At 49.9% G+C, this 1150311-nt stretch overlaps 2 protein-coding genes and 2 long non-coding RNA genes across 4 annotated transcripts in view; 3 read left to right on the top strand and 1 right to left on the bottom strand.

The window, feature by feature from the left end:
* The first annotated feature begins 179051 nt into the window (after nucleotides 1–179051).
* On the top strand, nucleotides 179052–1135968 carry TENM3 (teneurin transmembrane protein 3). The gene is made up of 33 exons (XM_039913675.1): nucleotides 179052–179095; nucleotides 328969–329075; nucleotides 526412–526574; nucleotides 615899–615997; nucleotides 715603–715695; nucleotides 887166–887438; nucleotides 901147–901425; nucleotides 1022362–1022571; nucleotides 1052608–1052857; nucleotides 1067496–1067734; nucleotides 1070325–1070447; nucleotides 1077653–1077867; nucleotides 1079401–1079611; nucleotides 1081132–1081233; nucleotides 1081373–1081567; nucleotides 1085038–1085238; nucleotides 1088130–1088315; nucleotides 1101953–1102099; nucleotides 1104660–1104876; nucleotides 1105573–1105692; nucleotides 1107090–1107351; nucleotides 1109897–1110164; nucleotides 1112770–1112913; nucleotides 1114256–1114505; nucleotides 1121267–1121499; nucleotides 1122488–1122642; nucleotides 1124003–1124877; nucleotides 1125791–1125966; nucleotides 1126562–1126797; nucleotides 1127770–1128066; nucleotides 1130268–1131879; nucleotides 1133053–1133183; nucleotides 1135133–1135968. The coding sequence occupies exons 6-33, from the start codon at nucleotides 887204–887206 to the stop codon at nucleotides 1135886–1135888; spliced, it is 8325 nt and encodes a 2774-aa protein (XP_039769609.1). The 5' UTR covers nucleotides 179052–179095; nucleotides 328969–329075; nucleotides 526412–526574; nucleotides 615899–615997; nucleotides 715603–715695; nucleotides 887166–887203; the 3' UTR covers nucleotides 1135889–1135968.
* On the top strand, nucleotides 976523–977616 carry LOC120638717. Its single transcript, XR_005660610.1, has 2 exons — nucleotides 976523–976674; nucleotides 977352–977616. It is a non-coding gene; the product is annotated as an uncharacterized LOC120638717 (long non-coding RNA).
* A 5124-nt stretch (nucleotides 1135969–1141092) lies between the features above and the next one.
* On the top strand, nucleotides 1141093–1148315 carry LOC114815437. The gene is made up of 4 exons (XR_003763211.2): nucleotides 1141093–1141166; nucleotides 1142185–1142332; nucleotides 1147842–1147866; nucleotides 1148221–1148315. It is a non-coding gene; the product is annotated as an uncharacterized LOC114815437 (long non-coding RNA).
* The window catches only part of DCTD (dCMP deaminase), a 10258-nt gene continuing 3990 nt past the window's right edge, over nucleotides 1144044–1150311 (bottom strand). Inside the window, exons 3-6 of the mRNA XM_029076415.1 lie at nucleotides 1150243–1150311; nucleotides 1147376–1147492; nucleotides 1146593–1146689; nucleotides 1144044–1144577 (exon numbers count right to left, since the gene is read on the bottom strand). The exon at nucleotides 1150243–1150311 is cut by the window's right edge and continues 67 nt beyond it. Coding sequence (XP_028932248.1) covers nucleotides 1144499–1144577; nucleotides 1146593–1146689; nucleotides 1147376–1147492; nucleotides 1150243–1150311 — 362 coding nt within the window. The 3' untranslated portion in view covers nucleotides 1144044–1144498. The remainder of the gene's footprint in view (nucleotides 1144578–1146592; nucleotides 1146690–1147375; nucleotides 1147493–1150242) is intronic.

Below are 1150311 nucleotides of genomic sequence, written 5' to 3'. Positions count from 1 at the left end.
CAGTCTAAATAAGAGTTAGAACTATCTAATCTCCATTTTACTGATGAGGCAACTGAGTCACGGAGAAGTTAAGTGGCTCGCTCTAGGTCACATAGCAGACAGGCAGTCAGGTTGAGAACCCAGGTCCTCCTGGCTCCCTAATCGGTGCTCTACCCGGTAGACCATGCTACCTCTTACTATTGATTGGCATCGAAGTTGTGAGCTTCTAGGACAGGATGCTGTTATGGGAAAGTTTGGTGGAGTAGAAGGATTGCGGGGGAGATGAGGGTTCCATTTGGGGGATATTGAGTTGAGGTTGGTGAGGGGTACTTCTCATGGCCTAGTGAGTAGAGCACAGGCCTTGGGAGACAGAGGACCTGGGCTCGAATCCTGACCTTTCCCACTGATCTACTGGGAGACTTTGGTCAAATCACTTCACTTCTCCATGCCTCAGTTCTGGAAAAGTGGGGATGAAGACTGTGAGCCCCATGTGGGACTGTGCCCAACCTGATTATCTTTTATCACAGCGCATGGTACAGTGACTGGCACATAATATGCACTTAAAAAAAATGCCATTACCGAAAAACAAAAAACTGCAGATATTTAATGTTAAAGTGGACATTGTGCCATTATGAATAAGTGGTTCTGTGTGAAAAGAGATGTGCTACTTTACCTTCTCTTGGTCATGGTTTTACATGCTACACTCTGAAATCCTAAACTTAGAGTTGAACTAAGTTTCATACCCAAGGCAGTTTCAGCATCATCACTGGTATTTATTGAGTAGTTACCATGTTCAGAACATTTTACTAAGCGCTTGGTAGAGAAGAGTGCGACAGAGATGGCAGACGTTATCTGCCTACAGTAGCTTAGGACTCTTAGTACAGCGCATCGTGCCAGAGGATATTCAGTACAAGGTATTTTGCTCCTATCATAAAAAAGATTTCAGTCAATCAATCACAGTTAAGTGCCAAGCACTGTACCAAGCACTTGGGAGAGATGCAACAGAGTAGGTAGACGCTTTCCCTGCCCACCGTGGCTTACGGCCTAGAGTGGGAGACAGACAGTGATATAAATAAATTTATGGATATGGCCATAAGTGCTTTGGGGTTAAGGGAGGGATGAAAAAATGGAGCAAATCAGGGCAATTTGGAAGGGAATGGGAAAAGAGGAAATGAAGGTTTACACAGGGAAGGCCTCTTGGAGGAGATGTGCTTTCAACAGGGCTTTAAAGGTGGGGAGAATAATTGTCTGTTGGATATGAATTGGGAGGGCGTTCCAGGCCAGAGGCAGGATGTGGGCACGAGGTCAGTGGCAAGATAGATGAGATGGAGATACACCAGCTGTTTACTAACCCGGATGACACTCAGTGAATTACTGGTATTTGTTGAATACGAATTGTATGTTGAGTACTTTTACTAAGAATTTGGGAGAATATGATAGAAGGCATAATTACTGCCCTCGAGGAATTAACGGTCTAGTGGGAGGAGCCGCAAACTGAATTAACCCAGAAAATATGAAAAGGTGAGCACTGCTAGGGAGCTAACACTCAACAGTAGAAACTACACTGTAATTATGGAGGGCAAAATAAATTTGAATTGATGTGGTATTGATAAATCCTTTAACGAGACCCTTATGCTTCTGAAAGGAAAAGTGTTTGACAATCGGCAATATTGTCGCTTTGTCTCTTTGGTCATGTATAATGGAAACAAATGATTCAAACATAAACAGCAAACTGGAAATTATTGACACAGTGTGTAAGCACAAAATGTTCTAAGCCATTGGGGAACAAAAAACTAATTCATCAATATTGGGGAAAAAAACCAAAATTACAGCATTTCACTTGATGAGTTTATGCTGGAGCTTCTAGTTAACTGGACACTCAATATCAAAGTCAATTTACAAAGCAATACATTTTTAACATATGGAAATACAATTTCCATCAGGCCGTATTAACTTCTTTAAGATAACTCATCCTCGCTGTTGTTTGTGGAAATAATTTCTGCTCTAATAGGACTGCGGTAGATTCAGCAGGACCTTGGATTGATCAATAGGCTGAATTGAGTGAGTGCTTACTATGTGCAGAGCACTGTAATAAGCACCAGGGAGGGTACAGTATAACAGAGTTGGTAGCCATGTTCCCTACCCATAAGGAACTTACAGTCTAGAGGGAGACAGACATTAAATAAGTTACAGATATATACGTAAGTGCTGTGGGGCTGAGGTTGGGGTGAATAAAGGGTACAAAGCCAAATGGAAGGGTGACACAGAAGGGAGGAAGGGAAGCAAGGTATTTCAGTGAGTTCTGTGGGTCTTTGTCAAGAGAATCCTTGGATGATCTGATGGACAACTGGTCCGTATGGTTTATGGGGGAGAAGGGTAGGGACTTAGAAGGGAAATGTTAGAGATGTTGAAGATTAATTTCTGTAGAAAAAGCAGTGAGATGTAGTGGATGAAACATGAATCCGGGAGCCAGAGGACCTGGGTTCTAATCCCCGTTCCGCCACTTGCCTGCCGTGGGGTCCAAATCGCTTCACTTCTCTGTGCCTCAGTTACCTCGTCTGGAAAATGGGGATCGATACCTGCTCTCCCTCCTACTGAAGCCATGGGCCTCATGTAGGACAAGAAGCGTCTAAACTGGATGCGTTTGTTTCTGCCCCAGAGCTTAGTACAGGGCCTGGTATGTAGTAAGTGCTTAAGAAATACCATTAGAAAAAACACACAAACAAACAAAAAAGAGCAAGGAGGTCAACTCTCAGATACCTGTCCCCAGGTATCCATTGGTATTTATTATGCCTAACATACCCTGTACCGAGTGCCGGGACGATGGATGAAAATCAAATTAAACATTGTCTCTGACTGTAAGCGGTCTTAATATGCAAGCGGGAAGGCAGACACTAAGAAAAATAAGAAAATCTGTCAACTAACCACTAAAACAGAGTAGAATTGAATGGAGTAATAACCATAGTTAATTGTACAAGTGTATGTGCAAACTGGACATTGAATTATTTCTCCCGACAACTCTATTTGTAGATAGTTTCATGTCTGTCCTGCCTTTAGACGGAAAGCTCCTTGGGTCGCTGCTTTTTCTGAACTTAGCAAGTGCTTAGTACATAGTAGAGTTCGTTAAAGCAAACAATCAATGCTATTTATTAAGCACTTCCTGTATGCAGAGCACGCCTTGGATGAGACTGCCTGTCTCCTCCTATTGATTGTAAACACTCCGTGTGCAGGGTTCATATCTACAAAGTCTATTTGTATTGTACTTTCCCCAAGTGCTTAATACAGTGCCCTGCTGTACTGACCTAACTGCTAGTACATACACTAGCCCAGAGACCCGGGAATCAGAAAGATGACCGCGTGAAGAGAAGTGATAGTACTATTGGCATTTGTTGAGCACTCATTTTGTTGCGGTTCACTCTGCTAAGCACGAAACCAAAAAAAACAAGGTGTTCCCTGGCCACAGTGAGCTTACAGTCGAGAGGGAGGCAAGCAGAGGGACGCAAGCAGATCAGAGGCAAGGGAGGGAGGATGACATAGTAAAGTTTGGTAAATTAATGTCCCTCCGCTCCATCATGTTTCCCAAAAGCCTCCTCTTTGGGAATCCCGCGCCCGATATCTGCTCCACCTGATGGAAGAGGTATTAGAAGGGAAGAGGTTCCGAGGAGACCTGTTTATTCCGTTTCTGTTCCAAGTCGTTTTCTCCTCTGAGGTTTTGAAAGGTGAGAGTACGGTTGCTATACCCTTCCAGGCAGAGAGAGAATCAGATCTTCCTGTGGGAGCCCCTTTGCCGAAGATTCTAGATGAGCCGAGCCGATGGAGTAGGAGCGTTCACATGGAAAATGGAAAACAGCAGGCGATCCACACAGCTAATGACAACACACACACACACACACACACACACACACACGCTATCCCAGTGGTCACCTCCCCAGTGCCGTCACGGAGCGAGCCAGTCCTGGGGGAACCGTCTGGGGATAAGTGCACAAGGAAAACAATCTTCTTCTGTCTCCCACGACCTAATAATGTTGGCATCTGTTAAGCGCCCACTACGTGCCGACCACTGTTCTAAGCGCTGGGGTCGACACAGGGGAATCAGGTTGTCCCACGTGGGGCTCACAGTCTTAATCCCCATTTTACAGATGAGGGAACTGCGGCACGGACAAGTGAAGTGACTTGCCCAAAGTCACACGGCCGACAGGTGGCCGAGGCGGGATTCGAACCCATGACCTCTGACTCCAAAGCCCGTGCTCTTTCCACTGAGCCACGCTGCTTCTCGTACACCGATCGAGCTGTACGAGTGGATTCCTTACCTCCGACCGCATTTGTAAGCTACAAGTGTTCATCTGCTGACCTGTGCCGGCAGAGCTGCCGACTTTTCGTTGGTAAAGAGGTTGGACTTTTTTTTTAATGGTATTTCAGCACTTACTATGTGCCAGGCACTCAACTAAGCACTGGGGTAGAAATGAATTGATCAGATTGGACGCGGTCCCTGTCCCACGTGGGGCTCGCAGTATTAAGCCACAATTTACAGAGGAGGAAACCGAGCCACGGAGAAGTGAAGAGATGACCCACGGTCACCCAGCAGACAAGCGGCGGAGCCGGCAATAGAACCCACGGCCTTCTGACTCCCAGGCCTGTGTTCGATCCACTCCGCCGTGCCGCTTCTTAATTCGGTCAGATCTTGTACCTCTTAAGCTGTTGCTTTTCACCCCACCTCCAGCACCACGGCACTTGTCCGCGTGGCTCAGTGGAAAGAGCCTGGGCTTCGGAGTCAGAGGTCACGGGTTCGACTCCCGGCTCTGCCGCTTGTCAGCTGTGGGACTGTGGGCGAGTCACTTCGCTTCTCTGGGCCTCAGTTCCCTCATCTGTAAAATGGAGATGAAGACTGTGAGCCTCACGTGGGACAACCCGATGACCCCGTATCTCCCCCAGCGCTTAGAACAGTGCTCTGCCCACAGTAAGCGCTTAACAAATACCAACATTATGACTTATGGTGGGAAGCGGCCAGGCCCAATAGGAACATCGCCTCCCTGGGGGTCAAATTTATTCATTCAGTCGGATTTATTGAGCACTTACTTATGCCAAGCACTGTACTGAGCTCTTGGAACGTACAATTCAGCAATAAATAGAGACAATCCCCCCACAACAACAGGCTCATAGCCTAGAAGGGGCAAGACAGACGACAAAACCAGTAGCCCGGCATCAGTAGCATCAAAATAGATAAATAGAGTTATTGATATATATACATCCTTAATTAAATAGAATAAGAAATAGATAGGGAGGGGGGTAGAGCAGAGGGAAGTAGTAGGGGCGATGGGCAGAGGAAATGGGGGGGCTCAGGGTGGGAAGGCCTCCCGGGGGAGGTGAGCTTTCAGTAAACCTTTGAAGGGGGGAATTGAGCTCTTTTGGCGGAAAATACGATTGAATGTGAGGAGAGAAGGCATTCCAGACCGTAGGTGGGACGTGGGCCAGGAGTCGACGGTGGGACGGGTGAGAAATAATAATGTCGGTATTTGTTAAGCGCTTACTATGTGCAGAGCACTGTTCTAAGCGCCGGGGGAGACACGGGGGAATCAGGTTGTCCCACATGGGGCTCACCGTCTTAATCGCCATTTCACAGATGAGGTAACTGAGGCCCAGAGAAGTGAAGTGACTAGCCCACGGTCACACAGCTGACGAGTGGCAGAGCCGGGATTCGAACTCATGACCTCTGACTCGAAAGCCCACGCTCATTCCACTGAGACAGGCGGAGGAGGTGAGCGGCAGCAGAGGAGGGGAGTGCGTGGGCCCAGCTGTAGAAGGAGAGAAGGGAGGTGAGGTAGGAGGGGGCAAGGGGATGGACGGCTTGGGAGCCGAGAGTGAGGAGTTTTTGCTTCGTATGAAGGTTGATAGGCATCCACTGGCGATTAGACCGGAAGCCCGTCACTGGGCAGGGATCGTCTCTATCGGTAACCGAATTGGACATTCCAAGCCCTTAGTACAGTGCTCTGCACTTAGCAGGCGCTCAATAAATACTATTGAATGAATGAGTGAATAGAGATGTTGGACCTGGGTTCTGATCCTGACCCTGCCACCTACCCGCTGTGTGACCATGGGCGAGTCACTCAATTTAACTGGGCCTCAGTCACCTCACCTGGAAAATGGGGATTAAGATCGCGAGCCCCATGTTGGACGTGGCTTGTGTCCAACCTTCTATCTAGCCCAGGCCCGGGCTCGATCCGCTAGGCATCACCGCTTCCCTAAGGACCTGATCGAGTTGATTCTCGAGCGGAAAAGCGTCAGGTGGTTCAGAACGTCTCCAACATCTCAACAGGGAGTGACGTCGCGGGGGTGCCAGTCAGTCAATCGTATTTACTGAGCGCTTACTGTGCGTAGAGCACTGTGCTGAATACCTGAGGGGGTACACTATAACAGACACATTTTCCGCCCACATTGAGCTTACAGTCTGGGGGAGAGACGGACGTTAAATAAATGACAGGTAGGGACGTAACTGCCGCGGATCTGGGAAGGGGGAGGAAGGAAGGGAGCGTGTCACGGTGACGCGGAAGGGAGTGGAAGAAGAGGAAAGGAGGGTGCAGTCAGGGAGGGCCTCTTGGAGGAGAGGAAACTGCAACTGCCAGCGGTGACTAGTGAGAGGAATCCAAGCTCCAGGAAAATGAGGCTATACGGTATAATGATGTTGGTATTTCTTAAGCGCTTACTATGTGCAGAGCACTGTTCTGAGCGCTGGGGGAGATGCAGGGGAATCAGGTTGTCCCACCTGAGGCTCACAGTCTTCATCCCCATTGTACAGATGAGGTAACTGAGGCCCAGTGAAGCGACTTGCCCACAGTCACCCGGCTGACAAGCGGCAGAGCCGGCAGTCGAACTCATGACCTCTGACCCCGAAGCCCAGGCTCTCCCCACTGAGCCACGCTGCTTCCCGAAGCACTGTTCGGATACAGGGCGATCAGGTTGTCCCACGTGGGGCTCACGGTTTTAATCCCCATTTTTACAGATGAGGTAACAGGCACAGAGAACTTAAGTGACTTGCCCATAGTCACACAGCTGGCAAGCGGCGGAGCCGGCACTAGCACCCATGACCTCTGAGTCCCAAGCCCGGGCTCTTTCCACTGAGCCATGCTGCTTCAGTGTATTGTTCCCGTGGGAAGCAGCATGGCCTAGTGGATAAAATGCAGGCCTGGGGAAGGAAGTGGGTTCTAATTCTGGCTCCACCGCCTGTCTTGTGCGTGTGACCTTTGGCAAGTCACTTCCCTTCTCTTTATCTGTTACCTCTTCTGTAAAATCTGTGCTAAGATGGCGAGCCCCAGGTGGGACGGTTCTAAGCGTCAGGCTAGATACAAGCTAATCAGTCCCCTATTTTACAGATGAGGAAAGTGAGACACAAAAAAGGTAAGTGACTTGCTCGGGGTCACACTGCAGGCAACGGCCAGAGCTGGGCTTAGAATCCAGGTCCTTCTGATACCCGGGCCCGTGTTCTTTCCACTGGCTAATGCTCTTTGTGCGTTCTAAGTGTTGAAAAGGCTTCGAGCATGTAGATTGCCGCCTCCGATACGAAGCCATCCGCCCGACGCACCGTTAAGGGAAGCAGCATGGCTCAGTGGAAAAGAGCCTGGGCTTCGGAGTCAGAGGTCATGAGTTCGACTCCCGGCTCTGCCACTTGTCGGCTGTGTGACTGTGGGCGAGTCACTTCACTTCTCTGGGCCTCAGTTCCCTCATCTGTAAAATGGGGATGAAGACCGTGAGCCTCACGTGGGACAACCTGATGACCCTGTATCTCCCCCAGCGCTTAGAACAGTGCTCGGCACAGAGTAAGCGCTTAACAAATACCAACGTTATTATTATTATGTTAAACTGGTCTGCGAGTCCTTCCGGTTGAAGTTCCACTCACTTTTCCACATTTCTCGTGCGTTTGTGTGTCTTTGGGTTATGGCTCTGTTTGTGACGGTCATTCGCTGCCTGTTCCTATAGAAGACATTAATTCCTCTACTAAATTAAAGCATTCTGTAACGATCTGATAAAAAATCAATTTAGTTACAATCTTCTGGAACTTATTGGGTTTGGTATTTCCTATTTTTTTTTCCATCTAACAGCAATTTTATCAAAGCGTGATTACCTTAGAGGTTAAGTCAATATGAACATTTTTCTCAGAAAAAATAAGCTTCAGTGGAATAGAGTATCATTTGAATGGAACTGTGTTCTTGTTTACTAAGTCGGGAGGAAGGAACGTGGCCTAGTGGGCAGAGCGTGGGCCGGGAGTCGGAAAGACTCGGGTTCTAATCCCGGATCTGCCACTTGTCTGCTGTGTGACTGTGGCGAGACACTTCTCTTCTTTGTGACTCAGTTACGTTATCGATAAAATGGGATTAAGACCGTGTGCCCCGTGTGGGACATAGACTGTGTTCAACCTGATTAGTTTGTATCTACGCGAACGCTTAGTACAGTTCCTGGAATATATTAAAGGCATAACAAAGAGCTAAAAAGCAAAAGGAAGTCAGGGACAGACCTGCCTTGAGTCATGAGTAGTCAGGGTCTGGATTTGGGAGATCATTTTTCTTGGCTTTGTGAGACAGGGACGGTATTTTTATTTCTTTTGGTTTAATGGCATTTCTTAAGCGCTTACTGTGGGCCAGGCACTGTTCTCCGTACTAGGGTAGATACGAGTTAATCAGGTTGGACGCAGTCCCTGTTCCTCATGAGATTCACAGTCTTAATCCCCATTTGATAGATGAGGGAACTGAAGCCCAGAGAAGTGAAGTGACTTCCCCAGAGTCACACAGCAGACGGGTGGCAGAGCTGGAATTAGAACCCAGGTCCTTCTGGCTCCCAAGCCCGTGTTCGTTCTACTGGGCCATGCTGCTTCTCCACCCGATGAGCTGGTACCTATCCCAGAATTTAGTAGAGAGTCTGGCACATAGTAAGTGCTTAAATACCACAAAAAGAAAAAATAAATAGTGTCGGAGCAGTCGTGGAGAGTCACTGCTTCTGAAGGGAAATCAGCGAGCGGTTGGACTTGTCCTGTTCTCCAGGCGCATCTTGGGCTGCCTGGAGAAATGACCCTCTAAGACAAGTGTCCAAAAGTGACTGTGAGCTCGTTGGGGGCAGGGCATGTGTCGGGTATAGTGTTATACCGCACTCTCCCAGTCGTTTAGTGCAGTGTTCCGCACGCGGTAAGCGATCCATAAATATAATTCACTGACTGACAAAAGTGAACTCAAAGGAACAACTGGCAAGTAACCGGCTGAGATGCCCATCTGTGGCCTGAACGGCAGAAAGGGTGGAAGCGAGGCCTTCTCCTGCCCTTTGGAAAGAGCAAGGGCCCGGGACTCAGAAGAGCTGGGTTCTAATCCCCACTCTGCTGCATGCCTGCTGTGTGACTTGGAGCAAGGCGTGTAACTTCTGTGCCTCGGTCTGTTCATCTGAAAATTGGAGATGAAATGCCAGTTCTCCCTCCTTCTTAAACAGGGAGGCCCAGGTTGGATGGAAACTGTGTGGCACCTGATACACAGCACCCAGGCCTGGGCGTCAGAGACCTGGGTTCTAATTTAACTCTGCCACTTCTCTCCTGTGCGACATTGGGCAAGTCATTTAACTTCTCTGTGCCTCAGTTACCTCAGCTGTAAAGCCTTCAAGACATCCCTACTTGGATGTGATTCCGTCACCTCAAGCTTAACATGCCTAAAACAGAGCTCCTTATCTTCCCACCCCCCCCTTATCTTTCTCCCCCTGCTTTTCTCATCACTGTAGACAGCACCGCCGTCCTTCCTGTCTCACACGCCGGTTCTTAATACGACGCTTGGCGTAAACATTTGAAAAATACCAACAATTATTGTCGTAACTGAAATAGATTATCTTTCCCGAAACGAGATGGTGGAACCTCATTTTCGTATTCTGATAGCAGGGATATCGTATTGTTTTGGTGCAGACTGTCAAATCCCCTCCATCTAATCTTACAACGGACCGGACAGATGGCGAGGTCCTTTAAAAATCCCACTGCTTCTAGTACATCTATCCTGATGGACCCTGAGCTATATAATTCCTCTAGCACGAATCCCTCTTAGCACTAATTATGTGGTGAATGCATAATCATATGCCACCTTAACTATTTTTTTTGGACTGTTCTAGCGTAAATACTTTTGTGTTTGTCTCTCTCCTTAGAATGTAAGTTTCGGTGGGTAGGGAAAATGTGACTCTTCGCACACAGTAAATGCTCAGTGCGATTGAATGAGTGAATCAATGTACAAAGGCATGGCAAAGGATGTCAGTGTCTGTCTCCCCTGCCAGACTGTAAGTGCGTGGAGGGAAGGGATGGTGTCCATTTACTCCATTTTACGCATTCGATCGAATTTACTGAGCGCTTACTGTGTGGAGAGCGCACAGTATTTTACTCTCCTTTGCACTTAATTACTGTGCTTAATACTCAGCCGACAGGAGGCAGTCAGTAAATACTATTGATTGATTGATTAATAATTCCGGTATTTAAGTGCGTATGTGCCAGGCACTTGACTAAGCACGCGGGGGGGGGGGGAGCATGCAAATCGGATTGGACACAGTCCCCGTCCCACGTGGGGCTCGCAGTCTTAATCCCCATTTTACGGATGTGGTAACCGAGCGACAGAGAAGTGACTTGCCCAACATCGCACAGCAGACGAGTGCCAGAGCTAGGATTAGAGCCCATGTCTTCTGCCTCCCAGGCTTGTGCACGCTCCTTGGTGCGAAGGGCCTCGCCCATAAATGACCCTGCTCCAGGTATATTGATTAGAAGGAAACACTAAGCCAAATCCCAAGTCGGTTCATCCATCAATCCATCAGTGGTATTTATTGAGCGCTTAGTGAGTGCAGACCACTGTACGAAGTGCTTCGGGAGAGAACGCTACGACAGAGTTGGTAGACACACTCCCTGGCAGTGGCAAGCTTACAGATCAGAGGGGGAGAAGGGCATTAAAATGGATAAATATTTTGATATAGAATATACGCATGTGTACATAAGGGAAGCAGCGTGGCTCAGTGGAAGGAGCCTGGGCTTCGGAGTCGGAGGTCATGGGTTCGACTCCCGGCTTGTCAGCTGTGTGACTGTGGGCGAGTCACTTCACTTCTCTGTGCCTCAGTTACCTCATCTGGAAAATGGGGATTAACTGTGAGCCTCACGTGGGACGACCCGATGACCCCGTATCTACTCCAGCGCTTAGAACAGTGCCCTGCACATAGTAAGCGCTTCACAAATACCAACATTATTCCATAAGCCTTGTGGGGTGAGTACCCAATGCCCTAAGGTCACCGATTCAAGTACAGCAGACCTGCGATACGGACGAACACTGGATCTCTGGGAGAAAGGGGAGGGACAAATCAAGACTTGAGAGACACTTCTAATTATCCCGGCTCTGCCCCTTGTCAGCTGTGTGACTGTGGGAAAGTCACTTAACTTCTCTGGGCTTCAGTTACCTCATCTGTAAAATGAGGATTAAGACTGTGAGCCTCACAAAGACAACCCGATTAGCCCAGCACTTAGAACAGTGTTCTGCACATAGTAAGCACTTAACAAATACCAACATTATTATGATTATTCTAAGTGACCTTTCTGATTTTGGGGGGGTTTTGGGTTTGTTTTGAAGGTTTACACTATTTACTTGAACACTAGTTTCTGAGAGCTTACTTTGTTCCACACACGCACTCTGGTCCATTCACAGAAAATACGTTCCTTGCTAGAATCAGTGGCTCCTTTGGCTCCATTTTTCACAACCCTCAAACAGTGGGGAACAGACCTAAAAGACGGCTTTTTTTCTCTTTCTTTTTATAGTATAGTACTATGCTATAGTATCTGTTTATAGTATAAGCACTTACTATGTGTCAAGCATTGTTCTGAGTGCTGGGGTAGATAAATGTTAATCAAGTAAAACAAAATAACAGAGATGGTAGACAGAGTTAATCGCTTCAGCTCAGAAGCTCCTTCCTATAGAAAGAGCGCTTCCTTCTGCAGCGTGGCTCAGTGGAAAGAGCACGGGCTTTGGAGTCAGAGGTCATGGGTTCGAATCCCGGCTCGGCCACTTGTCAGCTGTGTTTCTTTGAGCGAGTCACTTCACTTCTCCGTGCCTCAGTTCCCTCATCTGCAAAATGGGGATTAAGACTGTGAGCCCCACGTGGGACAACCTGATTCCCCTGTGTCTACCCCAGCGCTTAGAACAGTGCTCGGCACAAAGTAAGTGCTTAACAGATACCAACGTTATTATTATTTTGGGTGAGATCTGAAAGGTTGATTTTTTTTCCCATAAAACAGGAGTGTCACTGCTGAGCCCAACAGAATGTAGTGTTTTTTTCACCCGATGTCGAGCATTGCATAGTGATCACAAAGGGTTGTTTAATATTGATGAGCCCTGGTATAATTTATTACATGGGTGTGTAGGGTTGTTTTTTGGTGGGGGGGGGGAGGCGGTTATTTTCTTACAAAAGCAGATGATCATTTTAAGCTGTTTTCAGTCCTGGGCCGTGTTTGTGCATGTACAAGCCGGTAGGTGCAAATGAAATAGAAAACTTTTAGAATCTGGGTATCTGTGATGGGATTGAGTTTGGGGTACGGTTGACATTTAAAATCAAATGTTACTGCAGAAAATGTCAGAAAGTATAGGAGTTAAGTCATCTGTTATGGGAAATGAAATACCCTTCGTAACCTTGTAATTTCCGTCAGCATTCGAAAGTTTCTCTAACATGAGGCCGGCACAGAATTAAGTCAGGAGGTTGTCTGTGCCCTGAATTGTCCCTCGGAATAATCGGAGGTGGCTAAAGCAAGCATTTGCACGAATGCGGAATTCAAATGGTAGGCCCGGATTGCTTTTAATTGCCTGCGTTATGTCTTCCCTGGGTGGGAGATGGTTCAAGTCTGATTCCTCTGCGGGGTGGATTCACATGGGCCGGCGGAAGTCACAGATGGATTGGATTTTTCAATCTGATTTGGACACCAGGGTGATGGGAAGTGACCGTGTGTTCATCGCCCCCCCCCCACTCCCCAACCCCATGACACTTAGGACCACATCTGTAATGTATTTCTATTTATGTTTGTCACCCCCATCTAGGCTGTGAGCTCCTTGTGGGCAGGGAATGTGTCTGTTTATGGCTGTATTGAACTTCCCAGGTGCTTAGTACAGTGCTCTGCACACAGTAAGCGCTCAATAAGTACGAATGTTGTGAGCGACATCTAGCCCCACCCCTCTGGATCGTGCTCTATTTGGGGAACCTGAATCTGGAAAAGGATAACTGTGGTCCTGGCTTTGATTATCAGCCCAGAGAACAGCTTGGTTCTAGGCCTCCCCTGGAGTTGAGGGGGAAAAGAGGAGCTCTGGAACATGATTCATTCAATTGCATTTATTGAGCGCTTACTATATGCAGAGCGTTGGACTAAGCATTTGGGAGAGGACAGAATAACAATAAACAGACCCAGTCCCTGCCCACAGTGAGCTTCAGACGACGATTTTGCCAGGTGCTTCCAGCTCAGGTGTTGCTGGATCAGTTTCCACAGCAAGGGATCACTGGTCAGTCTGTGGGTCTCGCTGCTACGACGGGGCCCGATTCCCAACCACATCCCACGGGCTTGGTGGGAATCCCATCCTCCCATCCCATGCTCCTCTGCTGGGAGGGAGGCTATTCCCTGATTAGATCCTCTCCTTTCCGGTCAAATCACACACATCAGTGAAGATTTAGAGAAGCAGGGTGGCTCAGTGGAAAGAGCCCAGGCTTGGGAGTCAGAGGTCATGGGTTCGAATGCCGGCTCCGCCACTTGTCAGCTGTGGGGGGACCGTGGGCAAGTCACTTCACTTCTCTGTGCCTGTTACTTCATCTGTAAAATGGGGATTGAGACTGAGCCTCACGTGGGACGACCTGATGACCCTGTATCTCCCCCAGCGCTTAGAACGGTGCTCTGCACATAGAGAGCGCTTAACAAATCCCAACCGTATCTACTTATTCAAATCTTGACGCTTGTGCCCATCATTCATTTTTTTAAATGATATTTGTTAAGCGCTGACTGTGTGTCGATTACCGTCCTAAGCACTGGGTGAGGTACGAAGTTAATTAGGTCATATAAAGTCCCTGTCCCATATGAGGCCTACAGTCTAGGAGGGAGAAGAGGTATCCCCATTTTACAGTTGAGTAAAATGACTCGCCCAAGGTCACACTGCAAGGAATTAGCCGAGCCAGGATTATTATTAATAACGATAATAATAATTGCAGTGTTAGGAACTCACTGTGCGCCAGGCACCGTACTGAGTGCTGGGGTGGATATAAGTAAATCGGGATGGAAATAGTCCCTGTCCCACATGGGCCTCAGTCTCAATCCCCATTTTACAAATGAGGAAACCGAGGCCCAGAGAAGCAAAGTGAAGCCCCCCCCCCCCCTTTCCTCAACGCCCCCTTCTCCCCGCATCGCCCCGACCTGCCCCCTTTGCTCCACCCCCTCCCAGCCCCACAGCACTTACGCATGTCTATATGTATCTATAATTCTACTTACATTAATTCCCGTTTACCTGTTCTAATGTATGTCTATATATATATGTATCTATAATTCCATTTATTTACATCGATACTATTGATGCCAGTTTACTTGTTCTGATATGTCTCCCCGCCTTGTAGGTTGTGAGCCCACTGTGGGCAGGGATTGTCTCTCTTTCTTGCTGAATTGTACTTTCCAAGCACTCAGTACAGTGCTCTGCACACAGGAAGAGGTCAATAAATACGATTGAATGAATGAATGAACTTGGCCATGGACAGACAGTGGACACGAGGAGTCGGGATTAGAACCCATGACCTCCTGACTCCCAGGCCCATGCTCTTTCCTCTAAGCCATCCTGCTTCTCCTTCCGATTCCCGGGCTTGTGCTCTTTCCACAAGACCACAGTGCTTCTCAAGATCCTGGTGGAGTTTGTTGCCAGGCAAGGTAATTGGGAAGGTGAGTCTCGGGTGAGTCGTATTTCATCAGAACCCCGATTGCTCTCCCATTCTGCCTCTTCCTCTAACCCCACCCTCTCTTCAGTTCATCAGTTATATTTATTGAGCGTTTACTGCGTGCAAAACACCTGTACTAAGTGCTTGGGGGAATACAATGTAACAGAGTTGATGGACACCTTCCCTTCCCACAACGAGCTGACCGTCTAAAAGCAGAGACTGACGTTACTATAAATGAATAAATGATGGATATGATGGTGATGGTATTGGATAAACAGTTATTATGTGTCAAAAACCGTTCTAAGCGCTGGGATAGATGCAAGGTACTCGGCTTGTCCCGTGTGGGGCTCACAGTCTTCATAATGATGATGGTATTTGTTAAGCGCTTACTATGTGCAGAGCACCGTTCTAAGCGCTGGGGGAGATACAGGCTCATCAGGTCGTCCCACGTGAGGCTCACAGTTAATCCCCATTTTCTAGATGAGGTGACTGAGACACAGAGAAGTGAAGTGACTTGCCCACAGTCACACAGCTGACAAGTGGCAGAGCCTGAGTTGAGGTAACTGAGGCACAGAGAAGTGAAGTGACTTGCCCAATAGTCACATAGCTGATAAGTGGCGGAGCCGGGATTAGAACCCAAGACCGACGATACGTACGTAAGGGCTGTGGGGGTGAGGGATGGGGAGATGGCAAATCAGGGCGACGTAGAAGGGGGTGGGACAGGAGGAAATGAGGGCTTATCTAGGGAAGGCCTCTTGGAGGAGCTGGGCCTTCGATAAAGACTGTGGAGGGAGGTGGGGGGAGAGAAATTGTCTGTAGGACAAGAAGCGGGAGGGCGTTACAGGCCGGAGGCAGGACGTGGACTAGAGTTCGGTGTTGAGATAGACGAGATCAAGATCTTCGCTAGGAATGCCAAAACCGAGCCTGCCTTGAATTGAGGAGGATCATCACCTTGGAAGTCCATCAGTGGTATTTATCGAGTGCTTACTGTGCGGAGAGGAGTGTCCTTAAGGGCCTAGGAATGTACAGTACGATAGAGTAGTAAGATCCGTTTCTTACCCCACAGTGAGGTTACAGACTAAAGGATCGAGCTGCTTCTGAAACGATCCGTCTTGGGGGTTTTTTTTTGTCCGAGTTAAGGCTCTCTGGTCGTAGTCGGATGGGCTTTGTGCTGCCTTCCTCTGGTTCCATCCCATTTCAAGACTTCTGGGGCAGCCTTGCACTTGTGTGCTCTTAACAGAAGCAGCGTGGCTCAGTGGGAAGAGCCCGGGCTGGGGAATCAGAGGCCATGGGTTCAAATGCAGGCTCTGCCGCTGGTCAGCTGGGTGACTTTTGGGCAAGCCACTTAACTTCTCTGTGCCTCATGACTTCATCTGTAAAATGGGCATTAAGATTGAGAGCCCCAAGTGGGACAACCTGTTCACCTTATACCCTCGCCAGCACTTAGAACAGTGCTTTGCACCTAGTAAGAGCTTAACAAATGCCATCATTATTATTATTATTATTATTATTAACCCCCCTTAACGTTTCATAGGTCCCGAGCCATACCTCATGCGCGTATCTTCACTCCCTTCTTTGGAGAAGCAGTGTGGCTTAATGGATGGAGCACAAGCCTGGGAGTCAGAAGGACCTGGGTTCTAATTCCAACTGCGCATGTCTGCTGCGTGACCTTGGGCAAAACACTTCACTTCTCTGGGTCTCAGCTGCCTCATCTGTAAAATGGGGATTGTGTGCGAGCCCCATGTGGGACGAGGACCGTGTCCAACCCGATTAACTTGTATCTACCCCAGTGCTTAGAAGAGTGCTTGGCATATAGTAAGCCCTTAACGAGTACCGTAATTATTATTATTATTATTGTTGTTCCATTCTGTACATTTTTCTAGCATGTTTCACCTTTGATAGACTGCAAGCTCCTCCGTTAGTAATAATAGCATCTATCAAGGGCTTCCTGTGTGCAGAGCACTGAGGGCCGTGGCCGGGTCTCTAGATTGTAAGCTCGTTGTGGTCAGGGAATATCTATCGTTGAGAAGCAGCGTGGCTCAGTGGAAAGAGCCCGGGCTTGGGAGTCAGAGGTCATGGGTTCGAATTTCAATTCTGCCACCTGTCAGGTGTGTGACTGTGGGCAAGTCACTTAACTTCTCTAGGCCTCAGTTCCCTCATCTGTAAAACGGGGATTAACTGTGAGCCTCACGAGGGACGACCTGATTACCCTATATCTCCCCCAGCGCTTAAAACAGTGCTCTGCACATAGTCAGCGCTTAACAAATACCAACATTATTATTATTTGTTGTGTTGTATTCTCGGAAGCGTTTAGTGTTCTGCATTCAGTAAGTGCTCAGTGAAGATGACTGATGCTCCCCCAGGTGCAGAGTATAGTGTTCAAATACTATTCGATTCACTCGAGCAAGCGACGGACACGGATCGTTATTGTCAAAGTTTAGCGTGGGTGCCCAGATTAGGAGGAGAAAACGGAGAAAGCAGGGTGAAAAATCCCCTTCTCCGTGCAGGATGCTTAATTAAAGGAGAGATTTCCCTCGGCGAAGCCCTAGTTGTTGGGAGGAGAATCGTGTTGCCTCAAGAATGAGAAAACGCTTGAATTAGGACGCCGCTACTGCTTGTGAGATCCTAACTTGTCCAAATTCACTCCTAATTATAGAAAGATTCTCATTAAACGGTGTACACGTATAATTACAGAAAGGTTTTCACTTAATTAGAATCTCATCAGAGCCTCCATCTGTATCGAGATTTTGATAATAGAGGTCAAGATCCTTCTGGAGTTCTTAGGGCAAAATCGGAGCTCGTCGTAGAAGAGGAAGCGAACAAGATTGTCATGAATAATTTTTCTGGAGTTGCGCGCGAAACGGATGTAGGAATAGGACATCGTCCTCATGCCCAGAATGCTTTTAGTAATCTTCAGTAATGGGTGTTGGTATTGTGAAAGCTATAATAATAAAAATAATGGTAACGGTGGTATTTATTAAGCACTTACTGTGTACCAGGGACTTTTCTGAACAACATTATTATTACTATCATTGCGGTAGATTCAAGGTAATCGGTTTGGACATCCTGTCCCACGTGGAGGTCCCAGTCTTAATCCCCATTTTACAGATAAGCTAACTGAGGCCTAGAGAGGTTAAGTGACTTGCCCAAGGTCACACAGCAGGCGAGTGGCGGGGCCGGAATTGGAACTCACATCCTTCTGACTCCCAGGCCCGTGCTCTTTTCACTGAGCCCCGCTGCTTCTAAGTGCAAAACATGCATAAATAATTATGTTGGTATTTGTTAAGCGCTTACTCCGTGCAGAGCACTGTTCTAAGCGCTGGGGGAGATACAGGGTCAGCGGGTTGTCCCACGTGAGGCTCACAGTTAATCCCCATTTTACAGATGAGGTCACTGAGGCACCGAGAAGTGAAGTGACTCGCCCACAGTCACACAGCTGACAAGTGGCAGAGCCGGGATTTGAACCCATGACCTCTGACTCCGAAGCCCAGGCTCTTTCCACTGAGCCACGCTGCTTCCCCTAGAAAAGGATAAAAATAGAATAGAATAAATAGAATAGAATAAAAATAAATAAAATAAAAAAAATGAAAAAAAAAATAAATAGGATACCGGATCCGATAACCAGTTTATTCATTGATATTTGAGTACTTGCTTTGTACGGAGCACTGTACTAAGGTACAACAGATGGGCAAGTACATTTGTTGCCCATAACGAGCTTAGTGTCTAGAAGCGGAGATGATCACTGAGTAATGATGGGGCTAGATGAGCCCAAATTCCCCTTCTCCGACCATTATCGCTTCAGATAAACTCTTCGGCGTATTCCTGGGGAAGAACGGAAACCGTTTAACTCGAGAAGGATGTTGGAATTGAGTGACGTGAGTAGAAATGCCGTAGCCATGATGGAGCAAGTGTCAAGACTGGCGTGAACACAAATCGCCGACCCAGTGGAGTTCTCCAAACTCCCTTTGTTGTAACACGGATCCCCCTGAGCTGTCGTCTGATCACAGACTTCCAAACGCCTGGAGAATGCAAAGAATCTAAACTCAAAATCAGCCCCGAGAAAATGTCTGCTGTCCTGGTTTCAGAAGATAGGGTATTTATTTTTCCGAGCTCTCGAACAGCAGAACAGTTTGATTTTTCTCTTTAAGATTTAATTTTACTTTAGTCGTCGGCCGACCGAATTAGGCCGTGGTCTCTGGAGAACCCCCTCCGCCGATAACTTTACAACGCAGAGCTGAAATATCACGTTCAGGGACACGACGAAGTTCAAAGTCGAGACCAATTATTTAAAATAAACTGATGACCCTCACCCTCCCGTACTTGAGCTCCCACTCTGGTTGTTTCTCCGAGATATCTGAGCTGGGTTTTTGTCTTGCGGAGAGCCATCGCCCAGGAAACAATAAATGCGGTCGGTCTTCAGTAAGTGCTCACTATACAGTGCTGTGCTAAGCACTTGGGAAGCAGCGTGGTCTAGTGAGTAGACCACAGGCCTGGGAGTCAGAAGGACCTGGGTTGTAATCCCAGCTCTGCCACTTGTCTGCTGTGTGACCTTGGGTAAGTCACTTACCTTCTCTGGGCCTCAGTTACCTCATCTGTAAAATGGGGATTAAGATGGTGAGCCCCATGTGGGACAGGCACTGTGTCCAACCGGATTTGCGTGTGTCTACCCCAGCATTCGATACAGTGCCTGGCACATAGTAAGGGTTTAAAAAATACCCCGGTCATTACTATTCTATTCTATTCCATTTATTTATTCTGTTTATTTGCTATTGTTTTAATGAGACGTTCTTCCCCTTGACTGTATTTATTGCCATTGTTCTTGTCTGTCCGTCTCCCCCGATTAGACCGTAAGCCCGGCGAAGGGCCGGGACGGTCTCTATCTGTTACCGATTTGTCCATTCCAAGCGCTTAGTACAGCGCTCTGCACATAGTAAGCGCTCAATATATACTATTAATGAATGAATACTAGACTAAATGCAAGAACAGCTTTCATGTACCCTGCCGTCTGTGTACAGTGTCTCTTGCTCAATAATATTTTCCAAAAAAAATAAAATAACCCAGTGTGGCCAAGCGGACACAGCACAGGCCTGGGAGGCAGAGGACCTAGATTATAATCCCACCTCTGCCACTTGCTCGCTGTGTGTCCTTGGATGAGTCATGTAAGTTTTCTGGGCCTCAGTTTCTTCATCTGTAAAGTGGGGATTTTAGTACCCATTCCCCCTCCTAGTTGGACCGTGAGCCCCATGTGGGATGGGGATTGTGTCTTACCCGATTATCTCGTGCCCACCTCAACGATTAGCACCCTTAGTAAGTGTTTAACAAATAGAGTTGTTATTCTAGCATTATTTCGGCCCGGTCCCCGCCCCAGCCCCCGTGTGGATTTGGGTTCTGTGGTTTGGCACCTCCGGGCCCCGAGGTTAATGATGCCACGGTTCTTCTAGTTTCCGGTCGGCGTTGGATTTTCTCCAGAAACACTCGGCGAAGAATCATGACCTATATTTCTTGAGAGAGCAATCTATAAATCCCTGCCTTAATAATGTTATCCTCGGTCGTTGGAATATAGAAATCCCAGGTCGTCTTTTTTTATCACATTAGCCTCGTGGTGAGATTTATGGAATTTTCACATAAATTTCTGTTGCAAGGACCGTAGACATTGTCCCGCAGAAAGGTCTGCCTTGTTCACCCACACCGAATCATCTCGCTGCTTATATCGCAGTCCGGCATTCCCTCGGCCAGTCCGTATTTGCTGAGTGCTTCCTGCGTGCACAACACTGCTCTAAGTGTGAGGGAGAGTACAACGTAACGATAAGCGGACACACTCCCTGTCCCACACGGTGGCAGAGGCTGTTGGATGTGTGGGTGGATGCTCCATTTCCATTTGTTTTTTCCCCTTATCTAGGATGTTTTCAGGGGAAATATCTGTCAGCATCGTGTTTCCCGCCCCGGAGCGAGGCGTGGATGGATTTATAACTCTCCGAGCCCTGAAAATTGATAGGCGGGTGAGTGTGATGCAAGTTTCACGGATCTTCATTCGACCACTGATCCCTGTGTCGATGGAGAAGCGACTAAAGCCGAGGCAGGCATTGTCAGTGAATTAGCTCCCGCCCCCAGGGCCGGGCTGGTGGTGTTTTTAGAAGCTAATGTGTGGTGTAGACAATGAAGACCTGCTGTCAGGGTCTCAGAATGGTGGGGGCAAGAGACTGTGGAGGCTTAATGCTCTCGGACCTCTGAGGTGTGTGGACATTTCCATCCTCTTGTACCCCTTCCCCTGTCGTCCCTACCTCCAGGAAGCATTTCCTGATTCGGCTCCACCTTCCCCGATCTCCAAACCCAACCCTTGAACTTATTATATTTATTCGCTTAGCCTTAGAACCCGTATACGTTCTCAAACTGTGTGAATTGACATATTAATATATCCATTTATTTCTCTAGATGCCTCCCACTCTCAGTCCCTGTACTGTTATCATTCCTCTTTCCTCCCCTTAAACTCTTTGGGAATCCCACTGTCGGCGTCCTCCAGGGCTCAGTGGCAACGTATATCCATTTATTTCTCTAGTAATAATAGCATTTATTAAGGGCTTCCTGTGTGCAGAGCATTGAGGGCCGAGGCCAAGCCCATAGATTGTAGGCTCGTTGTGGGCAGGGAACGCCTATCATTGAGAAGCAGCGTGGCTCAGTGGAAAGAGACCGGACTTGGGAGTCAGAAGTCATGGGTTCGAATTCCGACCCCGCCACTTGTCAGCTGTGTGACTGTGGGCAAGTCGCTTAACTTCTCTGTGCCTCGGTTACCTCATCTGTAAAATGGGGATGGAGACTGTGAGTCTCACGTGGGGCAACCCGATGACCCTGTATCTCCCCCAGTGCTTACAACGGTGCTCTGCACATAGTAAGCGCTTAACAAATACCAACGTTATTATTATCTTTAGACTGAGAAGCTGCGGTGTACTAGTAAGGGCGCGGGCCTCGGAGTCATTGGCCCGGAGTTCTAATCTTGGCTCTCGCCAGTTTGCTGTGCGACCTTAGGGAAGTCGGTGGACTTCTCTGTGCCTCATCTACAAAACGGGGATTCAGTACCGGTTTCTCCTTCCCTTTTAGTCCCGTGAGCCCCGCGTGGACTGGATAAGCTTGTGTCTACCCCAACGCTTAGTACGGTGCTTGGCACGTAGTAAGCACTTATCGAATGCCACAGTTCTTGGCTCCTAGGGACAAAGACGGAATGTCTTCCACAGAGGTACGCTTAGGGAAGCACCCTGGATTAGTGGATAGAGCACAGGCCTGGAAGTCACGAGCACCTGGGTTCTAATCCCAGCTCTGCCCCATGTCTGCTGTGTGATCTTGGGCAAGTCGCTTCATTTCTCTGGGCCTCGGTGACCTCATCCGTAAAATGGGATGAAGAGTGGTACGGGGACTGGGTTAGGCTCGACTACCTCGTATCTACCCCAGGCCCCTGAAGAGTGCTTGGCACAAGGTAGACGCTCACCCGGTCCCATCATCGTTAATACAACTCTTAGTACGGGAAGCATCCAGCACAGTGCACCTCTCCTGGTGACATGTCCACTCAATGCTGAAGGTCGACTGAGGGAATCCAGATTTTCCTCTTCCATTCCCAGATCTAAGGGTCCTCAGAGGGCAGGGGAGGATTTCGACCGCAATTTGCCCTTCGCCCACCAGCTAGCCCCAGGGTCCAATCGATCGGGCAGAGATGATTCCTACGGTGAAATAGCCCTGGACGCTTCTCCCAACGGAGCCAATTTCCAGAACGCGCCCGCCCCAGAAACCCATATGCCGCCACGTGGCTCTGGAAACCGACAGGAAGAATGCTGAAAGGCAACGGCGGTGACGGAGACGGGCTCCGACACCTAATTTAACTCAACAAATGGAGCGATGTTCGCGTTTCCGTGTGAGGCGCTGACCTTAAGACCCCAGGGGTTTCCCAACTACTGTATGGCTGTAATTACTAACAAGTTTAATGCAGGCATAATGAGTCTATTTGCTTACCCCATAGAATCAGCCCTATGGATATGTGTAATGGTGTCTAGAAATGTCTGCACCTGTGCCGTTGACAACTGACAGAAGGAATAAAATCCCTTAAAATAGTCTCCTTGTGACATTAGCAATAATTACGAGGGGGAATCGTAGCAGGATCCGCATTTGTTTATTATTAGCGGGTTGTTAGTGGAAATTATGCGGGCGGGGAAGAGCACAAAGACAGCTGTATTTTCAGAATCGAAGGTCCCCCGGAGAAACGAGAGGCAGAAACTGTGGTTTGGATGATTGGAGCAAATGGACCTGCGATGTCAGACCCAGAGCGTATACTGTGCGGAACAAAAAGTGTCTCTTCATACAGAGTGACTTTTTTTTTAATCAGCCACATGCTTTTAATACATTTTTGATGACCAATTATTATACACAACCACGCTCGGCCTGAGAGTGGATCTGTTAGATGCTTTTTTTTTTTTTCTAACCTTGAAATGTCTCAGTGGCTTCTTAAGCTGCCCAACCTGAATATCAGCATCTTAAAAAATAAACTACGGGATGTGAGCTTGAAGGGAATTCAAAGGTCACTGGCCTGAGCTTTCTCTCTCCTCCCTTGCTCTTCTCGGAAGACTTTCCCCTGCGCCCAAGGAAATTCTGGGAGAGAACAGTACAAAAGGAATCACTGTTGGTTGTAGCTTCTCCATCTTTTTTGTGAGATTAGGATCTTGGATCTGTCTTCTGATTGGTCTGGACTGGTTTCTGTTTAACAGATGCCACCTGGGGCTGGTGTCGACTGTGGGGGCGAGCATGGCCTAGTGGATAGAGCACGGGCCTGGGAGTCACAACGCCATGGGTTCCAATCCCGGCTCTGCCACCTGTCTGCCGTGTGACCTCGGGAAGGTCAGTTTACTTCTCTGTGCCTCAGTTATCCCATCCGTAAAATGGGGATTGAGGCTGTGAGCCTCACAAGGGACAGGGACTGTGTCCAACTCTCTTTTCTTGTATACACCCCAGTGCTTAGAACAGTGTGTGGCATATAATAAGCACTTAAATACTATCATCAGCTGGTTTTTGAGCATTTACAATAGGTTTAGTCAGTCTAAGTGGCAAGTCAGAGCTTCTGATTGCCTCGAATAGGGGAAGAAGCAATATGACCTTGGGCTAATCACTAAACTGGGACCCCCATTTTTCAGATGAGGGAACTGAGCCACAGAGTTGCCAAATGCCTTTCCCAAAGTCCCGGTGGGCAGGTGGTGGAGGATCTGGGTTTAGGACGCGGGCGTCCTGAATCCCAGACCCGTGTACTTTCCCCTGTCTTCCAAGCGTTGTCTTGGGAATGTGAAGAAGCCACTGAGAAAGCAGAAACACAATCTGTGCGCTCAACACAGCTTCCACTTGAACAGAGAAGACATCAGTTAACAAGAGGTCAACTCTGCTGTGTGGCCTTGGGCAAGTCCCTTCATTTCTCTGTGCCACAGGTGCTTCATCTGTAAAATGGGGAGTGACTGAGTCCCATGTGGAAAAGAAAATGTGTCAAACCTGATTAACTTGTATCTACCCCAGGGTTTAGTACAGTGTCTGGCATATAGGTGCTTAACAAATATCACTTAAAAAAAGGAGTGAAAGTTATGGGCATGCAAACCATAGTTTGTAGTCCATCAGGGCCTCCAGAAAGCAACTACAAAGGATTATTTTTTGGAGTATACACTGAACGTAGACTGTATGGAGTTCAGAGAGAGAGCAGAGCAGAGGAGTGAGATGGATTCCCTGACTACTAGAGAGCAGTGCAGTTCAGTGAATAGAGCACAGGCCTGGGAGGCGCAAGGGCCTGGGTTCTAATTCTGCCTCTGCCACTCATCTGCCGTATGACCTCAGGCAAGTCACTTTACTCCTCTGAACCTCAGTTCCCTCATCTGTAAAATGGGAATTGAGACTGTGAGCCCCATGTGGGACAAGGACTGTGTCGAAACCGATTTGCTTGAATCCACCCCAGAACTTAGTACGGTGCCTGGCCCGTAGCGCTTAAAAAAAACCAATTATTATTAGTAGTAATATTATTATTATTATTAAACCGGGCTTTGAGTCACGTGAGCCAACCTCACACGGACAGTGTCCCCAGTTGATAGTGGAACCATGTGATCCCAGTAAAGCAAAGAACTGGAATTCAGGAGGCCCCAGTTCTAATCCCAGCACTGCCACTTTCCTGCTGTGTGACCTCATGCAAGTCACTTACCCCCTCTGAGCCTCATTTTCCTCGCTCGTAAAATATGAGCAGGGAAACCTGCCCTCCCCCCCCTTTGGAATGTGAACCCCCTGTAGGTCGAAGACTGTCTCTGATCTGATTGTTTTGACCCCGGCCCTTAGTCGTTCAGTCATATTTATTGAGCACTTACTGCAGAGCACTGTACTAAGCGCTTGGGAGAGTACAATAAAACAATAAACAGGCACGTTCAAGTCCTTGCCGCATAATAAGCACTTAAACGGCCAGGCTCTTCTGATTGTAATTGCCACGGGCCGCGTCCTGGTTTTATTTATTTCGTTCAAACCGCTATTCTGTTTTCCCCTGGAGCGGGCCCCGGTAACTCAACGGAATTACAATCTAATCTGCAAAATCGCGCCGGAGGTCAGCCATCCCATAGGATTAAAACGCATCACGGTGGACGCGTTTAATCGCTTCCCAGCCGAGCCCCGAGCGCCCCTCCGGGACAGCGTCCTCCGCGGCTCCCGGCCCTGGCGGACCCGCGACTCTGGGGCGGTTGAAGATCCAGACAGATTAGCGTGTGTTTGAGAGATTTTTAAGAGTGGGAAAAAAAAAAAAAATGAGATCCACCAATGGAGAACCTACTGTAATTAGTCTCTCTAATGGAAAAGTAAGGGCTGATTAAGAATGGGCCTCTAATGCACTCTAGAGTTAGTTCTAATCAAATTACGGAGCATGTTCGAAAAGCCCCGCTATTATTACTCGAGTCGCTCTGTCTCGTTTGGCGGAGGCCTTCCGCAACCTCTCTGGCGGAGAAAATGTGCTTTTCTCAGTCTTGCGTGGCAGGCAGCGAGGTCCTGAAATCTGGGGCTATCACCGGCCACTCAGCAGCTACAATTAAGGGAATGCATTAGTTCTTCAGGAGGTAATAGAAGCTCTTAAAGAGCTTTCTATAGAGTCAGCGCGGCATATTTCTATATTTTGTAAGTCAGCTGGATTTGCTGTTTAACAACCTGAACAGCTTGAGTAATTGAAAATCACTGAAAATCCAAGACAAACGGTAACCAGGTGGAAATACTCTTTTTGTGGTGTTTTTTCGCCTCTAGTGTCACGGTCTTGGTGTGGGTGAAGGGCACGTGACGAGGGCACGCAGGGAGAGGAGACAGGGTTTCATTCTCACAGATCGAGATCGGGCAATTAGGAAACGTTGATGTATGATTCATCCGTTCAGTAGTATTTATTGAGCGCTTACTCTGTGCAGATACCACTGTACTAAGCGCTTGGAATGTACAATTCGGCAACAGATAGAGACAATCCCCGCCCAGTGACGGGCTTACAGTCTAATCGAGGGAGACGGACGACAAAAAAAAGACCACATAATCACGATAAATAGAATCGAGGGGATGTATACCTCATTAATAAAATAAATAGGGTAATAAAAATATATATAAATCAATTGATTCAATAATATTTAGTGAGCGCTTACTATGTGCAGGGCACCGTACTAAGCACTTGGAATATACAGTTCGGCAACAGATAGAGACAATCCCTGCCCAGTAACGGGTTTACAGTCTAAATGGGGGAGACAGACTACAAAAGCAAGCCAACATAATCACGATAAATAGAATCAAGGAGATGTACCGCTCATTAACAAAATAAATAGGGTAAAAAAAAATCTATACAAATGAGCACAGTGCTGAGGGGAGGGGGAGGAGCAGAGGGAAAAGGGGCTTAGCTGAGGGGAGGCGAAGGGGGGAAGGGCGAGGGAGCAGAGGGAAAAGGGGAAACTCAGTCTGGGAAGGCCTCTTGGAGGAGGTGAGCTCTCAAAATAACCATGATGATGTGGTTGGGTCACGTTGTGGACTTCTAGTCCTCCCTTCTAACCTGGAATTCCCTCCCCCTTTTGGTAATGATAATAAATATGGTATTTGTTAAGCGCTTACTATGGGCCAAGCACTGTTTTAAGCACTGAGGTAGATACAACGTCATCAGGTTGTCCCAGGTAGGGCTCACATTTTACAGATGGGGTAACTGAGGCACAGAGAAATTAAGTGGCTTGCCCAAGGTCACACAGCAGACAAGTGGGAGAGCCGGGATTAGAATCCACGTTCGCTGACTCCCAAGCCGGGGCTCTTTCCACTGAGTCACGCTGCTTTCCCCCTTTTCATGGCCAGACCATCTCTCTCCCCATCTTGAAAGTCCCGATTGAAATCCTCACTCTTCCAGGAGGTCTTCCCTGATTTAATCTTTAACCATTCAAGGTTATATCACCAATTGCCGTTTAAGTCAGCCCCAAAGCACCTATCTTAGTATATTAGAGGTTATGTTACAAATTATTTGGGCCTCTTTCAAGCGCTCAGTACTTTCAGTGGATAGCGTGAGGAAATTCCAGCGTTAAGGGGGCATCTAGGATCCTCAGAGTGCTGCCATCCAAAGAAAGGTGAGGGAAGAGGGGATGAGGTGAGTGGGCGGCCACTGAAGGATTGTGAGGAGCAGGGAGATGTGCGCAGAACCTTTCTGGAAAAAATAACATTCTAAATAAAATAAAAATGATCCGGGCAGCAGAGGAAGTATGGAGAGGAGTGTGGAGAGACAGGAGGCAGGAAGGTGAGCGAGGAGGCCTATGCGGTTATCCAGGCGGCCTACGCCAAGTGTCTGGACCAGAGGTGGCGGTTGGGATAGCGAGGAAACGACAGATGCCAGAGATATTGTGGAGGTGGAACCGACGGGATCTAGGAGACGACACCGTCGTTGCCGGAGCCATTCGATCTCCGACCTCCAGCCCTCTCGGCAACCCCAGCGCGCTAGTGCATTTCCTGTCATCCCGATGGCAGAGCACTTTACGATCCATTAAAAATTAAGATAAACGAGCGTATGTCATTGGGGACCCGGACGGGGGGAGTCTGATTCCCGCCTCCGAAGGTGGTTTCATTCAGGATTTTGTGGATTCCGGACCCCCTGGACCGAGGGGGAGGAGGTGCGGCGGATATTATTAAGAAGAAATATATCGCAAGAGAGCAAAGTGACCCTTGATATTTTGCATAATTGACACAACCTGACACCCAAAATGGTTCATGAAAGGTCATTAGAATAAGAGATGAACAGGCGTATCAAATTCCGCTTCACATGAACAAGCTAAATTAGGTATCGATTGACCTTCCCTCAAAAGCATTTCACACCGTTCCGTGCAGAGATGATAAAGCCAACAAGATGGCGTGGTTGAAATCTGCTCTGTCGCTACAAATCTTCTCCTCCCGTTCCCGATCATTAATGGCCAGGTTTCCAGGTTGCAGATATTTTACCGATTTACACAGGCGCAGGCTGTTGAATTGTTGATGGTGGCGTCCCGTCGTTAAGCTACGGCTTTATCTTAAGCCATGTGAATCTCCGACTGTACCCATCCCGCTCCGCATCAAGCTGAACGACCTTTCCGTTATTTCTGGAAAGATCTCCATCTGACATATGATCTCTCTTTATCTGCCCCTCCCCAGCTCCCCACTTTTGAGACTCTCCTCCAAATCCAGGCTTGTGCTCTTACCCTGTAGACTCTAAGCTCGTTGTAGGCGGGGAATGTATCTGTTGGATTGTTCGTTCATTCTATCGTATTTACTGAGCACATACTGTGTGCAGAGCACTGTACGAAGTGCTTGGAAAGTACAATTCGGCAACAGAGATAGTCCCTACCCGACAATGGGCTCACAGGCTAGAAGGGGGAGACAGAAAATAAAGCAAAGCAAGTAGACAGGCATCAATACCGACAAAATAGGTGAATAGAATCAAAGATATATAGACGTCGTTAATAAAATAGAGTAACAAATATATACAAGTGCTGTGGGGAGGGGAAGGGAGTAGAGCAGAGGGAGGGAGTAGCGCGATGGAGAGGGGACGAGTGTCGGAGGGAAAAGGAGGGCTTTATCCGGGAAGGCCTCCTGGAGGAGGTGAGCCCTCAGGGCTTTGAAGGGGGAAAGAGAGTGAGTTTGGCAGATGTGAGGAGGGAGGGCCTTCCAGGCCAGAGGTGGGACTTGGGCCAGGGGTCAATGACGGGACAGGCGAGAATAAGGCCCAATGAGGAGGTTAGCAGCAGAGGAGCGGAAGGTGCGGGCTGGGCTGGGCTCCGAGAGGCACCTCACGGTTTCTCTTCTACCCACCCACCCCGATAATGAAATCCTGATTTTGGAGGGAGGATTCCGTGTAGGAACGGGTTTCAGGAGAAGCAACGTGACCTAGTGAATAATGCCTGAGAGTCCGAAGGACCTGAGTTGTATTTATGACTCCGCCATTTGCTGCTTGGCCTTAGGCAACTCACTTCCCTTCTCTGTGCCTCAGGTACGTCATCTGTAAAATGGGGATTAAGACTGTGAGCCCCAGGTAGAACATGAAATGTGTCCAGCCTGATTAGCTTTTATGTAACCCCAATGCTTAGAACAGTGCTCGGCACACAGTAAGGACTTAAGATACTATTTAAAAAAAATGGAGAGCACCGATGACCATTAAATACAGACACACATCCGCCCTGCCCCTCCACCCCCGGAGGAAACAGACACGGGAACTCACCATCCCTCCTTGCCTTATTAAACACAGCCTGCTTCCCGAACACCATCTCTAATAGGTATTTACTATGTGCTCTCCCGCGAAACACCCTGGTCTGCAAAAACCGGTGCTATATTTCCCAAAGCGATATCACTAATAGTTTCTCTCTCCCTCTAAAATGAGTCTCCATCAAAGGATCCTGGAACATTAAGGTGTTTTCGGTAAACAGTAATTGAGAATAATGTTCTTCCCCGGCCCTATTTCCAGTTTCCAGATCCAAGCCAAGCTCAGAATGTTTGCCCGTGATCGAATGCCTCCATAAATAGTCTACGTACTCTCTGCTCTTCCGTCCTGCTCCCTTTCCACAGACTAAACTGCTCAATCAGCATGGTTTCCCTGGATCGATAATTCCCAGACCGCCAGGTAGAAGTTAAGGTTTCCTTGCATGGACGTTTTTGTTCAACGTAGGAGTAATACTCAGAGACCGACTGCTGACACCAAGTGCTTGGAGAAGTCGGATACAGAGCGAATTGACCCCTGCCCTCGAGATATTACGGTCAATTAATCAATCATATCGATTAAGGCCTTCCTGTGCGCAGAGCACCATTCTCAGCACTTAAGAGGTGCAAGAGGAGTGTGGCTTGATGGCAAGAGCACGGGCTTGGGAATCAGAGGACGTGGGTTCTATTCCCAATCTAATTCTCTTCCCCTCTTCAAATCCCTACTTAAAATTCACCTCCTCCCAGAGACCTTCCCAGACTGAGCTCCCCACTTTTTCCCTCTGCTCCCTCTACCCCCCCCTTCACCTCTCCGCAGCTAAACCCTCTTCTCCCCCTTTCCCTCTCCTCCCCCTCTCCCATCCCACCCCCTCAGCACCGTACTCGTCTGCTCGACTGTATATATCTTTATCACCCTATTAATTTTGTTTATTTTGTTTTATGAGATGTACATCACCCTGATTCTATTTAGTTGCCATTGTTTTTATGAGAAGTCCTACCCACTGACTCTATTTATTGCCATTGTTGTCGTCTGCCCGTCTCCCCCGATTAGACTGTAAGCCTGTCAAACGGCAGGGACTGTATCTGTTGCCGACTTGTTCATTCCAAGCGCTTAGTACAGTGCTCTGCACATAGTAAGCGCTCAATAAATACTATTGAATGAATGAATGAATTCCCACCTCCAGCAGTTGTCTGCTGTGATCTTGGGCAAGGCACTTCACTTCTCTGTACCTCAGTTACTTCATCTGCAAAATGGGGATTAGGACTGTGAGCCCCACATGGGACAACCTGATTACCTTGTTTCTACCCCAGTGCTTAAAACACTGCTTGGCACATAGTAAGCTCTTAACGAGTACCATTATTATTCATTCAGTCGTATTGATTGAACTCTTACTATGTGCAGAGCACTGTATTAAGCACTTGGAATGTACAGTTTGGCAACAGAGAGAGAGGCAATCCCTGCCCACCAATGGGCTCATAGTCTCAATGGGGAAGACAGACAACAAAACAAAACAAGTAGTCAGGCATCAATACCGTCAAGATAAATAGAATCATAGATATAAACACGTCGAGGGAGTAGGGGGAATGAGAACAGGAGGGGCAGAGGGAAAGGGAGGGCTCAGTCTGGGAAGGTCTCCTGGAGGAGGAGAGCTCTCAGTTGGGCTTTGAAGAGCAGAAGAGAGTCAGTTTGGCAGATGTGAGAAGGGAAGGCATTCCAGGACAGAGGTAGGACGTGGGCCAGGGGTCGACGGCAGGACGGGCGCCAACGAGGGACCGTGAGGAGGTGAGCGGCAGAGGAGCGAAGTGTACGGGGTGAGCTGTAGAAGGAGAGAAGGGAGGTGAGGTAGGAGGGGGCCAGGTGATGAAGAGCTTTGAAGCCAAGAGTGAGAAGTTTTTGTTTCAGGCAAAGGTGATTATTTTTATGATTACAATATAATAGAATTGGAGGCACATTCCCTGCTCACACCTAGCTTACTGTTTAGAGGGAGGCTCTAGTCCAATGTACTTATGATTTTAACGGTCCTGTTTGAACAAGGAACTAAGTTTTTGAGAGTGTACCATATGACAGAGTCGGAGAGACTTTCCCTGCCCACAACTAGCTTGCAGTCTAGAGGGGCACGACAGTCCAGTGTGTATGCGTGATTATCATCTGTCCTGTTTGGGGGAATTCAAATTCTGCCCAGCTCACTCAACTCCAGAAGAAGCAAGCTGTTGCCCTAGCAAGGTGGGTGGGTTAGCAAGGGTCAGCATCCAGGCCTTCTCACCAGCTCAGGGTTCCCCAACTCAGAGGAGCGAGGGGAGTCCCCAAGAGCTATCAATATGGTTTTGGATCCTCCTCTAGCCATGACCCACCTCAGTGGAATCTTGTGTTCATTCTTTTACTTATTTTTTTAACGGTATTTGTTAAGCACTTACCAGGCGCCGGGCACTGTACTAAGCACTGGGGTAGGTACAAGCTAATCGGGTGGGACAGCGTCCATGTCCCACATGGGGCTCACAGTCTTAATCCCCATTTTGCAGTTGAGGGAACTGAGGCCCAGAGAAGTTAAATGACTTGTGCGAGGTCACCCATGATCAGAATTTTTCCCCGGTGCTCTGCTTAGGCTGTGAATCCCATTTGGGTCGGGACTGTGTGCGACCCGATGAACCTGTAGCTACCCCAGCATTTAGAACAGTGCCTGGCACATGGTAAGTGCTTAACAGATACCAAAGTAATAATAAGATGCATTGAAATCATACCCAAATCCAACTGAGATGAGCAGAGTCCCCTAGGTGGACACGGAAAGTTCCAGGAAGTAGGTTTTTTCCATCAATAATATCGACTGAGTGCCTTCTATTTGCAGAACACTGTACTAAGTGCTTGGGAGATTGCAATACAACAGAGTTTGTAGACAAGTTATCTGTCCACAACCAGCTCCTAGTCTAAAGGGGGAGACTGCCATTAATATAAATGAATGAATTACAGATACGGACATAAGTGCCGTGGGGCTGAGGGAGGGGTGAATGACCGGAGCAAATCCAAGCTAAAGGTCAACACGGAAGGGAGGGGGCGAAGAGGAAATGGGGGCTTAGGGAAGGCTCCTTGGAGGAGCTGTGGCTTCAATAAAGCTTTGAAGGTGGGGAGCGTAATTCTGTCAGGAGGGAGGGCATTCCAGGCCAGAGGCGGGACGTGGGTGAGAGGTCGGCGGTGAGATAGATGAGATCGAGGTACGGTGAGAAGCTCGGCATGAGAGGAGCAAAGTGTGAGAGTTGGGTTATAGAAGAGTAGAGCTGTAAGGTAGAGTGGGACAAGGCGATTGACGTCGCTATGGGTCGGACACCACTCTAGCACATAAGACAACAACAAATGAGTGCTTACCGTGTCCAGAGCACCGTACTAAGCAGTTGGGAGAGTACGGTATAACAGAGTTGGCAGACACCTTCCCCGCACAAGGTGAGTTTGCAGTCTAGAGGGGTGCAAGGAGTTGAGTTTCGTTGGGTAGTGAATTTGCAGCTGTGATGGGTTATCAGTTAGTGTGTTTTTCATGAGCAATTATTCCGTGCCGAGCACTCTAGGAACTGCCTGGGAGAGCCCGATCTAACGGAGTTGGCAAACACTACACACCAGCCCAGAAGAACCTGATGATGAACAGCATATTGTTCTCCCGCTCTCTTAGCTCAGTGAGTTGAATTTCAAGGATGGAGCAGCAAATGTCAAAGCAGCCTGCTTTGACAACACACATGTCCACTTTCATTGTGAGGCTGGCAGGGAATTGTTTATGTTGTCTTTTTTTTTTCTTTAACCCAAATTGGAACCTGTTCCCTTCTCCCCAATTTATCTTTGTCAGATTTCGGTCTCTGCTCACTTGCGCTGTAGCCTCTTTGAACATCAAGCCATAAGATTAATCAGAGGTTCCGCTCAGTTTGATAAAAAAAAGGTGTGTATGTGTATAGCACATGAGCATTCCTTTTATTTATTATGGCAACTCCCTCTAAAATTGCCTTTTCCTCCGACACAGATTTATTCGAGATGTGATTCCAAATATTTGTTCTGGGAACCTTCTCATTTGCTTTACATCACACCACGAGCCACTTCTGGAATCCTCAGGGTCCGCACTGGTGAGCAGTGTGGTCTGGTGGAAATAGCGCAGGCCTGGGAGACAGAAGGCCCAGATTCTAATCCTGCCTCTGCCACATACCTGGCTTGTGACCTTGGACAACTCACTTCACTCATCTGGGCCTCAATTTCCTCATCTGTGAATGGGGATTCGATACCTGTTTCCCCTCCTATGTAGACCTCGAGCCCCAAGGAGAACCTAATGATCTCCTATCTACCCCAGCACCTAGTACAGTGGTCGGCAAATAGTAAGTGCTTATTAAATACCACAGTTATTATTATTAATAGTAGTATTCTGACTACTTAAAGAGCTCGAGGTAGAGTTTCAACTTCTGTTTTAAGTAATCGACTTAGGTCTGTAATTGTATTTTGCTATTAGCCACAGAGTTGTGTAAGAGCCGAGGCTCCTGATTTACCTCATGTAATTGGCGTCGGACAGATGGTGATAATGACGGTATTTGAGTGCTTACTACATGCCAAGCACTGTTCTAAGCGCTGGGTAAATAGAAGGTAATCAGGTTTTCCCACGTGAGCTCGCAGTCGTAATCCCCGTTTTACAGATGAGGTAACTGAGGCAAGGAGAAGTTGAGACTTGCCCAAAGTCACACTGACAAGTGGTGGAGCCAGGATTAGAACCCACAACCCCCGACTCGCAAGCCCGTGCTCTTTCCACTAAGATACGCTGCTTTTCTCAGGTGAGAGACCTGGGTTTGAATCCTAGCTCAGTCTCTTGCCTCCTGTATGACCTTGGGCAGGTCGCTTAAGTTTTTCATGCCTGTTTACTTATCTGTGAAATGGGGATTAAATATCTCTTCTCCACACCATTCGGGACAGGGACTCTGTCTGATCTGATAATCTTCTATCTGAACCAGTGTCTTAGCACACAGCAAGCACTCCAAACTCAGTGGGGGCAGGGAACATGTCTACCAACTCTGTTGGATTGTACTCAAGTGTTTAGTACGATGCACTGCACACACAAAGCACGCACTCAGTGCCATGAAGTGATTAACAAATGCCAGACTTATTATGGTTTGTCAGCTTCTGTGGGCCAGAGTCTGTGTACAATATCATCGTCTCATACCTACCAGCATTTAGCCCAACAAATAGAATAAGAGAAGCTATCTGGCCTTTTGGAAAGAGCATGGGCCTGGGAACAAGAGGACCTGAATTCTAATCTTCATTCTTCCACTTGGCTGTGTGACCATCCGGAAGTCACTTAACTTCTCTGTGCCTCCATTCCCTCATCTATAAAATGGGGATCCACTACCTGTTCTCCATCCGACTTAGTTGGTGAGTCCCCTGTGGGACCTGATTATCGCACATCTCCCCCAGTGCTTAATACAGTGCCTGACACATAGTAGGTGCTCAACAAGAACCACGATTATTACTATACAAAGAAAAACGAATAACCACCAAGCTTCTCTAATTAGCAATTATTTTTTAAATTTCATTTTTAAAGAAAGCAAACTTTTTTTTTCCCCCAAAAAATTGGATCGGCCAGCTAGAGCAGATCCAAGGCTGCTGGTTGAGCTGGCTCTGGATTCTCGACCAAGAACGGATCCCAGTTGTTGGTGATCATTAGGAATTCTGGGACATTTTGCTCGCTCCCTGGTCGCACAGAAAACTGCTCCATCTTATCAAAGCCCTGACGAACAATGGCTCCATTTTGAAAGAACGGGGCAGATCGTTGGCGGGCACCATTTCTGACAACGTTCCGGGAACCTTGATTTTAGCGCCCTTTCTGACTTTCCACGGCATGTGGCTTTATTCCTCTCTAAATGAAAGTTTCGTTGGCACACATTAAACGGGGAAGACAAAGAGGAACGCCAGCTATCTGATCAAAGAGAACCGTGTCCAGGGTTCAGCCCGGATCTATTATTGCTGTTAATTAGTTAAATATATTTTAGGTCTTAGAAATGTTTTTTGCTCATAGATTTTATATAATAGCCTCCAATTTGATCAACCCTCAGGCGCAAGAACATCAGGCGAACATTATACACTAAGTGAAGAGAAAATGTAATTTTCATTTAGCTCTTTTAGTAGCTAAAAGATTATTTGACTTTATGGAGATGACACAGATCAGGCTTCTAGAAACCCTCACTGATTTTCCAACTACCGCGTGAGCATTAAGGTATTTGGAGCAAAAGATTGAGCTTGCTGCAGCCAAAGCGGAAAAGTCCTAACTAAAACGTGAAAAGGTTTGAACCATTACTGGATGCCATAAATTAGTTGAGGTAAGTGATTCTGCTACCGCTCATGCTTGGAAAACAAAATCGAAGCTCCCCTTAGACCATTCATGGGGGAGAAGGGTTTATTTTTTAGCTCAGAAGGAGGATGTAGGACCGAATAATTAGAAGATTGGGGCCCGTGTCCTAAAGAAGATCATCTTGGTCTTGCTGGATTTCTCTGTGACCTTCTGTGGAGGTCTCTGTATATGGGATTCCCGGAGTTGGGATTGCAATTCCGATGAAGGAGAAAGCCGTGGATATGCCCAAGAGCGCTCACTTTGTGAACTGAATAGCAGAGATCATGGAGGTCGTTTTTCCTGTTCCCCCCTTCTTTATGAAACTTGCCCTTTTGGGTCTCTTAGCATTTATTACATGGTCAAGAAGATGGGAAATGCATTTTCGCAGGTGAAAATGTGTGCAAGAAATAGCCTGAATCGTGGTAGTGTGCTCCAGAGGCAGGAATAAGGCACGTGAAATTAGTTAGTCAATCAAGCGTCTCATTGCACGCCTACTGTTTGCTCGGAGAGTGTACGACAGAGTCAGTAGACGTGATCCCTGCCCTCACTGAGTTTGCAATCCAGTCAGGGAAACTGACCTTGAAATAATTTACAGTTAGGGAGGAAGAAGCATGGTCTACCGGAAAGAGCACGGGCTTGAGGGTCAGAAGATCTGAATTCTAATCCCGGCTCCGCCGACTGCTCGGGGAAATCACTTAACTACTCTGCGCCTCAGTTCCCTCATCTGTAAAATGGGGACATAATACCTGTTCATTCAATTCAATAGTATTTATTGAGCGCTTACTATGTGCAGAGCACTGTACTAAGCGCTTGGGATGAACAAGTCGGCAACAGATAGAGACAGTCCCTGCCGTTTGACGGGCTTACAGTCTAATCGGGGGAGACGGACAGACAAGAACAATGGCACTAAACAGCGTCAAGGGGAAGAACATCTCGTAAAAACAATGGCAACTAAATAGAATCAAGGCGATGTACAATTCATTAACAAAATAAATAGGGTAACGAAAATATATACAGTCGAGCGGACGGGTACAGTGCTGTGGGGATGGGAAGGGAGAGGTGGAGGAGCAGAGGGAAAAGGGGAAGATGAGGCTTTAGCTGCGGAGAGGTAAAGGGGGGATGGCAGAGGGAGTAGAGGGGGAAGAGGAGCTCAGTCTGGGAAGGCCTCTTGGAGGAGGTGATTTTTAAGTAAGGTTTTGAAGAGGGAAAGAGAATCAGTTTGGCGGAGGTGAGGAGGGAGGGCGTTCCAGGACCGCGGGAGGACGCGACCCGGGGGTCGACGGCGGGATAGGCGAGACCGAGGGACGGCGAGGAGGTGGGCGGCAGAGGAGCGGAGCGTGCGGGGTGGGCGGTAGAAAGAGAGAAGGGAGGAGAGGTAGGAAGGGGCAAGGTGGTGGAGAGCCTCGAAGCCTAGAGTGAGGAGTTTTTGTTTGGAGCGGAGGTCGATAGGCAACCACTGGAGTTGTTTAAGAAGTGGAGTGACATGCCCAGATCGTTTCTGCAGGAAGATGAGCCGGGCGGCGGAGTGAAGAATAGACCGGAGCGGGGCGAGAGAGGAGGAAGGGAGGTCAGAGAGAAGGCTGACACTGTTCTCCCTCTTACTTAAGCTGTGAGCCCCATGCAGGACAAGGACCGTTTCTGACCTCATTAACCTGTGGCTATCCGGAGGTTTAGGACAGTGTTTGACACATGGGAAGCGCTCGTCAAATACCGTGAAAAAAGGAGCTGCGGATGTGAGTTAGGGCTTGAGGAGCGAGATGTGAAGGTCGCTATGTACAGAAGTGCCGTGGGTAGTTGTGAAGACACAGAAACTTAGGTGCCGAAATGTTAGTTAAGCAGTTAAAACATTGGGAAAAGAGAAATTAATAAATCGCCTGGAGGAGATCTCAGAAGAGCTTTGAAGATGTGGAGAGCAGTGATCTGGGGGATATAATTGAGGAGGGCGTTCCAGGACAGGTGAAGGGAAGAAGTTGCAGGTAGGGGAGGTGAAAAAAATAATAATAATAGTGATGATAATGATGCTATTTAAGTGCTTACTATGTGCCAAGCCCTGTTCTAAGCGCTGGAGTAGATGCAAGGTTATCAGGTGGTCCCACGTGGGGCTCCCAGTCCTAACCCCCATTTGATTCATTCATTCGTCCAGTCGTATTTGTTGAGCACTCACTATGTGCAGAGCACAGTACTGAGCGCTTGGAAAATACACTTCAGCAATAAAGAGACAATCCCTGCCCACAGCGGGCTTACGATGAGGGAACTGAGGCACGGCTTGCTCAAGGTCACACAGCAGACAAGTGGTGGAGCGAGGATTAGAACCCACGTCCTCTGACTCCCGAGCCGGTGGTCTCGTCACGAAGTCGCACTGCTTCTCAACGAGTAGGTCGGCTTGAGAAGGCCACGGGTTCAGGCTGGGGATTTGCTCCGGCCTAGTCGCCCGTAGTGGAGAGTTGCAGTGAGAGTAGCAGAGAGAATTGCAGCGAGAAATAGCGTGGCCTGGTGGATAGAACACAAGTCTGGGAATCGGAAAGACCTGAGTTCTAATCCTGACTCCTCCATTCATCTGCGGTGGGGACCCTGTGCAAGTCACTAAACTTCTCTGTACCTCAGTTACCTCATCGGTAAAATAGGGACCGAGGCAGTGAGGCCCTGGCGGGACAAGGATTGTGTCCAACATCTAAATATCTTGTATCTCCACCAGTGCGTGGTGCAGTAACTGACACGTAGAAACTGCTTAGCAAACACCATTAAAAAAAAAAACAGCAACGAACAAGAGAAAAACCTTATAGTTCTCCTTTCTGCTGCAAGAGTTATAGGTCAAGAATAGGCGATAAAACTCCCTATCTTTGAACTTTTAAAAAACCCAAAGGTAGATGTGAGATTGTCTCAGGGGAACATGGCGGGGACAGAAAGACTATCCTGTTGGAGTGGAAAGAGAAATCAAGGAAGAGGAAACAGAAGATGACACTTGTAACCTGTGGAATTTGTAAGCTGGAAAGAGAGGGGGTTGAGTCATCGGAAACAGGATTCGCCTTGGGGAAATGTGTGCTCCCTGATTATCCCATCCTTCCTTCCCCCGCGGCTGCTTCCATGAAATTCCAGAAGGGGCCACGGTAGGGACGGGCCTACAACCCACGGGGCGGAGAGTCAGGAGACACAAATTCTAATCCCCTCTCTGCCACTGCTCTGTTCTGTGTCCTGGGCGAGTCATTTAATCTCTTTGGACCTCATTCTTCTCCCGTGTTAAACATTTTTCTCTCTCTAAGACTTTCTGGGAAAGGGACTGTTGTCCGATATGATAATCTTGAATCCACTCCGGCCCTCTCTGAGCATTAAGTGCTTAATCGGTGCTATTATTACTATTTTGAGAAGCGCCGTGGCACAAGAGAGAGAGAGCACTGGACTGGGAGTCGGAGGACCTGGGTTCTATTCCCTGCACTGCCAACTGCTTGTCGGCAGTCCTTGGACAAATCCCTCAACTTCACCGTGCCTCGGTTTCCTCGGTGCTAAAATGGCGATGCGATATCCGTTCTCCCTCCTGAACTGAGAGCCCTGTGTGGGACAGGGACCGTGTCTGACCTAATTTACGTGCACCTGCCCCAGCGCTTAGAACAGTGCTTGATACGTACTAAATGTTTAACGGAGTAGACTTTGCTTTCGTATCCACACGCACTCAACTAAATTCACAGCTACTCCTTGAGGGCAGAGGTTCTGTGGCTTGACCGAACTATGCACTCCCACGTGCTCAGCCCAGTGTCTTGCGAACAGCGGGCGGTCGACTAATGTCTCTCCCCGATGCCGAGTAGTGCTCTGCACACAGTAAGCACTCAGTAAATGCAGCGATTGATGGGGAAAGGATACATCTTTGATTTTGTCGGAGTTTTTGTGTCGATGGACCATTATTTCCCACCCAAACCACTGTGCAGGAACTGATGGGAATTATGCCTCTTCCCAACGCATCATGGAACGTCCACGGGCCTGGGAATCGGAGCACCTGGGTTCTGTTCCTAGCTCTGCTACGTAACCCTGGGCGAATCACTTAACATGCCTGTGCCTCAATTTTCTAATCTGTAAAAAGGAGATTTTTTAAAAATAGTGTATGTTAAGCACTTATAATAATGTTGGTATTTGTTAAGCGCTTACTATGTGTCGAGCACTGTTCTAAGCGCTGGGGTAGACACAGGGGAATCAGGTTGTCCCACGTGGGGCTCACAGTCTTCATCCCCATTTTACAGATGAGGTCACTGAGGCACCGAGAAGTGAAGTGACTTGCCCAAAGTCACACAGCTGACAAGTGGCAGAGCCCGGGTTCGAACCCATGACCTCTGACTCCAAAGCCCGTGCTCTTTCCAGTGAGCCACGCCGCTTCGAGGCGCTGCGCTAAATTCAGGGGTAGATACAAATCAATCAGATTGGACACGGTCCCTGTCCCACTCAGGGCTCACGGTCTCAATCCCCAGTTTATAGATGAAGAGACTAGGGCACAGAGTTGTGAAGTGACTTGCCCAAGGTTACGCACGATAAGAGGCAGAGGTGGATTAGAATAAATCCTACTCCCTCTCACTTAGACTTTGAGGTCCCTGTGGGTCAGTAAGCTCACTGTGGGCAGGGATTGTGTCTGTTTATACTACTAATAATAATGTTGGTATTTGTTAAGCGCTTACTATGTGCAGAGCACTGTTCTAAGCGCTGGGGGGGATACAGGGTCATCAGGTTGTCCTACATGAGGCTCCCAGTCTTCATCCCCATTTTACAGATGAGGTCACTGAGGCACAGAGAAGTGAACTGCCCACAGTCACACAGCTGACAAGTGGCGTTTATCCTTATATTGTCCTCTTCCAAGGGTTTAGTCAAGTACTTTGCACGTAATAAGTGCTCAATAGATATGATTGACTTACTTTGTCCAACCTGATTGGCCTGTACCTACCCCAGTGCTTAGAACAGTGCTTGGCACACGGTAAGCATTTAACAAACGCCATAGAAAATGTTTGGAAAGACTGCAGCCCTTTGAACATGGACTTATCTAGTCAATCAGCGCTATTTATTGAGCACTTACTGTGGGCGGAACACTGTTCTAACACTCACCTATGAAAATCAAGTTCCGCAAATCCTACCTCCTCCACTTACCTCCCTTTTCGTCTCTCCGGTGACCACAATTTCCCTTTCTTTGAGGAGCAGTGTAGCCTAGCGGGAAAGAGCCCAGATCTGGGAGTCAGAGGCCCTGGGTTCTTATTCTGGCTCCTCCGTTCATTCGCTGTGTGACTCGGGGCAAGTCTCTTCGCTTCTCTGTGCCTCAGTTGCCTCATCTGTAAAATAGGGATTCAAAACCTGTCCCTCCTCTCACGTAGACTGTGAGTCCCATGTGGGAGCAGGGATTTTGAACGACCTGATGAAATATTGTCTACCCCAGCACTTAGAATGGTGCTCGACAAATAGTAAAAGCATTTAACGAACGCCACAGTAACTGTAATGAGGGCGATAGAACGCGGAGCTGTTTGTTCTCCGTTTTATTTTTGAAGCGCTGACGTACTCTCTTAGAGGACCGGAATCCTATTTTGAGTATCCGGACTGCATCAGTCCACGGTACGAGATGAAGCTCCCCGGATCCGATGATCTATGTGTGAGCGCTTCGTTCCGCGATAAATTCCAGGGGCTCAGATTGCCGAAGCGACTCGATTTCATTCATGCATTCAAATCTGCAGTTTCCCCAGAGCTGGGTAGATGGTGCTGGAATCAAACTTTCTACCGAAGGTAAAAACAGATCGTCTAGTAAAAACAAAGACGCATGAATCCGCATAAGAGGCCGTTTGAATAGTCTGGGGTGGTTTTTAAACCTCAGCCTTTAAAACCGGACGAAAACGAAACATCCCAATCTCTGTCTTTAGCCCAGCTTCCAAAGAACTATGATGCTAGAGACCGTAATATCACTACAAGTTATTTGGAGTTTTGGCGGCACTTCTGTCCGCTCTCACGCTTCCTCCACCCTGGCAGAGTTTCCTGTAGAATTGCAGTCATCATGGAGAAAACGTTGCGATAAACTCTGTGCAGAGAGAATTCGCTCCCTTCCCTCCGTTTATTCGATGTGCCGGAGACGTTTCGACCTGGAAGCTGAAGTGTTTCCCACAGCCAAAAGCTGGATTACTTGAAACCAGCATTTTTTTTAAAGCATTTACTATGTGCTAGACACTGCACTGAGTGCTGGGGGGGAGGAATAGAAGGTAATCAAGGAGCTCACAGTCTTAACCCTCATTTTACAGATGAGGGAACTGAGGCAAAGAGAAGTTGTGACTTGCGCAAGTCACACGGCTGACTAGTGGTGGAGTCGAGATTCGAACCCTTGACCTCTGACTCTCAAGCCCAGGCTCTTTCCCCTGAGCCACGCTGTTTCTCTGAAGCAGAAGGGGGTCCTGACTGGCCAAAGCCTAGGATCCATGCTCAGCTAGGGGAAGGTGGGCTCGTTGTGGCCGGGGGGATGTGTCCCTTGTACCTTTATTTGTACTCTCTCAAGTGCTCAGTACAGTGGTCTTCCCATAGTTAGCGCGCAATAAATACTGCCGATTGGAATACGATTAAGGTGAAGCCATATGCCTGGAAACTGGGGGAGTTGATCTGAGTTTAGTTAAAAATCCACGTGGAGGGGATCGATGAATCAGTGGTATTTATCAAGCACTTACGATGTGCATTCATTCAATTGCGAGCGCTTGCTGTGTGCGGGACACTGTACTAAGCGCTTGGGAGAGTGCGCTATAAAAATAAACGGACACATTCCTTGCCCGCAGTGAGCTCACGGTCTATACCAAGCGCTTTGGACAGTATAACACAACAAATTTAGCAGAATCCTGCTCTGTACTTTACCATCTTAACAGTCCAGATCCAAGATAATCAGAAAGGACACCATCCCCGCTCATCACCATGCTCACTGCCTGAGAGAGAGAGAGAGAGAGAGAGAAAAGGTATCATCAACATTTTATTTGTGAGGAATCTGGGACCCAGAGAGGTTAAGGAACCTGCCCAAGGTCACCCAGCGGGCCGGAGGTAGAACTGGGATTAGGACTCTAATCTTCAGGGCTCGAGTACCGTCCACCCTCCGCTAAGCAAAGCAAAGAGATCGATTTCTCAGGGTCCCTTCTGGTTTCACAGTTCCGCGGTCGGCATCTTTGTGTGGGTGAATCGGGGCCGCTGATGCAGCCCACGTACTTTCGGTCCAATTCTCCTTGCCCCAGAGTGAGAGAGGTTTCTGGCTCTGCAAGATGTCGTGTCTGAGATTTTAGTAAGTACTCCTAATTTCCCTGTAAGGGGTTTTATTTTTCCTCAATTGCCATTAAACTACGTACTTCCAGTACCCGAGTGATAGATTTCAAAAGGAAATCGTGAGCTGAACTGTTCACCTGAAGAATGAACATTAAATGGGGATAAAAAATAGCTTTGAATTTCCTGCGCCGAAAGTTGGCAAAGGGGATGGCTTCAGGAGGCGGGGGTCCACCTCCTCCTCCGAGCGCGGGGCCGGAGGAAGATTTATGAAGCGTCCAAAAGGCTCTTCGGGCTTCAGTTTCCATCGTGGGAGCCGGACGGGAATCGTTTCGCCGAGAGGCGACACGGCCCATTTCCGAGCGACCTTTGACAAGGGGCCATTTAGTACGTTCCCCTGGGCCTGACCTTCACCCCGACCTCTCCCCTCCCTGACCCTGCAGGATCCCAGCTCCCGACTTCACGTAGCCGGTCTCTGCGCCCGCCGCAGCCGGCTTGCGGATTTCACACCCCCGAAGGCTGGCCGTCCTCTCCGCACTTCTGCCCGTGACCTCCTCCCCACGCTATTCTCTCTGCTCCCAAATCCCCCCAAATCTGCCGGACCACAGCTCTCCCCCACTTCAAACCCCTCCTCAAGTAGCGTGCCAGAGTGGATAGACCACCGACCTGGGAGTCAGAAGCTCATGGGTTCAAATCCCGGCTCTGCCTCTTGTGTGCTGTGTGACTTTAATAATAATAATTGTGGTATTTAAGCGCTTACTAGGCGCCAAGCACTGTTGTAAGTGCTGGGATAGATACAAGGTAATCAGGTTGTCCCCCGTGGGGCTCACAGTCTTAATCCCCATTTTACGGATGAGGTAACTGAGGCCCAGGGAAGTCAAGCGACTGCCCAAAGTCAGCTGATCAGTGGCGGTGTCGGGATCGGAACCTACGACCCCTGACGCCTACGCCCGTGCTCTTTCCACTGAGCCACGCTGCTTCTCTGGGCAAGTCACCTTAGGCAAGTCACTTCACTTCTCTGAGTCCGTTACCTCAACTGTAAAAGGAGGATTAAAACTATGAGCCCCATGTGGGACTTAAGTAGTGTCTACCCCAGCACTTAGGACAGTGCCGGGCAACAAAGTAAGCGCTCAACAAATGCCACAGTTGTTATCACCCCTTCTCCGAAATACTTTCCCTAACGCTGTTGCTCCTAGCCAACAACCTCCCGTGGCACTTAGGTATCTTATGCCTATCCTCAGCTCCTCTGTGCACGTTGATTTTTTTTCTCCGATCGATCGCTAATATTTACTGAATACTTAGTGTGTGCCGAGCCCTGTGCTAGGCACTTGGGAGACTACAGTATCACGCAGTTGGTAGACGCTTTCCTTTACATTTTTATTGGTTTCTTTAGTTCCTCATTCTGCTGTTTCCCCCTTGAAGTTGACCTATTTCATGTTCGATGCTCTAATTATTTTGGTCCAAACATTTCCATCCATCTCCCCCATTCAGGTGTAAGGTTGTGGAGTGTGGGAAATGGGTTTCTTGCTTCCGTTGGTCTCCGCGGCAGATAGAAGAGTGCTATATTTTCAATAAGCGCTCAATAAATGCCACTGATTGAGTGAAAATGAAGAGGGGAGAAAAATTGTCATTGCTTAATAGGATCTTTAGCATTCCGCTGTCTTACCGACGTTTCCTTAAGGACTTCCTTAAGTCTCCAACTTAGAAAATATTATTTTAATGAGCAGATGTTCGTTTTCCAAAAGGCATAATTCCTTTATTTTAGGAGAAAAAGAAGCAGGGCTCTCCGGAGGGCTGGGGTTTTAAATCGAGGAGCCATGTTGGTTAGTGGAAAGAGCATGGGCATAGGAGTCAGAAGGACCTGGGTTCTAGTCCTGGCTCTGTTACTTGTGTGACCTTGGGCAAGTCACTTGACTTCTCTGTGCTTCATTTTACCTCATGTGTAAAATGGGGATGAAGACTGTGCTCCCCGTGTGGGGCAGGGGCTGTGTCCAACCTAATTAGCTTGTATCTACCCAGCACTTAGAGTAGAGCTTGACATACACTAAGTGCTTAAAAAATACTCTTGCCATTGTAAATAATAATTATTATTAACTTGCACACTATCGTAGTCCCTGTGGAAAAGAATTTTGTAAAGGAGATAGTGAATGTGTGGTGGAGTTCAGAGACCGGGCTCTCAGTTTCCACCCTCTGCCTCAAATGGGATCATGAGGAGACAAGAGCGGAAATTGCATGGGGAAGCAACACGACCTAGTGGATAGAGCACAGACGTGGGAGTAAGAAGGATCTGGGTTCTAATCCCAGCTCTGCCACTTGTCTGCTGTGAGACCTCGGGCAAGCCACTTTGCTCCTTTCTGCCTCAGTTTCCACATCTGTAAAATGGGGATTAAGACCGTGAGCCCCTTGGGGGAAATGGACTGTCTCCAAACTGATTAGCTTGTATCTAACCCCGTGTTTAATACAGTCCCTGGCACATAGTAAGGGCTTGATGAATACCTTTTTTTTTTTTTAAAAAAAAAAAAAAAAGCACTGCTGGGAATCACCGATAACAATAATTGTGGAATTTGTTAGAGTTACTAACTGTACTAAGTGCTGAGATGGATAAAAGATATCCAGGTTGGACACAGCCCCTGTCCCGCATGAGTCTCAAAGGCAAAGTGGGAGGAAGAAGGAGAGTTTAATCCCCGTTTTACATCTGAGGTAACTGAGGCCCAGAGAAGTTAAACGACTTGCACTAGATCACAGAGAAGTCAAGTGGCGGAGCCTTGTTTAGAATCCAGCTCCTTCTGACCTCCCGCACTCGGGCTTTTTCCACTAGGTCAGGCTGCTTCCTGGAGAAGTCTTTTTTCGATCTCTGAAGTGCGATTTTTCTATTTCCTTGAAGTAATGTGAAGGGAAGGGTCATTTGGACAACCCAGCCAAGCAGGCATTGACCCAAACCCCACCTGACATTATCCCCTGACAATCCCCAGCTCTTTTATAATTTTACATTTTGATGGTATTTGTTCAGTGGTTACTATGTGCCAGACACTCTACTAAGCGCTGGGGTAGCTACTAGCCAGTGAGATTGGACACAGATCATGTTTTTCACCTATTCTCACATTCCCCATTGGCATTTTACAGGTGAGGTAACAGAGACGTAGAGAAGTGGAGTGACTTGTCTAAGGTCACGGCAGACGAGTGGCAGAGCCGGGATTAGAACTCAGGTCCTCTGACTCCCAAACCTGAGCCCTTTCCTCTCGATGAATGTGTGGTGGAGTTGAGAGACCAGGCTCTCAGCTTCCAGCCTCTGCCTCAGACGGTATCAAGAGGGGATACGGATTGGACGCAGATCTCGGTCCTCGTGGGACGCACGTTCTCCACTGCCATTTTACAAGTGAGGTAACTGAGACGTAGAGAAGTGGGGTGACCTGCCTAAGGTCACGGCAGACGAGTGGCAGAGCCGGGATTAGAACTCAGGTCCTCTGACTCCCGGGCCTGGGCCCTTTCCTCTCGATGTTTTTTTCGGAAAGCAGTTTTAGCAGCATCTTTGGGAGGAGGCGTGCAAAGGTGTGAACAGACGGGAAGAACGAGAGAGTGTCTCTTTCTCTGAGCTCCCCGTCTCTCCCGTATCCTGTCTCTGACTCTCCCTCCTTGCACCATCCTTAGAGGCAGACTCTTCCCTTGGGCAGACACAGTTGTAACCTGATCCCCAGTGGATCACAAATGGATTCACCTGCCACTGATAGTGTTACTGGAATCACTCTGAAGAAAGCTCTTGATGGCCTACGATAATAACGATAATGTCGGTATTTGTTAAGCGCTTACTATGTGCCGAGCACTGTTCTAAGCGCTGGGGTAGACACAGGGCAATCAGGCTGTCCCACGTGGGGCTCGCGGTCTTCATCCCCACATGAGGTCACTGAGGCCCAGAGAAGTGAAGCGACTCGCCCACAGTCACACAGCTGACAAGTGGCGGAGCCGGGATTCGAACCCATGACCTCTGACTCCAAAGCCCTTGCTCTTTCCACTGAGCCGTGCTGCTTCTCTATTATTATCATAATAATAACAATGAGGGTATTTGTTAAGCATTGCTGTGAGACCTGATGCAGTCACTTAATCAATGGGATTTATTATTGATTTTTACAGGATTTTTAAATGCTTAGTCTGTTCCGGACACTGTACCATCCGGGGATGGGGTAAATAAGATCTAAATATGGTTAATAAGAGTGATAACGGTATTCGTTAAATGCTTACTATGTGCCAAGCGCTTTTCTAAGCCCTGAGGTAGTTACAAGCTAATGAGGTGGAGACGGTCCCTGTCCCACATAGGGCTCACAGGCTGAAGCAGCGTGGCTCAGTGGAAAGAGCTCGGGCTTGGGAGCCAGGGGTCATGGGTTCGAATTCCCGCTCCGCCACTTGTCAGCTGTGTGACTGTGGGCAAGTCACGTAAGCTCTCTGTATCTCAGTTGCCTCATCTGGAAAATGGGGATGAAGACTGTGAGCCTCACGTGGGACGACCTGATTACCCTGTACCTACCCCAGCGCTTAGAACAGTGCTCTGCACGTAGTAAGCGCTTAACAAATATCAACATTATTCTTCTTGTTGTCATTCACTTATTTATTTCCTCATTGCGAAGCAGCCTGGCTTAGTGGACAGAGCACAAACCTGGGAGTCAGGGGACGTGGGTTCCAATCCCGGCTCCGCCACTCGTCTGCTGTGGGACCTAGGCCAAGCCACTTAACTTCTCTGGGCCTCAGTGACCTCATCTGTAAAATGGAAATTAAGCCTGTGATCCCCGCGTGGGACGATCTGATTAACTTGTACCTACCCCAGCACTTAGAACAGTGCTTGGCACATTTTACAGACAAGGGAACTGTTGCACAGAGAAATGAAGTGATTTGCAATCTTCCAGTCCCTAGATTTACAGTCTAGACTACAGTGACTTAAAGCCTCTTTAGTCAGTATACTCGCTGTAGACCGGGAATGTGTCTTTTTATCGTTCCATTGTACATCCCAAGCGCTTAGTACAAGTACTCTGCACACGGTGGACATTGAACAAATATAATTGAATGAATAAACTTGCCCAAAGTCACACAGCAGACAAATGGCAGAGCTGAGATTAGAACCCAGGTCCTTCTGACTCCCAGGCCCGGGCTCTATCTACTAGGCCACGCTGCTCCCTTGCCGAAAGAGTGAGTTGAGATGCCGGGGCAGTGCGGTTGATTTTTTTTTGGTTCATAAATGTCCATCCGAGGCACCGTCCCACCCAGAGAGTTCCCCGTCATAGGTTCCCTGCCTGGGCAGTTACTTCAGGGGGCTCTGCCTGCAAGCATTCAATCTTCTAAGCCCCATGAGATACCTCTGATGGAGAATATACGACATGAAATATGTCATTCGATGCTTTTCCTCTGAGTGCTGGATTATTATGGAATGGAAGATAAAAGCATCAGGCTGTAGACGCCCCCTCTCCCGCCCCTCCCCGCCCCCCTCCCCGTCCCGGGAGCTGAGAATTTCTCCCATTGGCACTGGGCCCAGGGAACACTTAGCCACAATGAGTCTGCGAGAACACTAGCGATACCGTTTGACACGGCCTCCCGGTTCCCCCGTAGCCGTCGTCACCGAGAAGAATTTAGCACCATCAGCGGCCTCTGCGCGGCCTGGGGGAAAGGGCTCGGCCTGGGAGTCGGGGGACCCGGGTTCTAATCCCAACTCTGCCACTCGCCTGCTGTGAGACCCGACTCAAGTCACTTAATCGATGGGATTCATTATTGATTTTTATGGTATACTTACAGGACTGTTCCAGTTACTGGACTGGACTGGAGTGAATAGGATCTAAATATTAATAATAGCATGTGTTAAGTGCTTACTGTGTGTTAAGCACTGTTCTAAGCTCTGGGATAGATACAATCAGGTTGTCCCACATAGGGCTCACAGTTTTAATCCCCATTTTACAGATGAGGTAACTGAGGCCCAGGGAAGTGAAGCGGTCTGCCTGAAGGCTAACACTGAGTGCATAGTGCGTGGAGAAAAAGTCTTGGAAGAAAGTACAGTAGAGTTGCTAAGCACAGTGTTTGCCTGCAAAGAAGCAGCATGACCTGGGGAAAGCGCATGGCCTGGAGGGCCTGGGACCTGAGTTCTAATCCCGGCCCTGACAACTGCTTGCTGTCTGACTGTGGGCAAATCACTGAAGTTCTCTGTGCCTCAGTTTCCTCAACCGTGACACGGCGATTAAATACCTGTTCTCCCCCCTACGTAGACTGTAAGCCCCGTACGGGACATGGACTGAGTCCAACTTAATGAACTTGTCCCTGTACTGACACTTAGAACAGTGTTTGACCGATAGTAAAAGCTTAATTTATATCTTATTGCAATAACTTATTTTTATATCATTTAAAAAAAAAACCAACAGAGCACTGTTTTCCACGCTTAGGACCATGCATAAAATGTCACAGTCCCCGCCCTCAAAGGCATAAAATCCAATGAGAGGGGCAGGCATATTTTATTGACATTCGATGGAAGATGGAGGCAAAGATACAGATTTAATTGTATCTGCTTGGTTTCTGCCCTCAAGGACCTTCTAAAATATCAGGGAGGTCTGACATTAAAATGAAGTACAGGTGGGAGGGAGCAACAAGAGTGTTCATAGGTGTGTCTAAATGCAGTGGGGATGGAGTGTTATAGTATTTGGTCAGTGCTTAGGTAACAGAGAAGTGGCAATTGGTGGGAAGATGACAGATTACGCAGGGAGGGGATGTGATTCATCGGAATTGATGGGGGAGGGATTTCTTTTCAGGGAGGAAAACATAACGAGAGAGTTGAGAGGACGTTGGGAGGAGCAAAAAAAATGAGATGAGGAATAAGCAGAGATAAGAGATGGGGAGGGAAATAGCTAATAAGGAGCTTTGAAGCCAGTGGTTACGAGGCTTTGTTTTATGGGAACAGGAACAAAGAGCCATCGGAGAAGTCACTGAAGTCACTGCCGATGTTACTGCCGATTAGACCGTAAGCCCGTCAAACGGCAGGGACCGTCTCTATCTGTTGCCGACTTGTTCATTCCAAGCGCTTAGTACAGTGCTCCGCACATAGTAAGCGCTCAATAAATACTATTGAATGAATGACTGAAGAAGAGTGATGTTTGAAAGAGATGTGCCTGTTTTGGAAGCAATACTTCTATCAGTAAATAACATTTGTTGAGCGCTTTCTCTACGAAGAACACCGTAGAATACAGTAGAGTTAGAGACATTTCCTGCCTTGAAGGACATAAAGTTTGAATTCTTTAAACTTTAGTAAATCAAAAATGTTCAAGTACAAAAGTTCTGCGAGGAATTTGACAATACTCACATTTTGCTAATTGGCTGTCAGCTAATTTCACAAAGAATGTGAAACGGAGACGTTCAGAACTTCTCCAAGAAAGAAACTGAGGCTTTTAAGTATCCACAGCTTTCAGATCATGAATTGCAATGCTGTTCCTCTCCCTATCAAAGCCCCCTCCTCTTTTTCTTTCTCACTTCCTCTCCCTCTCTACCTTTTTCCCTCCCTCTCCACTCTTCCTTCCACTCCTCTCTTTTTCTCGTTTCCTCCTTCCTCTCCTTTCTCTGGACTGGAAGGTCACTGTGGGCAGGGAACGTGGTTACCAATATTCATTTAATCATAGTGAGTGCTCAGTGTGTGCGAAGCACTGTACTAAGCGCTTGGGAGAGTACAGTGTAACCATGAATAGACACATCCCCTGGACACAACGAGCTTACAGTCTAGAGGGATGTTGTATTCCCGAGTGGTTAGTACAGTGCCCTGCACAGAGTATGTGTTTGATAATTACAATTGATTTCCTCTCTTTGTTCTATTTCCCTTTCTTCTTCTCTCTCTCTCTCACTCTCCATCCCTCCCTCCTTTTTTTCCTATTCCTCCCGGACTCGGCTTTATCCATTATGACCTCCTGGGTTTTTTAGACCGTTTGTCTCCCTTGGGTTATCATCTCCAGCCCGTGTAGCCAAAGGCGGTCACATTTTTTCCTCACGAAGGTTAGGGGTTGACCCGGGTCACTTCAGAGCCAGGACCCAGGAGAGTTGAGGATGTTCACAGCAACATGAAAAGGTGCCTCCGCAGTTTCTCAGAAAGCTCAGGAAGCTCGTCGTGGGCTGGGAATGGGTCCGTCCATTTTGTTATAGTGTTCTCTGCCATGTGGTTAGTGCAGGACATGGTAAGGGCTCCAAGCAGCATGGCCTAGTGCATAAAACAACCTAGGTTCTAATACATTCTCTGCCCCTGGTCTGCTGTGTGACCTTAGGAAAGTCACTTCACTTCTCCCTGCTTCAGTTCACTCGTCTGTAAAACGGGGACTGAGAATATGAGCCTCACGTGGAACAGGGACTGTGTCCAACCCCGTGTGGTTGTTATCCATCCCAGCGCTTAGAACGGTGCCTGGCACACAGCAAGCACTTAACAAATATCACAATCATCATGACTATTTTTATTACCACTGATTGATTGAAAAGGTTTCTTCTCCCTGTGGACTCAGAGATGTCAGGCATACGAAGGAAACATTGGGCTATGATCAGAAACGGAGATTTTGACTGTAAACACCTACATCTGCGGGTAGACGTAAACATGTTTTGACCGCAAGCCCCACATGGGACGGGGACCGTGTCCAAATTGACTATTCTGTCTGTTCCCCAGTGCTTAGTACAACCCTTGTGCTTAGCGTTATTGTTATTTTTATCGTTGTTGTCGTCATTTCGCCATCAAACACTGGCTTGATTTTTAGGGACCTCCTGTTCAACTTTAATCATTTTTTATGTCCTACGTGCAAATTACGCCACGCAACGGGGATGCGAAATGTATGCGGTGTGAAGCTCAGTAAAAGCCAGTTTGAAAGAGCAGAAGGGGTCCCAGGCTAAGCGGCGATGAGGTCCGACGTCCAGAGCCTCGTGAGCCGGCGGGGACCCTCCTTTGCAAGAGAAAGACTCCGCGCGCACAAACCTTGCGTGTCAGCAGGCTCCTTGTGAGGCAGATTACCCGAGTCGCGCTGCAGCGCCAATTAAGAAAAAGAAAAGAGAAAACTTGGCGATTTCGAAAACCACACAGAGAATGTCAAGCGTCACAAACGGCACATTTTTCATAAACGTTCGGAACCTAATGAATTTGATTAAAGCAGTTTAATTAAGGTGCAGTCGGCCGGCTCTTCTCATGCACCCTCCCCCCCTCCCCGGCCCAACACACTCACACCACACACACTGTGCTGTGCAGGTAGAACGTCCCCAGTGAACTGTGAATATCAAAATCTGGGAGAATTCTTCATTTTAATGAGCTGCGTTGGCCGTGGCCCGTCTGCCTCTCGCAGCCTGACTGCTGGATGGGGGAAGAGACGAAAGTAGTTGCTTTTTCCTCCGAGAATCCGGGCCGCTAAACGCTGAGCCGGCCGGATGTCGGCATCTTTAAAATGGAGATTAAGACTGTGAAGCCCCATGTGGGACAGGGATTGGGTCCAACCTTCTAATTACCCCGGTGCTTACTGTAATGCCCAGCACATAGTAAGCGCTAAACTAATGACATGAGAACAGAAAAAAATTCCAGGCAGAACTTTCCCCTGGGCCCCTCCGTCGGAAACCCGAGCCGGGAAGTTGTCGTCAGTCGATCGTATTTATCGGGGGCTTAATGAGCGTAGGACACCGTACTAGACGCTTGGGAGAGGGCAGCGCAACAATATAGCAGACACATTCCCTGCCCATAATGACCTTACGGCCTAGAGTCAAACACGCAGGCTCCCATCGCAGAGGGCAAGAAGGCTCGCCTTCACTCCCGAGGGCAAGCTATGGACTCGAGGTGCCAGCCGCGTGTCTGCTCCTTTTTATTTGTTTATGGTATTTGTTGTGTGCTTACTGTGTGCCAAGCATTCTGGTAATTACTGGGGTAGATCCAAGATAATCTGGTTGGGCACAGTCCATGTCCCACATGGGATTCATAGTTTTAATCGCCGTTTTACCGACGAGAGGGAAATGAGGCACAAAGACGTGAAGTGACTCACCCGAGGTCTCACGGCAGACGTGGCGCAGCCGGAATTAGAACCCAGGTCATTCTGACTCCCAAGTCTTGGCTCTAACCACTAGGAAATGCTGCTTCTGAGGGGGGAGGGCCAAGTGTGGGATGAAGGGTCTGTATCCCGGCAGCGGGTCAGGAATCCCATCTCCACAGAACTTTTATCCCAGTACCGGATCAGGAATCCCATCTCCACAGAACTTTTATCCCAGTACCGGATCAGGAATCCCATCTCCACAGATCTTTTATCCCAGTACCGGATCAGGAATCCCGCCTCCACAGACCTTTTATCCCAGTACCGGATCAGGAATCCCGTCTCCACAGAACTTTGATCCACACTGCCCCGGGTTTCTGGTTCACTGAGGTTTGGATTATCTCTGAATAATGAATAGTAATAATTCTGGTACTCAAGTGCTTACTATGTACCATTCATTCAATCATATGTATTGAGCGCTTACTGTGTGCAGGGTACTGCACTGAGCAGTGAGCCACACGGGGCTCACAGTCTAAGCAGGAGGGGGGGGACAGATGTTGAATCCCCCATTTTGCAGATGAGAGTACTGAGGCCCAGAAATGTCAAGTGACTTGAGCTCTTAGATCTTCGATTCTCATCGCTCTCTCGGGGAATCTATTGTTCTAGCTCTTTCATGGATTGCATTTCTCCCAAGAAGGGGATAACTGCTGTTTTTTTTAATCAAGATTAATGCATGAAGCTGAAACAGAATGACTCATTTCTCTTCAGTTGGCCCGATTAGAGCAATCAGACGCTCTCTCGGGAGGTGGCAGAGGGATGAGGTGGGATGGGGGTGGGGGTACTGAGGCCCAGTTCTCCCTCGTAGAGGGGCACAAAGTGGGAAATCTGTGATCTCATCCGTTAATCTCTCGGTTCAGTCACGTGCACGCATTCCCTTTTCCTTCTTCCTAATATCTGCCGTATATTTCAGGAGCAGCGTAGAGAAGCGGCGTGGTTCAGTGGAGAGAGCGCGGGCTTGGAAGTCAGAGGTCGTGGGTTCTAATCCCGGCTCCCTAACCTGTCTGCCGTGTGACTTTGGGCAAGTCACTTCTCTGTGCCTCTGTTACCTCCTCTGGAACGTGGGGATTAAGACTTTGAGCCCCAAGTGGGACAAACTGATTACCTGGTATCTCCCCCAGGGCTTAGAACAGAGCTTGGCGCGTAGTAAGCGCTTATCAGATACCATCATTATTATTATTATATTTCAGACCCCGTCTTCCCCGGAAGAGCGTAAACTCTGTGAAGTTAGAGATTGTATCTACTGACAGTATTGTATTCTCACAAGGCCTCAGCAAAGTGGTCTGCACGCAGTAGACTGTAAGCCCCGAGCGGGCAAGGATCGGGTGTATTAACACTATTCTATTGTCTCAAACATTCACTACAGTATTCTACACACCGTAGACTGTAAGCCTCTAGAGGACAGGGATGAAATCTTGTGTCTTCTATCACCGTTGTATTCTCACAAGTACTCAGTGAAGTGCTCTGCACACAGGAGCCTGTAAGGCACCCCGCCTTTTTTATGGTATTTGTCACTACGGGCCAGGCACTGTACTAAGCGCTGGGGTACGTGAGAGGGAATCAGACTGGACACGTCCATGCTCCACATGTCAAATCACTGTGGACAGGGAATGTGCAGGTTCTGTTGTTATATTGTACTTTCCTAAGTGTTCAGTGCAGAGCTCTGCACCCAGGAAGTACTCAACAAATACGACTGACCGACTGATTGAGACTCACCGTCTAAATCCCCGTAATACAGGTGAGATACTGAGTCACAGGGAAGTGAAGTGAAAAGGCCAGGGTCGCCCAGTGGACAGGTGGTGGAGACTGGATTAGAATCCAGGTCCTCTGACCCCAAAGCCCGTTCTCTTTCTTATCATATCTCCTATCATTATGGTATTATTCTAGTAAAGTGTTCTGCACACAGTGGATTATGAACTCACTGAGGGCAGGGGTCACGTTTAGTGAGTCTATCGTACTCTCCCAACTGCTTAGTACAGTATTCTATATACAGTAAGCGCTCGATAAATACTCTTTATTGACCGAAGAGCCTTACACCTCGGGTTGGGGAAGTCTTGCTCGGGACCACGGACTAAGCGGCGTCTGTGGGTTGAAGATGGGCATGGTTTAGCAGAAAGAATGAACCTGGGAGTCAGAAGCCTTGGGTTCTAATCCCTGCTCCGCCCCTTGCCTGCTGCGTGACCTTGGACAAATCACTTTACTTCTCTGTGCCTCGTTCATTCATTCAGTGGTATTCATTGAGGGCTTACTGTGTGCACTAAGCGCTTGGAAGGTCCAACTCGGCAACGGATGGAGACAATCCCTACCCAACAACGGGACTCATTTAGTTCATCCGTAAAATGGGGATTCTGTTCTCCCTCCTACTTAGTCTGTGAGCCCTGTGTGGGTCGGGAATTTCATCTGACCTGATCACCCTCTGTCTCCCCCAGCGCTTAGAACAGTCCTCGATATCGAGTTAGGACTTGACGAATAGCACGGGTATTAGCTTTTACGGCCTGGTGTCAGGGTCTTCTCGGCCCGCCTTTCCGCCGCAGAAGCAAGACTGACGTAAACTCATGAAGGGCAGAGATCGTGTCTGCTAACTGTTGTATCGTCTTCTCCCAAGCGCATGGTAATCATAACGATAATAACTGTCTCTGTCTGTTGCCGAAGTGTACATTCCAAGCACTTAGTACAGTGCTCTGCTTAGTGAGAGCTCAATAAATAGTACTGAATGAGAGTCCACCTCCTCTGACTCCCAAGCCTATGCTCTTTTAACTAAGCCACGCTGCTTCTCCAAGATAATCATTCACTCCTTCATTCAGTCGTATTTACTGAGCGCCTACTGTGTGCAGAGCCTTGTACCAGGCGCTTGGAAAGTGCAACTCGTGAATAAAGAGAGACATTCTCTGCCCACCCTGGGCTTACGGTCCAGAAGAAGAAATAGAAAAACAAGTAAAGAGGCATTCAATATAAATAAATAGATTTATAGATATATATATACATAGGTGTTGTGGGGCGGGGTGGGGGAGAGCAAAGGGAGCGAGTCGAAGTGACTCGGGAGAGAGGGGAGCTGAGGAAAAGGGGGGCAGGTCCCGCAGGGGCTCACGGTTTACGAAAGAAGGGAGAACGGGGATTGCCTCCCCATTTTGCAGATTAGGGAACCGGGCCACAGAACCATTAAGTGATTCGTCCAAGGTCAGTCAGCAGACAGGTGGCAGAGCCAAAAAACTAGAACCCAGGTCCTTTTCATAATATCAGTGATGTTGGTATTTGTTAAGCACTTACTATGTGCAGAGCACTGTTCTAAGTGCTGGGGTAGATACAGGGTCATCAGGTTGTTCCATGTGGGTCTCACAGTTTTAATCCCCATTTTACAGATGAGGTAACTGAGGGACAGAGAAGTGAAGTGGCTTGCCCACAGGCACACAGCTGACATGTGGCAGAGCTGGCATTCGAACCCATGACCTCTGACTCCAAACCCGGGCTCTTTCCACTGAGCCCCGCTGCTTCTCTGCAGGCCTGTGCTCTTCCTCGCGGATGGTAGGGAGATTCTTTTATTTAATCGTATTTGTCATAATGTTGGTATTTGTTAAGCGCTTGCTATGTGCAGAGCACTGTTCTAAGCGCTGGGGTAAACACAGGGGAATCAGGTTGTCCCACGTGGGGCTCACAGTCTTAATCCCCATTTTACAGATGAGGCAACTGAGGCACAGAGAAGTAGAGCAGAGTACTGTACTAGGCGCTTGGGCGAGTACAATATAACAATCAACAGACACATTCCCTGTCCCCAAGGAGCTTACTATCAGTGGATTACCGGAAAAACCCAGCCCTCCAAGGGGCATTCGATGTCATGGCTCCTCCATCTCCCCTTTCCCCCCTCCTGGCAGTTAGATCCACAGTGAGATCTATTGAGCATTTCCCGAGTGTCTACAACAGAAGCCGGCCTCAAGCCACCCGTCCTCAAGGAGTTTACAACCTGATGGGAGATACAGGTAGACACGCAGCGTGGCTCAGTGGAAAGAGCCTGGGCTTCGGAGTCAGAGTTTCATGGGTTCGACTCCCGGCTCTGCCACTTGTCAGCTGTGTGACTGTGGGCGAGTCACTTCACTTCTCTGGGCCTCAGTTACCTCATCTGTAAAATGGGGATTAACTGTGAGCCTCACGTGGGACAACTTGATTCCCCTGTATCTATCCCAGCGCTCAGAACAGTGCTCTGCACATAGTAAGCGCTTAACAAATACCAACGTCACCATATTTACGAAGCACGAGCAGGAGGATGATTCATTGAGTTATTCGATCTTATTTATTGAGCACTTACTGTGTCCAGAGCACTGTACTAAGCACATGGGAGAGTACAATATCACAATAAATGGACACGTTCCCTGTCCTCAGTAAGCTTACAGTCCGGAGAGATCAAGGACCAAAAAGAGATTGTGTGGAATTAACACTTGCATCTATGACCTTTCCCCCCTGTAACGTTCCAACATTCTAGAGACATTTTAGAGGAGCAGCGTGGCTCAGTGGAAAGAGCCCGGGCTTGGGAGTCAGAGGTCGTGGGTTCGAATCCCCGCTCCACTGCTTGTCAGCTGTGTGACCTTGGGCAAGTCACTTAGCTTCTCTGTGCCTCAGTTACCTCATCTGGAAAATGGGGGATGAAGACTGTGAGCCCTATGTGGGACAACCTGATGACCTTGTAGCTACCCCAGCCCTTAGAACAGTCCTTGGCACCTAGTAAGCCCTTAACAAATACCGGTATTATCATTATCATTATTATTCTTATTCTAACATCCCTGACTCTGTCCCTCTCCTCTCCATCCCTTACTCTCTCCCCAGGGCGGACCCCTAAGAAAGCCTTTAAAAAATCCCATTAGTACACTTACCTCTTATATCCCAAAATAGAAGCATAATCTCCCCTGTACTGTATTTAGAAAGGCACCCTTTGTTTATTTGCGTTCATTTAGCAACAGCGCAGCCAAGTCTGTTCGGAGAAATGATTGAAATACGGGATGATTTCTAAGAATCAACATTGTATTAGACCCTATTTAGATAGAACCCGGAGCCTGTGGAGTTATATAAACATTATGCTTAGCTGCACAGTAATCAACAGCAACGCTTTCCAGAATATATGAAGTTCTAAATTTGTTTTTTTAAGCAAGAGACTTTTAAGCAACCCAGTGTGGTTTTCTCCTGAGTCTATTTTCTTCTTTAACTGTTTCCTGATTCTCTATAACTCCACCATCCAAATATTTTTCGGGTATGTTTCCTCCCCCGCTTTTTTCCCGAAAAGTCTCTGGTGGTTGTTTTTTGTTTTGATTTTCCTCAGTTTTTCGCTTTCCTACCCACGAGGAGATCTGATCACAGCCCGAAGTTAGGCCCGAAGGGCATGCGATCGATGTGTTATCTGACGGTCTGACGGAAAATTTGCCCCGTATTCCCACGGAGTTCCCCAAGATGTCCCATCCGACAAAGAGCGAGCGCCCTGAGTCCCATTTAACCGTCCTAATTCCACTGGGGAAAATGAACTCTTCTGCGGACAGATGTTAGACCTCTGGGAGCTTACCTCTCTAGACGATCCAAAATGTAAAAAGCGAGACAACCTTCGGGAATCAAAATACATTTCTGGGCTCGGTGGTGTAAATGCTACTGGTATTTTAAGACCGCTTCCTCTAGCCAAACTATATTTCAGAGGTGACACACGTAAAAACCATCTATAATTGAGCGAGCCAATTTTAGCTCTGGCAAGACGTGGCGCACGCTGATCGATCTCCAGGAAGCCATCTCGTTTTGGGGATGTTTCTGAACTGACGTAGAAGCCACCTATAATAGGTCATTTGAGAACCTCTCCAAAGGTCTGCTTCCCGGAGCTTGTTGTAAGTCTCCTAAAGTCAGTAAATGGACATTTTGGACAGTTGGTTTTCCCAGAACGCCGGGCTCGTATTCCCACAGGTGTCTTAGCGCTCATTTGGAGTAGCGCACTGTGCTGGACGCCTCCTCCCACCCGGAAAACGTGTGCTTAAAGACTACATGTTGCTCTCCTTTCCTTATCTCCCACTCCCTTCTGTGTTGCCCTGACTTGGTCCCTTGGTTCGTCTCCGCTGCCAGCCCCGCAACGCTTATGCCCATATCTGTGATGTACTCATTTGTACAAACATCTGTCTCCCGTTCTAATCGTAAGCTCACTGTTGGCAGGGAACGTATCTACTGTTCTATTACATTCTCCCAAGCGCTCAATACAGCGTTCGGCGCACAGTGAGTGCTCAATAAATCCAATTAACTGACCCACCCTAGGCCTCTTCTCCCGACACCACAGAGGCTCAAGGCCAAATCTTTTTGCCGAAACCCAGCTGGGTGTGGGAATAATTGAGGCTGTCCTTGAGGACGCGGGCCATCATTCATCCGATCCTCTCCGCCCTCCCGCCCAAACAAACAAATAAACCGTGCTGTCGATTCAGAGTGTCGCCTCCAATTTCCACGTGAAGTTTCCCTGAGAGGAAATGAGGCCGGCACCTGGAAGTAATCATTCCACTAGAAGCCGTGCCCGGACAGGGATTTCCACTCCAGTCTTCCACGGCCGAGCCGAAGTGGCCTGGGGTTAGGGCTCGGTGATGATAGTAATGTTAATAATAATAATGATGATTGTGGTATTTGAGTGCTTCCTATGTGCCAGATTGGAAGAAGGCAAGGGTAAACCACTTCCGTATTTTTAACCAAGAAAACTCTGCGGATCCACTACCGGAGGGATTGCAGATGGAGGTGGGACGTTCTGGGGGAGATGCGTCCATCGACTCACTATGGGGCAGAGATGACTCGACGGCTTATGAAAATGTGCCAGACACCGTACTAATCGTGGGGGTGGATACAAGTAAATTGGTTTGGACACAGTCCCTGTCCCCGAGGGGCTCACAGTCTCAATCTCCATTTTTCAAATGAGGGAACCGAGGCCCAGAGAAGCGGAGTGACTGGCTCAAGGTCACGCAGCGGACGAGTGGCAGAGGCAGGATTAGATCCTTGCGACCCTGTCGCTTCCGGGCTTGACGGGAGGCGTGGGGCGGTGCTAGGCCTGAAATGCCCCATGGGAATAACAGGCAGCGGTCCTGCTCCTGAAATCCTCTCCTCAGCCACCAACCTTTAGAGCATGTCCCGTGGTACCATCAATCCAGCATTTTTTCAATCATTTATTGAGCGCTTAATGTGTGAGGGTCACTGTACTGAGTGTTGGGTAGAGTACAAGAGAAGCGGCATGGCGTAGTAGATATAGCACGGGCCTGGGAGTCAGAAGGTCATCGGTTCCAGTCCCGCCTCCCCCACTTGTCTGTTGTGTGACCGTGGGTAAGTCACTTGTCTATGCCTCAATTACCTCATCTTTAAAATGGGGATGGGGGGGTGTGCGCCCCACCGGGGACAGGGACTGGGTCCAAACTGATTTGCTTGAATTCACTCCAGCACTAAGTACAGTGCCTAGCACGTAGTAAGCACTTAAAAGATACCATGATAATTACTATTACCATATTGTTCTTATTACAATTCAACAATAAGCAGACTAATAACAGACAATAAAAAGACAATAATAAATAATAAACAGTGCTCTGCACCCAGTAGGCGCTCAATAAATACAAGTGAATGAATGCATACGCACAGAGCACTGTACTAAATGCTTGGGAGAGTACAGTGTCACGGAGTCGGGAGACACATACCTTTCCCACAGTGAGCTTACAGTCTAAAGGCAAAGAGGTTATGGACCAGTCACTGATGAGGATGAGGGAGAGGCTTAGGTGCTTCCTGTTTTCTGGGAATCATTGAACTCGGCTAGCTCTGGAGCAGAGAGGGGAGGAGGAAGAGGAGGAGGAGAAAAAAAGACAGGATTCGCGTTCTGTTCCCTGGACTTGCCTCCTCATCACCAAATCTGCCAGGCCCCAGCCTTCGCCATCTACACAGATCTCCCCACCTCCTCCCGGAAGCCCTCCCCGTTCAATTCACAGCATCCTACTGGCATCAAAACACAGTCATGGCTAACTCTTGAGTATTTTATATTCATCCTCAGCATTAAGGACATCCTCAAATGGGTATTCAGTTGCACCCGGGGGGTTCTCGGTGAATACCATTGATTTATCGATAGATCGTCGCTGAGGGAATAAGGGACTTTGGTCAAAACCATGGTAGTGGTCTCTTATATCGGGCCTGTGTGCGTGTCACGTATTGGCCTCGTTCCCCGCTTGTGTTCCTCTTTCTGAGAAGCAGCATGGTTAGTGGATAGAACACGTGCCTGGGAGTCAGAGGGACCTGGGTTCGAATCCCGGATTTGCCATTCGTGTCACCCTGGACAAGTCCTCTTAACTTCGCTCAGTCACCTCCTCTGTAAAATGGGAATTAAAGCTTTGAGCCCCAAGTCCAACCCGATTTGCTTGTACCCACTTAGGATAGTGGTTAGAGTAGTACCGCTTAGTAGAGTGCCGGGAACATAGTGCTTAGCAAATACCACAATGATTATCATTGGAGAGCCAGAAACATAGGGGAAAGAGTTTTGATTTGGCTTGCAAAGCAACCGGGAGACTAGGCAGTTGAGCCGGGGATTTCCTCTCCCAAATCCCGTTTGAGGAATCCCCTCGAAGTCTACAGCACCAAAGCACTGACGCCGCAACTCTACGGATTCCGTACTGGAGACGGTCCGCTTCCCGGAATTCTTACTCCTCGCCGCTGGACTCGTCGTCCCCCTCGCTCGGTCCTGTGTGAAATGGTGGACCCTCAACCCTCTCAAACCCAGTAGACCTTCCCGGAAAAGAATCAGGCTCTCTGCGCTCTTCGGGAGCACCGAGCGCGTGAATATTTAGAGAAAAGGGTTGCTCGATATGGGTGAATTTCCCATCATTCGCTCGCCACTTGGGGGCTCTTAAGGCTTTTTCACTACGATGATGTTCTAATGAATTATGTGCGGAAAGGTTAAATTTGGACCTGTCAGAGTTAAGGGATGGGATTATTTATCTACAAGGAAGCAAGCTAAAGATAGAAGCCGTGAATCCTGACACCGGGGAAAGAGGAAGCAATGAAATATTACGGGGAAGAGAAGAACGTCTCTCTGGAGGATTTAGGGAAGGGTTATTTTTTTTTGAGAGCTCTTCCTTAAAGAGACCACTTCTTACCCCCCTCTCCCAAATGTTGCCAAATCTTTACCAACTATGAAGGTTTTCATTTGTCGATCTCATTTTCTTCATAAGGAGGGAGAGGAGATGAAATCGATGATCTTGGAATCCAGTACTGTGGACAACGTCAGGCATACTTTGAGTTGTTCTCTCTGGGAGACCGGGTTTTCCAGACTTGTTCCATTAGTGATATAGCATGAGAGTCTCCTGACGGCAGAGCACGGTACTAAGTGTCGGCGCGTCAGCTGCGTGACCTTGGGCAGGTCACTTAACTTCTCTGTGCCTCAGTTGCCTCATCTATAAAATGGGGACTGAGGCTGTGAGCCCCATGTATATATTTTCATTACCCTATTTATTTTGTTAATGAGATGTACATCCCCTCGATTCTATTATTTTCTTAATGAGATGTACATCCCCTCGATTCTATTTATTTGCTATTGTTTTAATGAGACGTTCATCCCCTCGATTCTATTTATTGCTACTGTTTCCGTCTGTCCGTCTCCCCCGATTAGACCGTAAGCCCGTCAGAGGGCAGGGACTCTATCTGTTACCGATCTGTACATTCCAAGCGCTTAGTACAGTGCTCTGCACATAGTAAGCGCTCAATAAATACTATTGAATGAATGAATGAGAGGGGCTGTGGCAACCCGATTTACTTGTATCCATCCTGACATTTAGTATAATACCTGGCACACAGTAAGCACTTAACAAATACCATCATTATTGTTATTGTTAATCTGTCATAGAACCACTGATGTGGAAACACCATATTTGCTGTTCCTTGACTGTTTGGACCAGTGAAATACTGGGAGAAAGGTTTTCAGTTACCACACAGAGATGGTACATAACGCCTTGGGTATGTATCGCTGATATTCGGCCTCCCCCTATAATCTTCCGGTGTCTCTCGGACGCCTCGACCAACGTAACGCGGCGCGTAAAGGTTATCAATTACCAAAAGCGTTATCGTAGAAGGCGGCGTTGTCGATGGGGCCCGTGGAAGAGCATCGGGCATGGTGCCGGCCACGCTAGCCATCCGGAATGGTAATCCGCTCGAGTCGCCCTGGCTCTTGCGCCCACGTCGTTCACTTTCAGTGGTAGAGAATGCTGCTCGTCAAAGACCAGGCCCGCCGGAAGGGATTTTCCCTCATTAGAGGAGGGTTTGTGGGCTATTGAGAAAGGAGATGACCCTATCGAACTGTGGTAGGATGAAAGAGGGAGATTTAACCCAGACCCTTATTAGTAAATGATTGTGTTTCCAAGCTCTACAACGGCAGAGGGGTGGTGTAGGAAAGTGTGATGCCTGGGCCACGACGAAGGGATGTGGGAGGCAGGGGAAGAAGGAGGTAGGAAGCTAGACTGGAAGAAGAATAGAGGTCGGTCCCGTCCCCCCCCGCCCCCCCAATCAGTTAGTCGATCAGTGGTATCTATGCGCACTGTACTGGGCCCTTGAGTAACTAGAGAAGCAGTGTGGCCTAGTGGAAAGAGCACTGCTTGGGAGACAGAGGACCTTGGTTTTAATCCCTGCTCTGCCACATGTCTGCTCCACTCTTTCAACCCTCAAATCCTTATTAATGGGAGTTGGAAGGTCAACGGTTCTAATTCTGGCTCTGCCACCTACCTGCAGTGTGACCTTGAGAAGTCATTTCCCTTCTCTGGGCCTCAGTCACCTCATCTGTAAAATGGGCATTGAGACTGTTTCCAACCCGATCTGCTTGTATCCTTCCAGGGCTTGGTAGAGGGACTCGTACATAGTAAGTGCTATGTAAGTGCTTAATAAATACCATAATTATCATTTTTAGCTCTAGACCCTAAGCTTGTTGCGGAATGGGAGTATGTCGAAATTTTGTACTCTCCCAAGCACTTCGTGCAGTGCTTCGCACAAAGTGTGTGCTCAATAAACATGATTGAATTCATTCATTCAATAGTATTTATTGAGCGCTTACTATGTGCAGAGCACTGTACTAAGCGCTTGGGATGAACAGGTCGGCAACAGATAGAGACGGTCCCTGCCGTCTGACGGGCTTACGGTCTAATCGGGGGAGACGGACGGACGAGAACAAGGGCGATAAATAGAGTCGAGGGGAAGGACATCTCGTAAAAACAATGGCTACTAAATAGAATCGAGGCCATGTACAATTCATTAACAAAATAAATAGGGTAATGGAAATATATACAGTCGAGCGGACGGGTACGGTGCTGTGGGGAGGGGAAGGGAGAGGTGGAGGAGCAGAGGGAAAGGGGGAAAAGAGGGGTTAGCTGCGGAGAGGTGAAGGGGGGGCGGTAGAGGGAGTAGAGGGAGAAGGGAGCTCGGTCCGGGAAGGCCTCTCGGAGGAGGTGAGTTTTAAGTAGGGTTTCGAAGAGGGGAAGAGGATCGGTCCGGCGGAGGCGAGGAGGGAGGGCGTCCCGGGACCGCGGGAGGCCGCGGCCCGGGGGTCGACGGCGGGACGGGCGAGACCGGGGGACGGCGAGGAGGCGGGCGGCGGAGGGGCGGAGCGTGCGGGGCGGGCGGTGGAGAGAGAGAAGGGAGGAGAGGTGGGAAGGGGCGAGGTGACGGAGAGCCTCGAAGCCTAGAGTGAGGAGGGAGCGGAGGTCGATAGGCGACCACCGGAGTTGTTTAAGAAGGGGAGCGACGGGCCCGGATCGTTTCTGCGGGAAGACGAGCCGGGCGGCGGAGTGAAGAATAGACCGGAGCGGGGCGAGAGAGGAGGAAGGGAGGTCGGGGAGGAGGCCGACACGGTGGTCTAGCCGGGATATGAGGAGAGCCCGTAGCGGTAAGGTAGCCGTCCGGGTGGAGAGGAAAGGGCGGATCTCGGCGATATCGTAGAGGTGAAACCGGCAGGTCTCGGTAACGGATAGGACGCGCGGGGCGAACGAGAGAGGCGAGTCAAGGATGACACCGAGATCGCGGGCCCGAGAGCCGGGAAGGACGGTCGTGCCATCCACGGTGATAGGGAAGTCTGGGAGAGGACCTGGTTCGGAGGTCACGTCGAGTTTCAGGTGGCGGGCCGACATCCGGGCGGAGACGTCCCGGAGGCGGGAGGAGACGCGAGCCCGAAGGGAGGGGGAGAGGACGGGAGCGGAGATGTAGATCTGCGTGTCATCTGCGTCGAGATGGTAGTCGAAGCCGTGAGAGCGGATGAGTTCACCGAGGGAGTGAGTGTAGATGGAGAACGGAAGAGGGCCGAGAACCGACCCTCGAGGAACTCCGACGGTTAAAGGATGGGAGGGGGAGGAGGCTCCGGCGAAGGAGACCGAGAATGACCGGCCGGAGAGGCGAGAGGAGAACCGGGAGAGGACGGAGTCCGTGAAACCGAGGTGAGATGAGGTGTGGAGGAGGAGGGGACGGTCGACGGTGTCAAAGGCAGCAGAGGGGTCGAGGAGGATCGGAATGGAGTAGGAGCCATCGGATCTGGCAAGAAGGAGGTCACGGGTGACCTTAGAGAGAGCGGTCTCGGTAGAGCGGAGGGGACGGAAGCCGGATCGGAGGGGATCTAGGAGAGAATGGGAGTTAAGGAATTCTAAGCATCGATCGTAGACGACCCGTTCTAGGATTTTGGAAAGGAAGGGTAGTAGGGAGATAGGGCGATAACCGGAGGGGGAAGTGGGGTCAAGAGCGGGATTGAATGAAAGAGTCTCCACCAGGAAGCCTTCCTGATTAAGCCATCTTTTCTCCGGCTCCCTCTCCCTTCTACGCTGTGTACGCACTTTGGGCGTTTGATATTTACTCCACTATAACCCCACGGGTCTTTTGTATGTATCTGTAAATATATATATATTATAAATGGCTTATTCATTTTTATGCCTGGCTCCACCTCTAATAATAATAATAATAATGTTGGTATTTGTTAAGCGCTTACTATGTGCTGAGCACTGTTCTAAGCGCTGGGGTAGACATAGGGGAATCAGGTTGTCCCACGTGGGGCTCGCAGTCTTAATCCCCATTTTACAGATGAGGGAACTGAGGCACAGAGAAGTTAAGTGACTCGCCCACAGTCACACAGCCGACAAGTGGCAGAGCTGGGATTCGAACTCATGAGCCCTGACTCCAAAGCCCGTGCTCTTTCCACTGAGCCACGCTGCTTCTCCAAACCATAAGCTCAATGCGAGCAGGGAATGTATCTCCCAACTCTTCAATCTGACCCTCCCAAGCACTTAGTACAGTCCTCTGCACACAATAAGCGCTCATTAAATCCTGATAATGATAATGATTTGCCCTACTTCAAGTCACTTATCTTCCCTGGGCCTGAATATGGCAAAATGGGAATTTAATCCAACGGGGATTCCAGCAGTGTGACCTAGTGGAGAGCTCAGGGGCCTGGGAGTCCGTGGACACATCTCCCCCACAACGCCGCACCTCCGTCTGCCATCGATCCGGTAGTGGATCCGTAGAGTTTTCTTGGTAAAAATCCGGAAGTGTCTTCCCGTTGCCTCCTTCCGCGCAGTCAACTTGACCGTCCTCCACTGAATCTCTCCCGTGCCACTGCTGCCCAGCTCGGGCGAGTTAGCGTGGCTCAGTGGAAAGAGCCCGGGCTTGGGAGTCAGAGGTCACGAGTTCAAATCCCAACTCCGCCACTTGTCAGCTGTGGGACTGTGGGCAAGTCACTTCACTGCCCTGTGCCTCAGTGACCTCATCTGTAAAATGGGAATTAAGACTGTGAGCCTCATGAGGGACAGACAACCTGATGACCCTGTATCTCCCCCAGCGCTTAGAACAGTGCTCTGCACGTAGTAACCGCTTAACAAATGCCAACATTGTTATTATTAGTAGATTGCCTTCCACTCGGTAGCCACTGCCCAAGCTAGGAATGGAATGGACAGGCCTCTTTTTGACTCTCCCTCCCATAGTCGAGACCGGTAAGGACTGGAAACTCTCCAGGTGTGACCCTGAGAGTGGGAGAAAGGAATATTCCCCGCCCCCTAATTCTCCTAGACCGTGGGAGGGTGTTGTCTTGCAGAATCCCGTTTTAGAGCTAACTCACACCGTTGTATTCGACGGCATGCTGCCACGCATTTTCTCCACTCCACGGTGCGCTGCTTTGGAAGAACGATTCTGAATTCTCCTCAGCCTGGTAGCCCGTGCGTGTGGGAAACGGGACCAGTGGCAAAATTTCCAAACCAATCAATCAAGCACTGTGGCCCGGTGGGAAGAGCACCGGCCAAGGAGGCCCGTTCTCTAATTCCGACTCTACCGCTGGCCTGCTGTGCGACCGTGGGCAAGTCACTTCAATCTCTGTGCTTCAGTTTCCTCATCTGTAAAATGAGGATTAAATCAGTGGAAAGAGCCCGGGCTTGGGCGTCAGAGGTCACGGGTTCAAAACCCGGCTCCGCCACTTGTCAGCTGGGTGACTGTGGGCAAGTCGCTTAAATTCTCTGTGGCTCAGTTACCTCATCTGTAAAATAGGGGTTAACCGTGAGCCTCACGTGGGACAACCTGATTATCCCATGTCTACCCCAGCGCTTAGAACAGTGCTCTGCACATAGTAAGCGCTTAACAAATACCAACATGATTATTATCATTCCCACTCCCTCTCACCTAGACTGTGAGCCCCATGCGGGACAGAGATTTTGTTAAATCTGATGTTCTTGTATCCACCCCAGAGCTGAGAAGAGCAAGCGTTTGACAAATACGAGAAATAAAGGCGATAGCGATAGAGTGCTTACTCTGTGCAGCGCACTGTAGTAAGTGCTTGGCAGAATAATAATAATATTGATACTAATGGTGCTTGTTAAGCACTTACTATGTGTCACTCTCTGGCCTATGAGGGGCTCACAGTCTTAATACCCATTTTAAAGGTGAAGTAACTGATGCACAGAGAAGTGAAGTGACTTCCCCAAGGTCACCCAGAAGACGAGGGGCGGAGCTGGAATTAGACTACCACGTTACAGAGTCAGTAGACACGTTCCCTGCCCACAAAAAGCTTCCAGTCTAGAGAAGAAGGGCCAGGACAATCAATCCCTCATTTTTTATTTTAATTGAGCATTTACTCTGTCCAGAGCACTGTAGTAAGTGCCTGAGCTTGGCTCAGTGGAAAGAGCCCGGGTTTGGGAGTCAGAGGTCAGGGGTTCGAATCCCGGCTCTGCCGCTTGCCGGCTGTGTGACTTTGGGCATGTCACTTAACTTCTCTGTGCCTCAGTTCCCTCATCTGTAAAATGGGGATTAAAACCGTGAGCCCCACGTGGGACCACCTGATCACCTTGGATGTCCCCAGCGCTTAGAACAGTGCTTTGCACATAGTAAGCGCTTAACGAATACCACTATTACAGAGAAGCAGCGTGGCTCAGTGGAAAGAGCCCGGGCTTGGGAGTCAGAGGTCATGGGTTGGAATCCCGCCTCCGCCGCTTGTCAGCTGGGTGACTGTGGGCAAGTCACTTCACTTCTCTGGGCCTCAGTGACCTCATCTGTAAAATGGGGATTAACTGTGAGCCTCACATGGGACAACCTGATGACCCTGTATCTACCCCAGCGCTGGAACAGTGCTCTGCACTTAGTAAGCGCTTAAGAAATACCAACATTATTATTATCATCGTATTAAAATCCTCACTCTCAAAGAACAGAAAGCGTGACCCCCCCCCCCCCCCCCCACCCTTCATCATCTGCCATCCTGAATTCTCGGCCGCTCCATCGTCCCGGGCTAGATTTCCCAGTGTCATCCACCGCACCGAATTCAGGTGGCTACCAGCACGGAAAAGAGACGCTATCTCGACGTCGATTTTCAAGTGAAGCCTTCAGACGGCAGACGATCAGAGTTAGCTGCCATTTAATCACTCCGAGTGGTCCCATCAGCTTGGTGATCTCACGTTGGCCCCGTCGAGGCAATAGTGAGAGAATTGCATGACAAAAGTCACACAAGACGGGCTCGTTTCGGGCTTCTCTTTATCACGCGTAGCTGCGTTTGGGCTTGGGTTTTCCGTCGGCAGAAATCCGCGAGAGCAGGATTCCAGCCGCGCCGGGCCTCTGGGCCGCGATCACCCCCCGAAATAAGGCTCGAGCGGTCCCCCTCCCCCCCAACTCCCCCGACGAGAGAGCTGACAGCGACAGCCCTTGTGCTCGACTTGGCTTCCGAGCCTCCCCGGGAAGACGGTCTCCGCTGAAGCCCCTAAAGTGACAACGTAGCTTCAATTTAGCAGCAAAAGCAAATTTAAACACTCCGGGGAACTAGGAGCACGGAATTCCATATAGTCAGCATTCAATTTAGTAATTGCTGGCATTTCTATCATTTCCACATTTTCTCTGCAACTAATTGCAGCCAGCCAAATCCATTATGATCATTCTAGGACCGTTTCGCTCTCTGCGGTCTCTTCGCCATTCTCCTTCATCTGCCAAACCCAGCTGGAAACGACGTGCTAGATGTTTCCCTTCCCGGCCAATCCGCCCTCCCTCGGTCACGGCCGTCCCCCTGCCTTCTCCGTGACGCAGCCGAGGGCCGGTGGGAGGGGCCGCGGTGCTATACTGTAGCCTCCCGAGCGCTTAGTACGGTGGTTTGCCCACAGTGAGCGCTCAATAAAGACGATAGAACGAGCGAATGAGGGGCTTTTATGGCGTGCCCACTGGGTGAGCCATGTTGGGCTTAAGCGCTTGGGAAAGGACAACTGAAGCACCGGAGAGAGTATAATTACGAATCAATCAGTAAAGGGTATTTATTGAGCACTTCCTTGGTACAGAACTCTGTACTAAGCGCTGGGGAGAGTACAGTTCGAGTTGGCAGACAGGTTCCCTGCTCAACAACGGGCGTACGGTCTGTAGTATCCATGGCATCTACCGAGCACCTACAGCGTGCAGAGCACTGTACTAAGTGTCGGGACAGTACGACTCAACGGAGTTGGCAGACGCGTTCCTTGCCTGCGACGAGCCCATCGTCTTATAGTTATGATAATAACGGTATGCGCTAAGCGCTTACTGTGTCCCACCCAAAGTATGTCGTAACATCTACTGAGCCTCTACTGTTTGCAGAGCCCTAGCTCAGGGAGTACGGTAATAATGTTGGTATTTGTTAAGCACTTACTATGCGCAGAGCACTGTTCTAAGCTCTGGGGGAGATACGGGGTCATCAGGTCGTCCCACGTGAGACTCACAGTCTTAATCCCCATTTTACGGATGAGGTAACTGAGGCCCAGTGAAGTGACTTGCCCACAGTCACCCAGCTGCCAAGAGGCAGAGCGGGGATTCGAACCCGTGACCTCCGACTCCCAACCCCGGGCTCTTTCCACTCAACCACTCCGCTCCCCTTACCTGGTGTACCTGAAGTCCAGTCTGTGAACTTTCCCTTTGCTCTGAAGAGTGCGTATTCACGGTAAACCTGATCAGGTCGGGAGTCCTGGGTTCTAATCCCAGCTCTGCCGCTCGCCTGCTGTGTGACCTTGGGCTTCTCTGGGGCTCAGTCTCTGCATCTGTAGAATGGGGATTAAATGTTCTTCCTCCTCAAACTGTGAACCTCACGCGAGGCCGAGACAGTGACTGATCCAGTCGTGGCTGGCGCCGAGCAAATGGTTCACAAATACCCCTGTTACCGTTATTAGCATTACGCGTCATAGTGCGGATGTGCAATCTCTGATCCTGACCCATCTGCTGAGAGAGTAAACGGTTCCCTAGCGTCCAGGCGGGATGGGATGGTTAACTCATCCCGACCATCCGGTGGCCCCCGGTCTGGGATGCAGCTTGGCTATTTGAACAGCTGATGGATGACCACGGTAGCTCTGCCCACCAACGCCCCGTCCCCCTCCGCCCCTTCCCCTCCACCCCCCACAGCTAATGCACCTGGGAGGAAGGCGGACCGCCCCGGCGGCGGCAAACACTCTTCAGACTTGACCTCGCCTCAATGGGCTCTTTAACCCTTTTCATATTAGGCATTATATGTGCACATTATGGCCGGCCCAGCACGCTCGTGAAAGTTTCATAGGGTGTTAAATATTTAAGAGGCGAGGTTTCTGCATCCTTCCCGTCACAGACCCTAAGGTCAGTGGTGCACGCTGGGATCGGTTAATAGGTCGAGGTGTTTAATACGAAGTCGGGAGGGCCGCAGGGTTCTCTTCCTTGTGGAGGGGTCATTAGAGGGGCAGAGGGATTCTTCTCCCTGCTCCCTCCTTCCTCCTTCCCCCCTCCCTCTTCTCTTCCTCCTCATTCCCTCCTCCTTCCATCTCCCTCCCTGTTCTCTTCCTCTTCCATCTCTCCTCATTCCATCTTTCCCCTCGTTCCCTTCTCCGTCCGTCTCTTCCCCCCCTTCTTTTCCTCCTCATTCCCTCCTCCTTCCATCTCTGCCTTTCCCTCCTCATTCCTTCCCTCCCTCCCTCCATTTCCTCACCTTCCTCCTTCCGTCGCACCCCAGCTCATCCCCTTCTCCGTGGTTTATAGCGTAGGGAGGAAGGGTTGCAAACTCTGGAAGGGGCGGGGGTGAAGTGTCAAAGCAAGCGAGGCCCTCAGCAAAACCTAATGGAAAGGGGTGGAAAACACGAAAAAAAGTCAGAAAATTGGAAACAGGAGAGAGAGGCACAACTCCAGGAGGTCTTCCCAGACGAAGCCCCACTTTCCCCCATCTCCCACTCCCTTCTGCGTCCGCCTGACTTGCTCCCTTAACTCTTCCTCCCTCTCCCAGCCCCTCAGCGCTTATTTATATATCTGTCATTTCATTTCTATGTGTTGATGTCTGTCTCCCCGTCTCTAGACTGTGAGCTCATCGTGGGCAGGGAATGGCACCGTTTATTGTCGCACCGTCTTACCTAAGCGCTTGGTGCAACGCCCTGCACACAGTAAGTGTTTAATGAATACGATCGAATGAATGTAGGAATGATAGACACCCCAGAGAGGAAAGAGGAAGCGGGGGACCGGGGATGTTGGAGGAGGCGCAGGAAGTGTCTAATCCAGAAAGCCACGGGATTAGCCAGTTAATGTCTATGTCCCCCGCTGGCCTGAAACCTTCTTGTGAGTAGGGAACCTGTCTGTTATCCGGTTATATAGTAATAATAATGTTGGTATTTGTTAAGCGCTTACTATGTGCAGAGCACTGTTCTAAGCGCTGGGGGAGGTACAGGGTCATCAGGTTGTCCCACGCGAGGCTCACAGTCTTAATCCCAATTTTACAGACGAGGTAACCGAGGCCCAGAGAAGTGAAGCGACTTGCCCACAGTCACCCAGCCGACAGGCGGCAGGGCCGGGACTCGAACCCGTGACCTCTGACTCCCAAGCCCAGGCTCTTCCCACTAAGCCATGCTGCTTCTATTCTCCCAGGTGCTTAGTACAGTGCTCTGCACACAATAAGCGCTCAATAAATACGATCGACTGACTAGGCCAGGTTTAAAAGATCATTCCTCAACCCTGGCCCTGCCATTTACCTGCTGTGTACACACTGGGCCAGTCCCTTTACTCCTCGTTGCCTCATTTCCTTCATCTGCAAAATGGGGATTCAGTGCCTGTTCTCCCCCCTCCTACTTAGACTGTGCGGTCCATGTAGAACCCGATTTGGGTGTATCTACCCCAGTGTTTGGCACACGGTATGGGCTTAAGGGCTGGAGAAGTAGCACGGCTTAGCGGAAAGAATCCGGGCTTGGGAGTCAGAGGTCGTGGGTTCTAATCCCGGCTCCGTCACCTGTCAGCTGTGTGACTTTGGGAAAGTCACTTCACTGCTCTGTGCCTCAGTTACCGCATCTGTAAAATGGGGATAAAGACTGTGAGCCCCAGGTGGGACAACCTGATTACCTTGTATCTATCCCAGCACGTTGAACAGTGCTTCGCACAAGTACCATCATCATCATTATTATTATTGAATAGCACAATCATTAATCATGACTGATGCTCAATGTAGCCCTCAGGGCTGGTGAACATCTCACAGGGCAGCACTTAATTTTGAAGTTAATTTTTGTCATGATCAGATCACACCCCACTTTGCTAGCTGAAGCAATCAATTAAAGGTATTCATTGAGTGCTTACTGCGTGCCGAGCACGGGACGAAGTACTTGGAAGTAGACACGCTCCCTCCCTCCCTCAACAGGTTTACAGTCTAGAGACTTCACAGTCCTTCCAAGTCCATTACGGTGTAAGATCATTGCGAACCGGAGACATCTGGCCTAAAATTATCCCTTTAGTCCATAAATTCCTTACGGGCAGGGAACGTGTCTACCAGGTCTGTCATATTGTACTGTGCCGAGTGCTCAGGACAGTGCTCTAAACACAGTAAGAGCTCAGTAGATGAGATTAATCGATCGCTTCTTTAGTGTCTATTTCCTAAGCATCTAACATAGTGCACTGCACCAAATGGATGCTCAATAAATGTGGTCGTTTCTGTTACTACTATTAGAGGGTTTGGGTTCAAGGGGAAGACCAGAGATGCCTCACCCAATCACAGACAACGTCTTTAGAGTAAGCAGTGTGGCCTAAGAGATAGAACACGGGCCTGGGAGTCAGAAGGACCCCTGGGTCCTAATTCCGCCTCCGCCGTGTTTCTGCTGTGTGACCAGTCTCTTCACTTCGCTGGGCCTCAGTTTCCGCATCGGTGAAATCGGGATGAAGACTGTGAACCCCATGTAGGACAGGGACTGTGTCTAACCCCAATTATCTTGTATCGATCCCAGTGCTTAGTACGGTGCCGGGAACATAGTAAGCGCTTAGATGCTGCAATTATTAGTACTATTAATGGTGGTACTTGTTAAATGCTTACTGTGTGCAGGTACTCGGCACTGGGTAGATATAAAGCAGTCGGGTCACTCGGAGTTGCCGAGGGAGAGAAAAAAGCGGTTTGAATCCCCCTTTTACAGCCGAGGAAACTGATGAACAGAGAAATGAAGCGACTTGCCCAAGGTCACGCGACAGGTGAGTGGCGGGATCGGGATCAGAAGCCAGGTCCTCCGACTCCCCGGCCACCGCCACTTTCCACTAGTCCCTGCTGTTTTGATCTTTGGGGCTGGAGCCGAGGCCTTCTCCCCGGCTTTATGGATTTTAACCCGACACAGCTGTTGAAGGGTGAGGGCCATGTAGCTTTAAGAAGGCAAAATTCCAGGCAACCCCCAGAATGGCGGGGGGGTGGGAGGAGGCGGAAACCCAGACTCCAAGCGACAGAACAGACCAGGGGGCGAAGCAGGTCCGCTGGCAAACGGTTCAGTCCTCGAAATATGCCGCGGGCGTCGTTAATCCTGCCTTGACGGCTTTATGTCTCAGTGAGGACACGTAGCAGGTGTAGACCAATTAGTCCATGGCAAGGGCACCCGCTTACCAGGCCCGAGGCGCCGTGGGTGACTTTCCTTCGGCTGGCTCAGGTGGTACGAGTCCCGGCCACCTCCCACCTCCCCGCTCCGTCTGGATGATATCCGCATAGCTTATGGACAGGGAATGTGTCTTTTCCGTCGTTATATTGCAATAATAATGACGACGGCGATATCCGTTCGTACTAAGCTCTAGCTGTGCGCAGAACACCGTACTAAACGCGTGGGAAAGTACAACACCTCGAAGAGCCTGGGCTTCGGGGTCAGAGGTCACGGCTTCGACTCCCGGCTCTGCCTCTTGTCAGATGTGGGACTGTGGGCGAGTCACTTAACTTCTCTGTGCCTCGGTTACCTCATCTGTAGAATGGGGATTAACTGTGAGCCTCACGTGGGACGACCTGATTACTCTGTATCTCCCCCAGCGCTTAGAACAGTGCTCTGCATGTAGTAAGCGCTTAACAAATACCAACATTATTAAACCGGGACATTCCCTGCCCACAACGGGCTCACAGCCTAGAGGGGGGAGACGGACATGGATACAAACAAATGAAATTATAGATATGGATGTAAGTGCCGTGGGGCTGCCCGGGGGGAGGAAGAGAAAAGGGAGCATTGAGTCCTCCAGGCTGTGAGCTCCTTTGGGCAGGGATGGCGAATGAGGTTAGATTGTCCTCTCCCAAGTGCTTAGTACAGGGCTTTTCACACAGTAAGTGCTCAAAAATGATTAATAATAATAATGAGGAAAAGTGGGGCTTAATCTGGGAAGGCTTCTTGGGGGAGATGTGCCTTCAATAAGGCTTTAAAGAGGGGAGAGGGATTGTCTGGCAGATTTGAGGAATTTCAGGCCAGAGGCAGGGCCAGGGGTTGACGGTGAGTGATTTGTCCGAGGTCGCACACAGCAGACAAGTGGCAGAGGGGGGATTAGAACCCAGGTCCTTCTGACTCCCAAGCCCGTGCTTTGTCTACTGGGCCAAAAATCAGGTTGATCTCACTACAGGAACTACATGACTGGACGAATCGCTTCCTTAATGTGCAGAAGCACATTCCAGAAGCAGCGTGGCTCAGTGGAAAGAGCCCGGGCTTGGGAGTCACAGGTCGTGGGTTCTAATCCCAACTCTGCCGCTTGTCAGCTGTGTGACCCTGGGCAAGTCACTTCACTTCTCGGTGCCTCAGTGACCTCGTCTACAAAATGGGGATGAAGACTGGGAGCCCCACGTGGAACAACCTGATCACCTCGTATCCACCCCAGCGCTTACAACAGCTTGGCACATAATAAGCGCTTAACAGATACCAACATTATTATTATCATTACTAATGCCCATCTTAGTAAACCGCGGATAACTCTGCAGATATCAATCCATCTGTCAGTGGTATTTATTGAGCACTCACTTTGTGCCGAGATAGGGACTGAGTACTTGGAAGAGTACAGTGCAACAGAGTTGGTGGACACGTCCCCTGCTCACGACGGGCTGTGGGAGCAACGTGGCTTAGCGGAAAGGGCACGGGCTCGGGCGTCACAGGCCGTGGATTCTAATCCCGGCTCCGCCACTTGTCAGCTGTGTGACTTCGGGCAAGTCACCTCTATGCAGCTCAGTTACCTCATCTGTAAAATGGGGATTAAGACCGTGATCCCCACGTGGGACAACCTGATTACCTTGTATCTACCCCAGCGCTTAGAACACTGCTTGGCCCATAGTAAGCGCCTAACAAATACCACCATCATCATCATCATCATCAACGAGTTCAGAGTCTAGAGGGGGAGGAGATATTCCCGTCACCTTCTCTCTTTCGGGAATGGGGGAGCTTTTGTTCTCCCCTAACCTGCACTTTATATGGCCTGAGTGGAGTAAAAGAGGGGCCGCTATAGGTTCAGTCCAGATATCCCTCCGGGGAAGCGAGGCGGTTTCCCGAAACTCACGCCACCAACCTTCCCCTTTATTAAGGGGGTTTCGGGGAGAGAGCAGAGGGTCATGGGGTAATCTCGTTGGTGAAATTCCCGTTGCCGAACTTATTGACGGAGAGGCTCCGGTCACTGGCCCAGGAATTGAAAGTGCAACCAGGCACCTCGAACTCCGAGTGCTAAGGGACTTAAGCTGATAAACTGATAAATTCCAAGCTCCTAAGATTTGGGAGTAAGGAGCTTGCCCACAGGGCAAATGAGGGTCATAGTCATTTATCTTCAGATTGATTTCGCCCCTGCCGCATTCCTTATCAGGACCTCAAAACCCAGAACAGAGAGTTGGATTTAGAGCTGCCTCAAGGTACCGGAGCAAGAGGAATATCAAGTTGGTGCCAAAAAGCTGTCACTGGGACGAGTCAGAATGGTTTTAAGATCCCAAAGTGCTGTCTTCTAGATTGCTCCTGGAGAGCCCGTGAAACGAGAATGAGAGAATCCAATCTGATCACATGGTGTCGCGAAAGCGCTTTGAAGCAGTGACCGATGGAACTCCCACACGGAAGTGGATTGGTTTGAATTTATTGGGATTTGGTAAACGCTTAGCAGGTGCCCGGCACTGTACTAAGAGCTGGGGTAGATACGAGCAAATCGGTTTGCACACGGTCCCTGTCTCCCGTGGGCCTCACTGGCTTAGAGAAGCAGCGTGGCTCAGTGGCAAGAGCAGGGGCTTAAGAGTCAGGGGTCGTGGGTTCTAATCCCAGCTCTGCCGCTTGTCTGCTGTGTGACTTTGGGCAAGTCACTTCACTTCTAGGTGCCTCAGTGACCTCATCTGTAAAATGGGGATTAAGACTGTGAGCCTCACGTGGGACAACCTGATTACCCTGTAACTACCCTATGCTTAGAACAGTGCTTGGCACATAGTAAGCGCTTCACAAATAGCGACACTATCGTTATTATTATTGATCCCCATTTTACAGTTGAGGTCACCGAAGCAAAGAGAAGTGAAGCAACCTGCCCAAGGTCACACAGAAGACAAGTGGTAGAGCCGGGATCGGAACCCAGGTCCCTCTGAGTCCCAGGCCCGGGCTCTACCCCACGAGGCCATGCTGCTTCTGAGTCCCGATTACATCCGGAAATAATGATGATGAGGATGGTTTTCAAGTGCTTACTATGTGTCAGGCGCTGTTCTAAACGCTGAAGGTAGTCAGGTTGTCCCACGTGGGGCTCAGTCTTAATCTCCATTTTACAGATGAGGTAACTGAGGCCCAGAGCAGTGAAGTGACTTGCTCAAGGTCACACAGCAGACAAGCGGCGGTGCTGGGATTAGAACCCGAGGCCTCTGACTTCCAAGCCCGTGCTCTTGTCACTGGGCCACGCCGCTTCTTTCTCTCTCTAGTCAATAATTTGGAAAGAAAGGCTAGATTGGCAGAAATGGGAGCTCATTAACATGGGCATAATCACAGGCAACCTCTGGCCTATACGGTCGCATCTCTTTTTTTTTTCCATTTTGACACCGAGGATTTGTTCTTTGCGATTTGCTGAAGATTTTCTCCAACCTTGCTTTCTCCCCACACGTTTTTCCTCATCGCCGGGAGGACGACAGGGAGAGTCCTCTGTTCCTTTACCAATCCAGATTAGTCACCTCCGTCCCACAGGGCCGAGTCGAGTTTCTGAGAGCACTGAAGGTCGCGTTGCGCCGACCTTCACGTTGAACTCTTTGGAATAAAAACAACAGGATGTCATTGTCCGTGTGCTTGTTGGCAAGAAATGAGATTTTGGGTTTTTTTTAATGAACGCCCGTGCCCAGTTCAGTGCTCATTATACAGTGGGTGCTCAGTAGATACCATTGAATGAATATTCATGGGGTCGTGACCCGTGCCATACGGGGTCGAGCCAACGACCCTCCGAGCCCCGGTATTCCGTCTAACGGTGGCACCAAAGGACGCTGGGAGCAAACCTGAAATTTGCCTTTCCCTCGTCCTCGTTGTCCTTTGAATCCTAATAATAACTGTGGTGTTTGAGCGTTTACTATTGACCAAGCATTGAACAAAGAGATGGAAATAGGAGCAGGATAGATCGGATGTAGATGTTGTCTCGTGTGGGCCGTGCAGTCTAAAAAAGAATTCCTCCCCTTTCTCACCCTTGTTCGGCTCCTTCTCTTTCCCCTTCTTCTCTTCCTCCTCCTCCCTAGCCCCCTCTCAAACCCACCCACTGAGGTGATTGGCTGTTCACTGCTAAAATTGCTATGTGTTAAGTGCTGACTGTGTTCGACACTGTACTGAGCGCTAGGATAGATACAAGATCATCAGGTTCCACATGGGGCCCACAGTCTAAGTGAGAGAGAGAACGGAGTTGAATCCCCATTTGGCAGACGAGGGAACTGAAGCACAGAAAAGTTATGTGACTTGTCCAGGGTCACACGGCGGGCAGGTGGTGGAGCTGGGATTAGAACCCAGGATCTCTTCCACCCAGATCCGTACTCTGCTAGGGCATGTTGCTTAGATCTCTAAGTCCGTCCTGTGTGAGAGCACTGAACTGGATTCTCCGTATTTTGCCGAGTTCCTAATCCCTGATTTCCCCCACCCCATCCAGTATTCAGTAGTATTTATTGAGCGCCTATTAATGTTGGTATTTGTTAAGCGCTTACTATGTGCCAAGCACTGTTCTAAGCGCTGGGGTAGACACAGGGGAGTCAGGTCGTCCCACGTGGGGCTCACAGTCTTAATCCCCATTTTGCAGAGGAGGTAACTGAGGCACCGAGAAGTGAAGCGACTCGCCCAAAGTCACACAGCTGACAAGTGGCAGAGCCGGGATTCGAACCCATGACCTCTGACGCCGAAGCCCGTGCTCTTTCCACTGAGCCACGCTGCTTCTCTAATTATGAGTAGACCACTGTACTAAGCACTTGGAATGGACAGTTCAGCAACAGACAGAGACAATCCCTGCCCACTGACGGGCTTACAGTCTAATCCGGGGAGACTGACTAAAACAGTAGCAACACATAGAATCAAGGGGATGGACATCTCATTAACGGAATAAATAAGGTAAAATATATATATATATATATACAAATGAGCGGAGGAGCACAGTGCTGAGGGGAGGGGAAGGGGGGGGGGGGGGAAGGGGCTTAGACGAGGGGAGGTGAAGGGGCGGCCAGAGAAGCAGCAGAGGGAAAAGGGGAAGCTCAGTGTGGGAAGGCCTCCTGGAGGAGGTGAGCCCTCAGTAGGGCTTTGAAGAGGGGAAGAGAGTCGGTTCGGCGGAGGTGAGGAGGGAGGGCGTTCCGGGACCGCGGGAGGACGCGGCCCGGGGGTCGACGGCTGGTTTACTCCCTCCTCGCAAGTGCCACCCCCTCCACCTGCGCCTCGGACCCCATTCCCTCTCACCTTCTTAAAACCATCGCCCCTGCCCTCCTCCCTTCCTTAACTTCTATTTTTAACCACTCGATCTCCAAGGGCTCCTTCCCCTCTGCCTTCAAACACGCCCACGTCTCCCCCATCCTAAAAAAACCCGCTCTCGACCCCACTTCCCCCTCCGGTTATCGTCCTATCTCCCTACTACCCTTCCTTTCCAAAATCCTAGAACGAGTCGTCTACGGTCGATGCCTAGAATTCCTTAACTCCCATTCTCTCCTAGATCCCCTCCGATCCGGCTTCCGTCCCCTCCGCTCTACCGAGACCGCTCTCTCTAAGGTCACCCGTGACCTCCTTCTTGCCAGATCCGATGGCTCCTACTCCATTCCGATCCTCCTCGACCCCTCTGCTGCCTTTGACACCGTCGACCGTCCCCTCCTCCTCCACACCTCATCTCACCTCGGCTTCACGGACTCCGTCCTCTCCCGGTTCTCCTCTCGCCTCTCCGGCCGGTCATTCTCGGTCTCCTTCGCCGGAGCCTCCTCCCCCTCCCATCCTTTAACCGTCGGAGTTCCTCGAGGGTCGGTTCTCGGCCCTCTTCCGTTCTCCATCTACACTCACTCCCTCGGTGAACTCATCCGCTCTCACGGCTTCGACTACCATCTCGACGCAGATGACACGCAGATCTACATCTCCGCTCCCGTCCTCTCCCCCTCCCTTCGGGCTCGCGTCTCCTCCCGCCTCCGGGACGTCTCCGCCCGGATGTCGGCCCGCCACCTGAAACTCGACGTGAGCGAGACCGAGCTCCTCATCTTCCCTCCCGAACCCGGTCCTCTCCCAGACTTCTCTATCACCGTGGATGGCACGACCGTCCTTCCCGTCTCTCGGGCCCGCGATCTCGGTGTCATCCTTGACTCGTCCCTCTCGTTCACCCCACGCATCCTATCCGTTACCGAGACCTGCCGGTTTCACCTCTACAATATCGCCGAGATCCGCCCTCTCCTCTCCACCCGGACGGCTACCTTACTATTACGGGCTCTCGTCATATCCCGGCTAGACCACCGTGTCGGCCTTCTCTCCGACCTCCCTTCCTCCTCTCTCGCCCCGCTCCGGTCTATTCTTCACTCCGCCGCCCGGCTCATCTTCCCGCAGAAACGATCCGGGCGTGTCACTCCCCTTCTTAAACAACTCCGGTGGTGGCCTATCGACCTCCGCTCCAAACAAAAACTCCTCACTCTAGGCTTCGAGGCTCTCCGTCACCTCGCCCCTTCCTACCTCTCCTCCCTTCTCTCTCTCTACCGCCCACCCCGCACGCTCCGCTCCTCCGCCGCCCGCCTCCTCGCCGTCCCTCGGTCTCGCCCATCCCGCCGTCGACCCCCGGGTCGCGTCCTCCCGCGGTCCCGGAACGCCCTCCCTCCTCACCTCCGCCAAACCGATTCTCTTTCCCTCTTCAAAACCTTACTTAAAAATCACCTCCTCCAAGAGGCGTTCCCAGACTGAGCTCCTCTTCCCCCTCTACTCCCTCTGCCATCCCCCCTTTACCTCTCCGCAGCTAAAGCCTCATCTTCCCCTTTTCCCTCTGCTCCTCCACCTCTCCCTTCCCATCCCCACAGCACCGTACTCGTCCGCTCGACTGTATATATTTTCGTTACCCTATTTATTTTGTTAACGAATTGTACATCGCCCTGATTCTATTTAGTCGCCATCGGTTTTTACGAGATGTCCTTCCCCTCGACTCTATTTATCGCCCTTGTTCTCGTCCGTCCGTCTCCCCCGAATAGACCGTAAGCCCGTCAGACGGCAGGGACCGTCTCTATCTGTTGCCGACCTGTTCATCCCAAGCGCTTAGTACAGTGCTCTGCACATAGTAAGCGCTCAATAAATACTATTGAATGAATGAATGAATGAATGGTTAGGCGAGACCGAGGGACGGCGAGGAGGCGGGCGGCAGAGGAGCGGAGCATGCGGGGTGGGTGGTAGAGAGAGAGAAGGGAGGAGAGGTGGGAAGGGGCGAGGTGATGGACAACCTCGAAGCCTAGAGTGAGGAGTTTTTGTTTGGAGCGGAGGTCGATAGGCAACCACTGGAGGTTTATGGCATTTGGATCTGCAGGGCAAAGTTCTAAATCTCTGTTGATCTTCTCTGTGTCCATGAATGTATCCATACCCTTCGGGAATGAATCATTCAGTGGTAATTAGTGAGGGTTTACTGCATGCAGAGCATTCTACCAAGCTAATGGGCGATTATTGTATAGCAAAATTATATGTTCCCTGCTCCTAACGGGCTTACAGTCTATACCTTTATTTTCAGTCTTCACAGCTGACTGCTTTATGCTACCCCTCTTTTCCTTTTCTCCCACTCCCTTCTGCTGCGTCCTGATTTGCTCCCTTTCTTCATCCCCCCCGTCCCATCCCCACAGCACTTACGTCCCTATCTGACACTGATTTATTTATATCGATGTCCGTCTGCCCCTCTAGACTGTAAGCTTGTTGTGGGCAGGGAATGTGTCTGTTATTCTATTGCACTCACCCCAGTGCTTGGTTCAGTGCTCCGCACCCAATAAGGGTTCAATGAATAGAATCGACTACCTGACCGTGCCAGTTTTATCAAGAGCCGCTGCTTTGTGAGAGATTTGAACCCACCCCTCAAAAGTCTCAACAGGCGGTCCCTTGTCCCCTTTCCCTTGTCCTGATGTCCCTCTGTCCTCCTGACTTACGGGCCCGTAGTCAGTCCACTAGGCCATGCCTCGTAGGTAGGAATCAAGTCTATATGAGAAGCAGCGTGGCTCAGCGGAAAGAGCTCGGGCTTTGGAGTCAGAGGTCATGGGTTCGAATCCCGGCTCTGCCGCGTGTCAGCTGTGTGACTGTGGGCGAGTCACTTAACTTCTCTGTGCCTCAGTTCCCTCATCTGTAAAATGGGGATGAAGACGGTGAGCCCCACATGGGACAACCTGATTCCCCTGTGTCTACCCCAGCGCTTAGAACAGTGCTCTGCACGTAGTTAGCGCTCAACAGATACCGACGTTATTATCATTATTAACTCTGTTGTATAGTGCTTTCCCAAGCGCTTAGTTCAGAGTCCATAGTAAGCATAGGCCCGGGAGTCAAAAGGTCTTGGGTTCTAAACCTGGTTCTGCCACTTGTCTGCTGGGTGGCCTTGGGAGATTCACTTCACTCTTCTGTGCCTCAGTGACTTCTGTAAAATAGGAATTAAGACAGTGAGCCCCATGTGGGACGGGGACCGAGTCCAAACTGATTAGCTTTACATACCCACCACCAACCCCAGCTCTTAGTACAGTGCCTGACAGTTAGTAAGCTCTTAACAAATTCCGCAATTATTAGTAAGCGCTCAATAAATGTCACTGATTCAAAGAGAGATGTGAACTAGCCTGTGTGCGTTTGTCAGGATTGGGGAATAGGCTGTGAAGGAGGGTTCTTTTCATCCCAGCGTGATGAAAAGAATCCTCCATCCCAGCGTGACGAAGTTCAGGACACCAAAACCTATCAGGGAAAGAAGCAGCTTGCCCTAGAGGAAAGAACACAGGCCCGGGAGTCCAAAGACCTGGGTTCTAAACCCGACTCCACCACTTGCCTGCTGTTTGATGTCAGGCAATTCACTTAACTTTTTTATGCCTTAGTTTCCTCAACTATAAAATGGGGATTCAATAGCTGTTCTCCCTCCTCGCTGGGGAAACAGCGTGGCTCAGTGGAAAGAGCCCGGGCTTCGGAGTCAGAGGTCATGGGTTCGACTCCCGGCTCTGCCACTTGTCAGCTGTGTGACTGTGGGCCAGTCGCTTCACTTCTCTGGGCCTCAGTGACCTCATCTGGAAAATGGGGATTAACTGTGAGCCTCATATGGGACAACCTGATTACCTTGTATCTACCCCAGCGCTTAGAACAGTGCTCTGCACATAGTAAGCGCTTAATAAATACCAACATTATTATTATTATTATCCTCAATATGTGAACCCCATGTGGAACGGGACCCGTGTCCGCCCTGACGATCTTCTGTCCTTCCCAGTGTTTCGTTCAGTGCTTCGCTCCTCATAGCACTGAACAAGTGCCACAATTATTAATTATTAAATGATCAAAGGCTACATCCTAGAGAACGTCCTAAGAACCCTAGGGTGTATTTCCACGCGGCCACGGACTTTCTGGACCTAACCTTCCTGAATTACTAAAAGACGAATTAAACCGATCTCCTAACCCCGCCTCCATTTCGATTGTAAGTTCCTTGTCAGCTAACTCAGTGTGATTCTCCCACTTCCTCAGTACAGTTCTCCGTTCAAGTAACTACCCAACCATTACTTCTAGACCGCAAGTTCTCTGTGGGCAGGGAACGTGTCTTCCGACTCTGTAGCACTGTACTCTTCCAGGTGCGTAATACTGTGCTGCACACTCAGTAGGAGCTCAGTGAGTAGAATTGATTGGTTCCTTGGATTTGCGTCTCCCTAGTGCTATTCCACAGGCAGTCTCCAATATTAACAGATGCTTTCTTTGAATACTTCTGGCTATTTTAAATCAAAATCACCTGGCTCTTTGTCACCAGTGGCAAGCTTTTCACCTTCCACTCATGGCGGCCACAGATAGGCCCTCAACAAATTATTATTCTTATCATTGTTATTATTCCGGTACTCGTGAAGCGCTAAAGGCCATCGATTCGTAGGTTGAATGATTCGAAAGAGAAACTGGTGAAACCAGAGGCTAAGAATAGACTTGGCGAGCCAAGATCACTGAACTCATACTGTAGTCTAGAAGACATTTCTGTTCCCCCGCCCCGCCACCGCCGACCCCAGTTTCTTTTTTCTTTTATTTATTTAATTTTTTGTTGTTGTTGTTGTTGCTGATTCCCAGCGGCAGCTAAGGGCAGAGCCGCTGCTCTTTCGACATGATTCTAGTTTTGGATCCCACGGGGATTCCCACGCACGCAGAATTAGTTCCCCGGAAAAGCGACTAGGGGGTGCTAAAATGGTAAAGTAATAATTACTTCCTCCAGCAAGAGTGGTTCAGGGAAAAGAGGAAAGACATATGGGCTGAATATTTAGCAGACGATGATAATGGTGGGGTCATGGAGAAGACGCCGTGGGATGCCAGCCAAGCAGTATTGCAGGGGAAATTGATTGAAATCTTTGCCCAAAAGAAAAAGGCAAGGCAACTACAAATGCCAGAGTTAGGGACTAAAATTAGGAGCCTCCAAAAGAAGCACATTAAGGAGGGTGAGGCGAAAACTAATTGATTTAGAAAATGCCAAGGGGGAACTTAATAGGATTTTAAATGAGAGAACAGAGAATCTAATAAAGCTCAATAAGAGCAAGTTTTCCTCCCCTGGCAATAAAGCAGATACCATCTTGGCCTGCTAACTTAGAAGGAGAAAACAATTGAGACTAATTAGGGAAATTAAGGGACAGAGAGGGTCTTCCCTCTAAGGCCAACTGCAGTCTTGGCTCCCAAGGGAGATAGCTTTATCACAGGCAGGGCTACGGTGGAAGCCCCTTGGGTCGTTGGTAAATTTCTAGTCTGTCAGTTGATTGGAAGTAAAGCCCAGTCTACTTCCCGGAAGAGGCAAGTCGTTGAGTAGCGGTGTTCTCCGGATATTCGTTGTCGTTGTTGTTATGGTATCGGTTAAGGGTTTACTAGGTCCCCGGCACCGTCCTGAGCACTGGGGTAGATGCGAACTACTCACTCTGGACCCAGTCCGTGTCTCACATGGGGCTCGCGCTCTTAATCCCCATTTTCCCGATGAGGTAACCGAGGCATAGAGAAGTAAAGTGACTTACCCAACGTCACCCGTCAGGCAAGTGACCCTTGGCTTGGTTGGAAAGGCAAACCGGATCCTCGATTGGAAAGCGTTAATCGATCCATCAATCGAAAGTATTTTGGGAGCGCTTACTGTGCGCAGAGCACTGTACTAAGCACTTGGACGAGTGCGACACAACCAAGTCGGTAGACATATTCCCCGCCCACAACAAATTCAGAGACTTGACCGGGAGACGGACGTTAATATAAATACACGAATTACGGATATGGACGATAGGGCTGTGGCACTGAGGGAGGGGTGAATGAAAGGAGAAAAATCAGCGTGATGTAAAAGGGAATGGGAAAAGAGGAATGGAGGGCTTAATCGGGGAAGGCCTAGTAGAAAGAATTCAGTTCTGTGAGTCACTCGCCCCACCTTCTTAACATCCCATCTACCCAATTGCTCTTCCAAGCTCATTGGGGACAAGGAAAGTGCCTGTCGGCTCTGTGATGTTGCACTCTCCCTAGCACTTAGACCAGTGCTCTGCGTACGGTAAGTGCCCAGTAAATACCTCTGACTGATTTTCACTGTGAGGTTTGGATGAAACGCGACGGCACGGTAAGGAACTTTCTTTCAACAGTGTGCATTTCTGACTGTGTCAGAAAGAATGGTTTTGCACCCAGGCACGGCAAATTCGCCCATGTCACTGGGGAAGCAGCGTGGCCTAGTGGAAAGGGCACAGGTTTGGGAGTCGGAGGTCGCGGGTTCTCATCCCCGCTCCTTCACTTGTCTGCTGTGTGACCTTGGGCAAGTTGCTTGGCTTCCCTGTGCCTGTTACCTCATCTGTAAAATAGAGATTATGGAAATAGAGAGTCGATGTGGGACAACCTGATTACCTTGTATCTACCCCAGTGTTTAGAACGGTGCCTGGCACATAATAAGTACTAAGCAATTACCATAATTATTATTATTAACATTAATTATCCAGGTGAGTACAGCTAGGCTATCTTTCGCAAGGAATGAGGAATTGCAGGAATGCAATTTTCTAATTATAGGACCAACATTCTTAGATGGTTTCATGTCTTCTAACTGGACTTCAGCACTTAGGTCCATATTCTTATTCTCTTTTCCTTCCCCTATCTGTATCTGAAATGTAATTTTGTGTCTGTCTTCCCTACTAGATAGAAAGCTTCTTGTGGACATGGATCACGTCCACCACCTCTGTTATACCCTTCCAAGCGTTTACTACAGTGCTCTGTATATCCAGATCCTCAATTCATGCCATTGAGTGACAGGAAAATGAGACTGGAAAAAGCCAAATTCTGCCTCTCTGGTACATTAACCCCAAGAACAACACCCTAAATTTTAGTGAATTATTCAGTTTAATTCAGTAGAACTATCCCAGATGAATATAGCAAAAAGCAACTGAGTAAACATATTAATTTTTGAACTAAGGCTGAGGAATTGGATAATTGGGTTAAGAGGGAAGAATAATTGTCTCACTTCCATGCTACATTTAAAATCTTCTCACATAAGACAGAAAAAAAAATAATTACTGGGAAATTAGCTCACTGTAATACGCATTGTTATTCTAAGTTATGTATCTGTAATTTCACATGTAACTAATTCATGAGCCATGTAACTGGAACCGTGGCTTACAGGAAAATTCCCATCGAGAGCTAAGGTCTGTGATTGAAATAGGAAGCGTGGCCGTGGCCTAAGACAGAGCACTGCCAAGTGAGCGGTTTTAAAGTCGGCACGGTTGGCCGTAATGACAGTGGGTCGAGGTCCGACCTGCCCGCGCCTCGAATCCTGTTTGTTCTTCCTCACGACGTCGCTAAAATCCATCCTTTCCTCTCCGGCCGAACTGTTGTCGTGCTGATTCAGTAAGTGGTCGATGAATGCCACTGTTCGATCGATTCTGGCCGCTTCCGGTGTCCTGGATCTGCGGGCCACTCTCCGGGACCACAGGGCCATGGCCACTTTGACAGTGAGCTCCAAGTGGGCTGGGGACTGGGCTCGCCTTCATTATCTTTAATTTCTCCCAGCACTTAGCGGCGTACGGTATGCGTAATAGTCAATCGTATTTACTGAGTGGTTACTGTGGGCAGAGCATTGTATTAAGAGCTTGGGAGAGTACACTATCACAGTATAACAACACACATTCCCTGCTTTATAGAACTGAGGTACCTTGTAAGCGCTTCACAAACACCCCAGGTCTTATCATCACTCCCCGCTGCTCCCCTTCCTCCTCAATCCTCTCACACCACCCGCCTAGGAAGGGGTGATGGGGAGTCTAGAACCTTTACGGAATCCACACGGTTCCGAAAGATGCTAACCTCCTTCAGGGTCCTCTCCATCAATCCATCGATCAATGATATTTATTGAGTTCTTACTGCGCGTAGAGTACTGTACTAAAGTGCTTAGGAGAGTACAATATAACAGAGTTGATGAACACATTCCTACAATGAGCTCTCCCCTTCTTTACTTCCTTCCTTCCTTCCTTTCTCCCTTCTTTCCTTTCTTACGAAAAGCAGCATGGCTCAGTGGAAAGAGCACAGGCTTCTCGTGTCAGAGGTCATGGGTTCTAATCCTGCCTCTGCCACTTGTCAGCTGTGTGACTTTGGTCAAGTCGTTTAACTTCTCTGCACCTCCGTTTACCTCATCTGTAAAATGAGGATTAAGACTGTGAGCCCCAGGTGGGACAACCTGATTATCTTGTATCTCCCCCTAAAACAGTGCTTTGCACATAGTAAGCGCTTAACAAACACCATTATTATTATTATCATTCCTCCCTCCCTCCCTTCCTTCCCTTCCTTCCCTTCCTCCCTTCCCTCCCTTCCCTCCCTTCCCTCCCTTTCCTCCCTCCCTCCTTTCCCTCCTTTCCCTCCTTCCTTCCTTCCTTCCTTCTTCCTTCCTTCCTTCCTTCCTTCCTTCCTTCCTTCCTTCCTTCCTTCCTTCCTTCCTTCTTCCTTCCTTCCCCATCCATCACCTTCTTTCCTTCCTTTCCTCCTTTCTTTCGACCCCATCTCTCCATCCCTCAACTTTGTCTTTCCCTCACTTCTCCATCCCTAACCTTCCTTCCTTCCCTCCTTCACCTCTCCATTCCTCACCTTCTTCCCGTCTTGCCTTCCCTCACTTCTCCATCCCTCCTCACTCTGCTTCCTCTCCTCCTTCCTGCACCCCTCCATCCCTCACCTTCCTTCCTCCTTTCCTTGCCTCATCCCTCAGCCCTCCGTGACGTGTACTTAGACGGGACCTTGAGTGAACAGTCAGCTAGTTTGTCAGCCAGGAGTTCACCTGGAGGATTCAGAGTGGGTGAGAGTCAGGTTTGAGGAGACAGCATGGCCTAGTGGATAGAACTCAGGCCTGGAAGTCAGAAGGATCTAGGTCTTATACTGGCTCCAGCACCTGTCTGCTTTGTGACCTTGGGTAAGTCACTTCACTTCCTTGTGCTTCAGTTATCTGTAAAATGGGGATTAAGACTATGAGGCCCATGTGGGACAGGGATAGTGTCCAACGTGATTTGTTTGTATTCATTCATGTATTCAATCTTATTTATTGAGGACTTACTGTGTGCAGAGCACTGCGTTAAAGCACTTAGAAGAGAACAGTATAACGACAGATACATTCCTATGCCCAATGAGCTCACAGTCTAGAGGAGGAGTCAGACATGAATATAGATAAATAGATATATAAATAAATGAATAAATTACAGATATATACCTATGTGCTGTGGAGATGGGAGGCAGGATGAATGAGGGAGGAAAAAAGAGTGGTGCAGAAGGGAGTGGGAGAAGAAGAGAGAAGGATTTAGGGAAGGCTTCTTGAAGGAGATGTGCCTTCAATAAGTGGGGGAGAACATCCATCCCAGTGCTTAGTACTTAGTACCACAAGTATTATCATTATTGTTATAATTATTAGATCACCTGCCCCCTGGAAGCCTGCTCCGGTCCCGCTCCAACTCAAATGGCCCAGATTAAGTTCTGTTTTCCCCTGGTTTCCTTGAGGTCAACGGTGTTGTCATCAGAGCTGCTGCGGCGGTGATTAGGGAAGAATGCATGAGCTCTCATTCTTTAACCGAGCACAATAATAATAATGGTATTTGTTAAGCATTTACTATGTGCTGAGCCCCGTTCTAAGCGTCGGGATAGATAGAAGTTATTCAGGTTGGTCCCACGTGAGGCTCACAAGTCTCAGTCCCCATTTTACAGATGAGGTAACTGAGGCCCAGAGAAGTTAAGCGGCTTGCCCAAGGTCACCCGGCAGACATGTGGCAGAGAGAGGATTAGAACCCCCATCCTCTGACTCCCAAGCCCTTTCTCTTTCCACTGAACCACGCTGCTTCAGTAAGTGACCTACCAACGGTCACAAAGCAGGCCATTAACGGAGCCGGAATTAGAACCCATCAGGCACCACCGATGGTTGCTTCCCACCCCCGCTCACGCTCACGTAGTCACTCAGTGGACGGTCAATCCATGGCCACCTCATCCCCCAGCTGTCCCATGCTGCCCCAAGACCGTGACTCTCAGGGTGACTCTCTTTGCGGCTTTGATTCCCCTCGCCTTTCCACTCCCTCCGCGAGCCCCACCTCTCTTCCCATCGGCAGGATCGCTGGAAATTGGCCTCGTCTTTTAAGAGATGTCCAGTCGTCTGGGATGTATCTTCTTTACCCAAAAGAAACCCCTAAGCCAAATGAGCCGGGTAATGAATAGTTGAATTCGGTAACTAAAACTCACAAAAAATGATATGACATTGCTAAAGATCACCGACGGGTTGAGATTCCCAAATTAAATAACTTCTTTTTGGGGACTTTATGATTTAGGGTACTGATAAGCTGAGAGAAGCGATGAATACGCAGGTCTTGATGCCGTCTGCTTACGGTAGAGAGTCGTGGCGGGGAACGAGAGGACGTTTAGCCTCAGCGCAACGGTCTCTTCAGCAGGAACATAATTACTATTACTGCTATTACCCAGTCCGGGGGAGGGTTGCATGCTCTGCCCATAGTAAGCTCTCAATAAATACTATCGAATGAATGAATGAAGGATTGACCGATTGACGGGTGGTGCGTGGAGCGAGGCAGCGCCTGGATGACCCTGGTTTCAGTCAGTCAGTTGTATTTATCGAGTGCTGACCGTGTGCAGAATAATAATCATAATAGTTATGGTACTTGTTAAGCTCTTACTATGTGCCGAGCACTGTTCTAAGCGCTGGGGTGGATAGAGGTTAATCAGGCTGGACACTGTCCCCGTCCCACATGGGGCTCCCCCGTTCACGCCCATCCCGCCGTCGACCCCCGGGCCGCGTCCTCCCGCGGTCCCGGGACGCCCTCCCTCCTCGCCTCCGCCGAACCGATCCTCTTCCCCTCTTCGAAACCCTACTTAAAACTCACCTCCTCCGAGAGGCCTTCCCGGACCGAGCTCCTCTTCTCCCTCTACTCCCTCTATCGCCCCCCCTTCACCTCTCCACGGCTAAACCCTCTTTTCCCCCCATCTCCCTCTGCTCCTTCCCCTCTCCCTTCCCCTCCCCTCGGCACCGTGCTCCTCCGCTCGACCGTATATATTTTCATTACCCTATTTATTTTGTTAATGAAATGTACATCGCCTCGATTCTATTTATTTGCTATTGTTTTAATGAGATGTTCATCCCCTCGATTCTATTTATCGCTATTGTTCTTGACTGTCCGTCTCCCCCGATTAGACCGCGCAGGGACCGTCTTTATCTGTTACCGATTTGTCCATTCCAAGCGCTTAGTACAGTGCCCTGCACATAGTAAGCGCTCAATAAATACTATTGAACGAATGAATACTCTTATCCCCGTTTTACGGAGGTGGTAACTCCAGAGATGTGAAGCCTTGCCCGAGGTCGCACAGCAGACAGGCGGCGGAGTCGGGAAGAGAACCCAGGTCCTTCTGCAACCCAGGCCCTAAGCCGTGCTGCAGAGCAGTCAATCTGCCAGTCGTATTTATTGAGCGCTTACTATGTGCAGTATACTGTACTAAGCGCTAGGGAGAGTACAACAGAACAATCTAAGTGAAAGTTTCCCTGCCCACAACAAGCTTGCAGTCCAGAGGTGAGGACCCTCCTCAGTGGAATGGTAGTCGATGAGTCGGGGCTGGGGACAGAGGAGTGGGGAGATGACAGGCGAGTGGCAAGGTAAGATTAGAACCCAGTCCTTTGACCCACCCCCGGGCTTGTGGTCTATCCACCGAGACACGCTGCTTCTCATGCTACTGAGTGTCCCTGGGCAGGGCATTACGCGGGCACGGAGTCTCTCTCGGAGTTTCTCACTCTCACCGATGCAAGGACAGCATCAGTGGTGTTAAGTGAAGGATCCCTTTATCATTATTATTATTATCATTAGCATGAGAAGCAGCGTGGCCTAATAGAAAGAACCCCTAATAGAAAGAACCCAGGCTTGGCAGTCAAAGGACCTGGGTTCTAATCCCTGCTCCACAATTTACCGGCTGCGTGACCTTGGGCTAGTCACTTCACTTCTCTCTTCTTCCGACCCCTCCTCTGAAAAACGGGGATTTAATATCAGTCCTCCCACCGTGAGCCCCATGTGGGGCCCGATGTTCTTGTATCTACCCCAGCACTTGAAACAGTGCTTGGCATATAGTAAGCGCTAAACAAATACCGCAATTATTATCGTTAGAGGGTTAGGTCGCACAGCATTTAGCGGAGTGCTCGGCACCTTGGAGGCATTTAATTCTCTAGACCGTAAACTCCTCTCTTGACTGTAAACTCATCTGAAGCAGGGGAAGTGCCTCCCAAATCTATTCTATTGTCCTCTCTCATCCACTTAGTACAGTGCTCTGCACCAGGCAAGCGTTCAATTAAAAAAAATTGATGGATTAATTTAATCAGAAAGCGGCACGACCTAGTGGAAGGAGCAAGGGCCTGGCAATCAGAGGACCTGGGTTCTAATTCCAGCTCCGCCACTTGCCTGCTACGGGACCTTAGACAAGTCACTGAACTTCTCTGGGCTTTAGTTTCCTCATCTGCAAAATGGGGATTAAGACTGTGAGACCCGTGTTGGACGGGGACCACGTCCTACCCTTTATCTTGTGTCTACATGGCTCAGTGGAAAGACCCTGGGCTTCGGAGTCAAAGGTCATGAGTTCGACTCTCGGCTCTGCCACTTGTCAGCTGTGTGACTGTGGGCATGTCACTTAACTTCTCTGTGCCTCAGTTCCCTCATCTGGAAAATGGGGATTAAAAGTGTGTGAGCCCCACGTGGGACAACCTGATAACCCTGTTTCTCCCCCAGCGCTTAGAACAGTGCTCGGCACCTAGTAAGCGCTTAACAAATACCAACATTATTATTATTATTACCCTAGTACTTTGTATAGTGCCTGGCACATAGTAAGCAGTTAACCAATACCACATTTTTTATTAATAAAGATTATTAATTAATTCCAGAATTATGGTCACTTTAGAGTTCTCCCGGCTTGAGAACCCGGCAAGAGCTTAACAAATGCCTTTGCAAATGCTGAAAATGTAAATTTAGAGAGGCCCCTTGAAACGAGTAGTCTAACTGTAGTTGGCTTGGGTAGACTGTTTACATTGGGGACAACTTATGAAAATGTTTAGATCACGGGATATATACTATGAGCGCATAGTTTTGAAGTTTCTAAAGAGAATATTTACAGCGAGGAAATTAGATTGGGGCGAAGGAAACTTTAGCTTAGCTTATTTCTATGACATGAAACTGTGTGCGAGTCAAATGCATATATCAGCTCGATTTCCTGAAAAATTCCAAACGAACGTATTTCTGATCGGTATTTCAGCATCTTAAGAAGCAGCTCGGAGACCGTTCCAACTTTCTTTTCTCTCTGACTTCAGGAGGGGTTAGGCTGAAAGTTGGATTTTTCCCTGGCAGTTTTGAAGGGATTTACCCCTAGCTGAGTAGCTTTTGTGTCCAGCTCACAAATCACTTATTAATTAGCTTCAGGTGTGGCTCTTCTGGAACTGAGGTCATTTTATCCCTTGATTAACTACTACTAGTTCATTCCCTTTCATAACAATTTCACCCACTGTATTTGGGGATTTTGTAAGACTTGGCAAAGAAAGCATTTGGGAAATGTTAGAGGACTGGGAAAAGCAGGGTGTCCTGCTGTGGAAAGAGAAAAAGTCTGGGGGGTCGGGAGACCTGGGTTCTAATCCCGGCTCTGCCACTTATCCGCTGTGGGCCCAGGGACAAGTCAGTTCATTCATATATTCATTCATTCAACCGTATTTATTGAGTGCTTACTGTGTGCCAAGCAACGAATGTACTAAGAGCTTGGGAGAGTGCCTTGATTTAGTCATCTGTAAAATGGGGTTGCTCTAGACGGTAAGCTCGTTGCGGGCAGGGAATGTGCCTACCCACTCTGTTGTACTGTCATCTCTCAAGGATTCAGCGCAGTGCTCTGTACACGGTAAACGCTCAATAAATACGATCGACAGACCGCCCTTATCTGGTCACGGCTTGGCTTAGTGGTTAGAGTACTGGCCCGGTGGTCAGAAGGACCTGGGTTCTAATCCTGGCTCCGCCACATGTCGGCTGTGTGACCTTAGTCAAGTCACTTAACTTCTCCGGACCTCAGTTCCCTCATCTGGACAGAGGGGATTAAGTGCATGAGCCCCACGTGGGGCAGGACCTGGCTCCGACCTAATGAATTTGTATCTACCCCAGTGCTTAGAACAGTGCTTGACAGATAGTGAGCACTTAACGAGTATCCTAATCGTTATTATTATTATTATTATTTTGCCCACCTCTCCCTCCCAGCTTCCCCTTTTCTGGGTCTCCCCAAACCCCCTGCATTCTCTGGGTTTAGGCGACCATGACAGACTTTAGCAAGGTGTGGTACAGTGCTCTGCACATAGTAAGCGCTCAATAAATACTATGGGATGAATGAATGAGTGACCAGTGTCACGATCACCAGAGGATGCCCATTCCAGGGCCCAGGATCTGCCCAAGACATCAGTGACCACCTAATAGTGACCACCAGAAAGAACCCCTCTCGGGGTTTGCCGCGTGCTGTTCTTTTAAAGGGAACTTATCACTTCTGCTCCTCCAGGGAGGAAAGATGTGATAAGATAAAAGAAATGAAGCTCCCCGTTATCTTCCTAATCCTCATACCTGGGATTACTTTCAAAGAGTCTGTTTGCTCTTATCTCTGCAGAAAGTCTCCCTCCCCTGGTCCACAACATCCCAGCAAAGTATTTCAGAAAACATGGGAGACTGTTTGGGCAGATAACCAAAAATGTCAGCCTTTTAAGAGTCTCTTCCGGAGAATATTACAACAGATATATTCATATGTCCCTCTGCCCTACCCCACTGCCTTTATCCCTGCCCAAAAGACAAGGTCTCAGCGGGAAAAAAGTAAATTTTGTCTTCTCCGCACTCAAAGGATTGTCGTGGCTGGGTCCCTTTTCTTCACAGTTTCTACCCTCCAGTTTAATCTGCCGGGCTGCCTCTTCATAAGTGATTCCCCAAAGCGAGAAAGCAGTCTTCTTCCCGCTGAAAGGCCACTGCCCAAGCAGGTCTCCCTTTGAGCATATTATTAAACGCATCTTGCCTTTTAAAAATCCTATGCATTATAGAAGATGGAGTACGCGGGTTATCTGAAAGTCATGTATACTATCCAAAGCAATCCGATTTCTTTATGGAAGAAAGTAGCTTCCCTATAGATTCAAACGATACATCTGGGGATTTGGTTTCAAATGGGAAGGGCTGGATCCGGATATCCAACTATTCTAATGCTAATAATGATAATGCTACATTGTTTATGGTATTGGTTAGGCAATTACTATGCATCAAACGCTGTTCTAAGAGCTGGAGTAGGTACAAGTTAATTAGTCCGGACACTTAAAGGTAACAGTCACGATATGGTATTTTTTCAGCACTTGGGCAGGGAACGTGTCTACCAACTCTGTTATATTGTCCTGGTGTACTCTCCCAAATGCTCAATGAATTGATTGGTTGACTTCCACTGTGCCAAGCATTGTACTAAGAGCTGGGATAGACACAACATAATGAGGTCGGACACAGTCTCTTTCTGCTGTCACAGTACAAAGCGGAGCAAGAACAGGTATTTCAGGCTCATTTTACACATGAGGGAACTGAGACCCCGAAAAACGAAGTGATTCATCCAAAGTCACCAGAAAACGACAGCGCCGGGATTGGAACCCAGGCCCTTCTGACTCCCAGGCCTGTGCTCTGTCCACTAGGCCACAGTGCTTCTCGTGAAGGACTGAGGAAACCTGGGTCCTTAAACTCAAGATTGTCCTGTGAGGTCTCCAACCTTCTCATCGTAGCCCACTTGCAGAACTCTACCATTGAATCCCATTCAATCATAATAATAATAATAATGATGATGGTATTTCTTTAGGGCTTACTATGTGCAGAGCACTGTTCTAAGCGCTGGGGGAGATGCAGGGTCATCGGGTTGTCCCGCGTGAGGCTCCCAGTCTTAATCCCCATTTTACAGAGGAGCTAACTGAGGCACCGAGAAGTGAAGTGACTCGCCCACAGTCACACGGCTGACGAGTGGCAGAGCCGGGATTCAAACCCGTGACCTCTGGTTTGGAAGTCAGAGGTCATGGATTTGAATCCCGGCTCTGACTTCCAAGCCCGGGCCCTTTCCACTGAGCCACTCTGCTTCACAGATCGTATTTATTAAGTGCTTACTGTGTGCAGAGCACTGTACTTAGTGCCTCGGGAGAGTACAAAATAACAATAATGAGTCACATCCCCTGCCCAAGAGGACCTAACACTCTATGAGAGATGACACTAGAAACGAAAGATCTTTATTTGAAACTGATCATGTTCAGAAAGCAAAATCAATATTGTCTTACAGTGTTCATCTCGGTTTTACAAAACAATTAAGACGATTCTTCTATTTACATAATGTCAATATTGTTATTAACATTTCCATCATTAACCATCATCAAGGAGTGAGAGCCAGAGATCTGTGGATTTTTTTTTTTTCTTCTTCTTCTTTTGGAAACCCGCTGGGCCAGATTGCTTATTGATGATCTCGCTTTCCGGGACGGGCACAGAAGTGACAATAATTCTCTGCCTGTGTGGAGATGTTTGTTTTCCCGAATAAAAAAAAAAAAAAGAAAAAAACCCCAAAAAGAAAAAACAAACTCAGGAAGGCTTCATTCAGCACACGATGCAGAGCCTCCCACATAATTTGAGTTGAACAAAAACCATAAAAAGAAATCTAAACTCATCTGTTACTTGGAGAATTAGAATTAGATTTTTGTGTCCCCCGTAGACGCAACATTCTGTGTACTGGACTTTCCCAAGAGCTTAGTACGGTATTTTGCACGCAGTAAATGCTCAATAAATTGATGGATGGATTGATTCAGGCCGGGCATTTAAACTGATAAAATATTTATAGAGAAGTAGCGTGGCTTAGCCCGGGCTTGGGAGTCACAGACTGTGGGTTCGAATCCCGGATCCACCGCTTGTTCGTTGCGTGACTTTAGACAAGTCACTTGACTTCTCTGTAGCTCAGTTCCCTCATCTGCAAAATGGGGACTAAGACCGTGAGCCCCACGTGGGACATCCTGATTACGCTGTATCTGCCCCAGAGCTTAGAACGGTGCTTGGCACATAGTAAGCACTTAACAAATACCATTATTATAGTTGTTTAGTGTTTACTATGTGCCAGGAACTGTTCTAAGGGCTGGTGTGGACACAGGCAAATCAGGTTGGACACAGTCCCTGTCCCACATGGGGCTCATAGTCTTAAACCCTATTTTAAAGAAGTCAGCGAGGCACAGAAAAGTGACATGACTTGCCAAAGGTCACACGACAGGTAAATGATGGAGCCGACATTAGAGGCCACGACCTTCTGACTCCCAGCCCCGCGCTCTAGCCCCTATACCATGCTGTTTCTCGGTAACCTGCATGAGGGGCCGTCCCCCCCCGGACGAAGAACTTCCGAAAAGCCGGCTCACCTGGCCAGAGCAGAGCAGGGATTAGAACCCAGGTCTTTTGACTTGCCATTCTGCCACGTGGGTTTGAATGTGACAAGATCTTCACTAAGATGAGGTTGGGGCTGCCGTGTGACCTTAGGCAAGTAACTTCGCTTCTCGGGGACCTCGATTCTTCGGATATAAAAGGGCGATCCGATAGCGGTTCTCTCTCCCTCTTAGACGGCGAATCCCATGTGGGCCAGAGGTTGTGCCGATTGGGCCCCAGGGTTTAGCTCAGTGTTTGCCTCAGTCAGTCAATTGTATTTATTGAGCGGTTACTGTGAGCAGAGCAGTCAACTAAGTGCTTGGGAGAGCACAATATAAAAACAGACACATTCCCACAGAGAACGTACAGTCTCGAGGACACGTAGTAAGCACCTCACAAAGACTGTTGTTATTATTATCATCATCCATGATTAGACTGTGCGCCCGTCAAAGGGCAGGGACTGTCTCTATCTGTTACCGATTTGTACATTCCAAGCGCTTACTACAGTGCTCTGCACATAGTAAGCGCTCAATAAATGCTACCGAGTGAGTTATTATTGCGGTCATTACAGTTCACTTGGGTCCCGAATGCACATTCTTCCTGGTCTCTCTCTCAGCATGGCATAGTGGCTAGAGCACGGGTTTGGGAATCAAGCGGTCATGGCTCGGCCAGTTGTCTGCTGTGAGACCTTGAGCAAGTCACTACACTTCTCTGGGCCTCAGTGACCTCATCTGTAAAATGGGGATAAGAGTGTGAGCCTCATGTGGGACAGGGACTGTGTCCAGTCCTCTCCACCCCAGCACTTAGTACACTTTATGGCATGTAGTAAGCGCTTCACAATTACCACAGTCGTCACTGTCGTTGCGCCCAGCCCCGACAGACAGAAACACGGGCTCCGATCCCGCCTCTCCACAGTGAGAAGGGGACTAGGTTTAGCCTCAGGAGCGCTCACAGGTTCTCCTCGGTCCGTTGACGTCTCCGGGCTGGCCCAGAAGAAGCCGAAGGGGCCGATCGGCTGTGGATCTGGAGATCGGACCGTCGGTTTCCCGGGCCCGTTCGTTACCGACCTCCTTCCTTGGTGTCCTCTAACTCCCGTCTCGGACAGGAACGATTTTTCAAGCAACGGAGGGCTCTTTATTCCATTGGCCGGCCCATAGCGTGTAGTCTTGCTACCACAGATTGTTTCATTTTAATTATCTAATAACGGGGAGGCTGTTCATGGCGTTGGTTGTGAGCTTTCTGTCCCCTTTTTCACTCCAAGCACCTCAGTCCAATATTCCTTCTTTACTTTTATGTCCTTTCTTCTTTTCATCAGATGTTGATTGCAACTGAGTATTTGACTCTGGGGGGTTTTGATTCTGTATGAACTACAGAAGGCATTGGCAATATTCCCCTCGGTAATTGGTTTACATTTGCAACCCGAGCTGCAGTGTAGAAGGCAGCGAGTCTCTTCCTATCTTTCCGGCAGCACGATTATTAATCCTTCCTAGAGCTCTGGATTTATTTTTTTAATGGTATTTGTTAATTGCTTCCTATGTTTCAAGCACTGTTCATTCATTCGACAGCATTCATTGAGCGCTTACTAGGTGCGGAGCACCGTACTAAGCGCTTGGAATGTACAGATCGGCAACAGAAGGAGACAATCCCCGCCCAGTGACGGGCTCACTCTCCTAAGCGCCGCGATAGAGGTCAACAGTCGGGATACAGTCCCTGTCCCACGTGGGGCTCGCAGTCTATGGAGGAGGGAGACCAAGTATTGAATCCTCACGCGGCAGCTGGGGAAATGGAGGCACAGAGAAGTTAAGTGACTCGACCAAGGTCTCAGACCAGGCAAGTGGTGAAGCCGGGTTTAGAACTCATTTTGGGTGGGGGTTTTTTTTTCCCTTAAATGTTATTTGTGAAGGGCCTACCATCTGCCAGGCACTGTACTAATCGCTGGGTAAATATAGAAGCTCTAATCGGGTTGGACAAAGTCCGTCTATGTCCCTCATGGGGTACGTAGTCTTAATCCTCAGCCGAATTACAGATGAGGTAACTGAGAGAAGTGAAGTGACTTGCCCAAGGTCACACAGCAGATAAGTGGCAGTGCGGGATTAAAATCCAGGTCTTTTTGACTCCAAGGCCCATGCTCTATCCTCTAAGCCATGCTGCTTATTCCTCTTGCTTGGGTTTCATTCCGCGATCAACGTCATTCCAGAAAGCCCCGGAAGCTTCCAAGCAGTGGTTGAGCTACAAGGATGAGGAGACAGTGCTCTCTGTTGCTACTGGGGTCTTGGAGATCTCTTACTCCGAGAATACAGACTCCACCCCTTCTCCCTCCCCGCCGTGCAGATCTTCCTGCCCCGTCCAAACTCCATCCCAGAAATTCCAGAGACTCAGCCCTGTCCCCGGACGATGGCGGCGGGTGGGCTTCATTCCCTTCGGGGTGTTTTTCTTTTCTGTCGAGCAATGTTCTCTAGGCCACACCGGCCTTAGCCGGAGGCACCAGCTGGTTTCCAGACATCTCATCCTTCCTCCTGAAAGCGCCAGAGAGAGGGTCTCGGGGGATCAGATGAAACATGGCGGGCTCTAACTGCTCCTGTCTGGACCATCCTCCCAGATTCCCTTGCCTTGGGCCAGCCTTCCCCGGAGAGCCCCTTTGGGAAGCGGGAGATGGGGGGAGGAAGGAAGGAGGAGGTAATGTCTGGAGCAAGATGGGCAGGAGTAGTGGGGGGAAGACGGGGTGATCTAATGGACAGAACACAGGCCAGGGAGTCAGAAGGACCCGGGTTCTAATCCCGGCTCCATCGCTCGTCTGCTGGGTGGGCGGGTCGTTTTATTTCTCTGTGCTTCAGTTACCTCATCTGGAAAATGCAGATAAAGACTGTGAGCCCCAGGTGGGACAGGGACCGTGTCCAATTCGATTAGCTCGTATCTACCCAGCACTTAGAAGATTACTTGACACGTAGTAAGCACTTGAAAAATATCCTCGTTGTTATTATCATTATTATTATTATTATTAGTCAGGGCAGGACCCAGCTCTTGCCTTTCTTGGAGTGTGCTTCCCCAAGCCCTCGCTAAGCTATCACTCACGGGGACGGTGTCTACCGACTCTGTTGGAGTGGACTCAGGCCAGTGCTTAGTACAGTGCTCTCCATACGGTAAGCGCCCAGTAAATTCCTTTGATGGACTGGACTGACTGTGGGTGGATGAAGAGGCAGCAGGTAGATTTTTTCTGTTCATTTTTTGGGCTCTTCTAGCTCATCCATTTACGTAAAAAAAAAAAAAAAACCCCAAAAACCTTACTGATGTTTGGCGAGGGCTCTCTTCCCTCTTCTATCCAAGGAGCGGGTATTCATTCATTCATTCGTTCCCTAATTCACTCAATCATATTTATTGAGCACTTACTGTGTGCAGAGCACTGTACTAAGCGCTTGGGAGAGTATGATACAACAATAAGCAGGCACATTTCCTGCCCACAACCAGCTTGAACATCTTCCATCAACCGAGGGCCAGCGGTGCTTCGCATGTCAACAGCTCGACTTGCAGAGTCTCTAAATTTACACCTGGCTTCGGCCTTACGGTATCGCAGTTCTCATTTCACTGATGATAAGGATAATAATTATAATAATCGGAGTAATTGTCCTGAAGGTTCTGACTGGTGAGAACAAAGCTGTTGGAACTCGGAAAGGAAAGAGACTGTGAAGGATGAACATTTCAGCGGAGCAAGGGTTCCCAATCTGCCATTCCACTAACGACAACCTCCTCTTCAGGTGAAACACCGTAACATGGAACCAGATTTTTCATAGGGACGGTGTTATGAATGAGGGATTAGTTCCTGGGGTTATTATTACTATTATTCATGATAATAACCATAACAATTCAAAAAATATTTGTGAAGTGCTTAACATGTGCCAATCACATGTACAACGTATGTGTAAACTCGGGGGTAGATATGAGGAGCAGCGTGGCGTAGCAGCTGGAGCACAGGCCTGGGAGTCAGAAGGTCATGGGTTCTAATCCCAGCTCTGCCACTTGTCTGCTGTTTGATCCTGGGCAGGTCATTTCACTTCTCCTGGCCTCAGTTACCTCCTCTGTAAAATGGGGATTGAGACTATGAGCCCTATGTGGGAGAGGGACTGGGTCCAACCCACTTGACTTTTGTACAACCCTAGCGCCTAGTACAGTGTCTGGCACATAGCTGGCACTTAGCAAATACCACATTTATTGTTATTGAAGCAGCAGCATTGAGTGGAAATAGCCCTGGCTTGGAAGTCAGAGGTCGTGGATTCTAATCCCATCCCCATCACTTCTCAGCTGTGTGACTTTGGGCAAGTCACTTCACCACTCTGTGCCTCAGGTACCTCATCTGTAAAACGGGGATTAAAACTGTGAGGCTCAAGTGGTACAACCCGATAACCTTTTATCTACCCCAGCGCTTAGAACAGTGCTCCGCACCCCGTAAGCGCTTAACAAATACCATCATCATCATTATTATTACTATCATGCATTTAGGTTGGACATAGTCTCTGTCCCTCATGGGGCTGTCAGTCTAAAGAGGGGAAGAACAGGTATTGAATCTTCATATTATAGATGAGGAAACTGAGGCACTGAGAACGTAAGTGACTTTCCCAAGGCCACCCAGCAGGCAAGTGGCAGAGCCGGGATTAGAAAACCGGTGCCCTGACTCCCAGGCCTGGGATCTTTCCAGTAGGCCATGGAGCTTCTTCATTACCCTATTTATTTTGTTAATGAAATGTTCATCGCCTTGATTCTATTTATTTACTACTGTTTTAATGAGATGCTCTGCCCCTCGATTCTATTTATTGCTATCGTTCTTGTCCGTCCGTCTCCCCCGATTAGACTGTGAGCCCGTCAGTGGGCGGGGACTGTCTCTATCTGTTACCGATTTGTCCATTCCAAGCGCTTAGTATAGTGCTCTGCACATAGTAAGCGCTGAATAAATACTATTGAATGAATGAATGAATGGAGAAGCCAGTGTGGATCAGAGACTCAGGCTGATCCAAAACCTTCTAACAACTCCAGTGCTTAGCACAGAGTAATCGCTTAAAAAGGTCATTATCATCATTAGTAATAGCAGTATTATGATACCGGCCTTTCTCAAAATCACTTCCAGAGCGGAGAATGGTGATGATTTAGTTCCTGGTCTCGATGAGCCATTTCCTTATAGACGGTTAAATTCGATGCATCACTGAGTGGCCGATGGGGTTAAAAATGATTCCAAACCTAGTGTGCTCAGAGCTTGAAATAATCCATAAATACTCATGCCGTTTGGGATCGAACGAAGGAAACCAGGTTTTTCTCGAATAATAATGCCTTCTCTCCTTATGGAAGGCTTTTTTTGTCCCCAAGGCGCTTTAATATTACTTACCTCACGTTTGTCCGCACAACATCCCCGCCGGGTTAGGTGGGGAAAAAGTATGTTTTGTCATCTTGGTTGTAGAGATGAGAAGACCGGGGCACAGAGAGGATGAGCGACTTGCCCAAGATCCTACAGCCAGGCAATTAATTCATTCAATCATGTTTATTGAGCGCTTACCGGGTGCAGGGCTCTGTACTAAGCTCTCGGGAGAGTTACAGAGGAGCGACAAACGGGCTGGTGGCGGAGCTGGTTCTAGAAGCTGAGTGTTTCGGTCTCGGGCTCTTTCCACTGCACCTTACTGCCTCCTCCTCTTGCTTCCCGCTCCCAACACGCATTTGAAAGGACGTTGTTTCCCGAGGCCGGATCTGACCGTTCTGCAGGTGGCTGGCGGGGTTTGATCAACTTGGAACTGATGAAACTCACCGCGAGAAAATACAAACCACACTAATAAGACGCCAGTTTGAAATCGACAGCGCACAAGACGTTTTCCGCAGTTTTCCAGATGGTAGACTTCACTGACTAGTCGCATGCGTTTCTTTTTTTATTTTATAGATATTCAGTGCTTAGTGAGTGTCAAGCACTGTTCTAAGCACTGAGGTAATAATCATGATAATTAGGTTAAATGATGGTATTTGTTGGACTTACTTTGTGCTTGGTGGGTAGAACATGGGCCTGGGGGTCTGAAGGACCTGGGTTCTAATCCCATCTTTGACAGTTGTCTGCTCTGAGACCTTGGGCGCTTAACTACTCTGTGCCTCAATTTCCTCATCTGCAAAATGGGGATTCAAACCTCGTCCTACCTCCTACCCAAATGGGACCTGATCATTTTCTCTCTACGCCGGTACTTCTTACCATATTTGATAGAGAGTGAGCCCTTAAACAAATACTACGATTACTGCCAGAATAATTGGGGGCTCAAATAATGCCATCGATTGATTGATAGAGCACCTACCTACCAACTGGGCTCAGAGCACAGTACAAGCCGCTTAGAGCAGTGCAAAAGAATTAGTAGACAAGATCCCCACCCTGAAGGAGCTTACGGTGAGTTACGCACAGCCGACCCCCATTGGGAGGGGAGGCAGAAGGGGGATGGGGAGAGAGATGGTGTAAACTGGGACGTAAGATGCTATTTTATAAAGCATTTGCCCCATGCAGTCAGTCCTACAGAGTTCAGAGTCATCCCAAGGGGAGTTTCATGAACCAGCATGGCCTGCTGGATATAGATCCTGGACCTGGGCGTCCTATCTCCGTCACTCAGCCGTCCGTCTGTTGTTTCTCTTTTGGTATTTGTTAAGCTCTTACTATGTGCCCAGCACTGTTCTGTGCACTGGGGTAGATGTAAGGTAATCAGGTTGTTCCACGAGAGGCTCACAGTCTTAATCCCCATTTTGCAGATGAGGTGAATGAGGCACAGAGAAGTTGTGACTTGCCCAAAGTCACACAGCTGACCAGTGGCGGAGCCGGGATTAGAACCCACGACCTCTGACTCCCAGGTCCGTGCCCTTTCCACTAAGCCACGCTGCTTCTCATCTGCTGTGTGACCTCCGTTCTTTTCACCTGTAAAATGAGCATTCACTTCTCTCTGCCTCAGTTCCCTCACCTGTAAAATGGGTATTGAGACTGTGAGCCATAGGTGGGGCATGGACTGTTTCCAACCTGATTAGCTGGTTTAATAATGATAATCATGTTGGTATTTGTGAAGCGCTTACTCTATGCAGAGCTCTGTTCTAAGCACTGGGGGAGATCCAGGGTAATCAGGTTGTCCCACGTGAGGCTCACAATTAATCCCCATTTTACAGATGAGGGAACTGAGGCACCGAGAAGTGAAGTGACTTGCCCACAGTCACACAGCTGGCGTGTGGCAGAGCCGGGATTCGAACCCATGACCTCTGAGTCCCAAGCCCGGGCTCTTTCCGCTGAGCCACGCTGGTTTCTACCCAAGGGCTTGGTACAGTGGCTGGCACGTAGTCGGTGCTTAACAAATGCCATTAAAAAAATTAAAATAAAAAAGGCCGGCGGAGGGATCGCGATGAATCTGACGTCGGTGATAGGAGTGATTTACGACGTGCCCAGATTCACGATCCCCCTTCACTTCCACACCGATTAGCTGCGCGGACGTGCCCGGGTAAACGTTAACCTTCTCTTGAGCTGGCCACCTCATCAAATGATTTCTTCAGTCAAGGAGAAATCTCCAATCTCCTCATGTATGTTACTAATATCGGAGTCCCCGCAAGGTTGAGTAAACAGAAAATAAAATGAAAACATCTGCAGAAAGTGATCCCGGTATGAAATATGGCCGTAACATTCCATTCCAATCAGAATCGCTGTTTACTCTCAATATTAAGACCAGCGGTAGGTAAGACCACCAGCTGAAAATTAAAAGCTAATCTATGGAAAATTGTGTCCAAGGGATGCAGAGTCCACGTTGGTTCAATAAATAACGGAAACGAAAGAAAGAAACAGAGTCATTTTAGGAATCCTTGCCTTTTATTTACGCCACGGTGCTCCCCTCCTCCGGTAAAGCCACCGTCTCCACCACCCTAGGCCGTGCCAAGCGCTGTGCTAAGCGCAGGGGTAAATAGGCACTAACCGGCTTGGACCCAGCCCCTGTCCCACATGGGATCCCTGTCTTAATCCCCGTCTTTCTGACGTGGTGACCGAGGCACGGAGAGTGAGGTGACTTACCCGAAGTCACACGGAAGACAAGGGGCAGAGGCGGGATTAGAACCCAGGTCCTTCTGAAGCGAGAAGCAGCGTGGCCTAGTGGATAGAGCCTGGGAGTTAGAAGGCTTCTAATCCAGCCTCTGCCACTGCTCTGCTTGTGACCTCGGGCAAGTCACTTCACTCGTTTGGGCCTCAGTTAGCTCATCTGTAAAATGGGAATTAAGAGGGCGGGCCCCATGCGTCCAACCTGATTAGCTCGTATCTACCCCGGCACTTAGAGCGGTGCTTGGCCCATAGTAAACGTTTAACAAATACCATCGTCATTATTGAGTAATCGTGATTCTGATTTAAATGGTGGTATTCGTTAAGCGCTTACTATGTGCAAAGCACTGTTCTAAGCGCCGGGGGGTACAAGGTGATCAGGTTGTCCCACGTGGGGCTCACAGTTTTTAATCCCCATTTTACAGATGATTTACAGGCCCCGGCTCTATCCACTAGGCCACACCACCTCTCAGGACTTTATTTCCTCATCTCCCACTCCCGTCTCATCGCCCTGACTTGCTCCCTTTGTTCTTCCTCCCTCCCAGCCCCACGGCACGTATGTACGTATTTGTCCTTTAGTTTTATTCATATTAATATCTATCTCCCCACACTCTAGACCGGAGTCTCACTGTGGGCAGGGAATGGGTCAGTTCATAATTGTCTTGTCCTCTCCCAAGCGCTTAGTACGGTGCTCTGCACACAGTAAAGCGCTCAATACGTATGATTGTATGAGTGAATGAAGCAAGGCGAAGAGACGTGAGGAAGGAAGGTGAGGTTTCCCAGGCCCAGACCACTCTCCAGGCAACCGCAGCCACTGGGAGCGTTCTCATCTATTCCACCTTCCCATTACGATTAAAAATCGTGGTATTTATTAAGCGTTTACTATGTGCAGGGCAGCGCACTAAGCGCCGCGGTGGACGCAAGGTAATTGGGTTGGACACAGTCCCTGTACCACACAGGGCTCACGGTCTCAATCCCCGTTTTTCAGATGAAGTAACTGAGGCTCAGAGAAGTGAAGTAATTTGCCTGAGGTCGCACAGCGGACTTGAAAGAGCCGGGATTAGAACCTAGATCCCTGTGACTGCTAGGCCCGTGCTCTGTCCGCTCAGCCATCCTGCTTCTCAGCTCTCCCACTTGACCAGCAGAGAGACTGTCCCGGGCCCGGTAGTCGGCGTGAATTGTCTTCTCGGGATCCCTTCGGACCGAAGAAATAATGATCCGGAGCCCTCATCCGTAGGGGGCCGAACATCGGAGGTGCAGATAGGAGGCCATCCGAACCCTCGCCGCTTCCGCTCATCTCTTTAGAAGTGCGAGACGGGGTCGGGCTGCGCGCGGGAGGAAAAAATCGAAGGGGATGCTTTCGGTCTCCAGCGGGAGGGATTCACAGCCCGTAGGAAACCTGCCACGTTAAGTATGGAAAAGGCCGTTACTCTCCGGGACTGAAGATCGCACATTTCGGCCGTGGTAGGAGGTGGGATGGAAGCCACGAGGATACGTGACTGTTGATTTTTTATGTCAGGCGTTAGCATCGCACAGGTATCGCGGCGGCTCGTTAACGGCGTCTCCTTCTCGTCCTCTCCCCCTCGTGAAATGTGATCTAGAATAAGCGGGGCTTCTAAATCCCATGGAATCCTATGTGTCGCTTTTCTCGTCACCCTTCCCACTCTTGTTTTCCCCCTGATGGGGCGAGCATCGTTAATATTTGCCGGGTGCCAGGGCCGGTTTGGGCTTTGTCCTTTTTGTGAGGGTCTTTATTAAGCGCTAGGCACTGTACCAAGTGCCAGTGTAGGGACAAGATAATCAAGTTGGATACATTTTCTCAGCCTTGATCCCCATTTTGCAGATGAGATAAATAGGACTCACAGTCTTAATCCCCATTTTACAGCTGAGGTAACAGAGGCCCAGAGAATAGTAGTTTTGGTATTTGTTAAGCGCTTAGTATGTGGAGAGCACTGTTCTAAGCGCTGGGGGAGATACGGGGTCATCAGGTTGTCCCACGTGAGGCTCCCAGTTAATCCCCATTTGACAGATGAGGTAACTGAGGCACAGAGAAGTGAAGCGACTCGCCCACGGTCACACAGCTGACGAGTGGCAGAGCCGGGATTCGGACTCATGACCTCTGACTCCCGAGCCCGGGCTCTTTCCACTGAGCCGCGCTGCTTCTCAAGTGAAGTGACGTCCAAAGTCAGATAGCAGGGAAGTGGAGGAGGCAGGATTAGAGCCCAGGTCTTCTGACTTCCAGGCCCAGTCTCTATCCACTAGGCCACACTGCTTGTCAGCGTCTCCACGGTAGCCTGCGGCATCGGGTGGCGCTGGGAAGATGGAGAGGGAGTGTGGATGACTCGGTGCAGACCGTCACCACTACCAGCGAAACGTCTCAAGCCCGCCACTGAAGGGAGGAACTACCATTTCCCACCTAATAATAATAATGATAATAATAGTGTTGGTATTTGTTAAGCGCTTACTATGTGCCGAGCACTGCTCTAAGCGCTGGGGTAGACACAGGAGAATCAGGTTGTCCCACTTGGGGCTCACAGTCTTAATCCCCATTTTACGCCTTAGCCAATGACAGAGTGAACTGATGGAATTAGCAGAGATCTAGACTGTGAGCCCGTTGTTGGGTAGGGATTGTCTCTATCTCTTGCCGAATGGTACTGTCCAAGCGCTTAGTACAGTGCCCTGCACGCAGTAAGCGCTCAATAAATATGATTGAATGAATGGATGAACGACCGGAAGCCTTGGGACACGGATTCTGTCTCACCTCTGCCACTTGCCTGCTTCGTGACCTTTGGCAAGTCACTGAACTTCTCTGGCTCTGTGTAGCCCAGATTTTAGAACAGTGCTCTGCACACAGTAAGCGCTTAAATACCGACATTATTATTACTTTATTATCATAGAATCGGTGGGCACGTTTCCCGCCCACAGTGAGCTTCCAGGTTAACGTCTCATAACGACGATATTAACGATGGCATCCGTTAAGCCCTTGCTCCGTGCTAAACACTATTCTGAGCACTGGGGGTAGATGGATGGTAATCATGTTTGACAAAATCCCTGTCCCACATGGGGCTCACAGTCTTAATCCCCATTTTATAGATGAGCTAACCGAGGCACAAAGAAAAGAAGTGACTTGCCCAAGGTCACACAGCAGACAAGTGGCAATCTTCCGGATTCCATTTATCCATCGGAGGTATTTATTGAGGGCCCGCTGTGAGCGGAGCCTCATGCTAAGTAATGATGTCGGTATTTAAGCGCTTACTGTGTGCAGAGCACTGTTCTAAGCGCTGGGGGAGATACAGGGTCATCAGGTTGTCCCACGTGAGGCTCACGGTCTTCATCCCCATTTTGCCGATGAGGTAACTGAGGCGCCGAGAAGTGAAGTGACTTGCCCACGGTCACACAGCTGACACGTGGCAGAGCCGGGATTCGAACTCATGACCCCCGACTCCCCAGCCCGGGCTCTTTCCACCGAGCCACGCTGCTTCTCGTGCCGGGAGAGAGTACGGTAGGGAAAGAAGACGAGAGATTCCTTTGGCGATTCAGTTTCGATGGGTCCCGTTAGCTCAGCTGGTGCGCAGAATGCTTCCGCCGATGCCTCTGCCGCGGAAGAGAGCTGGTTATAAATTCAGAGACACAAAACGATGGGGTTTGGGAAAGAAATGATAACATCCCTCGCTCCGTCACCCGCATCTTAAGGGCTCGCGCCACCTTCTCCCCACTTTCCTCGGCAACGTTCGGAGGTAGTCGGCCGCGCACCGGTGTTTAATTTTCCCCGTGCTAAGTTTCAGACGTCTTCTCATCGAGTTTCAGCTGCTGGGAGTTTGAAGGGAATATTAGATTTTTGATTGTCTGTACCGGAAAACTGAGCTCGCGGGATTCCATTTAGTGACCTTTCCAAACCCTCATCACACTAAAGGTGCGCCAAGTCTCCCTCGTGGGGGAGAGGAGCTTTTTCTGCTGGGCTGGGTTTTCTTTGTCGGGTTTTAATAAAGCCCGGGCTAGGCGCGAGGATATTTTCGGATCCGTTTAATTTGCAATTAATTGGAGCGGTTTAGGGGGACGCGGACGATGGGAGGATTTTCTTTTTATGCAAATGGGGTGAAATCAATTTGGTCCTAATTGCTCACCCTCCCCATCTCTAAGTCGATAGTCTAATTTTCTATATGACTGAGCTGGTCTTATTTCGCCGTTTCTTTCCTTTTTTTAAAAAAAAAAAAAAAAAATCAGTGTCTGTGATTGAGCTCCATCACTTCCTCTTTCGAGCCACCCTGTAAATCATTTTCCTTTACCTTTTCGACCGTCGTTGCTTTTATTCTCCCTTGAAGAGTTCAGCATTGTCTAAGCCCTCACGTTTTGACTGATTCATCATCAATCTTAGAATTTTTAATTCACAAGAAGGGACAAAGGACTGAAACTTCGTTTCGACTCCCCCCCCCCCCCCCCGACCCTCCCCGCTTTCTTTCTTCACAGATCTTTTTTGTTTCTTTCAAAAGAGGTCAATCGCGATGAGAGAACGATCGCATTCTCCACCTCAGCGGCGCTGGGTGATCCCGATTTCAGGGTCTCTCAGTTTCACGCCCGTTTTGGCCGTCGCCAAAGCCGGGGGGCAAGAATCACGTTAGAGCGCATCTGTGTTCATTTTGACCATCCAGAGCTCGGTTTCGTGGTCCGAACGCCTTGTTGGTAATCTGCACAAAGATCCAAACCGGTGATCGATTGACGATTCTGATTCTCCTATCAGCACAACCTCTCTAAAGAATTTAAATCGTCACTTGCACGGGGTATATCGGGAGTGCTTCGGGGATCCAAGTGTTCTCGAATTCTTACCCGTCGGGAACGTTGGAACATTATCTATGTCCGGCTTGGGCCGGAGCAGGACACAGCGGTAGATGTTTTTAACCTGACAGCCCGAGGAGTGTGTCTGTCTGTGGTTGTATTGTACTCTCCCAAGCACTTAGTAGAGTGTTGTGCATACAGTAAACGCTGAACAGAGACGATTGAATGAATGATGCTTAAACACGCTTGAGAGATTCTTCAGATACACTTCGTGGCATTCTCTCTGGCGTCTTTTCGAGCCGTTGGGGTAGACCGTGTTCCTGTCTGCCGGGCTGGACTATAAAATAGCACCGCTTTGGAGGACGGGGAAAAGCGTGGGAAGGAACGTCCGGTCCCGTGACCCTCATTAAAAACAGTCTCTGCCTTTTATGATCCCTTCAGGCCGTTCACAATAGAGGCGTGGGCCCGCGTTGGTGAAAACGGAGCAGGCCCAGGACCGGAGACGGTTAGAAGGTGGTCGGTTATATGGGGGGACAGAGGGGATAGTCTTCAGCTCCAGATCAGGGCGCCGGTCTCCGTGCCGTGATATTTGCCCAAAGAGGAATCTGGGGGCCGAAGCTGATTTGGAAAAGGCGTTCCACACGGTGCCCCAAAAAAGTCCGGCCCCTCGACCACCTGGACGGCTCCTCTCGACTCCCAAGATGTCAAGCCGTCCACGAGAGAAAGTCTGGGTCTCTCTGCCTAGGACATCCCAGGTGGGGAAACTGCAAAAGTTAAGAAATTATTTTCTCAGTCGGTTCGTACCGGACCCATCGGGGCACACTCGTTCAGTATATTTCTAGCCCGAGGGATTTGCCACGCAGGAAATAGTCGGATGGGTGGGGGGTGGAGAGAGATATTGCTTACGCTACGATATTTTGAATTCCTTCTGAGTGCTTACCGCATTTTACTTACATAATGAGGTCCATCTGCTCTACTATTGCCCGTATCTGAGGATCGGGGCAAGCGGTGACTTGACTGCAAGTCATTACAGGCCACGATGGAAGGATAAACAGGTACTGTATTTCTAAAGCACCGGTCACAGATGCGCTAAAACCTTCCTCGTACCTAAGGTAATTGAATCAAGACCCTGCTGCTGAGCTAAAGGACCTCTTTAAACACAGCCATAATTGTGGTCCGGAATCCAGTGAGCCGGTAATGCGCTTTCAAAGAGAAGAGAGCCTCGGGGCTGCCCGCTTCAGATTTTCCAGGGAAGCGGTGTGACCTAGGGGAAAGAGCCCGGGCCTGGGAGTCCGAAGACCTGGGTTCTAAACCCCCGGCTGTACCGACGGCTCTGCTAGCTGTGTGACTTTTGGGAAAGTCGCTTAACTTTTCCGTGGCTCGGTTTCCTCAGCTGTGCGATGGGGATCCCGTACCTATTCTCCCTCCCACCTGATAATAATAATAACGATAAAAATCAGGATATTTGTTCTGTACTTGGTATGAGCCAAGCACTGTTCTAAGTGTCGGTGTAGTTACAGGATAATCTGGCTGGACATACTGAGGCACAGAGAAGCCAAGTGACTTATCCAAGGGCACACAGTAGACAAGTGGTGGACCTGGGATCAGAACCCAGGTCTTTCGACTCTTACTGACTCCCAGGCCTATGCTCTATCTAGTGGACCGTGCTTCTTCTCAGGACTGAAAACTTTGAGCCCCATGTGGGTCAGAGACTCTGGGGAAGCAGCGCGGCTCAGCGGAAAAGAGCCTGGGCTTCGGAGTCAGAAGTCATGAGTTCGACTCCCGGCTCTGCCACTCGTCAGCTGTGTGACCGTGGGCGAGTCGCTTCACTTCTCTGTGCCTCGGTTCCCTCATCTGTAAAATGGGGATTAACTGTGAGCCTCACGTGGGACAACCTGATGACCCTGTATCTCCCCCAGCGCTTAGAACGGCGCTCGGCACATAGTAAGCGCTTAACAGATACCAACATTATTACTATTATTAATTGACTTGAACCTACCCCGGCGTTTAGAAGAGTGTAACTAACTCCATTTAACTAGTACCATCAAACAGATGAACAGAACTAGGAGCCATCTGGGATGAGAACAGTGGCTCCAGTTTGTCGAAAGACGTGGCCCGGCAAAAGGGAGCCCATTTTTCTCCAAGCGCACTCTGGCAGAGACATCCTGGGGCTGGGAGTCCCAGGTTCTAGTTCCAGCTCTGCCACCGGCCTGCTGTGTATCCTCGACCAAGTCATTCACCCGTTCATGCTCTTGTTCGTGCCCTTCCTCCTGCCTGGATATCCACCCACCCCCCTTCACATCCAGTGGACCACCACTCTTCCCGGTGCAGTTAATAATACGAAGAGCGGCAGTAATAAAGACAACAGTGATGATAATATTCATTCAGTGCTATGTGCCAGTCGCTGTAGTAACAGCTGGGGTAGCTACAACTTGATCATTCATTCAGTGGTATTTATTGAGTGCTTACTACATGCAGAGCACTGTACTAAGCGCTTGGGATGTACAATTCGGCAACAGATAGAGACGGTCCCTGCCCAGCGACGGGCTCAGTCGATGCCATCCCTGTCGCGCATGGGGCTCGCGCTGTAGAGGATGAGAGACAACTTGGATCGACTCCAATTTTACAGATGAAGTAACTGGGGCACAGAGAAGTCAAATGACGTGCCCGATGTCTCACAGCAGGCATGTGGCAGAGTCAGGATTAGAATCCAGATCCTTCTGACTCCCAGGCCTTCACGTTATCCACTAAGCCCCGTTGCCGTTGCCGTATTTTAATAATGATGATAATTATGTTGGTATTCGTTAGGCACTTACTACGTGCAGGACACCCATCTAAGCGCTGGGGTAGATAGAGGGTAATCAGGTTGACCCACGTGAGGCTCACCGTTACTCCCCATTTTACAGAGGAGGTAACTGAGGCCCAGAGAGGTGAAGTGACTTGCCCACAGTCACCCGGCTGCCAAGTGGCAGAGCCGGCTTTCGAACCCATGACCTCTGCCTCCCAAGCCCGGGCTCTTTCCACTGAGCCACGCTGCTTCTCTTTTACTTTCCAAGTGCTCAGTACAGTGCTCTGCACACAGTAAGGGCTCAATAAATAAGACTGAATGAATGCTTCTCTGGGAAAAGCACCGTACTAAGCGCTAGGGAGAGCAGTACAACAGAGTTGGTCGACATGCTCTCTAACCACAATGCACTTATGTCCAGAGTGGGAGAGGAACAAGAATATAAATAGGATATATTGCCTATGTAGACACGTTCTGTGCGACTGAAAGAGGGGGTGAATGAAGGGTATAATGTTGGTATTTGTTAAGCGCTTGCTATGTGCAGACCACTGTTCTAAGCGCTGGGGGAGACACGGGGTGATCAGGTCGCCCCACGTGGGGCTCCCAGTCCTCATCCCCATTTTACAGATGAGGGAACTGAGGCACAGAGAAGTTAAGCGACTTGCCCACAGTCCCACAGCTGACAGGTGGCAGAGCCGGGATGCGAACCCATGACCTCCGACTCCCGAGCCCGGACTCTTTCCACTGAGCCACGCTGCTTCCGTAAGCACTTTGTTAAGCACTCACTATGTGCCAGGCCCCGTACTAAGCGCTGGGGGAGGTAGAAGCTAATCGGGTCGGATAGAGTCCGCGTCCCCGTTTTACAGATGAGGTCACTGAGGCCCAGAAAAGTCAAGCGCCTCATCCAAGGTCACACGGCGGACGGGTGCCGGGATCGGGACTCAGGTCCCTCTGTCTCCCAGGCTTGCGTTCCGTCCATGCAGCCGCGCCGCTCCTCAGCCGCTTCTCGGATCCATTCTCCGGACCCGGAGCGTTTCTCTGCGGGAAGGCAGCGGTTGTGATTTTTGGCCCCCCTGTTAATTTTCTGAACGCTCCTAAGCCAATCATCTCCCCTCCGTGGGCTTTGGTCCCCTTCATCCGCTTAATGAGGGTAACGGAATAAGTCACTTGTCAAAACGGCGGCAGGAAGCGATAGATATTTTCTGCTAGGTTGAGTCCCGTGATGACTATGCGAGCCGGAGTCTCCTCCGTCTGCGCGAGGCGGAAGCTCCGGCGTGTGGGTGAAGTTGAGCCGGCGACGAAGGTGCGAAGCCACAAGGGCCTGCTCCCTGACCTCACGTGACCCACTGGGAGAAATGGATAAATCAATCCCTTATCCATTTCTCCAGCCGTCCCGGCAAATGTCCTGCCGGAAATTCCCCGTGTGAAGCGGAAGCACGGGTCTCCCGGGGCTGGAGAAAACGTCGTCGTCTTTTTTCCATTTTTGTATCTGTTAAGGGCCCACTAGGTGCCAGGCACTGCGCTAAGCACTGGGGTAGGTAGCGAGTAATCAGGTGGGACGCTGTCTCAATCCCCACTGTAGAGATGAGGGAACCGAGGCCCAGAAGTGAAGCGACTTGGCTAAAGTCACACGTCGGCAGAGCCGGGATTAGAACCCAGGTCCTTCTGACTCCCAGACCCGTGCTCTGTCCTCTAGGCTTGGGAGTCAGAGGTTGTGGGTTGATGATAATAATAATGTTGGTATTTGCTAAGCGCTTACTACGTGCCGAGCACCGTTCTAAGCGCTGGGGTAGACACAGGGGAATCGGGTTGTCCCACGTGGGGCTCCCAGTCTTCATCCCCATTTTACAGATGAGGTAACTGAGGCCCAGAGAAGTGAAGTGACTTACCCACGGTCGCCCAGCTGGCGAGTGGCAGAGAGGGGATTCGAACCCATGACCTCGGACTCCAGAGCCCGGGCTCTTTCCACTGAGCCACGCTGCGTTCTAATGCTGGCTCCACCACTCATCAGCTGTGTCACCTCACTTCTCTGTGCCTCGGTCACTTCATCCGTAAAACGGGGATTAAGACCGCAAGCCCCGTGGGACAACCTGATTACGTTGTATCCGCTCCAGCGCTTAGAACGGTGCTTGGCACGTAATAAGTGCTTAACAGATGCCGTCGTCATGATTATTATCATTATTACCACAGGCCACGCTGCTTCTGGTAAACTCCTCCACTAGATTGTTATAAACCTGCGGTCAGTGATCCCGCCTACCAACTGTTCTACTCTCTTCTACGCCCAGTACAGTGCTGTGCATACAGTAAGCACGCAATGCATTCCATCAATTGATCGATTGGCCGTGGGCTGGGAATGTGTCTGCCAACTCCGTTTTGCACATAGTAAGCGCTCAGTACGTACAGTTGATTGATTACCTCGTATCTACCCCGCACTTGACACAGAACCTCCCCCGACTGGAAAGCACCGTGGCCTAGAAGAGAAAGCACGGATCTGGGAATCAGAGGACCTGGGTTCTAATCCGGGCTCCGTCAACTGTCTGCTTTGTGCAGACTGGGGCGACTCACTTAACTTCTCCGGGTCTCGGTTTACGCATCTGCAAAATGGGCAGTTCTACACCTGCTGTCCTTCCTGTGTGATCCCTCTCCTCCGAGATGTGAGTCCCTCTCCTCCAAGGAGCCTTCCCTAAGTCCTCCTCTTCTTTCCTCCCACGAAGACTTGCTCTCTTCGTTCTTCCTCCCTTCCAGCCCCGTAGCACTTACGTCCACATATATAATAACATTTCTATTAATGTCCATCTCCCCCTCTAGGCCGTAAGCTCATCGTGGGAAGGGAACGTGTCTCCTTATTGTTATACTGTAATCTACCACGCGTACAGTGCTCTGCGCACAGTAAGCACCTGATAAATAGGATTGAACGAATGGGACCTGATTATCTTGTACCTACCCCGGTGCTCAGGACGGAGGAAGCACTTACAGATACCGCGATTACGATGACGGTGGCGATGAGCATGAGTCGTACCGGCAGTGGACACTGAAAAGACACCACGGTTAATATCACTTTCGTTAAGGAATTCTGTAGCTGTTTCCACCCCTTCCCCACAAAAGGCGGTTTTCTGAGGATGTTTCTTGCAGGGTAATTAGCTACCAAACCAACATAAGAGGTTACCTGGGTGACCGCAGTCTGCTGTAGAGTTTCATAAATAGGAAATTCTTAAACTGAAACACACCGCACCTGAGGCCCATCCTATGGAAAACCTGTGATCTGGAGGTAATGAAATCCCTCTCCACGGAGCTGAGTCTGTAACATCTACTTTAGCGGAGTGATACCTTGGAGAGAAAACGGTGGAAGGGAAGTTTTATTTTTAGCTTGGGGGACGCTTAATGAGACGTGGGCCATATTGTATATCAGATCTAATACCATTTAATTGATTAGCTTTACTCTTCAGCGTGGACGGTGTTGAACGTGTCTGCGGACAGCAAGGGAGGTCACCTATGATCCTTGATTCAAGCGGACCTTTACCCGTCGGCTTAACGGTTCTGGGCGAAGCCCCGTCCCCACAGAGAAATGTCTCTTCCATGCGGAACGTCTTCCTGCTAGGTGGTGCGATTTGTTTTTGGTTTTTTTTTTTTTCGTTGGTATTTGCTAAGCGCTTACGAGGTGCCGGACACTGTACGAAGTGTTGGAACGTGTACGAGATAATCAAGGTGGAACACGGTCCATGTCCCACATGGGGCTCACGGTCGGAATATCAGTTTTACAGATCAGGTAACTGAGGCACAGACCTCATCTGTAAAATGGGGATTAAGACTGTGAGCCCCACGTGGGACAACCCGATTACCCTGTATCTACCCCAGCGCTTAGAACAGTGCTCTGCACATAGTGAGTGCTTAACAAATACCAACATTATTATTCAGTGACTTAATAACAATAATAATAATAATAATAATTACAGTGCCTGGCACAGAGTAAGCACTTAACAAAATGCAAGAAAAAGAAAAACAAAAAGTAAACGCGTACAGGAAGGTATTTTTAATAATGTAAAAAGTAAAATAAAAATTACTAATGATAATTAGTGTGTTAAGCACTTACTCTGCACCGGGTACTTTACTGGGGTGGATACGAGCCAATCGAGTTGGATTCAGTGCCCGTCCCTCATGGGGCTCACAGTCTCAATCCCCATTTTATAAATGAGTGAACTGAGGCACAGAGAAGGGAAACGACCTCTCCGAGGTCACACGGCAGACAGGTGGCAGAGCCAAAATTAGAACCCAGGTCCTTCTGACTATGTGTTTGACACACAGGAGGTACTTTGCAAATACCACAATCATGATCATTATCGTTGTTACTGTTATTATCATTATTTTTGTTACTGATAGACGAACAAATGAACGGTTCAAATTCAACTCGAGCACGTCAGCAGGCCAATCATCTCCGGATGCTTTCCGAGCCGTAACTTTTCCTCATCTGGTTCGACCCAGTAGAAATACACAACGGATATTAACCCTGTTCGAGGCAACGGCTTAATCCAATTCATCTCTTAAAATGTCAGCTTGTGCGCGATGTAGCGAATGAGATCTGTGTTATTGCAAAACTGGCAACATCGAGAAAAAGTACTGGTAGAAGAAGTTCAGAGAGGGTGGTTTTCAGACCAGTCAGTTCAGTCTTCACTTGAACAAAAATCAAAATTCCCTGCCCGTACGCGTTTACTTTTTGCTTTGCTTTTCGCGCATTTTATTAAGCGCTTACTCTGCGCCAGGCACCGTGCTAAGCACTGGGGTCGAGACCAGCTAATCAGATGAATAATAATAATGATGATGTTGGTATTTGTTAAGCGCTTACTATGTGCCGAGCACTGTTCTAAGCGCTGGGGGAGATACAGGGTAATCGGGTCGTCCCACGTGAGGCTCACAGTTAATCCCCATTTTCCAGATGAGGGAACTGAGGCACAGAGAAGCGAAGTGACTCGCCCACAGTCACACAGCTGACAGGTGGCAGAGCCGGGAGTCGAACCCGTGACCTCTGACCCCGAAGCCCAGGCTCTTTTCCACTGAGCCATTGGACACAGACCTTTCCCGCGTAGGGCGCGGTCTTAATCCCCATTTTGCAGATGAGGGAACTGAGCCCCAGGCAAGTTAAGTGACCTGCTCAAAGTCACAGAGCAGGCACGGGACGAAACCGGGATTAGAACCCAGGTCCTTCTGGTTCCCAGGCCCATACTCTATCCACTAGGCAACCCTGCCTCTCATCGTGCTTCTACCTCTAGAGTCTCCTGATAACGATGGCATTTATTAAGCACTTAATAGGTGTCTTCACTGTTCTAAGCCCTGGGGTAGATACAAACTACTCTAAACTCACAGTCTTAATCCCCATTTTCCAGAAGAGGGAACTGAGGCCCAGGGAAGTGAAGCGACTTGTCCAAGGTCACGCAGCGGATAGGTGGCGGAGCTGGGATTAGAACCCGGGTCCTTCTGACTACCAGGCTCGTGCCCTATCCACTAGGCCACTCTGCTTCCCTGGCGGTCTAAAGCCGTAAGCCTTTCTAAGGGGGAGCGCGTGTGCGTTTGTGTGTGTGTGTGCGCGTGTGTGTTTTATCGTTCCATTGCTAAATAAGCTTATAGTCGTTACAGTGAAATATAGAGTTGCAAATTGGTCCATTTTCTAGAGAGAAATAACGCTCTAAGTGACAGTTCAGAGTAATATCGTAGCCCCTGAGTTTCTCTGCTCCAGTCGACCGCATGGAAATATCTCTGGGGATGCTTCTCTCTTCATTGTTTTCCACCGTTATTATCGGTTCATCTCGGAGTAAGCGTAGTGTATCTCAAGGAGAAAGTTCCCCACTGTCAACGAGGAGATTATTTTCTTTTATCGGGACCCTTTCGATACATTCATCATATTTCCCTAGCGACTGCCCACCAACACACGTGCAAACCGGGTTCGAATTTGTTTCTTCAACATGTCTCTAATTTCATTAAACCCAAACAAAACTCTTTTTTCTTTCTCCCAATAAACGCAGCGGAATATGAATATGCATGAAATGCTTTCACGGTGAGAAGTCCTTGTTCCTTCCGCCCTCTGTCCTTCAGTCTGCACACTGTGTTAGACCATCGTGTGAGACAAGAAAATCGACGGCCCGAAGCTACTATCTGTAGTAAACTCTCTGATCTGTGACAGTGAGAGTCTGTCTGTCAAACGCCCCCGTCAGATACCGAGTCTCCCACGGTTTTAAGTCTGTCTTTTGTGGGAGAAGCGGCGCAGTTTAGCGGATCGAACGCCGACCTGATAGTCAGGGGTCCCGGGTTCTGATCCCGGCTCCGCCACTCGTCTGCTGGGTGACCCCGGGCAAGTCGCAACTTGTCTGTGCCTCAGTTACCTCATCTGCAAAAGGGGAATTAAGATAGTGAGCCCACCGGGGGACATGGACTGTGTCCAACCTGATTATCCTACCCCACCGCCTAGTACAGTGCCTGGCACAGAGGAAGCGCATAACAAATACCATTAAAAAAAAAAAAAAAAAAGGACAGCACCATTTCTCGGTTGCAGGCTTTCCCTGTGCTGTGTACTGTGCCCACGGTAGATGTTTAATAAATACTATCAGATGAAGTGATGGTTTTTTTTTTTTTTAGCATATGGAGAATTTAAGAGAATCACTTTAAACCGACTACTAAAAGCCACTGATCCATTAGGGTGAGAGACCCCTTTACTTATCTAATTGCCAAAACAGTGCACTTTACACTTTTCACTTAGCACTTTGAGGGTTGCCTTTAAGATGGGAGAATTCAGATTTCTCTACCGCCTTTCGAGTTCCCGAATAGACTCGACACGGAAATTACCCCGCGGGGAGTGGCAACCCGGTTCTTGTCTCCGAGTCCAGAAATTTCCGGTGGCTTCGCCCAAGAAACCTGCGGCTGACATAGCTCCTCCGGTCATCTGTCTCATGCAAGTCGGTCTTCATCTCTTCTCAGACTGTGAATTTCAGGGTGCTCATCGGTCTTCTGGTTGAAATTGGTGGAATATCTGTAGCCGTCACCCCCCCCTTAATTGTTGTGACTACCACGGTTCAGTACAGTGCGCTTAAACCTGAAGCGACGTGAGAAGTAACGTGGCTCAGTGGAAAGAGCCCGGGCTTGGGAGTCAGAGGTCATGGGTTCGAATTGCGGCTCTGCCACTTGTCAGCTGCGTGACTGTGGGCAAGTCATTTCACTTCTCGGTGCCTCAGTTCCCTCATCTGTCAAATGGGGATGAAGACCGTGAGCCTCTCGTGGGGCAATCTGATGACCCTGTATCTACCCCAGCGCTTAGAACGGTGTTCGGCACATAGTAAGCGCTTGACAAGTGCCAACATTATTAACATCATTAAGCCCCGTGGGCGCTCAGCAAATAGGACAGGGATGATTATCCCTGTCCTCACCGCTCTGTTCAGTTCTACTTTCATTTTCTCGGGTGTTTTATCTAAATATATTTTAATAGTCTTCCATTATTCATCCAAGCGTCCTGTCAAGATAGAATCGGACCTGCTTTTTGCCTAATGCCATTGCCCTCTTTGACTTTCACTGTCTTTAGCTAGTAGAGAAGCAGCATGGCCTCCTAGATAGAGCCGGGGCCTGGCAGTTCAGAAGGAACTAGGTTTTAATCCCAGCTCCGCCACTTGTCTGCTGTGTGACCTCGGGCAGGTCGCTTCACTTCTCTGTCCCTCGGTGACCTCATCTGTAAAATGCAGATTAAGACTGTGAGCCGTATTTGGGGTAAGGACTGCATCCGACACGTGTCCGGCTACAGCGTGGCTCAGTGGAAAGAGCCCGGGCTTGGGAGTCGGACGTCGTGGGTTCGAATGCCCGCTCCACCACCTGTCAGCTGTGTGACCTTGGGCAAGTCACTTCTCTGGGCCTCAGTTACCTCATCTGTAAAATGGGCATGAAGACTCTGAAGCCTACGTGGGACAACCTGATCATCTTGTATCTAGCCCGGCGCTTAGAACAGGGCTTGGCACGTAGTAAGCGCTTGACAAATACCAACATTATTATTATTCCTCTTGTATCTCCTAAGTTCTTAGTCCGGTGCCTTTCACGGTGTAGGTACTCAATAAAGACCACTGCTAGCCTGATTCATCACTTCACTCCTGGAAAACTACATTATGGACATCGTTCTCAGTTTTGGCAATTTACGTGTGGGCCGGATTTGACTAAGTTCTTCAAAGGCAGAGTCTGCTTCTTAGATGACAGGTCTGCCCTCTCCTGTACTTACTACTTTGTAGATGATGAGAATGTGCAGTGTGCTTGTTCTCTCACGTTTCTACCGTCAGCTTTAAAGCAGTCAATCGCCTTGCTCCCTCCAACCTCACCTCACTACTCTCCTACTACAACTCAGCCCGCGCACCTAGCTTCTCTAATGCCAACCCTCTCACCGTACCCCAATCTCATCGATCTCACCTACGACCTCTCTCTCGCATCCTGCCTCTTCCCTGGAACGCTCTCCCTCTCCGTGTCACCCAGGTCACCTGTCTCCAGTTCAGGGCTCTTTCTACTAAGCCATGCTATTTCTACAGTAGGCGATGGGGGAGTTCATTCATTTATTCATTTAATCGTATTTCTCTAGCACTTACTCTGTTCAAAGCAGTGTACTAAGCGCTTGGGAGAGTATACTATGATAATAGACACATTCCCCGCGCACAATGAGCTTACAGTCTAAAGGGGTGTCCATTGCATCTTTGCTTCTCGAGGCATCTCAAGGGCTAGATTTCCACTCTTTTAGAAATTTGGAAAAATGTCTCGATTAGCAAATTGAAGCCCTGACTCTAAATCTGATAAAACCCCCAGCACCCCAATATCCCTGGAGTCTTTTTAATATCGAAAAGGCGAAAGCCGAAACCTCCAGCGCCCCAATACCCCTGGGGTCTTTTTAATATTGAAAAGGCTAAAGCTGTGTAACCATAACCCAGTAATTAATAATGATGCTGATCATATTGGTGATAATTATTATGGCATTTGTTAAGCACTTACTATGTCCCAAGCGCTGTTCTATGCACTGTGGTAAATACAAGTTAATCAGGTTGGACATGGTCCCTGTCTCACGTGGGGCTCACGATCTAAGAAGGAGGGGGTGGGATTTAATCCCCATGTTACAGATGAGCTAATGTAGGCACGGAGTAGTTAAGTGATGTGCCCAAAGTCACACAGCAGACGCATGGCGGCGACAGGATTAGAACCCCTGTCCTATAACTCCCAGACCCTCGCTCTTTCCAGTAGACCGTGCCGCTTCTCAGCAGACGAGATTTTCACCCCAGTCAGATCCAGTCTCGACAGGGCCGTCGCCCAACGGGCAGATCATCTGTCTACCACTCAGATCCTACCCGGAGGAACTAATCGGAGAGGGGCCGGACCATAAAGCGATGTTTTAATCGGAGAAATCCGAACCCCAGAAGTCTCCAAAAGTCCTTCATTTGCTGAGAGAGCCGTATATTAACGAGCCGCAGACCTAACCTGTGCCTGTCCTGCCCCGGGGAAGGCAGACTTAAATGGAGGTGCTAGAGAAAACGCTGCTCCGGCTGGAAACGGCAAAAGAATGGAAACGTGAATAATTAAGTGCAATGCATAAAAAGATCTAGATAGGCCCTGAAGCGTATGTATATAGATATATGCCCGTGAATATATCATTATACTGGATCTCTCAATCTGTGGACTAAAGGTGCCCGTTTATATGATTCAATAAGCAGTGGTGGGAATTTGTTTGGGGAAAATTCCTAGAAATGGTGACATCCAGCAGGGTTTTGACTAATACCTCACTTTTCACATAGTGCTTTCATTCCTCAAACACTCTCACATAATTCATTTCATTTCTGCCCTGACAACAACCCTATAAGGTAGATAAAAGTGCCGGTTTTATTATCCCCATTTTGCGAAGTTTTATTACTATCCCCACTCTAATTCATTCCAAGGTTAGGGATTGAATGGGAAGATGAGGCTAAATAAAATGATGAAAGGAGGGGTGGGCGGTGGGCGGTGGAAATCTTCCTGTCTCTTCATGAACTAAAAAGGGGAAAACCGGGAACTTGAAGGGAGATGAGCAACATGACCTAGTGGATATTCATTCACTGGTAGTTATTGAGCGCTTAGTACGTGCGGAGCACTGTACTAAGCGTTTGGAGCCGGCCTGGGAGTCAGAAGGATCTGGGTCCTACTCCTGGCTCAGCTACTCATCTGCTGTGTGGCCTTGGACAAGTCACTTTGCTTCTCCGAGCCTTTTATCTCGTCTGTAAAATGGGGATTAAGACTGGGAGCGCTGTGCAGGACAGAGATTGGGTCCATCCTGATTGACTTGTAACTAACCTAATACTGAGAACAGTGCTTGGCACGTAGTGCTTAAGGAATAGCATTAAAGAAAAGATACAGAGAGGTAAAGTGCGTTGCCCATGGTCAAAACCGCAGGCTGGTGCATTAAACCACCCTACATCACCACCTTTGAAAAGTATTACCTCAACCATTCTCTTCTCCGATATTTGTTAAGCGCTTACTGTGTGCCAGATACTGTACTAAGCGCTAAGCACTAGGGTAGATGGCAACTGATCAGGCTGGATACAGTCCCTGTCCCACATAGGTTCGCAGGCTTCATCCCCATTTTCCAGATGAGGTAACTGAGACCCAGAGGAGTGAATTTGGCAGCCCAAGGCCACAGACTAGCCAGAATCAGAACCCAGCTCCTACTGACTCCCAGACCCTTTCTCTGACCACCGGGCCGCGCCGCTTCTCATCTCCCATGCGGTCCTCATTTTTCCCCTTTTTAGTTCACGCAGACATATGAAGACTTCCACCACCACCCCCCAGCCCCCGCTTTCATGGTTTTTTTTTTTTTCTTAGCCTTTTCTTCACGTGTAGTCTCTTACCTTGGAATGAATTACAGTGGGGATATTAATAAAAATTGGCAGATCTAGATTTTTCTCCCATAAAAGATGTTCAAAATGCCACGGACCCAACTCGCTGACAGCAAGGCGCAATTTAAGTGGAAAAAAATCACCACGGTATTTTATTTTTTTTTTTTAATGTGGCGCTTCAGAAGCATGGCCTAAATCCAAACATTCCAAAAGCAAGAGAGCGGCGTTCATTTAAATGTTCTTATTAAAAGCTTGAGTTATTTGCCGTTCGTTTTAAATAATCAACCTAAAGCAGAGCTGGCCTAGGCTGTGAATGATGGATCATACATCAGAGTTTTTTTTCCCCATGTCTTTCAATTTAGTGTCCCAATGGATTAAAGAAATGGAGGAAAGTGACTTGAACACAAACCTGAAACTTGCGGCCCTCACACTTCTAATAACCCCTGGCTAATTTAGCTTCCGGCCCTTGAAAATCAGCCCTGCGATTTTCAGTGTCTCACACCCGAATGCAAAAGCGAAAGGAAAAAAAAAAAATTGAGCGATTAAAGCATGTTTGTCTGATTGGAGTAATGGCCATTACCAGTGACTGAAACAATGAATCTTTGCCTACAGCAATACGCCTTTTTCATAACTTTTTGTGTGTAGAGTAAAGACTGAATTTGTTGCAGCATCCGCAGAGATTTAAATTAATTTCAGAAAGAAAATTATTACATTAATTTGTTTTCATCGAATATAATTTAGAATTAGTTATTCAGTAAGGGTTTTCCCAGTAGCCTTTAATAAAATGATAGAGATGGGCTTATGGGGAGAGAATCTTAATTGTTCAGCATTCCATTTCTGTTTGACTCATTTTGGAACTTAGTTATTAGTAGGCAACGGCTTCGGGAAAGTGGTGTTTGTAAACTACAGTCCCTGATTCCCACCTCTGCTTTGGAAGTATTATTACCTTTTGTCTGCTCGTGCAAGCTTTCTCTCTCTCTCAGCTCTCTCTCTCTCTCTGCTCTCTCTCCATCTCTCTCTGTTTTCCTCTCTCCCTTTCTCCATCCCCCGCCTCTTTCTCAACCTTTCCCTCTCGCTCCCTTTCTTTTCCCCATCCCTTTCTCTCTCCCCATGGCTCTCTTCCTTTCTCTCCCCACTTCTTGCCCTGCCCCTTTCTTCCACTCCCCCCTCCGTCTCTGTCTCCCCATCCCTTTCTCTCCCATTCCCCCTCCCTCCCCTTTCTTTCCTCTCCCCCTGCCCCCCATATTTGGTAAAGCACTTACTATGTGCTGGGCACTGTAGTAAGCGCTGGGGATTTGGAGTCAGAGGTCATGAGTTCGAATCCCAGCTCGGCCACTTGTCAGCTGTGTGACTGTGGGCAAGTCACTTCACTTCTCTGTGCCTCAGTTCCCTCATCTGTCAAATGGGGATGAAGACTGTGAGCCCCACGTGGGACAATCTGATTCCCCTGTGTCTACCCCAGCGCTCCGAACAGTGCTCTGCGCATAGTAAGCGCTTAACAAATACCAACATTATTATTAACATTATCATTAACCGGGTTGGACACAGCCCTATCCCGTATGGGCTGACAGTTTCAATCCCCATTTTCAGATGAGGTAACAGAGGCACCAAGCCAGTATTTTCTGCTGGAAAGAACACCCCCTCTTCTTTGGAGTGGTGAATTGTTGCCTAGTAGCCGGCAGCAACCACAGCTAACCACAGCTCTCCATCTGTGACCCTTAAAACCTTAAAAGGCACATGGGATCTGTGAGAGGAAAAGGGGAATGAGTCCCAAAGCCTCCACTGGGACGTCATCTCTCGCATCACCACCACTGAGACGGTATCCTTCCCGTCACCACCACTGGGACACTATCATTTCTAACTCCACCACTGGGATGGTAACCCTCCCATCACCGCCACTGTGACGGTATCCTTTCCAACACCACCATTATGGCAGTCCTCTCATCACCACCCTTGGGATGGTACCCTCCCATCACCACCCTTGTGATGACAACCCTCCCTTCTCCTCCACAGAGATGGTATCTTCCCAACACCACCACTTGGACGGTGTCCCTCCCGTCCCCACCTTTGGGATGGTATCCTTCCCAACACCACCACTAGAAAAGTCTTCCTCCCATTACCACCCCTGGGATGATAAACCTCCTATCCCCATCATTGTGACCGTATCCTTCCCGGCAACATCACCGTGACGGGCTCCCTCCCGTCATCACCACCGTGACAGAATCCTTCCCAACGGCACCCCTAAGACAGTCTTCTTCCCATTACCACCAATGGGACGGTAACCCTCCCATCACCTCCGCTGTGACAGTAACCTTCCCAGCACCACCAACGAGTTGGTCTTCGTCCCATCACCACCACTGGGATTGTTTCTCTCCCAACCCGCCATCGGGACCGTATCCTTCCCGGCCCATCATCAGTCGGGAATTCCGTGTTTATTTCCAGAATCGAGCAGGTCACAGATAAGCGGGTGCATATTTCACCCCAAATCACTCTCGTTCCCTGAATGAAGCAATCGTTGCTTCTACCGTAACTAGTCCCGTGGATGAATGTGAACGTGTCCTAAATGAAGTAACGGTGTCAGGTATTATCTCTAAAACCGGAGATGGATAATTATCATCATTCCCCGAAGAGCTATAATTACAAAGAGGTTTTCACATCTCTGCCTGATGGTGGATTTTGAGGTGATTGACAACTCTGACCCAAACGTGGGTTCTTGATTGCTCTCGTCTGGGCTGAAACTCACCCGGTGCCTTCCTAGACTCTTTAATGGTGAGGCGTATAGACCTCGTAACCACTGGGTGAAGTGTGGAGCGATAAAAACTGAGATGGATGCAGGTATTCTGCCTCGTCTAGGCTCTGAGCGAACCAATATCCACTCTACGGAGGGTTGCGATCTGGTAGCGGAAAGTTATTCGCTAACGTCTTACACTAGGGATCTACTCCTTGTGGCTAGGGAGTTATGTCTCATTTTTTTTCTTGAAGCCAGAAGACTGAACTCGTTGTGGGCAGGGACTGGGTCTGTTTATCGTTATCTTAAAATAATGGTATGAAGCGCTTCCCCCTCTCAGGGTTGCATCTGGAGAGTTTCCTGTACTCTACCAGTCTCGACTATGGGAGGGAGAGTCAAGAAGCGGTCTACCCATTCCATTCCTCGCTTGGACAGTGGCTAGCGAGTGGCAGGCAATCTGCTAAGCGGGGGAGAGAGTCGAGGGTGGAGATTCAGGTTTACTGCGCGGAAGGAGGCAAAGGTAAACCATTTCTGTATTTTTACAAAGAAAACTCTACAGATACATTATCAGAAGGATCACAGATGGAGACATTCTGGGAGACGTGTGTCCATGGCGTCACTATGGGTCGGAGTCGACTCGACAGCGTAAGACAAGATGAAGCACTTACCATATGCCAGGCTCTGTACTAAGTGCTGGAGTAGATATAAGAAAATCAGTTGGACACCATCCCTTTCCCATTTGGGGCTCACAGTCTCAATACCCGTATTAGAGATGAGGTCAGTGAGGCACAGAGAAGTGAAATGTCCTATTTACTAACTCATGCTTGCCGCTTTTCCCAAGCGCTTCATACAGTGCTCCGGACACACGTGTCTCAGTGGAGAGAGGCTGGGCTTCGGAGTCAGAGGTCACGGATTCGACTCCCGGCTCTGCCACTTGTCAGCTGTGTGACTGTGGGCAAGGCACTTCACTTCTCTGGGCCTCAGTTCCCTCATCTGGAAAATGGGGATTAACTGTGAGCCTCGCGTGGGATGACCTGATTAGCCTGCCTCTCCCCCAGGGCTTAGAACAGTGCTCTGCACATAGTAAGCGCTTAACAAATACCAACATTATTAGTAAGTGCTCAGTAAATATGATTGACTGACTGAGCGACTGACGAACTCTCGAGCCAGGGGAGGGCAGTGTTTGAAAGGCTACTCCCGCCGCGAAGAATGAAGGACAGGGCATCTGAAAGTGTTGGATTCAAAATGAAGAAAGCCGCATTAGTGTGTGTTGAAATTGTACAGTTGGCTCTTTGGGCACCAACTGCTTAGAGATCCCAATTTTTTTCTGGCTCTCCTGCCCTAAAACCTTGCTGCTCTCTGTCTTAGACACTAAGATGGAACACGAGAGACGCAGAAAGTATCAGTCGTGATCAAACCTCCCACCTCTTTGGCATTTCTAGCATCGAATGCCATCCACATCTCCACCAAACACGCGCCAAGAGGATGACGCCTTAATTAATGGTTCTGAAACCTCAACTAGCTCTCGTAAAATGTTTCGTTGCGGCGGAGATGAAGCCGAGCTGCTGAGATGGTTTAGCCATTCTCCAGAGAAATCCAATTTGAAGTCCTCAAGGAACGCTCCAAGACCGTAGAAGGTGTTCCTGTCTTCTGAGGAGAAGAGCGGTCGAAGGGCTGCTGAAATGGCACTGATGCCGCGAAACCAACAGCGCTCTTTGGGTGTGATGCAGCCTCTTGGTGCTTTAATCACGTTTTCCCCCGCTTGATAATCTGCGGTGGGTCCCTTCCTCTCGTCATCAGAGCGAATCGGCCAGATGTACTGGGGTTCAGGGGGGCGGGGAGGAAGGCAGGGACAGATTGGCTAGCCCCGGAGCGGTCGGTCGACCCCAGACACTCTCCCCGCTTCCGATGGACTCACTCGGAGGTTAATGGGCTTCGCTCAGAGGTACTTAAAGCAATTAAAAAAAAAAAGAAAATTACACTTAAGGCTATCCCTCCTGACCTATTAGTTGTCCTTTTAGGCCTAGAGGAATATAGGAGAACAAAATCTTGGAAGTCATAACCTACCCCCCGGCATTTCCAGGTGCGATAAAGCGATACAGTGGAAAAATCACATGGCCTGCATCTCCTTCTGGTCCCCCTTCACCCTCCCTTTCTCTCCCCTTCCCAATCCCGCCACCCTCCAACCAGAGACACCGATTCCTCCTCCTCGGGAAAACTTTAGCGCTGCAAAAACTGACTGGTGGGGGGGAAAACAAGCACGGGAATTTCAACGTGGGATGCCTCGGGCTTCAGATCTCAAAGAGATCACCTGGGGAGAGAGAAGGGAAGGGGTCAGAGCTGTGATACTTTCCAAGGTTCGCAAGGATCCCGAATCTCTTTCGATCCGGGAGGGTCGAGGGACAGTCGTCCCGGAGAAGCGGCCTCTGACATTTTCATTTTTGCGCCCCGACTTGGGCTTGTTAATAAGACGTACGCTTCCTAGGAGCGTCCTCCCCCGTGGCTGTTTTTACAGGACTGTATGGTATTTAAAGGAAAACGGAGAGAAGGAGATTATTAAGCGGCTTCTCCGGCTTCAACCAGTCGATTAACACGCGTAGCGGCCTCCCCAGGAACCTCGCTCGGAACCCAACTTCTGCAGGGAGGGGACGGAGGCAGAGGGGTTCTTTGTCATCAAGGGGGCACTTATAAAAACGACCCCGAATTGGGGAGGAACGAAAGAGGCTCTCACCTGCCCGAACCAGGCAGGGTGCTGGCTTAGGGCCTGATGTCGGAGGATATGATAAAGTATGTAATCTTGTGTGTCTTGCACAGTAGATGAAGTGTGAACTATGTAATATTGAGAAGGGATTTGGTTACTTTGCGGGTCACGGACCCGGCGTGATTCATTTCCGTTGTTTTCTCAGGCTCGGCAGGGGAGGTGAGGCTGGGATTCTGGGCTGGTCATCCCGGCGACATCTGCTTCTGGGGCGGGGGGCGGGGGGTGGCTGGAAGAGGATCCTGCCCCACACTGGGGTTCGGGGAAGCTAAGCCCATAGTAAGCACTGGGATGCCAGTATTATCGTTATTTATCATCATTATTAAGTTCAGAGTCGTGTGGCTGGGGTGGGCAGAGGAGTAGAAGAGAAGCCATCGGCAGGCAAGTCCTTGCTTCTCCTGGTTCTGACGCCCGGATGTCCGGCCTGCGCGGAGCACGTTCTCCACACGCAAGGGCAGGATGTGGGCTAGCGGCAGCCGCTCCTGCATTGGCCAAAACGTCCCGTCCATCGCCTTGAATGGCTTCCAAGCCGTGGGCTCACCAAACACCGTCCTCTTGGGGGTGGAGCCCTTTCGCCCCCCCCCCCCTTCCCACTCGTGGATGGTGGAGTCCTTTCTCTTTCACCTATGCTTCCCGGAGTTGAGAGATCCTTTATCTCATCCCCACTTTTCTGGATCGCGTAACCCTCTCTTCCCCCCTGCACACACACACACACTCACACGTAGACCCACCCTCAGTGTGTCCCGGGTTGTGAGGTTTTCTATCCCACCCCCGTTCTTCTTGATGCAACAGCCCATTCTCTCCCTTTTCCCGTCTCCTCCATCCCACGGTCCCGGTTGTGTATGGGAATCCTCATTCATTCAAACACTTTTATTGAGAGCTTACTGTGTGCAGAGCGCTGTGCTCATTCTTTCTCCCCTATCCTCGCTTCTGGATTGTAATAATGAGGTTGGTATTTTGTTAAGCGCTCACTCTGTGCAGAGCACTGTTCTAAGCGCTGGGGGAGATACAGGGTCATCAGGTTGTCCCACGCGAGGCTCACAGTCTTCATCCCCATTTTCCAGATGAGGTCACTGAGGCACAGAGAGGTAAAGTGACTTGCCCACAGTCACACAGCTGACAGGTGGCAGAGGTGGGATTCGAACCCGTGACCTGTGATTCCCAAGCCCCGGCTCTTTCCACTGAGCCCCGCTGCTTCTCTAATAGCCCTTGTGCTCTCCTCTACACACATGGCTGGTTTGTGGCTTGTGTAGCCCCTTCTCTTCACTCTTCTGGATTATAGAGATCACTTTCTCTCTCTTTCTTGCACACACACACATACACACACTTGGGATTGTGTAGCACCTTTTCCCCCCCCTCACTCCACAAAGCTCGGTTGTGTAGTCCTTTCTCCCTTCACTCCATTCTTCTGGATGGTATAGCGGATTGTGTAGCACTTTTTTCCCCCCTCACCACACACCGCTCGGTTGTGTAGTCCTTCCTCCCTACACTCCATTCTTCTGGAGGGTATAGCGGATTGTGTAGCACCTTTTCCCCCCTCACCACACACCGCTCCGTTGTGTAGTCCTTTCTCACTTCACTCCATTCTTCTGGATGGTATAGCGCTCTCACTCTTAATCTTTCTGTCACATAAACACACATACACACACACACACACACTCATCCCTTGGATTGTGTAGCATTTTTCTCCCCCCTCACCACTCTTCTCGGTGGTAGACGTACTTCCCGACCACAGGAAATTGACATTCTAGAGTTAGAGAGGCAGCGTGGCTCAGTGGAAAGAGCCCGGGCTTGGGAGTCAGAGGTCATGGGTTGGAATCCCCGCTCTGCCACTTGGCAGCTGGGTGATTATTGGCAAGTCACTTCGCTTCTCTGTGCCTCAGTGACCTCATCTGTAAAATGGGGATTAAGACCGTGAGCCTCACGTGAGGCAAACTGATTCCCCTGTATACCCCAGCGCTTAGAACAGTGCTCTGCACATAGTAAGCGCTTAACAAATACCAACATTATTATTATTAGAGTAGAAGCAGCATGGCCTAATGGATAGAGGATTGGCTTGGGAATCAGAAGGACCGGGGTCCTAATCCTCGCTCCACCTCATGACTGCTTTAATATCCCGGGCAAATCACTTCCCTTCTCTGTGCCTCAGTCACCTCATCTGTACAGTGGGGATTAAAACCGTGAGCCCCGTGTGGGACAGGGATTGATTCCGACACAGTTATCTTCTATCTTTATTAGAACAGTGCCTGATCTGAAGTAAACGCTACTCTCCCAGGCTTTGAATAGAGTCCTCTGCACATAGAAAGCGCTCGATAAATACCACTAATTGATTGACTGATTAACAAATACCACTAAAAAAAAAAATAATGCTGGCCAGGAAACTTCACCCTCCCTGCCACTACCTGCGTCCTTCTTCCCAACACCCCAAATCCCCTCCACACCCCAAATACCCCTACTTTTGTAGGATCGGCAAACATATTCCTAGAGAGCTGCATCGTAGTGTCTTCTTCAAGCCGCATCTATATATATTTATAGTTCTGCTCATTCCGCTGTATACGGCCGGGATTCATTTCAGAATAATGAAACAATATCATCGGGGGAATAAATTGATAGCCCTTTGATTGAGCAATAATGGGAGATCGAGAAGGAGGGAGGATTAGGGGTAGATGCGCAGCGAGGAGACGGAGAGAAACAGTCAGAATGTGTCACTGCAAATCATAGTGGAGATTCAGGCTCTCACAGACAATACCGTTTGATTTCAAGTAGCAGGCATCATTAGACATTCCATTTTTTTTAATCTCAATTTGATGAAACGAGTATTTATATTCAGTGCCGGGCACATTATTCTAAAAATTTCAGTGTCTTCAGATGGTTATTTTTGCTAGTCTCTTTTTTTTTTTTTTTTCCCCTGGTGGTGTTTCAAATTCACAGCTTTTTCGTCCTCCTCTTTTACATTAAATTGAGATTAAAGTGCGATTTCTGCTGAAACTGCACCGGTGATGGGTTTGAAGCCTTCTCTTGTGTTAATTGTGGAGTCCGTATCTCCCCACTGCTGAAAAACCTCCAGTGGTTACCCATTCCACTCCACCTCAAACAGAACCTCCTCCCCATCGAGAAGCAGCGTGGCCCAGTGGATAGAGCACGGGCCCGGGAGTCATAAGGACCTGGGTTCTAATGCTGGATCTGCCGCTTGTCTACTGTGTGACCTTGGGCGAGTCACTTCCCTTCTCTGGGCCTCAGTTACCTCATCTCTACAATGAGGATTAAGACTCTGAGACGCATGTGAGACAGAGACTGCGTCCAACCTGATTAACTTGTATCTATCCCAAGGTTTAGAACGGTGCTTGGCATATAGTAAACCCTTAACAAACGCCGTGATTATTAATATTACTCTTATCAATAGATATTTAATCCCCAATTTACAGTTGAGAAAACCGTAGCCCGGAGAAGTGAAGTGACTTGTTCAAAGTCAAACTGCAAGCGATTGGCAGAACTGGAATTAGAACCTGGGTCATGTGACTCCCAGACCCGTGCTCTTTCCACCAAGCTGCACGGCGCCCGCACGGAAATTGACAGCTGCAATAAATCGATCAATCAGTGGCATTTATTGAGCACTTACTAAGTGCAGAGCGCTGTACTAAGCACCCGGGAGAGTACAATACAACAGGATTAGCAGACACCTTCCCTGCTTCTAGCCTAGAGGGGGAAGCGGACATTAAGAGGAATGAGTCTCGCTGCACTCCATCCCGTTGGCACTCATCTTCCCAAGTGAGACATCGCTCACCCAGTTTGTCACAATGGAACGAGGGTTTTACTCCACATCTGTGATCTCACAGGAAATCACGGTGGGATTTTGGAAGGTTGTCCCAGAGAAAACCCGAGAGAGAGAGAGAGAGAGAGAGAGAGAGAGAGAGAGAGAGAGGAAAGCGGCACGGTCTGATAGAGCGTTGGCCCGGGAGTCGGAGGACCTGGGTTCTAATTCCAGCTCTTTCACTTACTTGCCCTTCTCAATTGACTTCTCTGGGCCTCAGTTTCTTCATCTGTAAAATGAGGGTTAAAGACCCATTATCCCTCCTATTCAGACTGCGAAACCCCACGTGGGAAAGGCGCCGGGTCCAACCTAATCAATCCAACCTAATTAACTTGCATCTACCCCAGCGCTTCAAACAGCACCTGGCAGAGGAAGCGCTTAACAAATGCCGATCAGTCACTGGTATTTATTGAGTGCCTACTATGTGCAGAGCGCTGTACTACGAACAGGGTAGAGTACACTGTGACAGAGTTGATCGATACGTAACCTGCCCACAAAGGACCACCGCTTTCATCAGGGAGAAATTCCGGAGTGCATTTTCGGCAGAAATCAATCCGTCGATCGGTGATATTTATCGAGTGCTTACTAAGCGCAGAGCACTGGACTAAGCGCTTGGGCGAGGACGAGCGAATGAGCAAGTCATTCTCTCTCCCTCAGACGGGGGCCTGTTTCACGTTTCAGGGCCGCGTCGGACCGTGGGTTTACTGTCCCACGATCCACTGCGGGCGGAGACGTTATTGATGCCGATGCTAAGGAGACGGACAGAGCCATCACTCACTGGATTTATACGCGGTTTCGCGGGGAAAGTAGGTCAAGTCTCAGGATGGGGATGCTCGATCGGGCTCCTAGCCGGCCGGGCTGTCTCCCCCCGCCCCGTGTAGAATTTCCAGGAACGAGACCGGATTTGTATCTTTTGCCTTCCGAAGAGTGAAACTTCCATCTGGCCATGTTCCCCTCTGAGTAGCTCCGACTGACGCGGCTTAATTTACTCGTCACTCCCACCGAGACGCGTTGCAGTCGGTCTCGCTCTCCGTGCCGGCTAGAAAACCGAAGTCCCGGGGGAAATTGGATCGCGTTCTGGTAGCGAACGGGGCCTGGCGTTCTAATTATAATTCACAGCCAATAATGAACACCTTGTTCAATAATATTTAATTCAAATCAAGATGCCGAGACTAAAATTACATATCGGGAGAATTCATTAGAAGTTTCCAAAGTAAGCTGAGTGAAGGCGCCTCGGAGAATATCCTTGATGAATCTGTAAGAGTATTTAAATTAGATCTGTAAAGTATTATGAGTAATCCACCAGGGATACACAATTAGACAAGTAAGTTGTTCAACATCAGAAGCTGTTGGGCATTTGCCGGAGTGTGTTTTCTGATACATCGCTTACGCAAGACGGGGAGATGGTGGGAAGAGTGGAATATGGCGCACCGGGGAACGAGAGAAATTCAGGTGAGGCCGCCGGGAATTGAATGAGAAGTCATCCTTCATCGTCGGCTCTCCGGCCTCCGCCTGCGCATCATTTCCTCTAGACCGTAAGCTCCTCGTGGGCAGGAAACATTTCTGTCACCTCTGTTGTGCTTGGCCAAGAGCTCAGTCCACTGCTCTGCATGCAGTAAGTGCTCAGTAAATGCAACCCATTGATCGCTCGTTTGATTCTCATGCCACCGATCAATTTTATTTATTTTATAACAATGATGGTATCTGTTAAGCGCTCACTATGTGCCGAGCGCTGTTCTTAGCGCTGGGGTAGATAGAAGCCCGTGGGGTTAGCTCACGTGGGGCTCCCAGTCTTAATCCCCATTTTACAGATGAGGTGACTGAGACACAGAGGAATGAAGTGACTTGCCCCAAGCCGCACAGCTGACAAGCGGCGGAGCCGGGATTGGAACCCACGACCTCTGACTCCCAAGCCCGGGCCTTTTCCGCTAAGCGACGCTGTTTCTCAAGCATATTCCGTAGTAAATGTTAAGCACTTATTCTGTGCCAGGCACCGAGCTAAAGATAATCAGGTTGGCCAGGGCTCACGGTCTTTATCCCCATTTTACAGATGAAGGAACTGAAGCGAAGGGAAGTGAAGTGAGGTGCCCCAGGTCACGCAGCAGACGAGTGGCGGAGCCGGGATTAGAACCCAGGTCCTTCCGACTCTTAGGTCTGAGCTCTAGTCACCAGGGCCACGCTGCCTCTTTAAAAGACGATAAGTGATCTAGAGAGATGCAAGGTGACTGGTAACTGAATGCGTGTCCATCTTTTCCCAAGTATAATTTGTGAGCTTTGCTGTACTTTCCAAATGCTCATCGCAGTGCTCTTCACACAGCAAGCGCTCGGTAAATGCCGTGGACTGATGGATGTCCTACCTGCGTTTTGGCACCGAGCCCCTTCCGGGGCCTCGGTTCCCTGGGCCATGGTGGGTCCCTCCAGACGTGGCTTCTGTGTTCACGTGGGCTGGAGACGTGCGGACCCGAAAGATGTGCACGTGTGTGCGTGTGTGTGCCTGGGTGTGTGTGAGAGCGTGCGCGTGTGTCTGGCCGATCCTCCCTCCAACCCACAGAGGAAACACTCCAGAATCATGGGAGATGTGCCACCTTCCGCAAAATGGTGGCTCTGACACCGTCCTGTGGGCAGGGCAAGGGAAGCAGCGTGGCCCAGTGGAGAGAGCACGGGCCTGGGAGTCAGAAGGAACTGGGTTCTGGCACCCACTCCACCATTTGTCTGCTCTGTGACTTCGGGCAAGTCGCTTCACTCCTCTGGGCCTCAGTTTCCTCACCTGTAAAATGATAATGATGGCATTTGTTAAGCGCTCCCTATGTGCCGAGCACCGTTCTAAGCGCTGGATAGATACAGGGTAATCAGGTTGTCCCACGCGGGGCTCACGGTCTTCATCCCCATTTTACAGATGAGGTAACTGAGGCCCAGAGAAGTCAAGTGACTTGCCCACGGTCACACAGCTGCCAGGTGGCAGAGCCGGGACTCGAACTCGCGACCTCCGACTCCCAAGCCCGGACTCTTTCCACTGAGCCACGCTGCTTCCGCCACGTGCCAAGCACTGTTCTAAACTCTCGGGGGCGGGGGGGGGGGGGTACATGGTAATCAGGTTGTCCCACGTGGGGCTCGCAGTCTTAATCCCCATTTTAGAGATGAGGCACAGAGAAGTTAAGTGACTCGCCCAGGGTCACATAGCCGATAAGTGGCAGAGGCGGGAGTAGAACCCATGACCTCCGACTCCCAAAATGGGGATTTAGAGGGTGAGTCCCATGTGGGACAGGGAATCTGTCCAGTCTGGTCAGTTTGTATCTACCCCAGTGCTTAGAACAGTGCCTGGCACATAGGAAGTGCTGAAGAAGTCCCATAATTAAGATTATAATCGTTAGGATTTCAGTGGCTTGGGGAGGCCCCCGAATTTAGAATCGTGGGAACCCAGTGTCCCGATTCCCGGGCTCCCGGCTCTGTCTCCACCGGGCCACGCTGCCTCGCCTCAGTCCGGTTATGCTCCGGAGTGAGTCGCTTTAAGCAACCTAGTCGGGAAAGGCAGAAGTTTTCACCGAAGGGATCTGTTCCTCTCCTGGGGAAAGGATCACCTTGAATGAAAATGGCAGGGAAAAAAAGGAGCGCGTGAGCGGGGGGGAGGGGGAAGTAAACCCTTGAGGATCGTTCGTTAAAAAAAGAAAAGAAAAAATTAAAATGAGGAAATCTGTGGAAAGCGTGAGCGGAGAGTCGATGCGGCGGGCGGCCTCGCTCCTCAACCCCGGGGAGCGGGGCCCCGGGGGGGATAGAGGGAGTACAGGAGGCAGAAAGGAGCCGAGGAAGGCCGGAAAACCAAGGAAGAGCCCGGGGAGGAAGGAGGAGGAGCACAGGAAAGGATCTGGGGAGGATTTGCCGGACCTCAAGGGAACACGAGGTTGGCCTCAGGAGGTCCGGAGGAGCCAAGAGGATGTTGGAGCTTGCGGAAACAGGAGGTGGCCTCAACAAACGTCGGAGGGATCCAGGGAGAGCACTGAAGGGGGTTTGGGAGCATGGAGAAATCCGACGGAGCCCAGCTGCTGAGCAGAGTGGCCCAGTAGGAGGAGTCCGGGCTTGGGAGTCAGAAGTCGTGGGTTCTAATCCCGCCTCCGCCACTGGTCAGTTTCGTGACTTTGAGCAGGTCACTTCCCTTCTCTGGGCCTCAGTGACATCGCTGTAAAATGGGGATGAAGACCGTGATCAGAGAAGCAGCGCGGCTCAGTGGAAGGAGCCCGGCTTTAGGAGTCAGAGGTCGTGGGTTCAAATCCCGGCTCCGTCCATTGTCAGCTGTGTGACTTTGGGCAAGTCACTTCACTTCCTCTGTGCTTCAGTTACCCCATCTGTAAAATGGGGATTGAGACTGTAAGCTCCACGTGGGACAACCTGATCACCTTGCATCCCCCCCCCCCCAGCGCTTAGAACAGTGCTTTGCACGTAGTAAACACTTCCCAGAGATGCCATCATTATCATCCCCGCGTGGGACAACCTGATGACCTTGTATCTACCCCAGCACTTAGAACAGTGCTTGGCACCGAGTAAGCGCTTAGAGAAAACCTCAGTTACGGTTATTATAATTATTATTCTCATTAATTGTTAGGTGAACGGGGGAGCCTAGAGGATCACGGAGAAGCGCCAAGCAGAATGGCCAACCACAGAAGTGACAACAGGGTCTGCCGGGGAAATAGGAGGGAAGGGAAGATGGGCGTCTTCGAGCTTTTAGCCGCTGGCATCTGAGAGAAGAAAATAAACGATCACAGCGAGGTAGGAGCGGCAGATCCGCTTCCCATCCCGGAAGACGGGTTACTGCGTACAAGTAGGCACTCGCTAGCTATCAGTCGATCAATCAGTGGCGCTTACTGAGCTCTTACCGTGTGCAGAGCACTGTTCTGAACACTGAGCACAAAGAGGTACCAAAGAATAGGTGTAGACGTTCCCCGCCTACGAGGAACTCACAGAAGGGGAGTCGGACATTGAGGCTTCCGTTGAGAAGCGGCGTGACCAAGTGGAGAGAGCACGGCCCCAGGAGTCAGACGACCTGAGTCCTAATCCCGGCTCCGCCGCCTGTCAGCTGTGTGACGTCACGCAAGTCCCTTCACCTCTCTGGGCCTCGGTGCCCTCATCCAGAAAACGAGGACTCGTACCGCGAGCCCCGTGTTCGGACAGGGACCGCGTCCAACCCGATCCCCTCGTATCTACCCCGGCGGTGCTTAGAACGGTGCTCGGCACACAGCGCGCGCTGAACAGATGCAATGTCTGAATAAATAGAGACACCGAATAAGTTTCAAATGGGCACGTACGTGGACGCTCTGGGGTGAAATATCACAGTGCTTACGGGGCAGATGCACAAGTGCCTCGGCGATGCAGAAGGCTGGACTTGGCGGAGGAACCGTGGGCTTCCTCAGGGAAGGTTTCTCGGAGGAGAGGTGATTTTAATAAGGCTCTTGGCGGTGGGGAGAGCGATCGTCTGTTGGATATGAAGGGGGAGGGTGTCCCAGGCCAGAGGCAGGACGTGAGTGGGGGGTCGGGTGGAAAGAAAGATGAGATTGAGGTTCAGGGAGAAGGTTGGTATTGAAGGAGCAACGGTTACGAGTTGGATTGTTGGATTGGATTGATGATCGACGGTCGGAATAGCGAATGACCGACTGATCTACGCGGACGTCCGTTTCCCACGCCGCCACCAACCACGCTACTGATGATCAGGGTATTTGTCAAGCTCTAGTTACTACATGCTAAGTACGGTACTGAACTCTGGGTTGGTCCAGGATGAGCAGGTAGGACACCATCCCAGTTCCACGGTGAGAAAAACGGAAGACAGAGAAGCTAAGTGACTCGGCCAGGGTCACGCGACAGGCAGGTGGGCAGAGTGGGGATTAGAACCCAGGTCCACCGAATTCCAGACAGTTTCCACTAGGCCACGCTGCTTCTTCATACGGTGCACGTACGTAGGTATCTTTGATTCGTTTTATTTATTGATATATATTAATATCTGTCTCCCCATATGGTGCACGAACGTAGGTATCTGTAATTTATTTTATTTATTTAGGGATATTAATATCTGTCTCCACCTCTAGACCGTGAGCTTGTTGTGGACAGGGGATGTGTCTGGTGGTGTATGGTGCCCTCCTAAGCGCTTAATACAGCGTTTTGCACACAGTAAGCGCTCAGGAGATGATATGAATGAATTGATCTGAATCGAGTCTCAGGTCAACAGGGGTTTGGGGCTGTCCATCTCTCTTTCCCTGGCTGCCCTTTCGATTGAACTGGTGGTTACTGGGAGTGGGTGACTGGGCCACAAAACATTTATTTATGGGAATTCATAAATCGGCCATAAAATGCAGATGTAAAATGCTGGTCAGAAATCCAGCGTATGCAGCCGGTGTACAAAAACGACGGGAAAATCAAGATTCCTCCATTTAGGTAGAAATGAAAGCGGGAACTTTAGAATTTAGATCCCCCCCCCCCAACAAAATCCGTTGTCTGTAGCCTCGTGTGGGACGGGGACCGTGTCCATCCTGATTATCAGTCATTCATTCAAAAGTATTTATCGAGCGCTTACTATCGGATATCTACCCCGGAGCTTACGACAGTGCAGAGAACAGAATGTGCATTTAATGAATGCATTAATTCAGTCAGTCCTATTTATTGAGCACTCATTCTGAGCGGAGTACAGTACTAAGTGCTTGGGCGAATACAACGCAGCAATGAACAGATGCATTCCCTGCCCGCGATGAATTTACGATCTTATTATAATTCTTAGTATTCTTCTCACTATTGTTGTCATTATTAGAGAAGCGACATGGCTCAGTGGAAGGAGCCCGGGCTTGGGAGTCAGAAGTCATGGGTTCGAATCTCTGCTCTGCCACTTGTCAGCTGTGTGACCGTGGGCAAGTCACTTCACTTCTCTGGGCCTCAGTGACCTCATCTGGAAAATGGGGATGAAGACCGTGAACCTCACGTGGGACAACCTGATGACCCTGTGTCCACCCCAGGGCTTAGGACAGTGCTGTGCAGCGTGGCTCAGTGGAAAGAGCACGGGCTTTGGAGTCAGAGGTCACGAGTTCGAATCCCAGCTCTGCCACTTGTCGGCTGCGTGACTGTGGGCAAGTCACTTCACTTCTCTGGGCCTCAGTTCCCTCATCTGGAAAATGGGGATGAAGACTGTGAGCCCCACGTGGGACAACCCGACTGCCCTGTGTCCACCCCAGGGCTTAGAACAGTGCTATGCACATAGTAAGCGCTTAACAGATACCAACATTATTATTATTATTATTATCATCATCACGCTTGTTATTATTGACTCTATGGAATATATTTCCCTCCTACCCGCAGGAGAGACAAAACACTTAGTGTTTGCAATTCGGTGCTGATAAAATATTTAATGAAAGTTCATCTATTTTTCGTGCAGAAGATTTCTTATAGGCTTGCTATTTTTTTTCTTGCAAAATTCCTGAGGACCACTTAGCTAGGCATTCGATGAATTGCTGTAGTTGCCCCTCCTCCCCCTTCGCTTCTCTTCCTATCCCAAGGGTCCCACTGTGACCACTTACAAAATTAATCTTTTATTGCCTCTTCAAAAATCGGGGGGAGGTGCCGGATATGATGAAGTGGAGACAACTCGATCCATCAGAGGGAAAGCCGATGGAGCGTCAGTTTGGGGGCCTCCGAGAGGATTAGCGACCGTTTATTCCCGACCGATTGCTAAATTCACACCATCCCGGCTATCAGACTCTCGGGCGTCGGCTGGCCGCGTCTCCGCCGGATGCCTTACTCACGGGCTGACCCCACTGCCCAGCGCCATTTGTAGATGATGGGCAAGTTTGCCCAGTTTGGAAGTTCTCTGTGGGCAGGCAGGGAATCAGCGTGGCTCAGTGGAAAGAGCGCGGGCGTGGGAGTCAGAGGTCACGGGTTCCAATCCCGGCTCCGCCGCCGGTCAGCCGTGTGACCTCGGGCAAGTCGCTTAACTTCTCTGGGCCTCAGTTACCTCATCTGTCAAACGGGGATTAAAACTGCGAGCCCCACGTGGGCCAATCCGATCACCTTGTGTCGCCCCCGGCTCTTAGAACAGTGCTCTGCACGTAGTAAGCGCTTAACAAATACCACAATGTATTTACCTATGTCTGTTCCGTTTTAGTCTCCCGGGTATTTAGTACCGTGCTCTGCACACAGTATGGGCTCAGTAAATACAAACGATTGATTGAATTTAGTCGCAAAGGCCGTGTCGATCACCGATACATGGCTTCACCCCAAGCAGAATCCAGGGGAGCCACAGGCCTTGCGATAATGGGGTCCCCCTTCCGGGGAAGGCAAAGCCGACACAACCTGGTATCGAACGGGATTCGTCAGTCCGTCGGTGGTATTTATTGAGCGCTCTCTGTGTGCAGAGCACCGTACTTGGGAGAGTGCAACGCGACAGTACAGCGGACGCTTCTTTCATTCCCGTTCAGCACTTACTATGATAATGTTGGTATTCGTTAAGCGCTTACTATGGGCTGAGCACTGTTCTAAGCGCTGGGGGGGATACAGGGTCATCAGGTTGTCCCGCGGGGGGCTCACAGTCTTCATCCCCATTTTACAGATGAGGGAACTGAGGCCCAGAGAAGTGAAGTGATTTGCCCACAGTCACCCAGCTGCCAAATGGCAGAGCTGCCATTTGAACCCATGACCTCTGACTCCCAAGCCCGGGCTCTTTCCGCTGAGAAACGCCGCTTCTCTACGTGCAGAGTACTGTTGTAAGCGCTCGGGAGAATACGCTATAGCAACAGACGGACACATTCCCTGCCCACGACGCGCTCACGCGCTAGAGGGCTCGGGAGTCAGGAGGTCGGGGGTTCGAATCCCACCTCTGCCACTCGGCAGCTGTGCGACCGCGGGCAGGTCACTTCACTTCTCTGTACCTCAGTTCCCTCATCTGTAAAATGGGGATGAGGACTGTGGGCCTCACGGGACGACCTGATTCCCCTGTGTCTACCCCGGCGCTTAGAACTGTGCTCTGCACCTAGTGCTTAACAGATGCCAACATTACTACTACTGTAACTCTTAGAGGGGGAGACGAACAGTGATAGAAATAAGTAAGTGACAGATATGGACTTAGTGCTGTGGGGATGGGACGGGGGCTGAATCAAGGGAGCGAGTCGGGGCGACGCAGAGGGGAGCGGAAGGAGAGGAAAGGGGGGCTTAGTCTGGGAAGGCCTCCTGGAGGCCTAAGGCCCCGAAAGGGGAGGAGAGGAATCATCTGTTGGATTTGAGGAGGGAGGGCATCGTAGGCCAGAGGCGGGACGTGGGCCGCAGGGAGGGCCCGGAGGCAAGGCGAGCAGGTTGGCACCAGAGGGGCGCGGTGCCCTGGCTTGTCAGGCACGGGTGGGCCGAGCCACGCGGTAAGAGATGGCGCAGAGCGCCCTTAGCGTCCCAGTCTGGCCGGAGAGGAGCTCCCAAAGCGTCCGCCATCCGTGACCGATGAGGACTGGACCCGTGAAAGGCAAATAGTCCCGGCTCTGCCGCTTGTCGGCCGTGTGACCGTGGGCGGGTCCCTTCGCTTCTCTGGGCCTCGGTGCCCTCATCTGGAAAAGGGGGATGAAGACCGGGAGCCCCACGTGGGACGGCCCGATGACCCCCGCATCTCCCCCAGCGCTTAGAACGGTGCTCGGCACATAGTGAGCGCTCGACAGATACCGACGTTATTAAATGTGGCAGTTTGGGGCAGAGCCACCAGGTGGTGCCCACGGAGTGTGACCTTGCAGCCTCTGGGTCCCGGGCAAAGTTCACAAGTGGGCTATTGCCAAAAAAGAAAAAAAAATCCCCCTGACCAATACATTTTCTCCCCTGTGATGATGGATCCACAATAAATACTATTGAATGAATGAATGAAAGGTTCGGGTGGCGACGATGAGAATGGGGAGGCTCGGAAATGTACGGTCACTTCCCCCGGCCCACGAAACTGAAAGGAAGGTTGTTTCGGTAATAATGATGATAACGGTATCGGTTAAGCACTCGCCGTGGACAAAGCACTGTTCTAAGCGCTGGGGTTGATGCAAGGTTATGGGGTCGTCCCACGTGGGGCTCACAGTCCCGAGCCCCGTTTTCCGGATGAGGGAACTGAGGCACCGAGAAGTGAAGCGACTCGCCCGAAGTCACGCAGCTGGCAGGCGGCGGAGCTGGGATTAGAAGCCGTGACCTCTGACTCCCGAGCCCCGGCTCTTTCCACTGACCCACGCTGCTCCTGATGATGATTATGGTATTTGTTAAGCGCTTACTATGTGCAAAGCACTGTTCTAAGCGCGGGGGTTGGTAGAAGCTTATCAGGTCGCCCCACGTGGGGCTCACGGGCTTAAACCCCATTCTCCAGATGAGGTAACTGGGGCACTGAGAAGTGAAGTGACGTGCCCAGAGTCACGCAGCTGACAGGTGGCGGAGCCGGGATCAGAACCCACGACCTCCGACTCCCAAACCCGGGCTCTTTCCACTGAGCCACGCTGATCCTAATGATGACTATGGCATTTGTTAAGCGCTCGCTAAGTGCTGGGTGGATACAAGCAAATCGGGTTGGAGGCGGTCCCTGTCCCCCGTGGGGCTCCCAGTCTCAATCCCCATTTTACAGATGCGGGAACTGAGGCCCAGACAAACCAAGTGGCTTTCCCAAGGTCACACAGCAGATAAGTGGCAGAGTCAGCATTAGAGGCCATGACCCTCTGACTCCTAGGCCCGGGCTCTATCCGCTGTGCCAGGCTGTGGCAGGCCGGTGGGCTTGGTTCACCGCGATGTGGAATTCTCCTAATAACTGTGATAATAATGATTCTGGTACTTAAGCGCTAACAGGAGGAGGAGCAGGGGGAAAAGGGGGGCTCAGTCTGGGAAGGCCTCCTGGAGGAGGTGAGCTTGCGGTAGGGCTTTGAGGGAGCGGGAAGTGTGTTAGTTTGGCGGCTGTGAGGAGGGAGGGCGTTCCAGGCCAGAGGTAGGACGTGGGCCGGGGGTCGACGGCGCGATGGGCGAGAAGGGGGCCCGGTGAGGCGGTGAGAGGAGGCAGAGGAGCGGAGTGTGCGGTCTGAGATGGAGAAAGAGAGAAGGGAGGTGAGGTCGGAGGGCGCGAGGCGATGGACGGCTTTAAAGCCATGAGCGAGGAGTTTTAGGTTCATAGGCAACCACTGGAGGTGTTTGAGGACGGGGGGCGGGCGGGGGGGGGGGGGGGGTGACATGACCAGAGCATTTCCATAGAAAGATACTCTGGGCAGCAGAGCGAAGTATAGACTGAAGCGGGACGAAACAGGAGGTTGGGATACAAGTTAAGCAGGATGGACACAGTCCTCGTCCCACTTGGGGATCACACTCTTATCCCCCTATTTTTATTTTTTTTTTTTTTTTTACAGAGGAGGTAACCGAGCCTCGGAGAGGTTAGGTTACTGGCCCAAGGTCACACTGATCTGTTGCGGGTTTTTTTGTATGCATTTTATTTGATTATCGTTTGTGCGATGGTTGCCTTTGGCCATGAGCGTTGGAGACAGGATTAGGGGCAGCTCTGTAAGTTGCCTTCTGAAGAATCCCATACCGGTGTGAAGGGATCCGTCGCCGGCGAGCGCGCTGGTCGTCGGTGTATCGAAGTGGGACTTGGGAGAGACCGGAAGGACACGTGAGGAGAGTGGACGGCTCGACGGGCAGTGTCCCCACCGTCCTTCCGACCATCCCGTCCTCCCGCCTCGCTCCAGTCCTACCACCCGGATATGCTCGGTGTCCCGTCCCCCCCCCCCCCCGTTTCCCGCTCGCGCCGCCAGCCGGCGGCTCGGCCTCGCCTCCTTGGCCCGGTTCCCGCGGTCCCCGCTACGTCCTCCGTCCACCCTTGAGCGCCGTCCCCCCCGGCACCGGAGGAACGGTCCGTCCTCGACCCAACCGGCTCGCCCTGACCCCCGTTAAATATGGCTCCTCCGTTGGTTCCTTCCATCATCACGTTGACCTGGGACTGAAGCGGGTCAGCCCATTAGTCACTGATGTTGCCATCCACGAGGCGAAGCCTAATCACTCAGTCTAATCAAGACTCCTAAGAGCAAAATGGGACTCGTAAGGGGTGAGAGTTAGTTGTGGTTCGGCTGGAAGTCACTGCTTTCATTCGATAGTGCTGATTGAGCGCTTACTATGTGCAGAGCACTGCCCTAAGCACTGCTGGCTCTCTCCTGTTTCCCAAACTGGAGCCAGGTGGATGGTCTCTATCTGTAGCCGAATTATACTTTCCAAGCGCTTAGTACAGCGCTCTGCACACAGTAAGCGCTCAGTAAATGCGATTGAATGAAGGAATGAAGGAAGGCGAGCGTTGGATTGAAATCCTCTGGAGAAATCGGGGTTCGCGGCCCCACGTGACGTGGCTCAGTGGAAAGAGCCCGGGCTTGGGTGTCAGAAGTCGTGGGTTCTAATCCCGACTCCACCCCTCGTCAGCGGAGTGACTTTGGACAAGTCACTTAACTTCTCTGTGCCTCAGTTACCTCATCTGTAAAATGGGGATTAAGACTGTGCCCCTACATGGAACAATCTGGTTATCTTGTATGTACCCCAGTGCTTAGAACAGTGCTTGGCACACTGTAAGTCCTTGACAAATACCATTATTATGATTATTATCACCAGGATTAGGGGGAGAGTCGCAGGGCAAGGGGAGCCTTTTCAGTGCGTTCCCCCGGCTTGCCTTGTGATCGATTAGACCGTAAGCCCGTCAGTGGGCAGGGACCGTCTCTAGCTGTTGCCGATTTGTCCATTCCGAGCGCTTAGTCCAGTGCTCTGCCCGTAGTAAGCGCTCAGTAAATACTACTGAATGAAAGAATGCTCTTGGGAAAGGCACTGAACCTCTCTGGGCCTCCGGTTCCGCATCTAAAAAGTAGGGCTAAGATAGCTGACCTCTTGGACGGTGTTGGCCAAAGAGGGACGAAGACCCTGCCTGATCTCAACATCATCTCGCTTGGAATGTCCAATTCGGCAACAGATGGAGACAATCCCTGCCCACTGACAGGCTTACAGTCTACTGGGAAGTAGGTAGCTGACTCTCTCCCTACTGGTGTGAGGAACAGGCGGGCTACCAGGGGTTCAAGCGGGGCTACTGAGGGGGCGTGGCCGAGTAGCCACCCTCCACCCGTTCTAGCCGCTGCGGCTGGAGATGGAGTGGCGGCTGAGGTGTGGCGTGATGGAGCGTATAGAACACGGGCCTGGGAGTCAGAAGGTCATGGGTTCTGATCCCGGCTCCGCCACTTGCCTGCCGGGTGACCTTAGGCAGGTCACGTCACTTCTCTCTGCCTCATTTACCTCCTCTGCAGAATGGGGATTGAGACTGCGAGCCTCACGTGCAACAGGGACTGCTGATGTTCTTATATCGACTGCAGCGATTAGTATAGCGTCTGGCACATAGCGAGAGCTTGATACAAACCAAAGTTATCATCACTGTTATCATCATCCTCATTATTATTGGTACTCCAGAGACTCAGCTCTGAGACGTCCAGCCCAGCCAGCGGGATGTGAGTAATAATGATAAGAATAATGTTGGTATTTGTTAAGCGCTTACTATGGGCCGAGCACTGTTCTAAGCGCCGGGGTAAACACAAGGGAATCAGGTTGTCCCACGTGGGGCTCACAGTCTTCATCCCCATTTTACAGACGAGGTAACTGAGCCACCGAGAAGTTAAGTGACTCGCCCAAAGTCACACGGCTGGCAAACGGCCGAGCCGGGATTTGAACCCGTGACCTCTGACTCCAAAGCCCGTGCTCTTTCCACTGAGCCAACACATTCAATCTTTCAGTCGTATTTATTGAGCGCTTACTCTGTGCAGAGCACTGTACTAAGCGCTTGGGGGAGGACAGTATGACAATAGACACATTCCTTGCCCACAACAAGCTTACGGTCTAGAGAACGAGCTTCCGTCCTACACGTGTGAACGATCCTCCTCCGGGTCAGAGCTTCAGGCCCGCGGAAGGCTCCCTGGCCACAGGGGTCTCAGGTCCGTGGGAGAGACAGTGGGAGCCCAAATAACTCCTCGACCGGAGAGACGTTGGCCAGGGAGGATGGACAGAGATCTGCCCACCCCCAGATTGAGGACCGTCGCCACTCCGCGGCTTAGAGGATTTGGGAAAACGGTCCGTTACGATGGGTCTCGTAGTGGACAGTGGCCCATCTGGATTTGGCTCGGGAAAGCCACGGTGAGGATGAAGGAGGTTGGTCCCGGCAGGGCTGAGGTAACAGTCGAAACAATCCCGCCAGCGTTATCGATCGGTCAGTCCGTGGTATTTACTGGGCGCTTACTATGCGCAGCGCGCACATATACAAATTGTCAACTCTATGATATTTCCACAGACAGCATATGGATCCGAAAGCCGGGCGGGGAAGAAACAGAATAGAAAGAACAGCGATTCTTTTGAAAGGTTGTGTTGGAGAAGGCTTTGGCGAATCCCATGCGCTGCCCGAAAACCAAACAAATGGATTTTAGAGCAATTTAAACCCAAGTGGCCTTTGGAAGGCCGAAGGACTCGACTTAGAGATTAGTATACTTTGGACACGTCGTCAGGACGACTGGTTCAGTGGAGAAGACACTGACGCTAGGAAAAGTCCAGAGAGAACGTGGAAGAGGCAGACCGGCAGCTAGATGGATGGAGATTCATTCGTTCATTCAATAGTATTTATTGAGCGCTTACTATGTGCAGAGCACTGTACTAAGCGCTTGGAATGAACAAACCGGCGACAGATAGAGACGGTCCCTGCCCTTCGACGGGCTCATGGTCTGATCGGGGGGAGACGGACGGACGAGAACGATGGCAGTGAATAGAATCGAGGGGAAGAACATCTCATTAAAACAATAGCACATAAATAGATTCACGTGTCTTCTCTGGGACCTTGGGCAAGCCACTTTGCTTTGTCCAGCCTCAGTGACCCCATCTGGAAAGTGGGAATTGAGACCGGGAGCCCTGCGTGGGCTAGGAACTGTGTTCAACCCGATCTGTTTGTGTCCCCTCCAGAGTTGAGTAGAGTGCCTGGCACATAGTAAGCTCATAGTGAGCGCAGAAGCAGTGTGGCTTAGCGGAAAGGACACGGGCTTCCGAGTCAGAGGGCGTGGGTTCTAATTCCCGTTCTGCCGCTGTGCCGTGTGACCCGGGGCAAGTCACTTCTTAACTTCTCTGGTCCTCAGTTCTCTCATCTGTCAAATGGGGATTAAGACTGTGAGCCCCACGTCGGACAACCTGATTATCTTGTATCTGTCCCAGCGCTTAGAACAGTGCTTGGTACATGGTACAGGCACTTCACCAATACCGTCATCATTAACAACTATTATAATTATCATTTGTTAATATTACTCTCCCAAGTGCTTAGTATAGAGTTCTGCACACAGTAACTGCTCAGTAAATACGATGGACTGATTGTGACGGGCAGGTTCATTACTCATTCTGAATTAGATCGAAGAGGGCGAAACGGCATGCTTGTTTAGGCACGATTATTTTGAAATGGAAAAAAAAAATGAGCCCGGGGCAGCTCCTGGTGGTATTGGGTGGAAATTAAAGGCAATTTCCCACTAGATAATCAGGGTAAAACACCGAAACCTTTCAGACCTAGAGAGGGATGGAGAGCAGACTAAACCGGTGATGGAAAAGCCAGTCAGGAATCCGTTAAGCTCCAACGGGTAGCCATCCCCGCATCTTAGCCAAGACCGATGACCTGGATCTGAACTGCCATCTGAGCTCGCCTGACCCAGATGTGTCACGGCTGAGAAGAGCCTCACGGAGAAGAGCAGCCAGTCGCCGTCGCTAACCGCGCGAGCCGTTGTATTCCGTTCGAGTCATTTTCACTTTCACGCACCTCTTATCGACTGGCGCGTCACCCATGGGACTCTCTGGCTCGAATCCCGGTCAGCCTCCCGATGGGAATGATCGTCAGGGTCTCGCTGCCTTTAGGTGGGTGGATCAGGTGTTGACTCAACGGTCTGATTGTTTGAAAAGTATCAGTGTTGGTTCTGTGTACCGGTCCTTTTGAAGAGTCCAGCGAACCCCGAGGAAGCGAAAGAAGAAATGTGTAGGTCTACAGCCTGCAGTCGTCCGGTAAACTTTCTCCTCGAGCGCTCATCTGTCTCTGTTCAGAGACCCACTTGGAGAAAGGCGGGCCCTCAGCTATCGAAAAGGCAATCTCCCGGCCGCTCGAGTTTACTGGGGGTCTGTGACTTCAGACGGACGATGGCCGTGGACCTCGGGGCCGGTGATCTTTGAGTTTCAAGTAACCCGTGGGGGCCGTTATGGGATTGATGCCCGTGAAGGGCGAGGGCAGGGCTAAAATGGAAGCGAAGGGTCACGGGTACTCTGTTATTCGGACAAGGTGGTAACCGCTGACATCTGAGGGAGCTTCAGAGCCATAAAATAAGAGTGTATGATATATATGATGTAACGATGATGGTAATAATCACGGCAGTGAGGTATTCACCACTTACTGTCAAGCTCCGCATTTAAGTCATGAGACGATACATATACCTCTAGATGGTAAGCTCACTGTGGACAGGGAACTTGTCTACCGCCCGCCTCTGTTCTCTTGAACTCTCCCGAGCGCTAAGCACAGTCCTCCCCACAGAGTAAGCGCTGTCGTATTTATTGAGAGCGACTGATTGATGGAAACAGATCGGGCACCGCCCTCACCCCCCTGGGATCATGGTCTAAGGGCTAGGAAGAACAAACAGCCTGCCCCCCCTTTTAATAATAATAATAATAATAATAATAATGTTGGTATTTGTTAAGCGCTTACTTTGTGCCGAGCGCTGTTCTAAGCGCTGGGGTAGACATAGGGGAATCGGGTTGTCCCACGTGGGGCTCGCAGTCTTCATCCCCATTTTACGGATGAGGGAACTGAGGCACAGAGAAGTTAAGTGACTTGCCCACAGTCACACAGCTGACAAGTGGCAGAGCCGGGAGTCGAACCCATGACCTCTGACTCCGGAGCCCGGGCTCTTTCCACTGAGCCAAGCTGCTTCCCATTAGACTGTGAGCCCTTCGTTGGGCAGGAATTGTCTCTATCTGTTGCCGAATTGTACATTCCCAGTGCTTTGTACCGTGCTCTGCACATAGTAAGCGCTCAATAAATACTACTGAATGAATGAATGAATCCTTGTTGTAATAATAATAATAATAATAATAATAGTAATAATAATCACTGTGGTATTTAGAGTTCAGTATATAGTAATAATAATGATGATTAGACTGTAAGCCCGTCAAACGGCAGGGACCGTCTCTACCTGTTGCCGACTTGTTCATCCCAAGCGCTTAGTACAGTGCTCTGCACATAGTAAGCGCTCAATAAATACTATTGAATGAATGATATTTGTTAAGCGCTTACTATGTGCAGAGCACTGTTGTAAGCGGTGGGGTAGATACAGGGCAATCAGGTTGTCTCACGTGAGGCTCACAATCTTAATCCCCATTTTCCAGATGAAGTAACTGAGGCACAGAGAAGTGAAGTGACTCGCCCACAGTCACACAGCTGCCAAGTGGCAGGGCCGGGATTTGAACCCATGACCGCGGACTCCCACGCCCGGCCTCTTTCCACTGAATCACGCTGCTCCTCTATGCCAGGTGCCATTCTGACCGCTGGGATGGATCCAAGATGATCAGGTTGGACGCAGCCCCCGTCCCATACAGCGCTCACGGTCTTAGTCCCCATTTTACAGATGAGGGAACTAAGGCCCAGAGAAGCGAAGTGACTTACCCAAGATCACCCAGCGCACTTGTGGCGGAGCCGGGATTAGAACCCGTGTCCTTCTGACTCCTCGCTCCACGCTCTATCCGCTAGGCCACGCTGCACCGTCATACCGTGATGGTCGCAGACCTTGAATCTCCCTAAACCCTGAAACGGCAGGGCTCCTCGCTTCTCGCAGTGGATTGCGAACCCGCCATGACACTCAAATCAGTAGCCGGTCATTATTTTGTCATTTGATATTAATCATGATAATGTTAGTCGTGATGAACTAAGGTTGTATTAATGTGGATTTCATACATATTCCCATAGGAATTCCATTGCAGTTTCCCATTTTCCTCAGGCTCAATTCTCTCCAAGCGGGGCCAAATCAACCGGAGCCACTTAGCCTTAATCACTCCTTACCTCATCAGTTTGCAGCAGTGACATATTTGGCTTATGAAGAGAATAAGTAATGGACAAGGCGGGACTCTTCTGAGATCATTCTCAATATCTGCATATCAACGCATAATTCGGGAGGGCCGGGTGTTTTACCGATATCAAAGATCGATCCATCGATCGGCCGTGATGGGGTGTGAGCTGCGACACTTGATTTGACAAGTCGCTCTTGGCAGACTTTGATCCTGCCAAGGATTTCGCCGGTCGGTGGATTCGCTCGAGTCTTCGCGGTGTACGTCAGAGAAACCTTCTTCTTCACGAGGCGATCCCTAGTGGAGAGGACGCAGGCCTGGGATTCAGAGGACCCGGGTTCTAATCCCGGCTCCGCCACTTGCTGCTGTGGGACCCTGCGTAGGTCACTTCACCGGACCTCAGTTTCCTCATCCGCGGAAGGGGATTCGATACCCGTTCAGTATCTACACAGTGCCTGGCACGCAGTCATCCCTCAACGAGTACCATAATCATCGTTATCCTTATTATTCCATTCCCCACGTCCAGCCCACAGACTGGCGGCTGTCCGTGGACTCATGCACAGTTGAGGCAGGGAAAGCACGTATCCTCTCCCGTCGTCGACCTCCCCCTGTCCCCGGATCGGCCAGATCTTCCCTTGCCTGGCCTTGTGATCTTCCCCTCCAAGGCCGGTGACCTCCATCCCTCCAAGCCACCCCCACCACGGTGGCCCCGTGACTACCACCTTGGCCTGGGCGCTCATGAATTCATCGCCCGCAGAGGATCAGCCACAAAAGTGCAGCTTATTTCCCGAGTGCTCATGATGACGACACCAACTGTGCCGTTTGTTAAGCCCCTAACGTGCGCCAGCCACCGTATTGAGCCCAGGGTGGATACAAAGCAAATCGGGTTTAGACCCAATCCCTGTCCCATGTGGGGCTCACAGCCTCAATCCCCATTTGACAGGTGAAGATGTCGGGGAGAGACCCCCCCCCCACGCTCTCAAATCCTTTGTTTTATGGTGTGTGCTAATAATAATAATCATAATAATGTTGGTATTTGTTAAGCACTTACTATGTGCAGAGTACTGTTCTAAGCGCTGGGGGAGATACAGGGGAATCAGGTCGTCCCACATGAGGCTCACAGTCTCAATCCCCATTTTACAGATGAGGCAACTGAGGCACAGAGAAGCGAAGTGACTCGCCCACAGTCACCCAGCTGACAAGCGGCGGAGCCGGGATTTGAACGCGTGACCTCTGACTCCCGAGCCCGGGCTCTCTCCGCTGAGCCACGCTGCTTCTCCAAGCGTGTTAAGCACTTACTATGTGCTAGGCACCGTACTAAATGCCGGGGTGGATACAAGTTAATTTGCTTGGACACAGCCCCTGTCCCACCTGAGGCTCGCAGTCTCAATCCCCATCTAACCGACGCGGTAACTGAGGCCCAGAGAAATGAAGTGACTTGCCCGTGGTCCCACAGGCAGACGGGATTAGAACCCAAGTCCATCCGACTCCCGGGCCCTTGTGCTACCCACTAGACCACACTGCTTCTCTTTCTTCGGCGTGATTAGCTCAGGGCAGGAAATGGCACGAATTACAATTCACGAGCCGAGTTTCTTAAGGTACCGGTGGCGATTCCTCTACCTGTCGGCGACGGGAGCTACCGTCCTGCCTTTAAAGTGGTAGCCATTGAACGGGCAAACTCCCAGGCACTCCATCCCTTCCCCTCTCTGACTCAGGGATTTAATTCAAAGGAAAGAGTGAATTGAGATGGCCCGAGGCTCTATTCTGTCTTTTATCTATGCTATCCGTATTGTGCTATTCCAATCGACCTTCCTCCTACCAGCAACTGGCTGAACAGCTTAGGCCAGTGCCCCGTCACATTACACAGAAAAGCGACCTCAAAACTGGAGCGCCAACGATGATCGGGGAGGGCTTCCGTGCTAATCTTTATGAAAACAAAAGCAAAATAACTTGCCCGAACTGGACTCGGAAATCCCGTCGGCCACACGGCTCTAAAAACCAGAAACCCGGTCAGTCGTATTTATTGAGCACTTCCCGTACGCAGAGTAAGCACTTGGAAGAGGACCATATAACGGTAAACAGACACGTTCCCTACCCGCAGCCAGTGAAGCAGAATTTTCCGAGAACATCCAGTAGAGCAGGATGAGGCATCTGTCCGTTTTCCGAGCTCAACGTTCCATGGGATGTGGAGAAGCCTAGTGGAAAGGGCCCGGGATTGGGATTAAGACCTTAGTTCTGGTCCCAGCTCAGTCACACTGGCCCGCCGGGTGACCTTACTGAATTTACCCTCCCTCCCACAAGGACCGTACACTTTTCCCGTGGGAAGGCATCATGTAATTTTAATAATAATGGTATCTGTAAAGCGCTTACTATGTGCTCAGCACCGTGCTAAGCGCTAGGGGAGTTATAAGGTTGTCCCACGTGGGTTTCACAGTCTTCATCCCCATGTTATAGATGAGGGAACTGAGGCCCAGAGAGATGAAATGACTTGCCCAAAGTCACACAGCTGACAAATGGCGGAGGTGGGCTTCGAACCCACGACCTCTGCCTTCCAAGCTCGGGCGCTTTCCACTTTGCCACCTCCACTCAGTTGTCTCGTCCTCTCCCAGGCCCTTAATACCGTGCTTCGTACAAGTTGGCAGTCAGTTCACGGCATAGTGGATAGGACGGGGGCCTGGGAGTCGGACGGACCTGAGTTCTAATTCCTTGTCAGCTCTTTGACCTCGGGCAAGTCACTTCCCTTCTCTGTGCCTCAGTTACCTCGTTGTAAGTTGGGGATGAAGACTGTGAGTCCCATGTAGGGCAGGGCCTGTGTCCAACCCGATTAGCTTGTATTTACCCCAGAGCTTTGATTGGGGCTTAACACCTAGTCAGCACCTTAACAAATACCACCGTTATTAATCAGTAATAATAATCCTGGAATTTGTTAAGCGCTAACTGCCTTGTACCTCAGTTTCATCATCTGTAAAATGGAAACCAGTAAGACTGTGTCTGCCAGATTCCGTGGGGACGAGAATCTCACAGCCTTTCTCTATCCCAGTGCTTAAGAGGACTTAATAAGCACTACAACTGTTACGTTATAGTTAAAATCATGACAAGTCTGATATTTGTTAAGGGCTTACTATGTGCCAAGCACTGTGCTAAGTGCTAGGGTAGAGACAAAATAATAATGATAGTGGTATTTATTAAGCGTTTACCGTGTGCCAGGCACTGTACTAAGCGCTATGGTGGACACAAGTAATTTGAGTTGGGCACAGGCCCTGCCCCACATGGGACTCACAGTCTCCATCCCCACTTTATAGATGATGTCACTGAGGCTCAGTGAAGTGACTTGCCCAAGGTCACGCCAATCTGTTTCCGATTTGTCCATTCCAAGCGCTTAGTCCAGTGCTCTGCACATAGTAAGCGCTCAATAAATACTAATGAATGAATGAGTGAATGAATGAACACGAGAAAATCAGGTCCCACATGGGGCTCACAGTTAAAGGGAGAACAGGAATTGCTTCTCCATTTGCTGACGACTGAACCGAGCCACAGACAGAAATAATTATGGTATTTGTTAACTGCTTACCGTGTGGCAAGCACTGTTCTAAGCACTGGGGTAGATACGAGGTAGGCAGGTTGTCCCATAGGGGGCTCAGAGTCTTAATCCCCATTTTACAGATGAGGTGACTGAGGCACAGAGAAGTGAAGTGACTTGCCCAAAGTCACACAGCTGACGGGTGGCGGAGCGGGGATTAGAACCCGTGACCTCTAGCTCCCCAGCCCGGGCTCTTTCTAGTAAGACACACTGCCTCTCAGAGAAGCAAAGGTAAATGACTATTCCAAAGTCACGGAGCAGAAAAGTCAGGGAGTCAAAAGCGTCCCCTCGGTCCAACCAGAGGCAGAGGCGAACAGACGAGCTGGGTATGAGCACGTGCACGATAAACGCTCCAAGCCTCTCCCTCTGTGGCCGGGGCTCTCGAGTTTAGCGTCTTTCTCATCCTCCCTCCTCGATCCCCAGGGTCGAAGGAAATCACTCAGACGGGAACACGGTTCCGAGGAATCTGGAAAGGGAATCCAAGACTCTTGCATTCGTGTGCCTTTAGGGTTAGAAGGGCTAAGGGAAGGAGCAGCTTATAAAACTCTCTTAAATGTCATCATTACACCTATTTCATCTCGTGGAAACTGCTGAATTCACACGGGGGAGAGAGTTAGGTTCATTCTAATCCAGCAGCGGTATTGATCGAGCGCCTGGGGGCGAGGAACGTGTCCGTTTATGGTTAGATTATACTCTCCTGAGTGTTCAGTACAGTGCTCAGTATACAGTAAGCGCTCAATAAGTATGATTGAATGAATGAGCTGGGGAAGACACCAGCAGGAGAGAGACCCGGCCTCCTTGCCCCAGAGAAGTTTTGACCGACAGACAGAGAGGGTTTACCAATAGTAAGCGCAGGAGGAAAAACCCAGAAGACACGGGTAGTACGGTTCTTACCTCAGGACAAAGTAGTTGAAGGACTCCGTAAAATCCAAATGACCGAGGTAGAGGGGACTTTACCTAGGTACGTTAGGGCTCATAGTAAGCGCTTAGCAGATACCTTAAAAAAAAAAGGATAGGAGTGAAATACCTAATGACGCTGGAAGAGGAGACCGCCCTTGAAGGGCTAGAAAATGCCCGTTTCCCCTCTCTCGCTTTTAGCCGCTTCCACTTTAGTGAGTTTTTTGTGGGAGAAATCGTTGACTGGCAGTTGGATAGCGATCGCACACGCTGCCTTGCCTTTTCCCGCCATCATCTCTCCGTCCGAGACGCGGCCGCCCTGATGGCTCCGCTCTCTCCCGTCTCCGGTGCTGTGTTTCCGCCTCCTCGAATCTCCCCCGTGACGTGACCCTCTGGCCTCTCTGAGCATCCCTTCCTTTCCAAAGGCTCCGTTAAATTCGGCCCCTCCCGCGCCTTCGCCACAACCAGCCCGACCTGCGCCTGAATCGCTGGGTCTTCTTTCCCACGACCCCCTCGGCGGGAACGTCGCTCCGCCTCAACTGGGGGCCTCACCTTCCTCCTCCCCGACTCGCAATCCCCCAAAATGATTCTGTCGTTTGACAGCCTCCTCCCCTGGAGGGGGAAAAGGGAGAACCTCCTTCTCTCGTGGCCCTCCCCTCGACCCTCTGACGCAGGAGGCCCGAAATCCCAAACCCAAGTCCACTGCGGCGCTCCGAGGTCGGAGTCCGGCTCTCTCCCGTCCCCTTTAAGGCGTCGACGGCGTAAACCGCGTTAAACGCAAACATTAAAGACGGACCTTTGGCTGCGACTGCATTTACCACCTGGTGTTAGCACGAATGCTACCGGTAATAAGATTTCGAGCCAGCGCTCTTATCATTTGCACCGTAGGAGAGGAGAAAGGCATACCGACACGTCTCCTCATTATCCGTCAGAAGGTTGACGGCCCAGCCCCTGCTCTTCGCTACGTCTTTTCGTGCTCGGCGCTCGCTCCGGGAGAGAGCCCAGCTAATGGGCATTTTGGTCGATGATAACAATGATAAAAAAGAATTGTAACGATAACAGTGGTGTTTACGAAGCGCTTACTTTGTGGCAGGCAGGGAACGTGGCCGTTGACTGTATTGTGCTCTTCCAAGAATTTAGCACAGTGCTCCGCACACAGTAGGTCCTCAATAAATGCGATCGAATGAACGAATGGATGCGAGCAAATCAGGTGTCCGACGTGGGGCTCAGAGTCTCGGTCCCCATTTTGCAGATGAGGGAACCGAGGGCAAGAGAAACGAAGTGATTTGCCCCAAGGTTACGGAGGAGATAAGCGGGAGAGCCGAGATTAGAACCCGTGACTTTCTGAGGCCCGCGCTCTATCCGCTAGGTCGCCTGCTTCCGGCAGCTGGTCCGGGGGTGTTCCAGGTTTGATCTCGATTAGAGGTGGAGCCCTAGGGGCAGGCCTGGGCCCCCGGGGAAGCCGCGTGATGTAGCTGGTAGAACACGGGCCTGGGAGTCAGAAGGACCTGGGTTCTAATTCCGGCTCGGCCACTTGTCTGCAGCATGACCTCGAGTGAGCCACGCTGCCTCCCTTTGCCTCAGTTCCCTCGTCTGTAAAATAGGGATTAAGACTGTGAATCCCGGCTCAGTGAGAAGCAGCGTGGCTCAGCGGAAAGAGCCCGGGCTTTGGAGTCAGAGGTCATGGGTTCGAATCCCGGCTCGGCCGCTCGTCGGCTGTGTGACTGTGGGCAAGTCACTTAACTTCTCTGGGCCTCAGTCACCTCATCTGGAAAATGGGGATTAAGACTGTGAGCCCCCCGTGGGACAACCTGATTCCCCTGTGTCTACCCCAGCGCTTAGAACAGTGCTCTGCACATGGTAAGCGCTTAACAAATACCAACGTTATTATTATTATGTGGGACAGGGACTGCGTCCAACCCAGATAGATCCATCCCAGCTCTCAGTACGATACCCGGCACTGAGTAAATGCTTAACAAATACCCCAGTTATTATAACTATTTCCTTAAGGGATGGAACGTGTCTGCTGTTGACTTTTACCGTTCTTAAGTGCTTAGTACAGTGTGCAAAGGCACACGGTAAACGCTCAGTAATTCCGGTTGAATGAATGAATGATCCTCGATTGACAGGCAGGGACGCAGGCTTCACCCTGCCATTTGGACTGGTACATCTGGTGCTTGGACTGCTAATCAATATCACCTCTGAAGGGGCCCCGTCTCCCAATCAGCCGCAGAAAGCGTCAATTACGGGTTGCGGATTTGATAGATCTTTATAAGAAGCAATTATATCATTAACAAATTATCCAGTTATCAAGTCAGCTCGTTGAGGTAGTAAGAGGGAGGAGGGAGAGGAAGAAACCTCAAAGCTGATGATTCTATAGAGAAAGAGAAAGCGGGACGATGTGAAGAACATTTTTTTTAATTTAAGTGAATCTTCTAGAGTTAACCTTTAGAGCATCGCATCTTTGGGGACTGCATGCAATCTGTGTTTTCAATCACTTAACATAAATGCTAGAAAACGAGAAGTAGCGGAATTAATGATGTTGATCGTTCTCGGGAAGAGGCAGAGGCAGGCTGGAGTTATACGTTTCAGAAGGAGTCGCGTCCTGCGGATGTATAGAATTCCCAGCTCATCTCCCGTCGCTCTTTGTCCGTGAAAACGGGACTTAGAACCATTCTCTGGGGTTTAAGGGAGAAAAAGAGGTTTAGCAAACTCTGCGAAAATTACCGAGCCGCATAACCCTGTTTTCCCGACCGCTGCGAGCTATCCTGTCTGCGCTCGAGTAATTAATCATATTTATTGAGCGCTTACAGCGTGCAGAGCATTGTACTGAATGTTTGGGAGAGGATAACAGATTCAGTAGGGAGTTTCCTTGCCGGCTCAATGAAGACTCCAGAATGTCTTGGTTTGGGGACAACCTCAGGCAACTAGGGGAGGGTAGAAGGGACAGTGCGGCCCGGGGGAAAAAGCAGAGGCCCGAGAGTCGGGGGACATGGATTTTAATCCCAGTTCCGCCATTTGCCGAGGTGCGTGACCTCGGATGGGCCACTTAACTTGTCTGTGCCTCAGTTCCCTCATCTGTAAAATGAGGAGTCAGTGCTTACTCTCCCTTCCGCTTGGACTGCGAGTCCCATGTGAGACAAGGGATTGCGTCCGACCCAATTAATACGTATCTACCCCAGTTCTTAGAACAGTGCTTGACGCACACTGCTGGCTTGACCAATGCAATAATAGTAATAACAATAGTAACCATTTTACAAATACCGCGATTCTTATCACTGAGGTGTTGGAGCCGAAAACCAAGACTTGGGGCTCTGCACACAGTAAGCACTCAATAGAAGCAGCGTGGCTCAGTGGAAAGAGCCCGGGTTTTGGAGTCAGGGGTCATGGGTTCGAATCCCGGCTCGGCCCCTTGTCAGCTGTGTGACTGTGGGCAAGTCACCTCACTTCTCTGGGCCTCAGTTACCTCATCTGTAAAAAGGGGATGAAGACTGTGAGCCCCAAGTGGGACAAGCTGATTCCCCTGTGACTACCCCAGCGCTTAGAACAGTGCTCTGCACATAGTAAGCGCTTAACAAATACCAGCATTATTAAATAAGATTGAATGAATAGATGAATGTGTATATATATGTAAATTATATATTTATATTAATGCCTGGCTCCCCCTCCAGCCTGTAAGCTCCCTGTGGGCAGGGAATGCGTCTGTTTATCGTTATAGTGCACTCTTTCCAGTGTTTAGGGTCAATCTGTGCACACAGTAAGCACTCAATAAGTACCATCGAATGGATAAATTAATGTATATATTTGTAATTTATTTCTATTAATTTAATCTCCCACTCCAGACCGTGAGCTCGTGGCGGGCAGGGAATGTGTTGCACACACTAAGTGTTCAATAAATACCACTGAACGATGAATGAACGAATGAACGGAACCAGTTCCTGAGGGTACCTCGCCATCTCGCTCACTCGGGGCGAGAGAAGCTGCCTCCATTTTAAAGGCATGGATCCCAGAGAGCCGGCTCGCAAAACCTCCCAAGGGAGAATATTACTCCATGGAGATTTGCCCGGGGAATCTGAGATAGGTGTACTAGAAGGTTGTCACTACTGTTTCCTCTTCGGTTCTCAATAGAAAATTCATTCAATAGTATTTATTGAGCGCTTACTATGTGCAGAGCACTGTACTAAGCGCTTGGGATGAACAAGTCGGCAACAGATAGAGACAGTCCCTGCCGTTTGACGGGCTTACATCTTCCCTTCCTTGTGTCCGCCGACATTAACGACAGTAGAATTTGTGCTTCTCCCCCCCAGAAGGAATAGAGACCCAGCAGAGGAGGTCTTCCCAGTGACGTTGGCTTAGAAAATTTGTCTCAAGCAAAAAACATTCAACGGAAGTGTACGATTGCACGAAACAATCGATCGGCGATAAGCGGCCTGGCCTAGAGGCGAGAGCACGGGCCTGCGAGTCAGAAGGTCACGGGTTCTCATCCCGGCTCCGCCACTCGTCTGCTGTGTGACCTTGGGCAGGTTACTTCACTTCTCTGGGCCTCCGTTACCTCATCCGTCAAATGCTGATTAAGAGTGTAACTCCATGTAGGGCAGGGACTATGTCCAACTGATAGACGTATATCCACTCCAGCGCTTAGGACAGTGCTTGGCACGTAGTAGGCACTTAACAAATATAGTAATCATTATTATTATTGATATTATTATTACTAACTCTCCACTGTAAGGTCATTATGGGCAGAGACCGTGTCTGTTATGTGGTCTTATCCTACTCTCCCAAGCGTTTAGTACAGTGCTCTGCACACCGTAAGCACTCAATAAATACAGTTGACTGACTAATTTGCTAAATAAGCCAGAGTTATTTTGTTTCATTTATAATAATGATAATGGCATTTGTTAAGCGCTTACTATGTGCTAAGCACCGTTCTAAGCACTGGGATAGACAGAAGGTAATCAGATTGTCCCACATTGGGCTCACACTCTTAATCCCCGTTTTCCCGATGAGGGAACTGAGGCACAGAGAAGTGAAGTGTCTTGCCTAAAGTCACACAGCAGGCGAGTGGCGGAGCCGGGATTAGAACCCATGACCTCTGAACTCCCAAGCCCAGGCTTTGTCCGCTAAGCCACGCCGCTTCTACCTACGACCACGACCCCCTGGGCAGTCCCAGCTTGTCCCCTGATATTTTCTCCAGGGCAGCGTACACTCTTGGAACTCGATTTAATGATGACGATGGTAACAATAATGACGATAATGATGAGAACGATTTACCTCTAGTTAGGGCCGGGTCCATCTCCGCGGTTGAATCATCTGCCCCATCTCCACTGTCACTTACACGTTGTAACGACCCTTTCGAAATGCGTTCCGTGGCTCTGGATATCGATTATCCTAAAAGGAAGATACATTCCCGATAACGCAATTAGGTGACTTTTTTGACTATCAAGGCGGTTTAATCCCGGTGAGTGACATCCGTGCGGAGCCAATTAGAACCATTTACAGTCTCTTCATAATTCAGAAGAATGCGATCACTCAGCTGAAAGCACATTTGACAGAAACTCCATAGTCATGAAGGTGAAAGCTGGCAAGATCAACCACTAGGATGGAGAGACTGTCATTCTTTCATCAGCGCTTCTGAATACTAATGTCAAGGTCAGGACGGCGTAATTTTAGGCTGCCAAAATATTGCTGCGAATGATATACCGGAAGATCGTTTGAAGAAAAGTAAAGAGACGGAACTTCGATAAACTTCTGGGAGATGGTGGAAAGTTCCACGGGGCTTCGAATAACGTGGTCTCAGTTCCGTCTCATCTCGGTTCCTCTCGCTGAGCTTCCGTTGACCCTCCCCCCGTCGCGCTATCCGTGTCTATCTGGCTTCTTCGGAGACACCTCCCTCCCGCGACCCCGTCTCATTTCGTGTCGTCTCTGCCGAGCAACACGGCTATCAGAATGCCGACGGTTTTGAGGATGGTCGTCTTAAAGTGGCCTTGCTTAATTTGCCCGGGACCTGTCTCTCTTTCCCCGTACACGGTGTCCGATCTGACTCGGGGGATTTAAAATGCGTTTTTCCCAGCATGATTGGGAGTGATTATGTTTGGCCTCTTTCCTTCGGGCGCCCCACACCCGAAAAGTCTGTTTTTTCCATCGCCGGCGAGAAATTCGACTCCCGAGATGTTCCTGGGCAATCATCCTTATAAGGGGTTTTATCAATCAGTCGCATTTACAGAGAACTCACTGTGTGCAGGGAACTGTACTAAGCGCTCGGGACGGTACGACAGCAGTATAACAGATCGTCTCCCTGCCCACAGTGAGTTTAGAGTCTAGAAGAGCTGACGGTCTTATCGAGGTAAACGGGCGAAGGTGGGATGGAAATCAAACAAGCCGAACCTCGACCACCACGGGTCAGCTGGTATTGTACTCTTCCGAGCACTTGGTACAGTTCTCTGCACGCAGTAAGCGCTCAATAAATACGATCGAATGAAGGAATGAATGACCATCGGGCTGGAAATCCCACAGTTGATTTTTAGCTAAAGAAGGGAGCGTTGGAGTCTAGAGGCAGAAACCTCCCCAAAGAGGCAGATGGCAAAGCAACTGCTGGTTTAAATAAAAGCTCCGGATTGATTTTATTGGTTTCAACTTTACAAAGATCCAGTCCTCATCTTGCGCACCGGTCTGTGATTGATTTTGTTTTGCATAAATATGCCGACGGGCCCCGCCAAGCAGCGGCTCAGTGGGGTTGCATTCCCAACTCCGGAGACGGATTTTGAAAGATGTCTAAAATGACATGTTTGCCGGAAAATACCCATGCCCGGGTGAACTTTCCTACGCTCATCTTGCGCCTCAGTAATTCTAAACCAGAAACAGAAATATTTTCCTCTGCACTAGACATGTTTTAAAAATATCCATTACAATAGAGGAGTCAAACATCCCTAAGCTAGCAGAGACATGCTGCAGGACCTGTGTGTGCTTTTCGCAGATATCAAACTTGTCTTTCACATCGAGGGGCTTCGGCGCATCCCGGTTGACATTCCATCGGAGCGTGAGCTCGCCGTCGGCAGGGAATGTGTCTTTTATTGTATTGGACTCTCCCAAACTCTTAGTAGAGTGCTTCGAGGGCAGCCAGCTCTCAATAAGTACGCTTGAAAGAGGGAATTGAATCGGACCTAGAGAGAATTTGGCCCGAATGCCTTTTACGTGAGCTATGCCAGATGTTGTTAAAAGCATCTCTCTGTGGAAAGCTCCTGGGCCTGGTAGTCCGAGGACCTGAGTTCTAATCCCGACACTCTGCCGAACACTCAATAAATGCGATTGACTGATCGTCTTGGGCAAGTCACTTTACTTCTCTGGCCCTCCATTTCCTTAACTGTAAAATAGGGATCCGATTCCTACTCCCTCCTACTTAGACTAGGTGCTCCTTGTGGTATAAGGACTGGGTCCTACTTGATTAACTTGCATTTACCCCAGTGCTTGACACATAGTAAGCCCTTAACAGATACCGGGGAAAAAAAAAAAAGCCACAAAACATCATTGTTGGTGGTGAGGGTTTAAGGGCTGAGACATTCGGACAGATATTTGTATTTATTGAGCGCTTACTATGTGCAGAGTACTGTACTAAACGTCTGGGAGGGAACGATAGAACACTAAACACAGGCAGTCCCCGAATGCTGATGGAATTCAGCCTCTCATTCCCCCCCGGTGCTGCTTTCCCCGCTTCCGCGAAGGCAGGGGAGAGTCACGAGCGTGGTGTTCAGATGTGTTGTTTTTCTCCAGGTGGAAATTAAGATTTTGTTTTCATCATCTTTCTCAACGCTCCCTCGGCATCTTTGGGCACCCCAGTTTCATCAGCCAGGCCTTGGATCGCTCCCACCAGCGTGGCCCGGTGGACAGAGCCCGGGCCTGGGAGTCAAAAGGACCTGGGTTCTAATCCCTGCTCCGCCACTTGCCTGCCGTGTGGCCTCTGGCAAGTCACTTCACTTCTCTGGGCCTCAGTTCCCTCATCTGTAAAATGAAGATGAAAGCTCCGAGCCCTAAGTGGGACACGGACGGTGGCCTACCTGATTAACTCGTATCTACCCCAGCGCTCAGTTCAGTGCCTGGCACAAAGTGAGCGCTGAACAAAAACCGTAGCTAAAAAAAAAAAAATGTGGGAGGCCACAAAGGGGAAAAACACCAGCAACCGGCTAGTAGCAGCTGCCTCCAAGCTGGGCATTTTTCCCTCACCGTCTCCACCCAAAGCTACCCCCGCCGGATCATTTTCCGGTTTTGCAAGGCACTCAGAGACGGCAGATTTCTTTGGGACTCTGTAATCCGACGGGTAACGCTAAAGTCGTCATTTAACACCCCGAACCACATGTTCCACGAAAGGACAGAATCTGTTTCTCTGGGCGAAGCGCCACGACGTTACACTTGAAGTTTAACTTTTTTTTTTTGTTTTGTTTTAGCATTTATTCTCAGCCAAGGTTTCTTGAAATCCCAAACTGTGCAACATAGCAGGGAGTGGGGAAAGGATGAGGGGAGGGAGAAAGGGAGGAAGAAAGGGGGCTTGCCCTCCTCCACTGTGTTTACATACCAAACACAATCCTGATCAATCTCTGACACTTACTGCAGCTTCCCTGCTGTTTCAAAATGGGGACTGTGATAACATTTGGAGTGTGCTAATCCCTGTAGGTTTCATATTCCAGCTTCAGGAGAACACAGAAAATTAGAATGAACGCAATAATCACCCTAACAGAAATTCACGGAGCTGGTCATGTCTATCCCTAACAATTGTAGTTTCCGGTAAATCAAACTTTCCTCACCCCTCTACCTTTTTCTCTGTGCGGGTGTGTGCGCACACGCAGGTCTCATAAACTTATCCACACCTCCCGTAGCTTGTACATAATGAAATACCTTGGAGTTTTGAATTCACAAGAAGGCGAACAAAGGAGCAGGCTTTTTATTCTTCAAACTTAAGGTTTCAGGTTAGAAGATAATCTTGCCGTGAAGCCAGGTGGCATAAATGTGTGTTGACCACGTGAAAGAAAAAGACTTCATGTACTGAGAAATATTCTTAATTTGTACACACAAGCAGAGACATTTTAGGAATATCTTTCCTGCCATTTCAACACTTGAGTCGCCTATGCACTTGAATTATCACCCCTTAAAACGTGGCCACGCCTTCCAACCCCTTGTCCACATAGGTTTTTATATACACACCTTTTCACTCTGTTGTTTTCCCTCACCTTTTTATATTTTTATGGCATTTTTTAAGCACTTATTTTGTGCCGGGCACTGTACTAAAAGCTGGTGTAGATTCAAGCCAATCAGGTTGAACAAATTAACCTGTCCCACGTGGGGCTCACAGTCTTAATCCTATTTGAGAGATGAGGTAACTAAGGTGCAAAGGAGTTAAGTGACCTGTCCATGGTCACGCAACAGAGACGTGGCAGAGTCAGAATTAGAACCCAGGTCCTTCTGATTCCCAAGGCCGTGCCCTAGCCACTAGGCCATGCTGCTTCTCAATAAGTGAGTGTTTTCTCCATTCAGAGCACTAAACTAAGTGTTTGTAGTGGAATTGATCTTTCGTACAAATTGGTACTTTCACTGATATATATATATTTGTATATATATATATATATATATATATATATATAAGTCCCCATATCTATGTGTGTGTGTGTGTGTGTGTGTGTGTATTTTAGTGAAGTCCAAATATGTACAGATTTCCAAACTGGGAAACGGTGGGTGAGGACTTTATAGATAAACTCACCAAAGCCACATTTCAGATAAGGCTCTTATTTGCTGAGCAAGAACTATAACAGATCCAAAATAATTTTTTAAGTTCTTGGAGTATACGGGGAAGAGGAGAAAGAAAAGTTGACAGGGAAAGATTTTTGTCTTGAACTGTGATTGTCTTATGAAAATTAAATTTGGGGAAAGATTAAAGTGGGGTGATACAGTTCTTTGGGTTATCCATCCATCGTTGGTATTTATTGAGTGATTACTCTGCGCAGCACTGATTAAGCAGATGGGAGAGTCAAATACTGTAGATAGGCACAATCCCTGCTCGAAAAAGGGTTGCACTCTATAGTTTGGAGGCATAGAGTTGGTAGAGTGGTGTTGAGGAGGATTCTTTTGGTTAATTATATCATTGGTGGGGTGTGGGGAGCTGGTATTCTTGGTTTGGGTGAGCGGAATTCAGTTGGATAGAAGAACTGTTGAGCGATTCAGTTAGCAGAATTTGTGCGAGAAAAAGTGGACTGTCAGTCGGTCGTACTTACTGAGCCCCTACAGTTGGCAGAGCACTGTTCGAAATGCTTGGGTGAGAAGCAGTGCTGCCCGAAGGATAACACAGGCCTGGGAGTCAGTGGATCTGGGTTCTAATCTCGACTCCACCACTCTTTCTACTGTGTGATCTTGGGCGTGTCACTTTGCTTCTCTGGACTTCAATTCCCTCTTCTGTAGAATGGGGATTAAGGTTGTGGACCATACGGAGAACATGGACTGTGTCCAATCTGATCAGCTTTTATTTCCCCCAGCTCTTACTACAGTGCCTGGTACATAGTAAGTGCTTAACAATTACCATTAAAAAAAAGAACGCTGTCCGCAGTGTTGGTTACCCACATTGACCTTACCACCCAAAGGGTTATACGGCCGCTAATATAAATATATAATCTATGGATAATGTCAGTACTGGTGTGTGAGGGAACCGTTGTTGATTTATTCTGAAAGGATCCAAAGGGAAACACACGCCTAGTAGAGCGCTTTGCGCACAGGAATGTGTCACCTATATTGAACTCTCCCAAGTGCTTAGTACAGTGCTGTGCACACAGTAAGGGTTCAATAAAAGCACCGATTGATTGATTAGTAGGTGCTCAATACAGCCTCCCTAAGGAATTGGCTGCCCTTACAGCGGAGACGATATTAAAAGGAGGAGTACTGCAGTTACGTTTATTATTCTGCACTTTAGCAGAAACGAAATTGTCAGGGATTGCACAAAACACTAGCACACTAATCAATTCCTTTGAGAGGTTCTGGAAGATTCCTCCATCGCTCTGGATTGTAAACTCCAGTTGCCATTACTACAAGAGAGGATGGAGATGAGAAGATCTGAATTTGGTAAAGGCAGAGTCAGGCAAAGAATACGCCTTGGACCCTATAGGCCAGTCAGTCAGTGGTATTAATTAAGGGTAACTCTGCTCAGAGCACTGTACTGGGCACTTGGGAGAGTACGATACAACAAAGATGTGTTTGCAAGGTGAGGTAGCGGCGCAGAATCCGAGGAGATTTCCTCCTGTCAAATAGGCCCTTCCTCAGGGCCTGGAAGCGGTCCATTTCGTGTCAGGGAAACAGGAAAAGGCGTTGGATCTCTCAGAGCATCAAGCAGTTGTATTTATCGAGCACTTACTGTGCACAGAACACTGTACTGAGCACTTGGGACAGTACGATATAACACTATCGCCCTCTGGGGCCGATGGCAAGGCCTCCATTCCCATTCCCGATTCCGGCCTCTAAGCCTGTGGCTTTGACATCGGAGGGAAAGCAAAATTTGTAACGTGTTCTCTAACTGAGGGGGCGAAATCCCGGTGCAAATTTGAGTGAAGGATCTGGCTCTTATCTCGCAGCTTTAATGGAAACCTTGGGTAACGTAAACATCGATTTTGTCTCCTTGGGAGAGAACGCGTGCCCCATTAGAGGGCTGCATGAATTTTTTTCCCTCTAGTCGATCATTTTGAGGAAACTAAAGCATCTGAAGAATTTGGAACCGGTGGCTCGAGAGTGCTGACCGAGCCGTGACGCGTCCTCTCACCAATTGATCTGTTTACCTGTTCGTTGGGGCAAGAGGGTAGACATTTTAATGATCTGGAGGGGGGGTTGGGGGGTGAGGTGGCCTCTGGCCACTTTACTATCTCATCCATTTTGGGGTATAATAAGCCCCGCGGCCGCTTGAAGCTCCCAGGTTAGCGTTCTCTTTCCATTTGTTGTAGTCAAGAAGCACAGAGATGAGACTGGAGGTAAAACCTGACCCCAGGAGTTTCTCACACCTGTGGTTTCTGAAAAATGGTTTCCTCTTCTCTCTGAAAATGCAAGTGAAGTGTTTACAAGGACTGAGGAGTAGAGGGGGTTTTTTCGGGCTTCTTTTCGTTTTTTAGGTGTTCTTTTTTGCTCACCTCCGCCGATTCATAGCAGTGGACTGAGCAGTCTCGAAGCGGGAGGTAAAGCAAAAATTTCCTTCACTAGATTTAACAAGCATTTGCCAAATGAAACACACTGCTTTTCTCCTCTCTTCTATCTCCCCCTTCGGGTGGCTGATTTATCGGAAAACCTGTTGGCTTGGCGATGACTGCCTGGATTAGCTCTGTTTACGTGACTCGGGGATGGGGTTGAATGGTCCACAGCTTAACCACGGAAGTTAACCCTTCCTCAGCCTCTCACGGAAGCTAGGTGTTCAGGCACTGTGGAGTGGATGAGTTCCCGACACCCGCTGGGCCGTGGAGGATGAGCTCTCTGTGGGAAGGGAATGTGTCTACTAACTCTGATGCATTGTACTCTCCCAGGTGCTTAGCACAGTGCTGTGCAAATAGGAATTGTTCAACAAATACCATCGACCAAATTGATTGAAAAGAACACCGGCCTGGGATCCAGCAGGCCCAGGTTCTTGACCCGATCCCGCCATTTGCCCGCAGTGTGAGGTGGGACATGTCATTTCATCTCTCTCAGCCTCAGTTTCCTTATCTGCAACATCGCTGGGGGGAAGGGAATATCTGTAGTCCCCCCTGCCTTAGAATGCATTCCCTGAGAAGCTCAGAAATGTGTACGATTTGATTATTTTACATCTACCCCAGCACTTAACAGAGAAGCAGTACGGCCAGTAGAAAGAGCACGGGCCTGGGAGTCAGAAGACGACGTATGATGACGTACTTTTGACGTTGGGCAAGTCATTTAACTTTTCTGTGCTTCAGTTCCCTCACCTGCAAAAAGGGGATTCAGTAACTGTTCTCCCAACTGCTTAAACTTTGAATTCCACGTGAGCCCTGATTATCTTGTATATTCCCCCAGGGCCTAGTTCAGGATTTGGCGCATAGTAAGCACTTAACAAATACCACAGTCATAATAATGATGTCGCATCATCTTTGTTACAAGCATTATTGAGAGTCAATAGTTAATATGGTAACTTTATTTTTACAAATGAAATTTCAATATTTAGTCACTGGTGAAGAAAACCCACCACCACAAGCTAGAAACCCCTCCACTCCTGAGCGCTGAACTCAGGGGGGGGCAGAGATTTTCTGCCGGAGCAGCTAATGAGAGGAAAGTGGAAGAGAAAAATGAACTGAGCATACAAATAATCATAGGAGCAGTAAAACCTCCCTGTGGAGCAAAGCCTGTAAAGGTGAGAAATGGTTATCGGCAGTGTGATATTCCCCCACCCCCAACCCCAAGCACTTGTGGACATAGCTTTAAATTATATGTTATAAATCACTTATTCGTATTAATGTCTGTCTCCCCCTCTGTACCGTAAGCTCGTGGTGGGCAGGGAGCGGTCTGCTAATACCATCATCATTATTATTAGTATTATTGGTATTATTTCTGCAGTATTGTACTCCCCCAAGTTTTTAGTACAGTGCTCTGTGCATAATAGGTGCTCAATAAGTAGGATTGATTGATAGATAAAAGTACTTGAGTTGCGTTACCCGACTCCAGTGGCTTTTCCAACGTCCCGTACTAGTTCTTTTCCTGGTGCTATTTAGTAAGTGCTTCTTTTTATGGTATTTGTTAAGCTCTTACTATGTGCCAGGCACTAGTTACGAGGCAATCAAGTGGACACAGCCTCTGACCCACATAAAGCTCACAGTCTTAATCACTATTTTACAGTTGAGATAACTGAGGCAAAGAGAAGTGAAGTGACTTGCCCAAGATCACAGAGCAGACAAGGGACAGAGCGGGGATTAGCACTCAGGTCCTTCTGACTTCGGGGCCCAATCTCTGACCACTAGCCATCGCCGCTTCTCCGGTCAGTATGCTTACCATGTGCCAAACACTGTTGTCAGTCCTGGGGAAGACGCGAGATAAGGAAGTTGGACACCGTCCCTGTCCTCCGACCAGCTCCCTGGCTAAGGGGGGCGGGGGGGGAGAGCAGGTATTGAATCCCCATTTGACAGATGAAGAAACTGAGGCCCAGAGCGGTAATCGACTCAGACAAGGTCACCCCACAGGCCCGCGGCAGTGCCGGGATCGAAACTCGGTCTGGCCCTCCTTCATCATTTGCCCCCTCTCTCTCTCCCGGCCCAAAGATGTGTCGGTTCCAGCCCCGAGACCTTCCGCTCTGGCCTTTCTCTTGGTAACGTTGTCTGAGCCTGAAGCTCCCGGGAGGTAATTCAGCTGAAATGTTCGAGCACAATTTCACGTGTGAAGCCGAACTCCCGAACGCCTCTCGGTCCTGCCTGTTGTTGCAGAGAGGACCTCCGTAATTACCGGGGGGTTAGAGCGAGAATCCGAGAGCTCGGGAAAGCAGCTTCTCCACAGATCGGAAGTGCGGTCTGCCCGGACTCTGAAACCCCTCAGCCGGGGAAGTGAGGCGGAAGAATATGAAAATGTTAGGAGTTCGAGATAGAGTCCTGCTGGAAGCTCCTAATTAAAGGAATGAGAACCGCTTCGGAAGAATGTCAAAGATTCTGGCATTTGAATTCTCCGCCACGGGGAAGGGGTCTCTGGCACCGTTGCAAACGAGGCTTCCCAGATAGGATGGCTTGGTGCTTTCTTTATTCTACAGATGTAATGGAAATGGAGCTTAATGGTACAGAAATAAAAATAATTAAATAGAAGATAGCGGTAGTGGTGCATTACCTGAATTAATATACAAGATTAAGAGGCCAATAACCCAGAAACAGCTTTGTTATTTTGGTGTTTCATATCAATTAGATGACTCTTTCGGAAGAGACTACATGGCAGTGAATCGCCCCCCACTTTCAGTTCAAGTGGAAAAAAAAGAGCAACTCTGCTCACTGATTGGGGCTTTTGTAACACTTCCTTGGGTCTCGGGTCTCTAACCCCGATCCCTGCCACGGAATCACCTAGAGTTCAACTCTTGGGAGAGAAGAGGCTCTTTATTTGACCCTTAGCTTGGCGTATTATAGCTATTTCTTTGCGTCTGGGCTGTGAGAAGATAAAACAAGGAAGGTGTCGAGGGGAGGGAAAGCAACTTAAATTTGCGAGGATTCCTGAGTCCCTCGTAGTATCCCTCTAGGAGATTGAAAAGGTACAAAAGCAGCAAAGAAATCCGGTGATTGTCCCTGAGGTAACTCGGTTTTTTCTCTCTCCTTATATGTGGTGGGTGATATGAAGATTGTTTTATGTGGAACAGAGGTCAAGGTTCAGGGTGAAGAGTAGTGATTTTTTACGTGCTCCGGTCTGACGGTGTTCTGTGAAGAGATTCGGGAAGAAAATGGGGACAGTTCCTCCCGTACTTTAGCATCGATCTTGTTTATTACACTTGGAAGAGGAGAGTTTATGCATTTCCCCACTCATACACACAACCGTTTTATCTGCAAAATCGAGATACTTTGAATGATGGGTTTGGTTTTTTTCGGGTGGGACGATGTGGGAGGGTGGACAGAGTGTGGCTTGAGCCAGCTGGATAATTACTTCCATTTTGACTTGGGAGAAGTTGTATAACATTTGCCTATGCTCATTCCTTTAGCTTTTTTAGCAGTTTCAGTCACAGATAGGAGGAAGTCACAGAGCCTGTTTCTCCAGACCCTCGCTCTCCGAGGCAGCCTGAAATCCCCCTGATCTTTCTGTGTTTCTCACCCTCCCGTCTTTGATACTTTTGTTTGCGTCGCCTTACGCGTCTGTGACCAGCCCCTATGTGTGTTTTTAACAACATTATCGAGCGCTCACCTTTCGCAGAGCAGTGTACTGAGCGCTTGGGACTGTACAATACAACAGTAAATAGACACATTCCTTGCCCACAATGAGCTTACGCTCTAGCTCCAGACACTGTACTAAGCGCTGAGGTAGATACAGGATAGTCAGGTTGGACACATTGTCTGTCCCACCCTAGGCTCACGGTCTTCATCCCCATTTTAGAGATGAGGGAGCTGAGACGCAGAGAAGTAAAGTGACTCGTCCTAGGTCCCATAGCAGACAAGTGGCAGAGCTGGGATTAGAAGTCCCGCTGACTTCCAGGCCTGTGCTCTATCCACTAGGCCACGCTCGACCCCTTGTTTTTAGCTAGGTGAGCCCTTTGGTGGCCAGAGACACCGTCTATATCTAATCTGGGTATTTCTTGCCCCGTGCTTAGAAGAGTGCCGTGCAAGGAATAAACATTCAATCAGTATTCCTACTACTGCTTCTCAAGAAGCAGTGTGGTCTAGTGGATAGAGCCCTGACCTAGGAGTCAGAAGGACCTGGATTCTAATCCCAGTCCCAGCCCTTGTCTGCCGTCCGACCCTGGGCAAGTCACTTAACTTCTCTGTGCCTCACTTCCCTCATCTGTAAAATGGGGATGAAGACTGTGAGCCCTACGTGAGACAACCTGATGACCTTGTATCTACCCCAGCGCTTAGAACGGTGCTTGGCACATAGTAAGCTCTTAACAAATACCAACGTTATTATTATTATTATTGTTATGTGGGATAGGGACTGTGTCCAACCTGGTTAGCTTATATCTACCCTAACACTTAGAACAGTGCCTGACATATGGTAAGTGCATCACGAATACCGTTATCATTATTATTATCATTATTCATTACTCCTGGGGCTCTCTGTCTCAAAGCTCACACGACCACTTTATCCGGCTTGAATATCGGGAATGGCGTGCATTCAGCGGGTCGATGAGTACTGCAGCATCCACCTTTAGAGGCTCCTTGAGGGGCAGCGGCCACGTTTACTCGAGAGCTCTTTTCGTCCTTCCCTGAACGCGTCAGGCAAAATTCAGAAATGAGCAGGGAGTAGACAGAATGATCAAATCTGCTGAAAACTCCTCTGAATGGGAGAGCTGCGGATGACCCATGGGAGAAGGGTCCGGCCGGGTAGCTTCCCCAGGCTGAGAGGTGATCGTTTACCCCGTGGGACCTGAAGAAATCCAGATGGTCTATTCAGCCAAGCCCCATAACATCAGAACACCACGAGGAAAGGCACCATAAGGTTGGGGAAGCAGCGTGGCTGGTTGATAGAGCCCAGGCCCGGGCGGCAGAAGGACCTGGGTTTTAATCCCGGCTCGGGACTTGTCTGCTGTGTGACCTTGGGCCAGTCACATCACTTCTAGGGGCCTAGTTCCTTTATCTGCAACTTGGGGATTCATTCGTAGATTCAACCGTATTTGTTGAGTGCTTACTATGTGCAGAGCACCATACTAAGCGCTTGAAAGGTACAATACGGCAATAAAGAGAACAGTCCCTGCCCACAACAGGCTTACAGTCTAGAGGGGGAGAGCTAGACGTCAAAACAAATAAACAGGAACCAATAGAAATGAATAGAATTATAGATATGTACATATATGCATAAGTGTTATGGGGCGGGGGGCGGGGGGGAGAGCAAAGGGAGAAATATGAGGTGACTCGATTGGAGTGGGAGGTGAGGAAAAGGGGACTTCATCTGGGGTTAAGATTGTAAGCCCTCTGTGGACAAGGACCGTGTCCAACCCGATTATCTTGTATCTACCCCAGCGCTGGAAACAGTGCCTGGCACCGTAGAAAGCACTTAACAAATGCCATTTATTATGATTATTATCACTATTATTATTATTGCTTCCCTCGTTCCCCCACGAACACGCTTCCGGACCATGGAGATTCAGCCTCAGGAGCCGTGGCGGAGAGTCGCCGAGCAGGGAAAATTAAAATACGGGTCATAAAAAAGTCCGGTGCCATCTCAGTTCTGGGTCTGGGATAGACCGGCTGATGGAAATGACCTTCCAGGACCGAACCTGATGGACGGTCACCCTCACCGAGCCCCTGCTGTCCTGGGTTTACTGCGAATTAATCTGTGGCTTTTGGCCTGGGGAAGGTCTGCCAGATTACCAGCCCCACTAAGGCTGGGAGACACTGAGCCAGGATTAGCTGACTTCTAGGATGAGGGTCCCCTCCGGGACGGAGCAGTGGCGGACTTCCTTGGGTTAGGGTCACCAGATAGCAACGGCACGTAGGCAGGGTCTGCGTCCGGCTAACGTATCACGATACTGAGCCACACCTTTCACTCGTCGGTGAGGGAATGCGTTGCCGCTAGACTGTAAGCCCCTGTGGGCAGGAAACGTAGCGATCAACTACGCTCCGAACTGCTTGGTACAATCCTCTTGTTGTGGGCGGGGGAATGTGTCGTATTTTACTCTCCCAAGTGCTCAGTACAATGCTCTGCACATAGTAAGTGCTCAGTAAGTATCAGTGACTGAATTCTTGCACTGCGCATGCTCAATTAATGTGATTTATTGATTGAAGGCAGGAATCGTGCCTTTCAACTCTTCCGTATTTCCCCAACCACTTAGAACAGTATCCTGCATGCAGGAGCGACTCCATAAATACTGTTGACCCACTGTAAACTCGCTGTGGGCAGGCAATGTGTCTCCCAACTCTGTAACGTTCTACTGCCTTATGCACTTAGCGTACAGTGCTTTGCCCACAGTAAGCACTCAATAAATACCGTTGATTGATTGATCGATTGATCAACTGATTGATTTTGGCCAGCCGGCCATGGAACCCCCGAATCCTCTCACCAGCCAGCTGATCGGAGACCTTTCCTCAGGGACGCTTTCAAGAAAAAGCAATCAGAACGGTTCCTAAGCAAAAGCCCCCACCGTCCGATCACCGCATGACAAATCCTCGCCTTGAACCGGAGAAGATTTTTCCAGTGCCTCACTCACTCCATTATAACCATTTTTTTTCATGATGCCAAACTTTCAAACAGTGCCAAAGTGTCCCATTGGAAATGGATGGGGCTCATTAATATCAATTAGCATAGCACAACTCTATTAATGCACACATGTAGGTAACCGCTGATTCTTTTCCCCACAAAAAGACTTTTTTTTTAAATGTCCAAACTGCTGGAATTTACAGCTGCCTCAGCGGCAGGAAGGGTAGGGATATGGAGGTCTGTGCTCTGTACTCAATAACTGTTCTAACCAATCAATCACGGAGTGTTTCGGGGGGTTTTGCTATTTGGTTAGGATGAAGTAGAATTCTGGTGGAAAGAGAGGGCAGAAATCGCGTGGGAAGATGGGGTCTAGTATAAAATAATCCATCAGTCAGTCGATTGTATTCGATGAACGTTTACTGTGTGCAGAACACCATATCATGAGGAATACAACATAACGGAGTTGGCAGACTCTTTCCAAGCCCACAACGAGCTTACAGTCTACAGGGAAAAGTGGAGAGATGAGAGATTAAGCAATCAGTCACTTGTATTTATTGAGCACTTGGTATGTCAGAGCACTCTACTAAGTGCTTGGGAGATTGCAGTATAACGGAATTGGCGGACACTTTCCTGCCCACTGTTCTGAGCTCTGGGGTAGATACAAGTTAATCAGGTTAATCAGGTCCCGACTTGGAACTCCGTCTAAGAAGGATACCTTGAGACCAATCAGGCCAACACCTTTCCCTACCCGACTCGCCTTGAACTTCACCCCATCCTCCCTCATCACCCGTTGTTCTGCCCCTTTGTAAAAAGAAATATCTTTCCCTCCTCGCTCCGCTTAATTCGGGTAAATTATTGGGTGCTCAAAATACCTAATGTAAATAAATACATTCCGGGTAAGTGCTGTGGAAATGCCATGCTGAGCGCTTAAGGGAGTAGAATTGGGGAAGCAGCGTGGCTCAGTGGTAAGAGCCTGGGCTTCGGAGTCAGAGGTCATGGGTTCGACTCCCGGCTCTGCCACTTGTCAGCTGTGTGACTGTGGGCGAGTCGCTTCACTTCTCTGGGCCTCAGTTACCTCATCTGTAAAATGGGGATTAACTGTGAGCCTCACGTGGGATAACCTGATTACCTTGTATCTACCCCAGGCCTTAGAACAGTGCTCTGCACATAGTAAGCGCTTAACAAATACCAACATTATTATTATTAGAATAGAAGCCAAAGACCCGTTCCCTGCCCACAAGGAGTTTTCGGTCTGGAGAGAAAAGGGGAGAGATGAAAGATTAAGCCTTCACTGGGCACACTTTACCGTAGGCTTGAGCTAATACAACATAATAAAAGACATATTCCCTGCCTACAGGAAGCTTCCACTCCAATGGTGGAGGCAGAGAAATGTGTTCAACTAGTGGAGTCAGAATGAATAATCAAATGTGGGGTGAAGTAGACGCACGAGACCTGAGGATGGGTAGATATTTTCCCTCCGCTTGCCCGATTCTTCCCCTCTGTTCAAGATTCTTCTGAAATCGTGGGCCCTCTTTTAATAATTATAATAATTAAGGTATTTATTATGCCCTTACTATGTGCTAGGCACTGTAGATTACAAGCAAATAAGGCTGGACACAGTCCCTGTCTCATGTGGGGCTCGAAGTCTCGATCCCCATTTTACAGGTGTGGTAATTGAAACGCAGAGAAATTAAGGGACTTGCCCATGGTCACACAGCAGACAAGCGGCGGTGCTGAGATCAGAACCCGTGACTTTCCGACTCCCAGGCCCGTGCTCCACTACGCCACGCTGCTCCTCTCCCGAACATCCATCCTCCCCCCCTATTTCACTTTGCAACGGTCTGACTCTTCGCTAGAGTTGCCGTTGTCGGAAAGCAGGGATTCATTATGGAGTCGCCTCTCATTGTTTGGGAGCAGAAGTCCTTGATTAGAGACTCTGTCACAAAGTCTTTCCGAGGTGTCTGCTCCCAGTCAGCTCAAATAGTTAGGAGAGACAAGAACACAAAACTGGATGTTAAATCTTCTGCACATGTAACTAGGTCAATGTTGGCTTTGAGAAACCCAAAAGAAGAGAACGTTACCCTGACAGACAATACAACTGACAGCAGTATTGTCTGGTAAGGAGACGTGGATCCTTTATCTGAAAAACAATTCCAGCCCCCTTCTTTCTTTTCCTGGTGAATTAGTTGGTACCCGGTCCCCTAGAGTCTTTGAATTTAAAGCCACGTGTCACGAAATAGCATGGGATCATTTTTACTCCATTTTCCGGCGTTGATTAAGGTGGCAGGTCAATGACGCTCAATTCACGGGTGCTCCGATGCCGGGTACAAAGGTTCAGCTCAGTAGAAGCAGTGAGGCCTAGTGGAGAGAACACAGGCCTAAGAGTCGGTGGACCTGAGTTCCAATACCGCTCTGCCACTCACCTGCAGGGTGACCGTCTCTGATTTTCAGTTTCCTCATCTGCAAAATGGCGATTAGGTACCTCTGCTTCCTCTTAAATGGACCGTAAGCCCCCTGTAGGCCGGGAACTTTGTCTGACCTGATTATCTCATATCCGACCCGGTGCTTAGTCTCATGCTTGGCACCGAGGGCTTACTAAATATGAAAATTCTTATTCATCTTATAAGGCTGCCTTCATTCCGCCTGCTGCCCGAAAGCGCCTTGGTTCTCTCCGGGTCACTGAAGCGAAACGGGAGAAGCCGGAGGTTTGTCAGAATAAGCCCACTCCGTGGATAACGTCGATGGCTCCACGTGACGCTTGCTGGCAGTCAGAGCTCCGTGGGGGTCCAGAACAATAGTCCACATCTGAAAGACCAGTTCAGGCACCCCATGTCTTTCCCAAAGCAACCTGTTGGTATCTGCCAAGCGCTTACTATGTGCAGAGCACTGTTCTAAGCGCTGGGGGAGATACAGGGTCATCAGGTTGTCCCACGTGAGGCTCGCTGTCTTAATCCCCATTTTCCAGATGAGGTAACTGAGGCCCAGAGAAGTGAAGTGACTTGCCCACAGTCACCCAGCTGACAAGTGGCAGAGCCGGGATTCGAACCCATGACCTCTGACTCCCCAACCCGGGCTCTTTCCACTGAGCCCCGAGTAGTGATGGGATGTAGGAGCGGGCAAGTGGGTTGAGTGTTGTAAGACTCATGGCGAGGAGTTTCTTTTTGATGCGAACTTGGTAGGGCAACTAGTGGCGGTTCTTGAAGAAGGGGAGAGTATGATCAATTGTATGTACATTCCAAGCGCTTAGTACAGTGCTCTGCACGTAGTAAATGCTCAATGAATGTGATTGAATGAATGAATGAACAGTAAGCGCTCAATAAATACCTCTGAATGAATGAATGATTGTAAAATAGACATTCAGTACCTGTTCGCTCTCCAACGTAGACTGGGAACCCCATGTGGGATAGGGAATGGGGCTGACTGGATCTCATCCTCGCAACTGGACTTGCTCCCTTGCTCCCTCAATTCCTCAGCCCCACAGCACTTCAAAAATAGCCATAATATATTTATTTATAATAACGTCTATCTCCCGCTCCAGACTGTAAGCTCACTGTGGGCAGGAAACGTGTCTACCTACTCTGTTTTATTGTAGTCTCCCAAGTGCTTAGTACAGTGTCTGCACATAGTAAGTGTTCAATTACTATGATTGAACTATGATTGAATTATACTATGAATTTGATTAGTTGATTAACTTGTATTCATTCGTATTCATTTATTCAGTAGTAGTTATTGAGCGCTTCCTATGTGCAGAGCACTGTACTAAGCGCTTGGCATGTACAATTCGGCAACAGATACAGTCCCTGCCCACAGCCGGGCTTACAGTCCAATTGGAGACAGGCGGACAAAACCAATAGCAATGAATAGAATCAAGGGGATGTACATTTCATTAAAACAATAGCAATAAATAGCACTTATTGAGCACTTGTGTGCAGAGTGCTGTACTAAGCACTAGGGAAAGTACAACGCAATGAGCAGTGACATTCCCTGCCCACAATGAGCTTACAGTCTAGAGGCGGGGAGACAGACATCAATATAAATTTTAAAAAATAACAGATATGGATATGAGTGGTGTGAAGCTGGGAGGGTGGAAGAACAAAGGGAGAAAGGGCTTTGTCTCCGAGTCTTCCCCTCTAGAATAAGCCCCTCTAGACGGTATGCTCACTGCGGGCGGGGAATATCTCTGTTTATTGTTGAAATGTACTGTTCCAAGCATTCAGTCCAGTGCCCTGCACAAAGTAAGCGCTCGATAAATACCGTCGATTGAAAATAGGACTGACTGAAGCTAGAAAGTCAAATCGGGTTAAGCGCACGGGCTCGCCGTCGCCCGTGGGCATCGGGAATAACCGGCGCTTGGCTCGATTTCTCGTTGCAGGCCGGTGACCCGGACGTGTTCTCCGATCGATTTCCAGCTTCCCCGTAAGTAGATGGGCGTTTCCTCCCGCGACTCGTTCGGGGACGAGCGTTAGGGTTCGTTCGGCGATGGGCCGGAGGAATGTTTCTTCGATGGGGTCTAGCGGATGGTGGGCGGGGAGCTCGGTTTTCAGACGGTCCTTGCCCGGGACCGGCCCTTGGACGTTCAACTGAATGCTACTTATTTCACTCTGGCAATCGAGTCCGAGCAAAGGAGCATCCGAGGGTCCCCGGCTGTGGATTCTCATTGCTCCAGAAAAGGGACAGAGATTTTCTTACCTTCCTCATTTGCGGTTACCATTAATTCAGTTGATCTCCTTTGTAATTACACTGATCATAATGAAATTCATATTAATGTGACATTGCCGGTCCTCTTAGTAACTCCATTGTAATTCGGCAATAATTAATGTACATATTAAATGAAGTGTACAACAAAAGGCTATTAAAACAATTTAATTTCTTCCCTTTAAAAGATTAAAAAAAAAAAACACGTTGGGTTGAATGCAATCATCGTGTCTCCGTCCCTGGGGAGAGAATGGAAGAAAAAAAAAACAAAATAGGCATTTACAATTCCCTCTCCACTTGGAGACTTGCACGGTCTGAGGACACCGGCTTGTGGTTCTCTGTTTCTACTGAGGGCCAGAGCAGAGGACGTGGTGTTAAAGCAGAAAAGCCTTAGTTTGGACGTAAGAATGAACTTCCCTGACATCGAAGGTAGGATCAAGCGATGTGAGTGGACAAGTGGCCCTCCTTAGAGGTCTTTCAGAGAGAAACAGATGCCCGCCCAGTCTGGAATGGTTAGTCTTACTGGTCGAGAGGCAGGGGGCCGGGTGGGATGACCCTTAGGGGTCCCCTGTCGCTTCCAGATGGTCGGCGTCTCCGTGCATCCAAAAAAGGTTTGTTGGCGCGAGTGTTAAATGGGTGCCACCCATGAGTTTGGCGAGACATGGAGGCCAGGGGCATCAGGAGAAGGAAGCACCATAGTCTTATAGAAGTCATAATAATAATTATGGTATTTGTTAAGTGCTTACTATGTGCCAGGCACTGGTCTAAGCACCGGGGTGGAGTCGAGCCAATCGGGTTGGACCCAGTCTCTGTCCCACGTGGGGCTCACAGTCTCGACCCCCGCTGACCTTCTGACTCCCAGACCCGTGCTCTGTCCACTACGCCACCCGGTTTCGCCAGGGTTCTAATCCTGGCTCTGCCACTCAGCTGGTGTGTGCCTTTGGGCAAGTCACTGAAGTTCGTTTTGCCTCATTTTCCTCATCTGTAAAATGGGGATAAAATCCTACCCCCTCCTGTTTAGACCGTGTGCCCCCTGTGGGACAAGAACTGGGTCTTGCGGTGATTGTCTTGCACTTAATACAGTGACGGCAGCGATGATCTGGGCGTGGCCCAGCGTAAGTACTTAATAATGCTAATTGTGATATTTGTTAAGCGCTTACTACGTGCCAGGCACTGTACTAAGCGCTGGGGTGCATACGAGGAAATCGGGTTGTACGCAGTCCCTGTCCCAGACCGGACTCGAGGTCTCAATCTCCATTTTTACAGGTGAGGTAACCGAGGCCTAGAGAAGTGAAACGACTCGCCAGAGGCCACGTGGCAGACGGGGGGGGGCGGAGCCGGGATTAGAACCCGGGTTCTTCTGACACCCATCCACTAGGCCATGCTGCTTCTCACTTAACCAATATTATAATTATCAGCATTATCATTATCCTTATCAGGAGGAGACAGCTTCATTTTGGCATGGGTGCGGGCGGGGCCGTGAACTCTTGACCTGAGCGGAGCTTCGGAGGGGAAAAATGTAGAGCTGGGCTTGGGATTCATTCAGAAACCTCAATGATTTCATCCGACGGGAAAGCCTCCGCTCGTTAAAAATGCCCTCACGCAGCGTCCCCTCCGCTAATGGGGTAGCGGAAAGCTCGCAGCGGGGGCTCGGGATAGGCCCGAGCAGACCCGAGCGGGAGGGAGAACCCCAAGGGAAAGGCAAGTGCTGGGAGGCCAGAGGTCAAGGCACCCGCCTGACCCCCCCCCCACCGGGACCGGAGGGAACCTCTCCTGCTGCCTTTTGTAGAAGACAAAATGCCGGAGACGGAGTCACGCTGAATATCGCGATCACGTTGGCGGCTATGAAGTGCTTCACTCCGTGCTAGATGCTGGGATTGTACGAGATGGCCGGACGGGACCCAGTTCCCGTCCCCAGCAGGGCTCGCCGTCAAAGTCACTTCGCTTCTCTGGGCCTCGGTTCCCTTGTCTGGAAAATGGGGAGTGGGACTGTGAGCCCTACGTGGGATCAGGGCTGCGTCCAACCCGATTTGCCTGCGTCCTCCCCGGCGCTGAGTACGGTGCCTGGTAAGCGCTTAACAGACACAATAATTGTAATTATCATTATCGTTAAGAGGGAGAGAGAGAGCAGGGTTCTTGTCCCCATTTTGCAGAAGAAGAAACTGGGGCCCAGAGAAGTTAAATGGCATCTCCTGAAGCCACACAGCAGTCCGGTTTGGAGCCGGGACTCGAACCGGGGCCCTCGGTCTCCCCACTCCCTATCCTATTTCCACTCGATCATACGCTGAGCGGTCTTGGGGTCGGGTAGGAAGCAGTATCATCAGAGAAGCAGCGCGGCTCAGTGGAAAGAGCCCGGGCTTGGGAGTCAGAGGTCAGGGGTTCGAATGCCGATCCGCCACTCGTCAGCTGTGCGATTGTGGGCAAGTCACTTAACTTCTCTGTGCCTCAGTTCCCTCATCTGTAAAACGGGAATTGAGACTGTGAGCCTCACGCGGGACAACCTGATGACCCTGTATCTCCCCCAGCGCTCTGATCAGTGCTCTGCACGTAGGAAGCGCTTAACAAATACCAACATTATGATCTGGGGGAACGATCTGCAGACTGGAAATTCCTGATGCGCTGAGAAAGAATCTGCTAGTCCTGTTTCAGTGCACTCTCCCGAGTGTTTAGGACAGTGCTCTGCACATAGTAATCGCTCAAGAAATAACATCGATCGATTGATCGAGCCCGGGTTTGGGAGTCAGGACACCTTTGTGTCCTAATAGAGGCTCGGGCCTCAGTCCGCCGACGGCAGCACATTCGTTCATTCATTCATTCATTCATGCAATTGTACTTACTGAGCGCTCACTGTGTGCAGAGCACTGTAATGACTGCTTGGGAGAGTACAATATAACAATGAACGGACACATTCCCTGCCCACAACAATCTCGTCATTTAGAACCATCCAACCTTTAGCACACTTGACTGTCAACAACGGATCCTTTTCCGAATAAAAAAAAAGGGCAGGAATATCTTCTATTAAGGGTCTTGTAAATGCATTTTTAACTTGCCCTTCGCGATCGCCGTTCACTCTGACTGCTCTCATCTTGATGAATATGTTTAGCCTTTGTGCCCATCTCATTTATGTTCTCGGAAACGTTTTGCTGTGGTTTCAAACGGGCGAAATGATTTTCCTGTTAAACGGTCCGCGAGACGCCAGTCACCCCTGACCCGGCTTGTTGCCCTTAAGAAAGCAGAGTTTACTCTCTGTGCCCCAGTTGCCTCATCTGTAAAATGGGGATTCAGTCCTACTCCCTCCTGTGGGTGAGTCCCATGTGGGACGAGGACTGTGTCCAACCTGATTATCTTGTATCTACCACAGTGCTTAATACGGTGCTTGGCTCTCAGTAAAGGTTTAACGAATGCCATTATAAAAAGAAGCCACCAGCCAGAGTGGTCAGATTGCACTCCTGGCAGGTAAGAGAACACTTGGAAGGAACGGAGAAGTAGTGCGGCCCGGTGGAGAGAGCCCAGGCTTGAGAGTCAAAAGATCTGGGTTCTAATCCCGGCTCTGCCGCCTGACTGCTGTGTGACCTTGGGCAAGTTACTTCGCTTCTCTGGGCCTCGGTTACCTCCTAAGTAAAACGGGGATTAAGACTGTGAGTCCCGGGTGGGGCAGGGACTGTGTCTAGCTTGTGTCTACCCCAAGGCTTAGTACAGTGCCTGCATAGTGAGCGCTTAACAAATACCTCAGCTACTATAATTAGAAATAATATTATTAATGATTTCATTATTATCCAACCAGAATGGAGAAGCAGCATGGCCCTGTGGAAAGAACATAGTCTTGGGAATCAGAAGACAGGGATTCTCTCCCACTCAATGTAAGCTCCTTGTGGGTAGCTATCTTATCTTCTACCCAACGGACATACCGTCTTCCTTGCAAGGTCACAAGGTTCTTGGAGACAGAGATGGGAATAATGATAATAATAATAATAATAATCACGGCATTTGTTAAGCGCTTACTATGTGCAAAGCACTGTTCTAAGCGCTGGAGAGGATATAAAGTGATCAGGTTGTCCCACGTGGGGCTCACAGTCTTCATCCCCATTTTACAGATGAGGGAGCGGAGGCACAGAGAAGTTAAGTGACTTACCCAGAGTCACACAGCTGACTAGCGGCTGAGCGGGGATTTGAGCCCGTGACCTCTGACTCCCAAGCGTGGACTCCTTCCACTGAGCCACGCTGCTTCTCTGAGCCTACCTACTTTCTCTATTGCTCTTTTCCAAGTGCTTCATACAGTGCTCTCTTAGTAATTAAATACGTACCCTTGAGAATCAGCATGGGCCGGCGGAAAGTGCACGGGCCTAAGACAAAGAGGACCTGGATTCTAATCCTGACTCTGCCTCTTGGTTCCCATGTGACCGTGGGTAAGTCATTTAACCTACTTACTTACCCGGACTTAAGTTACTTACTTAACTCACTTACCCGGATCCCGGGTAGCTCAGTTGGTAGAGCATCAAACTTTTAATCGGAAGGTCCAGGGTTCACCTCCCTGTTCGGGCAGCCGCTTATTACGGAGAAGCAGCGTGGCTCAGTGGAAAGAGCCCGGGCTTGGGAGTCCGACGTCAGGGGTTCTAATCCCGGCTCCGCCACTTGTCGGCTGTGTGACCCTGGGCGAGTCACTTCGCTTCTCTGGACCTCAGTGACCTCATCTGTAAAATGGGGATCGAGACCGTGAGCCCCACGGGGGACAGGGACTGGGTCCGACCCGATCTATTTGTATCCACCCCGGCGCCTGGTACGGTGCCTAGCACAGAGTTGAGCGCTTAACCAATACCATAATAATTATTAACTGCTCTGTGACTCACTTTCCTCATCTGTAAATGCCCGTCGTCCCTCCTACTTAGATTGTAAACCCCATGTGGGATAGGAAATTTGTCCAACCTGATTGACCTGTGTCTACCCCGGAGTTTAGAGCAGTCCTTGACACACAGGTGCTGAACAAATACCATAATAATAATAATAATTATGATAGCAATAATTAAGTGTTGAGTTTCTGTGGTATGAACACAGGCTCTTGTCCTTGCTGAGCCCTCAGTCCTCAAACCTACCAGGACGGTGCACATCTCCCCTCCCCGCCTCCCCCCCCCCGAACCCGGACAAGGACGGTCAGGAAAGGTGACCCACCTCGTCTGAAGGTGACCTGGTCAGAGAACAAGGGTGGGGGGAAGAGCTCTAGGTGAAATTGTCAGGCCTTTTTGCTTGATTTGCACAGAGAGAGGTAACCGGGTCAGCCCCAGAGCTCTGCTTTAGTGGAAGAGTAATATTCGAAGGGGAGAAGAGTGACACCGGAATTGAAGTACCAGGAACGAGCGTGGCCAGCTCTTTGGGGCCGGAGCCCTGAGGTGGATCTGTGAAAGATGGCAACAGGAGGGAAGGATGGAAAGATTAGCAGCAGGATGGTAGCCCTCCTCCTTCCTTCGTCTTGGATTTAGTGGAAAGCACTCCACTGGAAGTCTGGAAACCCCGGTTTGATTCATTCGTTCGTATTGACTGAGCACTCACTGCGCGCAGAACACTACTAAACGCTTGGAAAGTACAATTCGGCCACAGATAGAGACGATCCCTACCCCGCTCCACCACTGACCTGCTGTGTGACCTTGAGCAAACCCCTCACCTCTCCGGGCCTCAGTCACCTCCTCTGGAAAATGAGGTGACGAATGCTTGTTAATAACGATAACGGTAGCATTTGTTAAGCACTTGCGCTGGGCCAGGCACTGTTCTAAACACTGTGGTAGATACAAGTTAATCAGGTTGGACACATTCCGCGTCCCACATGGGGCTCACGGTCCGAATCCCCATTTCGCCGACGAGGGCACTGAGACACAGAGAAGTTAAGTGATTTGCCCAAAGTCTCACCGCAGACAAGGGGCGGAACCAGGATTAGAACCCATGACTTTCTGACTCCCAGGCCTGGGCTCTATCCGCTAGGCCGTACTGTTCTCTACATACCTCCCCAGGGCATCGAGAGGATAGGGTGAGACGACTCATGAAAAGCCACTTTGGGTTAGCATGGCCCAGGGCAAAGGACACAGGCCTGGAAGACAGAGGGGCTGGGTTCTAATCCTGGCTCTGCCACGTGTCTGCTGTGTGACCAGGGGCAAGTCACTTAATAATAATGATGTTGGTATTCGTTAAGCGCTTACTATGTGCAGAGCACCGTTCTAAGCGCTGGGGTGGACACAGGAGAATCAGGTTGTCCCACGGGGGGCTCGCGGTCTTAATCCCCATTTGACAGATGAGGGAACTGAGGCCCAGAGAAGTGAAGTGACTCGCCCACAGTCACACAGCTGACAAGTGGCAGAGCCGGGAGTCGAACCCATGACCCCTGACTCCGAAGCCCGGGCTCTTTCCACTGAGCCACGCTGCTTCTCCAACTTCACTTCTCTGTTGCCTCAGTTAACTCGTCGGTACGGTGGAGTTTAAATCCTCTTCCCTCTGACTTAGACCGTGAGACGCGTGCCGGAGAGGGATTGGGTCTAACCTAATTTCCAGGTACCTACCTCCGCGCTGCCAACGGTGCTCAGCACATATTCAGCAGTAGTAATATATACCATAAAAAAAGAATCATAAAAAACACAATGGCCAGCGTGACCTCTTTTGCAATGGAAACTTTAAACGATGCATTTTTATGATGGGAAAATAGTGCTATTAAGAGAGCCCACTCTCCCAGAGAACAGTGGGAAAAGGTTAGCGTTAGCAAACTTTAATGATCGTGTATCTATCCCGATACCGAGTAAGGCCCTTAAGCACCGTCCTCAGATGCGAGGAGCCGAGATACGATACGACTGGTTCCGAATACGAAGGTTTTCTCCAGAAGAGCACTCGGAAAACACTGATATCATACAAAGTTTAATCAGGTCCCGTCACATTGCTTCCACGCAGCTTCAGCCGTAGTTGTAATTCATGGGAAAAGCAATAGAATGTGTCAAAGACTCTTAATATACTCGACCGTTAAATTACCATTACCCTTTTCTGTTGATTCACGGACGGGGCCCGCCGGCACGAGAGGATGGGTTGGCGTGGGTGCCGGGAGCCGGCTGAAGCCACTCGATAATGAAAATAATAAGCATAATCATAATTGCACCGTGCGTCATGTGCATACTGTGTGCCGAGCACTGGGTTATCTAAAAGACAACCGGATCGGACACGGTCCCTGTTCCACGTGGAGCTCAGAATCTAATGGGGAGGAAGAAGAGGCATCGAATCCCCATCTTACGGGTGAGGAAACTGAGGGGCAGAGACGTTAGGTAATAATAATGATGATGTTGGTATTCGTTAAGCGCTCGCTCTGTGCCGAGCACTGTTCTGAGCGCTGGGGGAGACACAGGGGAATCAGGTTGTCCCACGTGGGGCTCGCAGTCTTCATCCCCATTTTACAGATGAGGTAACTGAGGCACAGAGAAGTGAAGTGACTTGCCCACAGTCACAGGTGACTCGCTCCACGCCACACAGCAGGCAAGAGGTGGAGCTGAGATTTGAACCCAGGGCCTCTGACTCCCAGGACTGTGCTTTTTTTCCATTAGGCCACGCTGCTTCTCACGCTGAAACGCTGAGGTGGAGGGGTGGGCGCTAAGATGTCACAGTGCTTAGAGGAACAGTGTAACTGCAGTAGATCCCGGTTCCATAAACTGTCTGCTGTGTGACCTCGGGCAAGTCGCTTCACTTCTCTGTCTCTCAGTTTCCTTATCTGTACAATGGGGATTCAATACGTGATCAATCAGTTGTATGTATCGAGCCCTTACTGTGTGCAGAGTGCTGTACGGAGGAGCAGTGTGGCTCAGTGGAAAGGAGTCCGGGCTTAGGAGTCACAGGTAATGGGTTCTAATCTCGGCCCTGCCACCTGTCAGCTGTGTGACTGTGGGCAAGTCACTTCACTTCTCTGTGCCTCAGTTCCCTCATCTGTAAAATGGGGATTAACTGTGAGCCTCACGTGGGACAACCCCATGACCCTGTATCTACCCCCGGCGCTTAGAACAGCGCTCTGCACCTAGGAGGCGCTTAACAAATACCAACGTTATTACCCTGTATCTACCCCAACGGTGTCCATCCCCTTGATTCTATTTACCTTGATTCTGTTGTCTTGTTTTGGTCCATCCCTCTCCCCCGATTAGACTGGGAGCCCGTCACTGGGCAGGGATTGTCTCTGTTGCCAGACTGTACATTCCAAGCGCTTAGTACAGTGCTCTGCACATAGTAAGCGCTCAGTAAATACTATTGAATGAATGAATGAACAGTCCTCGGCACATAGTAAGTGCTTAACAAATACCAACATTATCATTACTGTCGTTATTTGGGTGGTGTGAAATAATGGTTGGAAGATATGTTCTCTGCCCACGATGAGCTAGAGGGGGAGACAGATATTACTAGAAAGAAAGAAGTTACAGAAAGGGACATGAGTGCTGCGCGCTGAGGGAGGCGAATAAAGAGAGCAAATCTAAACGCAAGGAGAAGAAGAATTGAAGACTTAGTCCTTCGACCTAAGGGAAGCGGCGCGGCTTAGTGGAAAGAGCCCGGGCCGGCTTCGCCGCTCGTCTGCTGTGTGACCTTGAGCAAGCCACTTCACTTATGTGTGCTTTAGTTCCCTCATCTGTAAAATGGGGATTAAGACGGGGAGCCCCACGTGGGACAACCCGATTACCTCGTATCGACCCACAACTGACAAGTACATAGTCTCTGTCCCACGTGGATCTTACAGTGTAAGATGGAGGGAGAACAGATGGCCTGGTGGATAGAGCCCTGGCCTGGGAGTCAGAAGGACCTGGGTTCTAATCACTGTTCTTCCCCTGGGCTGCTGTGTGACCTCGGGTAATTGACTAATTTCTCCGTGCCTCGGTTATCTCATCGGTAAAATGGGGATTAAGACCGGGAGCCCCATCTGGAACAGGGATTTTGTCCAACCGGATTAAGTTGTATCTACTCCAGCGCTTACTACAGGCCCTGGCACATAGTAAGTACTTAACAAACACCATAAAATATATATATATATATATATTTATATGCGTATAGATATATAGAGAATTAACATTGTGCAGATGAAGAAAATGAGACACTAAGAGGTTAAGTGACTTTTCCAGAGTCTCACCGCAGGCAAGAGGTGGAGCCAGGATTAGAACTCAGGTCATCTGACTCCCAGGCCCAGACTTTTCCCACTAGACCACGCTACTCCCCGAGGTTGTTGGGGCACAGGAGAGAGGAAGAGAGGAGCACAAAGAGACAGTGTATTCCGCGCCCCACACAATGTTGGCCAGGTGGCTTGCACAAATAAGCCAATCATCGTCAGAATCCCAGCCACTGAGGCCTCGTGACCTCAATTACCTGGATATTTCCTGACAAGTGGTTAATGTCAAATAGGTTGAGGGACAAAAACCTCCTTTTTCTCCTCCCTTTCTTCTCCAAATGCCCGGGGAACGCAGGGGTGGCGGAGAGCCATATTTTGGGTTAGGAGGAAACAAGGGAACCCTGCCCAGCTCTGAGTTTTCTGGAATGTCTTTCATTCATTCAGTCATATTTATTAAGCGCTTACTGTGTACAGACCACTGTACTAAGCGCTCGGGAAAGAACGATACGGCGATAAAGAGTGGCAGTCCCTGCCCACAACAAACGCACAGTCTAGAGGGGAGGAGCCAGACGTCAATACAAATGAACAGGCGACAATGTAAGTAAATTAAATTTTAACGCCCTTAGCCATCAGTCTTTCCAAGGTATTGATCGAGCACATACTATATGCAGAGCACTGTACTAAGCGCTCGGGAGAGTCCGATACAACAGAATTAGAAGGCGCATTCCCTGCCCCTAACCAGCTTCCAGTCTAAGAACCGCCAAGCGGCGTCTTAAATACAGTCGGCGGCCCAAGCTGAATTATAAACATTTTTCAAAGGAGGAAGCAAACGGGTACTTTTTCACAATCTTCCCCCCACCGGCCCGAGAAATAAATGACTCTGTCACCAATTGCTTTGGGGCGACCAATACCCAGATGATGGGCTTTTGTGGCGGTGTCTCTCCCGCCGGCGTCTACGCCAGGAGTTTGTCTTCCGAGCGTAAAATATGCCGTGTTTGCCCCGAATGTTTTGCAGCGAGAAGACGGGCTAGGTCCAATTTATGATACGGCGTATCCCGCGGCGAACGAGGTGTCATTTCTCACAATGCTTAAGGTAAATCTCCAATAACGTATGACCTACCTCTAGAGTGGATTCCTTTTTTTTTTTCCGCCTCGAGTTTAGCGTAGCTCAATTGTTTCCCTGCCCCCCCCCCGAGGGTGTATTTGCATACATTTAACACAATGCAGACCTGGCTCCATTTGTTACTAATGTCTAATTAGATGGGAAGGGACCTTGACTTTAATATTATGCTTCGAATTTAACTCTGGTGAACTGTGACTGGAAATGATATTACAGGCTATTAGGTGTGATCTGGAAAAATAAGCATGTAATTTGTATGATTATTATTATTCCGGTAACCCATTTGACGGCAGGCATCTCCGGCGGTGGGTAAAGGAAGGTTTCCCAGCCGGTTTCTGACGTGCTGAGGGAGACGGGACGAGAGGCGTTTGGGGGGCGGGGGGCGTCGCCCCTGCCGAGGAATAGTAATGACGATGATGATAACGATGATGGTGCTCGTATGTGTCGAGCAGTGTTCTAATTAGGTCGGCCACAGTCCCCGTCCCACTGAACTCACGGTCTTCGTCCCCATTTTACCGATGAGGTAGTGGAGCTCAGAAGAATGAAGTGACTTGCCCAAGTCCACAGGGCAGACAGGTTGGACCAGGTGGAGAGGACACCGAGGTTACCTGAGGCCATGTTACCTGAGCCTGGTCCCGTCCGAGCGGAGATTTTTCCCGTCCCGCGTCGTTACGGCCGTTTCTGTCTCGGCGAGAGAAACACGTGGGCCTTGTCAAATCCCCTCCTTCCCTCCGGCAGCACTGATATCGCCAACGTGTACTGAACTGAACATCCATCGTTCGGGCAGAGTGCTGTGCTGAGCACCTCCTATCTGTCGAACACCATGCTGGGCACCTCCGCGCTTCTCGTAGGCAGGGAACGTGTCTACCGCTCAGTACAGGGCTCGGCACACAGTAAGCCCTCGATAAATACCGTGGAGTCTTGCGTGCCGATTGGAGGAGCAGCGTGGCTCAGCGGAAAGAGCACGGGCTAGGGGTCATGGGTTCAAATTACATTAAATTACACTTAACTCCATTACATTCATACATTACATTAAATTAATTACATTAAATTAAATTTGGGTAAGTCACTTAACTTCTCTGTGCCTCAGTTACCTCATCTGCAAAATGGGGATGAAGACTGTGAGCCCCACGTGGGACAACCTGATCGCCTTGTATCCCCCCCGGCGCTTAGAACAGTGCTTTGCACATAGTAAGCACTTAACAAATGCCAACATTATGATTAAAGTATGCTGTTAGCCACTGGGCCAGAGCCCAGTTGATCGACCAGCATCCAGCCTTCAGCGGAAAAGGGTCTCTTATTCTCAAGTTTCCATCAGGAGGGACACCAGACCCTGCTCTCTTAGTCAGCCAGTCAGTCAGTCATACTTATTGAGTCCTTACTGTGTGCAGAGCACTGTACTAAGCGCTTGGGAGAGTCCAATAGAGAAATAGACACATTTCCCTGCCCACAGTGATCTTACAGTCTAAAGGGGAGACAGACCTTACAGGAAAGAGCATGGCATAGCGGATAGAGCACGGGAATCAGAAGGTCATGGGTCCCAATTCCCTAATTCTGGTCTGCGGCAAGACCTTGGCCAAGTCACTTCACTTCTCTGTGCCTCAGTTTGCTCATCTGTAAAATGGGGATTGAGACCGTGAGCCCCATGTGGGACGGGGACTGCGTCCAGTCGGATTTGCTTGTATCCACCCCGGTGTTTAGTGCAGTGCCTGGCACATATTAAGTGCTTAACACATACCGCGGTTATTATCGTTTTAAGTCTAGAGGGGAGACCCTCTTTGAAGGATCTCAGATTACGCCGCCATGTCTCTGCAGCGTGGCTCAGTGGAAAGAGCCCGGGCTTGGGAGTCAGAGGTCCTGGGTTCGTATCCCGGCTCTGCCACTTGTCAGCTGTGTGACTGTGGGCGAGTCACTTCACTTCTCTGTGCCTTCAGTTACCTCATCTGGAAAATGGGGATTAACTGTGAGCCTCACATGGCTCAACCCGACTACCCTATATCTACCCCAGTGCTTAGAACAGTGCTCTGCACATAGTAAGCGCTTAACAAATACCGATATTATTATTATTTGTGCATGGTGCGTATAAGAAAACTCTAGTGAAAGCGAAATTCTCCTCTGAACGTGTGTGTGTCTGTGTTTGGCCGAGAAGCCAAAGTCCTAGCCACACCGGGCACACAGAAATGCCGTCCCTTGTCATGTCGCCATGTTTGATGTCTGCAGCCCCTAGCCCTGTTTTCTCCTCTGCCTCCTCGTCTCTCGTTCATCACGAAGGTTTTGTTCAGGGAGCAGTTCCTTTCTTGAGAGCGGTGTGGTGTGCTGCTCTTTCACCGTCCATTGTCTCCCCGTTTACAGCCGAGACGCAGCATCATCTGAAGCTTTGTTTTATCGTGTCCTTAAAGCAGTTCCTCTACCCTCCGTGCTTCTGGGTTCCCGATTTCAACTTTCCTAAAAGCGGTTATTTAGGTAGCCCACATTTGCCCAATCTCCTCCTGACTCTTCCTGACACCAAATCGCGCCATATCCAGACGGAACCAATAGTTGGCTGGACTTTCTCTAGGTGGTTAGCAACATTCTCACTGAAAAATGTACAGAAAAATAGATTTTCAAGCATGGCTGGCGGTACTTTTCATATCTCGGGTGGAATTGGGTATTTTCCTTGTCTGAGGATGAACGAGCCAAACTTACAACTTGCCATTTGTGGGGAAAAAGTAAATCGTACAATAATGATAATGATAATCATTTTAAGCATGTGCCAAAATACCATACTAAACATTTGAGTAGCCATAGGATAGATTAGACACAGCCCCTGTCCCCCACAGAGATAGCGATCTATTTTATTCCCACTCTACAGATGAGGAAACTGAGGTGAACGAGAGAGGTAAAATGACTGGCCCAGGGCACCCAACACACCGGTAGAGAGTTAGAATTTGAACCCAGACCTACTGACTCTCAGTTCCAGGCCATTATTAACACACCCAGCAAGCAAGTCTTTCTCTTTCCCTGCGTTAACGAATCTCAGTTCCATATTTGTGCCATTAATATTTTTAATAGAATACTGATGCTACTCTTTATTGCGTATGGGTTACTGGCGAACGTGGAGACCAAAGTAATTAATAATAATAATAATAATGTTGGTATTTGTTAAGCGCTTACTATGTGCAGAGCACTGTTCTAAGCGCTGGGGTAGACACAGGGGAATCAGGTTGTCCCACATGGGGCTCACAATCTTAATCCCCATTTTTTACAGATGAGGGAACTGAGGCACAGAGAAGTTAAGTGACTTGCCCACAGTCACACAGCTGGCAAGTGGCAGAGCTGGGATTCGAACTCATGAGCCCTGACTCCAAAGCCCATGCTCTTTCCACTGCGCCACGCTGCTTCTCTCCTCACCTCGTGGCAGGCGTGATCGAAAAGAGATCATTGTAAGAAAACACAGTCTAGCTGGGAGAAGCTTCTGGTGAAAGAAAATAGATCCAGGGGTATTTCTTTCCTTCCACTTAGGGTGTCATTTATCTTGTTTCTTTTTTTTTTCAATCTGCCGTCCGATCCTGACGTCTTCATAATGAGAAATGCAAACGTTATTTCCAATATGTACAGAAATATGTTACCGGATATAGTTTGGTCATCCATACAGCCCAACATGTTCTGGAAAATTAAGTACTAACGCTTGGAAATAATGAACGTGTCAAGTATTTCATTGATTAAATGTAAAGAGTGAGCGGTTTCAATGCCGCCATGGTTTTATGTACCAGGCGCAGAGAAAACTCCAGTCCGACGGAATTATTAAAACTTGTTTGTCCTAGTTATTTTTGAGAAACAAAATCCAGTTATTTCCATTTTGAAATGAACAAATATGAAAATCGATGAACGGGGTGAAATCCACGCAGCGCCTTTAAAAATCAGAACTCCTTTAAAGGAATTTTAAAAATGTGTTTCCATTTCCTTGGGTTTGGCAAAGCTATTGGTGTCTTAACCTGTGACCTTTCTGTACATTTATGTCTGCATCCTGGTCCTTGATTTAAATAACGTGAGATGATGATGATGATCATTATAGAGCATATCAGTAATCAAATTTATTGAGCGCTTACTGTGCGCGGAGCACTCTGTAGCATTTTGACTTTTCCGAAGGGCTTTTGTGTCACTGTCTCATTTCCCTGCAGTACATCACCTCTAAAATAGAGATGAAATATCCACCATCCCTCCTCCTTGGACTGTGAGCCCCATGGGGGACAGGGACCGTGTCCAACTTGATTGACCTGCATCTATTTCAGCGCTGAGAAGAGTGGTTGGCACATAGTAAGCGCTTAACAAATGTCATAGAAAAAAACTCATGTGACTTACCAAGGGGTGCATGTCATTATCCCCATTTTCCTGAAGGCTTCAATGAGTTGACGCATCAGGTCCGTGACATGGTTGGTGTGGTTGGAGCGGGAAGTTAGGGGTGTGCACAAAGGTGGATTTGAGCAAGGAGGGATCCCGGACCCGGGAGAGAGAAGACTAGGGTTCATCCCAGCTCTGCCACTTGCCTGCTGTGTGACCTTAGGCCAGTCCCTTAGCTTTTCTTGTCCCCAGTTACCCCACTCCCCGAGAAAACCCAGTGGCTGCCCAGCCACCTCTGCATCCAACAGAAAGTCTTTACCACTGGCTTTAAAGCACACTTAATCAGCTCACCCCAACCTACCTCTCCTCACTCATCTCCTACTCCAGCCCAGCCCGGTTTATCAAAATGGACCCCGATTTCGTCTATCTTGCCCCGACCCCTTTCTCGCATCCTCCTCCTAGCCTGGAACTCCTTCCCCTTCGTATATGCCAGACCTCCATTCTCTCCACTTTCAAAGCATCATTAGAGTCACATCTCCTCCGAGAGGCCTTCCCCAACTAACCTCTCTTTTCCCCGACTCGCTCTGACTTCTACGTTGGCTATCCGCTTCGATCTGTGACCTTCAGGCATTTGAAATTTGCCCAACCCCGCAGTGCTTATGGACATATCTTTAAATTATAAATGACTAATTTTTCATATTAATGTCTCTCTCCCCCCCTAGACTATATGCCCGCTACGGACAAGAACTTGTCTGTTAATTCTGTTGTACTTTCCCAGATGCTCTGAATACGATTGACTGATGAATGTTTGCTGTGTGGTGGTGCTGGTGACTCATTTCACTTCTCTGTGCCTCAGTTACCTCATCTGTAAAAGGGGGATTAAGACTGGGAGCCCCGTGTGGGAAGCAGCGTGGCTCAGTGGAAAGAGCACGGGCTTTGGAGTCAGGGCTCATGAGTTCGAATGCCAGCTCTGCCACTTGTCGGCTGTGTGACTGTGGGCGAGTCACTTAACTTCTCGGTGCCTCAGTTCCCTCATCTGTAAAATGGGGATGAAGACTGTGAGCCCCACGTGGGACAACCTGATTCCCCTATGTCTACCCCAGCGCTTAGAACAGTGCTCGGCACATAGTGAGCGCTTAACCAATACCAACATTATTATTATTATTATTAACTGTGTCTGACCTGATAAGCTTGCATTTACCCCAGCGCTTAATACAGTTCTTGATACATAGTAAGCATTTAATAAATACCTTTAAAAAAAAAGACTGAGAAAGATTTATAGCTGCAAATCTTTCCTTCCACAATTGGAAGGACAAGAAGAGACTTTGAACTCACAATCTTTCTCGGTCAACACAAAAGGAAAACCATGCCCATCTGTTTGATAAAGAATCACTCATCTTCTCCCTCCCAAGGTACATCTCATTTGTAAAGAATTCCGGTTTTTTTTTCAACTCGCTCAGACCTCCAGACGAAGGCTTGAAGAGCCTTTTACAAATAAAACCATTAAGAAGTGTACAAAAGAATCCTAAGGGTAATTTTAACAAATATTTTCCACTGATCTAACCGTCTCTTTTAAATTACCAATAACAAGTGCTGAGCTAGAGATTTAGGGCTATTTTGTAAGCAGTATGTTAAACCCGGAGAATGGAATTTGGGATTTTATCGGAATCTGTTTTACATCAAATAAGCATCCAAAGTCGAGCTGATATATCTTCCCCAGCTCAGGAGAGATGAGTAGAGATTTTGCAGTGAACGCGAACGCTTTTGTCCTTCTTCAAGCCGCCGCTCGGAAACTTCTAAGCGAAGTATCATTCCGGATGGTTGGGCAAGCCTTCTTTTTGTTTTGAACGTTATTCTTCCCCCTCGGAAGAGAAAAAACAATGAAATGGCTCTGAGGTTTTCTTTTACTTACGCTAACTTAAGCAACATGTTGGACGCCGCCCAGCTTGCTGGGGTTTGCAGGCGGAAATGGAGTCACCATGGGCAGTTTTCAGATTGTTGTCCAACGGGAAGAGGAGGAGAGCTCAACTCTCTAATGGAACGCAGGTTTTTCTGACGGAAAAGGGCAGGGGAGGTCTGCTTGGTCGTTTTCTTAAATTCCCGCTCAGCTTCTTCTACTGGCAGTGGAAGTAGAAATAGAGAAGCAGCGTGGCTCAGTGGAAAGAGCCCGGGCTTGGGAGTCAGAGGTCATGGGTTCAGATCCCGACTCAGCCACTTGTCAGCTGTGTGACTTTGGGCAGGTCACTTAACTTCTCCGTGCCTCAGTTACCCCATCTGTAAAATGGGGATTAAGACCGTGAGCCCCACATGGGACCGCCTGATCACCTTGTATCCTCGCCAGCGCTTAGAACAGTGCTTTACTCGTAGTAAGTGCTTAACAAATGCCCTCATTATTATTATTATTATTATTATTAATGGAATATTGGTAGCAATAGAATGCATTAGGCACCTACTATTTGAAAGGCACTATGTGAAGCGTTGGGGAAAAACTACATTGTAGACAGAAGACTTTTTTTATTTTCCCTTTCTCCTTATTCCCCTCCTTTTGTTCCTCTCTCCCTCTTCTCCTCCCCTCCCGTGCTCCTTCAAACTCCTCTCATTTTCAGCGTGGCTCAGTGGAAAGAGCACGGACTTTGGAGTCAGGGCTCATGAGTTCGAATCCCAGCTCTGCCACTTGTCGGCTGGGTGACTGTGGGCAAGTCACTTAACTTCTCCGTGCCTCAGTTCCCTCATCTGTAAAATGGGGATTAAGACCGCGAGCCCCACGTGGGACAACCTGATTCCCCTATGTCTACCCCAGCGCTTAGAACAGTGCTCGGCACATAGTAAGCGCTTAACAAATACCAACATTATTATTATTATTATTTTCCTCTTCCCTCCTCCTTTCCCTTTTCTCTCCCTCCCTGACTCCAATTGTCCTTCTCTCCCTCATTCCTCCTCAGTCAATCCGTTACATTTACTTACTCCACCGAATGCTGTATCAAGCGCTTGGGAGAGTACACTGGTTTTCTAATAGACAAGATACCTGCTTCCAAGGAGCTTTCAGTCTAGCGAGGGAGCCAGACACTAAGATAAATCCTCTCTCTCCTCCCTTTCTGAAAAAGATTCAACCTATTTTCACCATCTGGCCTCTTTATCTTGGCCTCCTGGCACTTCTGGATGAATGCCTCCAACAAATTCCCTGGGAATGGTTCTTAAAAATCCAAGGCGAATGGGCGGCAGTAAAGCCAGCCCGGAGTTCGAAGGGTCGATCAGTTTGTACGGAGTGGAATTGGATGGGTCGATTGGGATTCAATCTGTCATTCAGTTGATGGCATTCACTGAGCACTTATTTTGTCCAGAACACTGTACTGAGCACTTGGGAGAAGTAGCAAGGCCCAGTGGAATGAGCATAGGCCTGGGAGTCAGAGGACCTGGATTCTAATCCCGGCTCCGTCACTTGTCTGATGCGCCAACTTGGGCAAATCACTTCACTGGGCTTCAGTTTCTTCAACCTTCAAATTGGGATTAAAACTGAACCCCATATGGGACACGGAATGTGGCCAATCTGATTAGTTTGTATTCTACTCCAGTGCTTAGAACGGTGCCTGGCACATAGTAAGTGCTTAACAAATACCACTGCAAAAAAAAAAAAAAAATATAAGAAAACAGACTAGAACGTAGTTCTCCTGATTTCCAGGGTTTCTTTCCCTAGATGAGCAGTAACAGCCGCCTAGTTGAGCCAAGGGGCCTCTGAGAGTCTTCCCTGGCCTGGCCCAGCCTGTTAGCTATTAGCGTAGGTTGACAAGGGAGTACTTACTTACATTCCCCCTCGGTGGGTGTTGTTCTGAGCCGTGTGTGTCACTACCACAAACCTAACCGCAAAGACACAATCCCAATGCGAAAGCTGAGTTGAGCTGGACGGCACACAGTGTGTATGAATAGTAATAACTGTTGCCTTTCTTAAGCGCTTACTCCGTCCCACGCACCGTGCTAAGTGTTAGGCTGGGTGCGAGCAAAATGGGTTTGGATACAGTCCCTCTTCCACGTGGGGTTCACAATCTCAATCCCCATTTTACGGATGAGGGAACTGAGGCCCAGGGAAGTGATCTGCCAGGGCCACACAGAAGACAAGTGGCGGAACCGGGATTAGAACCCGTGAGCTTCTGACAGGGCCGTGCTCCGTCCACTAACCCCGACTGGAGTTAGCCGCCGCTGAACAGGTATTGCGGACCCCCATGACCGGTTCCCCGCGGCTCAGAGGAATCAACAGGAACTAAATTCCTCGAAAACCCATTTGCAGTTCATCCCCATTAAAACCCGGGGTCCCCTCAGTCCCTCACATGCGTTTTTCTCTCCCTGAAGAAGACACAGGGGAGATGTTCAGAAACAAGAAATGATCTCTTGCTGCTGTTTTTCAGCAAATACCTCGGCTCTGTGATGCTTGAACCCAGAAGGTCGTGGACCGTTCTAATCCGGACTCTGCACTTGTCTGCCGAGTGACCTCGGGCAAGATACTTCACTTCTCCGTGCCTCAGTTTCATCATCTATAAAATGGGGATTCAATAGCCGTCCTCCCTCCTGCTTCAGCGGTGAACCCCACTTGGGACAGGGACCGTGTACGACCTGATTATCTTGGATCGATCCCAGAACTTAGAAGAGTTGCTTGACACATAGTAAGCGCTTAACACGTATCACAATTTTATTGTTACTGCTATTATCATTATCGTTATCAGTATTATTAACATTATTATTCAGAGAGCAAATAGAGACCTACCCTGGATATAAAGAAAATAACTCCCCTTTAGACTATAGGCTCGTTGTGGGCAGTGAATGTGTCTGATTATTGCTATATTGCCCTCTTCCAATGGCTTAGAACAGTGCTCTGCACACAGTAAAAGAAGCAGGGTGGCTTAAGGGATAGAGCATGGGCTTGGGAGTCAGAGGTAGTGGGTTCTAATCCAGCTCCACCACTTATCAGCTCGGTGGCTTTGGGCAAGTCACTTAAATTTTCTGTGCCTCACTTCACTCATCTGTAAAATGGGGATTAAGACTGTAAGCCCCTGAGGGACAACCTGATGACCTTGTATCTTCCCCAGCGCTTAGAACAGTGCTTGGCACATAGTAAGCACTAACAAATGCCATCATCATCATCATCGATAAGAGCTCAATAAATACAACTGAATGAACGAATGAAAACACTGACTCTACCAGATCCATAGCACAAAAAGTCGGTTGATTCTATCCCTAACGATTTGTGTGGAAAATGTAACCAAGGCAGGAAGCGGGACTGAAGATGGAAGTCTCGAGCAGACGGGAAGGGCTGTTTTTCATTCTGTATTTGGTCCAGTGCCTCTGTTTATTACTTGAACGTGTATCTTGGAAACCATGTTCTACCTCTTTGTATTCTCACTCTTTCAGTTTTGGCTTTGCCCCCTGTTCCCTCCAGGATTGCTTATGTTGCAGAGAGTTTTCATTAAGATTTTGTGCTCTGTAAGAGACCTAACCCAACGGAGACTTGGGATTGACTGATGTCTTGGGCTTTCCAAACAGCAGCACAGATTACCGGGCCCCTTTAGCTGCTCAGCTATTTCGGGAAAAAAATCAGCAACTACAGACCCAGACCAGAAATAATGGACGGGGTTGCGGTGATCTATTTTCTGGCAAATCTAGCCCAGAGGTGGGGCAGAATAGGAGGGAGGGGTGAGATTTCCGGAGGAGAGAGTTCATTCCCAGACAGAGACAGGCAGGGTTATGCATCCGACTTCAGCTGCAGAACGGAGAAGGTGAACCATACCCAGAGTGAGAACTTGGGGTCGCGTAGCCTAGTGGGAAAAGGTCGGGCCTGAGAGCCGGAGCATCTGGATTCTAATTCCGGGTCCGGCCCCTGCCTTCTCTGTGGCCTTGGGCAAGTCACTTCTCTTTTCTGTGACTCAGTCTGCGTACCTGGAAAATGGAGATTCGATGCTTGCCCTCCCTCCTGTATACACTGTGAGCCCCATGTCGGGCAGAGACCGTGTCTCACCTGATTAACTCGTATTGACCCCAGCGCTTAGATTAGTGCTGGTATAGAGAGTAAGTGTTTAGCAAATACCCTAATAAGGATGATTATCTTTATTACCCACTCATACTCTCACGGATCTTTTGTGGGAGGTTCTGTTCAGTCTGTGCACCACCGTCAAGCAGCCGACCCGATCTACAAAATGAGGTAATGGATCAGTCGATCGGTATTATTTATTGAGTGCTTACTGTGTGCAGAGAACTGTATCTACCCCAGGACTTAGTAAAGTGCCTGGTACATAGTAAGTCCTTAGCGAATACCATTAAAAAAATAGATACTGATTGATTAAATGGTGATGGTCTTCCATATCTCGCCTTCCCCCTTTCAGTCTATCATCAGCAGCATTTATTGAACTCTCACTAAAACCACATCTTGGTGTCCACCAACTAATATAATCTACTTTCTCAGCATTAATTACTTGCTCTACACAAAGTAAGTGCTCAAGAAGTGTGATGAATTTTGATCGATCTTCCCCTAAAAGTCCTCACTGTTTAAGCCCTTATTTCTCCTCTCCCTCTCCTCCCTTCACTCTTCATCCCTTTTCTCCTGTCTCGCTCTCTCTCCTCTTTCCTCCTCTCTCCAGTCCCTCCCGTCTTCTACACCGGAGGAGGTTCTCAGAAAAAAGCTAAAGAGTTCTTATGGTCAGAGCCAAAACCTTTCCCTGGGGTGGCCCCGAAATGACTAATACGGCAAGCCCGGCCTCCTCCTCCTCACTTCCTTCTCTTCCTCCCTCATCACCACTGCCGTTTGGCAGCTGGTTCCATTGCTACTGTAGAGGTTCTTGCGTTCTCCGTTGATGTCGTGGAAAAACCTTGCTACCTATAATTTTATTTACTTATATTGACCTCTGCCTCCCCCTCTGGACCGTAAGCTCGTTGTGGGCAGGGAATGTATTCGTTATATTGTTGTACTATACTCTCCCAAGTGCTTAGTACAGTGCTCTGTAGACAGTGAGCACTCAGTAAATACACTGACCAACTGCCTGACCTTGCAGGCTCTGCTGCCGTTGGCAGAGGATTTAGCGGAGTCCGGCACCCGTGAAAGGTCGCAACGAAATCTAGTGTGTGAGGCCGGACCTCTCCGTCGAAGAGAAAAACGGTCGAGGCCGGGAGAGGGGCTCCTGAAACAGTGATATCTCCCGAGCAAGTGAAATCGAGTTAACGGAAGCCAGGCAGCCGTTTTACTGCCGGGGGGTCCGCTAAAAAGCCTTCGGGACCATAATCATTTCTACCGGGCACATCGTTTAATAGCACTGAATGTGCATTCTGCATCCCTTCAAATGGCCTGTGATATATACGTATATACATATAGATTTGACATTAACTTTTAGCCCAGATATTGGGTTTGATCTTGTGTCAGAAAGCCAAAGCAAGGCAGGGAATTACAGAGAGTAATTACGGAGAAGATGACAAGCCCCGTCGGAGAGGTTCGATCTGTGGCGGAACTCGGGGTGGGGAGGTGGGTTGGGAATTGCAAGATTACCCAAGTCAGAGGGGAGTTCACACATGCTTAGATGGCTTCGCCCAACAGGGGAGGGGAGAGAGGAGGAAAAGAGGAGGAAGACTAAAGCTTGCTTTATATTTCTAGGTATACATCCAACCGCACTACCGTTTTCACGGAAAGCAGTGATAATAAATCAGCAATGATGATGTTATTTTATAATAATTATGATAATGATTGTGGTATTTATTAAGTGCTTATTTTGGGCCAGGCACTTTGCTCAGCACTGGGTTGGAAACAAGTAAATCGGGTAGGACTCAGACCCTGTCTCAGGGGGGCTCACGGTACCAATCCCCATTTTACAGATGGGGTAACTGAGGCACAGAGAAGTTGAAGCGACTTTTCCAAGGTCACACAGCAGACTGGTGGCAGAGCCAGGATTAGAACCCATGACCTTCTGCCTCTGAGTCCCATTGTCTATCCGCTATGCCAAGCCGCTTCTCAGCACTGACTGTGGGGAAGGTACAACATGATAAGATTGGACACGGTCCCTGTCCCACATGGAGCCCCCCCCCAGTCTATGACATTTCCATTTGACAGATGAGGAACTGAGCCTCAGAGAGGTTAAGCGGCTTGCCCGAGGTCGCACAGCAGGCCGGTGGCAAAGTAGGGAAGAGAACCCCTTTCTCCCCAACTGCTTGCTCATGCGCTTTCAACTTGGCAATTTGTGGAATGGATCCACTCCCAATCAGAACTTTGCCTCTAACGAGAAGCAGGGTGACCTAATGGGAAAAGCACGGATCTGGAGTCTACGCCCATCTCTGCCGCTTGCCTGCTGTGTGACCTTGGACAAGTCATCTCTCTGGAGCTCAGTTTCCTCATCTGAAAAATGTGGAATCAATCCTACTCCTACCTACTTAGACTGTGAGCCCCAAGTGGGACAACCTGATGATCTTGTCTCTACCCCATCACTAGTACAGTACTAGACAAACAGTGAGCGTTCGATAAATATGATAATGATCATAATACTAAAGGTATTTTATTACTGTTGTTGTTATCATTATTATCATTACTTACCATTATTATTATCATCCTGCAGGTACAATGCAGGAAACCCAAGGAGAGACATTCCCCGTGACTCCCATTTCCTCTTTCTCCTCCTCCTCGTTGACTTTCATAAATTCATTCATTTGATTGAATGTATTGAGCGCTTACTGTGTCGAGAGCACTGTACCAAACACCTGGGAGAGTAGGGTACAGCAGTAAACAGGCACATTCCCTACCTACAACGAGCTCACAGTCTAGAGCGAGGAAGACCGACGTAATGTAAATGAATAAATGGCAGATGTGGACATGAGTGCTGTGGGGCTGGGATCGGGGAAGAACAGAGGGAGCCAGTCAGGGCGACGCAGAAGGACGTGCACCTCAGCCTGGGATCAGATTAAGGGAGAAGGCTGGAAGTCACATAAGGAGACTCCATTATCCCAGATGAAGGTCTTGCAGGCCTTTCCCTTTCTTCCCAGAAGACGGCAGGGCGACTCCTTTCCACTCTCATCGATCGATCAGTGGTATCTATCAGCGGCTTACCACGTGCAGAGCACTGGACTGAACACTTGGAAGAGTACAGTGCAGTAGAGAACTGTGCAGTACAATAGAGTACACTAATAATATTGATTGTGGGCTTTGTTAGGTGCTTACTATATGTCAGGCACTGTACTAAGCGCTGGGGTGGGTACAAGGTAATGATAATAAGAATAATGATGGTATTTGTTAAGCACTTACTATTTGCCAAGTGCTGGGATTGATACGAGATTATCAGGTCGACCCTCATGAGGCTCAGAGTCTTAATCCCCATTTTTCAGATGAGGTAACTTGGGGACAGAGAAGTTAAGTGACTTGCCCAAAGTCACACAGAAGACAAGTGGCAGAGCAGGATTAGAACCCATGAGCTCTGACTCCCAAGCCCGTGCTCTTTCCACTAAACCACGTTGGGCACGATCCCTGTCCCACGTGGGGCTCACAGTCTCAATCCCCATTTTACGGATGAGGTCACTGAGGCCCCGAGAAGTGAAGTGACAAGGCCACACAGCAGACGAGTGGCGGATCCGGGATTAGAACCCACGACCTCCTGACTCACAAGCCGATGTTCTATCCACTACACCATGCACGCTGCTTCTCTACAACGGAGTAGGTCGACATCACCCCATTTCACAGCCTGTTTACTTGTTTGGATGTCTGTCTCCCCCATTCTAGACTGTGAGCCCGTAGTTGGCTAGTGATTGTCTCTATTTGTTGCTGAATTGTACTTTCCAAGCGCTTAGTACAGTGCTCCGCACACAGTAAGCGCTCAGTAAATATGATTGAATGAATGATTCTCGAAAAGTCAGCATCCAGTCTTCACCAAACCGCTCCAGTAGCGGGGGGATACCTGAAAATTCAGCAGTGGAGTCACCCCTCCCTATGTCGTGGAGAGGGCGGCGGGGGGAAGATTTCCAATTTAGGCATCTACACCATCCACCAGCTCGGCATTCCTCTCATCCCCTCTCCATGCCCTCATCCCGGTCTCCAGCTCCATCTCTTCCCCCCGGTTACAGGCAGTCGTCGTCTCCTCCCCCTCTAATGGAGCCCCCCCAGGGTCACTGCGTTTATGAATCTCCAACGCCGGCTAAATGAAGCCAGGGCTCGGTGACTGTTGGGTGTCTTCATTTAGGCCGTCAGCAGATAAAACGCGATTGTATTTTGTCACCCACGGGGTGGTCCGCCGGGGAAATGAAGAGCTGATAAGTATACATCTAGTACATTTTCGGCGATAATTAAAATCGGGGTGGCGGGATGGAATTGTCGATCTGAAGATCCAGGTTAAGTTTTCGGTGAACAGCGGGTTCTGAGAGCCTTCATCCTCCCGACCCGCTTCTACGCTCCCGGAAACAATTTGGAAACGGGAGAGAGTGGGAGGGAGCGGGGAAGGCCGGATTGTTTGGGTGAGTAGCGATAGCCCCACTCGCCGCTGTCGCCAAGGTGGGATTGGCATTCCCGCTAGAAATCACGGCCTTCTGGGAAGAAAGGGAAAGGGTTAGAGGGCCTTAGCCAGGAATGCTGCCTTTTGGATTCTTCCGTTTTCCTCGGAAACCCTCCCGCTGGCTCTTTCTTTGCCATCGGACGCCGTCCAGTGGGTCCCCCGAAGACGCGTGGCCTAATAGAAGCGGCGTTGTTGAATGGCTAGAGCACGTGCTGGGAGTCAGAAGGACCTGTGTTCTAATCCAGCTCTGCCACATGTCTGCTGAGGGACCTGGGACGAGTCACTTCACTTCTCTGGGCCTCAGTGACCTCATCTGTAAAACGGGGATTGAGACTGTGAACCCCACAAGGAACAGGGACTGCGAACAACCCGATTTGCTTGTATCTACCCCAGCGCTTAGTACGGTCCCTGACACATGGTAAGCACTTAACAAATACCGTAATTATTATGATTTTTAAGTGACAAAAGTGTGGGAATACCTTCCCCAGTAACAGCTTACTTAGCCATCTTTCTTCACACCCTGCTGCTCTCCGGTGCTCAGAAATCTGGGGCTCTCTGGATCCCACCTTCACCGGCCCAGTCCAGGAGACTCGGGGAAGTCTAGACGCCTCGGGGTGGCCTCCAGGTCATATTTATTGAGCTGTGTATCGAGCACTTATTTATTTGAGCTATTTATTGAGCGCCTACCGAATTAAGCACTTGGGTGAATTGGATGCAACGGAGATGGTCCAGGCGGGACCCAGCCCCTTCGACAGTCTGAGGTGAATTCCACCCCCTCCTCCTCCTCCTCCGTGAGCTTCCCGCCCTCCTAGACGCTCCTACCGACTCACTCCCCGCCGCCCACGGTGTTTCTTCGTTCTCTTCCCTTTGTTACCCCTTCCCCGTAAGTAAAACGTGCTGCCCCATTAACTAAATTTAAACCTACACTTAATATATTTTTAGCCCCGCTTTTATCCGCGAGTACAATTTAATTTTTTTTTTTTTTCGGTGCAGCACTTTAAGATCCGCAGATGAAAGGTTCTTTATAAACGTGAATGATTGATAGATAGCTAGATAATGGGGTCTGATCACCCTTTGATGTGTGTGTTAACTCCCACTAATGGAAGGATGAGCCCGTGCTTGGCGATGTTGGATTTGGTGGTGGTGGAGGAGGTGATGGTGGTGGAGGAGGGGGATGAGGGGGTCAGGGAAAGGGGGGGGAAGGGGGAGAGTTCTAAGATGGTGTTTCACTCGGAGCTTCCCGGGGTCTTCAAACGCTGTCTTGCAGGGGGTGGTTATGATGGGCGGAGATGCAGTTCAGGAGGATAATCATATTCATTGTGGTATTTAAGCGCTTACTATGCCTCAGGCGCTGTACTAAGCACTAGGGTGGATACAAGCAGATCGGGTTGGACACAGTCCTTGTCCCACGTGGGGCTCACGGGCTTAATCGACCAGTCAGTCGGTCAGTTGTATTCACTGAGCTCTTACTGTGTGCAGCATCGTGCTCAGCACTTGGGAGAGAACATTAGAAAAATGTAAGAGACGCATTCCTTGCCCACAGCGAGCTTACAGTCTAGAGGGGGAGACAGAGGTTAATATAAATGAATCACTTACAGGTGAATATGTAAGTGCTTTGGGGCTGGGAGATGCGGGGATGAGTGAAGGGAACAAGTCAGGGTGACACAGAAGGGAGTGGGAGAAGAGGGAAGGAGGGCTTAGGAAAGGCCTCTTGCAGGAGATCTGCCTTCCCTAAGGCTTTCAAGAGAGGGGAGAGACATGGTTAGATACGAGAAGGGAAGGCATTCCGGGCCCGAGGCAGGACGTGGCGAGCGGTCGGAGGAAAAATAGGTTACGGTGCCCTTTGTTCGCGAAGACCACAAGATGCTCACCACCCGACGGCCCCTGCCAAGAAGGCTGTGGTTTGGTTAAGGCTTTCCTGGCTTTAGTCGACTCACTGGGGAACCACTGATTGGATTCTTTGCAGGCAGCCGTTATCCCCCGGTGTCCTAACCCAGAGAACTGTTTTTTGTTGGGTTTTTTTTTAATTGTTTAGCGCTTACTTTATGCCAGGCACTGTACCTAGTGCTAGGGTAGATACAAGATAATTAGATTGGACACAATCCCAGTCCCACATGGGGCTCAATCTTAATCCCCCGTTATACAGCTGAGGATTGGGGAAGCCCAGAGATGTGATGTGACTTGTCACACGGCAGACAAGTGGGGGAGTTGGAATTAGAACCCAGATCCTTCTGACTCCCAGGCTCTTTCGGGAAGAGCAGTTGACTAGATTCAGGAGTAGATCAGTGATGGGCGTGCTCAAAATGCTCAAGAGGTCTGCTGGGGCGTGAGTTGGGGATGGGTCCAGACCTCTTAACTCGTGAAGCGGGTGGAATGATACCGGTTTGGCTAATAATAACGATAATACTCATAATGATTATTTGTTAAGCTCTTACAGTGTGTCGAGTACTGTTCTAAGCACTGGGGTAGATAGGAGGTTGTCGGGTTGGACCTAGCCCCTTTTCCGCACGGGGCTCAAAGTCTTAATCCCCATTTTACCGATGAGGGAACTGAAGCACCGAGAAGTGGAGCGACTAGCATAGTTCACTGGAAGGTGTCGGAGGACGTGGGTTCTAATCCCGGCTCTGCCACTCGTCTGCTGTATGATTTGGGGCAAGCCACTTAACTCCTCTCTGTCTCTGTTACCTCATCTGGAAAACGGGGATTAATACTGTGAGCCCCATGTGGGGCCACCTGATTACCGTGTATCCACTCCAGCGCTTAGAGTAGTGCTTGGCACATAGTAAACGCTAAACAGATGCCATAGTTATCATTATTACTTTTGCCCACGGTCGCACAGCAGACAGCCGGTAGAGCTGGGATTAGAACCCAGGTCCTTCTTCTGACTCCCAGGGCCGTGTTCTATCCATTAGGTCAAGCTGCTTCAGGGAGTGTATCTACTAACTCTCTTGCACTGTGCTTTTCCGAGAGTTCAGTACGGCACTCTGCACACGGTAAGTGCTCAATAAATAGCACTGACTGTTTGGTGGATTGAGGACGACGCCGGCCCTGAAACCCGTCACCATGATCAGATTTAGAGCCCTGGCCCGAAGGAATCATTAGTGTCACCCAGGGTTGCCTAAAGCTCTGACGATCTGATGACTGGAAGATGCGTCCTTTCAAAAGCGAGCCGTTTTCTAAGTCGCATTCTAACGAACCACTCGACGTAACGCCCGTTTTAAATTAGTTCTGGAGAAAGTACCTACGACGGCTTTGATCGTCCAGCCAGCTATGAATAGAATATTATGTGTTGGCTTTTATCCACCTGCTATTTTGTTAATGCCTTAAATTATTCATAATGTAGAGTAATAAACCTACAGCCTTTGGTTCCCAACGAGGGCTGGTTTTGTCTTTCGGGGGAAGTGAGGTTTGAAGAGACTATTGAGGAAAGAGAAAGGGGACAAAATGGCAGTTCACACCTCAGCAAGCCTCCTCTCTCTAGACTAATAGCAATTTATGCTGTATCTTTAAAACCCAATTACCGTGCCCGAAAGGATTCCAGGAACGCTCGGCTAAAGGGAGGCAAACCATGAGATTGAGTTTAATCTCGTGAATAGCCCCTCCGTCAACGTGGAGCCCCACAGGCCTGGTGTCTTGACTTTGCAGATAACTTGTGTTTTCACTTCGGTGATGTAATTTGTAATTTGGGAGGCTGGAAGAGGCGGCGGTTATTTTCCCCGACCCATCGATCGATCAGCCGTGTTTACTGAGCGTATACGTGTGCCGAGCACCGTATTTCCCCAGTGTACAGACGAGGACACCGAGGCTGAATAGAGGTTGCGTGACTTGCTCAAGGTCACGCAGCAGACTAAGGGCGGAGCCGAAATTAGAACCCAGATCTCTGGAGAAGCAGCGTGGTTTAGTGGAAAGAGCCCGGGCTTGGGAGTCACAGGTCATGAGTTCTAATCCCGGCTCCGACACTTGTCAGCTGTGTGACTTTGGGCAAGTCATTTAACTTCTCTGTGCCTCAGTTACCTCATCTGCAAAATGGAGATTAAAACTGTGAGCCCCACCTGGGACAACCTGAGTACCTTGTATCTCCTCCAGTGTTTAGAACAGTGCTTGGCACATAGTGACCGCTTAAATGCCATTTTATTATTATTAATTCCTGGTTCCTTGGCCTTCTCTGGGCCTCAGTTTCCTCATCTGCACAATGAGGTTAAAATGCCTGTTCTCCCTTCCGCTTAGACTGAACTGTGAGCCCCAGGTGGGACAGACACTGAGTCTGAAATGCTTTTCTGTTATCTCCCCCAGCACTTACTACAGTGCTTGGCACATAGTAAGCACTAAACGAACACAATCATTATTATTATTATTGTAGTTATTAACCTCAGCTCTAGATCTTGCTTCTACCTCCTGCGTGCCAACACTGTTATGCCCCTGGAGGGGTTAATGGCAAAAATTAACCAAAAAAAAAGTCATCAGTTCCTGTGTGAACATCCAAATAACCATTTAATCATTCATTCATTCGATCGTATTTATCAAGCACTAACTGTGTGCAGAGCACTGTACTAAGCACATGGGAGACTACACTACAACAATGAACAGATACATTCCCTGCCCACGGCGAGCCTACAGTCTTTCGATCCCAGGAACCACCGCTGCCTAAAAGATGCTGTCAGCTCAGATTGTACTCTGGATGGACCCAACTTAAAATCGCTTGCGTCTAGTCGCTCATTGGCAGAACAACCCAGAGTTCACATGCCTCTTCTCAGCGCTGACTATACTCGTTCAAGCGCTTAGTACAGTGTTCGGTGGTTTAGAGCAGCACTCCGCACACGGTAGAATCAGGGAATAGAATTGATCGATCCATCCATTAGCCAGCAAACAGCGGAATTTGCTTCTGCAAATTTCGGTCAGTACAGAGTTAGGTGAGAGACCATTCAGGAAAACAACGGCTATTTAGGCCACAAAACGTCAGCCTCTTGTGAGCTTTCTGATCGGCCCATGACTCATGTCAGTCAGTCACTCGATCTTATTTATTGAGCGCTTAGTGTGCACAGAGCCCTGTACTAAGCGCTTGGGGGATTACAATATTACAATATAACAGAAAAAATTCCCGCCCACAGCGAGCTTACAGTCTAAAGGGGGAGGCAGACATTAATATAAATAATAAATGATGGATGTGGACATACGCGCTATGGGGCTGAGAGGGGGATGAATGAAGGGAGCAAGTCAGGGTGATGCAGAAATGAGCGGGAGAAGAGGAAAGGAGGGCTTAGTCAGGGAAGACCTCTGGGAGGAGATGAGCCTGCAATAAGGCTTTGAAGCGGGGAGAGAGTAATTGTCTGTCAGATGTTGTGTTGTGTATCTCTTCTCATCTGACACCTAGGACTGCTCTAACCCTCTTTGTCATCCCCTTCTTCCCTCCCACACCAAGGCCATAGTGGGGTCGAAATTCAGGCGGTGAAAAGTCTCCCTGAGCTGTCTGGTCCATCCGCCATCAGCAGTTTCCTGGAGAGGAGCTAGTGTGATACGGCGTGGAAAAAAAAAACAGTTGTTTCTGCTTAGGCAATTCCTCCTCTTTTGGGTTTCTACTTCCATTACTTTCCCCCCACCCTCCTAAGTGCACCAGAGGCCCAGGGGGATTCTTCTATTGACACTATCAGGCCTGCAAATCCACGGCCGTGGTCTTTCAGGGCTGGATCCTGGAAGATCCTGTGGGAACCTAATGGGTGGTAATCCAATCGGAGAGAACTAAGGGAGATTGCACCCAAACCCGAAATTCATTTTATTTATTTGCGGGATGTTTAAGCACCTTTCTTCCAAAACTCTCAAGGCACTAAAACTGTAATAATATAGTATTTGAGTACAGGCAGAAATCTACTGCCAGCATTTACAGTTCATATTACTCTTTCAGCCCAAACTGGTAAATATATCCCAAATACTGTCTCGCTAAGACGATAATAGCAGTATCCAATCAAAGGTAATAGTTACCCAGTGGGGGAAAAAAAATGTTCTTGACATTGTATGTGTAGCAGACGAAAATATCCCCTGTCTGTGGAACTAGGTGAAATTGAGAGAATATTTTTTTTTCCCACTTGAAAGTGACTTTGTCATCTGATTTTGTTATGATTTTGTGGTATACTCCCCAGACATCTTCCTTCTTTGCCGATTTATTTTGAGAAAAACTGGAAAAAGACTCCTCTCCTGGTGGGAATAATCTTTGGAGGCTAAATCCCCTCAGGTTCTCCCTATCCCAGACTCCTCCCGTCCTTCAGGAAGGTAACAGGAGAATTAGGGAGCGAGTTTCCAACTTGAGCCTCTGCTGTGTTATTTCCCAAAATTGGGCTTTCATTTTTTTAAAAAAATTGTTTTTATGGCATTTTTTTAAGTGCTGACTCTACTCTCCTGGAGCCTACAGTCGATCGGTGGTAATCCTCAACCACTACAGGAACGAACTAGTGGTCAAGGAAAGTGACCAACTCCGTTGTATCGTCTTAAGCTGTCGAGTTGTTTCCGACCCATAGCGACGCCACGGACACGTCTCTTCCAGAATGCCCCGCTCTCTACCTGCAATCATTCTGGTAGCTTATCTATAGAGTTTTGTTGGTAAGCATACGGAAAAAATACAGAAGCAGTTTACCATTTCTGCTTCCACGCAGTAAGCTCGAATCTCCGCCCTCGACTCTCTCCAGTGCCACTGCTGCCCAGCACGGGTGAGTTTTGACTTGTAGCCCTTGGCCTTCCACTCGCTAGCCACTGGGCAAGCTAGGAATGGAATGGACGGGCCACTGTTTGACTCTCCCTCCCGTAGCCGAGCCTGGTAGAGAAGTGAAAACTCTCCAGGTTGCCACCATAAGAGGGGATATTTCTATTAACGTCTGTCTCCCCCTCTAGACTGTAAGCTTGTTGTGGGCAGGGAACGTTTCCGTTCTACCGTTCTATTGTAGTCTACCAAGCGCTTAGTACAGGAGCACTGTGAGAAGCAACGTGGCTTAGTGGCCAGAGCCCGGGCTTGGGAATCAGAGGATGTGGCTTCTAATCCCATCTCCTCCACTTGTCTGCTGTGTGACCTTGGACAAGCCACTTTACTTCGCTGTGCCTCAGTGACCTCATCTGTAAAATGGGGATTCAGACTTTGAACCCCACGTGGGACAACCCGCTTACCTTGTATCTACCCAAGTGCTCAGAACGGTGCTTGGCACATAGTAAGTGCTCAAAACAAATACTATTACAATGCTCTGCACACGTTAAGTGCTCAATAAATGTGATATCCTGCTGACGGACTACCCAGGTTGTCTGTGAACCCTGTCCTAGAGTTATGACGAGAACGAAACGTAAATTGTTTCTTCAAATTTGGCCCCTTCTGAAAGCAAAGGAGAGGAGACTCCTTGTCAGAGTCTTCCGTGTTCCCGCTCATAAGCTGGGTTTTAAGGCAGTGTTTTATTCATTTATTAATTTTTTTGGAAAAAATTTATATTGGCGATTGATAAGCCCTCATCGGGTGCCAGGCATAATTCTAAGCGCTGGGGTAGATATGAGCTATTCGGGTTGGGTAAAGTCTCCGTCCCACATAGCATTCACAGTCTTAATCCCCATTTTACAGGGGAGAAGTTTAAAGGATTTGCCCAAGGTCACACGGCAATCAAATGGTGGAGCCAGGATTAGAACTCAGGTCCTCTGACTCCCAGAGCCATGTTGGTTCCACTAGACTTCGCTGCTTCTTCTAACCCGAATCAAGAAAACCTTTCAGTATTTTCGGGGTAGCCCTCTCCATCAGCTCTCTAAATGTTTAATTATTTGCAAAGATTACATGCGTTCCCAATACTCCATTTGACATATTCTTTCCAATAAAGCATGGAGATGAAGTGATAATAGAAGAATAATGAACTACTAAAGGCAAGTAGTTAAACAGTAAATTAAGAATCGTTTAGCAAAGTCCATATTATTTGGAATGCAGGATGTTTTCCCCGGGTATGGATTTAAGAAGATTGAAATGGAGCATGATTTCTAGAGAATACATTTTCCATAACCTACATCCATCTGTTCAACGCAGGCATGGAGAGAACGCCTTCTTTCCTTTGGCTTTCTTACGTGGGAAGATCAGGTCCTGCTACTCCAGCTCTGAATTTAATATCCCCCTTGTTTTCTGCGGTGCGGCGGTGGTACTGGTTCAACGCTTACTATTTGCCCGTCGCGGTACTTCAAGCTCTGGATTAGATAGAAGCTAACGAGGTTGGACACAGTCTCTGTCCCACGCAGGACTCCCAGTCTAAGCAGGAGGAGTAGGTTTTAATCCACTTTGAACAGATGAGGAAACTGAGGCCCAGAGCAGTTAAGTGACTTGTGCAAAGTTACAAGGCAGACAAGCGGCCGAGGTGGAATTAGAACTCAGATCTTCTGAATCCCAGGCTTGTGCACTTTCCACTAGGCCACGCTGCTTACCGCCATAAACTCTCTATTCAGTATTCCGTTCTCCTTTCCTCTAGACTGTAAATTCATTATGGGCAGGGAATGTGCCTACCCCGTACTCTCCCGAGCGCTCATTCAGTGCTCCTCACACAGTAAGTGCTCAATAAATAGGATCGACCCATTTATTCAATATCATTACAGGTGAAAACCTTGTCCTGGTGTGGATTTAGAAGTTTGGCCTCTATTCCCCGCAGAGTTCTCCCAGACTGGGGCAGTCGTATTTCTGAAGAACCCCGTGGCCTAAGAAAATTGTAGGAGCACACAGGCAGCGTGTCTACCATCTCTGTAGCACTGTACTCTTCCAAGGTCTTAGTGCAGTGCTCTGCACACAGCGAGTGCTCAATGAATATCAATGATGATGCTGCTGTAGGAGGGAATGGACTAGGGTTAATCATTTTGGACACGGTCTCTGCCACAAAGAGGGCTCACCTTGAATTCCCATTTTACAGATGAGGAAACTGAGGCATAAGGAAGTTAAGTGACTTGCCTGAAGTCACACAGTAGATGGGTAGAGGAGTTGGGATTCGAACCCAATGCACTTTGGGCAGGTGACTTGAAGCTACCAAGGGACAGGCATTTTCCGACTCGAATCCTTCTGTGGCTTTTTCCCGTTCAAAGCCTCCTGTCATTTCCCACCACTAGCTGAACAGTTCACTTTTCTGGGCCTCAGCTCTCTCATCTGTAAAATGGGGATTAAAGCTGTAAATCTTGTCCAACCTAATTAGTTTGTATCTACCCCAGCGCTTAGTACATTGATCTGTAAATGGCAGATGCTCAGTAAATACCACTGATGATAATATCATGGGAGTGAATGGGCTCTGGAGTAGATGAGAGAAGCAGCGTAGCTTAGTGGAAAGAACGCGGGCTTGGGAGTCAGAAGTCGTGGGTTCTAATCCCCGCTCCGCCACTTGTCGGCTGTGTGACTTTGGGCAAGTCACTTCACTTCTCTGGGCCTCAGTTCCCTCATCTGTAAAATGGGGATTAAGACTGTGAGCCCCGCATGGGACAACCTGATTCCTTTGTGTCTACCCCGGCGCTTAGATCAGTACTCAGCACGTAGTAAGCGCTTAACAAATACCAGCGCTATTATTATTATTATGACATGAAGCTACCATGGAACACGAATTTTCCGATTCAAATCCTCTTGTCTTCACACCTCTAGCCGAATGCTTCACTTCATTTTTCTGGGCTTCACTTCCCCATCTATAAAATGGGAATTAATCCTCTGAGTCTCATGCGGGACACCAACTGCTCCAAACTGATTAGCTCGTCTTTACCCCAGCGCTTAGTACAGTGCCTGGCATAAAAAATGCCAATAAAAAAATGCTCCACACCCGTAGCACTCACTGTGCTTTGACTGTTGTCAAAGTTGTAAAGTTTATAAAAACAGAAAGTCCTGCCCAGGACAGGACAGTGAGAATGGGACAGAAGCCGGGAATTGCAACAGCACTTTTGCTTTTTGCGTGAATACATCCGTGTCTTGCTACATTTAATGTGTAAATTTTTGGTTTTGGTTTTGTTTTTTAATGCTATTCTTTAAGTGCTTTCTGTGTGCCAGGCACTGTACTAAGTCCTGGGATAGATACAAGCCAATCAGGTTGCCCGAAATAACGTTCACTCTCTTAATCCCCATTTTGCGGGTGACAGAACCGAAGCCCAGAGAAGTGAAGTGAGTTGCCCCAGGTCACACAGAACGCGAATGGCAGAGCCGGGTTTAGAACCGAGGTCCTGCTGATTACTGGGTCCGGGCACTTTCCACTAGGCCACGCCGTAGTGGGTAGTGATAGAGGAGAAAAGACCAGTTTTGTGAGAAGATCAGTCCCTAATTCATCTGCAACGTTCTATGTAAATCGTGTAATCGATCAATCAATCCACCGTATTCGTTGAGCGCTAACTCTGCAGGGAGCTCTGTGCTAAGCGCTTGAGAGAGTAAAATATAACAGAGTAGGTAGACACGTTCCTGCCCATATAGAGCTTTCAGTCTAGAGGTGGCAGGCAGGCATTAATATAAATAACAGATATATATATATATATATATATATATGCTGCGGATCAAGCAGAACAGGGTGTAACACTGAAAGAAATAACCAAACCTGAGACCTTCCCACAAGATTATTTTCCCTGGAACATTCTCACCACTTTCCGGATCAAGGAAATGGATTAAACCAAGCCACAGGGAATCCGCGACCTTTGCCAATGAGGGACCCACCCAAAGTATCGATCGCACTTTACACATGAGCTAAATATTTAATAAATGATTTCAAACACTCTCTCGCCCAGAAAAACATGAGGAGGTTGGAAATTTAAGCAATTGGAAGAATGATTCCTCCTTCACATTCAAACAGGATCTGGTCTGCAGTGTTCCAGTGGGAAAGAATCCAAATGGGAAACAGATGTTAAATTGGACTTTCTATAACTCCTCTTTTCTCCTGCCTGTTGGACTTCCTTTGAAATCATTCAGCCGAATTTACTGAGCACTTACTGTGTGAAGAGCGTTTTACTAAGCATTTAGGAGAGAACAATGCAACAATGAACGGACACATTCCCTGCCCACAACGGGCTTACAGTCTAAAAGGGGTTGGAAGGCAAAGAACCGAAGGAAAGAAAAGCAAAAAACGAAAGGGAAGCGTCATGGCCTACTGGATAGGGCCAGGTCCTGTGAGTCAGAGAGACCTGGGTTCTAATCCCAGCTCCACCATTTTTCTGCTGTGTGACCTCGGGCAAATCCATTCACTTTTCTGTGCCTTGGTTACCTCCTCTGTCAAGTAATAATAATAATGATGGTATTTTTTAAGCGCTTACTACGTGCCAGGCACTGAACCAAGCGCCGGGGTAGATACGAGCAAGTGGAGTTGGACGCAGTCCCTGTCCCACGTGGGGTTCACAGTCTCCATCCCCGTTTTCCAGATGAGGCAACTGAAGCACAGAGAAGTGAAGCGACTTGCCCAAGGTCACACAGCACACAGGTGGCGGAGCCAGGAGTTGAACCCGTTACCTTCTGACTCTCAGACCCGTGCTCCATCCACTGTCCCATGCTGGGATTAAGACTGTGAGCCCAGTGTGGGACAGGGATTGGGTCCAACCCGATTATCTCGTATGTCCCGTAGCGCTTAGAACAGTTCTTGCCCTATAGTAAGCGCTTAACAAATACCACTATCATCAACATCATCGAAACCTGCTCCTTCCTTCCCGACCAATTCTCCGAGCGGGGCGCTATTTGTTTTTCTGAAGCTATGACAAACGTTAGTGCAGTACCTGGCACATAGAAAGCGCTTAACGAATAGCTTCGAAATGGGTGAAACCAGGGGCCGGGGAAATCCGTAAAATGAAATAACAGAAGGAAGCCCAGAACGAGAGCAGCTTCTAAAAGTTTTGGCATGTCTGCTCTTTTATTGATAGGGTAAATATCTGCACATTCTTCTGCCATTTTCTCAAATTCGTGCTCTGGCGTAATGCTAGCTATTGGTATTTATTAAACACTTACCCTAAGCCAAAAGCATTGGGTAAATTCAAGATAAACAATCCAGATACAGCCCAAGGCATTCAAGATGGAATAGATTATATTCTGGAGTTGGAAAATATCAAGCGATCAATCATTAGTATGGGAGTAGCGGATAGAGCCCGGGCCTGAGAGTCAGAAGGTCATGGGTTCTAATCCCATCTCCCCAACCTGTCTGCTGTGTGACCTTGGGCAACTCACTTCCCTTCTCTGGACCTCAGTTACCGCATCTGTAAAATAGGTATTAAGACTGTGAGACCGATGTGGGACAGCGACTGTGTCCAACCTGGTTCGTTTGTATTCCCCCTTCAGTGCTTAGTATTCATTCATTCATTCATTCAGTAGTATTTATTAAGCGCTTGCTGCGTGCAGAGCGCTGTACTAAGCGCTTGGAATGTACAAGTCAGCAACGGATAGAGACAGTCTCTGCCCTTTGACGGGCTTACAGTCTAATCGGGGGAGGCGGGCAGACAAGAACAGTGGCAATAAACAGAGTCAAGGGGAAGAACATCTCGTAAAAACCGATGGCAACTAATAGAATCAGGGTGACGTACATCTCATCAAACAAAATTAACAAAATAAATAGGGTGATAAAGATATATACAGTAGCGTTTATTGAACGCTTAGTATGTGCAGAGCACTGTAACTAAGCGCTTGGAGTGTACAATTCGGCAACAGATAGAGACCATCCCTGCCCAGTAATGGGCTCACAGTCTAAACTTAGAACAGTGACTGGCATATAGTGAGCACTTAAAAAATGCCATTATAACAGAAGTGGTAGACACATTACTGGCCAACGAGGAGCCTGTTTATTGCTAGATCGTTAATGATTATTAGGGTATTTGTTAAGCACTACCTATGTGCAAGGCACTGTTCGAAGCGCTGGGGTGAATTCAAGCAAATGGGGCTGGATGCAGTCCCTGCCCTGCATGGGGCTCACATTCTTAATCTCCGTTTTACAGATGAGTGAGACCCAGAGAAGCAAAGTGACTTGCCCAAGGTCAAACAGCAGACGAGTGGCAGAGCTGGAATTAGAACCCAAGAGGACCTTCTGACTCCCAGGCCCGTGCTGTATCCACTAGGTCACGCTAGTCTCCTAAGTGCTTAGTAGGGTGCTTTCCACACAAAGTAGTGCTCAATAAATACCACTGACGATGAAAGTAATAATACTACTAATAATAATGATAATAATTATGGTAATTGATAAGAGCTTACTAAGTGCCAGGCACCGTACTTAGCTCTGGGCTGGATTCAAGCAAATCAGGTTGGACGCAGTCCCTGTCCCGCATAGGGCTCAGTCTTAATCTGCATTTTACAGATGAGGTAACTGAGTCTCACAGAAGTGAAGCGAATTGCCCAAGATCGCACAGCATCCATTCATTCAATAGTATTTACTGAGCGCTTACTATGTGCAGAGCACTGTACTAAGCGCTTGGAATGGACAATTGGGCAACAGATAGAGACAATCCCTGCCCACTGATGGGCTTACGGTCTAATCGACGGGCTTTCAGTCTAATCGGACAAGTGCTGGAGCCAGGATGAGGACCCGTGCCCGTCTGCCTGGTGCCAACTGGTACCATAGTAATTAATGCCAGAAAGCTTTTGGCATTGCCTACGTTCCTCTCATGATCACCTATCCAGAGTACACTTCTTTTATTTATGCAACTGGCCTATCAACCCGTTTTCACCGGAACAAAATTGGAAGCAGTTTCCCCTCATAAAAATCCCGGGCAGATTTCCCGCGACTTAAATGTCAAAAATCATCTGCTTCAGCTGTAAATTGATGAAGCCAAACTTAAAAATAAATCAATCCATCAAAAACATTCCTCTTCCAGCCCCCTCTGTCTGTCACAAACAAAGATTTGGCTACCCCATCTGTGATGCCCTGTGCAAAAATGGAATGCGAGCAACGGACGACTCTCTGTGGCGGCAGAACGGAACCGGTCGTTGCCCTGAAAGTGAGAGAGCCCCCGAACACCGCCCTGCCCCAAGAGTTTCTGGTCTCTCCTAGAAGCTTTGGTGTAGGAAAGGTTCTTCACGGCCGCGTTTATCTCAGGAAAACAGAATTCACGTTGGAGCGTTCTCTCACGTCCAGAGTTGAGGCCGTTTCCCAACCATGCAGGGTACTGGATAGCTTCAGATACAGTGGATTACACGAGATATACTTTTTAAAAGAAGATTAAGTCATTCGCTATCTTCAGGGATCTGTGGGCTTCAAAAGAAGATTATTATTTCAGTGACTTGGAAAGGAACCTGAATTTCATCTCGTAAGACTTTCTGGGAACTAATTAACCTCAAAAATGACATGTAATTATCCACATTGGTCAGTGCTGCCGTGGCTTACACATTCAGAGCTGTGATTTCAGCCCATCCGGTTGTCCGTGTCTTATACCGACACCTTTTGTGAGTTAAGTATAATACGAACACAGATAGTAATTGCTCTTTCCTTACATCCTTTCCTTGATTTTGAAGCACCTAGTCTGCAATTTTGGAATATTCAGAGCCCTTGCTTGAATCCTTCTGCTCACCCGTTTCCCCGCATCGAGTGTAACCTCCCCCTAGGGAGGGAACCTCCCTTTTGCTCCAACTCTACGTTTCGCAACAACTTGGTATTGAACTCTGTCCACGTTGAGTGTTTAGGAAATGCAGTTGGTGATGATAGTGTTCATTCAATATTCATTCAATAGTATTTATTGAGCACTTACTATGTGCAGAGCACTGTACTAAGCGCTTGGAATGTACAAATCGGTAACAGATAGAGACAGTCACTGACCTTTGACGGGCTTAAGGTCTAGTCGGGCGAGACGGACAGACAAGAACAATGGCAGTAAACAGAATCAAGGGGAAGAACATCTCATTAAAACAATAGCAAATAAATAGAATCAGGGTGATGTACATCTCATTAACAAAATAAATAGGGTAATAGGGTAAATAAGGTACTAGGGTAATAAATAAGGTAAGAGGGTAAATAGGGTAGTGTCACATAACGGACCATCTTTTTGTAGGTTAGGATTTCCATAGACGTTATAATTATCATTATTAGTAGTAGTAATAGTACTATTAATCCTACTTTGATGACTTGCTCCCTTCGTTCATCCTCCTTCCCCTGCAGCATTTATGTCCACATCTGTAGTTCATTTATTCATAATAATGTCTGTCTCCCCTTTTAGACCGTACGCTTGACGTGGGCAGGGAATGCGTCTGTTTATTGCTAGATTGTACTCTCCCAAGCACTTAGTACAGCGGTCCTCTAGCAGTAAGCGTGCAACAAATACAACGTGGCTCGGTGGAAAGAGCCCGGGCTTGGGAGTCAGAGGTCATGGGTTCGACTCCCGGCTCTGCCGCTTGTCAGCTGTGTGACTGTGGGCAAGTCACTTCACTTCTCTGGGCCTCACTTACCTCATCTGTAAAATGGGGATTAACTGTGAGCCTCACGTGGGACCACCTGATGACCCTGTACCTACCCCAGCGCTTAGAACAGTGCTCTGCACATAGTAAGCGCTTAACTGCCAACATTATTATTATTATTATTATTATTACAACTGACTGACTGACCAGTAGTAATAGTGGAAATAGGGGTAGTATTTTAAGGGCAACTATGGGCTAAGAATGGGGGCAGATCATTAAATCAGATGTATCATCGAATCACTGTCTCACGTAGAGCTCACAATCAGAGAAGACAGATAGGCCTCTTGGCCCCATTTTGCTGATGAGGAAACCGAGGCACAGAACGTTTATGTGAATCGCCCAAGGTCAAGCAGCAGGCCGGTGGCAGAGTAGGGATTAGAACCCGGGTCTCCTGACTCTCTGACCCGTGTGTTTTCTGCTCACCCAAGCTGTCTGTCTTGCAAAGTTCATTCATTCAATAGTATTTATTGAGCGCTTACTCTGTGCAGAGCACTGTACTAACATCACAGTTGTTCCCTGCGGATTCCCATTGGCTCACCGGACAATCCTGAAACGGTTGGATCCAGTCGGCTGAGGAGCGGCCCAAACCTCCACTGCTTGCCCTCGAGCCTGGATCCTCCCTGCCTCATCTCCTCGGTCGTGCGATTCCCTCATTTACCTGAGAAGGCTTTTGTCCTAATCGTTCATATAGTTTCACTGACTAATCTTACCGAATCTACCTGTAACTGAAGAACCGGGCAAAATCGATGATTAGCGATCATTTTCCAGGCCCCTTGCGACGGGGGAGAAGGAAGAGCTTTTTCTCACTTGTTCCTTTTGCTATAAAACTCCGTGGTGTGTGTGTCTCGGCACTCTTCACGTAGAAATGTGAAAATTTAAATATTAACACTTGTTCCTTTCCTCTCATGCTGGGAAATTCCGTTTTCCGGCTTTGCAGCTCTATTGCCAGCAGATTAGCTTAACGCTCGCTTCCATCGAAGGATGGTTTTGGGGAGCGCTCAGTTCAGTATTCAGGCTTCTCCCAGGCCTCCCCCCTCTCCTCTCTTCTTCTCAGAGACCCCGTGTGACGGTTAAACTCTAGCACCATTAGCTTCTGAAGCTTTCTATTTTAATCCTCTGTTGAGGTCTGTCTCTTTACTTCTAACTTCGCAGCTGCTTTACATATAAAAAGGAGTCTGTTTTAAGAGACCTAAACTTCATAAAATGAAGATTTTCAAATCGCTGTGATGGATATTCGATTATTCTTAATGGAGAGAAGCGCAATAATATATACTTTTAATTTCCTCTTGCAAAGTGCCTTTTAATGAGAACAATGGAAATGTGAGTTCTGTGTATAAGTTATGTTTTGACATCGTCTCTTGACTGGAAGACGTTTAATTGTGTGTACCTTAAGTGTTACAGGCCGAGGCGAAAATCATTCTTCCTGCTCTGTTTTTAGTTACACCGCCAAGCGAGGATCGATTTTATATTTTATCTTAATTTACTTTGCGTGAGGATGGTGCTCCCTGGAATCGAAAGATCTCCAGGGCTGTCGGCTCTCCCTCTCGCATCTCACCTGAGGGACGAGTCACCCGGCGGGAAGTTTCCGTCCCCTCCTAGATGCGCGGCGGGGGGTGGGGCTGGTTGGTTGGGTTCAACCGGAAAAAGAGCCTGGATACTTATAATGAATGTGGTGCTTGTTTAGTGCTTACTATGTGCCAAACACTGTACCAAGCGCTGTGTAGATACAAGGTCATCGGGTCCCATATGGGCCTCGCAGCCGAATTGGGAGGGACAGCAGGTATTGAATCCCCCTTATACAGATGTGGTAACTGACGCACGCAGAAGTCAAGTGATTAACCCAAAGACACCCAGCAGACAAGTGGCGGAGCCGGGATTAGAACCCAAGACCCGTCCTCTTTCCACTAGGCCGTGCTGTTTCTCACCTGCTTCTCGGTTGGTTTTTATTAGCAGCGCACATCCTCATAAGCGAACCTCACCTTGGTATAGAAAGAACAATTAGACTTATGATAACAGTGTCATTTAATAAACACCCCTGTTCCAAAGCACAGTGCTAAGCACTAGGGCAGATATGGGATAATCGGATGGGACAAAATCCCTAACCCGCATGGAGTTCTCCGTCTAAGAGGGGGAGAAAGCAGAACTCAGCCCTATTTTCCAGAGGAAGATACTGAGGCCCAGAAAGGTGAAGTGACTTGTGCAAGGTCACCCGGTAGGCCGGGAGCAGTGTTGGGATTAGAACCCAGGTCTCCTTTTTCTCAGCCCCATGCTGTCTCCACTAGGCCGAACTGCAATCCCACTCGCCCCTGTCATGGCATTGAGCCCGTTGTTTGGTAGGGATTGTCTCTATCTGTTGCTGAATTGTACTTTCCAAGAGCTTAGTACGGTGCTCTGCACACAGTAAGCCCTCAATAAATAAGACTGAATGAACGATATACTATTAAAAATGGATCGCTGATGGTATTTTACGGTATTTGTTAAGCACTTACTATGTGTCAGACCCTCTACTAAGCCCTGGGGTTGGTAAAATTTAATCAGGATGGACACGGTCCCTGTCCCACAGGCTTCTCGCAGTCTTAATCCCCATTTTGCAGGTAAAGTAACTGAGGCACAGAGAGGTCGGGTGACTAGTCCCACGTCACTTTGCAGACAGATGGCGGAGCCGGGATCAGAACCCAGGTTCTTCCGACTCCCAGGCCTGTTCTGGATCCGCTAGGCCCAGCTGCTTCTTTTTAGGAAAGGAGATGGCTCTCTCCCCGGGTGAAACGAGGTGATAACAGGAATGCCCGGTGAATCCCTCCGAGTGACCAACGTGGCAGATTCTCTCCGGGGGAGGAGTGGGTTCCACTGGAAATGTGAAGTGGAAACATACCCACTTTGGATCGGGCAGGACGCTTGCGAGGTCCCTGGAATTCCCCACCTATTTCCCTCCGTGTCATTTATTGTCGGCTTTCTCCCTCCCTTGTCCTCCCTCGCATTTTGCTTTGAAATCTGAAATTTGTGATCTGGTCCCTGTAGGATTCATTAACTCGATATCTCGAGTAAAAAAGGGCCAATTTAGATGTAGCTGTGTTCATGCTCTCATTTTGAGCACAAATGTCTAATCAACACCTGCAGTCTGGATGTGCATTAGTTTACGCTGCATGATGCCTAGAAAGTATAACCTAATGATGCTTTTGATAGACTAAACATTTGCAAATGAGAATTCCGGTGCACCCATTCTGTGTGCTGAATCAAGCAAATAACTCCAGTGTGAATACCTTTTGCCTCTTCTTAGTCATCATGACATTAAAGCGTGTTAGGTGGGTATTATTTTTATCGGCCAGATGTCTAGACGGTTGCCACGGAAGGTGCTGTCTCTTTCCGTGATTGAGATGAGGGTGGTGGGAGGCGAGGGCAGATTAGAATATTCCTGTGTGGTCTGCTTTTCGGGAAAATCTGATTTTTCACGTGCAGAAAGGATCCTCTCGGAGTTGTCCCCATTAACCTGAAAGGTGGTGGTGTTGGGCAGGCTTTTCAGACCTTATTTGTGGAAGAAAAATGAAGATTCTGTGGTTTTCAAAAAGTCACCGATATTAATATTTTCTTTAACAAGCTGAGACCCACAAAACCTCCCAGGGTTTTGACTAGTAACCGATTCTCCATTTCCCTGCCAAGCTCCTCGTCTCCGCTGGGCTCCTTCTTTTCCTTGTGTGGCCTTCTCTCCTCCACCATCTTGTCTCTCTCAGACTCTCCTCTCCCGTCATTCTCCATTGTCTTCTTCTCCCCCACTTTCCCGTGATAGCGTTTGCTATTTATGAAGCACTTACTATCCACCAGGCCTATATGTGTTAAACGTTGGGACAGATACAAGATGAACAGACTGGACACTGATATGTCCCTCCCTGGGATCCCAGTCAAAGAGGAAAGGTGAGCCCCAGCGAGGTTGAGAAGCTTGTTCAGAGGCACATTCATTCATTCAATAGTATTTATTGAGCACTTACTATGTGCAGAGCACTGTACTAAGCGCTTGGAATGTAAAATTGGGCAACAGATAGAGACAATCCCTGCCCATCGACGGGCCACAGAGCAGGACGGGGGCAGAGCCGGGATTAGAACCCAGGGCTGCCTGTGTTCATTCTGCCTCTCCTCCATTCCTCCTCTCTCCTCTTCCTTTCTCACCCCGCTCCGGTCTATTCTTCACTCCGCCGCCCGGCTCATCTTCCCGCAGAAACGATCCGGGCCTGTCACTCCCCTTCTTAAACACCTCCGGTGGTCGCCTATCGACCTCCGCTCCGAACAAAGACTCCTCACTCTAGGTTTCGAGGCTCTCCGTCACCTCGCCCCTTCCTACCTCTCCTCCCTTCTCTCTCTCCACCGCCCACCCCGCACGCTCCGCTCCTCTGAAGCCCGCCTCCTCGCCGTCCCCCGGTCTCGCCCGTCCCGCCGTCGGCCCCCGGGCCGCGGCCTCCCGCGGTCCCGGGACGCCCTCCCTCCTCGCCTCCGCCGGACCGATCCTCTTCCCCTCTTCGAAACCCTACTTAAAGCTCACCTCCTCCGAGAGGCCTTCCCGGACCGAGCTCCTCTTCTCCCTCTACTCCCTCTACCGCCCCCCCTTCACCTCTCCACGGCTTAACCCTCTTTTTCCCCTTTTCCCTCTGCTCCTCCCCCTCTCCCTTCCCATCCCCTCGGCACCGTACTCGTCCGCTCGACGGTATGTATTTACATCGCCCTATTTATTTTGTTAATGAAATGTACATCGCCTCGATTCCATTTAATCGCCATCGGTTTTTACGAGATGTCCTTCCCCTCGACTCTATTTATCGCCATCGTTCTCGTCCGTCCGTCTCCCCCGATGAGACCGTGAGCCCGTCGAACGGCAGGGACCGTCTCTATCTGTTGCCCACTTGTTCATTCCAAGCGCCTAGTACAGTGCTCTGCACATAGTAAGCGCTCAAGAAATACTATTGAATGAAATACTATTGAATGAATTCTGCTAGTTTAAGCATCACGTTTCTTCCTTCTCTGTCTTCAAATCTTTCCTTTCTGCTGCCCTTCTTGCTCTCCCTCTTCACCACTTATCTCTTCTCTGCTCCCATTTCCCTTTTCCCATTTTCCACCCTCAACCTCCCCACCACCCCCCGGGACCCTCGTCATCCCTCGGGCCCCAGGGGAAATCCCACAGTGCTTTCTCCGGACAAACCAGAAGCGTATCTCGATGATATTGCCTTTTCACTGCCGTATGCGTGTTGGCTTTCTCAGCTGATGGATGAGATTCTCTCATTAGATGAAACCATTCGAAGGGCTAATTTCCTTGCTAGGACATCAGTCAGAAAGTTCGCAGGGATTCTATCCAGCACAATCAAAGACCCAGCTACAATCCTTGGTTCTGGGACAGAACTTCAAGAAGTTTCGGTGGGGAAATCCTGGGAGAATCGGGTTACGGTTCCTTAAGGTTGCATGCATTTGTCTCTGTCTTCGTTTCAACTAATAGCTTCAAACACAGTTTAAAAGCCCCAGACCTTTGGAACTAATGCACGGTGCTGTTCCTTAATAATTTTCTGGAGAATCAAGGGAGGGGGAAGCTTAGTATTTGAAGACCTCTTGGCTTGTACTGACAATCTTATTTTTCTGCCTGTCAGTCAAAGAGATCAGTGAGCTTCAGAAGGACTTCTACTTTTATTATATGCTCCCAAACACCTAGCCCAGTGCTCTGCAGACGGACTGTTCCCAACCCGGTGCCCTCCGTTCGGTAATCCTGCCGCACGCTGGTCTGTGACTCTGCCCCTGAGATTAGCCCAAGATGAAAGATGAGGTCTTCCCTAAATCCTCATTTTCTCTTCCCCCCTCCCTTCTATGTCACCCTTCCCCATGAATTTGCTCTCTTAATTCACCCCTCCCTCGGTCCCACGGCACTTATGGATATATCCATAAATTATTCATTTATATTCATATCCGCCTCCCCTTCTAGACTGGGATCTCGTTGTAGGCGGGGAACGTATCTACCAACTCTACTGTACTCTCTCAAGCTCTTAGTTTAGTGCTCAGCAAACAGTAAGTAATCAATAAATATGATTGATTGGTTGATTGGATGTGAAGCAGCGTGGCTCAGTGGAAAGAGGCCGGGCTTGGGAGTCAGAGGTCATGGGCGCGAATGCCGGCTCTGCCGCTTGTCAGCCGTGTGACTGTGGGCAAGTCACTTCACTTCTCTGGGCCTCAGTGACCTCGTCTGTAAAATGGGGATTAAGACTCTGAGCCTCACATGGGACAACCTGATTACCTTGTATCTACCCCAGCGCTTAGAACAGTGCTCTGTATATAGTAAGCGCTTAACAAATAGCAATATTATCATTATTATCATTATAAGCATCAACCCTGCATTCTCAAACAAGGCACTCCCGGACTCTCCCCACCATTTTTTTTTTAAATGGTATTTGCTAAGTGCTTACTCTGTGCAGGCACAGTACTAAGCGCTGTGGTTAGATACAAGATGATAGGTGTGGACACAGCTCATGTCCCACATGGGGCTCAAAGTCTTATTCCCCATTTTACCGTTGAGGTAACTGAGGCACAGAGAAGTTGTGACTTGATTCAGTCATACTTACTGAGCGCTTACTGTGTGCAGAGCACTGTGACTTGTGCGAGTCCGAACAACAGACAAGTGATGGAGCCGGGATTGGAACCCAAGTTGCTTCCTCTCCTTTCTGCGCCGCCCTTGCACTTGGATTTTCACACTTTATTCACTCCACCCTCAGCTCTGTGGCACTTTTGTCAGTATCCATCATTCCTTTATTTACATGAATGTCTGTCTCCTCCTCAGGACTGTGAGCTCCTTGTGGGCGGGGAATGTGTCTACCAACTCCTTACATTGTATTCTCTGAGTGCCGATTTTTCAAACTGTATTAAATCAACTAATGTAGTAAGTGCTTAGTACACTGCTCTGCCTATGGTAAGTGATGAATAAAAACCAGCGGGTGATTGATTGACTGTAATAATAATAGGTGGTATTTGTGCCTGTCTACTTGTTTTGTTGTCTGTCTCCCCCTTCTAGACTGTGAGCCCGTTGTTGGGTAGGGATTGCCTCTATCAGTTGCCGAACTGTACTTTCCAAGCGCTTGGTACGGTGCTCCGCACACAGTAAGCGCTCAATAAATATGATTGATTGAATGAATGAACGTACTATGAGGCAGGCATTGTTCTAAGCACTGGGGTAGATACAGAACAATCGGGTTGTCCCACATGGGGCTCACAGTCTTAATCCCCATTTTACAAATGAGAGAACTGAGGCACAGAGAAGTTAAGCGACTTGCCTAAGGTCACACAGCAGACAAATGGCGGAGCCGGGATTGGAACCCAGATCCTTCTGAGTCCTCGTGGGCAGGTATCACATCTGCCACGTCTGAGGCGTTGTACTCTCCCAAGCTCGCGGTACAGTGCTCTGCAGGCAGATGACTGGACGTGGATGAAGAGTCAGCGGCGAGATAGATGGGATCATGGTACGGTGAGGAAGGTGGTGTTAAAGGAGCCAAGTGGGCGGGCTGGGTTGTAATAGGAATGAGTAATGTCGGTATTTGTTGAGCGCTTACTATGTGCCGAGCACTGTTCTAAGCGCTGGGGGAGATACAGGGTCATCGGTTTGTCCCACGTGAGGCTCACACACAGTTAATCCCCATTTTACAGATGAGGTATCTGAGGCACAGAGAAGTGAGGTGACGTGCCCACAGTCACACAGCTGACAAGCGGCAGAGCCGGGAGTCGAACCCATGACCTCTGACTCCCAAGCCCGGGCTCTTTCCACTGAACCACGAATGAAGGAAAGTTGAGGTAGGAGGGAGCTGGCTCAGTGCTTTAAAGCTGATGGTAAAGACTTTCTGTTCCATAGGGAGGTCGATGGGCAACCCCTAGAGGTTCTTGAGGTGTGAATTTAGGTTTAGAAAAACGATCCAGGCAGCAAGCAGAGCGAAGGATGGACTGGAGTGGGGAGAGACGGGGAGCTGGGAAGTCAGCGAGGAGCCCGATGCAGCGGTCAGGGCCGGGTAGGATAAATACCTGGACCGGCTTAGTAGCAGTTCGGAGGGAGAGGAAAGGGCGGATCTTAGCGATGTCGTGAAAGTAGAATCGACGAGCTTCGGTGACAGAACGAATATGTGGGTTGAATGAGAGAACGATGCCAAGATTATGAGCTTACGAGATAGGGACGATAGTGAAGTTGTCTACAGTCGTGGGAAAGCAATGGGGAGAAACAGGGTTTGGGTGGGAAAATGAGAAGTTCTTGAGGTATAAGTGAGACATCCAAGTAGAGATGTCCTTGGGGTATACATTAACGGTGAGAATAATAACGATAAGAAGAAGAAGAACAATAACAACTGTGGTATTTTTTCAAGGCTTCTAGGTGCCAAGCACTGTGTTAAGCACCAGGGTAGATAAAAACAATCAGAACGGACACAGTTCCTGTTCCACGAACAATCAGAACAGACACAGTTCCTTTTCACATGAGGTTCTCGGGCTGCGAGATGGAATTTTCCGATCATCAATGCTATTTATTGAGCTCTTACTGCGTACAGAGCGTTATACTAAGCGCTTGAAAGAGTACAGTACAACAGAGTCGGCGAAACGTTCCCTGACCACGGCGAGCCTAGAGAGGGAGACAGAAATTGATATTCATTTCCTGTTTTACTGATGAGGAAACTGAGGCACAGGGAAGGAGAGTGACCAGACCAAGTCTCGCAGCAAGCAAGTCGTGATCCGGGATTCGAACCCAGCTCTCCTGATTGGCCGGCCCAGGGTATTTCCACTTGCCCACGTTTTTTTCTTTTAAAGGTCAGACAAATTTTCCATAAGTTTACTGATTCAACAGCAATCTTCTTATGTCAGAACATTGGTTTAAAGGAAGGCTATATGTCTTTTTTTTTTATTTTATGATGCGAAGTGCCGTAGTAAAAACAAATAAACGTAGTCGTTTTTTCCTATTTCTCCTTCCTTTTTTTTTTGGCAAGTAAGTTTAAAAGTACATGTCAGAATCGCCCCAAAATGTGTTGTAATTCCATTTCAATGTGACAGTACATTTCTGAAGAAACCGTTCCTGAGGTGATCTGGGATAGGTTACAATGCTAATCTCACAGCGGTCTCGGTAGCTATCCGTACTCATAAATCATATGGTCTGTAATAAGAGAAGGAAGTTTGAGGGGTTAGAAATCTTAAGAAAATTGTCACAGAGGTGATAGATGATATGAAATGACTACATTCTGAAGATGTTATATGAAAGGGAATGTGTTGCATTTGAGATAAGTACCTCCTGGTTTTTTTTTTTTTTCTTCTTGATAACCAAAAGAATATCAGCAGGGTGAATCACGCTATACTTTAGGATGGTGGTGTTACTTGATAATTTGGGTGAGCTTTATGGAGAACAAAGAGTTACCTGAGGGTTAAGAAAACACCTGAAAGGAAAGCTCTCGTCTCTGCTCTTAAAGACGTCTCATGTTCTAAAATAAGTTCTATAGGTTGGTGAAGGTAACGAGGGGATGCAGTGTTTGTGGCCAGGGAAAATGTCTATCAACTCCGTTGCATTTTAATAATTATAATAATAATTATCATGGTATTTGTTACGCGCTTATCCTGTGCCGGGCACGGTTCTGAGCCCTGGGCCGAGTACAAGCAGATGGGGTTGGACGGTCCCTGTCCCACGTGGGGCTGGCAGCCTCAGTCCCCGTTTTACAGATGAGGTAACTGAGGCCCAGTGAAGTGACTTGACCGCGGTCACACAGCAGACAAGCGGGGGAGCCGGGATCAGAACCCATGACCTTCTGACTTGCAGGCCCGGGCTCTCTCCACTACGCCATGCCGCTTCTCTGTTCCACTGTCCGAAGCTCGTACAGAGTGTTCAGTAAATACAATTGACTGGTTTTGGTTAAGCCTGACTTCATCGGTCTTTCAGAAGAAGAGGCGGACGTAGAGAGAGGCAGCATGGCCTAGAACGAAGAGCACAGGCCTGGGAGATAGAGGACTTGGGTTCCAATCCTGCCTCTGCTGTTTGCCTGCTGTGTGAGTTTGGGCAGCTTACTTTCACTCCTTCGTATTTATTGAGCTCATGCTCTGTACAGAGCACGGTACTAAGCACTCACTTCACTTCTCTGTGCCTCAGTTACCTCGTCTGTAAAATGGGGATTAGGACTGTGACACCCCGCCCCCCCCCCCAAGTGGGACAGAGACTGTTACATTCGTTTATTCGGTCAGTCGGATTTATTGAGCGCATATCATGTGCAGAGCACTGTACTAAGTGTTCGGGAGAGTATTCAACACGATTATCTAGATTGTAATGTCACTGTGGGCAGGGGACCTGTAGACCAACCCTGTTGTAGTTCACACTTTCCCCAGTGCTTAGTACAGTGCTCTGCACACAGTGTGCGCTTAAATATCATTGATGATGATGATGATGATGATATCTACGCCCCAACACTTACTACAGTGCCTGGCCACTTAACAAAGACCATTGAAAAATGTGTAATAATGAAACCACTTCCGGAATAGAATGATATGTGGAACAACGCGTATCTTGGGCTTTAGGTCGAGCTATGTGGCGAATTTTCCTGGTCATCACTTCACAAACTAGGCGTACTGGTCGCCAACACACTAGCAAGGTAGATATTGGGCAAATTTTCATTACCTTCTCCCTCCTGCTTGCAAATTCTGTTAGTGTCTGCCCCTCTCTCCCATGTCAGAGACTGTAATATCCTTGTGGGTAGCTATCATGCCTACCATCACGTCTATCATGAGAAGCAGCGTGGCTTAGTAGAGCGGGCCCGGGCCTGGGAGTCAGAGGTCATGGGTTCTAATCCCCCCTCCGCCACTTGTCAGCCGTGTGACGCTGGGCAAGTCACTTCACTTCTCTGTGCCTCAGTTCCCTCATCTGTTAAGTGAGGATTCAAACTTTGAATCCCAGGTGGGACAACCTGATTACCTTGCATCTATCCCAGCACTTAGAACGGTGCTTGGCATATAGTAAGCGCTTAACAAATATTGTAATTATCATTATTATTACCAATTCCACTGTATTCTTTAAGCGCTTAGTACAGTGCCCTGCACAGATTGGGAGCCTGGTATGCTAGACTGCCAACTTCTTGTAGGCCCCACAGATGTCAACCATCGCTGCTTTACTCTCCCAAGGCCTTAGTACAGTGCTCTGCATACAGAAAAGTGCTCAATAAAGTTGACGGTTGTCGATTCTTGGCTGAAGAGGAGCAGGCTGCTCTTTTTAGGTTTTTCGGCCGTGTCGCGCCCAGGATTCGGGTTTTCTCCTCTAGAAGATCAGCTGTGATCAGGCCTTGCTAATCCTCTGGGCGCCATTTTTTCTAATGTGGCATTTGTTAAGTGCTCACTCTGTGTCAAGCCCTGGGGTAGATACAAGTCAATCGATGTGGTTACTGTCCCTGTCCCACATGCGGCTCAAAGCGAGAAATACCGAAGAGGTTGTTGGCGAGGACTCTGGGGAGACCCCGTTCCAAGTTGATGGCAACTCCTGTTGAAAGCTAGAATGTGTAAAATCAAATAATTGTGGTATTTAAATCTGACCTTGTGCCAAGCACTGTACTAAGCACTGGGGTAGTAATAATAAAAATGTTGGCATCTGTTAAGCGCTTACTATGTGCAGAGCACTGTTCTAAGCATTGGAGTAGATACAGGGTAATCAGGTTGTCCCACGTGAGGCTCACAGTCTTAATCCCCATTTTACAGATGAGGGAACTGAGGCACAGAGAAGTTAAGTGATTTGCCCCCAGTCACACAGCTGACAAGTGGCAGAGGATTCGATTCGAACCCATGACCTCTGACTCCCAAGCCTGGGCTCTTTCCACTGAGCCATGCTGCTTCCCGAAGCTGAGCAGATCGCACATGGAGCTCACAGTCTGAGTAGAAGGGCGAATAGGGATCGAATCCCCATTTTGCGGTTGAGGAAACTGAGGCACAGAGAACTGGAGTGACTTTTCCGAGGACACACAGCGGGCAGTTCTAGACTGTAAGCTTTTTGCCGGCAGGGGATGTGTCGTTCATTGTTAAATCGCTTTCTCCCAAGGGCTTAGTGCTCTGCACATCGTAAAGGACTCAATCAATAAGATTGACTGACAAGTGACAGATCTGGGATTAGAACCCAGGTCCTCTGGCTCACGAGATGATATTTTTATCCACTAGGCTATACTACGTTTTCAGATGGGCATTTTTACAACCCCTGATCGCTTGGAGAAATATTGTCTTTGAAGAAACAGATGGTCTGTGGAGGGAAAGATCAAGGGATGGGAGAGGGAGCTTAGACCTGAGAGAAAACTACACCGAGGATTTTGAGACCGTGAACATGTGTTTATTTACCTGTGATGCCTTTTTTGGGGGGATGCGCAACAACCCTGGTTCGTGGCCAATGGTCTAATCAATCTTTATGTGCTGTAAAAATGCCCGGTAGAGCCTAGCTTTTTTTGCCCCCCTTGGGATTTTAATCAGATCTGAGCTTCCCATAAAAACTAAATTAAAAAGATAAGTTGCATGCAAAAAGCTTTTGAATGGAAAGGCTGAATTTGGAATGATTCTACGACACTCTACAGTGTCTCCTATCATTATTCTTGTGGGGTTACTGTTCTTTACGGTATTTATCCTGTTTTTACTAAGTAGCGGGCACTGTAATTAGCGACGGGGTGGTCATAAGCTCATCCAGTGGGACACGTTTCCTGTCCCACATAGGGCTCACGGTCCCCATTTTCCAGATGAGGTAATGGAGGCCCAGAGAACTGACTCCCCTCCTTTAACCCCACAGCACTTACGTACATCTGCATATTTTTTTTATTTCTCTTAATGTCTGTCTCGCCCTCTCGACGGTAACCTCCCGCGGGCAGGGAACGCGCCTACCAACTCTGTTATATTGTATTCTCTCAAGGGCTTAGTTCAGTGCTCTGCACCCAGGTGCTCAATGGATATGATTGATAACAATACAGGGGTCTGCACATGGTAAGCGCTCAATAAACGCGTTTTGATCGATTATCATTTGATTGATTATTCCAGCTGGAATAAGAGAAAGCGACAGTCCCCGGAATAAGAGAAAGTTGACTTGACTGCATGCAGTAAGCACTCAGTATATACGATGGGTCGATGGAATCCTGAAATGATCTCGCCGTCTGCTTTCGCCCAAGAGTTGTTCAGATCGTTTCCAGGCTCGTAAAAAGAGCTGTCCTTTCTAAATCATGGAGGGGGCTCCTTTGGAATCAAAGTTCCCCGTGATCATTATTTTCTTAATGTCCCCAGGCCTGTTTTTCTTCCTCTATTATTTTTCTCTTTGATGTTTTCCCCGTGCTTCTTCACCCTCCTTTCTCTCTTCCTGCCTCTCTTTCTCGCTCCCTCTTTTGCTGGTGGTTCATAGGAAAAGCAAGATTCCCCTGGTCAACCTAGAAGACACGGGCTCTGGGTTATGCGCACCACGTGTGCAACGCATCGTGATCGGTCGATAATAATTGTGGCATTTAAATCCGACTTCGTGCCAAGCACTGAACTAAGCCCTGGGGTGATAATGATAATAATCGATCGCCTTCACCGACGTCACATTGAACTTTCCGTGGAAATCCACAGAACCTAAAGCAGTCCCCTAGGCAAACTCAGTTCATCTGTTGGTTCGATCGTATTCATTGAGCGCTTCCTGTGTGCCGAGCACTGAGCTAAGCACTTGGGAGACTGAAATATAACAGTGAGAAGATACATTCCCTGTCCACAGCGAGAGAAGCAGCGTGGCTCATTGGAAAGAGGCCGGGCTTGGGAGTCAGAGGTCATTGGTTCAAATCCAGGCTCCGCCGCTTGTCAGCTGTGTGACTTTGGGCAAGCCACTTCACTTCTCCGTGCCTCAGTTCCCTCATCTGTAAAATGGAGATTAAAGACTGTGAGCCCCACGTGGGACCACCTGATCACCTTGTATCCCCCCAGCACTTAGAACGGTGCTTTGCACATAGTAAGCGCTTCACACATCCCACCATCACTATAGTCTTGGCCTCTCTTATTGTAAATATTTTTATCTCCAGTTGTAAATATCTCTCAGCAACCCCCACTGGGGTATGAGCTCCTTGTGATCAGGGAATGTGTCACTTTGTTTTGTCTTTCCAAGTGTCTACAACAGGACAAGCGAGCACTTAATGATAATAATGATGGCATTTGTTAAGCGCTTACTATGTGCCAAGCACTGTTCTAAGCACTGGGGGGATACAAGGTGATCAGGTTGTCCCACGTGGGGCTCACAGTCTTCATCCCCATTTTCCAGATGAGGTCAGAGTACACTTCCTCCTCCCTGGCTTTAGGACCACCGAGTTGTCTTCCCGAGGCCCCCTGTTAATGATTATAAAAATAATGATGATAATCATAACTGTGGCATTAGTTCAGTGCTTGCTACCTGGCAAGAACTCTTCTAAGCACTGGGGTAAGATACAAGCTATCCAGGTTGGACACAGTCCCTGTCCCACGTGGGCCTCGCGGTCTTAATCCCCATTTTACAGATGAGGGAACCGAGGCCCAGAGAAGTGAAGCGACTTGCCCGAGGTCACGCAGCAGCCGAGCGGCGGACCCGGGATTAGAACTCATACCCTTCTGACTTCCAGGCCTGTGCTCTTGCCACTAGTCCATGCTGGTGGGAGAAACCCATTTCAATTCTATTTATCGTGATTAAGTGGTCCTGTTTTTGTCCGTCTGTCTCCCCCGATTAGACTGTAAGCCCATCAATGGGCAGGGATTGTCTCTATCTGTTGCCCAATTGTCCATTCCAAGCGCTTAGTACAGTCCTCTGCACATAGTAAGCGCTCAGTAAGTACTACTGAATGAATGAATGAATGAATGAATGAATACAATTCTGCAACAGATTTCAGGATTTCAGGAATTTTAAGGATGTTGAAGAAAGAGCGTCTCATTTTTGAAAAGATTCAGCTTTGGGGGAAACTATCTAAAATCTTTCAGTGTGAATTTCGGAGTGGTCCTTGGAGGATCGGTTCTTGGAAAGTGTTTTAGAAAAAATTATCTGGCCGCTTCACAGTGAGAAGCGGCTTGGCCCAGTGGATAAAGAACACAGGCCTGGGAGTCAGAGGACCTGGATTCTCATCCCCGGTTCGACCACCTGGCTGCTGTGTGACTTTGGGCAAGTCACTTCACTCGTCTGTGCCTCGGTTCCTTCATCTGGAAAAAGTGAATCGCCACACTCCCTCCTAGTTAGACTCTCAGCCCCACTTGGGGCAGGGATTGAGTCCGACCTGATAAGCTTGTATCTACCCCGGAGCTTTTTAAAGTGCCTGGCACATAGTAAGTGTTTGGCAAATACCATTAAAAAAAAACCCAAAACAGAGAACATAGCACTAAGTGGGCGGCTAACTCCTCCCCCACAAGATTTAAAGCCATCAATCACCTTGCCCCCTCCAACCTCACCTCCCTATTCTCCTACTACAAGCCAGCCCACCCACTTTACTCCTTTAATGCCAAGCTACTCACTATATCCCAATCTCATCTATCTTGCCGCCAACCTCTGGCCCGCGTCCACTGCCTCTGGCTTGAATCGCCCTCCCTCCTCGTCTCCGACAGACGTACTCTCCCTGCCTTCAAGGCACATCTCCTCCAAGAGGCTTTCCCTGACTAAGCCCTCTACGACTTGTCTCCCACTCCCTTCTACCTCTCCCTGACTTGCTCTCTGTCCCCCGACCCCAACCCCGCAGCCCTTATGTCCATACTCGTAATTTATTTATATGTCTTAATGTCTGTCTCCCCCTCTAGACTGTAAGGTCACTGTGGGCGGGGATTGCATCCGTTTACGATTGTATCGCACTCTCCCAAGCGCTAAGTAAAGTGCTCCGCACACAGTAAGTGCTCAATGAATTTGACGGAATGAATGAATCTTTGGGCTCGGGTTGGTTTTCCCGCTTTCTGCTGGTAGTTCTGAATTCGGTGTCATGTCTCTGGCCGGCCTACCCTGCCGTGGTCTGTTTCCGTCTGTCGACTCCTGGAGGGCAGTGAGCAAAGCTGTTCCAGATGCTTCACTGGTCTTCAAGCGAAGCACCGTGTTTTGGAGCTTAATAGAATGGCATTTGAGAAAGAAGAGGATGAGGAAGAGGGAGACGGAGCAGGGAAATCTCAACTGCGGAACGTGTCAATTCTGTGACTTTGAGAGGCGAGCATGGCGAGGATTATGTTCATTAGTGTCATTATTGTGGAATGCTAACGCTGTCTGTGTTTCACCTGCATAGTGCTGACTGGTTCCTTCATTTAAAAGTGGGATGGCTTCTAAGGGTTTTAAGTTACCCCAAAATGCTTTTTTCTACTGAAATACATACGTGGTCTAGACAGAATATATCAAGGTACATCTTCTCCGAGAGGTCTTCCCCGATAAAGCCCACTTTTCCTTTCTTTTCCTCTCTCTCTCTTCGGCGTCCTCTATGCACTCGGATCTGTGCGCTTTGGCCACTTAATAATAATGTTATGGTATTTTGAAGCACTTACTATGTGCCAAGCACTGTCCCTAAGTGCTGGGGTAGATACAGGGTAATGAGGATGGCCCACGCGGGCCTCACAGTCTTAATCCCCCTTTTACAGATGAGGTAACTGAGGGACAGAGAAATGAAGTGGCGTTTGATAGGCTCCACCCTCTGCACCTATGTACCTGTAAATCTATCTGTAAATGCACGATTTATAGTACTGTCTGTCTCCCCCTTCTAGACTGTCAGCTTGTTGGGGGCAAGGAACGTGTTTACCAACTCTGTTGAATTACACTCAGTAAGCACTCGATAAATACTCAATGATCGGTTGATATTACAAATGTCGTCGAATGAATTATGTGTGAGTGTATATGTGTGAGTATGTGTCTATACATGTATTCCACTTCATCCTCAAAGAGAATGGCACCGCCGGTAAAATTTCACCTCCGGGGCTCTGCGTGACTGAAATGCTACCGTAGAATTAATAAAGAAGCCTTTAGAAAAGGGTTTTTTTTTTTAAGGATAAATCTCCTATAAAGGCACATTCCCTCTCCCTTTCAGCGGGAGTGTTCTTTTAGTTTGCTCATTTTCTTCTTTCCTAATTTAAGGAGCGTTTGGAGGTGTTAGATAATTTGAATTCCTCACGGACAGGGATTTTATGCCCGCACCACACTTCCGTCATTTATTCCTTACTTTACAGGATATATCGCTTAGCATAAAAAATACTACCCCGGCCATCCGTCAAGTGCTCCTTGCCCCATATCTGAAGTGCGTAACTAATAGTAAAGTCACTTTGAAAGGTCTCAGGCAGCTTAAGGCAGCCGGTCTGTTTTCAGGCTGTATTAGTGGAGCTGAAAGCCCCTAAAGCGACTTTATTTGATCTCAACACTCGGGGACCATTAACGCGTCTTTTCTCCCTGACTTTTACAGACAGAACACCAAATTCAACTTTGGAACTTTCAGTAGCATTCAAGGGAAGGTACAGATATTTTACGATCAATTGTTCTCGTCTACTGAGATCCAAATAGGGTATGTAAATATGAGGAGGAGGAAGGGGAATACAGTTAATTCATCTAAAAGGCACAGCGTGGCCTAGTGGAAGGAACAGGGGCCTGGGAATCAGAGCACCTGAATTTCAATCCTGGCTCTGCCGCTTACCTGCTGGGTGACCTTGGGCAAGTCACTTAACTTTTTTGTGTCTCAGTTACCTCATCGGCAGAATGGGGATTCAATACCTGTTCCCTCTCCTCCTTAGAATGATAATTAATGATGGTGGTACTTGCAGCGTGGCTCAGGGGAAAGAGCCCGGGCTTGGGAGTCGGGGGGGGGTCATGGGTTCGAATGCCGACTCTGCCCCTCGTCAGCGGTGTGGCCGTGGGCGAGTCACTTCACTTCTCTGGGCCTCAGTTCCCTCATCCGTAAAATGGGGGTGAAGACTGTGAGCCTCACGTGGGACAACCTCCCATCCCCCTGTATCCGGAGCAGTGCTCTGCACGTAGTAAGCGCTTCACAGATAGCAGCATTATTCAACGTTTACTGCGTGTTCTAAATGCAGGGTAGATACAAGTCAAGCGGGTGGGGCACAGTCCCTCTCCCACACGGGACTCACGGTCCCAATCTCCATTTTACAGATGAGGGAACTGAGGCCCAGGGAATTCAAGTGACTTGTCTAAGGTCACACAGCGGACGCGTGGAGAACCGGGATTAAAACCCAGGTCCTTCTGACTCCCAGGCCCGTGCTCTACCCCAGTAAGCCTCGCCGCTTCTTAATGTGAGCCCCCGTGGGATCCGATTATTTCGTTACCCGCCCCAAGCAGGGTAGAATTCTCGACGCGGAGTCACGATGATGATCGTATCGTGATAAGCACTTATTGCGTGTCAAGCCCCGTTCTAGGCAAGCTAATCAGGTGCCCGTCCTACGTGGGGCTCTCACTTTACAAATTCCGCAATTATCGCTATACTTTCTGGAGTGAAAGCTGGGGCCGCTGCTATTTGGATTGTTTCACCCTGTGAACTGCAATCCGTCAGTGGAACGACAACATCCCCTTCGTGTATTCGAGCGCTTAGAACGGTGCCTTGCAAGCGCTAAGTGCTCAATAATTACCGTCGATGGTGATGATGATATATCGCAACTTCCTTGGCACCTACTACACAACTCCCAAACCATCACCGCTACCTTAAAACAACAGCAGAGCGCATTCTGTTTCCGACAAGGGGGCGCACCTCTCCGTCCACGGGTGCTATTTACTGGGCACTTACCGTGTGCGGGGGTCCGTAAGTGGTCGGGTGGGTACGTGACCACAGAGTGGGTAGATGTGCAGTCTAGCTCTCAAGCCCTGGTGCCTATAGCAGCGTGGCTCAGTGGAAAGAGCCCGGGCTTGGGAGTCCGAGGTCATGGATTCGAATCCCAGCACCGCCGCTTGTCAGCTGGGTGACTGTGGGCGAGTCACTTCACTTCTCTGGGCCTCAGTTCCCTCGTCTGTAAAATGGGGATGAAGACTGTGAGCCTCGCGTGGGACAACCCGATTCCCCGGTATCTACCCCGGCGCTTAGAACAGTGCTCTGCACATAGTAAGCGCTTAACAAATACCAACATTATCATCATTATTATGCGGATCGTAGCCTCGAAAATGCCTTTATTCACCTGATCGGTCTCTGAATCCTCCCGGCCCCAACTCAACAACGAATTATACACCGGACACCTATTGCGTTCAGAGTACTGTTCTAAGGACGCGGAGAATCAGTAGACTTGATCGATGATCTAGCAGGAGAGATTGACTCTAAATGAAATTATAGGTGGGAAGAAATACGAGAGTAATTCATTCATTAACTAATCCATCCATCAAGGGTATTTTCTTTCATTCGGTCGTATGTATCGAGTGCTTATTATGTGCAGAGCACTGTACTAGACACCTGGGAAAGTATAATAGAGCAATAAAGAGAGAGAGACGATCCCCGACGGTCCGCAACAAGCTCACAGTGCAGAGGGGGGAAGACAATCAGTACGAGTAAACAGACATCAGTATAAATTAGTGAGCTCCTGCTATAGGCAGAGCACTCTACTAAGTGCCCGGGAGAGTATATCGATGTCTGTCTCCCTCTCTAGACTGTGAGCTTGTTGTGTCCCAAGTGCTTAGAGCAGCGTTGTGCACGCAGTATGCCCTCAATAAGTGGAGGGAAGCAGTGTGGCTTAGTGGAAAGAGCTTGGGAATCAGAGGACGTGGCTTCTAAACCCGGTTCTGCCGCCTGTCTGCTGCGTGGCCTTCGGCAAACCACTTAACTTCTCTCTGCCTCAGTTACCTCATCTGTAAAATGGGGATGAAGACTGGGAGCCCCACGTGGGACAACCTGATGACCTTACATCTACCCCAGCGCTTAGGACGGTGCTTGGCACATAGCAGGGGCTTAACAAACACCATCATCGTTATATTCATTACTATTATCGTAACTACCCGTGATGGATCGCTGGCTTGTACTCTCCCCGGAGCTTAGTCATCATAATGTTGGTATTGGGTAAGCGCTTACTATGTGCAGAGCACTGTTCTAAGCGCCGGGGGAGATACGGGGTCATCGGGTTGTCCCACGTGAGGGTCACAGTTCATCCCCATTTTCCAGATGAGGGACCTGAGGCCCCGAGAAGTGAAGTGACGCGCCCACAGTCACTCAGCTGGCAAGTGGCAGAGCCGGGAGTCGAACCCATGACCTCTGACTCCGAAGCCCGGGCTCTTTCCACTGAGCCACGCTGCTTCCTAGTACAGTCCTCTGCACACAGGGTACGTTCTCAGTAAATATCATCGACTGATGGATGGCTTCCGTGCTTAAGAGGCCCCGACGGGCCAAAGCGGCAATAGAGAAATTAGAACTCAGTCGGGGAAGGCCTCCTGGAGGAGATGTGATGTCAGAAGGGCTCTGAAGCCGGGAAGAGCAGGGGGGGGTCTAAATCAAACCGAGCGCGGTCGTTATCACGGTGCCCGGAAAGCCATCTTGCAATAACCCGGATTCGGCGGTTGCCTTTTAAAACGCTACCTCTCTCCCCTGAGCGAAATCGACCTTGTCGCACCCCATGTCGCCGTAACGTCCCCTTCCTCTGATGAAATATCGCAGTGAGATTATTAACATTTAGCTTGGAAAGGTAAATGTTTTAAGGCCGGCGACTTTATGAACCGTGGATGAAAGTGTGGGTTGATGCACGTTATGGAGATTCAATGATTATGCCGAGAATAGCTCACTGAGACGGGAGAGACAGGCATGCGTTTCAGAATGAGAATGCTCGCTTTAAAATATCCGAAGAAAAATCAATCCAGTGTCCCTTTCAACACGCTTCGTCCCTGACGGCCAAATCCTGGCTCCGCTTCCTCCAACGCAGAGCCGCAGTGACACGGGGAATCTTCCTACGTCGGACATGTGTGTCTGAAGTCTGAATTGAGCCCGGAGGAAATAAAGGAAAGAGTTCAGGCGCAGGTACACTCGTGTGGTTAAATGAAATCACATTTAGGGATTGTTTTTATTGTTTCCGAACGGTTCCTTATAAAGATAAATAGCCCATGCACATCAGGGTTAATCTCCCTCCAAAGCTAAGAAAAATGAGCGTCCTTCCCGCGACGTGCCTCTACCCTGCGATGGAGGGGAGCTCCCGAACCCAGCGCTCGCCACAGGCGGCCCGCCAGGCTCGAGACGGGGGGCCGAGCCCCGTTAGCAAGTGCCGTCCGTCTGATAAATAGAGTTCGGGAGGAGGATCTTTTGGCCCTCTTCTCTCTCTTAAATTCCAGAGGGAGATTACGTGGCAGGAGCCCTCGGTTGGAGAGAAACGCTCTCCACCCTTCCGTGATCCATGAGTGAATGATGCGTCCGTTGGATTAATACGGTAGTAAGGATGATGGTTATCAGATTTGAAGTCCCCAAGGACAGGACTCGATCGAGAAGCGGTGTTTGTGGAGCGCCAGGACTGCAATAATGATGATAATGTTGGTATTTGTTAAGCGCTTACTACGTGCAGAGCACTGTTTCAAGCGCTGGGGGAGATACAGGGTCATCAGGTTGTCCCACGTGAGGCTCGCGGTTCATCCCCATTTGACAGATGAGGTAACTGAGAGTCAGAGGTCATGAGTTCGAATCCCAGCTCTGCCACTTGTCGGCTGTGTGACTGTGGGCAAGTCACTTAACTTCTCTGGGCCTCATCTGTCAAATGGGGATGAAGACTGTGAGCCCCACGTGGGACAACCTGATTCCCCCGTGTCTCCCCCGGCGCTTAGAACAGTGCTCCGCACATAGTAAGCGCTTAACAAATACCAACATCATTATTATTATTATTAAGTGACTTGCCCACAGTCACACAGCTGACAAGTGGCAGAGCCGGGATTCGCACTCATGACCTCTGACTCCCAAGCCCGTGCTTTTTCCACTGAGCCACGCCGCGTCTAAGCACCCGCTCGGTAGATGCGCTAGGTGTCTGAAGCAGCGTGGACTGATGGAAAGAGCACGGGTCTGGGAGTTAGAGGCCCTGGGTTCCAATCCCGTCTCCTCCGCTTGTCCGCCGTATGACCTTGGGCAAACCGCTTTACGGCTCTGTTCCTCGGTTCCTTCGATCGACCCGTGGCACTTACTGAGCACTTACTCTGTGCAGAGCACCCTACTAAGCATTTGGGAGGAGACAAGGCAACAAGACTAGCAGAGGTTTTTCTGCTCGTGAGGGAAATTGAGGGTTCGATCCTATGTTCCCTCCTGTGAAGACCGTGAGCCCCAAGTGGGACCTGATTCTCTTGTATCAGAGAAGCGGCGTGGCTCAGCGGAAAGAGCCCGGGCTTGGGAGTCAGAGGTCATGGGTTCGAATGCCGGATCTGCCGCTTGGCAGCTGGGTGACTGTGGGCAAGTCACTTCACTTCTCTGGGCCTCAGTTCCGTCATCCGGAAAACGGGGATTAAAAAACGGTGAACCCCACGTGGGACAACCTGATGACCCTGTATCTCCCCCAGCGCTTAGAGCAGTGCTCTGCACATAGTAAGCGCTTAACCAACACCAACATTATTGTATCTACCCCAGCGGTCAGTACAGTGCTGGGCACATAGTAAGCACTTAACAAATACCAAACCCATTATTATTATTGTAGTTGTTATTATTATATTACCTAAGTATTGAGGGGATTCAGATGCAAGTGCACAGGTGACACAGTAGGGAAGGAAAATAGGTTGGGGAGAAGACAGACCAGTCAGGGAAGGTTTCCTGGAGGAGCAGGACCTGGAGTAGATCTCTGAAGATGGAATCCCATCTTTTACCTCAAATGAGCGCCTTTAAATGCTTCATATCGTCTCCCCCGCACCATAGAGAAGCAGCACGGCTCAGCGGAGAGAGTCCGGGCTTGGGAGTCAGAGGTCAAGGGTTCGAATCGCGACTCTGCCGCTTGGCAGCTGTGCGACTGTGGGCAGGTCACTTCACTTCTCTGGGCCTCCATTCCTTCATCTGTAGTATGGGGATTAAGACTGTGAGCCTCACGTGGGACAAGGGACTTGTCCCTTCCCAGATCCACGCTCTATCCACGCTGCGCCTTGCTGCTCCTCTAGTGAAAGAGATTCTGGTGAAAGAGATGGGGTGATAATATTAAATGAGAAGTGTGGCTTGGTGGAAAGAGCCCGGGCTTGGGAGTCGGAGGTCATGGGTTCGAATGCCGGCTCTGCCACTTGTCAGCGGAGCGACTCTGGGCAAATGGCTTAACTTCCCTGTGCCTCGGTTACCTCAACTGTAAAATGGGGATTAAGCCTGTGAGCCCCACATAGGGCAACCTATTTACCTTGTAGCTACCCCAGTGTTCAGAACAGTGCTGGGCGTATAGTAAGCGCTTAACAAATGTCGTAATTCTTATGATTATTATTAATCGATCAATTATTGAAAATAGTAATAGCAACAAGAATGGGAATAACTGTGGTATTTTTTGTGACGTTAGGAATCCACCACTCCAGGGTCTATCGCAGAGATCCGGAGCCTACCGCGACCCGCCTACCGTGAGTCCACTCGAGTTGGTTGGTTTTCAAGAGAAGCAGCCTGGCCGAGTGGAAAGAGCCCAGTCCTGGGAGGCGGAAGACCTGGGTTCTGATTCTGACTCTGCCCCTTGTCTGCCCTTGTGGCCTTGGGCAAGTCACTTCAATTCTTTCTGCCTCAGCTCCCTCATCTGTAAAATGGAGAGGGTGACTGCTGGACTGCGTCCATCCTGATTGGCTGGTATCCACCCCAGTGCTTAGAAGACTGCCTGTCACCTAGTGCGTGCTGAACAAACACCTTAAAAAAAAGATGTTCTTGACGGCGTCTTCTCCTAAACAGAGGGAACCAGAGAGTGAGTAGAGAAATGCACTGAAGCCAAACAATTGGCCCTTCCTGAGTGGTGAAAATTGGCTATTTTCACCCACATTTTGAGTGAGTTGTTTGGGTTGTTTTCTTCACCCAGGATCCAGCATGGCATGGATCCATAAATCAATCATATTTATTGAGTGCTTACTGTGTGCAAAGCTCTGTAGTAAGTGCTTGGGAGAGAGCTACTTAAAAAAGCATGGCCTAGTGGATAGGGCATGGGCCTGGGAGTCAGAAGGACTGGGGTTCCAATCTTGCCTCTGCCACTTTGCTGTGTGACCTTGGGTAAGTCACTTTCCTTCTCTGTGCTTCAGTTCCCTCATCTGTAAAATGGGGATTAGGACTATGAGTCCGATGTGAAACCTGGACTGAGTCTAACCTGATTAACTTGTATTTCCACCAGAGCTTAGAAGCGTGCTTGATACCTCGTAATCGCTCAACAGATAACATCGTTATTATTATCATCACCATAATTTAAATCATGATAATCCTTGAGAAAATGATGTTCCAAATGCCCAGCAATACACCCATTTACTAATAATTGGGTATTTGTAAGGCACATATTATATGCAAGTCACTTAAATGCAAGTCACTTAACTTCTCTGTGCCTCAGTTGCCTCATCTGTAAAATGCGGATTGAGATAATAATGTTGCTATTTGTTAAGGGCTTACTATGTGCGGAGCACTGTTCTAAGCGCTGGGGGAGATACAGGGTGATCGGGTTGCCCCACGTGAGGCTCGCAGTTAATCCCCATTTTCCAGATGAGGTAACTGAGGCACAGAGAAGCGAAGTGACTTGCCCACAGTCACACAGCTGACAAGTGGCAGGTGCGGGAATCGAATCCATGACCTCTGATTCCGAAGCCCAGGCTCTTTCCACTGAGCCACGCTGCCCCTCGTGGCACAGGCGACTGTGTCCAACCTGATTTGCTTGCATCCATCCCAGCGCTTAGAACAGTGCTTGGCACATAGTGAGCACTCAAATACCATAATTAATTGATTAATATGCCAAGCATTGTTCTTAGATCTAAGCATTATCTTAGATATTCATTCATTCATTCAACAGTATTTATTGATCGCATACTATGCGCAGGGCACTGTACTGAGCGCTCGGAATGAAGAAGTCGGCAACAGATAGAGACGGTCCCTGCCCTTTGACGGGCTCACGGTCTAATCGGGGGAGACGGGCAGACGAGAACGATGGCGATAAATAGAGTCGAGGGGAAGAACATCTCGTAAAAACAATGGCAATTAAATAGAATCAGGGTGATGTACCTCTCATTAAACAAAATAAAATAAATAGGATGATGAAGATATATACAGTCGAGCGGATGAGTACAGTGCTGAGGGGGTGGGACGGGATGGGGGAGGAGGAGAGGGGAAGGGGGGAGAAGTGGGTTTAGCTGCGGAGAGGTGAAGGGGAGGGTAGAGGGAGCAGAGGGAAAGAGGGGGGAGCTCAGTGTGGGAAGGCCTCTGGGAGGAGGTGAGTTTTAAGTAGGAATGTGAAGAGGGAAAGACAATCAGATTGACGGAGGTGAGGAGGGAGGGCGTTCCGGGACCGCGGGAGGACGCGGCCCGGGGGTCGACGGCTGGTTAGGCGAGACCGAGGGCCGGTGAGGAGGCGGGCGGCGGAGGAACGGAGGGTGCGGGCTGGCCGGTGGAGAGAGAGAAGGGAGGAGAGGTGGGAAGGGGCGAGGTGATGGACAACCTCGAAGCCTAGAGTGAGGAGTTTCTGTTTGGAGCGGAGGTCGATAGGCCACCACTGGAGGTGTTTAAGAAGGGGAGTGACAGGCCCAGAGCGTTTCTGCGGGAAGGTGAGCCGGGCGGCGGAGTGAAGAATACACCGGATCGGGGCGAGAGAGGAGGAAGGGAGATCAGCGAGAAGGCCGACACGGCAGTCTAGCCGGGATATAACGAGAGCCCGTAGCGGTAAGGTAGCCGTTTGGGTGGAGAGGAGAGGGTGGATCTTGGCGATATTAAAATAATCAGACCCATATGGGACTCACAATCTAAGTAGAAGAGAGAATAGGTATAATAATAATAATAATAATAATAATGGCATTTGTTAAGCACATACTATGTGCCAAGCACTGTTCTAAGCACTGGGGGGATACAAGGTAATTAGACTGTCCCACATGGAGTTCACAGTCTTAATCCCCATTTTACAGATGAGGTAACTGAGGTACAGAGACTTGCCCAAAGTCACACAGCTGACAAGTGGCGGAGGCAGGATTAGAAACCCATGACCTCTGATTCTCGAGCCCAGGCTCTTTCCACTGAGCCAAGCTGCTTCCCATTGAAATCTCATCTCCTCCCAGATGTCTCCCCTGACCAAGCCCTCATTTCCTCTACATCCTTTCCTCTCTGCATCGCTTTAGACACTTGGAGTTCCATTCCTTCATTCATTCTGTCTCATTTATTGAGCTTTTACTGTATACAGAGCATTATACCATGTGCTTGGGAGAGTACAGAGTAATAACAAACAGAAACATTCCCTGTCCACAGCAAGCTCACAATCTAGAAGGGAGAGACAGATATTAATAAACATAAATAAATACATGCATACATTATACAAATAAATAAGTACATACATACATACATGAATACCAGATATATGTGTGTGTGTGTGTTCATCCAAGCAGTGTGGCTCAGTGGAAGGAGTATGGACTTGGGAGCCAGAGTTCATATCTATAGATATATATATATATATGTGTGTGTGTGTGTGTGTATATGTATATGTATCTCCACAACACAGATGTGTATATATATATACACACATCTGTGTTGTGGAGATGCAAGGGCAGATGAATGGAGTCAGTCAAGGCAACGCAGAAGGGAATGGGAGAAGAGGAAAAGGAGGGCTTAATGAGGGAAAGCTTTTTGGAGGAGAATCCTACCCTTTAAACACTTGATATTCATCTCACCCTCAGTCCCACAGCACATAGGTGCATACCCATGATCTATTTTAACAACTGTCTCCCTGTCTCACCTCTAAGATGGCTGCGAGCTGGGAACACATCGACCAACCATCTTGTACTGTGCTCTCCCAAGTGCCTAGTACAGTGGTCTGCACACACTAAGCGCTCAGTGAACACCCCTGGTGAATTGATAACCGGAATGCATCCCTGTGGGCAGGGAATGTATCTACTGATGATAAAAACCAGCGCTGGCTTGATTTACTACAATGAATTGCACTCGGGTGCTCAATAAAACCCACTCATTCACTCATTTATTGAGCGCTCCCGGTGTGGAGAGCACTGTACTGAGCGTTGGGGAAGTGCAATATAACAATGATTCGTGGATTGATAGCTGACCCAAGGATGAGCAGACCCCTTCTCTTCCCCCCACCCCTTAGGTCTGACTCCAGAAACTGGCATATCAACGCTGTTCGTTAAGCGCTTACTATGTGTCAAGCACTAATCTAAGCACTGAAGTAGATACGAGCTAATCAGGTTGGACCCAGTCCCTGTCCCACAGGGGACTCACAGTCTCAGACCCCGTTTGGCAGATGAGGAACTGAGGCAGAGGGAAGTGAAGCGACTTGTCCAAAGTCACACAGCAGACAAGTGATGGAGCTGGGATTAGAACCCAGGTCCTTCTGACTCCCGTGTTCTAACCACTTGACCACGCTGCTTCTATCTCAGATCCTTTTGCCAGTCCAGTATATGGGAGCGAATAAAGGCTCCTGGCCTCCTCGATCGGTCCATCAACCACTTTACTGAGAGCTTTCTTTGTGCAGACCACTGTACTGAACCCCATCTTCCTTTTCTATATTCTGTATAACGTTTTCCCGCTGCGTCAAGGCAGGATCGTTGGCAAAGTTAGTGAGGTGTTGAGGCCGCCTTGCGAAGCAGTTTTCTAGAAGGATAATTTCATTCTTTTTTTCATATATGTATTTGTCTTCATCTTTCCGATCCGATTTGCATTTTGGTCGAGACATGAATCGTTGGATATTCATTGCTCGAAAATGTGGGGAAAACAAACATTTGCAGAGAGGTTTGAGACGACACAGAACATGAGATTCTCTTCCGAATGCGTGAATCCAATTCTCGTTATTGTCGGAAGGAACTTTTCCCGAGCATATTTCATTGTTTAAAGAACAGCATCCTTAATTTATCTTATATTGAAAAGACCTCGGTGCCTACACGGCGGAGGTGAGAGAGTGTTTGTATTACCTTAAGAGTGTTTGCATTATCTTAAACACTGTGGCCACCTTTAGTCGGGTATTCAGTATTCCCACTACATTTTTACAAGCGTTATTTCTGTCTGCAAAGACCTGTTTAGCATTCAGCATGTTTATGACTTGTGTTTTTTACTGTCACCACTCAGGGTATTTTTTCATCATGCATTATGCAACATTATGACACAGTGAATTGTTCTCGAAATGTGAGAAGCGACAGAAACAGCCCCTTCGAAATTCCGCAAGGCTGCCGGCTCCGACCGTGGCGGATTGTTGTAGTCTGCCTTCGGTGTTAGATGTTGCAAATGTTCCGTGTGCCGCCCCTGAATTATAAACTGGTCGTCGCTGTCTCCCGCTTCTCCCTGAACTTCTGAAGGCTACGATAAAGAGAATCCCAAAGCGCAGGAACAGTCGCTGCGTCTCTGAAAGGATCCCACGTGAATGTCAGCTCGTCAGTGGTGTTTACTGAGAGCCGATTAATAATCATTGTGATGTCTGTTAATAATAATAACAATAATAATGTTGGCGTTTGTTAAGCGCTTACTATGTGCAGAGCACTGTTACAAGCGCTGGGGTAGATACTGGGTAATCAGGGTGTCCCACGTGGGGCTCACGGTCTTCATCCCCATTTTCCAGATGAGGGAACTGAGGCACAAAGAAGTGAAGTGACTCGCCCCCAGTCACACAGCTGACAGGGGGCATGTAACCTGGCACTGTACTCAGTGCCGGGGTGGATACAAGCACTTCAGGTTGGACAGTCTCTGTACCGCATGAGGCTCACAGTCTTAATCCCCATTTTATAGATGAGGGAAGTGAGGCACAGAGAAGCCAAGTGACTTGCCCAAGGCCACACAGCAGACCTGGGATTAGAACCCACGACCTCCTGACTCCCAGGCCCGTGCTCCCTCCGCCATGCCGACTGATGAAATCTTCTTTGGGGAAAATGTATTCACATATGTTAAGCATAACATGGAACGGACGCTTGGTACTTCAGGTTCTCTGCGGCAAAGCTGTTTCACCTTACTCCTACAGTCTTTGAAAAAAACCCCACCCATTCTGCCCCCAAAACAAACGTAACGTTTCAGCCCGTCCAGTGTGCCTAGCCTCTGTCACTCAGATGCCTACTAAGTACAGAGCTCTGTAGTAAGTGCCCCGAACAGAAACTTCTTACAATTTGTAGCGCTCAAATTCAAGTCAGCTCTCCCCCTCCTATCTTACCTCGCTCGCCGATCTCCTTCCTACTACAACCCAGCCCACGCATTTTACTCTCTAACACCAACCTACTCATTAGACTTCATTCTCATTTTTCTCACCACCAACTCTTTGTGCACGTTTGATTTCTGGCTTGGAACTCCCTCCCCTTCGTACCAACTCACCGACATCCCCCTGCTCTTCAGAGCCTTATGAAAATCATACCTCCTCCCCATCCTCCCCCACTAAATCCTCACTTCCCTGTCTAAATCCACCCTGTCTTTTCTTTTTTTCCCTTTTAACGGTATCTGTTAAAGAGCTTACTAATTGTCAGGCAGTGTCCTCGGCGGTCCGGTAGATCTAAAGGAATCGGGTGGGACAAAGCCCCTGTCCAACACGGGGCTCCCAGTCTTGATCCCCATTTTATAGACGAAGTAACTGAGGGCCAAAGAAGTGAAGGGATTTGCTCAAGGTCGCACAGAAGAGGCAGAGGCGGGATTAGAACTCAGATCCTTATGACTACCAGGCTCGTGATATATCCACTAGGTTACGCTGCTCCCATGCTCACCTCTCGTCTCCACACCCTATTCTACCTTCTCCATGGCCTGTGCAATATTCATCCTAATGCTCTGATTTGAACCCCAACTCCACATCCAGAGACTTATTCGTTCAGTTGTATTTTTTGAGCACTTACTGTGTGCAGAGCCCTACGCTAAGTGCTTGGGAAGTACAATTCGGCCACAAATAGAGACAATCCCTGCCCACAACGGGCTCACGGTTGTGAGAAGGGGGGAGACGGACATCGAAAGAAGTAAACGGGCATCGGTGGCGTCATTATAAATGAATAGAATTATAGATGAATGCACGTCATTAATAAAAATAAATAGAATTATAATTATGTACATATATACAACGCGTTGTGGGGTTGCGGGGTAGAGCAAAGGGAGTGGGTTGGAGTATGGGGAGGGGATGGGGGGCAGAGGGCTCTGGCTTCCTTCATCTGTAAATAATTTTACTGTCATTCTCCCCAACTAGACCTTTAGCTTTTGAGGGACTTGGATTTTGTCGACCTACAAAATTGTATTTTTCTAAGCAGCTGGTACAGGCACATTCATTCTTTCCTCAGGCATATTTACTGAGCACTTACTGAGTGCAAAGCACTGTACTAAGTGCTTGGGAGAGTACAATACAGTTACGTCCCCTGCCCACAACGAGCTTAAAGTCTAGAAGGGCGGAGACAGACATTAATAGAAGTAAATTCCAGATATGTTCATAAATGCTGTGGGGTTGGGAGGGGGGAAGAACAAAGCATTGATTGATTGACTGATTGATTGATTGACATGCCCTGACATCCCATGCAGTTCTGCCTCTGCAGGATTTCTTGTCCCCTATTCATAGTTGGCAGGGAATGTGTCTGTTTATTGTTGTACTGTACTCTTCCAAGTGCTCAATACAGTGCTCCGCACGTAGAGAAGCAGCACGGCTCAGTGGAAAGAGCACGGGCTTTGGAGTCATAGGTCATGGGTTCGAATCCCGGCTCGGCCACTTGCCAGCTGTGTGACTGTGGGCAAGTCACTTAACTTCTCTGAGCCTCAGTTACCTCATCTGTAAAATGGGGATTAAGACTGTGAGCCCCTCGTGGGACAACCTGGTTCCCTTGCGTCTACCCCAGCGCTTAGAGGAGTGCTCTGCACGTAGTAAGCGCTTAACAGATACCAACATTATTATAGTCAGTACTCGATAAATACGAATGACTGACAATCTTCACCTCCGAGAGATCGGGGCTTCGAAATATCGCACGGCTCCACACAGTTGCTCGTTCACTCGGACCATCCTCCCCTCCGCAACCTCTCCACCACCAACCCCGCTTCCCCACCGTCACTGACCGACACCCCAGCCTTCACCGAGAACAGAAGCGGGCACCGGAGCCGAAGCATCCCGAGGATCGGAGAGTCAGAGCCCGGGGTGCCAAAGCAAACCCTGTTTGCCCCCGTTGACTTGAAGAATGATAATGATGATATCTGTTAAGTGCTTACTCTTTGTCAGGCACTGTACTCTGCGCTGGGGTGGATACAGGCAAACTGAGTTGGACACAGTCCCCCGTCCCGCATGGGGCTCCCGGTCTCCATCCCTATTGTACGGATGAGGGAACTGAGGCCCAGAGAAGTGAAGTGACTTGCCCGAGGTCACGCAGCAGACAAGTGGCAGAGCCGGGATGAGAACCCATGACCTTCTGACTCCCAGGCCCGAGCTCTATCCCCTAGGCCACGCTGCTACTCCGCGACTCCTACTCGTATCTACTCCAGCGCTTGGAACAGTGCTTGGCACATGGTACGCGCTTGACGGGTATCATAATTGTTATTATTCTCATTATTAAAGCAGGCTCCAATCGCCCTCTCCGGCAGCTGAGCGTTGCATTCCCAGTTCTGTTCCCATTGTCTGCCATAACGTCTGCACCTCCTGCGATGCTGAGGAAGGTCCCTCAGGGCTTCCGCATCCCCCCTGACAACCACTGTTGAAGCAGCTGACAATTAGTATTTCACTCATTTTCCAATTGAGGCACAAAAGAATGTTTAAAAAGTCATTCATTTTTAAAAGGAACTGGGAACCGTACACATTTCTAGCTCCCGGATGCCACCTTATGCCCGTTAAACAGTTTCCAAGGATTTTCCCACCCCCTACCCTCTTGGCATGAAATTCAATCTCACTAATATCCCGGTAGATGTTTTATGCATCGATTCGCGTTCTCCGCACTTCCCATAGGATAAAAATCTACAGACCTTTCAAGCCCCTGAGCCTTCCTGTCAGGGTCCACCAAGGTACCCCCAGGCACAGGTGTCCTCACGGAGATTTGGGGATTTCCTGCCAACTCCAGAGGTTCCAAGAGGCCACTCAAAGTGTCCCATCGATCTCACCTCACCCTCACCCCGAGGAGGTTCACTTGATAAACCAGTAGGTTGGCTTTTCCTTTAAAAAAAATCGCACAATCTCGCTTGTCGACTCGGTGAAAAGTTTCCCGTAGGCAGCGAATTACGGGAAAGGAAGTATGTCTTGTTTTAATATCCACACCTCCCCTTGAGACTGCGTCTTTTACTTTGACTGCATCCTCCCAAGCTCTGGTACGACGTTTGGTACTCAGGAGGTGTCCGGTACGGTCCTCTGCACCCAGAAACCGCTCAACAGAGGACTCTGTGGGAAATAGATAAATACGACTGATTGATTGAATCCCATTCAGCTGCTTTAGTTGGCTCGCGTTTGAGAGACGAGTGTTTGCCACGGCGGTCTCGGACGGAGCAATTTAGTATTATCGTTGATTCCTCCGTCGTCGTTAATCGTATTTTCTGAGTGCTTACTGTGCAAAGCACTGTACTAAGGGTTTGGACGGTACAGTATAACAATAAACACACACATTCCCTGCCCACAGTGAGTTTACAGTCTAGCCGAGAAGACAGATGTTATTGTAAATAAATAAATAAATTACAGATAGGGACTTAAGTGCTGTGTGGGACTGGGATGGGGGACGAATAAAGGGAGCAAGTCAAGGAGACGCAGAAGGGAGTGGGAGAAGAGGAAAGGAGGACGTAGTCAGGGAAGGCCTCTTGGAGGAGATCTGCCCTCACTTAGGCTTTGAAGGTGAGGAGAATCATTTCTGTTGGATATGAGGAGGGAGGGCGTTCCGAGAGAGAGGCAGGTCGTGGGCGAGAGGCCGGAGGCCGGATAGAGGAGATGAGAAGTAGAGAAAGAAGATTCCCTGAGCTACTCCCCAGGAAGGTGTGAGAAACTAGGGGCGAAAGTGCCTTTGGAGGCTTTCTATTGGGTATATGGAATATTAGTTTATAATTAAATTTTTAATTTTGTTAATGCCGCCCCACAGACTGGATGCAAGATGATGAAAACGATAAATCTAAGAGCACAGAAGTAGCAAAAACCAATCCACTCGGGCTCTGTCATTTTCCTGATAATTGTCATTGCCAATTATTACTCCCACTTTAGGGGAACTAAATTATGCAGGTGAACAATATTTCTTAGGATTATTAGTTTACTGGGTTTTTTTGGAGGTGGGCAATATATTCCGTTGGTACAGTCATTTGTATTTTTATGAGTCAAATAGATTACATAGCTAATTCATATGCACTTAATATTTTTGGGAAGTAGGTGTGTGTGTAGAGCGGGATGTCTGTGTATGGAAAGGGAGAGGAGTGCATGTTTGTCGGTGTTGTGTGGAATTACACATATTGGGTATTTCCATTTTCCCCTGAGAATTTCTGCCCCACGGGGAATATACTTGCATAAAATGTGGGGCCATTTGAAGTGATGTGCGGCACTGGGATGATTATTACCATTCAGAAACTGCTCAGTTTACTGCAGTTAAACTCAGGAAGATGCACAGTTCCAGACGAAGCCAGAACTAGCTTAGCGATTCAGTTTCGTTGAAAGGTTTTTCCGAGGGCAGAATTTTGCTTCTGGGGGCGGCGCGCTGAACTGGAGTTTGTCATCCCCTGTCCAGGCGGAACAATGATTTTTGATCGTGTCCGAGAGCTTTACTGCGCCGTACTCTCCCAAGTGCTTGGTACAGTGCTCGGCACAGAGAAAGTGCTCAGTAGAGACCACTGATCGATCGCTTGTAGCCACCCATTACTTGTGCCGACATCTCCGTCTCTTGTTCCAGGTACCTCAAAAACCCAGATTTTCCCAGGTTGGAAGAGGTGTCGGTTTTTCTGGGGATGGGAGGGATCCAGTTTGCTGCAAGCCCGTTGCCGTATCTCTTTTAGCCTGGGGTCTTTCGTCTTTTTCCTCCGAGGATTCACGCCGTAGCATCCAGCTAGTTCAAGGATCATCCTCATTTCACAACAGTCGACTCCATTACTTGGCTTCCCTCTCGAGCTAATGGCTCAGGCATTGCTTATGACACTGTTTGGAGAAGCAGTGTGGCCTCGTGGATAGAGCTCAGGCCTGGGAGTCAGAGGGCTTGGGTTCTAATCCCAGCTCTGTCACTTGTCTTCTGGGTGACCTTAGGCAAGTCATTTAGCGTCTCTAGGCCAGTCGTTAAACATCTCTGGGCTTGTTTTCCCTTGTAAAATGCAAAGAAGCAGCCCGCTTCTAAGAGCCTTCTTCATGAGACAGGAGCTGATGTCACTTGGAACCACTGATAAATTTCATTTATTTTGAAAAACATATTTCTTTTAAGTAAAGAACTGCCAGCTCCTAGGCAACAGAGTTCCTGCTGTTGCACCCCTATGCCAGAAAATCCGATATTTAAATGATCTGTTTTCGGGATTACTTTGGAAGTTGGCTACTTGTATGCTATTCCATTGAGAAGCATCATGGCCTGGTGGGTGGAGCACGGGTCTGGGAGTCAGAAGCACCTGGGTTCTCATCCCAACTCTGCCACTTGTCTGTTCTGTAACTTTGGGCGGGCCATACCACTTCTCTGTGCCTCACTTGCCTTATTTGTAAAATGAGGACGAAGACTGTGAGCCCCATGTAGGACATGGACTGCGTCCAATCTGATTAGCTTGTGTCTACCCCGACGCTTAATAGAGTGCCTGGCAGATAGTAGACACCTAACAAATACTATAAAAGAAAAAAACTATGGCACCCTCTCTGTAGGAACAGTGATGGTGTTTTACATTTTCTTTTATGTTAGTCCAAGCTTCTTTATGCTCTGCTCTGCTCTTTTCGTCACTGTACAGAATATTCATCGACCTATTGATTATACATAAAAAATAATTTAGCATGCACCGCTTTAATTTAATTTTATGGATTTGACCAATCCTTTGGGTGATTTATCTGCTCTATAACATAAACCTGGAATCCTCCAATGTTTTGGTTTTTTTTCAACAGACTTCCCTGAACATTCCATTTGGAAATGAATAAGCCCTTTTGATGTCCCGTTCTGAGAAATAAGTGAGGAGCTCAGCAATATTCAGTATCCTATTTGCGGGTTAATTCACCTAAAAATGTGCATCTCAGACGACGTAGTGCAAATCCCCCATGTACCTCTCAACCAGTTCTCTTAGTTCTGTTGGAGAATTATAGAGAGTTTGCAGCATTTTACCATAAATCAGACACAGCCACTTTCCTCCAAGAGGCTCACAGTCGATCCATCAGTTAGACATATTTATTGGGAGCCTACTGTGTGCAGAGTACTGTACTGAGCACTTGGGAGAGTACATATTTGTTCGGAACATTCCCTGCCCCCCAAAGAGCACACAGTCTAAAGGAGTTTACGGTCTAGAGATTGGCAGACTAGGTGTTTTCTCTAGATTATAAACTCTTTACGGGCAGAGAAAGTGTCTGCTGATTCCGTTTTACCGTACTCTCCCAAGCGCTCAGTGCAGTGTTCTGCACAGAATAAGAGCCCAATAATGACCATTTCTTGATTCACCCCATTGTACCCATGGGGATATGAGGACCAGAGAGATGAAGTGAGTTGCCCAAAGCCACACAGCAGGCTAGTGGCAGAACGGGAATTTGAACCCAGGTCTCCCGTCTCCCATCTCTTTTCTCTTTCCAATGGGCGGCTCTGTTAGACGTCCACTTGGAACGGGGGCTCGGGGGGCATCAGAAATATTGGCTTATCAGTGGGGAAAGATTACGTCTAATAACGCTTCCAATACTTTATCCATTCAGCGCATTTTTTTTCTCATAATGCCAAACCACTTAGAGCACGGCCCCTTCACTCGCAGGAAGATTTTATTCTCTTTCTTTACGCTCTTGAAATCGTGATCCAATTAGCAATATCCATTCCAGTTCTCCATCAGGAAAAGAGGGACAGACCTGGGCATCCTTCAAAGGTTTTTTCTTGCAAAACATCTGCCTTTTTGACTTCCAAACAGTCAGTAATGCCAATTCATTTCTTTCTCGTGATGCATTCCTTCGTACTAAAACAGCAGTATATATGTATCTATCTATCTATCTATCTATCTATCTATCTACGTATATTTTCAGTAGCATTACAAAATATTTGACAGATAATTATGACCATGTTTTGTGGTGGTAATGACACTCAAACATTCAACACCCAGTGACTGATCGACTTGTTGAAACAGTTGTGGCATTATAAACACACGGCCGCGTGGAAACACTTTGGTCTACGGACTGCCTTGCCTCCAAAATCCAAACAGAAATTAAGCTTCTTTAATTGTGGTGGTGGATAGATAAATAATGATTCCAAACAACCGGGGAATCTCATCTGGCTTTGTTCATATTCTAATAGTAAACCCCTCTTTGCCGTCTGAGTAATTAAGTCTTATGACATTCCAGAAAGCATAAATCCTGCTGAGATATTTAAGTTTAGAACACCCTCTTGATGTACGATGAAAAAAAAAAAAAGCAGAAGAAGAAGCCAGGGAAGCAAAGGCACTGTTTATCAGAGTTCTTAACAAGCCGTTTTCCCTTTACCTTCGAATCGCTTAAGCAGTGTGGCCACTCCAGCGTTTTCGACTCGTTGTTAGCGAGAAGCTCCTCTGGAAAGGCACTGCCTTCAATTACATTTTTTAAAAGAATTTTAATTACGAGCCCGTAAAGAATAAAGATGCTCGCGGCTCCATTTGTTTACGGTGGAGGGGTCTGAAAACCTAGGACAGCCGCTTCCCGACTCACTCAGGGGCTGCGGAGAGACGGAGATGACTTTTAATTCGACAAGTTCAGAGAGATTTCTTAGTTTGACGCGCGCAGCGGGGGGTCTTTGAGCGTCTGGCTCTACTTCAGCATTGGCGGCTTTGAAAGTTTTCCCCTGCAGCAGAAATTGTATCAAAAGCCAATGATAATATTCCCTGCAAGGTAAAGCACCCTATTGAAGATTTCTAGAGCTGTTTATTTATTCATCACAGTTTTTCTTTTAGGACATATCAGACATCTAGGTAATAATTCACATAGACGATAGAAAATGCAAAAAAAAAAAAAATAAAAAACCTACCCTGGAAAAAAAAAAAATACCTCTCATGAATCTTTCACCTTCTCCTTCTTCGCCTTCTCTGTGGGTCCCATGTAGATATAAACCGTCTTACTCGCTGCCCTAAATATATATCTCTATACGTATATATAGAGATATATCTTCATTTCAAATCTCAATATCTTGCGCTCGCGCTTCTCCCTTTTTAAACAACATTGACATTTCGGTCTGGCGTCTACCACCAGCTGGCCACGTGAGATGCTTGTGGCCATTTCCTTCCACTAAACCCTCAGAATGATTAATTTATTCCGCAGAAAGCGGTTCGGTTTCACGGGGGTCGTTTTCAACCTCCCTCTCCGGAGCAGGCCTCGGACGGCTCTCTTCCGGACGGGGGTCCTCCATCTTCTTTCTGCTCTTCCAGCGATCCACATGCGCGAATGTCTGGGGCATTGTATTTTGCATGCCAAGTGAAAAATACATCTCCTTTCCTCTGCCCGCTTCCAGAGAGGAGCTGGGCCGAAACTGTGGCATTTTGACAACTGTCCCCTCCGTGGGAACGTCACTGTCAGTATCGCTTGGGCAGAGTCGGGGAAGACAAGAAAGCGGGCTCCTCTCCTGTTTCCCTTTGCCCGTGGGGGCCGTCCAAAGTGACCTCGCCTTGTAAATAGTGTCGAGTGACCACTGGGGACGATGGGTCCGGGAAGAAAGGACCGGTGTTCTAAGCTGGCAGGGGCGAGCAGGAGGTCCGGAGGAGAGCGGGCCACCCCCGTGCGACTCAGAGCAGCGTTTGAACGTGAAATCAGTGGAGGGAAGCGGCTTGTAAGAGAGACAGGAAAGAACCTTCCCCTCCACGCACCTGTCCGACGTGCCTAGTTTTCATCTCCCGAACCCCGGCCTGGCCCCTCGGCGCTGTTGAAACGCTTCAGTGCCCGTGCCGTCGCCGAAGCACTGAGGTCACAGACGAGATTTTCCTCACACGGCGTTCTCAAAGCCTGCGTCCGCCCGGTAATGGATATCGAAGTCCTGAGGATCCAAAACCCAAAACGGACACCATCCCCATCCAGCCGGGTCCACGTTGGCTTTGGAGCCACCGCGGCCCCCTAGTCCTGCTCCGGGAAGCCTTCCCCGATTCCCCAAGTTGTGTCAAGCCAACAGTCGGCTCTGCCGCTCGTGAAATAATGATGGTATTGGTTAAGCGCTTATTCTAACTGCTGGGGTAGATTGAACCTAATCGGGTTGGACCCAGTCCCCGTCCCACCTAGGGCTCGCACTCTTCATCCTCATTTTACAGATGAGGTGACTAAGGCCCAGAGAAGTGAAGCGACTTGCCCAAGGTCACACAGCAGACAAGCGACGGAGCCGGGATTAGAACCCGGGTCCTCCGGTTTCCCCAGCCCGTGCTCTATCCGCTGGGCCGTACTGCTTCCATTTACTCGTACCCGTCCTTGGCGTCTGTGGCTCCGTCTCGAGAGTCGTTCATGAGGAACGATGAATCCTGGGGGGCGTTGTTAAGCTCCTACTAGGTACCGGGCACTGTACTGAGTGCTGGAGCAGATAAAAGCTGATCAGGTCGGAAACAGTCCCCGGGCCATCTGGGGCTCACGCTCTTGATCCCCATTTTACAGGTGAGGTAATTGAGGTAAAGAAAAGTTAAGCGACTTCCCCAAGGTCACACAACAGTCAAGCGGCAGAGCCGGGATTAGAATCCGAGTAAGCAGGGAATACGTCTACCGACTCCGTTACGTTGGACTCTCCCAGGTAGTTAGTACAGGGAGCATAGTAAGCGCTCGGTAAACAAGAATGATTGATTAGTTGATTGCTTAGGACTCCCGGGCCTATGCTGAATCCACCGGGCCACGGTGCTTTCCACACCGTGATGCTTATAAGGCACTTGCTATGGGCCGAGAACTAATAACGATGAAAATTGTGATATTTCTCAAGTGCTTACTCTGTGCCAAGCGCTGCCCCAAGCCATGGGGTAGACACAAGGTAATGAAATCCCACGTGGGGGTCACGGTCTAAGTAGGAGGGAGGCGGGTAGTTAATCCTCATTTTGCTGATGGGGGAACCGAGGAACAGAGAAGTTGAGTGACTTGCCTGAGATCACACAGCAGGTAAGTGGCAGGACTGCGATTAAAACCCCGGGCTTCTGATTCGCATGGCCTAGAAGAAAGAGTCCCTCTGCCTGGGATTCAGGAGACGTGAGGTCTGATCCCGGTTCTGCCGCTTGTCTGCTGTGTGACCTTGGGCAAGTCATTTCCCTTCCTCTGGGCCTCAGTTACTTTGGGGATGAGGACCGTGAGCCCTCTGAGGAAAAGGGGCCATCCTGACGATCTTGTATCCAGCCCAGTATTTGGTGCAGCGGCTGGCGACTGAGTCGCTTAACAGATAATAATAATGATTATGGTATTTGTTCAGCACTTACTCTGTGCCAAGCACTGTTCTAAGCGCTGGGGTAGATACAGGATAATCAGGTTGTCCCCTGTGGGGCTCACACTTTTAATCCCCATTTTACAGATGCGGTAACTGAGGCACATGTCACAGAAGTGACATGACTTGCCCAAGGTCACACAGCAGACAAGAGGCCGAGCCGATTGCTATTATTAGGCCACACTGCCCCGCGGGCACGACGCGCTGGGCTAAGTCCCGGGCTAGACACAAGATGATTAGATTGGACTCTGTCCACGTCCCACGTGGGGCTCACCAACCGAGAGAGCGAGGTGGATTTTTTCTCCGTCTTGCCCATGAAAGGACCGTGGTATCAAGAAGTTAAGCAACTTCCCACGGTCGCAGGGTAGCAACCGACTGAGCCGGAATTCGCACCCATCTCCCGACAGTCAGTCCGCGCTCTTTCCACTAGGCTGTCCTATCATCCTCGGTATTCACCGAGCACCTACTGCGTGCAACCCACTCTACTGGGGCCCGCTGCGTGTACCCCTCTGTACTGAGGGTCTGGTGATTAAAGCGCACAACTGTGTGCAGAACATTGAACTTATCTGCTCAAATCTGCCAGACAACTGCTCTGCCCGTCTTCACAGCCTTATCGAAGGCACGTCTCCTGCGAGAGGCCTTCCCAGACCAAGATGTGTTTTTCCTCATCTCCCACTCCCTTCTGCGTCACCCTGCCTCCAAATCGCAGCGTGGCTCAGTGGAAAGAGCCCGGGCTTTGGAGTCAGAGGTCATGGGTTCGAATCCCGGCTCGGCCGCTTGTCAGCCGTGTGACTTTGGGCAAGTCACCTAACTTCTCGGTGCCTCAGTGACCTCATCGGTAAAATGAGGATGAAGACCGCGAGCCCCACGTGGGACGACCCGATTCCCCTGTGTCTACCCCAGCGCTTAGAACGGTGCTCGGCACATAGTAAGCGCTTAACAAATGCCAGCATTATTAACTGGATTTATTGAGCGCGTACTGTGTGCAGAGCACCGTACTAAGCGCTTGGGAAGTACAATTCAGCAGCAAATATTAGATTAGACTGATCTAGATTAGATCGCGATTAGACTGTAAACCCGTGATTAGACTGTAAACCCGTGATTAGACTGTAAACCCGTCAAAGGGCAGGGACCGTCTCTATCTGTTACCGATTTGTACATTCCAAGCGCTTAGTACGGTGCTCTGCACAGAGTAAGCGCTCAATAAGTACTACCGAATGAACAAATAGAGAAAATCCCAAATAGAGTCTTGCTCCCTCTGTTCTTTTCCCGCCTCCCAGCCCCACAGCACTTACGTACATATCTGTCGTTTTATTCATTGTATCGATGTCCGTTCATTTGGATTGATGTCTCCCCTTGCCTCTAGACTGTGAATTCGATGCAGGCAGGGATAGTCACTATTCACTGTTGTATTGTTCTTTCCCAAACGCTTAGTACAGTGCTCTGCACGCAGTAAGCGCTTAATAAGTACCATTGAATGCGTGAATGAAAGGGCAATGTACCGAATGTCGGTGAGCAGACGACAGAAGGAAATGCGCCTGTCTAGACTGGAAGCGCGGCCTCCAGACTGGAAGCTCACTGTGGGCAGGGAATGTGTCCGTTTATTGTTGTGTTGTACTCTCCCAGACTCTTAGTACGGTGCTTTGCACGCGGTAAGCGCTCAGTGACTATGATTGAATTGAACTGCTCCTTACGGAGCTTATACTCGCCATGCGCCTGGAACCAGATGCTTGCTCAGCCAGAACTGAACGGGAAGACGTAAGGAGAGCGTCTTCCAGGTGCCCGGCAGAAATCTACAAATCAGTCAATCGATGGTATTTATCGAGTGCCGTGTGAAGGACAGAAATCACCAGAGTAGGCCCTTACCGTCCTCATTCAACTGCATCTCACCAAAGCTCCTTCCAATTATTTATATGGTTATTTTGTTGACGACGATGGTATTTGTTAAGCACTTACTATGTGCCAAGCACACTGTTCAACACGCCGGGATGGACCGTGAGCCCGTTGCCGGACAGGGATTGTCTCTATCTGTTGCCGAACTGTACGTTTCAAGTGTTTGGTACGGTGCTCTGCACGCAGTGAGCGCTCAGTAAATACGATGAGCGAATACAAGTTAATCTGGTTGGACGTAGTCCCCGTCCCACATGGGGTTCACGGTCTTAATCCCCCATTTTTCAGATGAGGGAACTGAGGCGCAGAGAAGTGAAGTGACTTGCCCACAGTCACACAGCAGACAAGTGGCGGAGCCGGGATTAGAACGCAGGTCCTCCTGACACCCAGATCCAGCTTTATCCACCAGGCCTATTGTTATATTGTATTCTCCCAAGCGCTCGGGACAGTTCTGTCATACAGTAGATGCTCAGTAAATAGGATTGTCTGACGATGACTGAATTTCACTCCAAACTGGGGTCACCCCGAGTCGTTCTCTAGACTGTGAGCTCACTGTGGGCCGGGACGGTCGTTGTTTCTAGTGGTATCGTCCCTTCCCAGGCGCTTAGTACGGCCATCTGCACACGGTAACCACTTAATAAATATGATTGACTGAATTTCACTGGCTCGGTTCAGAAAATCGCACCCTTTCTGGTTACTGTCCGGAGAAGACTTGGACCAGGGACCGTGCTATTTTGTGGCTTTCTGTTCAAGCGGGGGTATAAAGCAACTCCACACCGTCGGCTTTAAAGCGGTCGATCCCCTTGCCCCGTCCTACCCCACCCCGCGGCTTTCCTACACCAACCCGGCCTTCGCGCTTTGCTCTTCCAGTGCCAACCTGCTCACTGTACCTCACTCTCGTCTAGCTCACCGGTGACCTCTCGCCCACATCCCGCCTCTGGCCTGGAACGCCCTCCCTCTTCGTATCGGCCGGACGGTCGCGTTCCCCTCCTTCGAAGCCTTATGAAAAGCACACCTCATCCCAGGAGGCTGGCCCCGACTAATTCTGGAGCCTGCGTGGCTCAGTGGAAAGAGCCCGGGCTTGGGAGTCGGAGGTCATGAGTTCGAATCCCGGCTCTGCCACTTGTCAGCTGGGTGACTGTGGGCAGGTCACTTCTCTGTGCCTCGGTGACCTCATCTGTCAAATGGGGATTAACCGTGAGCCTCCCGTGGGACAACCTGATGACCCTGTATCTCCCCCAGCGCTTAGAACAGTGCTCGGCACATAGTAAGCGCTTAACAAATGCCAACGTTATTATTATTATTATTCATTTCCTCTTTTCCCACCCGCTCTCGCATCGCCCTTGCATTTAGGCCCTTTATTCACCCCACTTTCGGGCCCCTAGCCGTTACGTGCGTATCCATAAAGTATTTATTCATATTAATGTCTGCCTCTCCATCTTGGTCGTTGCGGGCAGGGTACGCGTCAGCCAAATCTGCTATACCGTACACCCCGAAGTGCTTAGTACAGTGCTCTGCAAGAAGCAGTCGGTCAGTAAGCATGATGGATTGACTGATTGCTTGACTGTGGATGAGGAAGAATACACAAATCCCATCATCATCATATGAAAGAATGTCTACTGGAAACCGCCTTGATAATAAAGATAGCCAAGATAATAATGAGCATAGTATTTTTAAACACTTACCGTGTGCCAAACATATAATAAGCACTGGGAGAGGTACCAGGTGAGTTGATCAGACACAGCCCTGTCCCACGTGGGTATCCCGGTCTGAGATGGAGGGAGAACCGGTAATGATAATGTTGGTATTTGTTAAGCGCTTACTATGTGCAGAGCACTGTTCTAAGCGCTGGGGGAGATACGGGGTAATCGGGTCGTCCCACGTGAGGCTCACAGTCTTCACCCCCATTTTACAGACCAGCAAACTGAGTCAAAGAGGAGTTGAGTGACTTGCCGAAGGCCACACGTTAACCAACTGGCAGTGTCAGGATTAGAACCCCGGTCCTCTGACTCCCAGGCCTGGGCTCTTTCCACTAGCCCACACTGCTTCTCTTTTCCTAAATGAAACATGAGTTCCCGTGATGATCTCTAATTTTCCAGGCCCTTCTGATGCTGCACTTAGTTTAGGAAAAACAATTATGAAAAGAAAAAAAAAAAAGCACTTCTTGGAAGGAAGAGGTTGCTGGGAAAATCTTCAGAACCGGCAATAATTGTGCTTCTTAAAACCCCAGGATAACACGGCTATCTTGAGGGGGGAAATAGAGGAAAAAAACCAACTAAACTGCAACCTTTCAAATTATAAAGAGGAACTCTTCTCTCATTCAGATAATACTTTGATAGGTTCATATGTCTGATTACAAAGAGGAGTGTAAAATGAGTTTTATGCAAATTTTTCTACAATGAAGCATTGTATGCCATTACACTGAAAAGTCCTTTTGCAAAGTACTTATGAAAAATCAACTGATCATGTAGCATATAAAGGAGCAAAGATACAATTTAAGTTTCTAGTGGTTCATAAAAAGCAAACTTTAAGACGGTTCTCTTCTTCCTACAGCCTTGGGAATTGCGGGGAACTTTTACTCGTTTCATTTTCCCGGCTGTTTACACATCCATTGCAGTTTTCATGATTTTTTGACACCATTTTGAATACCATTTCAGATTGTTGTGAGTTTCTAAAGAACAACGACAAAAAAAAACCCCATTTCCGTCGGGGGAAATGGGGGGAAAGCCTTAAGTTGCAAAGGGAGGGATGCTGGTAGGTTTTTGTTTTGTTTTTTAATGATATTTGGTAAGCTCTTACTGTGTGCTAGGCACCGTTCTAACCTCTGTGGTAGATACGAGGTAATCAGGTTCTAACCGTGTCCCTCGTGGGGTTCAAAGTCTTAATCCCCATTTTACAGATGAGGGAACTGAGGCCCAGAGAAGTGAGTGACTTGCCCAAGGCCCCACAGCAGACAAGTGGTAGAGCTGGACTTAGAACCCAGGACCTTCTGACTCCCAGGCCCCTGCTCTACCCACTACGCTGTGCTCCTTCCCTCTATCTACTCCTACACTTAGTACAATCCTGGGCATGTAGGAAGCCCTTAACAAATAGCCTTAGTATTATTTTAGTAATAATTACCATCCTCATTATTATTATTATTATCAGTAATTATTTAGAAGGAAATGAAGGGTGTAAAGATAGAGGCTTAAGAGCAGTGGGGAGTTGTGATTATTTAAGTACTCAGAGTGGACGAAAGTGTGGAAATGACAGTTGTAGATATAAACTGGAGAGACCGGAGAGATTAGAAAGCAATAGGGGAAGGTCTCCTGGAGGCTTTTTGCAAGACAGAGCACTGTAATAATAATAATAATTATGATATTTAAGCGCTTACTATGTGCCAAACACTGTTCTAAGCACTGGGTTTAATGCAGGGTAATCAGGTTGTCCCACGTGGGGCTCACACTTTTAATCCCCATTTTGCATTCATTCATTCATTCAATAGTATTTATTGAGCACTTACTATGGGCAGAGCGCTGTACTAAGCGCTTGGAATGGCCAATTAGGTAACAGGGAGGGTCAATCCCTGCCCAGTGACGGGCTCACGGTCTAATCGGACGAGGTAACCGGGGCCCAGAGAAGTTAAGTGACTTGCCCAAGGTCACACATCAGACACGTGGCGGGGCCGGGATCAGAACCCATGTCCTAAGCCTGGGCTCTTTCCACTAGACCGCACTGCTTCTCTTAAGTACGGCACCATCTCGGTTCCTTCTCCTTCCCCTCTCTACTACAGCGTGGCTCAGTGGGAAGAGCCCGGGCTTGGGAGTCAGAGGTCGTGGGCTCGACTCCCGGCTCTGCCACCTGTCAGCTGTGTGACTGCGGGCGAGTCACTTCACTTCTCTGTGCCTCAGCGACCTCATCTGTAAAATGGCGATGAAGTCTGCGAGCCCCCCGTGGACAACCTGACTACCTTGTATCTACCCCAGCGCTTAGAACAATGCCTGGCACTTAGTAAGCGCCTAACAAATACCGGCATTATTATTATTACTAGTCCGCTGTAGCTGCTTGGACGTTCCAGCACGGGAAGAAGATGAGACCCAAGGCAGTGAGCAAAGACGGAGAATACGGAAGCCGGCCCAGAGGCGAGGCCGAGAATGAGCCGACGTGGGGTTTTTGAGGATTGCTGCAAGTTTATCTTTTCCACACTCTCTGGTCTAGTAGGAATGTCTGATGACAAATTGTAAAAAAAAACCCAAATGACACAGGGCCTGAAATCTCTTTGACACCAGAAATTGAGTCCACCTGACATAAGTTAGATTTCATTCGAAGGTCACAGTGGAAAGGTTGGTTTTCCCTGTCCCCCCTACCTCGGGCACATTCTCCTTTCCTTGAAGCTTTTTCCTTTTAATCTGTCCGACTTAATTAACGTGTACCTACCCCAGCGCTTGTAACAGTGTGTGACCCATAGTAAGCCCTTAATGAAGACCATATAAAAGGTAAGAATCGAGGATGGATTCCGTTCCTCCAAGGCAATGTCCGTGAAATGGGAATAAGAGCCTTCCTCTCCCGCCCTTTTATAATAATAATAATAATGTTGGTATTTATTAAGCGCTTACTATGTGCAGAGCACTGTTCTAAGCGCGGGGGGAGATACAGGGTCATCACGTTGTCCCACCTGAGGCCCGCAGTTAATCCCCATTTGACAGATGAGGTCACTGAGGCCCAGAGAAGTGAAGTGACTCGCCCGCAGTCACCCAGCTGACGAGTGGCAGAGCCGGGAGTCGAACCCATGACCTCTGACTCCCAAGCCCGGGCTCTTTCCACCGAGCCACGCTGCTTCCCCTTAAAATATGCTTCCTTTTAGAATATGCTTGCTCTTAAAATATGAGCTCCGCGTAGAAGCGGAGGGCGTCCGACCCGATCGTCTTGGTTTTACTCCAGAGTTTAGCACAGCGCTTGGCGTGCACTAGACAGATTTAATACATTTCATGATGACTGATTTATTTCTCAATCCATGTGTCCGTTCTCTTTTTCCTCGTACCTGGAATTAACGGTGTGTGTTTGGACATTTTCACATTGGCAGGGATTATGTCATTAACCTGCCACGAGCTCCCCCGAGCCATTAGGACGGTCCTCGGCGCAGAAGAGCTGCTTAGTCAGTCAGTCGTATTTGCTGAGCGCTTATTGTGTGTGGAGCGCTCTATAAAGCTCGAGGGAGAGTATAATAGAACAATATAGTAGTCACATTCCCTGCCCACAATGAGTTGGCAGTCTAGAGGGGGAGACGGATATCAATATAAATAAACTACGGACGCGTTCGTAAGTGTTGTAGGGCCCGGCGGGGGAGTGAATCAAGGGAGCTGGTCAGGATGGTGCAGAGGGACGGAGAGAAGGGCTTAGTCAGAGGGCAGGCTTCTAGTAATAATAACGTTGGTATCTGTTAAGCGCTTACTATGTGCCGAGCACCGTTCTAAGCGCTGGGGTAGACACAGGGGAATCGGGTTGTCCCACGTGGGGCTCGCGGTCTTAATCCCCATTTTCCAGATGAGGGAACTGAGGCCCGGAGAAGTGAAGTGACTCGCCCACCGTCACACAGCTGACGAGTGGCGGAGCTGGGATTCGAACTCATGACCTCTGACTCCAAAGCCTATGCTCTTTCCACTGAGCCACGCTTCTTGGAGGAGTTGGGCCTGCAATAAGGCTTTGAATAATAATAATAATGATAATGTTGGTATTTGTTAAGCGCTTACTCTGTGCCGAGCTAAGTGCTAGGTGGGATACAAGGTAATCAGGTTGTCCCACGTGGGGCTCACAGTCTTCACCCCTGTTTTCCAGATGAGGTAGCTGAGACGCAGCGAAGTGAACTGACTTGCCCAAAGTCACCCAGCTGATCGGTGGCGCAGCCGGGATTAGAACCCACGACCTCTGACTCCCAAGCCCGGGCTCTTTCCACTGAGCCACGCTGCTTCTTTGAAGCGGGGGAGAGCGATCGTCCGTCAGACATGAGGAGGGAGGGCGTTCCGGGCCGGAGGCGGGACGTGGGCGAGAGGTCGGCGGCCACGTAGACGAGATGGAGGGACAGTGAGCCGCTTGGAATTGGAGGAGTGAACTACGCTGGCTGCGTTGTAGTCGGCGAGCAGGGAGGTGAGGTAGTGGGGGTACAGTGCCCTGCGCACAGTGAGCACTCGATAATTACGATCGATCCATCACCGGTGGGAGACAGCTTGGCCCGATGAAACCATTCATTCATTCATTCATTCAGTAGTATTTATCGAGCGCTCACTCTGTGCAGAGCACCGGACTAAGCGCTCGGAACGAACAAGTCGGCAACAGATAGAGACGGTCCCTGCCGTTTGACGGGCTCACGGTCTGATCGGGGGAGGCGGACGGACGAGAACGATGGCAACAGTGGCAAACCAGCACAGAGCTGGAAGGCACGGAGCCCAGTTGCTAGTGCCGGCTCCCCCACTCGTCTGCTGTGTGACCCCCGGGTGTGTCACTTTACTTCTCTGTGCCTTAGTTTCCTCATTTCTAAAACTGTAAGACCGCGAGCGCCCGGTGGGACGCCGTCTGTGTCCAACCTAGTTACCTGTATCCACCCCAGTGCTCGGTACAGTGCCTGGAGCGGTGTGGCCTAGCGGAAAGGGCACGGGCCTAGGAGTCAGAAGGATATGAGTTCTAATCCCCGTTCCGCCACCTGTCTGCTGTATGATCTCGGGCGAGTCACTTTACTTCTCTGGGCCTCAGTTCCCTCATCTGGAAAATTCATTCATTCGATAGTATTTAGTGAGCGCTTCCTATGTGCAGAGCACTGTACTAAGCGCTTGGAACGGACAGATCGGTAACAGATAGAGACGGTCCCTGCCCTTCGACGGGCGCACGGTCTAATCGGGGGAGACGGACAGACAAGGACAGTAGCAGTGGGGCTTGAGAAAGGGAGCTCCCTGTGGGACGTGGACTGCGTCCGACCCAATTATCTCGTATCTACCTACCCCAGGACTGAGCGCAGCGCCTGGCACGTAGTAAGCGCTTACGAATACGACAGATACCATCAGTAGTAGTAAGAGCTTAACGAATGCCGTAAAAAGGGGCCCCGTCTGAACCGATGATCTTAAATCTACTCAGCAATTTGAACGGTGCTCGAAACACAGTAAGTACTTAAGAAATGCCACTATTATTATCATTATTATTAATATTAGTCGTAGTTTCATTTTCATTAAGCCGGCTGCTTTGTTCCCATTAGACCTGTTCGGCTTCACTTTAGACTCCAGGCGAGCACTTATTTTTGTGGCTGCTTGAAACTAATAAGGTTTAGCCAATCAAGGGTCTTTGTTACACAGAAAATGGCTACGAAAAGTCCATGACACACTGGAATTTGATTATTAAAATCTCCGCACTCCCCAGCACTTGCCCCCGCGTACGTGACCAGAAATTCCTCAGGCGACTGAGGGCGCCATTTCAATTCAGTCATCGATTCAGCCGGATTTATCGAGCGCTTACTGTGTAGAGTACTGTACCAAGCGCTTTGGAAACTGCAATGTAAGAAGAAACGGTGACATTCCCTGCTCGCAAAGAGCTTACGGTCAGGGCGGGGAGCAGACATCGATTTAAAGAAACGAAATTCTAGACGCTCCGGACCCAAACAGCGGCCGTTTTCCCGAACGGTGGGGTACGGAGACCCTCCACTTTGGGGGCTGTGGGCCAGAAAGCCGGGAAATTCCGTGCAGACACTTTACAAACCTCACACTGGAAATAATAATAATAGTAATTGGGGTATTTGTTAAGTGTTTACTATGACTGGCGGGCCCCTGCTCTATCCACTAGGCCACACCGCTTCTCAATCACTCCAGCATCTTAGAGAAAGTGGATTTCAGAAAGAGTCAGAGGTGGGCAGCTGAAAGAGCTCCGCTGGGGACTCGGGGGGAATCTAGACAGCCAAGCTCAGATGTTCCGGCCTGTGCTTAACCTAGATAAGTTGGAAATGAAGCGGCAAGGCCTGGGGATAGAGCCCGGGCCTGGGAGTCAGAAGGTGCAGAGTTCTAATCCTGGCTCTGCCACTTGTCTGCTGTGTGACCTTGGGCAAAGCACTTGGCTTCTCTGCGCCTCACTTCCCTCATCTGTAAAAGGGGGATTGAGACTGTGAACCCCGGGTGGGACAGGGACGGTATCCAATCTTGTATCCACCTCAGCGCTTAGAACAGTGCCTGGCACGTAGTAAAGACTTAACAAATGCCATAATTATTATTAAATGAGCTGCCGCTGCATCCTGCGGCAATATTCAAGGGACACCTTTCCTCTCCAACCAGTGGAGCGAACTGCGGGTTCGAATGAGAAGCGGTGTTACCTGGTGGTTAGGGCACAGACCCGGGGGTCAGAAGGACCCGAGTTCTAATCCCGGATCCGCCACTTGTCTGCTGCGTGACCTTGGGCAAGTCACTTCAGTTCTCTGTGCCTCAGTTACCTCATCTGTGAAATGAGGATTAAGACCGTGAGCCCCATGAGGAACAGGAATAATAATATTCCATCACTATTACCAAGTCAGACCGATCCATCCCAAGAATCTGTCTCCGATTGTGACATAGATGAGTGTCTTATGTTTCAGAGATGGTCGATGGTACCTCGATTAATAATGTCGGTATTTGTTAAGCGCTTACTTTGTGCGGAGCGCTGTTCTCAGCGCCGGGGTATACAGGGTAATTAGGTTGTCCCACATGAGGCTCACCGTCTTAATCCCCATTTTACAGATGAGGTAACTGAGGCACAGAGAAGTGAAGTAAGTGAAGACTTGCCCACAGTCACACGGCTGACAAGTGGCAGAGCCGGGATTTGAACCCATGACCTCTGACACCCAAGCCCGCGCTCGTTCCACTGAGCCACCCTGCTTCTCTACCTGATTACCCCAGCACCTGACGCATAGTAAACGCTTAGCAGATATCACTGTAAACAAACAATTGAGAAGCAATGCAGCCTAGTGATTAAAGCCCGGACCTGGGAGTCCGAAGGACCTGGATTCTAATCCCAGCTCTGCCACTTGTCTGCTGCGTGACCTTGGGCAAGTCACTTCACTTCTCTGGGCCTCAGTTACCTCATCTGTAACGTGGGGATTAAGTCCCTGACCCCCGTGTGAGGCAGGGACTGCATCCAACCTGATTAGTTCGTAAATACCCCAGCGCAAGAAACAGTGCCTGGCACTTAGTAAGCACTTAACAAATACCGTGTAAAAAAAAAAAAAAAAAAAAAAAAAGCACCCGACTTGAAATTAAGCGATTCTTCATCTGAGAACTCCAGATGCTGCATTTAACTACCCATTTCTAGGGGATTGGCCCTTCTTACGAGAAAACTGCTTGTAATATCCCGGGGATAATTTAATGTTAAAGGTTTACATTAAACACAACTCAGAGCTGGGGCAGGCGGTGGCATTTAATGCAAATGTGGGGAAAGGATAAGTGTCCGGGTGGATCCTCGATGGATATTATTTTGGGGGCTTCTCTCTGGGATGTGCCTTCTCAGCTAAATGTTTTCAAGAGGAGGAATCAAATAAATTGCCCTATTTGGGGTCTTTCTCATCTGTATACAGTTGTGCGGCTCTACTAGACCTGAAAATTGCCCAGAGACAAACTTTAAAAAAAAAGAAGAGAGTGCTTTTGAGGCAGAAAATTGCTTTTCTGCCGTGTGGTCTAAAGGACAGGCTGTGACAGAGGGACACGAAGTTATTACCATGTAGTGAGATTGTAAGGCACCCCTACATAACAAAGAGAGTCATTTGGGTTTTGTTTCCTTCCTCATTCAATCACAAAGCGCTCCGTGGAGGGAGCGCTTCGGATCCGAGACGATCCCTCGTCTCGGACGGCGGCCTCCGCCTGCCGTGGGAAACCCGGTACCCTGAGCTGGACTCCCCGGGCTTCGTCGTCCTCGTCTCCGATGAGTTCCAACCGCCGTGGTTTTCACGGGCAACTATCGGTCCCTTCGTCGTGGGTGAACCAAGGCCTCCGTAGCCCCGTAAGGGTGGGGGGAAAGCACTTTAGTTTTAAACGTTGTTGTTTTTCCGATTGCCGTGGTGCCAAGTGGCGTCGATGGGGGTCTGATTTCCATTTTTACGGCGGTGAGATCAGGGGAGCATGCCACTCACGTGACGGGGGATAGGAAGACCCTCCCGGGTCCGACGCCGGGTTAGCGAGGCCGTGGAGAGCCACCGGAACTCCCTCGGTGTATTCACGTGAGTGTGCGTTTACACGCTTTAGGCGGGGGTCACGGCGTTAGCTGCGAACGTGGGCGTTATTCAGGATGATGCGCTCTCACGTTATGGATCCATAGTGCCAGATGTTTATCAAATCCTACGTATCGAGTGGCCAGACCACAGTGAAGATCAACCGCTCGGATCGTACCCTATGGACACTCCGTAAATGCTCCCTCAGAGAGGGCGGAAGAGACTAGAAGGGATAGCATTTAGTAGGAGCAGTGATATTTGTCCGGCGGGTCGTATTTATCGAGCGCTTACCGTTTGCAGAGCACTGTACTGAACACGTGGGAAAGTACGATAATTCGTACTACAGTTTATGGAGCGGTCACTGGGTTAAATGCACTGTGCTCAGCGCTGGGAAAGTAAAACCCAAGCACGTGGCACGTTCCCTACCCACAAGGACTTGGTGGTGGAGATAGATAGAGCTGACAGAATCTCTAGAGTTGTCAAAATAAATAATTGACTCTACAGTTGAATGAATGATGATCATAAAATGATGATCATAAAAATAATAGCAAAAATAATATCTGTAAAGCACTTACTGGGTGCCAAGACCCTATTAAGCCCTGGAGTAGATAGAAGATAAGCTGATTGCTGTCCCTGTCCCAGAGGGGGCTCACAGTTTAAGTAGGAGGGCGATTGAATCCTCATTTTACCGGTGAGGGAAGTGAGGCGCAGAGACGTGAAGTGACTCGCCCAGAGTCACACAAGCAAGACATAGGCAGAGTGAGGATCAGAACCCAGGTCCTCTGACGCTGGGGCACGGGCTTCTTCCACTCGGCCAAGCTGCTTTCCATAAGTGTGCATGCATCAGCACTGAGGATAACTAAAGCCCGGGCTTGGGAGTCAGAGGTCAAGGGTTCGAATCCCGGCTCCGCCCTTGTCAGCCGTGTGACTTGGGGCAAGTCACTTCACTTCTCCGTGCCTCGGTTACCTCATCTGTAAAATGGGGATGAAGACGGTGAGCCCCAGGTGGGACAACCCGATCACCTCGTATCCCCCAGCGCTTAGAACAGTGCTTTGCACATAGTAAGCGCTTAAAAAATGCCCTCGTCACCATTATCGCCACGTAGGTGTTAGAAATGGCCGACGGATTGGGATGCCGGGAATCGATCGAGGAACCTCGGTATATCGGACATGGAATGCATTCCACACGCCGGAAATACCCAAAGATGAACACGGGACGCTTGCCGATAGGACCGTTCCCTTCTGTTTTCTTCACGCCGACTGGAAATGATAAGGAACGATGAGGGTTAATCCCTCGGTTTTCGAGCCGCGCTGCGCCTAAGTCGTTCCAGATACGTGAGCATTTTTAAAGACCATCCGAGAAGCTTTCACGGGGTCCCTCGGGAATGTCTGTCAGCGTTCAGCAACTTCACCGTCGGGAAACTCTTGCCTGAATCTCGGCTGCTGAACAACTGACCCCTTGTCTCCTCCTCGTCCCCGATCGGGGAAATTTAGCACCCATCAGCCAAGCGCTTTCTTTTCTTCCTCCGCAGCCTGGCCTATTCTTGAAAATCATTACGGGCCGCTTCTTTCTTCCCCCCGTCATCCATCTGTCTTAGTCATTCGGTGGCATCGATCGAACACCCAGAAAGGGCAAAGCACTGTGCTGCGCTTATGGGAAACTACTCTAGAAACCAGATCGATGGTACTGAGTGCTCACTATGTGCAGAGCACTGTACCTGCTCGGGAGAATACTGTATAACAGAGTGAGCGCGCAAGTTCCCTAAAGGTGGAGACGGCAGTAAAATAAGTAGTTTACAGTTAGTCTCAATCCAGGATATTTATGGAGTGCTTATAATGACGATAATGATAATGTGGGTATTTGTTAAGCGCTTACTAGGTGCAGAGCACCGTTCTAAGCGCTGGGGGAGACGCAGGGGAATCAGGTTGTCCCACGTGAGGCTCCCAGTCTTCATCCCCGTTTTGCAGATGAGGTAACGGAGGCCCAGAGAAGTGAAGTGACTCGCCCACAGGCACACAGCTGACAAGGGGTAGAGCGGGGATTCGAACCCATGACCTCTGACTCCCAAGCCCGGGCTCTTTCCACTGAGCCGCGCCGCTTCTCTATGTGCAGAGCACTGTACTGAGTGCTTGAGAGAGGTGTTTGCAGTCATATTCCCCGCTTAAAATGAGGCTGTGGTCTAGAGGGGGAAACGGCCATTAATATAAATTAAAAATTTATAATCAATCGATCAAGGGTATTCATTGAGCCCTTACTACGTGCAGAGCATTGAACTTTTGCTGTGTGCGGAGCACTGTACCAATCGCCCGGAAGAGCACGATACAACAAAACTAGCATATAAATGTTGGTATTCGTTTTTTAATGTTGGTATTTGTTAAGCGCTTACTCTGGGCAGAGCACTGTTCTAAGCGCCGGGGAAGCTACCGGGTGATGGGTTTGTCCCGCGGGGGGCTCACGGTTAATCCCCATTTGACAGACGAGGTAACTGAGGCCCAGAGAAGTGAAGCGACTCGCCCACAGTCACACGGCAGACAAGTGGCCGAGGGGGGGATTCGAACCCATGACCTATAGCCGTTTTACCACTGCCTCCTTCTGCGCGGTAAATGCGAGTCTCCACCCTCAACTCTCTGCCGTGCCGCCGCCGCCGCCCGGCACGGGCGAGTTTCGACCTGTAGCCGACGGCCTTCCCCTCGCTAGCCGCTGCCCAGGCGAGGAATGGAACGGACGGGCCTCCGCCGGACTCTCCCTCCTTCAGCCGAGACCGGCGGGGGACCGCAAACTCTCCGGGTGCCACCCTGAGAGGAGAAAGCGCAGAAACTGATCGGGTTGGACACGGTCCAGGTCCCACTTGGAGCTCACAGCCTCCGTTCCCATTTTACAGACGAGGTAACGGAGGCGCAGAGAGGCGGAATGACTTGCCCAAGGTCACACACTGCAGATGTGGAGGTGGGATTACAACCCGGGTCCCGCAGCCGTGCTCCATCCACTGGACCGCACTGCTTCCCGAGGGCCCTGCGCACAGTAAGCCATCCGTGTGATTGATTGAATGATGGGGTGACCTAATCGAGAAGGGTTTGACGCGCTCAGAATCTAATCATGTTGGTATTTGGGAAGCGCTCACTCTGTGCAGAGCGCTGTTCTGAGCGCTGGGGTAGACGCAGGGGAATCGGGTCGTCCCACGGGGGGCTCCCGGTCTTCATCCCCATTTTCCAGATGAGGGAACTGAGGCCCAGAGACGCGAAGCGTCTCGCCCACGGGCCCCTCAGCCGCCAAGTGGCAGAGCCGGGAGCCGAACCCGTGACCTCTGACTCCGAAGCCCGGGCTCTTTCCACCGAGCCGCGCCGCTTCTACAGTAGTTCCCACGCGTGCCCTGGCTTTGCGGAGGCTCTCCTGTAGCAGCCTTCCTGACTCTGCGCGGATTCGATCAAGAACCGGTCTCTTTCTGCTCAGAACTCACTGTCGACCTCCCTCTCCCGGTTCCTCCCGCCAGCAGCCAAGGCAGAGATTGGAATCAGTTGAGCTTCCATTTCTCTTGCCTCCCCATTCCATCATCGACGGGTGTTCACTTCGTTTACGGAACACCTGCTCTTTGCGCTGCTCCGGGTCGATACAGGGGAATCGGCTCGTCCCACGTGGGGCTCGCGGTCTTCATCCCCATTTTACAGATGAGGTAAATGAGGCACAGAGAAGTGAAGTGACCTGCCCACGGTCACACAGCTGACAAGTGGCAGAGGGGAGACACGAACCCGCGACCTCTGACTCCCAAGCCTGTGCTCTTTCCAATGTCGGGAATGTGTCTGTTCATTGTTGTACCCTCCCAAGCACTTAGTACACTGCTCTGCGCACAGTACGCGCTCAGTTAAATTCTGCTGAGTGAATGAACGAATCCCTCAGGTCCCAGTGGCCTAGTTTTAGATCCTTCTAGACTGTGAGCCCGCTGAGGGCGGGGATTGCCTCTATTTGTTGCTGAACTGTACCTTCCAGGCGCTTAGTATAGTGCTGTGCTCAGAGTAAGCGCTCAATAAATACGACTGAACGAATGAATGAATCCCAAGTCTGGGGGTCGGGAGGAGCTGGGTCCTAGGCTCGGTTCTTTCGCTTGTCTGCTGTGTGTCCTCAGGCAAATCGCTTCCCTTGTCTGGGCCTCAGTGACCTCATTCGATCATTCATTCATTCATTCAATAGTATTTATTGAGCGCTCACTCTGTGCAGAGCACTGTACTAAGCGCTCGGAATGAACAAGTCGGCAACAGATAGAGACGGTCCCTGCCGTTTGAGGGGCTCCCGGTCCGATCGGGGGGAGACCGACCTCATCTGTGCAATGGACCGTGAGCCCCTCGTGGGACAGGGACTGTGTCCCACCTGTCAGCCTTGCAGCAACCTCAGCACTTAGTACGGTGCTTGGCACATACTAGACGCTGAAATGCCATTTTAAAAAAATAGGGGAGAGTGGGGTAAACCCACCCGATCAGAAGAAGGAGGCGGTCAGGCTGTGCTCGATTGTATTCTCCCTCCAAAATGGGATATATATTGTACGTGCGCGTCTCTTGGCCAACATTTTGCCACCTGGAAGAACCCAGTGTTTCACTGCACCCATTTAGTGAGAAATCCTGAGGCAAAAGACATTCTTCATTGCAGAGGAGAACTGGAGAAACGCCGGACTGATTAATTGCATCGGAGAAGTGTTTGATTTGTTAGTACCGAGTGGCTTCCCCCCCCCCCCCCCCCCCCCCCACAAATGGGTGACCGTCTCCCAGAGAATCCTGCCGAGGGGGAGATTTGGGAAGCCCTCGAGGGACGTTTTCTCGTTAACGCTCCCGGCTCCACACCTGGCGGAATGAGACCTCTTCCGAAGTCGTGAATGATAACCTGGATGAATTGCTCCCTGGGAGTGGGAACTTGAGATGAATACATTTGTGAATTCTGAAACACCGAGGCGATGGGAAGGAAGCGAGTGGAGTTGGCCTGATTTCCCAGTTCCTGTGCACTTCCCTGCCCCGGCGCCCCGTACGGCGCTCGACGAGAAGCACGCGCCTATTCGTTCGGTCGTATTTGTTGAGCGCTTACTGGGTGCAGACCACTGTACTAAACGCTGAGTGGATACAGCGGGGACCTGGGGGTCAAAAGGACGCGGGTTCTAATCCCCGCTCCGCCACTCGTCTGCTGTGTGACCTTAGGCGGGTAGCTTCGCTTCTCTGGGCCTCGGTACCTTCGTCTGTAAAATGCCGATTAAGACTATGAGCCCTAGTGGGACAGGGCTTATGTCCAGAAGCAGCGTGGCTCAGTGGAAAGAGCCCGGGCTTGGGAGTCAGAGGTCATGGGTTCGGATCCCGGCTCCGCCATTTGTCGGCTGGGTGACTGTGGGCGAGTCGCTTCACTTCTCCGTGCCTCAGTTACCTCATCTGTAAAATGGGGATAAACGGTGAGCCTCACGTGGGACGACCCGATGACCCTGTATCTACCCCAGCGCTCAGAACGGTGCTCTGCCCATAGTGAGCGCTTAACAAATACCGACATTATCATTACTGAATCTACCCCAGCCCTTAGAACAGTGTCTGGCACATAGTACGCGCTTCATGACTACCATTATTATCACTATAAATACTATTATCACTATTTCTACTATACTACCCTGCATGCGGCGTTCAGTACAGTTCTCTATAATCCAAGTGCTATAATACAATTAGTCCTGACCGTCGTCTTCAGTAGTGCTCTTGACTCGGTTGAGGAAGAGAGTATTCGGCCCACAGTAAATGCTCAACAGTTGTGGTGGAATGAAGAAATGAATGAAGTGAATGAATTTCCAAATCCACTCATTCAATCAGTGGTGTCTACTACTGAGCACTTATACTGTGTAGAACACTGTCCTAAGCACTTGGGAGTGTACAATCCATAGATTGTGAGCCCCTCAAGGGACCGGGCCCGGGTCTAACTCCGACCTACGCACTGTTTCCCGCTGCTTAGTACAGCGCTCTGCCCGTGCTGAGCACTTAACAAATATTAAGATGGCTACTGCAGAGTTGGTCTAGTGAGCAACGTACCATCGCGTGAAAATATAACCGTCTTAAGAAAAGCAGTGGTGAAAATCGGAGGAAATATCATTGCGCGGCCAAAAAACACGGCGGATTTCTACCGCAGATTTCTGAACTGGATGGTCTCGAATACGTACGTGAAGCCTCTAATTAAATTTTGAAAGTATTATCTTCCACATGCTATTTAGCCTAGGAACACCTCATGCCGGCAAACCAGACTTCAGCCAATATCGACGCTAACTGGATGTCACCGTCTATGGCTAAATTGAGTCGGACCCAATTAGCAATCAGACAGTGGTATTCGTTAATTACTTACTCTGTGCAGAGCACCGTACTGAGCGCTTGGGAGAGTACAACACAACGGAGTTGGCGGACGTGTTCCCTGCCCTCAACAAGTTGACAGCCTCGAGACTGAGTGTGCTCACAGGGCAGAAGCAGCCTGACGTAGCGGATGGAGCCCGGGCCCGGGACTGAGAAGGTCATGGATTTTAACCCCGGCCCCTCCACCTGTCTGCTGTGCTGCGTTGGGCAAATCACTTCACTTCTCCGTGCCTCAGTTACCTTATCTGTAAAATGGGGATCGAGACCGTGAGCCCCACCTGGGACGGGGACTGCGACCGCCCCGATTTGCTTGTATAATAATGTTGCTGTTTGTTAAGCGCTCACTGTGTGCCGAGCACTGTTCTAAGCGCTGGGGGAGATACAGGGTCATCGGGTCGTCCCACGTGAGGCTCACGGTCTTCATCCCCATTTTCCAGATGAGGTAACTGAGGCCCAGAGAAGTGAAGTGACTCGCCCACGGTCACACAGCTGACAGGCGGCAGAGCCGGGAGTCGAACTCATGACCTCTGACTCCGAAGCCCGGGCTCTTTCCACCCCAGCGCTTAGCAGAGTGTTTAATAAACACCGTAATTATTCTTATTATTCAGTTAGGGAGTGAAAGATAGCTGAATCGGACAATGCTCTTTCACTGTTTCTCTCTGGGTGAGAGTAAGAATTCATCTGGTGAATTTTTCTGACCCTCTGCGGACCACAGTCCTCGGAAATAAGGAAATCTCCGCACGGACGGAGCCGAGAGTTTCTCGACAGCGCGTGTTCATCGCTGCCTTATTTCCGTAAGATAGCTCGTGCTATCTGCGTTCTTAACCGTGGCTCCTTTAGTCTTGAAAGCCGTAATGATGCAGTGTCCTGTCGGGGATGAAGAGTGAGTCTCAGTTCTGGAGCTTCAGGCCCGAGAAGCCGCTCGGAGGAAACGATTATTAAGTAATCCATCACTCCATCAGCGGCCGGTATTGAGCACTTTCTGGGGGAAGAGCACTGGGCTGAGCCCTCAGGAAAGGACGACGCAGGAAGGTCGGTAGGCCCTTTGTCCTGCTTTCGAGGAGCTTACGGGTATTAAACTGAATTACAGATGGGGAAGCAGGAGAGCATAAGGAGGTGGGCATAAGCGCTTCAAGGGTTGGATCGGGGACGGCGTTCAGAGTGCTTGGGGGTGAGTGGCTTGAAGGGCATCACGTGCCCTCCCTGACACCGGCCCGTCATGCAGCCGTCGGGGGAAGGGGTGCGACGGCGGCGTGACAGAGTGGCTAAAAAATCAATAATAATGATAAAAATAATAACGATGGTATCGGTTAAGCGCTTCCTATGAGCCAAGCACTGTTCTAAGGGCTGGGGTAGGTACAGCGTCATCGGGTTGTCCCCACGTGGGGCTCACGCATTCGATCCCCATTTTACAGATGAGGTAACTGAGGCCCAGAGAACGATGATAATGTTGGTATTTGTTGAGCGCTTACTAGGCGCAGAGCACCCTTCTAAGCGCTGGGGGGAAGCAGGGGAAGCAGGTCGTCCCACGTGGGGCTCACGGTCTTAATCTCCATTTTACAGATGAGGGAACTGAGGCACAGAGAAGTAAAGTGACTTGCCCGAGGTCACACGGCAGGCAAGTGGCGAAGCCGGCATTAGAAACCACGTCTTCCGACTCCCAGGCCCGGGCTCTTGCCACTGAGCCAAGCTGCTTCTCTGCTAGAGCTGCGAGAGCCCGGGCCTGGGAGTCAGAAGGTCAGAGGTTCCGGTCCCCATCCGCCGATTGCCTGCTGTCTGGCCTTGGGTAAGTCACTTCACTTCTCCGTGCCTCAGTTCCCTCATCTCCAAAATGGGAATTGAGACCGTGAGCCCCACCTGGGACAGGGACTGTGTCCAACCCCATTGGCTTGCGTCCACCCCGGTGCTTAGTACAGTGCCCGGTACATGGGAAGTGCTTAAAAATACCACGGTGATTATGAACAAGAAGGCGGGCGGGCGGGGGAGCACACTGGGAAGAGCACGGTCGGTCTTTGCCCTCGTCGGACTGCTCCACGTACGGCTGGGATTCGAACCCAGATCTCCTTGAGCCCTCAGGGGGCTTAATTTTGCGATAAAGGACTATTTGGAGGGAGATGGCAAGCACTCCCCCCGCCCTGCTTCTCCAGCGCATTTTTTTTTTGGTTGCCCCAAACTTTTCCAATAAATCTTAGCTCTGCCCCCCTACCAGGCTGCTGCTGATAAACTACTCCGTCCATTGAACTCCATGAGGGACAGGGACGGTGTCCAACACGTACGGTGTTTGCCACGCGGTGAGTGATTCACAAATTGCGCTATAATAATGGTAACAATTGTGTGACCTTGGGCGAGTCGCTTCATTTCTCTGCACCTCAGTGACCTCATCTGGAAAAGTGGGGCTCGAGACCGTGAGCCCCACATGAGACGGGGACTGTGTCCGACGCGGTTCGCTTGTATCCGTGCCAGCGCTGAGGACGGTGCCTGGCATATGGTAAACTCTCAACAGATACCAGAATTAGCATTGTTATTTTTAATAATAAGCATTTTTTATTATCTATGAATTGAACCCTGATGCTTAAAAAGGCAGCCGGGTGTCCTGTGCTGCCTTCGTAGTTGGATTTATACCCTTTATTCACTCCTCCCTCAGCCCCACGGCCCTTACATACGGATCGACAAGTTATTTATTCATAGCCACGTCTGCTTCCTCTCTAGGCTGTAAGCTCGTTGTGGACAGGAAGCATTTCTACCAACATTGTTTCATTAAACTCCCCCAAGCACTGGGAGCCACACTCGGCACAGTGAGCGTTCAACAAACGCCACTGTTCATCCCCTCGATTCTATTTATCGCTATTTTTCTCGTCTGTCCGTCTCCCCCGATTAGACCGTGCGCCCGGCAGAGGGCAGGGACCGTCTCTATCTGTTACCGATCTGTCCATCCCAAGCGCTTAGTACAGTGCTCTGCACATAGGAAGCGCTCAATAAATACTATCGAATGAATGAATGAATAATGAATTGATCAATCTGCCCCTTTGGACTGTAAGCTCATTGCGGTCAGGGAATGTGTCTACCAACTGCGTTTATAGCGTGGTCTCCCAAATGTTCAGTACAGTGCTCGGCACACCTTAAGCATTCGGTAAATATCCGTAGACCGTAAGCTCGTTGTGGACAGGGGGACGCGTCTGCCAATTCTGCTGCATCATCCGCTCCCGAGCGCTTAGTACAGTGTTCTGCACACAGTGAGTGCTCAGTAAGTACGACTGATTGGTTTATTGGCCTCCAGGCGGGCCTCGCACTCCCCCGACCCGCAACGCGATGAATTTCGGCTCCCTCCCTCCGAGTTCTCTGCCACGATTTGAATTCTTTTCTGCCAGTTCTCAGAGGGTCCCGGTCAACCCCTCTGTGGGCACGAGGTGGTCAGCGCCGGGCTCCTCGCTCACCCCTCTGCCCCGGGCACCGACTATTTTGAGTCCTGGGAGAATCGGGCTCAAATACGGGTCGGAAAGAGATTTCACCTGCAGAAGTGAAATTGCTGAGATGCCGTCTGTGAGGGAAGGAACAAAGGGATCTTTCAAGTGCACTTAAAGATGCTTAATCCAGTGATGGAGCGAGCTCTTCGTACCAAAGACCTTTTCAAAATGTAATGCATAATGGGTTTCCACCTCCCCCGAGCTTTCCACCCAGCTGCTCGGGGAGGCGCGTCAAGTCTTTCCGGACAGAAAAGGACCATTAACGCTGGAGGGGAAAAGATTCAATTCGAGGCTGTATAATAATGATAATTATGATGGTATTTGGTAAGTGCTCACTACGTGCCGGGCACTGTACTGAGCGCTGAGGTGGCTACAAACAAATCGCGTTGGACACAGTCCCTTGTCTCATGTGGGGCTCACGGTCTCAGTCCCCATTTCACAGATGAGGCAACTCGGGCACAGAGGAGTGAGGTGACCCAAGGTCACAGAGCAGACGAGCGGAGGCGTAGGATTAGAACCCGGAACCATCCGACTCCCAGGCCTGTGCTCTATCCGCTCTACCATGCTGCTTCTCTGACTCAAGAGGATAACTTCAGAGCGTGACAGAGAGCGTAGAAATGATTCAAAATGAGAGCCACCAAGTGGGAGAGAAGATGGCAGGGAACATTTATTCCACAGATACCCCACCCCAGGCCAAACCTTTGAGTCTTTTTTTTTTTTTTTAATCATACTCGTGAATTTACTCTGCATCAGCCACCGTTCTAAGCGCCGGGGTAGATACAAGAGAATCAGGCTGAACACAGTCCCTGCCCCGTCTGGAAGGGGCGTGGCTCAGTGGAAAGAGCCCGGGCTTGGGAGTCAGAGGTGATGGGTTCGAATCCCGGCTCTGCCACTCGTCAGCTGGGTGACTGTGGGCAAGCCACTTCATTTCTCTGTGCCTCAGTTACCTCATCTGCTAAATGGGGATTAACTGTGAGCCTCACGTGGGACCGCCTGATTGCCCTGTATCTACCCCAGGGCTTAGAACTGTGCTCTGCACCTAGTAAGCGCTAAACAAACACCAACATTCGATTAGACCGTAAGCCCGGCAGTGGGCAGGGACCGTCTCTATCTGTTGCCGAATTGTACGTTCCAAGCGCTTAGTACAGTGCTCTGCACATAGTAAGCGCTCAGTAAATACTATTGAATGAATGAATGAATACGGGGGCTGAATTTTAATCCCCATTTTACAGGTGAGGAAAACGAGGGCCAGAGAGAGAAGTGAAATAACTTGCCCAAGGTCACCCGGCAGATAAGTGGCGGGACGGGGATTGGAACTCAGGTCCTCTGACTCCGAGGCCCGAGCTCTTTCGATCGGGCCACGCTGCTTCCCTTTTTAAAGGGGGGGGCAAATCAGGTGGAATGCTGGTTGGTGACTTTCCAGAACAACTCCGTCTCCTCATTTGTTTAGTCGCCAATTCTGTTGCATTCTTCTCTCCCAGATGCTTAGTACTTTGTTGTGCACATTAAGCACTCAATAGATATCATTGATTGAGAATAAAAGGGGATCCAGAACTGAGCCTTATGGGACGCCCCCCCCCCCCCCCGGTTAGGGGGTGGGAGGCCGAGGAGCCTGAGAATGAGACTGAGAATAAGCGGCCAGAGCCGGAGGAGGAGGACCAGGAGAGGACAGTGTCAGTGAAACCCAGGTTTGATAGTGTTTCCAAGAGAAGGAGGTGGATCCACAGCGTCGAAGGCAACCGAGAGTAACTGTCATAATAATAATAATAACAATGTTGCTATTTGTTAAGCGCTTACTATGTGCATAGCACTGTTGTCGTCGAATCCATCCCACCGGAATTCTGGAAACCGATCAGACTCTACCGATCGAAGGTCACTCACTGATTATAATAATAACAATAATAATGTTGGTATTTGTTAAGCGCTTACTACGTGCAGAGCACTGTTCTAAGCGCCGGGGTAGACACAGGGGAATCAAGTTGTCCCACGTGGGGCTCACAGTCTTACTCCCCATTTTCCGGATGAGGTAACTGAGGCGCCGAGAAGTTCAGTGTCTTTCCCACAGTCACACAGCTGCCAAGTGGCAGAGCCGGGATTCGAACCCATGATCCCCGACTCCAAAGCCCGGGCTCTTTCCACTGAGCCACGCTGCTTCTCACGGACGTTTCTGGCTCCTCCCCTTGTCTGCTGTCAATTGAGTTCTCTGCGCCTCACTTACCTCATCTGTAAAAAGGGGATTAAGACTCTGAGCTCTATGTGGTACGGGGACTGCGTCCACCTTGATGATCTTGTTACCCCAGAGCTTAGTAGAAGCGCCTAGCACATAGTGAGCACCTCATTCGTTCATGCATTCATTCACTCGTATTTAATGAGCGCTCACTGTGTGCAGAGCACTGTACAGAGCGCTTGGGAAGTGCAATTCAGTACCAGCTAGAGACAGTCCCTACCCAACAACGGGCTTTCAGTCTCGAAGTGGGTCTCAGAAAACAAAACAAGTAGACAGACATCGCTACCATCAAAATAGATATATAGAATTATAGATGTACACACATCATTGATAAAATCACAAGCGCCACAAACATCACGAGCTTCCCAAGGACCATAAAAAAAAGTACCAAACGTTGAACCCTCTCCCCCGGCCACACACACGCGTAGAACAAGAATATTTTACCCGACACGAATCACATAAATTCACATCGGCGCAATTGCCTGGAACATCTTACTTTGGACAAGATGATGGCCTGGTGGAAGAGATGACATTCCATAACTTTTGTAAATTCAATTCAATCCTCGTTGTAAATGGGCATAAATAAGGCTGCCGAGAAGGGCCTGCTCTTCTGTACTCACCAGATTCTAATTTGGGTGGGCAGTCGCAGACCCGATCCCAGGCCCGCGCTCAAACCAGGGGGTCACAGTGCTTCTCTTGCGTCCGGAGATGACCCCGCCGAAAATGAGCCGGCGCCGGCACGTCTTCGAGGAACCGGGAGTCTCTTGTGTATCGGTACGTGGAAATCACCGTTTGCCGCCCTTTGCGGCTCCTCTTCCGTGGATGTGGGCATATCCCGTTGCCAGCGTGTTGTGCGCCGGAGTTGTTTTTGCAGGACATCTGCTAGGCAGAACTGGGGAGTCTGTGCTTACAAGACAGGCGGATGTAACTGCCGCCTCAGTGGCAGAAAAAATCATTGTTTAAAAGAAATATACGAGGAAGGTATCGCGCCGCTGCTGTTCCGGTTTCATTCCGGTGTCCGGAATTGAGGCTGATGCTCTGCCAAAAGGCAGAAGGCACCTGCTTCTTCTACATCCGAATAGTCACCATATTAGAAGTAGAAGCCGCCGCAGCGTAGCCTAGTGGAAAGACCCAACACCTGGGAGTCAGAGGACCTGAGTTCTAATCCAGGCTCCGCCACTTGTCTGCTGGGTGACCTTGGGCAAGTCACTTCACTTCTCTCCGCCTCAGTTCTCTCATCTGCCAAACGGGGATCCGATACCTGTGCTCCCTCCTACCTAGACTGTAAGCCCCATGTGGGGCTTGATTAGCTTCTATCGACCCCAGCGCTTGGTGCAGGGCTTGACACGTAACGAGCATGTACAAATACTACAGTTTTTATTGGTATTAGTGGTAATAGTATTAATACTAGCAGCAGTATTGATAGGAATGGCACTGTGTATGTAACTGTTATTATTGTCGTTATTAGGATTATCATCATGATCATTATTTCATTTCCTAAGCACTTACCAGGTGTTAAGCACTGTTCTTAGCACTGGGGCAGATACAAGTCAATCAGGTTGAACACAGTTCCTGTCTCAAGTGGGACTGACGGTCTAAGTAGGAGGGAGCATGGTAGGAGGGGAAATTGTGTGCACTGTTCTCTGTTCCCTTCTTGGAAAAAACAAATGCCAAGATTTCAAATTTGTACAGATTAGACTACAAAGTGAAAAGGATAATCTTTCCACTGTGGGTAAATTCTTTTCTGAAAATAACAGCCATGAATTGTTATCCAGGGCTCTCAGATTGCATATGGATCAAAGTATATTATATCTTTTCGAAATATAGTTTTTAACACGGATATGTGTTTGAAGAGGTCACTTGGGATTCAAGCCTCCCTTGAGAGAATTCAGAATTTCCTGGGGTCAGCAGGCTTGGAACTGGACCGGTCACTTAGCCCACTATCACGGCCAATAAACTGAATAAAATATCTTCTCTGGAGTCGATTCTAAATGGAGGTTCGAGACAGGGTAGCGAGGGAAGAGAGCAGAGTGGTACCGGTGCACATATTTATTTTGACATCTCTATGCTGTTTTTCCCCGTGAGAGTGGAAATTCCTTGTATACTGGAACTAGGACCTGGGTATACGTTGCACTTCCTAAGTGCTTAGTGGTTACGGGAAGCAGGGTGGCCCCGTGAAAAGGGCAAGGGCCTAGGGGTCAGAGGATGTGTGTTCTAATCCTGGCTCCGCCTCTTGTCTGCTGTGTGATCTCGGGCAAGTCTCTTCACTTTTCTGTGCATCAATTTCCTCAACTTTAAAATAGGGCTCGACTGCTCATTCTTCCTCCTCCTTAGACTGCGAGCCCCACGTGGGACAGAGACTGTGCCCAACCTGATTATCTTCTCTCGTATCTGACAGAAAATTACTGTCTCCTCCTTCAAAACCTAATTGAAGATACATCTCCTCCAAGAGGCCTTCCTCCTCCTCTTCTGCTCCTTTTTGCGTCACCCTGATTTTACATCTACCCCAGTGCTTAGTACAGTGTCTGGCCCATCGTGAGTGCTTTACAAGTATCATAATTAACAATAAAATCTCCACACTTCCTCTCTCCTTCTTAGATCACTGGCGCATAGGTGTGTCAGGGCATGCATCCATGTGTGTGGTCTTCGTGCATTTGCTAAATCGTTGTGTTGAAAACAATCCGTGAATCTCCACTCGTGCCGTAATATGATGATGGTAATAATAATAATTGTGGGTTTTTAAGCATTTACTGTGTGCCAAGCACTGTACTTGCACTGGGGTAGGTAGAGCGGGTCAGGGTGACGCAAAAGGGAGCGGGAGAAGAGGAGGAAGGCCTCTTGGAGGAGATGTGCCTTCATTAAAGTTTTGAAGGAGGGGAGAGTAATTTTCCATCGGATATGGGGGGGGGGGGGGGGGGGGGCTTGTGCTCCGCACAGAGGAGGCGCTCAATAAATACGATCGAATGAATGAGTGTCGTGGGCGAGGGCTCGGCGTCGAGATAAGGGAGATCGAGGTACAGTGAGAAGGTTAGCATTAGAGGGGCGAGCGGGGTTATTGTAGGAAGAGAGCGAGGTGAAGTTATTGAGTGAGGTTACTGAGTGATTTAAAGCCAGTGGTTAGGAATTTCTGTTTGATGCAGAGAGAGAGAAGGACAACCACCGGAGCTTCTTGAGGAGTGGGGAAACATACACTCAGTGTTTTCGTAGACAATTGATCCGGGCAGCAGATCGAAGTGTGGACTGGAATGGGGAGAGATGGGGAGGCGGGGAGGTCAGCAAGGAGACTGAGGCAGTGATCAGGGCAGGATGAGATAAGTACTTGGACTAATGTGGACCTAGGTTCTAATCCCGGATCCACCACTCGTCTGCTGGGTGACCCTGGGCGAGTCACCTGACCTCCCTGTACCTCAGTAAGCTCACCTGTAAAATGGGGATTCGATACCAGTCCTCCCTCCTACTTAGATTGCGACAGAGCCCTGGGGCAACAGAGTGCGACCCGGACATCTGGCATCCGAGGAGCGTAGCGAAAGAGAAGGCGGAGAGGGCCGGTTACCACTCCTGCTGTTTAAGGAGTCGTTTCCCTGAGCTGATTAGCCGCTAGCGATCCTGAAGGAGGAATATAATTAAAACGGAATCATACTAAAAGGCAGGACTCTACTCGTTCGGCCAACTTGCACCGCCTCAGATTGAGGCGTCTCCTCAGATGTATCTGGAGGCCGAGGTTGGGGGTGGGGGCGGGGGCGGGGGTCAAACGGGCGAGCTCGTCCTCCACGTAAATGCGACTCCTTTGAACTCACATCACACAATTTACCTCTGTGTGTGTGTTTTCCCGTGTCATGTTTGTGCGTTTCTAAGCCTTTCAGGGAGTCTGAAGCGATGGCATCTCTCTTTTCCCACATGAAAGCGGAAGAGGCTCCGTGCCCTTTAAAGATCATCTTTCACTGTGCCCCTGGTACAAGATAGGATGTTTAATCCCGTGAGCTCGTTACGGCAAGGAACGTGTCTGCTAATTCTGTGGTAACGTACTCTCCCGGGCGCTCAGCCCGGTGCTCTGCGCATAGTAAGCGTTCGGCGGATGTGATTGATTGCACGACTGATCGAGGGTGGAGGATTTGAACTCACAGGACCCAAATCAAGGGAATGGTTTAAAGATGGCGATCGTAGGCCAGATCCTGGGCCTGGGCTGAGGCGTGAGGTGAAGGGAAAGAGCAACGAACCAATCCGTCGGTGCTGTTTTCTGGGGACGGAGCACCGTACTGAACGCATGAGAGAGTACGGTACGAGAGAGCTGCTAAATAGTATCGCTACCCTCAAGGAGCCTATAGTCTTGGGTGGGGAAATAGATATTAGAATAGTTAGAATTGATGGATAGGATAGGGAAACAGCGTGACTTAGGGGCAAGAGCACGGGCTTGGGAATCAGAGGATGTGGGTTCTAATCCTGCCCCCGCCACTTGTCTGCTGTGTGACGCAGTGCAAGCAGCTTAACTTCTCAGGGCTTCAGTTTCCTCATCTGTAAAATGGGGATTAAGACTGTGAGCCCCACGTGGGAGAACCTGGTTACCGCGAATCTACCCCAGCGCTGAGAACTGTGATTGGCACAGAGTAAATGCTTAACAAATGCAATCATTTTTATCATATTAAAATACATTACACATAAGGGAGTCCCAGTTTAGGGGGCAATGGCTAGAAGTCACTGTGAGCTTCCTGTGGGGCCGGGACCGTTCACAACCTGATTATCCCATTGCTTAATGCAGTGCTTGGCACATAGCATTATTACCATTATTCTTATTATTCTCATTATTATACGGTCAGCCATATTATTCCAGCGATGGCACACCCGCTCTATTCCAATTCCCCCAGAGCTGATTAAGGTCTCTCGATCTCTTCATCTCGGTTCCGGTGGTAACGGAGAAGCAGCGTGGCCTAGAGAAGCGGTGTGGGGTGAAGAAGCAGAGTGGCTTAGTGGAAAGAGAATGAGCCTAGGAGTTAGAAGACCTGGGTTCTGATCCCCGTTCCGCCAGTGGCTTGCTGTGTGACCCTAGGCAAGTCACGTAACTCCTCAGGAAGCGCTCAGTAAATATGATTGAATGAATGAACATTAAAAATAAATTACAGGTAGGGAAAGCAACAGAGAATAGAAGACCCACCTAAGTGCTTCATAATTATAATAATGGTAGTATCCGTTAAGCGCTTACTTTACGGACCCAACACTGAGGTGGATACAAGCAAATCAGGTTGACCCAGTCCCTGACCCACGCGGCAGTCTCGATCCCCATTTTCCAGATGAGGGAACTGAGGCCCGGAGAAGTGAAGTGACTTGCCCAAGGTCACCCAGCAGACAAGTGGTGGAGCTGGGATTAGAACCCATGACCTCTTACTCCCAGACCTGGGCTCTATCCCCTGCTCCACGAGTCAAGGATTATAGGGGACGTAATAGGAAGGGAAAATAGTGTGGGGAGATGAGAGGTTGGTCAGGGAAGGGTTCCTAGAGGAGCTGTGATTTTAGTAGAATTTTGAAGATAAGAAACGGGGAACACCAAGGCCTAGAGGAAAAAACATTGGCCTGGGAGTCAAAGAACCTGGATTTTAATCCTGGCTCCACTAGGCGTATGCAGTGTTAACTGGGGCGAGACACTTAACGTCTCTGTGCCTCATTTACCTCACCTGTAAAATGGGGATTAATAATGATAATGAAGGCTTTTGTTAAGCGCTTACTCTGTGCCAAGCACTGTTCTAAACACTGGGGTAGATACAAGCTCCTCAGGTTGTCCCACATGGGGCTCACCGTCTCAATCCCCATTTGACAGATGAGGTAACTGAGGCACGGAGGAGTGAAGTGACTTGCCCGAAGTCACAGAGAAGCAGCGTGGCTCAGCGGAAAGAGCCCGGGCTTCGGAGTCAGAGGTCATGGGTTCGACTCCCGGCTCTGCCACTTGTCAGCTGGGTGACTGTGGGCGAGTCACTTCACTTCTCCGGGCCTCAGTTCCCTCATCTGTAAAATGGGGATTGACGGTGAGCCTCACGTGGGACGACCCGATTCCCCTGTATCTACCCCAGCGCTCAGAACAGTGCTCTGCACATAGTAAGCGCTTAACAAATACCAACATTATTATAAGTGGCAGAGCCGGGATTAGAACCCACGACCTCTGACTCCCAAGGCCGTGCTCTTTCCACTAAGCCACGCTGGATTCAAACTGGGAGCCCCACGTGGGACGGGAAGCGTATTAAACTTGATTATCCTGAATCTACCCCGGTGCTTAGCACAGTGCCTGGCACAGAGTAAGTTCTCAACGACTCCAATAAACAAGCATATTCCCTTCCCACAGTGAGCTTACAGTCTTGGGCAATGCCCGAACGGTGGCTGGTTGTGAGAATAGCATGGGGAGAAGTAACGAGGAGGGACGGACGAGGGCCCGAAAGCCGACGGTTGAGTGGTTTGTGATTTTGCAGACGCGTTCGTTAGCGGCATTGAATCTCCGTGGCTGAGAAACAATCGCCAAGCTGTGTTTTCCCTCTTATGAGAAATGTAACGATTACCCTCCATCCCTCGGAATTCTCACTTTGTGCCCTATCGTCTCGTTCTCCGAGTTCCGTGCATTCGTCGGCGTGGCATTTGAAAGTCATCCCAGACAAGCTCTTGGAAGAACTATAATTAACAAGCTTAGTCAAGCCCTTGCCACCTTTGGTAATTTTCATGAGTGATACATTTCTGTCCGCACATTTTTCTGTAAATGATTTGTGAGCGCTTCTGTGCCGTGCTGCCGTATCTTGCTGAGACCAACTATGCCCGCATTCATTCCGGTCTTTTGAAACAACCAAAATAGGACCCATTCGGGGCTTGCTAGAGGCCATAAATCACAGGGATTAGCAAACTCTGGAAGATGGTCTGGGAGACATTTAAAAATTACCTATTATTAGACGATTTTCGAATAACCCTTTCAGACCTGCCAGATGATAGGGAGATAAGTTTAGGCAGTTATTTCATCCATTGTGTCCTATATTTCTTGACATTTGTCAAGCTTGTCATAATTTCCCAAGTGCCCGGAGAGTGGGGAGCGTATCACTCTTCCTCCCAGCAGGCTCTGACTGTGACCCAGAATTAATAATAATTATTATCACGGTATTCGTTAAGCACTTGCACTGTGCCAGGCACAGTACCAAGCGCTGAGGTGGATACAAGAAAATATTCCCAAGGACTCTTTATCCGAGTTCCTAGGAGAGGTCCCGGAAAAACGAATCAGAGAAAATGAAGGACCCTCTTCGAGACGTTCACCCTCGTGACTTCTCCAAGATGAAATCTTTCTTGGACGGTTTCAGTTGGAACAGTGGACTCAGTGTCCTCTTCCTCTCCGGGATTGAGAGGGTGTACCACCGCTCATTTGGACGTGGCCCGGTAGATAGAGTCCGGGCCTGGGAGTCAAAGGACCTGGGTTCTAATCTCACCTCCTCCTTTTGTCATTTGCGTGACCTCAGACCAGTCACTTAACTTCTGTGGGTCTCAGTTTCCTCATCCCAAGGGCATAGTACAGTGCTGTGCAGACAGTAAGCCCTCAATAAATAGGATGGATCGATTGGTAAAATGTGGATTAAATCTTACCCTCGCCTACTTAGGCTGTGAACCCCATGTGGGACAGCGACTGTGTCCAACTTGATTATCTTGTATAATCCTAAAGCTAATAATTGTGGCATTTGTTAAGCGCTTACTGTGTGCCAGGCACTGGACTCAGCACTCGGGTGGATACAAACAAATGAGGACCCAGTCCCTGTCCCGCACGAGGCTCACAGTCTCCATCCCCCGTTTACAGATGAGGGCCAAAGAAGTGAAGTGACTTGCCTAAGGTCACGCAGCGGACGAGTGGTGGAGGCCGAATTAGAACCCATGACCTTCTGACTCCCAGGCCCCTGCTCTATCCACTTGGCCGGGCTGCTTCTCTTCCCCAGCGCTTAGAACAGACACATAATTAAGCCCCTAACAAGTACCATAATCATTATTAGGAATTCTCAGTTCAGGCTCTAATGGGGGGGGGGGGGGGGCTGAGCGTCGCAACCAAACCTCGCCCCAAGTCCGTCAGCCGGTGATTTGGGGGGATACCACACTTCTCTGCCTGGCTAATTTGGGGGTGGAACTCATGCTTTCTCCATGCCTAACACATCCAGCAAGAGGTACCTTGTCCTGGCAGGCTAGAAGTCTGCTATCATCAATGCCAAATGGATCCGTGGTCATTATCTTATGCAAAATCTGAAACGGACCTTCCATCACACACCTCCATTCCGTCAGAACACTTCACAGGGAGGGGGAGGGAAGATCCGGGGCAAAGCCGAACTAGGCAGCCTCCTCTCCCGGCGAGGGAGAGCGGCCGTCGGGAACGGCGGTGTGAAAACGCAGCTTTTCTCGAGGCGGGGGCGGCCGCGTTAGCAGGGTAGCCGGTCGGGTCCGGCGGAGCCGACCAGCCGGCCGTCCGTGGATGGGAAAGATTTCTTTGTTTCTCTTCCCATCTGGGCCGGGCTCACGGGGCCCTGTGGGCCAGCCTCTTCATCCCCGTGGCGGCTGGGGGCGGTGCCACGAGCCATTCCGTCCAGCGGACCCCGCCAGAGAACGGGCCGCACCGCCAGCCACCGCGGATGGTGACTCCCCCGAGACAGTACCTCAGAGTCTGGACCCCGGGTGCCTGTGGGAGAGACTGTTCCGGGGGACTCATTTCTCTGTCTCTGTGGGAGCTGGGATTGTCACCAGCCGCTCCGTCTATCGGACCCCGCCAGAAAACGGGCCCCACGTCCGGTCACCGCGACCGGTGACTCCCATCGGCCCTCAGAGCCCGGTTCCACCTCTCTTTGCCTTCCGAATTGTGAGTGGTTTTGTCGGAATGAGACAGGGAGCATAAACCGGCCATGGGGAGAGAGAACCGGGCCTATTTCGGACAGGGATACGGAGCGCTGCCTCTAGTAGAAGGTCATCGACCAATCGATCGAGAGCTGGCATATCACTAAATTTTAATTTACTAAGTGCTTTACTAAACTCTGGGAAGAAATCCACGGACTACACCTAGACATGAAGCCCTCGTCCCCGAAGGGCTCCCGAGCGAAGAGTGACGGGGAGACGGGGGTTGCTGACGGACCCGGAAGGGAAGACAGGTGAAAATATCGAAGAAAAAGACGGTGACAGTGTCTCGACTGGGGCTTTGACTTCTCTTGTCTTGTCTCAAGGGGTTAGTGCAGTGCTGGGCTGAAGGCAGGGACTTTGAACCCAGTAGGCATTCAGTACAGCACCCGACACACAGTACAGTATCATCCCTACACTGTGCAGCGCTCAGGACGTAGTAGTCACCCAGTTTAGCATTCTGCACACTGTAATCGTAATAATAAGAATGACTGTATTTGTTAAGCGCTTCCTACGTGCCAAACACTGTTCTGGGAGCTGGGATAGATGCAAGGTGATCAGGTTGTCCTTTGTGGGGCTCATAGTCTTAAGCCCCATTTTACAAATGAGGGGATTGAGGCACAGAGAAGTGACGTGGCTTGCCCAAGGTCACACAGCAGGCAAGCGGTGGAGCCGGGATCAGGACCCACGTCCGCTGACTCCCGGGCCCGGGCTCTTTCCGCTAAGCCACGCTGTCTCTCAGTAGTAATAACTGGGGTATTCGTTAAGTGCGTATCATTTGCCAACGTCCGTTCTAAGCACGGCAGTATAGGCGGATTTGATAAAGTCCCTATCCCGCGCCGGGCCCACCTTCTAAGAAGAGGGAGAATGGACACTGAAAATCAATTTTATTGTCAAGGAAACTGAGGGACAGACACGTTAAGCGACTCATCCAAAGTCACCCGGCAAGGCGGCGACAGAGCCGGCATTAGAACCCAGGTCTTCTGACTCCCGGCCTTGTGCCCTTTCCACTAGACCACGCTGCTCCTCAGCAGCACACGGTTCTTGCACGGAGTAAGTGGCCAGTCCGTAGCCCAACCCACCATGGGTCCTCAAGAATCTGTCGATTAACGGATCGACTGATCGGGGACCGGCGTCTGAATCATTTGTCTTCATCTCCGAGAACATGAGGAAGCCGCTACCTCGCTCCCAGCAAGGAAGTAATTTACCTCAAATCGCTGATCGCTTTTTACCCGAGAAGGAGGGTATTTTACGAGCCTCTTTCCACTTTAGCGCCGGGCATATTATTAATAATGGTAATGAAAAGTTAACATCAGAGATACTTATAGGTGTTAAATTTTTATTATCCCTCTTACTTATTATTTAATATTAATCAAGTGCCCCTAGTGCTGTGAGTTGCATCATTAAGTTGGAGATGGAGGCCTAGGGCTGGCGGAGATAACCTTTCTAAATCACTTCCAGCTAAACTTAGTCCCACTTTCTTCCCTGCCTCAAGACCCCCACCCACCTGGTGGTCAGATGCAACAAGGGAGAGACCCCTTTGGACAGGCCTTAGAACAGCCCACCCGGGCTCCCGATCTCTCAGTCGATCGATCGTATTTACTGTTGCGCTCCTCGCGGGCTAATCTTCGCATGTGCCTCGTTCTCACCTGTCCCCGCCGTCGACCCCCGGCCCACGTCCTACCTCCGGCCTGGAACGCCCTCCCTCCTCACCTCCGCCACACTAGCTCACTTCCCCCCTTCAAAGCCCTAATGAAAACTCACCTCCTCCAGGAGGCCTTCCCAGACGGAGCCCGCCCCTTTCCTCAGCCCCTTCTCTCCGTCGCCCCGTCTCTCCCCCTTTGCTCTAATAATAATAATAGCATTGGCATTTGTTAAGCGTGGCTCAGTGGAAAGAGCACGGGCTTTGGAGTCAGAGGTCATGAGTTCGAATCCCAGCTGTGCCGCTTGTCAGCTGGGTGACTGTGGGCAAGTCACTTCACTTCTCTGTGCCTCAGTGACCTCATCTGGAAAATGGGGATTAAGACTGCGAGCCCCACGTGGGACGACCCGATTTCCCCCGTGTCTACTCCAGTGCTTAGAACGGTGCTCTGCACATAATAATAATGTTGGTATTTGTTCAGCGCTTACTATGTGCAGAGCACCGTTCTAAGCGCTGGGGGAGACACGGGGGAACCGGGTCGTCCCACGTGGGGCTCGCAGTCTTAATCCCCATTTTCCAGATGAGGTCACTGAGGCACAGAGAAGTGAAGTGACTCGCCCACAGTCACACAGCTGTCGAGTGGCGGAGCCGGGATCCGAACCCATGACCTCTGACTCCAAAGCCCGTGCTCTTTCCACTGAGCCAAGCTGCTCTACCCTCCTCTCCGCCCCACAGCACTTGTGTATATATGTATCTGTAATTTTCTTTATTGATGTTAATGCCTCTTTAATAGTTCTGATGTATATATATATATATATATATAATTATATTTACTAATATGGATGCTATTGATGCCCGTTTACTTCTTTTGATGTCTTTCTCCCCGCTTCTAGACCGTGAGCCCATTGCGGGTGGGGATTGTCTCTATTTGTGGCCGAATTGTACTTTCCAAGCGCTTAGTTACAGGGCTCTGCACACAGTAAGTGCTCAATAAATAACGACGGAATGAGTGAATACTGTGAGCGGAACCTATCTTGGAAGAGGATCGTGTATCAGTGGATAGACACGTACTCTCTCCCATTTAACCGAAGAAGATTCATCGCGGCTAAGACTCATCCTCTCTTCCTCAAAAGTAGGCACGCAGAACTTTAAAACAAGTACAGCGACGGTTAGTTAATAACCACCTAAGACACATTAGGATCTTTGAGTTTAAAGACTCGAAAGTTTAAGGGGGGTTTTTTTAATGCTAGTCACCTAATTATTTAGCGACGTATAACAGTTTGCAGAATTATTGCCCGAGGTTTTCCGAGGTATCGTGCGTTGACAGTGTTTCTAAAAAGTACTTAAATTGCTTCTTTTGAAAATCAATCAGACGTGCGGTTTGCAGCGTTTGTGTAGTCAGGTGCAAGCTTCCCGTTGTTGTTAATTGTTAAAGTGACAAGTAGCCCTAATTCACCCGATTCCTTAGGCGCTACATTGCAGGCGACTCTCTACATTGATGAATCATTAGGGTGGAGGGAAATCACTCTCTGTTGCAAAACACGTGTGCGCAAAAGTTCACGTGCAGTGGCATTTGGAGAAAATGGCTCAATTAGGCTCTTTAAAAAATGAAAGAGTGCAAGAAGACCGTGCATAGTATAATAAGTATATAACTATTATTATGGTCTTCATTAGTATGAGTAGTATTATGGTATTTGGTAAGGGCTGGCTCTGTGTCAAGCGCTATTCTAAATAATAATAAAAACGATGGTATTTGTTAAGCATTCAATATGTGCCAAGCACCATCCTAAGCGCTGGGGTAGATACAAGCTCATCAGGTTGTCCCACATGGGGCTTGCAGTCTTAATCCCCATTTTACAAATGAGGTCACTGAGGCACAGAGAAGTGGCTTCTTTTTCTTCTCTTTGTTTTCCTTGGTATTTGTTAAGCGCTTACTATGTGCAGAGCACTGTTCTAAGCGCTGGGGGAGATACAAGGTCATCGGGTTGTCCCACGGGAGGCTCGCGGTCTTCATCCCCATTTTACAGGTGAGGTAACTGAGACACAGAGAAGTTAGGTGGCTTGCCCACAGTCACACAGCTGACAAGTGGCGGAGCTGGGTTTCGAACCCATGCCCCCGGACTCCCAAACCCGGGCTCTTTCCACCGAGCCACGCTGCAAGGTGAGGTGCAGAGAGGTTAACAGGATGGATGCAAGCAGAAGCAGCGTGGCTCAGTGGAAAGAGCACGGGAAGTGGTAGGGAGAATTGGAGGCCGTGAAAAGGTCCACTAAGCGGTCGGGAGAGTGTAGTCGGTCACGGTCTTGCATCTAGAATGGTCCTTCTAATTGGGCTGCCGGCGGGTGATACTCACGCCAACCCGACGGAGTTTGATGGCTAATCCATCCCTCAAGGAAACGCGTGAGCCTCCGTTACCTGGGTCACCTCAAGAGAGTCACTTAACCTCTCTGAACCTCACTTGCCCTAGCTGTAAAATGGGGGTATTACCTGACCGTCCCTCCCTCCCAGGAACATTATGGGGAAAAAAGCGAAGCAGAAGAGCTTGGAAAAGGGATCGTCTGGGAATCTGAGGTATTCTTATTAAAGAACGATTGGTTTTATCCCGTTAGCCCATTTGGACCCCCCACAGTTATTTTGACAGCGAGAGCAAAGAAGCAAATCGAGTAGCAGAAAAGCAACCAAGTGAAAACGATATTTTTCTAAAACTGCCCAGAAAAGGGGAGTCATAGAAATCTACTGAAGACCATTTGTTTTGATTTTCCCCACCAAAAAAAAAAAAAAAAATGGATTTTGTCCCTTCCTTACCTTCTTCACTTCCAGAGAAGCATCGGTGTGACCCATCCATGTGTTCTTCCACAAAAGAAACCATGAGAAATCCAGGAAAGACAATGGAACAATTTACATTAAAATTCGTCGGCTCGTCGTGCCAAAAACCTCAAGCAAGGAAACGGGAAATTAATTAGACCGACGGTAAACGTTTCCTATTTACTGTGTAATTGTTTCACGGCAAACCCGCTCGTTTTGTTATGCCCAAACCAGGTCATTTGTTCTGCAAGTGGAGAGTTTTAACGTTCCAGTCTGGAGACTTGTCTTTGTGCAGCCCCGTGCAACTCAATACGCTAGAAATGAAGAGCCCTGTTGTTATAATTAATTTCTACAACATTGAAAGTTTAAAATGATCCGCGCCCAAGACCCAGGAGAAGCTCCCTTCCTCTTCCCACAATTAAGCCCCGCTGTCCTCCGATAGTCTGCCTTGAATGTAGAAGCGCGGGATCAACTTTTTAATTACCTCTCCGATGGCCATCCGTGGGCTTGACCTTGGAGGCGATATTAATTGCCTGATGTGATATCTAGCAGGTGCATGTTATTAAAGGATACTGTCACCGCTCTTTTCCGCTATCTCCGCAGCTAGACACCCCCCCCCCCCCCCCCCCGCCGCCGGCCCCGCCGTTAAAGGGAGTGGATTCGGTGAAAATTTAGCGGAGTCTTGCATGAAAATGGAAGGGAGCGATGAAAATATTAATCATCTTCATTTAATATGGACGTCCGGTCTGCCCGGTGCTGGGCTCTCGCCAGGAGGATAAGACAAACATTAATAAAGCATCTTAATGAAACAGCATCCCCGGGAGGTGAATGATGCTGGGTAGCCCTTGGCGGGGCGACCCGTCCGTTTTCCATTTGAGGGGGCTGAAGAATGGGGGTAGGGTCATCATGCTGGTTATGCGAGTCCCCTGGAGGCTCTCGATTGGCCGGACCCACGGCTCGACCAAGCACGTCCCGCGCCGGTTTTCAGTGACTCTCCCCAGTGTCCACCGCAAAGATGGTGGCCTAGTTTCCTGGGTACTGTACTGGGCACTTACTGACGCGTAGGACACTCTAGTGGGCGGCTGCTCCGTGGCCGGGCCTGGGAGACCCCGTGCTGGCCTTTTAAGCCACACACACACACAGACTAGGTGCTAAACTTCACCTCGGCACTTCAGTCCTCTAGACCGTAAGCTCGTCGGGGGCAGGGAATGTCAATCGTATTCATCCATTCAATAGTATTGAGCGCTTACTATGTGCAGAGCACTGTACTGAGCGCTCGGAATGGACAAATCGGCAACAGATAGAGACGGTCCCTGCCCACTGACGGGCTCATGGTCTAATCGGGGAAGACAGACAGACAAAAACAGTAGCAATAAAGGGAATCAGGGGGATGGGCAGCTCATTAAAACAATAGCAGTGAATAGAATCAACGTGATGTACATCTCATTAACGAAATAAATAAGGTAATAAAAAATATATATACAATTGAGCGGACAAGCACAGTGCCGAGGGGAGGGGAAGGGAGAGGGGGAGGAGCTGAGGGAAAGCAGGGAAAAGGGGGCTTAGCTGAGGGGAGGTGAAGGGGGAGTAGAGGGGCAGCCGAGGGAGCGGAGGGAAAATATTTATTGACCTCTTACTGCGTGCGAAGCACCGAACTGGACCGTACGTTCACCTCTAGGCTGTCAGCTCGTTGTCGGCAGGAAATGTGTGAGATCGTTGTTGAGACTGAATTCTTATCCACCGAGAACGTTGGAATGTTATCGACGTCTGGACTGGGCCGGAGCAGGACACAGCGGTAGCTGTTTTCAGTGGCCAGGGCAAGGAATGCATCAGTTGGTTGTTGTACTCTCCCAAGCGCTTAGTACAGAGCTTTGCACACACTGAGTGCTCGTTAAATGCAATCGATCGAACAAATGAATATTAAGTGCTTGGGAAAATACAGTGCTCGGTATAATATACATGTTCCCCACCCACAGCGAGCTCACCGTCTGGAATACGTCTGTTATATGGTTATATCGTACTCTCCCGAACGCTTAGTTCAGTGCTCTGCACACACTGATTGCCCAATCAGTTCGACTGATTGATCGATTCACTTCAGACGCATTAGTCTTCTTCAAATAAAAGGGACAACTGTGTAGAGGCTATTTTGGGTACCCACTGTACGGAGAGTCCCCTTGACTGCAGAGAAGCAGCGTGGCTCAGTGGGAAAAGCCCGGGCTTGGGAGTCAGAGGTCATGGGTTCGAATCCCGGCTCCGCCACCTGTCAGCTGGGTGATTGTGGGCAAGTCACTTCACTTCTCTGTGTCTCAATTACCTCATCTGTAAAATGGGGATTAAGACTGTGAGCCTCATGTGGGACAACCTGATTGCCCTGGATCTCCCCCAGCACTTAGAACGGTGCTCTGCACATAGTAAGCGCTTAACAAATACCAACATTATCATTATTAGACTGTAAACTCATTGTGAGCAGGGAACGTGTCTGCTAACTCTCTTATACTGTCCTCCCCGAGCGCTTAGTACAGTGCTCTGCACAGGGTAATATCTCAAGAAATGCCATTACTTGATCGGGGGGAGCGCCGCGTCGACGCCTTTTCTGTCAAGAGCACGATGAAGTTTGCAAATCATTATAGAGACTGCTTAATGATAACAATAAGGGTGTCTGTTAAGTGCTTATTACACGCCGAGCACTGTTCCAAGCACTGGGATCAATACAGGTTTATCAAGTTGTCCCACATGGGGCTCACGCTCTTAACCCCAAGTTACAGATGAGGTGACTGAGGCACAGGGAAGTGGCTTGGCCAAAGTCACACAGCTGACAAGTGGTAGAGCCGGGATTAGGACTCATGACCTCTGACTCCCAAGCCCGGGCTCTTCCCACTAAGCCACGTTGCCCGCTTCGGGCAGAGCACGCTACTGAGTGCCTACCTTGTGCCGAACACTCTACTGGGTGCCTACCGTTTGCAGAGGCCCGAACCAGATGTCTACTGAGGGCAGAGTCTGACCGTGGTGGAGTGAAGGAGTTTGGGGCCGTCTGTTTTTTGGGAAGTGATCTGTGATATACGGGGAAAGGGGCGATGAGGAGAAGGGAATGAGATGCAGCGGGATAGAGGGACGCCGTAGTGTCCACTACAGAGTGCTCTCCGCTGCTCCAACCTTCAATTTCAGGATCCCGCCCACGCCTCCCAGCTGAGCTCGGAAAAGGAGGCCCAGCGGCTGGTCACACCCGTTTCGGGCAGCGGACATCAAAAATATCCCCTAATCAAGCTCGCTGTGGGCAGGGAATGTTCCTTTTTTGTCGTTGTAGTGTACTCTCCCCAGCTCTTAGTCCAGTGCTGTGCGTATAGTAATCGCTCAATAAATACGACTGAAGGAATGCATAACTGTTTGGCCCTCAGCAGCTCCTGGAGCAGGTTCACCCAGGATAGTCAGCCGCTCACTCGTTTTCACTAAGCACTTACTGTGTGCAGAGCACTGTACTAAGCGCTTGGGAGGGTACGCCGGAACAGTATACGTACCCATCTCCTGCCCACGACAAGCTCACAGTCCAGAGGCGAAGACGGACACCAGTAAAGATAAATAAATGACAGAGAGGTACATGAACGCTGTGGGGCTTGGAAGGGGGATGAACAAAGGGAGCGTGTCAGCCTGACGTAGAAGGGAGTGGGAGAAGAAGGAAGGAGGGCTGAGTCAGGGAGGCCTTCTTGGAGGAGTTAGGCCTTCAGTAAGACTTTGAAGCGGGGGGGAGAGTCATCGTCTGTCGGATATGGGGCGGGGGGGGGGGGGGGGGGGCGGGGGCTGTTCGAGGCAGAGTGTGGGAACGAGGATGGGCCTTTTACTTCATTCAGCTACTCCTCACTCATCCCCTAAACCAGCCCAGCCCACACACTCTGCTCCTGCAGTGCCACTTTACTCACCGGACCGACGACTCATCTGTCTCACCACCCACCCCTTTCCCACATCCTCCCCCTGGCCTGGGCCTCCCTCCCCCTCCACAGACACCGGACTGCGATTCTCTCCCCGTTCGAAGCATCTTTTAGGTGATATCTCCTCTGAGGCATTCTCAGACAAGCCCTCCTTTCCCCAACTCGCTCTACCATCTGCATCATCTCTGCGACCTTGGGACACCTGATATTTGCACCACCCTCAACGCCCCCCCCAGCACTTATGTACGTGTATCTTTAAATTATACGTCATAAATTACTTATTAATTCATATTAACGTCTGTCTCGCCCTCTAGACGGTAAGACCGTTATGGGCAGGGAAGGTGCCCCCTAATTCTTTCATAGTGGAATCGCTCAGTCGTTCGTATTTATTGAGTGTTTCCCGTATGCCAAACGCATTACTGAGTGCTTGTGAGAGTGCAATACAACAGTACGACAGTACAAAAGCAGCGTGGCTTAGTGGAAAGAGCCCGGGCTTGGGAGTCAGAGGCCGGGGGTTGTAAACCCGGGTCCGCCACTTGTCAGCTGTGTGACTTTGGGCGAGTCGTTTCACTTCTCTGGGCCTCAGTTACCGCATCTGTAAAATGGGGATTAAGATTGTGAGCCCCACGTGAGACAACCTGATGACCTTATTTTGCCCCCCCCCCCCCCCCGAGCGCTCAGAACAGTGCACACAGTATTCTGCACAAAGTAAGTAAGCGCTCAGTAAATATGATTGAATACGACGGTGAGCTCTCCCAAGCCCTCAGTACAATGCCCTGCACATAGTAAGTGCTCAAAAAGTACCGTCGATTAATTTATTCATACAGCCCCTATGAAACTTTTTATTTTATTCATTGATTTTAGATTTTTTCTTTTTATGTTAAGTGCTTACTATGCGTCAAGCGCGGTTCTAAGCACTGTTCCGTTGTACTCTCCCAACCACCTAGTACAGTGGGCTACACATAGCAAGCGCTCAATAAATGCGCATTGATCGATTGGGATAGATTCAAGATTATCAGTTGGGACACTGTCCCAATCCCACCTCGGCCTCCCAATCTAAGTAGGAGGGAAAAAGGGTTTCGAATCGCCATTTAATAGTGGAGGAAACTGAGGCGCAGAGAAGTTAAGTGACTTGCTCACGGTCGCACCTCAGGCAACTGGCAGGAGTGAGGCATCGGAACCCAAATCTTCTGATTCCCTGGCCCCCGCTCCTTCCACTGGGCCATGTTGCCTCTCCATATAAAACCGAAAACAACAACAAAAAAAACCCCAACATCAAGGCCGGTATCTAGGAGTGAATTGCAGATGTGTGAGATGTGTCCGGTTCCACCCGAGCTCATTCTAGAAGGAAAGGCCTTCTCGGAGCCTGAAAGCTCTCAGCGGGTGCTCAGAGAACCACCGGTTGGATATATTCCCGCACGATCTGGCAGGGCCTGCTCGGGAGAGAAGCGTGAGAGGGCGGAAGAGATTCGGAAAGTTCAGTTTTATTTTGATTTCAGAGGAGACGTTCCTGAAAGGCAAAGTGCGCGTTTCATAAGGTGCGGAGAGTTCGAGGGTAGCTCATCGTGTGTGGGGGGCGAGGGGGAAGGGGGAGGGGGGGAGGGGGGCATATACATAGAGGAGTACTGCCTATGCCTTAAGTGCACAGTTCGGATGTTCTAAAATGTGTGGAGGCACGTTGCAACACTTGCATGTGTTTCACAAGATAGGTTGCGATAGCCTGCTCTAATTAGAGCTATGCTTTTTCGAAGAACGAATTTAAGAGTCACCCAAAATCGACATAATCGGTTGCTGGGGAGCTAATCCTCTATAGTCGAATGCATCTCTGGGAAAAACAAATGGCAAAAAAAAACACTTTTTATTTGAATTTATTTTTTTTTTTTTGCCTCATATCCAAGTGGGGAAAGGAGAATTTCTTGTTTGCTTTTAATTCTCCTCCCCTTTGGGCAGTCATTCAGCCCAGCAGACCTGCATTCTGTCACGCAGCGAAGCACCAGTTGTCGGTCTATAATTAGAAGGAGCTCACTGGGTTACCCGGACACAGTCTGGGGCTGGATTTCTGAAGTCAGAAGCTGTGCTGACTGAATCCACTTTTTCCTCTAATCATAATAATAATAATAATAATAATAATTATAATAATGAGGGTATTTGTAAAGCGCTACCTATGTGTCACTGTTCTAAGCCCTGGGGTAGATACAAGCTAATCTGGTTGGACGCAGTCCCCGTCCCACGTGGGGCTCACGGTCCCCATTTTATAGATGAAGGAACTGAGGCCCAGAGAAGTGAAGTGACTTCCCCAGTGTCACACAGCAGACAGGCGGTGGAACGGGGATTAGAACCCGGGTCCTTCCGACTCCCAGCCTGTGCTCTACCTACTGGGCCACGCTGCTGCCCTCTGACGGGGATAAGTCCCCATACGTCTCTAATGGCTTCCTGCTGGAGAGCCAGCCTTCTGATGTCATTCGTCATTAAGCACTTAGCACAGTGCTTTGCACACAGTAAGCACTCAGTAAATATGATGGAATGAACCCATAAGAAGCCAAGTCTCCTCTGGCTTGGGACTGGGTACTTCGGAGAGAACTGAGATATTGAGCTCCTTATGGGGCAGGGAAAGTGCCAATTCTGTTGTATTGAACTCTCACAAGCGCTTAGTACAGTGCTCGGCACACCTCCATAAATACCATCGACTGATTATTTGGCTCATTTAGATCACAGTTCATCTTGTTTTTGTTCCGTTCCGTTTGGCTCGGCGTCTGTCCCCCCCGATTAGACTGTGAGCCCGTCACTGGGCGGGGATGGTCTCTATCTGTTGCCGAATTGTCCAGTCCAAGCGCTTAGTACAGTGCTCTGCCCATAGTAAGTGCTCAGTAAATACTATTGAATGAATGAGTAGAGGACAAGATTGAGCAGAGCCAGTGAACAAGGGAGTGTGGAGACCCTGAGGAAATGAGGGGGACGATGATAATCGTGGTATTTGTTAAGCGCTTATTAGGTGTCAAGCACTGTACTAAGCTCTGGGGAAGATAGGAGATAATCGGGTAGGACACAATCCCTGACTCACACAGGGCTCACATTCTAAGGAGGGAGAACACCCCAGCCCCACAGCACATAGGTAAATATCTGTAATTTAGTATTATTTGATTTATTTCTATTAATGTCCGTCTCCCTTTGTAGACTGTGAGTTCACTGTGGGCAGGAATGTGTCTTTTAGTTGTTATGCAGCGTTCTCCCCAGCACCTAGTACAGTGCCTTCCACACAGTAAGCGCTCGATGAATTCGACTGAACGTAGGAACGAACGACGACAGGTTTCAGAGCTCCACTTTACTGATGAGGCGCAGGGAAGTGAAGTGACTCACCCAAGGTCACGTAGGCGAGTGGTGGAGCCAGGATTGGAACCCAGGTCACCTGACTTCTAGGCCCACGCCCTTTCCACTAAGTCACTTGGCCTCCAATACGGTAAAAGTTTACGTCTGAGACAGTTAAGCCTCGCTCGCTCACTCGAAGCAGTCAAGGGGCCTGTGGGATCTGTAGCTTTGGCTTCGATTGGATGATCAATTGTATTTACTGAGCGCTTACTACGTGCAGAGCACTGGACCAAGCGTCTGGGGGAGTCCTGGCCCCGTGACTTGCCAGCCGTGGAATCTTGGGCAAGTCACTTGTCTGGGTCTCAGTTGCCTCAACTGTAAAATGGGGATTCAACAGCTGTTCTCCCTCCCCATTAGACTGTGAGCTCCGTGTCGGGGCAGGAAACCTATCCGTCTAATTAACTTGTATCTCCCCAGTGCTCAGACTGGTGCTTGACGTGTGGTAAGCGCTTAACAAACCCCATTAAAAAATAACACACAAAAAACCATGCTGATTTCTTACCGGGTGAAGAGGGCCGCGCTGGAGTCGTACTATATGGAGATCATTCTACGGTTCTGCGTACCTCCGGTGTACACTGTACTGGGTGCCTGTTTCAGGCAGAGCACTGTATCGTACGTCCTCTAGACGCTTCCGACTAAACTCCTTCTGGGCATTGCTAATTCTGTTGCATTGAACTCTCCCAAGCGCTTAGTACAGTGCTCTGCACGTAGTAAGCGCTCAATAAATCCCATCCAACGATTGATCGATTGCCTCCCAGACCCACTGCTCTTTCCACTAGAGAGTGCGGGCTAGATTCATTCGTTCATTCAATCGTATTTATTGAGCGCTTACTGTGTGCCGAGCACTGTACTAAGCGCTTGGGAAGTACAATTCAGCAACGGATACCCAACAATAAGTTCACGTCTAGATGACCTTTGGTCCACCGATCTGGGAAATCCGGGAATCAAGTGTTCCTCTGCGGCGTGTCCTGTGGACATCCGTGTCTCTCTTGGACTTTGGACCCTCAGCCGGGCTGCTTCACCCTCCAGACGCCCCGAGACCCGTCTCGGTCCACAACAGAGTTTCCCCCTCAATCTTTTGGAACAAATACGACTGAATGAATCAACTAATGAGTATAAATAAATGAACACGTGAGTGCTGTGGGGCAGAGGGGGGGTGTGAAAAAAGGGGGCAAATCCAAGTCGAAGGGCATCCGTCCAGTTGTTGCTCTCGCTCGCCGAGGACCAGCTCCCCCCAGCCTCCGCTTGCGAAACATCCCAGCTTCGCTTCCATTTAAATCCCGGGATATCCAGGCGCCAACAGCGGGGCCCTGTGCGGCCAGGAGGGTGGAAAGGAGGAGGGTGGCGGGGGAATCGAAGACTCCGAGAAAACGCAAAACAGCCACAAAACGCTGGCATCTGGCAACCACACCTTGACTCATTTTAGCCTCCAGAGCTCTGGTATGGTGCATTAATTTCTCAGTTTGTAATTTGCCAGCTGCATTTAATGGAACCAATTTTCATTACATCTGTTCTATGGTTCAAAGAGCTTTTTAAGTTGCCAAAGGGGCCCCGGTTCGCACAGATTCGGCGAGGGTGCGCTAATGTGCCGTTTCTCGGAGTATCAGATAACCACAGAGAAGTCCGGCGTTCCGGCAAACAGATCATCATTATTATCGTTATTATGTGTTTCTCGAAGGGAGCCTCGCGCTTTTCCCCCCGCAAGAGGTCAAATTAAAAGTGCAGTCTACCCTTTCCTCTGAAGGCCGGTATTGATTTTCATGTCATTTTCTACATAATATCCACTGATCGCTTGTCTCTGCAATCAGCGGTAGATTTATTGTTTGCCAGTTAGAGGAAACATAATTATGCTTAAGTAAATCTTCTCTTTAAATTGCAAATGGCTGGAACAGGAGGCTCTCTTTGGAGAAAGCGGAATACGCTAACCGTTTTAGATTGATTATCGTCGGCTTCACTGGTGCCGGGGATGGCCTGCTGAGTTTCTCGTTCGGAATCTCCCAGGGCCAGGGAAGGCGGGTCGGAGAGCGTGGAGCTGTCTTGGCTTAGGTAGCTCCGTTGGCTTGGTGCGCAAAATGTCACCCTCCGAAGGAGCGGGACGCTGTAGTGTTGGACCGAGTGGGAGTGTCTCCCTGAATAAAAAGTTAATTCCTGGCTTTCTCCAGATTTTAGAAGTTCCTTAACGCTGTCTGCGCGCTAAAAGTTTCCCGCCGCTTGGCTTTTCCTGCTCACCCCGATGCCAGCAGCTCGCCGAGCTTGGGCGGGAACTGGGGGATAACCGTAGAGAAGAGCAGGAGGGAAGAGCGGTTATTTAGGGAAGCAGCACGGCCAAGTGGATAGAGCACAGGCCTGGGAGGCAGAAGGATCTGGGTTCTAATCCCGGCTCCGCCACTTGTCCGCTGCGTGACCTTGTCTGCTGTGTGATCTTGGGCAAATCACTTCGCTTCTTTGAGGTTTCCTCACCTGGTAAATAGGGATAAGATGGATTGCGAGTCCCAAGTCGGTAAGGGTTGTGCCCAGGCAGATAATCTTGCATCTCTCTCAGTTCTTTCACATAGCAAGTGCTTCATAAATGCCACGATAATAGTAATGATGAGAATTGTCATTATTGGAGTTAAGAAGAGGAAAGAAAAACATATGCTGTCGATTGCCTCTGGGCTGCACGTACTGGGATAAATACAAGAGTAACAGAATGAACAGAGTCCCTGCCCTGAATGATGCTCACGGTCTATGAGAAAGAGAGAAAAGAGATCTTATACACATCTCATCTCATCTTCACAGATGAGAGAACTGAGGCCCAGTGAGGCCACGGCAGGTGAATGGCAGAACCAAGACTTGAACCTGAGACTCCTGACTGCCGGGCCTGTGCTCTTTCCGGGGGGGGGGGGGGGGGGGGGCAAAGAAAAAAAAAAATGATAGTATTTGTTAAGTTCTTCCTATGTGCCAGCCACCCTACTAAGTGCTGGGGTGGATACAAGCAAATTAGGTTGGACGCAGTCCCTGTCCCATGTGGGGTTCACAGTCTTAATCCCCCATCTTACAGATGAGATAACTGAGGCAGAGAGAAGTGAAGTGACTTGCTCAAGGCCACACAGCAGACAAGTGGCAGAGACAGGATTGGAACCCATGACCTAACTTCCAGGCCTGTGCTCTAGCCAACAGGCCGCGCTGCGTCTCCCAGGAATCAAGACAAGATCCTCCCGGCCGAGCTGGGGAGGTGGGGGAGGGCCGGCGTGGTCTCCCTCTCTCCCCGAGCAATGAGAGCGGCCAGTAGCCCCTCACCTGTGTCCCCCAGCCCTGCCACCCACAGCTGCCTGGACCACCTGACCGAGCCATCACCCTGGGAGATGGCAGGTCCCGAACCAACCCTCAGCAATTAAATCAATGAGCACTTCCTGCGTGCAGGGCGCTGTACTGAGTGCTTGCGAGATTACGGTACAGCAGAGTCGGTAGACAAGTCCCCTGCCCATAGTGAGCTTACATCCGGAGGGAGGATTGATCCCCAAGGTTCAGTTGACGGCCTTGACAAACAGCGCGGCTCAGTGGCAAGAGCCCGGGCTTGGGAGTCAGAGGTCATGAGTTCGAATCGCGGCTCTGCCACTTGTCAGCTGGGTGACTATAGGCAAATCACTTTACTTCTCTGTGCCTCAGTGACCTCATCTGTAAAATGGGGATCAACCGTGACCCTCACGCGGGACCGCCTGATGACCCTGTATCTCCCCCGGCGCTTAGAACAGTGCTCTGCACAGAGTAAGCGCTTAACGAATACCAACATTATTTTTATCATCATCATCATTTTCTCATCCCTGCCAGCTCCACCCTAATTCTCCAGCATGTGGTCATTTAACTATAATAAGAGCAGTTCTGTACAGGTGAAATGACTTGCCCGAGGTCACACAAGCACGGACAAGTGAAGACACTCGCCCAAGGTCACCCGACAGATGAGTGGCGGGGCTGGGATTGGAACCCATGACCCTCTGACTCCCTGGCCCGTGCTCTTTCCACTACGCCGTGCCGCTTCCCTTCATTTAGAGGCGTCGGTTAAAACGTGGGCCGAAAGCATCACGTCGGGGAGAAGAAGGAGGCTTTTAATCCCGGCAGACAGACGGGCAAGCAGGGAATTCGAGTCCTTCCACCTAACTGAGCAGCAGAAGCAGCCACCGGCCCCTTCCATGAATATTTATTGGCCTCCTGACAGGGCGGTGCTGTAGTCAGTGATATATAGAACAGAAAGAAGACAAGGTCACGGCTCCTTAGGAGACTCGAGTAGCGTAAGCCTTTGATTGTATTTCAGGAGCAAATTTTCGTCCGTGTTTATGATGGGGCAGATCTGTCAAGAGCACCAGATCTCGGCCTGAGGGTTTCTGAGCGGGACCAGCTGTTTGCCAAATATGTTCTAAGTAGCTTGGTCGGGAAAATGTGTTAGTGATTTTTTTTTTCCTTTTTTTTTCTCCCCCCCTCCCAGACTCTGAATCTTCCCTTTCTCCTCATCCCCGTGTTACAAAGATGACGCGTTTAATTCCGTCTAGAATCGCGGCGTCGATTCTGCGGGTCGGATTTATTTTCTTTTCAAAAGGCCACCCGGGGGCGGAGGTTTTCTGATGCCGGCTCCGAGCAGTTCGGGGCCAGGATGTCAGCTGCTAATGAATGTATTAGGGACTTGCAGTCAGTCAATCATTCAATCCGCCCAACGACGCATCAGTGGTATTCGCTGAGAGCTTTCCGTGTGCACAGCGCTGTACTAAACGCTTGAGAGAGTACAGTACGAGAGTGGGTAGACGGTTCCCTCCCCAAGGCACGGCTCCCCTGGGGCCAACCGTGACCCCTCGAATTTCCATCCCACTCTCCCTCCCTCTCCTGCCCCACTTGGAGAAAAGAAAACTTCTCCTTTGAAAATGCCTCTCCCTCATTACGGGGAAGTGAGAAACCGCGGGAAACCCAGACGGTTTCTCAGCGATCCGGCAGACAGCAGGAGAATCGTGGGAAGAGTTGATTTTATGTGCTGCACTAATGATCGCTTTCAGTCAATCAATCGGTGGGATTTATTGCATGTTTATATGTGCAGAACACTGTACTAAGTATGAGCTGGGGAAGGTATAATACGAATAGAGCTGGAAGAGTTGAGAAGCGGCATGGTCCAGTGAATGGAGCGAGGGCCGGGGAGGAAGAAGGACTTGGGTTCTCATCCCAACCCCGCCATTTCACCGCTGGGCAAGTCATTTCTCTTCTCCGTGCCTTAGTTATCTCATTTGGAAAATGGGGATCAAAGCTTTCGTGGGACAGAGAGCGTGTCCAACCCGATGAGCCTCTATCTACTCCAGAGGTTTGTATGGTGGCTGGGACACAGCGAATGCTTATGAAAAACCAGAATTATTATAATTAGACACGATCCCGGACCTCGAGGAGCTTACAATCTAGGGGACTGGCGTTTCCTGGCAAAAATGAAAACGCATCTCCACGCGGGCGTCGGTGGCGGGGCGGAAGGAGTGGCACGGGACAGTATTTCGGTATCCTAAAGCAGAGGGTCCGTGCGTCGGGCTCCCCAAGGAAGGCCGAGCTAAACGTTATCATCTCAAATCTGGGCCAGTGGAAAGCCCCCCCTCGCGCCCCCCCCCCCCCCCCCCCCAAGTTTGAATAAGTCGTAGCCACAAAGCAAGGATGGCAGGAGACCTGAAAGCACTATACTCTTTAAAGCATTCAGTCGCCTTCCTACCTCACCTCGTTTCTGTCCTTCTCCCACCCGGCCCACGCGCTTCGCTCTCGTAGTGCTGACCTTCTCAGTGTGCCTCGACCTCGCCTGTCTCGCCGCCGACACCCGGCCCACGTCCTGCTTCTGGCCAGGATTGCCCTCTCTCCTCAAATGCCGCAGACGGTCACTCGCCCCTGGCTTCAAAGCCTTACAGAAGGCCCATCTCCTGCAAGAGGCCTTCCCGGACCAAGCTCCGCTTCTGCTCATCTCCCACTCCCTTCTGCATCGCCCTGATCGGCTCCCTCTGCTCTTGCCCCCTCCCAGCCCCACAGCGGCACTTCTGGAGGTATCTGTCATTTCATCCATCTGGACCGACACCCGTCTCCTCCCCTCCAGATGGTAAAATCGGGGGCGGGGAAGGTGACTGTTTATTGTTGTGCTCTCTCAAGCACTTAAGACGGTGCACTGCACACAGTAAGCGCTCAATAAATACGACTGAACGAATATGAAGGAACCTGAAGGGTCACCTTCTGACCCCGGCGGGTTCTAGGAGCAAGATTTCCATCCCGCAGCCTAATGCAGCCGTGGACCAAAATGTTTGATCTACTCTTCCTCGTGTCCAAGGGCGAGGCGCTTACTGACCTGTCTCGCTTGGTGCTGAGACCTCCTGAGAAGAAATCTAAAGGGAAAAGGAGCAGCGTCGCCTAGTGGTTAGAGCACGGCCCGGGAAGTCAGAAGGGCCTGGGTTCTAATCCCGGCTCCTCCATCTCTCCGCTGTGTGACCGTGGACGAGACACTTCACTTCTCTGTGCCTCAGTTCCCTCATCTGTAAAGTGAGGATTAGGACCGTGAGCTCTAGGTGCGAAAGGTACGGTGTCCAGCCATAATAATAATAATAATAATGTTGGTATTTGTTAAGCTCTTACTGTGTGCCAAGCACTGTTCTAAGTGCTGGGGCAGATACAAGGTAATCAGGTCGTCCCACATGAGGCTCACAGTCTTAATCCCCATTTGACAGATGAGGGAACTGAGGCACCGAGAAGTCGAGTGACTTGCCCAAAGTCACACAGCCGATGGGTGGCGGAGCCGGGATTCAAACCCGTGACCCCTGACTCCTGATGCCCTTTCCACTGAGCCACGCTGATTACCTTGTAGCTACAGCAGCGTTTAGAACAATAAGCGCTTAACAGATACAATAAAAAAAGAAAAGAGAAGGTTATCGCAGGCGGATATTATTGGCAGAGTGGGAAGGGGATGTTGTGGCAAGAACTGATTGCTCCCTCATGGATCGCTTTCCATTTGTCTTGATTAAGTCTGGATCTATCGATCTCAGGCTGTTGTCCCCATTTGTCAGGGTGAGAGTGTGGGCTTGGATTCCACTCTCCAAAGTGCAGTCGTAGCTGCTCAGTTTGATAACAACGGGCTCCACCGCCTCGGTTCCACTGAGCCTCGCGTTCGTGCAGCGTGGCTCAGTGGAAGGAGCCCGGGCTTGGGAGTCCGAGGTCCCGGGTTCGACTCCCGGCTCTGCCACTCGTCAGCTGTGTGACGGTGGGCGAGTCCCTTCACTTCTCTGGGCCTCAGTTCCCTCATCTGTAAAATGGGGATTAACTGTGAGCCCCACGTGGGACGACCTGATTGCCCCCTATCTCCCCCAGCGTTTAGGCTTAGTGCTCTGCAGGTAGTAAGCGCTTAACAAATACCAACATCATTATCATTATTATGAAAATGTGAAAGACGCTGGACGCCGGAAGAATAATCATCATAATAATTATGGTACTCGTTAAGTGCTTACTATGTGCTAAGTGCTGGAGTAGATATAAGGTTGCACACAGTCCCTGTCCCACGTGGGGCTCACTCTTTTAATCCCCATGTTACAGATGAGGTAACTGAGGGCCCCAGAGAAGTGAAGTGACTTGCTCTAGGTCACACAGCAGACGTGTGACGGAATCGGGATTAGAACCCAGGTGGTTCTGGATCCCGGACCCGTGCTCCGTCCACGAAGCCACGTGGTTTAGATAAGGTGACTTCTTCGGATGTGCACTTGAGCCCTCCTTTGAGCTCTTTCTCACGCCTCGCTCATGGCAGCGGGAGCGGGGACCTCATCGCAACGACCTTGTTCCCGAGTCCTCTGTGCTAGCTACTCCACATCTCCGCTTTTTGCCTCGAGCGAAGCAGCGTGGCCTAGTGGAAGGAGCCTCCACCTGGGATTCGGAGGACCTGGGTTCTCATCCCAGCACCACCACTCGTCTGTCTGCTGTGTGAACCTGGGCAGGTCTTTTAACTCCTCTGTGCCTCATTTAACGTTGGTATTTGTTTAAGCGCTTACTAGGTGCAGAACACTGTTTTAAGCGCTGGGGTAGATACAGGGTAATCGGGTCGTCCCACGTGAGGCCCACAGTTAATCCCCATTTTCCAGATGAGGGAACTGAGGCCCAGCGAAGCGAAGTGACTCGCCCACAGTCCCGCAGCTGACCAGTGGCAGAGCCGGGAGTCGAACCGGTGACCTCTGACTCCCAAGCCCGGGCTCTTTCCACTGAGCGACGCTGCTTCGTCTACCTCATCTACTTTCCAAATGCTTAGTACAGAGCTCTGCACACATTAAGTGCTCAACAAATATAACTGAATGAATAAAAGTGGGGATTCCATACCTGTGCTCCCTCCTATTTAGATTGTGAGCCCCTTGCAGGAGTTGATTATCTTGTATCCACCCCAGCGCTTAGTACCGTGCTTGGTACAAATTAAGCACCAAACATATGTCACAGTTGTTCGACTTTGAGCATTCCGGCCTTCGGCGGGAACCTGGAATGGGGTCTCCCCCAGGTTCCTCTCATCCTATCCGTCTCTTCAGTATTTCTTCCTCAGTTCTTAAAAAAATGGTATTTATCAAGGCCTTACTGCGTATTTATCCATCCCCTCCGGCGCTAATGTGCATCCTCAACTCCCCTGTTCCCTAAACACTGACTCGCCTACCACTTGGACCCCCTTTTCACCCTTCTCCCTATCCCCCGTTGATTTTATTGTCTGCTTTCCCCAGCTAGATTGTGGACTCCTTGAGGTCAGAGATCACATCGATTAGTTCAGTCAACTTCAACTCTGGGCAGCAGTATGATGTAGCGGATAGAGCCCGGGCCTGGGAGTCAGAAGGTCCCGGATTCTAATCCCGGCTCCGCCACCTGTCTGCTGCGTGACTTTGGGCAAATCACTTCACTTCTCTGGGCCTCAGTTACCTCATCTGTAAAATGGGGATTGAGACTGTGAGCCCCATTTGGGACAGGGACCGCATCCAACTCGATCTGCTTGCATCCACCCCAGCGATCAGTACAGAGCCTGGCACATAGTGAGCCGTTAACAGATACCATCATTATTATTCAGTTTTCCTCTCCCAGTAATAGTAATGACAATAGTGATATTGGATAAGGGTTTATTATGCTCCAGGCACGCGGGTGTGAGCAATATATTCATGTCTGACAAAAACCCTGTTCTCCCGTGGGACTCAGACTCTAAAATACGTGGGAGGAAAAATATCGAATCCCAAATTTTCTCTTCTCCCACTCCCTTCTGCATCATCCTTGCACCATTTATTCACTTCCCCCTCAACTCTTCAGCATTTATCCATAGTTTATATTAATGTCTGTCTCCCCCTCTAGACTGTAAGCTCACTGAGTCTGCCAGATCTCTTATATTGTACTCTTCCAGTTGCTTAGTAAAACGCTCTGCACACGGCAAGGGCTCAATAAATATAACAGATTGTTCAATTGAAGGGCGCAAGAGGTTACACCGCAGAGAGGTCGGTAGAAGCGGAACTATCAAATATGAATATATACACAAGTTCTGAGCAAGTGCATGGATGAAAAATGGACATGGTGTCTGGAAGAATGATAAAAATCGAGGTGCTGATAATTATTTAGGGAAGGTTGGAGGAAGCAGGGATTTTTAGCAGCCTGACCTAATGGACAGAGCACAGGCCTGGGAGTCAGAAGGATCTGGGTTCTAATGTCACTCGTCTTCCGTTTGATACTGGTCTGTCACTTCACTTCTCTGGGCCTCATTTGCCTCATCTGTAAACCGACTGTGTCCGAACTTATTAGTTTTTTTCTACTCCAGCACTTAGTATGGTACCTGGCCCGTAGTAATTGCTTAACAAATACCATAACGAAAAAAGAAATTAGGAGGGCTTAGACGTAGTAATGATAATAATATTGATAATGATAATGATAGTATTGGTTAAGAGCTTACTATGTGCCGGGCACTGAGAAGCAGCGGAAAGAGCACGGGCTCGGGAGTCAGAGGTCATGGGTTTGAATCCCGTCTCTACCACTTGTCAGCTGTGTGACTGTGGGCAAGTCACTTCACTTCTCTGGGCCTCAGTTACCTCATCTGTAAAATGAGGATTAAGAATGTGTGCCTCACGCGGGACAACCTGATTACCCGGTATCTACCCCAGTACTTAGAACAGTGCTCTGCACAGAGTAAGTGCTTAACAGATACCAAAAAAAAAAAAAAATACCAACACTGTACTAAGCGCTGGAGTGGATACAAGGAAATCGGGCTGAACGCAGTCCCATGTGGGGGCTCACTGTCTCCATCCCCATTTTACAGATGAAGGAACTGAGGCCCAGAGAAGTAAAGTGACTTGCCCAAGGCCACACAGCAGACAGGTGGCAGAGCTGGGATTCGAACCCATGACCTTCTGACTCCCAGGCCCACGCTCTATCCACAACGCCAAGTTGTATTACTTGGAATGGGGGTGTGGGAGAATGAACTGGGGGAAGCTTGTCGAAGGCGGTGGGATTTCAGAAGGGCTGTTCGGGAAAAGCCAAACCAGGAAGGCTGTGAAAGGCGGGAGAGAACCTCCCACGATCCGGCCGGCTGGCAGAGTCAGGTCTGGACTCCCATCCCGGCCCCTGGGACTGACCCCCAAACCCTTTCCCAACACCCACCCTGCCCTCCTCGCTCCCTCAACGGCGACCCCTTCATCCCCCGTGGAAAGGGATTCGTGGGGAAGGGAGGGGAAAACAAAATCAAAAACACCCTTCCGTCCTTTCTGAAGTTGAGGCTCGCCGAGCAGATCTGAGCAGGCTGATCCTTTGATGTCGGCTGTGGACACGGCATCCTCGCCTCGCGGCTCGCTCGCCCTGCCCCTCAGAAGTTGGGGCCCGCTCTCTGCGCCTCGAGAGCCCGGATCCCACCTCCCTACAGATAGATGGGCCACCGCTAGCTAGACGAGGCCTCCTCTAATGAGGAAGGATATCCAGAAAGCCCATCCTCTCTCTGCTTACGTTTACGAGCTCGTTAACGGACAGTTAGTGTCTGTCCTGTCACAGCCTCTTTCTTGCCACAGTGCTACCGCCATATGCAGGTTTATTGTGCGTAAACTCGAGGGGACCGTGTTCGTGTATCTGCGTGTGTCGGGGGGGAACCAAGCATCGGGTTTCCTGTCACGGCGACTCCAGGGACTCTCGACGGGGCGAGGGGGGTCGTCGTCGGGTGGAGACAGATCCCTGGACGGGACGCATCTTGATTCTATTTATCTCGATTCTATTTCTTGCTATTGTTTTTGTCTGTCTCCCCCGATTAGACCGTAAGCCCGTCAAAGGGCAGGGACCGTCTATCTGTTACCGATTTGTCCATTCCAAGCGCTTAGTACAGTGCTCTGCACATAGTAAGCGCTCAATAAATACTAATGAATGAAGGAATGAATCCGAGACCAGCCGGACAGTAGCCGGGGGGGGGGGGCCCCACCGGGGTAATTTTCCATTCCCGTCGACCGTCTGGTCCTCGTCGTTCCGGGTCCCGCCAGGCTTCTGGAATCTTCTCTGGGCCTTCCGACAGACCTGAACCTTTGCCCGTCAGGTGTTTCTGACTCTTTTTAAAAGACTGTGCGTTTTATGAAGATGGGCTTTTCTTACTAGCAGTTACTTCCGCGAAATTAGACAGGTGTGAGCTGTCTCGCTTAGTACGGTGCCTGGCGTAGAGGAAATGCTTAACAAATACTGTTGTATATATATGTGATTGTATTTGTTAAGCACTGATTATGTGCCAAGCACTGTTCCAAAGGCTGAGGTGGATACAAGGTGATCAGGTTGTCCCACGTGGGGCTCACAGTCTTCATCACCATTTTAAAGATGAGGTAAATGAGGCACCGGGAAGTGAAGTGATTTACCCAAGGTCACACAGCAGACAAGAGGGAGAGCCGGAATTAGAACCCACATCCTCTGACTCCCAAGCCCATGTTCTTGCCGCTACACCGTAAATAGATAGATAGATAAATAGCTAGACAGATAGATAGATTTTTCAGAACAGAAAGGATTTGACTTGAGAAATGTTTTTCCTTCTTACCAGTTGCAGTAACCGTATTTATCGATCACCCACAGGGCTCAGGGAACTAAACTAAGTGCTTGGAAGCATAGAATAATAATGATAATGTTGGTATTTGTTAAGCGCTTACTATGTGCCGAGCAATGTTCTAAGCGCTAGGGTAGATGCAGGGTAATCAGGTTGTCCCACGTGAGGCTCACAATCTTAATCCCCATTTTCCAGATGAGGGAACTGAGGCACAGAGAAGTGACGTGACTCGCCCACGGTCACACAGCCGACGAGCGGCAGAGCCGGGAGTCGAACTCATGACCTCTGACTCCGAAGCCCAGGCTCTCTCCACTGAGCCGCGCTGCTTCCCCTATGGAAAATACGCAAGGGGCACTTACCCTACAGCTTCATATGGGGGAAGGCACAAATGAAGATTCCCAAAGAGTAATTAAAATAAATAATTGACCACACACTAGAATTAGACACGCACACAAAAAAATATATATATATATATATATATATATATATATATACATGTATCTGTGATGTTTCGGGCACTGTGCTCAGCACTAGGGTAGATATAAGCTAATCAGTTTGGAAGTTTGGCCACAGTCCCTGTCCCACGCGGGGCTCACAGTCTTAGTCCCCATTTAACAGATGAGGTAACTGAGGCACAGAGAAGTGAAGTGACCTGCCCGAGGTCACCCGACAGACAAGTGGGAGGAGCCAGGATTAGGACCCAGGTCTTTCTGACTCCAGTAGGCCACACTGCTTGGATAGAGCGCTGCCAGGGGATTGGGATGGATTTCCAACAACACGTGGCTTAATGGAAAGAGCCCGGGCTTGGGAGTCAGAGGTCGTGGGTTCTAATCCCAGCTCTGCCGCTTGTCAGCTGTGTGGCTTTGGACAAGTCACTTAACGTCTCTGGGCCTCAGTTACCTCACCTATAAAATGGGGATTAAACCTGTGAGCCCCACGTGGGACCACCTGATCACCTTGTATCCCCCAGCGCTTAGAACAGTGCTTTGCGCATAGTGAGTGCTTTAGAAATACCATGTGCTTAACCAATGCCATTACGATTAATATCATTATCCATCCGGATGGAACGTGATACAGTGTCGGAAGAGATGGGATCTTATCCTCTAATTCTGTTGTATTGCACTTCCCGCTGGCACTCAGTAAAGTACTCTGCACACAGTAAGCGCTCAGTACATAGGGGAAGCAGTGTGGCTCAGTGGAAAGAGCCCGGGCTTGGGAGTCAGAGGTCACGAGTTCGACTCCCGGCTCGGCCACTCGTCAGCTGTGTGACTGTGGGCAAGTCACTTCACTTCTCTGGGCCTCAGTTACCTCATCTGTAAAATGGGGATGAAGACTGTGAGCCTCACGTGGGACAACCTGATGACCCTGTATTTACCCCAGCGCTTAGAGCAGTGCTCTGCACATAGTAAAGCGCTTAGCAAATACCAACATTATTAATACATACCACCGACTGATTATAGGCCAAGTTTTTTTTTTACACTGTCATCATCGGGACTGTCAGTTTCAAAGGAAAAGCAAATTTTTTTCAACCGAATATGACTCTCTGGATTTTGGAAACGGCTTCCCACCAATGGTGTGATTCTGATGTAAAATCCTAAGGCTAGTCAGGGAATCATATGATCCCCATTTCACCAGTAAGGAAACTGAGGCCCAGAGGAATTAAGCAGTCACTTGTCTAAGGTCACTAATAGTTGGCCAAATTCATCCACTTTGCTAGCCTCACCCCCTTCCTGTTTTTAATCTCATGGCTGATTCAGATGATGCTCTAAGCTGTTTTTTTCAAAGAAAATAGGGTTTATCACAAAAATCAGCAAACTAGACATTACTAAATGATTGGTGTTGTCTCTATTTTTTCCTCATTCTATAGCAGCTGTATTGGAACGGCACTTGCTGCTTAAATAACCCACTGACTCATAGTTAGCACAAAGTTCAGCAAAAATAGTTGACTGCATTTTGATACAGATGGAATCTGTCATTTAAATGGCTGCGTTGGAGAACTGTCTATAGCTGACAAATCTTTACCAAGCCAGGCAAAGGAAATAGAGAATAGCAACCAGGGCCTCAGAGGTGTTTTGGGGGGTTTCAACGGATTTTCTTGATTATAGGAACTGAAAGAGCTTCTCTCTCTCTCCCCATCTCTCTCTCTCTTTGTCTTTCTCTGTCTCTTTGTCTTTGTCTCTTTTCCTTTCCTTTTCTCTTTCTCTCTCTCTCTCTCTCTCTCTCTCTGTTTATACTAACCTTTGTCTGTATACTAATGTTTGCCTCGAAGCTCGTTGTGGGCAGACAGTGTGTCTGCTTACTGTTATACTCTCCCAAGCGCTCCCAAGTACAGTGTTCTGCACACAGTAAGCGCTTAATAAATACGACTGACTCTCCCTCTCCTTCCCTCCTCCCTCTCTCTTTCCCTACCTCTCTCTCCTTCTCCCTTAGTCTCTCCCTCTCCTTCCCTCTTACTCTTTCTTTTTTCCTCCCCCTCCCCTGTTTCCTTTTCCTTTCCCCATCCCTCTCTCTGTCGGGGGAACATAATCTCCGTGTATAGGACTGATGGTTGAGCCTGTAATGAGACCTTTTAATCAGCACCGACACTAAAGATCTTGAATACAAAATGACCCATCCAAATAAACTTCAAGGTCTCAGAATACTCCTCACAGATCAACTGGAGAAGTAAGTTTAGCGTCCTAGGGAGGGAGGCATAAATCTCTATGGGGGAGTTGCGTTGAGAGAGAGAAAAAAGCCCAGGTTCCCAAGTGCTCCAAGTGCTTTCAGAAGCTGATGAGAATTCAAAACCGACGTAGCGTCCAAAATTATGATTTCCTCAGGAGCCCGAGCCTGTTGCAGACTGGCGAGCTAGTGACCGGAATTCTCGGGAGGATCCTGAAACAGACTTTCCCATGTTTAAACCTCAAAATGGTGCCCGCATTCTCTCTCCAATCAGCTAAACCTACAGCAAATCATCCTCGAATTTTTGCCTCCTCTGCCAAAAATTCATTCCAGCCATAGAATTTCTTCTGTTGCGTTACGTCGTGGAGCATAACTCAAGAGGTTTAATGAAAGTTTAAAACCAATCTGTTACAGATTTGGGGCCTAATTTATTTTTAATTGCAAATAGTACAACACATTATTGCCTGTGAAAAAAGAAATTTAATTTACTTCTTTTTTCCCGTTTTTTTTAAACCCCTAATGCTGCCTCAGAGAGGAAGAAGACTCAAATGTGCTGTTTTTAGATGTTGGCGGCTTTTGTTTTTGTTTTTGGTTTTTTTTTTCATTTTCCAGGAACCTCGATGTGCAGTCTCTGAGAATAAAATTAAAACCCATGTTGCTAAGTCACTCCCTTCAAGTTGGAGGAGTCACAGTGGTCTTTACTGAGCACCCACTTGCACTGTACTGTACTGAACGCTTAAGAAGGGTTAAACAAAGAAGTTACACTGACCCTGCCTTGAAGGATCTTACTATCTAATAGGGGACACAAAGATAAACATACTTACCAACACTGTAGTCAACGTAAATTGTCATCGTGCGTAAAAAGCGGTGAGGATGGGTGTGCATGAACTCGTTCCTCAACATCAGAGATGACTAGAATAATAACGATAGTTTTGGCATTTGTTAAGCGCTTACTTTGTTCCAAACGTCCTACTAAGTTCTGAGATAGATGCAAGGTAACCAGGTTGGACAGAGTCCCTGTCCCACGTGGGCGTCGCAGCCTAAGTAGGAAGGAGTAGGATTTAAACCCCATTTTGCAGATGAGGAAACTGAGGCCCAGAGAAGTGAAGTGACTTGCCCGAGGTCACTCCACAGACAAGCGGCAGAGTGGGGATTAGAACCCAGGTCCTCTAACTCCTAGGCCCGGGCTCTTTCCACTGGGCCATGCTGATTCACCCAAGAGAACAGAGCAGAGCAGACTAGAGAAGTAACAAGGTATAGTGGATAGAGCACGGGCCTGGGAGTCAGAAGGACCCGGGTTCTAATCCCGGCTCTTGAACTCGTCTGCTGTGTGGCCCCTGGGCAAGTCATTTGACTTTTCTGTGCCTCAGTCACATCATCCGTAAAACAGAGATTGAGATTGAGAGCCGCACGTGGGACAGGGACTGTAGCCAACTCAATTTATTTATATCCTCCCCAGCGCTTAATACGGTGCCTGGCACATAGTAAGTGCTTAACAAATACCATCATGATTACCAGAGCAGACGAGATTATATTTCCCTTGCTCAGGATATTGAGAATTCATAAGGAAACGCTTGCTGGGAGAGGTGGGATTTTAAGAGGGTTTTGAATGTGATTTTGAATGTGCAGTCTGCCTCATGTGGAGAATAATAATAATAATAATAATGATTATGGTATTTGTTAAGCACTTACTATGTGCCACGCACTTTTCAAAGCACTGGGGTTGTCCCATGTGGGCCAGGGGTCGACAGGTGAGAAAAGGGCACAGTGAGAAGGTTAGCCCCGGAGGAGCAGAGACCTTGGGTAAGTCATTTACCTTCCTCTATGCATCAGTTCCCTCAGTTGTGAAATGGGGAGTGAGACTCCACTTAGGAGAGGGACTGTGTCCCGTTGGATTGTCTTGTATCTAGCCCAGCACAGTGTCTGTTATATAATAAGCACGTAATAAATACCATTAATGATGATGATGATGATGATGATGATGGTATTTGTTAAGTGCTTACTACGTGCCAAGCAATGTTCTAAACGCTGAGGGAGATACTAGGCAATCTGGTTGCCCCACGTGGGGCTCACAGTCTTTAATCCCCATTTTACAGATGAGGTCACTGAGGTGCAGAGAAGTTAAGTAACTTGCCCAAGGTCACACAGCTGACAAGCTGACATCGCCTTGATTCCATTTATTTGCTGTCGTTTTAATGAGATGCTCATCCCCTCGATTCTATTTATCGCCATCGTTCTCGTCCGTCCGTCTCCCCCGATTAGACCGGAAGCCCGGCAAAGGGCAGGGACCGTCTCTATCTGTAACCCATTTGTCCATTCCAAGCGCTTAGTACAGTGCTCTGCACATAGGAAGCGCTCAGTAAACACTATTGAATGAAAGGTTGCGGAGCCGGAATCAGAACCCACAACCTCTGACTCCCAAACCCGTGCTCTTTCCACTGAGCCACGCTGCTTCTTTTCTTAAGAAAGAAAGGTCCTGTTTAATCCTTCCCTCCCCCCATTCAAGAGGGAACGTGACCTACTAGATATAGAGCACGGGCCCGGAAGCCAGAAGGACCTGGGTTCTTACTCTGTCTCCACCGCTTGTCTGCTGTGTGACCTTGAACAAATCACTTCACTTCTCCGTGCTTCAGTTCCCTCATCTGTAAGATGGGGAGTAAGACTGTGAGCGCCGTGTGGGTCAGGGACGGCTTCCAACCTGATTACTTGGTATCTACTCTGGCGCTTAGTACGGGGCCTGGTACACCCTAAGTCCTTAGCAAGTACCATTAAAAATGAAGTCTCACTTTGCTCAGAATTCTGCACGGAGTGAGCGCTCAGTAAGTCCCCTTGATTGATATTACCCCGAGCGCTGTCTTTACTGGATGCATATGCAAACCAGGCTGGGGTCCGTTCATTCATTCAGTCCTATTTATTGAGCGCTTGCTGTGTACAGAGAACCAGCGTTGCCTAGTGGAGAGACCAGGGACCTGGGAGTCAGAAGGACATGGGTTCTAATCCCGGCTCTGCCACTTGTCTGCTGTGTGACCTCGAGAAAGCCACTTTAACTTCTCTGGGCCTCAGTTCCCTCATCTGTAAAATGAGGATTAAGACTGTGAGCCCCCTGGGGGACAGGGACTATGTCTAACTTGATTCATTTGTATCTAGCCGGTGCTTAGAACAGTGCCTGGCTCATAGAAAACGCTTAACAAATACCTCGACTGTTATCATCATCGTTGAGCCGGAGTCAGCGACCCTGGGACACAGGAGTCAGTCTGTCCATTTGCTGGTCTGTCAGTCCCGACCGAGCTGGAAAATGCACAGTGGATTTCACTGTGAGTTCCGTCCGCTAAATCCCATCCGGAGTCAGACTCTGAGGCAAAGAAACAAAACGCTTCTGTTCCACCTTGGCGTTCCCCACTGCTCTCTTGGACACTTTACTCCCGGAAGAGCATCATTCATTCAGTTGCATTTATTGAGCACTTACTGCGGGCAGGGCACTGTAATAACCGCTCGGGAGAGTACACTGTAACAACCGATATATTCCCGCGCACCACGAGCTCTCCGTCTAGAGGATCGGACTCTGCCGTTTATTCGTCCGGGCCCTCGGACGACAGTCGTCGACTTCTGTTCCGTCCAAGCCGGGCCTGCCCCGGTCAGGAGACCGTGGGGGTCCTTCGACAGACCGTGGAACCATTCCGAGGGGCCAGAGATGCCCGACAGACGCGATCCCCGATCCCCTCTCCTCTGGGAGAGGGCTTCCTTTGCCTCGGCTCCCGGCGGCTCGGAGATCAAATTCGCTAGCCTGTTTCCGACTCGCTGTTTAGAGAACATACACTGCCCACATCAGACCGCCCTCGAGGAGAGCCCGTTGGAAGCGGGTATCCTTGACCGCCTGCGACATGTTGCTGCTGTGATTCTTGTCTTGTGAGGAGCAAAAAAAAAAAAAAAAAATTGCACTTGACCTTAAGAGGGCCTGAAGTTGTGGTGTTTTTTTATGGAACACTTGCAATGCATTGTAGCCGAGAAGAAAGCGATGAAGAAAGGCCCATTAAACACAGAATTCAAAAAGCCTTTGAAATAAACTGAAAACTTCACAGGGTTTTAAAATAGCCTCTTCTCCCCAAGGAAAGATCTGATGGTTATTTCAGAGGTTGTCCTCTGTAGGGTTATTTCTGTGGGATTTTTCTAATCTTCCCATTTTTTCCCCCCTATTTCGTTGGACACCATTCATCAATTCTATTATGTGCTCTCTTTCCACCGTGGAGAAAAGGGCAAGGAATAACAATAGGGACCAAAAATACACCCGTCAGATCTATTTGCAAAGTGTGTAAGTGTTTATTAATTCCCTTCTCCCCCTTCCCCCTCAACCATAATCCCGGTCAGCAGGAACTAGGCATCGCTTCTCCCAGATCCATCAGACGAATCTGGCGAAATATCAAGCAATCAGTCGTCATTACTGAGCACTTACGTGCAGAGCACCGTACTAAGTGCTTGGGACTGTAGACCCCTAGCCTCGTTAGCTCGTTACCGGCAGGTAACCTGTCCACTGATAATAATAATGATAATTACGGTATTCGTTAAGCGCTTATTATATACCAAGCGCTGTTTTTAGGGCTGGGGGAGATACAGGTAATCAGGTTGTCCCACGTGGGGCTCACTGCCTCAGTCCCCATTTTACAGATGAGAGAACAGAGGCACAGAGAAGTGAAGTGGCTTGCCCCAGATCACAGAGCACACAAGTGACGGAGCTGGGATTAGAACCCACGTCCTCTGACTGCGAAGCCCGTGCTGCTTCTGTCGCAGCGCCCTTTCTCAGGCGATTAGTATCGTGCCCTGCACGTAGTGAGCGCTCAATAAATACCATCGATTGATGGGGAGAGTACAATACAACAGAGTTGGTAACCAGGTTCCCTGCCCACAGGACTTTACAGTGGAGAAAAAAGTGAATCGCGATAATACAGCTGAACCTTTGCTCTGGCTAAGCACTGTGCACTGAGGAGGAGGAGGAGGAGGAGAACTGGGGTAATTTTTGAGGGTTTGCCCTGTGCGTGTGGGGTTGACAACCTAAGAGGAAGGGAGAGAGCAGAGGTGTCCTATGCTAGACTCTCTAGGTAAACGTGGTGAGCTGTGCCTCTCTGAACACCAAACTACCAGGAGGAGTCCAAATCTAAGGCCTGAGCTTTTGATTTTTTTGTAAATTTTACCGCTTAAGGAACGCTCTCTCTGTCTGAGTTAAAAAAAAATAAAAGAAAATCAAACACCGCCTTCGTACTTTCTAGACAGTAGGGTCTGAGCGGGAGAGGCTTATAACTGGAGGTTGGGAATTTCGTGTTCTGGCCTTGGCTCAAACTACCTGTGCCTTAGTTTTCTCATCTGGGAAATGGGGATTAGATCCCTGCTCTCCTTTCTCCTAGAGAGGCCCTTAAGGGACACGGACCATGTTCAGTGAATCAGTCGGTCAGTGGAGTTTATCGAGCGCTTCCTCTGGGCAGGGCACCCTATCAAGCACCTGGGAAAATACAATGCAGCAGAGCTGGTAGAGAGGAAACCTACAGTCTGCAGGCTGAGACAGGCATTAAAATAGAGTAGGGATAGTGGAAATTTGACTCTCTTGTAAACTCCTTAAGAGCAGGGACAGCGACTGCTAATTCTGCCGTATTCAATTGTATTTACTGAGCTCTTACTGTGTGCAAAACACTGTACTAAGCGCTCGGGAGAATACAATAAATAACAAAGGGACATATTCCCTGCCACGAGGAGCTCACTCTCCCAAGCCCTTAGAACAGTGCTCTACAAATAGTAAGAGCTCAGTAAATATGATTGATTGGTCGATCCACCCCAGTATTTACTGCGGGGCACCCGGTAAGGGCTTCTATTAATGAGCTTACATTGATACATAAGCACCATTATTATTAGCTATTATCAAAGTCGATTATTATTTGATGATGAAATCTTGGAATCTTTCTAAATATCCACGAAAGGAATCAAATACAAATTTAGCGACGGCGTTTGAGACCTCTTCCACCCCCATCAGCAGCCCCTTGTGAACTTACCTGCCCCGACTCTCGAGACAGCTGGCAACTTGAGCAGTTAAAGTCGATAGGTACCTTAAGAAACGATATCGCTTGGATTACTGTTCTCGCATCGGTAGCAACCGCCCCCTCCTCCAGCTGGAAAAAGTGCACGGTGGTACAGAGAAAATTATTCATCAAAACCCACAATGGAGCCCGTTTCTGGACAGTTGATTTCCAAAATACGTAGGTTCGGATCAATTCATTCAAACCGCCTGGTTATCTTCTTCATTATTATATATCGTGGTTTCCGAGGAGCCAGCCACACGTCGCTCGGTGATGGTCTTGAGCGGGAGATTCACAGACAGAGAGAGCATCCCGCAGCCCACAGAGTCAGGGTCTGGCCTTGGGCAAATCACTTCACTTCTCTGGGCCTCAGTTTTCCTCATCTTTAAAATGGGAATTCAATACCTACCCTCCCATCTCCTTGGACCGCGAGTCCCACGTGGACAGGGAACGCGTCCAACCTGACTCTCTTGTACCTATCGCAGTGCTCAGCGCGGTGCCTGGAACGTAGTAAGAGCTTGACAGATACCATAAAAAAAAAAAAGCCCATTCTACCTCTCCCTTAGACATTGAGCCCCATGTGGGACAGGGACTGTTTCTGATCTGATTTACCCCAGCATTCAGTGCAGTGCTTGGCACACGGTAAGCAGCTAACGCGTACCATGATCGTTACCGTTATCCATCGAGTCAGGCTCTAACCGGACAGTATCTCCTCATTCTGCCCTGGCCGAGCGGTCAAAGATGTTCCAGACTGGTTCTTTGGACACGGCGAAGGGATTAGCCCCGGGTACTAAAATGCCCACGAGCGACGGTGGCCCACTGAGTCGGAGAGGGAAGCTCTTTGGAAGTGGGAGGCCCCAGCAGGATGGATAAGAGCAGGAGCCACTGGGGGAAGAGCCGGAGAGAGCCAGAGATTGCTGATGCTACTGGGGGGCGGGGACTTGGGCCCCACCTAAACCCCCAGAGCTAGCCCAGAGTGGATAGGACTAGCCACTTGCAGCGACGCGAAAGCCCGTGACAGTGGAAGGGTGGTTGGATGGGAGGTTGACTTTCTTCCTCTTGTCTATAATGTGGTTCCTCTTTCCCCCGTTAGACTGTCAGCCCTCCTTCAGGGCAGGGATCCATCTACCATTATCATTATTATTATTATTATTACTACTAATTCCACTGGACCCTTCTGAGCTCTCAGTGCAGTAATCCTAAGGTCGGCACTTAGGAAATACTCTGGATTAATCGATCCAGTACTCATACCTGTAATTTCTTCGTATAGCTGTCTTTCTCCCCTCCTCTAGATCGCGAGCTCGTTGGGGTCAGGAAACGGGTCTGTTTATTGTTGTAGTCTCCCAAGTGCTTAGCACAGTGTAGCACGGTTTAACGGAAAGAACCCGGGCTTGGGAGGCAGAGGCTGTGGGTTCTAATCCCCGCTCCGCCGCAACATTTATCGAGAAAAATGATAACGGCAACATTTCGAAATGGCGAGTCCCTTTAGAAGTGAGGTCTGTCGTTTTGCTCTTCGTGGCCGGCGGGGGATTTTGTTGCCATCGGTATTTTAAGCGGGCAGGCTGGCCCGAGATAATTTCCTAATCACTAGTTTTACTGTTGATTACCAGTTAGACCTCCAAGCCCCGAAACAAAGAAGACGGTGACAGAGAGCCGATCCCTAATCCTTTTTGGTTTTTAAGTTGGTTAAATATAAGTAGTTGCTATAATTGCATATTTACCGTTTCTCTTTTGCAGCTTTTAAAGTGACAAAAATTCTGGCTCTTGTCAGGAGCCTGATACGTTAAACTGTCCTAAATATTGGCGATGCCGTGACAGATGAAGATAACCAGCAAACACTTCATACATTCTCGCAGGAGGCTAATTTAGACTGCTGTAAATTAGTGGTTTGTAGACTAGAAACCAATGTGGCAAAAAGTAAGACGTGTGAAACTGCCTAGTGACAGTGACTCTGTGATGTGACACTGTTTTATTAGTGTCTCCGAGATCTAAAGCAGTTCTTCCTCTCGTTTCATCTATGATGATAATTTAGCAAAGGGAATCCAGTCCCAGGATAATGATACACGCTTGATGTACGGGGGTGTCATATTTGATCTGAAAATCTGGGTTCCTAACCAGCGGCATTAAGATAGCTTGTCAGAGCCGTCCCAGAGATTCTCTCACAGGGAATCGTTCCGCACAGGTTTTCTCCTTTCCACCAAAAAAAAAAAAAAAAAAAAGCTGAAGAAAAAAAATATCTCCCCAAGTTATCGTTTCTTCTCTGGGAGACCCTAATGTGTATTTCAGATGGAGATGTTTGATTTTGAATCCAAACCACTAAGAGAGACGTATCACCGCTCCCCAGTCCTCGACCCATTATGGAATTTGTATTCGTCATTTGTTCTGCTAATTATCTGAAAATATTAGGGAACGGAAGCGAATAACTTAAAGAAGAATGATACAGTACTTCGATATTCAATTTGCTGGGCCTTTCCTGGCAGAATTAGTTTGGAGAAGTACTTAGTTCATTTATTATTGGAAAAGACCTTACTAGCTTATTCAAGCAAGAAAATTACCCCAAAAGCTTGCAAGATTTATAATGCTTGGAAAACAAAAAAAAAAAGGCAATTCAAAACCTAATGAGACATTTTAAGCCTCATTTACATCTCTAACCTGACCCATTTTCTGCAAAACGTTTTTCTTGGTAATTTACATACTAAAAGCTAGTTATTTATCCATCCCTAACCAAAAAGTTGATGAGATTACTAATACCACAGTGAAGTTAGCATCACCCTGAAAGCTAAATACAGCAGCTTCGAGAAGGCTGACAATTGAATCATTTATTTAGCTAAAATCTCCATTAACGGCAGCAGCCACAACTGGATAGGCAGTAGAATAAAATGGAAAACCAGCCACCGCGGCTGTCACGCTCACTTTCCTGGTGAAGGAGTGGGGCGCGTGGCCGGTAGGGAAGGAGAGCCGGAGCGCCGGACATTCGACCGTCCTCCCCGTGGCGTGGAAACTCCAAAGACTCTCCGGTCTCCAGCCCCTGTCAAAGTGCTCGGGTCACCGGAGCTGTGAAAAATTCCCTCTGGATTCGGTCCCCCGGGTGATGGGGAAGCGCTGGGTGAAAATCTTCTGGCTAGATTTCATTCCCCGCGCCGGGATCATCTTGCGTCCTGCCCCCGAGTGCCGTGACCGGGAAACCACCCTGGTGGTGACTGAGTCGCAGGAGGGGAGTCGACAGGTTCTGGGGAGAGATGGGGAGCGTTGAGATCTTCCTCCATCTGCCTCTCCGTAGTTTTGGGAAATTCCACCAAGGCCTACCATGTGCGTGTCCTTCGCACACTCTTACGCACGTGCCGAATGACGTGTGTGTATCTCTAATTCTGTTTATCTACTCTGCCGCTATTGATGCCTGTCTACTCGTTTTGTTTTCTTGTCTGTCTCCTCCTTCTAGACTGTGAGCCCGTTGTTGGGTAGGGATTGTCTCTATCTTTTACCGAATTGTACTTTCCAAGCACTTAGTGCAGTGCTCTGTGCACAGTAAGTGCTGAATAAATACGATTGCACGAATGAATGAATGCAATGGAAGTTTCACTGCCAGGTCGATTCTGGTGTTTCCGGAATGGCTTCGTCCCCTCAGCCACCAAGCGGCGTGGCTCAGTGGAAAGAGCCCGGGCTTGAGAGTCAGAGGTCGTGGATTCAAATCCCGGCTCTGCCGCTTGTCAGCTGTGTGACTGTGGGCGAGTCCCTTAACTTCTCTGTGCCTCAGTTACCTCATCTGTAAAATGGGGATTGAGACTGTGAGCATCACGTGGGACAACCTGATTACCCTGTAACTACCCCAGCGCTTAGAAGAGTGCTCTGCACATAGTAAGCGCTTAACAGATACCAACATTATTATTATCTCTCCCCGCTCAACAAGGTACATGATGATAGATCTCTCAGCTCCAGCCCATTCTGGGGTTAAAACGACCTCTAGATATGGAGAGAATCCATTTTCTTATTTAGAATGCCCGTTATTCGATTTTATCTAATCGAACCGTAGGCCCCTGGATGGAGGGGAACTGTTCGATTCGAGGTGGGACTGTCGACCTCCTAAATGCTGATGGAGAAAAATGTTTGAACTCAGTTGGAATCAGAAGCGACCCAAGCCAGGGGTGGAAGAGGTGGTGGAGTTCCCGGCGCCGAGGATCACGCTTTGGTCCGTTCCGAATATAACGGATGGCGTTCTCCCCACAGGCCAAGAGCAGAGACCCCGGAAAGAAGCGGGCTGCCTTCCTGACAGACCAGCCGTCGGTCATTTCCACCCCCGTGTGTCGCGTGCTCCGACCTCGTCCAGAGCAGTGGTGAGTCCCAGCTTCCCGGGGTGACCCTTGTCGTGGCTGAGGGGAGGTTGACGGGAAAGAGTGTGATCTGTGAGTCAGGACACCTGGCTTCCTGTCCCGGCTCCTGCGGGGCCCTGCTGTGTGACTTTGCACATATCGCTTACCCCTCTCTGTGCCTCAGTTCCTTCCTCTGTTAAAGGGGAAGACTGATAGCTTCCTCTCCCTAATCAATGATCGATTTGTATTTATTGAGCACTTACTGTGTGCTGAGCTCCGTATCGAGCCCTCGAAAGTGTCGGTCGGTCATTTTTATTACGTGCTTAATGGGTGCAGAGCACTGTACTGAGCGCTTAGGAGAGGAAAACTTAACAATATCACAGACACGCCTGCCCACACCTCAAAGATCATGAAATCATCACTGAGAAGGTGCTTTGGAAAGAAAGCCAACATTAGACAAATAAAAGGAGCCGTTATTTTCTAGTGCAACAGAATCAAATCTCGGGCTGTTGCAAAGCACTCTTCCCTCTCCGTCCCTCTTCATTATGCTTACGCACAGAAATGAAGCATATGTACATGTGTCCACAGGAGTCTGTGATTAATTTTTTTTTTATGCACATGAGTAAAAATGTTATTTCCTAAGCACTTTTGTATCGGCCTCGTTTTAAAAAAAGTTGGTCGGGAATCTTCATTATGCAATATCCAGCTGGTGGAAAGTTCTGAGTCAGCTTTGAACCGGGGATTGTCTGTGAGACTCAGAGATAGACCAGCTAGTGAAACGGAAATAGCTTTGGTTCAAGAAACAGGACTAGAGACATTTGCAGGGGGGAGAAAAAAATTATCTGATAAAATGTTTATTGAGCCCCGAGAATGAAAATCTGTCGGACACTATCGGAAACGTGACGTAGGTTACCAGGATTTTTGCTCCCCTAGCAGCATCTCTTCATCTGTCTCCTCAAGAAGGCAGGCGGTCTTAGGGGACTAGAAAGCTGACCTTATTTTCTCATTCTGGTGTCTTTTTAAGAAGCTGATTTAAAAAAAAAAATAATGAAGGAATAGAGGTGATTGAGCATTTAATTCCTCAAGCAACCGATGACTCGGGTGCTTGGAACCTCCGCTTTGGTATCGTTGTCAGTTGTCTACGGTTATCGTGAAGGATTCCACCCTCGAGGGTGATGATCGAGAAGAAGTAGAAAAAGATAGTCCCTCAAAATCCGCGTGTTCTGGGCAGCGGCGGCACGGGAGAGAGTCAAAGGTGGATACTCGAGTGTACCACGCGGAAGGAGGCGGTGATAAACCGCTTGCGGATTTCTACCAAGAAAACTCTATGAATCCGCTACCGGAACGATTGCACATTGAGTTGGGGCGTTCTGGGAGAGATGTGTCCGTGGCGTCGCTACGAGTCGGAGAAAACTCGACAGCATAAGACGGGACAAGATTCTTCCCTTTACCGTCCACGTGCGGCTATAACCTTCTCGTATTTGAAGACGGTTTTATCGTGTTTCAGGTGGACAGATTGAGGGACATCCAGGTGTCAATCCTAGACCTGAGCTGATAGGTGGAAAGGCGGAGGTGGTTTGGGGAAGGGGATTGAGTTTCTCAGCCACTGTAGACTTTAACGGCACAAGGTCTGGGTCCATCTTCCTACCTCACGCTGGACCTCTCGGGGGACTTGCTCATTGCGGGAAGGGAATGTGTGTCTGTTTACTGTTGTATTGTTCTCTCTCAAGTGCGTGGTACAGTGCTCTGAACCCGGCAAGTGCTCAGTAAATAAGATTGAATGAATGCACTTCACAGACCACTAAGTGCTCGGGGCCGAGTTAGGGCTGAGCTCGGTTCAGTTTGTCTCCTCTACAGTCCAGATTGTGATGAAGCAGTGGCAAGATCAGTCGGTCGATCGTATTTCTCGAGCGCTTACCATGTGCAGAGCACTGTACTGAGCATCTGGAAGAGGACGGAACAGTACTGTTGAATAATCCGATAGATGCCCTGCCCCTGATGAGTTTACACTCTAGAAGAGATCTTGGGTGGACTCTCAAGATGGAAGCATGGCGTGGCGGGGAGGTTTCCCGCCTCTGGGGAAAGGGAGCGTGCAGGTTACGGTTCAGTAGATGGCCGACATTCACTGGGTGCTGGCTGCAGTGAGACTGGACTTCCATCCCCAACACCACCCTACTCCCTAACATCTTCTGCTGCGCATGATGACCACAGAGATTTCTGTCTCCCTCCGTCAGTCATTGCCAGACAGCCTATCCGGGGAAGATGGGAGGCCGTGACGCATGAAGCGGTCACACGATAGGAGCTGGGGGGCACTGCCGTCGGCTCGTAGGCGAGGGGGGATTTGGCGGTGGGTGAGAAGACTTTGCCCTGGTCAACAAAGGCATGGCAGTTCCTTTGCCTCAGGCTGCCGACAGAAAGCCCCTCTAGATCGCAAGCTGGTTGTGGGTAGCGACTGTGTCCACCAACTCTGTTATGTTGTACTTTCCTGAGCGCTGAGCACAGTGCTCTGCACGTGGTGAGGGCTCAATAAATGCGACTGATTGATTGATTCCACACCTGCAAGTATCACACAAAAGTGCACGAAGTAAACGCACTCAGTCCACTGCCCCGATCTTACTCTCTTTGTTTTGCTTCGTTTTGTTTTCATGGTATTCATTCATTCAGTTGTATTTATTGAGCACTTACTCTGTGCAGAGCACTGTACTAAGCGCTTGGAATGTACAAATCGGCAACAGATAGAGACGGTCCCTACCCGTTGACGGGCTTACGGTCTAATCGGGGGAGACAGACAAAAACAATAGCAAGAAATAGAATCAAGGTGATGTACATCTCATTAAAACAATAGCAATAAATAGAATCAAGGGGATGTACATCTCATTAACAAAATGAGTAGGGTACTAAAAATATATACAAATGAGCGGACTGTCTTTGTTAAGTGCTCCCTATGTACCCGGCTCTGTTACGAAGTAGATACGAGATCATCGGGTTGGATACAGTCCCTGTCCCACATGCGGCTCACAGTCTTATTGCCCATTTTATAGCTGAGGGAACTGAGGCACAGAGAAGTGAAGTGACTTGCCCAAGATCACACAACACAGGTGGAAGCGGGATTAGAACGCAGATCCTTTTGACTCCCAGGCCCGTGTTCTCTGCACTAGGCCATGCGCTTCTTACTTCTTTTTCCCACTCACCTCTTAAAACATCCCACGTCAGAATGAGTCAAGGATCGTCCCTCTTTATTGCCACGTTGTACTTCCCCCCAGGGCTTAGTACAGTGCTCTGCACACAGTAAGACAATAAATACGATGGATCGAATGAATGAGTGGCTAAATATTTCAGAAAGAACCAGAACCTCTGCTCTTTTAACCCTACTGAAGGCCAGACGTTGCGTAGATGGTCCGGGAGGAAGCTGGGCCCTTTAGAGTTCTGTTTTAGAAAAGTCCTGATGTCAGAATAGACTGAGATATCTGTCCTTTCCAATCCCCCTGTGCATTTTACGTATGGCGTGTTCTTTTCATCAATGAGTTGTTAATTCATGTGCGGCTCAACCGCTCAGTTGAAATCCTATTCTGCTTGACACATTTAAGGATTATGTCTAGATATATAAAATGTACATAGCTTGGGCAGGAATTGATGTGTGTGTGTGTGTGTGTGTCCATATATAATATATATATATATATATATATAATATATATATATTCATTTGAACATTTGAAGGATCTGTTTTAAAACTGGCATCTTTCAAAGCCACACTGGCGTCGGCGTAGTAAGAAGTTCTATTAGAATTTAAAATGTGTCCCAGTTATACCTGCGTTCTGTCTGGTGATGTCACCATAGCAACGTTTAAACTTGGAAGGAGAAGTCACTTTTTAGGAAGAGGAGCCTCGCTGTCGGGGCAGAGAGATTCCATCGGTCGGACGCGAATCCCCGATCCCCGTCGGTTCCCCGCCTCTTCCCCTCTCCGGCGGGAAGGACGGATGAGCGGAGTCTCACCGCACTGGGCCCTGCCAGGCGCTAAAGAGGAGCAAAATCGCTCTTGGAGGAATAGGCCCGCTTGCTTTCTGGGGGCGGAGATCTCTTACAGAGAAAAGACCATCTGTTCCGTCTCTCCCCCCTAATGATTTTTATTGTCTTCGGGAGCGAGCTAATTCGCTGCGGAAAGGGGAGGAGTGAGTTGCGACGTCAAAGCCGCTTGTCTGCGTGGGGTGGAGCCGTCAGTTTCCAGGGGTCCACCGGCTTCGGATCATGGCGGGTTCGGAGGGTTTGCGGGGAGGATCCTTCTCCGGCCTCCCGCCTTACCATCATCGAATCTCCCGTTGATCTTTCACCCTCTCTGACGGTCCTAATATCCTACTACCATCACGAACTGGATTCCATCGCCAAGATGATGATGATGATGATGATATTCGTTAAGCGCTGACTATATGCCAAGCACTGTTCTAAGCGCTGGAGTAGATTCAAGGTTATCAAATTGTCCCAAGCGGGGCTCACAGTCTTAATCCTCGTTTTAGAGAGGAGGTGACTGAGGCACAGAGCAGTTAAATGACTTTCCCAAAGTCACACAGCTGATGAGTGGAGGGGCTGTGATTAGAACCCATGACCTCAGACGCCCAAGCCCGGACTCTTTCCACTAAGCCATGCTGCTTCCCTAAGACGCACGGTTCAGTCCCTGTAATGACGAAGACGGTGTGGCATTTATTGAGTGCTTCTCACGTGGGAGGTGCCGGGGCCACCACGAGGTGTATGCGGTCGGACGTAATCCCTGAGGGACGATGGGCTCGCTGCCTAGCTTGCTCCCATTTCACGGATGAGGAAACTGAGGTCCGGAGAGGTTAAGCTGAATCCGAAAGGCTGGTGCCAGAGCTGGGATCCCAGGATGCTCGATCCGTTCCACTTCCCACTGGGCCACACTGCTGCAGAGCTCTGGGGCCCCACAGTCTTATACAGGGAAAAGTCCAATACTATGGATCTGAAGTGATTACCGGCGGGGAAGACACGAACAAGGAAGCCCTGGGAATTTTTTATCCATTAAGAACCTCGAAAGCAATCAGTGGTATTTGTTGAGTGTCTCCTATGTGCAGAGAACTGTACGAAGCACTGGGGTGAGTAAAATAGAACAGAATTAGCAGACAGATTCTCTACCCATAATGAGCTTGACGGTTTAGAGGAAGAAACAGCGTGACCCGATGGAAAGAGCAAAGACCAGCGATTAGACCGTAAGCCCGTCAAAAGGCAGGGACCGTCTCTATCTGTTACCCATTTGTCCATTCCAAGCGCTTAGTACAGTGCTCCGCACAGAGTAAGCGCTCAACAAATACTATGGAATGAGTCTGAGGACCTTGGTTCTAATCCTGACTCTGTCAGTTGCTAGCTGTGTGAGCTGGGGCAAGTCATTTCATTTCTCTGGACCTCAGTTTCTCCAACTGTAAGAAGGAGATTAAATATCTGTTTTCCCTTCTACTTAGACTGTGAGCTCCATGTGGGGCAGGGGCTGCCTCCAACCCGATAAACCTGTACCCACCCCAGCGCTTAGAACAGCGGTCGACACGTAGTAAGCGCATAACGTACCATAAAACTAATGCAGTTCCAGTTGTCTTGTACAATATCGCCACCCACTAGGTGCTCCATAAATGTCACTAATTGAATACTAACAATACCCGAACCTAACCTCCCAGGGGTGTTTTGAGGAATGAATCGAAACAACTCATATAAGATGCTCTGGTAATAAAAGCACCCAATAAAACTCAGGTCATCGCTTACTACGGCGCTCTACACGTAGTAAGCACTCAATAAATGCCACTGATGATGCTACCTACGGGGAAGATATGAACCCGGAAGACACGGTATTTTTAACTTATTAAGAACTCCGAACGTGAGCATCACCAACAGAAGTCCAGTGTCAAGTGCTTAATACGTTACCGGCACCCAGGAATAGCTCCGTGAAGTCCACTGGCTGAGCGGAAGGAAATTCCAGAAAAAGGGAATCGCGCTCTGATCCCGGGCTCCGGGAAAGAGCCTGATGGAGTCCTCCTGACTTACGTTCCTTTGGTCCCATGGCAAATGCTGATTTCTGCCAGAGCTGCCCGAAAGAATAGGTAATAACGAGTTAGAACAATCAATTTGGAAATGACAAAGACAGTAACGAGCACCTCTGGATCTGGCCTGCTGAGCAGAGGTCTCAATCTGGCAACATTTCAAAGATGATCAAAGGGTGTTTGGGTTACATTTGCAAACTGTTTGGAAAAGTTAAATCCCAAGGAAATGTAATTAAAGACATAAATATTTGAAGGTAGCAAGAGCGGGTTGTTATTAAAGTCAATTCGCTGAGCGGGGACCGAGGTCAGCTGACACCCGCCACAGTCGACATCCTTTCATCCCGTTTTGGATCTCACGGAGCAAGTTCATTTCCCGGACTGAACGTGCGGAGGTGGCCCAGATCTGGTGGAATTTCAAGGGTCCGTCGGTCATATTTATTGAGCGCTGACTGTGTGCGGAGCACCGTGTTAAGCGCCTGGGAGAATACGACGCAACAGTAAATATTCTCGGCCCACAGCGACCCTACAGTCTAGAGGGAGAGAGAGGTGTGAATAGAAGAAAATAAACGACGGATAGGGACACGGGTGGTGCGGGATGAATAAGGGGAGCCAGTCGGGGCAACGCAGAAGGGAGTGGGAGAAGAGGAAAGGGGGCTTAACCAGGGAAGGCCTCTTGGTGGTGAGGAGTCTTCACTAAAGCTCTGAAGTGGGGAAGAGTAATTGCCTGCGGAATATGAAGGGGGAGGACATTCCAGGGCAAAGGCAGGACGTGGGCCAGAGGTCAGTGACGAGATAGACGAGATGGAGATACAGCGAGAAGGTTAAAACATCAGAGGAGTCAAGTGTGCGGGCTGGGTTTTATCTTGGGGGCCGTTGGAAGAGCGAGGGGGAGACTTCCCAAAGATACTGGCTTCACCTGCAAATCGGAGATCACCACCGTCAACGGTATTTACCGAGTACCTACTGTGTGCCGAGCACGGTACTAAGCACAGTACTTGGGGGAGTGCAGTATAAGAAGGTTTAATGTTCCCTGCCCACCGGTGAGCTTGCAGAATAGAACGGTGCTCTGCACGTACTAAGCGCTTACCAAATACCAACATCATTATAGAGGAAAGCAAGGGACCAGGATGAGGAGAAATAGGAGGAGGGATGAGTTGGGCACAACCATCCCACCCACGTGAGCCCTGGTCGCTATTTTTTTTTAATTTTATGGTATTCGATAAACGCTTATTACGCGTCGAACCCTGTTCGACTAAGCTCTGGCGTAAGTCCAAGTTAATTGGGTCGGGCGCAGTCCCTGTCCCGCATGGGGTTCACAGTCTAAGTAGGAGGGAGAAGAGGAATCCCCGTTTTCCAGCTGAGGACGCTGAGGCCCAGAGAAGTGAAGTGACTCACCCGAGGTCACACAGCAAACACATGGCGGAGCCAGGATCAGAACTCACTTCCTTCCAACTCCCAGGTCTGAATCTGTCCACTAGACCACGCTGCTTCCTACTGTTATCGATTTAGCGTTCTCTGTGCGCCATCCATCAACCGATAGTATTTACTGAACACATGATGCGTGTCGACTATACTAGGTCACCCTGTTATGGGGGAACTCCATAGGAACCTTGTACACCAATCGCATCCTGCTCTGGGGGACAGCTTGTAACGCGACGTTTTAACTGGTGGAATCTGAAAAGCACAGGTCCCCCGGGAGCTATGGTTTGTTGTGGAAATCAGACAGGAGCGAGTCACTACCGCCAGCAGCGTGGATTGTGGATAGAGCCTAGGCCCGGAAATCAGAAGCACCCGAGTCCTAATCCCGGCTCTACCGACTTAATGATGATAATGATAATGTTGGTCTTTGTTAAGCACTTACTATATGCAGAGCACTGTTCTAAGCGCTGGGGGAGACACAGAGTCTTCAAGCTGTCCCACGTGGAGCTCCCAGTCTTCATCCCCATTTTACAGATGAGGTAACTGAGGCTCAGAGAATAATAATAATAATAATAATAATGTTGGTATCTGTTAAGCGCTTACTGTGTGCAGAGCACTGTTCTAAGCGCTGCGGGAGATACAGGGCCATCGGGTTGTCCCACGTGGAGCTCCCAGTCTTCATCCCCATTTTACAGATGAGGTAACTGAGGCTCAGAGAAGTGAAGTGACTTGCCCGAAGTCACACAGCTGACAAGTAGTGGAGCTGGGATTAGAACCCGTGACCTCTGACTCCCAAGCCCGGGCTCTTTTCACTGAGCCACGCTGCTTCTCTAGACCGTGAACTCGTTGTGGGCTGGAAGGTGTCTGTTGTCAGATTGTACTCTCCCAAGCAGTTGGTACAGTGCTCTGCACACAGGAAGTGCTCAGTAAATACGACGGAATGAATGAACGAACATCTGAAGCGCAGGTTGGGGAGACTGTTCCCCCAGGGGCCTCGTTCTTTAAATAGTTCAAGCTTCCTGGAAGAAACGGTGTCCCCGGGAGTCGCTCCGGTCAGCCCTGAGCTCCGGAACGGCCGATCTCCGCCCCTGGACTAATCGTTCAGTGATGGAAGAAGCTGTTGAGACAGTAGACCCCCTCCACTTAATGCGGCGTGGCTCAGTGGAAAGAGGCTGGGCTTCGGAGTCAGAGGTCACGAGTTCGACTCCCGGCTCTGCCGCTTGTCAGCCGTGATACTGTGGGCGAGTCACTTCACTGCTCTGGGCCTCGGTTACCTCACCTGTAAAATGGGGATGAACCGCGAGCCTCACGTGGGACGACCCGATGACCCTGTATCTCCCCCAGCGCTTAGAACGGTGCTCTGCACATAGTAAGCGCTTAACAAATAGCAACATTATAGTGCCACGTTTGCGGTCGTTTATCAGAGCCATCCCAAAAAGCGGCGTGGCCTGGTGGAAAGAGCCCGAGCCTGGGAGTCAGAGGATCTGGGCTCCAATCCGGGCTCTGCCGCCTATCTGCTGTGACACCTTGGACAAGTCACTTCATTTTGCCATCCTTCAGTTCTCCAGTTCTCCCTCCTATTTAGACTGTGAGCTCCTTGTGGGACAGAGACCGAGTCCAATCTAATTCACTCATTTCTACCCCTGTGGTCAGAACGGTGTTTGACACGTAGTAGGTGCTTAACAAATAAATAAGAAGAAGAATATTGATATTTGTTAAGCCCTCACTATGTGCAGAGCACTGTTCTAAGCGCTGGGGGAGATACAGGTTAATCGGGTCGTCCCACGTGAGGCTCACGGTTAATCCCAATTTCACAGATGAGGGAACCGAGGCCCGGAGAAGTGAAGTGACTCGCCCACAGTCACCCAGCTGACAAATGGCAGAGCCGGGAGTCGAACCCACGACCTCTGACTCCGAAGCCCAGGCTCTTTCCGCTGAGCCACGCCGCTTCCCTAGCGTATATACCACCGCAGACACACAGATAAAGAGTCCGTCTCTCCAGATTCTTTATTTCAGGGGAGAAGCCAGATCAACAGAAAGCCAGGAATGCCGGGGGGTGACGCAAAGGGGGATGAGCTGAAGTTTCACCTTTCCGAAGATCCACTTTGGAAATGACGGGCGCGGGAAGTGACGTTTTTCCATCGCAGGCATTGATTTTTCCAATTTGGGGAATTTGGTTTGAGAAAGCAAGAATGGTTGCCAGGGGCTTAAACTCTGCCAAATAATTCCTCTTGTGGGCAGTTTGCAAGTTAGCGGGGTTGACCCTCTCAGAGGGTGAATGCAGACCAAATCCCAGGTCTATTTGAAAAACATTTATTTCCACCAAGTCATGAGCTATTATTTATGTTAAAGTTTTAGTCGATACAATGGTTTGAGCTCAACCTCGCCCTGAATCGTTCCCATTTTGATTGTCCTGTCACTTCAGGGAAGTACGGACGGTCCTAAGTTATTAGAATTTCAGGAGCGATCGTACATAATCGATACGTTTTGGACCGCACGCGGTGTGTATATTTAAGGACATAATTCATCAAAAATGGACTTTCCGAGGTTATTCATGCTGTTTCCATTGATTTTCCACATGCGAGCCGTAGCAGCCGTGGTCGACGTGACGGGGAAAACATCTGAAAAGTTACATTCGCTAGGTAGCCCGCGATCGTACTGCAGATGAAAATCAAATATCAAAAGATTAATTCTTTGATAGTTGAAGCTAAAATGTGGATGAAATGGCAATTAAGAGAGACCTTCATTTCAATAAGCCCGCAGAAGAATGCGATGGAGTTTGGGACTTACTAAATTCCTGCTCAGGAAGCAGGTGAGGCAAGCTGAAGTTGGGAATCCAGAGCTGGATTTTGAAATCTGACCGCGATTTACTCTGATACCCAGATCTAGAGACTGGAATATTTCCACTTTTGTTCTTCCTCTTTTGCTTTTCGGGCTATGCAGAACGATACTAACGATGGTATTGACTGAGAGCTTGGTGAAGTGGATAGAGAGCAGGCCTGGGAGTCAGAAGGGCCTGGGTTTGAATTCCCCCTCCACCACTTGTCCACGGTGTGACCTTGGGCAAGCCATTTAACTTCTCTCTGCCTCTGTTACCTCGTCTGTAAAATGGGGTTTGAGACTCTGTGCTCCATGGGGGGGCAGGGACCGTGTCCAACCCCATTTGCTCGTATCCACCCCAGCGCTTAGTACAGTGCCTGGCGCATAGTAAGTACAAATAATAGATACCACAATTAAGAGCTTGCTCCATACCACATGCTGTGCCGAGCGTTGGGATAGACGAAGTAGAATCAGATCTGACAAATGGGGCTCACAGTCTAACAGGGAGGGAGAACCGATAGCGAATCCCCATTTGGGGGACGAGAAGACTGAGGCACAGAGGCACATGAAATGACATGCCCAAGGTCGCACAGAGGACAAGTGGCAGACCGGGGAATGGAACCAACGTCCTCTGACTCCCAGGGCCGCGCTCTCTTTCTACGACGTCGTCACGTACGTGCAGAAAGGCTGTGGGCGGTGTAGGCGGTGCAGAATGCTGAAACGGTCACTGAAGGGATATGACTTGCGAGGGGAAGAGAAATGAATCGGGGCAGTCTGCCCGGAGGAGTCGTGTTTTCAAAAGGGAATGGCAGCGTGCTAGACTCATTGCGGAGCGAGTTAAAAAGCACCTAAGCCTTGCTTGAAAAGAGCTTTTGTTCTCAGAGGTTTTTCGAACTAAATCAGATTCCAAAAGCAAATTGGTCTGACGACGTTCCGCATAATTCGACCCAGCGGTGGATTGGGGGCAAGTGGCCTTGGGCACAGGTAATCAGCCGAAGGGGGGGGCAGTAATGGAAAAATTCTATTGACGTACCAAACCCAACCGGTTCCGCCGTCTGCTGTCAGCTGCTGGTCCCGAATCAATCCATCCCGCGGTACTTATTGGGCACTTCCCGCACGCAGAGCACTGCGCTAAACACTTTTTGACTGGATTTGTTAAGAACCTACCATGTGCCAGACAACACTGGGGTAGATATAAGTAAATCAGGTCAGACATTGTCCCCGTCCCAAGTGGGGCTCACCGTCTTACTCCCCGTTTTCCCTGATGAGGGAACTGAGGCACAGAGAAGTCAAGTGACTTGTACCAGGACACCCAGCAGTCAGGTGGCGGAGCTGGGCTTAGAAACTGGGTCCTTCTGACTCCCGGGCCCGTGCTCTAGCCACTAGGCTTTACGGCGGAGGTGTGATTTGTACCACTCAGCTGACCCAGCTGGGTCAGCCGCCCACACTTCCAAGCGGTTGGGTCTGGGGGTGTCATTTATTTCCCCCCGACTCCATTTCTATAATACCAAAAAAATCCCATAGGCATCTCAGTGGCCAGAGCCCGGGCTTGGGAGTCAGAGGTCCTGGGTTCCAATCCCCGCTCCGCCACTTGCCAGCTGTGTGACTGTGGGCAAGTCACTTCACTTCTCTGGGCCTCAGTTACCTCATCTGGAAAAGGGGGATGAAGCCTGGGAGCCCCACGTGGGACGACCCGATCGCCTTGTATCCCCCCAGCACTTAGAGCAGTGCTTTGCTCATAGTAAGCGCTTAACAAATACCAACCTTTTTATTGAGTAAATGACAGATATGGACATAAGTAGTGTGGGACTGGGAGCGGGGAAGAACAAGGGAGCAAGTCAGGGAAACACAGAATGGAGTGGGAGAAGAGGAAAGGGGAACTTAATCTCCTGAGAAGCAGCGTGGGTTAGTGGATAGATCAGCACGGGCCTGGGAGTCAGAAGGACCTGAGTTCTAATCCCAGCTCTGTTGTGTGACTTTGGCCAAGTCACTTAGCTTCTCTGAGCCTCAGTTATCCCATCTGTAAAGTGGGGATTAAGAGCGTGAGCCCCACGTGGGTCAGGGACCGTGCCCAACCCCAGCGCTTATAACATTGCTTGGCACGTAATAAGCACTTAATAAGGACCATAATTTTTATGAGAAGCAGCGTGGCTCGGGGGAAGGAGCCCGGGCTTGAGGGTCAGAGGTCACGGGTTCTGATTCCGGCCCCGCCACTTGTCAGCTGGGTGGCTGTGAGCAAGTCACTTAGCTTCTCTGCGCCTCAGTTACCTCATCTGTAAAATGGGGATTAGGACTGTGAGCCCCACGTGGGACGATATGCTTACCTGGTATCTGCCTAGCGCTTAAAACAGTGCTTGTCGCATAGTAAGCACTTAGCAAATGCCGCAGTTATTAATCATCCTTATCGTTATTAATCAGGGAAGGCCCTTTGGAAGGGTTGTGAGTTGAAATAAGGCTTTAAATGCAGCTGGAGCGTCATTCTCTGTGGGCCATCCATCCCAGACCAGAGGCAGGATGCGGGCCAGGGGTCAGCAGCGAGATAGACGAGATGGAGGCACAGTGAGAAGGTTGGCATTAGAGGAACAAAGTACCACGGGGAATTTGGGCCCGGGGAACCGAGCCTCTCACTGCTCTCGGGACGTGATCTTGAGGCCAGAAGGGAACTCAGTTTCAGGGCTTTAGTGAGAGGGGAAAACAGGGCCGAGACCGTGTTATCATCCCTCGTTCAGCGCCCCGTGAGATGCCCACTTTACAGACGCGTACTACGCCACCCCTGTTCCGAGCCGGTGCCCGTTATGGCGTTCATCCCGTTAAACGGGCTCCCAGCTGGGACTTAAAATCGGCTTAAGCCACAACCGCTCAGGCGTGGTATGGATGCCATCTGCCCAGCTTCCCCAGCGAACGTCTCCTTCCCCTTCCTCCGGCTTCTTTACGAGAGCGGGTTCGGAGAAGGGGGGACGTCTCATCGAGAGGGGCAGGACTCATCGTTCATTCAAGCGTATTTATTGTGCGCGCTTACTGGGGGCAGAGCACTGTACTAAGCGGTTGGGAGAGCAGCGTACAACAATAAAGAGACACGTTTCCTGCCCACGGCGAGCTTACCATCTGGGTCCCGCCAGCTGCGACTTGATGTATTCATTGTTCCACCCCGCTTCTCAGCCCCAGAGGAAGGGGGATTCCCTCACGTTGTCTTTCATTCCGGGATCGGTTCTAATAATAATGAAAATGATCACTGGGCGGGTTTTAGGCACTTACTATGTGCCAGACACTGCACAAAGCACCAGGCTGGATGCAAGCCAATCGGGTGGGACACAGTCCCTGCCCCAGGTAGGGCTCATAATTTTGAATATCCGTTTTACAGACAAGGTAACTGAGGTACAGAGAAGCGAAGTGACTTGCTCAAGGCCACAAGCTAGGCAATCGGAGGAGCGGAATTAGAACCCAAGACCTTCGGACTCCCGGGCCCGTGTTTTAGCCACTATGCCATGAGGCTCTTTGGGCCGTTCTGTCAGATCCTTCCCCCTACACTGATGATGATGATGATGATGATGATGATGATGATGATGGTATCCGTTAAGTGCTTACTAGGTGCAAAGCACCGTTCTAAGCCCTGGGGGGTGATATAAGGTGACCGGGCTGTCCCGGCGCGGGGCTCACAGTCTTCATCCCCATTTTACAGATGAGGGAACTGAGGCACAGAGAAGTGAAGTGAATTGCCCGAAGTCACACAGCTGACAATTGGCAGAACAGGGATTAGAACCCATGACCTCTGTCTCCCCAGCCCGGGCTCTTTCCACTGAGCCACGCTCCCTTCCGACATGCTCAGAGTTAATGAAAAAAATGGGTCGAATTCATCGAGCGCCCGTTTGTGTGCAGAGCACAGGACTAAGCACAGTTAGTTGGTAGGCACGTCCCCTGCTCCCGGTGAACTCACGGTCCAGATGAGGACACGGACATTAATATGAATAAACAAATTTATTATGGCTATGGATAAAAGTGCTATGGGGCTGGTGTGGGAGGGGGGAAGGGAGCCAACCCAAGGACCGGACAGTGCAGAAGGAAGCGGGAAAGAGGAAACGGGGGCTTAGTCAGGGAAGGCCTCTTGGAGGAGATGGGGCTTCGAAGGGCGGAGAGAGCGATCGATCGTATGTCGGGTAGGAGGAGAGAGGACGTTCCAGCCCAGAGGCGGGACGTGAGCGAGGGGTCGGCGGCCAGATGGACGAGATGGAGGGACGGTTGCCGTTTTAATAATGTTGCTATTTGTTAAGCGCTTACTCTGTGCAGAGCACCGTTCTACGCGCCGGGGGAGATCCAGGGTCATCAGGTCGTCTCACGTGAGGCTCACGGTCTTCATCCCCATTTTCCAGATGAGGGAACCGAGGCACAGAGAAGTGAAGTGACTTGCCCACGGTCACCCAGCTGACGAGTGGCAGAGCCGGGATTAGAGGAGTGAAGACTGCGGGCTGGGTTGTAGTGGAAGAGCAGTGAGGCTAAGGTAGCGGGGACCGAGAGGATTGCTTTAGAGCTGATGGAAAGAGTTGTACGATGCGGGGGGGGTGGATGGGCAGTGGTAACAATGCCGATATTATCAGTGATATTTCTGAAGCACATGCTACAGGCCAAGCACTGTAATAATAACAATTACGTTGGTATCCGTTAAGCGCTTACTATGTGCAGAGCACCGTTCTAAGCGCTGGGGGAGATACAGGGTCGTCGGGTTGTCCCACGGGAGGCTCACGGTCTTCATCCCCATTTTACCGACGCGGGAACCGAGGGATAGAGAAGTGAAGTGACTCGCCCACAGTCACCCAGCTGACGAGTGGCAGAGGCGGGATTCGAACCCGTGACCTCTGACGCCCAAGCCCGGGGCTCTTTCCGCTGAACCACGCTGCTTCTCCGTACTGAGCTCAAGGGTAAATTCAGGCCACTCAGGTCAGACACAAGCCTGTCTCGCTGGGGTCTCAAGCCTCTCGGGGAGGGGGAATATAACGAATCTCCATTGTAAAGCTGAGGAGACTGAGGCACAGAGAAGTTAAGTGACTCGTCCAAGGTCAACAGCGGGCAAGTAGCAGAACTGGGATCAGAACCCACGTTTTCTAAGGCCCGGGTCCTCCGACTCCCAAGCCCGTTCTCCACCCGCTAGCCCGAGATGCTTTTTAAGTGATGGATCTGTTTGTAAAGGGCTGTGCGGGCGAGAGGGGAGCCGTGCGGCTTAGTACGGTTCTCTCCGCACAGGAAGCGCTCACGCAGTGCGATTGAATGAGCGAAGAAATGATAGAGAAGCGGCGTGGCTCAGCGGAAAGAGCGCGGGCCGGGGAGTCAGAGGTCATGGGTTCGACTCCCGGCTCCGCCGCTTGTCGGCCGTGTGACTGTGGGCGAGTCACTTCACTTCTCTGGGCCTCGGTTCCCTCATCTGGAAAATGGGGATTAACTGGGAGCCTCCCGTGGGACGCCCCGATTACCCTGTATCCACCCCAGCGCTTAGAACGGTGCTCTGCACATAGTAAGCGCTTAACAAATACCAACATTATCATCATTATTATTATTACTACAGATCCAAGCTCAAGGGTGATGCAGGAGGGAGAGGGAGAAGAGGAAATGAGGGCTTTATCAAGGAAGGTTTCTTGGCCTTGGTGGCTAGAGCCCGGGCCTGGGAGTCAGAAGGCCCTGGGTTCCAATCCCGGCTCCGCCCTCTGTCCGCTGTGCCATCTTGGGCAACCAACCTAACTTCTCCTTGCCTCGGTTCCCTCCTCTGTAAAATGGGGATTAAGCCTGTGACCCTCATTCATTCAATTAATTCAATCGTATTTATTGAGCGGGTACTGTGTGCAAAGCACCGTACTAAGCGTTTAGCGCCGCGGGGCGTGGACCGAGTCCGCGTCGATTAGCTTGTACCCACCCCAGGGCTTGGCACGTGGTAATCGCTTAATGAGCGCCACTGAAAAAACGTGTGCTTTCGGTAAGGAGGGAGGATAACCGAGGGGGGAAGTCGAGAGACCAGTCAGGGGAGACCTCTGGGCGGAAGCAGCTGAAAATCAGACACACGGCTGGCCTAGGGAACGGCCTGGCTTTCCCCGGGGATATTCCGCTCCCGGAATAGGCTTCCCGTATGCCAAGCGCGCCCACTCCCAGACACGGCTCCGTAGCTCCATCCTGCCGATCCACCCGGCCCCGCCCAGCCCAAGCCACCCGGCTCACTCTGCCTCCAGGAAACCAGGCCCACGGCCGACTCCCGGGCCTTCCCCGAATTCAGGGCAACGAGTCCACATCCCCTCTCGGGACGGTAAGTTCTTCAAAGGGTGTTACGGCGGATCCCACGTTTTGGGGTCTGGCACAGAGATCGCTAAATTACAATTTTCGAAGATGATAATTCTCCGTAATTGAAAGAAAGGTTAATTAGTCTGGGGACTCTCTCCTTTTTCAATGAAATGATTTCATAAGTTTCACTTTGACTACATTATCCTTTTCCCCCCAAAATGAATGAGTTAATAAAATTCTGGTGTATTAAATTGCCCCACCTGGGACTCACTTACCATCCTTCCAGTTATGTCCTTAAAATGTCACTTAATTATAACCCCAGAGTCAGTTTATGTACATGCACAATATGCGAGGCAACAGAAGACCTTTGCGTGATCTTTTTATTATTAAATCTAATTATTATGCAAAGTGTGGTGTGGAGCCCCAGCAGATCTGATTCCTATCAGAACCCGGCATACAGTACAAGACGAACGTTTCCAGGGGCGGCTTTTAAACGCCGCTTCGTTCTCTCTTCCGTTGGATATCCCGTCTGTTGTCCCTTACTGCTGGAAACGCAGAGCGCCCTTCAGATCTGAGCTCTCCTGAGCGACGGGCGCGTAAAAGAAACTTTCACTCTCTTCAAATGTTCTAAAAAGATCCGTCGTCGTACATTGGCGGTGGAGCCGTCCTCTTACCCTGCGACTCTCTTGCTGTTCCCTTCGATATTCTCCCACCTTGACTAAATGCTCTCCTCATAATAAGCGCTCAGTAAATATCGTCGGTTGTGAAGTCTTTATGGGCAGGGGACCTGTCTGCTAACTCTTTTGTATCGCGTGCTCTCGAGTGCTTAGTACAGTGCTCTGCACACAATAAGCTGTCAATAAAGACCACTGATGGTTAGACCGTAAGCGGGTCAGAGGGCAGGGGCCGTCTCTCTCTGTTACCGATTTGTCCATTCCGAGCGCTTAGTCCAGTGCTCTGCACATAGTAAGCGTTCAATGAATACTATTGAATGAATGACGGTAAGCCCTCTGCGGGCAGGGAACGTGTCCGCCGATTCTGTTGTGTTGTACTCTCCCAAGCGCTTGGGACAGTCCTCCAGACTATCTAATCCCAGCTTCGCCACGTGTCTGCTGGGTGACCTTGGGCAAGTCACTTCACGGCTCTGCGCCTCAGTTCCCTCATCTGTAAAATGCAGATTAAGACTGTGAGCCTCACGAAGGACAGGGACTGTGTCCAACCCGATTTGCTTGTATCCACCCCGGCGCTTAGTACAGTGCCTGGCACATAGCAAGCTCTTAACAAACGCCATTATTATCATTATTAATAAGCAAACAGTGGCTGGAGAAGGCAGGTAGTCTGCCCTCAAGGAGCTTCCGGTCTAGCCTTCCTGATGGCTGAATCAGCCTAATTCTTCCCCTCTACTACATCTGGGGACTTATTTTTTTTTTTTAATCAGTGGGCCCCCTGCTTTGAAATACTTCTGCCCTGCCACGGCTGTTGGAATCCCATTTCCCTAAATCCATAAAGTTATTTTAAAGGAACAGGAAATGAACCAAAAGCTAATTAGGTTCTCTTTCAATTAAGGCACAACAGTTTCTTTCTTTTCTTCTGGAATGGCGGGAGAGATGGCGTATTGCAGTCCCGCAGATGTGTCCAAAGGAAGCATCCGGCCACAGGAAAATGGCGTGCGGCCCTCAGAATCACATCGGTTCCGACGCCTCGGCCCTAAGCAGCGGCCGCCCCCTCCCCAACTCCCTTGTCTGGGCGTGGTTGAGTGAGATGCAGGGTGGTCTAGTGGGTAGAGCGCAGATCTTGGAGGCAGAAGATTCGGGTTCGGATCCTGGCTCCGCCACCGGTCGGCTGTGCGACCCTGGGCAAAGTCACTTCACTTCTCTGTGCCCCAGTTCCTTCATCTGTAAAATGGGGATGAAGACTGGGAGCCCCACATGGGACGGGGACTGTGCCTAACCTGATTAATTTCTATCTAGTACAGTGCCCAATAAAATAAAAAACGATTCTTGGTATTCGTTAAGCGCTTACTATGTGCCAAGCACTGTTCTAAGCGCTGGGGTAGATACAAGGTGTTCGGGTTGTCCCGCGTGGGGCTCCCAGTCCTCATCCCCATTTTACAGATGAGGGAACTGGGGCACAGAGAGGTGAAGCGACTAGCCCAAGGTCACACAGCTGACAAGTGGCGGAGCGGGGATTAGAACCCGTGTCCTCTGCCTCCCAAGCCCGGGCTCTTTCCACGGAGCCACGCTGCTTCAATATGTAGTAAGTGCTTGGCAAATCCCATTAAAAAAGAAAATCATGAGTCTGGGCGTCAGGACCGCGGGCTTCTGCACTCAACTTTACCGCTGGCCCTCTGTGTGACCTTGGGCAAGTCACTTTGCCACTGTGAGCCTCAGTTTCCTCCTCTGTGAAATGGGGATAAAAATCCCCGCCTTTCCCGTGTGGGGTAGAGATCGGGTCCCGTCTGATAATCGTATATCTACCCCGACGCTCAGCACGGTGCCAGCCACAGAATGAGCGGTAAAATCAATATCACAGTTGTTACTAGCGGACTGCAGGAAGTCACACGTCTGCCTTCCGCAAATACAATTAGGTGTTCTGTTTACAAAACACAAAGGGAGGTGGAGATCTCCTAGCAGTTATCCAGTTAATTTGATTAATGCCGGCATCTGAACTGGATAATTTAGGCCTGTAATTCACAGATCACCATTAAACCAAGCAGAAGGAGGATCCAAAAGCTAGGTAACGTGGACGGCAGTCAGCCTGCTGTCCCGTAGCCCCGAAGCAGCGAGGCCTGGTGGAAGGGGCGCGGGCTGGGAGTCACAGGAGCCGGGTTCTAATCCCGACGCTGACAGATGCCTGCTGGGCAACCTCGGACAAGTCACTTCCCTTCCCCATGCCTCGGTTCTTCTGCTCTCCCTCCCACTTAGGCTGCGAGCCCCATGCGGGAGAGGGAGCGGGTCTGACCCAATCCACTTGTGTCGACCCCAGCGCTTAGAACAGTGTTTGACTCATAGAAAGCGCTTAACAAATACCATAAAAACGGCTCGTTGCCTGGTTTACCTTAAGCCCGGGCCCGCCTGCCTGTCTGTCGTTGGGCTTTTCACAATTGGCGGGGAGAGGTGTGCCTGGTCCGAGAAGCAGTGTAGCTCAGTGGAAAGGGCACAAGGACTAAACCTCATCTCCGCCACTTGCCCGCCGGTAGGTGACCTTGGGCAAGTCATTTAACTTCCCTGAGCCTTAGTTTCCCCACCTGGAAAATAGAGATTGGATACCCAGCCATCCTCCCTCTCAGACTGGGAGCCCCATGTGGGACAGGGATCGGGTCTGACCCGATTGTCTTGTATCTACGCCAGTGCTTTATTAGGGTGTTTGACAGACGGGAAGAGCATCACAGCATTCCACAGTTACTGGCCTGGCGTTCATTCACTCATTCAGTTCGATCCTAATTGAATCATACAGAGAAGCGGCGTGGCTCGGTGGCAAGAGCCCGGGCTTGGGAGTCAGAGGTCAAGGGTTCAAATCCCGGCTCTGCCACTTCTCCGCTGTGTGACCGTGGGCAAGTCACTTCACTCCTCTGTGCCTCAGTTACCTCATCTGAACAATGGGAATTAAGACCGTGAGCCTCGCGTGGGACAACCTGATGACCCCGTATCTCCCCCAGCGCTTAGAACAGTGCTCTGCACATAGTAAGCGCTTAACAAATACCAACATTATTATCATTATATTTACCGAGCGCTTACTGTGTGCAGGGCCCTGTACTAAGCGCTTGGGAGAGTACAATTCGGCAACAAAGAGAGACGGTCCCTACCCAACAACAGGCCCACAGTCTAGAAGGGATAGAAGGGATAATGGATAGAGCACAGGCTTGGCGGCCAGAAGGATCTGGGTTCTAGTACCGACTCACCACATCTCTGCTGTTTGATCTTGGGGAAGTCACTTCACTTCTCTGAAGCAACGTGGCTTAGCGGAAAGAGCACGGTCTTGGGAGCCAGAGGTCGTGGGTTCTAACCCCGGCTCCGCCACTTGTCAGCTGTGTGACTTTGGGCGAGTCGCCTCACTTCTCTGTGCCTCAGTTCCCTCATCTGTAAAATGGGGATTAAGACTGTGAGCCCCACGTGGGACAGGCTGATCGCCTTGTATCCCCCCCCCCCCCCCCCCCCGCCAAGCGCTTAACAAATACCATCATCATCATCACCACTGTACTCTCCCAAGTGCTCAGTGCAGTCCTCTGCACGCAGTAAGTGCTCGACAAATGCCATCAACTGACTGACTCTAGAATTCTAGTCCAGGGCTCTACCCAAGACCTACCGACAGTATCAGCTCCCTCGAGTCAGAGCGTCATCACACAGCCCATTTTGTCCTTGACCTGCGGAAATAACCGTGATAACGCATCATCCTATGCCTGAGCTTCCCGGGACGTGTCATTCTTCTACTGTACTCTCCCAAGCGCTTAGCACGGTGCTCTGCACCCAGTTAGCGCTCAATAAATCCCAGTGAATGAACGAATGCGACGAAATGACAGAACAGCCGATGATCGAGACGGGGAGGCGCGGGGATGTGATCTGCTCGATCTGAAAGGAGACGATCACTTCAAACCCTTTCTTCTTTTCCCTTCCTTTTCGCCTTCATCTCCCCCCCAGAACTCAGTGTTCTCCGTTGCCTTCCGAGGGGACTTGGCTAATCACACCGAGGCCTCTCTCTCCGGGGCGAAGGCGCTGATTACCCAGCAGGGCTCCTGAGCTAGGGCAGAGGAAGTCAGAACGGGGCTGTCTGTCCCCGGGGAGAGCCATCCTAGAAAAACACCAAGGTTGAGAACTGTCATATTCACAGCGGTAGGTGCATTTTCCTCTGAAATTAGTGGAGCGGGCTGGGCAGAAATGTTTTTAAACTCCATCTTCCCTAGAGTAAGATGCAAATTCAAAGCCCTTTTGAAGCTCTAGAATGGAAGTTAAAGATAAGACTTTTTAGTGAATATATTTTTTTTTTTTTTTACCCCGATAATGCAAGGCTAGATCCAGGCGTGGCGGATAGGAAATTGAACTGCCGGGTGGCTGGGCATTATTCCTGCTTGTTTGGAATGCCATCAGAAGATTGTTCAAGTTGGTTGGGCTCTAGTGGTTTTTGTACGGTATTAAAAAAAGTTGATATTAATGATATAAATTGTGTCTATTAAGGACTTACTACATGCTAAGCACTGTACTGACGGGTGGTTACAAGATCATCGGCTCGGACCCAATCCTTTTATTCTGTGTTCTATATAAAGCACTTAATATGTGTCAAACCCCGTTTTAAGCTTTGGGGTAGGTACAAGTTAATACTGTTGGTATCTGTTAAGCGCTTACTATGTGCAGAGCACTGTTCTAAGCGCTGGGGGAGATACGGGGTCATCAGGTTCTCCCACGTGAGGCTCACGGTTAATCCCCGTTTGACAGATGAGGTCACTGAGGCCCAGAGAAGGGAAGTGACTTGCCCACAGTCACACAGCTGACCGGTGGCAGAGCCGGGATCCGAACCCATGACCTCTGACTCCCAAGCTCGGGTTCTTTCCACTGAGCCACGCTGCTTGTCTAAGTTGGACACGGTCCCTATCTCATTGTCTAAGTAGGTGGGAGGTAAGCTACTGAATCCCCGTTTTCCAGATGCGGAAATGGAGGCCCAGAGAGTGGCCCAAGGTCACACAGCAACCAAGTGACAGGGCTGGGATTCAAACTCAGGACCTCTGACTCCCGGGCCCGGGCTCTTTCCACGAGGCAGGAGCGTCATCGACCCCTCGTGACCGCAAGCCCGGCCGGAGATTTGTAAGCTCCATGTGGGCAGCCAATCTGTTTGTTATCTTGTGGAAAGCACCCTCCCAAACGCTCAGTACAGTACTCTGCACACGGTAAGCACTCAGTACATACGAATGACTGAACCGCCCACGGTCGTTCATTCATCGATTCAACTGTATTTATTGAGCACTCCCCGTGTGCAAAGTACTGGAATAATAATGTTGGTATCTGTTAAGCGCTTACTATGTGCAGAGCACCTTTCGAAGCGCTGGGGGAGATGCGGGGTCATCGGGTCGGCCCACGGGAGGCTCACAGTTGATCCCCATTTTACAGACGGTAACTGAGGCACAGAGAAGTGAGGTGACTCGCCCACGGTCACACAGCTGACAAGTGGCAGAACCGGGAGCCGAACCCGTGACCTCCGGCTCCGAAGCCCGGGCTCTTTCCACTGCGCCACGCCTGGGAGAACACGATACGAAAGGAGCTTCTCCGTGGGGGAGGGGTCAACCTTCCGAGTCAGTCCCGTGGAATGAGGCTCTGCCTCCTGTCTGCTGTGTGACCTTGGGCAAGTCACTTCTCTTTTCGGGGGCCTCAGCTGCCAAATAATAATAATAATAATGATGGCGTTTGGGAAGCCCCCTCTCTGGGCCGCAACTGGACAGTTTCTCGTCCTCTACCAGTCTCGGCTGCGAGAGGGAGAGTCAAGCGGGGGCCGGTCCCTTCCATTCCTAGGTTGCCCAGTGGCAAGCGAGCGGAAGGCGAGTCGAAACTCCCCCGTGCCGGGCAGCGGCGGCCCGGGAGAGAGTCGAGGGCGGAGACCCGAACTGACCGCCGTGCAAGAAAGCGACGGTAAACCACTTCTGGATTTTTACCGAGAAAACTCTAGATAACACGGCCAGGGTAGTCACAGAGGGAGAGTGGGGCGTTCTGGCAGAGATGTGTCCTTGCAGTATTGTTATTTGTATCTGTTAAGCGCTTGCTATGCGCAGAGCGCTGTTCTAAGCACTGGGGTAGACACAGGGTAATCAGGTCGTCCCACGTGAGGGTCACGGTCTTCATCCCCATTTTCCAGATGAGGTCACTGAGGCCCAGAGAAGTGAAGTGACTTGCCCGCGGTCACGCAGCCGACAAGGGGCAGAGCTGGAATCCGAACCACTTCCCTGGGCCTCAGCTTCTCCATCTGTCAAACGGGGATTCAATAGAGAAGCCGCGTGGCTCGGTGGAAAGAGCCTGGGTTTCGGAGTCAGGGCTCACGAGTTCGACTCCCGGCTCTGCCGCTTGTCGGCTGGGTGACTGTGGGCGAGTCGCTCCACTTCTCCGGGCCTCCGTTCCCTCATCTGGAAAAATGGGGATTAACCGTGAGCCTCACGTGGGACAACCCGATGACCCCGTATCTCCCCCAGCGCTTAGAACGGTGCTCGGCACATAGCGAGCGCTTAACAAATGCCAACATTATTAGTAGTAGTAGTAGTACAAAGCAAGTGCTTTAACAAACACCATCATTATTGTCATTACTACCTGTTCTCTCTCCTACTAGACCATGAGCCCCATGCGGGACAAGAACTGTGTCCAACCTGAAAAACCCGTCTATACTCCAAAGCTTGGAACAGTACTTGACACATATTAAGTAAGTGCTTAATGAATACAATAATTATAATTTTTTTATCATCACTTATCAGTTGTCACCAGAAACAAGTTAAGTGACTTGCCCAAGGTCATACAACAGCTCTCTGCGCCTCTGGCACCGGCTCCCGGAGGAAAGCACCACCCCGCAGTGATGCGGTCGGTACGGTCGGGTAAAGAAACACACGGATCAGATATTAAAAGTGATAACAATTAGGGCACCCGCTGCCTCTGAATATCTCAGAAAAATTAGAATCCTATCAATTAAGCTCAAGTGGCAAACCTTTCAATTTTCCTTAATGGGACAGAGATTAGACGGCAGGAGGTTGAGAGGTGAGCCGTACCTAAGGAGGATTTGTCTCTCTGCCTTTTCGGCGGGGTGGCTCTCGGGCAGCTCGCTCTTACCCGTCGTACCTCCTCCGGGTCCCACCGAGTAAGCACGACTGGGAGACTGAGGAAAGGCAAAACATGAGGCTCGCCTGAACACGGGACTGTTCTTGTCTTAGCACAGTAAGCCGATTGCACTCCCTGTCTTCTGTGGGAAAAGTGTAATGCCCCGCAAACACTCCCGTGTCCCCTCCTGGACTTTCGTAAAGAGAGTTTCTCGAGAGAGAGAGAGAGAGATAAGCTCGTCGTGGGAAAGGAATGTCCCCTTTTAGTAATGTTGGTATCTGTTAAGCGCTTACTATGTGCAGAGCGCCGTTCTAGGCGCTGGGATAGATACAGGGTCATCGGGTCGTCCCACGTGAGGCTCACGGTTAATCCCCATTTTCCAGATGAGGTCACTGAGGCCCAGAGAAGCGAAGGGACTTGCCCACAGTCACCCAGCTGACAAGTGGCCGAGCCGGGTTTCGAACCCATGACCTCTGACTCCCAAGCCCGGGCTCTTTCCGCCGAGCCACGCTTTTTATACCGTACCCTGCCGAGTGCTCAGTACAGTGCTTTGCACACAGTAAGCGCTCAATAAATACGAATGAATGAATGCTCGAGTGTGCAGATCAGGATGTCTTTCACTGTGGGATGATGATGATGATGATGATGATGATGATGATGATGATATTCGGTAAGCACTTAAAATGTGGCAGTTCGTTCTGGGGTGGACGCAAAATAGCCAGGTGTATTTGTACAGTGCTCTGCACACTGTAAGCGCTCAATAAATGCTATGGAAAGAGTATTTGATAAGCGCTTACCATGTGCTAAGCGATGTGCTTATTCGACTGTAAGCCCGATTAGCCTGTAAGCCCGTCAGTGGGCAGGGAGCGCCTCTATCTGTTGCCGATTTGTCCATTCCAAGCGCTTAGTACAGTGCTCTGCACAGAGTAAGTGCTCAGTAAATACGAACGAACCAACCAACCAATGAATGAATGAATGTGCTAAAATAGGGGGTAGTTAGAAGATAACCAGGTGAATCTGCTAAGGACTTAGTAGGTGGTAAGCACAGTTTGAATGACAATATTAAAAATAATAATAATAGTTGTGGTATTTGTTAAGTCCTTACTGTGTGCCAGGCACTGTACTAAGCGCTGGGGTGGATACAGGCAAATGGGGTTGGACACGGCCCCCGTCCCACGTGGCGCTCACAGTCTCAATCCCCATTTTCCAGATGAGGGAACTGATTCCCGGGCCTGTGTTTTATCCCATAGGCGACACTGCTTCTCCACTGTACCGGCTCCGGTGGGAGTTGTTAATGTTGGTTTTTGTTAAGCGCTCGCTATGTGCAGAGCACCGTTCTAAGCGCCGGGCTACATACGGGGTCATCGGGTCGTCCCACGTGAGGCTCACGGTTAATCCCCATTTTCCAGATGAGGGAACTGAGGCCCAGAGAAGTGAAGCGACTCGCCCACACTCCCACAGCTGACAGGCGGCCGAGCCGGGAGTCGAACCCGTGTCGTCCGACTCCGAAGCCCAGGCTCTTTCCGCTGAGCCACGCTGCTTCAGTTGGTTGGTTCCCATACCTAAGGAAATGAGCACACGCCTGGGAGTCGGGGGACCTGGATTCTAATCCCGATTCTGCCACTTACCTTGGGCAAGTCACCTAACCTCTCTGTGTCTAAATTTCCTTATCTTTACAGTGGAGATTCCTCTTCTCCCTCCTATTAGAGGGATTCCCCTTCTTCTATTAGAGAAGTAGCGTGGCTCAGTGGCAAGAGCCCGGGCTTGGGAGTCAGAGGTCGTGGGTTCGAATCCCCACTCTGCCACCTGTCAGCTGGGTGACTGTGGGCCAGTCACTTCACTTCTCCGGGCCTCAGTGACCTCATCCGTCAGATGGGGATGAAGACCGTGAGCCTCACGTGGGACGACCTGATGACCCTGGATCTACCCCAGCGCTTAGAACGGTGCTCTGCACATAATAAGAGCTTAACAAATACCAACATTGTTATTATTATCATTTATACTGTGAGATTCAAGTGGGACGGGAACTAGGTCCAGCCTATTTATCTTATTTCTATCTCTTATCTTAGCACTTCACTTACCACATAGTAAGCGCTTACCCAAACACCCCCCGTTATCTCGAATCTACCGGAGATCTTAGAGAAGCAGCATGACATAAAGGAAAGAGCACAGACCCGGGCATCAGAAGGTCATGGGTTCTAATCCCGGCTCCGCTACCCGTCTGCTGTGTGAGCTGGGGCAAGTCTCTTAAATTTTCTGTGCCTCAGTTCCCTCGCCTGTCAAATGGGGATTCAATTGTGGCACTTGTTAAGCTCTCACTATGCGCAAAGCACGGTTCTAAGCACTTGGGGATACAAGATGATCGGGTTGTCCCATGTGGGGCTCACGGTTTTAATCCCCATGTGACAGATGAGGTGACTGGGGCACAGAGAAGTTCAGTGACTTGCCCAAGGTCACCCAGCGGATTAGGAGAGTTAGCCCAACGCGGGGCAGGGACTGTGCCCCACCCGATTTGCTTGTATCTACCCCAGCGCTTAGTACGGTGACTGGCTCATAGTGAGCGCTTAAGAAATACCGTAAGAAAAGAAAAATAGAATGGCCATTCTTGAGAGTGCAAATTCCTTGAAGACAGGGTTCTGGCTTTGATTTCTCTACCTGGTGGGCAGCCAGTACAGTACTCTCCTTATGGCTGGCAGCCAGACAGTGCTCGGCTTGTTAAGGGTTCATTTAAAACCGACGATGCCGACGGTGATGTTAACGATTATCATGATGATGGTATTTGTTATGTGCTTACAATGGGCCAAGCACTGTTTTAAGCACTGGGGTGGATACAAGGTAATCAGGTTGTCCCACGTGGGAGGTCACAGTCTTAATCCCCATTTTACAGATGAGGGAACTGAGGCACAGAGAAGTTCACGTCAGTGTTAACGTCACTGGGGTCCAAGTGAGGCCACGGTGGAAATATCAGCAGGTGACTTCATAATGTTGGTATTTGTTAAGCGCTTACTATGTGCAGAGCACCGTTCTAAGTGCCGGGGGAGATACAGGGTCATCAGGTTGTCCCACTTGAGGCTCACAGTCTTAATTGCCATTTTACAGATGAGGTGACTGAGGCACAGAGAAATGAAGTGACTCGCCCACAGTCACCCAGCTGACAAGTGGCAGAGCCGGGATTCGAACCCATGACCCCTGACTCCCAAGCCCGGGCTCTTGCCACTGAGCCACGCTGCTTCCTAACTTTTCTGTTTTGCCCTTTGGAATACGATTACGTCAGTGCGATAAGACTCATGAGTCTCCTTCATTCATTCGTTCGTTCATTCGATCATATTTATTGAGCGCTTACTGTGTGCAGAACACTGTACTAAGCACTTGGAAAGTACCATCGGATACATTTTAATTTCCCTTTTGGGCACTCTTCTTTCCAGAACGTATATAGTGTGTGTGTGTGTGTGTGTGTGTGTGTGACTCGTGTGTACGTTTGTGTGTGCACGTGTCTTTCGGGGGTTGAACGTAGCCGTTTCAGGCCCCCTCTAACAGGTTATTAAAACATCTGCCATTCCGATCTTTGCCCATCCACATGTCCTCTTCTTCTTCGCCAGACGAAATTGCCCAATCTAAATTTCAGCTCAAGTGTTTGATGGTTTTCCCGCTGAGCCCAAACTGTTAAGGCTTCCCTGAGAGAATAGAATTGAAACGGGATTTAATCTAAAATAACAAAATAGAATAAAGGTTTTTACATATAAATAAGTGACACCCCGTGCATTTTGGTGGGCAAGCTTTCCTCCCCGAGTTTTTTCGCACGCCGCAAAGGGCGCCCAGAGCCAGCCTCTGCCTCGATAACGAGGAAGATGGGAAGGAGCTGAGGTCTCCGGGTACGGTTAGCACCCCTTGACTGTCACCGGGTTTTGAATCCCAATTTAAAGCGCTTGAAGCAAAGAGAAAAAATGACCTCACGTTGCCGTCAGGCGCAAATGGCAACTTTCCGACAAAAGTCTTCAGGCCTCGTTTCCCTCCCTTGCCCCTCCTACCTCACCTTGCTAGTCTCCTACTGTAACCCAGCCCGCACACTTCACTCCCCTAGTGCCACCCTTCTCACCGGGCCTCCATCTCACCCGTCTGGCCACTGACCCTCGCCCACGTCCTGCCCCTGGCCCAGAACATCCTCCCTCCTCAAATCCAACAGACAATGACTCTCTTCTCCTTCAAAGTCTTCTTGAAGGCACCTCTCCTCCAAGAGGCTTTCCCCAACTGAGCCCCCCGCCCCCCCCCTTTCCTCTTGCTCCCTTTATTAATAATAATAATGTTGGTATTTGTTAAGCGCTTACTATGTGCAGAGCACTTTTCGAAGCGCTGGGGTATTCATTCATTCATTCAATAGTATTTATTGAGCGCTTACTATGTGCAGAGCACTGGACTAAGCGCTTGGAATGAACGAGTCGGCAACAGATAGAGACGGTCCCTGCCGTTTGACGGGCTTACGGTCGGATCGGGGGAGACGGGCAGACGAGAACAATGGGGTAGACACGGGGGAATCAGGTTGTCCCACGTGGGGCTCACAGTCTTAATCCCCATTTTACAGATGAGGTAACTGAGGCACAGAGAAGTGAAGTGACTCGCCCAAGTCACACAGCTGATAAGTGGCGGAGCTGGGATTAGAACCCATGACCTCTGACTCCCAAGCCCGTGCTTTTTCCACTGAGCCACGCTGCTTCTCTATGTTGGTGTTTGTTAAGCGCTTACTATGTGCCCTGTTCTAAGCGCCGGGGTAGATACAGGGTGATCAGGTTGTCCCACGTGGGGCTCACGGTCTTAATCCCCATTTTACAGATGAAGTAACTGAGGCACAGAGAAGTGAAGTGACTTGCCCAAAGTCACACAGCTGATGAGTGGCGGAGCTGGGATTAGAACCCATGACCTCTGACTCCCAAACCCGGGCTCTTTCCACTGAGCCACGCTGCTTTATTCCTCCCCCCCATCCCAGCCCCACAGCACTTAGGTACGGATCTGTCATTCATTTATTCAAAATAGCGACTGTAAGCTCACCGTGGGAAGGAAACGAGTTGCCGACCTGTTCGTTCCAAGCGCTCAGTGCAGTGCTCTGCACATAGTAAGCGCTCGATAAATGCCATCGAATGAATGAACGGATGAGACGTGCCCGTTTATTGTTACAGTGGACTCTCCCAAGCACTTAGTACTGCGCTGGGCACATAGTAAGCTCTCCGTAAATGGGATTGAATGAATATACAATAAACGGCCACTTCGAGACCGTGTTAAGTAGGCACAGTGCTCGTCTCGGAATCGGCGATCCCACAGGAGAAGCCGCACCTCGGTTGGGAAACGAAGGCCGAAAGACTCCATCTTGGAGGAAAGCGTATGTGTGGAAGGCGGCAGCGTCTCCCTTGACTACACTTCACAGAGCAAATGACAAATCGTCCCTAAGCAGCCGAGGGTTGGATGTCCAGCGGCGTGACTCCGGAGAGAGAAAGCCCAGTCCACAGCAGGAAAGGAAGGATGAAACCACTCTGGCCCATCACCGAAACATCAGTATTAATAAAACGGGGTGCTGTCGCAGTTCACTTCTCCTCCTTTTTTCTCCCGCTCCCCAAAACCCTGCCACGCCAGTGCCCGAGGAAGAAGGATTATTCCTTAGCTGGAAGGTCGGTGGAGGGAGCCGGGATCTGGGCGTTAGGGGACCTGGGTTCTAGATCCAGCCCCGCCCCCCGACCCGCTGCGCGACCTTGGGTGAGTCCCTTGATCTCTCTGCGCCGAATCTTCTCATAGCAAAGCCAGCATTACTCGCTCCGTCCCTTCCTCTCTCGCAGGGAAACGGTGAGATCAGACAGTTCCGTCGACCGTACGCGCTGAGCCACCCGCTCAGGGTACAGCACAGGCTAAGAGCTTGGGAGAGGACATTAATAATAATGATAACTGTGGTATTTGTTAAGCCTTTCCCATGTGCCGGGCACTGTACTAAGTGCAGGGGTGGATCCAAGCAAATGGGATTGGACCCAGTCCCTGTCCCATGTGGGGCTCACATCTTTCATCCCCATTTCACAGATGAGGGAACCGAGGCACAGAAAGTGACTTATCCAAGGCCACACAGCGAAGAGGCGGACGTGGAATCAAAACCCATAACCTTTTGACTCCCAGGCCCGTGCTCTACCCGCTACGTGAGTGGCAGGATGTTTGCCGTCGAGGAGGAGGCGGGTATGAAAACGATTACAGGTAGGAAGTAGTAATTGACTGTAAAGATATCGTTGTGGGCAGGGAACGTCTTTGCCAGTGCTGTCGTCTCGTACTCTTCCGAGCATTCAGTCCAGTGTTCTGCGCACAGTAAGCGCTCAGTGAACGGCATCGGTCGACCGGTCGATATGCATCTAAATGCCTGCCTGGGGAAGGATACTTGGGAACTGAAGCGGCCATCCTGGGGAGAAATAAGGAGGGGAGCTGAGAGAGTCAATGGGAAAATCTGTACTCGGAGAGCACTCAGTTGGTACGATTAATCGATCGATCGATCGATTGATTGATATGTACCCGAATACCTGCCGGGGGAAGGGTACTATGAACTAAAGTGGCCTGTGGGGGGGGCGGGGGGGGGGAATGGGAGGGGAGATGAGCGAGTTGTCAGGAAAGTCCACATGTGGCTCAGCGGCAAGAGCCCGGGCTTGGGAGGCAGAGGACACGGGTTCGAATCCCCACTCTGCCACTTGTCAGCTGTGTGACCGTGGGCAAGTCACTTCACTTCTCCGGGCCTCAGTGACCTCATCTGTAAAATGGGGATGAAGACCGTGAGCCTCACGTGGGACAACCCGATGACCCTGTATCTCCCCCCGGCCCTTAGAACGGCGCTCTGCACAAACATTATTATTACTTAATCGGTACTGTCGATGGATCGATGGATGGAATGGGAGCCTCCCGGAGGAGGAGGTTTCGGGCGAGGGTGAGGTGGGGAGAGGGTGGTGGGTTTCGGCCTCGGAAACGTGAGACGGGGGCCCGGTCGCTTTGATGAATCTTGAAGGGGCCTTCCGGGAACACTTGGACGGCCCCCGCCTCCAGCCCAAGCCCACGGCTCACGATGGGGTCCCTGACCTCGCCGGCGGCCCCGGCCATCCCGAGCCGCCAAGCTCTGTGTCTTTCCAGACCCCTCTGCGCTCCCCACGTCAGTTGTTTCCTGCGGACTCAGCACCGGTCCCGGGCAGAACGAAAGGCTCACAAACTTCCAATTATTTTCAATTTTCTCCCCGTTTGATTAGCTCTCCATTGTCCGTAATTTTTACAGGAGGGTTTCTCTTTTAATCTTCAAAGCCTCCGCCTCGCGCTTGGAGGACGGCTTGTTTTGCGTTTCCCGGGAACTACTTGCCATTTTGTTTCTCTCTTCATCCCCTGCCAGTTATAACCCGATAACCCGATCTCCTACCGAGCTTTAGCACAACAATACAGTCATCAAACTAAGGCAGAGCAGTCAGTGGCCCCATTAGCTAACGCTCTGCTTGATCGCTTGGGAGAGATTACATTTTTTTTTTTCATTTTTAGAACAGATAATCAAATATTAAAACGCGTTCGAGGAAAGGGTGGTCAAATTGGGGCGCTCCGAGGAGCTCGACGACGGAAGGACGCGACCGACCGACGGGGGACTATTTCCCTCCCGTCTTCCTCCCCTCTGCCATTTGCGGCGGGCTTATCTAAAGCGAAATCCATTCGATTTTATTGAACTGTAATTCTAGTCATTTACAATATTTACACGCGGTGGTTAGATTGAAATCAGTCCTTAATTCAAATTCAATCTAAATTTACTGCATAGTAATTAGGACTTTGTAACTGACACTGGGGGCCTATTGATTTAATGAAAAACTTAACCTTACAGTAAGTGTTTAATTAGTTGCTGCAGTAGCTTCCACGCCGTCCTAAATTGTGGACGTTAGAGAATCAGGTACTCATTTTAAAATTACACAACCATATAAAGATCAGGGACTCATTTTTTTTGCATGTAGCCCACCAGATGAATTAATTTCTTCCTCTTTGAAAGGGATTAGAGCAAGAGGCCGTAATGAAAGTCATTTCCTCTACTGCCCGGTTGCGTATAGGGCCGTGTTACCTCGCCTGGAAATGAACACCTCGCCTGGTAAAATATTGATACAAAGGGTCCGGGAGAATTAAAAGCCGATGAGTCCTTCTTCCCGGACGATTTCTCTGGAAAGGGAGACGTAAAGCTGTCTGTGTACCTCCGTGGAGGTAGCCTGTGTTGGAAGAAACGTGAACGATGGTCATTCCACCGTGCCGCTGGAAGAGTTTTAAGCGATGATCGGCGGCCAGGATGTCTGTCTTTTACCAATTCGCCTTGCTCGTTTTAGAAACCAGCCTGGCGGGTAGAGCCAGGGCTCGGGAATCAGAAGGACCTGGGTTCCAATTCAGCCCCAGTCACTTAATGATAAGGTTGGTATTTGTTAAGCGCTTACTATGTGCAGAGCACTGTTCTCATCGCCGGGGGAGATACAGGGTAATCAGGTTGTTCCACTTGAGGCTCACAGTCTTGATCCCCATTTTACAGATGAGGGAACTGAGGCCCAGTGAAGTGACTTGCCCACCGTCACACAGCTGCCAAGTGGCGGAGCCGGCATTCGAACCCATGACCCCTGACTCCCAAGCCCGGGCTCTTTCCACTGAGCCTGCTGGGTGTCTCCACCGCACTTTTCTGTGCCTCAGTTCCCTCGTCTGCAAAATGGGGATTCGATACCTGTGCTCCCTCCTACTTAGAAGATCATAAAAGCAACCGAGAAAAATAAACCCCGGTGCTTAGTACAATATTCGACGCCAAGTAAGCGCTAAACAACTACCGTTATAATAATTATTATTGTTATCATATCATGTTAATCATATTTATTGGGCACTCGCTGTGTGCAGAGCACTCTCCTAAGCACTTGGAAGAATACAATATCGCCGAGCTGGTAGAAATATTCCTTGCCTACAGTGAGTTTACAGTCCAGAGGGAGAGACGTTACTATAAATGAAGAAATGGCAGATACCTACATAAATCGGCCGATCATCCGGTCGTATTTACTGAGCACTTACTGTTTGCAGAGCTCTGTGCTGAGCGTTTGGAAAGGGTAATAAAGCATTAAAGAGAGAAAATCCCTGCCCACCGACAGGCTTACAGCCTAGAGGGACATAGATGCTGTGGGGTTGAGAGTGGGGTGAATAAAGGGCGCAGATCCACGGGCAAAAGGAGTGGGATAAGAGGAGATGAGGGCTTAGTCGGGAAGAGGCCTCTTGGAGGAGATGTGCTTTCAATTAGGCTCGGAAGGGCGGGGAGAGTGATCCGGTGTCCTGCACACAGTGAGCACTCGGTACGTACGATCGAATTGAATGAATGAACGCCTCGAAGCTAGGGAGTTTCAGTTTGACGCAGCGGCGGATGGGCAACCACCGGAGGTTCCTGAGGAGTCGGTAGACGTGGAGCGAAGAACCTCCGGCGGATGCCCCTCCACCTCCTCATCCGACATCTCCTTTAGGTTGGATCTGTGTTCTCGGCGCCAGACGCGGGGAATGTCTCCCTTGTTGGCCTGCGAAACTTGGAGATAAGGGCCGCAGCCAGGACGCATCAATCCATCGAGGCCCAGGGCCTGGGAGAAAGAGGATTCAGGTTCTAATCCCAGCTCTACCGCTTAACCGCTGTGAGACCTTGGGCAAGTCACTTCATCTCTCTGGCCCCCGTGCCTCATCTCTAATTATATGGATTAAATGAATGCCTGTTCTCCCTCCTCCTTAGACTGCAAGCTTCACGTGGGACAGGGGCAATACTCTGAGAGAAGCAACATGACTCAGTGGCAAGAGCCCCGGCTTGGGAGTCAGAGGACATGGGTTCTAATCTCGGGTCCACCGCTAGTCTGCTGTGTGACCTTGGGCAAGTCGCTTAACCTCTCTGGGTTTCTCAGTTACCTCATCTGTAAAATGGGGATTAAGACTGTCCACGTGGGACAACCCGATTACCTTGTATCTACCCCAGCGCTTAGATCAGTGCTTGACGCGTAGTAGGCGCTTAACAAATACCATAATAATTATCATTATGTTTATCATTATCCAATCTGCCTACACCGCGTGATGCTTGGCCCACTGAACAAACACCATCGCTCTTTATTCCTTGAGCTCCTCCCGTGTGCAGAGCACGGGACCCAGCTCTCCTCGCTCTTCTTTACGTTTTATGTGCTAAAGGCTTAGATCGGTGCTTGACGAGTAGCAGGCGCTTAACAAATACCATAACTATTATCATCATTATCATCCAATCTGCCTACACCGCGTGATGCTTGGCCCACTTGAACAAACACCATCGCTCTTTATTCCTTGAGCTCTTACTGTGCGCAGAGCACGGGACCCAGCTCTCCTCGCTCTATTTTACGTTTTATGTGTTAAAGGCTCAGTGAAGAGAGGCTTGTTTTTTGCTTGTTTCCATTCCCTCATTGGATTTTCCCCGTCTTGAGCCAGGCTGAGAGAAGCAGAGTTGATGTCTAAGCTCAAGGGGAAGACTTTCAGTGCTCTTTGTTAAAATATGCCAGCTAGAGAAGCGTCGACGGCGTTTAAATCGAAACCGGCGTAACGTTCTCGAAGCACGCCCGGCACCTGGGGATGCACGGAAAGATCAGAATCCTTTGTGACTTGACATTACAAAGCAGTTCATCTAGCAGTGTTCATTCATTCATTCATTCAATAGTATTTATTGAGCGCTTACTATGTGCAGAGCACTGTACTAAGCGCTTGGGATGAACAAGTCGGCAACAGATAGAGACGGTCCCTGCCGTCTGACGGGCTTACGGTCCGATCGGGGGAGACGGACAGACGAGAACGATGGCACTAAACAGCGTCGAGGGGAAGAACATCTCGTAAAGACCGATGGCGACTAAATAGAATCGAGGCGATGTACGATTCATTAACAAAATAAATAGGGTAACGAGAATATATACAGTCGAGCGGACGGGTACGGTGCCGTGGGGATGGGAAGGGAGAGGTGGAGGAGCGGAGGGAAAAGGGGAAAATGAGGCTTTAGCTGCGGAGAGGTAAAGGGGGGATGGCGGAGGGAGTAGAGGGGGAAGAGGAGCTCGGTCTGGGAAGGCCTCTCGGAGGAGGTGATTTTTAAGTAAGGTTTTGAAGAGGGAAAGAGAATCGGTTTGGCGGAGGTGAGGAGGGAGGGCGTTCCGGGACCGCGGGAGGACGCGACCCGGGGGTCGACGGCGGGACGGGCGAGACCGAGGGACGGCGAGGAGGCGGGCGGCGGAGGAGCGGAGCGTGCGGGGTGGGCGGTAGAGAGAGAGAAGGGAGGAGAGGTAGGAAGGGGCGAGGTGACGGAGAGCCTCGAAGCCTAGAGTGAGGAGTCTTTGTTTGGAGCGGAGGTCGATAGGCAACCACCGGAGTCGTTTAAGAAGGGGAGTGACACGCCCGGATCGTTTCTGCGGGAAGACGAGCCGGGCGGCGGAGTGAAGAATAGACCGGAGCGGGGCGAGAGAGGAGGAAGGGAGGTCGGAGAGAAGGCCGACACGGTAGTCTAGCCGGGATATGACGAGAGCCCGTAATAGTAAGGTAGCCGTCCGGGTGGAGAGGAGAGGGCGGATCTCGGCGATATCGTAGAGGTGAAACCGGCAGGTCTCGGTAACGGATAGGACGCGTGGGGCGAACGAGAGGGACGAGTCAAGGATGACACCGAGATCGCGGGCCTGCGGGACGGGAAGGATGGTCGTGCCGTCCACGGTGACGGAGAAGTCTGGGAGCGGACCGGGCTTGGGAGGGAAGATGAGGAGCTCAGTCTCGCTCATGTCGAGTTTTAGGCGGCGGGCCGACATCCAGGCGGAGACGTCCCGGAGGCGGGAGGAGATGCGAGCCTGAAGGGAGGGGGAGAGGACAGGGGCGGAGATGTAGATCTGCGTGTCATCTGCACGCCGTGCCCCGGGCTGGAATGATTATCCTGGAAACCGGGCACCTATCAATCAATCCAGGGTATTTACTGAGCGCTCACCTGCGGAGCACTGTACTGAGATCTTAGGTTGGAGAAGCAGCAAGGCGGAGCGGATGGAGCAGGGCCTGGGAGTCAGAAAGACCTAGGTTCTGATCCTGGCTCTTCCGCTCATCTGCTGCGTGATCTCGGGCAAGTCGTTTGACTTTGTGCCTCAGTTACCTCATCTGAAATAGGGGGTAGCGAGCTACGAGCCCACCTTGAGACCGGTACTGCCTGTATCCAATCTGATCATTGTGTATCTACCACAGTGCTGACACATACTGACCGTGGCTAAGTGGAAAGAGCACGGGCTTTGGAGTCAGGGCTCATGAGTTCGAATCCCAGCTCTGCCACTTGTCGGCTGTGTGACCGTGGGCGAGTCACTTAACTTCTCTGTGCCTCAGTTCCCTCATCTGTCAGATGGGGATGAAGACTGTGAGCCCCACGTGGGACAACCTGATTCCCCTGTGTCTACCCCAGCGCTTAGAACAGTGCTCGGCACATAGTAGGCGCTTAACAAATACCAACATTATTATTATTATCGTCTAACAAATTACATTCCTAAAAAAGTGCCGACAACAGTTATATGGACACAGTGGGAGCCCGGCACGTCAGATTGTAAACTTCTTAAGAATGGGAATCGTGATTCCTAGCATACTCTCTAAAGCACCCACTACAGTTCTCTGCCCTCAGTAGGTGCTTGATAAATAATTATGCTACTTTTTAAGTGCTTATACTATGTACCAAACACTCTACTAAGCACTAGGGTAGATAGATTGAACGCAGTCCCTGTCCCATGTGGGGCTCACAGTCTGTCTAGGGGGGTGGATGATTTAATCTAGTCTGTAAAGTCGTGTGGACAGGGAATGTCTCTGTTTGTCGTTATGGTGTACTCTCCCAAGCCCTTCTTAGAGTGTGTTATGCACAATGACAATGATGATGATGGTATTTGTTAAGCACTTACTATGTGCCAAGCACTGGGAGAGATACCAGGTAACCGGGTTGTCCCACGTGGGGCTCACCGTCTTAATCCCCATTTTACAGAGGAGGTAACTGAGTCCCGGAGAAGTTAAGTGGCTTGCCCAAGGTCACACGGCAGGCAGGTGGCTGAGCCGGGATTCGAACCCACATCCTCCGACTCCAAAGCCCGGGCTCTTTCCACTGAGCCGCGCTGCTTCTCTGGGAGCACTCGATCAATGTGATTGGATGAATGAATGAGTGAATCCCACTTTAATGAGGAAACTGAGGCCTAGGAGAGGGAAGTGACTTGCCCGAGGGCACCCAGCGGTCAGGTGGCGGAGCCAGGATTAGAACCCAGGTCCCCCTCACTCCCAGCTTGAATTTCTTTCCGCTGGGCCACACTGCTTCCCCATTTCAGGCCTCAGGCTCCAGCGGTTCCTCAAGGTCGGCGGACATCGAGAAAGAGAGAGTTGTTCCCGAATTTCTCGGCGGCGTCTCTTCGACGTCGGCTTCCGGAGGGAGCTCCGTCCGAGGCCCGAGAGCCGCGGCCCGTCTTTCGGGGGTTGACCGCTGCTCCGGGAGAGTCGGCTCCTAGACCACGTTCATTTTGTCAGCTTAAACACTCAGGAGGGACTCAAACGGGGAAGGAGACAAACAGCTTGATGGTGCAGACACACTCCGCTGGCCTCCCCAATTAGTTGTGAAGAATATGGCTCGTTTGGAAGTATTGTATGATAATCCTGAAACATAACTTAAAATCAGCTATGTGCCAGGGAAAAAAACAGCCCATTAACTCGCTCTTGTCTTCCCGATCGCTCAGTGAATCTCAGATAAAATTAAATAGGTTAAGTTAAGTGTTCTTAAGCTGGCAAACCTTCCTTACACACTGGCGCTAGATAGATCTCCATAAAGGAGGTTTATAGTGTTGCCGTTTACACCGCCATCGTTAACGCCGTGTTACGGCTTTCATTGTCAGCCTCTATTTTCCCAGGTAGCCGACTTGGCCACAGACATCTGTTATGGCTTAAAAAGAAAAATAGCGCCACGCTCGGAGAATCGGTCGGGAAGGAGGGAGCAGGCTTCGATGATGTTGATGACAGTGGTATTGGTTAAGCGCTCACTATAGGGCAAGAACTGTTCTAAGCACTAGGGAAGACACGAGCTGATCAGGTTGGACACAGTCCCTGTCCCACTTGGGGCTCACCGTCTTAATCCCCATTTTATAGATGAGGAAAATGAGGCCCAGAGAAGGGAATGACTTACCCGAGGTCGCAGAGCAAAGTGGCGAAGCTGGGATTAGAACCCAAGTTCCTCTTCTCCCCCTTCCCCCCTTCACCTCCCCTCAGCTAAGCCCCCCTCCCCCCCTTTCCCTCTTCTCCTCCCCCTCTCCCTTCCCCTCCCCTCGGCACTGTCCTCATTTGTCTATGTTTTTATTACCCTATTTATTTTGTCAATGAGGTGTTCGTCCCCTTGGTTCCATTTATCGCGATTAAGTCGTCTTGTTTTTGTCCGTCTGTCTCCCCCGATTAGACTGTGAGCCCGTCGATGGGCAGGGAGGATCTCTTTCCCTTGCCGAATCGCCCATTCCAAGCGTTTAGTAGTCCAGGGCTCTGCACATAGTAAGCGCTCAATAAATACTACTGAATGAATGAATGACTCCCAGGCCCATGCTCGATCCGCTAGGCCGGGCTGCTTCCAGGTGCTTTTCAAGCCAGGGGATTTCACGAAGAGATAAAGTTGGATGGGCAGGCTGGTTTTCCATAAACTTGCAAAGATTAAAAAGAGGACTTTCCAAAATCATTCAGACATTAAAAGAAACTAAAGGTAGTAGAAGAACACGTACATAATTGGAGGCGAGGAACGTGTCTATTAACTCGGCGGCACTGTAGTCTCCCAAGCGCCTAGTCCAGTGCTCTGTACACGGTAAGCGCTCAGTGAATACCCTTGATTGATTGTTGTACACAGCAAGTACCGTGAGAGTGGGCTGAGTACCTCTAGTGCAGAGGTGAAGCAGTTGGGAAGATTCATGGAGGACCCGTAATATGAATCCTGTCTTCAGATGTCGAGTCGTCTCCGACCTATAGTGACGCCATGGACACATCTCTCCCGGAACGCCCCACCTCCATCTGCAGTCATTCCCGTAGTGGATCCCTATTCCTTTCTTGGGAAAAATCTGGAAGTGGTTTACCATCGCTTCCGCGCAGTAAGCGTGAGTCTCCCCCCTCGACTCTCTCCCGGGGGAGTTTCGACTTGCCTGCCGCTCGCTAACCACTGGCCGAGCTAGGAATGGAATGGACGGGCCTCTGCTTGACTCTCCCTCCCATAGCCGAGACTGGTAAGGACTGGAAACTCTCCAGTTGCCATCCTGAGAGGGGGGTGATATGAATAGGGCTTATAATCTGGGAAGAGCGGTGGTCTGTCAGACAGGAAGGCAGAGGGGGTTCTAAATCATCATCAGCAGCAGCAGCCTGATATTTGTTAAGCGTTTACTATGTGGCAAGCACTGTTCTAAGTGCTGGGGTGGATACAAGGTAATGATAATGATGATAACAGTAACGATAATATCTGTCAATCACTTGAGAAGCGGTGTGCCCTGGTGGAAAGAGTACGGCCCTGAGAGTAAAAGGATCTGAGTTCTAATTCTGGCTCTGACAGTTGCTCTGCCTGTTTCTTGCAGTGTGGACTTAGCAACGTCACTCCATTCTCTGTGTCTCAGTCTCCTCACTGTAAAATGGGAATTAAGTACCTGTTCTCCTTCCTACTTAGACTGTGAGCCCTACGCGGGGCACCTAATTAACTCGTACCGACCCCGGCACTTAGAACAGCGTTCGACACACAGTAAGGAGTTACAGATACCATAAGAAAGCACTAATTATGTACAAAGAACAGTACTGCGTGCTGGGCTAGATGTAGTATAAGCAGAGATGACACGGTTCCCGTCCCGCGTGGGGCTCACGGTCTAAATGGGAGAGGGAAGGGGAGTTCAATCTCCATTTTACAAAGAAGGAAAGTGAGGCCCAAAGAGTCACCCAGTAGGAAATCGGCAGAGCCAGGATTAGAACCCAGGCCCACTGACTCCCAAGCCCTTGCTCTATCCGTCAGGCCACCCTGCTTCTCGGGCAAGAGGGAAGGCGTGAGCAAGAGGTTGACGGTGTAGAGGAGAGAGCAGGGCCGAGCGAGTAGTTTGGTGTTCCAGGAGCGAAGCGGGTGGGCCCGGTTGAAGCGGGAGAGGTGGGAAGCGCAGTTGGAGGGACAGAGCTGATTGAGGGCCTTAAAGCTGGCAGTGCCCACGTTCTGCGTGATGAAGTACAGGATGGGTAATTTCCACAGGCCTTCTGCCTTCGTGGTAGAAATTCCACGCGAGAGGGTGATCCAGGCAACATTCGGAATGACCGTGTGGGCTTTCTCATCTCACTGGACGCACTCTGGGAAGTTCACTGGATAGTCCCTCCGACCTGAACGCAGAACTTCTTTCCCATATGGGTCAACTGGATTCACCAACGACCGGCTGAGCTGAGATGGGGCGGAGCACTGAGACCGAGAGAAAGCAAACGATTCTACACGGCCGGGGGTGGGCATCCGGGAATTAGAAACACCGTGCACTGTTTTGTTGGGCCAGGGTGAATCCATCTCTTCAGAGAGAGTCAAAGATAACTGCATTTCACATTCCTCATCTTACACTGGGAGAAGTCACTGCGGATCACGGAGTAAACGTTGGTTAGCTCACGGCTGCAACAAGATCCCCTAAAACGTCCCAGAAAGCTATTGGATCAGAGAGTGAGATGCGTACCTCGATTTTAAATTTTCTGAAGTAAGCAGGTGGGCGAATAAAAAGAGATTCCAGCCAGTGAACAGGGTTCAGTGTCTCTTCCTCTCTTGGTCTCTCTCTTTCTCCGTGTCTCTCTCTCTCTCTTTCTCTGGAAGTGCAAGGTGTGTATTTCTGGTTTTGTAAATTATTAGACGGCGAGTCATTCTTTTTACGTTGCTGAGTGGGATTCATTAATCACAAAGGAGGTTCGATTTAGGATTTCGAGATAAGATTTATTGTCGTTTTTCTGGAACAGCTGAACGGTGACCTTTTTCTAGATGCTTTTGCCCTTTGGATCCTGCTGCTCAGGGTTCAAAGATTGTCGTTTGTACACGCACTTATACAGCACTCAGCATACAGTAAGCACTCAATAGATATGATTATCTGTTTGGTCCTAATTTTGAACACCTCAAGTATCCTGGTGCTTTTGGTTCAATATGCGGGATGCCGAAGAAGCCCTCTCAAAGCAGCCTATGAGCCCGGAAGTCAGAAGACCTGGGTTCTAATCCCAGCTCTGCCACTGGTCTGCCGTGTGACCTACGTCAGGTCACTTCACTCGTCTGTGCCTCAGTTGTCTCTCCCGAAAAATGGAGATGAAACCCTATTCCCTCCTACTTGGGCTGTGAGCCCCTCATGTCTTGTATCTAGCCAAGCGTTTAGGATAATGTGTAGCTCACAGTATCAGTACCCTTCTCCTATTCGGAGTATATCGAGTGGAAGTGAATAACTATTTTTATTTGGAGGATACAGTGCTGTGCTCGTAGGCCCTCATTTCTCTGATCCCAGGTAAGGGAATGTCATAAAAATCAATCGGTCACTCCGTCAATCAATCAGTGGTAATTATTGAGTGCTTACTGTGTGCAAAGCAAAAGAAATTGGGAGAGTACAGTGTTAGAGATTCAGTAGACAAGTTCCCTGCCCACAAGAAGTGTACAGTCTAGAGAGAAAGGCAGAAATTAAGGTAAATCAAGGAAACAGCGGGGCCTAGTGGACTGATCCCAGGCCTGGGGGTCAGAAGGATGTGGGTTCTAATCCCGACTCCACCCCTTCTCCGCTGTGTGGCCTTGGCAAGTCACTTCACTTCTCTGTGCCTCGATTCCCTCATCTGTAAAATGGGGATTAAGACTGTCAACCCCACGTGGGCTTAACCTGAATATTTTGTATCTTCCCCAGCGCTTAGTACAGGACCTGGAACACAGTAAATGCTTAGCAGATGCCATGGAAAGAATCCTGTATATAAGTGCCTTGGGGCTGAGGGCGGGGTGAAGGTCAGGTGCTTGAAGGGAACAGATGGAGGTGTATAGGCAACTCAGAAGGGAGAGGAAGTAAGGGGTAAGAGGGCTTGATACTTAAAATGGAATTAACAGAAAGTTTTATGGAAACATAACCATTCAGAATGGGTTCTCCCTGCAACAGAGTGGTTTCCCCAGCAAGCTTTCGTCTGAGCTGTCGGTCACGGGCTCTTCTTTTCAGGAGGATCTTTTTTTTTTTTTTATTATCCCCGATGTTGTTTAAAGAATGAGCGTCAACAATGTGGTGGATCCTGGGGAAAATTTGACCCATGATGTGTCTCCAGGGCCTGGTGCTGTGGAGCAAATGATTTTCCATCTGTCTTCCGGCTTATGAAGCCGCTTTTCCCCGATGCCCTAATGGCTTGTATTTTTCGAGCCGTTTCCAGGTCTGAACCCTTTCTCAGCCCACACGTGCTGACCCTAACAGCCCGAACCATTGCGGTCGTCCAGCAGAACCACTTCACATCTGGACTCGATAATTTTTTTCTAGGGCTCCCAATTGTCATTAGCCGTGAGCTGAAGACCGCTAATGCCAAGCCGATCCCGGTGGCTCAGAGAGCAGGTTCTAACTGATCTCACCTCCGGAGTGCGTGCAGTTTTACGAATCCTCCCCGAAGGCAGCGGGTCAGCTGGAGAAGGGATGGACTTCAGACCACGTCTCCCAAATCAATCGATCCGTTGCCGAATCGTACTTTCCAAGAGCTTAATACAGTGCTCCGCGCACAGTCAGCGCTCAATAAATACGATTGAACGAATGAATCGATCAATCGGTCGTGTTTGCTGAGTGCTTCCTCTGGGCAGAGCACTGTTCTAAGCGCTGGGGAGCTAGAGTTAGTCGTCACGATTCCTGCCCACGACGAGCTTCTCGTCTAGAGCAAAGTATTATCCCAGACACGCCGTGTCGCCTAGTGGGTAGAGCACGGATCTGGGAGTCAGAAGGACCTGTTCTAATCCTTGTCTTCAGTGTGACCTTGGGCAAGTCGCTTCACTTTGCTGGGCCTCAGTTGTCTCAAATGGAAAATGGATATTAAGATCGTGAGCCCTGTGAACACAACACAGTTATCTTGTATCCGTCCCAGCGCTTAGTTCAGTTTTGGACACACAATGACTGCTTAACCAGTACCGCAATTATTAGCAGTTATCATTATCGTTATTATTATTCACACTTAAAAAAGTTTAATTTTACATGTAATAGTCTTCATCCTCCACAATCAAAAGTCAGTTCTGAGCCCAGTGGCCCATCTGAAGTTCGAATCTACGGGATGCGAATTTCTGCTCAGTAAAAGGCCTCTTCTGCTGGAGGTGGGTCTGGGGTCCGGGGGTCAGGGTCTCCTCATTTGTATCTCTCCTTCTGGCGGCACGTCCCATAAACTGGGTTTAATAACCCCGTCCCGTCCCCCGTCGCCCCCCCCAACCCCAACATAACACGGTAATAGCGGCTCCTGGGTGCTCTGAGGATTAATTGAGATTTATAAACTGCTTGGAAGATAAAAAGTGCTGTACCCAGTAAGCACTAAGTATTATTAATTAATGAATAGAAGGAGAATGATAAAAGCAGGGTTGCTCGTTTGCGACCCCCTAACGAATGCTGAATTACTCTTTTCTGCAGGAGGGGCGGAGGTCCGCCCCAGGTGGGGAAGACCGAGCCGTTCGTTCCCGTCTGGGCTTTCTTTCTCCTCGGCTCTGCCCCGTTCGGACAAGCGAGCGTTTCTCCCAAACTGGGTCCTTCCCCCTGGCCGTATGGGATGGCGGGGGAGGGCCTCCAAGAGGAGGGGGTGCCGACGATCCGAAGAGCATGGCCGACACCCCCGCCCCCGAACTCAGAGAACGAGGTCGATCCGGTTTACGTGAACCAGCGGACCTGGGATGAATCCACCCCTGCAATAATGATCATTATTATTATGGCACTTGTGAAGCACTTATTATGTGCCTAGCCCTGTTCTAAGTGTTGGGTTAGATACAGGTTAATCAGGTTGGACATAGTCCCTGTCCCACGGGGGCTCACACTGTTAATCCCCATTTTACAGATGAGGGTTCTGAGGGACGGAGAAGTAAAGTGACTGGTCCAAGGTCACACAGCCAGCAGACAAGTGGCAGAGCCGGGATAAGGACCCGGGACCTTTGGACTCCCGGGCCCCTGTTCTATCCGCTAAGCCACAGAATGCTCCGAGTTCTCCTAGGAGACTCTGCCTCCATCCAAGCATCGCCGTAATAGATGTGATATTTAGGAAGCGCTAGCACTCTGTGCTACTCTGTGCTAAGCACTGGGGGAGATGCGAGATCATTCTACCGGATATAGACTCTGGGCCACAAGACCCTCACAGTCTAAGAGGGAGGAGGGACAGGGATGGGTTCCCCATTTTTGCAGATGAGGAAACTATGGCATGGAGATGTTGAGTGACTAGTCCAAGGTCACTTAGCAGGCCTCCTCCTCCGAGGTTTTTTTGTTTGTTTGTTTCTTTTCTTAATGGTATCTGTTCAGCACTTACTATGTGCCAGACACTGTACTAAAAGCCGGGATATGCCGGGAACTGTGCTCAAAGCTCGGGTTCATCCAAGATTATCAGGTTGGAAACGGTCCACGTCCCACATGGTGCTCACAGTCTTAATCCCCGTTTTACAGACGAGGGAACCGAGGCACAGAGAAGTGAAGTGACTCGTACCACGATATAACGGATACGTTCCCTGCCCACGTCGAGCGTACGGTCTAGAGGAACCGACACACATCGTTAGTACTTCTACGGCCGTTCGTACTTTTACGCCGGGTACCAGCTACAGGGGGAATGCAAACAAAAAAAAATAGTAATGACAGCGATAGTGGTCATATTAGTAGTAATAACCTCCCGAACGCTCTGCGCACAGTAAGCGCTCAATAAATACCACTGACTGACCGACAGTAAAACTGCTGAAGTGCTTACCGTAGGCACCGCACTGTACTAAGAGCGATGGTCTCTATCTGTTGCCGGATTGTACATCCCAAGCGCTTAGTACAGTGCTCTGCACACAGGAAGCGCTCAATAAATCCGATTGAATGAACGAATGAAGACTAAGCGCTGGGAGGCAACAGACAGGTGAGAATTGAACACGCTCTCTTCGCCTCGTGGGGCTCACCGGCTAAAGAGCCCAGCTTGATGAAACTTTAACTAGCAGACATTTTTCACGTGGCTCGGGTTGAAGAAATTTTAATGCCAGCGAGATTGTCGGACTGGTCTTGGATGATTAAGATGCAATTAATATACAAGGGCAATCTGCGAGTGTCGTTTAACCTGAAGGGCCCAGAGTATAAAACAGTAACACACTGTGAAAGGAACGGTAACACTTATAGATGGCCTGTTATTATTAATTCATTTGACATTCCCTGTAATCACGCGGGGCTTAATGAATTCATTTGGTAGGTGAATATCCCACGTACTTTCAAACACATTCGATTGTAAATCGGTGCTAATTGATGGGTTAAAATTCAAATAAAGGGTTTTGATTTTCAAACAGAGCGTATAAAGCGCAACTGCTGTAGTGACGAAAGTTGTCGCTTTATCCGAGGGGGGTTGGGGTGGTTCCACGCAGACGGCAGGGTGCTCTTTTTGAATCCGCCAGCCATCGGTTTTTCCCAAGTAATGGCAATGATGATGATAATGAAATTAATAATAATTTGTTAAGTTCTTGCCGCGTGCCAAATGCAGTTACAACATCATCAGAGAAGCAGCGTGGCTCAGTGGAAAGAGCAGGGGCTTGAGAGTCAGAGGCCATGGGTTCGAATCCCGGCTCGGCCACTTGTCAGCTGGGTCACTGTGGGCAAGGCACTTCATTTCTCTGGGCCTCAGTTACTTCATCTGTAAAATGGGGATTAAGACTCGGAGCCTCACGTGGGACAACCTGATGACCCTGTTTCTACCCCAGCGCTTAGAACAGTTGCTCTGCACATAGGAAGCGCTTAACAAATACCAACATTATTATCATCAGATCAGCTACAGTCCCTGTCCCACATGGGGCTCAAGTCTAAGGGGGAGAACAGATATCAAGCGCTTAGTACAGTGCTCTGCGCGCGGTAAGCGCTGAATATATGCGACTGGATGAAGGAATGAATTTAAGCTCCCTCTGACAAATGAGGAAGCAGTAGCACTCAGAATCGATGTGACACCATGAAGCAGTCAGGCGGTGGAGTCGGGATTAGAACCCAGATCTCCTCATCCCCAGTCCTGTGTTCCGTCCCCTCGGCGATGCTGCTTCTCTAGTCCCGGGGACCAAAAGGGCACTGTCTGTTTCCCGTGCGGCCGAGCTTGAAACCGCCGCGTTTTCAGTGTGAGCAGCCTGCCTGGTTTCCTTTCCCGTGGCGTTTGGTAAGCGCTCGACAGATGTGCCGAACACTGTGCTAAGAGCTGGCGTGGTGGGAATACAATCAGCTGACTGTAGACTGTCACACGTGGGGCTCACAGTCTAGAGGGGGAGGAAGAACAGATATTGAATCCTCTGTTTACAGTTGAGGAAACTGAAGCCAAGAGAAGTGCCTTGCTCGAGGTCACAAAGCAAGGAAGTTCATTCACTCAATAGTATTTATTGAGCGCTTACTATGTGCAGAGCACCGTGCTAAGCGCTCGGAATGAACAAGTCGGCAACAGATAGAGACGGTCCCCGCCGTCCGACGGGCTCACGGTCCGATCGGGGGAGACGGACGGACGAGAACGATGGCGATGAATAGAGTCGAGGGGAAGAACGTCTCGTAAAGACAATGGCGACTGAATAGAATCGAGGCGATGTACATCAGAGGCGGGATGAGAACCCAGGTCCTCTGGCTCCCGGGCCGCGCTCTTTCCACTAGGCCACACTGCTCCGGCTCACCGATCCTGGCCGCTCAGCGCCAAATCACACAAAAAGAAGGTGTGAGCGCTAAAAAACTGAGGAAAATCTTTCCGGGGCTTAGGCCCCATGGTAAGAGAATGTCACCGTCCACCCTGTGAATGGTGCTCTGGCTCTTGATAAGCTCTCTGTGGTCAGGGAATGTATTCATTCATTCACTCAATCATATGTATTGAACCCTCACCGTGTGCAGAGCACTGTACTAAGCGCATGGGAAGTCCCACGTGAGGCTCTCAGTCTTTATCCCCCATTCCTACGTGCCAGGCGGCGTCCTGAACGCTGAAGTAGATACGTACCAAGTGGATCACATCCCCTCCCCTACCCAGGGCTCACTCATCTCACAGACTGACCAGGTTTGAGGTCTTTTCACCTGTTGTCACACATTCATTCATTCAGTCATATTTACTGAGCGCTTACTGTGCGCAGAGCGCTCGGCTAAGCACTTGCAAAGTACGATTCAGCAAGGGAGAGAGACAGGCCCCGTTCCCGACGAGCTCACGGTCTACGAAGGGGGAGGCAGACATCAAAACAAGTAAGCAGGCTTCAGTAGCATCGATATAAATAAATAGAATTAGAGATATATCTGATGTCTTCACAGACCGTAAGCTCCCTGTGGGCCGGGAATGTGTCCGTTTATTGTTGTAATGGACTCTCCCAGGTGCTTAGAACAGTTCTCGCTCGGTGAAAACACTTGACTCACTGACTGTTGGCAGAGGCGTGACTCAATCAGTCATATTCATTATCATTAATAATACTAATTACTGTGGTAGTTTATAAGCATCGTAGTTGGTAAGCACTTACTATGTGCCAGGCACTGTGCTAAGCGTTGGAGCGGATAAAAGGGAATCGGGTCGGACACAGTCCCCGCACTGGGCTCACAATCCTAAATCCCCATTTTACAGATGAGGTAACCGAGGTACAGAGGAAGTGAAACGACTCGCCCAAGGCCCCACAGTAAACAAGTGGCGGAGCTGGGGTTAGAACCCATGACGTGATTCCCAGGCCCGTGCTCTCTCTACTACGCCGGGCTGCTTCACACTTCCCGTGTGCCGAGACTCTACTGAGCATTTAAGAGAGTACAATTTAAGAGAGTCGGTAGACACCAGGAAGTTACTCTCTAGAAGGGGAGACGTATTCATATGAATCACTAAATCACCCATATAGACGTGAGTGTGGTGGGGCTGAGGGTGGGGTGAATAAAGGGTGCATATCCATACGCAGGGGTGATTCGGAAGGAAGCGGGAGAAGAAGAAACGTGGGCTTAGTCGGGGAAGGCTTCTTGGAGGAGGTGTGCTTTTAATAAGGCTTTGAAGGTGGGGAGAGTGGTGGTCTGTCGGATATTAAGAGAGAGAATCGGTTCCAGGTCAGAGGCAGGATGTGGGCGAGGGGTCTGTGGAATTAGAGATAGCGATACATAGGTTAGTACAGAGTTAGAGCGTTTTCTTCCATAAGCACGACGAAGAGGGAAATGTGAATCCCTCTCACCTTGCTGCTCAGAGCGTTAGCCGCAGAATCCCTCCTGGCCCCTTTTCGTTTCCTCTCCGAAGGACGGCCTCGTTATTCTTTTTCTCTTCATCATGTATCTGGATGTTGATTTCAAAATTCCAGGGTTTCAGAGGGAAATTTCTATTCGGTGTCTGAAGCGGATAGATCGGTAAAGACGACCACACACACAAACACACATACACGTATTCGTGGACACGCAACAAGCACACACGCTTACACAGACTCATGGAGGAGAGTCACGGTGATTCGTGACTCAGCCCAGACTAAGCCCCCCTTTTCTTCAGCTCCCCTTCCCCTCCCCGGCGCCCCGACTCGCTCCCTTTGCTCTATCCCCCCGACCCCGCGGCGCTTGTGTATGTATGTACATATCTAGAATTTATTTGTTTATATTAATGCCTGTTTTACTTGTTCTGATGTGTACGTATACCTCTAATTCTATTTATTCATATCGACGCTCCTGAAGCCCGCTTACTTGTTTTGATGTCTGTCTCCCCCCTCCTAGACTATGAGCTCGTTGTGAACGGGGATCGACTCTCTCTCTCGCTCAACCGTACTTTGCAATTGCTTGGTACGGTGCTCGGCACACAGTAAGCGCTCAATAATTACGACTGAACGAATGAATTTGCGGCTACAGGCGAAAAGACATCACGTATCGTCCCTCAGATATTTATTCACCCAAGGTGTTTGCGCCCTATGAGTACCAGTTTCCCCCGTTTCGTACATCAAAAGTTTATCGTGCGTTTCCGGGAAATGCCGGCGACCCGGTAGCCCGAGACGTCAAACCCTCCGGTTTACTCAGCGTGATCAGCTTCGCCCTCCTAAATCTCCCTGCCCGCGACTTGAGACTCCCTCTTGCTTGTCCATATTTGCGTTTGCTTTCCTGGTGGCGGTCGACGCCGGTTCGCAAATACAAATATGTACCTTTCCTAATACCGGTTAAATCGTCGAGCGTGCTCGAGTTGCATCGGCCCTCTCCGAGATCCCCGCGCCTTCCTCGAGGCCCACGAAGAGAGCTCTTCCCTCGGGTGTCGGGCCCACATGGGCCTGGGGGCCAGCACCCAACATGGCTCCCGGCCTTGTCAGGAGACGCTAAGCCCGGCAGGGCTGACGAGGGGACCGGGGGGGTCCTCAGAGCCCGAGCCTCGGCCGAGGGAAAACTGTCACTCTCTCTGCCTCAGATAAAGCCGACGGGATCGGAGAGACGCTTTAATTGGAAGGAATGCTTTTATCCAGTCCCCCCCGTGGAGGGGACGGGGGAGGCTGAGACGTGTGTGCTCTCTCTCTCTCTCTCTTTCTCTCCCTCTCTTTTTCTCTTTCTCTCTCTTTTTCTTTCTCTCTTTCCATTTCTCTCTCTCCCTCTCTTTATCTCTCTCTCCTTTTTCTCTTCCTCTCTTTCTCTCTTTCTCCTCTTTCTCTCTCCCTTTCTCTCTTTCTTTCTCTCCCTCTGTTTTCCTATCTCTCCTTTCCCTCTTCCTCTCTCCTCTTTCTCTCCCTTCTATCTCTCTCTCCTTCTCTCTTTCTCCTCTTTCTCTCTACTTCTCTTTCTCTTTCTCTCTTTCTATCTCTTTTTCTTTTATTTCGCTCTTTCTATCTCTTTCTCTCGCTTTCTCTTTTTCCCTCCCTCTCTCTCCCTCTTTCTTTCTCTCTCTCCCCCCTTTCTCTCCTGATTTCAGCAAAAGGAGAATTGCCTGGGGCCAATGCTTCTGTCAGAGTGAGGGTCCAGCTCCCCCACCTTCTCTGTGTCCGCGGCCTCGTCTCGACCCCCTCTTGGGCCCAACCGCCCCTTTCTCCTTCGCGCATGGCAGCTGACTGAATCCCACCACCGGGGACCCTTAAGCAGGTGACGGTCAGCACCCTGAGACCCTTCCAGTCAATCAGTCGAGTGCTTCCTTTGTGCAGAGGACTGTACTGAACGCTTGAGAGGATTCGATTCATGAACGAAGCGTGATCCCTGCCCTGTCTGAAAAAAATCTTAGAGTACTTTGGACGCCGTCCCTCTGAGTGGTAACGGGCCATCCGTCAACCAATCAGAGGTCTATTGAGCACCTGCCATGCGCAGAGCACTGTACTAACGCTTGTGCGAGTACCACAGAGTTAGAAAACACCATCCTTCCCTTAAGGAGTTTACACTCAAACTGGGGGGGAAGCAACACACCTCCCGTGTGCAGGCCACCACCCTAAGCGACGGGGAGAATACTGTGAGCCCTGTTGTTGGGTAGGGATTGTCTCTATCTGTTGCCGAATTATACTCTCCGAGTGCTTAGTACAGTGCTCTGCACAGAGCAAGAGCTCAATAATTACGATTGAATGAGTGAATGGAGTAGGCAGACGAGATTCCCGCCCTCAAGGAGCTTAATTACCTATCAGGAAAGACAACCCTCGTAATGTGTGCGGAGCACACTAAGCGCTTGGGAGAGGACCATATATATCTATGTTGTTAGCAATATATATATATTGTTTTAGAGAGAGAGAGAGATATGTATGTATATCTATATATATATATAAAACAATAAACAGGAACATTCCCTGCCCACAGCGAGCTTACGGTCTAGAGAGGGAGATGAGAGAATGCAAAAATATATGAGTATTTGCGTCGATGTGCTTGCAAGTGCTACCGGGGGTCAGAAGCTGCATGGCCTCCTGAAAAGAGCCAGGGCCTAAGAGTCAGAGGACCTGGGTTCTAATCCCAACTCTGTCACCTGTCTGCCGCGTGACCTTGGGCAAGTCGCTCGACTTCTCTGGGCCTCAGTTTCCTCATCTGTAAAATGGGGATTAAATCCTACTCCCCCCCGCCCCCCCCCCCCCCCGACCGAGACTTCGAGCCCCATGGGGTACGGGGATCGTGTCCAACTTGATTATCTTGTAACTACGCTCTAAGGAGCAAAGTTTGGCACACAGTACGTGCTTAACAAGTACCATAATCGTTATTTTTGTGAGTTTCCCAGTGCAGGATTGGCCCAGGAATGAGAAGGTGAGTCCTGACTAGATGAGCTGGGAAGGAGGGGTTGGACTGAGGAAGTGGACTAAGAGCCAGACGACCCAAATGGGCACCATTAAAATGGACACCATTCGGCCCGCAGTAACAGCTCGGAGAATCCCGGCGATTGACTGACCGACTGATTGATCGGCTGCCTCCTGGGGTCGTCCCATCAAGGGGCTCCGACTTCAACCGATCAATCAGTCGGTGCTATTTAATGAGCGCTTACTCTGTGAAGGACACTGTACTGAGCTCTCGGGGAGCACACGGTCGATCACTGAAGGAGCAGTGTGGTGTACCGGAGAGAGCACAGGGCTGGAAGTCTGAGGACTCGGATTCTAAACCCGCTCCACCCCGGCCTGCTCTGTGTCCTCGGGCAAGTCACTTCGGCTCTTCGTGCCTCAGTTCTCTCCTCTGTAAAATGGGGATTAAGACTGTGAGCCCAGCGTGGGACCAGGATGGTGTCCAACCTGATTTGCTTGTATCCACCCCAGTGCTTAGTACAGTGCCTGGTACATGGGAAGTGCTTAACAAATGCCACAGTTATCACGATGATGATGATGATGATTAAGCAAGTAGCCCATATTTGTTTATGTTGTTTTTGTGGGGTTTCCCTGTCCTGTTTACAGCCTAGTGATCTTCGGTGACCCTGCTGTTTCTGACCCAAGAGCCGGGTCGCATTTTTATCTGTGGGCTTCGGAGCGGTCCTCTACCCCCGTCACCCCAGCACCACACAAATACACACATACTCTCTTTCTCTCCCTTTCTCGATCTCTCTCTTAGTTACATGCTTCCACACGTATCCATATTTAGATACACGTGTGCCCAGACACACGTTCTCTCTCACGCGCACGCTTCCACCCACCCGCACACGCCCGTATCCAGAGACCCGTGTGCCCGCACGGAGACGCGCACACGCGTGGTTTTCATTGTCCTCCCATGCTGCTCAGCAGACTGCACGATTAGGGCTTCCCAGGAGAGCACACGGGCATCCCGCATAGCGCCGAAACAGATGAGACGCTCAGATCGATTGTTTTATCAACAATCAGTTGCAGATAAAAATCATTTTAATGAGAGAAATTAATGGTGTTTGCAAACATGATGTTAATTAAAGAACATTGCTTAGCCTTTCTTTCTTCCCCTCCTCTCTCTCTCTCCCCCTTTTCCTGCGCACAATTTTTTGTTACCCGTGACATCTTTCATTATTGACTCATGCCCCAAAGAAAAGGCGATTAAAATCTGCTTTTGTTTGATGTAGCTTTTATTGAAGAGAGAAATAGATCTTTCTGAAGCTTCCTGGTGAGATGAAAGTCTAATTATCTCCACAAATGAAAGGAAAAGCTTTAATTAGCCCTGTGCTGAATCTGCGCGCTGCGAATTTGTTCATTGTGATGGATGAAGTCCACTTCTCCTCGGCGACCGCGCTGGAAATAACGAGGGGCTCCGGCCTGCTCCTGAGCGCCGGCTGACAGAGGAGAGGCACACCTGGCTTTAGAGGGGCTTTGCCCCCAACAGATGCCACAGGCCATGTTTCGACTCAGTGCGTGGGGCTGTTTTCCCGTCTCCCTCCGAGCTTTGATCTCGCCTCAGCCAGCGGGGGGGCGGACAAATCAAGGTTTTCGCGTTTCGGCTCGGCCTCGCTCCCTTTCGCTCCGCCGTCCGCGCCCCGACTCCAAAGGGGACGCATAAAATATCGTCTTTTTCCGAAGCGATCAATGAGCCGCGGCTGATGGGACGGGAGCGGGCGTCTCGCCACACGCCCGGTGTCTCGAAGCTGTCTGCGGGCAGAGCGGAGGGGGACGTGGAGGAGAAGAAAGGGAGAAAATGGAGAGATTGCTTATTTGATTTTCTTCGGGGGGGAGAGGGGGAGATCCTTGGCCAACTAGCGGTCGGTGTCGCTTCGAGTGGGAGATTTACTCTCCTCTGTACCCTCTGTCACAGCGTGGAAGGGTCCGCTCGGAAAGGGAAAGTCTTCTGCTGTTAGCGGCTGAGAAGCGGTGTGGCCTAGCGGATAATAATGATGCTGGTATTTGTTAAGCGCTTACTAGGTGCGGAGCACTGTTCTGAGCGCCGGGGGAGATACAGGGCCATCAGGCTGTCCCAGGTGAGGTTCTCGGTTAATCCCCATTTTACAGATGAGGTAACCGAGGCCCAGAGCAGCGAACTGACTCGCCCACAGTCACCCAGCTGACGAGCGGCAGAGCCGGGAGTCGAACCCATGACCTCTGACTCCGAAGCCCAGGCTCTTTCCACTGAGCCACGCTGCTTCCCCTAACAGTGTTGGCGTTTAAGTGCTTACTATGTGCAGAGCGCTGTTCTAAGCACTGGAGCGGATACAGGGCCATCGGGCTGTCCCACATGAGGCTCACAGTTAATCCCCATTTCCACATGGGGAACTGAGGCCCAGAGAAGTGAAGTGGCTTGCCCACAGTCACACAGCTGACAAGGGGCAGAGCGGGGATAGTCGCCGGGCCTGGGAGTCAGAAGGACCCGGGTCCTACTCCCCGCTCAGCCCCTGGGCTTCGGTGCGACTTTGAGAAATCACTTCTCTGTGCCTCAGTTTCCTCATCTGTAAATTGGGATAGAAGAACGTGAGCACCATGCGGGAGGCAGGCGGCGTTCAGTCCGATTAGCTGGTATCCGCCCCGGTGCCTAGTACAGTGCCGGTCGCATAGTAAGTGCTTAACCCGGACCGTAAAAGCATTTAAAAAGAAGGTACGCTTGTGGGAGTTGAAGATGAGTCTCCTCTATTAGTCCGTAAGCTCCTTGAGGGCAGTAAACGTGTTTTGGTTCCGTTCCAGTGTCAATACGCGTGGTATTTCTTAAGCACTTACTATGTGCCATGCACTGTACTGAGCGCCGGGGCGGATACGAGGAAATCGGGTTGCGCACGCTCCCTCGTCGTGCGTGGGGCTCAGGGTCTGAATCCCCATTTTACAGATGAGGCAACTGAGGCACAGAGAAGTGAAGTGGCTTGCCCAAGCCCACACGGCAGACCAGTGGTGGAGCGTGCCTTCTCTGCGCTTGGGTCGTATTCATTCACTCAATCGTACTTATTGCTGGCTTACTCCGTGCAGAGCACTGCACGGAGCGCTTGATAACGACGGTATTTGTTAAGCGCTTACTATATGCCAAGCACCGTTCTAAGCGCTGGAGTAGATACAGAGCTATCGGGTTGTCCCAGGTAGGGCTCACGGTCTTCATCCGCATTTTGGAGATGAGGTAACTGAGGCACAGAGAGGTTAATGACTTGCCCACAGTCCCACAGCTGACAAGTGGCGGAGCCGGGATTCGAACCCATGACCTCTAACTCCCCAGCCCGGGCTCTTTCCAACGAGCCGCGCCGCGTCTCAACATTATCGTTATTAGAGGTGATGGTTTTGATTTGATCTCTGTCAGCTCGATAGAGAATTGATTGAATTGCGCTATCGATTCAGCAACAGTTAGAGACAAGCCCTGCCCAGCGACGGGCTCACAGTCGAATCGCGTGCTGGGATAGATACCAGGTAACCAGGTTGTCCCCCGTGGGGCTCACGGTCTTCATCCCCATTCTCCAGATGAGGTCACTGAGGCCCAGAGAAGTGAAATGACTTGCCCAGAGTCACACGGCTGACAAGTAATAGCAATAATGATGATGGCATTTGTTAAGCGCTTGCTACGTGCCAGGCGCCGTTCTAAGCGCCGGGAGGGATGCGAGGTGATCGGGCTGTCCCGCGTGAGGCTCACCGTCCTCATCCCCATTTTCCAGATGAGGTCACTGAGGCCCAGAGAAGTCAAGTGACTTGCTCGAAGCCACACAGCCGACCAGTGGCGGAGCGGGGATTAGAACCCAGGACCTCCGACTCCCAAGCCCGTACTCTTCCCACCGAGCCCCGCTGCTTCTCTTCGTAGCCCCCGCCCCCCCCCCCCGGGCCCCGACGCTCGGTTTCCCGTCCCGACCTAAAGGGAGACGTTGTTAAATCCGCTGTAAGCGCACCAACCCTCGAGCCCCCCCCCCCCCCGGGGAAAGCTCACCCTCTTTCATTCGCCGGGCCTGTTTCCCCGCTCGTTTCCGTAGTCGGAGAAGCAGCGAGGCTGTCCTCTCCACATAAAACTTTATGGCTCACAAATGATGGCCCAGGAGGGAGGCTTTATACGATATTAAGAAAAACACCGCCCGTCACCGTTCCGGCCCTAGAAGAGAATCACGTTCGCCAGCTCGGGTGGTTCGGGCCCGAAACGGAGGCCCGGACCGACACGAAGAGATCGTCCGGTGAGCGAGATTGGGGCCGGCGGGACCGACGTGACGGGGCAGCGGACACGTCGACCAACTCTCTTCACTGTACTCTCCCAAGCGTTTAGTACGGCGCCCCGCACACCGCATGTGCTCGATAAATAGCCTCGGTTGATTTTTTTGTGTGCTGTTTAAGTGCTTTCATATCCTAGTCTCCCTAGCAGCGTGGCTCAGCGGAAAGAACCCGGGCTGGGGAGTCAGAGGTCGCGGGTTCGAATCCCAGCTCTGCCGCTTGTCGGCTGTGCGACGGTGGGCGAGTCACTTCACTTCTCTGTGCCTCAGTTACCTCATCTCTAAAATGGGGATTCTCTTTGAGCCTCACGTGGGACAGCCTGATGTTGACCCTGTATCTCCCCCTGCGCTTAGAACGGTGCTCGGCACATAGTGAGCGCTTAACAGATGCCAACGTACGATTACAGCGCTCTGCACTCTGCACACGGCGCTCAAGAAATATCATCGATTGATCTTTTGATGGTATTAAAGTGCTCTCTTATACCGTAGTCCCCCAAGCGCTCAGAACAGTGCTCTGCACACAGTAAGTGCTCGATACGTACCCCCCGATGGATTTTGTTATGGTATCTAAGTGTTCTCATAGCGTAGTCTCCCAAGTGCCCAGTACAGTGCTCTGCACGCTGTAAGCACTCGGTAAATACCACCGATTGAATTTTTTATGGAATCTGTTAGGTGCGCTCATATCATAGTCTCCCAAATGCTTTGCGCGGCGCTCCGCACACGGCAAGCACCCAGTCGATACCACTGATCGATTTTTTATGGTATGATAATGAGAATGTTGCTATTCATTAAGCGCTTACTATGTGCAGAGCACGGTTCTAAGCGCTGGGGTAGATACGGGGTCATCGGGTTGTCCCACGTGAGGCCCACGGTCTTCATCCCCGTTTTCCAGCTGAGGTCACTGAGGCCCAGAGAAGTGAAGTGACTTGCCCACGGTCACACAGCTGTCAAGGGGCAGAGCCGGGATTCGAACCCATGACCTCTGACTCCCAAGCCCGGGCTCTTTCCGCTGAGCCACGCTGCTTCTCTTCAGTGCTGTCGCCCCATAGTCTCCCAAATGCTTAGTGCGGTGCTCTGCACGCTGTAAGCGCTCAGTGAATACCACCGGTTGATTTTTTTATTGTATCTAAGTGCTCTCATATCATAGTCACCCGGATGCCTAGTACGGTGCTCTGCGCACCGTAAGCGCTCAATAAATACTATTAATCGTTCTGGTTTTTCGAATGGTATTTGTTAAGTACTTTCTATGTGCCAGGCACTGTACTTAAACTCTAAGGTGGATGCAAAATAATTAAATTGGTTACAGTCCAGGTCCCACACGGGGCTCACGCTCTTAATCCCCATTTTCCAGATTCATTCATTCACTAGTATTTGTTGAGCGCCTACTATGCGCAGAGCACTGTACTAAGCGCTTGGAATGGACGAATCGGTAACGGATAGAGACGGTCCCTGCCCACCGACGGGCTTACGGTCTAACCGGGGGAGACGGACGGACGGACGAGGACGATGGCGGCGATAAATAGAATCGAGGGCTCGAGCATTCCAGGTGAAGTAATCGAGGCCCGGAGAAGCGGGGTTGCCGTCCGTCTCCCCCTGTGTGCTTGTTGTGGGCGGGGAAAGTGTCCGTCACGTTGCGATGGAGTACTCTCCTGAGCGTTTAGTAAAGTGCTCAGCACACGCTAAGCGCGCGGTAGATAACAGCTGCTCTCGGGGTGGCACCCGGAGAGTTCCCAGTCCCCTCCCGGTCTCGGCTGCGGGAGGGAGAGTCCAGGGGAGGCCCACAGTCCAGTCCATTTCTAGCTCGGGCGGCGGCTGGCGAGCGGAGGACGACCCGGCGGCGGCTGGCGAGTGGAAGACCATCGGCCACCAGCCGAAACTCCCCCTCGCCGGGCGGCGGCGCGGGACCGAGTCGAGGGTTGGAGACTCGGGTTTACCGCCCGGGAGGAGTCCGTCTCCCCCGATCAGCCCGTGCGCCCGGCAGAGGGCAGGGACCCTCTCCAGCCGTTACCGATCTGTCCGTTCCAAGCGCTTAGCGCAGCGCTCTGCACATAGAGCTCGATAAATACTATGGAATGAGAGGAGAAAATGGCCCGTCGCTTCCGTTCTTTTACCAAGAAAACTCTCCGGATCCACCGCCAGAACGACGACGGATGGAGAGAGGGACTCTGCGGGAGAGACGCGCCCGTGGCGTCGGCGGTGGGTCGGGAACGACTCGACAGCAAAAGACGAGCCACGGCCGACCGACCGACCGAAGGATAGATTTAGGCCGCTTCTGTGGATCTCTGCTTCTTCGCCACTCCTCCGACGGTACTGAGGGTCACGATTCCCCCTGTCCTTGGTCCGGCGGCAAGACGGAGACGCCCCCGTCTCCGAGATTTGGGGAAGAGCCGCTACTCGACTCACCGCTTACTTGTATTTACTGAGCGCTCGCTGCCCGGAGACCACTGGACTAACCTCTCGAGAGAGTACGGTAGAGCGAGATAACAGACAGATTCCCCGCCCTCAACCAGATAATGAGAATGATGGTGTTTGTTAAGCGCTTAATAATAATAATAATAATAATGTTGGTATTTGTTAAGCGCTTACTATGTGCCGAGCACTGTTCTAAGCGCTGGGGTAGACACAGGAGAATCAGGTTGTCCCACGTGGGGCTCACAGTCTTAATCCCCACTTTACAGATGAGGGAACTGAGGCACAGAGAAGTTAAGTGACTTGCCCACAGTCACACAGCTGACAAGTGGCAGAGCTGGGATTCGAACTCATGAGCCCTGACTCCAAAGCCCGTGCTCTTTCCACTGCGCCACGCTGCTTTGTGTGCAAAGCGCTGTTCTAAGCAGCGGGGCAGATCCAAGATGATCCGGGTGTCCCACCTTCATTCGCTAGTACTTACTGAGCGCTTACTGTGAGAGAGAGAAGCAGCGTGGCTCAGTGGCAAGAGCACAGGCTTGGGAGTCAGAGGTCATGAGTTCAAATGCCGACTCTGCCACCTGTCGGCTGTGTGACGGTGGGCGAGTCACTTCACTTCTCTGGGCCTCAGTTACCTCATCTGTCAAATGGGGATTGACCGTGAGCCTCACGTGGGACGACCCGATTACCCTGTATCTCTCACAGCGCTTAGAACAGTGCTTGGCGCGTAGTAAGCGCTTCACAAACACCAACGCTATCATTATTATCATTATTATTGATACCATTATTATGTGCAGAGCACTATACTAAGCACTTGGAATGGACAGTTGGGCAATTGATAGAGACAGTCCCTGCCCGATGACCACACAGGGCTCACGGGCTTCGACCCCATTTTACAGATGAGGGAACTGAGGCCCGGAGAAGTGACGTGACCTGCCCAACGTCACGTAGCTGACAGGTGACAGGAGCGGGATTAGAACCCATGACCTCCGGCTCCCGAGCCCAGGCTCTTTCCAGGAAACCAGGTTGGGGTAGCCACCGAGCAAACCTTTTTTGGTTTGTTGCGGTGGGGTCGGTGCTGGTTAGGCACTTGCTATGTGTCCGGCGCTCTACTAAGCAGTGGAGCCGCTCCAAGTCCCCGTCCCGCACGGGGCTCACAGTCTTAATCCCCCTCTTATCGATGAGGTAACTGAGGCCCAGAGAAGGGAAGTGACTTTTCCAAGGTCACGCAGTAGACAAGCGGCGGTGCCGGGGTTAGACCCCGGGTCCTTCTGACTCCCAGACCCACTCTCCGATCACTAGACCCCCGCCGCTTCCCCTCCAATGCTGGGCACTCACTCCAGCTCCCCACTGGGTCCCATTCATCCCCCGGCAACCTCAAAATGGGGGAATTAATCGATCAGTCCATCGGCGGCATCTACTGACCTCTGCGTGTGGGCGGAATCACTGTACTAAATGCTTGGAAGAGTACCGAACGACAGTAGAGAAGCGGCGTGGCCTAGCGGCGAGGGCCCGGGCTTGGCATTCAGAGGATGTGGGTTCTAATCCCGGCTCCGCCACTTGTCTGCTGTGTGACTGTGGGCGGTTCACTTCACTTCTCTGTGCCTCCGTTACGTCGTCTGCGAAATGGGGATTAAGACTGGGAGCCCCACGGGGGACAACCTGATTGGCTTGAATCCGCCCCGGGGCACATAGTAAGCGCTTAACAGAGGCCGTAATTATTATTATTTGTTATAACAGAGTGGGCTGACACGTTTCCTAACCTCTTCGAGGCGCGAGAAGCGGCGGCCTCTCATTACATCGCCTCCATTCTATTAAGTCGCCATCGTTTTTACGACACGCTCTTCCCCTCGACTCTATCTGTCGCCATCGTTCCCGTCCTTCCGTCTCCCCCGATCGGACCGCGAGCCCGTCAGGCGGCGGGGACCGTCTCTACCTGTTGCCGACTTGTTCGTCCCAAGCGCTTAGTACGGTGCTCTGCACATAGTAAGCGCTCAACAAATACTGTTGAATGAATGAATTACGTAAAATCGGTAGGCCAAACGCCCACCATCTTGGAACTGTCCTCCCTTTAACGACACGATTGGAATACCTTCTGTACCGTCCCATCGCGGGGCGTTGGGGGTCTTTCGCTCGGCGGAAATTACGGCCGGATATCTTGCAGTTATCTCTATTGGGCCTTAGTCACCGCGAGCGTCCGGAGGAGCGGATGGGAGGTGGCGAGAGCGTGGCGGGGGGGTGGGGGGGGGGAGGATGAATCCCGAGTACAGAGGAGCCATCTCGTTTGTAGACCGATTGTCTCTTCATCAGAAGAGTCGATTTAGATCGGCGTGGCGGGGGCCGGGGAGGGGGGCCGTCCTTGTCTGGAAGGATCAACCCCCTTTTTAGCGTTTAATTTCTCGAGCCTCTAGGAAGCTTAATTTTGAACATCAAAGAGGTACCTGTGAGAAACGGTTCCAGACTGGTGAGTAAACAAATTAGAGTTAATAGGGTCATTAGCTTTCGTGGTTAAAATTTTAGACTAAAGAATGTGTAAACTGTCAGGGCTTTTGTGTGTGTGGTTTTATTATGAAGTCTTTTAAAATATAATTAGACACCGAATTTGACTAAATGGTTTGTATCCGGTCGTTAATGACATGATTCTGTCAGGTTAGAGCGCTTCGGTGAACAGCGCCCCGGAGTCCCCAGACGGCCCTGACAAACACACCCCGGCTCCGACCCGGACCTCGTCGATCCAAACACTCTGTCATCGATCGATCGGTCTATTCGCCGGGCGCTTACCAGGTAGAGAACACTGTACCCAACTCTTGGGAGAGAATACGGTGCAACGGAATTCCCGCCCGTAAAGATCTTACGGTCTAGAGGCGGAGGCTGACGTTAATACGAATAAGTAATTTATCGATATACAATTTGAAGCCGCGCACTTAAGAGCTGTGGGGCGGTGGGGTGGGGCGGAGATCAAGTGTCCAAGACGACGCACAGGCGACGCAGAGGGGAGGGCGAGCTGGGGAGAAGGGGGGATTAACCGGGGAAGGCCTCTTGAGGAGGCGTCACCATAGTAAGGCTTTGAAGGTGGAGAGAGTGGTGGTCTGGCGTATATAATAATAATAATAATAACGATAACGTTGGTATTTGTTAAGCGCTTACTGTGCGCGGAGCACTGTTCTAAGCGCTGGGGGAGATGCGGGGTCATCGGGTTGTCCCACGTGAGGCTCACAGTCCTAATCCCCATTTGACAGATGAGGTAAGTGACTTGCCCCCAGTCACACAGCTGACAGGTGGCAGAGCCGGGACTCGAACCCACGCCCTCTGACTCCTAAGCCCGTGATCGTTCCACCGAGCCACGCTCTATATGGAGGAAGAGGGAGGTCCAGGCTACGGGGAGGATAACAATAATAATACTGTTGGTATTTGTTAAGCGCTTACTACGTGCCGAGCACTGTTCTAAGCGCTGGGGGAGATACAGGGTAACCGAGTTGTTCCACGTGAGGCTCACGGTTAATCCCCATTTTACAGACGAGGGAACTGAGGCCCAGAGAAGTGAAGTGACTTGCCCACGGTCACACCGCTGATCAGCGGCAGAGCCGGGAGTCGAACCCATGACCTCTGACTCCCAAGCCCGGGCTCTTTCCGCTGATGTGGGAGACGGGTCGGCGGTGAGAAAGAAGCTTTCTTTCCCTCTAATTTCTTTGAACGTGCTTCTTCCTGGTTAAGTGAGTAGATTCCTAGCAGAGCAGGGGTCGTGTCTGCTTACGGTACTGCAGGCTCCCCAACGCTCAGTACAGTGCTCTGGACACAAGAGTCCGTTGTGGGCGGGGATCGTCTCTGTCTGTTGCTGAATTCTCCTTCCCAAGCGCTTAGCACAGTGCTCCGCACACAGTAAGTGCTCAGTAGATACGATCGAACGAACGAAGGCAGAGGCAAATCCCGTAGGCGGAGAAGCAGGACGGCTCGGTGGAAGGAGCCCGGGCTTGGGAGTCAGACGTCATGGGTTCCAATGCCGGCCCTGTCACTCGTCGGCTGGGTGACGGTGGGCGAGTCGCTTCACTTCTCTGGGCCTCAGTTCCCTCCTCTGTAAAAGGGGGATGAAGACCGGGAGCCTCCCGTGGGACGACCCGATGACCCCGTATCTCCCCCAGCGCTTAGAACGGTGCTCTGCACGTAGTAAGCGCTTAACAGATAGCAACGTTATTATGTCTACTGCGGTACTGTACTCTCCCGAGTGCTCAGTTCAGTGCTTTGCGCACAGTAAGCACTCAATAAATATGATCGGATGAACGCATGTGGGCGAGAGGGGCGCGCCGTGTAGCGAGGACCGTCTTTCAAGCCGCCCGCGGCTTTAGGTCACGAAATTTAGGATGATGCGCTTTAGTGTTCGGAGAAGCAGTCTGCCAACTCTGTCGTCTTGTACCTTCCCGAGCGCTCAGTACAGTGCTCTGCCCAGAAAAAGTGCCAAGGCTGGGGGATGGCGGAAGGGGGGGAGAAGAGGGGACGGAGTTGAAATGGAAGAAAAGTCCAGGTTTGCCGGGCTTTTCCCCGGCAGGGTCCCGAGGAGCAGATTCAGCTGCGTAAGAGGCAGTGTGGTCTAACGGAAAGGGCTCGGGGCTGGGGGGGGTCCGGAAACCTGGGTCCTGATCACGGCTCCTCCCCCGAGCCTGCTGCGCCACCTGCACCAGGTCACTCTGCTTCCCTCTGCCTCAGTTTCCTCACCTGCAAAATAGGCGTGAGCTCCCCGTTCTCCCTCTCCTTTCGGGACTGGATCCGATCGGATCGCGTCCGGTCCGATAGGGTCGGAGGAGCGGCGTGGCTCAGTGGGAGGGGTTTGGGCTTGGCGGGGGGGGGGGGGGTCAGAGGGCATGGGTTCGGATCCCGGCTCTGCCCCTTGTCAGCTGTGTGACCGTGGGCGAGTCGCTTCCCTTCTCTGGGCCTCAGTTTCCTCATCTGTCAACCGGGGATGAAGACCGTGAGCCTCACGTGGGACAACCCGATGACCCTGTCTACCCCAGCGCTTGGAACGGCGCTCTGCACCTAGTGAGCGCTTAACAGACACCAGCATTAGAGAAGCGGCGTGGCTCGGCGGAGAGAGCCCGGGCTTGGGAGTCAGAGGTCTATGGGTTCGAATCCCGGCTCGGCCCCTTGTCGGCTGTGGGACTGTGGGCGGGTCACTTCACTTCTCTGGGCCTCAGTTCCCTCATCTGGAAAATGGGGATGAAGACCGTGAGCCTCCCGGGGGACCACCTGATGACCCCGCATCTCCCCCAGCGCTTAGAACGGTGCTCTGCACGTAGTAAGCCCTTTAACACATACCAACATTATCAACAAATACCCTGAAGAGAAGTGGATCTCTTCATGCGCGATACCAGGACGACTAATTATGTTTCATCTCCCCCAGCACTTAGGACGGTGCTCTGCCCGTAGTAAGCGCTTAACAAATACCGACATCATCATCATCATCATCATCATCCACCCCTGCTCTTCTCACAGTGCTCGGCACGTGGAAGGCGCCGAACCAACGCCACAGCTGTCGTTATCATTACCACCGGCGACGGTCCGCCTCGGGAATCACCGACGCTAGAGCTCTGGCCAGAGAGCGACGGGCAGTGGCAGAAAACTGCTCCTCTAGTGAGAAAATAATAACGATGATGGTATTCGTTAAGCGCGTACTACGTGCCGGGCACCGTTCTAAGCGCCGGGGTGGATGGGAGCCAACGGGGTTACCCCAGGTGGGGCTCGCACTTTTAATCCCCATTTTCCGGACGAGGTAGCTGAGGCACAGAGAAGCGACGTGACTTGCCCAGGCTCACGTAGCGGACGGGTGGCCGAGCCGGGATTCGAAGCCACGTCCCCCGACTCCCAAGCCCGGGCTCTTTCCACTGAGCCTTCGCTCCTTCTGCGAAACACAGCTCTGAAAGAGTTCTTGAAAATGCATATTTACATTTCTTCTCCAGGAGACGTGAATAATTAAAATACTCTGCCCTCCTCCCTTCTCCAATTAACTCGCACGGTGTTTTTTCAGTGAAGTGGGTTTTTCAGGGAAGTGGGTTTTCGTTTTCCACCTCCTCTGACGCTTTCCAAACCCGAGGGCAAAGGTTTATCCCGCTGGTTGTCTCTGGGCCCCAGATTTCTCTCTCTAGCCTGGCAGCTTGTCGTGGGCAGGGAATGGGACTGCTAACTCTCTTGTATCGGACTCTCCCAGGCGCTTAGTACAGCGCGCTGCGCATTCAATTCCACCCGATTCGATTCGGTTGTATTTACTGAGTGTTTACTATGTGCAGAGCACTGAACTAAGTGCTTGGGAAAGCACAGTGCAGAGATAGAGACCAGCAGCGTGGCTCGGGGGAACGAGCCCGGGCTTGGGAGTCAGAGGTCGTGGGTTCGATTTCCGGCTCCGCCACTTAGCTGCTGTGTGACTTTGGGCAGGTCACTTCACTTCTCTGGGCCTCAGTTACCTCACCTGGAAAATGAAGATTAAGACTGTGAGCCCCGTGGGGGACAAGCTAATCACCTTGAATCTGCCCAGCCGACTTAGAACAGTGCTTGGCACCTAGTAAGCGCTTAACAAATGCCAGCGTTATTATAGAGAAGCGGCGCGGCTCAGTGGAAGGAGCCCGGGCTTGGGAGTCAGGGGTCGTGGGTTCGAATCCCGGCTCGGCCCCTAGTCAGCTGTGTGACTTTGGGCAAGTCACTTGACTTCTCGGTGCCTCGGTTACCTCATCTGGAAAATGGGGATGAAGACTGTGAGCCCCACGGGGGACGACCTGATTCTCCTGTATCTCCCCCAGCGCTTAGAACGGTGCTCGGCACAGAGTAAGCACCGAACAAATACCAACATCATTATTATTATTATTATTAACTTCCCTGTGCCTCAGTTACCTCATCTGTAAAACGAGGATTAAGACTGTGAGCCCCACGTGGGACAACCTAATCACTTTGAATCTGCCCAGCGGACGTAGAACAGTGCTTGGCACGGAGTAAGCGCTTAACAAATACCAGAATAATAATTATCGTTATTATTATCCCTGCCCACAGAGAGCTAGTAAGCACTCGATATTGAATCTAGCTCATCCCTCTAGAGTGGAAGCCCCTTATGGGTCAGGAAGTCGTCTCCTAGATCCGGTATATTGGACTCTCCCTAGCGCTTAGTACAGTGATAGTGTTCATTCATTCAATAGTATTCATTGAGCGCCTCCTACGTGCAGAGCACTGTACTAAGCGCTTGGAATGAACAAGTCGGCGACAGATAGAGACGGTCCCTGCCGTTTGACGGGCTTACTGTTAAGCGCTTACTATGTGCCGAGCACCGTTCCAAGCGCTGGGGTAGGTACGGGGTCATCAGGCCGTCCCACGTGAGGCTCACAGTTAATCCCCGTTTTCCCGATGAGGTCACCGAGGCCCAGAGAAGTGAAGCGACTCGCCCACAGTCACCCAGCTGACGAGCGGCGGAGCCGGGATTCCAACTCATGACCTCTGACTCCCAAGCCCGGGCTCTCGCCACCGAGCCACGCTGCTTCTCAGTGATCCGCACGTAGTAACGCTCGGTAAATACCATTGAATGATTGGGTGATTGAATCTAGCTCTAGCCTGTAAGCTCGTCCTGCTAGACTGTAAGCTTGTTACGGGGGGAACGTGTCTACTCGCTCCGTTGTATTGGACTCTCCCGAGCGCTTAATACAGGACTTAATAAGAGCTCAGTAAATTCCACGGGTTTCCTGAAATCGATTAGATCCAGAGTGCCGGTGCTCGGGGAACCCCGAGGGGAAAAGGGTCTCAACTGTGAATTGTTCTGGTCAACGGCTCTGGGGGTGACTTCTCGTTGCTTTATCATCGTCAGCCCGAGCACTTGACCGAGCGGCTCTGAGGTGAAGGATCCCGAATTGGGTGCTGCTCTCCACACTGAGTGAAAGTCTCATTCATTCATTCATTCATTCATTCGATAGTATTTATTGAGCGCTTACTATGGGCAGAGCACTGGACTAAGCGCTTGGAGTGGACAAGTCGGCAACAGATAGAGTCGGTCCGCGCCCGGTGACGGACTCACGGTCTAAGGTAGAGACGCGGCGCGGCTCAGTGGAAAGAGGCCGGGCTTGGGAGTCAGAGGTCACAGGTTCTAATCCCGGCTCCGCCGCTGGTCAGCTGGGTGACCTTGGGCAAGTCACTTCACTTCTCTGGGCCTCAGCTACCTCGTCTGTAAAACGGGGATTAAAACTGTGAGCCCCACGTGGGACAATCTGATCACCTTGTTTCCTCCGGCGCTTAGAAAAGTGCTTTGCACGTAGTAAGCGCTTCACAGATACCACAATTTATTTTTATTCATTTTATTTTTAGAGGAGGAGGGTCCATCCGGGCTCCAGCATGGCAGGAAAACGGATAGGAACCAGGAGCGCTTAGGGTGGTCACTTGCCTGCCTTTACAGGTAGATTGTGATACTCATTGTGGGCAGGAATGTATCTCTTTATTGTTAGATCGTACTCTCCCAAGTGCTTAGTACAGGGCTTTGCACACAGTAAGTGCTCAATGAATGAATGAATGAATGAATGAATGAATGAATGAATGAAAGCCCCGTTTTCATCTGGTCGGTCCCTGTCGGGGACAATGGGGGAATTCTTGTCCACTGTTCATCGCCAGGGCCCGGCTTCCTCCCACCTCACTCCTACGCGACTATCATGATAGTCATAATCGCAATGAATAATAATAATAATAATAATTACACTAGCAATAATAATAATGGCGATAACTGTGTTGTTCCTTAAGCGCTTACTGTGTGCCCAAGTAGTGCAGTCAGTCAATCTGTGGGATTTATTGAGGGCTTCCTGTGGGCAGGGCACTGTACTGAGCCCTTGGGAGACTACGGTGTAACCGAGTCGGAAGACACATTCCCTGCCCGCTAAGCGCTAACAATCTAGACGACATTAAGAGCTAAGGGGTAATTATAAGGTGGTCATGTTGGATACGGTCCCTTTCCCACATGGGAGCACAGAGTCTAAATTGGAGGTTAGCAGGTATATAATCTCCATTTTGCAGTTGAGGAAACTAAGGCCCAGAGAAATGAAGTGAAATAATTATGATAGTGTTCTTTAAGCGCGTACTGTGAGGAAACAAAGGCCCGGAGAAGTGAAATGAAATGATGATGATGGTGTTTTTTAAGCGCTTACTAGGTGCCGAGCACTGTTGTAAGCGCTTGGGGAGATACCAAGTAATCAGGTTGGCCCTCGAGGGGCTCATAGTCTTAATCCCCATTTTACCAGATGAGGTAACTGAGGTACAGAGAAATGAAGTGACCTTCTCAGAGTCACGCAGATGATAAGTGGCGGAACCGGGGTTAGAATAATAATGTTGGTATTTGCTAAGCGCTTACTATGTGCAGAGCACCGTTCTGAGCGCTGGGGTAGACACAGGGGAATCAGGTTGTCCCACGTGGGGCTCACAGTCTTCATCCCCATTTTACACATGAGGGAACCGAGGCACGGAGAAGTGAAGTGACTTGCCCACAGTCACACAGCTGACAAGTGGCAGAGGCGGGATTCGAACCCACGACCTCTGACTCCCAAGCCCGCGCTCTTTCCATTACGACTTGTCCGAGGTCACACAGCAGGTACATGGTGGAGCTGAGATTAGAACCTCGTTCTTGTGGCTCTCTTTTTTTTCTTTTCGGGATTTGTGAAGTCTCACCGTACGCAAGACACTGTAATAAGCACTAGGGTAGATAGAAGCTAATCAGGTTGGACGCAGCCCATGTCCCCATGGGGTTCACGACCTTAATCCCTTTTCCAGATGAGGCCCAGAGAAGTGAAGTGACTTACCCAAGACCACACAGGGGATGAGCGGTGGAGTTGGAATCAGAACCCGGGTCCTTATCATTTGCAGGCCGCACCGGCTCAGAGGCCCGAGCTCTTCCTCAACGGCCACGCGGCTCCGGCCGCCCGGGTGGAGTCCGAGGAAAAGGCGAACCGAGGCATCCAGAACCCTGGAGTAAATCTGGTCTGGACCCTGTGGGCCGCCGAGGACCTCTAGACCGGAAGTCCGTCGTGGGCGGGGAATGTGTCAGTTTAATATTGGAATGTAAGAATAATAATAATAATAACTGTGGTTTTGCCAAGCGCTTCCTGCGTACACCGTACTAATCGCCGGAGTGGATACGAGCAGATCGGGTTGGACACCGTCCCTTTCCCACATGGGGCTCACGGTTTCGATCCCCGTTTTACAGAAGAGGTAACCGAGGCCCGGAGAAGTGAAGTGACGTGCCAGGGTTACCCAGCGGACGAGTGACGGAGTCGGGATTAGGACGCACGACCTTCGGATTCCCGGACCTGTGCTCTGTCCACTAGGCCGTGCTGCTTCCCATGTACGGTCCCGAGCGCTTAGTACAGCGCCCTGCACCCAGTAAGCGCTCCACAGAGCTCCAAGCGGGGTGGGTGCAGCTGCTGGCGGGTGAGGGTGTGTGCCTCCGAAGCTTCCTGCATCCGCGTGCCTTACCCGAATCAGACTGGTAGCATAAATTAAAAGTAAATCATCAATCATCATTAATTATCTGTTCAACTGATGTCTGCACTTTCTTACCCTTTCATCTTCATTAGCATGTACGCGAGGCAGGATCCCAGAGGGGGAGCCGCATGTGTTCCCGCGTTTTCCCGTGTCTCTCCGGAGGTCTCCTCGGCGCACAAAAACCTGCTAGCTTTTTCCAGAGGAAGCATACGCCACGCTGGGTTCCCGATCCCCGGCCCCGGCCCCGGTCCCTCTTAATTGTGGTCTCTGTTGTTAAGCGTGAAGTATGTGCCAAGCACTGTTCTAAACCCTAAGGTAGATACAAGGTCGTCAGGATGGACGCGGTCCCTGGCCCACGCGGGGCTCCCGGGTTTAATCTCCATTTTACAGATGAGGCAACTGAGGCCCCGTGTGGGGCTGAGGGACGGGTGACTGAAAGGTGCAGATCCACACGCAAGCGTGGCTCAGTGGAAAGAGCCCGGACTGCGGAGTCCGAGGTCATGGGTTCGATTCCCGGCTCTGCCACTTGGCAGCTGTGTGACTGTGGACGAGTCACTTCACTTCTCTGGGCCTCAGTGACCTCATCTGTCAAATGGGGATTAACCGTGAGCCTCACGTGGGACGACCCGATGACCCTGCACCTACCCCAGCGCTCAGAACAGTGCCCTGCACAGAGTAAGCGCCGAACAAATACCAAAACAACAACAACAGCAAGGGAGACCTAGACGGGAGTGGGAGAAGAGGAAAGGAGGGCTGAGTCAGGGAAGGCCTCTTGGAGGAGATGGGCCTCCGATAAGGCTTTGAAGGCGGGGAGGATGATCGTCGGCTCTGATCGTCCCAGCTCTGCCACCCGTCAGCTGGGTGACCGTGGGCGAGTCACTTCACTTCTCCGTGCCTCATCGACCTCCTCTGTAAAATGGGGATTAAGACTGTGAGCCTCACGCGGGACAACCTGCTTCCCCTGGATCTACCCCAGCGCTTAGAACGGTGCTCTGTACGTAGTAAGCGCTTAACAAATACCAACATCGTCTGCTGGATCTGAAGAAGAAGGTGCTCCAGGCCAGAGGCGGGACGTGGCCGAGGGGTCGGCGGCGAGTTAGACGAGATGGAGGTACCGGGAGAAGGTTGGCAGAAGAGGAGCAAAGCGGGCGGACTGGGTCGTAGCAGGAAAATCGGGGCATTTGCTGAGCGATCGCTAAGCTAAGCGCTGGGGCCTTCTCATTAATAACGTTGGCATCTGTTAAGCGCTCACTATGTGCAGAGCACGGTTCTAAGCACCGGGGTAGATACAGGGTCATCAGGTTGTCCCACGTGAGGCTCCCAGTCTTCATCCCCATTTTACAGACGAGGGAACCGAGGCCCAGAGAGGTGAAGTGGCTCGCCCACAGTCACACAGCCGACAGGTGGTGGAGCCGGGATTAGAACCCGTGACCTCTGACTCCCAAGCCCGGGCTCTTTCCACTGAGCCACGCTGCCACTCTGCATTAGGATTAGTAGACAGTCTAGGGGAGAGATCTGCCACCTGTCCCAATAATGTAGGTGGAGAGGGTGGCCCTCACCCCATGGAGCTTCTGGAAAAAGCGCGGGAAATCGGACGTCGTACCCATCCGGCTCGGGACCGACTTCACATGAAGCCACCCTACTTATTGTAAGCGCTTACAATACCGTACCGAGCGCTGGACCATTTATTGCTCTCGTTCTTGTCTGTCCGTCTCCCCCGATTAGACCGTAAGCCCGTCGAAGGGCAGGGACCGTCTCTATCTGTTACCCATTTGTCCATTCCGAGCGCTTAGTACAGTGCTCTGCACATAGGAAGCGCGCAATAAATACTATTGAACGAATGACTACCAGACAACCAGCCCACATGGGGCTCACAGTCCAAGTAGGAGGGAGAACGGATGCTGTTCTTTTATTGCTATTGTTTTTGTCCGTCTCCCCCATTAGACGGCAAGCCCGTCGGTGGGCGGGGATTGTCTCTATCTGTTGCCCAGTTGTCCATTCCAAGCGCTTAGTCCAGTGCTCTGCACAGAGTAAGCGCTCGATAAATACTATTGAATGAATGAATGAATACCAGATAACCATCCCACCCGGGGCTCACGGTCCAAGTAGGAGGGAGAAAAGATGCTGTTCTTTTATTGCGGTTGTTTTCGTCCGTCTCCCCCGATTAGACCGCAAGCCCGTCAGTGGGCAGGGACCGTCTCTCTCTGTTGCCCAAGTGTACGTTCCGAGCGCTTAGTACAGTGCTCTGCACACAGTAAGCGCTCGATAAATACTACTGAACGAATGAATCCCCATTTGGTAGCTGAGGGAGCCGAGGCCCAGAGAAGTGAAGTGACCGGCCTAAGGTCACACGGCAGGTAGGTGGCGGAGTGGGGATTGGGACCCGGGTCCGCTGACTCCCGCCCCCCCCCCCCCAGGTCTTTCCGCTAGGCAGAAGTGCTTCCCGTTCTACTCCGGACGGGGATCGGGGTACCCGTGGGACCTCCGGAACTGGGTCCCGGAGATAAGACGGAGGCCGGGGCGAGGCGAGAGGGGCGTTGGCGGAGCAGGGCCGGAAAAAGAGGCCAGGCAGACCCTCCGACCGACGAGGACCAGGCGGCGCGAATCACACCTGTCGAGGTCGTGAACCGTGGCCTCGGTTTAATGATAATAATAACGTTGGTATTCGTTAAGCGCTTACGAGGTGCAGAGCACCGTCCTAAGCGCCGGGGTAGATCCAGGGTCATCAGGTCGTCCCACGTGAGGCTCACAGCGGGTCCCCATTTTCCAGATGAGGTCACTGAGGCCCAGAGAAGTGAAGCGACTTGCCCACGGTCACACGGCCGACGGGCGGTTCGAAACGAGTCCCCATCCCCCCGTAGACGGCGACGGCCGCGAAGCTCGTCACCGGCTACGTTTCCCGAATGGTTCGGCTCGGGAGAGAGAAGGAAACGGGCAGTCTGTTGTTCACCGACGAATAAGACATCTTCAGAGGGGAGCCCCCCCGCCCTCTACGCCACAAAGTAGTTTTACCCTTCAAAAGTGTAAGCTTCCTTTGGTGGATTGATGTACTTAGAGCAGAGCCTCGTAGAATAACAACCTACAGGATTCAAACAGGAGGACGCAAGAGCTCAATCATCTCTGAAGAGCTTTCTTTTGACAGAAAAGGGAAAAGGAAATATTTCTTTGTCATTTTTTTTTTTTTTTTTTTAAAGAGACGAAAGCCCATTCGACGATCTCTTCCCCTACTCCGCTCCCCCGGGCCCACGCTCCGGCTGCCGCGGACCGGCGGGGAAACTTCTCGCTGATACGCCTCCGACCCGAGAGTCATTTGGATGTTCCCTAAGAAGCTTTGAGATGGGAATTCCGAGGCCACGGGTGAAATTGAGCGATCGCCGACGGGGGCGGCTCTCGGAGATTTGTCCGTAACTGGGAAGCCACCGGAACGCATCCGTCTTCTCGATCGCGTCGCCATCTAGAATCGGCAGGGTTCACTGAAAAGAGCCCGGGCTTGGGAGTCAGAGGTCGTGGGTTCTAATCCCGGCTCCGCCGCTTACCAGCTGTGTGACTTGGGGCAGGTCGCTTCACTTCTCCGTGCCTCGGTTGCCTCATCTGGAAAACGGGGATGAAGACTGTGAGCCCCACGTGGGACGACCTGTTTGCCTCGTATCTACCCAGCGCCTAGAACAGTGCTTGGCACAGAGTAAGCGCTTAACAAATGCCAAAACTATTATCTGATAATTGAGGTATTCCATAGGCACTTAGAATCTGTCAAGCACTGTGCTAAGCACTGGGGTAGATACGAGAGAAGCAGCTTGGTCTGCTGGAAAGAGCGTGGGCCTAGGACTCAGAGAGCCCGGGTTCTTTTGCCGACTCCCACCGCTAGTCTGCTCCGTGACCTTGGACGAGTCACTTAACTTCTCAGTACCTCAGTTACTTCATCTGTAAAATGGGGATTGAGACTGTGAACCCCCCCCGTGGGACATGGACTGATTGGCTGATTAGTTCATATCTACCCCAGCGCTTAGTACAGTGGCTGGCACGTAGGAAGCAGCGCGGCTTAATGGCAAGAGCCCGGGCTTGGGAGTCAGAGGTCGTGGGTTCTAATCCCGGCCCTGCCGCTTAGCTGTGTGACTTTGGGCAAGTCACTTCACTTCTCTGCGCCTCGGTTCCCTCATCTGGAAAATGGGGATAAAGACCGTGAGCCCCACGTGGGACAACCTGATCACCTCGTATCTACACAGCGGTTAGAACGGTGCTCGGCACATGGTGAGCGCTTAACAAAATACCATCGCTATTATTATTTATCATTTAAGCACTTAGTCAACACCATAAAAACAACAACGAACCTGATTATCTTGTATCTACTTCAGCGCTTAGTACGGTGCCTGGCGCATAGTGAGTGTTTAACAAATACTTTAAAAAAAAAAGATGCGTTTAACAAATACTTTAAAAAGAAGACGTGTTTAACAAGTACTTTTAAAAAAAAAAAAAGATGTATTTAACAAATACTTAAAAAAAAAAAAAGAGAGAGAGGGACAGATTGGAGCTAATCTGATGCATTAGGGCTAATGCCAAGTGGGGAAAGGAGGGCTATTTCATGGGGTGAGAGGGTAACCTGATTCCATCCTCCCAATCCACCAATTTGGTGGCGGGGGGGGGGGGGGGTCTCACCGCAAGGGGAAGACTCCCATGGGGGACCCTCAGGAAGTGGAAGGTTTTTTCCATTATTGTTTCGGGAACAGACCTCCTGTCAGGGCGGGAAGATCCGTCTCCCATCCCCAATCCAGCCCTCTCCCTCCTCTAATAATGGTAATAATGACGATTATGGTGATTCTTAAGCGCTTACCATGTGCCGAGCACTGTTCTAAGCTCTGGGGTAGATACAAGGTTATCAGGTTGTCCCATGCGGGGCTCACAGTCTTAAACCCCATTTTACAGAGGAGGTGACTGAGTCACAGAGAGGTTAAGTGGCTTGCCCCAAATTTCCCAGCTGCTAAGTGGTAGAGCTAGGATTGGAACCCACGACCTCTGATTCCCACGCCCCGGCTCTCTCTATTGCTTCTCCTCTGACCTACCTACCCCCTTGGTCCCCAGAACCAACGCCTCGGACACCCGAGACGCTCCCACCTCGAGTTCCCTCCCTGTTCCGGGATGTCAGCCCCGGCGGGATTCGCTTACTCCGGACTGGGGTGGGAAACTGGAAACTCTCCTCCTCGGATTCGAGCGGCATTTTACTCTCATGGCTCTGGTCCTTGGATTTGCCTTCCATGCCGCGCTGCTCTTTCATTGCTTCGTCTCTCCTTCTTCGTCTTTTCTTCGTCTTTCGGGGAGCGGCGTGGCTCAGCGGAAAGAGCCCGGGCTTGGGAGTCAGAGGTCATGAGCTCGAATCCCGGCTCTGCCGCTTGTCGGCTGGGTGACTGTGGGCGAGTCACTTCCCTTCTCGGGGCCTCGGTTCCCTCATCTGGAAAATGGGGATGAAGACTGTGAGCCCCACGTGGGCCGACCTCATTCCCCTGCGCCTACCCCGGCGCTTAGAATAGTGCTCTGCACATAGGAAGCGCTTAACAAGTACCGACGTTATTATTCTCTGTGGCTCAGTTACCTCATCTGTAAAATGGGGATTACCTGTGAGCCCCACGTGGGACGACCTGAGTAGCTTCCCCAGCGCTTAGAACAGTGCTCTGCACATAGTAAGGGCTTAACAGATACCGATATCATTATTATTGTTTCCTCCTAGGCCTGTCGCCAAACCCCTTCCCTCTATGCGGTCTTGGAGCAGGAGCCCCCCCGGACGGGTCAGGGACCCGTCCAACTCCCCCATCTTTCTGTCCTCTCCTCGGGCTCCCCTCACTCTCTGGCTGGCGGTGGGCCGTGCGGCCTTACTCTGAAATGGCACCGATGCCTCCCGTCCCTGCCCCCCTGCCGATTGGAGAGGCAGCGTGGCTCAGTGGAAGGAGCACGGGCTTTGCAGTCAGAGGTCATGGGTTCGAATCCCGGCTCCGCCGCTTGTCAGATGTGTGACTGTGGGCGAGTCACTTCACTTCTCGGTGCCTCAGTTCCCTCATCTGGAAAATGGGGATTAAGACGGTGAGCCCCACGTGGGACGACCCGATTCCCCTGCGTCTGCCCCGGCGCTTAGAACAGTGCTCTGCACATAGTAAGCGCTTAACAAATACCAACGTTATTATTATCTGGTGGGCCGGAGGGTGGCCGGAGGCCCCTTCCACTCCTGTCCGTGGCCACGCTCGGTCCTAGGGGAAGGAGGAAGAGGAGCAGCAGAGCCCAGAGCGAAGAACCAAGGCCCCCCCGGATTCTCCCGGGCACCAGCGGAACTCGGCCACCAAATTCACTCTGACAAAATCCGCAAGTCATTCTTGTCCACAGCTCTCGGGTTTTGACTGATTAATTATCTATGGTTCCCCGGCATATTCCGTGATCACAGTAATGTTCTTTGGAGATATAATCATCAAAGAGCATCGCTTGGCTGGCGTGTGGTACATGAGAAGGGCATAAATAATGGAGGAGAACAGGGGGCCGTTCATTTTTTCTGTTTTGTTTTCGGGGCCGGGGGGCTGATTTACTTGGTAGGGGGCAGAGGGGATGGGAAGCGCGCCTGTTTGCGCGTGTGCTTTTGGGCGCGTGTGCGTCCGTGTCCCCACGGGTGTACGTGTGCGTGTATATATGTGTGAGAGTGCTTTTTCCACTACCCGCCGTTCGACGCGACCGTTATCGCCGGGGGAATCTGACTGCCGGGGCAGAGACCGAGAACTGGGGCGGGTTCCTTTCGTGAGAAGCGGCATCATGCAGTGGATGAAACGTGGGCCTGGGAGTCAGGGGTCGTGGGTTCTAATCCCGGCTCCACCGTTTGTCTGGTGCGTGACCTTGGGCGACTCACTTCACTTCTCTGGGCCTCAGTTCCCTCGTCTGGAAAATGGGGATTAAGACTGTGAGCCCCGCGTGGGACAACCTGATTCCCCTGCGTCTACCCCAGCGCTTCGAACGGTGCTCTGCACGTAGTAAGCGCTTAACAAATACCTTATATCTTCTCTGGGCCTCAGTTCCCTCATCTGTACAGTGGGGCTGGAGACTGCGAACCCCACGTGGAACAGGGACCGCATCCAACCCCATTTGCTCTCAGTACAGCGTCTGGGACATTCATTCAATAGTACTTACCGAGCGCTTACTATGTGCAGAGCACTGTACTCAGCGCTTGGAATGGACAGATCGGTAACAGAGACGGTCCCTGCCCTCCGACGGGCTTACGGTCTGATCGGGGGAGACGGACGGACGAGAACGATAGCAAAAGTATGTCTGAGAAGCTAAAAGAGTCGTTGGCTAAAATAGGCACAACCGGGCCAGCAGTTTGAAACGCTTACCGGCCTGTTCCCCCGGCTAGGGGTTGGGTGAGTCCAGTGGTGAAAGGGCAAGGTGTTTAACTTCCCTTAGACTGTTTCCACTTCGTTCGAGGTGTAGTCCAGGATGACATCGTGCCCTTGAAACTGAAAGTATCCCCAGAACTTCTTCTTTTGGACCCGTAGTGGAAACCAGTAGATGTCATCTGGCCACATTTCACTGAAAGGCACCTGATCCAGTTTGAACCACTGAGGACGCATTCCGTCCCTCTCTGTTGGATTTCCGTGGAAACGATCTGCACGTAGTAAGCGCTTACCGGTTACCCCGGTTATTATCATCGTGATTAGCAGTAACAGTAGTAGAGTATTTCAGGTCCCCTCTCGGGCTGGCACCTGGAGAGTTTCCAGAATTCTACCAGTTTCGATTATAATAATGACAGTAATGATAATGAAGGAGAACATTTTGCAGATGAGGAAACTGAGGCACAAAGAAATGAAGTGACTTGTCCAAGGTCACATGGGAGGCAAGAGTCCGATTCACGGGCCCACGTTCTATCCCTCAGGCCGCACTGCTTCGCCAGAGTTTGAACCCAAGGTTCACACTTCTCTCTCCGTTAATGAGACAGAAACCACTAAAATCTGAATGAGGAAAGTGATAAAATTTCATCTTGCTGGATATTAGACTCTAGCCATGACGTCCAGCACACAGATGTCCTGACAAATTTAGAATAAAGCCGTCCCCAGGAGGCCCTTAGCACACATTTAGGTATAATTGACGATCCATTCGGGATTAACTCGTAGGCTCCAAAATCCCAAACCGTAAACAATCGAGAACAAAAATCACATCTAAAAATCAGAATCAAAAACCAAAACCCGATATAACCCAAGTCCAGTGACCCCTTTAATTATGCAGTCAACTGGGAAGTGAGGTCAGTTTACAAGTTGCATCTTATTATGGGAAGAAAGACATATGGAACCTTCATTTCGTTCTCTGCCCTCATAAAATCGTAGGCTCCCGAATCAGGCCAGCTAGATGCTAAGGAGCCCGAGATGGAGGGTAATAAATAAGACGGATGAATAATTGAAATTCTGCATTCTACGGGCACCGACGGATTAATTTTTACTGGGGAACTTATTTCCAGTAATGATCTTAGGAAGTTATCTCTCATCTTCCAGCTGTCACAGGGATGAGCAGGGAGTTGGACACCCCGCATAAAGTGAAGCTAACTCTACCGGGGCGTCGATTCCGTAAAGCTGGTGGAGTCGTGTCCTGAGGAGGACGCATACACCTCGCTCGCGTCGTGGAGTTGAGAAAAGTGATAATGATCACCGTCCTTTTTTTTTTTTCTAATGGTATCTGTTAAGCGCTTACTATGTGCCAGGCACTGTACTAAGCGCCGGGGTAGATGCGAGTTTCTTCGGGTTGGACACAGTCCCCGTCCCACGTACGGCTCACGGTCTTAATCCCCGTTTTACAGCCGAGGGAACCGAAGCCCAGAGAAGTCAAGTGACCCGCCCACGGACGCAGAGCAGACGAGCGGAGGAGTCGGGATTAGAAGCCAGATCCTCCCAACCGCAGGGCCCGTCCTCTATCCACTGCTGCTCAGCGACCGTGAGCATCCGTTATGTGCCGACACTGTACTAAACGCTGGGATGGAAACATTTCGATCGAAGTCCTGAGCGCTTGGGAAAGTGCAGTACAATTGTAAACAGTGACATTCCCCGCCTACGGTGAGCTGTAAAGTGGTCGGCCCACAGTAAGAACTTAACAAATACCACAGTTGCCATCATTTTTATTATTATCATTAGTGTTATTAGTATCAGGGAACGTGTCTGCTAATTCTCTCGTCCTCTCCCAAGCGCTTAGTACAGTGCTCTGCGCGTAACAAGCTCTCAATCAAGTCCGTTGATTGAATGATGAATCGACCCTAAGCGCCGGGTCTCGACTCTGTCATCGGGGGCCATCGACATTGGACTCCTGTTCCGGTTTTTAGGGTTTTTGTTAAGCGCTTTACTGTATGCCAGGCAGGGTATTCAGCAAGTTAGGTACAGACACCGAGATATGCAAACCACCCCAATCCAACTGCCTCCCTCCAAAGACGTAAATGAAAGGAAGGCGAAACCTTTTTTTTTTTCCACTCTGAGACATGAAAGGGGTTAATCCCAGCACCCGTTAACGAGTTTTCCGGGGGTGTTCAATCCACAGAATGGAAAAAAGCGTATCTTCCGAGTTCTGTAAAGACGCAATCCTCAAAACGGACATAACCATGAAAATAAAACTGATCTTTAATGGATGTTGATTCAAGAAGGAAGATTATTGCCCATTCAGATGTAATGCTCTTCGGAGGAACCGATTTGGTTTCTGAGAAACCGAAAACCGGAAGGGGAGATGGGGCATACCTTGTCCGGCTCAAATCAGGTGGGAGGGCGATAAGCCCGTTCCTCTCCCTCTCGGCCCGGATCCCCCCAAAATGCAGCCCTTGACCCACGTGTCACGACTCTGGACTGTCGGTTCGTCGTGTCTGCTCATTCTGTTGTCTTGTCCTCTCCCAAGCGCTCAGTGCAGCGCTCTGCGCGTAGTAGGCTCTCGATCGATACCGCTGACGGAATGATGAATCGACTCTAAGCGCCGGTCTCGACCCTGTCATCGCGGACGATTGGCGCTGGAATCCCGTTCTATTTTTTTGGTATTCGTTAAAGCACTTACTACGTGCCAGGCAGTGTACTAAGCAGGATCGATGAAAGTTGATCGGGTTGGATACGATATCTGTCCCACATAGGGCTCACGGTCTTCATCCTCATTTTACAGAGGAGGTAACCGAGGCACAGAGAAGTGAAGTGACTTGCCGTAGGGCACAGAGCAGACAAGTGAGCGAGCCGGCATTAGAACCCAGGTCCTTCTGACTCCATCCCCCGGGCCACGCTGCTTCAGTTGTGCCCGCTCTGTCGGGGTACATGTATTCCGGCCCGAAAGTGACTTAAAGGGAACAGTGGCCTAGTGGAGAGCGCATGAGCCTGGGAGTCAGAAGGGTCTGGGTTCTAATCCCAGACTAGAGAAGCAGCGTGCGTGGCTCAGTGGAAAGAGCACGGGCTTGGGAGTCAGAGGTCATGGGTTCGAATCCGGGCTCTGCCACTTGTCAGCTGTGTGACTGTGGGCGAGTCACTTCTCTGTGCCTCGGTTACCTCATCTGTACAATGGGAATTAAGATTGTGAGCCTCACGTGGGACAACCTGATGACCCTGTATCTCCCCCCCGCGCTTAGAACGGTGCTCCGCACATAGTAAGCGCTGAACAAATGCCAACATTATCCTTATTATTATTAATCCCAGCTCTGCCACCTGTCTGCTGTGTGACCTTGGACAAGGGAAGAAGAGAGTGAAGGGCAGGGGGGCAGGGAGGAAGAGGAAAAGAGAGAGGGAAGAAGAAGAGGATGAGAAAGAGGAAAGGGTGAAGAAGAAGGGAAGGAGAAAGAGAGGAAGAGGGAGAGAGAGAGAGAAGCAGAGGCACAGTCGGGAAGAAGACAAGAGAGAGGGGGGAAGAAGAGGGAGCGAGATGGAGAAAGATGAGAGAGATAGAGGAAGAGAGGGAGGGAGAGGGAGACACTAGAAGGAAGGAAGGGATGGAAAAGATGAAAGCGGGAGAGAGAGGAGGGAGGAGGATGGGAGAGAGAGGGAAAAAAAATATAACTGTCCATCATGCTGTCCGTCTCCTGCTTTTGTCGGGCTAATTGTGATTTCTGGAGTCTCCGGGGATCTCAGCTTTTAAAAGACTTACCTATTATGGTTTTGATTGCATATTTTCACTTCCCGGGTCCAAGCTGTAAGAGACTGAAGCCGAGAGCAAATTAAATTAACCTGGTGCTTAGTGCAGTGTTCTGAAGTCCTAGAGGCGTTCCAAATATACAGTGGATCGAAAGGGGAATACTGTGAAGTATCCTTGAAGAGAGTTCTCTCTCTGGCTCATGTGATCCACCGGTAAATAATCAACCAATGGTGCCGCTTGTCAGCTGTGGGACTGTGGGCAAGTCACATAACTTCTCTGTGCCTCAGTTACCTCTTCTGTAAAATGGGGATTAACTGCGAGCCTCACGTGGGACAACCTGATGACCCTGTATCTCCCCCAGCGCTTAGAACAGTGCTCTGCACATAGTAAGCGCTTAACAAATACCAACGTTATTATTATCATTATTATTATTATTATTATTATCTGTGGACCACCCACTGCAGCAGAGCTCCGTACAAACACTTGGGCAAATTTAGTAGAGGTAAAGGATACTGTCCTGGCGATTTACTGGTTAGATTCTACTCTCCCAGGTGCTTAGTACAGTGCTCTGCACTCAGTAAGCACTCAATAAATACAATTGAATGCCTGCACAAATTCACAAGTAATTAGAGCTTAACAGATACCATAATCATTATTATTTTAGAAGCACAAGGGAGATTAAAGATGTAATGGAAATAATAACTTTAAGGAGAATAAATGCACAGATTGCCCAGCGTGGCTCAGTGGAAAGAGCACAGGCTTGGGAGTCAGAGGTCATGGGTTCGAATTCCAGCTCTGCCACTTGTCAGCCGGGTGACTGTTGGGCGAGTCACAACTTCTCTGTGCCTCAGTTCCCTCATCCGTAAAGTGGGATTAAGACTGTGAGCCTCATGTGGGACAACCCGATGACCCTGTATCTCCCCCAGCGCTTAGAACAGTGCTCTGCACATAGTAAGCGCTTAACAAATACCAACATTATTATTATTATCTTAGCTCTTCCAGTAGACTGTAAGCTTCTTGTGGGCAGATATCGGATCTAACAACTCTATTGAACTGGATTTTTTTTCACGGTATTTATTAAGCACTTGCTACGTGTAAAGTACTGTTCTAAGAGCTGGAGTAGATACAAGTGAATTAGGTTGGACCCAATCCCTGTCCCGCACGGGGCTCCGAGTCTAAGTAGGAGGGAGAACCGGGAGAACTGAGGCTCAGAGAAGTTAAATGACTTGCCCAAGGTTACAAAGGAGGAAATGACAGAGCCTGGATCGGAACCCAGGTCCTCTGACTCCCAAACCCCTGCTTTTTCCACGAGGCCCGGCTCCTACTCCGAGGACTCAGGACGGGAGAAGCACACGCGTAGTGGACAGAGCCCGGGCCTGGGAGTCCGAAGGTCATCGATAATAATCCCTGCTCTGCCACTTGTCTGCTGCGTGACCTTGGGCAGGTCACTTCACTTCTCTTTGCCTCAGTTCCCTCATCCGTAAAATGTGGATTGAGACTGTGAGCCCTACCTGGGACAGGGACTGTGTCCGGCCCGATTTGCTTGTGTCCACCCCAGCGTTTAGTACAGTTCCTGGCGCAAAGTAAGCGCTTAACAAATACCGTGATCATTATCATTAGTCGTGGTACAGTAAGTGAAGCAGCATGGCTCAGTGGGAATAGCCGGGGCTTGGGAGTCAGAGGTCATGGGTTCGAATCCCGACTCTACCACTTCTCAGCCGTGTGACTGTGGGCAAGTCACTTCACTTCCCTGGGCCTCAGTGACCTCATCTGTAAAATGGGGATGAAGACTGTGAGCCTCATGTGGGACCACCTGATGACCCTGTATCTCCCCCAGCGCTTAGAACAGTGCTCTGCACATAGTAAGCGCTTAACAAATACCAACATTATCATTATTATTATTGTCCTCTCTCAAGCGTTGAGTACCGTGCTCTGCACACGGAAAGCACTCAATAAATACCAGTGAATGATGGACTGACTGACTTAACCAGCTATTTCGGAGAGCCCCACTGGCCCTGACGGGCCGCAAGAACACCCCGGGAGGTCTCTTTTGGGCAGAAACCTTTCCCCCTCTCCTCCCCTCCCCCGATGGATGCTCCCCTGCTTCTGGCTGCCATACCCTCTCCCTCCCCCACCCCCGATGGAGGGAGGCGTGGGGACGAAGGGACCCTCACACAGAGCTGCCTGGACGGAGATCTTTTTCCTCATCAAACTCTCTAAAACGGTTGATGTTCGGTAGCCCAACCACATGACCTCACCTGAGCTCTTCGAATTATTCTCTCTGTAGTTCCCCGGAGCCATACCGGGGTGATTAGAAACGGCGGAACAAAGGCAAGGACTTTGCAAATGGGCTTTCAGAGGGGGCCGGGAGAGTCAGCTTGAGACTAAGAAAGGGGAATCCAACTCTCTCTTCCTTCCCAACCCCAACTCTTCCCTTGGAATTATCGTGTCATCGCTCTCCAAGATGGTATATGCTCCTTGAGGTCAGAGCGCTGTTATACTCTCCCAGATGCTCGGTCAATCAAACAGTCGATCGGTGGTATTTATTGAGCGCTTACTGTGTGCAGAGCCCTGTACTTAGCTCTTTAATTCAATAGAGTGGATAGACCCGTTCCCCGTCAAAAGGAGTTTACATTTTAGAGAGAAGTTCAGAAACTGATATAAGTTGCTACATTACGGATATGTCCACCGGTCCGCACCTATTAGGCACTCAGTCAAAACTATTATTAGAGGAGAGGAGAGCGTGTTAAGCAGTGCTAAACAGTGTGCTTAGTGGATAGAACACGGGCCTGGGGCACCGAAGAACTAATCCCGTGTCCACCGTATTCATTCAGTCGTATTTATTGAAGGCCTACTGTGTACTAAACACGGTGCTAAGGGCTTGGGAGAGTAAAATATAACAGACACATTCCTGCCCACAACGAAATCATGTCTTCTGTGTGACCTTGGGCCAATCACTTCACTTCTCTAAGTCTCAGTAACTTCATCTGCAAAATGGGGATTGAGAGTATGAGCCCCACGTGGGTCAGGGACTGTGTCCAACCTGATTTACTTGTATCTGCCCCAGTGCTTAGAACACGGCTTGGAACACAGTAAGCACTGAACAGGCACCGTAATTATCACTGTCATTATTAAATCCGAACTTTTTGGCCATCAGTGGCCATCGTTTTATCATTTCCCCTAATAAAAATGATGATATTTGCTAAGTGCTCTCGCTCAACCAAGCACTGTCCTAAGATCTCGTTTAGATACAAGATGGGTCAGACACAGTTTCTGTACCAGGTGGAGCTCACATTCAAGTGGGGAAAGAGGACAGGTATTTAATTCCCATTGTACAGGGGAGGAAACTGAGGCCCAGAGAAGTTAAGGGATTTCCCCAGAGTCAAAAAGCAGGCAGGTGGCAAAGCCAGTATTAGAACCCAGGTCCTCTGACTCCTAAGCCCAAACTCTTTCCACAAGTCCACACTGCATGGCAAATAATACCCTTGTTTTCAGAAGCTCTTTAATGGCCACAGGGACCCCCAAAAAGGCCAACCTTCTTTTCAACGGAACATCAGCAGGGATGAGAACAGCACAGGTGGAGGAAGAGAATCCAAGAAAAAACCAGGCGTGGTTCAATCTGAGCGAATACCACAGTAAAAAAATATTGGGTTATTTTGTACCTGAGCCCCTGATAATACTCATAACAGCAGCAGCTGCCCATTAATTTCCTTGCTGGAAAGAACATAGAGCTAAGTGCCAGAAGAGCCTTTTTTTTTTAAGGCATTTATTAGGTGCTTACTATGAGCCAAGCACTGTAGTAAGCATTAAGGTAGATACAAATCAATCAGGCTGGTTACAGTCGGGAGCCCAAGTGGGGCTCACAGTCTTAAGCCCCATTTTACAGGCCGAAGCATAGAGAAGCAAAGTGGCTTGCCTAAAGTCACACAGCAGACAAGTGGCAGAGCTGGGATTAGAACCCGGGTCCTGGTTGAGTCTGTTTTCCCTAGGGCTGGTGGAATACCAGGAAAACCTGAGAGGTACGGACATTTGCCTCACAGAGATTGATATTCCAGCCATCGTACTGTGCACACGCTAAAAGTCGGGGAATGGAGAATATATGCTTTAATGGTATTTGTTAAGTGCTCACTACGTGTCAGGCACTGTTCTAAGTGCTGGGGTAGATACAAGGCAATGAGATTGCCCACAGAATCCAATGAATACGATCAACCGATTGACTGATTACTTGACACGGTCCCCGGCCCACATGGGCCTCACAGACGTAATCCCCATTTTACAGATGAGGTTACTGAAGCCCAGAGAAGTCACTTGCTCAGGGTCTCACAGCAGACAAATGGCAGAGCTGGGACTCGAACCCAGGTCCTTTGGCTTCCCAGGCCCAGGCTCTATCCACTAGACCACTCTGCTTCTTTTAAGAAGTGCCTTAGTGCAAGTTGACGGCACTAACTACTTTAAAAGAGGGACAATATACGCTTGAGAGATCCAGCGAAGACAACTATGCTAATATAGCCAGATGGGAATTATACATCTCACTGAGTAGAACCCGCAAGTTTGATCTTACTACGTCAACCAGCTATCTGAAGGGCCAGGGTGCATTTTTGGAAGACGGGTTGACAAGGACGATCGTGGTTTGGGGGAGGATACCCCGTCTCTTCCTACCTCAGAAACCTCTCCGTGAACCTACTAAGGAGTTGAGCGATCTGGAAACATCGCTCAGCCGGATCATCGAGGACACGGAGATCTCGTCCCACAGACCTCTGCCGGCTCAGTAACACCAAATCCAATCTGTCGAGGATAAACTCACCGTTTTTTTCCCCGTCGCATTTCCCCTTTTCAAAGCCCTCGCTTGAATCGAAGCCGAGTCAAAACCCGTGTTGCTGTTTTATTAACCTCCAGTTAAAATCAATACGTACCCGCCTCTCCCCACGCCTCCTTGGTAAACTGCGCTTGGCACATCACACCGGCGGGAGGGTAAACAACGCGATCCTTGTGTCGGACAGAAATCGGCAGAGAGGCCCCCTCCTGCAGGTCACAGGAGCTGGGGATCGGGAGCCGATGAATATTTTCACTTCTTTTTCCCTCCACGAGAATATGAAGTTTTAAATGATATGCAGGGAGAAGCAGATGAAATTATAGCTCTCAGACACTTTATAACTCTGAAACAGATATATGTGATTGATGGTAGGGTCCTGTAGCTGCTGGCAGTTTTCGCTAGCACATTTTGATGTTCCAGTTTCTTAGGTGAACTTCAAGTACATCAGTGACACATACTCCGTTTCAGACACATTGAATGATTTCAAAGCTAATAATTTATGAGAGCTTTTGGAGCCAGTTATTAGGTTTGAGTCAGGAGAGATTTATTTTTTTTAATCCTCAATTCCTCGCTGTGTGTTCTGTTTATCTCATCTCATTTTGTGAGTAAACAAATATGTAAAACTTTAACGTGGACAGAATCACTCTGGAGAGGGCACATCAGCCTCTTGATGAGGTTTCGGGCTAGAAGCCCGTGGCCCAACTGGGTTTCACGGGGTGGTGGTCCTACAAGCAGAGGGTCATGAAGGACCCATGGGAGACCCCTCGAATCGGGCCCGGTGAAGGAGAAACTGAGTGAATATAGGGAAAGTTTTTTGAGGCTTTATGGTGCAGTGAGACCCTTGTCAAGGTTGGGGGTGAGGCAGAGTGAGAGGGAGGAGAGAAGGGCGAGAGGGAAGGTAGAGAAGGGGAGACGGAGGAAGGAAAGAGAGAAGGAGAATGGGAGGGGGGAAGAAGTGAAAGGGAGAGAGAGAGTGGGAAGATGGAGAAAGAGAGAGAGAGATAGAGAGAGGAAAAGGGGGAGAGGGTGGCGATGGGAAGAGAAAAGGAGAAGGGAGGGAAAGGAAGAAAGGGACAGAGAAGGAGACAGAGAGAGGGAGGGAAGAAGTGAGAGTAGGAAGAGGGAGAGGGAAGGAAGGAGAGTAAAAATGGAGATGGGGAGAGAGAGAAGGAGGGAATGTAAAGATGAATAGTGGGAGAGGGAGGGACGGAAGAAAGGGGAATGAAGACGGAGAGGGAGAAAGAGGGAGGGAGAGAGAGTGGAAGAGAAGAAAGAGAGTAGATGGAAGGGAGGGAGAGGAGAAGCAAAGGGGAATGACCGCCCTGGATTTTCCATTGTGAAGAGTGAGGAACCTCACTCTGTTGAGCTCGAACTCCAGTAAAAAGTGAGGGAGAGACAAGGCAGTTTGTAAACTCTTTGAGGACAGCGATTGTGTGTTTTATGTCTGTTGGACCTTCCCAAGTGCCAGGGACATCGGATGAACCAAAAATAATGAACTCTGTAGTCACACTACTGTAATAGTGTCCCTGTAAAGATTAGTTTGTTTTCACTGGGTTCAAAACCTTGACAACTTGCCACAAAACAGGTAATCCTGGATACAAAGTTACAGGCCAAATCCCCACTTTCGATGTCATAAACTACTATGTACAGATAGAAAGATTAATCTCATCTGCAAAAGTGCACATGAACTAGTCTGGGATTGGGTGTAAGTGTCTGGGATTGTGTGTTCTCCTCTGTGACTGTGTGGATTTGCATGTGACTGTGTATACTTGTCGATGATCGTTTGTCCTTGCCTGTGATTGCATATAATAATAATAATGTTGGCATTTGTTAAGCGCTTACTATGTGCAGAGCACTGTTCTAAGCACCGGGGTAGACACAGGGGAATCAGGTTGTCCCACGTGGGGCTCACAGTCTTAATCCCCATTTTACAGATGAGGGAACTGAGGCACAGAGAGGTTAAGTGACTTGCCCATAGTCACGAAGCTGACAAGTGGCAGAGCCGGCATTCGAACCCATGACCTCTGACTCCAAAGCCCGTGCTCTTGCCACTGAGCCACGCTGCTTCTCTATATACTTCTCTGTGATGGTGTATACCTGTCTGTGACCGTAGGTACTTGTTTGGGATTGTGAGTGCTTCTTTATAGCTGTGTGTACTTGTCTGTGATTGTGTGCGCTTGTCTGCGACTGTGCGCATCTGTCTGTGATTGTGTGCACTTATCTGCGACTGTGTGTATTTGTCTGGCGTTTGGGGAACTGGACTTTGAATAAGCGTACTTGCCTGCGATTATGTGTACTCATCTATGACTGTGTACTTATCTGTGACTGTGGGGACTTACGTGGGACCCAGCGTTCTTGTCGGTGAGTCTGTGAGGCCACTTGGTCTTGTACGGGTGTGTGCAGGTCTAGTTGTGCACAAGTTCATGCCTGTGTCTGCTGAAGTGTACGTCCCGGAGATACCAAGCACTGTTTTTCCGTCTCCCCTACGGCTTATATTGAAGTAGAACCCCCCCCCCAAAATCAGACCAAATGGGGCTTCGATCCAATTGCAGCAGAGAGCGAGAGCCCGGTACTGCATTTTCAGAAACAGTTGAGTGCTTGATATAGTCACATTTTTAGGTTAAAGAAATTTGAAGTTCTTGAAAATTACAGTGAGCCCTCCATTAAAGGCAACCTGCTGTGTATAAAGGATTTTTTGATGTATGATATTCTCATATCGTTTTCCATTTTCCTGTGCTACTGGGAACTTAACTTGGTATTATGAAGAGGCAACTGTTAATGAAATGCTGAACTAAGAAGACTCCAAAGGACTCTGTGTGTGTGAGTTCGTGTGTTTGTGTGCATGTGAGGTGTTTTTTTATGTGCTATTAGTCGGTGCATGTATAAACATGTGAATCAAAGCAAGGGAGCACAGTGCATTTCAACAGAACAATAGGTATACAAAAAGATACAACTTAAGACTGGGAACTGTGTGCCAGGCCTCTCTTGAAATCCTATGGGTTTTCTGGGGGGGGGCGAGAAAGGAGTTCGGTGATTCTGAAGCCGGTGAGGGGATGGTCGACTGGGAGGGACGATGTCTCTTCCTGGAGAAAAGCTCCAGGTTTGGCAAACTAAAGCACTCTCTCTCGACTCCTCGCTTCCTTTCAACTCTCACAATCCGTAGTTACGCGGCCCCCTCACCGAGTCTTCAAAGCCTTGTGGAAGGCCCATCTCTTCCAAGAGGCCTTCCCCGACTAGGCCCTCATTTCTTCTTCCTCATCTCCCTTCCGCATCACCCTTGAACTTGGATTTGCTCCCTTTATTCACCTCTCGGCCCCACAGCGCTTAGTTCCATAGCTGTGATTTTATTATTTTAACCATATCTCTCTCTCCCCCTCTAATCATATCTGTACCTATCTGTAATTTATTTATTCATATTAACCTGTGTCTCCCCCTCTAGACTGTAAGCTCGCTGTGGGCCCGGAACGTGTCTGTTCACTGTTTTATCGTACTCTCCCAAGCGCTCGGTATAGTGCCCAGCACCCAGTAGGCACTTAATAAATACATTTGACTGAATGATTGACTGTAGATTGCAAGCTTATTGTGGGCAGGGAATGTGTTTACCAACTCTTATAATGTAAATGATAATAATAGATAGTATTATTACTATCCTTCCTCCTCCTTGTGATTGACTGATTTGATTGATGTGTTACAATAACATAAACACCAAATCCATGGATAGTGTTTACTGAGAATCTTCCTGGGTCCCGAGCACTGTACAAAACACTAGGGAGGGTAAGATAGAGTTAGAAGACGTGATCCTTGCCCCCTTTTCTGCCTACTGTGTGCCGAGCACTTGTAAGCACTTGGGAGAGTATGATAAATAATTACGATGATTTTTGTTAAGAACTTACTGTGTGCCAGGCACTGTGCTAAGGAAATACAAGCAAATTGGGTGGGACACAGTCCTTGTCCCACATGGGGCTCGCAGTCTTAATCCCCATTTTCCAGGTGAGGTAAGTGAGGCCCTGAGAAGGGAAATGACTTGCCGGAGTTAATAGACATGATCCCTGCCCGCAAAGAGCATATAAGATACCGCGTGCAGAGCACTGTAGAAAGGGCCTGGGAGACTGTAAGTTACTTGTGGGCAGGAAATTTATCTTCCAGGTCTGTTATAGTAGACTCTCCCAAGAACTCGGTAGAGTGTTTGGCCTCTATAGGAAGTGTTCAATAAACATCTCCGATTGATTGATTGATTGAGAATACAACAGAGTCAGTAAAAAGGATCCTTTCCCTCCTCACCGAATGGAAAGAGTAAGGGCCTAGGAGTCAGAGGCCCTGGGTTCCAATTCTGGCTCTTCAAAGTGCCTGCTCTGTGACCTTGGACAAGTGGCTTCACTCCTCTGGCCCTCAGTTTCCTCAACTGTAAAGAGGGGATTCAGTACTGGTTCTCCCTCCTGAGGAAGCTGGCACGATACCTGACTCAGCTGAAGCCCCAAACATAGGAATAATGATAATTATTACGGGAATTATCCGTCATAGCACGGGAAGCAGCGTGGTTCGGTGGAAAGAGCGGGGGCTTGGGAGGCCGAGGTCATGGGTTCGAATCCCGGCTCTGCCACTTGTCAGCTGTGTGACTGTGAGCAAGTCACTTCACTTCTCTGTGCCTCAGTTACCTCATCTGTAAAATGGGGATTGAAACTGTGAGCCTCATGTGGGACAACCTGATTACGCTATATCTCCCCCGGAGCTTAGAACAGTGCTCTGCACATAGCGCTTAACAAATACCAACATTACTATTATTATTATTATAATTGCGGTATTTGTTAAGCACTTACTACGGGACAAGCGCTGTACTAAGCACTAGGATAGATACACGCTCATCGGGTCAGACACAGCCCCTGTCTCACACAGAGCTTACACTCTGAGCAAGAGGGAGACTAGATTTTGAATCTCCATTTCACAGATGAGGACACTGAGGTACAGGGAAGTGAAGTGATTGGCCCAAGGCCACACAGCAGGCAAGTGGCAGAGTCAGGATTAGAGCACAGTTCCTCTGAAATTCAGGCCTGAGTATTTCTCAAGGCCACGCTGCTTCTCAGTCTCATGGTTTGTAAACAATCTCACGTGGATTCTTTTGTCTTCTTCTCGGAATCACGGCAGGGAACCCAAAATTGAATCTGTACAGAAACCGAGTTAAACCTCCTTCTCCCCCTTCCACACTCCCTCATCCCCAGCCCAGCCCCACGTCTTCCCTCCTCTCTGCTTGGCAACGCGGCTTCCTTGTTTCCTCTCTCCGATTCTTTAGCTCTCGGTGTTCCTGCTAAGCACCTATCATTAGCGCACACAAGAACTTTGACAGGCATTCAATGAAACCTCCCTTAACCTTTCAGCTTCCCAATCTCTGTGAAACGGAGACAATGACACCCGCTTCCCTCTCCGTAATCAGTTTTTGTGAAGACTTCGGAAGGTGGGACGTACCGAGGAAGAAATAAACAGCTCTCTTACCTAAACACGGTGAGGTAAGCCAAAGGGCGAGGGAAACGATACTGGAATTATTCCTCAGAACTTCCGAGCGCCGTGCTCTCAAATGCCACGTTATTAAGGCAGTCGTCAAAAACGTCGCACGCGAATGTCCCTGAATCAATCGATCCATGGTATTTAGTGAGCGCTCCCTGCGTGCTAAGCACCTGGGAGACTAAAGCACATAAGAGGTTTATCGCTCGAGGTACAATCATAGGCAAATGCTATCAACCAGGGTTTAAGGTTCAAGGAGGTTGTCTTCCCTCTGCGTTTCGTGGGAAAAGTGACGCCGCTCATTCTTTTCCGTGATAAAATGCAGCGCAATCACTCAAAAAAGATAATGAATGTGATATCTGTTAAGTGTTAACTTTTGGCCAACCACTGGGCTAAGCGCTGGGACAGCCACAAAATAATCAGGTCGGACGCAGTCCCTGTCCCACATGGGGCTCACAGCCTAAGTGGGAGGGTGGACACTTATTAAACCCCCCATTTTACAGATGAGGAAACTGAGATATAGAAAATGTAAAGAACTTGCCAAGTTCCCACAGCAGAGAAGTGGCAGGGCCAGGTTTGAAAAACCCAGGTCCTCTGATTTCCAATTAACCAATCATTCGATCGTATTCGGTGAGCTCCATCGCTGTACAGAGCATTGTACTAAACCCTAGGGAGAGTACAATACAACATATGTGCTAGACCCATTCCCTGACCAAAGTGAGCTTATGCACCTGCTATTCCAGTGGACCAAGCTCCTTTTCAATATTGAAAATATTTTCAGTCCTCCACAAGTGCTTAGTAAAGTGATTTGTGCGCAGTGAGCGCTCAATAAATACGATCGAATGAACGAGTGAAATGTTGCAGACCCCTAAAATTTTCTCCAGGTATTCCCGTGCTTTAATAATAATAATAATAATAATAATAATGGTATTTGTTAGGCGCTTACAATGTGCCAAGCACTGTTCTTAGCACTGGAGGGCACACAGGGTAATCAGGTTGTCCCAAGTGGTGCTCACAGTCTTAATCCATTTGACACATGAGGTAACTGAGGCACAGAGAAGTGAAGTGACTTGCCCAGAGTCACACAGCTGGCACGTGGCAGAGAGGGGATTAGAACCCACGACCTCTGACTCCCAAGTCCGGGCTCTTTCCACTGAGCTCTGCTTCTCTACTCAATGCAATAATTCTTTACTTGATGCAGTAACGAAATAGAGAATCCTATATCAGGGAGAGGCAACTTCAGCAGGTCCACGGGTCCATCCCCTTGTCTCCAGCCAGACAACTGTGTAATGCCATCCAGCACAGTTAATTAGATCCCTTATTTAATTTTTATGATGGTTAAAGCCTTAATTCCTCCACCATCACATCCTTTTTACTTCTATGGTCCTTTGTGGAACCATGGTATCACTAGGGGAGTCAGAGGATCTGGGTTCTAATTCCAGGTCTGCCACTTGTCTGCTGTGTGACCTCCGAGGGGGGAAACTAGGAGAGAAAATTTAAATTTAGAGAGGAATATCAGGGACGGTACCTGGAAACCAGACTGAAATCTCACTCCGTATTGGCCCGGAAGAACTGAAGAATTTTCTCTGGAATAAATTCCATCCCTGTCACTAGCATTTAAAACAGTGCCCTATTAAGTGAGATTTATACTCATATCGTATGGTGTGATAATAATAATAATAATTATGGTATTTGTAAAGCGATTACGATGTGCAGAGCACTGTTCTAAGCACTGGGGTAGACGCAGGGTAATCAGATTGTCCCACGTGGGGCTCACATTTTTTAATCCCCATGTTTACAGCTGAGGTAACTGAGGCGCAGAGAAGTTAAGTGACTTACCCAAGGTCACACGGCAGACAAGTGGCGGAGTCGGGATTAGAACCCACGACTTCGGACTCCCAAGCCCGAGCTCTTTCCACTAAGCCACGCTACTTCTTAACCTAATAAGATCTGATGATTACTGTCGCTATAATAATAATAGTAGTGGTGGTTTCATTAAGTGCCTACTATGTGTCAGGCACTGTACTGAGTGCTGGGATATCAATCAGTCAATCGATCATTTGTATTTATTAAGCGCTTACTGTTGCAGAGCACTGTGATACAAGATAATCAAGTCAGTCCCCATCCCTCATGGGGTTAACAGTCTAAGTACGAGGAGAGCAGGTATTGAATCCCCAGTTTACGGATGAGGAAACTGAGGCCCAGATAAGTGAAGCGACTTGCCCGAGGTCACACAGCAGACAAATGGCAGAGCCGGGATTAGAACCCACATCCTCTGACTCCCAGGGCGGTTCTCTTTCCACTAGGCCACGCTGCTTCCCGAAGTTGTATTCCTCTACGCTGGGTTGGATTTCGTTACCGGAAAACAACCCCGACATAAGGTCGTCTTGATCATCTCCCAGCAATTTAACGATGTATTGACGGTGTTTTGCAAGAATAGTGTGTTGAACAAATTAGGCAGCCCTATGGAGAGTTCCACACCGATTAAAATCGCAACCCGGAGAGACTCCCGGGGCCTGCAGAGGCAACGCCAATATAATGGCGCACAAAATGCCCGAGGCGGTATTGGAAGCCTAGAGGGAATCTCAGGCCTCTTCAGATTCCTCAAGCCGTTTCTTGATGCCACAGGTTTGCGGGTCCGGATGAAAAACTGTGAATTGGTTTCGTGTTCAGTGGTTTCCGGACAAGTTGGGGAACGGGGGGTGTTTCGCACCTCTTTGCAGGGAGTTGATTTTTGAGGCCTGCCCACTGACGCATCTGTGCCGGTATTGAAATGGCGGATGGAGAATTCTCTTTAGAAGACCAAATTCACAAGTGCTTTGGAAAATCATTCATTCATTCAATTCTATATTTTTGCATGCAGTAGTATTTATTGAGCGCTTACTATGTGCAGAGCACTGTACTAAGCGCTTGGAATGGACAACTCGGCAACAGATAGAGACAATCGCTGCCCATTGACAGGGTCACAGTCTAATCGGGGGAGACAGACAGACAAAACCAATAGCGATAAATAGAACCAAGGGGATGTATACGTCTTCTCCCAGATCCTCTACTTGTCTGCTGTGTCCTTGGGCAGGTCACTTCACCTCTCTGTGCCTCAGTCACCCCATCTGCAAAATGGGGATTGAGACTGTGAGCCCCACACGGGATGGGGACTGTGTCCACCCTGATTTCCTTGTATCTACCCCAGTGCCTAGAACAGTGCTTGGCTCATAAGAAGCAGCGTGATCACTTACTGTGTGCAGAGCACTATACTAAGCGCTTGGAATGTGCAATTGGGCAACGGAGAGAGACACTGTGGGCAAGGAATGTGCCTATAGTTATAGTGTACTCTCCCAAGTGCTTAGTACAGTGCTCTGCACATGGTAAGCGCTCAATAAATACTGTTGAATGAATGAATGAATGAGTTTACAGTCTAGAGAGGGAGGCAGACATCAATAGGAATAAATAAATTTCAGATCTGTATGTAAGAGCTGTGGGGCTGGGACGGGGGCGATGTATAAAAGGAGCAAGTGAGGATGGTACAGGAGGGAGTGGGAGAAGAGGAAAGGAGGGCTTAGACAGAGAAGGCCTTGTGGAGGAAATGTGCCTTCAATAAGACGTTGAAGGTGGGGAAAATAATTGTCTCTGTCAGCGTGGAAGAGATCCTCATTTGACAAAAGAGAGGGCGGGGGTGCCAAAACCATGGATTCTTTTGATTTCCTTTCTGGTTTTTATTGTATTTGTTGAGCTTATTATGTGCAAGGCACTGTACTACGCACTGAGGTAGCTGCAAGCTAGTCCATTTGGACACAGTCCCTGTTCCACATGGGAATCACAGTCTGAGTTGGAGAGATGAGGATCTAATCCCCATTTTACAGATGATGTAATCGAGGCACAGTGAAGTGAAGTGACTTGCCCAGGATCACAAAGCAGAGAAGTGGTGGTGCCACTCTGACTCCCAGGCCCGTGCTCTTTCCACTAGAGCACACTGCTTCTTTGTTGGTCCTCTGTGCCAAAGGGAAAATGAAGTTTCGATCTTAAAGTGGATGAACTTTCACAATGGGAGGTGGTGGGGCCCGGTGGGAAAGGCAGGGGGATGGGAATCCGAAGACCTGGGTTCTTCTCCCAGCTCTACCACTATCCTGCTGCGTGACCTTGGACAAATCAGTTAAACTCTCTAAGACTCAGTTTCCTCAACGGAAGAGCTATTATCAATCAATCTCATTTATTGAGTTTACTGTACTCCTCTGTACTCAGCTTTTGGGAGAGTATAGTATAAAAGAGTCGGTAGACACGCTCCCTGCTTATGTGGAGTCTTGAGTCTAGAGGGGGAGACAGACATTAATATGAATTAATAAATTACAGATATGTGTATAATTGTTACGGGGTTGAAGGTGGAGCGAATATCGAGTGCTTAAAGGGTACAATTCGAAATTCGAGGAAGAGGCAGGAGGGAGTGGGAGAAGAAATGAGGGCTTAGTTGGGGGAGGTCTCTTGGAGGAGATGGGATTTTAATAAGGTTCGAGGTGGGGAAAAGTGACGGTTTATCTGATGTGAGGGGGGAGAGCGTTCCAGGCTAGAGGCAGGAGGTGGGCGAGGGGTGGATGGTGGGAAAGATTAGATCGAGGTACAGCGAGTAGGTTGGCTTCGATTAGACCGTAAGCCCGTCAAACGGCTGGGACCGTCTCTATCTGTTGCCGACTTCCAAGCGCTTAGTACAGTGCTCTGCACATAGTAAGCGCTCAATAAATACTATTGAATGAATTGGAGGAGAGAAGTGAGTGTCCTGGATCGTAGGAGAAAATCAGTGAGTTGATGGGAGGGGGGCAAGGTGATCGAGGGTTTTAAAGCTGAGGGTCAAGAGTTTCTGTTAGATATAGAGGTGACTAGGCAAGCACTGGAGGTTCTCGAGGAGCGGATTTGGAGAAAGTATATCCACTTAGTCACTGTGAATCAGAAACAACTCGACGGCACTTAAGAACATTAATCAGCGCTGTTTTAAGCACAAGTTAATCAGGTTGGTCACAGTCCCTGTTCCACATGTACGCCTAAGTAGGAAAGAGAACAGACAGGGAATCCCCATTTCAAAGATAATAATAATAATGTCGGTATTTGTTAAGCGCTTACTATGTGCAGAGCACTGTTCTAAGCACTGGGGTGGATGCAGGGTAATCAGGTTGTCCCGCATGAAGCTGACGAGTAATCCCCATTTGACAGATGAGGGAACCGAGGCACCGAGAAGTTGAGTGACTTGCCCACAAGCTGACAAGTGGCAGAGGTGGGATTCGAACCTATGACCTCTGACTCCTGGGCCCGTGCTCTTACCACTGAGCCACGCTGAGGCCTCAAAGAATTCATTCATTCTTTCGGTCGTATTTATTGAGCACTTACTGTGTGCACAGCATTGTGCTAAGCACTTGGGAGAGTACAACATAACAATAAACAGACACATTCCCTGCCCACATGAGCCTACAGTCTAGTGGGGGAGAGAGACATTGATAGAAATAAATAAAATTACAGATGTGTACATAAGTACTGGGGGCTGGGGATGGGGAGGATGAATGAAGGGAGCAAGTAGAAGTGACCTGAGCAGAGCAGATAAGTGGCAGAGCTGGGATTAGAACCCAGGTCCTCTGAATCCCCGGTCCCTGCCCTTTCCACTAGGCAACTCTGCTCCTCCTAGAAAAGAGACCTCGGAGAGAGCTACAGCTTGTCACAGCTACGGAGTCACACCAATCAACCAATCAGTGACAGTTTTTGATCACCTCTTGTGTGCACAGCACTTCAGTATGAGGTTGGGAAAGTAAAATAGAGTTAGAAGACACAAACCCTGTCCTCAAAAACCTCACAGTGTATCGGGGGGAGCCAGAGTGGAGGTAGAAGAGACTGGAAGGATGAGGATGATGATGATGATACTTGTTAAGCCCTTACTATATGATAAGCACTGAATTAAGCACTGGGATGGACACAAGCAAATCAAATTGGACACAGTCCCTATTCATTCATTCAATAGTATTTATTGAGCGCTTACTATGGGCAGAGCACTGTACTAAGCGCTTGGGATGTACAAATCGGTCCCATGTGGGGCTCACAGTCTCAATCCCCATTTTACAGATGAGGGAACTGAGGCACAGAGAAATCAAGTAACTTACCCAAGGTCATCCAGAAGACAGGTGACAGAGGCACCGTTAGAACCCACGTCTTTCATACTCCCAGACCAATACTCTATCCACCATGCTGCTTCTCTGAATAAGTGCCTAAATGGAAGGATCTGTAGATCTTTATTAATCAGCCAATGAATTATATTTATCGAGTGATTACTGTGTGCAGAGCACAGTATTTGAGCTTGGGAGAGTTCAGTACAGTAGAGTTGGTAGGCAAATTTCCTGCCCAAAAAGAACTTACAGGCTAGAGAGAGACACAAAGATGCTATCAATCATATTTATCGAGTGCATACTGTGTGCTGAGTACTAGGCACTTGGGAGGGGACAATATAACAGAGTTGTTAGGGGTGGGTATAAGATCTTAAGTGAAGAGGTGTTTTTTATGATATTTGTTAAGCACTTACTATGTGCCAGGCAATGTACTAAGCGCTGGGGTAGATACAAGCTAATTAGGTCGGCTACAGTTCATGTCCCAACTGGGGCTCACAGTCTTAATCTCCATTTTGCAGATAAGGTAAATGAGTCATAGAGAAATAATAATGTTGGTATTTGTTAAGCACTTACTATGTGCCGAGCACTGTTCTAAGCGCTGGGGTAGCTACAGGGTAATCGGGTTGTCCCACGTGAGGCTCACAGTTAATCCCCATTTTACAGATGAGGTAACTGAGGCCCAGAGAAGTGAAGTGACTCGCCCACAGTCACACAGCTGACAAGTGGCAGAGCCGGGAGTCGAACCTATGACCTCTGACTCCCAAGCCCGGGCTCTTTCCACTGAGCCACGCTGCTTCTCATCAAGTGACTTACCCAAAGTCACTTGGCAGACAAGCGGCAGAGGCAGGATTAGAACTCAGGTCTTCTCACTCCCGGGCCCTGACTTTATCTACTAGGCCATGAGGTGGCACAGACAAGCTGAGGGGGTGGGTGGACATATGACAGGGAGACGAAAAATGGCTCTGGTTGTTTTTCCTGGACCAGGTAGGGCTTAAGAGCTAAGAAGAAGTTGGAATCTTGCCAAGGTGAAGGGGGAAGGAGAGTACATTCCTTCGGTTGCAAAGTCCAGGTTGGACCAGCCTCTAAGTCCTCGGTGGTTGTGGCACTGATGATTTGAACCCCGTTTTAATGATCCTCCCGTGTTTTAAAATTAGGTAGCCTCGGTGTAGAGTGGAGAAATTATGGCAAAAAGCCAGGCTAATCAGCAAGTGCTTTCTTTCCCTGAGAAAATCATAAATCACGATTTCCGCTTCATCAACATAGAAAAATAGTTCTAATATTCCACCCGCAAAAAAATCTCCTCCAAGGTGAGTCTTGCAGTTAGAGTTTGATCAAAAAGTAACTGGGTTATTAAGACACCTAGAAATCAATCTTTCTAAATGAAACCCAAAATGTCCTTTTTTTTCAAAAATTTAAGGAGGGTAGGAGTTATCATAATTCTTTTCCATATTCCCTGTGGCTAGATGGATATCGAGGAAACCTGACAAGTTTGCATACATTTCTCTCAAAGAGATTGAAATGACGGGCGTCTGAATGGAAATGATCACCTACGGTAAAAGTTCTGGATGGTCAATTTCCAAAGAAAAGGATCGAAGTGTGATCTAATCAGGAATTCTAATCAAATATGTTAAGCGATGAAGGTTTAATCCAGGTCAGGCCACACTTCTGGTTTTTTAATGGTATCGATTAAGCGCCCATAATGGGCCAGACACTGTACCAAGCACCGGGATAGATAAAAAGTACTCAGGTTGGACACAGTTCACGTCCCATATGGGGCTCACAATCTGAATCCCCATTTTAGAGGTGAGATAACTGAGGCCCAGAGAACTTAAGTGACTTGTCCAAGGTCAAAAAGCAGACAAGTGGAGGAGCCGGAATTAGAACCCAGGTCCTCTGACTCCCAAGCCCGTGCTGTTTCCGTTAGGCCACGCTGCTTTCCAAAACCTTGCATTCTACCGGGGAGCTGGGTGGCATAGTAGAAAGACTGGACATCAGGAAACCTGGGTTCTTGTCCCAAATGTACTCCTGGCCTGATGTGCGACGCTGCGCAAGTCACTTCGCTTCTCTGAACCTCCCTTTCCTCATCTGTTAAAAGGGGATAAGGTTCCAAGCCCTCTCCACCTCTTAATTAGGATGCCCTGAGTGACACTGAATCTCTTACCTGATTCTCTTGAATTTATCCCAGCCCTTAGCACAATACATTGGTATCTAGGAAGGATGTAGTAATAATCAATCAATGGTATTTATTGAGCGCTTACTATGTGCACAGCTGTGTACTCCCTCAGGGGAGGACGATATAACAGAATTATTCAACACAGTCCCTGCCCACAGAGAGCTTATGGTCTTGAGGACAAGCCGCAGCCTGCTTATTACATAAGCGTATTAATTCTCATCCTCATTATCTACGTGCTTCACAGGATCTCCATCCTAAACTCTCATTCCTCATTCCGCTTCATCGTCATCATCTTTAACATCTCATCATCTCCTGCCTCACAGCAGGGTGAAGCAGAAGCAGCGAGAAGCAGCGTGGCCTAGTGGCTAGAGCCCGGGCCTAGGAGTCAGAAGGACCTGGGTTCTCATCCTGGCTCCACCACTCGTCTACTATGCGACCAAGGGCAAATCACTTCTCAGCTTCTCAGTTCCCTCGTATCTAAAATGGGGATTGAGACTGTGAGCCCCATGTGGGAGGTGGACTGTGTCCAACCTGATTAGCTGGAATCTACTCCGGCGCTTAGTACAGTGTCCGGCACATAATAACTACTTAACGAATACCGTGAATAAAAATTGCTTGGAGGGGTCTCCCCTACGTGAGGGACTGTGGTTCAGCCATTTTCTTTTCCTGTCAGAGCCTGTCTCACTGAGGGGAGCAGATGGACAAGGAGTCCCAGAGGGGGTGGGAACGACAGGTCGGGGAGCCAGGGCGATCATGGGTGACGATGGAGAAGATGACCTGGGCGTCCTCCTTCTTCCTAGGCGATGCTTCGCTCCGAATCTTCCCTGGGCCAATGCTCTTCCCAAACTTCCCACCCCTGGATGTTGATGGGCCAGAAAACTAGGAAATCTGGGCAGGACCTCCCCCAAACTGGAGGAGTCAGAGCAGTGGGTGACAGAGAACGGGAATACGCTTATCTCTTGCCGACAGGGAACCCGGACCAATTTTAAAACGATGATGATAACAGTGGTATTTGTTAAGCGCTTTCTATGTGCCAGGAATTGCACTAAGTGCAGTGGTGGATACAAGCAAATCGGGTAGGACACTGTCCCTGTCCCACGTGAGGCTCACGGTCTCAATTTCCGATTTACAGATGGGGTAACTGAGGTGCAGGGAAGTGAAGTGAATTGCCCAAGGTCACACCACAGACAAGTGGCGGAAGTGGGATTAACACCAAGGTTCTTCTGATGACCAGGTCTCTGTTCTATCCACTATCCACAGCACCACTCTGCTTTCCGGGCACCCTGAACTTAATTTGTCTTGGAGGTGCTAAATGATTAAGCATATGATTAAGACCCGATCCTGTTGGTTTGCTATTAATCTAGAGCTGCAGGCTGTCCTCAGCACCTGATTTCAGGGCCAGGCAGATAGAGTTGTACAGATTCCCACTTTTTATCGTTTTGGGGTTTTTTTTTTTATATAATTAAGTGCTTAGTATGCGTCAAACACTTTCTAATAACTCAGTAGGTACAAATCACTCAGGTCAGACAAAGTCCCTGTCCTGCATGGAACTCACAGTCTAAGTAGGAGGGAGAACAGGTATCCCCATTTTACAGTTGAGAAAACTGAGGCACATAGAAGTGAAATGGCTTAGCCTAGATCACAGAGCAAGCAGTTGGTAAAGCCAGAATTAGAACTCAGGTCCTTCTGACTACCAGGCCCTTGCTCTCCCCAGTAGACCACACTGCTTCCCTTAAGCAAATTTAAGAAGTTTGGCGGCTTGTCAGAACCAATCTCAGTGCTTACCCATCTCATCCTAGACCTGTGTGAATTCATCAATCAGTCACTCAAACAATGGTATTTATTGAGCACTTCCTGAGTTCAGAGCACTATACTAAGCGCTTGAAAAAGAGTAAGAATATAGACACATTCCCTGCCCACAAGTAGCTTACAGTCTAGAGAAGGAGCTTACAGTGTCTATTCACTTTGACATTTGTTTGTTTAACTTCCTTGGTAAATATTATGTCTGTCTCCCTGGTTCAACTCCATAACAATACTAACAATATTCAAGATGAGATATCTATTCAACGCTTACTATATGTTTAGCACCGTTCTAGGGTGCTGGAGTAGGTGTGAGATAACTGAATCAGAAACAGTCCTTATTGCTCAGAAGTCTCAGAAGGAGGGAAAACAGGAATATTATCCACAGTTGGCGGATGAAGTAGCTGAGGACCGGAGGAGACAGGTGACTTACCCAAGTTTACAAAGCCAGCAATAATAATAATAATAATGTACGTATCTGTTAAGCGCTTACTATGTGCCGAGCACTGTTCTAAGCGCTGGGGAAGACACAGGGGAATCAGGTTGTCCCACGTGGGGCTCACAGTCTTCATCCCCATTTTACAGATGAGGTAACTGAGGCACCGAGAAGTGAAGTGACTTGCCCACAGTCACACAGCTGACAAGTGGCCGAGCCGGGATTCGAACCCATGACCTATGACTCCAAAGCCCGTGGTCTTACCACTGAGCCACGCTGCCTCAGAGTCACGGAGTCACGTGCAAGTCACGGGCAAGTCACGGAGGCCGGATTAGAACCCGCGTCTCTCACCCCGCCAATCAACCTCCAGACCTGAAACTGGGTTTCCAGCTGCCATGATGGAATTCCTACTTCATGAGTCCAAATTCCACAATGGGTTCCATCACTGCCGCCTATTCACGTATGCCACGCTGCTCACACAGAATAGCTAAAATTTCTGCCTGCCTACCTCACCGATTAGATTGTAAGCTCCTGGAGGCCAGAGGCTTTGTTGTTTTCTATACTACTCTACTCTATTACTCAGTACAGTATTGGGTGGATGGGTGGGTGGGTGGGTGGATGGATGGATGGATGGATGGATGGATGGATGGATGGATGGATGGATGGATGGATGGATACTGAGGCATCAGGGATGCAACATATCACCCCACCAGTTCTGCAGATCAAGGAGTTGGTCCGGTTGTCCAACTACCTGTTGACAGAACAGATCGGGTCTGCGGAGTCAACAGTTACGAAGCCTTTTTGTGGCTCAGTTAATCTGAATATTTTAGAAAGGAAAAGAATGGCATCTAATTGGGTCCATTCATTCGATAGTATTTATTGAGCACTTACTATGTGCAGAGCACTGTACTAAGCGCTTGGAATGTACAATTCGGCAACAGATAGAGACGATCTCTGCCCAATAACGAGTCCACTACAGCAGTCGCACCAGCTAAGTTGAAAGAGATCCACCATTGCTGGGAATCTACAGATTCATATGGCCATAAAGGAAAAGATCTAGAATCTTTAGGTTGTGGAGCAAAGCCCTCTTAGAGCTATAAACCGGACACCAGTTCTCTTCCTTACCCTCCATCTCTCGGATCAAGCCTATTTTTTTCTCCATCTCACAGCAAAATGGATTTTTTTTTCCTTGATGAACATAATCGCACTTTATTTTCATTCGTTAGGGATGGCAGCGTTACGCATGAACCTGGGTACGTCGCTAATGATAATATTATGCTGTTTTCCATGACGGGTTTCATGTACATACAGCACCACGAGGCGTTTAGGTAGCAAGCCAATTATAGATTGATTTTGGCATCGCTGCGAGTATACTAGGACTAGTGTAATTTATCCACGTTTTAAATTTTCCACGGGTAGGATGTTATTACGTACTTATAGACGTACTTGTCTCTGAAGAGTGCAGAGCCTCCTCCATTTAAATTTCAGAGGGGACTTGGACCCAGTCATTTTGTGGCCCGCAAATCTCTCCCACTCACAACCACCCAGTTGTTCGTACAATAAGTGTCTCAGTTACGTCGGAAAAGTTCAACACCTCGGGAATTTTTCCATGCTGGCAGGAAGACAGCACAGCATGGAAACCAAATATGCGCCGTTATCTTCTTTCTGATTTGCGACATTAGAAACCAGAGCGAACCGGGCATTGATTCGCTGATGGATCCAAATAAACAAATATAAATACCAATCAGGATTATTTAACGACTCCTTAACAATGGGAGATGCTATTAAGCACACAGGGTGTGGGCGAGGGAGGGGAAGACGCGTGGTCCAGTCGCTTAATTCTAGTTTTCATTTTCTCTTATTTGTTGTTCCTATTCTCACATCACCCCCTAGAGCCGTTGGCATGTCTTTTTTTCTGTGTGTTCAGCCACCACAAAGGGCTGTGGGAAGGGGAAATTCCCGGATCTAGTCAGCAAACCCGGGTACTGCCGATGGGGAGAGGAATCACCATTTAAAGGAATCACTAGCGGTCTCAGGTGGATCCTATGGTTGGGGAGCGGAGGGGTACCCAGTTCTGTTTCCTGAACTTTAAATTAATATTCAAGTGGGACAAAAAGAATGTGATGCGGAGCCAATGATAATAATTGATAACGGTGGAATTTAAGTGCTTCATACATGCCAAGTGCTACTTAACAAATATTATTATTATTGTTATTCTAAGAGCTGGGGAAAATATGTAATAATGAGATCAGATTTAGTCCCTTCCCACATGGAGTTCTCAGTCTAGCAGGAGGGAGAACAGGGATTGAATCCCCATTTTACTGATGAGGAAAATGAGACCGAGGGAAGTGAAATGAGTTGCCCAAGTTCGCAGAGCACTCAAGTGGTAGAGCTGGGATTAATGATAATAATAATAATAATAGTGATATTTGTTAAGCGGCTACTATTTGCCAAGCTCTCTTGTAAGCGCTGGGGTAGATGCAAGGTAATCAGGTTGTCCCACATGTGGTTCACAGTTTAATCCCCCTTTTACAGATGAGGGAACTGAGGCACAGAAAAGTTAAGTGACTTGCCCAAAGTCACACAGCTGATAAGTGACAGAAACCAGGTCCTCCTGACTCCCAGGCTCTTTCTGTTAGAGCAGCAGAGTGTCTAAGAGAATCAGCGTGGCTCAGTGGAAAGCGCCCGGGCATGGGAGTCAGAGGTCATGGGTTCTAATCCTGGCTCTGCCACTCGTCAGCTTTGTGACTTTGGGCAAGTCACTTTGTTTCTCTGGGCCTCAGTGACCTCATCTGGAAAATGGGGATGAAGACTGTGAGCCCCACGTGGGACAACCTGATCACCTTATATCCCCTCCAGCGCTTAGAACAGGGCTTTGCAAAAAGTAAGTGCTTAACAAGTACCATCATTATTATTATTGTTATTTCCACGAGGCCGTGTTGCTTCTGATCTACTAATCGGGACATTAATTCAGCACTTACTTGAAGGTAAAGCACTGTGCTAAGCACCTGGGGCAGGGTGCGGAGGGTGATAGTTCAAGACTGCCATCCACTCCTGCTACACGCCTCCGCTCTCGGGCATTTAGGAGATTAGGGATTTGTGTTTTTCTTCCTCACTGATTTTTTTCTTAATGGTCTTTGTTAAGCACTTACTGTGTGCCAGGCACTGGGCTAAGCCCTGGGGTAGACACAGGCTAATCACCTTGGACATCGTCCCTCTCCCACATGGGGCTCACAGTCTTAATCCCCATTTGACAGCCGAGGTAACCGAGGCCCAGAGAAGTAAAGTAACTTCCCAAGGTCACGAAGCAGACAAGTGGCGGAGTCGGGATTAGAATCCAGATTCTCCTGACTCCCAGGCCCGGGCTCTATCCACCAGGCCACGCTGCTTCACAATGGTGCCTTCCGTGACCCGAATCTGAGCTCCTCCTTAAATCGCCTCATAAGGGGCAGGAAGAAGCACCACCCCGAAAGAAGTCGCTTGATCTGGGGAGAGTGGTCCTTCCTTTCAGTTATTCTTCTGCCGCTCTCAATAGAGCATTTTGGCGCAAGTCATGCTGCTAAACGGTGAACCACTGCTACAGCCAATGAGGATAATAATAATAATAATAATAATGTTGGTATTTGTTAAGCGCTTACTATGTGCAGAGCACTGTTCTAAGCGCTGGGGTAGACACAGGAGAATCAGGTTGTCCCACGTGGGGCTCACAGTCTTAATCCCCATTTTACAGATGAGGTAACTGAGGCCCAGAGAAGTTAAGTGACTTGCCCACAGTCACACAGCCGACAAGTGGCAGAGCCGGGATTCGAACCCATGCCGGGGCTAGTAGCCAAAGACACCCACTCAGTAATTCAGCCCCCCGGTCCTGTTGAAAGCTGAGCGGAGTCCAAACTGGAGGTTTGATTACTGTTGACGGAAGAGGGCAAAACTTCGCTTTGTCTTGAGGGGTTCCTTTAATCAGTAGTTCGGGGCAAATTTACCGGGCCTCAAGCAGAGTGGCTTGTGGAAAGAGCCCAGGCCTGGGAGTCAGATGACCTGGGTTCTAATCCCGGCTCTGCCACTTCTCTGCTAGGGGACCATGGGCAAATCACTTCACTTCTCTGGGCTTCAGTTGATGGGGGTTAAGACTGTGAGCCCCATGTGGGATGGGGACCGTGTCAGACCTGATTAGCTTGTATCTACTCCAGTGTTTGGTACAGTGCCTGGCACCTGGTGAGCATTTAACAAATCCCACGATTATTATTATTAATAGTAGTACTTCCCAGCCAAGCCCTCCTTTCCTCTTCTCCCTCTGCCCTCTGCATCACCCTTTATTCGCTCCCTTCATTCGTTCTCCCATCCCAACCTCACAACACTTCTGTCCATATCAGTTATTGTATTTATTTCTATTAACTATTTATTTCTATTAATTTCTGTTTATTTGAGAAGCAGCATGGAGTAGTGGATAGAGCTTGTGCCTGGGAGTTAGAAGGACATGGGTTCTAATTCTGACTCTGCCACTTCCCTACTGTGTGACCTTGGGCAAGTCACTTCACTTCTCGGAGCTTCGGCTACCGCAGCCATAAAATGGGGATTGAGACTGTGAGCCCCATGTGGGACAGGGACTTTGTCCAACCCGATTTACTCGTACCCACTCCAGCGCTTAGTACAGCGCCTGGCACATAGTAAGCACTTAACAAATGCCTCGGTTATTATCATTAATATTGTCTGTCTCCCTTTCTAAACTGTAAGCCTCGTTATGGACAAGGAATATGTCTGTTTATTGTTAAATGGTACTCACGCAAGGGCTTAGTACAGTGTTCTGCACACAGTAAGTGCTCGGTAAATATGATGAAATTAATAATTGTCATTATTATGAAGCTTTCCTGGGATAGCTCACTGGTTTACAGAGCTCAGAGCTCACTGGTTTGCTGGTTTAGAGAGAAAAGACACCCGGGAGATTTCCTGCCCAACTTATATTGACAAAATCATCTCTAGGAGGCCCAGGAGGAAGTGGTAGAGAATGGTGACTCCCCAGAGGAGGTGCCCCAAACAGCCTTTTCTCTGGGTTGCCCCTTCACCCCCCCACCCGCAACTCCCCTGCCCCAGACTTAAAGATGGATTACCTAAATTCATCAGCTGGCCAGGAGGCCAGTGAGGGACGAAGGAGGTGCTTTGGGGGTGGATGGTCATGGTCTTGAGGAAGACGCATTTCTTCCTCAACCTGAAAGAGAAATTAAGACTGCAACTTCTCGAAGATTCCTCAGAAACCAGGAAGGAAATGCAGGGATGGGGCGAAGAATCAAAATGTAAGCAAAAACTCAGTATCATTACCAAGGAGGAATACAAAATGTAGATACTGATTAAGTGGTATTTGTTCCATGCTCAGAGGGCCGATATTTAATACATCCCGCTATTACGGGGAAATGAGAAAATAAGAGCAGCAAAAATAAGGATAGAACAAATGGAATAATAAGCAGAAGAGATTGGATCTCTGAATTAAGACAGCAATGAAATTCCCGATCTGAACAAAGACACAAGACTGAAGCAAGTGTTCATTTGGTTATTAATTCAAAAGACAATTTGCTATTCCTGAGGTATGATGGAAAGAGATTATTATAAAGGTTTTGTTTTTAAGCATGTCGTTTTTTCCCCCGTGAGTGAATATAGACAAATGCACACAGGAAAGAAAGATATGCTTAAAAACAGAAGTGTGGATATAGAGGATATAGATATAGGTGTAGTTGATATGTGTGTGTGTGTCTATATATATATATACATATATATATGTATCTATGTATATATATGTATATATGTATATATACAAACACAAAACTCCTATCGTTATACTGGGCTTTTTCAGTAACAAAGTTAAAGCTTGAAAATGTCTAGCCAACTGGGGAAAAACTTGTATACCAACTCTATTATATTGTTATATTGTATTCTCTCAAGAGCTTAGAACAGTGCTCTGCACAGTAAGTGCTCAATAATAGTAATAGTAATGATGGTATTCATTAAGTGCTTACTATGTGCCAAGCACTGTTCTATGTGCTGGGGTAGATACATGGTAATCAGGTTGTTCCACGTGGGACTCACATTCTTAATCCCCATTTTAAAGATGAGGTAACTGAGGCACAGAGAAGTGAAGTGACTTGCCCAAGTCGAGTGTAGACGATTAGAGGAGTACCCAGAGTCTGCAAACAGTAGGTGCTTAATAAATACTATTGCTTCCATTATTGGAGGGGGAGGAAGGCAGAAAGAAAGGAAGGAGAGGGAAAGAGGGAGTGAGAGAGGAGGTAAGAGACTGTTGAAGAGAGATTAAGACTGAGAGAAAGATCCAGAGAGAAAGAAAGAACGTGCACAAACCTGTCCGAGCACTTCTCTTGGGAGCCTCTTCCCTATAAATGCTAGACCTTGGACTTTGCTTAGAAAATGGATGACAATTAAGTGCCCCAGGAAATGGTTCTTCCTTCTCCCGCCTGGACATTCTGTCCATTTTGTAGAAGTCCACAAAATTCTTTTTTTTTTGTTTTTTAGGCTTAAAAAAAAGAGAATGCAGAAAGCCATCAGGTTCACGTGCCGGATTTGAAAATAACTTGGGGAATTTGCATTATTTTGACAAATTCCAATTGGCCCAACTAAGCGTGGTTTCAGGGAGACCAGATGGTGGTGCGGTGTGTTGGCCAGGGCCCAAAATTGCTTTTGTGTTAATTGATATGGTATAATATGAGAGGTCTCGGAGGCTTCTCCGGAGCCACATCCCTAAGGATCTGTCTGCTTTGGAATTCCGACTGAGAGAGAGCGTCTCAAATGGGAAGGGAAACATAAGTTATGAAGGGGTAATGACTCAGATTGAACCAGTTAATTTCACTGCTGAAATTTCAGGAGAGTGTTTCTGAAAAAAAAGTGTGTGTTTGTGTGCCTGTATGTGTGTACATATATATATAATAAATATATATATATAAATATAGAGGTAGATTTTTATTTGTTATTACCTACATCATTATCTCTTATTATCTAGGGAGAGAGAGAGAGAGAGACAGATATCAAAAAGGTATTTCTGAGACAGGAAAAGGGACCGGTAAAGAACTGAAATAAATTAGCAACCCGCTGGCCCAGTTTGACTCCTGTTTGCTGTAGGGAAAGCTCTTTAATGTCAGGAGGAGTGTGTGTAACTTGACAGGGGGTCCAAGGGGTGCGTTTTTTTAATTTTAAAGTGGAGCCCCTAATCATCTGGAAAAAGAAAGGGTGAGGGGGTGGGGGGCAAAGAGGGAAGGCACCAGCCCGCTGTCTTTCTGAAAGCACTTAGCATTGTATCCCCCCCAAAAAAGATTTTGCTATTTAATTGGAACATTCCCACCTGCTAAATAGGAGTTCTTGAAAACCAACCCGCATCAAAAGAGAGATCAAAGGGTTTGCGCTCGCCAGAGAAGGGAAGAAAATTCCTCCACTGGTCAAGCAACAGTGGAACTTAATCCTATTGACAGGCTGAGAAGGGGCCCCTAGGATTGGGAATTCTCAGAGAAGAGGCCCAGCTGCCAGGCCCTTCTCTCTGCAGGGGTCCTGGGCAACCCTGAACCCACCAGCCAAGTCAGATACAAAGTGGGGAGGTCCCCGGTGCGGGGGTGGGGAGAGGGGAGAGTGAAGAAGAAGTGGGAGAAAGGAGGGAGTGGAAAGGGAGAGGGAAGGGTAGGCAGGAGGGAATGGGGAGATAGAGGCGGAGAGTGGAGGGAGAGGGAGAGGGAGGAAGGAGTTGGAAGGGAGAGGTAGGGAGCAGGGAGAAGAAGGGATAGGAAGGAGGGAAAGAGGAGAGAGAGAGGGAATATAGAGGAAGAGGAAGGGAGTGAGGAGGAGAGAACGAGGAAGGAGTGAGGCAGGAGTGTTAGGGATGAGAGGGCTGGGAGGGTGAGGAAGGGGTAGGACGGAGAATGGGAATGGGGAGAGAGAGAAAAGGAGAGAGTTTAGAGGGAGAAGGTGAGGTAGGGAGGAGGGAATGGGGAGGAGAGAGTCAGGAAGAAGTAGTAGGGATGAGGGAGTTGGGAGGGAGATGAAGGGGTAGGAAGGAGGGAATGGGGAAAGAGAGAAAGGGAGAGGTAGAGGAAGAGGGAACGTGGAGAGGGGTAGGGATGAGGGAGGGAGAGGAAGGAGGGAAGAGGGAAAGAGTTTAGAAGGAGCAGCAGAGGTGGGGAAGAGGGAATGGGAGGCGGGAGAGAGGCCGGAGAGGTAGGGATGAGGCAGTTGGGAGGGAGAGCCAGAAAGGATGGAGCAGGGAGACGGAGGTTGGGAGAAGGGAGCTAGGGAAGATGGAGTCTGGAGAAGGGAATGAGGAGGGCAGTGGAAAGAGAGAGGTGAGGGAGGGAGGAGGGAGGAGGGGGAAGTGGAGAGGGGACAGTGGAGAGGGAGAGGTAGGAAGACGGGAGACGGCCCATAATCCCATAATTTAGCCGACACATTGGCTTGGACTCTTGGGTTGAAGGCCAAAACTGCTTCTAAAATAAGCCCCTTTTTTCATCCTCCTGATCTCAGTGAGCTTCTGCCCGCCCCCACCCCCATCCACACCCCCAACCCTCACCCTGCCCACAGCTCTCCGTCAGGATTTTAATGCAGTTCCCCGACTCACTGTCGGCGGGACCTGGGGTTTGCTCTGCCTTTCTTTCTTCACTTCTTCCGGTAGCGTTCTCACCATTAAAAAAGAACGGTTAGCTGACCTTACCCGAGGAGGTTAATCAAGAATGCACAGTCTCATAAGCCTGATTCAATTTCCTTCATGTGAACCTGCTGCCTAAGTGACCGTTCCAGTTTCTCCCCGATTCCTCGCTGCCCCTTTTTGCAGTTTCCAACCTCTTCTCCCCATGCCCGCATCTGGCGTACATTGGCCAGGTAAGGTGAGACAGAAGCAAAATAGATTTTCTTGAGCATTAAATCAAATTTCCACACAATGGGCTCCCTGATGTGGATTTGAAATGTATCAGATCATTTATTATTTAACCGTATTGTATTTTGCGTGTTCAAATTTTGAACCACATATTCAGTTTTAATAAATGCATGAGCAGGTACAATATTTGAGCCTTATATCTTGGAAATTCAACACTTTCAACAAATTCTTCAGACTTCAAAGAATTTAATATGAGTATCATAAAAGGCCTTTTGAAGAATAATACTGGAACATAAGAAAAATGACTGACTGAGTTGTACCCTATCATTTTGAGAGTGTTTTATTGCTTTAATTTCCTGTCTTAGTGAAGTAACAAGCGGCGTAATAGAAGATATATTGTTACGAAGTTTGCAATTTATTAGGAGGCTTGAGCCGGTTGAAGACTTTATGTGATGTGAAAAAGAAAAGCTCTATTTAGCTGAAAAATGAAGATGAGGAGCATTAATGTTGCAATAGCTTTAAATGGAGCTCTCTCCGACGGAGAAGTTGCCCGTTCAGGCCCGGCGTGTTTGTGGGTAATAAATCCGTGAGTCGACGCCCCGTCTGCTCGCCCCATTTGCTGCCGGTTGTTCTGGGAACCCCGTGTTGATTTTCAGGGGGAAGGGGGCACTCAGAGGGGCTCGGCAGGCCTTGCCGACACACGACGACCTCGGGGCTGGGAGTGAGGAGGACTGGCTTCCGGGAGTGAGAAGCAGCGTGGCTCAGTGGAAGAGCACGGGCTTTGGAGTCAGAGGTCACGGGTTCGAATCCCGGCTCGGCCACTTGTCCGCTGGGTGACTTTGGGCAAGTCGCTTCACTTCTTGGTGCCTCAGTGACCTCATCTGTAAAATGGGGATGAAGACTGGGAGCCCCACGTGGGACAACCCGATTCCCCTGTGTCTACCCCGGCGCTTAGAACAGTGCTCGGCCCATAGTAAGCGCTTAACAAATACCAACATTATCATTCTTATTATTGTTACTCCCGGACCCACCACTTTCTTTCCTGCTGACCCTGAGTCAGTCAGTTCTCTTTCCTCGTCCTCAGTTTCCTCGTCTGTAAAATGGGAGAATCATATTCATTCATTCATTCAATCGTATTTATTGAGCGCTTACTATGTGCAGAGCACAGTACTAAGCGCTTGGAAAGTACAACTCGGCAACAGATAGAGACACAATCCCTACCCAACCACGGGCTCACAGTCTAGAACTCAATCACACCTGTTTCCTTCCCCGGACTAGTGGATAGAGCACGGGCCTGGGAGTCCGAAGGACCTGGGTTCTAGTCCCGGCTCCTCCACGTGACTGCTGTGTGACCTTGGGCAAGCCACTTCACTGGGCCGCACTTACCTCGTCTCTAAAATGGGGATTGAGGCTGTGAGCCCCATGTGGGACAAGGACGGTGCTGTCCAACGTGATTATCTTGTTCTACCTCAGCGCTTAGTACAGTGCCTGGCCCCTGCTAAGTGCTTAACCAATGTCGTCACTATTATTATGATTGCTGTTATTAAAGCACGAATGCTCTGTGGGAGAGGGACCGTGTCCGATCTGAGTTTTGTGCCCCCGACCTAGTGCTCGGCACACAGTAAGCACTTGACACGTACCGCGGTGATAATTGTTAAGTACCCTGAACGCGCATTTTCTTTCATTTGCCAGTTTGGCATGCATGACTAAAATATAATCCTCTGCTCTGTCACCGAGCCTAGTTAGATGAAGCTCTTGAACCTACTTTTATGGGCCTGGATTCGATGGCTTTGCACACCGTAGCAGGAAGATTTTGAAAGCAGGCCGTTGTCCCATTGAAGTGAGGAGAAATCATTTGCTTCTGTAGCACAGAGGCCTAGTGGATAGAGCCCCAGGCCTGGAAGGCAGAAGGACCGGGCTTTCAGTACCGGCTCCACTAGTTTCCTGCTGTGTGACCTTGAGCAAGTCACTTCACTTCTTTGCACCTCAGTTTCCTCATCTGTAAAATGGGGATTAAATACCTATTCTCTTAGACAGTGAGCCTTATGCGGGACAGAGATTGGGTCTGACCCGATTATTCTGTGCCCTCCCCGGTGCGCAATATCACGCTTAGAACACAGTAGGGCTTAAGATATAGTACGATCGCCGTCATTAGCAATCACAATGATGATGGCATCTGTTAAACGCTTACTGTGTGTCAAACACTGCTCTAAGCGCTGGGTTAGATAAAAGGTAATCAGGTTGGACACAGTCCCTGGGTCACATAGAGCTCACAGTCTTAATCCCCATTTTCCAGATTACTGACATTAATATCATCTTTATTATTAGCATTCTTCTTCTTCTTCTTTTTATCATTGTCGTTATTATCACCGAAGATCACGTGGTAGCTTGATTCTATTTAGTTGCCATTGTCTTTACGAGACGTTCTTCCCCTCGACTCTATTCATCGCCATCGTTCTCGTCCGTCCGTCTCCCCCGATTAGACCGTGAGCCCGTCGAACGGCAGGGACCGTCTCTATCTGTTGCCGACCTGTTCATTCCAGGCGCTTGGTCCAGTGCTCTGCACATAGTAAGCGCTCGATAAATACTATTGAATGAATGAATTGAATGAACTCTGAGCAGGGGAGACACCCAGGCAAGCCTGGGAAAAAGAGTTGACGGCTGTCTCATAAACACCCAGGTGTCTGACCCTCATCGCGGGGAGGGGGTGGGAGGAGGCGTGCTGCGTGGTGGAGAGACAGAGAGAGATGACGGGCAGCAAGCTGGGTGCTGGAATGGAAGTTCCGTGTTTATCGGTGCAGAGCAAGAAGTAAAAGAATCACAAGGACTCCCTAATCCCAGCGCTGTTCAGCCACCAAAGGCTTACAGAACATCTGTTCACAACAGATTGTTTGCTGTTTTCCCCAAACCCAAAACCCTGATCCATTTGCCTCGCGGGCAGCCCAGGAGGATGAACAAAGACCCCCGGTGTTTCCTCGAGGCTTGGTTGATAACCGGATCTTAAAACTGGACCGGTAAGATGTGGCTGCGTTTTTTGTTTTTTCAATAGTGCTTGTTAAGTGCTTACTATGTGCTAAGCATTGTTCTCAAGCCCTGGGGTAGATACAGTGCAGGCAGGTTGGACACAGTCCCCGTCCCACGTGGGGCTCTCATTCTTAATCCCCATTTTGCCGACGAGGTAACTGAGGCACAGAGAAGTGAAGTGACTTGCCCGGGGTCGCACGGCAGACAGGGGGTGGAGCTGGGACTTGAATCCAGTTCCTTCTGACTCCCGGGCCTGTGCTCTTTCCATTAGGCCACACTGCTTCTCCTAAATTGGGCAGTCTCTTTCGTGGCTTGAGTAAACTTGAGCGCAAGCTCCCAAATGCAATCAAATAATCAGTGGTACTTATTGAGCGCTTACTGGGTGCAGAGCACGGTTCCAAGTGCTCGGGAGAGTACAATACAACGGAATTAGCAAATGCGTCCCCTGCCCGTAACGAGCTCACACTCTACAGTGAGCGTTCAATCAATTCGATTGATCGGTGGCTAACGATGATCGGTCAGATATTTTCTAAATCCCGATATTATGCTGATGCTTCCAGCGGTCCCCTAAGGGATCGGTTAAAAGACCACAGTCTTGGCAGTCTGGAGACCTGGGTTCTAATTCTGGCTCTGCCCCTTGTGCGCATTTCTTGTTTATGCCTCAGATTTTTCATCTGTGTAGTGAGAATTAAACACCAGTTCTTCCCTCCCTTCTTCAACCGTGAATTCCAACTGGGACAGATACTGCGTCCCACCAGCTTATCTTGTACTTACCTTAATGCTTGGCACATAGTAAACACTCAACCAATACCGCTATTACTGTTATCATCATTTATTATCGTCATTCTCATTTTCACCATCGTCACCATCATCATAGGGAGAGACCGCAGAAGAACGCGGTGTAGCCCAGCTATAGAAATCGAACGCTAAGGCATCTCAGCCTGGAGATGTGCCCTGGATCCTGGAAGCTAAAAGTGCAATAGAAAAGCCCAACTCTTCCTGCTATCTTCTGTTACCCAAGCTCATCTTTGAAAGAATAATGATTTCCAAGCTTTATTGCTAACTGAAGCACAAAAGATTTCCTCTGGGCTAGCCACAGACAATCCTCAGGCACATTAGAGGAGTCAACTAGAGTTAGTTCAAAGTGAATTACTCCATTTTAATCGTGGCGACTTTACTCTCTCAGTCAATACGCCACAATGGTCCTTTGTCAGACTTTCTTTACAACGGCAAACCCCGGTTACTCGATTTTTCAGACCTATTTTTCAGTGGGGGGAGAGATGGAGAGAGGCAGCTGAATCTTCGAGCCGGCTGCGTCCTGATGGACAATTCTCGAAATGTTGTATTGTTGGTGTTCTTTCCCCGGAGGGAGGTCGTGGTGGTGGAAATGTGCGGAGAAAAATGGTCTGTGGGTGCCGACCCCCCCAGGATGCCGCTCTAACGAGCCCAGACTGGAAAAGGCGAATCCCAGAATCGTTTTGCCCAGGATTCACCCCATGACGACCCCCGCCCTGGTTTGGAGTCAGAGCAGAAGCCGGGTGGGTCTCCCCTCCCCTCCCCCTTCCATCCCCCTCGACCCTCCGATCTAACCGTCGTTTAAGGAATCATTTTGACGTTCGGCCCCTCTTTCAAATCCACATCCATTCCCGGTCGAAACCTCGTCAGCTTAGAGAGTTTTTGCAGATCAGGGGGCACGTTATGAGCGTCAAATAGTTTCCCCAGTTGGAGTTTCTCCTCCCAGTAAATGGTAATGAATGGTCAAATAATGTGGCTTTTGCCTACCTCTCCCTTTTCCATGAAGGGCCACCTGAGAGGATAGTTTTTCTTGCTATTCTTCTTCTTTATCAATAAAAATAACAATAATAATAACGGGGGTATTTGTTAAGCACTTACTATGTGCCAAGCACTGCTCTATGCACTGGGGTAGATACAGGGTAATCAGGTTGCCCCACATGGAGCTCACAGTCTTAATCCCCATTTTGCAGATGAGGAAACTGCGGCACAGCGAAGTTAAGTGACTTGCCCGAGGTCACACAGCAGACAAGTGGCGGGGCCGGGATTAGAACCCACATCCCCCGACTCCCAAGCCCAGGCTTTTTCCACTGAGCCAAGCTGCTATTCCACCCTTGGCAACAGGCCTCCCGACGTAATAATAATAATAGTATTTGTTAAGCACTTACTATGTGCCAAGCAGTGTGCTAAGCACCGGGGTAGATATAAGGTAATCAGGTTGTCCCACGTGGGGCTCACCGTCTTAATCCCCGTTTTACAGATGAGGGAACTGAGGGACAGAGAAGCGAAGTGACTAGCCCGAAGTCACATAGCTGAAAAGTGGTGGAGTTGGGATTAGAACCCAAGACCTTTGACTCCCAAGCCCATGCTCTTTCCATTAAGCCATGCTGCTTCTCTCGCAGGGTCTGGACCCGTTAATGCAGTCATTCAGGAATCAGAGAATCTCCCCTCTATTGTAGGATGGCCCCATCTACCCCGTATTAATAATCTTTTCCTCACAACATCTGCATTATATACACACAAATATGACATATATCTATATATATACACACATATATATACGTACACGCGTTCTCGGTACACTTCTGTATTATCGTTTTCATTTTCATAAATGATCATGTAACACCTTTCATTGTTATAATAATATATTATATATATATATATATATATGTGTGTGTGTGTGTGTGTGTGCGTATGCTTTTCATATGTAGATGTCTACATGCACGCATGAACTGTCCAGATGTATATCTGTATACGTCTTCAGCTCATGGAGTAACCGTTGGGATTATAAAGGTCTATTTTATCTTCATTTTAGTCTTCCTGATATGATTTTAGCCCAAAGGGGAGAAAATCAAATGAGAGACAAAACAGGATAAACTCACACAACTCTGAGGTCATTAACACCTAATTAGAAACAGCTTAGAGATCTCAATGATCCAGCGGTTCCGATGTGAAAGAGGAATCAGAGACTATTTAACTTCTTCGCTGCCGTTGTAATATTTCCAGGCAGAGACCCGGGGACTTTATTGCTTTTATTTGAAAAGAAAGGAACTGTAGGAAGCCTCAGTTTCAATCTCTCTCCCTCCCTCTTTCTGTCTCTCTCCCTTTCTCCCACCTCTCTTCCCCCCATCCCTTTTCTCCCTCCTCCCTCCCTTTCCCTCTCTCGCACCCTCCCTCTTTAACTATACACATAAATATACTGTATATATGATAAATTATGTGAAGTGCTGAAGCACCATCTTGTAACTGAGAGACATTTAGCCCAAAGGTCTGAAATATTAATTGAGTTTTCCTTAACTGAGGGTCATAATCATTCTTCGGCTTTGGTTGTAGAAAATGTAATGACAGATTGTTTTTTAAAAGGCGGGTAAACTCCGAACGTGAGCTCCGAAGGTTATAATTTCTTAGTGAAAAGAGTGCAGCCTGTAGTCTGTGGCAGAAGGCTACGGGTTAGGTCAACACCACATTCGGTGCGTTTACAAGAAACCCCCAAAACGTGGCCATGAAGCTAGATGAATAAAATGCCTACTGATCTTCTAATAACACACCGCTCAGCGTGCCAACCCTCTTTAGGCGAGGCGGCCCAAAGGTGCGTTGGGACCTCACGTCGCGCTATGTGAGCTCGGCACCCCTCTCGGAAGATTCCCGTTCTCTTTTCCTCGTGTGACGTCGAAGCCCGGAGTCAGAATCCAGCCGGGGAGGGACGGGCATCAATCGGAATGAGTGCGATGGGAAACTAGGACACAAGAACCGACTGCTTGTCGTCTTTAGATCCCCGACAAAGAATTGGTCTGACTACTAGTGCCCTGTTGACATTCGCCCGGGGAAGCCGGGGAAAGCTCAAGGATATAATAATAACAATGATGATTTTTTTTAATGGTATTTGTTAAGTGCTTACTGTGTAGTAGGCGCTGGATAGATCCAAGATCCGACAGGCATTACCCTCCTCCCCTCCGAAGCCTTATTCTTTCGTTCAGTTCTTTTGATTCAGTCATATCTATTGAGCGCTTACTGTGGACAGAGCACTGTAATAATAGTAATTCATTCGGTAGTATTTATTGAGCGCTTACTATGTGCAGAGCACTGGACTAAACGCTTGGAATGTACAGATCGGTAGCAGAGACAGCCCCTGCCCTTTGACGGGCTCGCAGTCTAATCGGGGGAGACGGACAGACAAGAACAATAGCAGTAAATAGAATCAAGGGGATGAACATCTCATTAAAACAATAGCCAATAAGAGTAATGGTATTCGTTAAGTGCTTATTATGTGCCAAGCACTGTTCTAAGTGCTGAATACTGAATATTGGAAGAGTACAACACTAGACAGTCACATTCTCTTCCCAGAACGAGCTTATGTATTGAAAGGACACCACCTCCAAGAGGTCTTCCCCGACTGTCCTACCTTTCTTTCTTTATCTCCCATTCCCTTTTGCATCACCCTGACTTGCTCCCTTTGCTATTCCCCCCGACCCAGCCCGCACCACACTTATGTACGTATCTGTCATTTTATTTATTTATATTGATGTCTGCCTCCCTGCCTCCAGACTATAAGCTCACTGTAGGCAGGGCATGTCACTGGTTATTGTTGTATTGTAGTCTCCTGGGTGCTTAATACAGTGCTCTGCACACAGTAAGCGCTCAATGAATAAATGAATATAAATTAATCAGATTGGACAAAGCCCTTGCCCCGCATGGGACTCACAGTCTTAATCCCCATTTTCCAGATGAAGCACCCGAGGCACAGAGAAGTGAAGTGACTTGCCCAAGGTCACAGAGCAGAGGGGCGGCAGAGGCAGAGTTAGAACCCAGGCCCTTCTGACTTCCAGGCCTGGCCTCTATCCACTAGGCCACGCTGCTTCCCTGGCTGGCTACCATCTGGCAGCATGACAGGCCGGACCGTTTTCTGACAAGAAACTCCTCGAGTTCTCCTTTTGGGAATATAACTTCGGAGGCTACAGTACATGGCAATTAATTTTGTTTAGGAGGAACAGATGGGATATGATTTTGCTTTGTTCAAAAGTTTCCTTTGTGAAAGGGGGCAAGGATATGAGGCGTGGCAGCTGATACGCAGATAGTAGCAATAATAATAGTGGTGGTGATTGTACTTACTGAGCACCTGCTGGGGAAGGTGCACTATACTCAATGCTGAAATGTGGCGAGACTGCCGTGAAAACTGAAAGCGGATTCAGAATAATTTTGGAGAAAGAGTGTTCACTTAATAATAATAATAATAACCGTGGGGGGGTTTTAAGCTCTCAGTGTGTGTCAAGGACTGTACTGAGCACTGGGGAAGATATGAGATAGATTGCATATGGGTCTCACTGTCTAAGCAGGGAGAGAACAGGGATCAAATCCCCGTCGTGGGGGCGAGGGAACCGAGGCACGGACCATTTGGCGGATGAGGGAACTGAGGCACAGAGAAGTGAAGTGGCGCACTAGGTCAGCAAGTCAGCGACGGAGCTGGGATGAGAACTCAGGTCTTCTGACTCCGAGGCCCGTACTCCATCCACTAGGCCAGACGGCTTCCCCGGGACAAACTGAGAACGAATTGAACGAGCAGTATTCCCACTGGCCCTTCATTGAACGTGATTTGGGATCACGGGCCAGGAAAATTGCGGAATAAATACCAAAGGTCCTTTCTCTAAACCGCCACCCCCATCATCCACGGGCGTCATCAGTACTTACTGAGCCCCTATTTCATGTCGAACACTCTTCTAGGCACCGGATAAGAGAAGCCGTCTGGCGTAGTGGATAGAACACAGGTCCGGGAATCAGAAAGTCATGGGTTCGAATCCTGACTGGGCCACTTGTCCGCTGTGACCTCGGGCAAGTCACCCAACTTCTTTGTGCTTCGGTCACCTCATCTGTCAAATGGGGATTGAGACCGTGAGCCCCACGTGGGACAGCGACTGTGTCCACCCTGATTTGCTTGTATCCACCCTGACAGTACAGTACAGCCTGGCACATAGTAAGCGCTTAACAAGTACCACAGTCATGATTACTATTAGGAGTGGTAGTATGTAATGAGTACCCCCTAGAAGTGCACTGTACTGAGCGCTTGGGAAAGAACACCAGAATCGGGAGACAATCACTGCACCTGATCCAGATGTCAAAATTGACATCCCTCTGCCTCCGCCCTCAGCCAGCAAAATGTGGACCATGTTTCAGAGAAAGGAGTTTAGAGGGGTCAGAACACTCCAGAAATAACTGGATTCCCTAAGAAAACGACCGTATCCTTTACGGTTGTCCGGGCTCAGAAGAAAAGATGAAGTGAGGGGAGAGAAATGCCTTTCCCAAGTGTTCCATCTCAACGACTTCTGTTCTCCACAATCCCGTCTATCTAAAGTATCCCCTGTCCCTCCCGCACCCCATCGATAATTGACCATTCTCATTTGATTTTCCCAAGCGGCCTCGGCGCTAGGTGACTCTCAAGTGTTAGTTTTTTGGTTTTTGTTTTTACTTTTTTTCCTTAAATGGCTTTTGTTAAGAGTTTACTGTGGACCAGGCACTGTACTAAGTGCCAGGGTAGATACAAGATAATCAAGTTGGTTACAGTCCAGGTCCCACTTGGGGCTCACCATCTCAATCCCCATTTTACAGATGAGGAAACGGAGGCCCAGAGTAGTGAAGTGACCTGCCCGAGGTCACCCAGCGGACAAGGGGCGGAGCCAGGATTGGAACTCAGATCCTTTGGCTCCTAAGCTCCTGGATTTTCCATTAGACCACACTTGTTCTCCTAAGACTGCTTTTTTTCCTGTGTCTCCATCTCCCCCCTCCCACCATACCTGGACCCATTTTACCTATGGTTTGTCTGGTTCTACTAGCTCCTTTCAGCTGAGCTATGGCTCTCTACCCCCTTCCCCTCCCCATAGCACTTGTGTATATTTGTACATTTTATTTATTACTCTATTTTATTAATAGTGTGTATATATCTAGGATTCTATTTCTCTATTTTGATGGTATTGATGCCTGACTACTTGTTCTGTTCTGCTGCCTGTCTCCCCCTTTTAGACCGTGAGCCCGTTGTTGGGCAGGGATGGTCTCTGTCTGTTGCCGAACTGTACATTCCAAGCGCTTAGTACGGTGCTCTGCACGCAGTGAGCGCTCAGTAAATACAATCGAAGGAATGAATGAACTTCACCAAAGACAACCTCTCAATTAATAATAATTGCAATACGTGTTAAATGCATACTAGGTGCCAAGCCCCGTACTAATTGTTGGAGTAGATAGAAGATCATCCGGCTAGAGACAGTCCCCATTCCAGAACAGGCTCACAGTCTAAGCGGGAGAGAGCAGGATTGAATCCCTGTTTTACGGATGAGGAAACGAAGGCAGAGAGAAGTGAAGTGACTTTCCAAGGTCACCCAGCAAGACAAGCGGCTGAGCAGTAGGAAGAACCCAGGTGCCCCGACTTCCAGGCCCGTGCTCTTTTTCCTAAGCCGCGCCGCTTCACTTACCCTTTTGATCTCTCCCATGCTCTAGCAGATCTCTCCAGGGGTAGCAAAGGGAATTTTCCAGAGCGTGATTTTCCCCGAACTGGACTCTGCGTAATGTTATGGGTCTTTCCATGAAAAGTCTTTCCTGAAAGTTGATCTGACAACATCAGTGCCCTCCTCCCTCATTCCTTCCCGGGACTGTAAGTTCCCTGAGAGCCGGAGCCGTGTTTACCAGCCCTGTTTTACTGTACTCTCCCAACAGATTAGTGCACGACGTAGAGGATAGAGCACGGGCCTAGGAATCAGAAGGTCATGGGTTCTAAGCCCAGCTCCGCCACCGGTCTGCTGTGTGACCTTGGGCAAGTTGCTTCACTTGGAGAAGCAGCGTGGCTCAATGGAAAGAGCATGGGCTTTGGGGTCAGAGGTCATGAGTTCGAATCCCAGCTCTGCCACTTGTCAGCTGTGTGACTATGGGCAAGCCACTTAACTTCTCTGGGCCTCAGTTACCTCATCTGTAAAATGGGGATTAAGATGGTGAGCCCCATGTGGGACAACCTGATTCCCCCGTGTCTCCCCCAGCGCTTAGAACAGTGCTCTGCACATAGTAAGCGCTTAACAAATACCAACATTCTCTCTGCCTCAGTCCCTTCATCTGTAAAATGGGGATTGAGACCGTGAGCCCCTTGGTGGGATAGGAATCGTGTCCAAACCCGCTTAATTCTGGGCCTGGCACATAGCAAGTGCTTTAACAAATGCCATGATTATTATTATCATTATCATTACTGTGCTCCGCACACATTCGGCACTCAGTAAATACCGCTGAGTGATGGATGGATGGATTTTGAACAGTTCACTAGGTTGGCCATTGAAGGAATTCAGCCTCACTGTTTATCATGATCCTTGTTGGCAAGAAGTCATTCTAAGAAATCTGAAAGAGCCTTGTAAGGTCAAAGCCCCTGCTTTTAATGAGATCTTTTCCAAATGATGTGGTGCTCTGGGCGGTCTTATGCTTTGTAAATACATATCCGTTGTATTCCTTGGAGTTTCAAATGAGAAATGCAGACAGAGAAGAAGCTTTCATATATACAAACACAGTTACTCTGATGACCCCGAGCTATGCACGTTTCCATTTTGGCTTAAATGGCAGTTTTGCATTTAAGGGATTGAATGAGTTTAAAAAGGAAGCGGGCTTCAGAGAAGGACGTCTCTCCCATAGCCTCCATGCAGCAGTCAGCCGTTCGATCGTACTTGACATAACATCCTGGTCACGGGCGTTCCCTCTGCGTGCCTAGCAACAGGGGCTTTCTTTATCAACAGAGTCTCTTTCCCCTCGACTGTAAGCTCACCGCGGGTAGGGAATTTGTTTATTGTGGTATCGTACTCTCCCCAGTGCTCAGTACAGTGCTCTGCACACAGTAAGCGCTCAGTAAATATGATTGGCTGCTAAAAGGAAGCTCATTCTTTGCATTTCCTGAGCAAGCAGACACACTGGGGTTCTCAGGCAATGTCTCAGGATTGGCTCCCCCAACCTCTGCCCCCCTCACTTTTTTTAATGGTATTTATTAAGCGCTTCAGTTGAGTCAAACACTGTCCTAAGAGCTGGGGTAGGTACAAGTTAATTAGGCAGGACTACAGTTCCCGTCCCACATGGGGCTCACAGTCTAAGTAGGCGGGAGAACATTTACAGCTGAAGTAACTGAAGCACCAAGAAATTAAGCGCCTTCATTAAATCCTATTTATTAGGCACATCCTGTGTGAAAAACACTGAACTAAGCACTTGGGAGAGTCCAATATAACAGTAAAGTAGCTTCACCAGGACCACACAGCAAGCGATTGTCAGAGCCAGGATTAGAACTCAGGTCCTTCCGACTCCTAGGCCCACGCTCTCTCCACTAAGCCACGCTACTTCTCGTCCGATCCATCGGCCAGTGGCCTTCGTTACTGACCCATTGACTCACTGAGCTACGGCAGCTACTGCTGGACACTTGGGAGAATGAAATGGATTTTGAAGACATGATCCCTGACCAAAAAGAGATTTCGATCTAGTGGGGAACAAAGCCTGCAATAATCGACAGATAGGAAGGGGAAGGAGCAGGGAACCCGTAGACGAGTAAGAAGTGCGTAAACCGTAGAGCGTGTAAGTGGATGTGTAAAAAAGTGTCAAGGGGCAGTAGGACCACGCAAATGCACGACCGGTGCGGAAATGCGCTCAAGTGTTCTTTCAAAGCTGGAGAGAAGAGAATTTAATCAAGAAAGGCTTACCTGGAGGAGGTGAGATTTAAGTAGGGCTTTGAAGATGGGAAGAGGGAAATACAGCCGGTGGTAGCTAGGAGAGCTCCGGAGAGCTCACCTCCTCCAGGAGGCCTTCCCAGACTAAGCCCTCTCTTTCCCCCCGCTCCTCCTCTCCTCCCCATCGCCCCGACTCCCTCCCTCTGCCCTGCCCCCTTCACCTCCCCACAGCCCTTGTATGTACTTGTATTTATTGCTCTATTTTATTAATGAGGTGCATTTATCTATGCTTCTATTTATTTTGATGGTAGCGAGGGCTGTCTACCTGTTTCGTTCCGTTGTCTGTCTCCTCCTTCTAGTCTGCGACTCCGTTGTCGAGTAGGGATTGTCTCTCTCTCTGTTGCCAGACTGTACATCCCAAGCGCTCGGTGCAGTGCTCTGCACGTAGTAAACGCTCAGTAAATACAATTGAATGAATGAATAGGATAACCCAGGTTAAACCCTAGTGGAAAGAGCACAGGCCCAGGACTCTCTGACTCCGGGTTCTAATTCCGAATTTGCCAATTGCTTGCCGTATAATCTTGGACAAGTCACTTAACTTCTCTGGGCCTCAGTTATCTCGTCTGTAAAATGGGGATTCAATATCTGTTCTCCTTCGTATTTAGAATACGAGCCCCATGTGGGACCGAGATTAGGTATAACCTGATAAACTCGTGCCTACCCTGGTGCTTAGAATGGTGCTTGGCACATAGTAAGTGCTTGACACGCGCCATAAAAAATAACATTTCGAGACTGATCAAGTCTCGATCAGTCCATCGGCCAATGATAAGCACATGGATATTCACCCCTGCCCAACAGCCATTAGGTAAAAATCTTTATATTCTACTCTCTCCCCTATCCATAATTTATTTTAATGTCTGTTTCCCCATGTAGGCCTAAATCTCCTTTTTATGGTATTTATGAAGTAATTACTATGAGTCAGAAACCGTTCTAAAGCACTGGAATAGGTACATGTTAGAATTAGATTGGACGATGTCCCCGTCCCACGTGGGGCTCCAGGTCTAAGGAAGAGGGAGAACTGTTACTTAATCCCCATTTTACAGTGGAGGAAACTGAGGCACTGAGAAATTACATGACTTGCCCAAAGTCACAGAGCAAGAAATTGGCGGAGCCAGGACTAGAACCCAGGATCGTGCTCTTTCCACTCGAACACACTGCTTCCCTTCACTGTGGGCAGGGAATGCGTCTACCAACTCGGTTCTATTGTACTTTCCCAAGTACTTAGTACAGTGCTCTGCACACAGTAAGCGTTCAATAAATACCACGGATTGATGGATGGGTATTTATTGGGTGCTTACTGTGTGCAGAGCACGGCACTGACCTCATGGGAGAGTCCAATAGAAATACGAGATATGAACCCTCCCTTCAAAGAACTTCCCCTCCAGCAGGATGCCGGCTCTTTGTTGGTTAGGGCCAAGCTTCAAGCTTGGTTGTGGGTTCTAGTCCCAGCTCTGCCACTTGTCTTCCTCTGTGACTTTGGGCAAGTCTTGTAATTTCTCAGAACCTCAGTTTTCCCCACTGTAAAATGGCGATTATTCATTCAATAGTATTTATTGAGCGCTTACTATGTGCTGAGCACTGTACTAAGCGCTTGGAATGAACAAGTGGGCAACAGATAGAGACGGTCCCTGCCGTTCGACGGGCTCACGGTCTAATCGGGGGAGACGGACGGACGAGAACGATGGCGATTATTAAATAGAGTCGAGGGGAAGAACATCTCGTAAAAACAATGGCAACTAAATAGATTAAATTTTATCTATCTAGCTAAACTAAATAGATTAAACTAAATAGATTAAGTGGATTAAATATCAGTTCTCCCTCTTACTTAGACCGTGAGCCCCATGTGGGACAGGGACATCGTCCAATCTAATTTTAACGTGTACCTATTCCAGTGCTTCGAACGGTTTCTGACTCACACACACATACACGCACACACACGCACAAGTCACTCAACTTCTCTGTGCCTCCATTTTCTCATCTGTCAAATGGGGATTAAGCCTTTGAGCCCCATGTGGGACAACCTGATCACCTTGTATCCTCCCCAGCGCTTAGAACGGTGCTTTGCACATCGTAAGCGCTTACCAAATGCCATCATTATTATTATTATTCAGGTTTGTTCTGCACAGATTTGGGTGCCAAGTGGAATTTTCATCAGGAAAATCCTCTTTACAAAGCACCCTGGGCCCAAGGAGACCCGGCCTCTGAGGGAAGCGGTTATTAATAATGATAATGTTGGCATTTGGTAAGCGCTTACTATGTGCAGAGCACTGTTCTAAGCGCTGGGGGAGATACAGGGTCATCAGTTTGTCCCACGTGACGCTCACAATCGTAATCCCCATTTTACAGATGAGGGAACTGAGGCACAGAGAAGTGAAGTGACTTGCCCACGGTCACACAGCTGACGAGTGGCAGAGCTGGGATTACTGTGTCCTTGGACACTCTCTGTAGTGTGTGGGGGGACATTCTTCATCAAATGTGTGTATTCTTCCACTCCGTCACCACTCCTGCGGGAGAGAGAACCCGGATAAGAACCCAGGCCCTATGAATCCCAGGCAGGTGCTCTTTCCAGGAGGCTGTGCTCCTTCTCGAACTCTTGTCATAATAATAATGATAATAGTAATAATAATAATAAGAGTACATGTTAAGTGCTTACTATGTGCCAATCACTGTTCTAAGACCTGGGGTAGATACAAGTTAATCAGGTAGGCCACAGTCCCTGTCCCACACAATCTAAAAAAGGAAGCTCTCCTGGGGCAGGGCATATAACCATTCATTATCATATTGTCCTGTCCCAAGTGCTTATTACAGTGCTCTGAACTCGGTAAACGCTCAACAGATACGATTGAATGAATGAATGAATGAATGAAAGGATGGGGAGCCAGAACAAAGGAATGCGGAACCAATCGATCAGTCAAGGATTGATACTTGCTGAGTGCCCGGTGTCAGTGTCAGGCATTATATTTAGCACTTGTGAGAAGGCTAAAGTGGCAAGACCCGTACACTTTCCCCAGCCCTCAAGGAGCTGACAGTGAAATAGGGACTCGTACTCTCCTAAGCATTTAGTGCAGTGCTCGGCACACAGGAAGCGCTCAGTGAATACGATTGAATGAATGAATGAATGAATGAAAGACAGGCGACGACTATTTACAGTGAGTGAAAGTTGGAAGAAGGACAGGAATAAAGCAGGAAGTGGTCTAAATATATGAAGATGACCCCACTTAACGATGATAATAACAATAATGTTGTTATTTGTTAAGCGCTTACTATGTGCAGAGCACTGCTCTAAATGCTGGGGTAGATACAGGGTAATCAGGTTGTCCCACGTGAGGCTCACATTTAATCCCCATTTTACAGATGAGGTAACTGAGGCACAGAGAAGTTAAATGACTTGCTCACAGTCCCACAGCTGACAAGTGGCAGAGCTGGGATTTGAACCCATGACCTCTGACTCCCGAGCCCGTACTCTTTCCACTGAGCCACGCTGCTTCTCATGCCAATTATACAGCTAAATACAATTATACAATAACCAATTTTACAGCTAAACACATAATGAAACAGAAGTGTGTGTAGGTACTCACAGCGTGGCTCAGTGGAAAGAGCACGAGCTTTGAAGTCAGAGGTCATGAGTTCGAATCCCAGCTCTGCCACTTGGCAGCTGTGTGACTGTGGGCAAGTCACTTAATTCTCTGTGCCTCAGTTCCCTCATCTGTAAAATGGGGATTAAGACTGTGAGCCCCACGAGGGACATCCTGATTCCCCTGTGTCTCTCCCAGCGCTTAGAGAAGTGTTTAACACATAGTAAGCACTTATCAAATACATTATCATTATTAATTTAAGGACAATTCAGGGCCAAACTTGTGTCTGGCACATAGTAAGCGCTTAACAAATACCAACATTATTATGTGTGCTAAGGAGAGGGTAAGAGCCAGCACAGACACATCAACACAGAATTCAATATACGACGTTAGTCAAGGTTGGGTTCCTCATCTTCCCCCACCACTGTCCAGGAAATAGTCTTTTTTTTCCTCTTTTGCTGCAGAAAAAGAAACTCTCCACCTCCCTCCGATTTCTATATTCATTCGATCGTATTTATTGAGCGCTTACTGTGTGCAGACCCCTGGACTAAGCGCTTGGAAAGTACAATTCGGCAACAGGTAGAGACAATCCCTACCCGACATCGGGCTCACGGAGTGCTTACTGTGTGCAGAGCACTCTACTAATCACTATACTTATAATGCAACGGCCAACAGACGTATTGCCTGCCCAGATGAGCTTACGGTCTTGGAGAGGGGAGACAGGCATCAATACAAATAAATAAATTACTAATATGTACTTAAGTGCTGTGGGGCTGGGATGTGGCTTGTGATTCTAGGAAGGAGCTTTCTAATTCTCGTCACACTCTTGCTAAGAACTTGCCGTGTGCGAGGCAAATCGGGTGACCCATCAAAATCGTTTGGAGAAGCCCAACGCAGTCTACCCGCTTCTAAGGGATTGAAAATAAATGGCTCTACGTCCTCGCCCATAGACCCCAGCCAGTGCGGCTCCAACGTCAGCTAATGAAAGAAATTTGCAAAATCCATATGCTCCTTCCAAGTCCATGCTCTGAGAGCAGATCCTCCTTTTTTAAGTTTCCAAATTTTGAAAGTCTCCCTGGGTCCTCTCTGAGCGGGTACCGCATTTCGCGCTTTGGGCGGCTGTACATTTAGGCCTCCTGGGGTTGAGGGTTTGTAGCGGGAGGTGCTGAGAAGCAGCGTGGCTCAGTGGAAAGAGCCCGGGTTTGGGAGTCAGAGGACGTGGGTTCTCATCCCACCTCCGCCACTTGTCTGCTGTGTGATTTTAATAATGTTGGTATTTGTTAAGCGCTTACTATGTGCAGAGCACTGTTCTGAGCGCTAGGGTGGACACAGGGGAATCAGGTTGTCCCACGTGGGGCTCACAGTCTTAATCCCCATTTTACAGTTGAGGGAACTGAGGCACCGAGAAGTGAAGTGACTCGCCCACAGTCACACAGCTGAGAAGTGGCAGAGCTGGGATTTGAACTCATGACCGCCGACTCCAAAGCCCATGCTCTTTCCACTGAGCCACGCTGCTTCTCAGCCACGCTGATTTTGGTCAAGTCACTTCACTTCTCTGGTTCTCAGTTACCTTATCTGTAAAATGGGAGTTGAAAGTGTGAGCCGCACGTGGGACAACCTGATTACCCTGTATCTCTCCCAGCGCTTAGAGAAGTGTTTAACACATAGTAAGCACTTATCAAATACATTATCATTATTAATTTAAGGACAATTCAGGGCCAAACTTGTGTCTGAAATGGTGCCTTTAGGAATTTCAAGACAGTACTCTTATAGTGTGTTATTTCTCACCAATCAGCAGGGTGAATTATGATAGTCATCTTGCTTTAGGCTAAGTCTAAAAGAAATCGGGTTGTGAAGAAGGATTTTAATCTGGAAAAAACCCAAGTGAGGCCATTTTTGTGTGTACACACACACACACACACACACATACACACACAAGACCCTAAACTCATCCACTAGGCTGTAAGCTTGCTGTGGGTCGGGAACATGTCTACCAACTCTGGCATTAGAGAAGCAGCGTGGCTCAGTGGAAAGAGCCCGGGTTTGGGAGTCAGAGGTCATGGGTTCAAATGCTGCCTCAGCCGCTTGTCAGCTGTGTGACTTTGGGCAAGTAACTTCACTTCTCTGTGCCCCAGTAACCTCAACTGTAAAATGGGGATTAAGACTGTGAGCCCCTCGTGGGACAACCTGATCACCTTGTATCTACAGGCTTAGAACAGTGCTTTGCACATATTAAGTGCTTAATAGATGTCATCATTATTTCTTTATTATTTATATTGTACTCTCCCGAACGCTTAGGGCCGTGCTCTGCACATGGTGAGCACTCAATGAATAGGACTGATTGATTGAGACACATCCACCCACACACTCACCTTTATATAGTATTCGTTCAATCATATTTAACGCATTTGTATTTATTGAGCGCTTACTGTGTGCAGAACACTGTACTAAGTGCTTGGAAACTACAATTCAGCAACAGAGAGAGACAATCCCTGCCCACAACGGGCTTACAGTCTAGAGGGGACAAGACAGACATCAATATAAGTAAATAGAATTAATAATAGTAATCGTAACGTTGGTATTTGTTAAGCGCTTACTATGTGCAGAGCCCTGTTCTAAGCGCTGAGGTAGATACAGGGTAATCAGGTTGTCCCACGTGAGGCTCACAGTTAATCCCCATTTTCCAGATGAGGTAACTGAGGCACAGAGAAGGTAAGTGACTTGCCCACGGTCACACAGCTGACGCGTAGAAGAGCCAGGATTCAAACCCTGCCCTCTGACTTCCAAGCCCGGGCTCTTTTCCACTGAACCACGCTGCTACATATATGCCTAAGTGCTGTGGTGCGGGGAGAGGGGGGAAGAGCAAAGGGAGAGAGTCGAGGCGACGCGGAAGGGAGGGGGAGCCGAGCAAAAGGGGGTTTAGTCTGGGAAGGCCTCTTGGAGGAGGTGTGCCTGCAGTAGGGGTTCGAAGGGAGGAAGAGTGATTGTTTGATAATCCGTCGTCTAGGAGTTCACCGAAGAAGCCATGCGTAGCTCAGATAGGCCAAATAGGGCAAATAGGCAGCAAAAAAGACCGTGCCTTCGTGTCGCCATACTTACTGGGTACGAGGCCAGGCGCCGTTTTCTTCTTCGCCACCTCGTCTCCCGTTACTAATCGCGCATCACCTCAAACTTAACGTGTCCAAAACGGAACTCATCTTCCAACCCAAGCCCTAGTCCTCCCCCGGACTTTCCCCTCCCCGTAGACAGCACCGCCATCCGTCCCGTCTCACCAGCCGGTAACTTCGCCGTTACCCTTGACTCCTCTCTCTCATTCAACCCCTATTTCCAATCTATCTCTAAATCCTGTCAGTTCAACCTTCACAACGTGGCTAAAACCTTTCCTTTCCTCTCCCTCCAAACTGCCACAGCGTTAATCCAAGCATTTATCCTCTCCGGCCTTGATTACGGTATCAACCTCTCTGCTGACCTTCCTGCCTCCTGTGTCTCCCCTCTCCAGTTCATACTTCACTCTGCTGGCCCGATCATTTTTCTAGAAAAATGTTCAGTCCAAGTTTCCCCCAAAAGAACCTCCAGTGGTTGCCCACTGCAAAAACAGAAACTCCTCACCAACTCCTTTAAAGCTCTCAATCCCCTTGCCCCCCCGCGCCACCCCCCAGTATATGGCTCTACGTTCTCGCCTATAGACCCCAGCCGGTGCGGCTCCAACGTCAGCTAATGAAATAAATTTGCAAAATCCATATGCTGCTTCCAATTCCATGCTCTGAGAGCAGATCCTCACTTTTAAGTTTCCAAATTTTGAAAGTCTCCCTGGGTCCTCTCTGAGCGGGTACCGCATTTTGCTCTTTGGACGGCTATAAATTTAGGCCTCCTGGGGTTGGGGATGTGCTGAGAAGCAACGTGGCTTAGTGGAAAGACCCCGGGCTTGGGAGTCAGCCTCGCCTCGCGACTCTTCTACTGCAACCCTGTCCGCACGCTTTGCTTCTTTAATGCCAACCTACTCACTGTACCCCAATCTCATCTATCTTGCCACCCATCTCTCGCCCACGCCCTGCCTCTCGCCTGAATGGCCCTCCCTTTTCTTATCTGACAATTACACTCCCCACCTTCAAAGTCTTATTGAAGGCCCACCTCCTCCAAGAGGCCTTCCCCGACTAAGCCCTCATTTCCTCTCCTCCCATTCCCTTCTGACCCGCTCCCTTCATTCTCCGCTCCCGTGTCATCCCCACGGCACTTACGTCCATATCCGTAATTTATTCACTTATATTAATGTCTTCCTCCCCCTGTAGATTACAAGCTCGTCGTGGGCAGGAAACGTTGCTGTCATATCGTTGTGTGTCTGTCATATCGCTGTGTTATACGCCCCAAGCACTTAGTACAGAGTCCTGCTCACAGTAAGTGCTCGATACGATTGATTCCTTGATCGATTCCTTCTCTCCCTACCCTTCTCGTTCTATTCCACTTCTTCGGTGTCCTCCCACCCTCCTCCCGAGTTCCCCAAGTCACCCCACTCTACAAGCCGGCATCTCTGGGGTCTTGGGCAAGCTCAGAACCCGTAAAAGAAGAGGCAGCTCCGTGCTCTCTCTTCTCTCCTGTGTGGCTGGCAATCGCCCCCTCTCCCCATCCACATAACCCCACCATAGCATTCACTGATGCTTCTCCGTACCTCCCCGCCACAACTTTCCCCCTTCCCCAACGCCACCTCCCCCTTCCCAGACCCAGGGAGGGAATGGGAGAGTTGGGAGAAAAGGGCTTTATTTTCCCCCAAATCTCATTATCGTTGTAAACAATTACCTGCTCCACGGCAACTTAATCTGCCGTCTTACAGGGTCCTAAAATCCCAGCTGGAAATTTCCCTTAGCCGGCTCTTGGCAGTGTGAGAAAAGGGCCAAGTCTTATCTCCTTGGTAGCCTCCTTGTCCCTCTGGAGGTCACAAATTCACCCGGCCTTCTGATCTTCCCTCTCATACAGCCCCAGTTAATAATAATAATGATGATGACGACGATGATGGTATTTGTTAAGCACTTACTATGTGCCAGGCACTGTACTAAGCACTAGGGTGTATACAGGCAAATCGGGTTGGACACAGTGCCGGTCCCATGTGGGGTTCACAGTCTCGATCCCCATTTTGCAGCTGTGGGAACTGAGGCCCACAGAAGTGAAGTGACTTGCCCGAGGTCACACGGACAAGTGGCCAAAGTGGGATTAGTACCCATGACCTTCTGATTCCCAGGCCCGTGCTCAATCCACTGTGCCATGCTACTCCTTCCAACCACTCCTTGCCGGTCTATCTGCTGCTTCAAGTTCGTCGCTTTTTGATTTTTATTTCCACTTCAGCTTTCTTCCAAACTCTTTACTTCTTTTATAGCTGCTTCTAATTGCGTGGGTGTGTGTGCGCGAGTGATCTCTCCACAGGGGATACCTGGCAAAATGGCAGCTGGATGTTTTCTGTTTTCCTAGGTGTTAGGGTGTTTGGGGTGCCATGTGCCTGAAGTGATTAATCTCACTGTTGCGCTGAGACTAAAGATACATGCATTTTCGGTTTCTCTTTATAGGAAATGAGACATTCCTCTATTTCTCTGCTAGATTGATGTACTTAGAGGTCCCGTTCAGCCCTAATGGATGACCCATAATTTACATCAAAATCTCAATCACTTTAAATTCATATGGCCATTTCCCTAATGAATCTTGTTACTCGACTCAGTTCTGACTTGCATAAAATAGTTCAGGCCAAACCGCTTTAAATCTTGGGTCTAAAATCAACACCAAGCCTCCTTAAAGCTCCTGTTTGTTTCAGTCCGGGATGCTAATGGACCAATTAAAATGATTGTTTTAAGAAGAAAGATGTCTTTGCCTCAACCTGTGGGGAAAGATATTTTTACATATATTACAATATATTCTTCGGCTCTAAAGAGGACCCGGAAAATGGAAGCAACAGGATATTTTCCCGGGATCAAAGGAGAGTGCCCATTCCACTAGCAAACTTGTACCAGGTCTGGAGTTTAAGTTGTCCGTTTCCCCATTAATGCACGTGAGATTTGCCGGAGCAAAATCACATCAATTCTGACGGGACTCGGCTGTGTGAATTTTCTACGCATCAGCAGGAGAATACGTGCGCGTGGGCACTAGAAAAAAATGCAAGAAACTACTCCCCGTGGCCTAAATTTTGATTGTTCTCGTTCAATCATTATCATACCTTCATAGTAGTTCGGCTAATGACTCTTGTAAATATCTGCCATGTGTTTACTCTGTAGTGAAAATGAATAGCGGGCAAAATAAACACAATGAGAAAAAGGGGAACAGCTTCATTGAGGGGTTCTCTGTGGGTCAGTAAGACTCTTCTTCCCATACCACACCCTCAGGGGCAGAGGGAAGAGGGTCAGGCAATGTCAGATTCTGCCAGCGACGCCACCGCGGTCTCCAGAAGGAGTCCAGAGAGCTCGATCGACGTCGGAAAGCCGACACGGCAACTCTGAATCTTCCTCAGGGATCCTGAGGTTTCGCAGCAGGGAGCCTCAGTGGCTTAATAATTGTGCTATTTGTTAAGCGCTTGCTGTGTGTCAAGCACGGTTCAAAGCGCTGGGGGAGACACAAAGACACTCAGGTCCCTGACCCAAAAGGTGCTCACCGTCTGAGTAGGAGGAGGAACATTTTACAGATACGGTATCTCAGGCACGGAGGAGTTAAGTGACTTGCCCAAGGTCACACAGCAGACTAGTGGCAGAGCTCACATTAGAACCCAGGTCCTCAGACTCCCAGGCCTGTACCCTTTCCCCTTGGCCATGCTGCTTCTCTTGCTTAGAAGAGACAGGACCTTGTGAGCGCCCAGTAAGCGCTCAATAAATACCACTGACTGAGCAATCAATCAGCGGTATTTTTTATGATTTTGTTAAGCACGTACTGTGTGCCAGGCTCAATGCTTGGTGCTGGGGTACCTACCAGATAGTCCAGTTGAACCCGGCCCCTGTGCCAGAGATGACTCACGTCTTAATCCCCATTTTAGAGAAAAAGTAACTGAGGCACTGAAAAGTGAAGCGACTTGCCCGAGGTCACACAGAAGACAAGTGGCAGAGCAGGGATTAGAACCCAGGTCCTTCTGACTCCCAGGCCCGGGGTCTCTCCATTAACATTGAGCTTTTACTTTTTGCAGAACACCGCTTACTGTGTGCGGAACAGTAAATGAGGTGCTTGGGAGAGTATAATCTAACAGAATTGGTTAACACATTCCCTGCCCACAGTGAGCTTACAGTCTAGAGGGGGATTGCCTGACGATTTGATTACTCTCTTTTCTATAACAATAATAATAATAATGTTGGTATTTGCGAAGCGCTCACTATGTGCCGAGCACTGTTCTAAGCGCTGGGGTAGATACAAGGTAATCAGGTTGTCCCGCGTGGGGCTCACAGTCTTCATCCCCATTTTACAGATGAGTGAACTGGGGCACAGAGAAGCGAAGCGACTTGCCCAAGATCACACCGCTGACAAGTGGCGGAGCGGGGATTAGAACCCATGACCTCTGAGTCCCAAGCCACGCCGCTTCTCCTATCCCTGATGTCACTTCAAGAAAACTCTCCACTGTTCAGTGGATCAGCCCATCGATATTTATTGACCTTTTGCTGGGCTGAGGAAGAGGAAACTAACAGAAACAAATTATTTCGAAAGAGTTGGAGTGGGAGAAGTCCAAGGAAAGAACAGGGACTATTCATTCATTCGTTCTTTCATTCATTCAGTTGTACTTATTGAGCACTTACCGTGTGCAAAGCACTGTACTCAGCGCTTGGAAGAGTACAATTTAACAATAAACAGCCACATTCCCTGGCCACAACAAGCACGCCGTCTACAATTGTACATTCCAAGCGCTTAGTACAGTGCTCTGCACTAAGCGCTCAATAAATACTATTGAATGAATGAATGGAGATGAGCTAGCACACTTCTGTCAGGGTGAAACCACTTAATAAATCATTGAATTTACATATGAGTGTAACTGCTGAGGGTGGAAATAAAATCTGTGATAAGGGAAGCTGTTGAGCTGGGTTCGGGTGACTTGGGCCTTTGTGAAGTCAGAGCTAACTTCCTGGAGGAGGTGGGATTTTAGGAGGCCTCTGAAAATGGGAAGAGCAGTTTGGAGCTACCCCTTAAATTGTAGATCCTTTCAGTCAATCAGTAGAATTCACTGAGCACTTACTCGTTGCAGAGCACCGTAATCACTTGGAAGGGAATAATCCACGGAGTTGGTAGCGCATTCCCTGCCCACGAGGAGCTTACAGTCTAGAAAGAGAGATATACATTAAAATAAATGACAGATTTATCGCGTGCTTACTGCGTACAGAGCACTGTGCTAAGAGAGTACAATCCAACAATAAACAGACACATTCCCTGCTCACAGTGAGCTTACAGTGTAGGGGGGAGGCAGACATCAAGACAAATAAATAAAATTAGAGATATGTACACCATGTGATGGTGGTTCTGATCTCTACATCCTGAAACTGAAAGACTTCACCAGATGATACAAATATTGATTCCATAGGGCCTTGAGGTCATCTGCTGTAAAATTGCGTGCATGCAGAGGAGGTCTCCTGAAAGAGTAGAGAGCAATCATTATTATTAATAATAATAATAACATAAATGGTCCTTGTTAAGCCCTTACTAAGTGCCAAGCACTGTCCTAAGCACTGGGGTAGTACAAGTTAATCAGGTTGGACACAGGCCCTGTCCCACATTGGGCTCACACTCTTAATCCCCATCTTTTCCAGATGAGGTAACTGAGGCCCGGAGAAGTGAAGTGACTTAGCCAAGTTCACACAGCAGACATGCGGCAGAGCCGGATTAGATCCCAAGACCTCTGACTCCCAGACCCATGCTCTATCCACTAGGCCATGCTGCCACCAAATTAACACTTCCAAGGTTATAACTGATATTTGGGGAAGACCAAGAGGTTACACGGAGGTGAAATCTGCCATAGAATGACTCAGTTAGATCTCTCTCGATCTCTCTCTCTCTCTCACACACGTATGTGTGTGCTTTATCACTTTTTCTTAGTTCTAAATAAATTAAGCTAAGTTAATGAGATGCAGTGTGGCCTAGAGAAGCAGCGTGGCTCAGTGGAAAGAGCACGGGCTTGGGAGTCAGAGGCCATGGGTTCAAATCCCGGGTCCACCACTTGTCAGCTGTGTGACTTTAGGCAGGTCACTTAACTTATCTGTGCCTCAGTTTCCTCACCTGTAAAATGGGGATTAAGACTGTGAGCCCCTCATGGGACAACCTGATCACCTTGTATCCTCCCCAGCACTTATAACAGTGCTTTGCACATAGTAAGCGCTTAAGTGCCATCATTATTATTATTTGGAAAAGCAGCATGCCTTAGTGGAAAGAGCACTGGCTTGGGAATCAGAGGTCATGGGTTCTAATCTCAGCTCCGCTACTTGTCAGCTGTGTGGCTTTGGGCAAGTCACTTAGCTTCTCTGAGCCTCAGTTACCTCATCTGTAAAATGGGGATTAGGACTGTGAGCCCCACAAGGGACAACCTGCTTACTTTGTATCTACCCCAAGGCTCAGAACAGTGCTTGGCACATAGTAAGCGCTTAACAAATACCCTAATTATTATTATTATGTGGGACATGGACTATGTTCAACTTCATTACCTTGTATCTACCCCAGTACTTAGAACACTGCCTGCCACAAAGTTAAACTTTGAACCAATACCATTAAAAAAATAAAATAACTCTCCAATTCAGAGCATATATTTCATTTTTCTGACCCCCCCTTTCCTGAACTGAGTGGAGAGGAAAGTCAAGTTCTACTCGAACTCTTGGTTAAGGCATTCGTTGTTTCTTCTGGACTGTAAACACATTGTGGACAAGGAATGTGTCTCTTAGCTTTTGAACTGTGCTCTCCCAAGTGCTCCATAGAGTGCTCCGCACACAGCCGGCGCTCAATAAATACAAATGACTGACCTGCTATCGTCCCATCCCCGACCGGCGATATTTGTCGAGCATCACCGTCGCGGACAGCTCTGTACGGAGCCCTGACACCAAGCCAACTCTTCGCATCTGTGGGTTCACCTTGCCCGCTCTCTCGAGGTCTGTGTTATCCTCGGAAAAGACAGGGGTGATGGGTTTGCCCAAGAAACGACATTGTGATTCATGGGGAAATCACTGAGTGACCAATCAAAGCGCGCAGTTTATCACTGAAGGCAACCCTCTGCCCCAAGCTGGGAAACCCGCCAAGGTAATACCCATCTTTTTAATCGTGACTTGGGTGAGTTCAAGAGGTTCCATTAATTCTGGTATTTATTGCTAAGGGGCCGAGCACAGTGCTAAGTGCTGCAGCAGATATAAGACCGTCGTCTCGACCCCGATCGTCTCCCTCCCTGTGACTCATGGTCTAAGAGACAGGAAGAGACAGATGGGACTTGTCCCCATTATACAGATGAGGAAACTGAAACCACGAGGGGTTAAGAGACCTGCCCTAGGTCAGGGAGCAGGCCAGGGACGGAAATCGCATTCGAGCTGGCGTTCCCGGCTTCCAGCCCCGAGCTCTTCCCAAGGTGCCCATATTGCCTGCTCTTGTCATGTGTGAAATTCGCATCTGTGTGCTGCACATGGGTGCTAAGTAGAGGATCTCCATAATTTAAATGCCCTTTTCTTCAGCCTTATAAATAGAGGAAAAAGGGTTGACCCGCAAAGCATTTCTTTCGGTCCACAAATTGTATTTCTGTAAAAGTGGACTATTACCCCCAATTTCCCCTTCCCCCCCTCAGACAAACATTTCAGAGGCAAAAATACACACACACGTACACACGTATACACACAAACAAGCAGACTCCTCTTCTCGGGAGCTTGTCTAGTCACTCAAAGCCCTTAAGACATCCTGAAGGGTGTTACAAAATCATGGAAGGTGTGGACAGGATGAACTTCAGATAGTTCACAAAATCCCAAACCGTCTGGACAGGAGGGCACCCGGTGAAGCCTGAAGATTTGAGGTAGAAAAAGGAAACACTTCTTCACACGGTAGAATAGTGAACGTTCAGACTTTGTTATGATAGGAAATCAGGCAGGATGAAATTATCAGCAAGCTCAAGAGGGTTTGGATGAACTTGTGAACGAATGGTTTAAGCTAGGTCAAAGGAGGGAGAGTGGGGGATGGAGAGGGGAGAGTCAGGGATCTTGGGTGGTCCATTCTGGGTCCCTGGGGGAGAGTCAGGGACTCGGATGCACAGGTGATGCCGTGGGGATGGAAAATAGGGTGGAGAGATGAGAGATTAATCAGGGAAGGTTGCACGGAGGATGTGTGATTTTCACAGGACTCTCAAGATGGGGAAAGCGGTGGTCTACCAGATATGAAGTGGGAGGGAGTTGCTATCTGGAGGGAAAAAGGGTTTGATGTCAGGAGAGACGAGAGTGAGGCATAGTGAGTGAATCAGTTGGTGTTAAAGCTGAGGGAACTGGGTCATAGTGGGAAGAGAAGTGATTGAGTGACTCAAAGCCCAGAGTGAGAAATCTCTGCTTGATGAGGAGACGAATGGGCCATCTGGCAAGTTTTTGAGGAGAGGGGAGATATGAGCGGAACAATGTTTGCAGAAAGTTATCCGGGCAGCAAAATGAGATACGGACCGGAGAGGGGAGATGCCGGGGGCAGAGAGGTCGGCAAGGATGCAGCCGTCCAGGCCGGGTATGTATGACGAACAGTTGGACCAGTTTGGTGGTAGTTGGAATGGAGAGAAGACGGAGGCGTTTCTGAGGAAACGAATCAGGGTTTTCAGAAACGCCCGTACGTGGCCTCTCCTCCGGTTCTCCGTGGACCCTCCAGGAAAGAGAACCTCTTCAACGATTGCCTCCATAGGGGAAATATCTGCTGCGACTTTTACCGGCCTTATTTCCCGCCTCGAGCCGTAACCTGAGTTAGAACCGTGTGGCTGTTTCCACTCGAAAAAGTCACGTTGAAAAATTGGGCCTTTGTAGTACTATTGACAGCAAAAGCAGCTGCTGTCACCTGCCATTAGCATTAATTGAATCGGTGATTCGCTGCAATAGACACCTTAATTCCGCTTCGTAGCGAAGCTCAGCAGAAAAAGAAAAGAGGAAAGAAAAGACTGGAATGGGAGGAGAAACGACGATTTAGGACTCTCAGCACCCGTGGTATAAATGAGTTTATCTTTCCTTCCATCCTTAATGAGAAGTTCCTTAGTCACAGCTACACGGTGAAGATCATTGCGGGGGTGGGGGTGGGTGGAATGGTTAATTGGTCTTAAGTAGCAATTAATATCTGTCAGCACCCCGGATTACGAACACAGATTTGGACAAACCACAAGTCTCTTTGCTCCTGGTTCTCTGTTGTTGTTCTGTTGTGGAAGCTCTGTCAGTGGCTCTTCTGCCATACTAATCTCCAGTTAAATGGTAATTGCTCTATTGACAGCCTTACTGTACATTTTTGACACATCATTATTCATACTTAACCACTTGACCTGGAATAAATGTTAAAGCAATTACCACTGAGAGCTTTTCTATGAGAAAATTGAGGCAAAGTTTAGAGATAATCAAAATGCAAAGCCGATCATGATGGCAATTGGAAAAATGGCAAATCCTATTAAACAGATTTTTATTAGCCAAGTTGATGCCAGTAGATATTATCTGGTAATTTAGTCTTATTAAAAAGAAAATAAAGCAGCTAATTGTTTACTATTCTGGAACTTATTCCAGCTTGCAATTTGCAACCGAAATTAGGCTTTATGGGGCTCATCTATTTTGTCACATGGAAATATGAATTCGTCAGCCCAGGGCCTTCTCTGTCACCGGGAGAAACCTCTAGCTCGGCACGTCACATACCTGTTGGGTTGTTGGAGAGAGAGATTCATTTCCAAATCCCTCACGCAGGAAAACAAATACTTAGATTATTTTTCCCAATGTCAAAAAGAACATAAGCAATTTCCTCATGTCCAGTGATTCCATTCCTCCTGCCGAGCGATTTCCTTATACGCGTCGGAAACAACATGTGAACACCGGAAGGTAACGGTGTGAGTTGGGCAGTCTTTATCATCAAGGTTTCACCCGTATGTGCGCAAAAATACACACACCACCTACAGCGCTCTTCTTGCCCCTGGCTCTGTACTCTTTAAGCACTTGATAGTCACCCCACTCCCGGCAATCTTCCATTCATTCAGTCGTATCTATTGAGCACTTACTGCGGGCCGAGCACTGTAGTAAGCTCCAGGGAGAGTGTAATATAACAGTAAGCCCACAGTGAGCTTACACTTAGATGCAAATACCTCTACTCTCCAGTTTCCCCTATTTGTGATTTCTTTCAACGTCCAATTCCCTCTCCGTGCTTACTTACTGTAAGCCGCTCGAGGGCAGGGATCATGTCCACCACCTCTCCCGTATTGTCCTCTGCAGAGCATTTAGTACAGTGCTCTGCATATGCTAAGTGCTCAATCAATTCCGCTGCTTGATTGATTGATTCTTCGATTCTAGACGCTAGAGAAAATTGCACGCCTAACGTAGGCTGGCGACTCAGAAGTCAAAAAAATAAATGACAGAAGCTAATTTGGGGGGACAAAATACACAGAAACATTTACAGATCTCTGGAAGGACAGAGATAGATGAACTCAAATTAGCAGCCACTTAGGGATGATAAAGAATCGCCTTTCTTTATTGCTTCAAAAATATTTTGCTCCTGTCAAAGAGTTATTCATTTTTTCCTTGTTTCTGACTTGAATACTTTAACATAGTCCTTGAAACTCACTTGTTCATACAGAACAGACTTGTCTGGATGGAAAGAACTATACCAAGATGGAATTTCTTCCGCTTTCATTGAAAAGCAGTGTGGCCTAATGGGAAGAGCACCAACCTGGGAACCAGAGGACTGGATTCTAATGCCTCCTCTCCCACGTCTGCTGTGTGTCCTTAGGCGAGGCACTTCACTTCTCCATGCCTCAATTACTAGAGAAGCAGCGTGGCTCAGTGGAAAGAGCCCGGGTTTGGGAGTCAGAAGTCATGGGTTTGAATCCTGGCTCTGCCACTTGGCGGCTGTGTGACTTTGGACAAGTCCCTTAACTTCTCTGTGCCTCAGTTACCTCATCTGTAAAATGAGCCTCACGTGGGACAGCATGATGACCCTGTATCTCCTCCAGCGCTTAGAACAGTGCCCTGCACATAGTAAGCGCTTAACAAATACCAACATTATTATCATTATTCATCTGTAAAATCAAGAGCGAGACTGAGCCTCATGTGGGACAGGGACTCTATCCAACCCAATTTGCTTGAGCACTTAGTACAGTGCCTGGCACACAGTAAGAATACAATAAGAATTATCACAATTATTATTAGAAGTCTTAGAGAAATAGCATGAATTCTTACTAGCCTCCGCTGAATCTTGAGACCTGTTTGAAAACCATCCAGAAATGCAACAGCTTGGGAGGGCTTCCTCAAGGTGAGTGTTTCGAAAGGCAAGCCTCGGAGGTTTAGAGAAGAGAGAGAGGTGCTTTCTGGTGAATCTGAAAAATGGTCAAGAAATGTCTTCCTGAATTTATCCTCCTTCCCCTCACCGCCTCTCCCCACAGCTCCCACCCCCAAAGAAAAGATTATGGAAGTGCAATACGTTTGGTGTTTTGGCAGCCAGGTAAAGAGTAGCAATTTGTGCAGTGTTCAGCTGTGGGCAAAGGCTGGTCCTTATCAGAGCAGCAACAGTTTGTAGAACTGAAAGATCTCCAGCGAAAATTTCCATTTTCTGTTGGCCACTAGACTCTCTGCATGGGCAATACATGCCAGGTTTAACGAAAATGATAATAATGGTAATAATAATGATGGCATTTGTTAAGCACTTACTATGTGTCAAGCACTGTTCTAAGCACTGGGGTAGATACAGGGTAATCAGGTTGTCCCACGTGGGGCTCACAGTCCTCATCCCCCTTGTACAGATGAGGGAACTGAGGCACAGAGAAGTGAAGTGACTTGCCCAAAGTCACACAGCTGACAAGTTGCGGACCAGGATTAGAACCCACGGCCTCTGACTCCCAAGCCCATGCTCCTTCGACTAAGCCATGCTGCTTCTCTCAGCGTTTCTCATTCGATCAGAATGTTTCTCATTCAGTCAGATCAAAAACAGTGCCTGTCCCCCAAGGGACTTACAGCCTAAAGAGGTGGGGGGAGACCGGGTATTTTGCTCACATCTTACAGATTCTCCCACCTCTGAGTTTCGTCTTTTGTTGCTTTGCTTTTCAAATGGCACTTGTTAGGCGCTTGCTGTAGGCCAGGCACAGTACGAACATCGGGGTAGATAAAAGATAATCCAAGTGGACACGGTCCCTGTCCCACCTGGGGATCATAGTTAAGTAGGGAGGACTAGGATTTAACATTTTCCAGATGAGGTAACGGAGGTCGTTAAACGATTTGCCCCAAGTCACACAGCAGACAAGTGGCAGAGTCAGAATTAGAACACAGGTTCCCTGACTCCCAGGCCCTGGTTCTTTCTACTCCATCACACTGAGTTGGCACCAGGTAGAAGGGCCACCACTGTAGATCATTATGTGCTACCTGGGCTGTTATGTGAATTCTACAAACGGGTTGCACAATGTCTTATTACTGTTACTTCTCCTCCTCCTCTTCCTCCTCCTCTTCCTCCTCTCCCTTCTCCCCTTCCTCCTTCTCTTCCTCTTGGTTCTTCTTCTCCTCCTTCTCCTCCTTCTCCTTTTTCTTCTGCTCTTTCTCCTTCTCCCTTTTCTCCTTCTCCTCCTCCTCTTCGTCCTCCGCCTACTATTATAATGATGATGACACTCATGAAATAATTATATCTTGTTGTCTACTCCAGCGCTTAGTACAGTGCTTGGCACTTAGTAAGTACTTAACACATGTCCTCGTTATCTGTGCCGAGCACTGGTGTTAAAACAAGATGAGCAGGTCAGACAGAACCGTCATCTCATAAGGGGTTTACAGTCTAGGAGGGAGGAAGAGCAGATCTCTTTTAGCCACATCTTTAGAAGTGAGGAAAATGAGGCCCAGGGAGATTAAGGAACTTAATAACCATATCTGTGGTTTTCGTTACTGTTTCCCAGCCATTTTACTAATCAAGGGGGTGGATAAAAGCGAATCAGGATGGACACAGTCCCTGGGCTGCATGGGGCCCACAGTCATAACCCCCATTTTACAGATGCGGTCACTGAGGCACAGAGAAATGATTTGCCCAAGGCCACGCAGCAGAAATGTGGCAGAGTCTGGATTAGAACCCATGACCTTCTGACTCCCAGGCCCTTGCCCTATCCACTACACCGTGCTGCCTCTCTGCCTTCCTCCATTAAAGGGCAGGTGGACTGCTCCAGTTGAATGAGCTCTTTACTTGAGTGAGCACAAAGTATGTTCTGTATTCAGGGGCATAAACCGTTACCTTTACATTCAACTTTTCCCAACCCATAAACCCATGAATCCTATTTTTATTTTTTATTTTTTGTGGGACGCTGGCAGCTCCGGAATCCGAGCGTGGGTTTCCTTCTCCTTTCATGACCCAGCCAGAGTCTGGAGCAGGGAATCTGTTCTCTCTCTCCGGTGCAGCCGGGGCAGATCTTAATGACGGCTTTGTCCCAGGCCATCTTAGGGTCAACGGGATAGAGTATAGAGCAACTGACCGAAGGTCAGATGTTGGGGACCAAGTTAAAGGCGAAAGAAGCCAACGAACAATCAAGAATCGCCTGCTCTCTGTTCTCGTTCTCAAAGGCTTGGCCCTCTCCCTCCCAGAGTGCGAATCGAGAGGGGTCAACTCCGTCGGCAGACAGGCCTCCTCCTTGTTTTCTAATTCTTGGATCCACCACGTGAATTTGAGTCCTCCATTAGGAGCGGTGGACGACTGAACCTTCGGGCAGAGAACCTGCATGAGGGAATCGACAGTAATAATAACGATGATGATAATAATAATGGTATTTTTAAGTGCTTACTATGCATCAACTACCGTTCTAAGCGGTGGGGTAGATACAAGATCGTCAGGTTGGATACGGTCCCTGTCCCACATGGGGCTGACAGTCCTCATCCCCATTTTTCAGATGAGGTAACTGAGGCACAGAGGAAGGGAAATGACTTGCCCAAGGCCACACAACAGACAAGTTGTTGGCATGCTTACCATGTGCAGAGCACTGTTCTAAACACCGGGGTAGATACAGGGTCATCAGGTTGTCCCACATGAGGCTCACAGTCTTCATCCGCATTTTCCAGATGAGGGAACTGAGGCCCAGAGAAGTGAAGTGACTCGCCCACGGTCACACAGCCGACAAGTGGCAGAGCCGGGATTCGAACCCGTGACCTCTGACTCCCAAGCCCGTGCTCGTTCCACCGAGCCCCGCTGCTTGCAGGACAGAACCCAGGACCTTCCGACTCCTAGACCCCGGCTCTAACCGCGCTGCTTCCCGCAAGCAGATTGTAGCGACACTAGTTTGTCAGGGGACCCCGCTTGACCCCCGCCAGTGCCTGCCTCCGTCGCTCCCACGGCAAACCGTGAGTAGACGGTAAGACAGCTCACTTTAAGACCATACAGGCCATTACCTCCTTGAGGAAAAGGATCATGTCTGCCAACTCTATTGCGTTGTAGTCTCCCAAGCCCTCGGTATGGTTTTCTGCCCCAATAATAATCATTATTATCATCATTGTATCTGTTAAACACTCACTATTTGGCAAGCACTGTACTAAGCACCGAGGGAGATACAAGATCATTAGGTCCCACATGGGGCTCACATATTAAATAAGAGAAAGAACAGTTCATTCGGTGGTATCTATTGAGTGTTTATTGTGTGGAAAGCACTGTGCTAAGCACTTTGGGAGGGTACCCGTACAACGGTAAACGGACCCATTCCCTACCCACAGTGAATTTACAGTCTAGTGGGTGAGACAAATGTTAATATGAATGTATTACATTAGATCTTATTGTATATGCGTAATAATATATCATACGATAATCGTAATTACGGTGCTCGTTAAGGACTCACTTTGTGCCAGACACTGTTTTAAGGGCTGGGTTAGATGCAAGGTAATCAGGTCGGACAACGTCCCTGTCCCACGTAGGGCTCGCGCTCTTCACCCCCATTTTACAGATGGGGTAACTGAGGCCTAGAGAAGTGAAGCGACTCACCCAAGGTCCCAGAGCAGACGTGCGGCGGACCCGGAATTAGAACTCGGGTCCTTCTGCCTCCCAGACCCGTGCTCTATCACTAGGCTATGCTGCTTCTACAGCCTGACACATAGTAAGCGCTTAACAGATACCATCATTATTATTATCAAAGGAATTTTAATTCTGTCACCCCGTTTCTGGGAGGTGATTCCCCACACACTCTAACTCAAGGTAAATGGATTAACGGTATCGATCCGCACTTCCGAGCAAATGTTCTTCTGTGATTCTTAATTAGGCGGCACCTGATGGAAGTAAAATAATGCGTCTGAGTTTGAAAAATGGTGTAGTTCGGGAGTTTTGTCTTTTAGGCCCATTGTGGTTAAAGGGATTGCCAGGAGGCCCCAGATAACAGTCCCGCTTTTTTGCATCGCTGTCCCTAAGCTCAGAGGAGCCCTTCGGTGGGAATTCTCTCATCACAGAAATCTCCCGTTCCGCGGTTCTAGAGAAATGTGCTTTGTCGGCATTTGAAAGAGATGATTTTTTTCCCCTCAGTCCATGAGAGGTACAGCTACTGGAATATATGTTCATTTTAGGGGACGATGATGATGATAATAATAATAATGATGCGAGCCCCACGTGGGACAATCTCATGCCCCCGTATCTACCCCAGCGCTTAGAACAGTGCTCTGCACATAGTAAGTGCTTAACAAATACCATAATTATCATTAATAACTACGGTACTTGTTAAGTGTCCACTGTGTGCTATGCACTGTTACTAAGCATCAGTAGACACGAGATCATCCAGTCACGCGTGAGGCTCACATTCCAAGTATGAAGGAGAACGCGTATTGAATCCCCATTTCTGCAGATGAGGGAACTGAGACACAGAGAAGCTCAGTGACTTGCCCAAAGTCACACAGCAGACAAATGGCAGAGCGGGGATTAGAACTCAGGTCCTCTGGTTCCCAGGCCCGTGCTCTTTCCACTAGGCCCCACTGTTTCTCATCATGATGATGATAATTGTGGTATTTATTACATATAGTAATAATGATGATAGTAATAATGGTGGCATTTATTAAGCGCTTACTATGTGCAAAGCACTGTTCTAAGCGCTGGGGTAATTCAAGGTAATCAGGTTGTCCCATGGGGGGTTAAAAGTGTTTTAATCCCCATTTTACAGATGAGGGAACTGAGGCCCGGAGAAGTGAAGTGACCTGCCCAAAGTCACACAGCCGGCAAGCGGCGGAGCCGGGATTAGAACCCAGGACCTCTGACTCCCAAGCCCGGGCTCCTTCCACCGAGCCAAGCTGCTTCTCTTAACAACTTACTATGTGCCAAGCACTGTACTAACTGCTTAGTTAGATGCAATGTAAGCAGATTGGACATGCTGTCTCTCCCACAAGGGGCTGAAAGTTTAAGCGGGGGAGAGAGAGCAGGTTTCATATCCCCATTATTTAGCTGAGGAAACCGAGGCACGGAAATATTATAAACACCTTGCCCGAGGACGCACGGCAGGCCACGGGTGGAGCTGGGATTGAAAGCTCCACCTGGTAGAGAAGCAGCGTGGTGTGAAAAGCAAAGTGGCTCAGTGGAAAGAGCCCGGGCTTGGGAGTCAGAGGTCATGGGTTCGAATCCCGGCTCTGCCACTTGTCCGCTGTGTGACTGTGGGCAAGTCACTTCACTTCTCTGGGCCTCAGTTACCCCATCTGTAAAATGGGGATTAACTGTGAGCCTCACGTGGGACAACCTGATTCCCCTGGATCTACCCCAGCGCTTAGAACGGCGCTCTGCACGTAGTACCAACATCATTATTATTATAGAAGCAGCTTGGCAGTAAAAGCAGGGTGGCACGGTGTAGAAGCAGACTGGCCTAGTGGATAGAGCACGGGCCTTGGGAGCCAGAAGGTCACGGGTTCTACTCCCGGCCTCCCCCACTTGTCCGCCGTGTGACCTTAGGCAAGTCGCATGACTTCTCTGTGCCTCCGTGACCTCATCTGTAAAATGGGGATCGAGACCGTGAACGCCACGTGGGGCAGGGACTGTGTCCAACCCTATTTGCTTGTATCCACCCGAGTGCTCCGTTCAGTGTCTGGCACTCAGTAAGCGCTTAACAAATACCACAGTTATTATTATCTCTCTTTTTTGGAGAAATCGTGGGCCAGACTGAGAAGCACTTTGCAGGTCTGCTTCAAGTCGGTTTTTCAGCAGAGATGTGCAAAGAAAAATGAATCAGTCTTGATTTTAGACCATTATATAGCACCGGCGGCGTCCCTCGGTGTATCAGACTCGCATACGTGTGGAAGCCACAAAGTTCTAGGGAGTTGCGACAGGGAGAAAGCTTAGAAGCCCTGGATGTATTTCGGGGAGAGCACAGAATTTAAATGAAGCGTTTATGCCTCTGCTGCCCTAGGGCAGGTACAGGGAACATTAATAATGCAGTGTTTATTTGAAATATTTTATTATAACATACGTTTATGACTAAAAAAATCTAAATGGCAGAAAAAAGGCAGTGCTGCCTATGTTTGACATTCTGGACAAGTTATTTTCAAAATAGGATTCGTGGCAAGATGTATCATTTCTTTCAGGACTTCACCTGTGACACCATAAATAATACATATTTATTTAAGTAGCGGTATTATACGCGTTGTACATAATTTATAGGAAATGATCTCCCAACATGTGTAGGTAATGTTCTCCGTGAAAGTGAACGTGGAGAAAGGGATGAAGGGGAGGGAATTCTGAGTCGAACCGAACCGAGCTCCTTTTGCAAGAATCACCGAAAGTTGTATAAGGAACAGGCGCAGTCCGGACGAGATCCTACCGCGAACTGTAACTAGATTTCGGAGAAATATGTCTACCGTCGGAGCTGGTCTCACCTCAACACAGCTGCTCCGGGAGGGATGTGTGAGGAGAAACAGATCAATCGATGGATCCACCGCAGTTATTGAGCGCCGACCGTGTGGTGGTCGCTGTACCAAGCGCTCGGAGGAGAACAACACAACGATAAAAGACACATCCCCTGCCCACAGTGAGTTTGCAGTCTAGACATCAATATCAATAAATAGATTACGGCTATGGACCCAAGTGCTGTGAGGCTGGGAGTGGAAGTGAGTGGATTGGTATTTGTTAAGCGCTTACTATGTGCAGCGCACTGTTCTAGGCGCCGGGGTAGACACAGGGTCATCAGGTCGTCCCACGTGAGGCTCACAGTCTTCATCCCCGTTTTACAGATGAGGGAACTGAGGCAGCGAGAAGTGAAGTGACTCGCCCACGGTCACCCAGCTGACAAGTGGCAGAGCCGGGATTCGAACCCATGACCTCTGACTCCCAAGCCCGGGCTCTTTCCACTGAGCCACGGCAGAGGACGGGACTTTCTGGAGAAAGTATATCCATGGAGTCACTCTGAATCGGAAATGACATGACGGCACTTAATAATAATAATAATTAATACAACTCCCCTCTCAGGGTGGCACCTGGAGAATTTCCAGTCCTCTACTAGTCTCGGCTCTGGGGTGGGGAGAGTCCGGCCTGTCCATTCCATTCCCAGCTTGGCCAGTGGCTAGCGAATGGAAGACAATCTGCCACAAGTCAAAATCACTTGTGCTGGGCAGCAGCGGCACGGGAGAGAGTTGAGGGTGGAGACTCAAGTTGACCGTGCGGAAGGAGGCCGTAGTAAACTACTTCCAGATTTCTACCGAGAGAATTCTCCGGATCCACTACCATGACGATTGCGGAGGCGTTCTGGGAGTGATGTGTCCATGGTGTCGCTATAATAATGATAATAATGTCGGTATTTGTTAAGCGCTTACTATGTGCCGAGCACTGTTCTAAGCGCTGGGGTAGACACAAGGGAATCAGGTTGTCCCACGTGGGGCTCACAGTCTTCATCCCCATTTTACAGATGAGGTGACTGAGGCACCGAGAAGTGAAGCGACTCGCCCAAAGTCACACAGCTGACAAATGGCCGAGCCGGCGTTTGAACCCGTGACCTCTGACTCCAAAGCCCGTGCTCTTTCCACTGAGCCACGCTGCTTCTACGGGTCGGAGAAGACTCAACAGCATAAGACAAGACAATTGATACAACTAAAAACTAAAAAAATAGTATTTCCAAAAGGCACCTGTCCTTTCAGAGCTATTTTGTGTTCGTGTGTGTTTGTGCGTTAGTTTTGTTGTCTGTCCCCCCCCCTTTCTAGACTGTGAGTCTGTTGTTGGGTAGGGATTGTCTATTTGTTGCTGAATTGTACTTTCCGAACGCTTAGTACAGTGCTCTGCACGCAGTAAGCACTCAATAAATACGATTGAATGAATGAATGAGTGAATGTGTGTGTGTGTGTGTGTTTCTGAGTGTGGAGAGTTTAGTACAGTGCTCAGCATAGAGTCAGCGCTCAATAAATACCATTGATTGCTTGATTGATTGGAAGCCCGGGTCAAAGGTTTTGGAGGATGCCATGTGCTGCCCGGGTCAGCGAGGCGACCTCCGCCCGAGTGCTCGGATTCGGAATTGGACCGTTTCCATCCCATCGGTCTTTTTCTGTCCAACAGGTCTATCTCCATCCGATTGGTCTATTTATAATAACGTTATTCATTCGGAGCTTACTATGTGTCGACCGCTGTTCTGAGCGCTGGGGTAGATGCAAGCTAATCAGGTTGGACACGGTTCTTGTCCCACGTGAGGCTCCCAGTCTTCATCCCCATTTTCCAGAGGAGGTCACTGAGGCCCAGAGAAGTGAAGCGACCTGTCCAAAGTCACACAGTAGACAAGTGGCGGAGCCAAGATTAGAACCCAGGTCCTTCTGAGTCTCGGACCCATGTTCTCTCCATTCGGCCATGATGCTTTCCCTATTTCCATCCCTTCTGCAGATTTCTGCCGCTCCCCAGCGCCCACAGTCCGGGGCTCCTCATGCTTTCTGTCCCCGGGAAAACATGGGACCCGGGCTTGGGAGTCAGAGGTCATGGGTTCGTATCCCTGCCCTGCCACTTGTCAGCTGTGTGACGCTGGGCGAGTCACTTCACTTCTCTGGGCCTCAGTGACCTCATCTGTAAAATGGGGATGAAGACTGTGAGCCTCACGTGGGACGACCTGATGACCCTGTATCTCCCCCCAGGGCTTAGAACAGTGCTCTGCACATAGTAAGCGCTTAACAAATGCCAACATTATTATTATTATTCCCCAGGCCGCAGCCTCACAGACTCCACTCATCCCCCCGCCCCGGGGTCACAGCCGGAGTGAGAACCTCCACTTCTACATGGGCACTGCTGTCTTCTAGGCAGGCAGGGAAAAGGGAATTGTTTTTAGAACGCCCCGAGGACGTCTCCTACACAGCCCCAGGGTATTAGTCAGCAGTGGGCAAGTGATCACAGGGTGGTGCCATTACAACGGGGAGTCCTCTAAAGGGGCCTGTGGCCAAGGCCGGCATTCTAGAAACTTTTCGGGAATACAGTGAAACTAATATTCATCATTATAATGATGAATATTATTATTATCATTGTATTGGTTAAGCGCCCACTATGGGCCAAGCACTCTACTAAGCGCTGGGATAGATACGAGATCATCCGGTCCCACAGGGGGCTCACAGTCTAAGTAGGAGGGAGAACAGGAATTCGTTACCCTATTTATTTTGTTAATGAGATGTACATCGCCTCGATTCTATTCATTTGCTATTGTTTCAATGAGATGTTCATCCCCTCGATTCTATTTATCGCTGTCGTTCTCGTCCGTCCGTCTCCCCCGATTAGACCGTGAGCCCGTCGAAGGGCAGGGACCGTCTCTATCTGTTACCCATTTGTCCATTCCGAGCGCTTAGTACAGTGCTCTGCACATAGTAAGCGCTCAATGAATACTATTGAATGAATGAATGAATCCTCATTTTGCAGATGAGAGAACTGAGGCCCAGAGAAGTAAAGCGTCTTGCCCAAGGTCACACAGAGAGACATGTGGGAGAGACAAGCGGCAGAGCCGGGATTAGAACCCAGGTCCTCTGACTCCCAGGGCCGTGCTTCATCCACTAGGCCATGGGGCTTCCGTCTATTCTGATCTCGGGTAATTCTGGTTAACCTTCGTGGATAGAGTACGCTACTGGGAGTCAGAAGCTCAGGGGTTCTAATCCCCGCTCGGCCATTTATCTGCTGTGTGACCTTAGGTAAGTCACTTCACTTCTCTGGACCTCAGTTACCCAATTTATAAAATGGGGATTAAGGGTATGAGCCCTTTGTGGGACAGAAACCGCGTCCAACCTGACTAACTTGAATCTACCCCGGCACTTAGAACAGTGCTTGGCACGTAGTGAACACCTAAGTACCATAATTATTATTATCACTATTATTAAGAGAAGCAGCGTGGCTCAGTGGAAAGGGCCCGGGCTTGGGAGTCAGAGGTCATGCGTTCGAATCGCCGCCCTGCCACTTGTCAGCTGTGTGACTGTGGGCAAGTCGCTTCACTTCTCTGTGCCTCGGTTACCTCATCTGTAAAATGGGGATTAAGTGTGAGCCTCACCTGGGACAACCTGATTACCCTGGATCTACCCCAGCGCTTAGAACAGCGCTGGGCACATAATAAGCGCTTAACAAATACCAACATTATTATTATCATTCCCTCAGGTTGAAATCTATTTTCTGTTTACAACGGGCTTTTTCTAAGCAGGAACCGGCGGGCTGGGAACTGGAGTTCTGTCTCAGAATTATTACCGAACTCGAGGGCGGGTGGAAATGCGTCTTTAAATTCTTAGCGGCGGTACATATGCTGCGTGTTGCCGACGCTCCTTTGATAATCGTAAGATGTGAACCCGTTCCTTACTCTGAGGCTGTTTGTGGAATTAGGTTTCCTGGACAGAAGTGGCATGTATACACTAATACGATGTGAACGTATTATCCCATTAGCGTTTCGCCTTGTCTTTGCTCGGTAACAGACCATATTTAGAGTGAGTTTCCGCTAATATGATGTGAAAGCGGCTAATGTGATCAGACTTTCATCTCACAGCTCCGTAGATAAATACTCTCATCTGTTCCCGGGGAATCCTGGAACACGAGAGGATGGCGTAGGACTCTATCGCTTAGTACAGTGCTCTGCTCCCAGTAAGCGCTCAATATATACTACCCGGAGCTGATGATTTCATCCTACAAAGCCACGCGGTGTATTTAAGCTCCTCGAGAGCGGGGAAAGTATCTCTTCTTTGGTTTATAGTATGGCACGTTAAACAAGTGGACACTCAATAAATATGACTTTCAGTACTACTGTGACTATCACGACAACTAATGGTGGTGTTCCTATTTAGTCCTCGTTTAACTTTTTCTCTGTTGAACTAATGATCTAATCATCTCTCTCCCAAGAGTTTACTACAGTGGTCTGCCCGCAGTAAGCGCCCAGCGAATGCCAGTGATTGACTGACTGATGTTCCGTGAGAACAGAAGGAAAGCTGAGGACTAGAAAGGAGAGTACGCAGGTGTGGGTTTAAGAGGAGAAACAGGATGACGGCAGTGGTTTTCAGGAACTTTAACTTCCTTAGAGGGAGTCGATGCAATGAGGTGGGCTTTCTTTGTGGAGAGGGAGGGGACGTTGCATAAATCTACCATCCGTAGATCCCAGGAGACCCTGCCCACCCCCCCATATTGTTCTCTAAAACGGTGGTGCTCAGAGACATAATATTCTCGTCTGCCAGTCTCCCCTGTTCGATGGCAAGCTTCTTGAGGTCGGGGACCATATCCGCTACCGCCATTTTGCTCGGCGAAGACAGAGAAGAGCTTCTCGACAAATCCGATCGAGGGATGGATTCTTTGGGAGATCGATTTCCCCTCGATCCCATTTCTCCACAGCTGCGCTGGTTAACGATCTTCAAAAGAACTTGTTTACACCACTAGTCCGGGTAGGATTTTTCAACTGGGGTTAGTATAATTAGTGTAGCTGCAAAGTGTGGGTAGCCAGCTCTCTGACGACACCCACTTTTCAGACTTGTTGAATTGAGGTTGGGTCCCTTTATTCACCCCCTCTTCCAGACACACAACACCTCAGTCCATCCGTAATTTATTTATTCATATTAATGTCTGCCCCCCCCCCCCGCCCCAGACCATAAGCTCTGTGTGGGCAGGGAACGTGTCTGTTACATTGTTTCTTTCGTACATTCCCAACCGCATTGTTCGGCATGCACTTAGCACTCAATAAATATGATCGATTGATGGATTGACTGAGCTCTAGTCAGAGAAAGATGGCCAGGCAGCCCACCCCAGGGGAAAGACCCCAAGGCTGGGAGTCATTAGATCCGGGTTCTAGTCCCAGCTCTGTCCCTGGGCTCTCTGTAGCCTTGGAAAAGTTACTTCACCTCTACGGACCTCAGTTTTCTCCTCTTTGAAATGGGAATAAGGCCCTTGTTTCCTTTTGAGCCCCCTAGGGTCCGATCTGATCATCTCGTAACTACCCCGGGGCTTAGAACAGTGTTTTGGCAGGGAATGTGTCTATCGTTGTATCATTCTCTCCCAAGTGCTTAGTAGAGTGCTCCGCACACAGTAAGTGCTCAATAAATACGATTGAATGATCAAATGAATGATAAGTGCTTAATACGTATATCATCATTACTAATATGATTCATTCCATAGTATTTATTGAGCGCCTACTATGAGCAGAGCGCTGTACTAAGCGCTTGGAATGTACAAATGGGTAACAGAGACGGTCCCTGCCCTTTGACGGGCTTCCGGTCTAATCGGGGGAGACGGACAGACAAGAACGACGGCGATAAAAATAATAATAGTGGTATTTGCTAAGCACTTACGATGTCCAAATCACTGTTCTAAGCACTGGGAGTGATACAAGGTGATCAGGTTGTCCCACGTGGGGCTCACAGTCTTCATCCCCATTTTCCAGATGAGGTGACTGAGGCACAGAGAAGTTAAGCGACCTCTGACTCCCCAGCCCGGGCTCTTTCCCCTGAGCCACGCTGCTTCTCAATATGATATTTCGAGCCTGCTATTATACTAGTCTTCATGGAAAGAAGGAGCACTTTCTTCGAAAACATGTGATTTGTTTTCATGGGAAATGAATGCGTCTGCCCTCATACTGATTTATAGGGGAAAAACTCACTGAAGCCTGAGAGTGAAGAGGCTTTGTGTCCAACCAAAGTTGTTAGTGGATGACAATGAGGCCACTGTGTAAATCCTGTTGAAAACGATCCTCTGACGTATGTCGCGGTGATGCTTTCGGCTCCGTGATCTCCAGCGGGGGCTACGGGGGCCTCGTCTTACGCTGTCGAGTCATCTCCGACCCCCCGCGGCTCCGTGGACGCTCCTCTCCCAGCGAGCCCCACCTCCATCCGCAGTCGTTCTGGTAGTGGATCCAGAGAGTTTTCTTGGGAAAGATCTGGAAGTGGTTGACCACTGCCTTTTTCCGCACAGTAAACTTGACTCTCCGCCCTCAACTCTCTCCCATGCCACCGCTGCCCAGAACGGGGGCGTTCTGAGTTGTAGCCGACGGCCTTCCACTCGCCCGCCACTGCCCGAGCTGGGAACGGAACGGACAGGCCTCTGCTTCGCTCTCCCTCTCGTACCCGAGACTGGTAGAGGACTGGAAACTCTCCGGGTACCATCCCGAGATGATACAGTGGCCTTAGGAAGAGGAAATCTTGGGGAAACTGGGCCAGGAGATGGCTTAGTGGATAGAGCAAGGCCTGAGAGTCAGAAGGTCATGGGTTCTACTCCTGCCACACCACTTATCTGCCGGGTGACCGTAGGCAAATCCATTCGCTTCTCTGTACCTCCATTGGCTCATCTGTAAAATGGGGATTGAGACTCCGAGGCCCCCATGGGACAGATACTGTGTCCGACCCAATTTGCTCGTCTCCATCCCAGCCTCTAGTACAGTGCTTGGCACATAGTAAGCGCTTAACCAGTGACACACGATCATTACAACTATCATTAAGTCGAAATGCAGTGTTTCGGGCCAACTACTGGGCAATGAATTGGCCTAGTTTTGTTAGTCCCTGTGGCACAGTCCTGGCCATTCGACCACCCCCTCTCTGGGCCTCAGTTACCTCATCTGTAAAATGGGGATTAACCGTGAGCCGCACGTGGGACGACCTGATCACCCTGTATCTACCCCAGCGCTTAGAACGGTGCTCTGCACATAGTAAGCGCTTAACAGATACCAACGTTATTACGTTTCTGTCTTCTGAGAGACCACCTGGAATATCAGAACAAACGGGGTGATGGATAGCTGTACGGAGCGGCCACTGCGTACCGCGCGTGGCGTTGTGGATAGAGCACGGGGTCTGGAAGTCAGCAGGTGTCTCCTACATGACCTAGGGCAAGCCGTTTCACTTCTCTGGGCCTCAGTTACCTCATCTGTCAAATGGGGACTAAGACTGTGAGCTCCCCATAAAACAGGGACTAAGTCCAAGCCAATTTGCTTGTTTCCACCTTAGTAAAGTGCCTGGCACATAGTAAGTGGTTAAGAAATACCACAGTTGCTATTATCATTATTAACATCACCGAGCACTGTGTGGGGTGCCTTCTGTAGGTTGAGCCCTATTCTGAGTGCCAACTCTGTGCTGAGCATTGGATTGACTGTGGTATCTGTTAAGTGCTTACTGTAATAATGTTGGTATCTGTTAAGCCCTTCCTATGTGCAGGGCACTGTTCTAAGCGCTGGGGGAGATACAGGGTGATCAGGTTGTCCCACGTGAGGGTCAAAGTCTTTTAATCCCCATTTTACAGGTGAGGTCACTGAGGCACGGAGGAGTGAAGTGACTTGCCCACAGTGCCACAGCTGACAAGTGGCGGAGCGGGGATTCGAACCCATGACCTCTGACTCCCAAGCCCGGGCTCTTTCCACTGAGCCACGCTGCTTCTCATAACTATATGCCAAGCACTGTACTCAGGGGCGGGGCAAATATGAGCTAATCAGGTACCGCACGGGTTCACGATCTGAGTAAGAGGGAGGACAGGTTTTGAATCCCCCTTCTGCAGATGAGGGAACTGAGGTACAAAAAAGTGAAGTGACTGGCCCAAGGTCACACAGGAGGCAAATTGCAGGGCCGGAATAAGACCCCAGGTCCTCCGAGTCCCAGGCTGGACGTTTTCCAGTGAGCTGCAGTGCTGCTATTGGGTGGCTACTGGGGGGTCTCTTGTGTGGTGAGCACTGAACTGGAAATTCTCCCCAACCTATCCCAGAACCTAGCACGCTCCTTGTTACAGTGTAAGCATTTAACAAGTACCACAGTTATTATTCACTTTTATTTATTGTACCACTTTGTCTCTCTGGATCTCAGTATCAGTGTACGGGACTGATAATCTGCACCGAGAAGCACTGTGGGTTAGTGGATAGAGCTTGGGCCTTGGACTCAGAAGACCTGGGTTCTGATCTCAGCTCCTCCCCCTGCCTGCTGTGTGACTTTGGGCAAGTCGTTGTGCCTCAGTTTCCTCTACTCTAAAGCGGGCATTTAAATACCTGTTCTTCCTTCTACTTACCTGTGAGTCCCACGTGAGACGGGGACTGTATCTGATGAAATCATCTTACATCTGCACTGAGTATGGTGCTGGGTATATAGTAAGCACTTAAAAATTCCACAGTTATTATTATAATCTAGCCTGGCACTTAGCTCCTTGAAAGTGCATTGTGAATGCCATAATTTATGGCTTCACTCAGCCATCAATCAATCACTCGTATACGGGCCCGGGAGTCAGAAGGTCATAGGCTCTAGTCCCGGCTCCGCCACTCGTCTGCTCCGTGACCTTGGGCAACTCGCTTCACTTCTCTGGGCCTAAATCACCTCATCTGGAGAGTGGGGATTGAGACTGTGAGTCCCTTTAGGACAGGGACTGTATCCAACCCGATTTGTGTGTATCCACCCCAGTGCTTAGTACAGTGCCTGGCACACAGTAAGGTCTTAATACCTCAATCATTATCATTATTATTACTTATTGAGTATTTACTGGGTGCGGAGCACTGTACTAAACACTTAGGAACACTTTAGTACACTCTGTACTAAACGGAAGCAGCGCGGCTCAGCGGAAAGAGCCCGGCCTTGGGAGTCAGAGGTCATGGTTCGAATCCCGGCTCTGCCACTTGGCAGCTGGGTGACTGTGGGCGAGTCCCTTGACTTCTCCGGGCCTCAGTTGCCTCATCTGGAAAATGGGGATTAACTGTGAGCCTCACGTGGGACAAAGTGATTACCCTGTATCTCCCCCAGCGCTTAGAACAGTGCTCTGCACGTAGTAAGCGCTTAACAAATGCCAACGTTATTATCATTATTAGGAGGATACAGTATAGCAGGGCTGGGAGACACGTGCCCTGCCCACAAGGAACCTCCAGTGTAGAGGGGGAGACAGACATTAAGATGGATAAATAAATTACAGCTTCTCACGTAAGCGCGGTGAAAATGACCATGAATATAGGCACCGGCCTGTGGACTTAGGGCCTGTTGAAATGAGGGCTAGTCCAGTGGAAAGACCCTCGCCAATAGGATTAAGGGCGCCCAACACCTACTCTCCCCCTCCTGCTTCCCACTCCGTGGTTGTATCAGAAACTCCCGTAGGCAAAGAATTTCGGTGTCCGTTCTCTCTTCCCCGATGTCGCTGTTGCTTCGGTGGAGGAATGTGGCAAGAAATCAAAGCAGGGACCAGTGACCGAATGCTATTCTCGGTCTGCATTGCGGGGGGTAGGTTCACAGGGGACAAGGGAGGAGGGACTCTTGATCTCCCACCAACCCCTCAAAGCCGGCCCTGTCTTCTGTGTCCAGAACAGCCGGGAGCCAATCCCACCAGATTGTAATAATAATTATGGTATGCGTTACGCTCTTACGACGTGCCAAGCACTGTTCTAAACCCTGGGATAGATACCGGTGAATCAGGTCCCGCATGGGAATCACAGTCTAAGTAGGAGGGAGAACAGGTATTGAATCCCCATTTTGCACATCGGAGAACTGAGTCACAGAGAGGTTAAGTGACTTGCCTAAGGTCACACAGCAGCCCAGTGGCAGGATTCGAGAGGGGATTAGAACCCAGGTTCTTCTGACTCCAGGCCCGTGCTTTATCCACTAGGCCACGTTGCTTCTTTTAAGCTTCTGGAAGGCGGGGAATTCTTCTACTAACTCTGTACTCTCCTCAGTGCTAAAAACAGGGCTCTGCGCACAGTAGGCTGTAAAATCTTCAAGAGCAGCCTTAGCGTTTATCGACTCCCTTGGACTGTACTCTCCCAAACGCTTAGTACAGTGGTGTGCGTTCAGTAAGCACTTAAGAAATACTATTGACTGATGGATTGTAGGGAAGAGAGAGCGGGGCTGGGCATAAAAATCTCGCTGACCTCATGAGAGAGGCCAGTGTTTCAGGGGCTGATCCGGGCCATTTTCTTTCCGCTCGGCCGTTGTCTCCTTTCACTCGTCAGGCGAACCAATGAGCCGCGGCCCAGCCACTACCGGGCTCGCTTAATGAAGAACCAGAGGGAAAATTGTTTGTGAGCTTTTTTTTCTTTTTCCTGGAGGCAAATATAGCTGGGGTTTTTCATCTCCTAACTGCTTTAGGCTGCCAGTTGTGCATTATTATGTAGGGATGGTTTCGGCTCTCTAGAACTAGATGGGAGGTTTTTTTTTTCTTTTATTGCTTAGATGCAATATCCTGGCCATATAAGTAACTTTGCGATGAAGTTAGCCGGTGCAGATTCTCCCCGCAACGTTTTCTCTCCTCCGCAGAAGACGTCGCTTCAACCACGGGGAGGTAAGGGCTGGAAAAATGGGAGCTGGCCAAATATTGACATCATTCGTTATTTTGAACCGATCAAGGTGCCTAGCATAGGGTCTGGCATAGTAAGCGCTGAGCAGATACCAGAATGATTATAAACTCAGAAAGCTTTAAGCCGGAACCAACTTTCTCATAAGAATGATATAAATAATGATAATAATGATGGTATTTGTTTAGCACTTACTATGTCCCACGCACTGTTCTGAGCACTGAGGTAGAGACAAGGTAACCCACGTGGGGGCTCACAGTCTCAATCCCCTTTTTACAGGTGAGTTAACTGAGGCACAGAGAAGCGAAGTGACTGGTCCAAACAAGTCACACAGCTGATAAAACACGTGATAAATCATGTGAGATCAGTTCCTGAACTAAGGTCAGAAGTCTACTTTGACTAAAACTAAAATGATCAAGAACTGAGAAGCAGCATGGCCTACTGGAAAGAGCCCGGAACTGGGAGGCAAAGAACCTGGGTTCTAATCCCAGCTCCGCCACTTACCTGGTTTGTGACTTTGGACAAGTGACTTTGCTTCCCTTTGCCTCAGTTTCCTCCTGCAAAATGGGGATTCGAGATCTGTTCTTCCTCCTGCTTAAACTGTGAACCCCCATATAGACCCTGATGATCTTGCATCAACCCCAGTGCTTAGTTCAGTGCTTGGTGAGTGCTTAACAAATGCCACAATTATTATTTTTATTATTATCGTTATTACTAACTCAGTCTACTGTAAGAGATTACAATAACTATCCTGGCATGTTACACTTAAATCAGAGAGATTCTGTGATGAAATAACTAACTTTGATTTCATCAGTTCAAGGTGGGGGAAACTAGAGATTGGTGAGGGTGGCTGAATTTTTTTTTAAACGATATTTGTTAAGCACTTACTATGTGTCAAGCACTGTTCTAGGCTCAGGGATAGATACAAGGTAGTCAGGTTGTCCCACATGGGGCTCACAGTCTTAGTCCCCATTTTACAGATAAGGTGACTGAGGCACAGAGAAGTTAAGTGACTTGCCCAAAGTCACACAGCTGAAAGTGGCAGAGCTAGGATTCGAACCCACGATCTCTGACTCCCAAGCCCGGGCTCTTTCCTCTAAGCCACGCTGCTTCCCTAATGATCTAGAAAATGATCTTAGTGGACCATGGAGAGGCCATGGATCAATAATATGACAGTAATGATACTAATTATTGGTGTATCTGTTAAGCATTTCCCGTGAGTCAGGCACCGTACTAAATGCAAGAATAGATACAAGATAACCATTCAGTCAGTCAATCATATTTGTTGAGTGCTTACCACTGTCTTAAGCGATAGGGAGAGTTCATTATAACAATATGAGATATATTCCCTGCCCACAATGAGCTCGCAGTCTAGAGAGGGAGACAAACATTAATATAAATGAATTATTATTATTATCAAGTGCCATCGACTTGTTTCCGATTCATTATGACTCCATTGTTTCCAATTCATTATGACTCGACGGATATATTTTCTCCAGAACGTGTCCTCTGCTTTAATCTGCAACCTTTCTAATGGTTCTTCCGTTATCGTCTCCATCTAGCTGCCGGTCTGCCTCTGCAGAGTTTTCCCTGGACTTTTCCTAGCATTAGTGTCTTCTCCAGAGAATCAGTCCTCCTGTGTCCAAAATACGCTAGTCCAAGTCAAGTCAATTGGCCTTCCAAAGACCACTTTGGATTAATTTACTCCAAAATCCATTTATTTGTTTTTCGGGCGGTCCGTGGTATTCGCGAAAGCCTTCTCCAACACCACATTCCTAGAGAATCGATGTTCTTTCTACCCTGTTTTTTCACTGTCCAGCTTTCGGGTTCCATACATTGTCACTGGAAACATTATAGAGTCGGCAATTCGATAAATAAATTACGGATATATATATATATATATAAGTGCTGTGTGGGGCTGGGGCTTAGTCAGAGAAGGCATCTTGAAGGAGATGTGCCTTCGATAAGGCTTTGAAAGTGGGGAGAGTCACTGTCGGATTTTAGGAAGGAGGACGTTCCAGGCCAGAGGGACGTGGATGAGAGTCTGTCATCGGCTATGTGAAGATGGCAGGGGGGATGGAGAGAGTCAGTCAGTCAGTCAATCATATTTACTGAGAGAGTACTGGGTGCAGAACACTGTACTAAGTGCTGGAGAGAGTACAATACAACAATAAAAAGATACAGACCCTGACCACAACTATCTTACAGTCTAGAGGGATAATCTACCTTTCAGAGTGCTGCTAATTATTTTACAAAAGGATTCCCATAGTTCGACGAAAAACAATTCGTGTCGTTAACCTCACTGATTGAGCTTTTAATGGACTCAAAGAAGTGTCTCGGGGAACCTGCTGCATTCAGAGCACTGTCCTTTCTGTGAATAGAGTGCAGTACTGGACACCTCTTGGGTGCGGAGCACTGACTTGGAGAGTTTCTGTGTTTAGAGTGCAGTATTGTGGGGGCGAGAGAGTCAAGTATGTGCACAACATTGCACTGTATAACTACTCACACAAAACACTGAACTGGGAGCAGTGCACAAAAAGATAAACTAAAAACTATAGAGCACTCATTCCCTCTGGGAAATGACGAGGAATAAATTAGTTCTGCTTTCTTCCTGGCGACAGCCAGAACGATGTCAGAGCAGAGTTCTGTGCATAAACCGGGGTCAAACGGTCCCTGGAATCTTGGCCTCAGCTAACCCGTTTCCACAGCTTTCAGTCTCCCTTTTCCCCTTTGGGAAAGGCTTTAACATAATCAGGAGAAATATTTCTGCATCCTCATTCTCACCTTAAAAGGATGGTTCCTTTAGGCAGATAAGCCCCACCTATTCCACGTCGCTCGTGGGATAGTTTGGGAAAAATGACCATCCCAACTTTTTCCAGTGAGGCTCGAGATTGACAAACCTTTGTCATCCTGACTCACGCGTCCAGAGAAAATGCATCCCGGTGGGTTGAACCTGAGGAAAACGCCAGCCAGGGGGTAATCCAGGGCATAACGGCCTCTCTGAGTCTAGGTTAGGTGAAGTGGAGGATCTGTGACTGGATCCTTCTTGCAACGTAGCTCTGCCAGACACTGTAATAATAATCTTGGTATTTGTTAAGCGCTTACTATGTGCAGAGCGCTGTTCTAAGCGCTGGGGTAAATACAGGGTAATCAGGTTGTCCCACGTGAGGTTCACAGTTAATCCCCATTTTACAGATGAGGTAACTGAGGCAAAGAGAAGTTAAGTGACTTGCCCAGTCACACAGCTGACTAGTGGCAGAGCCGGGAGTCGAACTCATGACCTGTGACTCTGAAGCCCAGGCTCTTTCCACTGAGCCACGCTGCTTTCCCTGTACTAAGTGCTGGGAAAGATATGAAAGGATCAGATTGGACATAGTCCCTGTCCCAGTTGGGGCTCCCAGTCTTAATCCCCATTTAACAGATGAGGGAACTGAGCCACAGAGAAGTGATCTCCCTGTCCCTGTCCCACAAGGGGCCCACAGTCTAAATCCCCATTTACAGATGAGGGAAATGAGGCACAGTGATCTCCATGCTGGTTTGCAACCAAAGTATTTGTAGCAGTGATGAATCAATCTATTGTATTTATTGAGTGCTTACTCTGTGCAGAGTTTGGGAAAGCACAGTATGACAGAATTATCAGACACGTTCCCCACCCGTAACAAGCTTACATATTTATTAAAGCCTGGTCTTCCCTCTCTTTAGACCCTGATCCCCCTGTGGGTTGGGAACATGTCTGACCTGATGAACTCGAATCTACGCCAACAGCCCTTGATGCATAGTAAGCGCTGAACAGATGCCATAATAATATTATCTTTCCCAAGCATTTAGTACAGTGCTGTGCAAACAGTAAGCACTCAATAAATAAGATTGAATGAATGAATGAATGAATGAATGAATGAACCGCGTAACACCCGCAAGGCTCCATTCAAAGCTCGGGGAAGGAAGTGCAAGGATGAGCCAGAGACACGGCCCCGCTAACGACAGAAGAATAAAGGGGATGAGGAGGGCTGGCGAAGGACACAGAAGGAAAGATGAAGCAAAAATATAAAAGATAAAGATGACGAGAAACCCAAAAAGGAGCAGCAGGATTTCAGGTTCCTCGTGACTCAGACAGTCCCAGAATCACAGCTACACACAGAGTCAGTGGGGGTCTCCGTGTTTTTCCGCTTTGTTCCGGGGGAGGGGAGCGCGTCTGTGCGCTTTGAAACTTTCTGGGAAGAAACAGAATGGTCACCCAGATGGCTGGGGCAGGCTCTCCATCTTTCTTTAAAATCCCCTTAAGATGCAGCCGGCCCGCAGTAGCAAGGTGAATTTCTGCCCCAGAATATCGAGGTGTTTTTACAGGTTGCTGAGGGGCCGCGATTAATCGGATCACATCACCGCCCACTCCCCCATCTGCCGGGTTGCGTTTCTCAGACTTTCAACTTTTAAAACCATTGTCTTCAGAAGAGGGTGGCTTAGTGCAGCCTGATGCTGGAAGGATTGAAGGTCTTTTTGTCTGGGGGACAAAAGAGCGGGAATGACCAATGGAAGTTCGCAATAGAATAGGAATGCGTATTGCTCAGAGTTACTGCAGTCCTGAATGCACCAGGGCAAAGTGGTTTTGCTTCTCTTGGTAAAACGAGGAACAATAAACCCGACTGTAACTTCCAGGCTTGGGAATTCCACAGCTGTACCCGGGTGCGGGAGCTCAAATACCAAGACCGACTACACGGAAATTTGGGCAGCTTCCAGAGCAGAGCACAAAGCCTTTCCGTTCGAGAGAAAAATGTTTTCCCGTTCTTGGAAAGTCACCGGCCCTCACCAAGCTCCCTCTAGCCATTTGGGCCAGATAAAAAGAAGAGAAAAACCAAACGATCGTTTTTGTCGTTTCGTTTAATGCGATGTTATCATCGACTATTAGGGAGGCAGAGAAATGCAATCACCGCCAGGGAGAGAAACTAGGAGGGAAATCTCCCTCCTCTATAAGGTCCATATTTATAATACGATTTAATGGTCAATAGTTCCCAGGAGAGGTATGTTTCGTGAATAACTATTTCTCATTTCCTGACTTAATTATTTATAGTTAGTTCATTAATAAAGGACGTGCTTTCTTTGTGGGAAACAACAGATTCCTTGATGACAACAAAAGATTTCTCCTCTTGTCTGAGTTGAGTCTGTAGCGATGGAGTGAGTGACCTCAACGAGAGCCGGTCGGTGTCTACTATTTCCTTGACAGAGTCTGGGTTTGAAAGACTCCACGGCGTTTGGATTATCACTGGGGCTTTCTTGACCTTCTGTGTGGGAACACAGAGAGAGGACTGCTGAAAAAAGAAAAAAAAGAAACACTTTACTTCTTCTTCGGGGGAATGGGGGAAGGGACCGGACAGGAAAGCATTATCCGAACTTCGACGGCCCGTTCGCTAAGCGAAGGAAACGAAATTCCGAAGCGAGCTTTCGGGCCGTTGGATGTGGGGTTTATAGCACTTCTCTCAGTGACCGTGTCGGTGCCGTGTCGTCCGGGAGAAAGCAAGTCGTTGCGAAACGAAAAGAGGAGCCAGAGGTCGGTGCTTTCTTTTGAGACTCCCGGTCGGCTCCTTCCTTCTGATCCGTCGAAGCGTTCGTCGAGGGCTTGGAAGGGAGCGGTCACCAGGGAATGGCCAGGACGTGGCTCAGGACCGAGGGGCGAGGCTTACAGTTCAGTCCCAGGGACGTTGAGATGGGTGTATGTGGGTTTGTCGAGTTTAAGGGCACTAGCCCGGCTGTTGTGGCGAAAGATAATTAGCTTGAGGTTTTCAGCGCGCTTAGCATCGCAACAAAATCCATCCCACGCTCCCGTGACTGATTTCTAGTTCCCCGAAATGAATTTCTTTGTCCTGAATTCATTTATTCATCCAGTCATATTTATCGGGCACCTACTGTATGCGAAACACTGTACTAAGCACTTGGGAGAGTACGGTACAGCAATAAACAAACGTGTTCCCCGCCCACAACGAGTTTACGGTCTGCGGGGGTGGGGAGGCAGACAGTAATATAAATAAATAAATTACAGATCTGTACACAAGTGCCGTGGGGCTGGGAGGGGGGAAGAACAGAGGGAGCGAGTCAGGGTGACGCAGAAGGGAGTGGGAGAAGGGGAAAGGGGGGCTTAGTCAGGGAAGGCTTCTTGGAGGAGATGAGCCTTCAGTAAGGCTTTGAAGTGGGGGGAGAGGCATTGTCTGTGGGATTTGAGGAGGGAGGACGTTCCGGGCCAGAGGCAGGACGTGGGCAAAGGGTGAGGCAGGCGAGATTGAGGCACAGTGAGAAGGTTAGCATTAGAGGAGCGAAGTGTGTGGGCTGGTTGGGAGTAGGAGAGAGAGGCTTTGTGGGGGAAAGATTTATAGGAGCTAAAAGTAGCCATCCGTTCCCTCCCTCCTCCCCTTTCCAGCTGCAGAGACTCTCGCCAAAAGCCTGGCTTCTGCAGCTGTTCCCAGAAAGAATTCATAATGAAACGTTCAAAAATCCAGTCGAGGGCTGTTTCGAAACTACTTCTTGACACTGGAACACATCCCTGTGGGAAAATGAGACGGAGGCAGTCTTCCATCCCTCTCTTCCTGCCGCCCCAAGTCCCTCCATCCCCCTCTGCCCAGATTTCTAATTAATGGTATTTGTTAAGTGCTTAATATGTGCCAGGCACTCTTCTGAGAGCTGAGGTAGGTAAAAGCTAACCTGGTTGGACAGTCCCTGTCCCGCACTGGGCTCAAAGTCTTAATCCCCATTTTCCAGATGAAGGTACTGAGGCACAGAGAATAATAATAATAATAACTGCGGTATTTTGTAAGTGCTTACTGTGTGCCAGGCACTGTTCTGAGCGCTGCGGGACATACAAGCTAATCGGGTTGGACCCGACCCCTGTCCCACATGGGGCTCACAGTCTCAGTCCCCATTTTACAGAGGAGGGAACTGAGGCATAGAGGAGTGAAGCGACTTGCCTCAAGTCACACTGCAGACAAGTGGCGGAGCCAAGATTAGAACCCAGGTCTTTCTGACTCCCAGGCCCGGGCTCTATCCACTCGCTCGGTAACGATGCTACGAATCACCAGGCTACACAATGCAGAGACAGAAGAGCAGCACACATTCCCAACCCTCAGGGAGCTTCTCATGTAAGGACCGATAGACTGTCATCAGAGCAAGGGGATTGGTTACCCTGGCTAGATTTTATGGTGGAGAGGACTGACATGACCAAGTGTTTAGAACAGTGCTCTGCACCCAGAAAGTGCTCAGTAAATGCAATTTATTGATTGACAGACCTTTTCCCTCGATGGGGCCAAGCAGAAGGACGACAGTAGGTGGTCCTGGGATTGGATGTTTTGTCATGCCGACATGGGAACCCTTATCTACTTAATTCAGTTGATTCACTTATACTGTTTGTTAAGCACTTACTACGCGCCCAGGCGCTATTCTAAACTCTGGGGTAGATACACGCTAAGGGGTTTGGATGCACTCCCTGTCCCACATTCATTCAATTGTATTTAGTGAGTGCTTACGGTGGGCAAAACGCTGTACTAAGCGCTTAACAGGGCGCTCAAAGTCTTAATCCCCATTTTACAGTTGAGGGAACTGAGGCACAGGACATGAAGTGACTCGCCCAAGCTCACCCAGCAGACACGTGGCGGAGCCAGGATTAGAACCCAGGTCTCTCCGACTCCCAGGCCGGGGCTCTAGCCACCGGGCCATGCTACTTCCAGGGCCCCATCTTCGACTCGGCGGGGAAATCTAAGTCTTCGGTGACCGGCGTGTCTCCAAGCGGTAGGGAGATCTGTGCTGCTTCCTCATGTGAGTCGCGTCTTCCAAGCCAACAGAGTTCAGGGTTTTTTGATGTCTTTTCGTTTCATGTCTTGTTTTGTTTTGTTGTCTTCCTTTCGAGAGGAAGCAAGCGATGTGCCACGGCAAGTGGAGAAAAAGAAAAAAAAATTTGATCTCGTTGAGAATCGGCGCTTTGGGGGTTGCAAGAAGGTGTCACTGTGTCTCAGCTTCCCTGCTGTGAAAATCAACTTGCATTCGAATGTGCATCCTGACCCATAAATGTCACTGTGGCCCACTGCACATCTTGACTTTAACATTTCCTGTTGTAAAATGGACAATAGGTGACACTTTTTTTTTCCCCCTTGAAGGAGGGCCCGTGTGCGACAATGTGTGTGGGGGGAATGTGTGAGGTGGTGTGTGTGTGTATGTGTTGTGTGTGCGTCCGTGTGTGTGTGTGTGTGTGTGTGTGTGTGTGTGCAGTCAAGAGTAACTGAGACACTCAGGATTTAAGAGCATGTCATCAGCCCCAGAGCAGGAGATCACAGGAAACCAGCGTGGCTGGACAGCTCTTTGAAAAGCCCAAGGATTATCATGTCGGTTTCCAATTCGCTTCTCCCTTTCAGGGAGGAATCCAGCCCGGCTTCTCTTCATCGCCAGCAAAATGATGGGTCTCCAGTGGGGAAAACGTTCCGGTCTGGAGCGGATGGGGCTCCCCACCAACCCCTTCGCATCCGGCGGGCCACTGCTGCTCTTGCTCTTCGAGGCCCTTCTGAATTCCATCTTCTCCAGGATACCTTCCAATCAGTCAATCGATTCATCAATGGAATTTATTGAAGGCTTACCGTGTGCAGAGCACTATCCTAAGTGCTTGGAAGAGTGCAATACAACCCAATTAGCAAATACGTTCCCTGCCCATAACAAGCTTCCAGTCCAGAGTCTAGAGAAGCAGCCTGGAGCTGTGTTTAGAGCACGGGCCTGTTAGAAGATCACGGGTTCTAATCCCAGTCTGTCAGTTGTCTGCTCTATGACCTTGCACAAGTCACTTCACTTCTCGGTGTTTCAGTTCTCTCATAGGTAAAATGGAGATTGAGACTGTGAGCCCCACGAGGCAACAGCTTTGTGCAACCTGATTTGCTTGTATCCACCCCGACGCTTAGTACAGGGGCTGGAGCATAGTAGCGCTTACCAAATATCATCATTATCATTATCACTAGTAGTAGTATTAGAGAAGCAGCATGCGGTACTAAGCGCTTGGGAGAGTACAGTTCATTGGTTCAATCATATTTATTGAGCGCTTACTGTGTGCAGAACACTGTATTAAGCTCTTGGAAAGTACAATTCAGCAATAAAGAGAGATAATCCCTGCCCACAATGGGGTTACAGTCTAGAAGCAGGCAGACATCAAAAACAAGTTAACAGGCATCTATATAAATAAACAGAATTATAGATACATACACAACAGAACAAGTAAACAGGCACCAATATAAATAAATAGAATTACAGATATATACATATACGCATAAGTGCTGTGGGGAGGGGGGGAGGAAGGGCAAAGGGAGCGAGTCGAGGTGATGTGGGGGGGGAGCCGAGGAAAAGGGGGGCTTAGTTTGGGAAGGCCTCTTGGAGGACGTGAGCCTTCAATAGGACTCTGAAAGGGGGAAGAGTGATTGTTTGGCAGGTTTGAGGAGGGAGGGCAGGGCGATCTAGGCCAGAGGTAGGATGTGGGGCGGGGATCGACGGCGGGACAGGTGAGATGGAGGCACAGTGAGGGGGTTAGCGGCACCAGAGGAGCGGACTGCGTGGGCTGGGTTGGAAAAGACGAGAAGGGAGGTGAGGTAGGAGAGGGAAAGGTGATGGAACGCTTTGAAGCCGAGAGTGAGGAGTTTTTGCTGGATACGGAGGTTTTCGAGGAGGGGAGTGACGTGCCCAGAACGTTTCCGTAGAAAGATAACTCGGTCAGCAGAGTAAAGTACAGACCGAAGTGGGGAGAGATGGGAGGTCGAGAGGTCAGAAAGGAGGCCGATGCAGTAATCTAGTTGGAACAGATTGAGTGATTATACTAACATGACAGAGGTTTGGATGGAGAGGAAATGGCGGATCTCAGCGATGTTGTGAAGGTGAGACCGGCAGGCTTTGGTGACGGACTGGAGAAGTGGGTTGAGTGAGAGAACGGAGTCAGGGATGACACCCAGGTTGGGGGCTTATGAGACGGGAAGGATGGTTGTGCCGTCCACAGTGATGGGATCTAACAATTAACAGACACGTTCCCTGCCCACAATGACCTTACAGTCTAGAGAAGAGTCAAGTTATATTGTACTCTCCCAAACACTTAGAAGAGTGCTCTGCACACAGTTAGCATTCAATATATACCATTGCTTGACTGATTGATTGATACTCACCCAAGCACTCAGCACAGAGAAGCAGCATGGTCTAGTGGACCGAGCACGGGCCTGGGAGTCGGAAGGTCATGGGTTCGAATCCCGGCTCGGCTACTTGTCTGCTGTGTGACCTTCGGCAGGTCACTTCACTTCTCTGTGCCTCTCTTACCCCATCTGTACAAAAGGGGATCAATTATGACTCCTCACTGCTTAAACTGTGAGCCCCATATGGGACGGGGACTGTGTCCAACCTGATAAATCTGTACCTACCTGAGTGCTTAGAACAGCATAATCTGCCCTTAACAAGTGCCGTAATTAAATTAAATGACATTGCTCTGCACAGAGGAAGAGCTCGGTAAATACCATTCATCGATCAATCGATCGGGAGAGTTTTCTCTCAGCTCTCAGCCTCTCGGGTGATTGATCAGTCCCCGACTCTGTGGTTCGGCTTTCCCATAATTTGCTCCGAAGCCTCTCCTTTTCCATGCCCGCTCTTTGGCCGTGGAAACTGGAGGCGCCTGGGAATTGGAATGTCCAGCTGTCAGGGAGAGGTTTCCAGGTTCTGTCAGAGAGTTCCTAGAGGAGAAACAAAACTAAAGCAGAGCGCAAATGTGTCTTGCTCCACTGAATTATTCACTCGAATTCTGAAGGGGGAAAGTGGAAGAAATACGGGATTAGAGACTGGAGGCATGAGGTGGGATGATGTCAGAGTTCATCATTGGATCCCTCCCGTCCGAGGAGGAGACCTCATATTCTATAGAAGCAGTGTGGCCTAACGGAAAGAGCACGAGCCTGGGAGTCAGAGGGTTCTAATCCCGGCTCTTCCATTTACCTGCTCTGTGACTTGGGCAAATCACTACACTTTTCTGTGCCTCAGTTCCCTCATCTGCAAAATAGGGACTCAGGCCCTGCTCTCCTTCCTACTTAGACCCAGTTCCCATCCCACAAGGGATTCTCAGTCTAAGAGGAAGGGAGACCAGGTATCGAATACCCATTTTACATATGAGGAACCTGAGGCACAGAGATATTCTGTGACTTACCCAAAGTCATAGGGCAGGAAGATGACAGAGCCAAGATTAGTATCCAGGCCTTCTGACTCTCAGTCTTATCTGTCTCCTTTGACTGCTTTATCTCTTCTGAGGGCAGGGGAGGAATCAAGGCAGAAGAGGAGCAGTGTGGCCTAGTATGTAGAACCCAGGCTTGGGAGTCAGAAGGACCTGAGTTCTAACCCCTCCTCCCCTATTTTTCTACTGTGAGACCTGAGCCAAGTCACTCAGTTTCTCTGTGCCTCAGTTACCTCGTCTTTAAAACGGGGATTGAAACTGTGAGCTCTCTGTGGGACACGGACTGTGTCCGACCTGATTAGCTTGCGTCTACCCCCGGAGCTTAGTACAGTTCCTGGCACACAGTAAGCACTTAACGAACTCCACCATCATCATTATTATTATTGTTATCATTATTATTATTTTCCTCCCTGCATCCATCCTGAGAGCTCAAACCTGAAGGCCCCAAATCCAGCGCAGGTAGGACTCACAGCCTCCTTGCCGGAGCTCATTAAGCCTCTGCTAACATCTGTTCCTGGCAATCGTGTGGCTAGCAGTCGGTGACAAATGTTGGCAGGACTGCTCTCTGAGTTGTGCCTGGGTACTCAGATGCCAAGAGAAAGGGCGCAGAAAGGAAAAATGGCTCCATTTAGCATGCTCGCACACAAGGAAACGAGACAGAAAGACGCCTTAAAGAGCCTTAAATCATCCCAGACAGAGGAACCGATCTGAGGCGGTTATTGTCATCGCACCTGGCGGGGTCTCCACATATCATCACAGAATCAGTCGATCAGTCGATCGATCAGCGGCACTTAGCTCACCACGTGCAGAGCACTGTACCAAGCGCTTGGGAGAGTCCAATATAAGCTGTGCACGGAAATCCCGGCCCTCCGAGAAGAAAAGCAGAGAGAGACTATCTTCAAGTCAAACGGGGATAGAGAAATGGAATCGCCAAATCCCGACTCAACCGGTGGGTCTTCCGATCGATCGATCAATGAAGCGAATTTATCTATTGAGCGCTAACCATGTGCAGAGCACCGCACTGAGCGTTTGGGAGAGTGCAATGTAGCAGAGTTAGTAGACACATTCCCTGCCCTCGACGAGCTCACAGTATAGCCGGGGAGGCGGCGTTCATATCAATAAATAAATTACAGATTTACGGATTCTAAGGAGACCGTCATCACCGTCGTTACGATTGACTTTGATCACGTGTGTAAAAATAAGGGTAAAAAAGTCTTCTCCAAAAACAGGATGATGCTCATCTAATAAGCTCTGCTCATTCAAGCCAGCATGATTAATCACAGAGAGGAGATCCAAAAAAAGAAAAAAAAAATTCTCGGCAAGAGAAGGGAAATAATTCAGCAGTAAATCATAGACCAGGTCTAACATGAATCACCTACTAAGGTAGCCGCTCTTATGATTTAGGTGACATGTAAAAAATAGCCCTGCGTGGATTGACAGTTATAGGTATAAATGACAAAATTATCCCGCCGTGCTATGCTGTCTTCTTCCCATTTGTCATTTTGCATCTGATTACTTCAAAGAATTTAATTAAAGGGATATCAGAATTGTGCAGCCCTTTAGTGACTCGACCTATCGGATCGTTTCGAAAGAGAACGCGTGACCACTCCATCCTGCCTTCCATATGCCGGTTGCCGCCAGCTGTCTGTGGTCCCAGCTTTATACATATATATATATATATATATATTTATATATCATTTTGGCTTTGGGGGAAAAGATGGATGAACTAAAGTAGGAAAAAGCCGAGGGCGAGGTCATCGCCGCTAATATTAACGCAGAGTCTCCTGCTTTTGCCCTCCATCGTGTACCAGTTCCCTGGCAGTGTCCTCACCAGCTGGGTGAGAGAAAGGCCAAATGAAATCGCGCTGGTCTTTCGGCTTCTCCCCGACCCCGAAGCCAAACTTGACAAAGGACGGTCCCCGGGCTTCGGGGGAACGTACGTGCCTCGAGTTTCCCAGCCCGACGACGGCCGTTCTGCGCGCCGCCAGCTAATGTTTAATGCACGAGGCGAAACGCATTTTTAAAAGGGATGAACGGAAAAGATCCTTCTGAGCCCTCACTGACGGGAGACCATCCGTCCGAGGAGCGCTTTACTCGCTCCAGAATGAAGCGACAGCGTTCCATCCTCGAACCTCACTAGAACAGGGTTTCTCGAATGCGTTTGGGGCAACTGGATCCCTGCCAAAAGACCCTAGACTGGAAATATTTCCCGGGAACCCAACATCTCCGAGGACTATCGCGACCGTGGCGCTCTGCGACCGACACTGTCTGTTCTGTAAACTAAGCACACTGACATGTGCCTTTTTATTTGCAATTAGGAATACGGAGGTCTGCGTAGCGAATTCACAGTCTCTTTAAAGTTTCACTTGGAAACAACTCCGGTGTTGTAACTGACTAAATTAAGGCTTTTCAGTGTCTCCCTCCGTCTCCCAGAGCAGAAATTAAATCAGTTTTAATTTATTTTATTTGCTAACACTGTGGATATAATTATTGCTGCAGAGTCTTTTTAATTGTTTTCAACTAGGTGCTTGTCTTTAAGTTGCAATAGACTTCTAATTCCACATTGTTGATATTCCCTTGTTAGTTCTGACAAAGCATCATAAATCCAGGTATTTAGTTTTATTGAATTTTGAAATGAGGTGATTAGTTGGAGCACGGATGAACGAGTTGATGCAAAGCAAAATGAATTTTATGATTTACTATAGTTTACAAGTTCCCTTGGAACCATTAGGGGCAGATTGTAAAATGTATTAAGAGGTAAGATTGCACATTTATAATCAACTCCGCAAAATTTGCTCAAACTCGAACGTTCAAACCTCTGCAAAAGAGTCACTGTTGAATAAGTGTTTGGCATACACAATTAATTTTCACTATAAAGTCACACGCCCCATCATTCATGGGTTTAAAAGGCTAATGTATAAGATGTTGGAGGATATTCAGCCAATGCCGAGCACTCCATAATGTGTCATGTTTTAGGGTTTTAGGTTACAGTCTAATGTTCAAGGTAATTACCAGTTCACAGCTCTAATAGGATACATGCAATTGAGTATTTTCACTTAAAACTTAACAAATCACACCGTCTCTGATTGACGTCGGGCGAAAGGAGCTTCGGTGCTTAGAGTAATGCGCGGGGCTCGTGTTGGGAAATAGAAATCTTGTTCAACGGGGGGGAGAGCGGGGGAGATTAGTTACTCCATTTATTAAGCAGCGGTGGATAGAGTACGGGCCTGGGTGTCAGAAGGACCTGGGTTCTAATCCCAGCTCCACTACTGGTCTTCCGTGTGACCTTGGGCAACTCACCTCGTTTCTCTGTGCCTCAATTACCATCTGTAAAATATAATAATAATAATTTTGGTATTTGTTAAGTGCTTACTATAGAGAAGCAGCGTGGCTCAGTGGAAAGAGCACGGGCTTCGGAGTCAGAGGTCATGGGTTCGAATCCCGGCTCGGCCACTCGTCCGCTGTGTGACTTTGGGCAAGTCACTTCACTTCTCGGTGCCTCAGTCACCTCATCTGTAAAATGGGGATTCAGACCGTGAGCCCCACGGGGGACAACCTGATATCCCCCTGTGTCTACCCCAGCGCTTAGAAGGGTGCTCGGCACATAGTAAGCGCTTAACAAATAGCAACATTATTATTATTATATGCCAAGCACTGTACTAAGCACTGGGGTAGATACACGGTTAATCAGATTGTCCCACGACGCTCACAGACTTAATTCTCATTTTTACAGATGAGGTAACTGAGGCACAGAGAAGTTAAGTGGCTTGTCCAAGGTCACACAGCCGACCAGTGGCGAAGCTGGAATTAGAACCCATGACCTCCGACTCCCAAGCCCATGCGCTTGCCACTAGGCTATGCTGCTCCTCGATTTACCGCGGAGATTAATGAAGAGACTAATGACTCTGAGCCCTATATGGGACAGGGACTGATTGGCTTGTAGCTACCGCAGCACTTAGAAGGTGCACGGCACATAGTGAGCGCTTAAGTGATCTCATAACAAACAAAAAAAAAAGGACCTTGGTTCTAATCTCTGTTCCTCCATTTATCTTCTGTGTAACCTTGGGCAACTCACTTCATTTTTCTGTGCTTCAGTTACCTCATGTGTAAAATGGGGATTAAGACTGTTAATTATCTTGTACCTACCCCAGTGCTTAGTACCGTGCCAGGAACATAGTAAGTGCTCAACAAACATCATTAAAAAAAAAAAAAAGAAATCCCTGTTGACTGTAATCTCCTTGTGGGCAGGGATAACGTCAACCAATGCTATTCTATTGTACTTTCCCAAACCCTTAGTACAGTGCTCTTCACACCAGCTATTCAATTACTCCATTAATCGATTGACAGGTTGGTTGAAGAAATTACTTCTGGCTCTAAAGGCTTCGGCCGTCTCAAAGACTCGGCCTGGGCCTTTCAGTATAGCGAAGAATCGAGGTCGACGCTGGGTTATCGTCCTTTTCAAGCACAGTCTACGAGCAGGTCTGCGCTTAAACCTGAGCTCCTTGGGACTGGCGTTAGTCAATAGTCACTGGATCGATCTATCATTCAATCGGTGGCATTTATCGATCGCTTCCTGGGTGCAAAGCACTGTACTAATCACTTGGAAGAGTACAGTACGGTAAAGTTGGTAGTCGCCATCCCTGCCCACCGGGTGCTTACAGTCTAGAGGGGAGAGGCAGATGTCAAAATAAATTACAAATAGGGGAAATAGCTCTCTCAGGCGCTTCCTCCCTTAAACCTTCCCAAAATGCTTACTCTAGTGCACTGTACATAGTAAGTGCTCCGTAAACACCACTGATGGATCAATTTCACTGTTTCACATTGGACTCTCTTTGTCTATTGAACTCTTCCAGTAAATGCTCAGTAAACACCACTGATTCAGTTCCATTGTTTCACAATCAATATTGATTCTCCATCGACCTCGCCCAGATGCTGACTATAGACCACTGCACAGAATAGGTGCTCAATAAGTACTATCAATTGATCAATGTCAATGTTTTACATTGCATGCTTTTTCAAAAATGGAATGTACAGAAAAAAGGTTAGGGTGAAATAGCTGAATAGAGAATTGAACATTCACATGAATATATGTATATACACATAAACATATGTGTATATATATATATATATATATGTGCGTGTGTGTGTGCATAAAATCTGAGGAGAATAATGACAGTAATTTTGGCATTTGTTAAGCACTTACTACCTACCAACCACCGAGTTAGATACAGAGTAATCAGGTTGGACACAGTCCTCGTACCAAATGGGGCTCACAGTCTTCATCCCCATTCAACAGATGAGGAAACTGAAGCACGGAGAAGTTAAGTGACTTGCCCAAGATCACACAGCAGGCAGGTGGCGGAGCTGGGATTAGAACCCAGGTCCTCTGACTCCCAACCCGGGCTCTATCCATTAGGTAACACCGCTTCTTGGAGGAGAAGGGATTTCACTGAAGTTTCGAAGAGAGGGAGAGCTGGAAGTAGATCGAGGCAGGAGAATGCAGCATGCATGAGGCGCGAGAGGTGGGAAAGTTCATTTAATCATATTTATTAAGTGCTTGCTGGGTGCAGAGCACTGTATTAAGTGCTTGGGAAGGTACAGTACAATAATAAATGGTGACATTTCCTCCTGACAAAGAGCTCACAGTCTACAGAGGGGGAGACGGACATCGACTCAAATAAACAAAATGGCAGATATATGCATAAATGCTGTGGGGCTTGAGTCGGGGGGGTGGACAAAAGGAGCCAGTCGGGTCGATATAGAAGGGCTTGGGAGATGAGAAAAAGTGGGGCTTAGTCTGGGAAGGCCTCTTGGAGGAGATGGGACTTCAATAAGGCCTTGAAGAGGTGAAGAGAAATTGTCGGATATGAAAAGGGAGGGGTGTTCCAGGCCAGAGGCAGGACGTGGGCCGGGGGTGGCAAATAGAGGCACAGTGAGGTTAGCCCTGGAAAGATGAGGGGGTGGTACAGTTAGATGATATGTGGGGTGGAGCCAGTGAAGAGCATCGTAGACAGGGAGACCAAGGTCACTTGGGGAGTACTCGCCAAATATGGAGTCAGCTGCCAGCTGTACTTTTTTTTTTTTGAATGGTATTTATTAAGCACTTACTATGTGCCAGGCACAGTACTAAGCACCGGGGTAGATGCGAGTCAGTCGGACTGGACACATTCCATGTCCCGCATGAGGCTCACCGTGTTTATTCCCATTTTACAGATGAGGTAACTGAGGCCCAGAGAAGTTCATTCAATAGTATTTATTGAGCGCTCACTATGTGCAGAGCACTGTACTAAGCGCTTGGAATGGACAAATCGGTAACAGATAGAGACGGCCCCTGCCCTTTGACGGGCTTACGGTCTAAGCGAGTTGCCCGAGATAGAGGTAAGATGGGAGAAGGGATAGGACCAGAGTTGTAGCCGTTTGCTTGGGGAGGAAAGGGTGAATTTTTAGCGATGTTGCGAAGGTGGAACTGACAGAATTTAGTGACAGATTAAATATGAGGGTAGAATGAGAGAGATGAGTCGAGGATAATGCCAAGGTTACGGGCTTGAGAGACTGAGAGAATAATGGTGTTAAGTGCTTAATATGTGTCTAGCACTAGAGGAAATACAATCAGATGAGATGCAGTCCCTGCCTCACATAAAACTCAGTGTCTACGAGGGAGGAAGCGCAGGTATTGAAACCCCATTTTAGAGGTGAAGAAACTACGCAACAGGGCCTAGTGGCCAGAACACAGGCCTGGGAGTCAGAGGACCTGGGTTCTAATCCCGGCTCCGCCATTTCACTGCCGTGTGAGACCTTGGGCAAGTCGCCTCAGTTCTCTATACATCAGTTACCTCATCTGTTAAACAGGGATTCAATACCTGTTCTCCCTCCTGTTTAGGTTGTGAGCACCGTATGGGACAGGGACTCTGATTCAACTGATTAATTTCGTATCTTCCCCAGCGCTTAGAACAGTACCTCGTTCTTAATAAGCGCTTAATGAGGACCGTGAAAAAATAATAATAACGTGGGTACTTGTTAAGCGCTTACTATGTGCGGAGCCCTGTTCTAAGCGCTGGGGTAGATACGGGGTCATCAGGTTGTCCCACGTGAGGCTCACAGTTCATCCCCATTTTACAGATGAGGTCACTGAGGCACAGAGAAGTTAAATGACTTGCCCACAGTCACACAGCTAAGTGGCAGAGCCGGGAGTCGAACTCACGACCTCTGACTCCGAAGCCCAGGCTCTTTTCCACTGAGCCTAGGCCTTCCCCACTTAAGCTCTCATTTCCCCTTCTCCCACTTCCTTCTTTGTCGCTCCCTTTATTCACCCCTCCCTCAGCCCCACTACACTTCTGCCCATATCCACGATTCATTTATAGCAATGTCTGCCTCGCCCTCTGGACTGTCAGCCTGTCGTGGGCAGGGAACGGGTCTACCAGCTCTGTTCTACTCTCCTCTCCTGAGTGCTTAGTACAGTGCCCTGCACACCGTGAGTGCTCGATAAATACGATCGAGGGATCGATCGATTGATTGGCCTTCTGTGTTCACGTGAGAGTTGGAGCCAGTCTGGAAGGAAGCCTCCTGCACAACCAGCTTTCATGGGGAGAGTCGAGAAACACGTGAGAGGCCGGAAGCACGTGGAGGTCAGGACAGTTAGTTTGGGCCGATTTTAGAAAGATCCAGAATCGCCGATGACCGTCGTGGGGGCGGATTCCTGAGTTGAAGGGCCAGTCTGTTGGTTTTTTTACAGTATTTGTTAATTGCTTACTAGGTGGCAAACACTGTTTTCAGCGCTGGGGTAGATACAAAAAAATCAGGCAGTCCCTGTCCCAATTCGAATTCACAATCTAAGGAGGAGGGAGAACATTCATTCATTCAATAGTATTTATTGAGCGCTTACTATGTGCAGAGCACTGTACTAAGCACTTGGAATGGACAAATCGGCAACAGATGCAGTGCCTGCCCTTTGACGGGCTTGCAGAACAGAGAAGCAGCGTGGCTTAGGGGCAAGAGCAGGGGCTCGAGAGACAGAGGACACGGGTTCTAACCTCAGCTCCGCCACTTGCCCGTTGTGTGACCTTGGGCAAGCCACTTAACTTCTCTCCGCCTCAGTTACCTCATCTGCAAAATGGGGATTGAGACCGTGAGCCCCACGTGGGACTACTTGATTACCTTGAACCTACCCCAGAGCTCGGAACAGTGCTTGGCGGATAGTAAGCGCTTAACAAATACTATAATTATTATTAACAGGTATCCCCATTTTGCAGTTGAGGTAACTGAAGTCCAGAGAAGTTAAGTGACCTGCCTAAGGTCACCCAGCAGCAAGTGGCAGAGCCGGGCTTAGAACCCGGGCCCTCTGACTCCCAGGCCTATGTTCTTTCCACTAGGCCATGCTGGCGTTATGCTTTTCCCCAACTAGTAGGTAGACCGTCCTCCTCGTGTTATTAACCAGCGCTTAATCTGGGGGTGAAAACTGCATCATTCCATCTCACCGGGTACCCGGAGGTTCGTAGGCGAGAGACAGGCTCCGACCATCAAAGCTAGGCTCTCCTCAACACCAGCAAGCCGGGTGGGACGCGGGAGAAGAACGAGCCGCAGCGGGAGACCCCAGAAGCTGCCGGGGAGAGAGCTGAAATCGGGAAAACAAAATCCGGGCGGGAAGAGAGAGAGTCGCAGAACCTCAGGCCAGGTGACGTTCTCAGCTGCGAACTGGGCGGTCGGTCACCAAAGATAGACCAGCATGGCACGCTGCCACTAAGAAGAGAGCCCTTCTCTTTGAGCACTAATAATAATAACGTTGGTATTTGTTAAGCGCTTACTATGTGCAGAGCGCCGTTCTAAGCGCAGGGGTAGATGCAGGGGAATCGGGTTGTCCCACGTGAGGCTCACAGTCAATCCCCATTTTACAAATGAGGTAACTGAGGCACCGAGAAGCGAAGTGACTCGCCCACGGTCCCACAGCTGACACGTGGCAGAGCCGGGAGTCGAACCCATGACCTCTGACTCCGAAGCCCAGGCTCTTTCCACTGAGCCACGCTGCTTCCTGTCCCAAGGAATAACAAGGGACAATGTTTCTGTGTGCGTAAAGCAGCCAGCACTTTGGATCTCATAGCTTTTTTCAGTCCCACAGGCGCTCGTAGGTGAGTTTCACCGTCACTGAGAACGAAAGACAACAGTCAGTCGGCCGATTATATTTATTGAGCACTTACTCTGTGGCAAGCACGGTACTGAGCACTTGGGAGAGTACGATACAGTAGTCCAGACTTATTCCCTGCCCAAGGTGAGCTTACAGTCTAGAGGGGGAGACAGACATTAATATAATAATAATAATGTTGGTATCTGTTAAGCGCTTACTATGTGCAGAGCACCGTTCTAAGCGCTGGGGGAGATACGGGGTCATCAGCTTGTCCCACGTGAGGCTCACAGTTAATCCCCATTTTACAGATGAGGTAACTGAGGCCCAGAGAAGCGAAGTGACTCGCCCACGGTCACCCAGCTGACAAGTGGCAGAGCCGGGATTCGAACCCTTGACCTCTGACTCCGAAGCCCGGTCTCCTTCCACTGAGCCACGCTGCTTCTCTGAGCAGCATAGTAAGCGCTCAATAAATACTATTGAATGAATTGAATGAACTATCAACCCTGCTGTACCGTCCTCTCCCAAGCGCTCAGTCCGGATAAAATCATAAATTTACAGAGATACGTGCATAACCTCTATGGGACGGGGAGGGGGGAACGAGTAAAGGGAGAAAATCAAAGAGGAGCGGAAGGGAGTGGGAGAAGACGAAAGGGTGGTTTAGTCAGGGAAGGCCTCTTGGAGGAGATGTGCCTTCGGTGAGGTTTTGAAGGTGGGGAGAGTCACTGTCTGTCGGATACGCGGTGTGGATAATGTGTGTGTGTGGACACTATAAAACGTACTCGAGCGTGTGTACAAGCTATTCTTCCGTGCACTCAACATTCACGCTGACCTCCTTCAAGGTAACCGGGTTCACGCGTCAGTTCGCCACGTCACCCATTCGCCACGGAGCCTGGCATAGCGAAGTAATCTGCGCGTGTCACTTTCCATTAATCACACTACTTTCCTTTTCACGAAATGCCGGCAGATAATTGTTAGTAAATGCGATTCGTAACACTCGGCGCCGTGCTTGAAGAGCCAGAAACGGGCCAAACCGATAACAACATTGTTTAGCTCTCAGGCAGCAAGTGTTTGCTATTCAGAGGGACATCGTGCATAAACATCGATTTAGCCGTGAGCCGACACTTAGAAAGCTTCCGCTGTTTCCGGAGAGCCCAGAGGTCGGCCCGAGCCGTAGCCAGGGGCGAGCACGTTCACCTGGATGGCCCAGATAGGGTCCGCGTCAGGGGTCCCGTCGGAAATCCATCTGTTTTCTCAACGCGAGGTCGTCGTGGAGCGGCCGCGGGTTGGGACGGAGCGCGCCGAACGGAACGCTTGCTTTTACGGTGGAAAACTCGTTGGAGGCACGCGGTTGACTTTGAATAAATATTACATTAAGGCCCTGACTCCGCCAGCTTTTGCACGTGATTTCAGAACCTGGAAGTCGCCCGGACCGACGCCGTCTTCAGGCTCGATTTACCGAGAGGATACGTTTCGTGGGGCCGCTTTACTGGGTTTTAATAATAATGATAATGTTGGTATTTGTTAAGCGCTTACTATGTGCCGAGCACTGTTCTAAGCGCTGGGGGAGACACAGAGGAATCAGGTTGTCCCACGTGGGGCTCACAGTTTTCATCCCCATTTTCAAGATGAGGTCACTGAGGCACTGAGAAGTGAAGTGACTCGCCCACAGTCACACAGCTGACAAGTGGCCGAGCCGGCATTCGAACCCATGACCTCTGACTCCACAGCCCGGGCTCTTTCCACAGAGCCACGCCGCTTCTCGTTTTATTAAGGGGCCGGGCTAGTTCGGTTCCCGTTCGCGAGCTTTTGGCCTCCGCGGAGTCACCTGGGCGTGAGATCGGGGGCTTTGGCTGGGCAGACGGGGGAGGCTTTGGACACAGCCTTGCAGATAGTGATGGACATTCACAGCCCACCCTGGCTGTCGTCACGGAGCGTGGCTCGGTGGAAAGGGCACGGGCTTTGGAGTCAGAGGTCATGGGTTCGAATCCCGGCTCGGCCACTGGTCAGCTGTGTGACTGTGGGCACGTCACTTCTCTTCTCTGTGCCTCAGTTCCCTCATCTGTAAAATGGGGATTCAGACTGTGAGCCCCATGTGGGACAACCTGATTACCTTGCAACTGCCCCAGCGCTTAGAACAGTGCTTGGCATATAGGAAGTGCTTAACAAATACCATCATCATATATATGTTCATTACCCTATTTATTTTGTTAATGAGATATACATCCCCTTGATTCTATTTATCGCTATTGTTTTTGTCCGTCCGTCTCCCCCGATTAGACTGCGAGCCCGTCAGTGGGCGGGGACGGTCTCTATCTGTTGCCCAATTGTCCATTCCAAGTGCTTAGTACAGTGCTCTGCATCTAGTAAGCGCTCAATAAATACTGAATGAATGAATGAATATTATCATTAAGTACTTCGGGGTTGGGAGTGGGACAAATATCCGAGGGTCACGGATTGGGAAGCAGCGTGGCTGGGAAGAAGCGTGGCTTGGGAAGCGGCATGGGTGGGAAGCAGCGTGGCTCAGTGGAAAGAGCCCGGGCTTGGGAGTCAGAGGTCATGAGTTCGAATCCCAGCTCTGCCACTTGTCAACTGTGTGACTGTGGGCAAGTCATTTCACTTCCTCTGTGCCTCAGTTACCTCATCTGTAAAATGGGGATTAACTGTGAACCTCACGTGGGACAACCCGATTACTCTGTCTCTCCCCCAGCGCTTAGAACAGTGCTCGGCACACAGTAAGCGCTTAACGAATACCAACATTATCATTGTTAGATTGAAGTGCACAAGCAACACAGAAGGGAGAGGGAGCCAGGGAAAAGAGGACTTAATTGGGGAAGATGGGGAGGAGGAGTGGGCAGGGAACACGCTGCTTTTGATTTTTTCTGTATTCCCAAGTGCTAAGGACAGTGCACCACAATTAATTAATCAGCTTACTATGTGTAGAGGACTGTACTAAGCGTTTGGGAGAGTACAATATAACAGAGATGGTAGATGCATTCCCTGCCCATAACGAGCTTCCGCCACACCAAATAGGTGCTCCATAGATGCTACTCACCCCCTCTATTATTACTAAAGTTACTGTCAATCAGTCAATCCCTGGTATTTACTGAGCACTCCCTGGCTGCATAAACATTCAATAAATTCCACTGATTGATTGATAACGGGGCTAAGTAAGAGACTGTAAGTTTGTTGTGGGCAGCAAACGACCAATCAATCAATCATTGGTATTAACTGAGCACTTAATGTGTGCAGAGCAATGTACTAAACACTTGGGACAGTATAACAGAATTGATAACAATGTTGGTATTTGTTAAGTGCTATGTGCTGTGCACTGTTCTAAGCACTGGCGTAGATAAAGGGTAATGAGATTGTCCCACGTGGGGCTCTCGTTTTTTAATCCCCATTTTTACAGATGAGGTCACTGAGGCACAGAGAGGTGAAGTGACTTACCCAAGGTCACACAGCAGACAAGTGGCGGAGTTGGGATTGGAACCCATGACCTCTGACACCCAAGCCCAGGCCCTTTCCACTAAGCCACGCTGCTTTTCTTGGTGCACGTGCTCCCGTTCCACCGCAAGCTTACAGCCACTACGGACATTAATGTGAATAAATAAATTACGAATTCGTACGTAAGGGAATGTGTCTGCCACGTGTTTTGTATTGTACTCGCCCAAGTGCTTAGTACAGCGCTCTGCAAATAATAAACGCTCAATGGCTTAGTGGGAAGAGCACGGGCTTGGGAGTCAGAGGTTGTGGGTTCTAATCCTGGCGCTGCCACTTAGCTGTGTGATTTTGGGCATGTCACTTAACTTTTCTGTGCCTAAATTACCTCATCTCCGAAATGGGGATTAAGACTGTGATCCCCACGTGGGACAACCTGATTACCCGGTATCTACCCCAGGGCTGAGAACGGTGCTCTGCACGTAGTAAGCGCTTAACGAATACCATCATTATTGTTATTATCATCGTTCATTGACCGATTAACATGCGATGCATGATGTGGGTATGTGAGGCAGGTGGGTGTGAGTTATTAAAAACAAATGCACTGACGGAATGACTGTGTCACTGGAGGCTCCATTTTCTCCCCTAATCTAACTCCGCTCTGACCCAGAACTTTCAGTTTCCTCCTTGAGGACTCTCCTGAGTGCAGATCCTGAGAGGGATCAAAGGGCAACTGGAAGTAGGCTTTTTCAGGATTTGTTTCCTGAAAGTCTTCCTTCCTGCCGAGGAAATGGAAACAGCAGTGTGGGTTGTAGTCTCCGAAGTTACTCTTCCGATGTCAGATCCCAGACTTCGGCGGATGATGGAGTTTCCATTAGGAGGTTCATAAATTATCTCATCCCCGTTATACCGGGGTGTAGATTGCACCAGACAGAAAGCTATTCATAGGCCCCCAAATCGGAAGTCGATACGATTTCTGTATCTAACAGGGTCGAAGGGAATGGCCCCATCTCTCCTTCTCTCGATTTTCCCCCCTGGAAAATTACGATCGCTCAAGACTCGAAGCTGAGTCCTTCTGCCTCCCTGCTAGGGAAATAAGCGGAGAGGTGATTAATTACGGTACTTGTGAAACTGTGTGACTGTGGGCGAGTCACTTAACTTCTCTGTGCCTCAGTTACCGCATCTGGAAAATGGGGATTAACTGTGAGCCTCACGTGGGACAACCTGATTACGCTGTATCTACCCCAGCGCTTAGAACAGTTTTCTGCTCATAGTAAGCGCTTAACAAATACCAACTTTTTTTGAAGTGCTTACTGTGTACCAAGCAGTATAGTAAGCACTATGGTCGATACAAGATAATGACATTGGATAGTCCCTTTCCACATGGGCTCACAATTTAAGCTCGATGGAGTAGAGTGGTTATTTTGCAGATGAGGAAACTGAGGCCCAGAGAAGACGGCAAATAGCTTGCCTCAAAACATTCATACTTATTCTGTGATGATTTTTTTCAATCCTGTGCCTCATCGTGGCCATTTTTATTTTCAAAGTAATTTACAGTACATTAAGAATAAATCTTGGCTAGACAGAGCGCTCAGTATATCCCCTAATGCACAAACCAAGAAAAGAGCATATCTTGGCCCTCTCAAGACCTAGCAGCTTTGCATAGTGGAAAGAGCATGGGCCTGGGAGTCAGAAGGTCATGGGTTCTAATTCCAGAACCTAATTCTAATTCTAATTCTAGTTGTCTGTTGTGTGACCTTGGGCAAGTCACTTAGCTTCTCTGTGCCTCATTGACCTCATCTGTAAAATAGGGATTGAGACCGTGAGCCCTGCATGGAACCGGGACCGTGTACAACCCGATCTGCTTGTATCCAACCCAACACTTAGTACAGTGCCTGGGACATAGTAAATGCTTAACAAATACCAGCATTATTATTATTATTATTATTATATCCATAAATCTTTTCCATATGTGTATATATAAAATATATATATAATCTTTTATAAATAAATGTCTGTCTCCCCCAGTAATCTCCTTTCAGTCAGTGAACATATCTATCGACACACTGTTATTATACTCACCCGAGCACTTAGTACAATGCTATGCACATAGTAATCGCTCAATAAATGCCACTGATCCACTGATCAATAGATTGCTTCTGTCCCTCCACATCCCCGAGCTTACATGTATTTTAACTATACCTTTATCCACGTCCTTAGAGTGGAAGCCGTCCAAGGGCAGGGAAAATATCCTGGCCATCTGCGGTATCTCCCAAGCGCTTTGTAATCATGCTAAACCCTGTTATGAAATGCTGGGATAAATGCAAGATTATTAAACTGGGCACGGCGTCTGTCCGCATTAGGCTAAGGGGTTGAGAGGAAGGAAGCACAGATGAGGAAACTGAGGCCCAGATAAGTGAAGTGATTTGAACAAGATCCCACAGCAAGCAAGTGGCAGAGCCGGGATTAGAACCCAGGCCTCCTGCCTCCCGGGCCCACGGGTTTGGAGTAGGTCACGCTGCTTCCCAGCGCCGTGAATCCGGGGAACACCTCTGATATTTTTGCAAAATCACAACGACTTCTCCTAATGTTACCTTCATCCTGAGATTGGAATCACGTATTCCCAGCCAGCTGGAGGATAAACAGACCTATACGGCAGACTGGCGGGATAGCTTTTCCTGATATTGAGTCTTAGGGCTTTGATTTGATTCTGATCCTTCCACACACATCATGTACTCAGAGATGGGTAGATTCGAATTTAGACGTCGGCCGTTGACTTCCTAAGTAAATACGAATCCAGGCAGGTAGCGACGTTTCTATAATTATTCCCATGCGGGCGTCTGACTGTATCCCACTCGGGCAGAATTTGAATGAACGAGAGGGAAAATGTAGAATCATTCGCAACTCCGGCAATTTCACGCTGGTTTTACCCATTCCTGAAGAGCAGTGTGGCCGAACGGCTAGAGCACCAGCCGGCGCGTCAGAGGACCTGGGTTTCCATCCGGACACCACCACGTGCCTGCCGTGTGACCTTGGGCAAGTCACTTCACTTCTCTGTGCTTCAGTTCCCTCATCTGGAAAATGGGGATTTAGAACCTACGCTCCCTCCTACTTAGAATATGAGCACTATGTGCCATATGATTATCTTTTACCTATCTCAGCCCTTAGTACAGTGTTTGGCACATAGTAAGGGCTTAGGAACTTCCGCAATAATTATCATCATTATTAGTAGAATTATTAGTATTATTCTTATCATCATCACTGTTATAGATTTCTCCTTTTCACCTTTCTGGGCCTTAGTTTATTGCTCTGTAAAATGGGGGTAAGAAAACCCCTCTCCCTCCTTCTTAGACTGTGAGCCCCTTGTGGGACGGCGACTGTAAACCAACCTGATTAACCTCCATCTAGCCCTCAGTGTGTGGTACAGGGTTAATTGCTGAACAAAACCCGTTATTAGAAATTTTTAGCATTATCGTTATTATCATTCATTCAATAGTATTTATTGAGCGTTTACTATGTGCAGATCACTGTACTAAGTGCTTGGAATGGACAAATCGGTAACAGGTAATAATAATGGGGGCATTTGTTAAGCGCTTACTATATGCTAAGCACTGTTCTAAGCGCTGGGGGATACAAGGTGATCAGGTTGTCCCACGTGAGGCTCACAGTGTTCATCCCCATTTTACAGATGAAGGAACTGAGGCCCAGAGAAGTGAAGTGACTTGCCCCAAGTCACACAGCTGGCGAGCGGCGGAGCTGGGATTAAAACCCGTGACCTCTGACTCCAAAGCCCGTGCTCTTTCCACTGAGCCACGCAGTCCCTGCCCTTTGACGGGCTTATCATCGCTGTTGCTAATTTTTAAGGGTCTGGCAGGGAGTGGGGAAGAGAGGATTGCTGCTTATGGCAATGGAGTGTCTGGCTGACAGATTAGAAGATTTTTCTCTGTCTATAGGCGGGAAAGAAAGAGAATCATGGAAAAGGAGAATTAGGATTTTGAAAAAAAAGAGTTTGGCGTGATCTTCTTCCGCACCAGCCGCGGCTGGGCGTAGTTGTGCGGTAGCAGCGTGGTTGTCGTTAATATTTGCAGATAATAGACTTTAAGAGAGTCGGGGTGCTAATGGAAAGGGTTGATCGGGGGGTCTCGCTTTTCACTGAAATCCTGTCGCCGAACAAAACCCCGGATAAGTGTACTTCCAGCAAAAGTGATAACGATCCTCCCCGAGAGCCCGTCCGAGACGGTCAGAGAACCCTGCCGAGAGCACTGTGGCACCCCGCAATTATGCTGTCACCCCCAGCCCCCGGTCAGGTGGTAAATCTCCAGTGAACCGTAGAGCACTCTATGAGACCGAGGTCTTTCGATCGATGGATCAAAATCATTGATATTTATCGAACGCTTAATCGTGTGCCGAGCACCCAACTAGGCCAGGCCTTCCCCGACTTAACCTTCATTTCCTCTTCTCCCACTCCTTTCTGCCAAGTCACCCTGACACTTGATTGAGTGATTGATTTAATCCTCCTAGCAATCAGCAGCACGGGCCTGGGAATCAGAGTAATAATAATGTAATAATAATGTCGGTATTTGTTAAGCGCTTACTATGTGCAGAGCACGGGGAGATACAGGGTGAACAGGTCGTCCCACGTGGGGCTCACAGTCTTCATCCCCTCTTTACAGATGAGGTAACTGAGGCACAGAGAAGTGAAGTGACTCGCCCACAGTCACCCAGCTGACAAGCGGCAGAGCCGGGTTTCAAACCCATGACCTCTGGCACCTAAGCCCGGGCTCTTTTCACTGAGCCACGCTGCTTCTCAGGACATGAGTTCTAATCCCAGTTCTGTCAGTTGCCTTGTTATGTGACTTTGGGCCAGTCACTTCACTTCTCTGTGCCTCAGTTTCCTCATCTGTGAAATGGGGATTCGATACCTGTGGCCCCTCCTACTTAGACTGTCAGCCCCCCGTGGGCCAGGGACTGTGTCCAATCCGATGTGCTTGTCTCCACCCCAGCGTCTAGTAAGCGCTTAACAAATATCATAATTGTTATTATAATTATTATTATTAGACTGTGAGTCTCACGTGGAACAAGGACAGTGTCCAATTTGATTATCTTGTATCTACCCTAACCTGATGGTCTGGTATCTAGTACAGTGCCTGCACATAGTCAGCACTTAGCAAATGCCACTGAAAAGAAAATCAGGCTTTTTGCACTGAGCTCCTGCTCTTAGTTGCGCTCAGATAGAACTTTATCGTAAAGAGGAAAACCTTTGATCAAATAAGAGCCCCCTTATTTCCCAGTGAAAAAGGGAACTCTTTCCCAGCGTGATGGAAAGACTGGTTGATGCTAATAATATCTGTGAAATGCTAACCAGGTACCAAGCGCTGTACTAAGCCCTGGGATACATATGAGATTATCGGGTCTCCCAAAGGGGGCTCACAATCCAAGTAGGAGGGAGAACAGGTTTGGAATCCCCATTTTACAGAAGAGGAAACCGAGGCCCAGAGAAGCAAAAGCATTTGCACAAGGCCACCTTGCAGGCACGTGTCGGAGCCGGGATTAGAACCCATGTCCTCTGACCTCCCCACCCCTACTTCCCTCACGCCAGGGCCGTGCCCTTTCCACACTGCTTCCTGATTACATTTCCTTGCCGGTCTTCTGCCGCTCTTCCATTAACCAAACCCACCCCACGCTCCGCCTTCCACCTAAAATGGGATCGTTCCCAAACCACATCTGGCTTCCTGTCTCGCCTGATGTAATTAGCCCTGCGCGGCTCAGCATTCTAATTGTCCGTGAGGTAACTGAGTGCATCTTTATGCTTCCACGATTCCTCCTCCACCCGGACTCCGGGCAGAGTTACATCCCAACGGGAGCTGGGCCTTTGAAAGAGGCAACTGGCTGTCAGCGTTTTCACCGGGAAATGGGAACTTTCCTCAAAAGTGCTTTCCAGGAGTCGGAAACGCTTCCGAGGGAGAGCGTCATGCTTCTGACTCTTCTCTCTTCCCTTGGGGACAGCTACTTACACCAAAATAGCTTCCTTTTTTTCTAGACTGGTAGGAGTAATATTTAGTAATTATTGAGCACTATACTAAGCCCATCCCATCTATCTCTATCCAACCTGATTCACTTATATCTACCCCAACTCTTAGAACGATGTTTGACACATAGTAAGCACTTAATAAGTACCATTATCATTACCTCGCCGCCAACCTCTCTCCCACGTGCTGCCTCTGACCTGCACATAATTAGTGTTCAAAAAATACTATTGTATGAAGGAATGAATTTGATCCCGGATGCCTCTAGGCTGTAAGCTCATCTTCTAGACTGTAAAAACACATCTTCTGGTGTACTCTTCCAAGTGTTTAGTACAGCATTCTGCACACGGTAAGCGAGCACCACCAATAAATACCATGGGTTAATCCATCATGTAACTATAGTCCTTTATTCTGTGGGCCCCGTGCGATACAGGGTCTCTGTCCAATCTGATTATCTCGTATCTATCCCAGAGCTTAGTACAGTACCTGGAACACAGCAAGCGCTCAACGGATACCACTGTGGTCATCACTGAGGGATTTTTTTTGTTTGGTCTCCATTTCAAAATAGATTGATATCGCTTGGGTCATTTTAATTTTACTCCTGAGAATACACGAATACCCTCTCTGTGATTTCCAGTCACAAAACCATGCTCTGTGGAGTTTCTTTGGCTTCCCACCCTATTTCCGTGGAACCAATTAGATGCGCTATCCAGAATACGGAGGTGTGTTCTTCCGTGTATAAATATGCGGAATTAACCTTTTAGTATCATCATGATATTTATTTAGCCTATGAGTTGTTTGAGTAAATTACCGTTTTATGAAAACAAGGCCCGGTCGGCCCGCTACTCGGGCGATAGTTCCTTATTTTTCCCGAGACATCCCGGGATGGATGATGGATTCTCAGACCTCTCGCTCCGAAGTGAAGACATTCCGTCAGCCTCCCTAATAAGAACCATCTAAGATTCCTCCGCTCGCCAGCCGGCTCGCCGTAAGGTTAACTTCAGAATCAATCAAGCTGGAGAAGGACTTCATTTCCTAGAATGACCTGAGATTGGAACATGTGAAAGCGAGTAAATAAAAGAACTTATACAGTTGGCTCTAAAGGGCACTGGGTAAACAGAGAGATAATAAGAAAAAAAAAGCCTGAATGGATTTTTCAGTGGGAATCAGAGCGGCATAATCTGTTTTGATTAACAATATCAAGTAGTGAGAGTTTACAGTAGGGTCTTTTTTATCGCTTTCAATTGCTAGGTACAATCATAAGAAGTGCAGTTTAAAGACAGCTTCCTGCCTCCGATGTCTATTAGTCTGGTAATTCTAAATTGAATGTCAAAAACCTACTTTATTGCTTTTTGATGACTACTTTATGCAGTTTGTGTTTTTAGATAAACTGGAAATTGCTGGGAAAATAATATTGTAATATTTCCATCCCGGGTGTCTCTCTGTAGGATCAAAATGACAGTATCTCTTATTGCCTGGAGTACCACGAGGACCCTACCACTATTTTTCTTTATTCCTTCTTCATCTTCTGGGCAGAGTGAAAGAAAAGGCAAAGCAAAGCAGATTTGGCTCCCATACAATTAGAAGGCGGGCTGGGGATTTTCAATGTTGTTAAATTGGGAGAGTTGTTTTCCCATTTCCTCTCCGTACTCTGCTCTCTGAGTAATCCAAAAATTCAGAGGGGAGAAAATCTTGCATCCCTCAACCGTTGGCCATCAATCAATCAATCAATCAATCAATGGTATTTATCTCATGCTTACTAGGCACAGAGCGCTGTACTAAGCGCTTGGGAGACTACCGTAAGCTTGTCGTGGGCAGAGAATGTGTCTGTTGTCGTGGCTCAGTGGAAAGAGCCCGATCTTAGGAGTCAGAGGTCGTGGGTTCTAATCCCAGCTCCGCCACCTGGCAGCTGTGTGACTTTGGGCGAGTCACTTGACTTCTCGGTGCCTCAGTTACCTCATCTGTAAAATGGGGATTAAGACTATGAGCCCCAAGTGGGACAACCTGATGACCCTGTATCTACCCCAGCGCATAGAACAGTGCTCGGCACATAGTAAACGCTTAGCAAATACCAACATTATTATTATCATTGTATTGTACTCTCCCATGTACTAAGGTAAGGTACTTAGGTGCTAAGGTACAGTGCTTTGCACAAAGTAAGGGCTCAATACATATGATTGAATACGAATGATTGAATGAATTAACGAATGAATGCGTGACTATAATGCCACACATTCCCTGCCTACAGCGAGCTTACAGTCTAGAGGGAGAGACAAACATTAATATGAATAAATCGCATATAATTTAAAGAGGTGTACATAAGTGCTGTGGGGTTGGGAGTGGAATGAACATTCATTCACTTGTATTTATTGAGTGCTTACTGTGTTCAGAGAACTGTATTGAATGCTTATCGTTAAGCACCTTCTATGTGCCAAGCACTGTTCTAATCACTGGGGCACGTAGAAGGTAATCAGGTTGTCCCACGTGAGGCTTATAGTCTCAGTCCCCATTTTACAGATGAGGTAACTGAGGCACAGAGAAGTTAAGTGGCTTCCCAAAGGTCACACAGCAGACAGGTTGCAGAGTTGGGATTAGAACGGACGTCCTCTGACTCCCAAGCCCGGGCTCTTTACGCTAAGCCACGCTGTAGAGTGAATTCTGGACCAAATCATCATTTATGTATTATCCTGACTGATAAACATATCAAAGCCTCAAACCTCAAGGCCCATGTACAATAAAATATCATAACATTAAAGTTAAATAATAAAAACCCACACATAAAAGACGCAGGACCACCCAGCCCGATGAATGACACATCCCTAGGATTAAAGGCTTCCCTGTATCCAGGACCACCTCCGTTATGTTGCCCGAAAAAAAAAAAGAATGTTTTAAAATCACAGATTTTTCCCAAACGGCCCCCTCTGCCCCTCCCTATTGAAACCATGGAGCGTGTCCTTGTGGAAATTGTTTCCTACCTACAGGATTCCCCTAGAAGATGGTAATGCCAAGGCTCTGGGCAGAAACATCCTTCAGGCGTAACTTACTAGCAAAGATAAATCTGGGGTACAACCAGCTCCCTTATAAACGCCCTTCTTATGTTGTAAGCTCCTGGAGGGCAGGGATCATGCAAAGCAGCGGGGCCTAGGGGAAAGAGTTCAAGCTTGGGAGGAAGAGGATCTGGCTTCTAATCCACTCCCTGCCACTTCCCTGCTGTGTGACCTTAAGCAAGTCACTTCATTTCTTCTTGCCTCAGCTCCCTCATCTGCAAATCGGGGATTCAATACTTGCTCTCCCTCTGTCAGTCAATCAGTTGTATTTATTGAGCGCTTACTGTGTCTAGAGTCGACCCCTGGGCCACGTCCTCCCACGGTCCTGGAACGCCCTCCCTCCTCACCTCAGACAATCTAATTCTCTTCCCCTCTTCATATCCCTACTTACAACTCACCTCCTCCAAGAGGCCTTCCCAGACTGAGCTCCCCCCTCTTTTCCTCTGCTCCCTCTACCCCCGCTTCACCTCTCCGCAGTTAAACCCTCTTCTCCCCCCTTTCCCTCTCCTCCTCCCCCTCTCCCGTCCCACCCCCTCGGCACCGTACTCGTCCGCTCGACTGTATATATCTTTATCACCCTATTCATTTTGTATATTCTGTTTAATGAGATGTACGTCACCCTGATTCTATTTAGTTGCCATTGTTTTTATGAGATGTTCTTCCCCTCGACTCTATGTATCGCCATCCTTCTCGTCTGCCCGTCTCCCCCGATTAGACCGTAAGCCCGTCAGAGGGCAGGGACCGTCTCTATCTGTTGCCGACTTGTCCATTCCAAGCGCTTAGTACAGTGCTCTGCACATAGTAAGCGCTCAATAAATAGTATTGAATGAATGGAGTACTGTACTAAGTGCTTGGGAGAGTCCAATATAACAGATACATTCCCTGCCCACAACGAGCTTACGGACTAGAGGGGGAGACCGGCATTAATAGAAATAAGTGACAGATATGGACTTAAGCGCTGTGCGGCTGGGAGGGGAGATGAATAAAGGGTACAAATCGGGGCAAAGTGGGAGAAGAGGAAAGGAGGACTTAGTCAGGGAAGGCCTCTTGGAGGAGATGGACCTTCAATAAGGCTTTGAAGGTCGGGGAGAGAGAGTCACGGTCTGTGCCTATGAAAAGGGAGGGCGTCCCAGGCCGGAGGCAGGACGTGGGTGAGAGGTCAGCGGCGGCGAGATAGACCAGATGGAGGTACAGCGAGAAGGTTGCCATTCATTCATTCATTCATTCATTCAATAGTATTCATTGAGCGCTTACTATGTGCAGAGCACTGTACTAAGCGCTTGGAATGAACAGGTCGGCAACAGATAGAGACGGTCCCTGCCGTTCGACGGGCTCACGCTCTAATGGGGGGAGACGGGCAGAGGAGAACGATGGCGATAGATAGAGCCGAGGGGAAGAACAACTCGTAAAAACGATGGCGACTAAATAGAATCGAGGCGATGTACATTTCATTAACAAAATAAATAGGGCGATGTAAATACATACAGTCGAGCGGACGAGTACGGTGCCGAGGGGATGGGAAGGGAGAGGGGGAGGAGCAGGGGGAGATGAGGGGAAAAGAGGGTTAAGCCGCGGAGAGGTGAAAGGGGGGGCGGTAGAGGGAGTAGAGGGAGAAGGGGAGCTCAGTCTGGGAAGGCCTCTCGGAGGAGGTGAGTTTTAAGTAGCAAAGTGTGCGGGCTGTGTTGGAGTAGGAGACTTGCGATCCGCTTATGGACATATCTGTAATTCGTTTATTTACATCAGTGTCCGTCTCCACCCCTCACACTCTCAGCTCACTGTGGGTAGTGAATGTGTCTGTTTATTGTTGTATTGTACTCTCCCAAGCGCTCAGTACAGTGCTCTGCACACAGTAAGTGCTCAATGGATACGACTGAATGAACGAATGAGATGAGATAGGAGGGGACGAGATGGCTGTGTGCTTTAAAGGCGATGGTGAGGAGTTTCTGTTGGAGGCAGAGGTGTTCATTTTTATGTAGGAAGTGCTTACTGTGTGCAAAGCACTGTACTCAGTACTTAGGTGTGAAGACCATGTGGGTCCTGATTCTCCAGTCTGTACCCAAAGCTAAAAGCAGTGCTTGGCATGAAAATATGACAGTGTATTATTACTATTACCAACTCTACTGTAGTCTCCCAAGAGTTTAGTACAGATTCCTGCGCATAGTAAGTGCTCAATAAATATCACTGATCAATTAATTTTAGTACTCATTCTTGCCTGGATTTCCTACTGCTGTCTAAGACAATTCATTCAGTCAGTCGTATTTATTGAGCACTTACTGTGCGCAAAGCACTGTACTGAGCACTTGGGAGAGTGAAGCAGAAGAAGCAGCGTGGCTCAGTGGAGAGAGCCTGGGCTTGGGAGTCAGAGGTCCTGGGTTCGAATCCCGGATCTGCCACTTGCCAGCGGTGTGACTTTGGGCAAGTCACTTCACTTCTCTGTGTCTGTTACCTCATCTGTAAAATGGGGATTAAGACTGTGAGCTCCATGTGGGACAACCTGATCACCTTGCATCCCCCCTGCGCTGAGAACAGTGTTTTGCACATAGTAAGTGCTTAACAAATACCACTATTATTATTATTATTATTATTATTAATAAAATATAACAAAAACGGGCACATTCCTGCCCACAAGGAGCTCACAGTCTAGAGGGCGAGACAATGCAGCAAAGTTTGCTTTGGACCCACTTAGTGTAGCTCATAACCGATACTTTATCTGCTAGCGTAAAGTGCCATTCAGCTAAATAGGAGGAGAAAGATCACGGCTTTGAAAACTAAGCATTTGAAAATGAAGTACACATAAAAAACAATTCAAAGCCTTTCATTACTACTCCACGTTGCTACTTGATCAAGGAACTATATCGATTGTGGCTTTTATCACCTTTTACAAATATTCATGTTGTTTGGTCCAATTCGTAGGATCTTGGAAAAGCATTAAAGCATTTTGAATATCATTCTATAGGGACCTAGATTTTGTTCAGTACGCCGACGTATCCAGAGTCCAAAATTCAAAATTGAAAAGCGTTTGGGTTTTTTTGGTTTTTTTAATAAGCCAATAAGCTAACACCATTAGTAATAATAATAATAATACTGTTGGTATTTGTTAAGCGCTTACTATGTGCAGAGCACTGTTGGTTGGTGTTTATATTTGTTAAGCGCTTACTATGTGCAGAGCACTGTTCTAAGCGCTGGGGTAGATCCAGGGGAATCAGGTTGTCCCACTTGAGGCTCACAGTTAATCCCCATTTTCCAGATGAGGTAACTGAGGCACAGAGAAGTTAAGTGACTTGCCCACAGTCACACAGCTGACAAGCGGCAGAGCCGGGAGTCCAACTCATGACCTCTGACTCCGAAGCCCAGGCTCTTTCCACTGAGCCGCGCTGCTTCTCTAGAGCAGTAGGCTGGTGGAGGGAGGGTGTGGATATCAGTGGGTGGGTATCTCTGTGGCTTGGGAGCTTCTCTACACGGGATCCGCCGATTTGTCTGCCCGCCTCTTCAAACGCCTGTCGGGCGCTTAGGTTGCCAGGAAATGCCCCTGTGCCTCTTTCGCTGTTGAGGCCCTGCTGATTTTGAAGAATCTCCTGCTCAAGAAGAAGACTGTGAGCCCGTTGTTGGATAGGGATGGTCTCTATCTGTTGCCGCATTGTACTTTCCAAGCGCTTAGCACAATGCTCTGCACGCAGTAAGCACTCAAGACATACGATTGAACGAACGAATGAATGAACGAAAGCGTGCCCTAGCGGAAAGAAACCGGGCCTGGCAGTCAGTAAGACCTCGGTTTTAATCCCGGTTCCTCCACTTGTCTGCTGTCTGACCTTGGGCAAGGCACTTCACTTCTCTGGGCCTCAGTTATTTCATCTGTAGAATAATTAAAGCTGCGGGACGTGGCCTGTGTCCAACTTGATCATCTTCCGTCTACCGCAGCGCTTGACACAAGTAAGAGCACTTCACGTTTACCACAGTTTTTGCTCTTCTCCCTCCCCCTTAAAGACCGTGAGCAAAATGGGTGACGGGGACCGCGTCTGCCTTTCCTCGGTCGATCCCTCGACCCAGCGCAGGGTTTGGCACATAGTAAGTCCTGAGTAAACGCCCTCGGTCTTCCGATTATAACCCGGTCTGGGAAAGTGTCCCCGACAGCTCCATTAAACGGCGAGAGCTCTTTTGCCTTAGTTGCGCGTTGAGTGATTATTCTCTCTCTCCAACTACAGAGGACTGTCAAAAGGGTGTCTTCCTCTTTGATGCTTCACTCCCTTCGTGTGTGTTTGATATCGGATCGTTCTTAGTGATTTATTCAGCTCGGTAATTAAGCCTAGTGAGAACTCGTCTAACAAAGACTACAGTATGTCTTCCTTTCACACCCCAAACCAGGGGGTGGTAGGCGATGTCTTCTTGGGAGACTACTGAAATCTATCTTTGAAATCCGGGGATTTCATCTATCTTTGAAAACCATCTGCTGACGTGAAACCCTCCGGCACCACCGCCACCGTTCAACCTGGTTTGTTCCATTTTCATTTAGTCTTAGTAATAATAATAATCATGATGATAATAAGATTTGTGAAGCGCTTCCTTTGTGCCGGCGGTGTAGCGAGATGGAAGCTGGCCAGGTTGGACACGGTCCTTGTCGTACGAGGAGTTCGTAATCTTGTTCTCCATTTTCCAGATGAGGTAACGGGGGCACAGAGAAGTGAAGTGACTTGCCCGAGGTCACACAGCGGATGTGGCCGACCGGGGATTAGAACCCAGGTCCTTCTGGCACCATTAGGCTGCAGCGTGGCTCAGTGGAAAGAACCCGGGCTTGGGAGTCAGAGGTCATGGATTCGAATCCCAACTCCGTCGCTTGCCAGCTGTGTGACTTTGGGCAAGTCACTTCACTTCTCTGTGCCTCAGTTACCTCATCTGGAAAATGGGGATTAAAAACTGTGAGTCCCACGTGGGACAACCTATTCACCTTGTATCCCCCCAGGGCTTAGAACAGTGCTTTGCACATAGTAAGCGCTTAACAAATGCCACCAGTATTATTAGGCCACACTGCTGTGTATGATGCCTGTCTACTTGTTTAGTTTTGTTTCTCTTGTCTGTCTCCCCTCTTCTAGACCATGAGCCCGTTGTTGGGTAGGGATTGTCTCTATCTGTTGCCGAATTGTACTTTTCAAGTACCTAGTCCAGTGCTCTGCACACAGTAAGCGCTCAGTAAATACGATTGAATGAATGTAGGAAGCACAGGGCACCTTAGCTGAACCACTGGGAGGAAGGACAAGATATAACCGCGCTGATATTTCACTGATAAATTTGACATATTTCATGACAGGCCACAAATCTCAGGAATGGGGCAAGATGAGCTTGGATTTGATCCCTTCATTTACCTCACCGTCAGCTCCACAACATTTATATACAAAGCTGTGATTTATTTGTTTATATTAGTGTCTTTCTCCCCCTTTAGACTGTAAACTCCCTGTTTTGTTTTAGTTTGGCTTTTTTGTTTGTTTGTTCTTTTATGGTTTTTGTGGACCCGCGTCCCAACTCTCACCCCTATTCTCCCTTGTGTTTTCAGGGTGGATGGAATATCCATTGGTTCACGGGCATTCCCCTCTCCCCCCTCTCTCCTTCTTCTTAAGTGTTTTTTGTTTTGTTTTGTTTCGTTTGGAAATAGCATGGGCTCGGGAGTCAGAGGTCATGGGTTCGACTCCCGGCTCTGCCACTTGTCAGCTGGGCGACTCTGGGCAAGTCACTTCACTTCTCTGTGCCTCAGTTACCTCATCTGTAAAAATGGGGATTAACCGTGAGCCTCACGTGGGACAACCTGAACACCTTGCATCCCCGAGCGCTTAGAACAGTGTTTTGCACATAGTAAGCGCTTAACAAATACCAACATTATTCCTTATGGTGTTTGTCAAGTGCTTACTGGGTCCCAGGCACTCTTCTTAAGCACTGGGGTAGATACAAGGTAATCAGGTTGGACACAGATCCTGTCCCACGTAGGACTCACAATCTTAATAATAATAATGATGATGGCATTCACTTGTATTTATCAAGCACTTACTCTGTGCAGAGCACTGTACTAAGCGCTTGAGAGAGGACGACTATGAACAGTGACATTCCCCGTCCGCAGCTAACTGACAGTCCGGAGGGCTCGACAGGAGGAAAGGCCGTGAGTCGGGCCAAGTGAATGAATTAATGAAACATCACACATCGCCTCTCTCCTCCCTCCCTGCTAAAATCACATCTCCAAGAAGCCTTCCCTGACTAACCTCTCTCATCTCCCCACCCTATTATCCCTCCCTTCCACACAGCTGCATCCGAACCCCTACTGAATGAATTTCTTTATTATCTCTGGTTTCCCATACAATTAATTCATTTTACCGTCTGTCTCCCCTCTAGACCGTAAGCTCTTTGAGGGCAGGGATCACATCCATCAACTCTACCATTCTCTCTCAGTCGCTCAGTACAGTGTTCCGCACACAGCGAGCGTTCGGTGAATGCCATCGGTCGGTCGATGAATCGGTGGATTGAAAGTATAGGACGCCGGATCCCTCAAGGCCGGAGTTTCCGGCTCCGTTTCCCTTTCTTTGTGCAGTTAAATATTCTCCGAGTGGAGACGGGCGACCTCTCCACCGTTGTCAATCCCCTGTTCCCGCTGAGGCCCCGCTCCCCGTCCCAGCTCCCCGGACCGCCCTTTGCTTTCATCTGTGACACTCTCTCCCTGAAAATCTAATTAAAACTTACCTTTTGGTCCTCAGGTGAGGAGATGACTCTGTGGAGATGAGCTCTTAATTAATGCACTGAGAGAACACGAGTCCCACCTCTCAACAGGGATGACTGACAGCCAAGGTTTCATAAATTACACTAATTGAGCTCCGCAACTCGACGGCCTTTCCGCAGCCAGCTCGTCAGAGAAGCCAGGTGAGTGTGGGCACCCGCGGGGACGAGAGACCTGTTTTGCCCACGCTCTGTGCCCCTCCATAGGGAGAGGGGAGGGTCTCCCAGGGCCAGGGCACGTCTCCTCCCGAGAAAGGCGACTCCAGGCCCTCCGGGTTCACGCGTAAGCTTTGAGCGCGGGTCGCATCCGTGCGTCTTCTCGAAATCCTGGGTTCTCGCTGTTTCTGCCGAGCCGTAGGCAGCGTGGCCTAGTGGAGAGAGCCCAGACCCCGGACTCAGAAGGGCCTGGGTTCTAATCCGAGTTAGCCTGGGGAGATCCACTCCAGAGAGTAGAATCCATCAACTGCTGGAAGGGACTCTAGGACCGGTGTGAATCCTCTGTTGCGTTCAATAGACTGGGAGACTAGTCGAGTCCAGAGGATACAGGATCAAGGACCTAGTCCAGAGAGGAGAATAGTGCTTCCACCCTCCCACTTGACTTACATCCCATGGAATTTAATATTGATTCATGCATTCATTCATTCATTCAATAGTATTTATTGAGCGCTTACTATGTGCGGAGCACTGTAATAAGCGCTTGGAATGGACAAGTCGGCAACAGATAGAGACAGTCCCTGCCGTTTGACGGGCTCACGGTCTAATCGGGGGAGACGGACAGACGAGAACGATGGCGATAGATAGAGTCGAGGAGAAGAACATCTCATAAAAGCAATGGCAGATAAATAGAATCAGGGTGATATACATCTCATTAAACAAAATAAACAAAATGAATAGGGTGATAGAGATATATACAGTCGAGCAGACGAGTACGGTGCCGAGGGGGTGGGAAGGGAGAGGGGGAGGAGGAGAGGGAAAAGGGGGGAGAAGAGGGTTTAGCTGTGGAGAGGTGAAGGGGGGTAGAGGGAGCAGAGGGACAAAGCGGGGAGCTCGGTCCGGCAAGGCCTCTTGGAGGAGATGAGCTTTAAGTAGGGATTTGAAGAGGGGAAGAGAATTAGATTGTCTGAGGTGAGGAGGGAGGACGTTGATAGGTGTATACCTATCACTTAATCAATGACTGATATTTATTGAGTGCTTACTATGTGCAGAACAGTACCCTAAGCACTCTGTGGGAGTGTGCAGTACAATAGAGTTGCTAGACATGATTGCTGCCCTCAAGGAGCTCACAGTAAAAAAAGTAGCCACTTCCTTCAGAAGGAAACCTTCAGGTGGTTCTCTTTCTATAAGGCTAGCGTTACCGTGATCGGAGAAAATCAGAGGAAAGGAGAAATTTAAGCCAATAATCAGCCAACTCTGCACTGATAATTTTACTTCAAAATGCCTTGCACCCCAGAAGAACAACCAAAGGATTCGAATAGGTATATAAAGGAATAGTCTTCTTTACCAAGATATCCTTTTAGTCTAACATCTTCCGTCTGTCACTTCTGCAAGAGCTAAGAGTAATATGTTCTTCCTCGAGATGGAGCTAGTCTTATCCAACTGGCATTATTTTAACAAAAATCCATTAAGCACACTCAACTGGCAATGTCCACTGCACAAGACCTGAGAGTTCTTTTTGATTCCATCCCATTACGTACGGATTCTGTCCAATGAGGGCTTCTGTGCGATTACTGCGTGAGGAAGATCCATTGTGAACTGACTGAGATTTTTCCCAACATCTCTACAGAGTGTACGTGTTTATAATGATGAAAGGTCAAAAACCAGCTCCAAAACTGAGAGGCCATGTCGCCTAGTGGAAAGAGCGCGGGCCTGGGAGTCAGAGGACCTGGGTTCTAATCCCAGCTCCACCACTTGTCTGCTGTGTGACTTTGGGCAAGTTACTTAAATTCCCTGGGTCTCAGTTATCTCATTTGTAAAATGAGGATTAAGACTTGGAGCCCCGTGTGGGACCGGGACCGTGTCCAACCCGACTTGCTTGTATCCACCGCAGTGCTTAGTACAGTGCCTTCTGACTCCCACGTCCACATTCTATCCACTGTGCATGCTGCTTCTCAATAGATATGATTGACTGATTGATTGATTGATTGATTGATGCCTGGATTTCCTGTGGACAGAAGGGAATTTTGTCTTTTTTTAAATGATCAGAATAATGATAATAATGTCAGGATTTGTTAAGCACTTACTACGTGCCAAGCACTGTTCTAGCACTGGGGTAGATACAAGGCAATCAGGTTGTCCCCCGTGGGGCTCACAGTCTTAAACCCCATTTTACAGATGAGATTCAATCAATCCATCCAAGGTATTTGCTGAGTACTTAGTCGGTGCAGGACACTGTACTAAGCGCTTGGGAGAGTACAACCTAACAATATAGCAGACGCATTCCCGGCCCACAACGAGCTTACGGCCTGGATTTACTAGACTTCTCTCCACGGTAATCGGGATTTGCAGCCGAGGGAATCACATGTTCATATAGCCGGTAGCCTTCCTTATTTATTCTCAGGTGTCCTAGGAGCAGTGAAATGGAAACTAAATATCTTTTAACAGCAATGCACATCGACAATAGAAACACAATTTAACCTGGGCTGGATGTGCTTGTGTTAAGGTCAACTCTCTTCACTTACGATGAGCAATTAAACCATTAATGCCAGAACGCTTCACTGTAAATGGTTCCAAAAAAAAAAAAATAAAAATCAAGCACAATCAGCATAATGTAACAAAGCTTACCTCTCCTAGAAGGGAACCATTAACATAATAGAAAACCACTCAAGCTAATAAAATCCGCCCTCATTAAATATTCTGCATCTGTACATAAACTAACAGATCAAAGATTGCAGCTGTTCCACGTGTAACATGGCCCTGTTGGAGTTCTTTCATGGGCCTTCCGTGGTTCCGCTGTGGCAGGCAAACCTGTAGTTTCTTCGTAATCGCAGAAGCAGAGTAGCCTAATGGATAGAGCACGGCCCTGGGGGTCAGAAGGACCTGGGTTCGAATCCCAGCTCCTCCCCTTGTCTTCAGTGTGACCCGGGGCAAGTCACTTCTTTTCATCCATCAAAAGGGGATTGAGACTGTGAGCCCTCTATGGGACGTGGCCTGTGTCCAACCTGATCTGTATCTACCGCAGCGTTTAGTACGGTGCCTGGCACGTAGTAAGCACATAGATACCCTTAGAAAAAAAAAGGTTAAGAAGTTCTTGGAACTGAGTCCTGACATACGAACACAAGTAACTCTTTGGGGACCATATAGGCACTTGTAGTTTTGAGCTGTTCTTTCGATGACTACTTTTTGGTGCCGGGGTTTACAGTGCAGCTCAGAGTTCAGATGTTTGTCTAGGTCCAAGATGTTCATTATGATGATAATAATAACTGTGGCATTTGTTAAGCGCTTACTACCTGCCAAACACCGTCCTAAGCAGTGGCAAGAGCACGGACTTGGGAGTCGGAGGTCGTGGGTTCTAATCCCAGCTCCGCCACCTGTCAGCTGTGTGACTTTGAGTCAGTCACTTCACTTCTCTGTGCCTTAGTTCCCTCGTCTGTAAAATGGGGATTAGGACTGTGAGCCCCACGTGGGACAACCTGATTACCTCGTATCTACCCCAGTGCTAGAACAGTGCTTGGCACGTAGTAAGTGCTTAACAAATGCCGTCATTATTATTATTATTCTTATCATCCAAAAAAAGACAAAATTTCCTTCTGTCCACAGGAAATCCAGGCATTAATCAATCAATCAGTCAATTATATCTATTGAGAAGCAACGTGCATAGCGGATAGAACATGGACGTGGGAGTCAGAAGTTCATGGGTTCTAATCCCAGCTCCCCCCACTTGTCTGCTGTGTGACCTGGGCCAAGTCACTTGACTTCTCTGGGCCTCAGTTACCGCCTCTGTTAAATGGGAATTGAGCCTGGGAGCCCTACGTGGATAAGGGATTGTATCCAACCCGATTTGCTTGTAACCATCCCAGTGCTTAGTACGGTGCCTGAAACATAATAAGTGCTTAACAAATACCTTTATTATTATTATATTATATTAAGTTGGCAGGGCACTTTGGAGAGTACAATATGACAGAGTTGGTCGACATCTTTTCTGTTCCGCCCACAAGGACCTTACAAGTCTAGAGCGGGGTAGACAGGCACTAAAATAAACTAAGGATATGGATATAAATGCTGTGGACTTGAGGGATGGGTGAATAAAGGGTGCGAATCCACGCGGAAGGGTAACGCGGAAGGGAGCGGGAGAAGAGGAAGCGGGACGTATCAACCTCTAGGTAAATTCTGCTTTTGCATGACGAGCGGCAGTGTTATTTCTTGAGGATTAAATGCACAGCTCCCGGTGGAAAGGCTTGGAGAGATGTCCGCGAGTGACTAGTCATAAGGACGGGCGGGAGAGACGGCTTTGTGTTGTGTCGGGGAGTCGGCAACACTACAATGAGCAACCTGTACGCACGAAGGGAGAGGAAGTTGTAAAAATAAAATATGTTAGGTCGGATAATCATCTATAATGTTAACGGCCCAATTGCTTGTCATGTCGGGGAAGGTTGGGCTTTAATTAAGCAATAAGACGAGACAGGGCGTGAATTACGGCGTCGTGCATCTTGCCTAGTGGGGTGTTCGACAAGAGGCCGGAGAGCAGGTGTCACCGAACACGCTCTCCACGGAAGCTGCCTCAGCGTGTACCGACGCCTCGTCACGGGGCTGTGACGTTTGAGGTGGGGAAAGGGAATGGAAAGATGGACTGCAAACAGCCAGTCAGTCAGTGGGATTAATGGAGCGCTTGCTGGAAGCAGAGCACTCTAATAATAATAATAATGATCATAATAACGGTTGTATATTTGGTAAGCGCTCACTCTTCCATTCATTCGTTCAGTCGTATTTACTGAGCGCTTACCGTGCTCAGAGCACTGTGCTAAGCGCTTGGAAAGTACAATTCAGCAACAGAAAGAGACAATCTTTCATTCATTCATTCAGTGGGATTTATTGAGCGCTTACTGTGTGCAGATCACTGTACTAAGCGCTTGGAAAGTGCCATTCAGCAACAGTTAGAGAAAATCCCTGCCCGACAGTGGGCTCATGATCTAGAAGGTGAGAGACAGATATCAAAACGAGTAAACAGGCATCAGTAGCATCAATATGAGTAAATAGAATTATAGACATACCCACATTATTAACAAAATAAATAGAATGATAAATATGTACATATATATGCAAGTGCTTTGGGGCGGGGAGGGGGGTAGAGCGGAGGGAGGGAGGGGAAGAGGAGCAGAGGAAAAGGGGGGCTCAGTCTGGGAAGACTTCCTGGAGGAGGTGAGCTTTCAGGAGGGCTTCGAAGGGGGGAAATGTGCTAGTTTGGCGGATGTGAGGAAGAAGGGCATTCCAGGCCAGAGGTAGGACGTGGGCCAGGGGGCGGCGGCGCCACAGGCGGGAACGAGGCCCAGTGAGAAGGTTAATAGCACCAGAGGAGCAGAGAATGCGAGCCGGGATGGAGAAGGAGAGAAAGGAAGTGAGGGAGGAGGGGGCAAGGTGATAGACAGCTTTGAAGCCAACAGTGAGGTACTGTACTGAGCACTAAGACTTCCAGTCCTCAATGAATGGGATTTCTCTCCACGTTTCAGCTAGGATGTTAATTGGCCTTAGGAAATGTTCTTCCCAAAAGGTGCATCTTTCAGGATGGCCCATGACTGCTGTGTTGGAAGGCATTCATTCCATCATACTTATTGAGTGCTTTACTAGTGCTGTACTAAGCACCTGGGAGAATACGATATCACTGTGTAACCGACAAATTCCCTGCCCCAAAACAAGCTTCCGGTCTAGAGGAATGAAGAAACATTTACGCACAAGGGATGGCACCAGTTACGGTGCGCAAGCTACCTTGAAGGTTTCCCTCCACCCAGGGTTCAGCCATGGCACTGGAACACAACTCAGTCAGTCATATTTATTGAGCACTTGTGTGCACAGAGCACTATACGAAACGCTTGGGAGAGGACCACATAACACTAGAAGAAGAACAATAGAGAAGCGGCGTGGCTCAGTGGAAAGAGCCCGGGCTTGGGGGTCAGAGGTCACGGGTTCGAATCCCGGCTCTGCCACTTGCGGCTGTGTGACTGTGGGCAAGTCACTTCACTTCTCTGTGCCTCAGTTCCCTCATCTGTTAAATGGGGATTAAGACTGTGAGCCTCACGTGGGGCGGTCCGATTACCCTGTATCTACCCCAGCACTTAGAACAGTGCTCTGCACATAGTAAGCGCTTAACAAATACCAACATTATTATTATTACTATTGGAACTGACACATTCCCTGCCCACAGTGAACTTGCAGCCTAGAGAGGGAGACAGACATTAATAGAAATAAATAATGCACAGATATGGACAGAAGTGCTGTGGGGCTGGGAGGGGGGACGAATAAAGGGAGCGAGTCAGGGTGTCGCAGAAGAGGGTGGGCGGAGAGGAAAGAAGGGCTTAATCAGGGAAGGCACCTTGGAGGAGGGGTGCCTTCGATAAGGCTTTGAAGCCGGGGAGACTCTTCTTCTGTCGCCTATGAGGAGGGAGGGCGTTCCAGGCCAGAGGCAGGATGCGGAGTCTCTTTTACTTCTCCCTTGTCCCTCTCTCTCCTCCGTTCTATCCCTCTCTCTTCTCTCCCTCTCATCTCTCTCTCCTTTTTTTTCTCCTCTTCCACATTCTCCTCTGTTCCTCAGGGCTCTTCTCCAGCTTTTCCATCCCTCTATCCTCTCTGTCTTGTCTCCCTCAGACTGTACCCTCCTTGTAGGCAGGGAATGTCCCTACCAACTCTGTTATATTGTACTCTCCCAAGAGCTCCGTGCGGTGCTCTGCACACAGGAAGTGCTTGGTAAATATGTTTGATTGATTGATTTCCATTCACTCCTCACACCACTCCTCTCTCTTATTCTCTTCTTTACCCTTCTCTCTGGTCTCTCTGTGTCGCTCGTCTTTTCCCCTTTTCTTTTGCTCTTCCCCTCTTCTCTCGCCTTTTCTATCTTCTTTCTCTCTCTCTCCTTGTCCACCCTGAGGTCTCATCCCCTCTTTGAAACGCGTTCACTGGTTGGAAGTCTTGCCCCCGACCCTACTAAGCTCGACCCTTAGTATAGATGGACTTAGATGGGCTATTTCTTCTAGGATCTTCTTGGGTGTTCAGTCAATCGTATTTACTGGGCGATTACTGCGTGCAAGGCACTGTACTAAGCACTTGGGAGAGTACAGTGTAACAACAGTATTCCTGCCCCCAACAAGCTCACAGTCTAGAGGGACTAGACAGTCTTTGGCGTTCATTAGGTTCCTTCTAGTACAGTTGCTTGAACTGTGGGAAAACTCAACCACAGAAGTCCCTCAACTCTACTAACACCTCCCGTTCTCAAGGTCAGCGGTATTTATTCGGGCATTCGATCGCATTTCTTGAGTGCTTACTGTGGGCAAATCACTGTACTAAGGGCTTGGGAGAGTACAATATGACAAGAAACAGACATATTCCCTGCCCACGGTGAGTTTACAATCTAGAGGGGGAGGCAGACTTCACCTGAGATGTAGTAATAATCGTGGTATTTGTTAAGCGCTTACTATGTGCCAGGCACTGGACTAAGAGCTGGAGTGGATCCAGGCAAGTCGAGTTAGATACAGTCCCTGTCCCACAGTCTCAATCCCCATTTTACTGATGAGGTAACTGAGGCCAGAGAAGTGAAGTGACTTGTCCAAGGTCACATGGCAGATAAGTGGCAGAGCCAGGATCAGAACCCATGACCTTCTGCCTCCCAGGGCTGTGCTCTAGCCACTAGGCTAGGCTGCTTCCCAGTATGAAATTCAAACCTGACAGATAGTCTTCACTCCAGTCATTTGAAGGGGGGGATGGGAGGCTTTATGGGCAGGAAACATCTATCGATCAACCAGTCAGTGGCATTCATCGAGCTCTGACTATGTGCGGAGCACTGTACTTGGGACTTGGAAGGGTGCAATACAACGGAATTAGCAGACGTGCTCCCTGCCCGTAACAAGCTTATACTCTAGACAACTCTGCTTTATTGTCCTCTTTCAAGTACAGTGCTCTGCACACAGTAAGCGCTCAATAGATACCATTGATTTATTAATATGAGCATCCTTCAGACTCTCTGAGATGTAAAAAAAAAAGATTAGATGGAGGAGTTAATGGCCTGAAGGGGCTTGTGTGAAACAGTATCCACCAAGCTGCACACAGAGGGGAGAGATTGTGAAATTTGACAACGGCCCAAATGCTGATGAAAACCGGTCAGAGATCAAAGTCAGAACTGCCGAGATCACTACAGGGACAGGGTCTGTTTTGGTTCCAAAATAGAAGCGACATCGAGATCCACTTTGAACGGGGGGAGTGGAGGGGATTCAGTGTGACCCCGGGGTGGGAGTTGGGGGGAAGGCATGTTGAAAGGAGAACAGAAATGACCAGGTGGCAATTTAATAACCAGGCCGCCTGTCCTCCCTCTGAAAGACCGAGTTTGAAATCTTCCCCGCTGCCCCTCACTTTGGAGTTCATAGCTATAACCCAATGTCTGATGTGGAAGATTGCTATTATGATTCCTCCACAAAGTCCCATCTCGGCTTAATAGGCTTTAAGGTGTTTGCTTAAAGGAAATAAGAAGCCTCTGGGTTTTGAAGTGGAAACGGAATCCGATGCAAAAAAATGGGAAGAAACTAGAATTCCGGTACCCAGAGATCGTCAGCTCATTCAGTCATTCGATCGTATTTATTGAGCGCTTACTGTGCGCAGAGCACCGCACTAAGCGCTTGGAATGCACAATCCGGCAACAGATAGAGACGGTCCCTGCCCAACGACGGGCTCTCTGTCTAAGAGGGGGAGACAGACCGCAAAATAAAACAAGTAGTCAGCTCGGTAACAGACCCCACCTAAGCTGTGGCTCGGTGGAAAGAGCCCGTGCTTTGGAGTCAGAGGTCATGGGTTCGAATCCCGGCTCTGCCACTTGTCAGCTGTGGGACTGTGGGCAACTCACTTGACTTCTCTGCGCCTCAGTTCCCTCATCTGTAAAATGGGGACTAAGACTGTGAGCCCCACATGGGACAACCCGATTCCCCTGTGTCTACCCTAGCGCTTAGAACAGTGCTCTGCACATAGTACACGCTTAACAAATACCAACATTATCATTATTATTATTAAGCCGAAGACCTTTCGCCTGGAACTCAGAAGGACCTGGGTTCTAACCCCGCCTCGGCCACATGTCAGCTGTGCGACCTTGGATAAGTCACCACACCTCTCTGGACCTCAGTAACCTCGTCTGTAAAATGGGGAATAAGACTATGAGGCCTGTGTGGGACATGTGCTGTGTCCATCCTATTTAGCCGGCATCTATTCCACCACTTAGTACAGTGCCTGGAACATAGTAAGCACTTAACAAATACTATTAAAAAAAAAAAAAAAACTGGCATGGCCAAAGCACGGAGAAGAAGCAGTGATTTCCGAACTGAGGAAACTGAGGACCAAGTCAGGAAACAGGCAGAGGAGAGGCAGGCTGAGGAAGTCCACCATGAATTCCTCTTAGACTCAAAGCCCGGCATCCGGCGTCGTCAGCCGATGGAGACGGACCCATCTGGAGATGAACAAATGCAGCTAGGTCACTACCTGCAAAGTTTCAGCTCTAATCATCCTGCATCCGTAAGATAGTAAGCTCCTTGAGGGCAGCGTTCCTGTCTACCAACTCTACCGTACTCGCCCAAGTCCTTAGACCTGTGCTCTGAACTCAACGGACACCACCGTCGGATGGAAATAAATTCCCGAGGTGTGGCAAAGTGATTGAAGCCCATTTCGGTTTAGTAGTAGATCGGGGCAACAAGTCTGTTCAGCATAAATCATGGCAGCTACCGAGTCTGTTGGCATGAGGTCCTTTCGTTGAACAGGATGTGAGAGATAAAGCTTTGAAAATTAAATATGTACATATGTATGGAAAAAAATTGCATTCAAAATTCTCTCCTTATTGGAACGTATTTCAATCGCTGCTTCATCATGTAAATGTGTTTATTGTGTTTGCCATCACTGTTTTCAAATATCCTGAATGAGAAGCCGCGTGGTCTAGTGAATAGAGCCCGGGCCTCAGAGTCAGAAGGACCTGAGTTCTAATTCCGACTCTGCCACTTGCCTGCTGTGTGACCGTGGGCAAGTCACTTCACTTCTCTGGGCCTCAGTTACCTCATCCGGAAAATAGGAATGAAGATTCTGGGTCCCATGTGGGACGGGGGTCTGTGTCCAACCGGATTAGCTTGTATCTATCCCAGCATTTAGTGCGGTGTTTGGCTTATAGTAAAAGCTTAACAAATGCCATTAAAAAAAAGAAGTGCAGCGAGCTTACCAACCTCCCAAAAAGTCAAAAATAATGTTGGTCTCACCCAATTGATCGATCTGTTGAGAAACGGTATTTTTCATGTTTTCATTCGGTCGTTCAATCGTATTTATTGAGCACTTACTGTGTACCGAGCACTGTACTAAGCGCTTCGAAAGTGCAATTCAGCAACAAATAGAGGCAATCCCTACCCTACAACGGGCTCACAGTCTATCGGGGAGTTGTAAGGAGTGGCCAGTTTTTACATCGGCACTACTCCCGGACTCCAGGTGTCCTTCCCAGATATGAGGTCAGACCGCCAGGATCAATGAATCGGTCAATCAACGGTATTTATTGAGCGCCTACTATTTGCCGAGCACTCTACTGAACTCTTGGGACAGTACACTACAGCAGAATTGGCAGACACAACCCCCGCTTATAACGAGCTTACAGTCTGCAGTGGGAGACGGGCATAAATATGAATAAATAAATAATTTATAATCTATAATTTAAAGCTCTGTGCTGTGGGCCTAGGGGCGGGGCGAGGATCAAACGTCCAAAGGTGACAGATCCAGGCTCATGGACGACGCAGCAGGGAGGTCGAGTCGGGGAAAAGAGGGCTTAATCGGAGAAGGCCTCTTGGAGGAGATGTGAACTGAAGTAGGCTTTGTAGGTGGAGAGGGTGGTGGTCCGGGTTATATGGGTGGAGGGGCAACTGGGAACATTTTGTTTTCCTGTTGAATCCCCCATCAATCCGCTCCGTGAAAGGGTGAGGCTGGGTCTTCCCGCCTCTATCCCCCAATCCCAGGCTGTAACTCTCGCCCAGCCCCATCCCCACGGCGGGACGCGGAATCGCTGGGTCTTCCAGTCGATGACTCCTCTTTAGTAGAAGCAACTGATTACTAATTCATAAAATGATAAAAACCCGCTGAACGCCAAGAGTAATCAAAGCGGCAAAACCACGGGTGGAAAATAATTCATGAGACCGGCGATTTTGAAGTTTCATCTTATTTACCCGCGGTTCAAAAGGCAGGCCCGGAATATTCCATTTCTGTCGCGACTGAGGAAAAGCCCTTCTTTGTAAAGGGAAGTAAATGAGCGGGGACTCGACGCATCCATTTTCCTCCCTGCCTCTATGCCGTCTCCCACTGTTTTCTTTGATCTATGATTTGCGAGTTTCTATTATTATTTATGTGTTCTACAATTACCACCAATGACAACTCCCCTCCTCCGGGCCCCAGCCTCCAACCTGGAAGGAATAAAAGCCGTTTATTGTGACGATCTGCCCTTTGTCTCGCTCGGGATCTGCGATGAATGGCCTGCTCCTCCGGCCTCCCGTTTCCACCTTTTTTCCCATGTCCCGGTTCCCCGGGCCCCCTCCTCAAAATGACGGTGGGAGGCGTGGGACGAGACCCCGAGGGTGAAACGGGGAGATTTCCCCCACTTCGGCCATTTCTATTAATGTCCGTCTCCCTCTCTAGACTGTAAACTCATTGTGGTCAGGGAATGTGTCTCCCAACTCTGTTATATTGTAATAATAATAATAGTAATGACATTTGTTAAGCACTACGTGCCAGGCACTGAACTAAGCGCTGGGGTGGATACAAGCAATTCGAGAAGGACACAGCCCCTGTCTCACATGGGGTTCACAGTCTCAATTCCCATTTTACAGATGAGGTTACTGAGGCACAGAAAAGTGAAGCGACTTGCCCAAGTTGACAAAGCAGACAAGAGGAGGAGCCAGGATTAGAACAGATGACCGTCATCCGTTGTCGTATTTATTGAGCACTTACTTTGTGCAGAGCACTGTACGAAGCTGACCGTCTGTCTCCCCAGACCCATATTCTAACCATGCTACTTCTCAGCGTTTAGTACAGTGCTCTGAGCACAGTAAGTGCTCCATAAATACGTTTGACTTATTGACTGACATCAGTGTCATCAGGTCGGATCCAATCCCTGTCCCTCGTGGAGCTCACCGTTAAGGAAGTTGGAAGAGCGGGGACTCTTGTCCCCGTGGTACAGATGAGGAAACCGAGACCCAGAGAGATCAAGTGACTTGCCCGAGGACACGGAGCAGGTGAGTGACGGGGCTGGAATTAGAACCCGGGTCTCCTCGACCCATCGCGGAGCCCTTCAACAGAGCAGCGGCAGCTGACGACAACTTCGGTTTCTAAGTTTCCAAAGCGAAGTCTGAGGGCGCCCAGAGGATAGGCAACTAATTAGCATCGCTAGCGGGCTGAGGGTGACCTGTTCGCTGGATAATTGCACCATGCAGAATAGAGGGAATTAATAAATAAGACAGTCGTTATCGTTCGAGTGGCCCCAATCTCTAGCAAGCTGTGAAGTTCCACAGCCTTTTGTTCCCCTCTGGTTTCGTTCGAGCTGGTCTCCCCAAGAAATTCCACTGACGTGATCGATCAGTCGATCAGCTATTGATATTTACTGAGTGCCCGCTGTGTGCCGAGCACCGTACTAAGCTCTTGGGAGAGTTGGATGCAATGGGGTCGGTAGATATGATCCTTGCCCTTGAGGAGCTTACGATCAGGTCGGTGAGATAGACATTTCAACTGAATAAATTACAGTTAGGAAAGTAGCAGAGAGGAGGAAATGGACATGAATATGAGTCCCGTGACGTGAATATCCACTTGTTTAAGGGGTACGGAGCCGAAGGAATCTCGCCATCATTCTCCTCATCAATCAATCAATTCTTTTTTGTGTGCGTATGGTATATGTTAGGAGCTTACAATGCGCCAGGCACTGTACTAAACGCTGAGGTAGATGGATGTTCATCAGGTTGGACACCGTCCATGTCCCACATGGGGCTCACAGTCTTAATCCCCATTCTGCGGATGAGGTAGCTGAGGCACAGAGAAGTTTAGTGACTTGCCCAAGGTAATTTACTAAGTGCCTTCTTGGTGTGGTACCCTGTACCAGGCCTTTAAGTCGTTATAGAATAAAGAAATGGCATACTTCCTACCCACAGCGATCTTACACTTTGTCAAAGGAGACAGAGAAAAATATTTATAAATAGAGTGGTCTCTAAACAGGCAGTGTGTCCTAGGGAAAAGATCAGGCCTGGAAGCTAGGAGACCTGGGTTCTGCTACCTTCTCTCATACTGACCTACTGCATGACCTAGGACAAGTGATTGAAGGTCTCAGGGCCTCAGTTTCCAGTTCTGTAAAATGGGTACCTGCTCTCCCTACTTCTTAGACTGTGAGCCCCATAGCGGATGGGGTTGTGTCCTATCTGCTTATCTTATATTGACCCTAGTGTTTAGCACAGTACTCAGCACCTATAATTATTGATTTCATTCCCCCCTCCAGACTGTAAGCACCCTTGCCGCCGGGGATTGTGACTACCAACTTCCGTTATATTGTACTCTCCCGAGCATTTAGCACAGTGCTCTTCATGCAGAGCGCTCAATAAGTACAATTGATCGACTTTCCCTTCTCCAGACTGGACATCCAAACCCCTTCACTTTCATCAAACCCCCTTTCTCTTTCTTCTGCCTCACCACTAGCCTCGGTTTACCCATTCTCCATTCCCCCGACACAGGCTCGCCACCAGGAGTCCACCACACTCTGTCCTCCCTTGCAGGAGTCATTCACGTTCTAACTCAACCCTTCGAAACAACTCCGTAATATCATGATTAGTCGATCTTTCAAGGCGGCAGTTCATAGTGGTATTGATCTTTGTATTTTTACTATCAGTTTTCCTAAGCTGGTTAAGAAGCTCATCGTTATCAGTCTTTCAGTGTATTATCAATGCCACGGTTATCGATGACTGAAATAGAAAGCGTGCCGCGCAGAGTGGTGACGGATGATCTCGTGCGGCCCCTGTTTGAAGCAAATAGCCAGTCTTGGGGGTGACATTTGAAAAGAAGATTCCAAGTGTAACAAATGCTTGGCCTCCACAGAAGTTTCTAATGGAATTTATTCGTGTGCACCCCGGTTCTTCTGCTCCCTTTCCCACGGAGAGGTCTGAGCTTCTCCCAAACCTCAGTAATAATACCAGCGATAATAATGCCCTCCTCTAGCCTGGATGCTCGTCTCCAGACTGTAAGCTCTCCGTGGGCAGGCAGCGTGTCTGTTTATTCTTATATTGTACCCTCCCAAGCGCTTAGTACGGTGCTCTGCGTACAGTAAGCGCTCAGTAAATATGACAATAAATGAATGAATGATAATTATTATAGTAATAACATTAATGAAGTGCTTCCTAGCTGTCAAGCCCTGCGCTAAGCCCTGGGGTAGACATAAGCTAATCAGATCAGTCCCTGCGTTCTCCCGTCTAAGAGGGAGGAAGAACAAAGATTTGATCCCCATTTCACTCAGATAACTGAGACCGAATCAATCAGTGGCATTTATTGAGTAAAGTTACTCAAAGTGACTGTATATTCCAGGTGGGCAGGCATGGTGTCTATGAATTGTGTTGTATTCTATTCTCCCAAGTGCCTAGTACGGTGCTTCGCACAGAATAATCACTCAATAAATACCATTGATTGATTGATTGATTGACTGCAGAGCACCGGCCCAAGATCTTGGGAATAATAACGGCGGTGTCTATTCAAAGCTTATTGTGTGCCAAGCACTGTGCTGAACATTGGCACAGAGATCCCATAAACAGGTCAGACCATCGTCGCTGTCCTCCGTGGGACTCACAGTCTAAGGAAGAGAGAGGGTAGGTTTTGAATCCCCATTAAACAGGATGAGGAAACTGAGGCCCGGAGAAGGCATGTGACTTGCCCAAGGTCGCGCAGCGGGCAAGTGGCAGAGTTCGAATAAGAACTTGTCAGCTGTGTGACTGTGGGCAAGTCACTCCCCGATTAGACCGTAAGCCCGTCAAACGGCAGGGACCGTCTCTATCTGGTGCCGACTTGTTCATTCCAAGCGCTTAGTCCAGTGCTCTGCACATAGTAAGCGCTCAATAAATACTATTGAATGAATGAATGAATGAATGAACTTCTCGGTGCCTCAGTTACCTCATCTGGAAAATGGGTATTAAGACTGTGAGCCTCACGCGGGACAACCTGATTCCCCTGGGTCTACCCCAGCGCTTAGAACAGTGCTGGGCACATAGTAAGCGCTTAACAAATACCGACATTATTATTAACGTTATTAACTCAGGTCCTCTGATGCCCAGGCCCCTGCTCTTTCCATTCAGCCATGACAGCAGGGGAGAGAGATACTAAAATAAATTATAAGTAGGGGAAGTGAACGATATGAAGATATATACACAGATACAGTGGGGTGAGGGGATGTTGTGTACCCCATGTTTTAGGGGGTGCAGAAGGGCTGAGGTGGCAGTTGAGGGGGATACAGAGTGGGGAATATGACAGAGAAATCAGGGAAGGCTTCCTGGAGGAGGTGAGCTTTCAGAGGAGTTTCGCCTCCAGGGTGTGGGGCGTCAGAAGGGTCTTGAGGATGGAGAGAGCGGTGGTCTGCTGGTCATGGTGATGATAACTTCTCTGTCCCTCAGTTACCTCATCTGTAAAATGAGGATTAAGACTGTGAGCCCCATATGGGACAACCTGATGACCTTCTATCTACCCCAGTGCTTAGAACAGTGCTTGGCACATAGTAAGCGCTTAACGAATACCGTAATTATGATGATGATGAGGATAATTTTGTTATTTGCTAAGGGCTTACTATGTCCCAGGCGGTATAGTAAGAGCAGGGGTGGACACAAACAAATTAGGTTGGACACTGTCCCTGTCCCACGTGGGGCTCGCAATCTCGATCCCCATTTTACGGATGAAGTAACTGAAGCACAGAGAAGCGAAGTGACTTGCCCGAGGTCATACAGCAGGCAACGGCAGGCAACTGTGTATATATCTATGATTCTATTTATCTTGATGATATTAACGCCAGACTAGTTGTTTCGTTTTGTTTTGTTTCGTTGTCTGTCTCCCCTGTTTAGACGGTGAGCCCGCTGTTCGGCAGGGATTGTCTCTATCTGTTGCCGAATTGTGTATTCCCAGCGCCGAGTACAGTGCTCTGCACATAGGAAGCGCTCAGTAAATACGATCGAATGAGTGAATGAATGAACTGGCAGAGGTGGGATTAGAACCCATGACCTTCTGACTCCCAGCTTCGTGCGTTAGCCATTAAGCTATGGGGAGAGAGGGCCAGGCTAGAGTGTGGGAGACGTCCGCTCGCTCAGAGAACTGGTTGTGCAGAGATTACTCTTGGGCCCGTGGAAGCCTACTGGATGGATGCGATGGCCAGAATGATTGAAGCCAAGCACACTCAACGCACACTCAACAGCCCACACCTCTACAGTTGCCTGGCCTTCTACCTGTTTTCTGGATGACTAGAGGGTGTCGATTCACTTCTTATCCCTGTGGCAGCCCTCGTGAGCACTGAGTGTCGTTGGAATGACCTCATACCACGTCGAATGCAGCAATACATCATTCCGATCCCTCGGAAAAAGGAATAGGGCAACAGCGCTTTTTCCTGAGACGAAAAAGCAAAATTTTATTTTTTTCCAACGAGATCTCCAACCCCACCGGAGCCCGTGACAGGATCCTCCGGCTCTCCTGAGTCCAAGGTTTTCAGAACATTTGGCTGTGAATGTCGAATGCGCCGCCGGTGGGAAAATGAAGGCGTCCGGAAGAAGCCGAAGAAAAGAACCGTTTCCCTTCCAATATCGTTCCTCAGCAACCACGGCAGGCGCGAGAGCAAATGGAGGAATGTGTAGGCCTCATTTTTTATTCCGGGTTAATATTCCTTAGGTTTAAGGCGATCATCCATTTTTGTGGTCACCCCAAAGCCATCGGCCTATCCGGGGGAATCCAGGAAAGGGTAGAGGAGCCGGGATTAGAACCCGTTTTCTTCCAACTTCCGAGCCCGTGCTCTGTCCACTAGGCCACACCGCTCCTACGTCATCGTTCCTCGCTCCCGTTCTTAATGAAGCCGTTGTAGGTCTTGAAGTGAGGAAGTTGGCAAGGGGAAATCACTGCAGCAGCTCACTTTTAAGATGGCTCTTCAGAGTGGCATACATTTAGGTGAAGGCAGGGGCATAGTTATTGGGAATTAGCCAATAAACCCACTTCGACCCACAGAATACCAATTGGATGTTAACCTCTGAAAAGAGAGAGCTCTTCACCCATTTCCCCCTCGACGTATTCACGCCGTGAGCGCCCGAGATTAGATGGAAAACTTGATTAACTCTTGACAGGGTATGGACGATACCCAGGTCCGGGGGCTGAGGATGCTGCACTGGATTCTGGTCCTGTAGAGAATCCTTTCCGAGGGAAGCACAGGACGCGAATAGAATGTCCCTTTTTTCGTTTGTTTTAAGACGTTTAAGACTTAAGGTAAGCGAAACCAGAAAATTGGATATAGAGAAAAGCAATTCTGGAAAATCTGCCCCAAATGAATGTTGTCCGTTTATACGAGACCTCCGACTCCCGGTTTATGTGGTAGCTGACGCGGCCCGCTAAATGCGGGTTTTGGATTCGCTCTACATGATAATGTTATCGTAGGAAAATCCCAACTAAATCACGGCGATTTAAACTTCAAAAGTCGATACACATTCCTATCAAACTCAACCTGAATGCTAGCCACAAGTAGGTTTTTGTTATCACACTGGCCTCATGCCGGCGAAAGACACAAACAATATCAAATGATTTATTATGATGTGATAGCAGGAGACATAAAATATTTATGGGCCTCAATGTAGTACCAAAATCTTATGGGCAATTAAAACATAAGAACAACATGAAACCATAAAATGTCTGAGGGAGACGAGACCCATCTTGTCATCTCCTCTGGTTAATTCTTTCTCTCCAATCTGTCCGACGGTTCTTTAATTCCGCTTGACTTGGAAATCGCATCTGGTGGTGGACACATTAATGCCTCCTGGATAAAGACTAGTCTAGAAACCTTTTTCTTGTTCGGTTGTACTGGCTATTTGTTTTGAATAAAACATGTTTCCCCGAGTGTCAAGCCTTGTGGACAGAACGTGGGTCTGGAAGTCAGGAGACCTAGGCTCTCGTCTCAGTTCTGCCACTGACCTGCTGTGTGACTTTGGGCAAGTCAACTCACCTCTCTGTGCCTCAGTTTCCTCAGCTGTAAAATGGGGATTCAGTACATGTTCTATCCTACTTAGATGATGAGCTCCAAGTGGGACAGGGACTGCATTCAACCTGATTATCTTTAACCACGGAGTAGTGGGTAGAGCACGGGCCCAGGAGGCAGAAAGTCATGGGTTCTAATCTCAGATCCACCACTTCTCTGTTGTCTGAACTTGGGCAAGTCGCTTCACTTTCTATGCATCAGTTACCTCATCAGTAAAATGAGGTTTGAGACTGTGAGCCCCACGTGGGAAAGGGATTGGGTCCAACCCGATTTGCTTGTATCCAACCCAGCACTTAGTACAGTGCTTGACACAGAGTAAGCACTTAACAGATACTATCATTATTATCATTATTATTATTATACTGTACTTGGTCCATAAAATCCAGAAACCTGCATCCCTCTCGTCCTTTAACGCGGGACTGAATGACAATTTAGTGCAGTCCACCGGACATTTTTCATGGTGTTTGTAAAATAATGCTCGATTTATTTTTCCGTCCTGGCATCCTGCTTGTTTTTAGTTTTTTAAACACCAATAAGAGAAAGGTGAAACAATAGTTAAAATTAATGAGGTTTGTTAGCAAAGAGGGGTTTGTTTGCCCAAGGAGAGGGTGAAGGGAGAGAGACGGCCAAGAATCGGGGATTTGGTATCATTGGGGGATATAATTAGTGCGTATAAAGAACGTATGCAATTTTACTAAATTAAGCCCGAAGCCACGGCTGTAGACATACGCCGTCCACGCACACTGGAGAGCCTTATTATAACTAGGAGAAAGCGGTTAATTGCTTCCAAATGGAACTCAGATGATAAAGAAAAATATCGACTGTGGCTGGCGTGAAAGCGAAAGTAGACAATGGGTCCTTTGGTTTCAATCTAGGAGTTTTGGAACAGATTCATTCACTGAATTGGCAAGATTAAGGCACATCTTTCCCCCGGTGAGCATCAGCGGTGAAATCCAGAGACCGGGATCGGGAAATCCAGGAAACCCTTCCTTTAGAGCATCCACCAGAGATACCTTCTTCTCCCCCGGTTCACGCAACCGATCTCGTTTTTCCAGGCTGGGAAAAATGGGGTTGTGTCTACGGAGTAGCTGTGGAGCTGTGGTAGAATGAAATATTTTTGAGAATAGGGATCTTGTCTACCACCAATGCCGTACTCTCCCAAGCACTTACTACAGTGCTCTGCACGCAGTAAACTGTATGCTCGTTGAGGGCAAGGACTGCGTCTCCGCCGTACTCCCCCAAGCACTTACCTCAGAGAAGTAGTTTGGCCAAGTGGAAAGAGCACAGGCCTGGGAGTCAGAGGACCTGGGTTCTAATCCCACCTCTGCCGCTTGCCTGTTGTGTGACTTTAACAGAACTTCTCTGGGCCTCGGTTTCCTTGTCTGTAAAATGGGGATTGAATACCTGTTCTCCCTTCTACTTACTTCTACTTATGTGAAGCCCATGTCGAACCTGATGGTCTTGTATTTACCCCAGTGCTTACTGCAGTGCTTGACACAGGGTAAGCGCATAACGAATACCACCATTATAGTTAGGCACACAATAATAATAATAATGTTGGTCATTGTTAAGAGCTTACTATGTGCAGAGCACTGTTCTAAGTGCTGGGGTAGACACAGGGTCATCCGATTGCCCCACCTGAGGCTCACAGTCTTAATCCCCATTTTACAGATGAGGGAACTGAGGCCCAGAGAAGTGAAGTGACTTGCCCACGGTCACACAGCTGGCAAGGGACAGAGCCTGGATTCGAACCCATGACCTCTGCCTCCCAAACCCATGCTCTTTCCACTGAGCCACGCTGCTTCTCAATACATTGAGAGCTCCTCGAAGGCAGGGATCATGTCTGCCAACTCTACTGTATCAGTCAATTAATCAATCAATGGTATTGAATGAGCACTTACTATATGCAGAGAACTCCCCAAAGCGCTTAGTTGGGTGATCTGCACACATTCATTCTTTCAATCGTATTTATTGAGCGCTTCCTGTGTGCAGAGCACCGTACTAAGCACTTGGAAAGTACAATTTGGCAACAGATAAAGACAATCCCTACCCAGTAACAGGGTCACAATCTAGAAGGGGGAGACAGACAACAAAACAAAACAAATAGGCATCAATAGCATCCAGATAGATAAATAGAACCATAGATAAATGCACATCATTAATAAAATAAATAGAACAATGATTATGTAGAAATACATACAAGTGCTGTGGGTAGAGGAAGGGGGTAGAGCAGAGGGAGGGAAGGGGGCGGTGGGGAGGGGAGGAGGAGCAGAGGGAAAGGGAGGGCTGAGTCTGGGAAGGCCTCCTGGAGGAGGTGAGCTCTCAGTAGGCCTTTGAAGAGCGGAAGAGAGTTAGTTTGGTGGATGTGAGGAGGGAGGGCGTTCCAGGTCAGAGGTAGGACGTGGGCCAGGGGGTCGACGGCGGGACATGCGGGAACGAGGCACGGTGAGGAGGTTAGAGGCGGCAGAGGAGCGGAGCGTGCGGGCTGGGCTGTAGGAGGAGAGAAGGGAGGTGAGGTAGGAGGGGGTAAGGGGATGGACGGCTTTGAAGCCAGTAGTGAGGAGTTTTTGGTTCATGAGAAGGCTGATAGGCAACCCACTAGAGATTCTTGAGGAGAGGAGTGCCATGCCCAGAGTGTTTCTGCAGAAACACAGTACATAGAAACACAGTAGGTGCTCAGTCAATACTATCCAGTGATTATGGATATTGAAGGTAAGGACATTTTAGAGTAAGTCCGGGATTCCCAGTGCATTATTGATTACTGTTTATTATTAAGTAGTGGTTTTCATTCTAGTTCAGATTCACAAAAAAGGAGGATATCTTGGAGAAGCAGCGTGGCTCAGTGGAAAGAGCGTGGGCTTTGGAGTCAGAGGTCATGAGTTCGAATCCCAGCTCTGCCACCTGTCGGCTGTGTGACTTTGGGCGAGTCACTTCACTTCTCTGGGCCTCAGTTACCTCCTCTGTAAAAGGGGGATTAAGACTGTGAGCCCCACGTGGGACATCCTGATTCCCGTGTCTACCCCAGCGCTTAGAACAGTGCTCGGCATATAGTAAGCGCTTAACAAATACCACCATTATTATTATATCTTTGGTATTATGTAGTGTTTCACTTAGCATAATGAAGGAATGGATGGGGCCAGGAGATCTGACTTATGAGGCAAGAGACCATGTCCTTTCCGTTGAAACCGAGGCATCACGGCCTGAGCTCAAGCTGTGCTCCTTCCCCCGTTACAGACAGCTAGGAATAAATCAGTTGACGGTCTTGATCGAGTGCTCACTATGCTCAGAACACTGTTCTAGGATGGAGAAAGTAGAGTCCATCCCCTCCCTCGAGGAGTTTTGGGGGTGAGGTTCAAGCTCCGAGCTAATTCAGAATGCCCATGCTCAAAATCCCAAAATGCTCATGGACCTGTCCCAAGCAGGGACCGGTCGGGCATCAATCAATGGTACTTACTGAGAGCCTACTGGGTGCAAAGCACTGTATTGAGCGCTTGGGAGAGTATGCTATAACTGAGTCAGTAGACACGTACCCCACCCACAGTGAGCTTACAGTCTAGAGGATGATCTTAGCCGGGACGAGAGGCCCTCCCTTCTCTGAAAGACCAGCCGTGTTCTAAAATGGATTGTCGCAAATGGAGCGTGCCGAATCTGGAAACGGGTAGAAACAAAACATGAGCAGCTCTTGGGGGTTCAGATCGGAGTGGGTCCCGGCGCAACAGAGAGGGAGGAAAATTCACTTCCTTCACTAGGTAATTGTGTGGGAAGATTCCGTCGCTAATGGAATTTTTGCATTCCTATATGAGGTCAGATGAGCAATTACTGTTTATGAGATAATCTGAAATCTCTTAAGTCGTTTTGTCCCGTCTATTTATACTGCTGCCGCGTCAGACGTCTCTCCCCAACCGTTAGCTGCCGAGAGCGAGGCGGCTCACCCCTTCTTCCAGACCCTCCTTTCTTTTCCAGGAGAGCTGGGAGCGATTCCCCCTTCTTTTTATTGAACCTCATCTTGGTAACAGAGGCCTTCTCAGGCAGGGCCTTTGTTAAGCAGATTTTACAATCAAAAACCTACAATGGTTGGAAAACCTCCAAGCATAGAAAAGTTCAGCAAATCCCTTCCAAGGTCATATCGGTTAAGGGTCCCGGTCCATGGGTTTCCGCCTCAGTAAACACCGCCGCTTAATCATTTTTCGGGGGGCTCATTTGAAACAGTGGATTAAATCAAGAAGCTTTTGGAGTTTACGAGTCGAACTGGCTGACGCGAAGGGAGAGGGACGAATTTAACTCAGAAAACTGGGCTTTCGACGGGGTCTGGTTTTTGGTTCTGGCATCGACGTCCCCCTCCCTCATGTCCCCCACCCCCCAGCGGGCCTCCCCAGCCGTAGGCCCCACACTGACTATCTTTAAAACTTTGCCCGGGGTCTCCCTTTGCCATTTCGGGTGGGTCCAAGCTTTGGGTTGCAGCAGGCGGCTCTCCAGGAAACTGTTCCACTGTCCAAGGCCGTTCGGCCGTCAAAGATGGCCTGGTTTACCTTTCTTCCAAGACAGTAACTCCTCCAAGAAGCCTTCCCTGTCTAAGCCCTTCTTTCTTGGGCAAGTCACTTAACTTCTCGGTGCCTCAGTTACCTCATCTGTAAAAATGGGGATTTAAAAATGTGAGCCCCACGTGGGACAATCTTATTACCCCGTATCTATCCCAGTGCTTAGAACAGTGCTCTGCACATAGTAAGAGCTTAACAAATACCATAATTATCCTCTTTTCCCACTCGCTTCCGAGGCCCCCTGACTTGCTCCCTTTATTCATCTCCACTTTCAGCCCCACAGCACTTATGTACCTATCTGTCATTTATTCATTGATATTAATGTCTGTCTCCCCCTCAAGACTGTAAGCCCACTGTGGGCAGGGACTGCTTCTGCTTACTGTTATAGTATACTTTCTCAAGGGCTTAGAACAGTGCTTTGCACACAGTAAGTGCTCAATAAATACGATTGAATGAATGAATGAACAATAGCTTCACGCGATGCATTGACTTTCGTGCCATCTGATCCCCACTGTGGCAACCAGGGACACTATGGGTGTGAACCCACTGAAGGAGCGCGAGAAGCAGTGTGGCCTAGTGGATAGAGCACGGGCCTGGGAGTCAGAGGTCCTGGGTTCTAATCCTCACTCCTCCAAGTGCCTGCGATGTGACCTAGGACAAGTCACTTTACTTCTTTGGGCCTCAGTTCCCGCATCTGAAATATGGGGATTCCATACCTGTTTTCCCTCCTACTTAGACTGTGAGCTCTTTGTGGAACCTAGTGATCTTGTATCTCCCCAGTGCTTCGTAGAGTGCTTGGCACCTAGTAGATGCTTAACGTATACCGCAACTATTTTGATTAAGGTCCATCTTGTCCCCAAGGCTGTTCTGACTACATCCAGTAATAATAATAATGGAATTTTATTAAGCACTTAGTGTGTGCCAGGCACTGTACTAAATGCCGGAGGGAATACAAGCAAATCGGGTTGGACACAGTCCCTGTCCCACGGGGGGCTCACAGTCTCAATCCCCATTTTCCAGATAATAACGTTGGTATTTGTTAAGCGCTTACTATGTGCAGAGCACTGTTCTAAGCGCTGGGGTAGATACAGGGTCATCAGATTGTCCCACGAGGGGCTCACAGTCTTCATCCCCATTTTACAGACGAGGTAACTGAGGGCCAGAGAAGCGAAGCGACTTGCCCACGGTCACACAGCCGACAAGTGGCGGAGCCGGGATTCGAATCCATGATGAGGTAGCTGAGGTCCAGAGAAGTGAAGTAACTTGCCCAAGGTCACAGCAGACAAGTGGCAGAGTCAGGATTAGAACCCATGACCTTCTGACTCCCAGGCCCGTGATCCTGCTTCTTCAGTACTCGGTGTCAGAAATGGTCTATGAACCCAGGCTTCCAAACGAAGACCAGATCTCATCCGGCACCTCAGTCTCCCCGGGCAAACACGTCATCTTTCACGGTGGCAGCTTGGGCTAAGCCAATGCAAATATGGTTCTTTCCTCGCGACTTTGGTGACACAAAATGCTTCATGTGATGACTCGGTCGCTCACTAAAGGATTGAATTTCGTCATCCATGATATAAAGGGAAGGAAGAGTGCCAGCCTGAGATCAAGAGTTTGCAATTTAAATCAGGACTCGGAGAGGCATTTCTCACTCCTCTAAGGACTGGTTTTCCCAGCCAATTAAAAAAGGGAAAGGTCAGCATCGGCTCCAGAGGCGGAGCTGGCAAGAACTCAGACCGTGAATGGAATGGCTCTGTCCGTTACGTTCTTTCCTAAAGCCTTCTGTGCCTTTCCAGAGAACGTCGGTTTGGGGGGCCTCTTGGAAGCCGGCTCCCCCCATATTCATTCATTCAATAGTATTTCTTGAGCGCTTACCATGTGCGGAGCACTGTACTAAGCGCTTGGAACGAACAAGTCGGCAACAGATAGAGACGGTCCCTGCCGTTCGACGGGCTCACGGTCTGATCGGCGGAGACGGACGGACGAGAACGATGGCGATAGATAGAGTCGAGGGGAAGGACGTCTCGTGAAAACAGTGGCGACTAAATAGAATCGAGGCGATGTACGATTCATTAACAAAATAAATAGGGTGATGAAAATATATACAGTCGAGCGGACGGGTACGGTGCCGAGGGGATGGGAAGGGAGAGGGGGAGGAGCAGAGGGAGATGGGGGGGAAAGAGGGTTAAGCCGCAGAGAGGTGAAGGGGGGGCGGTAGAGAGAGTAGAGGGAGAAGGGGAGCTCGGTCCGGGAAGGCCTATCGGAGGAGGTGAGTTTTAAGTAGGGTTTCGTAGAGGGGAAGAGAATCGGTTCGGCGGAGGCGAGGAGGGAGGGCGTCCCGGGACCGCGGGAGGCCGCGGCCCGGGGGTCGACGGCGGGACGGGCGAGACCGGGGGACGGCGAGGAGGCGGGCGGCGAAGGAGCGGAGCGTGCGGGGCGGGCGGTGGAAAGAGAGAAGGGAGGAGAGGTGGGAAGGGGCGAGGTGACGGAGTGCCTCGAAGCCTAGAGTGAGGAGTTTTCGTTTGGAGCGGAGATCGATAGGCGACCACCGGAGGTGTTTAAGAAGGGGAGCGACAGGCCCAGAGCGTTTCTGCGGGAAGATGAGCCGGGCGGCGGAGTGAAGAGTAGACCGGAGCGGGGCGAGAGAGGAGGAAGGGAGGTCGGAGAGAAGGCCGACACGGCGGTCTAGCCGGGATATGACGAGAGCCCGTAGCGGCGAGGTAGCCGTCCGGGTGGAGAGGAGACGGCGGATCTTGGCGATATCGTAAAGGTGAGACCGGCAGGTCTCGGTAACGGATAGGATGTGTGGGGTCAACTCCCATATCCTCAAAGGTCACCTCCACCGGGAGAAGCAGCGTGGCTTAGTGGATAGAGCATGGTCCTGGGAGTTAGAAGGACCTGGGTTCTAGTCCTGGCTCCACCAAATGTCTACCAAGTGACCTTGGGCAAGCCACTTTGCTTCTCTGGGCCTCAGTTACCTCATCTCCAAAATGGGGATAAGAGAGTGAGCCCCTTGTGGGACAGGGACTGTGTTCAACCTGATTAACGTGTATCTACCCCAGGTCTTAGAACGGTGCCTAGAACGGTTCACTGGGGAGGTGGGCAGTCTCTCCAAGACTGTCTTCCCACCCCGTGACAATTTGTTCTAAAAGGAGACGGCGGCCCATTTCCCATGGCGATGCTAAGGGAAAATCGCCGTACCCGGGGAGGAGACGGTGTCGCCCGACAAATGGGTGTCGATGGTTTAAGGGTTCCGCGAGGCAGGAGGCATAAGAACCCAAGGGAAGCCAGAACCTCTTCTGCCTGGAAACAGAAGAAGACACACGGATTCCCTCCCTGAACCTCCTCAGGAGCAGGAATTGGCTCTACTTACTCTATTTTCCTCTGTCAAGTGCTCAATACAGTGCTCTGCACAAAGTAGACTGAAAGCTTCTTGGGAGCTGGGGCAGGGTACACTGACTCTATTTTTCTCTCCCAAGTACTCAATACAGTGCACAGAGTAGACTGTAAGCTCCCTGAAGGCAGGGACTGTGTCTACTAACTTTATTAGAGAAGCAGCGTGGCTCAGTGGAAAGAGCACGGGCTTGGGAGTCAGAGGTCATGGGTTCGAATCCCGGCTCCGCCACTTAGTTGTGTGACTGTGGGCAAGTCACTTAGCCATGGGGATGGAGACTGTGAGCCTCACGTGGGACAACCTGATTACCCTGTATCTCCCCCAGCGCTTCGAACAGTGCTCTGCACATAGTAAGCGCTTAACAAGTACCAACATTATTATACCCTCCCAATTTCTCAGTTCAGTGCTCTGCACCCATTAGACTATAAGCTCCTTGCTTACGTATGTACATGTTTTTCGTATCTACTAACTAGATTTTCCTCTCCCAAGTACTCAGTTCAGTGTTCTGCACAAAGTAGACTGTAAGCTCCTCGAAGGCAGGGATTGAGTCTGCTAATTTTATTGTGCTCAAAACAGTGCTCTGCACAAAGTTGACTTTAAGCTCCTTGAGGGCAGGGATCATATCTACTAACCCTATTTTCCTCTCCCAATTGCTCAGTAAAGTGTTCTGAACACAGTAGACTGTAAATTGCCAGAGGGTAGGTGCCTAGTGGAAAGGCTGTGTGACTGTGGGCAAGTCACTTAACTTCTCTGTGCCTCAGTTACCTCATCCGTAAAATGGGGATTAAGACTGTGAGCCCCACGTGGGACATCCTGATTCCCCTGTGTCTACCCCAGCGGTTAGAACAGTGCTCGGCACATAGTAAGCGCGTAACAACATTATTATTATTATTATTAAAGAGCCTGCTCCTGGGAATCAGAGGACCTGGGTTCTAATCCCGGCTCTGCCGCACGCCGGCTGCGTGACGTGCGACAGGTCAATTCACTTCCCTGTGCCTGAGTTTCCTCATCTATGCTGTTTTATTGAGAATTGAGAAGCAGCGTGGCTCAGTGGAAAGAGCACGGGCTTGGGAGTCAGAGGTTGTGGGTTCTAATTCCGGCCCTGCCACTTATCAGCTGTGTGACTTTGGGCAAGTCATTTAACTTCTCTGTGGCTCAGTTACCTCATCTGTAAAATGGGGATTAAGATTGTGAGCGTAGCGTGGAACAACCTCATTACCTTGTGTGGCTCAGTGGAAAGAGCCCGGGCTTTGGAGTCAGAGGTCATGGGTTCGAATCCTGGCTCTGCAACTTGTCAGCTGTTTGACTGTGGGCAAGTCACTTCACTTCTCTGTGCCTCAGTTCCCTCATCTGTAAAATGGGGATTAAGACCGTGAGCCCCACGTGGGACAACCTGATTCCCCTGTGTCTACCCCAGCACGTAGAACAGTGCTCTGCACATAGTAAGCGCTTAACAAATACCAACATTATTATTATTATTATTATTATTACCCAGCGCTTAGAACAATGTTTGGCACCTAGTAAGTGCTTAACAAATACCAAAATTATTATTCTTATTATTCACTACCTGTTCTTCCTCCCATTTAGACTATAAACCCCCTGCAGGACAGAGACTTGACCCAATCTGATTATCTAGCATCGACCCCAACGCTTAATGTTGGTATTTGTTAAGCGCTTACTATGTGCCGAGCACTGTTCTAAGCGCTGGGGTAGATACAGGGTCATCAGGTTGTCCCACGAGAGGCTCACGGTTAATCCCCATTTTCCAGATGAGGTAACCGAGGCCCAGAGAAGTGAAGCGACTTGCCCACAGTCCCACAGCTGACAAGCGGCAGAGCCGGGAGTCGAACCCATGACCCCTGACTCCGAAGCCCAGGCTCTTTCCACTGGGCCACGCTGCTTCCCCAACGCTTAGTACAGTACCTGATCTATAGAGACAGTTCGTCTCAGACACGGCAGTGATCATCCCTGTAACTGTCGTTTCTGTTAACTCTATCCTGCTGTCACAAGGGATTCATACAGGATTCTGCACACAGTCGGCGTTCGGTAAATACCACCGACTGTTTGAACGACCAGGCTTGAGTAAACCCCTCAAGAAAGCGTGTCTGGTTGTGTCGCGACTCTGCCTTCTGAGGTGGAGCAGTGCTATCGACCGGAATCCGGGGGCACCGATCCTCGAGGTTTCCTCTGATTAATAAAGAGAGCGGTGCCTGCTGAATTTAAACTGCGACGCCAAATAAATACACGTTGCCATTTTCGGCAATAAAGTAATAAGCGGTTTGCGGTAAATGTGATTGGCGTAAAACAATGTAGAAAATAATGTCAGATATACTCGGGAAGCGGCTCTCGCTGTCACATTTGCGAAGCGGGATGACTTTTCAACAAATGGATCCACAATTTAAAAGCCACTGAGCTACGGTGACAGTTATACTAACAAATTATTCATGCCGTATTTAAATTATGCGGTTCCTGACTCAGTAATCGCCTATTTATTTAATCAAAACATGATCATTTTTGACAATGACTTCCATAAACTTCCATAAAGCGCACGGGGAAACCTCGCTGGGCTGCGGAAGCGGTAGGGAGCCTCGTGCCGCTGCCCGGGACGGCGGAGGCTCTGGGAAAGTCCGGGTACGTCGGAATGCCGCTGGATCTTTCCTCAGTAAATAAAGTATCGGGATGATGGATGGAGGAGCTGGAGGACTCTAGCAAGCTCAGGGAGGTGGTTAAATTTTAATGCGTGTTAAACTTAAGGGGGGAATTTTAATTGTTAAAGGCCTCTGAGAGAGCACTGATGGCCAAAGTTGCACACCAAGGGGACCTCTGGGTAAAGCTGCGATTATTGAGGCTCGGGAAGGGTTTCGCTGAGGAGAGAGGTGAAGGTCAGTGGCCTTGGCAGTGGCTGGACGTCGGGAAACAGCCGGGGCAGTTCCATCGTCAAGGACTCTGGGCGGCTCCCGGGTTTCGGGGGGGAGTCTTCAGTCCCCCAACACCCCAGACCCAGCGACCCAGAATGGACATCCCACACCTCTGACTCTCCCCTCTCCATCCCTGACTCTCCCCCAGATTGACCCAGCACGAACCATCCGACACCCCTGACTCTCCCCTCTCCAGCCCCGTCTTTCCCCCAGTGGCACAGCACTGATTCATTCATTCGTTCAATCATATTTATTGAGCGCTTACTGTGTGCAGAGTAACAGATCATCCAACACCCTTGACTCTCCTCTCCATCCTTAACTCTTTCCCCAGCAACCCAGAAGAAATTACTCATCCTTAGATCTAGGCTGCAAACTCTTTATGGACAGGGAATGTGTCTACCAACTCTGATGTACTCCCCGAATCGCCCTGCACCTATTAAGCGTTCACTCGACTATGACTGATTGATTGATTGGTAGTAAAACTCTGTCAAACTTGCCAGTACTTTTAGCTTTGTGCACTTGTCCAGGCTGGGTTTTTTTGTTTTAAATGATATTTGTTAAGTGCTTATTATGTGCCAGGCATTGTACTAAGCGCTGGGATAATTACAAATAACTCAGTTTGGACATAGTCCATATCCCAAATGGGGCTCACGGTCTTAATTCCCATTTTATAGATGAGGTGACTGAAGCATAGAGAAGTTAAGTGACTTTCCCAAAGTCACCCAGCAGACAATTGGCTGAGCAGGGATGAGCACCCAGGTCTACCACTTCTCCATCTTTCTGTTTGTTTTTATCCTCCTCCTCTCAAGGTTTAGAGGTACCCCCTCATCCTGGAGTGGCAAGATGTGGGGAACAAGTCCCCGCCCACCCTTTCTCCCCTCTTTGTGTTGGTGTGAACTCCAATTACTTGTCCGCTCTGTCACTGTCTCTCAGGCTAAGGAGCCCTGATCCTCTCTAACTGGCCTCACCCTAGGGGCAGTTTAGACACAGCCAGCTCAGCCTCCGGAGTCCAGGCAATCCCAGTCCCGTTCCGTGGTCAGCAGAGAGACCGGTCCCTGGCTCGCTCAATCCACAGAACCACCGATCCGGAACTAGAGCTACTGGTCAGCGTCCCCGACCCCTGCCATTTCTCGGAATGCCAGGTCATATCCGTTTCCCTTCGTCTTCCCCCTCGTTGCCTTCTCTTCCAGCGAGGCCTAGTGGATAGAGCCTGGCTTGGGAGTAGGAGGATGGGGGTTCTCATCTGCCGCTTGCTGCTCTGTGATCTTGGGCAAGCCACTTAACTTCTCTGTGCCTCGGTTACCTCATCTGGAAAATAGAGATCAAGACTGTGAGCCCCATGTGGGTCAACCTGATTACTCTGTATCCACCCCAGCGCTGAGAACAGTGCTTGGTACATAGTAAGCGCTTAACAAATACCATCATCGTTATTATTATCATTATTACTAGAGCTACGGATCGGCTTCCCCCCACCCCTGTCGTTTCTGGGATGCGAGGTCATATCCATTTCCCTTTGTCTTCTCCCTCGCTGACTTCTCTTCCACTAAGGCCTCATGGCCTAGTGGATAGAGCCTGGGCCTGGGCGTCAGAAGGAGATGGGTTCTAATCTTGATTCTGCCACTTGTCTGCTAGGTGACCTGGGACAAGTCACTTCACTTCTCTCATCTGTAAAATGGAAATTAAGACCGGGAGCCTGGTTTAGGAAGTGGACTGAGTCCAACCTGTGTACTAACGGGCATGCAGTGCAGTACCTGGGACACTTAACAAATATCGTAAGAAAAAAGGGGTGGAAGGGAGGGAGAAAGTGAGTGTGTGTGTGTGTGTGTGTGTCTGTGTGGTGAGCACCATTAAAGAGTATAAAAGCCTATCGTGCAGAGAGGGGACAGATGCAATGAGTGGGATGCAAATGTAAAGTCAAGGCAACCATAACTTCTGCAGGCAGGTCAATTTTAAAGTCCAATTTTACACTTACCCAACACTTGCAAGAAAGGTTGTCAGACATTTCTATATTACACAAAGCATACACTTTCCAAACCTGAGAACGTCGTCTTTGCCCAAGCGCCGTGTGTCCCTTTTCCGCACCTGGCCTGCTTGAGTACCCCCCACAGCTGGGCATTATAGGTTTGACGGATGGATCGATCGGGGCGTGGATGAAGTGCTCTCCGTGTGCTGAGCAATGTGTCAGACGCAGGGGAAACTAGAAACAGCAGCGTGGAGGTACAGTCAGAAATCTTCCATTCTCCTTCCCGCCTGCTCGTCGTAATAATAATAATCCCTGTGGTATTTCTGAAGGGTATACTGTGTACTGTTTTAGGCACTGTTTTAAGCACCTGGGTAGATACAAGCAGATCGGCTTGGACACAGTCCCCGTCCCACACAGGGGGCTCTTGCAGTCTGCAGCGTGGCTCAGCGGCAAGAGCCCGGGCTTGGGAGTCCGAGGGCATGGGTTCGAATCCCGGATCTGCCACTTGTCAGCTGTGTGACTGTGGGCAAGTCACTTCACTTCCTCTGTGCCTCAGTGACCTCATCTGGAAAATAGGGGTTAGGACTGTGAGCCCCACGTGGGACCACCTGATTCCCCTGTGTCTACCCCAGCGCTTAGAACAACGTTATTATTCCAAATACCAACATTATTATTTTACAGAAGTGCACCTGAGGCCCAGAGGAGTGAAATGATTTGCCCCAGGTCACCCATCAGACAAGTGGCAGAACAAGGATTAGAAGCCAGGTCCTTCTAACTCCCAGGCCCGGACACTATCAACAAGGAGTGGGGAACCGGTCTGAACCCTGTCAGCTTCTCCCCGCCGCGTCATTTCTCCCACATCGTTGCGGCAACAAAGAATCCATCCCATTTGGGCTGACGGCACACCCCCCCAACCCCAACTTCCTCACCAGGATAGCCTGTTCTTGCTTAGTTGTTAAATTACGGCCCAAGTACGTCCCATTGATCACAAGTTAACCACCAATCAAGGCTCAGCTTCACCCTTGTGATCTCCCTGGGTCTGGACAATTGAGGGAAACGGCTTCCATAATGGGCCCGATTATGTCCATTGTGTGGGAGACAGGGACTCTGAAACACTGCTTGGGCAGGGCTATTATATAAGTAGAGGCAGTTACTGGCCATTGCTGAAGGAATTAAAGGACCTGATTTGGGGCCCGGGGTGGGGGGGGGGGGGGGGCGGGGTGCTGTGTTTTATCACCCTCTCCACTTCCACAGCAATCTTATCAACTCCTCAGTCACCTCTTGCATGTATATGTTTACCTATGTTTGTAACTGTGTATCTTTTTCCACCATTGGAGTTATAATTATAATAACTGAGGTAGTTTTAAAGCGCTGGCTATGTGCTAAGCACTTTCTTAACTGGGCTAATCAATGGTATTTCATCAGTGGTATTTACTGAGTGCCTACTGATTGCAGAACACTGTACTAAGCACTTGGGAGAGTACAATACAACAGAGTGGGTAGACATGTTCCCTGCCCACGGCAAGCTTACAGTCAAGAGAGAAAGACATAGATAGATAGATAGATAGATAGATAGATAGATAGATAGATAGATAGATAGATAGATTCGTATACAATGTTTGTCTCCCCCCTAGACTGTAAGCTCACTTTGGACAGGGAACATGTCTACCCTCTCTGCTATACTCTCCCAAGTGCTTAGCATAGTGCTCTGCACATGGTAAGCTCTTAGTGAATACCACTGATCGATTTATTATTGACTAGAGAACACAACTTTCTCCCCAAACCATAAAATAAAATCCTCATTCATTCTTTTTCCCTCTCTCTAGTTGTCCTCTTCATCTCTCCATCATGTCTCTCTTATTCTTACCCTTTCTTTTTAGCTCTTCCTCTATCCAACTGTCCCTCTTCCATCTCCCTGCCTCTCCTTCTCTTTCTCTTCCCATCTCGTACTCCGTGTCTTCCCTCTCTTCGTCTCCCCATCTTTTCCTTTCTCCATCTTTCTCTCCATCTCTTCCTCTGTCCCTCGCTATAGCCCTCTTAGTCTCTTTCTCCCTCTTTCCAGAGAGATTTGCCCTCTCTTCCTCTCTCTCCTTTCCCCCCACTCTGCCTCTCTCTGACTCCCTCTGTCCCGCTCCTCCTCTCTCCTTCTCCCTCTCTTCCTCCCCTTCCCCATTCCCCCCTCCCTCCCTCTCCTTCCCCAGAGAGAGGGACTGCACTCTCCTTTCCTAGGCTAATGGGGATTCACTTGAGGAAAAAGCATAATGTGTCCCGTTGTCAGCATTCTCTAGCAGGGAAGAGGATATCCCGGATGGGAGAGTCAGCCGAGCTTACATTAGCCTAGAAAGTCTTTCTCTATTTTTCAACTAGCGCCTAATCTCAGCTGAAGGAGTGACTCAGTCTGGAGTCTAGTGGCTGGTAAAAGCAGCTTGACATCTGAACCTTTTAACTCCCCATTCACTACCGGGCTGACTCCAGTGATTTGTTCTCAGTCAATCAATCAATCAATCCATCAATCAATCAATCTTATTTACTGAGAGTTTACTTTGTGCAGAGCCCTGAACTAAGCACTTGGGAAAGCACAGTGCAACTGAATTAAGTGACACATTCCCTGCCCACATTGAGGTTACAGTCTAGAGGGGGAGACGGACATTAATGTGAATAAATAAGTAGTATATAACATATAATTGAAAGATAGGTACGTAAGTGCTGTAGGGAAGCCAGCAGAGAAAGAAGACTGAAGGCTTTCCTAGGGCAGAGACCTGGCCTGAATGTTGGTATTTGTTAAGCGCTTACTGTGTGCAGAGCACCGTTCTAAGCGCTGGGGTCGATACAGGGTAATCGGGTTGTCCCACGTGAGGCTCACAGTCTTAATCCCCATTTTCCAGATGAGGGAACTGAGGCACAGGGAAGTGAAGCGACTCGCCCACAGTCACACAGCTGCCAAGTGGCAGAGCTGGGATTCGAACTCATGACCTCGGACTCCCAAGCCCGGGCTCTCTCCACTGAGCCACGCTGAGGTAAACTTCCAAGTATCTAGTACACTGCTCTGACATAGTAATCACCCAGTGAAGACTGCTCTGCACACGGATAGCACCTGGCTCAGCATTCTGCACCAAGAGGCACCCAGCACAGCACTCAGTCAGTCAGTGGTATCTATTGAGCACTTACTCTATGCAGAGGACTGTGCTAACTGCTTGAGAGGGTACAGTTGAACAGTAAACCGACACATTCCCTTCCCACAAAGCTTACAATCTAGAGGGGGGTTTAATATGAATCATAATAATGCTGGTATTTGTTAAGCGCTTACTATGTGCAGAGCACTCTTCTAAGCGCTGGGGTAGATACAGGGGAATCGGGTTGTCCCACGCGAGGCTCACGGCCTTCAACCCCATTTTACAGATGCGGTAACTGAGGCACAGAGAAGTGAGGTGACTCGCCCACAGTCACCCAGCTGACAAGCGGCAGAGCCGGGATTCGAACCCATGACCTCCGACTCCCAAGCCCGGGCTCTTTCCACGGAGCCACGCCGCTTCCCATGTGAATCATGGGAATCAGACATTAATATGAATAAATAAATTCCACTTAAGTACATAAGTGCTGGGGCTGAGACAAGGGATGCCTAAAGAGAGCAAATCAGGGAGATGCAGAAAGGAAGGGGAGAAGAAGAAAGGAGGGTTTAGTCGGGGAGGACCTTTTGGAGGAGATGTACACAGTGGGTGCTCGGCACAGTGCTCCGCAAACAGGTGTCTCGGTAAACACCGATGATGATGATGATGCAGCTCTGGGACTACATAGTAGGCACTGGGGTATCCTGAGTCCCGGGCTCCCAGTGCAAATGCTGCTCTTACCCAAGCAACGAGGCTTAGTGGGTAGAGCCCGGGCCTGGGAGTCACAAGGACCTGGGTTCTCATCCTGGCTCTGCCCCATGCCTGCCGTGTGACCTTGAGCAAGTCACTTAACTTCTCCGGGCCTCAGTCACCTCATCTGTAAAATGGGGATTAAGAGGGTGAGCCCCGTGTGGGAGAGGGATTGCGTCCAACCTGATCCACTGGTATCCGCCCCAGTGCTTGAAACAGTGCTCGGCACAGAGTAGGGGTTAAAAATTACCGTTATCATTATTATCATTACCACGATTCCCAGGCTCCTCAGATTAGTGTGGCACCTGTTTCTGACTTGATTCTCTAAAACCCGCCCAAAGCATTTAACACCATGCTTGTCACATAGGAAGGACGTAACAGATGCAGTTATTAGTGATCACGAAGAGAGGAAGACAGAAAAAGGGAGGTAGTAATAATAATAATAACGATGTTGGCATTTGTAAAGCGCTTACTATGTGCAGAGCACCGTTCTAAGCGCTGGGGCGGATACAGGGTCAGGCTCACAGTCTTCATCCCCATTTTACAGATGAGGTAACCGAGGCACAAAGAAGTTAAGTGACTTGCCAGAGTCACACAGCTGACAAGTGGCGGAGCCGGGATGTGAACCCAGGACGTCTAACTCCCAAGCCCCGGCTCTTTCCGCCGAGTCACGCTGCTTCCCATAGAAAAGAGGCAAATTAAAAGGGAAGGGATTAATCTATTTACTTCTGTTAATGTCTCCCTCCCCCTCTAGACCGAAAGCTCATCATGGGAAGGGAATGTTTCCATTTATTGTTATAGGGAAGCTGCGTGGCTCGGTGGCAAGAGCCCGGGCTCGGGAGTCCGAGGTCGTGAGTTCAAATCCCGACTCTGCCACTCGTCAGCTGTGTGACTGTGGGCGAGTCACTTCACTTCTCCGTGTCTCAGTTCCCTCATCTGTAAAATGGGGATGAAGACTGTGAAGCCTCACGTGGGACGACCCGATGACCCCGTATCTCCCCCAGCGCTTAGAACGGTGCTCTGCACAGTGTAAGCGCTTAACAAATACCAACTTCTATTATATTCTCCCAGGGGCTTAGTACAGCGCTTTGCACTCAGTAAATACAAGTGAATGAACCTTCGAATGAATGAGTGAAAGAGCGGGATGGAAACAGACCGACAGAGGCCGAAATGGAGTGATGAGAAATCCCTTCAGTCCCGAATGATTGTGATATTGCTCTGCTAAGAAGCAGGCGGTAGACACCTCCTGGGTTTTATCATACTTTCCCCGGTGAGTAAATCCCACAAGAGAACCTTCCCTATCTCCAGACCAAAGCCGCATCCTTAGCACCCCAGAGCTACCTCCGAGCTCCCCAACAGCGCAACAGAGGCCGACTGATTTAGGGCGTCGAAAATTACGGCCGGCCGCTTTGGACCGATGCCCTTTAATGATGGGAAATCGGTAGGACATAAATCACCCGAAAGGGCAAAATGGAGTTCCAGTGTTTGCGTATTTTCCTTTATAAATCCCGGGGGTGGTGACATGTCGAGGCGGGGGGGGTCGGGCCTGTCGGGGAGCGCTGGTGTCAGCGGTTCCAGGCTCCGGCTTATTCAAGCGGACGGGGACGGATTCCACAGGTGGACCTGATTTTTCCCATCCTCATAATAATAACGTCGGTATTTTGTTGAGCGCTTACTATGTGCCGAGCACTGTTCTAAGCGCTGGGGTAGACACAGGGGAATTGTCCCACGGGGGGCTCACAGTCTTCATCCCCATTTTCCAGGTGAGGGAACTGAGGCCCAGAGAAGTGAAGTGACTCGCCCACAGTCACACGGCTGACAGGTGGCAGAGCCGGGATTCGAACCCATGACCTCGGACTCCAAAGCCCGGGCTCTTTCCACCGAGCCACGCTGCTTCTCCTAGGGACCGGGGGCCACCGCGGTGCATTCCGCCCATCCTCCCTCCTCCAGACCAGTGATGACGATAATGGGACTTGTTCGGCAAGTGCTGTAATAATGATAATAGTAACTGTGGTATCCGTTAAGTGCTTACTAGGTGCCAGGCACTGTATTAAGCGCTGGGGCGGTTACAAGAAATCGAGCCGGACACAGTTCCTCTCCCACGTGGGGCTCGCAGCCTCAATCCCCATTTTGCAGATGAGGGAACTGAGGCCCAGAGAAGTTAAGTGACTTGCCCAAGGTCACACAGCAGACAAGTGGCGGGGCTGGGATTAGAACGCAGAACCTTCCAACTCCCAGGCACTGTACTAAGCGCTGGGACAGATACGAGATGATCTAGTTGGACACAGTCCCCGTCCCACCTGGGGTTCACGGGGGTTGAGACTTCGGAGCTTTTTTTTTTTTTATGGCATTTGTTAAGTGCTGACTATGTGCCAGACATTGTTCTAAGCGCTGAGACAGATACAAGGTAATCAGCTTGGATACGGTCCACGTCGCAAATGGGGCCAACCTTCCTCTCCTCTAATAATCACGTTGGTGCCTGTTAAGCGCTTACTATGTGCAGAGCACTGTTCTAAGCGCTGGGCTGAGATACAGGGTCATCGGGTCGTCCCACGTGGGGCTCACAGTCTTAATCCCCACTTTACGGATGAGGAAACTGAGGCCCGGAGAAGTGAAGTGACTCGCCCGCGGTCCCACGGCTGACAAGTGGCAGAGGCGGGATTCGAACCCATGGCCTCGGACTCCCAAGCCCGGGCTCTTGCCACTGAGCCGCGCTGCTTCGCTAGCCACGCTCCTTCTCTGTTATTAAGCACGGACTGCGTGCCAAGCACCGTACCGAGTACTTGGCAAGATAATCACGTAGGATACAGTCCCTGCCCCACGTGGGGCTCATAGGCTAAAAGGGATAAATAAGATAAATGGTGGTATTTGGTAAGCGCTCACTATGTGCGAAGCACTGTTCTAAGCGCTGGGGGGATGCAAGAGGATCAGGTCGTCCCACGTGGGGCTCACAGTTCTCGTCCCCATTTGACAGATGAGGTAACTGAGGCACAGAGACGTTAAGTGACTTGCCCAAAGTCCACAGCCGACCAGCGGCGGAGCCGGGATGCGAACCCGTGACCTCTGCCTCCCAAGCCCACGCTCTCTCCACTGAGCCGCACAGCTTCTCCGCGGACAGTGGGTATCGAATCTCCACTGTTCAGATGTGGAAACCGAGGCGAAGAGTCACACGGCTGGCAGAGACTGAAACCCAGGTCTCCTGACTCCCAGACCCAGGTTCTGCCCAGTAGCCTACGCTAGCAAGCGTTAAACTGTGGCCAAAGAAGCAGCAGCATGGTCGAGTAGACAGAGCCGGGGCCTGGGAGTCAGAAGGACCTGGGTTCTGATCCCGGCTCCGCCACGTCTCTGCTGCGTGACCTTGAGCAAGTCACTTCACTTCTCTGTGCCTCCCTTCTAAGAGCGTTGGTATTTGTTAAGCGCTTACTAGGTGCCGAGCACTGTTCCAAGCGCTGGGGTGGTCCCACGTGGGGCTCACGGTCTTCATCCCCCTTTTACAGATGAGGGAAGTGAGGCACCGAGAAGGGAAGCGAGTGGCCCACGGTCACCCGGCTGACGGGTGGCCGAGCCGGGATTCGAACCCATGACCTCCGACTCCGAAGCCCGGGCCCTTTCCGCTGAGCCCCCGCTGCTTCTCGTGAGCTCGTCTGTAAAATGGGGATGGTGACTCTGAGCCCCTTCTAGGACAGAGACTGTGTCCAACTTGATCAGCTTGAATGTAGCTCAGCTTCTAGGAGAGGGCCTGACGCAGAGTAAATGCTTAAAAAAAATCACGAGGGGGGGAAAAAAACCCAGAGCAAGTACTGCCCAAATTCTCTCGCCGCTGTGAACGCCAAGCTGTGGTTACCCCGGCAACCCGCCCTGAATACAGAGGAAAATTGATCCTCCATCTCAGTCGATATGAATATCACGGTTATTATGACTTTATATGTTTCGCCTATAAAGAGATTAAGTTCTTCTGCGTCTGTTAGGATTTCTCCAGTCATACGTTTGCACTGGGGCCTGAAAGACAACAAAGGGACTTTTCTTTGGTAAAGAGGCAGAAAAAACCGCAGGTGTGTTATTTTGGAGACTATAAATGTCCCTTCATCAGTTATTTCAGCTCTTTGAAATCTTGGGAGAGCAGGGGTTTGGTTTTTTTTTTCATTTCCCTCCAGTTCTGGCTGTTCTCCAGAAATTACTTGTCAGGAGAAATTTGCTCACGCAGTGAAATAAAAACCTTAAACAGATAAAGGAAAGAGATAAATGACCGGGAAAGTTAAATGCTTTAATACCGAGTTTATCAGTTCTCGTTTCTTATTGGCACTTTAAAATGCAGGAACTTAGCAAACGGGTCTTTCCCGTGGATTTCATTTCGACTTTAATTCATAAAAATTCTCGGTCGTGTGGGGAATGTCTCCCTGCAGAAGTCGGAAGGAGCTGTAGTCTCAGAGAGGAGAATGTGGACCTCTCAGTGGTGATAACGATCGTAACCTTCCTTCGCTGAGCGTTTACTAGGTTCCGAGCTCTATATTAGGCGCCGGGTTAAGCTCGTGCTGGGCAGGGAATGTGTCTACCGACTCTGTTGTGTTACACTCTCCCGAGCGCTTAGTCCAGAGTGCAGCAGGCAGTAAGCGTGACTCCGTGGGGAAAGCCCAGGCTTGGGAGTCAGAGGTCATGGGTTCGAATCCCCGCCCTGCCGCTTGTCAGCTGTGTGACTGTGGCCAAGTCACTTCGCTTGTCTGCGCCTCAGTTACCTCATCTGTACAATGGGGATGAAGACTGGGAGCCTCACGAGGGACAACCTGATGACCCTGGATCTCCCCCAGCGCTCAGAACAGTGCTCTGCGCATAGTAAGTGCTTAACGAATACCAACATTAGTATTAAGCGCCCAGTAAAGCAGTGTTGACTAGCGGATGAAGCCGGGGCCTAGGAGTCAGAAGAACCTGGGTTCTAATCCCGGCTCCACCCCGTATCTGTTGCGTGACCTTGGACCAAATCACCGAATTTCTCTGCACCTCTGTTACCTCATCTGTAGAAATGCGGGATAAAACGGAAAGTCCCATGTGGGACGGGGATTGTGTCCAATCTGATAAGCTAGTCTCTACCTCGGTACAATGCCTGGCGCACAGAACGTGCTTAGCCAAGACAATAGAAAATAAATGAATAAGTAAATAAATACCACTGATTGATTAACTAATAGGGGGTGGGGTGAGTATTTTTAATAATAATAATACTAATAATTCATTATTTGTTAAATGCTGACTGTGTGGCGGGCACTGTAGTAAGCGCTGGAGTGTCAGGTGCTCAAACGGCGGGGACCGTCTCTATCTGTTGCCGACTTGTTCATCCCAAGCGCTTGGTACGGTGCTCTGCACATAGTAAGCGCTCAACAAATACTATCGAATGAATGAATGAATTGAATGAGTGGATACAAGCAAATCAGGTTAGACACGGTCCTGTCCCACATGGGGCTCACAGTCTCAATCCCTATTTTACAGAGGAGATAACTGAGGCACAGAGAAGTGAAGTGATTTGCCCAAGGTCACCCAGCAGACACGTGGCAGAGCCAGGATTAGAACCCATTCTGATGACATTCTAGGTCATTCCATTGGAACGACTTGTCCATTCCAAGCGCTTAGTACAGCGCTCTGCACACAGTAAGCGCTCAGTAAATACTATTGAATGAATGAACCCATAATCTTCTGACTCCCGGTCTCTTGCTCTCTACACTTCGGTGTTTCAGCGGATGAACACGATGCAAAGGCGACGCCGAGGGAAGGGCAAATGAGGTGGTTTGGAAAGGAGGGGTTGATCGGGGAAGGTTTTTAAAGAAGTAGAAATAGGCCTTCTCCGTAGCATCAAGAAGAAGGCACCCGGATATCAACAAGAATATCCAGGTGGTCGGGTTGAGGCCTTTAACTAATATCCACAGGAGGAGTTTGCCGTATTTCATGGCCTGTGAGTCCCGATGTTTGAATCAGCGTTGGGAAAGAGAAATCCCCCTCTTCTAAACCACTGATCGCAACCGCTGGGGAAAATGTTTCTCCGGCGAAGGATTCTGAGGGGAACAATCGGGCATCCTGAAAGGGAAGGAAAAATGGAAATGGTACGGCCGCCAAAGGACGCCTCGGGAGCCAGTCAGCGCCTCCTTCCTCACAGCTTGACTCGGTGACAGTTTGATGGGTTTTTATTGCAGTGGCTTTGGCTCCGTAAATGGCAGCTCTCTCCGGCGTCCTTGATGGCGCTCGGTTCAATCGAAGGGTTGGGAAGCGGTGGCTCTCTGTGGGTGGCGCCAGGCGGCACTTGAAATCGATCCAGAAATTCCCAGCCATTCGCAGGAAGATGCAGAGAAGCAGAGTGGCCTAGTGGATAGAGCGCGGGCCTAGGAGTCGGAAGGATCCGGGTTCTGACCCCGATCCGCCACCTGTCGGGTGTGTGACCTTGGGTCTCAGTGCCTCGGTTACCTCATCTGGAAAATGGGGATTAAGATCCTGAGCCCCTTGTGGGACGGGGACTGCGTCTAACAATTTGCTTCTCTTCACCCCAGCGCTTAGTACGGTGCCTGGCACTCCTGTTGGAGGAGCTGGAGGGCTTCTCGGAGAAGCAGCAGGGCCTAGTGGATAGAGCACAGGCCTGGGAGTGAGAAGATCCTGGGTTCTAATGCTGACTCTGCCACCTGTTTGTTGGGTGACCTTGGACAAGTCACTTCTCTTCTCTGTGCCTCAGTTCCCTTATCTGTAAATTGGCGATTAAGACTGTGAGCTCCGTGTGGGTCACGGACCGCATCCGATCTGAGTAACGTGCATCTATCCCTGCACTTAGTATGCACTTAGCAAAAATAATTTTTTTTTGAAAAAGTCAAAAATGCGATTTCCACCTGGAGTTGAATTGGGAGCCCTTCTCAGACTGTGATCCCCCCGGAGGCCCAGGAACTCTGCCTAATTTCCATCTGTGTTTGTTTCCCCGTGCTCAGTACGGTGTTCTGCACAAAGTAAGCACTTAAAAATACCATGATTACGACCGGAGGAGCTTGCAGTGTGTAACGGAATAGCCAGGAGACCTGAGTGGGCAGATATGCTTCAGTTGAGAAAGAATAGCCAGGAGCTCTAGGCACAAATGACCATAGAATTCAGCAACAAATGAACCGAACGGCGCATGAGCATTAACGAGGCTGAGTTTGAAGGTAGGGAGACGAGCCTGGGAGGGCTTCCTGGAAGAGGTGGCTTTCTAGGAGGGCTTTGAAGGAGGGTGGATTGGTGCCCTGCTAAAAGCCGCGAGAGGTAGGCAGACGTGTCTAGTTTTTGTCCGTCTGTCTCCCCCGATTAGACTGTAAACCCGTCAATGGGCGGGGATTGTCTCTCTCTGTTGCCGAATTGTCCATTCCAAGCGCTTAGTACAGTGCTCCGCCCATAGTGAGCGCTCACTAAATACTACTGAATGAATGAATGAATGTCTACTGGAAGCGTGTCACAAGCTTTCACTCCCTGCTCCGCCTCTCGTGTTTCTCGACAAAGGGGAAAGGATGAGAGAGCGAGTAAATTGCTCTGGCTGAATCCATCAGACTATTTCTAGTGTATCGTTAAGGTAGGGGGAAATATTTTCGAGACACTTTCCCATTGATCATGAAAACAAAATTAGAAACATAAATCACTTCCCCGAAAAAGTCCTGCGAGCATTCAATTCAGTAATCTGCCATGGAATGAGAATGTAACTGGCTCTGCCATCCCTCAAAGATGGATTCTTCTTTGTAGAAGCAGTTGTTGTCTGTGTCTGTCGAAGTGTGAGTAGGTGTGTGTGTGTGTGTGTTTGTGTATGATTGTAACAGTTTCTGTGAAAAGGTATGTGATTTATTTATCCCTTATATTAGTCATTACTATTTATTATTATTTATTCATTATTTTATTTTTAATATATATTTATAGAACATATTCATTTATACTAATGTCCGATTCCCCTTCTAGACTTTAAACCTGTTGGGGGCAGGGAACGTGCCTACCAATTCTGTTGTATGGAACTCTCCCAAGCTCCTAGCACATCATAAGCACTCAATAAACCCCACTGATTGATACAAGGAAACACCCGTAAATCCTAGTGAGGTAAGCCCATGAAATCTGTTCCCCCGAAAATTGTGGGTCCAAATTTAACAGGATGCTCATGAGGGCTTTGGCCTCATTTTTAGACCAGAGGTTCGTGGAGACTTACTGTGTGAGTAAATGAAAAAGATTGTGTTGAGGGTGTTGGGTAGACCACTCGGGGTCACTGGGAGAATAAGGGATGGAGACGGGAGAGTCAGAGGCGTTGGATGGTCTGTGCTGGGTCCCAGGAGGGAGACTCAGGATTGCATGGGGAAGAGTCCGAGATGGAGAGGAGAGAGTCAAGAGTTTTGGATGGGTCAGAAGAGGGATAGTCAGGAAGAAGAGGAAAAAATCAGGAATGGAGAGGGGAGAGTCGGGGGTTTTGGATGATCCATGATGGGTCACTGGACAGATAGTCAGGGATGGAGAGGGGACAGTCAAGGGTGTTGGATGGTCCATCCTTAACCAGGAGGATGGATCACCAGGAGGACCACCAGGACACTCTTTTTTTCTGACGGTATTTGTTTAGCGCTTCCTAAGTGCCATCGCTGTGCTAAGCCCTGGGGTAAATACAAGCTAATCGGGTCGGACAGAGTCCAAATCCCACATTCGTTCATTCACTCAATCGCGTTGATTGAGCGCTTACTGTGCGCAGCGCACTGTAATAAGCGCTTGGAAAGTACAGTTCGGCAACAAATAGAGACGGTCCCCGTCCCGAGCGGGCTCACAGTCTAGAAACGGGCACGGGGCTCACAGTCTTAGTCCCCAATTTGCAGATGAGGGAACTGAAGCAGCGAGAAGTGAAGTGACTTGCCCAAGGTCACAAAGCAGACCAAGTGGCAGAGCTGGAATTAGAACCCAGGTCCTTTAACTCCCGGGCCTGTGCTCTATCCACGAGGCCAAGCTGCTACTCCCTCTTTCTCCAAGCACCCTATCGCTTCTGTTGGAGACAGAGTCTCGGGAAAGTGTTGAGAAATGAGAAATGAAGGGAGAATTTTCATTTAAGAAGAAAAATCAATTGGAACCCAGAAATCCATTTTCCAGGAAGAACATCAGGATGGCAAACTCAATATTTCTGCGAAGAAATGGCTGCCTCCACTTGAACGGAATCTCATTTCTTGAAGTTACGTCTACAGCTGGTTGGCTCCTAATTTAACCTTGAAAGGGATAGAGCATGTTCTATAAGGTTTTGCAAACTGCCGAGCTTAATTACGTACCGCGGTTATTTAATAAAGGAAAGTGATTCTTACGTGTTAAAATTGCTGTATACTATACGTGTTAATTATCTGGTCATCAGAAGCAAAACTATTAAGATAACATAATTAGCAGGTGTGAAAGGGACTGAATGTAATTTATTCAGCTCTTCAAGCGCTAAATGGACAATCCTCCCTCTCTCCCTCAGAACGAGGGATACCGGGAATTTATATAATGTATATTTTGATTCGTTCGATCGTATTTATTGAGCGCTTACTGTGTGTAGAGCACTGTGCTAAGCACTTGGGAGACTACAATACAAATGATAATCCCCAGAAATCACCAGGCCTGATGACTATTGATAAATTTACTATTTATTCTGATTCCACGTCTGTAAAGCCCTTTCTGTCTGTCTTCCCTGTTAGACTGTCAGGTTTTTGAGGACGGGAATCCTGTCAACTAACTCTACGGTGTTGGGAATTTGTTAAGCTCCTACCGTGTGCCAGGCACTGTACTAAGCACTGGGGTGGATACAAGTAAATTTGGGTTGGACACAGTCCCCGTCCCACGCAGGGCTCACGTTTTCAATCCTCATTTTAAAGATGAGGGAACTGAGGCCCAGAGAAGTGCAACGACTTGGCAGAGGTCAACAGTATATTCAATAGTATTTATTCGATAGTATTTATTGAGCGCTTACTATGTGCAGAGCAGCAGCAAGCAAGCAAGTGGCCGAGTCAGGATCAGAACCCAGGTCCTCTGATTCCCAAGCCCGTACTCCTTCGACTAGGCCACGCTGATTCTCTTACTGTGTGTGGAGCCCTGCACTGTGACCACGTGGAAGAGTTCCAAGCAACAGACCTCGTAGACACGTATCCTGCTCCTGAGGAATGTATAATCAAGAAGACTGTACTGAGTGTTTGGGAGAGGGCACAGGCCTGGGAGTCAGAAGGGCCTGGATTCTAATCCTGACTCTGTCACTCGCCTGATAAGTGACCTTGAGCAAATCACTTCACTTCCCAGTGCCTCAGTTCCCTCATCTGTAAAATGGGGATTAAGACCGGGAGCTCCATGTGAGACAGAGGCTGTGTCTAACCCGATTTGCTTGTATCTACCCCAGTGGTTAGTACAGTGCGGGCACATAGTAAGCGCTTAACAAAAACCGCAATTATCATTACTATTATTACAGAGTTAGAAGACACAAATCCCGCCACCGAGGTGTTCGCAATCCAATGGATTGGGACTCACCTTCAGCGAACTAAAATTATGCAATGGTTTGGTCCTGGGGTTTGAGCTGGCTTAGTTCTCATGACACATTCTGAATGAAAACACCAATTTTCCTTTTCTTTTTTTTTTCTTCAGTAGGCTGACCTTTCATTGACTTTATTGCTTTGGATATGTACACTTGTTAGTGACTTCATTTCACACATTTAGACTTCAACAGAGTCATTAATATCATAATAATTACAGTAATTACATGAATAATGAGGCGTCAGTCTACCCCAGCAAGACTACTGTCAATGATAAGCGAAGCCAACCACTCCTAGTGACCAAGGTAATCAGTTCCAGATTATTTGTTAGGCTTTGGAAGTTGTTTCCCTGTTATGAGGAGGGCATATTGTATATTCGGCTAAAAATTGGCAGACTTAATAATCAGAGGTGTTTAATAGGGAAAGGGATGAGGAGGGCATGTGAACTAAACTTCCTTGATTTATAGTTGTCAATAGCAAAACCATTCACGTGCATAATTAAAAGGAGGGAGAAGATCTGACTGTAATTGATTTTGAATATTACCAGCGATCAGATTATTCAAAATAGCATAATCAAGCAAGTGACATATGACGAATCACCCATGGAAGGTTCCGTTATGGAAACAGACATCTACGGTTATTTTGCTGTTAGGGGATAAAAATGGGTATTGGACTTTTCATTTTCTACCTCGCTTCAGGCAAAAACCAAAATACCGTCCTCTAGTAGAAGCAGCAGAAGCAGTAATATTAGAGAAGCAGTGTGGTCTCGTAGAAAGGCCACGGGCCTGGGAGTCAGAGGCCCCGGGTTCTAATTCCGGCTCTGCCACGAACCGGCTGTGTGACTTTGGGCAAGTCACTAGACTTACCCGTGCCTCAGTTCCCTCACCTACAAAATGGGGATTCGACACCCGTTTCCCCTCCTACTTAGACTGTGAATCCCATTTGGGACCTGATTATCTTGTATCTGCCCCGAGTGAATAGAACAGTGTTCGGCACCTAAGCGCTCTAGCCAATTTCTTTAGTATTGTTCATGGAATTGATTTAGCACCCGTGGGATGCAGTGCACTGTACTGAGCGCCTTCAGAACGTGAAACAGAAGCACGTGACACATTCCCTGCCCTCAAGAAGCTTCCATTCTAATGGGGGGAGACACACACCGGATATATACCTTCAGAATGAATATACAAAATGTACATAGCAGCACAAAATCAAACTTTCTTTTTTCGCAGCCGTTATGATTAAACCAATCAATGGTATCTATTTAGCACTTACTCTGTGCGGAGCATAGTGAGAAGCAGCACGGCTCAGTGGAAAGAGTCCGGGCTTGGCAGTCAGAGGTCATGGGTTCAAATCCCAGCTCTGCCACTTGTCAGCTTTGTGACCGTGGGCAAGTCACTTCACTTCTCTGGGCCTCAGTTCCCTCATCTGTAAAATGGGGATGAAGACTGTGAGCCTCATGTGGGACAACCTGATGACCCTGTATCTACCCCAGTGCTTAGAACAGTGCTCAGCACATAGTAAGCGCTTAACAGATATTAAATGCTTTGGAGAGACCAGTATAACAAAGTTGATAGACACTTTCCCTGCTTCCATAGAGAAACCCATTTCCATTACGTTGGGCAATGCCCAGACTCATATAACATTGGCTCGCTTTGGGTTAACCTTCTCTGTTGTACTCTTTCAAGGGCCTGGTACAGTGCTCTGCACTCAGTAAGTGCTCCATAAATACCATTAGTTGATTCTCTAGGCGTGATCTCTTCAGAGGGTTTTCTTTGAGATGCTAGATCACGGGCTGCTTCCGTCAGAGAGAAAGATTTCACTTGGGTGCGGAGAATTTGAGAATCCCAAAAATCCACTGAAAAGAAGAGAGACGCACTGGATTTATCTGTGCGGATTGAAAAGTGCCTTGTCAGGAACAGAAAATCATAAATGCATATCACAGAAAAGTATCCGTGCAAGCACATATGAAATCACCACTGCAGGATGTAGGAGCGGAAGTAGGATGCTCCTGATCATTAAGTCATCTATCAATCAATCATTCATATTTAGTGAGCATTTACTCCATGCAGAACCTTGTAGTAAGTTTGGGAGATCACAGTACAAGGACGTGTTCCCTGACCGTAAGGAACTTAGAGTCTAGACAGGGAGATAGACGTTAAAATACTTTACAGCTATAATAATAATAATAATGTTGGTATCTGTTAAGCGCTTACTATGTGCAGAGCACTGTTCTAAGCGCTGGGGTAGATACAGGGTCATCAGCTTGTCCCACGTGAGGCTCACGGTCTTAATTCCCATTTTACGGATGAGGGAACTGAGGCCCAGAGAAGTGAAGTGACTTGCCCACGGTCACACAGCTGACAAGTAGCAGAGTGGGGATTCGAACCCATGACCTCTGACTCCTAAGCCGGGCTCTTTCCACTGCGCCACGCAGAAGTGACTTGCCCAAGGCCACACAGCAGACAGGTGGCAGAGCCGATATTAGAACCCATGACCTTCTGACTCCCGGGCCCGTGCTCTATCCACTACGTCATTCTGCGAGACAGAGGACTGTTCATTTTTTAATTTATATTTTCGTATTTCCAGATAAGCGACCGGGTATTTTAAATGGATGAAAAAAAAATCACGCCATTTCTGCAAGTTTTTACCCAGGATTAACTGAGGTGAATTTATAAGAATAAGAAATATATTGGCTATTTGATGCTTTGTTAAAGTTTTCAGGACACGACTTCAGAAAATTCCTTTGGGGCCAGATATCACATCCATTTTCATGCAAATATAGTTCCAATATGAAAGTGAATTTTCAGATATTTCACCGAATCATAGTAGCCCAGAATCCTAGAGCCGGTAGGGACCTCGGGGGTCATCAGATCCAGACCCCTGTCTCCACTCGGTCACCTACGTATAGACTGTGAGCCCGTGTTTAGACTGTTGAGCCCGTTATTGGGCAGGGATTGTTTCTGTTGCCGAATTGTATATTCCAAGCGCTTAGTACGGTGCTCTGCACGTAGTAATCGCTCAATAAATACAATTGAGTGAATGAATGAATGAATACTACATCACACGGGACGGGTAGAAACAGAATGGCGTAGTTGGTTCAGTCGTGTTTGTTAATAATGTTGGTATTTGTTAAGCGCTTACTATGTGCCGAGCACTGTCCTAAGCGCTGGGGTAGACACAGGGGAATCGGGTTGTCCCACGTGGGGCTCACGGTCTTAATCCCCATTTTCCAGATGAGGGAACCGAGGCACCGAGAAGTGAAGTGACTTGCCCGCAGTCACACAGCTGACAGGTGGCCGAGCGGGGATCCGAACCCATGACCTAATAACGCTGGTATTCGTTAAGCGCTTACTAGGTGCCGAGCACCGTTCTAAGCGCTGGGGTAGACACAGGGGAATCGGGTTGTCCCACGTGGGGCTCACGGTCTTAATCCCCATTTTACAGATGAGGCGACTGAGGCACAGAGAAGTGAAGTGACTTGCCCACAGTCACACAGCCGACAAGTGGCAGAGCTGGGATTCGAACTCATGAGCCCTGGCTCCAAAGCCCGTGCTCTTTCCACTGAGCCACGCTGCTGTTTGTTGAGTGATTACTGTGTGCAAAGCACTGTTCTAAGCACTTGGGCGAGGACAGCACAACGATAAGCAGATTCGTTCATTCATTCAATCGTATTTATTGAGCGCTTACTGCGTGCAGAGCACCGGACTAAGCACTTAGCACTGTACCGAGCGCTCACACAGGTACATTCCCTGCCCACAGCGAACTTACAGCCCAGAAAATCGAGCACGAGCCTGGGAGTCAGAGGATCTGAGTTCTAATCTCAGCTCTGCCACTCGTCTGCCGGGTGACCTTGGGCAAGTCAGTTCATTTCTCTGTGCCTCAGTGACCTCGTGTTGAAAATGGGGATGAGGACTGGGAGGCCCAAGGGGGACAAGGACTGTGTCTAACCTGATGATCTTGCATCCAACTCAGTGCTTAGTACGTTGCCTGGTACTTAGTAAGGTAAGGAGTTTATTGCAGAGGGGGATGGGCCCAAGGTCACACAGCAGGGAAGTGACAGACCTGCGAGTAGAAAACAGCGTGGCTCATTGGAAAGAGCCCGGGCTTGGGAGTCAGAGGTCATGGGTTCGAATCCCCGCTCGGCCACTTGTCAGCTGTGTGACTGTGGGCGAGTCACTTCACTTCTCTGTGCCTCAGTGACCTCCTCTGTAAAATGGGGATTAACCGTGAACCTCACGTGGGACAACCCGATGACCCTGTATCTACCCCAGCGCTTAGAACGGTGCTCTGCACATAGTAAGCGCTTAACAAATACCAACATTAAAACAGGTTCCTGGCTCCCAGCCCTTGCGCTTTCCACCAGGCCTAACCGCCTTTTCTTAGGTCTGAGTTTTGAATTACCGCTACTTCACTTGAACCTGATCTGAGCTCACGAATAGGCTTCTATTTTGAGAGGTATTACCTCAGTCTTGCCTACAAAAATCATTTATTTTTACCTGGAAGTTTTAATCGGGTCTAATGTCTTTGGCCAACCCTTTATCTTTAACTTTAGCCTGAGTCTCACTCTGAGACTTGTGTACTACAATTCGAATTAGTGGGATTCTTTAAAAACATAAATCAATATCATCGTTGAAGGGCAGAGACCACGTCTGTTATTTTCACTGCTCTCCCTCTCCCGTGCACTGCACAGCGTTCTGCCCAAGACAGACGCTCAGTAAATATTAACGATGGTTTGATCGATTCTCTTGCCACTGTCAGAGACAGAACTGGGGTCTGGTTTGATCCTGAAATTACGCGGTTCACAAGGTTCAGGTCTAGATCTTGGGCTAAACAGACGTCACTGGAGAGAAATAGAGGTATGTGTGTGTCTCTCTGAAATAAATCAATTAATCAGTGGTATCTTTTGAGCGTTGACTCTGTGCAGAGCACTGTACCGGGCACTTGAGAGAATTTTCATCGATCAATATTGCCCTGTGGAGCTGAGTGTCGATCGTCCCGTACGCCTTAGAAACATCTTGATCCTATTCATCGTGATTATGTCTCGTTTTTGTCCGTCCGTCTCCCCCGATTAGACCGTGAGCCCGTCACTGGGCAGGGACTGTCTCTATCTGTTGCCGAATTGTCCATGCCAAGCGCTTAGTACAGTGCTCCGCACATAGTAAGCGCTCAATAAATACTGTTGAATGAATGAACGCGTGTTCCGCGAAGTGGGAGAGAATTGGCAAAGGAAAATTTGGAGAACAATCCCTCACCCCCGCCACTCCAGACAGCGCACGGTTGGGGAGAGATGGCTCGCAATCTCACATCAACTCAGGCACTTTTACCACAAACCCACGGGTAATTTAAAAAGTAGAAACCATGACACTCTCCCAAGATGATCTTCGGGATAAGTGAAATCTCTTCAGGAACCGCTTCATAGATCAATTCTCTCTGTCCATAAAAAACGAGTTTAAATCTCCTTCTGCGGGCCTGCTGCTCCTGGCGGGACTGATACATTATGTATGATTCTTTGCTTGTTGCATGAACAAACTGCATAGTGTTCCATTAGTGATTTTCAATTTCATGCTAAGCTTTGCAATTTATTAGCGTGATTTAGGCTAATGTACTATTATTTTACATATTTTATATCATATTCATCTGTTATTCATGCCACGCAAGGTTTAAGTATTGGGGATCAATAAGTCCGCTATACTGTTTACGAATTTGTAGGGCTGGAAAGAAGTAAATCACATAAACATCCCAGCACATTGACTGTGCTTTGGAGCTTTGTTTCGAGGGAATTTCATAATCTTTCTTCTCCATCCAAATCGTGGAGGCCTGTTTTCACAAATGGGTTCTTTGACTACTCTACGCTGGGCATTTATTATGCATTTCTTAGGTCTCTAAAGTACATTGATACTATCATTCGCTTCCATAATACTGAGTACCTGGCTGTGTTCATCAGATTGATGGAAAAGGAGTGATGGAGATAAGAATTTTTCTCTAACTTTTGCTCCACTGTTCTCGCTTAGAACTCCTTTGGGGTATCAGGGAAGGTTCTTCTGACATCACCGGACTGGATATTGATAGTGATAATTGAATTCTTTGTTAAACACTTACTATGGGCCAAGCACTGTAATGATAATAATTGTAATTATGGTATTTGTCAAGCACTTACTATGTGCCAGGCACTGTACTAAGCACCGGGGTAGATACAAGCAAAATGGGTGGGATACAGTCCCTGTCCCTCGCAGGGCTCACAGCCTTGTTCCCCATTTTACAAATGAGGCAACTGAGGCACAGAGAAGTGAAGTGACTTGCCTAAGATCACACAGCAGACACGCGGCGGAGCCGGGATTAGGACTCACGGCCTCCCGACTGCCAGGCCCATGGTCTATCCACTACGCCATGCTAAGCTCTAGGGTAGATATAAGATAATCATGTCAGACACAGTCCCTGCCCCACAAGAGCTTCATAGTCCACGTAGTCCAAGGACAGATATCGAATCCCCGTTTTCCAGATGTGGAAACCGAGGCCCAGAGAAGTGAAGGGACTTGTCCAAGTCACACAGCAGGCAAGTGGCGGGGGAGCAGGAATTAGTACCCAGGTCCTCTGACTCTAAGGCCTGTGCTCTTTCCACTAAGCCACGCGGTTTACGGGATAGGGCATGAGGTCATGTACTCATTCAAGCGGTTAATACGGAGCTTTGCAAAGCGTAAGTGCTCAATAAATGATTGAATGAATGAATGCTGTGGTGTTGGAAGGAATGGTTGTGTGTTTGCACAGAGCGGCAGAAGTCCTGGCATAAATATCTGTAGATATTTAGACATTTAGAACCCAGGTCCTCTGACTTCCACCCTCCCAACCCCCGTTCAACCCGTGATGGATTAATCCAAAATGGTCCAACGTGTGAGCCCTGATGGATTGATGGGGATTCCTCTCTTTTAAGCAAAGTGGCTGAACCCATTTGCCAACTTGTGTCAATGCACCTACTTAACACCTCACCTAATCTCACTGCTAATTGCCCCTTTGTCTGGTTAAACACAGTCATTAACGTGAATAGCATTCTTCTCCCATCACTACCAGGGCAAACCAAGGCCATTAACTTCCTGATGGCGATTATTAGTGATGAGTGGGGGCTGTGGCCTTCAGGAGAAAATTCATCCCAAACAAACAATTTTGACTAAGCTGTTTTCTGTCAGAAACTCTGACTCCCAGTCTCTTTCCGTAGCCTTTGGCTGGGAGTCACAGGTGGAATGGTCCTGCCGGTCACCCCGAGGGGGTGTCTCGCTGATTACCCTGTGTGGGTGGCCTGATGGTCACCCTGGGAAGGTGTCTTGCTCGTCACCCTGTGGGGGGTTCTTTCAGGTTACGCTGTGGAAATATCCTGCTGGACACAATGTGGGATTGTTCCGCTGGTCACCCTATAAGTTGGCCTGCTGGTCACCCTGTGGGGGGTTCTTTCAGGTACCCCATGGAAATATCCTTCTGGACACAATGTGGGATTGTTCTGCTGGTCGCGCTATGCAGTTGTCCTGCTCGTCACCCTGTGGGAGTGTCCTGCTGGTCCTCTGTGACTTTGTCCTGCTGGTCACCCTTTGGAGGTGTCCTGATGGTCTCCTTGTGCGGGTGTCCTGCTGGTCACCCTGTACGGTTGTCCTGCTGGACACATTGTTACCTTGCTGGTCTCCCTGTATGTTGTCCTGCTGGTCATCCTTTGGGGGTGTCCTGCTCGTCACCCTGTAGGGGTGTCTATCCGGACACCCACTGTTGCATTTCTTGGGAAAAATGACATTTCTCATTGAGGAAAAGCTTAAACTTTCCAATGTGGCTAGTGAATGGCGATGATGGTATTTGGTAAGGGCTTACTATGTGCCTAGCACTGTTCTAAGCACTGGGCACTAAAGAAAGTTAGCTCAGGCCTAGAGTTTCGGGAGACTTTTCTGACCTGTTTTAAGTTCCTCGGGATTGAAAGCTCATTATGGGCAGGGAACATGTCTACTAACTCTGATGTATTGCATTCTCCCAGGTGCAGTACTCTGCACAAAATAAGTGTTCAAAAATATGCTTGATTTGAATTTGGGACTTTTCTTTTTTCTTGGCACGAGACTCTTCAGAGTCATTCATTTATTTTCTGGGACACATCATACCAAGCAATTACTCTCCCCCCTTTCAAAGACTTATTGAAGGCCCATCTCCTCCAAGAGGCCTTCCCAGACTAAGCATCCCTTTCTTCTTCTCCCACTCCTTTCTGCGTCACCCTGACTTGCTCCCTTTGTTCTCCCGCCCCCACAGCACTTCCGTCCATATCAGTCATTTATATTTATTTGTACTGACGTCGGTCTCCCCTCCGCCCCTAGACTGTAAGCTCAATGTGGGCAGGGAATGTGTCTGTTTATTGTTGTATTGTAGTCTCACAAGAGCTTAGTACAGTGCTCTGCCCAGGTTAAGCGCTCAAAAAACGCAAGTGAACGAAGGAATGGATTGGTTCTGCCGAGATCGGGATGACCTAAGATTGCATCCTAAAATAGCAGGGAAGGAGGAAGAACAATCCAGCAAGATGCCTTTCTCAATTGTGGGATTGATGAAGTGCTTTGTAGCAACTCAACCCTGTGAAAAACACCCAGTCGGATGCCATGTGATTCGAATGGCCCCTCCTGGAGAGAACAGTCAGTGAGTCAGGGAGAGGAGGGATCTTATCAACATTTCAGAGAAGGACAATGAAGGCTAGAGAAGTTAAGTGACTTACCCAGAGTCACACAGTAGTTAAGAGTTATGCAGTCGTAATGAAGTGAGACTCTACTTAGCCATTTACACAGTGTAAACTGAAGGAAAAAGGTCACACTCTCTATCTGGATGTCCAAGTTTCCTAATTCTTGGGTGGTCTGTAAATTATCTTGCTGGAATGTGTTTTTTTAATCGTACTTGTTAAGTGCTTACAATGTGTCAGATTCAGTTCTTCGTGCTGACTTCAGGTGAATCGTTAGAGACAAGGTGAATGCACGTGCAGAGGCAGCATGGCCAAGTGGCTAGACCATGGGCCTGGGAGTCTGGAGGCCTGGGTTCTAATTCTGACTCCTCCACCTGCTTTCTCTGTGACCTTGGGCGACTCACTTCATGTGTCCGTGATCCCGTTTCCTCGACTCTAGTATGGGGATGATCCCCGTTTTCGATTTTTGCTTTTTTATGGCATTTCTTAAGCACTTACTATATGCCAGGCACCGTACTGAGCGCTGGGGTAGATACAAGATAATCTGGTTGAATCATAATCCTTCTGAATTCCAGGCCCGTGCTCTCTCCACTAGGCCATACTGCCTCTCAAATTTTTGCCTCACTCGCAAAAGGGAAAAAAATTTTCCGATTCACCCCAATAATTTTTAGTGTTCCTCCTAGCAGCCGTTGAAATTTTTCTCGTCACAGGGTATGATAATGCTTTCTGGCTGACAATATACATGAGCGGAACCCAGAACTATTTACGTTCACTTCTTTCATCTCATCACATATTCATATCCCTTGAGGACCAATGATGAATCAAGAACTTTACCCCAGTTTCCCCGAGACCCCACATCGTGAGAAGCAGCATGGTCTAGTGGAAAGACCACGGGTCCGTGAGTCAGTGGAAATGGGTTCTAATCCGGCTCTGCCACTCATCTGCCATGTGACCTTGGGCAAGTCAGCTTCTCTATGCCTCATTTACCTCATCTGTAAAATGGGGATGAAGTCTGTGAGCCCAGTAGGGATTGTCATTATCTCTTGCTAAAGTGACTTTCCAAGTGCTCAATCAGTGAGAGCTCAATAAACACGATTGAATGAATGAATAATGACCGTCTCCATTACCTTGTATCATTCCTGCGTGTCTCACTGGAAAGAGCCTGGGCTTCGGTGTCAGAGGTCATGGGTTCGACTCCCGGCTCTGCCACTTGGCAGCTGTGTGACTGTGGGCAAGTCGCTTCACTTCTCTGTGCCTCAGTTCCCTCATCTGTCAAATGGGGATGAAGACCGTGAGCCTCACGTGGGACAACCTGATTACCCTGTATCTACCCCAGTGCTTAAAACAGTGCTTTGCACATAGTAAGCGCTTAACAAATACCAACATTATTATTACTATTATCTTTTCCCAGGAAAAGGTTCCGCTTTCATGGAAATCTCAGTTGAGCTGAGCTCTCCAGATTGTCAGCTCGTTATGGGCAAGGAACTTGTCTGCTAATTCTGCTATACAGTAGTCTCCCAAGCGTTTAGTATGGACCTCTGCACACAGTAGACGCCCAATATATACCACTGATAGATTGGCTGACTGATCTAATAACAGTTTTGAACGCTCCTACTAAATTTAAAACCTCAGCCACCACATTTCCGCGCCTCTGGCATCTCCAGCACGCGGTGTTGCCAGTGGGTGGTGACATCTCTCAGGGCCAAACTGGATACCTATTTTTGTCACCACATGTAAACTTCTAGTTCCCCCCCCCCAAAAAAAAAAAGTACAAAAAGAGAAAATCTCCAGAGGGAGAGATTAATTAGATTTCAATTACGCTTCAGGAAAAAATGTACTTTACATCCTCACGCGCCAGAGAGCATTATAGTGTTTCTTTAATGTGTTTAAAAATTCAAAAATGTTTTTAAAAGCCATTTAAAAAGTCAAAGCAAAGGCAAGCTAATGGAAAACGGTGTCATCCTTCAAGTTGACGAATGTTTGGTTTCACCAGGCCCTCTGGCATGACATTCCACAGACATCGTGGGAATTTTCTGAATGATCCTTGAAAATTTTCAAACGGGCCACTAAGTACTACTGGCAGGCAAAGGGGATAATCTCGGCAATTGTGTAGCGATTCGGCGACAACAACAGAAATACCCAAACCCAACCGTGCATTAAGAGGTAGGGAGAGTTCTAAGACTCCTATTTGGAGCCTGTCTGCATGTACTTAGTCTTAAAAGTGTCTGTCTCGCTTGCTTATTATTTCATTAGTGAATTGCGTGTTCTCAAAAACACCTGGTCCTTCAGATCTGTTTCTTCTACTCCCTCCGCCCCCCACTCCACCCATCTCTTTCCCACTCTTTTCTCTCCTCTCTCCTTTCTCTCTCAGCCTCCTCTCTCCTTCCTCTTCGCGCACCTCCACTGCTTTCATGGAGATGGGTAAAGAGATAGGATGGAGTCATTACCCTTCCAGGATTAGGTGGTCTCTTGAAATCCATTCCAGATCTATGCTAATTTCTTTCTATGGTTCTCTTTTTCTCTCTTCTTTGTTTCCCCTCTTCCTTTTTCCCCTTTCTTTTTTTTTAATGCTATTTGTTAAGCCTTTAGTACATGCCAGACATTGTAGTCCAGTGCCTGGCACACAGTAAATACTTAACCAATACCCTAATTATTATTATTATCATTACCACTAAGCGAAAGTGAAAGTCTGGTTTTCATCGGAGGGGACCCCTGTTTTTGTTTGTGTTTGATGGTTTTTGTTTAGCACTTGCGTGCACCAACTAAACCACTGGGGTAGATACAAACTAATCCAGTTAGACCCAGCCCCGGTCCCACATGGGGCTGACAGTCTTAATCCCTGTTTTACATATAAGGTAACTGCGGCACAGATAAGTAAAGTGACTTGCCCAAGGTCATATAGTAGACGAGTGGTGAAGCTGTTACGAGAACCCAGATCCTCTGACTCTTCCTCTCCATCTCTCCCCTCCCTTTCCTGGACTTTCCTCTCTTCCCCTCCCCTATTTTATTTATTTCGTTTATTTATGCCATTTGTTAAGTGTTTACCATGTGGAAATTGAGGCGACCAATCGATCAGTCAGTGGTATTTATCGAGCACTTAGTATAAGCAGAGCATTGTACTAAGCCCTTGGGAGAGGATGAGAAAATCAGCAGACACGTTCCCTGCGCACAACGTGCTTCCAGTCTAAAGACTATCCTGTACTCTGCTCTTCTTCTCATTTCCCTCTCCCCTCCCCTTTCAAACCATCCCATTTCTTCCCCTCCCTTACCACTCTCCTCCTCTCCCTTCTTCCCTCTTCACACCTTTCCGCGTCTTTCCACCATTCTTCTTTCCTCTCCTCTTTGCCCTTCTCTTCCTCTCCCACTTTCTCCCCAGCCCCTCCTCGATGGCATCCGTAAGTAGGAGGGGAGAGAACTCTTTTCTCCGTACGCTGCTAGTAATAATCAAATACCCATTTGTAGTGAAGTTGTTTGGTAATAAAATATGGAATGGGAGATTAGCTCTTTAAATAAACATATTTTCTCAAATGACATTCATTAACAAAACCTACATAACCAAAAACTAGTTCATATTTCTCTGGGGTAATAGTGAATTTTATCTTTAAAAGATATTTATCATCGAAGAAAGCAGCCGCGTGTCAAAAAGCCGAAAGCGCATTATGTTAAAGGGAAAGATCGATCAGTCAGTCAATCGATGGTATTTATTGAATGCTTACTGTTTGAAGAGCACTGTACTGTGTGCTTGGAAGAGTACAGTACAACAGTGATGGTAGACAGATTCTCTGCCAACAGTGAGCTGACAGTGTAGAGGGAGAAATAGATACAATATAATGGTAGAATATCTTTTTTTTTGCCCCGAATGTTGTAATGTGGCATGGGCGCATGAGAAGCAGCAAGCAATCAGCCTTGGCCTGAGATTCAGAGCACCTGGGTTCTAATCCTGGCTTTCATAATAATAATGATAATGTTGGTATTTGTTAAGCGCTTACTATGTGCAGAGCACTGTTCTAAGCGCTGGGGGAGATACAGGGGAATCAGGTTGTCCCACGTGAGGCTCCCAGTTCATCCCCATTTTACAGATGAGGGAACTGAGGCACAGAGAATAATAATAATAATGTTGGTATTTGTTAAGCGCTTACTATGCGCCGAGCACTGTTCTAAGCGCTGGGGTAGACATAGGGGAATCAGGTTGTCCCACGTGGGCTCCCAGTCTTAATCCCCATTTTACAGATGAGGGAACTGAGGCACAGAGAAGTGAAGTGACTTGCCCACAGTCACACAGCTGACGAGTGGCAGAGCTGAAATTCGAACCCATGACCTCTGGCTCCCCAGCCTAGGTTCTTTCCACTGAGCCATGCTGCTTCTCTAACCCTACTAATTGCTTGCTGTGTGAGCTTGGGCACTTAACCTCTCTGCGCTCAGTTTCCTCAATTATAAAATGGGGATTCTGTGCCTGTTCCCTCTTCTACTTAGACTAGGAGTCCCATGTGGGACAGGGACTGTGCCCAATCTGATTAACTTGTCCCTACCCCAGCGCTTAGAACAGTGCTTGACACATAGTAAGAGCTTAGCAAATACAATAACAAGCAAACAAAAAAAAACTGTGAACATAAAGCCCTCCATATTTAAACGCAAAATTTTTAAAAAAAAAACTTGTCAGTTTCATATTGTGACGTAAATTGATATTACACTCTACCAAGTACTTAGTACAATGCTCTGCACATAGTGAGTGCTCAGTGAGAAGCGGCGTGGCTCAGTGGAGAAGAGCATGGGCTTTGGAGTCAGAGGTCATGAGTTTGAATCCCAGCTCTGCCACTTGTCAGCTGTGTGACTGTGGGCAAGTCACTTAACTTCTCTGTGCCTCAGTTCCCTCATCTGTAAAAGGGGGATGAAGACTGTGAGCCCCACGTGGGACCATCCGATTCCTTGTGTCTCCCCCAGCGCTTAGAACAGTGCTCTGCACATAGTAAGCGCTTAACAAATACCAACATTATTATTATTATTAAATAAGATTGATTCTGCAAGATTTCTTCTCCCTCCCTCAACCTTTCAGCTCCCTTCATCTATGCACCAGGAGTCTAGGTACTCTGGGGATCAGAGGATGTGGGTTCTAGCAGCGTGGCTCCGTGGGAAGAGCCCAGGCTTGGGAGTCAGAGGTCATGGGTTCTAATCCTGGCTCTGCCACTTGTCATTAGCGTGACTTGGGCCAACTCACCTCTCTGGGCCTCAGTTACCTCATCTGTAAAATAGGGATTAAAACTTTGAGCCCAACTTGGGACAACTTGATCACCTTGTATCTAACCCAGTGTTTAGTACAGTGCTTGGTACAGAGTAAACTCGTAACAAATACCATTATTATTAATATTATTATTAATCCCGGTCCCTCTACCTGTCTGCTGTGTGACCTTGGGCAAATCACTTAAACTGTCTGGACCCCAGGGATCTGTAAAATGGGATTTAAATACCTTCTCTCCATCTCTTTTAGGCTGGGAGCCTCTTGTGGGGCACTGACCGTGTTCAGGTTCATCTTGAACCTCCCTAAAAGTTACCTGCTCAAAGGTGGGGCCCGTAACCCGACATCATGTTCAAGAGAAAAGGAATTCATTGCCTCTTGTTGACTTTAAGCTCCTTGTGGGCAGCGATTGTGTTTACCGACTTTCTATTGTATTGCACTTGCCCAAGCGCTTAGTGCAGAGCTCTGCATAGAGTCAGCGCTCAGTAAATACCATCGGTCGATAAATTGATTGTTCATAATCATCATTATCAGTGATATTACATGGGCACCTACTGCATATAAAATATAGTACTGAGCACTTGGGAAAGTGCAACCTAATAATAATAATAATAATAATAACTGGTAGTTGTTAAGTGCTTACTATGTACCAGGCATTGTACTAAGAGAAGCAGTGTGGCTCAGTGGAAAGAGCCCGGGCTTGGAAGTCAGAGGTCATGGGTTCTATCAGTCAGCAGGAGCGAGCAGACGGAACCCACAAGAGACCCACGGGAACATAGTTTAATCCTATAAATCAGTAACTCGTTGTTCCCTAAAACGTGCAGTGACTGTTCTGATTATCAGGGAAGGCACAGAATGAGCTCTCCGAAACGTGTTTTTACATTCCTGCGATAAATTCAACTGGATTAAACGTAATAGAGTTTTAGAGATGTCATCAAAGAGGTTGGCTCAGTGGAAAGAGTCAGAGGTCATGGGTTCTAATCCTGGCTCTGCCCCTTGTCAGCTGTGTGATTTGGGGCAAGTCACTTAACTTCTCTGTGCCTCATTTGCCTCATCTGCAAAATGGGGATTAAGACTGTGAGCCCCACGGGGGACAACCTGATCACCTTGTGCCCCCCCCCCCAGGGCTTAGAACAGTGCTTCGCACATAATAAGCACTTAAATGCCATCATTATTATTATTATTATTAAGTACTAGGGTGAATTCGTGCAAATCAGATTAGATGCAGCCCGTGTCCCGCATGGGGCTCAGTCTTAATCCCCATTTTACAGGTGAGGTAACTGAGGCACAGAAAAGTGAAGTGACTTACCCAAGGCCACACAGCAGGCAAGTGGCAGAGCCGAAATTAGAACCCCCAAGCTTCTGAACTCCCGGACCCATGTTCTATCCACTAGGCCATGCTGCTTTCCCCTAAATAGGACACACATCGCCTGTCCCCAAAGAATCTGCAAAGGGTGCTCAATGGCACTTTCAGGGCTGCTATTGAGCACAAAGTACTACACCAACTTAGTTATATTGTACTCTCCTAAGCGCTTAGCACAGGGCACACACTAAGAGCTCAGTAAATACTCTTGACTGATAAACTGAGGGCTTGAGTGATGGCAACAAAAGCTAGAGGAACTGCATCCCAGGCCCCTGGGAATTTAGCACTACTGATAAGTATGTAGTTCCTTCGACGTGATCTGATTTGGAGAAAGCGGGAGAATTGCCCAGGAAAAAAAAAAAAAGATGATAACTATTTAAAGATTACAAATGCTGAGAAAACTGAAATGATTGCATCTGATGTCATCGTCAAGGAAAAAGAGGTTCTGGTGACAGCGTATGCTTCTTGGAAGTCAGAAAAATGGTGGTTTAATCCACAGAGTTCAAGCAACTGAGCGGGTCTTTTTCCCTCCCGGTGCTCAGCTGATCAGGATACGCTACACTAGCAGGATTCTTCTGTGAGAAACGTACCTCCTTCGTTTGTTTTTCCGAAAACATCAGCGCCCTGAGTTTCGAAAGCCAACCTCTTTGATGGCATCTCTAAAACTCTATTACGTTTAATCCAGTTGAATTTATCGCGCGAATGTAAAAACACGTTTCGGAGAGCTCATTCTGTGTCTTCCCTGATAATCAGAACAGTCACTGCACGTTTTAGGGAACAACGAGTTACTGATCTATAGGATTAAACTGTGTTCCAGTGGGTCTCCTGCGGGTTCGGTCTGCTCGCTCCTGCTGACTGATAGAGCTTCCTATATCTACCCCTGTACCCCTGTACCTGTGTCTTTACCCTGTATCTACCCCAGCGCTTAGAACAGTGCTCGGCACATAGTAAGCGCTTAACAAATACCAACATTATCATTAAACCTCACGAATGCGTTCTGTCTTGCCATACCCCCTCTTTCTCAGCAAGTCAACAGATTTAAGATTAAAAATTTAGCAAATGGTTAAAATGCTCTAGGCAGTCGACGAGGGGAGGCGGGGAGGTCTCCTGGAAAGAGCCGAGGGCCGGGACTCAGTCTCCAATACCAGCTCTGTCACTGGCCTACCAAGAGGCCTTGGAGAGGTCATTTCATTTCTCTTCGGCTCCGTTTACTCATCTATAAAAGGGGGAGAAAATATCTCCCTCTCCCTCTGAGACTGTGAGCCTCATTTGAGATAGGGAATGTAGCTGATCTGTTTATCTTAGAAGTCACCCGGTGCTTGACACAAAATAAGCCCTTCATAAATACCATAACTTGCCATTTTCCCGACTGCCTTATCGCTCAGTCAGTCCTCCAGCCGATAATATTTATTGAGTGCTTATTCTGTGTAGAGCACTGTACTGCGTTGTAGAGAAGCAGCATGGCGCAGTGGTTAGAGCCCGGGCCTGGGAGTCGGAAGGTCATGCGTTCTAATCTCAGCTCCGCCACTTGTCTGCTGTGTGAACTTGGGCAAGTCACTTCACTTCTCTGGGCCTCAGTGACCTCATCGGGAAAATGGGGATTAAGACCGTGAGCCCCACGTGGGACAACCTGATTATATTGTAATTGGTTCATGCTTAGAACAGTGCTTGGCACATAGTAAGCGCTTAACAAATGCCATCCTCCTCATGGTGTGATTCCAAACCGCGAGGAGCTTACCATCTATTGTATGCAGAGCGCTATGCTAAGGATTTAGGAGAGCCAACAGAGTTAAGCATAGAAATAGTATTAGTCGTGGTGATGATAATCATCAATCAGTAAATAAATCATATTTATTGATTTTGGTGGTATTTAAGTGCTTACTATGGGTCAAGCGCTGTTCTAAGCGCAGGGGGAGATACAAGATCATCGAGTTATCCCACAGGGAGCTCAGAGTCTTCACCCCCATTTTACAGATGAGGGAATTGAGGCCCAAAGAAGTGAAGTGACTGGCCCAAAGTCACACAGCTGACAAGTGGCAGAGCAGGGACTAGTACCCCCGACCTCTGACTCCCAAGCCCGGGCTCTTTCCACTGAGCCACGGTGCTTCCCTTGAGTGCTTACTGTGTGGAGAGCGACTGTACTCCACACTTGGGAGGGTACAACATAACCAACTTGGTAGCCAGGTTCTCTGCCCACAAGGAGCTTACAGTCTAGAGGAGACAGACAATAATATAAATAAATTAATTACAGCTATGCATATAGCTGTGGGGCTGAAGGTGTGGTGAATGAAGAGTGCAAATTTAAGTGCAAGGGTGAGTATTTATTAGGCACTTACTAAGCACCGGGAGACAATTACACTTGGGAATGAGGCATGGTCCCTGCCCTCAAGGAATCCAAGGAACCTTCGTGAAGTCACTTGTCTTGCCCTGTTTCCTTAACCCTTGACTAAGGGTTCTAATCCCAGCTCAGCTGCTTGTCAGCTGGGTGACTTTGAGCAAGTCACTTAACTTCTCTGTGCCTCAGTTACCTCATCTGGAAAATGGGGATGAAAACTGTGAGCCCCATGTGGAACACCCGATTACCTTGTATCTTCCCCAGTGCTTAGAACAATGCATGGCACATAGAAAGCCCTTAACAAATGCCATCATTATTATGATGATTCTCATCTGTCCTCATTCCTCAGGTTTCAGCCCAAGACTGAGCCGTTGACTAGAATAGATCACCCGATTTGATTTTGCAGTTCATCCCGGGGGGACCCTGGTTTTGTTGGTCCGTTTGTTTTTTAACGGTATTTGTGAAGCATCTTCTCAGCGTGTACTAAGTACTCAGGTTGGACACGGTTTCCGTCCCACATGGGGCCCATCATCTTAGACCCATTTTACAGATGAGGTAACTGAAGCACAGGGGAGTGAAGTGGCTTGCCCAAGTGCAAAAGGCAGAAAAGTGGCAGAGCCAGGATTAGAATGCAGGTCCTCTGATTCCACTTGGCCTTAAGGCTCCCCCGCATTGGTAAAGATCTGACACCGGGTGCCCATATGCCCAGGATTTTTCTCCTAAATGCCCAATCTTCCTCCACCTCTCACCTCCCGCGGTTGAGTTCTTCTGCGCGGAATCGGGCCCCCTGCTCCCAGGGGCCTGGGGGAGGAACCTGGCCTGTGAAATAAGGGTGGGAATCAAAGGCAGCACTATGGCCCAGGCCTGAAAGTCAGTAGGACCGAGTTCTAATCCCACCTTCACCACTTCTCCTCTGTGTGACTTTGGGCAAATCACTTCATTTCTCTTTACCTCACTTACCTCAGCTCTAAAATGAGGATTAAGATGGGGAGCCCCATGTGGGACAGGGACCGTGTCCAGTTCGCTTAGCTTCTTATCTACCTCAGTGCTTAGAACAGTGCTTGACACAGAGTAAGGGCTTAACAAATGACATTTTATATTATCAATATTATGGGGTTCCGTGGAGATCCCTCCAGGATCGGGCTGAGTTCCGCAGAGTGTTCCGGATGATGCCATCAGCGGCACATATGACGTCACGAGATCCGGAGGTCCGGTATCCGCACATTTCTTCGCTGCGCATCCTCCCTGAGTCACGGGCCGTGACCTCGGCGTTGGCCTTGGCTCATCTCGCTCACTTGAACCTCGCTTTCAGTCTGTCGCCAAATCTTGTCGGTTTTACCTTCTCTAGACTCTAAGCTTGTGGTGGGCAGGGAATGTGTCGGGTTACACTGTTGCACTGTACTCTCCCAAATGCTTAGTGTAGTGCTCTGCGTACTTAGATTTATACCTTTCAAACACGTGATAATCACCACACCCCCTTAGCCCTGTAAGACTTATGTCCACAGCCATAATTTATTTTAACATCTGCCTCCCCTTCTAATAATAACGTTGGTATTTGTTAAGCGCTTACTCTGTGCCAAGCACCGTCCTAAACGCTGGGGTAGACACAAGGTAATCAGATTGTCCCACGTAGGGCTCACAGTCCTACACCCCATTTTACAGATGAGGTAACTGAGGCACAGAGAAGTGACTTGCTCAAAGTCACGCAGCTGCCAAGTGGCAGAGCCGGGACTAGAACTCATGACCTCTGACTCCCAAGCCCGGGCTCTTCCCACTGAGCCACGCTGTTTCTAGACCATATACTCTTTGTGGGCTGAGAACATATCTACCAACTCAGTTGTAATCAGTCCGGAATCAATGATATTTATTATTAACAATAATAATAATAACGATGATGGTATTTGTTAAGCGCTTACTATGTGCAAAGCACTGTTCTAAGCACTGGAGGGATACAAGGTGATCACGTTGTCCCACGTGGGGCTCACAGTCTTAATCCCCATTTTCCAGAAACTGAGGCTACAGAGAAGTTAAATGACTTGCCCCAAGACACACAGCTGACAAGCGCAGGAGCCGGGATTAGAACTCACGACCTCTGACTCCCGAGCCCGTGCCCTTCCCACTAAGGCACGCTGCCGCTTTACTGAGTGCTTTCACTTTGCAGAGCACTGAACTAAGCTCTTGGGAGAATACACCCTACCAGAGGCGTTCCCTGTCCACCAGGAGCCGCTTAAAACAGTGTTCTGCGCCCAGTAAGCACTCGATAAATATCACTGATTGATTGCGCACACCATTGGTGTCCCATTTCGTCCATGAAAACTTGCTTCTCCCTTCTGTGGTTTCAGTCTCTCCATCTGGTAATCGTTACAGATGTTTCTCATTCCTTCTGTTCGTACGCTGTTGTTCCTCTCTTATTACTTCCATTTCTATTTCATTAAGTCTCCTTTCATTTTTTTTCCCCCCTTAAAATTAATGGTTCATTTCTTTGAGCTTTGCACCCAGTAGACACCGAACAACAACCATTTCTACTTCTAGTCTGAGCAGGAATGATCAAAACGCAATCATTCTGGGGCCCGATTTCAGAGAAATCGAAACCCGGGGCCCCGATGCCTTTTGAACGGCTTCTGGAGACATCCGGCAGAAGGACCTGATTATAAACCACCGAAGGGGCCGCGTGTTCTGGTGGAAAGAATGCAGGCCCGGAAGCCGGAAGACCTCGGTTCTAGACTCAGATCTACCTGTTGTGTGGCGTGACCTTGGGCAGGTCACCTAACTGTTCTTGGCCTCAGTTTTTTCATCTGTAAAGAGGAAGCAGCGTGGCTCGGTGGAAAGAGCCCGGGCTTGGGAGTCAAATAGGTTCGAATCCCAGCCCCGCCACCTGTCAGCCGTGTGACCGTGGGCGAGTCACTTCACTTCTCCGGGCCTCGGTTACCTCATCTGGAGAATGGGGATGAAGACCGTGAGCCTCGCGAGGGACGACCGGACGACCCTGTGTCTCCCCCAGCGCTTAGAACGGTGCTCTGCACATAGGAAGCGCTTAACAGATACCAACATAAATACCTCTTCCCCCTCCCTCTTAGACTTGGAGTTAGTTGGGATTTTTCCTATGTGATTACCCCGTTCCTACCCCAGCGTTTAGTTGGGCGCGTGGCTCGTCGTACGTCGCTGTGGTTGTCGCAAGGACTCGCCGCCCCGAACTGTGAGTTTCATCTCACGGTATCCATCTTTAACGTTTGCGTTACGTTCCGCCGGCAGGTTATACATTATTTTAATTAACCCAAATACTACGCTTGTGTGCAAACCCCAAATTGCTGTGCTCTTCCCTATCACGGTAACAGATGATACGATTTCCTTCTGATGTTTAAATGGTCCCGGTGTATCATGAGAATACACGGTTGGGATGATTTTCCGGAGCGTGAGCTAAGTATCTCCTCTAAGCGTGGGCAGGGAACGGGTCTGCTAATTCGGTTGTACTGTACTTTCCGGAGCGCTTAGTACAGTACTTGGGAGCCAGAGGTCACGGGTTCGAATTCCCGCCCTGCCGCCTGTCAGCTGTGTGACTGTGGGCAAGTCGCTTCACTTCTCGGTGCCTCAGTTCCCTCATCTGGAAAATGGGGATTAACTGGGAGCCTCACGTGGGACAACCCGATTACCCTGTATCTCCCCCAGCGCTTAGAACAGTGCTCTGCACGTAGTAAGCGCTTCGCAAATACCAACGTTATGATTATTGTTGCTCTGCACATAGCGAGTTTCTCAGTGAATGCCATGGGCAGATTGATTTAGGTTTTAATTTCATTTTCATCTCTTGCGGTCTGTTTTAATATAATATATACGTGAGTAAACCAGGTTGACCAAAGGCAACTTGAGTTCTAATAATCCCATTTCATATTCCAATCTGATCTGTTGCCATCTGATTTTATATTTTATATGTCCTAGCCTCAGTCCATCTCAGTCTATTAGGTTAGACTGCAGATTCACTAAGTTGTGAGCCTCATGTGGGACAGGACCTGGCTCCAACCTGACCATCTTGCAATAATAATAATGTTGGTATTAGTTAAGCGCTGACTATGCGCCGAGCACTGTTCTAAGCGCTGGGGTAGACACGGGGGAATCGGGTTGTCCCACGTGGGGCTCACAGTCTTAATCCCCATCTTACGGATGAGGTAACTGAGGCACCGCGAAGTGAAGTGACTTGCCCAAAGTCACAGCTGACAAGTGGCCGAGCTGGGATTCGAACCCATGACGTCTGACTCCAAAGTCCGTGCTCTTTCCACTGAGCCACGCCGCTTCTCTAACCCAGGGCTTAGAAGAGTGCTTGGCACGTATTAAGTGCTTAACAGACACCATCGTCATCATCCGTTGTCTTCATTCTTGTCCCCTGGAAATTGTTCCAGCACACTGCCATCATATTGAATTGATTTTTTTTTTTATGGTCTTCGTGAAATGCTTCCCGTGTGCCGGGCACCGTTCTAAGCGCTGGGGTGGATTCAAGACAATCAGGTTGGACACTGTCCCTGTCCCACGTGGGGTCACAGTCTTAATCCCCATTTGACAGATGCGGCAAGTGAGGCCCAGACAAGTGAAGCGACTTGCCCAAGGTCACACAACGTGTGAGGTGGCGTCCTCTTGCCGGAACAAATGAAAGGAAGGGGAAATACGAGGTAAATTCCCAGGTCACAAAGAACTTACCCTCTGACAGCGTTGGCAATAGTACAGATGGTAGCATCAGAATGAATTTTTTTTTTTAATAGTATCTGTTCTAAACACTGGGATAGATGTGATTTAATAAGGCTTTGAAAGTGGGGAGGGCATTTTTTTCTGTCGGACACGAAGGAAGAGGGAGTTCCAGGATAGAGGCGGGATGTGGGAGAGGAGTCAATCGCTGAGGTGTCCATCCCCTTGATTCTATTTATCGTGATTCCGTCGTCTTGTTTTTGTCCGTCCGTCTCCCCCGATTAGACCGTGAGCCCGTCGCTGGGCAGAGATCGTCTCTATCTGTTGCCGAATTGTACGTTCCAAGCGCTTAGTACAGTGCTCCGCACATAGTCAGGGCTCGATAAATGCTATTGAATATAGACAAGTTGGAGAAAACGGTGAGGTAAGATAGGAGGGGGTAAGGTGACTGCTTTAAAGCTGATGGTGAGGGTTTCTGTTTGATGCCGAAATGGATGGGCAGTCACTGGAGGTTTTGGAGGAGTGGGGAAACGTGGCCTGGGAGCTAGGAGACCAGAGTTATAGTCCCAGCTCTACCCCAGCTGCTGTGTGACTTCGGGCAAGTCACTTACCCTCTCTGAGCCCCAGTGTCTTCCTCTACGAAATGGAGATGAGATTGATGGTTAGCCCCGTGAGGCCCATCTGCCCCGATGTAAGCTTGCTGTAGGTAGAGATTGTCACTCTGTAGCGTTGCACTGTACTTTCCCAAGAGCTTAGTACAGTGCTCTGCACCCGGTAAGCGCTCAATAAATACGATCGAATGAATGAATAAAATTTTCTGTTAACATTCTATCAGTCAATCCGTCGGTGGTGTTTATCGAGTGCTTATTAGGTGCAGAAGAAGCTCCTCTGGAATGTCAGCTTATTGTGGAGCGGGGAATGTGTCTACGAACTCGTTTGTATGGTACTTTCCCAAGCGCTTGGCACAGGGTTCTGCACGGTAAGCACTCAGGAATAATAAGAATAATTATGCTGTTGGTTAAACGCTTGCTATATGCCAAACACCGTGCAAAGCACTGGGGTAGAAAAAGATGATCAGGCTGGACTCATTCCCTGTCCCCCCTGGGGCTCATAGTCTTAATCCCCATTTCCCAGATGAGGTGACTGAGGCCCAGAGAAGTTAAGTGACTTGCCCAAGGTCACACACCAGACAAGCGGCACCGCTGACGGCGGTGACGATCTCCACCTCGACGTGGCATCCTTCGCTCCCACCAGGAGAATCCACCGGCATCACCTTCCCCACCCCCCGCCATCGCCCCCCACGAAAGCCTGGTTTCCGTTTCTGACGAGAGGACAGGCCCGCGCCGAACTCCGGCTGTCGGCGTTAATCCCTTCCTCCGTCAGAAGCCAGGGCAGAGTGCTCAGCGCTTCCACATCGCCACTGTAGATGCACTCTGCGTGTTTGTCTGGTGACTACAGATGGAGTGTGACAGAGAATCGCAGTTGTAGGGAAATAAAGCCATCTAAAAAGGAAATAAATATATACCAGGGGAGAGAGTCGTTCACGAGGGTTAAGAGGAGGTTCTGTGACAGATTGCTCTCCCCAGCATATTGTAATATCTCTTTCCAAAGCATGTTGGCAAACTACCCTGAGCGATCTTGATAAGGGAGATTTAATTAAAATGCTGCAAACATAAGATCTCTGCCTCCGCGCCACCGAAGATTTTGTCCAAAGAATTTTATTACGATCCTAGCAGGATTTTTAAAATGTTTTATTCACTTTTAGCCACCCCACTGATTATTGTACAGTGGGAAGCACAGTGCAGCCGGTTGGCTCTTAATAAGGGCTTTTAAAAATCACAGCGGGCTCCTCCGCCCCTCCGTACACGATGAATGTGACATCGGGGGCTCAGATATCCCAGCCCCGGAGGGGTACTGACGCCGTAGAACGATTACAGGAATCGGCGGAGACCCGTCGCCTGTCGTCGTTTATCTCCACTCGGCGTCGGCGGCCTGTATATCCCGACCTGGGGTGTCACCGTGACCGGCCTCCCTCTCTTCCCCGCTGGATATTATCCGTGGCATTCACTTATAATCGTGACGGTATTTCTCGAGCACTTCGGATGATAATAATAATGATGATGGTATTTGTTAAGCGCTTACTATGTGCCAAGCACTGTTCTGAATGCTGGGGTAGATAGAAGGTAACCAGGTTGTCCCACGTGGGGCTCACGGTCTTCATCCCCATTTTACAGATGAGGGAAGTGAAGTGACTTGCCCAAGATCGCAGAGCAGATAAATGGTGGACCCGGGATCGGAACCCTCGACCTACTGACTCCCAGGACGGTGCTCTATCCACTACGCCGTATCGAGCGCTTAATATCTGCTAAGCGCTGGGGTAGATGCGAGATCATCCATCTGGATGGAGTCCCCGCCCAACCTAATCACGACAATGATCATTATAACGGTATTTGTTAAGCGCACACTATGTGCCAAGCACTTTACTAAGCTGGGGCAGATGCAAGATCATCGAGTTGGACACTGCCCAGTCCCCGATAGGACTCACAGTCTTAGTCCCCATTTTACAGATGAGGGAACTGAGGCCCAGAGAAGTGAAATGACCGGCCCAAGGTCACACAGCAGACAAGTGGTGGAGCAAAATTAGAACCCAGGTCCTCTGACTCCCGGGTACGTCCTCTGTCTACTAAGCCACACTGCTTCCCATGGCTCAGGGGAAAGAGCCCGGGCTTGGGAGTCAGAGGTCATGGGTTCGAATTCCGGGCTCTGCCACTTGTCAGCTGTGTGACTCTGGGCGAGTCACTTCATTCTCTGGGCCTCAGTTCCCTCATCTGGAAAACGGGGATGAAGACTGTGAGCCTCACATGGGACAACCTGATGACCCTGAATCTCCCCCAGCGCTTAGAACAGTGCTCTGTGCATAGTAAGCGCTTAACAAATGCCAACATTATTGTTATTATTATTATTATTATCCCCAGCTCGAAGCTCTCCCTTGCCAGATGAGAAGCGTGAGGCCCAGAGAAGTCAAGTGGCCAGCCAGAGTAGGCCAGTGACAGAGCCACAGAAAAAGACAAAAAACGCTTTTTTTCAGGATTCGTTGAAGCCTTACTAGTAGTCCGTGCCCCCCCCCCCCCCCGCAACGAGAGTGATTAGCTGGAACTTTGATTTGAGATTCAACAAATGTGCCGATCCCTGGATCAATCAGTGGTATTTATTGAGCGCTTACTCTGTGCAGGAGTACTAAGCACTGGAGAACTTCACCAGAAGCAGTTCCCCATCTACGTTTCCTCCCTTTGCAACTGACAGGGAATGATGGCCAATGAATCGATGTTAGCCTACGAATTGTTACCGTCAGGACAGAAAGGTCGTTTAGCTCTTTCAAACCGGGGAACACAATCCGCACGTTTCTCTCCTGACTCCTCGAAAATCCCCAACAATGAACGATTCCTCTCCACGTCAAGGAGAAACTCCTCACCCTCGGCTTTTAGGCACTCGATCAGCTCTCGCCATTCATTCATTCGATTCATTCAGAAGCAGCGCGGCTCAGTGGAAAGAGCCCGGGCTTGGGACTCAGAGGTCGTGGGTTCTAATCCCGACCCCGCCACTTGTCAGCTGTGTGACTTTGGGGGAGTCACTTCACTTCTCTGCGCCTCAGTTCCCTCATCTGTAAAATGGGGATTAAGACTGTGAGCCCCACGTGGGACAACCTGACTACCTTGTATTCCCCCCAGCATTTAGAACGGTGCTTGGCACATAGTAAGCACTTAAATGCTATCATTATTATCACTATTATTACTAAGCCCTCGGGAGATTCCTAAAGAACAATAAACAGACAAACACCCTGCCCACAAACTCCCCGCTCCTCTCCCACTTCACCCCGGCTCACACACTTTGCCCCCTGGACCCAACTTACTCAATGGGCCCCGTTCTTCCTCTCATGGCCGACCTCTTGCCATCGGCCCTCTCACCCTGGAACTCCCTCCCCCTTCACATCCAACTGAACACCGTTCTCCCCATCTTCCATTGATCAATCACTGGTATTTCACAAAAACTGTGTGCAGAGCCCTGTTCTAAGCGCTTGGGAGAGGGCAGTGCAATAATGATAACTGTGCTATTTGTTAAGCTCTGTGTCCCAGACAGTGTATGAAACAAATCAGGTTGGCCATCGTCTCTGTCCCTCGTGGGGCTCCCGGTCTCGATCCACAATGTACGGTTGAGGTAACCCAGGTCCAGAGAAGTGAAGTGACTCTGCCACTTGGCAGCTGTGTGACCGTGGGCAGGTCGCTTCACTTCTCTGGGCCTCAGTGACCTCATCTGGAAAATGGGGATTCACTGTGAGCCTCACGTGGGACAACCTGATGACCCTGTATCTACCCCAGCGCTTAGGACAGTGCTCTGCACGTAGTGAGCGCTTAACAGATGCCAACGTTATTATTCCCCAAGGTCACACAGCAGACAACTGTCAGAGTTGGGATTAGAACCCATAACCTTCTGACTCACAGGCCCCTGCCCTATCCTATACACCAAGCTGCTTCTCTGAAAAAGAGAGTCGGTAACAATGATAATAATGTTGGTATTTGTTAAGCGCTTACTAGGTGCAGAGCACTGTTCTAAGCGCTGGGGTAGACACAGGGGAATCAGGTTGTCCCACGTGGGGCTCACAGTCTTAATCCCCATTTTCCAGATGAGGGAACTGAGGCACAGGGACGTGAAGTGACTTGCCCACCGTCACACGGCTGACAAGTGGCAGAGCCAGGACTTGAACCCATGACCTCTGACTCCAAAGCCCGTGCTCTTTCCACTGAGCCACACAACAAGCTTACTCTCTAAAGGGGAAGACAGACATTAATTTGTATTTATATAATTGTACATATATTATGTATTTATATATATTATACATTTTTATATATAATAATAATAATGTTAGTATTTGTTAAGCGCTTACTATGTGCAAAGCACTGTTCTAAGCGCTGGGGAGAAATACAAGGTGATCAGGTTGTCCCACGTGGGGCTCACGGTCTTCATCCCCATTTTACAGATGAGGTCACTGAGGCCCAGAGAAGTTCAATGACTTGGCCAAAGTCACACAGCTGACGAGCGGCGGAGTGGGGATTTGAACCCACGATCTCTGTCTCCCCAGCCCATGCTCTTTCCACTGAGCCGCGCTGCTTCTCTCCATATATTTATATGTATATAAATACATAATTTATAGTATGTACATTAGTGCTGTGGGGTCGACAGAAGGTTGAAAGACCAAATGCCCAAAGGTCACAGATTAAAGCGCAAATCCCTACTGAAATCACATCTCATCCATGATTAATCCGTCGTGTCTCCACGGCATTCCCCGACAACTGCCGTATCAACACTTTTCCAGATACGGACACTTCTCAGACACAACACGTGTATATATACTTTTATAATCCATTGCTCCCTCATCTGCAGGTGATTTCAGGGTCTTTCCCCTCTGCTAGACTGTCATCTGTTGAATAATGTTGGTATCTGTTAAGCGCTTACTATGTGCAGAGCACTGTACTAAGCGCTTGGAATGTACAAATCGGTAACAGAGACAGTCCCTGCCCTTTGATGGGTTTACGGTCTAATCGGGGGAGATGGAGAGACGAAAACAATAGCAAGTACCACAATTATTATTGCCAGAGAAGCAGCGTGGCTCAGTGGGAGCCAGAGGTCATGGGTTCGAATCCCCCCTCTACCACCTGTCGGCTGTGTGACCGTGGGCAAGTCACTTAACTTCTCTGTGCCTCAGTGACCTCATCTGTAAAATGGGGATTTACCGTGAGCCCCACGTGGGACAACCTGATGACCCTGTCTCTCCCCCAGCGCTTAGAACAGTGCTCGGCACCTAGTAAGCGCTTAACAGATACCAACATTACTATTACCACCACATCCATAAAATGGAGATTAAGACCGTGAGCCCCATATGGGAGGTGAACTGTGTCCAGCCTGATTATTCTTTATCCACCCTAGAGTTGAGAACAGCGCCCGGCCCAAAGGACATGCTTAACACATCCCATAAAAAAAGTCGCTTCACTTCTCTGTGCCTCAGTTGCCTCGTCTGCGAAATGGAGATTCGGGATCTCTTTCTCCCTCCCTCTTCGACTACCAGCTCCGTGAGAGACGGTGCGGGACTCGGCCCACAGTAGGCGATTAACAGATACCGCCGTCATTAATTATCGGTCACCGTATTGTGCCGAAGCAACCGACAGCGAGCAGCGTGGTCTGAAAAACGAAGGGGTCACAGACCTTGGCCCGCTGAGGAAAAAGACCTGTGAACCTGGACGCGTTTCACCCCCAGATTGTTTGGAACGGAGTTCCTCGACGGGCTAAGTTAATTACGGGCCCCCAGCAAACACCCTATTGAAAGCTCTCAGGTGAAATATATCTTCTCCGAGGTCTCTCCTTTCTATCGTTCGGACGTATTTCCTGCTATTTTAAGACTATTCAGTGCTACCAATATACTTTGACAACCAATTATCTCAGCATGTATTTGCAGTGTATTTTAACTATAATGCTTTTTAAAAAGCTTAAATTACAAAAACCCAGGCTTGGCTTAATTGATCCGACGTGCATCGTGGATTCGACCGAGCCGGGCCTGGGACGGCAGAAGCCGGTGTCCGAGGGGCGGGGAGGTCTGGGGGAGGCCCCTGGGGTCTGCCTGCCGTCCGAGCCGCCGAGGGACGTCCGTGCCCCCACGATGGAGGGCCCCCTCCCAGGCTACTCTTTTATGGTATCTGTTAAGCGCTTACTGTGTGCCAGGCACTGTTCTAAGCGCTGGGGTAGGTACAAGTCAATCAGGTTGGGTACAGCCCCCCTCCCACATGAGGATCACAATCCTAATCCCCATTTTACAGCTGAGGTAGCTGGGGCACGGAGAAGTGAAGTGACTTGCCCAAGGTCACCTGGCAGGCGAGGGGCAGTGCCGGGTTTAGAACCCAGGAACTTCTGACGCCCGGGCTCATACTGATAATAACGATGTTGGTATCTGTTAAGCGCTTACTATGTGCGGAGCACCGTTCTAAGCGCTGGGGGAGATACAGCGTCATCAGGTTGTCTCACGTGAGGCTCCCAGTCTTCATCCCCATTTCCAGATGAGGGAACTGAGGCACAGAGAAGTAAAGCGACTTGCCCACAGTCACACAGCTGACGAGGGGCAGAGCTGGGATTCGAACCCGTGACCTCTGACTCCCAATGTCTGTCTCCCCCTCTGGACTGTAAGGTCCTTGCGGACAGGGAATATGTCCGATTATTGTTATAGTGTAAGCTCCCACGCATTCAGTACAGTGCTCTGCACACAGTAAGCGCTCAATAAATACCATTGAGTGAGTGATTGAATGAATGAATCTATCCACTGGGCCAAGCTCTGGGGGAGAATAATAACAATGATTATGGCATTTGTTAAGCGCTTAACTATATGCCGGGCACTGTACTCAGCGCTGCGGCGGATACAAGCAGGTCGGGTTGGACACGGTCCCTGGCCCACGTGGGGCTCACGGTCTCAATCCCCATTTTCCAGATGAGGTAACTGAGGCCCCGGGAAGCGATGTGACTTGCCTTTCCCTCTCCTCCGCCCCGGTCCCCGTCCCACCCCCTCGGCACCGTACTCGTCCGCTCGACCGTGTATATCTTCATCACCCTGTTTATTTTGTTTATTCTGTTTAATGAGATGTACGTCACCCCGATTCTATTTAGTCGCCATTGTTTTGATGAGATGTTCTTCCCCTCGACTCTATCTATCGCCACGGTTCTCGTCCGTCCGTCTCCCCCGATTAGACCGTGAGCCCGTCAGCGGGCAGGGACCGTCTCTGTCTGTTGCCGACTTGTCCGTCCCAAGCGCTTAGTCCGGTGGTCTGCACATAGTAAGCGCTCAGTAAATACTATCGAATGAACAGCTGACAAGTAGTGGAGTGGGGATTAGAACCCATGACCACTTACTCCCAAGCCCGGGCTCTTTCCACTGAGCCACGCTGCCTCCCCTAAAGGAAGGGACAGGTCTTCTGCCAGCCCCTACGGCCGGTGGAGAAATTCATTCAGTAGCATTTATGGAGCGCTTACTATGTGCAGAGCACTGGACTAAGCGCTTGGAATGGACAAAGCGGCAACAGACAGAGACGGTCCCTGCCCACCGATGGGCTTACAGTCTAATCGAGGAATGGATCTGGCCCCCCACCTGCTGTGAGTGGGACCACCCCCAACCCCATTACCCGCTCCCCAACCTACAAGCACAACACTCCAGGACTTGGAAAAAGTTCAGTCCCCTTTCTCAGATGACTGAAGTTCTAATGATTATAATAACAATTATTATTCATAATAATAATAATGTTGGTATTTGTTAGGCGCTTACTATGTGCTATTCTAAGCGCTGGGGTAGATACAGGGTCATCAGGTTGTCCCACGTGGGGCTCACAGGCTTCATCCCCCTTTTACAGAGGAGGGAACTGAGGCCCAGAGAAGTGAAGTGACTTGCCCACGGTCACACAGCTGACAAGTGGGCAGCTGACAGGGGAAGCAGCGTGGCTAAGCGGAAAGAGCCCGGGCTTGGGAGTCGGAGGTCATGGGTTCGACTCCCAGCTCCGCCACTGGTCAGCTGTGTGACTGTGGGGCGAGTCACTTCACTTCTCTGTGCCTCAGTTACCTCATCTGGAAAATGGGGATTAACTGTTAGCTTCAGGTGGGACGACCTGATTACCCTGTATCTACCCCAGCCCGTAGAACAGTGCTCTGCACGTAGTAAGCGCTTAACAAATACCAACATTATCATATTTATTCATTTGATCGTATTTATCGAGCACTTTCATTCATTCATTTGTATTTATTGAGCACTCACTGTGTGCAGAGCACTGTACTAAGCACTTGGAAGAGTTCAATATAACAGTAAACAGTAACATTCCCTGCCCACAGCGAGTTTCGTAGAATGGCTGGCACATAGTTAGCGCTTAACAAATACTAAAGAAATAAAAATAAGGGGGCAAAGTGCCAATCGGGCAGCCCCCGGCCTTTTAGGCACCAATTTTCACCTTAATGTGGGAAGCCTGAGATGATTCTGGGAGTCAGGGCGGTGCATAATTGACTTTGGTTTGATTTTTTTTTTCCTCCTTCTCCAGAAAAGGGAGGTCAGACAGTAGCTCCGACTTGAGGCTGGAAAGATCAGGTAAATCCACCGCAAAGCCAGCCTCTAACCCCTTTCCCCATCCTGCCGATGCCTGTTGCGCTGGGTCCGATTGCTTGAGGGTCGAGACTTTGATCGCTTCAGATTCTGGAGGAATAATGCGGCTTTAGCGGAGAGAGCCCGGGCCTGGAGGTCAGAGGACCTGTGTTAATGATGTCGGTATTTGTTAAGCGCTTACTGTGTGCAGAGCACTGTTCTAAGCGCTGGGGGAGATACAGGGTCATCAGGTTGTCCTACGTGAGGTTCACAGTTAATCCCCATTTTCCAGATGAGGTAACTGAGGCCCAGAGAAGTGAAGTGACTTGCCCACAGTCACCCAGCTGGCAAGCGGCGGAGCCGGGATTCGAACCCCTGACCTCTGACTCCCAAGTCCGGGCTCTTGCCACTGAGCCACGCTGCTTCCGTGTTCTAATCTTGACCCTACCATTTGCCTGCTCTGTGACCGTGGGAGATTTACGTAACTTCTTTATGCCTCAGTTACCTCATCTGTAAAATGGGGCTTGGAAATCTGTTCTCTCTTCTCCTTTGACTGTGAGCCGCTTGTTTAGACTGTGTCTGTCCTGATAATCTAGTATCTACCACAGTGTTCAGTACAGTGTTTAATAAAGGCCACAGTCTTCATCAGAAGAAACAGGAGCAGCAAGGCGTCGTGGATAGAGCACAGGCCTGGGAGCCAGCAGGTCATGGGGTCTAATCCCGCCTCTGCCACTTTGCTGTGTGGCCTCGGGCAAGCCACTTCCCTTCTCTGTCCCTCAGCTACCTCATCGGTAAAATGGGGATGAAGACTGTGAGCCCTATGCGGGACAGAGACCGTGTCCAACCCCATTTGCTTGTACCCACCCCAGTGCTTAGTACAGTGCCTGGCACATAGTGAGCACTCAACAGATACCATAATCAATTATGATTATTGTTATTATCATCATTTCACACAGAAAGAGGGACAGGGAGTTGGCTACGATCAAAGATTTCAGAAGCGCCCGCAGACTATCTCGCTGTGGGCAGGGAATGTGTCTATTATTATATTGCACTTTCCCAAGCGCTTAGTACAGTGCTCTGTACTCGGGAAATGCTCAATAAATACGATCTAATGAATGAAGTGGACATCAAGATTACATGATTTAGGGGATGGTATATTTTCCTCTTATCGCATCTGAGGGGGCGTGATGGTTGATTATCAGAGGGAGGAGTATTATTAACCTATCAATCCATCAGTGGTATTTATTGAGTGCTTATTGTGTGCAGGGCACTGTACTAAGCATTTGGGAGAGTTTACTACAATAGAGTTGGTAGACGTGATCCCTGCGTACAAGGAACTTACAGTCTACTAAGCGAGATAGATGATAAAATATTAATTTATATTAATCTCTGCCCCCACCCCCACCCCAAACCCCCTCTAGGGAGTAAGCTCACTGTGGGTAGGGAACATATTTACTCTGTTATATTTTACTCTCCCGAGCATTCATTCATTCATTCAATAGTATTTATTGAGCGCTTACTATGTGCAGAGCACTGTACTAAGCGCTTGGAATGTACAGATCCGTAACAGATAGAGACAGTCCCTGCCCTCTGACGGACTTACAGTCTAATCGGGGGAGACGGACAGACAAGAACAATAGCAAGAAATAGAATCAAGCACTTAGTACAGTGCTCTGCCCTCGGAAGGCACTCAATAAATGCCATTGATGATAAAAAGTGATGAAATAAATTACAATAAAATAAATTACAGAGAGAACCACCACTGATGAGATATTATCCCGGGTGTAAAATTCCCCCGTGAAGCATTTCTAAATTCTTTTCGTCGAGAATCAGGGAGCTCAGAACTCAGGCAAAAGCACTGATCGTTGACTCAACCCACTCAGAAAGAAATCCCATTTTATGCCCATTAGATAGAGTTATTTGCCGACTGTTGGGTTATAAGCATCATATAGTGTTTATTTGTTCCGTTGGCTTTGGAGATTTAAGTAATATTTGGAGACACATGAGTCTCTGACTTGCTTAATAAAATATATACTCAAAGGTATCGCTAGAACATTTGTTCTGAGCAGTAGGCTTTAGCAAACCGCATTACGTATTGTTATGTTTCAATTGAAAATTAAAAAAGAAAACTACATATGAGGGTAATATACAAAAAAGTAGCATTTTTTAAAGCAATAGTTGGCACAGAATTTCTTAGAAATGTTTACCAAAGCCTCTTTATAACATTATTATCATTATTTATAATAATAATACGTCTTAAGTGTTTACTATATGCCGAGCACTATACCCAGTTCTGGAGTAGATACGAGATACACCTATTTGGTTATTCTTGAAATACGTTCTTTCTTATCCCGAAAAACCATAAACAAAACTTCCATTGTGCTATTGTATTCTTTTTCAAACGAGACCTCGTTCACCCTTCCAAGAATTCTCATTTTACAGATTTCAGAGCAGTGTAATTTGGTTCCCGGCTATTAGTACTACTCTTGTGTCACAGAGTCATCAAACTCTTTTCTGTGAAAGAAAGAAGAATAAATATTTCATGGCTACAGCTTTTGAGGAACATTCTGTCTCTCAATCTTGAGGCAGTCTTTCAACATATATGCCAATCAGAAGTCTTTAACAGATGTAAAATGCATCTTGTCGACTTGTCATTGAAAAATGTAAGGATTGTGAGATGCATCTGAAATACTCAACGTGCAGACAAAAATCTGAGCATGGGTAGAAATTACTGAGCGCTTCAATCACTACTTATCTGTTCGGGCGTTTTTCTCTTTTCTCATCCTTGCCCATGCCTTTCAAGTCTCTGAAGAGCCGGAGCTTGTCAAAATACCCCCGGTCTATAATATATCTTGATAAAGAACCTCATTAATAGCACTTAGCATCGCAGGCTCACAAGCTGATGGTCGTTCTGTTTGCTTTTCCCCCCAAAGCATTTCCTGATGGCACCGGGTCTCCCGGATGTACGCCCCGTTCGCTTCAGCTGCAAATCCCTTCTTGTTCTTGTAGATCTTGTCGGGGAATTCATGGTCTAGCAGAAGGAGAAGTGGGGGAAGTGAGCGTATTTATTGAGCACCCTTCGGGTGCACTACACTGGACTAACCGCTCGAGAAAGTACAGCATAACCTAGAGGATAGAGCCTGGGAGTCAAAAGGGCCTGGGTTCTAATCCCCGCTCCCACCATTTGTCTGCTGGGTGACCTTGGGCAAGTCATCTAACTTCCATATACCTCAGTAACCCCATCCGTAAAATGGGGACTAAGACTGTGAGTCTTGTGGGACGTGGAGGGGACTGAGACTGTGAGCCTTGTGGGACAAGGACTGGGTCCAACCTGATCAGCTTATATCTACCCCAGTGCTTAGTACAATGCCTGGCACACAGTAAGCAGACAGATTACCGAGTAAAAAAGAAAAATAAACGAATAAAAGCCGAAAGGAGATCCACGTTGCTTGTCCACAAGGAGCTCGGACTCTAACCGGGGGAGGGGGGACGTGCCTAAAAATATTCACAAGTAATTTAAATAGATAATCAAGTGTACAATGAATTGGATAAGCATATTTGCACCAGAAGCTATATTATAATTATGGAATTTATTAAGCACTTACTACGTGTCAAGGACTGTTCTAAGAGCTGGGATACTTAGAAATGAATCAGGTCAGACACAATCCCTCTCCCAGATGGGGCTCACAGTCAAAATGGAAGAGAGAACAGGTATTTCATCCCCATTTTACAGATGAGGGAACCGAGGCACAGAGAAGTGAAGCGATTTGTCCGAGGCCACCCGGCAAACGATCGGCAGAGTCAGAATTAGAACACGGGTCTTCCGCCACGGCTCTCTTAAATATCTAGGTCTCGGCTGGGGCCACCCTCAGCCTATACAATCTGTCAATCAATCCATCAGTGACATTAACTGGGCAACTATTCTGCACGGAACACTGTTCTAAGCACTTGGTAGAGTGCAGGAGTGTTGCCGGCCTGATCTCCGCCCTGAAAATCCAACGGGGAAGACAGACACTGAAATCATCCGAACAGATCAACAGAAGGGGAAGCAACAGTTTTGAAACGTGGATACGAGTTAGTTGGTATACTGGGGAGTGAACACCCGAGAGCTTAAGTCGTGAGGAGAAGCCGAAGTAGAAAAAGGGAGTGTGACTGGGAGTGTGGTGAGACCTCAACCAGGGAAGGCCTCCTGGAGGAGATGTGATTTCAGAAGGGCTTTGAAGTTGGGGAGAGCAGTGGTCTGCGCACTGTGAAGGGGAAGGGAGCCGCAGGCAAGAAGGAGGAGGTGAGCAAGGGGTGGACGGTGAGAGAGACGAGAACGAGGCCTAGCGTGTAGGTTGGCTTGCGATACGAGGCTTGAGATGGGTCTGGCCCTCCGGCTTTTCCGTACCCTGACGTGGACTTTTCCCCTCTGTGAAGGCCTGGAACACTGAATGTACCCCAGCTGCTCATTCTGGATGCCCCCTTCCCCCGCCCTTGGATTCTTAATTCATCTCACTGTCTTGCCGACCGAATGATTTACTGTGAAAGAAGCTGGGTTCATTTCCCATTGATGTTGCCTAGATTTTGCTCGAAAGGAATTTGAAGCTTGGCTATTCCTGTAAAGCTCCTCCAGGAAGTCTTCCCTGATGATCACAGCTCCTCCGGTTGCCCTCAACACCACCCTTGTTTGAAGGAAGTCCCCAAAGACAGTATACTAGAGCGGTCTGTTGGAAAGTTGATGGATATCATGTATTCATTTATTCAGATTATCTGTCTCCCCTCTGGACTGTTAACTCCTTGTGGGCAGGAAACATGTCTAATACCTCTGTTATATATCCCGAAGCACTTAGTATAGTGCTCTGCACCCAGTAAGCACTCTACAGGTGCCATCAAGTGCTTCGTACAGCGCCTTGCACGCAGTAAGCGGCCAGTAAGTAGGATTAAATGAGTTGTTTGACGGATTAATATTAGAACAGACTTCGATGCGCGCACCGATCGGCCGATTCACTTACGGAGACGCAAAAGAAGGAAAGAGTGGCTAGCTTGTCGTGGGCAAGGAAGGTGTCTTCCAGCTCTTTTGTGTTGTACTCTTCCAGGTGCTTAGTACAGTACTCTGCTCATACGACCTAAATGTCCCAAGTGATGTGGTAAGGAACTCACCCCAAAGGCATCCCATTCCTGGATTATTAATAGTAATAATTATAATAATAGTGGTATCTGTTAAACGCTTACCTATGTGCCAGGCACTGTACTAAGTGCTGGGGTGGATGGTATTTATTGAATGTCATGTGCAGAGCACTGTATTAAGCGCTTGGGGGAGGACAACAGAAGAGAATTAGAAGCAAATTGGGTTGGGCACAGGCCCTATCCCAAGTGGAGCTCAGTCTCGATCCCCATTTTTAAGACGAAGGAATTGAGCCACGGAAAAGTGAAGTGACTCTCCCAAGGCCTCGGAATCAGAGGACCTGGGTTCTAATCCTGCCTCTGCCACTTACCTGCTGTGTGAGCATGGGCGAGTCACTTCACTTCTCTGGGCCTTGGTTCAATCAACCAATTAATCAATCCCATTTATTGAGCCCTTACAGCGCACAGAACATTGTACTAAGCACTTGGAGAGTACACTCTAACAATATAACAGACACATTCCCTGCCCACAACGAACTAACAGTCTAGAGGGGGAGACAGACATTAGTGTAAATAAATAAATGACAGATAGGGATAGAAGTGCTACGGTAAATGGGGCTTCAATCCTTGTTCTCCCTCCTCCTTAGACTGTGAACCTTAAATGATACCTGATTATCTTATATCTATCCCAGCATTGAGTACAGTATTTGGCACATAAATGCTTAATCAATGCAGTTACTGTTATCATTATTATTACATCAGATCTCTAGCAATATTAGGTGTGAGGGAATTGCAAAAATAACTCCCTCAAAATTCTCAGGATATTTAATAGAAACTAGGGATAATGAGCCTCTGATAGTGTGAAAACATTGGGAAAACAACATCCAAGCAGAGGTGAATTTACCTATACCTGTCAGTGAATTTATTGAGCACTAACCATGTGCAGAGCCCCGAACAATACATACACGTACTGAACACATAATTAGGTTGGGTCGTATCTACCCCGGCGCTTAGAACAGTGCCTGGCACATAGTAAGTGCTTAACAAATACCTTCATTTATCACTATCGTTATTATTACGTAAATGTAGTTTCCCTGGGTGCTCAAAAAAAGCCGCAAGTGGAGAAACAAAATCGCTTCACGATCCCCATTTGGTGGGAACTTTATATTAATTTTCAGTCAAGACATTTGAATGCAGATTAGAAGCCATTAATAAAAGTAATTTAACGTTCCGTCAAAATAGAAGGAAAAGTTTCAGGTGTTTCACCGAAATGGCAAGGGAGACGATTTGCTACAAATGGATGATTTGGGGGATTGGTTTGGGAAGTGCGTATTCTTCACAACAGGTGGCATTTTTTCCTTTTCAAAATAATAATGACTGAGATTTAGTACTTACTAAAGGATAAGCACTTTGCTAATTCCTGGGATGCAGTCAAGATAACCGGGTTGGACATAGTTCCCGTCCCACACGGGACTCTAAGTTTAAGGGGAAGAGAGAACAGGTGTTGACCCCCATTTCACAAATGACGGAACTGAGAAATAGAGAAGTGAAGTGATTTGGCCAAGGTCACCCAGCAGGCAAGTGGCAGAGAGGGGATTAAAACCCAGGTCCTCTGACCTCCAGGCCTGTGCTCTTTCCACTAGGCCACAGCGCTTCCTTTGAAGCCACGACCTCTGAGATAAGCTACCGACTCTGTTATATTGTTAAAACGTACTCTCCCGAGCACTTAGTTCAGTGCTCTGCACACAGTAAGCACTCCATAAAGGCACGGGCTTGGGAGTCAGAGGTCGTGGGTTCTAATCCCAGCTCAGCCGTGTGTCAGCTGTGTGACTTTGGGCAAGTCACTTCACTGGCCCTCAGTTACCTCATCCGGAAAATGGGGATTAAGACTGTGAGCCCCACGTGGGACAACCGGATTACCTTGTATCTCCCCCAGTGCTTAGAACAGCGCTTTGCACATAGTAAGCGCTTAACATATATCATCATTATTATCATTATTCATTCGTTCAATAGTATTTATTGAGCGCTTACTCTGTGCAGAGCACTGTACGAAGCGCTTGGAATGTACAAATGGGCAACAGATAGAGACAGTCCCTGCCCACCGACGGGCTTCCAGTCTTATCGGGGGAGACGGATGGACAAAAACAATACTAATAGTAGTAACACGTGTGGAGCTAATGATAATAGTGTTAGCAGCTAATGATGATAATAATAATGATAATAATAACGATAATGGAATGGTTCCTCGGGGAGCCATTGAGAAGAAGAAGGTCGGCTCCCCGGAGTCCAGAAGACAGATGACCGTGGCCCATCCGTTGGACGCCTCCTCTCTGCCGAGCCCCGTCCCGAGGGCCGGGCCGGAGCGGGGCCAGACGGTCGGTCCCCGCCGTACGGGGGGCGGCGGGCCGAGGCATGGGCCCGGAGGCCACCGTGCCCGGGGGCGCCCGTCAGGGTGGGGATGGCGTCTGGACTAATAATATTTATATTTATTAATGGAACTAATAATGGAATAATAATATTACTCCAGACTAATCTGGAATAATAATGAATTGTTTATTATTCATTGATGGATTCCAGTCACTCAAATGACTTCATTCACCTCCCACATAGCTTGGTGTATATTTCCTTACTACTTCATGATAAGACTGTCTTCCGCCAAGCGGAAACTCATTTGGAGGGGGGAAACACCTATTTTGAATTGGGATGATTTTCAAGCACTGGTTGCCTCTCCTTTGTCATGGCAAGACTCAGCATTCACCCTTCACCATTAATTGCCATGAATTATCTCTGTCTAAAGCCTGGATTAGCCAGGAACTGGATTCCTTGGCTCGTTTTTCCAAGTAGAACCCTGGGGTTCTAAAAGGGATTATGGCGTCACCTGATACGGGAATAATCTTGTTGAGTTAGAGCAGAGACAGCCTTTTCATTTTGCATTAAAAGCAAGCTTTCGCCACCCCAAAGGTAAGGGTGACCCTACAAAAATCAGCTCAGAGATTTATCATCCCACCGTACAGTGCCATTTCTCCCACCTGTTGACTCACTTATTTTCCTAACAGGAGATGCGTTAACGGAAGCGAGGGGTGAGAGGGATATTAAAAGCTGTAATCATTGAAATAAACCCTTCCAATGGCGCTCTCCAAGAATACGCAATTATAAATAATGGAGGGAAAGATAATATTAGAGTAACAAGATTCCGAACGAAAATGCGGAAACGATAGTCAAAGCAGCACCTGAGATTCCTCCATGCTGGCTGTTAGCGAGCCTATGATAAGAATGTCGATGGAGGACATTACTGATTTAGACCACTGGTACGGACTTTTTCCCCGACAGTGGCGGAAGTATGTTTCTCTGGTTGCCCTCCTGGATATCTCACCTAAAATTTAACACTGAGCTGGCCCACAATCCCCAAATTTTCCCTCCCGTCCCCTCTACCTCTAAAAGCTCAGATATCCTGACTCGATGACTGCATCAGCATCCTTTCTCATCTCCCAACCTCCCCGTCTCTCCCCACTTCAGTCTATACTTCACTCTGCTGCCCTGATCATCTTTCTACAAGAAACGCTCTGGGCCCGTCACTCCCCGCCTCAAAAGCGCTTGGTACAGTGCTCGGTGCACGGTGAGCGCTCAATAAATACGATTGAATGAATGAATGAATGTAGTGAATTTCTTCATGCCCCTTCTGAACCTTCTTCCTTCTTTTCCTTCTTCCTTCTTTCTGAAAATCATTTTAGGATCTGTCTCCCACTAGCTGGCAAGCTCCTTGAGGGTAGGAATTGTCCCTACTCTCGTACTTAGACCGTGAGCGCCGTAGGGGCCGTCTTTGAACTGATTAACTTGTATCTACCCCAGAGCTTAGAAATAAGTGATTGACAAATAGAATGATAACCATAATTAATACTGATAGATGGTAAGCTCTTTGAAGGCAGGACCCGGATATACTAACTTACTCTGTGAGCCCTGTGTGGGACAGGGAGTGGGTTTGGTCTGATTCACTTGTTTCTATCCCAGTACTTAGAACAGTGCTTGACACAAAGGAAGCGCTTAGCGAATGTATTACTACTGCTGCCAATCAACCAATCATTTATATTTATTCACTCATTCATGCAGTCATATTAATCGAGCGTTTACTGTGTGCAGAGCACTGTACTTACTGCTTGGGAGAGGACAACGATAAACAGATACATTTTGTTCTCTGTCTTCCCCCTTCTAGACTGGGAGCCCATTGTTGGGCAGAGATGATCTCTGTTGTCGAACTGTACTTTCCAAGTGCTTAGTACAGTTCTCTGCAAGTCACTTCACTTCTCTGTGCCTCAGTTACCTCATCTGTAAAATGGGATTAAGACGGTGAACCTCACGTGGGACAATCTGATTGCCCTGTATCTACCCCGGTGCTTAGAACAGTGCTCTGCACACAGTAAGCGCTTAACAAATATCCACATTATCATTATTATTAATAAATAGGATTGAATGAATAATTGAATGAATTTCCTGCCCACAACGAGTTTAGAGACTAGAAGCAAGGGGAGACAGACATTGAGATAAATAAGTAAATGACAGATATGTACATAAGTGCTGTGGGGCTGGGGGGAAGAGGGGGGATGAACAAAGGGAACAAGTCAAAGCACTGTACTAAGCACTTGGGAGAGTAATAATAATAATAATGTTGGTATTTGTTAAGCGCTTACTATGTGCAGAGCACCGTTCTAAGCGCTGGGGTAGACACGGGGGAATCAAGTTGTCCCACGTGGGGCTCACAGTCTTAATCCCCATTTTCCAGATGAGGGAACTGAGGCGCAGAGAAGTGAAGTGACTCGCCCACAGTCCCACGGCTGACGAGTGGCAGAGCCGGGATTCGAACCCATGATCTCTGACTCCAAAGCCCGTGCTCTTTCCACCGAGCCACGCTGCTTCTACAATACAATACGATTGTAATACAATATTGAGTACAATATAACAGAATTAGCAGACACGTCCCCTGCCCGTAATGAGTTTAGAGTCTAGAGGGGAAATCAGACTTTAACATGAACGAGAAGCCTATCGCACTGTGCTCGACCAAGTGCTCAGTTCAGAGCTTGGCAGACGGTCAGCACTCGATCGAGGCTCTTGATCGATTGACCGACCCCGCTTATGTTTCCTGCCCACACACCGTCCGAGCGGATGCCGGCCCCGCCGGGTGAAGAAGCATCTCCTTTCCATGTTTAGGTCGTATTTATCGAGCACCAACTACGTATGCCAAGCTCTGGGCTGAGCCCCCCGGAGAGAGTTCAGTCGAGTTAGTAATAGGCAGGTTGCACGTTAGACCGTATTCATATTTCAGAAGGCAGTGCGGTGTGCCAGTTTGTCTAATGAAAAAGTTCAAGTCTTTAAAACCCCTTCCGAGCACTAAATAATGATCCTCTGGAGCGTCATCGAACTTATGGTGTGGTGGGATGTGGGTCTTAATGGGAAAACAGTTCCAGAAGTAAGAAGCCAAGCCAATCCCGCTTATTTTCCTTCTGGAGTATCCCAGGGCAGACATCGGTGGCACTAGAGGATGGTAGACACCCTTTGCCAACGACGGTCACGCTACGGGCATTATGCAGATGATACAACGTGACATAATGTCTGCCCGGGGACCTGAAGATGGTCCTGTGCGGAAATTGACAGAATCTAAGGATGACGCTGAGAGGAGCCCAGCTTTCCCCCCAACACTGTGAACCCCTCTAGAATGGAAGCGTGGCTCAGTGGAAAGAGCATGGACTTTGGAGTCAGAGGTCATGGGTTCAAATCCCGTCTCTGCCACTTGTCAGCTGCGTGACTGTGGGCGAGTCACTTCACTTCTCTGGGCCTCAGTTTCCTCATCTGAAAATGGGGATGAAGACTGTGAGCCCCACGTGGGACAACCTGATTCCCCTGTGTCTACCCCAGCGCTTAGAACAGTGCTCTGCACCTAGTAAGCGCTTAACAAATACCAACATTATCATTATTATTATTACCTGTCTAAAAACTCTATTCTCTTGTACTCTCCCAAACGCTTGGTACAGTGCTCTGTGCACCGAGGCGGCATGGATTAGTGGATAGATCACAGGCCCAAGAATCATAAGGTTTTGGGATCCCCCATTTGTCTGCTGTGTGACTTTAGGCAAGTCGCTTCGCTTCTCTTTGCCTCGAATACATCAACTGTAAAATGCGGTTTTTAAACTGTGAGCCCCATGTGGGACAGGGACTGTGTCCCACCTCCCTGGCTTGTATCTTTCCCAGCACTTAGCACAGTGTCTGGCACATAGTAAGTGGAAAGAGACTGGGCTTTGGAGTCAGAGGTCATGGGTTCGAATCCCGGCTCCGCCACTCGTCAGCTGTGTGACTGTGGGCAAGTCACTTAACTTCTCTGTGCCTCAGTTTCCTCATCTGTAAAATGGGGAGGAAGACTGTGAGCCCCACGTGGGACAACCTGATTCCCCTGTGTCTACCCCAGCGCTTAGAAGAGAGCTCTGCACATAGTAAGCGCTTAACAAATACCGACATTATTATTAGTAAGTGCTTGACAAATACCATAACAATAATAATTATCATTATTATTATTCTCTGGGCCTCAGTTCCCTCACCTGAATGGAGATTGAGATTGTAAGCCCCAGTTGGAATATGGACTGCATCTAATCTGAATTATCTTGTCTCTACGCTTCAGTACACTCAGTAAGCGCCTAATATCATAAAAAAGTAAGCGCTCAATAAATAGCATCGATTGATTGAACCAGGGTGATATTTCTGAGCCGCGGGACTAGGTGGTGGGAGCTGAGGCAGAAGCAGAGGCAGAGGGAAATGCTAAAATCTACAGCCATCCGGGGCCATATCTGAATAGATGGGGTCAGGCCGGCTGTGATCCACTCCTATTAAATTTATTGATAGTATCCACAATTTATTCATTCATATCAATGTCAGTCTCCCCCTGTTGCCTATAAGCTCACTGTAGACAGGAACACGTCTACCGCCTCTGCTGTATCGTGCTCTCCCAAGCACCTAGTGCAATGTTCTGTATGCAGGAAGTGCTCCGACAATACCACTGATTGATCCGTGACTGGATCGTCCCCCAAAAAACTGGATGAATGGCCACAGACTCTATTGGCTTTGTGCCATCTCTGGGAGGCTGGAAGCTCGTGGTGGTCAGCGAATGTGTCGGTTGCATCGTACACTCCCAAACGCTTATTACCGTGCTCTGCACACAGTAAGCGCTCAGTAAATACGATTGAATAAATTCGGTGTCAGTTCTCCTCAGAGAATGAAATTCCTGACAGTGGGAAATGTGCCCTCAAATAACTCTGTCCCTCTGCTCTTTTCCCAGGAGCGGGCCACGAGGAATCACCTCGGACAGACCTAGCCCTCGGGAGCAGACACTGAGCCAACCTGAAGGAAATGCCCACCGGCCTCTGATTCACCTCCGGTAAGAACAAAGCTAGAAATCGGGGAGAAAACAGAAAAAATTCCAAGCGCCGACATTTGCGTGTTCATTTTGAATTTAGTTCCTCCTCCTTCCGGAAGGAGTTTTCGAAGCAAAGACGAAATAGTTTCCTTGGAGAAGAGGCGGGAGTGGGAGAAAGTGGGGAAGTCGGAAAAACGGTCGTTCGTCCCAATCCCCGGGCGTTTTCTTGATTTGAAAGCTCTCAGCACAGGACTCCGTTTTTCGATACCGAATGCTGAAATTATGTTCGGGTCCTTTAAAAAAAAATACTTCAGAGGGGAACTTCATTTTTTTGGAATCAGCCCTGAAAGTCGGGACAGAATGAAGAAATTTGAGCGGGGACGGGATGGGGTTGGGGAGGATAGGGCTAGGGCGGCGTGTTTCCATTTATCAAGCCAAATCTTTGCCAGCTGATTTGAAAACTAACTGGGGGGAAATCACTGTTCTCCTCAAAACACAACCAACGCCACCTGTGCTAATTGCCAGTCGGCCCTCTTGTCATCATAACTCATTTTTCATTGACAATTCAAGCCTCCCTAGGATAGCAACAAGGTTTCCCCACAACGAGAAGGGACGACAACTGTCTTTTACAATTACCGTGCAAGGTTTGCTCTCATTTCCAACTGATTAAGTCGATAGTGAACACAAGATCTAGATTCGGTACGGTTCTTGAAGGTAACCGAGAAATTAGGCTAAGCTGCAATTGGATATCTGCAGAAGGTTTCCAAACCTCTAAATAAGTAAGGTAAATGAGTTCTGTTATATTGTAATGATAATAATGATGATAATGGTATTTGTTAAGCGCTTACAGTGTGCCCCGCTCTGTTCTAAGCTCTGGGGTAGAGACAAGGAAATCAGGTTGGACACAGTCCCAGTCCCTTATAGGGCTCACAGTCTTAATCCTCATTTTACTGATGAGGTAACTAAGGCACAGAGAAACCAAGTGACTTGCCCAAGGTCACACAGCAGACAAGCGGCAGAGCCGGGATTAGAACCCACGTCTTTTCACTCCCAAGCCCGTGCTCTTGCCATGAGGCCGTGCTGCTTCTCGTGCTCTCCCAAGCACTTAGTGCTCTGATTGATCATATAATGATTGATTGATTATAGGTCGTCCCCCAAACACTAGTCCTACAGATAAATTAGAGGGGGAAGTAATAATAATAATAATAATATTAATAACAATAGCGATTGTAGTAAAGTGCTTACAGTGTGCCAGTCACTGTACTAAGCACTGAGATGGATACAAGCAAATTGGGTTGGACACAATCCTTGTTCCACATAATGATAATAATAATGTTGGTATTTGTTAAGCGCTTACTATGTGCAGAACACTGTTCTAAGTGCTGGGGGAGATACAGGGTCATCAGGTTGTCCCACGTGAGGCTCACAGTCTTCATCCCCACTTTACAGATGAGGGAACTGAGGCCCGGAGAAGTGAAGTGACTTGCCCACGGTCACACAGCCGACAGGCGGCAGAGCCGGGATTCGAACCCATGCCCTCTGACTCCCAAGCCCGGGCTCTTGCCACTGAGCCACGCTGCTTCTCGACCTACCGTGTGAGACTTCACATGGGTCTCACAGTCTTAAATCCCATTTTACGGATGAGGTAACTGAGGCACCGAGTGATCACGTTGGCATCTGGGTAGTCCCAGGGGTCCCCTCGAAGAGACTCATTGGTGAGCTGTAATAATAATCGTAATAATAACAAATAATGGTATTCGTTAGTGCTTACTATGTGTGAAACACTGTTCTAAGTGCTGAGGTAGATACAAGTTAAGGAGGTGGGACACAGTCGCTGTCCCACGTGGGGCTCATTCTCCTTATCCCCACTGTACAAATGAGGAAACTGAGGCTCAGAGAAGTGAAGTGACTTGTGACTTGTCCAAGGTCACACTGCAGACAAGCGGTGGAGCCAGGATTAGAACCCTGGTCCTTCCCACTCCTAGGCCCATGCTCTATCCAGTAGGCTATGCTGTTCTGTGTGTGTGTGTGTGTGTGTGTAATGTCCTCTAAGAAGAGGAGTCCTCATGAGAAGTTACATGGCCTAGACAAATACCAACATTATTATTATTATTATTGTTATAGTAGCTAGAACACGGGCCTGGGAGTCAGAGGTCATGGGTTCTAATCCCAGCTCCGCTGCCTGCCAGCTGTGTGACTGTGGGCAAGTCACTTAACTTCTCTGCGCCTCAGTTACCTCATCTGTAAAATGGGGATTAAGACTGTGAGCCCCACGTGGGACAACCTGATTCCCCTGTGTCTCCCCCAGCGCTTAGAACAGTGCTCTGCACATAGTAAGCGCTTAACGAATACCAACATTATTATTATTATTATTATAGTAGCTAGAACACGGGCCTGGGAGTCAGAGGTCATGGGTTCTAATCCCAGCTCCGCTGCTTGCCAGCTGTGTGACTGTGGGCAAGTCACTTAACTTCTCCGTGCCTCGTTACCTCATCTGTAAAATGGGGATTTAGACTGTGAGCCTCACGTGGGACAGCCTGATTACCTCGTATCTACCCCAGCGCTTAGAACGGTGCTCGGCACATAGTAAGCGCTTAACAAATACCAACATTATTATTCACTCTCCCTCCTCCCTGGTGCATTAGGGAGGTGCCCCTTGGATTTCAAAGTTAGCAAGGTAATAATCTTAGAAACCCCAGCCTCTTCCAGATTCTGTGCGGCTCATGTACCCACACTCGTGTGGCACTGGGAGCCCTTTCACAGAAGCCATGGAAGCACTGAGATCATAACACTGGACATAGTCAGTGACCCATCCAAGGTCACACCACAGGTCCGCGGCGGGGCTGGAGTTAGGGTCACGGGTTCCCCACTCCCAGGCCCAGGATCTTTCCGAAAGGCCTCACTGCCTCTCCTGAAGTTTACACAAGCGCTGTAGACCCCAAGAATTTCCTGGGCTTCCTGAGACGGCTCTCGCAGCTAGATCCTCTTCTCTCCCCGCTCACGACCTAACGACTGTCATCCTTCCCCGCGTTGTGATCCCGGGTGTCTGCTCCACCGTTATCGACCCCTTTCCCCGGACCGGTGACCCGTGCGGCTTGGGAAAGCGGAGTCTGTTTCGGGTTCTCGGTCAGTTTCAAACGCGGAGCGGGGAGGGGGCTGGAAAAGCTGTTACAACTGTACGTTATCCAATTTCATTAGCTGGCGGAAGGAAACGCTGTGAAAATCTGCGCTCTGAAACCCTTATGGCTTCTGCTTGAAAAGCATGTTTTGTTAAGAGCGCTTGATATGCCAAGTATGTGAAGCCAAATGTTGATGCCTTTATTAATAGTGGGTGAAAGCGTTAGGATCTGGGATATTCACAGAGTCTATTCTGTTTGATTTACAAGGTCACACGCTGGCAGTTCTGCTCATCTCGGCTGCCTTTATTTCCGATCCAAGGAGTTTTCTTATTTTGGTCTCCCTTGCCTCCTGCCTCTCTCATTTTCCTGCCCGTCCTTGGCGGGGGAAAAGATGGAAGCCCTCTCCCCTACCCCGGTCCCGCCTCCACCTCCAGCAAAATGCTGCCATTAGCTGGTACGACAAGACGTCGACATCATCATCATCCTCAGTGGTATCTATTAAGTGCTTACCGTGTGCAGAGCGTTGTACTAAGCACTTGGGACGGTACAACAAACTTGGTAGACACATTCCCTACCCACAGTGAGCTTACTGTCCAGATATCAATAGAAAATGTGAATTAGGATACGCGCTTGCTAAACTCCTCTCCCTTTTTTTTTAAATGCTATTTGTTATGTGCTTACTATATGTCAAACAGTGTTCTTAGCATTAGGGTCGATGCGAGTTTTTCGGTTTATTTTTATGGTATCTGTTAAGCGCTCACTCTGTGTCAGGCACTGTTCTAAGTTCTGGGGGAGGTACAAAGTTTTTTGTCTTTTATGGTATTTATCAAGCGCTTACTATGTGCCCGGCACGGTTCTAAGCGCTGGGGTAGATAGGAGCTCATTAGGTTGGGCACAGTCCCTGTCCCGCAAAGGGGCTCACAGTCTAAGTAGGAGGGAGAAGAGAACTGAGGCACAGAGAAGGGAAGTGATTTGCCCAAGCTCACACAGAGGTCGAGTGGCAGAGTTGGGATTAGAGTCCAGGTCCTCTGGCTCCCAGGCCCCGCTGCTTTTTCAGAGGAGATTCCTCATCTGCTGAAGTAGAGAGCCCTCATTCCTTCTTTTTCGATGATAGAGTGTGGGAAACCTTGAGAGATCTAATGGAAGGAGCATTGGCTGGGAATCGGAGGCCTTTGCCCTAATCCCGGCGCTGCCAAGTACTCTCTGGGTGACCTTGGGTGAGTCACTGCACTCCTCTGTGCCTCCGTTTTCTCACCTGTAGCATGGGGATTGAATAATAACAATAATAATGGTATTTGTTAAACGCTTAATACGTGCCAATATACGTTCAAAGCGGTGGGGTAGATACAAGGTCATCAAGTTGTCCCACGGGGGGCTCACAGATGAGGTAACTGAGGCCCAGGGAAGTGAAGTGACTTGCCTAAGGCGACACAGCCGACAAGTGGCGGAGCCGGGATTAGAACCCACGACCTCTGACTCCCCAGCACATGCTCTTTCCACTAAGCCATGCTGTTTCAGGAGCTTGTGGGCCAGGGACCGTGTCCAACCTGATTAAATTGAATCTACCCCAGCGCTAAGTCAGTGCTTAATAAATACCAGACAAAAGAAGAAGGAAGAAGAATCCCTGTGTGGAGATTCTTGGCTTTGATTGCGGTCGGCGTGAACCCTACAGAGGCTGTTTCTCCTCTTGGCGATGGGAAGAATCCCTGTCTTGAGGATCTGCTTCCAGGACTGAGCGGCTCCAGGGGTAATCGAACTGCCTCTCCTGGCCTCGTGCAGCCTTATCGGCTCTCACTTATAATAATGTTGGTATTTTGTTAAGCACTTACTCTGTGCAGAGCACTGTTCTAAGCGCTGGGATAGATACAGGGTCATCAGGTTGCCCCACGTGACGCTCACAGTCTTCATCTCCATTTTGCAGATGAGGTAACTGAGGCACTGAGAATCTAAGTGACTGGCCCACGGTCACACAGCTGACAAGTGGCAGAGCCGGGATTCGAACCCGTGACCTCTAACTCCCAAGGCCGGGCTCTTTCCACTGAGCCACGCTGCTTCCATGCTGCTGTTACACTTATCCATATAACATACGAGGAAGTCGTGCGGCCTAACGGAAAGAGCACGGATCTGGGAGTCAAATGACCTCGGTTCCAATACCTTGCTCTCGTCCGTCCGTCTCCCCCGATCAGACCGTGAGCCCGTCAAACGGCAGGGACCGTCTCTATCTGTTGCCGACTTGTTCGTTCCGCGCGCTTAGTACAGTGCTCTGCACATGGTAAGCGCTCAGTAAATACTATTGAATGAATACCTGTTCTACCACCCGTCGGCCGGGTGTCTTTGGACAGGTCACTTAACTTTCGTGGCCTCCGTTTCCTCATCTGCCAAATAGGAATTCCCTCCATCATTCACATTTATTGAGTGCTTACTGTGTGCAGAATACTGTGATAATAATGGTGGTATTTGTTAAGCGCTTACTATGTGCAGAGCACTGTTCTAAGCGCTGGGGGAGATGCAGGGGAAGGCGGTTGTCCCACGTGAGGCTCACGGTCTTCATCCCCATTTTACAGGTGAGGGAAATGAGGCACAGAGAAGTGAAGTGACTTGCCCACAGTCACACCGCTGATGAGTGGCAGAGCCGGGATTCGAACCCATGCCTTCTGACCCCCAAGCCCGGCCTCTTTCCACTGAGCCACGCTGCTTCTCTGTACTAAGCGCTTGGGAAAGGACAGTATAATAGAGTTGGTGGACAGGTTTCACATGAGCTCAGCCTCTTGAGGGGAGACGGACATGAACATAAATAAATGAATGATAAATATGGATGTAAGTGCTGTGGGGCTGAGAGCGGGCTGAATGAAGGGAGGAAATCAGGGTGATACAGAAAGGAGTGGGAAAAGAAGAAATAAGGGCTTATTCGGGGAAGGCTTCGTGGAGGAGATGTGCCAGGATTGAATGCTTGTTTCCCCCACCTTAGACCACGAGCCCCATGTGGAATCAGTCAATCAGTGGTATTTATTGAGCTCTTACTCTGCGCAGAACACTGTACTAAGCGCTTCTACTTTACAACAGAATTAGCAGACACGTTCCCTGCCCATCACGACCTGACAGTCTACAGTCAAGAAGCAGCATGGCACAGTGGAGTTCTAATCCCCGCTCTGCCACTTAATGTTGGTATTTGTTAAGCGCTTACTATGTGCAGAGCACCGTTCTAAGCGCTGGGGGAGACGCAGGGGAATCAGGTTGTCCCACGTGGGGCTCACGGTCTTAATCCCCATTTGACAGATGAGGGAACTGAGGCTGCTGCGTGGCCTCGGGCAAATCACTTCATTTCTCTGGGCCTCAGTTCCCTCATCTGTCAAATGGGGATTAAGAGTGTGACCACAGGGACTGTGTCCAAACTGATTAACTTATATCTACCCTAGTGCTTAGAGCAGTGCATGGCACATAGTAAGCACTTAACAAGTACCATAATAGATTGATAGAGCGATTGTGTCCAACCTGATTATCTTGTCTCTCTCCCCCATTTGTCAACTGGCTTAGCAAATCCTGCTGGTGTGACTGTTATGATTACTATCCTTATTATTGCCATTTTTCATCATTATTATCATTACTACGATTATCATTATTCCGTAGCTGGCCCACTGGTCCAATCAAGAAGCAGCGTGGCTCAGTGGAGAGAGCACGGGCTTGGGAGTCAGAGGTCATGAGTTCGAATCCCAGATCTGCCACTTAGCTGTGTGACTGTGGGCAAGTCACTTAACTTCTCGGTGCCTCAGTTACCTCATCCGTAAAATGGGGATTAACTGTGAGCCTCACGTGGGACAACCTGATTACCCTTATCTACCCCAGCGCTTAGAACAGTGCTCGGCACATAGTAAGCGCTTAACAAATACCAACATTATTATTATTATTATTATTAATCAAGGCTGCTTCTGTTTGGTGGGACCATTCTTCCAATAATAATAATAGTTGCGGTGTTTGTTAAGAGCTTACTGTTTGTCAGGCACTGTCCTAAGCACTGGGTTGGGTACAAGCAAATCGAACTGGACACAGTCCCAGTCCCACATGGGGCTTCCATTCTCGATCCCCATTTTACAGATGAGATAACTGAGGCACAGAGAAGTGAAGTGACTTTGCCAAAGTCACACAGCCAACAAGCGGTGAAGCCGTGATTAGGACCCGTGATCTTCTGACTCCCAAGTCCATGTTCTATCCATTATATTCTCTTCTAGCAAACGGAGGCCCAAAATGTTTCTGAGCGCCAGGCTGTGGGAGTGTGGTTAAAGCTCCGTGCGACCACAAATCTGTATAAAATTAGTTTCTCCGATAGTCCCGGAGAAAAAGAAAAAAAAAATCCCCGTAATCTCCCTCCTGCATCTGGGTCTCCTTTTCTGCAGCATTCTGCACAGTAGGGGAGCGGGGGAAGCACAAAGTTACTTTGTGGGGGTCTTCCTGCCTCTGAAGGTCAGCCGCCCCCACCCCAAAAGAGTAGCCCTTTTATAGCCACAAATCCAATTAGATTTACCAGCCTGTCACTCAAAAATTCAGGCATGCTGCTCCAGGGGGGAAACTTGATGAGAGTAGTCTTTTCTTTAAAAATGTTGGGGACTTCCTTAGGGCTTCAAATCTGCACTCAGAGGCCCTGGTTGCCTTCTCTAAGATCAAACCAATCAATGGTATTTATCGAGGACTTGTCGTGCGCAGACCACTGTACTAAATGCTTGGGAGAATACAATGTATCAGAGTTGGTAGACATATTCCCTGCCCACAGTGAGCTTACAGGCTAGAATGGGAGTCAGGCATTAAAACAAACAAGTAAATAAATAAATAAATAAATAAATAAATAAATAAATAAATGACGACTATGGACATAAGCTCTGTGGGAATGAGGGAGGGGTGAATAAAGGGAGCGGATCATAGCACAAGGATGATGCGAAAGGGAGTGGGAGAAGAGGAAATGAGGGCTTAGTCAGGGAAGGCCTCTTGGAAGAGCTGTGCTTTTAATAAGGCTTTGAAGGCGGGAACAGTAATTGTCCTTTGGGTATGAAGAGAAAGGGCATTCCAGGCCAGAGGCAGGATATGGGCGAGAGTTTGGAGGAGAGACTGAAAGGTCAAATTATCCAGATAGAGCAGAGGCAGAGTGTGAGTCCACATGCACCGCCCAATCTCCACACACCCCCCCACCCCATCTACACATCCCCACCCTCACACCCTCACTTCGCCCACACACCCTCACCTCACCACACTCCCACAACTCCACACGTTCCCATTCACACCCCTTACCTCCACACAGTCCCCTCTCCACACACTCCCCTCCATTTGTAAAGTTTCCACCTCAGCCCTCCTGATTTTGGATGTCCGCTTGTTCTTTCCCGTGAGATTACAGTCAACTTGATGACAATGGGACAGGGATGGCTTCTGAGCTCCTTCATTCATTCACTTCATTCAGTCGTATTTATTGGGCGCTTACTGTGTGCACAGCACTATACTAAGCTCTTGGAAAGTACAATTCGGCAACAGATAGGGACAATCCCTACCCAGCAACGAGCTCACGGTCTTGGAGGTGGGGAGACAGGCTTCAATATCAATACATAGAATTGTTAGATATATACACGTCTGAACAAGTAAACAGGCATCAATATAAATAAATACAGTCATAGATATATACATATAAACATCAGCGCTGTGGGGCAGGAAGAGCAAAGGCATTGAGTCTAGGTGAGTGGGAGTTGAGGAAAAGGGGGCTTTAGTCTGGGAAGGCCTCTTGGAGGAGGTGAGCCTTCAGTAGGGCTTTGAAGGGGGGAAGAGAGCTGTTTTGGCGGATGTGAGGAGGGAGGGCATTCCGGGCCAGAGGTAGGACGTGGGCCAGGGGTCGACGGCGGGACAGGCCAGATCGAGGCACAGTGAAAAGGTTAGCGGCACCAGAGGAGCAGAGTGTGCGGGCTGGGATGTAGAAGGAGGGAAGGGAGGTGAGGTAAGAAGGTGTAAGGAGATGGAGAACTTTGAAGCCAATAGCGAAGAGGTTTTGTTTGTGTTGTACCTACCCCAGCGCTTAGGGCAGTAATTAGCACATAGTAAAAGCTCAACAAATACCATTATAAGCATTATTACTACAGCTCAAACTTTTTGGGAATTCTCCCATATATATATATATGTCTGTCCCACTGACCATGAAATTCATCTATCATTAGTGAGTGTTGAGCACTTATTTTGTTCTTAATGGTATTTGTTAAGCACTTACTTGGTGCCAAGCAACATACTAAACGCTGGGATAGAAACCAGCTAATCAGGTTGGGCACAAGCCATTTTCCTCATGGGGCTCACGGTCTTCATCCCCACTGAAGTGACTCGCCCAAGATCACACAGCAGACAAGTGGCAGAGTCGGGATTAGAACCCACGTCCTTCTGACTCCCAGGCCCTTGCTCTATCCACTAGACCGTGCTGTCTCTAGTGTGCAGGTGACTGAACTAAATACGTGGGAGAGTGCAATAAAGTAGACATACCTCTGCCCTTAAGGAGAAATAGTGTGGCCCAGCAGAGATAGGCTTGAGATTCAGAGGAGCTGGGTTCAAATCCATCCTCGGCCAACTGCTGGCTGGGTGAGCAAGTCACTTAACTTCTCTATGCCTCAGTTTCCTCATCTGTAAAGTGGGGATTCAATCCTTCTCCCTCCAATTTAGACAGTGAGCCCCATGTGGGACAGGGACTATGTCCAACCTAATTCAGTTTTATCTACCCCAGCGCTTAGAACACTGCTTGACACATAGTGAGCACTTAACAACGGCCATAAAAAAGGAGTTTACTTTCAAGCAGGAGAGACAGACACCTGAATAAATTTCAAGTAGGAGGAAGGGACAAGGGATACATGCTTGAGTTAGTGCTCAGACAGTAGGGCAAGTGGTGTGTGTGACTGTGGGTGTGTGTGCCCTTTTGTGTGTGCATGGGGAGGGGAGTTGGGGGTCCACACGGCACCGTACACAACGAATGTCTCTGCCCTCCTCGATTTATAACCGATGCGGTATGCGGGGATTTGGACCTCATTTCCATATATCCATCACTAAAGAGAAATTCTCCGTGGTTGTGTAAATACAGAAGTCGAGAAACAGATGTGGAATTTCAGCTCTCTGGCCCACATGGCTCCTCTCTTGCCAATTCTCAGAGAAGGACTTCAGACATCTGGGAAACAAAGCCCACGGAGGTTAGAAAGTGATCATGATTCTTCTGAACAGCTAGAAATCCATTTCTGATTTGAGATTACCCCAGCTCTGCATCTTTGTGTCGGGAAGGCATAATTTGTCCCATTTTATGTGGAATCCGTTTTTATGACGTGCGACTTTTGTGCCGTCCAAGGCTTGTGTTATTTTGGTGTGGGTATCGTATTTGATATTCCTCCTGGGGTCTGGCATATGCTTGATTGTCCTTGTTCTGTGCTAGTGAGAAAACTCCCTGCAGCCACTGGGATGGAAACTTAAGGAAACCATAGAGGGCATTCCCAAAAGAGTTTTGGCTAGTCAGCATTCCGTAAATGCTTCCGAGACTGGCTTCCTCCTCCTCCTCCTCCTCCTCCTCCTCCTCCCTCTGTTCCTATTTCTCCTCCACCCGGCCTCCTCCCGTTCCTTCTCCTCTCCTCTCCCTCCTCCACCTGGGGAGGAAATAAAGGCGCTCGGAGAGGAACGAGCTGCCGTTTGGTATTTTTTCAGCTACCTTTTTCTGGAGAGGGGAAGCCAAAAAGACCATGGTAACCGCACCTTCTCTCAGCTCCTTTCCACATGCTCTCGAACTACTCTATCCTCCCCGAGACTCTGAGCCAACTCTGTACGCTTGTTCGTGTTGTGTTTTAATATTTCATCACTTATGATGTGTCTGTCTCCGATCCCTCCTCCCCACTTAACCTCTTAGATTGGAAGCCCCCCAAGGGACAAGGACCATGTCTAATTCCCACCTTTGTAGTCTCACCCAGGGCTTAGGACTATGATCTGCAAAGAGTAAGTGTTACCAGCAGGGAATGTGACTGTTATATTGTTACACCGAACGATCCCAAGTGCTTAGTACAGTGTTCTGCACACAAGAAGTGCTCAGTAAATACAGTTGACTGACTATGTTATCACTTCTACTCCATTCTCCTCTTCTTGCTTCCTCTTTCCTCTTTCCTTTTCCTCCCTTTCTCTGCTTATCCTTTCCATTTCTCAGTCCTCCCTTTGTCTCTCTCCTCTTCCCGCCTTCCTTCTTCCATTTCCTTCCTCTCCAGCCCTTTGCTCTCTTTTTCCCTTCCTTCCCTTCTTCGTCCGTCATATCCCTCCTCCTCTCCGTTCTTCTCCCTCTCCCTTCTCCTTCCCTTTTCCCTCCCGCATCACTGCTTGTTCTTTATTCCTTCCTCTTTTTAAATTCCCACACCTACCCCTCTTCTTCTCTTCCAAATAGCCCCCATCTCTATCAATCGGTGGTATTTATTGGGCGTTGAGCACTGTACTAGGCATTCGAGAAATGAGGGCTTACTTAGTCAAGGAAGGCTTCTTGAAAGCGATGTGATTTTAGGAGGGTTTTGAAGGTGGGGAGAACGGTAGTCTGTCGGATATGAAGGAGGAGGGGAGCCATCCGAGTGGTTCCAACCAACCATTCATTCAATAGTCTTTATTGAGCGCTTACTATGTGCAGAGCACTGTACTAAGCGCTTGGAAGGTACAAATCGGCAACAGATAGAGACAGTCCCTGCCCTTTGACGGGCTTACGGTCTAATCGGGGGAGACGGACGGACGAGAACAATGGCAGTAAGTAGAATCAAGGGGAAGAACCACCTTTCTTCACTTTAGAAACCAAAAGGATTCCTTTCCTCGGGCAAGTGGCAGAGCCTGGATTAGAACCCAGATCCTCTGACTCCCTGTCCCAGGCTCTTTCAGTTAGGCCACGGTACTTCCCAGAGGGGGAAGGGGCTCTCCCCTTGACCGCATCCCACTGCCCACATGTCATCTGTAGTTGGGCGTTGAACTTCCATTTTCCATCATGCTTGTGGAATCCACCATTTTGACCCGAGTGAAAGAATTTCCCTCACACCATTTTCTCTGGCTTTCCCATTCCCACCTGCCTCCAGGGTGGGGAGGTAATGCTCAACTTCACTTAACGCTAATGGAGCTTACGTATATGACAGTAAAAGAAAATGAGTATCCTCTCTGGGAGTCCCGCTTGGCTTTATTTTTTCATCTTTCTTGATTATTTTAATCGGGATTTTCTATAGAAGCCCAAAAATCTGCACTCCACCCGGCTTTTGATGAACGACGCGAGGAGGAAATGATTTCCGCAGTAACGTTAGGTTGATTGGAAAATGCCTTCTGACCTCCTCAGCCTTGCTGATCAAGGGGATGGCTTAGAAAGGACCCCTGTTCAGATGAAACTGGCCAAAGTCGATCAATTCCCACCTCTGACTGGTTGAAATCACAGTTTTGTTGAGGTGTGAAGTTTGCTGTGTCTGAGGAATATCAATCTAACAGGGCCGAGGTCTTCTACACTTACGTTTCGGGAAGTTGTTTTGAATTAATGCAAAAGGCATCAGCTGCCGGCTTTAGAAGGGTACGATTATCAGAATTGTCACATTTTAGTGATGGGTCCCTAGAGTCCATGTTGCGATTGATTGTGAGAGTGTGGTAATTATTTGATGCAGGTGACGGAGCGGGCAGAAGCAAGTCACCTGTGGCAGTCAGATTTCACTTCAAGCAGCCCCAGTCCCCCTCCGGTAATATCTGCGGACAGGAATCAGGGCCATAGAGAGAACTAATTGATAAGCGGTATTTACTGAGCACCGGCTATGTGTGCAGGACACTATAATAAGCTCTTGGGAGAGTACAATGCAACAGAATTAGCAAACGTTCCCCGCTCATATGCAGTTTTACATTTAATCAGTCGTACTTATTGAGCGCTTACTGTGTGCAGAGCACTGTATTCATTCAATAGTATTTATTGAGCACTTGCTATGCGCAGAGCACTGTACTAAGCGCTTGGAATGAACAAGTCGGCAACAGATAGAGACGGTCCCTGCCGTTTGACGGGCTTACGGTCTGATCGGGGGAGACGGACGGACGAGAACAATGGCGAGGGATCTGCAGAGTACAATATTACAGAGTTGGTAGACAAGCTCCCTGCCCTCAAGGAATTTACAATCTAGAGAAGGAGAAAGACCGAGCCCATTGCTAGAGATGTGGAAAATAACCCTGAAGTGCTTAGCCCTAGGTACCGGACTTGTATCGACATTGAGAGGTTTATAAATGCCAACCTTCATTATATTCTGCCTTTTTGCAGTCAGGATTATCGAGCTTTTCACAGCCTCATACCAACTGTAAACTGGAAAAAACCCTACTTCATTAGGAAGAAATCGATGCTTCTGCCGAAGTTTCATCAGAGTCTAAGGAGAAGATGGTCATAGCCATGACCATGAAATGGTTTGTCAGGGTGATCTCTCGGGTGATGGGGGACGGGCATGATGGAGTGACCATCTTGAGAAGCGGCGTGGCTCAGTGGAAAGAGCCCGGGCTTGGGAGTCGGGGGTCGTGGGTTCGAATCCCGGCTCTGCCACTTGCCAACTGTGTGACCTTGGGCGAGTAACTTCACTTCTCTGGGCCTCAGTTCCCTTATCTGTAAAATGGCGATGAAGACTGTGAGCCCCACGTGGGACAACCTGATCACCTTGTATCCCCCCAGCGCCTAGAACAGTGCTCTGCACGTAGTAAGTGCTTAACAAATACCACCATTGTTATTATTATTATTATCTTTCATGGATATAGCCGGCTCCCCGAGTCCACCGGAAGGAGGGCAGAATCTGGCTACCCTACCAGCGCCGCCCCAGGTTTCGGCCCCCATTTTACAGCCGAAGAAACTGAGGCACGGAGAAGTGAAGTGACAAGTCCAATATCACACAGCAGGCAGATGAGAGAGGCAGGATTAGAACTCGGGTAATAATAATAATGATGATGGTATTTGTTAAGCGCTTACTACGTGCAAAGCACTGTTCTAAGCGTCGGAGTAGATGCGAGGTAATCAGGTGGTCCCACGTGGGGTTCACAGTCTTAATCCCCAGGTCGGATCTCCTGACTCCCAGCCCTTTTCTCTTTGTGGGCAGGGAATGTCTCCACTAACTCTTTAAAATTGTTATATTTATCCTCCCAAGTGCTTAATTCAGTGTTCAGTAGGTGCTAAATAAATACAACAGATTAATCGATTGATGGATGGATTGCCATTCGATCACGCTGCTCCCCAGTGTGGGAAGTGAGGGTCTCTAGCACCAAATTCAGGTTTAGGTGTTGCTAGGTCAGTCATTCATTCGTTCAATGATAATTACTGAGCACTTACTGCGTGCAAAGCACCGTATGAAGCATTTGGGAGAGTACGACGTAACAACAAACAGACAGATTTCCTGCTCACAACTAGCTCATAGTCTAGAGGGGGAGACAGACATTAATATAAATAAATAAGTAAATGACAGATATATACATACGTTCTGTGGTTCTGGCAGGGAGGATGAATAAAAGGATAGAGTCAGGGTGATGCAAAAGGGAGTAGGAGAAGAAAAGAGGAGGGCTTAGTCAGGGAAGGCTTCTTGAAGGAGATGTGCTTTCAAAAAGTCAGTTAATATTTTTATCTTCTGAATTATCCTTGTAAATTGCCTTCCATAAATGTATACATCGTGCACGGTGGCCATGTTAACTTTTACAAGGAAAAGTTCCCTCAGAGCTTGCTGGCCTTGTTGGTGTGAATATTCACCTTGAGCTCCAATTATTCGTCCATATTTTATCAGTAACGGTGCTACTATTTTATGACTACGTTTAGGTTTGCGGAATGATTTTCTCGCACTTATGATTGCATGAAAATAACTTTCAGATGGAAGCTTTCACACTTCATTTCAGCTCAAATACATGTTTATTTGTAGAATTTAAGGGGAAAAAAAGTTTAATCCCCTTTTGATTCAGGATGACGTTTTAAAGAAGCCATTTTTCCTGTTCCACAAAGATGCTGAATATTCGGATTTTTTATTTTTAATGGTATCCGTTAAGCGTTTTATATATGCCAGGAACTCTGCTAAGGCCTGGGGTACCGACAAGCTAATCGGGTTGAACGCAGTCTATGTCCCGGATAGGCTCACAGTCTTAATCCCCATTTTACAAATGAGATAATTGAGGTCCGGAGAAGTCAAGTGACTTACCCAAGCTCACACTGCCAACAAGTGGCAGCGTCAGGATTAGAACCCAGAACTTCTGACTCCCAGGCCTGTTTTCTCTCCATTAGACCACACTGCTTCTGCTTCATTCACTTGACTCATTCACAAGCCGTTAAAACTTCATCCTTGCTAAACGTATTAGTATGTGATAAATGTATTAGGATTATTAATCAACTCTCTGGCAAAAGCTACATCACTTTGATCATCCTCTTCTGCGCTGTGTTTTCCATCCTTCAATCAGTCATATATATTGTTTATTCTGTGGGCAGCACTGTATTAAACGCTTGGGAGAGTATAATACAATAAAGTTGGTAGACACAACTCCTGCCCACAAGGAGCTTACAGTTCCTTGAAAATCCCTGGATTTTTTTCCCTGCCATAGAGTAATTTGGGGTTGTCTTGTCCTACGCTGTCCAGTCGTTGCCGACCCCCAGCGACGCCATGGACGCATCTCTCCCAGAACACCCCACCTCCATCCGCAATCGTTCTGGTAGTGGATCCAGAGAGTTTTCTTGGTCAAAATACAGATGTGGTTTACCACTGCCTTCTTCCAAACAGTAAACTCAAGTCTCCTCCCTCGACTGTCTCCCGTGGCGCCGCTGCCCGGCACGGGGGAGTTTTGCCTTGTAGCCGATGGCCTCCCCCTCGCTAGCCACTGCCCGAGCTAGGAATGGAAGCGACAGGCCTCGGCTTCACTCTCCCTCCCGTAGCCGAGATTGGTAGAGGACTGGGAACTCTCCGGGTGCCACCCTGAGAGGGGAAATTTTAGATTACTAATATACAATAGGATTTAGGCTCCCAAAACAACTGAAATGTCTGTAATAATAATAATAATATTGGTATTTGTAAGCGCTTACTATGTGCCGAGCACTATTCTAAGCGCTGGGGTAGACACAGGGGAATCAGGTTGTCCCACGTGGGGCTCACAGTCTTAAACCCCATTTTACAGATGAGGTAAGTGAGGCACCGAGAAGTTAAGTGACTTGCCCAAAGTCACACAGCTGGCAAGTGGCCGAGCCGGGACTCGAACCCACGACCTCTGACTCCAAAGCCCTGGCTCTTTTCACTGAGCCACGCTGCTTCTCATACGTGATACCAAGCATGGTGGAGTGCCAGAGCATTGATCTGGGAGATGGAAGACCTCAGTTCAAGACCATTCTCTTCCACCACTCTGCCATGTGTCCTGGGACAAGTCACTAAACCTTTCTGTTCCTCAGTTTCCTTAACGGCAAAATAGGGATACTAATACCTGCCTTTACCCTCACAGGGTTATTCTGAGGGCAAAAATCGAATGAACTAGAGTGAGGGGTTTTAGGAATAAAAGCGCTTAGTATGATGAAGCAGCATGCAGAGCAGCAGCACGCCTCAGTGGAAAGAGCCCAGGTTGGGAGTCACAGGTCATGGGTTCTTATCCCAGCTCCGCCACTTGTCAGCTGTGTGACTTTGGGCAACTCACTTCACTTCTCAGTGCCTCAGTTACCTCACCTGTAAAATGGGGATTAAGACTGTGAGCCCCAAGTGGGACAACCTGATCACCTTGTATCCCCCCCGCAGCACTTAGAACGGTGCTTCGCACATAGTAAGCGCTTAAATGCCATCATCATCATTATTATTATTGTTATGAGTGCTCTGCACACTGTAAGCGCTCAATAAATACCACTGATCGATGAATTGATTTGCATCAGAAAGACTCTTTTTTTCTGATTTGGTCCCATTTTGGGTCTGGTGTCCCAGGAATTATGATCAAGGGGACCTCGGCATTTTTGGTGAGGTGATGCAGAAACGGCAAGTTCCTTTCTCTGCCTGCCATTAGTCCTCGTGAGTCCGGAGAGATGGTTTCCTCACTGGCTATTGGTCGCTGGGCCGGGCTGGGCAGGGCAGGGCTGGAGACTCCATTCCTCAGCTGCGGGGAATAAATTGGGAATGAGAGATGTACCGGGCTTGTGCCTCATATCAGGGTCGCACCGAGAGAGTTTTCAGTCCTCTCCAGTCTCGACTATGGGAGGGAGAGTCCAGTTGAGGCCTATCCATTCCAGTCCCAGCTTGGGCAGTGTTGCCCAGTGGAAAGAGCACGGGCTTGGGAGTCAGAGGTTGTGGGTTCTAATCCCGGCTCCCCCACTTGTCAGCTGTGTGACTTTAGGCATCTCACGTAACTTCTCTGAGCCTCAGTTCCCTCATCTGTAAAATGGGGATTAAGACTGTGAGCCCAACGTGGGACGACCTGCTCACCTTGTATCCCGCCACCCCCCCCAGCGCTTCGCATATAGTAAGCACTTAACAGATGCCGTTATTATTATTATTGTTATTATTAGCACAAGTGGAAGGTCATCTGCCACAAGTCAAAACTCACTTGTGTTGGACAGCAGCGGCATGGGAGAGAGTCAAGGGCGGAGACTCAGGTTTAAACTGTGGTATTTATTAAGCGCTTACTATGTGCAAAGCACTGATCTAAGCGCTGGGGGATACAAGGCGATCAGGTTGTCCCACGTGGGGCTCACAGTTTTAATCCCCATTTTACAGATGAGGTAACTGAGGTGCAGAGAAGTTAAGTGATTTGCCCCAGGTCACACAGCTGGCAAGTGGTGGAGCCGGGATTAGAACCCTTGACCTCCGACTCCCAAGCCCGCGTTCTTTCCACCGGGCCACGCTGCGCGGAAGGAGGCGATGGTAAACCGCTTCAGGATTTTTACCAAGAAAACTCTGTGGCTCCACTACCAGAGTGATTGCAGGTGGAGAGCGGGACGTCCCGGGAGAGATGAGTCCGTGGCATCGCATTGGTCGGAAACGACTCGGCAGCATGTGACAACAACAACAACAGAACTGTAAGCTCCTCGAGGGTAGGGATTGGGTCTACTAACCCTATTGCCGTCTCCCCAGTGGGGAGAGCTTCTTGAGGGCAGGAACCATATCTACTAACTCTACTGTGCTCTCCCCAGGGCTCAGAACAGTGTTCTGCACCTAGACGACTGTAAACCTCTTGAAGGCAGGAACCATATCTTCTAACTCTATTGCGCTCTCCCCAGTGCCTATAACATGGCAATTTTCTGATTTCTGTTTTTAATTTCAAGCACTCCGATATACGGGATAATGAAAAGGCATTTCAGATCTTGTATCTACCCCGGTGTTTTGTACATTGCTTGGCACATAATAAGCTCTTTACAAATACCACAGTAGTTAATGTTATTTATCACTACCTGTATGCCAAGCGCTCAGTAGAGTGTTCTGCACAGAGTAGCCTGTAAGCTTCTTGAAGGCAGAAACCATATCTACTAACTCTATCCGTTAGAGTTATCTATCTACTAACATATCTGTTCCCGATTTGTACATTCCCAGCGCTTAGTACAGTGCTCTGCAATAGTAAGCGCTCAATAAATACTATTGAATGAATGAATGAACTCTATTGCGCGCTCCCCGGTGCTCAGTACCGTGTTCTGCGCGTAGGAGACTGTAAGCTTCTTGAGGGCAAGAACCGTATCTACTGTATTGCGCTCTCCCCGGTGCTCAATACAGTATTTTGTACCCAGTAGTCTGTAAGCTTCTTGAGGGCAGGAACTATATCTCTACTGAACTTGTCCTAGCACTTAGACCAGTTTCTGCACAAAGAAATGCTCAATATATACTACAGATTGATAGATTGATTTGCTGTAGACTGTAAGCTTGCTGTGGGCAGGGAATGCGTCTACCAGCTCTAATACATTGTACTCTCCCAAGCCTTAGTACTCTGTGCAGAGTAAGAGCTCGATCGATATCACTGATTGATTGACTGATTTCTATCAGTAATAATGACTCCAGAAGGCCAGGGGATCCAAACAGCACATTTCAGGTTTACCAGAGTGAAAACTGGCACAAATGGAACAGTCACAACAAACTCCGTGGGAAACAGTGCCAATCAGGTAGTGAAACCAGAGTTAAGTGATTTCTAAATACCACAATAATAGTGATAACAATGAGTAATTATGATAAACATTATATCAATCAATCATATTTACAGTACCTGGCACATGCAAGCGCTTAACAAATACCATTATACTTACTGAGGGCTTATTGTGTGCAGAGCACTGAACTTAGCACTTTGGAGAGCATGATCGAACAGAGCTGGTAGGCAGATCTACCAGAAGACATTTGATTCCATTTAGAATTGTCCGATTCCACCGGCCTTCATTTTGAGACTGAACCGCGTCTCGACCGTCCAACCGTTTCAAAATGGCTGGCAAATCCATCACGTTGCCTGCGGGGTTTGATCTTCCAGCTGAAAAAGTGCCCCCGCTTGCCAAAACATGCCTGCCAAAGAGCTTCTTCTCCTGGGCCGGAAAAGAATCCGTGACCTGGGGCATTCCAGAAAACGGTGCCCGTGACGGGCTGTGAAAGCCGACAAACCGTGGGAGGGTCCGGCCCAGGTCCATTTTGGGAGTTGTCTGCAGGTATTTCCTGGAAAGAACGCATGGCGGCCCTCCCCGGCCCTATCCCGTGTGCACTCATTCTCCTTCCCGTGAAGCAGAGGAGCCTGTCGTACAACCATTCAACCCTGCCGTCTGGGAGGATTCATACTCTGAAACTAGGATCTGAGCCAATTAACCCCCGTCCCCCCCTTCTCATTTGGAGGCTCTAGGAAAGTTAAAGATTGCTCTCTAACACGGAGGAGATTTAAAAAATCTTAGCCCTCCCTATCTACAGAAGGGAAGCCAACGTGATTTATCATTGCCGTTATCATTATCGTTATTGTAGTCACGATAATAATAATGTCAGGAATAAAGAAGCTTGGCCTAATGGAAAGAACACGGGACCTACAAGTCAGAAGACCTGAGGTCTAATTCTGGCCCCTCCACTTGCCTGCTGTGCGACCTTGGGCAAGTCAAGTAACTTATTATTTACTGATTGAGTGATTTATTTTAATGTCTGTCTCCCCCTCTAGACTGTGAGCTCACTGTAGTCAGGGAATGTGCCTATTAATCGTTATATCGTACCCTCCCAAGTGCTCAGTACAGTGCTTTGCACACAGTAAGTGCTCAATGAATACGATTGATTGAATGAAATGAATGAATGAATGAATGAACCCTATGCCTCAGTTTGCTTATCAGTAAAATTCGGAATCAAATTCCCAATCTACCCCTTTCTTAGACTGTGAACCTCACGTGGGACAGAGAATGTGTCTGACTTGCAGATCTTGTATCTACCCCAGTGTTTTGTACATTGCTTGGCACATAATAAGCTCTTTACAAATACCACAGTAGTTAATGTTATTTATCACTACCTATAGGCCAAGCGCTGTCGGGTAGATACGATGATGATGTCAGACCCATTTCCTATCCTACATAGCCTTCACAATCTCAGATGGAGCAGCTAAATTATCCCCAAGTTGCTGGTGATGAAACAAGTTAAGTGGCTCGCCCAAGGTCACCCAGCAGGCCAGTGGAAGAACTGGAACTGAAACCCGGGTCCCCTGACTCCCAGACCAGAGATCTTACCACTAAGCCATGCTGCCTCTCAGTATCTGGATAATATTTGCATAATTTGTCACAAAGAAGCACCCATCCAAAGTGGAGTACACCCGGCCAATTTTGGCTGAATGATGCCAGGTAGACATGAATGACTTGGCTTAAGTAGCTGAGGATCCGTGGGTTCCAGGTGGAGATCACCTTCAAGCACTTCGTCGGAAACATCTCTTGAGCGCCTAAATGCGTGTGGTCTGTAAACTCCTCAAGGTCTTGGGTCTGACCTTTTTACATCTGGGAGGAGGAGGAGGAGGAGGAAAAAGAGGAAGCTGAGGACTAATTCTGTTTATTTAATCAGATAATCGATCCATCGGTGCTATTTATTGACTACTTACTGTGTGAGGTGGGAGAGCACAGTAATCAGTCACATTTCCTGCCCTCAAGGAGCTTTATCCTTGGGTAGTTCAGCAGAAGCACAAAACATTTATTTTAATGGTATTGGTTAAGTGCTTACTATGTGCCAGGCGCTGTACTAAGCAACGGTATAGTTACCAGGTTGTCAGGTTGGATACGATTCCTGTCCCGCATGGGACAGGGCTCGCAATTTAAATCCCCATTTTAGGGATGAGGTGACTGAGGCACAAAGAAGTTGAGCGACTTGCCCAAGGTCGCACAGCAGACAAGTGGTGGAGCCGGGATTAGAACCCCTGACCTTCTGACTCCCAGACCACCAAGCCATCTCCTAGCCCAGATGCCCTGAGATTTCCTCTTCCTAAGGCCTCTGTATCCCCTCAGGGTGGCTCCTGGAGCGTTTCTCGTCCTCTACCAGTCTCGGCTACGGGAGGGAGAGTCAAGCAGAAGCCTGTCCATTCCATTCCTAGCTTGGCCAGTGGCTAATGAGTAGAAGGCCATTGGGCTACAAGTCAAAACTCACCCGGGCTAAGCAGCAGCGACGTGAGAGAGAGTCAAGGGCAGAGACACAAGTTTACTGCGCGGAAGAAGGCAGTGTTCAACCACCTCCGGATTTTTACCGAGAAAACTCTCCGGATCCACTACCAGAACGATTGCAGGTGGTGGTGGGCCATTCTGGGGGACATTTGTAGTGTGGCTCAGTGGAAAGAGCACGGGCTTTGGAGTCAGGGCTCATGAGTTCGAATCCCAGCTCTGCCACTTGTCAGCTGTGTGACTGTGGGCGAGTCACTTCACTTCTCGGTGCCTCAGTTCCCTCACCTGTAAAATGGGGATTAAGACTGTGAGCCCCACGTGGGACAACCTGATTCCCCCGTGTCTACCCCAGCGCTTAGAACAGTGCTCGGCACATAGTAAGCGCTTAACAAATACCAACATTATTATTATTATTTGTCCATGCCGTCGCTATGAGTCGGAGATGATTCGACAACAAAAGGCAAGACCCTTTATCCAGCCCCTGTGCTGAGGGTCCCCAGGTCAGTTCCCCCAGCCCGGCTGCCCCGGGCTCCCCTGAAACCACTTAAATAACGCTGCATTTGATTTTTTTAAATATTTAAAGTTGATATTTACATCCGACTTGGACGATATTTGCTTTAACACGGCAGTTTTCTGATTTATGTTTTTAATTTCAAGCGCACCGATATATGGGATAATGAAAGGGCATTTCAGATGTTTCGGGAATTAAGAATGGTAAACAGGGAATTTCTGGGCCCCGTTTTCAAGACCAGAGGCCCACCAAATAATCTAAATTAAATCTGTCATTCCAAAAATGCTTCCTCATCCTAGCCCAGGTAGCCCGGTATTGACTCCATTTATTTAGGAGCCAATTTCGTCTTTCGGTTTCGCCGTGGACCGGGAACGTTTCTGCCAACTCTGTTAATAGGAAGAAGAATATTTATTAAGTGCTTATTAGGTGCCAAGCACTGTTCCGAGAGCTTGGTTAAAGATAATGTCATCGGAGAGGGTATAGTCCCTGCCCTTCAAGTCGCTCACACTCCCTGAGCGGGAAGGAGAACATTGGACCCATTTTACACGTGAGAAAACAGAGCCCAGGAGAGGTTGAGCAGCTTGTTCGAGGTCGCTCAGCAGGTTAGGGGGTGAGCGGGGTTTTATTTGAAGCTGGTTTTTTTATGGTATGTGTGAAACTCTTGCTACAAACCATCCACCGTAGTGGGGTAGACACAAGATAATCGGGTTGGACACGGTCCCTGTCCGACATAGAGCTCGTAGTCTTAATCCCCTTCCTCTCCATATGCCCCCAGCCCCACAGCACTTAGGCACATATCCATAATTTAATTATTTATATTAACGTCTGTCTCCCCCTCAACACCGTAAACTCATCGTGGACAGGGAACGTGTCCGTTATATTGTTGTGTCGTACTCTCCCAAGAGCCTAGTACAGGTGGCTCAGTGGAAAGAGCCTGGCTTTCGGAGTCAGAGGTCATGGGTTCGAGTCCCTGCTCTGCCACTTGTCAGCTGTGTGACAGTGGGCAAGTGACCTAACTTCTCTGTGCCTCAGTCACCTCATCTGTAAACTGGGGATTAACTGTGAGCCTCACGGGAACGACCTGATTACCCTGTATCTTCCCCAGCGCTTAGAACAGTGCTCTGCACATAGTAAGCGCTTAACAAATACCAACATTATTCTGATTATTACTGTGCCCTGCACACAGTAAGTGCTCAGTAAATATGATTGACCGATTTTTACAAGTGAAGTAACAGAGGCACAGAGAAATGAAGCGATTTGCCCGATGACACACAGCAGGCAAGTGGCCGAGCCGGGATTAGAACGCGGGTCTTTCCGACTCCCAGGCCCGTGCTCGGAGATTAGTGATTGGCGTTGAGATTAGAACCTGGGTTTCCTGACTCTGCCTTTTCGCCTGGTGATAAAGAGAACGGCAGTTCCGACGGATTCCAAGTCTAGAAAAGCTTCGTCCCTCTGGACCCGCTGGCAGACTAGACCTGGGTTCGGGAAGCGAGACGTAGATCGCTAATTTGAGCTCCGGTTAAAAATAAATTTGGGAGTAGGGGACTGTATATAGCTATCCCTGCACTGGGAAGTTTTTGTGATGTTCCGAAGCTGGCGCGTAAAAATCCACAAGATACATATTTGCTGAGTCTGATATCCCTGTGAAAATGCACCAGTATGATTTGCAGTGGGATGTTAGATACAGCTGTTCCTGTGTAAACTAGGGTGAAACATGGTAAGGCAGGTAATGAGTCATTAAAATGGGCCAGAAAGACTTGCTAATTTCTCAATAATTATGTCTAGTAAACTACATAAATAACATATAAATGCAAATACAAACTGTATAGAAATAAACGAGGCTGGATAGATTGCTAATCACCAATACTACTTGCACGAACCGCAAGCAGTTCTGAACCTCCACGGCTCAACGTGCAATGTTGTTTCTCTTTGAAGAGGGAGATGGGATCGGGGAATTAGGGTTGGGGGAGGAGACCAACCCCCCACCCCCCGAGATAACAATGATGTCGGTATTTGTTAAGCGCTTACTATGTGCAGAGCACTGTTCTAAGCGCCGGGGGAGATACAGGGTCATCAGGTTGTCCCACGTGAGGCTCGCAGTTAATCCCCATTTTACAGATGAGGTCACTGAGGCATCGAGAAGTTAAATGACTTGCCCACAGTCACACAGCTGACAAGCGGCAGAGCGGGGATTCGAACCCGTGACTTCTGACTCCCAAGCCCAGGCTCTTTCCACTGAACCACGCTGCCTCTCTGATGCCCCTAGAGAGCTCCAGAGCTGCCCCCAGGGATCTCCAGAGGTTTCCAGAGATGCCCCCAGAGAGCTCCAGAGTTACTCCCAGAAATTCCTGGAGATTTCCAAGATGCCCCTGGAGATGCCCCCCAGAGATCCCCAATTGTTGCTGAATTGTAAGAGCTCAGTAAATATGATAGAATGAATGAATGAATGAATCTCCAAAGACCCTCAAAGACCCCCCAGAATGTTCTGCAGAGATCTCCAAAGATCTCCAGAGAGTCTCCCACCAAAATTTACAGAGATCTCAGGTAGCACCGTACTAGGACCGCTTCAGATAGCCAAAGTTCAGCCCTATTTTTTGAAACCAGCTCTGAGCACATCATCAGATCTTTCTGTCTCCTCATAAGAGTGTTTCATTTTTGACTGAATCTAAACACCTCCTCTTGTTGTAGCATCAGCAGAATAAGGAATCCCGGCTCACTGCTATCGCTCCAGTTTCCCAGATGAGCCAGATGGTGTATCTGCCTGATATCTGTGACTGCCTAATAATAATAATAAAATAATAATAATAGTAATGTTGGTATTTGATAAGCGCTTAGTATGTGCAGAGCACTGTTCTAAGCGCTGGGGTAGATACAGGGTCATCAGGTTGTCCCACATGAGGCTCACAGTCTTCATCCCCATTTTACAGATGAGGTAACCGAGGCCCAAAGAAGGGAAATGATTTGCCCAGGGCACACAGCAGGTGAGTGGCAGAACTGGGATTAGAACCCAGGACCTCTGACTCCCGAGTCCGCGCTCTATCCACTAGGCCACGCTGCTTCACTTCGGCCAGAACACGTGGTTTTTTACTGCACATTTTGGCTTGAGCCCTGCTGGAGAATTAGGGAAGGTTTGTTTTTTTCCCGACGGATCAAGCCTGTTTGGGAATGGCGAGCTGTGTTTCCGGAAGGAACCAGCCTTGGGAATAGTGAGAACGGGACTTGGGGACAGAGGGAATGCCGGCCTCCTCTCTCCGGTAATTCTTCAACCCAGAGTTACCCTCTTTGTAAAGGCGAGAAATGGTCGCTTAGGCGGGAGGGAGTCATTCATTCCTTTTTCAGGACTTTTCTGGTGAACATCCATCCAACTTGGGGATGTGTGTGGCAGGAAATAACTCAGTGGGAGCCGATAGGATCGACCTGATAGCCTCGAACAGAAGGATCCAAACGCAGCCGACGCGGCTTGCTGTCAGACGGTACCTGCGGCTCACTTTCTCCTCAGCAGTCGGCGGACGCAAAATATCTCTAGTTTATTCTCTCCGTGAGAAAAGAAGAGCGAAGTGCTCCTTCCGCAGAGGTAGAAATCACTTAGAAGATCTCGGGAAAAGCACTTTATTTATACCGTCTCTCCGCACTCCATTTCACACTTCGCTGTGCTGCCCGGATCGTTCTTTTACCAAACCACTCGGTCCACGTATCCCCATTCGATTGTTCCGAATTCTTCCAAGCGATTAGTACAGTCCTCTAAACGCAGTCCTCCAGACTGTAAGCTTGTCGGAGGCAGGGAGGCAGCATGGCCTAGTGGTTAGACCACGGGCCTGGGAGTCAGAACGTCATGAGTTCTAATCCTGGCTCTGCCACGTGTTGGCTGTGTGATCATGGGCAAGTCACTTCACTTCTCCGCGCCTCAGTTACCTCATCTGTAAAAAGGGGACTGTATCCACCCCAGTGCTTAGTAGGGTGCCCAGCACATAGTAAGTGCTTAACAGATACCGTAATTATTATCATTATTATTACCAACTCTGTTGTATTGTACCCTCCCAAGCATTAGTACGGTGTTCTGCACACCGTAAATGCTCAAAAAATAAGTATCGTTGATTTATTAATTGATCTATTGCTTAATATTTAGTGAAAGCCTACTGGGTGCAGAGCACTCCGCTAAACACTTAGAAGAGCCCAGTAAAATTAGTAAGCACTATCTCTGCCTTCAAAGTACTTCGAGTCTACAGCACCGGATGTCTTAATGTCAGTATTTTTATTTTTTAACATCCAACTGTCATATGCGGTATGTGAATTCCTGGGAGAGGCAGTGTGCCCTAATGGAGAGAGCACAGGCTGGGAGTCAGAAGGACGTGGGTTCTAATCCCAACTCCACCACCTGTCTGCTGGGTGACCTGGGACAAGCCACTTTGCTTCTCTGTAACTCAGTTACCTCACCTGTGAAATGGGGATTAAAACCATGAGCTCCATGTGGAACACGTACTCTGTCCGACCTGATTCACTTATTTCTCCCCCAGGGCTTCGTCCAGTGCCTGGCACATAAGAAGCGCTTAACAGATATAAGAAAGAAAGAAAACAAAAACCTTGCAGGATGCACGAGGCCTTTTGCAATGTTATGTCTGGTAACTGGATCACAATTTGTCTCATCAGTTTCCTAACAAAATAATAGGACCGTCACTAGGAACGGCCAGACATACAAGTAATGGTAATAATAATAATGTCGGTATTTGTTAGGCGCTTACTATGTGCCGAGCACTGTTCTAAGCGCTGGGGGAGATACAGGGTCATCAGGTCGTCCCACGTGAGGCTCACAGTTAATCCCCATTTTACAGATGGGGTAACCGAGGCACAGAGAAGTGAAGTGACTTGCCCACAGTCACCCAGCTGGCAAGCGGCGGAGCCAGGATTCGAACCCATGACCTCTGACTCCCAAGTCCGGGCTCTTTCCACTGAGCCACGCTGCTTCTCAATGTACGGTACTGACTGAACTAGAAATAACAGGGCTTAGTGGAAATAGCCCGGGCCTGGGAGACTGAGGACCTGGGTTCTAATCCCAGTTCTGCCACCTGTCTGCTTTGTGACCTTAAGCAACGCAGCGTGGCTCAGTGGAAGAAGCCCGGGCTTTGGAGTCAGAGGTCATGGGTTCGAATCCCGGCTCTGCCACCTGTCAGCTGTGTGACTGTGGGCAAGTCACTTCACTTCTCTGTGCCTCAGTTCCCTCATCTGTAAAATGGGGATTAAGACTGTGAGCCCCACGTGGGACAACCTGATTCCTCCGTGTCTACCCCAGCGCTTAGAACAGTGCTCGGCACATAGTAAGCGCTTAACAAATACCGACATTGCTTAACTTCTTTGTGCGTCAGTTACCTCATCTGTAAAATCAGAATTAAGACGGTGAGCCGTCTGTGGAACAGGGCCTGTGTCCAAACTAATGATCTTCTATTTACCCCAGCCCTCAGTTCAGAGCCTGGCATGTAAGTGCTTAACAAATACCATTTTTAAAAAAAGTTAAACAAAAAATACACACTGGTTTCATGCTTAATACTTTTAAAAGTCAATATTATTACGTTTATCAAAATAACGAGGAATCCTTTATGGGGAAGATACTGTGTCCTATCCAATCATCTTGTACCTACCACACCGCTTAGTCCAGTGCTTAATCAATATCAGCATCATCGTTATTTTTATTATCAGTATCATTATTATTATTAATTGGGAAGCGGCATGGCCTAGTAGAAAGATCCTGGCCCAGGAAGCAGAAATCCTGGGTTCTAATCCCGCCTCTGCCACTTCCCTGCTGCATGATTTGGGCAAGTCACTTAGCTTCTCTGTGCCTCAGTTCCTTCATCTGCAAAATGGGGATTCAATAACTGTTCCTCCTCCTATTTAGACTGCGATCTTCATGTGGGACCTGATTAGCTCGTATCTACCCAAGTGCTTGGTAGATACAATTAACCCACAGTAATTGCTTAACAAATACCGCAAAAGAAAACATACCACGATCATTATTATTAACGCATCTCTCCGATCAAAATAGCCAGGCACCTCTATGTCTCCCTGCCTCTGCACAGATTAGGGAATAAACACAGAAGACTCAAACTCTGAAGCTTCGGCACGGATGCAAGCGTCAGAGGAGCTGTCGAAATCCCATAAAAAATGGCCAGAGGAATGGAATTACCCTGTCTAGCCTTAATAATTTCAAATACAATAGCATTGTCAATAGAGAGGAGAGGGTGCGTTTTCTGATTCCCTTGTACCCCAGACTGAAAATTGAGAGGATATGAATTTTTTTTCTTTTTGCCTCACGCACAAGTGAGAAGGAGACACTGTGGTATAATTACTATCATATTAAACACAGTCGATTGGTTGTCAGGCTGCCTCTGTAAGTTTAACAATACAGGATGTTTTTACATTATAATAGCATAATGACAGTAATGAACTTGGAAGTTATTCATAGTATATTAGTGCTGCCGATTAGAATTGATTTGAACACCAGCTCTAAATGTATTTTGCCCTACCTCATAGGGTATTGTGGCTGCGTGCTCCCGATTCTTCTTCAGAACTACTTAATTAAAGAACCTTGTTTGTTTACCTGTAATTGTTTTAATTTACAACCCCATTCCAATTTACAACCGATACGCTGTTATTCTGTAGTTTTGTTGTAATTACACATAATTTACCATCCACATTACCGTTTACTAATTAGCATCTAAATCGCCCTGTTTCTAAAATACCATTTTAAGATGAATTGGATAATGAACAGTATATTAAGTCCAATTGGTTATCAATTATTTTCATTCAATGAGCCAAATTGATTTATGCCCCATATTGAAAAATTACCTCAGCGTTGAAGATTTTGGAGTGCTGGTTTAGTTGATTCTGGACCTGCAGTTTGGAAGAACTCAAATCCACAGGTTGCTGACCCGTTGGGGTTTAATACATCGCTCAGTCCTATTTATTGAGCGCTTACTGGGTGCGGAGCACTATACTAAGAGGATGGAAGAGTACAATATAACAGAGTATTGCCTGCCCACAAGAAGCTTACAGTCCTAGAAGGGGAGACAGACATGAATATAAATTAATATTTAGCACAGATTATCTCATTCGGGCCTTCCCCAATTAAGCCCTCCTTTCATCTTCTCCCACTCCCTTCTGCCTCACCCTGACTCGCTCCCTGTAATGTTGGTATTTATTAAGTGCTTACTATGTGCAGAGCACTGTTCTAAGCGCTGGGGTATACAGGGTAATTAGGTTGTCCCACGTGAGGCTCACAGTCTTCATCCCCATTTTACAGATGAGGGAACTGAGGCACAGAGAAGTTAAGTCACTTGCCCACAGTCACACAGCTGACAAGTGGCAGATGCGGGATTCGAACCCATGACCTCTGACTCGCAATCCCCTGCTCTTTCCACTGAGCCACGCTGCTCCTCAACCTCCCAGCACTTATGTACCTATCTCTAATTTTATTTCTATTAATATGTGTCTCCCCCTGTAGCCTCTAGGCTTGCTGTAGGCAGGGACCGTGTCTGTTGATTAATAATAATAATGTCGGTATTTGTTAAGCGCTTACTATGTGCAGAGCACTGTTCTAAGCGCTGGGGTAGTTTCAGGGTAGTCAGCTTGTCCCACGTGAGGCTCACAGTCTTAATCCCCATTTTACAGATGAGGGAACTGAGGCACAGAGAAGTGAAGTGTCTTGCCCACAGTCACACAGCTGACGAGTGGCAGAGCTGGGATTCGAACCCATGATCTCTGACTCCCAAGCCCGGGCTCTTTCCATTGAGCCATGCTGCTTCTCTTATTTTTTATATTCTACTCTCCCCAGGGCTTATTGTAGTGTTCAGCACACAGTAAGTGCTCGATAAATGTAACCGACTGACAGAGTGATGTCCGTGAAACGGTGGTGGTGCCCTGGCCTCACTGGGAAGAAACGGCCAAACCGTAGGTTGCCACTTTCCTGATTTTACCACAAGGTAATTCTCTCAGAGATCCAGAGCGATGTCTACTGATCCATGGTGGTGCCATTGGCTTGCTGGGAACACCCTGCCAAGCCAACAAAATTGCACCCTTCATTACAATAAAAATAATAATAACAATACTCCTACTACTATCAGTAGTATTACTAATGATAATAATGATTGCGGTATTTTTTAGGTAGTTTCTGTGTGCCGTTCTAAGCACTGGAGTGGATACAAGCAAATCGGGTTGGAGGCCGTCCCTGTCCCATGTAGGGCTCACTCTCAATCTCCGTTTTATAGATGAATTAACTGAGGCACAGAGAAGTGAAGCGACTCGCCCGAGGTCTCACAGCAGTCAGGTGGCGGAGCCGGGAGTCAGGCACTGTTCTAAGCGCTGAGGTAGATACAAGTTAAACAGGTTGGACCACAGTCCGTGTCCACGTGGAACTCAGTCTCGATCCCCATTTTGCCAGTGAGGTAACTTGAGGCCCAGAGAAGTCAGGCGACTTGCCCAAGGTCACACAGCAGACAAGTGGCAGAGCGGGGTTTAGAACCCAGGTCTTTCTGACTCCCGGGTCCTTGCTCTATCCACTAGACCACACTGCTTCTCATAAAATGGAAATAAGATCCCCGTTTTCCTTCCTGCTTGGACCGAGAGCCTATATGTGACAGGGCCTGGCTTGATTTTCCTCTCTCTAACACAGCGCTTGCACATAGTAAGCGCTTAACAAATATCACGATCATTATTATTAGCAGGGAGAACCACCGAAACAATCAAAACATCCAAACACCCACTTGAGCTTTCAGGCCCCTGCTCACACTCACCATCTGAAGAACTCTCCTCCTTGCATCTCCTTGACAAAGAGCCTGAGGTTTTTGTTCTTTTCCGGGGGGATTTCTAGGCTGTGTTTGGGTCGGGGGTGGGCTGAACGTCTCCACAGTTTCCTCTCCTCTAGACGGTTATCTAGACTGTAAGCTCGTCGCGGGCAGGGAATCGTAAGTTGTCTTGTTTTTGTCCGTCTGTCTGCCCCGATTAGACTGCGAGCCCGTCGTTGGGCAGGGATCGTCTCTATCTGTTGCCGAATTGTACAGTCCAAGCGCTTGGTACACTGCTCTGCACATAGTAAGCGCTCAGTAAATACTACTGAATGAATGAATGAATGAATGAATGAATGAATGAATGCAATGTGCCTGTTTTATTCTTATACTGTACTCTCCCAAGCGCTTAGTCCAGTGCTCCGCGCATAGTAAGCGCTCAATAAATACTATGGAATGAATGAATGAATTAATGAATGGAATGTGCCTGTTCTTATACTGTACTCTTCAAGCGCTCAGTACAGTCTTCTGCACACGGAGATGGCTCCGTAAATACCACTGATTGACGGGCGATTTTCTGACTCCCGGCCTTTCGAGATTTAGCGCCGCTTAGGTGGGTGGGCGGTTTCCAAACGATGTCCGGCTCGGTGCTGGGAGCTGGCCACCGACGTCGGTTTCTCCCAGACTCCCTGTGCGAAGACGTCTTTTTGGAACAGCTCTTGACGCAACTGAGTCTCTAATGTGCTTATAAAGGTCCCTCATTCCTCAGTGGATGTCAGCTCGATCAGGGTGCCAGACAGAATTCCATTCTTTCGTTAGGACCCGGACTCGACAGTGCCTTGAGCAACCCAGAAATGATTTTCCATGGCTTTTAAAAAGGCGGCACATATTAATATTTTAAAGTGAAGTAATTGCTTCTTCCTAAGCAATGGGTTTCATTTATGCGTGTTTATCCCTGGCAAATGGAAAGTATGGTTAATCTAAGTTAAAAATGGGTTCTTTAAATAGCTCTGATTACATTCTGTTTATATTTGTATGTATCAGACACTTAAGATTTAATCGGTTGCAGTTCTAACAAACCATAATGTTTATTAGCTGGTTTTAAATTATTGTGAGAGATGGCAGTTGAACAGGAAAATAAGGGATTTGTCTCTTATGATACCCAGGACACAGGTAAAAAAAAGATACTTCGTGGCACTTTTCTGTTCCAAAACAAAAAGTCCTTTACCGGTCTCACGTCCCGGAGAGTTGATTTCATTTCGTATTTCTTATTGGGATGAACTGGGCTCTGGGAAGATATAAGCGGCTACCACTTCAGAATGTGAATTAAGATCCAGCCATTCACAGGTTTGGAATAGGGGAATTGGGCTGGATTTGAGTTGAACCACTGTAGGAAAAACGGTCTGAGGAAAGTGAGGTCCCTGAAAATCCCTGGATGGAAGCATTGGGTGAGAAGAAACAGAGAGCACAACTTGAATAAAGTGACAGAAGAGAGAGACTCCCCCTAGATCTCATATTTCCACGGCCCAGGAAATCCTGGAGGAAGCTGGCGACTTTCCGTGGAGAAACGGCAAATCTTTCTTGGATCTGGCTAGGGTGAGATCAGGCAGTGGTATGTATGGAGCACTGACTGTGAGCAGAGCACTGTATTAAGGGGTCGAGAGAGTCCAATACAGCAGGCAGACGTATCCCCAACCTCAAGGGATGTGCAATCTAGCCTGTTATGGGCAGGGAACCTGTCTGCTCATTTTGTTATATTGGACTCTCCCGAACACTTAGTATATATAGTGCTCTGTATACAGTAAGCACGCCATAAATACCACTGACTGTTTGATCGATTGATTGGATTGGTTACACTAAGTTCTCTTTTTTTTCTTAAACTCTCTTGCTGCGTTTCCCTGACTAGCTCCCTTTCTTCATCCCTCTCTTAACCCCACAGGACAAGTGTACATTTCTGTAATTTATTCATTTCTATTAATGTCTGTCTCCCTCTCTAGACTGTAAAGTCATTTCGGGTGGGGAAGGCGTCTGTTATATTGTTCTACTGTACTGCCCCGACTGCGTAGTACGGGGCTCTGCACACAATAAGTGCTCATTAAATACGATTGACCGACTGACCGAGCCCCAGTTTTGGAAAAGATGTTTGGGGTCTGTTTTTGCTCACCTGTTCTGCAGGATTTTTGCACTGCCAGGAAGAGTCAGGCCGGGCCCAGATTTCTGTTGGTCGACCTAATAAATGGAAACAAAAGCTCTATGCCGTGCACACCGGTCTCATGGACAATGAGGTTTCTGCCTTGTGGATGCCCAAAGCCAGGGAAAATCTACTGCCCCATCCCATTCATTCATTCATTCATTCATTGTCGTATCTATTGAGCGCTTACTGTGTGCATTGCACTGTACTAAGCACTTGGAATGTACAGTTCGGCAACAGATAGAGACAATCCCTGCCCAACGACGGGCTCACATTCCTGACACTATCATTCCGTTTCACTGCAAACACGCAGCATGCTCGAGAAGCAGTATGGCCTAGTAGAAGGAGCCCGGGCCTGGGAGTCAGAGGACCTGGGTTCTAATCCCAGCTCCGCCACCTGTCTGCTGTGTGACCTTGGACAAGTCGCTTCGCTCTTTCCGGCCTCAGTTCCCTCCTGTGCAAAACAGGCGTTCGATACCTGTTCTCCCTCGTGCTTAGACTGTGAGCCCCACGGAGGACCTGATGATCTCGCACTTAGTACAGGGTTTGGCACATAGTAGGAACTTAACAAATACCCCCAGTGTTATATCAATATCAATCCAGGATCACTGGGATACACTACAATACTCTGTCTGATAGATATGGCGTAGTGGATAGGGCAGGGGCCTGGGAGTCAGAAAGGCATAGGTGCTAATCCCAACTCCACCATTCATCTGCTATGGGATCTTGGGCAAGTCACTTCACTTCTCTAGGCCTCAGTTATCTTCTCTGTAAAATGGGGATTGAGACAATAGCGAAGAGCTGGTAGACACGTTCCCTGCCTTTCCTCGAAAGGAGTCAGGCATGAATGCAAATTAATATTTAGCCCAAGTGATCTCATTCAGGCCTTTCCTATCTAAGCCCTCCTTTCCACGTGGGACAGGGACTGTATCCAACCTGATTCCTTGTATCCACCCCTGTGCTTAGTGGCTGGCACACAGTAAGTACTTAATACATACTGTTATCATTATTATTATCACAGCACCATGTTTTCCTGTGAGGTCAGGGCACTATTCTGTATAACCTCACTCTGTTATACGGGTTACAGAGCATCAAGGCATTCACTCCTCCCTTCCCCGAGTGTTGGTGTGGTTTCCAGGGGTGACCTGCGAGTCCCCTCCGTTTCTACAGAGTTCATGTTCCTCTCCCCAGGGCCCGGTTGACAAGCTTCCCCCACCCCAGGCTGGGCACATTTGAGTTTTTGATCACTACTGACATCGCCATTGCCGGGCCCATGTGGGCAGAGAATGTCTCTGTCCTAGCGTTCTATTGGATGCCCCCAAGCGCTTAGTACAGTACTCTGCACCCAGTCATCGGTCAATAAATACCACTGATTGATTGATTGAATCCCCATTTTACAGATGAGGGAACCGAGTCACCCAAAAGTTAAGTGACTTGACCAAGATCACCGGGCCGAGAGGCGACAGAAGAGGTATTAGAATGAGGTCCTCTGATTCCCACGTCTGTGATTTTCCAATGGGCCATACAGCTGCCTCTTAAATTATACAGATAAGTGATTGCCCCAAGACTGAATGAGGCCAAGAGAAGCAGAACTTCTCAGTCCTGGAAGCAGAACTTCAAGACAGGGATTGACTGACTGACTGGAAATAGACCCAGCCCGATCACACGTCTGACTCTAAAGACCGCTCTCGCACACTATTGGGATTACAGCATCCGAAGGTCAACTTTTTTTTTTAATAGCATTCGTTAAGCGCTTTCCGTGCACCGGCCACTGTCCTCAGTGCTGGGGTAGATACCAACCGATCACATTGGACGCAGGCCGTGCCCCACATGGGGCTCACAGTCTTCATCCCCGATTGGTAGATGAGGCAACTGAGGCCCAGAGAAGTTAAATGACTTGCCCAGAGTCACACAGCAGCCAAGTAGGATTAGAAACCAGGTCCTTCTGGTTCCCAGGGCCGTGCTCTAGCCATTAGGCCATGCTGATCGGGTGTCTTGTTGTGTGTGTGTCTGTGCACAAAGAGGTTAGAGACAGCATGGGTTAGTGGGAAGAACGTGGGGCTGGTAATCAGGCAATCTGGGTTCTAATCCTGACTCCGGGACAGCTTCCTCACCTGTAAAATGGGGATTAAATAGCTATTCTCCCTCCACCTTAGACTATGAGCCCCATGTGGAACAGGGACTGACTGTGTCTGACTTGACTGTCTTGTCAACCCCAGCGCTAGGATTTATCAACACCATCATTACATCTAGGATGATGAATTCATTTATATTATGAATTAGAGTATATCAAATTATCAATCATTATCACCAGTGATATTTATTGAGTGCTTACTATGTGCACAGCTCTGTACTAAGTGCTTGGAATTGTACAACCCAACAGAGTTGGGATAGTAGTATTCAGCGATGTTATTCATTCAGTCGTATTTTTTGAGCGCTTCCTGCGTGCAGTGCACTGTACTGATCGCTTGGAAAGTATAATTCAGCAACAGAGACAATCCTTACAGAACAACGGGCTCACAATCTAGAAGAGTCTGGACAGTTACTCTCACCCTGTGGAAAAATATTATTTTCCAGGACTGACAGTTCCTCTGGTTTGGGATTTTTAGAACAGTGGGCTGTAAGAGTTTACTACCTGGAGAATAAGATGTCAGAGAGTAGTAGTAGTATCTGTTAAGTGTTTACCATGTGTCAAGCGCTGTTCTAAGCGCTGGGGAAGATACCAGATAATCAGGTCAGACTCAGTCCCTGTCCCCCCTAGAGCTCACAACCTAAATAGGAAGGGGAACTAATTCAATCCCCATTTTAAAGATGAGGTAACTGAGGCACAGAGAAGCTAAGTGACTTGCCCAGGTTCAAACAGGAGACCAGCAGCAAAGCCAGGATTAGAACACAAGTCCTCTGCCTCCCAGACCCGGGTCCTTTCCACTAGGCCATGGTGCTTCTCTAATGCGGCCATCCTTGGGGCAATAGAGTCAGTCGATCACTCAGTTGAATCGATGGACCACTTACTATGTGCAGAGCACTGTACTAAACACTTGGGAGGGTACAAATTAGCACAGTTGGTAGACGTGTCCCCTGAGTATAAGGATCTTAGAGTCTAGTTGGGGTGACAGACACTAATATAAATCAGTAAATTATGGATATGTACATAAATGCACACAGACACATTCCCTGCCCACACTGAGCTTACAGGCTAGAGGGATACCAGATTATCATCAATCATTATCATCAATGAAATTTATTGAGTGCTTACTCTGAGCAGAGCACTGTACAAAGCGTTTGGGAGAGTACAGTACAAGTCACTTCACTTCTCTGTGCCTCAGTTCCCTCATCTGTCAAATGGGGATTAAGACTGTGAGCCTCACGTGGGACAACCTGATGACCCTGTATCTACCCCAGCGCTTAGAACAGTGCTCTGCACATAGTAAGCGCTTAACAAATTCCAACGTTATTATAAGATTCAGTCATGTGTGCAAATTGGATAGTTGCCCTCACGCTGTGGAAAAAAATTATTTTCCAGGCTTGACAGTCCTCCGGTTTGGGACTTTTAGTGCAGTGGACTGCAAGGGTTTATTGCCGGGAGAATAAGATGTCAGATAAGGTGGCCATCCTTGGGCCAACGGGATCAATTAATCAATCAATGGTATTTAATGAGCACTTAATATATGCAGAGCATTGTCCTAAGTGCTTGGGAGAGCACAATATAACGCATGTGGTAGATACATTCCCTGTCCATGAGCAGCTTATGGTCTAGACGGGAGACAGACGCTATAATATAAATCAATAAATTATGGATACGTCCATAAGTGCTGTGGGGCTGAGGGAGGAGTGAATAAAAGAAATAAATCCAAGTGCAACAGAAGAGCGCTACCCCATCAATCCAGGGGAGAGGAGGCAGGAGGCAATTTCATCTGCGAGACACTGACTCAGAAATCTTTTCATTTTCTTCACCACCCCACATTCAGGAAGCGCCTGAGGCAGGGCTCCAGCACTGATGGAGTTGTCACTGGCAGTTCTGACAGGGGGCTGGTTTGTGAGCCAGAATCCAGGAGTTGTTTTGGAAGGTTGTTTTGCTACAGGGAAATCTGAGGGGGTAAACCGGCTGCCGCGAAGTTCCTCAGACCTCCATTCTTAGCTCTCGGGCAGAGAACTTCCCGCTATCTTGGCCGTGAAGCCGGGAGAGGAGCTTAGCCGTGGGTTTAGCTAGATTACGCACGAGGACAACAGTTGAAAAAAAAAAATTGAATTCAATTTTAGCTCGGACGCTAATGATATTTAAATCCTCCCTGACTGTATTTCGGGTTCTGTGAAATACCACCCAGAAAGGGTATTGCCAGAATGAGATACTGACTCGGAGAAAACAGTACCCTCGACCCTCTCTCCATCTTATTTTGGGTTCCTTCAGCACCCCTGGATAATAAATTAGCTTTTGCGGGGAGAATGGGGGCGAGGAGGGAATTCATATAATACAGACAAGCTTCCCTTGGAAGCTTCCTTGTTCGTATACGAATTCCCCCGCCTCCAAGATGTGATTATGTCTGTAGTGTTACTATTAATTTCATCTTTGAACCTAATCACCTATGCAGCGTAGTCGTCACATACTATAAGGGGCCATGCAAAATCGAATTCACGTTTCGAAGATACTCGGTGAAACGGTGAGAGGTAAAGAGAGAGAAGGAGAGAAAGAGAAGAGAGAGGGAATGGGGAGAGAGAGGCCCATATTCATTTGAAATGCATCCAGTGGTAAAACTGAATCACTTTCACTCCTCAAATGTGCCCAAATTTCACGCTCACGTGCTTCTTCTCAATTCCGCCTGGCTGAAGACTCGGAGTCCAACCGAAGGGAGGAGTCAACCAGGTCGGAATGCTAAAACGTCCACGGAAGCAGCGTGACCTGGTGGAAAGAGCAGCCGACTGGGGGGTCAGAAGACCTGGGTTCTAGTCCCAGCTCTGTCCCTGGTCTACTGTGTGACCTTGGGCGAGCTGCTTAACCCTTCTGGGCCTCTGTTTCCTCATCTGTAAAAAGGGGATTCAGTAACTTCTCTCCCTCCTTTTAGACCTTGAGTCTTACGTGGAACAGAGATTGCTTCCGAACGGATTATCTTGTACCTAGCACAGTGCTCCGCACAAAATAAGCACTTAGCACATACCCCATTTAACATCATTATTATCGTTTTCTGAAAATGGGAAATGGGAACTGTTTCATTGTTTTGGATTAACATTCATTCATTCAATCATATTTATTCAGTGCTTACTGTGTGCAGAGCAATGTACTAAGCGCTTGGAAAGTACAGTTGGGCAAAAATAGAGACAATTCCTGCCCAACGATGGGCTCACAGTCTAGAAGGGGGGCAGACAGCGAGGAACAGCCCCTGTCGAATCCCCCTGGACTGGAAGCTCGCTGTGGGGAGGGAATGGGTCTGTTTATTGTCGTATTGCACTCTCCCAAGTGCTTAGTACAGTGCTCTGCACGCAGTAAAGCACTCAATAGATACGATTGAATGAAATACGATCGAATGAATGACAGGTAACTCCTGGCGGGCTCTGGGGATGCCCTCATCTTCAAAATGCCCCTGGCTCGGCTAATTAGTCGATGCTGGTGAAGTTCTTCGATGGCACAAGTCGCTTAAAGTGTGTGAGTTCAGGGTGAGGTTCGCTCGGTTTCCGAGCCGTTCCGACACTCGGAAGCGATGCCCCGGGATGTTAAATCAATCAATCGATCGATCAAGCAAGAAACCGGGGGGGGGGGGGAAGGGGGAGCTGAGGGAAGAGTCAGCGCCTCAGCCCCAAGAGATCTCAAGAGGAGAGAGAACCTGAAGTTCACCCAGTATGGCCTGTTGGTCCCAGATCTATCAATCGATCGATCAATCGATCATATTTATTGAGCGCTTAGTGTGTGCAGAGCACTGTAGTAAGTGCTTGGGAGAGAACAGTGAAACAGAGTTGATAAACGCTTTCGCTGCCCACAACGACTTACAGTCTAGAGGGGGCAATCAATGATTCATTCAATCGTATTTATTGAGCGCTTACTGTGTGCAGAGCACTCTACAAAGCGCTTGAAAAGTACAATTCGGCAACAAATAGAGACAATTTCTACCCAACAATTGGCTCACAGTCTGGACAACAAAACAAAGCAAGTAAGCAGGCATCAATAGAAATAAATAGAATTATAGCTATATATCCATCATTAATAAAATGAATAGACTAATACATTTATACGTATATGCATAAATGTTGTGGGGCAGGGAGTGGGGTAGAGCAGAGAGAGGGAGTCAGGGTGATGGGGAGAGGAGGAGGAACAGAGGAAAAGGGGGGGCTCAGTCTGGGAAGGCCTCCTGGAAGAGGTGAGCTCTCAGTAGGGCTTTGAAGGGGGGAAGTGTGCTAGTTCCATAGCAATATCAAGTTCAATATCAATAAATAATGATATTTATCGATCACTTACTATGAGCAGAAAGGAATGGGAGAAGAGGAAATGAGGGCTTATTCACACGTCTTCGGTATTCACTGAGAGGAGACTAGCAGCCAGATCATTTCATTCTCCCTGTAGAATCACCTCCTGCCCTTCCCTTGTTCACGATCAGCTGCTCAGTTAGGCAGGGTTTCCCTGGGAGATGGTAAGTGAATGTAAGCTGGACTGTAAGCTCCTGGCGGGCAGGAATCGTGTCTTCCAAATCTTCATTCATTCTTATGTATTGAGCGCTTACTGCGTACAAAGCAGGTACTAAGCGCTTGGGAGAAGCCAACAATAAATAGATACATTCCCTGCCCACAAGGAGTTTACAGTCTAGAGGGGGAGATACACATTAATATAAATAAATCTCTGGTATTTTGCTCCCCCAAGGCTTAATACAGTGTTCAGCACACGGTGAATGCTCAGTAATAATAATAATAATAATAATGGTATTTGTTACTATGTGCCAACCACTGTTCAAAGCACTGGAGTAGATACAAGGTCATCAGGTTGTCCCACGTAGGGCTCACAGTCTTCATCTCCATTTTCCAGATGAGGTAACTGAGGCCCAGAGAAGTGAAGTGGCTTGCCCAAGGTCACACAGCAGACAAGTGGCAGAGCCGGGATCTGAACTAATAATAATAATAATGTTGGTATTTGTTAAGCGCTTACTATGTGCAGAGCACTGTTCTAAGCGCTGGAGGAGATACGGGGGAATCAGGTTGTCCCACATGGGGCTCACAGTCTTAATCCTCATTTTACAGATGAGGTAACTGAGGCCCAGAGAAGTGAAGTGACTTGCCCACAGTCACACAGCTGACAAGTGGCAGAGGTGGGATTTGAACTCATGACCGCTGACTCCAAAGCCCATGCTCTTTCCACTGAGCCACACTGCTTCTCTGAACTCACAGCCTCTGACTCCCAAGCCTGGGCTCTTGCCACTAAGTCACGCTGCTTCTCAGTAAATACCAGCGTGATTGGAACTGGGAGATAATTCCCCTCCATCCAGCTCGATAACTTTTTTTAAAGGTATTTATTTTGACAGTCCCTATTCCCCCAGCTGCAGGCTACTGTAAGGTTTTCATACACTGTAAACTCTTGCGGGGAAGGATCACTTCGACTCATTCTGTCATAGTGTACTTTCCCAAGAGCTTGGTACACTGTCTAGGCACAAAGTAAGCATTCAATAAATACCACTGATGGATTACTCTTAAGGTGGGCCAGTAACACTGAAAATTCTCCAATTCTCCAACTAGAAGCAGTAGGAGGAAAACCTCGAATGGGAGAAAACTATGTCTAAAAGAATGCAAAGGAAAAGGAGTACAGATAATCCGTGGATGCAGAAAAACCATCTTGGAAAGGAAAATGATTGTCTTTTATATCAATTCCATCATCTTTATTGAGCGCTCACTGTGTGCAAAGCAATGTCTGTCATTCTCCCTCTCCCAGGACAGTAAGTCATCGTGGACAGGGAATGTATTTACCAACTGTGTCCAATTGTATTCTCCCAATCTCTCGGTACAGCACTCTGCATTCATTCATTCATTCATTCATTCAATAGTATTTATTGAGCGCTTACTATGTGCAGAGCAGTGTACTAAGCGCTTGGAACGGACAAGTCGGTAACAGATAGAGACCGTCCCTGCCCTTCGAGGGGCTTACGGTCTAATGGGGGGAGACGGGCAGACGAGAACAATAGCGATAAATAGATTCAAAGGGATGAACATCTCATTAAAACAATAGCAAATAGATAGAATCAAGGTGATGTACATCTCATTAACAAAATAAATAGGGTAATGAAAATATATACGGTTTAGCGGACGGGTACAGTGCTGAGGGGAGGGGAAGGGAGATGGGGAGGAGCAGAGGGAAAGGGGGGAAAAGAGGGCACACAGTAGTTGTGCGATCGCACACAGTAGTTGTGCGATAAATACTATTGATGATGACGCAAATTTCAAGGTCCCTCTCTATAGAGTGGAAGCAGTGTGGTCTAGTAGAAAGAGCCTGGGCCTGGGAATCGGAGGACCTAGGTTCAAATTCCGGCTCCGGTACTTACCTGCCGTGCGACCTTGGGCCAATCACTTAACTTCTCTGTGTCTCACTTTCCTCATGGGATTCAAACGTTTAAAACAGCATTTAAAACAGGGCTTGGCACATAGCAAGCACTCAGCGCGGACCCTTATTATTATTATTACGAATGGTAATCATTGAAACGGGCGAGTGGGCAAAGCAGTGGGCTGTGTGCTCTGCCAGAGACGGGTCAGCGGATTTAACAAAGGTCGGGAAATAATCCTCCTTCGAACATTAATCTGAGGTGGCTTGGAAATGTGGGCAGGAGTAGCTTCCCCATTTAATTTCCACAAAGTGTGTATTCTCCCACACGGAAGAACGAAATGGAATCACCACGAGGCAATGGACGGCGGTTGTGGGGAGCGGGATGGGGGGCTGCAGAAGGGGAGAGGCTCCCCCCCCCCCAAACCCACACAAAAAGGTCTATTATCTTGTCACCGTGCTCCCAAAACCCTCATTAATGTTAATTAGTTTTCCCGGCCAGCACGGAGGGGAAAGTAGCCCCTTAACCAGCAAGTTAGAAAAATCCTCCCTGGCAGCGCAGAACAGAGGGGGAAAAAAATCAGAAATCACTGCTGCCTTCCAGCAACCTTAACTTGTGTAAACAGCATTTATGTGGCCATTAACCCGAGCTGAAATTGAACTTGTCAGCATTCCAGGCGATGCGTACGTAAGGATAACTGTTGTTGAACAATTTCTCCGATGAATTAAATACAAATAGGATTTCTTTCTACATGAAGCAGGCAGATTTAGCCTTCCCGATATCTTTCTTCTTAATAGGGAGTTCTGTGGGGCGAAGATGGCAATGGCTTCCAGAGGGGTTTGGATGGCTCTGGGGGCAGGAGGTCCAAAGTGGGAGACTGGCGAGAAAGTTAGCGATGGAATGAGGAGGTGAGAGGAGGCCCGGGAGGAACGAAGGATCGTGAACAGAGGAGGAGAGGAGAAGAGGAGAGAATGGGAGTGAAGACGAGAGGAGAGAAGAGGCAAGGAGAAGAGGAGGAGAGCGACAGGGAAGAGTGGGAGAGGACAATAGGAGAGAAAAGGGAGAGGAGAAGAGGGAGAGGGAAGGAGAGGAGAATGAAAGCTTGACTCCTAGGGGCCTGGGAGTCTGCTGTGGGACTTGGGCCAAGTCATTTATCTTCTCTGCGCCTCAGTGACCTCATCTGTAAAATGGGGATTAAGACCGTGAGCCCCATGTGGGACGTGGACTGTGTCCCACCTGATTTGCTTGTATACACCCCAGTGCTTAGTACAGTGCCAGGCACATAGTAAGCACTTAACAAATACCATAAGGAAAGGAGACACTCAGGTGGCCGGGCGAAGGTGGATGAATAGGGAGAAATAGGAGCAGTGAGGCTCAGTGGATAGACCAGGGGCCTGAGTCAGAAGAAGCTGGGTTCTAATTCCGGCTCTGCCGCTTGTCTGCCGTGTGACCTTGGACAAGTCACTTCACTTCTCTGGGTCTCAGTTCCCTCATTTGTAAAATGGGGTTTAAGACTGTGAGCCCCGTGTGGGACAGGGACGGTGCCCACCCTGATTACCTTGTACCAACCCCAGCTCTTAGAACAGTGCCTGGCCCATTGTGCTTAAAAAATACCATAATTTTTATTATCGTTATTAGGGGGATTTTAGATGGTCCATCTCTTCCCATGAGGGTAAGTGGCCAAGAGGGCAATTGACAACTCTTTCTTCTATGTCTCCTGTCTCCCCTAATGGAGACGGACCCTGAGCAGCGCCCAGCCTGTCCGGCCCAGGACTCTGAGTCCATAATGGGGTCTCAGGGGAAGGTGAGAGACAGAGAGAAGAGTTAGGGATTTTGGATGATCCGTGCCGGGTCACTGTGCGGGGGACAGTCAGGGATGGAGAGGGGAGAGTCAGGGTGTTAGATGGTCCGTACCTCACTGTGACGGTGTATATCCAGGGGGGCAACCGGCTTATTGGCTCCTCAAGCTTCCCGGCGCCTTCGTCAAATGAAAAATCCTGAGCTGACCGGACTCAGTAATGGCATTTCTTTTGTTCCTACGCTCAGTTGGAAAACATTTAACCACCTTATTCATGCTGTTCCGTATCTTAAGGGCTTTCATTTTATACATCTGAAAGATGTGTAATTTCAGTTTCGGGGTTATTTTTCATCCGGTGACCTCCTACTGACTCTAGAGCCAGTTTGGTGACGCAACTGTTAAGTCACTCTCCTCAAATTCCTGATACGTTCTTTAAAGTAAAAGAACCATCTGCCCCAGTGTGAAGATACGGCTCCGTCGGTCCGTTCGGAGAGCAATCTGAGCCCGTTCTTCAGATATGTGTGTTCCTCCCGGCCCCTGTAATCAATCAGTCAGTCAGTTGTATATATTGAGCACTTCCTGGGTGGAGAACACTAAGTGCTTGGGAGGGTACATTTAACAGAGTTGACAGAAACGTTCCCTGGCCACAGTTGTGCAACTAAAATTCCAGTACTTCTAGATTGTAAGCTCCTCACGGGCAGGAAACATGTCTACCACTTCTTTTGCACTGTGCTCTCGCGTAGTGCTTAGTACAGTGCTTGACACACAGTAAGCGCTGAATAAATACCACTCACCGATTGATTGATTACCCCTCTTCTCCCACTGAGTGTCCCAGGGAAAAAGAAGCAACCCGTCAATAAGATCAAAAGGTTTTTCGAATGCCTACCGCGTGCAGAGCACTACACTAAGCACTCGGGTGAGTACAGTATGTAGGAGACCCAGTCCCTGCCAACAAGAACCTCATGATCTAGTCCAGGGAAACGCATAATGATTTAGAGATCTAGCCATCACTAGTTTTTATCGTGGTGTGGGAGAAGAGTGCCCGCCTGGAAGCCAGAGGACCTGGGTCCGAGCCTCTGTCCGCCTCCGGTTTTCTGTGTGACTGTGGGCAAATCATTTAACCTCTCTGTACCTCAGACTCCTGATCTGTAAAATGGGGATAATTGTGCCTGCCTTTCTGTTTACTTCTCAGGGTTGTTTTGAGGGCAAATTGAACTAAGTAATGCGAGGGTATTTTGGAGATTAAAGCGCTCTACAAAACTAGGGTGTTATATTGGGCGGAGCGCTCAGCTAAATGCTTGGGAAAGGACTGTAGAATTAGTAGATTGGATCCCTACCCTCAGAGAGCTTGCAATCCAGTGGGGAAGACAGACCCCAAAATAAATCAGAATCGGGAGAGCAATAGAGTATAAATCTCTAGGCATAAGTGCAGCGTGGCTCGGGGAAAAGAGCACGGGCTTGAGAGTCAGAGGTCTGGGTTCGAATGCCAGCTCTGCCACTCGGCAGCTCTGTGACTGTGGGCAAGTCACTTCACTTCTCTGTGCCTCAGTTACCTCATCTGTACAATGGGGATTAAGACTGTGAGCCTCATGTGGTACAACCTGATTACCCTGTATACCCCAGCGCTTAGAACAGTGCTTTGCACATGGTGATCGCTTAACAAATACCAACATTATTATTATTATTATTATAACGAGGGGGGGGTGAGTTCAGAGAGGTGACAGAAGTGCTTCTAGGAGCAGGGCCTGTTAGGTGACATGGAACACAGAAGACATGAAGCGGGACACAGGTGCTGCCCTAAATTCGTTCCCTGCCCCTAAACCACCATCGCCATCCCGGAGGGCAAAGGCACTTGGGGCCAAGGAATTCCAATCCCGGAGCTCCTGCCTTCCGAGCACTGAATTCCGACATGGAAGAGGAGGGCGACCGGGCTCTGGGAGCGTGGCTCCCGAAGTGCTAGGCACGGGAGCCGGAGCGAGAGTGAACTGTGTCTGAATTATGCAACCTCGTCGTTTTCCTGGGTGACATGTTGACAGAGGCTGACACTTAGTGGGGGAATATTGTGTAGTTGTCAGCTGGCATTAAGATGTGCGGTTCATCGGGAGAGTCAGATGAAAGAAGGGTTGACAGGCTCCATGTTGAAACCCCGACACCGGCATCATGGGAACCGAAGGGGGTTTCTGGAACCCCCGTTCACCTGTTCTGCTGAGTCGGGGAAACATTTTGTACATTTAAATGTAAATAGGTTTTTTTTTTTTTCTTCCCATTCGTTAGTCACACCAAAGTGCACTCTGTGTATCTTTGACATCGGGAAAAAAATATCTGTCTTTGGTTTCTTCTGTGGGGGTACGGTAAGATCGTGGTCCATTTTTCCTAAATGATTTCCAGGCCTGTGCCAGGGCAACGAAAACAAAGCAGGTGTCCAGCCAGTGGGGGTGAAGGTGGAGGGCGATGGCTTGCATCTCTGTTTCTCAGAGAGTTTTGTTGTTTTTCATGAAATTTGCTAATCGCTTAGTATGTGCCGAGGCCAGTCCATGTATCAAGCACAGTTCTACGTCCCTTTGACCTTGGGCAAGCCACCGAACTTCTCATTTGAGTGAGAAATATTCAGACAACACCTGTATGTTTGTATCTTTTTTTTAAAATGGCATTTGTTAAGCACTAATTACGTGCCAGGCACGGTACTAAGCGCTGGGGCAGATACAACATAATTGGGTTGAACGCAGTCCCTGTCCCACATGGAGCTCACAGTCTTAATCCCCATTTGACAGATTACAGATCTGTAAAATAGAGGCACAGAGAAGTGAAGTGACTTGTCCAAGGTCACACAGCAGACAAGTGGCATAGCAGAGATCAGAACCCACATCCTTCCGACTCCCGTGACTGTGTCCTTCCCGTTACATCACACTTAGGATCGTAAGCTCCTTGTGGGCCGTGAGTGTGTCTATCAACTCTAGTGAAAAGGCCACAGGCCTGGGAGTCAGAGTCCTAAACCCAACTCTGGCCATTGTCTGCTGTGTGACCCTGGGCAAGTCATTTAACTTCTCTCTGCCTCAATTTCCTCAACTGTGAAAGGGGGATTCCAAGTCTGTTTCCTCATCCTACGTAAACTGTGATCCATGTGTGGGACAGGAATTATATCTGACCTGATTAATTTCTCTCTACCTCAGGGCTTAGGACAGAGCTTAACTCCTAAAAAGCACTTATCAAATGCCAGAAAAAAAGAGTGGAGGGATTTACTAGACACTTGCCAGGTGCCAAGCACTGTATTCAACGGAGGGGTGAAAGCAAGATCATCAGGTTAGAAGCATCAGGCTTCCAACAGATTAACAGACTAAGCGGGAGGCAGAATGGGTATTGAATCCTCATTTTACGGATGGGGAAAGTGAGGCACAGGGAAGTGCAGTCTCTTGCCAAAATCACACAGCAGGCAAGTGGCAGAACTGCATTTAGAACCCAGGTTCCCTAACTTCCAGGCCCGTGCTCTCTCCCTGTGGGCAGGAAATGTGTCTATCAACTCTGTTGTATTGTACTCCCCGAGCGCTTAGTATGGTGCTCTGCACGTATTAAGCGCTCAGTAAACACGATCGATGGATTGATTTCTGTTGGTCTGGGACTCTAGTAATCTAGTGTGGATTAACTGTGAGCCTCACGTGGGACAACCTGATTACCCTGTATCTACCCCAGTGCTTAGAACAGTGCTCTGCACGTAGTAAGCGCTTAACAAATACCAAAATTATTATTATTAGTGTTCTCGTTCACCACTAGGAGAAGCCTGGGATAAAAGTAAGGAAAGGTGAGATGCTAAGAAATTCACAGATCAAGGAAAATGATCGGACTTACCTTGAAACCATGGAGCTATAACCCCGTCTGCATTTGTTTATGTTATTTATTTATGATTTATTTACTTACATATTTATAATAATGTTGGTATTTGTTAAGCGCTTACTATGTGCAGAGCACTGTTCTAAGTGCTGGGGTAGATACAGGGTAATCGGGTTGTCCCACGTGAGGCTCACAGTTAATCCCCATTTTACAGATGAGGTAACTGAGGCCCAGAGAAGTGAAGTGACTTGCCCACAGTCACACAGCTGACAAGTGGCAAATCCGGGATTCGAACCCATGACCTCTGACTCCGAAGCCCAGGCTCTTTCCACTGAGCCCCGCTGCTTTCTCTCCCCAACTAGACTGTGAGCTCGTTGTGGGCAGGGAATGTATCTGTTGTTATACTCTCCCAAGCGCTGAGTACACTGCTTTCCACACAGTAAGCGCTCAATAAATACGACAACGAATGAATGGATCTGCATTGCTTGGAATTTATATTTTAGCATAAGTAGACTGTCAAGTTAACCAAACAATAGCACAAGTCTAAACGTGCGTACGGGAGGCGAAAAGCATATTTTTTCCAGCCTCTCGCGTTTTTCTGTTGTTGTTGCTGTTCATTTGGGGTTTTTCAAGGTTTCTGGGTTGGAATTTATATTTTAGCATAAGTAAAAATAGCAATCTAATCAAACAATAGAACAAGCCTAAATATGCGTATGGTAGCAAAAGCACCCTTTCCAACCCCTCATGCGTTTCTTCGTGTTGTCGTTGTCGTAGATTTGGGTTTTACTTCGGGGAGTAGCTGAAAGGACCTAGTCTAGAGGAGTTCTCAGAAATCTCCAGACACCAGAATGACAACAGAAGAAGTTTCAGTTGAATTCAGAAAATTGGGATGTTCGGTTTGAACTGTAAGCTACACTTTAACTCTACCTCATCCCCTCAGAAAGAAGAGACTTTCTCTCGGTCTCACTGGCTGGTCTAGCGTTTGTCCATTCCAAGCGCTTAGTCCAGTGCTCTGCACATAGTAAGCGCTCAATAAATACTATTGAATGAATGAATGGTCTGCTGTGTGACCTTGGGCACTTTACTTCTCTGTGCCTCAGTTACCTCATCTGTAAAATGGAGATCAAGATTGTGAGCCTCACGTGGGACAGGGACTGTGTCCAACCCGATTCGCTTGTATCCACCCCAGAGCATAGTACTGTGCCTGGCACATAGTAAGCGCTTAACAAATACCAACATTATTATTATTATTACCATATTACAATAATAATGTTGGTATTTGTTAAGCGCTTACTATGTGCAGAGCACTGTTCTAAGCGCTGGGGTAGACATAGGGGAATCAGGTTGTCCCACGTGAGCCTCACAGTTAATCCCTATTTTACAGATGAGGTAACTGAGGCACAGAGAAGGGAAGTGACTTGCCCACAGTCACACAGCTGACAAGTGGCATGACCTCTGACTCCCAAGCCCGGGCTCTTTCCACTGAGCCACGCTGCTTCTCTGGTGGTGTTCTTAGGGTGTTCTGGCAGGGATGGTTTTTGGACTGTGAGCTCCCCAAGAGACAGGGACCGTGTCTAAATCCCGCCTGGTCTTTTTATGGTCTTTGCTAAGCACTTACGTTGGGCGAAGCACTATTCTAAGTGCTGGGGTAGATATACTTTAATTAGGTTGGACACAGGCCTTGTCCCTCATGGGACTTTGAAGTCTGAGAAAGAGGAAGGGTATTTTTTTTAATGGCATTTGTTAAATGCTTACTCTCGGCCACTTGTCAGCTGTGTGACTTTGGGCAAGTCACTTGACTTCTCGGTGCCTCAGTTACCTCGTCTGTAAAATGGGGATTGAGACTGTGAGCCCCACGTGGGACAACCTGATTCCCCTGTGTCCACCCCAGCGCTTAGAACAGTGCTCGGCACACAGTAAGCGCTTAACAAATACCGACACTGTTATCATTATTACATGTGAAATACTGGTCTAAGCGCCGGGATAGGTACACGTTAATTAGGTTGGACATGGTCCCTGCCCCGCGTAAGGCTTACAGTCTAAATAGGAGGGAGGACATTTTTTTAAATGGTATTTGTTAAGTGCTTGCTATGTCTCAAACACTGATCTAAGCACTGGGGTCTTGTCTTGTCTTATGCCATCGGGTCGTCTCCGACCCAGAGCCAAGCCATGGACACATCTGTCCCAGAAGGCCCCGCCTCCATCTGCAATCGTTCTGGTAGTGGATCCGGAGAGTTTTCTTGGTAAAAATCCAGAAGTGCTTTACTGTCACTTCCTTCTGCACAGTAAACTTGAGTCTCCACCCTCGAGTCTCTCCCGGGCCACTGCTGCCCAACGCGGGTGAGTTTTGACTTACAGCGGTAGATACAAGTCGATCAGGTTGGACGCAGTCTTTGTCCTGCATGGGGCTCACAGTCTAAGTATTCATTCAATAGTATTTATTGAGCGCTTACTATGTGCAGAGCACTGGACTAAGCGCTCGGAATGAACGAGTCGGCGACAGATAGAGACGGTCCCCGCCGTCCGACGGGCTCACGGTCCGATCGGGGGAGACGGACGGACGAGAACGATGGCGATAGATAGAGTCGAGGGGAAGGACGTCTCGTAAAAACGATGGCGACTAAATAGAATCGAGGCGATGTACATTTCGTTAACAAAATAAACAGGGTGACGAAAATATATACAGTCGAGCGGACGAGTACGGTGCCGAGGGGATGGGAAGGGAGAGGGGGAGGAGCAGAGGGAAAGGGGGAAAAGAGGGTTTAGCTGCGGAGAGGTGAAGGGGGGGTGGTAGAGGGAGTAGAGGGAGAAGGGGAGCTCGGTCTGGGAAGGCCTCTTGGAGGAGGTGAGTTTTAAGTAGGGTTTCTAAGTAGTCCCTTGTTGGGTAGGGACTGTCTCGATTTGTTGCCGAATTGTACTTTCCAAGTGCTTAGGGTAGTGCTTTGCACACAGTAAGCGCTCAGTAACTACGATTGAATGAATGAATGAGGAAGAACAGGAGAACAGAGGCACAGAGAAGTTAGGTGATTTGCCTAAGGTCACACAGCAAGCCACTGGCAGAACTGGGGTTAGAACCCAGCTCCTTTGACTCCCAGCCCCGTGCTCTTTCCCCTAGGCTATGCTGCTCCTCCTATTCTTTCCCAGGGCTTAGTACAGTGCTCTGCACACAGTAAGCACTCAATAATAATAACGTTGGTATTTGTTAAGCACTTACTATGTGCAGAGCACTGTTCTAAGCGCTGGGAGAGATACAGAGTAATCGGTTGTCCCACATGAGGCTCCCAGTCTTCATCCCCATTTTACAGATGACGTCACTGAGGCCCAGAGAAGTGAAGCGACTCGCCCACAGTCACCCAGGTGACAAGTGGCAGAGCAGGGATCCGAACCCATGACCTCTGACTCCCAAACCCGGGCTCTTTCCACTGAGCCACGCTGCTTCTCAGTAAATACGATTAATCGATTGATGGTGCATGCCGAACAAATGCTATTCCTACTAATAATAGTACGCACTGAGGATGTGTGATGTGCTGAACGAAGAATTTGGGATTCAACAGAGGCACAGAGGACATTCCCTATCCACAAGGATCCTACTCCCCGTTATTAGTTGGTAAGGTCCTCATGGCAAAAAGCACATATTACTCCCTGGTTTCCTTTTTTCCCAAGCGCTTAGTACAGCGCATAGCACCGGGTGGGCTCTCAATCAATGCTATTCATTACCATTACCAGTGCGATACCCATTAGGCCCCGGAGGAAGCCACGGCCGAGAAATCCGAGAGTTTCCCTCCCATAAACCGGAAGCTGGAAACGTTATCTAACGAAAGCCAGTGGTAGTATGTCAAACGAAGTTCAAGGGCAGGTTATGCAAATGGAAAATTAATGGCATTTTCCACGGAGCGTTAGACATCGTTTTCTAAACATTTGTAGCCGAGTGTGTATTTACACCCCGTGTTTGATTTCTCTTTGACAACGGTTTAAGGAAAAATAGAAATTAAAAAGCAATTTGTGCATATTCTTGTACTTTATTTGTGCTCGTCCCATTATTTAGAATTAATGTTGTAGGGAAAAGCTATTCTTTTAGAAAATGTCAAAAAGAACAAATTACTTCAAATGGGGCCGTTGCTTTAGAATGTGCGGTTCTGCCTTCAAGCTAATCTCCTGACTCCGTCAACAATAGAGCGCGGTTTTAAAAACGGCTCCCAGTGATTTTAGCAACGAGAGACCAGAAGGTCGCCGGAGAAACTCACCTCTTCGGGAAAGACGTTCCCAACGCCGCTGTGCCAGACTGAAGCTTGGGGAGGGCTGTCGTTCAGGACAGCGGAGCAGTGGATCCGTCCGGTTCATCCCGGCCTGCCTCGTCCCCTCTGTGACCCATTTTCCCTCGACGGTCGAGCCGTCTTCACTGGGGCAAACCGACCCGGCTGAAGTGCGAGCTTTCGGGATTGGGCTGGCCCTCCTCGATCGGAGGCTTCGGGGAGACGGAAAAGATTGCCGGGGGACAGGCTCAGAAACACCGATCAGCCCGGGGCGGGACAGGCCCATCGAGGAAACGGATCCTTTTTTTAATAGTATTTGCTAAGCGCTCACTGTGTGCCTAAGCTCAGGATAGATACAAGATAATCAGGTTGAACACAGTCCTGGTCACCACGTGGCGCTCACAGTCATAATCCGCATTTAACCGATGAGGTAAATGAGGGACAGAGCAAAGTGACATTATTGTTATTATTATTATTGAATTTGTTAAGCACTTACTATATGTCTAAGCTCTGGGTCGATACAGATGATCAAGTTGGACACAGTCCTGGTCATCACACAGAGCTCGCAATCTCAATCCCTATTTTACCGACGAGGTAGCTCGGGGCGGAGAGGTGAGGTGATATTATTCATTATCATTATTATTGACTTTGTTAAGCACTTACTAAGTGCCTAAGCTCTGGATGGATACAAGATAATCAGGTTGAACACAGTCCTGGTCACCACGTGGCGCTCACGGTCTTAATCCCCATTTAACCGATGAGGTAAATGAGGGACGAAGCAAAGTGACATTATTGTTGTTATTATTATTATTATTAAATTTGTTAAGCACTTACTATACGCCTAAGCTCTGGGTAGATACAAGATGATCAAGTTGGACACAGTCCTGGTCACCACACAGAGCTCGCAATCTCAATCCCCATTTTACCGATGAGGTAACTCAGGGGAGGAGAAGTGAGGTGCTATTATTATTTTTATTATCGTTGTCGTTATTTTTGACTTTGTTAAGCACTTACTATGTGCCTAAACTCTGGTAGTTATGATCAGGTTGGACACAGTAAAATCCCTATTTTACCGATGAGGTAACTGAGGCAAAGAGAAGTGAAGTGCCATATCATTACTATTAATACCAATATTAATATGTACACTAATTAACATATATTAAAAGAAGACATCGTATTAATATATTGTTAATGATAATACCATGGAATTGGTTTAGCACTTGCCATGTGCCAGGGACTCTACTAAGCGCTGGAGTAAATACAAGCTAATCAGGTTGGACACAGTCCTTGTCCCACATGGGGCTCAGTCTTAAATCCCCATTTTACAGATGAGGTAAATGAGGCACAGACAAGTGAAGTGACTTGCCCGAAGTCACACAGCAGGTGTGTGGCAGAGTTGGGGTGAGAAGCCGAGTCCTCCTGACTCTTTCTTTACGGGCACCCAGTGCTGAAGCAGCGGCCAGCCCGGGCAGGTCTTTTCTGCCAACTCTGGCACACTGGAATCTCGTCCTCGGTGCCATCTTGGAGACAGTCAGTAAGTCAGTCAGTTGTATTTTCTGAGCACTTACTATGTGCAGACCGCCGTACTAAGCGCTGGGGAGGGGACAGTACAACAATGAACAGGCACAGCCCCTGCCCACAGCAAGCTTTCAGTCTAAAAGGGGAGACAGACATTGGATAGAGCAGGGGCCTGGGAGTCAGAAGGTCATGGATTCTAATCCCCGCTCTGCTACTTAGTCTCCCCCGATTAGACCGTGCGCCCGTCAAACGGCAGGGACCGTCTCTATCTGTTGCCGACTTGTTCATCCCAAGCGCTTAGTACAGTGCTCTGCACATAGAAAGCGCTCAATAAATACTATTGAATGAATGAAAGGATACTTGTCTGCTGTGTGACATTGGACAGATCACTTCTCTGGGCCTCAGTTACCTCATCTGTAAAATGGGGACTTGAGACCTTGAGCCCCACGTGGGACAAGGGACTGTGTCCAACCCGATTTACTTGTATCCACCCCAGCACTTGGTACAGTGCCTGGCACATAGTAAGCGCTTATAAATGTCATTATTATTATTGTTAAAACCAGCTCAGCATCAGCTGAACATAGGAACTCTTTGGCCCAAGGTGATGGTGCTATCTTTAATGGAATCGGGTCAATTTTCCCTAGCCCACAGGCTCGGCCCACCTCTGAGGACCCAATTTTGCCCTCAGAACGACCTGATGAGGGTAAAGTCAGGTCTCATTATCCTTATCTTGAGGGACAGAGAGGTTTAGTGACTTGTCCCGGGTCATACAGCAGAGCGGTGGCGGAGAATGGTCTTGAACTCAGGACCTCCATCTCCCAGATCAGCGCTCTGGCACTCCACCACGCTTGGTACCGTATACAAACATTTCAGTTGTCTGGGGAGCCTAAATCCTATTTTATATTAGTAACCTAAAATTACCCCTCTCAGGGTGGCACCTGGAGAGTTGCCAGTCCTCTACCAGTCTCGGCTACCGGAGGGAGAGTCAAGCAGAGGCCCGTCCGTTCCATTCCTAGCTTGGCCAGTGGCTAGCGAGCGGAAGGCCGTCGGCTACAATTCAGAACTCCGCCGTGCCGGGCAGCGGCGGCACGGGAGAGAGTCGGGGGCGGAGACTCGAGTTTAATGCATGGAAGGAGGTGATGGTAAACCACTGCTGGGTTTTTACCAAAAAAACTACATGGATCCACTACCAGAACGATTGCAGACGGAGATGGGATATTCTGGGAGAGATGAGTCCACGGTGTCGCTAAGGGTCGGAAGCGACTCGATGTCGTCAGACAAGAGAAGACAAGTCAGGCTTGGGCGTTCTTTAAACTTTAACTGAAGGTGAGAAGCAGCATGGCCTAGTGGATAGAGCACGGGCCTACGAGTCAGAGGGATCTGGGTTCTAATCCCAGCGCCACAGCTTGGCTGCTGTGGGACCGTGGAAAGAGCCCGGGCTTTGGAGTCAGAGGTCATGGGTTTGAATCCTGGCTCTGCCACTTGTCAGCTGGGTGACTCTGGGCAAGTCACTTCACTTCTCGGTGCCTCAGTGACCTCGTCTGTAAAATGGGGATTAACTGTGAGCCTCATGTGGGACAACCCGATTACCCGGTATCTCCCCCAGCGCTTAGAACGGTGCTCTGCACATAGTAAGTGCTTAACAAATACCAACTTTATTATCATTATTACCCTGGGCCATTCAGTTCGCTCCTCTGGGCCTCAGTTATCTCATCTGTAAAATCAGTCGATCAATGCATTGTATTTATTTTACTCTTACTGATGGTGATGATGATGGTATTTGTTACGCACCTATTATGTGCCAAGCACTGTTCTAAGCACTGGGGTAGATAGAAGCTTCTCAAGTTGGACACAGTCCCTGTCTCAAGTGGGACTCCCAGTCTCTAACCCCATTTTACAGATGAGGTAACTGAAAGGAACAGAGGAGAGAAGTGACTTATCCAAGGTCGCACACATAAACAAGCGACAGGGTCGGGATTAGAACCCAGGGCCTCCTGGCTCCCAGGCCAATGTTCTATCCCCTATACCTCGCTGCAGAGCACTGTACTAAGCACTTGGGTGGATAACATTCATTCATTCATTCAATAGGATTTATTGAGCGCTTACTATGTGCAGAGCACTGTACTAAGCGCTTGGAATGGACAAATCGGTAACGGATAGAGTCCCTGCCTTTGACGAGTTTACAGTCTAATCGGGGGAGACGGACAGACAAGAACAATAGCAATAAATAGAATCGAGAATAGCAATAAATAGAATCAAGATAGCAATAAATAGAATATCAAGATCAAGAATAAGAGAAGCATTCCCTGCCCACATGAGCTTACAGTCTAGAGGGGCAGACAGACATTAATGTAAATTAAAAAATAATGAATAATAAAACAATTAGAATAGGGATTAAGACTGTCAGCCCCAAAGAGGAACAGCGTAGCTCAGTGAAAAGAGCACGGGCTTGGGAGTCAGAGGTCATGGGTTCGAATCCCAGCTGTGCCATTTGTCAGCTGTGTGACCGTGGGCAAGTCACTTAACTTCTCTGAGCCTCAGTTACCTCAACTATAAATGGGGATTAAGACTGTGAGCCTCACGTGGGACAACCTGATGACCCTGTATCTCCCCCAGCCCTTAGAACAGTGCTCTGCACATAGTAAGCGCTTAACAAATACCAACATTATTATTATTATCAGACAGGGGCTGTATCCATCCTGATTAGCTTGTATCTACCCAGAGTTTAGTACAGTGCCCGGCACACAGTAAGTGCTTAACGAGTACCGTAAAAAAGAAATTTCACCTTCACACCATCAATTCCTCCTTCCATTTATTTCGGGGAACCAAAGTAATCCCATTTCCAGATGCCTGAATCTTCAAATCCTTCAGCCCACTTTAATTTCATCTCGGAATTTCTTCTATTTTTTTTTCCTCTCCCCGTCCAAGATGACTTTTTTCGCTCTCGCCACAGTGATTCCTGGTCATGCAAAATAAAATCCCTCCTGCTGCTAGCCTAGCGCTCTGACAGTCATCCGAGCAGCCTAATGGTCACACCTTACCGGCGAAATAGATGACGCTAGCAGGCCCGTCTCTCACGGGGGGTGCGGAGGGGCCTTGCTCGGTGAGGACATGATGAAGCTACTTAGGAGCAAGGTAGACCTAAATTAAGAATGTGTGTGTGTGTGGATAAGCAATCATCCGTGGGCACACCACTCTCCCTGGAAATAATTGGGGCCAGAGAGCAGCCGGCCCGCCGGCCCCCCTCACCCTTAAATCCTCCGTCTGCCACGAGGGCGATCCGGGGAGAGAGATGAAGCGTCCGGCCTGGGAACCGAGACCGGGCAGGAAGTGAGGATGGGGCGGGTGGAGGAGAGGGGAAAGTATCCAGTCCACCCCTCCCCGCCGGGCCCGACTCGTCTCTCTGGAACTCGCCAATCCATTCTGGATCGCAGCACGCCGTCATTTGAGTGAAAGGCGCTTATTGTGCAACTTACTGAATGTCAGAAAATGTATTTTGGAAATGTTTGTCATGGTTCTTGAGCAATAGGAGTACATTGTCACCATGGGTTTGATGGAAAATGTATTCTTTCAGCATATTTAAATGAGTAACTCGATGCGGCCTCCAGAACACTGCTTTTAAAGCAGAAAAATCTTGGTTGCTCCATTACACATCTACAGCTGCTAAACTCTCACTCCCTCGTTCACGTTCATCGTGGCAGCCCGATTGTTTCCTTGGGAGGTGAGAGGGAAAGCAAAGGACGGGGCGGGCGGGCCCAGCAGAAGAGGGGGAGGCTAGTAAGACCCCGAAAAGAATGAAAAAAAAAATATCCCTCGGGGGGAGAAGGAGAAGAATGGTGTTTATTTAACGCTTCCCACGTGCTGTGCTGAGCGCTGGGGTAAGGTCAAGGCGGTCAGATGGGACACGGTCCCTGTCCAGCCCCGGGGGGGGCCTCACGGTCTAAGACCTGGGAGCAGTGGCTTCATTTCCGGAGGTGTGACGATAGATGAAATGGGAATTCCGAGTCATCTTAGCAGTGGGGCTGGACCAGGGAATCTTTTATCAGCTGGAATCGTCTGTCCCCAACGCACCCGCGATGCCGGCGATATCGGCACCATGTTTTTCCTCCGAATAATCCCAGCGGCCTCCCTCGAACGTTTACCACGCGTTGCTGTAAGCTACGCCAAAAAATCCAGCAACACCCCAAGCGGTACCCGTTCGACCCTCACCATCTGGCCCCCCAATCCGTCTCCTTGGACGTCTCAGACCCTCTACCTCACCTATCTATTTTCATCTGACCAGAGCGGGAGGTGTGACTCTTTCAGCCCGAGCCGTTGGAAGGGCACGTATCGTTTCCTTGCCCCGGACATCACACCGGGAGGGTCCGATTTCCAGCTGGAGGATTAGGGAAGGGGAATTTGGTCTTGGACACGATGAGTCGCGCTGGTGCCAAGCGGAGGCCGGCCGAGCGATGTCAAAGTCCATCGTGAAAGATGGCAGCTGCTCCAGTGTCCCTGAGGGATGGAATGAGCTGGTTTCTTTTCCAAGAAGAAACGGGCGCCTCCTCTCCTCACCCTCAGAAAAAATGTTAGACTGAGGGAGGTAGACAGGAAATATCCCCAGCTCTGGTTTGGGCCGGCTGTGTGTCCAAGGCGTCCACTCCATTTCCGGTTCCCTCCTATTGAGAAGCAGCGTGGCCTAGTGGAAAGGGTACCGGCCTGGGTTCGAATCCTGACTCTGCAACGTGCCTGTTCTGTGACCTTGGGCAAGTCATTTAACCTCTCTGTGGCTCAGTTACGCCATCTGTAAAATGGGGGTTAAATCCTACTCCCCTCCTAAACTGTGAGCACCAAGTGGGACAGGGAATGTGTCCAACCTGATTAATTTGCATCTACTCCAACGTTTAGAACTGGATTACTGCATCAGGCTCCTTGCTGACCTCCCTGCCTCCTGCCTCTCCTCACTCCAGTCCATCCTTCACTCTGCTGTCCGGTCCGCTTTTCTAGAAAAACGATGAGGACAGGTCACCCTGCTCCTCAAAAAGCTCCAGGGGTTGCCCATCCACCTCCACATCAGATAAAAACTCCTCACCGTTGGCTTTAAAACACTCGACGGCCTTGCCCCCTTGTCCCCTCCTACCTCACCTCGCTACTCTCCTTCTACAGTCCGGCCTGCACATTTCATTCCTCTAATGCCAACCTTCTCACTGTGAAGCCCGTTATCGACCATGTAGAGCTCTGTAGAGACCGGGCCTGGCAATCAGAAGGACCTAGGTTCTAATCCCAGCTTTGCCACTTCTCTTCTGTGTGAACTTGGGCAAGTCATTTAACTTCTCTGTGCCTCAGTTACCTCATCTGTAAAATGGAGATTAAGATCGTGAGTCCCATCTGGGACGTGAACTATAGCCAGCCTGATTAACTTGTCTCTATCCCCACGTTTAGTACAGCACCTGACATTTAGTAGACACAGGGTGGCTTAGTGGCAAGAGCACAGGCTTGGAAAGCAGAGGTCGTGGGTTCTCATCCTGCTCCGCCACTTGTCAGCTGTGTGACCCTGGGCAAGTCACTTCACTTCTCTGTGCCTCAGACAGCTTACTTTTAAAATGGGGATTAAGATTGTGAGTCCCACATGGGATAACCTAATTACCTCGTATCCACCCCAGTACTTGGCACATAGTAAGCTCTTGAAAAATGCCATTATTAATTGTTAAATACCATAAAAGATTTGAGTGGGTACAATAGAAAGGTAGACACGATGCCTACTCTCAAGGAGGAAAAGAAGAGTGGACAGAGTGGTGGGTAGAAATTCAAGGAGGATCAGACACGATCTCGCTTCGCTGTGAGTATAGCTTCCATCCTTGACTTCCCATTTTTCCCATTTCTCCTGTTTTCCAGCTCCTCTAACTTTCATTCATTCATTCATTCGTTCATTTGTATTTATTGAGCACTTACTGTGTGCAGAGCACTGTACTAAGCACTTGGAAAGTACAATTCAGCAACACATAGAGACAGTCCTTGCCCACCATGGGCTCACAGTCTAGAAGGGGGCAGAGAGACATCAAAACAAATAAACAGGCATTAATATAAATAAGCAGAATTATAGATAGGTACATATATATAAATACAGTCGGTTAGAATGTGACCCCGTCATTGGGCAGGGATTGTCTCTATCTGTTGCAGAATTGTACAAACCAAGCGCTTAGTACAGTGCTCTACACATAGTAAGTGCTCAATAAATACTAGTGTGAGCTTATATTACACAAGTGCTGTGGAGCAAGGGGGGAGGAGAGCAAAGGGGGTGAGTCAGGGGAGGGGAACTGAGGAAAAGGGGGGCTTAGTCTGGGAAGGCCTCCTGGAAGAGGCGAGCCTTCAGAAGGGCTTCGAAGGGGGGGAATGAGATTGGCAGATTTGAGGAGGGAGGGCCTTCCGGGCCAGAGACAGGATGCGGGGCGGGGGTCGAAGGCGGGACTGGCGAAAACGGGACACAGTGAGAAGGTGAGCGGCAGCAGAGGAGCGGATTGTGTGGGCTGGGCTGGAGAAGGAGACAAGGGAGGTGAGGTAGGAGGGGGCAAGGGGATGGATGGCTCTGAAGCCAATAGTGAGGAGTTTTTGTTGGCTACGGAGGTTGATAGGCAACCACTGGAGATTTTTGAGGAGGGGGCTGACATGCCTGAACGTTTCTGTAGAAAGATAATTAAAGCAGCAGAATGAAGTATAGACTCAAATGGGGAGAGACAGGAGGTTGGGAGATCAGAAAGGATGCCGATGCAGTAATCCGGTCGGGATAGGATGAGTGATTGTACTAATAATAATAATAATGTTGGTATTTGTTAAGCGCTTACTATGTGCCGAGCACTGTTCTAAGCGCTGGGGTAGACATAGGGAAATCAGGTTGTCCCACGTGGGGCTCACAGTCTTAACCCCCATTTTACAGATGAGGGAACTGAGGCACAGAGAAGTTAAGTGACTTGCCCACAGTCACACAGCCGACAAGTGGCAGAGCTGGGATTCGAACTCAAGAGCCCTGACTCCAAAGCCCGTGCTCTTTCCACTGAGCCACGCTGCTTCTCCAACTCCATGCTACTAACGTGGCAGTGGTTTCGATGGAGAGGAAAGGGCGGATCTTGGCGATGTCGTGAAGGGGAGACCGGGAGGTTTGGGCGATGGACTGGATATGTGGGGTGAATGAGAGAGCGGAGCCAAGGACGACCCCAAGGTTGCGGGCTTGTGAGACGGGAAGGATGGTAGCGCCGTCCACAGTGACGGGAAAGTCAGGGAGAGGACAGGGTTCGGGAGGGAAGATAAGGAGCTCAGTTTGGGACATGTTGAGTTTTAGGTGGTGGCAGGACATCCAGGTGGAGATGTCCTGAAGGCAGGCGGAGATGTGAGCTTGGAGGGAGAGAGAGAGAACAGGGGAGGGAGGGTCTAACCAAGAACCCCTTTGGGCGCAGCCTCGAGAACCCCATCTACGGGGATGTTTTCGTCACCGTCTATTCCTACATGGAGTCTGCTGTTCCCGTCCCCCACTGAATTCATTTTAGAAATCGATTTCTTCTGAAGAGCCCCTGATTCACGCCGGTGGTGGGGAGAGAAGTAATTGGATTTGATTGTGCCGTCTTTAAACGAGCCATCTCGAATACGTAGTGAGCCCTATCTTTCGGAGATGATGAAAGCTCCAATTCAAAATAGTAATATAGAGCAGTAACAAAAGTAATATGTAAAAAGGAATCAATAATCCCTTGACCCTGAAGCAGACCCCGATTGAAGGTTTTGGGGGTTCCAATTACTCTTCGCCTTTTCAAGTGCTTAGTACAGTGTGTGCACCCGGCAGGTTACCGCTGCCTTGATCCCCGTAGGTGATTTCTGGAGCCAGAGCCCAAAGGCAGTTCTTCTTAAACGTCTGAACCGGGTGGGAGTTCAGCAGGACAAAGCAGACAGGTTCGGCAATTTGATCTCCCGATTCCTCCGTCATTCACCACGCATTTCTCCGTTCTTCAGAATCTTCCCTTTCCTTCTGGAACGAGCAGAACTCCTTTCCACTGGCACCAAACCTCTCCCCCGATCTGGTCTTTTCCAGCTCACGCTTTTTATTCCTCTCAAGATGACTTAAGTGTTCCTCACTCCTGATTCTTCCCACTCTGACCACTTAGCCATCCTGTTTTCCTAGCCTGGAACTCCCTCTCCTCTCAGATCTGCCAGATCCCAGTTCTCCCCATATTTGAAGCCTTCCTGAAACCTCACCTCCTACAGAAAGCCTTCTCTGATTATCTCCTACCATCCCAACAGTCCCCTCAGCAGGTATATATCTACCCTGTAAGCTCGTTGTGGGCAGGGATTGTGTCTGTTCATTGTTATATGGTTCTCTCCCGATCCCTTAGCATAGTGCTCTGCACATAGTAAGCACTCAATAAATATGACTGAATGAATGAATGAATCCGCACCCATCTTCAACAATGATACATATAAATAAATCAGTATATTTTATAAATATATTAAAGATACGTATTAAGGAGCAAATGTAGATCTTTAGAGCGTTTGCAGATATGTAAATCGGTATAGCCACCAATCTAAAAATTGATATATATATATATATATATAAATGTATATCAACTATCGTTTACATAGAGCACTGTAGAACACGGTCCTGGGAGACCGTTTCTCATCCCTGCTCCTCCACTTGCCTGCTGTATGACCTTAGGCAAGTCACTCTACTCCATTACCTCATCTGCAAATTAAGAATTAAAACTGTGAGCCCCATGTGGGACACGGACTCTACCCAACCTGATTAGCTAGTATCTAACCCAGCACTTAGAACAATGCCTGGCATATAGTAAATGCTTAACAAATATCATAAAAAAGTAAGCACTCAATAAATAACAATTTATTGACTGATGGATAGACTTTCTCCACCAAACCTGCAGCTAAGAAGACTGGCAGATGAGTGAAGCTTCTGACCTGGGCTTCTAGGATCTTCTCCATAAATAGTCTCCCCCTTTGGACTTTAAGCTCATTATAGATAGGGAACGCTCGTATTGTACTCTCCCAAGTGCTTAGTACGGTGCTGAGCGCTCAATAAATACCAATGATTGGTTGATACACTGGACAGCTCTAGGCTCTGAGCCCCGGTGAGAGCGAGAGTAACAGCTGAGGTTCCTTACGTTCTCAGGGCGGGAGGCTGGCTACCAGGGGAAGGGAATGGAGGGAGCAATAAGCTCCCCGGGAGCCCATCAGTACCCCCCTCTAGACTGTGAGCTCGCTGCGGGCGGGGATTTTCTCTCTTTATTGATGTATTGTACTTTCCCAAGCGCTCAGTACAGCGCTCTGCACACGGTAAACGTTCAATGAATACGATCAAATGAATGAATGAATGTGGCAGCTGGATGGAGGCTTGGCCGGGGACAATTCCCAGGCCGTGGGCCCTTCCCCCTGTGCCCAGCCCACGTCCTGCAGCTCATCCATCAGTCAATCACCTGAAAAGGGCCAGGTGTGATAATAATAATGATGGTATTTGTTAAGCGCTTACTATGTGCCAAGCACTCTTTTAAGCTCTGGGGTAAATATAAGATAATCAGGTTGTCCCACATGGGGCTCACAGTCTTAATCCCATTTGACAGATGAGGTAACTGAGGCCCAGAGAAGTGAAGTGACTTGCCCAGAGTCACACAGCTGGCAAATGGTGGAGTGTCCGCTCAACTGTATATATCTTCAGCATCCTATTTATTTTGTTTATTTTGTTTAATGAGATGTACATCACCCTGATTCTGTTTATTTGCCATTGTTTTTATGAGATGTTCTTCCCCTTGACTCTACTGATTGCCATTGTTCTTGTCTGCCCGTCTCCCCCGATTAGACCGTAAGCCCGTCAAAAGGCAGGGACTGTCTCTATCCGTTGCTGACTTGTACATTCCAAGCGCTTAGTACAGTGCTCTGCACATAGTAAGCGCTCAATGAATACTATTGAATGAATGAACCCAAGACCTCTGACTCCCAAGCCCGGGCTCTTTCCACTAAAGCACACCGTGAAAGCTGCCTGTGGGATAGGTCAGATCCAGAGCGGGGCTGGGGTCGCGCCTGTGTCGTTCCCCCTGCCTCAGGAGGAGGGTGGGGGGCTAGGAAAATGGGGCAGAGGCCACTCATTGTGTTGGGGGTGCAGGAAAGGGGCAGGACTCGTGTCCCTGCCCCAGTGGGAGAAGAATAGGATAGGGTTCATCCCCCATCCCACGGGGAGGGGGGTGAGAAGAAGGTGTGGGCGTCTCTCGCTTGCCCAGTTAGAAGCTCATCAGGTTGGGCACAGTCCCATTCCCCATTTTTGCAGACGAGGTAACTGAGGCCCAGAGAAGGGAAGGGACTTTCCTTAGATCACACAGCAGACAAGTTGTCAGGGCTGGGATTAAAACACAGGTCCAGTTTGATCCTCTAAACCGTAAACTCCCTGTGGGCAGGGAACATTTCTACCAGCTTTGTTATACTATACTCCCATCTCTCCTGAGTGCCTAGTACAGTGCTCTGGACACAGGAAGCACTCAATAAATATGATTAATCGACTGATCGATTGATCGGGGGTGACCGTGAGTCCTGGGGAAAAGAAACATTTTCCGAGAAGCGTTTGGAAAGCTCTCGGGGAAGGGAGGCCTTGTTTTCCAGATGAAACCAGAAGAAGGGACTGTTTCAAGTCTGTAGCCGAAAGAACGTTTCAAGTCTCTTCATCCCGGCAAACAGGATCTACGGGTTTTTTTTTTTTGGAAAGCTAAAGGTAGGGTCGGAGAACATTATCTCGGGGGCAGTTTCAAGAGTCTAGTTCGGCTTTAATGCCGTCTTTTGGGAACAACAGCGGAAGTTTATCCGTCCTGCCGTTTGTCGCAGCCAAGATGTCGGTGATCAGAAAAGCCGGCGGCAACTGCTGTGACCAAGGGTTCATGTCCAGAGCGGGATTTCTAAACACTCATTTCTTTCAAGTGGCAACCAGTAGCTCGATTCCCCTTTTTGAGGACAGGCTGGCTGGTGTTCGGCTTTGACTGGGACTAACTTGCGGAGATGAGGATGTTGCCCGAAAGATCTCCCTGAAGGTTGAAAGACCGGCTTCTCGGAAGATATTCTCCGACGAACTAATGGGGACTCGCTCCTAGAGAGTTCTTTTGTGATCGGGCAGAGCAAGATGAAACCGTGACCTCCAAAGCGATTCGTTTTTCTTTATCATCTCTTCAGGTTGGGGTTCGCCCATGTTTTCTTGGGCTCGGAATAATCAGCTTAATTTATCTTTGTTTAATTTAGAGCAGGTAATTTCAATTAACAAATTCATTAGTGGGCTGCTTAATTGTTTTCCTTCATTATTGCAGATACATTAAGTTTTAAGAGACACAGTCAGAGCCCCTGAACTAGCACGACGCCTGTGCCCGTTGCCGGGGCGTTTTTCCGTAGACGGAGTATAAATATCTGCCTCGGTATTAGAGGAAGAAAATAGAAAGGAGCGGTGGTCTGTCTATATCACCATGACCGAAAAGCAAAGAAGAGGCGTGAACTTTGACGGTTTTTGAAACGAGCAGGTGTCCGATCGTTAACAAGTCACAGGAGCATGGGGAAAGAGTCCCAATCGTAGCTTTTAGCTCAAATCCGATCTTTCTTTAAACCCGGTTAGTGGAGAGAAGGCGCCAGGGCATCACTGAAGATTTGGGGATAAAGACCCATAAAAGGACAGAGGTTGCCAGACTATTTATGCTCCATAAACTTATGTTAATAGTCCTCTAGACTGTAAACTCGTTGTGGGCAGAGAAGGCGTCTGCCAACTCTGTAATATTGTCCTCTCCCAACCGCTTAGTACAGCGCTCTGCACATAGTAAGAGCTCAATAAATGTCGTTGATGGATTGACTGCAGATCACTATTTAGTGAGTGCTCACCATATGCAGAGAACGGTACTAAGCAGCTGGGAGAATACGTTTAAGTGAGCAGCGGTGTATTAAGCGCTGAGAGAAATGCTCAGGTGACAAATAGATTTGGATCCTGGCCATCAGAGGCTCACGATCCTAAAATAAATTGGCGAAGGGTGTGATGACAAACACGACGGGAGGGACGAAATGATTCAGATGAAGAAACAGCATAAAAGACAAAGCCCAGAGTCTAAGAAGTCTGGAGCTAAAGGGGATAGGTGCGGTCGCCGCCCAGGTCTTACAATATCTAATCACAGCCCGAGCTAATTATATTTATTTATATTAATGTCCATTCCCCCTGTAAAATTGTTGGTATTTGTTAAGTGCTTACTATGTGCAGAGCACTGTTCTAAGCGCTGGGATAAATACAGGGTAATCAGGTTGTCCCACGTGAGGCTCGCAGTTAATCCCCATTTTACAGATGAGGTAACTGAGTCACAGAGAAGTGAAGTGACTCACCCACAGTCACACAGCTGACAAGTGGCAGAACCGGGATTCGAACTCATGACCTCTGACTTCCAAGCCCGTGCTCTTTCCACTGAGCCACGCTGACTGTAAGCAGGTTGCGAGCAGGGAGTATATCTGTTATAATGTACTCTTCCAAGCGCTTAGTACAGTGATCCGCACCTAGAAAGCACTCGATAAATACTTTTAACTGACTGACTACATCTGCCGGCTAAATTCTCCGGAGGACCGCAGGCCTAGGGTATTATGGGAGCGGAGGCCCTTGGTGGCATCGTGAGAAGGCGGCAGAAGCTCGGGGGATTTCGCTCACCAGCCCGGAGGCGAGAGATTCTAGTTGGAGGACAGACTGGCAGAGTGGGGGCCTGGAAGTCAATTGGCTCACGATGTCATCCCAGCTCTGCCGGTGGCCTGGCATCTTGCGGAAGTCATCCAGTCTCCACAGGCCTCGGTTTCCTCCCGTGTCAAGAGGCGATGTGGTACTGGAGCACATCAGTTCTGCGTTCGCCTCGTCCGCGCCCTTGTCGGCTTTGTGGACGAGGGTCATCGCCCCCCTCTCTCGCCCCATTCTCCTGCACCTTCCCCAGCCAAGGAACCCTAACTTGTCTGGATCTGGAGCTAAGACCGCCCCGGCTCGAAGCATAGCCCCATCAGCTGCTGAAATGATTCTGATCCCTGCCCTATTTGGGAGAGAGATGAATAGGCCAAATAGAAAACGTCCTTAGTCGTTTCCTGTTTTTTGTTGAAGAAGCAAAACGGAAACTAAATGAAGCCTGGGTTTTGAAAACGTGCCCTTGGATAGATACCTTGGTGTGAGCTAGGCAACGCGGTTTGAAATTTATAGCACTTAGGGAGAGGTTTTTCCTCTCTGCTTCCTAGGTTTGGGTCACGGTAATGAAGAAATATGGTAGCCGTCTGGTAGCCAAATGCCTGGCTACTCCCAGGGCAGAACTTCCCCTTTATTTCAGAGTTATTAGGTTCAAGTTTTGCTATGGTTCCTCCTTTTATTAGCTTCCCCGACTCCCCGAGATCAATGTAATTATTGATTTGATTAATTATTTCCGGCTCGACCAGATAGAAATGGAAAAAAAAAATACTGAAAGAAATGATTTCGCAAATGAAACCCCACCGTGCCCTCCCCGCCATGGAGGCCGATTTTAATGAAAGCAGTCAGGCTAGACATTTGCTGGATAAAGGAAGTTAGATCTAGATCTTCAAACAACGTGGCTTAGTGGCTAGAGCACAGGCCTGGGAATCGGAAGAACCTGGGATCCAATCCTGACTCGGCCATGTGAGGCAGGTACTGCGTCCACCCCGATTAACTTGTGTCTCTTCCTGCGCTTAGGAGAATACTTGGCACATAGTAAGCGCTGAACAAGTACCATAATAATTATTATTATTAGATGGGGTGGACATTCACGCAGTATTATCCTGGACAGTTCAGTTTTTGGTCAATCTGTCCCTGGCCCGGTCCAGCTGGGACCCTGCTGCCTTTATTTCCGCTGTCTTTATTTTTCAGCACCCTGACGCTCCCTGCCTCGACTCCTGTCGCTGACGTCCGTGGCTTGGAAAGGGCGCCAGTGTCTACGGGGACACGTTCCCTGCCCACAATGAGCTTACAGTCTAGAGGGGTTCACGTGGAGTCTGCATAGGGTTCTCAGTCTAAATAGGAGGTAGAACTTTATTGAGCGGTTAAGCTCACAGGAAACACGTTCTAGTGGTATTTCCTAATAACTGTGGAATTTATTAAGCACTTACTATGTGCCAGGTACTGTACCAAGCACGGGGGTGTTTACAGGCAATCGGGTTGGGCACAGTCCCTGTCCCACGTGGGGATCACAATTTCAATCCCCATTTTACAGATGAGGTAACTGAGGCACAGAGGAAGTGAAATGACTCGGCCAAGGTCACACAGCAGGCAAGTGGAGGAGTCGGGATTAGAGCCAATGATCTTTTGATTCCCAGGCCCGGGCTCTATCCACTAATGCAGCATCACTAGCAGTCCTGTCCAGGAACGAGGGGGAAAGGGTCCCCAGAACAAGGCTGATCTCAAAAAAAAAAAAAAAGGGGGGAGGAAGAGAGAAATTTCCGGGACCAATCTCCTGAGCCCTTTCTGTTTCTCATCCGGCTATTTTTAATCCTGCCACACAGAGAGACATTTTGGGTTCCAATTAAAAATTGATCAAGATCCTTAGAATAATATGTTATTAAAGAGGCAGTTCAGGGTGGAAGGGTTCTGTCAAATTAACGAAGGGGGGGAAAAAAGCAAATCTTACAAGCCTGACGATTATCTCAAACTAAATCTCATTTGGGAAAATCATCTACCCCCGTTTACACGCTCAAGGCTCACCTGGCCTTGAGGATGGCTTCCAGCGGGAGAGAGGGGGCACGAGGGCCTCTCTGGGGTGATAGTCCATGCCTTTGTAGCTGTTCAGATAGATTCTCATCTCTCTGTCTGCTTCTTCTCAGTCTCCTTTCACAGGCTCCTCCTCTGCCTCCCACCCACTGAGAATCCCTCAAGGCTCAGTTTTGGATCCCTTTCTATTCTGCATCTACACCCACTCCCTTGGAGAACTAATTCACTTCCACAAGCTCAACTACTCTCTCTACGGAGATGATTCCCAAATCTACATCTCCATCCCTGATCGCTCTCCTCCGCAATCTCACATTTCCTCCCGCTCCAGGACATCTCTCCTTGATTGTTTCCCCGGCGCCTCAAACTGATCATGTCCAAAACAGAACTCCTCGTCTTCCCACCCAAACCCTGTCCTACCCTTGACTTTCCCATCACTGTAGACAGTACCGCCGTCCTCCCCAGCTCGCGAGTCCGTAACCCTAGCGTTATTCTCGACTCATCTCTCTCATTCAACCTACCTAGTCACTCTGTCACCAAAGCCCGTCAGTTCTACCTTCACGACATCAGTAAAATCCATGCTTTGCTCTCCCTCCAAACCGCTGCTACACTCATCCAAGCACTTATATCCCGCCTCGACTACTCCATCAGCCTCCTCGCTGACCTTCCTGCCTCCTGTCTCTCCCCACTCCACTCTATACTTTACTCTGTTGCCCAGATTATTTTTTCTAAAACAATGTTCAGTTCACCTCTCGCCACTCCTCAAAAACCTTCAATGTTTGGCCAGCCATCTCCACATCAAAAAGAAACTCCTTAAAATCGGCTTTAAAGCACTCGATCAGCTCTTCCCCGCCTCACTGATTTCCTACTACAACTCAGCCCACAAATTTGGCTTCTCTTCTGCCTACTTACACACACTACCCAGCACTCTGTCTCCCCACATCCCTCCCCACTATTATTTTTATTATAATGGTATTTGTTAAGCCCTTACTATATGTCAAGCGCTGTTTCAAGTTAATCAGGTCAGACCTGAGTCCCTGTCCCGCATGGGGCTCACACTCGAAGTATTGAATCCCTGTTTTATAGTTGAGGAAAATGAGGCGCACGGAAGTTAAGTGACTAGCCCAGGGTCACGCACCTGGCAAATGGGGGTACCAGGATTAGAACCCAGATCTTCCTGACTCCTAGACCTCTGCCTTGTGGAAAAAGTCACTAGGTCCTGCTGCTTTCCACTTCATATATGACAGACTCTCCCTGCCATTAAAGCCTTATGAAAATCATGTCTCTAAGTGACCTAGCCTCCACTAAGCCCCTATTTCTCCTACTCCCTCTTCCTTCCGTTGCTTATGCACTTGGTTCTGTAATAGAAGCAGCGTGACTCAGTGGAAAGAGCACGGGCTTGGGAGCCAGAGGACTTGGGTTCAAATTCCTGTTCAGCAGCTTATCTAGTGTGACCTTGGGCAAACCACTTCACTGCTCTGTGCCTCAGTTACCTCATCTGTAAAATGGGGGATTAAGACTGTGAGACAATCTGATTATCTTGTATCTACCCCAACACGTAGAACAGTGCTCACCCCATAGTAAGGGCTTAAATACCATAATTATCATGATTATTATATCCAAAATTCATTGTAATGTCTGCCTTCCTCTAGACCGTAAACTATCTGTGGGCGGGGAAGATGTTTACCAACTCCGTTGCATTGCATATTGCACTCCCTAAAGCATTTAGTAAGTGTCCTATACGTGGGTAATTGATTGATGCTGGAGAAAAGTCTTTAAGGCCAAAGAGTGGGTATTATTGATAACAATAATAACTGTGGTATTTAAGTGCTAGTGCTTATTATGTGCCAGACATCATATCAAGCACTACAGTAGATACAAGCCAGTCAAGTTGGATCCAGTTGGATCCATCATTCATAGATTTAGCTAGCAGTGTTTCCCAGCGGCCTCAGCTACCTGGCTATGGATTTGGTAGTTTATGTAGAGTGTACCCTCTCAGGACAGCATCTATCATTTGTCACAAGCCCCCAGTTGGTACCAACCAGGATCTTCCCGGACCTGGGGAGCCTCAGTGATCCGTAGGAGAAGTCAAACCCCACCTCTGATCACCGAGGTTACCATGGAAAGTTTTTACTTAGTTTTTCCAATGCGCAAGGGAGTGAAAAATACACACACTCACTCCACCAGGGTCCAATACCAGTTTGTGGGCAAGGGAACCCGTTCTGCCCATGCTTCTTTCTGTTTCTAATTGCTGCTGCCCTCCTGGCTTCTCCTGATTGCTTCTCCTCTGCCCCCAGGTGCTTTCTTCTGTGCTGTTTTAGCATACACCCTAAATATCTCCGGATGCCCCCTCAGTCCTTCAAATCGAGTGCCTTTTATCTGCCTTAGATGTCACACCTGTGGCTCTACATAGCAGTCATTGATTGGTCCAGGCCTGTTACTGGGTAGAAAAGAGAGAGAAAGCCACAACCTTCCCCCCCCCCCCACCCACGTTCCACCCCCGCGGGTCAGCAATCACCTGTCCCAGGTAGAGCCCATCAGTGCCTTGACAAAGTCTCTTCCTTGTTGTTCGTGGGATTACCAACAGTGCAGTTTCTGTTGAGGTCACCGCACCAGTTCTTCTGTTTCGTACATTTCCAGGCTGTTAGTACGGTGCTCTGCCCAAGGTAAGTGCTCAGTAAATACCACTGATCGATTGAAGAATCAATTCTCAGGCTGTATGCCTTTGGGTGCTCATGCATACCCTTCTGCAGCTTTGGGGTGCTTCTGGTTATTCCATTATTTAGTGTAATTATACATATATATATTTTTATGTCTGCTTCCTCCATTAGAATCTAAGTTCTATGTGGGAGGGGAAGTCTATTGGTTTTGGCTGTCGTGTTTCTCAAGTGCAAAGAATCACTTCCAGTGAATGTTTAATAAATATTAGAACTCCTATCAATCAATCATATCCATTGAGTGCTTACTTGGAGCAGAGCACTGCACTAAGCAATGTGGGGCAAGGAGGATGACTGGTATATCGTAGTGTAGTCTCCTAAGTGCTTCATCCAGTCCTCTGCACACAGTAATAATAATGGCATTTGTTAAGCACTTACTCTGTGCAAAGCACTGTTCTAAACACTCAATAAATATGATGGACCAACTGACAATAAATTGATTAATTCTCAAGCTGTGCACTTGGGGACTCATTCATACCCTTCGGCAGCCCTGGGGTATTTTCGCTTATTCAATTATGTGCTTTCATTTATATAGATATTTTTATATTTGTTTTGTCCATTAAAATCTAAGTTTGATGTGGGCAGGCAAGTCTATGGCTTCTAGGTGTTTGATTTCCCAAGTGAATGGAACAGAACACTACACCCAGTAGCTGTTCAGTGAATATGAGAACTCTGACGAATCATATGTATAGAGTGTTTATTGTGTGCAGAGCACTGCACTAAGCCTTGGGAGAGTACATTCAACAGAGCAGCTTGGCCTTGTGGAAAGAGCACGGGCCTGGAAATCAGAGGATCTGGGTTCTAATTCCGGCTCTGCCTCTTGTCTGCTGTGTGACCTTGGGCGAGTTACTTCACCGCTCTGTGCCCCAGTTATCTCTTCTGTAAAATGGGGACTAAGAGCGTGAGTCCCAAGAGGAAGTTGGACCCGTGTCCGACCTGTTTACCCCAGTGTTTAGTACGGTGCCTGGCATAGTGGAAATGCTTAACAAATACCATTATCCCAGCGCTTAGAACAGTGCCTGGCACAGACTAAGTGCTTAACATATAACTTGAAAAACAAAAAGAGTTGGTAGACATGTTCCCTGCCCACAGAGAGTTGACTGTCTAGAAGGGGAGACAAACATTAACATAGATAAATTAAGGATATGTATTTAAGTGCTGTGGGGCTGAGGGAGGGGTGAATTTCAAGTGCTGAAATTTCAAATGTGGGGGTCCCCCAGGAGTGAGGACCTCCAATTGACCCACTTCCATGGGGATCAAGATGTTAGCCCAATAAAAATGCAGTTAGGAACCATATGTCCCTTTGAAAAAAAATGAATATCTCATGAAGAACTCCGGGACAGCTAGACAGCTCGACTCTCAGTGGTATTCATTGAGGGCTCATCCAATTGATGGATCAACGGCATTGAGCGCTTACGATGTGCAAAGCACTATACTAAGCACTTGGGAGAGTACAAAAGAGTCGGTAGATGCATTCCTTGCCCACAACAAATTTACAGTCTCGAGGCAGAAAAATGAAACTGTCTATAAATCCCAATTGGTCATACCCCATTTCCTCACCGTTCATATCAATCGCTATTATTGAGTGCTTACTGGGTATTAAGCACGTGGGAGAATGCAATATAACAGAACTAGTGGACACATTCCCTGACCAGAGTGGCGTTCATGGCCAGATGGAAATATTTGAAAAACTGGGTGAAATTAATTCATTCATTCAATCGTATTTATTGAGCACTTACTATGTGCAGAGCACTGTACTGAGCACTTGGAAAGTACAATTCAGCAATAAAGAGTGAAAGACCTTGCCCACACCAGCCTTACAGTCTAGCAGAGGGGAAGACAGACATCATTCATTCAATAGTACTGAGCGCTTACTACGTGCACAGGATTGTACTAAGCGCTTGGAATGTACAATTTGGCAACAGAGACAATCCCTGCCCAATTATGGGCTCACAGTCTAAAGTAAACAGGCATCAATATAAATAAATAGAATTATAGATATATGCACGTCAAAGCGAGTAAATCGGCATTAATATAGCCACTCCTTGAAGGGGGAATGTTTTTCAGCATTCCCAAATCCCCCCACCCTTTATGAGACAGTAGTGGGATCTCTCCCAAGAGGCATGCTTGTGTGTGTGTGTATTTCATCCCCTGACCTTTTTTTTTTTACAATTTTCCACTGTGATTTGAACGCTTCCTCTGGTGATTTATTTATTTCTCTGCCTTACTAGTTCCCACTGCCCCACCAGGCTTCCCACTTTTCTAAAAATCCCCAGAAGGCCCCTGCTGGCTCTTTAATCCTCTCTCCGCTTTCTGCACTCTCTTCTCATTGTGCATCAGTTTTGCTGAACCACTTCATTCCGGTCAGTCCACTGACTGCCATTTTTTCCCTATCCTTCTTGCTCTCCCTCTCGCTCCTTCTCTCTTTGCCTCCCCCTCCGTGCTCCTTTTTCTCCCATCCGCTCTCTCCTCCCACTTTACTAGGATGTGTGTTATCTTAACGCAGGGCAGGCCTCTCTAGTGCCAGGAGTTAAGCGAGCTGCCATCCCTGTGATGACTTTCAGACTTGTGGATCAAAAGACTCTTCAGAACTGAGATTGTGACTCTCCCTCCCTCCTATCTCTCCCAGTGCTGAATTCTGCATGAATAATGATGATGATGATAATGATAACTGTGGAATTTATTAAGTTTTTACTATGTGCCAAGCACTGTACTGAAGTGCTGGCATAGATACAAGATAATCAAGTCCCACCTGGGATTCACAGTCTAATAATGATGATAATTATTATGATGGCATTAAGCGCTTACTGTGTGCCAAGCACTGTTCTAATTACTGGGGTAGATAGAAGGTAATCAGGTTGTCCCATATGGGGCTCACAGTCTTAATCCCCATTTTACAGTTGAGGTAACTGAGGCACAGAGAAGTCAAGTGATTAGCCCAAGGCCACACAGACAAGTGGCAGAGTCTAAGTAGGAGGGAGATGGTGATGATGACGGTATTTAACAGCTTTACTATGTGCCAAACATTTTTCTACGTGCTGGGGCGCATACTAGCAAATTGGGTTGGACACAGTCCCTGTTCCACATTCATTCATTAAGTTGTATTTATTGAGCGCTTACTGTGTGCAGAGCACTGTAATAAGCACTTGGAAAGTACAATTTGATAACAGAGACAGTCCCTTCCCAACCATGGGCTCATGGGGCTTATAGTATCAATCCCCATTTTATAGATGAGGTAACTGAGGCACATAGAAGTGAAGTGACTTGCCCAAAGCCCCACAGCAGACAAGTGGTGGAGTTGGGATGAGAACCCACAACCTTCTGAGTTCCAGGCCCTGGGCTCTATCCCCTAGTCTTTCCAAAAGCCTCAGACACAGGAGAAGATTGTCTATGCCTGGAGGTGATTTTGAAGGAATTGCCAGTTCAGACTTAATACCAGATGGAAAATCACCATCAACAAGATATTTTAGCCAACTTGTTATGCGACTTAATCGGGTACAAGTCCCTCTTTGGGAGAACCCGATTAGATTGCATAGTAATAATGATAACTGGGGTATTTAACTGCTTACTCTGTGCCAGACGCTGTACTAAGTGCTGGGGTGAATACAAGGAAATTGGGTTGGACACACTCCCCTGTCCCATGGGGGGCTCACGTCTCAATCCGCATTTTACAGATGAGCTAACTGAGGCACAGAGAAGTGAAGCGACTTGCCCGAGGTCACATAGCAGACAAGTGGCAGAGCTGGGATTAGAACCCAGGTCCTCTGACTCCCAGGCCCGTGCTCCTTCTCACTATGCCGCTTCTCACTATGCCATGCTACTTTTATTGCATCTTCACCAGCATTTAGCACAGTGCTTAACAAGTATCATGAGCTCATTAACACCCAGTAAGAGCTCGGCAGGACAGGGCTAGCCCATTTTGACTCTGCCTTAACACCATGAGCCAGTCCGTCCATCATCCTGGCCGTGGTCAGCGAGGAGAGGGGCCCGTTGGGGAACGGAGCCACGGCCTTCTCTCAGGCTCTGGATCACAAGTCTCCCCCCACTAGACTGGAAGCTTGTTGTGAGGAGGGAATGTGTACATTTATTGTCATATTGTTCTCCCCCAAGTGCTTAGTCCAGTGCTCTGCACACAGTAAGCGTTCAATAAATACAATTGAATGAATGAATGACATAGCATTGATAAGGTTCACAGTCTGTGATCCTCCTTCTTCCTCCAGCTCTCTCCTCTATCTCTTCTCTCCCCAGCCCACACTCCACCCCTCACTCTTCCCAGGAGAACCTTGTCCCTCGTTATCAACCAATATTCTTTATTGAGCTCTTTAAGTATGCAGAGCACTGTACTAAGCACTTAGAGTACAATATCACAGAGTTGGTAGACACGTTCCCTGCCCACAACGAGCTGACAGTCCTGAGATCTCACCTGTCCCCGACCCCGCTATGTATGTTCAACTATTTCAATACGTATCCACTCGTCGATTCATCTTGCCAGTAATTTTCTCGTTTGAACCACTCATATCTCTCGTTCCTCCGCTCGGAAAATCATTCTACATCCACCTCTCCAGTCGGGCGTTCTTCAGGGGCAGGAATCGGGACTTTTTGATCTCTTTCATGCACCCCCCACTGCTGGTATACATTGTGCCATAAATAATAATGATGGCATTTGTTAAATGCTTACTACGTGCCAAGCACCTTTCTAAGTGCTAGGGTAGATACAAGGTAATCAGGTTGTCCCACATGGGGCTCACCGTCTTAATCGCCATTTTCCAGATGAGGTAACTGAGGCACAGAGAAGTTAAGTGACTTGCCCAAGGTCACACGGCAGACATGTGGCGGAGCTAGGATTAGAACCCACGACCTCTGACTCCCAAACCCGTGCTCTTTCCACTAAGCCACGCTGCTTCTCGTGTCTTTGGGGAATCGATGGAGAAGGAGAGACAAGATACGGGAAGGGTTGACCGGCTCCAGACGAGACCAAAGTTGCTCTTGTTCCGGTTTCCAACTTGGTCTTCTCTGGAACCGGTCAAATAAGAAACTTGGGTGTGTGACTGACTCCCCCCTTCCATCGCACGGCAGTCACATGATCCCTCCGGGGTTGGACATCCTCACGGCCCTGAGGGAGGAGCGGGGTCCACCACCCCCTATCTCCTTTCCTCCAACGGATCCTTTTACTCATCCAACTTCCTGATGGTCTCCGATTCCTTTCCTCCTGTTTGATGATACCGGTCGGGGCCTCTATCTCTGCGCCTCCGCTCTCTTCCTCTCCGCCGTGTCGTATCGTATCACCGAGGGCGAGCGGTAATGGGCCCCGCTGAGGGAATGTGATCCGTGTCAGTTGGTGGGGGCCCGTTAATTGGTAGGGTGATGTTACTTGGAAAGATGTAACTTTCTGTCCACTAGGCGTAAGTTCAGCGTGGTGAAGATACCACCCACACCTCAGAGTGCTGGTCTTGTTTTCAAAATGAATTTCCTCTCACATCTTCCAAGGACAGCCTTCTGGCACGCAACCCAGCTCACGCACTTAACTCTTCTAATGCTTACCTTCTCGACGGACCTTGATTTCTGTCTCTCTCTCCACCAACCCCTGGTCCATTTCCTGTCTCTGGCCAGGGACTCCTGCCCTCCTCAAATCTGACAATTACCCACCACCACCCCCAAAAGCTGATTTAAGGCATATCTCCTTCAGAAGCTTGCCTGTCTAAGGCCCCCTTTCCTCTTTCATTCCTCTCTGCATCACTGTGACTTATCTTTATTCATCCCCCCAACCCAGCTCCACAGCATTTATTCATTCAATCGTATCTATTGAGTGCTGTGGGCGGAGCACCATACTAAGCATTGAGAAAGTACAATAAAACAATAAGCAGTGACATTCCCTGCCCACGAAGAGCTTACAGTCTAGAAAGCATTTATTGTACTTTCCAAGCGCTTACTACAGTGCTCTGCACAGAGTAAGCGCTCGATAAATGCAATTGAATGAATGTACATATCCATAATTTATTTCTCTTAATGCCCGTCTCCTCCGCTGTAGAGCGGATGGGAAGATTTGTCAGCCTGCTCTCTGATTTTATTTTTTTTCCCCGTCTCATCATCCGTCTCTACCGGTAGCCCTTGGACGTGTTTTCCCCCTCTAATAATAACGATGGATTTTCTTAAACACTTACTGTGTGTCAAGCACTGTTCTGAGCACTGGAGTAGAAAAAGATAATCAAGTTGAACGCAGTCCCTGTCCAAGATGGGGCTCCCCATTTTACAGATGAGAGAAGTGAGGCACAGAGAAGTGAAGTAACTTGTCCAAGGTCACACGGCGGACAAGTGGCGGGACTGGGATTAGAACCTAGATCCTTCTGACTCCCAAACCCGGGCTCTACCCACTTGGCCGGGCTGCTATCTCTGGAGTGTAAGTTCATTTGGGCAGGAAATGTCTTATATTGTCCTATTGGACTCTCCCAAATGCTTAGGACAGTGCTCTGCACACAGTAAGCGCTCAATAAGTACAGCTGAGTGACTGCAGAGTAGGGAGAGTGTTCTGGGTTGGAGAGCTGGAGTGCCAGTCCTGTAGTCAATTTGGGGCAATCAGGTCACGGGGGTAGGGGAAGGGCGGCTTCATACACTAGACTGTAAACTCTCTTTGTGAGCAGGGAATATGTCTGCTTATAGTTATACTCTGCCAAGTGCTTAGTACAGTGCTTTGCACACAGTAAGCACTCACCAAATACAATTGAGTGAATAAATCAATACAGCGGGAACAGGGAAGAGGAGAATTGAGCCCTGCCCCTGTATGGCTGAAGGGAAACAGACCGACCTAGTAAGAAGCAGTGTCGCTCAGTGGAAAGAACACGGGCCTGAGAATTAGAGGACCTGCGTACTAACGTCAGCTCCACTACTCGTCCGTTGTGGAACCTCGGGCAAGTCATTTCACTTATCTGCGCCTCAGTTATCTCCTCTGTAAAATGGAGATTAAGAGCACGAGCCCCATGCGGACCTGGACAGTGTCCTAGCTGATTCGCTTGTCTCTGTTGCTGAATTGTACTTCCCAAGCGCTTAGTACAGTGCTCTGCGCACAGTAAGTGCTCAATAGATACGATTAAATGAAGGAATTATCTCGTAGCTGCCCCAACCCTTAGCACGGTGCCTAGCATGGTAAACACCCAACAAATGCCCCTAAAGATATATAAAAATAAAAAGAGTTGGAAACCCGAATCTGGCAGTTTCATCCTATCAGTCAAACTTAATTATCGGATTCCTAGGGTTCATTGGACTGTGTGGAACATATTGAACAACAGAAGTTGTTTGAAATATGTAGTGAATCATTAGCCAGTTGGTTTTTTTCCTCCTAAATACTGACTCAGAAAGCAGCGCGTGCTCTTCGTTTACCATGCACAAGAGAGAAAAGCAAACCGGCCCCCGTTGATGGAAAAGGAAAAGAAAGGAAAAAATAGACAACACCGTGCCTTTCCAGGCGTAGTTTCCTGACAGATAAAACAGGCTATTTTAGACATTGTATAAGCGCCCATATAATTCCAAACTTCTACCATGAAGCTTCATTAAAGTATATAAATTAGTGCTACTGTCAGAGCTGGCATTAAGTATTCAATAAGAGTAGACTTAATGCAATTAATAGCAATTAAAATTATATTTTTATGATGTCAGCCACCAGCATTGTAAAGACATAATTGCCTGTAAGGATGTCTATACCATATTTATCCTCTAAAACTGTCCAATTTATATGAAAAATGCCAAAAACATATCCCATATGGGTAACATTATCTTCTCGGATTTTTAGAAGTAATCTGTCTTATCCAGCGTGCGCGCATTAGGCTAATTTGCTTTAATTAGTTTTTTTCTCATTTTGTTAATAGGCGTGTGGAGGGTGAGTTTTTATTTTGGAGGTACAGCTGGCTCACCCCCTCCAAAGGAAGGGGGTCAGCTCGCCTCCTCACGGAGCCGGACCGTCCCCTCCAAGGCCCCACCGTGTCCCCCGAGGGGCCCGCCCGGACACGGGGTGTCCGAAGGCGACCTCTCCGTTACCGTTCCCAAAATATCGAGCCGCTCCCTTCGCCTCGGCTAATTAATTAGTAGTTAAATATGAGAAAATGACGTCGCTAAATTCTGCTGTTGCAAGGGATTTTCGTGTGGACGTGATAAATGAGATAAATTAATGAACGGATTTCTGTACCAGTCATTTGTGCCCCTTCAGTGCATCCGTCAGAATTCCCGGGAATGACTCTGGCCCCCTTTTGGAGTTGGGTCCCGAATGTAGATAAAGAATCGATATGTTCAACTCTTCTTATCCCGGCTCAGCCCTCCCCATTCCTTCTGGAATGATGTTATTTACACAGGTTTAACTCTGGAAGGCATCTCGTTCGTTATTTTGGCCCACAAATTCTCTCGTTCTTAAGGGAGCTAGAGAAGTTAGCTAGCGAAGGAACGTGGCCTAGTGGCTGGAACGTGGGTCTGGGAGTCGGAAGGACCTGGGTTGTCATCTTCTGAGTGACCTTGGGCAACTCACTTCACTTTTCTGGGCCTCAGTTACCTCAGCTGGAAAGTGGGGATTGAGACTGTGAGCCCAGTGCGGGGAAAGAACTGTGTCCAATGTAACAACCTGGTGTGTACACAAGGACAAATACCATTTAAAAAAAGGGGGGGGGGAGGAAGAGGGGTGGAAATATTCTTGTTTTTCCATTCCAGAGAAGGTGGAACTCACAGACGTGTCATCCAGCCCTGTAGATATTAATAATGATGGTATTTGTTAAGAGCTTACTATGTGCCAAGCACTGTTCTAAGCACTGGGGGAGATACACGGGAATCAGGTTGTCCCACGTGGGGTTCACAGTCTTCATCCCCATTCTACAGATGAGACTGAGGCACAGAGAAGTGAAGTGATTTGCCTAAAGTCACACAGCTGACAAGTGACAGATCTTTTGAACCCATGACCTCTGACTCCCAAGCCTGTGCTCCTGCCACTTAAGTCACGCTGATTCTCACTCACCTGGTTCCCTCAGGCCAGCAGTGTGTCTGCTTATTTTTGTATTGTACTCTCCCAAGTGCTTAGTACAGTGCTCGGCACACAGTAAGGGCTTAAATGTGATTGGATGAATTAATGGGTTCAGGCAAATCATCAGATTGTAAGATAGAGGAGGGCAGGGAACAGTTTGGATTTCACTTCAACCCGTCAGTGGTATTTATTGAGCACTTACTGTATGCAGAGTATCGGACTGAGCGTTTGGAAGAGTAGAACATAGAGTTGGTAGACATGCTCCCCGCCCACAAGGAATTTACGGTCTAGGGGAATTAATGAGTCTAATTTCGTTCAGGGGAACTCCAAGAGGTACTTAAACGGGTGCTTCTCACCCACCCCATAGGATACTAATGAATGAAGCTGGGAAGAATGATGATTTTCTTCATTTCACTGACATTGTCCTGCCTGAGAAAGGGCTGATGGGTTGTTTCAAATGGTACGGACTGCGATGGGCCTTTTTAATTCTCATCAGCAGAGGTGTGGGGAATTTTATCATCAGAGCCTACCGGCATTCAGTGGTATTTTAGCGGCTTATCTTGTCTTACGCCGTCGAGTCGTCTTCGACCCATAGCGACGCCGTGGACGCGTCTCTCCCAGAAGGCCTCACCTCCGTCTGCAGTCGTTCTGGTAGTGGATCCAGAGAGGTTTCTTGGTAAAAATACGGAAGTGGTTTGCCATTGCCTCCTTCCACATAGTAAACTTGATTCTTCGCTCTTGACTCTCTCCTGTGCCGCTGCTGCCCAGCACAGGTGAGTTTTGACCTGTAGCCTATGGCCTGCCCCTCGCTAGCCACTGCCCAAGTAAGGAATGGAATGGATAGGCCTCTGCCTGATTCTCCCTCCTGTAGTGGAGATTAGTACAGTACTAGGAACTCTCCAGGTGTGACCCTGAGAGGGTTTTTAGCTTATTTTCACCAGATAGCATAAGTGGGGATGCCCCGTGCTATAATTATCCCGTATCGTGTAGTTTAAATTTCCAGTGTACTCCTTGGGCTGAACAGAAATGCCATCTGCCTGGTGGGTGTTTCATGTATGCCACCGAATTGTCATAAAAAATGTCCTGATTTATCAAAGGGGTAAAACCAACTGGGAATGCTCTCTAAATGCGTCCATTAAGGGATCGACATTCTTCTTCATCCACGGGAGATTGAGAGCCAGCCGGAGCCATCGCACCTCTCAAAAAGAAAGCCGTAGTGTCCCGGCCTTCCTCTCGTTGCTAATTCTGCCCTCGAAGGGATATTTTAGTCCCTGATAGGAACTTATCCTTTTTTATTTTTTTTGTTAATGGAATTAAGTGCTAACTATGAGGCAGGCTACTAAGCATTGGGACCCAGAAAGACTCGAGCCCCTCATTGGGCAGGGATTGTCTCTCTCTCTTCCCAAATTGTACATTCCAAGCACTTAGTACAGTGCTCTGCACGCAATAAGCACTCAAATACTATTGAATGAATAATCCCTCCCCTGCCACATGTCTGCTCTGTGACCTAGAGAGGGTCACTTGCCTTCTCTGTACCTAAGTTACCTCATTCGTAAAATGGGGATGAAGACCATGAGCCCCATGTGGGACAGGGACTGTGTACAACCCGATTTAACTTCTATCAACCCCAGCGCTTAGTAGAGTGCCTGGCACATTAAAAAAAAAATTCGGCTTCACACCTCTGTTGGCACAGAGGAGCTGAGGGGGCATCAACTGGGGCCAGCAAAAGATTTCAGGGGCCGTTTGTGCTCGGTGAGCCCAAAGCGAACTCTCAGAATTCAGGACCAAGGAGCGGCGGTAAATATTTTCATTGATAATAATAATTATGGTATTTGTTAAGCGCTTACTATGTGCAGAGCACTGTTCTAAGCGCTGGAGTAGATACAGGATAATGAGATTGTCCCACGTGAGGCTCACAGTCTTAATCCCCATTTTACAGATGAGGGAACTGAGGCACAGAGAAGTGAAGTGACTTGCCCACAGTCACACAGCTGACAAGTGGCAGAGGTGGGAATCGAACCCATGACCTCTGACTCTGACTGAGCCACGCTGATAAGATCCAACAGCTTGTGACAGATGCCAGTGAAAGTGGTGACCGCGCACGGGGCCACATTTTCACGCAGCTCAACGTGCGCGAACCCTCACCTGAGGTGGAAATTGCAAACAATCTGAACCGAGTTAAGTTGGACCCAGGGTCATTTTGAACTGTTGGTTCTTGAGATCCGAGGGACTGGGGCTGGGGAAAGACCAGCGAATTCAATAGCAGAGAGGCCAATCAATTGGGATGGGTTTCTTTGTGCCTGTGGTTTTAGAAAATCAGATGACGGGTTTTTTTTGGCTGGAACGGGATTACTAGTCTCTATTCCGTCCCCTTGTCAGGAGGAGAGGCAGAAAGGGAACCGTGTACTTACCTCCATCCCAAACAGTCTCCCGCACGGTTCTGTGTCAGAGAATAAGAAGAAGAATGATAATAATGGTATTTATTAAGCATTTATTGCTGCATTGTACTTTCCAAGCACTTAGTACAATGCTCTGCACACAGTAAATGCTCAATAAATACAATTGAATGAATGAACGAATGAATGTGCCAAGCACTGAACTGTTGAGAAGCATTGTAGAGAGGTAGCGTGGCCTAATGGATAGAGCAAGGGCCTGGGAGTCAGAAGGTCGTGGGTTCTACTCCCGGCTCCAGACTCGTCTGCTGTGTGACCTTGGATAAGTCACTTCACTTCTCTGGGCCTCAGTTCCCCTCATCTGGGAAATGGGGATTAAGACTGAGCTCTGTGTGGGAAAGGGACTGTGTCCAACTCATGTACCTTGTATCTACCCCAGCACCTGGGACAAAGCAAGCGCTTAAATACCGTAATTAATTACTCAATGTAGGGGTGGACACAAGCAAATGGGTTTGGACCCAGTCCCCGTCCCACCTGGGCTTCACAGTCAATCCCCATTTTACAGATGAGGTAACTGAGGCACAGAGAAGTGAAGTGATTTGTCCAAGGTCACAGCAGACAAGTATATTTTTATTACCCTATTTATTTTGTTAATGAGTTGTACATCACCTTGATTCTATTTATTTGCTATTGTTTTAATGAGATGTTCTTCCCCTTGATTCTATTTATTCATTCATTCAGTAGTATTTATTAAGCGCTTACTATGTGCAGAGCACTGTACTAAGCGCTTGGAACGAACAAGTCGGCAACAGAGACGGTCCCTGCCGTTTGACGGGTTTACGGTATTGCCACTGTTCTTGTCTGTCTCCCCCAATTAGACCGTAAGCCCGTCAAAGGACAGGGACCGTCTCCATCTGTTACCGATTTGTCCATTCCAAGCGCTTAGCCCAGTGCTCTGCACATAGGAAGCGCTCAATAAATCCTATTGAATGAATGAATGAATTAGAACCCAGGACCTTCTGACTCTCAGGCCCCTGCTCTATCACTTACACCGTGCTGCTTCTGAGGTGGGAGAATCAGCACAACCCATACGTGGGGGTGGCGAGGAGGTGATGTGGGGGAGACTTTGGAGCACTGTAGACTTGAAAGAGCTGGGGAGGGGTCTCCTGGGGGCAGACCGGATGCCCACCCCTGGGCTGTTGCTCGGTGCAGCTGGGCAGAAACTTGTTTCTGATATGGCATCCTCAGGGCTGGGTCTAATTCTTTTTCACCACCCCCACCAGACACTGTACTAGGCGCCGGGGTGGGTACAAGCTAATCAGGTCAGACACAGTCCCTGTTCCACATGGGGCTCGCAGTCTGACTTCCCATTTTACAGAGGAGATCACTGAGGCACGGCAAGCGAAGTGACTCTCCCAAGGTCACACGGCGAACAAGTGGTGCAGTCGGAGTTAAAACCCAGGTCCTCCTGACTCCCAGGCCCGGGTTCCAGCCGCCAGGCCATGCTGCTGCTTCTGGCGGGCTGGGGATGGTGGTAATAACCTCACTCCTTCTAGTAGCTACAGTGATGGGATTTATGGAGCACCCCCACGGCACAGTGTACTGTAGTAGGCGCTTGGGAGGAAGTGCAATACAAGCATGAGACGCAGCCCCCACCCCCGAGGAACTTACATTGACATCAATATTTTATTCATAGAGTAGTCAATGCATTTGGTATTATGCTCTTGTTTATCAGTCAATTACATTATTGAGCACTTACTGGGCACTGTACTAAGCGCTTGGGAAAATGTACTACAGTGGAGTTGGCAGGTGAGTTCTCTGCCCACAAGGAGGTACTGTATATAATTTAAAGTACTTTTTACATTTCTATTTTAAAATGTATAGATACTCTTTTAAAAAAATATTTGCTACTCTTACCTGTAATTTATTTTAATGTCTACCTCCCCAGCTAGACTGCAAACTCCTTGAAGGTAGAGGTTGTGTCTTCTTACTCTGTTGTACTCTCCCAAGTTCTCAGTATGATGTTCTGCACAGGGTAGGCGCTTAATTACTGATTGATTGGTGCTTAGTACAGTGCTTTGCACACAGTAAGTGCTCAATAAATACGATCGAATGAATAAATTTGCAGTAAATACATTCCCTGACCACAACAAGCTTCCAAGAAGGCAATGACGACGGAAACTTAACTTTCCGATCTTTCCAACATCTGCGGGTGGGCAAGTAAAATGGTCTTTCCTGGCTAAGTCCTCATTTCCTCTGCTCCCACTTCCTTCTTCCTTTCAATCGCATTTATTGAGCACTTACTGTGTGCAGAGCACTGTACTAAGCTCTTGGGAAGTACATCAGAACAAGTAAACAGGCATCACTAGCATAGAATTATAGATGTATACACATCATTAAAATAAATAGAATTATGTGTACACACGTGCCAATGTATTCGTGTACATCTGCATCATCCTTGTACTTGGATTTCCTCCCTTTAATGACCTCTCTCTAAGCCCCACAGCTCTCATGTACATATCTGGAAGGTATTTATTCAATTGAATGTCTTTCTCACCTGCTCCAAACTAGATTGTAAGCTTACTGTGGGCAGGGAATGTGCCTACCGACTCTGTTATATCGTACTATCCCAAGTATTCAGTACAATGCTCTGCACTCGGTGAGCGCTCCGTAAATACCATGGACCGATCGGTTGATCCTCTAGCTTTGGGCCGAGTTCGTGTGTCTCTCTCTCTCTCACTGTCTCCGTCTCACGTGAGGGTCAATACGATGGGATAATTCTATTTCCCCTACTGTTTTTCTACCATCTACGCCACTGCGTGGTGAATTATAATCCGGTTTGGTTCCTTCTACGACCAATCAAACCGTCCGTTGGCGCTTGGGGGAGCAATCACTGAAATGATGAAATGGCAAGGGCAGAAAATAAGCAATGGAAAATTCTGCAAAGGCTGGAATTATACCAATGGGATCTTCTCCGTGACTCCAGCCCTTCCAGGAGGGAAGAGGCTTGTCAGGAGAACTGAGAATCTTCCTGAGGAAGAAAACCACCGTGGAGTGGTAAACTCTGCTTCCAAGGGGAACATTCTCCTCTTAATGGTATTTAAGTGCTTATTATGTGCTAGGCACTGAACTAAGCACTGGAGTATATATGAGCAAATCACATTGTCCCTGTCCCACATAGGGCTCCCCATCTTAATCCCCTTTTACAGATGAGGGAACCGAGGCACAGCGAAGTGAAACGACTGGCCCAAGGTCACACAGCAGACAATTGGAAAGATTGGAATGAGGACCACATCCGTAGTCACTGCCTTCCTATAAGCTCATTGTTGGCAGGGAATTCGTCGCCCAAGAAGCAGCGTGGCGTAGTGGATAGAACAGGTGACTGGGAGTCAGTGGGTCATGGGTTCTAATCCCAGCTCCCCCACTCGATTTACCCAAGGGCACACAGCAGACATTTCACTTTTTTGGGCCTCAGTTCCCTCATCTGGAAAATGGGGATTAAAAAACAAAAATGATGGCACTTGTTAAGTCCTTACTATGTGCAAAGCCCTGTTCTAAGCGCTGGGGAGGATACAAGGTGATCAGGTTGTCCCACGTGGGGCTCACAGTCTTAATCCCCATTTTACAGATGGGGTAACTGAGGCATAGAGAAGTTAAGTGACTTGCCCAAAGTCACACAGCTGACAAGTGGCTGAGCCAGAATTTGAACCCATGACCTCTGACTCCCAAGCCCAGTTTCTTTCCACTGAGCCACGCTGCTTCTCTAAGACTGCGAGCCCCAAATGGGACAGGGACTGTGTCCAACCCGATTTGCTTGTATCCACCCCAGCGTTTAGTCCGGTGCCTGTGACAAATCAAACACCACTATTATTATTAATAATAATAATAATGTTGGTATTTGTTAAGCACTTACTATGTGCAAAGCACTGTTCTAAGCGCTGGGGGGGATACAAGGTGATCAGTTCGTCCCTCTTGGGGCTCACAGTCTTCATCCCCATTTTACAGAAGAGGTAACTGAGGCACAGAGAAGTGAAGTGACTTGCCCAAAGTCACACAGCTGACAAGTGGCGGAGCCGGGATTAGAACCCATGACCTCTGACTCTCAAGTCCGGGCTCTTTCCACTGAGCCACGCTGCTCCTGTTACATTGTACTCTCCCAAATTCCTAGTATAGTGCTCCGCACACAGTGAGCGCTCAATAAATGCCACTGTTGGATTTATTGATTCCACCACCCCTCCACCCCTACCAAACGCTCTGTCCCATTTATTGTACGGTGCTCTCTCCTCCACCCTTCCGTCACCCCCTAGCTCCTTGACACCCCCTCAGCTGGAAACGCTGAGGAAACCACTCGGTCAAAGTGGCTGCCAGGCACCTAGGAGTTGAGGCGCCATCGACCCCCGGGCCACATCCTCCCGCGGTCCCGGAATGCCCTCCCTCCTCACCTCCGCCAAACTGATTCTCTTCCCCTCTTCAAAACCCTACTTAAAGCTCACCTCCTCCGAGAGGCCTTCCCACACTGAGCTCCCCTTTTCCCTCTACTCCCTCTTCCCCCCCCCCCACCTCTCCATGGCTAAACCCTCTTTTCCCCCCATCTCCCTCTCCTCCTCCCCCTCTCCCTTCCCCTCCCCTCAGCACTGTACTCGTCCGCTCAACTGTATATATCTTCATGACCCTATTTATTTTGTTAATGAGATGTACATCGCCTCGATTCTATTCATTTGCTATTGTTTCAATGAGATGTTCATCCCCTCGATTCTATTTATCGCTATCGTTCTCGTCCGTCCGTCTCCCCCAATTAGACCGTGAGCCCGTCGAGGGGCAGGGACCGTCTCTATCTGTTACCCATTTGTCCATTCCGAGCGCTTAGTCCAGTGTTCTGCACATAGTAAGCGCTCAATAAATACTATTGAATTCCTGCTTCCATCCCTGCCCCCATCATAGCACCAGATCACCTTTTCACAGCCCCGGCTGCTCGGTTTGCCCATCATCCATCGATGGTATTTAGTGAGCGCTTACCCCGGGCAGAGCGGTGTACTAAGCGCTTGGGAGAGTCCGATACACTAGACGCGTTCTCCTCTGAGGTGCGGCCCCAGCTACCCCTCCCCGTTCACTGCGATTGTGTTCTCGAAAATGTGACTTGAAGCAAATTCCACTTTCCCAGAAGCGGGTTTACGTTCCAGGGAAAGATGGTCGTGCCTTTCAAAAGACATTATCTACGAAAAAGGACAGATACCAGATAGCTTTAGACGGACAGTTGAATAGACCTGTGGGAATGTGAAGCCTTGTAATAATAACCTATGGGCTTTTTCTTTTTAATGTGTACTATGTGCCAAGCACTGTACTAACTGCTGGGGTAAATATAAGCAGTTGAGACGCAGTCCCTAATAAAATAATAATTGCGGTATTTGTTATTACGTTAACTCTGTGCCAAGCACTGTATTAACGGCTGGGGAAAGTATAAGATGAGCAGGTGAAACAGTCCCTTATAAAAAAAAAAAAATTAATAATTGTGGCATTTATTATGCATTAACTATGTGCCAAGCACTGCATTAACCGCTGGGGTAGATACAATACAAGCAGATAGGGCACAGTTCCTAATAATAAAGTGTGGAATTTGTTATATGCAGGCTATGTGCTGAGCACTGTATTGAGCCCTGCAGTAGATACTCATTCACTCAGTTGTATTTATTGAGCGCTTACTGTGTGCAGAGCACTGTATTAAGCACTCAGAAAGTACAATACAGCAATAAAAAGAGACTATCCCCGCCCACAAGGGGCTTACGGTCTAGAGCGGGGGAGACAGACATCAAAACAAGTTAATAATAATAATGTTGGTATTTGTTAAGCGCTTACTATGTGCAGAGCACTGTTCTAAGCGCTGGGGGAGATACGGGGGAATCAGGTTGTCCCACATGGGGCTCACAGTCTTAATCCTCATTTTACAGATGAGGTAACTGAGGCCCAGAGAAGTGAAGTGACTTGCCCACAGTCCCACAGCTGACAAGTGGCAGAGCTGGGATTTGAACTCATGACCTCTGACTCCAAAGCCCATGCTCTTTCCACTGAGCCATAAGTAGAATTATAGATGTGTGCATATATACATATGAGCTGTGGGGCAGGGAGGTGAGGGGAAGAGGAGAGGGAGCCAGTCAAAGTGACACGGAAGGGAAGGGGAGCTGAGGAAAAGGGGGCTAAGTCTGGGAGGGCCTCTTGGAGGAGGTGTGCATTTAGTAGGCCTTTGAAGGAGGGAAGAGTGATTGGAGGATTTGAGAAGGGAGGGAGTTTCAGGCCAGAGGTAGGACGTGGGCCAGGGGTCAGCAGGTCCCTCATAAAAAAAATAATAATTGTAGTATTTGTTTTTTGTTAACTATCTGCCAAGCACTGAACTAACTGCAGGGGTAGAAACACTTTTTAAGCGGATCGGGCAAAGTTCCTAATAATAAATTGTGGTATTTGTTATATGTTAGCTATGTGCCAAGCACTACGCGGAGCGTTGGGGTAGATATAATATAAGCAGGGTGGACAGAGTACCTAATAAAATAATACTTGTGACCTTTGTTATGTCAGCTGTGTGCCTAGGACCCTGCTGAGCACTGGGGTAGATAGACTAGAATCAGATTGGAATGGTTCCCTCATAATAAACTGTGGTATTTGTTACACTAACTCTGCTGAGCACTGTACTGAGCACTGGGGTATATATAATGTAAGCGCTTAATACAGTGCTCTGCACACAATAAGCACTCAAGAAATATGATTGAATGAATAAGCAGGTCAGACAGAGCCCCTAATAATAATAGTTGTAGTATTTATTATGCATTTATAATAATGGCATTTGTTAAGCGCTTACTATTTGCAAAGCACTGTTCTAAGCACTGGGGTAGTACAAAATAATCAGGGTGTCCCACGTAGGGCTCACAGAGTCATCCCCATTTTACAGATGAGGGAACTGAGGCCTAAAGAAGTTACGCGGCTTGCCCAAAGTCACACAGCTGACGGGCGGCAGAAGTGGGATTAGAACCCACGACCTCTGACTCCCAAGCCCGTGCTCTTTCCACTGAGCCACGCTGCTTCCCTCAACTATTAACTATGTGGCAAGCACTGTACTGAGGTCTGAGAAAGGTACAAGATAATCACTTCCCACATACGGGGCTCACAGTTGAACTAGGAGGAAGCAGGCGTATTCAATCTCCCATTTGCAGATGAGAGAACTGAAGCCCAGGGAAGTGAAGTAACTTAAGGTCACACAGCGAGTATGTGATGGAGCCAGAGTTAGAACCCAGGTCCTTCTGACTTCCAGGCCCAAGCTCCATCCACTAGGCCACGCCGCTTCTCTGTTAGCATCAACCAGCCGTGCCCTGCACATAGTACTGGATAAATACCATCCGTCGATCGATCTTAACAACTCACCTCTTCCCGAACCAGGGGTTGCTACAGGCCACCCGGAAACAACGACAAATGGTGCCGAAGCTGAGGGTTTTTGGAATAATCGGAGCTCCTTAGCAACTTCCCGATCAATAATGATCGTGGTATTGGTTAAGCGCTCACTATGTGCAAAGCACTGTTCTAAGCGCTGGGGGATACAAGGTGATCAGGTTGTCCCACGGGGGGGGGGGGCTCACAGTTTTTTTTAATCCCCATTTGACAGATGAGGTAACTGAAGCACAGAGAAGTTAAGTGATTTGCCCAAGGTCACACAGCTGACTAGCGGCGGATCTGGGATTAGAACCCATGACCTTTGACTCCCAAGCCCGCGCTCTTTCCACTGAGCCACGCTGCTTCTCCATGATTAGCTCAACCTCCTTTTCTCTCAAGAGCAATAGGGCTCACCCAACAGAAACGCGGAAGAGCTTTCTGGCGTCGGCAGCTTAAAAAACAAGCGAGACAAATTCCGAAATGGGAAAGAGAAAATAAGTTAGTTGGATGGAGGAAGCCCGCCTCATTGGCCGTAATCGCGTGAGCCCCATCCATCACGGCACCGAGGCATCGGGATTAAGTTTGCAATTCTATGATGTGCACAGACCAATAAAGGGTCTTAGCCAAAACTCCCTTCAAACATCATTAGCCTTCTCCCAAATTCCAAGTGAACTAGTTGAGTCATGCCTCTTTTCGTTTAGTTTTATTGAAAAAGAAAAAGTGAATCGGATTTTAGCTCTGTTTTCATGCAGGAAACACAGGGTTGCCTTAAAAAATCTAGCACCAATCAGATCTATATAAATCAGATCTGCTGTAGGAACAAACTTTTTTCAAAATAGATGCAACTTTCCACTGGAGACGGATACCATGTTTTGTTCGATCTTTCCGTTGGCATTTCACTTTTAACGTTACGTGCGTCTTTGGGCCGCTGAGGCAACATCTGGGATTACCCTTGGAGGAGGTGGACGGGTGGTTGTCTCTCTGGGAGAAATCACATCCCAGAAATGATAATCGGACAGAGGCACTGGGGGGGGGGGGTTGGCAAAAACTATAATCATCATCATGATAATAGTAATAATTCTAAATCGTATTTAAGCACTTACTACTTACCGGGCACTGTAGTAAGCACTGGGGTAGATCAGCATAGCATAGTGGATAGAGCACAGGTATGCAATCCTGGCTCCTCCACTGGTCTGCCGCGTGGCCTTGGGCAGGTCACTTCACTTCCCTGTGCCTCAGTTACCTCATCTGGAAATGGGGATTGAGACTCTGAGCCCCAACTGGGACAGGGACTGTGCCCAACCTGATTTGCTTGTATCTATCCCAGCGCTTAGTAGGGTGCCCGGCTCACGGTAAGCACTTTACAAATAGCGCAGTTATCATCATCCAAGAAAATCACGTTGGACGCACTCCCTGTCCCACAAAGGGCTCGCAGTCTTAATCCCCACTTTATAGATGAGACAACTGAGGCACAGAGAAGCCAAGTGATTTGCCAGAGGTCACACAGCAGACAAGCGGCAGAGCGGGATTCGAGTCCTCTGACTCCCAAGCCCATGATCTGTCCCCAAGGTCAGGCAGAGCACTGTACTAAGCGCTGGGGAGAGTACGATATAGCGGAATTAGCATTCCTTTATTCCATCGTATTTATCGAGCGGTAACCGTATGCTGAGCACTGTACGAAGCACTCGGAGAACACAGTGTCGTAAGAAACAGGCACGTCCCCTGCCCACGTTGCCAGTCCGTGATGACCTCTACAGCTAGAGGGATCTGAAACGGAGGCGCGATGAGTAGAGGGGATGGAAAGGAGTGAAATGTGCGGGCTGGGTTCCGCCGGGAAAGGCCGGGGGTAGCTGATTGAGTGGCTTAAAGCCCACGGTGAGGAGCTCAGTCTAGGGAGATGCATTGGTTTTTAATTGGATGGCTGCTACTGATTTGAGTAATGGCTATTTCCTCAAATACAAATAGCCACCGGAGCACAGCATGCAGGTGAGTTAAGTAGCTGCTCCACCTGAGATTCAACGGGCGTTCTTGATGACTAAGGAGCCACATTTTCTTTCTGGGAGTTCAGCATAATCCTAATTACAAATATATTTCATGTCCATCTGATGGGAGTTCTCCGAGCACGTCGCCGCTTCCATCCTTTGGGCCTCCGCTTCCTTAGCGGTGCCACCTAGAGGCAAGGGGAGGGTTATGGGGGTCGGGGGTCCTGGGTTCTAATCCCGAGTTACCATGGACAAGTCCGTTGACTTCTCTGTGCCTCAGTTCGCTCGTCGGCAAAATGGGCATTCAATTCCTGTTCTCCCTCCTACCGCGACTGGGACCTGATGGTCTTGTGCAAGTAGTAAATGTTTAACAAATACCTCGATGATAAGAAAAATAAGAATAATTTGAGGTAGCAGCATGGCCTAATGGTTAGACCAGGGGTCTGGGAGCCCGTCTTCTAGACTTTAAGCCAGCTGTGGGCAGGGATTGTCTCTCTCTCTTTCTGAATTGTACTTTGCAAACGCTTAGTACAGTGCTCTGCACACAGTAAGTGCTTGATAAGTATGAATGAATGAATGAATGAATGAATGGGAGTTGGAGGATTTGGGTTCTAATCCGGCCTGACTTGGGGCAAGCCGCTCAACATCTCTGGGCTTCCGTTACCTCATCGGTAAAAGGGGATTAAGACTGTGAGCCCCAAGTGGGACAACCTGATTACCCTGTATCTACCCCAGTGCTTAGAAGAGTGCTTGGCACATAGTAATTTTTTTGAGCAGCAACATGGCAGAATGGAGAGAGCACGGGCCTGGGAGTCGGAAGGTCATGGGTTCTAATCCCTGCTCTGCCACTTCTCTGCTTTGTGACCTCGGGCAAGTTAGTTCACTACTCTGGGCCCCAGTTACCTCATCTGTAAAATGAGGAGTGAGACTTTGAGGCCCAATGTGGGACAGGGACTACGTCCAGCCTGATTTGCTGTATCCACCCCAGCACTTAGTACAGTGACTGCCACATAGTAAGCACTTAAAAACCCTAATTATTATTAGTATTATTACCATCATCCTTCTCAACCACATAAACCCGCAGCAAGAGGTTTCTCTCCGAAAGACTGGCGGGGGTTCTCGTCCTCTAGACTGTAAGCTTGTTGTGGGCAGGGAATGTTTCCGTTATATTGTTCTATTGTACTCTCCCAAGCGTTTAGCACAGTACAACACACATTAAGTGCTCAATAAATACATTTGAACGAACGGGTTTTCACAGGATCGTAGGGTCCGGGGTTCTCCTGATGGGGGTGTGCAACTGTGGGGAATGGGGAATGTTTTCCGGGGATTAAGTCAGTGGGAGATTCCCGCGGCTTCCGCTTCTGTCTCCAGTTTCCGGCTCTCCCTTTTTCCCAACGGAGGTTGTATTTCCAGAGTGGGGTTCACCCACCTGGCAATTCTCTTGATATAAGGAGAAAGACTCAAGTTCTTTCACGACTTTTGGGTGTCAGTCTCCACTTGGAAATGATACCAGCTGTCCCTTATGTCTGAGCAATATATGTTGTAAATCTGTCCATCCAATGGTATTGACTGAGCGCTAACTGGGTACAGAGCACTCTACTAAGCGCTTGGGAGGGAACAATATAAGAGTTGATTAGCATGTTCCCTGCCCGTACTAAGCTTACAGTTTAGAAAAGCAGCCTGGCCTAGTCGGAAGAGCACAAGCCTGAGAGTCATGGGTTCTAATCCAGGCTCTGCCTCTTATCTGCTGTGCAGCTTTGGGCAAGTCACTTCTCTGTGCCTGTTACCTCATCTGTAAAATGGGGATTGAGACTGTGAGCCCAATGTGGGACAGGGACTGTGTCCAACCCGATTTGTTTGTATCCACCCCAGCGCTTAGTGCAGTGCCTGGCACACAGTAAGCGCTTAACAAATACCACTCTCGTCATTATTATTAACTAAGGCCCTCTGTCCTCACCCTCACTGGTTCCCCTCTCTGCAGAAAGACTTTCCTTAGGAAAGCAAAGCGATGTCAGAAACAATCCATCCCAAACCTCTCAGCGGGGTAGCCTAGGGGGAGGACTGTTATTTTTAAAGTGAACTGGATTTGATCCGATTTGACTGTTGGCAAAATTATTGGAGGGCTTCCTCCTCCCGAGTCCTCAGCGAAGGACAACCAACCATTTGTAGTCAACCCTGGTAGAGTCAGCGCACTATTTGAGCGAAGGGGAAAAAAAATTCAGCAATGCTGTTCTGTGACAAGCCACAGGTCCCTAAATTCCAGGGCTCTCTCTCCAATTCATTCATTCATATTTATTGAGTGCTTACTGTGTGCAGAGCACTGTACTAAAAGCTTGGGAGAGTACAATGCAACAATAAACAGACACATTCCCTGCCCCCAGCTCGCTTACAGTTCATTCCTTCATTCAATAGTATTTACTGAGCGCTTACTATGTGCAGAGCACTGTACTAAGCGCTTGGAATGCACAGTCTATGGTTACTACAAGATGATCGACAGTGGTAATGACTCGACCGATTCCACCGTCCTTGGTCAGGATTTTATTCATTCATTCAGAAATGTCTGTTTATTGTTATAGCTTACTCTCCCAAGTGCTTAGTACAGTGTTTTGCACACAGTAAATGAATGAAGTCCTGATCAAGACTAAGAGTCAGTAGACACGTCCCTACTTGGAAGGAGCTTCCAGGCTAGAGGAGACTTGTTCCCAAGTGGAGGCCCATCTCCTCCAAGAGGCCTTCCCTGACAAAGCCCTCCTTTCCTCTTCTCCCACTCCCTGCTGCAGCGCCCTGACTTGCTCCCTTCATTCATCTCCCCCCCCCCCCCCAGACCCACGGCACTTATGTCCGCATCTGTCATTTTATTTATTTCTATTCATGTTCAGCCAGTAGCTCTGAAGACCTAGAAATATAGGCGATGCAGAAGGGAAGGTGACTAGGGTGGAGAAATGAGGGGTTGATCAGGAAGGCTTCAAGGGGGAGGTATGGTGTTAGTTGGACTTTGAAGGGGGAAGGAGTTCCAGGCCAGAGAGAGGAAGAAAATACTTTTCAGGGGAGCTGAACACATCTCTGGCCCTGAAAAAGAACCAATTCAGAAATTCCTCTCTGTCCGGTGAAACAGCTCAGTTGGAAATCTAAACATCGCTTAGAGAAGCAGCGTGGCTCAGTGGAAAGAGCCCGGGCTTTGGAGTCAGAGATCATGAGTTCGAAGCCCGGCTCTGCCACTTGGCAGCTGTGTGACTGTGAGCAAGTCACTTCACTTCTCTGTGCCTCAGCTCATCTGTAAAATGGGGATTAAGACTGTGAGCCCCACGTGGGACAACCTGATTCCCCTGTGTCTACCCCAGCGCTTAGAACAGTGGTCTGCACATAGTATGCGCTTAACAAATACCAACATTATTATTATTATTATTATTATTAACGTGCAACTTCCCCAGAAGCTGGGCTTCCCGTGGGTCCACTGCATTGGCTCCCTATACGCTTGCTGCAGGGAGAGATCCAGTCTCCAGGATCTGCTGGAAACAGCCTGGGGTTGGACGTCAGAGGACCTGGGTTCTAATCCCGGCTCCTCCACTTGTCTGCCGGGTGACCTTGGACAAGACACTTCACGTCTCTGTTCCTCAGTTACCTCATCTGTAAAACGGCGATTAGGATTCCGAGCCCCATGTGGAGCAGGGTCTGTGTCTGACCTGATTAACTTGCATCTACCCTCGCGCTTAGTAAAATAATAATGACGGTGTTTAAGTGCTTACTATGGGGCAAGCACTGTTCATTCGTTCAATAATATTTATTGAGCGCTTACTATGTGCAGAGCGCTGTACTAAGCGCTTGGAATGGACAAATTGGCAACAGATAGAGACAGTCCCTGCCCTTTGACGGGCTTACAGTCTAATAGGGGGAGACAGGCGGACAAGAACAATGGCAATAAATAGAGTCAAGGGGAAGAACATCTGATAAAAACAATGGCAAATAAATAGAATCAGGGTGATGTACATCTCATTAAACAGAATACACAAAATAAATCACTGGGGTAGATAGAAATCAATCAGGTTGTCCCACGTAGGGCTCGTAATCTGAATTCCCATTTTACTGATGAGGTAACTGAAGTACAGAGACATTAAGTGGCTAGCCCAAGGTCACACAGCAGACAAGTGGCAAAATCAGGATTAGAACCCAGGTCCTCTGGACTCCCAAGCCCGTGCTGTGGCCACTAAGCCACGCCGTTCCTCCTAGTTCAGTGCCTGGCACGTAGTAAGCAGTTCACAAATACCATTAAAAAAAGAAAAATATTCCGAGACCGAGGTCTGCCTCAAGCACAAGTACACGGTTGACTATGTATTCCCTCCGAATCGGGGCCATCTGAACAAAACATTGCCCATCCTTTTGTTAAGCTGCCAGCAGCCACAGTGCTATTCTTCACCCAAACCCATTTAAAATCGCACATGGTGTTTACATTCCCAAAGTGGCCGTTGTCTCTCTAAAAACATGGGTCAGTTTAATATTTTTGCTTTTTTCCACCGAAGTAAACATCCCTGGAGGAAGTGCATTGCTTACAGTACTGTCAACGGCAGTCCTAATTGCTTTTCTCAGTAAATTAAGAATATATGTACCTTTTGTTTAGGCGGTAATCTGGGTCAAAAGGGTGAGGTGGTTTATTGGTTTTCGCTGATTTGCAGGCTTTGAAATAGCACCGGAACCGGGAGCTTTAGCTGCTCTCCCATCCCCTTAATTTCAGCCGTCACATGTTTTTCTTTCTGACTTGCCAGGCCCGCGCTCTGTTCGCTATGCCGCGCCGCTTCAGAGGCACGTCGCGTCTCTGTGCCTCGTTTCCCTTGTCTGTAAAATGAGGATCGAGACTGTGAGCCCCACACGGGACAGGGTCCGGCTCGATTTGCTTGCATCCGCCCCAGCGATTAGTAAGGTGCCTGGCACATAGTAAGCGCTTAACAAATACCATCGTTTTTATCAAATCATACCCGACGGACAGTGACTCTCCCCGTCTTCGAAACCTCCTTGAAGGCCCATCTCCTCCAAGAGGCCTTCCCTGACTAAGCCCTCCTTTCCTCTTCTCCCACTCGCTGCCGCAGCGCCCGGACTTGCTCCCTTTATTCGTCCCGCCACCCCAGACCCGCAGCACTCACGTCCGGATCTGTCGTTTTGTTGATTTCTATTAACGTCCGTCTCCCCCCGTCAGATTGTAACCGCGCTGTGGGCAGGGAATGTGTCCAGTAATGATGATGGTACTTGTTAAGCACTTACTATGTGCCAAGCAGTGTTCGAAGTGCTGGGATAGGTCCGAGGTGATCAGGTCGTCCCATGTGGGGCTCACAGTCTTATCCCCATTTTCCAGATGAGGTGACTGAAGCACAGAGAAGTGAAGTGACTTGTCCAACGTCACATGGCTGATAAGTGACGGAGACGGGATTAGAACCCACATCCTCTGACTCCCAAACCCACGCTCTTTGTACTAAGCCACGCTGCTTGTAGCTATGGTGTACTCTCCCGAGCACCTAGTAAAGTATTTGCACACCGTAAGTGCTGAATGAACAAGACTAAATGAATGGAAACTATTATTAAGAATTTTTGAGAAACAGCATGGCACAGTAGATAGAGCACAGGCCTGGGAGTCAGAAGGTCATGGGTTCTAATCCCGTTTCTGCCACGGGTCTGCCATGTGGCCTCGGGCAAGTCATTTCACTTCTCTGGGCTGCTTTGATCTCATCTGTAAAATGGGGATTGAAACCATGAGCCCCACGTGGGACAGGGACTGTTTGCAACCAAATTTGCTTGTATCCACCTCAAGCGCCTGGCACATACATAGTAAGCGCTTAGCAAACCCCACAATCACTGTTATTAAGCCGATAACTCCCCTTCAGGAAAGCCAGGACAGGGAACAAGACAGCTTGGCTCTTTCTTGAGACCTTGATGAACACGGGATCCCAGGGCCTTCCCCTGAGAGGACCAGGCCGACCTGGCCCCGGGACCCAGGAGTTCCCGGCCGGACCGACGTGATTTCGCGACGGCAACGGAGGCTCCACGTGGGGGGGCGGGCGGTGGAAGTTGGCTCTCTGCCATGCCCAGGTGGGCTCTTTACCAATATCTCTTTATGCTGATGAAAAATCTCCTCGGCTAGGATGCCGTCGAGTGCTTCCTTCTGAGCAGCGGGAGTCGCCTGCGTTCTCCTGCCTGTTTTGATTTCCAAGCGAAAGGGTTCACACCTGAAATTGTTTGCGAAAGTGATTTGCAGGAAATCTTCCCCTGTCTTGAAGGGGACCCGGAAAGAGCCTGGGGGGAGGGGGAGACCCAAGGAGGGAGCATTCGGCTCCGCAGGGGTGTCAGAGGCAGGGGTACCGTAAATATCCAGAAATCACTGCGACTGGCGGGGGGGGGGGGGGGGACGCGGTGGTCCGCTCATCTCTCCCGCCACAAACCCAGCCCTGTCCGTGAAAGGGCCCTTAATCAGTCAATCATTTATTGAGTACTTACTGTATTCCTTTACCGCACGATACTAAGCACTTAAAAGCAAGGGTGAGCTAAGCGGGAGAAGGAAACTACTAAGCAACTAATATGGTTTTCATAATAATAATAATGTTGGTATTTGTTAAGCGCTTACTCTGTGCAGAGCACCGTTCTAAGCACTGGGGTAGATACAGGGTAATCAGGTTGTCCCACGTGAAGCTCACAGTTAATCCCCATTTTACAGATGAGGGAACTGAGGCACAGAGAAGTGAAGCGACTCGCCCGCAGTCACACAGCTGACGAGTGGCAGAGCCGGGAGTCGAACTCGTGACCTCTGACTCCGAAGCCCGGGCTCTTTCCACCGAGCCACGCTGCGTTGCAGGCTTACTAAGTGCCTAGCACTGAGATAAGTGCTGGGATAAATTGCTCATAATCTCCGTTCCACATGGGGCTCAGAGTTTAAGCAGGAGGGAGAACAGGTATTTTATCCCCATTTTACACGTGAAGAAATGGAAGCCCAGAGAAGTCAAGTGACCTTTCCGGGGCCACACGGCAGGCAGGTGACGAAAGTGGCCCTGGAACCCAGGTCTCCGGACATCCAGGCCCAATGACCTTCTTCTGAGCCTTGCTGCCTCCAAGCAAGTAGCCTACAGTTGATCGGTGGTGTCTACTGAGCGCTAATTAAGAGCACTGGACTGAACTCCTGGGAGTTGGAGTCCCAGGAGGCCATAATAATAATAATTATGGCATTTAAGTGCCAAGCACTGTTCTAAAGGGTGGTGTAGATTCAAGGTAATCAGGTTGCCCCGTGTAGGGCTCACAGTCTTCATCCCCATTTTCCAGATGAGGTAACTGAGGCACAGAAAAGTGAAGTGGGTTGCCCAAGGTCACACAGCAGGCAAGTGGCAGAGTTGGGATTAGAACCCACGACCTCTGACTCTCAAGTCCATGCCCTTTCCGCTAAGCCACGCTGCTTCTCGATGATCCATTCGCTGCCATCGGGAAATATCAAGGCTCCGTAGTTATATAAATATGTCAGCCATCTCCCGCACTTAAGTGTCTTTGTTATTATTCAATCCCACACGCCATCATTTCTTTCTATTACCCTGTAAATGCAAGTGATCCTCCCCATTAGAGCGTCTGCTTCTTGTGGCCAGAGAACGAGTCTACTGACTCTGTTTTATCGTACTCTCCCAGGCGCTCAGTACAGAGCTCTGCAAACAGCGTCGGATGAATACGACTGATGGATCCATTCTTTGCTTTGCACTTTTCCCAGCGCGTAGTACGGCGCTCTGCAAACGATAAGCGTTGAGCTCCATCGATGAATCGATTCTTTACTTTGCACTTTCCCAAGAACTTGGGAAACTGTGAAAGTGATTTGTACGCTGATTTGTGATTCACACTCTGTACACAGTAAGCGTTCAATAAATACCCCTGATTGATTCTTTGGTTTGCACTTTCCCAAGCGCTTAACGCTGCGTGACCTAGTGGATAGAGCACAGACCGGGGAGTCGGAAGGACCCGGGTTCTAATCCCGGCTCCACCACTTGTCTGCTGTGTGACCTCGGGCAGGTCGCTTCACTTCTCTGGACCTCAGTGACCTCATCTGTAAAATATGGGGATTAAAACCGGGAGACCTATGTGGGACAGGGACTGTGTCCAACCCAATTACCCTGTATCTACCCCAGAGCTTAGAACAGCGCCTGGCACAAAGTAAGCACTTAACAAATACCATTATTATTATTACTCTGCACGCAGTAAGCATTCAATAAATACCATCGATTGATTCTTTGCTTCTCCTTTACCCAAGCGTGCAGCGCACTGCACCCGTTGATTATGATTACTACCGTTGCCGTCTAATCCAACACCTCCCGCTTTGTATCTCAGGTTTCCAGCTCCTCCCCGGCCGAGGCAGAGAAGCGGGATCTCCGTGGCTCCGAGGCAGAGATCTCGGAAGGCGTCCGAAGGGACGAAGAGCGGGTAAGAGACCGCCCCTCGGGAAAACGCGGCGCCATCCCTCGTCCGAACGGCCCGTGGGGCCTGAACCCCTCCAGCGACAGCTCCGATCGAGTCCGAACCCCGGATATCGGGCGGGGTGTTCTCAAGAACCACCGCAGCGTGCTTTTCTCTTCCCATAAGCAGCCCGTGGGGAGCCGGTGGGGAAGGGAAGTGAGAGACACTAGGCCGTAAGCTTATTATAGGCAGGGAACATATCTGTTTATCGTTGTATTGTAGTCTCCCAAGCGCTAAATACAGTGCTCAGCACACTGTAAGCGCTCAATAAATGCGATTGAACGAACAAATGAAATCGACAGGGAGGGGTGGGGGGTTTTCTGCCCTCAGAGAAGTTCCCCGCCCCCTGAGAGTCGTCATCCTTTCTTAGCGGCACTTACGTGGCCACCTTGGAGAATTCCAAATGTAACTGGTGATTTTTATGGGGGGGGGGGGGGGGGGCGTCTCTCTCGTTCTACCTCAATGAGTTTTCTCAACGGTGAGCTTGGCCTACTAATTTAGAGGCTGTGAATTGTGCAGGAAGGTCCTTTCCCATCCGGATTCTGGGGGCTTCTGGACTAAAGGGAAAATGTGCTCTTGCCGGGACGCGACAGAAGAATTGGGAGTGGGGAAGCAACGTGATCTAGCGGATAGAGCACGGCCCGGGAGTCAGAGGACGTGGGTTCTACATCCGGCTCTGCCGCACGTCTGCCGTGTGAGCTCGGGCAAGTCGCTTCGCGTCTCTGGGCCTCAGTTCCCTCCTCTGTAAAATGGTGATGCAGACTGCGAACTCTATGCAGTGCAGGGACTGTGTCCGACCTGATTTGCTTGTTTCTACCCCAGACCTTACAATCTCGTGGGAATGATAGACGATTTAATATGATACAGGCAGGGGAAGCAACCAAGTGAAAGGATCTGTAATTGCCGCGGGGAATATCAAAGTGCTTACAGAGTCCAGAGCAAGTATTTAGGGAAGGCAGAAGGGAGGGACTGTAGGACGGGGAGTTGCGATTAGTCAGGGAAGACTTCTTGGAGGAGATGTGGTTTTAATAGGGCATTGAAGATGGGGAGAGCAGTGGTGTGTGGGAGCGAAGCGGGTGGAGACGCCTGACGCGATGCTGGCTTAAAAAGAGAAGGCCCTCGCCACAAAGACAGGCTACTTGGGATCTCTTTTTCAGTCCACCGTCAGCCTCCGTGTCTCTCTTCCTAGAGTCTGGAGCCTAGGATGAGTGTGCCCAGCCCCTTTTCTGACAGGGTGAGGCGGGAGACAATAATAATAATAATAATCGTAGCATTTGTTAAGCACTTAGTGTGTGCCAGCCACTGTCCTGAGCACTGGGATAGATTCAAGTAAATTGAGCTAGACACTAGGCCATACTATTTCCTCCACTTGGCCACACCACTTGCCGTGGTCTGCTAAGGAGCTGGGCACGCTGGCAGTAGGTTGGCATCCTCCCTAGTCTTTCACACCCTCCCTCCAGCCTGGAACTCCCTCTCCCCTCATACCTGGCAGACAACCACTCTACCCATCTTCAAAGCTCTTTTGTTATGGTGTCGGTTAAGCACTTACTCTTCTCAAACACGGTTCCAAGTTGGGAGGGAGGTACCTTCAAGGCCGGAAGCTCGCTGTGGATAGAGAATATATCTGTTTATTGTCATATTGTACTCTCCAAAGAGCTTAGTACAGTGCTCTGCACACAGAAGGGGTACAAGCACTACAATTTGAGGGTGGTGATGATGATGGTATTTGTTATGCACTTACTATGCCAAGCACTGGTCTAAGCACTGGGGTAGATAAAAGATAATCAGGTTGGCCCACGTGGGGCTCACAGTCTGAATCCCCATTTTCCAGATGAGGTAACTGAAGCACAGAGAAGTGAAGCGACTGGCCCAAAGTCACACGGCTGATGAGTGGCGGAGCCGGGACGAGAACCCATGACCCCTGACTCCCAAGCACATGCTCTTTCCGCTGAGACACTCTGCTTTTCCGCGTGAATTGAATTGAATGATTGAATAAATATAAATTGTTAGACAAAGCCCTTGCCCCACATGGAGCTCACAGTCTAAGCAGACAGGTATCGAATCCCCATTTTACAGTTGAGGGAACTGAGGCACAGAGAAGTAAAGTGACTTGCCCAGGTCACAGAGCAAGCGGCGGCCAGAGCCTGGAGTAGAGCCCAGGTCCCCCTCTACCTTGCAGGCCCGTGCTCTTTGCGCTGCTTCTGAAATCCCACCTCCTCCAGGAGGCCTTCCTTGACTAACCACCGGTCTCCCCACCCCCAAATATCCCGTCAGCACGTTCCCCGGCATCGGAGCCCTGCAGTATTTCTGGGGTAAACTGGCACGCTCTCTGCCGTAAAGGCTGGGCTCTCTCACGGTCTGTAACCTCTAATCTCCCCAGGATCTGGCCCTAATTGCCACCTCAGCACTTTCCACCTAAGCACTTAAGTATCCCATCTCCTTCCCCCACCCAGCCACGGCACTTACACACGCATCTCTATTCTCCATTATTCCCCCCATCCATCGCCCCCGTCGACAAAAGGCGACTTAGATGCGGGGCCACGCTGAGGGGAAGAGATTGCTTTTTCCTCCCCTTATCAAGGAAGAGTTGGGTTTTTTTTTTTTTTCTCCTCTCTCTTTCTCCTCATGGACCATTTGAGAACGTAAAAGGCCCTCGGTGTCTTCGCTGGAGAAAAGGAATCGTAAAAGCCCATCTCCCCGCTCCAGTTTCAGGATGGCCGGGCTTCCGGACGTGTTCCGGCCGGAGGGGTCCCGGGAAAAACTTGCCGCTCTGTTTTCCGGGCTTCGGATGGGGGTCGGGGGTTGGGGAGAGGGACACCTGGGAGTCTGGAGGGAAGAAGGGCGATTCTACTCCTTCAGTACTTATTTAGCCATCCATCTTCTCGTTCTTTTGTCACCACTAATTAGTGTTTTCTCTCTCTCTCTCTCTCCTCCTAACTGCAAAAAATTTTTCTGGAGGGCAGGGGATCACGTCTTCTAGCTGCTCAAAACACACTACGGGTAGTCAATCATATTTCTTGAGCGCTTATTGTGTATAGAGCACCGTAGTAAGGGCTTGGGAGAGTACATTATAACAGTACAATATTCAAAGAGTACACTATAATACAATCTGCAGAGTACGATCGTGGCTCAGTGGAAAGAGCACGGGCTCTGGAGTCAGCGGTCATGGGTTCGAATCCCGGCTCGGCCACTTGTCAGCTGTGTGACTTTGGGCAAGTCACTTAACTTCTCGGTGCCTCAGTCACCTCCTCTGTAAAATGGGGATTAAGACCGTGAGCCCCACGTGGGACAACCTGATTCCCCTGTGTCTACCCCGGCGCTTAGAACAGTGCTCGGCACATAGTAAGCGCTTAACAAATACCAACGTTATTACGATAAAACAGAGAAACCGCATGGCGTAGTGGAAAGAGCGTGAGTCTGGGAGTCAGAAGGACTTGGGTTCTAATTCCGACTCCCCCACTTGTCTGCTGTGTGACCTGAGGTGAGTGACCTAACTTCTCTTTGCCTCGGTTCCCTCATCTGGAAAAATGGGGATTAAGAGTGTGGGCCCCATGTGGGACAGAGACTGTGTCCACCCTGATTAGCTTGTAGCTACCCCGGTGTTTAATACGGTGCTCAGCACATCGCGCTTAACACATGCCATTGAAAAAATGAGTCGGTAGGCATGTTCCCCGCCCGCAACGGACATGGATCTCACCAGATCCTTGAGGGCGATATCGTAGGAGAAGCAGTGGTATCTTATGAAAGAGAAGCAGCGCAGCCCAGTGGAAAGAGTATGGGGCTGAGAGTCAGAGGACCTGAGTTCTAATTCCCGCTCCGCCGCTTATCTATGTGACCTTGGGCGGAGCACTCAAGTCCTCTAGGCCGTAAACTTATCATGGGCAGGGAATATGTCTAATTCTGCTGTATTGCACTCTCCCAAGTGTTTAGTGCAGTGCTCTGCACATAGATGCTCAATAAATACCATCGATTGGTTGAGTCTCTGTGCTTCACTTAGTTCCTTCGTCGGTAAAATGGGGATTAAGACTGAACTCCGTGTGGGACAAGGACTGTGTCCAACCTGTTTAGCTTATAATAATAATAATGATGATATTTTTTAAGTGCTTACCATGTGCCTAGCACTGTTCTAAGCACTGGGTAGATACAAGGTAAGCAGGTTGACCCACGTGGGGCTCCCAGTCTTAATCCCCATTTAACAGATGAGGTATCTGAGGCACAGGGAAGTTTAATGGCTTGCCCAAGGTCACACATCAGACAAGTGGCAGAGACGAGACTAGAATCCATGTCTTCTGACTCCCAAGCCTGTGCTCTTTCCACTAAGCCCAGTGCTTAGTACAGAGCCTAGCACCTGAGTTCTAATCAGCTGAGAGAAGCAGCGTGGCTCAGTGGAAAGAGCACGGGCTTTGGAGTCGGGGCTCATGAGTTCGAATCCCAGCTCTGCCACTTGTCGGCTGTGTGACTGTGGGCGAGTCACTTCACTTCTCTGTGCCTCAGTTCCCTCATCTGTAAAATGGGGATCAAGACTGTGAGCCCCACGTGGGACAACCTGATTCCCCTATGTCTACCCCAGCGCTTAGAACAGTGGTCGGCACATAGTAAGCGCTTAACAAATACCAACATTATTATTATTATTATTAATCCCAGCTTCTCTACTCTCTGTTACCTCATCTGTCAAATGGGAATTAAGACTGTGAGCCCCGCGTGGGACAACCTGATTCCCCGTGTCTCCCCCAGCGCTTAGAACAGTGCTCTGCACATAGTAAACGCTTAACAAATACCAACATTATTATTATTATTACTCCCCTGCTGATGTGCCTACTGAGAGTAAGTCAGTTCACATCTCTGGGCCTCAGTGTTTTCATCTGTGAAATGGGGATTCGATACCTGGTTTCTCTCCTACTTTCTCTCTACTATAGAGAAGCAGGGTGGCTCAGTGGAAAGAGCGCGGGCTTGGGAGTCAGAGGTCACAGGTTCTAATCCCGGCTCCGCCGCTAGTCAGCTGTGTGACCTTGGGCAAGTCACTGAACTTCTCTGTGCCTCAGTTCCCTCATCTGTATAATGGGGATTAAAACTGTGAGCCCCACGTCGGACAACCTGATCACCTTGTATCCCCCAGCGCTTAGAACAGTGCTTTGCACGTAGTAAGCGCTTAACAAATACCACAATTACTTTGACTGTGAGCCTCATGTGGAACTGTGTCCGGCCTGATTAACTTATAGCTCCCCCAGCACTTAGAACAGTGCTCGGCACATAATTAGCACTTGACAAATGCCGTAACCACTTTATTGGAGGGCAGGGGAATCTAGGTGCCCCCACCCGGGTGCGAGTGGGGCTGATATTTATTGAACGCTTAGTGTGCGCAGAGCACTGTGCTGACTGCTTGGGAGAGTGCGATACAGCCGATGGAAGCAGAGTGGCCTAGTGGATAGGACATAGGCCCAGGAGTCAGAAGGACCTGAGTTCTAATTTCGGCTCCAATGCTTGTCTGCTGTGTGGCCTTGAGTTAATCACTTCACTTCTCTGGGCTTCAATTGTCTCATCTGCAAAAGGGGGATTAAGAATAATAATGTTGGTATTTGTTGGTATTTGTTAAGCGCTTACTATGTGCCGAGCACTGTTCTAAGCGCTGGGGTAGACATAGGGGAATCAGGTTGTCCCACGTGGGGCTCACAGTCTTAATCCCCATTTTACAGATGAGGGAACTGAGGCACGGAGAGCTTAAGTGACTCGCCCACAGTCACACAGCCGACAAGTGGCAGAGCTGGGATTCGAACTCATGAGCCCTGACTCCAAAGCCCATGCTCTTTCCCCTGAGCCACGCTGCTTCTCAAGAATGTGAGCTTGTCCTCTAGACCGTGAGCTCATTGTGGGAAGAGAATATGTCTTGTTTGTTTTCGTATTGTATTGTTTTGCTTGTATCCACCCTAGCACATAGTACAGTGTCTGGCACACAGTACCATAATAATTATGGTATTTCTTAAGCACTCTGTGCCAGACACTGTGCTAAGTGCTGAATACCGTAGTTATTAGTTATTAGATAATCCCTGCCCACATGGAGCCAAGGGTTTTCAGCAGGAACTACTTGAAGACCCGTGCTTTCCCCACGAGACACAAGAACGGTTCCTGCTCTCCCAGGAATCAACACCTGTGGGGTTTGCCGGTGAACCCCAGGACCTCCGGGGGGCCCCTTCGGAAACTCCCCCCATCGGGCCCTCCCCCTGCCAGGACCCAGGGCCGAGTCCTACGGGCTCCAGCTCGGGAAGAGCCAAAACCGGTTTGGATTGCCCCACGGGAGCCCTTCCCCTTCCGAACAACAAAGTGCAGCCGGGAAAGACCACGTCCCCAGCGCTTTGTCTTGGCCGGGCTCGTGATCGAAGCTGCCAGGGGTGGCTCAGAAGGCGCCGATTTCAGGGGCCCCACGTGAACCCCGTCACCGTCCACGGGAGACGCCCCGACACACCGGAATGGCAGAGGCCTTCATCCGGGATCCCTTTATCTCTTCTCTCTCAGCCACTGCCGGGAAAGTGGCTCTGTACAATGTGTCGGCTGATGGGTGTTTAGAGGAAGGCTAAACGGACCCCGAAGGGGTAGAAAGGCTTCATTCCGTGAATAAACACGAGGAATCCGATGATTTGAAGGTTAGGGTGAAGAGATTTCTCTCTCTCTTGCTCTGTTTCTCTCCGGCACTATTCCCTATTGTCTTCTCTGTCGGCCTCTTTCTGCCTATGATTCTTTGTCTTGGTCTTTCTCTGTCTCTTTGTTTCTCTCGATCTCTGTCTCTCTGCCTCTATCTCTCTGCCTCTTTCACTTTATCTTCTTATTTCTTTGTGGTAAACGTTAGCGGCTTATTACGTCTCAAGTGCTGTTCTGTGCGCTGGGGTAGGTACAAGTCAATCAGGCCAAATACAGTCCCCTTCCCAACTGAGGCTCATAGTCCAAGTAGGAGGGAGAACAGGGGTTGAATCCTTATTTTGCAGTTGAGGAAACTGAGTCCCAGAGAAGTTGAGTGATTCGCCCAAGGTCACACAGTAGGGATTAGAACCCAGGCCCTCTGGCTCCCAACCTTGTACTTTACCCCCAGGCCACACTGCTTCAATTTCTTCCCGCCTCCTTTCCCTCTTCATCTGTTCTTCTCTTACTGCTCTCCGTCTTTCTGCTCTGACTCCCTTTCGGCGCTCTCTTTGGATCTTTCTATCCCTCCGTCTCTTCCTGCCCTTCTCCGTCTCTGCCGCTGACTCTCTGTCTCTGATTCACTGTCTGTTCCTCTGGCTTTGTTTTCGCTGGCACCAACACACACCAAACCGGCAAGAAGTCACTAAACAGCTTGAAACGCCGCAGGCTAAAATCTCCCATTAGCCAGGAAAAGATGTTTTATTTCTACTTACGACGTGAAAACTCTCTGACACACATACTTGTTCTCTCCTCGCTCCGCTTAACTGGGCTCCATCTCGGTCCGGTATCCTTGCCTCTCAGTTTGGCCCAGCTGGTCAGAGCCAGCCGGCCAGTACGGTGCTCCGCACCACGTAGGCGCTCCATAAATGCCACGGACCGATTGACTGGGGTGTTGGAGAGAGCCGACGCTCGAAGAAGAATGCCCCGGTGGGAAAAACACAAGGCCGGAAGCCGGGAGTCAGTAGAAATGGGTTCCAGTCCCACTACTGGCGTGGTAGGGACTTGAGTTAAGTCAGAGTTAGCGTTTCCGGGCCTCAATTTTCCTCCTTTTCTTCCACTCCCGTAATGATGATGGTAGTTGTTAAGCACTTTCTGTGTGCCAAGCACCGCTCTAAACACTTGGGTAGATACAAAGTCGTCAGGTTGGACACAGTCCCTGTCCCACATAGGGCTCACACTCTTAATCCCCATTTTACAGACGAAGTAACTGAGGCCCAGAGGAGTGAAGTGACTTGCCCAAGGTCACACAGCTGACATGTGGTGGAGAAGGGTTTAGAACCCATGACCTTCCGACTCCCAGGCCCGCGCTCCGTCCACTAAGCCACGCGGCTTCTGCGTAGCCCTGACTTGCACCCTTCAGTCATCCCCCCCCTCCCAGCCCCACAGTGCTTATGTTCAGTATACGTATTCGTAATTTATTTATTTATGTTTATGTCCGTCTCCCTGTCTAGACTGTAAGCTCATTGGGGGCAGGGAATGTGTCAGTTATATTGGTGTATGGTACTTACCCAAACACTTAGTACAGTTCTCTGCACTGAGTGCATACACTGATTGTCTCACTGAACGCCTACTGTTTGCCGAGCACTTGGGAGAGAGCAATAGAGTTAGTGGGTACAATCCGGATTTGCAGGGAGTTTGCCGTCTAGCGAAGAGCTTACAATCTAGCATTTCACTTATTGGCTCCTGATGTGTTCCTTCACCATGCCTCAGTCGATCGCTTAGTGGTATTTACCGAGCACTCGCTGAGCACTGTTCTAAGCGCTTGGGAGAGTAGAATCCGGCAGAGTGGGCGGACACGTTTCCTACCCGCAGTCTGGAGAGGGAGACGGGCATTAATATAAAAAAAAAATTACAAATCTGTACATAAGAGCTGTGAGGCTGAGAGCCGGGCGAACGCCAAATGCCCGAAGGGTGTGGACCCAAGTTCATAGACGCAGAACGGAGAGGGAAACTGGGGAAAAGAGGGCTCAATCGGGGAAGGCCTCTTGGAAGAGACCTCTTGTTTAGATCTAGTCTCTCCCTCTTCACAAGAGTTTATCCTGACTCCCTCATGAGGCCAAAAGCCCCTTGAGAGCAAGAGACTCTGCAACCTCTCCTCTTCTGTCTCTCCAGTCATTTAACGTGGCCGGCTGCATTTTGCGTACCGTATGGATTCTGTCAATCTTGCTAATTTTAAAAATACCATTGAGGGGAGAAAAAATATCCAGAATAGAGCCGCAGTGGATGGTCTGGGCCACTCACGGTCTCTTGTGAGGTGCCGGAGTTAAGTATCGTATTTATTCAACTGAGTCAAGATCCACTCCGACTGAGGCAAGCTCGATATACTGTGGCGTGAAGGTTCTGTCCTTCCACTTCTTAGTCAGTTGTATTTATTGAGCACTTACCGTGCGCACAGCACTTTACTAAGTGCTTGGGAGAGTATGGTAGAACAGTATGAGACACGTTCCCTGCCCACAACAAACCTCCAGTCTAGAGGGACAACTGTTAGGCTGCGTGTCCCCTGAGGGACAGGGACGTTGTTTGATTTCCTTCTGCATATTCTTTCCCCCATTCAGTCATATTTATTAAGTGTTTACTGGGTGCAGAGCACTGTTTTAAGTGCTGGGAACAGGACAATATAACAATAAACAGACAAGATCCCTGCCCACGACAGGCTTACTGTCTAGAGGGGAGACGGACATTAATAAAAATAAATAATAATAGTAATAAGAATAACTGTGCTATTGGTTAAGCGGTTATAGGTGCCAGACCCTGTACTGAGCACTGGGGTGGATACCAGCAGATCAAGTTGGTCACAGTCCCTGTCCCACAGAGGGCTCAGTCTCGATCTCCATTTTACAGATGAGGTAAATGAGGCCCAGTGAAGTGACATGCCCGAGGTCACCCAGCAGACAAGTGGCAGAGCTGGGATTAGAAGCCGTGCCATTCTGACTCCCAGGCCCGTGATCGATCCACTACTCCCTGCTGCTTCCCAATAAATTAGAGATACGTACTTCGCACTTAGCGCAAGAGCTCCGCACACAGTTAGCACAGAAGTACTGTTATTACTAACCGTGGCATTTAAACCAAAACGTGTGTTTGTGCCTGAAGGATTTCTTCTGGGGTTGGGGGGAGGGAGTGCATGTGTACACACGTGTGTGTTGGGCTGGAAGCAAGCCTCCCATGACTCCCCTTCCTGGGAATAGCATTCCTCAGGTTGCCTTTTGCTACCTCGCACGAGTACCTACTTGCCCCCTCCTACTTCACCTCGCTACTCTCCTACCCCAACCCAGCCCGCACACTTCATTCCTCTAATTCCAACCTTCTCCCTGGGCCTCCCTCTCACCTGTCTCACAGCCAGCCTCTCGCCCACATCCTCCCTCTGGCCTGGAACACCCTCCCTCCTCATATCAGACAGACAGTTGCCCTCCCCCACTTCAAAACCTTATCGAAGGCGCATCTCCTCCAAGAAACCTTCCCCGACTAACCCCTCCTCTCTTCTTCTCCCACTCCCTTCTGTGCCGCTCTAACTCGCTCCTTCATTCCTCCTCCCTCCCGTCCCCATAACACGTATGGATATATCTTTATATACCTGTAATTTATTTGCTTGCCTATTCATTTACATTCATGTCCGTCTCCCCCCTCTACACTGTGAGCTTGGCTCGTCGTGGGCAGAAATGTCTGGTGTTATTTTCTCCTTTCCCAAGCGCTTAGTACAGTGTGCACCCGGTAAGTGCTCAGTAAATATGATTGAACGAACGAACGAATGAGTTAACTAGTATTGAGAACCTGTATTTGATGCAATCTTTGTTGTGAGTCAGACTTTCTGCCTAACTCGTATTTTGTGATTCAGCCGGGGACTATCCCAGGGCTTTTGAATCCAGCTGAAGCGTTTCGTCTCCCACCAAAATGAGCAAAAACCCAGTTCTAGATAAATTAACCCCCTGGGTACGTTTTGGAAGGAAATGACCCCCGAGGCACGGACAGAGCGGTGTCTTTTTCTGAACATCTCTACGGCAGCGGGGAGGGATCTCGAACCTCTAATCGTTACCGTAGTCCTTAAACACTTACTACGTGTCAAACGCCATTCTAAGCACTGGGGTTTACCAGATCTGACCCAGTCCCTGTCCCGCATTGGGCTCACTGTCTAGGTCGGAGGGAGAACAAGTATTGAATCCCCATTTTACTGTTGAGGCAACTGAGGGGCAGATAAATGAACTGACTTGCCCGGTCACGTGGGGGAGCCGGGATAAGAACCCAGGTCCTCTGACTCCCAGAATCGTGGTGTCCCCGCGAAACTACGCTCCTTCTACTGCAAGTTAATGCCGGCAGGGACCCTTAAAATATCCACCGTTTCCTTTTTGTAGATAATCCCTTTCAGTGACAGTGCCCTTAAAAGCCCGTGGCCTCCAGACGGCGACTGGTGGGGAAGCAGAATGGGCTAGTGGATAGAGCAGGGGCCTGGGAGTCAGAAGGTCATGAGTTCCAATGCCGGCTCTGCCACCTGTCTGCTGTGTGACTTCGGGCAACCTACTTCACTTCTGTGGGCCTCAGTCACCTCATCTGTAAAATGGGGATGGAGACCGGAAGCCCCACGTGGGACAGGAACTGTGTCCAACCCAATTTGATTGGATCCGCCCCAGCGCTTAGTACAGTGCCCGGCACAGAGTAAGGGCCTAATAAATCCTGTAATTATTATCATTACCCGCAGAGACTGCTCGGGGATGTAAAATTGTCCGGCATTGACCCATTCCCAATTCTCCCCATGCCGAGGCAGGAGGTAAACTCTACCTCTATTTTTCCCCAAAAACAAACCCACTGGAGCCAGATGAAAGTCCTCCACCGGCTATCTGTCTGTCTTCACACTCAGGAAATCTCAGCCTGTCTTGAGGAGGCTGTTTTAGTCGCTTTCTGAGATGAATGGTTTTGCCCGGACGGCTCGGCTCCGAGCTTCTTGCAGGCGAGCCGCCTAAGAGGATCTCTTCATTTCAACTCCACCGAAAGGCTTTGCCAAGTAGTAAGCCCTGTGTTCTGGCATCGAGTGAGAGAGAAGGACAGGGTTTTTGCTTAATTCTGACCCTTTCCAGTGCTGATACAACCGTGTAACCGCACGCAAGGCGAAGCTGTCGTCGTCCGCTCCGAAACGAACATTTCAGCCAGCCGGTGATCTTCTTTTTTTTTTTCCTCCACTCTCTCTCAAAGAAGCAGCTCTCCCAAGGAACTTTTGATATGATAAATGAACAATCAGGAAAAAAAAGTTAGTTATAAGTAGTAGTAACCACATGGGGAAACATTTCAGCGAAGAATGTGCTGATTCATTTATTCTCGATAACACCCGTTTATTTTTAGTGCTTAGCTATAATCTAATAGATAGGTATTTCTACAGCTGGTGAATCTGAACAGCGTAAAGGTGATAAACTGAATATTGAAATGTGCAGGAGTCACACAAAGGGAGAAGCGCATTGTAGTTTATGCTTGCATTTTTCAGCGGTTGTGCTGACTTCTTTTGCAAATTAATTTCGCAATGTAGACTTATTTCGAAACTCACGGGGATAAGGAATTTTAAGGTTATAGATTGACTGAATAAAGAAATCCTTTCTTTTCTTTAATCTTTAGACGGCTGGTCCCAATGTCTTTAGACCAGCTGACACCCGTGAAAAATTCCCGGGATTTTGCTTTCCCCTCTCATCTTGTCTGTGCCTGATAGTAACTTTGGTCTTTCTCCCTCTTTGCCTTGCCCCCCTTCTTTCTTTCTCCCTTTTCTTCCTGCCCCACTCTTTTATCTCTCTCTCTTTTCTCTCCCTTTTTTCTCTGTCCCCTCCTTTTTTTTATCTTTTCCCTTCCGTCTTTTGCCTCTCCATTTCCTTCTCCTTTCTCTTCTATTGCTCTCTTCTCCCTCTTTATTCTTTCTATCTTTCCCTTGTCCCCCCCTTTTCCCCTCCCCCATTTCTCCCCCTTCCCCTTTTTCTCCACTCCAGCTTTCTAGATCCCGCTCCCTCTTTTTCTAACTTTTTAGTTATTTCTCTCGTCCTCTTTTTCTCTCTCCAACTTTTTTTTTTTAGTATTTATTAAGAGCTTTATGGTATTTGTTAATAGTGTGTCAAACACTGTTCATTCATTCAACCGTATTTACTGAGTGCTTACAGTGGGCAGAGCACTGTACTAAGTGCCTAGAAAGCACAATTTGGCCACAGATAGACACAATCCCTACCCAACACCGGGCTCACTGTCTAGAAGGGAGAAGACAGACAACAAAACAAGACAGGCATCGATAGTATGTTCTAAGCAGTGGGGTAGCTTTCTATTTCTCTCTCCCTCTTTTTCTCTTTCCAATTTCCTATTTATTTCATCTCCCTTTTCTCTTTCCAGTTTCCAGCATATGAGCCCCATGTGGGACAAGGATTCTGTCCAATTTGACTTGATTGGACACACCTCAGTACTGAGTACAGTGCCTGGCACCTAGGAAGCGCTTAACAAATACCACAATTATCATTATTTGTTCAGCACCTCATTTGTGGCAATCTCTGTGCTGAGCCCTGCGATACAGGTTACTCAGATCGGGCACAACCCCTGTCTCCCAAGCGAAGAGGGAGGGAGAGCTCTTCTGGACATTTTTTTTCCAGATCTTTCTCTGGTTCTTAGACTGCCTGGCACAGTCTGTCAGGGAACCAAAGCAGCAGGTGCTTAGAGGAAAGAACACCGTCCTGGACGTCCGAGGACCCGGGTTCTAATTCCGGCTCTGCCCCTTGTCTCCTATGTGACTTTATGCAAGTTCCCTCACTTCTCTGTGCCTCAGTTCCCTCATCTGTAAAATGGGGATTAAGACTGTGAGGCCCAAGTGAGTTAGGGACTGAGTCCACCCTGTTTAACTTGAATCTACCCCGGTGCTTAGTACAGTATCTGGCACATAGTAAGCGCCCAACAAATACCGTTAACAACCTCCCTTTGGAAGAGTGGGCTATTCAGTAGTATTTATTGAGTGCTTACTGTGCGCAGAGCACTGTACTAAGCGCTTGAAAAGTACAGTTTGGCAACACATAGAGACAATCCCTACCCAACAACGAGCTCACAGTCTTAAAGGGCTGTCACCCTCTAAAAATGTCTTTGAAAAGTAGCAAGGCTTAATGAGAAGCAGCGTGACCTAGTGAGTCCAGCATTGACCTGGGCGTCAGAAGGATGCGGGTTCTAATTCTGCCTCCGCCACTTGTCTGCTGTATGACCTTGGGCAAGGCACTTCACTGGGCCTCAGTTCCCTCATCTGTAAAATGGGGATTAAGACCATGAGCTCTATGAGGGACAGGGACAGTTATCTTGTGTCTATCCCAGCACTTAGAACCGTGGCTGGCACAGAGTGAGTGCTTAGTAAATATTATTAGTAGTAATAATAATATTAATACCGAATTCACATTAGGAAGTCAGGAACAATGCAAGCGGGAAGATCCCAACATTTCTTGTCTACCCTTCGTAGTCTCCGGTTCGGTAACAGTCAAGTGAGAGCCTCCAGTCTTTTGGTTTTGAGTGTTTCTTCTTTGTGTCTACATCTCTGACCTTGGCATTTGTGGGCAATGGAATTTTTTTTTTCCATAAGGACGTGCGTTATTACAGACATGTATATGCTACTAATGGGATTTTTGAATGTATCAAATGGATATATCTGAACGATAAACAAAAAAGGAATAACTTAGTAAGGTATGAAAGATTAATAGAGTCGTTAATTATTTAGGTTCAACCTTTATGATGAGAATATCTGTAAGTACAAACGATACATAAACAAACCCGATATCCTCACAACGCATCATCATAATGAATTATGGAAACTGATTGATAAAGTCCAATACGGATTATTTCTGTAACGACCGTCTCCGGAAGCGCTGCTAAATATTTTCACAGAAAGAGAAAGGAACAACCTGCCCAGCAGCCGTTCAGATTGAAAAAGCGAAAAGCTCTTCACCTCCGGTTGGGTGACAGGGGCAGGAAGAGGAAAGATGAAAATGGAGAGGAAAAACTTTGTCGTGAAAATGTTCCCCGAGACCAAGATTCCTAGAAAGGAACGATGGTGCCGAAGAATTATGAGAGCGAAGCAATAGACCGAGAAAAATTCAGGAGGGGGGGAATAAAAGAAACTGACTCAAAGAATTTCCAAAGCCGCAAATTGAAGAAAGGACAGGAGAGGTAGGCTCTATACTTGTATTTGTGCCAATTTACCTCTCCTCCTCTCCTCCCTTGAGGCTGTAAGCTCCTCGAGAACAGGAATTACATCTTTAATCTCCTCGGCAGTAGCAGAGTTGGTATTTATTGAGCGTCCGCTGGGTACAGTGCCCTATACTGAGCGCTTGGGAGAATACAGAAGAAACCTGAGACCTCATCCCTACCCACAAGGGGCTGACACTCGAAAAGGGGAGACACATTTACAGTGAATTGACTGTTCTGAGACATGCACATAGGTGCTGAGGAGCATTCATTCATTCATTCCATTATATTCATTGCACACCTACTGGGTGCAAAGCACTGTGCTAAGCGTGAGGGAGAGTACAGTAGAACAATAAACAGACACATTCCCTCCCCACAGCGAATGTACAATCTAGAGGATCTAAATAAACATGCAAGTGCGTGACGTGAGTTTTGCTCACGCGGGACCTTAGGAGGCGGAATATCGAAGTTCGGTTTGGTTTGTAAATGGGATTGGGATTTGTTAAGCACTTACTACCTGCCGGGCACTGTACTGAGCACTGGGGTAGACCTGAGATAATCAGCGTGGCTCAGTGGAAAGAGCACGGGTTTGGGAGTCAGAGGTCATGGGTTCGAATCCCTGCTCTGCCGCTTGTCAGCTGTGTGACTGTGGACAAATCACTTCTCTGTGCCTCAGTTACCTCATCTGTAAAATGGGGATGAAGACTGTGAGCCTCATGTGGGACAACCTGATTACCCTACATCTACCCCAGCGCTTAGAACAGTGCTCTGCACATAGTTAGCGCTTAACAAATGCCAACATCAAAATGGGGTTGGACGCAATCCCTATCCCTCATAGCACTCACGGTCTTAATCCCCATTTTACAGACGAGGACGCCGAGGCCCAGAGAAGTTAATTTCACCCAGCAGACAAGTGGCTGAAGAGACGAGTGGAGAAAAAGCTTGGCCTAACTGATAGATCACGCTCCTGGAAGTCAGGTGTCAAGGGTTCTAATCCCGCTTGGCCACTTATCCGCTGTGTGACCTTGGGCAAGTCACTTCACTTATCTGGGCCTCAGTTACCTCATCTAGAGAAGCAGCGTGGCTCAGTGGAAAGAGCCCGGGCTTGGGAGTCAGAGGTCATGGGTTCAAATCCCGGCTCTACCACTCGTCAGCTGAGTGACCGAGGGCAAGTCACTTAACTTCTCTGGGCCTCGGTTCCCTCGTCTGTAAAATGGGGATTAAGACTGTGAGCCTCACGTGGGGCAACCTGATGACCCTGTATCTACTCCAGTGCTTAGAACAGTGCTCTGCACATAGTAAGCGCTTAAATACCGACATTATTATTATCTCTAAAATGGGTTTGAGACTGTGAGCCCCACATGGGTCGAGGACTGCGTCCAACCTGATTTGCTTGTATCCACCCCAGCGCTTAGTACAGTGCCTGGTGCGTGGTAAGAGTTTGATACCAGATTATTATTAAATGGAGGAGGTAGGATTAGAACCCAGGTCCTCCGACTCCCAGGCCCGGGGTCTATTAGGTCACTCTGCAGGCAGCGATTTCTGTACACCTGAACCCTCTAACAAACGTTGCAATGAATGAACACAAGAAACACTACTGATTGATCGCTGCTGAGTTACATTGCACTCTCCCAAGTGCTGAGTACAGCGCTTGGCATATGGTAAGAGCCGAGTCAATACGATCGATTGATCTGATGGCCACCTCCATTTTAAAGGAGAGTGGGAAATTAATTGGGGAGAGGAAGACCTGTGTTTAAAACGGACTAACAGCTCACTTCAGTTGATTGAAAAGGAAAGGGGAATCTCACAGCCCCCCCAAAGGTCAGTTTTTCAGCTTCGTTAGCAACAGTTTGGTGGTTCACAGACGTTTTAAAAAGCCTAGGTTCTGTCCACATTGCCAAGGCAAAAGGAGCTTTCATTCAGCGGGAAAAGCCGCAGATTCTCGAGTGTTCGGGGAGGTTGCGGCTCACCAGCGTTCTAACTTTGTGGTGGAAACGCTAATAATAATGATCGATGATCGTGGTGTCGGTTAAGTGTGTAGTAGTTGTCGAACACCGCGCTGAGCACTGGGCTAGACGTAATCAGTTCGGACACGGTCCCTGTCTCGCATGGGGCTCACAGGATAAGGGAGAGGGAGAACTGGCTTTGGCTCCCCATTTTACAGATGAGGAATTGAGGCCCAGTGAAGGGAATTGCCCAAACTCACACAGCAGGAAAGTATCAACTCGGGATTAATAATAATAATAATGTACATTCCAAGCGCTTAGTACAGTGCTCTGCACATAGTAAGCGCTCAATAAATACTATTGAATGAATCGAATGATAATAATAATGTTGGTATTTGTTAAGCGCTTGCTAAGTGCCAAGCACTCTTCTGAGCACTGGGGTAGATACAAGGGTAATCAAGTTGTCCCACGTGGGGCTCACAGTCTTAATCCCCATTTTACAGATGAAGTAACTGAGGCACAGAGAAGTTAAATGACTTGCCCAAAGTCACATAGCTGACAAGTGGCGTTGCCGGGATTGGAACCCAGCACCTCTGACAGACTCCCCCGGCTGTGTTTTTTTCCACTAGGCCAAACCATTCATTCATTCTTTCATTCGATTGTATTTATTGTGCGCTTACAGTGTGCAGAGCATTTTACTAAGCGCTTGGGAAGTGCAATTCAGCAACAAATAGAACAATCCCTGCCCGCAATGGGCTCACAGTCTAGAAGAGGCGAGACAGACATCAAAACAAGTAAACAAGCATCAGTAGCATCGTTATCAATAAAAAGACTTACAGATATATGCACATCATTAATAAAAAATAAATAGAATTAGAATTATAAATGTGTACGTATATATGCAAGTGCTATGGGCCGGGGAGGGGGATAGAGCAAAGGGGGCAAATTGGGGCGATGGGGTTGGGGGGAGCAGAGGAACCGGGGGGCTCAGTCCGGGAGGGCCTCCTGGAAGAGGTGAGCTCTCAGTAGGGCTTTGAAGCGGGGAAGTGTGCTAGTTTGGCGGATTTGAGGAGACACTACTTCTACACGGGGTTTAGTGACTATTTTTTGCGGGGGGTAACATGGTTCATTATGCATATTGTCTTTGGGCCAAGCAGCTTTAGATCTACATCTGATCTCCTGTCCTGCTGAGTGTGCTCAGTCTGCTTCTCTGATCCTTCCAACGCGACCGTCAGTGTCTTCTGTCACCACCAAAGCCATGCTGGGTGCAGATAGCTTAGTGCACGCGCCGCTATTGTGTACGCCACAGAGTACGTAGACCAGGGGACCGCAGGAGGAATCTCTTGGGGGTTCTGCCTCTTGCCTAATAATAATAATGGTCCCTCTTAAGTGCTTACTATGTGTCAAGCACCGTTCTAAGTGCTGGGTTAGATACAAGTTAAGCAGATTGGATCCAGTCCCTGTCCCACGTGGGGCTCGCAGTCTTAATCCCCATTTTACAGATGTGGCAACTGAGGCCCAGAGAAGTGAAGTGGCTTGCCCAATTTCACGCAGCAGACAAGAGGAGGGGCCTCTCAATCCTCCCTCAGCCCCACAGCACTTCTGTACCGATCCCTATTGTATTAATTTATATTAATGTCTGTCTCCCTTTCTATAAGCTCATTACGGGCAGGGAATGTGTCTACCAATTCTGTTATACTGTACTTTTTCCAAGCCCTTCTTTAAAAAAAAAAAAACACCATGCCTCCTCCAGGAGGCCTTCCTTGACTGATCGTTCATCTGCCTACCTTATTTCCTCCCCTATCGCCACAAAATAGGCAATTAATAATAAAAATAATCATAATAATGGTATGCGTTAAGCTCTCACTGTATGGCAAGCACTCTCCTAAGCGCTGGATAGATACAAGGTAATCAGGTTGTCCTCCATGGGCTCACATGGGCTTAATCCCCATATTAAAGATGAGATAACTGAGGCACAGAGAAGTTAAGTGGCTTGCCCAAGGTCACACAGCAGACAGGTGACAGAGCCGGGATTAGAACCCACATCCTCAGACTCCCAAGCCCGAACTCTTTCCACTGAGCCACTAAGCCTATTCTACCGTCCCCCCGTCCCCCCGTCCCCCCGTCCCCCCCCCCCCCCCGACCCCAGACTGTCAGCTCATTGTGGGCCAGAAATGCGTCAGTTTATTGTTGTATTGTACTCTCCCAAGCACTTAGAACAGTGTTCTGAACACAGTAGGTGCTCAATGAATACGACTGAGTGAATGCATGAATGAATGAATGAATACAGTGCACTGCACACCGTAAACACTCACTAAATCCAATTGGATTGATCGATCGATCGATCGATGAACACCTAAAGTGCTTAGACGCTGAGGACTTAAGAGCGTAGCTGTGGAAAAGCTGAAGTGCAGGGGACCGGGACTGGCCTTTATCACAATGCTTAGCACACGGTAAGCACTTAACAAGTACCACAGTTGTTAATTGTTCGTTCAGTCATATTCATTGAGCGCTTACCGTGTGCAGAGCACTGTACTAAGTGCTTGGGAGAGTACAGACGAACAATAAACAGACACATTTCCTGCCCACAACGAGTTCACGGTCTAGAGGAGGGGCAATAGAATGGCCTATTCTATGACAAGAGGGGTGGAATAGAGTGGGGAGATCAGTCAGGGAAAGCCTTCTGGAGGAGGTGTGACTCCTTCTTTTTAAGGAGGGCTTTGCAGATGGGACGAGCAGCTGTCTGCCGACCTTGAAGAGGGAGGCCTCGGGATTCGTCACGTCCGTATCCGTCCCCCCGGGGGTGAGGGATGGGGGAGCCGGGGGGGGGGGCTGGTTTCGACAGGCCCCGCGGCCCGCTCTCGGTTGAGCGTCAGGCTGACGCGGCGCGAGGCGAAGGTCGCGGAGCGGGAGGGTGACGGGTCAGGCGAGGCTCCCTTTCCGAGTTGTCAGAGCGATGCTTTATTCTCGCCAGAGAGCGACGGTCAATTGAAACCAGGATTTATGGAGAGCATTAGGAGCTGAAAGGACTCTGGCTAATCACTCTAATGTCCCCTACCAAATGGCAACTGAAAGCATAAGGAAATTGAGTTAATACAAGTTAAAAGTTCACATACTTGCTGAATTATATCAGGAGACCCTACAACTTAATTAAATGATCCAAAAGCGGCTCATTTTTCCACTATTCTGGTCAGCGTTTACGCGCTCATCCTGTAATGAGTGATAGCCTTGGATCGGGTCAGCTAGAGACCCGACCGATGAATCAGTGATATTGGATTGAGTGGGCGACCCTGACCGATCAATCACTGACGTGACATTGGGTCACTTAGAGATCCGATCAATTAATCACTGATATTGGGTTGGGTCAGCTGGAGATCCAGTCAATCGGTTAATCGCTGATATGGAATGAGCACCTACCAGGTGTGAGGCACTGTACTGAGCGCCAGCCAATCAGTTCATCACCGATATTGAATGATAATAATGATGATGATGGCATCTGTTAAGCTCTTACTATGTGCCAAGCACTGTTCTTCGGGCTGGGGTAGATGCAAGGTAATCCGGTTGCCCCACGTGGGGCTCACCGTCTTAATCCCCATTTTCCAGATGAGGTAACTGAGGCAGAGAGAAGTGAAGCGAGTGGCCCAAAGTCATACAGCTGACAAGTGCTGGAGCCGGGATTAGAACCCATAACCTCTGACTCCCAAGCCTGTGCTCTTTCCACTAAGCCACGCTGCTTCTCCTAAAGGATGTGAAACACATACGGAGCGCCAACCAATCCGTTAATCACTGATATCGAATGAGCGCCTACCGAGTGTAAAACAGTGTACTGAGCTCCTGGGAGATCCTGTTCATTTATTCATTCATTCAATCATATTAAGCAATTATTGTGTTCTGTGCAAAGCACCGTACTGAACACGTGTCTAGCTGTCCTTCATTTGCAAAGATGGCGCTACTGATTGTAAGATAGATTGTACACTTCTTGAGGGCAGGGATTGGGTCTGTTATAGCCTCTCAAGTGTTTAGTACAGTGCTCCGCACACAGCGAGCGCTCAATAAATATCACCGGTTGAATCCGACAGTAAGATCCCATCCCTGCTTACCAAAGGCAGTGTCCATTTGGCCCAGACTCTCAAGGAGCTTACACTCTACAGGGAAGCAGCATGGTGTAGAGGAAAGAGCACAGGCCTGGGAGTCAGAAGGTCATGAGTTCTAATCCCGGCTCCTCCACTTGTCTGCTGTGTGACCTTGGGCCGGTCATTTCACTTCTCTGGGCCCTCAGTTCCTTCATTTGTAAAATGGGGATTGAGACTGTGAGCCCCACGTGAGACGGGGACCGTGTCCAACCCCATTCTCTTAGTATAGTGCCTGGCACGTAGTAAATGCTTAACAAATGCCATAATTATCATCATCATCATTATTATTATTACTATTAATGGAGGAGAAGGGCAGAAAAAAGTGATTCACACTTTTGGGGAGTAGGAGAAAGATCAAGGACATAAAAGGAAATGCCCCTCGCCCCCAGTGATCCTGAAGGAGGAAGTTGTCAGTCTTCAGAGAGTGCCCTTCCATCCCGCAGAATATTCAGTTGGAATGCTATTAAGCGAGACTCTCCTGGTTAGCGGCTTGTCCTTTAGAAAAAGTCAGGATGATGGATCTCTTAGTGAGGATCTAAGCTCCAGCAGATATCGGGAATGGGGAAGCGGTAACCCCGGAGACGTCCGCCCGGCTTCACGCGATTCGATTTCCAGTTTCTCGACAAACTTCCACTGGACAATTAGCTCTTTGTTTGAGATGGTCCCACGACTTAATCGGTCACAAGAGAGGTTGGAGAAACGAACTCCCCTGCTTGTCGTCAGCCGTCTTCACTGGGTCTCGCTGTATTGAGAAGCGGCGTGGCCTAGTGGGTAGAGCACGGGCCTGGCATTCAGCAGGACCTGGGTTCTGATCCCGGCTCCGCCACTTGTCTGCTGTGTGACCTCGGACAAGTCCCTTCACTTTTCCATGCCTTCACTTACCTCATCTGCAAAATGGGGATTAAGACTGGGAGCCCCATGGGGGACAGGGAGTGTGTCCAACCTGATTAGCTTGCAGTGCTTGACACACAGTAAACCCTTAACAAGTACCATCGTCACCCTGTTAGGGCTGGGAGCTTCCGACCCCAAGGGAAGACTTGACAGCGAGCACTGTTCACTTTGGAAGGAGAAACTGAGAGCATCTGGGGGTGGCTGACTTATTCCCACCTCTGTTTCAACTTCCTGACCTCTCTGTCCTGTTTTGTCTAGACTGTCAGCTTCTTGTGGGCGGGGAACGTATCCATTCGTTCAGTCATGTTCATTGAGCACTTACTGTGTGCAAAACACTGTACTAGGCTCTTGAGAGAGTTCAACATGAAAATAAACAGACACGTTCCCGGTTCCATATCTACCAACTCATTTATATTGGATTCTCCCAAGCGCCTCCACAGAGTTTAGTGTGCTCCACATTGTAAGTGCTCAGTACAGACGATTGATCTGATTGTTCTCCTCGAGTTCAGGCCAGAAATGAGGAGAAGGCACAGGGGTAGTTTGTTACCTTCCACTTATTAGACGTGTGTGCATGTGTGTGTGTGTATACGTACCCACCAGGCCAGAGTTCGAGAAGAATCTGCCGCTCCCTCCCGCCTTCCTCCTGCATCCACTCCAAAAGGCATCATACAGAAATCTATTCCAAGCAGCAAGAGGCAGCATGGCCCGGTGGACAGACCACAGGTCTGAGTCAGAAGACCTGGGTTCTACTCCTGGTTCTTCCCCTTACCCGCTGTGACCCTGAGCAAATCATTTCATGCTTCTGAGCCTCAGTTCCCTCTTGTGTAAAATGGAGAGGTGAGATACCTCTTCTCTCTCCCCCTTAGGCTGTGAGCCCATGTCTATCAACTCTGTTGTACTGTCCTCTTCCAAGCATTCGGTCCAGTGCTCTGCACAAAGTAAGTGCACAATGAACGCTTCAGATTGGACCGGGTTTTCATTATGGACCGAGCACATGTCTGCTAATTCTACTGTATCATCCTCTCCCCACCTCTCAGTCCAGTGCTCCGCTCACAGTAAGTGCTCAGTAAATATGATTGATTTGATTGTTCTCTTGAATTTCGGGCCAGAAAATGAGGAGATGGGACAGAGGCAGTATGTTACCGTCCACTTATCAGATGTAGATTTATCAGTAGATCGAGTGGGTATTGCCGCTGGGGCCGTGTCAGGAGCCTGGCTTCATTCCCCCACTGGCCGCTCCCTGTGAATACTCCCGCGTACTGAGATATTCAGAGTCCGACTCACAGCCCCGCGGGCTCGCGGTGTACAGGCTGAAGCGACCGGGGGCGGTTCATCTCACGAAAGCATTCATTCAACATTCAGTGGTATTTATTGAGCGCTTACTGTGTGCAGAGCACAGGACTAAATATTTGGGAGAGGAAAATACAATAATAAATGGACACATTCCTTGCCGACAACACGCTTCGAGTGTAGAGGTGGGGAGACAGACATTAATTTTAAAAAAATAATAAATGACAGATACAGATGTTAAGTGCTGTACGGTTGGAAATGGGGGTGAATGAAGGGAGCAAGTCAGGGTGCTACAGAGGGAGGGGGAGAAGAGGGAAGGAGGGCTTAATCGGGGAAGGTCTCTTGGAGGAGATGGGCCTTCATTAAGTCTTTGAAGGTGGGGAGAAAGTAATTGTTGCATAAGAGGAGGGAGGGCGTTCCAGGCCAGAGGTAGGACATGGGCAAGAGGTCGCCGCGAGATAGACGAGACTGAGGTACAGCGAGTAGGTGGGCGTTAGAGGGGTGAACTGTGCGCGCTGGTTTGGAATAGGAGAGTAGCGAGGGGAGGTAGGTGTGGGCGAGGTGATTGAGTGCTTCAAAACCAATGCTAAGGTGTTTGTGTTTGTTCCAGAGGTGGATGGGCAACTCATTGGAGTTTCTTGAGGAGTAGGGAAATGTGGCCCGAACGTTTCTGTGGAAAAACGATCCAGGCAGCGGAGTCTTGGGGTGTGAAAACGGAACAGAACCGGCAACACACCACAGATCCGGCTGGTCCCCCGAGATGGTCCCGCGTGATGGCTCGTTAAAGAAGAAGGCTGCTGCCTTTTCAGGGGCTCTGGCCTGGGGCAGGAGGGGGTGCAGACAAAAAGGAGCGGATGAGAAAGGATGCGATCTCCCGCAGACTGGTTTCTAGCTGTTTGCCGGAGAGGAAGAAAGAGAGCGAGTCTCCCTCCCTGCATTTAGGGAATTAATGCGCCGATGAAATGAAAGGTCCCATCCAATCCTATTTCACGGTGGCTTTGAACGCTTTAACTGTACCAGAAGCAAAGGGTATTACTCGATTGTTCATTGTTGACATCGCTTTACACCAGAAGGTGGCAATTGTCTTAATAATCACTCGAACCAAATCTGTTTTGTCTTCAGATTAGATGGCAGGGACAGCGGCCGCTTGGTGTCTGTCGGGACGAGGCCGGCTCCAGTGGCAAGCTCTCACTTTGTCTCCTTTCTTTGCGTGGCGCTCTCCGGGCCAAACAGGGTGGATATTGTCTGGAAGGGACAATGCTTCTCTCTTTGCAGGCCTTCATTTCGGCCCCGGTTCTCCCCAGCCCCGTTCCTCCGCGAGGCTCCGGGAGAAGGGGCCGGGCCTCGTCTCCACCGGCGGATGAAAGCGTCTCTTCGGTCCGCTCGGGCCTGGTCCCTCAAGGAGGGCCCTGTTCCCCGGGCCCTCGGGGCCAGGGGAGGTGGGCGGGATGGTCACGGAGGTCGCCCTGTTCTGGTTGCCAAAGGGTCACGTCCGCTATGGAAAACCGGAAGTCGTCGGGATGAGGGGACCCTCACGGGCCGGTTGGACCTGCTTACGTTTCACCTGACACTGAAACCTGGCGGGGGCGGGGGGAGGTCAGAAAATCCCGGGTTAGGACAGAGGCCTAACAAGGTCCTGCCCCGGGCCCCGGCTGAAGGGGCCGCCCGAGGGCTCTTCCCCAGGCATGGGACTTTCCAAAGAACTCATTCAGCCCATCGGTCAGTCGTATTTATTGAACACTTACCATGTGCAGAGAATTATACTAAGCCCTTGGAAGAGTACAGTCTAACAATATAATAATAACATCCCCCGCCCACAATGAGCTTACAGTCTAGCGGGGGAGACAGACATTAATCTAAATCAATCGAATTTCAGGTGTGGACGTAAATGCTCATTGTGGGCAGGAAGCGTATCTGTTTATCGCTGTATCGTACTCTCTCGAGCGCTTAGTACAGTGCTCTGTACGCAATACACGCTCAATAGATAGGATCGAGTGAAATATGATTGAATAATAGCCGCGGGGCGGGGAAGGGGGAGGAATAAAGGGAGGGAGTCAAGGCGATGCAGAAGGAAGCGGACTTGGAAAGGGAGGCAGGGCAGCCAGCGGGCCTTCTGCAAGCCAGGGCTCAGATTCTTAACAGATGGACTCCCTTCCTCTGCCCAGTATACCCCGTGGCAAAGGGATAAGGGAAACCGTGGCGGCGGGGGCCCCGTCTCTTTGTACCACCGAGACCTTTGTCATCCTGCAAACGGGGCCTACCCCTCAGCGGGACGCACCTTGGGAAAAACAACGTCTTCGCTCCCTCCTTCCAGTCGGCCTCCTCGCGTTCCTCAGACGGCTCTGTTCTCTCCCCGGCAGAGTCTGGCGGGAGATTGGGCCGGCAGAGGTCAGACCATCTCGCTCTCTGTCACCGGGGCCGGCGTCATAAATCACCCGCCGGGCACCGAGTCTCATCCGTGTTACACAATTACCGCCCATAATGTAGCAAAATACTTTATAATATATAACTTAGATTAAAGCAATAGGAAATAGCATGTCAGATTTCTCATTAGTAAATTCTAATAATGGCTTACATAAAAATGAACCTCTCTTTTCATATTTTTTTTTTCTGAGGCTCACATTTGTAAGAAAAATATTGCAATGCCTTTAAGTATCCGTACAGGGCCAATGGAGAAATCCATCATCCCAGAATGATTTGGCAAAGCCTGAGCGAGCGTGAGCAATATGAAATTTTAAAGATAGCTCAATGCCCATTCTTTAATTTTACTAAAATAATGAAAAGCATATTTTATTTGCGCTTACAAAACATGTAAATACTAATTCAAATAAAGCGTCTATTTTGTGCACGTAGATTGCATTTATGTGCTAAGTATTAAAAGCCATTCCTCTTTTTATATGTTCGCCTTTCTTTTTTTCCAAAAAAAAAAAAGGGCATATCTCCGCAAATCTTCCACTAAACCTTTCTCGTCAGATTCATTTTTAGTATATTTCCTCTCAGGTTCTGAGGCATCCACAGAGGAATCTTGGTAACTCCGGGAAAACTCTTGGAACAGAAATAGAAGCAGAGGGAAAAATCTCAGCTCTTACGAATCTATCGATTTCCACACTCCACTTCTTTTTTCACTCCTTTATTCACTAATTCGTCTTAACACACTTTGTCTCTCGCCAGTTTGTTTTGGTTTTTTTCCTTGTGTTTCTTAGGAAGCACTGTTCCAAGTACTAGGGCGGATGTGAGTGAATCAGGTTGGACACCGTCCGCGTCCCACTTGGGGCTCACAGTCAAAGCTAGAGGGAGGAGGTTTAATCCCCAGTTTACAGATGAGGCAACTGAGGCACAGGGTGGTTAAGTGACTTGCCCGACGTCCCACAGCAAGCAGCTGGCAGAGCCAGGATTGGAACCCACGTCTTCTGACTCGCAGGCCTGTACTCTGTCATTAGGCCATGCTGCTTCTCAGTTTTGGTTTTTTCCTGTTTTCAATATGTGCAAATAATTTGGGTCTTCCTATCTCTCCTATTACACTGTAAGCTCGCTAAGGGCAGAGATTGTGTCTTTTGAAAAATAATAATCATAATTATCATTCATCATGATCATTCTTCTTATCATTATGCATTTATGTTCCAAGCCCTGTGATAGATACAAGTCTATCAGATCCGATAGAGTTTCCTTTCCCACGTGGGGCTTATAGTCCGAAAGGGGTGAGGAGAGCAGGTAACTTTTTATCCCCATTTTGGAGATGAGGAAACTGAAACAGAGAAATTCAAGTAACAATAACAGTGAAGGAATTTGTTTAGCTCTTACTGTGTGCCAAACACTGTGATAAGCCCTGGGACGGATACAAGCTAATCAAGGTGGACCCAGTTCTTGTCCCAAGTGAGGCTCACCGTCTTAATCTCCATTTTGCAGATGAGATAACAGGCACAGAGAAATTAAATGAGTTGCCAAAGGTCACAAAACAGACAAGTAGCTGAGCTGGTGTTAGAATCCAAATCCTTCTGACTCCCAGGCCCATAGTTTTCTTTAATTTCTGGCAATTAAGAGGTTTTATTTTGTTTTCCCGTAAGTAAAGGCGATCAGGGAAGGCATCTGGGAAAACAGTGATAAGTGAGGAGAATGTTGGATTGTAGTCCGGCTGTTAAGTCTTTCTCTTTCTGCGTGGCTTCTCTTTCTGTTCCGAGAACGGGCTTTTGAATTGTCACATGCAGCTGAACCAGCGGCTAAGCTCCCGGCGTAGAAATTTTTCAGTGACTCAATAAGCCCTGGCTGCAGCTGGGGGTGTAAGTGGGGGTGGAGGGCCAGCACACCAAAATGGCAGGGCCTACATCCATTCATTCATTCAGTCGTATTTATTAAGCGCTCACTGTGTGAAGAGCACTGTACCAAGCGCTTGGGAAAGAACCGTACAACAGTAAACAGTGACGATCTCTGCCCGCAACGAGCTCCCATTCTAGAGACAGACATCGATACAAATAAATTACGGATATGTATGTAGGTGCTGTGGGGCTCGCGGGGGTGATGGGGCGGGGAGAGCAGAGGGAGCAAGTCAGGGTGACGTAGAGAGGAGTGGGAGATGAGGAAAAGTGGGGCTTAGTCTGGGAAGGCCTCTTGGAGGAGATGGGCCTTCAATAAGGCCCTGAAGAAGGGGAGAGTACGCACCCCAGAGATGGCCTTTGAGGCAACGTGATTTCCAAATACAATGGAGAACACTAATCTTGACCCTTCCCTTCGTTCCCCTCCTTGATTATCGTCAATGGTATTTACTGAGCGCTTACCATGCACAAAGCATTGTACTAAGTGTTCGGGAGAGTGCAGTACATAATAATAATAATAATAATGTTGGTATTTGTTAAGCGCTTACTATGTGCCGAGCACCGTTCTAAGCGCTGGGGTAGACACAGGGGAATCGGGTTGTCCTACGTGAGGCTCACAGTCTTAATCCCCATTTTACAGATGAGGGAACTGAGGCACAGAGAAGTTAAGTGACTCACCCACAGTCACCCAGCCGACAAGTGGCAGAGCTGGGATTCGAACTCATGAGCCCTGACTCCAAAGCCCGTGCTCTTTCCACTGAGCCACGCTGCTTCTCTACATGAGAGTTGGCAGGCATGGTCCCTGCCCCGGACAAACTTACCGTCCAAAGGACTTACAGTCTCCAAGATTATTAGCACCCCCTACCCACCGTGAGCTGGGGGGTTTCCTGAATGTTAATAAATGATGGTATTTCTTAGGCGATTACTATGTGCCAGGCCCTGTTCTAAGCACTAGGGTAGGTACAGGATAATCAGGTTGGACACAGTCCCCGTCGCAAACAGGGCTCCTAGTCGTCATTCCCATTTTACAGATGAGGGAACCAAGGCACGGAGAAGTGAAGTGACATGGCCAAGGTCGCTCAGCCGAGAAGTGGCGGAGGTGGGAACCTCAGGGGCCCATGCCGTCCTGCTCGGCGACTCTATGACTTTCCCACCCTCTAGCAGAAGAGCGGGGTGTCTGGGGCAGGGGGCCTGCCCTTCCCCCCACAAATGACCCCATCCTCATCAATCAGTAGATCAATGGTTTTGACTGAGTGCCTCCTGTGTACTAAATGCTTGGAAGACACCCAAAGTGTCTGACCTGATTACCTCTCCCATGCTTAGTTCAGTCTTATGCCGTCGAGTCGTTTCCGACCCATAGCGACACCACGGACGCATCTGTCCCAGAACGCTCCGCTCTCCGTCGTTCTAATAGTGGATCCAAAGAGTTTTCTTGGTAAAAGTACAGCAGTGGTTCCCCACTGCCGCCTTCCGTTCAGTAAAGTCGAGTCTCCGCCCTCGACTCCCTCCCGGGCCGCCGCTGCCCGGCACGGGGGAGTTTTGACTCGGAGCCGATGGCCTTCCACTCGTTGGCCAGTGGCCAAGCTAGGAATGGAAGGGACAGGCCTCCGCTGGACTCTCCCTCCCATAGCCGAGACTGGTAGGGGACTGGAAACTCTCCAGGTGCCACCCTGAGAGGCAGCTTAGTTCGGCACTTGGCACGTATTCATTCATTCAGTCGTGTTTATTGAGCGCTTACTGCGTGCGGAGCACTGTACTAAGCGCTTGGGAGAGTACAACGCAACAGTAAACGGACACATTCCCTGCCCACAGAGAGCTTACAAGCTAGAGTCTGGCTTACGTAGTAAGGGCATACCACAATCACCGTAACAATAATAACGTTGGTATTTGTTAAGCGCTTACTATGTGCCAAGCACTGTTCTAAGCGCTGGGGTAGATACAGGGGAATCAGGTTGACCCACGTGAGGCTCACAGTCTGAATCCCCATTTTACAGATGAGGTCAGTGAGGCACAGACAAGTTAAGTAACTTGCCCACAGTCACGCAGCTGACAAGTGGCAGAGCCAAGATTCGAACCCATGTCCTCTGACTCCCAAGCCCGGGCTCTTTCCACTGAGCCACGCTGCTTCTCTAATTACCATAGAACATATATATAATTAATTACCTATAATTACCATAGAATCAGTAGAGCGGTCACCTGCCTTCAAGAAATTTACAATCTGAGGGCTTGAGGGACAGACTCTAAAAGAAACAGAGAAGCAGCGTGGTTTAGTGGAAAGACCCCGGGCTTGGTAGTCAGAGGACATGGGTTCTAATCCCGCCTCCGCCACTTGTCTGATGTGCGTGGGCGTGTCACTTCACTTCTCTGTGCCTCAGTGATCTCATCTGTCAAATGGGGATTAAGACTGTGAGCCGCACGTGGGACAACCTGATTACCTAGTATCTCCCCCAGCGATTAGAACAGTGCTTGGCCCACAGTCCAAGTTTAGCAAATACCATCATCATCATCATTATCATCATTATTATTATAAGTTCCAGACAGGAGGAAACAGTCGATCGATGGAATTTATTGAGTGCTAACTATGGGCTGAGTCCTGTACTAAGGGCTTGGGAGAGTTCAGTAGGATTTAAAATCAAACATCGCAATAGAGTTTAAAGATACCCACAAGTGGTTCAGTGGCACGGAAGTACTGACCGGCAATTGTCGGGATGTAGCATGGGCAGGTGATTCATTCTTGATTCATTCGTTCAATCGAATTTATTGAGTGCTTACTATGTGCAGAGCACTGTACTAAGCGCTTGGAATGGACAATTCAGCAACAGATAGACAATCCCTGCACAACAACCGGCTCACAGTCTGCCCCCTGAGTGGAGGCCCTCTAGGCTACATTCAGTCAATCAGTTGGCATTTATTGAGCACTTACTATAAACAGAACACTGTACCAAGCAGCCTGGTATAGCGGATACAGCACGGACCTGGTAGTCAAAAGGTCATGGGTTCTAATTCTGGCTCCGCCACTTGTCTGCTGTGTGATCTTGGGCAAGTCACTTCACTTTGCCTCAGTTACCTCATCTGGAAAATGTGGCTTGTAAGCCCCACGTAAAACAGGGATTGTGTCCTACCCAATTTGCTTGTATCCACCCCAGCGCCTAGTACAGTGTCTGGCACATAGTAAGCACTAAACAAATACCATAATTATTATTATTGTCATTATTAAGTGCATGGGAGAGTACAACACATTGACCGTCTTGATGCTTGACATGGCTCTGTAGGTACTAGAAAGTGGCCTCCACTTCTAAATCGCCAGTGGATCCAGGACCCCTGCTACTAATTCCCAATGGCCTTGGAGGAAAATTCCTTTTCCTCTTCCTGTGCTAAAAGAAAGGAACTTGTAATCCCACCCGCCCGTTCGATACCTGTTGGCGATAGACATCTCCGGTGACCGAGCCTCAGAACCCTTCGTCAACGTGCTTCGGAGGGAGACGGCATTAATATTGATAATGAAAGATGGGAGTCTGAGATTTAGTGACTTGCTCCCCTCCCCCTCCCTCTTCCCTTCATGCTAAATCCATTAGCGTAGATGGATCGACATTAATAAACAAGGAGCACCAAATAGGTCTCAGGGCGGGGACGGTTTTCCACGACCTCTGGTCCTAATGCCAAAACCCGTCTTTGAGAGATTCCAAGTGGTCCGATCCAGCCGGCTTTATTTACTGGGAGGTTTCCACTGGGCCCGTGAATCCCACGTCTCCCTGGACACCCAGCACGATCGAACGGCACAGAGGAAAATCAGGCTCTGATTGAAAAACCCCCTCGGTAGCTCCTGAATCAAAGTTCCCTATGTGCTCCTTAATCTACAAATGTTCTCGCTTTAACAGGGCTTCCCCGACCGACTCCCCAGACCTCATGGACCCCCAACGCCCGTTCATTCATTGGATTGTATTTAGTGAGCATTCGCTGTGTGCAGTTGAGAAAACTGAGGCAGAGAGAAGGGACTTGGCTAAAGTCACCCAGCAGACGAATGGCGGAGCCAGGATTAGATTCCCAGCCCGTGCTCTTTCATTCATTCATACATTCATTCATTCAATAGTATTTATTGAGCGCTTACTATGTGCAGAGCACTGGACTAAGCACTGGGAATGGACAATTCGGCAACAGATAGAGACAATCCCTGCCCATCGAAGGGCTTACGGTCTAATCGGGGGAGACAGACAGACAAAAGCAATAGCAATAAATATAATCAAGGGGAAGTACATCTCATTAACAAAATAAATAGGGTAATAAAAATATATACAAATGAGCAGATGAGCACAGTCCTGAGAGGAGGGGAAGGGAGGGGGGAGGAGCAGAGGGAAAGGGGGGGATAAGGGGGCTTAGCTGAGGGGAGGTGAAGGGGGGAGCAGAGAGGCAGCAGAGGGAAAAGGGGAAGCTCAGTCTGGGAAGACCTCTAGGAGGAGGTGAGCTCTCAGTAGGGCTTTGAAGAGGGGAAGAGAGTTTGGCAGAGGTGAGGAGGGAGGGCGTTCCGGGACAGCGGGAGGACGTGGCCCGGGGGTCGACGGCGGGATAGGCGAGAACGGGGGACGGCGAGGAGGCGGGCGGCGGAGGAGCGGAGCGTGCGGGGTGGGCAGGGGAAAGAGAGAAGGGAGGAGAGGTAGGAGGGGGCAAGGTGTTGGACAGCCTTGAAGCCTACAGTGAGAAGTTTTTATTTCGTGCGGGGATTGATAGGCAACCACTGGAGGTTTTTAAGAATGCTGCTTCTCTGTTTATGCACAAATACACTCTATCCCAGTTGATCTCTGCAGAAGGATAAGGGGCAATATTTTAACAAATCCTCTCGAGAGAGGCAGGGCTCTGGTGAATGTTCTTAAAATCAAGTGTCACAGGACTGATTAAGCCCCGCTGTCTTGATCTTGATCTCTCTACCGCAATCCAATCTTGCTTTCAGTAAATCAATCCGTGGTATTTATTGAGGACTCCTGTGTGTCAACAGTGTACAAAAGCGTCGGTAGACACGCTCTCTGTCCTCAAGAAGTTAACTGTCTAGTACTTGGTTGGAGATCACGCTGCCTGGATAGCATATTTCAGAATCAGCCTTCAGCTCCATGCTGTTCACTGGGATTCTTCATTTGATAGAGGGATTTGGGGGGCAGGTTAGTACATAAAGCTCCTCTAGATTTGTTAGTTAGTAGTACATAATCCCCCTAGACTGTAAGCCTGTTGTGGGCAGGGATTGTCTCTCTTTATTAATAATGTTGGTATTTGTTAAGCGCTTACTATGTGCAGAGCACAGTTCTAAGCGCTGGGGGAGATACAGGATAATCAGGTCGTCCCACGTGAGGCTCACACTTAATCCCCATTTTACAGATGAGGTAACTGAGGCACAGAGAAGTTGTGACTTGCCCACAGTCACACAGCTGACAAGTGGCAGAACCGGGAGTCGAACTCATGACCTCTGACTCCGAAGCCCAGGCTCTTTACACCGAGCCACGCTGCTTCCCCAGCATTACTGCACTGTACTTTCCAAGCCCTTAATACAGCGCTCTGCACACAGTAAGCGCTCAGTAAATGAGATTGAGTGAATCTATCAGTGGTATTTATTGAGCGTTATGTGCAGACCACTGTACTAAGTGCTTGAGAGAGTACGATACAACAGATTCCCTGCCCATGACGAGTTCATAGGTGTCTGCCTCAGGGCGTACTCCCAGAGCTCATTTTGTGAAAGGCCGTGTATACATTCATTCAGTCAGTCATATTTATTGAGTGCTTACTATGTGCAGAGCACTGTACTGCGCGCTTGGATTGTACAATTCGGCAACAGATAGAGACACTCCATGCCCAACAACGGGCTCAGAGTCCAAAAGCACATACGCACTCACAGGCATATGCAGACACACACGCCCCTTGTAAAGTTTTATCCCCCAGACTCAGGAATCAGCTAGTCCCCATATGAATTCCAGTGCAGTCCTGCTCCGTTTAAGCCTAATTAATTCAAGTAGAGCCAAACCAAATATTATCTCCCCTTCATCTAAAGCCTAAGCTTTCCAATTGATTTTTCTTTTGCTACCTGTGTAGAGGAGAGGTTTTTTTTTCTATTATTATTTACAGTGACATGCTAGTTATTAAAGGCTTTTAGCCAAGTGCTTCCAAGCGTAAATCAGGTGTTAGGTACATTGGGGAAAAAAAAAACCATGCTTTATTGCTTTGTATTAAAAGTTGGCATTCTTAATATGCTGTAATATTCATAAAGGTGACATATTTACTTAGGGCCCCTCTCCTCATAAGCAGACCCCAAAAACTGATTGTTATGAGGGATCAGCTCCATCCCACAAACCTTACAAGTCTAAAGAACCGTTCATTTGATGATAGACCTCCTCTGTCACACCTCTGACGAACCACTCGGAGATTAAGAACTTCAAACTCAGGATATATTAAAGTCTGAAGAGGTTAGCATAACTTTTTCTAGTTAGAGACTTGGCAAAAGTCAGTTCTGAACACGGTCTGGTTTCAGTCATGTCTTTCCTTTAAGCTCCCTGTGGAAAGGGATGGCATCTCTGTTATGTTGTCATCTTAGTACGGGGCTCTGCATATTGTAAGTGCTCAATAAATACCCTCGATTGATTGATACAAAGCAAGGGAGTGACACATTCCCTGGCCACAAGATAGCTACTCTCTAACAAGGGAAAAAAGTATTTATGAATTGAATATTTCCATAGGGAAAGAGCTACCGGAGCCTTCCTCAGTAATTCACTCTAGTACCTAATAACCTTATTCCCAATTGCCAATTAGCTGAATTCTCCGACTCTCTTCAGGGCTCCAGGGTTTTATGCAACAATTTCCTTCTGTTTGTTGTCAAAGAACTTAACAGCTCTCAGGTCCTACCGCCCAGTTTCTCTGGGGGGAAAAAAAGCTAATTTCAATTAAAAAGGTTGAAGATCAGAGACATTGTTCAAACTCATTTTTTCTAAGGTCTGGAGTCTCCACATAATAATAATCATGTTATGTGTTAAGCACTTACTATGTGCCAAGCACTGTTCTAAGCACTGAACACTCCTCAGAGAGCAGGCCAGGCACTTTGGGAGAAGCAATAGCTCTTTCAGGCGGCCACGTCTCGTCTCAACTGTAAGCTCCTCGTGGGCTGGGACCTTGTCTGCTAACTCTGTTGCACTCACACGAGCACTTAGTATCGTGCTCTGCGGACAGTAAATGCTCAGGAAATACCACCGATTGTTTAATTATTGCCTTCATTGTCCATAAACTAAGCAGTCCTCTAGTGGCTTGGGAGGATCTGTGCTCCTCCCAGGGTGTTTTCTACAGCAAGGGAGCTGAGCAACTTAAACATTCCTCCCTTCTTCCTCCATTCACTGAACAGCCCTCAGTGGTCTTCAAGGGCTATTACTCCTCAACCCATCTGCGTTCGACAGAGAAGTTATGAAAAATAGGTAAAGGTATCTTGAGATGCCCTTTTGATGTTGACCCAAGCATTGGGTGGCTGATTCAAATAACAGAAAGCAGGTAGAATGCAAAATGGAGCTTGTCTCTGCAAAGTGAGATCCATTATCTGAGAGAACAAAAATTATTTTTAAGCGTTTATTATTTGCCAGGCACTGTCCTAAGCACTGGGAGAGATACAAGGTAATCAGGAGGGACACAGTCCATGTCCCTCATGGGACTCACGGTCTTATTCCCCATTTTACAGACGAGGTAACAGATATTTGTTAAGCGCTCACTCTGTGACAAAGCTCTGGCCTAAACACTCAGATAGAAATAATTAGATCCCTACCCCACATAAGACTCATAGTCTAGATGGGAGGGAGAGTAGGTATTTCATCCCTGTGTTAGATGTTGGTTAACTGAGGCACAGAGAAATGAAATGATTTGCCCAAGGACACACTGCAGGCGAGTGGCAAAACCAGGATTAAAACCCAGGCCTTCTGACTCTCAATCCTGTGCCAAACTACTTTTCATTCAGGAGCATCTATTGAGTGGCAGTTTTGTACAGAACACCGTACTGAGCATTTGCGAGAGGTCAGTATAGTTAGTAGATGTGGTCACCCTCGGGGAGTTTATAATCAAGTGAAGATAATAATAACAATAATAATGTTGGTATTTGTTAAGCGCTTACTATGTGCAGAGCACTCTTCTAAGCGCTGGGGGAGATACAGGGTAATCAGGTTGACCCACGTGAGGCTCACAGTCTTCATCCCCATTTTACAGATGAGGTAACTGAGGCACCAAGAAGTGAAGTGACTTGCCCATAGTCAGACAGCTGACAAGTGGCAGAGCTGGGATTCGAACCCATGATCTCTGACTCCCAAGCCCGGAGTTTCCAACGAGCCACGCTGCTTCTGTAAGATCTTCAGCTGTCATTGGTTAGGTTAAAAAAAAATCATTGCCCTCTGTCAGTTTTCATTTTATTTCCATTTATTCTCACTGTTAATAAGCTGGCCTAGCTGAAGTTTTTCAAACATATGTGATACCTGTTCTCCTCCTACTTAGACTTTTAGCCCCATGTGGAACAGCGACTGGGTCTTATGTGATGAACTCGTATCTACCCCAGCAGTTAGAAGAGTGCTTGACACATAGTAAACGTGTAGGAAAAATGATTTATCATTGTGACGCAATGAAGAAAGGAATAGACTAATCAGCATTAGAGCCTCAGCAGCTCTTATTAGGTCTTACCTGTTCATGCAAAGTTCCCCTACAGCTCCTGGTGAGACCACACGGCAGACAAGTGGCAGAGCAAGGTTTATGAATATTATTATTGCTATTAATAATAATAAAAATTATAATTGTGGTATTTGTTAAGCAGTCATTATGTGCCAGACCCATTCTAAGCACTAGGGTAATAATAATAATGATAATAATAATGATGGTATTTGTTAAGCACCTCCTATGTGTCAAGCACTGTTCTAAGCGCTGGGGGAGATACAAGGTAATCAGGTTTTCCCATGTGGGGCTCACAGTCTTAATCCCCATTTTAAAGATGAGGGAACTGAGGCCCAGAGAAGTTATGTGATTTGCCCCAGGCCACACAGCTGATAAGCAGCGGAGCAGGGATTATTCAATCGTATTTATTGAGTGCTTACTATGTGCAGAGCACTGTACTAAGCGCTTGGGATGAACAAGTCGGCAACAGATAGAGACAGTCCCTGCCGTTTGACGGGCTTACAGATTAGATCCCACAGCCTCTGACTCCCAAACCCGGACTCTTTCCACCAAGCCACACTGCACAAGATAATTGGGTTGGACACAACGCGCTCACGGTCTCAATCCCCATTTTACAGATGAGGTAACCGTGGCCCAGTGAAGTGACTTGCCCAAGGTCATAGAGCAGACAAGTGACAGATCCAGGATTCGAACCCAGGTCCTCCCGACTCCCAGGCCCCAGCTCTATCCAGTGATGATAGACCCGAGGCATTTCGTCTCGGGCCGTCGAGATTTTGCTGTTCGCACGAGAACCAAATCCACGGTCCGGGGGAACCAGAAAGACCCGTCAGCTGCTTGCTGTTTTTCTGTTAATGCCCTAGAACAGTTTCTGAATATGTCAAAGCAAATCAGATCGGGACTTGCTTGATTCATCGAGTGGATTCAGCTTTTACCTCAGGATGCTTAACCTTGCTCAAGAGAGGGGCCCGGGCAGGGCTCGCTCGGGGAGAACTAGAGGACTTGATTCAGAACTATTCCACGGTCCTTAAAACATGCAAATTGCCACTTTGCCCATATGAAACAGGTAAGGGCAATACAATAAAACACTCTGCTTTTCCAAGGAGTGTTATCTAAGACCCTTGAAGACACTTTAAATTTGCTCTGACATTTACGGTGCTTTATCAGAATGTTAAAAGCCAGACGGGAGGAGAGCTCTCTGGGAAAGAGAAACCCAGCCTCGTCGGCTCAATCTTGGGTCCGGTCCGAGCGAGCCCCTCGATGGGAAGCCGGCAAAGACGCCCCGTTATCCACCGCTTGACGGTAGTTCCCTTGCCACCGTGGTCGCACCCGTTTCCGCTCCGGGCATTCCGCCCGTCCCCGATAAAGCCAGGGAAGTCAAGAAGCAGGGTGGCTTAGTGGAGAGAGCCCGGGCCTGGGAGTCAGGGGACCTGGGTTCTAATTCCAGCTCTGCCACCTGTCTGCTGTGTGACCTCAGGTGAGTCACTTTGCTTCTGATCTGTAAAACGGGAGTTAAGACTGTGAGCCCCATGTGGGACGTGGTCTGCGTCCAATCTGATTAGCTGTATCGTCTTCTTCAGATGCCTTTGAGTCATTCCCGATTCATAGTGACTCCATGGACATGCCCTGTCCAAAATGGACATTTTGAGGGTTTTCTTGGTAAATTGAAGCGCTTACTTATGGCTTACTTATTGACTATTCCCTCAGGGCTGGGGAAGGCCAGTCCGGCCCGAACGCCGGCATCACCCGCCCCGTTGGTTGGCTGGGCGGAGGGGCCGGTCCACCCCTTCCGTCGGTTCCAGCAGCCTTCATTTTGAGGGTTTTCTTGGTTCTCTTGGTAAAAAAAATGGAGGGTTTTCTTGGTAAAGATACGGAAGTGGTTTACCACTGCCTTCTTCCGTGTAGTGAAAACTCGGGTCTCTGCCGTTGCCTTTGATCGACGTTTTGATCACTTGATCATCCGCCTTTGACTGCCCAGCACAAGTAAATCGACTTTGACCGACGCTTTGGCTTAGACCTCTCCGTCATGCTTCACCCTTTGTGGCGAAACTTTCAACTTCATCGGCGTACACAAAGTCTCCTGCCAAGATAAGGCGTCGACTCAGAGAGAGTGTATCTACCCCATTGCTTAAATAATACAGTTAAAAAAAAAGCAGTGTCATCTAGTGAAAAGAGTAGGGGCCAGGAGTCAGAGAACGTGGGTTCTATTCCTGGCTCCACCACGTGCCTATTGGGTGACCCTGGGCAAGTCACTTCCCTTCTCTCAGCCTCAGTTTCCTCATCTGTAAAAAGGGGGGTCGATAGCTGTGTCCTCCCTCCTACTTAGAGTGCGAGCCTCTGGTTGGGACAGGGACTGGTTGTATTGTACTTGATTGTACTCTCCCAAGTGCTTAGTACAGTGTTCTGCACAAAATAAGTGCTCAATAAATACCATTGATCAATTGTATTTCATCTACCCCAATGCAGTGCTTAACACATAGTAAATACTTGATAAATACCACTCACTTTTATCCTTTTTTTAATTATCATTATTATCAATAAAAGGTGGGAGAGTCACCAGGTGATTGGGAGTGGCTTTAATTTGCTCTTCGAGAATGGGCCAGATCTTTAAGTGATCAGAAATCACCAACTGCTCCCCGAGAGGTTCACCTACATTAGGGGCGGGTGGAAATGAAACGTGTTGGTTTATTGTTATACCGTACTCTCCCAAGTGCTTAGTACAGTGTTTCACACACAGTAAGCGCACAATAAATATGATTCAATACAACTGAATGAATAAATGAAATGGCAACAAAGGGAAATTGAGGTAGTCCTACATAATGAGGGATATCTTCTTGACTCATCCATAACAGAATCTCTCTCCACGGGGACCCATCAGGAGAACACTGTCGCTTCTCTTTCTGAGCAGTGTTGCAAGTCCCAACCTCCAAACCTGTTTCTTTGGTGGTGGTTGTTTTTTAATGGTATTTGCTAAGTGCTTACCTTGTTTCAAGCACTGTTATGAGAGAGACAAATTAATCCAGCCAGATATAGCCCCTGTTCCATTTGGGTCTCTCAGTCAAGAAGGAAGAACAGGTAGCAAATTCCCGTTTTGCAGTTGAGGAAACTGAGGCCCAGAGAAGTGAAGCGACCTGTCCAAGGTCACCCAGGAGGCAAGCGGCAAAACTGGGATTAGGACCCAGGTCCTCTGGCTCCCAGGCCCGGGCTTTATCCACGAGGCCTGGCTGTTTCCCGCTGCTTCCGGTTGGATCGGCCTCTGAGAGCCAGTCTGGGCTGGTGAGCGCCGGGGTTTCCTGGCCGCCCTTTTGGAGCTTTCGTCTCCAGCCCAGGTCAGAGCTGTGTCAGAGACCCCTGACTATCAGTCTCCCCCTCTCCCTTGTGCTGCTGGCTGAAAACGGGGAGCCCCAGAGCCGTTCTTGGACTGAAAGGGAACTTGCGTTGCTCTTCGCCTGCTGTTTTGTGGCTTGCTTTGCAAATACCATGGACTGGCCGAAAAACAAATGGATTTTGGAGCAGATTAAACCAAAGTGGTCTTTGGAAGGCCAAATGACTCAGATTAGCATATTTTGGACACAGAATCAGGGGGTCTGATTCTCTGGAGAAGACACTAATGCGAGGAAAAGTCCAGGGAAAATGTGGAAGAGGCAGACCGGCAGCTAGCTGGAAAGACACTATAACGATAACAGAAGAACCACTAGAAAAGTTGCAGATTGTGGCAGAGGACAGGACGGTCTGGAGAAAGTATATTCATGGAGTTGCCATGAATCGGAAATGACTCGATGGCACTTAATAATAATAATTGAGGTTTTTTTCCTTTTCTGCTTTTCCCCTCTAAACCGTCAACTCAGTTAGAATGCAGGAGAGATCCCTTGCTGGACTATAAGCTCCTTGAGGGCAGGAATTGGGTCTCCTAACTTCATCTTTCTCCCCCCAGGTGCTTAGTATAGTCCTCTTTAGAGACTAGGTGCTAAGCAATCAATCAGTGGTATTTATTGAGCACCTATTGTGCTCAATAATCTCAATTGTCTGGTTCTCTCCCAAGTGCTTAGTGCAGTGCTCTGCACACAGTAAACTCTCAATAAATACCCTCGATTGATTGAAGAGCTTGAGAGAGTACAACAGAGAAAAAAGTCATGATGCTTGCCCTCAAGAAGTATACAGTCTAGCAGGGGAGAATACTATCGTGGATTGCTGAATTATTCAGGTTTTCCACTGTCAGTTGGGAGCATTTGTACTAAGGGCCCTTAAGAAGAAAATAGCTTCACAACTTAAGAGCTTTGTCGATGGGGCTTTTTTTGTTTCTGTTTAAAGTAGTGTCCTTTCAAAGCCATTACATGTGTCGGTAAAATCAGCATTTTGGAGCATGTACATTACAGCCCAGGGAGTTAAGGGGTTGGGGAGAGGGCGGTTTTCAGTGGTCCTCGATGTGTGGATAAAACCTACCAGCTTCTCTCCCCATGGCAAGTTCATGCAACGTGGCTCAGTGGAAAGAGCCTGGGCTTCGGAGTCAGAGGTCCTGAGTTCGACTCCCGGCTCTGCCACTTGTCAGCTGGGTGACTGTGGGCGAGGCACTTAACTTCTCCGTGCCTCAGTTACCTCATCTGTAAAATGGGGATTAACTGTGAGCCTCACGTGGGACAACCCGATGACCCTGTACCTCCCCCACTGCTTAGAACAGTGCTCTGCACATAGAAAGCACTTAACAAATACCAACATTATTATTATTATTATGCGGGGGTCATCGATGTGATGACCCTTTTTTTAAAAATAGCATTTGTTAAGCGATTATTATGCACCAGACACTGTACTAAGCACTGCGGTAGATTCAGGGTAATCGGGTTGGGTACAGTCCCTGTCCCACGAGATTCTCACAATCCTCATCCCCATTTTCCAGATGAAGTAACTGAGGCACAGAGAAGTGAAATGACTTTCCCAAGGTCACACAGCAGACAAGTGGCAGGGCCTCAATTAGAACCCCCAGGCCCGGGCTCTATCCACTAGGCCATGCTGCTTCCGCTAAGCACTCCTCTGATGCCTTCGTGTCTGGGGAGGGAGGAGACAAATAGTCCAACCAGGAACACCTGTCCCAGGATCACCAGTGGATGGGACGGGATGAGCCGGAGAAGAGTGCGATAAATCAGTCAATTGGCCGGTGGTATTTACTGAGCGCTTACCGTGTCCAGAGCACTGTACTAAGCACTTGGGAGAGTCCAGTACAACAGAGTTTGGGGTCTGAGGAGAGGGCCATAAAGGGGAAATGAGGACATACATACGTGGGTCTGGACCCCCATCTAAACACTTTGATCCTCCCCACACCCCTCCGGACTTCAGTCCAAATCACTGTCCTCTGCTCCTTCCGCTAACTGTTCTCTATTTTAATGTCTGCCTCCAAAACTAGACCGCGAGAGGCCTTCCCTCCGATTAAGCCCTCTTTTCCCGCTCCTTCTCCCTTCCATGTCGCCTATGCACTTGGATCTGTGACCTTTGGACATTTGATATTCCTCCCACACCCGCTGTACTTGTGTACATTTCTTGAAATTATATATTACAAATTTACTCATGTTAATGTCCGTCTCCCCCTCTAGACTGTAAACTTATGTCTCTTAATTCTCTTGTATAGTGCTCTCCCACGTGCTTAATACAGTGCTCTGCACCTAGTAAGCACTCAGTAAATACCATTGACTGACTGGTAGTAATTGCTTAACAAAGATTATTATTATCAGGACGTAATAATAATGATAATAGCATGAAGAGCTAAGAGTTGTTTTGTGTTTTTCTGGACCTGGGAGAGCAGACTTCTGTTTACTGAAGCATATTTTGTGACAGCGATTAAAATACTTCCCAAATGGGTTCCTTGGGATCCAGTAATTCCATAGATGCCGCAGAGAAATGATGATGCCTTTCCCTCAGCGTCCCCAGCTGCTGGACTGAAGCCAGTCAAGCCCTCCTCCCTCTTCTTCCCCCCCGGGGTGCTCTTGTTTCTAGGGAATTGTGTCAGCACTGGGAGAAGCCCACCTAGCGAGCGACGGTCAAAGGTCAGGGCTTGGCACTTCTCCTTGCCCAGCCCCCTGCCCATCTCCCTGCCCTCCCTCCATTTCACCAACCCCGGGAGCCCCCACTGTACAGCAGATGACAAGCCAGGATTAGAATCCAGGTAAAAATGATGATGATGACATTTGTTAAGCGCTTCCTATGTGCTAAACACTGTCCTAAGCGCTGGGGTAGATGCAAGATAATCGGGTTGTCCCACAGTCTTAATCCCCATTTTACAGATGAAGTTACTGAGGCACAGAGAAGTAAGTGGCTTGACCAAGGTCATACAGCAGACGAGTGGCAGGACCAGGATTAGAACGCTCGTCCTCTGACTCCCACGCCCATGCTCTTTCTAAACCACACTGCTTCTCTGTTTGTTACGTGTCAAACGCTGCTCTAAGCACTGTGGCAGATACAGTTAATTAGGTTAGACACAGTTCCCGTCCCTCCTGGGGCTCAAAGTCTGAAATAGGAGGGAGAACAAGTATCCCCATTTTACAGACGAGGTAACTGAGAGGCCCAAAGAAGCGAAGCCTTAAGGTCCTACAGCAGTCAAGTGGTAGAGCCTGGATTAGAACCAGGTCCTTCAGATCCCAGGTCTGTGCTCTAACCATTAATAATAATAATGATGATGGCATTTTTTAAGCGCTTACTTTGTGCAGAGCACTGTTCTAAGTGCTGGGGAGGATACAAGGTGATCAGGTCGTCCCACGTGGGGCTCACAGTCTTAATGCCCATTTTACAGATGAAGTAACTGAGGCACAGAGAAGTGACTTGCCCAGAGTCACCCGGCAGAGCAGTGATTTGAACCCATGACCTCTGACTCCCCAGCCCGTGCTCTTTCCACTGAGCCACGCTGCTTCTCTGCTGTTTATTACGTTTGTCGATCTGTTTCCTGCCCACGAAGAGTCGGTGTCCTGTTGTCCCGAAGGTCCCCGTGGACCCCGGGACCTGGGACCAGGAGGCTGTGGAGGCAGGAGACAGCGTCATCTGGCCCGGCGTATCGGCTCCTCTCTAAGCCGCCCGAGTGCCTTCTTCCTCATGCCACGCAGGCCGACCAACAAAGCCTGGTCCCGAGGATAGACCAGTCCCATTCCTTCCCACAGATGCCCACCTTCCATATTTATTGAGCGCTTACTGTGTGCAGGGCACTGTACTAAATGCTAGGGAGAATACAACAATAAACGGACACATTCCCTGCCCACAGTGAGCTCTCGGTCTAGAGGACGGGCTTACAGACAGGAAGACCGATGTGTTTGGGAAAGAAATGCCCAGCCGATAGAAATGGAGAAGCGGGGTGGCTTAGGGGATAGAGCTCAGGCCTGGGAGTCAGAATAATCATAATAATAATAATAATAATGTTGGTATTTGTTGAGCGCTTACTATGTGCAAAGCACTGTTCTAAGCGCTGAGGTAAACATAGGGGAATCAGGTTGTCCCACGTGGGGCTCACAGTCTTCATCCCCATTTTACAGATGAGGGAACTGAGGCACAGAGAAGTTAAGTGACTCGCCCACAGTCACACGGCCGACAAGTGGCAGAGCTGGGATTTGAACTCATGAGCCCTGACTCCAAAGCCCGTGCTCTTTCCACTGTGCCACGCTGGTTCTAATCCTGGCTCTGCCGCGAGTCTGCATGTGACCTTGGGCAAGTCACTTCACTTCTCTGGGCCTCAGTTACCTCATCTGTTAAATGGGGATTAAGCCTGTGAGCCCCATGTGGGACAGGGACTGTGTCCGATCTGATTAACTTGTATCCACTTCATTGCTTAGAACAGTGCCTGGTGCATAGTAAGTGATTAACAGGTGCCATCATATTATATTATTATATTATATAAATGCACGACATTTATAAATATATCTGTAATTTTTTTGTCATATTAAGGTCTCTCCTTCTAGACTGTAAATTCATTGCAGACAAGGGACCTATCTGTTGCATTGTTGCATTGGGCTCTCCCGAGCGCTTAGTATTCATTCAATCATATTTACTGAGCGCTTACTGTGTGCAGCGCATTAAGCGCTTGGAAAGTACAATTCAGCAACGAATAGAGACAATCCCTGCCCACAGCGGGCTCACAGCCTAGAAGAGCTTAGTACAGTGCTCTGCGCACAGTAAGCGCTCAATAAATAGGATTAACTGACTCTGACACCCCAGACCCTAAACCGACCAGTTTCAGCCTGGCACAATCGCAAGACACTCCGGAACAGGAGAGAGCCATCAAAAAGAAAAGAGGGAGAGGCAAGCCGATACCCACGCTCAAGGCTTTTCACGGGGCATTTTTCGCCCCACTAAAAGAAAGAAAAGGCCGGGAGCAGCCAGGGGGAGAAGCCTCGTGCTGCCGGGGATGTGCAGCCGAAGGGTTAAAACTGTATATAAGGTGGAGGCTTAATGGATGAATTTGAAAGCAGATAGGACCGTAGTATCCCGCGTCTACTTTGATAATTGTGCGTTCCTCCCGAGATAATGGATATCATTATCAGCGGCGCCTGTCCTCAGAATCTTGGCAAGGTTACGATTGTTTGTTACAGCTTTGGTTATATTAACATACACATTAATATTTATAAATATTTGATGTCATGTTAATTTTTCATATAAGATGATTTATGTAATGTTGCAGTGCCCTGGTAGAGGACATTTGTGGGATGCTTCAAAGGGAAACTGAATTGCTGTGTGTTCTTTAAGAGATCCAGCCTGTACATTACTATTGTCCAGAAGCACCCTTTCTCTCCCTCTCCTCCCCCCCCCCCCCGCCCCCCTCCAACTCCCTCCCCACCCCTCGGAAAAAAAAAATTATGCGAACTGTGGATTTGCCCCATTAGTATCTTAAATAAAACATAAGGAGCGGGCCACGCTGAACTCTTTACTCCGTATTTAAATGAGCTCAAATCCGTCTGTGGAGTACGGGACAGAGTTTGAGAAGATAGTTTTCCAGAAATTCCATAAGCCGTTATTTTGCATTTTCATCATTAAGGGCACCTAATGCACCCTGATTTTTAACCAGCATGTAAGCGAAATTTTCAACTGGAAAAATATGGGTCAGCAGTTTAATTTGTCATTTTGAGTTTGCTTTATAAAGCTTTATTTTGTTTTTTCTTAGTCAAATGTGTAACCCTTTCCATTCACCAGCTGAAAGAGTGGCAGATGGGGTCGGGCTGTACTGAAAAATGATGTCGTATGGGAATAAGTGCATGATCTTTTCTTAGTAAGAAAATGAATGCGTTTACTCAGAGTTGCGGGGACATTAAGCAGAGAGACCCTCTCTCCCTGATCCCGTAAACATGAAATCAGCCCAAAATAATGTGAGGGATTATGTACCGGTCAGTGATTATATTACTACAAACGGGGTATTTCATCATGCCAGGATTCCAGTCATGAATCTAAACCTTTATCTTTTTTAAAAAAATTTCCATTCCGCTCATGAAATGAGAAAGCAATAAAATGCAACTGGGAAAAGAACTTGAACACCAAATAAAATCTGGCCAGAGTCCATCAATCAACCGGTAGGATTTTCTGATCTCCTACTGGGTGCATAACACAGTATGTACTCAGAAAATACCACTCATTGATCGATTGATTGATTTGGAGAGTTTGACAGAGTTAAGAGACTTGATCCCTGCCTTCGAGCTTCTAGCATACAATCCCACCATCCATTTCACCTTTCCACCGGACACAGTCTCTTTTTCTGTTTTCTAGGTCCCCTTCTCAAACCCCACAAAACAGATTTTGAAATTGCATGAGACCAATTAGCAATGACTAAGCTTTGGGGATTTGTCCCGTCCAGCCGCTTGAAACTAGGCCCTTGATTGTCAGAATTTCTTCCTCGCGTTTTGTTCCAGGTTCTTTTAGGGAAGGTAACGAGGCACCGTTGGAGACAGCAGTACGATCTGCAGAGCGTTTGAGACCGAAATCCTACTCGGTTGACGCTCCTTCAGCAGAATTGGCTACCCCCTGCCTCCTCTCCCCGACAAAACTGGAACCAACCCCTTCCTAATAGAAAGTCCACAATCAAGCCTGTGGGATTCGAACCCGCTTCTCAACAGCTCGAACCTTAGGGTGGGAGTTTTGTTTCTCCTATCCATTCTCTCCTCCACAAGAAAGATGCATGAAGCGCTCACCGTAGCCTGGACCCTCCTCATGGAGATTAATAAGTTATAGGCGCTTAGTACGGTGCTCTGGACCCATTAAGTGTGCAGTAAACACCGTCGATTAAAGAGGTGAACGCATGTGCAGTGCTGTGTGACTTTGGGCAAGTCACAAATTCTCTGTGCCTCAGTTACCTCATCTGTAAAATGGGGATTAACTGTGAGCCTCACGTGGGACGACCCGATTCCCCTGTATCTCCCCCAGCGCTTAGAACGGTGCTCTGCACATAGTAAGCGCTTAACAAATACCGACATTATCATTATTATTATTATATTTTGGACATGTCCATTTTCCCCCCAGTCGCGAACAGTGAGTGGGAAATGAGGGGGAAAAAAAACCCTCCCCATTTCATTCTAAGATGCCACTACTGTCATTATCCCCAGGACAGAAATCAATCATGGAAGCTCCCTTAATTAGGAAACGTGCAGAAAAATCCTGGGCTCTACGCTCTGTGGACCGTGCAGCCAACTCACTAATTCTCGTCTTCTGACGACCAACACTCGTACTGTCTCCACTCACTAAGTCGCTTTAGACCGAAGAAGATGTGGGAAAAAATATGAGTGATGCCTAGAGTCCAAAGCCCTGGCTGGAAAGGAGAGCCCAAGTTGGTCCTCTTAAGAAATTTGCGCTGGTTTGCAGAGGCGTTCTGTGGAAAACGCTCTTAATGATGTGCACAGAGTCACGGCTGTTTCCGATCCGGCTGTGAACAGGGAAGAGTGAAGAGGCGTCAGGGAACTCATGATCTTGTCCTGAGTCCTTTTTCCTTTTAGGGAACTTGGGTAAGGGCTTGCTATGAGCCAGGCACCGTGCTAAGAGCCAGACTAGATACAGGCTAATCGGGTTGGACACAGTCCCTGTCCCACATGGGACTCACAGGATTGATCCCCATTTTACAGATGAGGTAACTGAGGCCCAGAGAAGTGAACCGACTTGCCCAAGGTCACACAACCGACAAGTGGCGGAGCCGGATTCAGAAACCAGATCTTTCGGACTCCCAAGATGGTGTTCTAGCCACTTGGCCATGACAGATCAGTTTTTCTCTCCCACCCCAGAGCACCAAAGCCTGGAGATTTCAGAGGGAGAGTCTCCTCCCCACCGTATCAGAGAGAGAGTCTGGGACACTGCAAGTCCGGGCAGACGGGAAACGTGGAAACTCGAACGATCGGCTATTTCAGGCAGCCTCGGCAGCTGACCGAGATGCAGCATTGTTTTTAAAGGACTAGGTTTCAGTGGGAGGCCATCCCGCCTAGCCGAACCTCTGATATTCATTCAATAGTATGCGATTTGGGGTCGTAAATGAGGGCGTTCTGTGAGATTGGATTTTTTTTTTTTTACATCCAGTATATTGCATTTAGTACGAGAAAAACAGATCTGGTTTACAGCGACTGGTTTGCATTTACAAATAAACATTACCTTCATGGCATGCAGGGGAAGGGATACTGGTAAGGGGAAGAAGTTACGCGGCAATAACATTTTATAAAGTGTTTTCATTTGAGATTATACGTAACCTAATCGACAGTCTATTAACGTGCAAAGGTAGCGGCTTCTGAGACACGTATCTATAGATAAAACACAAGATCCCTACTTGTACATTCTCCAGCTGCAATAACTAACTCTTGAGGAAATGTAATGACCATCCTAGACCGTTACAAGGCATTGACATCATTTATTTTGGGAATAGCAATTTGACAATTGAAGAGTGAAACGGCACTCCACGCCGGGGCGTCGTTCGTATCCCTTTTTCAGAAATAAGAGTCCGGCCGATCTCTGCGTTTGAAATCGATCGGGTTAATTTTAAAATCCTGAATTTCATAATGAAAACCCCTTTTCAAAGCTAATGTGACAAATTCCCGACAGCTGGTTTGGAAGGAAAGTTTTCTCCAAGCCAGAACAGGAAAAGAACTCCGAGGGGAGCAATTAGCTGATGCCTTCCTACCCCAAAACACCAGGCAAAGCAGAACCGTAATGAACCACGCCTAACTCCAGCCCCGACCCTCCAACAAGAAGAAAGAGTCGACCCTTGCAAGGAGAGAGAGGGTGCTTATTTTCACCAGCATCTTTCCTTTAATTGTCAAGCTCCTTATGCCTCAAAACTCCCTTGTCCGAATCAGCCAGTCCCGCCGAACGGTACCGGCCTTGGATTGTCGATATGTCAAACGGGGGGCACCTCTGGGTGGTCCCGGGACAGGCGAAAGGAAAGAATGCTCCCTCGCGTGAGGGCCGAGAGGGGGATGGGAGATTTATTGCAAAACCGGCCTTCCGACGCTGGATTCCTTCTCGGTGATCTGGAGTGAAAGAATAATAGCTTGGGGTTAGAAAAAGAAAACTACATCATTGTACACCTCCTCAAGACTGTAAGTTCCTTGAGGGCAGGGACCCTGTCCACTAATTCAAGTACACTCTCCCAAACGCTTAGTGCACTGATTTGCACACGGATCTTCAATCGATGCACCAGACTTGATTGCCGCCCCCCCCCCCCACACATTAATGAGTTAGTTATAGTTGTATTTATTTGTTACAAGTATTTGTTAAGCACTTACTAGTGGAAAGAGCATGGGGTTGGGAGTCAGAGGTCATGGGTTCGAATCCTGACTCTACCCCTTGTCATCTGTGTGACTTTGGGCAAGTCACTTACCTTCCATGTGCCTCAGTTCCCTCATCTGTACAATGGGGATTAACACTGTGAGCCCCACATGGGACAACCTGATGACCTTGTATCCACCCCAGCACTTGGAACAGTGCTTGGCACGTAGTAAATGCTTAAATACCATTATTATTAGTATTATTATTCTTAAGCCCTGCGGGGAGATATAAGCTATTCAGGTTGGATACAGTTTGTATATCACAGTCTTAGCCCCCGTTTTACAGCTAAGGTAACAGGCACAGAGAAATGAAGTGACTTGTCCAAGGTCACACACCACACAAGTGGTGGAGCTGGGATTAGTTCTGGTTAGTTATCATTTGTCTACTACACTCCAAGATCTGTGCTAGGAAAGATGCAGGATTATCAGATTGGACACAGTCCCAGTCCTACGTAAGGCTCACCAGTCTAATGGCGATCTTATCCCCATTTTACAGATGGAGAAACTGAGGCCCAGAAAGGTTAAGGTCACACAGCTGGCAAGGGGCAGAATAGGGTTCAAACTGGCATCACCTGACACCTGGTGCCCGGGCTCTTTTCATTTTGCCTCACTCTATTGCAGGGAAAGGGTATTTTGGGTTGGTTTCCGACTCTGCTTCTGTAATAAATTCTGCTCCGAGGAAGAGCCTTTTGGAAGTGTCAATTAGTCTGATTGCCGGGACAAGTCAGGGGGAGGTGAAGCATAACGGAATGCGGTGTGAATTTCTCCCTTCTTCGCGACCTGCCGCTATTCGAAGCTATTGATTCGCCAAGCTCGTTATGATCTCGTGACCACACGTTAAACCACCGTTTTCCACCCCAACTCCCCGGGGCATGCTCCCAACCCGTGGGGTTCGCCAGGAACGACATACACCAGCCTGGACCCGGGCAGGCCAGGAAGCATCTGACCAAGTTACCAAGGATTCAAACCCTCCCCTCCCCGTGAAGCAGCCTGGCCTAGTGGATAGATCCCAGGCCTGGGAGTCAAAAGGACCTGGGTTCTAATCCAACACCGTCACCTGTGTGCTGCGATCTTGGGCAAGTCACGCCACCTCTCTGTGCCTCAGTTCCCTTATCTGCAAAATGGGGATTGAGACTGTGAGCCTCACGTGGGACAACCCGATTATCTTGTATCCACCCCAGCGCTTACAACGGTGCCTAGCACATAGTAAGCGCTTAACAAATACAATTATTATCATTATCTGTAAAATGGGGTTTTAGACTGTGAGCCCAGTGAGGGACAGGGATTGTGGACAACCTCAATAGCTTGTGTCTGTCCCAGTGCTTAGTAAAATGCCTGGTACAGCGTAAGCACTTAACAAATACCATTTCAAAAAAACAAAAACAAAAAAAAAGACGGCAGCCCCTCCGGAAAGGGATGAACCTCGATGGGTCAGAGGCAGGGTCTGTCATTCCCCGGGCTTCCTGCGGCGGCTCAGCTCCTTCCAAGAGCTGGTGGCCTCAGCTTCGCTCTGAGAGACACGCTCGCAGGTGGTGTGAAAGGGAAATAATTGCTGGAGTGATTTCATGTGCGAAAAGAGGCGGAAGAATCAACTGTGAAAAGAAACTGACCACACTGTGGCCTGGCCTGCCCCTTCCCAGGGGAGTCGGACTCTCCGCAGATGGAGGAATGGAAGGTGGGGGGCCGTGGGGTCGGCAGAGGGGTCCCCAGGGCGGGTTGAAAGGAGAGATGTCTGGAAAGAGCCGTAGTCCTGCGAAACCACAGATGATGCCTCCTCCAAGACAAACAGTTCCGTCGGGAGTTCGGTAGCCGACTTGGCTAGCCTCCCTCTCCCCCTCCCCAACTGCTGGCTTTGGTGAAATTCTACCAATCAGCTATTTTTTTTACAATCTGATTACTGTGGCAATACTCCCGAGTTAGCTTCTGGAGGCAAAAAAAAGGTTTTCATCCGCTGTCCGGGAAAAACACACGAGCCACTCACTACAGCCGATCACTTCTGGCGTGTGTCGTGAAGGCCTCCGCTCCAAGACGAGGTTCAGGATGCCGCTTTCCAGACGTCTCTGGGTTTCGGACTGCCACCGGTCCGAAAGCCAATGTCGACCCTTAAGGAATGACTCTCGGCTCCTGGGAGCCTGCTTCTTCAAGAGGTGATATTGATTGAGCGCCAGCTGCGTGCAGAGCACTGTACTCAGCACTTGAGAGAGCACCGTAGAATTAGAAGACCTGATCCCTGCCCTCCAGGAATTTACAGTCGAGAGCGGATGGCAGACACGCAAATAAATTACAGATAGGAAGGGGTGATAGACGATAGAGAGATGTCTGAAAGTGCTACGGAGAAGGCTGGTGAGTACCCGAGTGCTTAGATGATGTGAAAGTGCTGAGGTGGCATTTGGGATGGGGGGAGGGGGAGGGGGATGAGAGATTAATCAGAGAATTAATTAATAAGAGAAGCAGCAGGGGCTTGTGAAAAGAGCAGAGTGCCTGGGATCAGACGACCTGGGTTCTAATCCTGACTCCACATTTGCTTGCTGCGTGACCTTGGGCGAGCCGCTTCTCTTCTCTGGGCCTCAGTTACCTCATCTGTAAAATGGGGATTAACACTGTGAGCCCCACGTGGGACAGGGACTGTGTCCAACCCGATTAGCTAGCATCTCTACCAGTGCCTGGTGCATAGTAAATGCTAAACAAATGTATTTTTTAAAAAAAATCCGGGAGGATCTCCTGGAGGAGATGTTCTTTCAGAAGGGCTTTGAAGCTGGGGAGAGTTCCAGACAGAGGGGAGGGCGGGAGCAAGAGGTCAGGGGCAGGAGACACAGCAACGAGCCACAATGAATAGGTGGGCTTAAGCAGAAAGAGAACGAGCTGGGGATCAGTGGGAGAAGAGAGTGGAGAAGTAAAAGAGAGCGAGCTGATTGCTCAGAGGTTTGAAGGGATATCAGCCGCAGTGCTTTCTTTTTAAAAGTTCAAAGATGTTCAGTAAATATGCCACGGCAAGTATACAATTGAATCAATCAAGGAATGAATGAATGAATAAATAAATCTATCACTCCCACCTAAAACCAACCCAGAAGCAGCGTATGAAGCACACCTGCTCTTTCTTGCTGGGCTTTGGGAATGTGTCTCCCAACTCTGTTGCACTGTACTCTCCCAAGCGCTTAGTCCAGTGCTCTGCAAAGAGTAAGTGCTCAATAAATACAGTTGATCGACTGACTCATGAGGTGGTCAGTGTTCTACAAGACGATGGGGCCGTTGGATGGAAGGTGTGGCTACTCTGGGGTCAGCCCTCCATCCCCCTTGGCCTCATCCTTCTCTGGGGCACTAAGCGGCCACAGGGCCGGTACCGGTCCCCCCAGATCTGGGCTGGGTGAGAGAGTGGGACACAATGATGATGATAGTAATAATAATAATAATAATAACGATATTTGTTAAGCACTTAGTATGTGCCAAGCACTTTTCTGATACACTCAACAGAAATGCGTACACTGACATCGAGCTATCGGGGAACAACAGAAAAATGCCGTCTGAATTCCCATTGCCATTATGGATTTCACTCTCAGCCACGACGGCTGCGATCTGTTTTTCAGTTTCCCTGATTTCCGTGGTGGAATTTCTTCTTACTCTCTGTCTCTCAGCCTCTCTGTGCCTGGCTATCGCTTGGACTCTCTGCGCCAGCCTTTTTCTTGGCCTCTTTGGTTCTCTCTGTTCCTCGGCCTCTCCAAGTCACCCTGTCCCTTGGCCTGTCTGTGTCAGCCTGTCTCTGGGCCTCTCTGCATCTACCTGTCTCTCAGCCTCTGTTTTCCTTGCCGTTCCTCACTCATGGCTCCCAGACATGTCTCTTTAGATCTCACTACTCCGCTTTATCCCAGTTGTCACGTGCTTCTCCGGATTTCAGTCCCAAACTCTACCTCAGTATGGAGATCCTTCCCGGGGCCTCCTCCGGGAGGGAGGAAGGAGATGCCATTTAGGCCTTCATGCTTTGTGGGTATTTAATAATGATAACGATGGTATTCGTTAAGCACTCACTATGTTCTAAGCACTGGGGTAGATACAAGGCTATCAGGTTGACCTGTGTGGGGCTCACAATCTTAATCCCCATTTAACAGATGTGGTAACTAAGGCACAGAGAAGTTAAGTGACTTGCCCAAAGTCACATAGCTGACAAGTGGCAGAGCTGGGATTAGAACCCACGACCTGTGACTCCCAAGCCCGTGCTCTTTCCACTAAGCCACACTGGTGGGTATTTAAGAAAAAAACAGTTTGGGAGCCCTTTGGCCCCATGGGACACAGGGAGGAGAAAGAGAGGCAGGGAATAATAATAATAACGGTCCTTGTTAAGCACCCACTATGTGCCAAGCATTGTTCTAAGTACTAGGGTAGATACAAGGTAATCAGATTGGACACAGCCCCTGTCCCATGTGGAGCTCACAGTCTTAATCTCCATTTTGCAGTTGAGAGAACTGAAGCACAGAGAAGTGAATTGCCTTGTTCAAGGTAACCCAGCAGACATGTGACAGAGCTGGGATTAGAACCCAGGTCCTCTGGCTCCCAGGCCGGGGCTCTTTCCACTAGGCAGTGCTGCTAATGGCTCGGTATCCCGGGTCCTATTACTGTATTTCCACATTTAGGTCCCTCAGAAGGTCATGTTGGGACACAACGTTGCAGAACCTAAGAAAGCGCTTCAAGAGAGGTTCGTTGTGGGGATTGGGCCGCAGGTTCAAGGGGGCGAATTATCAGGAGACTAAAAGATTAGTAGCAACTGGACAGGGAGGCAAAGATCCAGACGATCCAAAGATCCCTCTGGTCATGTGATGAATTACGGCCCGTTGAGGTCTTCAGTTACTGGTTGGTGACCCCCGATCTGTGATCGGTAACATTTATTCCCATTAGCGAAATAGTCTCAACTGGTGAGACCCTGCCTTTGGTGGGAAGTAGCAAATGTCCATTCGGGCGTATTTATTGAGTGCTTACTGTGTGCAAAGCACTCTACTAAGCACTTGGGAGAGTACAGTATAACAACAGACCCATTCCTGCCCACAGTGAGATCACAGTCTGGAGGAGATAACAGACAATATAAATTAATTAATAGATAAATTACAGATATATACAGATATAAATATATGTGCTGTGGGGATGGGAGGGAGGATGAATGAAGGAGCGAGTAAGAGCGGCGCCGAAGCGAGTGGGAGGAGAGGAGGGCTTAGTCGGGGAAGGCTTCTTGGAGGAGACGTGCTTTTGATACGGTTTTGAAGTGAGGGAGAGTAATTGTCTGTCTGATATGAGGAGGGAGGGCATTCCAGGCCAGAGATAGGAGGTGGGCGAGAGGTTGGCAGCGAGATAGATGGGATCGAGGTACCGTAAGAAGGTTGGCATTAGAGGAATGAAGCGTTCGGGCTAGATTGTAATAAGAGAGTAGTGAAGTGAGGTAGGAGGGGGCATGAAGGGACAAGGTGATTAAGTGCTTTAAAGCCAATGTTCAGAAATTCACCCATCGTCTCTCCAAATCCTGCTGTTTAATACTGTCTCAGGACTTAAGCCAACTCCCCATCTCTCCCCTCCACCCTCCCACCTGTCTTCCCTCGCTTTTAGAATAAGGACAGTGGGGACAGCTTTACCAAATGCACGTCTCCAAAGGGCCCTCACCAATTAAGCCCTCATTTCTCTTTTCCCACTCCTTTCTATGTCACCCTCGCACTTGGATTTGCACCCCTTATTCACCCTTCACTCAGCCCCACGGCACTTATGTGCATATCTGTAATGTTCATCTCCCGCTTTAGACTGTAAACTCCCTGTGGACAGGGAACATGGCCACCAACGCTATTAAATTGTCCTCTCCCAAGCACTTAGTGCCATGCTCTGCTCAGAATAAGCACTCGCTAAATATCATCCATTAATACACTGACAGCTAAATCTGATAAAATAGTGAGAAATTACCACAGGAAAGTAAATTAAGCTTACCAAATATTTGGTTTTGACCATTACTGACACTGCCCAAAGCTTTGGCAGTGAGGGAGGGGTGAATTACTAATTACTTTTTATCACAATTATTAATAGCTTAATTGGTTTTTATTTCTATTTAAATCCTATTGCTGATGGTATAGCTCAATTACACATATGGATATCTATATGGAAATGCAGATACATATGTTATGTGTGTGAAGGTGATTTCTGAAGACAACCACCCATGGTCTGCGTACACCAGTGCATTTGCTGGTATACGGGCTGGACGGGGAGAGTGAATCCTCAATGGTCTGTTCACACTTTAGGATTGTAAATAGCTCACGTCTTCTAATATGGTTTGACATTCAAAGAGCCCTGTCATTGCATTCAGAGAACTATCACAATTTAAATGCTTCAGCACATTAAATTTAAGACAGTTTATAGGCCATGAGAAGCAACATTGCAGGGAAAAACGCAATCATTTTTTACTGTGGTGAAGTCAAGGTAGAAAACCTAAGGGCTGGGCTGGTGTATTTTGGGGTTTGGTTTCTTTTCTCTGCCAAGTTGGTATTAATAACTGTTACGCATCTACCATGTGCCAGACACTCTCCTAAGCACTGGCGGGGATACAGGGTAATCAGGTTCCACATGAGGCTCTCAATCTAAGAAGGAGGGAGAACAGGTATTGAATCCCCATTTTGTACGTGAGGAAACTGAGGCACAGAGAAGCAAAGTGACTTGCCCAAGGTCACACAGCAGGTATGTGGCAGAGCAGGGATTCGAACCCAAGTTCTCTGACTCCCATCCCCAGGCTCTTTCCAAATCGGCCATGCTGCTTAAAAAATTATTCCCTGATTACATCCAGTATGTGTTTTGGGGAATAGGTTCATATCACTTTTTCTTTTCGTGGTATGTTTTAAGTGCTTACTAGGCACTGAACTAAGCACCTGGTTTTATACAAGCTAATCTGATTGTTCTGATTGAACACAATCCGTGTCCCACCTGGTGCTCACAGTCTTAGGCCTCATTTCAGAGATGAGGTAACTGAGGCACAGAGAAGTGAAGTGACTAGCCCAAGATCACCCAGCTGACAAGCGGAGGAGCCGGAATAAGAACCCAGGGTCTCCTGACTCGCAGTCCCACGCTCTTATCCATTAAGCCATGCTGCTTTAATGTCAATGGTGGTGAATCCTGGGGTCGCTATTAATTTCTAGAAGAACACAGAATCAGATGTTTTTATGGTATTTGTTAAATGCATACTGTGTGCCAGGCACTGTACTAAACCCTGGAGTAGATACAAGATAGATCGGGCACAGTTCATTCCCACATGGAGCTCATCTGGGAAATACCCAGCTCCTCCACCTATGACGGAATCTCCAACCAGCCTTCATTTCTCTCTCAAATTTCAAGTAGTTTGGGGATTTTTTATTATTATTATTCCTTAAGTTTTTTTTATGGAATGTGTTAAGTGCTTACTATGAGCCAGGCACTGTTCTAAGCACTGGGGTAGATACACGGTAATCAGGTTGGACCCAATCCATGTCCCACATGGGGCTCACAGTCATAATCCCCATTTTACAGATGAGGTAACTGAGGCACAGAGAAGTTAAGTGATTCACCCAAGGTCACACAGCAGACAAGTGGCAGAGCTAGGACTAGAACCCACGTCTTTCTGACTCCCAGGCCCATATTCTATCCGCTGGGCCATGCTGCTTCTCAGAAAGTAGTTCAAGCAGTTGGTGTTTAGGTGTTTTTCTGCTCAAGGGGACCTGGGGTCTGATGAAGGAGGTAAACCAGTGTGGCTTAATGGAAAGAGCACAGGTTTGGAAGTCAGAGGTTGTGGGTTCTAACCCCGTCTCCACCACTTGTCAGCTGTGTGATTTTGGGCAAGTCACTTCACTTCTCTGTGCCTCAGTGACCTCATCTGTAAAATGGGGATGAAGACTGTGAGCCCCACGTGGGACAACCTGATTACCTTGTATCTACCCCGGCGCTTAGAACAGTGCTTGGCACATAGTAAATACATAACAAATACCATCATCATTATACACCATGTGAGTGTACTTTGCCGATTAAACCTAGCGAGTAAAAAGCCCCAGCAAAAGCATAGGATTTTCACACCAAACCACTAAAATGCTGTTGAGCACACCGCACGCATCCCCGTTAGGAATTAATCAATCAGTGGTTTTTAGTGAGCACTTATGTGCAAGTAATAATAATGATGATGGTATTTGTTAAACGCTTGCTATGTGCCAGGCACTGTACTGAGCGAGGACTGTACTTAGCGCTTGGGGGAGTACAATACCCCAGAATGAGCAGGCACGCTCCCTGGCCAGAATGAGCTTCCAGCCTAAAGGGGTAGACAGATATTTCCATGAATAAGTAATTTACAATATACAGTACGAAGATAATATATAATTTAAAGGGTCCAGCAAAAAGATCGAGCAACACGACCGCAGGACCGAGGTTCTTCTGCCTTTTCTTCCCGAGACTCCCGCAGAACCCCAGATCATCGGGGATTTCACCAGTAGGTCACCCACACGCACGTGGGGACTTTAATACTTCTGCCATCGACTCGACACAAAGACCTTGATGTCCTGGCTCTAACCTCTTAGTATACCTTGAGCGAAATAAATGATATCATTCAGGACAGAACTCTGGTTCCATTAGAAATACGGAGAAAGGCTAGTGAGGTTGAGTATTTAATTACAAAAAAAAAAAAAAAAACTGAACAAAAGACCAACCCTCCTCCCAGTTCCTCAGCGCCCTAAGATGATGGTCAGAATCTTGGGGCCTTGCTCTTATCCAACCTCACCTCTCTCTCGGGGCTTGGACTTTCGGGCCGGGCCCCGGGCCTGCCTCTCCCACTTGAGAGAAAATGCCCATCGCAACCCCGGAGGACATGCCAGTGGCTGCGATATCTATTGTTCTCTGCTCCTCCAATTTTACCAGAGATGATGTTGGGGGTTCAAGGAAGCATAGCTAATTGCTTCAGCATCACAGCAGCAGTGAGCTTTGTGATTCCTCCCTGCCAGTTTTCTGCAGATCTTACATTTTTGTCACTCAAACATCTCCGAGGTGCTTGAACAATTAATCTTAAAGCTCAGGGGCGATTGGGGGTGGGGGCCGTGGGGGTGGAGGGGGAGCGGGGATTTAGGGAGGGGAGCCGGGGTTTCTTAAAAGCTGAAAAGTTCCCAGGAGCGCAGTCGAACTTAGCCTTTCCAGACCCCCTTCGCCCCCCGAAAGGGAATGAATTACATTTTCTCTCCTTGTCCTTTAAATGAATAGCATAGTTTGGGTGAAATTATCAGGCAATTGCATGCCTTTTATGCAGATAATGCTGTTTGATGAAAGCGGTGTTTTGATCTGCAGAGGATAATACAGATCCTGGGTTGGATTCATTGGTGAGAGTAAAGCTGTCTTCTGTGATAACTTCATCTCAGCATGAGGTCAGACGGGGGAAACTGGGCTGGGGATTAAAAAATGACACAGTTGGAGAAGTAGTCAGTTTCCTGCTGAGCTCCTGCCTGCATACTATAGCTTATGTTTCTGATCTGTTATGGTATTGTCTGCTTTTCTCTCCCAGACCAGAAAGAGATTGCTTCAAACTTTTCTTTCTTCGACTGGAGAGATTAGTTCAGTGCTGTTTTTTTAATTAAAGAAACTGTATCTTTTTCAAGGCAATTTAAGACTGCCCGGCTAGAGCCATAAGCATCCGTAACTTAGTACTATTAACTGTAACAAAGTGGAGCTATAAATCTGAAATTCAGAAGAGGCGGGGGGGAGGGTACGCCACAACGTAAAAAAAAAAATCGGTAATTGCTCGGATGCCTAAATGAAGAATAGTAAATGAATTATTTTCTATAAGAACTTTTCTATAAGTAGCGACTTCAAACAGCTTTGCTTTTAGCTTAGCTGAGCTGGCTTAATTAAATCTTCATGATGATAGCAAAGTGCATGAGAAAATAGTATAAGGAAAGGCAATAGGGTTGATTATATATCTGTTTCTTCACCCAGAGCGTTTTTGATGATTTCCTTTGGAAAAAGGGAAAACACTAGAAAAGGCCGGTGGACTATAAAATTTGCTTTTTAACGGTATCCACTACGGGAGCCACCGTGTGCTTTGATGGAAGGCCTTCTGTTTTGTGATCGCTCGTGGAGGGGTTTGGGGAGGGAGGGAGGGAGGGGAGACACGACAGCTTTATTCATTAGCAGAGGGGTCCGGCAAATAACCGTGCCTGAATCTGTCGGGATATCTGTTCGGACAGGTGCGTTGGCGGGGAATTTATAGCTCACTTTAACAAGCAGTCCCAAGGCAGAAACGTTCGCGCCTTTCCAGAGAGGCCCGGCTGTGATCCCTTTGCAGGAGTAAAAACAAAAAAAGCGTTGGTTTCCACCGTTCCAGGCCTGGCCTTGACTTCCAGGGACACCCGGGGAAAATGTGGAAAGGCGGGAGATTTTTCACGGGGCGATTAACACCCAAAAATATCAACGCGGAATAGCGGCTCACCACCACCTAACTATGTCCCAGGGGCGCCTGACTGCATTTAGGAGGGATACATTGTATCAAAAAAAAAGAAAAAAGAAAAAAGAAAAGAAAACCAACCTCTTTGTCTCTTTGTCTTTTTTTTTTTTTTTTCCGTGCAACTGGAGAAATGCAACTGTGTTTGAACAGTTAATTGGCGGGGCTTGTTGTCCTCATGATTAGGATTTTTCAAACAGGCTGCAGTCCGAGAGAGGGGAGTCCTCGACCCGGCGCCGAAAAAGTTTAATTATGAGGAGGGAGGCTTATTAATAATAGGGGCCGGGCCTTCTCCCCGCCGAGGCAGCTGAGAAAGATAATTAGACACACAACGATTCAAGGATCCTGCTGTGAGCCGGAGAAGGGGGTTTGGCGAGGGGGGGGGGGGGGTCCCGAGGAGGGGGATGTACTAGCCCCGGGCCACTACTTTCCCCTGGCCAGTCGAAGACCACCACTCCCTTCCCCCAGCCGGGCCTAGTGGCCGGAGCCCGGGTTTGGGAGTCAGAAGGACGTGGGTTCTAATCCCGCCTCCGCCACTTGTCTGCTGTGTGACCTTGGGCAAGTCGCTTCACTTCTCTGGGCCTCAGTTCCCTCATCAGTACAATGGGGATGAAGACTGCGACATGTGGGACAACCTGATTACCTTGTATCTACCCCAGCGCTTAGAACAGTGCTTGGCGCATAATAAGCGCTTTACAAATGCAGTTATTATTATTGTTATTATTAGTATTCCCCCACATCGGGAGCTTGCTGGGGACCTTCTGGGTCATTGGCCTAGTGGCAAGAGCCCGGGCTTGGGAGTCGGAGGTCGTGGGTTCTAATCCCGACTCCGCCACTTGTCATCTATGTGACCCTGGGCAAGTCGCTTCACTCCTCTGTGCCTCAGTTACCTCATCTGTAAAATGGGGATGAAGACTGAGAGCCCCACGTGGGACAACCTGAATTCTCTGAATCTCCCCCAGGGCTCAGAAGAGTGCTTGGCACATAGTAAGCGCTTAACAAATACCAACATAATTTTTATTATTATTATTTCGTCCCATTTGCCGGGGAGGGTCTTGGGTTGTACCCCAAGCGAAGCCCCCACCCCCATCCCTCGGCCAAAGAACGTCGGCAGAGGTCTTGGGGTTCAAACGACTCGAGGCCCGGTGGATGCAACTCCCTGGGCAAGTCACTTCACTTATCTGGGCCTCAGTTCCCTCATCTGTAAAATGGGGATTCTGAGCCCCACGTGGGACATGGACTGTGTCCAACCCAATCCGCTTGTATCCACCCCGGCGCTTAGTACAGTGCCTGGCACATAGGAAGCGTTTAACGATTACCATAATTATTATTTTTACTACCTAAAGGCAGACGTGGAAAGAATTGATGCCTCTCTGTTTTGTCGTCTGTCTCCCCCCTCTAGACTGTGAGTCCGTTGTGGGGTAGGGACTGCCCCTGTTGCCGAATTGTACTTTCCAAGCGCTTAGTACAGTGCTCTGCACACAGTAAGCGCTCAATAAATACGATTGAATGAATAAACGGAAGAGACGGCGGTGGCTCTATTGCGTTAATTACGGTAACGGTGGCGTCCCATTCCCTTGGGTGCGTGATTTTGCTGGAAGTAGATTTTTTAAAAAAGCAAAATGTAGTTCCTTCTCCGTGTTTCTCCCTCAACCGAACGGCCCAGGCCCCCCTGCGCTTAATTCTGATTGCATTTTTTTATTTATTTTTATTGCATTGTATTTTTCCCGCTTGATTGGGTGGAGGGGCTGAGGGAGGGAAGCCCCCCTCTCATTCCTGGGGAAAATGACTTTTGGAAAGCGTCTGTGCGAGAAGCCGCGGGTCCCGGGTCGGCAGAGAGCTGTCGGTTGCGGAGCTGCAAAATTGGCCGCACTTTGAGGGACCATCCACCCGTCCAAATGGCAGTCGATCAGTGGTACTTATTGAGCGCTTCCCTGCGTGCAGAGCGCTGCCCTGAGCGCCGGGGAGAGCACAGAAGCGTAAGAAGTCCCGATCCCTGCCCTACAAGGAGTTTACAGTGTCACGGGGGGCAGAGACACATTAAAATAAATCAAGACACATTATAATAAATCGAAGCACATTAAAATAAATCGCGGGCATCCCGCCCCGAAAAGTGGCTTCGAAGCGCTTTCCCCTGGACCTCCCGCCCTGGTCGCACCCACCAAACTTCGTTCATTCGTTCGATCGTATTTTATTGAGCGCTTACTGTGTGCAAAGCACTGTATTAAGCGCTTGGAATGTGCAACTCGACAACGGAGACAATCCCCGCCCAACGACGGGCCCACGGTCCGAAAGGGGGAGACAGCAAAACAAAACCCCAAGTTGGGCGTCCAAAAGAGCTCCAACCTTCTCGCTGTGTGACCTTGGGCAAGTCACTTCACTCCTCGTCTGTAAAACGGGGGTTAAGGCGGTGAGCCCCACGTGGGACCGTCCTTCATTCAATCGTATTTATTGAGCGCTTACTTTGTGCAGAGCACTGTACTAGGCGCTTGGAACGTACACTTCGTCAGGGACTGTGTCCAACCCGATTTGCTTGTATCCACTCCAGCGTTCAGTACAGTGCCTTGCACACAGTAAGCGCTTAACAAATGCCCTTATTGTAATTATTCTCATTCATTCATTCGATACTATGTATTGAAGGCTTACCTTGTGCAGAGCACTGTACTAAACTCTTGGGAAAGTACAAAACAGCAATAAAGAGAGACGTTCCCTGCCCACAACGGGCTCATAGTCTAGAGGGGGGGAGTCGGGCATCAGTGCAAATTAACAGACATCGGTAAAAATAAGTAAAATGAGAGATCTGGACATTAGAGCTGGGGGGTGGGGAGGGAGGGGAGAGCAAAGGGGGCAAGTCAGGGCGACGTTGATGTCTGTTCGTATTAATGTCTGTATCCCCCCCCCCCCCCCCCTTTGAACTGTGAGCTCGTTGTGGGTGGGGATCGTCTCTCTTTATGGTTGTGTTTTACTTCCCAAGCGCTTAGCACAGTGCCCTGCACACAGTAAGCGCTTAATAAATACGATGGAATGAATGAATTCCCATTTAATGAGGCAGGAGGAGCCGAAGCTGAGGGTCCTGCAGAGAGCAAAGCACAACCCCTAATGGCTCCTGAGTGTTGGCCCAAAATATTGTGGGGGGAGAAGAGGGGAGATGGTGGTGATGTCCGTCTCCCCCTCTAGACCCTAAGGTCGTTATGGTCAGGGAACGTGTCTAACAACTCTGCTGTATTGGACTCTCCCAAGCGCTTAGTACAGTGCTCTGCACCCAGTAAGCGCCCAATAAATACCCTAGATGGACGACGTCCGTCTCCCCCTCTAGGCTGTAAGGTCGATATGGGCAGAGAATGTGTCTAACAATTCATACTGTACTCTCCCGAGCGCTTAGGTCAGTGCTCTGCACACAGTGAGCGCCTAATTAATACCCTTGATGGGCGACGTCCGTCTCCCTCTCTAGGCTGTAAGGTCGCTGTGGGCAGAGAACGTGTCTAATTCATGCTGTACTCTCTCAAGCGCTCAGTGCAGCCCAATAAATACCCTTGATGGACGACGTCCGTCTCTCCCTCTAGGCTGCAAAGTCGCTATGGGCCGAGAATGTGTCTAACAACTCATACTGTACTCTCCCGAGCGCTTAGTACGGTGCTCTGCACATAGTAAGCGCCCAGCTAATACCCTTGATGGACAACGTCCGTCTCCCCCTCTAGGCTGTTAGGTCGTTATGGACAGGGAACGTGTCTAACAACTCTGTTGCATTCCAATTCGGTTGTATTGGACAGAGAATTTGTCTCACTCATAGAGAATAATAATGTTGGTATTTGTTAAGCGCTTACTATGTGCAGAGCACTGTTCTAAGCGCTGCGGTAGACACGGGGGAATCGGGTCGTCCCACGTGGGGCTCACAGTCTTAATCCCCATTTTCCAGAGGAGGGAACTGAGGCCCAGAGAAGTGAAGTGACTTGCCCACAGTCACCCAGCTGACAAGTGGCGGAGCTGGGATTCGAACTCGTGATCTCTGACTCCAAAGCCCTTGCTCTTTCCACTGAGCCGCGCTTAGTACAGTGCTCTGCACAGTGAGCGCTCAATAAATAGCACTGATCGGTGGCGGTAAGAGCGGCCCGTTATCGATCAGGGCACTAGGGGAGGAATTGGCTGCTCGGGGCACCGAAGAGAGCCAGATTTTTCCAGGGAAATGTGATCCTCACTCCCGCTCCCTGGAGGCAGAATTCCCCCCGATCCCGCTCCGGATCCCCGGAGTAGGGAAACTCTTCTTTCCAGCTCCCAGCCCAATTCTATCCCGGCCGGAGTCGGCTGAGCTAAACCCTCTGATCCCCTGATGCTCAGAATGTGTCCCAGGTGCTCCTCCCCCTGCCAGTGCTCCGGGAACAGCAAGGATACGAATAATAAGAATTCTTAAGCACTTACTATGGGCCAAGCACTGTGCCGAGTGCGATGGGAGATGCAGAGCAACAGCGTGGCTTAGTTGGAAGGGCACGGGCTGGGGAGTCAGAGGACGTGGGTTCTAATCCCGGCTCCGCCACCCGTCCGCTGCGTGACCTTGGGCAAGCCACTTCACTTCCCTGGGCCTCAGTTCCCTCATCTGGAAAACGGGGGTGAGGTCTGCGAGCCTCACGTGGGACAACCTGATTACCTTGTATCTGCCCCAGCGCTTAGAACAGTGCGTAGCATATAGTAAGCGCTTAATAAATACCATTGTTATTGTTATTATTGTCGTGGAAGCCCGCCACGACAGCCAAGCCGGGGAAGCGGGGATTTGCAGGATAAAATCATGTCCCACTGGGCCAGACTGAGCCCAGAGCTTGTCATCCTGGGTCCGATCTTATCATCCTAAATAACAATAATGATAATAATAGGATTATGGTATTCCTTAAGCCCTCACTATGTGCCACGCACTGTACTAAACGCTGGGGTAGATACAGAATAAACGGGTTGTCCCACGTGGGGCTCACGGTCTTAATCTCCGTTTTCCAGATGGGATAACTGAGGCTCAGAGAAAGGAAGTGACCTGCCCAAGCTCCCACAGCGGACGAGTGGCAGAGGCGGGATTAGAACTCACGTCCTCTGACTTCCAAGCCGCTGACCCCGGGGCGGAGAGGTCGGGCTTGTTGGACCTTTTGCAGCTGGAGGGAGCAGAGGAGGAGCGGTCTTTCTTTCTTTCTTTCTATCTTTCTTTTTCTTTCTTTCTTTCTTTCTTTCTTTCTTTCTTTCTTTCTTTCTTTCTTTCTTTCCTTTCTTTCCTTTCTTTCCTTTCTTTCCTTTCTTTCCTTTCTTTCCTTTCTTTCCTTTCTTTCCTTTCTTTCCTTTCTTTCTTTCCTTCCTTTCCTTCCTTTCCTTTCTTTCCTTCCTTTCCTTTCTTTCCTTCCTTTCCTTCCTTTCCTTCCTTTCCTTTCTTTTCCTTTCTTTCCTTTCCTTTCTTTCCTTCCTTTCCTTCCTTTCCTTCCTTTCCTTCCTTCCTTTCTTTCCTTTCTTTCCTTTCTTTCCTTTCCTTTCTTTCCTTTCTTTCCTTTCTTTCCTTTCTTTCTTTCCTTTCTTTCTTTTCTTTCTTTCTTTCCGCGCGGCAAGACTTATTCGAGAATCTCACTACTTAGCAAGGGCACTCAGAGTGGTCGCTATGACCGTGTGTGTGAGCTCGAGTGGGAGCTGGCTGGGATGGGAAGGTGTGCGCAGTGTGTGGAGCAGTGTGGGGCGCGGCCTGAGCCCACAGAGCCCGTGCCGTCTCCGGCCGCGGGGAGGTTCCTTGCCGAGTGACAGTCCCCCTCCCGTGCTGGTGGTCGTGGATGGGTCCGGGTTGCCCCCGCCGAACCGGGACTGGCAGGCCACTGAGCTGGTCCCGGTCCTGGTCCTGATCTGATCCTGTCTCTGGCCCTGATTCTAGTCCTGGTCCTGGTCCGGTCCTGGTCCTTTCCCTTGTCCTGCTCATGGCCCTAAACTGGTCCTGGCCCTGGCCCTGGCCTTAGCCCTGGCCCTGGTCTGGAAAGCCCGTCGAAGGGCAGGGACCGTCTCTATCTCTTACCGATTTGTCCATTCCAAGCCCTTAGTACAGTGCTCTGCACATACTATTGAATGAATGAATGAATGAATGAATGAATGGTCTGGCCTGGCCCTGGCCCTGGTCCTGGTCTTTGTCCTGGCCATGGCCCCGAACTGGTCATGGTCCTGGTCCTTGTCCTGGCCATGGCCCTGAACTGGTCCTGGTCTGGCCCTGGTCCTGGTCTGGCCCTGACCCTGGTCTTGGTCCTGGTCCTTGTCCTTGCCATGGCCCCGAACTGGTCATGGTCCTGGTCCTTGTCCTGGCCATGGCCCTGAACTGGTCCTGGTCTGGCCCTGGCCCTGGTCTGGCCCTGACCCTGGCCCTGGTCCTGGTCTTTGTCCTGGCCATGGCCCCGAACTGGTCATGGTCCTGGTCCTTGTCCTGGCCATGGCCCTGAACTGGTCCTGGTCTGGCCCTGGCCCTGGTCTGGCCCTGACTCTGGTTTTGGTCCTGGTCCTTGTCCTGGCCATGGCCCCGAACTGGTCATGGTCCTGGTCCTTGTCCTGGCCATGGCCCTGAACTGGTCCTGGTCTGGCCCTTGTCCTGGCCATGGCCCTGAACTGGTCCTGGCCTGGCCCTGGCCCTGGTCTGGCCCTGACCCTGGTCTTGGTCCTGGTCCTTGTCCTGGCCATGGCCCTGAACTGGTCCTGGCCCTGCTCCTGACCCTGGCGCTGGTCTGTCCCTGGCCCTAGCTCTGGTCCTCATCTGGTCCTGGTCTGAACCTGGCCCTGGCCTGGTCCTGGTCGGTGGACCGGGCCCGGAGGGGGAGGGGGGCGGGGGGAGGCCGGACCTAACGGCTGGGACAAGATCATCAGGCAAACCAAGGTCCGAAGGCTCCCCAAGAACCCTTCTCGGCCTCCCAAAGCCGCGGGGCTTATTGACAAGAGCACCGGTTTGGCAGGTTGTCTGACGTGGGGCTCACAGTCTTAATCCCCATTTTCCAGATGAGCTGACTGAGGTCCAGAGAAGTGAAGTGACTCACTCAAGGTCACACAGCAGCCAAGAGGCAGAGCCGCGATTAGAACGCATGACCTTCTGACTCCCAGGCCTGGGCTCTACCCACTACTCCGTGCCGCGTGTCTGCCAATTCAGTTGTATTGTGCCTACCGGAGCGCTCACTACAGTGTTCTGAACGTAATCATGATAATAATAATAATGGTATTTGTTAAGTGCTTACTATGTGCGAGGCACTGTACTAAGCGCTGGGGTGGATACAAGCAAAAATGGTATTGATTGATTGATTGATTGACACTCATCCGCCCACATTCTCTCCTTTCTGTCTCTCTTTTTTGCCTGAATTGTACTTTCCAAGCGCTTACCACAGTGCTCTGCACACAGTAAGCGCTCAATAAATGCGACTGAATGAATGAACGAGCCCTCACACACGATGGGAAAACGGGCTTGTTTAGGACGGGAGAAGGTTGCGGAATCAGCCCAGCCAAATCCAGCTGGTCCGTTCCCGGGATGAGGGAAGGAGGGGGAAATCCAGAAATCCCACTCATTCGTTCATTCGATCGTATTTATTGAGAGCTTACTGTGTGCAGAGCACTGTAGTAAGCGCTTGGGAAAGTACAGTGCAGCAATAAAGAGTGGCATTCCCTGCCCACGACGAGCTCACAGTCTAGAGTTGGAGAGACAGACATCAGTATAAATAAATAAAAAGGGGCTGGGAGAAGGGAAGAGCAAAGGCAGCGTGACTCAGTGGAAAGAGCCCGGGCTTGGGAGTCAGAGGTCATGGGTTCGAATCCCGGCCCTGCCACTTGTCAGCTGTGTGACTGTGGGCAAGTCATTTCACTTCTCTGGGCCTCAGTTACCTCATCTGTAAAATGGGGATTAACTGTGAGCCTCACGTGGGACCACCTGATGACCCTGTATCTCCCTCAGCGCTTAGAACAGTGCTCTGCACATAGTAAGCGCTTAACAAATACCAACATTATTATTATTATTAATATTATTAAATAAAATCACAGATATGAACATTAAAGTGCTTTGGGGCTGGACATGGGGGAAGAGCAAAGGGAGCAAGTCGGGGTGACTACTCGAGGGGAAAGAAGCAGTGGGGCTTAGTGGCAAGAGCACGGGCTTGGGAGTCCGAGGAGGTGGGTTCTAATCCCGCCTCTGCTACTTGTCAGCTGTGTGACCTTGAGCGAGCCACTCAACTTCTCTGTGACTCAGCTACCTCATCTGGAAAAGGGGGATTAAAACTGTGCACCCCACGTGGGGCAACCTGATTACCCTGTATCTATCCCAGAGCTTGAAACATAGTAAGCCCCTAATAAATACCATTATAATAATTGTTATTATTATTAAAGATCTTGTTTCCTAAATCCACTGTGCCCTCTCAAATGGCTAGTACAGTTTTCTGCAAACGGCAGGTGCTTATTAAGTCCCCTTGATCAAGTGTATGCGGGATTGGGTCGTGTGTTTCTGGGGTAGGATTGTGCTTCGAAGAGTGTGCGTGTTCACGCTTGGAAATATCTGGATGCGTGCATATGTTTGTACATGACTGAATGTGTGTCTGTTCAAAAGTGTACGCTTGTGAGTCTGCACGTCAGTATTGGCGCTTATGTCCGTGTAAATTCACGTATTCTCATCTATATCATCTCATCTCATGTGTATCTGGGTATTTCATCCGTAAAATGAGGGTTAAGACTGTGAGCCCCACGTGGGACAACCTGATTACCTTATATCCACCCCAGCGCTTAGAGCAGTGCTTGGCGCATAGTAAGCGTTTAACGAATACCATCATTAGATCTACGTTTAAGGCTGAATAAGAGTGTCTGTAAAAGTCTGGTTCTGGTAGTGTATGTGTGAATCTGTGTGAGTGGGCCTGTGTGCCTCTAGGTGAAGCGGGGTGTATACGTGTTGATGCATGTGTGTGCACACCTGTTGTGTGATTGTGTGTCTGTGCCTGGATGCGTGGGAGGGTGTGTGCATCTCGGTATGTTTGTGTGTCTGTTCCTGAACGTGTTGGAGGATATATGCGTGTGCCTGGGCGTGAGGGAGGTTGCGTACGTGGTGACATGACAGGGAAGCTGCATAACGTAACGGATAGAGCAGGGCCCTGGGAGTCAGAAGGTCATAGGTTCTAATCCCGCCTCTGCCACATGTCTGCTGTGTGACCTTGGGCAAATCGCTTCACTTCTCTGGGCCTCACTTACCTCATCTGTAAAAAAAAAAAAGGGGGGGGGAATAAGAGTGTAAGCCCAATATGCGACAGGGACCGTGTCCAACCTGATGAACTTGGATCTGGCCCAGCCCTGAGAACAGTGCTTGGCACATAGTAAGCGAGTGATAAATACCTTATGACGATGATGATGGTGACAGTGTGGGTCGAACACGAGTGGGGGGGGTGTGTCTTTGTGTGCTCTGTGCGTGGGAGGGTAAGTGTCTGCTGGTGGGACCTGGAGTTTCCGCGTGTGTCTCTGTGAGTGCTTGCGTGTGTCTGTGTAAGGTGTGTGCGTGTCTGGGGGTGTGAGTGCGCGTGGCAGGGCCCAAACGGCCGTCTCTCCCGATCCCATCGCATCACTCCCTCCGCCCCTCATTCCTCCCCTCTCCCTTCCCTCCTCCTCTTCTCCCTTTTCCTCCTCCCCTTCCACCTCCATCTCCACCTCCTCCTCCTTCCTCCTCCTCCCCCCTTTCCTGCTCGGCATATCCCCCCTTCATTTTCCCCACTTCTCTCCGACTTTTCCCCTTTCTCCCTTCTCCTCCTCCTCCTCCCTTTTCTGCCCAGTATATCCCCTCTTCATTTATCCCGCTTCTCTCCGACTTTTCCCCTTTCTCCCTCCTCCTCGTCGTCCTCCTCCCTTATCTGCTCAGCATATTCCCTCTTCATTTTTTCCGCTTCTCTCCGACTTTTCCCTTCTCCCCCCTCCTCCTCGCCGTCCTCCTCCTCCCTTTCTTGCTTAGCATATTTTCCCCGCTTCTCTCCGACTCTCCCCCTTTCGCCCTCTCCTTCCTCTTCCTCCCTTTCCTGCTCAGCATATTCCCTTTTCATTCTCCCCGCTTCTCTCCGACTTTTCCCCTTTCTCCCTCCTCGTCCTCCTACTCCCTTTCCCGCGCAGCATATTCCCTATTTTTCCCTCTTCTCTCCGACTTTTCCCCTTTCTCCCTCCTCCTCCTCCTTCTCGTCGTCCTCCTCCCTTTCCTGCTCGGCATATTCCCTCTTCATTTTTCCCGCTTCTCTCCGACTTTTCCCCTTAATCCCTCCTCCTCCCTTTCCCGCGCAGCATAGTCTCTATTTTTCCCGCTTCTCTCCGACTTTCTCCCTTTCTCCCTCTCCTTCCTCCTCCTCCCTTTCCTGCTCGGCATATTCCCTTCTCTTTTTCCCCTCTTCTCTCCGACTTTTCCCCTCTCTCCCTCTCCTTCCTCCTCCTCCTCCGCCCTCCTCCTCCTCCTCAGCCTGTCCCTCCCGGTGTCTTCATTCTCTCCTCTTCTCCCCGACTTTCCCCCTTCCTCCTCCCTCCCTCTTCCCTCCTCCGGGCGAGGAGCGAAAACTGGGCGCCGCTGGGGGGGGGGGGGGGGAGAAGGGTGGGTAGGGAGGAGGGGGAGGAGGAGAAGGAGGAGACCCCCGGGGAGGAGGGAAGGAGGAGGGGGGCGGGAGCAGGGGGAGGAAAGCCAAGCCATTGGCTGTGGGCATCCCCTCCCCGCCCCTCGTCCCGGCCCCCTCCGCCTGCAGCAGGGATGCTGGGGAAACAGGGAAGTTGGAAGCCCAGTCCTGCGTGCGCGTTGTGTTGCGTGGCGTTGTGTTGATCCTCTTTCCCTCCCCCCTCCCCTCCCCCCGTCCCCTGACCCCCTTCCCCCTTCCTCCTCCTCCCTCCCTCCTCCCTAGCTCTCACCTTCCCCATCCCCCCCCAACACACACACACACACACACACACACGCTGGGTCGAATGGACCGTGTGTGCATCTGTGTGTGTGTGTGTGTGAGTGAGTGAGATGCTGTGGTTGTCGTTGTCGCCCCCCACCTGCGCCCTGAAGCGGAGGAGCCGCCCCGGAGCCCCCGGGTGAGTCCTCGGCTCCGGGTGGGGGGCTGGGGCGGGGGAATCTCTCCGCCTCTCCCTCCCTTCCCTTCCCTTCCCTTCCTCCCTGCCTACCTCCCTCTCCCGGGATAGGCGAGGTGAGGGCAAGACCGGGAGGGAAGGGGGCGGCGTCCTCCCCAGCCCCGCGCCCCCGGACCCCCGCAGGCCGAGGTTCTGTTGCGACCGTGCGCCTTGAGATCCCACCAGCCGGAGCGCGCCCCCCGACCCTTTTCTCCACCGGGGGCGGGGCCGGATGGGCCGGGGGTGGGGAAGAAGGAGGAGGGAGGGTCTCCCCCCAAACTTGGTCTGCGAACTTGCTCCTCCGGCCGAGCGGCCGGTCCTGAGGCGGGGGGCGGGGGGAAGGGGCCGGGGCGCACAGATGTGCGCCTACGGGGCGTGGGTCCGTGTGGGGGCTTTTTTTTTCGGGGGGGGGGAGGAGGAGGGGGAGTGTGCACGTGTGTGCCTGTGTGTATACGTGAGCCGGTGAACGGCTCAGACTCTCAGCCCGCTTTCCTGTTGCTCCAGCCGACGGGAAGGACGCTGGATGGAGAAGGGAGCCGCCGTCCAGTCTGGCCGTGCCCAACTCGGCAAGTTCGGTAGGAATCGGGAGGGGGAGAAATCCAAGAGCCCCTTTTCGACTCCGGCTGGGGACTGACGTCTCCCCCTCTCCCGGGGATCCCTCCCGTTTTCCCACAGCCATTCCCTCCTCGTCTCCCTCTCCATCGATTTCTCTCTGTCTCTCTCTCTCTCCCCACACACTCCTGTGTCTGTCTCTGTCTTCATCTCCCCATCCCTCCGCCTGTCGCCCCTCGAAGCTAGAGGGGAGAAGCCGGGATGGCCTCGTAGGGTGAGGGGAGGGAGACTGAGTGCGGGTATCTGGGAGCTGAGCATCCTTCTGGTACCCGAGCACTGAGCATCCTTGCGCACTGAGCATCCTTCCGGTACCCGGGCGCTGAGCGTCCCTCCGGCACCCGGTCGCTGGGCCGGGCATCCCTCTGGTACCCAGGCTCTGGGCATCCCTTCCGCCCTCTGGGCTGGGGTGCTCCCGCCGTTGCAATTCGCCACCCTCAACTAGGTCGCAGCCTAGCACGGGGTTGGGATGAGACAGGCTGACGGTTTGGAGGTCTTCGGGGTGAGTTTCAGATCCTCTGGGTCTTTTCTCTCGTTTTCTCCTTGCTTAATCCAAGTAGCGGGAGGTAGGAGATGGGGGTCCTGATCCATTTAGGATCTGTCCAGCGCCGGGCGGGAGAGACGCAGGCAGGATATGAGGTTTGGGACCCGGGACCTGACCGTCTCGTTTGCTTCCAACTCCTGTTGGAAAGCGGGGTTTCGTGGGAGTGTGGGGGGGGGGGGGGTGTGTGTGTCTGAATAGTCGCACTGAAAAATGCATCGTAGATTTGCGTTCAGTTTTACGGGGCTTGCGGTGATCCTCTCTCCAGCCCCGTTTTGTGATCCTGGGTGTCCTGAAGAAGAGTCTCCAGTGAATGATTTGAGATGCCGAGGGGGTGGTGTTCATTCTTGGCCGTAAGAGGAGGTCGCTTCGGGGGTGGCATTTGTTTGACTTTGTTAGCTCTGGCAGGAATGTGAGTTCGGCAGGCAAAAAAAAGATGGTTAAAATGTCATGGCATCCAAAAAAGTTTTCCTCCATTAGGCAAAGTTCTGGAACACCAACTAGTTCGCTGGTGGCCAGGCGAAGTGCAAAACTGTACTCTGTCGGATAATCTGTTTAGAAAAACACCTGGGGTTCTTGGATAGATTTGAACATTTAATGGCTAGTGGTGGATAGCGAAAGATAATATATAGTACTAATGGGTATTTTATGATCTCTAAAATATTCTCCTCGAGTGAGGGGACTTTGCACTGCCCATATTTTGGGGAAGAAAAATGCATTTTTAAATCGACGGGTGTATGTGAGCATAGTGGGGTGGCAGAAAATATTTCTGTCCACCCTCTGAGGGTATTTCTTTCATATCAGAAAAGATGCTGGGAGAAATAATGTATTTTGGGTTCTCGATATGCTTGCTGATTTCACTCGATGAAGAAAATACCATTTTTAGTGGTACCGTGCCTAATTGTTTAGTGGAGTGGGTTTTATTAACAGTTGCGTTCATTATGTTGCCAGAGATATGTGAGGAAGTCTCTTGAAACTATGGAGGGTTTTTATTATTACTACTGTCGTCAGGTTATGTCAGCTGGAAATTGAGCCCTTTTTTTTTTTTTTTCTGGCAAGTGGAAAGGAAGGAAAATTCTGCTGGAGCTCCTTAAACAGAGTAAGTAGTTTAAAATGTATGCAGAGGGGAAAAATTCAGCTTAACAGACATAATCCAGTTAGCAAGTTCAAACTAGTCTTTCAGTTAATCTCCTCTGAGGCGGGAGTAATTATCCTCTCTGCAAACAGTCAAGCAACTAGAATATAAAGAAAAAAGGGATCGTATTATAGTTTCCAATCCGGGTGCAAATGAAATATCCGAAATATTAGTAAATCCCTGTCCACGGAGGGAAGGGAGCGTTATAATGACATCGGGGGCTTTAGAAATTCTGGGCTTTTCAGAACTGGGGTTAGAAAGTCTACTCGTGGGCCGGTTTTGACACAGACGTATTTTAAGTGTCTGCCTTTTAAAGGAGGCTTATTTTAAAGGTCTCAAGTCGGGGGTATATATTTTAATTTCCTTACTGTCTCGTTACTGTTTGCGGGGGTGGGGAGAAAGGGGAACAAATGAATCTTTAAAAATATCCCTTTCGCCACTCTCCTTGTCGTGAGGACAGGGTACTGTCGGAACAGTCAATCCTCTGGCTCTCTATGGAAGGCTAGAGGAATGCCCTCCTCGTGAAGCCGTGCAGGAGGGGACGCAGCTATCGAAAATGGGCCTTATTTTTCTTCTACCTGCTTAATCGTTTTGATTTGAGCATTTAGAGTGTTACCAATTCTCTTTAGCTTTAAGTGTCCGGGAATACCGGCCTTCTGGTCGGTTGGCATTGGCTGTTTACGAACGAGAGCGGCGATAAGTAGAGAAATTGCTTCTTGGGTTTCCTTCCTTTAGCGTTTAGGTTTATTTTTTGTTTTTTTGTTTTGTTTTGATTTTGTTTCTGTTTTCCCTTTCCGAGAACAAATGGGTAGACAATGAAAGACAGGATTGTGGAATGAGTATTCACCACCCACAGGCTGGCCACTCCGGTGACACATCTTGCAAAGAGGTTTTCACCGAATGAAATTTTTTAAATGCTTCCACTTAAGGTGGACTTTTCGATTCCAAAGCAATCTCTTAAGTTTGGGAGACTTGAGAGTATAATGGTAGAGCCTGCCTGCTGGTGAAAGAGAGCCCTTCCTTCTAAAACTGATTAATTGGTGTGTCTTATAAAACCTGATTTATTTCATACTTTTTTCATCCCGAGCATTACCATTATGAAGCTCTCCTTATAATTGAGATTAATGTTTCTGAGCAAAGAGAAGGCTTAGAGGCAGCATTCATTTCGAGTGCTGTTGTAATCAATTTCAGATACAACATTCCACAATGGATCAGTCTACATTCAAACCTGCCTGATTAGGGAGAATTAACTTGTTAGTGATGGATCGCAATAGCCCTCTATCCTGAGGAGTCATTTGTTTCCAAACAAGTGCGATGGCATCTAAGGGCCTGCCAATAAAACTGCCCTTTCCGGACCCCGATTAGAACTTTTACGAAGAGTCGGTTGACATCGGGCCGTCACATGAAACGAGCAATTTGTTAGCATGTTTTCCTCCAGATCTCAGACAAGAGGGTGTCTGTCGAGCCGTTTTTCAGTCCTAAATCCTACTGTCTTTGACATGAGGCGTGATAGTGGGGGTTTTTTTCCAGCTCCATTTACCTCAACTTTGCCACCGTCTCAAAAATCTTTCGTGATTTTGAAAGCATTAAAAAAAAAAGGATCGTTTTCCAAGTAGAAAATTCTAGAAATTCTCTGAGTGGGGGAGACCCGTGGTGGAAATAATAACAGGAATAATTCCGATGATAATAACAATAATAACTGTGTTATTTGTTAAGCACTCACTATGGGCCAGATACTGTACTGAGCATGGCAGTAGATATAAGACAATCAGACACAGTCTCTGTCCCGCATCCCCTGCTCGTGATGAAACTTTTCTGGGTGAAGACACTGGGGTGATCCTGACACTGAAAGGCGATACCTGTGGAGGGGTTCCTTGATGCTCTTGCGAGGCCTGCAGTGAGAGTGGAGATCATTATCCCCACTGTGATATTTGCATGTTTTGTGTCTTATGCCTTATCAGCATTTTGTCCCCTCCTGAAAGAGCATGTTCATGCTTTCTTGGTCTTTTGTGAACATCTAGCTGCGTAGCGTGAGCCCTGAGCACGGATCGGGGGCAGACACCTGAAAGCTAAGGCCCAAACTGGTAGAAAGCCAACAGGCAGCCGAGATGGGGAGATTTTTGACGTATCACCTCCTTTGGCTCCAGTCGGGGGCGACTTTTCCCTCGGGGACGTGGATGCCTCTTTCTGGTAGTCGACTTGTTGGGTCCTGAGTTTGTTGGGCGGTTCAATACGTTTCTCCATGGGAAGACATTTAATAGGTCGGGGGACCACTTGTCAGCCAGAAACCTCTATGGCGGCGGCTTCCGTGAACTCCCAAACTGAACCGTGGGAGAAGCGTCTTCAGACATTTCGTTGGAATCCTCCGTAGCAGTCTGAAGTACTGAAAAGTCTGTTGCATCTGTCAGCAGTTCTCCATTCTGTAAGAAAATAGAGGAACGCCAAGGATGACCTTCACGTACACATGAGGGGGTGGGTAGCGGGGTGGGTGTGATGTCTTTGTTAATGGCAGAGTGCTCTCAGGAATTCATAGCTGCAGGGATTATCTTATTAGTATTACTATACTAATAATAGTTGATACTCATTGTTATCAATTCTATCAAATATCAATACTCATTGTTAATAATAATGATAATGGCATTTGATAATCAATTATGGCACCTGTTAAGCACTTACTATGTGCCAAGCACTGAACTAAGCGGTGCGGTGGATACGGTGAAATAAGATGAGACACAATCCCGGTCCCACATGGGGCTCGCAGTCTGAAAGGGAGAGACAATGGACATTTTAATCCCCGTTCCATCTCCGAGGCACCTGAAACACAGAGACGTCAAGTAACTTTCACACAGCAAACAAGTGGCGGAGTCAGGATTGGAACCCAAGCCCCCTGACTCCCAGGCCCGTGCTCTTTCCTCTAGGCCGTGCTAACATCATGTCACTTCACCTGCCCTGTGTCATTCACCCAGGTTTCAATGTGTCCAGCTTTGACAAGTGTGCAATAACCTTCAAACACACATGACGGAAAAGAGGTAGTGTCTATTTAAAGAAAAAAAAAAAAGAACAAAAAGACTCCTGATGTTTCGAGCTGGTGGTACTGCCCCGTTAACTACTGGAAGTCAAGGTCTCTGAAAAATATGTCATGCAGTCTTGATTTTGCAGACTGGTAAATGGCAGGTGGCAGTCTGAACTCTGAATCTCAGGACTTCCATGACCATAATCCCAACCTTGAATATTGTTTTAGTGCAAGAGTGTTGCGCTCCTGTCTTGGAAGAAAAAGGAACTTGATTTTGTGTCGGTTGGCCCATAGTGTGCTATGCCACCGGATTTATCCGAATGGAGCAGTCATTGCAGTTGACCATTCATTCAATAGTATTTATTGAGCGCTTACTATGTGCAGAGCACTGTACTAAGCGCTTGGAATGAACAAGTCGGCAACAGACTATTTCACCTGGTTGCTGTGGGGTCTCTGTGCTAGATAAGAGAGGGAAACTACTCCAGTTGGGTGAGGGTCTTTGTTGCCCTGAACAGAGAACAGAGCTTTCGCTCGAGGATGGGCGGCGGTGGGGGGAGAACATCCGGAATTTTAAAGACGTCCTCTCCCAAGCTCTCGGTACAGTGCCATGCACACAATAAGCTGAGCATGCAAGAAATACCACTGATTGGGCTGTTTTGAGAATTTTGGTCCACAGATGTCATTCTGCTTTTAGGAGTCAAGTTCAGGCTCTCTTTCTGATTAGCTCAGAAACACAGTGACAATGACAACGAGATCATGAAGAAAACTCTGAGGATTTCCCACTTTGTTTTTGTTTGGGGTTTGATTTTTGTTGTTTTTTAAATGGTGATTATCATCTGTTAGCCTGTTACTCTTTGTGGGTTTAGCCTAGCTGGTAAAGTTCATTACAAATGTAAAAGGATTGCGCTTTTGAGGTCGACTTGCTTCTAAAGAGAAATCAGGCCTTACAAAGGAAGCTTCTCTTTTCCCAGTCAGATCCAGAAATTCAGATTTGGTTGCTTTTTTCTGCAGGTGGCATGGTGTGTCTTTCGAACAATATGTTGGTGTAGGATTGAGGATGGGCGGGGCGGGGGAGGTTCAGGTGGCATTCTCCGGACCAAGAGGGGACACGTGGACATTTCTTCCATGTCGGACCCAAACCAGGCTCTTTGTTTGCAAACCCCATTGGCTGTTCAACTTCTGGTCTCTTTCTCCCTTTCCCCTCTCAATCGCATTGGCCAGAATTCCTGCAAGAGCCATTTTTTAAATCTCTTACGTCGCCACAACTTTGACACCGATCAGCTTCCTCCGGGAGACGCCCTTCTCTTCTCCGGAGAAATCCGCCCGCTCAAGTTATCGGGGAGAGAACCTCGTGCCCGTAAGTGCCAATCTGCTGGCAGTCGAGGACCGGGCTCTCTTCTGGGTCGAATTTGTTCCTCCGCCTTTTAGCGGCAGATGTTTGCATCCATTGGGTCCGCTGACCTTCCGTGAGTGAGTCGAGGGTGTTTCTAGCAGAATAGATCCGGCTCCAGGAACGACTCCGCTCTTCCTAGCCTCGTGCTCGCACCGGTCCGACGCCGACGAGCTGGGCATCGGTGAAAGCCGGTGCCACCCAGGGGGACTGGACTCCGTGGGGAAAGGTATGTGAGGAGAGGGGGAGCGGAACAGGTTTATTCATTTTTTTACTGGAGGAAGGGAGTTGAAAGCTTGCCAGAGACTTTACCGCTTAATGGATTTATATGGACCCCGGCTCGAGTGTGACTTGGGATACTTTGGGGGGCGATAATTAGGCTACGGATGGTAAACTAAGCGTATTGGTGGTCGTTAACGTATTCGCTTATCTGTTTCTGGGTAACCTCCGACCTGTGTTTCGGTCTCATTCATAACTAACGCGCTTGAACAGAATGACGCGAAGTGGTTCTCTTTAAACAGCTGTAAGAACCAATAAAAGGTTCCACCGAGTTCCATTTCTTTATTTCCAATTTTACAGTTCCTGACAGTTAGAGAAAACTCCTGTCAGTGCTGTAATTTCTGGAGCATAGAGATAAAACATGTTTTTTTTCTTTCCTCTTGAGAACAAACTACAGTAGACAAGCACATTTCGAAATCTTAGGCTGAAGAGGAAAGTGTAAATAGAACATTGTTCACTAGAAACCGAATCAGCTCAGGTTTAAATAGCCCAGAAAACGAGGAGTTCTCTCATCAGTCATCTTGCTCTTGGTTTAAAGTGTGGGCCAAAATAATGGAAAGAAAGGGATTGAGGTGATCGTTTTTACTGGCTCCTTATTAATGGGAGGCCGTACCGCCTTTGACTAAACGTGATGAGATGGTCCCGTCTCCAAAATAATCTCCTTCTCCTTATCCCAAATGATGCAAAATGAAAATGTTTGTTTTCTAAAGGTCTTTATTGTAATAAACTCCATTAGCATCTTATAAATTCCATTTATTATGTAAACGCCATTAATATTAGCAGAGTGGTAAAATGTCTCAGTCAATCAAACTGACTCGAAATTAAACCTTGCCACCGTCAAGCAACGTTTGAAATTATAATATGCAAGTAAAGAATTAGAATCCATTTTGAGCATAATAAATCGCTACTTCTTGAGTGAGAGGGAAAGTGTGCTTCCTGTCTTTCTAAAAAAAAAAAAATATATCAATGGCATTCGCTTCAAAGAGGAGAAGGATCGTAGGAGAACTGACTGTCAAAAACCTCACCCTGAATAATTTTTCCACTTTTCAGCTGTAACCAGGAGGAGAGCTTCCCCTCCTATATCGTCGGCATTTGTCTACTTTAAATTTGCCAAATAGCACGGTTATGTGGGGTTAACAACCGGGCTTCACCCGTTGGAAAGAAGCATGCGTTTGAACTGCAAAAAAATATGCCGTTATTTATGTCGCATGGGCACACGCCGGCAAGAGGCTTCTCGTGGGTGCCTTGAGACGGTCCTGGGCTCTGCCTTGGTGGTCCCCACCGGGCAGGAGCAGGGGGCGGGCCGTCGCGTGTCATCGTATCAGCCGAGCTGTCGGGTGGAGGGACGGAGGTCACTGTGGTTCTCCACCATGTGAAATGTGGCGTGCCCGAGGTCTCCTGCATGGCTGCTCAGCCCTGATTTTCTGAGGGGGAGGAGCCCGATGATTCCGCCCCGCCGTCCATCACATGGACACCGAGCGTCCATCCCATTCACTCGCCTCTCCTGAGAACCCAAAGAAAGAAGGCGAGCAGCTGAAAGATGCAAAGTAATAATAATCATCATCATTTATGATAATGATGATAATAACCACGGTGGTGTAAGTGCTTAGTGCAGTGCTCAGCACACAGGAAGCGCTCAATAAGTACCGTTGATGGAGTGGTATTTATGAAGCGCTTACTATAATAATAATAATGATGGTATTTGTTAAGCATTTACTATGTGCCAACCACTCTTCTGAGCGCTGGGGGAGATACAAGATAATCAGGTTGTCCCAGGTGGGGCTCACAGTCTTACTCCCCATTTTACAGATGAGGTAACTGAGACCCAGAAAAGTTAAGTGACTTGCCCAAAGTCACACAGCTGACAAGTGGCAGAGCCGGGTTAAGTACCTGCGACTCTGACTCCCAAGCCCGGCCTCTTTCCATTAAGCCACGCAGCTTCTCTATGCACCAAGTACTGTACTAAGCGCTGGGAATAATACAGGATCATGGGTCCGGACGCGGTCCCTGTCCCCCAACCAGGGTTTCCAGTCTACTCCCATCCACTCCGGATGAGGGTAATGCTAATGAACTTCAGGACAGAGCGAACAGTCGGTATTGGATCGTTTTCTGTGCATTTCCCAGCCCTTTCCCTCCACATTCTGCTGAAATTTGCTCTTAGCTCATTGTAGGCAGGGAAAATATCTACCAACTCTGTTTCACTGTACTCTCCCACTCGCTTAGTACAGTTTTGACTGTTCAATAAATACGATCAATTGACTGATCGAGGAGCAGCACGGGCTTCTCAGAAGAGGTCATGTCGGCAGGAGGTGGATACACCTCTCCTCACATTAATGGGCCTCGCCACTGGACTAGGAGGCCAGTCATTTCTCCGAGTGCCCTAGCTAGCCGAAAAGAAAATGACCACCGAGCCAATGGCGTCCTTGAGCTGAACGGCCTTAGGCTTTTGGAACTCCCTTTGAAGTGCCAGCCTGACCTGTGCTGACCATTTGGGGAGTGGGCGATGAGGAGGATGCTTGAGTTTGTAGATCCGAGGGGCAGCTGGAGCAGGATAGGTCGAGTCCTTTAAAAGGAATCATTTTATTTCAGTAGGAACAGTCGACAGCTTAATAAACAGAATCCAGTTTCCGCGGAGGCTGGGTACGAGGCCTTTGAGTCCGCGATTTGGCTCGACTGGTTATTCACCGAGATCCCCCGGTCCTCTCTTTCTGCTTCGAGTTTACTGGGTCTTCCTGGCCACGAGGAGAAATCCACCTCGAAATAGTCGCGGGTGCCGCTAAGGGTTGTCGAGCTGTTTCAGCCAGGCAAGTCTGGATTTTCACCAACACCTCAGTGCCGCGTGAAACCTGGGATAAGGTTGTAGGGTCACCTCCCTCTTAGCAGGAAACTCACTGCCGAACAATCGCCCACAGAGACCCCCTTTGTGTGCATGTGTGTGTGAAACCCTCCTCAAAAAGGAAACGCAAATGCAAATGTACAAAAGCGTCACCCCTCCGTTTTTCCCCTGTCGAATTTGAACCCCGCACGCCTCTGAACGGAGTGGAGAGGAATGGCCGTGTTGGCTGAAGATGAAGCATTTCCTGCTTCATCCACTCTGTGGATATCTCCACTCTGTTTAAAACGATCCTTTCCTCTTTATCCTTATTATTATCATTCCCGCTTTTTTCCGCACATGTTAGCGGTCGTCGTGGAAGGAACGCGTGGCTGTCACTTAAGGTAGAGGTTAAGTTTTCCTCGATCCGTTTGCCGTATGACCGTAGAGAGAAAAGGAACCCGTTCATAAATAAATCTTCGGTTAGACGATAAGACGTGCCGTGGAGAAATTAATTAGTGTGTTTAATCAAGAGAATTCCAATCAGGCTGCAAGCGGTGTAGACTCGCATTTAATTTCTAAAATTGAATATCAGCAGGGCCGGTCGGTCCTGGTTTATTTAACGTCACAGTGGCAGAAGTTTAATCTCTTCCTCGTGTTTTACATCAACATCTGCTTCCCCAAATGAAAGAGTTGAACTCCAGCGGGGGCTGGATTTGGTGTGACAAACGGCAGAGCAGAAAGAGGTGGCAGAATCATTTTTACGAGGACTACGTCAGTCGAATCTCTCTCCACCCGAGAGGAGTTAGGTCGAAAGCTTTTTTTTTTTTTTATCAGTGCATGATAATTCCAAACGAGGATTTAAACAGATCCAGTTCAGTGAACGTGGTATTTATTTATCCTGAGCTATTATGCCAGCAACTTAAATATAGATCATTAGTGTATTGCAGATCTCATTGGCACCAACCATCTAGATAAGGCAGGGCCAGAGAGGCAATTATCTCCTTGAACTTTCGAAAGGCCACTTCTCACTTGGAAAATTTCTCCTACTGTAGTGTGCAAGAGACATATAAATATACGTGTTTTTATTCATTTATTTTTACAGTCGATTCTCAGGCTGAATAGATCTAGTTTTGCTTTCTCGTATGCTGGAGGTGATTTTGTTTAAAAAAAAAAAAAAACGCACTCCGGATGTATAGTTTTGCTCCATTACAGCTCCGTTTTCATCCTCAATCAGAACCATTTGAATTAGGGCGAAATGTAAATTATTTATACACTGAATGCATTATTTTCCCAAGAAAATGCCTTACGACGGTGAGACTGTAGCTTTGATGATTAGGGATTGCTAGTGGAAGTGGCTCGCTTAGGTGGGAGAGGGTTGCCCAGTTTTTAAGTCCCCGTTATTACTTTTAAAGGCATATTCCAGAGGGATCGGGAGGCTTTGTGGATAAGCCGCAGGTCTTTGATGAAGGATTAATCATTCTTCCCTAAATCTGTGATCCCAGGATCTAGTACACAATAGTTTTATCAAGTAGCTCTTGACTACCAAGGCCACGGCTTCCGCACTTGGAGAAGTTGGGAGATTTTATTTTCCAGGATCCCCTCTCTCCAGGCGACCCACGGTCTGAATTCGCTTTCGAGCCCTTGATCGACTTTGGCACCTGATAGCTTCCGGGTGGAGTTTGGTGGGGAGGGCGGCAGAAGAAGGGGGCCGGAGAGGTTCTGCGGACACTGGGTGCGTGTGGCCAAGGACCCTCGGTGGGGTCCTTCAAGCGCGGGCCTCCTCAGAAATAGCCGTAGCGGAACGGGTCCAATCAGAGTTCCCCACATCCCAGTTCCGGGCCCGAGAGAGAAACAAAAGTAACATTAAAATGAAAAAAAAACAACCCCCCAAAATTCCCAAACACACAGAGATACCCCAAACATGGACCGATATCTTCCCTAGAGTTTGTAAGTAAGATGGAGGATGCGTATATGCGTATTTTTTTTTTCTGGTATCAAAGAACGCTTTGACTTTGCTTCCGTGATTGTTTTCAAAATCTACTAATGAACGATCGCCCACAGATCTGTAGCGTTAGATGAAAGGGCGTCGTGAGGCGGAGGCAGCTTGACTCGCTATCACAAGGAAATGATGGAATGCAGACAGAGGACACGGCCAGCTTTGTAGATGGACAAATTGGATTATTCAGAGGTGGAGGCAAAGTCATCCACTTAGTCGGCACAAAGCAACCGGGAGGCTGCCCATCATTGATTAAAAGGTGGGTGCCCTCCCCTAAACCTAGACTCCTGTTGGGTCCGTTGGGTCATAGGCACACGAACAAGTGGCTAGCAGAGGGTGCCGATAGGTGATGGTCCAGAGCAAAACGTTTGAGCCTCCCATCTTTATGGGGACATCCCCCTCGTTCCCAGCCGCGAGCCCAAACAAAACTGAACTCGGTGGGCTTGACGAGTAGCTCGTAATTTCGTAGGCTTTTTCTTTTTTGAATAGTGAAAGGCCGAGCACGGCTGGTAAAATGGCAATTTATTGCGGCTTTGATCCCTGTCAAGGGGAGCATGGAACAAGTCTGTGGACCCGATTCTGAAAGTGGAAATAATTTCTGGAAGGCAGGGACCGATGGCGAGGATATAAACTCCTTCGGTTTTCCCTGCCCACGTAGATCCCCCAGATAAATCCCAACCTTGAGTTCGGTGTGACTATCGACGTCAAAGCGACCGAATTTGTCAATAACCTGTTCGGGCTCTTCTTTCTAAGAGCGGAGCTTTTAGCATCCTTCAGATTCGCAAAGGGAGCGGCTCGGAGCTGGTCGAGATGAGGGCTGCCACTTGTCAATCGATCGATCAATGGCATTTATCGAGCACTTACTATATGCAGAGCACTGTAATAAGCGCTTGAGAGAGTATGCTACAACAGAAGCAGCTGACCCGTTCCCTGTCCATAACGAGCTACAGATCTCTTTAGAGCCATTTTAAATAGAAAGTTTTTCATGCGTCGAGAAACGAGCACTGTGATTTTTCTGAATATTGGAACTGGAATTGGAAAATGTCGGGTTCCGGTTCCAGGACTAGAAAGTTGTTGGTGAAACCCCAAAGTTGCATATGACTTTCCACAGTAACCAAAATATCAGGTCCAAGATTCCCATCCCCCACATCTTGGAAGCGTTCCCTTCATTGTTTTTTTTACAGCTTGCCCTATCAGTTTTAGTCTGATGACTTTATGAATTTTATATGACTGCTGGCAAAATAATAGTAATTTAAACGGCACTTAAAAAGATTTCTTTTTTTAACATATTCAGATTCCCCGCAAATATTTGTGTCAAACATCAGGGCGGCTTCGATGAGAAAAGCAGAGGGGATGCATCTTTAGGATTTATGTAGTTTCTTAACAATCAACCTTATGGGCTTTCCGTGTCTAACAAAACGTGATGGGGATATACACTTTAAAAGGCTCGGGTTGTCTCCAAGAGAGGAATATTGGTGACAGGTTTGGAAATTTTCCCCTCTCTACACTTCACAGATCAGTGCTGCATTTTCTCTCTCTCTCTCACTCTCTTTCTCTCTCTCTCTCCCTCTTTCTCTCTATTTTTCTCTCTCCCTCTCCTCTCCATTCAGCATTCTAAGCCACGATCAGATTCTAATCTTTCCCCTTCACCACAGCTGGTTGAGGATTTTTTCCATTTAGATTGCAAGTGCCTGTATTTTGTGTGACTCAATTCCTACCCATGCTGACAAACAAGGGAGCGAAGGGTGTCGAGTCTCGGGGATGGCGGGGGTTGGGAAAGGGAGATACAAAGGTTGCTAGATGGTTACTGACCTCTCCATGAAGGGAGCGTGCAAAAGCCACGTAAGCGACTGTGGCAAGCGTGGCCTAATGGATAGAGCGCGGGCCAGGGAGTCCGAAGGACCTGGGTTCTGATTCCGTCTCTGCCGCTTGTCCGTTGCGTGACCTTGGGTAAGTCACGTCGCTTCTCTGGGCTTCGGTTCCCTTGTCTGTAAGATGGGGATTAAGACGGTGAGCCCCGGGTCGGGCAGGGACTTTGTCCAACCCAATTTGCTTGTATCTACCCCAGCACTTAATACAGTGCCTGGCACAGGGTAAACAGCGTGGCTTAGTGGAAAGAGCAGGGGCTTGGGAGTCAGAGGATGTCGGTTCTGATCCCAGCTCCGCCACTGACCTTGATCAAGTCGCTTGACTTCTCTATGCCTCAGTTACCTCATCTGTAAAATGGGGATTAAGACTGTGAACCCCATGTGGAACAACCTGATTACCGTGTATCTATCTACCCCAGCAGTAGAACAGTGCTCGGCACATAGTAAGCACTTCACAAATGCCATAACTATTACTATTGTTATTATTAAATGCTTAACCAATACCAAAATTATTACCGTTATTGGGAAGACAGCCTCGGCCTTCGGGTCCAGTCGGTTTCACGCCAGAACCCCTATCAAAAGAGAGAGGAAAGTAGAATTCATCGAGGAAGAAGCCGCTGCTAAAATCGATGAATTCTGTGCTGATGCCAGGTGCTTCCAAGCCACCGACTATGCCAGCAACACTGAGGGTGGAGGTGGCAGGAGGAGTGATGGCTCGGTTCACCCAGTGGGCTTCTGCCCGCCATTTTCTCCATCGCGCTCAGAGCCGGCAGAGAATGCGGTAATGGAGGAGGGGCCTGGCTTAAAGGTTTCGACTCCTGAGCGGTCCTTTCCCGGAACTTCCATTTCCCCAGGAGAGTGGGACGTGGCGATGCACAAAGCGGAAGGGTGGCCCGGAGAGGGGAATCCACTTCAGTTCGCTTTGCCGCTGGTTGGTGTGGAAAGCAAAGCGATTGACCTGGTGACCGATTCGCCATGCCTGCGTTAGAAGTCCAGGTCTTTAGCGAACGATTCGGACTTGCCGTGGGATCCATCGACTAATCATGCTGATCGAGTGCTTTACTGGGTGCGGAGGACTGTACTAAGCACTTGAGAAAGTACAATATTGCGGACACATTCCCTACCTACAACGAGCGTACATTCTAGAGGGGGAGGCGGACATTGACGTGAATAAATAAATTACAGATATGGACATGAGCTCTGTGGGGCTGAGGGGGCGGTCAATAAGGGGAGCAAATCAGGGTGACGTGGAACGGCGTGGGAGAAGAGGAAATGAGGGCTTAGTTGGGGAAGGCCTCTTGGAGGAGGTGGCCTTTCGATAAAACTTGGAAGGCGGGGAGAGTGATGGTGTGTCAGATGTGAGAAAGGAGGGCCTTCCAGGCCAGAGGTAGGATGTGGGGGAGAGGTCGGCGGCGAGGGAGAGACAAGGTGAAGGAAGCGGGACGAGGGGGATTAGCGATCGCAGAGTGGCCGACCACGGCCCTGGGCAGCACGTGCACGGGCCAAGTTCCGGGCCTGTGGCTCCGCTTTGAAGGAGCAAGAGGGTCTTTGTCCCCGTCCCCCCCAACATCCTCTCTCAAAGACAAATTAAGCCTTTCGGGGGGACAGCGCTAAACAGATCAAGGATATTACAGATATTGAAATTCCGCCCAACCCATTATGCACATTCTTGAGCGTTTTCGATGATAAGAAATTCAAAGATGGATGACCTAATAAGGGATGTATTAGTTTTCACAGGGGAGGGGCAGAGGGCGAGGTTCGTCAGCCAAGGAAGCAGAGACTTGCTCAGTTGAGGAAGAGTCACGGCCTAGCACAAAGAGCCCCAGGGCTGGGAGTCAGAGGACTTGGGTTCTAATTCCGGCTCTACCACTCGTCTGCTGAGTGACCTGGGGCAAGTCACTTCACTTCTCTGGGCCTCAGTTTTCTCAACTGTAAAATGGGGTTTTAATACCTTTTCTCTCTCCTATTCAGACTCTGAGCCCCGTGTGGGACAGGGATTTGGTCTGACCTGATCAACTTGTATCCACCCTGGTTCATTCATTCATATTTATTGAGGGCTTACTTTGGGCAAAGCACTGTACTAAGCTCTTGGGAGAATACAATATAATAATAAACACTACAGGGTAACAATATTGCTTAGAACTGTACTAGACTCATTGTGGGCAGGCTCATTGTGGGTAACTGTGCTACACTGTACTTTCCCAAGCACTTAATATAATACAGTAGAATACAATACAGTAATGCCCTACAGGGAAGCAGCGTGGCTCAGTGGAAAGAGCCTGGGCTTCGGAGTCAGAGGTCATGGGTTCGACTCCCGGCTCTGCCACTTGTCAGCTGTGTGACTGTGGGCAGGTCACTTAACTTCTCTGTGCCTCAGTTACCTCATCTGTAAAATGGGGATTAACTGTGAGCCCCATGTGGGACAACCTGATGACCCTGTATCTCCTCCAGCGCTTAGAACAGTGCCCTGCACATAATAGGCGCTTAGCAAATACCAACATACAATACAGTAGTACGATAGAGAAGCAGCATGGCTTAGGGGAAAAAGCATAAGTTTGGGAGTCAGAGGTTCTGGGTTCTAATCCCAGCTCCACCACTTGCCAGCTGTGTGACTTTGGGCAAGTTACTTAACTTCTCTGGGGCTCAGTGACCTCATCTGTAAAATGAGGTTTAAGACTGTGAGCCCTGTGTAGGACAACCTGATTACCTTGTATCTCCCCCAGTGCTTAGAACAACACTGTTAACAAATACCATTATTGTTATTATTATTACTCTGCACACAGTAAATGCTCAATAAATACAATTGATTGATTCATAGTAAACGCTTAACAAATACCACAGGAAACAGCGTGGCCTAGTGGAAAGAGCCCAGGCCTGGGCGTCAGAGAACATGGGTTCTAATCCCGGATCTGCCACATGTTTGCTGTGCGTTCCGGGGCAAATCACTTCACTTCTCTGAGCCTCAGTTGCCTCATCAGTAAAATGGGGATTAAAACTGTGAGCCCCGTGTGGAACAAGATCTTGTCCAACCTAATGAGCTTATCCCAGTCCTTAGAACAGTGCTTGGCACACAGTCAGCACTTAACAAATACCGCAATTAAATACCGTTAAAAACAAAAAAAGAGCGAGCAAGCAGAATCTACTAAAGCACTACTGGAGCATTAGGAATAAGACCTGTTTGTCCTGAGAAGAGGAGAGTGTTTCTGCTTAAGTTCTGTGATGAAGTAAAACGATAAAATAGAATTTACCTTCCCTAGCCCAGGTGGTCATTTCTCCCTGACCTTCAGAGGGATGTTTGTCCCTCAGAAATTCCTACCGTAGAGATGCCCGCACAGAGCGACATGGTCTAGCTGAAAGAGCACAGGCTTGGGAGTCAGAGGACCTGGGTCTAATCCTGGCTCTGCCAATTGCTTGCTGTGTGACCTTGGGCGAGTCACTTCACTATGCCTCAGTTTTCCTGTTCTCCCTCCTATTTAGACTGTGAGCCCCGTATGGGACAGGGACTGCTTCCAACCAAATTCGCTTGTATCTATTTCAGTGCTTAGAACAGAATTTGGAGTAAGCGCTTAACAAATACCATTTTAAAATAAATGAAGTCCACTATTCCAGCAATAGGTAAGGGAATGAGTCATCCTTTGTCATTTCCTCTAAATCTCGGATCAAGATCGGGTCCATAATAATTGTGGTATTTGTGAAGTGTTTACACGCAGGAGTGTACTGAACGCTGGGATAGTTACAAGGTAACTGGGTGGGACACAGTCCCTGTCCCACTTGGGGCATGAGGCAGTTAAGTGTCCCCTCCATTAGATTTTTTTATTTTTAATGGTATTTGTTAAGGGCTTACCTTGGGCCAGGCACTGTACTAAGCGCTGGATTGCAAGCCCTTTGAGGGCAGGGAACCGTGTCTCGCTTCTGCGGGTCTTTCCCAAGTGCTTCACGGTCCGGGACCGCTATACCTTCCACTGATTGAGTGATTAGATGTGCCAGACCTATTTCTGAGCTACTCAGAAAGCACGCTCTTTACACTGATAGGAGCTCAATTCATTGAGCACTTAGTATAGTGCCTGGCACATAGGAAGCGCTTAACAACTACCGTAAAAAAATCGCCTTTTCTGGAGAGTAGTAATAATAATAATGATGGTATTTGTTAAGCACTTACTATGGGCCAAGCTCTGTTCTAAGCGCTGGAGAGATACAAGGTAATCAGGTTGTCCCACGCGGGGCTCACGGTCTTAATCCCCATTTTACAGATGAAGGAACTGAGGCACAGAGAAGTGAAGTGACTTGTCCAAAGTCACACAGCTGACAAGTGGCAGAGCCGGGATTAGAAACCATGACCTCTGACTCCCAAGCCCCGGCTCTTTGCACTGAGTCACGCTGCTTCTCTATAATCAACCAATAATCAATAATGGTCGAGGTACTTGTTAAGCGCTTACTCTGTGCCAAGCATTGGACTAAGCACTGGGATCAGGTCTCACATGGCTAAGTAAGAGGGAAAACAGATATTTCATCCCTATTTTGCAAGTGAGGGAACTGAGGGAACGTCACAAAGCAGGTAAGTGGCAGAGCCGGGCGGGATTAGAACGCCGGTCCTCTGCCTCTCAGGCCCGTGCACTTTCCACTAAGCCACGCCGGACTGCTGCTAGTCAGCGTGGCTCAGTGGAAGGAGCCCGGGCTTGGGAGTCAGAGGTCATGGGTTCTAATCCCGGCTCCACCACTGGTCAGCTGTGTGACTTTGGGCAAGTCACTTAACTTCTCTGAACCTCACTTACCACATCTGTAAAATGGGGATGAAGACTGTGAGCCTCACGTGGGACAACCTGATCACCTTGTATCCCCCCAGCGCTTAGAACAGTGCTTTGCACATAGTAAGCGCTTAACAAATGCCATCATTATTATTATCATTATTATTATTAACCTCTTCGAGGGCAGGGATCCTGTTTCCTAGATCTGTCATGCTCTCCCAAGTGAGTAGGTCAGTACTCTAAGTACAGAGCTCTTAGAACAGTTCTTTGCGTAGACGGTAAGCGCTCCATCGGTACTATTGATTGATAGGGCTGAGCCAACTGCTCTTCAGACGTCTTGGGGAATTGAGCTCCCCGATGCGTATTTTTTTTCTCTCTCTTCTGACCCACTGAGCTGGCTGCAATTTTAGAATAGCTAACGAGGCCAAAAGTCTTGGAGTTGCTGCTACATTCAGAAGTCCTTCAGGGGCGGAATTATCTGGCCGACGTGACCCAAAACATGCAAGCGATCAAATTCGTCCCCGTGTATTCAAAAGGTAGCATTGTGGTTTCAGATCTTCAACGCGATATAGCTATGGTGGCAAAATAGTTCATGAAAACAGCGGAAGAAGAATTGTTGCCTAGTAGAAAGAGCCCGGGCCTAGGAGTCGGGGGACCTGGGTTCTAATCCCTGCTCGACCACTTGACTGCTGTGTAAGCTTGGGCAAGTCTTTACACATCTCTGTGCCTCAGTTTCCTCATATGCGAATGGGGATTCAATACCTGTTCTCCCATTTCTTAAACTGTGAGCCCCATGTGGGACAGGGACTGTGTACAACCTGATTAACTGGTGTCTACCTTTGTTGTCTCATGCTGTCGAGTCGTGTCCGACCCATAGCGACGCCACGGACAGATCTCTCTCAGAACGTCCCACTTCCATCTGCAATCGTTCTGGTAGTGGGTCCAGAGAGTTTTCTTGGTGAAAATACGCAAGTGATTTACCATCACCGCCTTCTGCGCAGTAAACGAGTTTCTGCCCTCAATTCCCTCCCAAGCCGCCGCTGCCCAGCACGGGTGAGTTTTGACTTGTAGCCGACGGCCTGCCACTCGTTAGCCACTGGCCAAGCTAGGAATGGAACGGACGGGCCTCTGCTCGACTCCCCCTCCTGTAGTCGAGACTGGTGGAGTACTAGAAACTCTCCAGGTATGACCCTGAGAGGAGATATCTACCTAGTTCTTAGTAAAATGGTTATAATCGTTATTTTTACTTTGATCGTCATCTTCTCTGTGCCTCAGATGCCACGTCTGTAAGCTTCCTGTTCTCCTTCTCCCTTAGACTCCGAGCCCCATATGAACTTATGTCCAACCTAATTACCCTATAGGGATAATTAGGATTATGTCCAACCTAATTATCCTATATCTACCCTAAGCACTCACTATGTGCCAAGCCCTATCAGTAGTGTTCGGCACATAGTAAGTGCTTAACGAATAGCCTCGTCATTATCGTTACTGGCCGAATGTACAGCTGCACAAACGACCGGATGAGAGTCCGCTTATGAAGTGGCCTCAAACTAGTCGCAGCCCACCTGGCCCGATCAAAGTCACGTATAGGCGACCTAAACTAGACAATTAGGAGTCGCAAGGTCTTCACTCCAGGGCCCTGTTGAGGTCCTGGGAGCCCCTGGATCCCTTCTCCCAGATGGGAAAGAAGCGGGCAATGATGAGTATCGGGGAGATCGCTGTCTCTGAGATCAATAATGTTGGTATTTGTTAAGCGCTTACTATGTGCAGAGCACTGTTCTAAGCGCTGGGGTAGACACGGGGGAATCGGGTTGTCCCACGTGGGGCTCACAGTCTTCAACCCCATTTTACAGATGAGGTAACTGAGGCACAGAGAAGCGAAGTGACTTGCCCACAGTCACACAGCTCAATCTCCTATCTCCAAGGGCTCCTTCCCCTCTGCCTTCAAACACGCCCACGTCTCCCCCATCCTAAAAAAAACCGCTCTTGACCCCACTTCCCCCTCCAGTTATCGTCCTATCTCCCTACTACCCTGCCTTTCCAAAATCCTAGAACGAGTCGTCTACAGTCTATGCCTAGAATTCCTTAACTCCCATTCTCTCCTAGACCCCCTCCGATCTGGCTTCCGTCCCCTCCGCTCTACCGAGACCGCTCTCTCTAAGGTCACCCGTGACCTCCTTCTTGCCAGATCCGATGGCTCCTACTCCATTCTGATCCTCCTTGACCTCTCTGCCGCCTTTGACACCGTCGACCATCCCCTCCTCCTCCATACCTTATCTCACCTCGGCTTCACGGACTCTGTCCTCTCCTGGTTCTCCTCTCACCTCTCTGGCCGATCATTCTCGGTCTCCTTCGCTGGAGCCTCCTCCCCCTCCCATCCTTTAACTCTTGGAGTTCCTCAAGGGTCAGTTCTCGGCCCTCTTCCGTTCTCCATTTACACTCACTCCCTCGGTGAACTCATCCGCTCTCACGGCTTCGACTACCATGTCTACGCAGATGACACGCAGATCTACATCTCCGCCCCTGTCCTCTCCCCCTCCCTTCAGGCTCGCATCTCCTCCCGCCTCCGGGACGTCTCCGCCTGGATGTCGGCCCGCCACCTAAAACTCGACATGAGCGAGACTGAGCTCCTCATCTTCCCTCCCAAACCCGGTCCTCTCCCAGACTTCTCTATCACCGTGGATGGCGCGACCATCCTTCCCGTCCCGCAGGCCCGCGATCTCGGTGTCATCCTTGACTCGTCCCTCTCGTTCACCCCACACATCCTATCCGTTACCGAGACCTGCCGGTTTCACCTCTACGATATCGCCAAGATCCGCCCTTTCCTCTCCACCCAGATGGCTACCTTACTATTACGGGCTCTCGTCATATCCCGGCTAGACTACCGTGTCGGCCTTCTCTCCGACCTCCCTTCCTCCTCTCTCGCCCCGCTCCGGTCTATTCTTCACTCCGCCGCCCGGCTCATCTTCCCGCAGAAACGATCCGGGCATGTCACTCCCCTTCTTAAACAACTCCAGTGGTTGCCTATCGACCTCCGCTCCAAACAAAGACTCCTCACTCTAGGCTTCGAGGCTCTCCGTCACCTCGCCCCTTCCTACCTCTCCTCCCTTCTCTCTTTCTACCGCCCACCCCGCACGCTCCGCTCCTCCGCCGCCCACCTCCTCGCCGTCCCTCGGTCTCGCCCATCCCGCCGTCGACCCCCGGGTCGCGTCCTCCCGCGGTCCCGGAACGCCCTCCCTCCTCACCTCCGCCAAACTGATTCTCTTCCCCTCTTCAAAACCCTACTTAAAAATCACCTCCTCCAAGAGGCGTTCCCAGACCGAGCTCCTCTTCCCCCTCTACTCCCTCCGCCATCCCCTCTTTACCTCTCCGCAGCTAAAGCCTCATTTTCCCCTTTTCCCTCTGCTCCTCCACCTCTCCCTTCCCATCCCCACAGCACCGTACTCGTCCGCTCGACTGTATATATTTTCGTTACCCTATTTATTTTGTTAACGAATTGTACATCGCCTCGATTCTATTTAGTCGCCATCGGTTTTTACGAGATGTTCTTCCCCTCGACGCTGTTTAGTGCCATTGTTCTCATCTGTCCGTCTCCCCCGATCAGACCGTCAAACGGCAGGGACCGTCTCTATCTGTTGCCGACTTGTTCATCCCAAGCGCTTAGTACAGTGCTCTGCACATAGTAAGCGCTCAATAAATACTGTTGAATGAATGAATGAAAGTGGCAGAGCCGGGATTCGAACCCATGACCTCTGACTCCAAAGCCCGGGCTCTTTCCACTGAGCCATGGTTGTCCCTGATGCAGCCCTGAAGGCCGAGTTGGGGAGTCTCCCTACGCGGCCACCTCGATCTGCTCTTTCCCCACGGATCTGCCTGGGAAAGCCTCCAGTCGGAGCAGGGGGCAGGGAATGCGGACAGAGTCCGTGGGCAGCTCGGTGGACTCTGACCTGGAGGAGGGCTCGTAATAATAATGGTACTTCTTAAGCTCTTACTACGTGCCAAGTACTGTTGTAAGCACCAGGGTAGATACCAGTTGATCAGGTGGGACCCAGTCCCTGTCCCATATGGGGCTTCTAGTCTTAATTCCCATTTTAGAGGTGAGGGAACTGAGGCCCAGAGAAGTGAAGTGAGTCGCCCCATGTCATAAGGCAGACAAGTAGCAGAGTCGGGATTAGAACCCAGGGCCTTTTGACTCCCAGGCCCGAGCTCCATCCACTAGGCCTGGCTGATTATCCCGGGGTCCTGTCCTTCACTTCCCCCAACTCTCCTCTCCCGTGCACCCATCTGTCCTCTCCCCCACGGCCCCCTAGGCCCTTCTCTGCCACCACAGGCCCCGGCCTTCAGCCCCATAAATCCTCTCCACAACCTGCCCCCACATGACCCCCCCACCTTTCTTTCCTTTTTTTTTAAGATGGCATCTTAAGCGTTTACTTTGTGCCAGGCACTGTACTAAGCGCTGGGGTAAGTAAAGCCTAATTAAATTGGACACAGTCCATGACCCCCAAGGGCTCACAGTCTTAATCCTCAGTTTACAGATGAGGTAACTGAGGCACAGAAAAGTGAAGTGGCTTGGCCAAGGTCACACAGCAGACAAGTGGCGGACCCAGGTTGAGAACCCAGTTCCCGCTGACTTCCGGGCTCGTGCTCTAACCATCAGGCTACGCTGCTTCTCTGTCAATCACTTCGCAACCTCTCCCGCTCATGCCCCCCCGACCCCCGACAGTTTCCCCTTGTTAGGAAGGTCCCCGAATCCTTGGCATTTCCACAAAGCTTCCACCTTGCCTCACCGGAGCCAAATTGCCTGTCAGATGGTGCGGCTGTGCCTCTGAAGAGGAGATGGCAGGGGGCTCTCATTTGTGTCGTTGAGGCCTTTCCGTGGGTTCGCTACGCTGGGTCTCTCAAGATCCCCAGGCCAGAACCGGAGAAAAGGCCAGCTGCTTCTTCTCCACCGGGGCGGGCGATCCTGAAAGCAGTTCACTCTGGTGCCCAGAGAGGCCAGCGCAAACTCTGAGCTCCACTGAGATCGAAATTCAGAAATGTCCTGAGCATTGTACCGGACAACTCTGTTATATTGTATTCGCCCGAGCACTTAGTACAGTGGTATTTTTTTACGGTATTGGTTAAGAGCTTACTATGGGCCGGCGCTGAACTGAGCGCCGGGGTAGACACAAGCGAATCGGGTTGGACACGATCCCTTTCCGGCATGGGGCTCGCGGTCTTCAACCCCATTTTGCAGATAAGGGAACCGAGGCCCAGAGAAGTGAAGCGACCCAAAGTCAAACAGCAGACAGGTGGCGGAGCCGGAATTAGAACACAGGTCCTTCATGCAGTCAGTCGTATTTATTGAGTGCTTACTGTGTGAAGAGCACTGTACTGAGCACTTGGGAGAGTACAGTATAATAATGAACAGATGCACTCCCTGTGCACAACGAGCTTAGAGTCTAGAGGCAGGGGAGTCCTGTAAAGGGGAGTCCTTCAAACTCCCAGGCCTGTACTCCGTCCACTAGGCCACACTACGTCTCCAGTGCTCTGAACACAGCAAGCGCTCAATAAATACCGTTGTTTGATTGATGCTTACTGGATGTAGAGCTCCGTACCGGGGTCAGTTGCACGTGGAACACTGTAGCAGGGTGTTGATTCCATAGCATTTATCGAGCGCTTACTATGTGCAGAGCACTGTACTTAGCGCTTGGAATGTACAATTCGGCAACAGATAGAGACAATCCTTGCCCACTGACGGGGCTTAAGGTCTAATCGGGGGAGACAGACAAAAGCAACAGCAATAAATAGAATCAAGGGGATGTACATCTCATTAACAAAATCAATAGGGTAATAAAAATATATACAAATGAGCGGAGGAGCAAGTGCTACTGTGCGTGGTGTTAAACTGGGAGTGTGGCGGGCCCGGGGCGACAATGCGGGATCAGGCTCCAGACCGAACTGCAGGTCTACCGAGCTGGAGTGTTGTCCCACTTTCTCTCCGGCTTCAGGATATTAATAATAATAATGTTGGTATTCGTTAAGCACTTACTATGTGCAGGGCACTGTTCTAAGCACTGGGGTAGATACAGGGTAATCAGGTTGTCCCACGCGAGACTCACGGTCTTAATCCCCATTTTACGGATGAGGTCCCTGAGGCACAGAGAAGCTAAGTGACTCGCCCACAGTCACACAGCTGACGAGTGGCAGAGCCGGGATTCGAACCCATGACCTCTGACTCCCAAGCCCGTGTTCTTTCCACTGAGCCATGCTGCTTCTATCGAGGGCAGGGAGCGTGTTTACCAACTCTGCTGCGTCATACTCTTTCCAGTGCTTAGTACAGTGTTCTGCACCCAGTCAATGCTCAATAAATACCACTGATTGATGGGGATTTTTTAAATGGGATTTGTTAAGCACTTATTTCCTGCCAAACTGGAGTAGATACACGGTAATGAGGTCGGACACAGTCCCTGTCCCATATGGGGCTCACAACTCACAATCTTAATCCCCATTTTACAGTTGAGCTAACCGAGGCCAAGTGAAATGACTTACCCAAAGTCATACTGCGGGGATTCAGGACTCAGGTTCTAATCCCAGCTCCACCACTTGTTTGCTGTGTGACCCGGGGCGAGTCACTTCACTTCTCTGAGCCTCAGTTACCTCATCTGTAAAATGGGGATTGAGACTGTGAGCCCCACATGGGACTAAGACTGTGTCCACCCCGATTTGCTTGTATCCACCCCACACTTAGCAGGGTGCCTGGCACATAGTAAGTGTTGAACAAGTACCAGAATTATCATTATCATTACTTTTTGAGCATCAGTTCCCCGGTCTGTAAAATGGCGATTAAGACTGTGAACTCCATGTAGGACAGAGAATGTGTCCGACCTAATAAGCGTGTATCGACTCCAGCACTTTGGCGAGTGTCTGTAACGTAGTAAGCGCTGAACAAATACCATTAAAAAAAAAAATAGTGGCGGAGCCGGAATTAGAACCGAGGTCCTTCTGATTCCCAGGCCCGGGCTCTATCCACTTGGCCACACCACAAATCCAGGGCTAGTTTAAACACGAGCAAGGTGGGGCAGCATACCCGGCTAAGCTTCTTTCCTCTGCCTTACTCACGTCCAACAGCTGAGCTCACTCTTCCCCGTGATCCTCTCTGCTGGATCCCAAACTGCTTCGCCTCCAGGGCCTCCGGCCTCCTCTCCTTTCCCCCGCCGAAATCGGAAAGCCGCGAAGGATTCGGCGAGGCGGCCGTCCGCCAAGACAGAACCACCCGGGGACCCGGGAGAGATTTTCCACTTGAAGAGCATTTGCAAAAGCATGGCTCCCCACGTGCGTCAGTCCTCCCGGCGGGAACGGCAGCCGGTCGGAGACCACCAGGGGCCGGGCCCCGGCCGGGCGGAGAGGACGGTCGCCGGTACCGGGGGACGTTCCCGGGGAGAGACACGCGGCCCCTGGTTGGAAGATTTTCTCCAACATAATCCAGCTGTCACCGACACGCGTCAGTTGGCACTTCCTGGGGTGGGTGGGTTACAGAGGCGGTCCCCCCCCATTCCCCTGTCAGACGTGGCACCCGTCCTGGGCATCTACCCTGAGTCAGCCTTCCCCGCCCAGAACATGGACTGAATCCAGTTTCACCTGATGTAATAACTGTGGTATTCATTAAGCTCAGACTTTGCAGCAGGCTCTGTACTGAGCGCTGGGGTGGAAGCAATCAAATTGGGAGAAACAAACAAATCGGGTTGGAAACAGTCCCTGTCCCACGTGGGGCTCATAGTCTCAATCCCCATTTTACAGCTGAGGGAATTGAGGCACGAGAAGTGAAGCGACTCGCCCAAGATCACACAGCAGATAGGTGGCGGAGCCGGAATTAGAACCCATGGCCTTCCGACTCCCGAGCCCGTGGTCTATCCACTAGGTCCTGCTGCTTCTACCCCCAAGACTTACTAATATGGAAATGGAAAAAAAAAAACCCATCAAAATATCTAACATGGATTTTAACCCGATGAGCTTCATAAACAAAAATAGTATTTATCAGGCCACCCAAGGTTCTATCTTCCGATATCAGGGGACCTTCCTCCTACTCCGCCCCATCCCCAACCCCCATCCTCCTAGAGAAACGGCATATGTGTTTTTCTCCGCTTTTATACAACTCGCCCAGTGAAAACAATTCATCGAGATCAAATAACGTGACGGAGATGAGGAAGCGCAGGAAGGAAACTGCGCTCCGTCTGACGATTTAAGTTGTGACGATTTAAGTTGTGAGGGGAGACCGAAAAGCACCGGCCAAGAGAGAACTGTCCTGGGAGACGCCCTTCGTTTCTTAGAAAGAAGCCCTGCCTGACGTGCCCTGGGGTGGCCATTTTCAAGAACCGAGGTTAACAATAAGCGGAAAAGGCTTTTAAGGGGAAGTTAGGGCGAGGTTTAAAATAGGACGATTTTCCACTGGAAAATCACGTCTTCATCGATAAGTTCAGCACATTTGAGATTTCGCTTTTGACCCAGCTCCGGAGCCTCTCCGGAGAGTCGCCTAAATAGAGCATTTCTGACCTTTCTGCTGACCAGTAATCTAAAGCAGACATCTCTAGTGGAGTAATAACGTCCGGCGAATTTCGACAGCGTGGGCCCCGTCCACTGGGGGAGGGAGGGCGTTAAGGAATATCTCATCTTTTACCGCTGACATACATAACACGTAGCCATGTCAGCTACAGCTGTTTCCAACATCAGTAACCAAATTATAGACAGGTTTTGAAGCTTCTGGGTTGGAAACGAATACATCGGAGGATTCAACTTGCTGACGGTGTTTATGTAATTTAATCTTACCATCTGGAAGAAAGTAAACATTTTTGAGAAAATGAAAGTTTTGGGAGGGAGAATTTGCCACGTCCTGGAGGATGGGGATGTCTTAATTTCGAAAGTAAAAAGTTACAGCCGCGCCGCCGAGACGGGAAGTTTGCGCTGCCGATCTTCGGTCGGCGGTGGCTGGCGAATCGATCCATCAAGCGATCGGTCGTATTTATTGATCGTTTACTGTGTGCAGAGCGCTATGCTAAGCGCCTGGGAGAGTACCACGCAACACTATAACAGACACATTCCCTGCCCAACACGACCTTACAGTCCAGAGAGACGAATCGATCGATCAATCGTTGGTATTTATTGAACGCTTACTGTGTGCAGAGCACCAAACTAAACTCTTGGGAGAGTATAGTATAACCGCGTTGGTAGACGGGTTCCCTGTCCACAGTGATGTGACAGTCTAGAGATCAGAGACTTTGGTTGAGCAGGGAATATATCTGTGAGCTCTGTTTTAACTAAACATGGGGGTAGATACAGGCTAATCAGGTTTTTGTTTATTTTTATGGTATTTGTTTGGCACTTAGTATAATAATACTAATGTTGGTATTTGTTAAGCGCTTATTATGTGCAGAGCACTGTTCTAAGGGCTGGGGTAGACACAGGGGAATCAGGTTGTCCCACGTGGGGCTCACAGTCTTCATCCCCATTTTCCAGATGAGGTAACTGAGGCACAGAGAAGTGAAGTGACTTGCCCACAGTCACCCAGCTGACAGTGGCAGAGCCGGGATTGGAACCCATGACCTCTGACTTGCCGGGCACTGTCGTTCTTGTCTTATGCCGTCGAGTCGTCTCCGATCCATAGCGACACCGTGGACGCATCTCTCCCAGAAGGCCCCGCCTCCATCTGCATTCGTTCTGGTAGTGGATCCGGAGAGTTTTCTGGGTAAAAATACAGAGGTGGTTTATCATCACCTCCTTCCTTCCAGTCACCTTGAGTCTCTGCCCTCGACTCTCTCCCGTGCCGTTGCTCCCCAGTGCGGGTGAGTTTTGGCTCGTAGCCGACGGCCTGCCACTCGCTAGCCACTGTCCAAACTAGGAATGGAATGGACAGGCCTCTGCTTGACTCTCCCTCCCGTAGTCGAGACTGGTAGAGGACTGGAAACTCTCCAAGTGCGACCCTGAGAAGGGGATACTATCGGTATATATAAGATAATCAGTTTCACACAGTCCATGTCCCACATGGGGCTCACACTGTTAATCCCTATTTTACAGGTGATTTAATTGAGTCACAGAGAAGTTAAGTGACTTGCCCGAGGACACACATCAGACAGGTGGTGGAGCCGAGATTGGAACCCAGATCCTTCTGACTCCCAGACCTGTACACTAGGCCACGCTGCTTCTCTTAATCAGGTCTGATATAGTCCCTGTCCTACATGGATCTCACAGTCTAAGTAGGAGGGGGAACAAGTTGATATATTGGTCCCACCTTCAATCCAGTAGCTTTTATCTACATTTCTTTAAATTATATATTATCAATTATTTATCTTATCCATCTCCCCCCCAGACAGTAAACTTACTGTGGGCAGGGAAAATATCTGCCACTTCTATTGTATTCTTCTCTCCCAAGCACTCATTACAGTGCTCTGCACACAGTGAGCGATTAATAAATATCATTGATGATGACGGTAATGATGATGAACAAGTGTTTAATCCCCATTTTACAGATGATGAAACTGAGAGAAGTGAAGTGACTTCCCCAGGGTCTCACAGCAAACGAGAGGTGCAGCTGGGATTAGGATCCAGGTCCTCTGATTCCCAGGCCCGGGCTCTTTCCGCAGGGCTACGCTATTTCTAACATTATTATTTTTGTTAGCGGTATTTTAAAATGCTCACAGTGCTTAAAATGTACCAGGCCCTGTACTAAGCGCTGAGGTAGATAAAAGATCATCAGGTTGGACACAGTCCATATCCCACGTGGGGCTCAGAGCCTTAACCCCCAATTTACAAATAAGGTAACTGAGGCACAGGTAAGTTTAATGTTCTAATCTCATGGCACTCTCTCAAGCTCGTAATATAGTACTGTGTACAGAGTAAGAACTCAAAAAACGCCTCTGACTGATGGGTGTTTTACTCCCTTTTGGGGTGCACTGAAGCCCAGGCTGGCCCTATGTTCGACTTAACGGAAAGAAAAGCAGTTCTCAGTCAGGAGATCTGGGCACTCGGTTCCCTGGGCCTTACGATAAGGGTGTGTGTAGGTTGTGTGCATGTACGTGCATGTGATGTGGGTGGGGAGGAACGTATACGTGTGCGTGGAAAAGCTCGTTTATTACACGGCCTTCATTTGAGCCCTGTGCGGATTTTAGCTGGCTGCAGATACGGCTTTGGGGGAATAACTCTATTCTCGAAAACCGGAACAGCAGCAGCTTCGCCAAGCAAGATCAGGTTGCCCTGTATTCCGTGCCCACCTCCACCTTTGCCCACTTGATCCCAAGGTTGCCCACCTCCACCTTGGCCCGCTTGATCCCAAGGTCCCCTGCCCACCCTTGAAATTCCTCTTCAGGCCCTGGGGAACAGGGACTGTGTCCGTCCTAATTATCCCGGATCTACCCAGGCACTTACTTCAGTCCTCTCTTGTCCGTAAACCCATCGTGGGACGGGCGTAACTCAATCCTGTTGTATTGTGCTCTCCCAATCAATTGATCAATCAATCATTGTATTTTATGGAACGCTTACTGTGTGCAGACCACTTAACTAAGTTAAGTGCTCGGGAGATGACCATATAAGCTCACTGTGGGCCGGGAATGTGACTTTATTATTATAAGGTACTCTCCCAAGCGCTTAGTACAGTGCTCTGCAGACTGTAGGCACTCAATAAGTACGATTCAATGAACGGAGCTGGTAGACACGTTCCCTGCCCACAGCTAGCTTACAGTCTAGAGGGATAGAGAGACACTGGTATAAATAGAAATAAATTATATCTCGTACATAATAATAATAATTTTGGTATTTGTTAAGTGCTTACTTTGTGCAGAGCACTGTTCTAATCACTGGGGTAGATAGAGGGTAATCAGGTTGTCCCTCGTGAGGCTCACAGTTAATCCCCATTTTACAGATGAGGTAACTGAGGCACAGAGAAGTTAAGTGACTTGCCCACAGTCACACAGCTGACGAGTGGCAGATCTGGGTTTCGAACACATGACCTCTGACTCCGAAGCCCGTGCTCTTTCCACTTAGCCACCCACACTGCTTCACCGTACATAAGCGCTGTGGGGCTGAGGATGGGGTGAGTAAAGGGAGCAAATCGTAGTACGGTGTTCTACGCACAATAAACGCTCAGTAAATTCGAATGATTGATTCAGTGCTAGACAAAGAGTTAGTACTTAACAAAGAGTATTATTATTGTTGTTATTGTTATTCATTCATTCATTCATTCAATTGTATTTATTGAGCACTTACTTTGTGCAACACACTGTACTATGCATTTGGGAGAGTACAATACCACAACACATAGCCAATTTCCCTGCCCACAATGAGCCTCACAGTCATCATCACCGTTATCATTATTATTATCTGCCCTAACACCAAACAGGATCCAGAGCAAGTGACCCCCTCACATTCACATCAGGGAGACAGTGTGGCCTAGTGGGAGGAGCACGGGCCCGGGAGGTAGAAGACCATCTGTACCCCAGCCTGCTGTGTGATCTTGGGCAAGTCACTTAACTCCTCCGGGCCTCATTTTCCTCATCTGTAAAATGGAGATGAAATACCGCTTCTCCCTCAGACTGTGAGCCCTTTGTGAGAGAGGGCCCGTGGCTGATGCGCTTCTCCTGTATTGACCGTGGCATTTAGCACAATGTTTGGCTCAGCCTAAGTGGTTCAGGAGTACGCGCATTAACGTCATCAGGGTTTGGAGAATTCAATAGTTCAGTCTTCTTTACTGAGCGCTTACTGTGTGCAGAGCACTGAACTAAGCGCTTGGGAGAGTACAACAGACACATTCCCTGCCCACAATGAGCTTATAGTCTAGAGGGGGTGACAGACATTAATGTAAATAAATAAAATGACAGCTATGGACATAAGTGCTGTGGAGCTGGGTGGGGGAATGAATAAAGGGAGCAAGTCAAGGTGACGCGGGAGGGCGTGGGAGAAGAGGCAAGGAGGGCTAAGAATTCTCTAAGAATTCCGGCCATGATAGTGGAAAGAGCGCAGGCTTGGGAGTCAGAGGTCATGGGTTCTAATCCCGGCTCCACCACTTGTCAGCTGTGGGACTTTGGGCAAGTCACTTCACTTCTCTGCTTAGAGAAGCAGCGTGGCTCAGTGGAAAGAGCATGATGGGCTTTGGAGTCAGGGCTCATGAGTTCGAATCCCAGGCTGTGTGACTGTGGGCAAGTCACTTAACTTCTCGGTGCCTCAGTTCCCTCATCTGTAAAATGGGGACTAAGACCGTGAGCCCCACGTGGGACAACCTGATTCCCCTATGTCTACCCCAGCGCTTAGAACGGCGCTCGGCACATAGTAAGCGCTTAACAAATACCAACATTATTATTATTATTATTCTCTGGGCCTCAGTTACCTCATCTGTAAAATGGGGATGAAGACTGTGAGCCCCATGAGGGACAACCTGATCACCTTGTATCCCCCCGGCGCTTAGAACAGTGCTTTGCACATCGTAAGGGCTTAAATACCAACATCATTATTATTATTATTCAAAGGGGCCAAGTTCTAAGAAAGTTTTAACCCAGCTATCCCAGAGGTAGTTTTTAAAGCCAGTCTTCGGATCACTTGTAAGATACCCTCCAAATTTTTGAAATTCTTCTGCTCTGAGAGGCATTCTTAGACCAGTCAGTCAGTCAATCGCCGACTGTATTGATATACTCAATTATTTCTTCAGCTTTCTCGACCTGGTATATCATCCTGTTCTTTCTCCGGCTTACCTCTGTGTATACTTAAGTTCTGTCAGCCTGTCTCTGCCCTTAGATTGTAAATTCCCTAAGGCGGGGAACTTGTGTTTGGCCAGTCTTGTACTCTTCCACATGCGGAAAGCAGTGATATTCCTGCTGTAGGTGTTCAATGTGTGCCATCGGATTAGCAATAATTGTATTATGCATCAACCGCAGAGTCGTTAGGCACGTTCCCTGCCCACCAGGAGCTTACAGTATAGAGAAGGAGCTGTCAGTACCATCTTTTATTAATCAGTCAATCCATCCATCCTGTTTACTGAGTCCTGTCTGTGCGCAGAGCACTGTACTAAGCGCTTGGGAGAGTACAACGCAACAGAGTCGGTAGACGGATTCCCTGCCCACAGGGGATTTACAGGGTAGAGGAGGAACTGACGGCGTGGTCTAGTTCATTCAGTCACATTTATTGAGAGCTTACTGTGTGCAGAACACTGTACTAAGCTCTTGGGAGAGTAAACTACAGCAATAAAGAAGCGGAAAGAGCCCAGTTCTGGAAGTCAGAGGATGTGGGTTCTAATCCCGACCCCGCCACGTGTTTGCTGTGTGATCTTGGGCGTCACTTCTCTGGGCCTCGGTTACCTCATCTGTAAAATGAGACTTGGAACCGTGTACCCCATGTGGGTCAGGGACTGTGTCCGACCTGATTACCTTGTATCTACCCCGGTGTTTAGAGCAGTGCTTGGAACATAGTAAGTGCATAACAAATATCACAGTTGTTATTACTGACAGTCTAGTCTTTTATAAATCAATCAATCGAGCATATTAATTGAGTGCTTACTGTGTGCAGAGCGCTTGGGAGAGTACAATGCAATCCAAGGAGCTTGCAGTCTAGAGGAGGAGCTGACAGTCTAGGCTTTTGTAAGTAATCCGTCAATCAACTAATGGTATTTACTAAGTGCTTACTGTGTGTTGAGCACCCTACTAAGCACTTAGTAGGAGAAGCAGTCTGGCTCAGTGGAAAGAGCACGGGCTTTGGAGTCAGAGGTCATGGGTTCGAATCCCGGCTCTGGAACTTGTCAGCTGTGTGACCGTGGGCAAGTCACTTAACTTCTCTGTGCCTCAGTTCCTTCATCTGTAAAATGGGGATTAAGACTGTGAGCCCCACGTGGGACAACCTGATTCCCCTGTGTCTACCCCAGCGCTTGGAACAGTGCTCTGCACATAGTAGGCGCTTAACAAATACCAACATTATTATTATTATTATTGCTTGGGTGAGTATAGTACACCAGAGTTGATAGATGCATTCCCTGCCACACCAAGTTCAGTCTGAAGGGGTAGAAGATTTATAGGGGACAGTGTAGGGTGGTGAAAAGAACTGTGCAGGCATTCAGGGCTTTAAAATACAACTTTTCTGTTTAACAAGCCATGCAGTGCAACTTCGAATTGAACACAAAACACTCCGAGTCCCCCATCAGCGAGTAACAAATCACTGGCTCCCCGATTAGATCTATCCCTGAGGTCATCCACCCCAGCCCTTTGCTTCCAGACTCTTGGGAATCTCGTCTCCCGTTGACATTAGCAACGTCTTCCCCCAGGTTCCTCTGGGAAGCTCCCCCTCATTGCAGGAAATTCCTTCAGCGACCGGCTGATCCGAGCTGGCTGCTGGGTTAGAAAATCTCTTTACCCCTCAACCGTTTGCCTCCTATCCCTACTCCCCACCCAGCAGTCCCACGCTATTTTTTTTTAATGGTACTTGGTAAGCGCTTCCTATGTGCCAGGCACTGTACTAATCGCTGGGGTCGAATCAAGTCCAGATCCCCCATGGGCTCACTGTCTTACACCCAGTTTTACAGATCAAGTAACTGAGGCCCAGAGGATTGACGTGACTTGCCCAAAGTCACCCAGCAGAGAAGTGCTAGGGGCAGGATTAGAACCCAAATCCTCTGATCCCCAGATCTGTACTCTACCCACTAGACCACGCTGTTTTCCCTTCCCCCACCCGTGGGGGAAACAGTGACGTGAAGCTTCAAGTCCTCAAGTAATGCAATTACTGGATGGGTGCAGAATTTTGGAATTTATCGATCTCTCAGCTAGGTCAGTGTCTCCGGAAATCTGTCCCCATCCAACATTTAGATCTCAGAAAAATCACTGCCGGCACCACCAGTGCTGCTTTCTGTGCCTGAGGTTTTATTTTATTTTATTTTTAATGGGATTTATTAAGCACTTACACTGTGCCTGCCACTGAAGCCAAGCACCGGGGTAGACGCTGCTGGGCTGCAGCGGCATGGGAGAGAGTCGAGGGCAGAGACTCGAATTTACTGTGCCGAAGAAGACAGTGGTAAACCACTTCCGTAATTTTACCAAGAAAATTATACAGATAGCAGAATCCCAGAGCGGGGTTCTGTGGGCCCCAGAACGATCACAGAAGGAAGTGGGGCATTCTGGAAGAGATGTGTCCATGGCATCTTTGTGAATCAGAGACGACTCGACAGCCTAAGACGTGACAAGACAACTGAGGCACAGAGAAATCGAGTGAGTTGCCCAAGGTCACCCCGCAAACAAGTGTGGAGCCGGGATTAGAACTCAGGTCCTTCTAACTCCCCGGCCCGGCCTCTATCCACTAGGCCACACTGCTTCTGGAGGCTGCTGGCTTCTGATTAGAGATTAATCGACAGTGAGGTTGGGTCGCTCAATGAGAAGTTCTCCCGGGCGGCCTTTAGTAATGTTCTTCTTTAGAACTTGAACTGACTTCCTTACAGAAACACGGGTGACTGTTCATTCAGTCGTATTTATTGAGTGCTTTCTATGTGCAAAGCACTCTACTAAGCACTTGGGAGAGACTAACCGCTGCTCAGGGATCAGCATGGCTCAGGTCAGCGCCTACCCTCAATTTAATGATCACAGTAATTGTGGTATCTGTTAAGGACTTACTGCTTGCCAAGATTATGCCTGGGAGTCAGAAAGAACTGGGTTCTAATTCCGGCTCTGCCACTTGGCATCTGAGTGACCTTGGGCAAGTTGTTTCACTTCTCTATGCCCTCATTTCCTCATCTGTAAAATGGGGATTAAGATTGTGAGCCCCACGTGAGACAAGGACTGTGTCCAACCCGATTAGCCTGTGTCTACCCTCGCTCTTAGAACAGTGCTGGACACATATTAAGTGCTTAGTAAATATTATCTTTATCATTATTAACCCCAGAGGGCCCAGAGTGCTTGTCTACCTTCTATTTGCCCTGGAATGTCAAACAATGGGTTTTTCACTGCTTTCAAGAAAGATATGCTAAATTTTAAAGGGGTTCAAAGTGCCCTTGGGCAAGTCGCTTCACTTTTCTGTGCCTCAGTTACCTCCTCTGTAGAATGTGGCACTTGGTCTGTATCTAACTTGATTAGCTTGTATCTACCCCAGAGCTTGGTACAGTGGCTGGCCCATAGTAAGTGCTTAACAAATACCATTAAAAAAATAGAAAAATGGGACATCGACTGTCTCCAATCTGATTAGCTTGTATTCATTCAGTCAGTCATATTCATTAAGCGCTTACTGTGTGTAGAATACTGTACTAAGCGCTTGGAAAGTACAGTTCAGCAATAGAGACAATCCCTGCCCGCACTGGGCTTAGTCTAGAAGGGGGGAGACTGACAGCAAGGCAAGTAAACAGGCATCAGTAGCATCAATATAAATAAAATAGAATTATAGATATATACACATCAAAACAAGTAAACAGGCATCAATATATATAAAATAGAATTATAGATATAGATAAGTCCCCATATATGCTGTGGGGTGGGGAGAGAAGGGGAGAGCAAAGGGAGCGAGTCGGGGTGGAGGGGAGGGGGAGCTGAGGAAAAGAGGGGCTTATTCTGGGAAGGCCTCTTGGAGGAGGTGAGCCTTCAGTACTGCATCAGTGCTTAATTTAGTGTTCGGAATATAGTCAACGTTTAACAAATACCATAAAAAAGTGGAGCAGGAGGATGGACAAACAGAGCAGAAAATACTGCAGATGTATCCGAGTGAAACGGATGAATAAATAATTGCAGATACAAATAAAAATATACATATGCACCTAAGTGCCAGCGACAGAAATAAAGCACACAAACACCAAGTGCTGGTTTTATTAGTTGCAATTAATACTCGTCTTTCACATTAACGACAGGCGCTTGGATACGCGTTCTTTACCCGTAGCCTCTGAGGGACTTGCGATTAAGCATTTTAATCCTGATGTCAATTCCGTTTCTGCCAAAAGACACTTCTGACTGCTTATTATTGGGTCCCGTCTTCTTGATTTAGAGGGGCCGCTGAAATCGGGAAAGAATCCGCGGGGTCCCAGAGTCTTTCCCAGAGATGGCAGATAGAGTCACCCTCGGACGGCTTAGACCGATCGCTTAGATTGCTCCGGGAGCGCGATATTTGAGCACAGCCGTTGGAAGCTTTCTTTTTTTCTTCTAGTATTTGTGAAGCACTTACTCCGTGCCAGACACTGTACTAAGAGCTGGGGTAGATAAAATCTCGTCCACTAGACCACACTGCTTCTCACAGTGCAAGCCAACACTGGCACCCGCCTTCGTTTGAGAACAGTAATAATAATAACGATAACTGTGATATTTGTAAAGTGCTCACGTGTGCCAGGCACTGTTCGAAGTGCTGGGGTAGATACAAGATAATCAGGTTGGACACAGTCCCTGTCCCACTAGGGCTCACAGTCTTAATCCCCATTTTTCAGACGAGGGAACTGAGGCCCAGAGAGGTGAAGTGACTTGCCCAAGGTCACATAGGAGGTAAGTGGCAGAACCAGGAAAATCCTGCCTCTGAACAAGTGGCTTCTTACCAAACAGACAGCCAGGATCCAGGCCTACAGTGGATCTGACATATAGCCCTGGTTTTGGGGGGTCTTTTTAAAGAAGACACAAAGTGCCTTAGAGAAATGCTTCCATTTTCTGCTTTTTGAACCTGAGGGTGATTTCGAGCGATGGCCTGGAGCCATCCGAGGGCGGAGGTGTGGTGCTTCCAGCTAGAGCGGGTGGGGATGATGTGTTCTGCTCGTGGAGGTTGCCAGACTGGGCTTTGTGCTACCAAGAGGAGAGTCACAGAAGCGAAAGGGAGAGAAAGAAAGGGGAAAGGCGGAGGAAGGTAAGGAACGCAGGAGGGCGAAGAAGAAAAAAGGAGAGGAGGAAAGGGAAGAGGAAGAGGCAAAGAGGAAAAGGAAGAAGGAGAGGGAAAAAGGAGGAAAGAGCGGAGTGAAAGAGAAAGAGGAAAGAGAAAAAAGGGAAAGAGGAAAAAGAGGAGTGGAAGAGAAAGGAAAGAGAGGAGAGAGGAGATATAGAGGAAAGAGTGGAGTGAAAGAGAAAGGAAAAAGAGGAGTGAAAGAGAAAGGAAAAAGGAGAGGAGTGAAAGGAGGGGTACTAAAGGAGAGGAAAGAGGGGAAGAAAGGGAAAGATAGGAGAGAAAGAGGAGAGAAAACAAAGGAGAAAGAGCAGAGAAAGCAGTGAGGAGAGAGAAGAGAAGGAGAAAGGGTAGAAAGATGAGAGATGGAAGAAAGAAGGGAAAAGAGAGAGGGGAGAGGAAACAAAGGAGAAAGAGCAGAGAAAGCAGTGAGGAGAGAAAGAAGAGAAGGAGAATGAGGAAAGAAAGATGAGAGATGGGAGAAAGAAGGGAAAAGAGAGAGGGGAGAGAAAACATTGAAAGGGTAGAGAAAAAAGGGGAGACAGATGAGTGGAAAGAGGAAAAAGGAGAGGGAGAGAAAGAGGAGAGAGAAGGGAGCGGCAGAGGGAGAGAGGAGAGGAATGACTGAGATACACGGGTCATTGTTTTTTCTTTTTGCTGACTCTCACTACGGCCCTTAGTTCTGAAATGCCTTCACCATATTTTTCAACTCCAGTTGTAAAAGAAGGGGAGGAAGGAAGGCGGGAGGACATGTTAAATTGAATTCAGCCAAGCCAGGCCCTTCCCACCCACGCGGTTTGGGTTCCAGCCTGGCTCGTACTCCCAGTGACTTGAAATGAAAAAGCACGTGGGGCAGAAGGGCGGAGGGAAATACAGCCGGCTGTCTCAGGGAGAGATCCCAGGCTCTGGAAGCTTTGGGAGCCATCTGTAGGCCGTACCCCGGCATCTTACTTGGGGAAGACCACCGAGGGTTGGGGGACGGGGCCAGAGGAGGAGAGGGGGCCTTGGAGAGCCCTTGGAAATTAAACCCAACTCAACGCAAGACTTTAATTCTCTATGCACCCAGTGTGTTTAGCAAGCGCGTCTTACAAGTGTGCTTTGGTGAATAGCAAATTTATCCACCGTGCTTGGGTAAATTCTCGGCTCGGAGGAAGCTCGGCCCTCTTGAGGACTGCGAGGCGTCAATCGGTCGATCGTGTTTATTGAGCATTTACTGTGTGCAGAGCACCGTACTAAGCGCTTGGGACAGTGCAATACAACAGTAGAATAGACCCTTTATCTGCCCACAACGAGTTTACAATCTAGAGGAGTGTCTCTCAGCATAAAAAGGCTTCAGGAATTGCAAAACAGTGTGGCCTGATGGACAGAGCACAGGCTGGGAGTCAGCAGGGCATGCGTTCTAATGCTGGCTCTGCCGCTTGTCTGCTGTGTGACCTGGGGCAAATCACTTCACTTCTCTGGGCCTCACTTGCCTCATCGATAAATTGGGGATTAAGACTGTGAGCCCCATATGGGACAGGGACTGGGTCCAACCTGATTATCTTGTATCTACCCCAAGCGGTTAATACAGTGCGTGGCACATAATAAGCACTTAACAAATACCATTCAAATAAAAAATGAGCTTACTTTCTAGAAGATGTTTCTTTTCCCCTTTAAGTCTCCAAGTCTCAAACGATGTAAAATACATCTTTCAGAGGTCACTAGTCAGCGGCGGTTATGCTCACGTCAGGGGCTGGGCGATTTTGGGGGGGGCAGCCCTCCAAGAAGAGAGCTAAAGTGGTGTTTACTCGGTGGGGTGCGGGAGGTTTATCGTCAGACTCTCGCTTGAAGTCTCCTCTCAACGCACAGTTCCAAGAGGATAAGATCTCCTCCTCTGACGTTCCCACCTGAAAGGCCCAAGGAGAATTTTTAAAACGATGTTCCCCGGGGCGAACTGACCACGCTCCTTAGGGCCACTGTGCTCCGAGAAACTTCTCGGGCCCAAAGTCCTTCAGAACGGTCTGTCGAATTGGCGTGTGAAATGTCAATGGGGGTGACCCGCTGTGCAGCTGGGGGGGGATGGAATTGATTCCCTTTTCCTTGAAAGCGGCACGTCTTAGTAGCGTGCCGATAAAAGGGAGCAGAGAAGCCGTTGGTGAGGGCTGCGTTTGATTTGATTAAAAGTGCTTAGAAGTGTGATGGGTCTCTCTCTTCCCGAATTATAGCAATCCGATCCCTATTTCCCACCCCCGTCCTTTGCTCTGTGGCGTAACTGCTTAGACTGGAGTGGGATGACTGAAATAGTCCAGAAGCGCAGAGTGTCCTTAACCCAGATTTCCCCCTCGGATCTCGTCCTTGGGCGAATCCCCGCGGCCGCATGAAAGTGGAGATTCGGGGGGGGGTTCCAGGCTGAGAGACAGGGATGGGAAGAAGACTTGGTTCACTCCCTCATCCGGGCCCGCACATTGAAGGCGTGGGGTTAACTGGAGTCACGAGATTACGGGGCATCACATCATTTAACTCTAGTGTATTTAAATCACCTTTTTTTCAGTATATTTGTGTTGTCGTTCAGTTTATGGGTTGTTGGGAAGACTTTCATGCTCTTTGCATTCATTCCTGTGGGAAGTGATCCGTCAAGCAATCCATCAGTAGTATTTATTGAGCGCTGATTGTGTGATATTCAGGGGCGAATATCAAGTGCTTAAAGGGTTCAGTTCCAAGTGCGTAGGCAATGTAGAAAGGAGAGGGAATGGAGGGGAAGAGGACTCAATTGAAAAATTGAAAAATCTAACAAGAGAAAAATCTGGATTCACGAGATTACATGATTTATAGCAGATAACTTGTGTATTTTAATCACCATTTTTCAATTTATTTGTATTTTTTTGTTCAATTTATTAGTGCCTGGGAAGACTTTATTGTTCTCTGCATTGATTCCTGTAGGAAATGAACCTTCAATCAATCAATCATTCATATTTATTGAGGACTTATCATGTGCAGAGCACTGTATTAAGTGCTTGGGAGAGTACAATATAACAGTATAACAGACTTAATCTTCAGGAAATAGGGTGGCCAAGTGGATAAACCCTGGGCCTGGGAGTCAGAAGGACCTGGTTTCTTATCCCAGCTCCTCCACTTGTCTGCTGTGTGATATTGGGCAAGTCACTTCACTTCTCTGTGCCTGTTACCTCGTCTGTAAAATGGGGGTTAAGATTGTGAGCCCCATGTGGAGCAGGGACTGTGTCCAACCTAATTAGTTTGTATCCAACCCAGAGTTTAGTACAAGGACTGTCGCATAGTAAGTGCTTAGCAAATACCATTTCAAGAAAAAGACTATATTTTAAGATTCTCGGAGAACAGCAGGTGCTCTGATGATTTCAGGGGAATTTGCAAGAAGGGAGACTTCATATATTGCTCTTCCCGGGTGACCCTTATTAGTGGAATTCACGAAAGGAGAGGGTTAAATGAAGAATAATAATAACAGTTGGTATTTGTCAAGAGCCTGCTATTTGCCAAGCACTGTACTAGGCACTGGGGTAGATACAGGATAATCAGACCCCACATGAGGCTCACAGAGTAAATAGGATGCAGAACAGGTATTAAATTGTCATTTTGCTCTGAGACACAGAGAAGTGAGTGACTTGCCCAAGGTCACACAGCAGACAAGTGCAGAGCCGGGGATAAGAACCCAGGTCTAGTAGAAAGTGGATGGGCCTGAGGGTCGGAGGAACCGGCTTCTGATCCGGGATCTGTTACCTGTCTGCTGTGTGACCACGGGCAAGTCACTTTTCTTCTCTGTGCCTCAGTTTCCTTCATCTGTAAAATGGACATTCTATCCCTGTTCTTCTGTTATCTCAGTCTGGGCTTGGCACAGTGTAAATGCTTAATAAATACCACAATTGTTGTTATTATTAATAATCCAACTTTGGTCCCACCTCCAAGGTCTGGCCAGCCACTGAGCAGCGTTCTGCAATTCTGCTGTGGTAGCCTTTGCTGGAAGCACAGTACAATCTAGAGGTGGAGACGGGCATTAATATTAATAAATAAAAAAAGTTTATGTACATAAATGCCGTGGGGCTGAGGGAGGAGTGAACATCGAGTGCTTAAAGGGTTCAGTTCCAAAATGCATGGGCAATACAGAAGGGATTGAGAGTAAGGGAAAAGTGGGCTTAATTGAAAAATCTAACTGGGAAGAAAAATCAAAATGGAAATGCTTAGCCACCTTAAAATGAAATAAAAAATGAGTTTTCCCTATTCAAAGGGGTAATCATTTAAAAGCTCCTTGAAGCTCGTGTCTTCTAGTTCTATCTCACTCTCTGAAGTGCTTAGTGTCGTGTCCTGCACACAGTATGCGCTCAGTGTATACCACTGACTGAGATGTTGTACAAGAATTCACCCTTAGAAAATCTAATGCTCGGCCTTGATAACTCTCTGAGCATGTGCGCAAATACACACACACACGAACACAGAGACACAGACATCGCCCCCCCCCCCCACACACAGCCGGGCCGTCGGCCTTTTAAGATCCTGCCGACGAGTGTGATTTATCTGAAGCCCTTATGGAGGGCATTTTTTTTTTCACATTACCCATCACGGGGTGGGAGGACATTTGAAGCTGAACAATCAAAGGGAAGTATTGATGGGAGAGACGTGAAACAGAGGTCTGTCTGTGACCAAGAGGGCACTGGGGGTGGGGGGCGAGGGGGTCACTCGGGAAGAAGGCCGGCTCTTTCCCGTGGACTTCCAGCTGGGGTCAGAAGTCCAAGGTCAATGAGAAGCCCGGATGGGAGGCGAGGGAATGGGACGTGGAGGGCAAGAGGCGGTGGTGAAGAAGCCACGGGCCGGGCCAGGCGGGAGCAGAAGGCGGGTGGTGAGAGGGAAGTATCCACAGCGTCCACACTCTTGAGGCCAGTTCTCAGGGCGGATGCTGCTGACCGTACTTGGGGATGGGATGGCCCCTTCCTGCAGTATGTGGTGAACTCAATCAATCAATCAGTAGTATTTATTGAGCGCTTACTGTGTGCAGATCGCTCTACTAAGCGTTTAGAAGAGTCCAGTGTAACAGAGTTGGGCGACCTGTTCCCTGCCCACAACAAGCTTACAAGCTGCAGGGCATCGGATAGGCATCACATCCAGTTCCCTAACAAGGAGTTCATTCATTCAATAGTATTTATTGAACGCTTACTGTGTGCGGAGCACTGTACTAAGCGCTTGGAATGTACAATTCGGCAACAGATAGAGACGGTCCCTGCCCAATGACGGGCTCACAGTAGTTGAGAAGCAGTGTGGCCTACGGGCTAGAGCAAGGGCCTGAAAGAAGGATCTGGGTTCCAATCCCGGCTCTGCCGCTGGTCTGCAGTGTGACCCTGGGCAAGTCACTCCACTTCTCTGTGCCCAAGATACCGGTATGGTAGTTGCACAACTGGTTTCAGAACAGGCAGCGCGTGTTTTAGCTGGACAGTCCCTGGAACTTTTAAGACTAAGGGTACCCCGTGTCTGGTCCCTAATAATAATTGTTATGATTATTATGGTATTTGTTAGACACTTACTATGTGCCTTTCACTGTACTAAGCACCGGGGTGTATACAAGCAAATCAGGTTGGACACAGTCCTTGTCCCACATGAGCTCACAGTCTCAAATCCCCATTTTATAGATGAGGAAACTGAGGCATAGAGAAGTGAAGTGACTTGTCCAAGGTCACACAGCAGACTTGTTGTTGGGCAGGGATTGTCTCTATCTGTTTGCCGAATTGTGCATTCCACACTTAGAACACTTAGTACAGTGTTCTGTACACAGTCAGCGCTCAATAGATAGGATTGAATGAATGAACGTGGCGGAGCCGAGATTAAAACCCGTGACCTTTTATTCATTCATTCAATCGTATTTATTGAGCGCTTACTATGTGCAGAGCACTGTACTAAGCGCTTGGAATGTACAAATCGGCAACAGATACAGTCCCTGCCCACTGACGGGCTTACGGTCTAATCGGGGGAGACGGACAGACAAAAACAATAGCAATAAATAGAATCAAGGTGATGTACATCTCATTAACAAAATAAATAGGGTAATAAAAAGTATATACAATTTTGCGGACGAGCACGGTGCTGAGGGGAGGGGAAGGGAGAGGGGGAGGAGCAGAGGGAAAGGGGGGGGAAAGGGGGCTTAGCTGAGGGGAGGTGAAGGGTGGGTAGAGGGACAACAGAAGGGGCAGAGGGAAAAGGGGAAGCTCAGTCTAGGAAGGCCTCTTGGAGGAGGTGAGCTCTAAGTAGGGCTCTGAGGAGGGGAAGCGAATGAGTTTGGCGGAGGTGAGGAGGGAGGCCGTTCCGGGACAGCGGGGGGACTTGGCCCGGTGGTCGACGGCGGGATAGGTGAGAATGGGGGACGGTGAGGTGGTGAGCGGCAGAGGAGCGGAGCGTGCGGGGTGGGCGGTAGAAAGAGAGAAGGGAGGAGAGGTAGGAGGGGGCGAGGTGATGGACAGCCTCGAAGCCTAGAGTGAGAAGTTTAGCTCCAAGGCCCGGGCTCTAGCCATGATGCCCGCCCACCCGCCCCCCCCTCCACACCGAGGTCCACAGCTTGAACTCAGCCCCTGGGTTCAAAGAGACCCTGGCCAGAAGGCACCAGTTCTGGAGCAGGGAGAGACGGGGGGAGGGGGAGAGAGACGGGGAGGGCGGGGGGGGGGGGGGGTCCCAGTGGAGAAATGCTCCAGGGTCTGGAAGAATATTCCATATGAGCCAGTTGTCCTGTGTCTTCGAGATCCGCTAGTGGTGACCTCGAAACTGAGTTTGTCTCCTGGCCCTGGGCACAGTGACGGTTAAAGCAGCGTGGCTCAGTGGAAGGAGCCTGGGTTTCGGAGTCAGAGGTCATGGGTTCGATTCCCGGCTCTGCTACTTGTCAGCTGTGTGACTGTGGGGAAGTCACTTAACTTCTCTGTGCCTCTGTTCCCTCATCTGTAAAATGGGGATGAAGACTGTGAGCCTCACATGGGACAACCTGATGATCCTGTATCTACCCCAGCGCTTAGAACAGTGCTCTGCACGTAGTAAGCGCTTAACAAATACCAACATTATTATTATTATTGTTATTATTAAAGACCTACCTACTGTCCCTCCATCTCATCTATCTCGCCACCGACTTCTCGCCCACGTCCTGGCTCTGGCCTGAAACGCCCTCCCTCATCATATCCGACAGACTCTCCCTACCTTCAGAGCCTAATTGAATAAATCCGACTGAATAAATGAATGAATTGAAAGCGCATCACCTCCTAGGGACCTTCCTCTCCTAAGCCTTCATTTCCTCTTCTCGCGTTCCCTTCTGCGTCCCCCATGCACTAGGAATTACACCCTTTATTCACCCCTTCCTCAGCACCACAGCACTTAGGTTCGTATCCCTAGTTTCTTTATATTAACGTCTTTCTCCCCCTCTGAATTGTAAGCTTGGTGTGGGAAGGGAATGGGCGTAGGCTCCATATATAACTCCGTTATATTGTACTCTACAATAATAAAATAATAATAACGGTGTTTGTTAAACATTTACTATGTGCCAAGCACTGTTCTAAATACTGGGGTGGATACCGGGTAATCAGAATGTCCCATGTGGGGCTCACAGCCTTAATCCCCATTTTACAGATGAGTTCACTGAGGCCTAGAGAAGTGAAGTGACTTGCCCCAAGTCACACAGCTGACAAGTGGCGGAGCCGGCATTAGAACCCACGACCTCTGACTCCCAAACCCGGGCTCCTTCCGCTAAGCCACGCTGCTTCTAAGTATAGCGCTCTGCACACAGTAAGCGCTCAAGACCTACAGTGGATTGATTGAGTCTTGCCCGGAAGCCCTTCGGTGGGGAGGGGCCTCTTCTCCCGGTAGGAGCCGCTGGGAAAGCGGGAAATGGGCGATGGAAGCCGGAAAGCTAGAAATTCTGTGGTTGAGCAGAAATTAATTAGAAGAAAGTAGAAACGCTCTCGAGTCAGACGCCTGAAAAAGTTCCAACGGCCGTAATATGGGTGAGCCCAGGACACATTTTTTAATAGAATTATATGAAAAGGACATTTTTATTTTTCCCTCTCCTGGAATAAAAAGAGTTTTTTATCAAGCCTTAACAATTTATTCCTTATGGAAACTGCAGTATTATTGTCCGATGGCCATTTTACATCCATAAAACGAAATGGATTAAAGAAAATTAAACAGTATTTTTGAGGGTCTGCGGTGGGTGGCATCTTAACAACCGTTGGAAGCGTCACGGAGGGCCAAGCTGGCCTTTCTGGCCCCCTCGTCCCAGTTGGAGTCCTGACCGCAGAGGGGGGAATGGCCGATTTGACTGGGCCCAACTCCGTGGGTCTGTGAGGTCCCCTTATCTAGACACTAAGTTCGTTGTGGGCAGGGAATATGTTCCTTTTTGGCTCTTTGCTGCTCTCCCAAGTGCTTAGTTTAGTGCGTGGCACACAGTAAGGGTTCAAAAAATACGACTGACTGAATGAATGAAAGGTCCTGTTTCGTCATTTTCGGCCCTCCGTTCCGAACCCGATCAAGCCGGTGCGGGCCACGCTCTCTTGTCGGGGTTGAGCGGCTGAGCGGCTCTCCTCCGGCTGGATTCCCATCCACCTGTGTTCTTCGCTCTTCACGTGGCCCACCGGCAAACTTTCCGGTGTCAGCGGCAGGTGAGCACCAGAGGGCACCCACCCCTTTTTTATTTTAATGGTATTTGTTAAGCGCTTACTAAGGCCGGGCACTGTACTAAGCGCTGGGGTAGATGCAAGCTAATCAGGTTGGACACAGTCCCTGTCCCACATGGGGCTCTCAGTCTTCATCCTCGTTTTATAGATGAGGAAACTGAGGCACAGGGAAGTGAAGCGAGTTGCCCAAAGTCACCCAGCAGACACTTAGCTGAGCCGGGATTAGAACTCAGGTCCTCTGACTCCCAGGCCCATGCTCTATCCATTAGACTACACTTTTTCCCAAGGAGATGTGATTTTAGTAGGGTTTGAAAGATGGGATGAGATTAGATTATGAGAAGCAGCGTGGCTCATTGGAAAGAGCACGGGCTTTGGAGTCAGGGCTCATGAGTTCGAATCCCAGCTCTGCCATTTGTCGGCTGTGTGACTGTGGGCGAGTCACTTAACTTCTCTGGGCCTCAGTTCCCTCATCTGTCAAATGGGGATTAAGACTGTGAGCCCCATGTGGGACGACCTGATTCCCCTGGGTCTACCCCAGCGCTTAGAACAGTGCTCGGCACATAGTGAGCGCTTAACAAATACCAACATTATTATTATCATTATTATTATTATTAGAGGGGTGTACTTTGGACTGTAAACCCATTGTGGGCAGGGATTATCTCTATTGCTGAATTGTACTTTCCAGGTGCTTAGTATAGTGCTTGTCACACAGTAAGCGCTCAATAAATCTGATTCAATGAATGACTGAATGAGAGAGGGTGCAGCCCCAAGAATGCCCAATTCAACCCTGGGTACATCAGCACTGTCTTGTCTGGTGCGTCTATCGATCAATCAGTCAATGGTATTGATTGGGCACTTAGTATGTACAGGGCACTGAACTAAACACTTGCGAGAGTGCACTTTGTCAGAGTTAGTAGGCATAATTAGATTTGTTAGGCACTTACTATGTACCAGGCACTGTTTTAAGTGCTGGGGAAGATGGAAACTAATCAGGCTGGACACGATCCATGTCCCACTTGGGGCTCATAGTCTCAATCTCCAGATGAGGTAACTGAGGCCCAGAGAAGTTAAGTGACTTGCCCAAGACGACACAGCAGGCAAGTGGCGGAATCAGGATTAAAAAGCATGACCTGACTCCCAGGCCTGTGCTCTATCCACTGCACCGTGCTGCTTGGAGTGGTGTCAGCCTCCTGTGTGAATCTGGGCAAGTCCCTTAACTTTTCTGGGCCTCAGTTTCCTCATCTGTAAAATGGCAATACCTGTTCTCCCTTCCCCTCCAGCCAGGGAGCCCCATGTGGGAGAGGGAGCGTGGCTTAGTGGAAAGAGCCCGGGCTTGGGAATCAGAGGTCGTGGGTTCCGATTCAGCCTCTGCCACTTGTCAGCTGTGTGATTTGGGGCAAGTCACTTCTCCGTGCCTCAGTTACCTCATCCGCATGGGGATGAAGACTGTAAGCCCCACATGGGACACGCCGTTTACCTTATACCTACCCCAGAGTTTAGAACAGTGCTCAGCACACAGTAAGCACTTGATAAATACCATTAGTATTAGGGAGCGTGTCCACCCCGAATAGCTCGTATCTGCCCCAGAGTTGAATACAGCCCGTGACACATAGTAGGTGCCTAACAAATGCCACGGTTACTATTAATAATTATCCTGCCCAGCACGGGGCTCTATTTGGTGCTCAGCACAGTGCTCTCTGCTCAGTAGGCTGCCACACTATAGCGCCGAGTGACCGACTGACTCTTTCTTCAGGGTTCGCAAATGCTCTTTGTCTCAGGCAGTCGGTGGAAGTGGGTGGCCGTAGGACACTTCCTCCCCGGCCGACGCGGGTAGAATTTCAGGCATTTCATTCTCAGCGGTTCTATTTCCCACAGGTCGTCCTGACTGCTGTGCTTAGCACGGTGCTCGGCACATGGTAAGCGCTCAGCGGATACGACGGTCCGAGGGCGGCGTCTCCGATCTCGGCAAAGACGTGTGCTACTCTTTCAAAATTAGCATAATATAACTTTTCTTTTTATTATAGCTCATTCCTCAGGATTATGCCTTTTCCACCCATCTCCCGTTGTAAAACACATTGAATAAATAATTGATAATAAACAAACAAATTCTACTTTTGCCCTGGTGTACTTCACCGGTTTCGAGACTTTGAGGTGCCGTAAATAATTTATAATACTTATTAGTGTTGGCAAATCAAACGGTATCCGGGATCCTGCCTGCTCTTTGTCCTTGCTGTTTCCAAGCAGAATTGCTAAATGATCGCAGGGATTGGTAGCTGAGAAGGACTAGGCTGGAACTGACTGTAGCTTTCACTCTGTTACACCGAAAACTACATTAGCACATCTGCCCAAACTCTGGGCCCTTAGACCGGTATAAACTGCCGTCGGGGCAGGAATACTGGGAAAAGGAAGCCTCCGGGGTCTTCACGCACCCCTCTGTCCTGTCGACTGGAATCGACTGAAATGATTCTCTGGTGTTTTTCTTTTAATGGTTCTCGTTAAGCCCTTTTTATGCGCCAAGCGCTGTCCTCAGCAATGAAGTAGATATGATAATAGTAATTATGGTATTTGTTAAGGACTTATTATGTGCCAAGTACTAGACTAAGCACTGAGGTGGACACGAGCAAATCGGGTTGGACACCGTCCCTCTCGCGCGGGGCTCACAAGATCCCCACTTTGCAGATGAGGTAACCGAGGCCCAGAGAAGTGAAGCGGCTTGCCCAAGACCACACAGGAGACAAGCGGCAGAGCTGGGATTAGAACTCAGGACCTTCTGTCTCCCGGGCCCGTGCCCTATCCACTACGCCATGGCCCAGTCCTTGTCCCACATGGGGCTCAAGGCCCCCCCCCCCATCCTTCCTCGCCCTCCCTGCCGACCAGAGGGAACCCTACCTCTCCCGGGACCAGAGGACAGATACAACTCAATCAATCAGTGGTATTTATTGAGCACTTATCGCGTGCGGAGCAGTGTACTGAGTGCTGGGGAGAGCGCAGTATAGTCAGTTGACCCAGTCCCTGCCCTCAAGGAGTTCCATCAACTGCTCAGTCGAAAGACATGGCAGGGAGAAGCTCAGTTCTCCCGAGGCTGCCAGTGGGGAGAAGGGGGAATAGCATCGCCCTTTCAGAACGCTAGAGAAGCAGTCCAATCAGTCATATTTATTGAGTGCTTACTGTGTGCAGAGCACTGTACTAAGCGCTTGGGAGAGTCCACTTGTCAGCTGTGTGACTGTGGGCAAGTCACCTAACTTCTCTGGGCCTCAGTTCCCTCATCTGTAAAATGGGGATGAAGACTGTGAGCCCCACGTGGGACAACCTGATTCCCCTGTGTCTACCCCAGCGCTTAGAACAGTGCTCTGCACATAGTAAGCGCTTAACAAATACCAACATTATTATTATCATTACAAGACAGCAGAGTGCGTAGGCCTGATCCCTCCCCACAGCGAGCTTACAGTCTAGATGGGGAGACAGGTATTGAGACTGTGAGCCCCATGTGGGACAGGGACTGTGTCCAACCCAATTTGTTCTTATCCAACCCAGCGGTTAGAACAATGCCTGGCATATAATAAGAGCTTAACAAATACTATTATTATTATATAAGTAATGAATGTGTATATACATAAGTGTTGTGGGGCTGAGGGAGGGGTGCATAAAGGCTGAAAATCTAAGGGAAAGAGCCCAGACCTGGGAGTCAGAGGACCTGGGTTCTCAGAAACAGCGTGGGTCAGAGAAGCAGCGTGGCTCAGTGGAAAGAGCCTGGGCTTGGGAGTCAGAGGTCATGGGTTCAAATCCCGGCTCTGCCACTTGTCAGCTGTGTGACTGCGGGCAAGTCGCTTCACTTCTCTGGGCCTCAGTTCCCTCATCTGGAAAATGGGGATGAAGACTGTGAGTCTCATGTGGGACAACCTGATCACCTTGTATCTCCCCCAGCGCTTAGAACAGTGCTCTGCACATAGGAAGCGCTTAACAAATACCAACATTATTATTATCGTGGCCACACCATTTGTCTGCAGTGTGATCTTGGACATACAGTCACCATCGTAGACTTAGATCCAGAGCCCCAGGGGCAGCCTCAGTTAAAAGCATTTGTGTTTCTGGGCAGGGGATGTGTCTGTTTACTGTTGTATTATACTCATCCAAACACTTAGTACAGAGCTCTGCACACAGTAAGTGCTCAATAAATAACACTTAGTACAGAGCTCTGCACACAGTAAGCGCTCAATAAATACAAATGAATGAAACATCAGGCCCGGAGCAGTTCATCTGACCAAGGGAGAGGTTCACTCCCCCCCGCCAACCTTCCACAGATAACCTTAGCTAACCGTTTCATGACTCTCCCATCTCAAGACTGGAAGCTCATTGTGGGCAGGGAACGTTCCCGGCCCGGTGGTAAGAGCACGGGCTTGGGAGTCAAAGGTTGTGGGTTCTCATCCCAGCTCCGCCACTTGTCTGCTCTGTGACCTTGGGCAAGTCACTAATTTTCTTCCCCTCTTCAAATCCCTACTTAAAGCTCACCTCCTCCAAGAGGCCTTCCCATACTGAACTCCCCCCTTTTTCCCTCTGCTCCCTCTACCCTTCCCTTCACCTCGCCGCAGCTATACCCTCTTCTCCCCCCTTTCCCTCTCCTCCTCCCCGTCTCCCGTCCCACCCCCTCGGCACCGTACTCGTCCGCCCGACTGTATATATCTTCATCGCCCTGTTTATTTTGTTTATTCTGTTTAATGAGATGTACGTCACCCTGATTCTATTTAATTGCCATTGTTTTGATGAGATGTTCTTCCCCTCGGCTCTATCTATCGCCATCGTTCTCGTCCGTCCGTCTCCCCCGATTAGACCGTGAGCCCGTCAGAAGGCAGGGACTGTCTCTATCTGTTACCGATTTGTACATTCCAAACGCTTAATACAGTGCTCTGCACATAGTAAGCGCTCAGTAAATGCTATTGAATGAATGAATGAATGAATGAACTTCTCTGTGGCTAAGTTATCTCTTCTGTAAAATGGGGATTGAGACTGTGAGCCCCATGTGGGACAACCTCATTACCTTGTAACTACCCCAGTGCTTAGAACAGTGCTTGGCACATAGTAAGCGCTTAACAGATATCATAATTATTATTAATATCGTATCGTTCTCTCCCAAGCACTTAGTTGGATGCTCATTCATTCATTGAATCGTTTTTATTGAGCATTTACTTTATGCAGAGAACTGTACTAAGCGCTTGGGGGAGTACGCTACAGCGTGGCTTAGTGGAAAGAGGCCGGGCTTAGGAGTCAGAGGTCATGGGTTCGAATCCCTGCTCTGCCACTTGTCATCTGTGCGACTGCGGGCAGGTCACTTCACTTCTCGGTGCCTCAGTTACCTCATCTGTAAAATGGGGATTAACTGTGAGCCTCACGTGGGACAACCTGATGACCCTGTATCTACCCCAGCGCTTAGAACAGTGCTCTGCACATAGTAAGCGCTTAACAAATACCAACATTACATTACGCCATAACAATATAACTGACCCATTTCCTACCCATAACCGGCTTACTGTCTAGTGGGGAAGACAGACGTGAACAGAATAAATAAATGACAGATATGGCCAGAAGTGCTGTGGAGCTGGGATGGGGGCGTTGAATAAAGGGAGCAAATCAGGGTGATGCAGAAGGGAGTGGATAAAAAGGAAATGAGAGCTTAGTCAGGGAAAGCCTCTCGGAGGAGATCTGCCTTCAGTAAGGCTTTGAAGTGGGGGAGAGTCACTCTCCGTCGGATATGAGGAGCGAGGGTGTCCCAGGCCAGAGGCAGGACATGGGCGAGATGTCGGCGTCGAGATAGACGCGATCGAGGTACATTGAGAAGGCTGGAGTTAGAGGAGCCAAGTGTGCTGGCTGGGCGATATTTACTCCTGCCAATTGGATTCCACAGGGCCACAGGCAAAGAAAAATAAATTTGAGCATGTCTGCCCCATCCCAGGTTTGGCAGTTTCCCGCCTCCAAAGACAACACTCACAGAGGGGCCGTAAATGATGATAAGAGCGTTTTAAGGAAATATTAAACTAATCCCAGCGAGGGAGAGTACAGTGGGTAATTGTCACAGTACATCTGCCGAGTTCCGATTGGGAATTATTTAAGGGACAGTCTCCATTATTGATTTCTCTGCAGATTGTACCGCACGGAGCCGTGCTGTTAGAAAATTGAACATCTCCTCTTCACAAGGTTTTATGTCCTCTTCGATCCCCCTCCTTCGCTGCTCGTGGCCCCGGCTGGTTCCCGAAGCCGGTGCGTAGAAAATCAGTTTACGGGGAACCCGGTTTCACCTTGAAAAGTGGGGGTTGCCATCCAGAGCCCAATAGGCTGAGTTAAACCCCTTCGAGCCCGCCCCACCCAAGCAACGGTCCGGCGGGCTTTACAGGGCAACATTTGCTAGAGCCTGGGCGTGGGAGTCAGAAGGCTGTGGGTTCTAATCCCCGTTCTGCCACTTGTCTGCTCTGTGGCCTCGGACGAGTCACTTCACTTCTCTGTTCCTCATTTACCTCAGCTGGAAAATGGGGACTAGGACTGGGAGCCCCACACGGGTCAGGGACTGGGTCCAACTTGATTGACTTGTATCCACCCCGGTGCTTAGTACAGTGCCCGGCACATAGTAAGCACTTGACAGATACCCCAGTTAGTAGTATTATCATTAGTGTTTATTTTTAGACTGTAAGTGAAAATAAGAGCTTGTCCTGGGATTGAAGAGCTAGAAAAAGCCACCGCTTCCAGGAGGCGTTCCCTGATTCACCTCCTCCCACAACCTCCCAGTCATATGATCCCAACAGCCTGCTTGCCTGTTTATTCAATCAATGCTATTTACTGAGCACTTAGTAGACTCTAAGCCATCACTGGGCAGGGATTGTCTCTATCTGTTGCCGAATTGTATATTCCAAGCACTTAGTACAGTGCTCTGCTCAATAAATACCGTTGAATGAATGAATATGCAGGGGACTATACTAAGCGCTCAAGAGAGTACTGTACAACAGAATTGGCAGACATGTTCCCTGTCTGCATCGAGTTTAGCGTGGCCAAGTGGAAAGATCCCGGGCTTGGGAGTCAGAGGAACTGGGTTCCAATCGCGGCTCTGCAACTTATCGGCTGTGTGACCTCGGGCATGTCGCTGAACTTCTCTGGGTCTCAGTTACGTCTCCTGTAAAATGGGGCTGAAATCTCATTGCCTCCTATTTATGTACATATCTGTGACGTATTTGTTTATTCATATTTTTGTCAGTCTTCCCCTCTAGACTGTAAGCTCACTGTAGGCGAGGAATGTGTCCGTTAAATTGTTGTATCGTACTCTCCCGAGCACTTAGCACAGTGCTCTGCATACAGTAAGTGCTCAACAAATGAGACTGACTGGCTGACCATTTAGATGGTGAGACCCATGTGGGACAGGGATTGTGTCCAATCTGATTAACCTGTACCTACCCCAGGGCTTAGAGCAATGCTTGGCGCATAGTAAGCCCAGAGCATCTTTATAATGATTATAAAAATCGTGCTGTTGGTCCAATGGAAAGAGTACAGCTCTGGGAGCCGGGAGTTCTGGGTTCTAGCCCAAGTTCTACCTGTGGCTGGCCACCTTGGGCAAAGACGACACCACGATTCTCAAGGCATGGCACCCCTTCCCATCTACTGGCGGATCGTACTCCGTGCCCCAGGAGGAACACGACAGGTAGGGACGAGAGAGCGCCAGGGTCCCCAAGCCAGCCACCGGCACTAAAATCAACTCCCCCTCACAGGTTCTCCCTCATGAAATCTCAGTCCCGAAGTCTCAGATGTCTCCTCCGTTCCCCACAGGAGACTCCGTCATCGTCTTTGATTCACTTGGGGAGGCAAGTGTGGCCTAGAGGACAGAAAGCGGGGCTGGGAGTCAGGAGACCCGAGCTAGAGCCCCTTTTCTGCCCACCCCCCGGCTTGCTACATGATCTGGGGCAAGTCATTTAACCCCAGCTTCCTCATCTGGAAATGAGGAGAAGATAGATGGGCATCTATCCCACTGCTGAGAAAACAGTCCATGCTTATAAAATGCCCGTGTTCATTCTTTCCAGTGATCCTCACACTCTTTTAACCATTGAGCAGTAATAGTAATGTTGATAATGTTGGTATTTGTTAAGTGCTTACTATATGCAGAGCACTGTTCTAAGCGCTGGGGTAGACACAGGGGAATCAGGATGTCCCACGTGGGGCTCACAGTCTTAATCCCCATTTTACAGATGAGGGAACTGAGGCACAGAGAAGTTAAGTGACTTGCCCACAGTCACACAGCCGACAAGTGGCAGAGCTGGGATTCGAACCCATGACCCCTGACCCCAAAGCCCGTGCTCTTTCCACTGAGCCACGCTGCTTCTCTAACAGTCATCAGTGTATACCTGCAGATGCTCCCTAGTAGAGCATAAGCTCCTTGAGGCCAGGAACCTTGCAGCTTTTATGAGGCTTTTTCTCCCGAAACACGGCAGTTATCCTCTTCCCTCATCCTCTAGTCTGTAAGCTCGTTGTGGGCAGGGAACACGTCTACCAACTCTGTCGTATTAGAGAAGCAGCGTGGCTTAGTGGAAAGAGCCCGGGCTTGAGAGGCAGAGGACATGGATTTAATCCCTGCTCTGCCAATTGTCTGCTGCGTGACCTTGGACAAGCCACTTAACTTCTCTGTGCCTCAGTTCCCTCATCTGGAAAATGGGGATTAAGACTATGAGCCCCAACGTGGGGCAACCTTTCATTCATTCAGCCGTATTTACTGAGCGTACAGCACTGTCCTAAGAGCTTGGAAAGTACAATTCAGCAACAAAGAACCCAACAACGGGCTCACAGTCGAGAAGTATCTACCCCAGCGCTTAGAACAGTGGTTGGTACAGAGTAAGCGCTTAACAAATACCGTGATTTATTTATCTACTCTCCAAACCACTCCGTTCGGTGCTCTGCACACCATAAGCGCTCAGTAAACACCACTGGTTGATTGAATGACCTCCCTGCACAGAGCAGCCTGCATCCACCAAACTTCTGCGCATGGGATGGGTAGCGATGATGGTGATGATGATGACGATGGTAATGTTGGCAGGATTGGCAGAACCGCCCTAGGCCAATCTCATTACTGCTTGGAAGACATTCGCACTTTGGCTGATTAAGTCCTCGCTTCCCCTCCTCCCTCTCCCTTCCACATCATCCACGCACTCGGCTCTGTATTCGCACCTCCCTCAGCCTCCCAGTTCTTATATCCGGATCTGTAATGCATTTATTGATATTAGCGTCCGTCCCCTCCTCTAGACTGTAAGGTGTTTGTGGGCAGGGATCAGGTCTATCGACTCTGTCCTCTGAGTCCTTTCCTGGGCTCTTTCCTTAACCCATGCAGCTTCAACCCATGATCAACCTCACCCCACGATGTTGAATTTATAAAAGTCACCATTCTAATTTTAGAAATGGAACAAAATTCTTCCCCAAAGAAAACCCAGAAAACTCCTCATCCCTAGAAATGAGCCCACTCGTCTGCTGTGTGACCTTGGGCCAGTCACTCCACTCCCGTGTACCTCGGTTATCGCGTCTGTAAAATGGGGATTAAGACTGCGAGCCCCTTGTGGGACAGGGACTGCGCCCAACCTGATTAGCTTGTAACTATCCCAGAACTTAACACGGTACCTGGCACGTAGTAAGCATGTAACAAATACCATTTTAAAAAATCAGATGTATAAATAGTCTGAGCCATCATTTCAAAAGTAATGGCTCCAGTTTATACTCCAAACTCATGCAAAAGTGACATTTCCATCAGTCGATCAGTCAGTCATATGTATTGAGCACTCACTGTGTGCAGAGCACTGTACTGAGTGCTCGCGAGAGTACAGTACGACAATATAACAGACACATTACCTGCCTACAGTCAACTTACGGTCTTGAGGGGGAGACAGACAATAATAGAAATAAGGAAATTACAGATGTGTACGTAAGATCTGTGGTGCTCTGAGTGAGAAATAAATATGTGTATTTGTTAAGAGCTTACTATGTGCAAAGCACTGTTCTAAGCGCTGGGGGATACAAGGTGATCAGGTTGTCCCAGGTGGGGCTCACAGTTTTCATCCCCATTTGACAGATGAGGTAACTGAGGCACAGAGAAGTTAAGTGACTTGCCCAAGGTCACACAGCTGACTGGCGGCGGAGCCGGGATTAGAAATTAGAAATAAAAGGAACAAGTCAGGATGACAGAGAAGGGAGTGGGAGAAGAGGAAAAGAGGGCTTAGTCGGGGAAGGCATCTTGGAGGAGATGTGCCTTCAATGAGGCTTTGAAGGCAGGGAGAGTAATTGTCAGATTTGAGGAGGGAGGGTGTTCCAGGGCAGAGGCAGGACGGGGCAAGAGATCAGCAGCGAGATAGATGAGATGGAGGGACAGTGAGAAGGTTGGCAATAGAGGAGCGAAGAGTACGGGCTGCGTTGGAGTAGGAGAGTAGCCAGGTGAGTTAGGAGGGGACCAGACCATTAGACACCTGGAGAGTTTAGCCGATCCACTGTCATGGGAGGAGATCAGGGGCTTTCTCGGATTGCAGTGCATGATAACAATTGTGGTATTCGTTAGGTTGGGGGAAGCAGCGCGGCTCAGCGGGAAGAGCCTGGGCTTCGGAGTCAGAGGTCACGGGTTCGACTCCCGGCTCTGCCACTTGTCGGCCGTGTGACTGTGGGCGAGTCACTTCACTTCTCTGTTCCTCAGTCACCTCATCTGGAAGATGGGGATTAACTGTGAGCCTCACGTGGGATGACCTGATTCCCCTGTATCACCCCCAGCGCTTAGAACAGTGCTCTGCACATAGTAAGCGCTTGACAAATACCGACATTATTATTATTAGGTGCTTACTTACTATGTGCCAAGCATTGTATTAAGCACTGAGGATCAGGTCCCACATTCACTCATTCAATCGTATTAACTGAGCGATTACTGTGTGCAGAGCACTGTACTAAGTGCTTGGAAAGTACAATTCAGCAACAAATAGAGACAATCCCTACCCAACAACAGGCTCACACTCTAGAAGGGGGGAGATAGACAACAAAACAAAACAGGTAGACAGGCATCAATCGCATCAATATAAATAAACAGAATTATAGCTACACATCATGAATAGGATAAATAGAATAATAATTATGTACATAGACGCACAAGTGCTGTGGGGCGGGGAAGGGGGTAGAGCAGAGGGAGGGGGTCGGGGCGACGGGGAGGGGAGGAGGAGCGGGAGAGAAGGGGAGCTTAGTCTGGGAAGGCCTCCTGGAGGACGTGAGCTTTCAGCAGTGGTTCACAGTACAAGTCACCCACATGGGGTTCACAGTACAAGAAGGGAGAATGGGTATTGAATCCCCATTTTGCAGGTGAGAGAACTAAGGCAGAGACAAGTCAAGTGACTTGTCCGAGGCGACAGAGCGAGTGCTTGGCAGAGTCAGGATTAGAACCCGGGTCCTCTGACTCCCGGGCCCATGCTCTTTCCATTTGTCCCCGCTGCTTCTCAGTATTTTCTGATGTCACTAGGCACAGCTAGCAGGTGGCGGGGGACACATTTAACCTGTTTACCAAGACAGTGGTGAGCACTCAATAAATAACAATTGATTCAGCGATGGACGGATAACAATGATTGGAAGAAAAATCATCTCTCGTAACTTTTCTTCCAGTAGCTAGCAGAGCACAGTTCACAACCTGAGTCGATAATCTAGAACGACACCTGTTGGTGGCCTTATTAGATATATTTATCCAGCCTCCCTCGTTTTCCTTCCATTTATCCAGGGAAATGATCAGTTGATCTGTAATGTTTTTTAAGTACCTACAGTGTGCTGAGCACTGTACTTAGTCCTCAGGGGAGCACAGTAGAGATAGTAGAGAGGTTCTCTGGAGTAGGAGAGTGTCCAGCGTAGCGGGGGGAGACAACCCCTGAAATCACCTTAAGGAGGAAAGAGGAAAAGCTTTCGTGTCCCCAGGTGTCTTGGGATGTTTTGCTCTTGGTATGGTGATGATGAAATGTCGTTTCTGAGGAGTTCACGGGGCATTTTGCTGCTGCTGTTGAGAATCAGTGCGGCCTAGTGGAAAGAGCCCGGGCCTGGGAGTCAGAGGATATGGGTTCTAATCCCGGCTCTGCCCCACGTCTGCTGCGTGACTTTGCGTAAATCACTTCACTTCTCTGTGCCTCAGTTACCTCAGCTGTAAAATGGGAATTGAGACTGTGAGCCCCATGTGGGACAGGGGAACAACCTAATTAGTTTGCATCTACTCCAGCCTTTAGTAAAGTGCCTGGCACATAGTAAGCGCTTAACATAAGCATTTAACAAATACCACAATTAGTATTAACAATGATAATAAATTCCTGGCTGGTTTTTCAGGGTCCCCTATCTCCTCCATCTGCCCCCGACCCCCAGCCCCCACGGCAAGGTAGCCCTGGAACTACAGAGAGAAGGAAGCCTAGCAGTGTGGCCTAGTGGAAAGACCTCAGGCCTGGGAGTCGTCTAATTCTAATTAGAATTAGATTCTAATTCCAGCTCCCTCATCTTGCCGGCCGTGAGACGGCGGGCAAGTCACTTCACCTTTCGGTGCCTCAGTAATCTCATCTGTAAAATAGGGATTCGATCATTATCCCTCCGACTTGGACTGTGAGCCCAGTGTAGAACAGGGCCTGTGTCCAACCTGATTATCTTCTATCTACCCCAGCACTTGGTACAGTGTCCGGCACATAATAAGTGCTTAACAAGTATCATAAAAAAACTGAGCATACAGTAGACAGCTAGTACAGCATTCTACATTCTGTAGGTGCTCAGTAATAATAATAATAATGGTATTTGTTAAGGGGAAGCAGCCTGGCTCAGTGGATAGAGCTTGGGCTTCGGAGTCAGAGGTCACGGGTTCGACTCCCGGCTCTGCCGCTCGTCAGCTGTGTGACTGTGGGCGAGTCACTTCACTTCTCTGGGCCTCAGTTACCTCATCTGGAAAATGGGGATTAACTGTGAGCCTCACGTGGGACAACCCGATGACCCTGTATCACCCCCAGCGCTTAGAACAGTGCTCTGCACATAGTAAGCGCTTAACAAATACTAACATTATTATTATCATTATTATTAAGCACTTGCTATGTGCCAAGCACTGGGGTAGATACCAGGTATTCAGGTTGCCCCACGAGGGGCTCACAGCCTTAACCCCCATTTTACAGATGAGGTAAATGAGGCACAGACAAGTGAAGTGACTTGCCCCAAGTCACAAAGCAGACAAGTGACGGAGTCGGGAATAGAACCCATGACTTGTGACTCCCAAGCTCGTGCTCTTTCCACAAAGCCACGCTGCTTCCGTACAGCGCTCTGCCCCGAGTAGGCACCCGGCAGAGTGTCTCGTGCTTGATTAGCACCAGTACAGGACTCTGCACACAGGAGTCCAGCACAGTGCCGGGCACGGTCCGTATCTAGTAGAGTGCTCGGGGAATGCTCTGCCGAGAAATGTCACGATTCTTGTGCCGGAGAGGGGGATGAGGTAAGAAAGAGAAAGAGAGGAAAGAGAGAAATTAGGGATAGTGTGAGACCTGGAAAGAGGAATCTATCAGGGAAAGGCAGAGGAGGGGAGGGAGGAGGAACCTCCATAGGGTAGCGGGGCAGGATGCTCCAGGGATCAGTCGACTGGCCAGGAGGGACGGTAAGCTCGTTCTCCAGACTGTAAGCTCGATGCGGCCAGGGAACGTGTCTTTTTATTGCTATGTTGTAATCTCCCAACTGCTCAGTCCAGTGCTCTGTACACAGTAGGCGTTCAGTAAATACAGGGGAACGATGGATGGAACGAATGGAGGGCGGAGGGAGGGCCGGCTCGGACGGAAGAAGGGAGCCAGCCGGGGAGCGGGGAACCAGCGTGAGGGGAGGTGGATGATGGGGATGACCGACCGCTCCCAAGGAGAGGCGGGAGGAGGAGAGAGAAAGTTCGGAGCCGCGGACACGCCCAGACTAATATGTTCACGTGTACGTACGGAGACGGACAGACACACGAGCATAGAGAACACGCAGACACACACACACAGACATATGGACAAGCAGATGTGTACAAGGACAAGCTCATAAGTGCACGTCCAGACCCACGGATGTGTGAAGGCGGGGACCTCTCCCATTCGGAGGAGGAAGATGGGCGTTTGGGATGGTTGCCAGGTGGTTACATGAGTTATTTTGCTGTGAGAAGCAACATGGTCTGAGGGATAGAGCCCGGGCCTGGGAGTCAGAAGGACCTGGGTTCTCATCCCAGCTCTGCCGCGTGTTTGCTGCGTGACCTTGGGCAAGTCGCTTCACTTCTCCGGGCCTCGGTTACCTCATCTGTAAAATGGGGATTAAGAATGTGAGCCACATGTGGGACAGAGACTGTGTCCAGCCCGATTAACGGGTGCCTACCCCAGTGCTTAGAACAGCGCTTGGCATAAGGTAAGCGCTCAACGAGTACCATAATTACCATCATTATTATTATTGGTCGAAAACCAGACGCGGACAAATCATCCAGAAACCGTTCTCTGCCCCTCTAGATTGGAAGCTCTTTGTGTGGGGGGATCGTGTCAGCCAACTCTACCGTACAGTATTTTCCCAAAAGCTCAGTCCGGTGCTTTGCACACAGTAAACACTAGCTGAATACCACTGATCGGTTACTAATAATGTTGGTATTGGTTAAGCGCTTACTATGTGCAGAGCACTGTTCTAAGCGCTGGGGTAGATACAGGGTCATCGGGTCGTCCCACGTGAGGCTCACGGTTAATCCCCATTTTCCAGATGAGGTAACTGAGGCCCAGAGAAGTGAAGTGACTCGCCCACAGTCCCACAGCTGACGAGTGGCAGAGCCGGGAGTCGAACCCGTGACCTCTGACTCCGAAGCCCAGGCTCTTTCCACTGAGCCACGCTGCTTCCCATATAACGTATGGGAACATGTGACATATGACAGGCCCTCCAGGTGGACAGAGTTATCCATCTTGGATCCACGGAGGTACCCTCAAGGCACCCAAACCCTAGCTGGTGTAAATGAACATTTCGATCATTTAGATGACTGACGCTTCTATCCGCGTGAGCCTTAATCTCTGTCCAGAGGTACGCTTCTATAGCTGCTCTGGAGAAAACAGGTTCCGATCCAGCCTACGTTCGACTGATTTTCATTTAGATGTGCCTGACTCTGTATCAGAGGCGTTTTTATTTCAGCTTTAACTACTCGGCGATTTTTTTTCGCTCCACAATAAACTGGAATGAAGTACTTTGTGAGATATCTGGGAGGAGTTACAGGAAGATAATTCTTTGCGTTTTAGGGCTTGCTTGCAATAACTTTGCTTCTGCTATAAAAATGTTAATAGCTTTTCTCGAATAAAACGCCATAATAATTGCCCATCTATAAGCAGCGTCTTATTGTTGGAGCTGCTCTCTGAGGTCCCGGGTGGCAAAACGGCATCATAATACCTTCTATTTATGCCTGCTTTATGAACTCATTTGCACAAGGGGGTGTATTTATAAAAACGCGCCTTTACGCCGTATCGATTTTAACCGTTTCCTCTTTGATTCGCCAGCGGGGGCGGACACCGTTCCGTCCCCGCCGTGATTGGCGGCCGTTCGGGCCTGGGGTGATTGGCACATCGTTCCTTGAGTCCGGAGGGTTTCGGAGGATGACGGGACGTCAGATCTCTTCTCTGGCACTTCCGGCAGCGGATGAGCCCACAGCCTTCTTCATCTGCATCGTCATCATCTTGCTTTTGCCACTACAGACTCAATCAATCAGTCTGTCGACCATATTTATTCAGTCATTCATTCAATCGTATTCATTGAGCGTCTACTGTGTGCCACGCACTGTACTAAGCGCTTGAGGGAATTCAATATAACAAAAAACAGACACGTTCCCTACCCACGGTGAGCTAGAGTGCTTACTGTGTGCAGAGCACTGTACCGAGCTCTTGGGAGAGTACAGTATCGTGATATAGCAGACACATTCCCACAACATGCTAACAAACCATCTCCTTCATTATACCAGAAATACTTATTCATATCAGTAATAATAGCAGTATTTGTTTAATAATAATAATTGTGGTGTTTGTTAAGCACATAGTGTGTGTCAGGCACTGTATTGAACTCCGGAGTGGATACAAGCAAATAGGGTTGGACCCAGTCCCTGTCCCACATGGGAGATCACAGCCTCGATCCCCATTTTACAGATAATAATAATAATGTTGGTATTTGTTAAGCGCTTGCTATGCGCCAAGCACCGTTCCAAGCGCAGAGGTAGATACAAGGTAATCAGGTCGTCCCACGTAGGGCTCACCGTGTTCATCCCCATTTTACAGATGCGGTAACTGAGGCCCAGAGAAGTACAATGACTTGCCCAAAGTCATGCAGCAGACAAGTATTTAAGATCCTACTATGGGCTAAGCACTCACACAACACTTAACACGAGACTTAACACAAGATAATAGTCACTTCGCTTCTCTGTGCCTCAGTTACCTCATCCGTAAAATGGGGATTAACTGTGAGCCTCACGTGGGACGACCTGATGACCCTGTATCTACCCCAGTGCTTAGAACAGTGCTCTGCACAGAGTAAGTGCTTAACAGATACCATCATTATTATTATCATTGATCAAATCACACACAGTCTGTTCTTTTGTAGAGTTTTACAAGCTAGAGAGACTCAATTTTCTGTCTTCCTCAACTAGACGGTAGGCTCCTTGAGGGATGGAATTCCATCTCTCTCAAAGACTAAGTATAGTGTTCCGGACAGAGAAGGGGCTCAATTAATTTAGTCGATGTGTTGATTAATAATAATGGCATTTGTTAAGCACTTACTATGTTCCGAGCACTGTTCTAAGCACTGGGGTAGATACAAAGTAAACAGCTTGTCCCCTGTGGGGCTCACGGTCTTAATCCCCATTTTACAGATGAGCAAACTGAGACCCAGAGAAGTGACGTGGCTTGCCCGAGGTCACACAGCAGAGAAGTAGCCGAGCAGGGATTAGAACCCACGACCTCTGACTCCCAAACCCGGGCTCTTTCCACAAAGCCGCTTCGCTTCTATATTGATGGAAAGCCTTATCGTTACAGTCCCCACTGGTCTGTTAGCTCGTTATGGGCAGGAAACGTGCCTGCTAATTGTGTTGTATCGTGCTCTCCCAAGCGCTTAGTACAGTGCTCTGCGTATAGTAAGCGCTCAGTAACTATGATTGATTGACAAACACTTGGGAGAGGGAACAACAGAGGCAAAAGGCACATTCCCCGTCTGCAGGGAACTCACACACTTCTCTCCCTCCTCTTTGGAGCTCCACTGGGAAAAGATTGGGGCAGCGTAGTGTCTCTGTGTGGGGAAGATGGGAAAAAGGAATGGCTTCCCGGCTCCTTAATTTGACCGTCTAACGAGTTTCCCCATATTCCACTTTTTTCGCCCAAAGCAAAAACGTAGCGGAATTTCTGTAGCTGTGGTTACAAAGTTGTTAGCTATTTATAGCCCCCAAACAAGTGATGTATAATTAACTACAGCACGGTGTACCTCACACTAAGCAGGAATTAATATTTCTGGAATTAATACTTGGGGAATAGAACGCTTAATAGGCTGGTAGTGGAGAAGGGGATAGACATGGGGAGGGGCGGCATTTCCTGCGAGCGTCGATTCGTCTGTGTTCGTTCCTCCGGAATCGGTAGTCGATGAGAACCGACGAACTCTGAGGCGATCGGCTGAATAGACCAGCTGCCCATTGCCTAATCGGCACATAAACGGTCACCTCGGTGGCAGGGAAGGGCCTGATATCGACCCGTTCTTTGCGGCCCGGAGATGGAGACAAAAAGTGAAACTTTCTGCGGTGTACTTTTGGAGCGCCTCCAGCATCATTCCTGCTTTATATAAGGTTCATTTTCTGCTTCCCGATGGTTGCTGGCAGAAAATAGCCTCTCCCGACTTTCCTTTCCTCTGGGTGTCAGCGATCCTTCCCAGGCGGGTAGGAACGCGAAGCAGCGTGGCCTCGTGGAAAGAGCACGGGGCTGGAAGTCGGGAAACCTGGGTTTTAATCCCGGTTCTGCCACTTATCTGCCGGCTTCAACAAGTCATCTCGTTTCCCTGCCTCTCATTTGCCTCATCTGCGGAACGGGAATTCACTACCGGTTCTCCCTCCCCCTTCGTCCGGGAGTCCCATGAGGGTCAGGGACTTCGTCTGATCTGATTTTCCTGTATCTTCCCCGATCGATCAATAGGTGGTATTTATTGAGCTCTTACTGTGTACAGAACACTGTACTAAGCACTTAATGATGGTGTTAAGCGCTTACTCTGTGCAAAGCACTGTTCTAAGCACTGGGGGAGGATACAGGGTGATGAGGTTGTCCCGCGTGGGGCTCACGGTCTTAATCCCCATTTTACAGATGAGGTCACTGAGGCGGAGAGAAGTTAAGTGACTTGCCCAAAGTCACACAGCTACCCCAGCGCTTAGAACTTAGTACATAGTAAGTGATTAACAAATTCCATTATTATTATTGTGATGAAGTCTGTTAGGAATGTGCTTGTTTATTGTTTGTGTTCTCCCAAACGCTTAGTACGGTGCTCTGCACACAGTATGAGCTCAATAAATTCGACTGTGTGAACGAATGAATGAACCAACACTGTAGTCACTGTCATTTAAATAATAATAATAATAATGGTGGTATTTGTTAAGCACTTAGTATGTGCAAAGCACTGTTCTAAGCGCTGGGGGATACAAGGTGATCAGGTTGTCCCACGTGGGGCTCACAGTTTTAATCCCCCTTTTACAGATGAGGTAACCGAGGCACAAGCAAGTTAAGTGACTTGCCCCAAGTCACACAGCTGACAAGCGGTGGAGCCGGGATTCCAACCCATGACCTCTGACTCCCAAGCCCGGGCTCTTTCCACTGAGCCAAGCTGCTTCCCATATTAAATGCCATCATTATTATTATTATTATTATTGTTATTTAGAACTTGGCAGGGAACTGTGATCTGGTGAAAGAAGCTGGGGGCTTGGGAGTCAGAAGACCAGGGTGCTCATCCCAGCTCTGCAAACTGGTCTGCTGCGTGACCTTGGTCAAGTCACTGAACCTCTCTGGGCCTCTTGTGTCTCTTCAGTAGACTGGGATGACGATCCCTGCTGCCCCTCCCTCTGAAATTGTGAGCCAGAAACTCCATCTGAATTTTTTGTCTTGTATCTTAAAGACTGTAGACTCTACCTTGTAAACTCCCCATGGGCAGGGAACGAGATTACCAACTCTGTTGGATTGTATTCTCCCAAATGCTTGCAGCGGGCACCCGAGTCCACTGTCCTGCAAACAGCGGCTGATACTGATAATAATAATAATGGTATTTGTTAAGCGCTTTCTATGTGCCAGGTACTGTACTAAGCGCAGGGGTGGATCCACGCAAATCGGGTCGGACACCGTCCCCGTCCCACGAAAGACTCACACTCTCAATCCTCATTTTACAGAAGAGGCAAATGAAGCACAGAGAAGTGAAGTGACTTGCTCAAGGTCACACAGAAGACAAGTGGCAAAGCTTACAGTGCTTTGCACGTAATAAGCGCTTAACACCACAATTTTTTTCTAATTACTATTACCATTAACATTATTATTATTGGAATAGTCCCAGAGTGAAAGCTGACTGCCGTATCACGGAACAGTGGAAAAGAAATAAAAGATCCAATTTCCACCTTTGAGTAACTTAGATTCTAAAAGACACAGTGGACATAAATTGCCAAATAAACCAGAGTGAAGAGGGAGAGAGTAGCTATAAATAAGAGACACAAGTGACTAACTAAATCAATAACAGATAAAGTGGTAAATCCATGAGTGCTGACATGGCAGGTGGAATGGGAAAACCAGGAAGGTGAGGGACTGATTGGGGAATCATTCGATCAATATGGTATTTATTGAGCGCTTACTGTGTGCAGAAGCACTATACCAAAGGGTTTGGGACAGTAGAGTTCATAGACCCGTTTCTTGCCCTCAAGCAGCTTACAAGAAGTAGAGAAGCAGTGTGACCTAGAGGAAAAAGCACAGGCCCGAGGGTCAGGGGACCCGGGTTCGAATTCCGGCCGTGCCGCTTGTCTTCTGCGCGACTTTGGACAAGTCACGGCGTAGCGGCTAGAGCCCGAGCCTGGGAGTCGGAAGGACATGGGTTCATTCATGTATTCATTCAATCGTATTTACTGAGCGCTCGCTGTGTGCAGAACTCTGTACGAAGCGCTTGGAAAGTTCAATTCAGCAACCAAGGGAGACAGACTCTCCCCAACAACGGGCTCACAGTCTAGAAGTGTCTACCCCAGCGCTTAGACCAGTGGCTGGTACAGAGTAAGCGCTTAACAAATATCATCATTATTGTCATTATCATTACTATTAAAGGGCCGACCATTTGGGGAAAGTTTCCTTGTGGTAGGTTAAGTTGAGGTCCACAGAGAGAGCGACAGTTCGGAGTGGGGGCTTCAGGAGTGGCCTTGCCGTTGCCCACCGCCCTCTCCCCGGAATAGGATCCAGTGATTCCAACAGTGAAGAAGGGAAGCAGGAGTGTCCAGGGCAGGAGCCCCCAGGCCGTGAGGGAACGGGATTCTGGAGGGGCGGCCTCGGCCTCAGCCCCGCTGCCTCTGATGGGTCCCGGCGTCCTCCTCCGTCCAGGAGGTGAAAGCACAGTGGGAAAAGAAATCCATCAGCCCCTTCGAGGGCCTCTGTTCCCTTTTCCCTCGGTTTATGTCAGGTATCGATTTCCACACGATTCTGAGAGTAAATGGTGCATCCCGATTGAGGTTGTAAATTCTCCCGGATTTTCCGTTAGGGCTCTAACGATCTCTTGCGAAAAGGGTTTCGGGGAGAGAGAGAGGTTCGTGCCGTCCAAGAGAGACAGAGTTCAGCCGGTCAGCCGGGCTGGAGTATTTCCAGAAGGTCATGGGTTCTAACCCCGGCTCCTCCACTTGGCTCCCGTGTGACCCTGGGCAAGTCACTTCACTTCTCTGGGCCTCGGTTACCTTACCTGTAAAATGGGGATGGAGATTGGGAGCCCCACGTGGGTCAGGGACTGGATCCAAACCGATCAGCTTATATCCACCCCAGCACTTAGTACGGTGCCTGGCACATAGTAAGCGCTTAACGATTACCGTAATTGTCATTATTATTATTAGTATCGTTATCATCTGCTGTATCGGGGCTGTGGACTCGGGACCCCCTGCATGCCTAAAGCTGTTAACCATCTATACTGAGTATCTATTGCAGAGGATTGTACTAGGCTCTAGCCAAAGAATTTGTCCCTGCCATCAAAGAACGTACAGCCTAAAAAGAGAAACAGGCACACAAATTGTGCCTGTATTCATAAATTCACCTATATATACATGTACATATTATTATCATCAAATGCCATCGAGTCATTTCTGATTCATAGCGAGTCTATGGATATATTTTCTCCAGAACACCCTGTCTTTGGCCATACTCTGTCACCTTGCTAAAGGTTCTTCTGTTATCGTTGTTATGGTTTCGATTAATCTAGCTGCTGGTCTACCTCTTCCATCTCCAGAAAATTAGTTCCCTGGAACTATCTATATATAGTATGTGTGTGTGTGTATCTATGTATATATACATATCTATATTACACATACATATATGGGAGCAGGTGAAAAATATAGGCAAATCTAGTAGCACGGAGGATACGAACGAATGAATCAACGGTATTTTATTGCCTACTGTGTGCAGAGCACTGTGCTGAGCGTCCAGAGGGGTTCAGTGGAGTTAGAAGACATTATCACCGTCCTGCAGGAGATTACCAGTAAGCAAAGGAATAAATGAAACGTTTAAATCAGTGTATGTGTGTGTGTGTGTGAATGACTGTGTGTGTCTAGGGTGGCGAGGCAGCAGCCACCGCCCCCCGCCCCCCAAGCTAGGTCTGTGTCAGCGGCTCCTTAGCGGTGATTTTCGTCACCAACGTGACCCCTGTTGGGGTAGCTGGAATGATGATGATGATGGCTTTTTTTAAGTGGTTACTGTGTGTCAAGTACTATTCTAAGCGCCGGGGTAGAAACAAGCTAATCAGGTTGGACCCAGTCCCTGTCCCACATGGGGCTCACAGTCTTAATCCCCACTTTACAAAAGAGGGAACTGAGGCCCAGAGAAGTGAAGTAACTTGCCCAAGGTCACACAGGAGCCAAGTGAAGGAGGGCTTTCTCCCCTAGACTACGCTGCTTCCTGGGAGAACCTGAGCTTAACAGATATCATCATCACCCCTCGCCCCCAGATTTTCAAGGGAAGGAGGTGGCAACTAGAAAGTCAAACACCCTGGATATGAAAGAGCCCAAATCGGCCACTAGTTCTTTGCCCGATTCCAGAACTGAAGGAAAAAATGGTGTTACCACGTGCCGTACTGCGCGCTGATCAAAGACTCTCTTCTCGAACATTCTGTGATTTGGGGGGGGGGGGGGTATTCTTGTAACATTCAGCACCAATTATGCTGACGTCTGCCGAGAAGCGATGACATGTGGTATTTTCATTTTACACGGACCGAGTGAGTCAGATCATTTGAATAGATGGTTAAATCTAGCCGACACCTGAAATCCGCTTGCGTGGATGAAGCTTTGATTTATAAAATTGGCTGGGATTCAGTTGGGAAAAATATCGTTTTACCCAGGGCTCCCGTTAACTGCCTTAGCAGAGAGGCTGCAGTTTAATAGCTCTGCCTCCACTGGCCCCGGGGGCTCGGGCTGCCAACCGGCTGCCAACCGGAAGAGACGCTACCCGGGCACCCTTCAGCTGAAGTGGAGGCTTGAGGTCTCAGTCAGTCAATCAATCGATCAGTCATTCTGTCGTACTTATTAGGTGCTTACTGGGTGCCGAGCTCTGTAATAATAATTATTATTATGGTACTTGTTAAGCGCTTACTGTGTGTCAAGCGCTGTTCTAAGTGGTGGAGTAGATACAAATTAATTGGGTTGGACGCCATCCCCGTCCCGCATGGGAACCCACTCTTAGTTTACAGATTAGATAACTGAGGTCCAGAGGAGTGAAGTGACTTGCCCAGGGTCACGCAGCGGACGTGTGGCGGCACTGGCGTTAGAATCCAGGTCCTACCGACTCCCGGGCCTCAGTTTCCCCGCCTGTAAAATAGGGAGGGTGATTCCTGCCTCCCAGTGCTCCATCGAGGATAAAATGAGATACGTCAAGTGGCAGCGGAAAGGTCTCCGGATTGACCCTTGGCAAATCAACTCCTTTTAACTCAACGAGATATTAGGGCTTCCCATCTCAGCCCTTCAGATACTCACCAAAATCACCTGCATCTTTAAATCGAATTGTGGAAATAATTACTCGAAAGGCTATGAGAGACCTTCGGGCCCAATCCTGAAGTGGAGAACATTTCGATTTTGAAAAAGACACCTGGCTGCTGAGGAAAATTATCGTGGAGAGGGGTTCGAGTGGATCGAGAGGAAGGGGAGCAGAAATAGTTTTGTCCTTACCTGATTCCAGTGAAGTCCTGCTCCCCGAGTGCACCGCACTGAAGCACGTTGGAGCCTTAAATGGCCCAGTCGAATCTGGGAGAAAGGATGTGTCCTGTCCGTGCCAGGGGGCCATCCGGGGAAAGGTGGCTGTTGGGATTTCAGCGGGATTTTCGGCCTTCTGAGGGAGCCTCAGCACAGTAGCCTGGCACTCTTTACCCAGAGGGAGGTGGGTGTGTTAACCCAGAATTCTTTTAGCCGCCTGCGTCCCTAAACCAACAGATGAGGTGGAGGCAGCGTGGTCTAGTGGATAGTACACGGGCCTGCAAGTCGGAAAGACCTGGGTTCTAATCCCCGCTCCTCCACTTTGCTGTGTGACCTTGGGCAAATCATTTACTTTCTCTGGGCCTCAGTTACCTCGTCTGTAAAATGGGGATGAAGACTGTGAACCCCTTGTGGGACAGGGACCGTGTCCAACCTGCTTACCTGGTATATACTCCAGTGTTTAGAACAGTGCCTGGCACGTAGTGAGCACTTAACAAATACCATTTAAAGAAAAACAAACAAAGAAGCCTGCTTAACAGAAAAAGAAGCCTGCTTTCTGCGGTCTGTGACAGTACCCTGTGGAGTCAGTCAATCAATCAATCGTATTTATTGAGCATTCACTGTGTGCAGACCACTTTATTAAACACTGGGGTAGATACAAGGTAATCAGGTTAGACACAGTTTATACAGGATAATAGGATCAGACTCAGTCCCCACCCCTGAAGGAGCATATTATTTTATTTTGTTTTGTTAATGAGGTGTACATCCCCTTGATTCTATTTATTGCAATTAAGTTGTCTTGTTTTTATCCATCCGTCTCCCCCGACTAGTCTGTGAGCCCATCAGTGGACAGGGATTGTCTCTATCTGTTGCCGAATTGTACATTCCAAGCACTTAGTACAGTGCTCTGCGCATAGTAAGCGCTCAATAAATACTATTGAATGAATGAAAGATTTTAGATTGCAAGCTCGTTGTGAGCAGGCAATAATAACAGTAACAATTATGGTATTTGTTATGTGCCTAGCACTGTTCTAAGCACTGGAGTATATACAGGGCTATCAGGTTGTCCCACGTGGGGCTCATACCTTTAATTCTCATTTTACAGATGAGGTAACCGAGGCACAGAGAAGTGAAATGACTTGCCCGAGGTCACAGTGGTGCAGCCGGGATTAGAACCGACGTCCTCTTATTCCCAAGCCTGTGATCTTGCCACTAAGCCAAGCTGCTTCAAAAGTGATATTAATGGTTTTATGGAGCACTTCCTATGTGCCAAGCACTGTGGAACGTACAGGATAATATCCTCAAGGCTGTAACCTTGTTGTGGTCAGGGAATGTGTCTGTTATACTGGACTCTCCCAAGAGCTTAGTACAGTGATCTGCACATATTAAGTGCTCAGTAAATATGAATACATCAACCCCCCCGACTGGCCCCTTCCCCCGCCTAACCCCTGTGGCCTCCCACTGATCTCCTTGAACTTCCAGGTTTGACTAAAATAACGAAAGGTTTTCTGGAGCACTTCCTGCGTGCCAAGCTCTGTGATACGTACAGGATAGCAAGATGAGAATCTGTCCTTGGCCCACACGGGGGTCACAGACTAAGAGGGAGAGGGAACAGTCCCCCTAGACTGCCCTCGTTGTGGGCAGGGAATGTGTCTGTTTATTGTTATTTTGTACTCTCCCTAGCGGTTAGTATAGTGCTCTGTGCAAAGTAAGCGCTCAATAAATACCACTGAATAAATGAATGGATCTAATCTCCATTTTACAGATGTGGAAACTGCAGCCCAGAGAGGGTGAGTGACTTGCTAGAGGTCACTCAGCAATGTGGGGTTGGGTTTAGACCCCGGGTCTCCTGGCTTCCAGCCCCATTCTTCCCACGGGATCCTGCCGTCTTCCGGGGGCATCTTCGGCTCTGCCCCGTGCCCTCCGCCCTGGGAGGTGGCGGGGGGGGGGGGTCTTCTCTGAGGGAGACCGGTCATCTCTACCCAGCTACTCAGTCGTAGAAGTTTCTGGTTTCTTTCCCGGAGGCGTCCCTGCCCGCCACCCCCATCCACCGTCACGTCTCCCGATCCAGTGTTAAACTTTCTTGTCGTTTCATGCCTTGAAAACGACCCCAGCCTGCCGGAGCTTAAAGTCCAGTGCCACCGCCACCCAGACAGGGCCAGGGCAGGATACCGACCTCTTCCAACTGGAACCACGCTGTCCCGATTTGGTACAGAGCCTTTTGGTCACCTAGAAATGGTATCAGACTCTCGTCGGGTATTTGGATTTCATATACGCTCTGCCCCTTGTCAGCTGCGTGACTGTGGGCAAGTCACTTCACTTCTCTGGGCCTCAGTTCCCTCATCTGTAAAATGGGGGTGAAGACTGTGAGCCTCACGTGGGACAACCTCATTCCCCTCTATCTCCCCCAGCGCTTAGAACAGTGCTCTGCACATAGTAAGCGCTTAACAAATACCAACATTACCATATACGCTAAAGCCAAACACAGTGGAGGACTCCCTTCTGCATCTCCCTTACACTGGGATTTGCTCCCTCTATTCACTTCTCTCTCAGCCCCACAGTCTTGTTTTCCGACACCACGGACACATCTCTCCCAGAACGCCCCACCTCCACCTGCAGTCGTTCCGGTCGTGCGTCCACAGAGTGTCCTTGGTCAAAATCCGGAAGCGGTTGACCATTGCCTTCTTGAGTCTCTTCCCTCGACTCTCTCCCCTGCCGCTGCTGCCCAGCACAGGTGAGATTTGACTTGTAGCAGGTCGCCTTCCACTCGCCTAAGCTAGGGACGGGCTGGGTATGCCTCTGCTCGACTCTCCCTCTCGTAGCCAAGATTTGTAGGGTACTGGAAACTCTCCGGGTGCCATCCTGAGAGGGGTAGCCCCACATTACTTATGTATATATCCGTCATTGCTTTATTCAATAATAATAACTGTGGTGTCCGAGCGCTTCCCGTGTGCCAGGTGTTGTACCAAGCGCCGGGGTGGATACGTGAGTTCGACTCCCGGCTCCGCCACTCGTCAGCTGTGTGACTGTGGGCAGGTCACTTCACTTCTCTGTGCCTCAGTTACCTCATCTGTAAAATGGGGATTAACTGTGAGCCTCGCGTGGGACGACCTGATTCCCTTGTATCTCCCCCAGCGCTTACCACAGTGTTCTGCACATAGTCAGCGCTTAACAAATACCAACATTATTACACCCAAATGAGGTAGGACACAGTCCTCGTCCCACATAAGGCTCACAGTGTCAACTCCCATTTTACAGTTGAGATAGCTGAAGTATGTAGACTTCACGTGACTTGCCCAAGGTCGCACAGGAGACAAGTGGCAGAGGCAGGACTAGAACCCAGGTCCTCCAACTCGCAGGGCCCACGCTGCTTCTACTAGGCTACACTGCTTCCCTGATCCTCCAGCCTGACTTTTGACGCCTTCATCCCCTCCCAGAAGAAAAAAATCTTCCCTTTGCCGAGTCAGTTTGAATACTGGGATGAAAGGTGGGAATTTATTGCTTGGGAAAGAAATCTTCACGTGACCTCAGACAAGTTACTTAACTTCTCTGCAAGCCCAGCGCTCAGCACAGTACCTGCCACCTACTTAACATACATGCTTAACATACACCATGAAAAAAAAATGAAGAAAGAAGATTAGCCTGGTTCGCAAGTAGTGTTTCACAGTTTGAAAGGTGAATTTGGGTGATGATTCTTCCCGGATTTAGCATATTGTCTCTGCAGTGAAGCCTCTCTGTAACAGTGGAGTGAGGCTGAGATATTGCTTATCATTTGGGTTCTGTCTAAGCCAGAGAAAGCTTTGATGAGAGACAGCAAAAGGTGCCCTTCTATAAGAACACTGTTGCTTTGCAACCACTAATCCTTTTGAAATGCAAAATTGGGCCCGTTGAAATGGATTTGACTGAGAGATTTCAGAAATGCGCACGGCAAGGGTTTTCGTCCTTATTTTTCATCTGAACCTATTTTATTCTTCTCTCTAACTTTTAGGTTTTAGCAAATTTTTTTACGATATTTGTTAAGCGCTTACTTTGTGCCAGGCGTTGTACTAGGCGCTAGGGTAATTACAAGGTAATCGGGTGGGACACCTACCCCGCCTGGGACTCATAGTCTTAATCCCCAGTAAAAGAATCAGTAAGAAAGCAACGAGCAGCAGGGGTGTGAAGCGTTCTGCGCATGGTGCAAGTGGCGAAAATGGGCATCTATTCATATAGCGAGACTACAGGCGTGGCGGTATGTTCGAACTCTCTACCTACAACCCATTAATGCTCATGGAAGCCGAGATTCCCTAGCAGGATTTGCACCCACCGCAGTTCTTCAAAATCACAACCCCGCACTCCAAAACACCTTAATAATTATGGTATTTATTAAGCACTTACTATGTGCCAAGCACTGTTCTAAGCCCTGGGGTAGATACAAGTTAATTAGGGTTGGACCCAATCCCTATCCCACATGGGGCTCACACTCTTAGCCCCATTTTCCAGATGATGTAACTGAGGGGCAGACAAATGAAGGGACATAGTATAATAATAATAGTTATTATTATGATATCTACGTGCTTATTATGGGCTAAGCACTATTAATAGTGTTGGTATTTGTTAAGCGCCTACTATGTGCAGAGCACTGTTCTAAGCGCTGGGGGAGATACAGGGTCATCAGGTTGTCCCACCTGAGGCTCACAGTTAATCCCCATTTTACAGGGGATTTTAACTGAGGCACAGAGAAGTGAAGTGACTTGCCCGCAGTCACACAGCTGACAAGTGGCACAGCCGGGATGCGAACCCATGACCTCTGACTCCCAATCCCGGGCTCTTTCCACTGAGCCGCGCTGCTTCTCTAAGTGCTGGGGTAGTTACAAGGTGATCAGGTTGTCCCATCTGACAGTCTTATTCCCCGTTTTACAGACGAGGTAAATGAGGCACAGAGAGATTAAATGGCTTGCCCAAGGTCACACAGCAGACAGACAAGTGGCGGAGCCAGGATTAGAACCCACATCCTCTGACTCCCAAGCCCGGGCTCTTGCCACTAAGCTGTGCTGTTTCTCAGCAGACTCGCCCAAGATCACACAGCAGACATGTGGCGAAGGCAGGTTTAGAACCCAGCTCCTTCTGATTCCCAGCACTAAGCATGCTGCTTCTATTATTATTAGAATGATGCTGCTGCTGCTGATGATAATGAAGAAGAATTACTATGTAGTTCACTTGGGAATCCTACCCTCTGGCCCCAACCGGGCCATAGCTCCGATTGGTACGGCAACTGAGATCCGAGGTCGATTTAACCCGCTCCCGAAAGCGCCGATCGTCAACGGAACAAGCCTCTCGATGAATACGGCACAAATCAATGAGATGTGTTAAATAGAGTTTGACGTGGGTTGGCGGGTGTTTTTCTCCCCCCTCCCCTTTCCTCCTTTCAAAGAGCGGAATTCCAAGGGGTGGGAGTCGGGCGGACAGATCTGGGCATTACCCTGCCCGGCAGCGAGCTCCAGCCACGGCTGAGGTGGACACCCGCCTCTCGGCCTTTGAGAAGAACAACAATGCTTTTTCCGCTCGATCCATCTTCGGAAGGGAAGCTGCCGAGATCACAGGTCTCCCACCTGTTATTATCGGGGAATCAATACGCCCTTTGTGAAACACTCCACTTCCCGGCACTCGATGCGCACGGAGATGGATATTGGAAAAACGCATTATTTCGGGGCAATTAATAGGTGGACCCGATCGTCTAATGGCCCCGTGACATTCGTCACGTCTAAGCGACACACCTCGATGAAATGGAAAGGCTTAATTAAGGAGCGTTATTGAAATGGCATGAGCTATTTACACCGTCCCGTGAGAGCGAATGCTTTCGGTCTTCGGCCAGGTAACGCTTTTTCATCCTCATCGTTCAAAGGTGAACTCCAGGCTATAGGAAAAGAGTCCGAAGGAGGGAGTCGGGAAGCGCTACGGAAGCGAAGGCGGGGAATGCGGGCCCGAGAGACCGTCAGTCGGACAGTCAGTCAATGAATCGATGGTGTTGGATCGATGGGTTGTATTTATTGAACGCTTACTGTGCGCAGAGCTCCCTACTGAGCGCTTGGGAGAGTCATTCATTCATTCAATAGTATTTATTGAGCCCTTACTATGTGCAGAGCACTGTACTAAGCCCTTGGAATGAACAAGTCGGCAACAGATAGAGACGGTCCCTGCCGTTTGACGGGCTTACGGTCTGATCGGGGGAGACGGACAGACGAGAACAAGAGTCCTGTAGAGTTAGTAGGATCACTCAAGAAGCTTATAATCTAGTGGGGGAGACAGACGATAGAATAAATTACAGGTGGAAGGAGGCAGTGGGAGACTATCAGTCAGTCAGTGATATTTATTGATTGCTTAGTTTCTGCAGAGCACTGTACTAAGCGCTTGGGAGCGTACAATGTAACCGAGTTGGCAAACATACTCCCTTGCTCATAGCCTAGACGGGAAGACAAATACTAAACTAAATTACAGATAGGTACATAGTGCTGAGGGGCTGTTGTAAAATTCCTAGACTTTTCTACTCCTTAAATTACACTTCATTCATTAGCAGTGGGCAGGGTCCATGTCTACCAAATCTGTTATTAATAATAGTAATAATAATGATGGCATTTGTTAAGCGCTTACTACGTGCAAAAGCACTGTTCTAAGCGCTGGGGAGGATTCAAGGTGATCAGGTTGTCCCACATGGGGCTCACAGTCTTAATCCCCATTTTCCAGATGAGGTAACTGAGGCACAGATCAGTGAAGTGACTTGCCCCAAATTCATTCATTCATTCAATGGTATTTATTGAGCGCTTACTATGTGCAGAGCACTGTACTAAGCGCTTGGAATGGACAAATCGGCAACAGATAGAGACGGTCCCTGCCCTTTGACGGGAGCACAGTCTCATGGGGGGAGACGGACAGACAAGAACAATGGCAATAAATAGAGTCAAGGGGAAGAACATCTCATAAAAACAATGGCAAATAAATAGAATCAGGGTGACGTACATCTCATTAAACAAAATAAGCAAAATAAGTAGGGTGATGGAGATATATAATCACCCAGCTGACAAGCGGCGGAGCCAGGATTTGAACTCATGACCTCTGACTCCCCAGCCCGTGCTCTTTCCACTGAGCCACGCTACTTCTCTTGTTAAATTGTCCTTCCCCAAGCACCTAGTATAGTGCTCTGTACACAGTACATTCACTCACTCGTATCTACTGAGCGCTTACTGTGTGCAAAGCACTGTACTGAGCGCTCGGGAGAGTACGATATAACAACAAACACACACATTCCCTGCTCACATCAAGCTCACAGTCTAGTGCTCAGTAAATACCATTGATTGATTGATTTATAGATAAATTGATACAGGACCCCCCCCGTGGGACTGGGTCAGAGACCCTAAAGGCCCAAGAAATGTGTCCGTCTCAAACGGATGGACAGAAGTAAAAGTAATAGCAGTAATATGGTTAATTTAGTTTTAGCTGGACTGTGTCCTGCCTGGTATCAGATTTCGGGTAGTAACCCGTATTGGACTTCAGTTCATCAATCAGTGGTATTTATTGAGTGCTGACTGAGTGCAGAGCACTGTACTGAGCACTTGGGAAAGTACAATATAACAGATCTGGTAGACATGGTCCCTGCCCACCGCTAATGAATGAAGTGTAATTTAAAGACTAGGAAAGTCTAAGGAATCCTTTCTCACAGGAGCAGTAAATATAGAGAGTCGGAGCCGGTGACGTCTAATAAAGGAAAGCCGCAAGAAATCCGTCTTTCTCTGCCAAAGACTAACCTTGACTCGAGGGATCATTTGTCCAGTTTTTCTCAGTTTTCCTTCAGGCAGTGTGTCTGGAGACCGGACACTCCCCGGTCCGGTTCGGATCGATCCGGCCCCGGAGGGCGGAATGGCCCGCGATTCTTCATCCAGTGTCCCGCCTTCCTAATAATAATTGTAACGGTGGTATTCGTTAAGCGCTTATTATGTGCCAAGCACTGTACTAAGTTCAGGGTGGATATAGGCACATCGGGTAGGGCACAGTCCCGGTCCTCCGTGGAGCTTACGATCGTAATCGTGGCTTAGCGTGGCTCAGTGGAAAGAGCCAGCGCTTGGGAGTCAGAGGTCGTGAGTTCTAATCCCGGCTCCGCCGCTTGCCAGCTGTGTGACTTTGGGCGACCCACTTCACTTCTCTGTGCCTCAGTGACCTCATCTGGAAAATGGCGATGAAAACTGTGAGCCCCACGTGGGACAACCTGATCACCTTGTATCCTCCCCAGCGCTTAGAAAGTGCTTTGCACATAGTAAGCGCTTAACAAATACTTTTATAGAGAAGCAGCGTGGCTCAGTGGAAAGAACATGGGTTTAGGAGTCAGAGGTCAGAGGTTCTAATCCCGGTTCTGCCACTTGTCAGCTGTGTGACTGTGGGCAAGTCACTTCACGTCTCTGTGCCTCAGTGACCTCATCTGTAAAATGGGGATGAAGACTGTGACCCTCACGTGGGACAACCTGATTCCCCTGTATCTACCCCAGCGCTTAAAACAGTGCTCTGCGCATAGTAAGCGCTTAACAAATACCAACATTATTATTTAACTTCTCTGTGCCTCAGTTACCTCAGGGATAGGGTTTAAGACTGTGAGCCCCAGGTGGGACAACCTCATCACCATGTATCCTCCCCAGTGCTTAGAACAGTGCTTTGCACATAGTAAGCGCTTAACAAATACCATTACTATTATTATTATTATTACTATTATTAATCCCCATCTTACAGATGAGGGAACTGAGGCCCAGGGAAGTGAAGCGACTTGCCCACGGTCGTACAGCAGACGAGCGGCAGAGCTGCTATTACAACCCGTGTCCTTCTGACTCCCAAGCCCGTGCTCTATCTATTAGGCCGTGCTGCTTCTCAGGTTTAGTAAGTAGCTAAAATATTTTATTAAGTAACTAAAATATTTTGACCTACTGAGAATATGGGATTCTTTGCAGCAGTGCTTGAAAACTAAGCTCTGCCTTCACTGACTTACCTGTAGTCTTTGGTACATCGCTTAACTTCTCTGTGCCTCAGTTACCTCATCTGTAAAATGGGGATTAAGACCGTGAGCCCCACGTGGGACAACCTGATCACCTTTGTATCCTCCCCAGCGCTTAGAACAGTGCTTTGCACACAGTAAGCGCTTAACAGATGCCATCATCATCAAGTTAATAATAATAATAATGTTGGTATTTGTTAAGCGCTTACTATGAGCCGAGCACTGTTCTAAGCGCTGGGGTAGACGCAGGGGAATCAGGTTCCACCATCCATGTCTCTATTTCGGGCAGTTTGGAAAAGCTCACAAAGATGTGTGTGCATGTGGATGTGGGTGTTGATTTATTCATTCATTCATTCAATCGTATTTGTTGAGCACTTACTGTGTTCAGACCACTGTGCTCAGCACTTGGGAGAGGACAATACGACAACGAACGGACACGTTCTCTATCCACATCAAGCGCCGCACATTCAGTCAGGGGAATCGATTTCTAATCCCCGCTCTGCCACTTGTCTGCTGTGTGGCCATGGGCAAGTCGCTTCACTTCTCTGTGCCTCGGTTCCCTCGTCTGTAAAATGGGGATTAAGACTGTGACCCCCACGTGGGACAAACCGATAGCCTTGTATCTATCCCAGTGCTTAGAACAGAGCTTGGCACATAGTAAGCACTTAACCAACACCGTCATCATTATTATTATTATTATTTGTCTATGTGAGTAAAACAAGCCACCTTTTCCCCCATCCCAGCCCCCACAAAGGATTTTGGTCTCCCAAACATTTCTGTGGCTTTTGGAGTGGTTTTGTTTTTTTTGCGGGGAGAGGGACGTTTAATCACAGAGTCCCCCTTGAGATTACGGGATGGGGCTTTAGGGGCTTATCTCCAGAAACGTTGTCTGGGATATTTGGCCATAGTTTTACTTATCCAGCCGTGGTTGTGAGTGTTTTCACCACAAAATACGCTCATTTTGGGAAATCAGCACTGTTCGGCTCAACGCAGTCCTTTGCAAAATTATTATTTTTTTTTTTTTATGGCATCTGTTAAACGCTCGGTATGTTCCAGACACTATACTAGATGCTAGATACAAGCTAATCCAGTTGGACACATTCCAGAGAGGGGAAACTTCAAACTGCTAAACCTCCCCACCATCAACCGGTCGTATTGATCAAGCCCTTCCAGCACCCAGAGCACTGAACGAAGCTCTTAGGAGCGCCCGAAAGAGTTAGTATACCCACTCTCTACCCTCAAGGAGCCGACAGTCTGAACAAAGTCAGGCAGTCAGTCGTATTTATTGAGCACTTACTATATGCAGAGCACTGGACTAAGCGCTCGGGAGAGTACGATATAAAAGAAAACAGCCTTTTTAGTTTTTTTAGCTTCTTTTTAGTTTTTAATGGGTTATTAAACTTCAATAAAACACTGAAGCGGATTATTGACAGAATCCTTTATATAGGTCCAACACCCCACTCTGGGATTTACGGTCTAAACAGGATCTTCTGACGTCAAAAAGAAACTGGCTAATTCCGATGGTTTGGCAAAGTGACTTCTTTACGGTGAAGAATGAGAGAAAAAAAAGAGATGGTACAAGGTGATAAATTTTAATTTTTGTAGGTAAATGAATGATGTACTGAAAAGAATTCAAAGTATGCATTTTCATTTTTACTTTAATTTTTAAATTTTAACGCATAGGGACTGAGCTATCAGGAGTAGCAGCATGGCCTAGTGGATAGAGCACGGGCCTGGGAGTCAGAGGACTTGGGTTCTAATCCCGGCTTTGCCACTTGTCTGCTATGGGACCATAGGCAAGTCACTTCACATCTACGTGCCTGTTACCTCATCTGTAAAATGGGGTTGAAGACTGTGAGCCCCACATGAGACATGGATTGTTTCCAAACCGATCCGCCTGTACCTACCCCAGGGTACAGTGCCTGGCACACGGTAAGCGCTTAACGAATACAACTATTATTATTATTATTATTACAGTGCCTGGCACATAGTAAGCATTTAACAGCCAGGATCTGGCCCTCCTTCCGGAAGAATTCAAAGCCCTCCTACCAGAAGCTTCTTCCTTTCCTCGCCTCTGAATAGAAATCACAATATTTAATTATAATTCTGTTGCTCCAAATTTCTATAGAGCTATAATTATATTTAGTCATTTTCCAAATGAATTCTTTGGGGGCAAGTGAGATTGTTAATTATTATTTAATCAGCCAGGTTGGCCTTATTGCCAATTTTTTAATTATAAAGAGAGAAATGGAGCAGCCGCTCGTGAACGAGTCTGTGTGTGGAGGAAACTGGGAGAGCCAAGGATGGAAGGGATCGTGAGGGTCACCGTGTCTAGCTGCTTTCTGGGAGACGTCTCCCCGAATGCTGACGGTTACTCATCCCCCTCCCCCAACCGGCTAAAAGTCATCGCCAAAATCAGGCCTCCAGACTTTTGACGCGCACTCTACCTCTTCCCCACCGTCAGCCTGTGAGCTCTTTCTCTCGTATCGACCCCGGTGCTTCGCACAGTGCCGGACGCATAGTAAGCTGGGGCACATAGTAAGCGGTAAGATCCCACTCTAGACCCCAAGCTCGTTGTGTACAGGGAATATATCTGGTAGCTGTTGTACTCTCCCAAGCGCTTAGTACAGTGCAGTACTCCTCACCCAGTAACTCCTCAAATAAAAGCAGTTGAAAGAATGAATGAATGAAAATACTCTATTTAGCGTTCTCTCTGATTAAACTCCAGGTCGCTGAGCTGGATTCAGGCTGGTCTCTATTCTCCCTATATTGTCAAAAAGGAAGTTAAACCAGAAATGAAATTAGCTTTTTTCGCTTCTACCTTGAGATTGTGCATCGTTTTCATCGTCGGCAGTCTCGCCGCATTAGTACCATGTAAATATGACAGTTCAGTGAGGTTTCCTTTTCTTACGGTATCTGTGAAACATTTCCTATGTTCCAGACCCCGTACTAAGTGCAGGGTAGATACGAGATAATCGGGTTAAACACAATCCATGTCCCACATAGGGCTCACAGTCTTAATCCCCGTTTTAACAGTGGCCAAGAGAAGTGAAGTGACTTGCCCAAAGTCACACAGCAGACATCTTTCCTGTCCTTGGGAAGACAGAGGAGGTGTGGGCCAGGAAAGACTCTCTGATGGATTCAGCAAGAGCTCGGAGTACAGTTGGCTTGTCATGTTCAGAACCGGAAAAGAAGCAGCCTTCAGGCGCCTTGTCCATAGAGGAAGGGGTCTCGATGATCAGGGTGTATCAGCCGCAGGGGGCTCCGTGTTCAAATAATAATAATAATAATTAGGGACTTGTTAGGTGCTAACTATGTGCCAAGCGCTGCTCTACACTTCTGGAGTAGGTACAGGATTATCAGGGTGGACGTAATCCCTGTCCCACATAGGGCTCATTATCTAGGTAGGAAGGCGTAGGATTGACTCCCCATTTTACAGATGAAGAAACTGAGTCACAGAGAAGTGTACTGCCAGGGTCACGCAGCAGACAAGTGGCAGAGTTGGGATTAGAACCCAGGTCCTCTGACTCCCAGGCCCAAGCTTTTTCCATTAGGCCAAGCTGCTTCTCGTCATGGTCTGCCTAAAGTGTTTGTCCAGAGAACACTGGGTTAGTATGTGACCACACGAGTTAGCCATCAAGTGATCAATCCATCAATCAATCAATCAGTCGTGTTCATTAAGCACTTACTGTAGGCAGAGCACTGTATTAAGTGCTTGGGAGAGTACAACAGAGTCGGTAGATAGTTTCCTGCCCACAAGGAGCTTATAGTCTAGAGGGGGAGGCTGACATTAATATAAATAAATGAATTATCGATATGGTCATAAGTGCTGAAGGACTGGGGGGCGGGGAAATAAAAGACGCAAATCCTTGTGGAAGGATGAAGCAGAAGGGAGTGGGGGAAGAGGAAATGAGGGCTTAGTCGGGGAAGGCCTCTTAGAGGAGGTGTGCTTTGAAGGTGGGGAGAGTGATCGCCTGGCAGATTTGAAGAGGGAGGGTGTTCCAGACCAGAGGCAGGACGTAGGCGAGCGGTCAGCGGTGAGATAGATGAGATCGAGGGACAGGGAGTAAATTGGTGTTAGTGGAGGGAAGTGCGTGAACTGGGTTGTAGTAGGAAATCGAGTAGCAAGGTAGAAGGGGGCGAGGTTATTGAGTGCTTTGAAGTCGAGGGCAAGGAGTTTCTCTTTGATGCGGAGGTGGATGGGCAGCCGCCGGAGGTTCTTGAGGAGTGGGGAGACGTAGCCTGAATGGTTTTGTCGAAAAATGAGCCAGGCAGCAGAGTGAAGTATGGACTGGAGTCGGGGGAGACAGGACGAAGGGAAGTCAGCGAGGAGACGGCTGGAGTGATCGAGGCGGGAGAGGAAAAGTGCTTGGATCAGCGAGGTAGCAGTTAGGATGGAGAAGAAAGGGTGAATTTTAGCCATGTCGTGAAGGTGGAACTGACGGGTTGGTGATAGATTGAATATGTGGGCTGGATGAGAGAGAAGAACGGAGGATAATGCCAAGGTTATGGGCTTGTGAGACAGGGAGGATGGCGGCGCTGTCAGCGCTTAGAACAGTGCTTGGCACATAGTAAGCGCTTAACAGATACCATCATTATTATGGAGAAGCAGCGTGGCTCAGTGGAAAGAGCACGGGCTTTGGAGTCAGGGCTCAGGAGTTCGAATCCCAGCTCTGCCACTTGTCAGCTGTGTGACTGTGGGCAAGTCACTTAACTTCTCTGTGCCTCAGTTCCCTCATCTGTAAAATGGGGATTAAGACTGTGAGCCCCACGTGGGACAACCTGATTCCCCTGTGTCTACCCCAGCGCTTAGAACAGTGCTCGGCACATAGTAAGCGCTTAATAAATACCAACATTATTATTACGAAGAGTACCTGGTTACTGCAGGTACGGCTTCCCGATTTTTGAAGTGCATTTGAAATTTCTCTTTGACTTTCATATCAGACCCACTACATTTTACGTCTCCGATATGTACTTTTCTGCTTTTACTGGTTTGTTTTTTTTAATGGTGTTTGTTAAGCGCTTACTATGTGTCAGGCAGTGTATTAAGCACTGGGGTAGAGACAGCCTATTCAGGTCAGACACAGTCCCTGTCCCAAAAGGGGTTTGCAGTGTTAATCCCCATTTTACAGATAATTGAAGTGAGGCACAGAAAAGTTAAGTGACTTGCCCGTGGCCACACAGCAGAGAAGTGGCCGATCTAGAAACTACTAAGGAGAAAACTAAATCAAGGAAAAGAAGCTTCCGGAAAATAGCTGGGAAGAGGTTTCCTCAGGCCATCCCTGCCAAGGATCTATTTGGTCACAGATGGTTGGCGGCCTGGATTTTCCATGGAGGGTCTTCCCCGAATCCGATGACCGGACAACTCAGAATCAGTCACCGTGGTCTGGGGCTGGAGGTTGGAGGTCCCGGATCAGAGCCTGGACCCTGGTTGTAATTGCTTCTTGTAATACCTGCATCAATCGATCAATCTTTGGCATTTATTGAGCGCTCACTGTGCGCATAGCACTGTATTGAGCGCCTGGGAGAGTCTAACACCGGGAGTGAAAGTGAGGCCCCTGTCTGGCCAGCCTGTCCAAGATGCCTTTGTCCCTGGAGGGCGATGGGAGCTGATTACCAGAAGCTGCAGGATCACCCCATCCCCCCCACCCCAGATTACACATAACCCTAATCACACACAGGCCGATTTCAACATCCGACGGGCTACAAGGTGGAGGTGTCATTCACTGTGGTGAGTAGAAAGGGGAAATCGAAAATCACAGTTCCCTCCCCAGAACAGGATAAGACTCTTTTGTTAATCACCCTAAGACATATTAACAAGTTAGCGTTCTAGAGAAACATCGTGACTTAATGGAAAGGGCCCAGGCCTGGAATCTAATTCCGGCTCTGTCACCTGTCCCCTCTGTGGCCCTGGGCAAGTCACTTCTCTATTCCTCAGTCACCTCATCTGCAAAATGGGGATTCAGTCCTAATCCCTTCTACCTAGGCAGTGAGTCCTTTAGGGGACTTGGATTAGGCCTAACCTGATTTCCTTTTATGTGTCCCAGCACTCAGAACAATGCATGACACACCGTATTTTTTCAATATCATTTAAAGAAAAGATTACAGATGTAAATATTAAGTCTTTTGGTATGGCCTTGGGCTTAATTTAGTATCTGGATCCTTATTTCGTTAATGCCTGTGCAGTGGGATCTCTGCTCTTTAAGCACTTGATATTCACCCCTCCCTCAGCCTCACGTATTTGTAATTTATTTATATTAGTGCTGTCTCCCCCTCTAGACCGCAAGCTTTTAGCGGGCAGGCAATGTGCCTACCAACTCTGTTGTACTCTACTTTCCCTAGTAGTTAGTGCAGTGCTCTGTAAACACTCAATAAATGTGATGGATTGATTGAGTGATACTATTTTATTGGAGTTTTGTCCCTCTGAAGGTGTTCAGTCAAAACTTTTTAAGTTTCAGAGATCCCAGTAGTCTGACCTAGGGGAAAGAGCACAGGACTGGGATTCAGAAGACCTGGGTTTCAATCCCAGCTCCCCCACTTGCCTGCTACGTGACCTTGGACAAGTCCCTTGACTTTTCTGTGCCTCAGTTCCCCCATCTGTGAAGGGAAATCAAATCCCTTTTCCCCCTATGTCTTAGAATGAGATTCCCATGCATCGTATCTACCCCAGGGTTTACACAGTGCTTGGCATCTAGTATGCACTCAACGATATTATTACTAGTAGCAGTAGAGAAGCAGTGTGGCTCAGTGGAAAGAGCCTGGGCTTGGGAGCAAGAGGTCATGGGTTCGAATCCCTGCTCTGTCACTTGTCAGCTGTGTGACTGTGGGCAAGTCACTTAACTTCTCTGTGCCTCAATTCCCTCATCTGTAAAATGGAGATTAACTGTGAGCCTCACTTGGGACAACCTGATTACCCTGTTTCTTCTCTCCTAGCGCTTAGAACAGTGCTCTGCACATAGTAAGCGCTTAACATAGACCAACATTATTATTAATAATGAGAATAATAATGTTTTTCTTGTGTCTTGGATGAAACTTACACTTTCACAAAAAATCAGGTGTCAAAGACACAGGAGAGCCCAAGTAGTCAAGAGAATTAAGGGAGCATTTAGGGGTGGTGTTTGGTTTCAGGGTTACGTAAACAAGGGTCTCTACCCCTGCCCGAGATCCTTTTCGTGGAGGTTAGAGTCACGTCTTCTTCCCAGCCTCAAGGTTTCCCGAACTCTAAGTTCGCCAGCTCTTCCAGAAGACCGTGAGGCGGGGATTGCAGCCCCCGTGGATTCTCCCAGATCGCTCCGAGAAATGTGCACGTTTTCGGCAAGAACTGCCAAAGGAGTCACTGGCTCTTTTGGAGATAGATGGGGGTCACTTTCACCCATTTGAAAGTGAGATTCAGTGCCTTGGGTGCCGCAGAGGGTCCGGGAGGGTGGGACGAGATGGTCCCCTCAGCGGGAGGGAGCCGAGGACTCCCGGATTCTCTCACGCCAGCTCTCGGAGAGTTTCCTGTCCGGCAGAAAGGGCCCCAAATGGTGGCCTTCCAACCTTCTGGTCCTTGGAAGCCTTCCCTTCTCCCAGTCACAGTGAACAGTGGGCACCTCTGTGAAGTCATGTCAAGACGTAGGGGTTAAAACCTAGGAAAATGAACCAAAAGTCTCCCTTTGGGTTGACCCCTGGCTCGTTCCCCCAGGAAGAGATGGGACGAGCCACCTCAGCCCTGTCACCCCCACAGCCTGCCGACCGGAGGCCGAGAGAGAGTCGTGGCCGGACTCGCGAGCCGCCCGTCCGGACTCGAGCCCCCGTGGAAAGGCCGGTGGCAGGGGGGCCAGAGAAGAACTCGTTCTCTTAGCATTGTTTTCCTCCTGCGGGGAACAGACGAGAGCTTGAATTATTCACGACACCGGCAGGTTATAATGGTTTCGCGATGTGGGCAGCGGCGGAATAGAGAGACCGGGATTTTGGTGGGGGGAGGAGGAGGAGGATAAAATAACTGATTTAACCTCAAAGGGGTCTTTCTTTTCCCAAATCTCCTCTGGGAACTTGGGTGGCTTTTTCGGGGTTCCGACCCCGTGAAGAATCCACTCCTCGGTCGGCTCAACTCCCAGGAATCTGGGTCAAAGAGACACAAGTTAATATTTAGCATAGATTTCCCGAAATGAAGTCAAGGAACAAAGAAACTCTGGTGCAGATTTGCTGTTTCAGCAGGTAATCTTCTCAAGAGTCAGTCACAACCGTGTGTAACAAAGCGTAACCTCTGAACCCGGGAGGGAGTAACTCGCTTTATGTAAATTCCCTTATCGTGTGAGCGGATTGTGGGGGAGACCGGGAAGGCAAAGTCATCCGTTCGACTCAACACGGAACCCCAGACCGTCGATCTATAGAACGCCGGGGCCTCGACGATCGCGGCGCGTCTCTTTTCTCGTCTTGACGACGGGCGGCTTTCTCTCCCCGCCGGCCGGCTTCCCGTCCGTTCCGGTCCAGTTTTGTTTGCGGTTTCGGAATTCTTTTGTTCCGTCCCGGCCCCGCCGGTTCCCTCCATTTATGGAGGTGGTCTTGCTTGGAGGCTTGATTTTAATGGCTTATATTGTTTGAAATTTTACCCTTTGTGTTTAACTTGGATTTGATGGTCTGTGGAGCAGTTTTACATTCCCGCTTTTGTCCGTTTTAAAAGGCACTTACAGACCCGGGCCTCTTTTTGTTCTTCGGGAAGATTTCCTTCCAGTCTCGGGGAGGAAAAAAAAGCAGATTGGTCTCTTTCAAAAAGAAAAAAAGAAAAAGAAAAATCCGCGATAACGTTATTCATAGGATTCAGTTCGTTTATCTGTCGCGGAAGAAGCGGAAATTTCCATGACCTGCGTGCGATTTAAGGTGTGAGTGTGGCGTACACAGGTATAAAATTAAAACCCTTCGGAGGAAATAGTTGTAAATGTCAGGGCTTGAAGAGGGCCAAGATCTCAGAACGTTTTGATAGTATTAACTGCACATTCTCCAATGGCCCCGCTTCGTTTTCGAACACCTTCTGAAGACCGAATCGCTTTGATGCCAGAATAAACAGTCGGAAGGCCGGGTGGTCTGCCCCAAGCCCCCGAACAAGCCGTCTCTGCCTCCACGGCTTGGAGCGGGGCAGTCCGGCCCCAGGGGGCTCTCACCGGGGCGAGGGAGCGGGGTGCCGAGTTCGAGAGGGTGAGGTCGAGCTGAGATCGCGTGCCGTCAGAAACCGGCCACCCTCGAAGCGGCCGGGGAAGTGGCAGGATCCCTACCAGTCGATCGTGGCTGGGGCCCGCGCCTGGGAGTCAGAAGGACATGGGTTCTAATCCCGGCTCCGCCACTTGTCTGCCGTGCGACCTGGGGCAAGTCACTTCACTTCTCTGGGCCTCAGCCACCTCCTCTGTAAAATGGGGGTTGAGATTGGGAACCCTATATGGGACAGGGACGCCGTCCAAAGTGATTTGCTTGAATCCACCCCGGATCTTGGTACAGTGCCTGGCGCATGGTAAGCGCTTAACAGATCCCAAAATTATTATTATTATTATTATTATTATTATTACTGGGTGCAAAGTGATGTACTGAGCTTTTGGTTAAAGCACAATATCGATCAATCCGTGGTATTTATTGAGTGCTTACTGTGCTCAGAATGCCATACTAGGCACTTGAGAGAACACAATATCAATCAATTTATTTGTGGTATCGAGTGCTTACTGTGAGCAGAGGGCTGTACTAAGCTCTGCAGAGTGTCCAACATCAATCAGCCCTTGGTCTTTATCGAGTGTTTTCTGTGCTCGGAACATCATATTATTATTGTTAATTTTATTTACTGAGCGCCTACCGTGTGCTTGAGAGACAGACACTTGTGAGATCCCGGTATTGTTTTATTGGTGGTATTAATTAATTAATTTGTTCGTTCATTCAGTAGTCCTATTGAGCGCTTACTATATGCATCAATTGATTGCTTACTGTGAGCAGAGCACTGTAGTAGGGCTGGGGAGGGTACAACATCAAACAGTCAGTCAGTGGTATTTATTGAGCCTTTATTGTGAACAGAGTGCTGTTCTAAGTGTTTGGGAGAGTACAATATCAATCAATCTATCAGTGGTATTAATTGAGCTCCTGCTGTATGCAGAGCCCTGTATTCAGTGTTTGGGAGAAAACACTATCACTCAATCATTAATAATTATAATAATAATGTTGGTATTTGTTAAGCGCTTACTATGTGCAGAGCACCGTTCTAAGCGCTGGGGGAGATACAGGGTCATCGGGTCGTCCCACGTGAGGCTCACGGTTAATCCCCATTTTACAGATGAGGGAACTGAGGCACGGGGAAGTGAAGTGACTCGCCCACAGTCACACAGCTGGCAAGTGGCAGAGCCGGGAGTCGAACCCATGAGCTCTGGCTCCCAAGCCCGGTCTCTCGCCACTGAGGCACGCTGCTTCTCCCAATCATTCAGTGGGATTTATTGAGCACCTACTGCGTGCAGAGTGCTGTTCTAAGCATTCGGGAGAATTCGGTATCCATCAATCGATGGTATTAATGTATTGTTTACAATGGGGCAGAATGTCATATTATTGGGAGAGTCCAGTACCAGTGAATCGGTGGTATTTATTGAACACGTACTCTGCGTTCGGCTCTGTACTAAGCATTTGGGAGAATACAGTACCCAATAAACAATCAATGATTTTGGCTGAGTGCTTACTCTGCACAGAGTCTTTGAGAGAATGCAGCGTCAATCAACCAGTAATATTAATTGAGTGCTTACTGCGTGCAGGACGCTGTAATAATAACAATGGTGGCATGTGTTAAGCGCTTACTATGTGCAAAGCACTGTTCTAAGCGCTGGGGGAATCCCGGGTGATCAGATAGTCCCACGTGGGGCTCGCGGTTTAAATCCCCATTTTTCCACGTGAGGTAACTGAGGCACAGAGAAGTGAAGTGACTTGTCCAGAGTCACACAGCTGGCAAGCGGCAGAGCCGGGATTAGGACCCATGACCTCTGACTCCCAAGCCCAGGCTCTTTCCATTGAGCCACGCTGCACTAAATGCTTGAGCGGGTACGGTATCAATCGATCTACCAGTGGTATTTATCGAGTGCTTACTGTGTGCAGAGCATAATACCGAGTGTTCGGAGAGCACTAAACAAAAGGGTAGATAGACATGATTCCTGCCCAAAAGGAGTTTATTTAAGTCGGTAGGCACGTTCCCTGCCCTCTCCAAGCTTACGGTCCTAGAGGGACATTTGCAGCCTAGAGGGAGAGTTTGAGGCTGTGGAAACAGTAATAATAATGTTGGTATTTGTTAAGCGCTTACTATGTGCCGAGCACTGTTCTAAGCGCTGGGGGAGATGCAGGGGAATCAGGTGGTCCCACGTGGGGCTCACAGTCTTCATCCCCATTTTACAGATGAGGGAACTGAGGCACCGAGAAGTGAAGCGACTCGCCCACAGTCAGCTGACAAGTGGCCCAGCCGGGATTCGAACCCGTGACTGTTCTGATTCCCCTGTGTCTACCCCAGCGCTTAGAACAGTGCTCGGCACATAGTAAGCGCTTAACAAATACCAACGTCATTATTAGTATTATTAATAAATATGATTGGACGAATGAAGCCGAGAAGCAAGAGGAGCAGCGAGGCCTAGTGGCAGGTGCACGGGCTTGGGAGTCAGAGGTCATGGGTTCTAATCCTCGTTCCGCCCCTTGTCCGCTGTGTGACCTTGGGCAAGTCACTTCACTTCTCTGGGCCTCAGCGACCTCATCTGTCAAATAGGGATTGAGACTGTAAGCCCCATATGGGACAACCTGATTACCTTGTATTTAGCCCAGCGCTTAGAACAGTGCTCGGCTCATAGTAAGCTCTTAGCAAACACCATCATTATTTAGAAGCAGCATGGCCCAGTGGCAAGAGCAGGGGCCTGGTAGTCGGAGGACGTGGGCTCCAATCCCGGCTCCGCCACTTTTCTGCTGCGTGACCTTGGGCAAGCCACTTCACTTCTCTGTGCCTCAGTTACCTCATCTGTAAAATGGGGGTTAAGCCCGTGAGCCCCAGGCGGGACAACCCGATTATCTCGTATCTACCCCAAAGCTTAGAACGGGACTCGGCACAAAGTAACCCAGTTCCGAGCGAGGGAGGAAGAAAAGAAGAAATGAAGTGAGAAAGGTTTATTGGGAAAATCTGTCCCTCTGGAACTCGGACATCCTAATCAGCTAATTCCCGAGGGTAGAGCGACAGGTCCGGGCATAGCTAGCGGGGACGCAGTGCGACCTAGGGGAAAGAGCTCAGGGCTGGGAATAAGGAGGCTTGGGTTCTAGTCTTGGATAATAACAATGATAATAATAATAATAGCAGTATTCATTAAGCACTTATTGCTTGTGAAGCACTTTTCTAAGCACTGGGGAATTCACCTGCCACTTAGTCAGTCAATCCATCGCATTTATTGAATGCTTATCGTGAGCAGAGCACCGGAACGAACAATATAACAGAGTTGAGAGACACGTTCCCTGCCCACAAGGAGCTTACGTTCTAGAGGGGGAAACGGACATTAATATAAATACATCAATTACAGGTACGTACTTAACTGCTTTGGGGCTGAGCTTGGGGTGAATAAAGGATGCACAGCTAAATGCTGATTTATGACATGCTCGCTAAGGACCGGGCCCTGAGGGAGAAACAAGATTAATGGGTCAGACACAGTCCGTGTCCCAGACGGTGCTCACAGTCTAAGTAGGAGGAAGAATGGGTATCGAATCCGCATTTTGCAGTTGAGGAAACTGAGGCACAGAGAACTCCGAGTGACTTCTTCAAGGATGCACAGCAGGCACGTGGCAGAGCTGGGATTAGAACCGAGGTCGTCTGACTCCCAGGCCCCTGCTCTTCCCTCTCAGACCACACTGTTCTGCCCTTGGCCTGCTGCCTGTCCTTGGGCAAGTCACTTCGCCTCTCGGGCTTCGGTTTTCTCATCTGTAAATTGGGGGTAAGAAACTGCTGTCCTTCCCCACTTGGACTGTGAGCCCCATGTGGGGCAGGGATGGCGTTTAGTGAGCTTTTATTTTATACCAAGCGCCGTTCTAAGTGCCGAGGTAAATTTAAGAGAATCAGATCTGATATAATCCCCACTCCAAAAGGGGTTCACAGTCTAAGAGGGAGAGGGAACAAGTATCTTATTCCCGTTTTACAGACGAGGAGCCTGCAGCACTGAGAATTTAAGGGATGTGCCCAAGCTCACACAGCAGGTGAGTGGCAGAGCTAAGACTAGAACCTGGGTCTCCAGACTTCCATTCCGGTGCTCTTTCCAACTTTATTGTGTTGTATCATACTCTCCCAAGCGCTCAGAACACTGCTCTGCACATAGTAAACGCTCAATAAATACCATTGATTCCTTCATCTTCGAAATGGAGGAAGCCACCCTTGACAACAGTCGAATGGCCGTTGACGTGGAGACCGCCATTTTGGCTCGTCTCCGTAAGGCCCGGGCTTGGGAGTCCGAGGTCGTGGGTTCGACTCCCGGCTCCGCCACTCGTCAGCTGCGTGACTGTGGGCGAGTCACTTCACTTCTCTGTGCCTCAGTTACCTCCTCTGTAAAATGGGGATTAACTGTGAGCCTCATGTGGGACGACCCGATCACCCTGTATCTCCCCCAGCGCTTAGAACGGTGCTCTGCACATAGTCAGCGCTTAACAAATACGAATATTATTATTATCTTTCCGAATCGTGTGAGTGGCGGAGGATAGAAGGGGTCCCCTCCAGGGTCTGGTCAATCGGTCAGTCACTCGTATCGACTGAGCGCTTACTGTGTGCAGAGCACCGTGCTAAAGCGCTCAGGAGAGTACGATATAGCGGACAGATTCCCACCCGCAACGAGCTTACAGTCTTGAAGGAATTGGGTTCCCAGAGGGTTGGCGTAGCATAGGGAAGCTTTGCAAATATCCTATTGCGCGTTTCTCCGTAGCTGGCATCGCTGGATCCCATTAATAGCGAGGAACGAATGCATCCTTCGAAGTATCTACCCGACGCAGGCCTTCCTAATGAGAAGGGGTTAGCTTATCTGTCTCCCACAACTTATTTTCAAGGCACTGAACTGTTCTAAGCCATCATACATGGGAAAATCAGGTTTGATCATTTTTGAAAGAAGCCATCCCCGGACGATTAATTCCGAATCCGTGAATGACCCGCCGAGAGAATGAATTTGTAGGCCGCCTCTCCGCGAGGCCGTTGGTCGGCGGGGAGAAGAGCCGCGCGAGTGGATGGGATGGATTTAAAAAAATCATTTCTCGGAAGAAAAAAAGAGCCGAGTCTGCCCGAATCCGTCGCTCTGTAGACCGAGAGTGCTGCCCCTGTAACATCACGTGCACGGTGTGCCGAGTACCGCCTGTCCTGTATGGGAGACGGCTCCTTTGTGAGAGTTGGTCTTCGTTTCCCGTCGTTCGCAGATTGCTGCTCACTCAGCGGACTGTAGCGACAATTTCGTACAACTGCCCATCGCGACTGGAGCGAAGCTCCAATTAAGCCTCTTTTTTTTTTTCCCATTTCTGAAGCTATCTGGGTATTTGATCTTTAGGTCTTGCCTCGTGACCTCTCTGAATGGGGATTTCAAGGGGGAGCGGTTCTGATGGCTATCATCGATCGGTGTTATTTTTGGAGCGCTTACCGGGTGCAGAGCACTGTACTAAGCGTTGGAGAGAGGACTGTACAATTGCGGTTTACTGCGGAAACATCGGCTCTCTGGGAGGAGGTGACGGGAAGACTGACCAGGGTGTTGAGGAGCTCCCCAAGGGACAGGGTCCGTGTCTAATTCCCATCTGGGCATCATTCCCCAGTATGGTGCTCTTCATTCATTTAATTGCACTTATGGAGCGCTTATTGTGTGCAGAGCACAGTACTAAGCCCTTGGTGAGTACAAAAGAATAAACATACACGCTCCCTGCCGACGATGAGCTTACAGTCTAGAGGGGGAGACAGCAGCATGGCTCAGCGGAAAGAGCCTGGGCTTTGGAGTCAGAGGTCATGGGTTCGAATCCCAGCTCTGCCACTTAATAATGTTGGTATTTGCTAAGCGCTTACTATGTGCAGAGCACTGTTCTAAGCGCTGGGGTAGATACAGGGTCATCAGGTCGTCCCACGTGAGGCTCACAGTTAATCCCCATTTTACAGATGAGGTCACTGAGGCACAGAGAAGTGAAGTGACTCGCCCACAGTCACAGAGCTGACGAGTGGCAGAGCCGGGAGTCGAACTCATGACCTCTGACTCCGAAGCCCAGGCTCTTTTCCACTGAGCCACGCTGCTTCCCCACTTGTCAGCTGTGTGACTGTGGGCAAGTCACTTCACTTCTCTGTGCCTCAGTGACCTCATCTGTAAAATGGGGATTAAGACCGTGAGCCCCACGTGGGACGACCTGATTCCCCTGTGTCTACCCCAGCGCTTAGTACAGTGCTCCGCACATAGTAAGCGCTTACAAACGCCAACATTACTATTATTATATTAATAGAAATTAAAAAATGACAGATATGGACTTAAGTGTGGTGGGGATCATGGTGGGGATAAAAGGAGCGAGTCAGAGTGACGCAGAAGGGAGTGGAAGAAGAGGAAAGGAGGGCTAAATCAGCAGATGGGGACTTATCCAACCTGATTATCTTGTATTGACCCTGGTGCTTCATACAGTCCTTGGTGCATGGAAGTCGCTTAACAAATAGCACGGTTATTAATCATTAGAAGGCTCTGTTCGCCGACAGGCCCCGGAGGCCCCCCCCCCCCCCCCAATCCGGAATTTGGAACACCTTTCTCCAGGCTGAAGAACTCGCAGAAAGAATAAACTCACAACGAAGCAGCATGGCCTAGTGGATGGAGCACGGGCCTCGGAGTCACGGGACCCGGGTTCTAATCCCAGCTCCACCCCTTGTCTGCTCTGTATCCTTGGGAAAGTCACTTGACTTCTCTGTGCCTCAGTGCCCTCATCTGTAAAATGGGAGTGAAGACTGTGAGCCCCATGTGAGACAGGGACTGCGACCAACCTGATTAGCTTGTATCCACCCCAGCGCTTAGTACAGTGCTTGGCACGTAGTAAGTGCTTGCTAAGTACCGTAATGATTATGATTATTCCTTCCTCTCGCTTTCCAAATTCTGCACAGGGTTATCGATTTGACAGGAGACATGAAGAGATTTAGAACAGAGGCTGAAGTTAATTGAGGTTAGTGAGAGAAACATTACTGTCAATTTTGGGGGGGGGGGGTTCTTTATTTTTAACTCATGAATAGTCAATGAAATGAAGATAGGGACTTTATATTTGAAAGCAGCTTGGAGATTCCCACTCCTGGCAGGAGCCGACGAAGGGGATCTTTATGCGTCACCTTTGCAAGTGACTTTTTTTTTTTGGTATCTGTTGAGCGCTTACTATGTGCCAGGCACTGTATTAAGGGTTTCAAGACATGCTTCTTGCTCTCGAATGAAGGCGTGGGTAAAGGAAGTTTAGCGGGTCTCAGTCGATTGGATTGATGGTAGTAATAATGATAGTTTTTGTTAAACGCTTACTATGGGCCAAACACTGTTATTATTATTGTTGATATTATGGTGTTTGTTAACAATAATAATAATAATGTTGGCATTTGTTAAGCGCTTACTATGTGCCGAGCACTGTCCTAAGCACTGGGGGAGATACAAGGTAATCAGGTTGTCCCACGTGGGGCTCACAGTCTTCATCCCCATTTTCCAGATGAGGTGACTGAGGCACAGAGAAGTTAGAGAAGCAGCATGGTTCAGTGGAAAGAGCCCGGGCTTGGGAGTCAGAGGTCGTGGGTTCTAATTCCGGCTCCACCACTTGTCAGCTGTGTGACTTTGGGCAAGTCACTTCACTTCTTTGTGCCTCTGTTACCTCATCTGTAAAATGGGGACGAAGCCTGTGAGCCCCACTGGGACAACCTGATCACCTGTATCCCCCCCCCCCCAGCACTTAGAACAGTGCTTTGCACATAGTAAGTGCTTAACAAATACCATTATTATTAAACGACTTGCCCAGAGTCACACAGCTGATAAGTGGCGGAGCTGGGATTAGAACCCATGACCTCCGACTCCCGGCCTCTTTCCACTAAGCCGATTGAGCGCCTGCCACGTGCAGATCACCCTTCTGATCACTAGGGAGAATACGCTAGTTAGAAAGCATGAGCTTTGCCCTCAGAAAGAATGATAATGACGGTGGTGATTTGCCAAGCTCTTACCGTGTGCTGAGCACTGAGGTAGATATGATTAGACCGTAAGCCCGTCGAAGGGCAGGGACCGTCTCTATCTGTTACCGATTGGTACATTCCAAGTGCTTAGTACAGTGCTCTGCACATAGTAAGCGCTCAATAAATACTATTGAATGACTGGGATGCCATCAAATCGGACCCGATCCCCGGCCCACATGGGGCTCCCAGGCTAGTGGGCGGGAAATGTGTCGGTTTATTGTTCCACTGTACTCTCCCAAGCGCTTAGTACAGTGCTCTTCATACAGTAAGGGCTCAGTAAATATAATTGAATGAATCGACATTTATTGAGCACCCACTGTGTGCAGAGCACTCTTCTGGACGCCGGCTGTGTGCAGAGCTTCGCTGATTCAATTAGGAGCATTCAATCAAGTGGTGCTATTTATTATACTCTCCCAACTGCTTAGTACGGTGCTTTGCAAATAGTAAGCTCTCAATAAATACGATCGAATGAATGCTTGAACGAACGATAATCAGTATAATCGCGGTACTTGTTAAGAACGTTCTGCGTGCCAAGCACTGTTCTGAGCGTCGGAGTAGATACAGAGATAATCGGGTTGGACACAGTCCCTGTGGCACACGGGGCTCGCGGTCTAAACAGGAGGGGGAATGGTATTTAATTCCCGTTTTACAGATGAAGGAGCTCACGGTCTAAGCAGGAGAGAGAACGGGCCCTCAGACTCCGAGGCCCCGGGCTCTTCCCGCTGGGCCACGCTGCTTCCTCGACTGTTTCCCTGCCGTTCCTCGCGTCCTGAGACATCTCTGCTAAACCGAGGGTAATATGTCAACGGGAACCCCCCCCCCCCCACTGCTTTATTCAGACCAGAAAAACCCAGGTTGATCTGACCTGAATTTGTAAAGCCGCGCTGCTTATGGCTTTTGATGGTTTTCAGTTTCAGCTGTTTTGGGTTCCTGCTGTCGAGCGTTTTATTCCGCTGCTCCACAGCCTGAGGTCGCCTTGACGAGCTCTTTCTGTCACCTCGGGGACAAATATTCACGTATTTGCTTTTCGCCTCCAGAGAAGGTCTTCTCGCGTTCCAAAAATAAATCCCCGGGCCCTGATCTGATTTTAACGAATTTTGGGTGTTGCCGTTTTCGACGGTGCGGATTTGTGGGGGGGCCCGGTGGCTCGTCGGGTGCTGTTTTAACCCCACCTCCACCGACAGTAGCCCCCCTCATAGTGCGGGGCACTGCAGCGAACACTGGGAAAGTAAACAGAGACGGGAATTACAGTAAAGGGGGAGAGAGGAGACTGGATACAGACACACATCCAGCACTTCCTTTCCGTCTCCAGACTGGAAGCTTGTTGAGGGTAGGGAACGTAGATTCTTGTATTCTTTTAATGATATTTGTTAAGCGCTTGCTATGTCAATCGATCGTATTTATCGAGCGCTTACTGTGTGCAGAGCACTGGACTGAGTGTTCGGGAGAGTACAGTGCAACAATAAAAGGACACATTCCCTGCCCGCGATGAGCTTACAATCTAGAGGGGGAATCAAGCGGGTCCCATGGAACAGTCGCTCAGTCGAGACTGCAGACCCCAAGCGGGCCAGGGACCGTGTCCAACCCGATTTGCTTGTATCCCCTTCTGTGCTTAGTTCAGTGTCTGGCACATGGTAAGCGCTTAGCCAATACCGCAATTATTATTATGGTTATTCAATTCGGGAGGCTGCTGAGCTACGTGGGACAGCCACGGTGCACGAGCCTCTCGATGACACCGGAAAGGGGTGAACGCGGGAAGCCGATGAGGAAGTCATTTTTCTCCTCACCGGTGGAATGGAGGGCTTGGCTTTTTCTCCCGGCAGGCTGGTGTGATCTCCGGAGGAGAGAAATCCTCTAGCAGAGGAGACCCTGAAAAATCTTCGGGTCTTTGGTCCCGAATTGAGGAAGGCCAAAGTCCCATTTCCCGTCCACCTTAAAAAATAATTTATGATGAAAATGAGTCAAATAAAACTTTTATTGGGCTAATTATAGTCATCCTTTGCAAAGGTTTGATTCCAGTCTAATCATTATTTTCATTCCATACTACATATATATATATACACACACAACACTATATATATATACAGCTATATATATGCACATACAACACTATATATATAGTGTATTGTAATGTATTATACAGTACCCTTTGTTGTTATAGTAATTATTATGACTTTTATTCAAGAGTTTGCTAAGCACTGGGGTAGAAATGAAGAAAACAGAGCAGATGGTCCCTGTCCCATGCAGGATTCACAGTCAAACAGGGAGAGAGAACAGGTGTTGAATCCCCATTTTCCAGATGAGGAAACTGAGGCCCAGAGAAGGTGATTGATTGGCCCGGTCACGCAGCAGGTCAGTAGTGGAACAGGGACTAGAACCTGGATCTCCTAACTTGCAGTTATTACGGGCCAGCACCGCTCTCCCAGGAACTGTGTATTTCTGGGCTTTGTGGGCGAGCCCGGGTTTGGCGACCGAACAGGGCCGGGCAGAGTGAATGTCGGCGAAAGGAGGGTGAGGGTCTCGGGGGTTGTGTCGACCTGTCCCTGGGAGTCTGGAGACTCAACAAGTGTGTGGGCAGATATCCAGAAAGGGAGGGTTTGTGTTTTCACTGGGACAAGAGACGCCCTCCCGTTGGAGCGTGGCTCAGTGGAAAGAGCCCGGGCTTTGGAGTCAGAGGTCATGAGTTCGAATCCCAGCTCTGCCACTTGTCAGCTGTGTGACTGTGGGCGAGTCACTTAACTTCTCTGGGCCTCAGTTACCTCATCTGTAAAATGGGGATTAAGACTGTGAGCCTCATGTGGGACAACCTGATTACCCTGTCTACCCCAGCGCTTAGAACAGTGCTCTGCACATAGTAAGCGCTTAACAAATACCAACATTATTGTTGGAGGGAGAAAACGTTGCGTCCTTGTCAGTATTACTAATAATGATGATGATTATGATGGTAATAATAATAACTCTTACGATTATGGTACTTAAGTGCTTACTATGGTCCAAGCACTGTTCTAAGAGCTGGGGTAGATACAAGTTAATCACAATCCTTGTCCCACATACGGCTCGCACTCTTAATTCCCATTTTAGGGATGAGGTAACTGAGGCCCAGAGAACTGAATTGACTTGCCCAAGATCACACAGCAGACAGGTGGCGGGGCCTCGATTAGAACCCAGGTCCTTCCGACTCACCGGCCCGTGCTCGATCCGTTAAGCCACGAGGATGATGACGATGATGATGGTGACGATAATAACTGTGGCGTTTGTTAAGCCCTTACTACGTGCAAAGCTCTATACGAAGGCTAGGGTAGATACAGAATAACCCGGTCCTACCCGGGGCTCGCAGCCCGAGTAGGAGGGAGAACAGGGATTGAATCCCCAGTTTGTAGTTAAGGGAACGGAGACCCCGAGAAGTGAAGTGACTCGCCCAAGGCCACCCAGAAGGTAAGTGGCAGAGTCGAGATTAGAATCCAGGCCCCGGATTCTCGGGCCCGGGCTCTTTCCACTAGGCCACATCGTGTTACGTAATGGGTCTTGCCAGAGGCTGCGAACCCCCTTGGGTCACAACCCTTTCCATTCATTCATTCATTTAACAGTATTTATTAAGCGCTGACTGTGTGCAGAGCACTGTACTAAGTGATCGGAATGGACAGTTCGGCAACAGATGGAGAAATTCCCTGCCCAGTGACGGGCTCACAGTCTCGCTTAACCAATACCATTATCATTATTATCGTTCAAAACGTAGTTATCACAAACAGGTCAGAGAGAGAAAGAGAACAGATTATCTCTGGCCTTCTGGCTGGCAATTTTTGACTTTGGGTGCCTTCACTCCCAGGCGGGGGGATCCCGCAGGTCAGCGATTGGCTTTCCATGAGATCTCCCTCCCGAACGGCCGGAGAGGTGGCCTCGTTGGAAGACGGAGGCCCGACCCGCCTGGGTTTCGTGGCTCTGAGAGAGTACAGTTAAACAATATATGGACACGTGGGCCTGGTCTCCCCTAGCGGCAGGCTGGGTCTTCCCTGGTGGCGGGTGGGCGATGGCGCGGTGGTGTCGGGTGTCCCCCGGTGGTTTCCAGTGACCTCTGGTGCCGATGGGTAGGATCCCCTCCCCCCGGCAGAGCTGGATCCAAGTCGGCGAACCAGGTCTCATTCATTCGTTCGGTCGATTAGACCGTAAGCCCGTCAAACGGCAGGGACTTTATCTGTTGCCGACTTGTTCATTCCAAGCGCTTAGTACAGTGCTCTGCACATAGTAAGCGCTCAGTAAATACTATTGAATGAATGAATGAATGAACTTATAAGCGTTTACCGTTTGCAGAGCACTGTACTAAACGCTTGGGAACATACAATACAACCATAAACGGTGACATTCCCTGCCCACATGAGCTCACAGCCTGGGGGGCGGGGGAGGGGAGACAGACGTCAACGCAAATAATAATAATAATAATAATGTTGGTATTTGTTAAGCGCTTACTATGTGCCGAGCACTGTTCTAAGCGCTGGGATAGACATAGGGGAATCAGGTCGTCCCACGTGGGGCTCACAGTCTTGATCCCCATTTTACAGATGAGGGAACTGAGGCACAGAGACGTTAAGTGACTCGCCCACAGTCACACAGCCGACAAGTGGCAGAGCTGGGATTCGGACTCATGAGCCCTGACTCCAAAGCCCGTGCTCTCATATGACACACGCGTACATAAATGCCGTGGGGCTGGGAGTCGGAGGAAGAGCAAAGGGAGCGGGTCAGGGTGACGCAGAAAAGAGTGGGAGATGAGGAAAAGGGGGGCTTAGTCTGGGAAGGCCTCTCGGAGGAGACGGGCCTTCAAGAAGACTTTGAAGTCGGGGAGAGTCACCGTCTGTCGGATTTGAGAAGGGAAGGCGTTCCAGGCCAGAGGCAGGACGTGGGCCAGGGGTCGGCGGTGAGACAGGCGAGATTGGGGCACAGTGAGAAGGTTAGCGACACCAGAGGAGCGAAGTGTGCGGGCTGCGATGGAGAAGGAGAGACGGGAGGTGAGGTAGGAGGGGGCAAGGGGACGAACAGCTCGGAAGCAATGGTGAGGAGTTTTTGTTTGATAGGAGGAGGATAACCCCTGGAGATTTTTGAGGCGGGTGGTGACGTGCCCTGACCGTCTTTGTAGAACGATGATTCGGGCAGCGGAGTGAAGTAGGGACCGGAGTGGGGAGAGACGGGGGGGTTGGGAGGAGCAGTAATCTAGGTGGGATAGGATGAGTGATCGTATTGACGTGATAGCGGTTTGGATGGAGGGGAAAGGGTGGATTTTAGCGATGCTGTGAAAGTGGGACCGACGGGATTCGGCGACGGATCGAGTACGCGGGTCGAATGAGAGAGACGAGTCGAGGACGACGCCAAGGTTGCCGGCTTGTGAGACGGGAAGGATGGCCGGCTCTCCCCTTAGGGTCGGTGGGTCGGGGCTCCCCCGGTGGTGTCACGAGTGGGTCAGGCTCCCCCCGGGGACGGCGGGGTGAGCGGCGGCGGCGCCGGGCCGTGAGGGCGCTGACGACGCGAGGGCGGGCTTGTCTTTTCAGCGGCGGTGAGACCCGCTGAGCCCCGGGGGGAATGAAGGATGGATGTGAAGGAGCGCCGGCCCTACTGCTCCCTGACCAAGGGCAGGCGGGACAAGGAGCGGCGAGGCGCCAATCCGGCCGGCGAGCGGGACGACGGCTGCCGGGTGCCCACCCAGAAGTCCTACAGCTCCAGCGAGACGCTCAAGGCCTTCGACCATGACTCTTCCCGCCTCCTCTACGGCAGCCGGGTGAAGGACCTCGTGCACCGCGAGGCCGACGAGTTCCCACGCCAAGGTAGGCCCGCGCCCGCCCCGTCCCGCGCCCCGCCGCCGAGGTGGGCGTCCGGGGACTCGGGGTGACCGGACTGCCCGGCCGGGTAGGGAGAGAGACAGACGGAGACACAGAGACGGAGAGCTTTGGGGGCGGGGAGGCGCCAAGCCACCCTTCTGTCCAGGAGTTCAGGTGAAGCATTTCCCCACTCCCTTCTGCCCCCTCACCCCTCTTACCCTTCTCCCCACTGAACCGCTCTCCTCTTACCCCCTTCCCATGGGACTCCTTCCCATCTTCCGCCTCCCCATTTTAGCCCCCGCCCTTCACCTTCCTCCCAACTGTATCCCCCGCCTTCTCACCTTCCTCCCCAGTGCCCCCCGACACCTCCTCCTCCTCCTCCGCACTGCAACCCAGTATTCCCACCCTTCTCCCCGGCGTACCCCCACCCTCTCACCCTCCTCTCCACTGCACCCCTTGACCCCTCATCCTCCTCCCCACTGTAGTCCATGCCCCCCCGCCCTCCTCCCCGTTTCAACCCGCTCCCTTACCCACCACTCCCCTATCAACCTGTTCCCCGAATTCTGCACCTCACCCCCTCACCTTCCCACTCCCCAACTCCCACAGCCCCCTACCTCTCCCTTCTTAGACCACCCCCTTCATCTCCCTCTCCCCCCAAGAAGGGATGGCTGGAATAAACTCCTGCTGCATTACAGAGGGTTGAAGCTATTCAAGATGCTGTCTCCTGCTTGCACAAATTTGAGTTGGACGTGGGATCTCGTGGGAAAATCCCTATTTCCTCTTGCCACCGGAGAGCGGACGTTTTCTACACGGTTTGGGTGAAAGGTGGAATGCCGTTCAGTGGCTGAGCGGGCTCCAGGATCACTTTCACCCAACCCTTTATGCCCTGGACCGAAAGAGAGAGAGGGAGACAGGTGACCGCAGACTCCTCCCGGGGATTGTTTGAGCTGAAAGAGCCTCATCTGCACGTGGCAGTGGTGGACACGAGCACCTGAGCTGTCCCGGGGGAGCTCTGCGAGGCCACTGGGTTGGGGGATAAAGATTTGCTACGTGCACAGGTAACACCCAGCTGTTTGGGTGTCCAGGAATGGGATCCGTGGGCACTGTCACGGAGAGGAGGCTGGTCCCTGCCCCGTCTCGCATCCCGACCAGCGCGTCGCCGACCCCTGAGCCCTCCTCAGCCTCGACCCTTCAGCCCCCAGACCCTGAGCCTCTTAAGTCCCGCGGGACCCCAAGCCCATTTGGGCCGAGATCCCACCGGGAGAGCTGGGAAGTGGGAAGGGGGTCTTGGGACACGCAGGGAGCTGAGAACAGCCAGACAGAAAGGCCAAAGGGCTGGAGGGGGGAATCGGTCACGGCCCTGGACTAACGCTCTGACGGGGCCCAGTCACTGGAGAGACATCCAAGCCCCACTTTTCGGCATAGACAGTCCCATCAGGGGAGGATCCCCGTGTCTGAACAGTACCACCACCCCCGTCTCGATTCCCACCCCAAATCCAACCTCCACCATCCCCCCAAAAGTCGCGCTGAGACTCCGGTCCTTTTTTTTTATGGTATCTGTTAAGCTCTTACTAAGTACCAGACACTGTACTAAGTGCCGAGGTAGGTACAAGGTAATCAGGTTGTCCCACATGGGGCTCCCAGTCTTAATCCCCATTTTACAGATGAGGGACCTGAGGCCCAGAGAAGCAAAGTGGTTTGCTCCAGGCCACATAGCAGACGAGTGGCCGATCCGGGATCAGAACCCAGTTCCTCTGACTCCCGGGCCCGGGCTCTATCCACTAGTCCGCGCCGCTTCCGGTCGACAGCCTTCGCAGCCCTTGCCAAAGAGGCACGGTCAGTCAGTCTAGGCGATGAGTAGAGCCGACGTCCTGGCCACGGAGGTCAGTGGTCCTGGAAGCGCGTGTCTAAGTGCGGCCACGGCTGCGAAGGGGTGGCGCCGGGCAGTCGATCGTATTTACTGAGCGCCTGCTGTGTTCAAAACACTGTACTAAGCGCTTGGGGGAGTATAATACAATAAGTTGGGTGGACAAGTTCCCTGTCCACACGAGCTTACAGTCTAGAGGGGGAGACAGATATTAATATAAATAAATAAATGACAGATAGGGACGTGAGTGCTGTAGGGCTGCGATGGGAGGATGAATAAAGGGAGCAAGTCAGGGTGATGCCGAAGGGAGTGGAAGAAAAAGAAGAGAGGGCTTCGGCAGGGTGTCGCGGCAGCAGCAGCAGCTGGGCCCGTGAACGGGCGGCTGTGGTTCCGCTCTCTCCCGGCGTCGGTAAACCGAGGCGGCGAGGATGTCTAGGGCTGTTGGGGCGGGGGGGGGGTAGGGGGCCAGGGTCGCCCCAAGTGGCCAAGGGCCCGGGACCGATCTGAAATCCCGGGGTCATTTTAGCGTTTCCGGTGCCGGGGGGATCGGAGGAGGAGGGAGGCCGCCGACGGGCCAGTTTGGGCTGGTTTGCGGAGACAGGGCCGGGCTGGCGATTCGCGGGGAACCGAACCCGAGCCCAAAGTGGCGGGGGAGGCGGGGAAGGGGGCCGTCCCCGCTGGCACTTTGGAAGGCGCCAAACGGAGCTCCTCCTCGCCTCTTCGCTCTCCCGCCCTTTCTTCTCGTTTCCCGCGACCCTTCCGATCAGCTTCTTGTTTGAAAAATGACAAGAGTCGGAGGTCAAGGGGCAAAGGTCACCTCAAAAGCAAGCGTTGTTTCCGAGCCCGCAGCACAATCTATACCTTTCCTGGGGGCACCGGCCCCCAGTGGGCTGTGGGGAGGAGAAGACCCCGGCCGACCAATTGACCGATGGTCCTGGGCCTCCCTCATCCCCCCTGCTCCGGCCCAGCCATACACTCTGATCCCGGGCCTCATTTTCTCCCCTTCCTTCCCCACAGCCCCTTCCAACCAATGAACCAATCCCAGGCCTCATTATTATTATTATTATTATTGTTATATATAATATATTATTATAATTATGTATTATTATATAAGATAATGATAATAATGGGATTTGTTAAGCGCTTACTAAGTGCCAAGAACTGTTCTAAGCACTGGAGTAGATACAAGGTGATCAGATGGTCCCGCGTGGAGCTCACAGTCTTAATCCCCATTTTACAAATGAGGTAACCGAGGCCCAGAGAAGTTAAGTGGCTTGCCCAAAGTCACACAGCAGTCAAGTGGCGGAGCAGGGATTAGAACCCATGACCCTCTGATTCCCAGGCCCGTGCTCTTTCCATTAAACCACACCGCTTCTCATTCTCTCTCCTTTCATCCCACTCGGCTCCTCGGCCACGATGCACCAATCCCAGGCTCATTTTCTCCCCTTCCATCTCACCTGGTCCCTCCCCCGCATTCCCAGGCCTCATTCTCTCCCCCTTCCATCTCACCTGGCCCCTCCCCACTAATGAATAATAATAATAATGTTGGTATTTGTTAAGCGCTTACTCTGTGCAGAGCACTGTTCTAAGCACTGGGGTAATAATAATAATAATGTTAGTATTTGTTAAGCGCTTACTATGTGCCGAGCGCTGTTCTAAGCGCTGGGGTAGACACAGGGGAATCAGGTTGTCCCACGTGGGGCTCACGGTCTTAATCCCCATTTTACAGATGAGGGAACTGAGGCACAGAGAAGTTAACACAGGGGAGTCCCAAGTGGGGCTCACAGTCTTATGCCCCATTTTACAGATGAGGTAACTGAGGCTCAGAGAAGTTAAATGACTTGCCCACAGTCCCACAGCTGACAAGTGGCAGAGCTGGGATTCGAACTCATGACCCCTGACTCCAAAGCCCGTGCTCTTTCCACTGAGCCACGCTGCTTCTCTAATGAACCGATCCCAGGCCTCCTTCTCTCCCTTTTCATCCCGCTCGGATCTTCACCCGGAAATGCACCAGACTGGGGCCTCATTCTCTGGCCTTCCGTCCCATCTGGCCCCCAATCCCGGGCCTGATTCTTTCTCTTCTCGCCCCCTGCGGCTCCTCAGCGGCGGACCTTGTTCTCTCCCCATCGCCCCCCCGTCCAACTTTCCCCCGCTGGCATTGCAGACCCGCTAGCTCTCGGATAGACTAGATGCAGCTTGATCTGTGGCTAGCCATAGCCCCCATCTCCATAATAATAATAATAATAATAATATTTGTTACGCGCTTACTGTGTGCCAAGCACCGTTCTGAGCGCCGGGGTAGATACAGGGTAATCAGGTTGTCCCACGTGGGGCTCACAGTCTTCATCCCCATTTTACAGATGAGGGAACTGAGGCCCAGAGAAGTTAAGTGACATGCCCAAAATCACAAAGTCCAGGGTGGTGGACCCGCTCACTCCCCAGGCCATCCGCGGCTCTTGCCAACGCCCAGCTCAGCCTGGGAGCACCCAGCAATTTGATTCGTCAATTAACTACGGTAGTTAAGCGCTTACTAGGTGCCAAGCACTGTTCTAAGAGAAGCAGCGTGGCTCAGTGGAAAGAGCATGGGCTTGGGAGTCAGAGGTCATGGGTTCGAGTCCCAGCTCGGCCACTTGTCAGCAAGTCACTTAACTTCTCGATGCCTCAGTTACCTCATCTGTAAAATGGGGATTAAGACTGCGAGCCCCACGTTGGACAACCCGATCATCTTGTATCCCCCAGCGCTTAGGACAGTGCTTTGCACATAGTAAGCGCTTAACAAATACCACCATTTTTTTCTAAGCCCTGGGGTCGATACACGTGAGTCAGGTCAGACACGGTCCCTGTCCCACATGGGACTCACAGTCTTAATCCCCACTTTACAGATGAGGGAGCTGAGACCCAGAGCAGTGAATGGATTTGCCCAAGGTCACACAGCAGACTTGTCAGCTGTGTGTCTTTGGGCAAGTCACTTAACTACTCGGTGCCTCAGTTCCCTCATCTGTAAAATGGGGATTAAGACTGTGAGCCCCACGTGGGACGACCCGATTCCCCTGTGTCTACCCCAGCGCTTAGAACGGTGCTCGGCACATAGAAAGCGCTTAACAGATACAAATACCAACGTTATTATATGTGGTGGAGCTGGGACTAGAACCCAATCCTTCTAACTCCCAGGCCCATCTCCCGTGGGATGCCCACTTCTTCACTGCCCCACCTTTTTTTTTTTTTTTAAGAGTATTTGTTAAGCATTCACTATGTGCCAGGCACTGTTCTAAGAGCTGGAGTAAATACAAAGTCATCAGGTTGGACACAATCCCTGTCCCCCATGGGGTGCACAATCTTAATCTCCATGTTACAGAAGAGGTAGCTGAGGCACAGAGAAGTGAAGCGACTGGCCCAAGTCACATAGCAGGCAAGTGGCGGAGGCCAGGATTGGATCCCTGGCCCTTCTGACTCCCAGCCCCGTCCTCTATTCACTAGGCCACATCCCTTCACCCGGCTCAGAAGATCAGTCTGTCAATTGTTAGATATTTGTTGCGCTCCCATGTGTGCAGAGCACCGTACTCAGAACGTGGGAGAATCCATAGAAAGATCCCGCTTCGGCCGGTTTCCCAAGGCCCCCAGATCGACAGACGGATCTTGGAAGTGTCGGCTTCTCCCCTCCGTGTTGGCTTCTCCCTTCGTCCAAGCGTGGGAAAACTCCGGAACGATTCAGCCAGAGAGGGAGCTTGGAAATCGGACGGGAAGCCCGAGTGGAAGCCGTGAGCAGGCCAGGACGGAGCCCGGTGCCAATTCCCCCAGGCTGTCGTTGACTTTTGTAAAAACCTTCAGTCACATTCCATCGTCGCCTCGGGGCCTTTCCCGTTATTATTAGCCCACGCTCGGTTCCCCCGATGGAGACTCCGCCGCCCCGGCCAAACATCTGGAGGAGGAGGAAGGGCAAAAGGGAGGGGAGGAGGAGAATCTCGGAGGGGCTACGGCTGCCGGGGAAAGCGAGCGTAAAGAACACACCCTTCCAACCCATTCCCCGCTCCTCCATTTTAGAGCATCGCAAAATCCGGGTCAGACTTCCGGATGGAAGAAGCGTGGCCTCCCACATAGAGCATGGGCCTAGAAGCCAGAGGACCTGCGTTCTAATCCCGCCTGTGGGCTGTGTGACTTTGGGCAGATCACTTCATTTCTCTGTGCCTCGGTTCCCTCCTCTGGAAAATGGGGGTTCAGACCGTGAGCCCCATGAGGGACCGGGAATGTGTCCAACCTGATTAGCTTGTATCTACCCTAGAGCTTAATCAGTGCCTGGCACATAGTAAGCGCTTAACAAATACCGTAAAAAAAAAGGAAGGAGGGGTCAAGGCTAAGAGCCGCCTTCAAGTTCAAGAATCATCTCCTTTAAACCTTGAGTTTGTCGAGGCCTTCGGGAAAGGATTCTCGCTGCATCGCTTGCATTCCGGCAGTGACTTCCTTCAGCTCCCTTCTGCGCCGCCCTGACTTGCTCCCTTTATTCACCCCCCCGTCCCAGCCCTACAGCACTTACGTCCGTATCTGTAACTTCATTTCTGTTACTGTCTGTGTCCCCCTCTAATAATAATAAGATAATAGTTACGGTATTTGTTAAACACTTACTGTGTGCCAAGCACTTTCCTAAGCACTGGGGTAGATTCAGGGTCATCAAAGTTGCCCCACGTGGAGCTCACGGGCTTAATCCCCATTTTCCAGTCGAGGGTACTGAGGCACAGAGAGGTTAAGTGGCTTGCCCGAGGTCACACAGCAGACGAGTGGCGGAGCCGGGATTAGAAGCCACGACCTTCCGACTCCCGAGCCCGGGCTCTTGCCACCCAGCCATGCTGCTTCTCTAGACTGTAAGCTCTCTGTGGGCAGGGAACGTACGTGTCGTGCTGTTATGCCGTCCTCTCCCAAGTGCTTAGTACAGTGCCGTGCACACAGTGAGCACTCAGTAAATACGACTGACTGACTGACTTTCCAGGAACCTGGCTGGTCTCCACATCCAAGGCTTGGCAGGCGCGGTCCCAGTTCCCCTGGGGCGGTGTTGTCTACAGTCCCGGAATCTGGCATCATTCCCTGACGCGGGCAGGCCGATGAAAAGAGCAGTAATTCATTCGCAGCACTAGGAGGGCATTAACAACAGGTGACGTACGGGGGGCTGGCCAAATAATATAACAATAATAATAATAATGACGTTTGTTAAGCACTTACATGTGCCAGGCCCTGTAACTCAGCACCGGTAAAGCCAAGTGACTTGCCCAAGGTCATACAGCAGGCATGTGGCGAAGCTGGGATTAGAACCCAGATCCTTCCGACTCCCAAGCCCGTGCCGTATCTACTAGGCCATTCTGCTTCAGTAACAATAACGATAATGATGTGGGTATTCGTTAAGCGCTTACTATGTGCAGAACACTGTTCTAAGCGCCGGGGGAGATACAAGGGAATCAGGTTGTCCCACGTGAGGCTCACAGTCTTCATCCCCATTTTCCAGATGAGGGAACTGAGACACAGAGAAGTGAAGCGACTCGCCCACGGTCGCACCGCTGACGAGCGGCAGAGCCGGGATTCGAACCCATGACCTCCGACTCCCAAGCCCAGGCTCTTTCCACTGAGCCACGCTGCTTCTCTGAAGAACTAGCAGGGGTTGATTTCGATCCATCGACCTCTGGGTTATGGGCCCAGCACGCTTCCGCTGCGCCACTCTGCAATAACGACTGTGGTCTTTGCTAAGCACTGGCTGTCGCCTAGCACTGTACTAAGTGCCCCGGTAGATAGATGATAGATCAGACGCCCTCCCCGTCTCACATGAGGCTCACGGTCGAACGATGAGGAAGAGTGGGTATTTCATCCCCACTTTACGGATGGGGTAACTGAGGCCCAGAGACGTGACGTGACCTGCCCAGGCTTAATAATAATGATGGTATTTGTTAAGCGCTTACTATGCGCAAGCTTACTGAACGCTGCGGGGGGATACAAGCTGATCAGGATGTCCCACGTGGGGCTCACAGTTTTAAGCCCCATTTTACAGATGAGGGAACTGAGGCACAGAGAAGTGAAGTGCCTTGCCCAAAGTCACACAGTGGGCAAGCGGCGGAGCCGGGATTCGAACCCGTGACCTCCGACTCCCAAGCGCCGGCTCTTTCCACTGAGCCTCGACACAGCGGGCAAGTGGCCGAGTCGGAATTGGAACCCGGGTCCTCTGACTCCCAAGCCCGGGCTCTAGCCGTCAGGCCACACTCCATCTAGAGAAGCAGCGCGGCGGAGGGGATAGAGCACGGGGCTGCGAGCCACCGGGTCACGGGTTCTAATCCTAGCTCTTGCGTGACCTTGGGCAAGTCACTGCTCTGGGCCTCAGTTACCTCATCTGTAACATGGGAGGTGAGACGGGGAACCCCATGCGGGACAGGGACTGGGTCCGACCAGAGTTGCCTGCTTCCACCCCAGCGTTTAGTACAGTGCTTGACGCACAGTGAGCGCCTAGCAGATCCCTCGATTATTCTAGGCCTGTGTAAGGACACCCACCCCGCTGGTCGGGAAAGGTTTCCCCCCGGGGCCTTGGGTTTTCGCCGTGTTTTCCTGCTCTCGGAAGGGGTTGAAAGTCAAATTAATGTGAGGCGGACACACAACGCGTCGCTGGTGATTGCCTTGAGTTTACAACGAGGGCCCGGGACGTCCTGCAGAAATAGGGTGGCTTAGTGGAAAGAGCACAGAGCCTGGGAGTCAGACGACCTGGGTTCTAATCCTAGATCTGCCCCCCCATCTGCTGTGTGTCCTTGGGCGGCTTACTTTGCCTCTCTGTGCTTTCAGTAGTATGTATTGAGCGTTTACTATGTGCAGGGCACTGTACTGAGCACTTCGAATGTACAGTTCGGCAACAGATAGAGACCGTCCCCGCCCAAGGACGGGCTCACAGTCTAAGCGGGGGAGACGGACGGACAAAAGCAAGACAACCTAATCGCAATAAATAGAATCGAGGGGCTGGACACCTCATTAACAAAATAAATAGGGTAATAAAAATCGATACAAATGAGCACAGTGCTGAGGGGAGGGGAAGGGAGAGGGGGACGAGCAGAGGGAAAGGGAGGAACCGTGCTTCGGTTACTTCGTCTGTAAATCGGGGATTAGATCCTCCTCCCTCCAATTTAGACTGTGAGTCCAATGTGGGACGTGGACTGTGTCCAACCTGATTGGCTTGTATCCGCCCTAACACTTAGCACAGTGCTGGACACACAGTAGGCACTTAAGAGATACCACTGGGGAAGCAGCATAGCTCAGTGGAAAGAGTGCGGGCCTGGGAGTCAGAGGTCACGGGTTTGAATCCCGGCTCTGCCACTTGGCAGCTGCGTGACTGTGGGCGAGTCACTTCACTTCTCTGGGCCTCAGTTCCCTCATCCGTAAAATGGGGATTAAAACCGTGAGCCCCACGTGGGACAACCTGATCGCCTTGTATCCCCCCATTGCTTAGAACAGTGTTTTGCACAAAGTAAACGCTTAACAAACACCACCATTATTATTTAAAAAAAAAAACCAGAAACTTACATGACCTCCAAAATGGCCTGGTGGAAAGAGCCTAGCCCTGGGATCTAATCCCGTCTCTGCTTTTTGCCTGCTGTGTGACCTTGGGCAATTCATTTTGCTTCTTTGGGCCTCGGTTTCCTCATCTGTAGAGTGGGAAATCAATACCTGATCTCCCTCCTATTTAGACTGTGAACTCCACGTGGGACTGCGACTCTTTCAGATCCGATTGTATTGCATCAATCCTAGCGCTCAGCTTAGTGTTTGATGCATAGTAAGAACTGAAGAAAAACCGTAGGCTTTATTGAGAAGCGACCAGGATTCTTGTTCCTGTTCACTGTGTTCCAGCCCCAAATAATGATAACTGTGGTATTTATTAAGCATTCATTACGTATCACGCACCGAACTAAGCACCGGGGTAGATACTGGATGAACAGGTCCCACTTGGGGCTCACAAACTGAGAGGGAGAACGAGTATTGAATCCTCATTTTGAAGATGAGGGAACTGAGGCGCAGAGAAGGTAAGTGATTTACCGAGGTCACACAGCAGGTGAGTGGCAGAGCCGAGATTAGAAGCCAGGCGGCGGATGAAGCGACGTGCCCGGGGATGCGCAGCGAGAGCGGGTGGCACGGAGACGTCCATCGGCGGGGACTACTGCTTGCAAGGGCCGCATGGGCCCGGGATTCCTGTCTGTGCCCGAGGGCGGGAGTGGTTCCGCAAGCCCGCCCGAGCCCAGCCCTCGCCCCCGTTTAACGCTGCCTTCCTTATTCTTTAAAACGGTCCATCGTCTCGCCCCCTCCTTTCTCGCCTCACTTCTCTCCTCCTCCAACCCAGCCCTCACACTTCGCTCCTCTAATGCCGGCCTTCTCACCGCACCTCCATCTTGTCTCACCTCACCACCAACCCCTCGCCCTCATGCTGCCGCTAGCCTAGAGCTCCCTCCCTCTCCGTATGCATTCATTCAATGGTATTTATTGAGCGTTTACTATGAGCAGAGCACTGTACTACTAATAATAATAATAATGTTGGGATTAAGCGCTTACTATGTGCAGAGCACCGTTCTAAGCGCCGGGGTAGACACAGGGGAATCAGGTTGTCCCACGTGGGGCTCACAGTCTTCATCCCCATTTTACACATGAGGGAACTGAGGCACAGAGAAGTGAAGTGACTTGCCCACAGTCACACAGCTGTACTAAGCGCTCGGAGTGGACAGTTCGGCAACAGATAGAGACAATCCCTGCCCAGTGACGGGCTCGCAGTCTCCATATCCCACAGACAGTCACGTTCCCCTGAGAAGCAGCGTGGCTCAGGGGAAAGAGCACGGGCTTTGGAGTCGGAGGTCATGGGTTCGAATCCCGGCTCTGCCACTTGTCAGCTGTGTGACTGTGGGCAAGTCACTTCACTTCTCAGGGCCTCAGTTATCTCATCTGTAAAATGGGGATGAAGACTGTGAGCCCCACGTGGGACAACCTGATTCCCCTGTGTCTACCCCGGCGCTTAGAACGGTGCTCGGCACATAGTAAGCGCTTAACAAATACCAACATTATTATTATTATTATTATTATCCCCCGTCTCCAAAGCCTTACTGAAGGCACACCTCCTCCAAGAAGCCCTCCCCGACTAAGCCCTCATTTCCTCTTTTCTCACTCCCTTCCGCATCGCCCTTGGAGTTGGATTTGCTCCCTTTATTCCCCCCTCCCTCAGCACCCGGCACTTATCTACATCTCCGTAATTCATTTATTTCTACTAATGTCTGTCTCCCCCGCTAAGTTCGTTGTAGGCAGGGAACGTGTCTACCTACTGTCTTTTATCGTTGTACTCTCCCAAGCGTTTAGTACAGTCCCCTCCCCATCATAAGCCCTCAGAGAATACGATCTATTGATTGATCGATTGTGCCGTGCAGCGACAGCGAGACAATTCACAACAGATGGCGTCCGGGATTCTCATCGTAATAACTGTGGCGTTGGTTAATAATAACAGTACTCGTGGTATCTGTTAAGCGCTTACTGTGTGCCAGACGCTGCACTAAGCACTGGGGTGGACATAAGCAAATCGAGGCAGACACAGTCTCTGTCCCATGCGGGGCTCCCTGTTTCAATCCCCATTTCACACTGAGGCACAGAGAAGTGAAGCGACTTGCCCCAGGTCATTCAGCAGACAGTGGTGGAGGTGGGATTAGAATCTATGACCTTCTGACTCCCAGGCCCGTGCTCCATCTGCTATGCCTCGCTGCTTCTCTTGTTAAGCGCTTACTATGTGTCAGTCACTGTATTAAGCGCTGGAGTAGATAATAATAATAATAATAATGATGGGATCTGTTAAGCGCTTACTATGCGCCAAGCACCGCTCTGAGCACTGGGATAGAGCCAAGGCAATCAGCTTGTCCCACGTGGGGCTCAGAGTTTTAATCCCCATTTTTACAGATCAGGTCACTGAGACACGGAGAAGTGTCAGACGCAGCCGACAAGTGGCGCAGCCGGGATTAGAACCCACGGCCTCTGACGCTCAAGCCCGGGCTTTTTCCACGAAGCCACGCTGCTTCTCCAAAACGAGAAGCAAGGCGGGACACAGTCCCTGTCCCACGTGGGGCTCACGCTCTCCGTTTGAGCCGGGACGCGGAAGGTGGTCCGGACAGATTTTTGCCGTGGCCCCTGAGCTTGTGTTTAAGGGCAGGGTGGTCTTTTCTAACCGGGAACTGGCGGATCCTAGCGAAACAAGGCCGGCCGGCTCGGGGGTCCAGCGGGCCGGGGGGTCTGGGAGCCGGGAGGGCCGGGACGCATTCTGCTCCCGTTCTGCCTCGACGCGTTCCCGGGCCCCTCAAGAGGGGAAGGGGGCGCCCGGTGGGTCAAGTGGGAGACTCCTGGATAATAATAATAATAATAATAATAATAATAATGTTGGTATTTGTTAAGCGCTTACTACGTGCAGAGCACTGTCTAAGCGCTGGGGCAGATACAGGGTAATCAGGTCGTCCCACGTGAGGCTCACAGTTAATCCCCATTTTACAGATGAGGTAACTGAGGCCCAGAGAAGTGAAGTGACTTGCCCACAGTCACCCAGCTGACAGGTGGCAGAGCCGGGATTCGAACCCATGACCTCTGGCTCCCAAGCCCGGGTTCTTTCCGCTGAGCCATGCTGCTTCCCATGGGACACCTAAAATAATGATGGTATTTCTTAAGCACTTAACCTTGTGCCGGGCACTGTGCTCAGCGCTGGGGTGGAAACAAGCAAATCAAGGTGGACGCAGTCCCTGTCCTGCTTGGGGCTCACGGTCTCCATCCCCATTTTACAGATGAGGTAACCGAGTCCCAGAGAAGTGAAGTGACGTGCCCACGGTCACACAGCAGACAAGTAGCAGAGTCAGGATTAGAACCCATGACCTTCTGACTCCCAGGCCTGTGCTCCAGCCACTACACCGTGCTGCTATGTTCACCCAGCCCCGGCGCACAGGGGTTGGCAACTCTGAGGTCTTGCGGGCGGCGGTCATTCATCGGGGGCAGCTTTTCCCCGGCTAAATTTTCAGTTCCTTGAGGGCAGGGATCGTGTTTTCTTACTCTGTGGTACTCTCCCAAGTGCTCGGTACAGCGCTCTGCATTCCATAGGCACCGAGTCCACTGCTCTGCATTCTGTAGGCGTCCAACAAGATGTTCTGCACTCCGTAGGTGCTCGGCTTCCCGTGGGTGCCGAATAGAGCGTTCTCCATTCCATAGGCACTGAGAACGGTGCTCCGCCTTCTATAGGCACCCAGCACAGTGCTCTGCACTCTACAGTCCTTCAGCACAGTGCTTGGCATCCCGTAGGTGTGGCAAACAGTGCTCTGCACTCCATAGGCCCTGAGTTCGGTGTCGTGCACAACACGGGCACTCGGAACAGCGTTTGGTAGTCCGTAGGCGTCCAGTACAGTGCTCTCCACTCCGTAGGTACCGAGTATGCTATTCTGTGCTCTGAGGGTGCCCGGCACAGTGCCCCGCACTCTAGACACTCAGCACAGTGCTCAGCTTCCCGTGGGTGCTGAAAACAGTGCTCTGCCCTCGGTAGGTTTCCGGCACAGTGCTCTGCGTCCCGTAGGTTTCCGGCACAGTGCTCTGCACTCCGTAGGCACTCGGCACGGTGCTCGGCTTCCAGAAGGTGCCGAATGGAGCGCGCTGCTCTCCAGAGGTCCGAGCACGAGGCCGCGCGCAGCGTAAGTGCTCGGCGTCCCACAGGCGTTCCGTACGGCGCTCCGCACCCAGTAGGCGTTCGGTACCCACCGACCGCCGACCGACCGCAATCCCAGCGGACCCGACCGCCCCGACTCACCCTCCGTTCTCTCTCTTTCCCCCCCGAATCAGGACAGAATTTTACCCTCCGGCAGTTGGGGGTGTGTGAGCCGGCGGCGAGGCGAGGCCTGGCGTTCTGCGCGGAGATGGGGCTCCCCCACCGAGGCTACTCTCTGAGCGCGGGCTCGGACGCGGACACGGAGAACGAAGGCGTCATGTCCCCGGAGCGTGCCATGCGGCTGTGGGGCAGGGGGGTCAAGTCGGGCCGCAGCTCCTGCCTCTCCAGCCGCTCCAACTCGGCCCTCACCCTGACCGACACCGAGCACGAGAACAAATCCGACAGCGAGAACGGTGAGTCCTGCCCGGCCGTCCCCGGCGTGGAAGGCCGCCGCCGCCGGGCCTTCCCGGAGAAACCAGGCCGGGGTCCCGTCGAGGGCTGGGCGGGGGAGGAGGGGAAGTCCGGAGCCCCGGGGCCTGCAGCGGGGCCTGCGGCGGGACGTTCCGGGAGTCCGCTGGGATGCGGGCCTTCTCCTTCGTGGGCAAAGGCCCAGGCGTGGAGGGCAAGCGCGGGCCTTTTGTGAACGCGGCGTCGTCGGCTCACGCGGACGGGCCCCCGGGACAGTCCGTCGACGGGCCAGCCGGTCCGAAGATGGGCCAAGAGGTCCGTCAACAGGCCTCGAGCCATTGGAGAAGAAACTTGACCCGTGGAAGTCAGGGCCGAGGCAGGGAGTTGCGGGGGGGGGGGGGGGGGGGGGGGGGTCCGGCTGCCTTCCGGGGCCGTGGAGATCCTGAAAACGGAGGCGTCGTCCCGTCCGTGAAAGGGCCGGGCTGAAAGTTGACTGAGACCTGTTTTCCCCATGGTCACGGGGGCCGCGGATGCGGGGCTGGACGCGGGAGACGCGATGACCCGGAGAGCCGTGGGGGGCGGCCGGCGGTGATGGGGCCGGACGCGGGCAGGAGGCGGATTCGTCTCCAGCATTTGCCTCCGGTGTCCGTCCAACATCCTGACCTGGGGAGGGGCACGGAGCGACGGGAGTCGGGAGTGGGCAGTAGGAAGGGATCGGTGAGCGGTGCCGCGTGGCCTAGTGGATGGAGGCCGAGCCGGGGAGCCGGAGGACCTGGGTTCTAATCACAGTTCTGCTACTTACCTGCTGGGTGACCTTGGGCACTTGACTTCTCTGGGCTTCGGTCACCTCAACAGTAAAGTGCAGATTCCATATCTCTTCTCCTTCCCACTCAAGACCCATGTGGGATAGGGACTGTGTCTGACCTAAATTGAGTTGTTTCTACCCCGGCGCTTGGAACGGTGCTTCAGTCATTCAGTCGTATTTATCGAGCGCTTACTGTGCGCAGAGCACCGGACTAAGTGCTTGGAATGTACAATTCGGCGACAGATAGAGACTCAGATTGTGAGCCCCATGTGGGACAGGGACTCTGACCTGGCTGACATATCTACCCCAGCGCTTAGAACAGTGTTGAAAACAAGCAAACGGATGTGACGGCCACCGTCCGCTCTTGATTCTCCCGCTGTGGCTGCTCGCCGTGCTGGGAGGCGAGAGGACGACACTGTGGTTTCATTCATTCACTCGTATTTATTGAGCACTTACTGTGGTGCAGAGCACCGTATTAAGCAGTTGGGAAAGTCCAATATAACACTAAGCAGACACATTCCCTGCCCACAGCGAGCTTACAGTGTAGAGAGAGGGAGACAGACATTAATATAAATGAGTAATTGACCGACGTGGACGTAAGTGCTGTGGGGCTGGGCGAGGGATTGATCGAAAGACGTACAGACTCAGGGCTGCTGGGGGTGGGTGGGAGGGTCCGCTTCTGGGACCCCCACCTAGTCGCGGGTGGAAACGTCAGTCTACACCACGGGGCTTGCGTTTCCTCCTCCCGAGCGGGCTCAGATCCTGCCGTAGGAGCTCCCTTGCCGGAAACAAAAGCAGAAATCCTCTTCCTCCCTCTGCACTCCCAGGATTTCTTTAAAGCTCCGAATTCCAGGTCAATAAGTGAGTCAGTCACCCGGGGTGACCGGATCCTGCGAAGTGGGTGGGAACTCGCGGGATCGTCTGTGGGGAAGAGAAGGTCAAAGAGAGCTCTGGTTCATACATGAAATGGGAGACTTTTCCCACTCCCTACTGCGTCACCCTGACACTCTCCCTTTATTCATCCCTCCCTCCCAGCCCCACTTAAGCACATATCTGTCATCTATTCGTTTCTATGAATGTCTGTCTCCCCCTCTGGACTGTAAGTTCCTAATGGGCAGGGAATGTCTCTTAAATTGTTATATTGGACTCTCCCAAGCGCTCAGTACAGTGCTCTGCACACAGTAAGTGCTCAGTAAATACGATTGACGGCTGACTGACTGATTAACTTAATTTTTCCCGGTTCATCCGGGGATGGCCCGATTTGCATAAGTGGCCGCACGCTGGGTGGCCGAGACTCGGATTTCCCCGTTGACCGGGTGAAATGTAAGCAGGGAAGGCAGGCGGCCGGCGGGAACGGTTCTCACCGTGGGGCACGGGGCCCAGCACCCTGAAACCTGCCTTCCTTTCCTCTTCTCTCACTCCCTTCTGCCTCGCCCTGACTTGCTCCTTTTACTTCTCCCATCCCAAGCACTGGAGTTGATACGAGTTAATGGGGTTGAGCGCAGTCCACGACCCACACAGGTGCTCACAGTCTCAATCCCCATTTGACAGATGAGGTAACCCGAGGCACGGAGAAGTTAAGTGACTTGCCCAAGGTCACACAGCCGGCGGTTTCCCCGGGAACTTCCCCACGCCCCCATTAGGGACGGCTCAACATTAACCCTCTCCTTCTGCAAAGGGGTGCTTGCTCTCAGGCGCCCTCGGGGGCCGATCATCGGGTGCACAAAGTCCTCCGTTTCGGTGGTCCCTTGACTCGTGGCAGTGCGGGGGGGTCTCGCTTATCTTCGTAGGAGAAGAATCCCTCCCCGGGAGCCCTGTGCACTCACGGTTGGAAAGTCACCACGGCATCGAAAAACCTCTCTCCCCTCCGCATTGATCTCTCCAAGCGGCAATCGCTGGTGTTTTCCTGTTTATTTACCTTCTCCCTTAATTATTCATTATCATCCAGATTGAAACCCTGTAATTATACTCCAGACTGGTGCCCCGCAGGCCTCTGCAGGCTGGCGATACCCGGCGTTTCTCGGATGGATTTCCTAGAACACGTTTCGTCTGATTTAGATCTGCACCGGCTCGCTCCTTCATCTTCCAGACACCGCCCCCGCTCAATTCTCCCTTCCTCCAGCCCTCCGGCCCCCTCGCTCTCTTCCCGGGCGATCAGCTCGTGCCCTCCATCTTGCCGCCTACGCTAATTAATGCCTGACTCCCCCTCTCATAATAATAATGATAATTATGGTATTTGTTAAGCGCTTACTATGTGCCAGGTACTCTACTAAGTGCTGGGGTGAATACAAGTAAATCCGGTTGGACACAGTCCTACCGTCCCACGTGGGGCTCACAGACTCAAGCCCCATTTTGCAGACGAGGGAACTGTGGCACAGAAAAGCAAAGCGACCTGGCCGAGGTCACGCAGCAGACAAGCGGCAGAGCTGGGATTAGAACCCACGACCTCTGACTCCCAGGCCTCGTTCTATCCACTACGCCATGCTACTGCTCTAGACTAGACTAGCCTATACTAGGCTTCTCTAGACTGAAAGCTCGTTGTGGGCAGGGAATATGTATGTTTATGGTTCTATTGGCACTTAGTACAGTGTTCTACACAGAGTAAGCGCTCAGTCGAACGAATGGATGGATGAAGTTCCAACTGGGAGGGTCTCCCCGGCCCTTCGGGGTTGGGGGAGATATTCATTCAGTAGTATCTATTGAGCGCTTACTCTGTGCAGAGCACTGTACTAAGCGCTTGGAATGGACAGTTCGGCAACAGATAGAGACCGTCCCTGCCCAGTGACGGGCTCACAGTCTGAACGGGGGAGACAGCAAAGCAAAACAGAACAAAACAAAAACAAGACAACATCATCAAGATAAATAGAATCAAGGAGATATACACCTTATTAACAAAATTAATGGGGTAATAAATAATGTATACAAATGAGCACAGTGCTGAGGGGAGGCAAAGGGGGAAGAGTGGCGGGGGGGAGGAGGGGAGGGGGAAAAAGAGGGAAAGGGGGAACTCGGGGTGGGAAGGCCTCCTGGAGGAGGTGAGCTCTCAGTAGGGCTTTGAAGAGGGGAAGAGAGTTTGGCAGATAGGGGAGAGTCCATACATCCCTCCGTGTCCTCTCGGGAGTTGAAGGTTGCTCTTTTCTCCCGCCTCTGGGTCTGACTCTCTGTGCTCGGAGCCGCAGAACCCAGCCTTCGTTTTTCAACATGAAGTAAAATCCCGCGGGCGGAGTCTTGTCTGATCTAGTTAGAGCTTCAAAGGGGAGTTCGGGCCCTCCAAAGGATTCGATCTCATCGATTAATCGTGAGGTAGACCGGCGGCCCCGGGAGGGCCAAGCTGCTACTGAATCTCTGTGACGGCAAGGGTCCCGCCAGCGCGGCGTCGCCGTAACTGACCTCTCCCAGCCTGCGTCCCTCCTCGGGCTCCTCCCTTCCTCCCCGAGGAGATTTGAGGATGGGTCCCTTCACGGACGGTGGATTTTTTATATTTTTTCGGATACCGGCCGAGCCCCCTGTTGCCGAAACAGATTTTGCGGGTGTGGCGATTGGTGTTTTCTGATGAGAGCGGTCCTCGTGGGTTGTTGCACTGTGATCGTGGAAATGCGATCAGAAGCGGCAGCATCTCCTGAGTGTCCACTTGGTGCAGGGCGTGTTAAGTACTTCTCTCTGCTGTCCGGATCATCTTTCTAAAAAAAACCCATCTCGATAATAAGAATAAGAAGAAGAAGAATGGCATTGGTTAAGCACTTGCTATGTGCCAGGCACTGTACTGAGCCCTGGGTTGGATCCAAGCGAATCAGGGTGGACACAATCCCTGTCCCACCTGGGGCTCACAGTCTTCATCCCCGTTTTCCAGATGAGGGAAAGAGAAACGAATAGACTTGCCCAAGATCACGAAGCAGAGAAGCGGCGGAGCCGGGATAAGAACCCAGGTCCTTCTGACTCCCAGGCCCAGGCTTTATCCGCTAGGCCAAGCTGCTTCCCAAAGCTGTTTTATTACCCACTGACTTGTAAATAATTGGGTCAGACACAGTCCCCGTCCCACGTGGGGCTAACTGCCTATGAGGCTGGGAGAGCAGAGATCTTTTTCCTCCGGCGTACGAGAAAATGGAGGCCGAGAGAGGTTTGGGGACTTACTGTAACCAGTGGCTTAGCCAAGTCGGGCTCGGAGTTCCCTGCGTAACCCCCTCTTCGATTCCTCCTTCTCCCTGCTTCCTTCGGCGGGTCCGGGGCCGACAATCCAAGACGCTTCGGGAAGAGCAAAGGATGACAGGGCCAGGAGCCGAGAGAGATTGGGATTTTAAGGGACGTCACGTGCCCCTGCCCCCCACCTCAAAGGGCCCCCCCCCCACTGCCCTAAAATCTCTCTGGCCATCGTGTAGGATGGTGCCTGAACTCTCCTCGGGCCCCTTGGGTTGCCTCACCCCAGGGTGGACGATGGAGACGGAGAGGGGTATTCTGGAAACGCACCTCACCCCCTCGTATTCCGATGGGGTGCCGCGGACGGAGGGAGAATTCGAAACCATGAAGTGCCGTTGGAGTGTAAGAGCCACCCACATTGGGTGCTGGAATTTGGGGACGGCTGCGGCATCTTCCAGGAAGTCTTCCAGTCTTCTTCTTCCAGGAAGTCTTATAGAGAAGCAGGGTGGTTTAGCGGAAAGAGCCCGGGCTCGGGTGTCAGAGGATGTGGATGCCAATCCCGGCTCTGCCAGTTGTCTGTTGTGCGACCTTGGGTGAGCCACTTGACTTTTCCGGGCCTCAGTTACCTCATCTGTAAAATGGGGATTAAAACTGTGAGCCCCATGTGGGACAACCTGATTACCTGGTAGCTACCCCAGAGCTTAGAACAGTGCTTGGCACATAGTAAGCACTTAACAAATATCATAATCATGATGATTATTCACCAAATCTGATTCCTGTCATCCGGTTACATCCAGTCATTGCCAACAGCCAGCTGTTGCCCAGTGCCCGGCATTCCTACCCTCAGCTCCTCTTGGCACAAGGCTCTTTTGAGAGCTCACCTCCTCCAAGAGGCCTTCCCAGACTGAGCTTCCCTTTTTCCCTCCGCTCCGTCTCCGCTCCCCCTCCGCCCTCTGCTCCCTACCCCTTCCCCCCTTCGCCTCCCCTCAGCTAAGCCCCCTTTCCCTCTGCTCCTCCCCCCTCCCTTCCCCTCCCCTCAACACTCTGCTCATTTGTACGTATTTTTATTACCCTATTTATTTTGTTATTGAGGTGTCCATCCCCTTGATTCTATTCATCGTGATTACGTTGTCTTGATTTTGTCCGTCCGTCTTCCCCGATTAGACTGTGAGCCCGTCACTGGGCAGGGATTGTCTCTATCTTTTGCCGAATTGTACATTCCAAGCGCTTAGTACAGTGCTCTGCACATAGTAAGCGCTCAATAAATACTATTAAATGAATGAATGATCCACCTGCAAGTTTACTGGGGCCCTCTCTAGTTGAGATGGCCATTTCATCCTGATTTATTGGTGCTTCTTCCCTCTAACTCCTACTTCTTTCTGCTCCCACTTTTGACTTTTGCCTGTCCTTCTCCCATCGGATAGTCGGCTCCTTGAAGGCAGGGAGTGGGTGTCTTCTGAGGTGCTCTACCGGATGCTTAGTACAGTGCTTTCCACTGAGCAGGTGTTCAGTACATACCATCCAGGGATTGCAAATATCTTCCTGGGAGGGTGATAATAACAGTAATCATCATTTGTTTATTGATAAGAAGAAGAAGAATGGAGCTTGTTAAGTACTTATTAAGTGCCAAGCCCTGTACTAAGCTCTAGGGTCGATTCATGGTAAACAGATTGGACACCATCCATGTCCCAAGTGATGCTCACAGTGTAATAAGGATGGAGAACAGGTGTTGAATCCCCATTTTATAGATGTGGAAACTGAGGCCTAGAGAGGTCATGTGACATATCCAAGATCACACAGCAGCCCAGTGACAGAATGGCGATTAGAACTCAGGTCCTCAGGCTCCCAGGCCTGTGTTCTGTCCACTGGGCCACGCTGCTTCTCTCGCAGCTGGATCTGCAAGCAAATAAGACAGCAATCAGTCATTCGTTCAGTTGTATTTATTGAGTACTTACTGTGTGCGGAGCATTGTACCGAGCGCTTGGAAAGTACAATTCGGCGACAAATAGAGACAATCCCTACCCAACAACGGGCTCACAGTCTAGAAGAGGGGAGACCGACCAAAAAACCAAACAAAACAAGTAGACAGGCATCAATAGTATATTCCACGGTGTAGTTGGTGCCTTCCGTGGGCCGAGTGCTGTACTAAGTGCTTGGGAGAATACAGAATAATAGATGTAGACAATCCCTGCTCTTAAGTAGTTTGAAAATTGTGAGCCCCCGAAGTACAGGAACCTCACCTAATCGCTACATGTCGATTCTCTCCCAGCACCTATTAGGCACTTACTAAATATTCCAACTACTACTCCTAATAATCCTGCTACTTTCAACCTTAGGGTCGTCTGCATTGGCTTAGCAACTCCCTTTCTCCACTGCATTTTCTCCAGCTCAGTCTCGTCAAGAAGCCGCCCAAAAGCAGCGGTCGCGTGCTTACTTTGGCTGATGGCGAAACTGCGATCCCAGCGAGACGATGAATAACATTTCCTCGTCCGCGGCTCTCGTTGCCCCGAGATCCCATCGCGTCGGACGAACCGAAGGAAACGGTCTCCCGGGATCCGGTCCCTCCGTGGACCGGGGGCTCCGCCGCGGTCCGTCGGCCCCGGCGGAGGTCACCCCCGGCCGGGGTCACCGCCGGAGCCGGGGCTTCTGATTTCTGCTCGGGGGCTTCCGGCCGATAACGGAAATATGACAAGGAATCGGCCGGTGCCTGCTGAATCAGAATCAGAGCGCTGCTGCCTTGCACAAAACACGAGAAGGGCTAACTCCGTTGCTCAAATGCAAATACCTTTCAAGTCCGCTTAGAGGGGATTCTTCCCCGTCTTTAATGGAAGCGTCCAGCTCCAGCTGGGGACCGAATTGGATTTCAGCCCGTGTTTCTGGGGCACCGGGCGTGATTTCATCCCCACCCACTCCCTGGAAAAACCACTCCAGATTCCGTATTGCAAAACCGGAGACGGGAGGACTTCTTGATCGGCCGCCGGCCGTGTTGGACTTTCAGCAGGTCTCCGTCCTTGCGCTCTGCCCTCTCTGACTCGATTGCAAGAAATAGTGGGGGCGGCTCAGCTTCTTTTTCTTAATGGTATTGGTTAAGCACTTACTATGTGCCGGCCACCGTTCTCAGTGCTGGGGTAGATACAAACTAATCAGATCGGACGCAGTCCGTGTCCCACGTGGGGTATACGATCTTCAACCCCATTGGGAAGCAGCGCGGCTCAGTGGAGAGAGCCCGGGCTTGGGAGTCGGAGGTCACGAGTGCGAATCCCGGCTCTGCCACTTATCGGCTGTGTGACTGTGGGCAAGTCACTTAACTTCTCTGGGCCTCAGTTACCCCATCTCTAAAATGGGGACGAAGACGGTGAGCCCCACGTGGGACAACCCGAATACCCACATTATTATTATTTTACAGCTGAGGTAACTGAGACCCGGGGGAATGAAATGGCTTGCCCAAGATCAAGCAGCAGACAAGTGGCGGAGCCGGGATTAGAACCCGGGTCCTTCTGAGTGCTCAGTGTTTGGAGCTCTCTACTTGGTGTCTGCTGTTTGCAGAGCACTGTACCGAGTACCTACTTTGTGCAGAGTGCTGTACTGAGTGCCCTTATTTGGTTTTTGTTACGCACTTACTACAATGATAAGTTCGGTATTTTGTTAAGCGCTTACTATGTGCCGAGCACTGTTCTAAACGCTGGGGTAGATACAGGGTAATCAGGTCGTCCCACGTGAGGCTCACAGTTAATCCCCATTTTCCAGATGAGGTCACTGAGGCACAGAGAGGTGAAGTGACTTGCCCACAGTCACACAGCTGACAAGCGGCAGAGCCGGGATTCGAACCCATGACCTCTGACTCCCAAGCCCAGGCTCTTTCCGCTGAGCCACGCCGCTTCCGACTTACTATGTGTCAAGCACTATTCTAAGTGCCTTAGATTGTAAATTCCCTTGAGTCTGTAAGATCATTTGCGCAGGGAACATGTCTACCGACTCTGTTATATTGCAGCGTGGCTCACTGGAAGGAGCACGGGCTTTGGAGTCAGAGGTCGCGGGTTCGAACCCCGGCTCTGCCACTTGTCAGCTGTGTGACTTTGGGCAAGTCACTTAACTTCTCGGTGCCTCAGTCACCTCATCTGTAAACTGGGGATTAAGACTGTGAGCCCCACGTGGGACAACCTGATTCCCCTGTGTCTACCCCAGCGCTTAGAACAGTGCTCGGCACATAGTAAGCGCTTAACAAATACTAACTCTCCCGAGTGCCTATTACAGTGGTCTGCACACAGTAAACACTCAGTTAAAGAACTGAGAAGCAGCGTGGCTCAGTGGAAAGATCACGGGCTTAGGAGTCAGAGGTCATGGGTTCTGATCCCGGCTCCGCCGCTTGTCAGCTGTGTGACCGTGGGCAAGTCACTTCACTTCTCGGTGCCTCAGTTCCCTCATCTGTAAAATGGGGATGAAGACTGTGAGCCTCACGTGGGACAACTTGATGACCCTGTATCTACCCCAACGCCTAGAACAGTGCTGGGCACATAGTAAAGCGCTTAAGAAATACCACCATTATTATTATTAAATGCCATTGATTGATGGGGGTAAATACAAGATAATTCGATTCAACATAATCCGGGTCCCACATAGGGCTCACTGAAGCCGCGTGGCCTAGTGGCTTGGGAGTCAGATGGACATGGGTTCTAATTCCGCCTCCGCTACTCGTTTGCCCTCTGACCCTGGGCATGTCACTTCACTTTTCTGGGCCTCAGTTCCTTCACCTGTAAAATGGGGATTAAGACTGTGAGCCCGACGTGGGCCAGGGACCGTGTCCAACCCAATTACCCTGTACCCAGCCCAGCGCTTAGTACGGTGCCTGGCACATAGTAAGCCTTTAACAAATGCCACTATTATCAGTAGAAGTGGTAGTAATAGTAATATAATGTCCCTCTCCCCACCGCTAGACTGTATCGTTTCTGTTTATTGTTGTACTGTACTCTCCCAAGCGCTTAGTACAGTGTTCTGCCCACGGTAAACACTCAGTAAATAGGTTCGAATGAATGAATGCAGGGGTCCCAGCCGGTGGGCAGGGACCCCGAGGAGGAGGAGGAGGAGAAAGAGGATCCCCTGTCCAAGGCTGGAGGTAAAGAGGAAAGGCTTTCGGAATCGCAGCGTTGCCGCGAGGGCAGACGGGGCCGTCTGTGCGCACATCCAAACTGATGATGCGCGCTGTTTGGCTTCTGAATGCGCTTTTGATGCCCTTGAAAAATCACACTGGTAGCAGTAAAATTGTCTTAATTAATGAATTGGAGAGCACCGAATGTGCTGAATCAGGTTTATTGATGTAATTATCGGCGGGGAAGGGTCTGTCTGCCAACGCTCGAGGACTTGGTCTGGTCATTTCCGGACAGGCAGGTGAGCTCAGAAGCGCGGCTGTATCGCCGCACTGCGCTGACGTCGGGTCCCGTCTCGGCCGACGGAGCCGGAGGAGCCCGGGGGTCTGCAGCGAGGGGCCGGAGAGGGGGCCGGATTGGGCCGGGGGAGAGGGATGGAGCACGGGTGGGTGGATGGGCGGAGGGATAGTTGGACGGATGGACGGACAGATGGACAGACGAGTGGATAGGTGGAAAGATGAATGAGTGGGTGGAGGGAGGAAGGGATGGGTGGATGGTTGGGTGGGTGGATGATAGATGGAAGGATGGATGCATGAGTGGCTGGATGGATGGCAGGATGGATGGACTCTGCCCCTTGTCTGCTGTGTGGCCTTGGGCAAGCCTCTTCACTTCTCTGGCCCTCAGTTACCTCATCTGTAAAATGGGGATTGAGACCGTGAGCCCTATGCGGGACGGGGACTGTGTCCAATGCGATTTGCCTGTATCCACCCCGGTGCTTAGTATAGTGCCTGGCACATAGTAAGCGCCTAACAAATACCATAATTATCATTATTATTATTATTATTATGGATGGATAGCTAGGTGGATGGATGGATGGATGGATGGATGGATGGATGGATGGATGGATGGATGGATGGATGGATGGAGAAATGATGGGTGGGTGATGAGGTAAATAGTAGATGGATGGATGGATTGCCTTTGGGCCCTGATCGGCCCCCAGGGCCACACGGTCCGAACCCCGCTATTGATGACCCCGTGCATCCTTTAAACAGCCTCCTCCCGCATCCCTGGTAGACGCCACCACCCGAGTCACCATTAGTAACGACAGTAATCCTAATTGTAAAGGTTCCCTGCCTGCAGACCACTGTACTAAGCACCCGGAAAGAATATCCGTGTTGGGACCAGACTCGGCTCCTGTCCCTCGAGGAAGCTCCTAACCTGGGAATTATTCACGGGGAGGGGGGCAGGAGACCAGCCCAAGAGGAGCGGTGAGTTGTCTGCCGGGTGACCTTGGGCAAGTCACTTCACTTCTCTGGGCCTCCGTTGCCACCTCTGGAAAATGAGAATTAGGACTGTGAGCCCCGTGTGGGACAGGGGCTGCGTCCAACCTAATTATCTTGTATCTACCCCAGTGCTTAGAATAGTACCCGGCACATAGCAAGCACTTAACAAATACCATAATAATCATTATTATTTATTATTAACAATAAACAGCAAAAAACAGCCAAAAGGACAAGGCCAGATACACAAATTCCAAACAGAGTCAGTCTTTAAAGGCAGATGGGTGCGGGGAAGGGGAAGAGAAAGAGAGAGAGAGCCGCGCCCGGCTCACCAGAAACAAGCTGCAAGCCGCCTGTGCCTCAGTGGGTACAGAAAACCCCCCAAGGAACCTGGTATCATTACCGTGACGTCTCCGAGCAGAGTCGTTTCAGAGGGAATTAGCCCGCCGACGATAATACTTCGATTTCCTTTCATTTCACATTTACGTAGGGCATTTGTGTCTTCACGACCTCCCGAGGAGACGGAGAAAGGCATCTCGTTCTTGTTCCGCACTTGGGGAAACGGAGGCCCAGAGAGGTCAAACGGTTTTCCCAAAGTGACACCGCGGGGAAGTGTCAGAGCCGGGATTAGGGGCCCGGAAGGTGGGTGTCGATGGGCCCCCCTCTGGCCCAGGGTGGGTTGGAGATGTCCGGGCGATGTGGAGGAGCCAGGGCGAAGGAGCCTCTTATGATGACGGGATTTGTTAAGCTCTTACCGTGTGCCGAGCACAGTTCTAAGCAGGGTAATCAGGTTGGACAGCCTCTGTCCCACATGGAGCCCACAGTCTTCATTCCCCATTTTACAGATGAGGGACTGAGATCCAGAGAATAATAATAATAATGTTGGTATTTGTTAAGCGCTTACTATGTGCAGAGCACTGTTCTAAGCGCTGGGGTAGATACAGGGTAATCGGGTTGTCCCACGTGAGGCTCACAGTCTTCATCCCCATTTTACAGATGAGGGAACTGAGGCACAGAGAAGGAACTGAGGCACAGAGAAGTGAAGTGACTTAATGAAGTGACTTGCCCATGGTCACACGGCCGACAAGTGGCGGAACCGGCATTAGAACCCACGTCCTTCTGACTCTCAGGCCCGTGGATTGACCACTAGACCACGCTGCTGTCTCTGGTGAGGATAGCGGGAGGAAACGGCCGAGCTCCGGCCAGGCCCGGTGACCCCCTATCCGCCCTGCATGCTGTGCCCGCCGGCACCAGCCAGTTTCAACTCGGCCTCCCAACTTGGGTCCTCACTGATAGCGGAGGAAGTGGTCCCTTCCGGATCGCCCTCTCCGAGACCTCGGACTGGCTCAGCGGTGGCTCCGACCCAAGAGACGGGTAGGAAGCATGGACCACGGAGAAGTCAAGAGCGGAGAGCGAGGAAGAGCAGGGAGGAGGATGGCCTGGGAGTCAAAAGGACCTGGGTTCTAATCCCGGCTCCGTCACCCGTCTGCTGTGAGGCTTCGTCCAAGTCACTAATTCTTTGGGCCTCACTTACCTCTTCTGTATAATGGGGATTAAGGCTGTGAGCCCCGTGTGGGACAGGGACTGTGTCCAACCCAACCTCCTTGTATCCACCCCATCACTCAGCAGAGTGCTTGACACATAGTAAGAACCTAACAAGTACCATCATTATTACCATTATTAGAAAGAGGAGGACGAGGGGGGAGAAGGAGGAATGGAAGGAGCTGGGATGGCGGGGGGAGGAGAAGGAGAAGGAGGAGGAAGAAGAGGAGGGAGGAGAAGGAAGCGCAGAGGGAGGCAGAAGGCCCGAGTCTGAGAGACTGGCCATGGGAGGAGAGATGCCTCTGGGCAAAGGACGTCCTCTTGAGAACAACAGGAAAACCCCCAACGTCGTCCTCCTCTCGAGAAATTTCTCCAGATTTCCTTCGGGCCTCTCTGATCCTCCCAATCACGGAGAGAGCCCATCAGAGCTTATTGGCTCCGGGAACGCGGCAGAACAGGTGTTTTAGGGAAGGCATCGGGAATTACAAAAGGCAGCCTCTTATTTTTAAAAGTGTCGTTTAATTTTCATTATTGGAACTCTAGAGGCTGTGCGGCGGGGGCCCCGCCCGCGGAAGGAACGGGTCCGCTCCGTAATGAGATTCGGAAGAGATCTGAGCTATTAAACCTTTGCCGAGGAGTGGGATGAGATTTTTCTGAGAGATTGGGAGAAAATTACGGAGGCTGCACAAGTGAGATTAATGAGATTCTGCTAGATTAAGGCAGCCACCAAAAAAGAAAATTGTGGTCGTAATGCACGGCCTAGAACCGTGTGGAGAGAAAACCCCTGTGGTTTCTCAAATTAAGATTTGATGGCGGCGGGGTGTGAGGGGGAGGAGGAGGAGGAGAAGGAGAATGAGGAGGAGGAGGAGGAGGGGAAGGAGAAGGGAGGAAGGAGGAGGAAGGAGCCCGCTGGTGGAATCGAGTCTAATGCCAGAATTAGCGATTGAGGCCTATTTTGAGGGGGGAGCAATGAAAGACCGTTCCAGAGGAAAATGAAGTCAGGCTTTCGCCCTGTAGCACAGCAAGGTGCCAGGAAGACGCAGGCTGCCGCCTAATCTCTGCCAGATTAATTAATTAATTGATTGATTGATTGATTAATTATTCATACGAACGTCTGTCTCCCCATCTAGACCGTAAGCTCGTGGCGGTCAGGGAATGCGTCTGCTAATTCTGTTGTATCGTGCTCGTCTGAGCGCTTAGTGCAGGGCTCTGTACATAGTAAGTGCTCAATAAATACGACTCATCAACTGACTGATTGAGCCCTCGGCATTTTCATGCCCCAGGATACTGAAGGGAGGCCAGGTCTGTGAAGTGATTTTGAAAACAGTTGCGGGGCCTCTCCTGACGCCATTGATTGATTGATTTAATGAATACCACTATTATTAGTAGTAGTAGAATCATTATAATGATTCAGTCAGTCAGTCAATCATATTTACTGAGCACGTACTTTGTGCAGAGTACCGTGTGGAGCGGTTGGGAGAGTATCCTACAACAATAAACAGACACGTTACCATCACTATCCTGCCGTGGGGCGGGGAATCAGTCCGAGGAACGGTTGAGAAACCGATACCGGGAGTGTGCGAAGCGGTTTCTTTCTCACACCGCTGTCTCCCTGAGGGCAAGCTTGGGCTGACTGGACAGAGGTCACCGGCCCCCAGCACTGCCTATACAAGGCCCCGGAGGCTCCCAGCCGCTGACCACCGGTGGCCAAGAGAGCCGGGGGAAGGGGACGGTGTCCGGTGTGGGTCTGGGACGCTGACACTGAGGCCGCTTCCTTCCCCGAAACCCCTTCCGTCCTCTCAAGGAGCGGTGTTGCCTAGTGAAGCGGCATGGCTCAGTGGAAAGAGCACGGGCTCTGGAGTCAGAGGTCATGAGTTCGAATCCCAGCTCTGCCATGTGTCAGCTGTGTGACTGTGGGCAAGTCACTTCACTTCTCTGTGACCTCAGTTACCTCATCTGGAAAATGGGGATTAAGACCGTGAGCCCCACGTGGGACAACCGGATTCCCCTGTGTCTACCCCAGCGCTTAGAACGGTGCTCTGCACATAGAAAGCGCTTAACAAATACCAACATTATTATTATTATTATTAGTGGGTAGAGCTCGGGCCTGCGAGTCAGAGGACCTGGGTTCTAAGGCCGGCTCCGCCACGTGACCCTGGGCAAGTCACTTCACTTCCTCTGTGCCTCAGTTACCACATCTGGAAAATGGGGGATCAAATCCTACTCCCTCATACTTAGACTGTGAGCCCCCTGTGGGACAGGGACTATGTCTAACCTGATTAACTTATGAAAGCGCTCAGTAAATACTATTGAATGAATCTACCCCAGCGTTTAGAAGCAGCATGGCCTCGGAGTCTGAAGGACCTGGGTTCTGATCCCAGCTCCGCCCCTTGCCTGCTGTGTGACCTTGGGCAAGTCACTTTGCTTCTCTGTGCCACAAATGGGGATTAAGACTCTGAGCCCTATTCATACAATTGTATTTATTGAGCTCTTACTGTATGCAAAGTGCTGTAGTAAGCGCTCGATGTGGGACAGGGACTGTGTCCAACCCAATTACCTTGTATCTACCCCTGCATTTAGTACAGTGCCTGGAACATAACAAGCGCTTAACAGAGACGACGATTATTATCGTTCTTACCACATCTTATGCTGTCAAGTCATCGCCCACCCATAGCGACGACGCCATGGCCACATCTCTCCCGGAACGCCCCACTTCCGTCTGCAGTCGTTCTGGTAGTGGATCCGTAGAGTTTTCTTGGTAAAAAGCCAAAAGTGGTTTACCACGGCCTCCTTCCGCACAGTAAACTTGACTCTTCACCCTCAGTTCTCTCCCGTGCCGCTGCTGCCCAGCACAGGTGATTGCTTAATAGATACCCTAATCATTCCTTCATTCATTCAAAAGTATTTATTGAACGCTTACTATGTGCAGAGCACTGTACTGAGCGCTTGGAACGTACAAGTCGGCAACAGATACGGTCCCTGCCCTTTGACGGGCTTACGGTCTAATCGGGGGAGACGGGCAGACGAGAACAATGGCAGTAAATAGTCAAGGGGAAGAACATCTCATAAAAACAATGGCAACTAAATAATCATCTCACCTGCCTCCCTCCAGTCACAGACGGGACCTTGGCCCCGCGTCGAGCACCCCAGAAAAACCCGATTGCCGATCGCCCCTTCTCCTCCGGCACCCTTCACCCAGTCTGCCGCTGTCTCTTCCCTCTCCGCCTCCCCAGTCCACTCCCTTCCTAATACTGCTCCGAACGCCCCGTCCTCTGGAATATCAAATGTAGAGATTCTTACAAATCCTTAATTGACTTTCCTTTGTAGCGGGTGGATTTTCCTAAGATCCTCTGGCGGCCGAGGGGGTGCCCGCCCCCCACCGCCCCCCCAGTCCCTTTCATTGGGGGAAAGGCCGCGGAATGAAAAGGATGCGCAGCCCATTCAGAAGGACTTCTGAGAAATGAATTCCTTCTGGGGGAATTCTGGGGTGATGGGCTCTAAGCCAGCTCGGGCAGCTAATTTGATTCCGAGGCGAGGCCTACGCGATCGGAGTCCAGAGGAAAACCGAGGACGATATCGGGATAATTAAGGTCAAGATCCCTCTTCCCGAGGACGAGCGGAGGATCTCCCAAGCCGAGGGACCGCGGTGACCAGGCCCCACCCCGAGCTGTGGTTCCACCTGTAGTTTGGCCGGTGGAGGGCCGAGGGGAGGAGAGGCGGTTTCCCCAGGACGGAGAGGAGCTGTGATGCAGTTAGGGAAGCAGTGTGGGCCAGTGGCTAGAGCGCGGGCCTGGAAGTCAGAAGGTCGTGGGTATTGATTCCGGCTCTGCCACTTTTCTGCAGTGTGACCTCGGGCAAATCACTTCACTTCTCTGCGCCTCAGTTCCCTCATCTGTAAAATGGGGATCAAGTCTGTGAGCCCCACGTGGGACACGGACTGTGTCCCTACAAATTATGTGGTATCTACAGCAGCGCTTAGAACAGTGCCTGGCACATAGTAAGTGCATACAAATACTATCATGATTATTATTATTATTATTAGTGGGAAGTTCTTGGGCCTGGGAGTCAGAGGACCTGCTTTCTGATCCCTGCCCTGTCACTTGTCTGCTGGGTGACCTTGGGCAAGTGGCTTCGCTTTTCTGGGTTTCAGTCTTTTCATCTGTAGAATGAGGATTCAGTGCCTGTTCTCGCCTCCTATATATGGCTCAGTGGAAAGAGCACGGGCTTTGGAGTCAGAGGTCGTGGGTTCGAATCCCGGCTCTGCCACTTGTCAGCTGTGTGACTGTGGGCAAGTCACTTCACTTCTCTGTGCCTCAGTTACCTCATCTGTAAAATGGGGGTTAAGACTGGGAGCCTCATGAGGGACAACCTGATAACCTTGTATCTCTCCCAGCGCTTAGAACAGTGCTTGGTACATAGGGAGCACTTAACAAATATCTGGCTCTATGACGCAATGGAAAGCACATTGGACTTCTAGTGTGGAGGAAGCCATTCAAAAGTTGTGGGTTCGAGTCGCGCCAGAGTCGCTCTTAAAATTTTCGATTAGACTGTAAGCCCGTCCGTGGGCAGGGACTGTCTCTATCTGTTGCCCGTTTGTATATTCCAAGCGCTTAGTACAGTGCTGTACACATAGGAAGCGCTCAATAAATACTATTGAATGAAAATATCATCATCATCATTATTACTGAGTGTGTTCTGCACAGGCATGCATATGTGTTTGGGTTTGGGTGTAATAATTATTATTATAATAATGGTATTTGTTAAGTGCTTACTGTGTGACAGGCATTGTACTAAGCGCTGGCGTGGATACAAGGAACTCAAGTTGGACACGGTCCCTGTCTCACGTGGGGCTCAGAGTCTCAGTCCCCATTTTACAGAGAAGGTAACTGAGGCCCAGAGAAGTGAGGTGACTTGCCCAAGGTCTCCCAGCAGAGAGGTGGTGGAGCTGGGATTAGAAGCCATGCAGGTCCATGCTCTATCCCCTGAGCCGTGCGTGCCATGTGTGCATCCGTGTGTGTGTGTGTGTGTATATGTGTACATGTGTGAATGGAGTCTACTGGAGCCAGACTTCCCAAGGTGACGGTCTTCCCCAGCACCCCCAGACTGTAAGCTCGTCGTGGGCAGTGAATGCGTCTGTTTATGGTTACGGCGTACTCTCCCAAGTGCTTAGTATTCATTCATTCATTCAGTAGTATTTATTGAGCGCTTACGATGTGCAGAGCACTGTACTAAGGGCTTGGAATGGACAAATCGGTAACAGAGAGAGGCAGTCCCTGCCCTTTGACGGGCTTATAGTCTAATCGGGGGAGACGGACGGACAAGAAGAATGGCAATAAATAGAGTCAAGGGGAAGAACATCTCATTAAAACAATAGCAAATAAATAGAATCAAGGCGATGTACATCTCATTAACAAAATAAATAGGGTGATGAAGATATATTCAGTTGAGCGGGCGAGTACAGTGCTGAGGGGATGGGACGGGAGGGGGATGAGCAGAGGGAAAGTGGGGAGAAGAGGGTTTAGCTGGGGAGAGGTGAAGGGGGGAGTAGAGGGAGCAGAGGGAAAAGGGGAGCTCAGTCTGGGAAGGCCTCTCGGAGGAGGTGAGCCGTAAGTAAGGTTTTGAAGAGGGGAAGAGAATTAATTTGGCGGAGGCGAGGAGGGAGGGGGTTCCGGGACCGCGGGACGACGTGGCCCGGGGGTCGACGGCGGGATAGGCGAGAACGGGGGCCGGTGAGGAGGTGGGCGGCGGAGGAGCGGAGCGTGCGGGGTGGGCGGTGGAAAGAGAGAAGGGAGGAGAGGTAGGAAGGGGCGAGGTGATGGACAGCCTTGAAGCCTAGACACAGAAAGCGCTCAATCAATACGGTTGAATGAACCAACACCGGGCAGTCGAGTGAAAACCCGAAGCTGTACCCACGGGGACGACCCAACCGGCGTGCGGATCCCCGTCCCCGGCCTCCTCGTCCGGCCGGCCCCCGCGCTAGACTGCAGGCTCCCGAGGGCAGGGACCATCTCTCCTCAGACGACCACATCCACCCAATTGCTTCAGTACGGCGCTCTGCCCGCAGGCGCTGCTCAATAAGTACTCTTGGCTGGGCGATAGTCATATCAGTGGGATTAACTGAGCGCCCGCTGGGTGAGATGCCCTGTAGTAAGCGCTCAGAAAAGCCCGGCTGAAGCACAAGACAAGCCTGCCCACAGGAAACTTACATTCTAATGGGGAGAGGGCCATTAAATTATATAGGCGGTGGAATTAGAATGAATAATATCAAATGCTCAATTGAATACACATCTATACCCCTCTGGAGTGTATAAGTTCATTTATTCATTCATTCAGTTGTATTTATTGAGCACTTATTCATTCAATAGTATTTATTTAGCACTTACTATGTGCAGAGCACTGTACTAAGCGTTTAAGCGCTTGGGATAGTACAATATAACGATCAACAGATGCATTCCTGCCCACAACGAGCTCGCGGTCTTGGGGGGAGACCGAGATTTATAAGAATAAATAAGTAGATAAATAAATTACGGGGATTGTGTCCGCCAACTCTGTTGCACTGGACTTTCCCAACCGCTCAGTACAGCGTTCTGCACACAGTAAGCACTCAGTAAGTAACATCGATGAGGATGCTATTCACGAATGCAGAAGCTGGGTGTAAACCGTACTCTCCCAGGCGTTTAGTTCAGTGTTCGGCGCTCATTAAATAGTTCTGATTGATGGATGGATTGATCGATTGATGAACCGATTGGTAGATACCGGGGAAATCCATATCCAGACATTCCACTTTGACTGCAATGTACGTGTGTGTTTGTGTGCGGGTGTGTGTACGTGTGTGAACGTCTGAAAGATGCCTTAGAATTTCTAACCTGAGCTGGTCTCTGAAAGCACAGGTAAATTACGCCAGGCCTCGTTCTGAAAATGGATCGTTATCCTTAGCAAATCGAACTCCGGCTTGGAGACAACACTCTTAAATAAGAACAGATCCTGCCTATCTCAGTGTCGCGCATAATCAAGTGTTCTTTTGCTTAACGCTATAAATCATTGGAAATAAATTGTTTTCTGTCATCGTAGCCGGTAATTGGTGACATTTTCTTGTCACCGAGGGATTATAAATAATAGCAATATATGTACTGTCAACAGGTTCATTATGTTATGAAAAACATGAACCAGTTTTGCTTTTCTTTCGAACTACAGATTGCAGGCACTCAAGTCCAAGAGGAGGGCATTCCATATGGAGGGGATTCTCCACAGTAGAACTTTTTTCCCATTAGTGATTTACAAGTATTCCCAAAATTCTTCATCTGTAGTAGGAATACTACCATTTTCCTCCTACCTTCCTCTCCAAACTCCCAGAGCAATTTGTCTGCACCCGCTATCTCAAGTTCCTCTCTTCTAATTCTCTCCTTGACCCCCTCCAATCTGGTTTATTCATTTATATTAATGTCCGTCCGCCCCTCTAGACTCTAAGTTCGTTGCGAGCAGAGGATGTGTCTCTTGGGAAAGCACAGTTGTGTTGACCTCTCCCAAGGGCTTAGTACAGTGCCCTGAGCACAGTATTGTTATCAACAATAATACTTAATAATAATTAACGTCGAGTCGTTTCCGATTCGTAGCGACTCCATGGATATACTTCTTTCTCCAGAAAGTCCTTTCTTCCGCCGTAATCCGCGACCTAACGGTTCTTCCGTTATCGTCGTTACGGTGTCTGTCCAACTAGCTGCCGGTCGGCCTCTTCCACGTTTTCCCTGGACTTTTCCTAGCGTTAGTGTCTTCTCCAGAGAAGCAGTCCTCCTGACGACGTGCCCCAAATATGCTAATCTAAATCGAGTCACGTGGCCTTCCAACGACCACTTTGGTTTAATTTGCTCTAAAATCCATTTGTTTGGTTTTCGGGCAGCACGTGGGATTCGCAAAAGCCTTCTCCGACACCACATTTCATAAGAATCGACGTTCTTTCTATCCTCTTTTTTCACTGTCCAGCTTTCGGATGCATACACGGTCACGGAAATACCGTAGAGTTGACAATTGTCAGCGCTCAATAAATATGACTGATTGATTGATTGATTGATTGATTGATAGCTGTACCAGCAGTAGCCTCAGTAGTAATAATAATAACAATGAATAGTAATCATAGTCATAGTAGTAATAGTCGTAATAACCTTTAGTAGTAGAATAGTGTCGAATGTATAACTAAGGGCTCAGGAAACTACAAATTAAAAGACATGGCACATTCCCCGCTCACTGTCATGAGGGAGTTAGACATAAAAATATTAGTATTATTGTGGGTAATAATGATGATGATAACTGTGGTGCTATAGTAAGCAGAGGTGTCCATACAATACACTCGGATCATTCACAGTTCCTATTTCAAATAATAATAATGATAATGATGATAGTATTTGTTAAGCGCTTAGTATGTGCCGAGCACTGTTCTAAGTGCTGGGGTAGTAATTAGGTTGTCCCAGGTGGGGCTCACAGTCTTAATCCCCATTTTACAGATGAGGTAACTGAGGCCCAGGGAAGTGAAGTGACTTGCCCGAAGTCACACAGCTAAGTGGCAGAGACGGGATTAGAACCCACGACGTCTGACTCCCAAGCCCGGGCTCTTGCCACTAAGCCAAGCTCAAGAATTGATGTACATTTCAACCAACATACATGCAAAGGTTCTGAGGATGAGCATAAATAAGAACATAAATGAAACAGTGTGGCCTAGTGGAAAGACCTTGGGCCTAAGGGTCAAAGGCTCTGGATTCTAATCCCAGTTTTGCCAGCTGCCTGCTATGTGACTTGGGGCAAGTCGCCTCGCTCTTCTGGGCTCCAGTTTCCTGATCTTTAAAATGGGGATCAAACGTCTATTGTTCTCCTACTTAGACCTACTTATGTCCTCTTTGGGACCGGGACTGTGTTCTTCCTGATTATCTTGGGTCTACCTCAGCGCCTAGTACAGTGCTGGGCAAAAAATAAGCGCTTAACAAATACCGTTATTATAAGAGGTAGAGATAAAATAAATGGTATTTAAGCGCTTACTATGATGTGTAAAGCACTGTTCTAAGCACTGAGGGCTATAAGGTGATCAGGTTGTCCCACGTGGGGCTCACAGTTTTAATCCCCAATTTCCAGATGAGGTACTGAGGCACAGAGAAGTTAAGTGACTTGCCCAAAGTCACACAGCTGGCAAGCAGCGGAGCCGGGATTCGAACCCACGACCTCTGACTCCCAAGCCCGGGCTCTTTCCACCGAGCCCCGCTGCTTCTCATTACAGCTGGGTGCTGGAGAAGCGGCACGGCCTAGTGAATCGAGCACGGGCCTGGGAGTCAGAAGGTCCTGGGTTCTAATTCCGCCTCCGCCACATGTCTGCAGTGTGACTTTGGGCAGGTCACTTCACTTCTCCGTGCCCTCTTCTGTAAAATGGCCCCCCCATGGAATAATAATAATAATAATAATAGTGTTGGTATCTGTTAAGCGCTTACTATGTGCCGAGCACCCTTCCAAGCGCTGGGGTAGACACAGGGTAATCGGGTTGTCCCACGTGGGGCTCGCGGTCTTAATCCCCATTTTACAGATGAGGTAACTGAGGCACAGAGAAGTTAAGAGACTTGCCCAAAGTCACCCAGCTGACAAGTGGCAGAGCGGGGATTCGAACTCATGTCCTCTGACTCCCAAGCCCGGGCTCTTTCCACTGAGCCACGCTGCTTCTCGAATATGGAATATGGACTGTGCCTAAAGTCATTAGCTCATATCTATCCCGGGATTTAAAACACATAATAAGCGCTCAACCAATACCATCATTTATGATTATTATCATTATCAATCAGGAAAGACTTGCCGGAGGAGGTGGGATCTGGGGAGGACCGTCAGGGGTGTGGTCTAGCAGGAGCAGGGAGGCCTAGGCTCCTAGGGAAGCAGCGTGGCTCAGTGGAAAGAGTCTGGGCTTCGGAGTCAGAGGTCATGGGTTCGACTCCCGGCTCTGCCACTCGTCAGCGGTGTGACTGTGGGCGAGTCACTTCACTTCTCTGTGCCTCAGTTCCCTCCTCTGTAAAATGGGGGTTAACTGTGATCCTCACGTGGGACGACCTGATTACCCTGTATCTACCCCAGCGCTTAGAACAGTGCTCTGCGCGTAGTAAGCGCTTAACAAATACCAACATTATTAGTACTAGGCTGGGGGGACACTATGAGGAAGGGGGCGGAGGGGGGGGGAATCAACAGCAAGTACAATCAGAGGGTGACCTGAGGTGAATTTCTATATTCACCTTTTAAACACATTTGTGTGTGTGAAAGGGAGCCAGGATGTGTCCTGTTCAGAAAATAGATACCAGGGAGAGGGATGAAACATCCCGTTTTGTGTTATTGAACTACACAGGCCCTTTACATTTCCAAAAGCAGACATGTGAAAGACACTTTTTAAAATGCACTTGGGTTGTCTGTTGCTATTTTCTCTATTCAATTTAGACTACATTACAGGGAAGATTATGAAAATAGCGTGCCATTCTGAAGAGCCTTAAAGAAATGCCATGGGGTTTTGCCTGATTTCATGGTAAAGACGTCAGATGCTCGGGTGGCAGCGTGGCCTAGTGGTCAGAGCCCACCCTGGGAGTCAGAAAGAGCTGGGTTCTAATCCCGGCTCTGCCACTTGTCTGCTGTGTGACCTCGGGCCAGCCACCTCACTCCTCTGTGCCTCAGTGCCCTCCTCTGTCAAATGGGGATTAAGACTGGGAACCCTATGGGGGACAGGGACCGTGTCCAAATTGATCAGCTTGTATCTACCCCAGCGCTTAGAACAGTGCCTGGCATAGAGAAGCAGCGTGGCTCAGTGGAAAGAGCATGGGCTTTGGAGTCAGAGGTCATGAGTTCGAATCCCAACTCTGCCACTTGTCAGCTGTGTGACTGTCACTTCACTTCTCTGTGCCTCAGTTGCCTCATCTGTAAAATGGGGATGAAGACTGTGAGCCCCACGTGGGACAACTTGATTCCCCTGTGTCTACCCCAGCGCTTAGAACAGTGCTCTGCACATAGTAAGCGCTTAACAAGTACCAACATTATTATCATAGAGTAAGCACTTAACAAATGTCACTATTATCACTATTGGTAGGATGATAACGACAGGCCCACATTCTCCTGCAGGATGCATTTAACATCTGATGGCCTTCTCCCTTCCTGCCTCTCTCCTCCCCAGTGTGAACCCCGTGTGGGACATGGACTGTGCCCAACCTGATTGACTTGTATCTGCCCCAGTGCTTAGAACAGTGCCTGGCACGTAGTAAGCGCTTAACAAATACCCTAAAGAGAAAGATTTTTAACTGCACCCGACACCTTTCAACAATCTAAGACCAAAGACCCTCTCCCCTCTCCTCTCACACATTCCCGCAACCTGCCTGTGACCCGGCATCTGGAACCACCTTCCCCATTTGTATTGTACTTTCCCAGGCGCCTAGTACAGTGTTCTGCACACAGTAAGCGCTCAATAAATACGATTGAATGAATGAATTGGTTCACCCGGTCACAGGAATCACCTTCCCCGTCGGTTCACTTTGCGTCGGGAACCGCCTTCCACATTGGTTCGCAGGAGTTGGGTTCCATATTGGTTCGCCTCGCGTTGGGAACTCCCTTCCCCACTCGTTCACAGAAATTGGGTTCCGTATTGGTTCATCTTGCGTTGGGAACTCCCTTCCCAATTGATTCACGGGAATTGGGTTCCATATTGGTTCGCCGTGCGTTGGGAACTCCCTTCCCCATTCGTTCACAGAAATTGGGTTCCATATTGGTTCATCTTGGATCAGGAACCTCCCTCCCCGTTGATTCACTTTGCATCGGGAACCACCTGCCCCATTGGTTTCCGGGAATGGGGTTCCCCGTTGGTTCACCTTGTAACCGGAATCACCTTCCCCGTAGGTTTACAGCTTTTACGATATCCAAAAGCATCTGGCCGCTTGATCCCGCTGCCCAGGAAAGAGGGAATCGGGGAGAGGAAGAGGGCAAACGGGATGATTGGGGGATGGAGCCGTTCCTGAATGGGAAGAGTCTGAGGGATTTAGGATATTTGGAAAGCCGAAGGGACGCCCAGTGAGTCGAAATCTCCCAGACCTTGGGTCTAACCAGGTGTGGGCTACCTCATGGTCTTTGGTCTTAGGTTATTGAAAGGTGTCGTGTGCAGTTAAAAATCGTTTTCTTTAGGGTATTTGTTAAGCGGTTACTACGTGCGAGGTACTTTTCTAGGTGCTAGGGTAAATACAAGCCAGTGCATGTCCCACATGGGGCTCACACTCTTAATCTCCATTTGACAGATGAGGGAACTGAGGCATAGAGAAGTGAAGTGACTTGCCCAAAGTCACACAGCAGATAAGTGGCGGAGGCGGGATTAGTACCCAGGTCCTTCTGACCTCCAGGCCCCGGGCTCGATCCACTAGGCCACTGTTCTTATTCAGTTTTTCTGCGGCGGTCATTCATTCACTCATTCGATAGCATTCGTTGAGCGCTTACTATGTGCCGAGCACTGTACTAAGCGCTTGCATTCCCTCTCCCAACTTGCAGTTGAAATGCAGACTTCAAGACTCGCTGTGCCCCTTATCATGTGTCCTGCTGGGTTCCTCCGGGCTATTATTTTTGTTCCCTTTTCCAAAGTGTTTCTGCCGTGGCAATCAATCCATTCGTCGGTGCTTAGAACAGTGCATAATAAGTGCTTAACAAATATTATTTATCATTATTAATTGTTCATTAATGTTATTTCATTATTATTCATTCGTTCATTCAATCATATTTATTAAGTGACTGCTGTGTGCAGAGCACTCTACTAAACGCTTGGGAGAGTCCAGTGTAACAATAAACGCACACATTCCCTGCCCGCAACAAGCTCAGGGTCTAGAGGGGAAGACGCGTTAATAGAAATAAGTAAAATGACAGATATGGACATAAGTGGTGAGGGGCCGGGAGGGGGTGATGACTAAAGGGAGCGAGTCGGGGTGACGCAGAAGGGAGTGGGAGAAGAGGAAAGGAGGGTGCAGTCAGGGAAGGCTTCTTGGAGGAGGTGGGCCTTCCCTGAGGCTCTAAAGGCGGACATCTCCCAACTCCCTCCGCCGGCCCGTTTTGCCCAGGTACATTTCCGTGGCTCAGTGGAAAGAGCGTGGGCTTGGGAGTCAGAGGTCGTGGGTTCTAATCCCAGCTCTACCACCTGTCAGCTGTGTGACCTTGGTCACTTAACTTCTCTGGGCCTCAGTTACCTCATCTGTAAAACAGGGATGAAGCTGTGAGCCCCACGCGGGACAGCCTGATTACCTTGTATCTACTCCAGCGCTTAGAACAGTGCTTGGCACATAGTAAGCGCTAAACAAATACCAACACTGTTAATTCCTCAGGCCGAAGTTTCGCGTTCCAGACCGCTGTGCTTGTCGATGTAACGACGTAGGTTAAGGAGATTGTTTTGCGGAGCTTATGCGGTGGTGCGAAACACCGGAGAAGTCAATGTTGGAGGACACCATAAAGACGAAAGAAAGTTCCCAAAAGCACTCCCTTGTGCTCCCATTAATTTGAATATTATCAAGGTCTTTATTATGAATACAGCGCCTAATGTAGCCAGTAATAAACAGAGTATAATTGAATTTTCAATATTTTGCCACCAGGGAGAAATTTTCTTACAAGACCTCTGCTCCATCTTCAATCTAATTGTCAACAGTTACTCAGCAGGGCTCCGTGACGAGCAGCAAAGGGCGTTAAGCGCTCAGTACAGTGTTCCGCACACGGGAAGTGCTTGGTGAATACCATTTTTTTTTAATGGGGTTCGTTAGGTACTTACTAACTACGTGACTAAGTTACTACATAATTAACTACACACTTTCTAAATAACGGTACTTATTACAGAGAAGCGGCGTGGCTTAATGGCAAGAGCCCGGGCTTGGGAATCCGAGGTCGTGGGTTCTAATCCAGCTCCGCCACTTGTCTGCTGTGTGACTTTGGGCAAGTCATTTCGCTTCTCTGGGCCTCGGTGACCTCCTCTGTAAAATGGGGAATAAAACTGTGAGCCCTATGCGGGACAGGGACTGTGTCCAACCCGATTTGCTTGTATCTACCCCAACGCTCACTACAGTGCCTGACACACAGTAAGCTCTTAACAAATACCATTATTATTATTACCTCTCTGCGCCTTCTTTTCCACAACTACAAAATGGAGATCTAATCCCCGATCTCTCTCCTCCTCAGTTTGTGAGCCCCATGTGGGATGGAGACTGCGTCTGACCTGATTGTCTTCTTGTATGTACCCCGATGCTTAATACAGTGCTTGGCACAGAGTCAGCACGTAGCAGATACTCCAATTATTACTATTTTTTATATCCTCTGGGTTTCAGTTTCCTCATCTGTCAAATGGGGATCGGATGCCCGCTCACTTTCCCCCTTTGACTGCGGTCCCCCTATGGGACGGGGGCTGTGTCCGACCGAGATTGGCCTGGATCCTCTCCAGCGCTTAGCACAGTGCTCGGCACCTAGCGAGCACTCAACGAATGGCGGGATTGTGATGAGTGTTATCAGGGTCGCCGAGCTCCTAGGGTGGGAAGCGGGTCTCGGGCTTCGGGCTCTTTCTGGAATCCGGGCTCCAGGGTCTGGGGAAGCAGCATAGCTCAGTGGCCAGAGCCTGGGCTTGGGAGTCAGAAGACGCGGGTTCTGATCCCCGCCCCGCCACTCGTCGGCCGGGTGACCTTGGGTAGGCCACTTAACTTCTCTGTGCCTCGGTTACCTCATCTGTCAAATGGATGAGCCTCACGTGGGACAACCTGATGACCTTGGATCTCCCCCAGTGCCTGGTACACAGTAAGCGCTTAACGAATACCATCTTTATTATTATTATTATTATCACTACTCCTGGCTCCAGGCTTCAGGTTCCAGGCTCCGGAGTCTGGGCGGCCACCACCGGCGGATTCCTCTGCCCTGGGGCCATTTGGGCTGCGAGCAGCTTCCCAGCCCCGGGAGCCCCAACAGCTGGACGAGGGTCGAGCCGGGGCCACGGATTGCCGGGGAGAGACAGACGGAGCAGGTGGCTCGGACAGCTGGGAGAGGAGGAGCCGTCTGGGAACAAACCTCACGGGGGGGAATAGCGCAGCAAATAGAGACGGAAAAAACGAAAACCTGTTAGGCTGTTTAGTCGATTCCCCTGCCAAAGGGAGGATGGCTCCCCGGAGGGTGCGTCCTGGCTCCGGGCCCACGAGGAGGGCGAGGAGCCGGGAGAGGCTGGTGGAACCAGGAGACAAATCTCCCGGCCTCTGCCTCACCCTGCCACCTCCACTCTGGGAGCGCGACTGCCCTCTCGTTCCTCTCCCGGGGCTCTCGGGCATCGAGTGTGGGCAGGGCACTCTACTGGGCGCCTCTGGACATTAATAGAAATAAATCAACACATGACAGATATGGACAGAAGTGCTGGGGGGCGGGGAGGGGGGAATGAATAAAGGGTGCAAGTCAGGGCGACGCAGAAGGGAGTCGAAGGGAAAGGAAAGAGGGCTCAGTCGGGGAAGGCCTCTTGGTGGAGATGGGCCTTCAGTGAGGCTTTGAAGTGGGGGAGAGGATGCCAATCCTCTCGTTCCTCTCCCAGAAGTGTGGGCAGAGCGTGCGATCGGCTGGGAAAGCCGGGAGGACCCAGATCGAATATGCACGGAGGGACCGGGGCGGGAGAATCTCACCGCAGCTGGTGACGGCAGAAACAGAACACGATCACTAGAGAAGTGGGTCACTGCCGGGAATAAATCAACGGAAAAACCCGAGGGGACGGATGGCGGGGGAAGGAGGGATGGCCAGTGGGGAGAAGCAATAATAATAATAATAATAATGTTGGTATTTGTTAAGCGCTTACTATGTGCCGAGCACTGTTCTGAGCGCTGGGGTAGACATAGGGGAATCAGGTTGTCCCACGTGGGGCTCACAGTCTTAATCCCCATTTTACAGATGAGGGAACTGAGGCACAGAGAAGTTAAGTGACTTGCCCACAGTCACACAGCCGACAAGTGGCAGAGCTGGGATTCGAACTCATGAGCCCTGACTCCAAAGCCCGTGCTCTTTCCACTGAGCCACGCTGCTTCTCTAGCAGCAGCGTGGCCTGGTGAATAGAGTCCGAGCCCAAGCCTGGGAATCAGAAGGACCTGGGTTCATTCATTCATTCGATCCTGTTTATTGAACGCTTACTGTGTGCAGAGCACTGTACTAAGCGCTCGGGAGAGTACATAATAACAACAAACAGACGTATTCCCTGCCCACAACGAGTTTACAATCTAGAGAAGCAGCGCGGCTTAGTGGAAAGAGCACGGGCTTGGGAGTCAGAGGACAAGGGTTCTAATGCCTGTCCTGCCACTTGTCTGCTACGTGACCTTGGGCGAGCCGCTTAACTTATCTGTGCCTCAGTTACCTCCTCTGTAAAATGGGGATTAAAACCGTGGACCCCACGTGGGACAACCTGATTACCCTGTATCCACCCCAGAGCTTAGAACAGTGCTCGGCACATGGTAAGTGCTTAGCAAATACCATAATTATTATTATTATCATTAGAGGACTGGGTTCTAGTACTGGCTCTTCCACTCGGCTGCTTCGTGCAAGTCACTGCACTTCTCTGTGCCTCAATTACCTCATCTGTAAAAATGGGGATTGAAATTGTGAGCCCCTTGTGGAACATGGATTGGGTCCAACCTGATTAGCTTGTGCTTAGTACCGTGCCTGGTACATAGTAAGTGCTTAACAAATACCATTTAAAAAAAAGTAGGTGCTTAATAAACCTGATCAATAAAAGACTTGCCCAAGGTCATATAGCAGGCAAGTGGTGAGCATAAATTAAAAGCAAATAAGTAAAATAAAGAGGTCGGGGTCTGTTTGGGAAGACTTCCCTAGAACTGGAGGAAAACCATAATTGTGGCATTTGTTAAGTGCTTTTAGTGTTCCAAGCACTGTGCTAACCTCTGGGATAATCAATCAATCAATCAATCGTATTTCCTGAGAGTTTACTTTGTGCAGAGCAGTGTACAAAGAACTTGGGAGCAGATAAAACACCGCCCTTGTCCTACATGGCATTCACAGTCTAAAAAGGAGGGAGAACGGCTATCTTGGCCCCATTTTACAGATGAGAAAACTGAGGCCCATAGTAGTGAAGGAACTTGCCCAAGGTCACACAACAGGCCAGTGGCCGAGCTGGGATTAGGACCTAGGTCTCCTGACTCTCAATCCTGGAATCTGGCCCCTCGCATGGCGGACTTCAGTCTCAGTCTCCTGCTCCTTCCTTGCAAACACCAGCTCTTTTTTTTTTAAGTGTATTTGGTAGGCACTTACTATGTGCCAGACACTGTGCTAAGCACTGGGCTAGATACAAGCTAATCAGTCCTGGTCCCCCATGGGGCTCACACACTCAATCCCCATCTTATAGATGAGGTAACTGAGGCACAGAGGAGTGAAGTGACTTGCCCAAGGTCACAGAGCAGACCCGCCACCACCCTCGCTTCCCGTCCAGAGAGCGGTCGCCCCAGTGGGCAGGAAGGACAACAAATGGGACACCTTTCCCATTTCCTCCCTAAGCCCTTCCTCAGTTCCTGGAGATGCTTTTGGAGGGTGCCGGAGACCCTGCAAGCGAATTTCCTCTCCACGAGGCAAAATTCAGTCACGTCCACCGGTCCATCTGTTTTCTCCTCCTCCAACCCCCCGTACCGTCTTCTCCCACCACCGCCCCTCCTCCCCCTTCGCCCTTTCGTCCTTCTCATTATCCTCCTCCTCCTCCCCCCGGGCAGGATCAGGGTGCCTTCCCAGGGTGAAGTAGACAGGCCCAAGGTGTCAGCCAACGGTGGTGTCGACACCTCCAAGATGTCACCTTGTGGTGGTGTAGACAGGCCCAAGATGTCGGCCGGTGGTGATGTCGGCCGGCCCAAGATGGCCACCTGCTGTGGCGTAGGCAGGGGCTCTTCTTCCCAACGTGTTTTCACTTTACTGAGCTCATTTTGGTTCTCAACAGCTAGGGGAAAAGGCCTTTAGTATTACCCCCATTTCGCAGATGGAGAAACGAGTCTATCGGTGGTATTTGGGCATTACGGTCTTCTGTAATTTATCTATTTATATTCGTGTCTGTCTCCCCCTCCGGACTCTAACCTAGAAGCAGCATAGAATAGTGGGCATGGACCTGGAGTCAGAAGGCCATGGGTCCTAATCCCGGCTCTGCCACTTGTCCGCTGTGTGACCTCGGGCAAGTCACTTCACGTCTCTGGGCCTCGGTTACCTCATCTGTAAAATGGGGAGTAAGATCGTGAGCCCCACGTGGGACAGGGACTGTGTCCGACTCGATTTCCCTGTAACCACCCCAGCGCTTAGTACTGTGCCTGGCACGTAGTGAGCATTTAACAATTGCCATGGTGATAATTATTAAGCTCGTTGTGGGCAGGGAATATGTCTGCTTATTGTTACATTGTACTCTCCCAAGCACTTAGTACGGTGCTCAGCAGTAAATGCGACTGACTCACGGATTGACTGACCTGCTCTGTGCTGAGCATTGTACTAAGCGCTTAGGAGGATACAGGAGTGAGTCCCTGCCTTCAAGGACTTTACAGTCTAGCAGGGTAGCTGAGGTAGGGTGAAGTTAAGTGACTTGTCTGAGGTCACAAAGAGCTGGGACTAGTCATTTGGTCAATCGTATTTATTGAGCGCTTCCTGTCCTGACCCCCCCACCCACCCTGGGCCCCCCACCCTATCAGTCCCCAGCTCCCTTCTCCTTCCCCTTCCCCCACGGGGGAGAATCGGTCGGGCTAATGGGCACGCCCATTTTGGGAGTTTGGAGACGACGGGCTTACCTCGTACATTGGATTGTTTGGTTTTTTTTTAAAAGAAGTAGATTAATTGCTTAATTATTTACTTAATGGGATTTTAATGCCCCAAGAAGTCTGCCGACCTTTTTATGAAGCCATTACATCGTACAAGTTATTGACCTGCTCCAACCAATAGGGTTGGCTTCGAGGAATGTCGGGCAAGGGGCTTCTGGGATCCGAGAACATCTCGGAAGCCCCGGGCCGGGACGAGACCCAGGGGGTGGACGTCAGCCGGGGCCCAATAGCCAGTAACGTCCTGGGGGTTGGGGGACGTTCTGGGGAGGCAATAGGGGGACCCGGGGTGGGGGGTGAGGGAATGGCCGGGCTCCTTTGAGTCTCTCCCTGGCTCCCGGCTCACATCCGGGTTGACCCTCGGGGGCGGGAGAGAGAGAGAGAGAGACGAGGAGAGTGACCCCTACCCCCCGCCCCTCCCCTCGAGTCAGAGGCCTGTCGTTCCTGCCGAAGTAGTGCCGACGTCTCTCAGCCTCCGCCCGGGGTGGCGAGGGCTCCCCAGAACCAGGACCTCAGCGAACACAAAGCACCGTCTGGGCTCGGACGTCACTGAAGACGTGGTTTTGTCATTATTCATTCATTCAGTAATATTTATTGAGCGCTTACTATGTGCAGAGCACTGGACTAAGCGCTTGGAATGGACAAATCGGTAACAGAGACAGTCCCTGCCCTTTGACGGGCTTACGGTCTAATCGGGGGAGACGGACAGACGAGAACAATAGCGATAAATAGAATCGAGGGGATGAAAATCTCATTAAAACAATAGCAAATAAATAGAATCAAGTCATTACTGTGTGCCGAGCGCGGTGCTGAGCGCTGCCGTAGCTGCAGAACCATCAGGTGAGACGCGGGCCCTGTCCTACACAGCGATCCCAGCCTGACGGGGAGGGAGAGGAGGGATCCTATCCCCGTTTGACAGAGGAGGAAACTGAGGCCCAGAGAAGATAACCGATTCAAGGTCACACCCAGCAGGCCAGAGCTGGGATCGGGCCCCGATTCCACGCGCTCTGCGGCCGACCACGCTACTTCCCAAAACACTGCCTTCCCGGAAACGAGGCCCAGAACAGGCCCAGGGGCTCTCTCGCCCCCTCCCCACCCGCCCCCCATGGGGCTGGTACTGGGGATGAATAAAAGGAACAAGTCAGTGACATCACTGTCAGCATATCGTGCTCTGCACCTCGTAGGTGTCCAGTACAATGCTCGGCACACAAGAGGTATCCAGTCCAGTGATCTCCGTTCAGAGTGCTGCACCTAATCGGTGTTCAGCACAGCGTTTGGCCCTCTGTAGTTGCTTGGTCCAGGTTTCTGCATATAGTCGATGCTCAGTCCCGTGCTCTGCGTACAGTCAACACCCAGTAAATTCCGGTGACCGATCACTGAGGTGGTGGTAGGTTTATCACGCCCAGTGTCCTCTGCTGGAAGTTCCTCGATCGCGTGAACCGCCCCCCACCACCCGCCCCAGCCCTCGCCACTGCCAGGAGACCTTGAACGAGTCACTTCTCCTCTCCGAGCCTCAGTTTCCTCCTCTGTGAAAAGGGGATGATAAACCTCCGCCTCCCCCTCCTTCCCAGGGATGTCGTTAGGGCGCAGTGAGGTCTCTGAGGCGAAAGGGGATTGGGAAGGGGGGCACACTGTGCCCACCCCACACTGTGCCCACCCCCATCGGAATCGCGGGGGATGATGGGGAGGAGGTTGACGACATCGACGAGGGAGGACAGTCTCCAGCCTCTATCGCTGCTTATCTTCCCACAGTCTGGGGTCTGTTAGGAGGGTCAAAGGTGAATGGAGAGTCCAGGGGAGGGGAGGCGAGGCAGGGAGGGGAAGTGGTGGGAGAGAAAATTTTGTCCGTTTACCAAGTCCCTCCCCGATGCTCCTCTCTCTTCCCTCCTCCTCCTCTTCTTTCTCCTCTTCCTTCCCCTCCTCTTCCTCCTCCCCAGAGCTGATCGTCAGAGGCAGAGCTTAGAGCCATGGATTAACCAAGACAATAATAATAATGATGTTATTTAAGCGCTAACTGTGTGCCAGGCACTGTCCTAAGAGCTGGGGTAGATAGATACAAGAAATCAGGTTGTCCCATGTAATAATAATAATAATAATGTTGGTATTTGTTAAGCGCTTACTATGTGCCGAGCACTGTTCTAAGCGCTAGGGTAGACACAGGGCAATCAGGTTGTCCCATGTGAGGCTCACTGTCTTAATCCCCATTTTACAGATGAGGTAACTGGGGCACAGAGAAGTTAAGTGACTTGCCCGAAGTCACCCAGCTGACAAGCGGCAGAGTCGGATTAGAACCCATGACCGGGCTCTTTCCGCTAAGCCACGCTAATACACTTCATTCATTCATTCATTCAATAGTATTTATTGAGCGCTTACTATGTGCAGAGCAGTGTACTAAGCACTTGGAATGTACAATTCGGCAACAATTGCAGCCCCTGGGCCATAAGGTCTGCAGAGGGTGCAGGGCAGGTTTCTTCTCACTCATCTCTGACGCGCCCCCGGCCTTGAATGAGCCGCAACTCTCCCCCTCCCCCGCCTACTGGCCTGCTGTCTCGCTCATTTAGCTGCCTCTAGACTGGAAGCTCGCTGGGGGGAGGGAATGTATTCATTCAAACCTATTTATTGAGCGTTTACTACGTGCAGAGCATTGTACTAAGCGCTTGGAATGTACGATTCGACAACAGATCGAAACGATCCCTGCCCAACAACGGGCTTACACTGTTATATTGGACTCTCCCAAGTGCTTGATTCAGTGCTTTGCACACAGTAAGCGCTCAATAGATACTCTCAAATGAATGAATATTGTATTCTCCCAAGTGCTCAGTACAGTGCTAGGCACACAGCCCTCATTTTTCTTTTTAAATGGTGATTGTTAAGGCTTTACTACGGGCCAAGCGCCGATTGGACCCAGCCCCTGTCCCACATGGGGCTCACAGTCTTCATCCCCATTTTACAGAGGAGGGAACTGAGGCCTGGAGAAGTGAGGTGACTTGCCCGAGGCCACACGGCAGACAAGTGACGGAGCCGGGATGAGAACCCAGGTGCTTCTGACTTCCAGGCCCGGGCTCTACCCACTAAGCCACACCGCTTAACCGAGGGGTCCCAGCTCCCGCCTTCTGGAACGGCAATTGACCCACTGGAGTGGGCGGAGGTCCTGACCCCCTCAGAAAGCCATTCTCTCCCACCACCCTCGCTCAGGGAGACAGAACATTCTCCCCGGTGGTATTTATGGAGCACTTACGATGTGCAGAGCACTGTACTAAGCGCTTGGGAGAATACAGTGCAACAGAGTTAGCGGACACGTTCCCCCGCCCGTAACAAACTTACAGTCTAGAGGCCCCGGACTCAAACGCGGGAGTGGCACAGAAGGGAGGGGAGATCGAGAAGGGGGAGTGTCTGGGAAGGCTTCCTGGAGGAGATGGGCTTCTAGTAGGGCTTTGAAGATGGGGAGAGCAGTGACCTAGACTTCAAACCAAGAGCGTACCAGGTGAGGGGATTCTCACGTAGGTCAGTCAGTCAGTGGTATTTATTGAGTGCTTACTGCGTGCAGAGCACTGTATTGAGCGCTTGGGAGAGAACAGTGTAACGGTAAACAGCCACATTTTCCACCCTCAGCGAGCTTACAGTCCAGAGGCATGTTGGTCTCTCACCGATGTCTCCGGCCCCTACCTGATAATGTTGGTGTCTGTTAAGCGCTTACTCTGTGCAGAGCACTGTTCTAAGCGCTGGGGTAGATACAGGGTAATCGGGTTGTCCCACGTGAGGCTCACACAATCCCCTTTTTCCAGATGAGGTAACTGAGGCACAGAGAAGTGAAGTGACTCGCCCACAGTCACACAGCTGACAAGCGGCAGAGCCGGGAGTCGAACTCATGACCTCTGACTCCGAAGCCCAGGCTCTTTCCACTGAGCCACGCTGCTTCCCTCCCGCCGGTCCGTCCGGAAACCAGGCCCGGCTCCGTGCGCGTAACTGACCCGAGGGCTGAGACGTTTCCAGGCAGGGAGGCCTCTCCCCCACGGCCACCATTTTGGGGCTGCGGACGCCGGAGCGTTCACAGGAGGTTTGAAGGCACGTCAGCTGTGCCCGCAAGGGAGAAGCAGCAGCACTTTCTTACGATCGCCCTGTGACGTTACCGCAGAGAGGCCGGCTCTAAATGCCTCTGATTTCGAGCTTGCTCGGAATCCTTCTGGAAAACCGAAAATCCCATCCTCCGCTGGTTTCTGGGTCACACTGCCTCGAGTGAGGCTCGCCGGGGAGTGAATACACCCAATTAGCGGGCGGCAAGCTGCGATGAAATCAAATAATTTCTCTGGCCAAATCGACCATCTCGATCGTTCCTCTCCGGCCTTGTGAAAGGCCCGTGGTTGCTAAACTCCGTGGAGGAAGTAAAGTGGGGACGACAAAGGGTGGGAAAGCCGGGCACACAATTCAAGGCAAAACCCTCTAGAGAGGCAGCGTAGCCCAGTGGATAGAGCAAGGGTCTGGGAGTCAGAAGGACATGGGTTCTAAACTCGTCGTGGGCAGGGAGTGTATCCCTTTATTGCCATATTATACTCTCCCAAGCGCTTAGTACAGTGCTCTGCACACGGTAAATGCTCAGTAAATATAATCGAATGAATGAACCAATGATCCAGGCTCTGCCACTTGTCTGTCAAGTGACCGTGGGCAAGTCATTTCACTTCTCTGGGCCTCCGTTCCTTCATCTGTAAAATGGGGACTAAGAATGTGAGCCCCATGTGGGACCGGGACTGGATCCAACCTGATCACCTGGTATCTACCCCAGCATGGAGAGCAGTGCTTGACCCATAGTAAATGCTTAACAAATACCATTATTAGACAGGCATTAATAGAAATAAATAAGTTACAGCTTTGGGCATAGGACGGATGGAAGGAAGCCTAAGAATACAGTGGTGTCGGGACTCAAGCGATGGGGTTCGTGTGGGCGGAAACAGAAGCAGCCAGAGACTGTAAGTCAGTCAGTTAGCCGATCATATTTATTGAGCACTTACCGTGTGCAGAGCACTGTACTAAGCGCTTGGGAGGGTACAATATAACAATAGACACATTCCTTGCCCACAACGAGGTTACCATCTATGGCACAGGACAGCTTTCCGTCTCTATGTCCAGCATCCGGCCTCCCTCCACTGCCCCGGCCCTCCGCCGCCGAGTGCCAAGGTTCGGAAGCGGTGCCCCTGTTCACGGGGAGGGGGACGCAGCGGTTCGGGAGCCAGGGAGGTTCAGGAAACCTTCACTCCCCTCCGGGACACACCTTGGCTTCAGGTGGCCTCTGAGCATCCTTCCTCAAAATGGTGTGTATGGCTTCATGACGTGACGCTGCGCCCCTGACAGAAAACAAGTGGTGCCGTGTATCTTTCGTGTGGCCACAATCTGCAAGCCCGCTTAGAGCTCCGTGGGCTCTGTTGGGGCTTTCAGGGCAGGCGGGACGGGGGCCTGAGAGTCTCACCCTCCTCGCTTGGCTTTCGCTCTCAAGCCCTGCCGGTTGTAGAACCATGATCTAAACACCCTCCCCCGGCCCTTTTTTTATCTATGCATTCATTCATTCAATCGTATTTATTGAGCGCTTACCGTGTGCAGAGCACTGTACTAAGCGCCTGGAAAGTACAATTCAGCAACAGATAGAGACGATCCCTAGCCAAGGACGGGCTCGCAGTTCTCACAAGTTTCAAGTCTCCTCTTCCAGGCAGCCGTCGGGGTTCGGCCTGCCCCTCTGTCGGGCCCCTCCGGCCCACCCACCTTCCCAGCCCCCTCCTCTCCTCTCCCCAAATCATTCACCTGCCAATTCCTCAGAGAGAAAGAGCGAGGGGGGGAACTAATTGGAAGAGTCAGCAGGGGCCAAGCAGCACGGCGTTGTGGCTAGGGCACGGTGCCGACAGTCATAAGGCTGCGGGTTCTCAACCCGCCTCTGCCACTTGTCTACGAGAAGCAGCGTGGCTCAGTGGAAAGAGCACGGGCTTTGGAGTCAGAGGGGTCATGGGTTCGAATCCCAGCTCCGCCGCCTGTCAGCTGTGTGACTGTGGGCAAGTCACTTCACTTCTCTGTGCCTCAGTTTCCTCGTCTGGAAAATGGGGATTAAGACTGTGAGCCCCACGTGGGACAACCTGATTCCCCTGTGTCTACCCCAGCGCTTAGAACAGTGCTCTGCACATAGTAAGCGCTTAACGAATACCAACATTATTATTGTTGTTATTACTCAATGACCTTGGGTGAGTCCCCTCTGTGGGCCTCAGTTTCCTCATCTGTAAAATGGGGATTGAGACTGTGAGCCCCGCATGGGGCAGGGACTGTGCCCAAACTCGCTTTGTTTGTATCCATCCCAGAGCTTAGTCCAGTGCCCAGCATACAATAAGCACTTAACAAATAGCATATGCATTATTATTATTTTACTTTCATTTATTATTATTTTAGGGCTTAGAACAGTGCTGAGCACTTAATAAGCACTTAAATAGCATGCTTATTATTTCATAATCATGTATTATTATTATTTTAGCAGCTAGAACAGTGCTTGGCACCTAGTAAGCGCTTCACAGATACCATAATAATAATGTTATTATTACCCTGACCTCCCCCCAGCTGGGTAGGGGTCCCTGCCCCCACCCCGCAATTCCAGAGCTGGGTCGGCCATGCCCCGGGGGAGGTGGCTGGCCTCGGATTTGCTCCGCGGCCTGGCCCGTCCCTGACGCCTGGTTCGTTTCCAACAGCTGCTTCTCGGCTCCCCGGTAGAAAACAGGCCCAAACGCTAGACGTTGGCGGTGGGGCCTTCCGGCCGGGGAGGGAATTTGATATTTCTGGCCAGCTGCAAAAATGCAAACCTCTCGGAGGCCAAACGGGCAGGATAAAAGCAAGGAACCGGCAGAGTGTGTTGGCTCTATCCCTTCTCCCCCCACCCCCACACCACCCCTCTCCTCCTCCCCCTCCGCCTTCTCCGACTCCAGCGCGGCCTCAACCTTTCAAGACATCCCCCAGCCGAGCGGTTTTTCACGATCCAGCTGTCTCGGGACGGTCTGGATTCCCAGTTAACTTTTCCCCCGGTTCCCTGCATTTTTGAAAGGATTTTTACGAGGTTCCCCATCCCGCCCCCCAACCCCCAGTCCCGCCCCGATCCCGGCTGGGATTAATAAATCGCCCCAAACCCGTTAAAGACGTGCACGTGGAAGAGGTGGAAATGCAGGGCCCTGGCTTCTCCACTAGAAGCCTGTCCCCGCTCCCGCGGGGGGCTTGTGGCCCCGAGGCTGCCGGTAGACCGCGGGCCCGAGAGTTAGAAGGCCGTGGGTTCTAATCCTGACTCAGCTGTGTGACCTTAGGCGAGTCACTTGACTTCTCTGTTCCTCAGTTACCTCATCTGTAAAGTGGGGATGAGCCCCATGTGGGGCATGTGTCCAACCCTTTTACCTTGTACCTACGAAAGCGCTTAGAACAGTTCTGACATGTAGCATGGAGGAAGTGGATAGAGAACAGGCCTGGGAATCAGAAGGTTTCACTGATCGCTGATTTAGCATCACTGATTGTTTCACACACTTTCTATTTACAGAAAGTTCCAGACTCTTTACATATGTATTTTCTCAATTTGATCTACAAACAGTTCAGACAGGGCTAAAAAAAAAAAAAAAAAAAAAAAAGGAATTATCGGATTATATTCTGTCGGACTACGAAGAATAATGATAAATTTAGAAACGCGGAGAACAGGACATTTCAATTTTTAAAAGCATTTAAAAATATAAATCGGAACCACGGTAATCGAATATACCAGTGAACCTTTTCATTTTTCTTTTGTTCTGATGGGTACTAATCCCCACTCCGCCATCTGTTTGCTGTGTGACGGCAGGCAAGTCACTTTACTTCTCTGTGCCTCAGTTACCTCATCTGTAAAGTGGGGATTGAGACTGTGAGTCCCATGTGGGACAGGGGCTGTGTCCAACCTGACTTGCTTGTGTCCACCTCAGTGCTTAGTACAGTGCCTGGCACACAGTAAGCACTAAACAAATATCATAATTATTATTATTATTATGTGGGAGTGGATGGGGGAATGGCTGAGAGGGAATAATCCCTGCAGGCGCTATTAGTAGCAGGATTTTTAAGGTACTCTGGCCTCAGTTACCTCATCTGTAAAATGGGGATTAAAACTGTGAGCCCCTTGTGGGACAGGGACTGTGTCCAACCCGATTAGCTTGGATCTACCCCAAAGCTTAGTACAGTGCCGGGCACATAGTAACCACTTATCAAATGCAATTAACAAGAAAAATTCCCTGCCCTCAAGGAGAAGCAGTGTGGTCTAATGGAAAGAGCGCCATCCTGGAAGTCAGAGGATCTGGATTCTAATCCCTGGCTCCACCGCTGTCTGCTAAGAGACCTTGGGCAAGTCACTTCAGTGCTCTGTGCCTCAGTTCCCTCATCTGCAACTGGAGATTCAATCCCCGATCTTCCTCCTGTTTAGACCGTGAGCCCCATGTGGGACCTGATTATCTTGTATTTACCCCTAGTAATTAGTACAGTGCTTGGCACCTAGTAAGTGCTTAAGAAATACTATTATCTTTATTATGATCATTATCATTATGACTGAGGAGCTTCCAGTCTAGAGGGAGTAAGTGCAGGCCAAAGAGTTGGGGCAGGTAGAAGGGTCTGGAAGGATTGGAGACTGGGAAGGAATTCGGGAAGACCCATGGGAAGAGGTGGGCTTCCGGAAAGACCAAGCAAACTGTAAATTCCCAGAGGGCGGTCAGCTATTGTCCTTTCCTAAGTGCTCAGTACAGTGCTGTGCCCACAGTGAGTGCTCAGTAATACCATGGGTGACTTGGATCTGAAGAAAACTGTGGCCTGGCAGATTACGAGGGCAGAGAATAAAAATAACAATAATTGTGAAATTTGTTAAAGTGCTCACTATGTGCCAGGCATTGCATTAGAAACAAGCTAAGCGGGTTGTTCACAGTCCATGTCCCACGTGGGGCTCACAGTCTTAATTCCCATTTTACAGATGAGGGAACTGAGGCCCAAAGAGGTGAAGTGACTGGCCCAAGTTTACACAGCAGACAAGTGGCGGAGCAGAGATTAGAACCCAAGTCCTCTGACTCTCAGGCCTGTGCTCTATCCACGAGGCCACGCTGCTCCTCACGGTCAGGTGTTTGCCCGGGAGCCCCGGGGGCACTGGCGGGAAGCGAGGAGCTGTCGGTCGACGGGCAACCCCGCTCACCCCATTCCCACGGACACCACCGCGGTGAATTGAGCTCGGAGGGCATCTGTGCCCGTCCATACCAGACCGGGCAGCTGGCACCAAAGAAGCCAATTAGGAGAGGAATATGGGAGATGGCAAAAATCAACCAATCAATGATATATACTGAGTGCTTACTGTGAGCAGGACGCCATAATCATATCAATTATGGTATTTGTTAAGTGCTTACTACCGTGGTATTTGTTAAGCCCTTACTATGTGCCAGGCACTGTACTAAACTCTGGGTGGCTACAGGCAAATCAGGTTGGACACAGTCCCTGTCCCATGTGGGATTCACTTACTATGTGGCAGGCACTGTATTAAGCGCTGGGGTGGATACAGGCAAACCGGGTTGGACACAAGCTCTGTCCCTCCTAGGGCTCACAGTCGCAGTCCCCATTTTGCAGATGAGGTAACTGAGGCCCGGAGAAGTGAATTGACTTGCCTAAGGTCCCACAGCAGACAAGTGGCAGAGCCGGGATTAGAACCCAGGCCCTTCTGACTCCCAGCCGCGGGCTCTATCCACTACGATTCTGTTTCTCTAGCAAGGGAGACAGATATGGAAATAAATTGCAGGTAAAGGAAGCAACCAAGTTTAAAGATAGGTTTACAAGTGCTATGGGGCTGGGATGTGGGGGAAAGTATTCATTCAGTGGTACTTATTGAGCGCTTACTGTGTGCAAAGCACTGTATCTAAGGGCTGCTTAGCGGCTATGGACTCAATCAGTCAAGTGCAGAGAGAAGAGAAAATTATGTGGGGAGATGAGAGGTCAGTCAGGGAAGATTTCCTGCAGGAGATGTGAGTTTAGTTGGGATTCGAAGGTGGCGGAGAGAATGGAGAAGCAGCATGGTATAGCGGATAGAGCACGGGCCCGGGAGTCCCGAGGTCATGGGTTCTAATCCCGGCTCGGCTGCTTGTCCGAGGTGTGACTGAGTGGGCAAGTCGCTTCAGTTCTCTGGGCCTCAGTTCTCTCATCTGTAAAATGGGGATTAAGACTATGGGCCCCATATGGGACAGGGACCGCGTCCAACCCCATTTGCTCATATTCGTTCATTCAGTCAGTCGTATTTACTGAGCGCTTACTGTGTACAGAGCACTGTATTAAGCGCTTGGAATGTACAATTGGGCAACGGAGAGAGACAATCCCGGCCCAACAACGGGCTCACGGTCTAAAAGTATCCACCCGTGCACTTAGTACAGTGCCTGGCACTTAGTAAGCGCTTAACAAGTACTATAATTATTATTATTGATTACTATTACAATTAATAAGGCAAGGGGTCAGCGGCAAGACAGACGAGATCGAGGTACAGAGAGTAGGGTGGCATTAGAGGAGCAAAGCGGGCGGGCTGGGCTGTAGCAGAAGAGCAGAGAGGGAAGGTAGGCGAGGGGGCGAAGCGGTCGAAGGCCTTGAAGCCGACGGTGAGGAGTTTCTCTTTGAGGAGGAGGTGGATTGGCAACCACTGGAGGCGTCTGGGGAGCGGGGAAATCTTTAAGAGCGGGGAGATCTTTATTTCCGCTAGGGAACACTACTTAGAGTGTTTTATCCAAACGCAAAGTGAAATCAAATCAAGACGGATCTGCCGCAGAGGGCCTCGGGGAACGTTGGGAATCCGGAGGAAGCCCGAGGGGGCCGTGGGTGCGGTTTGAAGTTCCGGGGAAGTTTCAAAAACTTGCTTGCCTCAGTCTCTCCCCGACCCCACGCTTCGGCAATGAAAATGAAATTGTATTCGGGCAGTGACAAGATATCACCTCCATCTGGTATTAATGTTGACACGCGCATGAAGAATGGGCGATTAAATCCCCTTCGGTTATTGTTCCAAAGCAAAACATCGCCAAAATTGGAGATGAATCGAAAAGGGGAGAGAGGGTTTTCTGGGTGACAAATAGAATTAGTTACTGGCAAGATCAATGAGCCACTTATAAATTCTAACGGTTCCCTTTGGAAACGTACCGCTGAGAAGGGGGAGGGAGGGCGGCAAACCTGGAGTAAGCTAGTTTCCCGTAACAATTCAGTGATCTTAGATAAAAGGTCGCGATCCTGGGGCATAGCGCCTGGAAGTCAGCCTTCATTTCAGAAGGTTTTTCCATTTGATTTTCAGCCTTTGTATGTAGACAGCTCTCGAGCTTTGGCCTTGGCTACTTTTCCACCGTGCGGCGGTATTTCCTGAGCCCTTGCAAGGTGCAGAGAGCTGTTCACTCCTTCAGTCGGATTTATTGAGCGCTTACTGTGTGCAGAGCGCTGTGTTGAGCCCTTGGGAGAGTACAATATGACAGTAAACAGACACGTTACCCGCCCACAACAGGCTCGCGGTCTAGAGCCGGGGAGACAGACGTTAATACAAATAAATAGGGGCCTACCTTGGGCAGAGCGCTGTGCTGAGCACCTACTGGGTGTACTGGACATTCACTGCGTGCAGCGCGTAAGACAGTGCTCTGCATCTAGGAGATGCTCAATAAATTCATTCAATTGTATTTTTTGAGCGCTTAGTGTGTGCAGAGCACTGTGCTGAGCCCTTGGGAGAGTACAACAATAAACACACACATTCCCTGCCCACAACGAGCTTACAGTCTAGAGGGGGAGCAGTGGGTGCTACTGATTGATTGACAAGTCACAGCTTTTTTATAGTATTTCTTCAGTGTTTACTATGTGTTAAACACTATTCTAAGCTCTGGGGTAAATACAAGTTAATTAGGTTGGACCCAAGCTCTGTCCTGCATGGGACTCGCAACGTAAGTAGAAAGGAGAACAGGAGAACTGAGGCCTGGAGAATAAGAATAATAATAATAATAATGTTGGTATTTGTTAAGCGCTTACTATGTGCCAAGCTCTGTTCTAAGCACTGGGGTAGACACAGGGGAATCAGATTGTCCCACTTGGGGCTCACAGTCTTAATCTCCATTTTACAGATGAGGTAACTGAGGCACCGAGACGTTAAGTGACTGGCCCAAAGTCACACAGCTGACAAGTGGCCGAGCTGGGATTCGAACCCATGACCTCTGACTCCAAAGCCCGTGCTCTTTCCACTGAGCCACGCTGCTTATAAGTGAGTTGCCCAGGGTCACACAGCGAACAATTGGAAGAGCCCGGATTAGAACTCAGGTCCTCCGACTCCCAGGTTCGTGCTCTTTCCACTAGGCCATGCTGCTTCTCAATTGTACTGTCTTCCTTTACTCAAGAAAAAAATAGAGCGGGATTATTAGCTATCTGCAACTATGTAAACTGTGTAAATTAAAGCTCTGTTTCCCCTGCTAAAATCAATCAATCAGTTATATTTCTTGGGCACTAACTGTGTGCAGAGCACTGTACTAAGCGCTTGGGAGAGTACATTGTAATAGAGTTGGAAGACACATTCCCTGCCCACAACAAGCTTACAATCTAGAAAGGGAGTGAGGGTGACAGTGAATCCCGGCTCTGCCACTTGTCAGCTGTGTGACTGTGGGCAAGTCACTTAACTTCTCTATGCCTCAGTTATCTCATCTCTAAAATGGGGATTAACCGTGAGCTTCACGTGGGACAACCTGATTACCCTGTATCCTCCCCAGCGCTTCGAACAGTGCTCTGCACATAATAAGTGCTTAATGAATACCAACATTATTACATAAAAATAAATCAATAAATTACAGGCATGTACATAAGTGCTTTGGGGTTGAGGGAGGAGTGAATTAAGTTTGCAAATCCAAGTGCAAAATTGACACAGTTCTCTGGGCCTCAGTTACCTCATCTGTGAAATGGGGATTAGGACTGTGAGCCCCAAGTGAGACAGGGGCGGGGGTCTACTTGATTAACTTCTATCTCAGTGCTTAGTACAGTCCCTGTCACATAATAAGAGCTTTACAAATATCATTAAAAAATGAGGCTTAAAAGTGCCTGCTTGCCAAGAAACAAGAGATGATAGGAGTGGAAATGGGGCAAGGGAAATCAATGCCAAGCATTCATCTGTTTTTAAAATGGGGGTGAAGTCTCTGAGCCCCAACTGGATCAGGGACTGTATCCAACCTGATTAGCTTGTGTCCACCCCAGCACTTGGTACACTGCCTGACACATAGTAAGCACTTAACATGGCCTAGTGGATAGAACACGGGCCTGGGAATCAGAAGGACTTGTGTTCCAATCCTGGCTCTGCCACTTGTTTTCTGTGGGACCTTGGGCAAGTCACTTCACTTCTCTGGGCCTCAGTTACCTCATCTGTAAAATGGGAATTGAGACCGTAAGCCCCACTTGTACAGGGACTATAATTCTATTTATTTATATTGATGCTACTGATGCCTGTTTACTTGTTTTGATGTCTGTCCCCCCCCGGCCCTTCCGCCCCCTTCTAGACTGTGAGCTCGTTGTGGGCAGGGATCGTCTCTCTTTATTGCCGAATTGTACCTTCCAAGTGCTTAGTACAGCGCTCGGCACACGTAAGCGCTCAATAAATATGATTGAATGAATGAATGAATAATTTGTATCTACCCCAGTGCTTACTACCGTGCCTGCTTTCCTACCCTGCTTTCTTTCCTGTTCTCCGGAGGCCGTCTATCGGTCGAACGATCCGTCGGTCAGCGGTATTTAACCGAGGGTTGACTGTGTACAGACCAGTAGACCGAGGGCTTGGGAGAATCCCATCGAGTACGTAGATACGTTCGTACCTAACCTCTGTTCTCCCTAAACCTGGAGCACGGGTGTGATGTTCTCTTGGGTCAGGACCGTTCCCCCCCGGGACCCCAAATCTACCCTCATTCCCTCTTTCGATGACTCTCTCTCTGAGTTCAGTTGTTCTCCGACCCACCACGCGGCCTCGTGCTTATGGTCAACCAGGATTAGAAAGCGGTTTCACTGCCTGTTCGGCCCCCAAACTGCTGCACGCCGAGAAATCAAGCAGGCGGCATGGAAAAATTAGGCCTCGGGGGGTGAAGGATGGCATTTCCCCACCCCACCCTTCCCCGCCCGGCCTGGTTTAGTTCCCCGAAGCGTCTTGGGGCGGGGACGGCAGGGAGAGGCCGGGCCCCAGAGGGACAAAGAGGGTATCGGAGCGTGCCGACCCCGGTGACCCGCGGCCTCGGGGGAACCGGGGCGGGTGAGCGGGCGGACGGAGGGACAGAGGGAGGGAGAGGCAGTGATGGACGACAAGGTGAAAAGAGCCAAATGTGTGTGCCGACTCTGGGAGACTCCAACCTCCAAATCAAATAAAAACTCCTCACCATTGGCTTTAAAGCAGACCCTCACCTCGCCCCCTCCTACCTCACCTCGCTGCTCTCCTACTCCAACCCAGCCCACGCGCTTCACTCCTCTAGTGCTAACCTTCTCAATGGGCCTCCATCTCACCTGTCCTGCCACCGACCCCTGGCTCCCATCCCACCTCTGGCCCGGAACGCCCTCCCTCCTCACATCCGAGACAGTGACTCTCCCACCATTTCAAAGCTTTATCGAAGGCCCGTCTCCTCCAAGAGGCCTTCCCTGACTAAGCCCCCCCTTTCCCCATTCCCTTCCGGGTCGCCCTGACTTGCTCCCTTTGTTCTTCCCCGCTCCCAGCCCCACAGCACTTATGTCCAGAACTGTTATTTCTTTATTTACACTAACGTCTGTCTTCCTCGCTCTAGACTGTACGCTTGTTGTGGGCAGGGGATGCGCCTGTTTATTGTTGTATTGTACTCTCCCAAGTGCTTAGTTCAGTGCTCTGCGCACGGTAAGTGCTCAGTAAATACGATTGAACGAATGAATGAAATGGCGGACTCGGGCCGGGCTCTGGAAGGGTAGAGGTAGGGGGGACGGCTGTCCCGCTCCGGCCTGGAGCCGGACCCTGGAGGCCCTGCAGACCCCAGCCCCTGGCCCCAACCGGCCATTACGAGAAGCAGCGTGGCTCAGTGGAAAGAGCCCGGGCTCGGGAGCCAGAGGTCGTGGGTTCTAATCCCGGCTCCGCCACTTGTCAGCTGTGTGACCTTGGGTAAGTCACTTAACTTCTCTGGGGCTCAGTTCCCTCATCTGTAAAATGGGGATGAAGACTGTGAGCCCCACATGGGATAACCTAATTCCCTTGTATCTACCCCAGCGCTTAGAACAGTGCTTGGACATAGTAAGCGCTTAACAAATACCAACATTATTATTCAGGGGTCCAGAGCTTTCCCGAGGGGGCCGCCGGGCTCCTCGACCCCTCCTTCTCTCATTCTCCAGAACTCATCCACCCTCTCCCAGACCCACAGCACTTATCTCCATATCTATCATTCGATTTACTGATTTTAATATCTGGTTTCCCCCTCTAATAATAATAATTATTATTATGGTATTTGTTAAGCACTTACTATGTGCCAAACACTGTTCGAAACACTGAGGCAGATACAACTTAATCAGGTTAAACACAGTCCCTGACCCACGTGGGGCTTGTACTCTTAATGGCCATTTTACAGATGAGGGAACTGAGGCCCAGAGAAGTGAACTGACTTGCCCAAGATCACACAGCAGACATGCGGCAGAGCCAGGATTAGAACCCGTGACCTTCTGACTCCCAGGCCCGTGCTCTATCCACTCCTAGACTCTAAGCTCATTGTGGGTAGGGAATTATAACAATAATAATAATAATGGCATTTGTTAAGCGCTTAATATGTGCAAAACACTGTTCTAAGCGCTGGGGGGGGATACAAGGTGATCGGGCTGTCCCACGTGGGGCTCACAATCTTCATCCCCATTTTACAGATGAGGTAACTGAGGTCCAGAGAAGTTAAGTGACTTGCCCGAGGTCACACAGCTGACAAGTGGCAGAGCCGGGATTAGAACTCCTGACCTCTGACTCCCGAGCCCGTGCTCTTTCCACTCAGCCGCGTTGCTTCTCTGGGAATGTGTCCGTAATACTGTTGTACTCTCCCAAGCGCTTAGTAGAGTGCTCTGCACACAGTAAGTGCTCAATAGAAATGATTGAATGAACAGTAAGTGCTCAGTGAATACGATTGATTGATTGATTGATTGATTGATGGACTGATTGATTCCGCAGGGCGGACAGTGCCGGCCGGACTTGGGCCCCTCCTGTTTTTCACCAACCTGGGGGCGAACTTCGTCCAGCTCCAGTCTCCGGTCGGGGCTGGTGACATTTGGGTGCCTGAGGAGGAGCAGTGTGGTCTAGTGGCTAGAGCGCAGGCCTGGGCATCGGAAGGAGGCCTGGGCATCGGAAGGACCGAGATTCTCATCCCATCTCTTCCACTTGTCTGCTCTGTGACCTTAGGCAAATCACTTCACTTTTCTGGGCCTCCGTTCCCTCATCTGTAAAGTGGGGATTAAGACTGTGAACCCCCTGTGGGACAAGGACGGTGTCTCTTCCCCAGCGGTTAGTACAATCTGGCACATAGTAAGCGTTTAACAAATACTATATTTAAAAAAATCCTCAACTCCGATGCCATATGACTCGTTTTAACGTCCCCTGCAAGGATCGCCCATCTCGCCAAGATCTCTCCTTCCCCTCCTCAACTTCGCTTCTGTCAGACTCAGAAAACAAATCTGGGTAAAGCATTCCATCAGGAGAGCGAGAGGGGGAGGCTGGCGAGAGGGGGTTTTCCGCTGTGGTGTGTGGGTGTGTATAAATGTGTGCCGTGTTTCCTGGACGCCCTGATGCAAGACAGATGTGAAAGTCATTTTTGCAGGGCTAGTGCCCCGCTGAGGGGGCCGGTGATTGCCAACTTGTCCCTGAGCAGTTCTGGTGGGCTGGTCCTCCCCCTCAGCTCCTAACTCTATCGCAATTGTCCCCTCTAACCGGCCGGGCTTACCTATCCTACCACCGATCGTACATCAAGAAGACCACGTGGCTGGGCGGAAAACCAGTTCCTCGATCAATCAATCAATCAGTCAATCACGTCGCTACTCTCCTACTACAACCCAGCCCGCGCACTTGGTTCCTCTAATGCCAACCTTCTCACTGTGCCTCGACCTCATCTATCTAATAATAATAATAATGACGGTATTTGTTAAGCGCTTACTATGTGCCGAGCACCGTTCTAAGCGCTGGGGTAGATACAAGATAATCAGGTTGTCCCACGTGGGGCTCACAGTCTTCATCCCCATTTGACAGATTGGATACGGGGGTCGAACGAGAGAGCAGGATCAAGGACGACACCAAGGCTGCGGGCCTGTGGGACGGGAAGGATGGTCGTACCGTCCACAGGGACAGGGAAGTCAGGGAGAGGGCAAGGTTTGGGAGGGAAGATAAAGAGTTCCGTCTTGGACATGTTGAGTTTTAGGTGGCGGGAGGACATCCAGGTGGAGATATCCCGAAGGCAGGAGGAGATGCGAGCCTGCAGGGAGGGAGAGAGAACAGAGGAGGAGATGGAGATTTGGGTGTCGTCCGCGTAGAGATGACAGTTGAAGCCGTGGGAGCGAGTGAGTTCACCGAGGGGGCGAGTTTAGGTAGGGAATAGAAGGGGACCAAGAACCGACCCTTGAGGAACCGCTAAAGTTAGGGGATAGGACGGGGAGGAGGAACCCGCGAAGGAGATAGAGAATGAACGGCCAGAGAGATAAGAGGAGAACCGAGAGAGGACGGAGTCCGTGAAGCCAAGGTTGGATACCGGGTTGAGGAGAAGGGGATGGTCCACAGTGTCAAAGGCAGCTGAGAGGTCGGGGAGATCAGCCTCGGGAGTATTCTGATGTTTACCGAACACCTGTCGGTGCAGAGAACTGCACTGAGCACTGGAAAAAATCCATCGGGAGCACTAGATAGAATCCCTGTCCACGAGGAACTGACCCTCTAATCGGGGAGACAGACACAGAAGCGTTTACTGTCGGAGTCACCTTGGGAACTTTAGGCGTTTTATTGCCATTGCTCTCGTCTGTCCGTCTCCCCCGATCAGACCGTAAGCCCGTCAAACGGCAGGGACCGTCTCTATCTGTTGCCGACTTGTTCATTCCAAGCGCTTAGTCCAGTGCTCTGCACATAGTAAGCGCTCAATAAATACTACTGAATGAATGAATGAATGACTAGGCGGGCCAGATTTTCTCCCGTCTGACCAACAGCCCTGGAGGTCACCCAGTCACCCCATCTTCAAAGCCACTTCTCCTCCAGGAAGCCTTCCTTGACTCACCACCCATCTCCCCACCCTATCCTCTCTCCCTTCTGCATCATCCATGCACTTGATTCCATACCCACATAGCACTTTGACTCTCACCCCCATCTCCGCAGCACATTTCCTTATACTCTCTGCTGCTTCCTCTAGTTTTTAGAATATTTGTTAAGTGCTTACGACGCGCCAGGCACTGTAGTAAGCACCGAATCCATCTGTCTGTAATTAATTTCATGTCTGTCGCTCCTCGAGATCGGTGATCCATCAGTTAATGCTATTTATTGAGCACTTCCTTTGTGCAGAGCACCGTACCGGGTGCTTGGGAAGGTGCAGTACAATCGAGTCAGTAATAATAACGTTGGTATTTGTTAAGCGCTTACTATGTGCAGAGCACTATTCTAAGCACTGGGGTAGATACAGGGTCATCAGGTTGTCCCCCGTGAGGCTCACAGTCTTAATCCCCATTTTACAGATGAGGGAACTGAGGCCCAGAGAAGTTAAGTGACTTGCCACAGTCACACAGCTAAGTGGCAGAGCTGGGATTCGAACCCATGATCTCTGACTCCCAAGCCTGGGCTCTTTCCACTGAGCCACGCTGCTTCCCTTCCCACATGAAGTTTGCAGTCCAACTCTACTGTACTCACCCAACTGCTCAGTACAGTGTTCTGCACATGAAAGACTGTAACCAAATTCTATTGATGGATTGATAGATCGATCTTTCGGAGGGTACACTCCTCTCCCTGGGGCTGATGGGAACCCGGGCTCTCCCATCCCGACCACTGACAAGGAGAATTCTCCACAATCCTGTCACTTAGGGAATACCTAGAATATCTAATGATAAGAATAATAATTTCGATATTTATTAAGTACTTACTGTGTGCCAGGAACTGTATTGAGCGCTGGGGTGGAAACAAGCACATCAAGTTGAACACAGCCCCTGCCCCGCCTGGGGTTCCGAGTCTTGATCCCCATTTTACAGATGAGGGAACTGAGGCTCAGAGAAGTTGAGCGACTTGTCCGAGGTCACACAGCAGACAAGAGGCGGAGGTGGGATTAGATCCCAGGACCTTCTGATTCCCAGGCTCATGCTCTAACCACTAGGCCACACTGCTTCTCCATTGGTATCGGGTGCCTCAGCATCGTCATCATCATCATCATCAATGGTATTTATTGAGCACTTCTATGTGCAGAGCACTGTACTAAGCACGAGGGAGAGTATTCTACAACAGAGTTGGTAGACACACTAGCTCCCCACAATGACCTCTCAATCTGGGGGGCAGGAGGGGAGACAAGACATTGAGATAAATAATTTGGGAAGAATACCCCCCTCCGTTCCCACGATCCGACCAAAACTATTCAAATTCCCAACCGAAAGCACGGGAGTGCTTGTCTCCTCCCCGAATATTGGGCCTTCGAGTTTCGCCGTACTCCGATATTTCTGCATTTCTTTGTCCGTGGCTCATCTGTTTCTAATTTCTGGTTTAGACTCCTAACGTCCTTTCTATTTTTTTTTTAACCCTCCGTTTCGTATTTATATCCACGTGTGCTCGGGTTCTGTGCTCGGCTGAGTGACTTAGGGAGACCTTGTCCTTCAGAGCAGTTAGATATCGATGTTCCCGGGGCAGATACCGCCCGCCCCTCCTTGATATCCGCTTCCCGGATTTCAACCGGGAGAATTGAGGCCGGTAGCAGCCGAGGCCAAGCCCGTGGTCATTTTCGCGGCATTCATTCGTTCAATGGTGTTTATTGAGCGCTTACTCTGTGCGGAGCACTGTTTGTTCATTCATTCATTAATAGTATTTATTGAGCGCTTACTGTGTGCGGGGCCTCTGTACTAAGTGCTTGGAATGGACAATTCGGCAACAGATAGAGACCATCCCTGCCCACTGAAGGGCTCACGTTTAGACCACAGAGAAGCACGGTGAGAAATGGATGAGGGTTTTACAGTGTGTCCCCAAGTGTGAGCGTGTGTGTGTTTTTGTGCACACGTGAATGCGTGCACAAAAACACCACACACACACACTCACACTTGTGGACACACTGTAAAACCCTCATCCACCTCTCACCGTGTTTCTCTGTGTGCTTGCGTGCAGATGCCGGGAAGTTGGATGTGTTGTCGAGGTCGTTCTCTTCGTGGCAGGGGTGGGGCCTTTAAAACGAAAAAAGTAGTCTTTGATAATAATGATGATACTAATGTTGATAGTAATTGTGGTATTTGTTTAGCGCCTACTATGTGCCAGCCACGGTCCTAAGCGCTGGATGGACACGAGCAAATCGAGTTGGATACAGTCCCTGTCCCACATGGGACTCACAATCTCAATCCCCATTTTACCGATGAGGTAACGGAGGCACAGAGAAGTGAAGTGACTTGCCCGAGGTCACACAGCAAACAGGTGGAGGAGTTGGGATTAGAACCCATGACCTTCTGACTCCCAGACCTGTGCTCTATCCACTCCTCCATGCTAAATGCCAGAACCGTTCTAAGCTCTGGGGTAGATACAAGATAATAGGGTTGGACCCAGTCCCTGCCCCACATGGGGCTCACGGTCCTAATCCTCATTTTACAGGTGAGGCAACTGAGTCACAGAGTAGTGAAGTGACTCGCCCAAATTTCACACAGCGGTCAAGTGGTGGAGCTGGGATTAGAACCCACGACCTCTGACTCCCAGGCCTGGGCCCTGTCCACTACACCCTCTGCTCCTCCCCCTCTCCCTTCCCATCCCCTCAGCACCGTACTCGTCCGCTCGACTGTATATATTTTCATCACCCTATTTATTTTATTAATGAAACGTACATCGCCTCGATCCTATGTAGTCGTCATTGTTTTTACGAGACGTCCTTCCCCTCGACTCTGTTCATCGCCATCGTTCTCGTCCGCCCGTCTCCCCCGATCAGACCGTGAGCCCGTCAAACGGCAGGGACCGTCTCTATCTGTTGCCCACTTGTTCATTCCAAGCGCTTAGTACAGTGCTCTGCACGTAGTAAACGCTCAATAAATACTATTGAATCAATGAATGAATGAAAGGTTGCGGAAGGGAGTCCCTGGACCACGGGATGGGCTGGGATTAAAGCCACCCTGCCTGCTGTGAGATACGCTCTGGCCAGCTCTCTGAGCGGGAGGCTTGGACTAGGGACAGGGTCACCAGCGCTGGGCAGCCTCCGAAATCTTGTCAGGGAAAGCTGCATCTCTGAGTCAGTTGTACTTAATGAGCGCTTACTGTGTGCAGAACGCTGTATCAAGCGCTTGGGAGAAGACAAATAGAACAGTATAACTGACAGCCAGTCATATTGAGCGCTTAATGTAATAATAATAATAACAATAGTACATGTCAAGCACTGTACGTGTGCCAAACGCTGTTCTAACTGCTGGGGTAGATACAAGTTAAGCAGGTTGGACAAAGTCCCTGTCCCACTTGGGGGTTCACGGTCTTAATCAGTGTGGCTTAGTGGAAAGAACCCGGGCTTGGGAGTCAGAGGTCGTGCGTTCTAATCCCAGCTCCTCCACCTGTTTGCTGTGTGACCTCGGGCAAGTCACTTCACTTCTCTGTGCCTCCGTTACCTCATCGGTAAAATGGGGATTGAGATTGTGAGTCCCATGTGGGACAGGGACTGAATCCAACTCGATTTGTCAGCTGTGTGACTTTGGGCAAGTCACTTCACTTCTCTGCGCCTCAGTTACCTCATCTGTAAAATGGGGATGAAGACCGTGAGCCCCACGTGGGACAACCTTTCATTTCATTTATTTCATTTAATGGCATTTATTGAGCGCTTACTATGTGCAGAGCACTGTACTAAGCGCTTGGAATGTACAATTCGGCAAAAGATAGAGACAATCCCTGCCCAGTGACGGGCTTACAGTCTAATCGGGGGAGACGGACGGACAAAATCAAGACAACGTAATCGCGATAAATAGAATCAAGGAACCTGATTACCTTGTATCTACCCCAGCGCTAAGAACACCGCTTGGCACCTAGTAAGTGCTTAACAAATACCAACATTATTATTATTATTTATTATTAATCCCCACTTTACAGATGAGGTAACTGAAGCCCAGAGAAGTGAAGTGACTTGCTCGAGGTCACACAGCAGACATGTGGTGGAGCTGGGATTAGAGACTCGACCCTTCTGACTCCCAAGCCCATGCTCTATCCACTGCTTCTCTGTACTCTTCTGTACTGAGCAAATGGTAGAGTGCAAGATAACAGTATAAAAGACACATTCCCTGCCCACAGTGAACTTAAAGTCTAGAGAAGCGGCGCTTCCCGTGCAGAGCCCCATTTAAGCCGAGCCATTCATTCCGTCGTGTCTATTGAGTGCTTACTGCGTGCAGAGCACTGCACTAAGCACTTCGGTGAATACAACATAACAATAAACAGTCCCATTCCCTGCTCAGACTGCGCCATGAGAAGTGGGCTTGTGCCTCAAGCGGCCTCGCCTTGCGTCCTCGTCCCCCTCCTCTGCCCCGCACTGATGCACTCGTCTCTCTGCTCTCTGGACCAGCTGGGGAACCTGCTGGCAAAACAAAAGCACAAATAATAATAATAGTAATTATGGTAATTTCCAGGAGCAACCAGGTTGGGAACCGGGGAGAAGCAGTGTGGCTTAGAGGCGAGAGCACAGGCTTGGCAGTCAAAGGACGTGGGTTCTAGTCCCAGCTCCGCCACTTGTCTGCTGTGTGATCTCGGGCAAGCCACTTAACTTCTCTGGGCCTCAGTTACCTCATCTGTAAAACGGGGATGAAGACCGTGAGCCCCACGTGGGACAACCTGATTACCTCGTATCTATCCCGGTGCTTAGAATAGTGCTTGGCACATAGTAAGCACTTAACAAATACCATCATTATCATTATTATTATTATTCACCCACAAACATTTATCTGGGTAAGGTCCGCTGTCGGGGGACGCCTAAACATGACCAACGGGCCAAGCTGTAGTCCTTCATTCGTTCATTCAGTTGTATTTATTGAGTGCTTACTCTCCACACGTCCTGCCTATCTACTTTTGTTTTGTTGTCTGTCTCCCCCTTCTAGATTGTGAGCCCGTTGTTGGGTAGGGATTGCCTCTGTCTGTTGCCGAATTGTATTTTCCAAGCGCTTAGTGCAGTGCTTTGCTCTGTAAGCTCTCAATAAACATGATTGAATGAATGAATCAATGCTCCACACACACCACCCCTCACCATTCCTCACCCACCCCCAAGCCTCCCCGTGACCCCCACCCTCCACATTCACCCCATCCTTCCCCACACTCCCTGCCCCTCCCTGCGGTCCTCCTTGTGCCCCCCCCCCCGCCCTCCCCGCCCACCCGTCCCTCCCCCCGGGCTCTGCGGTTCGGCCTCGGGTGGTGGTGGAAAGGGTTGGCAGTGAGCCGTGTTTCCGTTCCACGCCGGGTTCCATCCACGGCGGGCGGCGGGGATGGCGTCTCGGAGCTGTGCCTCGGGCTAACGCCCGGCCAGGCCTGCCCCATCCATCAACCCATCGTTTATTTGGACTTCCATCCGTCTGGCGGCCGCCCAGCGGGGCCCCGGGCCCGCGCTCTGGAGTTTTCCCTCTCCATCTCCAGCGATCAGGGTCCCGGGGAACCTTGGGGCAGAGACTCGCAGTGGTGGAGGAGTCAGGGGAGGGGGCGAGGTGGGGCGGAGGAAGCCAGACCCACTTAAATTCATTCATTCATTCAGTAGTATTTTTTGAGCGCTTACTATTCATTCATTCATTCAATAGTATTTATTGAGCGCTTACTATGTGCAGAGCACTGTACTAAACGCTTGGAATGGACAAATCGGTAACAGATAGAGACAGTCCCTGCCCATCGACGGGCGCACAGTCTAATCGGGCGAATTGGTGGATAGAGAAAGGGCCTGGGAGTCAGAAGGACCTGGGTTCTAATCCTGAGCAGTGTACTAAGCACTTGGGAGAGTACAGTTTAACAGTGTAAAAGACACATTCCTTGCCCACAATGAGCTTACAGTCTAGAGGAGCAGCGCTTCCCACGCAAGGCTCCATTTGAGCCGAGCCATTCATTCGGTAGTGTTTACTGAGTGCTGACTGCGTGCAGAGCACCTTATTAAGTGCTTGAGAAAGTATAATACAGCAATAAACGGTCACTTTCCCTGCCCACAGTGCACCATGAGACGGTGGTCTTTTGTCTCAAGCGGCCTCTCTCTGCCCTCCTCAGCGCGGGATGGAGGAGGAGGAGGAGGATCTCTGCACATGGAAGTCTCTCAGTATAGAACAGCGCTTTGCACATTGTAAGCGCTTAACGAATGCCATCTTCATTATTATGATCGCCGCCAACCCCTGACTCACGTCCTACCTCTGGTCTGGAACACCCTCCCTCCTCACATCCGCCAAACAATCACTCTTCCCCTCCTGAAGGCGCACCTCCTCCAAGAGGCCTTCCCAGACTAAGCCCCCCTTTCCTCAGCCCCCCTTCCATCCACATCACCTCGACTTGCTCCCTTTGCTCTTCCCCCCGTCTCCCCTCCCTGCAGCACTTACGCATATATGTAGATATAATAATAATAATGATGATATTTGTTAAGCACTTACTGTGCCAAGCACTGCTCTAAGCGCCGGGGTAGATAGAAGGTAATCAGGTTGTCCCACTCGGGGCTGACAGTCCATTTTCCAGATGAGGTAACTGAAGCACAGAGAAGTTAAGTGACTTCCCAAAGTCACCCAGCTGACAAGTGGCGGAGCCGGTATTAGAATCCACGACCTCTGACTCCCAAGCCCGGGCTCTTTCCACTGAGCTACGCTGCTTCTCTATCTATAACTCTATATGCCAGTTTACTTGTTTTGATATCTGTCTCTCCCCATCTAGAATGTAAGCTCATCGTGGGCGGGGACTGTCTCTCTTAATTGCTGAATTGTACTTTCCAAGAGTTTAGTACAGTGCTCTGCACACAGTAAGCGCTCAGTAAGTACGATTGAATGAATGAATGGAGCGGGAATTCCCATATCTATTAAAGGAGGGGCAGACCTCTCTCCCTGCCTCTGACCTTCTCGGTAACACTAAACTCTCCATCGCACTCCTTCTCCCTCCTCCCGATTCAAAAAGATCATGTCCCCGACAGGAACCCATAGGGATCGTGCACATGAAAAATCTGAATCCAGATCAGACGCCTCCAAACTTAATCTCTGTTTCAAGGCTCGGGTTCAAACAGAAGTATTAGATTAACGGCCGTCCGGGACGGGGTGGGATTTACTGCTTTCTTTCCGTCCGTCTTCCGTTCAGAGGAAAGGTAGCCATCCAAGTTTCGGAGTTACGTGACGTGTACAAGCATCGGCCCTAAAGCGTTCGCAGATATACGAAGGCTCGGGCTAGCTGCGTCCTCCTGCTCACATCCCCATCCTAGCCACGTTCCCAGCTGGGCTGTTTCATCCCTGAGCGCGATAACGGAGGAATGTGAACTCCGTAGGGTCCGGCGGCGTCCTGCCTTTCGCCTTTGACCTATGCCGGTCATTTCCTTCGCAGACAACCGGCTGTCTGGGAGCGTCCCTTAAGCTCCAACTCCAAGGCCAATTAACACTCGCCGTCTGAGACGTCGGGAGCAGAAGGTTTTCGTATTTAATCTGCCTCCATTTGGAGACGGCTCTTCGGACCTAAAGGGTTTCCGTCTGCAGTCTCGCGGGGGTGGGGGCTGGGCCAGGATAATAATGTTGGTATCTGTTAAGCGCTTACTATGTGCAGAGCACTGTTCTAAGCGCTGGGGGAGATACAGGGTAATCGGGTTGTCCCACTTGAGGTTCACAGTTAATCCCCATTTTCCAGATGAGGTAACTGAGGCACAGAGAAGTTAAGTGACTCGCCCACAGTCACACAGCTGACAAGTGGCAGAGCCGGCAGTCGAACCCATGACCCCTGACTCCGAAGCCCAGGCTCTTTTCACTGAGCCACGCTGCTTCCCAAGAAGAGGCCCCGGGGCAGCTAGGGAGTTTACGACGCTGTCGATTGAGGCCTTACACTGTGCCAAACACTGTGAACGGCTCAATCAGTCATCAGTCCTCTAGGCTGTAAGCTCACTGTGGGCAGGAATCACATCGGACAACTCTGTTATACTCTCTCAAACACTCAGTACATCAATCAACGGTATTTATTGAGTGCTTGCTTTGGGCAGAGCGCCGTACTGAGCACTTAGCACTGTACTGACTCTGCACGGTAAGCGCTCAATAAATTGATCTCCATTGTTCTTCTCTGTCCGTCTCCCCCGATTAGACCGTAAGCCCGTCAAACGGCAGGGACCCTCTCTATCTGTTGCCGACTTGTTGGTTCCAAGTGCTTAGTACAGTGCTCTGCACAGAGTAAGCGCTCAATAAATACTATTGAATGAATGAATAAATACCACTGATCGACTGATTGATGGAGCCCTTGATTCTGAACAGAACATCGTAATAATAATAATAATAATGTTGGTATTTGTTAAGTGCTTACTATGTGCAGAGCACTGTTGTAAGCGCTGGGGTAGATACGGCATAATCAGGTTGTCCGACTTGAGGCTCACAGTTAATCCCCATTTTACAGATGAGGTAACTGAGGCACAGAGAAGTGAAGTGACTTGCCCACAGTCACCCAGCTGACAAGTGGCAGAGCGGGGATTTGACCTCTGACTCCCAAGCCCGGGCTCTTTCCACTGAACCATACTGCTTCTCATTCATTCATTCATTCATTCAGTTGTATTTATTGAGCACTTTCTGTGCACAGAGCACTGTACTAAACGCTTGGAAAGTACAATTCATGGAGCAGGCAATCCAGTGGACAAATCCCTATCCCACTAAGACTCACAATTGCAGGGAGGCAATGCAGTCATCAATCAATAAATCGTATTTGTCAAGCGCTTGCTGTGTGCAGAGCACTGTACTGAGCACTTGGGAGAATACAGCATAACAGAGTTGGTTCCCTGGCCTAGGGGATAGAGCATGGGCCTGGGTGTCAGAAGGTCATGAGTTCTAATCCCAGCTCTGCCACTTGTCTGCTGTGTGACTTCGGGCAAGCCACATCACCTCTCTGGACCTCTATTATCTCATCTGTAAAACGGGGATTAAGACTGTGAGCCCCACGTGGGGACAACCTGAATACCTTGTATCTACCCTAGCGCTTAGAAGAGTGTTTGGCACATGGTAAGCAGCGTGGCTCAGTGGAAAGAGCCCGGGATTCGGAGTCAGAGATCGTGAGTTCGAATCCCGGCTCTGCCACTTGTCAGCTGTGTGACTGTGGGCGAGTCACTTAACTTCTCTGTGCCTCAGTTACCTCATCTGTAAAATGGGGATTAAGACTGTGAGCCCCACGTGGGACAACCTGATTCCCCTGTATCTCCCCCAGCGCTTAGAACAGTGCTCCGCACACAGTAAGCGCTTCACAAATACCAACATTATTATTATTATTGTTATTAAGTGCTCAACAAATACTGTAATTATTACATCATACTGAGTGTTGGACAGCTTCTCTCTCACCGAGGTAATCCCCATTTTACAGATGAGGTGACTGGGGCCCAGAGAAGTGAAGCCACTCGCCCGAGGTCACACGGCGGGCAAGCGGCGGACCCAGAATTAGAATCCGGGTCTTCTGACTCCCAGACCCGGGGTCTTGCTGCTTTTCAATCAATCAGTCAGAGCCCAGCTCTTCTCCGTAGGGAGGCCCACCCCCCCCCCGCTCAAGAATCGCCGACACGCACCCCTCCCCAAGACCCCCAGAATGTGGTCCACACCTTGCAACTCGGGTGCAGAAGGGAAGCCGGGCCCCAGGGGAGGAGTCCAGTCGGTCAATCGTATTTATTGAACACTTTCTGTGTGCAGAGCACTGTACCGAGTGCTTGAGTACTGAGTACTATAGAACCATAGAACAGACAGATTCCTTACCCACAGGGATCTTACAATCTAGAGGGAAGGGGACACCCCTGAGTCAGCTGGGGGCTCTGGGGGACGGCCTCGCCTCCAACCCCTTCTAGCCCGGAAGCTCGTTGTGGGCAGAGAACGTGTCGACTGACTCTCTTATATCGTGGGTCAAATGGCTTGTCCAAGGTCACCCTGCAGATCAGTGGCAGAGCGGGGATTAATCAATCAGCAGTACTTTTTGAACACCCACTGGGTGCAGTGTATTGTACGAAGCCCTCGGAAAAGCATACTACAAAGAAGAGATGTATCTCTCATCCCTCTAATTGGGGATATGTATATAGAAAAATATTTCCGGCCAGCGTGATTAAGCTAAATAGTCGGGTGTACCACTGAATCAACTGGGGATGAGAAGCGTCGCTTAGGCTTAGTGTGGTGATCGGCACACAGTGAGTGCTCAATAAATACCGTTGATTGATTGATTGATTGATTGATTGAATGACGCCTGCACCGGCTCTGACCAGAACAACTGCCTCGTGACCGTGATGTTTGCGGCCGTGGACCCAAGGAGCCAAGGGGCCGGTCTCCGCCGATGGCTGGACTCGGGGGGCTTGGCCTGGCCAGCTGGGAGTCTTGGGGCTGGGGTCTGCAGCCAGAAGGAGCCAGGAAGGAACATAAAAGAAGAAAACCTCAAAAGGTAGTGTCTCTGAGCTCTCCCCTGCCCCCACCCCCCGTCTCTTTCCAGAGACAAGTGGAATGAGCCAGATAAATCACGGAGAGGCATCTTGCAGAGGATTGGGTTGAGGCCGGAAGCTGGGGGTGGGGAGAAGACGGGAGGAGCCATAATTAGAAGCATCCAGTGCGCTTTCCAACTGGTCCCCAAAGACTCGGCCGTTCCGCGGGGAGGTTTTAATCGTCGTGTCATTTCCGATCGGGGTGAACCCGTGAGGGTTTGTGGCTTCGCCAGAGCACCCGTGAGCGCTTGAAACCGTGGGGGAGAGGTGTGTGGGGCTGGGGCGGGGTGGGGGGGAGGCGGCCCAGCTCCTTAGCGTGGGTCTTTATTAAGCGTGGGTCTCGAAATAATGATGGAGTTTGTCAACCAGTTTATGGGTAATATATGATACTAAGGAATAAACTCATTGTTGAACTTGGATTCGTTTTTTGGTTCGCCTTACTGTGCACTGAGCACTGTGTTAAGTACTGGGGTACAGACAAGATCATCAGATGGGACACGAGGCTCACAGTGGAAGGGAGAGCTGGGACCTTACAGCCCATTTTACAGTTGAAGAAACCGAGGCTCAGATGGGTCAAATGACTTGTCCATGGTCGCCCTGCAGGCCAGTGGCAGAGCTGGGATTAATCAATCAGCGGTAGTTTTTGAGAACCCACGGGGTGCAGTGCACTGTTCTAAACACTTGGGAAAGCACAAAACAGAGAAGAGATGTATCTCTTACCCGCAAGGAGCTTACCCTCTAGTTGGGGATAGGTATATAAAAAAATATTTACAGCCAAAGTGATCAACCTAAATAGTCGGTTACGTGGCTCAGTGGAAAGAGCGCGGGCTTTCGAATCCCAGCTCTGCCACTTGTCAGCTGTGTGACTTTGGGCGAGTCACGTCACTTCTCTGTGCCTCAGTTACCTCATCTGGAAAATGGGGATTAAGACTGTGAGCCCCACGTGGGACAACCTGATTCCCCTGTGTCTCCCCCAGCGCTTAGAACAGTGCTCGGCACATAGTAAGCGCTTAACAAATACCAACATTAAGGTTGAATGAACTGGGGATGGGAAATGTTGCTTAGGCTTGAATCGGGAGGTTGTGGTTGGAAAAAGAATCCAGATGTTTCCAGACATGTTCTCTTCTCTCCCTCCCTCACTCTCTCACTGCCCTTCCACCCCCAGCCCCTCGGCTTTCCTCTGCCCTTTCTCCCTACCCTCCCTCGCCCCTTCCCACCTCTCATTCCCATCCTCTCCTAAGGGCCTCGGAAATGGAAGGTTAATAATAATAATAATCGTGGTATTTGTTAAGCACTTACTGTTTGTCAGGTGCCGAACTAAGCGCTGGGGTGAATACAAGCAAATCGGGTTGGACGCGGTCCCTGTCCCAAATGGGGCTCACCGTCTCAATCCCCATTTTACAGATGAGGTGATGAAGTCACAGAGAAGTGAAGTGTCTTGTCCAAGGTGACACAGCGGACAAGTGGCAGAGCTGGGATTAGAACCCATGACCTTCTGACTCCCAGACCTCTGCGCTATCCACTTGGCCATGCTGCTTCCGTCAAGGCAGGGAGGTTGAGGAGCTGGTGGCTTTGTTCAGAGATGGAGATGTGGGGCTGGACACAGGACCAGGTAATGGGTGCCAGACCCCCCACCTTTTTACCCTGAGTGTCCACTTCCTAAGGCACCATAGCCGCTCCCGAGCAGTCAGGTTCACTCTAGCCCCTAGTTGAAAGAGCCCAGGCCTGGAAGACGGGGGACCTGGGTTCTAATCACAATTCAGCCGCTTGTCTCAGTCATTCAATCGTTTGTATTTATTGAGAGCTTATTCTTCATAGAGCACTGTAACTAAGCGCCTGAGAGAGCAAAATACATCAGAGGTGGCAGGCATGTTCCCTGTCCACAAGGAGTTTACACTCTAGAGTGGGAGACAGACATTAAAATAAATTATGGAGATAGACATAAGTGCTATAGGGCTGAGGGAAAGGTGATTAAAGACTAATTAAAATAAGAATGTTGGTATTTGTTAAGCGCTTACTAGGTGCTGGGAGACAGACATTAAAATAAATTATGGAGATAGACATAAGTGCTATAGGACTGAGGGAAAGGTGATTAAAGACTAATAATAATAATAATGTTGGTATTTGTTAAGCGCTCACTAGGTGCCGAGCACTGTTCTAAGCGCTGGGGGAGATACAGGGTAATCAGGTTGTCCCACGTGGGGCTCACACACTTTTAATCCCCATTTTACAGATGAGGGAACTGAGGCACAGAGATGTGAAGTGACTCGCCCACAGTCACACAGCTGACAAGCGGCAGAGCCGGGAGTCGAACTCATGACCTCTGACTCCGAAGCCCGGGCCCTTTCCACTGAGCCACGCTGCTCCAAGTGCGAGGGCGATGCAGAAGGGAGAGGAAGGAGGGGAAATGCGGGCTTAGTTAGGGAAGGCCTTTTGGAGATTTGATTTTAATAAGCCTTTGACGGTGAGGAGAGTGGTGGTCTGTTGGATACGAAGGGGGAACGGGTTCCAGGCCAGAGGCAGGATGTGGGCGACGGGCCGGCGGCGAGTTAGACGAGATCGAGATACAGCGGGTAGATTGGCATGAGGGGAGCGAAGCGTGTGGGATGGGTCAGAGTAGGAAGGCAGGGAGGTAAGGCTCGGAGGGGCAAGGCGATTGAGTGCTTCAAAGGCGATGGTGAGGAATTGCTGCGGATGGGCGACGGCCGGAGGTTCTTGAGGAATGGGGATACCTGGACCGAACAGCGCTCTGCACATAGTAAGCGCTCAATAAATACTATTGAATGAATGAATGAACGTGTTTTTAGAAAAATCATCCAGGAGGCAGAGAAAAGCGCGGGCTGGCAAGGGGAGAGGCGGGGAGATCAGCGAGGAGACCGATGCAGTAATCGAGGCGGGAGAGGAGAAGCGCTTGGATTAGCGTGGAAGCAATTTGGATGGAGAGGAAAGGGTGGATTTTAGCAATATTTTGAAGGTAGCGCCGATAGGATTTAGTGACAGATTGAATATGTGGGCTGTGTGAGAGAGAGATGAGTCGAGGATAATGCCAAGGTTCTGGGCTTGTGAGACAGGGAGGGTGGTGGCGGTGTCCACGGTAAAGGGAAAGTCAGGGGGGAGGACAGGGTTTGGGTGGGAAGATGAGGAGTTCTGATTTGGACACGTTAAGTTATATCTGTAATTTATTTATTTGTATTGGTGTCTTTCTCCCCGCCTCTACACTTAACTTCTCGGTGCCTCAGTTACCTCATCTGTAAAATGGGGATTAAGACTGTGAGCCCCACGTGGGACAACCTGATTCCCCTGTGTCTCCCCCAGCGCTTAGAACAGTACAAGGCACATAGTAAGCGCTTAATACCAACATTATTATTATTAGACTGTAAGCCCTTTGTGGGCAGGGAATGTGTCCAGATTGTTGTACTGCCCTCTCCCAAGGGCTTAGTACAGTGCTCCGCCCACAGTAGCGCTCAACAAAAAGACTGAATGAATAAATGAAGTTTAAGGTGTAGAGATGAACTGAAGGCAGAAGGAAACGCCGGACTGCAGAAAAGGAGAGAGGTCAGGGCTGGAGATGGAGATTTGGGAATCCTACGGGTAGAGGTGGTAGCTGAAGCCAAGGAGCCAGTGAGTTCTCCGAGGGAGTGGGTGTAGACGGAGAATAGAAGGGGATCCAGAACTGAACCCCGAGGGACCCTCTCTGTCAGGGGGTGGGAGGCGGAGGAAGAGCCCACAAAATAGAGAATGAGCGGCCAGAGGGACAGGAGGAGAACCGGGAGAGGGCACAATAATACTAATAATAATGTTGGTATTTGTTAAGCGCTTACTCTGTGCAGAGCACTGTTCTAAGCGCTGGGGTAAATACAGGGTCATCAGGTTGTCGCACGTGAGGCTCACAGTTAATCCCCATTTTCCAGATGAGGGAACTGAGGCGCAGAGAAGTGAAGTGACTTGCCCACAGTCACACAGCTGACAAGTGGCAGGGCCGGGAGTCGAACTCACGAGCTCTGACTCCAAAGCCCAGGCTCTTCGCTTACTATGTGCCAAGCACTGTTTTGCGCACTGGGGTTATCAGGTTGTCCCACGTAGGGCTCCCAGTCTTCATCCCCATTTTACAGATGAGGTAACTGAGGCACCGAGAAGTTAAGCGACTTGCCCAAGGTCACACAGCTGACAGCAGAGCCGGGATTAGAACCCATGACCTCTGACTCCCAAACCCGGGCCCTTTCCACTGAGCCACGCTGCTTCTCTGGGAGTCAGAGGTCCTGGGTTCTAATTTCGGCTCTGCCACTTGTCTGCTGGGTGATCTGGGGGATGTGAACTTCTCATCTTTCCACTCAAACCCTGTCCTCCCCCTGACTTTCCCATCACTGTAGACAGCACCACCATCCTTCCTGTCTCACAAGCCCATAACCTCGGTGTTGTCCTTGACTCCTCTAGAGCCCAGGCCTGGGAGTCAGAAGGTCATGGGTTCTAATCCCGACTCCGCCACTTGTCCGCTGGGTGACCCTGGGCGAGTCACTTCACTTCTCTGGGCCTCAGTTCCCTCATCTGTAAAAGGAAACATTGACACTATGAACCCCACATGGGACAGGGACTGTGTCCAACTTGATTTCCTTGTATCCACCCCAGCAATTAGTATGGCGCCTGGCACATAGTAAGCGCTTAACAAAACCATCATTATTCAACCCATTTATTCAATCACTAAATCCTCTTGGTTCAATCTTCACAATATCACTAAAATCTGCCCTTTCCTCTCCACCCAAACTTGTATCATGGACCTGGGAAGTCAGAAGAACCTAGGTTCTAAACCCGGCTCCACCACTTGTCTGCTGTGTGACCCTGGGCAAGTCAGCAATCAGATAGCGTTGTTTCTACATTGCTTAGTAATCATAATAATGTTGATATTTGTTAAGCGCTTACTATGTGCAGAGCACTGCTCTAAGCACTGGGTAGATACAGAGCCATCAGGTTGCCCCGCGTGAGGCTCACAGTCTTCATCCCCGTTTTCCAGATGAGGGAACTGAGGCCCAGAGAAGTGAAGTGACTTGCCCACAGTCACACAGCTGACAAGTGGCAGAGCCGGGATTCGAACCCATGAACTCTGACTCCCAAGCCGGGGCTCTTTCCACTGAGCCACACTGCTTCTCTACAGTGCTTGGCACATTATAGACACTTAGCTAATACTTTAGTATTAGGAATTAGGAATTAGGTCACTCTTCTTACCATCAGGGGTTGAGCTGCCCCTTTTCAATCTTACCTAACAATGATAATTGTGGCATTTGTTAGCGCTTAATATGTGCCAGGCACTGTTCTAAGCACTGGGGTAGATACAAGATAATCGGGTTGGGCACAGTCCCCGTCCCACATGGGGCTCACAGCCTTAATCCCCATTTTACAGATGAGGGAACTGAGGCCCAGAGAAGTGAAGTGACTAGCCCAAGGGCACACAGCGGTTGAGTGGCAGAACCGGGATTAGAACCTCCCTCATCTCTTTCCACTAGACCACACTGCTTCTCTCAGGCTGCAGCCCCCTTGCTGTCGCTATGGGCCTGTTTTAGCAAATCTAGCAATCCTACTCTCTCCTCCTTAGACCATGAGCTCCATGTGGCAAGTGGCAGGGTGGTCTAGTGGATAGAGCCCAGGCCTTGGAGTCAGAAGGACCTGGGTTCTAATCCCAGCTCTGCCACTTATCTGCTGTGTGACCTTGGGCAAGTCTTTTCACTTCTCTGTGCCTCAGTGCCCTCATCTGTAAAAAGGGGGATTAAGATGTTGAGCCCTCTGTGGGACAGGGACTGTGTCCAGCCTGATAGTCTGTGTCTACCCCAGCGCTTAGAACACTGCCTGGCACATAGTAAGCGCTTAAAAAGACTGTGAGTCCGTCAGAGGGCAGGGACTGTCTCTATCTGTTACCGATTTGTCCATTCCAAGCGCTTAGTACAGCGCTCTGCACATAGTAAGGGCTCAATAAATACTATCGAATGAAAAAAATACCACAGTTATTATTACGTGGGATGGGGACTGTGTCCAACCTGATTAACTGGAATCTACTCCAGCGCTTAGAACAGCACCTGCCACATAGACTGTGATAGACGGTCGTTTAGACTGTGAGTCCGTCGCTGGGCAGGGATTGTCTCCGTCTGTTGCCGAACTGTCCATTCCAAGCGCTTAGTACAGCGCTCTGCACGTAGTAAGCGCTCAATAAATACGATTGAACTAACATAGGAAGTGCTTAACAAGTACCATAATTGTTATTAGCAGTGACTTCCAGGCAACCCCGCTTTGACCCATCGCAGGCTGGGGCCCAGCGGTCCCCCCGGCTGGCCTCCGAGGGGATGGTCCGCCCGTCCACTCCCCCGCTCCGGGAGGGTGAAACACAGGCCGCAGTCGCGCTTGGTTTCCCCGATTTGGGAATCTGCCTTTGATCGCGTTGAGTTCGTGCATCTTTAAACATTCTCCTCACGGAGGGGCTCGGTCGTTACTCTCGGACCCCAAGTGGCTCGCGCACAGTCAGATTCAAGGAGTCGGCGGACTAGAGGTATTTACTGAGCGCCCACCGGGAGCCGGGGACTCTGAAGAGAGGGAGGAGGGAGAGCGCGGCTCAGTCTCTTCCCCTCTTCAAAGCCCTACTGAGAGTTCACCTCCTCCAGGAGGCCTTCCCAGACTGAACCCTCCCTTTCCCTCTGCTCTCCTCCCTTCCCCTCCCCGCAGAACTTATATATGTTTGTGCATATTTATTTTATTGATGTGCCTTTATCTATTGGCTCAGTGGAAAGAGCACGGGCTTTGCAGTCAGAGGTCATGGGTTCGAATCCCGGCTCTGCCACTTGTCATCTGTGTGACTGTGGGCGAGTCACTTCACTTCTCTGGGCCTCAGTTCTCTCATCCGTAAAATGGGGATTAAGACTGTGAGCCCCACGTGGGACAACCTGATTCCCCTGTGTCTCCCCCAGCGCTTAGAACAGTGCTCTGCACATAGTAAGCGCTTAACAAATACCAACATTATTATTATTTATCCATTTTGATGGTAGTGATGCCTGTCTACTTGTTCTGTTTTCATTCATTCAATAGTATTTATTGAGCGCTTACTATGTGCAGAGCACTGTACTAAGCGCTTGGAATGGACAAATCGGTAACAGATAGAGACAGTCCCTGCCCTTTGACGGGCTCACAGTCTAATCGGGGGAGACGGACGGACGAGAACAATAGCAATAAATAGAATCAAGATAAAATAAAGATTAAAAATCAAATAAATAGAATCTGTTTTGTTGTCTGTCTCCCCCTTTCTGTCTCCTCCTTCTAGACTGGGAACCCCTTGTTGGGTAGGAATTGTCTCTGTTGCCGAATTGTACTTTCCAAGCGCTTAGTACAGTGCTCTGCACACAGTAAGCGCTCAGTGAATACGATTGAATGAATGAAAGGGTGGCAGCACCGAAGTAGTAACAGTGAGAGCATTTGCTGGACGCCCGCTGGGTGCCTTCGGGCACTGGATGGGCTCTCCCCCTCTGACCTTCCCGTGCCCATCTCTCACTACAGCCCGGCCCGCACACTCCGCTCCCCTCGCACCAATCTCCTCCCCGTTCCTCCGTCCCGTCTAGCTCACCACCGACCCCTCGTCCACCTCCTGCCTCTGGCCTGGGTCATCCTCCCTCTTCACATCCGACGGACAGTTTACTCTCCCCCCGCCTTCAGAGCCTTGCTAACCTCGTGCGGGCAGGAAATGTGTCTGTGATATCGTTATGTTGTCCTCTCCCAATCGCTTAGTACAGTGCTCCGCACACAGTAAGCGCTCAATAAATACTATTGACTAGAGAAGCAGCGCGGCTCCGTGGAAAGAGCCCGGGCTCGGGAGTCAGAGGTCACGGGTTTGAATCCCGGCTCTGCCACATGGCAGCCGGGTGACTGTGGGCAAGTCACTTCACTTCTCTGGGTCTCAGTTACCTCATCCGTAAAATGGGGATTAAGACTGTGAGCCCCACGTGGGACAACCTGATTGCCTTATATCTGCCCCAGGGCTTAGAACGGTGCTTGGCACATAGGAAGCGCTTAACAAATTAAATACCATCGTTATTATTGTTATTATTCTCATTGATCAGGGCACTGTACTGAGCACTTGGGAAAGTACAAAAGAAGCATGAGATGTGTGCTCTGCTCAAAAGGAACTTCCACTCAATCAGTCAATCAATAAGTGGTATTTATTGACTACTTACTCTGTGAAAAGTAATGTACTAAGTCCTTGGGAGAGTATGATACAGTGGATGGACACATTAATGATAATCATAATAGTTATGGTACTTGTTAAGCACTAGCATGTGCCCAGCACTGATCTAAACCCTGGGGTGGGTACAATTTATTCAGCTGAACACAATCCCTGTCCCACGTGGGGCTCGTGCTCTTAATCCCATTTTCCAGATGAGGTAACGGAAGCCCAGAGAAGTGGAGTGACTTACCCAAGGTCACCCAGCAGACCAGTGGACGAACCGGGATTAGAACCCAGGTCCTCCTGACTCCCAGGCCCATGCTGTAACCAGTAATAATAATAGCAATAATGACGATGGTATCTGTTAAGCGCTTACTATGTGCCAAGCACTGTTCTAAGCGCTGGGGTAGATACAAGGTTATCAGGTTGTCCCACGTGGGGTTCACAGTTTTAGCCCCCATTTTACAGACGAGTAAGACACGCTGCTTCTCTATTCCCTGCCCACAAGCTTCCAGGGAAATGGCCAGAAAAACACTGACAAAGAGCGCAATCAGGGGAAATGGTTGACTGCCCATGTGCACACGTGCACGCATGCACACACAAAACACAGAGAGCCGCGCACACCCAGAAGCAGAAGGCCCGATGAGCAGCGACGGTTGGGTTCCCGGGAGGCGCACAACCGGAACCTCGGAGATGCCGCGGATCCTCCGGGAGCTTGTACACACCGTGGTTTTCTCAGCACCAACCGTTCCGGCCTCGTTCCCCGAGACGGCTCGCGGGCGAGAGACGGAGCGGGAGGCCGAGGCAGGAGGGGGAGGCCGCGCGCACCCGTTTCCCCCGGTTGGACGCACCCGTCCCTCCCCGTCGGGACCGACCCCGCTGACCGGGGGGGTTCTCGACCCCTCCGCCTGCCGTCAGACGCTGCAGAGCCCACCCGCTCTTCGCCCCTCCGTGTGACCTTCAGAAGCAGCGCGGCCTAGCAGATAGAGCCCGGGCCTGGGAAGCCGAAGGACCTGGTTTCTAATCCCGCCTCCTCCACTTGTCTGCTGGGTGACCTTGGGCAAGTCGCTTCCCTTCTCCCGGCCTCAGTTACCTCATCTGTAAAATGGGGAATAAGAGCTTGAGGCCCATGGGGGACGGGGGCCGTGTGCAACCTGATTAACCTGTATCCACCCCAGTGCTTAGAAGAGGGCTTGGCACATAGCAAGTGCTTAACAAGTACCGTATTATTATTATTAGATATCTCATCTGTAAAATGGGGATTAAGAGTGTGAGCCCCATGGCAGGGAGAGACCGTGTGCAACTTGATTATTATATTACTATTATATTGCATAGTAATGCAACCTGATATTATAATAATAATGATGATGATGACATTTAAGTGCTTACTATGTGCCAAGCAGTGTACTAAGCACTGGGGTGGATACAAGCAAATCAGGTTGGACACAGTCCCTGTCCCACGTGGGGCTCACCGTCTCAATCCCCATTTTACAGATGAGGGAACTGAGGCACAGAGAAGTGAAGTGACTTGCCCAAGGTCAGACAGCAGACAAGCGGCGAAGCCGGGATTAGAACCCATGACCTTCTGACTCCCAGCCCCAAGCTCTATCCACTACGTCATACTGCTTGTACCTACCCCAACAATTAATACATTGTCCGGCACAAAGTACGTGCTCAACAAGTAACGGTATTATTATTTTTATTACCGATAATAATAATGATGATGGTATTTGTTAAGCGCCATGTGCCAAGCACCGTTCTAAGCTCTGGGGGAAGATACAAGGTTTCCAGGTTGTCCCAAGCAGGGCTCACAGTCTTAATCCCCATTTTACGGCTGAGGGAACTGAGGAGAGAAGTAATAATAATAATAATGATGTTGGTATTTGTTAAGCGCTTACTATGTGCAGAGCACTGTTCTAAGCGCTGGGGTAGCTACAGGGTCATCAGGTTGTCCCACGTGAGGCTCCCAGTCTTCATCCCCATTTTACAGATGAGGTAACTGAGGCACAGAGAAGTGAAGTGACTTGCCCCAAGTCACGCAGCTGACAAGTGGCAGAGCGGGGATTTGAACCCATGACCTCTGACTCCCAAGCCCGGGCTCTTTCCACTGAGCCACGCTGCTTCTCATTATTATTGTATTATTATTATCATTACGTTATTATCATTACGTTACCTTGTAGGCGGCCCTTTGGGGTATCGACACCCACTATTCCAGTTCCCCCCGGAGGCCTCTGCTCGGCCCAAGCCTCGGGTGCTGTGGGGGGGGAAGGGGCGGAATGGAATTACCTCAAAAGACGCCATCCTTGTCCACCTCAGTTGGAGTTTGTTTCCTCTGGGAAAAGGACGATCGGCCCAAGAATTAAAGATCGGAAATAGTAGCGGCGGCGCTTCTGAAGTGCTTACTGTGTGCGGTGCGCTGCGCTGAGCGCTGGGAAACAGTACTCGGGTAGACTGGATGTTTGCCCATAGGTGGAAAGGTCGGATCACCTCTAGCAAGAATCCCCTCTCCTTGCTCGGTGTCCAGTGGGCCAAGGCCGGATTGGGGGGAGCCCCCAAAGTCGGGGAGAAGGAACCGGGGTGCTGCAATCAATCATTGGTATTTATTGATCACTTACTGTGTGCAGAACACTGTACTAAGCGCTTGGGAGAGGAAAGAGTTATATCGCTTATATAGACTGTAAGCTCGTCTCTAGACCGTAAGCTCATCGTCGTCAGGGAATGTGTCAGTTTATTGTCATATTGTACTCTCCCAAGTGTTTAGTACAGTGCTTTGCACAGAGTAAGCGCTCAATGAATATGATTGAACGACCGAATGCAAGTTGGTAGAGAAGCAGCGTGGTGAAGTGGATAAAGCCCGGGCCTGGGAGTCAGAAGATCACGGGTTCTAGTCCCGGCTCCGCCACTTGTCTACTGTGTGACCTTGGGCAAGTCACTTCACTTCTCTGTGCCTCAGTTTCCTCATCTGTAAAATGGGGATGAAGACCGTGAGCTCCAAGTGGGACAGGGACTGTGTCCAATCCGATTTGGATCTATCCGCCCCAGCGCTCAGTTCAATGCCCGGCACACGGTAAGTGCCTAACCAATACCACCATGATTATTATTATTAGACAACACCTCTGCCCTTAAAGAGTTTCTCTGGCCGGTGGCACCTGACCGAAGTTTGAGGGCTGGGTTAGTTTCCACCACACCAATCCTGCCAACCCCTTGTCGTTCATCCCGGCTGGTTAGGTGATGCCGCCGAGCTGTACTGAAAGGCGGTCTCTCTCTCTCTCCCCACCCCCCTTCCTTCCTCTCCCCTGCTCCCTACTCCTCCCCCTCCCCGCCTTTCCCAAGCAATCCGCAAAAGATGGCTCCTAAAGCCAGCCGAGGGCTCGGAGGCTTCCAGTGATCACTTCAGCAATCGATAGTATTTGTTCAGGGCTTACTGTTTGCACCGCACTGTACTAAGCGCTTGGGAGAGTACACTAGAACAATATAAGAGACACGTTCCCTGCTCCCAACGAGCTCACGGCCTAGAGGGGGACACAGACATTAATAGAAATCAATAAATGACAGACATGGACATAAGTGCTGTGGGGCTGGAAGGGAGGATGAGTAAAGGGAGCGAGTCAGGGTGATGCAGAAGGGAGTAGGGGAAGAGGAAAGGAGGGCTTAGTCGGGGAAGACCTCTTGGAGGAGACGGACTTTCAGTAAAGCTTCGAAGGGGGCGAGAGTAATTGTCGGATATGAAGGGGCAGGGCCTTCAAGGCCCAGAGGCAGGACGTGGGTGGGAGGTTGGCGACGATTGAGACGACCCCTCAACCCCCACTCTCCCCTTGTGGGGGTGACTGAGTTTCTTTGACCCTGTGGGAAGACAAGCATGGGTTCGTGCTCGGTGGTTCTCCCTCAAGGGCTCAGCACAGTGCTCTGCATCCAGAATCAATCAGCAGGATGTACTGAGCACCTAGAGTGTGCAAAGCAGCTCCACCAGTCAAGGGTATTCATTGAGCGCTTACACCATGGAGAACACTGTAATAAGGGATTGCGGGAGTACCAGTGACTTGGCAGACACGATCCCTGTCCTAGAGGAGTTTACAATTCAGTGGGGAAGACGGTCGCTAAAATAAATTTCAGGTCGGGGAAGAAGGGAATGGCGGGTATACGTGAATTTGTATAGAAAAGCAGCAGGGAGACCTAGTGAAAGGAGGTCGGGCCGGGAATCAGAGGCCCTGCTTTGTGCAAGTCACTTCACTCAGTGCCTCGGTTACCTCATCTGTAAAATAGGGAATAAGAGTGAGCCCCACACGAGGACGCGGACCCTGTCCGGCCCGATTATCCTGTATCTACTCCAGCATTTAGTACTGTGTCGGGCACAAAATAATCACTTAACAAATATCATAGAAATTTTAGTTCCTGTCATAAGGGATGTCAGGTGTGTACAGAAGGGTTATGGGAGGTTGTACGTACACTCGTGCTCGGTTGGCATCGAAATACTGAAGTGGTGGTTTGTGGGGATGGAACCTGGGAAGAGAAGAGATTCATCCGGGAAGGCGGAGGAGGAGGCAGGGCTCCAGAAGGGTTTTGAAGAGGAGGGGAGAGATGTAATGGCTCAGATTTGAAGTGGGAGAGAGTTCCCTGAAGTGCGGGGTCGGGGGCAGAGCGGGGGCATGAACAAATATTTGGTGACCGGAGAGTGGAGAACTAGGCCCAGGGAGTAGAGCGGCTGGAGAGGAGCGAAGCGTGCGAGCTGGGGTGTGGTGGGAGAGAAGCGAGGAGAAGCTGATCGAGGGCCTTTAAAGCCCTCGGTCGGGGAGTTTCTGTTTGATGTGGAGAGGCGTGGGCGATCACTGGAGGATACCAAGGAGCGGGGAGACGTGCGGCGAATGCTCACAAGGCGCTCAGTAATTGATCGATCGATTGATTGACCCAGCCGCTTCAGCAGTCGGACGTATAAAGGCCCCGGGAAGGCCCGTCTCCTCTCGTCCCATCCTTACCTCTCCGGGCTCGGAGATGGAAGGGGCCGGAGGAATAGTCCTGCCCAAAAGAGCCATAGTATATCTTCCTAGCTCGGGATTAGAGTTTCCTGCCTGCGGAGTCACGAGAGAACACCCCCAACGTGTTGGCGGTCGATGTACGGTCAGCCGGGTTGTAAGTGAGGGGTCTCTGGGCCAACCTCAAATTCTACCCCGAGCTGCCGTGGAGAAAAGGCGCCAGGGGAATGTCAGGAAAGAAAGACTCCGGAGAAAGGGAAGTGCTTTCTACCCAGATATTTCAAAAGAAAGGGGGAGATGGAAACGGGAAAGGTGAAGGAAGAAAACCCCGGGGGGTCCCCAAAACCACAAATGGGCCTAGAGGACTTGAAGCCCGGATCGGAAGCCGGTAGCGGCCGGGCGAGTCTCCCCGGAACCGGCCCCGGAGATGGGTGTGTGCGTCTCGGGGTGGGAGGCTGGTCCGACACCACGGGGCAGCGGGTCCGGGGGCCCAAAAAGAGCCTCCCCTTGCCCACCGGGTGACCACCGAATGGCCGGAGGTGTTCCGGACTCTCCGGGCCCGCCCGGCCCGGCCCGTGAGGGACGGCCGGGGACTTTAGCCGAGGGGGGCGGAGGGGGAGGTGGAGGAGAAAGAGGAGAAGGAGAAGGAGGAGGAGGAGGAGAGGGGGGCGTTCATCACCGTTGAGGAGAATTCCATAACCAGGACGAGGAAAGGATCGACTTACTAAAAATAGATATTTTAAAGGGGGAGCGGGTCCAGCCACCTCCAAAGGGCTCTCACCCCCACGGTTCTGCCTGGCAGGGGCCGGGTCCGCCCGGGGTACCCCAAGGTGACTGACCGGCACCAGGGTCGCCGGGGAATGGGGGTGTGGGGGGAGTCCGGACCCCCGCCCCCACCCCCTTGGCCCGGTGCTTCAGCCTCCTTTAAAAGAGGTAACCGGGAAAACAAAGCCGGCTGGGGGGTGGGAGCGGGAGATCCGTTCCCGGGGAGTCGGAATGAGATGGGGGTGGTCGTGGGGGTGTTGGGTCACCATCAGGGTCGCGGGGGGGTGGGGGGGAGGGAGGCCGGTGGGGGTTTCCTCAACCCCGACCCCGGGGCCACTTGCGGGGGTGGTCCCCCTTGGGGAGATGGAGCTTTTGGCGAAGGATGTGCACGCTTGGGGTGCGCGTTGGAGAGCTCGCGTGGGACTGCATGCGTGTGTGTCCGGGTGCGGGGATCCCGGGCTGCACACCGAACCCCAAAAGTCTGCGGGGTTGGAGGGGGAAGGTCCAGGGCGCAGCGTTGGAAGAAAAGGGGTGCGCTTGGAGAGGCCGGTTTGGGGTGGGGGGTGCGGGGGAGTGGAGCCGTGGGTCGGGCAGGGGGAAGGGGGCCGGGCTCTGAGGGGTTAAGGAGCGTCAGGCCGGCCCCTCCCCCTTTCGGCCCCCTCCCCTTATTCGACCCCCTCCCCCCCGGCTGGGTGTAAACAGACGAAGCTCAGCCTATCCGTGCGCCGGCCTCCCTCCATCAGGACGCGCTCCACACCCAGCCCCGCCGTCCAGTCCTTCCCGGACCTCTGTCCAGTCCTCACCAGTCCTCACCAGTCCGGCCCTTCCAAACCCCGCAGCCCCGCCGCAGGAAGGTAAGGGGGGGGCGGGGGGGAGCCGGGTGGGGGGGGGGGCGGGAAGGGAGAACCCCTCCCCAGGACCGTTTAGACTCTGAGCCCGTTATTGGGCAGGGATTGTCTCCGTCGCCGAATTGTCCGTTCCAAGCGCTTAGTACAGTGTTCTGCACATAGTACGCGCTCAATAAATACTATTGAATGAAATGACGGGTTCCAGAGATGGAGACGGTCACCAAGGCCGCGGGCGCTTAACCCTTGTGGGTCCGAGCTCGGACCCCCACGGGAAATCGGAGGGGGGCAACTTTCCTCTCCCCCCTCTCCCACTCCCCTTTTCCCTCCCTCACTCCTCTTCCCCCCTCCTCTTTTCCCCCCTCCCCCATTCCCCTTTTCCCCCCTTCCCACTCCCCTTTTCCCCCTTCCCACTCCCCTTTCCCCCTCTCCCACTCCCCTTTTTCCCCCTTCCCACTCCCCTTTTCCTCCACCTCCCACTCCCCTTTTCCCCCCTCTCCCACTCCCCTTTTCCCCCCTCCCACTCCCCTTTTCCCCCCTCCCACTCCCCTTTTTTCCCCACTCCCACTCTCCTTTTCCTCCCTCTCCCACTCCCCTTTTCCCCCGCTCCCATTCCCCTTTTTCCCCCGCTCCCACTCCCCTTTTCCCCCCCCCTCCAACCTCCCGCCTCCGCGTCTTTGCCGCAGGCTTTTGTCCCCATGGTGGGAAGGAGAGGATTGGACTTGTGCGCCGCGGGCCCGTCCACCTGCGGTGACTTGGGTCGGATGGGGAGGGGGCTTCCCTTCCAACGGAGCCAGGACTTTTTCGCCTAACTGAGGTCCGCGACGTCCAAGCATCTGCATCGAGTTGAAATGAATCAGCCCTCACCTTCCACCGGCTAAAAAAAATCCATCCTCTTAATTGCCGGGGGGCGGTGCGGGGGGCATTTATAAAATAGCCTTCCTAATTAAAGGATCCCGGGTTTTTTTTTCGGATTTAGCTGGGGAGAGGGATTCTCCTGAAGGGCAGAGTCTGCGAAAGACATTCAACTTTACAACCGGGAGGAGGGTCCGGGTTGTATTTTTTTTTCCCCCCTCGAGGATGGGAAAATGGTGGGATTTGGGTCTGGACGGTCCTGCGGAATATTAAGGTCGGAGTAGAAAGTTAAATCTCGGACGTTTTGGCAGGAGGAATGCGAAAAAAAGGAGACGGATCTGCGGGAGGGAGAGAGAGGAGAAAATTCCCAATTCTCTCCCGTCCCGGCCCCCAGACCCACCCGCACCTCTCTGCTGGAGCTGGGTCTTTTTGTGTTTTTTTTGTTTTTTTCGGTTCTGTTTGTTTTCCGGAATCCCTAATAAATGTCGAAAGAGAGGCCGGCCGGCTCTGTGTCCCAGACCCTTTCGGGATTTTTAAAAGCTCCATCTAATCAAGTGCATTCGTTGCATGGCCGTTGGAGGAGCCGAAGATTGGATTTCTCCCTCCCCCCCCCCCCCCACACACACCTCCCCTCCTCCACCGAAGTGGAAATACTTTGGATAATTGGAAGCAGATTCAGGTCTGGAGTTTGCCCAGACCACGGTTTTTCGTCTTTAAAATAAACCTTTGTTCTCCAGCTTGAAATCTTTCAGGGAGCCGTCCGGAGACCTCCGTGTGTTGCTAATTGTTAAAGTCGTTCAGGAGGAGGGGGTTTTTTGGTGGGGGGGCCGGGGGGAAGAAAGGCCCAGGAAAGCAGGTCCTGGAGCTAGATTTTTGCACCCCCACCTCAACCCCTCGGCCCGGGGTTCAAAGCCTCGAGGATTCCTGTCGCCGCAGGCGTTGAAAATCAAAGTACGATGGATGTTTCTTTCCAAGGCACCCCGGTGCTTTAATGGGGAGGAGCAAACGTCCCCCACCCCACCTCCCCCCCCCCCCAAAAAAATGTGATAGCTCTTGGGGAACGGGGTCTTGAGGAGTGAGCCGAAAGCTTTAAAAAAAAAATTAAGGCCTTGGGAAAAAGAAATAGGCTGGAGAGATGTGGCGTGGGAGCTCTCAGACAAAGAGGGAGTTGTGGTGTTGGAGATTTGGAGGTGCAGAGGGGGAGTGGAGAGGAAAATTCGGGGTGCTCCCGACGCCCCCAGGCCTCGGCGCGGACAGAGGCAGTCGAAGAAAATGACCTGGAAAAGTTAGTCGGAAGAATCTTTGGTCCAGCGGCTGGGAAATGACTTTGTGTGTGTTGGTGTGTGTGTCCGCTTCCACTCCTCTCTCATACCCTTGTGCACGCTTACACTCTCACACACACCCTCTCCCGCACACCCACTCTCTCTCTCACACCCTTATGCCCCCCCCCCCACTCGTTCAGTCGTCTTTCTTGAGCGCTTACTGTGTGCAGAGCACTGTACTAAGCGCTTGGGAAAGCACAGGAACGCAGAGAGACAATCCCACTCTCTCACACCCTTATGCACACCTTCTCTCTCCCCGCCTTATGCACACCCACTCGTTCAATCGTCTTTAGGGAGCGCTTACTGTGTGCAGAGCACTGTTCTAAGTGCTTGGGAAAGTGGAATATAGCATTAAAGAGAGACAATCCCACTCTTTCACGCGCTTTTTGCACACCCACTCTTTCACACCCTTTTGCACACCCACTCTTTCACACCCTTTTGGCACATCCACTCTCTCGCACTCTTATGCACACCCACTCTTTCACACCCTTTTGCACACCCACTCTTTCACACCCTTCTGCCCACCCCCTTCTCTCTCACACCCTTATGCACACACGCTGACACACACACCGCATTAAACGTGTGATTTCATCCATCTCCGAGATGGCCCGCGTAAAGTGGCCCAACACTGGCCAACTTTGTTCCCGGTGGAATCAGGACCAAAGGTCGGAGGGGGTTTTGCAGATGACCACCGGCTCCTCCTCCTCCTCTTGTACAAAGACCTCCGGGGGAGGAGACCCCAGACCCCTCTCCACCCCCACCTTTCTCTCGCACAAAGAGTTTCTGCGCCGGCCGTTCGTCTCCACGGTGAAACTTGGGGCGCCCCGGATATTTACTGGTCGCTTCTCCTCCTTCGCTTGGTTGGGTCTGGCTTTTTTTTTTTTTTTGATTTTTGGTTTTTCCAGGAGAATGCGGGCCCTTGGCCAGACGCTCTCTTGCAGAAACACTTTTTTTCTGTCCGCATCGCGTTTTGTTGGGTGTGTTGGTTTTTTGTTTTCTTCTTTTCCTTACTGGGACAACGTAGTACCTGTCTAAATACGGTGATCTGGATAATTAATGCTACGAGTCGGAGTAAAATGCTGTATTCCAGGTATTCATTCTCTTTAAAAGTCCACCAGAAAAGCGTTGCTAAGCACCCGTCACTACTGCTAGGAACATAAAATGACCCAAATTAAAAAACCTGTTCTAGGCTGAATTCTTGCGTTTTCTAAAGTGCATTTCAAAAGGTTTAACGAGACTCTTTCAATTAGGGGTGGGGGGCGGGAGGGGAGGAAGAGGAGGGAGCCGAGATGTATTTCCCAGCTCCGATCAGCAATTAAGGGATCAACCTTCAGAGCCTCGGTTCTTTATTTTTATAACTTGTTTTTGTTTTGTTTTCACGGTGCTTGAGCGAGAGCAGAGCGAATAAAGATTTTTACCAGGCGTCCTGTTCGAATGAGTTAGACGCTCGTGCTAAGCACGCAGAAATGGATACTGCGCTCGTAATGGGGGTTCAAAATGAAGAAATGCAGCTTCTGACTTTTTCCTTTCCTCCTTCCCCCGCCCCTTTGCCCCTGGACAAAAGTTTTCACCGTAAACGACTTCGTTACTAACGGCCTCATTACCGACTTCACCCTTTATTCAAGATTAGGGAGTCTGTTAGGAGGAGTTATTCGGGAATTAAATTATGGGGCTTTTGTAATTATTCTGCCTTTCCCTCTGTGTTTTATGAGCTTTTCGAAGACGAAGGAGCGAGGGTGAATCCATTTGTATACATTCCGTTGGTAAAGTAATAATTAAGCGAGTGCTTTGTCTCTCCGTACACCCTCCTGTCCTGATGAAAACTCTGGAGAGGCTGGGGTTGGGGCCTGCGTTTTCAGAAGGTCCAAAGCGCCCCCTGCCCGGGAAAAGGACCGCCACCGACCAACGATGGGGCCTAACCGATCGATCGATCGATCGATCGTGGAGAGCGTGTAGGGCAGCCCCCTCACCTTTCTCCAAGGGGAGGCAGCTCCGGGCCCATCTCCGCTCTCGCCATCACCAAGGCCCTTCTGAAATCACCCCTCCTCCAGGAGACCTTCCCCGATTCGTTTCTCATCTCCCCAACCCCTGTCCTCCACAACGGCCAATCGAGCAGTTGCATAGATCTGTAATTTTGTTTATTTATATTGATGTCTGTTTACTGGTATTGATGTCTGTCCCTCCCCCTCCGCCCGCCCCCCCCCCAAACTGTGAGCTCTTTGCGGGCAGGGATTGTCTCTCTTTATTGCTGTGTTGTACTTTCCCGAATGCTTAGCACAGTGCTCTGCACACAGTAAGGGCTCAAATACGATTGAATCGAATGAATGAGCCCTTCCACATCTCTTAAGAGCATGGGTATTCACCCCTGCCCCATCCCCGTATGATATGTAAGTGCTTACTCTATTCCAGGTACTGTTCTGAGCGCTGGGGTAGATACAGAGTAATCACGTTGGACACCATCCTTGTCCCAGGGCTCACAGTCTTAAGCCCTATTTTACAGATGAGGGAACTGAGCACAGAGTGAAGTGAAAGGGACCTACCCAAGGTCACCCAGCAGACCTTGATGGATGGTCTGCAGGTGATGGAGTTGGGATTAGAGCTCAGGTCCTTGTGACCCCCCAGGCTTTATCCATACTGCTTCTCTTAAATCTTGATGATTACTTCCTCCCATCTGTAATTTCTTTTACTCTCTGTCTTCCCTGCTAGATTGTAGAGTTCTCAGGGGCAGGGATAGTGTTTAATAATTCTATGGAACTCTCCCAATCCCTAATAGTGTCCTCTATATACTCAGTAAGTGCTCAATAAATACTACTGATTGATTATAAGCTCATGGGCAGGGAACGTACCTTCCAACTCTCCCAAACCTTTAGTACAGTGTTCTACACGTAGTAAGGACTCAATATCACTGTTGATGATTATCCCCAGAGCTCTTTCTGAGAATTTTTGGCTGTAGCGATGCAAACAAAAATACATGTTTGTTTCTCTTTATCCATTTCCAAACAAGTCACCCCCTTATTCTTGAATTGAGAGAGCCCCCAAAGGTACACGGATCAGTTCTAATCTTCTCCCTCCTATTTTTTTTTCCCTTGTGTGCACTGCACACAGTAGGCTTTTAAAAAATACTATTACTATTATCCGTTACAAATCCAAGCCCAGTTCGGGGAGGTGAGTGGATGAGGGGCTAAAGAGGGCTGGAAACTCAATGAGCTTTCATTCCAATTCATTCACTCAGTTGTATTTATTGAGCACTTCCTCTGGCGAACTGTACTAAATGCTGGTACTAATGATAAAAGTAAACAGACGCAGAGGCATTTTGACACTTGTGCAGAGCATCACGACCCACAGGGCGAAGTCTGGATCAGTGCCCTGTTCCTGGCACTAAAAAACAGTCAGTCAATCCGTCAGATTGATATTTACCTACTGGGTGCCATCGATCAGTTGTATTTACCGAACGCTTACTCTGTGCTAAGCACTTGGGAGGGTACGCTATAACAGAGTTGGCAGACACGTTCCCCGCCCACAGCGAGCTTGCGGTCTGGAGGTGGGGAGAGACATGACTGTGAATAAATTAAATGACAGCGGTGCACATACGTGCTGTGGAATTGAGGGAGGGATGAATAAAGAAAGGGTGCAAATCCAAGAGAAGGGAGTGGAAGGAGAGGAAATGAGGGTTTAGTCGGGGAAGACCTCCTGGAGGAGATGTGGCTTTGGGGTGACGTGGCAGGCTGTGTGATTTCGATGGCAGTTTACGTGTATATCGTTGCCTCTTTACTTGTTTTGCTGTCTGTTTCCCCCCATCTAGACTGTAAGCCTGTTGTGGGCAGGGATTGTCTCTCTTTATTGCCATCTTGTACTTTCCAAGTGCTTGTTACAGTGCTCTGCACACAGTAAGCACTCAATAGGATAGAATGAATGAGGTTACAGCGGTAGGGAGAACGTTCTGTCAAACGTGATGAGGGGATACCAAGTGCTTGGGAGAGTGCAGTGATATTAATCGATGCAGACCACTGGCCTCAAGGAGTTTACAGTCTAGCGAGAGGCAGCGGGGCTGCCCACACCCCCGTTAAACATCTACAGTGTAACCAAGTCGCTGACGTCTTCTTCCCCTAGAGACAGACCTGAGAAATTAAAATGAATGCAGATTCCCCACCATTAGATAGCTAAGAAGCTTCCTCTGGAGTGTGTGTGTGTGTACACGGCTGTCCTTCGCGCTCCAAGATGACATCTCTGACGGTGAAATTCACCTGCGAGTGTGTACGTGTAGGTGTGTGAATGAAAAGGCCAATGTGGGACGCACGGTTCTGAGCATACAAAGGGAAAAAGCTTTGTGCTGGGGAGAAAAACTCCAATCCCGCAGGCCACCTGGGTTTTAGCCGACGGCTGGAATGAAAGGAAACCGGGAGAAGTCGTCGTTCCCGGCCATCAACACCGAATTTCTGCAGCCGGATTAGACCGGGCTTCGGAGGGCCAGTTTGAAAATGTTCTGCTTGGTTTTTGCCCGATCCCGCGTCAGCTTCTTTTGCGGATAGAAGGAGCCTCTTTTGTAAGTGGAAATTCACCTTAGAGCGTCTATTTCTTGGGGCGTCGGGTTGCTGGAAAGGAGGAATGTACGTGGAAGGGGCAGCAGGGTTTCGGGACAGTGGTCGGCGTGATGGATGCCAGCTTCGCCCTGAGGTTAAGGAGGGTGACGTTGGGAGAGAGGGAGGATGCAGTGCTGAGATGGGATGCGGTGCTGAGATGCGAAGCGTTGCAGGATTTGGGGGAGCAAATCCACAGGGCGTGTGTAGCTGGCACGACGGTCGAGAAATGTGCCTGGGCACACTGGGGTGTTCGGATTTTGAGGAGCTGCGGTTAGGGGTCACCAGGAGAGGCTATGTCCTGATGTGAACTCTGAATTCAAAGCCATTCATGTCATCTAGCAACAGCGTGGGTGCCTCGGGTTGTGTGGGGGAACTTAAATTTAAAATGATTCCGTCGACCTCACCTTCCTCTCTCGGTCTCCATTGCTTTGATTAAAGACGGTCGCGTTGAAGAGCTCACCGAGCCCTGGGGTGGGTTTGAGATCATCAGATCAGACGTGGTCTCTGTCCCACATGAGACTCACGACGGTCTAAGGGGGAGGGAGACTTTATCTTATTTTATTTTATTTTGGTTTTCGGACATGGAATGTCACCATGACCAGAGGTGGACCACCCGGATCGTAAAACTGTTCCTAAGCAAAACGGTCGTCGTGGAGAGCTGAAAAATGCAGTTGCGGTCTCTTTTTGCGCTCTTTCTCTCCGATAAAGCCAAATCACCCTCTGTCACAAAGTGCCCATTGTTAACCTTTGATAATTATTTAACCGTTATTTCATTTCACCACCTCCCCCCTCCCGCTTCACTGGGGTCCATTAGTGACTCAGTCACCTGGTCACCTCCCTAAAAGTTTATTTGTCTTCCAATCCCTGCCTTAGGAGGGGGAACCCCGCATCTCCTTCCTTATCTTTGTTCGGAGAAAAGGCCCCTAGTTAAACAAGACCATTTGGGATTATGATAAAGTCCCAGGCAAGATTAAGGAATGTTTGTTTTTTTGCGGGGGGGGGGGGTGTGGGGGGTGGGGGGGGTTACATTAAATGCCTAACCATTTTATCAAGTCCTTTTCAGCAAAAGGACTTGGGTAGGGAGAATAGAAGCCATTTGGCCTTGTTTTGACCATCAAAGACTTCTTCCTCCCTGCCTCGGGTCTGGTTATTGCAAAATGAGATTCAGCCTGACTCTAGGCCGGCAGAGAGACTACCCGTGACAGTCAGATTTCTCCGACGCCCGCGTGTTTTCGTATGTAAGTGTTCGACCCGTACCCTGACGCTCATGGAAACAGCCCTTCATTAAATATTAAGGTGACGGAGTCGGCCCTCCGATCTGGGTTGTTCTTTTAAGGTCTTTTAATGATGACGATTGGTGTCTTTGCAGAGGGGCCGCCACCCTGCTCCTTTTCAAATTATTCTGCGGCCACTAAGGGGAGAGACTTGGAAACTCAATTTTAGCGGTGACAATGATGTTTGTTTTAACAAGTGCCCGAGTGTGTTGACTTGAAGGTCATCCCAGTCTTCCGCCGGCCTCGGCTCCGGAGGCTTCAGCTAGAGCGATTCCCTCAAGGAGAGAGACACCGAGCTCGAGTTGAGATCTCCCTGATCTCTAACGATCGATATTTTCCTCGTGGTGTTCCCGTCTCCCTTTTGCCCCGCTGAGATGGAAACACTGTGTCACGCGCGACCACGTTCCGTGGACCGGGGGTGAGGGCCGGTGCCGGCCAAACCAGAGCCGGTGAGCCCCGGGAAGTCCAAGGATGGGGAGGCCGGCTGGCGGTGCCGGAGGCCGGGCAGACTAGGAAGGAAGGGGGAGCCTCGTCACCAACACGTTTATTTCATGTCTCCCAGCTCCACTGCATGCTTCTCTCCTAAACGTTTCGAGTGGCAGCGTATAAGCGGCGTGGCCTAGTGGAAAGAGCCCGGTCCTGGACGTCAGAGATCGTGGGTCCTAATCCCAGCTCCCCCACATGTCGGCTGTGTGACCTTGGGGAAGTCACTTTGCTTCTCTGGGCCTCGATTCCCTCATCTGTAAAATGGGGATTAAGACTTTGATCCCCACGTGGGATCGGGACTGTGTCCGACCTGATTGCCTCGTGTCTGCCCCAGCGCTTAGAACCGTGCTTGGCACGTAGCCAGCGCTTAACAAATACCACAGTTATTAATCATCACAGTGCTTTGTGTACAGTAAGTGCTCGGCAAATACCGCTGATCCAAAGTCAGTTTGAATGCGCAGAATGCAAAATTTTTCTGTTTCTCCTTCAAAATTGCCCCATCCCATCTCACTGTCACTGCATCAGGAGCCTGAATTTTAAAGTCGACGGGGCCGTGGGGAAGGAAATGAAGAAGAAATCAGGCAAGGAATGGGCCCTGGGCAAAGCAGAATAATCATTATGGTACTTGTTAAGTGCATGCTTTGTGTACATTCCAAGAGCTTAGTAGAGTGCTCTACACATAGTAAGCGCTCAATAAATACAACTGAATGAATGCCAAGCACTGTTCTAAACTCTGGGGATGGTGCAAATTAATCAAGATGGACACAGTCTCTGTCCTACATGGGGTTCACACTCTTATCCACATTTTACAAATGAGGGAACTGAGGCCCAGAGAAGTGAAGTGACTTATCCAAGGCCACACAGCAGACAAGTGACAGAGCCGGGATTAGAACTCAGGTTCTTTTGACTCTCAGGCCCGCGAAGTAACCATCTCCCGCCATGGACGGCCAGCAATCCATGTGCCATCTTAGGGCGAACCAGGATCGCAGGCGGTCAGAGGCTGAGCCGGTCCTTGGCATCATGGACCGCGAATCCGAAGCTATTGGGTTTACTCCTTGGCCTCTCTCCCGGACTCCCAGCAGTCTCAGGAGGTGCAGGAACAGGCCGGCTCAGAAGGCGAAGGCAACACGAAGGAGGTTCCCCCCGCACCGGTCCAGCTGGCACCGGGGCACCCGGCCTCTAAATGGACCATTACCCCTATGCGTGCCATCGTCGGGGCTGGCATGGCCAGCGGAGATCGCGTGGATCCCGGAGAGCCGAGGAAAAGGGTCACAGGGCCTGAGGGCTTGACTACCACGGCTGGCCGAACAGGCCGGGAAGGCCCGTTCAAAGAGGGCATGGTAGCCGAGCCAGGGTCTCCCCGGGAAGAAATCCTCCTCCTCCCCCGGCACTCAAAGCAAGGCTCTGCATTTATCTTCGAAAACTTATTAAAAGCTCACCTCCTCCAAGAAGCCTTCTCCGACCCAGTCCTCAGTTTCTCATCTCCCACTCTCTTCTGCGTCACTCTTGCACTTGGATTTGCTCCCTTTATTCACCCCTCTCTCCACCCCACAGCACTAATGTGCAGGGAAGGAGTGTGGCTCAGTGGAAAGAGCAAGGGTTTGGGAGTCAGAGGCCATGGGTTCTAATCCCGACTCCACTGCTTGTCGGCTCTGTGACTTTGGGCAAGTCACTTAACTTCTCTGTGCCTCAGTGACCTCATCTGTAAAATGGGAATTAAGACTGTGAGCCCCATGTGGGACAACCTGATCACCTTGTATTTCCCAGCACTTAGAAGAGTGCTTTGCACATAGTAAGCGCTTAACAGATACCATCATTATTATTATGTCCATGTCCATAATTGATTGATATTAACGTCTGTCTCCCCTTGTAGCCTGGAATCTCGCTGTGGGCACGGAATAATATCTATCAACTCTGTCCTATTATGCTCACCCAAGCGCTTAGTACAGTGCTCTCTCTTTACACAGCGAGCGCTCACTACATACGATGGATCAATTCTCAAATGTCCTGCCGTCCGACTCCAGCTCCCCCAGAGAAGCCGGAGCTAATTAATGGTCACTGGGCCGCCACCCGTAACCTGCTTTTCCCAGGCCCCGGTGAAAAATATGACAAACGTTTGAATCTAACAGGCATTTTCTGTTGAAAAAGATCACTCAATCAATGGTATTTACTGAGTGCTTACTGTGTGCAGAGGAATGTACTATGTGCTTGGGAGAGTACAATACAACGGCGTTGGTAGATACGTTCCCTGCCCACAACGAGCTTTCGGTCTAGAGAAAAAGAGGAAAAAGATTGACCCGTTTAAGCCCGATCTTATCCCCTTCTGTGTGTGTAGAGCTGATGCAGCGTGGCTTAGTGGAAAGAGCCCGGGCTTGGGAGTCAAAGGTCGGGGTTCTGATCCCGACTCTGCCATTTATCTGCTGTGTGACTTTGGGCAAGTCACTTCACTCCTCTGTGCCTCAGTTACCTCATCTGTAAAATGGGGATCAAGACTGTGAGCCCCACAGGGGACAATCTAATTTCCTTCTATCTACCCCAGCGCTTAGAACAGTGCCCGGCACCCAGTAAGCGCTTAACAAAGACCATCATCGTCATCATCACTGTGATCCATCGTGGCTGTGCAGTGAGCAGTGGCAAATCTGAGCTGGGTCGTGCATCGATCGAGAGTATTTACTGAGTTCCTGCTGGGTGCACGGTGCTGTGCTGAGTGCTTGGGAGACACACCGCCTCTGGCCTCAAGGAGCTTCAAGGATAGCAGGTCTGGATTCACTGTGGGCTGTGTGACCTTGGGCAAGTCACTTCACTTCCTCTGTGCCTCACTTACCTCATCTGTAAAAAAGGGTTGAGACAGGAGAGGTGGGACAGAGACTGTGTCCAAGCTGATTCACTTGTATCCACCCCAGTGCTTAGAACAGTGCCTGGCACATAGTCAATGCTTAATAAATACCACAATAATAATAATAGTTATTATAATTATTGGGGAATGTGGGTATTGGACTGGTCAGATTGCATTCAACTGAGGCCAGATGTGTCTAGGGACCCTGCAGCACACCCCTCTCCCTAATAGTAATTTAATAATTTTGGTATTTGTTAAGCACTTACTATGTGCCAAGCACTGTTCTAAGCGCTGGGTAGATACAAGGTAATTAGGTTGTCCCACGTGGGACTCACAGTCTTAATTCCCATTTTCCATATAAGGTAACTGAGGCACAGAGAAGTTAAGTGACTTGCCCAAAGTCACACAGCTAAGTGGCAGAGCAGCGATTAGAACCCATGACCTCTGACTCCCAAGCCCGTGCTCTTTCCACTGAGCCACGCTGCTTCTCAAGGCAAGGCAAGTCACCTGACTTCACCGTGCCTCAGCTACCTCATCTGTCAAATGGGGATTAAGACTGGGAGATCTTACTTGAGACCTGGTTTGTGTCCAACCTGATCCGCTCGTATCCACCCCAGCGTTTAGACCAGTGCCTGGGACATAGTAAGCGCTTAACGTACTATATAAAATAAGAGTGCACAGTGATAGATGACTCTTCTCAACTGTAAGCTCATTGCGGGTGGGGAATGTCACCGTTTATTGTTGTATTGTACTTTCCCAAGCACTTAATACAATCCTCTGCACGTTATTATTATTATTATAGTAGGTGCTCAATAAATGCATTCAAATAGCTTTGGCACACCCGGCCCCTGCCCTCCAGGACCTGAGCTGCGCTGTTTGCATTGACATATGGTGGGGTTTGTGGGTTCAGGGGAGCTGTTGGTCAGTCAGCAGCGAGTCCGTGTCCACGGCCAGGCTAGCCATTCCCCGTCCCCGCAGTAGTGGGTGGTGGAAAGGTCTGGAAGCAAGCCAGACCCTCCCTCTTTCTCCACAGAGTCCCCGCTCGGCCTCTTGCTCCTCCGGCTGGGAGAGGACGGAAGGGGCTGGTTGATGGTGGCGTTTCAGGGGCTCCAGAGTCGGTGGCTAAGTCAGCTGGCAAAGACTGGGGGGTAGGAGGAGGCGAGCGCCGTGGCGGGGCTGTAAGCTCGTCGAGGGCAGGGAACATGTCTGCTTATTGTTGTAGCGTACTCTCCCAGATGCTCAGTACAGTGCTTTGCACATGGTAAGCACTCAATAAGTACGATTGAATGAGCAGCAGCAGTGGCAGCCGTAGATATCACCGAGATATCCCAGGTGTCCGAGATGTGGAAAGTAGCGTGGCCTAGTGGAAAAAGTCCGGAGCTTAGTACCGTGCCTGTCTGGTAAATAGCGCTTAACAAGTACCGTTAAAAAGAGAAAAAGAGCACGGTAGTGCAAGGCAGGAGTCCTGACTTCTAACTCCGACTCCACCGCTTGCCGGCTGGGTGACCTTGGCCGAGTCTCTTCTCTGTGCCTTCGCTTCTTCCTCTGTAAAATGGAGGTTCAATACCTACCGTCCTCCTCTTTTAGGCTGTGAGGCCCACGTGGGCCAGGGACTGTTTCTGATCTGATTTTTCTGGTATCTGCCCCAGCGTTTAGCAGCATGCTTGGCAGGTTGTTAGCGCTTAACAAATACCACAGGTAAGACACAAGTCCCTTCCCACAAGTCGCTGACGCTGTAATGTGAGAGAGATTCTAGCGCTCACACTGGCTAAGTATCAGAACCATTTGTGAGCATCGTCATCGTAATAATAGTTGTATTTAAGTGCTTACTGTGTGCCGAGCACTGGGATAGTTATAACGCAGATCAGAGACAGCCCCTTCCCAAATAGGGCTCAGAGCCCAACGGAGTGGGAGAAAGGGTGTTGAATCCCCATATTTCAGAGGAGAAAACTGAGGCCCAGTGAAATGACTTGCTCAAGGTCCCCCAGCAGCAGGCAAGGGGCAGAGCAGGGACTAGAACCCAGGTCCTCTGACTCCAGGCCCGAGCTCTCTCCAGCAGGCCGCACTGGCATTTCTCTGGTCTCTCCTCCTGCTTCCCCGGCCTTTTCCGATCACCCGATCTGTACACGAGTCGTGAACTGAGACATCCCGCCATCCCAGGCTCAACCCCAGACCCCGTGGGATCTCACCGCGCCATCCATCCTCCAGAGAGACCATTGAGACGTTTAGTCTTTTTGCCTCCGTGTTGAAGGTACAGTTGTTTGTAGAGGAATTAAACCCGACCCGATTTTCATCCTGGTGGGCCATCTCTGGACTCCTCACTGTAGCTGTCAGCTCAGTCTGCCCTCAGTGGCATCCGAATCCAGATGGCATCTGGGTTTGGGAAGTTAAGGTGCTGGGGTCATTTTTTGTGCCTTGTTCCCCCCCTCCCCCCCACTTTTTCAATTGAACGGGGAAGGAAGTTTAGCAAAAACCAGGCTTCTGTTGGATGCCGAGGGCCACCCCCTCCCCGGACGAGATGGAATATAAATGGAGCTATTGTGTGTGTGGCCGTTGCCAAGGGTATGAGGCTCTGACCTGCTATTCTCGTGTCTGGATTTCACTTGGGAAGACCATTATTCGCGGGCACAGTGCATCTGTTGTCGATAATATATCGAGTCCTTTTGTGTCGTCGGGATGGGGCCGAGGACAGAGAGCTTCTGTCAGGGTGATACCTCAGACGGCTGTGGCCCTCCTTTGGTGGGAGCCGAGTTTTTCAGAGGCCCCATTCATGAGCTGAGTGGCGTGGAGCGCACGGCTCTCTCGTCCCAAGCCTGGATGAAGATGCTAAGGAATGTGATGTGTGTTGTTATGTGTTTTCTAAGAGACGGTCTTTATTGGCGGGGGGGGGGGGGGGGGGGGGGGCGGCAAAGGGGCCCCCAATCCTGGATTTTGGAGATTGGCGACCCCGTTCTGTCAGGGGAGTTTATTTTGGACGTCAGAGTGGATGCATCGAAAGGGAGAGGCGAACACGGGGTGCTCGTGAAAGAGAAGCTTACGAAAAAGTGGTGTTTTGTGAGCCAGGAGTTCCCTACAAATGGGCAAGGGAACGTTTCCTTCAGCTCGGTTTGTATCGTACTCTCCCGAACGCTCAGCACAGTGCTCTGAGCGCAGTAAGCACCCCGTAAATACCGCCGATGGATTGAAATGGCCATTTTTATCCCTTAAGTTGCCTTTTCGAGGTTCAGACCTCCAGGCCAAGTTTCGGGCAGTTGCGAATTGAAATTGAAACCGCAGCTTTCCGACCTCCAGTAGAAGCAAGTTTGTCATGCAAATGACAGTCCATTCATAGCCCTGCCAGGATCTGCTGGGGTAATTTCCTATTTTTGGTACCATAAAATTCAAGAATAAGCACTTTCCAGTTTTCCAGTTCTAATGTGAATGAAGTCTAGGTCAGAGCATACAAGACTACATCAATGCCATCATTTTCTATCTCTCTAGTATTACTATTATTATTATTACTATTATGATTATTATTATTAAAGGCACCGACTGTTCTACCGCATTGGAAAGGCAAGGACTTGTAATAAAGCTGCAAGGTTTTCTGTAGCTTAAGCAGCCAAGTCTGGGTGCTACGGGAGGGACAATTAGAGAGAGAGAGAAAGAACGTATATTGAGTCTTGCAGTCAAAATGCGATTTTTAGACCTGCCGGAGCTTTTGTCTCTGTGCAGCTTGCTGGCTTCCGAAACACCGAGAGCCTGATCTTCATTCTTTCTCTAGCTCGCCGTAGACAGGGAACGTGTCTAACAACTCTGTTATTTTGTACTCTCCCAAGCTTTAGTACAGTGCTCTGCACACACTAAGTGCTCAATAGATATCACCGACTGGGGAAAATTTGGCAGAAACATGTGACACGCCCCCTGACCGCAAAGAGCTTCTACTATAGCAGAGAGACGGAGGCAGAAATGTTTCCAAATAAAGCGATCAGAATGATTATTGATTTCACAGTTGATTTAAATAAGTGCTAAAGGCAGGAATAAACAAGGGTGTATGGATCGTTGAGAATTGGGGGATGATGATGATTATGGTACTTGTTAAGTGCTTACTATGTGCCAAGTTCTGTTCTGAGCAATAGGGTAGATTCAATCGAATCAGGCTGGGCACAGTCCCAATCCCATGTGGGGCTCATACTCTTAATCCCCATTTTAAAGATGAGGTCACAGAGGCACAGAGAAGTGAAGCGACTTGCCCAAGGTCCCACAGCAGACATGAGGCAGAGTCGGGTTTAGAACCCAGGTCCTCCTGAATCCCAGACCTGTGCTGTAGCCACTAAGCCACACTGCTTCTCGTGGGGTGGGGTCGCGGTAGTGGTCAGTTGGGAAAGGCTTGTTGGACGAGGTATGATTTCAGAAGAGTTTCAGAGGCGGGGAGGGCCAGGTCTGTCTGATCTTGTTATGGGCAGGGATTGTGTCTCTTTATTGTTGTATTGTACTCTCCCCAGAGCTTTGTACAGTGCTCTGCACACAATAAACACTCAAAAAATATGATCGAGTGGGGGGTGTTCCAAGCCAGAGAGCAGCAGAGAGTGAGGGGATGGAGGCCTGAGGGATGAGATCAAGGTACAGCCAGAAGGTTGGCTGCCCAGTCAATTGTATTTATTGAGCACTTACTCTGTGCAGAGCACTGTACTAAGGAGAGTACTTGGGAGAGTACAATATAACAATAAACGGACACATTTCTAGCCCACCACGAGCTTACAGTCTAGAGGGGGAGACGGACATTAATAGAAATAAAATTACAGATGTGGACGTAAGTGCTGTGGGGCCGGGAGAAGGGATGAGTAAAGAGAGCAAGTCAGGGAGACGCAGAAGGGGGGTGGGGAGAAGAGGAAAAGAGGGCTGAGTCGGGGAAGGCTTGGAATCAAGACTGCAGGCTGGAAAACTGCCGGTGATGAGAGCCCACTGGGAGAGTTTCCGCTTGATGCTGAGGGGAGCCTGGATCTGCGATAACCTCCTACGGTAGTGATTTGCAAATCAATCCATCTTTCGGTAGTATTTACTGAGCACTTGCTGTGGGTGCTGACGCTCCAGATGATTGAATGCCTCTCCAAAGGGGACAGACGTAGCCCGAGAAAGTGACCTATGCTTAGAGACCATATAACTGAATGATAACTATCGGTGGTATTTTCAGACTGACCCTGTCGTGTGCAGAGCACTGTGTCAAGCGCTCAGGAGAGTCCCGCCATAACTAGGATGATGATGCAGTAAGCTCGTCTATCTCGCCACCGACCTCTCGCCCACATCCTGCCTCTGGCCTGGAATGCCCTCCCTTCTCATATCCAACGATTACTCTCTTCCCCCTTCCAAGTCTTATTGAAGGTACATCTCCTCCAAGAGACCCTCCCTGACTAAGCCGTCCTTTCCTCTCCTCCCAGTCCCTTCTGTGTCACCCTGACTTGCTCCCTTTATTCATCACCCCCCACCAGCCCTACAGCACTTATGACCATATCTGTCATTTATTTAATTTATTTATATTATCATCTCTCTCCCCCTCTAGACGTGTAAGCTCATTGTGGGCAGACATGTCACCTCACTTTTCTGGGCCTCAGTTACCTCATCTGTAAAATGGAGATTAAAACCATGAACCCCACGTGGGATGGGGATAGCGTCCAACCCGATTAGCTTGTATCTACCTCAGTGCTTAGAACGGTGACTGTTGCATAGTAAGCTCTCAGTACAGTGTCCTAAACATGGTAATCACTTGATAAATATGACTGATTAACAAATACCATTTAAAAAAATAGCAATGGGGAGGAGAACCACTTCTGGCCAGCAGATGATCCAGGTTGACTGATGTGGAGCCCAGAAAAGGGGTCATTGTGGCCAGCAAGGGAGAAGCACCTCAGTTACCTCATCTGCAAAATGGGGATTACGACTGAGTGCCCCACACGGGACAGGGACTGTGTCCAACCTGATTACCTTGTATCTCCCCCAGTGCTTAGTACGGTGCTTGGCACATAGTAAGCACTTTACATATACCATAATAATTATTATTATTTCAACACAACAACCAACAGACACATTCCCTGCCCACAACGAGCCCACAGTCTAGAGGGAAAGACGGACATTAATATACAAAAATAGATAAATGACAGATATATATGTATGCTGAGGGGCTGGGAGGGAGGAGAAAAGAAGTCAGGGACACACAGAAGGAAGTGGGAGAAGAGGAGAGGAGAGATTAGTCAAGGAAGGCTGCTTGCGCGAGAGCAGTTGAGATGGTAGACCTGATCCTTGCCCCCAAGGAGCTTACTACAGTCTACTGTGGGGGAGAGAGTGAGAGACACTGAAATAACTAATTGTAGGTAGAAAGAGAAAGAGAGTTTAAAGATCTGGAGCCAGGGGTAGGGGGTGTGAGTTCCAGAAAGGGTGGGCAGGTCAGCTGAGAAGCAGGCGGTGGCCCCAAGCCAGGGAACCAGACAGATGGCTGGCCGGCGGGCCGACGGAGCCTGCAGCGGGGAGAAGTGACCGACTCGGAGGCGCACATCTGGGGCTTGTCCATTCCTCGGGGGCGAGTGGAAGAGGAAGATTGGAATCCTCGCCCACATTTCCTCTGGAGAACAACCCCACCGCTCATTTGAAAGTGGGAGTTGCCTGTTTTTAAGGGGAAGAGGCAATCAGAGTTGGAACTCTACTCTGGGCGGCCTGCCCATGTCCGGCAGCTCAACAAACGACCTCGGCCGATCGCGTCTGCCCAAACTACACGAATGCCATGCGTTGGCCGAATCGCATCTCTGCACCCCGTGAATTTTTTCTCACGTCTTTGCCGGTCACCCCTCCATCTTGCCACACATCTCAGGGACGCTCTTCCACACTGAGAGGTCGGGAGGAAGCTGGGAAGCCTGCTTCTACAAACCCACCGATCGAGGATTCAGATCCCCCTACTAAGCGCTTGGGAGAGTACAATGCAACCTGGAAAACCTTCCCTGGATCCAACCACTCCGGCCTTGAGGAACCAACGTTAACCAGGCCGACACAGACCTGGGCTGGGATCTCTGGAAAGTGACTTTTTTCATCCCCAAGTTTCGCCGCTAGGAGCCCCCTCATTTTACCCCCTGGGGTCTCCATGGGCTCGTCCCGACAGTTCCGAGAAGACAGAACAGGGGACAAGCTCGTTCTCGGCGACTTGGCGTGTGTGCCTCACCTTTGGATTCTCTGCAGGCGACGCACTCATTGTCTCCTGGAGTTCATAAAACCATTACAAGAATAGTTTCGGCCCTCATTTTTTTTTCCCTTGAGTCATATTTTTTTTTTTATTCTTGATTTAATGCACACCGCACCAGGACCAGCCAACCTGCCATTTAGCTTTATCCGTTTGGGCTGAGATTCGACTCGGTGAGAGCAAAGTCGAGTTTCTTGGATGCTTTCTGCCGTCTTTATTCTACGTTATCGGCCTCTCCCCCTTTCTTTGTTCTCCTTTTGCGACGTGGATTTGATTGACTATCGATTTCTAACGATTCTCCCCAGAAAGCTGCTGTTGTGTTAAAGTGAATTCCTCGTCTTTGAGAAGTTTCCCAAGCTGAAAGATATCTCGTCTCTTGCTTCAACAGCGGTGCTTCCAACTCGGAATAGTCGGTCAAGGGGTGGTATTTATTGAGCGTCTACCGCGTAGACTACCAAGCTAAGTGCTTGGGAGAGTATCGTAGAGTTAGTTCTGTTGCCGAATTGTACATTCCAAGCGCTTAGTACAGTGCTCTGCACATAGTAAGCGCTCAATAAATACAACTGAAGGAATGAATGAGTAGACTGATCCTCACCCTCATGAGAAAGCGAGGAAGGCAGACATGGAAATCGTGGTTTCGTGGAAAGAGACCGGGCTTGGGAGTCAGAGGTCATGGGTTCTAATCCCAGATCCACCGCTTGTCTGTTGTGTGACGTTGGGCAAGTCACAACCTCTCTGTGCCTCAGTTCTCTCATCTGTAAAATGGGGATGAAGACTGTGAGCCCCATGTGGAACAACCCGATTACCTTATATCTACCCCAGCGCTTAGAACAGTGCTTGACATGTAGTGTTTGTCCAATGCCATCATTATTATTATTATTATGCTCCAGGCACTGTACTAAGCGACCGGAAGCTCACTAGGGGCAGGGAATGGGTCCTGCTAACTCTGTTGCACTGGATTCTCCCAAGCGCTTGGTACAGTGCTCTGCACAGAGTAAGCGCTCCATAAATAACATTGATCAGTGAATCGACAAGAGGAGCCTTGGTTCCCTCACCCCTGCCCCTCAGAACCCCTCGATCCACTGCTTGGAGGAGTCGGGGTGTAATCCGATGCCTCGGCCATGGGCTGGGGGTCCCTTTTAATGAGGTGGGGGCAGTGACGTTTTAGGATGAAACAGGAGAAATAGTGACATAGCCAGCCTAGGGAATCATTAATAATGATAATTTACTATGTGTCAGGCACTGTACTAAGTACCAGGGTGGATACAAGCAATTGGGTTGGACAGAGTTCCTGTCCCACATGGGGCTCACGGTCTTTAAACCTCGTTTTACAGATGAGGTAACAGAGGCTCAAAGAAGTCACAATTTGCCCAAGGTCACACAGCAGACAAGTGGCAGATCCGCGATTAGAAACCTGGTCCTTCTGACTTCCAGGCCCAGGGTTTTACCCACTAGGCAACTCGGTTTCTCTCGCTGGATCTCGGTCACCTGCATCGGTGGATGCAGAGCCCCCGCTGAGGCCCAGGGAGATTCTGAGCCCTTCCCCTCCAAACTGCAACTGGTTTTTCTGGGACCCCCTGAGCTGGTCAACCTGGGACATGGTCTGAGGGTCTCAGCTCTGTCCGACATAATCATTCAGTGTACCCATGGTATTATTTTGTTTAAATGGCATTTGTTAAGCGCTTCCTATGTGACAGGCACTGTTCTAAGCTCTGGGGTAGATGCAAGCTAGTCGGGTTGGACACAGTCCCTGTCCCACGTGGGACTGACGGTCTTAATCCCCATTTTATGGATGAAGCAACTAAGGCAGAGAGAAGTGAAGTGACTTGCCTGAGGTCACCCGGCAGACAAGTCTCGGGGAGAGGAAGGGTGGGATTAGAACCCACGTCCTTTTGTCTCCCAGGCCCGGACACTATCCACTAAGCCACTCTGCTTCTCTGTTGCTTGAGCGCTCACCGCGTGCTGGAAAAGAACAAACGGTTGGGAATTGGACACGGACCTCGACCCTGACTCCTGAATCAGCCGGACCTGGGTATGCAGGGGTCAGTGGCCCCGAGCTTGGGTCCGCTTGGGTCTGGGGTGAGACCAAAGCAGCAGAAAAGCAGTCCATCCTTAACTGGGAGGCCGGGGATGCCGGGATTCCCACCGGGCTTCCCGTCTCCGTGAGAGCCCCCGGAGACCAGCCGCTCCACGGATATTCCATCCCCGGATTGGCTTCCTCGCCTCGTCGAGAGTTCACACGCGGGCAAAACGTCCTGCTTAATCAGCCTCAGCTGCGAAGATATTGTAAGCGTCCTTAACACTCGTCGTCCCGTCCCCGCTCCTAAGCAAGCTCATTAAATTTTAGAGTTATAGATCTATTTATCACGCTCACCTACTCCACCGCCGCCTCAGCCGGCCTTCTGGCTCCGGAATGCATAATTACCCGATTTCAAAGTGGCCGTGTCTAGTTAAAAGAGCCACGTTTTTGGATACCAAGCGGGCCGATCTTGCCCAAGTGAGGACTGCCAATTGCGTTTATTAAGCTGGGATTTGGATGTTTGAAGAAACCATTGAGGGAGGCATTTCTTTCGCAAATGAAGGCAATAACCCTCACTTGCCGTGTGGAAAATATTATTTTTGGCATGCTTTCACGCCTTACGAATCAACTCGGGCACCCGAGCCCGAAAGATACCTGTTTACTTTATGTGTCTGCTGATAAATTGGTTTTTTGTCACTCTCGATCCAGGGAGGTCTCCCAACTGATGCAAAATGAGATGCAGCGATTCCGAATGATCCAAGGGCGAGTGTTGGCCGGGGGTTGGAAATGCCGGTGTGTCGATGGGACACATCAGCGCAGGAGAAACTTTTGCACCCTGTGGCTATTAACCGTGCTGACATACAAGGGTGGAAGAAATGAGCAAGGTGTTTTGTTTTGTTTTTTCTTTTCTACTTCTTTTAGAAAAGGAGTTGAAAATTCCCAACACAGGGTCAGATATAAAGAAGATCATAACAGGGCATGCTACAGTGTCCCTTCTCTTTAGGAAGGAAGGAATTCGGTGGTTTCTTGGAATGAGGAGACTTTTCTAAGCACTTAGGCGCATATCTGTAATTGTAGAGATTTAAATTAATATCCGTCTTCCCCTCTAAACTGTGAGGTTGTTGTGGGCAGGGAACGTGACTGTTATATTGTGATATTGTACTCTCCCAAGCACTTAGAACAGGGCTCTGCACACAGTAAGAGCTCAATAAATGCGATTGACGGGCTAACTGAAGCCTTTACAGGATTTATTTTAATTGAGGGAGAAACCATGTAAAAGTTAGCATTTCCGCTGAGATGGGAGTTAGCGGGCTGCGACTCGGCTCACCTCAGATCTGCTTTCTAATAATCATAATAATAATAAGTGTGGTATTTGTTAAGTGCTTTCTGTGTCCCAAGCACTAGGGTAGATACAAGCTAATTGGATTGGACACTGTTCGTTCAACCTTCTCTCCGTCAGACCCTGGCTCCAGGGAAAGACATCGTGCTGAAAGGAGAACCTAACAGGGGTGAGAGGGTGAGTTGGCGCGTCCCCCACCGTCGACAAGCATTGACTTTTCTGGGGAGGAACCCCCTCCACATCCCTCCACCCCCGGAATCCTCCAGGAGATCCTCTTCCGACTCTGGCCGAGGAACGCTGGAGGAAGCTGGTAGCCAGCTTTGGAAGGATTCCAGGGTCAGAGGTCACCGAGCACGAGTCCCCTTCCTGCCCATCTCTCCAAGTGGGAGAGAGAGAGGTTGGGGGGCGGATGGGTGGGGAGGAGCCGTCAGTTTCTTTCGGAAGCGTCGAGAGAGGCTATCTCCGTGGCAGGATCGGGGCAGCCCCTGAGGAGAGAGTAATTCACATGGACACAGATATTTTTAACTGAGATTTGGAAGGTAGATCCCAGAAGCTCGATTTGGGGAAGGGAAGGATCCTTGAGGATCCAGGGGCTTGGGACATTTTTCAAGGGATTTCTTTCATCTTTGAGGAATGAAGTAGCAATGGCATTTTCACTCACAGCGCATGGGAGACGCGCCCTTTTTGTCTGTGGTTTCTCGTTCGATGATCTCAGGGTTATCCGTCGCAACTCTCCCTCGGGTCAAGTGTCTGTCGGAGGGTGCAGAGGATCCCCATTCCCTTGAGGGCCTGGCTTCCGCCCCGGTCAGACCGGAGGGAGGCCGGTGGGCCGTTTCAAATCCCTCCATTCCCCACCTCGTTTCCTAGGAGCTGAACTCGGAATCTTTCTTTGTCCCAGGCCGAGCACATGCACCATCCAGGGCCGGCCGCGGAGGCGAGCTGTGGGGGGGAGACGGGATGGCCCCTTGGTGGAGGGGAGGTGGGGGAGAGAGTCTGTGTTTTGTCCTTTCCCCGGGGACGAACAGACACAAAACGAAATCTGAAACTTGGAGTCCCTTGGGGAACTTCCGCTGGGTCCAGCAGGGAAATGCCATGTTAGAGATAGTTTTTCCACGTGGTGCAATTAGCAGGGGAACGTCCTTGGAATTGGCCTTCCCTCCGTAGGGCACCTCCAGTTGCTTCCTCCTTTTCTGCCTCCCTGCATCCAGCCGTTCCCTCCATCCTCCACCTTTAGCATTCTCAGGGAAAAAAATCCAAGTTCCGGGGATACCTCTGCACTCCAGAACCGTTGGCCAACCAATCCGAGAACGGGGGAAGAAAAAATATGCACTGGGAAATGATTAACAGTACGACCGTAAAAACAGAAGTAACGATTATAATACTCTTTCATCGTATCCAAGGAAATGGGAATAAAGAGGATGTTCTTTTTCCCGGATGAAATAGGGGGAAGGGGAGGGGTGCTACTAGCACGAGTCACGAGAGGGGGGGAAAAAAATCAATTCCCCGGAGTTCGTTCCCTGCGGCGAAAGAGACGCGGCAAAACTTAAAAGGGCTTTCTATTTATTCAACAGGAGACGTGGTATCCTAAATTGCAAAGTGATTTTAATTTCTAATACCTCCATATTTTCGTCTGTCGCCCTGATTTATAAAAACCATTTAATTATAAATTGAATTTCATTAACAATTAACTTGCGTGAGTGGAAGTCTGCGAGTGTATTCATAATTCATCAGCACAATATAAAATATGGGACTCAACGGTGGAGCAGAGGAAAGTGGAAATTCTGATGAACTCTTCGGGATGGGGGAGGCAATGAAAAACAGCACGATAGCCATGCTTAATTCTGGATCTTCCCATCCGTCCTTCGAGAGGCGAGAGGGTGTTGGTTCTAGATGGAGTTTAGCAGAAATTATGGGTCCACCAAATTCTCCACTCCTCCCCCTGCCTGGATTCCCCCAAACGGTCCCGAATGCAAGAAAATTAGACGTTTGATGTAGGGCCGTCAGTCGCTGGAGTCAAATCTTCCTGCCGCGCACTTCGGAAAGCTGGGAATCGTCGCTCCGTCTCGGCTGAAGTGTTACCCAAAGGCAGGGCGAGAGAAGAAAACATTTGTTCTCGGGTATTGAGCCGCGCGATCATAATAATAACCGTGTTATTTGTTCCGCGCTCGCCGTGTGTCAAGCACTGAGCTATGTGCTTGGGTAGAGATAAAATCATCAGGTTGGACACAGTCGCTTCTAAGAATTGGGTTAAAATAATAATTATGATAATAATTGTGATATTTGTTAAGTGCTTACTTTCTGTCAAGCACTGTACTAAGCCTGGTGAGGTATAAATTAATCAAGTTGGAACAGTCCCTTTATAATAGTAATTGTGATAGAACAGTAATAATCATAATTCTCCCTAGTGTCTAGTATGGTGCCCTGCACATAGTAAGCACTCAGTAAATGCCACTGATGGTAAAAATAACGGTGTTATTTGTTAAGCACTTACTACGGGTCAAGCTCTGTACTAAGTGCTGGTTAGATATTAAATAATCAGATTGGACAGAGTCCCTTAGAGTAATAATTGTGGTAATAATTGAGAAGCAGCATGGCCTAGTGAAAAGAGCCTGAGAGTCAGAAGGACCTGAGTTCTAATCCCGGCTCTGCCACGTGTCTGCTGTGTGACTTTAGGCAAGTCACTTCACTTCTCTGGGCCTCGGTTACTTCCTCTGTAAAATGGGGAGTTAAATCCTACTCCCCCCTACTTAAACTGGTGGAACAGGGACTGTGTCAAACCTGATTAACTTCAGTCTACCCTAATGATTAGAAGAGTGCTTGGATGCTGGTGAGGGGTCAGCGGCAAGATAGATGAGATTGAGATACAGTGACTAGTCTGGTGTTGGAAAAGCAAGAAGCAGCGTGGCTCAGTGGAAAGAGCACGGGCTTCGGAGTCAGAGGTCATGGGTTCGAATCCCGGCTCGGCCACTTGTCAGCTGTGTGACTTTGGGCAAGTCACTTCACTTCTCGGTGCCTCAGTTCCCTCATCTGTAAAATGGGGATTAAGACTGTGAGCCCCACGTGGGACAACCTGGTTCCCCTGTGTCTACCCCAGCGCTTAGAACAGTGCTCGGCACATAGTAAGCGCTTAATAAATACCAACATTATTATTATTATTAAATTGTGTGGGCTGGGTGGAGGTAGGACAGCAGCGAGGTGAAACAGCCGATTGAGCGCTTTAATACCAATGGTCAGGTGTTTCTGTTCGATGTTGAGGTGGATGGGCAACCTCCGATGTCTCCTAATAGTAATCGTGGTATTTAAAGTGCTTACTATGTGCCAGGCATTGGATTAAGTGCTGGGGTGGATGCAGGCAAATTGGGTTAGACACAGTGGGGAACTGTGGATTGAATGGTTGTGGCTAATCGTTCATAAAGATGCCTGGGAGATGGCTTCCTGGATTTGCAGCAAATCCGTGTGTGGGTGCGCTCCCTCTCCCACTTTCTCATGTTTACGCTCTCACCCTCACATACTCAATCACACGCTCGTCTCTCGCTCTCCCCCTTCTCACTCTCCCCTTTACATCCTCCCTCCCCTACTCATACTATAATAGTAACTGCGGTACTGTAAAAATTATAGTACTTGTTAAAGCGTTTACTATGTGCCAAGCACTGTTCTAAGCACTGGGGTAGATACAAGTTAATCAGGTTGGACACAGTCCCTGTACCACAAGGGGCTCGTGCTATTGTCCCCATTTTACGAATTAGGTAATCGAGGCCCAGAGAAGTGAAGTGACTTGTGCGAGGTCACACAGCAGAGGTATGGCAGAGCCGGGATTGGAACCCAGGTCCTTCTGACTCCCAGGCCCACGCTCGGTCCACTAAGCCACGCGCTGGGGTAGATACAAGGTAATCAAGTTGGACACGATCCCCTTCCTTCACCGGGCTCGCTGTTTAGGTAGGAGGGAGAACGGATATTGAATTCCTATTTTTCAGATGAGGAAATTGAGATCCAGAGAAGTTAAGTGACTCACTCAAGGTCACACAGCAGGCAAGTGATTAGAACCCAGGTCCCCTGACTGCCAGGCCCGTGCTTTTGCTCCTGCTTATAAGAACCTTGTTATTTCTGCATTGGGCAGAATTGGCACAGACGGGTTTGAGGTGGTGTTGGCAAGCTGAGTGATGACACATATAAAATATGTATATTTTTTATGATATCTGATAGGCGCTTATTGTATGACCAAGGCACTGTTCTAAATTCTGGGATAGATACAAGCCAATCAGGTTGGACACAGTCCATGTCCCCCATGGGGCTCACACTCTTAATCCCCATTTTGCAGCTGGGGTAATTGAGGCACAGAGAAGTCAAGTGATTTGCCCAAGGTAACACGACAGACAATGGGTGGAGCCAGGATTAGAACCCAGGTCCTTCTGACTCTCAGGCCTGTGCTCTATCCATTGGGCCAAGCTGCTCATATTTAGACCTGAATAAGGGAGTACCAGCCTTTATGGAGTTAAGTTTGAGTGAGCTCCTTACTGCAGCAGTGATGGATAGTTTTCTCGCCACACAGAACCGACTAACATGATTTCACCAAACCTTTGCTCACGCGCTTACAAATTGCCCAAACTGGTGCTGTAGTCAAGAGCCCACACACCCTCTCCTCGCGGCATGAAATGGGAGTCGGAATAAGAGTGAGGGAATTGCCTTTTTCTCGAGTTCTGGTAGCAAATGCGAGGCGAGGTCTCTCTGGCTCCCAGAATGAATATTTTAAAGCCAAGCTAGTACGGGAAATGAGAAGTAAAAAAGCTCAGTGGAGGTCTTCATTCCCCCTCCCCTCGGCTTCTACAAGAATATTGCAAACAAAGCAATATTGCCCAGCCCCATTATTTAACAGAGTATTTTTGAAGCCCATATTGTGTGATAAATGCTGGGCTAGGTACAAGGTGATCAGCTTGGACACAGTCCCTGCCCCCTTTAGGGCTTATCACCTTTAGAGAAAGGGAGTGTGAGCCTCTTATTCCCTAATGGGGAAACTGAGTCACGGGGGGAGGGGGTTCAGTGACTTCCCAAAGACACCGAGCAGATGAGTGATAGAGCCGGAACTAGAGTCCTGGTCTCCTGACCTCCATTCCTGTCCTCGTTCCCCAAGGACAGGGGAAAATAGAGCCAGCTGTGAAATCGTATAAAACGAGGAAGAAATTCCAACAAACGTTCAGTTGCCTCTGGCCGGGTCTCCCCGAGAACTTCCCGGTGGAGGATGGGCCTCAACAGGGACGACTTGGCCGTCTTCGCTGTCTCCGAATTTCCCCCTCCCGAGGAGCCCGGAGCCGAGGAGCCCTCCCTGTTTGGCAGGGCCGGTCCACGTGGCTCCCTGAGAGATCTTGGTCAGTGGAAATTGGAAATTTGTCCACCTGATCCTCGCGGAGAGATGCTCGACCCACGGCGGGAATGTCTGGGTGCGGCGGGGGCAGTTGGTGGTTATTGGTCAGTCGGGAGTCTCGTGTGCCCCCCTCCAGCCTGCGGCGCTTCAAGCGTCAGAGCCTGGATGCAGGGTGGGAGCAAGGGTGTTTCAGTGTACACGCTTTTGGGGTAGGGACCGTATCGTCTACACTCGTCGCCTGTTCTCAAGGGCCCAATATAGTGCTCTGAGCACAGGAGCAGCCCAATACAGTGCTCTGAGCACAGCAGAGGCCGAATGCAGTGCTCAGAGTACAGGAGTGGCCCAATACGGTGCTCTGCACAGAAGAGGTGCCCAGTACAATGCTCTGCTGAAGAGGGGACAGTGTTGTGCCCCCAGGGCAGCACTCTGCACACAGTGAATGCTCCTTAAATTCCACAATTCCTGATGAATACCATTATTCCCGATGAATGGATCTTCCACGTCATTCTTCTGCCAGGTCTTGTCTTTGAGATCCCCCTCCTCCTCCTCCTCCTCCGGCCTCATCTTCTGCGGTGCGCCAAGGTGGGAGTTGGGGAAGTGGTCCGGGGAGGGTCTCCTGCGGCTTCCCGAACGATGTCACCCACAGCGGGGTGGGGTGGGCAGGGGCAGGGTCCTGTGGGATAGGGGTAAGTGCTCCCCGCTGCCGTGCCCCTGGGACCGCCCCCTCCTCCGCTTTGTGTCCCAGGCCTTTGTCCCGGCAGAACCCTAGAAGAAGCTTGGCCTAGTGGGTAGAGCACTGTACTGGGAGTAAAGTGTAATAAGACTGCTAAACAAACACCACGCTTCAAATTGGTCACGCTAAAATCCTCACTCAGCCTGTTGCTTAGACAGAAGAAGCCGGATACAAACGTGCACGAGCCAACACTAGAAGATAAAGCAATTCTGTTTGTTCTTTTGGGGGTTTTTTTAAATGGTATTTGTTGAGCTTGTCGTATGTTCCAGAGACTGTAATGAAAATTCATTCATTCATTCAGTAGTATTTATTGAGCGCTTACTATGTGCAGAGCTCTGTACTAAGAGCTTGGAATGTATAATTTGGCAACAGAGACAGCTAAGCCCTCTTTCCCCGCTTTCCCTCTGATCCTCCCCCCTCCCTTTCCCTCCCCTCAGCACTGTGCTCATTTGTATATATTTTTATTACCCTATTTATTTTGTTAATGAGGTGTACATCCCCTTGCTTCTATTTATCGCGATTATGTTGTCTTATTTTTGTCCATGCGTCTACCCCGATTAGACTGTGAGCCCGTCATTGGACAGGGATTGTCTCTATCTGTTGCCAAACTGTACATTCCAAGTGCTTAGTACGGTGCTCTGCACATAATAATAATGTTGGTATTTGTTAAGCGCTTACTATGTGCCGAGCACTGTTCTAAGCGCTGGGGTAGACACAGGGGAATCAGGTTGTCCCACGTGGGGCTCACAGTCTGCATCCCCATTTTACAGATGAGGTAACTGAGGCACCGAGAAGTTACGTGACTTGCCCAAAGTCACACAGCTAACACATAGTAAGTGCTCAGTAAATACTATTGAATGAATAATAAGAATTGTGGTATTTGTTAAGCACTTTCTACATGCCAGCCACTGTACTAAGCCCTGGGGTAGGAATAAGCTAATCAGGTTGGACACAGTCCATGTCTCACGTGGGGCTCACAGTCTTAATCCCCATTTGACAGATGAGGGAACCGAGGCCCAGAGAAGTGAAGCGATTCGCCCAAGGTCACACAGCCGAGAAGTGGCGGAGCCTGGGTTGGAACCCAGGTCCTCTGACCCCCCCACCTCCCAGGTCCCTGCTCTATCCACTAGGCCACGCTGCTTCCAAGGTTTCCCCAAGGTGCTGTTCAAGTCCAGGAAGGAGCGAATGACAGGGGGTTTTGTGAGGTGGGGGAAAGGAATGAATACTCTGTGTCAAAAAATTGTCTTCCAGTTGGCAAAACAATCCATAATTTAGCGATTGCCTGAAAAATTAAAATACGGAGTCAATTATAGCCAATTATGACGCTCCATTTGCTGGCGAAGTCATTCTCTCCTTTGGGAAGGAAAAGCTAATGCGCCCGTCAGTCAGGAATCCGGGGCTCCCTCTTCCCGGTTCTGCCGCAAGAATCCCACCCCACCCCACTGCCGGAATCCAGCCTCGGCCCCCGGGGACCCGGGTCTCGGCAGAAACCCTCTCGGCGGCCTCTTTCTCCACTCCCCACCCCTGCACGTGCAGAGAGAAGCGGCATGGCATAACGAGCAGAGCACGAGCGTGGGAGTCAGAAGGTCATGAGTTCTAATTCCAGCTCACCGCTTGCTTGCTGTGTGATCTTGGGAAAGTCACTTTACTTCTCTGGGCTTCAGTTCCCTCGTCTTTAAAATGGGGATTGAGACTGTGAGCCCTTTGGGGGATAGAGACTGTGTCTAATTGATTAGCTTATGTCTACCCCAGTGCTTAAAACAGTGCTTGGCACAGAGTAAGTGCTTAACAAATAGCATTCTTTTTTTAAAAAAAAAGGAAATTCCACCATCACCGAGCCCAGAGTTAGCGGATGCTTTCCGGTGAATCGGTTTCAGTCTGTGGACCGGGAGAGGAGAGATTTTTTTTTTTCCTTTTCTGCTTAAAAGCAATTAGTACAGTGCCATGAGCTTAGTACAGTCTGTGCACAAAGAGCGTAAGTCCCACCGACTGATTGATTGAAAGCTCGCTCACCCTTCATTTTAGAGAAGTCACGGCCAGGGTCATCTCGGTGGTTTGTTTTTCTCCAGAAGTGTCCAAGTGGAAATAATAATAATAATAATAATAATGTTGGTATTTGTTAAGCGCTTACTATGTGCCAAGCACCGTTCTAAGCGCTGGGGTAGACACAGGGGAATCAAGTTGTCCCACGTGGGGCTCACAGTCTTAATCCCCATTTTACAGATGAGGGAACTGAGGCACCGAGAAGTTAAGTGACTTGCCCAAAGTCACACAGCTGGCAAGTGGCAGAGCCGGGGTTCGAACCCATGACCTCTGACTCCAAAGCCCGTGCTCTTTCCAGTGAGCCACGGAAAGAGGGAGTCAGGTAAAAATTTGTGGCGATGGCGAGGCTGTGGACCTCTCTCTGTGCCAGAGAGCCCGGCTGCAGCCTCGGCAGAGCGGAGAGGCCCTGAACGGTGCCCTTGGGTCACTAATTTCTCTGTGCCTCAAAATGAGTTTTAAGACTGTGAGCCCCACGTGGGACAGCCTGATTACCTTATATCTACCCCAGCACTTAGAACAGTGCTTGGCACCCAGTAAGCACTTAACAAATACCATCATCATCACCATCATAATAATGCTTCAGGACAGGCCCTGTGCCTGTCAGCCCTTCTTAGGAGCCACATGGCATAAGTGGCTAGAGAAATGGCGTAGTGGCAGAGAGAAGCAGCATGGCGTAGTGGATGGAGCATGGGCGTGGGAGTCAGAAGGTCATGGGTTCTAATCGTCCCTCCACCACATGTCAGTGTGACCTTGGGCCAGTCACTTCACTTCTCTGCCTCCATTCCCTCCTCTGTAAAATGGAGATTAATAATAATAATAATAATGATGGCATTTGTTAAGCACTTACTATGTACAAAGCACTGTTCTAAGCACTGGGGAGGCTACAAGGTCATCAGGTTGTCCCACGTGGGGCTCACAGTCTTAATCCCCATTTTACAGTTGAGGGAACTAAGGCACAGAGAAGTTAAGTGACTGGCCCAAAGTCACACAGGTGACAAGCAGCGGAGTTGGGATTTGAACTCATGACCTCCGAGTGTCCAGCCCGTGCTCTTTCCACTGAGCCACACTGCTTCTCTTTTAAGACTTAGAATCCCAAGAGGGACAGGAAGTGGGTCCAGCCTGATTAGTTACTATCGCCCCCAGTTTTTAGAACAGCACTTGGCACCAAGTAAGTGCTTAACCAATACCATCATCTTTAGAAGTCCCTTAATGAAAGGGGTTTCAGCTGAACAAGCGGCCTGCCTGCTGTCCCTCTTAAATGTGGCCAGCCTCCCAGCTGTTTATTCATTACCATCAAGGAACGTGGAAGCAGCCTGAGAAAGCAGAGGCCGGGGAGTCGAAGGACCCTGGTTGTAAATCCCGCTCCTCCACTTATCTGCTGTGTGACCTTAGGCAAGTCATTTCATTTTTCCGTGTCTCAGCTCCCTCATCTGTAATACCCATAATAATTATGCTATTTTTTAAGCGCTTGCTATGGGCCAGGCACTGTACTAAACACTGGGGTGGGTACAAACAAATTAGGTTGGACGTAGTCCCTGTCCCATGTGTGGAGTCACAGTCTCAATCCTCATTTTACAGATGAGGTAACTGAGGCCCAGAGAAGTGAAGTAACTTGCCCAAGGTCACACAGCAGACAAGTGGTGGAGCTGGAATTAGAACCCGTGACCTTCTGACATCCAGGCCCATGCTCTAGCCACTACACCACGCTGCTTCTCTAAAACAGGGCGTCCCTGTTCTCCCTCCTATTTAGACTGTCTGCCCCATGTGGAACAGGGATTGGGTCCTACCTGATTATCTTGTATCTACCCCAGCGCTTACTACAGTGTGTGACACATAGTAAGTGCTTAGCAAATACCTTAATTAATTAAGATGCATGGCACTCGTGGGACCAGGAGTGGAGAGCAGCTCCCTCCCCTTCATGCTCTCTCTCATTCTCTTTCCCTTTCTCCCTGTTTTGTTCCCTCCTTCCCCCTTCTCCCCTTTCCTCTCTTTTCCTCTGTACCTCCTTCTCCTCTCTCCATCTCTCTCCCCAACCAACCCACCGCTCTCTCCCTTTTGCGATGCCTGAATAATTTTCAGGAGAGTGATCATCTCAACCGCTGCGGACACAGTTGTTTCTTTTTCACCTTGTCCTGATAAAATGCTGAGCCAGCAAATCTGCGGCACTGCCAAACTGGGGGGGACGATATGGAGGAGGGGGGTGTTTACAGGCGTTGTGCCCGGTCCTCCACCTGGACCCCCCCTGAGCATATGGCCAGGGGCTGGGGGAGCTCAAGGTGGTGGGATGAACTTTCTCATTCCCAGGTGGGAAGAGGAGGACACTGCCTACGGGGAGCAGTGTGGTCTGGTGGATAGAGCACGGGCCTGGGAGTCAGGAGGTCATGGGTTATAATCCCATTTCCGCCCCTTGTCTGCTGCGCGGCCTTGCGCAAGTCACTTCACTTCTCTGGGCCTCAGTCCCCTCATCTGTAAAAGGTGGATTAAGACGGTGAGCCCTGTGTGGGTCAGGGACCGTCTCCGATCCAATTATCTTATATCTACCCCAGCGCTTAGAACGGTGACTGGCACATAGTAAGTCCTTAATATGCCATAATTCTTATCATTATTATTATTATTAAGGAACGGCACGGGGAAGAGGGAAAGAGAGGCTCAGAAACCACAGCGGAAAAAAGCCAACGCAGGCTGTGGGGTTGGGGTGAGTTAAGGGGTGTTCTTGAGAGCGCCTCTCGAGTGTTTCTCGTCGTGGTAAACTGTGGCTTTCGGAAAGCACTGAGGTTTTCGTTTTATGTCTTCTGGCCTTCATTTGCCGAAATGCTCCGAGTTCACAGCACTGAAGTCATTTGGAAAACGGGATGTGATTACAAAGGTATCTTATGCTTACCCACAGCTTTTTGGGATCAATTTAATTATCATTACTTTGTGGATACTGTAAATTGAATATCCCTCCCCTAATTACATTAAACTCCGGGGTGAGCTGCTTAAACATCTAAATAAGAAAAGTTCCTCCTCGGCTATAAATAGAGGAATTGTTCTCTTCCTCCTCCTGACCTTAGGAGCTGTGAGCGTTTCCTGGGATGTTGTCAGGTGCGTGTTATAAGGGCCGTCTGTAATGAGATCAGTAATGAGGAGTTGAGGTATAATGGCCTTTAGAAAAAGTTAATTTATTCGGCATTTTCTGATTGCATGATGGAATAGAGAGAAAGAGAGAGAGAGAGAGAGTGTGTGTGTGTCTCTATGACCAGCCAGGGTCATGCTACAGTCCTGTACCCCTGACTGCCCCGTGTCCTGCGATTCATTTGAAGTGGTTTAATATTCCTCCCACAGCTTAATGGACGTTACCGTAAAAATTGTCAGTGAATTGTGCCCTTATAAACAGAGATAATTTATTTAGGAACAAGGAATTTTATTATACTTAGATTCTTGCCCCTTCAGATTCCATCCAGGAAGCCTCATAAAGGGATGGTTTAAAGGAAAGAAATGTACGAAGCGCCTGCCTGTGAGAACTTCCAACGGGAACCAGTTCGGGTCTGTTTTCCCCATTGAGGAAAAAAGGGAGTTTTCCATCAGTCAGTCAGACAACCATATTTATCGACTGCTTACTGTGTACAGAGCACTTTACTAAACACTTGGGAGAATCCGGTGGTCGGGGGCTGCCGAGGAGCAAGAAATTTGGTGGAGGGATTTAATAATAATGTTGGTATTTGTTAAGCGCTTACTATGTGCAGAGCACTGTTCTAAGCGCTGGGGTAGACACAGGGGAATCAGGTTGTCCCACGTGGGGCTCACAGTCTTAATCCCCATTTTACAGATGAGGTAACTGAGGCCCAGAGAAGTGAAGTGACTCGCCCACAGTCACACAGCTGACAAGTGGCAGAGCCGAGCTTCGAACCCATGACCTCTGACTCCAAAGCCCGTGCTCGTTCCACTGAGCCACGCTGCTGGTCTCGGTCGCTGTCCGGGTCAAAGTGGTGTGAAGTCACTTGTGGCCCTTGGCCGTGTCCCCAAATGACCCCAGCTCTCACCCATGACCCCAGCCGGCGGGCATGAGGATCATTCCGGAGGGCAGGAGACGTTCCTTCCTGAGCCAGCCCAGCACTGCCACTGCTGCCATGGGGCAGGGAGGGTAGGTGGAGTTGGGACATTCCCACCCACCAGAGATGCCTTGGGAGAGTGCAATCATGGAAAACAGACCAAGGTGCCAACATAGCGAGGCCACGGTAGCCCGGGCCGGAGCCTGGCTCCACGAGGGTCACTGGGCCACGGCCGCAGGGGATTCGGAGGCCGGGGGCGAGCAGGAGCCGGCCGGGGCGAGCAGGGTCCAAGTGGGAGGGAGACTTGGTCCTGAGCCCGGGCTGTGGAACCCCAGGCCGATGCTGTCGAGCCTGGCTGAGCCCCAGAGAGGATCCGCAGGCCTTCCCTACGCTATCAGTGTCGGTATTATGATTATCATTATTGTTATCATTATTATTATCATCACTATCACCATCCTAGAGATTAGAGAACTGAGGCACAGCAGGCAAATTGTGGAGCCAGGATTAGAACCTGGATGTCCCAACTCCCAGGCCCCATTCTATTACCTCTAGGTTGTGTTGCTCCCCTCTCTCTTCCCTCCCGACATCTTCCCGGGGTTGCGTAGGTTCCCTAGGAACCAGCCGGAAGCCCCCACTTTAACCCTTGACATCGAGAAGCAACATTGTCTAGTGGATGGCGTACGGGCCTGGGAGTCAGAAGGACCTGGGTTCTAATCTCCGTTCTGCCACCCGCTTGTATGCTGTGAGACCTTGTGCAAGTCCTTCACTTCTCTGTACCTCAGTTACCTCGAAGGTAAAATGGGGTTTAAGACTGTGAGCCCCAGGTGGGACATGGACTGTGTCCAATCTGATTAAGTTCTATCTACCCCAGCATTTAATACAGTGCCTGGCACATAGTAAGCCTTTAATAAATGCCATAAAATAGAAGGGCTTCAGGTGGATGGTGTGGCCCAGGGACCCCGAAGTGAAAGATCCAGTTTGGAGGGGATGGGGGGAGCGGTTTTGGAGAAATGGTGGATTAGGTGGGGTCTCGGGAGGCGATGTTAGTATCTCTCTGCCCATTCCCCCTGTCTTCGCGGAGACTGGTCAAGAGTGACACGCAGCATCACGTCAATCACTAAGTTCTATGTATTGAGCATTTACTGTAATACTGTTGGTATTTGTTAAGCGCTTACACTGTGCAGAGCACTGTTCCAAGCGCTGGGGTAGTTAAAGGGGAATCAGGTTGTCCCACGTGAGTCTCACAGTCTTAATCCCCATTTTACAGATGAGGGAACTGAGGCACAGAGAAGTGAAGTGACTTGCCCACAGTCACACAGCTGACAAGTGGCAGAGCCGGGATTCGAACCCATGACCTCTGACTCCCAAGCCCATGCTCTTTCCACTGAGCCACGCCGCTTACTGTGTGCAGGGCCCTGTTCTAAGCACTTGGGAAAGTACAACACAGCAGTATAACATATATAAAACTATAGATATTGTCTTATGCTCTGGAATCATCTCCGACCCGTAGCAACCCCACAGACACGTCTCTCCCAGACGCCCTACTTCCCTCTGTAATCGTTCTGGTAGTGGATCCATAGAGTTTTCTTGGTTAAGATCTGGAAGTGGTTGCCTTCTTCCACAAAGTGAACTTGAGTCTCCACCCTTGACTCTCTCTCTCGCCTCTGCTGCCTAGCCCAAGCGTGTTTTCATTCATTCATTCAATCATATTTATTGAGCGCTTACTATGTGCAGAGCACTGTACTAAGCGCTTGGAATGTGCAATTCGGCAACAGAGACAATCCCTGCCCAGTGACGGGCTCACAGTCTAATCGGGGGAGACGGACGGACAAAAACAGGACAACATAATCACGATAAATAGAATCAAGTTTTGACTTGTAGCAGATTGCCTTCCCCTCGCTAGCCCCTGGAATGGATTGGATAGGCCTCTGCTTGACTTTCTCCCCCATAGCCGAGACTGGTAGAGGACTGGAAACTCTCCAGGTGCCATCCTGAGAGGAAATTGTAGTTATAGCTACATAGTTATATCTGTTATATGTGTTTGTGTATATATATATATATATATATATATATGAGAAGCAGCATGGTGTACTGGGTAGAGCCCCGACTGGGGACTCAGAAGGTCAAGCATTTTAATCTGGTTCCGCCACTTGTCTCCTGTGTGACCTTGGGCAAGTCACTCGACTTCTCTGTGCCTCAGTTACCTCATCTGGAAAATGGGGATTGAGATTGGGAGCCCTCAATGGGACAGAGACTGCATCCAACTTGATTATCTTGTATCTACCCCAGAGCTTAGAACTGTGTTTGGCAAATTGTAAGCACTTAACAAACACCATAATTATTATATATATATATATATATATATATATATATATACACACACACACACACACACACACACAAATATATAGAGACAGAGAGAAATAAAACACTTGAGATATTATGTGAAGGTGCATGCCAATCGCCCATGCAAGTTCCCCTGCAAGGGACCCCTGAGCACCCCCTTCCTCTCTCCGCAGCTTTTGCGACCCCCTTCCCAGCCTTGGAAATACGAGCGCTGCTTCCAAGCCATAGCTGAAGCAGAGTGGGTGCTAATGGTGCAGGCAGATGAGAAGGAGGCTGTTCCCCCTGACATTCCCATCGCTATAGTTGGCACCACCATCCTTCCTGTCTCAAGAGCCCGTAGCCTTGACGTTATCCTTGAGTCCTCTCTCTCAGCCAAGCAGCAGTCGGTAGTGAACAGAGTGCCGAATATTGGACTGAGCACTTAGGCGAGCGCACAGAAATACAGGCCACGGGCCAGGAGGGCAGCTGGGGGGAAGCGGTGTGGGGTCTGCGACGGCAAACTGTCGGTGCGAATCCAGAGGCCTCTTCTCTCGGCATCTGCTCTGGTCCAGAGCCACCGGAGCTGATGGTGGGGGGGTCGACCAGCACCCCTCCCCGGCGGGCAAGAGGACAAGCAGTGTTGTCTAGTGGATAGAGCTAAGGTTCTAATCCTGGCTCCACCACATCTGCTTCGTGTCCTAGGGTAAATCACTTAATTTCTCTATGCTTCAGTTAACACCTCATCAGTAAAATGGGGATAAGAGTTTGAGCCCCATGTGGGACAGGGACTGTGTTCAGTGTGATTAATTTGTATCTACTCCAGCACTTAAAACAGTGCCTGGCACATAGTAACTGCTTAACAAATACCATTATTATCATTATTATTCATTCCATCAGGTTCATTTTCCTTCTGGTGCCAGGGAGCATTCCAGAGCCCAAAGCCGGGGTCTGAGCACCACCATTTTCCCTGTCTCACAAGCCCATAACCTTGGCGTTATCCTCAACTCATTTCTCTCATTCAACCCACATATTCAGTCTGTCACGAATCTTGTCGCTTAACCTTCACAGAACTGCGAAAATCTCCCCTCTTCTCTCCCATCCCAACTCCTACCTCATTGATCTAAGCACTTATCCTCTCCCGCCTTGATTACTGCATCAGCCTCCTCGCTGACTTCCCTACCTCCTGTCCCTCCCCGCTCTGGTCCATACTTCACTCTGCCGTCCAGATCATTCTTCTCAAAAACCTATTCAGTCCTTGTTTCCCCACTGCTCAAGAACCTCCAGGGGTTGTCCATCCACCTCTGCAACAAACAGAAACTGCTTACCATCGGCTTTAAAGCACTCAATCGCCTTGCTCCATCCTATCCTACCTACCTGATTCTGTACTACAGAACAACACGTTCACTTCTATTCTCGACACCAACCTACTCACTTTACCTCGATCTCATCTGTCTTGCCGCCGACCCCTCAGCCACATCCTGCCTCTGGCAGGGAACTCCTTTCCCCTTCATATCCAACCCTTCAAAGCCTTATTAAAGTCACATCTCCAAAAGGTCTTCCCCTACTAAGCCCTCATTTCCTCTTCTCCCTTTCCTTTCTGCATCCCCGTTTTGTTTTAATGGTATCTGATAAGTACTTACCGTGTGCCACGCCCTTTACTAAGTGCTAGGGTGATAATAATGATAATAACATTGTCATTTGTTAAGTACTTACTATGTGCCAAGCACTGTTCTGAGCGCTGGGGGAGACAAGATAATCAGGTTGTTCCAGATGGGACTCACAGTCTTAATCCTCATTTTCCAGGTGAGGTAACTGAGACACAGAGAAGCTAAATTCCTTGCCCACGGTCACACAGCAGACAAGTGGTGGTGGCAGGATTAGAACCCACATCCTTTGACTCCAAAGCCCGTGCTCTTGCCAGTAAGCCATGCTGCTAAGATATTCACAGTCTTAATCCCCATTTTACAGATGGGGTAATTGAGGAGCAGCGAAGTGACTTGCCTTAGGTCACACAGCAGATAAGTGGTGGATCGGGGATTAGAACCCAGGTCCTTCTAACTCCCAGCCCCATGCCCTATCCACTAGATCACACTACCCTTACACTTTAATTTGCACCCTTTATTTGCCCCACCCTCAACCCCACAACACTTTATTACATGTCCATGATTTCTTTCAATGTCTATCTCCCTTTCTAGACTATAAACTCCGGTGGGTAGGGAACCTGCCTGCCAACTCTGTTATTTTGTACTCTCTCAAGCCTTACAAAAGAGCTCTCCAAACAGTAGGAGCTCAATAAATAGGACTGATTGATGCCCAGCACCTGGTGCAGCAGAGGAAAGAAAGTAGCGAGCGGAATGCCAACTGCCACCCTTCCCCGTGGCCCAGAACGGTGACCTGCCTCATCTCAGGAGCTTGGAAGGAGAGATACTCCATTTTCCCCAACCTCGTTTCCTCCCCTTTGTTCCCCCACACCCTCAAGATATTTGGTTTACAGGGAAATTTAACCAGAGTTCTGTGTTCGGGTGAAACTAATATGCCTGCTCTGTGAATCACTCTGCTATGGGATGAAAAGTGTTCTATAGGATTAAAACACATCAGGGAAAATATTCAAGGAATGCTAAGTTCATGTTTCTTCTAATTTTCCTCTGGGTTCTTCGGTCTCTCTGGAGGTAAAAGAGCTATCTACTTCTCGATCAGAAGGAGAATCTCAGGCCTGGCTACTCCCCTTGGATTCCCTTTTGAAATGGTATTACGAGACCAAACGGTTCTCAGGTGTTGGATGAAGAACAACTGGGAAAGAGGGTGTCTCTTACATAAGAATACGAGGTAGCCAGCCAGCACACAGTATGCACTTAATACCACAATTATTATTATTAATAATCAACAAACACATTCCCTGCCCACAACGAGCTTTCAGTCTAGAAAGCAAGCCTACGGTCTAGAGACAAGCTTACAGTCTAGAAACTGGAGACAGGGGCACCAGGAGGAACCAGATGTCGTGTTAGTACAGTGCTCTGCACGCAGTAAGCTCTCCGTAAATACCACTGATCGCTTGTCTGGTGGCCCTCCCAAACATCTGCTCTCACCGTTGAAGTTGAACCGACATCCAACAGCCCTCACTCTCCTCTCTCCATCCCTGACTCTCCCCGAATGACCGAGCCCAGACCATCCAACGCCCTGACTCTTCCCGCTCCATCCCGGACTCAGCCTTCAGCGATCCAGCATGAACTATCCCACACCCCTGACTCTCCTCCATCTATTCCTGACTCTCCCCACCAATGGCCCAGAAGGGATCATCCAACACCCCTGACTCTCCCCTCTCCATCCCAGACTTTAATAATAATAATATTGGCATCTGTTGAGCGCTTACTCTGTGCCGAGCACTGTTCTAAGCGCTGGGGTAGATACAGGGTAATCAGGTTGTCCCACGTGAGGCTCGCAGTTAATCCCCATTTTACAGATGAGGTAACTGAGGCACAGAGAAGTGAAGTGACTTGCCCACAGTCAGCTGACAAGTGGCGGAGCCTGGGTTCGAACCCATGACTTCTGACTCCCAAGCCCGGGCTCTTTCCACTGAGCCACGCTGCTCCCAACTTTCCCTACAGTAACCCAGCACAGACCATCCCACCCCAGTGATTCTCCCCTTTCCATTCCTAACTCTCCCTGCCATGACCAGCATAGGCTACCCGATACCCTCTAGACTGTAAACTCGCTGTAGGCAGGGAACATGTCTGCCAACTCTGTTGTAGTACGGTGCTCTGAACGCAGTAAGCGCTCAATAAATACAATTGGATTATCCCTGACTTTTCCCTCTAACAACTCACCATGGACCTACCCCCGATGACTCTATTTGAACCCCTCCTGCAGCATCTAAACTCCCTACCTTTGCTCAAGCTGGACTTCCCCTGGTTCCTGAAATCCTCCGGCTCCTTCTTCCACCCCGTTGTGAGATTTCCCCAGGGAACAGATGCTTGCCGCTGTTGAGTGAAGGTGTTTTTCCTTGTGTTGGGTTTGTAGAACCATGCAACACCTTGTCTCCAGTTTCTCGACTGTAAATTTATCTCTAGACTGTAGGCTTCCTTCTAGACTGTAAACTCGTTGTGGGCAGGAAATGTGTTTGTTTATTATTAATAATAATAATTGTGGTATTCAGGGCTTACTGTGTGCCAGACACTGTACTAAGCGCTGGGGTGGACACAAGCAAATCAGGTTCATTTGTTCAATAGTATTTATTGGACACAGTCCCCGTCCCACGTGGGGCTCACAAGTCTCAATCCCAGTTTTACAGATGAGGTAACTGGGGCACAGAGAAGTAAAGTGACTCATCTAAAATCCCACAGCAGACAGGTGGCGGGGTCGGCATTAGAACCCATGACCTGTACTGCTCTGTTGTATTGTACTTTCCCAAGTGCTTAGCACAGTGTTCTGCACTCAGTAAGTGCTCAAATATGATTAAAATATGGTTGAATGAATAGAGGGCAGAATCTGATGTGAGGTTATCAAGTTAGCACTGGCAAGGCTTTGGACCATCTGAGCAGAAACCAGCAGAGCCCCTGCCGCCCCCCCATCCTCCCATTATCAAGAGCTGGCATGGACCCCTCTGCCCCACTGGGGTTGGTCAGAGGGGAAATTCGGAGGAGAATCTGGGGGGTCCACACTGTGTAATACAGATGTGTTTTGGAGGTGGCTTAAGGACTATTTTTATTAATGTCTGTCTCTCCCCACTGACAGACTGTAAGCTCATTCTGAGCAGGGACTGTGTCTGCTTATTGTTATATTGTACTCTCCCAAACTCTTAGTACAGTGCTGAGCACATAGTAAGCACTCAATAAATATGATTGACTGACCGACTGATTGACTCTTTAGGAAAGTGAGGTTTAACTGAGCTTCCCACCCCTTCATGCTCCATGCAGACTCTCGGTCAACAGGCGCTTGTGAGCTGAGGAAAAGAGAGGGACCAAGAGGCCTCTCGCTTCCTCCATAGATGGAGTTTCCTCTCAGGGGCAGTGACGTCCCTGGGGAGGGAGAGGGTAGATGGGGCAGTCCGGTGGGTAGAGTCAGGCGGCGTGGCTGGCCAGGCCTACCCCAAGCTCCACCCTGCCCGCTGTGCGCTTGAACCAGCAGTACCCAGAGACCAGCAAAAGGCAGCAACCGGCAACCCTGGCCACTGCTAACGTGCCCATTCATCCATCGATCAGTCCGTCGGTCGGGGTATTGACCGGGTGCCTACTGAGAGTTGAACACTGCGCAGAGTGTTGGGGAGAGCCCCGGCAGGAGCGAGACAGAGAGACCCATCATGTGAAGAAGAAGATGGGTCGGTGTGGGGCCCGATATCCAGGAGTTTTCCAGGCTGGAGTCGGATTAGCGTCCCGTGCAATAGAAAGAAGCTCATGCGCTTCGGGTTAGTCTGATGTAGGTCATCGCCTGCTCCTGGAGGCAGAGAGTGGGTGGCGAGAAGGAAGGTCGGGGAAGGAGAGGAATGTGCAAGGTGAGGGGCAGAGGGAGAAGAAAAGGGGAAGATGGAGTGGAGGGAGGACAGCAGAGAAGCGGCGTGGCCTAGTGGAAAAGAGCACTGGCCTGGGGGTGGGTTCTAATACCGGCTCCCGCCACTTGTCTGCTGTGTGACCTTGGTCAAGTCACTTCACTTCTCTGGGCCTCAGTTACCTCATCTGTAAAATGAGGATTAAGACTGTGGGACAAAGACTGTGTCCAAATCTGATTAGCTTGTACATACCCAGCACTTAGAACAGTGCCTGACACGTAGTAAGCGCTTAGCAGATACCATTAAAAAATTGATCCGTCAATCAGTGCTAGTCATTGAGTGCTTACTGTATGCAGAGCACTATAATATTAATGACTGTGGTTTTTAATTACCCACTCTGTGCCAAGTTCTGTACTAAGCATGGAGGTCGATACAAGATAATCAGGTCCCCCGTGGGGCTCACTTTCTTAGTAGGAGGGAGAACAGGTATTGTATCCCTTTTTGCAGATGAAGGAACTGAGGCTCAGAGAAGTGACACGATTCTCCCCAGTCCACACAGCAGGTAAATGGTGGAGCTGGGTTTAGAACCCAGGTCTTCTGACTCCCAGTCCTGGGCTCTTTCTACTAGCCCAATACCAACAGAATTATTATTATTACTACTAGGCCACGCTGCTTCCCATATACAGTATACTAAGCACTTGGAAGTCTACAATACAACAGAGTTGGTAGACACATTCCCTGCCCACTAGGAGCTTACAATCTAGAAGAAGAAGAGAATGCTGGTGGAAAGGAGGTCCTCCCCACCCCTTCAATGTCTTATTGAAGGCACATCTCCTCCAGGAGGTCTTCTCTGATTAAGCCCCCCCATTCCTCTTCTCCCACTCTCTTCTGCATCACCCTGACTTGCTCCATCTATTCATCCCCTGCCCCCCCAGCTCCACAGCACGTATGTACTTTTCTGTCATTTATTTATTTCTGCTAACGTCTGCCTCCCCCGCCTCTAGACTGTAAGGACGTGGTCAGGGAATGCGGGTGTTTATGGTGGCATTGTACTCTCCCAAGAGCTTAGTACAGTGCTTGGCACACAGTAAGCTCTCAGTAAATACGATTGAATGAATGAATCAGAAGACAGGGTGGTGGGGAGAGAGATCTGAGAGAAGGAGGGAGGAAAGGCTTTCCGTGCTACAGAAGCGAGTCAGTTTTGAAGCCGAGTGCCCCATCTACAGGTAAGATGACAACGGAGGTGGATTCCCTTTTTTTTATCATTATTACAGGTTAGCGTCTCTTTTCTTAATGCTTCACACATGAACGCTCTAATTCCCCTTCAGTGGGAGTCTATAAAGTTGTTTCTGTTTATTAGTGGTGTATTTTATTATTTCAGGCACCCACTGTGATAATCTACTCCTTGTTGGTGTGGAGTTTTCTATTTTTTTTTTCTTTTCCAGGTGTAATTTTCTAGCCTTATATTAAAGAACAAAAACGTTTGACAGAGCTCAGGGCTTAGGGAAGCCGACCTGTGCAGTGGCGTGGGGTCCGGTTATTCCTGATGCTGAAATTCCAAGGCACGGTCAATGCGGAGGGGCCTGAACTTCAATCAGTTAATCAATCATTCGTATTGATCGAGTGCTTACTGTGTGCTGGGCACTGTACTGAACACTTGGGAGATAGAACACAACAATATAACAGACACGTTCCCTGCCCACGATGAGCTTACAGTCTAGAAGGGGAGACAGATATTAACATAACTATATAAACTACGGATACTTAACTAAGTGTTGTGGGATTATGGGGGTGGTGGTGAATAAAAGGAGCAAGCCAGGATGACAGAGAAGAGAGTGGGAAAAGAGGAAATGAGGGCTTAGGGAAGGCCTCTTAGAGGAGATGTGCCTTGTATAAATCTCTGAAGGTGGGGAGAGTAATAAATTGTTTAATATGAAAAGGGAGGACGTTCCAGACCAGAGGCAGGATGTGGGTGAGGGTTCGGCAGCAAGATAGATGAGATTTTTTGTGGTCTGTCTCCCCCCTTCTAGACTGTGAGCCGGTTGTTGGGTAGGGATTGACTCTGTTGCCAAATTGTACTTTCCAAGTGCTTAGTACAGTGCTCTGCACACAGTAAGTGCTCAGTAAAAATGAATGAATGAATGAATGAATGAATGAATAAAAGAAGAGTAAGTAGGCTGACATTAGAAGAGCAAAGTGTATGGGTTGGGTTGTAGTAGGAGAGCAGCAAGGTGAAGTAGGAAGGGGCAAGGTCATTGCTTTAAAGCCGATGGTGAGGAGTTTCTGTTGGATGCAAAGATGGATGGGCAACCACTGGAGGGTTTTGAGGATTGGGGAAACATTTTTGTAGGAAAAATGATCCGGACAGCACAGTGAAGTATGGACTGGAGTGGATTTCAAAGACTCTTCTTACAAACAATTGTTTTCCTCTCAAGAAATTGCTACATTGTTTTTATAAGTGTGCTCTGGATACACAGCTTTAAGTGAAATGCACATGTTAGTGTATACTATTATGGAAAGAGGAATCTGCTTGACTGGATTCACTTGGCCACAGGGTTATTGACTTAGAACTGATAACAGTCCCTATAGACTGTAATCTCATTGTGGGCAGGGAACGCGGCTGTCAACTCTGTTGTACTGTACCCTCCCAAGCACTCAGTACAGTGGTCTGGACATAGTAAGTGCTCAATAAATTCCACTGATCAAGTGATTGGGTGGGCTCTGAGTGCGTGTCTATTTGTGAATCTGGAGGGCCATATATAAAATGTGTTGGATGGTTCATGGGTAATCCAGGTGGACACCCAGTTCTTTGTTTCTGGAGCTTTTGGGCTGGCTGGGAGATGGGGCTGATCTGAGAATGGCTCACCGGAGGGAGAGTCAAGGGCATCAGACAGTTCATGCCGGTTAACTCGGGGAGAGTCAGGGGTGTCCGATGGCCCCTGCTGGGTCATTGGAGGAGAATCGAGGATGGAGAGGGGAGAATGAGAGGTGTCCTCACGCCCTGCCCAGTGAGAATGAGTGTTGGATTTTCCATGGTGAGTCAGTGGATAATGGTCCATGCTGGGTCACTGAGAGAGAGGGATGGGAAGGGGAGAGTCAGGGAATTGGATGGTCTGTGTTGGGTCACTGGGCTAGAGACAGGGATGGAGAGGGGAGAGTTGGGCATTCGTGGTCCGTGCCAGGTCATCAGGGGTGGGGAGAGATGATTTAGTCGTGGAGTGTGAAGAGTTAGGGGTTTTGGGTGATCCAAACCTGACCAAGATTTCCCGGAGAAGATGGAGAGGCTTGAAGGTGGGGAGAGTTGAGGCCTGCTGGATTAGCAGAGGAGAGGGGGTTTTCGGCTGAGTATGGAGTTGGACTTGGGAGAGTCGAGAGCGAGGCGTGGCCAGAGGATGAACTTGGACGGTGCGAGGGGCGAGAGCCGAGGCGGAGGAGCGGCGGGGGGAGAGGGCGGTGATGTACGGCGGAGGGAGCTGGAGGGCAGAGGGCAGAGGGTGGGGGCTGTCAGAGAGATATGGGCACGGGGAGTTGGCGGGGGGGAAAGCGGCAGGTGCCCGGGTCACTTCAGGAAAGCGGTCCGGACTGTAGCGCGGAGAATGGACCGAAACGGCGCGAGGCTGGAGGCAGGGAGGCCAGCGAGGAGGCCGACGGTCATCCAGGCCCATCCGGTCAACCCGATGATGGAATCGCGGCCATCCCGGGTTCTAATAATAGCTCTCCTCGGAACGATCGAACGGAGACGACTCACCGCGAGTTCCCTGACCCACATTGTAAAACGTTTCTTTCTTTTATTTTTTTTTTCTCTCCTAGGTCCTCCCATGCCATCCTCCTCATCTAGTCCAACCGTTATTGAGCTTTCACATTCCCCTCCTCCATCACCCAATCTCCATGACAACCAGAGGTGGTTGCTAAGTTCTAGTAGCATCCGGCCAGTTCAGGACTCTGACACTGATGATGAGTACACTGTCAGCTCTTATCTAGTCCAGACCGGGCTCGTTTCCGGATCTGGCCCAGGCCATGGTAAGAAGATGACCGCCTTGTCCGCGATTTGACTGAATTCTCCCCTCCCTTCTCCCCTCCTCTCTCTCCCCAGCCCTCCCCGTGCTCCTTCACACCCTGGAAGAGAGAGTCTGAATGAGGGAAAGCTAAAGCAATGGGAATTTCTCACCCGGACAGTTTCACCGGGGGCTCTGGGGGATGGTTTAAGTGACCGGAAACAGCCGGGGAGATGCCCTTGCGGTCCACTCTGGCCAATGGGCAGCTGATGCCTTGACATCACTTGGAGAACCTAGGCCGTTTCCCGGGTGTGTGTTGGGGGTGAACGCCCGTCTCTTCTCCTCACCCTTCCCCCTCACCCGTGAGCCGCCGCGTCCCCGTCCCATCACACTGTTGGAGCCAATGTGCCACTTCGACGACAGGCAGAGAGAAGCCGGGCACTCTCTGGTTGGGAGTCGTGGCCGTCCACTCCAGCTGGACACCCTGAGGCGGCTGCTTCACTCACTACCCGCTGGAGTTGTCCCTGAGTCTCCAACCAGACCCATCCGCCTGCTTCCCTGGTCCTGAATCTGCTTAGCTTAGGTGGAAAGGGAAGAGGAGGAGATGGATGGAGCCGTTGCCACCCATACCCGGAATTCGTCCCGATCGAGCGCCACCCTCGGCACCGCTCGGTCCCCGGCCGAGGGTGAGAAAGAAGCTCAGAGGCCGCCCAGGGTGCCCCCAGCAAGGAACCAGATCTTCCCGAGTTCCCCTTCATCCCTCCCCACCCCTCCCATCGCAGCACATGCCTGATGCTCGAGGGAAACCAGTAAATGGAGCAAGTCAAGGTGACACAGAAGGGAGTGGAAGAAGAGGAAATGAGGGCATAGTCAGGGAAGGCCTCTTGGAGGAGATGGGCCTTCAGGAAGGCTTTGGAGTAGGGGAGGAGTCATGTCTGTCGAATATGAAGAGGGAGGGCGTTCCAGGCCAGAGGCAAGGATGTGGGCGAGAGGTGAGTGGCGAGATAGAGACAGCTCCGGGTGCCGGTCTCGGTCATGAGTTAACGGGACGGGGCCGCAGCAGCGGCTCCTGAGGGATTTGTTCCGAGAGGCAGAAGGGAAAATGCTTGGACATTGTAGGGGGAGGGAATAGAAGGGGGAGGAAGTAGAGAGTGGGGAGGCAGATGGTTGTCCTCCTGTCATTTCAGTCTCCTTCCAGGAAGAGTTAAGGCAAACAGTGTTGCTGTGTTCTTCAGCAATTGAGTTCGGGTGGTAATTTTTGAGCCAATTGTTTCCAAGGAATGAAGGGTATTCTGTGCTCAATCTGTCAGTTTGTGATATTCACTGAGTGCCTACTGTATGCAAAGCACCGTACTAAGCACTCGGGAGAGCGCAACACAACAGAGTTGGTAGGCACGTTGTTTGAGTGGAACGCACTTATGGTCTAGTGGACTCTGAGCTGGAGTCCTGTTTGTTGCTATGTACCAGGTACTGTACTAAGCGCTGAGGTAGATACAAGCTGATCAGGTTGGACACGGTCCATGCCCCACATGGAGCTCACAGTCTTAATCCCCATTTTATAATAAGCTCATTGTGAGCAGGGAATGTGTCCACCAACTGTGTTATTTCACACCCGGCCAAGTGCTCAGTACAGTTCTCTGCACACAGTGAGTGCTCAATAAATACAATCGATTGATTGCAGACGCAGTAACTGAACCACAGTGAAGTGAGGTGCCCAAGGTCACACAGCGGGCAAGCGGCAGAGCGGGGTTAGAACCCGGGTCCTCCGACTCCCAGGCCCCGGGCTCTTTCCACTCGTCCATGCTGCTTCCCTGTTTGGATGACACAGCAGTCGAAGACGTCTGGGGAGACGTGTTTCTCTAAACCAGCATAAAATATCAATCAATCAAAGCAGAGACTAATCATGGCGTCCGTAATCTCAACAGGAAATTGAAGTTAGATAAAGCAGCGGCAGGTCCCGCGGCTCGGGGTCGGGGGAGTTTAAACAGTAAGCAGCCCCGCTCAGTGGCTCAGCTGACTGATTAGGACCGGGCTGAGAGGCACAGCCGTATGCCCAGGATGGTGCCCTTTGGTCACGAGCCTGGTCTCCCACCGGGCAGCTCTAGCTTGACGCCCCCCGGCCACCTTTCCCGGTGGATTTTCAGTGAAGCCCCAAGGACCGTTGGGCTGTATAAATCAGGCTCTCTTCCTCTTCCCCTCTGTCCATTCCCCACAACCTCTCTTTTACCGTGTTTTGCCACCAACTGCACACTTGCATACTCACAACCACACAGCACACTTTTGCGCCCACCACGAAGTCGTGTACACACAACCACACGTAGTACTTCCGCACCAGCTACTGACTCGTATACTCAAGGGCAAGGGAAGTCCTTCTCTGGAAATGGGAGTACGTGCCCAACTATATAAGCCCCAAACATAAGCATCTGCACTTCTTCCTCCTCCTCCTTTTTACTCCTCCTCCTTCCTCCTCCTTTTTCTTCCTCCTCTTCCTCCTCTTCTTCAGGCCAGCTCCATAGAGAAGCAGCGTGGCTCAGTGGAAAGAGCCCGGGCTTGGGAGTCAGAGGTCATGGGTTCGAATCCTGGCTCTGCCACTTGTCAGCTGTGTGACTGTAGGCAAGTCATTTAAATTCTCTGTGCCTCATTTCCCTCATCTGTAAAATGGGGATGAAGACTGTGAGCCTCACGTGGGACAGCCTCATTCCCCTGTATCTACCCCAATGCTTAGAACAGTGCTCTTCACATAGTAAGTGCTTAACAAATACTAACATTATCGTTATTATTATTATCACCCAAGTCCTAAAACTCACAGGAAGCTAAGTTCCATCGGGCCTCCTCTGCCCATTCCCATAATGCCCTGGGGCTAAAACTAATAATATTAGTAAATATGGTATTTATTAAGGGCTTTCCATCCACCAGACACTGTCATGGGTTCTGGGTTCGATCTAATCCAGGAAGATCGGACACTGTCCCTGACCCATATAGATTCTAAGCTCCCTCTGGGCAGGGATCCTGCCTACCAACTGTGCTCTCCCAGAGAAGCAGTGTGCCTCAGTGGAAAGAGGAGGGGCTTGGGAGTCAGAGGTCGTGAGTTCTAATCCCGGCTCCTCCACTTATCATCTGTGAGACTTTGGGCGAGTCACTCCACTTCTCTGTGCCTCAGGTGCCTCATCTGTAAAATGGGGATTAAGACTGTGAGCCCCACGTGGGACAACCTGATTATCTTATATCCCTGATTACCTTATATCTCCCCCAGCGCTTAGAACCAGACTTTGCCCATCGTAAGCATTTAACAAATACCATTATTATCGTTATTATTATTATTATTAAATGCTTAGGATAGTGCTCTGCACACAGTAAGCGCTCAATAAAAATAGACCCAATCTGACAGTTTTTCCATCTCTTCCCTGGTTAGATTGAAAATGCCTTGAGGGCAGAGACAGGGTTCCCTAATGATTGTATTCCCCTAGGTGCCTAGGACAGTAAGCTCATTATGAGCAGGGAACAGGTCTGCTAATTCTGTTGCATTGTAATCTCCCAGGCGCTTAGAACAGTGCTCTGCACATAGTGAGCATTCAGTAAATACCACCGACTGACAGTGCTCAAATCACAGGAGGAACTCAGTCATTATTACTGATTAATCGACTGGATGAATGCAGTCTTGCCCAAATCTCATGGGAGCAAATCCCTTTAGACTGGAAGCTCCTTGTGGGCAGGGAACCTGTCTACCAACTCTGTTGTATTTTCCTCTCCCAAGCGCTTAATACAGTACTGTGGCACACAGTAAGTGCTCAGTAAATACCACTGATGATGATGATGGTATTTGTTAAGCATTTACTATATGCCAGGCAATGTTCTAAACGCTGGGGTAGATACAGGCTAATTAGGTTGGACACAGTTCATGTCCCACCTGGGGCTCACAGCGTTAATCCCCCTTTTACAGATGAGGCACAGAGAAGTGAAGTGACTCGCTCAAGGTCACGCAGCTGACAAGTGGCGGAACCTGGATTAGAACCCAAATCCTTCTGACTCCCAAGCCCGGGCTCTATCCCCCAAGCAACACTGCTTCTCGTGGATGACTGATCTACCCCCAGTACCCTCAGTTTGAGTGTATTCCCCACGTGAACGGCTTGTGCATGAAGAAAAGTCACGGAATTCATCTTGATTCTCGAGCCGAGTTGGGCATCGGTGCCCAGGGAGGCCTGGGGGGGTGTCAGCTGACCACGCTCCACTTCCCATCTGCTCTGCCCAGGGAACTGCTAAGTGGCACATATAAAGCTGGTTTCTTTCTTTCTGTCTCTCTGCTGGCTTGGGGGATGGTGCATGGATTCTGAAGGGCTAGGTGCATTTGTTCAGAGAGGACGGACGAGTGCCCTTCTAAAATGGAAAAAAAAAAAAGAAGCAAGTGGGGGCCGGGGGAGGAGTGGGCCTGCATGGGAGTTTTAAGTGGTTGTCACAAGAAATCAATACCTAGCGATGCTGGGTTGTTTAGATCATAGGGTGCTGTACTTTCTGCTTCCAAAATGAGCAGGTTCTGGGTTTTAATTGTAACCTCCTTGACACCAGAGCAAAAACTGAATTCATTTTTCTAAGCAGCATCTTTCTGATCTCTTTTCTACCTTCTTGCTCTTCATTCTCTCCTCCACCGACTCCCCATTTTTCTCTTCTCTTTCTCCTCCTCCACTCTGCTGGCCTCCTTCCACCCACACTCCCCCTACCCTCCCAACACCACCCACACACACACACTCCCACCACCACCTCCCCCGACCCCCCACCAAAAGCAGACAGGGCCTGGCAACCCCGGGGCTTTTCCCTGCCGAGACCCTCACGCAGTTGGCAAGGGTCCTGAAATGTGGTCGCTGACATGGCTAACGGTCGGTACAGTTGCCGGTGTGTTAGCCTGAGTAGTGGCCGGCAAAGTGGCTGGAGCGGTCCCCTCGAGCAGCCCTGCCCGCCTAACCCCCTCCAGCACTACATGAGACCCATTCTTGCCCTTTGACAGCGTGGCAGGAGTCAGAAATAATAATAATAATGATTATGGTATTTGTTAAGTGTGTACTATGTGCCAAGCACTGTTCTAAGCACCGGGGTAGATACCAGGTAATCGGGTTGTCCCATGTGGGGCTCAAAGTCTTAATCCCCATTTTACAGATGAGGGAACTGAGGCCCAGAGAAGTTAAGTGACTTACCTAAGGTCACACAGCAGACAGGTGGCAGAGCCGGCATTAGAACCCACATCCTCTGACTCCCAAGCCCGGGTTCTTGCCATCAGGCCTTGCTGCTTTATGAAATGCCAAGTGGCAGGAGCAGGGCATCAAGCACTGGGATGTGCAAGCAGCAGACGGAACCAGTCTAGCGAGCAGGCCTAGAGAAGAAGCACGGCCTACTGGATTAGAGCACGGGCCTGGGAGTCAGAAGGTCATGGTTTCTTATCCCAGCTCGGCCACTTGTACACTGTGTGGACTTGGGCAAGTCACTTTTCTTCTCTGTGCCTCAGTTCCCTCATCTGGAAAATGGGGATGAAGACGAGAGCCTCATGTGAGACAGGGACTGTGTCCAACCCAATTTGCTTGTATCCACCCCAGTGCTTAGTACAGTGCCTGGCACGTAGTAAGCGCTTAACAAATATCTCAATGAATACCATAGTTATAATTGCTAATATTATTATTATTAGTGGTTCTCTGTACCTTTTTCCGCTGCAGAAGGGAGAATCCTTCACTCCCCAACTGGAGTAACACAGATTATTACATCACTTTGGGGTACCGTAAGAAGTTACAAACCATAGGTTTAGTCAAAGAGATGTTTGTAGCGTAGAGCAGCTGCTGAAAGTCATAACTCAGAATGAGACATTTTAGAAACATGGGCCAGTCAAAGGTTTGGTTTGTCCTAGAGACCTACCCAAGCGAGGAATTCATTTTATTATGATGACAGCATATATAAATGTATATAGATATATCTATATCTCTCTATCAGGTAGAGAGCTATAGATATGTATCTAGATAGATATCTAGACAGATATAGATATGTAATAAGGATTTTGATAACAAGTAGCAGCATTATTATGATCATTATAGTAATCATCATCATCATCATAATGGTATTTAAGTGCTTACTATGTGCCAAGCACTGTACTAAGTCCTGGGGCATATACAGGATATTCAGGTCCCACATGGGGCTCACATTCTAAGTAGGTGAGAGAACAGCCACTGAATTCCCATTTTGCAGGTGAGGGAACTGAGGTGCAGAGGAGGGAATTGACTTTCCCCAGGTCACAGAGCAGAGAAGTGGTGGAGCTGGGATTAGAACCCAGGTCCTCAGGCGCCCAGGCTCTTTTCATTAGGCCAAGCTGCTTCTCTCTACTCCCATCACCACAATCACTATTACTCCTATCATTGCACAAACAATTTTCTTAAATGCTTCTGATTCCTGTGGGGGAAAAAATACTATTTTCTTTTATTTTTTTCCTTTATTTGTATTTTGGCTTTAGCCACTAATTCTCAGCTAGTCTTGCCCTTGTTTTTAAATAATTCATGTCCCTGGGGTCCCACAGTGTCTCGACCCCATCCCACCCCCACTAAATAAGTTACACACAAGCAGCAGGGAAGCAGCATGGCCTAGTGGATAGAGCATGGGAGTCTGGGGACCTGGGTTCTATTCCTGGCTCTGCCATTTGTCGGCTGCGTGGCCTTGGGCAAGTCATTTCACTTCTCTGGGCCTCAGTTACCTCATCTGTAAAATGGAGAGTCTGCCTGTTCTCCCTCTTACTTAGACTGTGAGTCTTGTGTGGGGCAGGGTCTGTTTTCGACCTGATTGATTTCTATCTACCCCAGTGCTGGGCACAGAGTAGAAGTTTAACCAGTAATAATAATATCTGTGGTATTTCTTAAGCACTTACTATGTGCCAGGCACTTGTACTAAGCACTGGGGTGGATATAAGAAGCAGAGAAGCAGCGTGGCTCAGTGGAAAGGGCACGGGCTTTGGAGTCAGAGGTCATGGGTTCGAATCCCGGCTCAGCCACTTGTCAGCTGTGTGACTTTGGGCAAGTCACTTAACTTCTCGGTGCCTCAGTTACCTCATCTGTAAAATGGGGATTAAGACTGTGAACCCCACGTGGGACAACCTGATTCCCCTGTGTCTACCCCAGCGCTTAGAACAGTGCTCGGCACATAGTAAGCGCTTAACAAATACCAACATTATTATTATTATTATTATATAAGCAAATGGGTTGGACACAGTCTCTGTCCCACTTGGGGCTCACAGTGTCAATCCCCATTTTACAAATGAAGTAACTGAGGCACAAAGAAGTGCAGTGACTTGCCCCAGGTCACACAGCAGACAAGTGGCAGAGCCGGGACTAGAACTATTATCATCATATTATTATAATTATTATTAATTCACATGGGCAGTGAAAATCTACATTCCGGCAGAGAATGTATCTGTTGTGGCGATCCAGTTAGGAAGGAAAAAAAAAAGAGTTTGCCCTTTGTCAGTGTGATGGCTAAGCTTGCCATTTTAAAAGATTTTTTCCCCCTTCTTCCGCTCAAAGCTTGGTGGTTTGAATGTCAAGAAAACGATGTCCCAGAAGGAGTTAATTGGAAGAAAATTCCCCTGGCAAAGACGTGAAAGGAGTTCTCTCCGTTAGCTCTCACAGCCTCTTCGGTGGGGTGGGGGTGGGAGGCGGGAAGGGGAGCCTCCAGACGAGCTGGGTAACCCTGGCCAGGATCTCAACCTTCAAAGAAAATTGGAGAGTCAGAGACCCCATCTGCTTGGTGAATTCAACTTATCCCAGCCTGTGATTTTCTCCAAGCTCTTTCACCTTGGCTGCCAAATTCCCCAACACTCCAGGGCTCTCGGGCCCCAGGCCCCCTCCTCCCCCAATTCCTCCTCCTGGCCCTCCTCCTCCCCCGCTTTCCGGCCAAGTAACTGTCCGTCTTTTCCCCCCAACCCCTCCACCCCCTGCCTTCCAGCCTCTGCAACCGTTTCCTCTCCAGACCCCCCACATTCCAACCAATGCAACAGTTTCCCTGCCCTCCATACTTTCCAGCCACTGCAAGCATTCTCCCCCTCGCCCCCAGCCAGTGCAACCATTCCCCCCCCCCCCTTCTGGTTGCAGCAACTATTTTGCCCCTCCGCCTCCTGCCTCTCCCCCCACTTTCTGGACATTACAACCCTTCCCCCCACACACATCTTCCAGCTGCTGTATCTCCAGCCCAGTTTATACTCCCTGAAAAACATCAAGGAAAATAGTTTATATTTTCCACTCCAAAGGGCTGCCTAGATGCTTTTCTGGACGCAAATACAGGCTCGTGCTCATGCCCGTACTCTCTCCCTCACTACCAACCCATGGTATTTCTTGAACACTCGGGCCCTGGACTAAGCACTTGGAAGAGTAAAGTATACCAGAAATGGCAGAAGTGTTCCCTACCCATGAGAAGATTGTAGTCGAGAGGAAGGGATAAACTACAGATATGTATATAAGTGTCATGGGGCTGAGTGTGGGGCAAATATCAAGTGTAAAGGGGGAGAGATTCAAGTGCTTAGATGATGCAGGAGGGAAAGAGAGTAGGCTTAGCTGGGGAAGGCCTCTTGGAGGAGCTAATAATCATGATGATAATAATAATAATGGTATTATGTTAAGCGCTTACTATGGACCGAGCACTGTTCGGGTAGATACAAGGTAATCAGGTTGTCCCACATGGAGCTCACAGTCTTAATCCCCATTTTACAGATGAGGTAACTGAGGCTCAGAGAAGTTAAGTGACTTGCCCAAAATCACACAGCTGACAAGTGGCAGAGGATCGGGGTGTTGGTGTGTGCTGGGTCATTTGGGGGAGTCAGGGGTGTGGATGGTCCATGCTGGGTCATTTGGGGGAGTCAGGGGTGTGGATGGTCCGTGCTGGGTCACTGGGGTAGAATCGGGGGGGGAGACGGGGAAATCAGGGGTGGTAGATGGTCTGTGCTGGGTCACGGAGGTAGAGCCAGAGATCAAGCCTCTCAGTTTATTGTAGACAGGAAATGTATGTACCAACCCCGTTGCATTGTACTCTCCCAAGCATTTAATACAGTGTTCCGCACACAGTAAGCACTCAGTAAATACCATTGATTGATTGAGCAAATGATTGGACGATCCACGCTAGGTTGCCAGGGGCGTTGGTTGGTCCATTATTAACTATGGGGGCAGGAATCCAGGAAGGCCACAAGCCCTCGGAGCCTGGGAGCCCACGGTATCCTGTCAGGACTGGAATCCTGGGCAGGCTGGGCTGGAGGAGCCCGTCCTTGGCTGTCACCACTCCTGGGTTTCCCCTTGGTCCTCCCTCCCCAGCTGCCAAGGGGTAAGAACTCAGTTGACACGACGCCGTGGTTATAGTAGGAGAATTGCAAGATGAGGTAGGAGGAGGCAAGGTCACTGAGTGCTTTAAAGTCGACAGTGAGGAGTTTTTGTCTGATGCGGAGGTGGGTGGGCAACCACTCAAGGTCCTTGAGGAGTGGGGAAACATGGACTGAACTTTTTTGTAGAAAAATGATCCGGGCAGCAGAGTGAAATCTGGACTGGAGTGGGGAGGGACAGGAGGCTGGGGATCAGAGAGGAGGCTGATATAGTAATTAAGGTGAGATAGGACAAGTGATTGGATTAACATGGGAATGGTTTGGATAGAGAGGAAAGGGTGGATTTTAGTGACGTGGTGAAGGTTGGAATCGACAGGATTTGGTGACGGATTGAATATGTGGGTCGAATGAGAGAGAGGAGTCAAGGATAACGCCAAGGTTACGGGCTTGCGAGACAAGAAGGATGGTGGTGCCGTCTGAAAGATGGGAAAGTTCAGAGCAAGCAAGTGGTACCGGTAAGATCAAGGTGATCCAGGAGACCTGGCTTCCCATCCCGGTTCCACCGCTTACCTGATGCGTGACCTTGAGCAAGTCACTTCTTGGTGTGTAAAATGGGAATTCAATACTTGCTGTCTCCCCTTCCTAGACTATGAGCCTGCCTTGGGAAAGGGACCGTATCTGAGCTATTTTGTAATCTACCCCAGTACTTAGCACAGTGCTTGGCACATAGTTGCTGAACTGATCCTATGATGATCATTCTAACAGTAGAATCAATCAGTCGGTGGCATGTATCGAGTGCCTATTATGTGCCTAAGCACTGTACTGAGCGCTTGGTAGAAGAGACAAAGCAGTTCTTGGGTGAAAAATGCAACAGATTGGCAAGGGGCGGTGATTGCAAGGGTCTTGTGAGGAGGGCATTGTCTATCGTGACGTGGCTCTGCCAGCCACACATACCTGCCCCTCCTGATGATAATTCTTCACCAGCATTGAAGCTGGGTATCCCAGTGAATAGAGCCCAGGCCCGGGAGTCAGAGGGAGCAGGGTTCTAATCCCAGTTCCACTGCTCGTCCACTGTGTGACCTTGAGCAAGTCACTTCACTTCTCTGGGCTTCAGTTACCTCGTCTGTAAAATGGTGAGCCCCGTGTAGGACAGACACCGTGTCCAACTAGATTAGCCTGTGTGTCCCCCAGCGCTTAGTCCAGTGCCTGGCACAGGGTAAGTGCTTAAAAATTACTAATCAGTAGTTGTGTCAGCTTCTGACCCAAAGAATGTCAGCGAACTAAAAAAAACATGCTACACCACATATATGTATTTTCATTCAATAATTATAATTGTGATATTAGATGCTTACTACACTACACGCTGGGGTTGATACAGAAAGACCAGGGTAGACTCATTCCTTATCCCACATGGAGCTCACAGTCTAAGTAAGAGGAAGAACAGGTTGAAACCCCATTTTACAGGTGAGGAAGCAGAGGCACGGAGAAGTGAAGTGACTCGCCCAAAGGCACACAGCAGGCAAGAGTCAGAGTCAGGATTAGAATCTGTGTCCTTTGACTCCAGAGAGCTCTTTCCACTAGGCCTCACTGCTTCCCTATGCGTATTTACATATGCATAATTTAAAAGTAAGCCAACGCACATCTTTTAAGGGTAATTTTTTATTTCCTTTGTTTCCTGTGATTCTCGAGGCAGGTGGCAGCTTTACTTTTTTTTTTTAAATCTTTGGCTTTCTTTCTCTACTAGAAAAATGCGTATTTGCGCCAAACCACTCTTATGAACCTGTTTCCAAGCAAACCGTTTTTAAACCTCCAAAGGATTTCCCCGTGCCATTTTAGGTGCTGCCTGTCAGTCAGATGGATTACCGTACCCTTTCAGAGATTGAATAAAGTAGCCCGAAAGTTTATAACGCTTATGAAACCACTCAGAAAGGAATGATTCAGCAGGCTGGAAAGGGAAGAAATACTCGGACTTTCCGGCCAGTTCTAAGTAGAACCCTCTGCAACCCAGGATGCTTTCTGAGTGAAACGACGGGGAATCCTGTCAGAGGCAAAAACCCTCCCATCCATCAGTGGTATTTACTGAGCGTTTACTATGTGCAGAGCACTGTACTAAGGCCACCCACCCAAAGCCTATCTTATCCCAGCTTATTTTATCCCAGGCATGTCGCTCCTCCAATCAGTGGTTTTTATTGAGCACTAACTGTGTGCTCAAAAGAACCGAGTTGTTAGACATGTCCCCTGCCCACAGTGAGCTCACTTCCTCGAGGCGGAGAAAGACACGACGAATAAATCAATGATCTTTATCGAGCGCTGACTCTGTGCAGCGCACTGTACTAAGCACTTGAGAGAGTACAGCACAACAGAGTCGGTACACACATTCCCTATCTTCAACGACCTTACAGTCTAGAGGGGGAGAGAGACACTATAAATCGTATTTATTGAGCACTGACTGTGTGAAGAGCACTGTACTAATCCCGGCTCTGCCGCTTGCCTGCTGTGTGACCTTGGCCCAGTTATTTAACTTCTCTGTGCTTCAGTTACCGCATCTGTAAAATGGGGATTGAGATCGTGAGACTTACGTGGGACAGGGACTGTGTCCAACCCGATTTGCTCATATCCACCCCAGTGCTTTGTACAGTGCCTGGCACACAGTAAGCATTTAACAAATACTACAATTATTATTCTTAAGAACTTGGGAGAGTACAATACACCAGAGCTGATAGACACGTTCCTTGCCTACAACAAGCTTACGGTCTAGAGGGGTTGAGTCGCGCCCCGGGGGAGAAACCAGTGGGGCTTCACTTTAGATTAATGAGAAGCAGGGTGGTCTAGTGGATAGAGCACAGCCCTGGGAGTCAGAAGGACCTGGGTTCTAATCCTGGATCCGCCACTTGTCTGCTGTGTGACCTTGGCAAATCCCTTCACTTTTCTGTGCCTCAGTTCCCTCTTCTGTAAAATGGGGAATAAGATACGAGCCCCATGTGGGACAGGGGCAGTCTAATTGTTTGCTTTTCTCACAAATTATAAACTCCTTGAGGGCAAGGATGGTGTCTACCTACTTAGTTGTTTTCAGCCAAGTGCTTAGAACAGTGCACTTACTTGTGTAAGCACCTTAGTAGGGATTGTCTCGATCTGTTGCCGAATTGTATTTTCCAAGCGCTTAGTATAGTACTCTGCACATAGTAAGTACTCAATAAATACAACTGAATGAATGAATGAATGAATGATGCTCCAGGTCAGGGAAGGAGGGGGGAATTGACGACCATTCCACGATGGGTCCAGATTACAGTTAGTCAGTCAGTGGTATTTACTGAGCGCTTACTATGTGCAGAGCACTTTACTAAGCTCTTGGGAAAGTACAGTACAATACAATGTTCTCTGCCCATAGCAAGCTGATGGTCTAGAGGGGGAGACAGACGTTAATATAACATAAAATATGTTTTATAGAGTTTAAAGCTATGTAAGTAAGTGTTGTGGGGTTGGGGCAAATACCAATTTTGCAATCATTCAGTCAATCCACAGTATTTACTAAGCACCTGCTGTGGGCGGAGCACTGTGCTAGACCCTTGGGTGGAGTCCAATAGATTAGAGTAGACATGAGAACCAGCGTGGTCTAGTGGAAAGAGCATGGGCCTAGAGCAGCCCTGGGTTCTAATTCCGACTCTGCCACTTGCCTGCCGTGTAACCTTTGGCAAGTCACTTCTCACAGAGTGGCACTGAGCTTGCTTTAGGTTGCCGCAGAATCTCAGTGGCAGTTGTGTTGTCATGGAATCCTAGTGGGCCTTGTGTTGTCGAGGAATCTCAGCAGGCCTTATCCGGTCCTTGAATTCCAAAGGGCTTTTATTTCCCAGATCCCGGCGGGCATCGTGCTCTGCAGGAATCCCAGTGAACCACACGCTCTTCTGAAGTCCCAGTAGACCTTGTGTTCTCCCTACACCCCAGTGGGCTTATTCCTGGGATCCCCAAAGATACTGTTAGTCCAGAATTCCTGGTGGTCTTGGGATTTTCCCAACCTAGCAGTACCACAGCTGTTCTTTCGGGAAATTCTGTGCTCCTCCCGGTCGGCAGAAACGTCAGCTTCCTTCAGCCTCCTGGAGCGTGAGCTACGGGTGGCGTCTCGGACGGGCTCTGAGCGGATCTCAGACGGGAAGTTGTCCCTTCCAAAAGTTATTGGTCTCCTGGGGGCCGATGTGAAGCACTGTGGCCTAGCGGGCTGACTGAATGACATACTATGTGCTGAACACTGTGCTAAGCGTGGAAGTGGATAGCCACCAATCACTACAGACACGGGAGGATCAAAGTCTAAAGGCAAAGGAGGAGGAACGTGGTCTAGTGGAAAGAGCATGGACCTGGAAGTCAGAAGACACCAGGGTTCTAACCGCAGCTCTGCCACGTGCCTGTTCTACCTTGGGTATGTCACGTCACCTCTGTGTGCCTCAGTTTCCTCACTGTAAAATGGGGACTTCAATACCTGTTCCCCAACCCCTGTGAGTTCCACATGGGATAGGAACCATGTCTGAACTAATTAATTGGTATCTACCCCAGCGCTTAGAACGATTCTTGACACAAAGTAAGAGCTTGACAGATTTGAAGGTAATAATAATGGGGTCTTGGCTGTCCCCCAGTTTGTCCTGCTGGGAAAATCCTCTCGTCGTCCCCTTGCCTGATCCTGATGCCCTGAGGTCTTCCAGGGGTGACTCTGGGCTGTGCACTTGTCTACTGTCATCAACCTTGGTGAAGGGCTCTGGGTTCTTCGAGACATCTGGGGAAAAGATTTGGAATCCCAGGGCCACAGGGATTGTCCACGTGGCATTCGGCTAGACTGTAAGATCAGTTTTTTTCATTTTTTTAATGGTATTTGTTAAGCACTTACTATGTACTTTACTAAGCACTTTACTAAGCACTGCACTGGAGTAGATACAAGATAATCAGGTTGAACACAGTCCATGTCCCAGCTTTATTTTTTAATGCTATCTGTTAAGCACATATCATGTGCCTGGCACTGAAGTAAGCACTGGGGTAGATACAAGCTGATGGTGCCGCTACTGATGATGGTATCTGTTAAGTGCTTACTATGTGCCAAGCATTGTTCTAAGTGCGGGGGTAGATACAAGGTAATCAGGTTGTTCCCTGTGGGGCTCACAGTCTTAATCCCCATTTTACAGATGAGGTAACTGAGGCACAGAGAAGCAAAGTGACTTGCTCGAGGTCACACAGCAGTCAAGTGGCAGATCTGGAATTAGAACCCAGGTCCTTCTGACTCCCAGGCCCCGGCTCTGTCCACTAGGCCGTGGTGCTTCTCAGTGGGGACGGAGAACGTGTCTGCCAACTCTGTTGAAGTGTACTCTCCCAAGTGTTTAGTTCAGTGCTCTGCAAAAAGTGCTCAATAAATACCATCGATTGATGGAAGGATTTATCTGGGGAGACCTGGATGGTGAGGACTGTCGGGGGAGAAGCTAAGAGGGAAAGGTCATGATCTCTTCAGGGGTTCCCCACACACTCAGAGCTGAGATACGGAGTTGAATGTAAAGGCCCTGGGGAGAAGGACAGAGAGCTCGGTCAGATCCGGGCACCCTGAGAACCTGGCTTTTAATATACCCCCAAAGGACTGTTTGGCAATATCAACTCTGGGCAGTTCACTTGCACACCCATGCACAAGTCACCACGAGGAGCAAATATTCAAGCAAGGCTCCTGGCATCAATCCCAGCAGGCAGGAAGAGACAGAAGGAGCCAGCCAGGCCTCCCCGCTCCCTCGGCTCAAAAAGACCCCCCACCTGACTGCTGATTCATTCCCGTTCCCAGAGCATTCTGCAAATTATCGACCTCCGCCTCCTGGCAAATGGAGCTTCCCACAGCCGGACCTGCCAGAGACGGTTTCCCCCTTCCCCTTCGGGCCCCAGGACCCCCAGTTCCAGTTTCTCCTCCTCCTCTCCCTCTTCCTCCTCTTCTTTTCTTCCTCCTCCCCTCCTTCTCCTTATCCTCTTCTTGGTCCTCCTCTTTGTCCTCCACTTCGTTCTCTTTTTCATCCTCCTCTTTGTCCTCATCCTCCTCCTCGTCCTCCTCCTGTTCCCCATCCTCCTCCTCCTCCGCCCGACCAGGCTATGGTGACATTTGGACACAGCTTTCTAGACTAGAGGACTAGAGGACTGTAAGCTCATTGTGGGAAGGGAATGAGTCCGCTTATTGTTACAGTGTATTCTCCCAAGCGCTTAGTACAGTGCTCTGCACACAGTAAGCGCTCAATAAATAACGATTGAATGAATGATTGAATGGTATCAAGCATCCCCTCTTGTCTATCCGGGATCAGGGCTCCGTGGTGGTTTCAGGGCTGTTCCGGGGATTCCCACCTGCGTCTTGTGGTCTTGCGGCCCGAAAAGATAGAGCTTCTTGGACATCGCGGGCCGCACCATGGGTCACCGGGCCGAAAAAGACGGGTGGGGGCGGCCAGATGGGTCCTCCCATCCAGGCTCTGCGAGTGCAGGAATATCAGCCGGGAAGGCCGGCCTTCGGCAGAGCAGGGCTCAGAGCCTGCCAGGCTTGGAGCCGGGCTGCGGAGCCGGGGCTGGGGCCAGGCAGGCAGACGGCAGGGAGATGGCAGGCAGACGGCGGACAGATGGCGTGCAGATGGCGGGGCAGACGGCAAGACAGATGGCAGGTCAGGCGGGCAAACAGCAGGCCGGCAACAGAGAAACTCAGAGGCAGGCGAAGAGGAGGAGGAGCCCAGCCCCACCCTCCAGAAAGCCCAAGTATGCACACACAGACGGACGCGCACAGAGACGGACACACACCAAAACACACTCCATTTTCTCTTGCATCATATTGGGAACTTCTCCTGAGTGTTAGGAGAAGCGGTGTGGCCTAGTCAAAAGAACCTGGGCCTGGGAGTCAGAGGACCTGGGTTTTAATCCCGGCTCTGCCTCGTACTTGCTTTGTGAGCTGGGGCAAGTCACTTCACTTCTCTGGGCCTCAGTTACCTCAACTGTAAAATGGAGATTGAGAGGGTGAGCGCCTGTGGGACAGGGACTGTGTCTGATCTGATTTGTTTGTATCCACCCCAGTGTTTAGCACAGTGCCTGGCACATAGCACTTGACAAAAACCACCAGTACTATTATTATTATTATTTCGTTTCTGCATCTCAATTACCTCATCTGCAAAATGGGGATTCAGTAACTGTTGTCCCACCTACTTAGTCTTCTCCACCCACATTTGCTGGTGACATCCCAAGGTTTCTTCCCATCGTGTCCACCTTGTGCAGTGCCCCCAGGCAGGTCTGCCGCCTGAAACCTTCCCCCTGGTGGCACAGCCTCAGCGGGTAGAGCCCGGGCAAGATTCCCAGAACCAGGGTTGGGAGCTTTCTCTGCCCTCTCTCCTCCAGGTACACCTTGGCCAGGGGCCTGTTTGAGGTCAAACAGTTGTCAGAAGCCTAGCGGATAGAGCTCGGGCCTGGGAGTCAGGAGTACCTAGGTTCTAGTCCCGGCTCCTCACACCTGCTGTGTGACCTTGGGTAAACACTTCACTTCTCTGGGCCTCAGTTACCTCATCTGTAAAATGGGGATTAAGACTGTGAGCCCATGTGGCAAAGGGACTGCGTCCAACCTGATTGTCTGTCTTATGCTGTCGAATCATCTCTGACCCATAGCGATGCCATGGACACATCTCTCCCAGAACGCCCCAGCTCCATCTGCAATTTTTCTGGTAGTGTAGCTATAGATTTTCTTGGTAAAAATCCAGAAGCAGTTGACCACTGCCTCCGGTGCAGTAAACTTGAGTCTCCTCCCTCGACTCCCTCACATGCCGCCACTGCCCAGCATGGGGTAGTTTTGACTTGTAGCAGATGGCCCGCCACTCGTTAGCCACTGCCCGAGCTAGGAATGGAATGGACAGGCCTCAACTTCACTCTCCCTCCCACAGTCGAGACTGGAAGAGGACTGGAAACTCTCCAGGTGCCACCCTGAGAAGGGACCAACCTGATTAGCTTTCATCCACCCCAGCATTTAGAACAGTGCTCAGCACATAACAAGCGCTTAACAAATACCATCATTATTATTATTAGAAGCGGCTCTCCATCTTCCTGAGCCCAGCAATAAACGTGATGGAACTGGGATTTTTACGATCCCTTGGTTGGAAAGTTAATTAGCTCTTTTTCGTTAGGATACCTTCTGCTTTATTAACGGATCATTCGTTACCTATTGGCTTCCCTGGTTTTTCCCCCGCTCTGTTATTCTCATGGTCTTATGATTTAGGGATGTCATCCGAAACGTCGTTGTCACGAACCAGTAAGTGGTTAAATGTTTCTTTTTCCGACAGCAGTTCTGTGTCAGGGCCCAGTGCTCGTGTTCAGACAGCCGTACGGGAGAGAGATTAGAATGAACTAACAGGTCAAGGAGAAGGCTCGGTCCGGGGCCTGACGATTTATCGGGATAATTTGGAGTGCAGGAGTGACGGTGCCAGCAGGTGTGATGGATTGTAAGCTCCTTGAGGGAAAGAAGCACGTGGTTGGCTTGTATTGTCTTCTCTCCAGCACGATGGGATCCCAGTACTGACTTCTGAAACCAATACGTGGTTTTGTCCAATCTCTGGCCCACAGTAGGTGCCCAACACAGTGCTTTGGATGCAGTAGACACTCAGCACAGCACTCTGCACACAGTGAGTGTCCAGCCTACAGTGAGCAGCCAGCCCAGCACTCTACACGCAGTAGGGGCACAGGACTAAGTAAAGTGACTTGCCCAAGGTGCCACAACAGACAAGTGGCAGAGGCCTGGATTCGAACCCAGGTTCTTTGACTCCCAGGCCCTAGGCCACACTGCTTCTCGGGGGGAAAAAGATCAGCTCCCGGAAGCTCTTTTCCTCCAGGGAAGAAAGATGTGGATCCTGATACATCTGGAGACCAAGGAATGTCGGTTGTGACAGGAGGATGAGAGAGTTAAAAGACACCTGCTCCCCCCCGCAGTCTGTTTTCCCGGCAACAGTTAATAATGCGGGCTCAAATATTTGTCGGGTGAAATATTGTGATAATCAGAGATGCATCCATGGGATTGGTCTTGGTTCCACCATCTGATTCGATAATCCTTCAGAAGTCCCCGTAGAACTCTAGGAATAATATCCTTTGCTTAGACCAACAACTCTTACGAGCCTATAAAGCAGCCAATGAACCAGTGTCTGGACAAGGGAGGGAATGTCACCGGAGGAGCAGCGGCAAATTACCCAGACCTGTCGGAGGGAGAACACATTCTGGGCTCAATTGTTCAGTTATTTTAGGGAAAAGAGTTTGGGGGATGAGGAGGGCGGATGCAGCGGATGGGATTGGGTAGGCCCACTTTGTCATGTTTCCCTTTTTTGTAATTTCCTCCAGGCTCTTAGGATTTCCTTGGCCTCATGCATTTTGAGTAAGATAGAGAGTTGGGAGAAGAGGTGGGAGAGAGAGAGGACCTTGTATCAACCCCAACATGTAGAAGAATGCCTGGCGCATAGTATGCCCTTAACGAATACCATTAAAAAAAAAGAAAGGGAAAACAAAGTAAATTGTTCATTTTTTTATGGTATTTGTTAAGCACTTACTATGTGTCAAACACTGTACTAAGAGCTGCCTGTCTACTTGTTTTGTTGTCTGTCTCCCCCTTCTAAACTGTGAGCCCGTTGTTGGGAAGGGATGGTCTCTGTTGCCAAATTGTACTTTCCAAGTGCTTAGTACAGTGCTCTGCACACCGTAAACGCTCAGTAAATACGAATGAATGAATGAATGCTGTGGTAGATTCAAGATAAGTTGGGCACAGTCCCTAAAAGAGTAATTGTGGCATTCGCTTTGCACTTACTATGTGCCAGTCACTGTTCTAAGCGCTGAGGTGGTTACAAGCAAATCAGGTTGGCCACAGTCCTTGTCCCACATCAGGGGCATCTTAATCCCCATTTTACAGCTGAGGTAACAGGCACAGAGGAAATGAAATGACTTACCCAAGGTCACCCTGCAGACAAGTGGTAGAACGGGAATGACAATCCAGGTCCTCTGACTCCCACGCCTGTGCTCTTTCCACTAGATCAGCCCGCTTCTCCCATTTCTTGGGAGTTTCCTGCTTTCTCAGATCAGACAATTAATTTTATTTTTAATCATCTTCACTTTCTTCACTTGCTCATCCGCTCAGAGAACTCACCGGCCGCAATTAGAGAGATTTAGGTGGACTCTCTATTGGGCTAGTGGGCTCCAGGATCGCTCTGCTGACGAACCCTGCTCCAGCCTCCAAAGACTCGACGTGGTTTGTGTACTTGAAGCCATGGTAGGCAGTCACCAACTTTCCTTCCATCCAGTCCTGGCGCTCCCATTTATTTGTGGTACTTGTTAACCACCCGCTATGTGCTGAGCTTCTTGCTAAGCACTGGGATTTATGCATGATAGTCTGGTTGGACAGAGTCCCTGTCCCACAAAGGGCTAACAGTCTAAGTAGGAGGGAGTAGGATTTAATCCCTATTTTAGAGATGAGGCAACTGAGGCACAGAAAAGGTAAGAGACTTGCACAAGGTCATACAGCAGACAGGTGATGGAACAGGGAGTAATAGTAATAATAATGTTGGTATTTGTTAAGCGCTTACTATGTGCCGAGCACTGTTCTAAGCGCTGGGGTAGATACAGGGTAATCAGGTTGTCCCACATGAGGCTCACAGTCTTCATCCCCATTTTACAGATGAAAAATGTAAAAATTGTCTTCTCTCCAGCACGATGGGATCCCAGTACTGAGGCACAGAGAAGTTAAGTGACTTGCCCAAAGTCACACAGCTGCCAAGTGGAAGAGGCCGGATTTGAACCCAGGCCCTCTGACTCCCAGCTTGTGGTGTTTTCACAGGGACATGCTGCTTCCCTGGACCACGCTTGCTGAGTGGTCTGCCCCATGACCGTCTGCCTTGGTGTTTGGAGGCCTTGTGTGTGCATACAGGTGCACTGAGTACACTCACACATCCTCCACGTGTGACTAAATAGCTCTCTCCAAGGCACGTCCGGGGTTGTCCCACTGATGCCATTTGTAAATAATAACAATAGTAAATAATTATGGTACTTGTTAAACGCTTACTACGTGCCACTGGCGTAGATGCAAGTTAATCGGATTAGACACAGTCCCTGTCTCACATGGGGCTCATGCTCTTAATCCCCATTTTACAGATGAGGTAACTAAGGCCCAGAGAAGTGAAGTGACTTGCCCAGGGTCACACAGCAGACACGTGGCGGAGCTGGGATTAGAACCCTGGTCCTTCTGACTCCCAGGTCCGTACTCTATCTACTAAGCCACACTGCTTCAAAATAAATTCTCGTCCCCTCTGAGGCAAGTATTCCGATTCTGGACAAAAGGTATCCGTGTAGTTAAAATCCCATAGACCTCAGAAAGGGGAAATTTTCTGAAAGGGTCACTGCCAGGAACAAAGCAGATTGGCACCGACTCAAGAGGCGTCTGTTCTATCGACGGAAAAAGACGCTCAAGTTCCACACTCGGGCCTGGAGAACGATGGTGAGAGCCCCTGCAGTCCGCGTCGCCGTTGGGAGCCCCAAACCGTCCTCCCGAACCGGGATAAAGATCTGTGAAACTGGCCTGCGCTTCATAAAACAGTACTTGATAGAATATCGCTCGCCCCATTAAGAACTCAACGACAGAGGATGGAATTTCAGTTGTGGCCTGCAATATTAATCGAAAGCCTTTAAAGCACGGAGCCGACGGGAGCGAAGACAGAGCGAGATGGAGGTGACTCTCTTAATCGGCTCTCCGAAGGAAATCCGTCTCCGGGGGGAAGATGCTAGGATAGAAGGATGGATGGATGGATGGACGGATGACAGACGGACATTCTAGAGCCCCAACTTGAAGATGGAGCCACAGAGCAAGGAGTTCGTGGTGGGGAGACCAACTGGTCAGCTGGAGCTCATCCCAGTGGTCTTCCCCAGCCTGAATCCCAGCCGTGAATTCCCCAAAGGAAATATATTGATAAAATGATACTGAACCCCTTCTCAATCATGGATCGGATTTATTGAGGGCTTATTGTGTGCAGAGCACTGTACTAAGTGCTCGGGAGAGTACAGACACATTCCCTGCCCACAAAGAGTTTACAATCTAGAGGGGAAGACAGACAAGTATAGAAATAAATTACTTATATAGGCATAAGTACCATGGGGCTGGGTGAGGGGGATGAGTAAAGGGAGCAAGTCGGGAAGAAGCAGAAGGGAGTGGGAGAACCCTAAGGGATCCTGAGAGATCCAGACCCAACCCTCTAAAACTAACACAACCACAAAAAACATTTTGCATCCATGATCTTGAATCTCTTTTGACATCCAACTGAAAAGAATCTTTAAATGGGTTGTAAAAGCAGAACCCAAAATAACAATATAAATAATAATTGTAGTATTTGAGCACTTTAAATGACAAGCGCCGTGCTAAGCACTGGGGTATCTACAAGGGGGTAGACATTAACAAAGATGAATAAAATTCAGATACGGACATAAGTGATGTGGAGCTGAGGGGGCGGTGAATAGACCAAATCCGAGTAAAAGGACGTCGCAGAAGGGAGTGAGAGAAGAGGAAATGAGGGTTTAGGGGTGGCCTCTTGGAGGAGATGCTCCTTCAATAAGGCTTTGAAGGTAGGGAGAGTAATTGTCTGGCAGATACGAAGAGGGAGGGTTTTCCAGGCCAGAGACAGGATGTGGGCGAGAGGTCGGCGGAGAGATAAATGAGATCGAGGTACGGTGAGTAGGTTGGCATTAGAGGAGCAAAGTGGGCAGGCTGGGCTGTAAAAGGTGAGCAGCGAGGTGAGGCGGGAGGGAGCAAGGTGATTGAGCGCTTGAAAGCCGAAGGCAAGGAGTTTCTGTTTGATGCGGAGGTGGCTGGGCAACTCCTTTACCTGCGCTGATACTGAACGTGTGAGGAGGCAGAAAGGACAATAGCTACAGGCTCCAGGGCTTGGCTTCAACGAGATTCTCCTCTCTCTGAGTGTGTCTGCGGGGTCATCGCACCAGGGCCTCAGAGACAGCAGGGAGAAGCTGCATGACCCAGGGGCTAGAGGATGGTCCTTGGAGAAAGAAGGAGCTGGTTCTGATCCTGGCTCCACCACTTGTCTGCTGTGTGACCCTGGGCTCAAGGCAGTTCCCGGCACATAGTCCAGCCCTTAGTACAGTGTCTGGCCCACAGTAAGCACTTAATAAATACCATAATTATTATTATTATTACCCCAGCACTTAGAATGGTGCCTGGCACAGAGTAAGCACTTCACAAATGCAATTTTTAAAAAAATAATGAGGGGTCACATGGTCCAGGCCCTGCCTCCTCATTGTGGGCAGGGAATATGTCTGTGATATTATTATATTGTACTCTCCCATCCGCTTAGTACAGTGTTCTGCAAACAGTAAGTGTTCAGTAAACACAGTTGACTGACCAACTGAGCCGTCCAAGACAGAATGGACAGCTACTGTATTTTTCCTTCAAGGTTTCCGAGCCTCGAGACTCTCCTGCCTCCCTCGAGAATCTCTTTCAGCTATTTAGTACCTGGGGAGTTGGAGTTTAGCAAATACTTGTCAGTTCAGCAGCGAGGAATGAACTGTCGAGGTGGATCATCAGGGATCCTGGGGATAAAACTAGGAAACAAGGCGGAGGGAGCCAGAGAAGAAGAGATAGAAAGAGAACAAAAGCAGAAAAACACCACGAGTAAGCTCAAGGTGGTGAGTCACATATAGCCTGAACAACAGAAATGTCATTTGACCGATCAAACCGTGACCTCATAGGGAGTTCCATGGTGGTTAGTTCTTTCTTGTATCTAACCGAAATCTCTCCTGCCTTAGTTGGCTCCCATTTCTTCTTGTGTGGTGGTCAGTGGGCACTGAAAAAAACTGATCATGAAGTCCTAATAATCATGATAATGATGGTATTTGTCTCTCATGTGACCTTAGGGAAGTCACTTCACTTCTCTGTGCCTCAGTTACCCCATCTGTAAAATGGGGATTAAATCCTACTCCTTCCTACTTAGACTGGGAGCCCATTGTGGGACAGGGACTGTGTCCAACCTGAATAATTTGTACTTACCCCAGCGTTTAGAACAATGCTCATCACATAGTAATCGCTTAATATGTACTATTATGGTTATTTTTATTAGTATCACTACTATTATTATTTAGGCTAAATATTATAATATACATGTATATATATATATATATATATATATATATATTATTATTACTATCAGGCCCATCCTTTACCCACTCCAGTAACAGTCCCAGGGCCCTTTCTTCCGGGGGTGAGGTGGGCAGACGGGGTCAGCCCCGGAGTGAAGAGTATGTATCTCTTGATGATGAGTATATATCTATAATCCTATTTATCTATTTTGATGGCATTGTTGCCTGTCTACTTGTTTTGTTTTGTTGTCTTTCTCCCCCCTTCTGGACTGTGAGCCCATTGTTGGATAGGGATTGTCTCTATCTGTTGGCAAATTGTACTTTCCAACCGCTTAGTACAGTGCTCTGCACACAATAAGCGATCAATAAATACGATTGAATAAATGAATGACCCTGGGGGTGGGAGCGGGGACTTCGAACCAACCGGGCTCCCTCCCCCAGAGAAAAGACGGGGAGCGAGGTGGCCATTTCATTCAGTCGTTAATCACAGTATTGATTAAGCGGCGGTGACTGGTGCCAAGCGCTGGAAGTGGAAGCGATACAAGGTAGCGAGCGGGGCACGTCCCCCGCCCCTCAAATGGGGCTTTCATATGAAGGGGGAGGCAGAGCAGGGATCTGTAAAGGAATGGAGGCCCAGCAAGGTTCGGCCACTGGCTCGAGATCACCCGGGAATCTGAGGGAACGGAGGTCCGGCAATATAATTCCGTAATTCTATTTATCTATTTTGATGCTATTGATGCCTGTCTACTTGTTTTGTTGTCTCTTTCCCCTTCTAGACTGTGAGCCCGTTGTTGGGTAGGGATTGTCTCTATCTGTTCAAGTGCTTAGTACAGTGCTCTGCACACGGTAAGCGCTCAATAAATACGATCGAATGAATGAAAGGCTCAGCAACTGGCCAGCGTTTACACAGCAGACCAGCTGCAGAGTCATACTGGGAATCCCAGAGATGCCCAGGAGGTACCCGGAGCCTCTTGGGCCCAGCAACGGGCAGATCAGAGGCCTGGAGGGCTGTGGTCACCAGGGGAGGGCTGGGCTGCGCTGTGGCCGCCCCCTCACCGCCTCACGGGCTTCCCGCTCCTCAGGAGAACAGTAACTCATCCCGGGTTTAGGGCCCCTCTGGCCACAGCCAGGCAGGCCACGTGCTGCCATCACGTTCGCCCTTCAGAATCAATCAAAATGCCATTCCAGTTCGGCAGACAGTTCAGCTCTTGCGGGTGATGAAGCGGCCCCTCGAAGAGGTCCTGGCGGGCAGCCAGCGAGGCCGGGCGAGGCTTCGAGCGGCGGGCAGCCCCTCGAAGCGTCCCCCGTGGGCACGCGGCTGGTCCGGGCAGCCCCCCACAACCCCGGCTGCGATGGCGAGAGGCGTGCAGGGGCCAGCGAGGATGCTGAGGACGGCAGAATTCACGGCCCTGGCCGTTTGCTCCAGGTCCTCGGGGTCCGGGGCCCCCGGGCAGTGTCCATTCTCCGCGTTTTCCTGAGGTCTGTGATTTTTGGATACTGGACGAGCCTAAAGCTCTCAGTCCTCAAAAAGTATCTGTCGTTGTCGCCAACATCATCCTTGGCATCACCGAGAGCCCACTCCAAGCAGCGCACTCTCCTGGGTGCGCGGGCAGGCCATTGTACTGGGTGCCCACTCCAGGCAGGGCATTGTACCAGGTACCTACTCTGGGCAGGATGCTGTACTGAGTGCCTACTCTGGGCAGGTTCTGTACTGGGCACCCACTCTGAGCAGGGGACCGTAATGAGTGCTCACTCTGGGCAGAGGGCTGTACTGGGCACCTTCTGGACTCTGCTGTTCTGAATTCTAGTGGGGGCAGTGAAGAGTAGCAATAATAAATTTCCTTGGGCACGCACACAGCACCCTGTACACAGTGAGTGCCACGTACAGTACTCTGCATTTCAACGGTGCCCTGTAATAGCAGTAATAATAGGAATTGTGGTCTATTGGCTTTAAAGCGGTCCAATGCCTTGCTGCCTCCTACCTCACCTCACTGCTCTCCTTCTACAACGCAGTCCGCACACTTCGCTCTTCCAGTGCCAACCTTCTCACTGGCCCTCCCTCTTGCCTGTCTCACCACCGACCCCTAGCCCAAATCCTGCCTCTGGCCCGGAACACCCACCCTCCTCCAGTCTGACAGACAACGACTCTCCCTGGCTTCAAAGCCTTACAAAAGGCCCATCTCCTCCAAGAGGCCTTCCCTGACTAAGCCCCGCTTTTCCTACTCCCTTCTGCGTTGCCCTGAATTGCTCACTTTGGTCTTCCCTCCTCCCAGGCCCAAAGCACTTATGTACGTATCTGAAATCTTATTTATCCATTTGTTCCTCCACCCTCCCAGCCCCAAAGCACTTATATACCTATCTGTAATTGTATTTATTTGTACTGTTGCCTGTCTCCCCCACTCTAGACTGTGAACTCATTGTGAGCAGAGGATGTCACTGTTTATTGTCGTATTGTACTTCCCCAAGTGCTTAGTACAGTTCTCTGCACATAGTAAGTGCTCAGTAAAACAAATGAATGAAGGAATGAATGTGGGACAGGGACTGTATCCAGCCTGAATAACTTGTCTACCTCAGTGTTTAGAACAGTGCTTGACACACAGTAAGTGATTAACAAATAGCATAAAAAACCCAGATATTTTATGTACATTTGGCACATCGGGCACCCAGTACAGTGCTGTCCACATAGCAGGCACCCAGTACAGTACAGTAGAGAAGCAGCGTGGCTCAGTGGAAAGAGCCCGATCTTGGGAGTCAGAGGTTATGGGTTCTAATCCCAGCTCTGCCACTTGTCAGCTGTGTGACTTTGGGCAAGCCATTTCACTTCTCTGGGCCTCAGTGACCTCATCTGTAAAACGGGGATTAAGACTGGGAGCCCCTCGTGGGACAACCTGATTACCTTGTCTCTACCCCAGCTCTAAGAACAGTGCTTGTACATAGTAAGCTCAATCCCTGTGTCTGCGTGATGTTGAAAGCCTGCCAACTTCCCTCAAGGCCAGACCCATGCTCCTTGGTGCCGCTTGTTAACGGTCCTGAACCCAGAAAGTCGAAGAGCAACTCCCAGCACCTCTGCGGCCCCGGGCCGGCACCTCAGACCCCCGGGCCGGCTAAACCGACCTCCCCGAAAGATGAATCTTCCAGAAGTTGCGAGGTGCCGCCTCTTCCTCAACTCTCCACAGCCCGGGGAGGGTTTCCCGCGGTCACCCGACCTCGCCGATCCCCTAAGGGCCAATCTCCAAATTATTGAGCTTCAAACGCTCCCCGTTTCCGCCGGAGCGTCGGATCGGCGAAGCGAACGCGCTGGAGTCGGCGGGCTCGGAACCGGCAGCCTCGAGGAGGCTCCATTTCCCATGGTTCCCGCCTGTCCCTGAGGGCAGAGGAGAGTCAGACACTATTAGTTGTTAAATTACTGCGATATGGGTTATTAAGGTCCATTAAAAACATGCACCAATTATGGGTCGCTCTTTGCAACAGGAGGGCTTCTCCCCGGCTCTGCTCGACTGCTGTGACGAGCAGTCTAGGTTGATGAACATTTGGGCGGAAGCCAGCCGGTCCCCGGGGTTCGTCTCCACGAGGCGGAGGCCCGCGGTGTGCCGGTTGACCCCAGACGTTGGCCGGAAACTCCTCGGCCGGCCCTCTGCGCGGGGGGAGGAAGATGTTCGTCCTGTCTTCCCCGCTCCCGGTTTAGGTGTCCGTATCACCAGGGCCATTGAAACGCCGCACTCGAGGTGATATAATCCAAGCGCTTAGTACAGTGCTCTGCACATAGTAAGCGTTCAATAAATACTATTGAATGAATAATCATCGGGATCTCTGTTAGAGAAGCAGCATGGCCTAGTGGATAGAGCCTGGGCCTGGGAGTCTGAAGGTCATGGGTTTTAATCCCAGCTCTGCCACTTCTCTGTTGTGTGACCTTGAGCCAGTCGCTTAACTTCTCTGGGCCTCAGTTCCTCATCTGGAAAATGGGGGTTGAGATTGGGAGCCCCACGAGGGGCGGGGGCTGTGTCCAAACCGATTTGCTTGTAACCACCCCAGGGTTTAGTACTGCTCTGCACATAGTAAGCGTTCAATAAATACTATTGAATGAATAATCATCGGGATCTCTGTTAGAGAAGCAGCATGGCCTAGTGGATAGAGCCTGGGCCTGGGAGTCTGAAGGTCATGGGTTTTAATCCCAGCTCTGCCACTTCTCTGTTGTGTGACCTTGAGCCAGTCGCTTAACTTCTCTGGGCCTCAGTTCCTCATCTGGAAAATGGGGGTTGAGATTGGGAGCCCCACGAGGGGCGGGGGCTGTGTCCAAACCGATTTGCTTGTAACCACCCCAGGGTTTAGTACAGTGCCTGGCGCATAGTCAGCGCTTAACAAATACCATTATTATTATTTAATGCTTGTTAGATGCTGAGCACTGTACTAAGCATTGGGCTAGAAATAAGATAACCAGGTTGGACACAGTTCCTATCAGTCAGACCGCTGTATTTACTGAGCGCTTACCAGGTGCAAAGCATTGTACTAAGCTCTTGGGAGAGTACAGTATAACAATAAACAGATACATTCCTGGCCCACAGTGAGTTTCTAATCTAGAGGGGAGGTTACACAGTCTAAGAAGGAAGGAGACCGGTATTTCATCCCCATTTTACAGAGGACGAAACTGAGGTACAGAAAGGTTAAGTGACTTCTCCACGATCCTCCAGCAGGCAAGTGGAGGAGCCGGGATCAGCACCCAGGCCTTCAGACTCCGATGCCTCTGCTCTCTTGAACTGCATTCACAGTAGGTCGGCCCCGGGTTTGTGTGGGAGCACAGCCGCTCAGCATCAAATCTGGGAGCCAGCCGACGGCTGCATCGTGCCGGGTCCGGTTTCGAGAACAACGTCTCGCAGAATCGGGAGTGTGTGAGCGTCAGCGGATGCGATTGGAGCGTGGATCTCGGTGGGGTGTGCGTTTATTTCAGCACGAGGATTCCGACCTAGGATCCATTAGCTGGAGCCGATGGATCGAACTGTTGGTCGTCTTTGTCGAGTGCCCCAAATCCGGTACAGAGCGCTATACTAAGCGCTTGGGAGAGTACAGCAAAGTTAGAAGACACGCTCCCCGCCCTGATGGACCAGACGGTCCGGCGGCAGAGACAGATGCTAAAATAAATTTCAGGTGGAGGACGGAATGGAGTAAGAGAGTTGCATTCTGTGGGATCCCAAAGTTCCAAGGATTTTCCCGCCTGTCTTGGGAGTCGCCTATCGGGAGTTACGTGACGTAGCGTGCGGCGGGAAAATCTAGGCCGCGTGTTTCTGGTTTGGAGTGGTTGCAGCGGTTATTAAGTCTGTGAGAATTGTGACATTATAATCCGTCGTGATTGAGTCTGTTAAATGCTTCCCAGAGTGACCTGTTGACGAATATACTGAGCAGCTATTAGCAGATCACAGAGCCCAAGCCCACCTTCCCGAGTTGGCCGGGAACTCAAGACGCCTACTGCTGTTTAGCAAGTAGCTTGAAGTAATTGATTGCGGTTAAATAAAGCTTAAAAAAACCCTTCATTAAATAATTACGGGGATTGATTATATGCATTTCAAGAACCTTTGTGTTCTCCCGAAATCACCCATTCCACTTCAGGGTTGGTTTGTTCAAAAACGCCGAAACCTAAAGGCGCATTAGGGGTTCTGGCAGACACCGTTTCCGTAGGTGTTAATAAAAGGCGATGGAAAAAAAAAAGGAAACAAATTAAAACCCAAAGCAATTTTGCCATCTGTTGTATATTAATTAGAGCTCCGTATATCAAGGGTAAACTCCCCGGTGGAGAATGTCACTGAGCACCAGCTGATAGAGCGAGATGGAAATAGCATGTCACCGGCAGGCCTTGGGGACCCGGGGAGCCCGTTCGGTGTGACGGTTGAGCGCTTACTATGTGCCAAGCTCTGTGCTAGACACGGACGAGATACAGGAAAATCAGGACGGACACAGCCCCTGTCCCGTACGGGGCTCACAGTCTAAGTCGGAAGGAGAATCGGGATCCTGTCCCTTTTTACAAATGAGGAAGCCTTGGCCCAGAGAAGTGACTTGCCCAGGGTCACCAGCAGGCAGTAGCGGGGCTGGGATTAGAACCGGGGTCCCTGACGCTCAGGCCTCCGTGCAACCGCCCCCTCCCTGCCTCCTGCCAGAACCAGGGTTGTGCCCGACACATGGACTGTAAGCTCGTTGTGGTCAGGGAATATGCCTATTTACTGTTATATTGCATTCTTCCAAGCGTTTAGTACAGTGCTCTGCACACAGTAAGCCCTGAATAAATATGATGATTGACTGACTGAATGGCCAGTTGGATTTTTTTTTAATGGTATTTGTTAAGCACTTACTCTGTGCCGGGCACTGTTCCAAGCGCTGGGGTGGACAAGGCAATGGGGTTGGACACAGTGGGCAGGAGTGTACCCTTCCAAGCGCTTAGCACAGTGCTCCGTGCACACAGTAAGAGCTCAGTAAGTTCCACTGAATGAATGGCTCACAGTCATAACGCCCATTTGACAGAGGAGGAAACTGAGGTCAGGAGAAGTGAAGTCCTGGTTGATTGATCGATGGATTGATTTGTCTTTTTCCCCGCTTCTCCTCTTGCCCCCTCAGAGCAACCTGCCAACAATCAAAGCCAGGCCACCCTGCAGCCGCCGCCCCCTCCCCCGCCGCCCCCCCCGCCGCCCCCTCACAAGCACCACCCGCCGTCCGTCACCTCCCTGAACCGCAACTCGCTGACCAACCGCAGGAACCAGAGTCCGGCCCCGCCGGCTGCCCTGCCCGCCGAGCTGCAAACCACGCCCGAGTCCGTCCAGCTGCAGGACAGCTGGGTCCTTGGCAGTAATGTGCCACTGGAAAGCAGGTAACCGGGGCCGGGGGGTGGGGGCGGTGGGGACCTCCAGGGGGCACGGGGGAGGAGGGGGGATGACCGTCGGGGCCCTCCGGGCCTGGGCGATGTTCCCGTCGACCACGATCGAGGCAGGCTGGGGCCAGTCCAGGAGGCTTCCCGGCGGAGGTGTGTTTTAGTAGCATTTCGATGGAGGAGAGGGCGTGGGAGAGGAAGGGATAAAGGTGTTGGTTAAGCACCCACTGTGTGCAGGGCACTGTAATAGTAATAATAATGGTATTTGTTAAGTGCTTACTAGGTGCCAAGCACTGTTCTAAGCACTGGGGGAGATACAAGGTTGTCAGCTTGTCCCACGTGGGCATCTTCCCATCCCCATTTGGCAGATGAGGTAACTGAGGCCCAGAGAAGTGAATGACTTCCCCATGGTCACACGACAGACAAGTGGCGGAGGCAGGATTAGAATCCACATCCTCTGACTCCCAAGCCCGGGCTCTTGCCAGTAAGCCATGCTGCTTCCCCACTGTACTGAGCACTTGGTAAAATCCAACAGAAGCACCGGGCATATTTCCTGCCCATGAGGAGCTTCCCCTCTAATGGGGGAGACAGACATGAAAATACGTATCATTTTTATTAACAATAATAATAATAATTATAACAATGGCATTTGTTAAATGCTTGCTATGTGCCAGGCACTGTACTAACAGCTGGGATGGATACAAAAATAACAGGTTGGAAACATGCCTCATGTGGGGCTCACAGTCTCAATCCCCATTTTACAGATGAAGGGAACTGAGACCCAGAGAAGTGAAGTGACTTGCCCAAGATCACACAGGAGACAGGTGGCAGAGCCGGGATTAGAGGAGTAACCAGAATACCATCCTACGGAAGTGTGGAAGGAGGGAGTCGATGATCAAATGTCTGGGATCGGGGGGGGCGGGGAGGTAAATTGGGTTTTCAGAGTTGTCGCGGAGGATGGGAGAGATTTTCGGTGGTCTCCGGAAGAGGAGAGAGCTGCGGTCAGCCGGTGGTGGGGAGGGTGGGAGTCCCTGACTACGGGGAAGAGCACGAGCAAGGGTTCAGAGGTGGGAGAGCCGAGAGCGGGGTTGAGCTGAAACGTGGGCTCGGGTCGAGCGAGAGAGCACAGCTGAAGAGCCGAGGGGAGGGGGCCCAGGTGGAAATTGGGGAGACCGACGCAGGTGGTCCGCCCTCATCCAACCGGAGCTTGGACCGAGGTGGAGACCACGAGGGTGGCCAGGAGTGGAGGATGTGGCAAATGTCCGTTTGTTTTTCTAGGGCTAGTTAAGCGCTTACTATAGGTCAAACACTGTTCTAAACGCTGGGGTAGGTACAAGTCAATTAGGTCGGACACAGTCCCTGTCCGGCATGGACCGCTCAGTCTCAGTCGGGAGTGTGAACGGGTATTGCAGCCCTATTTTACAGTTGAGGAAGCTGAGGCATAGAGAAGTGAAGTGACTTGCTGAAGGTCACACAGCAGGGAAGAACCCAGGTCCTTCTGAGTCCCAGACCTGGGCGCTATCCATGTTCCCTGCCCAACCGTCGGGGAGACGGACCCCTTTCACCTTTCCACTAGGCCTCGCTGCTTCAGAGTTGTCGAGAAAGGGCCGACGGGACATAGCGGGGGCTGGACCTTGAGCGGTCAATGATGGCGAGGCCTCGAAGGTGACCCCAAGGTGGTGGCTGCTGGAGCCCACGGGGTTGTGAGGGTGGTGGTGGTGGCGAGGATGGGAAAATGGGGAACGGAACGGGGCCAGGAGGGAAGTTAAATCGGGCAGTTTGGGATGACTGATGGTGGAATGCTCGAGGGGAGATGTCCTGGAGGCAGAGGGGGATGTGAGATGGTCAGGAGAGAGGTCCGGGCTGGAGAAGTAGATTTGGGGGGCATATCCGAGGGGAAGGTGAGGCTCCGGGAATGGGTGAGTTCCCCCAGAGAGTGGGTATAGTGAGAGAGAAAGAAGCGGGGGGGACCCCAGAATAGGGAGGGAGCCATCAGGGGCAGGACAACCAGGTGAGCGGTGATTCCGGAGAAGGGGCGCCGTCCATCTGTCAGAGACGGCTGAGAGGTCAAGGGGGATTGAAACAGAACCGAGCCCCTTAACCTCTAAGGAGGTCACCGGTCAGTCAGTCAGTCAGTGGTATTTATTGAGTGCTTACTGAAGGCAGAGCACTGTACTAAGCGCTTGGGAGAGTACAAGTTTGGGAAGCAGCGTGGCTCAGTGGAAAGAGCCCGGGTTTGGGAGTCAGAGGTCATGGGTTCGAATCCCCGCTCTGCCACTTGTCAGCTCTGTGGCTGTGGGCAAGTCACTTCACTGTGCCTCAGTTCCCTCATCTGTAAAATAGGGACGAAGACTGTGAGCCTCACGTGGGACGACCTGATTACCCTGTATCTACCCCAGTGCTTAGAACAATGCTCGGCACATAGTAAGAGCTTAACAAATACCAACATTATTATTTCATTATTATTACAATACAACAATAAACAGACACATTCCCTGCTTGCAATGAGCTTACAGCCAAGAGGGACCTTAGAGCCTCCGGTTTTGGTGGAGTGAATAAAAATAATAATAATAACAATCGTGGTATTTAAGCACTCACAATGTGTCAAGGACTGTTTTAAGTGCTGGGGTAGATACCAGTTAATCACACAGGGCTCACAGTCTAAAGTAGGAAGTAGAACAGGGGTTGAATCCCCATTTTCAGAGGCGGTAACCGAGTCAGAGAGAAGTGAAGTGACTTGCCTGAGGTCATCCAGCAGGCACATGGGGGAGCTGGGATTAGAACCCAGGCCCTCTGACTCCTGGGCCCGGGTTCTTCCCCCTGAGTCACGCTGAGTGAAGGAGTCACAGATGAAGGAGTCAGAGACCTGATTGAAGCAGGGAGGAAAAGAGAGTTGGCGGAAAGGAATGGAAGGGGGGAAGATGGGGGTCGAGACCCCCACCTCGTTCCAGAAGTCTGGGGTGGTCTTGGGAGCTCCGAGGGGGGGCGTCGATGGTGGAGGGGGAGAGCGAGGAGGTGGCGGAGACCCGAGGGGGCTCGAAGACAGAGCTGGGGAACCCAACAGAGGGAGAGGTTGCGGTCAGGGGGAGAGGAGAGTGGGAACAATCACTTTTATTAATAATTATAATAATAGTATTTATTAAGCTCTTATTATGTGCCAGGCACTGTTCTAAGCACTGGGTGGATACAAGCAAATCGGGTTGGACACAGTCCCCATCCCAAGTGGGGCTCACAGTCTCAATCCCTATTTTACAGATGTGTTCGCCAAGGCCCAGATAAGTGAAGTGACTTGCCGTAGGTCACACAGAGGATAAGGGGAGATGGGGGCAGAGGTGGGCAGATGGGAGCAGAGGTGGGAGCGGGACAGGAAAGGGGGAGCGGAGATAGGGGCCGAGGTGGGTGAAAGGCAGGGAGGGGAACGTCTGGAGAAATCGCAGGGAAAGAGAAGACAGAGGGTGCCGGGTAGTTGGTCGGTCGGTCAGTAGAGGATAATCAGTAGGCGGTATTTATTGAGCATTTATTTTGTGCAGAGCACCGTACTAAGCAATCGGGAGAGTCCACTACAACAGAGCGTGTGTGCTTTTTTATGGTATTTAAGCACTTACTGTGTGCTAGGCAGTGTCCCGGCTCTGCCACTTGTCAGCTGTGTGACTGTGGGCAAGTCACTTAACTTCTCTGTGCCTCAGTTCCCTCATCTGTAAAATGAAGATTAAAAGTGTGTGAGCCCCACGTGGGACAACCTGATTACCCTGCATCTCCCCCAGCGCTTAGAACAGTGCTCGGCACCTAGTAAGCACTTAACAAATACCAACATTATTATTACTAAGCGCAGGGCTAGGTACAAGCAAATCAGGATAGACACGGTCCCTGTCCCACATGGGGCTCACAGTCTTAATCCCCATTTTGCAAATGAGGTAACAGAGGCATGGAGAAGTTAAGGAATTTGCCCAAGGTCACGCAGCAGAGAAGTGGCAGAGGCAGGATTAGAACCCGGGTCTTTCTGACTCTCAGGCCCGGATCTACCCGCTAGGCCACGCTGCAGACTCATTCCCTGCCCAGAACGAAATTACAATACAGAGGGGGAGACAGATGTTAATATAAATAAATAGATTTGAATGCGGTGATGTTCCTAAGTGTTATGGGGCTGAGGAAGGGGTGAAGAAAGGGTGCAAAACCTAATGAGAAACAATGTGGCTTAGTGGAAAGAGCACGGGCTTGGAAATCAGAGGTCGTGGGTTCTAATCCCTGCTCGGCCAGCTGTGTGACTTTGGGCAAGTCACTTAAATTCTCTGTGCCTCAATGATCTCATCTGTAAAATGGGGATTAAGACTGTGAGCCCCACATGAGACAACCTGATTACCTTGTGGTTACCCCAGCGCTTAGAACAGTGTTTGGCACATATTAAGTCCTTAACAAATATCATTATTATTATTATTAATGAAAGGGCCACACAAAAGGGAGTGGAAGTAGAGGAAATGAGAGCTTAATCAGGGAAGGCCTCTTGAAGGAGGTGTGTTCTTAAATAAGGCTTAGAAAGTAGGGATCGTAGTGGTCTGTCGGATATGAAGAGGGAGGGATTTCCAGGCCAGAGGCAGGATTTGGGTGAGGAATCAATGGCGAGATAGACCAGATCAATGAGAAGCAGCGGGGCCTAGCGGAGAGCCCGGGCCTGAGATTCGAAAGGACCTGGCTTCTAATCCCGACTCTGCCATTTGTCTGCTGTGTGATCCCCGACAAGTCACTTCACTTCTCTGGCTCTCAGTTACCTCATCTGTAAAGTGGGGATTAAGACTTCGAGCCCCAAGTGGGGCAGTGACTCTGTCCAACCCGATTTGCTGGCATCCACCCCAGCGCTTAGAACCCGCCTGGCACATAGTAAGTGCTCAACAAATACCACAATTATTAAGATAATTGTTATTATTGAGATTCAGTGATAGGTTGACATTGGAGGAGCAGAGTGAGCTAGCTCGGTTGTAGTAGAAAAGCAGCAAGGGAAGGTAAGGAGCAAGGTGATTGAGCGCTTTAAAGCCAATGGTGAGGAGTTTCTGTTTAATGTGGAGGTGGATGGACAACCCCTGGAGGTTCTTGAGGAGAGAGGAAACATGGACAGAATGGTTTTGTAAAAAAGAAATGTAGAAAACATCAAGTGCTTAAAGGGTATAGATCCAAGTGCTTAGGTGATGCAGAAGGGGGAGGGACTGGGGAAGAGAGGATTTAATTGGGAAGGATAAATAAGAGATTGAGAAGATAAAGAATACTACTAATAATAATGGTACTTGTTAAGCGCTTACTGTGTGCCAGGCACCTTTCTAAGCACTGGGGTAGATACAAGTTAATCAGGTTGGACACAGTCCCTGTCCCACAAAGGGCTCACATCCTTAATCCCCATTTTACAAATGAGGTAACTGAGGCCCAGAGAAGTGAAGTGACTTACCCAAGGTCACACAGCGGACAAGTGACAGAGCCGGGATTAGACCCCAGGTCCTTCTGACTCCCAGGCCCGGGCTCTACCCACTAGGCCTCGCTGCTTCTCAAGCCTCATCCTTTTGGTCTTTGCTTTGTGAAGCCCTGAGTGACTGCTAGAGCATCTTCCTTCTGCCCTTTGCTCTACGATACCCTGGAGAGTGCTCCAGTATTTTCCTTCTGCCCTTTGCTCCGTAGGGCCTCCAGAGAGTGTTCGAACCATGTTTCTACTGCCCTTTTCTCTATGATGCCCACAGAGTCTGCTCAAGCATGCTCCTTGGCTCTTTTCCTTTACTTGAAATCTGTTAGTTTGGGGCCCCATGGCGGAAAGGCCCATCAGCCAAACAGACACTGAGGTCCTCTCAGGCTTCATATCAAGATTTATGTCTACAGAATTTTTCCTGCTGAAGTTACTAGGGCAGAGCTAAATTTACCTACTGTAATTAATTAGCACGCACTGCCCAATTAATCAACACTGATTCACTATTGTCACTTCGAAAATTTTTATTTGGGGTGGTGGGGAGGAAGTAATTTTCCAGTTGAGACCTCACACTGAATATCTGTAATTGCATGGCAGTTGACAATAATTGTTTTGACAAATATTTATGAAATGTGTCAAGTTAAGCCTTCAAAACCCGATTTAATTATACATTCTCGGGCTAGTGAAAGGGGAGCGAAATCCAAGCCACGCAGACCAACGGGACCTCGGAATGAAGCTAGTATGCAAGGAAGAAGACAGCCTCTTCCCAACTCATGGTGGTTTTCCTCTCTACCTGGCTCATCAATCGATCAGTCAATCTAATCAGCTTATTGACCAGTATTATCAGTTTATTGATCAAGTTCACCCACCGGGAAAGCCAACGGGCATTTTGATACCCATCCCGGTCAAATGGCAGCATGACCTAGCGGAAAGAACTCGGGCTTGAAAGTCGAACGACCTGGGGTCTTTTCCTTGTTCTGCCACTTGTCTGCTGTGTGACTTTGGGCAAGTTACTTCACTTCTCTGAGCCCCTTTCCTCATCTGCAAACCGGGGATTCAATACCTGATCTCCCTCCAGCTCCTGCCAAGTGAGATCTTGTACCCACCCCATCACTTAGTACGGTGCTAGGCACACAGTAAGTACTTGACACATACCACAATTATTTTTATTATCATTATTATCATTCATAATATTTATCAATTTATTGAGAGCTTACTGTGTTCAGAGCACTGTATTAAGCACTTAGGAGAGTGCCCAAGACAGAATTGATAGACATGTTCCCTGCCTAGACTGTACGCTCACTGTGGGCAGGGAATGTGTTTATTATTATATTGCACTCTCCCAACCACTTAGTAAAGACCCCTGCATGCAGTACGTACTCAATAAATATGATTGACTGACTGACTTCCCACAAGGAGCTTACAGTCTAGAAGGAGAGATAGATTGAGAGAGAGAGAGATAGATAGATAGATAGATAGATAGATAGATAGATAGATAGATAGATAGATAGATAGATTAGATAGATAGATACACATTGTGGATATGGTCATATGTGTTTGTATATATATATATATTCAAATTGTGGATATGGTCATATGTGTGTGTATATATATACACACACACATATATACATATATATATATATATATACACATTGTGGATATGGTCATATATGCTGTGGGGCTGAGGATGGGGTGACATTCAAGTGCTTAAAGGGTTTCCCCCACCTTATCTCCCTCCCTCATGGATCCCCCGTCTCACCTATGGGTGATAGGGTCTGGATTAAGACTGTGAGCCCCATGTGGGACATGGACTGTGTCCAACCTGATTAGCTATATCAACCCCAGCGCTTAGTACAGTGCCTGGCACACAGTAAGCGTTTAACAAATTCCATTTAAAAAAAGCGTCTTCCAACTCTGTTGTATTGCACTCTCCCAAGTGCTTAGTACAGGGCTCTGCAGACAGTAAGTGCTCAATAAATATCACTGATGGATTGAGCATGTGTCCAACCGAATATGGTATGGAATCACCTGGGGGGAGAGGCTTCTGCCGGGGGCAAATCATAATCTCGACATCACCCCCTTCTCCGGCAGGGCATTCCCTGGTATTTGGTCGGTACCCTTTTCCCCCCATCGCTTTGGGCTATTTCTCGCTGCATTGGATACTTCGGGTCCACACCCCCCAGGGGTATCATCACCCTCCGAGGGCCCGTTAGCTGCCCATCTCAACTTCGCCCACCTTCCCCCCCCGCACTGCACCTCTGTCAGCTAAAGGTGGGAAATGAGCACTACAATACAGTTGGCGGAAAGAGTCCCTGCCAGTAATGGCAGTAGCAGTGGTCATGAGCAACCCCCAGGCTAAGGGATACTATGTTGGACACCCTCTCGTTGTGGGGTACTATGCTGGGCACCCCCTGGCTGTGAGGCACTGTGTTGGGGGTCCTCTGACTGCAGGGTACCGTGTTGGTTGCCCCCTATCTGTGGGGTCTCTGTGCTGACTGCCCCTCGGCTCCAGAACACTTGGCTCGGTGCCCCTTGGACTTCAGGGCACCGAATTGGGAACCCCCCTGCCTGTGGGGCGCTGTGCCCAATGCCTCCTGGCTGCAGGGCACTGTGCTAGGCACCACCTAGCTGTAAGGCACTGTGCTGGATACCTTCTGACTGTGGGGAGCTGTGTTGGTTGCCTTCTGGTCGCAGGGGAAGGGGGCATGGGGACTGGTTCCCTCCTGACTGAGTGAATGGGCTGTGCTAAGTGCTTGGGAAGGTCCCTGCCCTCAAGGCGTCTCCCCTCTAATGGGGACCCAGGCAATCCAACTGCGTTTGCCTGACCCAAGGACTCCCGCTCTGAGACCAATCAAATCACATTTGCCCAACCCAGCAGCTCCTACTGTCTCAGTGACCGATCAGATCATGTTTGCCCGACCTGGAGGCGACCAATCAAATCATAATAATGATAATTATAGTATTTTTAAGCGCTTACTATGTGCCAAGCACTGTTCTAAGCACTAGGGTAGCTACAAGGTAATCAGGTTGTCCCACGTGGGGCTCACGGTCTTAATCCTCATTTTACAGATGAGGTCACTGAGGCACAGAGAAGTTAAATGACTTGCCCAGGATCGCAGAGCAGACAAGTGGCAGAGCTGGGATTAGAACCCAGGTCTTCTGACCCCCGAGCCTGGGCTCTTTCCACTAAGCCAAGCTGCTTCTCTATTTGACCAACCAAGCAGCTCCCGCTCTCGGAGACCCACCAAGTCGTGTTTGCCCCGATCTGGGGAATCTCGCTGTCAGAGACCATTCAAATCATGTTGAGCCCAACCCAGGGGCTCCCCAGACCCTTCACCTCGCTCGGTTCGGCTTCTCCCACGGGCCTGGAATTTCTTCTCCTCCACGGCTGCAGCCGGGCACGAGATGGGCACGAGACAAGTGGGCTTAGCGTCTGGAGGCGTGGAGGGACTGGCTCAGGCCTCACACTTTTGCTTCTGAATTCTTCAGCAGCCGCCCGGTTAGGGAGTCTCTGACCTCCACCGATTGAAAAGTTAATTGCCTGAGATTTCCTCATTTATACATGGGGATTAAGGAGTTTAGTAGTTACCTATGAGATGTTAAACAAAACGCTTCATTTGTAGTCGTTTAATAAAAGATTTATTAAAGTCTTAGTCTATTATGAATGTCTTCTCAGGCATTGATAGCGCTCATCAGTTATATGCCCATAGCTTTTACCTTGTAGCTTGGTAAATGCTTTGCTAATTATTAATGTATGAAATTGCATATTGAATTACTTTATTAGTCCATTTTTTATTTAAATAGCTGAACCGTCTCCTCGACTGCTTTAATGTGAGGGGAATTGATTGTCCGACTTGGAAAAAAAAAAAAAGCAGGAGAAAATTAAGAAGACACACCCAGCTGTCGTTAGGAAGCATAGTCTCAGAATTTAGGGTGATCTTTTTTCTGCAGCAAAGCAGAGAGAATTGTAAATAAGCTTACGGTTTACTTTGAATCTGCGCGTCCAAGCAACTGCACTGCCTCAGAGCAGTAAGCACAGTGATTTTGTCTTGGATCGATGCGAATCAATCAGTCCGGCCAAAGTATTTATTGAGCGTCTGCTGAGTGCAGCGCACAGTGATAATAAGAATCAATGGTATTTATTAAGCGCTTACTGTGTGCAGAGCATTGTACTGAGCCCGTGGGAAAGTACAGTATGGCAGAGTTGGTAGACACATTCCCTGTCCACAAAGAGTTTTCAGTCTAGAGGAAATAATAATAATTATTATTATGGTATTTTTTAGGCACTTACTATGTGCCAGGCACTGTACTCGAATCCCGGCTCTGCCACTTGTCATTGTGTGACTGTGGGCAAGTCACTTAACTTCTCTGTGCCTCGGTGACCTCATCTGTCAAATGAGGATTAAGACTGTGAGCCTCACGAGGGACAACCTGATTACCCTGTATCTACCCCAGCGCTTAGAACAGTGCTCTGCACATAGTAAGCGCTTAACAAATACCAACATTATTATTATTACTAAGTGCTGGGCTGCTTACAACTCTATTGGGTTGGACACAGTCCCTGACCCACCTGGGGCTCACGGTTTTCATCCCCATTTTACAAATGAACTGAGGCACAGAAAAGTGGAGTGATTTGCCCAAGGCCACACAGCAGACCAAGTGGTAGAGGTGGGATTAGAACCCATGACCTTCTGACTCCCAGGCCTGAACTCTAACCACTAAGTCACACTGCTTCTCTGAGAGAAGTGAAAGGGAGTTCCTGTGTCTGATCGAATGTTCTTGGATCTACCTCAGCACTTAATCACAGGGCTTAGCATAGAGTAAGTGTTCTGCTTGTACCACCATTTTCATTGCTGTCTTGTCTTATGCCGTCGAGTCGTTTCCGACCCATAGTGATACCACGGACACATCTCTCCCAGAACGCCCCGCTCTCCTTCTGTAATCTTTCTGATAGTGGATCCGTAGGGTTTTCTTAGTCAAAATCCAGAAGTGGTTTCCCATCTCCTCCTTCCGCACGGTAAACTCGAGTCTCCGCCCTCGATTGTCTCCCGTGCCGCTGCTGCCCGGCACGGGTGAGTTTTGACTTGTAGCAGATGGCCTGCCCCTCGCTAACCCCTGCCCAAACATGGAATGGGTAGGCCACTGCTTGATTCTCCCTCCCAAAGCCGAGATTGATAGAGTACTTGAAACTCTCCAGGTGAAAATCCTGAGAGGGGATTTTCACTGTTACCATCATCATTATTATTATTATTATTATTATTTGCCCAGCGGACTTCCCCTCAGCCCCCCCACCAGAATCTCCGGTCTGACGGAGCAGGGCGGGTGCTTGCTTTATTGTGACTCTCCATAAGAAATATACACCAGGCAAAAAAAGGCAGGAGCGGGTCGAACATTGGCTTTAAACTTCCCAGTGCCCACAGAGGGCACAGGCCATCGCCCCTGCTAGACTGTTATCATCGTCATCACCATCATTATGATTATTACTCCTAATAATAATCATACTCCATGCTGACTACAGTCACTGTCAACAGGCGTGCATATCCAGGTCGGTGCTCAATGAAACATGAGGTCGCGTGTAATTATGAGCAAGCGGACTCAGTCAGACAGGCCTGTTCCCGGCCTGGTGCTCAACTTCGGAGGGGGAATCTCGGGGGCCCAGCAAAGGAGCCGCTTTAGGGAAAACCACCTTGGGCATCATGGCTCTGGAATTCATCGTTTCCCACCACGGGGCCCGACGAAGCCCTCTTTTCCCCGTCTCCCTCTCCCTTCTGCGTCACCTCTGCCCTCGAATCTGTGACCTTTGGACACTTGATATTCACTCCACCCACAGCCCCACAGCACTTAGGGACATATCTGGAAATTATGTATTATAGATCATTTAGATTCGTAGCTGCCTCCTGCTCTAGACAGTAAAGCTCTTTGTGCGCAGGGAATGTGTTTACCAACTCTGTTATGTCGTATTCTCCCAAGCGCTAGTCCAGTGCTCTGCGCACCATAAGCGCTCAGAAAATATGATGTATTGATTGATTGCCTGATGTCCCTCTAGACTGTAAGTTCATCCTCTAGACTTTCAGCTCATTGTGGGCAGGGGACGTGTCTGTTTATTGTTGTACTCTCCCAAGCGCTTAGCGCAGCACTCTGTACACAGTAAGGGCTCAGTAAATACGATTGACTGGAGCTGATGTCTATAGATAAATCCGGTCGATCTAGAGGTGGCTGGCGGCCCAGCCCCCTTAAGATCCCGGTATGAAGGCACCACGAATCTGCGTCATTGAGGCTCTGATGCCCGGCGCTAAGCCTGGGCGTGTGCCCGCTGGTTTCCACGGCCGAGGAGGTGCGTGCCTGGGCACTTCCTTAGTGGGAACCGAACTTCCCCGCCACTGTCCGACCACGTGCCTGGAGAGGATTAGGGCTCATCTCCTAATCCTGCCATCAGTCAGTCAATCAGTCAATTGTATTTATTGAGCACTTACTGACTGCAGAGTACTGTATTAAGCGCATGGGAGATACTACAACAATAAAGAGCACGGGCTTGGGAGTCAGAGGTCGTGGGTTCTAATCCCGGCTCCGCTACTTGTCCGCTGTGTGACCTTGGGCACGTCACATAACTTCTCTGTGCCTCAGTTACCTCATCTGTAAAAAAATGGGGATTAAAAATGTGAGCTCCACTTGGGACAATCTGATTACCCTGTATCTACCCCAGCGCTTACAACAAACAGTGCTCAGCACATAGTAAGCGCTTAACAAATACCATAATTAATAAACAGATGTATTCCCTGTATACAATGAACTTAAAGTCTAGAAAAAGAGGCAGACATTAATGTAAATAAGTAAAATTGCAGATATGGGCATAAGAGCCGAGGGGCAGGGAGGGGGAATGAGAGAAACATCATGGCTTAGTGGAAAGAGCCCAGGTTTGGGAGTCAGAGGTCATGGGTTCTAATCTCACCTCCACCATTTATCAACTGTGTGACTTTGGGCAAATCACTTAACTTCTCTGTGCCTCAGTGACCTCATCTGGCAAATGGGGATTAAGACTGTGAGCCCCATGTGGGGCAACCTGATTACCTTGTATCTACCCCAGGGCTTAGAACAGTGCTTGGCACATAGTAAGTGCTTAACAAATGCCATTATTATTATTATTATCATTATTATTATTAAGAAAGGGAGCAAATCAGGGGAACACAGAAAAGAGTGGAAGAAAAGGAAAAGAGGTGTTAGGGAAGGTCATTTGGAGGAGATTTGCCTTCAATAAGGCAATGAAGAGGGGGATAGGAATTGTCAGAAGTGAGGAGGCAGGACATGGGCAAGAGGGTGGCGGCGAAATAGACGAGATCTAGGTACAGTGAGTAGGTTGGCATTAGAAGAGCTAAGTGTGCAAGCTGGGCTGTAGTAGGGAAGTAGTGAGTTGAGGTAGGAGGGGGCAAGGTGATTACTTTAAAGCCGATGATGAGTTTATGTCTAATGTGGAGGTGGATGGGCAACCACAGGAGGTTCTTGAGGAGTGGGGAAACATGGTTACACTTTTTGGTAGAAAAAAATGATCCTTGCAACAGAGTGAAGTATGGACTGGAGTGGGGAGAGACAGGAGGCAGGGAGGTCAGCAAGGAGGCTGAGACAGTAATGACGGCGGGAGAGGAGAAGTGATTGGATTAACTTGGTATCAGCTTGGATGGAGAGGAAAGGGTGGATTTTAGCGATGTGGTGAAGGTTGATCCCACAGGCTTTAGCGACAGATTGAATAAGTAGGTTGAATGAGATAGAAGCAGTCAAACTGGGATTCGAAACCCAGCCTCCTGACTCGCAGGTCCCGTGATGGATCCATTTGACCCCACTGCCTCCTGCTCCACCCTGATCCCTTTGTCTGCTTGCTCCTTCCTGTTAAATCTTCAATCTCCTTCCTTCTCCGCTTTCTTCCACTCTTAGTCCAGGTTTTTGCCTATCTGTCCATCCTGCTCCCCTCCATGCCCCCCTCCGTGCCCCCCACCCTCACCAAGCAGACTGCAAATTTCTCGAGGGCAGGGAGCCTGGCAGACTCTCTCCAGCCTCACACCCGGTGGGTCCTCAAGCAAAAACCTGCAGTGGATGGATTTCCCTTACCCTTGGATTTGTGCCTTTTAATTGCTTGAGAGTCACGCCACCCTCAACTCCTCAGCCCTCATATCCATATCTAGAATTTATTTTAATACCTGTCTCCCCTGTAATAAAAAATAATAATGGCATTTGTTAAGCGCTCACTATGTGCCGAGCACTCTTCTAAGCACTGGAGTGAATACAAGGTAATCAGGTTGTCCCACGTGGAGCTCGTAGTCTTAATCCCATTTTCCAGATGAGGTAACTGAGGCACAGAGAGGTCAAGTGATTTGCCCAGAGTCACACAGCTGATCAGAAGCAGCGTGTCTCAGTGGAAAGAGCTTGGGCTGGGGAGTCAGAGGTCAGGAGTTTAAATCCCGGCTCTGCCACTTAGCTGTGTGACTGTGGGCAAGTCACTTAACTTCTCTGTGCCTCAGTTACCTCATCTGTAAAATGGGGATTAACTCTGAGCCTCACGTGGGACAACCTGAGTACCCTGTATCTACCCCAGCGCTTAGAACAGTGCTCTGCACATAGTAAGCGCTTAACAAATACCAATCTCATTATTATTATATTATCAGTAGCCAGGATTAGAACCCGTGACCTGTGACCTCTCAAGCCCCTACTCTTTCCACTAAGCCAAGCTGCCTAGTTATGACAGGGAACATGTCCACCAATTCTGTCGTATTGCGCTCTACCAAGCACTGAGTACAGTGCCCTGCACAAAGTAAGTGCTCAATAAATACGATCGAATGAATGAATAGTAAGCACTCAATACATCCAATTGATGGATTCCCCCTCAAGACTGCAAGCTCACTGTGGGCAGGGAATGTGTCTGCCAACTCTGTTGAATCGTACTCTCCCAATCGCTTAGTACAGTGCTCGGAACATAGTAAGCACCCAATGCATACGATTGACGGATTCCCCCTCGAGAATGCAAACTCACTGTAGGCAAGGAATGTGTCTACCAAGTATTGTACTCTCCCAAGCGCTTAGTACAGCACTCAGAACACAGTAAGCGCCCAGTAAATACCACAGGTTGATCGATTCTCTCTCGTTTGCCTGTCCCCGGATTCTGACCCTCCTCCTTCTCCTTCTTTTCCTCCTCCTCTCCCACAGGCATTTCCTCTTCAAGACGGGAACGGGGACAACGCCGCTGTTCAGTACCGCGACCCCGGGATACACGATGGCGTCGGGGTCCGTCTATTCCCCTCCGACACGGCCCCTGCCTCGGAACACGCTGTCCCGGAGCGCTTTCAAGTTCAAGAAGTCGTCCAAGTACTGCAGCTGGAAATGCACGGCACTGTGTGCGGTGGGCGTGGCCGTGCTCCTGGCCATCCTCCTCTCGTACTTCATAGGTGAGGCCCTTCCCTTCCACCCTTAACAAAAATAATCACAATTTGTGGTATTGGTTTAGCACTTATTATGTGCCAGACACTGTACTAAGCTCCGGGGAGGATAATGTCACTGTCCCGCATAGGTCTCACAGTCTTAATCCCCATTTTACAGATGAGGGAACCGATGCCCAGAGAAGCAAAGTGACTTGCCTAAGGCCACACAGAAGCAAAGTGGCGGAGCTGGGTTTAGAACCCAGGTCCCTCTGACTCCCAGGCCCACGCTCCGTTCACCATACTATGCTGCTTCCTCGTGTCCGGCTGGCCGGCCCACCCCTGAAACCTTCACCATCCTGGCCGGCTTCTGGATTTAGGAGACCTCTGCCAGGGGATTTAATAGTAATAAAAATAATAATAATAATAACTGTGGTATTTGTTAAGTGCTTAAGGTGTGCCAGGCACCCTGAGCGCCGGGTTGGACACAGTCCCCGTCCCTCATGGGACTCCCACTCTCAGTCCCCATTTTACAGATGAGGTAACTGAGGCCCAGGAAAGTTAAATGACTTGCCCAAGGTCACACGGCAGACAAGTGGCAGAGCTGAGATTAGAACCATAGTCCTAACAACTCCCAGGCCCGTGCTCTCCCCACTACGCCATGCTGCTTCTCATGGGGGGCCAAGAGGGGATAGTTGTAAGGTGGGAGAGAGTTCTGGAGTGGGAAAGCTGTTTTGGAGGGAGAGCTCTGTGGGTGGGAGAGGTCTAGATCGGGAGAGCTTTGAAGAGGGCTCAGGAGGAAAGAATGTGGGAGCTCAGAAAGTGAGAATTCTGAGGTGAGAGAGGAACTCTGGCACGGGAGAAATCATAAGGGTAGAGATCTAGGATGGGAGAGGTCTTCACGGCACAGGGGCTCTGGGATTGGAGAGATCTATGAGGGGGGCTCATGAGGGGAGACTTCTGGGGTGGGAGGGCCCTGGTGGGGCAGAGGGGCTATGGGATAATGGTAATAATTATGGTATTTGTTAAGCACTTACTACGGGCCAACCCCTCTTCTAAGCGCCAGGGTAGGTACAAGGTAATCAGGTTGTCCCACGTGGAGCTCGCAGTCTCAATCCCCATTTTACAGATGAGGTAACTGAGACACAGAGAAGTTAAGGTACATAGCAGACAAGGGGTGAAACCAGGATTAGCACCCACATCCTCTGACTCCCAAGCCCATGCTCATGCCACCAGGCCATTAGGGAGAGCTTGGGGGTGAGTGGGCTCTGTGGGGGGCTAATGAGAGGAGAGTTTTGGCATGGAAGAGCTCCGTGGGGTCGGGGGGCTCATGAGGGGAGAGCTCTGCAGTGGTAAAGCTCTCGGAGTAGAGGGATATGAGATGGGAGAGCTCTTGGAGCTCAGGAGAACAGAGTTCTAGGATGGGAAAGCTTTAAGAGGAGATTTCTGGGCTGAGAGAGCTCTGCGGCAGATCTCTGAGGGTGGGAGAACTCTCGGAGACGAGGGGCTCTTGGGTGCGAGAACTCTGGGATTGGAGAGCTCTGTCCGGGGCTCAAGAGAGGAGATGGGAGATATCTGTGGGGGGCTCATAAGGGGAGAGAGTTCTGGGGTGAGATAGGTCTGTGGGGTGGGAGAGCTCTTGGAGCAGAGGAGCTCTGGATAGGAGAGATCTCTGTGAGAAGCTCATATGGGGAGAGAGTTCTGGGGTGAGAGGGTTCTGTGGGGGAAAGAAGTATGAGGTGGGAGATCTCTTGGGGCAGAGGGGCTGTGGAGAGTGGAGAGGTCTGTGGGGGGTGCTCCAGAGGCGAGAGTTTTGGGGTGAGAGGGGTCTGTGGGGGAAAGAGCTCTGGGGTGGGGAGCTCTCAGGGCAGAGGGGCTCTGGAGAGATCTCTGTGGGTGGCTCATAAGGGAAGAGAGTTCTGGGGTGAGAGAAGACTCGGGGGGAAAGGCTCTGGGGTGTGGAGCTCAGGAGGGGAGAGCCAAAGACCTGGCTGAGAGGAAAGGGAGAGTGGGAGGGTCTGGAGCAGAGCAAGAGCCGTCCATGCGGTCGCTTGGACCGTTCAGCCGCTTCCAGGGGGAGCCCGGCAGGCATGCCCGGTCATGGACTGAGGTGAGGTTGAGGCACACGCCAGCACCACCCCGGTCTAGGCTCTCCCCCCGGGGGACCGGAGAAATGCCACCGGTTCTGACGGCAGGGCAGAGCACGGAGGTCTCCCTCTCCGCACTGCACTCTGGATAGCTCACCCGTGTCACTCGCAACTTCGGCAGAGGTTTCGGCGATGAATTGTGCACGCCAAAGCGGGCTTGCAGTCTAGTGAGTGCAAATAATAATAACAACGATAAAGACGGCGTTTGTTAAGTGCTTACTATGTTCCAAGCACTGTTCTAAGTGCTGGTGTAGATACAAGTAATCAGGTTGTCCCACGTGGGCTCATAGTCTTAATCCCCAGGTTACAGATGAGGTAACTGAGGCCCAGTGAAGTGACTTGCCCCAAGTCGCACAGCTGACAAGAGGCGGAGCCAGGATTAGAGATCACCACCTCTGACTCCCAAGCCTACGCTCTTGACACTAAGCCACGCTGCTTCTCCCCCGCTAACGAGCTCCTGTCTTCCTCACCAGCCATGCATCTGTTTGGCCTCAACTGGCAGCTGCAGCAGACTGAGAACGACGCGTTCGAGAACGGAAAGGTGAACCTAGACGCCGCACCGACGAACGCTGTGTCCCCGCCTCCCGGAGACAGCGGTAAGGAGCGCCGCCCCCGGGCACCGCCACTGCCCGTCCCCGCCACCCGTAGTCCCGCATCGAGCTGGTCCCCCCAGCCCGGGATGTGCCACGCTGCAGAGCCCCGGGGCACAGAGAGCCCGGAACGTAGCCGTGATGATGACGACGATGATGATGTTATTTGTTAAGCGCTTACTATGTGTCAAGCACTGTTCTAAGCGCTGGGGTGGTTACAATGTAATCAGATTGGACACAATCCCTGTCCCACATGGGACCCACGGGCTTAATCCCCATTTGACAGATGAGGGAACTGAGGCCCAGAGAAGTGAAGTGACTTGCCCGAGGTCACACAGCAGATAAGTGGCGGAGCCAGGACTGGAACCCAGGTCCTTCTGACTCCCAGGCCCGGGCTCTTTCCTCTAAGCCATGCTGGGGGTGCGAGTGATCGATGGGTTGCACCTTTGTTGTGGTCCCCGTGGTCTCTGGGCTCGGCACGGTGGCCGGGTCCCTGGGGAGGGGCCACGGCATCAGCAGGCCCCGGGCGGGGGTCCAGGTGAGCCCGTGGGGACTTCAGTAATGGGACAGGGAGAGACGCTCGGTGTACAAAGCACGCTCAGGCGACAAGCACGGGAGAGAGAGAGAGAGAGAGAGAGAGATGTGTGGCCCATGAAAGCCACCGAATCACCGTGCGGCCGTGAGATCATTGCATTGTTACAGCATTGTTATATTGCTGTGGAATCCCTGTGTGGTCAAGGGATCATCGTGCAGCCGTGGAATTGTTGCGCCCTCACGGAACTATTGTGTTGCCACAGAACCACTGCGGTGTAGTGGAATTTTTGCACCGCCATGAAATCATCGTGTAGCCTTAAAACCATCGCTCGGCCACGGGCACGGTGCGGCGCCGTGGGGTGAATGCGTTGCCTTGGGACCATTGTGAGCCACGGAGTCACTGTGGGGCCATGGAGTCATTGCCTGGCCATGGGTTCATTGTGTGGCCACAGAATCATTGTGAGCCACTGATCATTGGGAGCCACTGAGCCATTTGTGTGGCCATGGTGTCATTGTGTGGCCAAAGGGTCATTGTGAGCCATTGAGTCATTGGGAGGCACAGAATCATCGTGAGCCACTGGGTCATCGTGAGCCACCGAGTCATTGTGAGCCACAGAGTCATTGCACGGCTGCGGGTCATTGCGTGGCCGTAGGGTCGTCGCGTGGCCACAGAGTCATCGCGAGCCATGGAGTCATTGCGTGGCCGGGGATTTGTTGCCGCCGCTCCCCGAGACGCCACTGATTCCGTTCCCGCCGCCGGGCGTAGTACGAGCCCGGAGCTGCCCGGCAGATCTCCACCACACTTCATGCAACCCGTGTCCTGATGTGACGCACCAAAGCCCTTCACCCCGGGTGCGCGATGAGCCGGGAGCCCGTGAGAGAGCGACCCCGGGTTTGGCCTTTTTGTGGTGTTTGTTACGGGCTTACGATGTACCAAGCACTGTGCTAAGCACTGAAGTAAACGTAAGATCATCAAATTGGACACGGTCCCTGCCCCACGTGGAGCTCACAGACTAGGAATGAAGGAGATCAGGAATTTGAATCGCCGTTTTACAGATGAGGAAGCTGAGGCACCGAGAAGAAAAGTGACTTGCCCAAAGCCACCCGGCAGGCAAGCTGGGACCTGGGATTAAAACCCAGGTCTCCTGACTTCCGGGCCCGTGCTCTTTCTACTAGGCATCGCAGCTTCTCACCTGCGATCACTTGCAAAGCGAAAGGGGAGAAGTGGTTTTGTCTACAGTCATTTTCTGCCCCGGACGAGCGATCAGCAGCGTGGTGCCCTCCAGAACCCACGGAGATGTAAAATTCCTCAATTCTCCCGCCTTTCCTCCCCAACTCCCAACTGCCAGCGGAGTCTGGGTGGCAGATGAGAGGGGGTTCCAGGCAGGCCCTCCCCCTACCCCCCTACCCAGCAGAGCTCGGGTCCCCCTGTCCCTGTTGTGCTCGTGCAGCTTGTGCAGCGGGGAAGCAGCGTGGCTCAGTGGAAAGAGCCTGGGCTTCGGAGTCAGAGGTCATGGGTTCGACTCCCGGCTCTGCCACTTGTCAGCTGTGTGACTGTGGGCGAGTCATTTAACTTCTCTGTGCCTCAGTTACCTCATCTGCAAAATGGGGATTAACTGTGAGCTTCACGTGGGACATCCTGATGACCCTGTATCTCCCCCAGCGCTTAGAACAGTGCCCTGCACATAGTAAGCGCTTAACAAATACCAACATTATTGTGGCCGGAGGCGCCTTTACAGTCCAAGCCCCAGGACAGATGGGCAACCAGTGGCCTCCTGCTTTGGACCCTGGCAGTCTGGGTGCTCTTGGCTTGTGGGCACTGCCCATTCAGGAGGCCTGGAAGGGAAAATCTGGCTAAGTGGCGGAATACGTTAAGCTCATTCCCTTGCCCTTGGACAATTGATTTCCTCCCATGTTTGGCCCCTGAAATGTGCAGAGTACTGTACTGGGCCCCGTCTGTGTGCAGAGTGCTGTACTTACTGGTCGCCTTCTATGTGCAGAACCCTGTCCCGGGCGACTTCTGTGTGCAGAGCGCTGTACTGGAAGCCTTCGGTGTGCAGAGCGCTGTACTGGAAGCCTTCGGTGTGCAGAGGGCTGCACTGAGTGCGTTCTGAGTGCAGAGTGCTGTACTGGGTGCCTTCTGAGTGCAGAGCGCAGGACTGGGGGGCCTACTGGGGCACCGAGCACAGTATTAGTCACTAGCAGACTGACAGAAAAATAGAAAAAATGAACACTGCCCTCACGGTGAGCCAAACCAGCATGAGCGGCCCAACAGACCCCAGCTGAGAGCGTGGCTTGGTCAAGAGGAGGGAGAGCCGAGGGGCTGGCGTGGCCCACGTGATTGGGCCGGGAAAGGGGTTTACTGGAGGCCCTTCCTGGAGGAGGGGGCATTTTAGGTGGACTTGGAAGGCGAGAGCTGACGCCGGGGAGAACGGATGGAAAGGCCGAGGCATGAGGGATTGTTCGGAGACACGCAGAGGAAGGTGGACTTGGGGGTGGTGGGCGGAACTGTCGGGAGAGGAGGCCAGAGGGGAACGGAGCAGGTCTCGTGTGAGTGACATCACGAAGGTCACAGAACTACACCGTCCATATCCGTCTTCCCTAGGTCCTTGGGGCTGCCCCTTCGGGTCTCTCCCACCGTATCCCTGGCTGCTTCCTCGCACAGATGCTGCTGGGCTCCTCCCTGGATGCCAACAGGCTGCTCTGGGCCCATCCAGCCTTGACCTCCCAGGCCCACCCAGCCTGCCCTCTGGGCCTATCCGGTCCGCTTTGGCCCTTCTGGCCCCTCCCCCGGGCCTGTCCAGCCCATCTCTCTTGGCCTGTCCAGCCCGCCCCCGAGGCCTAGCCAACCTGCCCCATACCCATCCAATGTGACCCCCTCTGCCCTTCTGGCCTGTCCCATCAGCATGCGCCTCTGGCTCTTCCAGCGTGCCCCCGCCCTCCACCGGCTCTGCCAGTCTGGCTGTCTCAGTCTGCTTCTTCTTGGCCTTCCAGCCTGCCCCCTGTCCCCATCCCCCTCCTTGAAACAGCCGTTTTTCAGGGGATGGTAAATAGCTTCCCTTCCTGGGATCTGCGTGCTTCATCTCTTCCACCTCACTGACCCAGGGACCCCCTGATGCAGCCCCTCCCTCCCTCCTCGGAGGGGGTCCAAGAAACTGCCTGGCCTTGGTACTTGCTCACCTGGAGGCCCTGCCCAGAGAAGGGTCCCGGTGGGCAGACGGGATGGCCACCCCACGGTGACCTTAGGAGGTCGGCCTGTGCCCTCCAGGAGTCGGTTTGTGGTTCTCACTGGACAAAGGTGGAAACGGGTTTAACGAGGGTGCGGGAGACCCACGGATCATCCTCATCATCGGAATGATGGGGCTCGTGCAGCCCTTCCTTACTCTGTGCTGAGCACTGGACCGGTCTCATGGGACTCTCGGTCTAAGGAGGCAGAGGAACGGGGGTCTCCATCTTGTAAATGAGGAAACTGAGGCTCAGAGAAGTGAAGCGTCTTGCCCATAGTCACACAGGAGGCGAGTGGCAGAGTGGAGATTAGAACTCATGACTCCTATCTCCCAGGCTCGGATTCTTTCTAAAGAAAAGTCTCAGTCAATCAGTGGTATTTATTGAGTGCTTACTGTGTGCAGAGCACTAGATGAAGTGCGTATTTATTGTTTACCATATGCAGTGCACTGTACTAAGCGCTTGTGAAATACAATTTAATAGAGTTGGTAGACACATACCTTTTGTCTACAAGGAGCTTCCAGGCTAGAGGGGGAGAGGGTTAGCCCCAGCCTGAGCACGAGGGCAACACCCAGGGGAGATGTGGTGACTTTCCTTCCTCCCTTTCCTTCCTCCTCCGGGCAACCGTCAGAAAACACAGGGTCTCACCAACAAGCCAGCCACAGGGGATTGGAAACTGAGTCAAGGGATTCAGTTAGCCATGAGAAGCAGCCTCTCTATTAATGGATCAGTAATATCTGTTCAGACGCCTGCCGTGTGCAGATCGAGAACCGTACTAGCCGCTCGGAAGAGCGCGAGAGAGGTGGCGGACCTGATCCCCGCCCTCAAGGAACTGACCATCTTACAACCCAGCTACTGGATAACAGCTTCCCAGAAGCTAAATCCACCTTGTCCCTGCCCCGGAGATGGTGGTCCAAGCCAAACGGCCTCTCAGACTCGTCTCGCTGAGGACGTGGAAATGAGTTTGAGCCATTCGGCACTACTTGGGCTCTGTGGGGGGAGGGGGCAGGCCCACGGGGCAGTTCCTCGGCCTGGTCCGGTGGAGTCAGCGCGAGAGCCCGAGGACGGAGACCTGTCCGGTGACTGCCTTCCCACCCCTGAGCGGGGAAGGTCAGGTGGACTCCTTGAATGTCACAGTGGAATTTCACCCCAGGCTCATGGGCGGCTTGCGGGTGGTGCTTGGCTGGGGTCTCTTTCGCTGCCCGAGTCCTGTTCTGTTGGAGGGGGGAACGGGGCAGCTTCGGGTGGCATGCCACTCACCCACCCGCCATAGCGTGGGAAGACCAGTCGGTTGGCTGGGCCACATCCCCCAAAAGCCAAGGGGGAGGTCCCGGCTCGGAACTCGGAAAGTCAGGGTTTTTCCGGTTGCTCTCCTCCCCGGGCGCACCAGAGTCGGAGCCGCCGCATCCTCAGTAGCCGTCGGGAGGACACACGTGTGCGCGTGTGTGTGTATGTGTTTGTGCGTATTTGTGGCTATGTGCGGGTGGTCCCATGCCTGTGAGCCTCCCTCCCTCTATAATACCTCGAAAGCCACGTTGGGCTTTGGCGAACTCCTATTCCCCTCGAGTCCAAGGTTCCGGGCGTCCAGTGCCTCTGCCCGATGTGGAAAAACGGCCACTCAGGGCAAGAGCTCCTCACACCAAGCTCGGTTTCTCAGACGTCGAGTCTCGTAGATGGTTCGGGGCTCCTCCTGCTAGGCTTCCCACAGTGTCTCCTTCCTCCCTCTCCCCCTACCCCCTTCTTCCCCCACCCACCCAAACCCACATTCCACACCCTAGAATTCAAACCTGGTTCGCTGGGGCCAAGGTAATGATGATGATCACTGTGGTATCTGTTAAGGGCTTACTATGTGCCAAATACTCTTCTAAGTGTGGAAGTAAGTACAAGATAAACCCTCATGGGGCTCACAGTCTAGTGGGGAGGGAGACTAGGACTTGAATCCTCATTTTACAAATGGGAAAATTGAGTCCCAGAGAAGTGAAATGACTTGCCCAAGGTCACACAGCACGCTAAGTGACAGAGGCAGGATTAGAACCCACAGCTCCTGGTTCTTGGTCCGTGCTCTTTCCCCTTGTACTAGCTGCGGTGACTACAGATATGCTCTAGGTCAGAGAATAAGAGCACAGGTCAAATTCCCCAAAGAAAACAATCTATTAAACAAGCCAGTAGACACCAGAACACCAGCAGATAATAATAATAATAATAATAATAATAATGCAGATGTGGTGATATGACTAGGAATCGGTCAGGGAGGAGGTGGATATTTGAGTCGGGGGTTGGGCGGGGCCGGCGGTTGGCCCGGTCGGTGGCTAGAGCGTTCCAGAAGTGGATGGACATGAGCGATGGGTCAGAGATGGGAGGATTGAGAGAGAGAGAGAGAGATGGTTAGTTTTGTTCTGGAGGATCAGAGAGCTGGGGTGGAGTGGGAGATAAGAGCGGATGAGGGAGCGAGAGCCCGCGGATGGAGAGGCTGGAGGCCGACGGTCAGGAATTCCTGTGCAACCTGGGTGGAGAGAAGCTGCACCTAGTAGGTACTCGCCGAGTGCTGCTGCTCGAGAAGGGGGAGGAGGAAGATGAGAAGGTCATCGACAGTGAGGTTCACGCTGCAGGCCAAGGGACCTGATCTTTCTCTCCAGATTTCTGCCTGGGTTGCCTGGTCCTGCCCCCCGTCCTGCCCCCATCCCTAGCCTGGTTCTGCTTTCTCCATTAATACTGCAAGATGGTGGCACCTTCCACTTGACAATCTCTAGGAGGGAGTCCGGCTTGCGGGAGGACGGCTAAGCATGAGAGAAGTAATTCTCCTTGAGGGGCCACCACATTCACACTTTAGGCGAGAGCTCTCACCGTGGTGATAATACACAACTAGGATGCCGGATGCCGCTGAGGACACTGTGTCACCTGGTGGACGCCGGGTGATGTGGTGGATAGTAATTATGTGCCAGGTAACCCCACGGACGTTGGGTAACACGGTGGACACTGGGTCGCACGGACATTGGATGACATGGTGGATGCTAAGAAAAGTCTTGGATGCTGAGTGACACGGTGGACTCTATATCACATGGTGGACGCTGGTGGATGGAGGTGACCCCATGGACCCTGGGTCACGTACGTGGTCGTGAGGTCACAGGGCGGACCGTAGGTCACGCGGCGGAGTCCCGGCCGCGCCACAGACGATCCATTTCCGGTGAGCACCAAGGACCGTGATGTGGAGCAGCCCCGGAGCCCAGCAGCGGCGGGAACTCTGGCGTTTCAGATGTCTGTGCTTTTGATTTCTCTGTTTCCCCAGTTTCCTTTCAGCCCGTTCCCAGGGAGCATCGGCCATCGGAGAGCGGGAGCCCGGAGCCTGGTGGCCAGCGGCCCGCGGCCGCGCCCGCCCAGGCGTGGGAGGCTCAGCGTGACCGGCCCACTCATATTCTCTCTTCTCCTCTCTGGCCTCGCCCCTCCCCTCCCAGGGAAACTAGGGGGCTCCACGCAGGAAAACAACAGCCTAGACTCCGGAGAACTGGACATTGGCCGGAGAGCGGTTCAAGAGGTGCCCCCGGGGATCTTCTGGAGGTCCCAGCTTTCCCTTGAGCAGCCCCAGTTCTTGAAGTTCAATATCTCCCTCCAGAAGGACGCACTGATCGGCGTGTATGGCCGCAAGGGGCTGCCGCCCTCCCACACCCAGGTAAGCGTGGCGGGAGGACGGGGCCGCCGGGGTGGCCACCAGCGAAAGCTGCTTCTCGGTGGCCGGGCGGGCCCCGCGTCGGTCCGGGGACGTGGGCGGGAGCCGGCCAGCACCGGAAGCAGATGGGCAGGGGACGCGCTCCTCAATCAATCCATCAATCGGAGGTATTTATTGCACGCTTTCTCTGTGCGGAGCACTGGACTAAGCACCGGGGAGAGTACGACACAACAGAGATAGGAGACCAGCTCCCTGCCCACAAGGAGCATCCAGTCTAGAGGGCGGTGTTGGAGTGGGAAGAAGAGAAGAAACCTCTTCCCTTCCCGAGCTTTGGATCACAGAGGATGGAAAGGGATGGTGAGATGGATCACCCCCCCCCCCCCAGAATGTGCCCGTCCTGGACCCGTGAGCTGGAGGGGAGGGGGCTCGGAGCAGCCAGGAGGCTGGACCCGGACCCCCATTCCAAAGACCAGCTCACGCTCGTCCACCACAGTCACTGTGGGCGTCGCGAAGGAGATGGAGGAGGAGGCGGCCGCTGGGTTGGAGCGACGCACTGACCCACCGCGGAGTTGGGCGGTCAAAGCCAGGAAGACCGCTCCTGGTGGCGTCCAGCTCTGGATCCCTCACTCCCCGGCAGGCGGCCCCCAACGAACGTCTGATGAACGGGGGCACCGGACCGAGAGCTGGGGAAAGGAGCACAGTTACACAAGGCCCACTTCCGCTCTCGGGGAACTGCCGTCCCGGTGATCCGGCCCCGTGACCTCCCGAATGGTACCCGCGGCATGGGCGGTCGCCCCAGACAGTGGGCAGGGGCGAGGGCGAGGCCGCCCGCAGGAAGCCAAGAACCGGTGGTTTGCAGTTACCGATCGAAGGCGTCCCGTGGGACGGAGCGGAGGAGAGGCAGGGCATGGGGGACCCTGAAGCCCAAGGGGAGGCGGGAAGAGGAGGAGGAGGCCCCTCAAGAGCAGCACCAAGACCCCGCCCCTGCCACCTAGGCACGGTGATGACGCGTTGCCTGCTCCCTCGTGGCCGAGTGCCGTTTGAGGCCGGGCGGGAAGCGGACCCCGGAGCTGCCTGATCGGACGGAGAATGCAACGTCGGCGTGGGAGCTGGCCATCTCCCCGCAGATGCAGCGTCAGCCTGGGAATCCTGCATCTCCCCAAGGATGCAGCGACGGCACAGGAGCCACATATCTCCCCTACAGAAGCAGCGTTGCTGTGGGAGTCATGCATCTTCCCCCGGGTGAAGTGTTGGTCTGAGAGCCGCACGTCTCCCCAAGTATGCAGTGACGGCATAAGCGCCTTATATCCGATAAAACCGGACCCGACTGGGTTGAACCTTCTTCCAGAGGACGGCTGCTTGTGCCCACCGTCATCAACGGTGTCGGCCGATCGGCCACCTCACTGAATGCCCGCTGTGGGCAGAAGGGTGTACCGAGTGTCCACTGTGGGCGGAGCGTTTTACAGGGCCTTTGCCGTGTGCAGAGCACTGTACCGAACCCCTGCTGAGCTTGGCTTTCCTTCTCCCCCCGGGCAGTACGACTTTGTGGAACTCCTGGACGGCAGCCGGCTGATCGCCAGGGAGCAGCGGAACCTGCTGGAGTTGGGCCGGTCGGGCCGGCAGGCGAGGTCGGTCAGCGTGCACGAGGCCGGCTTCATCCAGTACCTGGACGCCGGCACCTGGCACCTGGCCTTCTACAATGACGGGAAGCACCCCGAGCTGGTGGCCTTCAACACCATCGTGATCGGTAAGGGCCGCCCGGCCGACCCCGCCGGGATCCCGGGAGGACCCGTACGACCCCTCTGGGACCGGGGAGGGCCGTTTGGCCGAGCCCGCCGAGATGGGGAAGGCCGCTCGGCCGACCCCTCTGGGTCAGGGAGGACCACGGACCCGCTGGGATCGGGGAGGGCCGCTTGGCCGAGCCCGCTCGGACCGGGGTGGGCCGCGCTTAGCACGGTGCCCGGCACATAGTAAGCGCTTAACAAATACCATCATTATTATTATTGGGGAAGGGCGTTAGGCCAACCCCCTGGATTCTTGAAAGGACCAGTATGACCCTGCTGGGATCGGGGCGGGGCATTTGGCCGAGCCCGCTGAGATTGGGAAAGACCAGTACGACCCTGCTGAGATTGGGAAGGGCCATTCGGTCGATCCTGCCGGCATCCAGGAGAGCCGCTTGGCCGAGCCTGCCGGGATCGTGGAGGACCAATACAACCCCTGGGCTCGGGAAGGGCCTTCTGGGCAACCCAGCTGGCCTCCGGGAGAGCCACTCGGCCGACCCCACTGGGACTGAGGAGGCGGTCTGGGTCAGCCCCACTGAGATTGTGGAGGAGCACTCAGTTAGACCAGCCGAGGGCGGGAAAGACCAGTACCACCCCGTCGGGATCAGCCCCGCTGGCATCCGAGAGGGCTTTTCGGTCACCCTCTCGGATTGGGTGGCTGGAGGCTGTTTGGCCAGCCCCGCTGACAACCGGAAGAGCAAGTCGGTTACCTCCGCGGAGATCAGAGAAGACCAGTACAACCTCTCTGGGATCGGGGAGGGTCAGTAGATCGACTTCAGCCTCGCTCAGCCGGTGTCCAGTGTTCAGAGCCGCAGGGGCCATCACGCCGCCGGGCCCCTGAAGTGGGACTTCCTGTTCTAGGGGAATGGGCCGGGAGCCCAGAGGCCGGAGGCCCAGTTCTGGCCCCAGCTTTATTCCTGGCCTTACAGGTAATGGGGGGAGAAACAGTTCATACCTGCCACCTCATACCTGCCTCTCCCTCCTTCCTGGGGATGTTGTGAGGACGAAATCTGCCCAGCTAGTAGCTACTTCATTCGATTGTATTTACTGAGCACTCACTGTGTGCAGAGCACCGTACTAAGCGCTCGGAAAGTACAATGAAGCGATACTTGCAATAAAGTAGCAATAAAGAGACAATCCCTGCCAACAACCGGCTACTTACCGAGTGCTGCCTGCCGTGTGCCAAGCACTGTACTGAGTGCCTGGGAGACGTCGACGACCAGTCAGTCGAGGGTATTTACTGAGCATCTAATGTGTGCAGAGCACCGTGCTGAGAGAGTCCCGTCACTCACTGGTATTTATCAAGCCCCTCTTGCGAGCAGAGGCTGTCCCGAGCGCTCAGGAGAGTGCAGTGGAGGGAGAAGAGATGAGATTGGGACCCGGGCCATCCAGTCTAGCGGGGAGGCAGTCGGAGGGACGGGCCGCGATGGGGCGGGCAGTGCCCGGCGGGGCTGTCTGAGCACCCTCGTCTCTGTCCGTCCTTCAGAGTCCGTGGTCGAGTGTCCACGCAACTGCCACGGCAACGGCGAGTGCGTCTCTGGGACCTGCCACTGTTTCCCGGGGTTCCTGGGTCCGGACTGCTCTAGAGGTGCGGGCCGGTCCGGGGGTGCATGCGGGGAGGCGCCGGTCCGGGGACGCGGGGGTTGCGGGGCGGAGGACGGACCGGGTGGGGGGAGGGCGGGGGGTGGTCCCGGGCCGCCGCCTGACGGGGCCGCTCTGGGTGGCAGCGGCCTGCCCGGTGCTGTGCAGCGGGAACGGCCAGTACTCGCGAGGACGCTGCCTCTGCTTCAGCGGCTGGAAGGGGACGGAGTGCGACGTGCCCGGGTCCCAGTGCACCGACCCCCAGTGCGGGGGCCGCGGCGTCTGCATCATGGGCTCCTGCGCCTGCAACGCGGGCTACAAGGGCGAGACGTGCGAGGAAGGTAAGCGGGCACGGAAGTCTCCGGGTCTCGGGAGCAAGGGGGTGGCAACGACCTGCGGGCCCAAGAGAGGGCGGGTGGAGCCGCCATACGGGTGCCCCGGTCCATCCCTGCCGATCCGTCCGAGGCACCGCAGCCCAAGTGCCACCCGGGAGCTGACTTCTCGGAGAAGTGGATAGAGCCCAGGCCTGAGAGGCAGAAGGTCATGGGTTCTAATCCCGGCTCAGCCGCTCACCTGCTGTGTGACTCTGGGCAAGTCACTTAACTTCCCTGGGCCTCAGTTCCCTCATCTGTAAAATGAGGATTAAGACAGGGACAGCGTCCAACCCGACCTGTTTGTATCCAACCCAGCGCTTAGTACAGAGTCTGTCACGCAGTAAGTGCTTAACAAATACCGTTATTATTATCACTATTCTTCAACCTCATGTAGCCGCGTGAGTGCCAGACCACTCTAAGGACCTCAGAGTCTCCTTGGGCTTTCTGGGATCCCTGGATGGTGGAAGAAAGTTAGCGACGAGGCTGGTTGGCCTAGTGGAGAGTGCCCGGCGCCAGGTGTCAGGAAACCTGGGTTCAAATCCTGGGTCCGGCCTGGACTACAGGGCACTCCTGGGACAGTCACTTCACCTCTCTGGGTTAAGTGACTCACAGTTTGCCTGCCTAAAAAATGGGGATATATGACTTAAACTGTCCCTACCTCTTAACCACTCCAGGGTTCGGCACAATCAATCAATTGTATTTATTGAGCACCTACTGTGTGTAGTCAATCGGTCGTATTTACTGAGTGCAGGCACTGTATTAAAGCACTTGGGAGAGTGCAGTATAACAGAGTTAGTAAATAAGTTCGCCGCCCCGAATGAGCTTACGGTCTAGAGGGGGAGACAGACTTTAATATGAATAAGCTACATTATGGCTGCTTTACGTACGTTTTTGGGGCTGAGCGAGGATAAATACACGGGGCAAATCTTAGCACGGGGATGACGCAGAAGGGAGTGGGAGAAAAGGAAATGAGGGTTAAGTCGGCGAAGGCCTCTTGGAGGAGATTTGCTTTTAATAAGACTTTGAAGGTGGGGAGAGTAAATGTCTGTTGGATATGAAGAGGAAGGGAGTTCCAGGCTAGAGGCAGGACACGGGCGATGGGTCGGCGGCGAGGTAGGCGAGATCGGGGTACGGTGAGTAGGTTGGCATTAGAGGAGAGAAGTGTGCGGGCTGCGTTGTATTAGGAAAATAGGGAGGTAAGGGAGGAGGGGTCAAGCTTACCTAGCGATTGAGCATGTAGTAAGATGAGTGAGCACATAGTAAGCCCTTAGGAACAACCATAATTAATTAACAAAAGAGCACTACAGAGAACAAATTCACTGCCCCTTCCTAGTCTTCCCCCAGATAAGCATGCCACATTCTTCTAGACTGTAAGCTCACTGTGGGGTACGGTGAGTAGGTTGGCATTAGAGGAGAGAAGTGTGCGGGCTGCGTTGTATTAGGAAAATAGGGAGGTAAGGGAGGAGGGGTCAAGCTTACCTAGCGATTGAGCATGTAGTAAGATGAGTGAGCACATAGTAAGCCCTTAGGAACAACCATAATTAATTAACAAAAGAGCACTACAGAGAACAAATTCACTGCCCCTTCCTAGTCTTCCCCCAGATAAGCATGCCACATTCTTCTAGACTGTAAGCTCACTGTGGACAACGTGTCTAACAGCTCTGTTATACTGTGCTCTCCCAAGCACTTAGTACAGTGGTCTTCACACAGTAAACACTCAGTCAAAACCATTGATTGATTGATTGATTGATTGATTCCAGACTGGCCCTTCAGTTCTCCCAGGAAGCCAGGAACACCTCCTCTCCACCTTGGCCACAGACAAGCAGAGATTTCCGTTCAGAAATTTGTTTCTGTGAAAAAGCCCTGCTGGAGTGTGTCTTTGCCATGTGTGCTCTCACCGCACGTGTCTGTGTCACGTGTACGTTATCACGTGTGCACATGCCATAGCGGTTCATGCCATGGGTAGCTGCACCACGTGTGTCCAAGCTGCGTGCATATATGCCAGAGGGGTGTCTGCCGTGTGTCTCCGTGTCCTTCTTGCCGCACGTGTCCGTGCCACGGGTGTCCGCACCGGGTGCGTCCATCCTGTCTATCTCTGTGTCTCTGCTGTGTTGCATGTGCTTGGGCCATGGGTGCCCGTATCTACAATGTGGGTGTCCATGTCACGTGCATCCCCGCTGAGTGTGTCCACGATGTGTGTGTGTTTGAGTGCGTACACGCCCTGTGTGTCTGTGCCGTGTTCCCCCATGTCCGCTCCGCGAGCCCTGGCCTGGCTGCCCTGTAAGGGCAGCTCCTCCCGAGGGGAATGAAAGCTGGCCAAAGGCCAGGCAAGAGGGGCCGTCTTGCTTCTTCCCTCAGCCAGCGGACTGTATCGATCTGCCCGGGCCGGGAATGCAGTCAAGCCCGTGGAATGAAATTTTCAGACCATTGACCCTACAAGTGTATAGTTTTATTGAGTCAAATTGCTAAATTAAGTCTGGCCATCTGCAGCACGTTAAAGTGAATTTAGGAGGAGAGTGGGGAAGAGGAGGAGGAGGAGGAAAGGAGGGAATGGGGAGGAGGAAGAGGAAGAAGAGATGGGGAAGGGGAGCTGGCACACTCATTCTTCCAGCGGCCTAGGAGGTCATCCACTCAATCAGTCGTGTTTACTGAGCGTTTACTCTGTGCAGAGCACTGAACTGAGCATTTGGGAGAGTATAACAGAGTTGGTAGACATATTCCTTGCCCACAGTGGGCAGAAACGCTGGACTGGGCCAGTGCGGGCCTTCCTGGCTCTAAGTGAGAGTCCCCTCATGAGGAACTCCATATGGAGTCCCTCGGGTGCCACTGGGTTAGTTGCAGAAAAACTGGCCATATTGGGCACCTGCTCTATGCACTGGGGTGATTCCGATAGGGTTAGGAGCCATGATTTCCGCCCTCGGGGAGCTTTCCGTCTAACGGGGGAGTTGGGCGTGAAATAACTGGCTGGCAGGAGGCAGGCGGGAGTGGGAGGAGGGCGCGGCAGAAGAGGGCTGGATTAGTAGACGGGGCGGGTGGCGGGGCCGAGGGATGCTTTGGGTGGCCGGGGCCTCTGTCACCCTCTGTGACCTTCTGTACCCTGCTCCGCGGGAACTTGCTGCGCCCAGGAGGGAGTGAACCGGAAAGGCCATTGCCGGGCAAAAGCTACTCTGCCACTCTGTCTTCTCGGAGCTCCCTACCCCCAGACACGGGATGACCCCGAGTCCACCTCTTCCCCTACACCAGCCCTTTACCTGATGGCGTTCTGGAAAAGATTGTTTTCCCTTTCTCACACACTGCCTCCCTCCAGCCCCTCGAAGCAGGAGAACAAGGGTGGCGCGTCCCTCTCCAGGGTACCCAGCCGGCACCGGGCACCGGGGGCCCGTACCCACCCATCCACCCCTTCCCGCCCAAATCCTGTTCCTCTGTGCCCCCTTCAGCGGACTGCCTGGACCCCAGCTGCTCGGGTCACGGCATGTGCATCCACGGCGAGTGTCACTGCAACCCCGGCTGGGGCGGGGGCAACTGCGAGATCCTCAGGACCCTGTGCCCGGACCAGTGCTCGGGCCACGGCACCTACAACCAGGACAGCGGCTCCTGCACCTGCGACCCCAACTGGACCGGCCCCGACTGCTCGAGCGGTGAGCGCGCGGCGGCCGGGGGGTGGACGGACGGACGGACGGACGGGGATCACCTCGGGACCGACACCTCCCTAACCCCCGGTCCCCCCGGACTCAAGCCGCCGAGACGGGAAAGAGTCGACATCTGTCTCTCTTTCCAGAGGCAGAGGGCTGGACCAGATTTCCCTGCCCCGTGGTCCCTACCAGCATAATGGTTTGGAGGAGGGAGAATGAGACCTGCTGATCCTTCAGATCGAAAAGCCTTAATTTAAATTATTTTTCTGCAGTACGGTTTTTCTGATTCAGCTCATTTTGGTACACACCGTTGTAGAGCACGAGGTCTGTGTTCGTGTACTGCTGATTCTGGTACACTCCGTTCTGGTTCTCCATGTTCTGGTACACTCCTTTCCCGTGCGCTCCGTTCTGGTACACTGTTCTGATACATTCCGTTCTGGTACACTCCATTCCGGTACACTCCGTTCTGCTACATTCTGTTCTGCTGTACTCTGTTCTGGTACATTCTGTTCTGGTACACTCTATTCTGCTACACACTGTTCTGGTACGCTGTGTTCTGGTATGCTCTGTTCTGGTACGCTCTGTTCTGAATACCCTGTTCTGGAACACCCCATCCTACTAGAGCTTGAGGGAGGGGGTTCGCGTGAAACCTTACGCTAAGGAAAACCCGTCGGCCCTACCGAGATGGCATTTGGATCTACTGAGCCCAGACAGACTCTCGTTGTGAGAAAGGCATCCTTTATGCCCGCCCAACTGCCAGCAAAGATGCAGAGCAAAAACACATGGGTTAAGGCAGAACCGAGGGTCCGGGGGCCTTCTCCCCGACGGGCCCCATGTGCAGGCCAGAACGAACAATCAGAAAAGAGCCTGCCATGGCTGCGGCTCTTCCTGAGCAAGGGGTAAATCCACGGAAGGGATTGCCTGCTGGTTCCATCGTGGCAACATTGCCTCACGGATGAGCCTGGGGCTGGGCACTAAGAATCCCTGGTTTGAGTTCTGGCTCTCCCCCGCAACCTGCTGTGTGATCTTGGGCAAGTCTCTTAAACTCTCTGGGCCTCAGTTTCCTCCTCTGTAAATTGGGGGCTCAGATCCGCGGTCTCTCTCCCTCCCGGGGGCTATGGCGAAGAGCTCTCGCAGTGGTTGTTGAGAGTGAACTCTGAGGTGATGGAGTGGCTGTTACTGTTGTCATTATCGTTGTTGTCCTTGTGAAGTTTGCCATGGGAAAAGGCTGGGCTTGCTTTACTTTCCACGTGCCCCTGGGTGGGTTCTTCCCACGAGACATCCGGGTGGGTGATGATGTGGTGGGTGCGTTCCCTGGTCATCCTTGGGCTGCCGCTCCGCGGGGCTGGAGGCTAAAGCCCCCTAGATGCCCTCACCTGCTCCCTAACCTGGGCTGGAAGGGAACAGGGAAGTTCCCCCGCTCCCTTCCTGGATATCCCGAAAGGTGGAGTCCAGGGTCCCACCCTGGGGTGGGGGCGGCGGCCAGGACGGTCTCCCTCGGCCGCACAAGATTCTGCGACAGGCATCAGCACCGGCCCCGCGATCACCCGCTCCCCGAGGGCACGTGGGGATCGGACGAGACCTGAAACCCACTATCGGAACCCATATCCACCCTCCCGAGCCCTTCGCGGGTATACGCCGGCCACTCGGTCTCTGGATTTTGATCGTACGTTCTGTCCGCCTTCCCCGTTAGAGTGGAAGCTCCTTGTGGGCAGAAACGTGTCGCTTCTTTATTCCATCCTTCCCAAGCGCCTTGTACAGAGCATCCCCCCAAGTGGGCACCCAATAACTGCCACTCCTATTTCCCCTACCCTGCGAGAGAAAGAGCTCGGCTTAGCGCTCTTTCTCAGTAGTACTCGGGAACTGTTATGCTGGCAATTTCTCTCATGTCTCTCTCTGCCTCTCTCTCTCTGCCTCTCTGCTTCTCTCTCTCTCACCCTCTCGCTTTGAGATACCGCTGAAACATTTTACCTCGGCCACAGTCCCTCCCTCCCGGGTACTTGGATGGAAGCAAATGGCAATTTAGCGTTTGATAATGGCAGGTGGATTTAGCATTAGGTATCGGCAGATGTGTCAGCCTGAAGGGTCGTTTTGTTGAACAGGATGCAAAAAGAAGCCGCTTGGGCCATAAGTTCAGTGAGCGTACGGAAAAATCGAACGGAAAACTCTTATCACTGGCCCATGCGTGCCTGGCCATTTGATCCTGGGCCACTGGGGTGATTGATGAGTCACCGTCTCGGACGAGCTGGGGGTGCTTGACTCTCGGGGAGGGATCGGGCCCGGGGACGCGGCCCCCGATGGGAAGGCCAGCCTCTCCGGAGCTCTCCGGGATGCCATCCGGGATCGTGATTTGGCGGGGGCGAGGGGCAGTGTGGGGAGACCCCAGTGGCCAGTCCCCCGAGCAACTTTGCCCAGTGACTGGGCGGTGGGTATGTTGGCACGTGAGCCCTGGAGGGAGGCTCATTAGGGGTGCCCAGAGCACTCTCTGGGACCAGACCTGGGAATGCCCTGACTCAGTGAAAGGTCTGTGGATTGGGAATGTCGGTCCGGTGCTCACTCTGTGTTCCTGACCTGGGATTTAAACAGAAGTCTGGTCATTAATTAGTTTTCTCTCTCTCTTTCCCCCACCCTTTCTCATTTTTCTCCCTTACCCTTCTCTCTTCCTCCCTACCTCCTTCCCTTCTCTACCTCTTGTCCTCCCTCATCTCTCCCCTCCCTCTTTGCTTTCCTCTTGCCTCCCTCTCTGTGTCTCTCTGCCTCTCTCCTTTGCTCCTCTTCTCTCCACTTTCCCCCGACTTTTCCTCCCCCCACCTCCGTTCTCCTTGTGCGCTCCGCGTTTCCTCCCATGCTTTCCCCGCCTTGCTCTCCTCCCCCCGTCCCGCTTGGTTCCCCTGCAGAAATCTGCCCGGTGGACTGCGGCCCCCATGGGGTGTGCATGGGGGGAGCCTGTCGCTGCGAAGAGGGCTGGACCGGGCCGGGCTGCAGCCAGCGAGCCTGCCACCCCCGCTGCGCTGAGCACGGGACCTGCAAGGATGGGAAGTGCCAGTGCAATCAGGGCTGGAACGGAGAGCACTGTACCATCGGTAAGCCCCCTCGCTGTCCGGCTCCCTGCCCGCTCGGGGCCGGAATGGGGAACACCGTACGATCGGTAAGCACCCCCCGTGCCACCCGGCTCCAAGGCTGGAAAGGGGAGCACTGTCCTACGCGTAAGGCTCCGTGCTCTCCGGTTTCCCGCCTGCTCGGGGCTTGGACACCGTGGAATCAAGATCCTGCAAAGCTTGAGGGACTGGGGTTGGGTCGGGGGGAAGGAGGGAAACAGGGGTGCGGGGAAGATGGGGGGACAGAAGGGGCCTGGGAGGTTGAGGGCTGCATGGCCAGGGAACTGGGGGTGTTGGAGGTGATGTGGGCTGTCGCTTGACACTTGACCGGCAAGCACTTCCACCCGTACTTGGCATTAGCTGACGGAGACGGAGCGGCGATGCCGTGGAGCGGACCCAGGCCCCGGGCAGAGTGGCGGAGAGAGAAACAGGCTCTTTTGCCCCGCCTGACTCTTCTGCCCGGCCTGACCAGCCGCCTCAGACTGCCCAGCTCGGCCGATGACCGCGTTTCCGTGGGCCGGCCAGTGGAGCCTGCCGGATGCGGCCTGGTTTTATCCCGCTGACACCGCCGAGCCCGCCAAGGTGCAGACGGTGGTGGACGGGAGTCCCCTGGGCCTTCCAGCTTTGGGGGGCCCCACGTGTGTGGGGGATCCTGGCCTCCCCCCCACCACCCCGCTTCTAGGACCCTCTGGCTCCGGGGCCACGCAAGTTCAAGCGATATCGGCACAGAGGTGCAGGGGCAAGGAGGTGGCTATAGCCAGGCGGAAGGCGTGAGGAAATGGGAGACACGTGGAGACGGAAGGCGTCAGGCAACGGAAGCGTGCGGAGGCGGTAGCTGAGCGGAGGTGGAAAGCCTGGGCCGGGAATAGCTGTTTGGTGGCAGAAGGCCTGAGCAGGCGGTGGCCGTTTGGCGGCAGAAGGCCTGGCGGGCAGCAGCTGTTTGGAGGCAGTAGCCGTGTAGTGGGAGAAAGTCTAGACGGTAGCCGTGTGAAGGCAGTAGCCTTGCGGTGACAGAAGGCCCGGGCGAGCGGTAGCTGTGTGGAGGCTACAGGCGTGAGGAGCTGTGGAGGCCGTAGCCTTAGTCTGTGGCGATCAACGTGGCCTGGTGGAAAGAGCCTGGGGCCTGGGAGTCAGAGGACCTGGGTTCTAATCCTGGCTATGCCACATACCTGCTGTGCGACCTTGGGCAAGTTACTTCACGTCTCTGTGCCTCAGTTACCTCATCTGTAAAACAGGGACTCAATCCCTGTTCTCCCTCCTACTTAACTTGTGAGCCTTGTGTGGGACAGGGACGGTGTCTGACCTAATCATCTTGTGTCTACTCCAGTGCTTCGAACAGTGCTTGACGCATAGTAAGTGCTCAACAAATACCGGTATCATTATTATTATTATTCATTTAATATATCATGGTATATTAATTTTCAATTCATGTATAACGATATAATAATTATCACTATCGTTATTACTCATGCGGAACAGGGACTGTGTCTGCTCCGATCATTTTGTATCTACTCCAGTGCTTAGTACAATGTTTGGCACATAGTAAATGCTTAAAAAATATGGCCGTTTTTATTATTCACCATGAGGCCACTGTTTGAACCTCGTGGGCCAGGCCTGTCCTTCCGTCTACCCCTCCGTGCTCGTGGCTGGTGAGTCCCCTTCTGCTTACCCATTGGATGGAGGTCCCGTCTCCCTCTCCTTTTCTCTCCCTATTCCCCTCTTCCATCCAGCTGGAGAGTGGCCAGACCCAGAGCAAAGATGCAAGAAATGCCCCCTCCCCACGCCAAAAAACCCCTCTTTCCCTCCCCTCCTTCTCCCCTCTTCCCTTTCCTTTTGCTTTGCGTGTTTTTTTCTTCCTCTCTGTTCTCCCTCTCCTCCTCCCCTTCCTCCCTGCGTCTCTGTGCCTCTGGCTGTCACTCGTCATCTTTTCCTCCTCACCCCGACCCGCTTTCCTCTCTCTCTAGATTTTAAGCTCCTCGTGGGCAGGGAACTTGTCTACCAGTTCTGTTGTATTGTGATCTCCCAATTGCTTAGTACAGTGATGTGTACACAGTAAGCAGTCAATTGACTGATTGATCTTTCCTCTCTCTCCCTCTTGCTCTCCCCTCTTCCCCTCTTCCAGTCTAGAGGGGAGACAGACCTTACAATAAATTATGGCAGATTGCTGTGGGGCTAAAGGTGATGTGAATCAGTATTAAGTGCTTATGGGGTACAGGTCTTAGTGCTTAGGCAGTGCCGAGGGGAAGGGACGTAGAGGAAATGAGGGCTTAGTAGGGGACAGACCTTTGGAGGTGTTATTTAAGGAGGGCTTTTAAAGGTGGCAAGAGTGATTGTCAGATTCGAAGGGGAAGGGAGTTTCATGCCAGAGGGAGGACGTGGGCAAGGGCTCGGCGGCGGGATCGACAAGATCGGAGTACGGTGAATAGGTCGGCAGAAGAGCGAAATGTGCGGGTCGGGTTGTAGTAGACCAGCAAGGTAAGGTAGCAGGGGGTGAGCTGATTGAGAGCCATAAAGTCAATGAGGAGGAGCTTCTGTTGAATGTGGAGGTGGATAGGCAAGCACTAGAGGTTCTTGAGAAGTGGGGAAAACATGGACCGAGTGTTTTTTTAGATAAATGAGCCAGGCAGCAGAGCGGAGTCTGGCTTGGAGCCAGGAGGGGTGGGAAGCAGGAGGTCAGCAAGGAGTCTGAGGCGACAATCAAGGTGGGATTAGGAGAAGCAGCAGAGCGTAGTGGAGAGAGCCCAGGCCTGAGAGTCAAGGTCATAGATTCTAATCCCAGCTCCACCACTCATCTGCCGCGTGACCTTGGGCAAATCGCTTCACTTCTCTGTGCCTCAGTTACCTCATCTGTAAAAGAGGGATCGAGACTGTGAGCCCCCTATGGGACAAGGGACTGTGATGGCTCATTTTTTTGTATCCATCCCAGCGCTTAGAAAAGTGCCTGGCACATAGTAAGCACTAAAGAAATACCACTATTATTATTATTATTATAAATGCTTGGATCAGCGCGGTAGCAGTTTGGATGGAGAGGAAAGGGCAAATTTTGGCAATGCCGTGAAGGTGAAACCCACAGGATTTGGTGGCGGATTGAATATGTGGGTTGAATGAGAGAGATGAGTTGAGGATAATGCCAAGGTTACAGGCTGGAGATGAGGGAATCATCTGCATAGAGATGGTAATTGAAGTCATGGGAATGAGTGAGTTCTCCAAGGGAGTGGGTATGGGTGGAGAATAGAAGTGGACCCAGAATTGAGTCTTGAGTCTTGTCTCTTCCCCCTTCTCCTTTTCTCTCCCCTTCTCCTCTCCTAAAGCAGCTTCATCCAAGGCCTTAGGGCCTGCCAGGGTCAAGTCGATTCCCCCACAGACCACCCCCGGCAGGCATCGAGCCATCTGTTCCCAAAGGTCAGGGGCCAAACCCTGAGTGGCCATCGGGCCACTCACTTTAGAGCAGAAAAGGGTCTGCCCGGCCTTGGGTCAGGTTGACCTTCCCACCCATGCAAGGTCAGACACCCACGTCACAGCATGCTTGTGGCTATGGCTGGGGAAACTGCAGCCGGAAAAATGCATTCAGGGACTGTGGGTTCATGAAGAAGATTTTCCTTTTTTCTGCTTCTTTTTCCTCAAAAATTGCCAGTCCCCTCTCCCCCAACACTCTACCTCAGAGCCAGGGCCTCTGTCGGGAAAACTTGCTCGGCTTCCATCGACGTGGATTCCATGGCACAGTGGGGAGGGCACTGGACCGGGAGTCGGGAGACCTGGGTTCAAATCCCGGCCTGCTGCGTGGCCTCAGGCAAATCATTCAACCTCTCTGGGCCTCAGTTTCCTCCTCTGTGAAATGGGGCAGAGACCCCCCACGTAGAGCTGTTGTGAAGACGAAATGAAATCGCCAATGTAAAGGTGCTTTGGGAAAATTGAAGGGCCCCGGCAATTGGATGGGGGAGGAGGATTTCATTTTTCCGTGGAATATGAGTCACCGGCCTGGAGATGGGTTTGGCCCCTGGCTTTAGGGAACAGTGGGTGCAGTCTTCCGGTGGGACCCATAGGAAGGGTGGGACCATCATGACCTATTGAATGGAGCATGGGCCTGGGAATCAGAAGGTCCTGGATTCTAATCCTGACTCTACCACTTGTCTGCTGTGTGACCTTAGGTAAAGTACTCCTCTGTGCCTCAGTTATCTTATCTGTCAAATGAGGATTAAGACTGTGAGCCCCATATGGGATATGGACTGTGTCATTCATTCACTGATACATTCAGTCATATTTATCGAGTGCTTACTGTGTGCAGAGCACTGTACTAAGCGCTTGGAAAGTAGCTCATATCTACCCCCGCACTTAGAACAGAGCCTGGCACTTGGTAAACACTTAACAAACGCAATTTAAAAAACCAGAGGGATTCAAGAGTCAGAGTGAGGAGACCCAGTGAAAAAGTTCAACCAACGGTCTGCCTCACAGTACACATCTTTTGGGGGTTACCATGGGGGCCAACGGTTGTCCAACTCCGTGGAAGACACAACTTAGTGAAATGGGCTCACATTACAGCAAGAGTTGTGTCGACTAGCCATAAGAAAGAACTTCCCAGTTTCCAGTAGGAGCTTCTGTGGAAGATTTTTGGAATGTTCCTGCAGTGTCCTGGAGTCAGGGGACTGGATGAAGTGACCCCTCGGAGTCCCATTTGGCCCCGGGCTCCTCCGGTTCAGCGACTGCGTGGCTAATTACAAGCGTCACTGGCTTTCTCTCGCTTTCCATCTCGACACCCTTTCCTTCGGCCTCTATGTGAACACCTCCCCCGCGACTTTTTTTTTATAATGGCATTTGTTTGCGGTACTGTGCTAAGCACTGGGATAGATACGAGCTAATCAGGTTGGACACAGTCCTTGTCCCACGTGGGACTCACAGTCTTAATCCCCATTTTACGGATGAGGAAACTGAGGCCCAGAGAAGTGAAGTGACTTGCCCAAGGTCACACAGCAGACAAGTGGCAGAGTGGGGATTAGAACCCACATCCTTCTAACTCCCAGGCCCATGCCCTATCCTATGCCATCCTTTCAGTCAGACATCCCCCTGGGGGCTTGAGGGGAAAATGGATTCTTGGGCTGGGGGAGGGGTCCCCAACAGGGAACTCCTGCTTAGAGTAGTGGCTGGACACTGGGGGTTCCCCCCAGGATGCCCCCCCAACCTCACCCCGAATACCCATCTTCTCTCCTTCATTCATTGTAGTGTTTATTGAGCACTTACAGTGTGCAAATCACTGTACTAGGCACTTGGGAGAGTACACTAGAACAATAAACAGTCACATTTCCTGCCCACATCGAGCTTACCATCTAGAGGGGGAGACAGACATTAATATAAATGAATAAATAAATTACAGATATGTATATAAAGGCCCTGGGGCTGGGGTTGGGGGATAAATAAAGGGAACAAGTCAGGGCAATGCAGAAGGGAATGGGAGAAGAGGAAAGGAGGGTTGAATCAGGAAAGCCCTTCTCCTTCTTCTCATCTTTCTCCTCCTCTTCACCCTCCTCTTCATCCTCCGCTTTCTCCTTCCCAAAATAGGAAATGTCTCCCTGAAGATCACCCAGAAGCCATCTCTTAAAGACTCCTGTTTTCCCACCTGGCTCTCTCAATTTAGCAGTTGCCATTGTGACAGGTTCATTCATTCAATCGTATTTATTGAGCGCACACTGTGTGCAGAGCACTGCACTAAGTGCTTGGAAGACTACAAAAGAACAATAAATAGACACATTCCCTGCCCACAACGAGCTTACAGTCTAGATGGACAGATGAAAGGTGGATCATTGGAAGGGGTGATCCCAGCCCTGCAGGAGACAGATCGTGGTCCCCCATTAGAGGAGAAGCTCCTTGTGGGCGAAGAGAGTCTCTCGTGCTTCTGCTGTCCTTTTCCCAAGCGCTCAGCCCACAGTGGGCACTCAGTAAATACCATTATGACTACTGCTACATTACGGTGAGCGAATGGGTTTCTTAAAGGGAATGAATAAGACTCACGGCCCGGCGTTATTAACACCGCGTCGGCGGTATAATCCTTTACGACAGGGTAATCAGTGATAAAACGAGCAATGAGAGCCAATTAAGGAACATCAAATCATCGGCTCCGCTGTGCCTGCTGATTTGAACAGGGGCTGATTGGAATAAATGGATTTAATATATACTTATTTGCCGACTATAGCTAGGCGATCTCATCTGCCGAAACGGGTCGGTGAGGAAGCTGGGAATGATACCTAGTTTGCATATTTAATAAGTTGCTGACGGGAGCCATTTTTGGAAAGTTACTGTATGAGGCAGGTATCGTGCATGGCGAAATCAGGATTTTCCCTACACCCCCCCATCAGGGTCTTGGAGGATCTTAGGTAATCGGCTGGTGGGATGGCCCGGTTCTGATGGCGGGTGCCAACCGATCCATTGGTTCAATCACCGGTGTTTCTTGGGCGCTTACTGTGTGCTGAGCACTGGATCTAGGCCTCCTAGGTTCGGTTGCGGTCCCGGTCAGGGGAGGGGTCCTCCTGGACGTGGGTCCTCCTGGTCGTGGGTTCTGTGAGAGCTGCCTAGGCTGGATGATCTTCTTCAGGGAGCTTGGCAGCCCTTCGACTGGAAGCTCCCCATGGGGATTTCCCGCCCCAGTGCTTGGCACCTAGTGCGGCCCTCGGGAGGCGCTCGGTGCACGTCGATTGGTTGGGGCCCTCAACCCGAGCCCTGCGTGGTTCAGCCGGTCCCAGGGAGCACGAGGCAGGGTGGGGACAGGCGGACGCAGCTGAGAAGGCCAGGAAGTGGGGAGGGAAAGGAGGGGAGGCGGCCAAGCCGTCTGTCTTCTCGTCCATGGTGGCCTGGTGAGTGACCGTGAGTCCAGCGTAGCCAGAGCATTTCTTCCTTGGGTTTCTGTGCCCGGACCGTCCCCTCTGAAGGGCTCCCAGATGACCCTCCCCCAAATCATCACCCTGCTTGGGGGCCAGACCCAGTTACGACCCCGGCCATTCCCACTCATGCTATTCCCCCTACGCCTTGCTGCCCCCTGTGACCCGGACCTCCCACCCTCTAGAGCCCACCTGAAGTCCAGATCCCTCCCTCCCCAACCCCCAACAGCCCGGGCTTGGAAGCTCCTCAAGAGCGGGACTGCCCTCCTTCCCCAAGAGTGCCCTGTTCCAATCTGAGCCCCCCAACTCCCATAAAAGCTCTTGCCCCATTTCCCAGGCCAGGTTGAGACCCCATCCCTTGTTTTCCCCAGGGGGCTGGTGGTGATGCAAAGCTCTTTGGCCTCTTCAGGGTATCGTCGTCGTCACCGGTATTGGCTGGGCACCTTTTGTGAGAAGAGCACCGTACTGGGCATCTACTGTGAGCAGGACAACATACTGACCATCTACTATGGGCAGGGCAGCATTCTGGGCATCTGCTGAGGGCAGGGCAGCATACTGGGCATCTACTATAGGCAGGACAGTGTAGTGTGCAGCTACTATGGGCAGGGCAGCATACTGGGAATCTACTCCGGGAAGGGCAGTGTACTGAGAACCTTCTATAGACAGGGCAGCTTACTGGCTGTCTTCTATGGCAATGTGTTAGGCATCTACTAGAGGCAGAGCAGCATACTGGGCATCTACTATGAGCAGGGTAGTGTAATAATAATAATTATGGTATGTTAAGCGATTACTATGTGCCAGGCACTGTACTAAGCGCTGAGGTGGTTGAAGCAAATCCAGTTGGATACAGTCCCTGTGCCATATGGGGCTCAGAGTCTCAATCCCCATTTTACAGATGAGGGAACTGAGGTCCAGAGAAGTGGAGTGACTCGCCCAAGGTCACCCAGCAGACAAGTGGCAGAGCCAGAATTAGAACTCATGACCTCGTGACTCCCAGGCCCGTGCTCTAGCCACTGCGCCATACTGTACGTATAATGTGTACACGGTACTATAGTGGGTACTGAGGAAAAATACCTGAGGAATGACCGTAGCAGCCCCCTCGAGAAGCTGACGATCTAATGGTCAGGGGGATTTCGATTATTATTATTATGGCATTTGTTCAGTGCTTACTATGTGCCAAGCACTGTTCTAAGCACTGGGGTAGATACAAGGTCATCAGGTTGTCCCACGTGGGGCTCATAGTCTTCATCCCCATTTGACAGATGAAGTAACTGAGGCCCAGAGAAGTTAAGTGGCTTGCCCAAGGTCACACAGCAGACAAGTGGCGAAGCCGGGATTGGAACCCACGTCCTCTGACTCCCAAGCCCGGGCTCCTTCCACTAAGCCACGCTGCTTCTCGTTTAGATGAAACAAGATGTATGAAACAAGATGTTCTTTTAATAATAATGTTGGTATTTGTTAAGCGTTTACTATGTGCAGAGCACCGTTCTAAGCGCCGGGGTAGATACAGAGTAATCAGGTTGTCCCACGTGAGGCTCCCAGTCTTCATCCCCATTTTACAGATAAGGTCACTGAGGCCCAGAGAAGTGAAGTGACAAGTGGCAGAGCCGGGATACGAACCCACGACCTCTGACTCCCGAGCCCGGGCTCTTTCCACTGAGCCACGCTGCTTCTCCCTTAAATGGGGCTCCCGTGTTGAAGACACGGGACACCGCTCGGCTTTGCCCCTCCAGAATGGCATTTTCACCGTTGGCCGTCCGGTGCCGTAACGTCCTGGGCAGACTCTTGCAGTGTTCCATCACCGACGATCACAGCTGCCAGCGGCACCATCCTAATCCCCACGGGAGAGTTTTGCTCCTCTTCCCTGAGCCGGCTTACATCGCGATGGACCTTTTTCAGCCGCCGTCGTCGTCGGCCTGTAGATAACCGCTTCTCCTTCCGACCTCTTCACCGCCCTCCCCCCGACCCCCTGCCTTTCCTTCCTCACACAGCCAAAATCTGGTGTCTCTTTACCGTTCTCTCCAGGTTCCAAGCCGCCGACCTCAGAATTGCAAAGCGGGACCAAACACACAAAAGACGATCCTTGGGGTCTTTTACTCACTTATTTGTCGTAACGTTTGTTCGGTGTCGTAGTTGAATCTCTCAGCCTGCCTTAGTTGCGGTGTGAGTTCGGTAGTCCACGCGGCCCTCACCGTTCGGCACCCCGCTCCCGGCCACTCTGACGTCGCTGGCCCCCTGCCTGGCCCGGTCGACTATCGGTCCGGCGTCGTTGATTCGCGGCCCGGCGTCGTCGGTGCTCTTTCCGACAGTGATGGCTATCAGTCTGGCGTCTTTGGTTCTCTTGAATCGCTGGCCGTCAGTCTGGCATCGTTGCCTCTCTGGCACCGTTGGCTCTCGGTCTGGCATCATGGGCTCTCTGGCATCTTCGGCTGTCAGGCTGGCGTTGTTGGCTATCGGTCCGGCATTCTCTGTCTGGCGTCACCGGTTCTCCGTCTGGCACCGTTGGTTATCCGTCTGGCATCGTTGGCTCTCTGTTTGGCATCGGTAGCGCTCTGCTATGGCTGGCTCTTTTTGACCTCAGCTCTCTGTTTGGCCTAGTTGGCTCTGAATGTGGCATCACTGGCTCTCTGGCCTAGTTGGCTCCGTCTTCGGCCCCAATTGCGCTCCGTTTGGCCTCGGCCTCTGTTTGGTCTCGTCGACGCTCTCTCTGGCGCCGCTGGCTCTGTCTGGTCTGGTTGGCTCTCTGCCTGACATCGTTGGCTCTTCGTTTAGCATCACCGGTGATGTCTGTCTGGACCAGTCACCGGGATGTGTGACTCCAGGGAAAAAAAATTAAAATCCTGGTCTCAAGTAGGTCGGCTAGCCTGAGCGGGACCATCTGAAACACTGATAGCGATAACAATTAGAATGATAATGACCGTGGTATTTCTTAATACACATTTATTACCCGTGAGGCAATGAAGCCGAGTGGAAAGAGCGCAGGTCTGAGGGTTAGGACACCTGGGTTTTAATTCCCAATTCTGCCCCTGGGCTGCAAAGTGATTTAGCGAGAGTCACTTGAGTCTAGTAGTAGTAATAATAATAATAATAATGGTACTCGTTAAGCACTTACTATGTGCCGAGCACCATTATAAGCAGTGGGGTAGATGCGATACAAATTAATCATTTTGGAAATAGTCCCTGTCCCCCATGGGGCTCACGCTCTTATTCCCATTTTACAGATGAGGAAACTGAGGCACAGAGCATAATAATTAATAGTAAGGATTATTATGGTATCTGTTAAGTACTTACTATGTGCCAGGCACTGTTCTAAGTGCTGGGGTAGATACAAGGTAATCCGGTTGTCCCATGTGGGGTTCACAGTCTTAATCCCCATTTTATAGATGAGGTAACTGAGGCACAGAGAAGTGAAGTGACTTGCCCAAGGTCACACCGGATTAGAACCCAGGTCCTTCCGACTCCCAGGCCCGTGCTCTATCCATTAAACCACGCTGCTTCTCTAATCTCTGAGCCTAGGTCTCTTCATCTATCAAAAAACAGTGATAAGAGAGACCGTTTGTCCCACGCGGGCCCAGGATTGCGTTCGCTACTCCAACCTTGTGCATAACCCAACGCTTCTTAGCACATAGTAAGCCCTTAATAGATGCCGTCGTGATCTCGAATGGAAAAACGCAGCGGCGGCTTCCCCAGGGTCAGAGGACCTGACCCCCAAACCACATAATCCCCGGGAAAGGGGCTGTGGGGATCCCGCCCTCACCGAGTTCTTCATTTCTCAGGGCATCCAACCCGCCAGCAATCGGTCCATGAGTGGTATTTGCTGAGCGTTTACCGTGTGCAGAGCACTGTCCCGAGCACTTTGGAGAGTACGGTCTAACAGAGTCGGTGGACACGTTCCCCGCCCACAGCGAGCTGACAGCCTACCGTCACAGCACTTAACGGGGATGGCCTGCATCTGAATCGTTGTCCAACAGGAGCCGGCTGCGAGGGCGGGGGCTGGATGGACACAGGGTGGGGGGAAAGGGAGGAGAAAGTGTCACAAATCTGGGCAGCGGCAATGGGTCGATCTTCCCCCCGCCTCCTTCTCTGGCAAACCCCCCAGGCCTCCTGCAGTGGAGCCGCACTCCCCGCCACCGGAAGCCAGGCGCCGTTCGCCGACTCGCAGGGGGCGGCGGGAGCCTCGTCCGCGACAGCTAACTGCATGTGGAATCCGGAATTTTTCCTGTGCCATGTGACCCTTCTGAAATGTCTGTCTGTCTTCTCTTTTTTTTCCACCCCCCCCACCTTCTCCTTCTTTTCTCATTTCTCAAGCTCACTATTTGGATAAGATAGTGAAAGGTACTGTATGCTTGCTCTTTGTTGACGTGTCTACACCACTCTCACGCGAGCGTAGGAAACACACTCCCCAGGCTAGGGAGGGCCCAGATTCCCAACGGGGCTGGCGGGTTCCGGCTGGCACGAAGGTCTCCCACCTGCCGCGGTCGGGGTTCGCCGGGGGTTTCCCTCTAGAAACGCGTGCGCCCTCCCTGGGTTCCGAAACTGAAGACAGAAGGGTGTTTGCTGTCTCCCGGTGATGCCGGCGGCGGCTCAAGTCACCGGTGGCTACTTGGCCCCTAAGCGGCCCCGGCCACCGGGGCCCACGCTCTTGGTCCGGAGAGCCACGGGCAATCCCGGTGGTTCTGTGGAAGGATGGGGAAACCCAGTTGGCCTTCCTCTCTCTGAGCGTCTGGAAGGGCGGGGGGACGTCTTATCTCTTTGTCTCTAGAAGAATTCTGTGAAGAGTGGGTCTGTGGGCCCCAATCCCTAGTTCTGCCCTGCCTCTCCTGCCAGGACATAACAGCAAAGATTCTCCTGTCTTCAGTCATTCGAGAGTTGGCTGGGAAAGCGTGATTCGGGGGAGGGAGGGAGGAAGGAAGGGAGGGAAAGAGAGAAAGAGAGAGAAAGAGACCCCTCTCCTCCCTCCTCCCCACACGGCCTAGTTGCTCTTTCTTGTTGGTGTGTTCCCCTTCGTACGCCTTGCGTACTTCCTAAGTGCCGTTGGTCGCTGCCTGAGAGTGAAGCGGCTGAGTGGGGGTGGGCTGGGGGGGTTTACTCTCCACCGGGCCCAGCGCCCCCGCCCGGGGCAGAGTCTCGCCACGCCCACCCAACCGGGGGACGCGGTGTCGCCCTCAGGGTCCTTGCCCTCCGGGCTGGTGGCGTTTCTATGGGAGGGGAGGGCCCCGGGATGGATAGCTGGTCTCCCCGGGCGTGTCCCGCACCAGAAACCCTCTCGACGGGTTGGTTCTGAAAGGCCACCAAGTGCCCCTCTCTGTCCTCCGGGCAGTCGGTCCCCCACCGGCCCCCAAATCCTGAAGCAAGGCTGGAGCTAGATTCGAAGACCCCCTTCTTCCTCCTCCTCCTCCTCCTCCTCCTCCTCCTCCTTCTCCTCGTCCTCACACCCGGCGCCCCGAGTTTGAAAGAACCGCGCATCCCGAGATCTGAGGCCGGCTCATTCTGCGGCTCGTGGGGTCATTCGAACGTATTCGCTTCCATCGGGGTCTCGCCGCCCTCGGCCGATGGTACCACCGGGCGCCTACCGCGTGCGGAGCACTGTGCCGAGCGCCTAAGCTCTCCCCGACGGGATCTCCATTCGCTCAGTCAGATCACCGCGGCTGCATGGCCGTCCTCATCGTAGCGAGCGACCGAAACCATTTCTCTTTTATGTCGCGTTAGCCTGAAACCATTACCGACTATTTTATTATTTCTTTTTTCCGGAATCTATTAAATTATTTTAATCGTTTCCCAAATTTTCCCTCCTTGCCCATAAAAGCAGACAAGATAGGATATAAAGGTAACAACACAACAGCCTTAGGGAGGTTGTCACCGAGTGTCACTCTCCGCTCTGTCTTGAAGCACGTCTCACTACCGTGTTTTTGTTGAGTCTCTCAATGTCTCCTTGTGGTTCTGATGGTATTTCATTTTGTCCGTCCTAAGTAAGCCGATACGCTCAGCTCTTCCATTCAGTTGGGACTCCTGTCAGTCTTACCCCCATCTGTTTGCAGCCTGACTCCTAATGTTTGTTAGAATAGACGCAAAGCTGCTTCACTCTTTTCCCGGGCTTGGCTTCTTCTGTGACGAGGAATGTACTCTGGGCATAAAGTATAGTCACGGACAAGTGACCTATACTTTGTGCGGTGATGAACGCACTGTAATTCCACATGTGGATTCGGCGAGGCCGAGACCAGACAAAATGAGCGCCGGGTCTTTGTCGCCCCACCCCCCCGGGGCCGCCCCGCCGGGGAAGGACCCATCCCCTTCCCCCCACTTCCGGGGTCTTGGATTGGGGGGGATTACGCGTCGGCCACGCGGGACGGGGTCCCCCCGTCGGCCGTCCGCTCCACGGAGCGAGGGCTCCAGAGACGGGCCGCAACCGAGCCCGCTTTGCCGAAGGAAATTCCGCCCCCCGCCCGCCCCACCGCCCCCCGAAAAGCAACAACCCACTTGATTTTGTCTGGTCTGCAGGGGTGGGCCGCCCAGGCCAGGTAAGTGGCGTCTCAAGGGTCAGGCCGATCAAAGATGCCACTGAGCGCCGAAGGAGCGAGCTCTCCCTTCGATCACGCTCCATGTGCAATTACAGTTCACCCACGCTCCCTCCGGGCCGTTCCCAGTCCAGCGTCCCTCATTCGTTGACCTGGCCGGCCGGCCCCGGGGTCACGTGGGATCCTCCCTCTCTCCCTCCCGCCCGCCCCTCCCCCCCCCCGTCTCTGTCTGTCTCGCCAGAGGGCTGCCCGGGCCTGTGCAACAGCAACGGGAGGTGCACGCTGGACCAGAACGGCTGGCACTGCGTCTGCCAGCCCGGGTGGCGAGGGGCGGGCTGCGACGTCGCCATGGAGACGCAGTGCACGGACAGCAAGGACAACGAAGGAGGTGAGGAGCCCGGGACGGGGATGGGAGGAAGGGGCGAGAGCGGCGGCCCGGGCCTTCCGTCGCCCACGCTGGCCCTGTGGCTCCGACTCGGGACGGAGGCGGGAGGCCGGAGAGTTGGGGGTGTGGGGTGGCGGTAGGGAGTGGGCTCCTTCGGCGTGTGGACCGCTAGACGGTTCTCCTGCTCTGCCCCGGGCACTGCGCTGAGCCCTACTGTGGTATTTGTTCATAATAATTGTGATATTTTTTAAGCGCTTACGATGTTTCAAGCTCAGTACTAAGCGGTGGGGTGGGTACGAGTCCCTGTCCCACGTGGGGCTCAGTCTCAATCCCCATTTTACAGACGGGGTGACTGAGGCACAGAGAAGTGAAGTGACTTGCCCAAGGTCACCCAGGAGACTTTTGGCGGAGCGGGAATTAGAACCCGTGACCTTCTGACTGCCGGGCCCGTGCTCTATCCGCTACGCCATGCTACTTCTCAGTACTTCACATCCGTACTTTCACACCTCCAAAACACCTGGCTGCTCACTCCCGCAGCTTTCCTGCTCTCTCTTTTTTCTTTTTACTTTTTTTAATGGCATTTGTCAAGCGCTTACTGTGTGCCAAGCACTGTACTGAGCGCTGGGATAGATTCACGTAAATCAGGTTGGACACAGTCCCTGTCCCAGGTGGGACTCACGATCTCACATGGGCCACGATCCCCGGTCTCAAAGAGCTTACGGTCTAGCAGGGAAGGTGGAGACTGAAATACATTACGGGAAGGAGGAAGTAATGGAGTATAAAGATACGGACAGAAGTTTAAAAGATATAAATATAGAGGAAAGGAGCAGCGTGGCCTAGTGAATAGAGCAGGGACCTGGGAGTCAGAAGGACCTGGGTTCTAATCCCAGCTCAGTCACTTGTCCACTGTGTGATCCTAGGCCAATCACTTGACTTCTCTGGGCCTCGGGTATCTCATCTGTAAAATGGGGAGCCCCACGTGGGACAACCCGATTACCTTGTTGCTACCCCAGCGCTTAGAACGGGGCTCGGCACACAGTAAGCGCTTAACAAATACCGTCATCATCGTCGTTACGATTTGCCAAGCGTTCGTCAGTGCTGCACTTAAAAACTAAACAAAAATCTGTTTACCGGCGACTGGGGCCCATCCGCTTTAATGCAGAGAGACTTATGGAAATGGCTTTTGCTAGGAGCCATGAAACTCTTCTGTTCGAGAAAAAGATCCCAGTTTCATGAATAGCTTTTGAATATTAAAAGCCACTTTCACGACAAATACTCTAAATCGGTTAAGGGAGCTGAAGTCTTGGGAGAAGCGGCCCGGCCCCCGAGCAGTTGAACGCAGACCGGTTTCTAATCCCGCCTGCGCCGGTGACCTACTTTGTAGGCTTGGGTGATGCCGTTTGGTTTCCGCAGTCGTCCGTGGGCGAGAGGGGTGGGGGATGGGGAAGTGGTACCCAGGACCTGGCCCACTTTCCAATCAACCGGTCAATCGAACCGTGGTATTTATTGAGCGCTTACTGTGAGCAGCAAGCTGTACTTACAGTGCTTAGGAGAGTACAGTTCAGCCGAGTTGGTAGACACGTTCCCTGCCCGCCACGAGCTTCCCGTCTACAGGGACAGGCCACAGGGCGTAGGGGCTAGAGCCCGGGTCTGGGAGTCAGGAAGTCATGGGTTCTAATCCCAGCTCCGCCGCTTGTCTGCGGTGTGGCCTTGGACAAGTCACTTCACTTCTCGGTTCCCTCATCTGTAAAATGGGGATTGAGACTGTGAGCCCCGCATGGGACAGGGACTGTCTATGACCCGATTTGCTCGTATCCACCCCGGCGCTTAGTACAGTGCCCGGCTCAGAGTAAGTGCTTAACAAATACAATAACGATGATATAGTAAATACCTACAGTAAATACGATAACAATGATTTAATAAAACCAATAAATACGATTGAATGAAAAGCACTTAACAAACGCCCCAATTAATATTATGATTATTCCATATCGGTTGGTGTCTCCCTGTGGCGGTGGGGGTCTCCGTGTCCCCGTGGGGGCTGGCATCAGCATGGCTCGGTGGAAAGAGCCCGGGCTTGGGAGTCGGGGGCCATGGGTTCGAATCCCGGCTCCGCCACTCGTCGGCTGTGTGACGGTGGGCAAGTCGCTTCACGTCTCTGTGCCTCAGTTCCCTCATCTGTAAAATGGGGATGAACCGTGACCCTCACGTGGGATAACCTGATTACCCTGTATCTACTCCAGCGCTCACAACAGTGCTCTGCACATAGTAAGCGCTTAACAAATACCAACGTTATCATTATTATTATCAAAGTTTAACGTATTTGACGGCCTGGCCGTCCTCCGATTGCTAATTCGGAGAGCGGTTAAGCTTCGTCTCCGTGTTCCGGCTGGGACTGTCTCTCTGAAGGCCAGGTCCTCGGTGGCCAGCGGCCAGCTGTCTCCCCCCAGAGCCGCCCCCAGAGGGGCTCCCAGCGGGCAAGCCGGAGGAGGGGAGGGGCTCTTGCACTCGCGGACGGCAGATGCCACTCGTGCCACCCCGAGCCACTGATTTCTCTCCTCAGACGGGCTGGTGGACTGCATGGACCCCGACTGCTGCCTGCAGAGCTCGTGCCAGAACCAGCTGTACTGCCGAGGGCTACCGGACCCCCAGGATGTCATCAGCCAGAGCCAGCAGGCCCCGCCCCAGCAGGCCGCCAAATCCTTCTTCGACCGCATCAGCTTCCTGACGGGGCCGGAGAGCACCCACGTCATTCCTGGGGACACCCCCTTCAACAGGAGGTCAGCCCCTCACCCTTCGTCGGGGGCCGGGCACGGGGATTTGTTAAGCGCTTACTATGTGCCAGGCATTGTTCTGAGCGCCGGGGTAGATACGGATAATAACAATAATAACGATGGTATATGGTAATGATGGTCATAACGATGCCCGCGATGAGTCAGTCAGCCAGTCGTATTTATTGAACGCTTACTGTGTGCAAGGGAGAGTCCGATATACCATTTGACGCATTCCCTGCCCACAGTGAACTTACAGTCTGGACGGGGAGACAGCCGTTAATAGAAATGAATAGAGAAATGGCAGATCAGAGCTGTGTGGCTGGGAGGGGGATGAATAAAGGGAGTAAGTCAGGGTGACGCAGAAGGGAGTGGGAGAAGAGGAAAGGAGGGCTTGGTCAGGGAAGGCCTCTTGGAGGAGATGGGCCTTCAGTAGGGCTTTGAAGGGGGGAAGAGGAATTGTCTGACGTCGCACTCCTTGGCCCCCATGCAGCAGAGCCCGTGAGGGCCTCAAAATGGATTGGGAAGTTTCCACTGCCTTTGGGAAGCGGCGGGGAGGAAGGGGGGGTGGTCATTTGGGAGACGCCCTCCCCGCACCGCGCGCCCCAGTGATGGACGCAGATGAGCAGCGGGCAGCCGAGCGGGGGCGAATTGAAGGCGGTGGCCCTGACCCGGCCTCCGCGCGGACCGTCCCCTCTCCCGCAGCCTGGCGTCGGTCATCAGAGGCCAGGTGCTCACCGCCGACGGGACGCCCCTGATCGGAGTCAACGTCTCCTTCTTCCACTACCCGGAGTACGGCTACACCATCACTCGCCAGGACGGGATGTAAGTCGGCTGGAGAGCCCCCGGCGGCCGCCAGACACCAGGGACGCGAGGACCCCGAGGGGCCGCGGCGGGAGGGGCCGGAGAGGGTGGGGGATGGGGAGAGCGACCCCTGAAGCGGGAGGGAAAACGCCCGGTCAAGATGGAGAATTCCATTCTACTCAGGCCAGGGGTCACATCTTCCCTTTCTTCTTTCTGTTCCCCCAGTACAGCGCTCTGTACACGATAGAAGGTCAGTACAGTGCTCTGCACACAACAGATGCCCAGTACAGCACTCTACACGCAGCAGGTACCCAGTACTACGCTCTGCACACAGCGGGTGGCCAGTACTGCGCTCTGCACACAGTAGGTGCCCAGTACAGTGCTCTGCACACAACAGGTGCCCAGTACAGCCTGCACAAAGTAGGTGCCCGGTGCAGCACTCTGCACAGGATGGGTACCCAGTACAGCACTCTGCACAAAGTAGTTGTCCAATTCAGTGGTCTGCACACAGTAGGAGCCCAGTACAGCGCTCTACATAGTACAACTCTTGCACAGAATAGGTACCCAATACAACACCCTGAACCCAGTAGCACCCAGTACAGCACTCTGCACACGGTCCACCACCTGTCTCTGCAAGTGGGCAAGTCACTTCACTTCTCTGGGCCTCGGTTACCTTTTCTGGAAAATGGAGATTAAGACGGTGAGCCCCACCTGTACGTGGACTGTGTCCAACCTGATTAGCTGATATTTATCCCGGAGCTTAGTACAGCGGCTGGCACACAGTGAGCGCTTAACAACTACCATTAAAAAAATCGACGGATAGTAGAGTGCGGTGCACACCGTAAGCATCCAGTCCAGTGCTTACCACCCACAGTCCCTCGGTCACTATCCCAACCTCCCTCCTTTCCGTGGCTCAGTGGAAAGAGCCCGGGCTTGGGAGTCAGAGGTCATGGGTTCTAATCCCGGCTCCACCACTTAGCTGTGTGACTCTGGGCAAGTCACTTCACTTCTCCGTGCCTCCACGACTGCATCCGTCGAATGGGGATGAAGACTGTGAGCCCCACGTGGGACAACCTTGTATCTACCCTACCTCTTAGAACAGTGCTTGGCACATAATAAGCGCTTAACAAATGCCATCATCAGCAATCAGTCATTCAATCGGGAATTTATTCATTCATTCAATCGTATTTATTGAGCACTTACTGTGTGCAGAGCACTGTACTAAGCACTTGGGAGTGGACAGTACGGCAATAAACAGACGTGTTCCCCGCCCACAGTGAGCTTACAGTCTAGAGGGACGGTGGGGTGGGTGGGGGGGTCCCCCCCGGGGGTGGCCGAGAGATTTTCAGGTGGGGGGACCGGCCGGGGCGGAGGAAGCCGAGGGCGTCCTGAGACCCGGGGTTGTGGCTGTTCCATAGGTTTGACCTGGTGGCCAACGGCGGCGCGTCGCTGACGCTGGTCTTCGAGCGGGCCCCGTTCCTCACGCAGTACCACACGGTGTGGATCCCGTGGAACGTGTTCTACGTCATGGACACGCTGGTCATGAAGAAAGAGGAGAACGACATCCCCAGCTGCGACCTGAGCGGATTCGTCCGGCCGAACCCCATCATCGTCGCGTCCCCGCTGTCCACCTTCTTCCGCTCCTCCCCCGAGGACAGCCCCATCATCCCCGAGACCCAGGTGCCGCCCACCGGGTCCCACCCGCGGGGGCCGGGGGACCGCGATGGGCGGGGGAGGGAGGCAGGGATGCGGGAGGGCGCTCGGACGCTTCTTCCTGTAGCGCGCTGTGGAGGGATCACAAACGCTCCCCCGTTCTCCAGTCACACATTCGGGAAGGACAGGCCAGAGCGAAAGGGCTACCGGGTGGGCCCGGGAGCGGGGGACCCCCGAGAACAGGTGATGGTGAGCCATGACCCATCTCCTCTGGACGGGCGGGGCATTTATCACCCTTGGAAGTTCTCATCACTGGGTAGGGCGAGCCTCCCGGAGAGGGCCCCGGATCACCTGGGCCGCGAGCACCGTTGTGCCCGGCTACAATCTGCCCCATCGCAGCCACACTCTGACATGATCTAAAAGGCCTGGCCCCGAGTCGTGACTAGGACTTGGCCCTGGCGAGGGTTGTAATAATAACAATAATAATAACGGTATTTATTTTGGTATTCTGGTATTGATTAAGCACTTATAGGAACTGTTCTATGCACTGGGGTAGATACAAAATAATCGGGTTGGACACAGTCCCTGTCCTACACGGGGCTCATAGTCTTAATCCCCATTTCACAGATGAGGGAACTAAGTAAGGCACAGAGAAATTAAGGGACTTGCCCAAGGTCACACAGCAGACAGGTGGTAAAGCCGGTATTGGAACCCGTGACCTTCTGACTCTCAGGCCCGGGCTCTATCCACTGGGCCTTGCTGCTCCGCGTGCAGTAAGTGCTCGATAAATACGATTGATTGACGGTGGATGGATTGTGATTGTGCCTCGATGGTAGTCGTGGCCCTGACCGTGGCTCTGCCCCTAGTCATGGCCACGACTGTGGCCGAGGCTGCCTCTGCCCTTGGCATCGGCTGGGACCACTTCCCCGGCCGTGGGAGTTTCAGTGCCATGAAAGATCTGATCCCAGGCGGCAGGCAGGTCTGGCCCAGAGAGCCCGGGACCTCGAGGCAGAGAACCTGCACCCGAGTCCCAGCTCTGCCGTGGACCGGCTGCGTGACTTCGGGTGAGTCAGCTAACCTCTCTGGGCTTCGGTTTCCTCGTCTGTAATATGGGGCGGGGGTGTCGTGGGCATGAAACCATAGCTGCAGGTGTGAAAGTGCTCTGCATTCTTGAGGTGTTTATTATCTCTCCTCCAGAAAATTGTTTCCCTTCCCTGTCGACTTCAACCAGGAACCTCCCGTGGTTCCGGAGGCGTGACAACGGCAGTGGTGGGCCCCTGAAAATGGCTTCAGTTAGCCAAGAATCAGAGGGCGAAGTACGCCCACTTCCATGCACACCCTGGACTCAGAGGGGCAGGGATTCTAGGAGGGAGAGGGCCAGAGGGGCTAGCCGGCCCCGGAACTCTCTCTCCCGATGCCCCTGGTCCAGGGATTCCTTCTTCTGGACCACTCCCCACCCCCCACATGCTCCCAGGCCCAGGCTCGGGGGCATCCGGGCAGATGGGGCTGCCGTTATAGCTTCTCCCCACCGTTCACCTCGCCGCATATCCCGCCCCGCCTGGGCTCCTCGTTTCCATGGCGGCTATGGAGAAGGCCACACCACGACTGGAACACCCTGCCCCTTGTGATGCCAATAGGCAGGGGCAGTGGCCCGGCACCGCCTGATACTCCTTGGGGGTACCTTCCCCATGGGGTGGGCACACTTCACCCACTTCACTCTCCCTGCGCCCCAGGAGGAAGGGCGAGATGGGGATTCTTAACCCCATTTTCTAGCCAATCAATCGTAATCCATTTAATTGTATTTACCGAGTGCTTGCTGTGTGCAGAGCACTGTATCGAGTGCTTGAGAGAGTACAACGCAACAGTATAACAGACACGTTCCCTGCCCATAACGAGCTTACATTTTAGAGGGGAGGGGACTGAGGATCAGAGAGGTTAAGTAATAATTTCTGTGGTATTCGCTAAGCCCTGGAGTAAAGCCAGGGCAATCAGATCATCAGACTTCATCCCTGGCCCACATGGGGCTCATAGTCTAAGCGGGGAGGGAGAACCGATATTTATCCCACGCACACACAACTTACGGATGAGATCCAGAGGAAGGGAAATGACCGGCCCGAGGTCACACAGCCGGCATGTGGCAGAGCCAAGGTTAGAATCCAGATCCTCTGACTCCCAGGCCCGGGCTCTTGAGCTGCCCTCTCCCCATTGACCTTAATTGTGAGTCCCATGTGGGACGGGGTCCGTGTCTGACCCGATCATCTTCTTTCTTCCCCAGCATATAGCACGGTGCCTGGCACGTGGGAAAAGCTTAACAAATACCAATATTGTTATTTTTTAGCAGGTCAGACATTGCCACCAGGAACGAGTTCTATCTTGCTATTGTCCCAGATACTCAGTAGAGTGATCTGCTCACGTGGAGCACCCGATACCACATCGGGTGCCCAGTACAGTACTCTGCCCCCAGCGGGCCCCCAGTTGCGGCACCCTGCCCGGAATGGGTGCCCAAGACAGCACCCTGCCAACAGTTGAGGCAGCAGACTAAGCCCCGGCTTCCTCTCTCTCCCCGCCTCAGGTGCTCCACGAGGAGACGGCCATCCCCGGGACGGACCTGAAGCTCTCCTACCTGAGTTCTCGCGCGGCCGGCTACAAGTCGGTGCTGAAGATCGCCATGACGCAGGCGGCCATCCCCTTCAACCTCATGAAGGTCCACCTCATGGTGGCCGTGGTGGGGCGGCTCTTTCAGAAGTGGTTCCCCGCCTCCCCCAACCTGGCCTACACCTTCATCTGGGACAAGACGGACGCCTACAACCAGAAGGTCTACGGCCTCTCGGAGGCTGTGGGTGAGTGGCCGGGGCGGGGGGACCGGGGGCGGGGGGCGGCAGCAGGGGGCCAGAAGGGAGGGACCACCACCCAAATCCCCTCTGGGAAGTTGAGCGGAGCAGTCTCCCTCCACTCCTCCCCCGACCAACGCCAACCCCTGGCCCACGTCCTGCCTCTGGCCTGGAACCCCCTCCCTCCTCAAATCCGCCAGACAATGACTCTTCCCCCCTTCGAAGCCTTATTGAAGGCACATCTCCTCCAAGAGGCCTTCCCAGATTAGTCTCCCCCTTTCCTCTTCTCCCACTCCCTTCGGCGTCACCCTGACTTGCTCCCTTTCTTCCCCCCCATTCATTTGTGCATTTAATAATGTTGGTATTTGTTAAGCGCTTACTATGTGCGGAGCACTGTTCTAAGCGCTGGGGGGAGATCCTGGGTGATCAGGTCGTCCCACATGAGGCTCACAGTTAATCCCCATTTTACAGATGAGGTAACTGAGGCACAGAGAAGTTAAGTGAATTGCCCACAGTCATACAGCTGACAAGTGGCAGAGCCGGGAATCGAACCCATGACCTCTGACTCCGAAGCCCGGGCTCTTTTCCCTGAGCCACGCTGCTTCCCCTACATATGTACATATCTGTCATTTGTTTGTTTGGACTGACGTCTCTCCCCCCGCTACACTATAGGCTCGTTGTGAGCAGGGGAATGTGTCTCTGCACAGTACTCTGCACACAGTAAGCGCTTAATAAATATGAATGAATGAATGAATGAATGATGAATGAATGAATGAACGAACTCCCCATCCAGCCCTTGAGCCCCTCTTGCGAGGAGCCTCAAGGAGGTGGTCACGACCTCCAGCAGGAGGGCCGAGGACTCGGTCGTGCCCACACCGGGGCAGAAGGCAAAGGATAGGGACCTCGGGTACTTCACTTTCCTCAGGTCAGGGACTTGACACAGGCAGAGCCACGAAAACTTCCTAGGTAAGAAACACAGGAATCATTCTCCGGTCAAGACTGGAACCACATAATAATAACTGTGGTATTTGTTAAGCGCTTTCTATGTGCCAGGCACCGTACTAAGCGCTGGGGTGGATACAAGCAAATCGGGATGGACACGGTCCCTGTCCCACATGGGGCTCACGGTCTCAGTCCCCATTTTACAGATGAGAGAACTGAGGCACAGAAAAGCAGAGTGACTCGCCCAAGGTCTCGCAGCAGGCAAGGGGCAGAGCCGGGATTAAAACTCATGACTTTCTGACTCCCAGGCCTGTGCTCTATCCACTATGCCATACTGCTTCCCGTGGTCTCGCTGTTGCACAACCCCATGCTCTGTCTTTGGAGTCTATTATAACAAAAATAGCAGTGATATTTATTAAGCGCTTACTGTGTGCCAAGCACTATACTAAGCGCAGGGGTAAATTCAAGATGTTCAGGTTGGACACAGCCCCGATCCACATAATACTTATAATAATTATCGTTCTTGTTCATTCATTCATTCAATCGTGTTTATTGAGCGCTTACTATATGCAGAGCACTGTATTAAGCGCTTGGAAAGTACAACTCGGCAACAAAGAGAGACAATCCCTGCCCACAGCGGACTCACATTTTAAGAGCATACCATGTGCCAAGCACTGTTCTAAGTGCTGGGGTAGATACAGGTTAATCAGGTTGGACACAGTCCCTGTCCCCCTTGGGGCTCACACTCACAATCTCCATTTTACAGATGAGGTAACTGATGTCCAGAGAAGTGAAGTGACTTCCCCCAGGTCACTCAGATATGTGGAGGTGCCGGGATTCGAACCCAGGTCCTTCTGTCACCCGGACCCCGGCTTTATCCGCTAAGCCATGCTGCAGATTATTATTTTTGTCATCACTGGCCTCTTTGTCATCATCACCATCAGCAGCGAGAATGGTAATGATGACAAATATTCCAGAGGAAATTGTGATTGGAATCCTCAGAAATCCGGTGGAACTTTTTCCTGACGTGCTGGAGATTCCTGTCAGAAATTATGGAGAAACCCCGATCCCGGCACTCCAGGGCTAAGAGTCTTTATTAATAATAATAATTACTATTATTATTATTATAATGTTGGTTTTTGTTAAGCGCTTACTATGTGCAGAGCACTGTTCTAAGCGCTGGGGTAGACACAAGGGAATCGGGTTGTCCCACGTGGGGCTCACAGTCTTCATCCCCATTTTACAGATGAGGTAACTGAGGCACAGAGAAGTTAAGTGACTTGCCCAAAGTCACACAGCTGACAAGTGGCAGAGCAGGGATTCGAACCCATGATCTCTGACTCCAAAGCCCGTGCTCTTTCCACTGAGCCACCCTGCTTCTCAGCAGTCTTTGGTTGATGATAGCGCCGGGGGCCGGCGTGACGCCACTCACCCGCTCTGACTCCCGCCGGCCGTGGTCCGGCTGGGGCCCGGAGCGCCACGAGCGCAGCCCCCTGCGAAGCGCACGCCTGGCCTTCGCCCCCGCCGGCCTGCCTGGGGCCAACCGGGATGAGGACCCAAGTCGCCCGGCTCCCAGAGCGGGGCTTCACCCGCTGACCCAACGCGGCAAGCGGCCGGGCCGGGGCCCCAGGGCGCCGCCCCCGCCGTGACCCGTGGTCTGCTCCGGTTGCAGTGTCCGTGGGTTACGAGTACGAGTCCTGCCTGGACCTGACTCTGTGGGAGAAGCGGACGGCCGTCCTGCAGGGCTACGAGCTGGACGCCTCCAACATGGGGGGCTGGACGCTGGACAAGCACCACGTCCTGGACGTCCAGAACGGTGAGATCCGTCACACTCCACCCGGCGACGGGCGGGGCAGCTGATACCTCTCCCTCCATCGGCCACCTCCCACCCACGGGCAGACAAGAACGGGATCTCGATGGATCCACTGCCCAGACGGAGGGACCGAGTGCCTGGTGGGGGCAGAGCACCTCACTGAGCACACGAGAGAGAATAGCAGAGCGGAGGTATTTGACTCAGTCCTCGCCCTCGGGGTGCCGACGACACCCACTCTCTTCTCCCACTACACCCCAGCTCGCGCTCTTCATTCTGCTCAAGCTAACGTGCTCACCGGGCCCCGTTCTCTTCTCTCACGCCTCTGAACTCTTGCTGTCTCCCTTCTTTCTGCCTGGAGCTGCTTTTCCTTCACACCTGGCAGCCCACTGCTCTCCCCATCCTCATCCCTTTACTCATCCCCCCTTCTGCCCAACAGCGTTAATGTCCGTATCTGGAATTTATTTATATTACTACCTGTCTCCCTCTCTAGACTGTAAGCTCATTGTGGGCAGGGAGTGCGTCTGTTTATTGTTGTAGTCTCCCAAAAACCTAGTACGGTGCTCCGCACATAGTGAGCGCTCAATAAATACGATTAACTGAATGACGCATAGCCCTTGGGAAAACACATCTTCTCCGGAAAGATGAGTCTCTGACCGTCACAGGTTCATTCATTCGGTCGTATTTATTGAGCGCTTACTGTGTGCAGAGCACTGTACTGAGCTCTTGGGAGAGCACAATGCAACAATCAATGGACAAATTCCCTGCCCACAACGAGCTTACGGTCTAGAGGTTCTGTCCCAATCTACCATTTCAGCACTCCTGGGTCCCTGAACTACTCATTCATTCATTCAATCGTATTTATTGAGCCCCTACTAGGTGCAGAGCACTGTACTAAGCGCTTGGAATATACAGTTCGGCAACAGATAGAGACAAACCCTGCCCCAGACCATTTCGGTCCATATCTTTCAACTCCATTTCTGTAATGCATTTCCACGTCTGTCTCTCCCTGGCTCGATGGTGAACTCCTCCAGGGCAGGGATGGCGTCTGCTCACTCTATTGGACTCGGCCAGGCGCTCAGTCCAGTGTTCTGTGTGTGGTGAACCGTAAGTTTCTTAAGGGCAGGGATCGTGTCCGCTAACTCTCTCGGCCTGTCCCGGGTGCTCGGTCCGGCTCTCCGTGCACAGTAGGCATTCGGTCCACGCAAGCGGTGGGTGGATGGACGGATGGAGGGAGGAATGGGTGGTTGGATGGATGGCTGGAGGGATGGAAAGGTGGACAGATGGCTAGGTGGACAGAGGAAGCGAACGGTGAACGCCCGGTAGAACGGTCCTGGTGTCCCCGCAGGGATCCTGTACAAAGGCAACGGGGAGAACCAGTTCATCTGCCAGCAGCCGCCGGTGGTCAGCAGCATCATGGGCAACGGGAGACGCCGGAGCATCTCCTGCCCCAGCTGCAACGGCCAGGCGGACGGCAACAAGCTGCTGGCCCCCGTGGCGCTGGCCTGCGGAGTGGACGGCAGCCTCTACGTCGGCGACTTCAACTACATCCGCCGCATCTTCCCCTCCGGAAACGTCACCAGCGTCCTGGAGCTCAGGTGCCCTCTCGGGACCGGTGGGCCGGGGCCAGGGGATCAGCTGATGGGGCAGAGAGGAGGGCCGGGAGGAAGCCCGGAGAGAGTGAAGGGCCAGGGGGCCGGTGAGCCAGGGGAAGCGAGAGGGGCCAGGTGAAAGGAGGGACAGAGCAAACCGGAAACGAGAATGGGGTGCTGGCATTCGGCTACCAGATGGGCAGCCTGAATGACTACCAGAAATTACGCTCAGACACCGAACCGAGCGTCTCTGAATAGAGGGTGTCGAAGGCGGCGTGGTCTAGGGGAAAGGGCCTGGGAGGCAGCGGGCCTGGGTTCTAGTTCCGGCTCAGCTCATGGTCTGCTAGGTGATCTCGGGCAGGTCCTTTTATCTCCCGAGCCTCAGTTTCTTCACCTCCCCAAAGGTGGTAATAATACCAGCCTCTCCCTACCTCACAGGGACGCTCTGAGAAGTGCAAAAGAAGAGCGTTCGACAGAGTCGGGGTTCGGCATTATTAGGGGCATCTGTTCCTCTGAGGCTCACATCATTCCCTAAGCGGGCGAGGAGGGTACGGGGAGGGGGAAGGACCAGGAACCCAGGGCCGAGAAGCCCTTCCACCGCCTCCCCGGTCCCCAACCCCAGCCTAACCCTCTGCAAGGCTGATCCGAGCCCAGCCGCACAGGATCCGGCAGGCCGTTCCCTTTACCCTTTCCGGTCAGGGCCCAACCTTCTTCTGAAAGAACTATTCCCTCCATGGTCCTGGGAAGTGGGCTTTCTCCCCGTTTCTCAGGTGGAGAAACTGAGGCCCGAGACACGGAAGGGGAGGGGTCCCTGAGGATCGGACCTCTGAACCTCAGAATCTCAAGAGCCCAGGGTCTGGACTAAACCTTCTTAGAGGCACTGCCAGGAGACAAGTCACCAACCGTGTGTGCAGAGAGGTGTGCAGGAGTGGGGTGCTGATGGGCCATGGGTCTGGGGAGAAGTGGGGGGCTCCAAGAAGACCCCAAAACAAGCCAGCGGTGGGGCCCCTTGGAGCAAACGGGGCCGGCTCAGATTCGGACCCAAGTGGACAGCTCCTGTTTTCCGTTCATCCTTTCACTGCCCTTTCCGCCCGCGGGCTAACTCGACTCTTCTCGCTTTCCTTCCCTGCTTCCGTCCAGAAATAAGGATTTTAGACATAGGTAAGCGCCTGGTCCGAAGGAGAATTTTTCCGTTTCTGCCGTTTCCTCTCTGCGTCTTTCCGTGCCTCTGACTAAACCTTGCTTCCTTCCGCTGGCCGAGCAGGTGCGCTGGAGGGGAAAGAAAACAGCAGTGTCTGGGTCTCTCTCTGTCAAGCCGTCAACCAAGCAGCCCGCAGCCTTGGAAGGGTATAAGCAGCATGGCTTAGCGGAAAGAGCACGGGTTTGGGAGTTAGAGGACGTGGGTTCCAATCCCGGTGCCGCCACTTGTCTGCTGCGTGACCTTGGGCAAGTCACTTCACTTCTCTGGGCCTCATTTACCTCATCTGTGAAATGGGGATTAAGACTGTGAGCCCCACGTGGGACAACCCGATTATCTTGTATCTCCCCCAACACTTAGAACAGTGCTTGGCACATCGTAAGCTCTTAACAGATACTACTGTTACTATTATTATTATAAATAATAGAGTTGGGAGACTTGATCTCTGCGCTCAAGGAGTTTAGAATCTGGGGGGAAGACAGACACTGAAATAAATTACGGGTTCAGAATACCTTTTTTTAAAAATGTTGTTTAACAAATAACTGTGTGCCAGGCACCGTACAAAGTCTTGGGTTAAATACAAGCTAATCAGGTTGGACACCGTCCACGTCCCACGGTGGGCTCACAGTCTTACTCTCTATTTTACAGATGAGGCCACTGAAGCACATAAAAGTTAAGTGACTTGCCTAAGGTCGCACAGCCAACGAGCGGCAGAGCCGGGAATAGAACTCGGGTCCTTCTGACTCCCGAGCCGGTGTTCTCTCCATTAGGCCAAACTGCTTCTTGGGCAAGTCACTTGCTTTCTCTATGCCTCAGTTACCTCATCTGTAAAACGGGCATCATCAGGGACATGGACTGTGTCCAATCCGATTAACTTGTATCTACCTCCGTGCCTGGTACAGTGTCTGGCACATAGTAAGCACTTAACAAAAAACATTTTTAAAAAGACTCTCAATAGAGCATAAAGACGTGAGCGTAAGCAACGGGTGGAGGAGAGAGAGCCCCAAGTGCTTGGGAGGTGCTAAAGTGGCGGGGTGGTGGACATCAGGTGTGGAGATGAGAGATTAATCGGGGGAAGGCCTCCTGGAGGAGGAGATGGGATTCCCCAAATTGTCACGTGGTTACACAGAGCGATACAGCTTGAAGACGGTGTTGGAAAAGGGTCCTATCTGGAAACCAGGGAGTTGTCGGCAGGGGGAGAGGGGTCTGAATTTGTCTCATGATCTTTGCTGTTTGGGTCACGTGTTGTTTCCTGCCCTGGTGATCTTGGCCCAAACTGGATTTCGGTCCATCCTGAAACAGACAAAATCGACCCTTCAGGTTTGCTAGAGTTTTGCTTGGCGTAAACGGGAAAGCTAATGAGCCAGCCTCCTTTCCTCTTTCCTATGAGAAGCAGCATGGCTCAGTGGAAAGAGCCCGGGCTTGGGAGTCAGAGGTCGTGGGTTCTAATCGGGGCTCCGCCACTTGTCAGCTGTGTGACTTTGGACAAGTCACTTAACTTCTTTGTGCCTCAGTTACCTCATCTGAAAAATGGGGATTAAGACTGCGAGCCCCATCTGGGACAAGCTGATTACCTAGTATCCCTCCCAGCGCTTAGAACGGTGCTTGGCACATAGTAAGCACTTAACATTATTATCATTATTATTATTTCTCCCCTGCTGCCTTTTCACTGGTGTGTGTCTGTCTCTATCTCTTTCTCTCTGTCTCTCTCTCCCTCTGCCTCTCTGATTGTCTGTGTCTCTCTTTCGGTCTCTTGTTCTCTCTCCCTCTCCTTCTCCTTCTTAACCATGGGTCCGACCACAGGCGTGGGTTAGTGTGTGTGCAGACGGGTGTATGGGTCCCTCTCTGTGTGCCCCCTTTCCTGTCTGAATCTCCGATGTGGACTGGGTAAGGGGAGGGGGCACAGAAGAGGCAGATGTGGAAGTAACAAAAAAAGGAAAGATCAATCGACCAGTGGCCCCCTGGAAACGATGGGGCAACGGTTTCCCCGCCAACGTCACAAGAATAAAATCCTGGTGTATGCCAACCATTATGCAGATTTAAGCAGTCCCATTAAGTGGTTTCCCTGTGTCTTACAGAGGCAGACGGGAAGGCCTGGGAAGTTTTCGGGAATGGCCAGGTGGCATAAATGGGCCGGAAAGGCGGAGCATCTCGGCATTCTGACTTGTGCAGGGCAGCCAAAGGGTGTAGGGGAGCGGGGTGGGGGGAACCAGGACTGACTCAAGTAGTCATCAGGGAAGGCATCCTGGAGGAGGAAGGTCAGAAGAGTAGCGAAGATCGTTCATTCCTTCGATCGTATTTATTGAATGCTTACTGTGCGCAGAGGACTGTACTAAGCGCTTGGAATGTATAATGCGATTATTGTGGCCTCATTTGAAAGAGCATGGGCCTGGAAGTTGGAGGACCGGGCAGGGATTGTCTCTCTTTATTGCCATATTGTACTTTTCAAGCACTTAGTTCAGTGCTCTGCACACAGTAAGCGCTCAATAAATATGATTGAATGAATAATCCGGGCTCCGTCACTTATCTGCTGGAAGACGTTGGAAAAGACACTAAACTTCTCTGCACCTCAGCTACCTGATCTGTAAAATGGAGGTGAAGACAGTGAGTGCTTTGTGGGACACGGACTGTGTCCACCTCGATTATCTTGTATTCATTCAATCGTATTTACTGAGCGCTAAGCGCATGCAGAGCCCTGCACTAAACGTTTGGGAGTAGTACAATGCAACGATAAACGGACACTTTCTCTACCCACAGTGAGCTCACGGTCTAGAGCTGGCGAGACAGAAATTGATATAAATAAACAAATTACGGAAACGTACTTAAGTTGCTGTGGGACTTGTATCTACCTCAGCATTTTGTACAGTGCTTGGCGCATAGTAAGGGCTTAACAAATACCAATAAAAGAAAATAGGGCCAGGCACGAGGGAGGCAGCAGTAGGAGCAGCATCCGAGCTGGGATGCACCAGGAGGACGAAAGGACGCGGGATGGTCATCGGACCTGAGGGAGCGGCTGGCAAGTTTGGGGAAAGCCTTGGTGCGGAGGCCACTGGGGACCCGTGCCGGGGTGGGTCCGGAATGGACAGTCACCGTTCTGCTGCCATTCGATGAGAAGGAATAATAATAAATAATTATAATGGTGGTATTTGTTAAGCACGTACTGTGTGCCAAGCACTGTTCTCAGGGCTGGGGTAGGTACGAGTTAATCAGGTTGGACACACCATGGTGGGTGGGTAGGTGCCGTGTATTCATTCGTTCATTCAATCGTATTTATTGAGAGCTTACTATGTGCAAAGCACTGTACTAAGCGCTTGGAATGTACAATTCAGCGTGGCTCAGTGGAAAGAGCAAGGACTAGGGAGTCAGAGGTCATGGGTTCAAACTCCGGCTACGCCGCTTGTCAGCTCTGTGACTTTGGGCAAGTCACTTAACTTCTCAGTGCCTCAGTTACCTCGTCTGTAAAATGGGGATGAAGACTCTGAACCCCCTGTGGGACAACCTGATCGCCTTGTATCCCCCCAGCGCTTAGAACAGTGCTTTGCACATAGTAAGCGCTTAACAAATGCCATCATCATTATTATTATTATTATTATTATTACAATTCGGCGACAGATAGAGACAATCCCTGCCCAACAACGGGCTCACGTCTAAACAGTATTTGTTAAGCACTTACTAAGTGCCAGGCACTGTTCTAAGCACTGGGGTAGATACAAGGTAAGCAGGTTGCCCCACATGGGGCTCACAATCTTAATCCCCATTTTACAGATGAGGTAAATGAGGCATAGAGAAGCAAAGTGACTCACCCAAAGTCACACAGCTGACAAGTGGCAGAGCCGGGACTAGAACCCACCACCTCTGACTCCCCGACCTGTGCTCTTTCCACTGAGCCCCGCTGCTTCTCGTGTAGGCCGTTCAGGAGTGACTTGGGCGGCAGGAAGCAGAGCAGGCGGGAGCGAGGAGTGGCTGGAGGCGGGGAGGCCGGGGAGGAGGCCGCGGCCGGGAGGTGAGAAAGGTTTCCGGGTGGCGGCTCTGACTTGGTGAAGAGGAGGGGGTGGATCCGGGCCGGCTCGGCCTTCGGCCTGAGCGACGGTGAGCCCGCAGTCGGTGTGGTCGGGCGGGCCACCACCCCCTCAGACCGAGCCGGGGCCTAGCCGTGTCGCAAAAACACCCTGACCGTTGCAACTCCCAACCATCCGCTGCCACTCAGTCCCACCTGGGCATTTTCAGAGACTGACTTGCCATAGAGAGACAGCATGGCCCACTGGGTAGAGCCCGGGCACTGGCAGTCAGGAGGAGCTGGGTTCTAATCCCTGCTCTGCCACTCGTCTGCTGTGTGACCTTGGGCAGATCACTTCACGTCTCTGTGCCTCAGTTACCTCATCTGGGAATCTAGAGTGTGAATCCAATGTGGGTCAGAGATTATATCTAACCCAATTACCTTGCATCTACGCCAGAGCTTAGTACAGTGCCTGACACGTAGTAAGTACTTCACAAATACCACAGCTATTATTATTATTATTACCGAGGACAGATGGGCACGGCGTTGTCTTCCAAAGTACCACGGCATAAGGTTAGAGTCTGTCCCCTCGGCCGGTTCCCGGGAGATCTGGCTAGGTCCTCCCGGGTCAGTACATTTCTCTCCCAGCAACCAGAGATGTCACCGGCTTCATCATTTGGCCCGGAAGCCTGTCGTGAGCAGGGAACGTGTCTTCCAACTCTTTGGTATTGTCCTCTCCCAAGCGCTCAGTACAGAGCTCTGCACACAATAAGTGCTTAATAAATATCATCGACGTCATCTTCAGAAGCACATTCTGAACACCTACTGTGTGCAGTGCTCACCAATGAGGACATAAGCTCCTCTAGACTGTCAGCTCATCGTGGGCAGGGATGGTGTGCGTTTATTGTTATACTGTAACTCTCCCAAGTTCTGCACACAGTAAACGCTCAATTAATACAAATGAATTAAATTGAGAAGGGAATGAATCAGCTAATTCTGCTGTAATGGACTCTCCCAAGCACTTAGTACAGTGTAATGCACGTAGTAAGCGCTCAATACCATTGATCAACTGAGAAGACGGCTCCGTGGCTTGGGGAAAAAGTAATGCTTTATCCCAGAGAGAGCAAGTCTCTGGGCTGAGCGTTCGCCAAGCACCAAAGTACCGCCGGCCAATGCCGCGGTGACCTGGCCCCAGGATAAGTGCGTCTCGATCCCCCACCCCAACACGTGCCACGGCTGTTCCTTCCGACAGCGCGGTGCCAGACGGACAGAGGGCTGTTGGCGGAAGAGTGACCCCTCCGTGTCACCCCGGGGGAGAGTGACTCCCTCTATGTAGAGCAGTGGCTAAGGGCCTCTGCCGTTCCTTGCCCACAGAGAGCTTCCAGTCTAGCGGGGAAGACAGGTGGAGATGGATGGGGTGGACAGGTCCGACCCCGTGACGGGCAGAAGGCAGTGCCCAGGTGGATCGGGTGCGTTTCAGCTCACGGCCATCTCCGTGGCTGGGGTGGGCCACGGGCAGACGGCTCTCCCTCCTCCCTCTGACCAGTGCGCTCTCTCCCCGGCCGTTCGCAGCAGCAACCCGGCCCACAGATACTACCTGGCCATCGACCCGGTGACCGGAGACCTGTACGTGTCCGACACCAATACCCGCCGGATCTATAGGCCGCGCTCGCTCACCGGAGCCAAGGACCTGACCAAGAACGCCGACGTGGTGGCGGGAACTGGGGAGCAGTGCCTGCCGTTCGACGAGGCCAGATGTGGCGACGGAGGCAAGGCCGTGGAGGCCACCCTCATGAGCCCCAAAGGTAGTTCCCGCGGGGTCCACCCGGGTCTGGGGGTGCTCAGGCCGGAAGCGGGTGGACTGGGAGGGACCGCAGAGCCTCGGGGTAGGCCCCTCCTTTGAGGCGGGTCAGATCGGGAAGGACCCCGCTACCCCCGGCCCTTAACTCCGCCGTGTCCCCGGGAAAAACGGTTCGTCTGTTCGGTTTGCCGGGGTACACTTTAAGAAGTGGACAGCCGTTGCATTTCTCAACCCAAATCCGATTTCCCCATCTCCCTCCGTTATCCAGGACGGGCTCCTCATCCGGCAAAACCGAAGGGAGTCTTTGCGAACGGCACCCTTCCGGTTTCATGCCTTTCATAACAAGAACACCTCTCAGAATAAAGCAATTATCACACTTGATATGTTACAACACAGATGATTATAACAATAACGATGATGGCATTTGTTCAGCGGTTACTACGTGCCGGGCACTGTACTAAGTGCTGGGGCGGAGACAAGCAAATCAACCTGGACACAGTCCCTGTCCGATGTGAGGCTTGTAGTCTCAATCCCTGTTTTATAGATGAGGGAACTGAGGGACAGAGAAGTGAATTGATTCATCCAAGGTCACACAACAGACAAGTGGTGGAGGTGGGATTAGAACCCTTAACCTTCTGCCTTCCAGGCACAGTGGCCACAGATGACCACGATAACTGTCGAGACGCTCTCTGAGGCGGTACCTTCCCACTGGCATCAGTTTGCTGCATTGTGCAGACCTGGCCTGGCGCTCTTTGCTGTGCTTCTTGGCCCCCTCGCTGCCCTCTCTCTTTTCCCTATCCATCCGTGACCTCCCACTTCCTGTGCCTCCTTCGCCTTCCTTTTCCCACCCGCCCAGAGAAATGATAGCGGGGGGTCTGCCCAGGGCAATAGAGACCAGGATACGGCGACCCCGCCCACCGGGGGGTTCACCTGCCCGTCCCATCCGATTGGCACGCCAACCAGAATGGATTCTCTCTCTCTGTTGCCCAAAGGGATGGCGATCGACAAGAGCGGGCTGATCTACTTCGTGGACGGGACCATGATCAGGAAGGTGGATCAGAACGGAATCATCTCCACGCTCCTGGGCTCCAACGACTTGACTTCCGCCCGACCTCTGACCTGCGACACCAGCATGCACATCAGTCAGGTAGCGTGGGCTGGGGGTCCGCTCCGCCCTCCCCCTAAGGATCTCCCCTCCGGGGACACGTGTTAAGCGGCGTGGTCGCCCCCGGCCCCGGACAGAAGCTCATTCGAGCAGCTCTGGCCCACACCCTCACGCGGGCCTGGGATTAGGGGTAAGGAGACCTAAGAGTCATCAGAAAGCACCGAATCGTTCCCGCTGGGTTCGTGGGAGTGCCAGCGAGCACACATACTGGCTTTATCAGGGTCCTCCCTACTAGCGAGGGCGTCTCCCTCCTCGGGATGGAAACCATAATGGAGCTCTCGCACAGCTCTACCCCGGGCCCGGTCAGGCAGGGAGGGTGTACGTTCCCACAGTGACTCGATAGACAAGACCACAGGCTATCTGCGGCTGTCTCCGACCCGGTGTCCTTCATTCATTCAGTCAATAGTATTTATGGAGCGCTTACTATGTGCAGAGCACTGTATTAAGCGCTTAAGTCCTGTGAGGAGGGAGCTTGTAATGCCACGCTCTGTGTAGTGTGAGGTGTCGGTGGGATATCCAAGTAGAGATGTCCTGAAGGCAGGAGGAAGCGCGAGACAGTGGAGAAGGAGAGAGGTCAGGGAGGGAGGTAGAGATTTGGAAATCATCTACGTAGAGATGGTAGTCGAAGCCACGGACGCCAATGAGTTCTCCAAGGGAGAGGGTGTAGATGGAGAACAGAAGGGGAGCCATAACTGAGCCGTGAGGAACACCCATTATCACTCATTCATTCAGTTGTACTTATTGATCATTTAACCGCGTGCAAAGCGCTGTACTAAGCATTTAGGAGCGAAAAACATTGCAATAAACAGATGAACAGATTCCCTGCCCACAACGAGCTTACAGTGTAGAGTAATCAGAGGGGGGGAGGCGGAGGGGGAGCCGGCAAAAGAGACTGAGATCGTGAAGCTGATGTGGAACAGGACCTTTGTTCAGCCTGGTTAACTTGAGTCCCCCCAGGCTTGACACATAGTAAGCTCTTAAAGAATGCCATTAAAAAGCGGTGATTTGCGGCGGTAGGATCGTGAAGGGGGGACCTGTCGGACCAGAGCCACAACTCCCGCAGCCAGCTAAGCAGCGGACCACCCCCAGCTTGGGTTTCGGGTCTGACCCCGGCTCCTCCACTTGTCTGCTGTGGGACCTCGAGCGAGTCACTTCACTTCTCTGTGCGTCAGTCACCTCATCTGTAAAATGGGGATTGAGACTGTGAGCCCCACGTAGGGCAGAGACTGTGTCCAACCCCATTTGCGTTGTCTCCACCCCAGAGCGGAGTAGGGTGCCTGGCACATCGTAAGCACTTGACAGATACCGGAATTATTATCACTATCATTATTGTTATTATTAGGTGCGCCTGGAATGGCCCACGGACCTGGCCATCAACCCCATGGACAACTCCATCTACGTGCTGGACAACAACGTGGTCCTGCAGATCACGGAGAACCGGCAGGTCCGCGTGGCGGCCGGCCGGCCCATGCACTGCCAGGTCCCCGGCGTGGAGTACTCGGCCGGCAAGCTGGCCGTGCAGACCACGCTCGAGTCGGCCACGGCCATCGCCGTCTCCTACAGCGGCGTCCTCTACATCACCGAGACGGACGAGAAGAAGGTCAACCGCATCCGACAGGTCACCACCGACGGCGAGATCTCCCTGGTGGCCGGAGTCCCCTCGGACTGCGACTGCAAGAACGACGTCAACTGCGACTGCTACCAGGCGGGCGACGGCTACGCCAAGGACGCCAAGCTGAGCGCCCCCTCTTCGCTGGCCGCCTCCCCCGACGGCACGCTCTACGTGGCCGACCTGGGCAACATCCGCATCCGCGCCGTGGCCCGCAACCGGCCCCTGCTGAGCGCCCTGAACGTTTACGAGATCGCCTCGCCCGCCGACCAGGAGCTGTACATCTTCGACGTCAACGGCACGCACCAGTACACCCTGAGCCTGGTGACCGGGGACTACCTCTACAACTTCAGCTACAGCAACGACGACGACGTGACGGCCGTGACCGACAGCAACGGCAACACGCTCAGGATCCGCCGCGACCCCAACCGCTTGCCCGTGCGCGTGGTCTCCCCCGACAACCAGGTCATCTGGCTGACCATCGGCACCAACGGCTGCCTCAAGAGCCTGACGGCCCAGGGCCTGGAGCTGGTGCTCTTCACCTACCACGGCAACAGCGGGCTCCTGGCCACCAAGAGCGACGAGACCGGATGGACCACCTTCTTCGAGTGAGTACGCGTGGGGTCGACCCCCCTCGGCCCCCCGGGACGGGAGGGGTCGGCGCGTCCTTCCCCCCAGCAGCCCCCTGTCAAGTGTCAGAGGATGGTGTGGGGCGGGGACTGGGATCTCACTCCCACTTGGACGGAGGAAGAAACAGAGGCCCAGAGGGGGATCGACGACTCGCCCGAGGCCGCCCAGCAGGCCGGAGCCCGGACTAGAACCCGGATCTCCTTGGCTGCCCCTGCCTGGGCCGTGCTCTGGCACTCGGCCTCTCCCCTTTCCCGGGACCCTGGGTGTCGGAAGGATTCAGAACAGGTCTTCTCCAACTGGGTTCCGTGGATCGAGGGCTCTGAACGGCCCGTCTTCCGATCGAATCGGTGTGGGGCTGGGTTTCCTCGGGGGGAGGTTTTCTGGCCTGGGGTGATGAGGCGGAGAGGCGGGGAGCCTCGAGGCCGCCCACTTGTTTCTCGTCGGGTCCCTCAGGGATGTGAGGTCGCTTGACCGCAGAATGCCGCCAGTCCTCGACGGCACCACAGGCCCGAGCCCTGGGAGAGTGCTCTTCCCCGCCTTTCCTCCTCATCCTCTTCCTCTTCTTTCTTCCCTGCCCTTCTGATTCTTCTTGTTTGCTTCCTCCAAAGGGAAGGAAGGAAACGAGAAACAAACCAAGCGGGATCTTCAGCCCCTAATCCTGAAACCTAGGAAATGCAGCTAAGGGCAAAGTCCCTAGCCATTTTTTTAGACCAGTGAACATTTGGGGTGTACGTTTGGATGTTGCTTTCTCAGGGGATCCATTTCCTCAGGGCAGCAGAGAAAGATGTGGCCAGCTTCCGGCTGGTTTTCTGGGGGAAGAGGAGCCCAGCTTCTGGACTCTCGCCCAAACGTCGTGGGGTGGCGGGGTGGGGGGCTCTTTTCTGTTTCCAGCTATGACAGCGAGGGCCGTCTGACTAACGTCACCTTCCCCACGGGCGTGGTGACAAACCTCCACGGGGACATGGACCGGGCCATCACGGTGGACATCGAGTCGTCCAGCAGAGACGAGGACATCAGCATCACCTCCAACCTGTCCTCCATTGACTCCTTCTACACGATGGTCCAAGGTGAAAAGACCGGGGTGTATGGGGGAGGGCCGGGGGGAGAGGCCCAGCTCTCCACTCCCTTCATGGAGACGTGGAGAAGAAAATGGCCAGCCCTGGGTGGTGGGAGAGAGGGACGCGACCCTCTGGTTGGCCCAGAGCTGAGCAACCGCAATCAATTACATTTACTGAGCACTTACTGTGTGCAGAAAAGCACTTGAGAGTGGCCCATCTGGACCGTGCCCTGGAACTGTCCTGAGGTGACCGGGGCAATAGCAAAGGGTGGGGCGAGGCCTGGGGCGGCAGGGTCCGCTGGCTGGCCACCGGGACTCGGACTGGGTGGCCAGGGGCGCCCCCCGGGTGCCACTCTGCAGCCGACGCACCGGCGTCTGGGCACTTTGGAGCCAACGAAATGGCGTTATCGTTATGGCGTCGATTACCCGCTTCCCAGGTGTCGGTCGCAGCACCGCGCTAAGAGCCAGGGTGGGCTAGAGATGCACAGACGGTGAAACGGAGGCCCGGGGAGGTCGAGTGGCTCGGCCGAGGTCACGCGACGGGCCAGGGGCGGGGCCGGGGCCGGGGGTCGGGGGCTGACGCTCGCCGCGGACGGCTCCCCCAGACCAGCTGCGGAACAGCTACCAGATCGGCTACGACGGGTCGCTGCGGATCCTGTACGCCAGCGGCCTGGACTCCCACTACCAGACGGAGCCGCACGTCCTGGCCGGCACGGCCAACCCCACGGTGGCCCGGCGGAACATGACGCTGCCGGGAGACAATGGCCAGAACCTGGTGGAGTGGCGTTTCCGCAAGGAGCAGGCCCAGGGCAAGGTCAACGTCTTCGGTCGCAAGCTCAGGGTGAGCGGCCTTCGGGCCGGGAGCCCGGGGGGGAGGGTCCTTGGGTCATTTGTCCGAGAGGAGCGGTGATCCGAACGTGCCCCCGGCCGAACCGCAGCCATCCTGAGTACCGCTGGGAGCCCCCACCCCCTCAGGGACCCCAGGGCTGTGAGAGCTGCCGCCCCTCCCCCGGCTGGAAGCAGGAATAGGGGTCCCGGAAATGAGAAGGGAGGATAATAATAATAATAATTGTAGTATCTGCTGACTGCTTACTCTGTGCCAGGCACCGTGCTAAGCACTGGGGTTGGACGTTGTACACAGTCCCTATCCCAAGGCTCCCAGTCTCAGTCCCCCTTTTACAGATGAGGGAACGGAGGCACAGAGATGTGAAGTGACTTGCTCAGGGTCACGCAGCCGCAAGTGACGGAGCGGTGTGGGGGCGGTCCCTCGCGTGGCCGGCTGGGCGCCGCCCGCCTCCTCGGTCAACCAACGGCATTTCCTGAGCACCTATTGCATGCCAAGCACTCGGGAGAGGACAGCGATGTAGACAGGGTAGACAGACTCCCGGCTCCCGGCGATCAGGTTCCGTCCCGGACCCGGTTTGCCGACTCCCGGACTCCCTCCTCCCGGCGGAGCGGGGATTCCTCGTGGCCGCTGCCACCCGCCAGCCTCTGCCGCAGATCCGTCCGTCGGCCGGTGGTATTTATTGAGCGCTTACTGTGTGCAGAGCACTGGGCCAGGTGCTCGGGAGTCCACTTCAACAGTAGTGGTGGAGGTGTTTGCCGCCCTCAAGGAGCTTACAGTCTAGAGGGAGACAGACGTCGTTCCATAAATTCGAAATGATGCCAAACCTAGACCCACCATCCCCCTGCCGTGGCATCCCCCGGGAGGGGCGTCTGTCGCGGAGGCGGCAGCGGGTCGCCGAGGACGAGGCGGGACGTCCCCCCGGGGTCGCGCTCATCCCTCTCCCCGTTGTGCGCTTCCGGCCGGAAGGTGAACGGCAGGAACCTCCTCTCGGTCGACTTCGACCGCACCTCGAAGACGGAGAAGATCTACGACGACCACCGGAAGTTCCTGCTGAGGATCGCTTACGACACGTCGGGGCACCCCACCCTCTGGCTGCCCAGCAGCAAGCTCATGGCGGTCAACGTGACCTACTCCTCCACGGGCCAGATAGCCAGCGTCCAGCGCGGAACCACCAGCGAGAAAGTGGATTACGACGGGCAGGGGCGGATCGTGTCCCGCGGCTTTGCGGACGGAAAGACGTGGAGTTACACGTACTTGGAGAAGGTGAGTCCTGCCCCCGACGCTCAGCAGGGGCCGGGAGGCCGGGGGAAGGCCGGGCCCACGGTCCTGACCAGCTGAACGCCTGGGAATCCTGCCTCCGTCTTGAATTCGTGCCAACCAGGCCAGTGGGGTTGGGTCCGTGCCTTGGTTGAGGCCTCGGGCCAGAGACCTTTTATAGGATAGCGGGTGCTGGGAGCAAAATCCCAGAAGCCCTGCCTGCCTTGGCCACGTCTCACACGCACCCTGGTCCCCAGAAGTATTCCTCTCTGGGCCCATCTGGGGCGGAGGCATTTCTGTATCCCTGAAGGAGCTTCCTCTGGGCCAGCCAGCGTGAGCTGACGTTCCCCCCGCCGGCGGGGTCCCAGACTCTCTCCGCTCCAAGGGTCTCCGGCAGAGGAGGACTGGGACAGGGAGAGTCATTTGGAGTCATTCACTCATTCATTCACTCATTCGTATTTATTGAGAGCTTACTGTGTGCAGAGCACTGGACTAAATGCTTAGAAAGTACAGGACGGCAATAGAGACAATCCCCACCCACAACACTCCTACAGTCTAGAGCTGGGGAGACAGACATCAGAACAAGTAAACAGGCATCGATATAAATAGTATTATATATGTATACCTAAGTGCTGTAGGGCGGGAGGGATGGAGGGAAGAGCAAAGGGAGCAAGTCAGGGTGCCACGGAAAGGAGGGGGAGCTGAGGAAAAGGGGGCTAGTCTGGGAAGGACTCCTTCAGTAGGGCTTTGAAAGGAGAAGAGTGATCGTCTGGCAGATCTGAGGAGGGAGGGTGTTCCTGGCCAGAGGTAGGACTTGGGCCACGGGCCGGCAGCGAGACGGGTGAGATGGAGGCACGGTACTTGGATGGCACGGCGGCCCGTACGTCCAGGTGGGAGGTTTGAGTAAGAAGGACCAGCGGTACCGGCTTCCTCCTTCCTGCCCGCCAGGAACAGCCTCTCCTTGGGCCACCCTCAGAGTCCATACCTGGGCTGTCCCCCTCAGCTAGCTGAGGGATACCCCCATCCTGGCTCTAGGACCCTTCCTCTCCCCATCCCCCCACCCCCTTTGACAGCCGCCATTTGGGAGTTTCTCCACGGACGCCTGTGGGGCGGGCAGAGGACACGCTCGCGCGGTGAGGAGAATTTTTCAGAGACGTCAAAGGGAACCCGGTGGGCTTGTAGCCCCATTATAAATCCTAGCCGTGGACAGCTGGGAGACAGCAGCGGCAGACAGACCAGGCTGGTGGGCGTCATTTAGGAAGCGGGAGGCGGTGTTAGAATGGGGGCTTTGGGCCACCGAGAGGAAAAAGCTGAAACGGTGCCAGGAGGCCAATGGAAGGGCAGCCCTTCCCAGCCCGCGAGGGACTGTCAGTCACATCTGGCTTTTCCAGCCACGCCTACCTGTGCCCGCCCGTGCCCGCCGGCGGCCACTTAGATTCCCGACTGCGGTGAGGCCCGCGGCTTGGGCGCCCGGGCTCCGGTGAGTTGTGGTGCCTTTCCAGAGATTATTATTAATGATATGGTATTCGTTAAACTCTTACTACGTGCCAGGCACTGTACTAAGCGCTGGGGTGGGTACCGGCAAATTGGACGCAGTCCCTGTCCCACGTGGGCTCACAGTCTCCCTTTACAGATGAGGGAACTGAGGCCCGGAGAAGTGAAGTGACTTGCCGAGGTCGCACGGCAGACAAGTGGCAGTGATGGGATTAGAACCCGTGACCAGACCGGAGATCTGATGGGCCGCCAGCCCTTTCTGACTGTGCGGTTTCCCCATCTCCCGCTTTCTCGCCAGAATTACAAACCCTGGGCCCCTTGGGAGTGTCCCTAGGGGGGCAGCGATTTCTGACCACCAGGGTGCCCCGGGAGGGTCGGGGGGGAGGACCAGCAGGCCCAGGGCCACCACAGGAGGGGAGGACAGGATTCGACGTTTCGATGACCGACTGATGCAGCGCTTTCCCCGCCCCGAGCCCACCCCTGGAGCCGTTCCCTTTCGCCCCCGGGGGAAAAGAAGGGGAAGTGGGGAAGGGGTGGCCGGGGGGGTCGGTGGGGAGGCCCTGGTCTTGGCTCTCGGCCCGGGGTGGGGGGTCGGGGAGGGGCCCAGACGCCAGTCTCCAACTTGCGTCCTCACACGCTCTCTCTTTCTTCTCCTCCCCCGCCCCCTCTCCCCGCCGACCCCCCGCTCCCTCGGTGCCCCCGGCCCGCCGCAGTCCATGGTGCTGCTGCTGCACAGCCAGCGCCAGTACATCTTCGAATACGACGCCCTGGACCGCCTGGCGGCGGTGACGATGCCCAGCGTGGCCCGCCACACCATGCAGACCATCCGCTCGGTGGGCTACTACCGTAACATCTACACGCCGCCGGAGAGCAACGCCTCGGTGGTCACGGACTTCACGGAGGAGGGCCTGCCGCTGCAGACGGCCTTCCTGGGCACCAGCCGCCGCGTCCTGTACCGCTACCGGCGCCAGACGCGGCTGGCCGAGGTCCTGTACGACAGCACGCGGGTCAGCTTCACCTACGACGAGGCGGCGGGCGTGCTGAAGACGGTGAACCTGCAGAGCGAGGGCTTCATCTGCACGCTGCGCTACCGGCAGGTGGGCCCGCTGGTCGACCGGCAGATCTACCGCTTCAGCGAGGACGGGCTGGTCAACGCCCGCTTCGACTACAGCTACGACAACAGCTTCCGCGTGACCAGCATGCAGGGGGTCATCAACGAGACGCCGCTGCCCATCGACCTGTACCAGTTCGACGACATCTCGGGCAAGGTGGAGCAGTTCGGCAAGTTCGGCGTCATCTACTACGACATCAACCAGATCATCTCCACGGCCGTCATGACCTACACCAAGCACTTCGACGCCCACGGCCGCATCAAGGAGATCCAGTACGAGATCTTCCGCTCGCTCATGTACTGGATCACGGTGCAGTACGACGGCATGGGCCGGGTGACCCGGCGGGAGATCAAGATCGGGCCCTTCGCCAACACCACCAAGTACGCCTACGAGTACGACGTGGACGGCCAGCTGCAGACGGTCTACCTCAACGAGAAGATCGCCTGGCGCTACAACTACGACCTCAACGGCAACCTCCACCTGCTCAACCCCGGCAACAGCGCCCGCCTGACCCCGCTGCGCTACGACCTGCGGGACCGCATCACCCGGCTGGGCGACGTCCAGTACCGGCTGGACGAGGACGGCTTCCTGCGCCAGCGGGGGGCCGAGATCTTCGAGTACGGCTCCAAGGGCCTGCTGGCCCGCGTCTACAGCAAGGGCAGCGGCTGGACCGTGGTCTACCGCTACGACGGCTTCGGCCGCCGCGTGTCCAGCCGGACCAGCCTGGGCCAGCACCTGCAGTTCTTCTACGCCGACCTGACCTACCCGACGCGGGTCACCCACGTGTACAACCACTCCAGCTCCGAGATCACCTCCCTCTACTACGACCTGCAGGGCCACCTGTTCGCCATGGAGATCAGCAGCGGCGACGAGTTCTACATCGCCTGCGACAACACCGGCACCCCGCTGGCCGTGTTCAGCAGCAACGGGCTCCTGCTCAAGCAGGTCCAGTACACGGCCTACGGCGAGGTCTACTTCGACTCCAACCCGGACTTCCAGCTGGTCGTCGGCTTCCACGGCGGCCTCTACGACCCGCTCACCAAGCTGGTCCACTTCGGCCAGAGGGACTACGACATCCTGGCCGGCCGCTGGACCGCCCCCGACGTGGAGCTCTGGAAGAGGATCGGGCGCGACCCTGCCCCCTTCAACCTCTACATGTTCCGGAACAACAACCCCGCCAGCAAGATCCACGACGTCAAAGACTACATCACCGGTGAGGCCGCGGCCGCCGACCCGGCGGTTCCGGCGGGCGGGCGGGCGCGGGCTCTGTGCGGGGCGCTGGACCGGCCGCTTGGGAGAGTGCGGTTCGGCGGAGCCGGCGGACCCGTTCCCCGTCCGCGGCGACCTCCCGGTCCCCGCCACCTCACCCCCGTCCTTGGCTTCCCCGGAAGCGGACCGTTGCGGCGCGGCCCAGTAGCGGGAAGAGCCCGGGCCCGGCAGTCGGGGGAGCCTGGGTTCTGATCCCGGCTCCACCGCTTACCTGCCGCTTACCTGCTGGGCGACCTCGGGCCACTCACTTCCCTGGGCCTCGGTTCCCTCGTCGGCAAAATGGGATTCAGAACCCGTCTTCCCTCCTATTTGGTCCGGGAGCCCCAGGAGGGACCCGATTATCCCGTATCTACCCGAGCGCTTAGTTCAGTGCTCGGCACATAGTAAATGCGCAGAGGCAGCATGGCTCTAGAGAGGCAGCATGGCTCAGTGGAAAGAGCCCGGGCTTGGGAGTCAGAGGTCACGGGTTCTAATCCCGGCTCCTCTACCCGTCAGCTGTGTGACTTCGGGCAAGTCATTTCACTTCTCGGTGCCTCAGTTCCCTCATCTGTAAAATGGGGGGTTAAGACTGTGAGCCTCACGTGGGACACCCTGATTACCCTGTATCTACCCCAGCGCTTAGAACGGTGCTTGGCACATAATAAGCGCTTAACAAATACCGACATTATTATCATCATTATTATTATTATTAAGCGCTTAACGAATGCCACGGTTTATTATTATTATTGTTCCCCTCCAGTCCCCAGTGTCCCTCAGCCCTCCCGGCCCCGGGGGCTCCGCAGGGAACCGACCGACCCCAGATGCCCTCAGCCAGGGCACGATCAGCTACTCTCACGCCCCTGAACCGTGGGCGCCTCGGGCCCTGAGAGAGGCAGGGGTCGTCATCGCCGGTGAACGGAGAAGGAAACTAACGTCCAGCCGGGTTCAATGTCCCGCCCAAGGCCGCACAGCAGGCCCGGAGCCCAGACTCGTGCTCTCTCCGCCAGGCCATGCTGCCTCCCAGGGCTCGGAGGGTGGGCGGGGAGGTCGGTAAGGAAGGCGTCCCCTCGGTGGGAGGAGGAGAAGGGGACGGGGCAGACTCAGGGCTTCCATCGCTCGCTCCTCCTTCCTTCCCCAGATGTCAACAGCTGGCTGGTGACATTTGGCTTCCACCTGCACAATGCCATCCCCGGCTACCCCGTGCCCAAGTTCGACCTGACGGAGCCTTCCTACGAGCTGGTGAAGAGTCAGCAGTGGGACGACGTGCCGGTGAGTAGCGGCAGGTGGGGGAGGGGGTGGGGATGGGGGGAGCGTTGGCGGGAAGCCCCCGCTCCTCTCCCGCCCCCAGAGAACCAGGCTTCCCACATTTCTCCTCCTTTCCCCACGTCTCTGAGTCTGAAGAGACTGGCCCCGAGCCTCCTCCTGGCCAGAGGTGTTGGGGGCAGGATTGTGGGGGCCTATTTTAGCACGCTAGCAGCACCCCCGTTTTACAGGTGAGGAGCATCACCCCCACCCCGTTTTACAGGGGAGGTTAAGCATCGGAACTCAGGATAAATTGGGCCCAATAATAAGCTGTGGCATGTTAAGCTCGTTACGGAAGGGGAACGTGTCCGCTGATTCTGTTGTATGGTGCTCTCCGAAGCGCTTAGTACAGTATCCCGCACATAGTAAGCGCTCATCAAATACCATCGATTGCTTGTATGAATCGAGAAATGAGAAGCAGCGTGGCTCAGTGAAAAGAGCCCGGGCTTTGGAGACGGCGGTCATGGGTTCGAATCCCCGCTCTGCCACTTGTCAGCTGTGTGACTGCGGGCGAGTCACTTCACTTCTCCGGGCCTCAGTTACCTCATCTGTAAAATGGGGATGAAGACTTTGAGCCCCACGTGGGACAACCTGATTCCCCTGTGTCCACCCCAGCGCTTAGAACAGTGCTCTGCACATAGTAAGCGCTTAACAAATACCAACATCATTATTATTATTATTATTGTTAAATCCTTACTGTGTGCCGAGCACCGTACTAAACGCTTCGGTTGATACATAATAATCTGGTCAGACGCAGTTCCTGTCCCACATGGGACTCCCAATCTAACAGGGAGGGAGAGAGAATCGACTGCCCATTTTACAGTTGAGGAAACGAGACGCATAAAAGTGAAGTGACTTGCCCGAGGTCACACAGCGGACAGGCGGCGGGGCCAGAATTAGAACCCATGACCTTTTGATTTCCAGACCCGTGCTCTATCCTCTATGCCGTGCTGCTTCTCTAACGTGCAGAGCATTGTACTAAACGTTAGGGGAGAGTACCGTACAACAGAATTAGCGGACACATTCCCTGCCCATAACCACCTTAAAGCCTAGAAGGGGAAACAAACGTTAATATAAATAATTTATAATATACAATTTAAAGTGGGGTTGGCGCGGGGATGAATATCAAGGGTCCAGAGGTCTCCAGGGGTACGTGGAAACTCCTGTGCTTGTCCTCTCCCAAGCGCTTAGTACAGTGCTGCGCATGCAGTGAGCGCTCAATAAAAGCCATCGATCGATGAATTCGTACGGCGCCCCTACCCCCGTGCCCGGCCAAGGCGCTTTCCCTCACGGGCCTGGTGTGCCCTCCCCATTCATTCATTCATTCATTCATTCCTTCATTCAATCGCTTTTATTGAGCGCTTACCGTGTGCAGAGCACTGTACTAAGCGCTTGGGAGGGTACAATACAACAATAGACCCATTCCCCCGCCCACAGCGAGCTTACGGTGTAGAGGAGGGGAGACGGACGTTAATAGAAATGATGAAATGACAGATACGGACACAAGCGCTCGACGAATAAAGGGAGCAAGGCAGGGTGACGCAGAAGGGAGTGGGGGAAGAGGAAACGGGGGGGGGGGGCTTAGTCAGGGAAGGCCTCCTGGCGGAGACGTGCCTTCGATGAGGCTTTGAAGAGGGGGAGAGTCATCGTCTGGGGGACCCGAGGAGGGAGGGCGGCCCGGGCCGGTGGCAGGAGGCGGGCCGGGGGTCGGCGGCGCGACGGGCGGGACGGAGGCCCAGTGAGGAGGTTAGCGCCAGCGGAGCCGAGTGGGCGGGCCGGGTCGTAGTGGGAGAATAGCGAGGTGAGGTTGGAGGGGTGACCTCGGCTGCGGAAGGGCGGGCGGGCCCGGGGACCTCCCCCTTCCCCGCCCGCCCGCTCACCGCCCGTCCTCCGGCTCCCGCCCGCTCCCCCCGCAGCCCATCTTCGGGGTCCAGCAGCAGGTGGTGCGTCAGGCCACGGCCTTCCTGTCCCTGGGCAAGATGGCGGAGGTGCAGCCCAGCCGGCGGCGCCTGGGCGGGGAGAAGTCGTGGCTGTGGTTCGCCACGGTCAAGTCCCTGATCGGCAAAGGGGTCATGCTGGCCGTGAGCCGCGGCCGCGTGCTGACCAACGTGCTCAACATCGCCAACGAGGACTGCATCAAGGTGGCCGCGGTGCTCAACAACGCCTACTACCTGGAGAACCTGCACTTCGCCATCGAGGGCAAGGACACGCACTACTTCATCAAGACGGCCTCGCCCGAGACCGACCTGGGCACCCTGCGCCTGACCAGCGGGCGCAAGGCGCTGGAGAACGGCATCAACGTGACCGTGTCCCAGTCGACCACGGTGGTCAACGGGCGCACGCGGCGCTTCGCCGACGTGGAGATGCAGTACGGGGCCCTGGCCCTGCACGTCCGCTACGGGATGACCCTGGACGAGGAGAAGGCCCGCATCCTGGAGCAGGCCCGCCAGCGGGCCCTGGCCCACGCCTGGGCCCGCGAGCAGCAGCGGGTGCGCGACGGAGAGGAGGGGGCTCGCCTCTGGACCGAGGGGGAGAAGCGCCAGCTGCTGAGCGCCGGCAAGGTGCAGGGCTACGACGGGTACTACGTACTGTCGGTGGAGCAGTACCCCGAGCTGGCCGACAGCGCCAACAACATCCAGTTCCTCCGACAAAGCGAGATCGGCAAGAGGTAACAGGCGGCCGACCGCCCTCGGCCCCGACGGTCGCCGGGGACCCCCGGGAAGACCGACCCCCCCGCTGCCGGGACGGGAGCCCCCGCCCCCTCCCCGCCCGCCCCCGACCTCCCCGTCCCCGGGCCCCCCCACTGGCTCCCCGTTGTTGTTTTTCGGGTTTTCTGAATGACCTTAAAGGTGATCTGCTTTAAAGAATATGTTTACAATATGCATATCGCTGCACTCGGTCGGATCGGCAGGAGGGCGAGGAGAGGAGGAGGACGAGGCCCGAAGAGTCTAGAAGCGGCGCGGCCCGGCGGCTACGGCCCGGGCCTGGGAGTCAGAGGGACCTGGGTTCTCGTCCCGGCTCCGCCCCCTCGTCTGCTGTGTGACCTTGGGCAGGTCACGTCACTTCTCTGGGCCTCAGTTCCCTCATCTGTAAAATGGGGACGAAGAGTGTGAGCCCCACGTGGGACAGGGACCGCGTCCACCCCCATTAACTTGTACCTACCCCAGCGCTTGGAACAGTGCTCGGCACCGAGTCAGCGCTCAACGAGTACCGTCATTATTTTGCAATAGGCCGGTCCGTTCCTTCCGGGCACTGAATTTAACTAAGGTAAACCGATTTGTACAGTGTTTCCAAATATTACCGAATTCCAAACCTTGACAAGAAGTAGTCTGTCTCTCTTCCCTCGACCTTCCCTCGTCCCCCTTCTGCATAGGATGTGGTATATATATATATATATCGCTCTCTCTCGCTCTCTCTGTCTCTCTCTCTGTCCCCCCACCCTCTCTGTCTCTTTCTGTCTCTGTCTCTCTCTCCGTCTCTTTCTCTCTCTGTCCATTTTAAAACGTGGGGCAACTTTACTGTTTGGAGACAGCCCAGCTGCTTTCTTACAGGGACACGAGCACAAAGAACTTCAGCCCACCGAGGGGCCGAGCCCGGGGCCTGGGGCGGGGTGGGCTTCCACCCCGCCTGCCCTCGGGGAGCCCCTTCCCTCCCCACTTCCCCCCTCCCCACCCCCAGCCCCCGCTCAGCGATAAGCAAAAGGAGACCCCGGTTCTTTTTGTAAATTACGTGAGACAAGTTGTTTATGGATTTTTATATGAATTACGATTTACTGTACATTGACTATTAGTCTCAGAGGAGTTAATTTATGTAAAGTGTTTAAAAAAGTTTATACTTAAAAAAATAAAGCGATAAAAACGTGTGACCGGTGTGATTTTTTTTTTTTTTACAAAAAGGACTGCACCTTTTGTTATGTGTTATAGCTGTACAGTATAAAGGATTATATTGTAGAGATATAACTGATTCATGCCTATAATGTTCAGAAGTGTTAATATTTTTGTATTAGGTTGAAAAAAAACGTGCATCTTTCTATCGCCCCACGGCCGGGGGAAGGCCAGCGGAACAAACGGGCGACGGGACGGACGGGGCACCCAGCGGGCCCGGCCCCCCGCAGGCCAGGGGGGGACCGGGCCCTGGGCACCGGAGGAAGGGGGTGCCGGGCCCAGGCCGGACCCCCTGCCCGGGACGGGGGTACAGAAAACCAAAGCGCTTAAGGGAGGGCCGGACCCCCCCGGACCCCCCCACCCGGGCCGTCGCCGACGACGCCCCCAGCCTCTTCCACGAGCGCTCGAGTTCAGCCGCAAAAATATTTTTAGAAAACGTCGTCTTTTCCGTTCATCGAGCTAGAGTACACACTGTTTTCCTCTCTGTATAATGGTGATGAAACGCAATGTAGCAAGTGAACCCGTTGGTAAGGGTGAAAGGTGCAAGTGACGTGTTGAAAATCATTTTCTAACTGCTTTGTATGTATCACCTACTCGGAGAACCGTGCAGGGGTTGGCCTGGGGCCGGGGGAGAGGCGAACGACCCCCTCCCCAAGGTGGGGGCGGGGGTCATCCGGGGGAAGCTGCCGCATCTGCTTAGAGGTGGATGCTGGGCCGAGGGTACCCAAATCCCCAATTTTTCCTAGCCCGGAAGCACAGATTAGCGGCAAAAGAATTGAACGGGGACTCCCACCTCAAGTGTGAAGGCCCACCCGCCCCCAGCCCCAGCCGGGTGAACCCCCAGATGCAAGGCAACCTTCCCGGGTCAGTTTGGGGCGAGGCTGGCCACGCTTTGGGGCCTAGGAGACCGGGCTCCGTGGACTCTGAAATGACCGTATCGGATGAACGGAGCGAAACCCTCCTCCTCTCATCGTCTCCGACGTCTACGCGTCCTTTACTTCATTAACCAAGTAGAGTTTCTCTCGGTGCTCACTTTAGACAGAGTCAAATCCGGCCAATTAGCCGTCTCGTGACTGGGATCGGTTTCTGACTTTTAAAAGACTGACGGTCTGGATGGGCTTTTACAAGACCTCGAGGGGGGGATCTCTGTCAACAAAAGACCTTTTATAAAAAGAAAAAAAAAACTGTCTAATAAAAAGAAAAGGAAATTGCTACATCAGAGCGTTTTGGGCCCAACCGGTCCAGAGCCTTTCACGATATTTTGAGATGTAAATTTTGTCTGATTTGTATTGTTCTTTTCATTTGCCTTCTTAACTTTCTATGTGATCTGAATTTTCCATAACTCGATGACTATAGCTTGCATCTCGGCATTTCAATAAAAGCCAACCAATGCGTCTGCGTGTCTCTCTGTGTACGCGCCCCTGAGGGCTCTTGTGTGCGCTAGCGGGACCGAGGGGGAGGGGAGCTGGGGGGAGAGATGGGGGAGCCGGGGTGTCCGGCGAGGAGAACGGAACTGGAGCCACTCTCCCACAGTCAAGGCGGGGTGGCAGGAGGGAGGGGCGGAAACCCTACATTGGCTGTCGATACTTAATAATTATAGGATTCGTTAAGCGCTTACTGTGTGCCAGGCGCCGTACTAAGCGGTAGGGTGGATACAAGTAAACTGGGTGGGACACAGTCCCTGAGCCATACGGGGCTCACAGTCTCAATCTCCATTTTACAGATGAGGGAACTGAGGCCTCAGTGAAGTGACTTGCCCAAGGACACGCAGCAGACAAGTGGCGGAGCCGGGATTTAGAGCCCATGACCTTCTGACCCCCAGGCCCGTGCTCTATCCACTAGAGAAGCATCGTGGCCTAGTGGAACAAGTACAGGCCTGGGAGTCAGAAGGACCTGGGTTCTAATGCCCACTCAGCCGCATGCCTGCTGTGCGACCTTGGGAAAGTCACTTCGCTTCTCTGTGCCTCAGTGACCTCATCTGTAAAATGGGGATTAAGACTGGGAACCCCAGGTGGGACGGGGACCCTGTCCGACCTGATTAGCTTGTATCTAGCCCAGGGCTTAGAACAGTAGACTGTAAGCTCTTTGTGGGCAGGGAATGTGTCTGTTTATTGTTACATTGTGCTCTCCCAAGCGCTTAGTATAGAGCTTTACACGTGGTAAACTCTCAATAAATACAATTGAATAAATGAATGAATGCCTGGCATATGTTAAGCGCTTAACAAATACTATAATTATTATTATTATGAAACCAAGCAGCGAGGAGTTTGCTTAGTCTCAGGTGGATAGACCAACAGGTCTGGGAGTAAAGAAGACCTCGATCTAATTCCAGCTCCACCACTTGTCTGCTGTGTGACCTTGGGCAACTCACTTCACTTCTCTGAATCTCAGTTCCCTCATCTATAAAATGGAGATAACAGTCTTATCTCCCTCCTCCTCAGCCTGTGAGCTGCATCTGGGACGGGGATTGTATCCGACCCCATTAACTTGTATCTACCTTAGTGCTTAGAACAGTACTTGACACACAGTTCTAAGCACTGGGGTAGATACAAGTTAATCGGTTTGGACCCAATCCCTGTCCCACATGGGGCTCACAATCTTAATCCCCATTCCACAGGTGAGGGAACTGAGGCCCAGAGAAGGGAAGTGACTTACCCAAGGTCGCACAGCAGACACGTGGCCCCCGGGATTAGAACCCAGGTCCTCCTGGCTCCCAGGCCAGTGCTCTATCCACTAGGCCATACTGCTGTTGTGAAGTGATTTGCCCAAAGTCACAGAACAGACAGATAGCAGAGCTGGGATTAGAACCCAGGTCATTCTGACTCCCAGGCCCGTGTTAAGATTGAGTGGATTGAGTGTTTTCGGTGTGTAGAATTCCGGATTGAGGGTTTGGGAGAGTACAGTTGTTATCATGGTACTTTTAAGCGCTTACTATGTACCAAGCACTGTAGTAAACTTTAAGGTAGAGACATAATAATCAGATTGGACATGGTCCCTGCCTTACTTAGAGCTCACAGTTTAATCGATCATATTTATTGAGAGTTTACTGTCTTTTTGCTGTTGTACTCTCCCAAGTGCTTAGTATAGTGTTTTGCACGCAGTAAGCACTCAATAAAGACGTCTGAATGAATGTGTGCCGAGCTCTGTACTAAGCACTTGGGAAAGTACAATATAACAGAGCTATGGAAAGCAGCATGGCTTAGTGGAAAGATCCCGGGCTTGGGAGTTGGAGGTCATGGGTTCTAATTCCAGCTCCGTCACGTATCAGCTGTGTGACTTTGGGCAAATCACTTGTCTGTGCCTAAGTTCCCTCATCTGTAAAGTGGGGATGAAGACTGTGAGCCCCACGTGGGACAATCTGATTACCTTGAATCTATCCCAGTGCTTAGAGCAGTGCTTGGCACATAATGCTTAACAAATAATAATGGGCTTAACAAATAATAATGATGGCATTTGTTAAGTGCTTATTATGTGTCAAGTACTGTTCTAAGCGCTGGGGGGGATACGAGGTGATCGGGTTGTCCCATGTGGGGCTCACAGGCTTTGTCCCCATTTTACTGATGAGGTAACTGAGGCACCGAGAAGATAAGTGACTTGCCCAAAGTCTTACAGCTGACAAATGGAGGAGCAGGGATAGAACCCATGACCTCTGACTCCCAAGCCCGGCCTCTTTCCACCGAGCCACGCTGCTTCCCTAAAATGTTTGAACTCGTCTGGGATTTGAACTCGGGACCTGTGGCACCCTGAGCGAGAATCATACCCCTAGAACAACGGGCCATCCATCATCATCACGCCCATTTTACAGGTGAGGGAACTGAGGTACAGAGAAGTGAAATGACTTGCCGAGGTCACAGAACAGACTAGATGGTAATTAGTCAATTAGAGATTTTAATCAGTCAATAAAGGTTTGCAGCTGGGCAGAGAGGTGGTCTGGCATATATGGAGGGGGAGGATGTGGGAAAGGGGTCTGCAGCGGGAGAGACAAGGTCGGGGCATCGGGAGTAAGCTGGCACTAGAAGAGCGGAGTGTGCACACTGGGGTGGCATTAGGAGGTCAGCGGGGCGAGGTAAGAGGGGGCGAGCCCATCGAAAGCTTTCAAGAAACCTTTTGGAGGTTCTTGAGGAATGGTGAGACATGGACTGAGGGATGGTCTCTATCTGTTGCCCAATTGTCCATTCCAAGCGCTTAGTACAGTGCTCTGCACATAGTAAGTGCTCAATATACTATTAAATGAATGAATGATTATTTTTAAGAGAAATGATGCGGGCAGCAGAGTGAAGTATGGACTAGAGTGGGGAGAGGATAAGATTCAAGTGAACCTCAGAGCTGCATATTAATGGATAAAAAGAGGGACTAATTGTTAGCACTTCTCAATTTGAGAAGGAGGTATTGATTTCCAGTCTGTGGTCTAAAAAAAGTGACAGCAACTGTGGGTAGTAGCACTGAGCCCCTCCCTTTCCCTCTGCTCCCCCTTTTTTCCCCTCGTCCCCCCACCCTCTGCTCTTCCCCCTTCCCCTCAGCACTGTGCTCATTTGTATACATTATTTATTACCCTGTTTATTTTGTTAATGAGGTGGACATCCCCTTGATTTTATTGATCTTGATGATGTTGTTTTGGTTTTGTTCCGTTTTGTTTTGCCGTCCGTCTCCCCCGTTTGGACCGCGAGCCCGTCGTTGAGCAGGGATGGTCTCTATCTGTGGCCCAATTGTCCATTCCAAGCGCTTAGTGCCCTGCACATAGTAAACGCTCAGTCAATGCTATTTAATGAATGAATGAGAGACAGGAGGCCGGGAGGTCAGCAAGGAGGCTGATGCAATAGTCAAGGCGGGAGAGGGTAAGTCCCTGGATCGGCGTGGTGGCGGTTTGGATGGGAAGCCCGAGTTTTTTAGCAATATCAAAGAGGCAGAACTGACAGGATTTGGTGAGAGACTGAATATGTGGGTTGAATTTACCCTTTTGGTACTCAACTGCACGTTCGATTGTTGATCCACAATTTCATCCCGACATATCTGTTCTAACCACTGCACTTTCTCCCGCTTCCATGATTTCTTATTCATTTTGATCCGCCTCCCTCCGCCTTTAGGGTGGAAGTGCTCTGCAGGCAGGCCCCGTGCTTGATTACGACTGGCGTACTCTCCCAACTGCTTTGTACGGTGTGCGGCGTGGAGTCGGCCCTCAATAGATGACCAACCGATGGACTGAGGAGAGCCAGGGGTGAGGCGGGGTAGGAGGTGAGTTCGGGAAGGGTGGAGAGGGCAAGCTGGGGTGGAATGGGAGCAGGGAGCAGGTGGGTGGATCGATGTTACTCCTACTTCCCCTTCTCCATCTCCCACTGCTTGCTCCTCTAATAATAATAACCATGGTATTTGTTAAGCGCTTACCGTGTGCCAAGCACTGTACTAAGCTCTCGGTGGGGAACGCAGGCAAATCGGATTGGACACGGTTCCGGTCCCACCTCGGGCTCACGGTCTATTGGATTCCCGCCAGTTGATCAGTACACAGACAGGGTATTTATTGCACGCTTACTGTAGACTGGAAGATTCTTGTGGGCAAGGACCGGGTCTTCCAACTCTGTTGTATTGTACTCTCCCACACGCAACACAGTGCTCTGCCCATAGTAAGTGCTCAGTAAATACCACGGATTGCAGAGTCCTGCAATGCAAGCTTGTTTAGCACTCCTAATGACGGTACTTATTGAGCGCCCATTTGAAAGCTATGTGCTTTCACCCCGGGGAAACACCGAACCCACCCTTAAGGCAGAGCAGCAAGCACAAGGTAGCAGAGTCGATTTCAATAAGGTTTTAATCAGACCGGTAACAAGCCTCATTCCATAGTGACCTACCTAACGGAGCACCACACCTTCGAGAGGAATTAAAAGTTCCCCAAAATAGACTACTTTTGAGGGGAAAAAAGAAGTACGGAGCGACAGGGAAGGAAGAATCGTTGGCTCTGAAGGTTCAGTGACATCGAGCAATGATATATATTGAGCACTCACTACAAGCAGGGCTCTGCACTGAGCGACTGGGGGAGTACAACCGAGTGGGTAGAAACGTTCCCTGCCCAGAGAGAAGTGACGTGGCCTAGTGGAAGGAGTACGAGCCTGGGAGTCAGGGAACCTGGGTTCTAATTCCGACCCTGCCAAACGTTTGCTGCGTGACCTCGGGCAAGTCACTTTACTTCTCTGTGCCGTCTAATGGGGTTTGTTAAGCATTTACTATGTGTCACAGTCCTTTGTCTTGCATGGGGCTCCCAACCTAAGTAGGATGAGAACAGGTATCCCCCTTTTACAGTTGAGGAAACTGAGGCACTGAGAAGTAAACAGTTCTCCTGTTCTCCCTCCCACTTAGACTGTAAACCCCACGTGGGACAGGGACTGAGTCCAACCTAATTAACTTATATTTACCCGAGAGTTTAGAAAAGTGTTTGACACATAGTAAGGACTTAAGAAATATGGCAAAAGAAACCTAAACGAGGTGACAATCGGGGGGGAGAGGGGGGAATTCGAGGGGAGAGGGTCTAGACCCTACCCCCCAGCTCAAATTGATGGAGCCTGAGGGAGTCGGGAGGAGGGAAGGAGGAGGAGGGAGTGACCCCCAGAAAGGGTCAAGCTGGGTGGAATTGACCCTCCCAGACACCTGCAGTCGAATCCCGGTCCAGAAAGAAGGGAAGACACGCTCCTTTCCCTGCAGATTGAGGGGGACAGCCCCTCCCAAACGTCCTCAAGAAGCCTGGAAGGAAGGCAGGGCTCCGGGAGCTTAAACCGGGAATTTTCCCCATCCCCACTAAATGCCAAGAAATCACGTGACTGCGCCATTGTGAACGCGAACCAGCCCAACAGCTAAAGCTGTCTGGTTTTCCTCACCGTATCGGGCACCCGCCCCGTTCCCCTGGACACCCCCCCCCCCCAGGGGTGTCTGAAAAATGGCTCAGTGGTGCTGCGCGTGGCTTTCCGTTAACACTATTTAATGCTCTTCCAACAGGGGCTTCCGCTTTCATCTCCAAGGGCAGCCCGTTCTAACTAGCCGGGGTTGTGGCGAGCGTGTGGTCCTTCCCCCAAAAAACACACCGACAGTTGTGCGTCCATCCGTGGGGCAGCTGGGATGGACTCAGGCCCCTGAGGGTGCAGAGGGTGTGTGTGTGTAGGGGGACAAAAGTCAATGACCGGCCCCCCACGTACACACACAACCCTACCCCCCGGGTTCTTCCTAAAAGCAGAAACGAGTAGTGTAGAGAGACAGAGTAGTCCGTGTGCCAGGCGCGCGCCCGGGAAGATGCCAAGCTCGATTCCCCTTCGGTGGCGCCGGCGACTACAGCGAAGTGGAGCGTGGAGATGACGGGCCTCGGCGGTTCCTTAGGAGAGGCTAATCCCGCTCTTCTGTGGCTTAATGAGACGTGACTCACTGAGGCTTCTGGCCGGCCCGCCTGCTAATTGAATCGAAGTCGATCACGATCTGGCTGCACCTGGGGGTGAATTTCCTAAATGGGAGAGAGGAAAGACGGAGCTCACGACCTGACGCGTCGAGGGCCTGGGACGGCGGGAGGGGGGTGTCCATCGAGTCTCCTCGTGGTCGGGAGAGGAAGGGGAGGGAGGCCCCTACCCGGGCTACGTTGGCCAGTTCATCTCCGTAGTGGCCAATCTGTGACCCCCACCCTGCCACAGTATCCTGAGGATGCTTGGCTTCCATATCCTTCAGCTGGTCTTTACTGCAGAAGTCAATCAATCAATCGATGGTATTTACTGAGCGCCTACTATGTGCAGAGCACTGTAGTAAGCCTGGTGCAGTGAATACAGGGTGGCTCCGGTGAAAGAGCCTGGGCTTGGGAGGCAGAGGTCATGGGTTCGACTCCCGGCTCTGCCACTTGTCAGCTGGGTGGCTGTGGGCAAGTCACTTCACTTCTCTGGGCCTCACGTGGGACAACCTGATGACCCTATATCTACCCCAGCGCTTAGAACAGTGCTCAGCACATAGTAAGCGCTTAACAAATACCAACATTATTAATGCAGCCAGGGCCTGGGAGTCAGAAGCTCACAGATTCTAATCCCGGCTCCGCCGCTTGTCTGTTGTGTGACTTCGGGCGGGTCACTTCACTTCTCTGGGCCTCGGTTACCTCATCTGTAAAACGGAGATTGACGCTGCGAGCCCCACGTGGGACAGGGAATGGGTCCAATCCGATTTTGTTTGTATCCGCCCCAGTGCCTAGTACAGCGCCTGGCACATAGTGAGCGCTTCACCAATACCATAATCGTCATCATCACCGACTACATCCTCCAACCATTCCTTGGACCCACTGACCTCCACCAGGTCCGCCCCTGGAAGTGACAAAAGGTGGGGTGGAGGGAGGTGGGAGGACATAATAATAATGTTGGTATTTGTTAAGCGCTCACTAGGTGCAGAGCACTGTTCTAAGCGCTGGGGTAGATACAGGGTCATCAGTTGTCCCATGTGAGGCTCACAGTTAATCCCCATTTTACAGATGAGGTCACTGAGGCACAGAGAAGTGAAGTGACTCGCCCACAGTCACACAGCTGCCAAGTGGTAGAGCTGGGATTCGAACCCATGACCTCTGACTCCCAAGCCCGAGCTCTTTCCACTGAGCCACGCTGCTTCTCTAATAGATAATAGATAATAAGATAGGAATGGAGGGGCATTTGAGGAGGTAGGCCGGGGTAGGGTCTGGGAAAGAACAGCGGCGTGGGGTGATGATGATGACGATGATGGGGTTGAAATGCTTACTATCTGCCAAGCACTGTTCTAAGCGCTGAGGTAGAGAAGCAGCGTGGCTCAGTGGAAAGAGCCCGGGCTTGGGAGTCCGTGGTCATGGGTTCGAATCCCAGCTCTGCCATTTGTCCGCTGTATGACTGTGGGCGAGTCGCTTCACTTCTCAGTGCCTCAGCTACCTCGTCTGTAAAATGGGGATTAACTGTGAGCCTCACGTGGGACGACCTGATTTCCCTGTACCTCCCCCAGCGCTTAAAACAGTGCTGTGCACATAGTAAGCGCTTAACAAATACCAACATTATTATTTTTATTATTATACAAGGCAATCGGGTGGACCCACGTGGGACTCACAGTCTCAATCCCCATTTGACAAGTGAGGTAACTGAGGCACAGAGAAGTGAAGTGACCGGTCCAAAGTCACACAGCAAGAGGGAAGGAGCGGGATGCACTTCTTATTCACCCCGGGAAAATGCCGGGGCTCCCAGCAGGGAATCTCTAGGAACACCCGCCTCCCGCTCTCTGTCCCTCCCCTAACCCAGAGGGCCATTTCTCGGCCACCCGCCCCCCTCAATTTCCAGCTGACTGGGGACATTTATCGGGCCCCGACCGTGGAGGAAACGGTTTCTTCTCCGGCCGGCCCTCCTCTCTCCCGCTGACTGTTGACATCTTTCGGAGGGGCGGGTGAGGGTCCGTCGCCGGTTCAACGGAGACGCCGGGGCCCCTCCGGAGAGGCGGCCGCCCGCGCCCAGTCTCCTCCGGCCCCCGGCCTACCTGTACTCGATCCCGGCTAAATCAAACAGGCGCCTGGCGGCCGTCGCCTCCTCGCTGTCGTGATACTTGTCGGACATGAAGATGACGTCTTTTATCCCTGGAAATAGACACATCTGCCGGTCACCGCCGATACCCGAACCTAAAAGCGGGGCGGGGGAGGCAGGGGGTGGGGGAGAGCCCTGTTCCGCCCACGATTCTTTGCCATGGGGGATTTCACGGGGGACGGGTGGATGAGCTTTTTTTTTTTTTAATGGTATCTGTCGAACACTTATGTGTCGGTCACTGTACTAAGCGCTGAAGCAGACACAAGCTAAGGAGGTTGGATGCAGTGCTTGTGGCACATGAGGCTCACGGTCTCAACCCCCATTTTACAGATGAGGGAACTGAGGCACAGAGAGGGAAAGCGATTAATCCAAGGTCAGCCAGCAGAACCAGGATCAGAACCCAGGTCCTTCTGACTCTCAGGCCCGGGCCCCATCTCTCTCGGATCCACTGCCCGCCTCGGCAGGCGAAGATAGAGGCGGTGTGGATCAGTGGAAAGAGCCCGGGCTTGGGAGTCAGAGGTCACGGGTTCTAATCCCGTCTCAGCAAAGGGCTCTGCACACAGTCAATGTATACAATTGACTGTCAGCCACCCAGGGCCTAGTCTCTGCCAGCCGAGGTGAAGGACGGCCACCCGGGCCCGTGGAGGACGTCGCCGGTCCCCGCACCCCGGCCCCGGTCAAACCCGCGGTGGGCACCGGGAGACCGCCACTGCCCGGCCGGGTCCGGCCTGGCCCGTACCTGCCTGGATGATCAGCTTGGCGCACTCGTTGCACGGGAACAGGGCGACGTAGATGGAGCAGCCCTTCACGTCGGTGGAGTTCTTGTTCATGATGGCGTTCAGCTCGGCGTGGCACACTGCGGGGTGGGTGGGAGCAAGGAGAATCCGCATCAGTCCCTTCGGGCAGGGGACCCCGAAGCGGACGGAGGTCCCGCGGGACGACGGGGAGGCCCGGGGGTTGTCCTGGCTGCAGCAGCGGAGAAATCCTCGGCCCCCGGTGGGAGCTCGACAAATGCACGCTCACCCGCTTAACCCACTGAGAGGTGGGCAAAACGGGGATTGAGATCGTGATCCCCGTACGGGACGGGGACTGTTTCAAACCCGATCAACTTAAATCTACCCCGGTGCTTAATACAGTTCCTGGGGCACATAGAAAGCGCTTAACAGATTCCATTAAAGCTCGATTCTTCTTTATTTTCTCCTCAGCAATGCCTGAAGGCTGAACAGACGGGTAAGAAACCAACTACGGGGCACGTTTCACCCCCCGGTTAATAACTGCGGTATTGATCAAAAGCTCTCAACACGCCAAGCGCCGTACTAAGCACCGGAGTAGATAGAAAATAACCAGATAGGACACGGTCCTCGTCCCACATGGGGCAGGGAGCCGCGGAAAGACTAGGCCAGAGAAGATTAGGGAGGGGAATTATGAGCTGGTTGTGGGGAGGGAATGTGTTTATTGTTGTACTGTCCTCTCCCGAGCGCTTAGTACAGGGCTTTGCACACAGTCAGCGCTCAATAAATAGGACTGAAGGAACGAAAGGAGAAGATTCCGGGTTTTTTGAGTATGAGAGATTCTGTTTTGCAGGCCGGGTTTCAGACGCCCTGAAGGCAGCGAGCCGTGCCGGTCCCGTCCCTCCCGGCAGAGTCGGTGGGGCGTCCAGACGGCGGCCTGACCAGCGGCGCGTCTCCTTCGAGGACGGGATCCCCCGGGCCGGACGGGGGACGAGTCTCGGTCAGCCTGACCTCGGACGGCACGGACCGGGGGGTGGGGGGCGGCCACGACGGCCGCTCTCATCTCCGCGCGACGGGCCGGGCCGGGCCCGGGGGGACTCGGGCTCCTGACGGCGCCGTTGACGTGAGTGGCTCCCGGGGCTCTCCCCGCCCCCCGCCGTGTCCTAAACCCAGACAGCTCCGCTCCCGGGCAAGACAGGGTCGAAACCCCGAAGCAAAGAGCGTCCCGCTGAAGGCCATCTGGGATGAAAAGAGACTAAAACGTCCCCGCAATTCGTCCCGGCTCTCCCCGGCCCCGACCCACCTCCAATCAACCGGTCACACGGGACTCCCGCGTTCGACGCTGCCTGTCCGATCGTCCGGATGACTCTCTGGGGACACGACCCGACCGGCCGCTCCCCGGGAATGACAACTCGGCTTCCCGTCTGACCTCCGGAAATCCCGTTCCGGGCCGCGGCTCGCTGGGGCCGGGGCAGTCGCTGGACGGGCCAATCCCGGGAAGGACGAGCCGGCTTCCTTTCCCTACGTCCCCCTTGCCTCCGGGACCGTCCTCCCGCTCCCGCGCTCTTTCCTAAGCCTGAAGGCTAGAAGCGGCCCGGCCTAGTGGCTAGAGCCCGGGCCTGGGAGTCGGGAGGTCATGAGTTCTAATCCCGGCCCCGCCACGTGTCTGCTGTGTGACCTTGGGCAAGTCACTTCCTTTCTCGGGGCCTCAGTTGCCTCATCTTTAAAATGGGGATTGAGACCGGGAGCCCCGCGTGGGACAGGGACTGTGTCTAACCTGATGATCTTGTATCTAGCCCAGTGCTTGGCACATAGTAATAGCAATACTGAGCCGCGTGGCTTAGTGGAGAAAGCACGGGCTCGGAAGTCGGAGGACGTGGATTCTAATCCCGGCTCCGCCACGTGTCTGCTGTGTGACCTTGGGCAAGTCACTTCTCTGTGCCTCAGTGACCTCATCTGTAAAATGGAGATTAAGACCGGGAACCCCACATGCGACAACCTGATTACCGTGGACCTAACCCAGCGCTTAGAACAGTGCTTGGTACATAGTAAGCGCTTAACAAATAGCATTATTATTATTAATAATAATAATTATGGTATTTGTTAAGCCCCTACTCTGGGCCGGGCACTGTACTAAGCGCCGAGGTGGATACAAGCAAATCGGGTCGGACACGGCCCATAGCATTCATTTATTCATTCAATCATATTTATTGAGCGCTTACTGTGCGGTCTTAGTAAGTGCTTAACAAGTACTCTTGTTGTTATCATTATTACTATTTTGGCCCAGTGGAAAGAGCCCGGGCTGGGGAGTCAGAGGTCATGGGTTCTAATCCCGGCTCCGCCACTTGTCCGCTGTATGACCTGGGGCGAGTCACTTCACTTCTCTGGGCCTCAGTTTCCTCATCTGTCAAATGGGGATGAAGACCGCGAGCCTCACGTGGGACAACCCGATGACCCTGCATCTCCCCCAGCGCTTAGAACAGTGCTTGGCACATAGCAAGCGCTTAAGAAATGCCATCATTATCTGTGACCACCATCCCCCGGCAGAGCGCAGCCAGAAGAGAAGGCACGGTTCCCGCACTCAAGGAGCTTCCAGTCTAGCGGAGAACACCGTCGTCTTCCGCCGGGACGCAGGAGGGCACGCGTGTTAACTGGGATCTGCCGCTCTGAATCCCTGGGACACGAGAAACCACGGGCAAAGCGGGAAGCGGGACACGGAGGACTCCCCCCGCCCGGCTCTAGAGCACGTGCTAAGAAAACGCCATCCCGCCTTCTCATCGCCGGAGGCCCCGAGACGTCCCGGGCTTCGCCCACGGTCACCCAGCGGGTCGGCGGCGGGAGACCGGGGCCGACGGTCGCGGGCGGCGGGCCTCACCGTAGGGGTATTTGGTGTCCAGTCGACTGTCGGCGGCCCTCCTCCAGGGCAGCAGGTCGTCGCTGCAGC

Source organism: Ornithorhynchus anatinus, chromosome 12, assembly GCF_004115215.2.
Source record: "Ornithorhynchus anatinus isolate Pmale09 chromosome 12, mOrnAna1.pri.v4, whole genome shotgun sequence".
Taxonomy (NCBI): domain Eukaryota; kingdom Metazoa; phylum Chordata; class Mammalia; order Monotremata; family Ornithorhynchidae; genus Ornithorhynchus; species Ornithorhynchus anatinus.
This window is presented reverse-complemented; position numbering and strand designations above follow the sequence as displayed.

Excerpts from the sequence above, each read along its gene's own strand:
- TENM3 (XM_039913675.1), top strand. The coding sequence starts at position 887,204 with ATGGATGTGAAGGAGCGCCGGCCCTACTGCTCCCTGACCAAGGGCAGG. Across the intron at positions 1,124,878-1,125,790 it reads GGATGGACCACCTTCTTCGA|CTATGACAGCGAGGGCCGTC; the intron begins GTGAGTACGCGT and ends TTCTGTTTCCAG. Across the intron at positions 1,131,880-1,133,052 it reads CGTCAAAGACTACATCACCG|ATGTCAACAGCTGGCTGGTG; the intron begins GTGAGGCCGCGG and ends TTCCTTCCCCAG.